Source organism: Chelon labrosus (assembly GCF_963514085.1).
Source record: "Chelon labrosus genome assembly, chromosome: 1".
Taxonomy (NCBI): Eukaryota; Metazoa; Chordata; class Actinopteri; order Mugiliformes; family Mugilidae; genus Chelon; species Chelon labrosus.
Genome location: NC_140337.1, coordinates 2,212,439 through 3,057,438, shown reverse-complemented (window position 1 = coordinate 3,057,438; position 845,000 = coordinate 2,212,439). Strand labels below are relative to the sequence as shown.

At 41.1% G+C, this 845,000-nt stretch overlaps 20 protein-coding genes and 1 pseudogene across 34 annotated transcripts in view; 14 read left to right on the top strand and 7 right to left on the bottom strand.

Moving 5' to 3' along the window:
- Positions 1 to 18,087, top strand: part of tnfsf10l (TNF superfamily member 10, like) — a 66,748-nt gene extending 48,661 nt beyond the window's left edge. Inside the window, exons 3-7 of the mRNA XM_084545950.1 lie at positions 6,388 to 6,424; positions 6,542 to 6,649; positions 9,935 to 10,098; positions 10,780 to 10,890; positions 10,999 to 18,087. Of these exons, the coding sequence (XP_084402076.1) occupies positions 6,388 to 6,424; positions 6,542 to 6,649; positions 9,935 to 10,098; positions 10,780 to 10,890; positions 10,999 to 11,184 (606 nt within the window). The 3' untranslated portion in view covers positions 11,185 to 18,087. The remainder of the gene's footprint in view (positions 1 to 6,387; positions 6,425 to 6,541; positions 6,650 to 9,934; positions 10,099 to 10,779; positions 10,891 to 10,998) is intronic.
- A 20,782-nt stretch (positions 18,088 to 38,869) lies between these two features.
- Positions 38,870 to 67,792, bottom strand: clcn5b (chloride channel, voltage-sensitive 5b). Of its 3 annotated transcripts, none has more exons than XM_084560157.1 (17): positions 67,208 to 67,792; positions 66,501 to 66,700; positions 54,620 to 54,786; positions 54,434 to 54,533; positions 52,452 to 52,639; positions 52,036 to 52,158; positions 51,127 to 51,333; positions 50,666 to 50,746; positions 49,367 to 49,601; positions 49,100 to 49,275; positions 48,811 to 48,951; positions 47,024 to 47,210; positions 44,621 to 44,763; positions 44,310 to 44,459; positions 43,985 to 44,090; positions 43,281 to 43,497; positions 38,870 to 39,084 (listed from the first exon to the last, which is right to left on the bottom strand). In XM_084560157.1, exons 2-17 carry the CDS (start codon positions 66,637 to 66,639, stop codon positions 38,994 to 38,996), a joined length of 2,451 nt encoding a protein of 816 aa, XP_084416283.1. In that variant the 5' UTR covers positions 66,640 to 66,700; positions 67,208 to 67,792; the 3' UTR covers positions 38,870 to 38,993. The 3 variants fall into 3 exon arrangements, with proteins under 3 accessions (XP_084416283.1, XP_084416282.1, XP_084416284.1); XM_084560156.1 differs by having other exon boundaries at positions 66,501 to 66,650; XM_084560158.1 differs by lacking the exon at positions 67,208 to 67,792 and adding an exon at positions 66,743 to 66,875 and having other exon boundaries at positions 66,501 to 66,650.
- Positions 67,793 to 71,769: 3,977 nt separating this feature from the next.
- Positions 71,770 to 139,497, bottom strand: shroom4 (shroom family member 4). 2 transcript variants are annotated; one of them, XM_084560792.1, is made up of 11 exons: positions 139,300 to 139,497; positions 110,900 to 111,051; positions 93,294 to 93,506; positions 85,142 to 88,013; positions 80,783 to 80,844; positions 77,674 to 79,074; positions 76,454 to 76,583; positions 76,266 to 76,367; positions 75,876 to 76,046; positions 75,465 to 75,607; positions 71,770 to 75,276 (listed from the first exon to the last, which is right to left on the bottom strand). In XM_084560792.1, exons 1-11 carry the CDS (start codon positions 139,420 to 139,422, stop codon positions 75,120 to 75,122), a joined length of 5,526 nt encoding a protein of 1,841 aa, XP_084416918.1. In that variant the 5' UTR covers positions 139,423 to 139,497; the 3' UTR covers positions 71,770 to 75,119. The 2 variants fall into 2 exon arrangements, with proteins under 2 accessions (XP_084416918.1, XP_084416919.1); XM_084560793.1 differs by lacking the exons at positions 110,900 to 111,051; positions 139,300 to 139,497 and adding an exon at positions 97,766 to 98,105.
- Positions 139,498 to 144,086: 4,589 nt separating this feature from the next.
- Positions 144,087 to 147,726, top strand: bmp15 (bone morphogenetic protein 15). The gene is made up of 2 exons (XM_084562753.1): positions 144,087 to 144,587; positions 146,062 to 147,726. Exons 1-2 carry the CDS (start codon positions 144,230 to 144,232, stop codon positions 147,024 to 147,026), a joined length of 1,323 nt encoding a protein of 440 aa, XP_084418879.1. The 5' UTR covers positions 144,087 to 144,229; the 3' UTR covers positions 147,027 to 147,726.
- Positions 147,727 to 158,666: 10,940 nt separating this feature from the next.
- leap2 (liver-expressed antimicrobial peptide 2) lies at positions 158,667 to 162,556 on the top strand. The gene is made up of 3 exons (XM_084540998.1): positions 158,667 to 158,882; positions 159,285 to 159,463; positions 160,821 to 162,556. The coding sequence occupies exons 1-3, from the start codon at positions 158,805 to 158,807 to the stop codon at positions 160,873 to 160,875; spliced, it is 312 nt and encodes a 103-aa protein (XP_084397124.1). The 5' UTR covers positions 158,667 to 158,804; the 3' UTR covers positions 160,876 to 162,556.
- A 6,015-nt stretch (positions 162,557 to 168,571) lies between these two features.
- phka1a (phosphorylase kinase, alpha 1a (muscle)) lies at positions 168,572 to 201,184 on the bottom strand. 3 transcript variants are annotated; one of them, XM_084545333.1, is made up of 33 exons: positions 200,660 to 201,184; positions 198,363 to 198,521; positions 198,170 to 198,217; positions 197,114 to 197,282; positions 196,195 to 196,277; positions 195,997 to 196,077; positions 193,767 to 193,865; positions 193,530 to 193,676; positions 191,462 to 191,515; positions 189,027 to 189,149; positions 188,850 to 188,945; positions 188,653 to 188,760; positions 188,205 to 188,283; positions 187,992 to 188,126; positions 186,152 to 186,261; positions 185,762 to 185,906; positions 185,597 to 185,675; positions 184,996 to 185,165; positions 182,507 to 182,668; positions 182,316 to 182,410; positions 181,877 to 182,022; positions 179,493 to 179,646; positions 179,209 to 179,367; positions 179,001 to 179,130; positions 177,655 to 177,756; positions 176,922 to 177,037; positions 176,435 to 176,470; positions 174,951 to 174,980; positions 174,009 to 174,053; positions 173,698 to 173,859; positions 172,287 to 172,340; positions 170,770 to 170,970; positions 168,572 to 170,697 (listed from the first exon to the last, which is right to left on the bottom strand). In XM_084545333.1, exons 1-33 carry the CDS (start codon positions 200,735 to 200,737, stop codon positions 170,524 to 170,526), a joined length of 3,729 nt encoding a protein of 1,242 aa, XP_084401459.1. In that variant the 5' UTR covers positions 200,738 to 201,184; the 3' UTR covers positions 168,572 to 170,523. The 3 variants fall into 3 exon arrangements, with proteins under 3 accessions (XP_084401459.1, XP_084401460.1, XP_084401461.1); XM_084545334.1 differs by lacking the exon at positions 176,435 to 176,470; XM_084545335.1 differs by lacking the exons at positions 174,951 to 174,980; positions 176,435 to 176,470.
- A 2,328-nt stretch (positions 201,185 to 203,512) lies between these two features.
- On the top strand, positions 203,513 to 226,947 carry hdac8 (histone deacetylase 8). The gene is made up of 11 exons (XM_084552403.1): positions 203,513 to 203,982; positions 204,086 to 204,138; positions 204,790 to 204,920; positions 205,779 to 205,920; positions 207,245 to 207,357; positions 207,467 to 207,544; positions 207,635 to 207,743; positions 208,435 to 208,607; positions 209,237 to 209,331; positions 220,341 to 220,446; positions 226,722 to 226,947. Exons 1-11 carry the CDS (start codon positions 203,869 to 203,871, stop codon positions 226,742 to 226,744), a joined length of 1,137 nt encoding a protein of 378 aa, XP_084408529.1. The 5' UTR covers positions 203,513 to 203,868; the 3' UTR covers positions 226,745 to 226,947.
- An 8,359-nt stretch (positions 226,948 to 235,306) lies between these two features.
- On the top strand, positions 235,307 to 243,808 carry cited1 (Cbp/p300-interacting transactivator, with Glu/Asp-rich carboxy-terminal domain, 1). The gene is made up of 2 exons (XM_084568807.1): positions 235,307 to 236,387; positions 241,777 to 243,808. Exon 2 carries the CDS (start codon positions 241,796 to 241,798, stop codon positions 242,369 to 242,371), a length of 576 nt encoding a protein of 191 aa, XP_084424933.1. The 5' UTR covers positions 235,307 to 236,387; positions 241,777 to 241,795; the 3' UTR covers positions 242,372 to 243,808.
- A 10,838-nt stretch (positions 243,809 to 254,646) lies between these two features.
- Positions 254,647 to 260,404, top strand: rps4x (ribosomal protein S4 X-linked). Its single transcript, XM_084545961.1, has 7 exons — positions 254,647 to 254,694; positions 255,284 to 255,361; positions 256,774 to 256,954; positions 258,470 to 258,567; positions 258,672 to 258,843; positions 258,933 to 259,090; positions 260,246 to 260,404. The coding sequence occupies exons 1-7, from the start codon at positions 254,692 to 254,694 to the stop codon at positions 260,345 to 260,347; spliced, it is 792 nt and encodes a 263-aa protein (XP_084402087.1). The 5' UTR covers positions 254,647 to 254,691; the 3' UTR covers positions 260,348 to 260,404.
- Positions 260,405 to 273,604: 13,200 nt separating this feature from the next.
- nhsl2 (NHS-like 2) lies at positions 273,605 to 413,726 on the top strand. Of its 3 annotated transcripts, none has more exons than XM_084550144.1 (10): positions 273,605 to 274,213; positions 370,530 to 370,781; positions 389,227 to 389,369; positions 392,496 to 392,745; positions 401,736 to 401,918; positions 402,601 to 403,690; positions 403,787 to 404,945; positions 405,090 to 405,402; positions 406,574 to 406,691; positions 407,392 to 413,726. In XM_084550144.1, the coding sequence occupies exons 1-10, from the start codon at positions 273,913 to 273,915 to the stop codon at positions 407,720 to 407,722; spliced, it is 4,140 nt and encodes a 1,379-aa protein (XP_084406270.1). In that variant the 5' UTR covers positions 273,605 to 273,912; the 3' UTR covers positions 407,723 to 413,726. The 3 variants fall into 3 exon arrangements, 2 of the variants coding, with proteins under 2 accessions (XP_084406270.1, XP_084406269.1); XR_014699203.1 differs by lacking the exon at positions 273,605 to 274,213 and having other exon boundaries at positions 370,154 to 370,781; positions 407,392 to 412,382; positions 412,444 to 413,726; XM_084550143.1 differs by lacking the exon at positions 273,605 to 274,213 and having other exon boundaries at positions 370,154 to 370,781.
- Positions 413,727 to 418,361: 4,635 nt separating this feature from the next.
- arhgap36 (Rho GTPase activating protein 36) lies at positions 418,362 to 491,886 on the top strand. 3 transcript variants are annotated; one of them, XM_084545655.1, is made up of 12 exons: positions 418,362 to 419,105; positions 458,568 to 458,724; positions 468,444 to 468,512; positions 477,690 to 478,003; positions 483,458 to 483,668; positions 483,824 to 483,879; positions 485,125 to 485,275; positions 485,450 to 485,598; positions 485,739 to 485,909; positions 486,486 to 486,574; positions 486,659 to 486,885; positions 488,208 to 491,886. In XM_084545655.1, the coding sequence occupies exons 1-12, from the start codon at positions 419,088 to 419,090 to the stop codon at positions 488,531 to 488,533; spliced, it is 1,938 nt and encodes a 645-aa protein (XP_084401781.1). In that variant the 5' UTR covers positions 418,362 to 419,087; the 3' UTR covers positions 488,534 to 491,886. The 3 variants fall into 3 exon arrangements, with proteins under 3 accessions (XP_084401781.1, XP_084401783.1, XP_084401782.1); XM_084545656.1 differs by lacking the exon at positions 418,362 to 419,105 and adding an exon at positions 448,941 to 448,962; XM_084545657.1 differs by lacking the exon at positions 488,208 to 491,886 and having other exon boundaries at positions 486,659 to 487,018.
- A 1,508-nt stretch (positions 491,887 to 493,394) lies between these two features.
- usp12b (ubiquitin specific peptidase 12b) lies at positions 493,395 to 519,420 on the bottom strand. 2 transcript variants are annotated; one of them, XR_014699104.1, is made up of 11 exons: positions 519,202 to 519,420; positions 512,682 to 512,762; positions 512,448 to 512,531; positions 509,139 to 509,268; positions 508,416 to 508,684; positions 508,177 to 508,253; positions 507,981 to 508,064; positions 505,498 to 505,695; positions 503,795 to 503,873; positions 497,219 to 499,734; positions 493,395 to 493,788 (listed from the first exon to the last, which is right to left on the bottom strand). XR_014699104.1 is itself a non-coding variant. In XM_084546147.1 (10 exons), the coding sequence occupies exons 1-10, from the start codon at positions 519,247 to 519,249 to the stop codon at positions 499,633 to 499,635; spliced, it is 1,152 nt and encodes a 383-aa protein (XP_084402273.1). In that variant the 5' UTR covers positions 519,250 to 519,420; the 3' UTR covers positions 493,395 to 499,632. The 2 variants fall into 2 exon arrangements, 1 of the variants encoding a protein (XP_084402273.1); XM_084546147.1 differs by having other exon boundaries at positions 493,395 to 499,734.
- Positions 519,421 to 522,245: 2,825 nt separating this feature from the next.
- Positions 522,246 to 531,797, top strand: rasl11a (RAS-like, family 11, member A). Its single transcript, XM_084542738.1, has 8 exons — positions 522,246 to 522,808; positions 525,414 to 525,470; positions 525,572 to 525,654; positions 527,171 to 527,211; positions 527,293 to 527,422; positions 527,605 to 527,680; positions 529,069 to 529,145; positions 531,189 to 531,797. The coding sequence occupies exons 1-8, from the start codon at positions 522,649 to 522,651 to the stop codon at positions 531,333 to 531,335; spliced, it is 771 nt and encodes a 256-aa protein (XP_084398864.1). The 5' UTR covers positions 522,246 to 522,648; the 3' UTR covers positions 531,336 to 531,797.
- Positions 531,798 to 548,654: 16,857 nt separating this feature from the next.
- Positions 548,655 to 559,052, top strand: gc2 (guanylyl cyclase 2). The gene is given in 24 exon segments (XM_084561754.1): positions 548,655 to 549,451; positions 549,859 to 549,987; positions 550,068 to 550,247; positions 550,346 to 550,463; positions 550,630 to 550,931; positions 551,015 to 551,146; positions 551,386 to 551,547; positions 551,551 to 551,619; positions 551,622 to 551,636; positions 551,638 to 551,767; positions 551,942 to 552,091; positions 552,147 to 552,286; positions 552,421 to 552,543; positions 552,710 to 552,790; positions 553,071 to 553,247; positions 553,331 to 553,715; positions 553,951 to 554,099; positions 554,191 to 554,354; positions 554,567 to 554,759; positions 554,845 to 555,019; positions 555,316 to 555,414; positions 555,577 to 555,671; positions 555,758 to 555,843; positions 558,512 to 559,052. Coding segments are annotated over 24 exon segments (3,771 nt in total). The 5' UTR covers positions 548,655 to 549,079; the 3' UTR covers positions 558,657 to 559,052.
- A 6,404-nt stretch (positions 559,053 to 565,456) lies between these two features.
- irs4b (insulin receptor substrate 4b) lies at positions 565,457 to 587,387 on the top strand. Its single transcript, XM_084546805.1, has 2 exons — positions 565,457 to 570,180; positions 581,402 to 587,387. The coding sequence occupies exons 1-2, from the start codon at positions 565,959 to 565,961 to the stop codon at positions 581,404 to 581,406; spliced, it is 4,227 nt and encodes a 1,408-aa protein (XP_084402931.1). The 5' UTR covers positions 565,457 to 565,958; the 3' UTR covers positions 581,407 to 587,387.
- A 6,850-nt stretch (positions 587,388 to 594,237) lies between these two features.
- On the bottom strand, positions 594,238 to 643,653 carry col4a5 (collagen, type IV, alpha 5 (Alport syndrome)). Its single transcript, XM_084553052.1, has 49 exons — positions 643,150 to 643,653; positions 622,605 to 622,661; positions 621,904 to 621,993; positions 621,687 to 621,731; positions 621,317 to 621,361; positions 621,155 to 621,217; positions 621,021 to 621,074; positions 620,900 to 620,926; positions 619,794 to 619,874; positions 619,503 to 619,565; positions 619,183 to 619,218; positions 619,038 to 619,079; positions 618,841 to 618,933; positions 618,050 to 618,103; positions 617,803 to 617,859; positions 617,268 to 617,312; positions 617,135 to 617,188; positions 616,983 to 617,024; positions 615,499 to 615,592; positions 614,048 to 614,335; positions 613,776 to 613,865; positions 612,914 to 612,984; positions 612,505 to 612,696; positions 612,257 to 612,425; positions 611,716 to 611,808; positions 611,516 to 611,620; positions 611,279 to 611,376; positions 610,931 to 611,081; positions 610,642 to 610,755; positions 609,208 to 609,375; positions 608,423 to 608,512; positions 608,072 to 608,218; positions 607,861 to 607,959; positions 605,690 to 605,779; positions 605,392 to 605,531; positions 605,177 to 605,303; positions 604,872 to 605,051; positions 604,734 to 604,784; positions 604,458 to 604,643; positions 599,997 to 600,130; positions 599,806 to 599,878; positions 599,618 to 599,689; positions 599,338 to 599,466; positions 597,910 to 598,008; positions 597,586 to 597,798; positions 597,310 to 597,487; positions 597,108 to 597,222; positions 596,659 to 596,831; positions 594,238 to 596,142 (listed from the first exon to the last, which is right to left on the bottom strand). Exons 1-49 carry the CDS (start codon positions 643,237 to 643,239, stop codon positions 596,061 to 596,063), a joined length of 5,049 nt encoding a protein of 1,682 aa, XP_084409178.1. The 5' UTR covers positions 643,240 to 643,653; the 3' UTR covers positions 594,238 to 596,060.
- Positions 643,654 to 646,434: 2,781 nt separating this feature from the next.
- Positions 646,435 to 760,553, top strand: col4a6 (collagen, type IV, alpha 6). Of its 3 annotated transcripts, XM_084544847.1 has the most exons (49): positions 646,435 to 646,476; positions 646,647 to 646,770; positions 646,954 to 646,999; positions 710,125 to 710,202; positions 729,762 to 729,896; positions 730,048 to 730,092; positions 730,293 to 730,412; positions 730,536 to 730,598; positions 731,142 to 731,177; positions 731,330 to 731,392; positions 731,816 to 731,851; positions 732,046 to 732,087; positions 735,230 to 735,319; positions 737,677 to 737,730; positions 737,854 to 737,916; positions 738,042 to 738,086; positions 738,818 to 738,871; positions 739,313 to 739,382; positions 739,465 to 739,575; positions 739,679 to 739,828; positions 740,200 to 740,244; positions 741,109 to 741,207; positions 741,559 to 741,713; positions 741,853 to 742,035; positions 742,234 to 742,417; positions 744,176 to 744,220; positions 745,988 to 746,059; positions 746,346 to 746,453; positions 747,224 to 747,442; positions 748,463 to 748,621; positions 751,278 to 751,448; positions 751,543 to 751,686; positions 751,826 to 751,945; positions 752,174 to 752,355; positions 752,428 to 752,491; positions 752,612 to 752,686; positions 753,021 to 753,128; positions 753,227 to 753,334; positions 753,422 to 753,493; positions 753,646 to 753,765; positions 753,843 to 753,959; positions 754,046 to 754,207; positions 754,311 to 754,409; positions 754,595 to 754,744; positions 755,277 to 755,393; positions 755,587 to 755,778; positions 755,864 to 756,035; positions 756,136 to 756,250; positions 757,872 to 760,553. In XM_084544847.1, the coding sequence occupies exons 2-49, from the start codon at positions 646,760 to 646,762 to the stop codon at positions 758,130 to 758,132; spliced, it is 5,130 nt and encodes a 1,709-aa protein (XP_084400973.1). In that variant the 5' UTR covers positions 646,435 to 646,476; positions 646,647 to 646,759; the 3' UTR covers positions 758,133 to 760,553. The 3 variants fall into 3 exon arrangements, with proteins under 3 accessions (XP_084400973.1, XP_084400975.1, XP_084400974.1); XM_084544849.1 differs by lacking the exon at positions 740,200 to 740,244; XM_084544848.1 differs by lacking the exon at positions 744,176 to 744,220.
- An 863-nt stretch (positions 760,554 to 761,416) lies between these two features.
- ankrd46b (ankyrin repeat domain 46b) lies at positions 761,417 to 778,806 on the top strand. The gene is made up of 4 exons (XM_084543345.1): positions 761,417 to 761,524; positions 763,913 to 764,255; positions 776,063 to 776,221; positions 777,580 to 778,806. The coding sequence occupies exons 2-4, from the start codon at positions 763,945 to 763,947 to the stop codon at positions 777,794 to 777,796; spliced, it is 687 nt and encodes a 228-aa protein (XP_084399471.1). The 5' UTR covers positions 761,417 to 761,524; positions 763,913 to 763,944; the 3' UTR covers positions 777,797 to 778,806.
- A 27,343-nt stretch (positions 778,807 to 806,149) lies between these two features.
- LOC311495845 (butyrophilin subfamily 3 member A2-like) lies at positions 806,150 to 811,234 on the top strand. The gene is made up of 6 exons (XM_084555474.1): positions 806,150 to 806,389; positions 808,495 to 808,839; positions 809,281 to 809,494; positions 809,634 to 809,698; positions 809,839 to 809,925; positions 810,511 to 811,234. The coding sequence occupies exons 1-6, from the start codon at positions 806,341 to 806,343 to the stop codon at positions 811,032 to 811,034; spliced, it is 1,284 nt and encodes a 427-aa protein (XP_084411600.1). The 5' UTR covers positions 806,150 to 806,340; the 3' UTR covers positions 811,035 to 811,234.
- Positions 811,235 to 831,670: 20,436 nt separating this feature from the next.
- On the bottom strand, positions 831,671 to 837,550 carry LOC311494116 (endonuclease domain-containing 1 protein-like). Of its 2 annotated transcripts, XM_084552997.1 has the most exons (4): positions 836,051 to 837,550; positions 835,470 to 835,503; positions 834,936 to 835,256; positions 831,671 to 834,445 (listed from the first exon to the last, which is right to left on the bottom strand). In XM_084552997.1, the coding sequence occupies exons 2-4, from the start codon at positions 835,479 to 835,481 to the stop codon at positions 833,762 to 833,764; spliced, it is 1,017 nt and encodes a 338-aa protein (XP_084409123.1). In that variant the 5' UTR covers positions 835,482 to 835,503; positions 836,051 to 837,550; the 3' UTR covers positions 831,671 to 833,761. The 2 variants fall into 2 exon arrangements, with proteins under 2 accessions (XP_084409123.1, XP_084409124.1); XM_084552998.1 differs by lacking the exon at positions 836,051 to 837,550 and having other exon boundaries at positions 835,470 to 835,586.
- A 3,210-nt stretch (positions 837,551 to 840,760) lies between these two features.
- On the bottom strand, positions 840,761 to 843,050 carry LOC311486660 (tripartite motif-containing protein 16-like; annotated as a pseudogene). The gene has a single exon. The product of its transcript is annotated as a tripartite motif-containing protein 16-like (transcript).
- Between the last annotated feature and the right edge of the window lie 1,950 nt (positions 843,051 to 845,000).

The following is an 845,000-nucleotide window of genomic DNA, read 5'->3' as shown; positions in this document are numbered from 1 at the left end:
TTTTTGTACCAAGCCGTAAACATATTTCATTGTGATGTAAAGTTTTAACATGGAGGTCTGTGAGGATTGACTCACTCTTGGAGCCAGCATCTAGTGGTCATTCTGGGAACTTTTTTGAGGTTTTTTGAGCTCCCCTTTGTTGATTTCTCACCCTCTGCTCCAACTCTGTTAATCCTTTGTTAAATTTCTCTCATACAGGTTAGATGGGTTTCCCACATGTTGGAACCCTTATAAGTCATTTGGAATGTGGCCAGACAATAACTCAAGGAGCACGTAACAGAAGAAAAGCTCATCTCATCTTACTCTCACTAGTTTTTTCACTTTCTCTAATGCTTTATTTCTTTAACTTCTGGCCAGACAACGTGTGACATGAAGAAATCCGACTATTTTTAACTCTGTCTAAACAGGGTGAAAGAAGAGAGTTCGGGGCTTATTTGTTGTTGTTACTGCAGCTGGAAAGGTTTTTTTTAGACTTGTGCTGTTTCAGTCTGCCCTAAATCCCATCGCTACACACAGACAACAGCCCTAATGCCTCGGTGTCGGTCTAACGCACCCTCACGTGGGGTCACTTAGGCGGCGAACTTGAACTCTGAGGCTCATCACATCAGAGCCTACCTGCTGATAGGAAAGCGGCGCCATGAACGAGGGCACGGGTCTTTCGTAGTAAAACCAGCCCATGTTAATCGATAAAAGCCTCATTAAAGGACGTATAAACGCGGCTTAACTTCCCAGCTGCAGCAAACGAGCCCATAAGCCTTTGCTCCAAATTGGGAAAGAGGTCGCCATTAACCCCCTCTTGGCAACGTCGGATGTATAGGATGCATTTAAAAAGTTCATCAAAGCGTTTCACTTGGAAGCACAGTTCTAGCTTTGCACGTGTGTTTTACCGGGGGTTTTATTTATTAATTTAAATTGATCTCATGTGCTAGAAAAGCACTCATGGAGCACATTCCTGTCACGTGAGACGATGAGAGGCATCATTTCTAAAACGTTCTTTGCTTTGCTGCTCCAGAATACTGCACATTGCTCACGTCTTATTTGTGAACTTGACATAATATATCATTGGTTTCAAAGGGCAACCGTTTAGAAGGCATCCAATTACTGAGTCATAAACTCATACTACTCCCAGGCTACACCGAAAAACGGCTGCATGTAAACAGTTTTATGAAGTAAGACACATCAAAAGATGGGGAAATCTTTAAGAAACTCACCTGGAAACACTAAATACAGCTTTGACGTATCAATGCAGCCTTCAGTCATTCCAGCTCATTTGCAGGGAGTTATTTATGTGAAGCTCGAGTCAAATAACGGTCTCGGCCTCAGACACACAGTAACTCTTTAACTCTTTCCAGGTTTCACACTCTAAATACACTATATGCGTAGCCAGTGTTGTACAAGTTCACACTAAACATGAATTGGTTCAAAGTTCAGTTCGCAGTTTTTTAATTTTGAACTAGACTTAGACATAGTGAAAATGAACAGTTCGCGTTCATTCTTCGTTGTTGTTTTTTAATTGAGCAGCTTTGAGCTATTCTTGTTCAGTAGAATCTCTGTCTGACCTGCCCATCCATCCCCGGCCCGTCATATTTTTTTCTGTTTTTTTTCAAATAACTCCATCAAATGTATGTGTGGATCAGCTTCTTCTGCGGTGCCGGAGGCAGCTTCTCTTTCAGCTGCACCAGCCATGCTGTATGCCGTAAATCGCACGTCCACTGACAGCTGTCGTAAAACTATTTTTTCTCTTTTTTCCTCAACGGCGGTGAACGTCATTATTGCCCTCCAGACTGAGCGAAATTCATGGCTACGCTCCCTGTTGGAAAAATGATGCGTTCAGTTCACAGCTCACAAAAATATGAATGTGTAACGGTAGATGTTGAGGTATCTGAGGTGACTTCCATATATGTTTTATATTTTACTCCCGAGAAATCAACCTGCAGTCAGTGTCATCCTTTGATTACCCTCTGAGGTTCCAGAGGGTACACATGTATAGAATCGTGTTATTCTATCTTGATTTCCATCTTGGTTTCTAGCCAAGAACAGTCACGGCCACTATATGATTGGATCATCTTAAGATATAAGTGATCCAATGACTTTCCCTCAAGGGATTCCAATGTGATTTTAGTGAAATGTCTGGACAAATATTAATGAGACTGCTGTGAAATGTAGTAGAAAACTGAATGTTGCCCTCAGAATTAATTTAACTCAAGTTGCAAGCAAATACGTACAAAATGAACCATTCCATCAGCACATTTTAACTTAAGAACATAGTTCAGCAGGACCACTCAACATTATACTTAAACATTGTATCCAAGCATTCATGGTCCCTAGAATCCTCAAGACATAGATGATCCGTTGACTATGGCCCTAGCATCGCCAATCAATTGACATTTTTGTCAATGCCTTGACAAATGTTGACAGGACTGCCACGAAATATGGTACAAAAATGAATGTCTATTTCATAGTTGATTTAACTCATATACCCGTAAATGAACCTTTCCATCAGCGTCAGATGTACATTGACATGTTTATATGAGAACATACTTCACTAACTAAACATCAAACTTAACTGAAACTCCTGTCTTGTTCAAACACTCATGGGTTCCTAGAAGATAAATCCTCAAGTTAAAGCTGTGCCCCGAGAGCCACCAATGGGGTTGAGATTCTTAGCAATGTCTGGAGAAATATTGATCAGACTGCCATGAAATTTGGTAGAAAAATGAATGTCCCCCTCAGGATTAATTGTAATAACTCTAAATTGAACATATTTTAATCTATTTTAATGCTTCGATGAGACAATGTAACATTATGCTTACTAAACATTGTTCCTTTTGCAAACACTCATAGTCTCCAGAAGATAAATCCTTATGACACAGACAATCCACTCCTGATTCCCTAGAGGTTGCCATTTTATGGCCTCGTGTGGTGGATAGAAAGTCTTTATTTAAGTCTATATTTAAGTAGGCAAAGAACAAAAACAATGAGGAATGAAAAAAGCAGACTAGGAAAAGACTAGAACATGAAGACTACAACGTTTCTGACATGGCATACAGAGGCGAACTGGCAAAGTGGGAAGGAAACACGGAGACTAAATACAGACCGAACAATGAGGCACAGGTGAGACACATCAGGGCGGGGCTAACAATCAGGTACAGCAACCACACGGGGGAGGTGAAGACATCTGAAATGATAGAGTTAGTAACTTAAAGAATAAAACAGGAATTGCCCAAAACACAGAGAAACAGTTAAACACGGCCAGGTGGCGCAGAGCTGGATGTGACAGTTTTAGTATAAGAATATGCTTCACTATGACTACCGAACAAAGATAGTGTTTGTAAACTGTGATAACGGCCAAAACGGGCATGGAAGAACAACTTTTAGCCTTTATCACAGCAAACACAGTCAGACACATACAGTTTGAATGTCTGCATCCTCAAACATTATAGGGAAAAAGAACATGTAATAGGCAACAGATGTGCTTAAAGTCTTCTTATCCCATAGATTTGAGACCAGGTGCAGCATTCTGTATAAACTTTTTAGTGGTTTTCCATTTGCTTAAAGTGTAATCCAGAGTAACCCTAAGTAAGGCCGCTCAGCTTTGCATTTTTTAGAGCCACAGTATGTGGAACAAGTAGGCCATTACTTGGGTAATTGAGAGTCTTGACGTTGGGTTTATTCAGTGCATGCTGCTGTTGTTTGCAGACTGCTACAACAGGCCCTTATTACCTGGAATTATCCCTCGATTTTAGCCGTAATTGACCTTTCATTTAGAGGGCAGAGTAATAACTTCAAGCTGCAGTCACCCAAACATGGCAGGGAGATAAACACGCCAGTAATGTCTCCTTTTATTACACATTTATCACTCTGAAACCACATGTGGAGCCAGGAGGTTTAATTGTTTCACTTTATATTGCACCTGATAAATGTTGTGTTTACTCATCTGCCGAGAATAACTTGAAAGGATCGGGTCATACATCTGTCGGAACTCATTTTCCTCGCTTGAGAAGGTTTTTTTTTTCCAGTTGTTTCCCCTCGTTAACCAACCATAAAGACCTGAGCAAAAAAATCTGTCATGGTAAACTTTTTGTTGAACTAATATTTCATGCAGTGTTGTGATTTTATGTCTTCATGGAAAGGTCCTGCAGGAAATCATTCCTCCACCGCATATGTAGCTGTACACTAACTCAATTATCACACGCATGCCTTTTCAAATTAGGGCCCGCAGTTAATCTTTGGCATGTTTGACACGCTTTATGCTAAACTCAGTCGCGTCCAACTTCGTACAGTGGGTGCCAAACGCGATCCAGATGCAAACGGCGCGAAAGAAAACACTGAAAACGGACTATAATTCTACGTGACACCGGTGTTCACCTTTAAACGTGCAGCTGGTCAGATGTCTCTCAGGATGCCACAGAGAGCTTCCACTGCTGTGCAGAAAATAAATCATGTACGGAGCCACCACAGCTGAGTTCACTCTTTAGCCATCCAATGGTTTCCCTTGTGAGCTCTCAAGCATTAAAGACGTGTTGAGCTCATATATTGAAAACATGCTGCTTTGGAAAGACAACTAAAATCTTACAGCGGGTCCCTGCTTGTGAAAAGAAAAAGCCCTTTATTTAATTTTTTTTTTTGTTCGTCTGCAGCAGCATGCAGTACAGAAAATCTGTTGGCAATTTTCTCTCTTTCTTTAAGTGTGTGTGGGTAATTTTCTGCTTTCGGGACTCGAGGAACGTGAGGCAGAGACAGGCACGCTACGCCTAGCGCGACGAGCCATCGCCGCCGAGTCGGCAATCTGCACTCTGCTGTATTGTGTTCCCCTCAGAGAATATAGGATATGTGCCGGTGGATGGGGTGTCGGGGGTTTCCTCCGTCCACGCTGACACTCCAAACCCCAGAGCGATCAGGACCAATTTACAGGTTGAGCTGAGCGTTCGGGGCAGGAGAAGCCGAGCAGCTGCCAAGAATAACACCACGTGTGCAGCTGTGCGACCATTAAAAAACTGTGGGCAAATTAATCATATTCAGGATTTTGCGGCGTTTCACCAAATTAATCTGGGGCAGATTTATACCAATAGGGGCTCGGGAGCACGTTCTCAGGGCACTTTACGCCGGCCACATGACTAGCAACAGGTAATGAGAACCATGACCTCGTGGTTGAAGAGTGGCCGACGACAAGGAGGAAAGACATAATGTATGAGGAACTGAGAAGCCGAAGGGAGAAAGGACGTCAAAAGGACTGTGATTTAAGAGCAAGCAAGAAACTGAATAAGTCGGCGTGGAGATTAAATGAGGGCTGTGACTGAGGCTTGATTTATAAAGTGGGAGAGACAAAAACAAGGAGCAAGGATGACTGTGTGAGAGCGAGGAAACGCATGTATACGGTACCTCTGTGGGGGTACATATACATGTATACGTATGTACCATAGCGACCTGTACATCTGTGGTAGATGAAACAGTGAGTGAGGGATGGCACGAGAGAAATAACCCAGAGACAGGATCACGTGCGCCGTTATAGCCAGCGCTGTGGAGATGGAAGGAGGAGAAAGATACCAGATTTGAGAGGGAAAGATAAAAAAAAAAAAGATATGTAGAGTATTTTCTGTCTTGAAATCAAACTTAGTTCTTTGCTTAAATGAATTGACTGTATATAGAGACTGATGAACCCTCCATGACATCACTCATAGGATTAGTGTAGATGATATATGAAGCTCGATCGGGCTTCACGTTTGGAACCAGCCTCTAGTGGTCTTTAGTGGAACTGCAGCTTTAGTTGTTGTCTTCATTTTTGCTTAAAATGTCCTGCGGTGTTTACACACCAAAACTGAGAGTGATGTGGTTTCACCTCTATCTGCTATGTTAGCAAATGAAACATTATTGTATTTATTTATTTACTTATTTACTTCCACACTGCCTGAAACAAACACTAAATTTACATCAGAAGTAATCATAACCATATGGTCATATGGTCATATGGTACTTCTCAGTATTGCCTGTTTCCTATTCAAGGATTTTTTTTTTCTTTCTGGGGGCAGGAGGTTTCTATAAACACTTTAAAGCCCTATTTCACCACATCTGGGATTATATTAATGAAACTGACTTGACCCAACTAGAGAATAAACTGATTGATCGCAAAACAAACACTAAAGACAGGTTTACTGTGATCACTTCAGTCTTCACTCACAAATGCACACCCATAAACCTGCTACTTGCTTTTTAGCCGTTAAATAGACACAATAGAACCATTTTAATGATTAACTTTAACATTCATAAATCAACACTGGCAAACACTTGGCACACACAACACTTACACCCTTCTTGCTGAGCGTTTAGAATGATTCTACATTTCTTTTTCTGAAACATCATTGGTGACCTTTTCACGTTTTCTTTCAGGTGACGGAGAACATCATCTCCAAGCAAACCTTCATTGGTGAGCATCCCCTCTCTCTCACGCACACACACACACACACACACACCCACCCCCACACACACAGTAATCCAGCTACAGCGTCGTATCTGACCTCCGTTTATTTCCTTTCTCCGTCAGAGGCGAGAACTATGCCTCGCTCGTTCAACAACTCTGGGTCGAAGTTCATGACCTCTGTGGCCCAGAGGCCATCGGCCCACTTGACCCTCAGAGATACCAGCTCTCAAGGTGAGACATCAGTGCTTTGAGTGAAAGGACGACTGGTAGAAAATTGAATATCACATTATCAGAGGAAGGTGTTGAATACATCGTGTGTTTTGCATCACTTAAATTAACAAAAAACAAAGAGATGCTGAACAATGTTTATTGCTAGCCTTCATGTGTCTGTTTCACTGGTGCATGAACAACAGTGTGATGAATTGTTCTGAAGGAAGAAGAGAGGAGAGCTTAATTAATAATACAAATTATTTTCTGCCACATTTAAATATTCTGATTAACGTTATAAATTAATAGTCTGAATCAGTGATGTGTAGCAATACATACAAATAATTGAGCGTATGCATTTTCTAAAATTGTGAATTTAAAGTTAGTGTGTGTTTTTCCCGTGTGTGTTAACCAGCCTTCTGTATCGTTTCATTCGAAACTGCCGTGCAAGCTGAAGGGTGTTGACAATCTGGCAAAGGCTGCATGATGTTATTTCCATCCAGTTGACAAAGGCTGGAGCTTGTTGTGCATGTGTTCTGTTTTTTTTTGTTTTTTTTTAAGTTGTGAGGTCCAATTTATACTATAAACTATCTTTGTGGGGCGTTCTTCTTGGCCCTGCTTCATTTTTGAAGGTTAAAACCGATTAAGATTACAATAAGGCTGGGGTTAGGGGCCTGAGAAGGCATTATGTCAGTGAAAGGTCCTCACAATCATAGAGACACAAGTTTGTGTGTGTGTGTGTGTGTGTGTGTGTGTGTGAGGGAAGAGAGAAGGCGAGGTTCACACATTCAGTCTGGGTTTCTCATCAGGAAGTAAAGCAGCGAGAAGGTGTTTTTTTCTAATAAACAATGACCGTAAATGTGTGAAGGTGACAATAGTACACACACTCAAGCAGGAATCAGGCAATGACTGATTGACGAGTTCCTGGAAATGAGAGTTACATTAAACTCGATTACTGTGGATGGTCTAAATTCCTCCACAGTTATGCAAGTCTTCATGCAAGCACATACAGGAGGAGCAGTAAATCCACCACAATCCCCTGATGCTTTCATGTAAGACCCTGACTGTCTGTAATCTATCAGTCAACACCAGAGAGGGTGACAAAAAGGACAAAGATAAAATGGATTTTAACAGAATGCACCAAAAGGTTGCTTAGAGTTTTACATGACGGCAGCTGTAAAACGCAGAACAAAAATCAAGGCTGTTCGTACTCAAATGATGAGTAAATGTAGTGAGAATTTATCATGGCATGCTCATTGATTACAGAATATTTGATGAGCATCTACTAACCCTAACCCCAATCAGTGACACAATAATCGATGAGCATTAGCTAACCTTAATCCTCATCAATCACAAAACACACTGCCTGGTCAAAAAGAAAGCCGCCACCAAAAACAAAGGTCACACACTCTAATATTTTGTTGGACCACCTTTAGCTTTGATTACAGCACACATTTGCTGTGGCATTGTTTGTGTATTGATGATGGGAGAGTCTGACCACTGCACAAATCCTTCTCCAGCACATCCCAAAGATTCTCAATGGGGTTAAGGTCTGGACTCTGTGGTGGCCAATCCATGTGTGAAAATGATGTCTCATGCTCCCTGAACCACTTTCACAATCTGAGCCCCATGAATCCTGGCATTGTCATCTTGGAATATGCCCGTGCCATCAGGGAAGAAAAAATCCATTGATGGAATAACCTGATCATTCAGTATATTCAGGTAGTCAGCTGACCTCATTCTTTGGACACATAATGTTGCTGAACCTAGACCTGAGCAACTGCAGCAACCCCAGATCATAGCACTGCCCCCACAGGCTTGTACAGTAGACACTAGGCATGATGGGTGCATCACTTCATCTGCCTCTCTTCTTACCCTGATGCCCCCATCACTCTGGAACAGGGTAAATCTGGACTCATCAGACCGCATGACCTTCTTCCATTGCTCCAGAGTCCAATCTTTATGTTCCCTAGCAAATTGAAACCTTTTTTTTCCAGTTATCCTCACTGATTCGCTGTTTTCTTAAGGCTACACAGCTGTTCAGTCCCAGTCCCTTGAGTTCCCTTCTCATTGTATGTATGGAAATGCTCTTACTTTCACTATTAAATATAGCCCTGAGTTCTGCTGTTGTTTTTCTTGACTTGATTTGATTTCACCAAACGTTTAAGTGATTGCCGATCACGATCAATCAGGATTTTTTCCGACCACATTTCTTCCTGGAAGACGATGGTTCCCCACTATCCTTCCAGTTTTTAATAATGCGTTGAACAGTTCTTAACCCAGTTTTAGTAGTTTCTTCAATCTCCTTAGATGTTTTCTCTGCTTGATGCATGCCAATGATTTGACCCTTCTCAAACAGACTAACATCTTTTCCATGACCACAGGATGTGTCTTTAGACATGGCTGTTTAAGAAATGAGAAGCTACTCATTGCATCAGTTGGGGTTAAATAATTTGTTTCCAGCTGAAAGATAATCACCCATGCAGTAATTATCCAATAGGAGGCTCGTACCTGTTTGCTTAGTTAAATCCAGGTGGCGACTTTTTTTTGTCCAGGCAGTGTATTTCAGCATTAATTAATTACAAAATGATTTAGCATTGCAGATGAGCATTAACTAACCCTAATCCTCATAAACTACCATATAATTGATGAGCATTATTGAAAATGAACATGCTGCTCTAATATTCAAGCTCTGTCTTCCACTACTTCGGCTCTGTAATGCTTCCATTAAATGCACTGCGTTTTATAATCCACGAGGGATGAAATCAAAATGCCGTATTAAGATTATTTATGGGGTTAGACCCAGATTACTCTCTCATGAGGACGCATTATAATGTAAACACTGGCCACAATAATAAAATGCTTAATTGTCACAGGGTTTTTATATTTGTGACTCAATATTTCAGATGTTTCTCAGTATTAAAACTTGAGGGAATAGTGCGTCTTATTGCTCAACTCTGGCAGCTTTAAAACGGGCCTAAGAGGAGAGCTACTCTCTAGTCACATATTTCATCACTGGTTCTGTCTTCTGGTATATAGTTTTGTCAGATGCTGCTGCTATTGAGCTTTTGGCAAACACACATGGCAAGCTCTTTGCTTTTTCACAGCCTATATAGACCTTCTTACAGAAAATAAGCAATGACTTCTCAACATGCTGTGACAACTTGAATATTTGAGTTTCTACCTTGTGTTTATTTTTTACTTTATTATTTTTTTTTTGGTTTCTGGTTCCCTGTTGAATTCTCCCTGAATTCTAGTTTTGTATTTCTGCTTCCTGTTTTGAGTTTCTTCTCTCATCTTCACCAACAGGGTTCCCTCCCTTGCAGGTCCCCATGCAAGGTCTCCACCAGTCCTGTCGCCATGTGGTCCGCTCGTGGGCCAATCAGAGCTTTGGAGCTCACCTGCACAACATGACCCTGTCCAATGGGAAATTGCGAGTGCCTCAGGATGGGCGGTACTACCTGTACTCACAGGTAACCGGGCGCACATGTTTCTTAGGTTAAAGTACCATCCGCATATAAAGTGATTCGCTCATTGCTCATGTCTTTGAGGATGGAAATGTGTCAGTAGTGGACGTTCCATTTTCTGGTTGTCTTGGTAACCTACTTGCATATTTCCCCTCCAAAGCTTTTTCCAGATAACATAAGAATATTGCTTTAGTATTGACAGAGTTAGCTCTTCTTACCTCTATATTTGAAAAGAAAATATTGCCATCACCATAGGGAATTTGGTGGTAGGAACCAAAGTTGTGGACGGTATGTCCTTGCCGTGGAGCCTATGTCAGTGTACCATATCACCTGCTCCCATTGGTCGTTGCTTCAATTGCATGGGCTCATAGTTGAGATTAGTTCAACTTGGTACCCTACTCTTCTAGTCACCTTTTTTTTTTTCTTTCTCCACTGTCATCGCTACAATTCCCTTATTTTCAGAAACATTCCCTGGTCGCCACATTGATGCTAGTTTCTTCCTGGGTTTACACCCCTTCAAGCTGTTTTTTAGTGTATACATAAATTGGTATTGAAGACAAATGGCCATCAGTTCCCAAACTCACCTCAAATGGATTCAGTTTCCTTCTCGTCTGCATTATGTAATATGCAATGGTCACATGCAGCTACTGTAAATGTTTAATCGTTCTGTACCTATTTTTCCTCCAGGTATATTTTCGCTATCCGTCCCCAGCAACCAGTGATGCGGACCAGCGTAGCGTCAGTCACCAACTGGTGCAGTGTGTCTACAAGAAAACCTCCTACCCAAGCCCCATCCAGGTACAGCCTTATGACTTTTTTTTCCTAAAACCATACGATCATGCTGAATGATGTGGACCTTCAAAGACCGTCCTTACCTTCATTGTCACTTCTGTTTTGTTGTTCCAGCTCCTCAAGGGGGTGGGAACCAAGTGCTGGGCTCCGGACGCCGAGTACGCACTGCACTCTGTCTACCAGGGAGGACTCTTCGAACTGAGGGCCGGGGACGAGCTCTTCGTCTCCGTCTCGTCCCCCACCATGGTAAATGGCGACGAGTCCTCCAGCTACTTTGGCGCCTTCCGTCTGGACCTCTGAGAGAAAGGGATGGGAGAAGAAAGAACAAATGACATGGTGGATGGATAAACAGAAGGTCTAGAGACAATGAGCTAGGAGCCTTTTGAATCTCCGTTGACTGGAAATGAGGGTCGTTTAGACATAAGTGTGGGATGTTGGCCTGGAACTTGGCTCCTCAGTGTTTACTTGGACAGATACATTGAAGGAGGAACGCTGAAAGAGGATGCGGTGAAAGGGAAAAGAAAGAGTGGATTTGTCTTTCCTACTCTCCATTAAGAGAAACCTAACCTTCAAGAGCAAGATTATACAGAGATACATGTGCAATCATGGAAAATAAATGTGAGGATATTGATTTACAGTTGATTCTTGAGGAGGGAATTCGCCATTTGGATGTCAAAAAGAGAAGCAAACCATGGAAAAACATTGAAGATCTTCCTGTTAAAACAGAACCACCCAGCAAATTAGGCCAGATCCCAAACAAATAAATCTCAACGCATCAACAACCTTTTTTGTGGGAAGCAATCGGACCCTTGGATTTGGATTCCAGACCTAAGAATGTACACAGTTAAAAACCCAATCCTGCACATCAGAGATGTACAGAAGGACATTTGAATGGTAGCAGAAGAAAATCAAATAATCAAACCAAAGCAAGAATTTGTGGAGTATAACTTTTTTTAAGCGTGCCATGAGAGTACTGTACATATGTATGGCTGAGAATGAGATTCAGACAATGAACTGTGGTGATTTTAAAAGTAATTCATATGTATTTCACCTTGACTGGACTTTAAACCACTTGGGCTATCTGTGGACTATCTACTCGCACCACTAGAAGTGTGGACTTTATAAAGACTTGTAGTGGAGGATAAAGATTGCCTCTTTTTACTGGATAATGTGAAAAGAGGCATGTGCTTTTTGAACAAGAGTCTGCAAGGAAAAGAGTAATGGAAACAAGGAGGAGGCCGAGGGGGGATTCTTGTAAATGGCCATAAGAATGCGCTCAACAGAGGAAGATAAAAGGAAAGAGAGAGAGGCTGAGGGTGGTTTAACGCCTGAATAGTCTGCTTTGGTGATCTCTCTTCTCTCTCTCTTTCACTTTCCCTCCATTCTTCCTCCTCCTTTTCATGCAAACAATTTTATCTATCTTGCCTTTCTCGTCTAACCTGTGAAGCTGCATTTTGTTTTATTTTAAGGATCAGTGGAGCAACCAACCGCGACAAAACAACAGGCATCTGAACACAAGATGCATATGCAAACATTCTAGTTGCGCAATCGTTCAAAGTGAGCGTGGTTGAAAACAATTATTCAAACACAGCCAAACATCCACTTGACAATGGAAGGTGCACAAAAATGTCAAAATCACTTCTAAAATCTGAGCAGATTTAGCCTTTTCCTATTTTAGCTTAGCATGGAAATTGTTTGACATTTTGCGAAATTGCTTCCATGCCCAGAGCCAGATGTAAAGTTTATGAAGGTAAACCGATGAGACAGGCCTTAGCTTAGCACAATGCTTAGCTAGCCTAGACAGATCCAGGCTAGCAGCTTCCCCCCAGTGCCATTTGATGTGCTAAGCTAGGTTCATATTTACTGAACAGTTGTATGAATGGTAGCAGTGTTCCCTTCCAACTGTTGGTAAGACAACTGGTCTTACGTTTGTACATAAATATGGACAGACCCTCTGTGACGTCAGCCACTGGTTTCCCAAAGAGCAGTTTTGAAGCTCAGTGTGGGTGGAACTTTTTGCCAGGGGCTCCACTTAAGTACCAGATAATTCAGAAATAATTTTGTACCAGGCTCTAAACATGTTGATCGACAGAGATTGACTTGCTTTCACACTTTTGCCACTTCTGCATTGGCTTCTTCTGGTTTGCCACCTGCTCCCAACGTGTCAAACAATCTTGATCATAAATGTAGTTTCTGTTTTAAATTTGGACCCCAGCTCAAGATTACAGAAGTCATGAGGGTGTTTCGCCAAACTGTGGAGTTTCGCCTTTTCTATCCAACCACCAGCTAATTCATAGGTGCCAGTCAGAAAATACGGCGCAGAAGCTGTCGTTGAAAAAAGATGAAAGTTAGCTTTCAGCAAGAAAACCAAACTAATTTGATGTACCAGTGCTGAAACCGCTGCCTGTCACCAAGGCACACTGACTCATACACAAAAACACATGCTAACATTTTGAGCAGTTCAGACACTATATCACCCATATGCTGCAAATATGGAACCGAGTCCCTCAGCCAAAAATGTGAACACAGAGAAGGTGAATTTAAGGGAAACGCAGCCCAGATTAAGAAACATGACCCAGATGGACATAAAGATTTGGAAGGAACAGGAGAGGATATTCGCAGACATAAACCATGCACCGCCTAGCACGGACTGAACCCCTACACACTTTTTCCTCTGGCATGTACATGTTCGCTCATAAAGGAGATACACACATCACCAAACACTACAGTATATCCAGGCCGGCCTGTGCGCTGCAGACACACACATCATGCAGTGTCACATCCAGCGTAAAAAAGACGCAAACAGACTCTGACACACACTCATTAATCCACGCTGTCTAGCCTCCCTGTGCCATCTGGTAGTTGTCAGTGATCAGGCATGCAGAGTGTGTGTGAGTGTGTGCACTTACAGTATTTGCTCTAAGGGCTTGGTTCACATGGACAATTCCGAAAACGAGGTCAAACAAGCTGACACACACCTTTTTCTTTTTTGGTTAGTTTGCCTGCGCCACCTTCAGTTTGTTTTCACACTGAAAGGATATGATGTACACACTAACACACTCTTTTAATAAGATAACATCCAAGCCAGGCCCCGCCTTCTGCCACTGCTTCACATATTTCTACTCCAAACGTAACATTGAAGGAAATTTTAATTTAGTGCTTGATCGATGTTTTAGCAGCTTTTTTTGTTTGTACGTTTTTTTTGGGGGGGGTTTTTTATGCGGGATGGCGTGCACCTGCTCGTGTTTCCGCCCTCATGTGTGAAGCTCGCGCTCTCTCCGTGAACTTGACACTCAGTCGGTTTATTATCCCGGATAAACCCCAACAATCGCGGCGCTAATGCTGCGCACACATCCGTATTACGACGGCAAGAATCCCTGGTTCAGCCGGGAAAACCCGTGCTTTTAGTTTGTGTGATCTGTGTTTGCACGGGACGGATTTGTTGCTGTGAATATGTGCGGCGAAGCGTCTCTGAGAAAATAAATATCTGAGCTTTCCCTGTGTATGTGAAGATTTGCAGGATAGATAGCAGAAAGAACATCCAGGTCCAGGCTTGCTAGTAAGCATCCAGTCATCCAGCCTTTCCGTTGTCTGTAACATTGTTCCCTGCAGAGGGGGCTAGGGCATATCCCAACTGGCATTGGGCGAGAAGCTGGTTACACCTTGGACAGGTCGCCAGTCCGTCACAGGGCTACTAGTAAGCATGGTTCCAATGTTCAAATGTCAAAAAATATCAATAGTATTAATCAAAACTGGTCTAAAATTGCTAGGTTGTAGTTTGGATCTTCACAGTGTCCTATATAGTAATTTAAATACCTTAGGACGCCTGGCTAGAATGCCTGGCTCCCAACCTGGATACCTCCAAATAAGAAAAAATACCTTCGGCTACAGACATCTGTTTTCTCTAACATCAACTTTTGGTTGGATAGTTTGAACAATTCACTCTCTGATGTCTTTGCCGACAACCGGCAGACACACGAAACCATAGGAGATAGTATATTCAGGAGGATGTCTTCAAAACATCCCCTATCAATCACATAGGGGTTGCCTTTTTAACTTCCCAATCCACCAATCATTGTTCCCTGGGAAGCTTTCACTATGCTCATTAAGAGCCCTCTGTGGTTTCTGATACGCAGCTGTCTCCTGACTTCTAACCATCCCTTGGAGCAGTTGACGCAAGACAGACAAGGATACCTCCCAATAATTGGCAGTAGTCGTGTTGTTGTATTTGTTTCTTTGCAGTGAGCGCAGGAACTCCCGCTGGTTTTTTAATTTAGTTTCTGGATTTTAAATGTTTTCCATTTGCGCACCCTGCAGAGCGAGCTTGCTCGTCTCTCAGCACTGTCAAAACACTACACTTTCTGCTCGGCAGTAAATAAATGGGCCACGGCTACGCATGCTGCTTTAGTGCCATGCTTTGTTCGTCGTCAGAGACAGGAAAACCATAAGTCTGCCTGCACAGCGTGGGGTTGTGTCAAAACAGATCATCTCGGAATACGAGACGTCTACATCAGATGTTCCATATTGAGGAATTAAGACAGATCTTTTGATCGTCATGAGTAATGGGCACTAGTTTAGAGGCCATTTATAGTGCAGCCAAGGAATCTTACGACTGCCTTGGATCCGTTGTTCAGTACATTAAATAAAACAAGACGGTACCATATAGATTTGGAGGTATTTGACGGTGTTCTAGACCATCAAAATGTCAAAGTATTTAAAGATTGCATACATGCGCTCACTTGCCACTTCATTAGGTACACCAGTGAAAACATGAAAGCGCTATGGTTTAACAGTTCTGGATTTAAAGTAATCGAGAGAGCTGTTGAGTCAGCTGTGTTTTGGAGTGGAGGCTGTGGTTTGTAGTACCAACAAGTGCTTCTGTAGTGACAGAACTTGAGCCACAATTGGGTCTTTGTTGGTCTTCTGATTGGATAGATGACCACCAATCAGTTGATGTGGCTATATAAGAATGCATTGGTTTTCAGTGAACTGGCAAGTGAGTGTATATTTTCAACAGATTTTGCTGAATTGCTCCCTCAAATTCACAGATCAGTCATGTCAGCTTTAAATCCACGACCTTTCGCTGCTGACCACAGAGCCACAGTGCTGTAAAGAGTGCAACAGGTCGGATTTCACTCACTTTAGTCGACGCTACTGTCAAAAGAAGACAACTGATATCTGCCTGTGAGTGCGTCATTTAATTTCAGTGAGTTAGGGTTAGGGTTAGTGTTTAGGAACTGATACAGGCATTTGAGACAGAAACACTGTGTCTGTGTTGGTCTGCTGTGAATCCAACACACAATTCAATCAATTTTGAAAGATGAAAACAGCCCACTGCAGTTCAGCTTGGCAGTTCAGACTGTATTTCTGAGCAATGCCCATGCTCCACATGTGCATAAAATACTCCTTTCCCCATGTGATGACGTCTGGTGCGTTCAGAAACGTCAAAGCCACGAGTCCGGCTCATTGTCCATCACTCGCTCTCCATTAGACACGCAGAAAGACAACGAGCAGTCACGGCTCGGCGCTGCAAAATCCAGACCACATGGAAATCAGTGCTGAGGCCCGTTTCCAGCTGGGCTCTGTCTCGAGCTCCACTATCCAAGATTCATGCTGTGTTTATGTTTTCAAAGCGGTACGGTTTTGCTGAGGATACATTTATATTTTCGAGGGAAGAGCATATCACGAGCCCAGCTTTAGTTCAACTCACTGGATGTCCAAAAGCAACATTTTGTCTTGCAACTTTTTCTCAGCACCGGCCGTAAATATGTAACTGCATCTGAGAGATTTTTCTGACATGGTTATCTGTTTTACTTTGAAAAATAAAAGTACCTTGCGGTGAGTTTTCTCGGCAGATCTAAGTGCAAATCAACTTCAGAGCCAACTTTTGAAAGAATTTGAATCAAACATTTTGATTTTCGAGGTTGCTGTCTTTCTTAAATGTTAACACAATCAGCACATATGAACAAAACCATCCATCTCCACTTATTGCTGGTGCACAGCACACTTGGACAATAACAAATAATCTGTGACCGCATGTTACTGGCACCGAGATGGATCAACATATCACCCCATCAGTCCCAGATTCCTCGGGACTGTACCGTGTTTGTTCTGAGCAATGAAAAAAACAATGTTTGTAGCATTTGGCGAAATTATTTAATTCAGTCCAGACCTCCAGAAATTCATATTTTAGAGAAACAACAGCATGTTTGCTCTGCTGAACCTGTGCAGATCCATAAATGGAAGCCCAAAGCGTTGAAACACCCCCGTGAAGAGGCAGGAGCAGGCTTGTTGTGCCTCACTTTCGAGGGCCGTAATTGTACAGATTTTTTGAATTGCATACAAACAGAACTCCCACGCAGGACACAATAAGTAGAAACACATGTCAAACCACACGGTCCTTGTTCCTTCTGCTGTTTGTCTTTTCACGTCTCATATTACTACAGTTTTGTATCATTGAAGACCGGAGCATCTCCGCTTGTGTAATTAATAATTGCTGCTGCTCCGGGGATTTGAACGTTCAACCTGTTCCTCTGCTTATCATCCAAAAGAAAAAAAGAAAAAAAAAACTTTTAATTTATTTTCTCTCCATAACTTAACATGCAACACAGCCTGTATATCATTAACACTTTGCTGCCTTAAAGAACTCTATGAATGTAGATATTGTTCAATGCATACCCGTTTCCTTTTCTTAAATTTGCATTTGATACCACCTGAAGAATGTACGTGTAAAGTTCTGCTGATTGCCTTGTGCCTTTTAAAACAATGCTCCTTTTGTCTTATTTTGTGCTCTAATAAAGTGCCTACGGTCGGACGAGGGTGTCAGAGTCTAAATTTAATTTTGTCTAAACATGTGTTGAAGACTTTAATGGAGGGGTTTTCAAGCTATGGCCTGCGGCCCATTTTTAATCGGCCTCAGGCAAATTCTAGTAGTTTCTGTAGTGGATGCTGCACAATTAGAAGACTGGGTTAAATACATCAGCTGATATGTGTTTACTGCTTGTTTATAAGATTCACATGAATACTAGTATTAAAATGCATCATCTACCTCAATCAGAACACACTGGTCTGACCAGAAGGGTTTCAATCAGATGTAGAGGGGTGGTGTAAATGTTTGATAATCAGTTCAGCAGGAAAATCTGATGTCCCAGTAACCATGGAAACACTTGATCTGATTGTTTCTCTCTGGTTGATGAGTTTCCTGGAGGGACAGAAACATGGAGGTAGCAAAACATCCAGTTCTTTAAACAACTGTTTGAGAAGGTGAACGAAGCCAAAATGTAGATTGGACAGAGACGTTAAAAACCCGGAGACATCTTGGACACCTTCTACTGAATGTTGTCAAAAAAGAAAAACGTCTTCTGTTATTTTTCATGCCAATTTGAAGCTCCACCGTGGGCCGAACCCCTTTACATGGCATGTCAGCTCAGATATAATCTAACCGAAGTTTAACAGCATCTACATGAATTTTATCAGATCGTTTTATTTAGCGCCCATGTAAACGAGACCTGAGCACCTGAGAGAGTGGCAGCAGGTCAGAAGTAGCTCTGTGAGTTTTTACCTTTTTTAAGTTATTCTTAGTGTGTTTTTTGACATTTTTTCTAATTCAATCTTACTTATTTAGCCTAACAAACTAATCACCATTGATTTTGGGTGTATTTGTAAATGTTTTGCTTATACAATTTTATTTTATTTATGTCATTCATTATTTTTAATTTAATTTAATTTAGTGTTTTTTTATTTTTTTACGTGCAACTGAGCTACTGTGACCAATAAAGCATGGTGTACGAGTACGTTGTATGAGACAACGTAACCTACGCACGTAACTTACGCACGTAGCCTACGTCAGCGTGAGCCATTTATACTTATATACTGCACTAGTCAGTCTGGCTCGCTCTGTAGAAACAGCACCCAAACACTCGTCGAAGCTGTGTCTTCAGGTTAACTGTTGTTTCTACTTCCTGCCTCACTTTCAACAACAGCGACTGAAACAAGTCATAAAATTGCTTGTACTTTTGAACCTCCTCAGTAGACCTTTCCTCGATGTGGAGAAGCAGCTGGAAATACTAAACTGGAAACACACTATTACCAAGCGGACCAATCACAGCTCTTGCGGTCTGCGTTAAATTTCTGAGGAGTTGCATGTCAGGCTACGGCGTTAGGGTCTGTGTACAGTCTGGGCTAACGCCGTAGCTACAGCATCAAATTGACGCAGAAGCATAAACTGCCTATAAGTCTAAGTCAAAACAGTTAAGGTGGAATCTCTAATCAGAATTATTCTTTCTTCAACCAGAATCTGGTTAAAGAAATATTGTCCATGTGAACATGGCCAACGTTTCTGTAGGGATGTCAGCTAACTAGCTTTTCACACTGGAATCTCCTCTATTGAAAGGTTTTGGTTGGAGGGCAGAGGTCTTTTTGTAAATTCATCAAAAATGTTTGGGGTAACAACTGACGGACTAATAGTTGCTCTGAACCAACCGTGAAACAGTTTCTTTTCATTTAGGAGACAGCTTCTCAAAGCAGTCTAGGGCAGCCGCTGCAGTGATCAGATACAGAGTCTGTCTCAACTTAAGTTTTGGCTCCATAATCACACTGACACATGTACACAGTGAATATACCCCTCCATTTACCTAAAACTTTTCCCTCAAGCTTTTATGACAACAAATGTGCTTTTGATCAATTTGTCAGGTTGTAAGGTTAATCCAGACCCGAAGCTCACCTCTGTTCTGCTTCCTCCTGCAGGAACTTTATTACCGGGGGACATTTGGTAATTTGTGATAATTGCTGACTCTATTTGTGATTTTGTGTGAATTCCCCCATGTCTGAAATTAGCCGAGCTACAAATTCCAGCACAAATTGCCCACGATAATTTCGTTAAGAGGAAAGTTCCTTCATAGCAGTGATCCTATGCAAACACAGCTCTCAGCAATGGCAACAATAACTTTCCTTTGGCAGAATACTCCCATTTTTGTCCGTTGTATTACGCAAAGGATGCAAAGGTGAACTTAATAAAGGAAGGATTTGTTTTACTTCGGCCAAAATGGGTGAACCTCAACATAGAGATTTACAGAAGTTTTATGACTATATGAAGGTACTAAAGGCATTTTGAGAACTTGTTTCCATTGTTTTTTTCTGTTTTACAACAATGAACAATGGACTGAAGCAATTTTCAATCTCCTTGATGCGTCACTAATAACATGATTATTGATAGTTACAGGTACTAAGAGAGTGAAATGCTAAGGATTTTATAACTCTGTATATACAGTATGTCGTTGAAAACTTAGCACATTGTCACTGCTGTAGTTAAAAGCTTGTCAGCCCTTGAGGGCCCCCGATTGGCCTAGAGCCCCAAGCAGATGCCTGCCTTGCCTGCTGACATGTCTCTGACAAACATTAAGGGTTACCATGGAGTCACTGCACCTGCACATACTCCGCATATTCTGTGCATTGAGTCTTATTTATTGTGTCGCATTAAAATCCACAATCTGCATTTGAAGTTTAACATGAAATGATTTCAAAAGAAGAAGGGTAGGAATCAACAGAGATAAAGACTAGGTTTGGGGGCCAAAACAGTTTGGACATTTACCTGTCAAACTCAAGTGCTCAAGTTTCCATAGATCCAAGATAAAAACCAGCATCTGGGTTTAAGTGGACTGATGCCACAAACACCCGTTCAGTGGTCATAATAGCATCGGTCTGTTCTTAGGTGTGCCGCTCTGGATGAGCATAGGTATAAACAAACTAACATCTGCAACTGCTTTGCCACTGATCTCCTCATAAACCTAGATGGATAAAGGCTGCAGTCCTATATACAGTTTCCAGCTTAGAGCATAGCATATATTTTTTACTTTTATTTATGCTCAGTGTCAAGAGTTCTGCTCCATTATCCTTTTGATGGTATTTGGGCTGTGCCTATTCCACCTAGGGTCTGGGTTATCGAGGAAAAAATCTGGAGCGCTGCGCCACTATACAGCACAGACGATCCACCTTCTTTCACCTCAGATGGAGGAAATCTATGTGATGACCCTTGACCTGTTTTGACAGTGCTTTACACAGGGTGCCACAGTTGACCTCCTTGACCTGTTGTGAAGAGCTCAAATTTCCCCATAAATTAAAAACAAAAACCGAAAGCCTATCGTGAGCTATGGGTTTCTTCCAATGGTCTCAGTAATGATGGGGGGCCTAAGGTTTAGACGGCTGACAGTGGCAGTATCAGTTTTCAAGATGAGCAAAATGATGAAACCGGCACTCAGAGAATAAACATTTTACCAACAAAAATGTGTTGCTACTGGGATTTCAGATTCAAGGGTTATATTTTTAGCAAAGGCATACGCATGCTATGCCCCCAGTCCAAAGAGGCAAAATCAATAGAAGAAGATCGCTAGTTGTGGGTTGTGGAGTATTGTCAATGCTCTTTATAGGTTTAAGGGGGTTTACAGTTGTCAGGGTTAGGGTTAAACAAACCCTATGCCAAAAAGTAGCCATAGCCCATTTCTTAGTTTGCCCGTCCTGATGGTGCACCCCTGGACATAAATGAGCAAAATGAGAAGAACTTGAGTTATTTTACGAATGTCGGAGACCAGCTGTTGCGTTAGTAATGGTTGCTGATGTTTCTTTATACATGGCTGCAGTGGAATTTAGTGAAAAAAGAACACACCACAAAACCACAACAAATCAGCTAAAAGCTTTACAGTGCTGATTCACAGTCAGAGTAGAAGTTCTACATGGAGTCACAATATTAGTTAGTGTGTCAGACATGCTAAGACAATACTTCATCTTCTGTAACCACTAGTCCTGTGAAGGGTCACGGGGTCTGCTGGACAGGTCTCCAGTCTATCACAGGGCTAACACAGAGAGACAGACAACCGTTAACACTCACACCTATGGCCACTTTAGAATCACCAATTAACCTAAAGAGCATGTCTTTGGACGGTGGGAGGAAGCCAGAGTACCCGGAGAGAACCCACGTAGACAATGGGAGAATATGCAAACTCCACACAGAAAGGCCCAGTCGGCCCATGGATTTGAACCCGGAACCTTCTTGCTGTGAGACATCAGTGCTAACCTCTGCCAGAACTGCTTAGCTGGTAGTTGTTTCTAGTTCCATTCACTACATACCACTGGTGCAGACCTAATAGAGTCCTCCTGCACTAAAGTAGAATGTTCTGCAGTGCCAGGAGAAATCATTCCTCCTGCACATGCACATCTAAATTCTGTATTAGTTGGAGCTAACTTTAAGTATCCGACTGACCTGACATCTCACAAATGTTTGTTTCTGTCCGATATATCATACAGTCCTGGACAGAAGCAGCCAGAACAAGCATTTCCTCCACTTTCTTGGTTAAAAGCGTGACGAGTCCTACCCCCTTCACTTTTTTTCTAGGTGTTCTCAGATAGAGGAAACAGATATGGGGAAAAAAACAAAAGATGTTATGTTGCAGCAGCCGGTTTTAGCAGGTTTGACTGTAGGTTTTCCGATTAAGCAACAGGAGTATTGCGCTGAAGGTTTTCACTGAAGCGTGACCAATAATGCAGCAGTAGTCACGACCATTCATTTTCCAAATAATGTATAACATTAACTTTAAACCCCACAATCCAGCATCCCTTTGTCTATCTCTACTGCAGCTATCAGATAAGAACAAGAAAATGACAAAAAGTTAACTGTCCTTTACTGTTTTGAGTTGATAAGATATTTAAAATGTACTGTGATTTAGAATCAATGTAGAAACAGGAGAGAAAAACATACATATATATATATATATGTGTGTACAACTTAACCTCAAAAACAGAAGGGGCTATTCCTTAGTGAATAGTGTTTTTTATTATTTCATACTGTGCATTAAAGAAACGGCCAAAGAAATAAATAAAATCGCCAGCATTTCACAGGTTTTAAAAAGTCAAATGGGGCCATTAAAAAGACAGATGGACATTTTAGAGAAACTGTTGGCAGGCTGATGATGAAATTGTCCAACTCCCGTCTATAAGTCAGATGCCTCTCATCTTCCCTGCTCCATAAATAAAGATTCCACCGTGGATCCATATAGAAGGGGAGAAAGGCAAGGTGGGTTATGTTGACACGGTACGTTTCAGGCATCTGAGATTCCCACTCTCTTTACATTAGCTCTGGCTTGACTTAATGTCTTGCTGATGTTTGAAAGGGTGTTATAGCATAAACCAGAACCAGAACTCTCTCTCACACTGAACGACTCAAAAATGAAAGCCACATGAAAAAGACAGAACAACAACAGTTGCGTGTAACTAAAAAGGAGACAAAATCGTTACCAGTGAGAAAGAAGAAGAAACTAACTGCGTCATAAAGATGCAGTGTGAAGTCATGTAAACTCCCTCATGACTTGGCCGGACAATGGGACAGTGTGTGCAAGGAATGCTGAGTTTTCATTACCCTGCAGAAGGGTTAGGAATGTACGTAATTTAAGCAGGCTTGGATGATGGGACAGCGTGTAGATCTATCACTGATATCGTTAGACTCTAAGACTAATTAAGCATAATCTGAAATTAAGGAAAGCATGACATGACAGGGAAAACACCAGCATGTGAGAGACTGCACATTGAATGAATTTTAGACTATCAAACTCTATTAACCTCATCACATTTTACTGTATTCAAGCAGTAAATACATTAATTGATTCATGGTTGTATTATGTCAGTCGTCACACTACATCAACACATTTATAATAAATTACCAGACTATATAATCGAGGTTCTATTTTCTTAATTACTTTTGTTTCCAAAGCTAAACTGTGTATCATGCTTCTTGTGATTGTGGCAAAAAGAATGCAAAGATGCAAGGTGGTGCAACAGCTTTTGCAACAGCCACTTACACTCTGGAAGGTCAGCGCTGTCAAGAGGGTTTCCATGTGGTCAGAGGTCAACTTCTGATGTTTTTGAAAGCACTGGCACCAACTGTGACCACAGACTGTATAAAACATGGTCACACATGACGTCACCCATTGGTTCATCTAACACGAAGCTAAAACAAAGACAGCTGGATTGTTTGAGGTTTCTTGAAGACCGCCCCGCCAAGTGGTTCCATGATTAAGAAAATCTTAACAGACACCCACTGGTTTTATTGATGAGCCTTTTAAAACCATTTGGCAATTGCACTCTTGGGTTTTCTGTTGTTTTTTTTGTTGGAGCCAGAAGCGACCATCTTTGGACTACAGGGAGGAGCTGAGGTAGAGCGATGGGTAGATCTGACCGAAAACCCGAGGCCGTCTTGTTAATCACTCCAGACGTATCAATCAAGCCAGGCAAGCCCAAAGACAATCTACTTAATTATGGAATTATTTTCAAAAGGGTCGATGGCTTGAGGAAAACGTTCACTTAATTGGTACGTCAAGAGAGAATTTTGGATCTATTAGATCCAGAGATTAGTTTGAAGCCAGTAACATAAAGTCAGGCAGGTATTCAAGAGATTTACTGTAATATGTAGGATAATACAAACCAAAGCTGATTCATGAAACAGAGCCAAGTTGGCCTCAGAAACACTTCCTTCTTCTTATAAACTTTACAAATCGTCCTCTGAGGAGGGCTCAGTTGTAGGAACAACCCTAGAACCAAAGGTCCCCACTTATGTTATCATCATCTTCCATCATCCTAGGCCACCTGCCAGCTGAATGATATCTAAACCTGATAGTATCTCGATCCCTAAGGGTTCACATGAAAGGTCACCAAGTCTCTCAAAAACTTTTACATGATGGATGTCAGGGATGTGAGCGGGGTTCAAGTTGAAAGATATGAGCTCCTGCAGAGTCCACTCAGTATGTAACATGCTTCGGAACCTGCTTTGGTGGTGCTTCCTTAGCAGAACAGTGCACAAGAAGAAAAGTGTTAAAAGTAAACAAAACAGCAACGTTTAAAGTGCAAGCGCTCTTTATCGAATCTGAACATTTATATCCACAAATATTTTCAAAACATGATCATCTCGAATGAATAAACTGTAGACCAAATGAACAGCATGATTTAATAGAGAACTGCTCTTCCTAGCTTCCTCGCCTCAAAGCTAATAGTACCTCTTCCTGTTTGCTGTATGTATCTGAATGATGATACTACTACCACCTGCTGGTATGAAGAGTTATTTCCTTGCTGGTGCAGAACGAATGTAGAACAACTTTTGGTTCCAGACACTGGAGACGTAAAGTGACATCATCGTCGGCCTTGGCTGCCGCTAGTTCTTTTATGTCGGTTTGATGTGTCTGTATCTTAAGTCACTTCTGTATTGGCTTCACTTTTTATGGTGTGTTCGCACTACGAGCAACAAAATGTATAATGTACAATATAATGTAAAATAAACATGTAGTAAACAGGCTTGTAATGAGGCGGGATAAGTAGCTTCAAACCAGGAGTGAAGCCACCGTGTTAGCTGACTGCTACCACCTCGAATAGCAATTAGCCTAGCTTGGTAGCCTGAGCTAACACGGTAGCAGGCAGGTTTCTACAACCAGGCTGCATTCGGCCCGCCCCAACACGTCCCCCATGCCCAGTTTTGGAGTATCCAAGTGTGGGCAGAGTAAAGCACAACCAACATGGCGACTGTGGTTCCGCCCACTTGGGGCTTCATTTCACTCTTCAGAAATCTAATGGGTGATGTCACGATGGGTTTGTCCATAGTATATACAGTCGATGGGTCAGCATTGGCAACGACACTGTCGCCTAGAAACAGGATGTGACCTCATTATGACTGCCAGTTGCCATGCCAAGCGGTGAGAGTTAAACGAATCTGGTGGAAGTGTGGGCGGGTCATCAATAGTGCTGCCCGTATCTCCGGGAAAATAGTGTCCGTTTGGCCAATGCGAGGAAGTGGGGATGCATTGTCCATATTGATATACAGTCTATGGCGTGAGCGCACCATCAGACCCATTTGGCTACGTCGATATTTTATAAACAGCCAGTGGTTGAGCCCTTGCTCTGTGATAGTTTCTCCTCAAACTTTGATTTATCTTCTCGTTGTTTAATAGATATTGTGGACTGTATAATGTGTGGCGCTTAGGTCTGTGTATGAACAGTTTCTTTCCGTCCAATAATAAGCATTAAATTTTATCTTTTGCCAGCCTTGTCTTTACTGTAAAAATACTAAACACATGTAGTTTATTTTATATGTAATATACATTATTATTTCTACTCAAATAAATAAATCTCATTATTTAACAAATTAAAAGCAACCATGTCTTGTCTTACAGATAATTTTTATACTCATGTATCTGCTCGTTTTTCTTCACTGTTCTGGTCAAATTCTACAATGGAGTTTTGATTGATGGAGAACATTGGCCATATTTAACACTTATCTACTTTTCTCTGACCCACTGTGTTTTTCTAGGAGTGTTAACAAAGAGGCTATTGGTTTTTCTAACCTACCCCCCACCCCCCACCCTCATACAGTTACCACCCTTCCTGACACACACCGTTCAGTCACCTACATATAAGAGTTATCTCCATATCAGCATTCACTTCATACTGCACCCACTCCGCCTGCCTTTCTCACACACACAACAACACAACACATCCATCACAGCGTTGCCGCACACCCTTCATATCAACAGTGCTCCTGTATTATTATTATTGCCCAACATGCTCTCTATTTTCCTAAGAACCAGCCAGGAAATGAGTTTTATAAAGCTGGAATGCGCACACACAGAAAACCCAAAACATCCTGAAGAGACTAAGTGGGGCCAGACAAGCGCTCAACCTGACACACACACACACTTTTTTAGAAGAACAATACTACCGCTTCAACCCCGCTGCCCTGACTACCGGCCATTGGAAATGGGAAATTCAGAGTCAGTGGGAGTGGTGCTATCAGAATACCTTGCAGGGCACCTAAACAATGCAGTCATTCCCGCAGTGAAGCAGCAAACCCTATTAGGTCTTTGATAAGGTCTTTAAAAGCGGCACACAAAGCGGTTGTCGCAGGAAGCCGAAGGAAAGCGGCCGCAGAGAGTGAGAAAATGAAAAGGCGTGTGGATCGGAGTCGTCGCTTTTTCACACAGATCAGGAGATTATTAATACAAGTGAAGTTTACAGGGTTCGTTTCGCTCACTATTCAGGAAAAAAAAAACTCAAGAAGACGTCACTGGCCTGGATGCATCTTGTTGAGAAGCGCCTAATGAAGAGACAAGAGATTATCAGGAAAAAATATAAAGAAGAATGAAGGAACAGCAGCAGTAATGAATCAGCCAGTGTCAGGTTATTGTAGATACACTAATCAGCCATAACATTATCAGGTGAAGTGAATAACAGAATCAGAATCAGAATCAGCTTTAATGGCCAAGTATGTGCACATACAGGGAATTTGACTCCGGTAACTTTGCTCTCTTGTACAGAAACACACGGAACTTAAATAAGTGAAAGAAAAATAAAATAAAATAAATCTCAATCTGTACACATAAAATATAGGATAAGAGCAGATATATACACCAAACCAGGGTTTTGTACAGTGACTATATACAATAGTGCAGAGTTATTGTTTATTGTTCATGTGAATGGTCTCACACTCTGTGACTGCTCAGAGTTCAACAGAGCGACAGCCCGGGGGACGAAACCGTCCTTGTGGCAGGTGGTTTTGGCGTACAGTGCTCTGTAACGCCGGCCTGGGGGGGGGGGGGGGAGTCTAAACAGATTGTGACCAGGGTCTGTGGAGATTTTACTGGCCTGCTTCCTGACCTTGGACCGGTACAGGTCTTGGATGAAGGGAAGGTCAGTGCCAATGATCTTCTCTGCAGACCTGACTGTTCTCTGCAGTCTGTCCCTGTCATGCCTGGTGGCGGATCCAAACCAGACTGTGATGGACGTGGTCAGGACAGACTGGACTATTGCAGTGTAGAAGATGATCAGCAGCTCTTGAGGCAAGTTGAACTTCCTGAGCTGAAGCAGAAAGTACAGCCTCCGCTAGGCCTTCTTCCGTACAGAGTCTATGTGGGAGGTCCACTTCAGGTCCCGTGAAGTTGTGGACTCTAGGAACCTGAATGAGATCAGAATTGGAGCACAAAGCAATGGAAGAAGGTGGTCAGGACATCATGTAGATCATCAGGTTAAAACTGTTTACCTGGTGAAAATATGGGACTAGGAGGCAAGGAACATCCCCTTGCTGTTACTATGGGGGTGTGGTGGTGGTATGTATGAAAGTAACATCCACATAAACATCAGGATCCAGGTTTCCCAGAAGAACGTAACATCCTAGAGCAATCCTCAATGCCATTCACTTCACAGGTTGGTGGTTTTAATGTTGTGTTTAATGTTTTTCTTTCTAAAAAGAAGGAAAAGAGAAAGAAAAATGAAACATTTAACAGATGAATGTGAGGGAAGGTTCAAGCCTCGAACATATAACTACACAACACTGCGGTTAAAAAGTCACGCAGGCAGTTTAGGTCAGTGACAGGTATAATAATGTGCCTCCAAATATCAACTGGACTTCAGATTACTAAAACACACATCTGCAGCGTATTTTGGAAAGCCCAAATAATGCCCAGACCTGGAATGGGATCAGCGTGCAGGGAGCATGTAAAGTTTCTGTAGCATGGCGTTAGGTATGAAAATAAACTTGACTGGAGGTTACTGCAATAGAAATCATCTGGCCCATGCTATGGAAAGTTGGAAAGTTGAAAATTGAACAGCACAGACTTCCAGCCACACTGGAACAAATCAAGTGTGATTAAAATACTCTGATAGACAGTTATTGTAGCACTGACGTGTGGTGCGTCGAGGAAATGTCTTGGCCCAGGGCGGCGCAGCGCCACAGTAGTCGAGTGGATTGGTCACAGTGGCATTGTTCATTAAGGAGCGACAGGCGTGACTGAGTCTGGTACAAATAAAGTCCACGGGCTGTTTTTGTAGTTGAAATTGAGGCAAAGTTGATGCAAAGGGGAGATACAGTATTGAAGCTAAGAAAAGAACTGAAATGAAATAATTTCCTGCCATAAATGAAGTGTCCAGAGGAGTCCTTTAAATGCTCATAACTTTAAGTTGTGTAATACTATTTCATGACGTAATAAAAAAAATTCTGGTCAAAATAAAAAGCAAATGGCACATTGTTTTAATCTGTAATGCATAATATCTTAGCTCTGAACTACATTTACAGAGAAGCAGGAAACCTGGTAGAAAATGTACACAGATGCACTTTAAATATAAATTCCATCAAGTTACTGTATAGTATTTAATGTGCAGTGCAAAGGTGCAATATCAATGTGAAAGCATGGAAAATTGAACTATAATTATCATGATTACAGATGAGTTTTTTCCTGGTGTGTCTCAGCCAACATGTCCTCCAGGCCAAACCTTTTCATTTTTATTATGCACCAGGGTTAACTTGAGCTATGCAATCTCTCTACAGTGTAGATGCATCATCTGTGTTTTAATATAAAAACAAACACTGAAAGTACATTTACACAGCAGAAAATCTCCAAAAATCTTGGCAGGACGTCTAGCTACATAAGCATCTGGCAGATAAACTCAAACCTCCATTTGTGCTGGGATTGGAAAAAAAAAAGGCCTGCTCATTTTTATAAACCCTTTGAGTGGAAAGAAGTACAATCACAGATGTCTAAAGAAGAACCTTGCCTTTTTTTCTTTCTTTCTTCAATTCGAAATATTTTAGGCACTCATGCTAACCATATTGATAATAACCCCATCAAATATAAATTTTATAAATGGCATATAAATTTCTGCCATAAGAGGTTAGGTACTCCTTCAACAATATCTGTGAGATAGAGCTCGTCAAGCTAGCAGTTAGCGTAAAGCAGTTAGCTTAAAAATATGTGTTTAGAAGTTCCAGAAGTTAACTTAAAGTATTTAGATTAAACACAGCAATAACTCTTCAAACTCTCAATTAGCTAAAGGCACTTAGCTTAGCACAGTTAACCTAAACAGATAGAAGTATTTAAGCCAGCAGTCAGCTAAAAGCATTTAGCTGAAACCCTGAGCTCTAGCTTAAGCAGTTTACTTAAATAGATAAAAGAGTTTCTCGAACTCTTTGACCCAGCAGTTGGCTTTGAAATAAGAAACTCTTCAAAGTAGCAGTTAGCTTAAAGCAATTACTTAACACAGAACTCTTCAAACTAGCAGTCTGCAGCTAGCAACTAGCTTAAGTTAGCTAAGTGGCTTCTAGACGCCAACAGTTGTCCAGCGGTGGAGTTTTCTTGACTTGCGGCTAATGTAACCAATTGAAGGCCAACCAGCTTTTGTACACAACTTTCCATGTTGTACCCACAAACTCATGAGTTCCATTTGAAGGCAGAATAAAATGAAGACAGGTGCTGTAACAAAAACCAAATACTTAATCATACAGGCAGTTCACAACAAGAGCAGCCAATTTTATAATTTCACATTAGCTCTTTAAGTGTGTTTGGCTAAAGCTGGAAAAACACGGCAACAATTTAAATCCATGTGGAGGTAAGATGAAAGTTTCTTCAGTAGATGTGGTTGAGTGTATTAAATATGTTTCATGAAAAGGCGCTGGTTTTATGCAGAAATAGGATTATATTGCAGCTTCGGGACATGAATTGGCTCACTCAGACTCAGTGACCTCAGTCTAGTTTCCAATGTCCATTGGGGAAAATAACAACACGTTGTTCAGCGGTGGAACATGTTGGATTACAACCAACGTGATTGCAACCACAGATCTACTTTCTGGCATTGCGGAGGAGGTCAGCGATAGCCGTCACACCAAAAGGATGACTCGATAAAAAAGTCCTCGAAATGTAGGAGCCCCAGAGTGTGATATTTCTGGGGTTAAATCAAAACCAGCAGGGACACTGTAAATTCAAACAGCACTGATATATATTTTAGATTGCTTTCAGAACACATGTTGGCACTTTGACGGTTTTCTTCCCATTTCCAGCTCTTCTGGATTCAATCACACTTTCTTTCACCTCTTTAAAATGTGATTCTGATCAGAGTTTGCAATCTTTTTTTGCCCCATGAGCTCTTAAAACATAGCAGTACCTGCTGGTAACACCCCAACCAAGACGCCGTTTCATTTGATTAAATACCAGCAGCCTTTAGTTTATTACTGCAAGAGCCTAATATAGTGCAGAAACCAGAGAAATAATAAGATTTTATGATAGCTTTGCACGAGTTGTCAGCACAACTTGGGGTTGAATGTGTGCTGGAGTTATGTAATTACTTTTAGGGATTTGTTTAATATATTGTGAAACATGTCCAGTCCGTTGAGGCCTTAACTGCCTTTTTTTAACAGAGCTTGAAGCCACACTAGTTTTTCTACATCAACAATGGGTAAAATTACAACTCTGCAGTTCAGCTCTATGGAGTATTTTACTGTCTTTAGTGCCATTTTAGTTTTCCCGCCAGCAACTTTTATTTATTTTTTTAGTTTACTTTTACTTTTATCATCAGTGTGACTGAAAAAGCTCAGATTAGTTCACTGTGCTACTGTACAAAGCTAGCAACTAGCTGGTGAACACTGTGGAACACCTTGCAGCCATTTAGTAAAATAATTCCCTTATGTGTGTTCAGACTACTGGTTAAAAAAAAAGGCAACTGGCTCCAATTCATGTCATGGAAGCCGGTGATATGATTCTACAAACTGACGCCCAAACTTCTTTCAAACGGAGCTCATGATCTTGTGCTTACGACACGGGAAGTCCTGAACACGAAGCGTTTGCCTTTCAAGTGGTCAGATCAGCTGGAAGTCGTAAGAACACTGCTGCTTGGCTACTGTCGGCCTTTAGAGGCCACCAAGGCTCCAAGACAGTCTGGTAACGTAGTGCGGGGAAACGCAAAAACAAAAGGAAGGACAAAATGATGGGAATATACAGTGATGCTGATAAGTTTACATACCCTGGCTGAATTTGTAAAACTGTGAACCACTCTTTAATGAAAACATGAGCGGTCAGACAAATAATTTCTTTTATTTTAAATGTGATTCAACCTAAACTATGAAGCATTTTAAAAAAAGCACAATCATTAAATAAAGAATAACAATAGAGAAAAAACTGAAATGGTAACCCATTCTTCTTGGCAAAAAGCTTAAAAGGTCCGGTAAATTCTTGGGCTATCTTGCATGAACTGCATATTTCAGATCTCTCCAAAGTGGTTCAATGATATTGAGGTTAGGAGACTGTGATGGACACTCCAGATCCTTCACTTTTTTCTCCTGTAGCCAAAGGTAGGTCAACTTGGCCCTTTGGATCATTGTAATGTTGGAAAAGTCCAAGTGCGTCCCATGAGCAGCTTCTGGGCTGATGAGTGCAAACTTCCTCCAGCATTTTCTGATGTTGCATTCATCTGGCCATCAATTTTAACCCAATTCCCTGTGCCGCTGTAGCTCACAAAGCCCTCAAAACATCAGAGATCCACCTCCATGCGTCACAGTAGCGGTGGTATACTTTTCATCTCAGGCGTTGTTGACTCCTCTCCAAACTAACGTCTATGGTTGTGACCATAAAGTTCAATCTTAGTCTCATTACTCCTAAAATGAGTTGGTTCCAGAAGCTTTGAGGCTTGTCCAGGTGCTGTTTAGCATATTGTGGGCAGGATGTTTTGTGGCATTGGCGTAGTAATGGCTTTCTTCTGGCAACTCGACCATGCAGCCCATTTTTTTTTTTTTTTACGTATTGTGCGTCTTAAAACAGCCACACCACTTTTCTGTAGAGAAGCCTGCATGTCAACTGAAGTTATTCATGGGGATTTCTTTGCATCCCGAACAGTTTTCCTGGCAGCTGTGGCTGAATCTTTTATTGGTCCACCTGACCGTGGCTTGGTATCAACAGAACCCTTTATTTTCCGCTTCATTATCAGAGTTTGAACACTCCTGATTGGCATTCTAAATAGTTTGGACCTCTTTTCGTATCCTTTTCCTGCTTTATCATGTTCAACTACCTTCTCTCGCAAGTCCTTTGACAGTTCTTCGATTGACTGTGTATGGAATGCATGTGGAAAAGCTGCAAATGAATTGCCCTGTTGAGATAAATAAAGTTCTCTGAATCTGAATTTTACTTTCCTCATGGCTCAGAATCCAGCAAAGTCAGTGCAGCACTACAGTAGATGAAAAGCACAGGGTTCTGTGAAGAGCCAAGAGACTCAGTGACATTTTAAACACAGGCACGAATTACAAGCAAACAGGTGACAGGTGTGGACAGTTACTCTTAATAGCCATTCAAACCAGTTTGTGTCCACAGGTGTTCACATTATCAGGCCAAATCTTTTATTTTATCCTACAGAGGGCAGTGATACGCCCTGACGTGTCAAAACTGACCAACATTGCCAAGGTAGACAGGAAGAAGGTAGAAAGCCAAAATGTTATTGTACAATCTATTACAAAAACAAACAAGTAGAAATGGATTGAATGGCAAGTTCGACTTCAAAATCCTGCCAGATGGTTCTCCAGACCAAGACTCATATGAATATATTGTGTATGTGAATCAAGTTATGAAATGAGCGTGGAGCTTTCTGAGCAGCTGAGATGTTGATAGAGTTGTACAAACCTGAAAAATATCCATTCATTTAAAATCTGTGATTAATCTGCATCAACCATGGAAATCATGCGATTAATCGCAATTCAATATTTTAATCTATTGACAGCCCTTGTAAGTTTGCTAACATTGGTGTAACTTTACAAGGTGATGAAATGACAGTGGCCAAAAAAATCTATCAAATGTGGATTATTTAAAATGACAAACTTATTTTAGCATAAAGGCATTATGACAAACTTTGCTCAGACTCAGAATAACTGTAGCAATATCTGTAAAGCTCACAAACTTACAAGTTATATTTTACTGGTATCATAACATTTTTGAGGCAACAGTCATGTATTTCAGGGGCTGAAATACTGTCCCTGACTACTCCAGAGGCAGTAGGGGAAGCTAAGTTAACAAGTCATTGTCTCCAAATACAAAATTATGCATGAGAAAGTACATGAAGTATTTCTCCAAATGTTAAACCTTGACAATATATGAGAAAACGGTAGAAATTACATTTCTCACCCTATTGTCTTCGGCCTGTTTCTTATGTTTGATAGTGAAAGGTCGGTGTAATTGTTGCGCGTTACATGAGCAGCGGCAAACATGCTGAGCTGCGACTGAAGCTGTGGGAACCTCCACCTCGTTACCTCAGGTGAGCCCAGGAGCGCTGGGATGCAGCACTGTAGAGCAGATTGGATTGCACACACAAACACTCACAACACAGGCTGAGCTGGCCGCTACATATTTGCTAACTCCGTCCAGCCTTCAGGGAGAATGCACATGCACGTCATCTCTTTGCCTCTTTGCTTTCCACACTCACATGGAGGAAAATGGATAAGAGAGCAAGAGAAGAGACCTGACACTTTGAAGGTGTAGGGTGACACCCTGAATCGGCCTATTACCACATCCACATGTTCTCGCTGCTTTGTAATGTGCTGCAAGACAATGGTAAGCCTGGGAACGGGATGACTGATATAAGAAAGAAGCAAATGATCTTAGAGGAAGACTGACCAAAAAAAAAAAAAAACACAAATAAAGTACCAGGAATAGACAAAAAATCAAACGCAGTGAGAGAAAAAGAAAATGGAGGTGTAATCTGTGTGAGCGTTTGAGGTGTGAGAATTAAAAAGTCGCGAGCAGGTCGGTAACCCGAGCCCCATGTGAAGTCTCAGCCGCAGGAACTGAGCTCGAGAATACACTGAGTCATTGCTAGCTGGCTACAATGTACTCACATTCCCTAACGCACACGCCCACACGCACGCACACACACACACACACACACACACACACACACACATGTCAGCCACCCACATGCAAAAACTGAATCCATATGCATACACCCACACACACATTAGCACAGACTTCCTCTCCATCTCCAGCCCTCCAAATTCCTTCTCACAGAGATTATGTGGCCACAGACGAGCTCCAACTCGCTGACGAAGATGGTGAGTCAAGAATGACCGCATGACACCTTTAACACCAGAGGGGTCCAAACCAGAAGCCCCCAACGACGAAGCTGACGAACCCCTGAGTATAGACATGCTGTAAGCTAGAAGGCTTGTCAAGATACAAATTACTACACCTGCAGTTTTGTAGTACAGGTTAATCCATCAGTACTTGTCGGAATTTATTACATTGTCTATAAAATACTAGAAGCTTTCCAGATTATGTGACATTTTTAAAGCTGCGTTAAAGGACGTTTGTCTTCCCCTTCTGGCGAGGAGAGGTATTACATGAACACGGTCGCCTACAGCCTCGAGTCCATTCACTTCTTTCAGCACTCTCAAACCAATTTAAAAGCGACACTTAGTAGTAATAGTAATAGTAATTCCCTGTTCATAATTTGAGTAGTTATCTACCAAATGTTGAGCCGTGAGTATAGAAAGTAAAATACACCACTGGCAACATTGCAACATCTTTAAAACTTTGTAGTGGTTTTGGACCGGAGAGTTCACTGTTAGGCTGTAGACATCAACTTTCAACTCCGACTCCATTCAAACGTCTAAAATCGCTCTAGCCATGAAAGGCTAAGTCATTAGACGATTGCCAGTGGGTTTCTAGTTTGTACCAATGAAAACCAGAGTTTGTCATTTAAGAAATATCCTCTAATCCTTTCTCTGAGTGTTGTGTTTCTTTCTTTAGCTAAAGGATAAGAAAGTTTTTTTGGACACTTCCTAGATTATATTCCTATTAGGGCTGGGTGTCACTGATGATTTCCTCAATCGATTAAATTATCAATTGTCAGTTTCAAAACAATTTTACTTAAAACTAAAACTAATGTTGTCATTGGTCCCAGAGATGTGTGGTATTCCATAGTATTTTACTTATAGTTGTACACGTATTACATGTGTCGCAAGACCGCAGTGAGATTTCAGGAAATGGTGTATGTGTATAAAAAAAAAAAAACTCTCCAAGCATTTTATGTATTGACATCGGATCAATTGGTCAGTTTGAATGGGGAAAACTGTTATTTTAAGCCCTAATTTCTGTGTTGTTTCAGAAATGGTGAATTCATAGAACCCAAGTTACTTTTGTAACTCTTGTTTTTCTGCCATACTTAGTGCTTGTACACTACTCCTTCTACATTGCTATGGTTGGTCTTCACTTTAGCTCTAGCAAACCATCATCGGTGGTTGGTGCACAATGAAATCATATCTGTGTGCCAGCACAGGAACGTCTCCAAAGACACTAGATTTAAAATTACACTCTAGAACACTCAGAATTACCTAGCACTGATAAGCTTAATGAATTTGAATGAAGTCAATGTAATGAACATTGATTTGAATGTAAGTCCTGCACCACAGCTTTAAATGTCATTGTTTTTCTTTGAATAACACAAAGATATTGAAATATTCAAATTGGTGTTTTAAAGAAAAGAACGATATAGACAAATACTGGACCAAAATCAAAACCTTACACTGGGATCAACATCATTAGTTTAAATTTTGTGACTGAGATTGTGGCTAAGGGGCGCGCCTGACCCACTGGGACCATGGTTCCTCAAAACAGATGTCTACTAGAGGACCTATGTCACAGGATTCATTATGCACACGGTTACACTCGGCTAAAAGCTAACCCAGCCATGCCGCTATGATTCAGCTCATCTAGTCAATGTGTTGTTTTCTGTTTGGAGAAATATTTACTGTCTTAAGTGGGTCCAGACCACGAATTACAATCACACCAAGTTCTCGAATGATCCCACCTTCACCAGATGACTGTTTCTGTTGAGTGCTTACCTCTACGTGTCCACTGTTTGCTCTGGTTTGGAGCTAACTGGATTTCATCATCAGCAACCATGGAGCCAATTACCTGAAACGAACAAGCGCGTCTTTGGAAGTGTTATTATTTCTCTGGCGGGAACTCCAAATAGTAAATCACAAGGAGGTCTGCGACTAATTTGTGCGATGGGTTTGTTGTGCAGCGCATCTGGAAGCAGACGTATTGATAAAGACGTGACAAAATGCTGGCATAAGCTGCACAAAAACAAGACCCGGACAGAACACATGTGAGTCGGGGCTCTGATAATGCTACATTTGATTATATGCAGTCAAACTGTATTAGTGAGGCTTCATCTAGAGTTTTAACTAAAGTACTGCATCGTGATCAGAAAGACCTTCCACCTGGATTTGATCAAAATAATATGAAAATCAACCAGAAGATGATGAACAGCTATGATCATACGATGAAAACTGGTGCTTTCAAACTTTAAACTTGCCCCCACTGTGGAAATAACAGCAGCCACTTACTACATAAACATGTAGAGTGATTATAAGAGGAGCTGCTGAGTTGCAGTACCACCAACAACTGATCACCCAACAAGAAGCACAGTATTTCTACCAGGTGCTAGTTCCAGGGACACATCACCTTTTACGTCCTAACTGCCCGTGCTTCTCTGAGGGGTCAAAGCGCCTCTAAATCAATAATTTCACCACCGCCTGTATGTTTTTACTGGCCGCACAGAGCGGCTCCCAGCTGTGATGGAGCTGGGGAAAAAAAGAAAAGGAAAATCAATTCAGTGGATAAATAAAGCGTTCAGAGACGAAGCCAAACTTTATGAGTCCCACGTTAAGGGCGGCACATGAAGTCCAGACAAAGTGACCCGCCGAAGCACTAAGGTGCTAAAAATAGAATAGAATAATATTATTCTGCTCACGACAGAGGATCGGCAGGGAACTGGACGGCCATATAACGCCTGAGATAACATTTTCTCTGTCGGGGGGAAAACCCGTTTGGCATGGGCTAGACACCAAATCTCCCATATCTACTCATTTATAGGTCAATCTATTCATATCAGAGCTGAAACTTCATTATTTTCATTAATTTGCCAGGTGTTTCCTAAATTATCTGGAAGCAAAGTTTCAGAAAATAGCACAAAACGACCTTTAACAGTTGACAAATTCAATTTACCACCATCTATGACAGAGACAAGAGGCAAATTCTCAATACTTACAAATTATTTTTCACTTTACCATTCTCATTCAAGTGCCAGTTTGTTTGAACGAACTCCAAAACGACCAATCAATTAATCAAAAGGCGAGAGATTTGTTTAACTGAGCTTCACAAAATTCATCAAATGTAAATGGAGCCAAAAGAAACAAAAAAACAGACACCAAGCTTTTAAGTCAGTGAAATAATTTAGTGGGACAAACAATTTAACATTTACATAAATTAATTCATGTGTCATGATTCTCTTCTCGTATATTTTAGCCCTTCCACAGCAGCCGTAAGGCATGACATGGTTTTTTTTTGTTTTTGTTTTTTTTGCAGCAATACCTACATGTATTTATGATTTGTTTTGTATGAGAATATATTTGCCATAGTGAGAATATAAGTACGGCAGGACAACACTGCATAGTTCCCAGGTTGGAGCCGTATCCCAACACAAAGACATTTCTGGCCAGTTCCCAGGCTGTCATGAAAAGTCTGTATGGAGTGTGTGTACGGTGCATTAGAGCCTCTTCTCACACTCTCGTATCCTTCACCCCCGCAGCTACGGGAACCCTCACAGGAGGAGGGAGGGAAGAGGAGGTGAGGGGGGGAGAGGTGTCTGAGCATCCATCAGCTCTGAGTGCTCTGTCTGGGCTCGCAGTGATGGCTGGAGGGCAGGCACGGAGCTCCCTCAACATCTCTTTATCTTCCCTGATGTCTTTATTTTCCTCCTCCTCCACCTTCACCTTGTTTCCTCTTGTCAGGATCTACACCAGAGCAGTATCTGTTCCCACCTACCTTTGCTCTCAGGTGTAGCAGAGAATCAAGATGGCACATTTGAATGAGGACGTTGAATCGCAGGTTTCTTTGAAAATGGAGAAGGGAACATGGACAGAAAATGCCACACACAACAAAAAAAAAGAAAAGCCGCCGCTAAGTATTCCATTGACTTATGTCTTACATTCTTCTGGGTTGACAATGGGGCCAGCAGTGTCAGTAAGGATGGGTCATTTTCCCAAGTGGTGCACTCTCTTTCAGAAAGCCAAGAACGCCTCCGAGTTACAAAGAAATAAAAAATCCATTGTTCTCTAGTCCACTGTGCAAACGAAGCCCAAACTTACTTGGCTTTCTCTAAAGTTGACGAGGTAAAGGTGCATTTCGTTTAAGTGTACAAGCTGGTGTCTTCGTATCCTCTGTTCTACAGAGGAAACCTCGAGGCGAGGATGAACGGAAGGAGGAAGGAGTTCAGTTGAAGAGGATGGAGTCCGGGTCTCTGTTGGCGATCTGCGCCATGTGTTTCAGTATGTCCTTTTTAGTGATGATTCCCAGAAGCCTCCTAACAACAGAGAGAAAAGAGGAAAAAAAAAAAAAAGTCAGGGAACAGCAGATTGCTTCACATCATACCTCGTTTGCCTCGTCATGGAAAGTCCGAGAAGTGACAGAAAGCAGAAACACTCGGGCCCAGCTCTGGCCTCCTATCTCGACGCTGTGGTTCAGTTGGGTTTTATAACCGGTCCTGGAGGAGAACTTTCTCGCAGCAGGAGATCAGAGTAGCATGCAAATAAAAAGTAAACAGACCGGAGGACACCAGATCCTTTAGGAACAAGAACAAGGTGAAGGAAAATCAAATCTAGCTCCTCAAGAGGTTGTGTTAAAGATGTGTGACGTGCAGAGATTTATTTCGCAACAATCCTGGAACATTTAATTTGCTCAGAAAACACTCTTTTGAACGGTTTATATCAACAGTTTTCAACTCCAATCCTTCACCTGCCTAACTGATCAGGAAACAGTGAAGGGAAAAAACACATCTGTCCATGAAACAGCTTTTCAGTCAATCAAAACCTCAAAATGGGTGACTAGCTTTGAAAGTAGTTGCAATTCCTACACCTTTCCTCTAATGTGGGTGAGAATAAAGTCAAATTAAAGTTGAAAGGCAGCACTTTAAACCCATATTTATAGGCAATTCTGTTAAAATGATCCAATATATGTATGGACCAAACTGTGAGCGGTTGTTATCATGTGGTTTACCTTCAGACCAACCATCATCATTGGTACAAAAAAAACCCCAGACGCTCTTTGTTCACATTCAGAGCAAACACTGACTGACGCTCATTTTGACAGGTCTGAACGGGATCAAACAAGTCACCACTGGAGAACACGAAACAATTGAAAGTTTGTAGCCGAGAGGGTGTTTTTGTGGTCGAGTGAGTAAACCCGTTAAACCAAGAGTGTTTGCACAGAAATGAAAAGTAAAAAAAGGTGAAAAACAAAGTGTCTGAGCTCCAAGAACAAATGACAACATGTCAACTTGATGCGAGCGCTGCCAACGAGGCAGCCTTGAACTAAAGATAGCCTGGGAAAATACCACTGTTGCAATTGAGAGTGATAAATAAAACACAGTGATTAACAGTATCCATCTCGTAAGACGACCGCAGAGATCACAGGCTGCTCTTCACACGGCTCTTCAAGGTCTGCTCTGTGTGTGTGTCGTGCCACCCTCATTCCTAGACAATGAGTGGTCTGCTCACTTCAAGAAGGACAAACAGAACAAAACGCACAACGGGCAATTTAACATCATCTTGGTCCGACTTTCCATTTGATCCCCCCTTCCGTTTTGCACCGTCCCCGAAAAAAAATGTCACACATGGATCCGCTCTGACACAACCTCAGACTTGTATTGTTGGCCAATGAGCAGCCCATCTGAAGCAAATATGTGCGAGTCCTGCCGGAGTCGTTTAGCCTGTCAACAGTCTGTCAACAGCTGCGTGTGCCGTCAGAAAGTACCCACGGGCAAGGCAGCGGGTGAACCTTAAACGGGTGATTTACAGGAAGATGTTCTGGTGGGGAGCCACAGTTAAATGCCACGAGAAACAAACTTCAAGGAACTTGTGAGGTTTTGTTTTGTTTTTTTTTGTTTTTTGGTTGACAGCCGCTGATTTCTATTTATTCAGCTCTCAGACTTGGTTTGAATTACTGCCGATCCAACGTTCCCACTTCACCTACACAAACACTGGGAAAATTTACACAACGGGTCCAACTCACAGCAGGAGGCAACAGTTTGAAAGCTACGCATTAAGGGCGTTTGAACTGACAATGAGGAACAACTTTGAACAAAAAGCAAAGTGGAGATTCCAGCAGCTGGAGCCCAAAAGAAACAGATATCTTCCAGACACAGAGGGTAAAACAAAAGATGTTGGCAGGTTGCATTATGGGAAATGTAGGCTTCAGCTTGATTAGGCTGTTAGACTATCCTACATTGTCAGCCTCTTTGGCATAGATTTTGACACTTCTTATCCTCAAATCTGCCTCATGCAACTCAAGTTACTAGAGATGCAACAGTACAAAATAAAAATCTGAATGAGAAACTTGCATCCATCCAGAAATGTATTTTAAAGTTGCTCAAAAAAAATGTTTTAGTTCTGTCAGTCAAGGCCTTTTTGAAGCAGAAAGGAGGAAGCTGACAAGAAATAAAGCCTATGATGGATGCCTCCACCCCCCGGCCTGCTGGATGGAGATCTCCAGCCCCAGAATTTAAGAGTAAATGCAGTGGATTTATGTCTGCATTAGCGGGGCTGAGTCAGCACTCTATGCTGCAGCCTTATCCCGGCTCACATGGACAGAGAGCACCACCAACACTGCCACCGTTCCATCTGGGTTCACCCAACGGTCCAAGTCTGCTGACTGAACAGTGAATATGGTGGTAGGAACCAAAGTCGAGGACGGTGTTGTCCTTTTGGGAAACGTGTGGGGAAACTCATCACATGTTAATCAGCTGGATCAGTTGTTTCCTCAAAGCTCAGATTAGTTGGTACCCTGCCACTTTACGCCACATAAAGTGGTTTTTGTTTTCACTGAATTTCAATACCTTTGGGATTGGTAAACCCCCCACCCCCTCTCTTCTCCCTTCATTTGTTTTTTTTTTACTTTTCTTTTGTTCATCCTCCATTCCCTCCAACAACTTAGAAACGTGTCAGACCAAAACTGAAAACTCAACATCTACATCTCCCAGATGGAAGCATTGCTGCTGAAAAACTGCCAAGAGGAGAAAGTGACGACACCGTGAAAACACAAGCTGCATGATTGTGTTTGAAAGGTCTTGGTAACATACGCTACGTCTGTAAACTCATACACATAACTCCACTTCGAAAATTGCCCGAAAGCTGTGTTTGCACACGGTGGACCTCCATCCATCTAAACAACCCAAGGCTGTGCGTGTGTCGGAGAGACGGTGGGGAAACGAAGGGGAAAAAAATACGACAGAAACGCTGTTCAAGTTTATTCTCAGCGGGAGTATCCTTTGTCTGGTCTGTCTGAAAGTAATGCCGCAGAGCAGCGCTGTAATTTGTCATCACGGAGACAGACATAAAGCCTGACAGACAGCTGTACTGTGTGTGATATGATTGATTAAGACGACCTCGGTAGAGCTGGAGGTGGTATGGTTGAGTTTGGTCATGATTTTCAAACAGAGAACGAATTAATCAATACACCTATCAGGCATATCATTACGACCACCTTCCTAATATTGTGTAGGTCTCCCTTGTGCCTCCAAAACAGTTGTGACTCATCAGAGAATGGACATGGGCCTTCTGAGGGTGTCCTGTGGTGTCTGGCAACAGGATGTTGTTAGTGGGGGCCTTTGAGAGGAGGGGCCTCTGTGGATCATCCCACAGATACTTGATCAGTTTGGGATCTAGTGAATTTGGAGGCCAGGTCAACACCTTGTGCTGTTCTTCATGTTTTTTTTTTAGTTGTTCCTAAACCGTTTTTGTGTGTGTGTCTGTGTCAGGCTGCATCCTGCTGGGGATGGCTGCTGCCATCAAGGAGTGTCATTGCTATGGGGTGGGGGTGCCTGATCTGGTCTAGGTGGGTGCTACATGTCTAAGTAACATCCACATGAATGTCAGGTCCAAAAAATTTCCCAGCAGAACAATGAACTGCCACAAGATGGTCGATGTTATTTACTTCACCTGTCAGTGGTCAGAATCTAGATTAGATTTATGTTCTAGAGAGACCTTTGAGGATCACAAACGGGTCAAAAAATGAATCATACACTCACTTGCCAGTTGATTAGGTACACTAGTGGTGACGAATGTATTCTAATCCGTCACTAAATCTTTGCTTCATAAAAGTTGTGATTTAAAGTATTTGATGATGTAGATTCAACTGTGTTTTCATTTTGGAGGCTGTGGTTTGCAAAACTAATGAACTGTGTTGTAGCAACACATGTTCATATTATTTTAACCACTCCATTTTAGTCAGCGGCCTAGGCTAAATAACAGAAACCACCTTTCTGGCGCCATTTCAACATAAACTGAACGTTAAAACACTCATAACACTCATGTAGTTATATTTTAATGCACTGTTTTTTTACCAGTGTACCTAATGTTTTGGCAAGTGTAACGGCCTGAGGAACTCCACATTCTGCCTCTGCCTTACAATAAGACACTTTAGTAGTAAATTCAGATTTAGTATATGGTCAAAATGTATCAGTGTCATCATACTGTAAGTCCTACTCTATGAGTTCGCTCTCACCCGTTATGTGTAACCAGACACTGTCGTAGCCCGAGTTTCCTGAAAATATCCACAGTGATGTCCATGGGTGTGTGGTCTGTGACCGTGAAGGGGCTCAGGTCCAGGATGCCTCTCAGGCGGAGGGGAGGCGGTGCGTCGGCTGCCTGGGACGGAGGATGCTCAGTGAACACCACCAGCGAGGCACTGACGATGCCTTCCTGACGCTTCCGGGCGTTGTCTGAAAGGACAGGAAGAGAAACAGCATGGTAAAATGGAGACGCAGAGTAAGGAAAGGTTAAAAGTTGTTATGCTTTTATATTTCTGGCCACTAGGGGGAAGTGAAAACAAGCTGTAAGGACAACTTTAGTGTCATCTTTTGAGTGAACTTCTAAGCAACAGTTGGTTATTTGGATATTTAGTTCATATCTACATTTCTTTCTTCTGGGGGAAATCGACACCACAAATGGACCTAAGCAATAATAAAGTTACAAACCAACGGCTTTAATAACTCTCTTTATGGCTCTGTAAAAGCTGAAGAGAGCAGCCAATGCGTGTGTTAATTCTGTTTATGATTGACACTTCAAACAACAGCTGACGCATTATAAAACACTTGTTGAAGCCTCTTTAGAGAGAATGTTATGTAACTTTTTGGGAGGAAATAGACATTAACAGGTGGAATTCTTGTTTTTCATATATGTTTACATGCACATGGAGACAATTCCAACCTATTGATATGAGAAGGTCTCTCCTGAGTACAAATCCCACAAGCCTCTGGGACTCCTGAGAGACGACCACAGGGAAGCCGCTGTAGAGAGTGCTCTCCACCAAACTCTAGAGATAATGAATAAAACGACAAGTATTATTGTGCAACATTTTCAAAGACTGAAGGCCATATTTAGCTTATTTTCTTAGTTTTGGAAATCTAACATCTAACATCTGCATTTTAATGTGGTCAATAAAACATCTAATGGAATGAAATGTGTTTTGCATTTTAGTTTCTACTCCGTATCAATCTACTGCAGGCTGTCACGTGTATGCATGCGTCCGTACCTCCACCTCCCCTACAGTCATGCCATCCTGCGTGAGCACAGCCAGAGCGGGGTCCGACCTCCTCGGCCTCATCACGTCCACGGCCAGGCTGCTGTGCTGGAACTCTTCTTTTGGCTCCAGGAACGGGTAACCATTCAGCCTGATGTGAGCCTGCAGAACACCAGTGCGTATGTTTTAGTCTTTAGCAGCAGAGAGTAAGTGACCAGAATGCTGCCAAACAAAGACGTAAAACCATTTAAAGAGTACAAATAAAAATCTGCCCTATTGTAAAACAAAGAGTCCAAGTGAAGGGAAAGTTTTCGACACGTCACCTCATAAATTCCTTCTCTTCCAAAAGCATCTGCCACCCATTTGCTGGTCATGGTCGCAGCCATCAGGGGAACGATGTACTCCAGACCTCCAGTCAGCTCGAACATGATGACCACCAGCGACACCGTCATGCGGGTCACTCCCCCTGGAGAGAGACACCAGATGAGACGAGGTTAGATCAGCATGGAGCAGATGGGTCTTCTCATTTGAACTCCATATATACAGAACAAAGAAATTGGTGGCACGTAAATATACTTTGACATGTGTTTATCTTTGTATGGAAATGTTGCTGTTAAGATCAGCCGTTCCACTCTGAATGAAATTATAATCATCCTCTTGGGTTGGGGGTACATTTTAAACTTTGTACAACAGCACTCTTCTGCGTCTAAACAAGTGGTTGAAGTAAGCTCTTGGTGTTTTAGATCCATTTTGAAGGGATAAAAACTGTTTTGTCAGTTGCTCATGATTTCCAAAATAAAGACGATTAGTTTCCCCCAGAAATGTTCATGTAGATAAGAAAAAAAAAAAAGAATATAATATTCAACTTTCAGGAATTAAAGGACAAATACGGCTTAAACAATCAGGACTTCTCTGGATACTTGCAACTGAGACTAAGGCAAATAAGAAGGGAGAGCTTTGGCTGGATGGAGTCAGGAATTATTACAATATTTGCTCAGGCATATAATTCAGACAGGGATAGAAAATAAATCAAACACAGAGGTGGAAGACTTCAAAAGAATTAGATAGATCTTATGTTAAAGAGAAGCGGAGATGGAAGAGGGTAATACTGCATTAGCAGGAGAATGAAAGGCAAGAGATTACTGAGCAGCAGTGGAAAACAATGTATCATGGACAGAATGTGGATGGAAAAACATTAGAAGACGTTTTATAACACCTGAAGAAAAGAGTAGATAAAGCATCAGCGTCTTCTATCACGCTTTAATGACAGGAGGTTTTGATCTCAGGTGTACTTAAAGCTAAATATTGGAGAAACACAAGTTTGAATACATGTCTGAACAGGCTCCGTTTCAGATTTAATTCTCATCTTTCACAGCCTATAATTAAAAGGCATTTAGCTGCCTCATGAAACACAAAAACTTCAGGGCATTACAAATAATAATCTAGAGATGAGCAAGCATCCATAAAAACAAATAACCTTAAAGAGTTCTTTAAGCTCAGAGTAAACGCTGCAGCGCTCTGACAGCCTTTTGAAAGAACGTTAGAGGAAACCACAAACAGAGAGCCTACTTATTCTGTAGAAAACAGACTGAGATCAGATGAACCCGACACACGGCCATAAGCAACTCTGTGTTACACGCCGTTTAAGAGGGCGAACATAAAGAACAGAATGTACCCACGCAGGTTTCATGTAGTAAAAATACATAGAAAAAATATATATATAACCTTACTTCAACCTTGCCAGGTCTATTTAACAGATGAATGTGACCCGTTACCCTAAGCATGCGTTTAAACCCTCTCCTCATGGTACGAATTAAACACCATCTGTTTTCACATGAAACGTTTCCCGAGTGTGACAGAGTTCACCAGCTATCTGTTCTCTGTGCTGTGCTGACAACGGAGAGGGGAGGTGCAAGTGAACACATCATCCATTTACAGTTTTGGAAACGACTGCACATAACAAGTAATAGTTCATATAGTAAAAAGTGCTGTATTACTCAGTTCAGCCACAGCAGGACCAACAATTAATGTGTAAGAGCTGTTGTGGTGAATTAATACAATCCAGGACCAGGATCGCTTATTTACACAAAGCCTTGGTTTATTTAATAAAGCAGATGAGGCAGGAAATCGCTGCATTATAAATTAATTTCTCTGTTTAAACTTCTTAAAAACTGTCTTAAACACTAAATTATGATACAATAATAATTACAATCAGTGACCAATGTCACGGACACCACCTGCTCAGACTGCTGACCTACAACTAAAGAACTGTTTTTGTTTTTTTCCAGGACACTGGAGCTTTCTAGAAATTTGTGTCTGAAAACTGGGATTTATTTAATCTATTTAAAAAGACTAGAGCCACTTAATTACAGACATTATATATGCATATACACATATATATATACTGTAAGATAGTGAAATAAAAATAAAGTCTTCTTTTTACATGTCTTAATCGAATCTGGGAAGCAAACCGAGTCGAGTCGTCCAGACGTTCTTCTCTCCACCCACATCCAGCTGCTCTCTGAATATTTCCAAGTCAGACTTAACTTGAAATCTCAATCGCTCTGTCGTGTTCCTCGCCGTACGTGCTTTGAATACCAGCGCACGAAGCAATGCGCAAATCATCCCCATCGACTGTCTGTTTCCTTTCATCTACTCCAGGCTGCCTCTGAAAACCTGCGCTCATTGCTCCCACACGACAACACTCACTTTAAACCCGGCCTCACCTAAACAAGCGGCAGCTCCGACCATGGCGTAAAGCCCTGGAGTGATGCAGTCGGCGCCTGGTGAACACCACCCCTTGAAGATGAGCCAGTCGTGGTTGTAGTAGGCCAGCTGCTCCATGCCAACACCCAGCAGTCGTCCGGCTATGGCGCCGACCGCCATGCTGGGGATGAAGAGACCAGAGGGAACCTGGACAGACAGACGAGGGAGAGGAAATGAAGTATTAGACTATAATGCTAATCAGTTCCTTTATACGGCACTGTAAAACGCTAGTTTCCTCGCAGATTACTGAAGTTCAAGAAACGGTGATTTGCTCAAGCTTTCACTGTTGAAGTTGAAGCCAGCTCAACTTTTGATTTGTGTCTGGCGTCAGTTTGTAGATTCCTATCTCTGGCTTTTATTGACAATGACTTGTACACAGTTGCTTTTTCACCAGTTGACTGAAAGGCGTCCGATTTTTCATTGCTATGCTTGGGGTTAATGTTGTTTTTTAATTACATAGTTAAACGTATACTGTATATATACAATATATCTAAACATAAATCTCTGTTATTTTAATAAAAAACAGACAAAGTAGCCTTAAAAAGAGCCAACAGAGTGTAAACCATGTCTCACATTTCCCCCCCCAAAAAGGTTAGCTAACTTCAGAGAGCTGCTTTCAACTGAAAATCTTCTCTCTTCTAACTTAAAAAAAACATAATCATCTAAGCGACAATGAAATGAAGATCTCCGTAAAAGTAGGATAGAGCGAGTTGCCATGAAGGAAATAAAGGCCAGTACATCTGATTGCGATGCACTAATTTCTACCAAAAATATGGCTCCATAATAATGTGGGGAAAAGAAGAACATATGACTCAAATTACAAGTTGGGGCCAGGCAGCCGTCACACTGATCTGGTATGTTAGGGTAAATATTTGCCAAATGGGATTTTGAGAGAAAGTGGACTATAAAACCTCAAATTGAGTAAGCTGTAGGCAAGCACTGGGTGTACTGGAACATATTTTGTGCACAGCTTCCACAGTTGGTCTTTCAGGGTTAATGTTGTTTTTATAGAAACATGAATCTCAGAGAATCTCCCAGGTTTGTTTTTAGCATCTCCTGATTGATTCTTGATTTTTATGCAAGGTCGGGCCATGGAGGTCACAGGCCACGCTTGGTAGTCCAGGCGTTCATTTCCCTTGATATTCCCAAATCTGTTGAAATACTGGATGTTATCCCCCCCAGCGAGCTCTGGATCTATCTTGGGGTCTCCTCCCAGACGCCCAAACCACCTCACCTGGCTGCTTTCAACTCTTACTAATCAAAATGTAATCATCTTTGAAGAATAACACAGTCTCATTATTCTTCTCATCATCTTAACCCGACAGGATTCTGACTAGTAATTAACTTAAAATCAATTTCTACCCACAACTATTGCTTTTTCTAGTGAATCATCTTTTGTAGTTAACCTATGAATCCAGGTTTTTTCCCCAATAGCTTGATCCTCCAATGACGCTCATGACAGTGAGTCACATTTCCATGACTCACTATTGAGTGTGTAAATCCAAGGGGGAAAAGGGTTTAAACATTCATTTAGTTCATGTAAACTGCAATGAGTAAATGAAGGCAGGACACTGACTCAAATGTGGTTCCAGACATATTGGAGACAGCTGCCCTCATTGGACTTTGACACGCTGCGGTACACCCCCGTATAGAGAGAGTGGAGAAGGCTGCTTTAATAAGGAACCAACATCAGCCATGAATCGGTTAGGATTTCAGAATTAGTGAGGTTAGTGGACTTTTTACGAACCTTCATGCCAAAGGTGATCACAGTGATCAACATCTTAAAGACTAAGGCCAGGGCCAGCTGCCACAGAGCTGTGTAGAGGCCCTCTCCTGCTGGTCGGTCTGCCAGGCTGTTACTGACACCCGTGTCTGACATGTTGGTAGGCTGGAGGAAAAAACAGAAAGATGATGGAAATAAAGAGAAAGAGAATAAAAAGGAAGCAATATTACGATGTGTAATAATAGCAAACCACAGTAAGTTGTTGGATCGCTCACTCCTTTACCACACACGGAGCAAATATTCATCAGCTGACCTGTTTGTAGCCGCAGAGCTGAGAAGAGTCGAGCAGGGAGCAGTCGTTGAACAGCTCAGAGATGAGCTCGGATCCGCTCATCCTGGTGTAACTGTTGGGGAAAGCGAGCAGGGCGGTCAAAGCGGCGACCGCCAGCACCTCGATGACGGGGTAGTGTCCGAGACGGGTGGTTTTACCTGGCGGATACAGAGAGAAACCGTTTAACAGACCAAGGAACTGTGTGTGCTGTGTGCCCGTGTGTTCAGCTGTCAGACATTCACTACTCACGTATCCTGCACCAGGCAATGTTGGCCTTGATGAACAGCGCCCCCCAGAGGCCTCCGAATATCCCCAGAAGGATGAAAGGGGCCAGCTCCACGAGGTGCCACGGGGCATGAAACTCCACATAGAAAAGCACAAGGCGGCTGTTTCCGAATGGATTGATGGAGCGCAGAGTGAAGGCCGCCACCAGAGCAGCAAAGAACGAACGCCAGAGGGTCTTCAGGGGGAAGTAATAGCTGACCTAGAGGAGAAAGATGGACAGAGAGCTTTAAACTGATGGCAAATGATACAAATGTCAATTATTTAATACTTAATTTTATGAAAAAGGGCGGAAAGAGTGCCAGAGTTATGATTAAATTAGCCAAATAAAGACTCGGATTAATGTTTCTATAATGAAATACAGATGCACTGGAGTGCTCTTTCCCTTCTTTGCAGAGAGGAATCTCTATGGGCCAGTATGTACCAGCGGCCAAGTTCAAGCTAGTGTAGGAATTATATGGAGGCGCTGGTATAACAGCTTTTGTGAAGAGGCTCACTCCAGCAGAGTCTCGTGCATAATGTTTGGGACATCGCCATTGAGCAGAAGTTTCAAGGCCAGGAAGACGGCTACCGCAAGAACATGTTCAACATTCCCATCATCTTGTGTAGCAACAAGGTGGACATCGAAGACAGAAAATTCAAATCCAAGAGCTACATGAAGAAGTAAAAGGCAGAGCTTCAATTTGTCCTTCTACATGAATAAGATGACCTTTAAACTGTTACCTGAATTCTCCCTCTCACTCCAACCTTGGATGAGGAGTTGGTTTTCCCCTTTACAGTAAAATCTCTTTTAACATTTTGTATTGGCAGGACAAAACTTTGCCTTTACCCTCCAAGAAAAACTCAAATCTAGATTATCAGTTTAGTACAACTGTAGCAATGAATCTAAAAATCAAACACCTACTCATTTTACTTTGGTTGGAAACTGTCCTCCAAGTTGGTCAAAGTGGCTCCAGAAAGCATACCAGTATCCATCCAAAATCTGACCAGGGTGTTTGCTTAAGGTTTACTGACAAATTGACTTTCCTAACTATTAAAACAAACCCTTCTTTCACTCTTCATTAACTCCAAATTCCCTGCTCCAGCTCTATTATCACCCAGTCACGTGTTCCAGAAAAATTAAACACGGACAAGAAGGCAATTAAATTCAAATTTGCTTTGTTATCGTGTAGCGGTAAAATAACGGCCACTTACAATATTGTTTTATTATCAGACCAGTGACTAGTGAAACTAGGAAAACCATTGTAAATAAATAATATGACCCACCTCCTCCAGACTGAACAGGACTCCTCCTATGGGAGCACCGAACGCCACCGACACGCCCACAGCTGCTGCTGCAGATAACACCTGCAGCAGGACAAGACACAAAGCATTTAGTTAAACATTAAAAACATTAAGTTATGGAATAATAATGTGGTTGAAAAAAAGTGCAAAATAAATTGTTATTCAACAATTGGGTGTGCTGCCATGTCCATATTGATGAATAATTATTCTTTGATGCAGTAGATTAACATGTTAAAAACAGAATGTACACTGATCAGCCGTAACATTATGACTATCTGCCTAATATTGTGTAGATCCTCCTTTTGTCGCCAAAACTGTGAGAACAACTTAAAACAACCAACAGACACACCTGAGGCAGACTACAAGTTGATCTGTTGGTTGAATGATAATAAGCGATTGTTCCTCAGATAGGATGCCAAACCCCCTACTGCCTCAGTGCCTACCTCTCGGCGCTTGGCCTCATTCTTCCGATACTTGGTGAAGAGATGACAGAGTATGTTAGCGCAGCAGCACGCTACGTGGACCAGGGGGCCCTCCTTCCCTAGACTGAGCCCAGAGGAGACGGCTAAGACCAGGGTGATGGTCTTGATGATCAGGGTCCACTTCCCCAGGTATCCACGAATAATGAACCCACTCAGGATGGTTTTAATCTGAGGGAGATGGAGAGAAGACTGAGTGAGTCTGTTTGTTTCTCTTGTAGAGAGGATGAAGATCATTTTCTTCTTCCGTTAGTGAGGGTTTATATGTGCATGTCCGTGCGTATACTGAGAAGGTGAGAGTAAACATTGATGGAATGGACGTTTTGAGAGATTTAGACTGTTCTAACAACAGCAGCGAGAGGGATAATGTTTGTGTATGAAGGAAACCGATATCTCTTGGTGTTTTATTCTGAAACGGATATGTTTGTGCTCAGTTGGGTTTTCAGCTTGTATTTCTAGAGTGTAAGCAAATCTTCAGATTGCCACTTACTCAGAAACAAGGAGTGAATGGAAGAGAGAGAAAGCAGAGAGTAAACACTGAAAGGAAGGAAAAGATCAACGTGAATGGATGCTGGAAGGAAGAACTTAAGGAAAGGAAAGGAAGGGAAGGAATGTGACAAGACTGAGCTACGTGATGCTTGTAAAACATATAATGCTAAAGAAACCAGCCATCATGCTAACGGCGCTTAAAAAATAGAATCCTCTCCATGAACAAACGTGCATTAAAGCAACCCACATCATGAATTCAGAATTAAAGGAAAAGGGTGAAGAACGTAAAAAAATAAAAAAATATTATATACGATCTAAAGGTTAGTTAATTATTACTCAAAAACATGCTGATGTTGCTTATTATTATTTAGAGTGCAGTCTCACCTCTGGTATTCCTGATCCACATGCGTACGGAGCGAAGGCCCTCACTAGTGAGACGGCCAACAAAGAGAAGAACAACGCCCACACTATGTACATCAGGTAGTTCACTATGTAGGCAAACGCACCCTGCAGAGGACACAAACACATTCACAGATAGTTTCAGTGCTGGGAAAGTGGTGGTGTGACTGTACGTTGTGACAGCTTCCAACCACTAGATGGAACCAAAGCGTCATTTCAACACTTCTGAAGAAGACTGCAGCAAATGATGAGACATAAAAGTTTCTATTCACACACTTTCAGCTGAGAAGTTTGGATTTGAGGTCCTAGCCATTTCAATTATATACACATTTTATAGATCAAAGTGAACAGGAAACCATTCTCACTTTGAATTCAAGCGAAAATCAGTAATGTTCTCTCACCTCTGATGTTCCCGTAATGAGCTCAGCCCAGCTCTGCCACTGCGGACAGCGGTCCCGCTCCTGGAATGTCGTCTCGTTGGACGTCCAGCAGCAGTGCTCGTGGTTGAACCAGAAGCCGATCAGACACACGCCTTCCTTCATGTCCGTCATCCAGTGGGCCGCGATGTCGATGCCGCCGGCTAGAGTGCCTGGAGGAGAGAAAGACGAGCTCAGGATGGAGACGAAAAACATTTGCTCTGCCTCGGTGGTTGAAGGGGAGGTCACTTTTCAACTTGCCAAGGGGAACAGACACAACTTTACCTGCCATGCTTGCATGTGTGAATATTAATTTTCTTTAGAAACATGTCAACCCTCATACGAAGACACGTAACAATAACAGCAGCCCTCAGTGTTGGCGGAATTGATTTTGTAAAGGGGAAAATAAGAGCCATATTTTCTGGGAATGCCAAAGAAAACTGGAAATTTACTGGAAAGAGATACAGAATGTGATCCAAACTAAATTATGCACTGAGATATATATAATTGGATAAATGTGATAATGGAGATAGAAGAGAGAAAAAACAACTACCATCTTATGTTAAAACCCTGGGACCCGTTTTATTCAATTGTACTGTTAACCCATTCAGACCGGATCACGCATCTATGCGTAGTTGCCATTAAGGCCGGCAAACGCGTCTGTGTCATTTTGAGCGTTGTCGTCTTTTTTGAGGCACATGGCCAATTATATGCACTGTGATTGGCTGAAATATTTTTGGGGTGAGTGACAGAGATGCATAGGGATTTTTTTTAAACTCATGTGACTAATAAAACGCTTTGTGATTGGTCGAAATAAGCCTACACGTGGAGTATGTTTTGGTCGAAAATTTTAAACACCGTGCTAGCGATCCGTCACGGCTGACTCAAGTGAAGGAAGTGATATTGACGAAGTAATTGATTCGGATTTTAATAATACAACAAACAAATTTAACATGAAATTATTAGGTAAAGAAGAAGTGACTCTGTTTTGTTGTGGGTTTTTTTCTATATCTTTGTTTCAGTGATGTTCACTTGTCACTTTGGTACCTCAAAAGTATGAAATAAAAATAGCCTAGATCTTTACTGATTTTCAAAATTAAAAAAAAAAATGCATTTGAAGATTATGCCCTAGCAAGTCAGTCAAGTTGAAAGCCAAAGAAGTAAGCTCTCAAATGCTTTTTATCTCATGTTTTTATCTGCTACAGAGCCTGAGAAATTAAGGTTTTAGTAAGCGTTGACATATTTTGACATATTGTTCTGAAAAACCTCAGGTTTTGAGAGGAGGTTTACAGAAGAGTATTTAGGCATAAAAAGGCCTTTTTTAGCAGGCGTTTTAGGCCTAAATGGGTTAATGTATTATTTTATGACCTGTGTATTTTTGCTTTTGTCATTAGTCTATAAATGTAAAGCACAAGCTATACATGTGAACATACTGTATGTATACTGTGCTTGAACCTTAATGTTTTCTTGTACTGCCTTTTAAAATATCAATAAAAAAAGAATAAGAATTTATAATAAGAAATATGTCACCCTGCCTATTTCAGTGCTATGTTAGTGCTATTTTGTGGCTCCACACCTGCTGTCTGTCACATGGGAATTACCTTGCAGCTGATGCAGACAGATAGGAAGCTCTGAACAGGTAAAAACTTACAGAGTGTTGCGTTCTCATTATCACATAAGCATTACTTGCTCTTAGGAGACGGTTGCTGACAGATGCAAACCAGAAATGAACGTCACACCAGTAGAGAGCTGTATTCTGATATGCGGACAAAAACCAAGAACATGTTGTCCTATTTGTCATAAATAGTCTGAGTTCTATTTGCTGTGCTTTTAGATATCTGGTGTCACCCAATTATAAAACAGGTCAGAGTAGTTTGGTGCTTATTTTACCGTGTGCTAGAAACAAATATTTACACAGGTACTAGCAGTATGTGTGAGTATATGAGGATGATGAGTGCGTGCGGTACCTGACATGAGTCCCACCAGCAGCATGAGCAGCCATCCGGAGAAGGCATCGCTGACGCTGTGCAGCAGAGCCACAGTCGACTGTCTGCTCTTTTTGGTGATCTTCGTAAGAGAAAGAGAGGAAGTCAATAACGACGCTTGAATTTTCCAGTCTAGCCCTAAACCTTAATGCTTTCTTTCTTCTGTACCTCTCTGTGCCTGTCCCGGTCCTTGCTCTTCTCTCGGACCCAGTCGATGGTGTTGAAGTCCTCGTAGGTGCCCACTCCAGGCAGCGGGTCCTCCAGAGGGTCCACAAGCTTACTGGGGCCGTTGCCGTTCATACCGGCTACTCTGCTGCTGAAATCCTCGTAAACTCCTGGAAAGGAAGGACAGGGAGGGGGAGAGAAAGAAGGGGAGAGAGGGGGGAGGCAAATTTAAGACACACACAATAACTTCCTCACACTCTGAACACCAGCCTCTTTCTTGCTTCCACTTTTTTGTTTTTGAGTGATTTTAAGCCCTTGTCACGCAGTTTTCTGTGTTGCAGAGTGTGTTTTGTGACCACCACCGATATACAGAGCAAGAACATCCTGTAAACTCCACATCACCCCACACACAGCAAGTTTTAAGACTCTCCCGCAGAGTTTCCCACACAAATGTACTAGGTTTGGTTTGACGTGTAACAGTACAAGACAGGCCCAGCGTGAAACAAAACAATTTCACTACATAGTTCTAAAAAGCTAACATCTGTTCTAGTATCGGCAGGAGGCAAATTCATGTTTGACCTTTTTCTTCATGAGACCGACAGCAGGACATCCTGCTAAACGTCCAGTACACCTTGGCTACATTTATATGGACAATATTTCTTTAAACCAAATGAAATCTTTCTGGCATGTGCAAAGTGGTTCTGCCCACGGCAAAGAGTTGAATCTGAAGGACATATAATAAAAGAAGAATTTATTTCCTAACTTTATTGACAATATTGAATTCATTCAGTAGAAGAAGATGGCCAAGATGGAACCTTGTTTTAAGCGTTGCTGCCCACATGAATACGAATACGAATACGAGTTATTCAAACCAGAGAGACACAAGCAGATTCCTATTGAACAGATTATCAAAGGTTTACACCACCCCTGAATCAGATCTCATCGGAGCAGTCTGTTCTGACTGAGATTAAACCTCTATCATGAACTAAAGGAAAGCTTTAAAAATATTAATCTTCTGGGGACCATGAATATTCACGGATCTAGATTCAGTAAAATATTAAATAAAATGTCATAAAACACTGCCTGGAAACAATGAACTGGTACCTATTAAGATACGCATGAGCATATGTGTTTGACTTGTTTCTGTCAAAGCATCCCTGCGTCATCTTTTTGTTTTTAGTGCAAGAATGGCAAAAAAAAAAAAGGCTTTATTCTCACGTATTGAACTCTTGTGCAAGAGCAGAGCTTGTTCCCTTAAAGTGGATGTGTCAGCAGCAATCTGAATGCCGTCCTCTCTGAGATCTTACAAAGTGACCAGTGCCCAAACAACAACCCCACAGATTGGCCTTGAGAAAGTGCAAACAGTGGCAGCCTCACTATTAATGAGAAAAACAATGTACAAACATAAATTGTGAACTACCGGTGTTATGATAATAAGCCTATTCTCAACAATACTGTATTGATGAGCATCTGAGGCGAAGCCATGAGATCGACCTCAGCTGTGCTCTCTCAAGCAGCCCAACAACAAAAGAGCTCTAGCATGCGTGGCACCGTCGGAGTTAAAGTCAGCAATCGTTACCAGACAGCAGCAGCAACCAATCCAAGTCAGACCAAGACTGAAACAGGAAGCGTCACAGGAAGTCGGCCCCGTTTTGAATTGAGCATTGAATAGTCTGAGCAGAAATAAAAAGGGTGTATTCATTTCACTAATAATGGACAACACAATATAAAACATAAAAAAGCCTCTGTCGGTTGCAGCCTTTGTTGAAGTCGGTTTGCCACAGTAGACCGTAGGAGTGAACAGTACACACAAGTCACCGTTCGGTACGTACCTCGGTGTTCAGCACGGTTCAGTACAACGGGGAAAAGGCAACAAAAACTCATACATATATAAGACTAACTTTTTCATTTATTTTGAACAGACACCAATTGACTGAAAAAACCAAAAAGTAAAAAACAGACATGGCGGGGTGATGCCGTCTTATGTGCGTTAGCATGTTTGATGTGTTTCCACCTCCGCGAAACATCGTCGGCAGACAGTCTTTGTCCGATACACCGTGCCATCGCCGTCATGTTGCACCGGGAAACCAAAGAGTTCCCACACTGGTGATTTAAATGAAGCCAGCGGCTCTTCCGACTCCATACTCGCCATTACCTTTCTTCTTCGTCTGTTTTTCTTCTTCTGTAGGCTAATAACGTTAGCTGGCAGCTTTTAGGCTCAATACCGTCACCTGGATTGAAGTGAGGACTCGACTTTTTCTTTTTTTAACAGGCTACTCACTCAGACGTATTCACTGTATGACTGCATGCACCAAACGGTGACGCCGCGGGACGAATACAAATACCGTTACACTCCTAGTAGACCGTGAATACTGAGATTCAAGATTCCTCCTCATTTTCCATTTTAAACCTGACCGCAAATATTAGATTCCAAACGTGCTAGAGGAACGTTGGCATGTACTTCAACGAAAGGAGAAAACCTGAGCTGACAAGTTAGACTGGTTTTAAATGCCCTTGGTGAATGAACTAAACACTACTTGTCACTAGTGCAGGAATTAGAGGAAGGCAGGAAGAGCCAGTACACCAGAAAAAAAAAACAAAAACACGCAAAACAAAACAAAACCTAGAAATAAAAATAAAAAAGAACCAAGAAAAAAACAAGAAGTCAAAGAAAAGGAAGTCTGCACGGGTAGGGAATAAGATAAGAGGTGACTAAACATGTTAATATCTTTGCCATATCACGTAGTCTTTATGTTGCTAAACTTTGTCTCACCTTTCACAACACATGACTGTCTACAAGGTTATAAAACAAGAGTCAGGAAACTCTGGGGCAGGAGGATGACTGTGAGGATATGGCTTCAATTAAACAGATACAATACAATTAGTTAAGCACATTAAAGCTGTATTGTCTTGCTCCCTGGAAATCAAGTACTAAAATGTGTAAAGGGATTAACACACACGTGCATGACTACATCCTCCAAAATGCTCATACAATTGAATTACCACCTTTCTGGTGCGGTTTTAACATAAACTGAACATTATGACATTCATGAAGCTAAGGTTTTGTGCAGGACTGCTATATTAGAATGCATTTGTACCTAATGAACTGTGTTTGCATCTTCACAACATTTAAAAGGCTGACCAGCAGCAGCCAGGCATTCTGCATGGATTCCTCAATTTCTACACTTGTTGACCATTCCTATTAAAGGGTCATGAGGTGGTCATGCTTATGCTAGCACATATTTAACCAACTGATCACAGGAGCAGGTGAATACAGCTTTAACGTGCCGATCTTATTTATTTGGATCGGTTTAACTGAAAGCCGTCTTCTACATCAGGTGAACATGACCCATTTAAGACACACGCCGTGACTGGCCTTTGCACCTTCTTGGCCATAACCAAAACACAGACTCAGCGAAGCCTTGAGACACTTCGTAAAACCCAAACGTACCCAAAGAGACAACTACAGGAATTTTCCAAACCTGTGAAGCAAACATGTGACACAAGGACACACAGAAAGTAAAATATATTAGGCCGCTATGGCAAGTTAAAGACACAAATCATATATGTGATACTGATGACCTTTTTCTGAAAAACAGTAACCTATACACAGAGGACCAACAAAGACATTATTCCTCTCGTGCGAGCTTGAGCAGCAGAGAAACATTAACCACACGACTGTGTGGGTTGTAAATGGTCTTAATGATTAATCTCTATTGAGGTCAAGTTAAAAGCATCCCCACAAACAAACAACAAAGTCACATTTAATTGTGAGATTTTACACATTTAAAACAATTCAAACTGCACACAAAGGCATGGGCAGAGAGCAGCTGCCATGAGGGTGCTGAAGGCATAACATTTCTGCATTTCTCAAACCACAGCTGCATTTTTAAGCTCTCATTTACAACAGCCTGACAGCAGAGGACACATTTTATCAAACAGTAAAGCTCTATTAAAACCTTTGTGAGTCACAAACTCACCGTTCACAACCAACTCTTCCTCATCCACTTGTGTAGTCCAGATCTCCAATCCCATTCTCTCATTCCTGGCCCCCAAAAAGCCCCCAAACTCCACAAGCAGTGTGACAACATAAACTGGAAATCTCTTCCTTCCTCTGAGCTCCTCGAGGAAATGGGACTCCGACAGATAAGCCTCTCATTGGCTAGAAAGCTGTGCAAGTGATTGGCTAATTCACTGGGATTTGCTGAGCTGTTCTCTTATAGGCACTCAGGATTTATGAGCTCTCCTCTGATTGGCTGGGGCGAACTGCTGCGTATAAATGAGATCACATGTGTTTATAAGGTCTTTCACCTTTCTGAATCCTGTGGGACCCCGATAGCTGTCAGCAGAGAGGTTGTGAGACACACAGTGCTGCGTAAGAGGGTCAGGTTTCAGGTCAATTTACTTTCTATTCTGTCCCTTCTGGGAATGCAAATACTCGTATGATGACAGGGTCTGGATTACAGGGAAATCTGAAAAGCTTTGTTCAACAGTGAAAACAGTTAAATGTGTGGTTCCTTAATATTAATGAATGATGAACTAAAACTAGAACTACAGAGATGCTAACCCTGCCGTGAACTCAGGAGAGCCATGTTATCAGACAGGCACACAAAAGATATACATGTACTGTGTATCGAAAGTAGATAAAGCTAAACCACATTAAAATTCTACTTCAGACTACTTACATTGAAAGGTAGGGTGACAATTATTCTGCTCTTTAATTTTCTGCCTGCCAGAATTAAATGGCATTTCTCCAAATGTCTTTCTTTCCCAGGTTTGTTTAATAGGAAAGAAAGAGTAGTACAGGGTTTTCTGTCACAACGCCACCCTCTTGAAAGGAGCATGAAAAAGGAAAACAATCTTTAAGGGTCAAAAGTCTCACAAAGCATGTATTGATAAGCTAAAGTGGTGTGTTTACTCTCATTGCTGTGCATGGCCATAATGAAGGCCCCAAGCTAAAATGTGTTGGTCACCCAGCTACTTAATTTTTAATACTACAAGTTAGCAGGAAGATCAAATCTACAGAGAGTCACAACTACTCACTCAATGCTATTATGGATTAGTGATGTTGCACCGAATAGCCAATCAGAGAGAGCAAGGAGAGCTGTAGCCAGAACTATTCACCTGATCCTTTGTTCACTGAGTGACTGACCGAGACTAACCGACGAGACCGGAGGCTGCAGGGAGCCATGAATGGACCGAGACCAACGAGACTGACTCAGAGACACGACTGAGCGGGAAGGAGACACTGAGGTATTCAAAAGTAAAGATAAAATGACTTTGTTTTAGATTTGCTTTTGGATATCACAGACACAGCCTTGGAGCTGAAAGCAATGAATAACATGGAAGTAGTGACCTAGCTAATGCTAAGCAAAAGCTAACCTTAAACAGGAGCCTCTACGGAAAAAAACTAAAACAAAAGCTCCTGATGAAGAACCAGGTGACGACGCCTGGTCTTCTCACTCATCTTGTTTTGATGTCTGAGCGTAGCAAATCAAGCTAACCTGATGTGTCACATGGTTTGTTACCTAGAACCATCTGGAAAGTCATCCCTGGCAAACGAACCATTTGTCTATCTCCTTCTGTTACAGACTAACTTTAACCAATTACATTAACAAACAATATGACGTAGTACGAGAGCGTGAGCACAATAAGCTCATCGAACCTAAAACACGGCCTTAGCCGCAGGTTCTTCCTCACAGACCTCCGACTGGTCCCAGCCTTGGTGGAACAGTCATAAAGGGATAATTTATAAGTATGGCAGGATGGATTACCGTGTAATCTTATAATCTCGCAAATCTTGCGAGAATCCAGCTGCCTCGCGGGGTAAGAATTATGCAACATTTTTAAAAACATTAAAAAGAACATGGTTTTATTGTGAGGTCATTTGCCGTCTTCAAACTGGAGTTGTGTTTACGAGCAATGTCACCCTCTTCACCTCGTAAGGGAGAATTCTCAGAAAGACCAGCGTCACAAGCTGTGAAGTGTTTGTTGACGTTTTGAGAAATGGTAGAAGTTGATGGTAAGTTAATGTATTATAATTTAGTTGCACAGATTTTTCTTTGTAATTTTATAGTATGTCTGAGAAAAATGTTGATGACATGTTGATCCCTATCATGCTTTTGCATTTCCAACATCAAGTTACGCAATCATTAGCTTGCTAACTGTTTTGTTATACGCTGGCTACCGAGTCAGCTATGTCCATGCACAACAACAGAGTTAAGGTGAGCAAGGAGCCAGCAGAGATCAATAAAGTGACCAGGTCAACTGACAATCTCGAGAGTGAGTTGAACAATCTTTGTTTCTATCAAAAATAAGATTCAGAAATGAACACAGGCAATAGATTCTGTAAAAAAAATTAAAACAATGCCTCAAGAAATTCCTACACTCTTTATGAACTGAGCCAAACACATCGAAAACCAAAGAAACACATACAAGGGAACTGTACAAAGTAATCCAGGGCCCACACTTTCTCAGAAAACGGTCTCTGAAGCAACACTGTCCGTTTCCAGCAAGAGACGTCATGCTGAGCTCAACACTCACTCTGCATCTGAGTGAGTGTCCTAAAGGAAAATAGCTAACTGCTATCTCATATTTACACTGAATTGCAACACACACCCGGCTTTAATTATTCCCAGAAAGGTCCGGGATACTCGACACACTCTCTCGGTCACATGACTGTGGCGCTGTCGGGCTAAACTCCCACAGTGTGTGTTGTCCATTACAGAATGATTTGCAGCAGTCTACGATGAGGGTTCGAACCTTGAACTCATAAGGTCTGGTTGCCACGGGAGTTGTCGTGCTCATGTGACCCCTGTGACGCTTGCCGGAACACGGTAATGTCGTGGACTGTCGTTACTTTGCCAAGCTCCTGATTTTAAATCGCATTTCTGAGGTCAGAGGAAATTGAATAACGAAGGAATGCGCAGCTGATTTGATTCATTTTCGTGTCCACAAGATAAGAATTTCCACATGTTGAAGGCAACTTTAAATATGGGAAAACAGCCACAAAGAGAGGCTTCAAAGAAACCTGGCTGAGGAAGATTTATCAAGTCAAGATCATCACTGATGCTTTAAAAACCCTAAATACAGAAAATATATAAAGCTGAGACATCAATTAAAACTTTCAAACTTAATAAATAAAGAGTTTAATTGTTTTTATATTTATCACATTGATTTATTGGGCAATTTGTAATATTGGGAAATTTCTTGCCTTTCAACTGATGGGGTTTATGTAGTTCAGTTTTTTCTAAATGCAAATACATTATCTGCAGCCTCTTTGACAACAACACCAAGACCTATGGAACAACTCACTTTGTCCACATGTCTCCAGGGGGGCTTTCTAGATTCATGAGTAGCCAAAGGCCCATGTTTTCATGCTCTCAAGACCAAACCTCACAAGCATACTGTAAAAGTTAAATAATCCCCACTACTAAAGGCTCTTGTAACTGGTGATGCCTGTGACCAATTCAACATCTAAGTTATGCCTTTCAAAGTTGAAGTGACCTGCATCAATCCTGATTCCGTTTAAGAGAGGGCGTGAATAAAACTGCCCTAAACACGCAGATGTAGAGGCGGGTCTGGCAGTAAAAGGACAAATATGTAAGCTCAGCAAATCCCTTGTTCCATGCACGGACCAAAGGGGAATTTTTTACTAGAGCAGAGAAAAAGCCATGACAGATCAGCAGCTGTTAGGAGATTTGTGGCTTTAAAATGTGCTTGCATGACCTTTGCACGACCACACTCTCTCCTAGAAGCCAGTGTTACAATAATAACCTCAGGTAAATATTCCATTTTTCAAGACAAACACGCAGTAAACCCAAATAATCAGGGTTAATCAAACGTTCAGGAGACAGCCCACTGCCAATAACAGCAGTACTAGGAGGATGTAAAGTCAACACAACCAGCAATAAATGTATTACTGGAAACAAGAATAATCGTCACTGATGATAAGGCGTAGGAACTGGTGTGAACAGATTCAATTCTGAGCTGTAAAGAGGGCGATGCAAGCACAAAAGCACCTCATAAAACCAAGAGAAAGCAAATAAACATCTTTTGCTTAAATATGTCCTTTGCTGGTGTTTATTCAAAGAGGTTGGTTGGAAAAAAAGCTGCAGTACTTTGCTTTTTGTTCGATCTTTCTGGTGGATAATTGTCTAAAATGTCCCCCCAGTTTGTCTCTCTCTGTGCTACAATTCTCACGAGCTACTAAAGATTCATTGGCAGTTCAATTCTGAACTAATACTATGAGCTCAAACACGTGTGTATCATTTCAAAATTTGCTCAATGAAATGACAGGGTTTAAGTGGTGCCAGTACTCGACACTTGCAGATTTTGTTCAGATAGTCCCTAAAACACATGAGATCATTTTAACTTCAAGATAAATCATCTTCGATAACTGCGAGACGACATGTTTCATATTTTCCAGATGAGTTATGGTACATCACCTGTAAATTATTATCATGTTGTACACTTAGTCTGGAAACAGCGATAACGACCTGGGAATAGAGTCAGACAGCAGGGACGTGTAGCTACATGCTTCCTCTAGGGATGAAAGCGTTTCTTGGGCAAGGTGGTCCTTCTTTTGATCAACACAAGATGCTCCACTTGGAGTATAAAGTTGGAAGGAATGAAAAGAGCCATTAAAAAAAAATACTAGCTCTTTAAAAGACAACATGAGACATTTAGCGGCTGACTGCCTTGCTCAAGAACACCTTCGTTGAGAGAGTACTTTGGTTTTAGTCCCATGCCGGTACGTGTCCCAGAAGCTCCTCCCAGGCTAAACTCTCCTCTCTAAACACTGCAGGCTAGGGATTCCCAGAGCGACGGGTTATTCAAGACTAAACGATTACACTAAGCATGGCTTTTAAGGCGACTTGCTTGGCAACAAGTTCACGCTAATGAGCAGTACCCACAAAAACACTTTCCACTGCCTCAAGAGGGAGGAAGTGTGGGCTGAAATACTAAAAGGACAGGAAATAAACTGCAAGCTGAGGTAGTTTTGATCTAAACACCACAAAAGACTGGAATATTTTTAAATGTGTCTAAATTCTCTCTAAACTCCTCTGGCTTTCCGCATGAATCTGAAAAGCATTTCTGCTGTTTAAACTTTAATGATGAACCCTGTGAAGGAGGACATTAACCTAAACTTGTAGTCCCCTGATTTCCCCAGGGCCTGACGCTGAATTATATAATCAGTCTGAGGCCGTGAGGCAAAGAACTGCCGTCAGATGGAAACCTTGCTGCTCCGGTTTTTGCTGATTCTCTTGTTTCCTCTTCAATCGAATGAACAGAGGGCACTCGCTGGGTTACAGTCGTCTTTACACAAACAACTGTGTAATTTAAAAAAATAAATGGTTGTGGCTGTGTGTCTGCAATGCAGAGGAGCTGACGAAGCGGAAACACACGGTTTCAACACAACGGCAGCAGGAGCAGCAGCAGCAGCAGCAGCAGCAGCTAGTCCATTGAGAGAAAAGTCTCTAGCCTTCCTTCCTCTTGGCACAAACGTGTCTCTCCCTTTCAAAAACACTGCGGCAGAAATTACGCTAGTGACGACGCAGTGACGTCAGCTGTGACCAGGCAGCTTTTTAGAACCAGTCATCGATAATTAAAGCATCATCTGGCAAGTACTGGGGAGCAGGTATCGTCAGAGACCTTGTTTGGTTTTAAACTATTTTAAGCCTTGTCATGGTGACTGAGCAACATCCTGCTTTTAATGTGCAGAAAAATGATGGTTTGGTTTCACTAGCAGAGGGGTACCACTATAATATATACACAGTTATTTCTTATAGTTAAAGCAGCTTAATTTATGGGAAACACTGGTTAGGCACTGGTTAAGGTCTTTTGATGTTTAGATCCACCAAAATATAGTCATAATATAAGATACCAAGCACTGAATTTAAGGGAAAATTTTATTAAATATGGATAGTATTATTATTACTACCTAATATAGAAGAGTAACAGAGAGCTGGAAAGTAAAAAATACTTAAGAAAAGACTAAAGTCACATAAAACATACTGTAAAATTGATCTGGCTATTACTCTAGTACTGGCATTGGTTGAGATTATTTAAAGTTTAGTCGGGGAAGGACTCATAAGACACTACGAGCAGTTGACAGCAGTTAGCTCTGAGAGAACAAAACCGCTGTTATGTTTTTAAGGAATTAGAATCATTATAACAGGAAGTGAATTTTGAACTTTAACAGCATAAACTCACCACGTTACATTTGCAGGAGGGTAACAGGATTGTTAATCAATGCCTGGGACTCAACTATAACCTTGCCTGGAGCTGCAGGGTTCAAAAAAGACCTCTTCTCCTCAGGCCAAAAATGCAAATTACCAAACATCTCTAGAATAAATAGATGAGGAATCCGTTCTGAATAATTCTGAAAGTGGTTGCTGCATTAGAGGGTTGACATCATCAGTAACTGGGCAGCAGATACTAATGGAGGCAGAGACAGCGAGTACAGATGAGGCCATCACTGTAATGGTTGTTTCTCTGTCCTGATGCAAAAGCACAGTGCTTAAAGTTGTGTTTGTAGTAACTGATTATTCAAATGTACGAGCATTACTCACTGAAAGCATGTGACACACGGCTGCACCCTGCAATTACAGATAAATCTTATCACCACTTCAGGAGACTAACGGACACACGTTGGACTCCTCACATGCTGCTTTTTGTCTGTTATTAACACTTTCTAATCATTGTTTTAGGAATACTTTGAGAGCAATAATTAGCTCGGAGACCGTTCCTCATTTCCCGTGCCACAGATACAAACCTACATATATATTTATTTATTTTTAGAACGGCCTTGTTTTTGTCAGAAATCAATAAATTAAACAAACATCCACCTCTACTGCGGACAATCAAAATGGCACAAGTTCACCTGCAGCTTCAGAAGAAAGCTAAGTTTAATGACAGTGAGGGCTTGGTATTGCTACTGATTTCCTTTTTCTGATTCACATGGTCCTGATTCAATACGGATTCATTTAGAGATATTTCAGTTTTGACGTTATATTGCTTGGTTATGAAAGAGATTGTCACAAAACTAATGTTGTCACTGGTTCCAGAGATGTGCGGTACTATCAGCACAGCGCAGCCCTAATGAGTAGTGTAAAGCTCGGCAGTAAAAGAGCGTATTTTTAAAGAACGGAGCAGAGACAGAAGGCACGAGACAGACAAAAATGTGAAGCCAAAACGTTGCACTTGAAGACACTGCAAGGACTACACAGCCAGTGACCATCTGGAGCCAAGCTACCTCCACACAACTTTGACAACCCTGTTTATTGGACTTAATACAGTTGCACAATGCATGCGTGATCTAAGATAATACAAGGAAGATAACAAAAAGCCTTTATGAGTCTGCAGGGGAGGAAATGTAGTCTGCTAAATATCAAATCTGGACTCGGATCGGCTGATATTCAACATTATAAGATCAGGATCGGATCGGGGGACAAAACTACGGACAGCCTGACACCAGCAAACAGCTGTCTGTCAGCTTGATGTATCGTCCTGTTATCAGAGGACATACTGAGGATTTTTCTTTTCATGGCTGCCCTTTATGCCATTTTAGACATTAGTATGTAGAGAGATCATCCCTGCCTAAGTTGATTAATTTGACAGCATTTTATAAGTATCTGTCAGCCAAACACATTTTAATGCAGCTCAAAGAGAAGCTTTAAGGGGAACTAAAGTAAGTTTCAAACTTCTCCACAGCATAAACCGACCGTATTGTATCTGGAGGAGGTTGAACTGGTTAATAATCAATAGTAATGACTCAGCAATAACAGAAAAAAAAACGAATATAAAAGTTACTTTAGCAAAGATGGAGCAGTAACAAGTTTAGACTTCCTGGAGCCTGGGGCCATACACCTGTGCGGCTTACCTGAGCTCAGAGGAGGGACGTCGTCCTTGCTGGAGAAGTCCAGGGTGGCTCCCGCGATGTCCACCATCTCATCGTCGTCGTCGTCGCTGGGGAGATGATGGCTGTCAAAGCTGCCGGAGCTGTAGTTGGGGTTGTCCATCCCTCCAGAGCCTGTTCACAACAACGACAAGAGGAGATGTGACCACCGCCGCCGCCGCGAGCTGCGGGGACATTCGAACATCCGCTTTAGAGCTTTCAGTTACCTCCACTCTCACTGACGGCGGCATACTTTCTATACGAGGCGGCCCGGAATTTAAACATTATCCCTGAGAAGTAATAAAATAAAATATCCGGTGGTGAAAGAAACCGCTGGAGGACTGTTGAGCAACAACCGACCGGGGACACCCACACCAGCCCCTACCAGCAGCACTCCTCCTCGACGGCGGTGAATGACAGCACGTCTCCAGTTTCAAGGGAGTTTTCGAAACCATTTCCGCTCTATTTTCTGTATGTGGTTTTAACTTAGAGGACGGGAAGCGGATTAATATTACTACAATTAGCCTAGCTTAAAGCACCTAGCTTCTTTCCTCGCGGACCAAACTGTCCAATTGACAAAATATAACCGCTGGGCTAACTTAAGTTAAATACCACCGCGCTTAACCCAGCCCCGTATGCTTGTATTTATTAAAAATAATTAAATAAAATGTCAAATTCAGGCCGTACTTTACCTGTGACGGAAGAGAGCAGCCGTGGAAGCTCTGTGAAGAAGTCTTGTGACTCGGATTTGTCTCCTACAGTAGCTGCTTATGTCAATAGTAGCCTGTGTAAACTTAACTGAGCTCCGTGGAAATCCTGCGTCATCCCCCGTCTTCATAAAACGACGCTTTCCGTGGCCATTATATACACACAAGAAGGCAAATACAGATGATTATTCCCGAATATCAATACACAGTGAAGTACAGCTAAATGCGCTGCTGAATTTGTTGTTGTTTTTTGGCCACTTAAAAGGCGAAACGCTACTGTCGAGCTAGCTAAAATTAACTACTTCCGGTTAGATCCTGAACGCAACAATTAAAGCAACGTACCAAATCATTACTGTGTGACAATTATATAATTATAGACACATTTATTCCAAACTTCCAGGTATTAACCCTTGTGTACCGTTAAAAAACACTACCCTTTCATACGGTTAGTGGCTGTTTACAGGAAAAAATACACACAAAATGGCTGTTTTCAGCCAATTTAACTGCTGTAAAAATATATCAGATAAATATTTTTTTCAACTTTTTTTGCATAAATCTGTTAATCAACCTCAGTCCTAATAAAAACTGCAAAATATTTTTTTAAAAAAATCAGGATTTTAACCCTTTAAATGCCAATTCAAAAAATAAAGTGACTGATTTTGGGTAGGGAAAAACACAAAATTACATATTTTCGATATAAAAAATTATCGGAGATGGGAGATTTTTTACCTGTTATGACAGACTTGGATATGTCAAAGGTTAGTAACATCATTGACTTTAAAGCATATTTAGTTTTTGTGCAGCATCTGATTTTCAATAAAACTTCCTTTCATACGGTTAGTGGCTGAAAACAGCCACTTACTTTGACTGCTGTAAAAATGTATCAGAGAAATATTTTTTCAACTTTGTTTTGCTTAAATCTGTTAATCAGCTTCAGCCCTAATCAAAACTACTAAATATTAAAACCTAAATCAAAATTTTAACCCTTTAAATGCCATTAAAAAAAATAAAGTCACTGATATGGGGAAAAATACACACAAAATGACCTATATTCAATATAAAAAATGATCGGAAACAGGAGATTTTTTACCTGTTATCACAGTCTTGGATATGTCAAAGGTTAGTAACATCATTGACTTTGAAGCATATTTAGTTTTTGTGCAGCATCAGATTTTCATTAAAACTTCCTTTCATACGGTTAGTGGCTGTTTTTGCCCCATTGACTCCCATTATAACCACATTATTTGAATGCACAGACATGACACTAAATAACAATGCATTTTACAATCCTGGTGATTCCCCCTGTTCAGAAGGACTCAGATTTGGCAATTTTACTGTTGACCACCAAATCGCGTCATTTACCCATTACATAGGCCTGTTGTATAAAAAGCTTAGTTTTTCTATTTGATATATGGAGTTTATGAGAATATTAGTGTGCGTGTGTGTGTGTATATGGGTGTGTGTATTACTCCAAGTGGCTGTTTTTATCCCCAACCGTACACAAGGGTTAATGTGTCTATATGGCGCATTAAACAATTCTTCTTTTTATAAAACATCAAATTGTGGAAATTTTAATCTGAAGCCGTAAGCACTTCCTTTCCGGTTTAGCTGCCTTTATTCAGCCGCCTTTACGTAAGCATCTGGTCGGCAGGAAAATTAATCGAGCAAAGAGCTGTCGCTTCTCCATCTGGGTCAGTGGAGCAGTTCGACTCATCAGTTAACGATATTTCTTTCTAAAATCCGCGTTAATAATACTTATATTAATGCTGATAAAATATTAAATAACGAGACTCTCATAATACAAATCACCGATTTAATCAACAAAGATTTTATTATTTATTTATTTAGATTACATAATACTAGGATGAACTAAGCCAAACTTTCCAAAGAATGGTTTAAACAGAATTTGGGACTGAAAATGATGTCAGTTTTTTTTTTTTTTTTTTTCTGTTCGAAATTTTACAAACAGTGTGCTGCTTAAGTTGCTTTTATGATTTGCATATCCACAAAACAGGCTGTAGTTGGTTTATTGATCATGTACGACTCTTTGTGATTGTAGTAATCTGTTTGTTCTTGTTTTATACCCATCTGTGATTGTTTTGTGCCAGTCTGTGGTAGTTGTGTGTCTTTTTGTGGTTGTTTTATACCCAGTTGTGGTTGTTTTTTTATTCCCTGTTTGTGGTTGTTTCTCATAAAGGCTCCAGTGTTTAAGTACATACTTGCAACATGTAATGGACTCAAATAGCCAAAGGGCGACACCTTGTGGCCACTTGTATGAATGAGCATGGCCTCTATGAGGGAGACTCAGAGTTCACAGCTGGTATCGTGGCCTCCTGTTTTATATCAGGGAGCTTGGATTAGCTGCAGGACTTCCTGATGTCTTGTTTCTTTCTGCATACCTCCCACTCTTTTACCTCCATCACTCAGCTCCTTGCAGTCCAACATAAACATCTCCGCCTCCCACAGTGTTTCTTGCTCAAGCCGATCTGTTTCTCTTCACTCCCTCTCTTTGTTTTATGTAAACTTCCTTCATTCGGGGTCTTTGTTGCTGTTGTTGTTTAAAAGACACAACAGTTATTTAAACCTTCCTTTCTGTCTCATTTAATCCAGACTGTCATGTCCTCTGTTCTCCAGTCAGGCAGAAGGATTCACTCCTTTACTTCCTCGAAAATGCAGTTTCTGCACTTTTACGGCTGTTTTCCTGATTATTTCCACAGACCAGCAAATCAGATCCTCCACCACCTCCCCTCTCTCTCCGAACACAAGCTCCTGAAACAATGTTTTCTCTGTTCAGTTTTACAGGTTTAACCTCAAAGACCCACATATATCATCCAAAATAACATAATACTGCAGACTCTTCCATTGTTTTGGGTCTGCAGTTTTGTTTTTTATCTCTTTGTAGTGTGGGTGTTGTGTATCTCTGTGATTAGTTTATATCATATTGTGTATGTTTTATACCTGATTGTAGTGACTTTGTGAGTTTTTGTGGTTGTTGTTTGTCTCTGTCGATGTTTTCTCTCTATGGTTAGTCTTTGTCCCCTTGTAGATCACTTTGTATCAGTTTGTATTTGTTATATACATGTTTGTGGCTGTTATACGAATCCTTGTGGTTGTTTTATACCTGTATCTTTTTATGCTTGTTTTATACCAGTGGTATTGTTTTATGATTTTTTTGTGGTTGTTTTGAGAATCTTTGTGGTTGTTTTGTGAATCTTTGTGGTTGTTTTATGAATCTTTGCTGTTGTTTTGAGAATCTTTGTGGTTGTTTTATGAATCTTTGCGGTTGTTTTGAGAATCTTTGTGGTTGTTTATGAATCTTTGTGGTAGTTTTGCGTCATTTGATACCTGTTTTGAGTTTCTGTGGTTTGTTTGTATTTCTTTGTGTATGTTTTATGCCCATGTATTGTGGTTGTTTTGTGTCTCCTTGCGGTGGTCTTAAAAATGTTAGCTGTCACTTTAATCCTACTGTACATTGCTTAGCTGTATATTGTTGCGTTTTCTATTTTTTCTATTTATATTACTTACTTGCCTATGTTTTTTATATACTTGGCTAGCTAATTTTATTCTATTTTTATACTTTTACCTATACTGTTTCTGCTTTGGCTTGCACCGGGACCAGGGTAACTAATCTTGTTCCACCTCATGTACCAACATGTGTTAAAATGACAATAAAAACTCCTTGTATCCTTGTTGTTTTACATCTTGTAAATAGGTTTTTCACTCTGTAGATGCATCTTTTGAGGATGTCTTGCGACTCTTTGTAGATGTTGTTTTTGTATATTTGTGGTTATTTTATGGTTCTTTGTTGTTATTCTTTGTCACTTTGTAATTAATATGGGTCCGTTTGTGATTATTTTATTCTTATGTACTGTTATTTTGTGTCTCTTCAACCAAAACTATTCTTCTTCACACTCACAGCCCTACAGATCAAATTGTGTCATGGGTATCTTCTGGATTCAGCAAGCTGATTGGTTGCTCCAACTTCCTGATGGGACTGGGTGCAGGTTTGAGTCACTCTACAAGTGTTTTACACCACCACACATGTGATTTCTGTCTAAATACAACTTTATATTTACAAGGCAGGAGAGAATTTCCAAATATATCAGAGATATTTTAACATTCTTCCTTGAAACACATTATTTGTAATTATTTTAAAATGGTTTAAACAAAGTGCTCTCCTAAAATCAGACATCCCCCATGAACCTCTGCTGTTTTATGTTGTTTTTAATCTCTGGTCTCTTCCTGTTCAGCCTCTGTGCCAACAACGAGCTCTGTTTTTAGAGCTTTCAAGAACCCAGCCAGACTGACACACGCATCAACTTCCCTTAAATGTGTCTCTTCAGAAAAACTCTCCAGCAGAGCTGCTGAATGACTCTCAGCACTACACCCGTCATCCGTCAACCTCCATTTACCCTCCGCAATATTTACTTAACCACACAGAACCCACAGCTTCCTCCAGGAGGGAATACATTTCAAACCCTCAAGTGGCATAAAGAGACCGTTCACCAGCGACTGCATAAAACAGAAGACACAAAGCTAGTTTAAAATACTATTATTATTATTTATGGTACTTTTGTTCTCACACAAGTGTTTTGCAGTTACAAAAAGGCTTTTGGTAATGTATTCACAAATAAAAAAGAACGTGTTGTAATGAATCAAAATTACACAGAACATAAACAGAAGAAATACACTCTCAAATGTCCAACAGGTATCTTTTTTCCTCTCTTGTCAGATCAGTACGCTTCCAGTCAGTTTAGAAAACAGGTGGGATAGTACAAGAATACAGTGAATATGTATAAAACAAAAAAAGTATTATGTTTACTATTAAAACAGCAGAAGTCGTCTGGAAAGAAAATGAGTCAATCTCTAACTTAATAAACTTTAACCTGCTTGTAACCAGACCTTTGAAAACCAGACCAGTTTAATTCATCAACAGATAACCAGTGAAACTGATATAGGAGAAATCTGACCAAAAAAAGAAAAAGAAAATACACATTTCACTCCCCACTATCTTCTTCTGGAGTTTGTTTTGTTTGTAAAAAGATCACAGGATGTTAATTATTCAGAGTTTAAAGGAGGGCTGTAAGGCTAATAATTAACCAGAATAACAAGAATCTGCCTGTCTGCTTAATTTTGATGTTCTTGTTTAGTCAACTTAAAGTACAACTTAAGTTGTTGAAATGTTGGGCAACACATTTATTATTCATGGCTTACCACTCTCCACCATTCATGTTTTAGATATGAAGCTTAAGCCAGCAGTCTGTTAGCATAGCTTGGCATGAAGACTGGAAACAGAGAAAAACCGTCTAGCTAACAAAAATCCGCCTGTGCTGACAGTAAAACCAAGACTAAAACGAGCTAGCTGGAATTATGTTAATAGCCTTTCACGGTTGGGTGCCATTAGGTAGCATTTTGTCATGTGAACCGAAACGAGTAAAGACAAGCTAGTAAAGCTAGCTATTTACGACACAGACACACACTGGTCTAGCTGATTCTGACATTCCAAGCATTTATGTAAAGCTAAGCTAATGGGCTCCTATGTAGAAATTGCTAGCTTTTTACACTTTTTAGTATTAACAACCATAACATGTAAATTTGGGAATTTATGTTTCATTTTGTTTTCATGTTTTCATTTCTTATGCTAAACTAAGCAAAGCTAGTTTGCTTGATCCATGCGAATTTAAAACAAGCTAGCTAAAACAACCAGCTACTGACATGGTTTTCTACACTTAGCATTAGCAGTTAGCAATGCGGTGGCATTTCATAATACTTACTTTTAAACTGTTAACAGAAACAAGTAATAATGACAAAATGCTGGTGTGTAGCGCAAAAGCTAGCCATTTGGACACATATGTAAGCTAACTGTACTCACTTCTGTGTTGTTTTAACCATTTTTTTTTTTTATTAAACAAGCATAATATGCCACTTGTGAGCTTTGCTGGTGGGATATTTTGTTTTGCTTTGTAGAGTCAAGCTAGCTGTTTCCCCTTGTTTCCAGTCTCTATGCTATGCTACGACAAGCTAACGGGCTGTTAACTGCAGGCAAAGTTAGGAGCAAAATGACAGAAAACACTGTAAAAGCATCACTTAAACAAACATTTTGACTGAAAAAATATTTTCAACACAACTGAACGCTCCTTTGGATTCATTTACCGTCAACATATACAGTAAACTTTGACTTATCCAGGTCTTCTCGCTCAACTTTTACAACCAATTCCAGTCATTTCAAATATCAAAACCACTATATACATTATGAACACAGTATCTTCTGTACATAATGATCATTTTGTGACAAGTCAATGGAGTGTCAAACCCCACATTACAGTAACAGGAATACACAGAGATATTAAACTATATAATGCAGTAGTTAATAAGGCTGCAAATGGCATCTCACAATATTGGCCTTAGTGTATAGCGAAAGCACCAAAATAAGAATAAAACAGAAATTCTCCTTCGATTCTCTGAACCAGGAGATTTAAATACATAAGAAAACAAAACACAAATAGCAAGCAGCGTCTTAGTGACACATCCATCAAGCGATAATGTCTTTGGCAATGTAGTGTGGTAGTAGAAGAAAGTGTTGAGCGTTACAGTAGATGTTTCAGGCACAAAATGTTTAGCTAAATGTTTTATTTTAAACTCGACCAACGACTAATTCATGGCCTTAATGTGAATCTTTAGCCAGGAAGCCAACCCAAAGTCCACCTTGGTCTGGAGTCAATCCGTTGGGAACTGATGATGCTCCTGCAAAGATGTGCCAGGCCAATCAAATCGTTTGGGCGGTCTTTATGCAACAAAACAAAGTGACTGGTTATAGGACTATACAAAATAGTGTTAGCAGACATATTCTGATAAGAGTTGGTCACTGACCAATGAAGTCTCTTAATAATGTGCTTGCAGCATGTGAGATACAGAGGCTTGACTTTCTTCTTCTTCTTCTTTCCAGTCTTTGGCCTCTTTTGGTCTCCATTACTTAAAGTCCGTTCTATCCTGCCTACCTAAAACCTTTCAGGGGGCTGGTTTGTTCACGAACCTCTTCGTTCGTGTCCACTAACGTTTAAAGGAAACTGTAGACATGTTGGAATGCTAAATATGCTCATAACTGCCTATTTGTTAGCAGTGAGTTTTAGAAGTGCTGTTTGGTAAATAGCTCGTCTTGATGCTAAGTTAAGCTAACAGGCTGTAGCATATTTGGTAATCGCACAAATGTCAAAGGATTAATATGACTTTAGACCCCTTTAACACCATCAGCCATAACATTATGACCACTGACAGGAGAAGTAATTATCTCCTTATCATAGCACCTAGCATATATTAGGCAGCTAGGGAACATTATGCTGGTATGTTAGGGAAGAAGACGTGCCAAAGGAGGCAGTGTGATGCTTTGGGTAGACCATGGAAACGTTGTGCCCTGTTGACAGTGGCCTCTTTCAGTAGGATAATGCTCCCTGCCACAAATCAGCAATGGTTCAGAAACGGTTAAAGGAACTCAACGAGTTCAAGGTGTCGCCTTGGCCTCCAAAATCTCATATCTCAATCCAATCGAGCATCTGTTGGGATGTTCTGGACAAACAAGTGCAATCCACGGATGTCCCACCTGGATCCCACCTTGTAAACTTGCAGGATCTGCTTTAAGCATCTTGGTATCAGATACCACAGCACACCTTCAGAGGTCTAGAGGAGTCCATGCCTTGACAGGTCAGGGCTACTTTGCCGTTAAAAGTGGGGACGTACAAATTATTAGGTAGTTGGTCAAAATGTTATGGATGATTGATGTACGTAAACTGCATGTTTATGTCTTGTTTTAAACTGATGTCGACTGAGCTGAAGTCATCTGCTTTCCTCCTGGCTTTTGGACAGACTGCATGCTTCTTCTTCTTCATCATCTCTTTACTCATCAATAATGTCCGTATCCCATGGACATTCCCATTCCTATTCCCAGGCCCAGCCCCAAGCTCTCCCTCAGCCCCCTCAGCTGCTCCTCTCCCAGCCGGATCTTGTCCTCCAACTGCCTCTGCTCCACCAGCAAAGCGGCCTTCATCTTCACAAAGTGGCTGCAGAGGAAAAAACAAACAAAACATACAGTTCATCCTAAACGTTTAGTGTGTAAACCCTCGACACATTTTGTTATCTCTTAGATTTAACATGTATTAAGTGACATTTAAACTTCCTTTTTTGTGTAGTCACTTTATTTGACATTAAATAACTTCCCCCTGTGATCAGCAGTGCCGCTGCATCGTACCTGTAGTCTCTGTGCTGCTCTGGAGAGAGGCAGCGGGCCAGCACCCGGCTGACGGCCTGCTCTCTGCGGTCTACGTGGTCCTTCAGGTCCTGAGCCTCCGACAGCTGCCTCATGAGCTGACGCTTCTTCTCCAGCAGGGGGAGCTGCAGGGCAGACAAATGAGAGGACATTTTTATTTCTCAGCCTCCTTCAGTACATCTTTGCTGAAGTTACTCCATCCCACTAATCTCTTAATGCTCCATTCCTCCATATCTGATCTGATCTTAACTTACAACCCCCTACTTGTTTCACCACCTTTTACTTGTTTTCCGTCTTTCTTTATACACCGCGTCGGCCCTTAAGTTGTGTACTACTTCAGGAAGATGTTTGAAAAAAATGCCCCATCCTTTGTTTGTTCTTTGCCCTGCTCACCCTCTCGTGGTGCTCAGTCTCAGGGTCCAGTGTGTCCAGCGTGGTCTCCACCCTCAGCAGCCTCCCTCTCAGAGACAGCAGCAGGCTGACCACTTTGTCCAGATCGCCGATGAACATGCGAAACTTGTCCACCTCGTTGGGTTTGCACACCGACACCACCATGCTCTCCACCTGAGGGCCGACAGATTTTTTTTAGCCGTTTAATCTGAAGAACGTGCTTTGATTTGACGGTTACAAAAATATTTGCGAGTTGTAGCCCTAATGCTAAATAAATTGTGCAGTTAAAAGAAGCACATGATCAAACAAGGAAGTAAATAATAAGGCCGGGTTGCACTCAAGGATAGTTTTGATAATTAATCAACATTATAAAATTCTAAAGTTTGTACCCACCTCCTCTCCCAGCTGTGCGTTGGCTCGGATGTCATCCTGCAGCCCCCTCTGAGCTTCCCGAAGGACCCCCAGCTTCTTGCGGAGGCTCTCCATCAGCTGTTTCTGCACGGCACAGGATGAACAACGTCACCATCGCCCTGCTAGCCTCAAAAACCACTTCCTCAAACAGTACCGTACAGTAGCGCTACCTTGTAGGTGAGCTCGTCGTCCTCGTCCCTCTCTCTGTTGTCGGTGAAGTCCTTCATCTGTGACAGGAGCTGAGCCTTCGCCGCTGATGTGCTGTAATAGGACGAACAGCTGGAGCTCGCACCAGACCGCCTGAGAGGGGAGAAACCACCGGGAGGAGAGTTTATTTTATTTACACAGCATTACAAACACACACTAAGCAGGAATACAATTAATGATGTGAGCTAAGTGAATGTAAAAATAAGCACACGTAAGAAAATCTTTATCTTCTCTTCTATTGAGAGCTGAACAAGAAAAGGGGAATTATGATAATTAGAAATGGTTAAATGTTTATTCACAGTTTGTTTTGTTTTACATGTTCAGCTGCTTTCATCTCAAGTACCGCCAGCGACACTGTGAATGTTTGCGCTCTGCTCTACCTCCACCAGTTACAAGGAAATGTTGGATTATACACTGTACTTATTGTGTATTAATGTCCTACAGGACCACTTCAAGGAGCGGTCCATCCACTAACATGGAGGGGGTGGAGCTTATGCAGCCAGCCACCAGGGGGAGCTCTACTTGCGTTGGCTTCACTTCATACTTCACACTTTTTTTTTTTACAGTCTATGGTACCGGCGCACCAAAATGACACCAATAAACTGAAAATGAAGGCTGAGCATGTCGTCACCTAAAGTCTCGTGTCCCAAAAAGTCGCACCGGAACGCACCACAAAGACTACAGCCAACATCCAGCTGGCACATACAAAGTAACTCTTCATACCAGCTGGTAGGCAGCAGTCTGTATTCATCAACCAAAAGGCGAAACAGGAAGAGCTATTTGCTCGGAGGCTGAGAATCTAGAAAGAGCTGCAAACCATACAGAGTTGACCTTTCCTGAATGTCAGGCAGATGATCTACAGTTTATTCATTCTAGAGGAAGGAAACTAGGGCCACTGATGTCCTGACTCCGCTTGACATATCAATGTATAGCACAGTTGGCAACATTAGAATAAGGAAGATAAGAAAAGTACTTTATAGGTGAAGCTGTCTGAGTTCTCTTTCTCCAGTTACCATGTGACAACTGAGTCTGTAAAAACAAACCCTCTGTAAACTGACCATGGACATAATACGGAGAGAGACTACGGGAAAGAGGGAATGAGCTTAGTGACACTTGTTGTACAAATCAAATCATGTGTGTAATTAATTCACACCACATTCCACCACTCAGCCTCCTCTGTTACCTGTCCAAGCTGTCGGTGCTGTGCTCCGTGGTTTGGTATGCTCCTCTCCAGCTCTCAGTGCCCGGCTCTCCCTCGATGCTCTGGGGGAAGAGCTCCTCCAGGCTCAGCCTCTCCCTGCCGCTCTCTTCGGCCTCCAGCTCCTCCTCCAGAGAGCTGCTCTCGGCCCTCGTCCTGCCCGGCGGTGAACCCTCAGGCATTGTGTCGATGTCCGTCTCCAGGACCATGACAGGTAGGGCGAAGCAAGGCAGCTCGCTGGTGATTGGCACGTCCTCTGCTGGAAGCTCTTCGTCGTGGAAATCGTCGATGTCCGTCTCTATGGGGACGTCCAGGTCGGCCTCCAGGCTGTGTGCGGGGCTCGGGCTGAGGGTCGTCTCCGATTCTGCTCCTGGTTCGGGGATCTTCTGTGGCTCTTCCATATGGAAGCCTTTGTTGATGTGAAGCTGCTGCTGCTGCTGCTGCTGCTGCTCGTAGTTGATTCGATTGTAGTAGGAATCAGACGGTAAAACCCCACTAGGGCCTCCATTTTCTAAGACAGGGTGAGGTGCTGCGTTGCTATGAACTCTGGGAGACGGGTCTCTGTCCCACTCAGCTCCAGGTCTCATGCGACTCACACTAGTCTCTGCTGGTGAAGGTGGAGGTCGAGATGACACCATTTCTCCTCTCAGGCTACCCTCTTCTTCTCTATGGGGTGGAGCCACCGGTCTGAAGCCCCTCCTGGAGAACATAGGACTGGGCGGAGCAACAACGAAGGACCGATCCTGAAACTGAGCCTGATTCTGACTGGATGGGCCGTGGTCAAATGTGAGTTCCTGGGTTTGAGCTTGGTTGCAGCAACATCGCAGGCAACCCTCTGCCACTTCCTGCCTCTCTGGAGGAAGACTGTAGGACCTCTGCCTGGACGTTTCAGGAGGAGGAGGGACGTAGGAGGAAGAGTTAGCTGAGTAGTGTCCATCTGCAGTGCTGAGGGAGGAAGGGACCGACTGGGGAGCAATAGAAGAAGAAGAGGAGAACAGGGCGTGGTGAGACGCACGACGGCGGTGGAACTGCTCCCACTTTGGTGGAGGCGGTCTCGGTGGAGGCGGCGCCTTCTTTCTGTTCTGCCGAGCAGTACTTGCTGCATCTCCACCTCTGACGCCTCCTGCTACTTCCTCCACCTCACTCAGGCTCTGGCTGGTCGCCGCGGAGATTGACGGTGACCAGCGGTGGCTGCTGTCGAAGCGAAGGTCGTTTTCGGACATGGCTCGTCCTCGGAGCGAAAGAGAAGCCGGCGGAGGAGCGTAGGAGTACCCGTTGTGATCCTCGCTTGTGCTGGCCTGTCTGAAGTTCCATCGACTCTGATGGAGGTGGTACTGACTTGCGTTGTCTGGTGGTCTGGACTCCCGCCTCCAGCTTGGGTAGTCTCTGTGATGTGGAAATAGATATTTCTTTATTGAACAAATGCAGAGCACCTAAAACCTTACTATATGGGCGGTACCATATATGTGGGTCGACCACATTTATTGGTGGACCCACAACATTCTTCTAAGGCAGATCAGTTTTGGCATAGACCTTTTTCATGGCAGACATTTTGACATGTCATAGTATGAAAGCGAAGGTCCTGGTGTTGTAAATGCTGGTTCTCTGTTCACGGCACCCCAGTAAACTAGAAGGAATTCAGCTATTGCTCATATTATTCTTTTTACCTCTACCTTTCCTGCTGTGATACGTTGGTGAGCACAGTTTCTCGTTATGCTAAGCTATTTATGCTACACTAACCAGCTAAAGTCGCTGTGCAAAGATGTGGTTTGCCTAGAAACAGTTACAGCTCATAACGCCCCCCATTTTGCTTTGGATATAGCAATATAAAAATAGCTACTGGTAGCTAATGTTGCTGTTTAGCTATTAATGCTAAGCTAACCAGCTTTGTGGTCCTCACTTAACCAGCTTAGCATAAATAGTGCTAACCACCTTGGCCAGAAGACCATTAAGCTTGATAACACAGAAAGCTAACCAACATCCAGTATAAACAGCTAAGTTGCTAGCATTACCCTCTCTGCTAATCTGCTTAGCATTAACAGCTAAGCAGGTTAGCAGAGAGGGACACTAATTTTTTTATCACTGGTTACCAGTAGCTAATTTCTAAGCAGGTCAGCAGGGAGGACCACTATGCTGGTTAACTTTGTGTACATAGCTACGTTTGTTAGCTTAGCATAGCATAAATATTTGTAAATCTAAAACAAAAGGTAGAGGTTTTATGAGGAGTAATGAGCCATAACAATTTCTTGGGAAACAGCATCATTGCACAACGACTCCAGAAAATATCCAGGGTCTTGTTATCACACAGTAGTTGCCAGGATTGTACAGACCAAACCAAACAAACCTGCACACAATGACACACTTCTATGTTTTTAATTTGATATTTAGTGAGTTAGATATTTTTGCAAAGTACAAAGCCAAGATAATTATTTGACAATGAATCCAGTCTTAATGCTAGGATTTGCTCACCACCCCTTCTTCTAGTTCTGTGTATAGTACATGCGATAGATAAATCTTCGTATTTAACTCTTGCAGAGTATGAAGCAAATTAGTTTTCCCTCACAAAAAAACTTGGACTGTTCTATTTAGAATTTATTAGTAAATAAGAGATGGTCAAAGTTAAAGTTAAAGTAAACTGAGATGGAAATTGTTCTTGATTTTGCAAATTACAAACATTAAATACAGAGAGTGAAACTGGTTAAATTACAGTAAATGTTTCCGTATTTGTGTTCCAGACTCACTGAACCTTTTCTGTCTCGGGTCAAATATGAGTAGAGGCACTTTTTTACAAACCATGCATGTCCTTAAAGACCCCCTACACGCTAACGTTCACCATACGACCACATATCATTACGGTCACATTTTAAGCATGGCCGATTGCGCCGCTCACTTAGAGCTCATTATAGTCAAATCACACCCGGGCACGACTGAGTGGTTTCCGCCCATCACTGCACAATGGTTCGACCCAACCCAACGTCTCCAGAGACAATGAAAAGCAAGTGCAATGTCAAAAAGTCACAAATATGGAAATTATCTATATAAATGCATGTGTTGTGTTGCGTTACAGTGTGGGTTGCCAAAGGAAGTGGCTCACCTCTCGGTCAGACTGTACTTCCTGTTGAGCTTGGTCGTTTCCTGTTGCCGGGCGGGATACGTCTGTGAAGATTTAAAGCCAGTTATTAGCAACAAAGGAACGAAGGAAGACTTCAATCTGCTGCTAAGCACTGGTCAGCACACCTCCCTGCTCAAAGAAAGTGTTACTCCACCCTGCATTACACTTCAGCGGTGATAAGGTTAACTGACGTGGAGGTATTTTTCAATAAATATTAGAGCATTTTAATGTTGTAAATGTTGTTTATTTTGCACTTTAAATTTATTTATTTATTTTTTTACTTTTATGCAAGTGATTAGGTCGTATTTACAGAACTAAATATGTAACTCATGGCAGGATAAACTCATTACACTCTAATGATTGCTGGGAGTTACAGTCAGTAGAAAGGAGGTTGATACGTTGCTTAAACACACCGCTGGGGTCACCACACACAAACATTCCTGTGTTGAGATATTTTTCTGACCGTCTGCAATGCAAATCTGAACACCCAGATGGTATTTTTGTTGGAATAGTTGGAAGCCAATTTTACATATTTGGCCGTCGATTGCTGTCAACAGAGCATAAAATCGATCAAATGGTAACAACTGATAACTGTGATAATAAGCTCTATTTCACAAAAAAATGTCTTAAGGTACTTAAGACATTTTTATCCATTGTCTTTCTCGGGTTAGAAGGAACATTAGTGTAATTTCGACAGGTCAAGTCTTTGGCCAAGCAATTAGTGGAGAAGCCACTGTGCCTAGTCAATACGTGGGGAAAGTCTCAACTATTTGACATGTTTTGTTTGTTTTGTTTTTTGCCATTTTCAGATCCAGCAAGTTGAATAGGCTTCAAAGCTGGCGAAAGGGGTTTGAATAGTCAACAGTGCAGGACACAAAGCTACGGTCAGATGCTCATCAACTGCCTGAGAGCAGAATACAGCCAAACATCGGCTTGGTGTTACAGCCCCAAGACATTTAACTCCATTGTCTATTGCTGTTTCAAAGGACATTAGGTAATTACCCTCCTGCCCTAAGGGCCTAGTAGAACGTTTGCTGGGGAAAATTCCACACTATTCTTTGGTCAAGACCTTGTCATTGCCATGAGCCTGCCTAGCAATCAGTGGAAATGTCACCTTACAAAGCCAGTAAGTAACAAAAATCACAACTATCTGACACTTTGCTCAGGATATTTAGCAAATCTCTGACATTGTACTGACCAATTTTACAGATATATCCAACAAAAACAATGCTTCTGTTTCTCTGGATGTGGATATTTACATTCATCGCTGACATATTTCTACATAGGTTGTTTGTTGTCCATAAAAAAAGGAAAACTAGGGCTGTAAAAGTAAATGCAACAATAATGAATTTCTGCAAATTCATTTTAGAGCTTGGCCAGCAACTGTTGTGTCAGTGTACTCATTGGTCTTGTCAAGAGAACTATATAGCAGGGCTTTAAAGCTAAACATGCCATTCAAAGGTTTCTTCATATGTTTACGCTTAAAGATGTTTGTTTTGCTGCATCACTTCCTGATTTCCCAAAATATGGTTTGGGCTCATAGGGTCATAATTGAAAATAATAATAATAATAATAATAATAATAACAATAACAATAGTGGTGTTAAAAGCAAAGTGCTTTAATACATTATTGCATTAACTTTAAGTTTTGCCTTTATTGGAAGAAATAAAATCATCATATGTAGTAAATTTGCGATTAATTGCGAGTTAACTGTGGGCAATCATGCGATTAAATATTTTAATCGATCGACAGCCCTAATGAAACATTAATTGAGCACGTCCATGTCTAGGTTTAACTCCAACATACAGTTGCAAGAAAAAGTATGTGAACCCTTTGGGATTACTTGGATTTCTGCAAAAATTGGTCATAAGATGTGTTCTGATCTTCATCTAAGTCACAACAATAGACAAACACAGTCTGTTTAGACTAATACCGCACATTTTTCATGTTTTTATTGAACACATGTAAACATTCATAGTGCAGGGTGGAAAAAGTATGTGAACCTTTGGATTTGATAACTGGCTGACCCTCCTTTGGCAGCCTCAACCAAACGTTTCGTGTAGTTGCAGATGAGACCTGCATGGTCAGGAGGATTCCTGTTTACAAATCTGTTTCAGTTCAGCAATATTCTTGGGATATCTGGTGTGAATCGCTCTCTTGAGCTCATGCTTCAGCATCTCAATAGGGTGGAGAGGCAGCAAAGCAGCCCCAAACCCTGATGCCCCCTCCACCATATTTCACAGCTGGGATGAGGTTTTGATGTTGGTGTGCTGTGCCATTTTTTTTCTCCACACAGAGCGTTTTGTGTTCCTTCCAAACAACTCAATTTTGGTTTCATCTGTCCACAGAATATTTTGCCAATGGTGCTGTGGAACATCCAGATGCAAACTTCGAACGTGCAACAATGTTTTTTTTTAGACAGTAGTGGCTTCTTCCGTGGTGTCCTCCCATGAACTCCATTCTTTACTTATGTTAGCACATGTCAGAGATTTCTGTAAGTCTTTAGCTGACACTCTAGGATTCTTCTTCACCTCATTCAGCATTCTGCACTGTGCTCTACCGTGGACACATGAACGTCAAGGCTTTTAGAGATACTTTTGTAATCCTTTCCAGCTTCATGCAAGTCAACAATTCTTGATCGTAGGTCTTCTGAGGGCTCTTTTGTGTGAGTTATGGTTCACATCAGGCGATGCTTCTTGAGAACAGCTAACGCAAAACTGGTGTGTGTTTTTTACAGGGCAGGGCAGCTTTAACCAACCCCTCCAATGTCATCACATTGATTGGACTCCAGGTTGGCTGACTCCTGGCTCCAATTAGCTCTTGAAGAAGTCATTAGCCCAGGGGTTTACATACTTTTTCCACCCTGCACTGTGAATATTTACATGTTGTGTTCAGTAAAAACATGAAAACATATAGTTTTCTGTGCGTATTAGTTTAAGCAGACTGTGTTTGTATATTGTTGTGACTGAGATGACGATCAGAACACATTTTATGACCAATTTATGCAGAAATCCAAGTAATCCCAAAGGGTTAACAGAATTTTTCTTGCTACTATATGTGTTACCAAGCAATTACACAAACTTGTCAAGAACACTGCTAAAGGTTTGGGTTAGAGTCTGAACTTCACACAATAGAAATCCTAAGGGAAATGGCAAGTTATATCAAGGTGTAGCTTTAATGTTCATTTAATGAGCTCGGATGTAAAAATAAGATGTCATCTATTGCCAAAAACAATTCACATCACACAGCTGAGCTTCACAAATGAAAGCGCACTGAGTGACAGACCACGAATAATAATTCCATTTCTGTATTTTCACATTCCTTCTCAGTCCAAAACACACACACATACTGGAATATGAAAGCCCACACCTTAATGAATGAACCCTGGGTCCCCATTTCATTTAAAATAATCACACATCCAGCACATTTGTTACCATTAAGAATATAAGATGTTGTCAGCAGTAGATTTCAGTGCATGGGGTTTTCACTGTGACATCAAACCAACAGCTTTTGATTTGAAAAGAATCCCATCGCAGAGGAGGCTCCCCTGAAGCCTCAGCACTGCAAAACCATGCGAAAACAACAAACACTGCTAGAACTGAAGATACATTTAGTCCAAAACAAACGTCAGCTTGAATTGCTCAGTGTATTGATAAGGGCACTAATATGCTGAAGTTCATAAAAGTTACAAAAGTTCAGCTGAGAGGCTAAACCCCCTGCCAAGAGTCTCGAACCAATTTGTGGTAAAGATGTAACCCGACGCTGCCATTACTGCTGACACAAGTGTCCGCCATTGTTGCCCAATCTCTCTCAGTTCCATGAACTATTTAAACGACTCGCTGACTTTTCAATGAGAATTTCAGACTTTGACCACATGCAGGATGTTAGGTTCAACTTCAAACCAACCGTTTAACCACACTGGAACTTGGACCGAGTGTCCACTTAGCTCCAACATCCAAGAGTGGCTACTCAGTCCCTTTCTGGTGCTGGCTGAAAGACTAAAGATAGTTGTCAATCTCCAATGGTCAGCTCAGTTCAGTCCAAACCCACAGTCTGATTTCGGGTCAGCTGCAAAGTTTATCTTTCACTATGAAAGGCGTTACTTGATTTCAGTGCTGCTTGAACATTGACTGCTATTTAACTTAGCAAGCCTGCTACTGGAAATCAGTTCTGAGGCCAGACTGTAAGCCTCAACTATCTAGCAGAGCCAAACATGTGCTTTTTAAAACCTTCTAAAGCTGATAAAACTGACACTGAGTATGGAAAACCTAACTCATTCATGAATGCATAAATGCAGTGTGTCTTTCTTCAATTATCAAACCCAGCCGGCAGCACTCTTACCTCAGTAGGAGTGTAGCTCCTTGCTGTGTGTCCCTGCTTCTCCAGTGGCTGTGAAGCGGTGTTGACTGGGTGAAAAGCTGATCGTAAGACTTGATTCTGGGTTTGGCTGTGGGAGAATGCCTGAGGCTTGGGCTGGGAGTTGTAGAAGTTATCCTTGTGTTGGAAGTCTTGATTTCTTTCTCTGCGCGAACTGCCATAAAACTCCTGATATGAGGTGATCTGAGAATTTTCTTCCCTTCCCTGTTCTCTTTCTCTCTCAAGCTCTTTCTCTCTTTCTTTTTTGAATCGTTCCTTCTCTCTGACTCTCTCCATCTCTTTTTCTCTTTCCAACACAAGCTCTCTTTCCCATTGCTTCACCGTCTCCTCTCGTTTCCTCTCCTGATGAATCTCCCTCTGCCTTGCATGCTCCATTTCTAGTTCCCTGTCTTGTCGTTCCTTCTCCTGCTGCCTCTCCCTTTCACGTAACCTCTCTTCCCGTTGTTGTTCCCTCGCCTTCTCCTCCCTTTCTCTAGCATGTTCCCTCTCCTTCTGCCTATCGCTGACTGTACTCATGGACTGTCTCCTAGCCTCCATAGTGTTTGGAGGCAAGGCACCTTCCTGCTGAAGTCCCCCTTGGTAGGAATATCTCCTTTGAGTTGGATGCTGACTGTGCTCTACCCCCTGGTGCTCCGGATGGCTGGAGGTTTTTTTCTGCCTGTAACTCGACAGCGTTGAGACATTTGACCCAGACATACCCTTGCTTGTCTCTTCAAAAAACTTCATTCTATCTGCAAATGGAAGGAGATCCGATTCCTCTGTTCGAGAAGAGGTACGAATGTAAGTAGACGTGGATGAGGAGGTGAAAGTGCAAACCCCATGCCGTGACCCTGTGACTCCTAACACCCTCTCACCCAAGAGTCCACTCCGTTTGTCTCGATCAGGTTCTGGTTGGAGTTTATGCTCAGGGGTCCAACGCCAACGGCGGGCCTTCCCAGCAGGAGCTGGTTCCTCCACAACTCTAATACCAACACCAAAACTAGGCACGCCCGGATCTAGAATCTGAACAGATCTGGATAGGTTGTTGTTCTGTGGGTAGGTTGTGGACTGAGTGTGCAAAATAACATGGTTTGATTCATTTGAGATGTTTGATGACTTGACAGGTGCCAAAGTCTTGGAATCATGAGGAATAGCTGGTGAGGCAAATGCAACCTTGGCAACTCTTTCCTCGGCAGGCAGGTCTGGGTCAGCCCCCTCCTCACTGAGATCTGGACCCTCCTCCTCCTGAACAGTTTCTCCGCTACAGAGCAACCCTCCTGGGCCGTGACTGCGCTGAAGTTGGGCCTTTTTCCTCTGGATCTCGTTGCGGAGGTTAGTAGCAAAACGCTCGTTTCGACGACGGTTCCTTCGATGGTTCCTGGATGAATTTGACTTCTTCACACATGCCTCTCCTGCTACATCCTCCACCTTTTTCCCTCCCCTCTCCACCACCCTTTGCTCCTCCAGTAGGGTATCCACGCTGGCAGCAGCACTCAGAGGCTCAAAATCATTCGCCAGTATCTGGTCAGTGCCCGATATTTCCTGCGCTGACAATGCCGTGGGTTCCAATGGTACGCTCACGGAGCGACCCCAAGGTATGTGATGATGATTTGGTAGGGGGGACCTGTCATTTACACTAAGCCCTTCCTGCCTCTCACTTGAATCTCCATCATCACCATCCAAGAACACAGACCCCGGGGTTGAGCACCGGCTGTCTTCCCATTTATTTGACTGGGTATGACATAACTCCTGGTCGTCCCTCGCAGGCTGAAGTGATGACGGTGACCACTGGCTGCTACAGGGGGACAATGAGGGATTCGAAGGGTTTGATGGATTGTGAGGCTCTAATGGAGACCCATCACTGCTAAACTGTGATAACTGAAGTTGTGTAGCAAGGAGCTTGTCAGGGGCACTGTTGCGATGTAGCTCCGTAGAGGATGGCTTACTCTGAGACTGCCCTTGAACCTCCATAGAGGATTCTGCTGGTAAAGAGCCAGGACTAGAGGAGGTGGAAGGGACTAGGGAGGTTGTCACTGGGTCAGGGAGGTGATCTGAGGCGGCCTCTGATTTGAAGTCTTTATTAGCACTAGCGTCACGCCTGATGTGTATCATGTTATCAGTCTGTCTTTGGATATAATGTGAGTCCTTGTTTAAATTTTGGTCACTTCCTGGTCCAGAGAAGCCATTATGAATTCCTGATTCAACGTTCAATGAGGACCTGTTTTCCTCATAATGACAAGAAACACTAGAATTTTCAATAGGAGCAGAAGCGCACCGTTTATTAGCAGGATTTGGACGACTTTGGGTTGCCCTGAAACTGTCCTTCCTGGTCGGAGGCTGTGGAGGGTTCCTCTTTCTTTCCGCTTCTCTTTCTCCATTTCTTACAATCTCAAATTCTCCTGCCCTGCGCTCCCGTTCATAGCAGCAGGATGAGGGCCTCTCTTTCACCTCAACTGGCCTCGGCCTTGGCCTGGTCAGCGATCTGGATTTGTGTACAATCTCCTGCACTTCATCCGAGACTTCAGCGGATGACCTCCCTAGGGTTGAGGTTTCACTATCGGGGAAGCTTCGACAAGTTGGCCCCAGGCTCTGTAGAAGGTTATCCATGGAGGAGGATTCCCCCTTCCTCAGTGGCACCGTTGCGTAGTCGGATGTGTTTGAACTGGCTGAAAAGGAGCTGTAGGCAGAGTCCCTCTTGTTGTTGAACAGGGTGGGGTCGACGGGTGAATTATGGGAGTCCGAGTACGGCTGTGTGCTGGGTGTTGGCGTGTCCAAACTCTCCATGGAACCCAGGGAACTGCTTCTGTCAGTGGAGGAGTAAGGTCTGGACAGCTGACCCCACTGCATGGACAAGTCACTGCAAAGAGAGACATAAGTGTTATATATTTCAACAATGGGAACAGTTCTGATAACTTGGAAGACAGTGTTCAGTTCTGTCAAATTGGAAGAAATGCTCAAAAGTCATCTTTATTATTGAAGTGACAGGTTGCAATTTCCTCCAAAACAGAACATTTCTCTGGAATACAACATTTGAACTGTACAGCTGGGCAATCTGTTTTCTATCAGTGCTGATCTGAAGATCCACAGCAGCCCCATGTGTTTTTAAAGCCCCGCAGAGGAAGCCTCTTTAGGCAGGGAGGGATTTCCTCCTCATCAACTCCTGCCGCCTGGAGTCAAAATTTGTAAGCCACCCCTTGATTCCTCTTATCCTCCTTCGTCTTCCCCTTTCATTCCTTTGTTCCGCTTTTTGGATTCTTGCCGTCCCATCGCCTTTACATTAAATATAAATTCATCAAGAAACCAAGAACCCTTTTCTAACCTTACTTATTAATAAAAAACAGATTGATTGCACTGGTCAATTAGAGACAAGGTTTACATAAGAGCCTGCTTGCAACGCAAAATCACAAATGTGTGCCCTTCCCAACTGTACAACACCCAACACCCTCAGGAAATACTGTTCTCAAAAGATAAAGATATTCACATTTTACCTATGTTAAATATCACCCCCTTATTATCCTCCACAACTGTTCTGTCTACTTGTACTTCAGTCATGTCTTAGGCCAAATAATGACCCAAGATCCATGCAAATAGAAAGAACAAAAGATTCCTAACAATCTCAACTTTTCGAAGAATACCACATCAGTCAGAATGGCAGCAGGCAAAAGCAGAACTTGGGATAGAATAATACATTTTGACACATATTGGCTATCAATATTAACTTAGTGGGAGAGAGAGTTCTTGTGCTTGGTTGAAATCCAACCTTGTAAAGGCACCAACAAAAATCTGCAGACATTTTTATTGTGGTATTTATTTTTTCCTATATCCTCCTAAGATGAGCAAGCGGTCACTCACCCTTTGTATTTCTTTGGTGTCTTATTCAAACAATAGGGACAGTTGCCAAGGAGACAGAAGAGGGGTTACAGGACAGAGACGTTTCTAAAAAGGCTTTGATCTGAAAACCAGTGCCGGGAAGCCAGCGGCAGACTACCTCCAGGCTGCTTCTGTGGTATTTATGGCTTATAGTTCATAAAAATAATCAAAGAACTGTTGAGGTTTTGTTTCGGCTGTAAAATGTATAACATTTTATTCTTATGAAGTCCAGTGTTTAGGTGGTTTCTTTTTTGGATCTTAACATTAAGTAGATAAAATCCACAAAGAGCATTCACACACTTAAACCTTGACTGAGTTATGCGATCTGGCATGGTGAACGTTGGGTTTTTGTCAGTTTAATCAAGACCAAGGGCCCTTAAGTTCACCTAAGTTGAAATTACCAAATGCACAGCAAACCTGGTGAAGAAACTAATATTCAAAGATGTACATGGAGCACGGGGTGTACAATAAAGCTCACACAGGGCAGTAGGGAGGTGGACAAAGAGCACAACAGCACATTTTTTAACCTCAGGGTGTCCCAGCAGGTCAATTTAGACACTTACAGAAATGAATAAAGACCAGGGAGTGTTAGGAAAAACACTAGACCAGGCATCACTGGTTTAACAACAATGGAAGACAATGCTCTTGGCTAGTGAGGAAATAGTTTCATTATCAGCATGAGAAAAGAGGATTTGAAGGAAGTGAGCGATGAATGAGAAAGCAGAGGCTTCTGTATAGATTTGACCCGAGTGGCAAGAGAGAGGAAGACAGGAAATAAGATGGGAGCTGGATGGGAAATGACAATTCACTCCCGCCTAATCAGATGACGACGTGGAACATGTGAGTGTGAGGGCTGACACGGATGCGCAGCCTCACCTGATGTGACCGTGTGAGATAATTGTGATAATTTAACAGTAAGTAACCTTAAAAAGTGAGTATTTTACCCTCAACCTCCTTCACATGTTGTTTTTTGAGTACAAAAAGACACACACATGCAGACTGTACAAAATGTCCTTCACACAAACACAGTTTATTGAATGTCTTCCTCTCTTTGTCCACATGTTCTGGAAGTCACATGCCATTGTCCAGAGTTATGCCGGGAGCTGCCTCCTCATCAGATGGTGTGTGTGTGTGTGTGTTTGTGTGTGTGAGAGAGATGAGATCAGGCAGCAGAAACTGTGGGAATAAGCAACCCACACAACTGCTATCTAACTCACGTGGGACTATTAAATCTAATAGTGGCACATTATATCACCGATTCTTATCAAAAAGGAGAACAGAACAAATCGCTAAAGCACAACGGCAGGGCGGACAAACAAAGACATGAAGGCTATTTTAACTGTGAGTCAATATACAGACGGCGGAAACTTCCTCTTTCTCTTTACAGTTTGGTGAGATCATGCTGTATCACAAAGACTCCTGCAAATACAGTACTTCTTTTTATACAACATGACCGGGCAAGTGAATCAATTGTCCCTGCTGATGATTAATGGAACAATCAAAAGGCAACAATTAATATTTTGTTAATCAGGTAACAGTATTTATTTTTCAAGCAGATAGTGTTAAAAAGTATTTGCGCCCTTCTCTACATAAAAATGACTCAAAATATCCATAAAATAGTCATGAGAGTCAAATCAAACAAATGAAACTATCTGCATTTATTTACTCTAGAACACCTGCTGCTTTGCTTTGTGTTATATGATTGCAAACTACCTATTTTTGCTCTAAATAGTAAAAGAAAAAACTCATTAAACTCAATTTAGGAGCTTTAGGGAACAATCTATAGACCAAATAACTGCATGAATAATCCCGAAAGTCACTTAAAACAGTAGGAGCCATCATTTTGTCCATTAGCGTATAAAGAGATAGTTTGATTTGTTTTTTGGGACAAGAGTATTCAACAGCAAAACGTACTAATAAAAAGTATAAAATAGATTATTCCTGGCGAGGCAACAAGAGGCCGTGAAATGTGTGGCGATAATAAGGCAGAAAAACCTTTAGCGAGGCAAAGTGAGTCGGGTACCAAGCTGAACTCATTTCAGCTTTGAGTCAATGACCAGTGGAAGTGTCTGATACAGTCAACTGACATGTGATGTCGAGTTCCCCAAACATTTACCGCAAAGGAACATCGTCCCACCACCAAACTGGAGCTTCAAAGTGAGCAGGGTACCAAGCTGAGCTCATTTCAGCTTTGAGGCAATGACCAATGGAAGTGTCTGATACAGTCAACAGACATGTGATGTAGAGTTCCCCAAACATTTACCGCAAGGGAGCATCGTCCTACCGCCAAATTTGAGCTTCATCGGAACCCAGGCGGAGCTGCAGCGCTGTTGACTGTATTTTTTTTCTGATGGCAAGAAGAGCTCCATCCATCTATGTCTCAAAGGGACTGGACACGTCCCTTTTGTTTTGAGACTTGACTTGAGCTTGACACAGTCCCGAGGAGACACAACAGGACTTGAACTTTACTGGATTTACTGGACATTTGTTCAAGCTGACTTTAGGCACTACAAGACTTGAGATTTGATTTAGACATCTCAATTTAACGCTTCACTTGAAGGTGTCTCCTGGTGAAATCAAGAGGAGCTGGCAATATTTTTATGTTCTACATGTTTAACCCTGAAACATTTGGGGTGGGAAATATACAATAAGAGCCTGGAACGTCCTCTAGTGACCAACTATGAGATACAAATCAATGGACTTGTTTCATTCACAATCACCACCAACGACCTACATCCAAAAATACATTACATTTATATTAAAAATGGTCGTCATTACATTGTCACTTGGAAAAGTGGGCTACGACTAGACATTCCTTGAAATATAACTAGGAATTTTGCTCATAGGGAACTCAGTTTAAACCTTTTCTATACCGTGATTTTACGTCTTTCAGAGTTCAACAAACACCTTGATTTGAGGTCGAAATGCTAATAATACAGGGACCCCTGTAAATCAGTGATTAGCCCAGACGATCAATGACGACAACCTGAATCATTCAGCGTGAATGAGTTCACCACTGCAGCTGCAAACATCCACCTGGCCCCCACAGACAAAGACCAGGTCATTGGAGGGATCGGATTTGTTATCGCTTTGGAATGCTCAAATAGAAGCCAAAAATAGACCAAGGGACTTCCTGCGTGGGCAGTGTTGACATTAAAATGCAGTGATGTCACCTGTTTCCTGGCGATTGTTGGTTTTTTGTGGGCACAGCAAGAATCACAGGGATCTAAAAAATCCCCAGTCAATGTCCTCTGGAGCCATAGGATCACAGAGTATGGCTCAAAAATACATTATGACTCACTCACTGTTGGCTTAGAGTTGCACATGAGGCACTTTTTAAAAAGAAAAAAAGAAACCACTTAATCTGTTTAATCAGAGGATAGTCACCTTATATCTCCAGATGTATTTCCAGGTATAGTTTATAGAAGTAGTAACAAAATAAAGCCTTGTCAGCGTCTTTACTCTTGGGCAGAAACCACAAACTAAAACTTTGAAAGTTCTCAGAAACTCAAAAGTTACTTGGAAAGTGAGTAGACTATATCATCACAATCTTAAGGGACATAATCAGAAACATGACTACATCAATTGTTCTCAGATGAACATTAATTCAACTTTTAAAGTTTAATTAATGTTCTGCTATTTAAGTATTTTGTAGGGATGTCCCAATGAGTATCGGGCCGATCCAGGCATTTTTAAAAACGATCGCATTGGATCAGGCTTGAGCCAACTCAAAGCCTGATCTTTTGTAGATATTTGTTTTAGATCCAGAGAAGAAAAGCCTTAAGGTAATTTTGTTTACTTAAGATTGGACTCAGATAGGCTGACACGCAATATTAAAAGAACAGTATCGGAATGGTGACCAAAAACTTGATTGGGACATACCTGGTATTTTGACATCATTGCCATTTCAGGAATATTGTCACTTCTACAGATATTAACCAACGGGAACATGAACAGGTGCCTAAAGGCTTTATGTAATGAACTCTTACTATATTGTCATTTGAAGTTATGTATCATTTAAACCACCCTTTAAGCAGAAATCAAAGCAAAGTAAACCAGAGACTTTATATTGGCCTGAAGGAACAACAGGCATTCTAAAAGTATTATCTGTTAAATTAAAACAATTATTGAATGAATCAATAATTAACTAATCTGTGTCTTTGTATGTTCTTGAGTATTGTAATTTCCAATAAATAAGCCTCCTAATAAATAAATAAAATGGTCAATTTAGAGGGTTCTTAATGAGTTAAATTACATCTCGTCTCACCTGTTGTCTGTTGAGTGCCAGGGTAGTGTGTAGGGGCCAGGGTGGAGCTGCATGGCAGACGGAGGAGGAGGGGGGAGAGGAGGGGAGTCGGCTGGGGGGAGGCAGGGTGGCGGCGGAAGAGATGGAGGAGGGGGAGGGGGAGGGGGAGGGAGGGGCAGCTCCGACAGCTTTGCCAGGTGCCAGGAGTGAGGCCTGATGAGAGGGACGCTGCGCCTGTGGAGATAAACACGGTGTTCACTGACCGTTAATGGAAATTAGCTGCACCTTTTTTCTGGTTGTTTACACAGCGAGCAAGTTTCAGTAGGAGCTCCTATTTAAACCTCACTTCCCACCAGTCCCCTAGAACTCAAGAAGCTACGCAGGTGAGTGGTGAAACGTCTTCTCAAAAAACTCTCCAAGTCCAGTTGCCTTTTTTTAAACCTTTTTTGGATAGGTTCACTGACCTTCTTCAGACAGGAAGTTAAATTTTATATCAACACAAACCTCGTCCAAAACAGACAGAAATCCAAAATGTGTTAAGACTCGAGTAGAAACAAACATTGGAACAATACAGACAGTGGCAGTCTAAAACTTGACTGAATATCGATGAATCCTGATATTTTGCTTGGTGTGGTGTTATATTTCCTCTATCAACAATTCAAAGAGACAGTTTTTTTCATCTTAATATGATTTGCCCCAGGTAAATACCAAAGATGACATCCTTACTTAAAAATAAACACCGCTCTAAAAATCATCAAGGTCCATAACCCCACCCCTCACCCTAGACCTACAGCAGCAGTATCTTGCCAACCCAAATTCTGTGCAGACAGCTTCCTTACAAGTTGTTTGGACTAACTGCGCTGCAATTAAAAACTCATCAAGCGGGTACAGCGGGGTAAGTCCTCCAGTCTGATCTGCAGCCAGGCATTCCAGCGTATCTCAAGATTTTCACTAGTTCCCTTATACAGACTTCCGATCCCATGTGCTCGCCAGATTCAACTCAACCCCCTGCAGACCGAGTGTGATTGAGAGGCAGAAAGAGGAACTTAAAGACTATCCAGAAGAAAAATACGGCTAGGAACAAGAGCAGACAGATATAACTGTAACAGTGTAGGAGCCTCAATGGACTTTTATGATGGTAATCATATCTTTTAAACTAACACTAGGTTGGAAATACTGCTGCTTGATGGAAATAACTTGAAGAGAATGAATACTACCAAGGGTTTTAACTTGAAACCAGGCTTCAAAAAGACCGGAGTCACAGATGTTTGCTTAAAATATATTTAATTATTAGGCCTGTGTACTGAAGGGACCAGTTTATAAGGAGTGTAAACACAGGAAGATAGTAGCAGCTATGTGGAGACCAGAGAATGTTGATGGAGTGGAAGCAATGAGAAAACCTTGGAGACGCCAAAATGGTCAAGTTCAACTAATGTCAAGTTTGAAGCAATGACCAATGGGAGCGACTGATACAGTTGACTGACATATGATGCAAACGCAGCGTATCCCAAACATTTGTCAAGAAGAAACACCTTGCCCAACTTTGATTCCCACGACCAAATTCACCGTGCCGATAGTGGCCTTGCAGTGCCGGCTGGGATGTCTACTAGAGATCATTTGTCAACTACAAACAGATGGGTGAGCTAAATGCTTTGTGAGACAGGGCTTAAGAGGACAAGTAATTTAGAAATTTAGATGAGTTATGTTTTATGTCTCAAATGGACTGGACATGTCTCACTTGACTTGAGACTTGACCTTGATCCTGAGGAGACACAACAAGACTTGACCGTTACTTTGCCACGTTGAACTGAGACTGGACTTTTAGGCACTACAAGAGTTCTGTTGACTGACTTGAGATTTGATTTTGACACCTCATTTATCGCTTGACTAGGAGGGGTCTCCAGTAACTTGAGAATTGAGCTGGACTCTTGGTTGTGACTTATCAAGACTCAAATTCTGGCCTTTTCTCGGTTGTCTAGAGACTCAGCACAGACTATATTATTAATGATGACTGATTTGAAACCCAACAGGAATTGTACTGAACTAATAACTGATTTGGACTTACAGAGGGAGACTTTAAGAAAAACAGCTCAATGGCAGGATGACAAATTATAACAAAAAGGTCCAAAGTTTAATTCCCATTAACCCCTCTAAGTTTGGACTATTAAGACCTCAAACTGAAAGTACAAGAATGTAAAACAAGACCATTTCGGGTATTTCAGAAAAACATTAGGAGGTACAATTTTAGGAAAAGAATGCAGATCCTGGCACCACCAGGGAAAGGAAAGGACCATTTCTGAGTATTATTGTTTATGATAAAGTAGGGGCAGGAGAGCCATTTCCAAAATAAACACTCTAGTTTCCTGGTTCTGGCTCCTCAAGAGGGATTTCTATCTAAGCGCACTGATTTTTCAACTCCGCTGACAATGTCCTTAAATTATCCCCTGAGAAAGTTTATGTAAAGCCCGTATATGTGATTGCATGTGAGTGGGAACTTTTCAACCAGACAAAATACCATTATCGAACATACTACACCGAACGTTACAGGAGCCCCCCTTCACTGCCACCTCGTCCATTTGTCCAAGTTCAGCTTTTAGAGATTGATGACTGTGAAAATCAAAACAAACTATGTGACGCCAGAGTCAGCGGGAGATAGAATGTATGATAAAGAGAGAAATAAAAACTAAAAACATTAGATTGAACTAAAGAATATAATATAAAGAGCTGTACTGCAATGCAGGGGAGAAGGAAAAAGTCAAAACCACACAACCTATCACTGTTTTTCCACAATGCTGGAAGCAGTGCTTGAGGAGGGGTCAGGGATCATGTATCCCACAAATTCTGCAATTTACAGCATGAACTGCACCTTCTGCTTGGAAAATATGAGTCGAAAACATCAACAGCTTGTCTACAAATATGCAGTTCTTACTATTTCATAATTATTTTGGTCATATCTAAAGAATAAAGCTAAAATGAAGGCAACTGGCCTTTAATGGATCCTAAGAGTACCATTCATTGGGGGTGTCTTTGGATATACCATAACTTGTATGACTGAGAACCTTTACAGACATTATTTTGGTCATTTTAACATAAAATAATGTGGAGGTGACTTTAAAATTACATCTCAAAGAAGAAAAGACAGGTGGACAGATGCATTATTCAAGTAAACAAGACTTCTAGGTCAAACGATGTAGGCAATAATTGTTTAGAAAGTTTGGTATCCTTGGACGCCTAAAGGGATTTAATAAATAACCACAAGTTTGTGAACCTGAAGACATTATATAAAATAAACTTCAGTTTGGTTTTAATTGGTTGAATGCCTCCAAGAAACAAATTGTCAAAAAACTACCATACTGACATGACATTTTTTTTTTTCTTTTTAAATCAGTAGTGGATTTTGAGGGTTAGGGGATAGCTGCTTGATATCATAGATAGTGTACATAGATCTGTATAATGAACCAAGGTGAAGTCATGACTTCTGCTCAGTTGGATGGCTTTGGTTCAACCTCAAGTGCAAACAACCATCAAACATAAATCACTCAATTTTAGTTTCCTCAAGTAGTCTCTGCTGGACACACTAACAACCTCAATGAAAACAAACTCTTGGAGCAATGTGTTAAAAGGCTTCTAAAGCTTTTGTCAAGACTTGTACAAGAGGGCGTCTTGTATAAAGCTGCACACTGTGTGTAGACCTTTCGTTTATAGGACACACCAGACAAACCACAAAGCTTTTAGAGTCCTTTTAGCCACAGCGGCCGAAGTTTCACCTTTTAAGACTAGCATTAAGTTCATAATATCATAATCCAACAAACCTACTTTCCTGTTTGTGACACTGTAACCCAGTTGGTTACCTGTCCCAGCTAGCAACAACAAGCAAAGAGGGATCACATGAATCATGCGTTTCCAAAGAATTCCCTGGCATAAGAAGGCTAACAGCATGTCCTTGACGTGGTAACACAGCTAACGAGATAATCAACCAATGTTAGTGCAACCGCAACTGACAACTGACCACGGAAATTTAATTAATTCTGCAAGACGTAGCGAGCTTCTATTTATAAATTTCTTCTCAGGGTGCTGAGCAGGATTTTGAGGACCTCAGATGGTGGCGAGCCGGTGAGCCGGCAAGACTGGACAGCAGTCAAATGCGAAGGAATTATGAATTCACTGTCCTGACGCAGTGAATGAGCCTCTATGAAAGGATCTGCTGGAATGTCAAACTTAATGGTCAGAGACGGCAACAGCTGACTGATACCGCAAAGGTCACCATGCATAATCTGAGTCACACTCACAGTCTCAATACAGTACTGAACAGACAAACAACCACACGAACAGGCGTGGACACTTGGTAGTCTCAAGCATTAGGACTCAAACTACTGCGATACATGAGTTTATGATGAAGGGAAGGACTCAATTATTTAAAGATTCACAAAGTTTAAATGTTTAAATCTTAAAAGGATGAGACTTTATATTCTCCCATATGGAGTCAAACTTACCAGACTCCACAAACTGAAGCATCCACTGTCAATCTGGTCCCAGTTCAGCTCCAAGCATCTCCAAGTTCAAGCTCAAAGTGTGGACTCTTCTTAGCAAAGTAAACTTTACAAACTCTTTTCACAAGTCTTCATAAACAAATCTCCACCTCGTAAAAAGTCTCGTCTCCTTCGTCTGAGAGCCAGCTGAAGTCTGACAGCCAGGACTTGTGAGCAGAGTCCAAGTCAGAGAGCTGACGTCCATCCCAAGAAGTAAAGTAGGTGGCAGGTTGTAACCAAGAAGGAAAAACCTACTGATGATTCTCACATCCCTTCTCCCTCCTTTTCCTCTCTTCCTCCTCTCACTGGAAGACAAAACATGGCTATTTCTCCCTCCTGCATTTCTCTCCCTCCCTCTCCTCTCTCTCTCTCTCTCTCTCTCTTCTCTCTCTCTCTCTTCCCCATCCCATTCTCTCCCTGCCTCTCTCGCTCCTCTCTCAGGCAGGATGTGTGAGTCAGTGAGAGAGGAAGCATTGTGGAGAGCAGATAAAGTGGTGGACGGCCGCTAAAATAATACCCAGAGTTCCACGCTGTTATTGTCCGACGGGGGTAAAAAATGCAGAGGTGCTTCCTCCTGACACGCATGAGTGTGTGTGTTGGTGCGCGCGTTGTGTTTGCAGAGCAGAGAAAAGGAAAAAAAAAGAAAGAAGAGAGATCGAAAAAGAGTAAAGAAAGCAGAGAGTGCTGGACGGATGAGGGGGCTTTTTCACTTTGGCAGGGAGAGGAGAAAAACAAAATGTGGTGAAAGAAGGGGAACGTAGGAGAGGATGGGAGGTCTGCAGGAGGATACAGGAGCCGGAGGAATAATTTCAGACCAACACAATGAGTGGAGGTGATGAACACTTATCACTCAGATGTATTTCTTTTAACACTAACTTCTGGTGCAGGCCTATTACAGAGGACAATAACTTTGACCGCTGGACTCCATGTTACTGATGAGTAGCTTGAATTGTAGTGTCATTCTGATCTGGGATTTTTACCAAGTGCTGTAGTTTGACATCAGCAGAGCTTAAATCTACATGCAAATGGAAAGACGCTTTTATGTTTTAAAACATGGCTGTCAATGGATTAGAATATTTAATTGCAATTAATGGCATGACTTCAATAGTTAACACACAATTAATCTCAAATGTAGTTCATGCAGGATAAAATATGTTGCGTCTACGTTTCAAACTATCCAGCGTCTTTGATGAGGTGGAGTTGGGTTCTTTGTATCAGCAGGTGGAAACTCACTGGATATCGACAGTAAATTCAAATAACGTGGAGAGAAAGACCCTTTTCTTTTTATGCATTTCTACTCGTTTGTGTCTGCTTGCCATCCACAGCGGCCTCACTGCTGCATCGCTTCCTGATTTCCAAAACTATGAGTACAGGCGGAGGCTCATAACCATAGGACATGCGTCAAACAATAACGTTATTATTGCGTTAGCTTTGCGAGGGGAGCGGTTCCTGCCAGATAAAATTCCTAAGAAGACAAACGATTACCAATCACATAAATGAAAATACATTTTAAGAAAATAAAACTGACAATAGGGCTTATTTTCAGTAGCTAATAAAATCAAAAGATAAATCTAAAAAAAATAAATAAATAAATAAAAAAAATTAAAAAAAAAATTAAACACCAAGGTCTAATTCCCCTACCCCTACACTCTAACCCTAACCCTGAAAAGAAGACAGTCCCATGTGCGTCCTTTGAGCCTGAGAGGATACATTCATTACAGCGACAAGAGAGATGTTTGGCTGCCTCTAAATAGGTGCAGCACAGTTCTGCAGTATGACCAACTCATAGATTTTATGGTTATAAGCTGCAGCTGATCAAATCAGCATGTGACATTCACTCAGTGGACGCTGGCTAAAAGTGAGAGGCATATGTATCAGTATCAGTGGTGCTATTCTATCTATATTGTGACGTGGAGCTAGCAGAGCAAACACAGAGAGGTGTCGGTGTCCGACATTAACGGTGTTAAAGTTTAACCAAGCGCACAACGGCCAACACTTAATAACATGAGGCCCTCAGCGGGCTTCAAAGGATTTCCTGGAGACTTATATCTCCTGCAGACTCCCCGAGAGTGTGTTGTTGTTATGTACATGCATGCGAGCAGATTCCTCACATTCCCTGTCTTCTCTCCAAGGGTGAAGGGTTAACTATGCTAGAAAGCTTAAACAACCTCACCTCCTCCACTCGTTCCCTTTGTGTTGGCCTGATTAGGATCTATTTGCTGGCTTTATGGCTCTTTCTTGACCGTGAGTGTGTGTGCGTGTGTGTGTGCAGCTTGCAATCAAAGCCATTTGTTTGCCTCAGTGGTCCCAACGCATTTGATTATGGATTTCTGAATGACAAACGCACTCGTGGACACGCATTTACAGCAAGCATACAAACGTGGAAGGGTTAAACACATTCACCCTGTTTTTACATACCAGGTAATCAGTACAGTGAGACTAGGCTCATACCAGAGGTCGATGGCAGGAAGGGTGAAGTCCAGTTTAGCCTCTGCAGCACAATGCGCTGTTTGTTACTGCTTGATCCCTTAGACTATGTGTGTCTGCCTGTAATCAGCCGTCTACTGCTACTCACTATATCCAACTGTCAAGAAAATCTTAAGTGAATAAAAAAAAAAAACATAACAGCAGTGTTGCTCACATGAGCTAGAAACGTCAAGAAAGTTCAAATATACTTGTATCCGCTGACAAATATCTGATTGAGGCACTTAAGGGAGGTAAACCTCACCCACTGGGACACAGTAGCAGCAATGTGGAGCCAAGAGACCATGGGATTTTAATGAACTTGAACAAGTTGACGACATGACAAGGGGAAAACCTTTGGTGACATTAAGTTGAACTCATTTCAACTGTGAGACAATGACTGATGGGAGCGACTGATACAGCTGACTGGCATACGACGCAACCACAGAGTTTCCCCTAAACGTTTACCACAATGAAAGCGCCGTCTACGACTTACCAAACGACTTACCACTTACCAAACACCCCGTGCTGCTAGTGACCTTGGAAGATCGGCCCAAATAAAACGGAGCGAAGAGGAGCTAGCTATGATCAAACACTAGTAGTATTTTAGTTTTACATTGTGCTTGTTCCAGTGGGAAAACGACAAGAGGGTTACCAAGAGAGCCAGAACTCGAAACATTCACTGATTGGACGCAGAAATACAAAAACTAGAATAATCATTTTGCCTGTGACTCTCTTGTGCTGACATTACTATTGGTTTTCTCATGTTAACATTATATTCTCATACTGACTTATTATTATATTGATTTATATATTCTTAAAGTGACTTATATATTCTTGTACATTATTATATTGATTTATTTATTACTTTATTACTGATTTATGTATTCTTACACAGCTTTATAAATATTTTTATACTGATTTATATATTTTTATTCTATTATTTATATTTCAATATTTTTACTTTATTGCCATATAATTGCTTTTATGTTGTTAATCTGTCATAAAAAGAATTTCACCACGGCCTGCACTGTGTATGGCTCTGTGTAAGACAAATGAACTTTCAATTTGAATTTCCTACAGTCCTGAATGATTCTCTGTTGGTTTAAGTTAAAGAGCAATAAATCTCAGTGAAATGTGTGAATAGATACATGACTTCAACATAAAATGTGGAGGAGTGAACTTCCTATACGCCGAGCTGCATTTTATCTTTCACTCCGCTAAACTGAAACAGCCGCCAGAAACCTCAGCCGCCTCCACCGCAGCCTGAGAACATCACGTTTCACTGTGAGGCCGAAGAGTTTTCACAGTGCTGATGTTTTTTCAGCGTGTGCACAGCTGCCCGTTGATGGACTACCAATGAAAGTTTAAGAAGCAGGAGGAAATGTCCAAAATGAAAGCTACAATCTGAGCTGGTGGAATATAATAGGAAGAGTAATCTGAGATGTGATTGTCCGTCAGTGTACATCTGTGTGTTTGTGTGGGGTCGACCAGTGTCACGTATCGCCGAGTTGCAGTTTTAATGGGCCAGTTAATAAAAACCAGGCCAGAGGAGACAGATAAACTGTAGCAGACCACACGCATAGAGGAGAGCCAAAGACCCCCACGGATGCTCAAGCACGTACTGGTACAAGTGTAAGGGCTAATCATTGTTTTCTGTATCAATCAGTCTGCTAAATAGTGTGCTGATGAATGATCCTTGATAAATTACTAATAATCAGCGAGCAACATATCCTGACAAGTCAAATATTTGCTGTTAATGCTGTTAATAAGTCCTTACAATAAAAAGATTCATAGCATCTGACTGGTTGGGAATTTGAGGCCATTTTCCAACCTAATTCGTGACTTGATGGAAACTTTTTTCACAAATCAGTCAAAATTCTGCAAGTATACCTACTGCAGGTAACCCTCACACTGGTGGGCCACCAATCGGGCAAAGCAGGCAACTACCCTAAACCCTACAGGGTGACTCAGCAACACTTAACACTCATGAAACAAAGGCCAGAATGAGTCTACTGATCTCAGACACTGACTCATTCCACTGCCGTATCAACATGCTGAAACAAGAGACTAGTTTTGCCGGTGTGTCCTACACTGCTGGCTCTAGTGGTACTCCTTGGTGTGAGAGAGAGGCCTTTAGATTCTTATTAGTTACCCTGGGTTCGCCCACATGTCTGTCCATCCTGTTGATTTAAAACGTTCCAGTAAAGGAGTAACCCAATGACCAAATCACAGAAACAGACACTTTTCTGTTCACAGTGTCCATATTTCATTTTAAATAGCATCAAAACCAAAATCGTTTACAGTCGCGGCTCTAACTAGGCCCAGAATCGTGCATGCATGTGTGTGTTCATGTGTGTGAGGAAGAGGTCTTGAAGAATGCCGGGAATGTCCATTGTTCACTTTGGGAAGGAGTGATGGGGGGCAGACTATTGTGTTTCATGGTTCTTGGCATTGCAGACCTCGGTCTTGCCCCGGTCTCCAGGGACCAAGTGGTACAAAAGAACCCAAACAACAAGATGTGTATGTATGTGTGTATGTGCGCACTTTTTGCCCATCCGTCTTTCCGCGGTCAAACTGCAAACAATCAGATAAATGTGTGCGTCTGGGCCCCGGAAACTTTATCTGACGATCTGAAACTAAGAAAAACACAAAACAAAAAGGGCAGCTCTTAATGTCAGAGAAGTGCTGGACTCTTCTGGATGCAAAAAAAATAAAAATAAATAAAAATCTTTAAGAAAATATGAAAACAACTGCTACAAATGTACACGAACAATCAAACTATGACATTTAGCAGTGCTGCTGAGGATGCTGGCCCATGGATTGAACCCAAGTGAGACTAAAAAAGACTAAAATAATCCTGTCTTGTGGGATTTTGCAAATTAGCATTCTTTACTTAAGGAGAATCTTCACAGATATTCTTCTCATTAATCTCAAACTTGCACACACTACAGGATATTTCCTAGATGAAAACAAATGCTATTTCTTGACTTCACAGCAGCTAAGGTAGGAGGATCCATCTTAAATTGAGCTCAGACTACAGGGTTTACAAATCTTGTAAGATTTTTGAAATCAGGTTACACCACACACTTAAGGAGAATCTTTACAGATATTCATCTCATTGATCTCAAACTGGCACACACTGCAGGATATTACCGAGATTATCCTGCCAAATCAGAAAGCATGGAAGCCACCACCTCACGTCACATTGTGAACGGACATGAGCGAAACAAAGATTGTGGTGCAACAACTTGGGTAAACTGACTGATCCACACTCCAGTTCAGTAAGTGGTGGTAATACAACTGTAAACTACTTTTCCAACCACCAGTCACATCATAAAAGGTGTAGCCAACACAGGGTGTCTATTCTTCAGTCAGAACTGGACGAGATATTTTAACCCTCAGTTTTAATGTGCCTACAGTAGCATTCTAACCATTTTTCTCGTACTGGTTTTTGCACAAGTACAAACTTAATCATTCAGATTATAAATCCTAAATATCAAACATGGCTGATATTATTCGGGCAGCCAGGAGGAGTCCAAAAACGGTTCAGGAGGTTTAAGAGCGGATCTGTAAACATGCACACTACCAGATAAGTTAAGCCTGGATTTAGGCCTGGAATGGATGTTGTCGCTGATTGTTGGGAGGCATTCACCTGGATAAATTGTTTCCAAACTCCTGTAGTCTGAGCTCAACATTAGTCTGCAAGAACTGCTGCAAAAAATGCCAATACCTTAAAAATCCCACAAATCTAATCTCTTTTCTCTTTCACCCACTTCCCTTGCTTCCATTCTTTCATCTCCTCTTCCTCCTCCCAGTTCAGCCTTCAGCAAATAAATGTTTAGCTAACGTGGTGCGGCGATAAAAGAGTGCACTGAGATTAAAAAGCTTAGTCATAAATGCATGTTTACCCTGTCAAAACATCAAACATGATATCAACCTCTCTTGTAATTGTAATTTTAATTTCCTGACGCACACTCCCCCTGTCATTGTGAGGAGACCACGCTGCCACGTAGCTCCAGTGGAATATTTCTGCTCTGCTGTCCTGTTATCTGACATGCTTTGTCTTTCCCAAACATTTTGTATCTTATCTTGAGTTGCAACTGAATTCTGCTTCTAAAATCAGAATCAGAATAGGTAAGAAGGTGAAGTAAAGTTTTCATTGGTAAGTTAGTAATGAAATATGGAAGAGTTTGATACACATATATACATAAAGTCCTGGAATAATAATAAGAGATAGACTCACTTTTGGAGCCAGCCTCAAGTGGTCATTTGAGGAACTGCAGTTTTTGGCACTTCAAATTTGATTTAGTTTTTCTGCTCTGGAAGTTGCCACTTGAACAAGAAACAAGAAAAAACTGTGCCTTTGAGAAACATTTCCTGTTCCTCTCTAGAAGTTACAGGCCACATATTTTCATTCTGACCCTTTTCCACAGAGAAGAACATCTTCATCTTGCTCCTTGGTTGTCAAATGAATGAAATGACCAGATAACCAAGCTCCAGACTGTTTGTGACAGGACTCCAGCCAGGTGTATAAACTCACTAACCATTGTTTTTGTTTTCTCCACAGTGATGTGCAGCAAGAGAAAGGGAACATGGTTTTATTTTCTTGAAAGAGTGTATATATGGCAAATTAAACAGACCAATGTAAGACAAAAAAAACATACCGTTCTCTTTCATTTCATATTACTATTATTATGGCCTCTGCATACAACCTAAACATCCACACAAATGCACACCTGCATCTAAAGAGCAGCTTCCTTTTCCATCAGCAGCTGTAAATAAACTGTTTAGTCTTTGGCTGCTTCCCCCTTAAAGCTGCTTCTTCTCACACAAAGAGAATAGACACAAATTTTGCAAACCCATTAAGTCCAAAGCTGGACAGGAAGTAGGAAAGGGGAAACTTTGGGAAGAACAGGAAATGATGCAAACTATGTGGAATGTCCTCCTGCCTCTTCCATGGCTGCCCAACTGAGAGAAACTGACCGACACAAACACGCAAAGCAGTACAGTTGGATCTAACAAAAGGTCGGCGAAAACAGGAAGTACTATAGAAGAAACATTTCCAGGTCGAGCCAACAAAACATCCCCTTCACTCTTTCTCTTCCAGATAGTGGACAAATCATCGCTCACTTAAAACACCCCAAAATATGTAAAGAGATAAAAATACTTGGTGGTGGCAACATTTTGAAAAGGAGGAGGGATTGTTAATAATATTGTATTATGGGACAACCAATACAGAGAAAAAATGAATACCCCCAACACATAACTGGGTAGTCCAACTAATCCGAGCCATTTTGTTGTAAACTCTACGGTACTCAGATGACATGCGTATCTTTGCCAGAACATAACAAGGTCTTAATGGAGGGGTTACAGGGCAATTTTCTGACCCTAACATTTCTGGGTGGGGAAGTTGGTTGGGTTGCCAGACAAACTTTACACTTGGTGGCAAAGAAAGAACAAGTGGAATGTTAAAAATGGCACTGTACCACTATGTATTTCAAGAGGCTTTTACACTGACCAACCATCAGTCTTCTCTGGCTAAGATTTGGACGTTGTTATCTTCAAAGGAGTGTCCTTTGTCCTTCAGGTGTAGGTGGACCACTGAATCATTTACTCATGAGCGGGCTCAAATGTCTGAATCTTAGCCAGAGAAGACACTTGGCTTACTTTACTCCTCTTTCAAACCATCTATGTCAGATGGAAAAACCTTCTCTGAAACAAAGGAGGTGGATTGAGATATAATCTGCCATCAATCTACAATACAGTTTTAACTTCTGTCCTCAAAAAGTTTCAACAACTTTCACACCTTGAGACTGGAGCCTCTGACTGTTAATGGGTCATTAGAGCACCATTCATTGGGAAAGAGGAATTGGACAAACAGTCCCCCATCAACGACAGGTAAATATCTAGCCATTAATGGAAATTAGCTGCACCAGTTTCTGGTCATCAACAGAAGCAAGTCAAGCAAGTTTCTGATGGTTACCCACAGAGTTTCCTATTTATACTTCCCATCAGTCCTTTAGAACTGAAGAAGCTACTCAGATGAGAGGCAAAACGCCTTCTCAAAAAGTCTACAAGTGAAGTTGCCTTTCAAGGGATTTTCAGATATAACACGACCTGGATGACGGGGAACCTTCACAGCCAAGAGCCCTGAACCACTGCTCATCTCTTTCAGTGTGTACACACCACAATAAAACTGACTTTATGTTATTTGTTGCTGTTCAGTGAAGACTCTCTGCATTCCTTACAATAGTAGATGTCTTAATTAGGAGGGAAAACAAGACACTAGTTAGCAGCAGTGCGGGTGCGGTTTACCGTCAGTTGGCTTGTTAAAACGGCTGTAAAGCATCACTCCTGAAATAAAAACTAAAATGAGCCCAAACACACTGCTGTGTTGCCACTCCACTAAATTGCTGGGTAGACCAGTAAATGCTTGCTGTTTACCAAATTTAGCCAGCAAGTTCCTTCAGCAGTGCAGGACAGTGTAGCAAGGTTGAATTAAATATATTTTCTTTAAAGAATGAACAATGGTGTAAAGAATGTAGGGAAAGCTAAAACAATGGCCGATGAAGGAAAGAAAAGAATGAATTACAGTGAAGGAGTCAACTAATGTGAGAATCAAATCCTTTCTATTAATGAAATGGAATCCTGTCAGATACAATACGTCCTTTAATACATCAAATACAATCCTCCATGCCAAAGCGTCCCAAGCTGAGTTTAGTAGAAAAGTCGCACAAAAGCACCATTTTATAGCCATCTCTCCTCGCCAACTCCACATTTCCTTCCTCTGCATTTACATCATATAATTAATCCACTATGTACATTTTCCTTTTCCTGCTCCATCAGCTGAAAAGGCCATTTATTCAGAAGCACCGCTATGGTAAAATACTGCACAGGGAACCCCAGTGAGTCATTTCCTGATGAAGTCAAACCTACTGAGCAAATTAAAATCCATGTAGCTACCCTGCACGTCAGTTTAGGTCATGTGAGTTGTAATTGAGCTTAGAATAACAGAAGGGACATGCACCCCAATTTCTCACCTTTACTTAAAGACATGAATACACAAAGGGGAGTTTGACAGAAATCTTAAAAAACTGTTTGAAAGGATGCCACAATGGAAGACCAAACAGTTCAGGTAAAGAAGGACTGTACTGTAGAAAATGACAAGCACATGAAATGTAGCTATACATATGTTTAATAAACCATGTAATGGATTTTAGTGAACCAGAAGGCCAAAGACCTGGAGTTGACCGTTGTGTACATTGTAGAATCCATAAAAATAGTGACTGTTCATCAATATCACTGTTGTGCATGCATGTAACTCCCCAGTGAAACAAGTCACCAAAGCATGTTCCACATTTTTGCAAATTCTTTTTGAATAAAATACACTTGTGCGTTTTTTTAGAGACATTAGCAAAAAAAAAAAAAGCACCTTCTGTATGACCTACTTACTGGCAGTTTCTTATAAAACATTCTGCCGAAACCCAATACCGTGTTGTCAGTTAGATTTCAATGTAATGAAAACAAACTGAAAAACTAGTCTTGCCAAATGTGCCCGCTGACCCTTCACAATAACGCCTGCTTGTTGCTGAATAAAGACCAACTTTCTGGTTGGCTCTAATATAGGCCGAAAATGCTCCATCACATACACACACATGCCTTTACACATTCCTAATAAAGACCTAATACGGAACATGGACATCCATCCATTCACATGCCATCTCCGTACCAACAGTCCTCTTGTGTTATTAAAAGAGGTGGTAACAAGATTTGGTTTTTGTCTAAGGGCCCCTTTCCACTGTTAAAACTATACAAGAAGTGCCAAGTGTGCAAATGTGAGCATTTCATCATCCCTCTGCTGTGTCGTCTGGCAGCAGACTCCTACGAGACCTTCCACAGGGTTCCTTGTTCCTACAGTAATGCCTAACACCAGAGTGGTGAACGCTGTGACGTGACTGGCAGAAAGTCGGGGTCAAAGAGAAACAGAGGCCCGCCTAATACTGAAGCTGAGATTGGTTATTAGTGTCAGTAATGTATCCGTCAAAGGGTGTTTAATTTATGAGCAGGTGGTCAGAGGGCATTCCTGCCAAAATCCCAACCATGGGTAACATATGAACACAGAAACGTACACAGACTAAAGGAGGTTATAACAGTGAATGGCATTTTTCAAAGTCTCACTTAGGCTCGCTATAACCACTTAGAAAACGTGGAAATACCAAAAACTGCAGTTCCTCAAATGGCCACACGAGGCTGGTCAAAAATACCCCCAAGAATAAAATGGTTCCAGCTCCTCAAATGTGATTTTTTTTTTTTTTTTGGACAGTAAATTGAAATGTGGTATGTTTTAAACTGTTGTTAGGACAAAACAAACCATTTGATGAAGTCAAAGGTAATCTGATGACTACCTATTAATAGACAGAATAATCTGCATGTTTATTCATCTTCTGTACAAAAAAATGTATCTATCATTGCTGAGGTTGCAAAACTAATCTGTTTATGAATAAAATAAACAGTACATTCAAGATTGATTTGCTATTGTTAACTATTAACCAGGGGGGAACTACTGGTAGATGTGTTGCATACAATGATCACACAGCTCACACACTCAAGCCTTGGGAAAGCCCCTTAAAGTCAGACATGCAGTTCATACCAGACACTGACACACACACACAGGATTTAACTGGGTGAGATTCTCGTAATGAGTAACATTCCTAGGTTTATGTCTGTGCACTGGTCCGTCTGAGTCTGTGTGACTATTAATTTACAGTATCCATGGCTGTGTAAATGCTGTTTTGTGCGTACCTAACAACATTAAACAGGGATCTGCCTGCTGCAGAAACAGGAGCAGAAAGTGCTGGACGGCTGATCTGGATCCAAGGCCAGAACAAGACGTGTTGCTGCCAAGCAGCTGTCAGAAGCTGTCCGAGAAGACAAAGTAATAGTTGTAAAAGCCATAAAGTCTTCCACAGTGGTTTAAGATCCTAATGAAGTGGGGAATTATGGAAAGTATCAGTGTGACAAGAAAGCTGATCAAATCTATGGAAAAAGCAAAGCTGTTTTTTTTTTTGTTTTTAAATCTCCCAACAAACAAAGACATTATTCAAAACAGTCTTTTCTGAACATGTGCTGCACTTCAGCTTTCATCCACTAAGTGGCAACAGTAGAAGGTACAAAGAGGTCAGCTGTCATTTAGACCTCTGCACATGAAAAAGTACACAGCTTACAACTTTATCTGAAAATTGCTAAACTCCACGTCCTGCTCTGCAGAACATTTTTTATTTTTAAGGATCCTCACTTTCCTTTCTTTCTGAGTAAATATGGATACATCAAGCAATTAAAGATGATTTTATATATTTTATATATTTTTAGTTAAAAGGGATGAAGAAAAAACTGAAAATGTTTATGAAATAAAAATTCAAATGTGGATATGCTGTTAACTTTCAAAGAGTTTTCCATGCCAATGTGGCAGTGTCAGCAAAAAAAGTCACGTACACCCGGAGCTCGATAGATCCACCTCCAGAGCCAAAATACAAACAGTGGGTTGAAATCTGCAGTGTGAGAAAAGCAGCTTCTCCTCTCGTACCAAAATCACTTTTATACACATTTTTATATTCACAATGGTTCAAATAAGCATGTTGGCTCTACACTTTCAGCATCTGTCAGTTACCCTACCTGTACAACATCGCAGTGCAGACAGATAAAAACAGCAGCTGAGTGGTGAATGACGAAAAGAATTTAGCAAGGGTCGGTGGAGTCCAAAAACAGAGCAAAAAGAGACTGAATGTTGGTCGTACATTAATCAGGCGGACAGAAACACAACTCCAAATGAATGCTAATGTCATAAAGCATATGCTAGATGCATAAACACAAAAGTGTTTGTGATTTTATAAACTTTATATGGCAATATGCTTTCCTTCCTCGTGGCTTTGGCCTATCCTCTTAAAATAACTGGAAATCTTCATAATCTGAACATCAAAAACCCAAACACTAGATTTAAACAGTAGCTGTAACTATTTTTGATTTTCTATGAGACTACACTGAGTCAAATTAGACTAGGGCCACCAATCTTTAAATTATTTTTTAAATAAACTTAAGGTTTATGAAAATTTCCTTCACAAGAAACATTGTTCCTGAATATTTTTCAGATTTCCTTCATGTTGGACTCAAGAGGTCACTGCATTTCTTAAATCTCTCAAATCTTACATTATCATAGAAGTCAAACTCTTATGATCAAATTATTTTGAGAATGACTACAAACCCACTCATCAAAGTTAATCAGCTTTCCTTCTAACAATGCTAAAGATCAAAATTGATGTCCTGTACCTTTGTACATTCTGAGAACATTGCTATTACGTGTGTTTGCATGTCTGGATAGCGGAATTCCAAGACGATAGGAAAAGCACAGTCACCTCCACCTTGTTTCCTGCCTCGCCTTCCTTCCCTTCCCACTGTTGCGAGTCAAAGTCAAGACAACACAAGGGTCGACAAGAAGAAGAACAAAACGACCGGGACAACAACATATCCGTTTCTGGAAGGCAAGTGTTCCAATGTTCACTTTGGAGTCGTGAAACTATTCAGAGAATGAACCCCTTGTGAACAGAGCCCAATATTTTATGTAATCAGCATTTTTACCTCCTGACTGTGAGCTTCAATAGCCTGTACGACCCTTTGATGAGGATGAGGGCTTCCTGTCTGCTGCCGTAGAGGGCCGATCCGTTTATATTAATGAGCTCGTCGCCAACTTTCAGCTTCTTGCAGTGGGCTGCCTTCCCTCCATCCTCGATCTAGAGACAAAGAAATGAATTGGTTGAGATAAAAGAGAAAAGTTGGAAGGCAAATAGAAGGGCATTCAAGATTAAAACTCATCCTTTAGAACGGCTGCGCTGCCAAGCCGATTTTAAAACCTATTTTTTGAGGGATTTTTGCCAAACTGTCTGCGTCCCTATGGAAACGCCACCCAAATAGCATCTCCAAAACAGCCTGAACCAAACATCCCACAGAAACCCATCGCATTCCTCTGTAATAGACTGTGTGTGTTTGGCACAGTGGTGAGTACGGGTCACACAGTGGTGAAGTCTGTGCTGTTAAAGCATTGCTGGGATGTTTCGGTGTGTTTTTCAGGCTGCTAAGAAGTGAAAAATTGACGAGTGTGCGGTGAAGTCAGCCATAAATCACACATGAAGAGAAGACAGGATGAAAGGAGTGAAGAAGGACAGGAACACACACATGGACAAGGGTAACAGACCACAGACAGGAAAAGACACAAGCCAACAAGGACAAAGAATTAGACCAGGATATGATTAGTTGTTTGAATTAAAACGATGTTTTCGAGAGCTGCAACAAGATGTATTCATAAGCCGTTTAGTGGAACCAAACAGGAAACATAATATGCTTCACAAGCTATGACACCACAAACAGACAATGAGCTTACCCTTAATAGCCTGTAAATGTACAAATATAACAGGGTGTGCTGACTTTCTGTTGTCTGCAGTACATTATGTATTATAGTTCCAGTGTAATGTCTTGGTTAACATATTTAGCAAAGCAATATGTTTAAAACTGTCAAGAATTAACAGTGTTTTGGTTTATGACGAACTTTGTGTTTTGTGCTAATTAGCAACTCACAAACATTATACCTGCTTTACATTCTCATGCTGGCCTTGTCACTGTAACCATGTTAGCATGCTGACATTCATGTTTAGCTACTAACCCTAAAGTAAAGCTGCTGCTAAGTACGGCCTTAGTGTGCCGTTAGCATAGCTTAAACTCTAAAGCTACATCCACGCTAATTGTTTTGAACAGGCACCAACTGCTAATAGTTGGCAGTTAGCAAAAAACGCAGCCACCCACTTTCGTTTGCCATTTAGCTTTGTGTTTTTTGCTAACTGCCAACTATTAGCATGCTAGCACGTTGGTGAACCACACAAACATCATCTCGTTAGCCTCGTCACTGTGACACTAGGTTAGCAGGCGGACATTAGCATTTAGCTACTAGTGCCACTGTGGCTAAGTACAGTTGTGGCTAAGTATGGCCTCAGAGAGCCATTGGCGTGGCTACGACTCTAAAGTTACATCCATGTTTTTGTTAAAATTTAATAAATAACATTTGTGTGGATGTAGCCTTAAAATTTACATTTGGAAATCAGCCTTCCCTTCATTGCTACCTCAACAACCAAAGAATTTTGGCATTTTGCACATGGCAGAAATCAAGTAAAAGTATCCACACACTTCCCAACGACTGAACAATCTAAAACAACTAATATTTGTGTGTGCCAACCAAAACATATAACTGCATTACTCAGCAAGGTTCATATCTATGCAGGCAGCGGTAAGTAACAGAATTTGGTGAGACTATAAAAGGTATATTTATGAATGATTAATACAAGCAGGGATTAAATGTGATTTTAAGTGTTCCCCTATTTTACACTCCACAAATAGTGAAATCCTATTATTTCCTCTGGCTTTTTCAGGAGTCACTTGGCAGATAGGAATTGGTGGTTACTAATAGTGCCTTTCAGACATTGAAACTGGGGGAATTCCACTATTAATCCAGTGCAAATGCCATTTAAAGATGCTTCAGGGCCACATATAAAGGAACAAATGCCTGACTACACAGTGTGAAAACAGGGTGCAGACATGCCCCACCCTCCATCATTCATTCATTCATTCAGCTGCTCCTACCACGGCAGAAATCAAAGGAATGCATGTCATGGAAACACAGGTCTGATTTTACGGTTTTAGGGTTTTACAGACAAGCAGCGGGGAACTCCGCCGCGTGAGCCAACGCAAACATAAATCTAGATCTTTCATATATTAACTCACAATCTCTTGGGGTTAATGCTGCCGTGATATTCTGACTTCAAAGGTTGATATTTTAAAATCAGCTCCAGTCATGGAAAACCATCAAGAGGTCAACTCATTTGAAGTGGTAAGCTTTATCACAAGTTTGGGTTTTCTCAAAGTGGTAACAAAATCATGGTTAAACCTCAACTTATCTGTTGTACAAAAATACTTGTGACGGTATTTTTTTAATTAATTTATCAAATATTTTCTGAGTTAATTAATTAGCATACATAATATTGAGTATGATTTAACTTCTGTGACTTCTGTTGATTGCAATTAGAAGTGCATCTGTATTAACCTGTAGAAGGTCACCATTCAAATTCACATTGAGCTCACATGCATGTCTATGTGAGAGGAAACACATTGGACACAGGGAAAACATAGAAAGACCCCAGCTGACCAACAGGCGAGAACCCCAACCCTTCAAGGTTGCTTGAATCCTCTTAAAACGTAACAATTAAAATTTACATTGTTTAGATTTATGGATATACACTATATTACCAAAAGTATTCGCTCACCCATTCAAATGATCAGAATCAGGTGTTCTAATCACTTGGCCTGGCCCCAGGTGTATAAATTCAAGCACTCAGGCATGCAGACTGTGAAACAAGACATTTGTGAAAGAATGGGCCGCTCTCAGGAGCTCAGTGAATTCCAGCGTGGAACTGTCATAGGATGCCACTTGTGCAACAAATCCAGTCGTGAAATTTCCTCGCTCCTAAATATTCCACAGTCAACTGTCAGCTCTATTATAACAAAATGGAAGCGTTTGGGAAAAACAGCAACTCAGCCACGAAGTGGTAGGCCACGTAAAGTGACGGAGAGGGGTCAGCGGATGCTGAAGCGCATAGTGCAAAGAGGTCGCCGACTTTCTGCACAGTCAATTGCTACAGAGCTACAAACTTCATGTGACCTTCAGATTAGCCCAAGTACAGTACGCAGAGAGCTTCATGGAATGGGTTTCCATGGCCGAGCAGCTGCAGCCAAGCCACACATCACCAAGTGCAATGCAAGGCGTCGGATGCAATGGTGTAAAGCACGCCGCCACTGGCCTCTAGAGCAGTGGAGACGCGTTCTCTGGAGTGATGAATCACGCTTTTCCATCTGGCAATCTGATGGACGAGTCTGGGTTTGGAGGTTGCCAGGAGAACGGTACATTTCAGATTGCATTGTGCCAACTGTGAAATTTGGTGGAGGAGGAATTATGGTATGGGGTTGTTTTTCAGGAGCTGGGCTTGGCCCCTTAGTTCCAGTGAAAGGAACATTGAATGCTTCAGGATACCAAAACATTTTGGACAATTCCATGCTCCCAACCTTGTGGGAACAGTTTGGAGCGGGCCCCTTCCTCTTCCAACATGACTGTGCACCAGTGCACAAAGCAAGGTCCATAAAGACGTGGATGACAGAGTCTGGTGTGGATGAACTTGACTGGCCTGCACAGAGTCCTGACCTGAACCCGATAGAACACCTTTGGGATGAATTAGAGCGGAGACTGAGAGCCAGGCCTTCTCGACCAACATCAGTGTGTGACCTCACCAATGCGCTTTTGGAAGAATGGTCAAAAATTCCTATAAACACTCTCCTCAACCTTGTGGACAGTCTTCCCAGAAGAGTTGAAGCTGTAATAGCTGCAAAAGGTGGACCGACATCATATTGAATTCTATGAGTTAGGAATGGGATGGCACTTCAGTTCATAGAATGAGTAAAGGCAGGTGAGCGAATACTTTTGGTAATATAGTGTATATGTGCAGGAGCAATCTGCTTACAACTTGTGAATCCATTGGAAAGCAGCGCAATCTCCGTTGAGCTCTTTTCTCAAAAAGTGATGAGAACGTAACTCCGACTCTCAGCCCCTGAACCACCAACCAACAATCAGACTAAATTCATTGGATAGCCCAAATATACTGGGCGTAGTTTCAATGATTGTATGTGTGCGCCTTCTTCTTTTGGGATTTTGGCTGTTTTTGGCAGTTCAACTGGTCGTATTGCTGCCCTCTGCAGGTTACAAATATTAACAACACCAAACACCTCTCAAGCATCTTGGTCTCTGCTTCATTAATTTCTTTCCTTTTGACATTTGGATAAGGACTTTTTAAGAATACATTATGATTTGTCAATATATTCCATGTAAAGGAACTGAATATAGTGTATATGGCACTGTTTCTGTGTGTACTTTGCCATTTCCACACACACAGTCCACAGTGCAAAACAACACACACACGGAAAGGCTGAGCTGAATGCATTTGACACAGTGTTTATGTTCACCTGTTTCTAATGAGGTTTTCATTATGAAAATAAACCTGAGACATAAATGGCTTTAGGAATGAGGGGGAAAGTTTAACGCTTACAATGAGAATCGCTGTCTACATACACACGCACACAACATGCATGGTTAAGAACCTCAAATACACAGCAATAATATGACCTCTCATTGTCCATCAGTGCAATAAAGTGAAATAAACAGTGCACACACATACAAGCACAAGTAGTGTTCAGGGCACGGTCGTGCAAAAACCATCAGTGTATCGTTGTGCTTGAAAAGTAATCCGTCATTTTTCCCATGGATAACAGAGGAGAGGAGTGAGGGAAGGAGACGAGGAAAAAACAAGTTGAAACAAGGGCCACTGGACTTCTAGGGTTTGTTGAAGATGTTTCAGCCAAGCAGCTTTGTCAAAGCTAAGTGTTTTTTTCTGGGGCGTTGGGTTTTTTTTGTGGTTCTGAAACAACAGTAGATAGCAATCCTTTGTTTTGAGACAACAGCTTTTGCACAATCTTCAACAGCGCTCCAGATGAATGTTTATTTCCAGATAGAACAGAGATCTGATCACAAGGTCACTGGAGACTCATTTTAAAATTTATTCTGAAATAATTTATTTGTTTAAGATTTTACCACTACCATGAAGAGTACATTTGGCTTTGGCCTCTTGTTTTTCTTCCCCTTTTCCTCCCCCCACTATTGCAATATCCCCATTGCGGGACTAATAAAGGTTTTCTTATTCTTGTTCTTAACACCATTGTAGATACCAATCACCCAGCAGACCTTGGTTTAGCTATTTAATTTGAGAAAAGTTTAAGAGGAAAGGAGAGGACAGGTGAGACAAAGGTACATGGAGATGAAAGGAAGGGGTTAAAAGGTACAAATGGATGACAAGACAAAGAAAAGGGCTTTAAAGAAAAATACACACGCATAGAAGGAATAAATGATGCTAAGAGAAAAAACAGGATGCAAAAATAAAGAGAGAATAAAAGGCATAAAGGACAGAAGATGAAGGGCAGAAAGACAGGAAAAGGTGGAGGAAACGCGGTAATAGGAAGCAATGGAGGCTTCAGGCTGTAATTTGCCACACACACACACACACACACACAAACACACACCTGTGGGTTTTATATACTTAACTCCAGCAAGCAGGTATGTGGGGCATAATTAGAGAGTGGTAATAAGAGAGTTTATTATAGACGGAGCAGGCAGATGTACGTTTATCTGTGTATGTGTGTGGCTAATGAAGTCATTAAGCGAAGCTCATTTTTGTCACAGGAGGGGTTAGAAGCTGTTGCTTCTTGACATCATACCAATCCAGACAAGGGACAAGAGCACTGATTTCTAACAAAAGATGACCAACGCTTGATGCTAGCAAAACTAGCCGTAGCTGCCAGACTTTAGGCTTCCGACATTCCTGGTACTTAAATGAAGAATCGATTTGAGTCGGAAAATCTATTTAAACACATTAAAACCCAGCCAAAAAAATACCCACAAACACTTTTGTAAACAGTTTTGTACAAAAATCAATTCCTAGTAAACTGCAGAAAGAAATCATTCATGTGTCAGATATGTATAAATAACCTGTAAAAACACTAAACTAGGGGTTCCACAACATTTTTTTACTATGTTTGGCTATTATGTGATGAAAGTCAAGTCAATACCAACTAGTCACTGATGACACCACTAATAGAGACAGAGTAGAAAGCAGTGCTTTGCAACAATCAAATCTATATTCTCGACCTGAATACATATGCTGACAACAGACAGCTCATGCGCTATAAACTGTGCGCTGCAGATATGTATAGCCTGTATAAAAACAGGCTGCAACTCAGCACCATCAGTAGCATTAATAGTACTTCACAGCGTGTTGCAAGATGGGATAGTGTAGCCAGGTTAAAAAAAAATGGTATTGTGCTGAAGCCTTCTCCGTGTATAGCAGCTAAAGCTCTAATAATGTTGACAATGAAACTGTCCATCAAATTATTGATGTGCGGCCTCCTTCTCTGTTACCACTGGGCATTTGGTAAAGTTGTTAGCGGACTGCTGTCCAGAGGATTTGGACCGTTCCTCTGCTAGCGTTAGCGGATGCCTTTTCAGATGAGTGTGCATTGCAGTACATTTGTTGCATTTCAGGACTGACTTGTCACAAACAGACAAAAGGACAAAAAAACAACAACTAACCAATAGTGGCTGATTATTTGTCCCACTCTGGCGATTTTTTCTACACTCGATAAAGATATTTTTCTTTTTAAAGCCACTTCTCTGCTGCTGAGTCTCAGTCAGTCATGAGTGTGCCATGCCATGTCTGTGGGATGCCCAGACAGGGTGAGGTCACCCAAAGCGACGGGGAGATGGAGAAGAATGCCCTCTCTGTTTGCTGAAACACACACTCACACACTCACACACACATACACACACACACACACCCAGGTTGGACACACCCTTTTTATATTTAGATTTGAGGGGTGACTTTCCAGCTTTGGGCGTATGTTGCACAGCGGCACGAGGCCCATCGTTTTGCCCAGGAAGAAAAAAAAACTGGGGGAATCCCCCATGCTGATCACAGGTTGTCATCACTCCGCTATCACCTGACGCACACACATGATACTGAACAACAGCTTCTTTATCAAAAGCGTCAGCCTGAAGATCATTAACGGCGAGGGAACAAACCGATCCTGCAGCAGTGTGTGTGTTCGTGCAGCTCTGACAGAGGTGATTAACACAGCAAACATCTGCACTTCGATATTAAACAGCAGGAGCTACCAGAGCTGCTTTACAGCGCACATCTGTGTGCGGTGACCTAAATCTGTTAACATGGCTGATTTGTGGAGACAGACAGTGAATCCCTCATGTAAATCATTCAAATTTAGAGTAAGCATTCGTTTTAAAGTTACAGGAAGTGTTAGGTCAAGGCAAACAGTTGTTATAGTTCAATAAAAGTCAACGTAATGTCTTCTTATGAGATGGAAACACAATTGTGTGCCTACCACTACAAGCTGGCGTTTTAAACAAGTGCGATTAAAACCTCACATTACTGAAAGGTCGAGACGGAGAAAATGAATAGTTCTCTTGGTAACGCAGCTTTGAGAAAAGTCTCTGTATATACGCAATCACCACAAAGCCCACGATGCTGCCGTTTGGAAAAAGTTGTGTCATTTCCTTGACTGTGGAGATACACAATTCAAATCTCTTCTTAAATTTGTTTACTTGAAGACATCCAAAGAATATGAGATGGTTTATGCAGGAAAGACGTTTAGAGTGGAGGGTCGGAATCAGTTTGTCATAAGTTTGGATGAAAAGCGTTTAAGGGAGGATTTCGCGGATAATTCGCAGATGCCGTGTATTTTAAATTTGATCTCACATGTTTATAGCTTATTTAAAAAGTTCTCATTCGGTCATTTAAATGGCAAAAACAATCCAAACTCATGAGGTCATCTAAACTTGTGTCGTAAATCACCCGGGGAGTTTATAGGTCACATTTAAGGTGTCGGAGTTCATTTAGAAATTCTACAGCTGGCATAATGAAAAAAACATTATTCAAGAGTAAATGATCTCTATCAGTGAAGTAGCATGTCCAATCTAAAGAACGCAGACTAGGATTTTGTTTCTAAAATGCTTTGTTGATAGTTAAGTGTTTCTTTTGTGCCTCATTGCGTCTTGTTTGTGACTAACTGAATACTTTTTTTAAAAATGCATAATGCTGTGTTACGCCTCGACCGACTCACTGCTGCGTTTTCAAGCGTAGCGGTTGTACGCGTGAAAACAGGTGTGAATGGAAGTGATCTCCACTTGTGATTGGATCAGACAGGATGCATGTTTACGCCAGGTGTGAACGGGATCTATGTCCTCCAAAGATTGGAACACGGGCAGTCCCTGGTGACGAATTCATGAGGTATTCTGCAGATGACATAACAAATAAGCATTCTCCAAGGGAAAATAATCCCTATCAGGAAACGAGCATGTTCAATCTAAAGAACGCAGATTTGTTTATAAAATGCTTTGTTGATAGTTAAATGTTCCTTTTGTGCCTCATTGCTTCTTGTTTATGCCTAACTGAATACTTTTTAAAGATGCACGGCGCTGTGCTCGTAAACTGACTCACTCCTGCCTCTTTTTAATCACAGCGGTTGTACACATGGAACAGGACAAGGATTGTTTTGTGATGAATAAAAAAAAATAAAAAATCCACACTTTAATGCTTCACAAGGAGATATAATGAGCGCCTCCAGTTCCATAAGCAAAATGTTCCATTCATTTTGTCCACAGAGAATCTTAGATGACTCACAGTTGGAACATTTACACTCGGCTTGGATTGACCCAAACTCCCTCAGTTGCATTAAAAGAACAAAAGATGAAACTATTTTTAGTCTTTTGACAAAGACTCAAAGTTACAAGCCTTCAACATGTTATTTTTAAGTGGTTAAAACTTCAAACACTTGCAGTAGATAGTGCAACTTTATTCCACCAGTTACTGGAGTATTGACCACTTGATATTATATTTTTTCCGCACTTCTGTGCACCTTGAAAGTAGGTGAAGTGCTAGAAATACCGAATGATGTCCAACAGCATCTGTTGGGCCTTAAGCAGAGTTGTCAACCTCCAGGATCCTACAGAAACCCCCAATAGTCAGTCATCCCCAAGACAAAGACCACAGGAGGAGGGAGGACATGAAGCTCCAAGTACCCCGATGCATACCAGCTCCCAGCTCCTGCTATCGTCCGCGGCGCCTCTGTTCATCTCCCAAACATAATGCTTCTTTCTCCACTGAACAAATTTAGAAACGGCGGATTGCAGCATGGAAATAATACTGTGGGAGCTGGAAGTTGCACTGCCAGTTCTTTCTGTGGATCCAAAGGTAGAGCCCAGTTTTCCCCACATTTCCTGTTTTGATAACATTTGAGTTCACCTTAGTTTCCATTGTTGGTATGCAACTGCTTAAAGCCACAAGTCTGAGTCACTCTGGCCATGTTCTCAAGCAGGATTAACATGCGTCTTGGGTGACCCAGTCACAAGTGGGTGGCTCTAAGTAGAGGTGTGAAAACAATGAGGCATGCATGGTTCTGAAACAGCAGCAGCCATCCATTGTTTTTTTTTTCTCCTACTACTTCGATTTTTGGCAGCTTTGATGCTAGCCAACCACCATAAAAAACAGAAGAGGAGGAAGATGTTTTGACGCTACATGGACGTGCTTTTGGTTTCTGGTAAACCTAAAACAAATGACTACAAAAGATCGGGCTTGGCTGACACCCGATAGTGATTCGACCGTTTTAAAATGCCTGGATTGTCACTCTGTGGATCGTAATTATGGTTAACGCTATCTGTTTCTTGGACATTTTCTGTTTCACTTTGAAAGTTACTTAACTCTCTGTCATTACAGATGTCTTCACTTCCTGTCCCCTCGTGGCTGCTGCCCCTGATTGCTAGCCTCGCCCTGATGTTTCTTACCTGTGTCTCATTGCCTCCCTCGTATTTAGCCTCTGTGTTCCTTCCCACTATGTCAGTTCATCTTTTTTCTTTAAAATGTACTGGCCTGTTCCTTAGTGTGTTTGATTTGTTCCTTGGGCGTCTTTGCCAGTATTTTCCAATCCACCACCCATGTCTTGGGTCGTACTCTTCAACCAGTTCTTTACCAATTTCCAAGTAACTATTGGGACATCTCTAGATATAGGACTCTTGATAAGAAAAGCACAATGGCAAATACAGTCATCCCACAACACACCCAACTAAAGTTAGACAACGGCAATCAGCCATCTAGGTTCACACTAGTGGCAACAGAGCAATACCAATACATTTTCAATGGAAGCTGGCAATATAAAGTGTCCCACAGACCACTTTACGATGTCTCACTGATTACAAGCGTTCTTTTCACCACTTAACATATGACGCCAACGACAACGTCAATGAACGCTTGAGCAACACTTTGGCAACTCAACAATAATGTGCCTGGTCACCATGTCGTAGCTTTTATCGCTCACAGAGTGAACAGAGATCTTTTTCATTCATTTCATGGGTTCATCATTACATTTCTTTCAAATGAAACAAAGTTTCAAGAATTTGCTTTTTGAAGGAAAGGAAAACAAAATGAATAGAACTTTCTTAGAAGATATTAATTGACAGATGAATCATTTTGCAACATGTTAATCCAGCAAGACTTGTCCGTGTAATTAGGACATAATTTATCTTGTCGTTCTTCTTATAAGTTGATGATTTAACTGGTCAAATATTTCTTAAGCAAATAATCTGTTTCTTTAGCCTTTTTTCACACTTTTCTGACATTTTATAGATAAAATTAATAACAAATTATCTGCACGTCCATATCACCAATAAAAAGTCTCATTGAAGATTAATCAGTTGAAGCACGAAGATTTCGAAATTGGCAAAGATGTCAGCATTTCATTTGAGAATGTTTTCTTTTATCCAGGGACCACTACTCAAGTCCAGCTTCCCAGGTTGGCTGCCACATGTTTAAGGCAAAATAGCAGCACTATATCATGTAATTTCCCTTGCTTTTACGGCCTTTTAGGCTACGTTCCTGATGTTTTCCATACATGACAAATAAGTTCTCAACTACAACTGCACACACAGAAAAGCACACCCTCCATCAACCTCTGCCCTCCAGCCTGAGCCCTGTAAGGTTCTCCTCCCTTCCGCACACCCACGCTAGCACAAGGCCTTCTTTATCAGGGTGGGAGGAGGGGAGCCGCAGAGATGGAAAAAGGAAAAAAGCTCCCACGCTCGCACCAACAGCTAGATGTGTGTTTGCATGTGTATACCGCTGTCTGGCTCGATTGATCCCTGGTGTTGCAACTGGGCTGTGTTGTCCTTAAACAGCCTTTCCGTGGAAACAATGAAGCAAGACAATGATGCCCCAGACGGATAAGCTCTTTTCTGGGTGTAGTATCAGTGCTGTGGCCCCGTAGGAGAGTGGAGACCCTGGGTCACGGACACAGTTGGATCAAATTCAATAACAGAGCAAAGAATTAAACCAAGAAAGCAAGACAGAAACGGAAGAAAGTGAGTGAAAGATAGAAATATAACTTTTGCTTATCTTTAGTGAATTCAAATCCCAACTACCACTATTCAGTTAAGCCTTGAAACCACAGTAACATCATGAAATGTACTGACATGGGTGAACATTTGCATGCTAATGTGTGTTTTGTTGTAAGCATTCCCCCTAACTATTTTTCCTCTCATGCCTCTCTCAATTTTTGGATTGAGACTATCCTTACCTAAACATCAGGTGACGAGTTTCTAGGAACGAAAGAAACATGGTGGTAGCCAAACAACCAGTTGAACGAAGCTGGAATCAGTGTGGGCTGGGAAAATTTCTCCTTCTACTGTTATATTTCTGGCAGTACCAATGGCAGAACCACTGTTATGGGCCATGTTAACACATATATCTTATCGTCTTTGTTAACAGCTGTAATTTGCCATAGCAAGTCATGTGAAATAATATCAATCAGTTTCAGTGCAACTGAGAGAATCTGAGCATTTAAATTTAAACTAGTTAAGGTGGCGTAGTGTAAAAGTCGAGCACCATAATGACCAGCGTTATGTTGCTCTCTCCCACTCCCCTGATCACAGCTGAATCCACAACTGACTGCACCAGGGAAGTCTGACGGGGCCTGTGGACTGGTTGGTTCTGCCCCAGATCATCCAATTACCACCCATGGCCTACATTAAAAGGGATCCAGCGACAGGCTACTCCGCAGCCTGATTGCTCTGCTGCTCGCTCTCGAATGGTCCGCTTGATCCAGTCTATGTTGCCCAGCTGTTCGCTCTCAGCTGGTCTACATGATTCAGTCTCTGCTCCCTGCTGCATACTTGCTATTCAGCTGCTTTTTTTCTCAACTAATATTTTGATTTCTGTTACTTACCCTATTTGTTATTGAGACGTGTGGACATTTGAGCACTGTTTATTTTAGTTGTGGTGGAAGGTGCGGACTATAGGTAAGATTGGGGTACCCTATACACCTCATCACGTAGGTAACCTTTTGTTTGTTGGTGATTGGTGCCACCTGTGTATTTATGGTTACTCCTTTTAGTAGAGAACATAGTTAGGCCTTTTGTTTGTTGTTTTCAATATGGAGAAGTTTGTTAGCCAGGCCTAGCTTTGTTATATGACTTTCATTTACCACGTGGTCTAATCCTTCCCCACGGTTTATGCTTCAAGCAGATTTTTCAGTTGCCTTTGTATTTAAATAAATCCTGTTAAGTTTGCTTTACATCCACACTCGACTTCACTGGTTGTCCTGTGTTCGTCCCTAAATTCCCCTTGACCCTCTTAGGGACATAACACAAATGGGGGCTCGTCCGGGGTAATTTTTTACCCTAAATCTGAGACAACCATTGTTGAGTCTGTGTCAGAGTGAGTTTTAAGTTGTAAGATGTTCTTGAAAACCCTGGTATTGATAAGATTGAGGCCTGTCGTAAAGATGACCTGTTACGTATTGTGGCACACTTTAATATTCCTGCCCAAAAGTATGATAATAAAAAAAGAAGTGAAAAACAGGGTAGTAGAAAGATTAGTAGAGCTAGGATTCCTGGCAGTGCCTGGAAGCCCTGTCCTTCATAGAGCAGGGGGTCTACTTGATCTTTTTGTTGAACCAGGCGCTTCTGCTGTTAAAGACGATGAGGTAGAAGAGGCGACATCAGCTACCTCAAGGAGATGAGACTGAATGTGAGGCTCACCCTATACATCTGAACCGACTCCTCGCTACTTCAGTTTGTTTTTTTAGTCGAGGATATTTTCAGTAATTATTCTTAATGTTGCTGCGGCCACTTTCTGGTGGGTCTCCTCACTTGTATATTTTTATTAGCTGTACTCCCGGCATGAGACTAAATATTTTAAATCCAAATTAAAAAACATCTCCTTGGTCCTTTGACTTTGAGGAAGTGCCAAAAAATGCAGCGACGATTAAAAAAACAAAAAAAAACACAGTCTTCAACTCAGGCGCCGTATAAATTCAAGAAGACACAATGTTTGAAATATATGTGAAATAAACAGCATGAAAAGAACAAAACTCACATTACTCACATGTTTTATGATAAACTCCCACAACTACAAGCTTTAACCTTTGAGTATATTAGTATTTTATCAGGGCAAATTAAGGGAAATAAATGGAAACGTATTCCTCTGAATTTTACAAGACTATAAACATTTTCACCTCTAAATGGCTGCTTTTGGTCAGCAGCTGGTGTAGCTGTTTTTCTTTCACCAAGAAAATGAAGAGGTAGTTTGAGTAAGCATGACAAGATGAAAAAACTTAAAATTCAAAGAAAACAGACATCACTGTGCCGCCCACGGTGTTTGATTGACAGGTGATCCTTGAGAAATCCAGTGCAGAAACCTCGACAGCTTTACACCAAAGACCTTCTTACCACCTTAAGCTCCAGTAATGCCATTAAAATCCCACTTGATCTGCGAAAACAAGCCCCTCATTAAAGACTTAGACTGATCGGCCACATCAAAGCTCAAATACCCACAATCCCTTGGCAGAAAAGCAACAGCAGTATCATGCTAACCCCCCGACCCTGAAGAAACACCGACCTGTCGAACCTTAACCATCAGCAGTCATCAAAATCTATACATCATAGAAAACACACTCCAACTCCCATAATCACCCAAAACAACACAACACACACTCCGTAAAATCCTCCAAAAGCCTCACACTCAAACGTTTCAATGACAATCACACACAAAGGAAGAACACACACTTTGTGACTGTGTGATTTGGGGTATAGCGTATGCACACACCAAAAAGAAGAATTTGTGGGGGTGGATTTGTGCTCTTGAGGTTAATGTGACTCTATGCAGACCCTAACACTGGAGCCTGACGTGCAACTCCCCAGAAATGTAACGCTGACGCAGACCGCAAGAGCTGTGAATTTGCGCTTTAGTATTTCCAGCTTCTTCTCCATCACCACGATTTTCGAATTGATTGTTTTGGATCAATAAACATGGAATACATCTAGGAAAAGTTAACTGAGGAGGTTCAGAGTACAAACGTTTGTATGACTCGTCCATGGCGAAATTTCAGCATAAGTTTCAGTTGCCATTGTTGAAAGCAGGAAGTAGAAAGTGAAGCAGGAAGTAGAAACAAAAATGAACCCGACTGGCAAAAAAGACACAGCGCCAGCTAGTTTTGGGTGGCGTTTTTACAGGGCAAGCCAGACTGACGAGCGTACAAGCATAAATGGCTTGCACCGGTGTAGACTACGTGCGTAGGTTACGGCGTCTATTCCAGTGGTACTTTAACTTAGCCCTAAGCAGACCGTGCAATGGTGGCTCAAAATTGACCCAAAACGTTCAGTATTTTAATAAATACAGTTTTTGCGAGCACTCAATCTTGGCTCTTCCTTTGTACGTCATTTCTTAATCTATCGTTTTGGAGCTGCGCTCAACTAAACAACAGGTGCTTGTAGATTTGAGTGTGAAATAGGGCTCCAAAGTAGCATCAATTATTGACATCAATTAAATTCCTATTAGGGTGTCATAAATATGTAATTTTCTGTAGAATACATCGAAGCATCACAATGTTAACTAAAAAGGCCCAAACCTCAAAAGTGAATACATTCATTCAACAGAGTCCCAAAAACACTTGCCGTTTGTCATTGTAAATACTTTCATCTTGCAGAGGGCAATAATACGACCAGTCGCTCAAAAATGCCAGAACATGCATTAAAATTAGTGAAAATCTGAATTTAAGTTAAATGGTGGAAGTTATGGTTATTTAAGGACTGACACACTACTCAAAACACAATTGATAGGTTAGTAATTTGAAAAGTAACTGCTTGTAGAGGCCCTAATAATACAATAGCAATGCTAGTTAGCTGACACAGCATACTTCCAGTTCAACCAGCTGCAAAAATATAGATTAAATAAACAAAATACAACATATAAATCCAAAGTGCATTTTCCAAAACTTTTCCCATAATTCAAATATTTCAAATAAATAGTACTAACTTAATGAGACCACCATTCTTCAGAATGTTCATTTTGTGCTGAATGTACACTCACTTGCCAAAATGTTAGGTACACTTCTGGAAATAAATACATTCCAGTGTAAAGGTCTTACACTAAATACGGAAACACAATTGAATTAACATCTCTCAATTATTTTAAACAGATGCTGAACACCATATCTTTCATATAGCTAAGAGTTAGTGCTAGACTGTTATATTAGAATGTTTTCACTAGTGTACCTAATGAAATTGCGAGTGTACACTATCCCCACTAACACACGCACACACCCCTGGCTATGTGTTTCTGGTGGAGTATGGAAGCCATTAGATCCGGTGACCGGCGCTGACAATAGCAAAGGTTAAAGGGGTCGACGGCCTGGTGGGACCAGAACCCCCGACTGGATTGATCCATCAATGTCATAAAAAGAAAAAAGACTCTGGTGTATGAGCGTGTGTGTCTTTATCTCACACACAAACACACACAGTTAAATATGGGTGAAACATTAACTTCTTAAAGTGCACTAAATGACCTTGCCCTCTCGACTCAAATCTGCTTCAGGCACTCTTTTCCTGGGGCAGTTTCATGATTGGATGCAGGGCTTATTTCTCAGATCAATACGGGGAGAGTGTGCTGTGGATATTTTTACCTTCTCTGTTCTCTGGGCTTCTACTCAAGTATTTTTCTGACAAGCGTGACGAATCACAGTGGAATAGATGAAAGCTTAACAAACAAAAAAATCACAGAAAGAAAAATGTATGACACAAAGGAACGGAAATACAGCCGAAATGAAATGAAGTGAAGCTGCTTCAAAGCTTAACAGGGCTTCAGATGAAAATAATCATTAGTAGGTAATAACTGTCATTAATGGATTAAAATTGACCACAAAAGTCTCCAATTTAACGGCTGTGGACAGATTTGAACCATCTGATTTATTAGTGCATAAAGATCTTTCCTGTAAACACAGAAGAAACTGTTGTAAACCACCTAGTGAAAACCACCTGGTAGGTCTGTTTATTTGCTCTAAAGGCCACAGTGTGTTGTTAAGACCGTTTCCGTCCTTGTTTGTTTGGTTTTAACAGGGCACCAATCAGGAGTTAGCATCTGGACTCAAAATCTGATAATAACAATTGGTACTCTTAAAAGTCCAAGTCTTAACAAATAAAAACAAACTTCTTCCCAAAAAGAAAAACTGTTGTTGATATTTCTTCAAGTACTGTTCCCAAGTCTACTTCTAATTCTGAGAGTCTATTGTTTTGGGTTTTTTGCCTACTAAAAATGCAGCAAATGCAGACGTAAACCATCCTTTAACTTGGCTTTTAATTCATTTGTGCATTTGTAATGCTTCAGGAAAATAAAACTAGTTTTGAAAAGTTATTTGGTGTCACAAATTCACTCTGCCGTTCAGCTTCAAATTCGACCGACTCTAGACAAAAACACAGCTCACGATGAGTTCAAGAACTCATAAATCCAGATAGAAAGGCAGGAAAGCTTCAATCTGGCAGCAGCTGTGTCCAGAAACCTGAAACCTTTACCTCCTTTTTTTCTCCACCTCCTCTATCTTTTGATCTATTATCTCTCCATCCATCTATTATCTATTCATCAGCCTACAGCTAAGAGAACTAAAGGCAACCCCCGCCTCTCTTTTTCTATTTAAATCAACTCAGCCTATCCACTGTCTTTTGCCATATTTAAAGGCATCCTGCCTGTCTTTTCTCTTCGTTCACCTTTTTATCCTCCTCAATCCACGACCTTCCGCCTGTTTCCTTACACTAACCCTAACCCATCTGTCGCCTGTAGTTGATCTGTCCTTCTTACGTTTCTCTCTCCCATCAATCCCTATCACTTTATTCAACACCCTTTTCATCCTTACATTCAGTACATCTGTGTACATCTATCAATGGTTTGGCCATTGTGTTAGCTTGAATCTGAATTTTTAGTTGATAAACAGATTTATTCTAAACTGGAACATCTTTCTTGAGTGAAAAGAAAATGTCTACATATTTGAAAATGGCTTTATTCAAAACTGGCTTAAAGCTTTGCGTTTATCTCAGTGAGGTTAGGCTGTCTTGTCATTAAAAGCTTTAACAGCATTTATTCGCAAATCTAATGTCCCACGATGGTCCAAATGATGTTTCATGAATTTCTTTTTAATTTTGAAAAGATTTAAGACACTAATTTCCTCACATTTTTGATCAGAGAGACACTGAATATTGATTATCAGCAGCTTTAATTGGCTTTCCGACACCCAAATCCAACTAAAGCCCAGGAGATGAATAAATAATCCGGGCAATCTCCTCATAAATCCTAGCCGAGAAGAACGCAGCACACCCACCGTCGCTCTCAAAGTACCACTCGTCCCACTTCCAACAAGGCCAGAACGTGAAGTTCTCTTAGTGTTCCCTGAGGAACCCACATTGCCCGACAAAGACCAGGGGAAAAGACAGAGGGATTAGAGGATGAAGTCAGAAGCCAATGAGAACAGGCGGGAGGAACGACGACAACGAGAGAAGATCCAGTACACAAAGAGAGTTTTGTCTCATCTTTCGACCTCAAACTGGAGCCGCCTTGCCAGAGAGTGGCCACGAGAGAGCACCACATTGCATGGTGGAATGTGTGTTTGTGTGTACGTGTGGTTTGGAGCAAGGCTACGTTGCAATAAACTGTAAACATATAAACACGGACGCAGAGAAATGCACACAAATTACGCCTGTAACAGCCCTTATCCTGCCAACAATAACAGCTCGGAATCGGCTTCTCACGTCGAAGCGACATAGCTGCAGTGCAGTCGGTGGAAAATGATGTAAAGAGGAACTGAAAGTGGACATGGTAAGATTAAAGGTACAGGATAATAAAGAGGATCGATCTCAACTAATGGTGAAACTGATTAAGCTGAGCTGAACAACTGCTAAATCATTTTTGGACAGTCAGTTACCAAATTTTCTTTTTCCAAAAACCATCTACAGGAGATATCCCTGTGAAGGTTTTCAGTCATACAGGCCATGGTATATCCAAAAAAAAAATAAAAAAAGCTGGGACAAGGGCAAATGGACTTGTAGATATTCTTGACGTCGATAGATATTCTTGAAGACATTTCATCCAAGTAGCTTGGTCAGGTCTAAAAGACTGGTGGAGAGTGGGTGTTGTCCACCTGAAAGTCACATGCCTACGGTCTATAATCACCAGATCACCCCAACGAGTCCAGATGCCCTTGTTTCGGCTTTCAGCAGCCTCTTTTTGAATGAGGCTGAAAGCTCTTTAAAACAAGCGGACCTTGCGTTATCAAGATCAGAGGAAAAAATAAACTTGTAGATAGCTATCCATTGTTTTGGGACAACTGCTTTCGCACAGTCTTCAACAGCGATCCAGATGAATGTTTATTTCCATACATAACTGAGATCTGATCACAAGCGGTCACCAGAAACGCATTTTTGCAATTCATACTGAAATCATTTGTTTAAGATTTTACCACCGCCATGGAGGGCTTAATAACACCATTGTGGATACCAAGCACCCAACAGACCTTTATTTAGCTATTTAATTTGAGAAGAGATTATTGTGTTGGATTATATACTATAAGTAAACATTCTTGTCCTTAGGGTTAGAGTTGTATATCTAGAATGTTTTATATATCACAATATGTTAGATACACCATACATATGTTTGTCAATCTGGGTTTATGGGAACTTCTATGAATGCATACTCAATCTATTTAATTAAAATTATGTTATTTATCAGACTAGCGCCATTCCAGAATAAAACTATATAACTGGGGGCGGGGGGGTTTGTGATTTACTAAGAATTATATAGTTTATAATATTTATTTTTTAACATGTACAAGCGTGATGTTGACAAATGAAGACAACTTATTCTGAGTCTTGTAGGGAAAAGGTGAAGCATCTGTAGATGAACTGCAGTAGGAGTTAATAAAATATTCCATATAACTAACTAACTACGATGAATTGGAGAAAATAAAAATGATGATTTTTTTTTTTTTTTTTTTTTTAAACTGATCCAATCTCAGACCAATTCCTCTTGATTGTGGATATATGGCACACTACTGATTATTGAAGATTTATTAGAGTGAACATAAAGTTCATGGCCTTACAGATCTTTACACACAGGTTGATACTACTTTCATTTTTGGGGATTTCTTTTTTATTATCAATTAGTTTTTGGTCGAGACCAAAGCTGTTAAACACGCACACAGACAGATGTCAGATTTATTCATTTGAGCTCCAACATGGCTGAGGTGTGTGTGTGTGTTGCCCCCCAGAGAGAAAGGGTAAAGGGTTTAAAGGGAATGACTGACAACAACAATAACAACTGCAGCAGCCTCGGGTCAGGACTTCTTCACCTCTAACATACTGAAACACACACTAGGACTATATTTTAAATACATCCTCTTCTTTTTCCTCCCAGACTGCAATAATAACAATTCTGTGTGCTTGCTGGCTAATTTATTGATGTAATTATGCAAACAACGGTTGTCGGGTCTTAGTGGTGAGAATATTTTCGCCAAGCTGCAAGACTTTGGCCAGTCGGGAGTTAAGACTTGGTTTTAAGAATCGGGTTAGTTAGGTTAGGTCCTCACAAAGATAGAAAATGTGTGTGTTTGTTTGCCTCCAGACGTAGCCTAAAAGAAACAGCTAAAGGCTCCACAGATTGTAGATAGATGCATTCCAACCCCACCCAAACACACACCCACCGACAACTGCCCACAACCTAAATGCTACATGTTCCTACAACCGACTATTTATCTCGAAAACATTCATGTGATAACTACGTTCCATCGTTCCCCGTCGCTTTCAGCGTTATGATTCAGTCTGGATATCTTGATTTTTCCCAGACTCGGATTAAATGTGCCCTTTCGACCCATATGTCAAAACAACATCTGAACAAACTTACGGTGGGATGATGCAACTTTGTCTGCTGCTCCATCTTATCATGTGCCCATATACAACAGTGTTGTTTGGGGTTCAGAAACAGCGGTAGATAGCGATCCATTGTTTTGAGACACAGCTTTTGCACAATCTTCAACAGCGCCTCAAATTACGTGTTTATTTTCAGATAGAGCACAAAACTGAGATCTGATCACAAGTGGTGGCCGGAAACAATTTGTTTAGGATTTTACCACCACTATGGAGAGTGCCATTGTGGTTCATAATACCAATGATCTGAGAGAACTTTTTTTAGCTATTTAATTTGTCAAGAATTTAATAAGTTGGATTAGCTGTAAGAAACATCTTTGTCTCTAGGGTTAGTGTTACCAGTGTTTCCCATACAATGTTAACACTATGGCAGCCTGCCGGGTCTAATTTACTCCGTCATGGTCTCCTAACGAATCAGAAATATTTTTGCATGTTTCAAACAACGTTGTGCCTGCATTTGTTTTCCTATTGCTCCTGAAAGCATCTCTCCCTCCCTCTCCTCCCCAAAACCGCCTTCCCCAGACCCTCCACACACACCGGTCGCTCACCTGTTCTGTACTGAATTTAACCTGACGGAGAAAACGGCTCGCACTACTCACGTAGCGTGGGAAGCTATTTACGTTACCGCCACTTTTTAAAACCCGATGTTTGTGCTCTTGATTTTTAGACCATGGAGATTTAGATTTATTTAATGAGAGCTGTTCAAAACCCGGAGGAAACAACTCCAGACGTAACGTGAGCTACTCGCTTAACTTTATAAGCGCTAGCTAGCAAAGTAAAGTTAGACTGAAAGTCTACACTCTACTATAAATTAGATTTTTTCGCTGATACTTTATTTAATCTTACATACATTTGCCCAAAGAATGCCACATCTCAAAAACATTATATTCAGTATCCATAGACTGCTGCTATTTGTCAAGAAATCCATTAAAGGGGATATGGTCTGGTTACTTACATGTTTGTATGTTTCCAATTTTCTCTCTTTTCCTATTGCAAGTTAAATATTTTGTGGGGTTTGGTCTGTAGGTTGGACAAAACAAGACATTTCAAGATGCCATCTTGGGTTCTGGGAAGTTTTTTCCCCACTTTGTGTCACTGTGTTGAATGCAAAGTCTATTAACTAAAATGATGTTATTTATCAAAAATCACCCTTGTAACATTGCATACAAACTCTGGAATGACACATGTTTTGCACTTGAATTTTTGTTTATTTTCATTGATTAATCCTTGCATATTAGTCTCTCATAATAGTTTGTTCTATTAATATTGAATATTTATGTCATGTAGGACATACTTTGATTACGCATGTTTTGTTTTTTATTACACAGAAGCGGTGGCGTTTGTGCATTTTCAGAATCAGAATCAGAATACTTTATTAATCCTTCAAGGAAACTGGCCTCATGACTTGACTACAGGATTGTCCGATTTGAAATAACTAGTTGGAAACCTTCATTCTTTCTGTCTCTCCCATCAATATGCTCTATTGTGTAGCAAGTTGCTGCACAACATATGTTTTCGGTTAGGTGGGGCAGTCAGCAAAGCAGGGCAGTGGACGTAGAAACACACACACAAAGAGACACACACATAAGGGAAGGACAATAGCATCTCTATCTGATGGCATCCTCATCTACCCCCCGCCGAGCAGACTGCTACTGGAGGCTACCTTTACAGGAATGCAGGAGGGGGAAAACACACACGAACCAGCGCAAGACAGTTGGCTGCATACCTTCGACCAAATGTCAAAACATTCCTTCGTACAATCCCTGGATCTCTGTTACTGTCAACAGCAGGATGAGAATGAAAAAAAAAAAAAAAGATCATCTGGGCGAATCAAGGTTTGGAAACATTACTCTGATGGTGCACTCCCCACTCAAGAAACACAGTTTGATTTCCAACAGCAGAATAGCAAGTATATTTTTGCCACAAATAAAACACAGCAAAGCCTTCGTCCACAACATGGTGCAGTTATTTCAGTTTAAAAGAGGATCTTGAAGATGATCCTGCAGCAAAGTATTTAGTTACTGCATTTCCACCCCACTAGATTATCAATATGAATGAAGATGATCAATCAGATAAAGGAGCCTTTCACTAATTTCTCATATGACAAAGCCACTGAATCCCAATCCCTGTGATTTTATGATGAGTTAAGCCTGGTTTGTTCTTAGGACTGGGTTTAACAAAAAATACGATTTTCCAATTTGTGAGGAAATGCATTTCAGACCAATCACATGTCGTCCGAATCGCCATGATATGTCGTTACATTTCTGGGAAGATGGGCATCAGGCTACAGCCTTTATACTACCACAATTAGTTTCTACTACCACAAGCGATCTGCTCATTAGAATAATTATTATCTTTAATGTGGAAACGCGTGAGCTGAATCTTCTCTGTATCAGTTCTAAATTATCGTATGTGCCGCCTGAGCAAGCAAATGGTTTCAGTCATAGAGCTAGCCTGCCGGTAATCCACTGTGTTGTGTTGAGCAGCTCAGTTTGGAGTTAATTAATGTCAAACAACACATTTATTGAAATCACTGCGACGCAGAAATGAGAAAAGACATCTGAGCAGATGGTGCTTTACAAGGTGCTCGTAAAGGCTGGGTTTAAAAAAATCAATCAATTGATCGACCGCTATCCATGGAATTTTCCCATAGATCTCTATTCAGGACCCTTTGACTAGTAGTTCGTCTCATCCTGGTTTAACAGTAGTGAGAATCTTCTTCAGTCCACTCAGACAGGCTCTTGTACAACATGTAACGTCTGATGTTCATCTAGATAACCTTCATGTCTGGTTGACAAGAATCCTGGGAAAGTCACTCCAGTACAGACAGTTCACTTGAGCAACTGGAATCAATTCAAAGTCAGTGGTATGTTGAAAATATTACACACTAAATTAGTTTTTAAGCACAATTACCAAAAACAGTCAGCTAATAAGACTGTACCACGACTTTCTGAATGTCCAGATGTCTCATGGGATCAACAGAAACATGTCCACAGCAGGAATCAGCGGAGAGTTTACAATAATTCATGAAACCACATATGAAAGTGAGCTGACAGCTCTGCAGCAGCTGCTCTATCAAAGACAACAATGGAAGGAACTCACCACTTAGTCATCACAACCACACACACTAAATCAAACACAACACACATGGAACTGACAACTGTGGTGGTTTAAAGTATAAATCACCCTGATACATGCCGATATGACAGTAAACATGCACAGGGGTCACGCCCAGGAATTTCCAGCATACTTTCAAATTAAGTTGATGTTTGTGTTTTTAATCAGGGATGTCCCAATCGGCATCAAAGCAGGCATTTTTAAAATGATCGCGTCAGGCTTCAGCCAAGCCCGATCTTTTGTAGTTATTTGTTAAGGCTCTACTATAAACCAAAACCACGTCCCTGTAGCGTCAAAACGTCTTCTTCTTCTTCTGTATTAATGGAAACTAGAAGGGAAATATTGTGGAAATGCCACATACATGTGGGACCAAATCTCTGCATGGTCTTATGAGAGTTGTCGCAAAAAATCAGCCTTGCATGGTGGCAGCAAGATTTCTTACAAGAAGATGCAGGAAATGGAATTTCTTTGTTTGTTTTTTTTAAACAATCCAAGGATTTTATGAATCGATATCTGTCAAATCAAGATCGATTTGAATGGAAAATTCACCTGTTGGCGTACAATTTCTAGCGAAGCAAATGCATCTGATTGGTCGATACGTCAACGAGTCAGCAGAGTGGCAAAAAAAGTTGAAGACAAGTGTCGGACGTCAACTTGTCGCTAAGTAAACCATTATCGCTACTAATACTGCACATGTGCACCAGGGGGCAGTGCTGCTCTTATGAAATCATGTCCTCTGGAGGGTCACAGGGGGGCTGGAGCCTATCCCACCTGTCCCACATTAAACAACCACAATAAAATGATTAAAATAAATACATCAGTGGTGTGTTTTTGACTGCAGCTCAAAACTATAATTTCTTTGAAGCAACGTGTCTTTCTAACAGCATACCGTTTTAAGCCTTGACTGATGACTTGCCACTAACAGGCTGACAGAGTGACTCACTAAACGTCTGAGTGAGCAGCAGCGCTAATGAGTGTCCGGCTAACTTGTTGAGCAGATAAAACCTTAAACTCAACATGTCATTATACAGCTGATATCGCCGGCTGCGAGGAGAGCAAGTACTCAAGTCTGAGAAGTATTAAATCTCCACACCCATGCACACACTCAACCCACAGTAGTAATTAGTTATGGTCTTGGAGGAATGTTGACCAAATGGCTTATATCCCTGCGCTGTCTCAGACCAGAGAAGGCACCCTTCCCCCCTCCAGCAGCGCTCAAACTCTCAAAGGGCCAAACTCTTTAAAACATGGACATCGTGAAAGGGCAACTGGCAAGTCTCAGTCCCATACACGTCCACAACTGTCCCGCAAAAATCACAGAAGATGGCATGCTTTTGATGAACTGTTTGTAAAATGTTGACCCTTAACATGCCTAAGGGACTATAAATATTATCTCTGGTGGGAATGCCTTGGGATCCTTGGGAGGGGGTAGTAGTATTTGCCACACTCAGCTATTAGTAGAGTTTGGTAACAATTTTTGAATTTTTGAAGATGGCTTTCAACTGATACAAAGAAAAAACTACATGCGGCTGGATCGTCGTAAAACTAATCAGAGCCATTTTGTTGTAAACACATTCAACTGCACGGCGCTCAGGTCATATGCAAGACTACGTCACTGTTAAGGCGTTTTTATACTACAACAATACTTAACGCAGAAGTCTAAACTGCCTATTACTCTTCTGTCCATCACCACACAAAGCTCTTCTAAATGATTTGATTGGCCTGGCAGATCTTTGAAAATAAATAAATAAATAAATATGAATTATTGCACCCGCCTTCTTTTAAAACACAATACATCACCTTTATCATGACATGTATTGTATCACATGGTTCCTGTGATACTGGCAATAATAACTGCAATGTCCATCCCCAATTATGGCTCCACCTGCTGTGAGGAGTGCCAACAATGACCAAAGAACGCCTGAACCTGATCATCAAAAGCGTGGGAATTCATCAACCAGAGACTAAGTACGTTGCATGCTCTGTAAAATTGAACTTTCCAGCGCGCCAACAAGTTGTAAATTGTTTGTTTCTGCTCATACAGAGCTATAAAACTGAAACAACGTAGATTTCCATTAATGTTCCGCTGTAAGAGGGTGGTAGTGGAATAATGACACAGCTGTATTTCCAATTACAGCACAAGCTCAAGTCACCACTGAAGAAATCTTAACTTGTGTTAAGTTGTTGAATAGCATCATTCGGTAAAGGTTAATTTTTGCAATGGGTTGTCCTTCACTGATTTCATTATTAGAAAATGACTGAATAAATATTTTGATCATTATTTAGTGGTTATTCAACAACTCAGAACTAATCTATAGTTCATCAATTTATAAAAAAGAATTGTTTGCTGCAGCCCCAACAGAAAAAATGGACAAACCCTGGCTGTTTTCTCACCTTGGCACAGTTTGGCGCAGCACACACTGGGTTTGAATGTCAGATTGGGAAGCTCACAGAAACTGTTGGACAAAGTCTCCACAGCTCCACAGCTCCGACATCGGAAACACGTGGGAGGAGGAAGGCTTCCAAAGCTGTTTGACCATTCAACACACAGATGTGCTGCTGCACGGTTCGGCCCTGACAAGCAGCAAAAAATGAAACATCTACACCTGGAATTAAACGTGGGATAAGTGGAAGGAACAAAACAGGTAAGTGAGGTGCAGAGGAAAGCTCTTGCGCTTCATTTCTATTTTGTCAACCTGACATAAATCAGTAAATAGGAGAAGAAAGAGGCATAAAACACTCTGGAATTGAATGTCTGACTCAAAGAAACTATCTGAATCTTATCTATGCGCACATCTTTCCTCTCTCTCGCACTAATGCCCCCTCTTAGACCCTTTCTGTCGTTCAGAAGTGAGAGAATTATGACAGCTGTGGTCCAAAACAGTAAAACCTCTGTGTGCAGGCTAATGGAAACTCATGTATACACACTCACGTCTTTTGCACACCAACACACCTTAACTTCTCTGCTCTTTCCTCCAAGGACTTAACACTTAATCATTAAACACTTTTGTGCGCCACATTTCCCCCATCCAGCCTTCACCTCCCGAGCTGCTTTTGCTGTGTGTGTTTTAACTCGCCACTGGACACAAAACAGCCACAGAGCACGGTTTTGATTTTTATCTCCTTCAGCGGTCCCAGTCACATTTTCCCAGGGGCTGTGTTGCTGTGTGTCAGTGTGCGTTTCCAGATGAATGAGCCAGGCTTTTCCATTCCCCGCTGTGGTGAATCTGGACGTACACCGGCCAACATTTGCCCCACCGCCGCGACTTTTTTTATTTTTTAACAGAGAGAGCAGAGGTTGCATGTCCTACATATGCACTGGACTTGAACACAAAATCGAGACCACCCCCAGCAGAACACACACCAATAATTACTTGCAGTAACTCAAAGACGGCCTCCTCGTTTCCAGCAGCTCACCGCCCGCGGCGTGAAACCGTGAGAAGAGACTGAGGAGGAGGAAACACCGACCCCCGCGACTTTATCGCACAAGACGAGGTCAGCATCTGAAAGCGCACACTAAATCTCTCGCAAACCCTCCTCTAAATAACCCACCTGAAACTAAAACTGACCTCACACAGCACACCGAGACCACACTGCATGTTGTCTTGCACCACGACTCAGTCTACTTCGTGCTGTGCGACAAACAAGCTGAGAGCAATTCTAAGAATGTCTCATCAGAGAATCTTTCATTTCTAGGATTCCCCACAACCCACAGACACCACACTGCATCATTCCTGCCCCGAGACTCGGCCATCTGAAGAGGTTTTAGTCGTCTGTCATCGCTTTTTTTCTTTTACCTTGAAGTAACAGGAAGATGAACGGGGCCTCGTTACATCCGAGATTCCCCTGGGAACCCCTTTTGGCACCCTTCTAGAGACCCTTTGACCTCCAGGTTTGAGAACTCAACCGCTGCATTAGATTAGACTTGATATTCATTAGACAGCTGACAAACATCCACCAGCACCGGATATTTGCTTTCGACTTGGACAATAAGTTTTTATTCTCTGCAGAAGAAGAGCAGGAGGAGGAGGAGGAGGAGGAAGAAGAGAAAGAGGAGAAAGAATGGCACTTGGATTGTAGTCAAAATACTTTTTTTTGCATGAGTTGGACAGTTAAGAGACCAGCAACCAAGAATGCACGAATGAAAGCCTGCAAAACGAACCACAACTGTTGTTTTGGTGGAGCTGGAGTGTTGCAACAACCACATCCTTACAAAATAAGAGTCAAATAAGGAGCAGATACAGCCGAAACTATAAATATACGCGGAAAATTGAGTGTTTAATTTAAAACAATGCTTTTTAAACTCGCGCTGATGAATTTTAAGACTTTTGAGACTGCATGAATGCATGAAAAAACAACTGTTGATTAGCAACATCCACATCCTTACAAAATAAGAGTCAAATTAACAAATATCAAACCCAAAAAACAGGTGTTTGATTTAAAACAATGCTCTAGAAATTCACTGTAATAAACTTTAAGACACTTTAAGGAAATTTGAAGTCATTTAACCAAAAGTGTTTCCCCATATATTGATGTAAATCTTACTTTAGGGATGTGTCAAGCCTGTATACACGAAAGCCTGCAAAACTAACCACAACTGTTTGACTGTAGCACACTTTTAGACAGTTTTAATTCATATAATTGAGACAGCATGAATGAAAGCAGCCATGCACTTGTGCAAAACTAACCACAAAAGTTGTTTTGGTGGAGCTGGGGTGTTCAGACAAGCGCATCCTCACAAAATAAGAGGCAAATAAGGAGGAAATATCAAGACAAAACTGTAAATATACACAGAAAAGTAAGCGTGCGAATTGAGACAACGCTTTTTGAACTCGCTACAGTACAGTATAAGACACTTTTGAGCAGTTTTACGCCATGTAATTTAAAGTTTTTACACTTATATCAATGTAAATCTTACTTTAGTGATGATTAGTGGCTCGCCGTGCTCCAGCCCTCCTTTCAGCGTGAACCCCCAAGGCGCGCCCCCGCTCAACTGGACCTGAATGTGGTGGAAAGAGACGAGCTGCTCAACGGTCTCCATTCTCTCCTCTCTCTGCTCCGGTTTATCCGTTAGCCCTCCTCTGTCTCTCTCTCTTCTCTCTCTCTCACGGGTTTCTGAGCTGAGTCGTTGCTAGCTTAGCGGAGCCGGTAGCGGTCCTCCGGCTTCTCCATCACCGCTCTAGCATCAACAACAAATGGATGGACGGAGGGAGGGAGCGAGTGCAAGAGGGGGAGGGCGGAAAGTTTTTAGCCGCTGTCAGCTTACGGCGAAAATGTCGGTCGCTACTTCCGGTCAAACTGTTAAATGTTTAAAATGAGTAGAAGCTAGATTGTTTTACGATTCCACTTGCAGTATACACTTTATCAAATGTTTCTTAAGATTGTTTTGTTTCATGTATTTAACTAAGCACGTGTTTCTTTCTGAGAAAAATGCAGAATAACGGATTTATTTTGATATCTCTATAAGGTATTTCCGGTGTTACTTGCGCCAGCAGAAAAACTTTGGGAAAACTTTTTCCCAAGCGAGGGAGGAGCCACATCACGCTATTCGAACGTTGAGATGTGATTGACGGGGAAATCAACCAATAGCACCTAAGCTGTTGAAAACAGCATCCAATAGGAAGTGTCAAAGGGGGAGGAGTTAGATAGGGAGACAAACGCCGCTGCATTCGAGAGAGCTTTGCTTTTCATTTGAAACATGAGACCCCATACTTTCTGCTGACCCCTGTGAAAACTATCAGTTCATTTGAGGCACTGATGACCAACCCACCATTATGAGCTGCCTTTCATCTTCACGTTTAATTGTGTTTATAAAATGTGGAGCTGTTGCACTACGCTTTCTGGGCAAATAAATCAAAGAAAGGTCCTAAGATATAATTACTATAATAAAATGAATAAAGTGTTTTTTTGTTTTGTTTTGTTTTGTTTTTTTACAAGATTTGCTTTTATATTTCTCATATAAAGCAGTTTTAAACTGCCAAGTGAACAGATGTCTTTCAAAAAATAAGAGTTTACACAATGATGTCCAACCTCAAAGTTTGGTCAAATGTGACTTGTCACAAAAAGACTTTAATCATCTGCAGCAACAGTATACCTCTCTCTTTTTCTTTTTTTTTCTTTTTGTTAAGTGAAAGTGCTGAAGCTCTGCAGACCACCTTCGAGCACAAATGCCTACAGGCCAACAACAACATCAGATATCACGTTCCACGCATTTCTAAACCCTGACTAGTCATACCAATGTGTAACCACTATATTATGAAAATATAATCAATCAGAACGGTTTCATAACTCAAACAAACTATGTCTTTGCTTTACAGCAATAATCAGTCACAATAATAGTGTGTTTATTTCTGCCTTCTAGCAGCAATTTATCATCCTAAATTATCTTTTTTTGTTAATCTATGAGTTTTAGATGCTAACCAGTAAAGTAAATCATACATCCCAAGTATGATTTTAGCTTTGCCCATGTTATCCAACTGGCTTCAAATCATTTTCCATAGAAGTCGGCAATATGAACCTTACCTCTTTCTCAGCGCTCCATTAATGCAGTTAAGCATCAACCAATCTGTGTTTGTTCTAGAAGTTAATTTTTTAATGGATGACGACATCTAACAGACATTTCAACAGTGATTTGGCGATGCTGTATCGTTTCTGTTGTTCATAGCGTGAACATAGTATAATGGCTGTGATAAGGCTAGCCAACAGTCGACCATTAAAACAGTGTCGGATCGTACCTTTGGCACCAGTCGGACTCCTGTAAGCAGCTATTGGTGGAGTCCATTGGTGAAGTAAGTGACAAAAGCAAGGAAACAACAAAATGATGAGGACACATGCAGATTAATTTATTAATCTAATCTAATTTATTGACTGAATATTCAAACACGTGAATCAATAGTTCATTCAGAGTACATTATGCCAACAAAACATCGATGCTATCATTTGAGCAGTTCACTTATGTCATGAGTTATGTATATAATACAAGCAGCACTAGTAACAGGGCAGTCCTATTCTTGGTCATGGTCAACCGTAGCTAACTTTGCTCTCACAACAATCAATAATCATCTAGAATGAATAAACTCTAGCTTCTTAGCTAATATTAGCTCCTCCTAGCATCCTAGCCCCCCAGCTAATAGTTACTCTTCCTAGCTTCCTAGCCTTCCAGGTAACAGTGGCTCTTCCTAGCTTCCTAGCCTTCCAGGTAACAGTGGCTCTTCCTTGCTTCCGAGCCTACGAGCTAACAGTGGCTCTTTCCAATTTCCTAGCCACTCAGCTAATAGTGGCTCTTCCTAGCTTCCGAGCCTCCCAGCTAATAGTGGTTGTTCCTAGCTTCCTAGCCCCCCAGGTAATACTAGCTCTTCTTAGCCTCCCACGTAACAGTGGCACTTCCTAGCTTCCTGGCCCCACAGCTAAGAGTAGCTCTTCCTAGCTTCCTGGCCCCACAGCTAAGAGTAGCTCTTCCTTGCTTCCTAGCCTCCCAGCTAACAGTGGTTCTTCCTAGCTTCCTAGCCCCCCAGCTAATAGTAGCTCTTCCTAGCCTCCCAGGTAACAGTAACTCTTCCTAGCTTCCTAGCCTCCTAGCTAATAGTGGCTTCTCCCAGCTAATAGTAGCTCCTCCTGTTTCCCCTTGCCACCTGCTGGTATGATGAGTTATACCAGCTGGCAATTGGCTGTAATCTCAGTGGTGTGTTCAAGTACCATTTTTTGGCCCAGACATAGATAACTTGAGGCAACACCAAGCTCCCATACATTGTTAGCCTAGTTTAGCATAAAGACAGACAGATGGGAAACAGTTAACCATGCAAGGGTGCACTGTTAGATGGCAGATGAAAATAATATAAAAGGGTTCCCTGTCCCCATTTGACCGTATGCAAAGAGTTGTTTTCAGTAGAACAGCTCTAAGCATGAGCCTTTATTTGGTGAATTTTCTGATGCAACTTTTTTGCATGTGCTTGTGCAGCCATGTGCTGTCTGATCCCCATAGCCTGAAGTTTTCCCACACTCTCCCTGCAGACTGAAATGATTGGGACTGTAGATAATCACTGTTGTGGAATGCCACCACTCTGCAGTGCCACTTAGCTGAACGTGTGTGTGTGTGTGTGTGTGTGAATGAGTTGCTATCTTTGTGTGTTTCAAGAGAAAGAACAAGGAGAAGAGATAGAAAATCAAAGAGAAAGAGTTGACAGATGTGAACATGCCCAGACGTCTCACTTTTTAACCCAGACCACGAGGACTTTGTTTTGGTCGGTGCCTCCTTCAACCTTAACTCTCTACTGTAACATTTGATTTGGTGGTGAGCTCTGCCTTCATGTGTGATCAAAGTTAAAACAAGACAAAAGATAAAGGTACCAGAGCACATGCTTCTGTCGTTACTGTAAATTTTGGGGCTTTTACAGTTCAGGATGAAACAGAAAACAGGATGCCGTCCATTCCCTGCTGAGAACTATTTGTTTACCAGAAGCCCGGTGATCGCAAAGTTCTCCAGCTCTAAATTATACATGTACAAACAAACAACATATTAAAAAAAAAACCTGCAATCAGGGTCTGCAAATAAAGTTGAGAGTCGTGGAGTGGTCTAAATACACAATGAGACCCACAATGCAAACCAGAAAGAGAGAAAGTGACTCCCAGTATTTCAGTACTTCATGGAATACTTTTTTAAGTCTAAAAAATGTATGTAACGGATACAGCTTCAAACTAATTTATATAATATATGTTATTATAATATCTGATATACGCTTACCAGTCAATCTGTTAGGTACACTACTGAAAACAAATGTATTGTATAAAGCTGTCCTGCACTAAATCCTCTTCTTTACCATTCTAATGTTCAGTTTATTTTGAAATAGCACCAGAAATGTGCAATTCAGCAGGATGATCACTTTGGAGGATGTAGTTTGTGCTGCTGTTAAACTGGTTTGAATTAAAAGTGTCTCTTTTATTTGCCCTAGGCCACTGACTAGAATGTTATCAAAAAATATGTTTGCGTACAACACAGTTGAACGTTTTCACTAGTGTACTCACGAGTGCTTTTGTTCCAAGAAGAATGACCATTCCCTTCTAATGATATTGTCTTTCTACCACCTGGGGGCGCCAAAGTAAAGCTTTTAAAACCGTTCACAAAATCAAACAAAATCAAACCAGCTGCATCCCAACTCAGAGGGACTATTTTATTTAGCAGTGGATTACTGATTGCTAGCTGTGTATAAAATAAACCTCAGTTTAATTCACTTTAATTGTGCAATACCTGAATAGTTATACTAATATTCATTACCTGTACTTTCATATGCACTGCTGCGCATATCTTTAACTTAAAAAAAACAACAACTAAATATTGAAGATTGAGAAAATATTTAATTAGATCACAATTAAATCCAGTAGAATTTAAAATGTAATTAAGCAGTTTAAGTCCAATTCATTCAGTTCTATCAAGAACAGTGGCACAGAGTGGAAAGATTTTAAAAAGAAAAATATTATTATTTACCCTGATTACAAATCAATTTTGACACGTGGTAAACAAATGTGTGAATTATCTAAAATAATGTACCAGGACGAAATAAAAAAAATAATAATAAATCTTGAAATACGGCGTATGTATCACCTTTACGCACCATTACGCACCTTTACGCACCACTCACGTGGTTTCCCTGCGCTCCTGTTGGCGGCTCACGCAGATCCGAATGGTTAATTGGGGCCACCGTCAATCGCAGGAAGTGAATAATTAATGTGAAATGTAAAATGGCCAGCGACCAGGTGAGTCTGTAAATCACACCCTGGGCCGCGCGGAGGATGGTTGCCAGCTATAGCCTCATTGGTGGAGCTCGCTAGCACCAGAGGTTCTATAACCCAACATGATGGCGACCTGCGCCGTACGCGGCTTACTGCGTGTCTGCGCCTTGTCCTGTTTGATCTTCATGCTGTATTCCACCGGCACCGGAGTCGCAGCCGGGCGGAAAATGGCCTCGCATCACCCCACGCTGAAGCGCAGCCGTCGGAGCCACCAGAGCTCCAACAAGCACAAGGGCGCGCACCACCGGCCGCTGACGGACGAGCAGAAAGCGGACCAGAACCTGCAGTTCATGCTGAGTTTGTACCGTAGTGCAGCCGAACCGGACGGCAGGCCCAAGCAGCACCGGAAGTTCGGCTCCAACACGGTGCGCCTCCTCAGACCCTCGGCGTCGTCGGTGCACTACCTGCCCTCGTCAGGAGGTGAATCACATTATCAATTAATATGTGCAGCCATACATTGAACAAAAACTGTGTTTAAATAACAGACCTTCAGATTTTCAGCCCTCAGTTGACTGGTCTGACTTGGTCATCAAATACATCAGGGGTTACGAGAATATAGAGGTGACTTTAGGCAAAGGTGTCCACTCTGGTCTAGGTCACTGGGCACACAAGTTAAAACACAACGAAGGAACAAAAGCAAATAATGTAAGGAGGTTATTTCATTCAAATGTCATAGTGAAGGCTAGACCAGCAGCATTCCTCCTCCTCGTCTGCTTCACTTGCCACTGTCTTGCTTCCATTTCTCTTTTTTCACACAGAGCAACAACTTCTTGTCACATTAAACTACTTCAGAGTCATGGACATGTATCAAGGCCTCATGGTGTCATTGAAAAGTTAGCACGTTGCCACTGCTGTAGTTTAAAGTTCATCAGCAAGTTGCTGCCCCTTAGGGGGTATCTCAAGGTTTGTCCAAATGGTTATTGCCATCATTGTGTTGCTTCATCTAGAATAAATTAAACCTTTAGGGAGGTCTCATATGCTCATTGAAAGCTTAGCACGTTGCTGCTGCTGTGGTTCAGAGTTCGTTAACAAGTCGCTGGCTCTTAGGTTGCATCTCAAGGTTTGTCTAAATGGCTATTGCCGTCATTGTGTTGCCTCATCTAGAATAAATCCTTTTGAGAGGCCTCGTACTTTCTAAAACTTTCTAGCACATTGCCACTCCTGTAGTTTGAAGTTCATCAACAAGTTGCTTCCCCTTTGAGCTCAAGGTTTGTCTAAATGGTTACTGCTGTCATTTTTTCACCGTGTCTAGAATAAATGAGACTTTTTATTACTTATAAATTCAGTGCCTCTGTTTCACATAAGTAATCCCCAATGAATGAAGCATCAAGCACCATAATCGGTTCTTTTTTTAAAGATATTTAAACGTCATATTCTTTTGATTTTCAGCAGATTTTTAAACTCACTTAAATTCCTATAGACCGAGACAAGCAAAAGAAGATAAGAAAATAAGTAAATGTTATAAGAAAAATTCAAAATTTTGATCTCGGGTCAGGTTTGGAAAACAGACGATATCTGTGAACAAAACGCCCAACAATGTCCTTTCTTTTTTTTTTTTCTTTTTTTTTTAGCCACAAGTGTTTCCCAGAGGTTTAGCACCAGAACAGACAGACTAAAGTACATGTTTGGGGTACATTTGAGAAAAATCCCATTTCAAGTCCTGATCAAGTCATCAGCACTAAATATTACCCAATAAATGCGCTTCCAAAACCGTTTCAAATACGTGACTTCCTGTCCTGTTCTGTATTTTTTATTTTTTTTTTAAATAAAACACCCATTCCTTAATTGGACATTAAGGAATGGGTGATCAACAGGTTTGTGAAATTCAGCCTGGATGTATAGTGATATCAGTTAACAAGGTCAGAAATGTAATTCCTCCTCTTGTCTTCCTCAGACCACTGCTACACCTTCACAGTACAGTACAACCTGGACACCCTTCCCTCAGAGCGGCTGGTCAGAGCCTCCTTCATCCACCTCCGTTCTTCTCCCTCCTTTTCCTCCGCGGCTTCGAGTGCTACCCAGGCCGTGGAGCCGCCCCGCTGCAGGGCTCAGATCCCCTCACTGGGCGCGGAGAGCCTGGTCACCCTGGAGCCCCATGAGCGGTGGACGGAGACCGACATCACCGATCACGTCAGTGGCCACGTCCTGAAGGAGAAGAACGACGGCACACACAGGCACTTGACCCTCATTGCCCAGTATTGGTGCACAGAACCTGGGTTTGCAGAAGAAGACGGCGGCCTCTTCTGGTGGTGGACTCGTCTTCAAGGGAGAAAACGATGGAATGGTGAACCCCACTTAGAAGTCCCATCTCTTCTTTTGTACTTGGAGGAAGAGAGAGAAGTGAAGGACTGGATGGGGGACTTGCTTGGGGCTGAAGGTGACGACATCATGAGGAAGATCGGGCGCTGGCACCCTTTGGTTCGTCGCCGCCGTCACTCAAAAGACTCCTCAGAGCCAAAGGATCCTTCACTGGACACTGTGAAAAACGCCTCTGCCGCCATCATCTCCAACATCCCCAGCTACAAACGCAAAACCAGCGCCACAAAGAACCGGTGCAAGCTCCACTCCTTCCGCCTGTCATTCGACGAGCTCGGCTTGGGTCACTACTTCCTCGCTCCGCCGGTGTACAACCCCCGGTTCTGCCAGGGCGACTGCCCCAGAGTGCTCCACTATGGCTACCATTCGCCCAACCACGCCATCATCCAGACGATCATAAACGACCTGGGTGTCGGGGACGTCCCACCACCGTCCTGCGTGCCTTACAAGTACATGCCCATGAGCGTGTTGATCATGCACAAGAAGAAGGTGGACTACAAAGAGCTGGAGGACATGGTGGCCGAGTCCTGCACGTGTCGTTAAAGACTCTAGGGCTCCGCGGCCAACCGTAACGAGCTAGAGACTTGAAGGAGGAAGCTGTCGTGGTTTCAGATCTTAAGTCCCAGTTGAAGCACTTTAAGAGGCTGCTGCTGAATGTGAACTATGTTTATTAACTGTGGAACAATTGTACTATTGTGGCAGGAAGCACTGAGTAGGTGAACATGCTAGTTGCTTGATTGTTAATCGCGTCATTTTCCCATTCAAGTTTTGGGAGGCTGGTAAATTCTGAAGCATTTTAAACCACTTGACAAAGAAACTCAACTAACCTAAGTGGTAATTTAACCAAGGGTAGCTTTACAAAACTGATTTAACCTAATAAACGTACAGACTAATCTTTAAAAAAAAAAAAAAAGGTATCAAGAGATTTCTGGATGATGTGCCATGTGAGGCTGCAGTTGTCTTTAGAAAACTAGACGATTTTTAATGGGCAGGGGGTCGACCATGTTGGATGTGCAGGATCTATGATGTTACATTTCTGCTGTTTTGTACTTTTGTACATATTTATAAAGGGAGGGGTTCTTCTTATAGACAAAAAAATAAAAAATAACTAAAAAGGATTACGGAAAGAGGCGTGGCGGTTGTTAAACTCTGTGGAAAATGAACGAGTTGCTGTGGTGGGAAAGAATGCAATTTTTTGTTACAAGTGCAAAAGAATAATTAAATAAAATACATATTTTCTAAAGCCTAATTTCTTGTGTTGATACATTTGCTGTTTGAAACGTTCAAAAACTGACTTCCTTGATGTGCTAAGGAGAAAAACAAAATGGCTGTGCTGCTCGTTTAAAAGCTCCAGAACGGCTGTGTCATGTTCAATCAAAGTATTTGAAAGAAATGTTTTGAACTTTCCATCCCTTTTCCTATATTTGTCCAAAGCATAGTCTCTGTGACAACAGGTATAGCATGGTATGTCCTGCTCCATTCTTGTCCAACCTCAGGAGACCCAAGGCGGTCCCAAAGATATGGAATATCTCCAGCAGGATCTGGGACTATGTCGCGAGCTTCCCTCCAAGGGCCCAAACCAACAGAGTTTCCCGCCCTTGCCTGCTAGTCTTGCCGACTCCCAGCGTCGCAAGCTGGTTAGCCTAGCTTAGCATGAAGACTGTAACATAACAGCCCTGCAATATACAGTATCTTGGCTTCAGGACCGTTCTAAATTTCAGTTGACGTTGAAACCGCGTCAGAAAGGTGGTGATTGAACCGGATGATCATTTTGGAGGATGTAGTTTGTGGGGCTGTTTCTGTTTTTGTAGCCTAGCCTGTCGACTAAAACGTCCAAATAATTGGAACACTTGTTGGTGCAATGCAAATGATTATTCCTACAAAATTTAAACTTTAAACAAATACTGAATACAAACAGTGTTTTTACTGTTGTCTAATAAACTGGCAAGTGAGTGTATGCAAGACAAATGCTATTTAAAAAAAATGAGCAGATGCTTTGTTTCTTTTTGCTCCCCCTGATTTTGATGGTTAAAGTTTAGCATGCGGTTCCTATTAACCAACTTTTCAATGTTTCAAACTGACCTTTCAAAACCAGTTCTCTGTTAAATCACGTTACATTTCGATTAGTCCATGCAAAGCTAAAAATACTGATTTGTCAGTTTTACACATTTGTGAACAGATAGAATGACAACAAAATGATACTCATAAGCTCAACGCTTTCAGCATAAATACCTGATATAATTGTACAGCTGAATTTGAGTAACCTAATGAATTTAGGCATCCTTAATGCCTAAATTCTTCTTGACATTTTCTGCTTGAATGACAACAGAAAAAATTCATGTTCTACAGTGATAAAATGTTTCATTCTGATTAGTTTTCATTTAAGATTTAGACAAAGATTTTTCGGGTCAGGCTGAAAAAAAATGCAGAAGAAAACAAAAAACATTATTAGAAACTAGAAATAGAGGGTGAAAAAAGCAAACACATCAGATACTAGAGGAAAAATCAAGTAACACATTAACCCCAACAGATGTCGCTCTTTACTCAGATTACAAACTTGCGTGACGTCTCCACAAGCGGACGGGTGTATTTCCTGACTTTTTTTTTTTTTTCTAAATTAAATCTATTTAAATTCTAATTAGTGTGATATTCTTGTGTCTGTTTGGCATGGAGTGACCTCTGGCATTTTGCCTTGATCTCACTATCAGGAACAGCCTTTGAGGAAGATCATGTCAGATTGACGTGAAGGGAAAAGAGGTCAAAGAATCAGTATGTGACTTTTGACACACGTGTATGTTTATCAAAGGAAGATTTAACAGATGACCCACTGCCACAGAAAGAAGATGGTGGACTAATTCAACTTTTATGTCCTGACATGTCCAATACCCATTTGTTATCTTTACGTATTCTTCATTCTGTGCATCACTTGTATCTATAAATAATCCATTGACGCTTTAATGTAAAGCAGAACTTGCTAACAAGCTATTAAGCATCAGAACTGAAAGGAATCCAAATGTTCTGCTGCAACAGTTGCTGTTGGGTAATAATAAAAACAATCAATCAATTCTTCAGCTACTGCTTCACCTTTGACCTGACAACACTACATCTGACCATAAATGGTCTTCGGTGTTTGGCTTAAGGTCCTTGGAAGTGACTGACTGATGACTGTTAAACCCAATTAACATTTTATACTGTAGTTCAAACTAATGAAAAATACTGGTTTGGATGTTTTGAATGTTTTGTATGGGGGTTACGCAGCCGCATACCAGTGAGTGTCCCCATGTAAAAATCGTCTCCAAAATTGCTTCAGGAAGTTTTTGAGGAACCCAGCAATGAATTCAAGGTGTATGAATTCACCTCCAAATTCCAAAATCTCATTCCGATCCAGTATGTGCTGGATAAACCAGTCCGATCCACCATCCCACCATGTAAACTTGTGGGGGAGCTGCTGCCAACATCAGATACCACAGCACAGCTTCAGAGGTCTAGAGGAGTCCATGCCTTGATGGGTCAGGGCTGTTTCAGCGACAGAAAGGGAGACCTTCAACTATATTATGCAAGTGGTCATAATGTTATGACTGATGAGTGTACATAAAGTGTGTAGCTGGAGCTAAGTTATAGCTCATGTAGGGACATTTAGAAATAATAAACTAATAGAAATAATAAAATTTGGGTCAGAAATGGTTTGTGTTCTGTAAATCATTAACGCCGAACTCAGCACAGATAACTATGTCTGCTGTCCCGCACACATGTGTACATTTTGAACAACTATGTTTAAACTGAGATGATTTTGATTTAAAAAAAATAAATAAATAAATGCCATTGTATTTTTGTGTTTTAATTATTTTTATTAACTTTATTCTATGTGCCTGTTTTAAAACTTTGATTTGTATGTCTTTGTTAACCACTACTACAGAGATAAAGATTATTAATTATTTTACTTTTTTTTTTTATTTATTTCTCACTCTTTAAGCTTCCTCTGTGTAACAGTGCTCTAACAAAGGCAGCAGCTTTAAATTAAAAGTTTCCCCACACATAAATCATACTGGATTTGATATCTCTCTGTTATCTCTGTGCCCTACATCTGTGCAGCTTTGCCCTAAATATTACCTCACTGATTACTGAGGAAAATAGTAAGCTGCCACGTTTAATCTCCACAGAGGTGTCTATGATGGCTTTATAATGTTTTCAGTCGATCCCCGAGATATGTCTGGCTTTAAAGAAAAGTAGTTTTATACTCCAAAAACGGTGTTCAACACACCTATGGACTTTGGCCCTGCACTTGAGGTTTTCACAAAAAACTTATTTTTACACACTCACACACAAAAAAAAAAGTGACCACCTCCTATTAGATAATTACTGCATGGGCGAATATCTTTCAGCTGGCAACAAGTTATTTAACCCCAACTGATGCAATGAGTAGCTTCTCATTTCATAAACAACCATGTCTAAAGACACATCCTGTGGTCGTGGAAAAGATGTTAGTCTGTTTGAGAAGGGTCAAATCATTGGCATGCATCAAGCAGAGAGAACATCTAAGGAGAAGAAACTAGAAACTACTCCTGATTGATCGTGATCGGCAATCACTTAAACGTTTGGTGAAATCAAATCGAAGAAAAACAACAGTACAACTCAGGGCTATGTTTAATAGTGAATGTAAGAGCATTTCCACACGTACAATGTGAAGGGAACTCAAGGGACTGGGACTGAACAGCTGTGTAGCCTTAAGAAAACCACTAATCAGTGAGGCTAACCAGAAAAAAAGGCTTCAGTTTTCTAGGGAGCATAAAGATTGGACTCTGGAGCAATGGAAGAAGGTCATGTGGTCTGATGAGTCCAGATTTACCCTGTTCCAGCGTGATGGGGGCATCAGGGTAAGAAGAGAGGCAGATGAAGTGATACACCCATCATGCCTAGTGCCTACTGTACAAGCCTGTGGGGGCAGTGCTATGATCTGGGGTTGCTGCAGTTGCTCAGGTCTAGGTTCAGCAACATTATGTGTCCAAAGAATGAGGTCAGCTGACTACCTGAATACACTGAATGACCAGGTTATTACATCAATGGATTTTTTCTTCCTTGATGGCACGGGCATATTCCAAGATGACAATGTCAGAATTTATGGGGCTCAGATTGTGAAAGAGTGGTTCAGGGAGCATGAGACATCGTTTTCACACATGGATTGGCCACCACTGAGTCCAGACTTTAACAATGCAACAAAGTGAATGCGTGTTTTTTTTTTTTGGCCAGGCAATGTATGTACGCTACCATAACCTTAGATGGCAATTTATATATGGGAATTTGTCTGAATGTATAGGGAATTAAGAGCATCTTCTTTTTCTGTAACCACTTGTCCTGTGAAGGGTTGCGGGGGGGGGGGGGGGGGGGCTGGAGCTTATCCCAGCTGTCATCAGGCGAGAGGCGGGGTATACCCTGAGAGCAATACCAAAATTTTATTTTCTAAGTTACAGAAAAAGTAATATGTATATAAAAGTATATGCAAAAAAGATCTGATAAACTCCACGACAGGACTTGGTGTAAAAATAAAGGTTCAGTCATTACAGTACATTATTCTTATTTTGCTGGTAAGAGTGCTGCTGTGTTACTGTAACATTTAATTATTGAATTACTGGAAGTCCTCAGCTTTTACCTCCCTGTCTGTTTCCGCAAGGGGTTTTCATTTGTGAGTTCGGGTGTATGTTTTTATCCTTCTCATCCTGGGGGGTATTCCAGAAAGCAGGTTTAACAAACACTGAGATAAAACTTAACCTCTGGGTTGTCTGAACCTGAGGCGACTAAACCCGAGCTGTCGGTTCCAAAACACCGGTTAGCAATCAGTTCAATCAACCCCGGATTGTTTAACCCAGAGTTGTGCGCGATCATGGCGAAGTTATAAAGGCATCATCTATTGAGAGTCGAAACCATGAGTAAAAATGGCAAAGCGCAGAGCAGCCTATTTTTCTGAAGCGGAGCAGCAAGTTCTGCTCGAGGCGTACGAGGAGGAAAGAGCGATAATCACGAAAAAAGCAATAGGCTACTTGCGCGTCTGCCAAGGAACGAGATCTTGCTTGGCAGAGAATTGCCGACCGCGTAAATGCGTAAGTTTAGTAGGATATAGCACACTAATGTGTCAGAAGCACAATAATTCAGTAGATATTAGGCTACATATTAACTGCTTTGTATGAGACTTTCTTATACTATAGAATACCTTGTCATATATTGTATTATTTTTAATTAGATGTAACCCGACCGCCCTCAAGAGAACGTGGCCGCAGGTCATAACAAAATATAAAAACATTGTCCAAGTTGGTAAGATATATCTGGGTGCATCATCTTAGACATCACTTATCCAGTATTATATTCTTGAATTGCCATATTGCAACAAGTTACGTTCATTTCAAAGCCAATAGGAAGAAAGCAGAGGAGAGGAGGACTGGTTCTGGGCCAGCGGTGTCCCCCCTCACCCCTGTGGAGGAGTTGGCCATCAGTATCAATCGAGGGCGTCCGATGATGGAGGGGATTTCTGGGGGCACGTCATCGGAGCCTTCAACCTCCCAGGAGGAGCAAAATGAACAAGTGCAATGTATTTACCCTAATAGGCCTACGCCTAAATCACGTATGTCTAATTTGTGTAGCCTTGCATGTTCGAAAATGACCAATTTATAGCCAATATTACCGTTCATATAAATAATAGGAGGATGAAGAGACATTATCAGCAGTCACGGAGGAATCAAATTAAAGATCGAGGTAAAGAAATGGGATGTGCAGAGACTAGAGCATAGTTTCTTCATGTTTTCTGTCAGTGCATGAGAACACTGGATCAGAACATTTGCTCTATAATGAAGTGTTTTCTCTTTTCAGGCCATGAAACACGCAATGGGCAAATAAATGTGTGAAACAGTCTTACGTGCATTTATTTTATTTTTTTGGTTGAAGTGATTGTGACAGATTTCATCACGCATTCTTTGACCATCTCTGATGTCAAGTTGCTGAATGTGTTCCTATCTGCTCCTCAATAGCAGGAACTAATTCATTGCGCAACGTTGCAATGTTGTGCAATAAGTTATCGCACGCGCAACAATTACGATGAGCGAATCCACGATGCGTAACGTTCGAAATGTGGGGATGGAGAATGTTGTTTAAATAAATTAAAGATTCCGCAGAAAAACAGTAGTGCTCTGGCAAAAACTCATCAGGAAAAGAAAGGATATTAAGTCGTGGTCTTATACCCTCTCACGGTGAATAGCCCGAATGATTTGTGCTTCAATGTCAATTGGATCTTCCTCAAAAGGAAACGTCATTGTGTGACAAGTGTGGAAACAGCGGTCTGGCTGAACGTGCACTTAAATACCCGAACATAACCTGAACAAAACCTACCCCTACCAGGTTAAGTTCAGAGCCTATGTTACCATAGTTACTTACATAGCCTGATCATTTTTGAGCGTTCTGGAACCGAAATCCCAGGTTTACCGCTAACTCTGGGTTTACATACCCAGAGTTAGCGGTAAACCTGCTTTCTGGAATACCCCCCTGATCTACTTCGACAGATAGATTCCCAGAAACGCTCTGAGGTGTCGCATGGGATAGACAAAGAGACAGTTATTACATAAAGAGTCACATTTGTGTGAAGTGAGTCACTATGACAGTCACACATGACTCTGTGTCCATGGACTAAACCCAGAAATAAGGACATTTGGGACATTTGTAATGGAACAAAGTACAACAAAATGTCTGTTTACATTTTGTGTGTTACCTTTCTGGCATGCTAACAGTGTGATGCTAACAATGACATCATTCCTAACCCTAGACTTTATATAATACAGAAACCTCAGAATTTTTTTTATAGTATATATATAATATTTAACGTGTTGACAGTTATGTGTTGCCTGAATGTACAAGGAGGATCTGTCTTTCTGGATCTGTGCAAGTGAACCTGTGATCAATTCTGTGGTGGTTGGGAATTTGCCAGATCACACAGTTAACAGAACTCTTGAGTCAAAATTGCAGCACGGTGCCGAGAAAAGCACTATAAATACACTCTCGCCCAAAAAGTTGGATAACTTTGTTTTCAGAAACATTCCACTTTTTACTCCTATTTATACAAATCACATTGTCACAACCATTTCATCAGAAGAGGTATAAACGTTATGGGCAACAGTGCACTAATGTGTTAAAAGAAGATCTGAGAAATATCGTGTTAATGATTTAACATCTCGACCTATTTGCATTGTGGCATGTGAAACATCATGATGGAAATTTCTCAGCTTACATTGGAAACCCAAACATAAAGTAGGCTGATTGTAGTCTCTTTGAAAACTGACCCAAGTGAGAATGTCTTTATTTTGTGCATGAAACAAACAAAGTATTCCTATGCTAATTGTATATTTAGTATATTTATGTGTATTTAATTTACAGTCTGTACAAAGTTTTTGCCAGTTATTTCCAGTTCTATTGTCTTGTATCTTTTTCAAATATTTTAAAATGGGTGAAATTAGAAATTAGCACTGAACAGCTTGGATAAACTGGAATTTATGGACAACTGTAAAGCCGCTTGTCATCAACAATGAGTCTCACATTTAAACAACAAATCTGAGATGTTAAATTGAATCCAGCTCAGCTGTTTGACCAGCGTGAACAGGATGCTATTATAGCTAAGTAGCTTTGTTGCTAAATGCTCTGCTAGATTATAAATTGGCTCATAAAATATTTAGCAACTGGAATTAGTGGTACAAATATGTCTCCTATCCAAATTAATGAAATGATTGTTGTGTTATTAACTGAGTTAGCTAGTTTGATAACTGGCAAGAAAGCTAGCTTGTAGTTCTCTTTTCAACTAGCAGTTGGATTGCTAGCAGTTAGCTGTACAGGTTTTGTGTTATATTGGAACATCCCAAAGTCTGGTGTAACCAAGCCTAAATGTCTTCAGTACCCGCCAAATTCGTCTTACTGTGTGTTATTACCAGATTTAGTTATCAGTAAATTTGTTTGTTGCCAATAAAATGGAGGTTTGTGTCTGCCTTCAAATGGGGTTGTGTTTGCTTTTGCATGTTCCCAGAAATGGCGTAGGTGGATGGTAAGTTCATATGTTGTAATTTATCCAGTTGTTAGCTTGCTAAACTCATAAATTGCCTTCAAATTGAACCCATCAGCTTGTGGTTACAACATGAGAAGTAATTTACACAAAATTTTGGCGTTCGAGTAGTAACATCAGTTTTAAGTTGTGAGAACGCAGCTATAGGCAACTGTTGCCGTCTAGAAGGCTATGACCAGCCTAGCAGCCTAGCAGCTTAGCAGCTTAGCAGCGGCGTTCTCATGACTTATGGCTGATGTAACCACTTGATCATCAAACATCATGTGTACCTGAGTTCCCATGTTGTAACCACAAGCTCACAAGTTCAATTTAAGGGACTTTGATCAAAAGATTTATATCAGTTCTTGGTAAAGTTAAGAACGTTTCTATAGGCCAATGTTCTGGCTAATTCTACTTCAGAGTCCAATTAGATTTTAAGAGAGAGAGATAAGTGATAAGAGCTGCCGATGCCAAACTGTCAGCACATCTACTATCAGAGGATTATTGGCCGTGACTCAAGGCCTTTCTACATTTACAGAACTTTCTGTGTAACATGATTCTCTGAACTTCAGCCCACCCTAGGGCTGAAAACTGGTCAGATAAGGTCATGTCTGAAATATTCCTTCAATCCAATCAAAGTTTAAAGTTCAAAAAGACCAACAGTACAGCTGTGTACAATAAGTGGTGCCCCAGACTGAATTCCTTGAATGTGTGCAGCAAGATGCTAGAAATCCTTCATCAGTCTGCTGTGGCCAACAGTCTGGCCCTGTTATTAGCTACAGACTGGAGACTTTTGAAGTGGCAGTGGAGAGAGGGACACTGGACAAACTCTTATCAATCATGGATAACCCTGACCACCCTCTCCACCATACAGATATACAATAGACAGACAACAGAGCACCGTCTCCAAAAGGCTCAGATAACTTCCTTGTCTCAAGGAACGCTACAGGAAACGCCACAACCCATCAGCCTGTAACAATTCCTCATCTGTGTGTGAAAGATGACACTGGACTTATTGTTTACGAGCACATTTTTTGGGGGGATACTTTTATTTTAATATTCAGTAATTTTAGTATTCTTGTAAACACTGTGCATATAGATTTGTCTATCGTTATATATGATATGCTGAGTGCATATCATACACTGCTGCTTCATCAGTGAAATTTCCCAGTTTGGGATTAATAAAGTATCTATCTATCTATCTATCTATCTATCTATCTATCTATCACAGGGTGGATTTTTTTATACAGAGGACAACCGACAGTTGGTGCTTGGAAGGAATCTCGTACAGTCAGAAAAGGTTAATTCCCCACATCCTCCACTTTCTCCTCAAGCAAAACAATGGTCCTACCATACGTCTGTCTCCTCCGAAAGAAACTAAACATGCATTAAGACTTTACGTAAATGGATAAAAGCCACTGTGTAGTTAGTAACACGCATGTATGTATTTGGTGGAGGCGGCTGCATAAATATAATAAAACACAGCTGTATTCAAATAAAATGTAAAGTTTTAATTTGCAAAAACTGCTCCTTAAAGGTAATAAAAAAAGTCTCATGAAAGCTCCTCTAATCCTCTATGATTTATGTGCACTTTTGCACAATCCGAGCTCAGGATGATAAACGTGCACGCCGTTGTGACTTGCTTTCACATTTGTCCCATAAAATATTCACACCAGACACACTGCATGCATCTGTGCTGCATTAGCATACCAAGGCAGCCACACAGTCAGGATATTCTTCCTCTCTGAGGGCTTCGTGAGTCAGGCTTGGCGATAATTCCTGATGCAGATGTTCTGTGTTTATGTAGCATGAGATTCCTGTCAGTCTTTAGTAAGTCCTTAGGGGGCCTATTGGTGATGAACCTCCTTACGGGAATCTCTTCATCTCTTCTTTCTTTCTTCTTCTTACGGTCAGTGTTTTAAATATGCTGCCTTTAACTTCAGTTGGAGAAACACAGAACAATACCGACACACCAGTGCACAGGTATAAATGCTTTCACTTGGAGTAACCCCCAACTGCATAGGCTCCACCTAGAAAGGTTGAAGGAGTATAAACCAAAATGGCAATGGCTGGAGACCGCACACTGAGCCTCAAAACTCTTTAGGAAACCTGCGAGTAACATCAACCACCTTTCTACACAGGGAATGGTTGGAGACACATCTTTTTTTTAAGCCAGCATCTAGTGGCCTGTAGCGGTATTGCATTTTTATGGATTTCAGCACTGACTTAAGTTACCACTTTGTCACTTTTCAGTTTTGCATCTTAAATTTTAGGTAGACCATGAAAAGAAGGAAATTCTGTTTTTGCCTTTTGTGTAAAGTTTTACTTTGTTGGTTGCTCTGTGAAAATGACTCATCGTGCTGCATTGCCCACTTCCGACCTTTGCGAAAAATGATTCAAATTAAGCATGTGCTCAGGGTGAGTCCTGACTTGTCTTCTCATTTCCTCAAAATCCAGCTAAATGGAGCACCACACACACCATCACGTGCCAGGATCATGCATACTGTGTACCTGCTTATGTAAACCACACCTGCTGTCTTCATATATCCACGCAGCCTGTGTTGTGTAAGTGGGACTGCAAGACTGCAATAGGTCACTGGCTTCTGTAGTCAACGATATTCTGCAGCACACAGACGCTTATCATGCACTAAGTTCAGTCACGCACACACCATGGCATTGAGACAGAAACACACACATATATTCAGTGACCTCTTTGCCTGTTTAAACTCATTTGAACTAGCTGTCGTGCCTCTGAGTTACCATCACGTGTGAGGCGTCTGGTCTGTGTGTGGTCAGCTTAACTTAACGAAAATGTTCATGAGTGACTGAAGAACAAGGGACACCTGCTAAATGTACTGGGTGGCCATGTTTAGAGAAATGACTGGCTTTCAGCAAACACATCATGTCACATTCAGGCCAGATAAGAGAGATAAAGAGAAAGACATGGAACAAAGGGAGAAGGACGCCCCTCCCTCCCTCTCGCTCACCCTCTCCTGGGATCATGGTCTGGCTATATAAAAGAAGCCCAGCCTTCTTGGGTTTGCTGAGTCAGGCTGGCTTGAAGAGACACTCTGCAAACCCGCGCTGATCAAAACCTGACTTTAAACAACCTTCAGACAAACTACTCGGACTGAAAGTTGACTGGGCGAAGTCGTCCACGCGGTGTTGGAGATCAGGGAGTTCTACTTGATTGAGGCCAAGGCTTTGAAGGCAGCAGGTCACAAGAAAGAAAGGAAGGAACTTCAGCTGAAAAGATGCAGGAGAAAGGCTTCTTCACCCAAAGCAAAGCACCAGTAGCACTGTGCATCGTGCTTTTAATATTGGCTCAACAGGTGAGTGGACCGCCATGACTTGAACCAATGTCAAAACTGAAGAATTGATTTATGTTCGATGGATTTTTTTCCTTTTTACAAAACATTTAAATGAAAGAAAAATACCTGTTTAAAATGTGTTTTCAAACCTAGACACACCTAAATGCAGCTAAAAGATCTCATGTTGTTAATGTCCAATTTCTGCAACTGATTTAAATGGTGCTGATGTATTTTGCATGCAAGTTAGGTAGTTGACTTCTATGGTTTGCTTAGATTTAGCCATAGCTAAACCCATTCATGTTTAAACCCAGTCATTTAATAATGTCTTGTCGAGGAAGCCAGTTCTTCCTGGTTTTCAGTTTGGTTCCCCGTTGATCCACATTGCTCTACAAACCTTTTTTTGTATCCATTTGTGCCTACCAGGTTTGTGCAGGTCCATTAGTCCTGTCCAGCTCTGACCGTAGTGCAGACTCAAGGGATGGAAGGAGCGTCCACACTCCAAGGAGGATAGCCCGGATGACCCCGCTGTGGAGAATCATGAACAGTAAACCGTTCGGAGCGTACTGCCAAAACAACTACGAATGTTCCACGGGAATCTGCAGGTAAATGTGCAGCAAAATGTGGATGTCCAAAATATTAGCTGCACCATGGCTAACCATTCGAGCAGTTTGTTCAATAAACTACTTCCTTGATGTACACCATTAAAACATTAATACATAAAATCAGTTGCTTATTTCATGAAAAAGTGAAAATCTCACCATCTCGCTAGTAGCATTAGTAAAACTAGCCTCTGATCTTACTTGCTAACACACTGCATAGAGAAGCTACGTAGTTAGCAAATGTTTATTCTTTTTACTCAAACTGAATTAACCTCCCCTTTAATTGTATGTAAAAAAAACATGCCTAATATAGATTTGATAAAATTTGACTTTTAACTTTATACATGCAATATATAATCACAACAAACACATAAATGCAAAAAACAGTGCTTAAGTAGCTAACACATAAAACTTGACTCAGACTCAGAATTTTCTTAAATTAGTTGTAAAACTATAAATACGAACTTTAGCAAACATACACATATTTTACACAACTAACCTCTCATTGTTATTGTACAACTGAAATACAAAGGAAATTGCGGAGTCAACCAACAACCTGCTACGTATCAAGTGATTAAGATTTATAAAATTTCCAAACTTAACATTGCACACATAGTTTTTAATGTAATTTCAAATACTCACAGAAAAATAGTTTGCCCCATTTGCTAAGGTAGCACAAGTGCTGAACCATACCACATGGGTCATTTCCCCGGAAATTGCCCATTCATAGCAATACCTGAGTGGCCAAAAGGTCGCACTGTAGTACTCAGAAACCATATCACAAACTAAGGAACCTGTCAAATGTTACACTTAATTATTAGTTAAAGAGCTCATTTTGGAATTAATTCATTTGAAATTCAATTGTTAATGGTTTTTCATGATTTTGCGTTGAACCGCTGGCCACCATAGATTTTCTTACACAACCTCGCCACTAGATGTCACTGAAACCCTACATGCTGGTCCTTTAATTAACCATACCAAGAAACCTTTTTACACTTGATCAGTTTTCTTATTTTGTAATCATTTCCTTTGAAAATATATTGAAAAAAATATATAATTGGACTCCAATTGTACAGGTTTTATGTTATTTTAATTCTCCATCAGTTGTGTTGTATTTATAAGCAATTGATAATCTTTTATTACTGTTTTGGAAGGTTTTGATATAGATGTTGGATTGTATATTTTAATTTAATTTTCCAATTGACCGTTGGCCACCTTAGATTGTCTTACACAACCTTACCACTAAACCCTACACACTGTTCCTTTAATTAACAAAAACAATGATTGTTTTAAACAAAACTCTTCTGGAAACTTGTTCCAGAAATTCAAAACTCTTCTCTTCTTTTTGTGTTGTCTTCAGGGCGGGACACTGCTCCACCAACCACCGCACCCCATCAGAGCCTGTGAACTACTAGATTCACAACCACTGTGTATATTACCGTAATCCTGATGGGTTCTGATTATGTTTTTTTTTTTTGTTTTTTTTAAATCAGAATTTGTATTTATGGGTGCCAACATTAATTTACAGGTAGTTAAGACCTTTTAAAGGGCGTCACAAAATTAGAAGGAGTTGGTGTGAGGCAATATTACCTTCTTGGATAGGATGTGATATATAAAGGTTGACTACCAAGCCTTACAATGGGTGCAAACAGCTAAACATACTTGTAGCTGTGGAACAAAACCTTCCAGACCTCAAAATGAAAACACAAGAGGAAGAATTTATTAAGGCCTTGAATTTATCTGCACAGCTGATACGCTGGAGTCCGATGTCTACGTAGCTTGATAACGAGGTTTTATTGACAGTCCGTGGTTTCATTGCTATCATATGACGATCAATCTATTTCTAATACTTTTTAATATTTATCTGTGTAACTTGGATCAGTTGAGCAATTTGAATCACTGGTCATTTCGTAAAACGCATGACAAATATATTTTTTAAGCAGTAAGACTCCAGCAAGCAGAATTAAACACAAAGAAGTCTGTTTGCGTCGCTGCAGCTCATGACTTTTACAGTTTTCCAATGTGTGCTTAAAGGCCTCGTTATTTCACTAAGATTGTGCTGTTTGGAAACACTTATACTTTCCTTTTACCAAGAGAACGCATTCGATTTAGACAGATTTTGGCAACCAGCTCGATCTTAAGCAATACTATTAAGACTAGTATAACAGAGCAATATATTCACAAGTTACTTGGGGGAGAAAAAGGAGTTTGAGCGAAAAACCTGCAAATGAAATGGAGTTGACTTTTAGCCTTTGAATGGCACTTGCTGTTTGGGAATAAGTAGCACAAAGTATGTTCTGACCTGACAGAAATTTCAGCAATCTTTAAAGTATTATTGACCAAAGAGCCTAAAAAAACCTCAATCGACATGCTTTCACCAACCAACAGTTGGCTTACACAAAGCACCCAGTTGTAATTTATAGTCTAACATCAGACATCTGTCTTGTGAGGAACATGAACGATAAGCTAGATGAGTAAAAGAGGAATAAAAGAAAGGAAATCGAGAACAGGCACTATGAAAGGGAAATGTAAAAAGGTAAAACTAAGCAAAGAAGGGAGCAGAGGTTACAGAATACTGAAGAGATGCTCAGGCATCCCAGAGTTTTATATAATGTTTCCAAACATTAAAAAAAAAAATTGAGAACAAATGGAGATTACACACATTCACAATATCTGTAATGCATGCATTGATTTTCTCTGGTATTATTTATTTTTGTTTAAATGTCAAAAATGCACAAATTTACATGTATTTTTATTTTAAATATATATGAGTTTACGATGTTTTAATGTTTTAGAATAATCAATCACAGTGACTGTTTTTTCTCAGCAGGACCTTTAAAGACATCTACTTGCTCGGACAAGCCTAAATCTGTAACCTAAAAAAAATATCTGAGCGTAAGGAGAATATTAGGAACAGACATTTTTTTTTCTCTTGAAACAAAACAGCAGGTAGCGGCTGATATTTTGTACACTCAGAAATGTTCGAGTGGGATTGCACTTTTAAAGCCAAAATTATCTTTGTACTGTGTACTCCTTACTGTACTGTGTTGCTTAACCAGGCTGGAGAAAACGTGGAATAAAAGCATTGGAGACTGACTTGACTTTTCCTTTCTGTCTGAGATGTAAAAGAGACATAATGAACATGTGAATCCGAGGTGAACAAATACAGATAGATGAGCTTATAGCTCTTTTAAAGTGAAACCAAAGCATGTTGAGCTCCCCCTGGTGATGGCTGCCTGCAATGCATATCAGAAAGCCCGCCCCTTCCATGTTAGCAGAGGGGACGTGAGCCAAACTAAAATATCCAATTATACCCCAAATATAACCCCAAAGTTCATTGCAGTGTTCATTCTTCTGATAAGTTTCATTTTAAGTAGTTATTTGAGGCCATGAAAACAGGAACTGACATCGTAATAGCTGCTGTGAGTGACAGCAGGGATATAGTGGCGTGGTTTCTTGACTGTGGAGATGCATTGATAACTTTACGTAACTTTAAAGCTCTGTTTCAAACGCTAACCGACCAATGAGCTGAAGGATTGTTAAATTTGGTTGGGAGAAGCGAAGGTCGTCAACCTCTGACTATATAGGTTATATCAGAAGCTTCCGTTTTTTTTTGTTTTTTTTTGCCACGTTTGAGACTAGGGGGAGTGTGGGTGTAACAGTTCCACCAGCAAACCCGTATCCTCTCACTTTGGACAATGGGAGGAAGTAGAGACACGTATTCCATCGTTATATACTATGACCCTAGCCTAGAATCTAGACTGCCCCTAGCGGCAGCAAATTACATTTGCTTCCAGGGTCAGTCTAGTTACTCTCCGTTGACTTGAGATTTCGAAAAATCCAAGATGTACCGGAACAATCACGAGTCGGTGGGCGGGCTTAACATGATGACGACTGACCTGCAAGAGAACTATGGCTGTCTCCTTGTTGAGCTTTACCGTCTTCTTCCAGGACGAAGGCAGAAGCATTAAACGAGGTGAAAATCATTATAAATCGGGTCATGTCGAGAGCTGTAGTTACACGAAGGGAGTTTTGGTCGGTTCTGTACGCGCCAGCATGCGGGACTTGTAGTTCGTTTAATTACGTATTTTCCATAGCGTTTTACTGAACTATCTGGCGACAAACTGTGATGTAAAATCATTTTTTACTCTGAAAAACAATATATGTATAATCCAAGGCACAAGTCGATCGGGACCAGAAAATAATTTATCTTCCGCCATAGACTGCTGTTCATATTTTTTCGAAAGATAGGTCCCATGGAGGCAACCGGAAGGGGTGGGACTTCGGCTCTCTATAAATTCCGCGAATTACGCGTGAATTCCCCATCCTGCTAGAACTACCAGAGCGATGGCTGCTGCTAGCGAACAACTTTCTTTCGAATCGGCTTTGGCCGCCACTCTGAAAGACTTGAAGTTAAGCTTTTCTCTGAGAAAGGAACTCTTTTTTCCGTCGCTCTGACTACGTCACCTTCTTCGTTGCTCTGATTGGTTGTAGCGCTATCCTATTGCGTGGAGAGGGAGTTTGAAAGACAGCCGTTTATCCCAGCCCTCCGGTTGAGCCCCGTCTATGGAGAGTGCCGAGACCCTACATTTAATGTGGGTCTGGCTCGTCAGGCTACTATGGCCCATCATCAAGACCAAAATCAACATGCCATTAATCCATCTAAACATACTTCTTAACATCCCTCTGGATTATGCTGTGCATGTAATCCCTTAAACAGGTTATAAATATGAAATATTTGAATTCCTAAAACCCTTCTGACGTGTAGGGCATTTACTGGGGACTATGTTTGGCTTCGGATTGATACACAGAATATGTCTGTGAAGGTTCTCAGTCATCCAGGTAATGGTGTATATCCAAAAAGCATTTTTTTTTTTTTTTAAAAATGGACTTGTAGAGTTTTTTGGGAAGACTTTTCACCACTCATCCGTGTAGCTTCTTCAGTTCTAAGGGACTGCTGGGTATTCTCCAGTTGCCTTTTTTTAAAGACTTTTTGGATACTGATACACAGAACGACACAAGTGCAAATTTTTAGTCCAGGCACAAGTAATGCTAGGCTTTGTCTGTACTTTAACACTAAACACAATTTTTCTTAAACCACAATCAAGTGTTGTCCACCTGGATGTTTCAAGAAAGTTGTTGTTAAGCACATACAGTTTTTACAGGATCAGGATCAGCCTTATTGCCCAACATTATTGTTCACTAATGATACAAGGGTATAATTAGGGTATAATTTTGATGTGCATTTATACTATACCTTTTCTGGGCTTGCGGACTGATAGACTTGTGTGCTTTTTCAACCTTTAAACCTAACACCAGGGCATAAAGTGTACTGTCAAGACGTCATCCCTGTTAAGTAGTTCAAAGTTCAAACGTTCAACTGGTGTAAAGTTGACCATGAGGTTTCACTCTCGACCCGATGAAGACTGCGTGATACAGTTGACCGGTCAGAAAAGGCAAACAAGTGGATTTTTAGTTGTGATTGTTTTTGATTGATTTAGAAAGTTTAAATTGAAAATATACATGATGCTGATATTACCTTGAGCTGTGATGCATTTGACTGAATGAACCTGAAGAGATATTGTCCAAGTTGGAAGTTTAGCATCAAAGCTTAAATAGCTTCTTACTCAGCAAATTTCTGCTCACATATCTGATGATGGATTCGTCTTTGGCTGCACTAAACACAACAAAACCTCTGTGACTCACACGAGACATCTGCAGCAGGATAATAAAAAACACGTTAAGATGCTGCTTTCACTGCTTTTCATGATTTTTTCACGAACGACGCCCTGACTCATCTGTTTTTTTTTTGTGCACAAACTCAGAGGACTTAATCTGCTGTTCAAAAGTCAAACAGCTGTTGGGTGTTTCACAACGACATACACGGGCCAAGTGTGTGAGAGAGACAGTGGTTGATTCAAGAGAAGAGAATGTGATCAGAAATGTGCATCCAAATAGACTCGCTGTGTGAACTGCTCGGTAGCCAGATATACCCTAAACACCTACTGGAGTGTACTTTCATGTTTTTCTTTGTCTGCGCTGTCACGACCTGGCTCGTAAGCCATGACAAAATAACAGAGAAACGCGGTTAAACATAAAGGTCAACCAATTTATTTAAACAAACTAAAAGAACCCATAAGAATTATGAGGTTTGAGAGTGAGTATCAGTGTGTCTGTTGATGGGTGCATGTTAGTGTATGTGTGTTGTCGAGAGGTGGCAACACAAAACCAACAGGCCAAAGCCAACAGAATCAAAACGCATGTTGGAGGAGTCCAGGTGGAAGATGAGAGAGAGAGGGAGGATTGTGACTGCCAGGTTTTATAAGCTCAGGGAGACTGGCCAGGTGCTTCTAATTGCTCAAATTAGACCCGCCCACTGAGGTACCTGCAGAAACAGACAAGACGAGACAAGGGGAAAAACACAAAACAGGCCCTAGTGGCAGGTGGCTGTCACAGTACATAAACAGAGGTCTCTACAGAAATGCTTTGGTGTGAATGAACCAATTTAGTTGCTGGTAAGTTGCTGTAATTTATCTTTCACCAAACCGACAGTTGGCCCCAGCCAGTGTTGGAGAGTCAGTTGGAACAGGGATTCAACTAGAGGCACACTGTTGGCACTAGTTGAATCCCTGCCGTGGAAAACCGAAATGGCGAAGTGATGTCTCCCAGTTAACAATAGCCCTTCCTAGCCTCCGAGCCACTAGTAGCTTTTCCAACCTCCAAGCCTCCCAGCTAATAGTAGCTCTTCTTGTTTCCTCTTTTGACTGATAAATACCGTTTACTGCCACCTGCCAGTATCAAGAGTTATTACCTTTCATGCAGGGCCAGATAGTATGCACCAGCTGGTTGTTGGTTGTAGTCTCCCGGTCAACAGTAGCTGTTCCGAGCTTCCCAGCCTCCCAGCTAATAGTAGCTTTTCCTAGCTTGCTAGCTGCCCAGTTAACAGTAGCTTTTCCTAGCCTCCCAGATAATAGCAGCTCTTCCAACTTCCTAACCTCCCAGCTAATAGCAACTCTGCCTAGCTTCCCAGCCTCCCAGTTAATAGTAGCTCTTCCTAGCTTCCCAGCTAATAGCAGCTCTTCCAACTTGCTAACCTCCCAGCTTATAGCAGCTCTGCCTAGCTTCCTAGCCTCCCAGTTAATAGTAGACATTCAAACTAGCTTCCCAGGTAATAGTAACTCTTCCTAGCATCCTAGCCTCCCAGCTAACAGTAGCTCTTTCTAGCCTCCCAGCTAATAGCAGCTCTTCCAACGTCCTAGCCTCCCAGCTAATGGTAGCTCTTCCTGTTAACCCGTTTTGCTTGACCAGTACTATCTACTGCCACCTGCTAGTATGAAGACTTATTACTTTTCATGCAGGAGCAGATAGTATGTACCAGCTGGCTGTTGGCTGTAGTCTTTGTGGCTGTAGTTCTTAAACAATAATCAAGTGTTGTCCAATTTGGATGTTTCGAGAAAGTTGTTGCATTCAGTTTTTAAAGGATCAGGTATATGGAAGAGCTGGACTTGACCAGTAAAGCCAGGTCAACCTTATTGCCCAATATAAGTTTTCATTAATGATACTAGAGTATAATTAGGGTATAATTAGAGTGTCTACATACTGGAATACATACTTGGAATATATAATCAAACCAATTAAGTGTATCCAGAAGGGAAAATTAGGTGATTAAAGCAATGCACCCTGCACTGGTGTTGTTTACTGTTCCTCTGTATCGGACTGTAAAAGGCTTCATGTTGAACTTTCTCTGCATCCCCATCCATCAGTCATTGTCTGGGCAGGAGTCATCTGGCACTCTTGACTTGCACACAATGTTCCTCATGCAAGTTGTACCGGCCAACTCGCAGCCACAGTTCAGTCTGTGTGAAAGTGCATCTTTTAACAGATGATATGCAGCTCTCTGATACCGATTTGCCCTTATTTGAAATAGTTTAGATTCATTTTTTTCTGCTTAGAAGCCCGATCCATGGACCAGCAAGCTAAAAATTGACTTTGACTTTTATCTTTTACTTCAGTCCTCATTAATACTGGTGTATTTTGCCAATGACAGTACTGTGTGTGTTCCAACGTGCACATGTTCACATATGGTCAATGTCACGTCAATATTTTCAGGCCTGCACAGCGTCTGTCTGTGTTTATTCCCGTCTATTTGCTTCCCCCCCCCCAGATATATATAACCCAGGTCACGTATTTCTATCTTTGTTTAACATGACTACACTTTGGACCCTTAACACCACATTTCAAAGTTCAACATGATTAACTATTTATATGTTCTGATGAAATTATTTCACCCTTGAGCCCTGTTTTAACTCAAGAAACCGAGATGCTAGACTAAGATGCCATACTAGCAGCTCTTTAGTAACTTTTACGGTCGCCAGAGCATTGAATTCTACTGGCTAGTTTAGATTCACAAAATATGGTTTACCCAGATAAATACTGCTCCAAATGTTTAGTAGACGTGATCACCAGCTCATCTCCTGCTAATGCTAACGAACACCACCATCCCTGGTGGAACAGTCTAATCTCTGAAAATCTTTCTAAATTTGTCAGTACAAGACCTTGGAATAAGAAAGTGTTGAGAACTAAAATAAAAATATTTAAAAATTTGCTGTGCCCTGATATGCGGCATAAAAAACACATTTGATTTAAAGAGCAAAATAAAACTGAAAAACTTATTTTCTTTGCTAGACTAATTTGCAACTAAACATTTATTTTTTTTTGCAAAACTGGCACAATATCTGTCAATATAGTGTTTTGCAAACAGAATAAATAGCAGGAATGAGCCATGCACCACCTGCTGGACGCCTTAATACGAAACATGACACTTGTCTTCATTCTTTTGCAAAGAGCAGCAGAACTACTTATTTAGACAAATTAAAAGGTTGAAATACTGTATTTCATGTCCAGTGAACATTATAAAATTCAATCGAAAACTGTTCATGGTTGATTTCTTTGCTTATTTCAGGAGCTTTCAAACATTTCACGCCCTCAAATGTATGAGCCGTTTATCATTCCAGACACCAGGCAAGTGTTAAAGTGAAATAGTCTGACGTAAAACAGAGATCTGAGAGCCTATTTGAAATAAACAGATGAACCACACAACGCTCTAAACAACAGTTTTTACTGTTTTATTACAGAATTTGTCTTAGAAACAACAAAAAAAGGCCAATAACCACTCTGCCATGATTGTTTGTAGTTCACATGGAGTGTGCTTGAATATCACCAAATAACTGACGTCAGCTGCTTATTAATTTAAGAAATTAATTTATTCCACCGTCAAACAGTTAAAGGTGGAAAGTGTACAATAGATGAGTTAAAAGGCCACGAGTTTCACTGAAATTACTCTAAAACAGACAAACACAATTACATTCCAGCCAATAGCAGCAGTAGGTTAAGGCACTGAAGAGACTGAAATCTGACTTACACTCACTACCATATTTAAGTGTATCCTGAAATGAACACAATACAAGCTAAAGTGGTTTTCTCTTTCTTACAAAGTCTCTTGTTTTTGCATCTTTTAAAATAAAACAGCAGTTCTCTAGTTTCACTCACACGAAAACTTTTATAAGTGCAACAATGTTATGGCATCCAAGAAAGCTCTGAACTAGTTTCATTAGAACTGTAAAATAAATAGTAGATAGATTATTTGTTTCACATTATTTTATACATCATACAGCATGCAAGTAAGGAAGGAACAAAAAATAAAAATGGTCTGAATTTAGGCTAACAATTTATGTTCTGTGCTTGATTAGCTTCAAAGAAGCTTCATGAGAAAGTCTAAATACATTAATGTCCCCAGATTTAATTAATATATCTGACTCTTTATTCAGAAAACTTTAGAACAATGGCTACGTTTACATGGACATTAGTTTTCCACTTGACTGAGTCTGGTAACACACCATCTAGATTTCAGCGTGTTTCAACTGATACGGTGCACAGATGAAGTGTCAATCACCACGTAAACCCCACCCAAACGATTTGATTGGCCAAGAAAATCTTTGCCAAAGCATAATCTGTTCCCAACGGGGAGTGACTCCAGGTCACCTTCAAGACCAGTCTGGCTTCCAGGGGAGTATTTCACCAATGAGATTAGAAATGCTTCATGTGACCACCTCAATCACTAGACTGATCAGACTGAGACTAGACTGATCTGATCAGAAGACGTTTTCAATCAGCAGTAGAGAGGGTATGTAAACCTTTGATAATGTGTTCAATAGAAAAATATCATCTCCTAATAACCAAAGAAACACTTGACCTGATGGTTTCTCTCTGGCTGGAATAAGTCCATTCTCTTTGAGGATGTGTGTTTCACGTGGAGTAAATATCAGGTGATGGGTTTCCAGGAGGAACAGAAGCATAAAGGTAGAAAAACAACCAGCTGTTCAAACAATCACTTGGAAAGTTGGATCACGTCAAAATCCATGTGGACAGCAATACTAAAACATGGGATATCTTCTTATACTGAATAAATTCAATGTTGTCAATAAAGTTGGGAAAACAAATCTTTTTCCTCTTCATCTATTTCTAGCATCGTGATTGATGCTTTGGTGTAGACACATATGTCTGATCAGATCATTTCACTCATAAACAGTTCAGCTGGAATCTGTGATCAGAATTATTTCAATCAGGTTAAAGAAATATTATAGTCCATGTAAACGTAGCTGGGATGTCCTGTGTAGCTTATTTTACAGTCTGACTAACGGCTGATAACAGTGACCTTTTTTTAAGAAGATCTGTATTTTCAGTAGACAGCGAGCGTACAGAGGTTTTAACTGATGGTTGTGTTGACAGTAACAATAATATGAGATACCTACAGTGTTAAGGTAAGAAGGCGGGGCTGCACCTTAGAACAGAGAGGTTGCCATGCACATTTTAAAACACAAACTTAAAATAAAATGTGAGTCTGTTGTTGTTAAACTTTGATCAGATCTTTCACGTAAAGCCTATAAATTCCACACTCAGTCACATCTCCCACCATCTGATCCAAACACAGTAACAATATGAAGCTGATCCTACGTTAATTTATTCCTACTTTTGTGTAGAACTAATCTTCTCGTAGCGTCCTCTCACTGCACGGCACACGACCCACTGGGCAGGAAGTCCTGCACGTACAACGCCACGGCCTTGGTGAGGTAAGTCATGCTTCCGAAGCGGCCACTGGGGGCGCTGTCGTACAGCAGCCTGCACACTCCGGTGGACGGGTCCCTCTCCAGGATGTGCTCCTCAGCTCCAAGGTCCCTCTAGAGGAGGACACGAGAAGAAAAATGCTCATCTGTTCACAGAGGTTTTAGTGCTCAACTTGCGACGCCAACCTGATCCTTGTAGAACATGTCGTTGGCCTGGTGGACGATCTTCTCCACGTGGATGATGGAGCCGATGCTCTGGATGTCAACGTCGGCCAGCATGGTGAGGACCAAGATGGCCTCCACCAGCAGCTGTCGGTACTCAGGCTGAGGGACTCGGTTCAAAACCGTCTCCACGTGGACGGAGAACTTAATCTCTCCTGGGGTCATCTGGAGGTGGACAAAACATAAGAACTTCTATAAGCGACAGACAAGTTTGCTAGGCGGCCATAATATGCAGCTTTTATGCCTTCATTTGCTATGGCAGCGTTGCCATGCTAGCTGTTACCATCTACTCCAGACAGGCTTTGTTGAGTTCTTGTGGCTGAAAAGCCGAAGGATCTTCTCTGTTGAGAGACTTGAAGAAAGCTGTTGTCCTGCTGTTGCAGGCTGTTTTTGCAAAGCACGCAACATACTGGGTCTCTTTCCAAGAATTTCCATAAATCTGATGTTTGGATTTTGGTAATTTAATAGTGGCAGGACTCACAACGTTACTGGAATGTAAACATTGCAATATTTCAATATTTGTTGTGGTGTTTACCTAGTTGACGTCATCTGTGACATTGACGACGAGTATTATTGATTAAATAATGTTAGGAAGAATGTGTCTTCTTGTAAATACACCAGACTTGGATAGGTGGTGTAGAAAGACTCAGTTCTTATCAGAATATAGTCTGGTAATATGCAATATGGATTTCATTATGGGTGTGTTTTAACTGATACAGAGAACAAGAATACCTCTGCTCGCAACTGGATAGTCCTCCAGTCAATCAGAGCCATTTTGTTGTAAACAAATTGGATTCCACGGCACTCTGATGACGTATATGACTACGTCGCTGTTACTCTTCTGTCCATCACTGCATAGAGCTTGTGCAAACAATCCGATTGGCTCGGCAGATATTTGATGAGGAATAATAGCTGGATTTTCACACGAGTCCTCAACAAAATTAAGTCCTGACCATAATCCAGTAGAAATGTTGTGGAAGCACCTGAAGCAAGCGATTCATGTGAGGAATCCCACTAACATCTCATAACTCAAGTGGTTCTGTACTGAGGAAACATTCCCCCCAAGGCGCTGTAGACGACTGATCAGCAGTTACCGTTATCAGCCCAGACTGACCCGGTAGAGCGTAATCAGTTCCCAACGGGGTGACTCCAGATAAACTTGTGGGCTTGAAAGCTGGTCTGACTTCCAGGCTCAGACTTGTGTACTATGCAATGTTTAAATTGATACATATGCAAATTCTCCATCATTAAAAGGCTGTAACTTGGACTTTTCTTAAGCTTTGGCACTTCTTTATAACATCTGTCCCTTATCAGCAGTGATACGTTTAAAAACATATGGAAAGGAACTCATAAGATCTACAAAAACCTCAAACTGGCTGTGTCTTTTTTAAATGATAAAACAAAGAAGGCAACAAGCAAACTTTCCCCCCCTGTTTTCTTATGAAGGCTGGAACGATACATTAATCTAGTATGTCTCTCACCTCTCTGGTGGTTGAAGATGGAAGGACAAATCCCTCTATGGACAGACCGTGGCACTGCAAGAGAATACATCGATATGGTCGTTATCTTATGATGCATATGTTACAGCTCTAATTCAGAAATCTTTTGGTTTATCCTTCCCCCTTCAAAAACATCTGACTTTCACAGTAGAAGTACTTATACTATATACTATGACCTGACTGACTGAGAACCTCCACTTTACTGCTGTGTCACTCCATGACTTCAAAAAACTAGATGGCAAGCCAGGCTCATAATCACAGAACGTATGTGTGTTAATCGAATGCCCCAAAAAGTCTGTGGTGTTAAAAGGAATTGGTGTTAACTTGTGATTATTGTGTCGACTTTGACAATCCTAATTTTAATACATTCATTGCCGCTTTTGCAATTTGTTACAGTCCGATCTTTACAACACATGTCTGTGGTGTATGATGGCACGGACAAGGGAGCTTTATGAGATTGTGAAAAAACAGAGGAGATTTAAGGCGACTGTTACCCTCAACAGAAGTGGTTGACCAACAAAGGTCACTCCATGAAAAAGACGCATAATAGTCCAAGAGGTGCCCAGGGAGCTTCTGGAACCCAGAACCCCAGGGTAAGTTCTAAGCAACTAAAGACCTTTCTCACATTGGCTGATGTCAATGTTCATGATTTCACCATCAGGAGAACACTGAACAACCATGGTATGCATGACGCAGTGGCAAGAACAAAGCCTGCTCGTCTGCAGTTTGCTCAACATCGTGTGGACAAGCCAGAAGACTATTGGGAAATGTTTTGTGGACAGATGAGGCCAAAGTAGAATTGTTTTGGTTGGAATGAGAGGCTCATGTCTGGATATGAAACAACACTGCACTACAGCATCAGAACCTCATGCTGACTGTGAAACGTGGGGATGGTAATGACTTTGTTTGGGCCTTTTTTTTTTTTGCATCTGGGCCAGGACGACTTGTCAACATTGATGGACCAATGAGTTCTGAATTATGCCTATGAACTGTACAATGAAATGAAGTCAGGACATCTGTTCGTGAGATGAATCTTGACTGATCAGCAGTTACCGGAAATGTTACTGCTGCACAAAGGAGTTGCACCAGATACCTAAAAACAAGGGTTCACTTACTTTTCATCACAGATTTGTGGAAATGATTAATTGTATTGAATAAATAAACACACAAGTATAATATTTTTGTCACATTTGTTTGTTTGGGTTGTCTTTGTCTACTTTCATTGTGTAAAGATCTGCTACGTCATTTTTATGTAGCAGTAATGTAGAAAAGTCTAAGGGGTGCAAATAATTTTCAGCAGCACTGTACATGTATATGTGTCAACAGTTTATTCAGCTCCATAACTCGTGGAGAGTCAGGAAAAAGCTAAAAAAAAAACAAAACTTTGTCAGACCTTCTGCAGGATCTTCCAAACTTTCTGGTAGAAGCCGACGGGCACTCGGTTCAGCGCTCCGTCCAGACGCCTCCTGCGCAGCCACTGCCCGTGCCTGGTATCCTTGGAAGCAGGGATGCTTTCGGGAACATCGAGGGATTCTATGGATGGCAGTCGGTACCTCTGGAACACAAACGATGAGTCAGTGTAGCTCTGTTAGTTATGGATGAACAGCGCCATCTGTCTCCTCTGAGGTGTACAACACAAATTTGACACAACGGCTGTTCCAAAAAAAAAAAAAAAAAAAAAGACAGATTAAGACAAATCTTTACCCCAGACTCGATGTTTTCTATGTCCAGTGACTGAGATCGCACACCCTGAGGGGCAGAGAAAGGAAAAGAAAAACAAATATGATGCACAACATGATAAAGCAGAGGGTCTGAATCGTGGAGCAGCTCCAAAGCCAGTGGATCCTGGGTTAAGCATGCACAAACCAATGTCAGGGCAGGAAAATGTTAGAAAGCAGGAGAGAAAGTATGAAACTGTAAATAAATGTAAATAAAAGTGATTAATTCCAAAAACAAAGCACTTTCCCCACAAGACGGCTCCAAATGGAAACCATCACCTTGTAAGAGAGGCAGCAAAAGGAGGTGAGCGTCGATTGATTTGCAAACCTAGCTAAAACAGTAGGTCTGACAAAACTAGTCAGAAAATGAGTTGGATTTCTTTGGATATGGTTTTAAATAGTTAACAGTTATGATTATTTTCCAAATAATGTATAGATTAATTGATAAAATGAGTTGTCAGAACAGCAACAAAGACAATGTTTAGCTGACTGACTACAGAGTATACATCACTCAGTTTGAATTGTCTCCGATTAAATATCACTGAGTTTTCTGTCGTTAATCCATCATTTTGTGTTTGGCTATCACGGACTGGTTGAGCTGCAACGAGGAAAAGAAAAATCTGATTTCCACACAATCAGCGTCCCCTCAACCACCATCATCAACATCACTTTGATCAGCTCTGTCAGAAACAATCTCTGGATCTGTAACTTCAGTGACAGCTTTTAATTCAGCCTCACTGCGTCTAGACTGGTATTTAGGATCATCATCATCACCTTAACTGAGTCAGTTAAAGACATCCTGCAACACAGTAAAACAAATGAATGCTAGCTTTGATATTAGTGAAGCCGTATTCCTCTTCCACAGCAAAGTTAAAAGAGATTAAAAGAGATATTAATATCCTTCTGCTCAGGCCTTCATCATCATCACCTCTGCATCTGTCAATGACAGCCGATGGTCCTGGATCAAAACAAAAAAACAAAAAGCGCTGTTATGAAGTTGAGCTTCTCAAATCTTGACGCTGAATATGTCAACTTGCTTGTTCTGGAGCTTTTAGCTCTAACACACAGTCTTCATAAGCTCAGTTGTTTAGATCTTCTACAGCCTTGTATCTTTTTATTTCCAAGCATTCTTCCTTCGAGTCAACCGCTGGCGACTGCAAAACCCACAATGCAACGGCCTGCAGGATAAAAGCTTTTGGCGGTGTCATGCTAGTAGTTGTTAACGAGGGCAGGATTTACCAAATCTCCAAAATCAATGATAATGAGCAGCTAGTCTAAAACAGAGCTGAGGATTTTTTTCCCCTTTTAAACTTCTTCAGCCACAACCGTGTAGAGAGAGGATTTCAAATAGCTGTCTGGAAACACAGAGGCTTTAAACGCCATTTTTATAATCAACACCGGCAAAGCTCTGACTACAAGAGTTAGGGCAGATTTATCCCCTCATTCACCTCTCCTGACAATCGCAGGCTCTGGCTATGTACAGATTTGTCTTTAGAATATCTGATAGCGTTCGGTATTTACAGCTCTGGTCTTAAACCTTCTGAGCTACATGAAAAATCATTCGGGCCCCAAGATTAATATCAAACCTGTTTGATATGAATCTCCTGCTTTAGTTTTTTTCTCACTGCAAATTATTATGAAGTTCCAGGGAGTCCCTTTTTCATGGCTGATCAACTTACAGGTGCATTATCGCCACCTACTGGACTGGAGTGTGGAAACAGATTTGCAGTGGGTTGTTGCATCACAGACTTTTGATTACATCTGTTTCTGTGTAAGAGTTCCCTGATCTGACACGGCAATGTTAATAACGTCTTGTAGTGAGATTTTCATATCTTGTGTGCATGCTTGAGATTAGATAGAAGAGCAGCTGCAAAGATTCTCCTTAAGTGTGTGATGCAACCTGATTTCAAAATCTGGTAGGATTTTAGAAATCGCATAGTCTGAGCCCACCTTTAGTAGATTTTTGATATTTTAAGCTAGTGAAAATCTCTAGCATGCTTGAGATATAAAAAGAATAATATCTGTGAAGATTCTCCTCAAGTGTGCAACGCAACATGATTTCAAAATCTTGTAATCTTGAAATCTTGTAGTCTTTTATGTTTAAAACTTGTGAAGATCTCCTTTAATAGTTGAGGTTAACAGTTCCTTCTCAACCCTGGAAACAGCAGCAGACTAAACTTGAGGTTGTTTTGTCAGCTGCTCTCCAACACGTAGAATCTCTCTGTGACGAAGACTGTGTGGTACAGCTAAAGGCTTGGGAACAAGTAAGTGGTCCTTAAGTGTAGTTTGCAGCACATTCTGACTGATCTGATTAATGATGTTTACATGGGAGGTGAATTAATGCCATCAGCATGTTCTGGATTAAACAGATCAAACACTGTGACGGTTAATATCCCTTCATGTGATCATCACCTTAAATGGATCCGACACGGACAACCTGTGTTCAGCCTGCAACACAAACAACACATTTCAAATAATACTCTTTTTTTAAGAGAATTAAATCAGATGTTGAAATTAAGTTAATTTCCTCTCCCCTTTAACAATTGACTTAACAAGATTTTTTAACCATGATTCTCCTCCAGTGCAGCTCATGCTTTCATTTATGCACGTATTTTATTTATTTATTTATTTTGTCCCTCAGCGCCTTCCAGGTGAATTAGCACCTAATTCATTGTTATGGTCACCTTACTCGGATCCGTCAAAGATAACCTGTGCTCCAGCTGCAAAGAGACAGAAGTCAGTTTGCCTAAAAACTCAGCATTTTAGAAATATGATGCCTGAATCTCAGTCTCCTCCTCTTCACAAACAGCTTCTGAGTTTATATGTTAAACTCTTGACTTTTCTTTGCATCTCTTATTAACACTTTCACTCTACAAGATGAAGGGTGCATTTTATATACCATCTTCATGTCGCTCTTCAGTTTGCTGATGCCGGCTCTCTCGCTCTTGGTGGCACCCACGTTTCCCAGGTGATGGATGGAAATGGCGGGACTAACGCCAGCGTCCATTTCTCTGACTGTGGAGGAAAAAAAGGTTCTTACCAGGAAATGGATGTCACAAGAGAGTCCCACTCTGAATACGTGGATGGACATTTACAAAATGGAGAAGATAAGAGCATCTATCCACTACAAACTGGAATGTATTTCTTTTTTTTTTCTTTTGATATGTCTGATAGACCCTTCACAGGAACAAGTGGTAACAGAAGTAGAATGAATGAATGAATGTCTGATAGATGCCAACTACCAATACAAAATAAATCAAAACAATAAAACAAAACTACAGCAGAGATTTAAACTGACCAAATACCATGAATGTTTACAAGGATTAAAAACAGGAATTGTGAGAACTGAGTTTAAATATATTAGGCTAAGCTGTATGTAAACCTCTGGCCCCATTCAGACCTTGTATTAACATGATCTCTGACCACATGTGACCTCATTCCTTTGGTTGTCTGAACGTAATGAGCCCTGGGTCACATTAAAGATCTGATCTGATCTGATCTGAAGCTTGCCACTTGCCAGTTGATTGTCCAGGATGATGGTCTGAACAGGGCCTCTGACTTCAACAGTTAAAATGTGCATTTCTATGGACTAGTTTGGAGCAAGTAAACTGTACAGTTATAAGAAGACTGACCGCTGCGCTGCACTCCAAACTCCTTCCCACTGAGGATGTGGTGAAGAAGATTTTTCAGTTCAGATGGACTGAGGCCCATCAAACTCTCTGTGGCCTCCTCTCCTACACACAGACACACAAATATGTGAAAACTACTTCATCAAACAACATCACTGTTCAACTATGTAAGAGAATGCTGCATCCAAAGAAGGACCAAAACATTATTACGAGAGTAGAACTGAGTCCATGTGATGTTTGGTTTATAAGATATTTTTGGCATCTTTTTGAAACTATGCCTATTATATGGTAGAGAATATCTCATTTTACTACGTTTCATTTTTGGGTGAATTGTTTCTTTAACATTGCCCTTTTGGAGACAAGATGCAGTGAATGCCATCAATGATGTGTTCAGATACTAATCTAAGTAATATCATGTAGTATGTTGACCTTATTTTCAAATCTTGTATCGTGACCATGCTTACAATATCTGTTAAAGTTCTCTGTGTGTTAAGTGTGTGATGCAACCAAATTTCCAAATCGGTTAGGATTTTAATGCTCCTGTAGTCTGAACCCAGCTATAGCAGACCTTGATGTTTGAAACTGGTGAAGATCTCCTTTAAAATAATGTCCTGTAATGCCTGTTGAGCTATTATTTTCAAATATTGTAGTGTGTGCATGTTTGAGATTGGTAAGGGGAATATCTGTAAAGATTCTCCTTAAATATGAGATGCAGCCAGGTTTCAAAATTATGTAGGATTTTAAAACTCCTTAAGTCTGTGTCCAGCATAAACAGACCAAGATGTTTTAAACTGGAAAAGATGTCCTTTAAAATAATTCCCTTTAATGTGTCCGTGCTTGAGGGTAGTAAGAAGAATATCTGATAAGATTCTCCTTAAGTGTGTAATGCAACCAGATTTCCAAAATACATTAGACATCTTGTAGTCTCAGCCCAGTTTCAGCAGACTTGATGTTTTAAATGTTTGAAACTGGTCTAGATCTCCTTTAAAATAATATCCTGAACTGTGTACATGGTTGAGATCAGAGAGAAGAATATCTGTGAAGACTCTCCTTAAGTGTGTGATGCAGCCAGATTACAAAGTAATTTATTTTAAAACTCAGTGCAGTCTGGGCCCAGCTTTAGCAGACTCTGTATGGTTAAATTTCTGAAATTCTCCCTTAAAATACTTTTTAACCATGAGTCTGGGTGTGGCAAATCAGAGAGGAGCCCAACGAGAGATCACAACCAATCAGACAAGAGTGTTGGGAAACTTGTCAGGTCGAAATGTGTGAAAATCTGGAGGAAGGTGATGACAAGGTGATGACAAGAAACAAGTCTACACTTACAGTTCCTTATCCTCCTTTCTCACCTGAGCAGTTGAGTGACTGAGCAAGTTCGGTAGCCATGACCTGGATGATGAGACCAATACGCAGCCTAAACATCTCACTGAACAGACTGGCCTGGGTCCTGATGCTCATGGCCAGGTACACCATGATCTCCTGGTGGTGGAAGAAAAGACGATGAAGGAGGACAATAGGAAAACAGTTTGAACAACGATCTCGGAGGATGTAACCCACCTGGGTGAGTATGGCGATGCTGATGTTGCCGTCGCTGGCCTCGTCAATGAGAGCAGCTAGCTGGTCTGGAGGTATCGGAGCGGTGATGGTCTTCTCTCTTGGTTCGGGTGGGAGGCCTACGGTCAGGTGCTTCTGGTGTGCCAGCAAATCGGAGCACGCCTAAAGAGGTGTCAACCAATCCAAGAAGATGACGACAAGAGAAGAAACTTCTGCATGTGTAGTTCAGAAAAAACAAAACAAAAACATAAACTCAAAAGCAGAAGGAATATATTTTCTCAACATACCGAGTCAAGCTCTTCCACCTTCTTCTTCAGCATGCCAGAGATCATCCTGATGAGGCCCCAGTGTTTGAGTTCACCTGCCTTATCATAAAGGTCGGTCAGCAGAGATTGCACCGTGGAGCCTTTACCGTGTAGACCAGTATCCCAGTCCATTCCTCTGTTAAAGCGTAAACACAAAATCCATTCTTAAAATCAGTTCACCCCTATTCTACTTTGAGACATGTGCTTAAAATGATCCAACATATTTTACTCTACTGCTTTAAAGTTCTTACCCTATTTTGCATTGTTGTAGGTAGGGATGTCCAAGTCATAGGAAGTCTTTAATTATTGATTTATGATCTGCTATAAATCACCATGTCCCTGCATCAACACCTACACTACCGGTCAAAAGTTTTAGAACGCCCTAATATTTCCAGTTATTTATTGCAATTCAAGTCTTGCAAGTCCAATGAATAGCTTGAAATGGTACAAAGGTAAGTACTGAACAGCCAGAGATTAAAAAAAAAAGGTTTGGTTACCCAAATCTGAAAAATAATGTACATTTCAGAATTATACAAAAAGGCCTCTTTCAGGGAACACGAAGTGTGTTAACAATTTAAAGCTGTTCTGCAGCAATGAAGGTTGAATCAGCCTTGAAAGCTGGTGCTACTAATTTCTACAGGTGTTCCAACTTTTCTTGGTTACTTACAACCCCCTCTGTCTGCATAAAAGCAGCGTTGGAACACCCTGTGGTACCAGACCCTCATGAGCATCAGGTGAACAGTATTGTACTGCAGAAAGTAGTGTGCTGCTACAAAAATGGTGAGAAAAAGGCAATTAACAATGGAAGAGAGACAGACCATCATAACACTTAAAAATGTAGGTCTTTCCTACAGGGAAGTTGCAAAGAAAGTCAAGGTGTCAGTGAGTACAGTTTTCTTCACCATCAAAAGGCACTCAGAAACTGGGGGAAACTCTGGAAGCCACAATCAGAGGACAAGCTTCTGAGAGTTAACAGCTGACGTGATAGGTGGCTCACAGGACAACAGCTTCAAGCACAGCTTAATAGTGGTCGTAGTAGGCAAGTCTCAGTTTCAACTGTGAAGAGAAGACTTCGAGCTGCAGGTTTGACAGGACGAGTTGCAGCAAGAAAGCCATTGCTAAGATGTCAGAATAAGACAAAGAGGCTCGCCTGGGCCATGAAACACCGCCATTGGACTACTGAAGACTGGAAGAAGGTATTATGGACCGATGAATCAAAATTTCAAATCTTCGGTTCATCACGCAGGATCTTTGTACGCCGTCGAGTAGGCGAGAGGATGGTTCCACAGTGTGTGACATCAACTGTCAAACATGGAGGAGGAAGTGTGATGGTCTGGGGCCGTTTTGCTGGATCCAGGGTCGGTGACTTGTACAGAGTGAGAGGCACCCTGAACCCGAACCAAAACGGCTACCACAGCATTCTGCAGCGCCATGCAACACCCTCTAGTATGCGCCTAGTTGGTCAGAGGTTCATCCTACAGCAAGATAATGACCCAAAACACAAGTCCAAGCTATGCCAGAACTACCTCAGGAAAAAAAGAACAAGATGGTAAGCTTGAAAACATGGAGTGGCCAGAACAGTCTCCAGACTTAAACCCCATCGAGCTGGTTTGGGGTGAACTGGACAGAAGAGTGAAAGCCAAGCAACCTACAAGTGCTGCACATTTATGGGAACTTCTGCAACAGACTTGGGAAGAACTTTCTGAAGAATATTTGATTTCTATTGTAGAAAGAATGCCACGAGTGTGTTCAGCTGTTACATCTGCCAAAGGCGGCTACTGTGATGAGTCAAAAGTTTAGAATACATTTTGGTCTATAAATTGATTCCATGATTTCTTTTTCAACTCAAATTGCTTATTTGTTCTGTGCTTCCATTTCAGAGTGCAATGAGACACTAAACTGAATAATTTTCAGTAAAAAAATGGAAAAAGTGTGGTGTTCTAAAACTTTTGACCGGTAGTATACCTAAAAATCAAGAAGACTCAGGCAAAGGCTGCACCAAACCAACAACAATAAACACTGAATGCTGCGTTTAAAAGAAGACAAATGTTTCTTGGAGACAGCATCAAGGAGACATATATTCCAGAGAGGGTTATAGAGTTTATGGCATTGGATGACCAGCCCATTTCTGGAGTAGAGAACACAGGTTTTCTAGAGGTACGAGCTACGCTCTCCACACTACATCAACTTTGACAGCCCTATTTATTGGACTTAATAAAGCAGACTCTGGTGTCTTGACCAAAGTGTCGGATCAATAGACCAACATACCGTCCACAGAACAGCCAGAGATGTTCTCTAAACTGTATAAATATAACAGTTAAGACCTGACCTGGATCATTAACAAAGCATCTCCATTAAAATCTTACTTGTCTTTGAAGAGGATGTACAGTATGTCGGCCTGGTCCTGGAGATTCTGTGTGTCTTTTAGCAGCTGGACCAAACCGTTGTAGTCGATGGCTCCGCTGGCGTCTCTGGGGATGCCACTCTCTGTTGTGATTGTCACCTCGGGATTCTAAGGGACAAAGAAATGGATGATAAGTTTCATATCAGTTCTACTGCAATCAATCATTTCATCAACCACTTTGTTGAAAATAAATTAAACTCCACGGCGCTCAGATGATGTGTATGACTACTTTGCCGTTACTCTTCTATCCATCACCACATAAAGCCCATTCAAATGTTTTGATTGGCCTGGCTGATCTTTGAAGGAGCATAATCAGTTCACAGATTAAACATCTTCAAGTCCAGTTTACCCAGTTTCAGCTTTGTCTTTTGGACGTACTGTGACCTGAGTGTACTACGAACCTGAGTTTCTTGTGGTGTTGAAGAGTCGGGGAGATTCAGGTTGAGCGACGGCTGAGGGGAACGAAACAGCTTGTTGGACAAGTACATGTTGACATCTGGACAAAAAAAAGACATAATCTTTTCAGAACACAGAAACGGCCATTTTATTTCTGACATCAAGGTTAATTCATTGAGATGATGGATTCACTCACTCTGTACGTTGAGGTCCTGAGCCTTGTTCATCAGAGACACCATCTCCTTGGTTTTCATGGCCACGGCCTTGAACCTGCCCAGACCTCCCACCTGTGGCTTGGCCTTCTTGGGGGCAGCGTGGGCCAACAGGTGGTCGAGGTACTGTGCCAGGTCATCAGCCTCTGGAGGGAGGACACGGGGAATGAAACAAAGAGGAATGAAGGAGGGATTTAAAAATGGAGGTGGGAGGAAGAAATAAAGATTCTACTCACCTTTTTTTCATATACATAAAAGACTTTTTCAGCATTTAGCATTCAAATTAAGACATCTAAATCTGTAAATTTATTGAGACACAGTTGTTAAAGGCTTTGTTCACCCAAAACCAACCAATCTTTCGAAACATTAACTTTGGTTTTGTGCTTTGAGGAGTTCAGATAAAAACTTTTTGAACAAGAGGCAGCTTCACCTATGCGCTATATTTTTGTAAAAGCTCAAATTCCATTCACCATTGGCATAAATGCCTATTACACCATTGTGAAACATGTGTGAAATGTTGGGTGAACTGACCCTTTAAACTGTTAAATAACAACAAATCAGCTGGCAGAATGTGATGCATTCAGGGACCATCGGACAAGCTGCTTCAAAACATGCGTATGTCAAACTCAATACAAGCAACAAGACTGAAAAATGTTTTTGTTATTCTTCTATTCAATTAGAGATCATCAGTTATTTTAATGTATCACACCTTTTTCCATTTAATGTTCCCCAGCTGTCAACTGAATATACACAGATCAGCTACAATATTCTGACCACTGGCAGGAGAAGTAAATGACATTGACCATCTTGTGACATTCAGTGTTCTGCTGGGAAACTTTTGGACCTGGTATTCATGTGGATGTAACTTAGACATGTACCACCCACCTATACCTGATCAGGCACCCCCAAACTCAAGCAAGGATTGGGGAAGATTAGTGATGATGTGACTAAATAAATTAGGAGGTTGGTCACTTTACCATGTGATGGACACAGCCATCACATGGTAAAGTGTTTCAAATTTTTAACTACACAATGTTATATGGGTGCACACACTGACAATATGAAGTTATTGGCAAGTTGTTGTTTGTTGTATTAATCTTTATTCCTTGTTTTGAATTACCTGTTTATCCTGGTCCTTCCTGGTGAGTAAGAGGAATGGATGATGGTGGAGCCTCAACTAGGGCCAGCACATCAGGCTGTACCATGTGATGACATGGCATGACTTTGCATTTAGTTGTAGTTCCCGTTAGCTAGTCTACCCCTTTGTGTTTGATCAGCCAGTATTTAGGTCCCTTTGTGTGCCATTTTGTTATGTCAGTTTGTTCAGTTTACATGTAGTTTGTTTGATGTAAATTGAGTATAGTTATATTTTGTTCATCTCTTTTACAGGTCTATTTCAATTTGTAATTTGGTTGGGGTGTTTTTCAACTTGATGGGTAAATACAACCCAATTTTTCAATCAAAAACACATGAGTCCTGTTGCCTAACTACTTGGTCCCTAATATGCGGTTTAGACTTCTGCATTAAGTTGACGCAGAAGCTACAGCGACAGCACAGACCCTAGCGTCATAACAGACATGCACTTTGCGTCCCTCCAGACTTTACACTCCAGTCGAACCTGTCAAGTTCGAATTACCAACTATGCATGGTGAAGTTTGCGTCCTTGGTATTGACAAACGTCCTCTGTTCCATACAAGCTGCAACATCCAGGGCTGAAAAAAGAAGCCAACATGGAAGTGCCAAACATTGCAGTTCCACAAATGGCCACTTGAGGGCGGCTCCCAAAGTGAGTCAATCCCGGAAGACCGCTGATTTAAAGTGTCAGACTTTATAGCAGAAATAAACGTGCTTCCAGCCAGGCAGAAAGAACAGTTTTGGTCTCTTGAGCTAATTTCTCTATCCATGACAACTGTAGAGAGGAGAATTTGTATATAACTCACCTGTTTCATCACTATCAGATCTCAAGGTTAGGTAAAATTAAGTTTGTGGCCACTTTAAATTACAGGTTTGTGGCTCACGCTCCACTTCTACATTCCTTTTTAAGAATTATGATGATGCTAGGTGTCAGGCACTGCTAAGATGGTGGATGATGTCACGGAGGGTTTGTCCATCCTTATATACAGTCAACGTGTTTGTACTGTGATCTCAAGTAACAAAAACTATTTTTGGAGGTCAACTCAATTAGATCGCCTTCGATTCTTGTACGAATAAAAAGGTATAAGAAATACGAATGTCAAATTAAGTGTTAGCACTGGACATTGTGTTTTTATTATTTGTTTGAGTGTCTTAGTAGGTTAATGATAGTATTAATGCTACATAAAGACAAAGGATCACCTCTGTGTAATACTAGGAATGGTCAAACCAACCATGGAAAACAATCAAGCGCCACCACATTAAGATTTGAATCTACGTTTTTTCCACAGCTGGTGTCACCATTCCTCTCGATCACCCATCCATCTCTTTCTTTTCTTACCATCATCATAATGTAACTCATGCACGTATCCATCGGCGTCACCCTCATCATCAGCAGCAGCATACTCTCCGTCGTGGCGAACCATGCTGCCAGAACCCTTACCATCCAGGAAGCTGAGGTGAGCGAAACAGGAAGTGGTCAGGAACTCCGACAGCTTCCCCGTCTGAATCCTAGAGAGGAGGAGGAGGAAGAGGAACTCATCATATTTCAGAATAATAAATAGCAGACTAACGCACTATACGCACAGGATTAGTTTTACCTGGGGCGAATCAGCAAAGCTTATCAAAACCATGCCACAGTGAATGTGTGCTGTAATCAAAGCTAAAGGCAGTCCAACGCAGTATTAGAGTGTGTGACATTTTTTTTTTAGTGGTGACTTTTGTTTTGGCCAGGCAGTGCATAAGCAAAAGTAATAAGACTTCAGTTATTCCGTGAAAATAACCCACACAAAACAGATGTAAGGGAGTCATTTCTACATCCCATAATGTCCCCAGATGAAACTAGTCCTGTGCGAATAGGACTTAAGATTAGAATGTATTACTTCTAAATTTCGAGAGAGGAAACACAGTCACATTTTCTTCACTGGTGCACAAAAACTCACCTTGCTCCTCCATAATAGCCATCTTGTAACTTTTTCAGTGTTGCTAACACAGCAGCGTCCAGGTTTGTGTGATCTTCAGCTAAAAGCATAAAAAAGAAATCTTAGTTACGGATGTTTTTTTTATAAAACAGATGAGATGTATTTTTCTCCAAAAACAGTCCTCACTCAGCATGGTCTGTGAGATAGGAAACGTGACGGTCGGTCGCCCAGTCATCCTCCACCTCGACGACAGGTAGGCAATTTCTGTCCTCAACATCTCCACAATCATTTTGTTGTCCAGAGCAAGGTAGAACTGCTGGTGGTCTATGAACTGGAGGGGTTTTGGGGTGAAGCAAGAGAGACAAGGAAAAAATGTGACTTTTGGAAACATAAGTAACTTATATTTATAAGTATGATTTTACAGGAGCATTTGGTTTTTAGGACATTTGAGTTTTTGGATTGTTGAGCCTCTCAAAAACCTTTCTGGCTTCCATAAATGTATGTCGTGGTTTTAACATTTGAAATTACATTGTGCACTCTGTCAGAAGGTATTCACAGCTGTGTTTTCTTACTGACCTGAGGTGTGAATGAGAACATGGTGTTCCTGATGATGTAGAATTTGGAGGTTCCCAGGACTCCTATCCTCCTGTACGGTCGCCCAGTGAGGCCAAGTCTCGGGTTACGACCTCCGAGTGAAGCAGGACAAAAGCATTGTATAGTTAATCATCTGTGCAGAAGTTAAACTTTTAACTTAAGAAAGTCTCGGCTGGCAGTGTCTAAAATCTACTTTCTGTCCTTTGGTGCAACTCGGAGCAGATATTTTCTGAATGACTTTAAGCAAACCTCACATACACTATATTACCAAAAGTATTCGCTCACCTGCCTTTACTCATTCTATGAACTGAAGTGCCATCCCATTCCTAACTCATAGAATTCAATATGATGTCGGTCCACCTTTTGCAGCTATTACAGCTTCAACTCTTCTGGGAAGACTGTCCACAAGGTTGAGGAGAGTGTTTATAGGAATTTTTGACCATTCTTCCAAAAGCGCATTGGTGAGGTCACACACTGATGTTGGTCGAGAAGGCCTGGCTCTCAGTCTCCGCTCTAATTCATCCCAAAGGTGTTCTATCGGGTTCAGGTCAGGACTCTGTGCAGGCCAGTCAAGTTCATCCACACCAGACTCTGTCATCCACGTCTTTATGGACCTTGCTTTGTGCACTGGTGCACAGTCATGTTGGAAGAGGAAGGGGCCCGCTCCAAACTGTTCCCACAAGGTTGGGAGCATGGAATTGTCCAAAATGTTTTGGTATCCTGAAGCATTCAATGTTCCTTTCACTGGAACTAAGGGGCCAAGCCCAGCTCCTGAAAAACAACCCCATACCATAATTCCTCCTCCACCAAATTTCACAGTTGGCACAATGCAATCTGAAATGTACCGTTCTCCTGGCAACCTCCAAACCCAGACTCGTCCATCAGATTGCCAGATGGTAAAGCGTGATTCATCACTCCAGAGAACGCGTCTCCACTGCTCTAGAGGCCAGTGGCGGCGTGCTTTACACCATTGCATCCGACGCCTTGCATTGCACTTGGTGATGTGTGGCTTGGCTGCAGCTGCTCGGCCATGGAAACCCATTCCATGAAGCTCTCTGCGTACTGTACTTGGGCTAATCTGAAGGTCACATGAAGTTTGTAGCTCTGTAGCAATTGACTGTGCAGAAAGTCGGCGACCTCTTTGCACTATGCGCTTCAGCATCCGCTGACCCCTCTCCGTCACTTTACGTGGCCTACCACTTCGTGGCTGAGTTGCTGTTTTTCCCAAACGCTTCCATTTTGTTATAATAGAGCTGACAGTTGACTGTGGAATATTTAGGAGCGAGGAAATTTCACGACTGGATTTGTTGCACAAGTGGCATCCTATGACAGTTCCACGCTGGAATTCACTGAGCTCCTGAGAGCGGCCCATTCTTTCACAAATGTCTTGTTTCACAGTCTGCATGCCTGAGTGCTTGAATTTATACACCTGGGGCCAGGCCAAGTGATTAGAACACCTGATTCTGATCATTTGAATGGGTGAGCGAATACTTTTGGTAATATAGTGTACATTAGGAGGGGTCTAGATTTTAAACGTTGCTGCCCACATTTAAAGAATTAAGAAAACTTCTTCTAAACAGATTGAGGTGGTAACAGGAGGCATTTTTATTAAGATTATTAGTGGAATACTAATGTAAATGCAATACAAGTGGTCCTCAAGGACGGTCATTATATTTTTAGTTTCAACAGCTGCTGGACAAAGCAGTATGGAAGGCAAACTACTAATATTCAAACTACTGCATATTTGTTTCTGACAAGATCTTCACTGTGTGTTATAGATGCAGAAAGAGGAGGAAGGCGGAAGAGGAACTTAAGATTGTACCGAGTCTGGCGTAGATGTGACTGAGGACTCTGGATGGTTGCACATGGATGGGATGGATGTCAGCCACAGTCTCCACATCTATACCATTCTTCACCAGCAGCTCCTTAATCTCCTCCGTCTCGGCCAGAATTGACACTGGAGAAGACAGAACGTTTTGACAAATTTATTCAAGGAGTTAGTCAAAAATATAAACACACTGATATGTGAACTCACCCTGTACGACCACGTCAGGTTTGGGGATTGTAGAGAAACGTCGGTTTAGAGGGTCAATCTCTCCAGGAGCCAGAAAACCCTGGAAAAAAACCAAACATTTAAGAGTCCAAAAACCAAGAATTTAGTTAACGGAAAATTTTATTTCTGAAGTTATTGTGTGGACCTTTAATGAATCAAATTATTTCATAAAAAAATAAATTAATGACTCATACAGATTTTTTCCATATATTAGTAACTGACAGACATTATTAGTCCCAGATTGTAGTTATTCATTTCCTGGTATTAACCTGTCTCTGCATCACAGACTGTATGACTGTAGCATATATTAACACGTCTCAAAATAACTAGCAACTGCGAAGCTACAAACATGTAAAATTAGAAGACCATACCTTTGACATAACAACTGTAATTTAGAACAGTTTTGCTAGCTAACGAAGTAACTGCTCACCTCAGCCAAGAGGTTTCCCAAGATGTAAAGAGACTGTCCCCATTTCAAAGGACATTTGCCCATAGGAACCCTCTCCACTGAGTGAGGGTTCACGTACTCCTCCTCCACCTGTTTGGATACATAAACATTAGAAATATCTTCTGCAGATTAATCGCATTTAAAAAATATATATTCCCAACATCTGTAAGAGGATCTACCTTGTCTGGAGGGACGCTGTAGAGCTCAGGCACCAGTCGTATGCCGTCTTTCTGCTTGATCAAGATGGCCTCCAGAGCCTCCTGGTACTCCTGCACCTGATTATATCAAACATGTACCTTGAAGGTAACAATTGTGTATAGGTTCTCTCAATGCATGGTGCTTGGGGTGCACATTACCTGCTCAGGGCTGTTGATAAAAATGCCATCCAGGATGAGGTACGTCCAGAAGAGAGGCCACTCACACTCGATGTTCTCAAACAGCTTTAGCTCCGCAGACTCGTAATACAGTCTATTTGGATCCTTCACAGTAGAATATGAAAAAGAGTGAACAGCTGGTGCTGGGTTCTTCCCTCAGATAACCTCAAGGTAAAAATCAACACCATCTACCTGATAGGGATACACTAACACACTGGTAGCTATGTACTTTAGTTTGACCAGCAATGATTGTTTTCTAGATTTGAAGATCAAGGCTACTGTAGCAACGATAACAATGTAGCCTACGTAGAAAAGTATTAGTATGGAGAAGCATATGGCAGAAGAACAAAAGTTACAAATGTAACTACGGTTCTATGAATTCACCGTCTCTCATAGTTAGCAAAAAGAATCAAGGAAGAATCCAAGAACAGTTTCTGATGCTGGCTTTTACTCAATGGACTGGGCAAATGGCGTGGACATGTGTCAACAGTGATTGTGTTGTGTAATTACTCTTACTGCCACAAGGGGGAGACACAAATTATGCCTTGCGTAAGTTACTTACGTTAAAGGTGCAGTAGGCAAGTTTTATAAAACTAACTTTCTGTCATATTTGCTGAAACTGACCCTATGTTCAAGTATAATTGCATGAAGCAGGTCATTTAAAAAAAAATTCGGCTCCTCTGGCCCCACCTAGAGCCTGTAGTGCGATTTGCAAGACATCCACTGCTCCACATTCAGATGCACCAATCAAGACCAGGGGTGTATCTAACAGAGTGTCAATCACTGCTCATGGACACGCATTTCATAGCGCCCTCCCCTCCCTCCACCACCACTTGTCCGTGGGCGTGTAGAAGGAGCCGGGACGTAATCCTCGTCTGAGGCCTGTGCCTCAGCTTCACTCTCAAACGTCTAACCACATCAACAGGTAGCGGTCATATGTCTACCACATAGCAAATTGATAAATCTAAACTGTGGAATAAAACGCCACAATGAATGCTTCTAACTGTTATTGATAGCAAACATCACCGATGTAGGCTACTTTCAGAAACATCCTAACCTTGGTTTTGTCCTAAAGTTGACTATTGCTAAATATTTTGACCTAAAATTATTTAGCAATAACGAAGGGTATTATAAAAACTACGTCTGTGTGTTCCATGCTAGTTTGTTTACTCGCTCTCTCTCGGTTCTCTGCTCGTGCACAGTATTCCAGGGCCAATATGCACGCGCTCTATCGTGCACAGCTCTCCCTTGTGGGGGGAGGGGCTTGGGAGACCGTTTTGGGCTTTAGCGGAAAGTGGGGAGGGACTGAGAAGTTGTCGATGTTCAAATTTTTTGGCTAAGTCCTGGATCTTCGCAATCCTGCCTACTGCACCTTTATATGTATATCCAAAAAACAAAGCTGAAACAATGGCAACTGGACTTGTAAAGTTTCTTGAAGACTTTTCATCCAAGTAGTTTCTTCAGTTCTAAAAGACTGTTTTTTGTTTGTTAGTGTGCATTTTTTGTTTTAAATTAGGAACATCTGTGGGTGGTGCCCACAAATACATTTTCAATTAAAATGTGACCAACTGGTTGTGACAGTCCCTAGTAATGTAAGTTTTAGGTTGGCAACACCCAAAGATACTCCTAATAAAACCCAAACTGACACCCAGTGAAACATCTTCAAGAAACCCAATACACCCAGAACTGAGTGAGAACCTTCACAGAGGTCACAGGAGGCTGCCTCAGACCATAACTCACGGGGTACACTGGCAAATGGATGAGTATTTGTGCCGCTTTTATTTATTTTAATAGTTAAATATGTAGAAAAACGTAATATGAAAACTTTTTTTTTTTTAGGTCTTTTAGGTGTATTGTATTATTGTATTGTATTACTAGATCCTTGACAAAGTCGTTCACTCAGCGAATCTCAGCTTCTTCGCCAACTGACTTGTTTTCTCTCCAGAAAGAAAAAGGGGCACTCTTTTTGGTGGCCTCCTCTAAGTTCTGATTACATAACAGCTAGGAAAGGCCAAACCTGACATACAGCTCCGACAGCCAAAGTCAGTGCTCTGGGTTCGTTCATCTTCCTGCTTAGTGTAAATGGTAAATGGCCTTGTTCTATATAGCGCTTTTCTACCTATTGGTACTCAAAGCGCTTTACAACCACAGAAACATCTACTTATTCACTCACACAAGCACACACACATTCACACACCAGTGCCACGCAGTGGGAGTTCAGTGTCTTGCTCAAGGACACTGAACTCCCAGTGCGAGAATTTAACCTTTTATGTTGGACTTCAATATTTCCTTAAAATAGCCCACAAATAATCTCAATATTGCAGCTTTTTTGTGCACTTCAAAAATGTTTTTATGATGAAAAAGTAAAACGGAGGAAGTTGCTGGCACCTTGGATTAAGTCTTTACAGGTCATTTACCTCTTTAGGTGTTTTGTGTCCGTCTCTGAGAAACCTACAGCAGCCATATCGACCCTGAACAGAGAAAGAGGAAGTGAGTGGGAAGGTCTTGATCACATTAAAACGTATTCTACTTTACACTAACTTTAAAGCAATTCAGATTTACCTTCAGACCTTGTTGTAATACAAAAACAACCTCCTGGCTGGCAAAGCAAACTTATTAAACATTCAGTACAGAAGCAGTTTGCCAGTTGATTGATTAAAAGTTTGGTTCCATCATTATGATGATTGGTGGACTGAAAACTCAACAACAGCAAAACTTCATCTATACCATTTTCATTATAATATATATACCAATCAGCCATAATATTATGACTACTGAGGGGTGAAGTGAATAACACTGATCATCGGGTTATCATGTGAACATTTTGTCCTCAAAGTTGATGTTAGAAGCAGGAAAAAAAGTGAGTATGAGTGGAGTGATTTAAGCAACTTCGACAGGTACCACATTGTGATGCTTAGACAACTGGGCCAGCGCATCGCCAAAACTGCAGCTCTTGTGGCGTGTTCCTAGTCTGCAGTGGTCAGTACCTATCAACAGTGGTCCGATTCAACAGACGAGCTACTGTAGCTCAGATTGCTGAATAAGTTAATGCTGGTTCTGCTAGAAAGGTGCCAGAACAAACATCACACTTTGTCCTGGATGGGGCTGTGTAGCTGCAGGGAACACGTGCTCCAGGATGGACTATGCTTAGTAGGCAAGCCAGGGGAAGCAGTGTGATGCTTTGGTCAGTGTTCTTGCTGGGAGATCTTGGGTCCTGCCACTCATGTGCATGTTACTTTGACATTTACCACCTACCTAGGCATTGTTGCAGACCATGTACTCCCTTTCATGGAAAACCCTAGATGATAGTGGTCTCTTTCAGCAGGATAAGGCTTTGTGCCATAAAGCAACGATGGTTCAGGAATGGTTTGAAGAAAACAATGAGTTACTTTGTGGAGTGGTCCCAGGCAAACCACCTACTCCTGAATGTGGACGAGACCAGGGAGCTGGTCATTGACTTCAGGAGGAAGAGGACACCGGTGGAGCCCATCACCATCCAGGGCCTGGAGGTGGAAGTAGTGGACCACTATAAGTGCCTGGGAGTCCACATGAACAGCAGACTGGACTGGAGGGATGACAGTAATGCTGTGTACAATCTACTTCCCGAGGAAGCTCAGGTCTTTTAATGTATGCAGCAAGTTGCTGGAGATTTTCTACCAGTCGGTTGTTGCGAGTGCCCTGTACTTTGCTGTGGTTTGTTCTGGGAGCAGCACCAGCAAAAAGGACATAAGAAGGATCAACAAACTGATCCACAAGGCTGGTCATGTCATTGGCAGTGAGTAGGACACGTTTGTCTCAGTGAGGGACAGGAGGACACTGGACAAACTGACTGATTCAGCTCATTCTCCCACAGTGAGAATGAGCAGATAACTCCACGTTATTCATGTCAATGGACACTATTGCACCTTATCATTCCTATGTATATAATATATATTCTTGCGTCTCAATTTTTATTTTACTAAATTTTACTTGATTTTATTTATATTTTATTTATTTTTTATTTTAATCTTACTTTATTTTATCTTTCTTTTTACTTGTGCAACTAAGCAACTGTGACCAGGCAATTTCTCTTGTGGATGATTAACGTCTATCTAAGTCTAAGTCTAAGAGTTCAAGGTGTTGACTTTATCTCCAAACTCCCCAGATCTCACCTCAACTGAGCATTTGTGAGATGTGCTGGACAAACAAGTCGAATCCATGGAGGCCCCACCTCACAACCTGCAGGATTTAAAGGATCTGCTGCTAACATCTTGGTACCAGATACCACAGCACACTTTCAGAGGTCTAGTGAAGTCCATGCCTTGATGGGTCAGGGCTTTTTTGAGGGCAAAAGGGGGACTTTCTCTGTGTATTATTATGCTAGGTATTTTTCTCTATTCTACATACTATGAATTGGAGACATATCATGATCTATAACATACATTTTCTGGACATTTTCCATTTTTCCATTTTTAAAAATATTGATTCTGAAAAGTTTCTCTGAACCTGCAGTTTAGAGATGATCTCCTCCTTGGTCATGTTGACTATGCTCATGTCCTCGACGGCGAAGGCGGGGTATGAGATGATGGAGAGGACTCCGGCGTCCACCTCCTTAGAGATGGATGCTCTAGGTAACATGGACGTCAGGATGGACTGATGAAGCAGAAAAAAAAGAAAGTGGGGGATAATCCTGAATCAAAAGATGCTCATACTTTTTATCATGATATGTTATTGTTTATGTACCTGGCAGTGTTGTATGTCATCAGCCAGGGCGTGCACCACAGATCCAGGCCCTCCTTTTGCGCCAAACAAGTTGAGTTCGTCCAACGCCTCCAGAGCTGCCTGCAAGATGCAGAGCACCGACGCTCGTTAAAAATGAGGAAGAAGACAGTACAGTAGTAGCAGACAGAGTATAAATACAGAACTACTATAGTTCCTACAATAGATTAAGTAAGGTTTTATTTGTTTTCTATTACATTTGTTGTAAACAGATTCATGGATTCCATCTTGGTAACTCAACGGATATAATTTTGAACACTAGTTTTGATAATTAAGATTGGCTAATGTACAGTACATACAGTAAACATGTATGAGCATCAAAGTTTGGTTAAAGTCGCCATGAAACGGCTGGCAGAGTGCTATTTCTTTCTGAATATTTACATAATTCCTGTAACACCAAGAAGCCAAAACCTAAAAAGCCCAGTGTCCTCTGATTGGTCAGCTCCACTAGCCTCAGTGATTAGTACACGCCTCTTAATGCAGGATGAGTCAGCAATATTTTTGAATACAATTCCAGGAGCTGATGCAACACATACTATCACATAAAAAAAATAAATAAAACATCAAACTTGATTTTATTTTCATTTGTTTCTCATTCATTCAAGGCCATGGTACAGTACATACACAACAATTGTTGCCAATAGATTTAAAAGGAATTTGTTAGTTTTTTTTTGAATTTTTCGAAAGTATACCAGATTACATTTCAAATTAAGCAGAATTACACCCTATTATATATTATAATTACACCCTAAATTAAACTTATATAACATAATACTTTTATATTTAACAAATTAATAGATGGCAGCACATGTTTAACACTAGTGTTGAGATTAAAAATTGGCTAAGGTACAGTACATAACCATATATTAACATTGAAGTTTGGTTAAATTTGCCATTAAACAGATAATGGAGTGCAAGTTGTTTTTATCCTCTCTCTTAAAAAGACCAGAATGCTCTGCTTGGTCAGCTCCAGTGGCCTAAGCAGGCGCCGTCAATTCATGTTTGAGCCGAGAGCCAAAGTCGGGGGAGGGAGGGACGTGACAATTTGACAAAGCATTTCACTGGACGAGAGAATTGTACACACTCCTGAGTGCAGGATGAGTTGTCAGTATTTTTTTAATTGTTTTGCAGGAGCAGAGTTTGTAAAAAGATTGAATTAAATTTCAAGGGGATATTTATATAAAATAGTTTTGTATTTTGTATATTTGTTTCTTTGCCTGTTGCGGGCTGCTGCCACTGCCTTGACATTTGTGTACATTTCTACGTACAGCGTGTCGATTATAAACATCTTGTGATGCCCACCAAGAGACGAGGTTTGAATGTAATCTTCGGCCACAAACATGAATAAAGCACATCGAACACTGCTTCGGCAATTGTCAATTTTCAGTATCTGTCCCTTGTAAACAAAATGACAAAAACTTGTGTATTTGCCAGCATGAATTTATATGTCTTAAGTAAGCTCAATCTGCTCATATATCAGTAGGACTAAGAGGTACAGCTTGTGTTGATGTATGTGCAGCATAATCGATACTACGGGTTAATTTTCTAGTGTGGTAACAGGACACAATGCATATATAACACTGAAGGCATGTTAAAGCTGCTTTATTCAGAGCTGCAGTTATAAATAATAACAACCTCTTTCTGCAGCAGTGCCTCTTTCCAGTCTTAAATTAAACTTTGTGTGTGTTCATAGCGTCGAGTACTGCGAGTGCTGTGTTATTTCTGTGATACGCCATTCTTAGAAGACCACAGAGAACCTGATACCTCCTGTTCACTCCCGGCCAAGGACAGCTCTGGGGCAACCACACAGTGAGTACCCAAACACTGTATGTAAAAATGTTTATCAGTTATTTTAAAGCTTCGTTATGATTTTTATAGAAACCCCAGCTTTCAGAAACATTCAAATCATATTTTAATGAGCTAGTCAGTGTTTGTTCCCTTTATTTTACGACTTCATCTGATTACATTTATCTGAACTGACATCAGGACATGCTGACGAGTCTGCTGTGTACAGTTTCAGCACCGAAACAAACTGATCTGATCCAGACTCAGTTTCAGAGTCTGAGTCGTCTAAAGGTCAGTGTAAAGGTCTGCGTAAAGGCCGCAGCAGTAACTGAGCACCTGTTCCGCCTCAGCAGTGGGAAGCTCTGCTCTCACGTTATTGTATATACTGTGTGTTTGTGTATTTATTAACCTTGGCCATGCCAATAGAGCTGGCATTAATCTCGGTGATGCCCTGGTTGGTTTTGTCTCCTCTTTCCCACATCCCGTAATCCTGAGGGGAATCAGAAAATAACAGAAGGCAGCGTAAAAGCTTCGGAAAAGAAGTTGCACAAATATGCAAACATAAAACGCCAGGTAGCAAGCATTAAAAATCAGTTTGAGCACTTACAGCCACTTTGTAAGCTGCCTCTATGTAGAACATGAGGTTCTGAACTACATCCACTTCATCCTGGGTATAGACGATATGAAGACCTGGTAATGAGTAGAGAAGACGATCAACAGCAATTTAATCTGCAACAACTTAATCTGCAAGACAACTTAAAGCTTGGTTTATACTTTTCCAACATATTCATGGAGAGGCTTTGTCGTAGCCTATGCCGTTGAATGACAAAAGCTACAACACGACCAAGCCTGACCAAGCTACACTGTCAATGTGTTTCTTGATGTTGTTGGTGACGACAGCTGGGATAAGCTCCAGCCCCCCCACAACCCTTCACAGGCAAGCAGTTACAGAAGATGAATGAATGAATGAATGAATGTTGTTGGTGATGTTTCAAAGTTATTGGATTGGCTGACACGTCATTCCAGCGTCCAAAGGAGTGGAAGCCAGCTCAACGTTGATATGTAGCGTGTGGCGTAGCAGCAAGTGTCGGGCGTCAGTTTGACGCTTCACATCGCCAGCCTTGTTTGAAAATGTAGCTTGTTGCTGCTTGCCTGGAAGCAAGACAAACTTCCCCCATCCACAAATTGTTATGGTGGAAAGGTGGTCTGGAGTCTCTCCATTGGGAACCGATTACACTCTGGCAAAGATCTGACTCTTGTCACTTGATTTACCTTTTGTGGGTCAAACCAGCCACCGAGAATTTAAAATCTGAAATGATGGTTTTGTCCCATTTGACTGTCATCAACATCTTCAAACGTGCATTTCTTAACTGGATGAGTTCCCACCTGGATTAGGAATCATTCCTACGTTTGGTCAACAGTTTCTAAGATTAGCTAACTCCACCTGCTCTGGCTAATTCAAGCAAACCTGGGGAAAAGCACCTGTCCTGTAGTCAATATCATTATTCAGATACATTCATTCATACCGGATGCGGTCATCTGAGCGAGGAAGAACAGGAAGAGGGAGGTGGCGTCCACCTGCAGGTGACCCCACTGGTCGTCCCCGACGACGGTGGCGCAGGTCCTGGTGTTATACTTGGCATGGAGCGAGTCTGAGGTACTCCGGCTGTATTTAAACTTCTCCACCTTATCCAGCTGTGGAGACAGAGGAGGATGGAGGCAGAGAAACGTTTTGATTTGCATTAAAATCAGAGCGAGGGAGAGCCTGAAAAGATGTCATTACTCAGACATCATCAATCACAAAAGGGAAATAAACGGAATTTAATTCAGAACTGTCACAAAACGTTTGAAATGGTTTTTCATTCATATATCTCCTGTTTAAATATGTTACTATGAGAAAGTATGTGAATAAAAGTGTAACAGTGGAAATTATGTTTATTATTTAAAGGAAACTGAACCAAAAGATTAATCGACTACTCAGAAAAATAGATTAACAGATTAATTGAAAAAATTACCCATGATAATAAATCATTAAAAATGTATTTTAAAAAATCATCTTAATAAATAAATAACAATAAATTAATTTTAAAAAAGATTGAAGGATTAAGACAAAACATCTAATTGTAAGGTTAATTAAAATAACTAAACAAAAAAAAGGCAATAAAAATAATAATTATAATATTATTAAAAAAGATTAGCATCTTAATATACAAAAGAAAATCTGTGGATTCATAAAAATCTGTGGATGCATAAAAAATAATAAAACCTGCAAGATTAATCAAAAAATACAATGAATATAAATATATTTATATATAATAATATATTCTCGGATTGTTAAAAAATGTTTTTACAATTAATTTATTATAAAAAAAATCAATTCTTGTCATGATCTTTGTGATTTGTTTTACTAAGATTATGACAAGCATGTTACCAGGATTTATCTGGTGCTTAAAACGGTGCCATAGCTGGGTTAAACCTCTACTCTTGCCGTCTAACTCCTGTGTTTCATCTGTACAAAAGTGAAAAGATGTGCATCAGAAAGACATATTATAAGATGGAAATAAAGAAATGATTCATCCTACCTGCCTCAGTATGCACTGGAGGACACCTCTCATCAGCTTCACCACGCTCTAGAGAGAGAGAAATGTCAGGATGTTTACACTGATGGAAGAAACATGAGGCCACACACTTGGCCTGTACTCGTGGACTCTAAACATCTGTGCCCTACCACCCGTCAAGGGTCTAAAAACCTGAGTGGTGTGTACATACGCCTACCTGCTCCAGCTCGTAGGCCTTGGCCTTGTCTTCATCCCTGTCGGCGTTCTTCCTATAGGCCAGACTGAGGGCCCACACAGACACGATGCTGTAAACGTTGTCTCGTACCCAGGCGTCCGGCTGATCTGTGCTGCCCGGAAGAAGACCCGTTACTGGATCCTGTCAGAGAGGTCAGAGGTCAGCCAAAACAGAGACTAATGGCACTCTCTGGACAGCGTGCTGTAGAGGGTGAGAACTCATTAACTCGACAGAATCACCCGCAATAAGGTTTAATTAGCATGTTGTTAAAGTTCTGCATGGAAAATACAAGATCAGAACGCAAGGTTTGCACCCAGTGGATGTTTTCACTTATTTTGATTTGATAAAAACAACCAAGATGAAATATATGTCTGAAATGTCAGTTTAAGCAGAAGCTACTTTGCATTTTGTTCCCATTTTTGTCTTTATTTAGCATTCAAGACTTGCCAGTCAATGTACACTAGTAACTGCGGTCTATTATAACAGTCCTGCACTAAATCTAAGATTTAATTTAATCCAGTTTAACGGCACCACAAACTACATCCTCCAAAATGATCATCCAGCTGAATTACTGGCTAACACGGCCGACGGCTCTTTCCACACTGACACAGCTTTCATCAGACAAATGTCACAAAAAGAGGTTGTGAAAATACGACGCGAAAAACGCGTCCGCGGTCGCGTTGACCCACATTTACTACCAATGCATGAAATGAATCGTTCATAATCAGAGGGGTTATTGATGACTCTGCTCTCAGGGAACAAATCTGGTTCTTAGTGCAGTGATCCATCTGAGCAGTGAACTGTACGCAGTTGCTAAGCGGCGATTCAAAAGGTGACCTCGGTCCGAGTTCGTCCACTTTCACATCTTGAGTCTCTGTCATCTACAGAACGCCAAACTGAAGAGTCAGGCAGGTGAGTACTATGGACGCCCCGACTGAATTTTTTTTGTATCCCTATCCGATACTGATCTTTTAATATAGAGTGCTGGCCCATCCGGTCTGAAATAAACTAAATTTCCTCTCCTGGAGATTCATCAGGGCTTTTATTATCTTGTATTCTCCTAGATCATGTGTGCACGGTGCAACTGTATGAAGTCCAAAGCGTAGAGCTGTCAAAGTTAATGTAGCGTGGCTCCAGTCATCACCTTGAACCCACTGTGTTCCTGGAGTCTCACCAAAAACACAATTTCTTCAACAAGACCCGAGATCTCCCAGCAGGACATTGCCCAAAGCATCACACTGCATCCACCGGCTGGCCCTCTTAGTGCATCCTGGTACTACGTGCTCCCAAGTAACAGACGCACGGAAAAACCCAACCATCCACCTGATGAAAAACAAAACGTCATTCATCAGACCAGACTGCCTTCTTCTATTGCCCCGTGGTCAGGTGCCAATCGTAGGAGTTTTCAGCGGGGATGTCCCGATCGGTGTTGGAGCTGATCCAGGCATTTCAAAAATGATCTGATCTGTAATCGGACCCTGTTGCTGGTTGACTGCTTTTCTGTCCTATGTTGTATATGTAGCACCAAACAAAAGTTGCAATTCTGGAAATGTTCTAACCCAGTCGTCCGGCCATCAACATTTGTCACTTGCTGTCTAATATATCCCACCCACTGACCTGATGACCCAGATAATCAGTGTCCACCTGTCAGTGGTCATAACGTTCTGGCTAGTCGATGTGGACCGGTGTGGATGCATACTCAGGTTGTGCGGTCTTTATACATTCTTGACTCATTGCATCGCGCATAAAACATATTTGCTTGGGTTTGCTCCGTCCCTGTTTGAACGACAACCCCCCTGTGTGCAGAGACGATAAAGAAATGGCTTTTGCCAGATTCGGCCTGCACTGAGCACCTAATATCAGCCCCGTCCGACTCCTTTCGGGGGCCTCTAGACGGGTGCATGGGTGCAAATGGGCTGCAGGCGGGCTCCAAAGCCTCAGTGGAAAGTTTCCCCAGAGGAATGGAGGCGGTTTTGGAAAGCTGTAAAACGTAAATGTCCACATGGCTGCACTCATATAAAAAAAAAAATGGCAAACACTAACCAATACAAAGGGTTTCAGACATCACACCGCAATAACTGAAGAGAAACACACTCACAGTCAGTGAAAGAGCAGTGCAGCCTTGCGAAATAACACCTTACCTCACCTCCTGCATGAAAACATCCAGTTTCTGGCGCTCACTTTACCAGCTAACTAACAGCAGGGCAGCAGATTAAATGTCATGTTTTTAACCGCAAATGTCGTTAGACCGAGGAAAGCATACACTTTCAAACACTTACTTGGTGCCGCAGGATAGTTTGCTGCACCATCCGGGCATAGTTGTCCAGTTTAACTCCCGAGTTGCTCCTACTTCTCATGGTGACAAGTCAACCGTTGTACTTAAAAGCAAAAAAAAAGGACACAAACTTCCTAAAAGTTCGACGGAAAAGTCATTTCCTCGGCGCCTCTCTGCAGTCCCAACGGCCGAAGAGGAGCGACAGCGTTCACGGCGACCACAAGAGCCGGTGCCTGGCTGTCAGAAGAGCAGCTCGACGGCGGGTGGCAGGGACCGGACATCCAGCGACACTTGTAACCTGAAGCTGCGGTAAGCTGGTTACCGGAAGCAGCGGAGACGCCGGATGTTTGAGGACACTGCCTTCAAATTAAAAGCCCGACCGGAAGTGTTCATCCCTCACCGCTATACCATTTATGTGAATTTAAATTTCAAGAGTCAGATTCAAGTCTTGTTTATTGTCCCTTCCGTAATATCTTACTAAACACACAGCGGTGTAAAATACTCTTTCTCCTTGTCTCAGTATGCTGCATATATGTTAAGACACACACAATAACTACTACAACTGCAACTACTGCTGCACTACTAATATTTTTGTAAATTTAAAGCTGCATTTTTTTTTTTATTTCAATTTATTTTTTATCCATTAAAATCCTATGAGATTCAGCCAAAATACATTTATACATAGTTGTGTATTTGCTGTTTTTAAAGCCATTGCTATAATTCACCAACCAGTTTTTGTTTTACAGTGTACAATGACAATAGAATCTATCTAACCTGAACAAATCAGTGTCTGTTGCACAGCATTTATGAAGTCTATTTATGTGTTATACAATCGACATGAGTAGATTTAGAGTAATGTTTTTCCTTCTTAATCTTAATGCTATTTTGTTTCATTTTATTTAGTAAAAATTCTTGTATTTGTTGATTTATTTTAGCAGCTTCTGTGCAGTTGGGTTTTGTTTGACAGCCAGGCTTTCATTTTTCTAAATGTGCAATCAGAATAACCAGAACATCAAAATACCTGTAGATGCACACCTACGGCCAATTTAGAATCACCAATGAACCTAACGAGCATGTGAACAGTGGGAGGAAGCTGGAGTACCCGGAGAGAACCCACGCAGACACAGAGAGAACATGAAACTCCACACAGAAAGGCCCAGTCGGCCAATGGATTTTAACCTGGAAGCTGTACAACTAACTTTAATTTACTAAAATTGTTTAACTTCATTTCATTTAGTGGAGAGGAGAGCAACAGAGTACAAGCAGGGTGTTTATTTGAAACATTGCATGACCTCATCTGAGTTGTCCATGCTGCTTTCACATGAGTGCCTCAGTACGCAGCGGTCTCAAGAAGGAGGAGGACGCTGATGTTGGCGAGACTGAGAAGAAAAGGTTGGTTCCTCAGAAGACATCCTTTTGAATGATGGTGACTGTCTTTAGTGGAAACATTTTGAGCTTTATTTTCTCCAAAGCTTCAACTCAGGCTGCCAAGAGGTCCCCTGTAGTGAATCCCCTGGCTGAACGAAAGACAACCCTGGACTTTCCTGCACCCTGCAAATGTTGTCAGTGGAGCAGGTTTGTTCATTTCTGCCCATGCCGAATAGTCGTAGACCAAGCTGTAGAGTTAAACATGTATTCGTGGGCTTGTTGAACTTTTTGTTAAACAGTTTTAGCTGCAACTTTGTGTTCAGTGTTTTGAATGAGGGGAAAGGAGAGTAAGAAGTGTTTTGTTGTTCAACAGGAAAAAAGACAACTAGTGACTGCAGCCTGAAGAGCGTGAAGACTTGGACCAAACCTGTTGAGAGTCTGTGGCACTGCTTCACACTTCTCTCCTCAGACGACTGGTAAGACACTGACACCAGACAGCAGTCTATTGTACCAGCTGAGGTGCAGCAGACCACATTGCATTACAACTAGCCCAGTTGTTTTGATAGTAAACCTTTCTGTTCAGACTCTTCCCCTCAGGTCGGCGTTACAGAGCGGTGTACGCCAAAACCACCCGACACAAGGACAGTTTCTTCCCCTGGGCTGTCGCTCTGTTGAACTCTGAGTAGTCACAGAGTGTGAGTCCATACACATGATCAATAAACTATTTTTGTATATACTCACTGTACAATAACCCCAGTTTGGTGTATATATTATCCTGTTTTTATGTGTACAATTTGAAGATTTATTTTATTTTTATCTTATTTTTTATTTTTTTTATTTTTATCTTATTTATGATGCTTGAGTACTAGAGAGGAAGGTGCCGGAGTCAAATTCCTTGTATGTGTCATACTTGGCCAATAAAGCTGATTCTGATTCTGATTCTGATTCTGATTTCAGTGCGGCATGCATATGTCCTGCCAATTTTAGTGAGGAGACAGTAAATATTGTGATTTTGGTGGGTATAAAAATGCATTTTATATACTTAACACTTACTTGTGTGTGCAGCTATGAACGCCTTAGCAGAGCTAAATGTTGATAGAAATAAAGGTTCTTTATCCAAAACCTTACTGTAAGGGGGCTGAACTTATAAACAATGAGTTGGTCAATTTTTTTTTCAATCCCAGATCTCTGCAAACTTATTTTTAGTAAAGTTGACAAAGACTCAGTTAGGGGCCCTACATTTATTTGATTAAATGCCATGTTAGAATTTACGTTGTACAAGTGTGTGTACAAAGCTAATGAAAATGTTGCTCTTGATAAATAATTTTCATTAATTTGTAAAAATATTTTCGGTGTCATGTTCATTTTTTAAATCTTCTTTTTGACAGTTTCGGTCTGCCATTAATAATAATTCTATTTATTTGATGTAAATTCTTTTGCAAGGGACGTATCCGTTGACTTTTCCGTGAGATAAGACTACACAAAATCCCAGAATGCATCACTCCTCATCCGTTCCAAGTTACAAAGCGTCCGCGCGCGGAACACTAGAGTCGACGTTGAAGTTCTCCCTTTGCAAAGATTGTCGAAATATTCTCGCTTAAAATTATAGAAATTCATTTTACGGTCGATGCGGGTTTATTTTAAATTTTAATACTAACACGTAGTCTCTGCAACCGCGGTTAAGCGTTTGAAACTCGCAGTGAAGCGACCGTTTCGCGGAGGGGGAATGTTGACGGTGTAACACCAGACTCCAGAGCAAGCCGCCTCTCGCATCTTTTCTCTCTCTCTGAGTTGTTCGTTTTAGCCGCAGTCTCCATCAAATTATTGACATTTTATTCAACGTAAATGAGTTGCAGAGGAGACAGCGACGATGGCAGCAGCGGTAAACGGAGAGTCGCTTATGTTTATAGCCGGGAGTACATCGAGACTTGCGACAGTTTGTCTAAAGTCCCAAACCGGGTGAGTTGGATTGGACTAGGGAAGCTAATGAGGAAGCAAGCTCGTTTTATCAAGTTGATATGTTTTGTATTTGTCTGAGTGGCTTTATTTGTGTTATTTCCAGGCGAGTATGGTCCACTCGCTCATAGAAGCCTATGGACTGCTCGAACATATGAGGTGAGTCGTTATTTGAGCTGTAGGTCCACAGACTGTACAGTACTTTTTTTTTTTTAAAGTCCTGTAGACATTTGTCTGGCAGTGTTGTTGCTATGGGGTTGAGGGGGTGTCTGGTCAGTTACAACGTTTGGGTGTCAGGTAACATCCACAAAAAAGCCAGGACAAAAGGTTTCCTTGCAGAGGATTCCATTAGAACAAGATCATCAATTGTCATTCAATTCACTGCGAGTAGTTTTAATGTTATGGCTGATCCGTGTAACTGTGTGTTGTATTGGATCTTGAAACCTACATTGCTTGTTGCGCAGCTTTATTTATGCATCTGGTAATGCACAGTGTAGTTGTACACTTGATATAAACGTATTGATTCTTTAATTTATGGCTATTTTTATTTCCTTAATTCAGATATAAAACTTCCCTTTGCACTTTCCGAATGAGCACTCACAGCTCGGCTCATTTTTCATTTCACAAATGGAAATATTTTCCACAATCCCTTCCCGTGGCTGCGGTTGTTATTTTGTTGATTTACTTCATGTTTGCAGTGGCCTCTCATTTATTATCCTCAGCCGTCTCTTACCCAGCAGCCGAGGCCGGCGGCAGTTTATTGTGGAAACTTGACTCACAGTCGGTGTTGTTTCCCCTGCTTCTCTCCAGCACCGTGAAACCTCGCATGGCCACTATCGAGGAAATGGCCAAATTCCACACAGACTCCTACCTGGAGCATCTTCACAAGATCAGCCAGGATGGGGATAACGATGACCCCCAGTCAGTCGACTACGGCCTGGGTGAGGATATTGGTTAACCTTTAATCACTTAATTTTACCCATTTGAAACGTCATACTATGTTAGGAAATCACTAGTGACAATTTAAAACCCGTCTTTCTCGGCTTGTGTCATATGTATGTTCCGGAAAATGTTCAGCTGTAGATTATAAAGATGCTCTACAAAGACTTTTCCACCATTTTTGTGTCTCAAAAGTGGCATTAAAACGGAAATAGAAGGATGAAGCGATAATAAACGCCCCTGTGTTTGTTGCCAGCAGGGGGCAGTGTAATACTAGACTAAAAGACATAGCCCAAAATTAAAAATGTCCTCAGAATATGTCTGAGTCATTGAGACAAAGTTTTAAAAACTCTGCTGACCTCGTCTCACCCCAAAGATCTCATCGTGGTTTGTTATTCTTGGACAGACCGACTGTAAGCCCATCCTTTTCCAAGGTTTACATTTCAGACTACTTGTTTTTATTTCCTTGACTCATTCTCTGTCTTTATCGCCCTCACTCCTCTTTGGCGTCAACCCTCTTCTTTTTGTCTTCAACTCATCCCTCTGTCACTTCCTCCTTTTGTGTTGTGCACACCTCTCTTGGGTTCATCCTCAATTGTTGTCACAAAGTTCTCCACCTTATTCCCGCACATTTCTCACTTTTATTCTTCTCTTTAAGTTGGCCATTGTCCTTCAAACACATCCTCCGTTTGTCCCAGTCCATCAGTTTTGTTCAAACGTTACATTTGTCTTACAAGGAAAAATAGGCGGAAAATAGATATCCTCACACAGTTTGAGTATCTTAAGTAAAGCACTGTAGTCTGTATAACATATGAGTTACATCTTCCACTGAGCATTTTCTTGCATCTCTCCTCCTCCAGGTTACGACTGTCCGGTGGTAGAGGGCATATTCGACTATGCGGCAGCTGTAGGGGGCGCTACACTGACAGCAGCTCAGTCTCTGCTGGACCAAAAGTGTGAAGTGGCCATCAACTGGGCAGGAGGGTGGCACCACGCCAAGAAGTAAGATCACCAGCTCGCACATCTCAATACTGTATCTACACCGTCTCCATGAAATATTCTGTATTTGTTTATTCAGGAAAATGAGCCAATATTACATATCTTTTAGTTAGAAAAGTAAGCGCACCTCTATGAAGATTCCGAGTTAATTTCATTGTCAAATTAGAGGCCATCTGGAGTGACTGTTGTTGGTCGACCACTCCTGTGGAGGGTAACGGTTGTCTTATACTGTATCTCCTCCATTTGTTCACACTCTGTCTGATTGTGGATTTGTGGATTCCAAACACTTTAGACATGCTTTTGTAACCTTTTCCAGTCTGACAAGCCTGATGTCTGTGCTATGACACACTTCCACTAACATGTGTTGTGAGGATCAGACTGTCATCCTTGATTTTCTTTTAAAGCAAACGGGCACTGAACAACTCCCAAGTCTGATTACATTGATTGGAAACACTTGTCTCTAATTTGGCCTGGAAATGAACTTGTAACCCGAGAGATGCTCTTATTTTTGCAACTCAGATATTTAATATTGGCTAATTTTCCCAAATAAACAAACACTTTCAGGACTTGTTAAAATCCGCTGATACGGCCCTTTATTCAGTCCTTTCAAGTGTCGCCAGTTAAGGTGGTTAAGCGCCTTAGGCTGCCCCAGCTTAGAAGCACAGGCCATGAGTAATCGTGGGGACACTCCGTCTGGGCCGGCTGCTTTGCCCGGACGGAGCCTCATTAGCTGTCCCATCACCTGAACCGAAGTGATGGTGATGGTGTAATGGGTGGCTACAAGCCACTCATGACCTTTGAGTAGTGACCTAAGGAATGGGATCACGGCTACAAGCAGCTGAAATGAGGTTCCTCCAGGGCTTATCCTCAGAGATAAGGTGACGTGCTTGGACATTCGGAGGAGGCTTGGAGTGAAGCCACTTGTTTCTTGGCGGAAAGAGGAGTCAGTTGGACTGGTTCAGGCATTGCTGGTCAGGTTGCCTGCTAGGTGATTTTCCAGCTGGGTGAAGACCCCAGGTAGATCCAGATTTTCTAACACAAATTACATAAAAATGATCTCATCTGGACTTGGAACTCTTTAGGATTACTCACAAGGAACTAAACTGTATTGCCAGGGAGAAGGACATCTGGAATACCGTGCTGAACAAGGAGTTTTGAGTTATACACAAGGCTATTACCGTGTTCCATGTTGACGTTAATAAATGAAGCATGTCGGGAGGAAAAAAGAACGTTACATCGGTTGCCTCATGTGGCCTGAAGGTGGGGCTATAAAGCAAAGCACAGAATTGCAATCATGTATTTTACTCCGTGCCTGTCTCTCTTCCAGGGATGAGGCTTCAGGTTTCTGTTACGTGAACGACGCCGTGCTGGGAATCCTGAAACTGAGAGAGAAATATGAGAGAGTCCTCTATGTGGACGTTGACCTGCATCATGGAGACGGTATGAACAACTCCAAGTGTAATTGTTTGGTTTGGAGGGGAAGGTTCAGCCCCATTAGTAGCATAACTTTCCTGACAGAAACTATTCCCATGATTCTCTCTCTCTCCAGGTGTGGAAGATGCATTCAGCTTCACGTCCAAAGTTATGACCGTCTCTCTGCACAAGTTCTCTCCTGGATTCTTCCCAGGTCAGTCCCTCCAGATGCTTCAGATCCAGTTAGCTTTAATAGGACTACCTGCATTGTGAGACGGAGCTAGATGAGTTTGTGTACGTTTAGGCACGGGTGATGTTTGCGATACCGGTTTGGGAAAAGGCCGCTGGTACGCCGTCAACGTCCCCCTGGAGGATGGCATCAAGGATGACCGGTACTACCAGGTTTTTACCAGGTAAGCACGGCCGCACACATACACTTACTGGAAAAATAACCCCCAGTCAGACTGGAAGGAAACATTTAGACGTGTTTACCTTAAAGGTCCCTGGGGAGAATCTCCATTTTCTCTTCTCTCGTGACCAACGAGATCAGAGGTCAGGGTCGTCCACAGAGGAGCACAAATGCGGTGTCAGCATTTTATCGAGGACACATCATCAGGGAAATCCTTCCATTGTGAGGGCTGAAACTGTCTGAAATTTCTTTGTCAGCGCATGTATAGTGCTACTCAATCTGTTGTTCTAAAGGGGTGTTTATGAAGCCACTGACATGGGCAAGCAAAACAGCTGTCTGTGATCAGCTCAGATACCTGACAATGATTTTTGATAATCTTTAAGAGAGATGGCATGGGTATTCCTAGTACAAGGCTTTTCTTTGATTTTTGGCAGTTTTGAAGCTAGCCAACCGCCGCTAAAACACAAGAGGACAAAGAAGTTTTGACGCTACAGGGTTTTGGTTTACCGTTGGTTTATGGCAGACGGAAAATCAGATAACCACAAAACACTGGCCTTGGCTGAAGCCTGATCCGAGCCCAGTCATTTTGAATACCAATCTCTTGAAACCTGCTGGGACATCCCCTAACTACGTCCTCCTCCTTTCACATATAGCCCACCATCGCCACGTCTTCATCGCCGTCTTCTTTTTTACAGCGTAATGCAGGAAGTGCGGGCGCAGTTCAACCCGGAGGCCATTGTGATGCAGCTGGGGGCCGACACCATGGCGGGTGACCCCATGTGCTCCTTCAACATGACCCCCGTGGGGGTGGGCAAGTGTCTGCAGTATGTCCTGCAGTGGCAACTACCTACGCTGCTGCTGGGAGGAGGTACGCTATACGTACATACGTAGTATTCTGCATGTGTGTGTTAATCAGTCATGCCATGCCATGCCATGCCATGCCATGTTTTGTAATGGTGTGAATTACCTGTGTTTAGTGTGTCGGTTTGTCTCGCAGCGTATTCACTCATGTGTATTAAAATACTGCAAATGACATGTAACATGTACTTTGTGTGTGTTTGTATTTGCTTTGAATGTCAGTGAGTCACACACACAGCGCTCTGTTCCAGACTCCTCAGCTCTTGGCCAGATGATAGCTACTAATTATACGACACAATGAAGCCATTTTACTCAACTACAATCCCACCTCTCTTCCTTTCTCTCCCTCCCTCTCTGTCCTACATACTTTCTCTCTCTCTCTCTCTCTGTTATATCCTCCTCTCTCGGTTCTTGTCATTCTCTTGATTTCACTCACTTTTATCCTCTTCATCCTTGACTCTCTCTGTGAGTCTTTTGTGTGTCAGAAAGAGTTTTCTGCTCAAACATTTTCTCATGTGTGTCCAAATTCTGGACTCCCAGACTTGTTCATTTATCCTTACGAGTGACTAGGTTAATTGAAATCAGACATACCACAATTTTAAACGTGCCTCCCCTTTCTGCCTCCTGCTCTCTCAACAGGAGGTTATAACTTGGCTAACACAGCCCGTTGTTGGACCTACCTGACGGCGGCAGTGCTGGGACAGACTCTCTCCTCTGAAATACCTGACCACGAGGTACGGCAGCACACACGGCCACAGTCCGCCCACATTTTCATATTCCCACATGAGCACAAGTGAGCTCATTCATTGTACTGTCACACACACAAACTCAAACACACCCCCTTGTGTCTGATGTCTGCTGAGTCACTCGGTCTAATCAAAGATGGCCGCCTGGTTCTCAATAAAGAGGTTTGTCCCCGGGTGAATCAGACAGGTAGTAGTGTTGACAACTCCTCTCCGTCTCACTCCATCTTATTTGGTAGTAAGGTCAAGTTTGTGGACTGTGTTGGAGGAATGCAAAGCACACATCGACTCCTTAAGGCCCAGGCACACCAATCAGACATTAAAGAACTAGCCACAACAAAGGCCGAGTGTGACGCCGCCTCACGTTGTCACTTTCTAGACCCAAACTTTGCACTTGAACACACTGCAAAACCTACAGCTAATGGCCAGCTGCTGTATATACATTCTACGCCTGCGTGAATGGAATGAAACTCTTCATACCACCAGGTGGCAGTAGTCTGCGTTCATCATTCAAAAAGGGAAACAGGAAGAGCTACTAGCAGCTGCGAGGCTAGAAAGCTAGGAAGAGCTAAAACTGTCGTACAGAACAGACCTCTCCTGAGTCATGCTGATCAGTTGGTCCAACGTCATTTATTCTAGGTGATCATGCTGTTGTGGAAATGTTTGTGGATTTGTATCGAGAGGAAGATGAAAAACAAGAGGAGCCTACTTTGTGCCCTTTGAACTTTTTGTTCACTGGTTCTTTGAGCTGAACAACCAATCAGAGAGATGTCTTCTAGTGAGGCTCGAATTCCACAGATACGGGCGATGCCATCTTGTGACTTTGGAGCCTGGGTCTGAGCAGTACTGTCTGAGTTACTAATCACTTGCGTTTATATTTGGTTAATACTGCAACCAGTTACAAAGAAATGTTGGCTTATACACTTCACTTATTTTTAAAAATTTTTTTTTTAAAGCAAACACCATTATGGATTCAAACTTGCTGACTACTGTAAGCCGACTTTTTTCCCCACAGAGTTTACATTGGACTGTTGTTTTAGCTGGCTAGTTTATTACACTAATTCACTGACAATCTCACAAAACAGGTTTAATTTACTGAAAAACTGCAAAGGTCCCTCAGATCCTTGAGGTTAGTTGCATGCATGAGGTGGAGCTAATGACCTATTCTGCAGCTAGCCACCGGGGGGACTTCCACATGCTCTGGCTTAACTTAGGTGGAGCTATCATGGTGTCAAGTCTATCTACAGTCTATGGTTCTGTCACAGATTCAAAATGCTGAACCGGCTGAAAAGCTGCGGTCAGAGGTCCGACTAGTGCCAACAATGCAGGACACACTGCCAGAATAAGACTGACCAACGACTGACCGGCAGCTTAGTGTATCATGGCCTGTATAAGGACTGAAGTCTGGTTTTATGCATGAATCGTCAAAACTAGATTCATTACTGTTGGATTAGGATCCTACCACAATACAAAACTGCAGTCTAAAAACTTAATATTAAAAGCTTGATAATGTTTTGTGTGTTTCAAATTTCTTCTGTTCCTTCAGAAATTTCTTTACAACATCTACTTTTCAGAGATTGTATGTAAAAACATTTAGCACATTTAGCAAATTTAGCACATTTAGCAAAGAAGGAAAACGTCCCAGTAATTTGTGTTGGTTAGAGACAGAACATGTGGCCGCGTCTTCTGATTTTTTTTATTTTTTTTTTTCCCATCATGCTAAGTGGTAAATCAAATAGACTCATCCTCTCTCCAAATAGAAATCAGTCGACCCATCTGTCCCTGTTGCTGCTGTAACTCACACACAAACACAAAGAGTCTCTTTCTCCAGCCGCCGATTTTTGGACCTTGTCTTGGTCAAATGTAATGAATAGCTGTGAGTGCCTGGGTGTGTGTGCGTTCGGGCCACGATGAAGGTAGCTCTTGTTTCTCCTCGTCAGCGTCCAGTGGCCCTAAATAGCCTTTGACCTCATTAAGGAGCACTCACTGAAAACAAAGCAACCATCAGTGCGGACAGCTGCTGTATATGTTGAAGACGATGAGACGCACATATTTCTCCTTTCAAATGAAAAAAGTATGAGCGCCGTAATGGCTTGATTTTGAACCTGCCTTTGTTTTCTTATTACATTTATTTAAGATATTTTTTCTGCAGAAGTCATAGCCCTACAGAACTTTACAGATATACATGTGTGTGTGTTTGTGAGTGTGTAATTGTGGGTCAGTCTGTGCCCGATAAGAGGGGCATTTATCCACGATGACCAAGCAAAGCCGAAGTTCCAGCGACACGGCGAACAAAACCTACCTTTGTACCCCCTCTGTGAGTGTGTGTGTCTCCTCCAAACCTCCAGCTCTACTGTAGACGAAAACCACATGAATACACACATTCATTACTGTCAGATAATGCAGTGGCCTGTTTTATTGCGCTCTCTATGCACTTCATTGTGTGATCAATTGCCATCGGTGCGGAGGAAACAGCTGTTACTCAAATGGGAGATGAGTGGAAGTGTTTGCTCTCATGGAACAGACTCAAGTAGAAGGAATATAAATGATTGTTTTTACTGAGCTGCTTTATTTCAAATATATATCCTTAAATAACTGAGCATCTCGGGTTTCATCCATCTAAAACCTATGTAATATGTAAATGAGGGATGTTCCAATCAAGTTTTTCTGCCTCCTCATCCAGTCCCAGTCGGTTAATATCGAGTATTGGCTGTTCTGGAATTTCCTTTCCTGGAGTTTCATAAAGGCTTTTCCTTGTATTCTCCTAGATCACATGTGCACTGTGTTGACTGTATTAAATCCAATAAATATTTCTTTCAAAGTTAATGTAGTGTAGAAAGGGTAGCTCGTACCTTGGCTCTAGAAAACCTGTGTTCTCCACGCCAAAAATGTTCCGGTCATCCAACGCTATAAACTCCCTAACCCTCTCTAGAATATTTTTCTCCTTGATGCTGTCTCCAGTAAACTTTTCTCTTCTTTTAAACGCAGTGATAGGGTTAGTTGTTGTTGTTTTGCATGAGTGGACCTCATGTATTCATAAAGTGTTGAATCAAGTTGGTAGTACTGAATGATGATCTCCTGCTGCCACCTCACCATTCATCTACATTGCACAATTTACAGATGGCTTACTGACTTCATTTTGTTTATGGCAAACCTAAAACAAATAACTACGAAGGATCGAGCTTGGCTGAAGCCTGATCCAATCATTTTAAAAATGTTTGGATTGGCCACCATATTGATCGATGCGTGGGAATGTTTATCAAAAAAGCCCTTAACGAAACAGAGACCCAGGCGCTTGAGAAACATGATGTTCATTTTATCCTGCAGAGGTCAGTAACATGCTTGGCAGATCTGCCAGAAACTGCCAGAATTGCAAAAGAAGTGGTTGACCAGTGAATTTAGTCTAATGGTTGGTTGGTGATCAGAGGCTGGGAGTTACAAAAAAGAACTCAACAGAGACTCCAGAGCAGATGCGAATCATGATGCTAATTGCTAGCATGGCGTCGCTAATTGCCAGTTCATTTACAAGTCATTTGAGATTGATTCTGCGCACACAGACCTATAAAACTAAACGACGTAGATTTATGTTGACATTGCGCTGTAAGTGGATGGAAGCAACCTTTAGCAGTGGTTAGCATCACAGCATGAAAGTATGAACCACATTGATGGATCGGGCTTATCAGTGACCCTCTTGGATAATACAGCTGTATTTTCAGTTACAATCAGCACAGGTCATTGAAGTTAAATTGTATTCAAGACTTTGTGTGCTATCAACAGATTAAATATAATAGACTGAAAGAATTATGGTTTGAAGCAGCCCTGCAGTGCAACACCCACATAGAATAATTAAAAATAGTAGTCTAAAGAACACAAACATTAGTCAGAGTTGGCCAGTCACATCGTCAATAGTGGTCACTGATTACTAGACAAAATATTACAGTGCAGATAACCGACACAATGGCTCCGCTTGTGTTTTTATAAGATATTGGAGTATAATACGCTTGACACAAGTGAAAGCGACATTTGTAGCTTGAGCCACCAGATTGGGAGTCGTTAACCCTCGCCGCTGACTTGTATTGTCTGTTAGCGGGGCAGTTGATCTTTGATTGACCCCACCATTGTGTGATAACGGCGGGGCATATCTGCGTGTGAATCGGAGGGCAACAATAAGGCGCGTGATAAGAATAGCCGCACAGGTCAACGGTTAGTTGGAGGTTCTGATTGGACGGGCACTGATTGTCTTTATAACCTACAGGTGACCCGTGCATTTTGACAATTTAAAAAAAAAAAAAAGTTAACATTGCTGGAAGATATGTTGATGAAGGTTCTCAGATGTCCAAGTCTTGTTGGCTTGGGATATTGCTGGAAGACTTCATTTTCAGGAATTCAGATCTGATTATGGAACCAAGTTATCTCATCATGTCTGTCGCTATTGAAATAATAATAACACTAAATGGATGATGAATAGTTGGTAGGGCACAAAAACTGATAAACTGGCTTTATCTGGCTCGCCACATAGCTCGCCTGAATTCCCCTCGTCTCAGGCCACAGTGACAGAAGTAAATACAAATGTGTGTCTGTCTCCGAGCCGCACAGGAAGGGAGGACGTCTCTGGTCCCAGATTGGCAGTGGGGAAGCGTCCCGCCTCTTCACTTCCTACTTCCTCTTTTTCCTGTCTGCAGCTACTTCCTGTCCTGCCCCTTGCTGCCGTCAAGGATGTGCTGGCTCCCAGAGTCACGGGCTCAATCACCGGAAACATCACCGGTCGGAGGGAAATTTGTTTAAAAAAAAAAAAATAATAAATTCATGAAAATGAGCTTAAAGATGTTGATTTTAACATTATTTTGTTCGATCTTTGCCATTTTAACTGCTGCAGATGAAGATGATGATTTGACAGGCAGTATGATCGTGACAGGGAAGATGATTGGTGAATGTTGGGTGCATCAGATGTGAACTGTAAGAATTAGTTTCCTTTTTCACTTCAGTGTCTGTTTTTATGCCCGTTTGTGTTTCAAGTTCATGGACAGGCTCGATCCTAGAAGATCATCATGCACTTTATCTTCATTTTTTTGAAAACATCTCATCCCATTAGATGAGATGTTTTCAAAAGCATTCTAAAAACTATTTCTCTGATTCAGTTCTTTTAAATCCACTATTCCTTGTTCACTTTTCACTTTCCACATGTCTTTTAAGCATATAAATAATATTTGTGTGATACCATGCCTTTAAATGAAAACTGTCAAATGGACTAAAAGAAGATGGATTGATGAAAAGAAGGTAGAGCGGAGGGTTGAGAGAGAGTCCAGATGCAGAGAGGCGTACGTGCACTATGTGACAGTGGTTGGGGCATCGGCCCTTTTTTTTTCCCAACCCTTGTTGAAAACATTTATTAGATAGCGGCTCGATAGCAGACGGAGTCCATTTGTTTTCCGAGACGTTTTCCCCTCCGCTGTGCAGCTCGGCGTCCTTCATAGCTGGAGATCCTGCTGATCGTTGTAAAAACAAACACGTACACACAAAACACTGCTCCCCACAGATGGGGTGGTGCGCACTAAGAAATACTCAAACTTTCTCACAGGCATGTACCGTACATGTTACTCACACACACAAATATGCACAGATATCAGTGGAAAAAAAATATTTTAATGGGTTACTAAACACTTCAAAATCTCTACAAAAAAAACATGCCTTTTTAAGACCTAAACACAGCTTTATGGGAGATTGACAAACTCATTAAATCTCAACTAGAGTTTGACTCCAGGGTCAAGTAGAAGAAGGTTCTTTTGTCTGATGAGGGGAAAAAATAAATCTATTTTTTAGGCATTAGACGCGACACTATGTTTTCATACCAGTCAAAACTTTGGATACATCTTCTCTTTCAATTTTGTGGAGTTTTGTAGTAAACTGTGCCAAACAAACCAGAATCATTTTTATATTTTTCAAAGTAGCCACCTTAGTCAGCCTCATCAGGTAGTGACCTGGAATTGTTAACACTCTTAAAGGAGGTGTTGAGCAGTTGTTGGCACCTTTGCTTTCACTCTGCAGCCCAACTCATCCCAAACCACCTCTGTTGGGTTTAGGTCAAGTGTTTAAGGAGGCCAGGTCACCTCTCTTTCTTGGTAAAATAGCCCTTATACTGTCTGGAGGTGTGTTTGGAGTCGTTGTCCTGTTGATGGTCCCACTAATAGGCGGTTTAGACTTCTGTGTTAATTTGACGCCATAGCAATGGCAACAGCGCAGAACATACGCAGACCCTAACGGCGTAGCTGACATGCACCTGCCAAGAAATTTAACTGTACCCCACAGCGACACAGACTGCAAGAGCTGTGATTGGTCCGCTTGGTAGTAGCGTGTTTCTGCTTTAGTAATTGCGGCTGCTTCTCCATCTCCGCACACATCAAGGAACGGTTAACTGAGGAGGTTTGGAGATTCATCTTTGCTGAAATTTCAGTGAAAGTTTCAGTTGCCATTGTTGAAAGTGAAGCAGGAAGTAGAAACAAAAATGAACCCAACTGGCTAAAAATACACAGCGCCAACTAGCGTTTGGGTGGCGTTGTTACAGAACCAGTCGGACTGACGAGCACACAGGTATAACTGGCTCGCAGCGGCATGGGCTACGTGCGTAGGTTATGCCATCTATGTCCAGCAGAGGTGTAAACTGCACTTAAGTTTAAAAATCACATGGGATGGCACGTCACTTTAGAATGCTGTGATGGCCGTGCTGGTTAAATGTGCCTTGAATTTGGAATAAATCCCCAAGAGTGTCACCAGCGTAGCGCCATCATACCTCATTCTTTATAGTTCACGGTGGAAACCACAAATATAGAAACCATACGCTCGCGTTTTCTTCGTTTCACATAGACATGGTCTAATATCCACTGATTGTGTTTCTTAGTGCTAGTAATTCTCTTCTTCTAATGGCCTCCTTGTTGCAGAGCGACCATGAAGGCCTGACTTATTATGAAGCGTTTATGTCTCTAATCAGAGGTACTATGAATTTGGAGTTTTTGAGACTGGTAACTCTAATGAACACCGTTTGATGGTTTTCACAACTGCACTTAAGGACGCATTCAAAAATCTTGAAATTTCCCGCATTGACTGGCCTTCGTGTCTTAAAGTAATGATGGTCTGTCATGTCCAAGTAGGTGGCTACTTATCTAAAATATAAAACACGGTTTGTTAAACACTTTTTTGTTTGTATTCCATCATGTCTTCATTATGAATCTATAATGTAGAAATAAAAAAACAAATCAAAAAGAAAGAGCGAGAAGCCCAAACATTTCCCAACTACTGTATGTAATCTAATCAGTTTACATTCTATATTTCTAATTAAGTGACATTTCTTTGAGTTTTTGTTTATTTTAAATGCCCATGATTTAATTTATAAAAGCAATAAAAGGAGAAAACATGAACAAGAGGGTAAATATTTTTTAAAGGCACATTCACTAAAATAACTGCCATGCTCTTTCTAATATTGTCACTATGCCTATAGTAATACAATAAGTCGTTTTCTTTGTCAAGTACTGAGTTTAATCAAATTAAACATGGACTACGATAATTAACAAATACATAATAAAAAACTCCATTGTACTCTTATCAAATACAGCGAAATAAAGACATTACATGCAGTGTTCCCTTCTCCAAGGCCACTGTTTCCTTTACAAATAAGCTCATGCGAACAGTGAGTGATGGGCAGAGGGTCCCATGTTAAGGACCACGGTAAATAACCAGAGACCTTTCACTATTTATCTCCCCGAGTGTCTCTGGCCTAGACGCCGAAGCCAGCCAGCGGCTATTTTTTTTTGTCTCTTGACCTTGCCCAAATGACGTAGATGCGCTCCATCACTGGATCATGCGCTGATATTTTTTTATCACGCATCATTTTTGCTCTCACACCCGCTCGCTTTGTGGAATAGAAATACAGGAAAATTGTGCGGAAATATGTTTAGAGTGCACTTTTCTTTTCCCCTTTCTCCTCTCCATGGCCATCCAAGCCAAACACGCCACCAGCATGAGGCTATGTGTGTGTTGCGTGTGTGTGAATTGTGTGTTTTCGTGTGTTGCTGGACAGCAGGAGACAGAGCACTGGGTTCATGGGAATACAATGTGTGTGTGTTAAGTAACCGCTCTCACATTGAGACCGGAGGTAAGACACAGAAACTCATCGCAGCTAATTGGAAACAGACATTTCAGCTTTTACCTTTTGGATGCGCGTACGCACACAAGCGAATATCTCACTGAGCGCGCATGTACTTTCTTTGCTATGCACACTAGCACACATTCCCTCTATCTGACTCACACACACACAGGCACAGGCCTATTAAGCAAAGACAGAGTAGTCTTTGTCTTCAAATAAACAAAAGTATACTCCTGCTGCATGTTGGCTCGGTTCAGCTGTGTGTACATCTGCTCCGGCCTGCGTGGGTGTTGCAAGCAGATCTTCTGAAGTCTTCTCTAATGAAGTCTATCTAATCCACTAAAGGGTTCAAAACAAGGTGTCTCAGTGTAGAAATCATTACAGGATTGAGTTCGTCAGCTTAATGGGAGATTAAAGGTGAATGTTTGTAGAGTGTTTACAGCCTTCAAGTCAGAAACATACATTAAAAAAATCAATTTTACATCACTCTTGTCATTAATCTAGCTAAAAAACACTGGCTCTGTTAAGGGTTGCTGCAGTCCCTCCCTATCTTTTACTGTAATGTGAGTATGTCTGATTGCTAGTCAAGCAAACAAGCACTTTTCCATGATTTCCTGATATTATTTATCTTTTCAATCCCTCAGCCCTTACGGTGAAGACCCATGGAGTACAGAAATGAATCCCCTTTTCCTCGACTTCTTTTGTTTTATTCCTCAGTCACCTTGGCTCTGCCAGCTTGTTCTGCTGAGCCTTTACGGTGTCCAAGGCTTTCACAACAGTCGCTGCAAACGGACTGACGCACTTGTGGTCAGGCCTGGCCGCGGAGTTTGTTTTGCTCTCATGGCACAGAGTCATGGCCCCACAAATTCCCTGAAAATAAGTTTTTCAAGCCGATGTGCTCTGGCATTAACTTCTGCCTGAACCCGTGCTCTGGATTTCCACCTGTTTCTTTTTTTGTGTTGGCTGCGGTCTGACTCCTGCATGAAATGCCAGGAGTCTTTGGTATTTGCTGAAATCATCCCCAAGTTTTTTTTTTTTTTTTTTTTGTTCTTGTTGGTGAGGCCCAGGCTGACTTTAAGTTGAGGTTTGACTGATTTGTGGTTCCTCTTCTGTGTTCTGCATTACATTTTCTTTCTGTACATGAACCCGACTAGACCGTCTCATACATTTGTTTGTGTTAATGCAACCCCCAGACAACACACTGAGTTCACAAAATATAAATACCATGTGTCCATCTGAGCGCTCTGATCTGTTTCTTTGCTCCAGGGATGGCAATGTCTGTCTGTTAATCACTTTGGTACAGACTGAAATATGTCAACAAATACTGGACAGATTGCCATGAAATTCTGTACAGATATCCACAGTGCCCAGAGGGTGAATCCTTAAAAACCACCATGATGTTCACATTTGTGGTTTTATGTGGAAAAAGTGGATTATTGTTCATCTGTAGGTGAAATTATCTGCAGACATTCCTGTTCTTTTCAGGATAAATTGAATTAACTTTGGTGAACCACTGACCTTTCCTGTGTATTACATTGTCTTTAATGCTAATTGGTATTTGCTAGAATGCTAACATGCTAAACTTGCATTTATCAGTGTGGGCCTGTTCAGACCTGGTATTAACAAGCCTCCTGTTCAGCTCTTACGAAACATGTCTCCACATGCGTCTCAAGCGACCACTCTAGATACCATCTCAGTTTCACGCTTTGTATGCAAATTAGCATCAACATCATTTGCGTAGTAGAAAATTGTGGAACTAGATCTCCGCCTACTATTGTTTCGGAACAATAAACAGCGCTGTTTGCTGTGTGCACGCCTTGACGTGGGGTGTACACAAATTGCGGAACATAATGGGTTCTAAGTGTCTCTCACTCACTGAAAGCACACATGCTAAGTTATTATTTATTTACCTTCGCTCTGATTTTATTTTATTTTAGAGACCTGCTCAAAGCTCAGATTATAACTCGAACCATGGAAGCGTCCATATTGACCGTAATTTTACCGCTGTGCTGTTTGCTGCAGCACTGAAAGAAAAACACTGGTCATTATTGAAGTCAGTGTAATTTAACTCTACAGAAGTACTTACCAATATTCAATAATTAAAAATATAAATATAATAATTAATATATTAAATAATATTTGTTTTTTTGTTTTGTTTTTTCTGAACGAATGACACAAAATTGAGTAGACGGTCCATCAATGTGGCCCAGGATATATTGTGTGTTCACACTACTAAAGAGACATGGTCACCTCCAAATGTTGTCCAAGTGATGCGTCTGAACGGGGCCACTGACGTTGTTAGCATTTTGCTCTATAGCAAGAGACTTTTTGTCTCCTAGCTTAGTCAAAAAGGAAATTTTAAATGTGTACTATCAACTATAATACTGTGTCAATCTACATATCTATATATAAATATATATATATAGATATATATAGAGATATGTAATGCAAGATACGACAAGAAAGATCAATTAAAGAAATGACAAAGAGTAGGTTGGTTGAGGTTTTCTGCAAAAAAGAAAAATTTGATGCTCGAGGTTTTGAAGGGATTCAGTTTTTTTTATTTTCTCTTTTAACAACTGCATTCAATTTATTTAATACTTTTGCTCAAAGAAACAACTCCTGAGAGCCTGTGTAAATATTTATCACAGTCGGTTCCACAGCCCAGTTCTTCCAAACAGAACCTGAATTTTCCAGGAAAGCAGCTGCAGTCCTTAATAAAAGAGACAAAGAGGAGAACGTGTACTTTGGCGCTGCGATGCGGTGACTGTGTGCAAGTTGTGATGCATGAAAAGGTTGACAGGGAATAGGAAAACAGAGGCATTAATTTAAAAAATTTTGACGGGCTCCTTCTGCGTTTTAGTTTTTCACAGAATATGGACCAGACTACTCGCTGGAGATCAGCCCGAGCTGCCGACCAGACCGCAACGACACCAAACACCTGGACCAGGTCATCAGCACCATCAAAGGTGTGTGAGTATAGTGTCTGTGTTTGGGCTGATTCACAGGTGCATTTGTTTGTGTGACGCTTAAGCAGGTGTGTGTTTGTGTTGTATTGAACCCTCATTCACCTTTAAACCTTCCGTCTCAGCATGGCTCTTTGAATCTGCAGTTCCATGTGTCTGTTCTGGTTTCTATACGTCTCTGTGGGATAGGAGTATGGCTTGTTTCTTTGTCTGTCTTTACTTTCCTCCTTGTGGCGCTTAACATCCTTTTGTGTGACCCCTGCTCTGTTAACCACAGCCTTCCATTCTGTCTGGGTCTTGATACATGTGATGGTGTTCTGTTTGCATCTCTCTATATGTGTCTTTGTGTTTGTATGTTCATCTTCGAGTGCATCCGTGTGTGCAGACATGTGGTCGTGTCTAAAGCCGAGCCTTTGGTCTCGGCGCTGACAGCCCACAGTTCCCAGGAGAAATCCTCCGGCAGGGTTGAAACTCAGGCGAAAAGTTGAGCGGCGGGAGAATTATTGTAAAGGAGGTGAGGTCAGGAACGACCGGGGAGCATGTCTGTGAGTCGAGTTCATTTTACGATCATCAGGCGGTGTACGGCCTCAATTTTGAGAGAAATTGAAATCCAAATTGTGGAAGAACTGTGAACTGCACAGACCAACAGGATATCCTTCTTCCCTTCCCTCCGTCAGTGAAATGTTATATTTGACGCAGCTAAACGGTCCATGGAAGAAAAATATCATTCCCGAATGTGGTCACATCGTTGTTTTCTGTGGATTTAGTGTTGATTTTTTTCACGTACCATCAGTAACAGTTCAAATTGTTCGCCAGAGCAAACACTAAGGCAAGGGCTTAGAGTTGAAACTGGCTTTATATTAACACAATTAAAACAACTTCATTTTCATATTCAGGGCATTATTGTAAGCCTTTTTTTGCCAGGAAATGTTGCGCTTTTTTAGCTTCTTTAATCATTGGGAAGCGGTGCATAGCTTAGTGGTTACTGTGGTCATAATTGCTGAGGAAGAAGAGATTCTTTGTTAACTTTAACTTGGATATTTTTGCCTTTTGCCTTTATTGGATAGATATATTGATGGAGAGAGACGGTAAGAAATGGGGAAGGGACTTTCTCTCATTCAAAGAGCTTCGTTTGACAATCAGGATCTTTCTAGATTTGGTCCATGTTGATGTTCAGGTCCATCCATCATCTATTACTGCTTATCTTGTAGAGGATCAGGGGGGGCTAGTGCCTATCCCAGGTAGCATTGGGCAAGAGGACAGGTCACCAGTCCATTACAGGGCTAGAGACAAACAACTACGCACACTCAAATGTACACTACAGCCAATTGACTTTCACAACATAGTTGATCTTTTTTGCAGTTAAGTCTTTGGTTCCCTCAAGTATAACGCAGCCATCTGCTTGTAGACGTGTAATGATTAAATGGAATTTTCAAAGCTGCTATACGGAAAACCAGTTAATATATCATTCATTCATTCATTCATTCATTCATTCTTCTTCTGTAACCGCTTGTTCCTGTGAAGGGTCGCGGGGGGGCTAGGGTCTATCCCAGCTGACATCGGTCGAGAGGCGGGCTACACCCTGGACAGGTCTCCAGTCCATCGCAGGGCTAACACAGAGAGACAGACAACCATTCACACTCACATTCACACCTACGGCCAATTTAGAATCACCAATGAACCTAAAGAGCATGTCTTTGGACGGTGGGAGGAAGCTGGAGTACCTGGAGAGAACCCACGCAGACACAGGGAGAACATGCAAACTCCACACAGACAAAATTAATCATCGAAACTTATATAGCAACCTCAGAGTAAGTTGGATGTGACCGAAAGTTATTTTCTTGGCGTTGATACCTTACGGTCAAGAAGTCTTGTTTTATTGTCCAAATGCTACATGGTGGAAATGTTGTCGTCAGATCTATTCACTGGGGAGGAAGGTTGAAAAGCTCCATTTCATTGGTGGAAAACTTGGACTCAGTTTGAATGGAAAGCCAGAACGGAGGGAAGAACGTGTGTTCTCAAATTGTAGCTGTGGTAGACTGGACATGGTATCAATTACTGTGGCAACGGAGACTTTATGCATTCAAACAAGTCCTCCTACTTTAGCAAATGACAAAAAGCCTGTTGGGTGTAGAGTGAATTAATCTAAACGGCATTAAATCTGAAAAGGTCGCCTCAAATCAGGGGAGCAGGAGTTTATTTGACGATGTTCATTTGGTCTGTTTTGGTCGCATTAAATCATCACAACCGGAGGGGTTGAAAGTATCGCTGGTCTCCAGTCATACGGCTTTTATTAGGGGCAACAGAGGGAACCGGTGGATGGACGGATGAATGGAGAGAATAAAAGGGAGGAGAAATGAATTGCAGACAAGCCAAAGATGAAGAGAAAATGGGGGGAAATGTATGTTTTGGCTGCCGTGTCCCATCTGTCTCTTCTGTCTCTTATCATAACTCATCACTGATGAGAGGAAATCTTAAAATCAAGCGTGTACATTAATAGAATCTTTAGTTAAAGATAGGATGTGTTTCATTTTAGAGCTGCCACTCCACTTAAAACAACCGGCAAAGGACTGGATGAGGTGTATCCTGCTGACACTGTGCCTGTCAGTTTAAACCAGTGTTACAGTTTCACACCTAACCCTTGAGTACATGTAAGAAACGACTTTATAAACCTCTTTTATAATGTGAAGTAGATCGTCTTTACCTTTCTTTTTTCTTCTTTCATTGACATTTTAGCCATGGTTTTAATCTGTCACATACGTTTAAAGTCCCCTCTCTTTCTTTCCTTTACAACCTCTGCTCTCCGTCATTTCAAATTTGGTCGGAGAGCACTTCCCTGAACCATTTACCACACAACCTGCAAGACATCAAAATCTCAATGAGAAGTCAGTAAATTATAATTTTAAATATTTGAGGTTGTCTTTTGTTTCTGATCAAAGAAAGAAACACAAACTTAACTAATGCGCGCACACGAACACTGAGTAGGAATAAACTATAACGCACACCTCTAGGCAAACATATCCATATGACATCATTGGGTTGGATAAGTGTTTCTCTGGTTTGGAACCAAGTGCCGCTTATAAACATTGGTTTCCCTGAGAAACCGGGCAGTGTGAGAGTGTGTATATATATATTTATGTGTGTGTGTGCCCACATCTGTTCTGTCTGCTGGTATGAATGGACTTAAAAGATTTCAATCTTGAAGTGGTAATCTCCAAAATCCGCTCTCTTTTCATTTGTATCCTGCATTATATCCCTAGCCCATATCTTAAGCTAATACCATACATATGTATCATGCAAAGTTTGTGCTCACTTCACATCTGTTAATGTATAAGATGCCATTTTACACATATAGGAAGTTATGCAAGGCATGCATATAGTTTTGCAGTGGGTAGAAAATGGAGCGGTGACTTTGCACAACTTAGATCTTTACAGAGGTCGCTCTCGATGCCCAACTCTTGTATATTTCCCCCCCTAAATGTTTCAGGGTGAAACCAGCAGAACATAAAGTTAGCTCTTCTTGCCATCATCGCTGTCTATTTGATAATAAAATATCATGCACGTATCTGGGTTTACCAGACAAAGCCAGCATTCCCCGATGGTAAATTTGGTGGTAGGAACCGCCTATGACTACCTGGGTGGTTCCTACCACCAAATTTACCATTGGGGAATTTCCTTGTGGTAAATGTTTGGGAAACTCTGTTTGCATGAAATGTCAAGCAACTGTATGAATCACTCCCACTGGTCATCGCGTCACCTCGAAGTTGGCATTAGTTCTAGTTAGCACTCACACACTAAAAGTGTAATATGCTAAAAGTAGAATCCTAACCATGAGCATTGCAAAACAGAGAGTCTTTAGCATTTAAACATACAACCGTTTCGTCAATGTGGAAATTAAGTAGGAGTTGTGTTAGTATGCTAACATGCTAATATTCGCAAGTTATGTGAGAATTTAACAGGGACTTTTGACCTGCTGATGACAAGCCAGTTGAAGTCATTTTAATTAGTGGCAGACTCTTAATTGGCTAGACAATGTATTACCTCCAGACTCACACCGCTAGCATGGCTAAAAAGTCATTTAAAAGCCTTTACTCTCAAGTCTACAGGAATAATAACAGTAATAAAACCCGACACGTATTCGCCACACACTCCAGAAACATGTCGGCTTTTATTATTGTCATAAACCGTCCAGTTTCATTAAACATGTATGGCAGAGGAAACAAATGGGACGCAACATGGCAAGTGTTAAAGGCATTAGAGTTATTCAGTCTTTCCTGTTGTTTCTCTCTCACACACACTCTCACACGCTGAGACTTCATTAATTAAAATGTGATTTTTATTGGGTGATTGTTAGAGGCTGCCTCAGCTGTCTGACTGTTTGTGCATTCACAGCTCTGTGTTTACGAGGCCGGTAGCGTGATTTCCCCGGAGGATTCTCGTCTTTTGGTGTGCGTTCAGTGTTATCAGTGTGAAGTCGGTGTGTAAACTACCAAGTCTTTCCGTGTGACCGCGTCTTATCCGCGTGTGTCAGCAGGGAAACACTGCAGCATCTTTATATCCTGCTGCTCATTAATTCTCCTCTTTGCTGACAAGATGCTTGTCATGGACACAAATAAAATACTGCATTCAAAGATCTACACCCCAGACATGAAGCCTGCTCATAGAAGAGATCTGTACACGTCTATGACAGTCACACACACATACGCAGTGCATACCCACCCACGGACTCTGTGATGGATTAAGCTTTGTAGGTAGTAAATATCAGAGGGCCCCATGGAGGCTCGTCATTTTACCAGAGCTTCTACATCTGGACAGAAAAAAACAAGCAGAGGGATGGATAGAAGGGTTAAAAAGAAGATGAAAAAGTCGGAAACTGTTGCATTATTATTATTATTTTTTCAGATATCCATGAAACCAAACTGAAACGAGGGCAACTGGACTTGTAGGGCCACTGCAAGAGCGTCAAACGTCTTCAAGGAACCCTTGATGTACAGTTTCAGTTTGGTTTTTGGATACACTGAACCTTCAAAGACGCAATTTTCATATAAATGTTAAATCGGTAAAATTTCATGGTGATATCTTTAGTACATTGGACAAATTTAGGATTAGAGACATGACAACTAGCCTGGCATAGCTAGTTTAAAGTCTTATCACAATATAAGTCTAGTTAACACTCCGTTTTTGATTTCATTATGGGGCATGTTTCAGTTGATACAGAGAAAATAATCCGTCTGCACACATTTAGATAGTCCTACAACCAATCAGCAATTAAGCAACCAAGGCATTCTCAACAAAAAATCCATAACTGTGCTTAATTGTTCGTACTTTAAGTGTATTTCTCTATCAATATCTTTTACAACAGACGTAATTGTGGACTCACTTAAACTCGCTGTAAACAAATCCAACCCAACAGTGCCCAAAGTATTTGATTAACCAGCAGATGGTTGCAGGAGCATAATCAGTTCCCAACAGCGCCACCCCAGACCAACTTTCCACCACAATAATTTGCGGTCTTGTCTTCCAGGCTAGGGGCCAGCTACATCATACACCAAAACACTAAAATGAGTCACGAGGCTGTATTTTCTTTGCCTCTGTTGACCTGCACACCACGTAAAGAATCACAAACATTTCAATGTATTCACAGAGGTCACAGAACGATCGGCACTGGCAACTGTTTATTTTCTCTTTCGATAAAAAACGTTGTCGTCACTGCAGCCTGAGCATGACAGGACTCCACTGACAGCTCCACAATGGCCAACAAACAGGACATCCTCCCTCACTGCGTCAGGGCAATTACTCATCCACCGATGTGAACCGTGTTTGTGTGTGTTTATTTTGCTCAATCGGGCCATTTAACGCAAGGAAAGGCTAACAACATCTATTATCTCTAAAGTAAACCGTCGACTAGACCTCATAGTGTAGCTATTGTGTCAAAAAGCTTGCAGTGTGTGTGTGACATGGGAACCATGCAAATGAACTGTTGCTTATTGTTGTCATTTCCATATCCCTCTTTTGCATGCTTGTATTTCTACGGGAGTGATGGGTCTCACCTCAGCCAGATGTTGTTTTGCATTTTCATTGGCACAAGTGTGTGTTTGTGTGTCCTCTCCATTTTTAGTTTCTCCTGGTGTCTAATGTGTGTATTTAGCTGAACCTAATGTGATGAATTTGACCCCTTTTCTTCTTGGTCCACTTTGTGTGCTGTGTTTTCACCAATCTAACCCCCCACCCCCCCACCCCCCTTTCCGTCTCTCCCTCTCTCTCTCTGTTGTTTACAGGGAATTTAAAGAATGTGGTTTAGGAGTCGGCAACCTCAACTCGGCACTGAGACACACACTCACATACACCATGTTTCCAAACCAGGTCGACTCTCTGCGGCTTTAATGAAGACAATATGGAGCGGACCCCTTCGGCCCCGAGGCACGGAGCGAACAAGGGAGGGGAAAAGAGAAACAGAGAGAGGGTTTTGGAAAACATTAGCTGAGTGTTTCCAGAGGAAAACAGTTTAATAAGGGTGGGTAGGGTGGGTGGGTGGGGGTGATGCTGTCCACTGTTTTTAATTTGTTTTTTTGTTAAAGGTATGCGTGTTTGAATGAGAGAGTTTATAGTTATGTAAAACAGGATTACAGCAGCGCACTCCGACTGGTATTGAGGGATGCGGCCGTCAGGACGTGTTCGACTAAATGGAAAAACAGATTTTTCTGGAGTCTGGTTTCACAGTCTCTCCGGTCCCACTGTGATTTCAGCCCCTTGAGGACACATAAGCACTAAAACAGACAAACAGACGCGTTTCCCCAAAATCTCGGTTTCCGAACAAGGTCCGTAAAGTGCTGAAAAGCATGTAAAATATCTTGAGAAACTTGTAGAGTTTACAAACAGGCGGCCCGGCAAAGTTGGTTTTGAGCCCAAATTAAACATCAGGATGGAGTTTACAATTTAAATGGAAATTATGCAGTTAAAAAGTATTTTTTTTGTTCAGATGACAACAAAGTTTCCGTGACTTTTAAGGAAATTCTAGACCGAAATTGGCTTTCTCAGAAGGACTGGAAATAAAAATATGTTGACATCATTTGCAGTTATGTATCGCATGTCTTTGCAGGGTCATGTGGTCCATTCACTAATTCACTGAAGCTCAGTGCTTTTAGGTGATGGCATCGAAAACTGTCTAGACGTTTGGCCAGAATGTCATTAAATGTCTAACAAAATACTTTCTAACTGGCCTGAAATATCCGTAATGAGTGATGAGAATTAACCTCAAAATTGGACCTAATATGCAGTATTAACAGTTGTTCTGTTAACACATAAATAAACATGCTCTTGGTTGTATTTGCAATGAAAAGCAGCCTTAATGATAATATATAGAGATTTAAAACTGTATCCTTTGAGATGGCGTTTCCAACTGAAGAGCATCTGATTCTTCTTTAATCCCGGCAGCTGGAGTGTTGGGTGGAGTGATGTGTCCAAATCATGTTGCACAGACTTAAATGGACTAAAATCTACAAGCTGCAAATGGGTTTTTTGACAAAAACAATTGAATGCTCAGTTTTAGAGGTTGAAAGTATAATAAGCAAAATTAATTTCATTGACATTTCAAAATGTCTCAATGAATCTTTATAAACATCAGTCCAAGTACGGGTTCAAGGGTTCAAAAGTGACAAGCTCATCCTTGACCATACAAATAGTTTTGGGGGTTTTTTTACGAATAGTTCAAGATCCGTTGATTTGTAGGAGGTTTTACCAGCTCTTTTGTTCTCTTGCCAGTGAAAAGCTCCAGAAAAAATTGGACCTTGAAGAAAGGTTTACTGTCAAGTTACTATGATCACGTTAACCGAAAACAGTTCATGGCATTAAAATCCATTATACGCTACTTTTTAAAATACACATGTTAATACATACCTCAAAATTTGACAAAATATATTCCCATTTGCTTAAAAAAACATGAAATTAGTCAAGAATATAATATGGGGTAAAGTCCTTCTTATTGAACTATCAGATATTAAAGTACATTTTTACCTTTTTGTGTTTGTGACTGTGTTTTTTAAATCTGTTTCATGTGTTTTGATGTAAATACCACAAGCCTTTGTTGAAATAAAAGATTGGAGAGCATGTTGTTGTCATGCTCTCCATGTGTCTTTGTGCCGTTTTAAGCTGTGATTTATGCGGTGCATGGCTGGTTAATAGAGGTTTTAATGGAGAGCGTTTGAAAGAGGAACCACAAATGTCGGGCAGTTTCCTTTAGAAGTGATGTTCTCTAAATTAATGGCCTGGAAATTCACACCAAATGTAGGAGTTACCAGTCAGAGCTTGGCATGTGCTGAACAGGAGTGAGCTCTGAGTGTGTGTGAGAGGATTCCCTGTGATCTTTATGAACACTGCTGCGGTCGCCGCGGTGGTTTGAGCCCAACGTAGCCGAAGCAAATGAAACTCATTACACCGTTTACGAGTTCGGAAAAGGAGAGACGATTGAAATTCTATCTCATAAACCGTGAGGGGGGGGGGGGGGTTACATGGTACCAGGCAGGGGCTGTAAACATAAGAGACGTGAGAGACTTGTGTGTGTTTTTGTAGTTTTGTGCGCTCCTCGAAGTCAAATTAGAAAAACTTTGGGGCCCCCGAGAGGATTTGTGGCACTGCTGGAATTCCTGGAGCGCGTTTTCACAAAAAGCAAAAGCCGAGTTTAGGTTCCTATTTTAGAAGGAAACTGTGGCTTTTGGTTGTTTATGGTTGGAAATGTGGCCAAGCAAAACTGAATACATTATGACGAAAATCTTTTAAAGGGACGAGCCTACAATGTGTTGTTGTTGTTCTGCGTGCGTGTATTTGAAAACCAAAACTTTCCCATGTCCCCCATCTTAGCAAAGACGTTGGGTTTCTCAAATCAATATTTGCTGATTCTGCAAATCTAGAATTACAGTCCCAGCATTGCAGACTGCACTGTTTATTATAGCGAGGGTGAAACTATGTTGAGGTTGGCATGGTCCAACTTTTGTATGCGAGTCCAGAGTTCTTATTACATCACAGACCTTCAATTAATGATGAAGTTGACCCAAAAGACGTAGGGTATCTATTCCAAAAATAGACAACATATAGTAACTTTTCATATTATTTTGCGTAGTCAATCAGTTGATTATCTAAGAGATGCAAACATGCGACTGTATCACTGACCGCATCGTTTGACATGCGTGCCTCCCTGATGTTCTGGACAGTTTGACAATTTTAGACCCAAATAGCATGAGCATTACGGTTGTTCTCAATGGAGATACGATACCAATATTACACTATACAGGTAAGTATCTGGTCGTTAAAAGACTCTAATCATGTAAGTTTCTGATGGAAACACCCACTGGGGGTTGTACCGACTACTCGACTTCACTGCCGTTCCATTAAACTTTAAGCATGATGTTGACTAGTCGCCGATCACGTGACAACAAACATTGACACCTTCAAGAAGTGGGTGACGAGCCCAGTGGGCCATTGCAGCAGAGTGGCAGTGATTCATCAAGTGTGTGGAAAATATTTCACTAAAGATGAAGCCCATTCAACCGTGCCATGCAGAATATGTAAGTCAGTCCTGAAATAAAACAGAAGTACTACTGCAATACACACATCTGAAAAGGTATCCGCTAACGCTAGCAGAGGCATGGTCCAAATCGTATTGAAGCAGTCAGTTTACAACTACACCCAACGTCCTGTGGTAACAAAAAGAAGGAGGCTGCATATCAACAGCTAGTGAATTTCATTGTCTAAAGTTATCAGACCTTTAGCTGCTATACACAGAAAAGCCTCCGGCGATATACCACTTTTTTTTTTATCCCAACTACACTAGCCTATCTCACAATACGCTGTGGAGTACTATTAAACACTATTGATGGTGCCGATTATGTAGGCCAAACATATTTGCAGTGCACAGCATTGATAAGATCATGTGCTTATGTTCAGTTCTGTTGTGCTCTATTAGTTGACATTGTTGCTGTGGAAGTAGAGCATGCTTTTTTGTCCTTGATGTCAGTGAAAGCACCATGTGAGACAAAAGTTACGGCAGAGCTGAGAGTTTGCTGAGCGAGAACCACATATTACAGGTGTCAGACTGATGGTGTTTATGGTGTTGGCTTGGACTTTGGCCAACATATAGCCCGTGTTCAAGCTTCAGCTACCTTGCAGAAAAGCCTTTGTGTGAGAGAATATATTTTCAGGTCAAGAATATAGATAAGCATTACTTTATATTGTGTTTTTATTCACCACATATTAGTCGACTTTGAAAAATCCGAAGTTGTTCAACCCCTAACACCCAAAGATGGGAACAAAGATGTTCCCATTTAAACCCCAACTCCCCACCAGTCCTTTCGAATTGAAGAAGCCACTTGGATGAAATGTCCTCAAGACACAGTTGCAGTTTCAGCTATTCGGCTCAGTATTTTGCTTGTTTGAATAAGCCCAAGACAAAGAATGATGAGAATACCAGAGAATAATCGACTCAACATTAAATATATGTTTCACCTGCCAAGTCAGACCCGTAAGGCCGAGGAAGCTGGAAACAAACTAGTCTATACAAAAGTCTAGTTTGATTCTATATCGATTCAGAGCTACCAAGTATAGACAGTGATATCTTGGCATAATTCTTGTATGAGTGTATTTTAATGACTTGAGAGAAGTTTTTAATTGGCCTGAAATATTTAGAATATATGGCAAAACTTTATGGGGATTTTAAGGGAAAATTTCACACAAACCCAGTATGCAGTTGTTCTGTTGATATGTTAACATGTAATTATACATGTAAATATATTGCCCTAGAAAGCAGCCTTAATCATAATTTATAGATTTATAAGTACTTTTAGGTATTTAGGCTCCTTTGAGATGTCATTTACGACTTATAAATGAAAGCCAAGTGCATCTGATTTTTACATGTCTGTGACAGCTTGGAAAACAGAAAAATCTTTAATCCAGACATCTGTAGTCATAGCTTTGACTAAACTGAAATCTCAGGATTGTTTAAAAGGGTTGGATGTTTTCACATCTGTAAACCTCCTAACAGGCAGCTAGGTTTACAAAGCTAGCTGGATAACTTTGTTGAACAAAACCTCAAACTCTAAAATCACCTAAAATTAAGTTTCCAGATGCTGTTCATCTCATTATTTTGCTTGTTTGAATAAGCTCAAGAAATACATCTTCTTCTTCTACTTCTTCTGTAACCGCTTGTCCTACAGTTGCCTGTGCCTGGAGCCTATCCCAGCTGTCATTGGGTGAGAGGCGGGGTACACCCTGGACAGGTCGCCAGTCTATCTCAGGGCTAACACAGAGAGACAGACAACCATTCACACTCACACTCACACCTACGGCCAATTTAGAATCACCAATGAACCTAACCAGCATGTCTTTGGATGGTGGGAGGAAGCTGGAGTACCCGGAGAGAACCCACGCAGACACAGGGAGACCATGCAAACTCCACACAGAAAGGTATTTAGATATTTAGATAGTTGAAACGAAGAAAGGTCCATACGAAGAATTCGTCTGGCCATTATGACAGGAAAGATGTTGTTTGATCGAATATCGATTCAAAGTTTTATAAAGATTTGACTGTGATTATTCCGTTGGTTACCATTTGGAGTGCACAAAAACCTTCTTCTTAAGTGGGTTGGATGTTCTCATTGGTAAACCTCCCAACAGGCAGGAAGGTTTACAAAGCTGGATAACGATGCTAAAAAAAAAAACAACTTAAAACTCTATCACTTAGAATTCAAAGTGTTGATAGGCTAGACTGAGCATGTGCTTGTTGGAATACACCCAAGACAAAGGGCTATAATGTTTCACCAGCACGGTTATTCCCGTAAAGCCTACAGAAGCTGCAGACAAACGAGTCTGAAGTACAAGAGAATACAAAGAATTTGTCTGCCGATGACTAAGGGACAAGTTGACTTACTTTCCCACCTCTACATACTATACCTGGCCAGCCACTGAATAAAATTGGGACTGTCATATTGTTTGATTCAGAAAGATACATGTTGGTACACAACCTTTTTTAATTTCATCTTTTGAAATGGGTTTGTTTGTGCCTCTTTGTCTGAAGCATGTTGAGTCGTTTAACATTTGTCTTCAGCCAAACCAAAAGAACAAATATCCACTTAACTGCGGTGATCTTTGTTTTGAAATGTGTTGGTTGTTGTGGTAAAAATACACTTTGACATTTTTGTGATTTTAATGTGGACCAGAGAAACCTTCTTAGTCTTATGCAATTTCTCAATAACCACTGGCAGATCAGTGTTTTACAGATGTCCAAGTTCATCTATATCTATAGATGACAAAATAATGAAGGATTTAGGCAACAATCAGCCCAAGTCAGCATACAGTAAACGTTATGTAACGTTCATCGGAGCATGGAATATAAATTACCTAGGCACAAGTCTGTGGAGATTGTCTGTCATTTAAAAATCCCACATAAACCAGCTGTGTGATGCAAGATGTTCTGTAAAGGAAAAACTCTCCTCCATATTACGGTGAAGACAGATGTTTCATTGCCAGCATTAATTTGTAATTTGTCTTTGGCTCCAATTCGTCTTCCTCTAGATTTTTTTTTTCCGATATGAAAGTGGAAAGAATAAATTGAGTAAGGTTTTGGATCCAGGGCTCCTTTTTTCCTTTTTTTTTTTTTTTTTTTTTTAAAGAAGAATGCTTTCTTTTCTCCTTCTCTTCCAGACTGAGGAAGGTCATAACTGCACATAAACAAGTGATTTCATTGTGATCTATGGGGATCTCATTTACTGGATTCCTTCCTGTTGCGGTTTCTATTGAACACACCTTTACTGCTACATGGAAGAAAAAAAACTTTCCCAACGACTTTTATGCAAATCGGCACCAACTCAGCTTTGCCTGGAGTTGATTTGTTTAGATAAACCATTGTCTCGTCCTTCCTGTTCCTCTGTTTTTCTTGGGTTACCGTTTGTTAAAAGGTCTGCCAGTTGCGCTAAACATTTGTAATCTCAAAATTTGGGATTCTTCCAAAGCAAAGCAGATTGTATCGTATCTCTGAGTCGGGAGTTTCTAACCAAACCCACCAACCTTGGAAGAAGCATTTGACCAACATGCCATAATTGTTTGTCTGCTAAGATGGAAATCACAAACGGTTTGTTTGATTTGCATAACGCCTCCCCTCTCGGTGGAACAAAGCCGCGGGGGCCTCCGTCTATACGTCCTCCTCATCAACATGTGAAGTGTCTGTGGTCAATGGCGGAGGGGATTTGCTCGCAACAATAAAGACAGATGCCACCTTTTATGTGCTTAACGGAAGAGAGGCTGAGCGCGTGGCACTTGACCGCGCCGACGCATGTTGTTGGCGCGTAATGACGTCCTCCCTCGGCGGACTATTGAGATGAATGGTAATGAATGGTGAATGTGGAACGGTCTTGTCCTTTTTTTAGCAAGAGCTGGGGGAGGGAGAGAGGTTGTTTTTGGGGAGATGAATTGGTGGAGGTTTCCCCCAGTGACACTTTTCAGCGATTTGTCTTTGTTAGTCCCTCATGAATAAAATAAGCTAAAAAGGCCCGAAGAAGAAAAATCTGTCTTTTTGAGCTGCTCCTACTGACAAACTGAATTCGAACCAACCTTGTTCTCCGAAACATGATATTTAACAGAAAGCAGATTGAAATGTTAAATAGTTCTGGAGCAGGGTGGTCTAATGTGAAACTACACTAATTTGGTTACTAAGAGGAACTTGAAAAAAATCATGGAAAGTGGTGAATAAACATATTAAATGTTCACAAATCCATCACTTGAATTGCACTTTAATTTTTAGTTTTATGTGTGTTGTTTATGTCTTTATAAAACCAAACTTAACTGGGTGACAGAACAAAATGTCCCCTATAAAAGGATAATAAACCTGAAACTATTTATTTCTTCTGGGCATATTCATCTAATGACCTGGAGACGGCTCAGTTGAGAACATCGTTCTTAAATAGTTATGCAAATCATCCACTGACCGCCAAGCTCTCTATCTCTCTATCTCTCGCTGGCTCTCTCTCTCTCTCTCTCGCTCTCTCTCTGGGTGAGTGATACAGACAAAGACAGAGAGGTCTGAAATGGTCCATTTGAGTCTTGATGGTGTTTGCCTCAGAATGAGCAACATCTGCCCCTGCGGAACAGTGGCTTCCAAACTCTGGAGGCCGGATTATTCGGAGCAGGACGAGCCGAGGACGTTTTGTCACAGTGTACCATTATACCTGAACTGTGGAAGCCACTTGGATGAGTGATGAAACATTGTATCTTCAAGTGTAACTGTCACAAATGCCTCTTATATTCTCAAACTGTAACATCACCAGCTATATGTTGTATTTGTATCATCATCAGATTCTACATGTACGCTTTAGTCAGATATATGTATCTATGACAGATGTTTATCTCGTTTCTGCTGTTCTCTTCTCTCTTTCTTCTGTCTGTACCCGGCTGGCCTTAGGCAGATGGGTCCCTCCATATGAGCTGGGTTCTGCTCAAGGTTTCTTCCTGTTAAAAGGGAGTTTTTCCTTGCCACCGTCGCCTTCAGGCTTGCTCTGGGGGTTTCAGGCCGGTAAAGGGTCTTGAGACAATTTGTATTGTTATTGACCCTGTATAAATAAAATTTAACTGAACTGAATTGAACAAGCTATTTTTAACATTTGAAAGTCTAGCTTTCTTCCAGGCAATGTTGTTACTTATTATACATAGTTTAGGTAGGTTTTATTTTGATTTTGAAAACGCAACATATGCAAAGTCCTTCCTGATGAGTGTCGTTCAGGAGTTGGATCCGCATGGCTTCTATACAGCCTCTTCATCAAGCTCTGGTGGTTGTTTCATGCTTTTATTTTGAAAATCTTACATATCAATTGTCCCTCTTTTTGGTCCCTTAGGCTTTTTAATCTTGGCTAGATATAGCCTCTTCATGAGGCTCTGATGGCGGTTATATCCTTTTATTTTGAAGGAGTAGTTTGGTGCCTTTATTTTGAAAATCTGGCATATGCTGTTGGGCCTCCTTCCACTAAGGCCTTTTTTGAAAATATTTGCTCCTATAGGGCATTTTCATTAGGTGCTGGTGAGTGTTATATTCTTTTATTTTGAATGAATAGTCCCTTTTTTGGTCCCTTGGGCCTTTTTCAAAAATGAAAATACTGCCTTCTATCCAGCATGTTCATTAGTCTTCATGGCTGTTATATGCTTTTATTGTGAATGAGTCGTTTCTGCAGCCTTCTAATTTGAAAGTTTTTTTATTTTTTATTTACTTTTTTCTGGCTCACTGTGAAGAATGTTACGTTTGTAGATTGAATACTGTGAGTTCATTCCACATATCATGGCTTTTTTTGCAGTTTCAATTATAAGTGGATTTTATGTTTTATATAAAAAAAAAAAAATTCCACAAACCAAAGGTTCCACATTCAAATTGCTCAAATCCATTATACATTTAGTTTGCAGTGGTATTAAAATGTTGAAATATTAGGAGAAAATTGAGAAAATGTTATAACTCTTGCTTGAAAACTGACATAATTTGTCATCGACACCTTAAAGTGTTTATTATGTTTCTGTAAAACTCCAGTATAGGGAGTAAATACTGCCCGTGTAAAGCTTAACAGTGGTAATGCACTTTGTTTTTTCTGCATTTTATTTTGTAAGGTCTAAGTGTCTCTTTCCTGATCCAGTGAGAGTCCAGTCCATACTTTGGGGAGTGCACCGAGACACACACACCAGGCTGTGTCAGTGAGGAAAACGAGAGGCACCAAATGCTTTTTTATCCAGTAACAAGCTGAGTGAGGACCTGACAAACCCTCCAGAGTCTCTGCAGAGTTTCCCTCAGCAGATCGGAGTCTCTGAAATTACCTCCATTTTCACTTCACTGGCTTTTATTTCTCCTTGGACTTTTAAAATATCCACTTTTATTTCATTTATTTTGTGGCTGATTTCAGACTCCACCGGGCTGTTTCTCACAGGTTGGTTCACCCCTGGTGTCTTTTTTAAGTAAGTGACAGTTGCTGTCAGTTTATGTTTGTGCAGTAAATCTAACCTGCAGTGAAAGTTTTAAGTTTCCTCAAGTGTTTATGTAACATTTAAAAGGAGGTCAAGAGATTTCTAGAGCTCACAAACTTTTTTTTATTTTTCTTGCGCACAAGTTCATGAGAAGTTCAAATTTGCAAATTGTGCTTCTTGTAGATTTAACTTTAAGCCAAAACTAATGAAATCGGTTGTTTCTATTGGATTAGTTTGTGTTTCTGCAGCTTTAATTTGATAAAAATGGGACCTGTAATTATTAATTGTCATTTTAAAAACTAAAGTATTTTTTATTTTCTAAACATATTACATATTTGAGGAATGAAAGCATAATTAACATTTCCCTTCTTTAAACTGGCTCCTCATTAACTATCTTCAATATGGAGCCAATTAAAACAAGTGGTCAGACTGGGGGCTGCATATGGTGTGTGTGTGTGTGTTAATTGTGTAATTGAAACCCCTGTTCTTGGTAATATGTGTGTGTGTGTGTGTGTGTGCGCGCGCCTATTATCCTGCTTCATACTGACTAGTCACAGCTTTCCCATAGCTTATTAGTGTCACTTTGTTTAGTTCATTTAGTGACCACTCTGGAGCTCTCCATCATATCTGAAGCAATGAAGATCTTGTGTTTTTATGGAAAGCTCCAGAAAAGCTACTAAATGGACAACAGCTGCTGTTTTCAGTGTCAAAAACAGAAAGTTTGTAGATCAAATGCTGAGTTTGATCCACATAGTTTAATGTCTGTGTATGAGTTGAAGTTCTGTTGGGCTGCAGGCTGATATTATTTCCAATAGTTTATAGACGGAGACGACTGATCAGCAGTTACCAGAATTTATTCTTTTTTTAAAAAAACAAAAGAAGTGAATAACTCCCATCACAAGTTCCCCAAATCAAAAACTGCACCTTCAATGTAGTAATTGCTTCAAAAATGGCTTAACCTTACTGTCGATGTCAGTAAATACTGTCGAGCAAAAACAGTGGTAATGTATTTTATCGAACCGTTTGCTACAGTGATTCTGTGACATTTAAGGTTGATTGTCCACTATCACCATTTTGTTGACATTTTTTTTTTTTTGTTATACAGCCACATCATTGTCGAACTACTAAACTGGCAGGGAGGGCAGACTTTCACTGCCGGTAATTAAAGCAAATGCAGACCAGTTCTCGGCCAAGACGGCAGCCCAGACAGCTAATGAAATAATTTACAGGGGAGTCCAAGCCAGGGCTGATTTCACAATGTCATAAAAAAAAAAAAAAAGAAAAAAAAAAAGAAGTGGTGGTGGTGGAAGAACACAATAAGTCAGGTCAGCTGTGAACAGGAAAAAACACTGGCGCTCCTCCAGTCGTTTCACACTGCATCCTTCCTTGCTCCGCTGAGTTTACACCTCCTGCTCTGCTGGCTGGGAGGAGAGGAGTGACTCAAGTCCATCCTTATTTTTTAATTATCGCCAGAGCTATAGCCAAGCAAATAAGCTCAAATTCACACTTTCAACACTTTATTTCTTGGCTGCAAACAAGTATTATTTAATCATTTCAGTTCACTTTTCCCCTGAGCGCTACCAAAGTCCAGGATATGTGGCTTTAGAATCTCCTCAATGACATTTGAAAATGTATAAAATCATAACATTTGCTCTTAAATATAAGAAGAAAGAAGCTTCACTGTTTGTTACTGGGGAATTTTTCTACATTGCTTCCTCGGACAGGCAGCTTTAATATCCAAAATTTCTGATATGTGACTTTCGAAACCCAAACAAAATTGTTTGGCTTTTACTCTTAAGGTCTTAAGGCACTGATATACCAAAACCTTGTTAGGTCAAGCATGGGAGAAAATAAATCTTCATACCAGCAGGTGGCAGTAGTCTGTGTTCATCATTCAAAAGGGGAAACAGGAAGAGTTACTGGGAGCTGGGAGGATTGGAAGCTAGGCAGAGCTACAGATCCGATTCAACTAGCCTAATAGTCTGAAAAACGCAATCTACAAATGCTACTAACAATGCTGAGTGACGAAAGCCCTGTTTCTCTTGTTACGGCTTGTTTTTTGGACTATCCAGTTGCGTGTATAGTTTCCACTGTATCAGTTGAAACCATAGACTGTAGAAATGGATGAAACACCTCCACTTCCTTCCATTGGTCAAACTGATGCTGGAATCCATTGTCATGGTAACAGTCAATCATCTTGATGTCGCATCTTATTTCTATAGAGTCAAATAACTAAAACAAGACTTTACTTTGCACTGTCCACCTTTTGATATGGACGACTAAGAGTGCGCTTTACAGTTTTCAATCCGAGCTACAGCTTTTTAAGAGCCTGATAGTCAAATTGAATATTCATTCCATGCCTTGTGTGGGTGACGTCGGGAACCAGACCAACCTCTCAGCTCTACAGACGCTGATGACAGCTCTTAAAACATGACATATTTCTAGACATCCAGACTTGTATTTTGGCCTCACTGGTTGCAGGTTTTTACTCTACTATTGCATGTAAACTGCATATCTACAGTGCTGCTTAAAGGTATTTGTGCCCCTCAGAATTTCTACATTTCTCCAAAAATGACTAAAAACAATGCAAGTCTTGAAAGTAGACAAAAAGAACTCAATTAAAGAAATCAAACAAAAAATATTATACGTGTGCATTTATTTCTTCAGGAAAATTAACCATTCGTATGTATCAGTGAGTTGCAGAAGTCAGTGAAGCCTTGATTTCCATATCTGGTGTGATCCCCTTGTGCAGCAATAACATCAACTAAACATTTCCTCAGATGAACTGCTTGCTTCAGGTCCTTCCATGATATTTCTATTGGATTAAGATCAGGACTTTGACTTGGCCATTCCAAAACATTCTACTTTAACCGTTCTTTCACTGTGGATCCCAAACTCTGTAGAGATGGTTTTGTAACCTTTTCCAGCCTGATGACCGTCAACCTTTTTTGAAGGCCCTCCGAAAGCTGCTTTATCCATGCAACCATACACTTCCACAAACGTGTTGTGAAAATGTGATTTGACTGTGGCAAATTCCACATTTTTAATTTTTATTTTCAAAGAAAACAGGGCACCCGAGTCTCATTACATTGACTGGAAACACTTCCGAAACAGACAGACTTTGACCTTAAAACAAACTTCTAACTTAGGTTCTCTTTGTCTTCTTTTAGGACTTGTATGAAGATCCGTTGACGTTTTGAGTCGTTCTTACACAGAAATGTAGAAAATTCTCAAGGCACTGTAGTGCAGTTTCAAAAAGTGAAACAAACCTTTTAAAGCTGCCATAGTAAAGGCTTGGTGTTTTTTGTTTTTTTTTGTTGGCATCTCATGTGGTGGAAAGCTGTTGAGCAGCATGTGCAGCCTGGCTCTGACAGTAATCAGTCAATGAATAATGAACACACACACACACACGCGCGCGCACACACCCACACACAAACCTGCCATTGACAGCTGTTTGGTATCTTTGTGTGTGTGTGTTAACTCTATCAGTCGAGTGCAGCTGCATGCCTGCCTGTAGCAATTATGTTCTCGCTAAATAAGAACCAGCGCCGGGAGGAGGGGCCGTGTTTGTGTGTGGATCGGCACATATTATTAAGCGATTAACTTACTCAAAGGATAGCTGCACGATGTGTGTGTGTGTGTGTGTGTGTGTGTGCATGTTAAGGCACACATGCCGTTTGAACTGTGTGTAATATAAACCAGCTCAGGGACTTTAACATGAGCCTCTAGGATTCTTTTTGCGTGCACACACTCGCCTCTTTTACCTCGACACACATCTCAATGACATATTCTCACTTCACACACAGAGTCAGACATATGGTCTGTTCTCAGGGCCTGTTATGTATTTATCCTCCCATGTGACCCAGTCACTCTTTGAGATCCTCAAAGGCGTCTCTGTGGTGTTGTGAACTCCATTCACATACATAGACCTATAAACACCCACCGACCCCAATGGAACCCACAGGCCTTCTCCCCTGCAGCCTCTTCATGGTTAATTTGCTGCTCAGTAGGTCAAGAGGAAAAGCAGACATCAAGTGAAACGCACAGAAAATCAGGCCGAAGCGTACCGAGTCATGCGCCCGTCCAGGCACCAGGGTCGACTCGCTGCAAAGTTCCCACACAGATCTGGCTTCAGCGATCGCCTGGTCACAAGAACATGAGTAAAGCTGCTGTTAAGTCAACAACGGCTTTGTTGTTGCGGTCTGAAGCGTGTTTGTCAGGAAACACTTATAAATGGCCACTTACGATATTTGTCATCCTTTCCTCAATTATGAAGTGTTTTTCTTGTGTCGCTACTGATTTACTCTTTGATTCTGACAATTTTGTTTATATAAAAGTGTGGGGAAAAGTGCTTGTAAAACATTCAACTAACAGGAAGGTTAACAAAGGTGCTATTTGGTAGATATCATTACTCTTAGCATCACATCTACTTGATGGCTATTTTGCTGTTAGCATAATTCTTACCGTTGGATGAAATGTTACTCAAGTAAAGGCAAATGGGGAAGAAATAAGTCGATATTTTGGAAAATGCCTTTGAAAAGCTACAGACTGAGTTAAGATAGCTGTTTTCGGTGTTATGCTAAGCTAAGCTGCCTTCATGATTAGAACATAAAAACAAAAGTGGCATCAAATTTCTTGTCTAACTCTTCTGTTCTATGTTAGCATTGGATTTAATCTGTTTTTCTGTCCGTGATGTTTTAATAGTGCAGAAAAAACACTCCCTGTTTTAAGTTGCAGCCAGGTCGTTAGCTTAGCTTAATTTAGCTAAAAATCTGGAAGCAGACAGAAACAACTTGTTCTGTAATTGACATTTTTACACGTTTATGTTTCTACTTGTTAAACACGAAGGCATAATTGTAATTGCTTAGTTTCAGACATAATGTTTTCTATAAAAAGCTTCAAACTTAGCAGTTTCCTGCTGCTTTCAGCATTACGCTAAGCTAGGCCGGCTTTATGATTAGCACATAAAAATGAGAATGATATCAATGTTCTCGTCTAACTCTGCTGTGCTTACCAGTTCTATGTTAGCATCTGGTTTTAATGTGTTGCTTACTTTGATGTTTGTGTAGTTATGCCAGAATATAATGCATTTGAGATACAGGTATTAGTCCTAGTTTTAATTTCCTGTTTGTGTGTATGTTGTGGTAAATTTGGATTTGGCATCTGTTGGTAATCATTCCAAGTATCTTTTACTCTCGACTCTTATCATTAATGACATCTGATGTCACTCTATGATGTCACCGTCCACTGGAGAAGGCCTGTGTTTACCTAATAGGCTTAACTCTTCATCATGTCCTAGTTTTATGACATTGCATAATATGTCCCTCTTGTTTCTGGTTTCTCCTCCTGTAGGCTCTGGGTTTTCCTGGTGATGACCTCACTGCTATTCCCTGGCAACGCCCACGCTGCGATGAAGGAACTCTCCTCCTCATCCTCTTCTCTCACCTCCCTTCTCCACTACCCTTCCTCCAAATCCTCCGTTGTGCCCTTCTCACCGTCTGCCGGCCTTGCCTCCACGCCGGGGTCGTCTCTGTCGTCGGCTCCACTCTCCAAACCGCAACCGTTCTGCCTGCAGACGGGGCCGCATCTCATCGCCAGCATGCAGCTACAGAAACTCAACTCACACTACCAAAACATCACCGGTGCTTCTAACGGACACCCAGCACCCGGTGGAGCTCAAAGGGGCTTCGGTGCCTCATCTTTGGGCACTGGTAACCAGCTTCTTGGGCCTTCTGGAGGCCTTGGAGGAGGTGGAATGGGTGTCGGGATCAGCATGGGGAACCAAAGCTCCGGTGCAGGTGGAATTATCGACTTTGACCCCGTGGACGAGGAGGTCCTCATGTCTCTGGTGGTAGAGCTTGGTTTGGACCGAGCCAACGAGCTGCCCGAGCTCTGGCTGGGGCAGAACGAGTTTGATTTTATGTCAGACGTGCCGGCCGGATGCTGACCAGCGGAATTGATTGACAAAGCGAGAGAAGACTTCTCTCCCTGTTTTGTTTTTCTCTTTCTTGGTTGATAAAATGAGGAAACAGAAGAGACCGATAAAGAGAAGGTGGTTACAGACATACTCTGGTTTCTATTTCGCTTTCATACTCGCTACAGGAAGGTGGCGCAAAGTAAAAGACAACTTGCATTTCATTGTTTTGTTGTTTTTGTGATGGAGATAGGTTTCATATTTCTTTCCTGGGATTATACTATTGATGGTCCCACATTGATTCATGTTTTTCCCTTCTTTTTAAAAGACGGATGAAGAGAATCATAGCAGAGTATAAACAGAAACAAGGAATTGAAGACTTTGTTGCTCCTATCCTCTTTCCACCATCATACTGGCTTAATGAAAACAAGTTGACTGACATGAGAAGGGCTGACAAAGACATTTGAGCCAGCCTCTTGAAAACAAATAGACAAGTAAGATACACCTGTTGGACTTGGCCCCCCACTATTCTTAGAGTCGTCCTCATTTGATCACTTAAGGAGAATGAAAATGGGAGCCACATCTTTATGGGAGATTTGCAAACGATGGCAAACACTATGCTTCCTGTTTTCTTAATAGACAATATTAGACTCGGGTCTCACGGGAAAGCGACTCCTGTCTCTTGGCTTCACAAAGAAACTGATTGTCTGTGAACTTATCTCAATGCAGTTCTCTTTCTTTTTTTGTCTGAATTTAGCTCAACCAGTCGTATTCATAGAACATGTTATTTAAGACAGTGGCTGATATCCATCAGTCTTGGACAAGGAGTGCTTCTGTAGCGCCTCTATAGTCAGTTCTACTTCTCTGAACATAATGAATTAGATCAAGAAATGTGGAATCTTTCGGAGCATCGGACATGAATGGAGTAAATTGTTTGTAGCTCTGCAGCACGGCCTCTTTAAAACAATCGAGGTCTCATGGTCATGAAAGTCACCACTACCTAAGAAATACTGGCCTAGTCAAACTGCCATCAGTGATCCTTGATGGGAGTATTAACACTAAAGATACAAGGTTTGGTTAAAGACATGAACTGAACAGAAAGGAAAGTAAAATCCACACAAGCCCACTGCTTTTTTTAGTTTTTCCTGCTCTGCCACTTATGATGTTTGTGTCAAAACAAGGTGTTCAGTCTGGTCAGTCCTTGCTGTCACAAGACGTCTGCGTTCTTGATAACCTAGTGTTGTCTGTTTTGCCATCATTTGGCCTGGAGGCTGCTGCTTGCACACTTTTGACTTGTGTTGCCTTCAAATGGGATTGTGGCTTCCATGTTGACTAGAAAGACTCATATGAGTGGCGTTCACGAGTTGTGTACACAATTTCCTGTGTCTTAACCACAAGCTTGAATTCCATTTGAAGGCATTGTTAAACACACTGTGGTTTGGTTACATCGTGTCAAGATGCTGTCAACACTAACCCAGCCATTTGTTGCTATCTAAGAAGCTTATACGGTTTATAGTTAACACTAGCTTCTGTTAATTTTGTGTTTTATGACAACAGAGGCTACAAGATCTTGACACGCTAATGGTGCATCCAGTAGCAGCAATGTTGGAGGTTGTTTGTTTAACTTGTGAGCTGTCCTAATGAACAGAATCAAAAAAGACTGTTCAGTTTGTTCACTTCCAATTTACCAGCTAGCTAACAATTGCCAGGTGCAAAATAGTTGATTTTCACAACTAGCATTAGCACTGGCTTCTGTAAATAGCTACCAAAGAACACTAGAGAAATTTATGTTTTTACATATGAAATATTACCTTTTAATATAATTCCCTCAGAAACAATCCAAGCTAAAGTCACATTTATAGCATCTTTTGAGTTCTGTTCTGTCGTACAAATCAACCTTAGTGCTTCAAGTGTTGGATTATTATAGCAGCCACTGAGCTAGCATTTCAAATCTGTGTCTTTGCCATACGGTTAAAGGCTATGGAGGAGGTATTGTTGTCACATGTGAAACAGGTGAAATTGGGATTTTAAAAGATGGAGGTCAATGTGCTCTTAAATGTTTATTTCTGAGAAGCAACACACCAGAATTTAATTCAAAAATAAATATATAAAATGGCAAACAAGAAAAAAGGTTCTCAGTCATCCAGGTCATGGTATATCCAAAAACGGTTTAAAAACAAGGCAACTGGACTTATAGAGTTTTTTTGAGAATACGTTTCACTACTCATCCGAGTAGTTTCTTCACCTTTTTTTTTTTTTTTTTTTTTAAAACCTTTTTTGATTAAATTGACCCTATGTTGGCCTTCAACCAGAGGGCTCCTACCATCTTCCCTCCTATGATACTATTGCTAAATTAGACGAACAACATCAACATAGGTGTCCACGAAAACCTGTAAACTTAGGTAGCATTGATGCTCGTAATTGTGATTCTTCAAAAATGTACAATGGACATGTGTGGGTACGTTTAAAACTGAAAACTGGTAAAAATGCAGTGCATTCCAACATTAGCACGGTCGCTAATGTTAGCTCTCAACTGTAACCTCTGGACTCTGATGATGTGAAGAGACCCCGACATTGCTGTTGTTTGTCTAAACTAGCAGCAGTAACATAGGAAGGAAGTCGGGACCTCTGATTGGCGATTAGCAGACCAATCAGGAGCCAAACAAAAGGTCAATAAAAACATACATTTTCCATTTTAATTTGGTTGAAATCAGGTTTCAAGCTTGTAGAGCTGCATCAACAGCCAAAGACATCAGTGACTTCCCTTTATAATTCTTTATTCAACACTTGGCCCTCCACGATGTGGCCAGATGTGGTTGCCAGTTTGGTCTCACTTCGTGATTGTGAATGGAATATGAACTCCCCATCTGCCAGACGTTTTTTTTTTTTTCTTTCTTTCTTTAAAAATAAATCCTGTGGGTTTTAAACTGACACCTGTACACACCTATAGGAGCTTTACAGTACTCAAGATGGATGCAGTCAGGTTTTGACTTATATCTGTTGCGGTAAGAAGAGACGGCGGGTTTGAAACTGCGGAGGGAACAAAGGCCTTTCACCCTGAACGCGTCTGTCATCTGGGCATTGTGGGTCTCCTCCTGGAGCACGCAAAACTACACACCTGCAGGTTGAGAACACCTATACGCAGGCGTACAAAGGCATGGAAACACAACCAACACACACACAGACACACGCACGGCAGCACAGAGATGGTATTACAGCAGGGAAACGCGAGGAGCAGCCATGAAACGGGCACTTGTTCAGTTACGCTGACTTCACAGGGTATCGAGGTTGTTGTTGTGTGTGAGAGACAGAAAATTAACTAATCCGTCCGCATAAAGGAAAAAAAAACACACGTCCTGAGCCTCGTTCATTTATTTAGATATAGACGGCTCAACTTACCCACACACGCTGCCTATTACCACTTTTTAATGTCGATAAGAGTCTTTAACGAAACGAGAGAAGCAGCGATTAATGAAAACCTGACGAAGGACTAATATGACTGAATCCTTTCTTTCCTTTTAAAAGTGATCTAGTGGAATATTTTCTTTTTAACTCTCTATTTGCTGATAGACGCAGCGAAAGAAATAAAGATGCTATTCTTTGCCTCTGAATCCAGCAGACAGACCGATTCTTCCCCTCCTCCGTCTCGCCGCTTTAAGTGGGACAAAAAGAAGCATTCCTCAGATCGAGGGTTTGTTTCCAGCTGCTCAGCATTGTTTTTGTGCGTGTAGGTTTTGTAGTCCAGTCTAAAGCCTAGCTGTTGTTTTTTTTTGCTTGCTGTGTGAACCAGAGGGTTTCCCCCCTCTCTCCGGTCCCCTGAGAACTTGAATCGTCTGAGGGCCTTCATTTCCTCTTTTGCCTTGACCCCCGTTATTGCAGACTTACCCCCCGGCGTAGAACCAGAATATTCAAAAAGTCCTATTTGCTTTCACTTTGGGGGTCTGATTTAACCTAATTACTGTTAAAACGCTTTGTATAATCAGAGGAAACTACTCAAAATTGGACGTTTATTTCACCATTATCATCCATCTTGCGGTCTCACCTTGTAGAGAGGGACTCTTTAAAGACCTTAAATGCTTTGGTTTGTATTGACTGCTTCTTTTTCCTTGAATTGTTTCACAATTCATAAACATTTAAGGTTGTAAAATGCTCAAAAATCCTATATGGAAAAATTAAAACCAACTTCAAATCGGTTTGGACCCAACAACAAATGTCTGAATCTGGCCAAACTTCAGTGGATTATTCTTACTTTCTTTCAGTTCTGTGGTCTGTGTCAACCAAATTACTGCTTCCTTTTCCAAGTAATTTAACAAAGAAAATGTCCTGTAATGTCATAAGAGCTCATTGTGGCTAGAGCACTTAAGTTCTTTGACAATTTGTCAATAATTAAGGTTAGAAAATGTCAGAAAATGAGAATAACTCATCAAAAGCGAATAGTCTTGATTGAAAAACCTACCAGAGAACTGGTATACTTGATCAGTTTGGACTTGACAGTTTGTCTTTGCATATTCACAATAACTAGTTCAATTTTCTCTTTTTTTCAAATCCCACTGTCTCCCTCTCCACTGTCTCCATCTCTATCTTGTGGCCTTACCTTGTGGGGGGGCTCTTTCTCAGTTAACTGTTTCAAATTGCATTGACCACCTCTGAGGTTTTATTACATTATTAAACTGCAGCAGTTTAACTATTTTTGTTGATGTAAGTGCATTGGATGTCAGAAAAGTTTTAAAATCGACAACAGTTCAGACCTATATACTGTCAATGGCTCAGACCCCACAACTAATGCTTGTCCTGGTGCATCCGTCCACGTGGACAAACTTCTGTTTTTAATCGAAGTATTCGTCTTCGTGTTACAGAGAAAATTGTGATGGGTGTTTTTTATTTCAAGAAAAAACTAGCAATTAACGAATGGGCTTTGGTGTAAGGGTCCTGCAGTGCTACTTAACTAAAAAGAGATGTTTTTTTTTTAGTACTTGGCAACCCACAAGTTGCATTACACCTGTCACTCGCCAGTTCATTAGGTACACTAGTGAATGCATCCTAATATAACAGTCCTGAACTAAATTTCATCTTCATTAGGGTTAAGTTAAGTAAGAGGTGTTGATCCAACTGCGTTTTCATTTCGGACGCTGTGGCTTGTAGTGTTTCTATTATTTTGACAACCCCCATTTTAGTCAGTGGGATTCATTTTCACTAATGTACCTAATGATTTGGCAAGTGAGTGTTATGGAGCATTGGTAAATGATATATTAATATAGTTACAGCCTATATCTTTAATCAGAAAGCGCCACCTTTGTGTTGTTGTTTTTTTTTGTGACTAACTGAACAGATTCACTGTGATCTGTCAGACACTCCAGGCTTTTCTTTCCATTAGGACTGTGAAAACCTTCATGATGAATTTGTTTTCCTCTGGTCTGCTCATGAAACTGACTCCTCCTTCCATCATCCTCACCTTCTTCTGAGTCTGTAGATTGTTGGTTTTACTATTGATTTATTTTATTTTATTGTATCTAGCAACTAAATAATTATTTCTCAAAGATGATTTTTTTTTTTGTTGTTGTTGTTTTTGTTCTGTGTTATTTTTTTTAAAAAAGCACTTTTTGCTCACCGACTCTCACTTGTACACCTTTATGAATATGTAAATGACTCAGATCATATTGGAATAAGAAAAAAAAATAAAAGCTTGTATTTTTGTTACAGAGTTTGGGGAAACAAATAAAGAAAGTGAAAACTAAGCTGGAGTGAATATTCGTCATTGAAACAGGAGAGAAGCATTGCATATAGAACAATAAAGTCAAGTAAAGATAAATAAAGGTCCAGGTAAAAGAAAAATAATTTGTTCATATAACTGAAATAAGTTATTTCGTTATTTTATAAACATTAGTTCTGCATGATGTGTACAACAGTGATAATGGGGTAGTATTTCAGGCTTTACTGCACAAGGCCTCCATCTACTGGCCTGCCATGGTAAGTGCACACAATTTGGCTCACTTAAATGACAATTACATATTTTCTTTGAATTTTCTGCAGTTTTTCTCCAGATTGTATGTACAATTATAGAAGACACTGTGTATGAATTCACAATTAAGAGGGAAAAAAATACACTTCAGTCTTATCTATAACAAATTCTAAAAGTGGATGCAGTGCTATACATGATTTTCTCATTTTATATTTATATATGTATATATAGTATACAATATATGAATATGCGAAATGTGTTAATGTAGATATAGATATATTGTGTACAGCATACAGTGACATATGTAAGATATATAAGAATATATAATGCTGCATAAAAAATATTCAATAGTAGCAGCAGCAATAACCACACTCCAGTGGTTTCCTCACAGGGAGGCACTGTATAGTTGTATGGCCTGAGGGACAAATGACCTCCTCAACTGTCCATGGAGCAGGACAGAGACAGCAGTCTGACACTGAACAAGCTTCTCTGCCTGACTATGTTGTCCTGTAGAGGACGGTAGATATTGTTCATGATGGACCAGAGTTTGTTCAAGGTCCTTGCCTCTACCACTGATGCCAGGGACTCCAGCTCTTCCCCTTCCACAGAGTCCACTTTCTGTATCAGTTTGTCCAGCCGCACTTCTGAGCACTGCCTCCCCAGCACACCACACTGTAGAAGAGGACACTGGCAACGATAGTCTGGTAGAGAACATGTCCAGCAGCTTCCGGTAGATATTAAACAATCTTAGTCTCCTGAGAAAATAGAGACGGCTCTGACCTTTTGTGTATACTGAGTCTATGTTAGCTGATCAATCCAGTTTGTGATCCAGCTGTAGACCCAGGTACTTATAGGTCTGAACCACCTCTACACACTTTCCATTGATGGTTACAGGCTGCAGGTGGGGCCAGGACCTCCGCAAATCCACTACCATCTCCTTGGTTTTAGTTGCATTGATCAGAAGGTGGTTCGCTCCACGCCATGAGATGAAGTTGTTCACCAGATTCTTGTACTCCTGCTCCTGTTCATCCCTGAAAACACCCCACAACTGCAGTGTCGTCTGAGAGCATCTGCATATGACACGAAATGTGGCATTTGTCACATTTCTTAAACCTGACCACAATGGAGATCCATGTGAAGACAAGATACCTGGTAGTAGCATTATTATTATTATTATTTTTAAAAATAAATTGAAATAGATGCAGCATTTTAAATGTTAGCAAGCTGGACAACGGGTGGAAAGGGTTAATGTTGCACAGTGCTGCCCCCTGGTGGGCAGGGTGCCTCTGGACCAATTAGACGTATGGACTAGACGCTGAGCCCAGATATTCGTCTGGTCGACCAACTCCTGTGTGTAACATCAAATAAAATCTGTAAACATCCTCTGTGATGGTTGTGATGGACATAAAGTGTCATTCTGGGAGATTAACTGGGACAAAGGGAAAATAAAGCATATGGTTTCTCAATATGAGAACAGTCCAGATGTTTGCAAAATCATTTTTTCCGATTTTTTGTTTCATTTATTATGTTTTGGTCGTGCACCTCAACAGTTGAGGAGATCACCAAGAGGCCTCTATCCTTGCCATTCTACACTGGCGACCTGCTAGGTATAGAACTGATTTTAAACTATTTACTTTTAAAGCTCTACCAGGCCTTGACCCTTCCTACCAAAAAGGCAGCTTGACAACAGGCAAGGCAGGCAACTGCTTGGTGCACCAGGCGACAAGGGGCCCCCATAAAATGTTAGAAATGTTAAGCTACAGCAGTGGCAATGTGCTAAGTTTTCAATAACAATAGAAACTCATTCAGTCCAGTTACACGTGGCGTGACTATTTGAAGCTGTTAATTAAGTCTGTTAGGGTTCTTACTCATCCAGGTCATAGTTTATCCAAAAAACAAAGCTGAAGTGCACTTATAGAGTTTCTTAAATATGTTTCATTCAAGTAGCGTCTTCAGTTCTGAAAGACTGGTGGTGGGGGTTGAGGCTAGAAAACTTTAGATTCCAAAGTTTCACCTCTGTTCATGCCTTGAGACTGGCCATTCCTGAGTCACTGGAGTACCACTAATTAGGGAAGGAAAACGGGATCAAAACTATTTCCTCCAATTAAAGACAAGAAGCTGGTTGCCAAAAGACTCTAGTCATGTAAGTTTCAGGTGGGCAACAGTCACAGATGTTGCTATTTAATTCCCAACCCTCCACCAGTCTTTTAGAACTGAAGAAGCTACTTGGATGAAACATCTTCAAGAAAGTCTACAAATTCAGTTGCTTTTGTTTCAGCTTTGTTTTTCCTATAAAAGTTTGTGGCTTTTACTTTCTTAAAGTTTAAAATTCGTTCTAGATTCTTATTCATTGTTCCTGGCTATGAATTCATTGAACCTTGGTTACATTGGTTCCTGTCATAGGCTCAGTTAGGCACATTTTTCTACTGATGTCTACTCTGTCACCGTCAATAAAGTTGCTCCCCTACAGTTTGCTAGTATGACGAAGGCACCCAGATCAAAATGAAAAGAACTTATTCCTCTTTAAGTGAAAAAAGAAAGAAACAGAAGCACATAAGTATAAATGATGAATGCTGCTGGTATAGCCTCAACTATTACTTCCACTAGCATCACATTGTTTTGTTTGTTCTTTCTTTGACGGCTAACATTAGCTAACTTAGCTAGCAGAGAAATGTGTCCAACTCTGTAGTCTAGTATGAGCGCCACCAGTTGGTTTGTTAGCTTAGCTAGGAGGCTAAGCTAATGTGGACGTAGTACTAATACTACAGTATGAGTCAACTTAAGTAGTGTTTCTGCTATTTCTAGAGTTTTACCTGTTGTTTTATAGAACACTAGAACATATCCTTATTTGGACAACACGTTATTTTGTAATGTCAATGTCAACTGGAAGTTTTTTAAATTTTATTTAAAAAAAAAGCAGCTGAAATCGCTCAGTTGGGAGAGTGTTAGACTGAAGATCTAAAGGTCCCTGGTTCAATCCTGGGTTTCAGCAGACATCACATTTCACTCTTTGTTACAATATGTGTGACGAATAACACTTTGAACCCCCGTGGGACAAATCAATAAGAACAGACTCGCAGAGTAAGAAAGGTATTCAGATGTCAAACTTTGGGGTTTCTTGTGTAGAAAAAAAACACTGCTTGGTGTTCTTCTTCCCCACCTGCACAACTCTCTGCCCTCTAACCTCTTTTAACACTGGTATGTTTGAAGGCCATCGACATATTCTAACCAACTATTCATCGTCTGAAAGGATTAACACAGTATATACTATTTAAAGACACAAAAATCAGAGCAAAACAGTACTTTCTTACCTTGTCTACAGAAGTACACACTATTTTAAACACGATGTCTGTATTGAGCCCTGCGATAGACTGGCGACCTGTCCAGGGTGTACCCTGCCTCTCGCCCAGTGACAGCTGGGATAGGCTCCAGCAGACCCCGCGACCCTTAACAGGAACAAGCGGTTACAGAAGATGAATGAATGAATGTCTGTATTGTATTTTTTTCACATGTTTAATTGAAATGGACCCAACCATTCAGTAAAAGCGTTTAAAAACGTTGAATTTCATTACAGCTGTGTTAAACGACACTGCAACCTTTAGACAGCTCCTTTAAACAAACGTTTCAGAATATTTAACTCCAGGAATCTCCGTTTAGTCATAAAGTTCAGTTATATTTTTTTAAGATGTGAGTCAGGAATTGAGAAACTCTACAAATGTAAAAAACGGCCTGAATTAAAATGTAGGTTAGTCGGTTTATTCTGCCAGAAACACCTGAAGAACAGATGTGTCAAGGGAAAATAATAACAAAATAAAGTGTGTCAGTGCAGATTGATGAATATGCACTAGGGAGTTTTTGTACCAGAAATTATATAGTTTGAGATTAGTTCATGTGGCCTGGGGGGAGAGCAGAGATGCCTAGAGAGAGATGCATCAGTAGGAATCATTTGGAAGAGGAAGACAAAAGCCCAGGAGGAGTTTTATCTCTGTGAGTGTAAACAGGGTTGACACACTGGTATTTCCTGACTTCCAGGGGTGAGTCAAACGATGGTCTAGTAGCAGAGGTAAAAGTACTGCATCTTTAAAGTGGATTGTCCCAGTTAGTTTGTTGTTTCTTATAGTTTTTTTTTTTCCCATTTTGGTCAGGTTAGTTCAAGGTGAGATGGCTATCTGACAGCCTCACCTTGAACTAGCCATGACCTTGTGGATTCCTTAACTTTTCCTCAAGCGCCATAAGTAGGTTTAAGTTTCACTTTGTTTGGCATGATTTGTTTTTGCATCTAAGTCAACTTATGTAGCACACAAGCTACCCTGATGCTTCTGCGTCAGACCTGCAACGTTTATAAGATAATTTCCATTCGGCATGATTTGATCTACCTTGAGAAATCAACGCAGCTGACTTGTGTTTTAGTGGTGTAATTACTGCGATAATGACACATCAGCGCACCAAGTATAAATTCTTATGTGACATTATGAGGCGAGATTATGAGGTCATGACCTTAGGAGGGGGTGGTGTTATCGAGGTCATGATATCAGCAGAATGTGACATCATGAGGTTTCCCTCGACAAGAGGCAAGGTACACCTTGGACAGGTTGGCAGTTAGTGTTGTGCATGTGCATATTTTTGTGAATTGTGAACTGAATGCATAATTTTTCTGACTGTGAGCATAGACGTGAGTTTTGCTCAGTCTGAATTGAAATAACGACGTTCACCCCTGTTCAGGAAAAAAACGAAATAAAAAAGTTTTACGATTGCTGTCACCCGATGTGCAATTTACGGCTTACAGCTTGGCTGGTGCAGCTGAAAGAGAAGCCGTCTCCGGCACTGCAGAAGCAGCTAATCCACACAAACAGTTGAGTTATTTCCATACAACAGAAAAAATGAAAAAAATGGTGGTAAAAAATATCACAGGTCAGTCAGAGATTCTATTGAACAAGAATAGCTCAAAATCAAAAAATGTGAACTATGAACTTGAGGTGAATGTTTTTGGACTGTGGGAGGGTGCCGGAGCATTAGTATTAGCATTAGCGCGGTGGCTTGAGGAGGCTGAGACCTCCACCTCATCAACCTCTCGACTTTTCCTGAACCACCATCAGATGTTTTGAGTTTCAGTTTCTCCAATAATTTCATCTAAATATCTGGAAAAACTGATGGCATTCCTGTCAGCGTTTGGTCATTCTTAAGATACGTTTTTGCTTCTGTGTTGGACCTACACCATAGGTATGGTGTAGCCTGACGTGCACTTCCCCAGAAATGTAACATGTTGCAGCGGTGCAGACCCAGACCACAAAAATTGTGATTGGTCCGAAATGCATTTCCTTGTCCATGTCTCTCAGTGGTTAGACATCTTAGCATGCTGATGTTAGTTTTCAGCTCTAAATCACAGCAGCTAGTATGGCAATTAACAATGGAAGAGAGACAGACCATCATAACACTTAAAAATGTAGGTCTTTCCTACAGGGAAATTGTAAATAAAGTCAAGGTGTCAGTGAGTTTTCGTCTCCACTCGAACAGAGTCACCGACCCTGGATCCAGCGAGTCACTGACCCTGAGGTTCATCCTACAGCAAGATAATGACCCAAAACACAAGTCCAAGCTATGCCAGAACTACCTCAGGAAAAAAGAACAAGATGGTAAGCTTGAAAACATGGAGTGGCCAGCACAGTCTCCAGACTTAAACCCCATCGAGCTGGTTTGGGATGAACTGGACAGAAGAGTGAAAGCCAAGCAACCTACAAGTGCCACACATTTATGGGAACTTCTGCAACAGACTTGGGAAGAACTTTCTGAAGAATATTTGATTTCTATTGTAGAAAGAATGCCACGAGTGTGTTCAGCTGTTATATCTGCCAAAGGTGGCTACGTTGATGAATCAAAAGTTTAAAATACATTTTGGTCTATAAATTGATTCCATGATTTCTTTTTCAACTCAAATTGCTTATTTGTTCTATGCTTTCATTTCAGAGTGCAATGAGACACTAAACTGAATAAAATCTGCATTTTTGTGGTTTCTAGTAAAGTGACTTTTGGGACGTTATTTTGTAAAGACAACAGGCTGTGAAACACACATAGTTGAATAAAACATGTCATTTTCCTTTTAAATGTCCCAAGTAACATACAAATACACTGACAGTAAGTAGCCTTACATTTAAAACGAAGAATTAGATTAAAAACAAACGTTATTTGGGGGTGAATAACTAAAACACGTATATGTTGTGAATAATACCTTTCAAATGTCTATTTATGTGTAGAATACATACTGACAATATTACGTTAAACATTGTGTACGAATTTCGGTTGCGTTTTCAGTAGGTATGTCCCTCCCGCTCTGCCGTAGCAGGCCTTATCATTCAATACCGGAAGCCAAGAGGTCCTTTTCCCCGCAGACTCCAACATGGTGAGCAGTTTTTCCTCACGATTCGTCTCCGACATAATCTTTAAACATCACTTTTTGCTATAGTTTTATCAAACACGTTTATGTCCTCGTATGAAATTCCACATCATATAAAATGGTAGATGTGTAAATTGTAATCAAAACCTACGATGTCTGCTCTTTATTGATGATTTAATATGACCTAACCCCACTTCGGTTTTTGGCTTGTTAGCTTGAGTGCGGCTATCACTTTTAGCTTGTTAGTTAACGGAAACCTGGATTTAGTCAGTGTAAATGGCCCTGAAGCTGAATGATTTTTGTCAATCCTATTTAATAATTTAACATCAGGGTGAAAGAGAGACACTCGAATTAAGTAAAGTCTGCTATAATCTTAGCATGGCTAGGCCGCAGCCGGCTATGCTAACCCTACATTGATTCCTGCAGCATGTTAGCGAACGATGCTAACCTGACAGAATGTAACGGCTCCTTAATTGTCTTTCCGGCGTTGGATACTCCAGAAATATAGAGTTGTAATTTCATTTGGTTTCCGACACCACCACAACCGGCTGTTTTGTGCTTCTTTTGACCGGCTTTTTTCTCCCTCCTTCTCCAGGCAAGAGGACCGAAGAAGCACCTCAAGCGCGTCGCAGCGCCAAAGCACTGGATGCTGGACAAGCTCACTGGAGTGTTTGTAAGTCATAAGTTCATTCAACACTTAATTAGACGTTGTTTAGCTTTACGGAAAAGTTAAAATTTTGTGTAGTAGTAGATAAATGAGGCTCAGGCTTTATTTGAATAGGCTTGGATGAATGTTTAGCTATAGCAAACGTGTATCAGTAGAGATAAGACATTAAAAAGTAGAACGCATGATGTGGCTAATTCTTACCAGGATTGTCTATTCTGCCAGTCAAACGGTTTATTCCACTGACTTTCCCACGTTTTCAGAGTATCTAGAAGTTGATGTAGCAGTTTAAGTAGAAATCAGGTCATTTCAAGGAGTTATAATTGGTGCTAGTTCTCTGCATTGAGTCAGAAGTGGCTTATGAGTCTCTGTCTATACTCTTAGTCGCGTTGTCGTTCACAGTCAGTGTTTTCTAAAAATGTAAGCCAGGTTGATGGTTGCTCATCACTAATGGTCCATTTACACTGTGAGCATTAAAAGCTACGACTTGGTTAGCTTTACCAGTGACAGTTTCACGGTTGGAGCTAGTTCTGGGTACTGCTTCTGATTCCATATGAGTTCATTTAAAGGTATTTCAGTTTCAGTAGTGTTATTTAAAACTGTAATAATGTTGTCTTTGGTGCCAGAGATTTGTAGTATTTCCACAACATGGCTTTGGTGATGTCCAGCTCTTCTGTGTTCATATTTTTAATTTCAAACAGCTTTCAGGTCTGACGGCGCTCTGAGTCTTAGCTTTGCTGGTGTTTTGGATCTCATCACGTGGATTAATGTTGCGCTGAGATCTCTAATGTGGAATCTGGAAACACCTGAGGATTGTGTGGATCAATATAAGATATCAAGATGGACATGAGTGGATTTTTTTTTTAATCCGGTCCTTGTTGGAGTCGCCCGGCACTCTAACATGCACTGAGCGTGTGGCAGTGGGTGAAGCCAACACGTCTGATTGGCTGTGCCACCACCGCATCAGTGGAGCAACAAAAAAAGTTGATCTCAGCTGAACTTTTCATGTGTTGCACGTCACAGCAACAAGTGTCAGGCGTCGGCTTGTCGCTTCATGTCATTGGCTTCCATTGAAAGTGCGTTTTTTGTTTTGCTGCAAGTCTGAATGTAGCATAAGTTGTAACTTACCGTGCAGTGACGCAGACCACAACTGCTGTGTAGTTATTGGTCAACATTTATTAGCTCCGATGTGATCCGTTCAGATCCAGTCACCTATGTTTGAAATGCACAGAGGAACTTGACGATGCAGACATGTCGCGTAGATATTTTTCTTGAGTGTACACCAATTTCTACACTGGACACAAACTTAGGAAAGCGCTGTAGTTGGAAATGCGCGTTTGTGTTCTAGAAGGGTATTATCTGACCTAACAGTGATGTCAGGTTACCTCCAAATACTGATGTCAGTATCATCTTCCTCTCAGGCTCCACGTCCTTCCACCGGTCCCCACAAGCTGAGGGAGTGCCTGCCCCTCATCATCTTCCTGAGGAACCGCCTCAAGTACGCCCTGACTGGAGATGAGGTGAAGAAGATCTGCATGCAGAGGTTCATCAAGATCGACGGCAAGGTCCGCACCGACATCACCTACCCTGCTGGATTCATGGGTGAGTCTTTGAAACCTTGTATATAACCTGCTGAATGAATTGTCATCCAGTGATTAGCAAGAGTTGCATCTGCTTACACTGATGCTCAGTGGACAAACTGCTTAGCTTCATGACTGATATAGTGTTCAGTTTATGTAGAAAGGACATCAAAAAGGAGGTAATTGAACTGGATTGACTACCAAAATAATGGCAACATGTTCCAATACAACAGCTGAATAGTACTACAAACCACAGCCTCTGAAATGAAAACAGTTGAATCAGCAGCTCTGTTATTTGAAACAAATACTTTAAGCTATAACCTCAATGAAGCTAATATTTAGTACAAGACTGTTCTATTAGTGTTATCACTAGTGTACCTAATGAAGGAGCAATGATGACTATGTGGGTTTGATCAGCAATGGGATGAAACTACACAACCAATCCTCTAAGAAGTTCTGAGCTCCAGCCGTAACACTTTAATATTCATAACTCTTAAGTGGAAGAAAATAATTATTAACAGTCATTCTCAACCTAGACGAATGGATTAAAGGTTGTCTGTGGCCAGTCGTGTTAGAGATTCGTCACTGAAGGTGAGTCTGTTCCTGAACAGACTCATTCATTATTATATTCAGTCTCTGCTTCAGTTTTGGTTATCAGGTGGAGATTTCTCTCTTTGATTTGAGATTGAATTTGGTTTTCGATGGATGTGTCTGTTTAGGGTTTGTGTCTAGACATCTTTCATTATTGCTGCCACTTAAATGGAGGGGAATGTGTTGGACTTATCACAAAACCATAGGTTATCTGCTGCTTTGTCATTATGTGTTTAAATTCTGGCACAAAAGTATTTCAGCCTATTTCAAATATAACTCCATGAATAATCTGACATTTTAGATTACATCTTTTAGAAATCTAAAAGTGTGTGTCAGTGATGACAACCCAAGCACTATTTCAGAGTGGACAGCAGGCTTCCTCTAGCCCTGTCAAACAGTTTTCCCTACACTTCATCACAAGGCCGACAGCTTTGTGTGAAGGTGTGGCGTTTTAATTTCCAAATCCAAGGGAAGCCGTCGCTGCATGATGATAAACACTAGGTCACTCTGGGGCCAGAGCAGCTTTCGAAGCCGTACAAAAGATTATTGCAATTAGCGTAAAGTATTTTATAAAGGGTGATTTAGCCTAATGCTGGGCATGCGAAAATACACATTATAAACGAGTTTATAACGACACAAGTTTAATTTGAGTATAAATTTGTGTTGGGTCTGTGGTTTATTTGCATCTTCTGTTATTGATTTAGAGATGAAGGTTTGGTTAGGGTTCAAAATGTAGAGCCAGATCTAATGTAAACAGTGTAAATTCGGGAAGCAGTTGAAATGTTTTTTGTAATATATTAATACAACTGCTGGTGTCCCAACACAGTGATAATTGTACATACAGATAATGGCAATTTAATGATTTGACTAACTTTTTCTTTTACCAAAGGGATTTCATTGTGACCTAAACAGAATCTGTTTTTAACGCTTAAATTCGTCTTTTCAGATGTGATTAGCATCGAGAAGACCGGTGAGCACTTCCGCCTCATCTATGATGTGAAGGGACGTTTCACCGTCCACCGCATCACCGCTGAGGAGGCCAAGGTGAGAGCTGGAAATTTAGTTTTAGACATCCTTAAGGTTACAAACCAGGAATTTTGTAGATTGGCTGGTCCACTTTTCCTAACCAGCCTCCTCTTCCTCTGCAGTACAAGCTGTGCAAGGTGAAGAAGCTCCTCGTTGGCACCAAGGGAATCCCCCACCTGGTGACCCACGATGCTCGCACCATCCGCTACCCAGACCCCCTCATCAAGGTTAACGATACAATCCGCATTGACCTTGACACCGGCAAGATCACAGACTTCATCAAGTTTGACACCGGTAGGGTTAACTCTGCGCAAGAGCGTCCTTAATGACACGTCTTTTGTCATGAGGAAATTTCTCTGACCCGTTTCTCCTCCTCTCCTCAGGTAACCTGTGCATGGTGACTGGTGGTGCTAACTTGGGTCGTATCGGCGTGATCACCAACAGGGAGCGTCACCCTGGCTCCTTCGACGTGGTGCACGTCAAGGACAGCACAGGCAACACCTTCGCCACCAGGCTCTCCAACATCTTTGTCATCGGCAAGGTGAGCGTGCAGAAATGTTAAGTTGGCTAATGGTAGTGCCTCCTAGCCCCGAAGCTAATGGTAGTGCCTCCTAGCCCCGAAGCTAACGGTAGTGCCTCCTAGCCTCAAAGCTAATGGTAGTGACTCCTAGCCTCAAAGCTAATAGTAGCTCTTCATGTTTCTCCTTTTGAATGACCAATACAGACTACTTCCATCTTCCCATATGAAGAGATATTCCTTTTCATGCCTGTAGTCCTTTTCGTGTGTTCATGTGCACTTTTAAGTCTGCCTTTGTTGCCGATAGTTCTTTGATGTCGGTTTGAGATTCAGACTTGGAGCAATGATGACAATTTCTGGTTTTGATCAGCAATGAAAATAAACTACCAATCCTCTAAGAAGTTCTGAGCTCCATGATCAAACTGTCCAAACATTTTCTCAAGTACAAGCTGTTATTCTTCCAGTCATTCAAACATGCTCTGATCTTAAAATGGAAACTCAACTCTTATCACGGCACCACCAGTCACACCAATAATGTCTAATAGTGGCTTGTGTTGTGCTACGTTAAATGGAGCTGTTAGCTTTAGCATGAAACAGGGCAGGTACCAAAATAAATGGAATAAAGCCATCGTCAGGGCTATCGTAGTATACATGTTAAAACCAGTACAATCCAGTAGTAACGATGCGGTCAAGCTAGATGTCAGATATACTGGCATACTGGTAAAACCACCAGTGTCAACAAGTGATGGAATAAGTTACCACACCATGTAATTGGCTCTGTGAACTGTGCTCTAACACACTGATGATGATGAGGACCTGGCCTGTGGACAGTGTTGATAATAAGACGCCTTCATAATAAACTCTCCGTTACCTGACATTTGTTAGGCGGCAGAGAAGAGCACATCTGTCAGCAGCACCATCAACTCTTGGCTGTGTGACATTTATTCTGTGGGCTCGGCCCTGCTTTTTCTTCGCCTTGATCTGCGTTGAAGTGTTGGCGTTCAGATAAATGTTAGCACAATGAGGATCTGAGCTTCTCTCGCTTTCCTAATGTTTTGTTTTTTACAGGCTGTGAAGAGTATATACTCTAAGTGTTCATTTCTGCTGAATAAATCTTTACAAAGTGTTTATTTACTTTTACTTATCACTGCGCCCCTCTTCTGTCCCGTTTGTCTCCAGGGCAACAAGCCATGGGTGTCGATGCCCAGAGGAAAGGGAATCCGTCTGACCATCGCCGAGGAGAGAGACAAGAGGCTGGCCGCCAAACAGGGCAGCAGCTAAACCAGCCACAGAACAGACCGACCCCTGGTTTTCAAATAAACTGTTATTTACAAAACACTCAGATCGTATTTGTGCTTTATTACGGTACAGATGAGACCGCATGGAAGTCCTATTAAAGTCCCTTGCTAAATTTAGAAACTAATACTAATATGATTTGCTATCATAATAAAGGTCATATAAAGGGAAGATGTTAAAAACTGGGGGAGAGCTTGTTAGAGCTGATCTGTGTGGGATTTCTCCAAGTACTCTGGCTTCATCCAAAGAAATGCTTGTTGGGGTTAATTGGTGATTCTAAATTGGGCTTATGTGTGAATCTGAGTGTGAATGAAGGTTTGTCTTTTTGTGTTAGCCCTGTCATACCCTGCCTATCGACCAATGATGGTTGCAATAGTGTCCTACCCCCCCCCCCCCCAAACATAATGCTGGTATAGAACTGTCAGTGTCCATTCTGACCCTTTCCACTGCTGAAAGCTCCTACAATGGACACATGAGTGTCACAGCTGGACCATGGAGAAGGAAGGTGATCTGGTCTTTACAGTTTGTGGATGGTCAGGTTGGAATCATTTGCCTGGTAAACATATGGCACCACTGTGAAAGGGTCACCCCCTTGACATTAACATGGGTGTACTTAGTCTGCAATGCAGGAGTAGAAGAATCTGGGGAACAACTTCATCTCATGGTGCAGAGTGAAACACCTTTGGTTCAAAACGGCTAAAACCAAGGGACTAGTATTAGTGGATTTCCGGAGGTCCAGGCTCCACCTGCAGCCCGTAAACATCAATGGGGAGTGTGTAGAGGTGGTTCAGACCTATAAGTACCTGGGTCTACAGTTGGATCACAAACTGGACTGGTCAGCTAACATAGACTCAGTAAACACAAAAGGTCAGAGCCGTCTCTATTTCCTCAGGACACTAAGATTGTTTAATATCTACCGGAAGCTGCTGGACATGTTCTCTACCAGACTATCGTTGCCATTGCCCTCTTCTACGCTGTGGTGTGCTGGGGAGGCAGCGCTAAGAAGGAGGGCACCTCACAGCTGGACAAACTGATACAGAAGGTGGACTCTGTGGTCCACCACCCTCTGTCTATCTATGTAGCATCCACATAAATACCAGGACCCATGTTTTACCAGAAGAACATTGCATGATAATGACACAGGTTGGTGGTTTTAAAGTTGTGGCTGATCGGTCTATCCAACCATCTCTCCTTTCTCTGCTTTACACACATCCATCTGTTTTCACTCCTAATCCCTCTCATGTCTGCTTTGTCTTCCTTTCTCTCCATCCTTATCCACTTTCCATCTGTCCCCCACTCTCTCATTCTGCACCCTTTCATCAATCTCCTTTCATCGTTTGCACCTTTCCTCCAGTTCCATCCTTTTTTAACCATATCCCTTAAATGGTCTTTTATCATATCCTCCAGTTTTCATCATTTTCACTCCTTTCATTCCTTTTCATTTGCGTCCTTTTGCTACCAATCATGAAACACATTCACCTTCCTCTCTTAGTTCTCACTCTTTCCTGCCAACCATCCATCCCTCAGTTCCCACCCTCCCCTTCATCTTTCCATCGGTACCCAAAATAGCTTCCACATTTCATCCCTCCCTCCTGTAAATATTTTCTCTCCATATCACATCTCTCCTTCACAGCATTTCCTTCCTTCCTCCCTTTGATTCCTACCTAGTCTCCCCTCCTCCATCTTTTACCTAATCCTTCTCTCAAATGTCCCCCTCCATCTCTCCATCTCTCCATCCCTCGTTCTCTCTGTGTTCTGACTTCAGTACCCGTCCATATGGTGACTGCTGGGATGCAGCCTGCTCATGCTCTGCAGAAACCTGGCCTGGCAAACACCACCTCAGCGTGAGTGACGTAACCTGTTCCTGCCCTCGCATTCACCTGTGCAGTAAAGGAGATCAACGCCGCCCTTCTCCCTTCGTGACTTTCATTTCCAGCCCCCGCCTTTTCCACACATGACATACAACACGCGCGACAGGAACATGTGTGGCGGCGTGTTCAGGGGATCATGGCTTGCTCCCGTGACCGTCTGCTCTCTGACACACTGCACAGTACAGTAATCCATCACTGATGGCAGGCAGAATAAGGGCAGTGGGTCTGCTGTATGTCAGAAAAAGAAACTGTAATACTGTATCTACAAAGTAAACCTTCAACAACCTAAACACAACATTCAGACCGCCATTAACGTACAACCATGCTGGCTGTTAACGTTTCTGTTTGACCTTTCTGAACATAGCATTTAGTTTATGTTACGTTCAAATGAGGTAATGTTTACCACTCACATTAGGAGTCTATACGTCTGTATGGTCGGTGTCCTATTGTGGTTTTCACAACTTCAGAAAAGATTAGAGTGCCTGAGCTGTGAAGTGTTTTCTGACTTTTCCAGAAATGGCAGAAGTGAATGGTTATTTCATAGAAATAAGTTACCTGCGTGTTAGCTTGTTAACTGTTAGCATAGGTGGCTTTAGACAATCTTATCGCATGAAACTACAAACCTACAAATTACAACATCCAGACCATCATCAATTAAATCATTTTGAGGATTTTAACCCTTTAAATGCCAGTTTGATTACTTAAAGTTGTTGTTTTCAGGAAGAAAACACAAAATTAGTTATTTTGCATCGAACTAATGTTGGGGGACTGATTGTTTTCAAATCAGTCTTGGATATGACCAAGATTATCTAAAATACTGATTTGATTGCATTATTAATTTTTGTGTAGCATCAGATCTAAAATGTACTATCCTCTTGTGACCTTAGCGGACAAAAATGTCCCATTGACTCCCATTATAACCACATTTTTTAATCTCTCAGCCATGACGGTATATAATCGTTCATTCTGCAATATTAGGGTTTCATTTTTGAGAAAAATAGTCAAATTTGTAATTTTTAGTGACACTAAAATCAGCCATTTTCTCATTATGGGGCCTATGCATAAAATGTTTATTTCATTTGAATTTCAACCTTTGTGTAGAGAGAGACCTTGTTACAAAAAACTGTGCCATATGCACTAACACAGCCAAATGATGAAGAGGAACATTGCCCAAATGGACAAAAATGTCTCTATTGATACATGAGAGATAACTCAGGCAGCAACATAAATGAAGCTGAGATGCGTCAAAATGTGCAGTTCCTCTAATGGCCACTGGAGGCTGGTTCCAAAAGTGAGTAAATCCCCAAAGACCTCCATGTTAGAATGTTCTCAGCAGAAATAAAGATGTGTACATATGGTACAGAAACAGTTTTGGTCTCTATAGCTAAATCCACCATTAACTGTAGGGGAGAATTATTGGATAATTTGCTTGTTTAATTTACATCAAGGCCTAAAGTCAAGCGTAATTAACAGGTGGCAGCTGTCTGCCGAAGCTCCACTCACCATTCACCACCATCCATTCATGCTTCACCTCTTTGACTATTTTTGGATCAGCCAGACATTAGTTGGAGTCAAGCACTTCCAATATGGCAACATCCTGAGCCACTACACTGAGCTTCAACACTATTCATGGAGGGTTTGTACATGTTTTTGTACAGTCCAGTCCAGGTTTGACCTGAATGCAATTTTTTACATTAACAAAAGAGCCTAGGAAGTTACTAAAAACTAACTGGATGTTAACATTCCTGTTGTTGTAAACAAATTCAGCTATCCTGCACTTGGATAATGTGTATGACATCGTTGTTTGTCTTCTGTCCATCACCACGTAAAGCCTGCCATAACGCAGTGATTGGCTGGTGCATAATCAGTTCCCAACGGAGAGTATCCTGACCAACTTTTTGCCACAAAAAAGTTGTTGGTGGGGAAGCTGGTCTGGATACCAGGGAATTTTTTTTTTGCAAATTAAGTTATTTATGTAACTTGCTATTTTCAGACATCATGAGTTCCCAAGAACTGAACAATGGTATCCTATCTGAACAAAATAAGACCCAGTCAGAATGATCCTTTAATGATTTAAGATGAGTTTAGATTAGCCGGGGGTGCAAACTGAAAACATTCCACAGTTGTAGCCGTGAACTTTGACCCTGACATGACTTGTAACAAACCAACAAACACTTATCAGGGTTTGTGGTTCAGTAACAAATCAAAAGTAGCGAGGCTGTCCCCATTTTTTTATAGGCCTGGGACTAGTTTATGAAAATAAATAAGGGCACACGCACACATGGACACATAGCCTTTGAACGTTAGAAATATGAGACTCGCCAGACGCATGCTTTGCTCCGGTCCTGTTCTGCAGCCCCTTGTGAGCTGTGCAACAATCACATTAGATTCACACACAGAGTCTTTGAAGTGTATTCGGGCTGGATGGTAAGAAAGGCAAGAGAAATGTGAGTTGCAGAGGAAGCACAGAGAAAAACATTCACTCAAATAACAGAGAAACTAACATGCTGAATTATCTCCAAAGGATTAGACGCACTGCATAAACACAGCAGCCGTCCAATAACTCTTAGTTAGTTGGATAACTAAAACATTTGGTAGTTTGGTACATTTTTCATTTTTTCACAGATTTACAGAAACTCTATGAGTCTAAACTTCTGCCTTCAGCATATTAAACATGTTTTTGAATTTACTCAACTTTGATGTGAATACCCTTGAATTAAAGCAGAGTCTGCATTTTCAGCACATATTCATTACACAACTGTAACTTGAATTTTTTTTTTTAAGTAATAAATATTATGTCGGTGTCCAAACAGATAGGGCCCTAACTGTATTTAAATATTATGGAAGGAAGTCATCTTTTCAAAGATTCAACTTTTTGGCTCAGCTCCCTTTGAAGTGCTTACTTTTATGGCTCCCAAACAGCTCCAAAATGGCTTTTCATTTAGTTTCACTTCTATTATATCCATATATAGTTATATAGTTTGTGTGATGGTAAGCAGTTGTTTTCATAAAAGCCTTATTTTTAAGCATTTCCTTTTTGTTACAGAAAATGGTTACTATTTTAAACATTTTAATCAAAGCACCCCTTTCTTTTTAACACAATGGTATGATCCTAGTCTGTTCTCGCATGTGATTGGCTGAATGGGGTGCCCATCATATTAAAGTCCTGCCCCTGCCTGCGTGGATTGCAGGAGCCGCTGAAACTTTGGCTCCCGACCGGAATTCTTTGTTTGCAACAAAGAATCGGATCTTAGAGCCGGCTCGTTCGCGAACGGCACATCACTAGAATAATAATGTGTGGTTCAGTGGTACTAAACGTGTTATTTTGGGGCTATGTGTTGCTGGAGAGACTTCCCCTACAGTGTGTGTTTCGATTGGTTTCTGCTACAAGTGTTTCCTAGCAACTAATTGGAGCAACTCTTCACTAGGAAAGATGTTCCTTTAATTATTTTAACAGAAACTCAGCTGAAGCTTCAATCCCAGCATAGCTATGAATGTGGCTGCAGCGTGTGTGATGTTGAGGGTCAGTAGACTTAGTGGACTGCATGGAGATAAGCAGTCAAGAGAACTTTTGTCAGACTCTGCTGGAAAAATCGAGAAAGTCGTACAGAGAGAGAGATTCGAGACTTATTAGAAGTACATTTATTTAAAGTCTGCGACAGTTTTGGTTTTTCTTGTTTCAATTAGTTCATCTAATCAGTATCTTCATGGGGCCTCTCCTGAATGATTTAACAATGCTCTAGGTTTATGTTGTGCCCATCTGTTTTTCAGAAATCATGTTTTCTCCCTCATTTTGGCACGCTTAAGATGAGTCTAAATACTACAATACCCATGGGCCTCAGGAGCTGTTGCCATGGAGACAAAGTGGAACAGTAAAGGGGACTAGCAGCAATGTGGAGACAAGAAGCCATGAAACAGTATTCAGTGGGATGCATTGATGATAGGAGATAAAACATTATGTGTTGTGAAGTGAGTGGTACCAAGTGGAACTAATCTCTGAGGTAAAGATACAGTTTTCCCAGATGTTTCCCAAAGAACCACGTCCATGACTTTGTGATTGCATTTTCTTTTCTTTTCAAACAGAGAACGCTGGCGACAAGAAGAGCTTGCTCTGTCCAAACACTAGCTCATGCAATTCATACAACCCATCAGAGTATTATTAGCATATTTCGATTTGATTGCTGGGCCTAATCAGTTCCCAGTGGCGAGAATTGAAGTTGGTCTGGCTTCCAGGCTACAAAGTAGTTGTGAGTTGTTTCAGTGTAATGCTTTATCCATTAAAATCACTTTATTAAATCTGAAAAGCTGCTACTTAGGAAATGGTTAAAAACAGATTGAAGAATACCTGGTGTCTCTCGATCCAGGAAAAATACATTTTAATGCCAGTGCATTGCAATGGTACCTCTTATTTCAGACTGTATGACAGACGATAAATTAGAATTTTGGAGCTGTCCAATGTTTTTGCAGTGTATTTCATTAGTAGCCTACATGACTTAGATCAACCAAAAATGTCAAATCTCCATGTATTCTTTAAGGCTTTAATATTATTATATTAGCCATCTTGTGACCTGTCAGATTTATCTCGCACGTGTTGACCTCCAGGTTGAGAACTGCTTAAATAAAGTATTTCTCATTCATCTGCTTGAGTCACTTTGGATGGATATTCATGAAGAATGAAAAGACCGAATCAAAAGTGAGACAGAGAGGAAGAAGAGGGGAGCAGAAGTGGACAAAGTAATGGAGGTAAATTTGGAGCGTGCTCCCTGCGCGAGTTCAGAAAGTGGGCCGAGCTGCTTCAAACAATGAACTCAGTCATCGGGGGGAGTGTGGAAGGCGGGAGACTGGGTGAGGACAGCTGTTTCTAATCAATTGCTTCCATGTGATTGACTGCTGGACCGAGCATCTGATGATTGGACGAATGGCTCGTTGACAGTCGAGGTCGTGGTCCGAGGGCGGGCTAGTTTGTTCTTTCAGTCAGTTGCTGATTGACTGGCTGGCAGATTGGTTGTCACGGCAACTAATTGGCCAGGGTTAGAGTTCTGATATGTGGAGTGTGAGTACGCATGGTGTAATGTAGCCACGCCCTTCTGCTGCTGCTACTTTTTCGTACTCCACACTCACAGTAGGGACCCACATTCTCGCTGTCTTGCACACACAAACACACCCGGCTCTTCCGTCTCTTATAAGATTCTCATGTTGATGTTTTCAATTGTGTCAATAAAACGCAGTTTGTGTTGAAATTCCTTCTCGTCCTCTCCCTCCATCCCCCTCTCCATAAGACGGGCTCAGACTGCATGAACAAAAACATTTAGGTAAGCCAAGTTCACGTCTGGGAGGGGTTGCTGAAGGAGGCCCGGGGGGCGCGCTCAGGACCAGATGTGCTTTTTTTTTATTTTGGAGGGAAGAGGAGGGGTACGCTCACAACTCTCGGGTAGAGGATTCGGGGCGTTTTCACTGGGCTCCAGAGAAAGTGGAGAGACGTCACTGAGAAATAAACTGAAGTCCAGCTGCAGGAGAAGATCAATGCAGTGCTGGAATGCACTGTAAAAGATGAAGAAATTGACAAAATTATATTATAGCTACTACAGCTACTATAGCTTTGAATGAAAGCACTATGTAGGGGTGTTTATCCACTTTGTTTGCTGCTTCCAAAGTGTTCAAAGGTATCCTTACAGCCTGCTATCAAACCGTTTCCTTTTGTGACAGTTTGTGTCAGTTCTCAGATCAATGTTACCAACAATAAGAAGCTCAAAGGTCAAATCACCTAATTGTGTTTAGACTCAGAGATTCAGCAGCTGTTTTTTGCTGCAGGTGGTTTGATTGCTAATCAATACTTTTTGAGAGCTATTCTAAAGAAACGTGGAGCCACTAATAAATATGTTGTTTCCGCCAACTGAATATAAGGAAGATAGGAAGAGGTACAAACCATTGTACAGTGCTGGTCTCTCCTGAATCATGCTGATTCTGAGAGAGCAGAGACGGCAAGAAGAGCTAGCTCTGTCCTTACGCTACCAATATTTTTCTGTCCTGCCTGTTTCACTCAGAAGCATTAGTGGTGGGCAATATACAAGAGGGTTACCTAGAAAACCAGAGACTGGAGCTTCCATTAGTGACCAACTGTCAGCTACAAAGAGACGGATGGCATGTTTTTGATGCGCATCTACACTTAATTGTTCCTGAGCTTTCAACTGTATCTCAGAGTCATCACTAAATGCAGTTTAGAAAAAAAAATAAAAATCAGTTTCAATTACCACAAGATGTTTGCGATTAACATAAAAACAACTAACACAGTGGAACTATTAACAAATATGTTGCCTCCACTGACTGTAAAGATGATAAAGATGGACCAACACTCCATGGCGCCAACTATACATTTTTTGCAGAGTGGTTTTGAAGCTCAATGTAGTGTCTCTGGCCATCTCCATCTTTGCTTTTCATACCAACAGGTTGCAGTAGCCATTCAAAACGGGGAAACAGGAAGATCTACTGTTAGTTGGGAGCAGTGTTTGGAATAACGCCGTTTAAAGTAACGGCGTTAGGTAACGCCGTCATTTTTTCAGTAACGGGGTAATCTAACTAATTACTTTTCTCGTCGTTACAACGCCGTTAACGTTACTGGACGTTAAATGCGGTGCGTTACTATACATCGATTGAATAAACTGTGTAATCCGAACGCACCCCTGGCTCACCGCTAGTGAGGAGGTGGGTTAATAACGAGGTAAGCGATTATGATTGGCTAAGGCAGAGTCATGTTTCATGGTAGCCAATCAGAGCCAGTGGTTTTACACACATGACAGCACACGCGCCACACACACACACAACAGCTCAACAGAGATTCGATGAAGCAGCAGAGACGGCGAGTCAGGAGCAATCCGATGAAAAGTTGGCATTTTCAAGGTGGAGATATAAGCACTACTTCAATAAATAAAAAAATTCATTGTGGTCAAAGGGAGGAACGTGCATGTAATGTGTACATTATGTCCAGGAGCAAAGACTTTCTCGACATCCGCTGTAAGCAACTCTAATTTAATGAAGCATCTCACAACGACACGCATCTACAAAGCTAGTGGCCAAAAACACCGATACCTCCACCACAGACGATAGCTCGCCGTCTAAACCCTACCGAAATATAAATATTATAAAAATAAATTTAATATAAATATAATTATAAAATATATATATAAATATCAAAAGTTATGTACAAACACCTGTCTGTTCTACTCATTTCAACTGACTTGTGAAAACTGCTCAAAAAAATCCAAATTCTTTGACATATAGCAACTTTTTTTTTTAACAGTAACGCAAATAGTTACTTTCCCTGGTAATGAGTTACTTTTATTATAGAGTAATTCAGTTACTAACTCAGTTACTTTTTGGAACAAGTAGTGAGTAACTATAACTAATTACTTTTTTAAAGTAACGTTCCCAACACTGGTTGGGAGGCTATGAAGAACTGCTGTTAGCTAGGAGGCTAGAAAGCTAGAAAGAGACAAACTACTGTTAGCTGGGAGGTTAGAAAGCTAGGAAGAGCTGCTGTCAGCTGGGAGGCTAGGAAGGTAGGAAGAGCTACTGTTAGCTGGGAGGTTAGGAAGGTAGGAAGAGCAACTGTTAGCTGGAATGTTAGGATGGTAGGAAGAGCTACTGTTAGCTGGGAGGCTAGGAAGGTAGGAAAAGCTACTATTAGCTGAGAGGCTAGGTTGCTAGGTAGATGGACTATTAGCTGGGAGGCTAGGAACCTAGGAAGAGCTACTGTTTGCTGGGGGACTAGGCAGCTAGGAAGCGCTACTGTTAGTTGGCAGGCTAGGAAGATAGCTAGCTGATCTTCAAACAGTAGTACAGAGCTAGCGTCTCCTGAATCATGCTGATTCCGAATAGAGAGATTAGGTAAAGATGTAAAATGAGAAGAACCTTCTGTGTGACCTTTGAACTTTGTCATTGTGTTTGTCTACTTGTGCAGTGGTTTGTTAAGATGATCAGCCAGTCGGAGAGATCTCTCGTTCCACTGTTGCTTTAACATGCCAAATTGTCTGAAAAGCTGGTGACAGGGGGCCGACTAGTGCCAAAGTTGCAGGGCATACCATCAAATCCAGGACTACAGAGACTTGGCCCAACTCTGGCCAATGGCTGACCATCAGCTTAGTGTGTCATTTACAAATGAGGTTGAGTGGAGCTGAGGTGGGAGGGTGCAAAGTTGTAAAGTTGGACATTTTAACATGGAGGTCTAAGGGGATTGAGTCAGCTTCAAGTGGCCATTTGAGGAACTGCAATTTTTTTTTTCACTTGAGTCCACCCCGCACCCAATCAAACTTGATATGAAAGTGCCAATTTCAAAAACAAAATCTCAGAACTCACTGCTGAGATACATAGTTTTCTCAGTTTATTCAAGTCCAAACCAAAGCCAGCTTAAGCACTGGAGACATCAAAACACCAACACATGACTAATTAAAGCAAGTCTTAATATAATCACAGCAAACATTAGATTCCGATGCTCTCATTTCTCCTGAGAGGAGGTGAACAGAGGACAAACTGTAACTGTAAGATTTACAGCACAACTGGAAACCAAAGACGAGTCAAACGGCTCCAGAGAGGCAGGATGAAGCCGAAACGTCTCCTCCTCCTCCTCTTCCATGGAGTCCGTGGGGCCACGTCATGTGTCTGAGAGGCTCCTGCAGAGATGCCTTAAAGAGATACTCTCTGACCACTTTTGTTGTCTTGTTTTTCTTCTCTGCACACTTGTTGTCACTTTGTGGGGAGGAAGAAGAAACCTCTCTGTGACCGCCCGGTAATGTTGGTCGAACAGACTTGGCTCACGTCAGGGATGCATTCAGAGGCGGTGGGGGAAAAAAAGCAGGAAAAAACACATCTCTGTCCTAATGAGGAACTTGTGACTCTGTTATGTAATCTGATGTGTATCTGATGAGCAGCCTGCCCTGATTCTTTGCTTTTCACTCATGGGAAACTAATGTTGAGCGAAACCAGTGACACAACTGAAGTGTCCAATTAAGCTAATGGCTGTTAGCTTGTGTGAATATGGAGGGAAATTAGCTCCTTAAGACATTCGAGACTTATTTTGATTAACATATTAATTTAATCTTAAACCTGAAACACTGATAAATTCAACACAAAACGCATGTTTTTCCTTTGAGTGCTCTGCCTTTAATAGTATATTTTGCAGGCTACTGTCTATTTTGGGTTAGTTTTCGGGCAGATTTGACCCCTGTCAAGTCAAATTTATGACACTGATTCTTGAATCATTTTAGATCTAAAAATCTATTAATATTTGTTGGTTTAATGCCATTTATTGGTTGACTTAGATTGAAATTGCGACATGCAGGTTTAATTTTACTAAAAGTTGAATCAGCTAAAAGACTAACAACAGCAAAAACACGGACAAGAGTTGCCTACATTTCCAGCTGTTCCACAATGTTTTTGAGACCATCATCAAGAGGCAGCGGACGCCTCATACATTTGGAGGCTTTTCTCGTGCCAGTTTGTGTCACTTCTTAGATCAATATTTCCAACAATAAGAAGGTCAAAGGTCAGACTACCTAATTGTGTTTAACGCCAAAAACAAAGAGATTCAGCAGCTATTTGCAGCAGGTGCTTTGATCCTAATCAATACCTTATGAGAGCTATTTTAAAGACACGTTGAACCATTAATGAACATGCTGTCTCAGTTCACAGTGTATAAAGGACAAACACTCCGTGAGGTCAACCATAAGTTTTCTGAAGAATGGTTTTGAAGCTCAGTGTGGTGTCTCTGGCCATTGCCATCTTGGCTCTTCATGGCCACCAAGGGGTGGCAGTAGTCTTTATTCGTCATTCAAAAGTGGAAAACAGGAAAAGCTACTATTTGCTGAGAGGTTAGGAAGCTAGAAGGAGCTACTATTAGCTTGGAGGTTAGAAAGCTAACTGCTGCTGAGAGACAAGCTAATAGAGATGGGAGTGGACTCACAAATCACTTCCTGGATAACAGACTATCTCACTGGGAGACCTCAGTACGTCAGGTTGGGGAACTGCACGTCCGAGACTACCGTCAGCAGCACTGGAGCACCACAAGGGACTGTGCTGTCCCCTGTCTTATTCACCCTGTACACCTTGGACTTCAAGTACAACACATAATCATGTCACCTGCAGACGTTCTCAGACGACACTGCAAGTGTGGGGTGTATCAGGGATGGACAAGAGCAGGAATACAAGAATCTGGTGAACAACTTCATCTACAGCCAAAAAAAAGGAGATAGTAGTGGATTTCTGGAGGTCAAGGCCCCACCTGCAGCCTGTAACCATCTACACTGAACTCATCTCAACTTTGAGGTGACTGTTGATACAGATGACTGACATATAATGCAAACACAGAGCCAAGCTTTTACAGCACAGGATTGCAGCACTCAACTTTGATTCCTACCACCAAAATCACTATGGTGACAGCCGACTAGGAGCGTCTGGTGTACCCAGAGGGAGCAGAGTTGTTGACTGTGTTTTCGTAGACAAATTGAGATCTTGTGTCCATACACAAGCGATATTTTAATATTTGAGGTGGGAAATATACAAGAGGGTTACAAAGGCAACCAGAACCTGGAACGTCCATGTGAGACTGTCAGCTACAAAGAGACGAATGACGAGTTTTAGATGTGCATTTACACTTAAATGCTCCTGATTTTTCAGCTGTGTGAAGAATGACTTCCATGAAGATATTCAGTTTAATAATCTACCAAGAGGTTCAGAAAAATAGCCTATATGCTGGCAAAGGTGTATAGACGTGAACATTTCCAGCAGATGTTGAACCTGGGAGTATCACAGGTGCTGCAGGTATAGGAGGTCATGGCTCCGTTCAGACCTTCTACAGGAGTTATTCTGCACCAAACTGTGGGACAAACAGCCCCAGAAACCAAAACAACTTTTGTCCAGCAGTGCATGAAGGAGATGAACCACTGTCCTTCTTCATCTTCTCCTTTCCAGCTGCCCTGTCTCTCCTCAAGACAGGTTTTCTCACCGGGAAACACCAGACTGTTGCGCCCTCTGTCGCGTGTCAAGCTGGAAAAAGTAAACTCTGATGTTGGGTTGGATATTTTCAAAATAAAAGCACACATGAGCAGCTATATAAGCTATATAGAGCATTGTGTCTCTAAAATGAAGGAAACATGACCTGTTAAAATGAACCTGGAGCGTTATATGTAAAGATCTTATCCTATGCGTCATGGTTTTTGGAAACATAAGCAATTTGGATTTGAAATTATTAATAACAAAGGAGGTTTAACTCTAGCCTTAGATGATTCTTTAAAAGGGGTTAAACTTTTCGTAAGTGATCCTCAACACTTCTTTTTGGCTCAAGTGGTTTGGATAAACCTAAATTTGAGCTTTAGTTTTGTAGGTCAAACCGGATGCCTTGTGTGTTTCACTCCGCTTGCTTCCACAGCAATCCTCTCAGCAGCTGAGACTCTCCTCTCTACTGAGGAAAAAAAAAAAATACAGAAACCCTCGCTCGCAGTCAAAAACAATGAGGGCGCACGACGCGCAACACGCTCCAAGCCTCTCCAACAGCGGCGGAGTTTTCCCTCCTGGAGGATTCGTAGCATGCGTCTGTGCGCCACCCGGAGGGAAGAGGACCACAGGGATATAACTTGACAATCTGAGGAGTTTGTTATTTATTTTTATTTTTTGGAAGGGGAAGGAATCATGCCTTTTTGCAAACGCACGATACTTCCGAAAGATGTGTGCAAGCCCGACGGCAGAAGGCTGCCGGAGACGCGTCCGCAGCGGCAGCCAGAGATTTTCGGGGACTTGGCGGACGTGTGCGGCTTCTCCCTGTGCTCGGTGCTCCGGCAGCTCTCGGATCTGTCCCGGCACTCGGTGGGCATCCTGGAGGAGCTGGAGGGAGAGCTTGTGTCCATCTGCCACCGGTCAGGAGCGCTGGAGGGCAGAGTGGTCCGACTGCAGAGGCGCGTCGCGGAGCTGGTCAGCAAACCTCCACCAAGAAGTAAGAGGAAATTAAAAAAAAAAAAAAGAAAGAAAAAAAAAAAAAGAAAGTGTTTTCAGCTCAAGAAAAACACACCTGGAGTCGGTTTGCACAGCTTGCAGATGCAGGAGCAGAGCTGAGGCAGCTTTTTTTTTGTTTGTTTGTTTGGTGTGTCAAACTTTGTGAAATGAGCTCATAGTTTTGTGGAGACTTATGTTTATGGCTGCAAACACTGAATTTCAGATTATGAGCAAGTGAGAGATTTATCACTGTTGGAGGGTGTCAGTCAGCTGGCAGTTAGGTGTCTTCAGATGCTACGGGGAATATCAGACTTAGAAAGAGTCTAAAATGACATTAAACAAACTGAGTTTTATATAAAAGAAACTAGAGCTCATGTCATCAGTAAACAGCATCAGATGTAGGAATGATTTAAGATTGTTGAGGAAGTATTTCTTTTTTTGTATGACCTCTCGGCTCTTGGGATGTGCAGGTTTACAAGATGCCCCTGAAGGCAACACGTTGTTGTGGGTGTGTAGAGTGGAATGTGACAACGCAGATGTCATGCGTGCTTTGGAGTTTTGTCACTTTACCTGTCACTTTATCTCCGTCTCCTACTTCCGTTTTTAACTCATGCGTTTCTTTACCTTTTTCCCTCCATTCAAAGCTTTAAAGCTCAGTTTTTTGGTGTTAAACATCCTGAGTTTAGTTGAATGTGAGAATTTGACTCCGTTAGCCTGTTAAATGATGTGGCCTTACATTCATTTCATGGTTCCTCCACTATTAAAGTTCTATTAAACATATTTTAATAAAAAATCTATGAATGAAGAACCTATTTCAAACAGTAATCTTCACTTAAAGGGGAACTCCGGCGCAAAATGAACCTGGGGTTAATAACACATGTGTACCGAGTTCGACCGTTCTCTGGTATTTGTTTTCATGTATTTGTTTTGTTAGTCAAATGTGACCAGTTTTCTTGCAAACCGCTATTTAGCGTATAACGCTAGCCTTCGGGGCACACCTACACATAAAAAGAATCGCTATTTCTATACCACTAACAAGGCTCACAATATCACCACACTTACACGGTAGCATAACTAGGGTCTCTACATGTAAACCGAAGCATTGAGAACTTTGCAAGTATACAGGCAGTTTATTAAAAAAGGAATACAGTACCGTTCGCGTCCGGCTCGCATATCCAGGCGGGCGCCATCTTTGGGAAACTGAACTCTCTTCGTTCAGTGCTTCTATGCTCTCAGTGCTTTCTTCCGGCAACAGACAGTTCAGTTTCCCCAAGATGGCGCCAGCCTGGATAAGCGAGCCGGACGTGAACGGTACTGTTATTAACCCCAGGTTCATTTTGCGCCGGAGTTCCCCTTTAATGACACTATTCAACAAATCAGTGTAATAACAAAGCATGTTCTTTATTAAAATAGCAATGGTAGTTTAGGATTTAACTTGAATGACTAGAGCTGATTGTAATAAGATGTGCAGCTGTATTAAAGGTTGTTTCCAACCACTTAGAGCATATTTTAGTTTTATATGTGCTGTATACAACTAAATTCGCTGGAAAGAAGCGCTGCCATGCTAGCCATTAGCATCTGCTCTAGAGAGTCTTTGTTGAGTTCATAGCTGAAAAACTACAGATGAGGACCCCCCTATCCCACCTATCAAACAAAAATCTCTGTAATAGTCAAAAATACTGTTGCCTCGTTGTTTTGAGGTCTGAAAGCTGGTGGATCTTCTGCGTTGAGACGCTTGTGCATAGCGTCTGCGCACCTGCTCTGGACTGTTTCACTTTTACTAACTTACTGGCGCTCTGTTTAGAGGATTCCTACACTGTTGAAAGTTGGATACAGGCAGCAGGAGGCAGCTAAAATACGTCAATCAAACCCAATTGGTTTGACTGACGTATTTTTGCTGGAGCATAATCAGTTCCCAATGGAGAGACTCCAGACCAACTTCCTGCCACAAAATATTTGTGGGCGGTAGTTATGCAGTTATTCAGGACTGCCAGCCTGAATGATGCTTGAGGCAGATGTTTATGTTGAACTGAGACTGTTGAAAAATGGAAACCGTTCATAAAGACGACCTAAAGGCTGTGGAGTTCACAAATTTAGATGCTAATGTTTTGTATAGATTTTATATTCAAAAACTTTTGAAATCTTTTCTGGGAATCAGTTTCCATCACTCCAACGTCTAAGTAAGTGGTCCCATGTCTGTAGTGTGTTAACCAATTATGACAGCTTATGAGGGGATGCTTAAAAAGATGTCTCCAGGCATCATTTAGTAACAGCAATTTTGACTGCAGAGGTGACTTTTTTGGTACAAATCTTTGTATTTAACACCGTTTTTCTGGCAGTTGGTTGATTTCAAATCCATGTTTTTCACACAAAAACATCTAGAAGTCTCACAACAACAATCAATACATTATTACTCTAGAGTACAAGACCAGTCAATTCTGATCCCTAGTTAATCGATGTCACAACAATATCTAGAGATGCAGCCATAAAAGAAGACTATGAGCATTCATGTGACATCAGTGTCACCAAGATACCATTCCCATGCAAGTAAGCTGTAACCCAGATGCACGATGGGAGATCTGCAAAGTGCCTGCCAACCTGTTTCACTCTGCAAAGTTTGCACAAACTTTTTGCAGGCAGCACTCTCTTTGTTTGTGTTAAAGCTCAAGAGTGAACACGTGAAAAAGTAAGCTGACTGTGAACAAGAGTTTATGAGGCTGTCAGCAGTGTGTGTGTGTGTGTGTGTGTGTGTGTGTGGTGTGTGCGATCACGTACAGTATGATAAGACAAAAAGAGAAAGTCCCTCCAAACACAGACCAGATGTAGAGCTGGAAAGACGAGAGGAGGACAGATAAAGCAAAATGCAGCTCGTCCTTTGGTTTACTTTACAGAGGCGAACTCACTCGTGTGTGTATGTTTACGTGTGTGCGTTTGTGTACGTATGGAGTGTATTTCTGTGCATGAGCTCATCTGCGTTGATGCAAACATCCTCACCCTTCTTCTTCTTTCTAAACCCTGTGTGGGCTCTTACTGTATCGCTAACAGGTGGGCAGCAGCACACGGCGAAATAATCAATAGAGCCAGCCTGGGCCTTCATCTCTCATCATCATCCTCACTTCACTTTGTCTTTCTTTCTCTCTTTTCTCCAACTGTCTAAGCGAAGATGGATAACATTCCAACACAGTAATAACGAACAAACATCATGGGTTTCCTCCTTTGGTGATTTAACAATCCAAACTAAAACCTCTATTAGATACACTTGATTCAACTGAACATTTCCGACCCAAAAACCAAATTGGGCCGTCGATGAGCGTTTGTGACCCTTGTTTGGGCAGTTTGTCCAGCACTGTTGGCTCTAGTTGGATATCTGTCAGATTGACTGATTGACTTTTCTTCCTGAAAAGGAAAAACGAAGGAAGGAAAGAAAGCAAACCATGACATCTTGTTTTTCATCTTCATCACATCTGAGCATCCCAGTATGGGAGTATTTTCACAATGACATGTTCATCTTTGCAGCTGAGCGCGAAGAGGCTGGGATGAAGGTCAGCACCTCTAAGTCCAAGCCGGAAAATGGGGAAAGGTTCCCTCCTTTCACCAGAGTTGGGGCTGAGCTCCTGGTATCTCAGAGTGTTGTTCCCGAGTGATGGTACAATGGAGCAAGAGATTGACAGACAGTTTGGTTTGGTGGCTGCAGTAATGTGGGCGCTGTATCGGACTGCCGTGGTTCCAACCCTCATGTATGGCCATAAACTTTGGGTAGTGACCAGAAGAATTAGCGTTGCAGAGACCAGTGACTGATATGAGGTTCCTCTGTTGGTTGGTTGGACTCAGTCTTAGAGATAGAGACAGCCAGAGGGAGCTCAGAGTAGAGCTGTTGTGCTGCTTTGTGTCCAATAGGGCCAGTTGAGGTGGTTAGGGCATCTGGTGAAGATGCCTCCTGGGCATCTCCCTTTGGAGGTTGACCAGAAACGGCCAATTGAAACGCAACCCCCGGGTACACCCAGAATCTGGTTTGGGAACCTAAGGATGCTAGGGAGATGGATGTCTGGAATTCCTTGCTTAGCCTGTTGCCACCACAACCTGATATTGGATCAACAGAAGAGAATGGATGAATGAACGCTCATCTGTAATTAATACACAGTTTGTATGCAGATTTGCAGCTCTTGCTAGCTCGTCGCAGCTCTTCTTATTTCTCGTTTTATATGACAAGTACTGACACCTGCTGGTATGAAGAGTTATTTAACCACCTGGCCATTGTTCTGTAGTCTATGTGGGGTGTTCAAGTGCAACTTTTTGGGCCAGACACAAGAGAAGTCAGGCGGCATCACTGTTGGTCTTGGTTGCCGATAGTTCTTTGACGCTGGTTTGGCATGACCAAGCCTTTACGTGTGCGCTTGATGGAGGCTGATGCTACATGTCGCCAGCCTCATCAGCTGTTAGAAGACACGACAGTCGACCAACATGCGTGATAATTGGTTCTCATATAATATATGTAATAGATTTAACAAGCAGGGGCTGGCCGTTGGGCCGCTGCTATCGTTCAGGACTTCAGGCGACATTCCCTTGCTTTTGAGGATGAAAAAAAATCCTACTTCATTAATTTTTAACTATTGGTTGGACAAATTGTTTAAAGCTTGTATATTTTCACTTTCAAAGCACAAACCCATGTTTCTGGGTGTTGAATTAGCTTTAGTTTTTGGAATAAAGGGCATCTAAACCTAGCCTTAACCTGAAATTAAAAAATTTAAAATCTAAACGAACAAAACTGCAGATTTAGATAGATAGCTGTAGATGTTTGCAGTGTATAGAATAGAATAGAAGAATAGAATAGAAAGCCTTTATTGTCATTATACACAGTACAATGTATGTTCGAATAGTCTGTGGATAATCCTTGTAATATGTTTACTTTTGCTGTTGTGTGTTTGGTTTAAATGGCCTAGCTCCTTTACTGCTGGCCCACGAACACCACCTCAACATGTGGAAATCTGGCTCGACAGGCCTGCTGCGACTAATTGTGGTTGCTAATCTGTGATTGCACAAGTTAAATGGTTCATATGACTACAAGTTGTGGTTGTGGTTTGTTTAGGTTCAGATGTTAAAGTCTTTAAATATTTTAGGATGAGTTAAACTTGCTTTCTTTTCCCTCATTTGTGCAGAGAAATAAAAAACTTGAAAGTGTGCTTTTCTTCTAGTAACAACCGCTGACAATCCCCCCGTCCACCTGCCAGAAAAAGTGGCTGCATACTCTGAATGATCCGATCCTGCATGAGGGGATTTTTTCCACCAAGTTTAGAGTTTGTACAGGAGTCAGATCTCCTGAGTTGCTTCCAGAGCCTCGGCGCGATGAAGCGGCGGAGGAATTGCAGCTTGTTTCCTCCCCACGGAGAGGAGGGGAGGAGTCGCGCTGATACACGGAGGAAGAGGATGTCAGTCGTCACTTTGGAAAGCGTGATAGCAGGAGGGAATGCGTGCATGTCCAGTTTCCACTGGAAGTTGTCACTCAGAAGGGACTGAACTTGAGGAGTTTGTCCCCTGAAACACCTCCTCTCTAACTTTCTCATACTCGGCTTATTTCCTGCCATTTACTGTTGGCTGCTGTTGATCTTAAGTGGAGCAGGAGTATCCCAAGTATGTGAATGGGAACTGGAGCTTAGTGTTTCTTTTTCTGTTGCTTTTTCCACCTTCATTCTTTGGGAAACCGCGCTTGTTCTTTGAACCAAAGCTAATTTTTCTGGTTTTAACAAAATGTCCCCCGCTCGGTCTCACAGTCCCAGTCGAGTTTGTGTTAGAAGCACATTTCATTCATGGACAAGTCCCAATCACTGATATCACAACAGGTGTTTTCTCTCAGCTGTCGAAGGCCACGTCCCTTTCAGTGATGTGATGTCATCGCAGGTGCGTGGCCTCAAGAAAGCAGAGGGACCCTTTTCAGCTGCACTGTTGGCTGCACAAACAGTTGATGTTAAAACAGCATCAGACATGTGTTAAAAACACTGTGAAAACACAGTGGAATAAGCACGTCTCTCAGTTATTTTAAACTAATGCATTCATTAACTTAGAATACATTTGTTATCACTAAATGGTAAATGCTCTTGTATTTATATAGTGCTTTTCTACCTTTTGGTACTCAAAGCACCTTACAGTCTCATTGCCACATTTACCCACTTGTTCACACAAGTGCACATATTCACATACTAGTACCATACAATGGGAGCAACTCAGGGTCCAGTGTCTTACACTTCAGAATGTGGTCCATGTGCTGGGGACCAAACCGCTAACTCGTGGACAACCCGCTCTACCTACTGAGCCACAGTAGGTAAAATACTCACAAAGGTATAATTAGTATCAGCGCACATTTGCTTGCTAATTGGTATATGTGGCCCTCCAAAAGCAGGTGATTTAGCAGTCATTCTATGTTCTACTCCTGAAATATGGTCATGAATTAACATTCTATGACAGAAAGGTTGATGTTGGTCAAAAGCAATTTTCTCCGCAGGTTGGTTCGGCTCAGTCTTAGAGATAAGGTAAAGAGTTTGGACATTCTGAGTAGAGCTGCTGCTTGTTGAGGTAGTTCTAGGATGATGCGTTACATCTTACTCACATGGGAACATCCACCATGGTTGCGGAGCCTTGGAGCCTACAAGGAGAATGCATTCTCTAGACTTGCCTGGGAATGCCTCAGGAGGAAATAGAAAGTGATGCTAGGGAAAAGGATGCCTGGAATTCCATGCTTTCATGACCAAGGCAACAATAGGAGGGAAATGGATGAATAGATGAAACTAGTGTCACAGGGGCTCATAAACCACCCGACACTGGAACTAAGCTGGCGGTCGGCTTGGCATGTCACGGCCCCAACATTAGTCTCCAGGACATGGTCGTGAAGGAACTTTCTTTGACAGAAAGGTTGGCATCGGCCGAAAGGAGTTTAGTCCATAGGTTGGCTGGGCTCGGTCTTTGAGATAAGCTAAGGAGCTTGGACTTGGACAGAGGGAGCTCGGTAGCAGAGGTCCTGCTTGTTGAGGTGGTTCTGGCTTCTTGTGAAGATCCATCCTGGCCGCCTGGTCTACCCTTGGAGGTTTACCAGGCACAGCCATCTACTAGGAGACCCCAGAGTATTCTCTGGACTGGCCTGGGAACACATTGGGATTCCTTAGGAGGAACTAGAAAGCAATGCTAAGTAGAAGGAATACCATGCTTACTTGGATAAGTGGACAAAAATAGATGAATGGATGGATGATTGTTTAGGCCATATTTTAATACAAAGATACAAAAACAGATGATTTTCTGCCCCCCCCCCCCCCCCCCACATCTTCTTCCATAGTTTTCCTGTCATGGCAATGCCATTGGATGAAACACAAGAGTTGGTCGAGCAACATACTGATAGCATTGTTAGATGATACCAGGTAAGCCTTTAAACCCTAAAGACTTTTGCTGTAGTAATCAGCGAAAAAAGAAAGCACCATTATAAACATAAGCTGTGGATAAATTATAGCTCATAATTGAAATGAACATTTAATAAAAATCGTGTTATTTTCTGTTCTTTTACTTGAATACTGCACAGGGTAAGATATCGCTCTCTGCAGTTATATTTTGGTCATTGCTGACTCTGTAGGAAGTTTGGTATAAACCTAATAGTCATGGTTAAGATTAACTTTACACTTGAAATCATCAAACTTGCATTCTGCTTGTGCAGCGAATGTTTCACTCCTCCATTTCCTTCCTAATCCTGTTAATCAAATGCTCGATGAATAGATGAGAAAAAGGCTTTACGTCCCCCTTCTTTCTCCTCCCTCTCTCCTCCCTTGTTCCCACGGGTGGATGTCAACCCCATGACTCAGTATCCCTCCCTGTTGGCCCCTCTGAAATTCCCCTTCTCCTCGTTTCTAACTTCTTTTCCTTCTCTCTCCATCCCCTATCCTAAAACAAATCATCCTAAAACCCCTTTGGATACTTGCTTTCAGCTGATTTTTAAGAAATGAATTCAGGCTCTGACTTCACAGAACGATGCATTCGATGGCAACAGATGACTTCTGACATCTGAATTTCCATTGTGGAGGTTTTCTGTAATCCCACAGGTTTGTCTTTTTCATCACAGATTCAGGCCATGGACCAAAAATCTGTTTTAGTGTCAAAATATTCACTTCTCCAAGTCCTCCTCCAACACCATATCTCATCCCACTGCTGGTGATTCAGAGGGCAGCAGTGGCAGAAACTTCTGCAGGAGAAAGGCTTTTATTTTTCAAAGTAATCTAATTTAGGTTCCAGTTTAATTTGGTATTCAAAGCTGCCAGAGTGGCAGAAGTGAACCTCTATTTAACCCCTTAACATTCATCACTGCTGCTTATAAATGCTGAATAAAGGGGGCTTCGTGTAAATGAATATATTGGAAAGATGTCATGGGTAACGGACTGAAAGGGTTGGGGCGTAGTGTAGCGGAAATAAGTGCTTCTACAACTTTTCTTGGCGAAGGTGGAGGTTAATAATGTGTGCGATTATGTGTGTTTTCAAAGTCAGCACAAAATCAAAGTAAGATGCTTTCATTGGGTCTTATGTTCAGTGTAACAGAGTGAATGTGTGAGCAAGTTTAGCCATTTTGCTTGTGTGTATTAGTTTTCACAGTGAGCATTGTTAGGTACTAAAGCTAGGATTAGGTGGAGGTGGAGCTCTGGGGCCCCGTAGTGATCTATGTAGTCAGAGTGGCTATTAATTACCCAGAGAGTGAGAATGTTTGTGAGAATCACATTTTGGGGGCCAAATTCTTAAGGAGTACCAACCTTGTGGAGCCATTTTTCTGGGCCCCACAACTATATGAAGGTTGAAACGGCAAAGGTTACATTTGGATTAGGGTTAGTGTAAGGGGCGAGTAGAGAATACATTATGTCTTATGTAAGATTGTGTGTGTGTGTCGTTTTGCAGAAAAAGAAAGAAAGTTTTGGATTCAGGTAAAAAGAAAACGAGAGGAAAACCTACTAACAACTTCCTGTCTTGGCTGAAAGCCTGGCCCTTTCCCTTTCACACACACAGACTCATGTTTCCATCGCTTTAGAGGACATTTCACTGACTTACATTCATGTCCTGGTTGGACGGTCGGACGGTTGGACTTTTTCTAATTTCGTACCATCTGAGGCAGTGAGCTGGTTGAATCGCCGGTCAGAGAGATAACCCTGATTGACTGATGAGATTAGTGAACTAGTGCATGAGAAGAGAAATGGAAGTAACCAAAACCACAAGCACACTGAAGGTTCTTCTTGTTTTTCATCTCATCTGAACATTCAAATATGCAAATATTTTAAAACATCATGATCATCCACGATGGATAAAGTGTAGACCAACTGATCAGCATGATTCAGGAGAGACTAACTTTGTCAAAGACGGCGGGAAGCCATGTCACACGACGTCTGACATCAGTAGGACTTAGGCCAGTTGCCAGTAGTACTTTGTTGCCAGTAGTTCTTTGATGTTTGTTTGCTGTGCTGTACTTTTAGAGCCACATAGTCCGATTGGGAGGAGGTAGGGGTGGATGGATGGGTCAACAACTGTTGATAAATACTCATTTCTTTTAACTATGACTGTTTCACAAACATAACCGCATGATTACTAGTGTAACAATGAAGATCTGATGTTTGAACTCAAACCCAGATCTTTGCCTAGAAGAATAAATGCTCCTATGGGTGACAATAATTAAACAAAATTCTTACGTTTACGTTCAACGGGATGTTCTCATCTGGAAATAATAAACTGTAGACCAACTGATTCAGGAGAGACCAGCTCTGCATGATGGTTTGTAGTTCTAGTCCTAGATTCCTAGCCTCCCAGCTAATAGTAGCTCTTCCCATTTTCCCTTTAGACTACTACCACATACTGGTATGATGACTTGATTTCCTTTCACATAGGTGTGTGAACGTATATATACTAGCTGGCCGTTGACTGCAGTCTTTGGGGTGTGTTCAAGTGCAACTTTTTTGTCCAGACACAGGAGACGTGAGGCAACATCACAGTCGGCCTTCAATGCTAGTAATTATTTGGAGTTGGTTTTAGTGTGTCCCCTTCATACAACCTTCTTCACCCACTAAACCTTTACATAGACCCTGTAGCTTTTTGTCCCCTAAATTGAGGCAGTGTTACTGTAAACAGATTTATTTCCCCACAAGTGAAACAAAAACACACAGACATTTTTGTCTACACACCAGTGAGATTAAACGTTTCATACTTCCAGTTTCATCACCGCACTTATCTCGTTGGACATGTTGCCAAAGCAACAGTCCCAAGCCTGTGTATCGCTGAAGGCCTGAAATTCAGACAATGTGTGTGTGTTTCTCTCAACCTCCTGCCTTCTGGCTGTTGTGTTTTCGACTTCTAATATCAGCAGCAATTTGTCAGTGACACAGAAACACACACACATTTGTCCGACTAGGAAGATAACCCAGTGTGCGGTATGAACGAAAAGCTTAAAGAGCGTTACAAATGGGTGGAAATAATATGGGAAATAGGAAATAAGATTGAAAGAAGTGTATAGATAAGAAAACGACGGAAATAGAGGAAGGATGGGAGGATCAAGACGAGAGGGAGAGACTTACAAGAAGAAAGTTATGATATTTGACTTCATTTTATGTTTCATTTTGTCACTTATTTTGCAAGGAAAAATCTCATCTCTTGTAGCCTGACATGTGTAGACCTGATTTTAAGAGTTTTTTTGTTTTAATCTAATTTTAAATGCCAAGAATCTCAATTGCAATGGTCCTGAAATTAGTGTATTTAAATGTCTGAAATCCTTTGATTAAAGTGACTACGATTAATAATGTTACAATAGCAAAGCATTCATTCATTCATTCATTTTCTATACCCGGTTATTCCTGTTAATGGTCGCGGGGGTCTGCTGGAGCCTATCCCAGCTGTCATCGGGCGAGAGGAGGGGTACACCCTGGACAGGTCGCCAGTCCATCGCAGGGCTAACACAGAGACGGACAACCACAATACCAAAGCATCCAATGAAAATCACATTGTAAGAAATGTTGAGAAATGGACTTGGCAGAAGAACTCCAGCTGGAAGCTGTAAGCATTTGCAGGAGGTGGTGGAGACCAAAAATGGTGCAAATAATAGACAAAAAAAATTACGTAAAATCACATAAATTAAAGCAAAAGGATTCATTGTTCTCCGAATATATTTTATCTCTGTGTAAACAATGGTGAGTTATGCCTTTAAATTGAGAATTATTACCAAAATATCCTGGGAGTGGGAGCTTTTTTTTCACTTGAATAATAGGCGTCATCATGTCTTGGGTGTCTTTATTAGTCTGACCAAAAAACAACGACAAAAAAAACAAAAGCTCATTTCAGCTTTCATAATGTATGACTATGACTTTTAAATGACCTGAGTATTTAGCTGCTTTCCATCTCTGGCTTGTTTGTGGTTTTTAAAATTTCGACCCACAGCTCTCGAGTCTAGTTTTTGACAAATTATTTAATAATGACCAAAGATTTTTACTCTTGTGGACTCGATTAAAATTTATTTTGTTTAAATGGTTTAAAAGAGTGAAAACTGGAAGATCCTCTGAGTAAAAACTGATTGATACATCGTCCCAGTGATCCCTACATTCGACAAATTCTTCACTATGTGAAAAATAACAAGCGCCACAGGAGTGTGGGAGATTGAGCAACTCCGGTGATATAATGCAGGAAGAGGCCCTGTGATGAAATACTGTACATGTGCAGATGAGCAAGTTTCCTACAAGCGCAGATGTGTGCAGATTTTCCACCATCCTCACTTCAGGATGTCTTTTCTTCTGTGTTTTCTCTGTGGTGCTAACCCGAGGACAGTGTTTGTACTATCTCCTATAGATTCCTATCAGAGAGGGGAGGCGGTGGTTGTGCAGAGAGGGTGTCTCACTGGAGATATGTTGTTCAAAGAGCAGATGTAGACTGGATGACGGCAGCAGTGTGTAAACACAACAAGTGAGACTACACTACAAAAGGAAATATACGGTGAAGTTAAGAAGCATGCAGGCAAGTGGAGGTCCATGTGGCCTTGATGTTCTTTGGTCTCCTGCGTGCTTAAGGGATGCCGTACACACAGAAGAGACCATGAAATATTAATGAAAGAAGTTGAACTAATCTCAAATTTGAGGTGACGATCATTGTATCAACAGATACAGTTGACTAACATATGATGTAAAGTTCCCCAAACGTTCAACTCCAGGAAACCCCGTCTATGACTTTAGCTCCTATCACTAAATTCATCATACTGCTAGTGGGCTTGGAGTGCCGGGTAAACCCAGATGGAATAGTGGCATTGTTGATGGTATTTTCATTTCAGATAGAAGAAGATCTAGCTCCATCCATACAGTAGTAATATGTTTATGTTCAGCTTGCTGGAAAATCTACAAGTAGGGATGTCCCCTTCAAGCTTATTTGAAGATCGTCTGATCCAAGTCCTGAGTCGATCTTAAATCAATGTCCTCCCCGAGAGATTCGTAAAAGCTTTTCTTATCTTGTATTGTCCTAGATCACGTGTGCACCTTGCGACCGTATTAAATCCAGTATATAAGACTGTCAAAGTTAATCTAGTGTGGAGAGGGTAGTTTGCACCTTGGCTTAAGAAGAACCACAAAGACAGAGAAAACCTGCGTTCTGTACTCCAGAAATGGACTGGTCATCCAATGTGATAAACTCCCTAATGCTCTCTGGAATATTTTCTCCTTGACGTTGTCTCCAGGAAACATTTATCTTCTACTAAACTCAGCGTTCAGTGTTTGTTGTAGTTGTTTCGACGCAGCCCAATCCTGATGCATGTATTGGCGCGATACCGATCGGGACATCCCTATCTACAAGAGGGTTACCTAGGCAATTAGAGCCTAGAACCTCCATCCTCTGTGGATCATCCCACAGATACTTGATCAGTTTGGGATCTAGGGAATTTGGAGGCCAGGTCAACACCTTGTGCTGTTCTTCATGTTTTTTTTTTTAGTTGTTCCTAAACTGTTTTTGTGTGTGTGCCTGTTACAGGGTGCATCCTGCTGGGGATGGCTGCTGCCATCAAGGGGCTATGGGGTGGGGTCCCATGGGTGCCTGGTCTGGTCTAGGCGGGTGCTACATGTCTAAGTAACACCCACATGAATGCCAGGTCCAAAAGTTTCCCAGCAGAACATTGAGTTGTCACATGATGGTCAATGTTATTTACTTCTCTTGTCAGTGGTTATAATGTTGTGGCTGATTGGTGTATAATCTCTTTTTAATACTTCTTACTTAATCTTCTTTCCTGTGTGTGATTCAGGTACCATCCTATTCTACATAGAAGGGATTTTCCCATCTGTCTATCTCCCATTCTCAAATTAAAGCCTTGCACACTCTCCTCTCTGTCCGTCATCTGGAAGTGATTGCGTCCACCATTACAGCATGCCTTGGCCAGCGTTAAGCGTGTTGGTGTTGACAGCCAGCCCTTTGTCCATGACGGCCTTGAGAGAAAAACTGGGCAGAGAAGCACACTGATAAAACTGAATACACACAACATGCACGTGATGCCTCCATTAACTCACTCATATCCAGGACAACCCAGTCCTTGTGATAAGCTCAAATTACTCCTAACGGCAGCTACAAATCACAAACACTGATATTTTTATAGACGTTAAAGTTTTGTTCAGATTTCATTGACATGATCACGCCCATATGTTCCACAACAAATCATAATTTTAAATGCTAAAATACCCCTTAACAATTGTCTCAGATGACAATGTGAAAAGAGTGTTGCAATGTGAGAGGAAAAGGTTTTGCTCACCCTTAAACTCACATGACCAGGGTCTGCAACGACCAAATATTTACCTGTAATTGGAAGGATATATGTGCACCACCCTCAGATGTGCCTAATAAATACTCCAACTCTCCACCAGTCATTTAGAGCTGAAGAAGGTACTTGGCTGAATATATCTTCAAGAAGCTTTAAGAGAATAAAAGTCTTGTTTTTTTCATATACAAGTTTGTGGCTTTTACTATCTTAAAGCTACAAGGCAGAATATTTGTCTCCCCCTTCTGGCAGCAAGAGTAATTACACAACACAATCACTGTTGACACAGGTGTGAGAAGTTTTCTGTTGTCTGACCATGGACTGTATGAAGATGGCCGGCAGAATAGCACCTCAAAAGTGAAGCCAAAACCAAAAGTGAAGCTAACCCTGGTGACTGACTGCAGTATAGGTCATAAGCTCCACCCCCTCCATGTTATTGGATAGGACTTGGGCCAAACTAAAACACTCAAATTTCATGAGACCCTGGCGTTTTTGTTTTATTTTTTGGGTGGCGGTGGGATTATGATTATGATTATGATTCCTGATTATGATTATAGTTGCTATCCCAACTATTAAAAACTATACAGTATAATGCACATCAAATAAGAGCATGCGGTTTGTGTCAGTCCGCTTTTAAATTACCGTAATAATGTGGATATTGGATTTAATGTACATGAATACTAAACATAATCTCCTGAAATGTGGCATTCTATGGTCAAATTTATGTATGATTAAATAGAGTATCAGTGAATAAAAAACGTATTTTAAGAAAACTGTTGAATTTTAATCTAGCTTTGCTAGCTAGCTCTTATAAAGTTAAGCTAGTTCTTGTTACGTCTGGAGTCGTTTCCTCCGGGTTTAGACTACCGTAGTCTAAAAAATCAAGCAAACGAACCTGGTAACATGAAATTTCATTAGTTAACAACACAAATAGCTTTACATGCTACGAGTGCTGTTTTCTCTATCTGTAAATTACAGAATAGGTGAATTCTGTAATTTATTCCGTGGGAATATGAAAAAATAAATAAAATATAAGTGCAGTGTATAACTCAACATTTCTTTGTAACTGGTGGCGGTAGAGCAGAGTGCAGTATCAATCAAACGAAAACGTGAGTGAGTTTGGCGGAAGTGCGGGCGGATCATCAATAACGTGGTGCTGCGTGGCTCCACTCTCTGACCGTACTGCACAGACTCTGGCTCCAAACTCACAAGATGGCGGCGCCCGTATCATCGGGAAACTAGCATCAGTTTGGACAATGCAAGGTAGTGGGGATGCATTGTCCATATTTATATACAGTCTATGTGTCTGACCAGAGGGTCGAGGAAGAGAGAGGAAGCTAGGCCTGGCTGCTGTCAGGAAGTATTTATTGGCAGGGCGTCGAGTAGAGGAGGCTGAGCTTTACTGAACACGCAGTTCTGAAACTGAACACATGGACCCAGACACCCCGGCGAGGCCCGTGTCCATGCCTCCTGCTACCAGCCCACTACCTGGCAGCCACGATGCTCTGCAGTTTGGACGTGGTGTGAATTAACACTGTGTGTGTTTGTAAACACAATGCAGACCCGTTATATCCTCTGTTCGCACCCAGAGTTTGTTTTTTGCTGTTGTCTATGAGTCACGCTTAGCCTGGTTGGCTTTCAATATTCAGTCTGTTGTTGTTGCGTATATGTTTACTTAAGGGTGTCATATGCAGCTGAACATGTCTACTCTGACAGTCAGTGAAGACGCAGGGTTTCTGTGGTTTCCAAACTGTGATTGTATATCATGTTAACAGGATTTTACTCTCTGTGTAATTTATGATCTCAGTTAGGTATAAAAAGAGTCTTCTTTAGTCAACCGTGTAGTTTACTTGGATGTCTTTGTGTTTGTGTCCTTGCATGTGATGCTGCATGCCCTCCATCTGCCCTCTGTGTTCATTATTGCCCTGTGTGAAGCAGGATCTCTGCCCTGTCGCACTCAGACTGGTTTCATTACACTGCAGACGGCCCTGCCTTTTTAAGCACAGATGATTACAGTGTGGAGCATCTGAATGTCATTTAAAGTTGCGACACTACAGGTTATGACGCAGTAAAGGACGGTATGTGAGGAACTTCTTATCAAGCAGGTGATTAACCACTGACCAGCACACAAATGGATTAAAATCCAGATTTCTAAATCAGATACTTGCATATTCATCCAACAATACCCTTGCACACTAGATGCATTTATTCTTTTTTCATGGAAGCCACAGGGGAAATGTAGATAAAATTTACACCAAAATAATTTAAGATTTTCTAATCCACACCACTTTATAAGAGGCAATATTTAAGCTAATCATTGTCAGATTCATGAACAAGCTCTTGGGCCTTTCGCTTCTTTGCCTGATTGGTAAAGAATCTAATTATGCTCCAAGCTGATAACACTCCTGCCGAGCCAATCAAATCATTTTGGGCAGACTTTGTGTGGTGATGGACAGAAGAGTAACATCAATGTAGTCATACATGTCATCTGAGCGTAATGGAGTTGAATTTGTTGACAACAACATGGCTCTGATTAGTTGGTTGGTTCAAGGTATTTCTTTCTCTGTAGTGTTTCTGTCATATTTCAATCAGTTGTTAGTTAGTTGCTCCCCCTGGTCATTGCCTCAATCATGTAAACCGCTAAAGTTTTTTTTTCTCTCATCACCGTCACAACTCACTGAATTTCTTTCACATTCTCCAGTCTCTTGTCGCCACATTGTTGCTAGTTGCTGAGAGTCTAGTTCAGTTAGTACGTCAGAGTAAAATGAACAGCTGCGGTTCTGGCACAGAAGACCTGCACTTCCTGTTCCCCCTGTTGAATCACAAAATCAGACTACTGCCACCGGCTGGCAAAAAGAATTTTACTTTCACACAGGTGCAGAACATATTTGCCAACAAAAGCTGTAGTCGTTGTCTGTAGCCTTTGTGGTTTTCTACTATTTGGTCACAGGCAACACCACAGTCGTCCTTCTTTGGTGGAAGCTCTTTTGTGTTGGTTTGCTGTGTCCATATGTATACTTGGCCTAGCTCTAACTAGCTATAGAGACTTAAAGTTACTTGTTTTTTTAAGGCTGCAAACTTGTTTATTTCTGTTGTAAAGTTGGACATTTTAACTGGAGGTCTATGGGGTTTGACTTATTTTCAGCCATCATCTAGTGGCCATTTGAGGAACTGCAGTTTTTGGCACCTGGCCTCATTTTTCCATTTGATTACAACAAAGAAGAGTTATATAAACACACACAGTATTAGAACTCGTGAAGTCAGACAAGTGCGTCAGAAACTATTGCTAGGAAAACTCAGAGCACATAAATCAAAGATGTTTGCGTTATTTGAAGAGTCAGCGGAGTGTGCTGTTTGTGTTGCATCTGTTGCTTTCTGTGTTGTGGTATGTTTGTTTGTCTCTGCTGGACTGTGTGTGTGTGTGTGCGTCGGTAAGCTGACGCAGCAGAACTAACTGCAGTGTGGTGAACGGCAGAGGCGGGGGACGCACACACATACACACCGATATATTTACACTACGGCGAAATAATGTCAACACGAAATACTCACAAATGCAACGTGCGGACATCTGTGAAGATGCGTGGAGAGAGAGATCACACACACACACATGGCAGGGGATTGGGTTTTCATGTGAGCTGTTACTGATGCTGGTTATGTTGCTCGCGAGAGAGAGACCACATGAGAGAGAGTGTAATCAAAGGGGTGAGGACAGAGGGAGAGCGAGTAGGAGGTAGAGAGGGAGGTAAAGGAGTTGACAGAGACAGATAGAAAGGAGACGTGGATAGATAGATAGATAGATAGATAGATAGATAGATAGATGCGTTGGAAAAGGAGGCGATCACCGGCGCATGGGAGGACGGGCAATGATGAGGATGAGGAGAAGACGGAGACCTCCTTTAGAGTGCATTTCTTTAAAGGTAGGAGGTTTTCAGTGTGTGTTTGTGTGTCAGCCCTCTGCACGTGCCCACTCGGCTTCTCGATTTACCGCATTGTCATCTCAAGTGACCAGGCAGCTCATCATCAATACAATACGTTGTTGCAGAGTGTGTCGGAAAATTCTAAAGAGGAGAGCTGCAGCGTCATACTGTCACAGGAGGATTAGGGCATCAGCTCACACTTGGAACTTTATGAACAAATATTTAGTTATCTTATTTTGCTCCTTGTATTTAAATAAATAATGTCTGTGGAGGTTCTCAGTCATTCAGGTCGTGGTTTATCCATAGAACAAGCTGAAACAAGGCAACTGGACTGTTAGGGTTTCTTGAAAACGTATGATAATAATCGTACCAAAGGTCTGTTAAGGTTCTCAGTCCTACAGGTCATGGTCGACTGGACTTGTAGAGTTCCTTGAAGACGTTTCATCCAACTACCTTCTCCTACTATGAAAGACTGGTGGGGAGGTTGGGATTTAAATATGAACAGATGTGGATATTATTCATCAAAAACTCACATGACTAGGTCTCCCTATCCTTACCAGTCTTTTAGAACTGAAGAAGCTACTTGGATGAAATGTCTTCAAGTTAATGTACAAGTCCAGTTGCCCTTGTTTCAGCATTTTTTTTGGAAAATCTTACCAAAAGCCCTAGGGGTGTCAATGTCTCATAAAAATGTGTTAAACATTCTGTATCTTTTCCCTCAGATTCCACAGTCATGCTTGTATCAGCAGATATCTGCTGTCATTTTCCTCGCTATAGTGCTGTTTGTAAGGCATACAGTGATGGCTTGTTTGCAGAAAACAGCTGCCTGCTGTTGGAAATGATGAGAGACTGAAGAGGCACACAGTAAATATGTTGTATAACACAAACAATGAGCTCCATGGAAATGTTTTTATCACACTTTCTAAACAGTCCTGCGTTAGGCTGCAGTAGTGAGGGCGTGCTGCTTCATAATGGAATATTAATATATTTATATTTTATATAATATAGCATTTAGAAGTAGCCATATGCCAGTTTGTAATACATCATTTTACATCCCTGGAAAGTTGTTGAACACATGATATTCATGTTGCAAAGTTATCTACAGGGACTTGTGTGTGCTTGCATGCCTAGGTCAATACTGTTCAGAATCAAAATCAGAATCACAAAAGACTTTATTGCCAAGCATGTTTGTACATACAAGGAATTTGCTTTGGTGTTGTTACGCATAAAATAAAATAAAATAAAATATAGAAACTACATATAAAATACAAAAATACAAAAAATACAAAAATATATACACAGTATATATATATATATATTCCACCAGAACATTTACTGTGGGATGGTAGTGGGTTGTTGTGGGCTGTTGCAGCAAAGCTTGCGGCAACTTTCTTTCTCTGGGCGAGAGTGATGCTCTGTCCCTCAGTTATGATGTTTTGTTTTGTTTTCCATGTGAAGGTAATTCATAACATTTAGTAGTATGCAGATTTTGTCTTTAATGAAGAGTATCTTGAGTAATCAGCCATGGCCAAAGGCAACCTACATCCGATTGTCCGTACTAGCGAACGTACTGTAGGTAAGTCCCATCTTTGTGGATGCAATATCTCAGGAACGCCTTCAAGAAATTATTATTATTTTTTTTTATTTGGTACAAAGTTTCACTTGGACTCAAGGATTAGCTGATTAGAATTTGATCGTCAAAGGCACAACAAAGCTATGGCAGAACCTGAAACTAAACAGCTGAGTGGCAAATGTGCGTCTCTACGAGATTCCAATGCTAGCTACGTCCTAGCAAAAAAAACATTGTCTAAAATGCAGCAAACTTGACCGGCTTAATTTTTCCGGCAACACAGGGCACTGATGAAGATTAACAAAGATTTTAAAATACAATCTATTGTTATCATATTTTCATTATGAATGCTTCTCCACTTGTTGTTCTGGTTCTTGTTTGTTGAGACAGAATGTCATCTAGACCATATAGATTTAATAAAGAGAACCATTTTTCAAAATTAAAACTTTTATTAAAATTGTGACTCACTCATAGCACTTTTAAAACAATAAAATAAAAATAAAAATTTTTGGTCGCATGGCCTAGCCGTAGTAGGAAGCCAGGGACAGCTACAAACATTAGTTCTACAGTAACTGTGTGGGACAAACCCCAAACGCTAAGGTGACAGACGCTAAAATAGGGCCCCACTGTGACAAACCACCGAATGTCTGGTCGGTGTGTCACGACCTTAACAGAAAAATACGCTACAGACCGACCTGGCTTTTTCCAGGTCTAAGTCATAGAGATCATCTGTTCATAGCTGCAAGAGAAGATATACTTTATTTCATTTCTAGCTCCTGAGCAGATTCCGTGCGTCTGACCGCACCCTCAACAAACCACCAACAATATTAAGACACACCATGATCGATGGGGAACGTAAAAAGAGCAACAGATGTTTGATAGCAGGATGATTCAAACCAGTGTGTGTGTGTGTGTGTGTGTGTGTGGTTTGTGGTTTGGTTAATGTGTCCACATAGATTTGTTCCTAGCTTGAACATGAGTCCTCTTCTGCCGCGTTTAAGCTCATTTATTGGGAGTGAGTCAAGCATCCACATATGAAAAACATCTGCTTCTGCTGGCTCTGTGTCCAAAGTGTACAAGTATATTACCTACTGGACTGTCATGCAGAATTTCATCACTGACTTGTGCCTCGTTTTCTGTTTTATCCACTGAAAGTGCAGCTGTGTTGAGCTATTCATTTCTTGTTTAACCAATTGGGCTTTTTTTTAAGTTTGATCCCCGAGTTACTGACAAATGCAGAGCTTTATGTTGTCAGGAGGTCATGTTAAACTCAATTCCACCAAAGGAACAAAAACTTTAATCAGTTTAGTCATTTGGGTGTCAGACAAAGTTCCAGTTTCACAAAATAAAAGTGAATATCTGGCGTTAACCTTCATTTTTTACATTTTCTGTGTCATATTGGAATGTGCACTGTAAAAAAAATGCAAAATCTACTTAAAGTATGTCACAGAATTTACATGGTTTTCCAAATAAAATCAGTGTTTGTGTGATAGGGCTGGGATTAAAAATAAAAGATATTTTCTGATTAAACTCGACATTTCTTGCATCCTCCCATTAGAACTCTCCCTGCGGAGACTGGTTTTGCATGACAAATCTGGGAGACTGCAAAATGAGATTAGTCCATGTGTGAGGGAGATTCAAAACACGGCAGGAGCTACAACCCTGGTTTTAAAAAGTATGTTGATAGAGAAGAGCTGCACAAAAGTAGAGCCATATGTAAGACATGTCAACTAGAGGTAAAATATCGCATATCTCTGGAACCAATCAAACATTAGTTACGTGAAAATCCCTTTCATAACTAATTATTTGAAAACTGAAATATTTCGAAATGAATTGAACTATTTGAAACTGAATTATGAATACGAATCTAAACGATTCAGAAAATCATGAAAACCAGTGTGTAGAAAGTCTCCAATTATTAGCATTTTACAAATTTATATCCAGACCACGGATGTCTCAGGGAGTCTGTGTTCTCTGTGTACACAGTATTACTGGTCTGACTGGATTGCAGAATTAGATCACTGACTTGAGCCTCGCCTTGGTATTCTATCGAGAAGAAAGTGCGGCTGTGTGGAGGGATTCATTTGACGGAAAACCAATCTTTGTTGAAGCTTTTGTTGAAGCTAACCAACATCGCTCATCTGATCAACTAACATTTCCTGATGCTCTCTGCTGTTTCAAAATGCCGTGCTCATATTCCTGTCAGCTTATCTGACTTCCTCTTCCTCCAAGTATCTGATTGTATCTGCAGTGACATGTTTGAAGGCAGCATAACCACATATCTATCTTTCCATATCACAGAGCAATAAATAAGCAGGTTTAAGGTGAAAATGTCACCAAAGCATATTGATCTCATAATATAATATATTACTATATGCCAGTGACAGAGCTGGATTTTAAAAATGACCACTTTTGTGGATAAGAAGTTAAAAGCCATTATTTCTTTTTGACCGGTTAGTTAGATAATTGATCTGGGGCTTGCACAATCAAAACTTCCTGCATTAGACTTTTATTAAGACAAGATCAGGATGACATATTTTAACATGAAATCTATGAACAAAGAACCCGTTTCATCTTAAACTCTGTCCTAATGATACTATTTAACAACAGTTCAGATCTAATTAGGAAATGTATATATTTAGTATTAATTAGTAAAGACTGCGTTGGTTTCATTTGAATCACTTGCAGTTGTATTGTTTATCTGCGAATTGTTCTTTACGCCTACTTAAAGCGTTATGGTGGAAATGGAAGTTTACAAAGTAGAAACTCTTAAACAGCAGTGTTGCTATGTTAGCCAAAAGCATCTCTTCTAGAAAGTCTATGTTGAGTTAATGTGTGAATACTGCTGTCTTGTTTTGAGGTCAGAAAACTGTTGAATATTTTCCGTTGAGAGCCTCATGCATAGCAACTTACTGGGTCTCTTTTCAAAGAGTTCGTCTTCTTTTTTGTCATTTTCAGCATTCCTGGCAGTGGGAGCCTCTGTAACTCTGGACGGTGTCAGACATTGACGTCGACGAATTGATGTATTCCTCACAAAATTACATCGACAGGTCGTTGCTGCCTGAAATGATTCGTCAATAAGAGGCAACACTAATAACGATAGTCTGGTAATTTCGCCTGCAAACGTGCAGGTCTTATGGGAAATGTTGTTTGTTAAAGGCCGCCGGTACCATGGAGATGTTGGGCTCTCCATTTCAAGAGTTTCAAGAGTTTAACATTTACAACCAAGCTTTTTTTTTTTGTTTGTTTTTAAGTTATACATCTGCACTTTTTGATGAAGAGTTCTGATGTTTTACTGGGAAACACACTCACTTGCCAGTTCATTAGGTACATTAGGTAGTGGAATAACTGTTACCCTAAATGTAATGTTAACAGGCCTGGAGCTAAATGAGGCTTTGCAGTGTATCCTAAATCATGTGACATGCCTGCTTATGTGGCCTGCTCACTTTCTAATGTTCCTTGAAGTGTTGGAGTGTTTCCCTGGAGGACATTTCCTGAAAGATTTCCGAGAGAATAAAAGCAGGAGACGAGCCTGACCCATCAGCTCTCTAGCTGCCTCTCTGCTGGATCTTTTGTGTGTCTGACTGGAGCCGCCGTCTCTCAGGCTGACATTTCAATGTGCCCAAAACTATTAAATGAGCTCGTTTGTCCGTGTCTTCTGGAAATTCTGTTGTTGGAGAGCCCGAATGAAGGAGGGAGCATCTTGTTCTCACGGGACTTTAACCAAGTGTGCTTTTGTAAGTTTGACCCCAAGTTACTGACAAATGTTAAACTCAACTTTTCATGGTTTTCCATCTGAATTCAGTATTTATGGTTTACAAGAATTGAGTCAGGCCAATGAGAGTGTATACAAATATATGCATGTGTGTGCATATGTAGCTGCACTCTCCAACCAGTTTATGTGAATATTGTGATTTTTCTGTTTCAAATGGATTAGAAACGTAATTACATCTTAACTCACAAATATCCAAAAAGTAAAAAAATGTGAACTGAATTGCTTTGATTCAGATTCTAAGAGTTATCAGCCTTTGCTTGCCCAATTCATCTGCTTTATGTACTTAATTAAAAGAGTTACAATGGGAAATAATTTATGTTCACTGTAGATTTATTATTAGTCCTCATAAGCTGAATAAAGGAAGTCTGACTTCCTCATCCACTCAGCCTGCCCTGTGGGGTCTGGAGCTTGGAGTCATTGAAGTAGAAGGAAACTGGGCTGACATTCACACTGTTGGCATCACAGAGTCATGTTTTACTCCTCTAATAGGACCAAACGCTGAAAGAAAAGTCTGGCTTTGAAGGTGGGTTATTGGCAGCTGTGTCTATGTATATACAGTATATATATTTAAATACGTGAGTCTTATCTTCAAGTTTCTTACCCTCATTAACTTCACTCCTGTCATGTGGCAGCAGTGGGAGAAGCTGCTCCTCCTGGGACTTTACACTCGAGCACATACACTAATGCACATCCTCCAATTAGCTCTGAGTTGAACGTGATTTAACCACGAAGTTGGTTTAGACACAAACACAAAAGTTCATTCTGCCATAAAAATGAAAACTTCACTGCAGATGGGAGAAGAAGAGAGAGAGAGAGAGAGAGAGAGAGAGAGAGAGAGAGAGAGAGAGAGAGAGAGAGAGATAAAGCGATTTATCACAAACAATACTGGCATGAAAAAACACTTGTCCCAGGACAGATTAGGTTTAAAGGACAATTTTGTGTCTTAATTCATTTTCTGATCTTATGTGAGTAGCTATACTCCAGAGAGAAGCCACACTTTCTCTCTATATATTTTTTGTAATTAAATAAAGAGAAAACTTATATTTTGGGCCTTGGCATCATGCAGTTAACTTTGCAGATTGTGGTCCAGTTTAGTACAGAAAAGCTAAACCTGACTGTGGACATGAGTGGATGTGAAAAATGGTCTCTGTGGTTAAAGCTGTGTGCTTTGTGTGACAAACATCTGCCCCAACCTCCTCCCTCAGAGCACTAAACTATGTGAGGAGAAAATTTAGATGTTTAGATTAGATTTATAGGATGATTTGGTGTTTTAACATATTTTACAGTCTTATGGTAGCCAGTGTGTTTCAGAAGGTGGATATAAAAATCTCTCAGAACCTCCGATTCAGTTTGCATCTCAAGATGTAAACTGATCATAATTCTTTCAATTCATATTTTTGAATTGGTCATTACAAAAAATCGCAGATAATCGCAGACATTCGAGGATTTACTGGAATCATATAGGCGATAATATTCCTTACACAAATTAACAAAACAACAAAATACTTTTTATGGGCAACAGTGTATATATCAGTGGCAGGCCGTGCATTTTCCACCTAGGCCTTCAATGACCTCTGACCTTATTCAAAACACCTCTTAATAGAGCGTTATGACGCCATGGCTATAGAAACCGTCAACAAGATATGGATACACAATAAAACAAGACGTTGCATCGTATCTCATATAGCGAGATGAATGCCATTACTAAAGCAAGAAACTCACTTAGAACAATTCAAAAAGTCTCCTCTTACTCACTGCAGCTGTGCACCAGCGCCACATACGTCAAATCCAGCAGAAATATCAATGTCAACCCAATAAAATGGCAAAAATATACATAAAAGATGTAAATATAATTCATTTTACTCACCAGAACTTAAGAAACAATTCAGAGTTGTCCTCAGAGCCTGTCAACCAAGGGTAGTGCTATTAGTTGCTGTCCTGAAAGTTTCCCCGACTGGGTCAGGCTGGTTAGCTCCAGGATTGGGCAGACTTTCCTCGCAATATCCAGTTTTTCCTTCAAAGTCCGCTGTGAAAATGTCTTTCTAAGAAGATCTCCAACCAAATCGATAGCTGACTCCAGCAACACGTGACAGCTGACATATGATTGGATAAAAGCTCTAATGCAAAGTTACACTGCCAGAAGCACCACAGCTGAGAGACAGACAAGCCATAATATGAAAAGAATAGGCTATTGGGAAATATTTAATAAGATTAATGGGAAAATATTAAAATGTAAGCAGAGAAGGTACAATATCATACATACCATACGATAGTTTGATACAGTACTATACAATACATCATTAACATGAAGATACAGACGTTAAAGGTACAGAGACACATGGATACAAGAAAATACTGTAGTTTTTCACTATGTGAGACAAATACATTTAAGTGCAGCTGCTTGGAGTGAACGGGAGGTCATGGAAAACACTTTGTCTGAATCAAGGGTAACCCAGCTGACGGAAACACTTTAATTAACATAAAGCGTGTTCCTCATGCTGCTGAGAAACCGAACGCGAGACTGTCTCTGTCTGGGACAGCAGTTGCCTGCAGGCTGGAGAAGTTTCAGGGTCAGACCAGCTGGGATATTACAGTTAGCTAAAAGATGACTTTTAGAAATGGTAATCAGGGTGCCATTGAGCAAACATTTATAGTCTCTGCCTTTTGTGAGTCTAATAGTTCCCACATGTAGCCTTGAGGCCATGTGATGCTCTAACTACATATAAAAAAGCATTAATTAAAGATGAAGTGATTTTGATTCATCTGTGTTTTTTGCATCAGTCTCATACGAATATGTACAAGGAAAGTTAAGAGATTAAAATATTTTATCGTGATAAATCGCATGGCATAGTTAACACGTGATTAATGCAAATTTATCACACTTTTTTCATCTGTTTTAAATGTATGATGAAGAGATATTTTTTACTTAAGTTTTTACTCTTATCAACTTCTCAGCTGCTCTGAAAGATCCCTTTCCGCTTATTCGTTTTTGTTGGCTTTCTTCTTGTTTTGTCTTTGGGATTTTTGGCAGTATTGTTGCTACAGGGCGTATTACTGCCCTCCACAGGGTAAAATTATTCACTACGTACACACTTCAGATTCTGCTTGCTTTCCAGAGTTTTACCACTGCTTTGATTTCTTCCTGATTTCCTAAAGTACTGGGCAGGACCAGGTCATAAAACAGAACAGAAAAAAAACAAACAATATGTGTGTTAAAAGGAATTTGGGTTAACACGTTATTAACATGTTAATTTTGAAGGATGAGGTTGTTGGGAATATTAGACATATTATAAAATTAGTCTGTACACCTAAATTACAATATATGATTTGACGTTCACATTTTTAAAACAGTAGCAAACGTCAGAATTTGTGAGCTTGGACCAAATGAAAAATGTCCATTTGTTTCTGGATGCGACCTCCTGAAAAAAAAATCTAAGCTTGTTTTAACATTTGTGTTCGAGAACAAAAATGAATAAATCTGAATTAATACACACGTCTGGCCAAAAAAAAAGTCCTCACCTGGATTTAATTAAGCAAATAGGCACAAGCCTCCTATTGGGTGGGCAATTATCTTAAGAAATGTGGTTGGACATAAAAATCCTGATTGATTGTAATTGGTGATCACTTAAACGTTTGGTGAAATCAAATTGAAGAAAAACAGCAGTAGAACTCAGGGCTATGTTTAATAGTGAAAGTCAATAAAGTTGTCTATCTATCTATCTATCTATCTATCTATCTATCTATCTATCTATCTATCTATCTATCTACCTATCTATCTAAGAGCATTTCCACACGTACAATGTAAAGGGAACTCAAAAAAAGGCTCCAGTTTCCTAGGCTAGAGAGCATAAAGATTGGACTCTGGAGCAATGGAAGAAGGTCATGTGGTCTGATGAGTCCAGATTTACCCTGTTCCAGAGTGATGGGGGCATCAGGGTAAGAAGAGAGGCAGATGAAGTGATGCACCCATCATGCCTAGTGTCTACTGTACAAGCCTGTGGGGGCAGTGCTATGATCTGGGGTTGCTGCAGTTGCTCAGGTCTAGGTTCAGCAACATTATGTGTCCAAAGAATGAGGTCAGCTGACTACCTGAATATACTGAATGACCAGGGGTCAGGGGTGTGAGGTTGTGGTTACAATGGAAGTTGTGTTGCGGACACAAAATGCTTGACCTTCAAGTAGTAACATCAGCTGTAAGTTGTAAGAAAACCTTTGCTAAGCAACTTTTAGCACCTGGAAGATGCTGAGGCTAACAGTTAGTATGCTAACAGAGTAACATACTATACGAAATGGAAAGTCACTATTAAAGGATGAGGTTGTTGGTAATATCAGACATATACAATTACTAAGAAAACTCTATACTGCTAAATTTCGCGAACACAACCCCAGTTTAAGGCAGCACTAGCATGCATTACTTGCCGATTTGCTTAGCAATTTTGGCTAGCAGAGCTGAGACCCAACATGTAGTTTGTTCTGGAAAACAATAGATATTGGAGTATCATAAATGGAGCATTTACTTTGTATTTTCTAATGAGTACATCTAGAGAAAAGTCTCTGATCAATGTTAGCTAACTAGCATATTTAGCAAGACATCACGTTAGCACGTTAGTGATTGAAACAAAAGTCACACATCTTGTCTCAGACTATTTACTGTTGTATGTTTATTAGAAGTGTTGATTCGCTATTAATGGGAAAAGAGAAAGAAGGAACAAAAATTAGGAGAAATGCATTGGGAGAATAGGTCAGGAAATGAAGGAGAAGGAAGAGAGAAAGATAAATTGGTGAGTGGGCGGCTGAAAATGAAAGAGTGTTACTGTAGTGCAATGCCCTCTGTGGTGGAGTGCATCATTCATCAGCCTCTCTATTAGCCTCAGTGTGTGTGTGTGTTGGTGTTGTGTGGCCGCTTCAGGCCTTCAGTGTGGATTTCAAGGGAATGTTTTTATTGTGTGCCATGTGGTTACTGCTAATAAGTGTCTACAAAACATGTGACATTCTTACATTCACTTCCTGCCTCAAATGTCAAAATGATGATGACGTGTATTGTTTCGTAATTGTGGTTTACAGAACGGGTTTGGGGAATGCTGCCTATCTAGAAGTTACCTCCTGTGTGTGTGTGTGTGTGTGTGTGTGATTAATACTATGAGCCCAGCTGACAATAACACACTTGTCTGTTGTTTGTGTGGCCTGTCTAGCGGTGCAGTTTTCCCTCCAGCAAGTCAACTGAAGGTCATTCTAGGTTTAATATTCAAAACTGGACGGCTGTTTCATTATGTCTGTCAAAAAAGGTTACGCAAGGTATCTGCTTTGAAAGGTCTTGTTATACGTTTGTGTATATTAGTGTGTTATTTATAGTTTCAGTAACATTTTATGGGTAATACATTATCGAGACTATCCCATAAAAAGTGACCCCACATGTTGTTCATGGAAGCAGCTCATAGTTACGCGTCATTGTAACAGCGCCCTCTAGTGGGTGTAGTAATCATGGCGAGAGGAAGAAATCACGTGACATGTTGTGAACGCGCAAAGTCTGCAAAGTCTGTCCTCTGGTCTCAGTGGATAGATAGATAGATAGATAGATAGATAGATAGATAGATAGATAGATTACTTTATTAATCCCTTTGGAAGATTCCTGCAGGGAAATTGACACAGGTGGGGGAGAGGAGGATGTTGGCCAAACTGTCAAACATCAGGAACAACCCCTCTCACCCCCTGTATGAGATAGTTGTGACTTCAGGTAGCTCCTTCAACCAACAGCTACACTTGCCCACGAGGATCTTAAAGGGGAACTACTGTTTTTTACAACCTGGACCTTATTTTTCTAGCATAAAATACCATCGTTTACTCACCAGTATCACTTTTGTTTCATTTGCACTTGTTCAGGAGGTAATTAGATCAGCGTATATACATGTAGCGGGAGTGCTCAGGGCATCGAAACGCAGCCTCTAAATAACACATTATTGTGTAGATAGACCTACAGACCCCGGATGATGTCTTCTGATCTGTATGATGCCGTCTCGGAGCGTAGCGCGCACCCGCTACGGTCGGCTTGTTTACCTGTAATTTGCTACTGCTAGTTTTTTGCAACATGGCTGAATATTTTTCCGATTCTGAGGTTGTGGACGAATCATAGCAGTAGCAAATTACAGGTAAACAAGCCGACTGTAGCGGGTGCGGGACCGAAGCAAAATGCATTTTGGACCAGTCACATTTGTCTGTGTCGCTGCGACGTGGACGTCAAGCTAGTGTACGTAGCTACTCCATAGCTAAGGCATAGAACTGAGGTATAACCCTAAAAGTCACAGGGGTTAATGCAAAACCATGGTTTTCTTGTGTCTTGGACTGTTTGCTACACCATCAGCTTGTGCTGTAATGTTTCTGTCTGACACATCAGAAAGAAGCTTTATGCAGCAGCTCCTTGCTGTAAAGTGAAAAGGCTCTGCTGAGAATCTGGCCAGCTTTGTTTTGGATTTGGTTTTGATCTCAGTTCTTTACAGCGGCCATTTATTGAACCCCTCTTCTTTCCTACATTCCCATTTCAGTCCCTATTTGTTCATTTATCCTCCCTCTTCCTCATTATTGTTTCTGCAGATACAGTTAGATTTCTTTTGCCTGATTCTTATATCATTTCAATTTATTTTTACGGCACTTTTCTATTCTACTCTTGCTTATTAACTTTTAACTGGTTTACCATCACTTTGTTTTTCCGTTATTTTCCCTTTTCTCTCTTTAATTCCTTCCTTTCCCCAGCTCATGCCTGATTACTTTAAGTCCCTCTTATACGATGAGTTTTCCTTCTCATGAAAACATTACTGTTGCTTCTGTTCTTTCCATCGTGTCTTTTTGCTGCTCTCTTTGTTTCTCTACTCCTTCGTTCCCTCTGTCCACACTGCTCTGTCTCCATCATACCTCTCTTGCTCTCTAGCTTTCTGTCTAGACAGACTCAGCAGTAAATATTCTGTAATCAGCCTCACATGTTTCGTTTCTCACACAGGGCTGCTGCTGTCTCCACACACACTAACAGGACTCTTGTGTGCACCTCCTTCCAAGCTGCAGTTTTTGATCTATGTGCCAGTCTATTTCACATGCAAATGATTTAAAGTGTATCTCTCCTCTGTCATCCCTCTCTTCGTCCAGCTGCAGTGTGAACTAGAGAGTCTTTATGTTTGGAAGAGGTTGTAATCCTGGAAGTTGAGCTGCCAGACTTTCAGCACTTTTTAAGGTCAAATATGTCTGGAAATAACCCGTGGAGCCGTTAATGTTTGCTGACATCCTTATACTGAGGTCACAAGAAGGAGGTCGGGGTGGATGCTTGGCTCACAGAACACCCTCGTGTTTTTACGAGGACGAAATACATTGTTTGGATTTTGGCTGGATCAGAAACCAATCTGTGTTAACATCTTAAGTAGAGTCTTGACTGTAAAAGTTGTTTTCTGGTGTTTGGCGGTTGGTGAGCGTCCATGGCCCTAGTTTTCACAGTGTGTCCCGCGTAGTCTGACCTTTGTTGTTTTCACTCAATTGATCTCATCCGAACATTGAAATACACAAATATTTTTACAAGTTGATCATCTGGAATGAATAAAGTAGCATGAATTCATGAGAGGTCAGCTCTGTACGATGGTTGTAGTTCTTCCTAGCTTCCTAGCCTTGCAGCTAATAGTAGCTCTTAATGTTTTCCCTTTTGATTGATGAATTAAGACTACTGCCACCTGCTGGTATAAAGAGGTATTTTCTTTCGCGCAGGTGCAAAACGTAGTTGGCTATAGTCTTCTGTAACTTCTGTAACTTTGGTCACGTTTGACGTGAGGCTTTGTCAAAGTCGGCCTTCCTTCCCGGAAGTTCTTTCGTGTTGGTTTGGTTTGTCTATAAGTTTACTTCTAGCTGTAAACTTGGCCTAACAAGGGCTCCCACTCTGGTCTTTTCATTGTGGTTAAGTGCAATGTTTTGGTCCAGACACAGATGACGTGAGGCGGCATCACAGTCAGCCTTCATTTTCGGTAGTTCTTTGGTATCGCTTTGGTGCGTCCGTGCATTAAAACCAATGGGATGTCACTCATTGGATTCCTGAAGATTACAGTTCTCATTACCGTAACTTTATGAGGCTTTAACTTTCCTTTTTTCTCTTTTCTTTTATCAATTTATACTTCACTTGACTGTGCTTTAATGTTCAACATCTTCTCCATCTGTCACAATGTTACAAAAAAAGGATACGACCCAACAGCTCAACTGGTTGAGCTAGCACCAAACGAACTGAGGGCTGTCCATGTAAATGTAAATGTTTCTTCCATTGGTTGCCAATTCAAAGTTAAGATTATCTGCCCACTTTGTGTTGCTTAAAGTTTTTGTCCTATCATCTCCTGTCCTAACAACTCACTGAATTTCATAAACATTTCATGGTTTCTTGTCGTCACATTGCTGCTAGTCATCTTCAAGAGTTAGGTGGAACCAACTCCAAAAGCTTTTGTGATTTAAAGTCATAATATAATGCATAAATTATTGCATAAAGTCTGTGTGGGTGTATCTGTGTATAGTCAATTTTGACATTTTTTTTCCTCCTGTTTCCAAATAGTTCCAGCCAAATTGTAGGTTGCTGATTGGCTGAGCACTTTTTCCTGACAACACTTTTTATTTATTTTTTTTTAATTTTGTGTCAGTAGTAGCTTGGGAGCCTTGAGGGGATTTTACTCTACAACTCTTTCTAGAAAGTTGGCGCTGCACTCGGAAAAATGAAACCAAAGCGGTGCAGCCCTCCAAACAGTTTTTCTCTCATTTATTCTGTAAACTATGCCTCTTCTACTCCACGTTTTTTTTAATGATTTTCTTCCCTTCAGTACACGATTTTTCACTCTTTCCAACCATTAACAATCTTAATTATAAAGAAAACAGTCTGGTATGATTGAGAAAATAGTCATTATGTGGGAAAACTTTGTTACCTGTTTCTAGCCTGTCACATATTTAATACTATTAGAATTTCTTAGATTTTCTCCATAAATCAACAATGTCCTTAAAGTGTGGGGTTTAAATGTATGATTTGTTAAGTATTTTTAGCACGGATCATAAACCTCCAAGCAGAGTGCCTTTGGCATAAAGTCAGGAAAATATGTGAATGGCTTTACAATAATGCAGATCTAAGTAGTGGAGGATGTGGAAAAAATGTCGGTTCAGGAAATTAGCTTTTGTATTTGATTCTTGTCCAACAGAAACTTTGAATGAAATAATGGCCTTAGGTGATGTCTTCGTCAAATATAAAAGGCCTGTTTGAAGGAATCCAGGAGAAGAAAAATGTGACGAAAAACAAAATAAAAGCTCACACAAAGAGACAAAACAGCTCAATATAAAGCCTACACAGCATCACCTCAACATATCAACAGAGCTAACAACATAATTAGAAATCAACAGAAGGTTACAGAAGGTTTAAGGAAATTACTGTGAAAGAGTTTTGTGTTGTTGATATCAGCAGACTTAAAGCGTTTTCTCTGTAATTTGTTAACTTGAAATTGTGAATTTCAGGCTTATTTTGATTACCCTCTACTGCTAACTCAGCCATGAATCTGACTCATAATTTGTAAATTCACCAATGTGTGAAGCTGTCAGGAGACAAAAATACAGGAAAAAGACACAAGTAACTGTGGAAGATATACATTTTCATACATGTAATCGCTCTAAATGTTAACATGCAACTAAAACAGCAGAAAAAAAACGAAAGTACAACTAAAATACTGTCTTTTTTTACAGTACAAGATTTTACATATTCCCATAAATGAGTGAAAATATGAATGACAATTAGAAAGACGATGCTGAAATGTGTTCTCACTGCTGAGTTCTGTCTGTCAAAAAACATAGGAAACATGAAAGAAAATGTTCATTCTCAGTTTTATTTTTAGGGCTCGGGGTTCATTTAACAGGAATTAGAAACAGAAGCTGCATGAGCAGAGCTATTAAATTCATCCAACGTTTAATTTTTTCACATTTTTCTGTATTACGTCCATTCATATATTTCTTTGTATTAAAAACACCTCATTTGAGCCTTACAGTAGTCAATAAATCAGTGTTTCTTTCAACACACAAGTTCAGTCAGATCAGTTATTTTTTGTATATATCAAACATGTTATTTCCCATAAAGGTACACAGTTTAAAATCTAGAAGTCTAATTATTTATTTTGTGTATTTTTGAAGCTTTTGTGCCAAGTAAAGGTTCAGTCCTTGCCATGGCCACTAGGGGGCATTAGAGTTCAGTTATTATTGTAACCCTACCACAGTTTCTTCCTCAGTTTCTGTGTATGTGTGCAAAACAGCTGCCAGTGTGTGATTTATATTTAAAAAGTCTTTGGTTCATTTTCATTTTCTGGGCAGAGTCTGAAGGTTTAGGTTCAGAGTACTGACGCAGCCAGAATTAGAGTTGATGCCTGTTTAAACTCCTGTAGATGGTGAGAGGTGACAACTGAGGAAAGAAAGTACATTACATCAGCGTCCTCGGAACGTTGATTTATGCATTTTTCTCAACTCAGCTTGTGGATTTAGAATTTTAGATCTACAAACAAATAAATACACACTTTAAAAGCTTTCAATCCTCTACATTTATTGTTATACCACTTAAAAATGTGAGCATTAACTAAAAGAAACAAAAATATTTGCACCTCCTTTTTTGAATATATATATTTTTTGTACCATGTCACATTGAACTGGTCGCTCTGGACGCTTTCTCTATGAAGGGCGCACCGTGAAGCTGGATAGGTTTCCCACACAAACATTACGCCCACTCTCCTGAACGAGATGATTGCTGTGCTACCTGTTAGATGGAGATCGAAACAAAGGCACCTGTCGCCGATCTGGATCTTGTTAACTCTGATTTGAACCATTGATTGGGCACAGACTGTAAATAATTCAGCGGTGTCTGCCTTTTCTCAGCCAAATGCAACCTGACTCAGTTTCCCCACTTCTCCCAGCTGTAGGAAATGACTTGCCAATTGTCTTTGTTGAATGGAGCATCGGAGTGAGAGGTTCAATTTCCTCTCTGCTTCGCGGGAGAGTCAAACCGGAGCTCTGAGTTGTAAAAATAGCCTTTTAAAATGTCTGAAAAGCTCGGATAAACATAAGAGATGTAGATGTGCTTGGTCTCTTTGGTTTATAGAGAGTGAGCAACTTCAGGGAATGTGAAAGACAGAAACCAGAGAGACAAAATGAGATAAATAGATATGAAGAGAAAGAGAGGAGCTGCTCTCTTCCTCCCTTCTTTCCACTCCTTTTAGGGATTACAGAGCAGCTGCTCTCTGGCTTCATTATCTGCAGCGGGATGGAGCTTTTGGAAAGGCCACAACACACTCACAGAGTCTGGAGTGTGTGCTTGCATCCAGCTTCCTTGTGTGTGTCCTCCGGGCGGCTAAAGCGTTTACAGGGAGAAGGGGATAATGATGAAGGAGGGAGTGGGTTCCGGCTCAGAGACGGAGAGAGGGAGGGGAATTATGAGAGGCTCGCAGCAGGAGAGGAAAACCATGGGAATAAAAAACAAAATAGAAAGAAAGCAGTTTTGGAAACTCTGCAATGGTGGTTCAAACTTGGACGAAAAGATGAAAGGCAAACACAGACGGGAATAAAACTAAAAAAAAAGGGGAAATGAAGAGAGGAGTAATGTGAATGGAGAGTAAATGATAGACAAGGAGGTAATAAAGACGGAAAAGGTGCAGTTCCACTAATGACCACTTGAGGGTGGCTCCAAAAGTGAGTCAATCTTTATAAAATACTATGTTAAAATGTCCGGCTTTACATGAACTTATTTGTAGCCTGTTCCAAAAACGACATCTGCACATGGACATTTATGTCACTCACCTGTTTCAGTTATATCAAGCCTTAAAGTTATGCAGGTTTAAGTGCGTGGCTTCTTTGGGTGACAGATGGCTGCCATCATAGTGTGCTAGCTGTCTGTCTCAGCTCCGCTCCACTTTTATTCATTTCTTTATTTGATCTGTAGTAACGGGGCAAGACAGACGGGAGCACATGTGGAGTATATACAGTCCTGTGTTCCGTTTTGAACTTTTTCAGTTCCTCTGCTTTGCTTTCCTGCATTTCTTAGCTTTGAATTTAATTTTTTTTCTTGGATTGGACAAACGTTTGTTGGATCATTCTTTAGTTGGGCTCTGGATATATCCTCATCTTTGCAGTGCCTTTTTTCTCTGTTCTGTGAGTCTGTTCAACCGACTTTTGTCATCCTGCCCCAGTCCTTTCATGTGTCCTGCATTGTGTTGTACCTTGCCGCAACATGAAACAATGGACAATTTAGAGTCGCTAAACTCTCTGTTGGACCCACTCATCCAAGTAGAAGCTACTTTGTCCAAGTAAAAGCTACCTGGACACCACTCAGGTAGCTCATCCAATTAGAGGCTATGTCCAAGTAGTTGCTACTTCCTTGGACACCACCCATCAAGTAGCTTCTTAAAGTAAGGAAACAAAATCAGCTAAAGATGAATGCGGGAAAATGAGAAAGAATTTAAACTAAAATTAAATTGAATTTCCTTTATGCCCATATGAGTAGAAACAGTGGAGCTCTGTGCCGAGCTTAAACCTCAAGACAGTTACGTTCCACTGACTGAATTACACCTATCCATCTGTAATGTCTGAGCAGGGCAGAGGAAACAAAGAGGTATTATTCCTCCAGACCCTCCAGATTTGACCTTCTTCGACCATGTTTGACTTTCTTTGATATGTATCTGCTGTGTTTATGACATTTCATGTCTTAATGTATTAAACTTAAGTCTAGGGAAGAAACAGCTCATTGTAGAAATCATATGTTTGTGTTATTATAGTGGTCATGTGGAAGGATATGGGTGCAATGAAGTCAAAACTCAAGGTCCACTTATTAGCCTTTCATGTGCTTTCATTTGCATTGTGTAGTCACAATTGGTTTCGTATTCAAAATAAATGCAAAATAGACTCCTGGGTTCCCCCAGGTCCTTATGTTTTTGCAGTAAAGTTTTTTTCTTCATGAGTAACATGCTAAGATGCAGCTGGATTTTTCTGGTGAGTACTAATCATATTAAAATAATCCCAATGCACAGATGTCAGATGTGTTGTAGGAGGTGCTGTATCTGTCTATAACATCTTCTTTTCTTCTGCGGCCCTGCCCATTTTCTTTCTGTCTTCCTCTGATGAGAAGAAAACAAACATCCTTCCATCTCTCGGTTTTTTCTCACCTCTGGTCATGCCTGCAGTGAACATATACATACAGAAGCTGCCGCGAAGACCTGCTATCTCGTGCTAACTCTCATCTGTTTCCACTTAAACATGTCAGATCTCATTTGCGTCCTGGAGGCCGGGAGGACTGGGCTTGTTTTTCGGAGCGGACGGCATCAAATGTGGTTGAATCCCCCATCCCTCACAGAGGGACGCAGCTCCCATTTCTTCCTCTTCTCTCCCTGTGCCCTCCCTCCATCACCTCCAATCCCCTTAATCCTCTCATAGTATTGTCGGGAAATGGCTCTTGCGACAGAAGTGCTGAGAAGGACAAAGAGAGACGGTAGTTTTTTCTCTTACGTGCATTTTATGAAACCAGGTGGGGTATTATTTGTCTCTGTTTGGAGACTGTTAGAACTCACCAGAGTACTGCAGAGGAAAAGCAGAAAGAGAAAGGTGTTCATTCAGAGGACGGAGTCAGAGGAGGAATTTAGAAAAACAAATAAAATATAAAATTGAAGAAAAATAATATATTGCTGTTGCACATGTACTTAAAGTTCCGACATATAGGCCTCTAATACTGAGATAATTTCAGTTTTACAAAAATGACTGCAATGCACCTTCACAAAATAAAAGAACAAAAAAAAAAAATCTATATTAAAATAGATATTCTCTAGGTATATCTATATCTAAAATATATATTGCAGATAGATGATGCTTTATTGTGTTTGTGAGAAATTTTGTAAACACCTTTGTGCTGAACGGGAATAAACCCGGGTCCAGTGCTATGCTCACCACTACCGGCTCTGTGACCAACACCGTCTCAAAGCAGGAGCCTCTGTGTGCAACTGTATGAAACACAGCAAAAAAAAAAGAAAAAAAAAAGAAGAACAGCATGCTACTGCAACTCGGTTCCCGTCTTGTTTTAAAGAGCCAGTCAGTAGATTCAGTTCGTTTGTGAGCGTCACAACGTATTCTCCATAGTGCTCCTACATTTCCAAGACAAGCATGTTAGGGTTAATCTGTGACACTAAGTTGGCCATAGGTGAATGGTTGTTTGTTTCTGTTGCACGTTGCAGGAAGGTACAACAGCACTGCAGGACACATAAAACATTTTAATATGTGAAAGTTTCACACATAAATGCACAAAGAGTGTTTGGATAGGGCCACAAATGACAAGTTGCAATCATTTTCAACTTTGCATTTCACCTGAGCGACAAGGAAATAAAAACATAAATGAAGTTATATAATTCACTATTTTTACATGTAGAAGTACTGAAGGGCTGTTTTGGGATTTTATTCTCCCATGAGATTAAGTTTTGGATTTTTGTGTTGTTTCATTGTATATACTTCCTGTTTTAGTTTGAAAGGATCCCTGACGCTGTGTCTTCATGTCCTGTCTCTGTCCTTTGCCAGTTTGACTTTTTGTCTCCTTGCCTAGTTCAGCTTCACCTTTTTGTTGGACTGCATTTGTTTTGTTTTGTTTCCTTATCCTGCCTCCTCCTGTGTCCTACATTTTAGTCATACCTTTTAGATTTTTTTTTCTAGTTATTATTATCATTATTTTTTTGCCTAATACGCCTTTATTTGATAGGTGGCATTGAGTGAACAGAACCTGCTGCCGCTGCAGTGAGTTCATGAGGTTGGCATTAAGAGAAGATCAAGATATTAAACATTAAAGTATAAAGGTCAACTGAAGTATAAGTTGCTCAAAAGGAACACTTTAAGCCTCAAAATGTTACAGTGATAAGAACTGTAGCCTTCAGAAATCCGATGGGTGACATCTCTTTGGTTTTATGGTACAGAAGCACCATTCAGACATCAGAGAATTACCGGCAACAAAGGCCGACTGTGATACCGCGCACGTTGTCTGTGTCTGGACCAAAAAGTTGGACACACTAGGGGTTGAACAACTTCCGATTTTTTAAAGTCATCTAATATGTGGTGAAAGTCGAGTCAACGTCGACTAGTCGATGGCGTCACATCTAAAAACACAGTAGAAAGTAATGCTTTGCAACAATGAAATCTATATTCTTGACCTGAATACATATTGTAGCGTCTCACTTGGAGACTACGGCGACTTTTCTGCAAGGTAACTGAAGCTTGAACACGGGCTACTGTCGGCCGTAGCCCATGTCAAAACTGTGAACACCGTCAGTCTGACACTTCTAATATGCCGCTCTCACATGGTGCATTAACTGACATCAAGGACAAGAAACATTCTCTACAACCACAGCAACAATGTCAACTAATAGAACACAACAGAAGTGAACATAAACACGAGCTTATCAATACTGTGCACTGCAGATATGTTTAGCCTATATAAATTGGCACCGTCAATAGCATTTAATAGTACTCCACAGCGTGTTATAAGATAGGATAATGTTATAATGTTACCGGGATGAAAAAAATAAATGAAGAGCTATATCTCAGAAGCCTTGTCCATGTGTGGCAGCTAAATTTCTAATAACTTTACACAATGAATTTCACCATCAAATTGTTGATACGTAGCCTTCTTCTCTCGAATTGACTGCCGTTGAGAGGATTTTGACCATTCCTCTGCTAGCTTTAGTGGATGCCTTTTCAGATGAGTGTGCATTGCAGCAGAACTTTAGTTGTATTTCAGGACTGACTTACATATTCTGCATGTCATGGTGGTATGGGCTTCATCTTTAGTGAAGCATTTCCACATACTTGATGAACCTCTGCTAGTTTGCTGTTATGACCCACTGGGCTCCTCACATGTCATGCGATCACTGACTAGTCAACTTCCTGCTTAAAGCGTCATGGCCCAGCAGTGAAGTCCACTTGTCGACTTGTTGGTACAACCCTTAGAACGCACTGCAAGGACTACAGGCAACAGGCAGCTGGAATATAGGTTCTGCACTTATGAAAGGAAATACCTCTTCATACCTGCTGGTAGCAATAGCCTGTATTCATTCAAAATTCGAACAGGAAGAGCTTCTATGAGCTGCTTGGTGATGTCTGTGATATGCGTTCCGGAATACATGGCTGTATCCAGTTTCAATGCGTCCTCGACAGGACGGGCAAATCCACAAACATCTGTGTCCTTGAGTAAGACACTGAACCGGGAGAATGTGATTGCGCTTGTGCGAACAAATGGGTAGTAGACTGTAACATGCTTTGAGCACTAATAGGTAGGAAAGCGTTATATAAATACAAGACATTTACCGTACTGCTAAATGCCATATGGCCATAGCTGTTCATCAACGGTTTGACACCTGAACATAGCTGACCATCGGCTTGATGTGTCTTTGGATCTTAAAAAGAGACAGAGTGGAAATGATCAGATGTGTCCAACCTAATAGGACCAGGTAAAGGTTTCTGCAGCTCTACAATCATGAACCTAAAACTAACCATTGATTCTTGAGAGAGGCAGACGAACAAAGACAGAAGTGGCAAAATGACAAAAGCCGTTATTTAAATGTCAAAGAGGAACGATGGATAGTGACTGAAAGTGTAAGCGAAAGTGGAGTTGAAATGGAGAGGGGGAGGAGGTGAAGAGTTGGTAGAGTGACATAGGAGTGAAATAAGGACGGAGAGTGAGACAGAGCAGGCAGCGTCCTCTTCTTTGTCAAATCCTTCCATCCCTCTGGGGAGTAGAAAAAGTCTGGTTTCGGTTAGCCATGCAGAAGAAGAAGGACACACACACACAGTCAATCCATTCCTCCCCTCCCACCCCAACACTCGTCCTCCCTCCTTCCTCCCTCCATTTGGTATCTGAAAGGAAAGATGGTACATTTGCTGTCCCTCTCCTTCCATTGAGCTGTTTTTTTCTCTTTGTTTGCATTTGTCTGCCGCATGGTCAAGCTGAACTGCACTCAGGTATGTTGGAGGTCAAAGGGGGTGAGGAGGGAGGCGGGGCAGGAGTCCTTCTGCTTGTCTTTGAACCTGACTGTCTCTTATGTGACAACATCAATCTCTGCACTCTGTTTACTGACTCCATGTGAAGCTGCAAAGACTTGTGTATGTCCATTTTAGCTTGTGTCCTCATTGGAGCTTTGCAGCGAAGATGGTGTTAAGTAAGGACGTTGTTTAAAAATTACCCAGCTCTGGAGGAACAATGTCAACTGCTAATTTTCTAATCGCCCATCTCTTTAAAGTTCATATAACTTATATGACTTGTTTCTTGTTAAATTTCGGCATTTTCGGAAACTACTCAATTAAGCTTAAGGAGGTATTGTGCTAGGGCAGTGGCTTTGGGGTTCAGGTGCAGCTAGGATAAGGCTAGGACCCAAGTTCAGGTGCTCTTGTGTCATGCTAAAGCTTGGTAGGGGGAATCAGGTATAAAGGTTCCCACTGGTCTAGATGGCTACACTGGTGAAAACATTTATACTGCTGGGGTGTCGGCATTGTTCTGTAATATTACCACAGAAACACTAAACAGCGACTAGTCAGTAGTGTTGAGTTATAGTGTATACAGTCAGTGATTGTACTTCATCCAGTGGTGAGTGGAACGGCTCAAGTTGGAGTTGAAGGTAATAAATGTAGATCAACAGTTACTGTAACTGAAATTACTGCAGCACAAAACATGGGTTAGAAATCAGAGTAGATGGTTTGTAGAAGGACGTACAAGGGAGAATTTCTGTGCTTCTCCAGCCTCTGAGACACGTGAACAAGGAAATGCATTTCAGACCAATCACAGCTGTTGTTGTCGTTATGTTTTGCACACTGCAGTTGATTGTTTTATCCTATTTTTCTTAATGGTTTTGGTGAAAACTAGGGAGCTAGCTAGCTAAGAGCTAGTAGCAAAGGTCATTTATTTGATATTGATATCAATTCTGGATCTTTTTGACACATGGCATTATGCAATGGAATTCTTATTTAACATACGCTATAGAAACCAATAATAAATAAATATAAAAGCAAAATAACGTAAAAATTGAGAAACTACATAGACTACATCTAGAGCAGCAAGATTTTCTTCAATGAGCAGCGATCATAAACAGGAAAGAGTTTTAAAACCTAACATCAATGTATAGCAGATTTTGTTTTTGACGTTTATTAATATGAAAATCCTGCAGATTTCTGTATTAGTGTGGCTTGTGTTTCACCACATTTTGTTTTAAGAAGTGTTGACTGTCATGGGGTGAACACCACTTCCAGCTTCTCACCTGCTGTTGGTGCCTTAGCAACTACAAGACAATGAAATAAGTTTGTGTGTGCGTTTAAGATCATCTGCCTTTAACCTGTGTCAAATTGGGTTGGTGTGTTTCAGCAAAGATTGTCATTTCAGTGACATAAATGAACCATTCTATATGTCTTGACTCAAAGGCATGATGGTATGAAAAACACATGGTATGTGCAGTCTCAGACTTAGTCTCAGACATGCTGATTTGTCTGATGGTAAAAAAAGTTCTTTCCCATCGCTCTGGTTCATTTGCATGGTTTTTACAACACTTGACTCTGTGTAGTGTAGTGTTTGTGTGTCTGCTGTTTGGAGCTAAGCCAGGAATCCCAGAGGAGAGTGGTGTCAGATCTCTCTGTCTCACTAACTTTCAAATTTCAGAAAACAGTCTCTGGTTTCCCCAGCTAAGTTTAAAATCTTTCTGTCAAAGAAAACAGTGGGATCAGAATCACATTATTCATTGAGAGGAGTGAATTCAGATAAAGAGCTGCAGAGATAAATCAACATGTAACACTTGCACATATTGATATGAAGAATAGAAAAACACAGGATCTCAGCCCAGTGCCGCTTAAAATGTAGTAATAGGCATACTTAACATTGGCCTGTGCAGTTGCTCAAGGTACAGAGTATAGTATATGAGTTAATACATTAACCAAACAGAAGAAATGGGAGAGCATAAGTGCAAGAAAATCTATAACTGGAATTAAGTTATTGGCAATGGATTTGAGCTCCCAGCTTGCACTCACATGACATTGTTCTAGTTATTGATCCAATTAATTGCTAAGACTGCTACTCAATATTAAAAAATACAAAATAAATATTCCATTTAAAACATTCTCTGTTGTTTGCCAGGGTGCAATCTGTACTAGCCAAAATGGCTAAATCACCATTTGCTGTGGACTGCTGCTTTGCATTACTGTGATGTTTTCTTTACTGAATTCAGCCTATTAGAAATTGTGTATATTCCAGTTAATAAAGCTGCTTTTTGCTTCAGTTTGTCTTCGGCCATGTGGCGTTATAAGCTAATGTGCTCTAAAAGCAGCTGCTACCTCTTGCACTGTTACCACTATTTACTACTATTGAAGCACTATGTTTTTCACACTGCAGTTGTTTGTTTTATAAAAAAATCCACATTGTTTTGGTGGAAACCAGCCAGCTCACTCACTTTAATTAACTGAAGTTTTGGGTCTCGTTTCTGCTTGCCAAAATGGCCAAACTGCCATTTGTTGTAGGCTGCTGATTTGTTTTATTTACATTACTAAAATGTGTTCTTTAATAAATTCAGCCGACAAGGGGTCGTGTACTCCTTTTCTAGCATTTCACTCTCTAAATTCTGCAAATAAAGCTGCTAATTGCTTCAGTTTTTTGTTGCCCTTGTGGAGTTATGAGCTAATGTGCTCTCAAACTAGCTTGTAACTCTTGCACTGTTGTTTCCAGCCGCAAATGGACTGCTTCTATAGATTGTGGATGCTAGCTAGCTAAGCTAACTATGTTCTGAGTGCTATCTTTGCTAGCCAAAAGTGAACTCTAAAAGCTATTTTTAGAATTAATTGTTTTCTTTTTTGTTTTCATCATTATTTTTCTTTTATAAAATTTCCCTTATTGAAAAATAACCTCTGCTGGTCAAAACTGATAATTTGCCAAGGTGTATGCTAATGCTGCCTTCAAAGGCTGTGTTTCCGAACAGAGACCATATGTATGGCATTCTTTTGTGGTATTCACAACCTCGTAAGTGGACATTTTTGCTCAAGTTGTGATATGTTTTCCAGTGTTTTCAGAAATGGCAGTGATGTATATATATTTTAATTGAGTTTCTGTAATTTAGCATAGAATAGTGTTATTTAATGTTAGCATGTTAACTGTTAGCCTGGCTAGCTTCCAGATGCTGAGAGTTTCCCAGCAGTCTTACGGCTGATATTACTACATCAATGGCAAGGATCTTTTGTATACTACTTCTCATATTGTAACCCCAATCTTATGAGTTCCCTTTGAACGCCGCATAAATCCTACTTGTCCGCAAATGTTATCGTCCGAATGGCCCTTGAACGTGAGACCTGAGTTGTTATTTGGTTGATGATGCTCAACCAAGTTATCTACAACATTCCTTTTTGTAATAAGCTTCTGATGTTTCTTTCAGCTGTTGGGACATGACTATTTGAATGCTCCTTTTAATAAATTGTGAATATTTCCTCCGTGTATATAAATATTTCTTCACAGTTTTAGTGTCACACAGAGTTATATTTGTGGCTGTGCCAAAGCCACAGGCAGTCTCGTGATTCTACTTTCTGCGGCTGTTCAACTTGTGATAGAGGTCACACGTTGAGCTCATAATTATAATGTCACTTCTAGCCCGCTGGTTCTCTAAGACACTCCATTCTTTCAGTATTTGGTTCTTGAAGGTATTTTGTTATTTAAGCATAGATTTTTGTCCCATCACTGTAACTCAGTACCTCCCAAAGAGAGTAAGGCCAATTTCACAGCCGAGGATTAAACTTCATCCCTGACTAAACTCATTTTTCCCCCAATGAAAAACCTCCATTAAGACAGAAAATTACTCTCAGACTTGTCGCAGCATTTATGTCTGTGATACCTCCTCACGTACACACAATATACACACTCCTTCATAAGTTTGGCAATGACTAATTATCCTTCAGCTTTCCCTGCACCAGTATTTAGTTGCAAAGTGTTCATGACTGCTGAAATACTTTGATATGAAGAAGACTTCTGCTCATTTTAGAGAATATACGGATTCATTTAAAAACAACATGCACAGCCCAAATTGGTTTCAAAAGTCCATAGTTTTTTTTTGAAAGTCTTCATCTTCTTTAGTTCAGGAGTTCATTTAAGAACTTGTTGTCCCTGGCATTTGACCGCAGCGTGTCCAGCAGCATTAGGTTATCACTCTGGAGGGATTAACCGATTTTCTCTGGGCTGGAGGAATGTGTGGGAGCCGAACCGCTCTGGATCAAACTGCACTCACCCCGCCGGAGGATTCAGAGACCCTGACTTCACGGTGAGCAAGTTTAGTCAGTTTGATTTTCAGGATATACAGTCTCAATCTTGCAAGGGTCTCCGGCAAATGGCAAAATTTAGTCTCGTAAAGAAAATAATAGATCCAAAACTTCACATCTATTGGTAGCCGCACTGATGCCGCACTGATGCCTCATAGCGAGAAGGTCCCGGGTTCGAATCCATGGGCCGACTGGGCCTTTCTGTGTGGAGTTTGCATGTTCTCCCTGTGTCTGCGTGGGTTCTCTCAGGGTTCTCCAGCTTCCTCCCACTGTCCAAAGACATGCTCATTAGGTTCATTGGTGATTCTAAATTGGCCGTAGGTGTGAGTGAATGTGAATGGTTGTCTGTCTCTCTGTGTTAGCCCTGCGATAGACTGGAGACCTGTCCAGGGTGTACCCCTGCCTCTCACCCGATGACAGCTGGGATAGGCTCCAGCAGACCCCGCGACCCTTAACAGGAATAAGCGGTTACAGAACATGAATGAATGAATGAATGGAAGTCTAAAAAACAAAGCTAAGTACTCATCACAGTGGTGTCATCAGTTCTAACCTGTTTGGAGTTTTTTTCCAATTCAATTAGTGGTACTCAAACAATTCATTATTGCTAACTCCAGAGATATGATGTAAATGGGACTGACACATTTTGGGGCTAATGTTAAGACTGTGTTGTAAGTGGCTGGCATTTTGTGTGTCAATCCATCTCCCCTGTTGAGATAGTGGTTTTCCAATTTTACATAGATGGTTTCTGTTATGTCTTGTGATAGACCGGCAGCATGTCCAGGGTGTACCTCGCCTCTCCCCCAATGACAGCTGGGATAGGATCCAGTCCACCCGCAACCCTCTAAAAGGTGAGCGTTAATAGCTAATGAATCAAGGAATGAACTTAAAATTTTTAATGTGGATACCCTCAAATTAAAGCTTAAAATCCGCACTTTAAACCCATTTTGACCATATAACTGTAATTTGAATACGGTATGGTAAACGGCTAAAATCATGGACTTTATTAATCTTTGTGATCATGGACATAACTGTATATGTTTGGCTCTGCATTTCAATTTGAAATAGCTGGCAACATGACGAGTGCTTGGGCAACACCAAATCTGCGGCGATGTAATGGACTAGCTTTGTAATTTTGTCAAGCTCACTGTAAACACTCATAGTTCGTAGATCAGAGTGCGTTAAATGCAGAGTTTATAATCTGGTCAGGGGTTTTATACATCTGAACACAACAAGTCTGAATAATTATTTACATTAGAGTCAGTTATCTTGTTATTTGGGAAATGTATAGTATGACATTCTAGTCTGGAAGCTAGACCAGCTTATGGGAAAGTTGGTCTGGAGTCTCTCCATTGGGAAGTGATTATGCTTGGGCAAAGATCTGCTGAGCCAATCAAACTGTGACAGACAGTGTAAGAGCAACTCATCTGAGTGCCATGGAGTAGTATTTGTTTACAACAAAATGGCTCTGATTGGTTGAACTAATGTCACTGTGCTCTTCCAGACAACTGTCCACAAAGTAGGTTTCTGGGAGATGGGTGCTTTTCTCTGGATCTTTTAGAGCTTAAAGCCGACTTTAATGGTCTCCCACATTATTATCATAGTGCTGGAGAAAGAAAAGAGCAGATACAGCTTCATCTGGCAGTGAACACTTTCAGAGTGCCCAGTAGCATACATTGTAGCATGATTTTATGCTTGAGTAAAAACAATGTGTGGGTTCTCTCCAGGCACTCCGGCTTCCTCCCACCATCCAAAGACATGCTCGTTAGGTTCATTGGTCTCCGGCCCTCCTGTGACCCTCCGCACGACAAGCGGTTGCAGAAGATGAAGAAGATAAAAACAATGCTACGATGAGAAATAATTTAGACAAAGGACAAACATACGACTTCCATCCTGCATCAGTGGAGTGTAAACACTAGGTCAGATAGATCAGGTGTTTTTTTCCCAGAGTGGACAGTGTGAACTAGAGAAAATAACGCTGCTGTTTTCAGCTATGATTACTTATTCATTGGTGAAAACTCATACAAATTTGTTTGAATAGGGGTCTCTTGCGCCATAGGGCTGTTACTGTAGGCAATTTGCATTATCATCTCCAAATGTTTTTGGTTCACGCGCTGTTAATTGTTGCCCTGACACAAATGACTTCAATAGCTTTTTAACCAAAACTCCTGAAAATATAACAATCACTTTATCAGTTTCCTTGTGCAGCCCTCGTCAGATTACAACTCGCCGTAGCCAAATGCTTTTATCAAATTACACCGAGTGGGATGTGGTTTCCCACGCTCCCCATATCTACACATGGTGATCTCACCAACCAGCAGCAGCAGTGGCCCAGCTCACAGTAATGATATCATGGGGAAGTCTTCAGCGTGTATGTAAGAGGCTGCCAGAACTTTCCATTGATATGACATAGATGGTGAAAACATGGTGTTATGATAATGTTCTTTTGACTTTAGGATTGAGGAAGTTCAACCAACATAAGTTTAAACTTTTTTTAACTAATACGGACAGAAATATGTATGTATTGGGACCGCTATACACTGGGAATCAAATTTTTGAGCCCTTTTCAGAGTTCATAGATTTAAATTTAATGCATGACAAAAAAAAACAAAAAAAAAACGTTTTGCGATTTCTGCATTCCAGTTGCAGCCAGCACTAAATGGCTTGAGGTTTCCATAGCTGAGCGAGCCTCAGATCCTCTGTGAAAGACTCGTTATTACAACATCTCAGTTGGCCTTAAATGATCTCTTCATGCCCTTGCTTCAGGAAAACCTTAAGAAAGATTTGCCTCCAGCCCTGCATGGAGTTTTGGAGAAATAAAAATCACCCCCTGAAGCTCGTCGCTCAGCAACTCTGCTGGATCTGCTCAATAAAAATGTTTTCATTTCGCCAACCAAAGACCGACTATAACATTGTTCCACATTTATGATTCATTGGTAATGAGCAGCTATTATTTTATTTCAAATGTTGCATGCCGCATTTTGTAACAAAATCCCTCGGATAAGCAAAAGCAACCTGGCTCAGACGCCACCACAGCCTCAGCCTCGGCCTGCCTTGGAATGAATTTCTGTGGTTTCCGCATGTATTTGTATTGTTCTTCAGCTTTGAGGCGAGCTAAATGTTTAACCACCAACTAACAACACTGATTATTATTTGATTAAGAGACTACAGGGTAAGACAGCAGGAGGCAAATGAAATTAAACAGCATAATAGAGCAGAACTAAATACCAAAACACTGGGTCGCCCTAATCCTCCCTCAGCTTAACAATGTAGAGCTGGAGGAGGATTGTGGAGCATTCTGTGTGCATTTATTGCTGTACGTCTTTACATATGAAGATAAAATCACTGCCAAGAATGGAGAGATCATGAAAAATGGATATTTAGCTCTTCTTCACCAGTGAAAAGGCAGATTTATGGTTGAGAACAGAGCTTGGGCCAACTACAAATAGTTCATGCTCAGCTTTAACAACAGCATTTAGTTAGATTTTAAAAGTTCAAATAAAGAGCTTTATTTTTCCAAATATCTATTATTTCCGATACTCATTGTTAAATAATAATGAAAAAGAGAATCCCCCTGTATATGCAAAAACCTAGGCAAGAAATAATTTGAAATGTTTGCAGGTTTTACGGTTTTATTTGTCCTTCCAAGGATTATACTTCATGTTTGAGTCAAATCACCAGCAACATATACTTCACATCACTGCCCAACCATTTTCCAAATATTCAAAATACTTCAGATTGTGTTTTCATTCTTTAAATATACTTTAATTTGTGGGTACACTGCCATTCATTTGTAAGGAGTGCCCTTTTTTATACACAAGCAATTTCTTTTGGAGTGATTCTACTTCTCACCAAGTGCATGCTGGGCTATAATCTATCATTGTTAGTACCACCACACTGATACTTGAAGCTTTATGGGACTGCAGTGGGTCTGAGAAGAAGGTAGCACATTTATACAGTCGATCTGTGATGGCCTGCAAGTACTGTACAGCTGCAATGAGTCGGTAAGAGTTTGGCAAGATATAACAAAGACTAATGACGTTTAATCAGTCTGTACTGGGTAAAATGTCTTCAGACTTAAAAAAGGGAAAATCTGGGATCAGCTACCTAATGGCACATGTACAGCGGCACGATTATAACGCTTCCCAGATTTGGATACTAGAAAGTTGTGCCGCCAGACTGTGTCATGGTAAATGACAGTTTGCTTCCATGATTATTGAACAGCAGAATGTGACATCATGAGGTCATGACCTCAGCAGAATGTGACATCATGAGGTTTCCCTCGACAGGTCGCCAGTCTATCACAGGACTAACATTAAGAGACCAAAATCCATTCACACATGCACACCAACCATCAGTTTGTGATATGCATGTTTTTGGACTGTGGGAGGGTGGCGGAGCACCCAGAGAAAACCCAGGCAGGCACAAGAACCTGCCTATTATTATAGTATAGCAATACTATAAGAGCCACTAATGGCCTTCCTCTGGATTGGCTGAGAGCTACACCATTAGCATTAGCTTGGTGGCTTGAGGAGGCTGAGACCTCCACCTGCAGCCGCAGCGGGCTGATCATCTGGCTGTTGGGTTTGACAGGCCAGAATCAGCGGAGGACGTTGGACCTTCCAGCCCAACCTCCAAACTATTAGTGAGTGTTAGAAATGACTCCTATTTAAAAACTCCTACTGGTAATGTGATGACGTCACCATGACATCAGTAAGAATATGGTCGTTCATTCATTCATTCATTCATCTTCTGTGACCGCTTATTCCTGTGAAGGGTCGTGGGGTCTGCTGGAGCCTATCCCAGCTGTCATCGGGCGAGAGGCGGGGCACACCCTGGACACGTCTCCAGTCTATCGCAGGGCATGTTTGCATTAGTCAGTGGATAAATTCAGATATATGTGATCTGTGAGAACACTACTGTTTTGATTTAGAAGATTATTTTAAACCAGACAAATTTATCTGAAATGGACACAGCATTATGAGGTCATGACCTCAGAGGAATCATGAGATCCAAGTTTTGTAGGAGTTTCCAGAGGTAGTGAAGCGTGCTTGATGCCCTTGTTTTCAATAAAGCAGCATAACACATCAACATTGCACAAACAAGGAAATTTGAAACTAGAAGTTCCATATATCAAAGTCACTTTACGTACTACTATGCTTGTGGATAAATTGAAGATGCAAAAAAACGAGAGGAAGAATGAAATAAAATGGGAGTAATGAAGGAAAGACACGAGGGATAGATATGGAATGATGTCTAATATTTTCCCCTGGCCCATATGGTCCTACTCAACCCGCAAAAATCTGTTCCTCCACGGTCCCCCCTCTACATTATCACCACGACCACATTATCTGTCCCAAACCAGAGTTATATAACTAGATTGGGGTCCTGAGCCAGAAATTTCCTTATGTAACCCAATTCTCTCACACAACACTGTGACAACAGCTGAATATTTTACTTGTGGTAGTTAATTGAAGGGTTTTCTATTCCAGTGTTAGTGGAAATGACTCTTTAAAAGTTTTCTGAAATAACAGTTTATTTAGAACTTCTGTAACTCAGACTTCACTCAAGTGACATCAGCCATGAAGAATTGTACCTTTTTTTTTTACTGGTAGGGATTGTTAGGTTAACTACAGAATGGCACCTTTGCACACTTGCATTACAAAAATGTCAAAAAGATGTTGGAGTTCCTATTCCAATCAATAAGTAGACAAGACAAATCCAGACGGATTTGAGATTTTCCTGCCAATATGGCAGTGTCAACAAAAAAAGTGACGTGACGTGAGCACTACTGACAACAAGAACCGCTACCTCTGTCCATGCAGCAGCAGCAATATTTCAGTTAGGACACAAATTGTAAAACAAGTCTACCTCACTGTTGTCCAAGGAAGAAAGGAGTCTCAAAGTACAATAATAATTGTAAAAATTTTATGTAATTTTATAGCGTTAAAATGTTTGACCAGCGAAAAGATGCATCTTCTTGTGAAATAAAGGATTTGTTTGATTCCTTCCGTAGTGAGCAGAAGACCACTAAACATTTTAATGCCTCCCACCATTTACTTATCACACTCTTAACAGTAATATGGCCCTGTGGGGGGTGGATTAGCAGATTAACAGCCCCCTACAGTGCACACATAGAAATATACACGCGTGTGCACATGTATTGATGCAAATTTGCCTACATGCTGCGATTAACGCAAGCTTAAGTCTGCAGGTGACAGTAGTCAGCTCAAAATTCCCTGTCAAGAGTAAGAAGATAAAGAGGAAGATGTTGGGACAGTATGTTTTACTTGGGATTTTAAGTGATGACTGACCACAACATGTCAAAGTAAAATAGGAAGCCACAAACCAAACAGATTTACCAGAAAAGTCCAGATGAGAAAATAAGACTGGAAAATGACTACAGCTAACCACCTGGTACATACATTATGCACCTGAGAGGAAATAACTCTTCAGGGAAATAGAAAGAGCTACTATTAGATGAGAGGCTAAGAAGCTAGGAAGAGCTACTATTCGCTTGGAGGCTAGGAAGATAGGAAGAGCCACCATTAGCTAGGAGGCTAGGAAGAGCTATCATTAGATAGGAAGCTTGGAAGAGCTACTATTAGCTGGGAGGCTAGGAAAAGCTATTATTATATAGAAAGCTAGAAAGAGCTGCTATTAGCTGGGAAGCTAAGAAGCTAGGAAGAGCTACTATTAGCTGGAAGGCTAGGAAGCTAAGAAGAACTACAAACCGTTGTTTAGAGCTGGACTCCCCTGAATCATTCTGATCAGTTGGACTACAGTATATGCTTATCATTATATATCATTGTTGTGGAAATCTTTGTGGATTTAAATGTGCTCTATGTCTGTGAAGGTTCTCAGTTGTCTAGTTCATGGGGCTGAACAGGTTTTAACTCTCAAAAGGGCATGAGGCCCCACAGGGACAACATGGCCCCAAAACATATAAAAGCAACTAAGGTTGGCTTTGAGGTTGTTGTGGTTGATTAAATCTGTATTTATGTCAGTGTATGTGCGCCGTAATCTCAGTTATTCCCCTGCTTTGCTCTCTGCAGACATAAACACACACATACACACATTTTTGTGTATCAGAGTATAATCTGCACTAGAGTCCTCGCTCAGTGGGAATCACTGAAGAGCAGTTAATTACCCATAATCCACTCTGGGCCAGATGTCTGCTCTGCCGGAGTGGTCTGAATTTGTCCTCGTATTTTCACCTCGTGCTTGTTGCCTTTTGTTGTCTTTTTTTTTTTTTTTTTTTTTTTGCTTTCCTCCCTTGTGGACGATTTGTAAACCTGATTTGTCCTCTGTCAGCATTGCTCCACCTCTCCCATTATTGGTCTCTTTCTCTTTGCCCACAAATCCCTCCTCTCGCCTCCCTCTGTCCTGCCTGTCTTTTTGGTTCACACTCACTTGGACCCAGAGGGACTCAAGAGTTGTTGCAACCATCAGAACTTTATTCCAAAGCTGCTGTTCCATCCCCCACTGTAAGGTACTGTAAAAACCTGTCAGTGTGCATGTGTGCAACTTTATGCTTTCAGTTTTAGTCTTGTTTTGCAGCACTGAGAGAACTGAAGTGTCTGCAGAGGTGAAATTATACGACTGCCGACTTTGAGCTGTGATTTTCTTCAATTTGCTTGATTATAGAAGGAAATCTCAAATTTCTGAAGAGAGTATAAAGTGACCAATTGCTGCTGGTTTTTAGAGTGAAACCTTACTGCTAATCATTGTAAATCAACCCAAATTTTGCTCAATAAGGAAGAAGATTTGGCTCAGCTTATTCAGATAATTGCAGAAACGATGAGTTTGAATGTTCTTCAATAACGTAATCTGACAAAACCAACTCGCCTGAAGGTCAATTGAGTAGCTGCTCTGGAGCTTTCAGCTGTATCACACAATCTCCATCACCATTTGTAGTATATTGTGGTATGTTTTAACTGAGGTCTTTGTATATGGTTATTTAAAAGTTAAGGTCCACTGTTTCCGTCATTAGATTTTCCGCTTATATATTTAAATTCAGCTACACACTGCCTGAAGGTGCAAAGAGAGTTTATGTTTCGTATGTGAGGTTTTTTGCAGTAAAATCAGTTAATTTCAATGGACTATCCATTTACACAGCGGTAAACAGCGCCATGAGTCCAAATCAGCACATTTCACCAGATAACACAGTGAGTTTTTGCTCAGTCTTGCAGTTTTTCTAGATGCACAAAATGACTTTGTTGTGCCACTTTCTGTTGTGAGCCTTGTTTAAACCCCCAAAGAGACTGTTAACCCCCATTAACAGACAAGATTTATTGACAGTTAAGGACGAAATTCAAATCCGGTCAAAAGCTGGATTAACCAAGTCTGGCTAAACCATTTCTGTATCCTGGATAGCCACAAAGAAGAAACAATGTTTTAGATCAGCTGGTGATTTCTGAGAGTATAAACCTGTCAGACATGTGACGCTTCATCGTACAACTTCTGATACAGCATCACAAAATTCAAAGGTTTTGTGAGCAGTTTCATCTCCCTGAATAACCTCAAGCTTAATGGGAATATAAACCTCCTCTGGCCAGAAAGAGCAAATAAATCTCGAACAAATCGCTCCAAAACCAGGGTTGCCTTCAGGTTTTAGCTGAAATTAATACTAACTCTGTGCAGCTAAAACCAAAAGCAAATAGTTGTAATGCACCTGGAACAGGACAAACAGGTAAATCATCTTTGTTTGTTTTTTTTCTTGCACGGAACAGATGGAGTTTGAATAGTGTGAAAGAACTTTCATTTGTCTTTTTGTGATTCTTTGTTTCTCTCAAAGCAACCGCTTGCTTATTATGACATGGTTTGGCTTGGCATACGGTGCATTGTTTGCATGTTAGTTCAAGGTTGGGCCAAGAACCAGATAAGAGGACAGTAAATATTATGGGTGTTGGACTGAGATTTGGACAGGCAAAGAGAAAGAAAGTCGGATTTCTTATGCGACCCGTGAGAACGTAAGAGTTGTTGAAGGAAAAGCATGATCTTGTTGTCATTCTCATGGGAATATAACCTGAGAAAGACAGAAAACAAGAGTGGGAATGGGAAGTTTTCTCACCTTGTTTGGCTTTTTTGGGACAGACAGAGACAGAGAGAACGAGATGGAGATAAAAGGGGATGCAGACAGGGAAAAGATGTGGCTCAAATAAAAAAAAAAAGAAGAATATGCGATAAAACGAGCTGTCAGCACAAGACAGAGCTTCAAACTGAGAGAAAGGGAGCGAACGTTCCCGTTATTCAGAGCAATAGCTGACACGAAGTGGCCGCTTGTGTGAAATGGATGGCACCGACTTAACGAGATGTTCTGAGAAATGGCTGGTAAAATGGCAAATCAGCAAGAAAGGGAACATCTCGCTCTGTGACGGCGCTCTGATCCAGCCTTCCGGGCCTTGGTGGTGTTACATAAGCGGCGGAGATTGAAAATGAGCAAAAGCTAAAAGCGATCTTGGTGGGAGGCCCAGGGATGGACGTGGATTAGTGATGGTTTAGGGATATTTGTTATAGGGAATCCCAGCAGATTTCACTGTACAAATATGTTTCTCATATGTCAGGGAAGATTAAACACTAACAGAAGGAAATGGAGAAGTTAGAAGATGTGGGTTCATGTACAGGTTCAACAGTCTAAAAGCAAGGCACTGGATCTAGTTGAGGTTTTTTTTCAACTTCCTGTATATGTACAGACACTGTTTTTGTCCTTCTACATTTTCATCTTATTTCTCTTCTTCTTCCTCTTTGTCTTCATTGTCTTCTGCCCCTCCCTCTTCGTCTCTTTCTTTTTCTTCTCCATCATCTCTTCTTTGTCTCCTTCCTCTTCTTTTTACTCATTCTTTTTGTCCCCTTCTTCTTTATCTTTTTCTTCTCCTTGTCCTTCTTCGTTTTCTTCGTCTTCTTCTTCTTCTTCTTCCTCTCTGTCTTTGTTGTCTTCAGCTCCCCTTTCTCCCTTTGTCTTCTTCTCCTCCATCTCCTTCCTTTGTCTTCATCTTCGGCATTGTCTTCTTCTTCTCCTCCTTGTCCTTCTTGTTTGTCTTCCTCCTTCTTTTTCATCTTCATTTTGATTTTTGAGGTCTTCCCCCATCTTCCTTTGTCTCTTCTTCTTTCTTCTTTGCCGTCTTCTTCCTCGCTGTCTTTGTTGCTAAACTAATCCAGCACAGTGTGTCCATACTGGAAATGTGTTATTTAAAAGGTATAACATCAGTTTTAGTTTTCTGATTTGTTCCATTTTTTTTTGACCCTGCCTTTTTTTTGTTGTTTAATTTTAAAGCAATGTGCATTTACTGCTAAGTGAAATAAAGACAGGGGTTGTCGTAGAAGAAAGAAGGGCATTGATTGCAGCAAAAGGTCACAGGGTTGAACTGAGTTATGTGAACTGCTTAAACTGACTAACTGAATATGTGGAGTTTCCGGAAGACTTCATCTAAGTAGCTTCTTCAGGTCTAAATGACTGGTGGGGAGTTGCGGTGTAAATAGGAACATCTGTGGGTATAGCCCACCTGAAACTCTAATGACTAGGGGTCTTGACAACCAGCTATTTACCTATAATTGGAGGAATTTCATATTCAAGATACTCTACAAGTCCAGTTGGCCTTGCTTCAGCTTTGTTTTTGGATTTCTATCATGATGTTTTAGTCTCAAAACACCATTATGCCCTTGAACCAATATGCCTTTGAAACATAAAGAGTTTCATTAAAGAAAGGCCATAATGAAGCTAATAAAGTGGAAAAGAATCCACTAAAATGTGTCTTTGGGAATAGGTGATGAGCTGTAAAGTCGTTTTTCTCAGTTTTATAGCTCAAGCTGTTGGTGCCGCGTCAGCTTTCGGCGGAGGTTTACAAGTAAACATCTCTATGAAACGATCGAGCAGAATCCATTCTCGTTTCTCTGGAAGCGAACAGACGGAAGTCGCTGTGCCGGAATCTTAATTTCCTCATTGTTGATGGTATGAGCACAGAAAAAAATGTCAACAAACTGGATGTGTGTGATAAGCTGCTGATATCGGAATGGCAGTCATTTTCTTTTTTCATTCACATCATCTTTCATAACGTCTGCTAAACTCGGGCTAAGACATGACGTGGTGTTTCCATATACCTCCAGTTTCACATAATGTAAATGTATTTGCTTTTGTGCAGATCTTCTGTTTTTTATCTTGTTTAAATAAAAAATAAATTTGACATTAGCTATACAGATTTTGTGTGCTGTGATACAACATTATTTATACCCTTAATGGCCAGGACACCCAAAACTGACATCAATGAACTATCGACAGTGAAGACAAACTGTGATGTCTCTTGTGTCTGGACCAAAAATATTTACACCACAAAGACTACAGTGAACTGCCAGCTCTGTACTTATGTTCTGCACCTGAGAGGATATAACTCTTCCTGCCATCTTCTGGCAGTAGTACATAGGGAAAACACTAAACTGAGAGGCTACGAAGCTGGGAGGAGCTACTATTAGCTGGGAGGCTAGGAAGCAAGGAGGAACTACTATTAGATGAGAGGCTAGGTAGGTAGGAAGCGCTACTATTAGCTGGGAGGCTAGGAAACTAGGAAGATCTGCTATTAACTAGGAGGCTTGAAAGCTAGGAGGAGCTACATTACATGAGAAGCTACGAAGCTATGAAGAGCTATAAACCGTTGTACAGAGCTGGTCTCTCCTGAACCATCTGATCAGTTGGTTTACAGTTCATTAAATCTATATGATCGAATTGTTGGGAAAATGTTTTTGGTTTATAGCAGATAAAAAATGAGAAGAGGATGCTCCAGACAAGCTGACACTCACCGTTGGTCAACCGTCGACTCCTCCATGTCACGGCCCTACAAAATGATAAAAAAAATAAAAAATCTGAATAGCAGAGTGTAGGTTGTTCAAAATCCACTCTCGCTCTAAATATAATTTTCCAGACAGCTGATAATTTGCAGCACAACTCTAAAGTGTTATTAGCACCTTTTTCTATCAGGATGCAGCAGAGAAGAGATGGAGAGGTGACTGGAAGAAGAGGAAGGATGTGACAGATTTATGATGCAGCATAGGCTCGCTCTCAATGTAACAGATCAACTTAAGGACACAGAGAAAGAGACACAGAGACGCTTGTGTATTTGGTCTGTTTAACCTCCACGAAACCATTACCGAGACATTAAATATGGAGATATGCTGAATTCTGTTGAGCTGGGTAAAAAATAAGATGGCAAGCAAAGGACTAAGGAAGGAAAGACAAACAATATGCTGGAGGTCAAGGCAGGCCCGGTTCTACGAGGGTGCATAAGCATGCATTGCACCCTCAGTTTATGTGTTTGCATGCTCTGTTGAAAAGAGGGGGGGAAGCGCGCGCGCGTCAATGCACTCAGCGCACGCGCATCAATGCACTCAGCGCACGCGCATCAATGCACTCAGCGCACGCGCGTCACTGCGCTAGCAAAACGCTGCTCTCTGCAAAGTACAACATACAATAATCAATGGATATTCGGAAGTGGTTCAAGCAGAACAGACAGACAGAGACTGCTGCTGCAGCTTCGTCCGGCTGCTCACTCCTGCCCGAGCCGCTGCCGCCACCGTCCCCCCTCCCTTCACCCCATGAGCAGGTGCCCAGCCCACCCGACGACCTAGGTACGGAGGAACCACTTCAAGTGCATTTACATAAATATCCAGCATCATTTTTTGGAGGGGTGAAGCGCTCCTTTTGCAGCTCATGGTTTGTTAACAGAGAATGGCTAGAATATTCCTGCAAAAATGATGCGGTATTTTGCTATGCGTGTAGGAAGTTTGGATTTGGCCATACTAGTAAAAGAGATGCCTTTACCACTAGTGGCTACAACAACTGGCGCCATGCTCTTGTGCGCGATAAGGGACTGGCAAGGCATGAAGCAAGCAGAGAACACATGACATCAGTGGCGTTGTGGCAGGAGAGGATCAGAAGAGAAGGGACTAAGACTGAGGTGTCTACGCTTGTGAATGAAGACCAGCTTGAGAGAAACCGCATTTATGTCACATCGATTGTGGACATCATTCAATTCCTGGCTATAAACCAGCTCCCTTTCCGTGGCTCTGTTGAGGCTTTGGATACAAGAGGTGAGACAAGTAGTGGCCTTTTTTTAGCCATGATGGATTACACACTTAAAAAGGACAAGGACTTTAAGAAGATTTTTGATACCATCCCTGCCAATGCTACATACACATCAAATCATATACAAAATGAAATAATTGAACTAATGAGCAAAATCATAACTGAGGAAATTGTGAATGAGATTGGAGATGTGTGGTACACATTAAAAGTGGACGGCACCAAAGACCCCATGGGATGTGAAAATATCTCAATAGTGCTTCGCTTTGTGGATAAAACTGACAACAGTGTGAAAGAGAGACTTATTTCAATGCCAACGAGTAAACACTGTGATGCTAAGTCTCTAACTCAACTCGTTCTATCACAGTTAGAAGATATTGAATTAAATACAGGGAAGATGCTAAGCCAGTGCTATGATGGGGCAAGCGTCATGTCAGGTGTACATGGAGGAATGCAGAAACTCATACAAGAAGAACTACAGAGGGAGGTGCCTTATGTGCACTGTTTTAATCACCAGCTTCACCTAGTGGTAGTGAATGCCATGTCATCTGATAATGCATTGGAGAACTTCTTTGGTGTATGTAACTCTCTCTACAAGTTCTTAAGGAAACCTACAGTAGCTGCAGTCTACACAGGAGAGAAGTTGAAGCGGCTGCTTGAGCAACGGTGGACTGGCCATCTGGCCACAGTGAAAGTGATCATGAACAGCTGTGACGACATTGTCCACTTTCTACGGGAAATTGAAGGTATCCTGACCATTGGAGCAGATGTGCGAATTGAAGCCGCGGGGCTTTTGAAGGCCATTACCGAACCCAGTTTTCCATTCATTGCCTGTATGACACATCAGATATTGGCTTTGCTGGATCCCCCCAATACTGCACTCCAAGCAAAATCCACTGACCTCTACACTGGTGTCCGTCTTGTACAAAGTGCACTTGAATGTGTGGAAGAACTTAGGAGTGACAGTCAGTTTGATGCACTTTGGGAGAAATGCACAAAAGAGAGAGAGATGACAGAACCTTCCACTGCCACGCCCTCACAATCCAAACGACGAAGAGAAACGATGACCAGGCACTTGAAAGACTTTGTGGTGGAAACACCAGTTGGTCACCATCACAAAGAAGTGGGAGAGAAGACAGAGTGCAAAAGATTGTATTTCAGTACTCTGGATGCAGTAGTGGGAGAAATGACTGCTAGATTTAATGAAAGAAATAGCCAACTAGTACAGGCGCTGTGTGCCGTACACCCAGAAAGTGAACATTTCATGGATGTCAACAAAGTTAAGCCTCTGTTGGACTTGACAGGGATAGATCCTAAAGAAGCTGAGTTTACTGTGGCAAAACACTTTCTAAAAGAGGAAATGGCCAAATCTGACAAACACAAAAGCTGGACAACGCAGGACATTTTGAAAACATACAGCATGTCTCTGGCAGCTATGCCAACTGTCATAGAAACACTGAAGCTCAGCTTAACCTTTGGCGCATCAACTGCAACATGTGAAAATTCATTCTCAATGTTGAAGAATGTGTTCAGTGAACACAGAAGGAGCATGTTGCACAAAAGAAAAGCTCATCTGATTCAGATTGCTGTTGAGAAGGACCTTACCCAAAAGTTCACTGGAGAGTGGAGAGAGAAACTGCTGAGAAGATTCAACACATCTTCAAGGAGGCTGCAGCTCTACTAAGTAAAGGTATGCTGTTCCTCTAGGTGGGCCTATATTTTAAATAGAATTCTGTTTTACTGTGTCCTATGTTATTTTTATGAGCTTAGTTTAACCTTTGTCATCTCTCTTTGTCCAATAAAGGTCATGTGCCCCCTGATGGTGTCAGTGTGCAACTATTCTGGAAGTGCCTACACAGAAGACTGTCTCCACTCCCATAAAACCTGCACCTTATGTTGTGTTATGGCGGTTTCTGCCAGATTAAATGGACATCACAGGTTATATTTATTTTTGTTATTTATTTTTCTATGTTTCATTTTCAGGCTAAGAAATATTGTCTGATGGGCGAGGTAGCCAAGACTAAATGTAGCATTTTTGTTGTTCTGCTACAATATTGCTGCAATAAAGCATTTGAAAGACACTTTAAACATCCTTGTTTTGCTAGTGTCATTGCGCTTGAAATGATGGGACAATGCATAATTTAGTGTTGTATAACATGCCAGGCATGCGCACCCCCTCTGATCTGAGATGCACCCCTAGTCATCATTTTCTAGAACCGGCCCTGGGTCAAGGAAATACCATGACCACAAAGTTGGAGAGACGAGAGGCTTAAGAGTTTTGTGATATGAAGGAAAAGACGGAAGGAGAGAGGAGGCAGGACAAAGATGGCCTCCAGTGCTCTTTGCTGTCTGTTCCTGCCAAATGGACAAATCTTACAGACTCTCTGTATGTTTATGTGTGATGGTGTTGTTAATCTTGCAGCATCACATCTTCTTTATCTCCTGGGGTTTTTCCAATGGAGCACATTGTTCTCACTATGGTTTGTCTAAGGCCATAACTTACAGAAGTCCTCCTTCTCAGATTTTTCCGATCTAGAAATCACCTCGAGTACGTTGAGGAAATTTGGACTTTGGCTGTGGGTCTTGGAGAGGCAGCACTATGTGCCAGGATGTTTTTAACAATCTGGTATTGGGAGAGGTTGCAGGAAGTTTTTAACAACTGCAATTTGATGTAGCATGCCAGTACTTTATTCAATTTATCTAAACAGAAAGGTTGTTATTTGTTCCGGACTGTCGCGTTAGTTACCTGGTTTGTCAAAAGCAAAGGGTAAACAAGGACAACTGGATTTGTAGGGTTTCTTGAAGTTTTATACAAGTAGTAGCATCTTCAGTTCTAAAAGACTGGTGTCTTGCCTGACGCTCACTTGACTAGGGTCTGTTAACAGCCAGATACTCACCTGTAATTGTAGGAGAGATCCTGTTTCCTTTCCCCAATGTGGTATTTATACTGAAAATGAATTCACAATCAACCCTTCAATAGTGGTGTGTGAGTGTAACATGGACATCTAGCTGCTTCTTCCGTGCTCTAAAAATCTTTGTGTGTGTGTGTCGCCTGTGGTTTACTAGACATATGTGTTGACTTGATAAAGGGAGGGAATTCGTGAAAGGCAAGGAAATGAGGAGGGGAAGGTAGAGAGGAATAAAAAGAGGAACCCTATCCTCTCCTCATTGTGTATTCTCCACTTTTCTCTCTTGCTCTCCTTCATCCCCTCAATCTCATTCCCTGCACCGCTCACTTCACTTTCAATTTCCTTGCCCCCGTATGAACCAACCCAGTTCCCCCATCTTCATTTATTCATTTCTCTGTCTGTCCATTTTCTTCAGCCTCTTTCTTCCCTTCCTGCTGTCTTTCGTGCACCTTATGCACATTCTCTGCACCTTCTCTGCACTGGCCTTGTTTTTGGATCGTTGTAAACCATTATATTCACAATGAAAAGCAAATACAGCTACATCCTGGGGCAACAGTCAATCAAAAGGAAAGTCAATCCTTAATAATCTTCTCTAACAAACTTAGTGTTGTTCATATCCTAACCCTTCATAACCCTAACCAGATGGTTTTCCGGTATCAGGGCGTCCTTGAGAACCTGTGGCCCTAGTTTTTTTGGTGTTGCCACTGTTCGGGACTATTGTCTGAGAGCTTTTCGGCAGATTTATTAGGCTGAATTGAAGTTCACTCCGATTGGCTGATCATTCCCTGAACCGGCTTATTCCTGTTAAGGGTCGCAGGGGTCTGCTGGAGCCTATCCCAGCTGCCATCGGGCGAGAGGCGGGGGTACACCCTGGACAGGTCGCCAGTCCATCGCAGGGCTAACACAGAGAGACAGACAACCATTCACACTCACACCTACGGCCAATTTCGAATCACCAATTAACGTAACCAGCATGTCTTTGGATGGTGGGAGGAAGCTGGAGTACCCGGAGAGAACCCACGCAGGCACAGGGAGAACATGCAAACTCCACACAGAAAGGCCCAGTCAGCCCATGGATTCGAACCCGGGACCTTCTTGCTGTGAGGCATCAGTGCTAACCACCTCGCCACTGTGAGATACAATAAAGTTCCTTTATTGTATCTTCATCTCATCTGTACGTCCATGTATAAATATCTTCACAACAACATGATCATCTGGAATGAATAAACGTAACATCAACTGATCAGCCTGATTCCAGGCTTCCCAGCTAATAGTAGCTCTTCTTGTTACACCTTTTGAATGATGAATACAGACTACTGCTACCTGAAGAGTTATTATCCTTCACGGATGTACCCGCTGGATGTTGGCTGTAGTCTTTGTGTTGTGTTCAAGTGCAGCGTTTTGGTCCAGACACAGGAGATGACCTATGTTGCTGGCTGTTTTTCAAAGTGGGTTCGGTGTATATGCACAAAAAAAAAAACTGCTGTTTTTCTCCTAGCCAGGAATCCAAACCACAAATCTACCGTGGCCAAACGTTGGCAACAACAGTGTAGTCATACACGCCGTCTGAGCACTGTAGAGTTGAATTTGTTTACAACAAAATGGTTCTGAATCATTGGAGGACTACGATTGAGTGAGGAGGTATTATTTTTTATTGTATTGGATAAAACATTGTGAAATCCCAATGTCATCTTTTCAGTCCGGCTACCAGTACCAGGCTACTTTTCTCCACTACTGTTTAGTAAAACATGAATTCTGTTATGGTCAGTAAAGGGTTTCTTCATTTTTTAACTTCTGTTTTCTTATGGTTATGAAATAAGGACTGCGTCGTCCACATACTGTCATTGGCATTGTCTATTTGTTTTCTTGTCACGTAGCTGATAGTGGATCTATCTCTCGTCAACCCCTCCTCTTTTTTCTTATTTCTCACTCTACCTCCTTCACTGTCTTTCTCTCTCTCTCTCTCTCTCTCTGGTTCTAACTCTGTGTCCCTCTCTCTCTCTCTGTCTCTGGCTTCTGATTGGCTGTGCTCTTCCTGGCTCTTTATGAATTGAACGGCAGCAGCTGGATGCGACTGGCTGGGAGCTAATCATCTCAACGAATGCTCTCTCTCTCGCTCTCTCTCTCTCTCTCTCTCTCTCTCCCTAACACGCAAATGTGCTCACTTGTACCAGTCAAACCTTTCATTTGAATATGCGTAGCTGCTTTCACACACTTTCCCTTGCTCACACACTTGCATGCTTGCACACTCGCCTGCTTTGTCAACAGCTCACGTAGAGCGGTGCACTCACCCGGGCTCGACACACACTCCTCTCTCAGCCCTCATCTGCAATCACACACCGAGCTGCACACACCACAGACATGCAGTCACACACTCTGGGATGCAGGCGGCTCGGGTGACGCTGTGACGCTCCGTCCATCCCTCCGGCTCACACACTTCTCGGCCGTCACTCGTCTTGCACATGCTTTAAGGCAAGAGACGACCTCGTCAGCCTCTCCGGTAGTCAGTCAGTCAGTCAGTCTAGTGTGTGTTGGTGGCATGAGGCGGTGATGTTTTGGGACAGGAAGAATAGTATGGGCAATTCCCAACGGCGGCCCAAAGGAAGACACAGACCCAAATCGGCAACAGGTACTTTAATGCTTCTATCTGTTTTCATTATTTGCCTTTTCTTCTCTCCATCCTGTCAGACATCCACACTCTACCTGGTCACACTCGTCTCTACACTACATGCATCCTCACGTCTTCCAGTTTCTGCCTGTTCACGTCCACGCGTCCGTCTTCACCTCCGTCTACATTGCACATGCACTTAGCAAACCTTTACCCATTTACCTCCCGTTCTTCTTCCAATCTCTGCACCTTCGTACCCAAAACGTGTCATCTCACATCCACGCATTTGTCTTTTCACCCCCCCTCAAACCCATTCATCCATTTGTCTACCTCTCCCTCCGAACCTTAGCTGACTTGCTTCCGTTTATTCCCCTCATCTCTCAATCCATCTGCCTTTTTTGTGTCTGTAAATCAAATAAGTCTACAATTATTGTATCTCAAGCGAATGTCACCGAATGTATCATGTTCAGGTGTCTTGCGTCACCTCTTTACGTCCTTCCGCAAATCTATCCATCCTACTCTTCTTTTCCTCCATACATATCCAGATCCATTCATTCATCAGTCTCGCTAAAATTATGTATCAATCCACGCTTCTGACCGGTCATCATCCGATTTGATCCAAACCAGGTGTCTCGTGTTACACATCCATTGGCCTAAACAGTATTGTCATGCCTTTCTTACTTCTTTTCATGCCTCCATCCACCCATCCGCGATTTCCTCCATCCGCATCTGTCTACCAATCTGTTATTTCTTCTGGTTGTCTTCCAATTTTAGCATCCCTTAATCCAAAACGTCTCATATTCACTCCCTGTCTGTAAAGTCCCTCCATCCATCCATCCATCCATCCATCCATCCATCTTTTCCAACCATTCATGCACATCTCTATCTCTTCATCTACCATTGGCATGCTATTGAGCCCATCGTTCAGTCCATTTATCTCCAACTTTCCATCCAATCCATTTCATCCCTCTGTCCATTATTCTGTTATCATTTAGCTTTCATTCTATCCATTATTCACCTAATGACATTTTCTTGTGGTGTATTACTGTCCGGGACATTTGTGTCTTCATTTATTTACCCAATTTTTCTGACCTTCTATCAAAAATGAGTTCCATGTTCTGCTGTCTCACAGCCATTCATCCCTTTCTTCATCCATCCATCCATCCGTCCATCCATCCATCTTCTCTTCAGCATTCGCCTGGGTTTGCCAGGTCTGGATGAACTGGGTCAATTGGTCGTTTGCCCCTTGGCGTGTGACTGGGCTGAGAAACTGTGTGTGCGCGTTGCTGTATCCTACACATTTCTGGCTTCGGGTTTTCTGCTCCTCCTCAGCTGAAAGTGCTCGTGTTAGTGCAGACCCTGAGTTTTTCTGTTTCCCAGGTCGTGCATGTACGACTGCTACACGCTGCAGTCTCATGCGTCTGAGTGTGCCTGCGACCGCTCGGCAGCCTCGTCCCGCTTGGCTGGACGGGATTACTCGGGGGCCCTTTAATTATCACCGGGGGACAGCGATAGAACGAGAGAGGTGGGGATGGAGAGCAGGAGAGAGAGGAAGGGAAACAAGACAGAGAGAGAGCGAAGCGGCGATGACAGCCCTTATAAATCTGCCTCTCTTTACCCGCTTCCTCGTTGGAGATACGATGGAGATAGAGAGAGGGAACGGTAGATGGGAGAGAGGGCTGCAGCCGGAGGTGAGGAAGAAGGTGAAGCAGAATGAGTGGAGGACAGGATGAGGAAGACGGAGCCACATTAAGGGGGACATTACTGGAGATAAGTGGCAGACAGACATGATGAACTATAAAGAGCAAGGGAGGGAGGGGAGGAAGAGGAGGAAGAGGAGGAAGATGTTGCATTAAAAACAAAATGTTCCTGTCATGCTGCAGAGCTGAACACATCTGCACGCAGGATCAGCTGAGAGTAAACACGCCCATCCTGCTCTTTCTGTCCACACACACTATGAGCATATCCTCCAGAGTACAGTGCGTGTACGAGCAGTATGTATGTAGGCTTTAACGCAAACTGACACAACCCCACACACACACACACACACACACACCTGCTGTGGTGCAGTTATCAGCACAAGACGTTTCCAGACACGTTTGACCTTGACTTGAATCCCGAGCACATCTATCATGTTCAACAACAACAACAACGATCTCATTACTTCCACCAGGTGCTGTATTAAAACACCTGACTGTGTAATTTACTGTGGTTATGGATATGATGACGATACGGTCGGGGACAATAGGCGTAATTGATGCCTAATGGGTGTAAGAAGGAAGAAGTGCATTTTTCATGAATGGAGGACGGGTCGGGCCAGATGGCTGGGTCAACAAAGTGTCAGCTGGTCATTTCCTTTCATGCAAAGCATCCATTGATATTATAGCGGCCTGGGCGCCATTTGACAAGCTTGTATTTATGTTCACATCTGTTGTTGTTGTTGCATTGGTTGTTGCTGTAGTTGAGTGTGTGTCCATGTCCCTGATGACAGTGAATGCACCTTGTGAGAGTTTTCTGAGGGAGAACTGCATGTTATGAGAGTTAGGTCACGGCTGTTGATTGCGTTGGCATAGGCTACGGCTGACAGTAGCCTGTGTTCTGGTTTCAATAAACCTGCAGAAAATTATCGGTAAGGCTTTCTTTGTGTGAGGCAATGTAACCTAGCCCATAGTCATCCCAGAACATGAAGCAGCTATGCTGAAGATCCATAAAATATCTTCTCAACTCCAGAAACGTTGTGGTTCTAGAACTGGCTCTGTATTGTTTAGCTGTAAGCTTTTAGCATCTTGTTGCTAAAAGCTTAGACTAATTCAGGTTGTACTACACTCTTTCGAAATTTTTTAGTGGAAATGCGGAAATGGGAAAAGTTGGATTGCAGAGCTTGCTCTGTTTCTGATCATTTAATATTGAGTATCGGCCAATCTGAGAGGTTCTTTGAGGCTCTTCCTTGTGTTTTCCCAGATGTGACTGGATTATGGCCAATAAATAGAGCTGTCAGAGTTAATGTAGTGTGGAGGTGGCAGCTCATACCTTGGCTCCAGAAAACCTGTGTTCTCTACTCTAGAAACGTTCTAGTCATCCAACGCCCTAAACTCCGTAACCCACTCCAGAATATTTTTCTCCTCAATGCTGTCTCCAGGAAACAATCAAGTTGGTAGTATTGAATGCACAATTTACCAACAAAGGAGATTCTTTTTTTGCTTTTTTGCGTCTAACCGTCTGATTGTTCCGTCGACTTCCTCTCTATTTTCTTGCTCCTTCTTACTTTTTCTGTCTGCCTGTAGTTCTTTGATCAGATGGACGTTTCCTCCTATTATAGCCTTATCCTTTCATCTCTTTCATCTGCTTTTCTTTTTTTGTCTTCTTGTTACTCAACGCTAGCCCAAAAATGATAGAGTCCAACAGACGTGTGATGAGCACCATTTTACTCCAATGTTGTGTTTAGCAGCAACATAACCAGGTTTGCCTCCCCAGGATTCATTCACTCCTTCTTCCCTCTTCCCTCTTCCCTCTTCTCTCTTCTCTCACAGGATTTTTTATTTTTTTTGCCTTTTAAAAACACATTAATCCGCACGGCAGATTTTTTATTTTTTTTTATATGATGGCTCTTTCTCTGTGTGCTCTGCTGCAGCCACTGACACAGTCATCACAAAATACCACTCTTCCTTTGTTCCAGTCTCAAAAGAACCACAGATATCTTCTTTTTCTCACGCTAAGAGGCACGGCCGACGTGACGGACGCATTCATTCACATATTTTCAATTCGATGATGTCATTTTCACCCTGCAGCAGGAGAGAGGGAGAGAGAAGGAGGAGAGTTTTAGCATGGGAGGGAAAGAGAAGGGGTGTGTGCAGAGATAATTGGACGGAGGTGAGGAGGAGGGTTTAGAGAAGGCGACTGAGAGAACGGAGGCGAAATTCAAGAGAGAGAGAGAGAGAGAGAGAGAGAAAGCGGTGAGAGATAAGAGATGTGGAACGATAGGGGGAAAGAATGAGGGAGCAAGCAAACGGGAGATGGGAGATGCTATAAGAAAGTATAGAAGAACATGGGAGGAGGCAGGAAACGTTGCCTGGGAGTACGTGGTGGCCGAGGGGGCTGCTGTTGCCACGGCAACCGCACAGGTGTTAAAGCAGGTCAATTGAATGCCAGTCGGCGCTCTGCCAGCAACCGGCAAGCACGTGTGTGTGTGTTTGTGTGTGTGTGGGTGCTGGTTTGTCCATTCATTAACAACAGAGTGTGTGTCGCCTACTGATCCGTCTGCCGCACGGTGGGCGAGTCACACCTGACGAGCGCGCCTCAACTGAAAACAGTTTGTCGGTGTTATGTGACGGCGGCAGGAAGGAGCAGCTCGCCGTGACAGCTGTGAGGGTTTTGTTCACTTCAGACTACAGAGTAATCCTCTTCGTAGTTGACATTTACACAAATCCACATCCAAACCGAAGGCTGTCTGTGAGCGTCCGTGGACCTAGTGCAGCCGGTGGGCCTCTTCTCGTTGTTTTTATCTTCCATAAAACACAAATAGTTCCACAACAATAGTTCATGATCATGTCGAATGAAGTGTAGATCAACTGATCGGCATGATTCCGGAGAGACCTATCCTCCCATCTAACAGCAGCTCTTCCTAGCTAACAGTAACCCTTCCTATCTTTCCAGCTAACAGTAGCTCTTCCTAGCTAACAGTAACCCTTCCTATCTTTCCAGCTAACAGTAGCTCTTCCTAGCTAACAGTAACCCTTCTTATCTTTCCATCTAACAGTAGCTCTTCCTAGCTAACAGTAACCCTTCCTATCTTTCCATCTAACAGTAGCTCTTCCTAGCTAACAGTAACCCTTCCTATCTTTCCATCTAACAGTAGCTCTTCCTAGCTAACAGTAACCCTTCCTATCTTTCCATCTAACAGTAGCTCCTCCTAGATTCCTAGCTAATAATATCTCTTCCCAGCTGTTAAGAAGAGTCATTTCTTTTCACACTGGTGCAGAATGTATGAGCCAGCCTGCCATTGTCAGTGTGGGAGGAGATGGGGTGGATGGATGGGTTGATGACTGCTGTTGGTTTCCCATTTCAGATTGATACTCATTCATTTTAACTACTTTAACGCTCCTATGGGTGACAAATAAAATGTTTACATTTACGTTCAATGTTTCAGCAAAGCTCCGTCATATCAGATTATGCATATGATAAAACCATAGGAATAGCAAACAAGAACAGAATATGGGCATGTGTTCAGACGTCTAACTGCAAAGTCTCCTTTGCAGAACAAGCACTGCCTGGCTTTGGAGTAGTGGTCAGAGAAGCAGCTTTGGGACCATAAAGTCACAGGTTTGCATCTCAGCCATGTTCATGACTCCCAACCCCCAAGCTGCTCCCCAGGCACTGTTCTGAGTGTAGGCTACATACTGCAGTTCATGAATCCAGTGTTTCTGTATCTTGAGTCTGAACCCTGTTTGGAAAGGAGTTTGTATAAAAGGAGAACACTGAGAAAAATCAATGGTCATTGTTGCTGAGTCACAGTACACAAAGCTCAGAGGTTTACACACACAGCAGCTAAACAACCAAGTCCTACAATTCCTGTCACTGCAAACAAATGTTTGCCTCATTATCGGAAAATATGCCTCTTCATTTATCTCTCTCTTTCCCTCCTCAGCGCAAAAATATTTCCATTCATATAATCACATTACAGCAGCCTTAAAATATGCCTTCAAATTACCTTATTTCAGTTGCATAGCAACTTCTAGGCTGGAAAGTTTACCTGCAGTGAAACACCTTCAGTGTTGCTTTGGAGGCTCAGATATGTATCAGACCAGCTGAGACATCTTTAACCTTAATTTATCCTGGGCAGACTCGCTGCTCCTCCTCAACCGGTATTCTCCTGCACCGCTGTGCTCGGATCTAGAGTCACAGTCTTAACGGTGAGCACTGTCTAGTGCCTTGCTGAGAGGAACCTCAGTCGATGTGTTTGAAGGTGGAGAGAGCATTAATCATCTGTGGTCCCTGCATACTCAGCGCCCTCATAGTCCCTGGCCAGCATCTGCAACGCTTCCACAGATATCTGACATTAATAACGCCGGCCATTGATTTTGTTGGCCTAATTCTTCCTTGCTTTGTGAGCTGATGATCTCTGCTGCAGCGGTATAGTAGCATCGTCCAGTTTGTGGTCATTTCGCCGGTAAATGTCCATCGGTTTTATTTTCAGTCATAGTGGCGCATTAGTTTCCTCCTGGTATTCAAACCGTACAAACGATGCATCTCAAACATTCGGTAACACTCGCGCCGAGACCCACAGTGTGGCTCGGTGTCAAGTGGAGAATTAATTAGCAGCTTGTTTAAATAAGTAAACTTGTTATTTTCACAGTGAATTCATTTTGTTTGCTTTCTTTTCTATTTTTGAATCTGCTTCAGTAGCAAACACAGTACTTCTTTACTTTCACAGTCCTCCCTCTGTGTCGTTTGAAAAGAAAGACGGATTAATATCATGCCATAATTTGAAAAGAAATGTCAAAGGTTGAGAATCAGTGTTTGAAAAGCTTAAAAACTAATTTAAATGAAAGTTTAAAGATCAGAGAAAAAGAAATCTGCAAATATTTTTCTACACAGCTGTAGCACTATATTTACAACAACTGACAAATCGAAAAAGATCACTTTGTGACAGAACACTACATACTTTGCAGTTTTCAGTTCAGCATTTAGCATGTTAAAACCTGGAATACAAACTGATTCCATAGAAAAGTCTCCAAAGTGATCACAGGTTAAATCCGACACAAGAAAACATTGTAGATGCAAGAACAAATGTACACATGCTGTACACAGACATTAAACACTTGATTTAGATTTATAGTCCTACAACCAATCAGAGACATTTTGTTACCTAAAACGTTCAGCTTCCCTGGCGCTCAGGTGGCGTGTATGTGCTACTCTTCTGCTTGCCCAAACAATTTGACTCTTTGCTGATGCGTAACCAGCTCCCAACGGAGAGACTCCAGACCAACTTTTGGTCGCAATAAAATTCTAGATGGGGAAGCTGGTCCGGCTTCCAGGTTAGTGTGATCATAGTTAGGATCTTATTATTCACTTCACCTTCGCATCTTATTACAATTATTACTTTTAGTTTATTGTCTCTACTGTAAAACATTGTCTGGTGTCAAAGTAATCTCACAGTGTTAAGGTTGAAGGATCTTTTAATTTCTGGGTTAATTATTTGAGCCCTGCTCACAGTCAGCATGCATGAATAAGCACGGTGTGTGAGGGCTGCTGCTTACTGTTGTCGCCTCCACTGCTCTCAGGATGTAGCTGTTGAGGAGAGGAAGGAAAGTAGCAGCAGAGGAAACAACAAAAACTGACCTTACAGAACTTTATAATATATCACACACTGAACCTCCTGCTTTTAGTCAATGTTCAATCAGAACAGACCAACCTGATCAGAAAGAATTTTCAAACAGATATAGAGGGGTGGTGTAAACCTTTGATAATCACTTCATAGTTTGTGTCTGGTTGGAATTAGGGCCATCCAAGGTAAATGCATTAATAACCTGTTAACACAAACTCCTTTTGACGCCACAAATTTTTGTTTTGAAAGATTGAGGCACATTCTATTATTGTGGCCCACGACCCGACTGTAGTTTAGGAAATCAGGAAGTGACCAACCCAGTAGTATCGTGGTGCAAAGAAAGAATCTTAAGAGTCTTAAGTGTCGTAGAGAATCTGGCCACACAGAAGGACAGAATATGCGCTGTAGTGTCGAAACTGCTAAGAATATCAAAAGAAGCAAAAGAAAAAGCAAAACAGCAGAAGTGGATAAAGAAATCGGTCATTTTAACAGGAAGTTTATCTTCAAAGTCCTTCCAGATGGTTCTCTTTAGTTATCTGTGCACTGTTAGCCAAATGAATTGCAACGGAGGCGCCTGGACAACAATATCCTGGACAGTATTTCTCATAGCTTTGCATAAAGGAAGCATATTCGTCCAATCCCATGTTGGTAAGGGGAATAAAAACTTTACAAACTTACATTTAAAACAGACAAAAAAGGATATGTGCAATTAATTTGAGTTAATCGCGTGAGTATCGCGCGATAAATCGTGATTAAATATTTTATATCTATTGACAGTCCCAGCTGGAATAAAGCAATTCGCTGCTGCATGTGGACACCAGATGATGAGAAACATGAAGGTAGAAAAACAACCAGTTCTTATTAAAACAGTTCTGATGTCATTGATGCTCCAGGACTTGTAAACACATATATCTCATAAAATTTTTATTTAGCATCCACGTAAACAGTTTAGTTGAATCCTCTAAGTGGAAGAAAACATAGAGCATGTAAATATATAATCCCTGTAATTCCTGTTTATATTTGCACCTTACTGATATTCACTTTACTCTGACAGTTTTAAAGTTTTCTGAATCTTAATATTGTCCATGTAAACATAACCAGTGTGAGCTGTCTCACCTTAAAACAACTGTTTCTTTGTACGCCTTTTGTGCAACAGTCAACTTCAGTGCCTGATTAGTTCCTTGATTGGTGCAGCTCATGTGATGCACGTCATTCTGGTTGTTTTTCTGCATGCATATTACATACTCCTGCATGATAGCTGTTAGAAATTCTGCAGGGTCTCCTAATAAGGAACTAAAAATCCAAAGATCTAACCTGCAGGAAACACATGGGTAGTATTTTTCATTCTCGTCACTTCTCAGCTCCATTGACACCTGACTTATCCCTTAAACTCTCTGTGGATTTCTTTCGGTTTAGAGCCGGAGGTGAGGGAGGAGGGGAAGTGGTGGGAAGGGAGAGGAAGAGAGAAAAAAAGAAAGGGGAAAGGAACAACACCCCGGCCTCCATCAGTTTCCTCCCTTTCTCCGCTCTCACACCAGGACAGAAAACGCTGTTCTCTCTCCCCCCTCCTCTCCTGACGTATCTTTTCGCCTCTCTCATATTTGCCCGCTGACACGCTTGTAGCCACAGCCTGAATGAGTCACTGGGTTTACCTCAGTCTGCAGTTGGCCTCTCCTCCTCCTCCTCCTCCTCCTCCTCCTCCTCCTCTCTCCTGCTCCTCTTTTCCTCCTAAGTTTACATGGCTGTGAAAGTTTCTTTGCCGGACAAAATCTAGGGGCTCAGGCATGGAGGTTTTCTGGAGCAGGCTGGGTAAGAGACACCGAGTTTTTCTGAGTGGCGAATGAGTGATTTGTGTTGAAAATCTGGAGCCGAGAGCAGAGTGGTACCGAAACGAGGAGAGCAGCTGCTTCAAGTGATTAGAAAAAGAATGTTACACTTGACATTTGCGACGGTAACATGACTATGTTGTGTCGCTTCTGTAGTTTTTTTTTTTTTTTTTTTTGAAAAGGTCCGGCTTTGCCGTTTTCTGGCAAGTGTAGTTGTTTTGTGAACGTCACACATGGCAGGAACACAGCAGTGAACGTTGGCGCGTCCATCATCCAGGAGTTTTCGCATCAACATTAAGTATTTCACAGGTTGTTAGAAAAGAAAAAGCGAAAAAGTATCTTCTTAGTTTTGTAGTTTTGGGAAGAAAACGATCTTAAATCACTGTAAAACATTTAAAGAAGCCCAGAAATGTTTGTTTGTCTCCTTTCCTTCTCCTTAAAAGATGTTTTATCACACTGTATTGGCTTCTTCGCGTAACTACACCCATTCATGAAATAGTTTTGGATTATTTTTGACTTAAACTTTTGGTTTGAAACTTTAAAAAGTTCAGAGCAGCTTCCTAAAGTTACTTGATTTGACAGTCGTTCTGAAAGGAAAGGATTTTTAGCTTCCTTTAAGTTCCTCAGACATGAAGATTTTCAGGTTTTAGACAAATGAACAGGTAATTAGTAACTGAATTTGATTTCTCGCCTTTCTTTTGTCACATGTTGGGGGCTGTATGATATAAGTTGAGGTCTTTTTCTGCTGCTTTTCACACTAATAGTAAAGGAGGTGTGTGATAGATTAATGAGTGATGAAAAACTATGTTTGGCAGAAAGACGTTAGTGTGTCCCATCACTTTTGAAAACCTCTTTGTATGTGGAGGAGTCCACACTCCTGTCCTTTCCACCCTCGGACAGTCTTCACACGCGTCTGTGAAGGTGCCACAAGGTCAGACGAGGTCATCTGTGGCTGTGTGTGTTGTGTGGGTTCATGCACACACACGCACACACTGGTTGTGCTTTTCGACTACTTTTCGTTGTGGTTTCCAATAGAGCAGCTATTACACAGCTGAGGCTTTTCTTTCCACCATTTCACCCTCTGGTATGGAAAACTAAAACAAAGCAAACTCACAGAAACATGCTTGCTGCACACATTCTCTGAGTTACCAGTGCATTAGGTATGCTACTGAAAACTAATGCAATCTTGATTTTTTTTAATGCACGATGAACACTTGACGTGTCTATTACCGCAGTTCAGGAAATGAGGACGTGAGCAGTAAGCAGCAGTAACAAGGTGGAAAGCAAGCAGGAGTTGAAGTTTAACTATAGTAAATGATCTTACCCTGCAGAGAGTAATACCCTCTGGGATTTTTGGCATCAAAACTGCCAAAAATCCCAAAGGAAGCTTAAGAAGAAAGCAAGCGGAACGAGCAGAAATGGATAAAGGAACAAGTTCAGCTTCAACCCTTGCTGGTGGAGCAGGCAGAGAGCTCTGCCCAGCCTGACCAGGATGGACAACTCTGCAAGCAGACAAACTGTCAGCAGCGACAGCAAAATCGTTGGCTAATATTATGGACAGTGTTTGTCATTGTTTTGGATTGTTGGAATAATAATAAGCTAAATTTGAATAAAGCCACCATATTTGTCCACTCCCATGTTGATAAGAGCATCAACAACTTGCAAAATATCTTTCTATGGTACATCTAAAATGGAAAGAAAATTGCGATTAATCGTGTTATCATATAATGCGATAAGTCGCCATTAAATATTTTCATCTGTTGACAGCTCTAATTTTAATATAACACTCCTGAAGCTTCACGACTGTTGTAACGTTCAGTTGATGTTGAAACAGCCTCAGGAAGGTTTGTAGCTCAACTGGATGATCGTTTTGGAGGATGGAGTTTGTGGTGCTGTAAAACTGGATTGAATTAATACTGTTCCTGTTATTTAGTCCAGTCCACTGACTACTATGGGTTTGTCAAAATCATAGGAACATGAGTCTCTCAGTTATTTGAAGCTAATGCTGAATAACCATAACCTTCGTGAAGCTAAGATGTAGGACTGTTATAGAATACGTTTGTTTTCACTTGCTTACCTAATGAACTGGCAAGTGAGTGTACATCCTGCTCAGACACATGATAGACACACACAGACACACAGACTCCCTCAAGATCTCTAAGCGTCTCTAAGTGTCTCACTCTTTCTCCGTCCTCTTCCCAATTTAATATGAAAATGAAAGGAGCAGAAATCTCGAGTCGACTTTTTTTATGCAGATGAGCTGCTAAATGCAGCGCCACGATTGTCAGATCACACCGGCTGCGGTGGACGGAGTGACGAGTGTGACTAGGGGAGAAAGAAAGGATGGGAGGACGTGAAGGAGAGAGGAGCTGAAGACACGTTTGCAATGTTAATTTTATAGAGGAGGTCCATGCTGGAGGCGTCAGCTGCAGGTTTATGTGCAGATACGAAGGTTTGAACACAGACACTGGTTAGCCAAGTCATGAATGATGGAGCATAGAGGAGCTTTAGTCTAAGGTTACAGAAGGAACAATAGAAAGACAGAGCAGGTGATTTGTTCAGAGATAACCAGGGGGACGGTGGACAGACGCAATCAATTTTCTGTTGCAGGCAGAAAGTGTTAACAGTATGTCCACCATTCTCCTTCTCGCTGCAGACACCAGTGCATGAGCTTAATATTTGTACTCAAGGGCCGGTAATGTTTACATATCTGACAGTGTGTGAATCTAAATTAAATGACCGTATAAATGATGGCTTTGACCTGCTGGTGGCTTGCTCTTAACAGGATTGTCTTTTATCAAGCTTATCAGATCACCGTCTCGTCTGTGCTGTTTGCGTTTATTAGAGCTGTCTGTCCGCTGAACAGGAAGCGGACAGGAAATAGATGGAGTGCTGTTTCCTGTCAAATTCTCCTTTGAGACAATGGCTGCTGGAAGTAATCTGGCCGAGGCAGCGCAGCATTCAAGGGCCAACGGGTGTTTGTGTTGTATGGCAAGGTGGTCTGGTCAACATCAACTCACCGAGAGCACAGAGCCAGTGTGGGAATAAGCCTGTTTGAGAGCTGGGCTGAAAAGAAAACATTCTTCACGAGCAGCGTTGTGGATGTGTGAGTCACAGTGGGAGCTGGTAACGGTCACCTGGTACCAGTGGAGCTTCTAGTTTGTTGCTGGATGAGGTTAACTCTCTCAAAGCAAGCTGAAACCATAGGAAGTGTGCCAGAACAAATCCAAGGGCCTGGCAGCTGGTGATAAGAGACCTCTGGGGATTAGTCTGTACTGACAGATGAGGCTACCTGTTAATGTGGACCGGACACTAAGTCCAGCCCCACAGGTCTACAGTAATTATTGTCCTAACAATTAATTTAACTGGGAATTCCAATATGTTTTTTCAGTTTATGCACAAGAAAAAAAAATAAAAAATGTTATATCTAATACAGGGAAATGTTTGGCTCTCCTTTTTTTTTTGCTCCGGTTTGGTCTCCACCAGCTCCAAATACGCAAATATTGGGCTCTTTTTTTGTCTGCTGGTTCAGGCTTGCTCTGGGGGTTTCAGGCCGGGTTTTGTAAAGCGCCTTGAGATGATTTGTATTGTTATTGACGCTATATAAATAAGATTGAATTGAATTGAATTGAATTGAATTGGTTGACGCATGGTTGACGGTTTTAAAGCGATTGTGAACCAAAACAGTGAAGTTCAAAGCTAAAAGATACTAGAAACTCCAAAAAAGTTGTTGCCATACAGTACGTACTGTATGTCTGAAGACTCATCACTGTCATTCCTTCTTCAACAAAACACACTTCAGTTGATCCATAGTAGATACTGTACAAAGTTGTTGACTGGTGCTGCTTTGATTTGGAATAGGATTTTTGTTCCTCTTCCACAATTAAGCTACAATTAATTTTCATTGCAAGCCGGACATATGACGCATCAAACTGCTAGCCGTTACTCGGTGCTACACATCAAAGTTGAGCTGCATCAACAGATTCGGTTCCCCAGTGACGTGCCAGCCAATCATTAGCGTTAGTTTCACCAGTTAACTTTTAAAATAACATAACCAACAACATTAACAAGCGCTGGAGCAGAACTTCAGTGTCAATTCTGCGATTATGTAACTGGCCGTGCTGTCCTTATTGTAGCTGTTGCTAGATACAATGTTACTTTATCCTTTGTTTTCTCTTATAAATTTTTATTTTAAACAACACAGGAACTGAATGACACCAAAGCCTCATCACATTGATTGGAAACACTTCTGAACAGATGGAATCTAATTTGACCTTGAAATTAACTTATAATCAGATATGTAATATTGGCTCATTTTCCTTAATAAACAAATACACAAGTATAATATTTCTGTTTCATTTGTTTGATTGGGTACTCTTTGTTGATTTTCAGGACTTGTGACTGTTTTTAGTCATTTCTATTTAGAAATGTAGAAAATTCTGAAGGGCACTAACACTAAATTATTTGCTACAATTTTTCTGGAGAGTACCTCCAAGGGTCCTTCTTTCCACTCTGAAGCAACTCATTATATTGTATCTGCTAGTTTGAGTTTTGTCACTTTCATATGTTACTAGGCTAAAACTGGATCTTTGACATGATCTCAAACTGTTCACAGCTCAAACCACAGTGTAAATAATCCCACAGCTGTTCGTATAAATAAAACGGTAGCTGTAGTAACACCTCTAAATGCCGCATGAGTGTGTTGTTCAAGTTAAACACTGCAGCGAGAGCGAGATAAATGTTCGTCGGCATAAAAAGCAGCGTAAAAGCAATGTAATGCATAATGAAAGCGATGCCTCTGCGTGTCAGAGTAGCTGTCCTCTATGGTGTTTACGGCATGAAATATGCAGAGCATCGCAAAGTGTTGTTTAGCATAAAATGTTAAAGAAACATCATGTATCGTGGTTGCGCTAAAAAGCAAAGAAGCGCTCTGCATGTACAACTCATCAGACTGCGCGCTGCGTAAACTGTTTGCTTGTCTTGTTGCATTCAGGGAAACGATGTTTCCTTAAACTTTTTAAACTTTTATTTTGAAACACTTTATAGCTGCTTGAGCTTTGCAGATGTGTTTTTCCGCTTCCACGGGAGCTGACAGCTGTTTAGTGAATGTGGAGGTGGAGAGTACACCTTGGACCATCTGTGTCCCAGTGTATGCAGCAGTAGGTCGTGTGTATCTGCACAGGGTCAGTGTCTGTGTGGTCTAGTTTTTATTGAGTTGTGGGGGCAAGTTTTTGATCGAAAAGCAGCTGGATTTAAACATGTTGTCATACAGTGGCCTCCAATAATATTTTTCTAGTATTATTTTCATTTTAAAGATATCCCTGGAGATATCCCTCACTGTATTTGGACTCCTCATGTGATCTGTTGACTGCAAAAGGATAAAATGCCAGTGTTACAGGATCATTAACTCTTTGAAGCCTGGCATATGAAATAATAGTTGGTGTATTATATTTTGAATAATTGCATATACGACCTTTAAACAAGGAAAATTTGTGTTTTTCTTGACTGTTGAATGCAGCCTTTTGGTATAACATGAACACATGACTACTGGAATACGGCAGGCCATCAGTATGTGCGCAACATGCCATAAACTACTTCCCATCCCGATCTTGAATACTAACATTGTGGGGGCATTTTGTCATTGTGGATCCTTTGATGCTTTTTTTCAAGATTGTAACATGTCTAGACTTTAAGTAGGGACGTTCCAGTCAGTATTGGGACTTTGACTTCTTCAGTTTTAGTGGCGGTGAACTAGCATCAAATCTGCCAAAAACTGAAGAAAAATAAGAGGAACCAAAATCAACTGACAATCAACATGTCTGCTGTGTGAAAGAACTTTACTCTGGAAAAGGAAGTCAGTCAGACAGTAATTTGTAAATTGTGCAGTGTGGATGTTTGGCGAGGTGGTAGTAGCTGATCGTCATTCAATACAGCCAACTTGATTCAACACCATCAAAAAGAATCACAAAACAGAATACATGGAGTCCACTCTGGCAACTCTTGACACTACATTATCATTGACTTTGATTTCACTTAATACAGTCAACACGGTGCACATGTCTTACTATATCAGACGATAAAACATCATGATAGGATCTGGGGGTTAACAAAAACTCAATCAGAATTTTAGGGTAAAATTTAGGTCGTGTCTTATGTTTTTGTACAGTGTCCTTGTGAGTCTTGAAAGGCGCTTATAAATAAAATGTATTATTATTATTATTATTATTATTATTATTAAAATTATGGTCGTGGTAAGGTTAGGTTGTCAGGGCTAGAGAAGGCGTTATGTCCATGGGAGGTCTTTTTGGGCATAGAAACACAAGTTTGTGTGTGTGTGTGTGTTTAAGGTAAAGTGACGAACGAAGAGTGATGGACTACAACAGGATGAGTGTGCACTCACCTTGGCTGATGGGGTGAACAGGCCACAAAGAGGGACCTTTGTGTGTGTACTTATATAACTCATATTGTGGGACCGTTATATTGTTTGAACTTGCCTAATTTGTGGCGCCATAATACTTAACACGGAATATAAGTTGGAGAAATAACTCAACATTAGGCTTAGGAAAGTTATGGTTTTAAGTGATGCAGACATGAATATTTGTGTTGGGCAGGGTTGCGAAGAGGAACAGGTAAGCCATTGACCTCAGAAGACCTATCATATCACTTCCTGTCTGTTTGCCGCAGTCTTTTCCTCTGGAGCAAGAGAACAGACACATACACAGAAATACAAACTCTCACTGTGCACACATAGTCTTCCTGACCTCTGGCAAACAGTGCTGAGTAAGCCTTGTGGGTTCTGCCCATTGATATCTGCAGTATGGGTTATCAATCACTGTAATAAAATAAAGTTATAAATAATATTGTTTTGCAGTGTGTGTGTGTGTATGTGCGGAGTCAGTCATGTGAATTTCAGTTTACAGCTGCAGCTGAAAAAGTGACACACAGTCTAACATAACTGTCCAAACACGAGTTTGTAGAGGGAGAAACTGCTGCAGAAACTGAGTCAGTCTGAAGAGTGTTAAAGGCCAGTTTATAGTTTCCAAATCTGAAATGTTGATGTTAATCTTGTGATGTTTGTACTCCTGGACTTTATATGAAGGCGGAAGAACCCTCCATGACGTCATCCATAAGCTTCATGAAGAACAGTTTTGAAGCTCAGTGTGGTGTCTCTGGCAGTTGCTATCTTGGCGTTGCTCCACCTATTTAACTTCAAACTAATTCTGAAACTGTCAAAGAGGTGGAGTGTGAATGTAGCTGAGGTGGGCAGGTGATGCCTAAGCAGACATGTAGCAACCTCTGATGGCACCTAACTGCCACTCAAAGTAGCCCTGCCCTTATTGAGTCAACTGTTTATGGTTTAAATAGATGAATTATACAAAACTTTTGCCCTTTAATGTTGTCATAAATGGAGAACTTAACTACAGAGACTAAACTGTTTCAGCGCCAGATAGTAAACATGCTTATTGCTGCTATAAAGTTGGACATTTTGACTTGGAGTCTGTGGACATTGACTTGTTTTTGATGTCAGCCTCAAGTGGCTATTTGGGTAACTGCAGTTTTTAGTGCGCCTCTGCTTCGGAAGGTCATCATCATGTTTCCTAGACTGCATGTGTGGAACTTGTAGTATGTATGGAGGCATGTATAAATCTCTGCCTTATGTTTCTCAACTGTATTTACCATTTAATGTTTCCCATAAACTCCAATTCATACACCATAAGAAATACACAAAAGAGAAAAAATGTCTCCAGTGGAAAATCTGCATTACAGTGCATTTGTGAGTGACATTTTTTTTTTAAAATGTCATCAAATGAGATTTGAGTGGGCCAAAATTTGCAGTTCGTTCTAGGCCTTGACAAAACAATTTTATTTTATTTCAAACTCTACTTCTACTCTACTATTTATGATGATACATGATACATGAAACTAAGAGTTGGACTTTAGCCTGTTTTTCTGACTTCTAAATGAAAAGAAATCCTGGTTTGAAACATTTGACCATTTGTCCCTAACCATTAGGCCACAGGAGCCCACTCTTGTCTTTCTGACCAAACATCAAAAAGGTTTCTATCCAATTCTTAAACTTTAACTTAATAAAAATCATATTGTATTTATGAAAATCGAATAAGTTTATGGTAATCAAAGCAATGCGTCATCATGTGTGTTACTAATCTGTTGTTTAATGTCCCGATGCGACATCTTCAAACAGTTCACATGCCTGTAAAGCACAAAGTGTTTGTTAGTCGGTGCCGCTGCTGACCTCATTTCAACTTAAATGATTTGAGATTATCGGCAAAGGAGAGTTTTAAGGGGATCTGAAGGGATTTTGTCATTCAGAGAAGAGCAGAACTGAAGATAAAGCTCATATTTGGGTCGGGAAGCCCAAATAACACAAAGTTAGTCACACACAGCCAGCGGTACGGCTGCAGAAAAAGAATGACATCAAAGATGAGGAATCTTGCGTTGGGAAACTGCCTTTTAACTGTCTGAAATCGTCTCCTCTCTTCTTTTTAAGGTGGCTCTTGAGGCTGATTGCAGCACAGCAGGATTTTCTAATTAATGTGACTCATTTATTGGCAGTGTTGTGCATTAGATCATTGTGGGTATTAGATATTCCACACCATATGCCTGGCAAACCGGCAAGTTTAACCAATCTGGATATGTTTATGATAACTACTTTTTGACTGTAATTCATGCCTAGCACGTGGAATACACAACAGACTGCTTTGTGTTTGTATAGCTGAGCCTTTTCTCTCCTGGGAGCAGTCAAGAGTAGTGGTTGCCTCAAATCAAACCTTGCTCAAGGGAATAGTCGTTTAATATTTGAAACTTGTGTGTCCTTTAACCTGTTAGAGCTGTTTATATCTGCATGGATAATAGTAATAGCACTGATAGTTTCTGTTAAGGAGATGTAAAATCCTATCCTTGTTTCTGTAGGCTGAAATAATTTATTGTTAGCCTTGTTATATCCAACAAAGGTTAAAAAAAAAGGAAACTGGACTTTTTTGAGAAGATGTTTCACCACTCATCCGAGTAGCTTTTTCAGTTCTTCTTCACTCAGATGAGTGGTGAAACGTCTTCTCAAAAAACTCTACAAGTCCAGTTGCCTTTTTTTGAACCTTTGTTGGATATACCATGACCTGGATGACTGAGAACCTTCACAGACATGTTAGCCTTGTTGTAAATGTTACTAAAATACCTGTACTAATGCAAGAACAAAGCATTAAACTCACACACTAGTTTGCCAGTAAAATAAGAGTATACGCTCGAGAACTTCATGGGGAACACCATACTAATCCGTGTTGACATGTTTTGGGCAGACAGAGGTGTTTATCCTAAAGTTGTTGATAAGGCAGCTGGCTTCTCATAAGATTTGTGAGATCACAAGGTCATGCAATGTTTGAAGGCCCTCAAGCTGAAAACAAGTGCAACTGGACTTGTAGAACTTCTTGAAGATGTTTCATCCAAGTGGCTTCCTCAAGTCTAAGAGACTGATGTAAAGTTGGTGTTTATATAGGAACATCAGTGGGTGTTGCTCATCAGAAACTTGTATTGAGTTTTATAAAGACGTATCGCCACTCATCCAAGTGACAGTTCTAAATAACTGCAGGGAAATCTAGGTTTTTTGAAGGAACATGTGTGGGAGGTGCACACTTGAAATCCGTTTTAGATACACCACAAACTGGAAGACTGAGGATCTTCACAGACAGATAGACTGAGGCATTTAAACCATGACTGACTGGTGCCCAAAATATGCCAAGAAAACATTCTCCACACCAACAACAAGTTTCAGTAATAAAGATTTGTCCAATCACACGACATGGCAGTGTTGATGTACAGCAGCAACACATAAAGCTGAGTGTGAACTAAAGTTGCTGTTGGCCGCACTGTGGAGGAGCTTGGTCCAGAAAGAATGAAAGAATCCAGTTTTTGTTAGTGTGGAATGTGAAACGAGAGGATGACAGTGATTAATTGATCACATTATGTGTTCATTTTGTGTTAATTAAGAATCTTGATGTCACAAAGCTGGTCAAAAAATCTTGAGAAATGTAGAGTCAAAATGGATTAGGTTATAATCAAAGGGGGGAAGGTAGGAAATTATACTGATATCAGCTGGTCTGTGTATCAATGACCAGATCAGAGAGTTAATTTCAAGTAAGGTGCTGGAAATAGCAAATTAAAAAACATTATTCAATTACAAGTTTTTGTGGTGATTTCAGGCTTTAATCCTTGATAATAGTTAGCAACATCACAGCAAATGTAGTTCTTTAAGGCCATAACACATCAAGTCAACGGTCGGCCATTTGTTGGTGTTGGGCTCTCGGTAGGCATTTGTGGCTCTAGTCTTGGCAGAGTGTCCTGCATCCTAGTGCTAAGCACTCTTCAGTCAAAGAGTGGGTAGGTGCGTTTGTCTGACTGTGAAGCGCTTTGAGTACCAATAAGAAAAAAAGCTCTATATACATACAAAATCTCTAGAATGAATAAACTGTAGACAAAGTGTTCAGCATGATTCAGGAGAGGCCAACTCTGTACGACTGCATCTCTTCCTGGCTTCCTAGCCTCCCAGCTAATAGTAGCTCTTTCTAGCTTTCTAGCCTCCCAGCTAATAGTAGCTCTTTCTAGCTTGCTGGCCTCCCAGCTAATAGTAGCTCTTTCTAGGTTTCTAGCCTCCCAGCTAATAGTAGCTCTTCCTAGCTTGCTGGCCTCCCAGCTAATATTAGCTCTTTCTAGCTTTCTAGCCTCCCAGCTAATAGTAGCTCTTACTAGCTTGCTGGCCTCCCAGCTAATAGTAGCTCTTTCTAGCTTGCTGGCCTCCCATCTAATAGTAGCTCTTTCTAGCTTCCTAGCCTCCCAGCTAATAGTCGCTCTTACTAGCTTGCTGGCCTCCCAGCTAATAGTAGCTCTTTCTAGCTTTCTAGCCTCCCAGCTAATAGTAGCTCTTCCTAGCTTCCTAGCCCCGCGGCTTTCGTTGCTGGTACCTCATTGATGTCAGTTTGGTGTGTTCATACTTAACTTTCTATTGTAGTCATACCTGGTCCTGGCCTCATCAACCTGCAACTCCTACCTGAATGCATAATTATCCAACCTACTAATGACACCTCTTATATGCAATCATTATAGAAGCTAACGTGCTTGTAATGGAACTACTATTGTCACTGACTGTTTTATGCCCCTATGCTCTGGCTTATCCCTGTAACAGTAACTTTATGAGCTCTCTGTATAGCTACTAAACCTTTCTACAGTACTTTCACTCATGTAACATCATCAGCTATATTGTATACTCTTGTTAGTATCACAACTAGATTCTACATGAACGCTTTAGATAGATGGATGTATTTTGTTCCTCCTGTTGCTGCTCTGTTCTCTCTCTTCTCCCTCCATATGAGCTGGGTTCTGCTCAAGGCTTCTTCCTGTTATAAGGGTTAAGGGAAAGCATTCTGAGACATTTTGAATTGTTATGGATGCTATATTGAATTGAACTAAACTGTATTATCCAGTGGGCACATGTAGTTGTTAGATCATGGAACACTGTTTTTAGTCCAACAAAGAAAATGTTTCCAAGCTTTTAGTCTTAGAAGTATAAAAGGAGACTGTTCAGAGGTTAAATGATTCATATTCAAGATATAACAGAACTTCTTTTAAATGCTCCTTGGGGACCAGAGACCTTTTAACTATTTTGGCTGAAACCCTACAAGTTTCTGACTCTCATTAACACATTAACACACACAAGCACAGGTACACAGTCACACACTTACACCCTCAGGTACGTGACTGAAACGCTTCGTCACTCATGCCCATGTCTGTGTATGTGCACCTGTTGCTCTGTGTGTGTGAATCATGTCTCACTGCTGTTTGCCGCCAGGCTGATTCGGCTGTATCCACGGCAACCGTGGCACAATAAAAGCGTGCATTGAAAAATAATGGCTATTAATTCTAAAAATACATAGAGTGTCTTCGTGTGGCAGGTTTTGGAGACGAAGCCACCGTGCGTGTTTGTGTGTCCTGCCAGTCGTGAGTCACGTTAACGATCTCCTTGTCCGACTAACCATCGCAATCAAAGTGACGCAAATCTCTGCGTCAGTAATTAGCATAAAATTGGATCTTTGTTCTTGTTAGCAAACATGGCTGAACGCATCCCGCGCTTCAATTAGGCCCACACAGAAATACACACACTGGGATCGGGATGTGCATTTAGTGGTGTGTCGGTTTGGTCAGACACATCTCAAGCACACACACACAGTATCTGGAATACACATTAACGCAGAAACACACAAATACCCACCAACACACACACACACAAACAAAATGGCCATTTGGCTTGTTGACTCTTTGGTTTGAGCACAGTTCAATAGAGCTTATTCACTATGGCGGCTGAGCCAGGTGGATTAGTGTTCAGATTACACACAGGCAAACACACACACTTTCCAATTACACTCTATTCTATCACTCCACCCTCTCACTTATCACCCCTCTTTTTTTGTGTATGTGTAATGAAGGAGATATGACAAAGTAAGAAGGAGAGGATGGAAAGCTCGGAGGAGCGCATGAGAAGAGAAAGAGAGAGAAGGAGTGGAAAGAAGGAAGTTAAATTATGGAATAAGGGATTAAATCAGGCGAGACGTGGAAAGAGAGAGGAAGGAAGAAGGAAAGTGATTTAGAGAAAGAGGGAGGAGGAGGAGAAAGGAGTGAGAGGGAGGGAGGGCGAGGATGAATTGTGGCTCATGTCACTATAAATTACTTCCAGGGTCTAATCACTGCAGACAGCCAGGACTGTCTGTAGAGTGGATGAATATACGCTCTTTTAGTGAGTGTGTGTGTATTGATTTAGGAACTGTATTTGTGTGATTGCATTTGTCCTTGATTGGTCTAGAAACCAGAGACACGGCATCCTTTTAATAAACCTTTATCAAGGTATGAAAAAACAAATGCAGTAAATTCTTCACTTAGCACGTATGTATCTTTGGTTATGTTCCCTTCTTAAATAATGAAAGATTAAAGCATGAGATCAACAAATCCAGTGAAAACAGTGTGTTTATCTGTGGCTCTCGGCCCCATCCCAGAAACATATTTTTTGAAAAATGCTCTAATTTCCCAAAGCTGCTGCACATTAATTTTTAGTTTTTATTTTTGCAGATATTACTCATACCTGAGTGCCTATTTATGTGGCAGGTTAATGCATGTTTGGCGCTCTGGAGAGAATTTAGAAAGCAGTCATTTCCTCTGATAGACACTATGTGCAGTTTAATGTGTCTTTGGAAACATCTGTCACTGAGTCACAGCTCCTCAAAAAGAGAGTGTCAGGGCTGCAGTGTGTTTGGAATTAGTGGCCGAATAGGTAAACAAATCTTTTCATTTAAAGAAACTATTTAATTATGTATGACATTGGGATAAACAGTACATCTAAACTGATCATTGTTTTGTTAGATGTTGCAGAAAATGAACTTCAAGAAATGTAGAAATACAATAAGAAACTAACAGAGCGTGTACTTTGTCTTCACATCTAAATCCTTTATTGTGGTTTGATTATCTGCGTTCTAAACCGGCTTCTCCTCCAGGGGGCAGCACTGAGCTATAAGAAAAAAACAAATCGGACCACCAGCTGCAGCAGTTTTAGAGACTGAACATGGATGCAGGCACACACATTAACACTCAAAATTTATACTCAAAAATATTTTGAATTAGACGTGTAGCCAATGATCTGAACACATGCACACACATCTGATCACTGAATCTGACTTGCTGTGAGGGAACATTCAAGCCTATATATCCAGGCCATTTTAATTAACAGTCCTAATCTTGCTTTCACCACCAGTTCGCACGAAATGTTCTACTCTTATATGTGTGGATAAAAGTTAGTATGCACTTGGGGGAAATACGCTTTCAAGTTAATAGAATGTCCATAAAATTAAAGACAATATAGCCTGGATGATCAGCAGGAGATGATTAGTGTTCTTTCAATTGTGCAAGTGCGTGATTGTCCAATGTGGGCCACTGTAGGTGCTGGGTGATTTGTGGAGCCCATAACCAGCTAAATCTTTGAAATGTGATACTGAATCTTGCAGGAGTCCCAGCTATAAAATTTGGCTAAATATAGTCAGTGAGGCAGAGCTAAAACAAACAGCCAATGTAAACTATATATAAGCTCATGATATCGCTCTATTGACAGCTACTCAGCACAGATTAGATTCTCCGAAGAAATTTATAGAATTGGTCCAAGTAAGCAGTTCTGTGTTTCTTATTATGGATAAGAATAGTTTTAACACACAGTTAAGTCACTGGTATAAACACATGATCCGCCACTAAGTCACAGAAACAGCTTGGACATTACCTACCTGGACGAAATGGAGGAAAAGCTGACCTAAAACAGCAGTAGATTCTAGGGTGAACTAGTGCTAAAGCAGTTATAAATATTGGACCAAACAAGGGCTAAAACTCCCACAAATATTTGTTCACACTCGGGTTAAATGGCTTGATTGGTCGAGTAAATACTCAGGGGATAAAACACCTGTAAATATTGGACCAATCTAGGACTAAAACTCCTACAAATATTTGTTCAAACTTGGATTAACCCTTACTGTCTGGGCTGAATCAGGTGTATTGGCAAAACTGGGGCTGAAACATAGGTAAATATGGGACAAAACACCTGTAAATACTGGAAACACAGTGGTTCTAAATATTGTACCAAATCAGACATAACTACATTGGATGAAATAAGGGCTAAAACAGTGTCAACATTAGCCCAAACCAAGGATAAAACATAAATACTGGACCAAAACAGGACTTGAAACACCTGTAAATAAGGGACCAAGTGGGGCTAAAAATAAATAGATAAGTATTGTAATAAAACATATGTGAAAACTGGACCAAACTAGGACTAAAGCGTCTATAAATGCTTATCTATAAATATTGATAATTGAATATTGGACCAACCTTTGGATCCTAAGCGGAGCCTTGTTTGTCAGAGCTCTCATTTATCATTGTCCATCTAATATATCCAGATCACATGTGAATACAAGGTATCGGAAGTTCAGTTCCAATGGCTTCCTGCTATCATACATCTACGGTAACTTGGCATACTCCTCACAATCGTCCTGTCTTGGCTGGTCATTCGTCTTGATTGGTCCATCCCAGCAGGAAGTAACCCCCTGGTTCCTGTGAACCTCTCTTGGTGCAACACCTCTGATTCACACTCAGAGAATTGCTCGTTTAGCCACCCGGGCGAGTGGGCTGCCTTGGCATGAGCAGAGTCACAAATAGTGGTAAATGATGCAACTTCATGCAGCTACTGGTGTGACTCACTTCGGGACTGGCAGCATCTAAAGGTTGCATGCTATTTTGGTGTGACTCATTCCACGACAAGTTTGCCTTAATTAACTTTGGTCCCTGTAAACAAGACATAGCAGGGAAGAAGGGGAAAGAAGAAGGCCAGTGTCCTTGGCCAGACTTTGGTACTTAAACCTCCAAGATTTGTTTTCTGCAGATAGTTTTCATGCCTTCAGAGCACTTAGACTTCGAGGACCTTTGTTGTTTCTCGGTCATAACAACAAAGGTCACCATGGTTAATGTCGCAGCTCAAGAAGCCTGGTTCATCTCGATAACGACTCACAGGAGGGTGGCAAATGCTCAGTTTAGGCCTCTGTGTATTCGCTAAATCAGGTTTACTGCACACCTTTTATTAACTGGGAGAAAACACGAGGCTTACACACACACACAAATACGCCCATGCACACTTTGGATTAGCTGGGCTTTTGGTTGGAATTGACAGTGTTATTTAAGGCGGACATAAACGAGTCCGCTGAGCACCGGGCTAATGCTAACTGCGGCTCATAAGCCTGTCATTCACAAATACACACTCTTGCAGGCCAGTGTTAGTGTAGCACTGCAGTAGCTCCTGCTCTAACAACTATATAACATTTTTGTCACAAGTGTGCGAAGGATACACAAATGTGTTTTTTTATTATCATGCTTTTGCGAAATCTGTGCAAGTGTGTGGGTGATAAAATTAAAAAATATGAGTGATGCGTATCCGTGTTTACCCATTCGTCTGAGTTTTCGCGTTTGAGAAAGTGTGGGCGGGGACCAGTTTTTTATGGAATACTAATGTTGTGGGACCATTTTGTGACTAAAGCCAAACCATTTTTCTGGGCCCCACAACTCTTTGAGTCTTGGTTTTAGCATAAAGGTCACTCTTAGGATTAGAGTTAGGCACCTTGTTAAGATGGTAAGGGGCTGGGAGATGGATTATGTCAACGGAAGGTCCTCACAAAGATAGAAATAGGAGTGTGTGTGTTTGTGTGTCCGGTGTTAACAGCTTGTCTAAATCTGTGTCCTCCCTGCTGAAACTCCAACGCACACAGAGGGGAATGAATTAGTAATAGGCCTTAGAGGAAAATAGCCTCATGCTGCACCTCTCTGATGCAAATATGTATTTATGAATATGTGTCGGTTTGTAGTAGGTGTATAGTGAAACTGATCCTCCATTTTCTGCGTGTGCTTGCCTGTGCGTGGATTTTTTTTCAGGTTTGACTGTATTGGTCATAGGGAAGTTGTGGATGTGGGGGATCTGATTGCCTGTTGTGAGAGTGGGAGCAGGGAAAGTATCACGGTGGTGTTTTCTATGTGTCAGCTATCCTCTCACTTACCTGTTTTCCTTCTCTCGGTCTTCGTCAGTGTTTAATGATAGAGGTCAATAGGTGCACTTGTTCACTGGCACCAGTAATGATTCATGTTTGTCCATGTGTGCTTGAGTAATTACTCCTCATCTCCATATACTGCCAGTGTTGTCGGTTTTATTTTCACCTGCTGTAGCCAGACTCCGACAATCCCTATCAGACACTGATCTGGATTTCATCATGTTTTAAGTTACAGAAAAAAATACTTCTGCACACAACTGGATAGTCTATGAACCAATCAGAACTACAAATGAAGTCAGTTCTCAACTAATCCCTTAATCGCTGTTAACTGTTCGTCCTTTAAAGCTAGATTCAATAGTGCAATCTAAACAGTGAGACGTCCCTCGGGTGGATGCCATTTTGTTGTCAGCAAAATCAACTCTGTGGTGCTCATATGACGTGTATGACTATTTTGCTGTTCTCTTTTGTCCATCACAGAATAATGCCTGCCCAAACAATTTGATTGGCCCAGAAAGTCTTTGTCAAGAATAAGGAATTCTGAAAATTCCCACGCTATTTATACTTTATACTTATACGTAGCTACGGCTTCATCACAACTTATTGTCGTAGCTAACTGTGCCTGTTCAGCCTAGTGTGTTAGCCAACAGAGGGGCTAGGCTCACAGATGATAGCTAGCGTGTTAGCTAGTGCTTTAGTCACTTCTAAATACTGCACTGACTGTAAGTTGGTTATTTTTTTTTATATCAAGCATTTTTATAGTCATTTGACTAAACATGAATCAATATAATGTAGTAAAAATTAGAGCATTATCACATGAACATGTTTCTTAGTAGCTAACTGTGTCTGGTCAACCTAGCTAACTATATTATCCAACAGATATGCCAGGCTCACAGGTGATGGCAAGCCACATTAGCCGAGTTAGCTGGATAATCTTTTTTTTTTTTTAAAGAATTGACCACATGAGCTCCGAATTGACATTCACACTCCTCCAAAACACTGAACCACTTAGTAATCTAGAACCGAAATCTGCCCAGTGATGCCCCGAGGCTGGTGTCTCTCCTTCATCCAATCCCTCTATCTTCCTTCCTTTTCATGTCACCGTGGTTACATAAGGGAGGAAGGAAAAACAGTGACATCTCCGCTGAGGAGAACTGAGTGTGCTCTGTATATTTGTGCATCTGTGTGCGTTTTGCCGTGGCTCAGCTTTAATCAAGAATTAATTGTTAACCTAAAAGGAAACAAGTCTCCCTGAAGACCCCTCTGTTTCTTTGATCCTTCAAAACTGCCTGCGCCATTAGCTCCAAGTCTGAAATTGGGGTAAAAGATCACTTTAAATACAACCAAAACACAGTTAAGCTTCATCAGTTGATCCAACTAGTACAATTTGGTCAACCAAAGATTTCCACTATTCTCAGCTATCCAAGATTGTTTTTGTATAGTAATGATTGGGTTTTGCTGCTATATTGAGAATGAAACACTTTAAATATTTGTTGTATATTTTAAGTGATTCATTTTGGAAAAATGTCCTCAGTGACATTTGTTATACCGTCAACAATGGAGATGCAGGAGTTCAGTTACTCTGGAGAGACATTTACTGAATGTAAACACTCATAAAACTTCCCTAAAATTTCATAGCAAGCGACTATTAGCTAAATGATACCTATTTATATTTTTGGTCTAAATTTCCATTACATTTGACAGTGAGATTCCTTTATTTAGCAAATAGCAGAAGAGAGATAGCTATCTAACTTTTTACACAATGGGTGTGTCAGCTATTTTCTTATATTGTCTTTGCGTTTATACATATGAAAATAGTCTATGTTAGCTGTGTTAGCTACATTAGCTGGGCAGATTGTGACTCGACTATATAACAGACTGTGACTCGGCTATATAACTATGTTTCTCTGTGTTTTCCAAATATTTAATTAAACAGTCATCGAAATAACATATTATGGGTATATTTTGAGAAGTAAGTGTTTATGCACGACTTACTATGCCTGCTTAACCTAGCTAAGTATGTTGGCTGACAGTCCTGATAAGCTCACAAGTGTTAACATGCTGTGCTAGCTTTTTGGTCTCTCTAAATATGAATGAAAAAAAAAAAAAAACAACAATAATAAAGTTTCTAAGGTATATGAGTTTATTTCACTGTTTTTAAATGGATGCTGCAATTTTATAAAGAATTTATCTCAATATGCATCGCAAGAAAAACAGAATTGTTATAGCTATTTCTGGAAAGACTGTCAGGAAGCTCTTTTGTTTTGTTTAAATATTAACAGCATTAACAGTTGTAATTATATGTGTAAAAATTTGGAAGTTGTTAAAGAAGCAAGACTGTCACAGTCGCTAACATGTTATCTAATATGACGAGCTAAGTGTTAAAAACTAGAGCACCAGAGCTAGAGCAAAACAAAGTTTTATAAATATTTTCCAACTTTATTGTTTTGAATCCCCCTTTTGTTTACCTGTGTAGGTTCGTCCTATTTTCCAGCATCAGCACCTCTCAAAATCAGTGTCATAACTTGGTTCTGATTTGACACATCTTAGCCATGTGCTTCCAGTTTTTCTCTTGAGGTGACAGGTTGTCTTCTTTTATGCCCTTGAATCAGGTGGCAGGTTCGTGTAAGGTCTTGTACCTGTCATAGCAGGAGGAAGAACTCAGCGTCAAGGTAGACTAGTTGCGAGAACTCAATACCCAGGCCAATCATTTGATTTAGTTTGATTGTTTCTAAAGGCTGTGAAAGATGTGCCATTGTGCTGCAGTGGTGTGCTTTGGACGTGAGCATGCATCCTCCAAGGCCTCAAGACTGTGAAAAACCTCGTTAGACAGACGATGAGTCTTTTCTTTGTTGATGTGCAGTGAGAACAGTGAGAAACCCTGAGTGCCCAGTCACAGGGACGTCTCAAAGCTATGACAATATCAAAAGTAGTTAACACACACTCTCTCTGGATCATCTATTTTAGTAATTTGTGCCACACTTTCAGAAACCCCTGAGACTTGTGTGACTTAAACACACATTACCTAACTTTCACAGATACACACAAATGGTATACACAAACTTTTTATTCCCACATCTTCAAAAACTTGTAGATTCAGTACTGTTCTGTAGACATAGCCGTCTAGCTTTAGAAAGCCTGAAGTTCTTTTCCTTTACAAGGCTGGAACATTTCCTGTTTAGGTACTCACTCTGCTTTGAGCAGTCTTAAGAGTGCATCCCTCTTTCTTGAGAAAAGGAAGCCGGCGCTTTAAAAAGATGTTCCCAGTGCGCGCTCAATCATACACCGTAGTCTATTTCTGACACGGGGAGCAGGCGTAAAATATCTCTCATTTTCTTCGGGCATATGTCAGAGCAAGAAACTTCTATTCCAGTTGCCAGATCACCTTAGAGTTTCATCCACTGGTTCTTAACGCTGATCCCTCCAAATCCCACTTTTACTCAACACAATATTCAACCCAGTTCATCAAATAATCAAACTTCTGAAAAATTTGCGATGCAAAGTCTCCAAGTCATATCTGCAGTATCCATATTTACCTAAAGCACAAATCCAGTCTTAAAAATAATGCAGATGTAAGTTCCTTATAGACCTTTACCCACCCCAATTTTGTTTGATTTTGTGCCATTAGCTTGGGTTATATACGGTACATTGGAAGACATTTTGCAAATAGATAGTGAAAAAGACACACAGTACTACTTCCGACTTAATAATGTGAGCCTCTTCTCCAAGGTCAGTTTCTCTAATGGGATATTTGGCTTGCAGCAAGACCTACGACACAGTACACTCTGTCATTGAACACAGATTAACTTGAGGAAGAAACAATAAAGAGAAGGCCAGACTTGCTTAAATGAAGGTATTTATGGCTTTAAATGAAAAAAAACAAACAAACATGGATTCCACGGTGTGAGTAGATGACTATTCAGCATTACGTTTAAATAATGCAGTGTCGCCTTTGTTCTCCTCTCTGAGGCTGATGCTAACTGACGTGTACTTCTGTATCATAAACAGTAGCTCTCTCTGGTGGGAGCCGATTGTGCAAAAGCAGCTTAGGAAGATGAACCCGGTAGCCGGGGGGGTGAAATTGTGATTCCATACAGTGTGGCGGGTTTCCTGAGAGGAGACGTCTGCTTCGAAGCAAACAAGACGTGATATCACTGTAGAAAAAGTGTATGGCTGTCGGCGGGGAACCGAGCGCTCTTTAAATTTTAACCACTTTTTCAACGCTGCTTCAAATCAAGAAGTAGTTTCTGTGCAGCCACCTCGGAAATACTTCCCCCACACGTGTTGCAGTTGATATTTGTATTTTGGATTCAGGGTGTTAGAGGACACTAGTCGATGTCTTGCTCAGGAACAGCCTGACATGAATGTATACTGCATTTTCCTTAGCAGGAGTTGACACTTCTGTTACAGGACAATTTGTCTCAAGTAAGGTGCAGCTCAGCTTGACTTTATTTCTGTCAGCTGAGTTCACTGGCACTCTAACATCAACTGTTAAAAAGAAACGGAAAAGAACTGAATTTAATCCTGAAAGACAAGGACCTGTTTTGGTCTCAGTCTTTTGAAATATCAATCTTTTAAATCTCATTTTCTAAAGGCAGTAAGACATGACTCATTCTATTTGTCAGTGATACTATGAGACCATAGTATTACCATCATGTCTGAGTATCTAAATGATTTAGTTAGCTTAGGTTACTATATGCTGTGAATATAGCTTTTTAAGATCTGGTTTTTAATTGTCAGAAAAAGAGAAAACAATATAATTCCTACTGTAACTGATAACTGCAAATGAAGGAAGTAGCGCGTCGTGTAAATGATACCAAAAGTTAATGGTTTGAAAAGGTGTACGCTTATGCATTTATGCCTTCATGTCCTCAGTTTGGGTTGCTGTAATGCAGGACTTTCTCTTTTGGCACATATATAAAGAAAAATAAAAAAGAAGCTAATGCTAATGGAACTAAGGTGACTCGTTGGGGTTGGAGTTGGGTTTACGTTAAAACAGCCTACTCTTGTGGTATTCAAGATAAAATTTTCTTTTTAATATTGTGCTATGTTTGAGGAAAATGTTGATATACCCAACGGCCTTATCCTTTCATTATGCCTTCGCATTTCTAACAGTCTTCTAAGTTTACTGGTTGTTAGCTTGCTAAACTTCCTCTGTTGCTCTTGGGCGGCTAACAGTAGCCTAGCAGCAGTGCTCTCACCGCTAAGACTGATGTTACCACTTGAAAGCTAAGCACGTTATGTGCATCCCTTGTTGTAACCATGAGTTCACGGATTCCATTTGAAGGCAGCATTTAACCCTGAAGCTTTATTTATAGTCACGGTTACTTCTACGTTGTAGCTAGGTCTGTTGTAGGTCTGGACGCTACGCTGTAACCTGATGTGCACCTTCTCAGAAATGTAACTACATGTCGTAACAACACAGACTGTACTTCACGTGCCCCAGCGGCCGGACAAGTCCAGTTCTCCACAACATCTACTCAGATGACTTTTCTATGTTGCGTGCTGCAGTGATTTCAGAGGCAGTTACTGATCCACATTTATTAACGTCAACTCCAACATGAGCTGCTCACTTTCAATCAGTTGTGTACAGAGTGAAACTCAACAGAAATAAAAAGAAGCGGATGTTAATGGAATTATGCCACATCAAATCAGCTCACGGTGTTCACAATAAAAGTCAGGAATTGTAAGAGGACATTTTCGGTTTATGAGTTGTGATGTGTTTGTTGACATCTTTGAGAAATAGTATCAATGGATGGTAAGTTAATATATTGTAGTTTAGTCTAATATTGGAAACAGCCTTAATCTTTTGTACTAGCTTGCTAACTGTTAGCTTCGGTGACTTCTAAATGCAAATAAAGTTGCCAAGCAGTGTTTTTTTTTTTTTTTTTTTTTTTAGTGTATTGTCACAAAATAAAATATACAAGCTGTGACAAGTCCATTGCTCCTCTTGTATTCTTATGGAGCTGCTCCATAACACGCATTCGACTCGCTAGCTTCAGCCATTCGTCCTGTGTTGATGGATCTGGCTTGCATCTCCTCATGATATCTTTTTCACAAGCTGCTAACAAAATTTTGAACAGATGTTTATCTTCCCTTGACATTTCCAATCATACTGCCAAAATACAGCACAAAATACTTGGCTATTTCACAGCTGTCTCGCAAAACTGTACAATACCAGGGCAACAAAACAAAAGATATCTACATTCACTGCTCTACACTGGCTCCAACATGTCTGTGTCGTTGACAGAAATGTCGTTTTAATTTTGGGGGTCTCAAAGAATCTTATTAAAGTCTTCCTACAGCACTCTCCATATATTCGACCATTCTAGCAGCGGTATTTTTACAACTTTCCATTTGAACGCCAAACATTTTGTGTCCAAGAGTTCCATAAGGCACCGTAACAGGAACCCCACTTATCCAGGGCTTGGCTAATTCTTGCCACAAAATGAACTGCAGACTCAGCTCCCATCTTTCCTCACCTTAACGCTAATTACACTCTCTAAATGACTGTACTGTCTTTCACCCGTGTTTCCGTTACAAGCCTGGCTGCTCGTTTGGACGGCAACGGCTGTCACATTTGGGATTTCCTGTGTTTGTTAGTCATGTTTTATCAGCTGCTGGAGGTGTCAAATTATTTCATCAGCGCTGATTCAAGGCGACGTCTCATTCATGTCGACGTTGAATGGCCATTTGCGATTTCTCGGGGAGACCTGTTTTGATTGTCTGTTTGTGTTGGAGCTTTGATAGTGACAGGGGTCGACGTTCACGCCTCTTTTTTTTTTTTTTCCAGTCCTTTTGTTTTTTTTGTCCTCTGTAGTCAAATTACACAAACTCCCTCCTTTCCTGCCTTCATTCCACCGCTCTCCTCCTTTTAAATGTTATCCCTACTTTCCACCACCTCCCACTCTTGTTCCTCTATTTCTCCATAAAGCCACAATCCCTTTTTGTCTCTTTTTCCCACTCATACCTCCCTGCCCTAATCCCTCCTTCTCCCCCTCCCTCTCCCCTCTATCTTTCTCCCACTTCTTTCCCCCTCCTAATGAAGCGCTCCTCCTCTGTTTCCCCTCCAAATCTGTTCTCTAACTCTCTTCCCTCGTTCTAATCCCTCATTCATTTTATCACCCCCTATCCCTGCCTCCCTCCCTCCTTCCTTCCTCGGTCCTTGTTCTCCCTGACAACACACTGCGTTATGTAATCTACGTCTCTGGGTATTAGTTATGCAAATTCATACATTTTTATTTACATATTGTTCATCTCTCTGTCTCTCTTTTCCCTCCATCCCTTCCTTTTCCGTCCTCTATCCGGCTTCCTACTCTTACCTACCCCTTTCTCATAATTCCTCTCTTTTGTTCCCCTTTCCTCCTCCTTTCTCCCCATTTTCTCCTTTCATCTTCCATCTCCCCATCCACCTTTATCTATCTCTCCTCCCTCTCTCGTTTCTCTCCTCCCTTCCCTACCCAACCTCACTCCCAATAATCTTATTTCCCTCCTTATTTCACTTCCTCTCTTCCCCTCCCTCCTCTCTGCCTCCATCCATCACTTCCTCTCAACATTTTTGCCTCCTCCCTCTCCCTCTGTTTTCTCCTCCAGCCACCAGCGGTCTAGAGGCAGAGAGCGGCAGGCGCGGCGGCAGCAGCAGCAGCCACGGCGATGGCAACCACAGCAGCAGCGGTGGCGGCGGCGGAGGAGGCAGCATCAGCAGCAGCGGCGGCGGCGGCGGCGCGGCCCACTTCAGGTCTCCATGGCAACAGAGCGTGAACGTGTTCGGCTCGTGGAGCAGGCCGGAGTGTGTCGAGGAGCTGCACCAGCAGGCGCAGCTCAACCTCCAGAGCCTGCTGCAAGGTAAGGATGGATGGAGAGGAGGAGAGAGAGAAGAGGATTGCATGGATGGATGGATGGCGTGTGTGTGTGTGTGTGTGTGTGTGTGGGCGAGAGTGTGGCTGTGTTTTGAGTGGGTGGGAGTGGAAGCAGAAGCGGAGGCGTGTGGGAAAGTGTTTACACGCATGTGGACTGCGCTGAAATGGGTGTGTGTCGACCACCTTGTGTGCATGTGCGTGTTTGCATGCAGATGTACAGTGTGAAACGGTGTGTCTGTCTTGTGTTTAGAGTGCACTGTAGGGTGTGTGTTGGCTGATCAGAGCAGTGCTGACGATGTGCGCTGGACTCACCTTGCAGGGTTGTTGTTTTTTTAAGGTAGTATTCTGTGATTTAACGCGCTGTGAATGCGTTTCTGCAGTGTGTGTGAAAGAAGGTGTGTTTACACCCTAGTAAGTAGTCAGGGTTTTGTCTTTTAAGGTGGAACGCTGTCATTTCAGTGCTGATCTCTTGTTTACGGACGACGCTGTAGTGTTCAACCTGTATGCAAATTGCCACTCAAGGGGACAAGGCTTTCAATTTGTTCTCCGGTGATGTTTGTATTTGTTTTCCCTTCAGTTGCTCAACCCTCTCCCTCTCTTTCTCTCTCGGTTTCTCTCTGAGTGACTCATACTGTCTCGCCCTTTGCCCGTCCCTTCCATTAAAACACAGTCTGTTGTTAGCTGAATGAACAAGGTGGACTGAATGGTGGCATGGCAACCTTGAACACCTGAGAGAGGGAACGGATGACCGGTCTGCTTTGACGTCCATGCGCTTACATTTTATTGATTGTGGAAATTTTCACAGTCAATGGATAATCCTTACATTGGTCTACATTGTTCATATTGTCAACACTAGTCCATATATCAAGACTTGGACCTCTTTGGTCAGTTTGTTCCTACTTAAGACAAAAAGTTTACCTCAAACACCTATGCTACGCCACTGTAGCCTTTAATAAATCTTACTTGGGCAGGAGATAGACTATTTTCTGCTGTGGATCGATACTCATTTGTTACTTTAGTGATTGTACCAAAATAAACTGCAGTACTCAGTTTCTATTGTAGTAACCACATTAAAAAGTGCAGTGGAGTGTCACACTGACGTAAGATTTAGTGATGCATTTATTGCTTTGTCTCTAAGCATGTGTAAAATGTACATATGTTGGATGTTTACCCAATTGCAAACATATGAAAAGTTAAATTGAAGGACAAAATAACTTAGATATAAAGTATTGATGGGAGTACAAACAGGAAGACACGAGTAGTGATTTCATGACAAGAGTCCATGAAATGTTAATGAAAAGCTTTTGTGACGCATACTCTACCGAGCTGATTTAATCTTAACTTTGAGCTGAGGACCAACGGGAGCAACTGACACAGCTGATTGAAACATGACTCAAGCACTGAGCTCCTCAGACATTTACTGCAGGGAATCACCGTGCATGACTTTGTGCTCAGACTTTTCCAACCCCAGCCGCCACCTGTCTGACCTGCTCTCTGGCAGGCGATTTTCGACTTTAATTTCAATTTTCAGTGGTTTCTACAAACCAAAGTCCCCATGCTGATAGCGGGCTTGGAGCGTAGGGTGAACCCAGATGGAGCCACGGCATGGTGTTTTGGTGTCAAGTAGTGAGTGAGTGATAAGAATAACGGATTATGTTCAGCTTGTTTCAGTTAGAAACGTTTAGGTGGCAAACTATACAAGACGGTTACCTGGGCAAGCAGAGCCTGGGACATCGACTACCGGCAAACTGTCAGCTCCAAAGCGATGGGAGATTAGCGAATCGCTTTGGACCTTGACCTTTTCTAGATGTACACAAATACATCCAAAAAATCCACTTTATTCTATTTTCTGTTGTGGATTAACACATGATAGAGAGTGCACTGGAGTTACACAGCTATGATACAGTATTTGTCGCATATGTGTAGAATGTACACATTGTGGAAACTGACATCAAGTCAGATGTGAAACTGCAAGCCGAGATAACTCAAATGATAAATCACATCACTTGACTAATCAGAATACTTTATTAATCCTAGGAGAAGTCTCTTGCTGAAGGTACTCTTCAGACTGGCCAGTGTGTCGTGGAGTGGATGGGGGGAGTTGTCCAGGATGGTCTTCACTTTTGCTAACATCCTTCTAACTGTGGTCAAAGAGTCCAGCTCCACCCCTACAACAACACTGGCCTTGCAGATCACTTTGTTGAGTCTGTTAGCACTCCGCTGCCCCATGCAGCAGCATGCAGGAGGGTGGATAAAGCATCCACAGCATTGTCCGGCAGATGTTGAAGGACCTCAGTCTCCTCAAAAAATAGAGTCACCCTTCCTGTTGAGTGCCTCAGTGTTCTTTGACCAGTCTATTTTATTGTCTGTGCACTCCCAGATACTTATAATTCTTGACAATGTCCACACAGCCTCCTTTGTCTTTGTCACATTCAGCTGCAGCATGTTGTCCTTGCACCATGTGGCAAAGTTTCCCACCACACTTCTGTACTCAGCCTCCTCACCCACCATCACTGATACGTCCTACTAGCGCAGAGTCATCAGAAAACTTCTGAAGGTGGCAGGACTCGGTCAGGTAATTGAAGTGTATATACTGTATATATAAATAACAAGTACACCTTTATCTTTGAGAGTTACAGAATGACAAAAAAAAAGAAGATTCTCAATGGATGCTGCTGTTTTGAACAGAAAACTGCTTCCCTCATACTTTGCCGCGGAAAGTTGGTCTGGAGTCTCTCCGTTGGGAATTCATTATGTCCCGGCAAAGATCTGACAGACCAATCAAAATGTTTGGGTGGGCTTTATGTGGTGATGGATAGAAGTCATACACATCATCTAAGCACTGTGGAGTTGAATTACAAAATGGCTCTGATTAGGACTATCCAAATGGTTGCAGAGTTTTTTTTTCTTCTGTATCAGCTGAAACATGCGTAAAAATAAAATCCTAATGGCACGTTCCCAGACTGCTGCTTCCCCAAATAAACGCAGATGTGAAGATAATGTCATGAAAATGTTATTGTTACCCAGCCCTGCATTTAATAGGTTTTGGATTTAAAAAAAAAAACAGCTCTAAGGCAGAGAGGCTGTTTGTTTTGATCTTTTTATAGGATTTGTTTAAGGGAGAAAACATCTCTTCTTATCATTTATTCCTTTAAATATCTTAATTACATCACTTGTTACTGCAATTCATGGTACAGGAGGCGTTTGCATGCAGCCATACAGTACGGCACGGAGCCTCGTACATCAGCTCTGTGTCTTTTCTCCGTTGCTGTTGTCTTTATTCTGCTTGTCTGCGTGTGTTTATGTGTGTATTAAGCCAGTTATTTTCTCAGATGGGCTGGCATCTTGTGTACGATGAAAATAAGATGGATGAATACGGTCGTGGGTGGACAACAGCAGCGAGCGAGAGAGAGAGAGAGAGATAGAGAGAGAACATGTGTGTGTGTGGCCATTCATCTTTTTCTGTGTTCATTTGTGCCGCTCTGTGTTTATGCGACGCCGCCTGTCTGTGCGCGTGCAGTTGTGCGTTCGCAGAGAGCCGCGCGTCCCTGTGTGTGTCCTCGTGTGAGATTTCGGTTTGTACACCAGTGTCCTGCACGCTCGTGCTGTAGTGTGTCCATCTGTTTGGGTGTGTGTTATATAACCAGCTGTACTCCCTCTCTGGCCATCCTCACCATCAGCTTCCTTCCCACTGGCCTCAGCTCAGTAAAATATTCATACTCTTCCCCGCTCCTCAACACTCTGCCCTCCATATTTATGAAGCTGGCTGTCGTCCTCCGGCGTTAGACGGATCGGCTGTGTTTCTGCCGAGATTCAGCTTCCCCACGGCTCCGAGATTTATTCGAGATTTATTTCACTGTTGCCGCTAAGTGGGCAGCAGTGATCCCTCTCATCATCAACACCCCACCATGGAATGATTAGCATACTGGGCCTTCATGGTGATTAACCGTTTTGTGTCTCTTTTACTCCTGATTGGATTTGTCATGTGTACAAATTTTATTTAATGAGTGGATTTGATTTAATATGAAAAGTCCATTATAATTAGAGAGTGTAATCATAAGACACTTTCATTCAAAAAAGCCCTCTAAACTAAATGGCACAATATGTTGTTTCTTATTGCCTTTCTCACTTCCTGTCAGCGCTTTCCAAAATGCTGTTGAAAAAATGCTACATAGGGTCTATTCCTCGTCTGCCATAGCTGTGGTCAAGATCGGACAATGTTGATCAGGTTATGGGTTAAACACTCCTTCCTACAATCATGGGAAGCTGAAATAATCTGACACTCTGTATAAGCTTTTGCTTTGAGTTATAATACATGCTTAAATTGCTCGTCAAATATACTCAAACATGTCGGGTTTAGCCATTCAAACAAACCTTCCATGCTGTTGTCTTTTCTAAGAGGGAAGTACAACCCTTCAACAAATGCCACATAGATAACAATGACATGTTTTTTTCTGGTCTGTTTCATATGAATTGTTATGAGCTACAACCCGTGTTTACTTGCAGATTGCAGATTATAACAACCTTGTGTTTCACTGATGATCGTTCCTCACCAATTTTTAGATTTGTTTTGAGTCCCTCAGAGATGCCTTAAGGCCTGGACACACTAAACTGACGTTAAAGAGCTACCGGCATCAAAGGCCAACTGACATTTCCTCATGTTGCCTGTGTCTGGACCAGAAAGGTGTACTTGAACATATCCAAGTAGTTGGGATCTAAATATGAACATCTGTGGGTGCTGGGTATCAAAAACTCGTATGACTAGGGTCTGTTGACGACCAGATACTTACCTGTAGTTGGAGGAAACTGTTTGATCCAAGTTTTTCCTTTCCAATGAATGGTGTCCTACTGACCTATTATCAGCCAAAGGCTCCAGTCTCAAGGTGTGAATTAGGGTGAAACATCTTGGGGACTGATGTTAAGACTGTGTTGTAAATCGATGGGTAGATTATATCTCAAGTCACCAGCCCTGTTCAGAGAACACACAACAAAGTCTACATCCAGTGACCAGCTGGAGTCATTGGATGTTAGCTAGAACAACTGTTGCCTTGGTGTGTTCATACAACCTTTAAACCCGCGGTCATACATACCTATATCTTTTGAATTTTGGTACTTGGAGTCAGCTGTATGACTCTGACATCTGTACTTCATGTTTAAATAATTGCAAGCTTTTCATATTATCTGTTCTGAATAGCAGTACAGCACAACCGAGGCATTATGTCTCCAATTAGAATTAGATTTATGCTGCTCCGTGGCAGTAATGTATATATTATAAGTCCCACTCCAATAAAGGCAGATGTACAGGAAAAATCACTTTTCCTTCCGCTAAGATTTGACTCTGCTTCTCCTCTGCAGTTAGTTAAAGACGTTTCCTTATCTCCAAACAGTATTCTGGCAAGATATAAAGCAGTCAGACTTGTATTGTGTATTTATTTCTGCACTCCATTAATCAACAATAAAATATTGATGATACCCCTTCAACTTGACAGTGAACTTCATTTTTTGTATTTGCACGTACTTGCTTGCAAAACTTAAATCCAAACTAACCTAGTTAGCTAGTACTTATACTTTCCAGTAACTGGATATCTGTTGTTGACATGACCAATCAAAGCAATAATTTGGATTAAGTGTGCACCAAAAATGATGAAGTTCCTCATCGAGGTGCCTTTTGTAGGACGTCACTGGAGTTGTCAGCGAGGACATTGAGGTTCTGGCAGCTTGTGTTGGCCACTGGCCCCGCTTAAGACTCGGCCTGCAATAACATTGTGTAGAATGTTGTAGCTGTATGTTGGATCGTGATGGCTTCATGTTGTATTTTAACCTAAGAAAATCTTTAATTTGAGTGCATTCAACATATTTCCTTGCTGGCAACCCATATGTGATGTGTTTTACTTCAATTTGCAATGGTTGTTTCCCAGAACTGAAGAGGGCAGCAACTGTAGTGAGCAGCCCACAGCAGCTAGAAGAATGGCAGAGCCAAGCAAAAAATGTCACAAATGCAACCAAGGTTCGATGAATTTGCCACCTCTGGTAGTCAGAAGAATTAAACAGGAACTAGGGAGTATCTCAAAAAGCTTCATGACATTCCAAATAAAAATAAATAGAATCTTGGCATTAGCGGCTAAACTAAACAAGATACCAAATACACTGTTGCCCATAAAGTTGGAATAAAATAACTCTTCTCATGAAATTATTTTGACTATTGTGATTTGTATAAATAGGAATAAAAAGAGGAATGTGTCTGAAAACTTATTCCAGCTTTATGGGCAAAAGTTTATCGCATCACTGTTTGCCAAAAATATGGCAGACTATCTAAAGGTAAAAGAGATATAAAACCAAAACAAGTACACCATTTATAGCAACACAGTTTTAGAAATATCTGAAATGATTTTTGTGCCAAATTGTTGAAGTAATCAGAAAACTTTCCTTCGTTATCCGAATAAGTAGCTTTGCATGTAAACCAGTGGTTGAAAGAACATTTACTCACGTACAAACTTGATACTAGTTAGTTATGCTCCATTATGTTTCAGAGAGGTTGTACATGTTCTACACAATGCATTTAAAAGCCACAACTCCCTTTCATCTATCCTGAATACAGCCCACCCCACCCCCACAATTTTGTTTTGTGTTGCTCCGTCGCTCTGTTGGGAACTGATTATGGTCCGACAAAGATCTGACGGGCCAGTAACATCATCTGAGCGTTACGGACTTGAATATGATTACTACAAAATGGCTGTATTTGGTCGTAGGACTAGCCGGTTACATGCAGAGGTATTTAACTGGTGTATTATCACATTCACATTATGAGAACAATTGAGTCTGGCTACATCAGGCTATAGTTAATAAGAGTTATGAACCCAATATAAAACTGTACCCAAACTTAGCTAGTACTTATACTTTCGATTTTTCAAGTAGAGTTTTACTTCTGTACTTTTACTTAAGTAAAATATTTATTTATTTATAGGACTTGTAATGTAGCCTTGTAATGGAGTATTTGCATAACGTGGTGGTGCTGATTTTGCTGAAACTAAGTCTTTTTCCTGTGCTTATATAAGCTAATCTGCAGTTAACATGATTAACAGTTCTGAAACTACAGTGAATGACACAGTCACTTGAAGGGTTGTTGGTCAGTAGTCTGTGCTGGTAATGCAGTGAAATTAATGTGTCAAGTGCATCGAGTGGCAGCATTTTGAGTAGTAATTCTTTCCTGATTTCTTTGGGTTGGCGTCTGAACAGTTAATTTTTACTCCTTGTTCACTGAACAGAAGGTGAAGATAACTGTTTCGTGAAGATTAGAGGGGAGTTTCTGAAAAGATGAAGGATGAATTATTATTTTTTTTTTTTATTAATCACTACTACTGTAGTTCTTCCTCTGAAGTGTCAAATAGAAAGAACCATCCGGTAATTCAAAGCTGCACAATGCCACTTTGGATGTTATTGGATACAGGTTAGGGATACTAGAAGAAAGGGTTTGGAAGACTTGATAGAGTCCAGTTGGTTCCTCACAGGGAGAGGTTATAGAGTCGTATGGCCTGAGGGACAAACCACCTCCTCCACCTGTCTGTGGAGCAAAATCAGGTTATATCAGCAAACACTAGACAGTGATGCAGACAATGTTTACATGCACATTATTATACCACTCATGTGAGTAATAATTGTTTCAACTTGGGACAAACATGACTATCTATTCTCTCTATATATCATATTCTTGGTATAATTAGGCTGCAGGAATATCCTAATCTGTCCAAACAGGCTTTCTCCCTGAAGATACCCTTTGAATAACTGACTTGATCGGCTTTGACACAGACATTGATGCTGTCAGTGAGGGCCGACAGCTCTGCCAAACTGTTGATGGCTACGCTGCAGTGCTGCTAACAAGAGTATATGAATGTGTGTCATCCGTGACATAGAACCATGTTTGAAAGAGAAAAGCCTGTTTCAGGTTTTTGTGTGTATTGATATACTGTACATGTAAGGTGAACAAGATTTATGTAGATCTACAAGATTTATTTGGTTTCAGTTGCTTCATGTGATCTCAGATTGACTCCATGATGCCGAGGCTTCACGGGGACCTTACCATCTGTTGCAGGATTCGTTTTCCTTCTTGTCTTGAAGATTGTTGCTCATTGACCTGCAGCAGAATGAATATGTGGATGATCAGATCCAGCCTTCTCCTTTCAGGCTTTCCACTACATGCCATTCTCATTTAGCCACAAGTGGGGCACTGATACTGATGCTGGATTGCAGTTTGTATTCCAGTTCTTTACCAGTGGTAGGTGCCCGTTTGTCCTTCCAGTCAAGTCCTTCCACCGTAAAACCAGTCAATTATGAACCACAGGGAGACACTGTCTTGTTGAAATGGAATAAAACCGTAACTGTACTGTTGTACTATGTAAAGAGACTGGTTACATTCATTAAATCAAATACTGCATTTAAGAGGTTTTTATATGATATGCCACTCTCTGACCAAAAAAAAGACCTTGCCAGATAGTCCAGATCCAATCTGGACCATCTGATCGCAAGTGGCTAGAACAAAAGATGTGTGTGCACACCCCCAGGACGCCGAATCAGAATTCAGAATCAGAATTTATTGTCACTGCACAGCAGCACAACGAAATTAAAAGCGTAACATTTAAAGTGCCATTCAGCATTCAACAGTTAATGCATGATCCTGAGTATGTGTTCGGAATAAAGTAAAAGTGCAAGTGCATTGAGATATGCCAACAAAATAAATAGTATCACATAAATATATCTTTTGGCAGCATTTCCATTCAGCAGGGTAATGGCTCTGGGATAAAAGGTGTTTCTTAGTCTGTTTGTCCTGGTCTTTATGCACCTGTAGCGCCTCTCAAAGGGCAGTAGGGTGAACAGATGATGGCCTGGGTGCAGACTGTCCTGAGCTATGTTTCATAGTGCAGTGTGGAGAGCCGTGGCTATGGCGTCTTCAGTAGACCCGTTTGCTCGGTAGGCGTACTGATGTGGGTCGAGGCTGGGAAGGAGGCAGGCTTTGATGTGATGTTGGTCCAGCCCCTCAAAGCACTTTGTAATAATAGGTGTGAGGGCAACTGGGCGGTAGTCCTTCAGGCTGTCTGTGTGTGTGTGTGTGTGTGTTGGGGGGATTGATAATCTCATTTGAGAGCTCCGATCTCTGACCACATTTGGAGGCGGTCAGAGATCGCATTCCTTTGGTAGTGTGAATGCAATGAGTCCCATTAAAGACCACCTAACTTCAACAGGAGTGCTCCTGCGTCTGAGTTTTGGCTCATTCATTCAGGAAAAAAACAACAACACGCTATTATAAATGATCACCTGAAAAAGAAAAGGCACTGTTAGTGAAAAGTAAGTCTGTTTATTAGTAATGAGAGCCTTTTAAAATATTCTGTCCTTGAAGCTGTTAACTAACTAAAAAATAAATAAAGCTAAGTAAGAATTTAAAAATGGAAGTATTTAATATGAGTACATGAATGTGATTGTGTTAATTATTCATGCGGTCATGTTGATGTACTGTATGTAGCCCTGCGATAGACTGGTGACCTGGGTGTACCCCACCTCACGTCCAATGACAGCTAGGATAAGCTCTAGCTCACCCGCGACCCCCCAGAGGACGAGCGGTTACAGAAACTGAATAAAAGAATGTTGGTGTATGAGGAGCCATGTGGTTAACGTATTTCCTCAATCACCATTGTCTTTATTCACCTTTCTTACCAGTGATCACGGTACATATGGAAATTTCCAGGGATGGCGTTCTAATTAAAATATTCTGCTGCACCCCAGATGATGTCTGTGTCAGATCAGATCTTAACGCAAGGTCCAAACAGGCCCTTTGAGTCCTGTCCACATATAAAGTGATTTGTAGCTGACAGTTGGTTGCTAGTGGATGTTCCAGGGTTGACTAGTTAATCATCTTGTATATATCCCACCACAAATGATTCGGACTGAGACAAGAAGAATATAAAAATATTGCAAGTGTAAGGACAGAGCTAGGTCCTTGCCCTCACCACTGGTTGAATCTGGGTTCACCCAACGCTCCAAGCCCACTGTCAGCATGGTGAATTTGGTAAGAACCAAAGTCGTGGATGGTGTTTTCCTGACTTCCATTTTATATCAATCAACTGTATCAGTTGCTCCCGGCGCTTGCCTCCTCAGTCACGTCACCTCAGAGTTGTGATGACTTGAACTTGGTACTTGTGCACTTCAAGTTGCCAAAAGTTTTTCAGCCTTTCATCGCAACAACTCGCTAAATTTCATTGACATTCAGTGTCAGTCGCCACTGCCGCATCATCGCCCTTTAGTTCTTAGAGCTCCTAACAGCCTTATTCACATTCTGCAGATCAGTACACATAATTGTATCTTTTCATATCTTGTTATACGTGGCAGCCGTCTCATAAGCACTTAAAGTGCCAATGAGGCAACCTTTTATCACCATAGAAAATGCAAGGTGCTGTGATACAACCAACCTTTAAAATGTCATAGTAACCCCTTAATTGTATCAGAGAGGCTCTGAGTCAAGGTGATGCAAACCCGATAAAGTTTCCTCGTCTGTACTAACCTGACTATAAAATGTCACAGAAGACCTTTAATTGTGTCAGAGAACGCCTGAGTCAATGCTCGCCGTGATGTACACAGACTGATAAGGTTTCTCTGCGGTCAATACACATTACTGAACAGGTGCAGCATTGATCAAGTGGAGAATGCTGATACGGGAGAAACAGTTTATAATCTCACAGGCAGAATTTAATTTAACTGCACACGACATCATCACTATTTTAAAAAAGCTTAAACTTTTGATCTATTTATTATATCATTATAAATATTTAGGGTAAAAATGACATGCTGTCAGTTCAAATAAAATCCAAGGTGATCACACATACAGTACTGTACTGCTTTTGACAGTATTATGCAAACAGTTTCTTATTGCCACATTTAATTTAAGCAGGCATTCAGCATTGTGGACAGAACTGGCTCATGAGCAGAGAGCTAAAACGAATCCTTGTCACTCTGAATATTGCCTGGAGCAGTACCTCTGACAGTGAATGGAGCAATTTTTAGGGAATTTGTAGATAGTTTGAACTTCTATTACTGAGTGACCTTTTTAATCGGGTAGTCTGTTTGCCTCTCAAGCACAAGATAGGCCTTGTCTCTTTGATTAGAGTCAGTTTGGCCTACTCTTTTGTCTAATGTAGTTTCTGTATAGCTTTTCCTTGGTGTGACATCGCTGTCAATCAGGCCAGACAAACTTGGCCCCATGAGTTTCTTTTGTTATGTTTTTCAAATACAGGCTGAAATGTGACACCCTTAAATACTACAATTCAGTGACATTTGCATGTGAGACAAAATGCCAAAACAAAAGAACACACGATTAAGGTGTCAGTAGCTTTAACTGACTGAAAAGTCACAGGTTTAAACCGAGGTCTCAAATCCCTGACAGTAGATGCGGTCATGGTGTCTTTGAGCAAAGCACTATCCAATAGCTGCCCAAGGATATTGTGTAGGTGGCCAGTCAAGTTGGTAGTATTGAATGATGATCTCCCACTACCACGCTGCAAAATTTACAAATTGTTGTCTGACTGTCTTCATTTTCCAGAGTAAGGTTCTTCCACACAGAGGATATGTTTAATTACGTGATTTTGGTTCTTCTTCTTTTCCTGAGATGTTTTGGCAACTTGGGCGCTAGCCAATCAGCAAAACAGAAGAGGAAGAACACATTTTGATGCTAAAGGGACGTGGTTTAGGTTTATGTGAGACCTAAAACAATTAACTAGCCCGACCCAATCCAGTCATTTCAAAAATATACCAATCAGGACATTGCTAGCATTAGTTAAACATACTACTTGGAATCCTGGAATCAGCTGCAAACATTCCTTGGATATCTGACAAGAATTGGAGCCAAAATTTGTGCCAATACAAAGGGGACCTGATAATTGGATCACAACCCTCCTTGAGGTTTCTCTTGACCAACATAAACTAGGCTACGAGCCGCCAAAGCGTGTCCTTCTAGGTCACAACCATCCGCTTTCTTGGTAAACGCACAGCCCCTTTTGTCTCTGTAGTGGATTGATGATCAATTGTGCATGTTAAATCACAAGGACGAAGACACGACATGGATGTTGGTGCGTGCAAACACACACACATACAGTATGTGGTGGTGTGCATGTATTGTACACAGACAAACAAGCAGCACTCTGGCTGTGGTGAAAGAGGGGTATTGTTAATTTCTGTCTTCCCCCCTTCGTCTTCCTGGAGGGGAAAAGAAAGAGTGACCCAAATTTGACACAAGCGGGGTGCACATTGTCCAGGATGGTTGGTTGGTTTACCCATGAATGGATGCACTGTACACAAACACACATAGATGCAGATTTGTTCAAGTAGACATGAGTACAAAAACTATTATTAAACTTAAACAAACAATGGCTTGTGTAAATAATCTGGATGTTGGTGTAGAACATAGGAACTCTGGAAGTGCACTTAGAGAACACCTGAATGAAAGAATCACAGACAAACACACACAAAACACAGGTTAGTGATGCATGAGTGCTTGGCCTGTTTGTCTGGACGGAGGAAGGGGGTGGGGTAGGGCGTCCCTAACCAATGTGTTTGAGAGTGCATGGGGGGGAGTGACCGGCATACCTTTACACGCCGAACACCAATAGCATCCCTCCTCCCCCCTCCTTCATTTTCCCACCACAGTACCCCACAGTCATATAGCTGAGCAGTGGAGCCTGGCTGCTATCTGAAGCATGGATCTACAACTGTTTACCTTCCCCTCTCCTTCCGCTTTAGAGCTGCTGCTGCTGCTTGTTGGACTTCTGCCGGTCAGTGCACAGATCCTAGAGGCTGTTTCAAGCTCTTGACTTTTTACTACTGGGCTGCATGCTGTTTTTTTTTTTATATTGCTGCTGGAGAGAATTTGTGGTGGCTGCGTGGGGTAGCTTGGTCCACGGAAATTGGTGGAAAAGAATCGAGACATTTATGGTGAGTGAAATATGCAGTAGTTAAGTAAAAGGATACTCAAAATAAATAGCGATATATACATTATAGTTATTGATGAATCTGATTTATGACTGTGTAAGCTGTGTAAATATTCAAAAGGTACCCAACTTAAGTGGCACTAGGTAGTTTGATGTGTAATATTTCATGTCTTGGAAGGGTGCAGTCACTTCCTGGAGTCTTGTTGTCACTGTGAGTGTGGTAGGTAGATTTTGTTATCCTCTGCTGTCAAATGGTGTTGTGTTTATCGTGTTTACCAGTAAACTCTGTATGAGTGGCGCCCTCTTAGAGTTCATGCGTTGTGACATGTTCGCTAACATTTTTGAAAATGGTAGAGGTGGATCTGTTGATATATTATAATGTAGTCATACAGCGATTTGTTTTTTGTATTACATATTAGCTAAATGTTGATATTACCAACTTTGCATTATCTAAATTAAGTTACTTTTCATTAGCTTGCTAGCTTTTTGTTGCTTATAGATAAGCAACAATTGCATAGCAGCGGTATTCCTAAAACTTATCGCTGATGCTACCACTTGAACGGCAAGCATTTTGTGTATACAACTTTCCAGGTTGTAACCATGAGCTCCTGGGTGTAATTTGAAGGCAGCAACCATGTCGAGGCTAGCAGTTTCCCCCAGTTCCCTAGTCTTTATGCTAAGCTAAGCTAATACGATGCTAGGTTAGTTCTAAATGTTCAAGGCAAACAATTTGACTGGAACTGGCCATTTTAATCTATAATATTCAATGTGGTTTGCAAAAGCAGTGGAGTAAAATGCAAAATAATGAAATGGAATGAATGAAAGTTTAGAGATGTCCAAGGCATGTACAACACTTTAAGACTTTATTTAATTTGTGGCGTGAATGTTTAATGGCTTCTCAATAAGCAGGCAGTTGGCTATTGCTTAAAACAAATTTGGGGATGCAGTGAACCTACATATAACATAACTTTTAATTTAATTTTAAAAGAATCGTTTGACATTTTGTATAGTAATGTAAAGTAAGTAATGCTAATTGGTGAGATCCCATCAATGAAGCCTCAATACTTGATTTGAAATGAATGAATGGATCTTATTTTTTATCTTATAATCACCGAACTTTGAGCTGTGGACCAACCCTGGCATCGCCTCTTCCCCTGTAAGTGGTAATAGTTTTGACAGATTTGGCCTCATTGGTGTTATGTTTCGTGAATTAATCCTCCTCCTCCTCTTCTTCCGCTCTGCTGTTTTTCTCCACCTACATTGTGTTTTTCAGTCTCAGTGCAGGTTCTCCATCACGTCTTTATGTACTGCCTCGTCTTGACTCTTCTTCTCCTCCTACATCTTCTCATTTTCTCTGCTTCTCCTCTTCTTTACTTCTTCTGCCTTTTCCTGATTCTTACTGTGGTCTTCCTCATTTGTGTAACACTGTCTACTTTTTATGTCCTCTGTCTTTTTTATCCTATTGAGCGTCTTGATTTCTTATCCCCTTCTTTTATTATACCTCTTCACATTTCGTCTTACACTATGTCTTGAAGGAATTGCTTTATTCTCTTTGCCTACTTCCTCACCCTCATATTATCCTACTGTGAACTTTTCCTCCTCTTTATCTGTTCCTCCTTAATGTCAGCTCTTCCTCATCTCCCTGCTCTTTATCAGTCTGTTTACCTCCCCATGTCTTTGGACTTGCTGACGCCTCATTTCTCTGGGCCATTGCAGTTCGGATGAGACGAGTTTTGGCTTCTGCTCATGGTTTACTAACCAGCTGATCCTGCTGTTTTTTTTTTTTTTTTGCGTGCGGCACTTTTAATCAATTACTTTTAACACTGCAAAATTGACAGTGCTCTATCACAGCTCTATCTGTGAAATAACTCTGTGGTTACAAACAGTCAGGGGAAAGTTTCTTCTTGAAGTAAGTGCTGACAAAGTAAATTGTCTAATAGCTTCCTGGAGAATGGATGAATGCAGTGATCAAACAAATCCTCAGTTTATCGCATAATTACCATTTACATCAGCACTTTTAATTGTAAACTGAATTGTTTTGGTTCAGAAAGTGTAATTTGTGCATACCATTGATCTTCCAGTAAGGTATTCCTTCATTGAAACTGTTTTATCTTTTTAAAGATCTCGTTTTACTTTTTAAATATGAGTTTGTCAGGTAAAAGCCTTTTCTTTCAAGGGAAACACACAACTTTTAAGTTGTCAGATTGTAAAACAAATCTCCATTTGTTTCAATATCTGGAAAAACTGAAGTGAAATGCAAAGAGTTAGCATCAAAACTCTTGTGCCTTCTTCTGTCTTACATTACTGAAAGACCATGTGGCCTTATAGTTCCTCTAAAATCAATGTTTCCACATGTTTGAGCTTGTTTCTTAAATTCATACAAAAACTGAACTGTAAAGATGATAAGTGCTGATTTTACATGTAGTGTGTGACGATGTCTTGGACGGACACAGTGACTTCCTGGAGTGTGGTTGGCACTGTGAGTTGGTAGGTAGATTTTGTTACCTGCTGCCTTCAAGTAGTGTTGTGTTTACGAGTAAACTTCGCATGAATGGCGCCCTCTTGTGGTATTCATGACTTTGCAAGAGGTGGATGAAACGTTAATATATTGTAATTTAGTCAGACATCTTTTCTTAGTTTATAATATGTTTTAGTAAAATGCTGCATATTTCAATGCCTTTCAACGTGATCTCAATTTCCTACTTTAAGTTGGCGCTTGTTAGCTAGCTAGCTAAAGTCCTAGCTGTTGTTCAGCGGTTGATGTTACGACTTGAACAACATTTTGCGTGCACGACTTGTCTTGTTGTGACCATGAACTCCTGAGTTCCATTTGAGTGAGGCTAGTGGGTTCTCCCAGTTTTAAATCCTTATGCTAAACCAATTTATTCAGTTGCTAATCAATCATAAAGGGTGAATTATTAGAAAGTGATGTTGATGCACTGCTAACAGCTAATATGAGTCCTGTGGTAGCAGTGTTACACTATCAGTGGCCGAGTTAGCAAGAGCCTGCATGATGCAAATTGAGATAAATGAGAAAGTCTTCTTGTGGGAGGGTTAATACCAGCCAGATTAACAGAGGAATGCTAGCCTCAGGCTGAGAAAGGGCAGCTTGCTTAGTCAGATCCTGGTCCTCGTTGGCACACATGTTCCCAAAACCTCCCAAACTTTTCTTAAACCTAAAGGAATTTAATCCCAACAGATTATTTCTGTTCTGACCCTTTGCCTCGTTCTTTCCAGCTCTCTCCTTACATTTCCTTGTTCTCATTTGTTTCCTGCTCGCTGTTTATATTTCCCACAGACATTAAAACATGTGATGGAAAACAGTCAGTCTCGGTGCTCCAGTTTTTCATTGTTTTACTTCACTTGTATTTCTGTGAAATGTCCCTGAGTTTACAAAAGCTTTTCAAACTAAGCTGAATAACCTGCAAAACATGAACCAGAAATGACAGCTGACATACATTGCAGCATCATCTTAATCCGTGCTGAAGGTTTTCTTGTGTGTAATGCCTGTCCTGTGTCTCCTCTGAAGTTCAGAGGCATAATTGTACCTAGAATGAGTGAGCTCTTACAGCGTTTTTCTGCTGCTGGCACTTTTTGTTATAGCAGAAGGAAGATGTCAACAGCAATGATCCCATATGCCATTAAAAACCGCACAAGCTGTAGGTGGGTAGACTGCCTACCCTCGTATAAAAAACACATCGTTATCTTTTTGTATTTTTTCGGCTGTAAAGCTGTATATTAATTTCTATTCATGACTAGGGGTTGCGGACTCCAAAACACTCCCACGTTGCCTGCATCCGCTCGAATCTAACACCTGCCAAAAGGAGTTTACCAGACACTCAGTGTCGAGCAGCCATTTTCAAAAAGTTTAAAAAACAAATGCCACCAGTCCGTAAGTTGTTCTGCTTTATCATATACTACATTTAAATTAGGGCAAAAATAATTCACTGGGTCTCATTTAACTAGTTAGTACAATGGCTATGTCACTAGTTGTAGATAATACATTAAACTGTTATATCTTTCTTATTTCCTTTTCCTAAATACTCAAAACAGCTGTTTGTATACACCTTATTCAAACAAGTGGTAACATTTAGAGCAAAAAAATACAGCCAACCTAAGAAGTACCAAAAACCGCAGTTCCTTAAATAACCACTTGAGGCAGGCTCTAGAAATTAGTCAGCCCCCATAGACCTCCATGTAAAAATGGCCAACTCTTCATCAGCAGTTTACCTCCTGGTACAACAATGTTTTTGACGTTGATATCTAATTTTTCCATTCTTGACAACTGTACAAAGTGCGGACTTTTATACAACTGGCCCGTTTAAATTATATTGTAAAGTTATGCATTATTAAGGCAGATGGGTGTGTGCCCTCACAAGTTGCTAACTGTCTGTCTAATTTCCACCCCCTTCTTCAGCTCAGTTCGCGCTCCGCCTCTTTGCCCAGTTTTTGAATTAGTTGGGAGTTGGTTGGAGACAATGCCAAGACGCCGGCGGTCAGAGCCACCGCATAGAGCTTCAAACCTGATCTTCAGGAAACTTGCGGGTGAAGTCATGGAGAATTTGTCCATCTTCATATGCAGTCAAAAACTCATTCATAAAAACCTGACATTCAGAATTGTCCTCAAATGATATCACCTTTAATTAGTTAATTCATTATCTTAGTTTAATTGCATTTACTTGCAGCCTTTACTTTTTTCAGCAATTCAACAATCAAGCTGTTAAAATCTCATTTTCTTTTTGCCTTATTTACAGTATTATGTTTGAAACAAATAGCTAATAATAACAAAACTAAAACTATCCCTAACCCTAACCTTCCTTGGTCTGTGAGGCTTGTCGCCCACCTCCTTGTGTCGCTAGGCAACAATAAGCCACCAGGAATGGAATCCATATTGTCCCGGGAAGTGAGTTCAACTCAAAACTCTTTACCTCTCTGATGCTGCTGTTTCACTAGAGCTGTCAGCATGAGTGTGTGTGAGAGCTAAGTGGCGAGTGGGGAATTGGTCGGGAGTGTGTTTTTGGGGTAAAGGATTGGCTGCCGGGTTGTGTTGTGCTGCAGCAGGAGAATGAAGGAGAGGTGGGGGTTAGGAATCTGTTTACAATGGCCTGAGGGAGAGTCGTCTAAGCTGGCAGAGAGGGAGAAACAGACTATCGGGTGGAAGAGTGGAAGACGAAAAGGGAAAGAAAGGCAGATATATTCTGTATATAGACAGAAAGAATAAATGAAAGAAGAGAAATGGTTGGAGCCAACGAGAGGATTAAATACAAACAGATGGAGCTCTTAAAGGTTCCTCATGTTGCAACAGGACTCACAGGAGGGAAACTGCATGGTGATTCAAAGCAGCAGCCGCTCTCAGCCATGCAAATAAGATATCTGCTGTGTGAGTTCGGGTTGCGTGATTTGCGTGTAAGCAAGCATTCACCTATTTTTGCATTCTGTCCCTTTGTGTACGTGCGTGTGCAGAATTTGAGGAGCAGTTGTACGACACAAAGCTGACCGGTCAGACTTTCCGGCATCCGTCTTCGCAGAGCTCCGACGACACGTCCACCTCGCTCAGCCGATCGCCAATCTCCCTCAACAACAAGAGACCTGACTTCATCTTCCTGGTAAACTATACACACAAACATGCACATTCATGTTTACACCCATTACACACAAGTTAAGCCACACATAAAAATACTTCCCACATGTTATTATACATGTCCTTTTCCACACACTGTGAGTAATTTCTAAGCATAAACTATTAAACCTTAGCTTGGATGCCAGACCAACTATACTGCCTATAAATTTTTGCGGCAGAAAGTTAGTCTGGAAACTCTTGGGTGGGAATCGATTATGCTCTGGCAAGATCTGCCTGACCAATCAAATCGTTCGGTCAGTCGTACACGTCATCTGAGAAAAAGGGCTACAAGGAAAGAGACTCCTTAAAATATGGGGGCATATCGTCGTCTGCTTCAGGTCAATCATTGCATCAAGCTAGGCAACATTCAGCAAAGAACTAGGGTTACATTCATAACTTTTTTTTTTAAACTTAATACACACTGTGTGGTTGGGAGTTTAGGTCCAGCTTAAGTTTTGTTTTTGTGTATTCCCGAAATACTTTCATGTCACGCAGAAGGCAAAAACCAACACGTGCATTTCAAGTAAATCCAGTAGACACATTGTGTGCAAGAATTTGTAGCATTCACCAACAGAATAAGTGATATCGCTAAATCAGACCAAATTTCAATCAGGAGAGACTTTCCTCTGAGTAAACTGATTGGTAATTGGATCCAATTGGAACGTCTTTATATCGAGGAGGAGAGGGTATGGCTGGGTCTAGACTGTGATGGAGGTGATGAGAGGAAGAGAAAGCTGGAGATCTAGACAGGATGAAGAGTGAACTCTGTGGAGCCCAACAAGGATTTAATTGGATAGAATTGGAAGGAGACAATATAAAGACAGTATTTCGTATTGAGCTTCATTATCATGGTCGTGGCACGGCAATTAACAGAGTTAAGTTTTTAGTTCATTCATTCATCCTGTGAAGGGTCGCGGGGTCTGCTGGAGCTTATCCCGAGATGCAGGGTACACCCTGGACAGGTCTCCAGTCTATCGCAGGGCTAACACAGAGAGACAGACAACCATTCACACTCACACCCACGGCCAATTTAGAATCACCAGTTAACCTAACCAGCATGTCTTAGGACAGTGGGAGGAAGCTGGAGTACCTGGAGAGAACCCATGCAGACACAGGGAGAACATGCAAACTCCACACAGAAAGGCCCAGTCGGCCCATGGATTCAAACCTGGGACCTTCTTGCTGTGAGGCATCAGTGCTAACCACCTCGCCACTGTGCTGCCCGTTTTTAGTTCATAGGACTTTTATTTCACAGGGTAGCTTATACAGTAGGTAAAGTGTTCTTCTTCCGGACAGCTGCCTCAGGGTCTTTATATAGATAATATTTTTGCTTTTTAAAATAACTTTACCTACACCAATAATCAATAATCTGATCTGAAAACTGCCTCCAGATCAGCCATATCTGAACCATAAGGATCAAAACCTGAAGGACAGACTGTTATATTAATATGCATTTGCTTTTGCTTTCACTAGCGTACCTAATGTTTTGTCAAGTGAGTGTGTATGTCTTGTGATTTGCTGTTGGACAACTTTTATTCATGCTGAGTGCTGTCATTTTAGGCACTTAATCACTAACACAATGCACTAACATTTAATCTTTTCCCCTAAATCTAACAAATAACCATTTCACTGTAACTCAGCTAAAAGTTGTGTTGTGACAAAGTGCTTGATTGCTTTTGTTATCATCCCTCGTACACAAAAGACTGCAGCCGAGTTATCCAAAAACTGCTGCGGAGCAGTGTCTCTCACCCCCTCGTTCAGATTTGTAAGAATTACTCATCATGCTTTTCACACTCTCAGCAGGTCTCTATAAACAAACGCCAAGCGATTGTGTCCTCCAGATGGAAATATGATAAGAAATCAAAATAGCAAATGACAGTGCAAGTTGTCATCCATCGCTTGCACGTCTGCGTTTTTTTAAAGCACAAGAGGATGTAAACGGCAGCTATATGGAGCTGTACATGTATAAAATGATGATGATGATTCTTTGCAGTGAGTCTGTCTCTCATCCTACCTCTGCTGCTAATAGTTCTCAGGCTTTTTCCTTGAACCGTGTCATTATGGTAGCTTGATGGGCTCCCACGGTGATTTTCACTGCAAGATGGCGGCACATTCTCTACATATGGACGAGCTGTTCCTTCGACAAGCTGTTAAATATCTCCTCCGAGTTAATGCCTTTCTCTCTGTTTGGGCTCGTTTCAATTAGAATGTGGCAGATTCCCACGAGACAACTTCCTCTGCAGAGGTTACACATGACCTACTGCTGTTTCACTGAGAGGATAGGGTTGGAGTGTGTCCTGCACTGCGCCACCCCTCACCAGTTTGCATTTCAGTGCCTTGCTTAAGGGCTGTTTGGCAGAAATGGTTAATAGCTTACATGTTACACCGGGCACTTGACAGATGACAGTTCCCACCCTGTTGCAACCAGGGACTGAACAACTACCTGCCAGGCTCTTCCCTTCCAGCTAATCCTGTCATATCTTTTACTTCTTCCTTTTATCCTCTTTTATTCTTATGACTTCCTCCCCTAAAAATCATTACCACCTTTAAATACGCCCTCCCTCATTTCTCTTTCCCAACATTCATTTACTATACATGTGAAAATGAGACATGACCCATTTCATTTTCTATGTTGTTGTCAAGCCGCAGTAAGTTAGCTGAAATTCCTAACAAAAATTTAGATTTTGCAAAAAAAATGTTTTCCCCCCTGGTGAAATCACACAAATAATATAGGAGCGAGATAAAACGAAACAGAAATAAGTGTTTCTTTCTTAAATAAAATTTTGGATTTTCATTTGCATTGTGACCGGAATCTTTAAGCGTCTTTCAGCTTTTGTTTTGGATTTCAGACCTGTACCTTCAATGTTTTGGCTCGGCTGGAAGCAGGAAGTGGTATTCGGTAATAAAAAGCCTCAAATGGCCGACAAAGTTAGCAACTGGTGGGGCATCTAGCACCTTAGGACATGGTGGAGAACAAAACAGAGAAAAAAAATTACTTACATTAGCCCTATTGTCTGATGCACAGTGGCAAACAAATGCTTATACTCCACTTTACTAACAACATATCCTATTTATGAGATTATAAGGTGTTGTCTTTTTCTTCTTCCAATAGCCGGCGTCCAAGCAGCTCTACGAAGATGAAACCACCTCCTCAGTGTTTGGTCTTAGGTCTGTGACCGACCCGTCTCCCTCCCCATCCCCGTCCCCATGCAGTTCAGATCGCCCCCCTCTGGGCTGGAGTAGTAACAACAGTAGCAGCAGCACAGCCACATTTGCTACTACTGGACCGCCGGTTGCAGAGAAGCCCCGCTGGCACCTGGGAAGACGCACACCGTCCCACTTCATACCACTTGACGTCACAGGTACAGAAAAAAGTACAGCTTGGGCAGCATTTGGGGTTGTGTAATTGTTCCTCTCTTTGAGCACTTGATGTCGGCTTAAATTACTCTTACCAAATGAATTGCAAACGGACTTCACCACAGAAATTGAAGTCTACATGCAATAGAAAAGGATCCATTGCATCTACACAAAGGTGAGAATATAGAACTCAATCAAAGTCATGTCAGTGGTATTAGCCTTAGAGTGTCTAAGATGTTTTTATGGAGGCGAAGTTAGTGAGGTATTGCTACATGAACGTCCTGGATGAAATTAGTATAGGGAGTGTAATATTTCGTGGATCTTGCACTCGAGGTCTTTGGCCTAGCACAGTTACAGTACGCGGGGAAATTCATGAATGTTTTATTGCCTGGAATGATCCTCATCCATCAAAGTAAAAGAGTTTGCTGTATTTAAATGGATACATGTAAACACAGGCGCTTGGCGTGCAGCCTATGAGTTGGTGGTGTTTTTCCAAGGAAAGTGTGGGATGTTCAAGTTGTCTTATGCAAAAGTAGGCCTCGAATGATTGGTTAAATAACCGACTAAGAGACAAATAACAAACAACATTTCACTTTGAGTCATTTATCCAGCAGAAATGTCAAACAAATGTGAGTATTTATGTCTTTGGACATATTTGGGCTTTTGATTATTGGTTGAACAAGACCAGGAATTTGAAAACACTCCTTTTAGATTAACTTTCACCATTATAAACCAGGCTGGTTGGTTGGTTAATCAAAAAAGCAATCAGCAGAACTACCTGTAATCAAAACTGCTATTAATTGCAGCCTCGTTCAAAAAGTCTCATCCTCAGTGAGTAAAGGGGTTGGATAAAGGTTAATTATAATTTCCCATCAGGAGGGAAGGCAAGATGCTTGTTGGCAGTGGGTCAGCTGCCTCTGAGCTTTTCTTGGTTTTATTAAAATTCATGCCATCAATATGAAATTACACTGAGAAATAATCCAAAATTAAATAGATTAAATCTCAATATGAGACGCTATTGGAAATTAATCATAGGTTGGCAGTCCTCCAATGGTCCGTTGTAGAGGTTGAGAGTCCACATGATATTATCTTCAAATAACGTCTGTGAACCAAAACTAAACCGCAGGTTTGAGATTTGCTTGAACAGCTTTTGTCAGTCGTAAAAGGAAAACATGGTGACTTTGTTTTGCATACTTTATCACAAAAATCTGGCACTGAAAACATTTCCCTTCATTCCTCCTTCTGTGTTGTTCTCATGGGACGTGGTTTTTCCTGTGACAGTTGAATAAGTGAGAGTCATGGGAAATTAGACTGAAAGGGAAACAAGAAAGTAGATGTGAATTTTTATCTCGTTAGACGTCACATCAGTATAAATATGGCTTTCTGCGTATAGTTGTGTAATTAGTGGAAAATAACACTTCTAAAGTGGAGATGCTAAGCACAACCCAGGATCACTGCCTGTCTATGTGCTTTAAGCAATATCAGTTAGTCCATCACTACATATAATTAAAGAACACAAATTAGTCAAATGCAAGTTATTTCCTTGAATTAACGGCTGCAAGTTTGATTTCAGCAGTATCTTTGCTATCATAAATGACTTCATAAATGTTAAAGACGGTTAGCTTTTTGAAGCTTTTTGGTAGTATGTCTCCAACGCTTTCTATAACTACTGTCAGCTGTTCATGAATCTAAATAAAATGCGAAAAGGTCAGCCTGTACCACAAATTTGAGTTTCTAACAACATGAAACTACAACTGACAGTTATTAGCCTTGCTAGCATTCTGCCAGTGTGCCGGCTAGTGTGCCTCTGTGGATCAAGCTAACTTTTGATGCTCCATGCTACTAACTTCTGTATTATTTTCAGCCATAATTGACAACAAAGCTGTGATTCACGTGAATATGCACTGTTTTATGTGATTCCTCATTTCCCCAATTCTCTACTAATGAGGAAAGTTAGCGTGACTCATTCAGCTACAACAGCCACATTAATGTCTGAACAGCAGGTTGAAATTAACTGGAATTATCATTTAAACTTAACAGGACAAGTTAAGGACAAAAATTCCCCAGACTTTTGAGGCAGTCCTATCATCCAGGAACACCAAACAAAACTAAACTGTAGTTTGGGCTAATCATGCTACTAGCCAGTGGCATTAGCACATCATACTAGCACGTCAGTAGCATCAAAGTAGCCATGATGGTTACCTGATTAGTGACTAACTATTGGTTAAATTTAGCCAGTTGAAACAACCATGTTTAACACTGATCCAAAGTTTTAAACTTGATTTATATTTCTGCAACGGATCTACACAGAGCCTAAGATGACTAAAACACAGGGCAGCTAATCATCTGTCTTAAAATCACTGCAATTAGAAAAATGGGAAGACGTCTGAGTAGATGGAGGATTTTCTGTGCTTGTCTTAATAGATCTCCAGAAACATGAATGAGTCAGAGCGACAGTTAGTTACATTTCTAGGGAGGTGCACATAAGGCTACAGCACAGTGTATGGCACAGGGTATGGTGTGGGGTACAGGGTAGGGCACATAGGACACAATGTGGGCACGATGTAGGGCATACCTCAGGCGCAAAAGCATAAATCAAGCTTTAGGCTGCAGTAGTTTAAACAACAGCCTAATTCAGTTTTGATGAAGCTTATGTCAGTGTCGTGATCAGTTTAACTTGAGGCACAGTTTTTAAAAGTTTTTAATCACCATGAGATGTCGTATATAAAATGATCTGAGAAGCTGTGCACTTAATGCTTCTGGCTGCTTTCACTTGATGATTCACCTTATAAAGCTTCTCCTATTGCTGCAGTCGGTGTAACTTACTCATTGTTAGAAGCATCGGCTGCCGTCACTAAATGAAATCAGAGCACATAAATGCATTGGATGTCCCGAGGTGCTACTTAGCGACTTAGGAATTCGATTGTCACACGGCCCCCGTTTGCGTTTTGCTTTTTTTTTCTATGAGAGAACGAAAACTAAAAAACAAAAACTGCATCAAGAGATTTGAAGATTGGAAGCCATTTTAGATAATACTGTGTGTGGAAAAATTTCAAATGTAGCTTTCACCGAAAAAAAGAAGACTCAAACAAAAGTCAGATTATCCTCCATGGATTAGAAGTTTCACCTCTTATTAATTTCCATTTCCAGTGAAGTCATGAAGAGATATTTGAGGAGGTTTTTAAGAAGAGATGTGCAGTTTTATAAGAACAGTGGGGGAGCGTTGTTATGTTCTCTGCATGCTGGTTTCCTCGGCTGCTTGAGCTGTTTGTATATTCACGTCAGAAGTCATAACTCACAGGTTACACCGGAGGATGTACCTTCACACACATAAACACACTCAGATTCCCTTTTGACACAGGCTTTAAGGGAGAAGACTGTTGCAGAAACGAGACTTGACGTCGAGAACATTTTCTTCCTGTGATCGCCCTCGCCCATCTCTGCTCAGCTTTGTCTTTGTGGTGTGCACTGTCAGAGCTGTTAGTATGCTGTGGTCATCCTCGGCAACATCGTTCTGACACTCCTGCTTCCACTTGTCTCCACCGAGCCTCCTCCTTGTTTACTTTGCGTGCATGCATGTGTGTGTGTGTCCTTGCATGTTAGCGTGTGTGCATGCGTGCGCGGTCCTCCTTGTTTTTGGCATAGCAACTGCTTCGTCACCGGGTGCCTCTCCCCTCCTTGTTTTGCGCATATCCATCTATAGTTAAATATCTGTCTCTTTCTGTCTCTCTCCTCCTCACCCACTGTGTAGAGGAGGAGAAGGTCAGGTATAATGATGCATGCCCGTGGCGTTGTACTTGGTGGGTATCCACTTCCTTCAGAGACAAGAGAGAGACAGAGGAGGACTGAAATCATTCAGTTTTTCTGAATGTCAACAAATTCCTGTAAAAAGCCAAAACCAGCATCAGGCTTTTCAGCGATAATACTGAAGACTTTCATGATGGGTCCTAAATGTGTATTATTTCATTTATAGAAGCAGTTTTTTAGCAAACATTCCCCAAACAGGAGTTAATAGTGTGTTTGTTGGGGACTATTTTTAGCTGTGGTTGAATACAGCAGCAGGATGGTGCGTGCGTGATTAAACCACATCAACTGAGGTGCCGTTGTTAATGACCACGTAACCCTGTACATTTGTGTGGCTTTAATTGTTTTTAATAGACATGAAATTGAGCTCTGTGACATAGAGGAATAAGATATAACAAAATAATACTTGTTTCTAGCTTAAGTTCATAGTTGGTTTTCATATTTTCTCAGCATCGCTTGAAAATACTGAAAACATATAAAACATCGGCAGACTTTATCAACTTGCTACCCTCTATCACTTCTTTTACTCCATCTCTCGCTCTCTTTTTCTTGCTCTGTAAACCAGCGAACAGGTAGCGCGCAGCCAGCTTGCTGTTGCCATGGTAACTCCCCACTCTTCCTCCTTCGCTCTCCTTCTACCCCCTCCAAAAAAAAAGGGAGAGGAAGAAAAAAACTGGTAGCAAAGAAAAAGAGAGAGGAAGTGAGTGAAACAGAAACCACGCGAAGGAGGGATTTGTTACAAAGGTGGGCAGAAGACGAGGAGAATAATGAATAAACGGTTGTGAGAGGAGACTTATTTTCTCACAGCTGCCTCCTCCCACTTTCCTTTTCTTGTCCTTCCTCCGTGTCTCCGTTCCTGCGCATCTCGCCCCAGCGATTTTCATGAATGACTGAAAGAGGTGAATCAAGAGCAGCCTGAGAAGCAGCCTGAGAAACATGCTTTCTGACAGCTCAAGTAATAAGTTTATTCAATTTCTCTTGATCAACCTGATTATTATTATGCCCTTATTTTAAACGTCACATGAATCTAAGGCTGCAAATGGATCCAGATTGTGTTTAAAAGCATGATCAACTGAAAACCATTAACAGGATAATTTTTAAAGTTTTTACTACTTGGATCATCTGCGGAGTGGACAGATGAGCCTGGTTAATGTTAATATATCTAGTTATTATTGCAACAATCCAACTCAATGACAAATAGTGTCCAGAATATTTACCTTAATGACCTTAAAGGTAGCAAGAAGGTTCTGGATTTGATTCCATCTGGGGCCTTTCTGTGTGGAGTTTGCATGTTCTCCTGGTGAACACGTAAAAATTGAAAATCCTTCTCCGAACGGGGACATGGGCTGAGATGTAATCTGCCATCAATCTACAGCAGAGTGTAAGCATCTGTCCCCACAAAAACTCATTCACACCTTGAGACTGGAGCCTCAAGCTGATAATGGGTCGTTAGAGCGCCGTACACTGAGGAAGGATAAACAGGATCAGTTTTCTCCAACTACAGCTAACTGTCTGGCCGTTAATAGACTCTAGTCATGTGAGTTTCAGATGAGCAACACCCACAGCTGTTCATATTTAGATCCCAACTCCCCACCAGTCCCTCAGAACTGATGAAGCTCCTTGGGTGAAGCCTTTTGTATTTTTTGGATAGACCATTTAAAGGTCAAATACGTCCCCAAATCACAGAGATGCTGGTTCATGCTGGTTCACTTTTATCCCAGGACCTCTGTGTTAGAAGCGATATGGTAGATAATGTGCAATGTGGTTTTTACTTTATAAATTACAGACATGGCCGATTCGCTTTTGGATTAAGATCACTGACAACCTCTGCAGTTATTACAAATTACTAGAGGTGCCCAGGTAAAACTAGCCCCATGCAAGTGGGGCTAAAGTTGTGGGGGGTGTTTGCTTACAATAAACGTTTTGATCATTCATCATTCATCACTCCCATTAATTTCCCACTCAATCGCATTTTCTCATTGTTGAGATGCTTTGCGTCACCAACATTTTTTTTCAATTGTCATCGCTGCACCTTCATGGTCTCTGGTCGCTACGTCACTGCTAGTCTCTTCCTGTCTGTATGCCTCTTGAGACCTTGAGCCCTTATGACCACATCACACAATGTTCATCAGCATTATTAATCATCTGTCTAAAGTGCGTCCCTGGTCAAAAGTGATTTGTCAACCCGGAGATGGGATACGTATCAAATAGGAGCAGAAAGGTTAAATGGATTTGTTGTTTTTTGTTAAACAAGCATGGCTGGAATCGTTTTGGCTTCTGAAGTTGTAGCAGTATATCTAAGATACATAAATACAGATGGGAAATCAGATAAAACTTGTTTTATCATATTACAACGATCTATTCAAAGGTGTTACACTACACCTGTGCTCTCAGAGAATGGGGGATGCAAAATTAGCTTTTTGACATGAGGATTAAAGAGACTGATATAGCTCAGTGCAAAGGCTGATTCATAGCCCACTCTCTGATGGACGGCTGTGGATACTTCTACTCTTATTCATCCATGCACATAGAGGATTGGACATTAAATGGCACTCAGTGAGCTAAATTATCGGAAAAATAAACAATGGACAAAGTGCTCTGAATAGACCGCTGGAGAGCTAGGGAGATAAGACAACAGGTGTAATAACAGGCATTCATTTTCAATGAGTGAAGCAGACATTTGGAAAGAGGACCAAAGAGAGCAAATGTTTTTTTCTTTCTTTCTGATTAAATTAAGTGACCATGAGAAATTAACCAGGGTCCGTGAGTTCTGGGTTATGTCAGGGATTTAATTATTTTCTGGCATTTTCAGCACAACTCATCACTTACTCGAGTGTCAACATTAGCTAAATTGGTCTACTTTCCAGGCTAAGATAGCTCAGTGTTTTGACTGTGATCCATGTATGCTGCTGCAAAAGGGACACAGCTGGAGACGAAATGGAAGAAGGGCAAAATGACAATGAACCCCCTCAAGAGGCAAAAGAGACGTATACAGGTAGACGGAGAAATGCTGATAGTCGATTTGTGTTTTCCATTCTCAGTCACATTGATTTAAAGTCTGAAAAACATGCTGTTATTGAATTTGACAATGCAATGCCTCTTTCACAAGGAAGCAGGGGATCTGTATTTTACCAGTCCCCATCAATGTCAGTGTTTCAACAATAATTTGTTCCTTTAACTTTCATTTGGCACTAGTTGTGTTATGCTGACACACCTTTTTAATCAATTCGGCATCATTTTATCCTTTTGCTGTTTTGGCTCATTGACTTCTCCTAGTCTTCACTCCCTGAGGAATTCAGGGCTTCGCTGAATGACATGCTTTTGTTGGAGGACATACATTTCCTCAGCAGACCGTATCCAGTGTAGCTGTGGCTATAAAACAAGGCTGATGCCTTAATAGATGCCTGGCTGAGTTATGCAGATGGGAGAAAGGCTACGCTGCATATCATTGAGGTAATCAAGTAGATACCTGCTGCCTCCAGTGACTCATTGATTTATTGTGCCCAGACAAGACATCAGGGGGACAGGAAGTACAACAGAACAGCAGGATCCTCAGCAGCATCTTGTGTAAGTCACTCTGCATTAAAACATGAAAGCAGAGAATGTAAAACATAATCATGGAAGATTATGGTGAAAGGAATTAGCTGAAACAGAGGTTAAGTTTGATCGTCAACTTGCTCAGCCACTTGTTAACTTGGGAGCTACAGTGGCTCAAAATATCTGAATTTATGAAACTGCGAATTGCAGTGTTAATTAAATGCAATGCTAATATACTTTCTTAATGTATTGGGTATTCTAATTTTGAGAAAACAACCTGGACACCTATCTTGAGACCCTTGGTTTGAAAAAGAATCATTTTTACAGTTAATAAAATGAAGGAGCTGTTGAATTTTAATGATGGTAGCTGAGTAATGACCCTAGACCAGAAATCTGAATTAAAAAGAAAACAGCAAAACTACTGAAAAAAAATATAAACTAACAATTTTTGTTGTACTGGCAAAGTAGGTATATTTTTCATTTTTTTAGTTGTGTTGGCTATGGTTGTAACTTGAGAATTAAATGAACAGGTGTAAGAATTTATGGACGAGATGGAGAGAAAGTTGTACTGAGATTACAACTGGGAAAAATAAATAAATAAGGGAATTAAGAGAAAATAATAATAATAAAAAAAGATTTATCTTTCTTTGCAACATTTGCCATGGTCAAACAGTTTTAAGGTAATAAGTGTTACTATTAGCTGGGAGGCAAGGAATCTAGGAAGAGTTACCATTAGCTGGGAGGATAGGAATTTCGGAAGAGCTACTATTAGCTGGGAAGCTAGAAATTTAGGAAGAGCTACTACTAGCTCGGAGGCTAGGAAGCTAGAAAGATCCACCATTAGCTGGGAAGATAGAAAGCCAAGAAGAGCTATTAACTTTAAGGATAGGAAACAGGAAGTGCTTCTAATAGCTGGGAGCCTAGGAAGTGAGGAACAGCTACTATTAGCTGGTAGGCTAGGAAGCTAGGAAAACTACTATCAGCTATTAGCGAGGCTAGGAAGCTAGTAAGAGGAACATACTGTTGTACAGAGCTGGTCTCTCCTGAATCATGCTGATCAGTTGTTCTATAGTTTATTCATATTAGATGATCATGTTGTTGTGGAAATTTGTATCTCGAAGCTAACAACCAATCGTCATGATCTCTTGGAGTGACACCACCCATTCAACATCACCAATAGCCGGACATCGGAAAATGGCCAACTGTCAGCCTGTTGTCACTCGGGTCACTGCCCAGAACTAGTCTCATTTCAACTTTTCCATTCTTTTTTTTAAAGCTTGTTTTCTTTTAAAAGTAAACCATGCCGAAATTACAGTTATTCACATTGTGACTTCTGTAAAAGTCAGTCTTTGTGTTATTTAAATGCAAATACAAAACTCTGTTTGACACTGACCGCTTTGTCCTAAGCATCTTAAATTTGTGACTTGAAAACACTGCCAGCCTTTTAAGGATGATTTCAGATCAGCCAACGTTCACATGAATCCAGTTTTTCCCTTCATGTCTTCATCTCTCAACAGCCATAATTTAATACTTTATTGCCATGTTAAAAACATGATTGGCTTTAATGTCTTATTAAATTTATTGCGTGTCAAGTGAAATTTGTCTTCCCATCCTCTTGTTGACCTTCTTGCTCCTGCATGTCTTTCTGCTCCAGGTGAAGGGGGAGGACTGAAATTCCACGGTGTTGACCTCCTCCAGCACTCCCTGTCCCCATCCCCCTCTCCTGGGGACCCCTTCCCCCATCAGCCCCACTCCCTGGAACCTGTGACGGACACACCGCACCAGAATCTTCCACTTAGGAAGACGCATTCTGACCTCGATACAACCTTACCTACAGGTGTGTGAACATTAAGTAGAGAGCTTACCCTCCTCTGATGTTTTTTTTAGTTCAGTTTCTTCTTTGTTTCTGTGGTGCAGATAAGTGTTGGAGTTTTTTGGGTACAGAAACACATTTGTACAAATTTTACTGCACATGGCTTTTTGTAATTTTTTTTACCCTAGTTTTTTGGCCATTTTTTCTGTTTTAAATTAGTGGTACAAAAGTTAAAAAGTTTATTGGTTTAATTAATCTTGGGGAAAAATATTCTTTTCACTATATTGTTGTATGTTGGTTTCCATAAGGTTATATTACCTTATATTACCAAACTTCACTTTGAGACAATTTTATAGGGCTTCATTGTGTCAGGAAAACAAATTAATCATTTCTCTTTTTGCTTTTCACCAACCTAATTTAACAAAGACAGCCGCAGAGATTTATGTAATCATTTCTTCCTCCCTGTATTTGCAGGGAAGGACAGTGCCAGCAGCCAGGATCTTTTCATGCCTAATTGGTTTATTCACAACAACAGGGATATTCAGTCGCAGGGTAGGAAAGGTTCATTCAAACAGTTTAACCTGAATAAGGCCTTAATTGGTGATTGATAAGAAACAAAAAAAAAAAATCTTTAGATGGGCAGCTGGGACCAAATAGAGAGTTTTAGTGTGTACAGTGTGTTGAAATTCTCCTCTCTCCTTTACAGATAACACTTTGGGGCAGCGTGCCCCAGACCAGCTTCACCCAGGAGCTATGGACCACTCTGGGCTGCTATGCTCAAACACACCCTCTGCTTCCTGGAACGGACCTAAGGGTTCCACCTTTTCTCCTGGAGCGTGGAACGAACCCTACAGCTACAGCATGAACAAAGGCCCCGCTGTTCCACCCAAGCAGCACAGTGTCATTGGGAATGCCAGAGGGACGCAGGATGGTGTGATGTTGGTGGGCTCAGGACAGTCAGTTAGCTCACATTCCAGCTCATTCACAGCCGTAACAGACCCTTCTGGGAGAGCAGGGAACAGCGTTCTAGGGATGGGAAAGCGGAGCGAGACTGAAGGTGCTGCAGCAGATGGAGGAAGAGGAGGAGGAGGAGGTTGGGAAGCAGGGAGAGGGCGGGAGAGGTCGGCACGTTCCATAGCAGCACAGAATGCCTTCAAGTTCCGGGAGCGTTCACTTTCCACGCCTACAGATTCTGGCTCTTTTTGCTTTACAGACGGTAGCCTTGGCCAGCCAGATGGTAATATTATGTCTACAGGGAACGGGAACACTATGGTTATTGATCACCATCAGGAGCGTCAGCACTTCCTGGGTTTGGGCGAGAACTATGCCCTCCTCTACCCTAGGGGGAGCTCTGAAGACAGCGCCAGTACCACTGACACAATCTCTATCACAGCTTCAGATTACAGCACAGAGGGCCGTCTGCGCCTCCGCTCTCGCTCCATCTCGCTGAAGAAATCGAAGCGCAAGCCACCGCCTCCTGTGAGGAGCGTCTCTCTCATGAAGAACCTCGGAGATGCCGAAGGGAGAATCCACCATGAAGTCGGGCTTTACCGTGATGGCCGGCCAAAGAGCCTGCACATCCCCAGAGACCACTTCCCGGACTTCCAGCCGGATTTCCTTCTGCCCAGCTCATCCTGCTCCTCCAAAACCAGTGTTGGTGAGCGGGGGCTGTGCCAAGGAGGGAATGATGGACCACCGAGTCTTGAGATCCAGGCACCAGAGAGGGAAGCAGAGACAGAGATGACCTTTCCAACTCACTGGCAGCTGGGAGAGTGGAAGAGCAATGACCCCTACAGGTGACCCTCTACTGAGTTACTACTTTTTGATCTTTCGTGTTATCATTTATTTTAAACAACTTACTAAGCAATTTTCTCTCATTTTCTCTTCCCTAGATCTCTGTCGGGCTCCAGCACAGCAACAGGTACCACAGTGATTGAATGTATGAAAGTCAGAGGCAGCTCAGAGTCGCTTCTTGACTCTCCTTCCACTTCTAGAGCAACCTCTCCATCACAGCTCTCCATAGAGACTGATGCCAAGGCCTCCTCACCCTTCAAACCTCCAGGGCTTATGTCTCCATCAAGTGGCTATTCCAGCCAGTCAGAGACTCCCACCCCAACTGTTCCACTCAGTCAAGTGGCAGGTCAGGGGACAGCTGGGATAACAGGGTGTAAAATGCGCCCCAAGATTCCAGAGCGGAAATCATCGCTACCATCACCTAAGGACCCGGCTGCAAGGTCCAGATTGTCCTTTGAAATGCCTGGGAATGCACATCTGGAGCTGTCATCAATTAAGCCAAAGCAAAAGGCCAGCAGACGACATTCTGACACCTCAACAGCAGCAAAACCAGGAAAAATCAGCCCCAGTTCATCACAGGCATTGCCTGTGGTTACACAGAATGAGCTGAAGACTGTTCGGCTTCGTTCTGTTTCTCGTGGTGACCTAGAGGACTGCCCTGATGGGGCTTCTGACACCATTGAAGAAGAACAGCATGGTCGAGACCTAGGCGAGGATCCCAGCCCACCACCCACTCTACCTAAACCCAAACCACCCGTCGCTGTCAAGCCTCCCTTACCCAAAAGGCCCATTAACCTCCTTCTTAAGTCTCCTTCTCCCTCCTCCACCTCCCCCCTAGCCCCTGACTCGCCTCCTGCTTCCCCTGTGGACCGACCAGTGCCTCTAGGCAACATCTACAAAGTCATGAAAAAGCCGAAACCCAAAAAACCTCCACCACAAACAAGTCCCACCATCCTCCCAGATTCAAATTGTACATTTGCCCCACATACTGCCTATGATTACCCATTCCTTCCCCACTCCCAGTCCCTCTTTGATCTCCCTCCTCTCCCAGATCCACAGCCTCTCCTGGAAGACCCAGTGTTGGAGCCTGAATTTGACGCTGACCCAGAGATTCATCTTGGGACTGGGGACGGAGGCTCACTCCCTTCTCCCTGCAATAACCAGGAAGCACCGGAGCTCCAGGACAAGAGCAAGACACTCCCCTCAAGGATGACAATCTCCAGCTTATCAGAGCTGTCAGACAAAAAGAAACCCAAGGTGAGGAAAATATTTCTGAAGAAATGGCTTTATTTTATGGGTGTCCTCATGGACAAGGGTGTCCTGGTGGATAACAATAGAAATAAAGATTTTTAATGCTGCCTGTGTCCTTTAAGTAATTGAAGCTTTCTCATTGCTATCCAGGTGCCACCTCCAGTTCCCAAGAAGCCAAATGTCCTTCTTTTTCCCACATCTGTCCACTCATCCACTAATGGCAGCACAGACCGTCAGATACCACTAACCGACAGCCCTGTGGGCCTGCCGTCTCCAGTAGGAACATTCTCACCAGAAGATATTCCCACTAGTCCTGGTGTTGCAGACATGGCTGAGCAAAATGAGAACCATATGGGAACAGAGGAGGAGGACAGTTCAAAAGAGTCATCACTGCAGTCATCGCTCCAAGATTCTTCTCTCACAGAGCTGGAAGGGAAGATGGCCAGTACGTCGGTTGGGGCAGGTATGTCAGATTGGAAATGAACAATTGTTTATCATCGTGTGTGCTTCAGGATATTAGAGAAAGTCTTTCGTTTTACCTTTCATTTTGACCAAATCACATTTCTGTGGCAGATCTGTCAGTCATACTGTATGACTACCACGTCACCAAATTATACTCTGGAAATGTCACTTTTGAGCAGCTGTCACTTATCTCAGGGTTCAGGTTTGGTGGTTCAATCCCCATTCAACCAAAAGCTTTGTCCTTGAGCAAAACACCAGAAGTTGTTTCCCTTGGCAGCTTCCTCAATTGGTGTATAAGTGAGTGAACAGGTGAAACACTATGAAGTGTTAAGATATTTGCCATTTACCAACATAGATTAAGGCCAGTCAAAATAAAACTTTAATTAGTACGCCACTGCTCTGCCTCAATTGTGTTTTATTAGAGATATGTTCCAAACACTCTCAGGTATCATGTCGAAGTTATGGCTACAAACCTCACTATCAAATGTAGTTGCATGCAGCAAGGCTAACCTTGCTAGGGTCTAATGGAAGCTGTTTTCTTTTCGTTTTGGTAAAAGCACAATATTTAATTGGGGTCTTTTTTTAGTCTTTAGATTTGTATGGTGTTGCCCATAATGTGTTTTCTTTCTTTTAAGTAGCTGAGAACTGAGCTATGTTGCACTGTCTGTCTACTCTAAAGATCAGATAAATGGGCAATTACACACTGATACTTGTTTTTAAATAAATCCTGTTCATTTAGATTTTTGGCAGAGGCTGCTTAACGCCTAACATTTTTCTCCTAAAATTTGTTATGCTTGTGTTATGATGTCAAAGCTTCTACATTTGATTGGGATCCTTCCCTGCTGGTTTTGATACATAACCTCCTGATTCTGCCAGAGGAGACATCTCAGGTTTTGAATCAAATCAAGACCCTTCGCTCTAAAATTGGACTGAATCAAAACACAGAGTTGTTCATACTGTTTGTGACAGTGAACGTGACATTTATCATTATTATCTCATTATTACCCATTTTTTCATGCAATCTAGACAGATTTATGTTCATGGGTATTGATGAAATGTGCTTTTTAAAAGAACACAGAGCAAAACATTTACAGATCTGAAAAGGTGGATTGATACTGCATAGATATAGATATACTTTGCAAGTTTTAATATGATTTCTCTGTCTCGTTCAGATGAGTCGGCAGCCGATGAGAAGACAGTTCTCCACATTGCAGAAGAAACAGATGATGACCTGTTAGCCAGCACACCTACAACACACACCACCGAAGACTTGTTCACCATAATACACAGGTATGAATGTGCACTCAGGCATCCAAGGCAAATTCAAACATAGATTATGGTATAATCTGTGATTCTGCAGCAGATGTCTTCCCCCACTGGTTGTTGGGCTGTTTTGGCAGTAAAAAAAACCCAAATATTTTCGCAGCAAAAATGCTTTCAGCCATCACAAAGCTCGTCTGGTGTCTTTTCATAACCCGCAGCATCTGATCTGACAAAGTACACATAGTCTTGTTGAAAAGGCGTGAGGTGCGCGGGGTTGAAGGTTCCTTAGCAACAACTACATATACAGAGGGTTACTGCACGACCAGTGGTTCTTTTTTTTGTCCTTTTTTTCTTCTGATTTACTCTGTCTCTCACACACATTTATGAACAGAGCCACACATACAGAAACGCAAGAAAGCTGGTCTCTAAGCAACAAGTGTTCATGATTTTTACCTTGCTTGATTCTGAAAATAGCCTGAAAGGCAGACGAGAATGGGTGAGGAGGGGAAAAGGAAGATCGGGAGACACCGTTGTTATCTCATCATACAGGAGAGCATGGAATCCCATCTGTAGTTACAAATTCATTATTCTCTAAAAGAAGGGATGTCAATCCAAGTGGGACTCATTTGGCTTGAGGAGTACATTTTAAATGATTAACTGAATAACTGAAATGTGCTTTGTATCCTCTTGTTCTTCACGTTAGCGAATAAACTCTTTACTCTTCCAGGTCCAAGCGAAAGGTTCTGGGTCGTAAGGAGCCGTCGGACTCCTTCGGCAGCCGCCAGAGCCTTGTGTCACCGGTGAAGCACAGCACTAGCGGCAGCGACCTCCGAAATCTCACCTTGGGCAGCAGCCAGAGGTCGAGCTCCCGCAATGAGAACTTCATGGCCCTGCTTCAGAAGAAAGGCAGTAAGTCTTCCAGTGGAGCGAGGGTCTCTGCCATGGAGCTTCTAAAAAGCACAAACCCCCTAGCACGACGCGTGACAGAGTTTTCAGCCACTATGACTGCCGAGGGAGGAGAGGCGACATCTGGGAACGACAAACCCAACGATCAGTGAACCGAAGTGTTGTTAAAAGATGTTAGCTAGCTTGCTGTTGACTAAGCTACCCACCAATTCTACAATCTGCCACCCACTGGGGTTAGGGCCTTCTGACGAATATGCCCAACTGGATCGCTCCAACTACTGATTGACCATTTGCACTGTCCAATCCTTTCACATTGGAGCACCTTTTGGACAAAATGGTCCCTCCCATGGTTGGAGCGCTGTTGTTCCCTGTCAAACCGGCCCCTCTAGGAAAGCAAGGCACCAGTGGAGAGAAAAGTTTGCTCTCACAATATATCCAATATAAGGTGGAGGTTGTTTTCCTCACTGGGGATGTGTTCAGTGTGGAGGCCAGGGTGGAGGAGTAGAAACTGGGAATGTAAAGATACGGAGTGGATATCTTTACTCCTGGCTCCTTCTAGATGTCGACGATAAAAGACGTCACTGAAGACGACAGTGGTTAATATATCTGAATCTGTGTCCATATTGATGCACGGGGATACCACAGAGGATCAGTAATCAAATCAGTCCAAGAACTAAATGGAATTACATACATGTGAGGCTTTCACATGTTTCATCCACGATTCAACCAAATTCCTCCAGCAAGTAGCAGAACATGAACTGAAAAAGGAAATATGCGCGTTCCTTGGACGCCGTGGCTCTGTCTTCTCTCTACGGCGACTGCAGTTCCATGGGAGCCCTGTCATTTTGGATGAGAAGAAATACCTAAATGAAGGATTTACAAAGAGAAATCACATGGGGGCTTTTTGCCGCCAAAGATGAGGCATGAGCATGTTATACATTTTGTTGCTTGTGCTGCAAACAAGAACGTGGACCTTCACAAAACATTCCACAGAGACACCGAGCAAATGGACGACACTTTGGACACGTTCATTGGCGTCGAAGGTCGTTTACGTGGCGCAGTCATTGCACCGCCGCTATATTTTTCCTCATCAGTCATTATCTTTTGGTTCTTTGTTTAGATGTTGTTTATTTTTTTGCGTATATTTTTTCATACACGCGCCAGGTGGCCATTTACTGTACATGTTTAATTGGATCATACTGTATGTACCATGTAAAAAAAAAAAGATAAATTTAACATCTATCAACAGATCTATCACTTGCAGACACAAAGACTAAAAATAGTGTACAAAGCAGCAGGAAGCTTGGACTACAAACTGCCCACACAATAAAGGGAAAACACACGCAAAGACTGAAGAGCAATGCCATGACAAGACAAGAAAACCCCAGTCTACACAAGTGTGAGTGTGTTTGTGTGTTGTGTGTGTGTGTGTATATATATATGTATGCAGATGAAACCATGCCTGTGGAGTTTCTGTATGGAGAGCATGAAGCAGGCCTGATAACTAAACAGGGTTTTTATTCGTTTTGGTCTCTGGCGTTGGGACCAAAGGAATGTTAAAAACTACAAACAAACCAGAGGGGACCTATCGGTGCATACACATGTGTATGTATGTATGTGTCTATAGACTGAAATGCCAAGAACAAAGTGATAGAAAGAGAGAGAAGAGAGTTCTCATGTGTTTGTGTGATTGGTAGTGTGTGCAGTGTACGTGTGTGTAGCTTCACAACAGCCCTTCCTTTAGCGAGCATTCCCCCCTTCAACATTCGGAAACCTAAGACATTCCGGAACCAAAAGGATTGAAGAACCAGCACGCTTCCGGGATCCAGATTAAGCATCCGCCCTTCATCCATAAACAGCATAAAATCCGGAATCTAAGAGACTCCATAACCAAGAGGATTCTAGAACCAGTACTCTTCCGGAATCAGGATAAAGCCGTCCCCTTTCTTCATACAAATACAAACACATTCGAGATTACAGAACCTAAAAGGATTCCTGACCCATGAGGATTCCAGAGAGTAGATTACCGAAGGAAACACGTTCTAGAGCCCTGAAAGGTCCCGGAATGTCTGTCGGTAGTGTTGTGTGCAGCCATTGCAACACTAATCACAGACCTAGGTCCATCCACCGGCAGTTTCTGTTTGTCTCCGTTCACGTTTGCGGTGTCTTTCGTCGCGAAGAGGGGGTGACGGTGTATGCTGCCCATCTGTCTCTTTTTATTTCGCTGCTGTAACATCTCTTCTGACAGATAGCACACTCTCTTTCCTCCCCCCTTATACTGCAACCTCTCTCTCTCTCCGTCTCTTGTAGCACCACCTCTCTACCTTTCTCTCATTCTCTACCTTGACCTGCTGTCCTTCCTTCCTCTTTTAACCTTCTCTCCATCTATTCGTGGCCCTCCCCCCCTCCATTTTCTCCTCTTCCTGTCCCTCCCATGTCTTTTTCCCTCTCTTCGACCTCTGTCTGCATTCAGCCTATGCATCTGAGCTCAGCAGAAGACGCGACACCGGATGAATGTCAATGAATGACTGTTAAGAAAAAAGATGCTGTTCTTAGTTTGAGAGTGCAAAAAACATTTTCTATCAGTACTTATCTTCTGCCTTCTTTCTTTCTTGCTCTCTTAAGTTTTTATATTTTTCTTTAGTACCCTTGTAACATGGAATTGCCATGGATGATTGAATAAATGAATGAATGGACATGGTTTTTGCATAAAGGACCTTGACTTTTGGACTGTGAACAAAGCGCCCTTTGGCCATTGACCAACCATCATCAGTTCTGGATCACTGTGGGGGCAATGTGGTCGTTCTGATTAGATGTGGTTCAGCGGCAACACCTGACTTATCCCCCTGCATGGATATTAGGAGGAGGGAACCGTTCCTGTCCTGACTCCCAGTTGACAAACTATTTCTCGGTGCTATTGAGTCATAGCTCCCCCTAGTGGATGGAAAAGGAAGAACCACACACACACTTACAGCAGAGGAGAGATACAAAAAAAACTCCTTCACACACATCTCTCTTCCCTACAACAATCCATTCAGGTATTCCATCATCCTGAGAAGAGATAAAGTATCACCATCTACGATGACTAGTCAAGTGACGCTTGTTTTAAATATTTAGTGAATGAAAAAAGATAAACCTATGAAACTCTGTGTTTGTTTGCCTTGTATACCGAATTATGGGCGTGTTGCTTCAGCGCCTGTTGTGTTTTTTTTATTTTTATTGTACTATTATTATTATTTTTTTTTATTTCAGCTGCCTTTGTAGTACACACCCAAACACAACCTTTGCTAAATCTGGCCAAAATAAGAGTACAATGAGAGCATTTACATTTGCAAATATTTGCCCAAATCTGCATTTATATGCAGACGATGGCGCTCTTTTCCCAGAGAGCAATATCTCTCTGATCAATGATTAGAGAGAGAGACAGAGAGAGAGAGAGAGAGAGAGAGAGAGACAGAGAGACGGCCACTAGATGACAAAGCTGCAAAGATTGTTTTTGAGCTAGACTCGACAAGAAAGATACAAGTACGGTGTTAGGAACAAAAGAATGTCTCGGCACATAACTGTATGGTGTGTCGAGGATCAGCTGTGTTTTTTTACTTGTGTGTTGACAGATGGCAGATTCCCTTTAAGCGGGATGTAAGGAGAGGTACAAACAAACAAAAACATATAGGTACACTGGTAAAAAAGAGTGCTATCCCTTATGTACAGTAAAATTCAGAAGTTGCTTCCGAAGCATTGATTGGGTTAATCGCTGGAAACATTACTGCCAACACCATGTGCCATATTTGCACAACTTTCTTGAATTTTTCTGAAAGGCAACAACACATTTACTGGGAACACGAAATTGTTCCTCAGCACAGCACAGGAAAATCTGATTGGGTTTTTTTTAGCAACCAAAGACATATTTCTGCCAACAGAGCAGCTCTGCCTCCAAGTCTGGAAAACGAAATTTCTAAACTATGTTGACAGCTCATCATATTGACAATAACATTTCTATGAAGTGTAAAAGGAGAGCTGATATTTGATCTATTATCACATCTTTTGGAGGGAAGGCGGGAGGGAAAGAGAGGAGCAGAGGTTTGATTCTGCTGAATGTGGGGATTACCACGCTGACATTTATGCGTTCCATCATCTTTTCCTTCACCTCCTCTCTCCCTTCGTCTCAGCTGTCCCGTGAGTGAGAGAAGTAATCATGTTAAAAGCTTTCCCTTCTCTCTCACTCTCTTTTGCTTCCTTGCAAATTGATAAAAGGTACCGGGGGGGGAAACAGGAGGAAAAGACGCTGAAATGGCTCGCTTATTAATTTCAGCTTAATTTTAGACGATATGGAACGACCAACCTGTTGCTAGGAAACCCGTATAAAAGCAGCGGAGAAAAGTTACCAAGTGTGGAACACTTTGAGTTCAAGCAAGGATACTTTCCTCTAAAGCCAAACTAAGTGCAAAGTTGACAGTAATGTGGTAAGTGAAAAGCCAAGCTGCAAACTAAGAAGTTGACCACAACTCATCCCAGTGTTTGCAAAGGACTTACAAATACAATCTGTCAAAGTTTATAGAGAAATGACCACCACAGACATAAACACTTTAACCCCTCTCTACAGTACAAATACATCATTTTTATGTTCCGTTTTTAATAGTAAATAATGACCCAAAGCCTTGGTTAATGACTTAAATGGAATACTCCCGTAAACATACTGAAACATTACTAAAATACATTTTCAAAGTGTAATACATTTCAGGTTGCTGTCCAAACGTTATGTCTTTTACATACAGTCATTTGTAATACCAACAGTAAATAAGTTGTCCTATTGCTTCTGTACTTTTTCACGTAGAGTTGAGTTCACGTAGTGGCGGAGGCGTCCACACACCAGGGGGCGCTGCAGAAAGGGATTCACGTGACATAAAATTGCCGACATCCATCAGATAATCTGGCCTGAAAATTTGATGCTAGCAAACACAATAGCACACTGAGCTGTGTTGGAGCAATTTGTACAACTCTGATTTTTTTAATGGCATCTGACCATGTAAAGAAAACTACAAATAACTCCGAGTTCTGCTGCCTACAGCTGTGGGTGGTGAGCGCTTGAAACTCACATGACTATGGTCTGTTAACAACCCAGTACTCACCTGCATGTTGAGGAATTTGCCACTTGGATGAGTTGTGAAACGTCTTCAAGACAGTAAGACACCTTTTGTTTCAGCATTGGTTTTTGGGATAAACCATGACCTGGATGACTGAGAATCGTCACAGACAAAATAAAGTATGCGGTTTTAATTGTATATATAAGCATAGCATGCTTGTTAGCATAGCATGCTAATGCTCAGAAATGGATATTTCTTGTGTCGAATGTGTTCGTACCAATCAGGTTTTGGAGTCAAAGCTAAACTACTAAACATATATTTTCCTTGTAGAGCGACTTTTAGATAGAGATGAAAATTTAATGAAGATTGATGTAGATTTTCGCTTTAGCTCCCTACAATATAGCAATTAAAAAAGTCTGACTTTACAGGATGAAACATAACTACCATGCCTGTACATTTTGGATGGACAGACTTTTTCAGACTTCGGTCGATAGCTCTAGATTTCGTTAAATCACAAATCAAATGGAAAGTTTAATTTCATTGTTGTATTTTAGTAATACTTTCCCTTTTGAAACTTAAAAAGTGTGGCTTTACAAGAGAGTGAAAGAGTGTGAAAAATGCGGCTGCAGATTTGGGTCCAAAGACTTTTATTCCAGGAGCGGCAGGCGGGTGAGCTTTGCTTCACTCTGACTTTTTAGCGGTACTTTGGAGTGCTAGCAAGCGCCACCCTTCTGCCACTCCAAGCAAAGTAAAACAAACACCCATTTTAAAACCTTTCGGTGTTGTACGGGCAGCTTATAAAGACACAGAGATGATACTTAGAGAGTCACAGAGAAAGACATATTGGAGTTATTCTATTTTTGTTAATCCTCCTTGAAAAAAAAAAAGAAAGACATATTTAAAGGAATATTCCGTGTATGTATTGAATACCCTCTGTTTTCCTGCCCCATCCAATGGCGTGACCTGTGGCTGCGAGGTGGCGACTCACATAAACGCTTCCCTCCACAGCAAGGCAATGCCAGTGTGATGAAATAATTATTATATCAGTATAAATAAATTATTTTTCTTGCTTACAAAACCCTGAATGTTTTGTTTTGTGTGTATTCAACCGATACTTTTGCTCCTGGCCTGCTAGTTGGCGAGGTTATGCTCTGGATGGGAGTTTTCCCTGGTGAGACAACAACTCTTGTTAATTGGCTGTTCTGTCTACGCAGTGAACGTTTAATCATTATCAACCCACTTTATTTATTTATTTTTAAAGTGCGCGTTATATGACAGTAAACAGCTGTAGTACATGTAGTGTTTTTAATTTGCTTCTTGTTAAATGTGAAACCTTGGACATCAGGACTAGCTTCTCAGGCTTTCTATATCAGTTTGAGTATTGCTGTCTTAAAAACTTAAAAGGTAGTGGTTTTAACATTGCTATTGGATACACAATACTTGTGTTGGGACGAGAAAAGTTTTTAAGAAACACTCGTATTCACCTCGTTAGTAGAAGTTTTTATACTTTATGAGGTATTTACTGACATTTTCAGAAATAGTGGAAGTGAATAGTTAAATTAACACAATCTCACTTTGTTGTATAGTTTTCTTTCTAATTTTGTTATGTCTGAGGAAAAGGTTGATATTCCGAATGGCCTCAATCTTTCACCTTGCAATTCTTATACCTTTGCATTTTCTAATGAAGTAACCTAGTCGTTAGCTTGCTAAACTGTTAGCCTCTGTGGCTTCTAGACAACAAAAACTGCCTAGCAGCAACTTACAGCTAAGAAGAAAATTAAGAAATTTGTGTACACTACTTCCGGTGTTCGCCACATTTAAAGGCGGCATGTGATTTGGACCCGAGGCTCCAGGAAGTCTGACAAAGGAAGGAACTTTTTCACGTATTCATTTTCAACCATTAACAGCTGATTCTGAGCAGAAGAAGACACAATATATATACTGTTGCAGCAAAAAGACCTGTATTGCATCAAAACACAAGATGCTACTGTGTGTGCACAAGGTAAAATAATAAGCTCCAGATGGTTGAGGCTTTCCATTCTGTCCACTCAACTAGTTTTATTCATAAAGAAGTTCAGTTTCATATCAATTGTTTGCTTGACAGGAGTGATTTATTATCATTAATCGTCAAAAACGAAAACCAAAAAGTATTTTAACTCCCAAAAACCCATACCTTGTAATCTCTGATGCAGTTTATATTTGGTTGGAGCGTTCCAGATAACTGCCGCTCCTAGTTTTTCTTCGAAGTGCAGTTTTCCACCCTGGGGTGACTTGTATCTGTGTTTCCATTAGGGCTGTGAAAGCTGTTGTAGCTGCAGGGGAGGATGCTTGTTTTCATCATTATGTGCACTCAAGGGGCAACGAGTCTGTGTTCACTCCAAAGACAAACTCTCCTAATTACCTTCCCCAATTTTCACCTTGGCCTTGAAGACTCTCTTGTGTTTTTGACATCTTTAATCTGACCTTCATTTCTTGTCTTGGTTTTGGGATTCAAATTAAGATTACGGCATGCAAGATGTCAGTTGAAGCTCACAAGTCTATACATAGGTATACACAACACAACACATATTTGTGTGTGTTCAGGTGTTGACATCTGTTCAGTTAATAGCAGTCACAGACTCTCCCTGTTGTGCTGCTATTATTTTCTTGTTGAGCTCTAGAGCCATCTAGTGTTTGAATGAAGTCAACACGACCTCCTGAAGCATTATAGAAACTGCCCGGAGGTTCACTCACCAGTACATTAGGTACACTAGTGAACACAAGCTAATATGCAATGTCTTATCTTCGTGAAGGTTCTGGTATTCATCAGTTTAAAATAGCTGAGAGAGTTGTTGATTCAGCTGTGATTCATTGCGACTTGGGTGTGGTTTATAGTACTGAATTATATTTTGTTACACCGACACCAATTATTTTGACATTTTAGTCAGTGGGCTAGAGTAAATAAAGAAGAAAGAAACACTTATAATTCAATCCAGTTTAACAAAACCATAAACTACATTCTCAAAAAGGCCATGAAGCTAAGGACTGTTATATTAGAATGTCTTTGTTTCATTTGGTGTACAATGACATTTCAAGTAAACTTAAAGAGATATAATAAAATAAAGATATATATGTAACATAGTATGTGTTATGTTATTCAGTATTTGCATATCAATAAATTAAAGTCAATCTCTACCGTTTGCTGACATACTAGCTGTACTTGAAGTTCACTGAGGTTGATTATTTCAAAAAACAGATTCACTGGACCTGAAAAAATGATCTACTCAATCTGTTTTATAATGTGTTTGTGTTCAAGCTGACTGCACGGTCACTTAGCTGTAGCATGTCGTAGATGTAAAACCAACTTTTCAAATCAAACCAATTACTTAAGCATAAATGAATGCAAATGAAGGCAAAATATAAATCAATACTCTCTCTCAAATCCAGAGCCTGATCACCCCTTCACAAACACCAGTGTTATCTATCCAACACCACATGGCTTCTAGACAACTTCAGTAACTAGTTGAGTAAGATTAGTTAGCTGTTGACGAGCCACACAGTTTTCCTATGAACTGGAAGAGACCAAAGATGGAGCTAAAATGAGAAATCTAGATTTAAATGTTCCAAAGCCTCAAAGCAAAATGCTGCCCAGCACCGCATTGCTTCTAGACAACATTGGCAACCATCTGGTGAATGAAGTGAAGCATGTAGCTGCTGAACAACCACGCATTTCCCTCAAAACTGGAGGAGACCTAATATGGAGCTAACAGAGAGAAAAATCTGGACTTTAAACGATCATTAGCCTTAAATCCCCTGCAGCAAACACAAACGCTACTTGCCCGGCACCACATAGCTTCTGGACAACACTAGCAATAAGCTGGTTCAGACCAGCTAGCTTCTGAAGAGCCACACATTTTCTTCATAACTTAAGGAGACCAAACATTGTCCTAAGAGAGAGAGAAATCTTGACTTAAGGGATCCATAGCCTGAAACCCCTGCAGCAAACACTAAATCTAGTACTATGTAGCTCCTAGACAGCATTATCAACTAGCTGGTTGAGACTAGCTTGCTGTTAGGTGCTAAAGAGCCACACATTTCCCACAGAAGATGGAGGAGACCACAAGTGGAGCTAAAAGAGAGAAATATCTGGACTTAAATGATCCAGAGCCTCTTCCGCAACCACTAATGCTACCTGCCCAACACTATGTAGCTTCTAGACAACATTAGCTACTAACTGGTAAACGTGAATAATTTAGCTGCTGAAATGGTACACATTTCCCTCAGAAGGTGGAGGAGACCCAAACTGAAAAATGTGTATTTTTGCTCACAGCACTTCAGTCAGCCACACCCTGTGAATATGTAATGGCACTGCCATTTTCTGGAAATGACTGGTTATGAGTGAGACATTGGTATCTGAATAGTGTGACATGTATTTTTGGTACTTAGATAAAGTATTATTATTATTATTATAATTTTCTGCATGTTACTGAAAACCAAAAGGGACATGGCAGACATGGAAGTAGTTTTAATTTCCTTTTGGTCTGTTACTTCTGGGTCAGTTGGACACCATGAAGATATCAAAGCAGCCTCCGATTGTGCTATGCTTTGTCTTTGAGACAAATCTCAAAATTAATATCAATAAACCGTGTTCCATTGTTGATATGTCCATAGTGTCCAGCAGACCTGGAAGTAAATAGCAAACTTCTTTTGCTTGAAATTAGACAACAATTTCACAAAACGCAAAACATCAAATTGTTGCCTTAAAAATATGCAGTCGAAAGGAAGGTTGACCTGTTACAGTCAGATTTGAATTCCTGCGCACTAAAATGTGTACGGGCCTGTAATAAAAATGATGTCCAGTCTGACTAACCAAGTAAATGTTAGTAATAAACTATAAGCTCGTAAAGGTGGTCAGTGTCTGTGTGTGTACTTAGGATCAGGCATAACATTATGACCACTGACAGGAGAAGTAAATAATATTGACCATTGACATTACAATGTTCTGCTGAGAAACTTTTGGACCTGGCATTCATTCATGTGGATGTTACTTAGACATATAGCACCCACCTAGACCAGACCAGGCACCCCCACCCCATAGCGATGACACTCCTTGATGGTAGCAGCCATCCCCAGCAGGATGCAGCCTGACACAGACACACAAGGTGTTGACCTGGCCTCCAATTGTCAAACTGATTAAGTATCTGTGGGATGATCCACAGAGGCCCCTCCCCTCAACACAAAACACATAAATATTCAGAAGGTGGTCATATTGCTACACCTGGTCGGTGTATATTACGCCTGTTGTGAGGACATTAATCTGTTAGTGACAACTTAAATAATTTTTTTGTATAAAGTATCAGTCAAATATTAGAATAAGTCTGCAGGAAATGAATGGAAGTAAATGTAATGTCTTCTAAAGTGAGACTGGACTCACAGCTGAACACACAGCTGAGCAAGTCAAATATCCGCTTAAAAGTCTCTCACTTATAAAGGACCTCACAAAACACAGACACACGAAAGCTCTCTCATCGGGGCCAAACTACCAAACACCACTCTTCCTGTTTCTGACAGCGGAGAGCACGCCATGTTATCTACGACACACACGCAAATTCAAGTTTCTATCTTTGTGAGGATGTTGCATTGACATAATGCATTCCATAGCCCCTTACCTTAACTTTAAACATCTCAACCCTAAAGTGCCTAACCCTAACACCGGACAGCAATCCGCAATCAGCACAGTGAACCAGAAGGACTCTCCTGCTGCTTAAGATGTTTTACGAATGAAGAGGTTTTCCCAGTTTAAATATTTAGAAAACAAGAAGCGGAAGAAGAAGTAAGGGAGCAGTTGAAGAAAGACAAAGACACCATTAAAGAAGAAGATGTAAAAAGGGGCAGTTTAAGAAAGTGAAACAGAGAAGAGAACACTGAAGAAGATGATGAAGAAAAAGAAGAAATGCATCAGTTTAAGAAAGCAAAAGAAAGAAAAAAATAGATTAAAGAAAAAGAAGAAATGGAGCAGCTTGAAAAAGCAAAAGAAAGAAGAAGAAGAAGAAGAAGTAAGGAGCAGTTTAAGAAAGCAAAGGAGAGGAGAAGAAAAGAATACATAACAGAGGATAGGCATAAAACAAATTAGAGGAAGTGGAACCAAAACAGAAAAAAGGGAGGGGCGATGAGACTGAAGTCATGTGGGGAGGAAAAGAAGGAGGGGGAGGAGTAACAGTCAAGTGCAGCAGGGAAGAGAGAAAGCAGCAGCAGCAGCAGCAGCAGCAACATTAGAAGACAGCAGGAGCAGCAGCAGCAGCAGCAGCAGGAGTTGGAGGAAGAGATTTCTTTCTTAAACACCCTGACAAGCTGGAGTACCTGTACCTGAGCCAGACTACTGCTGGATGGACCGACGGCGCTCACATCAACACTCCCAGCTGTGCACATGTGAGACCAACCTGTGCGAGCAGACATGCATTTCTTCTACGTGGTGGGTAACATAAGGACGTCTATGTCTTGTTCTTACATGTGCATGCCCACTTCTTCTTCTCTGTCTTTAATTTGATGTTCAGTTTTCTAACATAAAGTGAATAATGTCGCCCAGGGATGAAGTAAAAGCTACAACTTAGAAGAATATAAGCTGTTTTAAGGAGAAAAAAGTCATTAGATGATGTCAAAGAAGTAAAACATAAAGTAAAATGTAAGGTCTGTTTACCTCCTTGCTGCTTTTTACTCCACATGCATGCCATTAAACTCAGCTGAATTTATTTCCCAGTAATCCCAAATGCTCAATATTTTCCCCACACAAATTCTCTGCAGTCACACCCAGATGATTCCTGTGAAATGAAAATCACTTCTTTCTTGGCTTGAAAGCGCAGCGAAGTAATCAAGACTCCGCCTCTGTTGGTTTCATATTTGTGGTTAACAAAAAAAAAAATAAAAAAAATAAAAAATAAATCAATCATCTGAAGAAATCCTCCTAAGAAAAAACATGTTGAATCAGTTGTTTCCAATCTCAGAAATAAAACAACCAGAGAGGGATGCGAAGCTGGAAAGAAGTAGCTGTGAAGTGTTGTGTTTGCAGACAAGAGTAAAATTAGCCACTTCTGCTTATTAATAATATCACTAGCTTGTGATTCTTCACTGTTTTTCTTGGCCTCACATAAATTACATGTATTTTTACTGCAATATTTATAGCAGCATGAATAATATAAAGAAAATCACGCTTTGTATTTATGCTGCTAGTTATACACTCTTTTCTTTTACCCTGCAGTGACACAGCAAATCATTGTATCAAGACAAATAGCCGAATAACGTGATTAATGACAAAGCAGTATGTTAAGTTCATTTAAACCCTAATACCACCAGCTAACAGAATCACTTTGTTGAAGTTCAATTACATGTTATAATATCTTTCAGCTTGTTTTTTTTTTTTTTTTTTTTTGGCTTATAATTTTAAAGGTCTCGTTTGGTAAAGACACTGTACTGCTGCTAGACACCATTAGCAACTAGACGGTGAACAAAGTGAGTCACACAATTCCCTCAGGAGCTGGAGGAGACCAAAAATACAGCAAAAAGAGAGAAATTTGAACTTTAAGCATTCAGTCCCAGTCAGTTTTGTTTATATGACGATGCCAATTAAGGTTGTCTCTAGATATTTTAAAACATTTAGAGACTGAAACCTTTAGAGCAAGCCACCAGCTGTGACACACTAAGCCAGTTTTATTTCTGTGACCCTAGTTTTTCCAATGTGTCCTGCACAAAAACAGTTGTGACTCATCAGATAATGGACGTGGGCCTTCTGAGGGTGTCCTGTGGTGTCTGGCAACAGAATGTTGTTAGTTATTTTGGGTCCTATGGGTTGAGGGGAGGGGCCTCTGTGGATCATTCCACAGATACTTGATCAGTTTGGGATCTAGTGAATTTGGAGGCCAGGTCAACACCTTGTGCTGCTCTTCATGTTTTTTTTAATTGTTCCTGTTTTGTTTTGTTTGTGTGCCTGTGTCAGGCTGCATCCTGCTGGGGATGGCTGCATGCCAGGTCCAAAAATTTCCCAGAAGAACATTGAATTGTCACAAGATGGTTATTCAGCCCTCCTGTCAGTGGTTTTAATGTTGTGGCTGATCGGAGTATGTACTGTACGGTGAGTTCACGTGCAACTTTCTGTCTCAGACAGATGCAACGTGAGGTGACGTCAAAGTCTGCCTTTGCTGCCGGTAGTTCTATGAATTGGTTTGGTGTGTCTGCACCTAACGGCGAAAAAACACAGGACGAAACCTTGAACAAAACCGAATTCATAGACATACTGTAGTATACTGATGATACAAGGTGATGCATGATACATGGGAGATTGATAATGGATAGAAATGACGGGTGGTTAATGCTGCGCTGTGTGTGGTGGATGTGTAAACAGACACCTGCCTTACAACATTTATTTCCTCTAGTATCCGACCTTTGTCTGGGACAAGACGCAATGTAAAACAGAGGTGCAACACGTTTTATGAGCTGATTATTGATTGTAAAACACGGCTGCTCCTTTTTAAAGTGTACAGTGCGGTGTGGGTGTTTGTGTCAGGAAGGAAAGTTCATCGTGTTCAAGGCGAGCAGTTCATCAAGGTCAATGCTCAAACATGTCTTTAAGACTGATTAAATCGTAGAAGTGTCTTCCTATAGGGTCACTTGGTTTTTAAGTTATCTGCTGTAACAAGGGTTGCCAAAGGGTTTGGCCAAAGCGCTTTTGGGCGCACAAGCAAGTTTAAGATGCCCTAATTTGGCAATGGTGTGGTCATTTCTTTATTTAACAAACATCAAGAGCCTCTGCCATTTGCTTTGGAGCATCACGTGGCCACAAATGTCAAAACTGAGTCCAGCTAAATCTTAAACTTAATAGCTCACACTTTGCACTCCATCTTCAATCTCCGACATTTCCAGACAGCTGCATCACTTTTCTGTCAAGCTATTATTTCTGCATCTGTCATCTCTTTCCCCTCTCTCTCTCTCTCTCTCTCTCTCTCTCCCCCTCTCCCTCTCTCTGCCATTGCCACATCTGTCTCCCCCTCGCTCCTCTCCTCCTGTTTCGTACAGCTTGTACGGCTCAATCATATTTTGTGCTTGTCTTTTTGATTTGCGAGTCCAACTCTGATGATTTACTGGTTCCCCGAAGAGGCCACATCCCATTAAAGTATGTGGGGACAGTTTGAACTCTTCACCAGAAGCAGTAACTTATATTGTTGATTGTGCAGAGGGATTGTTTTTGTAATTCAAAGTCCGTAATGCCACATTACGAAAAGATATCAGTTCATTCTTTATGGTTTGGTTTGATCTGATTTTAAAGTATCAGCAACTTCAGTTTTTAAAGAGGAAAAACAAAAACAGAAATCCAAAGTAAAGCACTGAAGTTATCTCCCTGTCCAAACATCCACATCGGTATCTGTTCCATCTTTGGTCTAATCATTTTGAAATCATAGAAGCTCCACCCTGCTGGTTAGCCAATCAACCACTAGCAGCTTACTGACAGCCATCCTCCTCCTGAAACCCAGCCATTAATGTTTGATCATTCAGGCTTTACTAGTTCCTTAACGAGATAAAAGTTCAGAAAATGACAAAACAGATAAGAGAGGGTGTTGTTAATCTGAAGTCATCCTGCTGCTTTCTGTTCTTACTGAAAACATATAAGAAGAAGAGCAGCAGTTTCCCTTGCAAGCAATTTACATATATGGATGCTTTATTCTGATTTATTTTTTTTCTTTTTTTTTTTTGAAGTTCAACTGGCAAATTAACTGGCGAGTTAATTTTATCCTCACAGCAGCTGTAATTGTATTTGCTAAGACAAGCTATCTTCTCTTATTAGTGCTTAGCTTTATTTGCATAGCACAACGTTAATAGGTGCTCAAAATGGGTTAACAATAATAAAAAAACGTACTAAACTGATTAAAAACATAGTTGCAACTCAAGAAAGGGCTTCTTTGATCTGTTTAAAAGCGGCGCCAGTTTCAGCTCTTTCACCAGGAGGGAGTGTTGAATAGACTTCCTTTCAACCATTTCATGACGTGAGGCCTGTATCTGCTCCAACTTACCGTATGTGTGAAACACGACAACTAATCCAAAGCTCTGCAGGCTGTGTTTGCGTGTTGTTGTCTGTGGCTATGTTACAAGGACACTATTATTTAACTAAAAGTCTTAATGAAGATACTATCTCAATCTCAACAGACTGGCTCAGCTGGAAGGGTTGGTATAAACCTTTGATAAGGAAAATGTTAGCTCCTAACAACCATGTAAACACTTGATCTGATGGTTTCTCTCTGGTTGGAGGGTGACAGGTTTTCAGGAGAAATCAGTTGTTCAAGCAAGAAGTATTTGAACAGATGAACAAAACTGAAATCCAGCAATGGACGGCAATGTTGGAAACATGGCTCCTTCTTGGTTGTCTTCTTCGGGTATATTTCCGGTAGATTGAGGCATGCAAACACACACACACACATATTAGATTTAGCGTCCATGTAAACGGTTAAATTGGAATCTGATCAGAATGAAGGAATATTGTCCATGTAAACGTGGCCACTGCTGATTTCCTCTCCTCGCTAATGTACACCACATGTCATGAGTGGAAAACAACTCTCAAAGATTTAGAGAAGGATGGAGAGGGAGTTCCATCAGCGATGAAAGCTGAGGAGGGTGTGACGGCTTTGGAGATGGCGTGTTCATTTTTGACCCCGTTCTCTCTCCTGATGGATTAGTTTCAGATCCCACCACAACCTCTCCACCTCCTCCTCTCCGGTGTCTCTCCTCCTGTTCTTCTCGGGTTTCAGTATTAGATAGAAAAATACACCCAGTTCCTAGTTTGGATCACAACACAAGCTCTGAGAGCCAAAGTCAACCAGGGCTACTGCAGAAAACATAATGAAAGTTGGTCGTTCTAAGGTAAGACTCTTTAAATCGAAACTTTAATATCTCTTAATAAATTAAATTAGTTTCAGGAACATTTTGCTTTTCTTCAGAGGTTTTTGAAGGTTGTTACTACCTTTTTAATATCAACACTGTATTTTATTCTGGAGCCTATCCCAGCTGTCGTTGGCGAGAGGCGGGGTACACCCTGGACAGGTCGCCAGTCTATCACAGGGCTAGATTTATTAAAATCAAAATTTTACAGTCAAATCTATAATTAGGGATCTGCTGTTCCAGTTTTTTTGTGAGCCCAAACACAAACATTAGGACTTTGGATGCTCACTGATATCAAGTACCAATAAGAACGGTTGATACTAACAGTAGACAGCACATTGCGGTGGGGTGTTTTGTTTTTCGTGTTTTTCTGTCAGTGAAGCGTCCTTTCACAGCTCCAGGTCATTGTTGTCATGTTGTCATGATCCTCATCTGTTTATTTGGATAAAATTTCCGTTTAACTCCCCAAATGAAGCCAAAACAGATGGTATTTCTTCTAGGAGCTCCGGTGGGGGAGCTCATAATTGGACCCAAATGTTCTCAAAGCCCACTTCTTCATGCTACGATGCTACTAGCATGTGGTACAGGCTTTTCCAGTCGGTCGTACCTCTTGTTGGAGAGGTTTTATGGGCTGCTTGAACTGCTCCTGAATGTTTTCCAGGTAGACGTACGCTAATTTGGCCACAAGGTAATCTGGTCACAAGCCATTTGCAATAGAAGCTGCCAATATGAAGATCTTGCTGCATAACAAAGTGACGTGCCACAAATCAGATTTGAGCTGGTTCCAGTGACATGATGACAATGAGTGACAACATAACGTCAACGAGCGCTTGAGCAACACCTCAGCACCGTCAATGTAACTTCTCACCCTCTGCCATTTTCTAACTTTGTCACTCGAACACTGCAGAAGTAACAATGTTCGATTCAAGTTTAAGTTCCAGTCCAACTGTCACAGTATTGGTTTTCTTGATGACAGCTGTGTCGGCATCAAAGCCTTTCATTTTAACGGAAGCAGCCTTGTGGGTGTGATGTATTATGGGACGTTATATCCTGGGAAAAAGTGTGCTAGAGTTAGCTGACATTGCTCTTTAGTCAATAGAGAAACTCCTATGTGCCAAAAAGTGGTAACATTGTCTTATTACTGAGCAACAAAGTGCAGTGGACCAGTTTGCAAAGTGGATCTGGCAAAGATCTGCCAGGCCAATAAACATTAGCTCGGTTAAAGGATGAACAGTTAACAGCAACTAAGGCATTTGTGTCCCATATTTTGTTGCTCTCTGATTGGTTGTAGGACAGTCAAATTGCGTGCAGAGGTATTTTGTTTTTCTATCCGTTTTTATCGGTTTAAGCACACCTCGCGTCAGTGTGATAAGCAAGTTACCAGCAGTGTGAGCAGTGGTCCACAAGAGAAGCCATTCTTTAACCAGACGTATCTCTACCATAGTATGCAGTCATCTCTGGGAAGGTAACAATTGGCTAACCTTCGCTTACCTCCTCTTACCACGTTCTCTGTATATTCAGTTTATTGGTGGTTGGCATATTCATTTGTAGGCTCATTACTGACACTAATGGCAAGGCCGCCAATGGTACAGCCACCTACCAACTACAGCACCGCCACCGACAGTACAGCGGTACGGCCACATACTTCACAGCCAACTATGGTACAGCCACCTATGGTACTGCCACTAACAGTACTGTCACCAACGGCATGGCCACCTGCAGTAACCCCACCTACGGTATGGCCCACCAACGACACCTTCACCTACAACCTACTGCAATGTCACAAACAGAGCAGCCACCTACAATACCATCACCAACAGCACTACCACCTAGAAGACCTATAGCCCTGCCACCAACTACCTGCAAAGCTAACACGAGGGTAACTTAACATGTGTTAAAATGGTATTGGTAGGGTGCGTTGCTATCGGAAACATGACATCCATAACTACAATGTACACAGAAAAAATAAAGGAATACCTGGAGCTAATTTATCACACATGCAAGAAATCCATCCTTAGAGCTCTGTAACTACTCCTCATGACTCTAAATGAACAGTCAGAGCCGTATGAAATACAACTTTTCATTTTAATTTCTTCTATAATAAACCTGCTCCTGCTTCATTCTTCCACTGACTCTGGCTGTTGTTATCTGTTCCCAGTCCTGACATGTTTTTAGTTCAGCTTTAGCTACACTTTGAGTTTCAAATTTGTCACTGTGAGTGCGCTGAGAGAAATAATCATTTTGAAACTGAACAGCAGTTGTGCTTTGTTTTTATTTTTGTAAAAGAAGAGGCTGAATGACATTTTTGTCCCTGCTTCCATTTTTTCTCTATTTTTAGTGCACATTTGCACGTAATGTACTTCCAGCTACATTGTTGGAAATCACCCAGTTTGCTATAATTTCATACAGCTGACTGAATCGGTTGATGCCTTCAAGCTTTTTCTGCATGTGTGTGTGTGTATTTGTGGCTGCAGCAGCGGTTTACGAGTGAGTGCCAGTGCCTTCAGGGTGTCCTTATAAACAGTTTGTAATCTCTCATCAGCCGGGCCTGGAGTTACGTAAAGCCGGGCACTTCCAGCTGCAGGTTGAGTCTTGACTAATCGTCACGCTCATAATGTTGGTGCTGGTTCTCACTGAGTAGTTTGTCTTTTTTCCTTGTTTCTTGCAGCTTTTTTAGGAGTTAATTGTTCTCCAGTGATAATGGTGTTGTTGTTGTGGATGTCCGAAGCAAAAATTTGTTGTTTTGGTGTTACTGTGCTGCACTTCCTTCTGCAGTATCTTTATAAAGGCTAAAACAGGCAATGGGCACTCAGGTTTTTGTGGTGCAGCTGTTCTCATCTGAACATTTGAACGATCTACAAATAACAAAGAACCTTTTACGTTTTCTATCAGAATTTGTAGTGTTTGCAAATTTAAACCTACTTTCCTTTAGTTTTCCCAGTGTTCAAATGGCAAATATGACTGTTAAAACTCTTCATTTGAGCTTCTTTATTACTTCTTCAGCTAGCAGAGCAGGGTGATGGCTGATTGATAGTTGTTCTTGAGACTCACGGTAGCCGTACTGCTTTCCATGTGGCAGCCTGACAGAATGAAGAGAGATAGTTTTGGCGTCTATATTGAATTGTTTTCAGCACCTGATTCTTTACAGATGATAATGTTATTTTGTCAGCTTTATTGTTGATGAACAGGGATATATGAATGAATTAAAGTACTTTTCATCCTAAATAAGCATGACAGACAAAGCAATGAAATGATCAGAATAAGTCCTATGTGCACAGCCAAACTTGAATTTAGATTATAATTCTGTCCCCCCAGGCAAGATCTCCATTATTGTATTTAAACACATAGAGGCACAGTGTTGAAAGTGTTGAAAATACTGCCCAACAAATGCTCTACTTTCTCATGTTTTAGTAAAGCTGTGTTAAAACCTGTGAAAGACAGTTGGCTCTGTCTCCATTTTTATCATCCAGCAATCAATTGAAACATTATTTTTGATGATGATCAATATCTGAGGTAGCAAATTTGTTAGATTAGAAAATTAGAAATAAAATTCACTAAGAACTGAAAGCTGAGTGATAGGCGTTGGCAGCGTGCAGAGCTGGGGAAGTGGTTGAGAGCAGTTTGTTAATCTAAAGAGACGGTAATCACTCCGGAAATGATTGATAACATCTGTGTTGTGTGTGGTTTTTCATTTTAACCCATGTGTTTGTGGATGAACGACAGTTACTCAGTTAAAACCAGTGATAAACCAACGCTGGTCAAGGTGTGTGTGTGTGTATATGCAGCTTAACGCTGTCCCAGAAAGACTCTTTGGTGAATTATGACAGGAAAGCCAAGGGATTCCCACTGCTTAACCCTCAGTGTTTCGTCTATAAATCTGATGCGAGGAGACGGAAAGAAAACACTGGAAACATGGACGAGGCTTTTTGCTTTCTTTCCCTCGGTCTTTGTTTATATATTGCATAAAGTGAGTCAGAAATCCAGCCATTAGAGGCCTTCTTCGTTTTATACCTACCTTCTGGTTATTATATCATCTCTGAGTGGCGCCTCAATCTTTTTGTTCGTCCACGTGCACCTATCTTAATGTGTTCGGCCATGGCAGCTCCGTGTGCATGTCAGAGTTCAGATTTTGTGATGAATTGTCCGCTGGTCGACCACAAACGCCAGCGTCTGGCTGATTTACTGACTTCTGAAGCTGGAGGATCGCTCTGCACCTCGGCACACACGGCAGCCTGTCTCTGGCGCTCCCTTAAAGCTTGACAGTCACTTTAGAAACCTTGCCAGGGGAGCGGTAATCCTGAGGAAAACCGTTCACCTGCAGCTGATTACGCAAAGCCACTGACTGGGATTGTTTTTTTTAGTTTTTTTTTCTTTTATTGATCAGTGATGTGTTTTAAATACATCTGAATGTGATGGAAGACGTATCACAGCTAAAGCAGGAAAATATAACAAGGAATATTGAACTGAAAGTGTGTGTTTGAAGACGTTGATTGTGGCCCATGGAGACGCAAACGCAGTGATAAAATGTGCTGGAATGTTCACTTATGAAACCAGTAATGCAGTATTATACCTAGATATTCTAATGATATCCTTTGCTTGTATTCAATATCACATGCTGATTCAGCCTTAAAGGGGAAATGAAGCACTCAATCAAGTAAACAGCATTTGATAGATGGAGTCCCGCTCTTATCAACATATAATACACATGACAAACGTTAGCATATAAAGAGAAAATACTACAGTCGTTACATCATTTTAAGTATGGGCACTGCCATCTTGCCGTACTATGTCCCGTGACGTGAGTGAGTTGGTAGGCTTGGCGATTCCAAGAGTGGTAGACAGTTAGAGAGAGAAGACAGATAGCGAAAGATAGATAGCCGAAGAAAGATAGTTTTAGTCAGATAGTGAAAGATACATTTAGTGAAATGAGTCAAAGTGAAATATAAAGATCGTTAAATATAGTGAAACACGGATATAGCAAAAGACAGTCAAAGATGGACACAGAGGAGCAACAGGACATCAGGAGACAAAAGGGAGGTCATTATTGCATTGCCCCTGGAAGTAAAAATTAATTTTGCGAGATTAAAGCCAAGGCAATTTTTGGAGGACAACTAAATTAAGGAGAAATCCTTCAAGTCAATTTCAATTTCACTGCCTTTAACTTGTCCTCCTACTGTGACAAGAGCGACACATTCCACCAGAGCACTAAAACATGCTAGCAGCCAAGCAGGGAAGGGACAGATAGCGCATTAGCCAACAAACAGAAGTTCAAAAAGTCAGTTTTCTACAAAATCTGACCTAGAAACATAGAAACACTCTGTTTGGTACGAATATCATTGACATGAACACCTGTGGCCTAATTCTCAACCCAGCAGACAAGCACTCTTCAACCTAAATATTACCGTTGCAATATAGTCGTTGGATGGTAGCTTGGCTAGAAAATACAGCAGCCAAATGACACTCAGAAATTAGAAAGCAAGCACAACCATTTTAAACACTTGGGCCTAAAAGTATTCACAGAAGTGACACTGGTTACTCAGCTGAGCAGACGCAACCGAAGCAACCTCCGAACGAATATTTCTTACCATGACGATGTTTTCCAAGCAGCAGATTTGAAAGGATTTGTAACGGACTCCAGGTGTCTTTCCATTTTATTTTCATCAGAAACGCTTCACTCTTTACGAAAAATAAACTTCTTAAATGTTTGATTTTAGCAACTTTTTAATGTTTGACTTTAGCAAAGGAGTTATTTCTGATACAGTTCACAGTACCAGGACTAACACATGTACGTTTCATTTTCCCTTTTAAGTGCGGTTTATGTCTCCTTACAACTAGACGCCATAACTTCCGCATGTAGCCTATGTCGGTGCGAGCCATTTACACTTGTGCACTCATCAGTCTGGCTTTCTCTGTAAAAACACCACCCAAACGCTAGTCGGCAGTGTATCTTGTTTGCCCGTGGGATTCATTTTTGTTTCTACTTCCTGCTTCACTTTCTACTTCCTGCTTCTCATTCAACAATAGGAAATGAAACTTTTGCCAAAATTTCGCCCAACATGAGTTGTACAAATGCTTCCAATCCTTCCAACCTCCTCAGTTAATCGTTATTCAGTGTGTTCCATCTTTATTGATCTAAAACAGTCAATTCGAAAATTGTGGAGATGCAGAAGCAACCGGAAATATTAAAGTGGAAATACGCTACAGCCTAGAGGACCAATCACAGCTCTTGCGTTTCTGTGGAGTTGCACATCAGGCTACGGCAGTAGTGTCTGCATAGGGTCTGGGCTGTAGCTGTAGTTACGGTGCCAAATTGACGCAGAAGCATAAGTGCATAAGAAGCACAAGCATAAGACTGCACATTAGTGTCAGCACACTCGGAGAATAATAATAATTATTATTATTATTATTATCATTACTTGTCACCTGCACCCTGGTGGATTGTTCTGCAGTCATTGACAGGTTTGTGGCAGCCATTTCCAAAATGTCTGTCTCCACAGACTGATTTTCTCATTTTTTGCAGGGTATTCTTTGCCAATTCTGAAAAGGTCATAGTAAGAATATTATATATGTTGTTATTTCACTGAAGCAATTTGTATTTACTTCATACTTTATATCATAGTAAAATCGTGTTAACATTGTGTATGAAATGTAATACAGCAGGTTTTAATTTAGCAGGGTTCTATTTTTTAAAAAAACAACTTATTTATTTTATTTTATATTTCAAAAAATTTGATTAAAGGTCTTATAAGCATTTCAATTAAAAAAAAAACAACACCAAAAATGTATGTGCCTTGAACAGATCTTCTAGAAATCCTGAATCTTTAATTTGCATATCATCCAATATTCCACATCATGTTACATATAAGCTGATTACTGCTGTCATACAGACAAACCTGCAGTCATTTCTTCAAGCCAAAGAGGTTTTCCTGTACCATTTCTCTTAGGATAAGTGTGGCATTTTATCATTTTGCTGTCAAGAAATCACACCCAAATGATATTACTGGAACCCACTGTAAGATGACATCTTTAAATCCCGCCTCATGCTGCGCTTTCTAAACCCTGCTGTGAGCAGTTTCCTTTGTTTTAAGAAGATTTGCTATGGCCTCAGTCATTCCTAGTTAACGTTATCTCTATCTATAAAATCCACCTCTTAATGTGACTTAGCGGTGTTACACAAGCAGCAGGAAAGTTGTCAAAACTGAGAGTGGAACTTTCCAAGGATTTATCCTTGCCGAACGGGATAAAGAGTCACCGAATTCAGAGAAATAAAAAGATTAAGTGCACTAATCCTTGAGAGCTGAGGGACCAGTTTAAGAAATTCAACTTGAAAGCCGTAAACTGAATAAATCTGATGACAGTTATGACTTTGCGGTGTCAGTTCAGAGGACACAGGATGCTTCATGTCACAGACTGCAGGGCTTCATCATGAAAGCCCTGGTTGGCATTTTCCACATTTCCTCTCTATTCCCTGTAGAGGATCCCCACCCGTCCACGACTGGTGCCCACATCCCAACATGGCTTTCATCCTAAGATGGATGGTCTGATCCGGAGCTGGCAGGGTCAGAGCAGTCGTTGCTGTGGCGCATCCTTTTACCTTTTGACTTGTGTTATCGGGGACCACAACATGTATTGTCTTGTTTTCGGGGTAAGACCACCTCTGTAAATGAGTAGAGGTTCCCAAGTTTGCAAAGCATTTTTTAGCCTTCCACTTCCAACACCGATTGTGAGATGCATGTGTCACTACAGTTTGTCAATACAAAGTGAAACCATGACTGGATGCAACTTCAGTGCATCGCCAGGGATCCTCTTCTCGGAATACATCCAGTCTTTGTTATTGCTGCCATAACGTTCAGCAATCACAAATGTAATAACTTTCTCCTCTCCAACCCTACACAATTTAGTTGGTCATATGCAGTCTTCAGATTTACTCACATGCATCAGTTGCTGCGTTGTCAGATGACGGTTCAGCTCTGGTTGGTTTCATGGTTTTGTTTGCTCACAGCTGCTGGCAGGTCACGCACTGTCATCTCCTGCTGCTGTGCTCAGTTAAACCAAACACAGTATAGCTGCCATATTTTTTGTTTTTTATTTAAACCCTCCATTCATGATCCAGTTTAAAGAAAATAAAAATTAAATCTGGGCTTAATATACGAGCATGTAAACCACACTTTCCACTTTTGTATTATACTGTTATATAAAGTCATGTCAGCAGGAGTACAGTAGGGTTTTGTGTGTTTAATCCGCCTATTAGATAGATATATGTCACATGTAACTATGATTTTAATTGAACTTAATTTTAGCTCATTATTCTCGGGGATTTAGGAGATTTTCCCTTGCCTCTCTTTCTTCTCTGGTTTCTTTTTTTCAACTCAGTATGGTGTGTTTGTGTATTCATGTATTTACTGTAAGCCTTCCAGCATATCACTGCCCATTTCTGCTGCTTCATATGTTTGGATTTATGTGCATTTGTTGTAGGTACCCTTCACGGTTTACATTTTCAAGATCAAAATCATACTGGTTTCTGGTTTTGGAGTTGTACCACCACGCCCGCTATCTCCAAAATGATAAAAACATAGAGTTGGCAGGAGGAGGTTGAGCTCAGCTCTGTTTTTATCATATTTCTGTGGTATTTCTACTCTTATTTGCATCCAAATTCCTGTCCTTTGTGTCAGTCACAGATCACTGCACCTCAAATGAGCAGAATAAGCTTGCTCCAATAGATTATCTGAAGTTTGTTTTAATAGAAGAGAATGACTTCACTCACGCACTTTAAACTGGTTTAAAGTGCTTTAGGTGATTTTTTAAATTGTAACTACTTATGGGAGTCTGAATTATACAAGCCTTACACGCCCACCATCCACCCCAACCTCCTTCTGTCAACTTGTTTCTGTAGCATTCTCACTCTTATCCCATCCTGAGTCATTGTCCTTTAAGTCAGGCCCTATGGATATCAATCCACCTGAACTCCCGACAACCAAGAAATGTCAGGGAGTCTGAATGTTCTAAACAAGGATGTAAGAACTTAACATACCTTACATGGCTACCATCCACCCCAATCTCCTCCTGGATTGGGGTGGATGGTGACTGAGATTGGTATTTCTGCCATTGTTCACATTCTGATTCCTGTTCTTTGTGACCCCCATAGTTTATTGAATGCCTGTTTTAATAGAGAATGAATCCACCCACTCGTTAAATATTCAAGCCATAAATGTGTTGGATTGCAGGTCAAAAAAAAAAAAGATGTTAAGCTTCAGCTCATTTCATTTCAAAGTGCCAATTAGCAGTTTTTTGTAATTATGGACGAGAGTCAGAATGCATAAGGCTCGTAAGAGCTTGTACACTTACATGCTCACTATCAAACCCAGCCTCCTCGTATCAGCTCTGCATTTTCAACATATTTCTGCAATTATTCGCCGGATTGCTTTGCTTCGTGTCAGTTAGAGATAACTGCAACTCAGCAAAATTTGCTACTATAGATTAACTAATGTCTTTATTAATGATAGAGAATGGATCAACCGTGATTTAGGGGATTGCAGATCAAAATCAAAACGAGCTTAGGTGGCTTCACTGACTTTTGTAACTGTCTTTTTGTGGTTGTACTTCGTGTAATCTCCTTTCCACTGAAATTTGGTTTTAACAATTTCTAGATGCCTTCTTATGTGCAAAAAATACAGAATCGGCTGCCTCTCTGCTTTTTGCCCACTCTCCCCCTCTTCGCTTCTGGTTTACATCACTGTCGCAATAAATAAAACAAACTAGAAAAAGCATACTGCATCAAAGGAGGCAAAAATGAAGGCCTTTTATGAACTTCTGTAAAGTAAATGGTGTCTGACAGAAATAAGATGTATCACTGTATGCTGTCATGCTACAGCAGACCTCCACAACAGCAAGCGCATGTCGTACAGCCCCAAAAGCAGATGGTGGTTACATCATGAAAAAGCTGATTCCTCTCTCGTTGCTCGGTCTGGGGGGTGGGGGTGTTGGTCACCGCTGTGAGTGAAAAAAGATGTGAAACCTTGTGTAACGAGATGAGAACAAACGAGCCCACTGCTGATTAATGACTCATGTCAAACAACCCGTACTGGTCTGTTTCCAGCTTCTTTAAACTAATGCTTAAGACAGACTGATTCTTTATGTTACATAATGCAACCAGGTTCTAAGAAATGCACAGCACTGGCTGCTCTGTACATTTGATTTTCAGTGTGTCTGCGCAGAGAAGTGACCCTTCAATAATCAGTTCGAAGTAAGACAAAAATGCTCTTAGTAATCAGATCAGATTTGAAGGAAATATTTAAATGTAAAGGGAAACCTGAATTCATGTATGGAATGTCGATAAATGGTGAAACATTGTCCTTTGAGTGCTGGTCAGGGTTTTTAATCTAACAATTCATACTTATATGTCAGCTGAACTTGGGGAAAGTTTGTTGGATTCTTTTCCACCCTTCAACAATGAGAGAAGAGGTCGCAATTGTTTGTCTGTAGCTTAGGTTGAGGTTCAACAGAGAGCATTTGAGGAAGCATTGTAATCCCCTTGAGTCTGAGTTGATCACTTAACCACTCACTCTGTAAAATAGCTTCAAGAAAGACGATTTTATGGTAACAGCGGTATGGTGATCAGGTTAAATTTGTCTTGTGTGTCAGTCTTGTGTGTATGAAAAAGAAACAAATGTTTTCGTGTCAGTTAGAGATATGCATCTGTCCATCTGTCTGATACCTCGGGAATGCCTCCAAAGAATGTCTTCAATTTTGGTGCAAACATTCACTTGGACCCAAGGGTGAACTGATAAGTGATTTGAATTTGGTGTTAAAAGTTTAGGTTACTGTGACTTGTCCGTATTGCTGTTTGGTACTAACTTGGCGCAGTCAGACTTAATTCTTGACCGACTATGAGTCTGAGAACACGCCATTGGGATGTCATTATGGGGTGTCCATCCGTTGACACACAGAAAAATACTTCTGGATTGTCTTACCATCAATCACAGCCTTTTTTTTGTAAACTAATTTAACTCCACAGCACTCAGATGACATGTATGACTATGTCACTGTCACTTTTCTATCCATCACCACACATAGACCACCCAAATGATTTGACTGGCCTGGCATATCTTTGCAGGAGCATCATCAGTTTCCAACGGAGAGACTCCAGACCAACTTTCTGCCTCAAAGCTTTTGTGGAGTTGGGGAAGTCGAGCTGACTTCCAGGCTAATCATGAACCAGATTTTTACAAATTTTACAAGTATCAAATAATTATCTGGACATAAATGTTGACTGCAGCTTGACTAGTTCGTTATTTCTCTTCTGTATTAGTGGAGGATTTTATTAAGCAGAAGTAATCAGTGTTTTCTATACTGGCATTAACGGTGACAGGTTTTGCCTTAGTAAAACATTTCCGACAATTAACATACACCTCTGCCGCCACCTCTTCTAGAGGTCCCACTCTGTACTCTCATCTACCTCATGTCAGGTAACAGTTGGCAGCAGCTGGAAAAAATTCTCGAATTAACACACACTACTCTATAAGCCAAGCTTGCGAATAGTGGCTGAACACTGTGCAACTAACACGACATACAGTATATCTCGCTCAGGAGTTGGTGGAGACCAAAACTGGAGTCAAAAAGAGAGTGAGTTACAAACATTTTCCATATGAATGTTATGATGAGTGTGATGGTGTTGTGTTTACTACTTGTTTGGCTGTCCCCAAGTGGCCAAAATATAATTATATATTGCTGCTTTAACATTTGGATAGGTTGAAGCGCAAGATCTTGGTTGGGTTAGGAACAAAGACTGGGACAAAACGAATGCTGATTTTACGTAATATGCAGCAAACAAGCTGTTGCATGCTTTATGGACGCATCTATCAGCCACCAGATTTCTTGTTAATTACACATAAACAGGTCGGCTGTTGTTTGTGACTATCTCATCCAAAAACAAACAGATGCGTTATCTTAATATCGGAACAGGAATCCACGTAAGATGCATTTGAATTAGCAAGCAGGCTCAGACATGTGCAGACAAAGTATATTCTTACCACAGGAGTATTTCTAACCTAATATATTTTTGGCATAATACAAAAGCTCTATGAAAAACGTTAAAATACATTCAGCAGATCCATTACTATGATCCTTTTTTTCCTATCTGGGACAATAATATAAGGGATGTAATTACAGCAGAAGTCTTTTGTAGTTTATATTCTTTTTATATTCTTGTATCAGCCAGAATCCCTAGTGGTGGTGTTCTTCTTCTTCTACTTCTTCTCCCTCAAACAAAGACAATCTCTTTGTTCTATCAACTTGCAGAGTTGATTTTTGGGATAAAGACCTTTGGGAGATGCAGTCACAGCCTTTTTTAAAAATTTTAGCTGGAAGCAGAAAACATGAATCACCTTTTGTTGTTTGTTATTTTATCTACATGACTTTTGCACATGTCCTCTGTTCTTGATTCCCTTTCTTGATGTGTCTGTCACTGCATATATATTCCTCATTGTGGGTTATCCGAAACTTCTAAAGAGGGAGTATTTGAACTGATATGGAGACATACTGACGTAGGAAACGGGAAGAAACGAGCCAGAGATCAAAGATTCAGGAAGAATTGTCAATGAAGATTAAATGCTCTTGTCCTTATAGTGCTGGTTCACACTTAAAATCCTCAGCAACTATTTTCTTGACTGTCATGATCCACAAAGCTTTCATGATCTGTTTGTGGTTCATTAAGATTCACCAAATTGAAGTTCCTTTGCCATCAGATGAAATAAATGTCCGTACCAGGCTGACCTCAAGCAGATGGGTTTTTTTCTTGCCACTGTTGCCTCTGCGCTTGCTCTGGGGGATTTCAAGCATCTTGGGACTATTTGTTTTGCTGATGATTTTATAAATCAAAATAAAATGCATCAGCCAGCGAGTCTGACAGATGGACCTGATTGTAAAGAATCTGTTTAAAATGGGTGGTGTAAAATAACCGAGTAAACACTTGATCTGATGGTTTCTCATTATGACCACCTTTCTAATATTGTGTAGGTCTCCCTTGTGCCTCCAAAACAGTTGTGACTCATCAGAGAATGGACATGGGCCTTCTGAGGGTGTCCTGTGGTGTCTGGCAACAGAATGTTATTAGTGGGGGCCTTTGGGTCCCATGGGTTGAGGGGAGGGGCCTCTGTGCATCAGGCTTGATAGGGCTTATTACATACTCCGCGAGAAGTGAGAATTTTGTTCTCGTCCCTAGGGCTGCGAGAACAACAAAAAAGCTTGTTTTGGCCATTCATTCATTCATCTTCTATACCCGGTTATTCCTGTTAAGGGTCGCGGGGGTCTGCTGGAGCCTATCCCAGCTGTCATCGGGCGAGAGGCAGGGGTACACCCTGGACAGGTCACCAGTCCGTCGCAGCGCTAACACAGAGAGACAGACAACCATTCACATGCACACATATGGCCAATTTAGAATCACCAATTAACCTAACCAGCATGTCTTTGGATGGTGGGAGGAAGTCGGAGTACCTGGAGAGAACCCACGCAGACACAGGGAGAACATGCAAACTCCACACAGAAAGGCAAGCCGGCCCATGGATCCGAACCGGTGACCTTCTCGCTGTGAGGCATCAGTGCTAAACACCTCGCCACTGTGCGGCCCACACACTAAGGATTATGTATGTCGGATCATGCCGTTCATTCATTATGCACCCACACACATTATGTCAATCTCTACCCAGGAGATATTAGAGAACATCAATTTGTTCTTGCAGTCTGAGGAGCGAGATCAAACTTCTCGCTTGTCGCGGAGTATGTGACAACTGATACATGATCAGTTTGGGATCTGGTGAATTTAGAGGCCAGGTCAACACTTTGTGCTGTTCTTCATGTTTTTTGAGTTGTTCCTAAAGTGTTTTTGTGCGTGTGACTGTGTCATGCTGCATCCTGCTGGGGATGTCTGCTGCCATCAAGGAGTGTCATTGCTATGGGGTGGGGGTATCTCGTCTGGTCTTGGTGGGTGGTACATGTCTAAGTAACATCCACATGAATGCCAGGTCCAAAAGTTTCCCAGCAGAACAATGAACTGTCACAAGATGGTCAAAGTTATTCACTTCTCCTGTCAGTGGTCATAACGTTGTGGTTGGTGTAGATGTCGGTCTTGGTCATCTTCTTCCATTGATTTCATGTTCTGTGGCAGGCTTTTTTGAACGTCAGAAAAAGTCTGGGTTGATGTTTTGACAAGTGAAAACCTGTATCTTATTGGGTTGACATGGCCCGAAACATCCGCTGACATGGGTATTTAACTCACAGAAAACAACACACTCTGTAGATACCACTGTTTTGTGTTACCTTTAAGTTTTTCTTTATATTCCCCCTGGGGCTGCAAAGTGAAACCTTGCACTAAACAGTATTATCTAACAAGACAGGCTGACGTCATGGCTTAGTGCAATTTCCTCTTTTCAGCAGGAAGGCATTGAATCATTGCAGCACACTTGCCCCCCAGGCAGAGTAGGAACCAAGTGAGGAGGATATTTTGAGGAGGGTGGAAGCTCTCAGAGAGCGATGGTGGCATTGGACATGATGATGGGCGTGGATGTAAACGTCCTGTTTGGAGAAGAGAAAGAGGGAGAAAGAAGAAAAGACTCATTATCAGTGCCTTTGCTTGAATCTTGCTTCCTCTGCCAGCACTGGCATTTCCTCTTATGCTTCCTCAGATCCTCTGGGAAAGGGACTCAAAAGGGTGATGGAAGGGGTTCAGTATTACACAACCTGGAAGTATGTTGGTGAGAAGGATCCAGCGATGTTGTGTATTGGTGGAAGAGTCTTGGTGTGAGCAGAAATGTGATTTTTTTAATCCTTTCATCATCAACAAGATAAAGAATAAGATAATTGTGTGTTAACTGGCTACATTTCCTGTTGTGTCAAAGTGACAAATTTACACTTTGAATCGCGCTAGGACTACTCCATGTATTGCGTCCAGCCTTACAGAAATATAGCTGTAAATAAATAAATAAAAGCATTAAGACTGTGCTACTTGATTGAGCTAAAACATTTATTATTGGTTAGTAGCTTTGTGTCTGCAAGGACTAAGTTGAAACAAACAAATCCAAATTAGCAAAGCGTTTAACAGTTTAATTTGCAAAATAATTGGCATGGCAAAAACAACTGAAGAACACATGATAGGACAATTCAGCTTTTCAGGCCAAGGGCTATTGTTGTATTGTTGTGACTGTATTAACTTTGATGTTTAGCTGATTTAAAACCTCCTATTCTACTATTCTACCCTCTGCTGCTGAGGTGTTGTGCCGCCTACATATAGCTTAACACCTTAGTTCCTACAAGAATTTGCCAAATTTTAATATGTGTAGCAAACTAAGCTAAATAGTTGGCATCCAACATGCAGGCAGCTTTCTGCGTGGTAGTGGGTAAGAGACTGACATACTCAAATATCTCTTCTGATGAGTCTGTCAGATGTTGCCAAAACAGTATAGAGGCTGTGGCATGATAATAAAATGAACTGAAATGTATGAAGGTACTAATAAAAGTACTGGCAGTGTCAGAGCTTATCAGGATGGTCTTTAATTTTTAAAGTTAGCCCTTGGCGCAAGTTACCATGCTGGCCTTCCTTATCACAGAGTTTGAACAAATACAAACTAACAAGCCAAGTACTTTACGCATATGTCATTTTATGTAATTTTACCATTTTATTCCTTTTTAAGCAACTTAAACATACCACTCTTTGTTCCAGATACAGTTTGTCAGCTAGTAGTGAAACTCATGCTCCCTTAGCCTCAGCCTTTGCACGGCAGATTAGCTTCAAATTCAGAAAACTTTATTTGTCTCCAGTTGGCAATTAAGACAATTAAGCCCATTGTTTTCCTTTTTGATGATTTTTGTCTTAAAGTGCATAATCTAAAAGGATTTCAAAAATTCTTTTACTTGCCACCATCTCATACTCTGCTATCGAGGTGCTAATAAACAGTTAGCATGCTATTGCTAGGCAGAAGCGAAAATAGCAACATCTCATTAAAGAAATATCATGGCCAAACTAGTTTAGCTAACATTAGTTTAGCGGCTAAACTGCTGTAGCCTGTGTTAGACTAAGCTTTTTAAAGCAACCACTCCTTGGGTCAAATAGTTTGTCAGCTAGAAATCAGCTGAAAATTTTCCACACTCCCTTAGCCTCAGCCCTTGCAATGTAGTTTTTTGTCTTAAAGGACATAATCTAAAATGATTTTAAATCCTTTTAATGAGTAATTTGAGTTTATCCCAAGTGTAGGCTACTGAGCACCACCTCAGACCCTGCTATTAAGGTTCTAATAAACAATAATAAACTTTTATATATATATATAAAAGTTTATTATATATATTAGTATATATATATATTTAAATATATATATATAAAAAAATCCCTCATCAGACATGATCTCTTACGCAACACCCAGTTATCTGATCGGTGAAATGTTCTCTGTGCCTTCCTTATTTCATGGTAAGTGAAGTCATATGACGTTGACTTATCTGGGTGTGATCTAGGAGCCAGTAACTCCTTATCTAATAACCTCATAATGGTCATGACTATCTGCTGATAAAGAAGTGCACGGCGAACTATTCATGTCTGTCTGCAGAAGGAATCATTAAAGGCTTTAAGAAGCTGCTGCCAGATGAATATTGGATATTAGTACTTGGAACTGGAGCCGTAAAAATTATATAAGCAATACTCACCCACTCAGTGTGAAATGTTATGCAAAAGTATTTCTTTTTTGATGGAGGAAGAGTAAAAAGTAAATGTTGTGTATTTATATAGGGCTTTTCTACCTACTGGCACTCAAAGTGCTTTACAGTCACAATGTCATACCCACTTGTTCACACAAGCGCACGCCAGTGTGTTTGGTGTCTTTCTCAGGACACTTTGGCATGTGGTCGATGTCTAGGGACTGAACTGCTAACCCTCTGGTTTGTGAAATACGAGCTCTACCTGTGAGCCACTGCCGCCACACAGAATGTAAACTCTAAACTACTGCTTGTCAGTGATCCATGTGTGTTATTGTGTGCTCGATCATGCATCCAGTACTTGGCCAGATGCTCAGTCACGTAGCAGCGTAAGAAAAGTGATCCACAGCCATCAGTGCAGGTAACTTTATATCCAAGGGGGGTACATTAACTACTGCCTGGGGTGTGCTTCTATATATAGGCCTGCTGTACATTTGGGTTCATGTGCGTAACAGTAAAGCTTTGTTTCACACTTCCGCATGTGTCAGGTTTAGCTGTGAAAGGGTGGAACACCTACTCCGGTTGCTGTAATGGATAGCTTGTAAGTCAGTATTTTTACAGGAGCTGATTACAGTCAATGAAGGCGTCATCTCGGCTCACTTTAATGCAATTCATATTGAACTCTGTCCTCTCGGCCTTATGTGATATCAGAGTTGCATCACATTTTGTTTCAATGTTTTCTTAAACTCTTGAGTGCACCACTTATAGCTGCACCAATTAGGGGTGAACTACTTAGGATTTTTTGAAATCAACTAATATGTGGTGAAAGTCGAGTCGATATTAACTAGTCGAGGACGTCACGCAGAAAAACACAATAGAAAGTAATGCTTTGCAACAATGAAATCTATATTCTTGACCTGAATACATATTGTAGCGTATCGTCTTTACTAGCATTTAATAGTACTTCACAGTGTGTTGTAAGGTAATATAATGTAGTCGGGATAAAAAAGCGGTATATCTCAGACGCCTTTCCCGTGTATAGCAGCTAAAGGTTTAATAACTTTAGACAATAAATTTCACCAGCAATTTGTTGACGTGCAGCCTTCTTCTCTCTGTTACTGCAGATGAAGTTGTTAATAATTGACTGCTGTTGAGAGGATTTGGACCTTTCCACTGCTAGCGTTAGTGGATGCCTTTTCAGATGAGTGTGCATTGCAGTAGTACATTTGTTGTATTTCAGGACTGACTTACATATTCTGCATGTCACGGCAGAATGGGCTTCATCTTTAGTGAAGTATTTCCACACACTTGATAAACCACTGCTAGTTTGCTGCAATGACCCTCTGGGCTCCTCGCCTGTCTTCTCCGAGGCGTCCGTGGTGTTACTGTCACGTGATTGGCAACTAAGACTTAGTCGCACAGCAGTAAAGTCAACCAGCTGACTAGTACTACAACCCCTGGCACCAGTCAATATATTACTGGTGTCTCTTCAACAACATACAACTCCAACAAACCAAACTGACTAAACACAAGCAGTTAGATTAAATTCAACTTTATTGTCATTGTGCCGAGTACAAAGCTAAGGAAGTACAGTTAGCATCTAAAGGTGCAAAGAAAGTATTATTTACATAAATTGCAGATGTGTACAGAGAAGACAGCACTAGCACTAAGTGGTACTTTGTCCTAGAGTTGGAGAAGTATGTATTATGTAGTGTTAAGTACAGAATGTAGCGGGATAATGGATTGTGAACAAGATATTTACCAAATATGGACAGTATACAGATGGTTGACAGTGGGAGTAATGTCTATAAAGATTATAGTGTACAGAATTAAGTGTGTGCGTTATTGACATTGGAATAGGTTATAGCTAATATACAGATTATGAACAGCATGTAAATTGTTGATAGTAGGAAATAGAGCAGTGGAATTCATTGTATATGTAGTGGTTATGTCAGTAAGTGGTGTGATATAGAGTCCATCAGCGTTACCGCCTCAGGGAAGAAGCTATTCCTGAGCTTGTTGATGCAGGAGTGGAGGCTCCTGCAACGCCTGACTGATGGTAGGAGACTGAACAGTCCATGGTTAGCATGGGATGCATCATCGATAATGCTTCTAACCCTAAACTGTGTAATAAATAAAAGAACAGGTTACTATTTAGGCTAATTAGTTTAAACTGCCAAAGAGACAACAAGCCTTGCTTAATAACTGCTGTTACAACTTTTAACTCTGGTTGAATCTATGTGATTTTATGTGTTTTGGGCCTCATAAGTACATGTAAAACTTAGTTAATACATCTTCTTCATGCTTCTGCTTGTCCTGTGAAGGGTCGCGGGGGGAGGTCCAGAGGCGGGGTACACCCTGGACAGGTCTCCAGTCTATCACAGGGTTAACACAGAGAGACAGAAACCATTCACACTCACACCTATGGCCAATTTAGAATCACCAATGAATCTAGCCAGCATGTCTTTGGATAGCGGGAGGAAGCCGGTGTACCTGGAGAGAACCCACACAGACACAGGGAGAACATGCTAACACAGAAAGGCCTCAGTCTGCCTGGGTTCAAAACCCACCACGCCACTGTACCCTTTGTTAATACAAGTCACGGTTAATAAAGACAAGGTATGAGCAGAACGTAGGCTACAGTCTTTATTTGAAAGTAAAATTACGTGATTTTTTTTCAACTCTATAGATAGAAAGTGTCTCATTATCCTGTCAAAAGTCAGTATTTGTCTATGGTATTCAAAGAACTGAGGTAGAAAAACCACCATATCAGGGAATACTAAAATAAATTCTTTCTGTTGACTGTTACAAGCTGCACTTCTTAAACAAACAGGAATTGATATTCTAGTTCATTTAAACATGCTGGAAACAAAATTAGTGTGCTGACATAGTAAAGCATTTAAAATGTTCTCTTCTCCCTTTAAAAGACCTCATGTTTGTGGTATTGTACATACTTTGAACTGTAGATGGCGACGTTGTCAACATTGTCAACCGTGACATGGATATCCTGGTTCAGCAGTGTGTTACTGTGGGTGTGTGTGTTGTCTGTTCATCATCCATCCTGTTTTGAAGGAGACAGTCAGAGTCAGCACACAGGCAAACATGTAATGCCACCCGTGACCTTTGACCTGGAAATGTATAGCAGCCTTACAGGAAGTTAGATGGATCAAAGATGATGGGGAGAAACCGGAAGAGGAGAAGGAGAATGAGCTGACATGCACACATTGAGCGGTTTGTAAGATATACATGAGATCAGTGGAAAAGGTTAGGCCAGGGTCAAAGGTCAAGATATTTCTACAGTAATAAGCACATTTCTGCTTTATGCAGCGGAAAGGTGGCTGTTCCCAAACCTTATTTTAGGACATTTTCCTCTGGATACACTAGAAAAGATGAGAATGCTGACAGAGATGTCTAAAAACTTATATAAATGGTTTATTGGGTTTACCTGATTATGGTTTAACGCAAGCACATTTTTTTGTTTTTTGCTTCAGTTTAATATTTTTTATTAAGTGATTGAAACTTGAGTCCATGTCCAGAAAAGTAGGTATGTGCTCAAATCCTCAGGATTAATGGAAGTATTTAGGTCTTTAAACAAGAAAAAAAAAGCTGACTCTCAGAGACCAAAAGAGGTAAAACTATGCAAGAGTTTTGCGGGGAAAAATAAATTCTCGTACAGCATGTTTTCTTGCGTTCCAGGCGTCCTGGCCTTAAGTTTGGGAGCCACTGCCCTACATGATGGTTAAACTGTTTCTTTTCAACAGTGCCAGGAATACTTCTTTGGTTTTGTTTTGTTTTACCATAAAACATAAACTCCTTCACGGGTCATTAAAAAGCCCCAAATCCCGAAAAAGAACGAAAGCACCAAGCACATGATGCCGGTATCTTCAAGTAAAATTGGTAACATACATGTCATGGTTTTGTCATGAGAAAGTTTTTCGACAGATTGATAGATTAGTTTATTATTCCCTAAGAGCAACAGTACGGCTGCTCTGCAAAAATGTATAGGCAAAATGTCTTGTCTGCATACTGTACTTTTATGTTAATAATACACTATAGAGTGGACGTGATTAAAAACAATCTAGAGACAGCAGCAGATGATAATAAATAATAGAAAATAATAGAAATTTTAAGTTGATATGATCATGGCACATTTCCACCTGATATGTCTCAAATGTTCTCAACTTTGAGGTGTTGCGATTAAGGCAATAACCAATGGGAGCGACTGATACAGTTGACGGACCTATGATGCAAATATGGTGTTCTCTGGTTACTAGCCCCAAATTCACTGTGTTGTTAATCGGATGAACCCAGATGGAGCAGTGGTATTTTTAATAGAGCTGTGACAGCAAGAAGAGCTAGCTCCGTCCATACTTTAACAATAATTTGATGTTCTGCTTGTATCACTCTGGAACCAGATCCTGGAAGTCCACTAGGGACGAACTACAAAGTCCCTATTTCCTTAATAGATGGATGTTGCTAAACCTTGTATTTAAGCAGGGTTAAGCAACCCTAGTCTAGTCCCAACCCTTAACCTACATGGTGACAAACTTGTGAGTACAACCGTCCATCCCGAGGCACTTGCAGCTTGCTACTGGACAACGTCATGATGTGCAAGTGAGCTCCAAAGCTCTAATTAGCCCATGAGCGAACCACATGTTGACAGGTTTGACGAAGACCTGGAGCATTTATCAATATACATTCAGACCAAGAACAGTCCAAATGCTGATGGGTTTTTGCCCTGCCCATCTTGTTGGCCAACTGGTGAGGACTTGGTACAGCTAGGTATTCCAGAATGCATTTCTTGGGGGTTATCAAGTACGCTACTGTTCCAGTACCAGAATAACCTTCCTGCATCCTCCTGTCCTCCAGAGTCCATACTTCAGAATCGAACTACCAAGTCCGAACTACCAAGTACGCTAGTCTAACATTCGGTTCTTGGTGTTGATAAACCCCATGGTGTAGAGTTCAAGAAGGGAGGAAACCCTGCAAGTGAAGATGAGGAAAAAAGACAATCAGAAAAAAAAGTAGGGAAATGCCTTGGCAACCACAGTCTAGAACGTCCACTAACAACCAACTGTCAGCTACAAAGACATGGCTGACAAGCAAAACGCTTTACATATGGATCAGGTTGGATCATACTATGTAGGGATGCTGAAATGCTAAAAGGAAATCCAAAATCAGAATCATTCTCCTTCTGCAAACAAATGGTGTTTATTTTCTCATATTAGCTCCGGATATTTCTGGAAGCTGTAGATGTGTAGGGAGATCTTAAGCATTTTAGCTACTAAGAGACCAAACACCAGGCTGTCAGGTCAAATTTAAGTATTTCCTTTACTGTTTGTGTTGCTCTCATGTGTTTGTGTTTAGTCTTCCTCCCCCAGTGTTGTGGCTGTGTTATTTCTAATGTCTCCCCCGCGTAGCCACTTTGACGTCTTTATCTCCCCTGTTAGAGTCGACTCTTATTAGACACTTGGAGGTATGAAACCTGAACTCTGTCAGGGTTTACCCGGGAGGTCAGTAGGTCGCAGTGTTATCCATTTCTGCGGCTGTTGTTTTGGGCTGCACAGCTGGAGTGCTGACAGACATTTTCCAGACATGTTTCCACATATCTATACACACACACGAGCAGTTAGGAAGATATCTGAGCTGGAGGCAGACAGGGTCTTGCAGAATTTATCAGTTTATTGAATATTGCAGCAAATTTAGGCACTAATTATTTGAGTTAATCCTATGTCAGTGTCCCAGATTACATTACTCATTTTATGCTGGTGGAAAAAAAACAAGACTGAAATGTTGGTCATGGCTAATATTTGGTCGCAGGGTCAGAATGAATATATGAATTAGTTGATGTAAATTAAAGATTAAACCAATCAATCGTTTTTGTGTCGCCCGAGAAGTAAATTGTTACACAAGACACAATCACTGGGGTATCTTGCGGCATTTATTATAATTAAACATTTTAACAAGAAGCTTAACTAAGTCCGTAATCTGCGTTTCTCTGCAAAGCAATAAAACAAATTTCCAACCAACAGACCCAGTCAGGTACAGAGAAATGACTGTCAGCCAGAGCAGGAGCAAGTTGTTAAATGTACTAGCAGATATAGGTTACACCAGCATAGGGAAAACTTGGTAGTTAGGTATATATCATTTAAGATCGTAAGGAAATGGCTTATGCCACCATGATAGCAAACTGTTACTTATTCAATGTATACTTCAGTTCTGTGTTTTTATATGTTTTAAACCATGGTGTACTAAAACACTTCACTCAGTGGCTAGACTGTAGTGTTGCCAACAGTACCCTTGAAAAACGGAATCGTCCCGTATCTAGAAACAAAAGTACGCGTCCCATATTGAGCTGAAACGATACTTTGTCCCGTATTACCGTGAGAATCAAAAATAGTGTGTAAAATGTCAATGGAATGAAGGAATAACAGGCAGATAACTTTATATGAACATTTACGGTAAACTGACCAATGAGCTGACAGCGGGAATCCCGCCCATCTCATTGGTCGAGGTACTGTCGCTTGCGAAAAAGATACCGGAAGACAACAAAGCAACAACTTCTCCTCACACTTTCTGTTTGCACTTTTCTTATTGCACTATTACAAGAGGAATGTTCTGCTTTCTATTGTTTGATATTAATTTATACAGTTTTAAGTTAAGCAGGACAGGTTTCTGTTTAAGAAAGATTTTTATTTTATTCTGTTAATTTTGTTATTTTGTGTTAAAAAATAAATTGTTGAATAATAATTTGCTTTCGATGTGTTCCTATCACTCAAAAATATGCTTCTAATTCAATTCAGGTTCGAGTCAAATAGTTAAAAAATCGTGAAATCTGGGTGGTGTTACCATCATACTACGAAACACTGCCACCTTCTGACCACATCAGGTACAACATTGTAAATCAACTTAGACTGCGCATCACATTAAAATCAACAACCCAAAACACGCAACATTTAATACAAATGAAAAAACACTGCTGTTGGCTGCTACTTTAAACTATTGAATGGAATACATTGTTTGCTCAAGATGTGAAGTTATATTGTACGTTTATTAAGAATCTACCACACGGCTACATTTATATCAACAAGGGGTCATATGAGTATGTATTGTGAAAGCGGATGTTTACACAGACAGATCTTTGTCACCAGTTCTGCATTTTATTTGGAGCATCTTTGACCTTGATTACGTTTGGTTATTTGACACACACAACTTTTCTGTTTTGTCCGTTCAGCTGCTACTGACTCAACTCTGACTGGCGCATAAACAAAGATAAACTTGGTTTATACTTCCTGAAGTGAACCCATGAACCCTATTTGGGTGCTGGCATTATTCTGTTATTAAATAGAGAATTTAAAAAAGAAATGCTTGGAGAACTATCTTTGGACCGGTCACAGTTGTCGTGGTCTACATCACTGCGTCGTGTGCTTACATTTCTGAGGAGGTGCGCGTCAAGCTACAGCACAGAGCCTACACAGAAGCATGACTTTTAGGAAGCTAAAGAGAAATATGACATAATCAGAAATGTGACATAATGCTAATGTTGCTGGATGTCTGCTGAAGGTGTACATATCCAACGGCTGCTAACAGAAGTGTTGAAGTTACTGTCCAGAGCTTGAGGTCTTTTCCCCTTCTGATGTAATTTGAGGGCTGACAAAATATAAATGGAGTCAGGAGGTCAGATCTGAGGTCAAGCGTCTTTCTAAACAAACTGAAATGTCTCAACAGTAAATCAGTGACTGTTGTTTCTTCCTCCTGCTCCCTCTCTCTCTCTGCTCTCAGGTCTGTCCTTTTTATAGAGCTGTTATCCTGTCCTTTTAATCCTCCTCTTCCTCCCCCCTCCTGCTCAGCCTCTCCCTCCCTCCTTCACCTCTTGTTTTCTTTTTGCTTCTTCCCTCTTTCATTCTCTTCCTTTATTCTCTCCCTCTCAAGCTCCCTTCCTCAAGTCGCACCCCCCACCCTCTTCCACCTCGCCTCCCTTTGCCACCTCCATCTGCTTCTCTCCCACATTCTTCTTCCATTTACCTCATACTTTCCTTTTTTCTTTTGTGCTCCTTTTGCCCTCTCCCACTTTTCACATCACTTTGAACTTCTCTTTCCTTCTTTTCACAAAAGACACCCTTCTTGTCCAAGAAACAATCACTCCTACGTTCATGCTCTACTTCCTTTCCCTTCCATCTGCAGCAGCTCTTTTTGTTTCCTCTACTCTCCCTCACCGCTTCCTATTTTCCTCCCTCTTTCCCCCTGAAGCTACACTTCTTTTCTCACGGATCCATCCCTCCATCCTTTCTTTCCAATTCCCTACTTTTTTCCCTACTCTTTGCTTCCTCCTTTTTTTTCCCACGTCCACCTTTCTTCCTCCACTCTTCCCTGCTGTCTCCCTCCTTCCTGTTCCCTCCTCTATCCAACTTCCTCTCCCTCCCTCCCTCCCTCCCTACTTTCTCTCCTCCCCTCTCTCTTGTGTTTACGTTGTCAGCTTCTGCAAGTCAGTATGCACCACCAGTTCTCCTCCTCCTCTTAATCTAACTCACTTCTCAGCTCTCCCCAGTCCTCCCCCTTGCTCTCTCTGTCTCTACACTCTGTCTTTACCTCCCACCCGCAGTCTGCAGTCCTTATTCAGCTCAGAGTTGAGATGCGTTTGTTTGACTGACCAAAGTCTGGATAGCGGAGGCTCAGAAACCTGCAGGACACACTGAGAGGGATTTTAATTGAAACAAAGTGACGCCCCGATACAGGTACAGACTCTGTGTATGTGTGTGGTCTCTCAGATCTTTCCAGTTGCTGTTGCATCCTTGTCAGAAAGTTGCTGCATGAGGGATTTAACTCAGATTTATTTTCCCATTAAGGCATTTTGAATCACAACCTTTTACTAACAGAAGTTCTCAAGTTTTATTGCTCAGTAAGCGGCCCAGCATTTCCCATAAAAGTCTTATCTTACGCCTAAAATAGAATGTTTGTTTTTTTCTGTTTCCGAAATGTTTCCATGGGAGCTGAAATTGGGCAACAACATTAATTCATTCATTTAAAGAACAAGATTACCTCATTAATTCCTCTTATTTAGGTCAAGCTTTAGTTATTTAGAGAGACAGTTTAGAGAGGAGTGAACATATAAGTCACTTTTCCACCAGTAGGTACACAAGAGAAAACAAATGCATTCTAATATAACAGCCCTTTTTTAAATCCTCAGTACTGTTTATGCAAATTAGTGTTAGATAGAATACTTGGATTAGAATCTCTGATTCATTAATACATAACGTCTAGCTTTGGTGTATGATGTTGAACAGTGTTAAATTCTGTAACCAAAGCTGTCAAACATGTAGTGAAGATGGAGTAGAAACACACTTGGTTGCCAAAACATTAGGTACACCAGTAAATGCATTCTAATATAACAGTCCTGCTCTCGATCCTCCTTCGTGACCTTTCAGTTTATGTTGAAACAGTGTGAGATAGGTAGTAATTCAACTGGATGATCGTGCTGGAGGATGTAAACTGGACTGAAGTGGTCCTGTTATGTGGCCCAGCCCACTGACTACAATGGGGTCGCCAAAATAATAGGAACATTTGTTGCTACAACACGGTATAAAGGAAAACACAGCTCCCTTAGCTATTTTAAACAAATACCAAATGCCATACCCGGCATGAAGCCATGATTAGGTGCAGGACTGTTGCTGTTGCAAACAAATGCATGTTGTAGAATGCATTTGTTTGCACTAGTGTATCTAATGAAATGGCAAGAGAGTGTAGATTAGAAAAAAGGTGGAAGGAAATTTGGAAACAACCAAGAAAGTCTGAAAGGAACGTACATATATCGTGGTACGACACAATACAACTCAAAAGCACTACACAAGCAATCAACAACTCTCTCGGTTATCTGAAACATATGCTGAACACCACAACGTTCATACAAACAAGATTTAATGCAGAACTTTTATATTGGAATGTCTTCACCAGTGTACCTAATGAAGTGGTAGATTAGATGAAGAAAAACTAAAATAACCATTTAATTTGCTTTCCGTCTTCTTGGAAGACATAACAAACTAATGCCCTCACATGTAAAACTCTCATTCTCTGAGAAATGAGTATAAGTCAGTGTAAGGACCTCTGAAGTGATATAAACACGACTCTGTGTTTGTGTATGTGTGTGGTAATATGCCAGTTTAGTCGGGAGTGACACAATCAGGCTGCTGTTCCAACGCACAACCTGTTTTTATGTCTTTACCAGTGCCAAGGGGCCTATTACCGCTGCCCGTCTGTTTACCTAGTGTGTGTCTCCGTGTGTGCGTGCTCCTCTTTGTCAGTACCTTTGCATACTAATGTGTTTGTGTCCTGGTGAGACGAGTTGCCGTTCCTTATTAATTCCAGAAAAGAAAAAAAACAAACAAAACAAACAAAAAAAACAGACGAGGAGCTGAATAATGTGAAGATAATGTTCCCTCATTAGAAACAATCCAGGCACAAAGTAGGAATTATTTATGTATCTTGTGAAATACTGAGAAGGAAGTACATGTTTTTTCAGAGAAACTTTGTTTTTTTTTAAATACTGCAAGCTGAAATCAGCTGAAATCATGAGTCGCTTAGGGCGAAAAAGACTCATGTTAGTGGCTTATATTTAGCACCATGTAAACTCATTGTCCGTCACCAGTGAGGCAGCAGAGCCATTAGAGCAGGCAGCAGTAAAAACTGTTTCAAACAATCGTAGTCCCCTCGCTGACCCCTTTGAACTGCTCTGGGAACCCCTGGGTCCTTATTCCTTTATCAGTTCATTGAGTTTTTACTTAAAAGGTACTGTATTTATGTATGTACACACCACACAGTAAATTCGGTTAAAAAAAAAAAAAAAAAAAAAAAAAACTATTCAAATTGTCTCAAGAAAAACCTGAACACCTGTGTTCTCTACTCCAGAAATGTTCTGGTCATCCAGTGCTATAAACTCCCTAACCCTCACTGGAATATTTTTACCCTTGACGCCGTCTCCAGGAAACTTTTCTCTTCTTTTAAATGCAGTGTTTAGTGTGTTGTTACGGTGAAGCCTTTGCCCAAGTGTAATTTATTTTTGTAGGTGATGAATCAAGTTGGTACTATCTCCAACTACCACCTCACCAAACATCCACAATGCACAATTTTCCAACTTCTGTCTGACTGACTCAATAGTGGTTCAGTTACAGACGAGTTATCATAAGCAGGTTGGCTATTTAGGTAGGAATGGATAACTAGAGGCCATGAAGACACACATGCGTAGTATGGTGCTCCACGTTTCGCTTCTATTACCACATTATCAACAATTAATTGCTGTCAATTGTTTGTCCTCTAAAGATATTTCACTGTCAGTGCCCTTTCCAACAGATGTGATAGTGGACTCTAAACAGCTCACCTCTCAGACGGCAGCCATACTGGTTGTAAACAAATTCAGTTCTGTCCATCGCCACATAAATCCTGCCCAAATGAATTGACTGGTCCAGCAGATCTAGATATATATGTATAGAGAGAGATACTTTATTTATACCATGGGATAAATGATCAGCTCCCAACAGAGAGAAAAGCTTTTCTCCACATAAAATTTATAGGTGAGGAAGTTGGTCTTGCTTCCAGGCCAATTTGCGCCAATCTGAAGCATAAATATGCATTAAGGCATCATTATAACTAAAATATATTAGATTTAGATTCCAGGACTTCATTAAAAGACTGGCCCAAGGTTTGTTTGAATTTAAAATCTGACAGATAATAGATTTCAGTTTCCCCTTTGTTTATATCATCCTACATCAGACCCAGCCTTATTCTTTTTTATTGCGCAACAGATCCAGTCCCGACAAACGAAAAAGAAAAAAAACTGTTTTATTATGATAATATCAAGGGCAACAATTAAGATCTTCCAATGACTCGTGAAAACCACACTACCATATGGCCTCTGCTAATGAATGAGAATGAGAGGCGGCATTCATCTCTGCATCATTAGCACCGTTTGGCCAAGGCGCGGGGGTCAGGATGAAAGGCTGGGGTTAATGATGAACAGCACACGATGAGGACCACCTATGGCAGAAATTAACATACGCAATCACATGAGCAGCAGCAGCAGCTTCACGGAGAGGTAAGGAGAGAGAGATGTTTAAAAAAAAAAAGACAAAAAACAGAGTGGTCTGGTGTGTAGAAGAAAAGAAAGACATCTGTTAGCTATCAGACTGTGTTTCTTTTACTTTATCACCTCATCAGACAGGGGGTACAACAACACACAATGATTATCTGCACAGATTTCTTTTCTGCAAGTAACAGGCTTTATTTTAACACTAACCCAAAAAAATGCACTCAGTTTAAGCAGGTACTTCTTTGTACAGCGTTGTGCTTTGTTGCACTTACACGATCTGCTTCTTTAAACATTATCATAGTTATAGCACAAATTAATGTGCATTCCTGATCTGTCACCAGAATCGTCCCTTCTTCTTTCGTATCTCATCTCATTTGGGTCTCAGAAAAAAAGAGTGAAATCACAAATGATTTGGTGAGCATCTGGAAAAAATCACATGTTTTTGCACAGTGCTCTGTGTTTCAGTGAAGTGTAGTTTTGGGTCTTTGTACTCCCCTTACCACTATCTTCCTGTGTGGTTTGGCTGTCATGTGGCAGGAATTGTTTCTAGTTCCTGGTATTGACGACAGCTCACAATTGGACATAAAACCTCAAAGAGGAAGCTAAGTCCTGACTCAATTACTGAAATCAACTATTTTTGGATCTTTTTCAGCTGATAGTCGCAGTGAGATGCAACCTGAGTTTGGGAAACGTGGCTCAGTGCGGTTGAAATTGAATATTACACCATACTGGGGACAGTCGGATTCGGTGTGGTTATCGTCTTGATGTACTGGAGAGTTACTGTGTATTAAATTAAAATTTTCTGAGTTTTGCTTTAATATTTTAACCACAAAATCTAAACAGGACCAGACACGGGATGTTGTCCTCACAATACCTTAACATAGCCACTGTCACCACAAGTGGAAATAACAGGATCTAATGTAAATGTTTGAATGCAGACTTGCTGGAATAATGCGATTCAATTTTATTTACATAGCGTCAATAAGAATATAAATTGTCTCAAGAATGCTTTACAAAATTCAGTCTGAAACCCGGCCTGAAACCCGGATCACATAGCATTAGGTCACTAACTATTCCTACCAATACCTAATATTAGCATATATGATCTACCTGCGATAAATTAAAAATTTTTGGTCAAAATGCAAATGTGTTAATGCTTTAATATAGACAATACCTGAGCAAAATGCAAGTACGAGCAAAATTTTCATCATGATCAACCTGCAGGGATGAAAAATAAAGCTAAGTCAGAAGTGCCAAAACTCCTCAAATGATCTCTGGAGACTGGCTCCAAGAGTCAGTCCTCACAAATCTAATGTCAAAATGTCCAACATTTAAGCAAAAATAAACATGTCTACAGCCTGGTATAAAACAGTTTTGATCGCTATTGATATTTTTTCCCCCTGACAGCTATTTTATAACTGACCTGTTAAATCATATCAAGCCCTGAAGCTATGCATGAATAAGGGCGTGACTGCTTTGAGTGACAGATGGGTGTCTTCACAAGTTGCTAGCTGTCTGTTTAGGTGTCACCCATCCCCACCTTAGATTCACTCATGCTCCACCTCTTTGACTATTTTTGAATTAACTGGGAGATCGATCGGCCACTGCCATCTATACAGATGATTGTGATAACCAATATACAGATTTCTCTTTTTGTGCGCTAAATGTTCTTACTTGACTCAGATAAACTGGGAAAAACATCACTTTTGTTTGTTAAAGCATATTTTCGGCTGACTAAATTGTATAATTGTATATCAAGTTTGAGGCACATGTGGTGAACATTCAGACATCTGTCACAGCGAGACAGAAAATACACAAGCTAATGTGTAGGTTTCCAGACAGACCTAAATGTCAGTTGGGATTTCACACAGAAAACCAACATTTAAATGGTATTGCTTTCCACTGAACAATGTTGCTCCGTTGCTCTGAAACAATGTGTATTACCCTTTTTTGGAAAACATGACTGAGGCCTTAGCTGTCTCCATAACCTCATCTGGTTCCATGGCAATCTGTATGTGTTTAGCATTAAGGTCAAAGTCATTTTCTCCAATCACGCTGTGCCGTGTGGGCTGTGGCTAGCGCGGCTGTAGACATGAGACAGTCACCCCCATGTGATGGTATACATCCGTGTCCGCATAGTGCACAGCAGTCAGCAGAGGCTAATTGTTCACAATAGAGTGACTATATGAAGGCACGGACAACCCCACATGTGGTTTGTCATCTAGCATTTGATCCCTGGTCATGGGTTGATGTCCTGGACTCGATCCCTGGTCATGGGTTGATGTCCTAGATTCGATCCCTGGTCCTGGGATGCTGTCCTGGATTCGATCCCTAGTCCGAGAATGCTGTCCTGGATTCGATCCCTAGTCCGAGGATCCTGTCCTGGATTCGATCCCTAGTCCCAGGATCCTGTCCTGGATTCGGTCCCTAGTCCGAGGATGCTATCCTGGAATCAATTTTCCCTCTTCCTTAGCAACCATTGCCATATAATTTTCTGATAGGCTGATGTGATGCATTTTTCCACCAATAGGAAAGAGGGTGTTTTGTGTTTTTTTGCCTTTTTTTTGTTGTTGTTTTTGTTTTCTGAAGCCGGCTACCGCTCTCCGCTTGATAGCGTTTTCTTTTTCGCCATTTTGTCCTGCACTAAACGTGCACCAAACATGATGACAATATACAGGAAAAAGAATGCCGTAAATTATTTTTAATGAGTCTAGTTTTACTTGGCCTATCAACACAATTTAAAAACGGGTATATAGTTTGAAGTTAGCACTTTCTACCCAAGTTGAAACGGAGAACGGAGTGTGACTGCGTCTTGCTGCTATATCGTGTTAAACTGGTCATGTGATTTGGATGGTGCGTCCGTTGACTCTGTCTTAGGAGTAAAAAAGTGAATTCATAAAGCTCTTAGCCCACGTCAACAACTATTATAGAACTGATGTTAAGCTTGGTACCAATTTTGATGCTTAAACTCTCACAAGTTGATCCTCTGACGTTTCTCCCTACACACATATCAGGAGATTGAGAAGGTGTCAATCTGACAGCTGTGGTGAGTGCTGCTACGTCCAAAATACCGTCAATCTTTTTTCTTTCAAACCTTCTCATCTAGTGACGAGAAAGCAGGGGGTCTACATGGGGTTCTTGTCATGTCTCCGAGGTCTGTGGGTTGTTAACAAAGAGACATCACCCGTCTAAACTTCCCACGAGGTTTCATTTAAACCACACGCCACAAATATTTGAGGCACAAAGATGTAAAATGATCCAGTATTCAAAGGATTTTTTTTTATATCGATGTGTTTTTTACGTAAGTGAATAATCTGTTACAACCAGCATGTGAGCCCATGTGAGATTCATGACGCCAGCTTTGATCTGTGGATTTATTGCTTGATAATTTCATATTCTTTTGTGCACAATTCCTCCTTCCGGTGTGTTTATATACCAGGCCCTTCCTTGCACAGTCCACAACACACATGTATCAAACACACATTTTTGCTGATAGGGTGACTGCGTCACAGACCTCGGATCTGGAGTGAGCTTGTCTAGTTCTTGTAAACCTGTGGCCACTCCATCCCTCCATCAAACCCCTAATCCCTTACTCTTCCAAGCAACAAATTCCGGCCTCTGTCTACCTGTTGTTCAAAGAGGTGCTAGTAGAAACCAAAACGTGAATATATCAGAAAAATAAATGTCCAGCTCTGATTTTTAAGATTGAAATATAATGTTTACCACTGTGTTCACTGTAGAAAGCCAGTGTCTCAAACTGCAGATGGAACTTTGGACAGCAACAATGGTTGATTTGTCAGGCAGCAACTTAGTCAGTGGTTAATGGATTTCACGCAACTCCCCAGAGCCCTCAAGTAAACAATGGAAGATGACAGTATATAGTGAGTAAACAGTAATACTGTTACAGTGTATTCCTTTTATGACTTTGTGCGAGAAATTACACAGTTGAACTTAGCTCAGCTTCCTTATAGGGGTACCAGCAATTCAATGTTGCGCTTCCAAAGCTGGGGGAATTAAATAAGGGAAAGATGAGGATGACTTTAAATGACACTGAAGTTGATTTATCCTGACTTATAATCACAAGTGTGGGCCAAGCTCCAAAATCACTGGCACCTTCCTGTAAATTGTTTGATGTGTGGAAAGCTTCCATCGAGCCATGACTGTACTAAATTCCATCTCCTAAGTAGCTTTACGTGAATCCGAAGGCTGAGCGGACACTCCAGAGGTCATCAAAATGTCAAATCAAACATCTTACAAAGCTTACAAACGTTGGAGGAACAATTCATAGACGTCATTAATGACATTGACTATGTACATACGTCAATTTGCGTAGAATATGTCGACGCATCACAATGTTTACTAAAAAAAGCCCTTACCCAAATGTCAAAAGCAAAGATCCAGATACTTTTATCCAGTAGAGAGCAGTAATACGATCAGTAACTCAAAACTGCCAAAACCCTGAAAGAAGAAGACGAGTGGCTGCACACTTACTAAAACTGAAACTACTCCCAACTATAGCTGAACTACTGACTATTGGACTATTCCAGTGAATTTATTCTGATGGTTGGTTGGTGGTTAGAGCCTGGCTTTAAGCAGTGATGGACAGAAGAGTAACAGTGACGTAGCCATGCACGTCATCTGAGCGCCATGGACACCGATTTGTTCACAACAAAATCCATGTTGTGGAAGTGAGCTTTTTAGATTTCGCCATCACAGAATCAACGGCTAACAGTGACTAAGGTATTTTTCAGGAATGCCTTAATACTTGGTTGCTCTGATTGGTTGTAGGACCACCCATTTGCGTGCAGAGGTATTTTTGTCCTCTGTAGCGGTTGAGACATGCCGCAAAACAAAATCTAAACGGCGTATCTCATAAAGCCAAGCTACAATCATAGTTCATAGACTTCTGATTACAAGACTTGCATCTCCAGCTACGGCCAATGGTTGATGCAACGTCTTCATGTAAAAAACTTCTGAAACATCCTGGTGGAGGACAGAATGAAAAATCTGGATGCAATCGTTTTCAACCTTTGATTAATAAAAATGGTCATACTACCCTATTATTTTTGTTAGTGGCTCTTTATTGCCTGGTAAACACTCCCACAAACTTTCTATTATTAATTCGGACCCTCCTGGGCCAACAAAAAAAAAGTGATTTTCTAGACAAAGCTCCTCCAAAGCCATAAAACAATTAAACGTCTGGTTCATTCTTGGAGTTTCCCTTTCAAAAGATTGTGTCTAAAGCGAGAGAGAGACAGACTTAAATTAACTTTCATTGTTCAGTGAAGTCAAGGTCAACAGACAAAACATGCATCACAATAGGTGTTTGCAAAGGTATGGGTAACGATAAAAATAAACTAATGAAGAAGACGTCAGAACTGCTTCTTACAGAAAGTAATAAGATAGATGCTTTATTAGATAAATAGATGCTTTAATATTCCCAAACTGGGAAATTTCACTTATAACAAGAAATGAAACCAATATCTGGCTTTGTTATATCATCTGAGAAAAAGAAGGAACTTTTAGTGGTTTTGTGTTGTTGTGGAAAAACTGGTCATACACAAGAGATGTTTCCTTGTTTTAAAGGTTTTATTACAGATTGCAATCTGGAGAGACACTTTGAACAGGTTCAAGTATGGACCTCTGCATCTCTGCCTCCTTCCTGCATGCTACCTATATACCTCTCCCCTCGCTTGCAGACTGAGGAAGTGCGCCTCCAGACCCAGAGCAGGTGTTGCCGCTGGCTAAGGATGTCGCACCCCCGCGTGCTCTTCTAAGAAGTCAGAGAGCGTGTCTTATGCGAGGAAAGAGACATTTAACAGCACAGCATATTACATTTTGCATAATAAGCATAAACCAAAAATACTTTAGTTTGTTCTTGACATACACACACTACAGGTTACTAAATCACATTTGCATAAAGGGTACATCTGTAAGTTATATCATGGATACATTTATTTTCCCATTACAGTGTCCTCCTGGAATCTTGTTAAATGTGAAAGATAAAATGATGGGACAGAGTTGAGAGGTTGTGAGTCACTGTTAGGATCTAAACTTTCTAGGTTTTGTTCTTTTGAGGGTTTTTTGCCTTCGAGAACTTGATGGTTGGTTGATAATGTTCACTGATTGCAGCCAATAGAGAATTCCATTCTGTCTTTTGGTTAAATTATCATAGAGGCTAACATTTCTTGATAAAAGAACAACTGGTGATTGCGATAATTTGAATCCTCAGTAATGTTTAAAATTGTCTCCTCTCGGCAGGGGGACCACACGTGGGCGACCATGTTGGGACAGAGCGTGCGGCTGCAACCTGTTCCTATCCAGAGCTTGTCGGAGTTGGAGCGAGCCAGGTTACAGGAAGTCGCCTTGTACCACTTGGAGGAGCGGGACCTGGAATTCAAGATCAGCATCCCCAGAGGTGCGAGGATGACAATGCTGATGTTTTTGAAGACTGTACTAGTGATGTACTGTGGATGGCTGGGGCTCAGTAGGTAGAGCAGGGGGTCCACAAACCAGAGGTTTAGCACTACAATCCCCGGTACATGAATCACATGTCGAGGTGTCCTTGAGCAAGACACAGTGGTGATCCTAGTGCTTAGCATTGGTCTGTGCGTGTGTAAACCAATAGGTAGATGTGTCACTGGGACCTTAAAGTGCTTTGAGCACCAATCACCACATAAATCCAAGACAATTTTCCATATGCGGAAGCATAATTTCCATTTTTCAAAACTTAGTAAACTTAAAGGAACAGTATGTAAGAAATGTATTTCAATTAATCATAAAATGGCCCTGATATGTCACTAGACATGAAGAAATCATGTTCATTTCAAATACTTATATCACTGACAACAGTGGTCCGGCCAGGATATTGTCATTTAAAAGTGAAAGTTGCAGCCCTCAACTGATGTTATTGTTGTCATGTTGTGTTTTGGTCTGAGGCGCCACCCTCCACTTATCTACTAATCACGAAGTCAGTAGAGTTTCGTCATCCGGGTTGCCAGCTCTGCTCTAGTTACCGCAGCTGCATCTACGAACGTGTCGGATAAAACATGTATAACGTTACGAAACCTCGTTATGAATCCGAAATACGTCGTGACAAAGTCCGAAATAAAACAAGGATTTGTGTAGGAGATGCCTTTGAAAGATGGAGACGGCTGAAAACGGAGAAGAATTTGAAGACAGACGCCAACGCTGCTAATTTTCTCCTGGCTAACTTACTTGTACATAATGTAAATGGACATTTCAAATATTCACGACAGTCGAACAAAGTTATGCATGTTCGTGCAAAGTAACGTTACGTTAGCGCATACAGAGGAGGTGGGTCATCGAATTTAAATGGTAAGGAATTGTTTGGGAAATAAAAACGGCGAGTCGTCATTGCTAACATTAGCAATGCATTATGAGCCCGTTTCTCTGTCATTATGCTGAAACGCCGAGGAAAACAACATTAGCACGTCGATTATGGCAATGTGAAACGTAATTGAGACGTATTGAGTAGCCTAACGTTACCTCGGTAACCTGGCAACCTCGAGTCAGGGGGGAGTTTGGAGGGGATACACCGTTCTACAGTATTTTGAAAGTGATTGCAGTACCAGTTTTGGCCAGTTTTGGCCACAATCTTACATACTGTTCCTTTAACTAACTCATTCCTACTTTCCTTAATTTAAATGCTCAAACATCCGAGATTTAAAGCAACACTTAGCTTTCTTTTTTTTGAGAGTTAGATTGGAAAGTTAATGCCACTTTCATATGTATACATCAATATGATGGTAGTGAAGGGAGTTGGAGGTTCCCAGTAGCCTAAGGCTGTCAATAAGCTTAGTATAAATACTGGAAAGAAGTAAAAACAGCAAAAACCTGATCTTTCCAAATGGATAATGGATAATGACTGTGACTATGTCATGTCTCTTGTATTGCCTCTTTACAATGTACTTTCTTGTGTTGGTCATGGGGAGGAGTGAGTCTAGAGGTCAGAAAAGCAAGCTCATGATGACATGATCAGTCTGGCGCCAGTTAAGACCATCTGATGGGGTGCACCACACTCCCTTACAAACGTAGGTTGAACTGCCCTCGAGCGAGGACGGCCCTGCAGAGCTCTGTGGGTGAATCTGAGGAGTGAGTGTTAGGCAGGAAGACCTTCTGGATAAGACTCACTCAACTCTGCCTTTTGGTCAAAGAAAACATTCATGTGTATGAAATCCAGAGTGTGATTAATGATAAGAAAGGGTCAAAGGGTGCAACACGATTTGTTTGCTCATCTCACTTGATATCTCAAATGCCACTGGTAAGATTCAGCCATTTTTCAATTTGGTGTGATAACATGAGGCTAGTGGTTTTGTTTTTATTTCTCAGTTCAGACCTGATATTTGAACTTTTCCTCTCTTTGCTGTTAGGTTTTCCTTATTTTTGAACAAAGACGCAGTATTAATGTCACACTTATAATTTTAGATTATTTTACACCGTATATAAATACAGATGTAGCCAAATGTAATATCATGTTTGCATTTGCATTACGCCTTAGAGTTAGAGCTTATGGTTGGCAGCATCTTTTCCTCCTTAGCCAGGACCTTCAAAGTAAGAACTACCTTGGACCAAAATTGACTCTTTGTAATTGTAGGGAAGGGAGTTGTTGAAGGGATCTTGTTTGTGGTTGCAGTAGTTGTTGTTCGATTTCCAAACAGTTGCTCTAAAATTTGTATCTGTCCACCTCTAAATCCAGGCCAACTTTACGTTTGCCTGAATTTCTGTCTCAGTTTGATATAATTAAGTGAACCCCAGCATCATATCATCAACTAACTTTTAGCTCAGCCAATCTATCTTGCAATCAGTTGTCTTTGTACCTACGGGATGATATGCTCACTTTGACACTAAACTTTTTGGTTCCAGAAGTTTATCCATGCTCGCCTAAAGTTTAGTTGACTTTTTTGAGTTGGATTGGTTACTTCTTGTGACACTTTGCCATTTGATTCCCTCATAATCACTCTCAGATTAGCTTTCATAGAGCTCAATCTAAGGCGACCTTCTTCTGAATTTCTGTCTAAGTCAATCAAGACATGTTTACTGATTAATTCTAACTAGTTAGTGCGCAATGTGACCTTTGCTTGAAGAATAACCTGTCAAAGACCTTTAAATTTCATATTATGCCTGCTCTGATGGCAACCCATAAAATCATTCAGTCTTTGAAGACATGAATTTGGCATACTTGTCTACAAGACAAGGAGTTATGTAGAAAATCAACATGCTCTTCTTAAAGAACAAGGTCATTTTTTTTTTCACAAGAATGTCAAACCCTAATCTTCGATTAACCTCTGATAACATTGGGAAATACCTCAACCCTTTTCCTCCACTGTTGTTTACTTGGACAAGCATTCCTCTCCTTGGTGCTGGACTATTCTCCGCATAAAATATTGTTCATGCTCAAACTTTTTATCCATCTTAACTCTGAAGTACTAAATCCAGCCAATGAGGTGTGATAGTTTCACTAATAAACCGTAAATTTCACTTTCACACACCTCGTGAATGCAGACTGGGAGGTTTTCTCCTGTGTTCACTGAGGTCAGGAGGATCATAGAGGATGAGGCTAAGAAACAAACGCAGTTGATTGTTAAAGCCGTTTGTTTGGACGTAGTCTCCAGCTTTTTCTCCTATGAGACCAGTTGGTATGTAAGCTTCTTTTCTCAGACCAAATGCTCTCTCCCATACTGTTGTTCTCTCAAAGGGTTGTTAACCCTTGACCTGCTCAACTTTGGGGCCCAGTGCACTTGGTTTCCAACTGTTGAGCTCAATTATATGTCCTTAGTCTTTGGGGTTTTTAATTCCCCTAAGGACAGAAACATCTAAAATGGGATACAACACTTCTGAAGCTTTTCTCTATGCATGTACTAAAGGGCGCCTAAACCTAAACTTGCCCAGACCTGTGTGGACCAATGAGATATTGTTCCACAGATTGTTTTAGCTTATTCCAGCTTTGACTGGCTCTCTTTTTAATCAAATCAAATCAAATCAAAATTTATTTATATTGCACTTTTCATGCCTTTTAAAAGCAACACAAAGCAAAAACAGAACAAAAAATCGAACCCTCCCACCCCCATAAAAACACAGAGACACGAGACACAAACACCCCCCCCCCCCCCCCCCCCCCCCCAACACACACGCACACACACACACACACACACACACACACACAGACATGTCCCACACACCCCACCCACACACCCACAAGAGACATGGCCGGGCACCAAGACCTGGCGCAAGGAGACCCCTTCACGCCTAGTGTCGCGAATTCGTGAAACACTGTTTCCACTCAGACTGCAGCCGAAATAACGCATGTAATACTCCAATGTCAGTTTGTGCACTTTCAAAAAATTCCTAGGAACCTTTTGCAAGCACTAGTTTCTCCTAGGACCGGTCGGAGTGGTAAGCAAAAACACAAATAATTAATTTCTTTATATAATTGAAAAATCAATTCAACCGTGAAGGGGTTAATTACGTCATTCCGCTCTGCAATGGTTTAGTGAGACAGCACTGGAGTTTTTGACCCCTAGCAGCACAAGACTAACAACTAAAAGTTTAAGTTCATAATTAATTGGCGTGTTTTTGGAGTAGGGAAGCTGTGATTAATTCCAATTTAGGTTTTTGATTTGAGCTAAAATGAACTGAGCAAAGATTCATAATATATGAATGTATACCATGCCAGAATCAGACATACACCACACATTGGGTTAGGACTTAATTTCGGTGTCTGTAGATGTGTAACATGGGGTAAATACTTGGCTAGGACCCCTTGTGGGCGTACAGTGCAGCTCTGATATGTTGATGTTTGGTCAAGTCCTATTTTAGATGTCTGTGGACAAAGAAAGCAATGTTAGAATATTCATCCAGGACCTACGTTGGGATGTTAAGATACCCAAACCAGATTCAAAATTTTTGGATGTTTGTCTAGGACCTCTTTTGTTTGTCCACCAAAGTCCAAAATAGTTTAGAATGTCTGGACTTAGAGGTCTACAAATACCTACTACTATATGCTCACAGCTAGATATGCCCATTTTTTGTGGTCTTGTGGTGTCAAAAATAAGTGAAGGAAATCAGTTAAAGATGATTCTGGCTACCAGACGATGCCTTCTGTTGAATGCCTGCGTTCGTTTTTTGGCACATGTTTTCTTGATTTACCAACTGGGATATTGTGTAGCAGATTTTCTGTTTCAGTAAATACTTGCATAGTTAATACTATAGCTTCTTAAATGTCGAATTTCAGATTTGATTTAAGATGAGCACCTCAAGGGAATAAATATAAGTTAAAGGCAATATTCCCTTCAGTAATCCGAAGTGGGTTTGTGCGTCTTTGTTTTTATTCCTTTATGGCACATCCTGTGAGACTTGACTCATTCCTGCTCTCCTCACTTTCGGGAAATTGCCTTTCCCTCGCCTTTATTTTCCCCTATTCTTCTTTCTTCTTCTTTTTTATCTTTAAAGATTAAAGCATGTTCTTTTCCCATCAGGTCAAGGTTTAATCAAACAGTAAAATTCATGGAAAAGATGAGTGCAACCCTTTACAGTCACTGCCATGCGAATTTACGTTGAGACGTCATGATCTCTGAAGATTTTCTCAACAATAATGTTTGTTTAAACCGTGGCAAAACGGACTTCCTCAATATCTCATATATTCCAGATGAAACCATCTGGGCAGTGTGGAATTCCGTGATTCTCCAATTACCTTGAATTTTAGGGGCTAGTAAACAACCAACTTCACTGAACAAAACAATTCTCAAAAGCCTCGTAAATCTGGTCGGACAGGGAGGATGTGCAGCTCATAAACAACACACACACACACTCATTACTTCCTTGGTTCCAGTAAAAGTGAAGAGTTTGGGTGACGAGCAGCGTGTTAGGACTAATAAATCGTATTTTTTTCCAGAACCAAAGCAATAATATGAAACACAGGCATGTAGACTGTGATTTTTGTGTTAGATAACTCTATAAAGTGCCGTTATTAACACACTTGTTCCACAGCCTATACAGTTTTTTGCGTGTATTATTTTTTTAACAGTGAACAATCACATTCATCTATGTCCCATGTTGTACTATATGTGCAGACTATTAGCTCAGAGGTTCCTTCCTTCCCCCACTAAAGAAACATACTGTACAGTGAATACCTGCCGTGGTGGCAGTGGAAGATTATGTTCTCTTTGTTGTACTTTGAGACTCCTGAGTGGTGGAAAAAAGCAGAACATTTCGAAATATACCAGTAGTTTTTTTTTTATATTTTTCTCATATGGAACAGAAAATGAATGTTTGGTTTGATTCAGCTCGAAGATGCTTTAGATCTGTGTGAAGAAATGGTGCTCCTCAAACAACAATACAAGAATCTGGTATTCCCATCATGTCTTCTGTATTGTTCTTAACATCAGCCATCAACATTTTTCTTAATGAGTCACCTCTTAATTTCCATGAGTGGATGGTAGTGCTATCATTTGGATTTTTTTTGAGTTATTTTAAAAGTGTGGCCAACAGAGATGGGGGTATCGCAGTAAATGGGAACTCTTGCAGTCACATTTGTCATTTATTGTGTTATATCATGGAACTGTGTTATGAATTGCACATTCAGGCACATTCCACACAGCTAGGTAAGGACAGGGGCGAATGTTCACCAGGATCACAAGGCGTGAAATGAGACATAAAAGTCACAGAAGTTATTTGCTGTGTTATTCATAAATTGTTAGGTGATTAAAGACTAGTTAGTTAAGACAAAAATGTCTTGTACTGGCTTTAAATGAAGATAAAAATGGAATTATATTAAGTGCCACCAATAATTATAAAACCATTATATAAAGATGAGTTCACCCTATTAGGATTCATCAAGAGTTTTGAAGCTCAGTGTGGTGTCTGTGGCCTCGGCAGTGCCTGGCTCTACCTTACTCCCAATTCACAAATCAAATAATGGGACAAGAAGTGGAGCCTTAGATGAGATTAGGTGAAAGCAACACATGAGTGCATCCACCTGTCACTTGGAGCAGCCATAACCTAAATTATACATGACTTAAAGTCTTTAGATAATTTAAACAAGTGGATTTTATACAAAAATTCAGGCAGTAAACATGTTAATTTGCTGTAAAGTTGGATATTTTTCGGATTTGTTTTGGAACCAGAATCTAGAAAAGTAAAAAGTGTCCAACTAACCAAAATCCCCAAACGATACTCCATGAACACTTAAGGAAGATTCATTTAAGTTAAGGTTACTGACAGATGTTTATTCTGTCCTGTGAAGTTCTAATTCATACATCAACTGAGGAACAGATCATTTCTTCTGTCTGGCTCACAGACAAAGATCTCTTTGAGTAAGTGTGGGAATATTCCTTCTTGGTTTCTCCCCTGGGGGGAATTCTCTCTGGTCCACCCAGTACATCAGGGTCGCAGCATCACCTCCCGCCACGCTCCCTCCATCCCTGTTTGTCTTCTGTTGCTTTTTCTCCTCTTTCTCCCTCCTGTTTCTGATTCGTCCTTCTCTGAAAGTGGAACCAGTGCCACAAACCCTCTCCGGTTTGTTTGTACAGACCTCACTTTTGTGTTCATGCATGTATCCGTGTGCACGAGTGTGTGTTTGTTGGTTTCCCTGGCAAGGTCCAGTGAATTCTTCCTGAAATGTGTCAGTGGATACGCGACAGATTTGCTCTTATTTGGTGTGGTTTGGTCTTCTTTCTCATGCTCCGTTCTCCAAGTTGCTTCTCTAAGGGATTCCAACTTGCTGTCCACTTCCTCTAATCGTCCTTCTGTTTCTTTCTTTACAGAGCTTTAAGTGGTCTCCTTTATCATGTTCCGTTGCCCTGTTTTTCCTGCTCTCATTAAGCCTAATCCCGTCTTTTTAACCTTTATCAAACCAGATGAGCATCGTTCAGATCAAGAATAACCAGACTGCAATATGTAGCGCTAGCAAAGAGCTAAAGAGCTATATCTTCCTCAAGCACCAGCAAAGCTTTTGAATTTACCAGATGACCATTCATTCCATCCCTCACCTATGGTCATAAATTTACGGTAATGACCCAAAGAATGGCATCATGGATACAAGCGGCTGGAATGAGGTTCCTCTGTTGCATGACTAGGCTCAGAGACATCCAAAGGGAGCTCAAAGTAGAGCCACTCTTCCTTTGTGTCAAAAGCGGCCAACTGAGGTGGTTCGGGCATCTGGTGAGGATGCCCCCTGTACGCCTCCCTTTGGAAGTTTATTGGCCAGATGGGACTGGACCTCTGGGTAGACCCAGAATTCCCTGGAGGTATTATAGAGCTCCTATATCTGATGTCACCCTGCACCAGCAATCACAACACTGCCATACTGGCAGGAAAGCGTGCTTTTCAAACTACTACTCGGTTGACAACTGCAAGCAACTAACCAACTTGTCCTTGTACCAGTTACATCCAAAAATGGCCGACAGCTGTTGTGCCCTAGGATGCCAGAATAGATTTGTTAGGGAAAGGGATGTTTAGAATCCTTGCTTAGCCAGTTGCCGCCATTGCCCAACCTCGGATAAGCAGAGGACAATGGATCTACCTCAACAGTTCATCATCTGACCATCTACCCTAAGGAGTTCTTCTGTTATTGTGCCAAAACACAATAAACAAAAATGACATAAACTTGTCTGCAGTTGCCCACTTTTGCCAACATTCTTAAACCTTGAAACTCAAATGAGAATCTATGTGGATGTGGATGTGGAATTTCGTCCGTAAGATCATTCTTGGTCTTTAACCACTTAATTTTAATTTCACCCAATATTTGTTTTTTTTTGTTTGTTTGTTTTTTAATCAAATTGTGTGAAAAAGAGATGGAAAGCTTTGGAATTAGAACCAGAGTAGCATTCTAACCAAAAACCAACACCAAATCGGAGAATACAGAAGAAACAGTCTTTGATACGTGGAGGCCGGGGTCATTTGTTCTTCTTCGTCTCGGCCTGTCACCCCAGCTCTCAGTGAATGGGTGTTATGTAATCATACACAAAGGTCTAATGTGCACACACTCACCAGCAGGAGTTGAGCCTTAGCTGGAGGTGGCGTGTGTGCAGAAGGAGGGGCCGTGCTCTTTGGAAATAAACTTTAATTTCCTGCAGTCATGGGAATTTGACCCCGGCATCCCAACAGCACACACATTTCCACATACATGCTGTCTCCTGCGTTGGATTCTTTCCCCCTGCCATTTTCATTTTCTGCAGATTTTTCTGGGATCAAGACGAAAAAAAAAAAGAATATGCACACTTTAGAAACGTTGTGGGTGACTCCTATTGTTTATTATAGGGAAAACACCCAGACTTGAATTAGTGAGATCTAAACACCAGCTTTACTAACCCAAACAATGGCTTCTTCCACATAAACCCGGTCAGTGGGGGAGAGGATGTAGAGCTTGTAAAACTAAATGCACATACTGAAAAACAGACTCACGAGACATGCTTATTTACACTATTTAGCATGTGGGTATGAAAATATCCTGTTTTTGGCAAAAAGAAAGCAAAAGTGCACAAATTGCCTTTTTTATCTTTTTCTTTTTCAAAACAGACTAAACAAGGCTAAAAACAGGCAAATGGACTTATTTGAAAAATTTATGAAGATGTTTCACCCCTCATCCGACTCTGGGTTTTTATTTACTCCCCACCAGTCAGCTAGAAGTGAAGAAGACACTTGGATGGGTGGTGAAATTACTTGAAACGTGTCCAGTTTACCTTTGGTTTTTGGATATACCATAACCTGGAGGACTGACATTTGCCTCTGAAAGTAATTTCTGACAGAAAAATGCAGATGGGATCTGTAATTTCTGTTAAATTTGCATTAATGCACAGCCTATTAAGCAAAATAGGCTGTTCAAGCATACAACAAGGCCTACTGAAATGGTCTGCTCTATTCTTAGACACAAGGAAGAGGTACGGGCGCAAGGTAATGAGTGAAAGGGAAACTGAGGGCCGTTTGAGTTGACGGTGTCTGGATGTGACAGGAAGGAGACGCGGTTGTTTAGGGGCAGTTAAATGTTAGTGACCATCTCAATAATGCATGTCACAAATAAAAGAAACGTCCTCTTTATAGCTCAGGATAAACCACACGCATACTTGAGTGTCATTCACACCATATTTATTGTGACATTTTAATTTTTTTTCCCTACAGAAATACGCAAACGGAGGAAGTCTCTGCGCAGGAAGTTTGACTCCTTTTCAAAGGAAAAGAAAGAGCGAGGTGAGTTCACGAAGCACACAAGCACAGAAGTGGCCAAACTTAATACCATCTTCGGCCGCAGTTTGTCTCCTGTGATTATCAGTGAGTTTCCCTGCAGGGTACAGGAACTACATTGAACTCAATGTCCCTCCTGTCCTTTTTAAACTTTTAAAGTGCTGACGTCCAGCGTCTTTCATCAGCACTAACCGCAAACGCTCTCACTTACTTGTAATGCTGTGTATTACAAAGCCCAAGTGGCTCAAGGCTGCAGACTGAGTCATCGTGGAGACTTCAGTGAGTCAACCTTGCGTTTCGTTGTCATTGCTGTGAATGAACACAACAATGAATGAACACAAACGCCCACCAGGCTCCTCTACAGTGACACCGCATCACTCTACAGATGTAAAGTCGGCCCACCGGTTAGTGGAAGTAAGTAGCTTGGAGTGAATGGAGTGAAAGTAAGCAGCTCCGGATGGACATGACATCCTCGATTACCTCAGGATTACTGAGAGGTTTTTCTTAGAGTTGCATCTTAACTGACAGCTTAAAGTCATGTGTTGATCAGCTAAATTCCCAACTTTGCCACCAGCCAAATAAAGTGGACAACTGGTTTGTTTCGCTTCATGGCCACGGGGTCTGTAAGGACCTCATGTAACTGTAAGATCGTAAAAGTCTCTAACAAAGTCATGACAGTTTGAGTCTCACCACTGAACTCTTGCTTTCCATTAAGCCTCTCATTTCAACATTAACATTTAGGGGCTGGGTAGAGTTGACTTTTTTTATTTTTTTAGGAATAAATGAGTAGAAAACATCTGCAGACTGTTTGGAGCCTGCAGCTATCCATGCATACCGCTGCAAACACGCATGCATGTGTAACAGCATGAAATTTGTATGTAAACTGACGTTGCAATTGACGTCATTGACGTGGCAGTTTGTAATCAACATAGAGGAAGTTCACACATTTGCCTGTTAAGCCATGAAATCTTCGGAGGCCCTGCTTACTTGTTTAAAGCCTCATGTCTTGTTTTCCTCTGCTTTCCTTCCACTCCGCCATCCGACCAAAAAGTTGTGAGGAATTGTAAACACAGGCTGTTTGCACTTATCAGTATTTTCTTTTCCTTCGTCTGTTTGCTTTCAACTACCTCCCTCCTCTTCTTCTACTTGCCTCTGCAAGCCCTGTGGCCAATCATCTGCCAGCGTGACCCCAACCTCTCATAAAGAGATGTTCTCTGTTCTCAGCCGTGCAGGATGCCAGCCAAGACACACTCCTAAATCCTGCCTCCAGCTTCACACACCGACTTAGCTGCTAATCAAAACAGAGAACATTGGGACCTGGCAGCGCTTCTCCTGCCTCTGCTTCTCTACTACTGAGGGCACGACTGTGTTCAGACCTTGCATTAACATCCGTCCTAGAGATTGGAATTTGATTGCAAGTGGCCAGCTTAAAGTACAGGTGTGAACACCCCCAGGTTGCATTTGAAAGATCCAATCTCTGACCACACTTGGAGGTGGTCTGGGATGCATTTGTCCTCATATCTTTGAAGAAGAATTAGAAATAATTAAGAGATGCATTTCCTCAATAATCACCAGTGTCTTAATAACTTAAGGTGTGTGCCAAAGTCGTGATGCACACACGGAAACCAGCGCTGTTCTTGGTTCTGAAACAGCGGTAAGTAGTGATCCATTAGAGACAGCAGCCGTCAAAATATTCTACGGCACCCAGAAATGATGTTATATTTTTATTTACATACAGTGCACAAAATTGAGATCGGATCTGACGACCTGGCTGGAGACATATTTTAACACCTGGTGTGAACACAGGTACTAAAAGCCTAAAAGGCCTGGATTGCCCAGATCGGATGTTAATGCAAGGCCTGAATGGGGAGTCTTCGGCCCTAAAATGTCAACAGGTAGCAGATTACATGTAACAAGATTATGTATCTGTAACTGTAATCTGCTTTGAAGGCAAACTGTAATACAATGAGCAGGTAGTCATTATCTAATTTGCACAATAGCTGTTAGCAGTAGGGTTTACACAGAGGACAGCCAAAGTTAAATAAAGTCTAACGCCCCGGAGGACCAATATTGTCGTCCGGCTGCTGGTCTGTTGAAAGATAAATAGACAGTATCTATATATATATATCTCCCTCACTCTTCCAGTACTCTGACCTGAGAACTTGAGGTGGAAAGCAAGTTAAATTCCTGAACAATGAGTCTTTCACACACAGCTGTCTTCCTGTCTGAGTTTTAGTGTTTGTTTACCGTCAATTCAGGCCACGACCAGAGAGACTCGTCAGTCAGAGCGTCCATGAAATCTGGTTAGTGCTCTAAGTGAATGAGTGCTGTCTGGCACCCATGAGAAAAGCTGTACTATAGTTATAAAAAATATGATGCTTTACAGATGTTTGACATGCAGGGACCAGATTTCATTGAAGATGTGATTAAATTTACATTTAATACTTTCGGGGTTTTTTTCTCTACACATTTACGTAATAATTTAGTTATAAAAATAGGGATGTCCAGACATTTTTAAAATGATCGAATTGGTACGCTCAGGCAGAGGCATCACCTAAACGACGACAACAAACACACAACACTCTTAAAAGTTTCCTGGAGACAGCGTCACAGAGAAAAGTATTCCAGAGAGGATTAGGGAGTTTATGGCATTGGATGACTAGAACATTTCTGGAGGAGAGAACACAGGTTTTCTGGAGCCAAGGTACAAGCTACCCTCTCACTTTGACAGAAATATTTATTGGACTGAATACAGTCACACCATGTACATGTGATCTGAGAGAATACAAGGAAGACAAGAAAAACCTTTATAAATCTCCAGGAGAGGACATTTAATTTTTTGGGAATGTGACTTGGATCGGGTGATACTCAAATATTAAATGATCAGGATTGGATCGCGGCAAAAAAAAAACAAAAAAACAATCTTAATCATATGACCATTGACCACAACTCCTAAATTAAAAGTTTAGTATCTTGTAAGATTGAAAAAAAGCAGCAAATTTGTGTGCTGAGAAGCTGAAATCAGGGGTTGTTGTCAGTGCTGCTGATTTAAAAAACGAAAAGTTTAAATCAAAATCCTCCTTAAAACAGCCACCAAGTGTATTTTGTATGTAACTGTAGAATATAACCTCAATCAAAGGTTGATTTAAAGGCTGAAAACCTGAATTTTATGTCCTCATATGTGGTCAGTCTATATCTTTTGTTACTTGCTGCTTGTCAAACTGTGTAAAGACAAACACCTGCTGACACTTTATTCAGTTTTTATAACATCTCACACCTAAGAGTCCCGTTAGCTCGTCTGCATGTCTCTGTGCTGACACATCTCAGCCTTTAAATCCTTAACCGCCTCCTTTAAACAAGCAAACGCCTCCATGAGCACTGTTCAAGTTGCAGCTGAATGCCAGCAAATGTCAGGAGGAAGCAGCATGAAGTGGTCAGCCTGGCCGTTGACTGCCAACAGACGTCAGGGCTGAGGAATAAGCCCGGAGCTTACTGATCAAACAAGTGCAGTGCGTAAGTCACATTAATAGACGACATCTATGCAGTGGATCCAGCCTTTTCTGGTTGGCAGGGGATCTTGTGTTTCTTTGGCTGGTGAGCGCTCTGAGGAAATCTTAAGCGGCAAGCGTAAGGATTGCTGTTACTAAAGATATGCTCTGAAAATATGATGAGGGGAGGGCAAACAGCCAGTGATGCTGATAAGAAGTACATGTGGTCATTACAGATATTGAGTAAGGGGAAATTCCTGAAGAGTTGCACCGAAAGCAAACGAGTTTTTAATGTTATGCTAAATATGGAAGCAATTACAACACGAGGCAAATTATTCTGATTCATTTAACCTGTTTATATTGTAAATGGTCTATGGTGCTCTTCTAACCTTAGCACTACACAATGCTTTTTCTAATTCGCTCACCAATCGCGGAGGAGCTGCCATGCAAGCTGCTCGTATTTTGATTTAGTGCGGGGTGTCAGACATGCGCCGGCCAGACTGGGCCCTCTGTCGGCCCATGGGACAAAGTTGCAAAGTGTAAAAATTACATAGAAGACATTAACTGCAAGTTTTCTGTAAAAACAACTGCTGTTCCTAATTTGTCCACTTGGGGTTACACTTTTTTATGAAGAGTAGCAGACAAAACACAACACTGAGACCGAGCACTAAACAGCAGATGGCAGTATATGACAATATATTATTGAAAGTGCACTTATTACGCTAGCTATTACGTTACTAGTCTGGCCACCTTGAGATCAAACTGGGCTCTGTGTGGCCCCTGACCTAAAATGAGTGACACCCCTATTTTAGTGTCTTTCCCAAAGGGCAACATCTGGGGCTGAGAGAACCTGCAGTTCTTCAAACGACCACTTGAGGCTCACTCCTAGAGCAAGTCCAGCTTTACAGCAGAAATAAACATGTTCACAGCTGTTCCACTCTAGTCAGGCACTGCCAAGATGACGATGGCCAGAGTCACCACACTGAGCTTCAACACCACTTTACAGGGAGCCTGTAGGCGACGTCACAGAGGATACGTCCATCTTTATAGACAGGGATGTTTATCAATACCAAGTACGCAAACTTCTGGCTTGTGTACTTTGGACTTGGCAAGATCGGCTCTGAATTACAGGCAGGAGGGTGGAGGACGGTTCTAGACGTGGAAAAACACACTTGATGACCGCGAAATGCATTCTGGGATACAAGTCACCTCTTAATTTGTCCTTGATAAAATGGGAGGGGCAAAAACACTTCTGGACATTTGGACTGTACTTGGTCAAATGTGTACTTTGAATTTAAACTATAACAGGGCACCAAGCCCACAGCAATCAGGGGTGTGCGAAAAGTAATGACGATAAAATAAATGATACTATTTGTCCATTGGTCTGTGATATAAATGTAATTTCAGTATGATTTCATTTCGGTCATTTCGATAATTTTTATAGTATAGTATGTTTTAAAATTGCTGAATTTACATAGACGTGGTGGTTCCGGGTTCAAATCCATGGGCCTAGAGCCTTTCTGTGTGGAGTTTGCATGTTTTCCCTGTGTCTGCGTGGGTTCTCTCCAGGTACTCCAGCTTCCTCCCATTGTCCAAAGACATGCTGGTTAGGTTCATTGGTGATTCTAAAGTGGCCATAGGTGTGTATGTGAGTGTGAATGAATGACTAAATGAAGAATGAATGTTTCAACTGTCACTGGATCATATCACTACTGAGGCAATCTTAAAAACCTTACAATAGATTTACGGGGCAGTGCAGTACAGCTGAAGTGGCTAGCAGCTAATGCTAGCTGGCAGATCACCAACGAGGCATCTGTTAAAGGAGCTTATCTGTGAGCCTGGCACCTCAAGAAGGAACACGTGGAGGGAGAAGGCCGGTCAGATCAGCCTCTAGTCAAATAGAACAGGAAAGGGTGGTAAAGCTGAGTTACAACTCAAAACATAGGTAGAGGTTTTGGTCCCTCCCAAATGCAAGAGGTTTCGGTCCGAGAGATGTTTTATACAAGTAAAAGTTTGAACTGAGAAACTTCCAAGTCTTGAATTTCAAGTGAAGTTATTCAAAAGAATCTAGTTGTAAATGTGGAGGAAGGATTTGAAATATTCCTCAAATTGTCCAGTTCAACGTTGACCTTTTTTTATTAGTTTACTGTGTATGATGTGTCCATGTTGCTTGATCAAACTGCTGACACCACCTGAGAGTCAAGCTGAGTCCAGTACCCTGTATCTTTAAGGCCTCAGAGGGCATCCTGCCAGCTTTGGTTGTTTGACCTGATTGGGACACTTCTCGCCGGGTGTGTCGTTCACGTGTTTTCATTCAAACAGTCATGTGCGTGTTCACGATTCCCTGAGTGTGAGCTCTTAAATTTAGAGGCAACCCAAATTTATCTGCTCAACATTTCCCGTTTCACGCGCGTGGGTGGCACATGTAGAGTGAGCTCAAGGCCTCTAGTTGGTGCTGGTTCAACCGTCCAGTTGTTTGTGCATGTGTACGTATTTTAGGGGTTGTAGAGTGCAGCAGTCACTCTTAAGGGATATGTCAGTCATGAATAGCTCATCCTTCAACTCCGCAATCAGAGTTCAAGACCACAATTTCCCAGAAGACACTTCCTGGTGAGAAGTCTTTTCAGAAGATGTATTGTGTAGTTAACATATGACCTCCATAAGGAAACAATCATCTCTTTGGGAGGGATTTTTCTATAATGTCATGAAGGAAATGCGAACAATGTGCAAAACCAGCACTTAGAGATGATCGTGAACAGGGCATTTTTCACCACTGTGATGCAGCATGTTTTTTTGTTTTACCTACTTTTAAGAAGCATGTAAAATAACAGTGGAATTTTAGGGAATTTTAAGAGTTATTAAACTTTTCTTGTGCTTTTTAACCTGAATGTAGATTTTAATGGATTTTGCCTGACACTGTGTACAATCTCCTGGAAAAACACAGTCAGGCTGGCAGACTTCCTTTATGCTTTCAAGTCTCCTTTGTCTCGGTCAAAGAGATGAAGGAACGAACTCATGCCTGTTGGTAGTAGGCGCGCTGAGTTCAAATACAACCTGGCCAATCTGATCACTAGTGGCCAGCTTTGAGTGCATGTCCCCAGCCAGCACTTGAAATCCAATCTCAGTTTTGCGCTCTTTACGTAAATACACACCGACATCATTTGGACCACAGTAGAATATTATGACAGCTGCTGTCTCTAATGGATCTCTACCGCTGTTTCAGAACCATGAACAGCGCTGTTTTTTTTTTGGTTTTTTTTGTGCGTGTGTGTCATGACATGGGGAAATTATAAATATTTTGGAACAAACTATGAAGTCTGTCTCTAATGGATCTCTACCAACCACTGTTTCAGAACCACAAACAGTTGTTATGTGTGCATCATGACTTCCATACTTTGGAAGTTTATTGATATGTGATCATTTATTACTGACATGAGTTATTTTAAAACCACATTATTTAATGACTAAAACACATACAGTGTACTCTTGACACTGCTTCACTCCCCCATCACTCCCACTGAGTGCATCTGTAGCACAAGGCTCAGAGCACTATGTTTTTTTTCTCTGAAGGAATAAGGCAAAAACTCTGCTTATGCTAGACCACTACTGTCGAGTAGGAGGCCTTGAATGTGAACCAGAAGTCACTGTGTCTTCACACTACCAAATGGAATGAGGTCAAATGCATCCCAGACGGCCGGATCTGTTAAATGCGTCCTCAGTGCATTCTGAGTGTGTTCACACCTGTACTTTAAGCTGGTTACAGGACGGATGTTGACGCAAGGTCTGAACGGGGCCAATGTTTAATCTTCTGTTTAATCTATCCTCTCTACAAAGTTACACATACGTACATAATTCTTTTTTTAGTGTTTGCATACAAATCAGTGAATGGACTGGCTCCAGATCATCTCTTTCTGATTTGCTGCAACTACACATGACATCTAGGTCACTCAGGTCCGTGGACCACTTGTTCCAAGAACAAGGCTGAAGCAGCTGAAATCAGTTTTAATTCTTTGGCATTTAGTTCATTGTGAGAGTTCCATTTTTTTGTGAGAGTGTGTTTCAAATGAGTTTTTTAATGTCCTCTTCTTTAGTTTGAGTTTGCTCAGTTCATCAACTTTTGATGTTTTTAATGTAATGTAAGTTTTAATTATGAATAAAATTGACTTGACGTTTTGAGCTTATATCGTCTTCGCTCTCTCTTAAATTGACTTATGGCTTTGTCACTCATGAATCCACACCTTTGTTTTTGTTGCTGTTCTTCGTATGCACCTCCCCTAACTGGATTTTGACTGAGTGCTGTGCCAGATCAAGGCGTATGCTCGGGGGGGGGTCATGTGACGCAGCAGAGCGGAGGATTTGCAGTTTCACCTGAGCTGGTGGCCGTTGAACTCTTGCAATAGCAGTGACCTGAGCTGTGTTGCGTTTACCTGCAGCCTGTATCAGTGGCGCTGCAGTAAGCCTATATCAGTCTGAGTATGATGTCTGGTTTGTGGCTGTGGCTGCTCTAACAGGATTGCCAGCTTAGCCATCCATTCTGTCTATTCTTATACCACTTGTCTACTTGAACCTCCTCTCTCTTGAAGCTGTGCGATGACAGTCTCCACAAGTTCATTTCACCATCACATATTGACGTAGTCTTAACTCTGTTATTGTTGGTCATTATACACGCACTGCTTTGATTTCGACATTTATATTTAGGCTCTCGGGCCTTCTCATCTTTGCCACTGTTTTTATCCTGATAGTTAGTGTGATCTTAAACTTTCTCAAAGATTCGTCTCTAATGTAAGTTTTTAGTTTTTAGTACCCAGTGTTGCGAACGTCAGGCGTGTCTAATCAAGTCTTTTGCAAATGCTCACACAGTGTTTTTATTAACAACCTTTATCTCCACTGTGTGACAAATAAAGGAAAAATAACACAATTAAAGAATAAAATAAAATAAAAAGAAGCAATAAAATAGAAAATAGAAGAAAAACTAAATATTATAAATGTTTAAACAATAAAAGAATGAAATGAAAAATAAAATAAACAATAAAATAGAAAATTTGAGAATGAAAATTAAATAATATAAACACTGAAAATAAAAGATAAAAGTAAGAAAATAAAAAAAACAAGGAAATCAAAAAAATGTGTAAATATAGCTGTTTGCTAGCTGATCAACAGCATTTAATGCCATTAGTACAAATAGTGCAAAACCCAGAACATCAAAACCTTTTGTAGTTCCACTTTGTCTATTATTCCTCTGTCTCACCCTGTGTAACGCTCTGAAGATGAAAGCTGAATCATCTTCCTGTTTGGAGTTCAAGATGGTATCAGCACGGAGGAATGTGTTCTCTAAATAACAGAAATCTTACAATGAAAATAGCTGCATGGTTCTGCTGAAAGAGTGCTAACTAGCCTGACGTAGCCTGTCAGACTCATTCTGGTAAGAACTGAGTATGGTAACATGCTTTTTGAATTTCATTAGTTTCCAGTACAAACAATCGTTGTAAACATCTGAATAAGACTGCTTCGCTGTTAGTCTTCTGTCCATCATCACATAAAGCCCATCCAAATGATTTGATTAGCCCAACAGATCTTTGCAGGAGCCTCATCAGTTCCCAATGGAGAGACTCCAGACCAATGTTGTGAGCGGGGGAAGTTCGGGCTGGCTTCCAGACTAAATGCTAACAAGAAAATTCTTGTCCTTCTTCCTCAGAATCAGCTCCCAAGGCGTTCGGCATCCCGCTCTCGCAAGTCATCGCCAATGACCGAGCCTACAAGCTACGGCAGGACGCCCTGAAGGAGAGCAGGCGCGACTGCTTGGACCTGGAGGCCAGCATCCTGCGCTTCAGGGCCGAGAAGCGTCAGTTCTTCAACGGGAACAAGCCTCTGGTCAGCTCCTCGTCCATCACAGGTGGAGGCCCGAGCTCGCCGTCCGCAAACTCTGTGGCACCTGCGCCGATTTGTGACGCCCACAACAAGCCTCTGTCGCCCACGTTTCTGGACAACACTGGCAGAGGACAGAGGAGGGTGAGACAGCTTTCTGAGGCAATAAACGCAAATAACTAAGTCTTACTCTTCAGGATCTCTTACAGTCAGCTTTGTTTTTAGAGGATAATACCATTTTTATTAAAACCTGTTTCTAACAGGAGGTTCATATGGTGAAAATAAATGTCACAGAGGAAAACTGGGAAGTTAATTGTAGAAAAAGAAAAAAAATATGCTACTAATACATATATATGGTTCCACTGTAAACTAAATTTAATATCTTATTTCAGTCTAAATGTAGGTATAAATTAAAAAATATGAAAATCAAACAAACTCAGATCCGTTACTTTAAGTAGAAACTAGGGGTTTAACAACTTCGGAGTTTTTAAAGTCGACTTTAAAAACTCCGAAGTATATGTGTACGTGGTGAAAGTCGGGTAGAAGTCGACTAGTCGATGACGACACATATAAAAACGCAGTATAAAGTAATGCTTTGGAACAAATCTATATTCTTGACCTGAATATGTACAACCACAGCAACAATGTCAACTAATAGAACACAACAGCACTGAACATAAACACATGAGCTTATCAATACTGTGCGCTGCAGATATGCATCGGCAGCGTTTAATAGTACTCCACAGTGTAAAATAATATAATGTAGCCGGGATAAAAAAAAAGAAAGTATATTTCCATGTATAACAGCTAAAGGTCGCATAACTTTAGATAATGAAATTCACCATCAATTTGTTGACATGACTTCTCTCTGTAACCGCAAGTGTAGTTGTTAATTGACTGCCGTTGAGAGGATTTGTACCGTTCTGCCACCGTTAGCAGATGCCTTTTCAGAGTGTGAATTGCAGTACTTTTGTTGTATTTCAGGACGGACATATCACCGTATAATGGGCTTCATCTTTAGTGAAGTATTTCCACACACTTAATGAACCGGTAATTTGCTGCACCGGTCTTCTAGGAAGCGTCTGTGTTGTTATTGTCACGTGATCGGCGACTAGTTGACTTCCTGCTTAAAACGTCATGGCACAGAAGTAAAGTCGACTAGTCGGTACAACCCGCCTATTAGAAACAGATGTATTTGCAGTCAAAATGAAGCAGATTTCCAGATATGCATTTTGAAAAGAGTGTTCAATTCCAGTTACAATAGCATTAACAGCTGCCGTATACAATCGCAAATTAAGCCATCATATTGTTGATATTACTCCTTATATCAGTAAAATGTACAGAATTGAATGGAAAACGTTCAACGTTCAGTTTTACTTCTCTTCTTGTTTGCGTGACCGATTTGAATTCTGATATCATAACGCCAAGGGAATGGTATTTGTTCTCCACTGAGCAGCTAGCTAATCTCTGATGACATCAGCTACTGTGAACATTTTCCCAGCAAATTCATTTATTTGTTTCCACAGTCTTGTGTTTGAAAGAAAAAAAAAAAAAACAATCTGTGTTTATTGGCTTTCCCAGCGTTTTTTTTGTTTGCCTATGTCTGTGAACCGTCTCTCAAACCCTGCTATTGTACTTACGCTGATCTAAAAGCAGTGGTTTAGCAAAGCTTGTAATGAATATTATTACAACCACAGAGAACAGTAATCAAACCAGAAACCAGCTGTGGAGTATGGTTCGTGACAGTTGTTCTGAGGTAAACATTGCAAACACACAGTCCTGCTCCACTGGAAACATTTAATAGTAATAACAATTTAATGTGAGTCTTATGATTATATTCATTATTGATTAGTGATAGTTGAGTTATTCACCATTTAATATGGCCAAAAACACCAAGCATGTGTCTGCAAACCTCAAGAAAATCCACATATATTCAGCTTTTTCTTTCCTGACCTTTTCAGTTCAGGAAACATATCTTAACACAGTCCACGTGCATCCAGATGTGTGTAATGAGCGACATTATGTAATCAGGTTTGGTTCAGCAACTTAATAAATTTTCATTTGACTTATTGTAATTGCAGTTGGAAGCATTCATCAAGGCCAACAACAATAATTTAGCTGATGTTTTCTACAAAATTAGTTTCTGATTTGTGCTTTACGTAATAATGAACAATAAATGAGTTCAAAACTTGACTAAATATACCATGAAATGATAGCGTTAGTAAAACTTAAATCAGGAAACACAAACACTCTTAAAATCTCTCCTTTAATGTTTTCTACTGTAAATACTTTGAATCTTGGCTCTGTCCATTCTCTTATCCATTACTGATCCCCAGTGTATCATGTACTCTTGTTTGTTTCATGTTAATATGCAGATGGTGCCGATTAATTCATCTGCTTGCTTCTGCTTCTCCTCCTCCTCTTCTTCATTCTCTTTTGTTGCACCTCCCTCTTTTTCCTGTCTACCCCGCATGGCCTTCAGCAAACAGCTTGCCCAAAATGAGCTGCTAAGATCGCTTCCTGTTAAAAGTTTTCTTGTTGAGACTTCTTTCTCACCACCATCATCTCAGCGCTCTTTCAGATTCTGGTTTCTGGAAAGCATCTTAAAACAATTAGAATGTTAGTGATGCAACATAAATAAAATTGAATTGGATTAAGCTTTAAATGACAAATGGGTAGAGATACACCATAATGAAATCATAGAATTGCCAGAAACAGAGGACAAATGCCTCAAGTCACCTGTATCTGGACCAAAACGTTGCACTGGAACACACCGCAAAGGCTGCAGCCAAAAGACAGTGGTCTGACAGAGCAGAATACACTTGAAAAGCTAGGGCCACAGGCACTTACTGATGGCCCAACACCAAAAAACGAGCACCATTGACTTTTCTTAACATTTTTACCTAAGCACGTAAGAAAGCCCAAACTTCTTCAAAAGTTGGCCTGGAGTCGCTCCACTGGGAACTGATTATGCGATGGCAAAGATCTGCCGGGCCAGTTAATCATTTGGACGATGATGGACAGAAGAGTAACAACAGCCCAGTCGTACACATCATCTGAGTGCTGTGGAGCTGAATTTGTTTACAACAAAATGGCTCTGATTGGTTGGAGGACTATCCAATATAATTTTTTCTCGGACTTGGGATTTATCCTGTTTCAGTAAAATGGCTTGATGGACTTTAACCAGTTAATAACCCTAAGTTATTGACTGTGATGATGCCTAAATGTTTCACGACTCATTTCTCAGGTACTCCAGAAACTTGCTTTGTATTAAATGATAATGTTAGCAGGATGAAGCACATTTAGGAAAGCTTCAAAACGCTGCTTGCATAGCTGTTGACTTATTAATTTATACAGAAAGTCAATCTCTGTGTTTGAATAGTCTTAGTTATGTCCTTGCCTTCGCCTGCCACCCGCATTGATCCCTCCGGGTTGGGGGCAAGTTCCTGCCCCAAGCAAGGGAGTTCAAGCACATCTGGGTGTTGTTTACAAGTGATGGTAAAATGGAGTAAGAGATTGACGGATGGTTTGGTGTGGTGGCTGCAGTAACATGGGTGCTGTATCAGACTGTCGTGGTGGAGAGGGGGCTGAGCTGTAAGGCAAAGCTTTCAATTCACCAGTCGATCTACACTCCAACCTTCACCTGTGATCATGAACTTTGACCAGAAGAATGGCATCGCGGACTCAAACGCCTGAAATGAGGTTCCCTTGTCGGTTGGTTGGGCTCAACCTTTTGAGCCTTTTTTTAGTCTGGCATCTGGTGAGGACGCCTCCTGGCCACCTCCCTTTGGAAGTTTACCGGATATGGCCGGCTTGGAGGAGACCCTGGGGTAGACCCAGAACTCGCTGGAGGGATTATTTTTCTCATCTGGCCTGGGAATAACTCGGGATCCCCCAGGAAAAGCTGGAATATGTTGATGGGGAGAGGGGCGCCTGGAATTCCTTGCTAAGCCTGTTGCCGCTGTGACAGACCTTGGACAAGCAAAAGACAATGGATGGCTTTTCTTTAGCAGGAGAACGGACATAGCTGTTTGGTAAAAAGATGGGGAGAATGGCAAAGCTTTTGCAACTGCCCTGAATTAGTTGGGACTCTGACTCAGCCTCTTACAAATATCTGGGCTGCAGCTGCAGTGTTTACATGAGACGGTCAAGGAGCAGCAGCAGCCCGGCGGTGTCGTCACTGTGTACTGTCCTATGCAGTGACAGATAACATACACAGAAGGAGTAAAGGTTAAAAGTAATGGCTAAAACAAAATGAATGGTGGAAAAGAAACTGCTGTGAGGGCATTTTGAATTACAGTGTAAATGTTTTTTCTTCCTTAAATTCAGATTTGACGTAGCAAAGCAGGCCAGATCTCCCCTGCTTGGACTAGAGGGACTAGGCTAAAACCTTTGTATCAAACATCTCCCAGACTGCAACTTGCAGCTCGTATGCTATTACTCTTTGTTTCTGTAAAAAAAACAATACTTTATTGCCGCTTGTGCCAAATTATTTCAGTTAACATGTCGTCAAGTAGAAGCCAGGAAATAGACAAAACCGTCCCTGAAAATCTCCATACACCTACAGAGAGGTCTTGCTTTCTAGTCCAAAGCATAAATACAAGGAAAGTTATTTTGACAATGGTATTTTTGAAACATATAGCACTGTTAAGCAAAACTTTCACAAGTGGATCCCTGATTTGTTTCTTTTTTGCACAAGGACGCATCAGGTTTCACCAATAAATGACTGACCCCAGTACAAATTGTACATATTTTCATGGTTTTGCACATCAGCACAGCTCACACATTGCAGCTGGACTAAACCTGTTTTTATTTTATAGCTTTAGTGTGCTGCTGTGGGAAATTCCTCTGGCATTCCTGATGTTCCTCCAGTAAAAAAATAAAAAAATAAAAAAATTCCAAGTCATAGACAAGTGATTTATCTTCCTGTGGTATTCGTTTTTTGAGCTCCTCTGATATTTATCAGATGATTACGTCAAGATAAGTGATAAAAGTCCAGCTGGCCTCCTTCTCCCACCATTCATCTTAAAATGTACCTTTAATTTTCTGCCGTCAGATTCTCTTTGAATTTTTCTTGCCTTCCCATCCTCAATTCATGAACTTGTCACTTTATGTTTTGTTCCCCTCCGCTTCACGGGCGTTATAGCGTCTTTGAGGTGTTCGCTTTGGTATTACAACACTAAAAAAAAAAAAAAAGAAATTGTTGTAGTCAGCTGTTTTCAGAGCAACACCTCTAATAAACCTACTGAAAGTGGTTTATTAGAACTGTCTGTTGACACACTCCGTCAACAGACAGTAAACAGACACTAGTTAGCAAGGAGCTGGCAAATGTGATGGGCCATTTAGCAGCGTAAAGCCACATATTTCACTCAGAAGGTGGTCAAAAATGGAGCTAAAAGTTATCCTAATGAATGCTAATGTTGCCCAGGAAAGAGGAAACTGCTAGCTAAAATGTCAATCGTTATACCTCTATGGACCACTTCCCTCAATTGTCCACAATTACAATGAATTGTTTTCAGTGATTCAAAATGCTGTTAAAAAAGGTGAATATATTGGAGCCACATTGTGATACATCAGTCTCTTCCTTCCGCCTTACAGGGTGGCCTGTCTGTGGACTCCATCTCTGACCTCGTAGAGAGCCAGTCTCGCCTGCTGGAGGCACTGCAGCTCTCCCACCCGGCTGAACTGGAGCTGAAGAAGGCGCCGGGCTCATCGGACGGGCGGACGCAGACCAAGCTCAGCCTCAACCCCATCTACAGACAGGTGCCTCGAGTCCTGGAGAGGTGCTGCAGTCACATCGAGACCTACGGTGAGATTCCTCTGGTGCCATTTGGAGTCCCCAAATTTGATACACGCCTTTATCACTTTACCAAGTTCTTAATGGAGAGGTTTAAGTAGAAGATTGGTGTCTTAATTCAATGAACATGATTGAAGGTTACATGCTGCACCATTTTGTGTCCCCAGGTCTTCAGACGGTGGGCATTTTCCGAGTTGGGAGCTCTAAAAAGAGAGTAAGACAGGTGAGGAATCCTTTTTTTAAGCAATTACAATTACAACTGAATGAAATATGAAACGTTTGGACACACCTTCTCGTTCTATGGTTTTTCTTTATTGTTATTATTTTCTAAATTGTAGATTAATACTGAAGATGTGAAAACTGTGAAGGAATATGTATGCAATTATGTAGTAAAGAATAAAAATCCATTCAAAGTCTTCAGTCTAAAATATTAAATACAATTCAAAAAATGTTTTATTTTATTTTATTTTATATATGTATATAAAAATGCTGTTTGGAACTTTAAAGTAAAAATCCAAAGTAAAAAATAAATTAGCCATGGGCATTTACGGCAATTTACTGACCTTTTTCATTTATTTATTTTTATTTTAGAAGAACTTTAGAAGAAACTCATTGTAATAGGAACATTTTAAACATTTTTGTTGGTATGATTGTATTTTTTTCCCACACAGGACCTTTTATTTTGCCTTATGGTAGAAAACAAACAGTTTCTACCCTCGCTGAAAAACTGTCTTTGAGTCTCTGAATTTCTTCTGTGAATTGGTAAAAACAGAATTTAATTGTGTTAATGAAAACTGATTACAACAAAAGACAAAAACTACCAAGTGAGCATCTGCAACATTAGGTTGCATAGTAAAACGATCACATATTAAAAACTAAAAATTCCACTTATATGGAATAAAACATGCATATTTTAAGATGGCATTCTAATCTTTACCTGTTGATACCTGCTGTATCATATTTCATCCATAACTTTCCAAAACTATTTTACTTTAACATGTTAAATAATATATAATTCTTTTGGCAGCCATTTCCAAAATGCCTGCCAAAAGCCTGCTATTGTCCACCGAGCATGGATAAATCCACCAAGGGGCAGATGACACATTTCAAATTGAATTGAATATTCTAATTTTGATTGGACTACTGGTTTTAATTAGACATATACAACTTTTTTCCCCTTGTATGCACTGAAGAAAGTGCACTCTCCTGTGATTCACTGCCTTGTGTTTCCTGTTGCTCTTCACTGGACGCTCAAACATAAAAATAATCCCTGGATGAAAACCAGATGATGTGTGACATCCTGTTTTTCAGGGGAAAGTAGCCTCTGTGCGACCCCGAGCAAGTTTGCGTGAACTTTTTTATTACTGTCTGTGAATGAACGTTCGGTTGACTTGTCCCGCGTGTCTCTAAATTTAAGTAAAGCACTCTGTGGTTTATCTGGGTGTGCGTTTGTCTGCGACCTCCTCAGCTGCGGGAAGACTTTGACATGGGGGTGGACGTCCAGCTCGATGAGGAGCACAGCGTTCATGATGTGGCGGCACTGCTCAAGGAGTTCCTGAGGGACATACCTGATCCTCTGCTGCCCAGAGAGCTGTACCCTGCCTTCCTGCATGCCAACCGTATGCTCACACACCACACTGGATACATAGTGATGGATAAATGTGTTGAAAAACCAAAACTAGACACTCACGGAGATGAAACATTTCACCTGCTGACCATTTAGTGATTTCTGAATTCTCAGTTTTTCTGCAATATTGTGGTGCGAGTATCAATCTAATCTCTTCCTCCTGTAGTGCTGAGAGGAGCTGACCAGCTGCAGTATCTCCAGCACCTCCTCTATCTGCTCCCTCCCTGTAACTGCGACACGCTGCTGCGCCTCCTCACCTTGCTGAACACCGTGCAGGGGTTTGCCCAGGACAGCATAGGAACCAACGACGAGGAGGTAGGCTTCTGGTTTGAAGGGCCACTGCACTGACTGCATACACGGATATCAGTTTGCTCGTTACTTCCTATCCAAAGTAGCGTAAGACAGAAAAATCATGCAGCTGAAATATTCTGAGATCATTTCCTGGCTCCCTCCAGATCCCTGGTAACAAGATGACAGCTGCTAACTTGGCCGTGATCTTCGGGCCGAACCTGCTCCAGGGGGAACGAGGAGGAGACATGAGCCCTCACACGATGGGCATCGAGGACAGCACGGCGATCATCAGTGTCACTCTGGTGCTCATACAGAACTACAGGAGACTCTTCACGGTACAGCGAGCGTATTCAACCTCAATGCTGCCATTTTTCATACTGCAACTGTCAGTCATTTATGAAAATGATTCAGAAGAGGGAAAAGGCATGCGTCCACGTAAAAATAAAACCTGTTTTCTAATTTAAGTCTGGTGATAACTTCTCATTCAGATTTTCAGGTGTTTAACTTTCTTCTTCCCACCACAACCTTTTATAGATATATACACAGATCAGTAAATGACATCGACCATCTTGTGACAATCCAATGTTCTGCTGGGAAACTTTTGGACCTGGCATTCATTGGTGTGGATGCTACTGAGACATGTAGCACCCATCTAGACCAGATCAGGCACCCCCACCCCTTAGCAATGACACTCCTTGTTGGCAGCAGCCATCCCCAGCAGGATGCAGCCTGACACAGACACACACACAAAAAAGGTTTAGGAACAACTGAAAAAAAACAAAAAAACATGATTGTTGTTTTGCAGACTAAATGTAGGAACTATTTAGGTTTAATGTTTTGGTTTGTCCAGGAAGACTGATACAGATTTGTAGTGATATTTGAGCTCATGAACCTGATGTGTGTTCCTGCAGGTATCTGCAGAGCTGCAGCAGGAAGTCCTGATGAGCCTGATCCAGACCGACCCGGACATCATCGACTATCTGCTGCGCAGGAAACTAAGGTGACTATGGTGACCACAATCACATCTACTGTTGAATTAAATACGCTGAAAGTGTCAACTTTGAGTGTTTCTGCTCTTTCATAGTGGTAGTCACCTGACGGTGGACAGCAGCAGTGAGTCGGGGGGTCGTCGGGACACGGGGGCGTCTCTGGACTCTGTGGGAGCCTCCAGTGGGAGCCTGTCGCCGCTGGAGCCCCCGTCACCTCTTTTCCCCCCGGATGGGAGTGGCCGCGAGGGCAGCCTGACCAGCGAGATCTTCCTCAACGTCCTCAAACTGAATCAGAACAGGAAGCGACAGGAAACAAGATACGGTACTGTTGGTGTGAAACTGTGTGCTGTTCAGCTCGAGGTTATCCCTTCTTTACCTCATATAAGTATATATATTTTAGTTTTTTTGACAGTAAATGCGACAGTTTATGAAGAATTTGAAATATAGACTTTTCCTCAATATCGAGGAATTTTAATCGTAGGGAAGTGCTAAGAGATACAACTGTTTTAAAACTGTTAAAATAAATCTCAAAAACAAGATAAATAAAACTGTTATGGAAATCTCGATTTTTTATTTTTTTTTATTAATATATTTATTATGTAAATTATATATTATTTTTCGCATTGTCCTTAAAATAATTGTTTTTGTTCTAAAATAAATTTAGACATAATCACAATATTAAATATAACACATTGCTTAAGTTGAGCTTCTTAATTGTGTGTCCAAAAATGAAATACCCCCACATGTTTTTTAAAATATTCCTGTCAGCATGAATATGGCTTTAAAACTGGAGATGGTGATTGTGGGAAATAAAACTGAGATCCCCAGTTCAGTGATTTTCCCCAATTTTTATCTCTGCAATGTAATATTTATTACAGGGACAGTACTAAGATGAATATTTAGTTGAAAGTTTAGTAAGTTATGTTTATAAGCAGTTATTGAATAAAACATTTTATAATTTTTGTTTTATCTTCTTCTGTGTCTGTAAATTCCTGCAGATTCAGACCTGAAATGACTCCATGTGGTTTCACTACGGTTGATAAAAACTTCTCTAAAAGCACAGATCGCTCTCTGCTGAGGACTTTAAAATGTGGCAACAGCACCACCTGTCTGTAACAATTCACAATGACATTCTGAGCTGCTTTTACTTGTTTTAGGTCCCCTGTATACACTCTCGTGCCAGTACATTAGGTACACTTGTGAAAATGAATGCATTCTAATACAGCAGTCCTGCCTTAAATCTCTAAAGCTTCATGGTTGTTCTAATGTTCAACTGAAACAGTGTCAGAAAAGTGGTAATTCAATTGGATGATCATTTTGGAGGATGTAGTTTTAGGTGCTTGCTTGAGGCACCTCAGCCATGAACAGGGCAGGATGCAAACCTGTGACCCTTCGGTCCTGAAGCTGCATCTCTAACAACTACACCTCCCCTAAACAAGTTGTGCCTGGGTGGGTTTGAGCCACCAACCTTTCTAGTTAACAGTGCTTTCCTTTCCATCTTAAAATGGTTTACATGTTTGAATTGTGAGGTTTTAAGCAATCAAGTTCATTTTCAGTACCAAGTATAGTTTTATTTTTTAAATCAAATTTTTCGAGACCCTGCAGCCTTGATTCATTTAATGAATTTTGTTCTTGGTCCTCCAGGTGAGGTTCCTCCGGGTAAATCCATCCGCCACATGCGTCAGTTCCACTCCCACCACAACCTCCTCAGCCTGGCCCAGCACTCCTCCTTGTCCTCCACCAGCTCCAGGCTCCACGGCCAGGACCTGGACAACCAGGAGCGCAGGGGCCCGTTGGGTTCCACGCTGAGCTTTGGTCTGGGCGGGGGAAGCTGCTCCAGCCTGAGCGGCTCGACCGAGAGCAGCATCTGGGTGAGGCAGACGCCGCAGGAGGAGAGCAAACCGTCGCCGGCCGCTAATTTCTGGGACTTCTTCACTGGGAAAGGGTCGAGCTCGGAGACGATGGTATGAAGAAGGGCAAGAAGAGGAGAAGTATGAAGGGAAGAGGAGTGTGTTGGTCAGAAATCACTCCCAAAAACAATTGGTCAAAGTTACATTTTGTAAGAAAAATGTGTTGCACTTCAAAAGTTTGACTACTTGAATATTTGTCGTTCAGAATCACCCTGTTGGAGGCTCAAATTTTCACGTTTCTGCCCGCCCTGGAACTCAGCAACGTGTAGTCGGGAATCAGAAAGCACAAAGAAATAAAATTGAAGAAGGAAATGTCACATAAATGAGTTTGCGTATGAAAAACACAATTCACTCAGACATCACACAAAGAAGGACAACAGACTGGAAGAAGATGCAGTAATAATGTACATAATGTGTATTCCTACTTTTCTTTTACACACCCTTTCTTTAATACCTAGGACTGCATATCTAAATGTAGTTGCATGAACTTTGCTTTATTTAACCTTTATCCTCTGAATGTTTTCCTTTAAATTTGAACGCTGTGTGCACTATAAATCAGCAAGAATTCAATACTCCTGATTTCAAGTTATTTCCCGTCAAAACATTCATCTTGATTACAACTGGACTAAAGTTGGTTGAAAGTACAGCAGCACTTAGATGAATGTACTTTATCTTAGTCTTTTAAATCTAATTTAAACAAAAATAAAGTTTGCCCTGTATTAAAACAGTTTTTGACCTAAAAATGTTGAAATTAAACCTTAGGGCTTCACTTGCGGGCCTTTACTCAGTTTAACCTGTGTCCAAATTTAAAGACTAAACCTCCTGACGAATGCAGGAACTTCACTTCAGTAATGAAGTTGAAATATAAAGTGCTTGAGGTACGGTCAGTACCTGTATGATATTGCAAACTTTGCGCTAGTTGTGGGGTCCACAATCAAACCAGTGAGTTGTACTTTTTGAAATTGTGGCCATACACAGAAACAGAAGCACATCTGAGTGCATATTTGGCATGGCCCAGAGCTGGTTCATGAGTCACAATATCTCTACTACTTAAGTCATGTTCACTTAAAGCACCTACGAGTTCTCATTACTCAGAAATGTACCCATGCGTTGCGGCGACACAGACTAAAATGCATTTCCTCGTCCACGACTGTGTGTCCAGACAGTCACAGAAAACTGGCCCTCCTTCTGCCTTCTACAAACCATCAACTCCCACATCGTATCTCTTTTCTGTTCTTCAACAGTTATTAGCTCCAACTCCAGTTGCCAAGTATGCAGTGAAACAGAGCAATGCCAACACATGAACGCAAAACAAACCTGACATCCCTGCCCACAAAACTTTAGTGGGGCAATGTTGGTCTGGAGTCTCTCCATTGGGAACTGATCACTCCTGCAAAGACCTGTTGAGACAATTCAATTATTTGGACAGGGATTTAAGAGGTGATGGACAGAAGAGTAACTTCATCTGAGCACTGTCTAATTGGTTGTAGATCTAATTGCGTGCAGTTTTTTTTTCCTGCATCGGTTGAAACACGCCTTTCCTGTGTTAACACTAAATGGTAAATGGCCTTGCTTTTATATAGCTCTTTTCTACCTATTGGTACTCAAAGCGCTTTACAGTCTCAGACACATCTACCCATTCGCTCACACAAGCACACACACATTCACACACCAGTGCCACGCACTGGGAGCAACTGCAAGACACTGAACCCCCACACTTCGGCATGTGAACCCTAACCCTCTGGTTCGTGGACAATCTGCTCTACCTACTGAGCCACAGCCGCCCATCTCACTAGCGATGGGAAGTTCGGCTCTTTTCTGAGAGCTGGCTCTTTTGCCATGGCTCCCAAAGAAGAGCCGTCTCTTTTGGCTCCTGAATGGCTCTTTTTTTAGTATCGTTTATAGCCTAATATTTCAGCCCAACAAAGCAAATACACACGGTTTGTGTGTTGATAAGCCCTTTTGCATTCAGTGTTTTTATGAGAAGCCTAATTTTGTCTCATTTTGTGCAGTTATTCTGTTACAAAAGCGTTGTCACTTTTGTTTAATATTTCAATAAAACTTTAATTGTACAAACAAATGAACCAGATCAACACACGTTCTCACGGGAGCAGTGAGGAACGATCAAAAGGGGGAAAAAAAGTAGGAGCTGGCTCTCACTCCATGGGAATCGGCTCTTCTGATTCACTACCAAGCATGCATCGGGTCTTAGAACCGGTTCTTTTGCGCATGACACATCACCAGTTAACAGACTCACTCTAATGAGATCTGAGTTTGTCAATGGTAGGCTTAAAAGACACCACGAAACAGCATGAATTGTAGCAATTATCTATCGGTTAGAACGACCCTTTTCACAATACACAAACGTTTGATAAATTGTCAATGTGAAACTATTGATTAGTGCAGCTTTAATATGTTATAAATGCTCAGAATGGTTAATGTTACTCTCGTAGATCCAAATCAAAAGCATAAATCTACTTGTAGAGGTCAGACGCTGCAAGTAACGTTTTCTTGAGGACGTTTCATCCTCGTGGCTTCCTTACCTCCAGATGACTTGTGTGGAGTTCAGGTTTTCATTCTGTGGGTGGTGTGAAACTCACATGACTAGTGTATGTTAACGAACCCAAATTCACCTGCACTTCGAGGATGTCATTCAGATTACGATCTTTCAATTGAAGGCGCGCATTGTGTCATCCTTGGTGTGTTTAGCCTGATAATAGTTCTCAGTTAAAAAAAAAAAAGTAACTTCTACCAAACTAACCAGTTCAAATAAAACATGGACACCTTTAGACTTACATTAAACCTGTATATAGAACCATTAATGTTTCTAAATGCCTAATCTCCTAAAGCTGCATTTTTGATTTAAAGATTTAAAAAAATCTCTCATTAAATCTCTTTTTTTGGAAACACAAGGGGGCGACATTTACCACTTTATTACATCCTGTGGACAAAAGTCTGGTCACAAAAAAGGTTAGGTTTGGAAATAGTGCCAAACAACTAGAGAATGTACAGATGTTTGTTTCTGGCCTCTTCATAATAGAAATCCTTCTTCTTGTACAGAGATTTTTCTACAACCTGTTCTTTTTCTTCACCACAAACATAGAAGTTGTACAGTCCGCCTCAGCAGGTGAACGTCCTTTTCTTTTGGATATCGTTGTAGAGAAAACGAGATGTATATTTTCTTTTTTGTCATTGACACTTTTTTTTTTTCTATATTGTTGTAAAATCCAATGAGGCGTTAAGGCCGCTGTTGGACAATGTACCGTCTACCTGCAGAGAATTAAATGTCAAACTGCCTTTTGTGTTGTTGCTTATTGTTGAATGTGTGGTGAGAGACTGGGGGATAGAAGCAATGAGTCAGAGTGTTGTTTAAAGGCTTTCTCTGAGTTATAGCTCACAAAGAAAAAGGAAGCTGACAAGTTATACTGTGAGTCAGAGGGGGAAAAAAGTCTCTAGGGGAAGCTGGAGAGCTTTTTTTTTTTTTTTTTAGACCAGATGCTCAAAATCACCTGCAATAATAATCATGCATTGAAAATTTGTTTATTTTTTCCATATACATATGTTCACATAACTGATCTTTGAGCAGGAAAGTGGATAATTTCAGGCCAGAATCACCCAGCTGTGAGATGGATCTCTTGTTCTCACAGGAGGTTAAGTTTAGGCCTCAAAATACAAAAGAAAGGCAAAAACTTTTCTTTTTTAATTATTTCATTTTGTGCCAATGTTGCAGTCTGCTGACATAGTGTTTCACATGTTTGTGGAAAGAAATGCTATTTTTATGTTTTTTTTTTTTTGGCTTGACACATTGAGTTCCGATGTTGTAAAGGACACACTGCTTGAGTTTTTGCGCCCTTCAGAATGTTCTACATCACATAATTCTCAAAAGTAGGCAAAGAGATCCCAATCAAACAACTGAAATGGAAATATTATAGCTGTGTATCTGGTTATTCGACTCCAGCTTCCTCCCACCATCCAAAGACATGCTTGTTAGGTTAACTGGTGATTCTAAATTGGCCGTAGGTGTGAGTGTGAATGGCTGTCTGTCTCTCTGTGTTAGCCCTGTGATAGACTGGAGACCTGTCCAGGGTGTACCCCGCCTCTCGCCCAATGACAGCTGGGATAGGCTCCAGCAGACCCCGCGACCCTTAACAGGAACAAGGAGTTACAGAAGATGAATGAATGAATGCATGAGTTTGGTTAATCGGGAAAACGAGCCAATATTACATATCAGTGAGGTGCAAACGTAAGTGCACTTCTTCTTCATTTCAAGACTAAATTAGAGTCCTGTTCAGTAGTGTTTCCAATGTAATGAGACACGGGTGTCATTCAGTGCCTGAAAGAAAAATCAGGAATATGTCAGAGTCACATGTTAGTATCATAGCACAGACATCAGGTTCATCAGGCTGGAAAAGGTTACAAAACCATCTCTAAAGAGTTTGGAATCCACAAATCCACAATCAGTCAGAGTGTGAATAAATAGAGGAGATTTAAGACAACAGTTACCCTTAACAGGAGTGGTCGACCGTCAAAAGTCAGGCCGAAAGCAAGACGCATAATAGCCCTAGAGGTCACAAAGTAACCCAGGATAACTTCTAAACAGCAACAGGCCTCTTTCACATAATCCTTTCTACTACTTTCAGGAACTGTGTGACAATTTGCTGACGTTTTGAGTCATTCTTATGCAGAAATGTAGAAGATTCTAAAGAGCTCTAAAGCTTTTAAGCAGCACTGTTTACTTGATAACAGTATGCAGTAATAACAACTGTGGACTATTCTGGCATCAACACGAAGAAGTAGCAGGTATAAAATGTGTCTGGGTTTTTACTGTGTTCTTTTCCCCAGCTAACTTGAGTATCTTTATATGTTTTTATCAAAAACACTTCAATGAGATTAGTGCAAAAAGTACTTGTTTTTAGTATTAGATACTGTGTGTTGGCACGGAACCAATGATAACAATATATCAAATTTTCCAATCTTTTATGGGAATAATATAAATGTATGTTGTTGTAACAAATCAAAACATATATGAAATCCTTATCTGATTAATGTAAAGAGGCCCAAACCCTAGGACATGTAATTGAAAATACCTAATTTTACTTCCAAACAATCAGTGGCAAATTAATCATTCATAAAATATGACAACCTTGCTATAACAATTGATGATTTTTCTAAGACTATTCAGTTTTTGATGTCAAAATCTTAGAAATACCACATGTTGTTCATGCACCACACTCCTTCTTCCCATGATGTAAACCTGCTTGAAGGCCTTTTACAGTATTCAAATTGGTGCGAAAGCTGCTTCTTCATCTCATCCACTGCAAAATAAATACACAGCACATACATTTTAAGAGAAATAAGAGACAGCTCAGAAAATTCCATCTTCAAAAGCAGTTTGTGTTTAATCTCAAACAGTTAGGACACCATCGGAACCACCCGTCGCTCCCAAACTTAATTGCATCTACATGTGATTAGAATGAATGAACTTCAGACAGCAGCAGCAGCAGCCTCACGCAAAGGAAACAAAACAGGGTAGCGGCTCACTTCTTGGTCCTTCAGATCAGTTTGTAGCTTCAAGCCGTTGACTCTGTGCAGCTTCACACAGTTTTTGGCCGACAACATGTCAGCCACAAATAAACCTACAAGGGTAAATAACAGTTCTCCGTCTGAGACTGGTGCCAAAATAAGAGCAGAGCTTTCAGAATGAACTCAGATTGTTCCGTTTTCTTTAAGTTTAAATGCACTGAGCTGCTCTGATGTGTTTGCTGTTAGCGTATGTGAGGCTGCTGCCACTTTTCACTCGAGCTTCAACGTACAATATCGGAGTGTTAAAAGCACATTCAGTCACATTTCATGTGAAGACATTTACAATCCTTGCTGAGTCTGAAAAAGAGGAGTGATGTGGATGACTGGAGTGCTGAGGGAACAATTGTTAAAGAAAAAATCCACCAGATGTCAGTCTTTCTACTGTAAAGAAATATTTTGAGACGTAAAGTTGGTGCTTCTGATTTTCTCCAAAACAACTTTTTTTCCCCATAATTGCTGCTTTAAAACCACAGGAGAAGATTATGTCAACCACTGACGGCCATATATGAGCTTATAAAGTTACAAGATATACTGAATATTTAGCCGATAGTGGTAAAAAAAAAAAAAAAATGGCTAGACAATCTGAGGGTCTCACTCCTTGCAGATGACACTTTGTTTTATACATCGGAAAAACTTTCAACGGAAAACAATGCCATTAACAGTTTGATTAGACACATATGTTGGTGGTTCAATCCTGAAGTGCAACTGTATTTTCTAAGTTAAGTCATTTCTGGGTCTAATGAATATTTGGTCAGTTATTAATTGTTTTATTTATCTGATCTGTTATAGCCTTATCTGCCTGGTAACTTGGGTTTACGTTAAATTAATTCCTGTACATTCATTCATTGTGTTTTGAAAAGTTTGTGATCGAGAATATTTGGCAAATGCAAAAGCTGATATTTGAAAATGACTTACCCAATATGTATATTAATATTCAAATGAAGCAATACAATACATGGGCAACAGGAGGTATCAAGGAATTTAAAGTTGGATATTGTTAAACTTTTAAACTATTTGACACTCAGGCTGAATCACTCTTTCTGAATTTGAAGTTTTGGTGAGGGCAGTGTTGAGTTGTAATACTGATTACCCACATAACGTCACAGTCCCATCATGATTTAACCAGATAACAATAGCTAAATTCAAACTGAAACCATGCCAAGAGGTGAAAACAGAAAAAGTCCTTCAGTGTTTTTAAACTGGATTTTTCTTTAACACAGTGATCACAGTACAGTTTCTGCTCAGCAGTCCCTTATATATATATATTTTGATTGCCATTTCCAGGTCACCTGTCAGATTACATATGAGCGAATTTACTCGGACTGTTTGGTTCAGGCTGCCTGCAATGCCAGATGGTCGGGGCTTGTTACATTTTAAGAAGCAGGCGTACTGGTTCACCACCAGCATATAACACCTCTCTAACATTTTTGATCTAGGTCTGCTGATTATTTCAAGCAAGCAAAAGCAAATTATTTATATTCCAATAATATCTGTATTTATGTACACATCAATATCTCTCATCACGTAACTCCCAGAATAAATTCAAATCAAATATCCAGCTGCCTACACACAAATGGTAGACTAGTAAAATTAGTAAAATATATCAAAAACAAGTGAAACGTCTAAGAAAAAAAAGTTAACATGAACATTCAGAATAATAATATTAATAGGATTTAAATTAAAAAAAGAGCCTTATTTTTATAGCTAAAAATAAAAATAAAACAAATCTACCAATTTTGAGAACTGATGATTTTCATCAAGAATCAAAACCAGCTGAATCTGTGGACTTTTCTCTCCCAAATAATGCGATTTTGTGCTTGTTTGTTGATCGTGTATACTTTGAGTAATGTTTAAAAAGATTAAAGTATGAACATCATTTGGTATGTGTGAAAGCAAGTATTTAATAAGTCCACAGATTCTGTTGGTGTTTCAAGTCATTAGCAAACAGAACCAACTTTTTCTGACGTCCGACAGTTGTGAAATTGTAACGGAACGCGTTCCTTTTAACGTGGGAACGTTTCCTTTGAGTTGATTAGTTAATTTAAGAGCAGCACAGACATGAAAAGGAAATAGTGTCGACTTTAAAGCCCAGTGAATGAAGTGTTTGGGAGGAATCTTTCTGAAGTCACTGTAAATCCTCCTGCCATTTACACCGAGTTCAAAACTTTGAGCTGTCTGAGACGGTTGGAGTAAATAAAAAAAAAAAAATGTGGCTGTGTTTCCTGACAACTGCTATGTTTACATGAACACATATGTCCAGGTGACGAGTTTCCAGGAGGGACAGAAACATGGAGAGAGCAAGACAACCAGTTTTTCAACCAATTGTCTGAAAAGATGAACAAATCCATGTTAGCAGCTACACTGAAAACATGGCTCCATCTTGGTCACCTTCGTCTAGTGAATAAATTTAATGTTGTCAATAAAGTTAGAAAAAAAAAAACCTCTTCGTCCATGTCCATGTAACCAGATTATTTGGAATATCTAATGAGAATAACTTTGATCACCTTGATAACATACTGTCCACGTAAACATAGCCACTGTTTTAACATTACCTGGGCAGATCAAGAGCAAGCACGCCGAATGTAGCCTTCAAAGTAAACGAAGAAGAAGAAAGGCTTTTTAGGACCTTTTTTCATCAATAATTTCTTTGACTTTGCATCCGCTAAATGTTACTTGTCACATATTGAGTTTGCCATAATGGATAAAAGCTAGTGCTGCATTAAGGCCAGCTTTAAACCTCCTGAATCCTGAAGAACAGAATCGTCGCTTCATAGATCATACAGGTACTTAAAAACCACCTTTGCATCTTTGGAACAGTTTTTTTTACCGAAGAACTCACTTAATTTCTGAAATGCTTGATTTCTGGGCCTGTGTGGACTATGACAAACCTAGATGAGAGTAAGGTAAAGTGAAAAGTCAGCAAAACCAGCAACATCCAGGTGTCCCAACACCTGCTCCGTTTAGGGTGTTCTTGTCGTAACAGACAAGGGAGTGACGTCAGACTTGTTGAAATGCTCCCTACCCCACACGGTGTGCTACAGGACCCATTTCCATTTAACTGTACATTTTAACATTCAAATAATACTTCCTCCACTGGCTGCCCGCTAAACTACTGTATAATATAAACACCTTAAAGGCCACAGCGAGCAATTTTCCACTCACTTTCCATCTGCTTCGGCTCCGTGATGATGAAGGAGTTACAAGGGTGAGCTTGCTTCTTAACCCAGACAGCCTTGTTGGGCGGAGCTCCATGGGCTTGGCAGTGTAAAATATACTTTACTAAGCTTGCGCACTTACTAAAGAAATAACAGAGGTGAAAAATGTTCTGATCAGCAGGCTCAAGGGAGTGAAGGCGTTAAAATGGCTTTCTCCTAAACTCGAGTCCATTAATTACACAACGTATGAGGATTACCAGCCATGAAGGAACTGTTTAATATTTGGTCTGTATAATGCTAGTGGAAGCAGTACAATGATGCACATCTTCCGCGTAATTTTACGATTAGAGCTGAAACATGACAACATCTGATTAAAGGTGGAGTAAGTCGTTGAAATCTAATAGGGGTTTTATTAAATTCAGTAAATATCTCCCACAGTACTTTAACTGGATGGTCTGGAATAAATATATCTTGAGCATGGGAGGAAGAAAGGAAGGAGGCAAAGGAGGAGAAGGAGGCAGCGAAAGAAGAGAAAAGGGATAGTAGAGGGAGGCTGTGAAGGAAGCGAAGGAGGCGAAGAGAAAGAAAGTGGCAAAAAAGGAGCAGGCGAGGCTGAGGTACAAGGAGAAGTTGTGGAGAGGATACAGAAGGAAGAGAACGAGGAAGAAACGGAGGAGTGGGAAAGTAGTAGGTAGAGGAGAAAAAGGAGAGGAGGTATAAGGAGGAGGCCAAAAATTAGAAAGAGACGTAAACAGAAGAAGAGAAGAATAATAAAAAGAAGGAGATGGAGGAGGTATGGACGAATTAGGAGATGAAGAGGAGTTTCTGCTTAAAACGTGGGTAACATTAGTTTTGCTGACAATGCTCTTTGGGGAGGAGTTTGTCTGTCTTCCTAAGGAATGGCTGAAACAAGGCTTACACATGAAGAACGATCGGAAGAAATATCTCCCAAACAATTCTTCTGTTAATATCTAATGACTCTGAGACACTGAGAAGAGGAAGCCATTTTAAACCGCCGAGACAGTTGTACTGCATTAAATACACCGTACAGTCAACCAAAAAATAGACCGCTACCACCACTCAGCATTACAGAGGGCAGCAATTTATGATTCTGAAGTGAAAAACAAGTTATGTAAAAGATCTGAGTTCCTGCCAGAGCTGCAGCTGCAAGAGAGACACTCAAGTTAGAGCTGAAATTTGCCAGAGTGTGGCTGAACTTACGAGGAGTACTGAAACAGCTTCATGAGACACATCGATACATTTAACCTGGATGTAGTGTGTGACAGATCGGAGGCCTTCTTTAAAAAAAAGTGGTACAAATGTGCATATTCTGGCATTTTAAGACAACACAAAACCTGCAAAGCTACTTGCAAATGAGATTTGCTGTCAAAACCACACAAAGCTTGTGTAAAAAAAAAATTAGCTTATGCTGATGAAATACTTCATTATCTTCCCTTGTTGAGTTTTCCCCCTTTGTGGCACAAAACATGGCTCACACCGGTGCGCGGGTAACTGCTGAACCAGCCACAAAAAGTAGAACAGGCTTGTTATTAATTTAAGCCTCAAGCCTGGAGTTAAACTGAAATGAACTCCTGAAAAAACACTGAAAACTGAAATTAAAGTGAATTAGTTCTACTATTTTTTTTATTATTCAAAATAAAGACAAATGAAAACTGAAAATAACGAGTCCTGATCAGATTTGTCAACTACTCTCTGGTGGCTGGTTTTCATTTTACACTCTGTTATTAACCCCCAAATTCAAACTCTTCAGCCACTAAAGGTAGTGTCAGTGGTTTTGTTGTGACAAGTGGGACTTCAAACAACGCTTCCAGATATTAGTTTTGGGAAGAAACTTTGTGAATGAACACAAGTATGTTAATTTAAAGCCCCGAGAAGCTTTACAGCTGCTGTGGACAGCTAAATTAGCACGGGATAATATGCACAAAAAAAAAAAAACTGCTAAAGAAGACTCTGATGACACTCATGGTAACCGCGCCGTCCTGTGAGACAATTTGCTTATGCGTCTCATTTGAAACGGCCGATTGGTTACTCTGTGACGACTGCTTTCACCTCCAAACACGGACCACGGTGGGCAAGGCGATGTCAGCCTCGTGGATTGGTGTTACTCAAGTCTTCACCAGCTGATACCACAGTGCAAAGCGAGTGGAATCGGCCATTCTGCGTTTTAAGGTGCTTGTTGCAGTGTGGACTCAGTGTGGATTTCATGACTGTAATCCAGGAGGCTGGCACGCCACCTGCACATGTCTCAACCGATCGGAGTGGCGCCCCAGTGCAAAGCTCCGCCTACAGGAAATAAAGCCTGGATACTTATGTGAGCATACTGGGCGGTGCCAGTGGTCGCCATTAGCTCCTCCCCCTTCTGCTGAGTGACAGTCTGTTGGGGATTCACCGCTGGCTGGTTCAGTCTCTGGACTGGTAGAACAGGATGTATCCTGACTCTGAGTTCTTGGAAATGTCCGATGTCAGACCGTAGAACTCCTCGATCGCCTGTGCATCAATTTTCTACAAAAGAAGAAGGAGGTTCCACATTAGATATAATCAGCGATCTCATATCACTTTGCAGAACATTTTTATTGACAACTGAACAGCAGCAGTCATCATTCCTTCTGTTTGTAGAGGCTGTTAAAAGCTTTCTGTTCCATCCACTGTCAATGTTAGTGATGGTGGACATCCACAGTTGTTCTACGGTTAGATCAATGATAACATGAGGCTTGGTAACGGAGTACGCACCAGAAAGTGATTAGCTTAGCATAAAAACAAGAAGCAAGAGAAACCAGAAAACCTTGCTCTGTTTTAAGTTTTAAGATATACCTAACAAGTATCGTTAGGTATACGATAGACTTGAGAACAACATGTCCCGTAAATCAACGGTACACAACCAGCTACCGCACCAGGTTGTAAGTCTTTCTGTACCGGATCAGACAGAAGAAAAAAAAATAAAAAATTTAATAAGAAAAAAATAAAAAAATTTGACCATTATTTTAATTATCGAAAATCTGAGTCTTCAGGGTGTTTTATTTTGAAAAATGCCCAAATCGTCTACCTGTCTCTTTCGTCTGTGCCTGTTTTCAAAGCTTGACTATGTCAGTTTTTTATGCCTGGAAGATGAAGCTGGCAAGCTAACCCAAGCCAAAATGAGAAAACAATAACAACAACAACAAAAAAAACGTCTCTGGTAGGATGTGCCGATTGTAATCAGGGCTGACCCAGACATTTTTAAAAAGATCGGATCAGATTGGGCTTAAGCCAAGCCCCATCTTTTGAAGTTATTTATTTTAGGTCTACCATACAACAAAAGAGCATCCTTGTAACATCAAAAAAACTTCTTCTGTTCTAATGGCGGTTGGCTAGCATCAAAGCTGCCAAAAACCGAAAGTCAGACAGCCTTTCCTAGCTACATTAGCTATGACGGCCATATTTATTGGATTTCTACATCTTAGAGGATACAAGTAAGATAAGAAAAGTCTCTATTAGTTTATTAGGTGGAATTGATACTTGGATCACCAATGCTGAATACTGAATGATCCGGATCAGATCCGGAGGCAAAAAGCTTGATCGGTACATCCCTAGTCTCTAAAGAGCTTCTTTGAAAAGAGGGGAAGAACCAGACAGCAGAAGACCCCAAGAGTGCCAACAAAAGTTGTATTTAAAAGAAAATGCCAAGAGTCGTACTTGACTCGCAACATGCTCCAAAATTGCTCTGTGTTAAATGTAGCAATCGGCTATCCAACAAGGCCACAAAGCTATCAGAATGGCTTTGTCACATAAAAATTAAGCACTTAGGGTGTCACTGTCATCCATCACATCAATATATGACCGCCTTGCTGCAATGAAACAATCTCAGCGCACCCATTGATACTGAGTTGCTCCACAGAACACCACAGGAAATCTTTCCTACCTGTGGCTATCAGACTTTACAGTTCTATTAACTTATTCTTTCTTCTTTTTATATATAATTCTGTTTTTGTGTTTTTATACAGTGGTTTACTGTAGACGTGACAAACCCAAAGATTAATAAAGTATTTCTGATTCTGATTCTGATTCTGATTCCGATTACTAACCTCAAACCTGGCAAAAATAGTACAGTTAAACATCTGTTATCTATTCATGGGTGAAATGTTGCTGTTTAACAGAGAAATATGACAAGGGAGGCAAAGCTGCTTCTCCCTGTTTCCTTGTTTGAGAGAGGTTAGAATTAGATGATGGGCAATATTTGAACATTTATTATCCATATAGGAGCCAATGTGACATATTAGACATATTTTATAAAATAACTGGTAACCCAAATATAGATATTTTTGCTCAAAGAGAGAATGGCGCTGCTAGCAGCCACGCTTGACATCCAGTAGCTTGTATAACCTGTGTGTAAAGATGACTTGAAGACATAACAGGTATTTGAGGAGGTCTGCGTTTGAACAATCGGTTGTGCAACTGAGGCATTTTTTTTCATTTCCTTTCAAATCTCCATTTAATATCAAATATATTGTATTTATATTGTGTTCACAGGGCCTTCACAAGTGTTTCTTATGCTGAGCAGTAGTTTTTTTTTTTAATTAAAAGGGAAGACTATAAACTTTTAACTGAACTGAAAAAGATACAGAAGCTTTTATAGGTAAATACCTACAGATAAACAGCGGTGAAAACAAGACACAAAAATAAAATAAAAGAGCTCAAGCATGAATAAAGAGCAGCGAGGCAGACGGAGCGAGTAAATTTCCACAAACCATAAAAAAATGATAAGTTAGTGTTTGGGCCCCGCAAGCTCAGCAGAATCTTCCTGACCAGATGTGTGAGCGGGCCTCTTTCCAGCCATAGTGGAAAAATACGGCGGCGCTGTGATCAGTTTTAAACATCAGTCCCCCGATGACTGAGACTGAACCGTGTTCAAACAGCAGGGCGACGTCTCCCACCGGCCTGGGAGTTTTAAAATCAAATAAACTGCTTTAATTGAGAAAATGTTTCTGAAAATCCTTCCACTGTCTCTACTTGTTTGATTCAGCTAAAATGGAACTGGATCAGAGAGAAGGACTCATGGACTTCTTTCTGATCCAAAGTCTGATCCAAGGACTCAATGTCATGGATACTGACCTGGGATTGGGAAGGTTTGAACACAAAATATGAGGAAATGTTACAATGTCAGCAAAAACTGAACTTCATGTAATTTGACTTAACACTGACAAACCCTGGAATGTTTCATAAGTACGACTGCACAGCCAGTCGACTGCTGACAGTTTGAAGGCTGTGGCATCTCGTTCTGTCTGGCGTGAAGAAAGAAAAACAACAAACTGAAAGGTTGCTGGGCTGCAGCTGAAACTCAGCAGCATGCCGAGGCTTTGGACACGTAGTGATGTGGTCCGCTGCCATTGACTAAGGAGCTACATCATGTTTTTGGTTAAAACTACATGCTAATAAACTTTACTTTGAATATGTTCGAGGGGAATGAGATGCTGGCTAATCTTCCTATTTGGATTGCTAAATTATTAAACTGTTGCATCTTTGACCGCTGCCATGTGTGTGGGGCTGGGAAATAATTCAGCAGAGACTGAGCGCTATAGCACATGCTACCAGGATCTCAGACTGCTGTTTATGTATGTTGCCGTGTTTTCCCCTGTAGCCACATCACAGAGGAAAAGCAGATGATTTTGAAGCAGAGGCAGCAGAGGGAGCAGAGGCAGGAGAGGCAGCAGAGGGAGCAGAGGCAGCAGGGGAGCAGCGATTTCACGACAACCTAAATCATCTGAGCGAGAAAAATCCATGCTTAAAAATAACCGAAACGTTTGTCACAAGCCCGATCTCCATATCAGCATCACCTGCTGTAAAATTAAACGGAGGAGGAGGGCGGGAGCAGACACGGTAGCAGTCTATTCTATTTTTTCTAATTTTAAAAATGCGCTGTCCAGGTCATCACGATCAAAGAGCCCTTTTCTTTAAGTGAAACCACTGGGATGAATGATGACCATGAGAAAGACAAACGAGCTGCTGCACATTATTTTCATTCCACAGCTCCTTTATAAAACAGGTATTTCCTTATTTGTTTTATCTTCCACTTTCACCTGTATCGCGATCACTAAACCAAATACTAACGTCTCCTTATTTAACAGAGGCTCAGGTATCTAGGTCGGCCCAGACGGCAGCACAGAACTCCAGACAAAACATTCAAGAGTGCCAGGATGTACACGGAGACTGGAAGACGGCTATTTGAAATTCCTGTTGGGCCAGGACAAGAGGAGAAATGTCTGTATGGAGAGTGTTGACAGACGATGACAGGACAATACGTTGTATTCTTCATTTAATTACAACTCATACAGAGATTTATGAGAAACAATCTCTTTATTTAAAAGTCTGATTTGGTATCTATTTTTTTTAAATTAGTATTTTTTTTCCATCATTATTTTCTCATTATTATTATTATGATAATAATAATTATTGTAAAATATATTATTATTGTACTATATATATATATTATAAAATATTAAATGAAATGAAAGTTCAGGCGTCATGTGACGAGCAGAGAAATGGATCGTGCACCTCCCGAGTTGGAAAGTGAAAGCTTTTGTCTCACCTCTACGATGTCGTCATCAAACAGCAGCCAGAAGCCGTGGCTCTTGACGATGGTGATGTAGTGTCCGCGGTTGGGACCACTGCAGAAGAAAATCAAAACAGACAAGTCAGGAAAAGAATACCTGAACGGAACTACATATGTGCTTTTATGGCTCAGGCTTTTTATTGCGGCAGTAAAATGTCAGTAAAATGTTTCACTGCTGAAATCAAAATGTCAACAAAAAACGTTTAAAATGTGAAAACGTAGTTTGTTTTTTTTTTGACTGAAATGTGTGTGTGATAAATTAGCTTCGCTTGTGAGATGTTCACACTGACAGGCTGCATCACGTCAGCCTTTATGTATGATGTATATCCTTCTGAGGACAACAACGGTGTTAGATTACATCAATTTCACCTGCTGCACAGTGACTAATAACCTGCACACCAGCTGACGTCAGATAATCAGATGTCTCAGATCCAGGAATCACCCAAAATTAACCAGAAGTGATTCAAGCAACCTGAGGATAATGGCAGACAGACGTGTATGCAAAGACAAATGGATGTATTAAGCTGTTTTTATTCATCTCAGTTTAATCCAGTAAGTAGTTAATGGATAAACTCAGTGCATTAAAAGCTTCTGAAAAGACGTATGAGGTCCAGTAATGTCGCGCTCTCTGACAGGATAAGGAGAAAATGCAAATAAGAACCGTGAGAGGATTGTTTCTTGTGAACCATACACATCATTCAGTGCAAAGAATAACATGTGCCTGTAACAGGTAACACAGCCCTCACATAATACTGTATATGGTGTCTGGGGAAATCGGATCACTACTAGAAGATTTCTAAATAAACTTCTAAAATATTTCAATGTTAAAAACCCATCAGTATCGGTTAGTTTGGCATAGACCAGAGTGAGAGTCTGGTAAAACGCCATTTGGAGTTCACCATGGAGCGTGTTTCAACTGATATATTGGGAAAAAAAATACCTCTGCACGCAACTGGAAAGTCTTTAAACCAATTAAAGACATTTTGTTGGAATTACATTAAACTCCATGAGGCCTGACATGTATGACTACATCGCTGATACTCATGTGGTCCATCACCACATTAAGCCCACCCATATGATTTGATTGACCCGGCAGATCTTTGCAGGAGCATAATCAGTTCTCTACAGAGAGACTCCAGATCAACTTTCCACTGCAAAAAACGAGTGGGTGGGGGATGTCAGGCTATTTTAATGCCTCAATTACAAGGCTGGGCAATTAATCAATGAAGGGATTACCGGATGTTGTGATATTATCATTAGTGTTGGAAAACTTCCAGTAAAGCTTGGCTTAGGTTTCTGGGAATTCTGAAATCCTAAATGATTTTGAAATGTGGTTGCATCACACACTTAAGGAGAATCTTTACAGGCATTCTTCGGTCTAATCTAAAAAAATGGACATACTACAAGATTTGAAAAGAACAGAACGAACGCTACAGGATATTATTTAGATGATAATGCCAGATTGGGGCCTGATCTCATGAGGAAATGGACGTAAACAAAACAAAAACTTCAGTGTAACAACTTGCTGTAAACCACGTGCCGTGCCTAAATGCAGTTTACAATCATAAATAAAAGTCAAGATAAAGAATTATTTTCCGACTGTTGAATAAACTGCCAAAAAACACACAAACAAACAGTAGGTTTCTTCCACTTTATGGGGTAATGCTTTAAACACCTACCTGCCACAGTGTACAACGACAGCCACCAGGTCATACATGCGGTCAGGGTTGGTGGCGTCCCCGGACGTGTTGAAGAGGCGGAGCTCCAGGGGGAAGACGACGCGATATGACAGTTTGGTGTAGCGGTGCAGCTGGTCCATGTATTTAAAGCGCTTTAGGTGGAGGGCGAGGATCATGGGTAGCTTCTTTACCCTCATCCTGGGAAAGATAGAAAGTGTTTTTAATGGTGTTTCTGAAGAATTTGTAAAGTGAATGCCAGAATACAAAGTTCACCTTCGCAGAAGTGTACTGTCATTTTTGTCACGAGGCAAACTAAAATCATTCATGGAAAGACACCAAAGGGAAGCTGAAGCTCAAAAAGCAGTAAGAGCCATTTGTTCCAGACAAAAACTCAAAGGGGATAAAAGCTTTCCATGTTGACACCACTATTGTTTCCAGACCTCCTACCAGGAACAAGAAGTGTGTTCTAGACACTTTGTGTTCCTTCTAATTTGGTCAGACCTCTGGCTTGCACTCTGAGCGTTCTGCTCCTTGTTAATGGCGAGTTGCAGTCACTGATGACGGCATGTCCTTAATGGACATTACTTGGTGCACTTAGCAGGTGCTCCAAAAACACTGTCTGGTATGTATGAACATACACATAGCACTCGTGAGCAGACGGTTTGTATTCACTGTACAGAAGGCAGTAATTTAAAAGTGAAATTAAAGACTGTCGCGCAGTAGTTAGTAATAGACATCTTAGCAGATCAACACACATCATGAACAACTCGGTATGTAACAGGAAGGCCGTGGCAAGTTGCTATAGAGACATCAGATGTGGTTTCAAGGGTACTAATGGAACAAACTGTAACCGTATTTGTTCGCTTAGAAAAAAAAATTGAGGTCGTTGAGCACACTTACAGCTGTGTGAAAGTTTTTAGACAGTGACAACAACTCCCACACGGTTATGTAGAGTCAATGGTGACTCAGACGACAGCAAATAAAATTTAAAAACTGTCGGTTCGTGCTTCAAAATGACGAAAGATACATGAAATCACATGATACATAAATGGGCACCACCGTACTTTTTTCTGGAATAATCCAAACTAAACGTATTTTTTAGACTCTAATAAAACTAAAATGTAGTCATTTAACACTAATTTCAAAAAAAGGAATTTACAGACCGACTTGGACTTCCATCTTTGTATGGGATAACTATATTCGTTCTGTCAATTGATATTGCAACTAATACTGTTCTTTTAAGTAGGTTGAGTATTGAACAAACATAACTGCAAAGTTGGAAAGTCTTCCTGATGGTAGCAACAGTTTATTTCAAGGACAACTCATCTGTAAATACTCTGAATTTGTTGACACGTTGCAGTGTTTGCATCAATTCCAGGCCACTGTCGCTGCCAGGATAGCAACAAATCCCCCCAAAAAGCCTAAACCTGACCATCAAAACTGTGAGAATTCGTTAAACAGACACAGATTGTTGGTTGGTGGTCAGAGCTTTGTTGCTCTTGTATCCTCATCTGTTGTTTTCCAGACAGGAACTCAACAAAGGCTCTGTAGAGAATGTGCTAATGGATGGCATGGCAGAGCTTTCCAGCTTTCCAGTTCATTTCCAAGTTGTAAGCCTCAAATCTTTAAACACAAGCCTACGCTTCGCAAAAACTCAATCGTCGACCTACCACAGCAACACAACCACTATACATGAGTATCACAGCAGAAAACATCAACCAGCTTTCCAAACTCAAAACAACAAGACAGCAGCGTCAGTATTTGGACTATTACTGTTGGTTGGTGTCAAGTATTTGGGAGTTGTAGCTGAATCCTCATCTGATGTTTTTTCCAAAAAGAACTTTTCTAGAGCGGATGCTAACGGCTAGCATAGCACCACTGGTTTCCAGTTCATTTATAAGTTGTTAACAGTTTGCTTCGGCACAGATAGACCTATAAAACTGAATTATGTAGATTCCCATTAAAGTTGTACTCTAAGAGGGTCATTTATAGACTTCTTGTTAAATATGTCGTTATGAGAAAATGTTTCAACTGAAGATGGATGGTGGAAGTTGTCTCCACTATTTAGTGATAAGTTAACCAAAGAGTACATTTTACTACTCAGAAACTAGTTTATAGATAAATCAAAAAAGCAATTAATAAATTATTCCAAGCAGGTTTTCTAACAGAAAAAAAAAATGACACACTCTTTTCATTCATTCAGTCATTCATTCATCTTCTGTAACCGCTTATTCCTGTTAAGGGTCGCGGGGTCTGCTGGAGCCTATCCCAGCTGTCATCGGGCGAGAGGCGGGGTACACCCTGGACAGGTCTCCAGTCTATCACAGGGCTAACACAGAGAGACAGACAACCATTCACACTCACATTCACACCTACGGCCAATTTAGAATCACACTCTTTTCACAAATCTAAAATACTGGAATTAAGGCTGGAAAAGACAAGAAGAGGGAAGAAGGAATTAAAGTAAATGAAAAGCCACCCACCGTTTCTGCGCTTCCTGTTTGCTGCGACACTGCTCACAGTAATACTTGTATTCACTACATAATGTCTCGGTGTTGCTGAAGCCCCTGTTGAGCAGAAAACACACATTCACTGACATGATCCCTTTTTAAAGTGGCCTTCTTTTTTTAGGCGACAGAAAGGATACTTTCCCTTTAGCAGACTGATCAATAAGCGTACCTGAGACAGTGTGTGATCGACGTGTTCTGCTCCACATCCACCGACAGATCCAGAAAGTCCTCGTCTTTACTGCTCACCTGCAGCATGAGGAAGTGGATAAAACAATGGATACACTTACTGAAAAGGCACAAAAATGATTCATGAAGCCACACTATGAACAAATGAATTCTCAAAATGTGGAGAATCACTGTTAACAGTAATTAAAAGGTGGAGTTAAAATATTAAAATAGTACACTTACAGCTTCGCAGTTGAGGCAGCGAGTCTCATTGGTCAGCGTTCCCTGGAAGATCTCATGGACCCAAGTCTGCTGCGTCTCCTTTCCTCCTTCCCCATCACCACCACCTCCTCCTCCTCCCCCCTCACTTCCTCCTCCCCCTCCGTTCTGTACCAGTTTTCCGTTCTGCTGTCGCTCCTGGCTCTTCTCCTCCTGGAGCAGGTCTGCGATGGTGTTGAGGAGGTAGTTGAGGAACTCGTGGGCATCCTGCTGCATGTAGTTGTCAAACAGCTCTGAGAGGGAGCGATGTGGAAAAAGCGGTTGAATAGTTGAATAAAGAGAGAAGACAAAATGACCAAGCCAACAAATAGCCAATTAGAAGCATCAGTTCTTTTTCATCTGCTTTCCGCTCCATGATTTTGGTGGCAATTGTATTTCCTCAGCTGTGACATTAACTTCTCAGCCGAGATAATCCTCCCTTCCTTTCATCCTCTCCTTAACTCAGACTCCTTTTCCTCCTCTCTCTGCCTCATCCCTTTCTCAGTTGCCAAATCGAGTTTGATCTAAAGAAGCATTCGATGAAAGAACATTTGAGATTTCCAAACACCTGGTGGTGGATAGACGTCTTCCTGAGAAACTACAGGAAGTCATGTGGTCTGATGTAAGCAGCAGCTGCACATTCTCAAGTGTCCTAGGAATATTCCACATATAAGGAGATCTTTCTTTATGGGGATCTTGGATCCCTACCGTTTTCTTTTCTCAGCCGTGAGATGAACTTCTTAGGAGGGATGACTCCAACTTTCTTCTTCTGCGTGGCAATGCTGTTGAATAAGTCGGCCAAACAGGTGAGGAGGGATTCCTTACGACGAGGCTGCACCTGGAGAGGAGGCGGAGAAAGAGGAGGAGAGGAGGAGGAGGAGGAGGAAGAAGAATTGAAAGAGAATCAAAAAAGAGGAGGATCAGGTGTAGGAGGAGAAGGAAAAATAGAAGGATGAAGATGAAGAAGGGACAGGGTGATAATGAGTAGAAGAAAAAGGAGGAGAGGAAGAAGAACAAAAAGAGGAGAAGAGGAAGGGAGTATGATGAGGGTATAAAAGTGGAAGGGAAGAAGAAAGGAAAAGAGGAGAAGACCATGAAGGAAAATAAGTAGGAGGAGTACAAGGAGAAGAAGAAAAAGGAAAAGAACAATGATGAGGAGGAGGAGCAGAAAGAGGACAAGGAGGATGAGGAGAATACGGAGGAAGAGAAGAAGCGACAGAAAAAGAATGGGGGATGAGGAGAATAAAGAGGAACAGGAAAAGATAAAGGAAAAGGCGCAGGACAAGCGGGAGAAAAGGGAGAAAGAGAGGAGAAGCAGAAGAAGGAGCCAAAGATGAAGGAAAAGGAGAAGAGGAAAGAAAAGGAAGAAAATGTGAACATGAAGAAGAATGAGCAAAAGAAGAAAGTCCTTTTTTAGTTCTCAGTCCTCTGGTCAGTCACACAAGTGAGCTAGCGTCCAGCTGGACTGAACCTTAATATCTGATTTGTCTTTTATCTTATCTACTGAACCACACCACTCACACTATGTGATTTTGATGACCTATGGAAGACAACAGTTTAAGGAAATATCTGTGAATTATTACCACGACTGTACTGGCCAGAGAGTGAGAGGACAGCCTTTAGGACAGCAATGGGAACAGTGCTGTTGATCACCCTTTTTTGCCAGTGCAATTCTCAGAACAGATCTGAGGTGTTCGTCACTCAACTGGAATCTGTGGGGTGCTTTGTTGGTGTTCATCACACTAAAAGTCTGTTTACACACATACGTAGAGCCAAACAACACCAGCATCCTCTGTGCCATCTTCTGGATGTTTGGAAATTTGGCTGCGCTTAATGAAGCATAAAACTCATCCAGTTTAAGAGAGTTGAACTTCTCCTTTAAGACGGTGTCACATTGGAGATCAATCAGTTCCAACTGCAACTCCTGTGGTGCAGTTTCAGGGTCTTGTGTGAAGGGACATGACACCAGCTGAGGTGACTTGTCAATTTTTCCAATATCAGAGAACACAGTGCTTCCTGGTGGACTATGCAGTGTAAGAAAATAACCTCCTTCTCAGGGTTGTCCTCTTTCACCCTCTCCTGGATTCTTTTGAGCAACCCAACGTTTTTTTCCAGTCAGATTTGGCGATCCATCTGTGGTAACAAGCGTACTCCAAGGTAGCTTGTGCCTCTTGATGACCGCCGACACGCTGTCATACAAGTCCTCTCCCCACATTTTCCCCTTTAGGGATTCAATGGCCAATAACTAATCCATTATCTCAAAATTGTCATCCCTCTGATAAAAATTAAAAGCTGAGGGGTGTCCTTTATGTCATTACTTTCGTCCAGTGCCAAGGAATATAATGTAAATGACTCCGCTTTTTTGTTTAGCTTGCTAGCTAAGTCTTCTAAGTCGTCAATTAGCTCAACACGGCGAGTCACTGTCCTGCGTGATAAGCTAATTTTTGGAAATTTGTTCTTGCTCTCAGGACACAAGATACCTGCTGTCTCTACCATGCACTCTTTGAGAAACTCCCCTTTGTTGGGTTCAGAGCAGTAGCAGAGTAATAACAGAAAGTAGCACAGGCTCCGCAAAATCTAGTCAAGTTATCACTGCGCCTAATGCACCACCTGGTGGAACGCCAGGCATTACAGGACAAGGTCAGATGAATGCAGTAATAATAATGATATGATTTGATTTGGGCAATTCTGTATCAATCTTCGGTGGGCCGGATTAAAAAGACCAACGGGCTGGATGTGGCCCATGGGCCGTAGTTTTCCCACCCCAGTTTCCCCTCACTCCTGATGGCTTTTCGCGCATAAAAATAAAACCAAAGAGCACCATTCTGTAAACTCCACATTTGTGCAGAACGCCTAAGTGGACTTCCAAGAGCAACAAAGCCTTCGTCCTGGTTATTGGACACATATTCCCAAACAGTGAAGTGTTAGTGAAGTCCCACCAGTGATTCTTGGCTGCTCGCTGGAGGATAAGGGGTAAGTTTCTGCAGTCAGGGAGTCTGTCTCGACAGCAGAAAAAGAAGTTCTAGCAACCACTGAATGGTTGCTAAACAAGGTCTTGTACGGGCAAAAAAACCCCAAAGCAAGTAGACAATTAATGATGGGTGGGGATGGTTGGCATTATGGTGGCAAATCAAAGAGATTAAGAGGTTAATTATTGCAGGGAAAACTGTTTCCTTCTTACAATTCCTACCTACAATTCTTCTGTGCATTTAATACTATAAGCCAGATTTCAGGTATGCTTGCTTTCCGTTCTAGCTCCAAATAAAGTGGCTGAGCTAATGTAAAACTTGTCTGCTACTTGGATGAATGGCTTTTACATAGACACTAGTAACTAATAACTGCTAATTAGCCAGTAAAAATGCCTCATGAAACCACCTCAGATCAGATCAGACTGGTCAAAACAGACCAATCAAAACAAATTTCCTTATGGGACAATAAAGGTTATCTATCTATCTATCTATCTATGTAGTGGAGTAGTGTAAACCTCTGATAATCTGTTCAATAGGAGTAGTACTAGTAGTAAGAGTAGACAGTTAAACTTGATAAAGTTGTCGTTCAATTTCAGTCGTGCCCTTTGTTTCTATAGTGATTGATGTTTGGTGTGCAAAAACACACATATCTTCTCAGATCATTTCATTTAGTGGCCATCTAAGTAGCTAGCCAGTGCCCCTTTGAAACTAATTTCACAGATGACGATACATTCTCCGGTCTCAGCACTTACTTTCTTAAGAATCTGTCACCACAATCGTTGCATCACAGTTTGAAAATCGCAGTTATAAATATGTTTAATATCAGTTTTCCTTACTACTACTGTCTATTTAAACAGCACAAGTAGCTAAGTCAGCAGCATTAGGACTACAAACAAGTCATGTGCAGCACCAATGCTGCCACCATAAAAACTTTTTCCAGATAAAATATTTTCTCATAGCCAGGGCAATGTGGTACTTTTGGTCATTAAAGTGCATTCTTAAAGTGTGAGCAGGCGGACCACCATGCAGACTTTCTCTCATCACTTACCTTGTATGCCAGCACCTTCTCCCTGAACGGTCGACAGAAATACAGAGCCTGCAGTACTGAGTTACAGTAGCAGGTGTTGCCAAACTAGAAAAGAAAACAGAGAAGGATTGTGTCTGAGATCACTGAGAGCTGTGGTTGCACTCATCATTTTGCAGCTCTTAAATGGGGATATGGTTTTCCTAGAGTGCTAATCAAGCTAATCAGCACATATACAGTGTAATGACTGATACTTACATTGACCAGTCCAAAGTAGTGTTCATTTACGGGAAACTGTTCCGGTCCAATCTCCTTTTCCAAGGCAGAGGCATTGGCGCCCTGAGGAAAAAAAAAAAATAAATACCTTTTCACATGTTTTGTTGTGGTGACTGTGATTAAACATGGATGCAAAGTTCAGTAGGAGTACACCAGTACAATCGCCCATTAAAAAAAACTCCTTTGTTCTTAATTTCCTACTCAATATCTCCCATTTTCCAGCTTGATTTTCTCTCTGCCCAACTTCTCTGCCATCTGTTTCCTGCTTCATATCCTCTGTTTGTACATTTATACAATATCATGTGTTCAAGGTAGCGCTGGCACCAAAAATGAACCTGACTGTCGATACGGTCGGAACACATAACTGGCAAAAAAGGACGCTTCGCAAAAACGGAATGGTCGACCTACTACAGCAGCACAACGGCTATGCCCCAGTTGCCCTTGTTGCAGTTTGCGATTTTGAAAATACTTTCTAGAGCAGAGGCTAAAGGCTAGCATAGTAGCAATGCTTTCTGGTGCATTTGCAAGTTGTAAACTGTTGGAAATAGACATACAAAATGACATAGATGTCCATTACTGTTACGCTCTAAGCAGGTGTAAGTAGTCTTTAGCAGATTAATAAGACAGCTCTAGTTGTTATTACAATCAGCACAAGTCACTTAAGTTCAATCATTCTCAATACTCTTTGCTAATAAATGATCAAATGCAGTAAACAGTAAGTTTCCTAAATAGAGCCACACTAAATAAATCTGAACTTGTGTTGTATTATTATAATGAATGGTTTCTTCTAGGGTTGCAACAACTCGATTTGTGTGGATTTGTGTCAACGCGATGTTTACCACCATCCCCAACTATGGTGTCTCCTGCTACCTCCTGCTACCAAAAATGCCAATTATTACTTATTAGTAATGAAACAGCCCCAGTCACCGAGACATTTAGACTACAACAGTGAGCTTTGTCTGTCGTTTGTTGGTCAGTACTTGGCAACTGTGTCTTCCGCAAGGCTTTCTTGAGCTAGCATGGCAGCGATGCTTTTCAGTACAGCTGCAAGTCGTAAGCAGTTTGTTGCCTAAATAATAATAATAATACATTTTATTTATAAGCGCCTTTCAAGACTCACAAGGACACTGTACAAAAACAAAAAGACACAAAACAAGACAATGTAAATAGACCTACAAAAAGATGCAAGCACCACCTTTTGCACACAAATAATACAGCTATATTTTCAATTAAAATCAGCACTCACATCAGCAACTATTGTTGAATTAGATTAGATTAGATTCGAAACATAGATCTGTATAGTCCCATGGCCCGAGGGACAAATGACCCCCCAGTCGGTCCATGGCACAGGACATAGACAGCAGCCCGTCACCGAACGAGCCCCTCTGTCCGACCACGGTGTCGCACAGGGCGGCGGACATCGTTCACAACCCTGCCCAATGTCCCCCTCCTGGTAATTGGAGCCTGCCCAAGGTCCCCGCCCCTGCCACGGATGCCAGGGACTCCAGCTCCGCCCCCACCACGGAGCCCAGCCTATGCATCAGCCTGTCTAGCCGCAATGCTCACCCCCTCTCAGTGCTGCCTCCCCAGCACTCCACAGCACAGAAGAGGGCATCGGCATCAGGCCGTAACTGGATAAAATGCGGTTAAACTAACTGGATAAAAGAGGCAAATCATCGGTCACACACGGTGATGAATCATATGCTACTAAAGGCCACTTCCTGGTTTTATTATATGCCATAAAAGCAGCTAAAATCCCCAGATTTCCTCCAGTGATTCAAGTATCAAAACAACGTGGATCATATCACCAAAAACACATCATAACCATTGTGAAGCATGGTGGTGGCAGCATCATGCTGTGAGGATGTTTCTCAGAAAGAGGCCCTAAAATGTTTGTAAAGGCAGATGAGTACTGTGGTGCCTCAACTAAATACTAACTGCAATCACTTAGTTTTTACATTATGTTTTATAATGAGATTAACTGACATTACCATTATCACTTAACGAGGTAATGAGGTTTTGTAAATATTATATCAGACATGACTGCATTTATAATAATAAAAATTGAGTAAAACATCCAAGGGGTTGACTGGTTTTCATAGGCAAATGAACAAGCTAAGTTATAACAACTACCTTCTTCAGAAGATGACAAAAATAAGGTGACATGTCTTCTAAAGTCTCGCTGGCTCAAACTGAGGTGAACAAGATGTGAAAAAGTCAGGAAAAAAAGTCAAGAAAGAGTGTCTCAATAAATTACATCAACAGTTTCTTTGGCTGTGACTCAGTCTGAGCGTTTAGAAACTTGAGTATTACATTAAGCCAGGACAGAGAGAACCAGAGAGGAATGGAGATGAAGATGACGATGATGAAAATGATGATGATGATGATTCAGCTTTTCCTTCAGGGCTGAATAACTACATAAGTGGAGTCATGCTGATTTTACTCATACCCACACTGCTGTCCATGTAAAGTCAACAAGGGAGCAAGTGGAGGAAAGCCTGGCTCGGGTTATTTATCTCACAAACACGGCCTCCAAACAGCAGCGGGCTGTAAACAAAAGGAGCGCATACAACAAATAGAAAGGCAAGTCAGGATAGGAAGGCAAATATCTGTGTGGTGGGGAGAAAAGAAGCTGTCAAGAAACACTGAAAACACACGCGCTAATGAGGTTTTGCTTTAAAATGAGGTTTTGCTTTAAAATGAGTCCTGAACTGAGGGAGGTGAAAGTGAAGTCTGCCAGCTGTTCAAGGCGGCTTTAAAGGCATCACAGGAAATTCCGCACAGCAGAGATAAGATACTGTTTTATTAAATTCTACGATCAGGTTTAATAATCGTGACAATCAGTCTAGAGGACGCTATGAAGAAAAGTTTTATAACTGTGTGCTTTATTTGAACCTAATTGGGTATATTTACTTCAAAGGATTGAATAAATGATTGTCTATAAAACATGCAACAAGCTGTACAGGAAAAATAAATAAAATCAACAAATTTATGATGCGTTACATACAATTTAAAGCTCCAAAACAGCAGCATGAATGGATCTTGTGGTGAGACTGTTAGGTTCATTGCTGTATCCAGGGTAAAGGATGAAGTCTCAGGATAAACTTTTTTTTTACCCATTATGTCTCTTCTTGGGTTCTTCTTCTTCTTGAGTTCTTATTGAGTTCTTCTTCTTCTTGGGTTCATCTTCTTCTTGAGTTCTTCATCTTGGGTTCTTCTTGAGTTTTTTCTTCTTCTTGGGTTTGTCTTCTTCATTTTTTTTTTCAGATTTGTCTTTGTGCGTCTTCTTCTTGAGTTCTTCTTGGGTTCTTCTTCTTGAGTTTGTCTTCTTCTTGGGTTCGTTGTCTTCCTGAGTTCGTCTTCAATTCTGTAAATTTTGATTTAATGGCGTATTACTGCCCTCTTCAGGATAAATGTTTCACAAAGATAAGCATCTCTCAAGCGTCAGGGTCTCTGAACTTACAAATTTTTGATAACTTCATACTTTTAATAAACACTCCCACGCTTCTTCAACGCATTCCACACCTCTCAACGTCATTGTTGCAGTCCTAATAAGATCAGAGGGTCTACAACTGTTCTGGGTGAACCTTTATCTTCTACATTTTTCCTCCAATATACCACTTTTACTGCCATGCTGAGAGGTTAAATCAAATATCATAACACTGGGTTTCAGCGCTGCTTTGTCTGAACTGTGCATCCCTGTCTGTAGCTTTCACAGCTTCACCAGCCAAATTGATTATCTGGAAAGAAACAAACAAACAGGCAGAAACTGGTGGGCTGCCAAAGAGGCAAACAAACTCACCAGCCCCCACTAATGTTTAGCGCAGCTTGTATTTGTCTGGAAGCTGCTGGTAAATGCTACCTCCATACTTACTTACTAAGTGGGTTACACTCCCTAAGTAAGAGCTTACTGCTTTCAGCACACACACATACATACATACACACAGCAGCCAACAAATTAGAAAAGACTTCTTGTGTGGCTTCTGCCTTAACTGTCTGTCAGCTCTGAAAGGTGCGCCGGGTGGAAAGAGGACACGCTACAGGCAGAAGTTAATCTTTGAGCTTTAAACTGCACTGTCTATGTATTCTGCAATACATAACACAGCTATCACACTAGGCAGTAAATAAGGCTAAATTATGATCTCTTGATCTCGGTGTCGAACATGATGTCCTCCAATAGAGAATCTGTGCTCGAATGTCTTAAGCCAACAAAGAAAGTGTGTTTAAGCAGCTGACCTCTGAACTCTACATCTCAGTCCAAGGATCGATATGTAATTAAAGTCTTCTAAAAGGCTGCTTATAATGTAAAGCATTGTACACCAATCAGCCACAAGATTTTACAATATACAGGTAAAGTATATAGTATCTCTCTCTCTCTCTCTCTCTCTCTCTCTCTCTCTCTCTATCTTAATTGCTGATTTAATATCAGTTCGTTTGGAGCTATGAAAGAGATTTTTCGCAAACCTAATGTTGTCATTGTGTCTGCAAATGCGATTCCATTAACCCACAGTTGATGGAAATGTATGTTTAGTTTTATAGGTCTGTATGTGCAGAAACAAAACGCAACTTGTAAAAATCTCATATCATAGACTGTAGAAAAAAATGGACGACACATCTCCGCTTCCCCCCCTTTGGACAAACTGAGGCTACAATTCCAGGTATGCGGATGGCACCATCTTGCGAGTTGGAGCCAGATTCTGTGCAGTACTGTCAAAGAGTGGAGCCACGTTATCAATGACCCACCCACCACACTTCCTCTAGACTCATTTCCATTGGCATTTGGTTAATACTATGCTCTGTTGTTTTAACTATCTAGTTAATTACATTAACTCACTTACAATCTCACAAAACAAAAGTTTAACATAGTGGAAAAAAAATGCAAAGATTCCTCAGATCCTTGAGGTCAGCTAGTACAGTTCATAGCACAACTACTAATAGGATTCAAACAGACAAACAGTTAATTTGATGTTCCTACTCCATGTCCTACACTCACAGTCCTACGAACTTACATGGAAAAGCTTACGACCTACACTGCAGCCAGCCACCAGGGGGAGCGCCACATGCTTCGACTTCACTTCACTGAGGAGCCACTTTTTCTACAGTCTATGCTCCAAATACTTAACAGTTAACTTCTTCTTCTTTCATTCGCAAATTTTAATCTACTTGGCGTATAACTGCCTTCTACAGGATGAAATAATGACGACACGCATCTCTCAAGCATCTAGGACTTTGTTAAATAAATTTTCTCACTTCTGACATTTGGGTGAGGTCTTTTTCAATAAACACTGCAACAGCTTCCACCCAAATCGAAATAATGAAACAGTTGGAATGATCGATGACGTCCACAAGTCACTGCAGCTCTAGTTCTGATAGAAAGTAGTCTATGCTGATGCCACTCATCAGCTGAGTGCTCCTACAGTGGAAATGTAAGCATCGGGACTGGACCACGGAACAATAGAAGAAGGTCGTCCAGTCCACTAAATCATGTTTTCTTTTACATAAGCTAGACAGTCTGGTTAGGATGTCTTATTTATGGAGCATACGGTGCCAGGACACAGGGGACACCTCCTTGACACTGACATTTTTCCAATGATTTCCGAGCTCAGACAACGCAACATATTGCAGCAATTCCAACGTACCACCGGGTTTCCCAGAAGAACATTACATGGTAATGAGATCATCCATGTTACTCCCTACACAGACTTTAACTGTGTGCCTGATAGGTGCATGTGTACAGAGCTACATACAATACAAGAACCTATCACGGGTCATTTTGGCTCAAAGGTGGAGACAATCAAGCTATAAAATATCTAAATTGTTCTCTTCATAACTGCCTTTTAAATACAGTCCTGATGATAAGGGCTTCTTCAGTCTAAGAGTGTGATCTAAATATTTTGAGAACCAAAAACCTGAGCATTCGCTATCGGAAAACATCCAGGGAGTATCCCATGACAGGAAATGCTGAATTTCTCCAGATTAAGAGAGAGCGGTGCGAGCTGGTGTTTACACCCACTGCCGTTTATCGGTTCTCCCGTCTTTTCAATATAATATGATGGTGTGAAATGAACACTTGTCATAAAAACTTTCATGCGATAGTAAACAACTTTAGCCATACGGCCATGTTTAACAGTCATAGGGGGCTAACACTGGGCTAAGCTATTTAGTTTCGTCCACTGGTCAACCCTGCCCTCATATAAACAAACCACAAGCTAGCTAATAAACTATTAAAGAGGCTCAGCTTTAGGTTAAAACCGCCTTATTATTAAAGACAGCTACATTATCCTAAGAGGTGGACAGCTTCTCTTTTCAGGCCAAGCTCTCTAACTTTCTGGAAACCCTGGTGTGTTGTTATCATGCTTCTCTCAGAGGTTAGCAAACAGGCTAGTAGCAGAGCAGCTAGCCTAGCTTAGCGTCCTGGCTCACTAGCCCCGGGGACCGGACACAGGCGCGGACAGCGGGCACACAAATACCACCCACAAAAGCCGAATTTCAGCGCACTTACCATCGTACAAATCGAGGCGATCTTGCGGACTGTCATCAGTATTTCCATCCGTAAGCCGCCATGTTGGACCGAACCCCCGATGTTGAAATAATCAGAGCCGATGCGGCTGCAGAGTTCCGGGAGAGCCTTCTGCCCCTGTCTTTTAATACTGTCAAGTCACACGGAATGACAGGGAGCTCTTCCGGTTTGGTATTTCAAAATAACGAACTTTCCTCACCGTGTATATTTTAACATAACTTACAAACACTCTGCTTTAACTAATATTTTTTGTGTAATACGTATTTTCCAAGTTCAATTATCTATTTTCATTCTTAACCCTATATTCTTAACCCTAACCGTAACCCTAACACCCCCTCCTTGTCTCACATGAATCGATATTGTTTTTGGATGTGGGCTTCAATATCATATCACAACTGTTTAATCACCTTTTGCATTAGAAAAAAAAATTAAAAAATAGTTGTTAATAAATCCTCCTTGCAGGTACACCTCTTAATCCTGTTTTACTTTAGCAGATGAACTTGAAAACAGTGTTAAACTCTATACTCTGCGCAAAACACTGATGCAAAAGAGAATTTAAAGTCAGCCTGACAGTAAACTGCATGTTTTTCTTCTGTTGCACACACAGTATGTGTTGTTTCAGTCGCGTGTCATGTGCTCTGCCTTCGGAAAGCAAAACACAGACTTGAAAAAGAAATCTTCTATTTTATTTAAATGCATATGACAGGTGGACTGAAAATAGACAACTATACTTTCACTGCTACAAAAAATCACAAAGTTAATATCCTGATAACTTTCCACCTTGTGAGGAAGTCCACAGTTTCAGTACAAAGTATCAAAAAAAAAAAAAACATTTAGTCAATCTAATAAAAATCATCAAATAATGCAGTTAATATATATATATAACAAACATTCAAACTGTGTCCAGTTTCTAGTTAGCACTAATTTGAACTTTAATTATACTGTTTTATACCAGTAACTAAGAAGAGCTCTAAACAAAAGTCATGAGTAGTTGATTGCCTTGTTTGTCTTATTTTGAAAGTAATATCAAGTGATTTCCGAGTTTACTTGTGATTTCTGTGACTGCCTTTACAGCTTCCTGCCGTCCAGCCTGTGAAGCTGTGAGGGAGTGTCGCCGACGCACAACACAGATGCACTTCGTCAGTTGGATTCTGTATACAGGGCAGATTTCGGCGGGCGGTGCACTCTTTCAGTGGTTGTATCTGACCACATTTACAAAAATACTATGGTTTGAGACAGATTTTAAATGTTTTACTTTTTTTTAGATTTCTTATTTATTATATAATAGATAATAGAATAATAAATGGTCATCTAAAACATGAAGATTAATCATTTTCATGTGAGGCGTGAGAGTTTTGAGGGTTTGAAGTTTGAAGATTTGAAGTTTTGAGGCCGTGTGAAGTTAGGGTCGGCTTCCAGGCATTTAAAAAAAGTTTTAGACACGAATACTTTAAACGTGATAAATCAAAGTTTTTTGTTTTGTTTTGTTTTGTTTTTCTGAAAAGTCAACTCTTTTTAATCAAAATAATTGTCCACAATAATGTATTTGTGAATTTCGGGTGTTTGACTAATGCACTAATGTGCTTCCATACAGTCATGATTTAATTATACAGAATAAAGTGAGATTTGTTTTCAAGCTTTATTATTATTAAGATTCATTTATTTGTTAATTAGCTCCATGAATAGTAGTAATGGCTGGAAAGCAGAGCCCGGTTTAGACTCAGTCTCTCTGGAATATTAGATTGGACCAGAACATTTCTTCACTATTTAGTCATTAAAACACTTACATTACCAGAAAAGAACTTCAGGCTGACTTCCAGGCTACAAAAGTTTTCAACAGAATTGCTTTGAACACATGCTTTTCATACTTCAAGGACATTTTAATGATAGTACCTGAGATTATGCGAGAGTTTTTTTTCCCCAAAAAAATGTCATCTTATTTAATGTATTAAATACAAATTACTGTCCTCAAAATGTACTTGTGAATTTCACTTGACTTTAAAACTGGCACTAATGGGCCTCCATACATTCACAATTCAAAGCGTTTTTAGATGTCAAAACTTTTTTTTTTTCTTTCTCACACATTCTGTGTAATTGTTTGGTAGCCCTGCTGTTATTAAGTGTAATTTATTTGTTTATGAGTTCCATAATTATGGCTTGAAAATTTAGCCCAGTCTGGACTAGTCTCACAGGAAAATTAGAGGGGACCAGAACACTTATTTACTATTTAGTAGTATGAATTAAATCACTATGAAAAGAACTTCGGACCAGCTTCCAGGCTACAACAGCTTTTGACACAATTACTTTCAACAAATGCTTTTAACACTTCAAGTACATTTTAATGATAACAACCAAGATTACACAAGAGGACAAAAAGTCATAAATCAATCTTATCTATTCAACATCTTAAATAAAAATTTATGTCCACCAAACTGTACTTGCAAATTTCACATTTGACTTTATAAAACAGGCACTAATGGGCCTCCATACGTTCACAATTCCAAGCTAAAAGAATTTTTAGATGTGAAAACTGCCTTTTTTCCCCCTGCACATTCTGTTTAATTGTTTGGTAGCCTTGCTATTATTAAGTGTAATTTATTTGTTTATGAGTTCCATAATTATGGCTGGAAAGTGGAGACCAGTCTGGACTAATCTCACAGAAAAATTAGAGGGGACCAGAACACTTTACTACTTTTACTTTTACTATTTAGTAGTATGAATTAAATTACTAAGAAAAGAACTTCGAACCGACCTCCAGGCTACAACAGTTTTAGACACAATTACTTTCAACAAATGCTTTTATAATTCAAGTACAATGATGATAATGATAATAACCGAGATTACACAAGAGGGAAAAAAAAAGGTCATAAATCAGTCTTGACCTAAAAGAGTTTTTAGATGACAAATTGACTTCGTTTTCTTGACACATTAGGTGTTTTGTAGCTTTACTATTATTAAGTCTAATTTATTTATTTGTGAACTCCATAACGATGGCTGGAAAGTGGAGCCCAGTCTGGTCTCACGGGAATATTAGAGGGGACGGTTCAAAGTGTTCATCCCTCCCTCTCCGCCTCTCTCTGCTCTCTGTCTGCGCTCAGAGGCATCTGGAACCGGAATACTTCTTCACTATTTAGGCGTCAAAACACTGACATTAAATTAAATGAGCAAGATAAGAAAAGGACCTGGACGTTTTTTGGAGGTGGAGGAAGGTTTCGAGGTGGATACATGGATAAATAACTGGTAATTTGAGACAAACGGGTATTCCGTTTGTAATTTCTAGCTGTGGATAAAGAACAGATTCAGAGGAATAATTTCTCCGCCCTGCAGGAAAATAATGGGAGCACTGGAGTGATTTTCTTTCTCCGCGCAGGGATCTGTTGTTATTTACCCACACAGAGCGGAGCTGAGCCGAGGGCAGAGGGGAGCTAAATGCGGCTGACTGGCGGCGACCCTGCACCGGGAACCATGAACAGCAGCGGGTCTGGCAACTTTCTGCTGGTCCCCATACCGGAGTATCCCTTGCTAGACTGCGTACCCAACAAGACGGTGAAGATTGTGGTGCTGGGAGCAAGTAACGTCGGGAAGACCGGTAGGCTATGCTTGGGAGTATGGAGGAACTAATGCGCTGAAATTTATTCAGCGAAATTAATTTAAAGTTCACTTGTTGTAGCTATTGCAGGGAGTTAAAATGGTGGCTGGGATTAAATGCCTGATATTAATCCCAGCACACATCTTGGCATGATTATTAATATCTTATATAACACAGCTAGAAATAGATACATTTGTGTACTAAAAACAATAAATAGAAAAAAAATACAAATCTTGGACGGTAGGTGGCGACAATTCGTACATTTCACAGTTATACAATAATAATAATAATAATCGTTTAACACTTTTCAAATTAACATTACAAAATGCTTGACAAAAACATAAGACTGCAATTTTAAATTGAAAATTCAATTAACATTTCAATTAAAACCAGGAAACCTCTGATAAATGTATGCTTTAAGTAAGAAGATTACAAAGTCGGCTTTTGTCCATTTCAAACAATATCAACTATGTTTTACTGTTTTTTAATCTTTTAATTAGTATAACCAGATCTGTAGGAAGTAATTAAAGCATTCACTTAAGTAATACAAGAACAAGAAGGGGTCATTTATGCAGGTAGATATACATTAATGTGTTCTCAGGTCAAGATGGAGCTGATTTTTAATACTTGTTGGTAGTTAAATGCATAACAAAACGATGTTTTATTAGTTTTGCATGCAAACACTTAAATGTAAAAGTCATGCAAATAGTAGAGTCAAAGGATAAAGAGTGACTTTATCCTTTGAAATCCTTGTGGAGCAGAAGAATAAAGTAGCACAAAGGGGAAACAACCTCTAAAATCGAAAGCACCTTCTGATTAAATAAATAAAAAAAAAAGGTGATTGCCATGATTGCCAACAGAAGTGCCGTTTAAATTAAGATCTCTAAAGGAAAGCTGACCATCAAATTATTAAGATGGCCACCGTGAGCAAAGAAGGGAATTATTAATTGTCACCTTAGATTCCAAAGACATTTGATCTGGGGTTTTATCGGGCTCAGAAAGTTAAAACAGAGGTTGTCACTAATCTGCGAGATAGACTTAACACATCGAAACAGTGAGTGAACCTTACAACAATTGGCTAATTTATCTGACTGGAGGGAAAGTGACAAACAAAAAAACTGTATTTAACAGCTGCAAAAGACAATAGTCCAGCACACACTAAAAGACTCCTGCCGAAAGTAATTTGGTCAGTTAGAATAAGTAGAATTTATTGTACATCTCTCCTGATTTCCTGATTATACAATAATAAGAATTGACTTCAGACTTCAAACACAACATAGAAATAAGAGAAAAACAACACACATACTTAAAAAAAAAGGAACAGAAAAATGTACAAGAAAATGTTCCCACATTTTTTTCCTGTCTGTGTCTCCAGTTAACGTCACGTTATCTGTCAAATGGTTATGTAACTCATACATTCTTATATGCTTATATGCACTTCAGGGTGGGTTTCAATATTTTTTTTTTAAATACTAAACCAAATTTTAAGTTCTGTTTTAATAATTAATAATTGGATCTCCTAGAAATGTTTTTTTTTTTTTTTTTCAACCAGGGTTTGATTGTACTACTTCAGTACATACTTTGTAGTTTCTAAGGTGTATCTAATAAGATTAGCTTAACAAATTTGACCAAAAAAAAAAAAAAGTCATGTCTGCAATGTACCATGACAACTAAACAACAAAAAAGCACAGAAGTCCAAAAGCAATGAATAGCTGAAATGTAAGAGACAGCAGACGACCTGTGATGGCATCCATCTGTCATTTGGCTTTATGCTTGTCATGAATGGGGATATAGGAAACAGTTTTTGTTGGTAAACTCTGGAGGTCTATGGAGCCAAGCTCAATTAGCTATTTGAGGTACTGGTGTATTAGGCTAGGGCTTTTTTTTTTTAGACCAGGGGGTTGCCACTGGAGCTAACACTAATTAATTAGCTAGCTGAAAGTAACAGATATGGATAGAAGCATTGATTTTAATGCTGAAAGGGGTGTGACTGAGTTTAACAGAGGAAGTATCTAGCCCTACGTACTGGAAAGACAGGTCACATTTAGCTAAATAGCTAAAACATGGCTCCATCTTTATATGGTAGTGCACATGCAAGGTTTATCATTTTGACTTGAATACAAACAGTATAGCTTACATTAGGTAATTAAAAAAGGTTTGAAATCATTGGCCTAAGAAGCAGTCCAGTCCCATTCAGTATGTACTAGATCATAAGATAATGAAGCTAACTGGGGGACCAAACTAAACTAAAACCCTGTGTTTGAAAAACACAGTCCAGAATCCAAACATGAGCAAATCATTTGTCAATAAAAGATGATGCAACATAAGATTCTGAGTATTGGTGAATCATTTCCTTTGTTCAGAATGGGTCTGGTTTGTTTTAACTGATACAAACATCTCGAAAATCTAAAATATGTGTCGTGGAAAAGGGAAATTCCAGCAGCACACAGTAAGACTGGGGTGTTATGTGGGTCAAAAGGTTGCAGTAGGTACGGGAGATTTAAAAACCGTCATGTAATTCTCCACCCTATAATGACTCAATGAATATTTTACATTATTTGACCATGTTACTCCTGTGTGACCAATGTATTTTGTTTCCTTTTAGCTTTAATTGTCAGATTTCTGACCAAGAGGTTCATTGGAGATTATGAAGCAAACACAGGTGAGTTTCTGTCCATTGATTTTGCATTTACTGACTGATTGCCGTAGAAAAAAAGCCCACTATCGATCCATTCATCCACCTGAATCTTTCTGTCTCTGCAGGAGCGCTCTACTCCAGAAAGGTCACTCTGGATGGGGAGGAAGTGTCGCTTCAGATCCAGGATACACCCTGTGTCGCTCTCCAGGTAACTCATGGAAACAGATATAGCAGCCAAGTTACTATCCCAGTAAAAAGATATGTTATCAACATTTATTTCCAGTCATTACTATGAAACATTATCCTTATGGGTTCATAACTATTGGTATGAGATAATAAAGCTAACATTAAGAATGTTAGAAATTAGGAATCTCCCTGTTAAAAGGCATTCTTTTTAAATTCTGTTGTTTGTGGTGGTCCCATAGTTTTATTTGGTCTGGCTTCTGACCCAACTGTTCAGTTGAAGCAAACTTGTTGACCTGGAGACCTACTCCGACTACAGGACAAAAGCTTTGAACATACAATAGCTTATCTTGAATCCAATAAATCTGCTGTCTTTGTACGATTAGAACTGGATTTTGACATCTTGTAAAACTGAAATCAGGAAAAATGGACACCTAGATAACTTTATCGTGTCTAGAACAACTTCTTATTAATCATACAAAATGTATCCTTAGTTTCTGAAACCCTTCTCATATGCAATCAGCACATGTGCAAGACAGCTGAGCTTTTATAGAGCACAGAGCTGAAGAGTCCAAAACAGAGCAAGCTATATAGCTAGCAAGGTAGCTATACAGCATGGAACATTATTTACTGTTGATTGTGTGTAAATGCTCCAGAAACAGGCATAGTTAGCAGAAGATTATGTGACATGACTAAGATGGTACAAATAGTTCACTGAACTAGATAGCTTGCTAATGACAGTTTGCAAGTCAGCTAGCTTGGGGTGCTTCAGCATTTTAAAGGCTGGTGAAATAAACAAAATATGACTGTTAGTCGTTTAAAGTATTTATTCGTTTAATTAGTTATTTTTGTAATATATTGTCCACGCTTGGAATAATTGATTTACACATTTTACAGCTTAGAAACAGTTGCATTTATATCTTTATCTTGAGAGTTGGGTTGAAAAGTTCAAAAGTTGATATCTCCTTCTTGCATCTAAAATTTCAGTTTCCTAAAACTCCCAAAGAGATGGCTAAGAAAAAAAAAAAAAAAAGCTTATCTCAAAGCAATTTCAGGAATGCATTTGAAGGGAGAGGAAGTGACCTCGGATGAGTTTAATGAGTGCAACGTGCCATACCGCTAACCCTGCTCGACACCAGCAGTCTATTTACAAAACCAGGCCTCAGAGCTGCTCATTTCCTAGACTGGGGGAGATAATGGAGGGTGAGGAGGTCCCTGCTGGCAGGAGGGAGGATAGTGACTGACTCTGAGATTAGGCAACAAGAAGAGGTGTGTGTGCAGAGTCTAGGCAACATCAGGAATTGAGAATAGAAAGAGTGACTTAGGTCTTGAACTGGGTGGTTTGATGGGTTTGGAGTCATAAGAATGAAACAGTTGGTGTGTCTCCATAAAAAAAAACATTTGTCTTGGCAATGAGCTTTTTCAATAAAATTGCCATCTGGTCCTAAGTGATATCTTTGAAAACTAAGCATATGTTTTGCTAATAACAACCTCAGAGATCCTCCAGCGTGACTAGTGTACATGTTTGTGTGTTTTTGCAGGATGATGCTGAAGGCCTATATTGCCAGGAACAGATCAACAGGTTGGACTGAAATCACATGCATAATATGAATGTGAACTAAGCTTCATACACTCAACTAACTTCTAATAACTGGACTTCCAGGTCGATATACTGGGCCGACGGTTACGTGCTAGTTTTCTCCATCACAGACCACAACAGCTACAGAACCATTCAGCCGCTGTACCAGCACGTCAGACGCATACACCCCTCTGGAAACATACCGGTTATACTGGTCAGTGTGTCAAGTCAAGCCATGTGTACTAGAAAAACATGGCGTTTAATGATATATTATGATTTACAGTCAGTTCTCTTATTTTAATCTTGTTTTGAGTATTTAGACACAGCAGACAATACCAGTTACCTAACCCTAATCCTTTAATCCAATATAATCTGTAATCTGTATTCTGTTGCCAGGTTGGCAACAAGAGCGACCTGCTCCGAGCCCGGCAAGTGCCTGCAGATGAAGGCGAGACGTTAGCAACTTCATTAGGTGGGTCATCCTCCTGCTTTTTTTCTTCTTCTTCTCCTAATCGATATTAGCACGTCACATTGAAACATGCAAGCAGACCCTTCTTAAAGTTAGTTTTGAGAATATAGCTTCTCTTTTATTGGAGATGATATTGAGGTCTGGTTCAAATTACATAGGGTAATAAGTCATTCATGGCCAAAGACTGACTAAAGGAAAGGAGAATGTAAAGGAGTACTGCCAGCTATGATAGTTGGCCACCAATTGATGTTCCAGGTAACCTTTTTGAGCCCATGTCGTGGATGGTGTTTCCTTGGGTCGTAGCCTTAAATCGTGTCACTTCACAGACGAAATTAGTACAGCTTGGTACCCGCCCACTTCGCGTCACTTAAGTTTTTTTTCGCCCTATGCTCCCTAGAACTTAATCAATTTTCAACATTTCATGGTCACTTCTCGCCATTCTGCTGCTAGTACACCGAACTTTGACAGTTGGTCGCTAATGGATGGTCCCAGGCTCTAGTTGTCTAGATAACCCTTTTCAACTCAAGTCGTGGATATTTCTCAGGGGAAACTGTGCTCATGTGTCAGTCTGATTGATAGCACTCACTCTGCGTCACTGAAGTTCTGAACCCAAGTAGCAGATGGTCAGTCCCATTGATGGCCGTCACGTCGCAGTTGAGATTAGTACAACTTGGCACCTACCCACTTTGCGTCACAAAAATATTTTAGTTTTAGTTTTTAGCCTGAATTTCATTAACATTTCTTGGTCTCTTCTCGCCATTTTTCTGCTATTACTCCCAACTTTGACAGTTGGTTGCTCATGAACGTTCCAGGCTCTGGTTGCTTTGGTAACCTTCCATTATAGTTTTCACCACAGTTAAAGAGTTAAAAAAGCAAAACATAAAAATATTGCTAGTATATATATGGAACTTGCTCTTCTCTGTGTCATCGCTATCCATTGTCAGTGACGGCGCCGCTCAATCTGGGTTCACCAGACACTCCAAACGTAGTATAACTATAACTCGCTCAATTTCATTAACATTTCATAGTCACCAGACATGTCACTGCTAGTCTCTTCCAGTGTGTACACTCCATATCTCTTGCTATGTTGTGAATGGACATAGGACATGAACACTCCTTTTGGTCAGTGTTACAGACATGCTGTCATATGAAAACAAAACAAACTTAGAAACCATGACAGCCCCTAGTTGCAAACATCACGTCAAATTAATATGACTTTCACATGGAACAAATTACCAGAAGTTGGACAATTTAGTCAAGTTTTCCTAACTCAAACAATTACTTCTTTGTTGCCTTGAGTGTTTTGCTTTCCCCTGTGTATTTACAATAACCTACATGATGAACAAGGAAGTGTTCTCAGAAGGATAACTGAACACTGCTTCTGACCACAGGAGGCGTTTACTTTGAAGCTTCAGCCAGAGAGAACCATGAAGGAGTCCATGCAGCCTTCCTACATCTCTGCCAGGAGGTGAGACTTTGTTCTTTTGTTGTGTTTTTTTGCTTAGGACAGAAGAACCCATGTTAACAGAAGAGTTTTATTTAGAAATCAGAATGTGCTTTTTTAAAACCACCAAACTCTCATAGATTTTCTGTGGGAAAATACAGAATTGCCACATGTTTGTCTTTTATCCAGATGGGGGTACTACAACAGACCCCAACAGACTGTTTTGTATATTTGTTTTTGTGTTGGAATAATAAGAGTTCGTGCCCGGCAGCTCATTGCATTTTGGATAAGTTTAGACTTCCTCTTTTGCAAAGATTCCCAAACCCTAACTCGGTTTTTTGTCCATTATACATTTTTATATAAGAATGCTTTAACTGATGAGGCACGTTAAAGCTTCACTTTAAAGCTTCAATAATGAATTAATGAATAATTGTGCAAATTTTCAGTTCTCAAAAGCTCTACAGAATTTAGCATCTAGCAGCTTGTTTTGGTTTCCAGGGGCCTCATGTACAAAGACTTGCGTGGATTTCCTTCTAAAACATGGCACACGCTCAGATCCAGAAGCACATTTCCTTTGTACATCCCAATTGAGCACATGTTGTACCTGACCCCTCCCTGTCCACGCCCCTTTTGAATATGCAAATTATATTTAAATTGACCCTGCACCTGAGATTCCCCTCTCTGCATGATCAGAAAATGAAAACATAAGAATGAGTAAGACGGGGAAAAAAGAAGAACTTCACAGACAGCCAATCGGAGACGCTACTCACTGGAGTGGAGGTGCTCAAAAACGTCCTCCACACACCACAGTGTTGGTTAATTGCATTTGCGCATCACATATAATCTGTACATTGATCGAATGAAAATGTTTCCTGTTAACATGTACAAATTCATCATGTGATGGCGCTTTTATATCAATGTGTGTGCAGTCAATAGCTCCAATTATTTAATTCTCGCCCCGTGTGGGACGGCTGGCATGGTTCTGCTCAGGGTCAGCCGGCGCAGTCCCGATCGGTCGGACTAATTGTTTTCACATTTATGACAGGTTCCCAGCATCACCTCTAAGTGTCGCATTTCACTCTTGATACATCTGAACTTTTCCGTGAGCGAGTACGTACGGAACGTTATTGTGTGCATGCAACCTTCGTACATGAGGCCCCAGGTCTGCAACTTAGGCTTCATGAATAACATTTTTCAGACATAGCAAAGAAGTTTGAAATTGTTTTGGGCTACCTGTAGAGCAGGAAAAAAACAGATCTTAGCAGCTAAAGAGATGTTTCCCATAGGATTTGACTGTAATTCAGAAACATGGCCTATATGGACGTGATTGTGTTTGCCATGATACATGTATTAAAGTAGTAATACGTCAATGTTGTGTTTTCGCCTTGTACGACGGCCTCTAAAAGGCCATGCTGCTTCTTAATTATTTAAATCTGTAGGTCTAAAGCTGCAATAAAATTGTGGCCTCTCGGGGGCAGCAAAAACAAGTTGCAAACAAAATTAATGAACGTGTTAGCAAATTATTCCTAATTTACACACTGATGGGTTCTGGAGCAACACTAACACATTTTTTGATTTGTGTTTGTGGTTCTGTATTTACTTTCTTTTAACTTTTTTGTTCTCTTTTGCTGTCAAATGCTCCACGATGTTCACCTACTAGCAGCTTACCGTTTGCTGTTGCTTGGTTTCATCGTTAAGAGCAAGCTCCTAGTCATTTAGTTTTGTTATAAAAATATATTCCTAAACAGAACCGTCTTGTCTCAGCCATATAGTCTTGATTAGTTGTAACAAAAACAGGAATTGCTCATACATGTACTTCATTGTCAAAAATAAAAAGGATTCATATGAGTTCCTCAATGATACAGACAAAACATAGATGTAATATACAGTTTAAGCATGCTTATTTGATTTCAGAAATTGGTACTAAATAATATTTCTTACTAAAACATTCTGACCTGTCTTGGTTCAGTAGACTTCAGCTTTACATATGGGTTTAGAACTGGAGCAAAGCTGACTTGTTCACGTTTGATTTTATCTTGGTGGGTCTCTCTGTTTTATGTTCTCCAGGTGGTCCGAGCTCTGGGAGGAGGAAATGGAGAGAAGAGGAGAGGAGGCCTCCACCTGGCCAGACCCAAATCTCCCAATATGCAGGAGCTGAAGAGGAGGTTCAGGCAGGTCCTATCCTCCAAAGTCAAGTCAGCCACGACCATCTGATCACAGGAGGGGACAGAAGACAACAACACCTGCCAAAATTAAGGCTCAAGAGGAATTATTGAAGTGTTGTGATTTTTAAGTTTGGGTTTTAACGCTGTTAATGGTATGAAAAGACATGGTTGAACATCTCTGCTGCGATTAAAATGTTTCAAAGAGCACAAGGAATACTCAACAGATGGATGGCAAAGACTGAAGAGTACTCTCGGACATCCGAGCTCCTCTGGACAAGCCTCACGGTCAACATGACCTCTTTCCAGGCTCAAGTACAACAAGGATGCAGCTCCAAGCAGACATGTCAAAGACTGCTAAACAAACAGCTTGTGTTGTGTCAGAAACTTGGCGTGTTCACCACGGAGGGCACTGAATGCGTCAACAAAGTTTTAGTTCATGTGCTGTTTTCTTGAGGCTGAAAATCACTGAATTCATCACAGCTAAAGATACACCAAACAGTTATGGTTTCATTGTTTTAACTGACATTTTTATTTTATCTTTCTTTGAGGAATTAAATGATACTCAAAGCACGTCTTGATTTTTTTAAAACACAATTCAAGTCAATCCACATGAGAATGATGACATAATTCTGTTTCATACCAAACAAATGAGTTTGCCCTTTTTGTTGCAAACATGGCGTTTTAAACCCAAACAGGAAATGACCCCCAAAATGCAAGCGTTCAAGACTGAACACTGAGACAAATGATAACATTTGACTGCGGGAAGGAAATCCTATCAAAACTAAACAAACTAAGATCTGGCTCCTGGTGTATCCAGTATGGATGGCCAATAATAAAATGCACAGTTCTGTTTTGAACACATCTAATTTGGGAGCTGTCATGCACATGTACAACACTTGAAGGTACTTGTAGGCAGTTGACAAGTTGTGTATACAGTGTGGCAAAACTCCATCACTGTCTGTAAGCCAGCAGCGTTGCTGAAAACTCAACCCACCCTGCATCACTTTGCCCCTTGTCTCCAAGTGTTTTAATCAATTATGTTTTAAACTATTTTAAATCCCTCGAATCTAGTAGGAGTATAACAAAAATCCAACAACTCTACTCTCAGGACATTTTAATAATTTCATCAAGCTTCCAAAAAACAACCAATATACTTAGATGCAATTCCTATTTGTCCGTAGTTAATGATTAATCACACTTAGCTGTATCTGCTCTAAATGTACCTTCAAGAAATGTTTTTCTAGTTTAAATTCTCTTATCAACACAGACATATTAGACGCATGGTTTATTCAAATGTGTGGTATTATTATTGCAAAACAAAGACAAGAACTGACTACAACTCTCCAGGATAATCTCAAAAGTTCTGCATGTTGTGACTATGTTGCAAACTATCCAACTTGAGGTGGAGGAAGGTTTTTTGTATCAGCCATGTGTTTGGCCAGGAAGTGGTGCTTGAGACTTGAGGTGCTCCGGTGGGAGTTCAGTTCACATCAACAGTAAACGCAAATAACTTTGTTCTTACTGAGATCTTGCAAGCCTTCGAAGTTGAACTTTCTGCCCGAGGAAGATTGTTTCTGCTTGCTACCCACAACATTACTGCTGCCTCACTTCCTGATTTCCCAAACTATGGGTTGGACTGAGAGTCAAATCACAGAACGTGCGTACGTTAATCCTACGTCAAAAAAAAAAAAAGTGTGACGTTAAAATTGAAAAGGTTGGACTGAAGTCTTTTATCATATTTTTTTTAACACTTAAATTAACGTCAGTATTGACAGCTGTGGACTTCCATACACAATAGCTATTTCTTTAATAACACAAGAGTCCCTAAATGCTTTAATCAGATATAGATTTAGATATAGATTTTTAATTCTTTCAAATCCAGTAGGATTATAGCCATAACTCCCTACAACTCGCGTTTACAAGTCCTTGTAAAAACCTTGTAATGTAAACGTTTCCACTACAGCTCGGTTAAATAATCCAAACTTCTGGCACAATCGAACCACAATGCCCTCAATGTGGAGGGTATTTAATTTGTAAAGCTTTTACAGTGTGGGGTAATTGTTGTTTCAGAGGATTTTTACTTCCTAACATGAAGGAATTTCTGGGCAAGTCACAGCTTCTTGGTATTAGGAGATGCTGTGTTGAACCTCATAATCACAGGAAACATGAGTCCTGTATGTACTATCGATAAAGATGGAATTAATGCTGCAAAACAAAGCCTGCGCTCCCCGGGAGGAATCAGGAATTGGCTGAAAGGAAGTTGGGGTACATGTTGTTTGTGGTGTTTGTGTGTCCATTTATGTGTGTGTGTTTTCTGCTGTTCTCATGACCTCTACTCTCACTGAAACACACACAAGATTCCCAGTGAAGACAAATTCCTCAGCATCTGGAATTTCTTTCTCGGTCACTGAACCGCCACTCTAACCCTTCGGCACTCCACGCACACACACAGATTTAAAAATTGTCTGATGACCCCAACCCATGACCTTTTTACCCTTTGACCTCTAAATGCAAAAGCATTCCATCAGTTGTGGAAAAAAAAAAGAAGTAGCCGGAGATTCTATTTGATGAATGACAAGACAAAATTGAGTGTGTGTATAGCCCATGTTGTGGCAGTGTAACTCTGAGTAGACCTGCCATCCTTCTGTGAACTGAAAGCATCTTCCCGTAACACAAATATTTAAGTATGCAGTCCTTAAGGTATAAGGTTAGGTTAAAGGTAAGACTTTAGGAAATCAATACAATGTCATATGAAGTGGAGATATTCTCATAATTTTCAGCTACTTTAAGCCCAGTTTCTTCATGTTTTTCTTTGAGTTCCTTCCTTAAGCTCACATCCGTGTTTGTGAAGACACATTCACATAATATACTCTCTAGCACCTTTATTCAACCTTAATCATTAACCCTGAACCCAAGTCTGAACCCTCCAACTCTCTTTGAAGGCATCTGTGAAGGTTCTCAGTCATGCAGGCCATGGTATAACCCCTCTAAAAAGAAGCTGAAACAAGGTTCAGCTGGAATTTTTGTGTTTCTTGAAGATACTTCATCCATCTGTGGATGTTGCTTATCAGAAACTAACATTACTACAACCACTACTTACTTGTAGTTGAAGGAAACAGTTTGATCCTGTTTCCTTTCCTATAATTGCCCAGAAACTCCAGACTCAAGGTGTGAATGGGGTAAAACTTCTCGTGGACAAATGTTAAGATTTAACATATGTTCATATTTAAATCCAACTCCCACCCATCTTTTACAACTGAGGGCTCAGATGAGATGTCTTCAAGAAGTCCATTCGCCCTTGTTTCAGCTTCTTTTTCTAATTCTCTTTGTTGGTCTGATATCACTCTCTAAAAATATCCTAACTCTCAAGGCTAAAACTCAACATGGTCCTCACAAAGATAGACGTACACGAGGTCTGTCTTAAGGACCTCCTTTCTGTGTGCCATTGAAGCAAGAGTTCCTACGTTCTCAGATGAATACATGACGGGTCCCTCCTTTTTTTTTTTTTTTTAACCCTGGAAGCCAGTAATCAGCACCAATTTGGACTATAAATGTGAGTTTATTTGATAGATGGAGAGTTAATGTGACATTTATGAGGCTAGATTTAGAAAACAGAGCCTTTGCTTACTGTTCCCTTTTTGGGTAAGGAAACTGAGAGCTGAACTGAACTTCTGGGCTCTGTTATAAGAGTAAGAGTAAATCTAAATAACTTTGACATTGTTACTAAATGTCCAGTTCTGCTCAGCTTTCTGTGAAGATGCTAAAATTTTAAACAAAACCTTGGGTTGTTCATCAAAGAACACATAGGAAATGTGCACAGGATGTTGCACAGACATTACCGGATTAACCTCCAAGCACTGTTAACACAAAGTCAGTGTTATTATTTCCTCGAGCATCCACAAAACAACCAATGCAATTAAGAAAATGTTAAAATTGTTAAAAGATATTTAACAATTCACTACAATCCGAGAGCCATTTATAAGCTAAAGATGTTAAAAATAAGAAGCTACTTGGCTTGGTGGCCAAATGTCTACAAGAAACTCTACAAGTCCAGTTAGCCCTAGTTCAAGTTGTGCAAACTGTGGGCGGCACAGTGGCGATGTGGTTAGCACTGATGCCTCACAGCGAGAAGGTCCCGGGTTTGAATCCATGGGCCGACTGGGCCTTTCTGTGTGGAGTTTGCATGTTCTCCCTGTGTCTACGTGGGTTCTCTCCGGGTACTCCGGCTTCCTCCCACCATCCAAAAACATGCTCATTAGGTTAATCGGTGTTTCTAACTTGGCCTTAGGTGTGCATGTGAGTGTGAATGGTTGTCTGTCTCTCTGTGTTAGCCCTGTGATAGACTGGAGACCTGTCCAGGGTGTACCACTCCTCTCGCCCGATGACAGCTGGGATAGGCTCCAGCAGACCCCGCGACCCTTAACAGGAATAAGCGGGTACAGAAGATGAATGAATGAAAGTTATGCAAACTACAATCGTATAGAGGGAACCTGGGATGTTTGGAACCCATGCACAGTTTTCATCTTTTCCCTGTCGGTAATCCATCCTAATCCAACATCACAAAAATTTATAAATCAGGTAGTAAACAATCAAGACATTTCGGATACAATGGGGGGAAAAAATTGGCAAAACTCACACTTCTGTAAAGTCAAGATTTTTGGCCAAAAAGCACTGCACACTTTTTCAAACGATAAATCCCCAAAGCACAGAAATAACACACACAGGATTTATACATGGCTATAAACCAGGAATGCTCAACCAAGCACTGACTGACGGCATGTGGAAAGTCTTTTGATATAAAAATATTCTTTACCCTGTAGTCATTTTGCGCCTTCTACATCTGCAGGGATTTGAAAACACGTGCAGGGATTTGAAGTGTTACTTAATATTCGTTTGAGTTGGCAGCGTGAGCTTGCACAGAAATATCATGCAGAAAACCCAAGAGTGTATTAAACAAATGCTTCCTCTTTGCTCCAGGTCTTCAGAAACATACAACACATGCCGCTCGTGCCAGCTGGTCAGCCAGTAGCATATGGAAGTCATTCATCTTTCCAGGTGAGAGAGAACACAGTGGGCGATCCTATGATCTCCAGTGTGTTTCACCAATATGGGGATTTATTTCACTTCAACATTGCCCCTGTTTCTTATTCAGAGCCTTTCAGTTAGTCTTAAAGCATTTTCAGTTAGTTGGTATTTATTACTGGATCCGTGTGAAACAAAAAAAAAAAAAGAAAAAAAAGAGAACCAAATCTCCAAAACCAATCTGTTCTCATGAGCTTCCTTGGCATAAACCTTTATGTCCCAAATAGGAAAAACATCCAAACACAAACAAGAACGATTTTGGTTTTTTCAAAATGTGCCGCCAACCTCTGTGTTGTGTCTTGGTCTGGCGTTCTTGTTGGCATAACAGAGACTGGTCGCAACCTAATAATGGCTACTTTTAAAACAAGCTTAAATACATAATTGGTTTTCGGTTAAAATAGAAGGTTGCATCATCTGCATAGCTGAGAGTTTTTGACTTTACCCTTTTCCACGGCACTCCACTTTCCACTTACATTTTTAGTTATTTTTAATCAAGACTGAAAGTTTTGAAACAATCATCACATATCTGAGTTGCTCATAAGCTGTTAGTAGGTCCTATAGTGAGTACCGCTATACAACTTCTCCGACTAATTGATTTAAATAAGATAATCCTTTAATTTGTCTAATAATATTAATGGGGAAATAATTATGTGAAAATTCAACTGAAGGTAACAGAAACATAAAAGAAATGAAAGAACATTAATGTACGTAATGTATTTATCAGATTCTGACCCCTCAGATTTGTGGTGTGACCCTAATGGTGCGTTCACACCACCAGCAACAAAAGCTCCAACTTGGTCAATGCTGCCAGTGTCACTGTCGTTGAGTTGCCATTGGAGAGTGGTTTTGGGGATTTTGTAATGGACATTAACTGTAAATACAATGTTATAATAGGTGAAACAATTGCATATGACTGGTTGACATGTCAGAGGAGCGACAAAAAAGGTTTAAAGTCAGTTCAACATTTGTGTCTTGTGTTGGACGTCAGCTTGTCACTTTATATTGCCGGCTTCCATTGTAAACACACTGTAACTTGTTGCTGTCTCTTACTGTTAATGTGAACACACTGTTATGCTGGGAACACTGACTTTGACTTCGTGGTTGGGAACCACTAGACTGAGCATTGAAACTATAAATAGATAATTGAAATAGCTTCACCAAGCAGTTACAAGGACAAAATAATGCTCCAAGTTTGTAATGGTTTGATGCTTTAGGAACATTTTTCAGATAATGCTTTTGAATTAGTTGTAAAGAGCACAGTTACTTTGAGGAACATAATTATTAAGGAAACAGAATCAGCTCTCACAGAGAGAAAACAGAGTGGTAGAGAGCGACCCAAGAAGAGATAAACTATATCAGCTTATCAACAGCTCACCCCCACCTCCTGAGGCAACCAAACCCAAATATGAGCGTGTTCTTGTTCTGGTGACCACCATGGGAAAGCAACAACAGCAGCATGGAGGACATAAACCAGCTGTGTGTGTTGCCTCGTTCTGTTATCTTGTAGGAGGCGGCAGGAAGTTGAGGTCGCGTCTGGGATGAAGTCAAGACCCTCGAGCCAGAAAGGGAGCAAGACACAAATAGGTAGTGAGAGACTTTAAAACTAAATATGACAATGAAGAAGAAACGAGAGGAAGGAGAGAAGACAGCAGGCGCTGAAGGGAGACAGATAAAAATGAATCAGAAAAGCATGGAAATAGGGAGATTAGCGGCTTGTTTGTCAAGACGTAAAACAAACGGACATGCCGGCTTTCAGCACAAGACAAGATAGGAAATGTTGAGCTCCCCAACACAATGCTATAATGACAGCTAAATGTCGCAGCGAAAGGCCACAGCAGCTTTTTGATGATAAAAATCAATACCATCAATCCTTGATGATTCTAATCTGCAAAGTGGCATCGTTTGAAGTTTTAATATTTTCATGAAGCGGAAAGGACAAATTACACCGTCGCTCCCAGAGCTGCAGACTCCAAACTGGGATTTGTACCCTGGTTTTCATAGATCCAATAAATCATAGATTTAAAATGTAAATGTTGTCACACACCAGATCATAGATGAAAGATATACGCAACGAGTCAAAGGGGGAAAAGACCAGCCAACTTGCAGTAGGTGCTTTTTAAATCCTTTAATTAGACAGCGACAGTGGAGTACTGAAAGGAAATGGGAGCAAACAGAATAATGGAGAATGATACATTAAAAGACGTGCATCTAAATGCGAAACAGTCATGTTGTTTTTCATGATTCAAAGTTCCAACCTACCACAGCGTGCCGGTTTTAAATTTTATTTTGTGGGGAAAACAAACAAAGTTTGTGCTTGTTTGAGATCATTTAGGCATTTTTTTTTTCTTCTCCTAATTACTTTAATGCTGAATTGATTGCACTGAATGTACACTCCCTGTGTCGCTTTGAGAAGACTACAAAAGCTCCGTGGGTCAGTAGACCACATAACGTCATTAAATAGCTTCGTAGTAACCAGATGTGAGTAGTTTGGCTGCTACAGTGTGTTTGTTGCCGGAGGATTTCTGTGCTAGGCTGCATTGTTTTTTTATGAAAGGCTACACAACCTTGGGTGGTTAAAACTCTAAACAGAATATCGATTTCATATTTTGGGTCATCTTTGAACAGCTTTTTGAGCTGGAAACCATCATCTCTATCTGGCAACACTGACCTCCAACTCCATTTTTTCAGTTAGCAAGACGGTTGTTCCAGGTGTCTTTGTTCATTTAAAATAATTGTTGTATTGGAAAGTCAAAGTAGTTGCTCCTGTGTCTAGTGTGAATCCTTATTTTCCCAAAGGTCTGCAAAAGACAGCCAAAGTAAACAGAAATTAAACCTGAATTCTTCTTTAACCAAAAGAGCTTCCTTTAGACTTGCATATTTGAGACATGACCATAACTGAAAACTTAAAACTTTCCATATTTTATCCTAAGAAAAAAACTAAACAAAGCTGAATCAATGCAACTGGACTTGTTGGGGTTTCTTGAAGATGATAGCTTTCAGAGGCTTGGAGCAAGATCTCTCACAATTATCTTGACAAAACTTAGAACTGGACTTTCCCCAAAAGACTACACAACTATTTATCATCTAAACTGGTGACCTATTGTCAAGAATACCCTGATAATCTATTTCAACCTCCATGTTTCTTTTTTTGTGTCATTTTGCTTCTTACTCTCCTTCCTGGGTAAAGGGATTGAGTTAATGCACAAACAGTGTCTGCGGTCTGTTGTCTCTATTTTTGGCTCCAAAGCTCCCAGTGGGCAACCCATTTAGCCTCCCATTTCCCCTCTCCCAGCCTGCCATTTTTCTCACTCATCCCCTCTTCATGCAGCATTTCATGAGAGAAGGATATCCAACGCCCAACGGTGTCAACAGGAGTTGTAAAGTCAGTCAGGTCTACAGTTTTAAGGGATTCCGTCTGCAATGTAATCTTCATATCCAAATCCTAGCTTTGTCTCCTTCATCTCTTATCTGTCTTACGTCATGTTTTCAAGATAAGCTAATGGTTCTTAAAGGAGCCAGATTTATAACTGCAAATCCTGAGTTGCTCTGTATGCTCTGGATTGTTTTCAAGATAAATAACTCAAGTTGGACACTGATGATGAATCACAAGAAACTATGGCTAGCTTATGTGCTTTAACTGGGTCATTAAGAGACTTGACCACTTCCCCATGACAAATATTTTCCTCTTCTTTTTTGAACTTTTGCTCCCATAAGTGGTGAAGTCTTTGTGTTATCAAAGTTTCAGTGTTTACTCACATTCCAATGTGAAATATGGCTTCTGACTGACATGAAATTTTACAGAAATTATGATGTCTTAAAGGATTATTCTGAGAAAATTACTTTTTTTGCTTTGTTGCTGAAAGTTAGACAAAAAGATTGACACCACTTTGATGCCTCTATGCCAGCTATGTAAGTACAGTTAATAAGCCATTAGCTAGCTTAAAAAGACTGGCGACTTAAAAAGGAGCTGCTTTCTTTTTGTAACTATTAAACCTAGAAAATAAAGTCATGTGATACAATAAATAAATAAAATAAATAATAAAATAAAGTAAACATGTTAATTAGAGACAAGGTTTCTTATGTTTTGTGCCCGTTTCCAGTGTAAGTACGCTAATCTGCTAAAAACTATAGGCTAACTTACAATGTAATAGTCAGAATGAATAGAAGTGTGGAACAAGAACAGATGAATATAAACCATTAAAACCTTCTCCTCACTGATAAATACAATACATTATATACATTTTGTAAATATTTAAATATTTGATATTAAATAAAAACTGAACAATAATTACAAATTAATGCTCCAATGCAGTCTTGTTTTTTTCCCTCCACCACCCAAAATATATCTTGTTCAACATCTTGAATTCAGTAAAATGACCTACAGTAATGTTGCATGTTTACATTTTTGTTCATGGACATAACAATTTAAGAACTAAACTCACTGAGAATTAGAAGAGGTGATAAAAGAGCTGAGACAAATGACTGACATGCAGGCAGCATCCGAAATGTTTAAAAAAATTAAGTTAAAGCTGCAGTGCAGATCATTTGACTCCCCCTGCTGGTAGTGATAGTAATTACACAAGCACAGTCAATGCTATTGCCAGTACTGGGTGATTAGGACTGGCAAGGAACGCTGCTTTGTTCAGAAATATTTTTTGGTTTAGGACAAGTACACAGTTTAAAGGAAATCAAGATGTAATAAATACTAAACCAACTTCCTGTGGTATTACTCAATATATCCCCTTGTTAACAGTATTTATATTACTATAACCCTATTAAGTGTTTTTTCACCATTAGCAAGAGCATTGTTTTCATTCTGGGTATAAAAACTGTGAAAATAATGGACCTCCTGTACTTGCTGTTGACTCATGAACTACTCCCCCTGCTGTCTAGAGTTTAAACTTGATTTTATCCACTTTATTTGATAAAAGTTAAATCATAACATAAAATAAAAACCTAACTAATTTTGTTAATATAAAAATGAGGAACATGATAAAAACAGAATAATGCGTATAATCAAATTCATATAAAATCAAGCCAAAATATTAAGACCACTACATTTAAATTAACATCTGGAAGCAACATGTTCACATGCCGTTGTTCCTTGTCCCCCCGCCCCCCCACCCAACCGAACAAAAACGCCTAACGTTACAAAAAGCCTCATGTCTGATCTGAATCTTATCTGGACAATGTGCATGCTTTTAATCTCTGTGGAAATTATCAAAAGAAACAGAAAGCAGTGCAGGAAATTCTTAGCATCTTTAGCATAAATTCTACATCAGATTGTATCGCCCCCAAAAAGAGAAGCCTTTCAGATAACTCTGTTTATTCTAAGATATGTGTTAGTGCTTTGTGAGTGCTTTCCATAAGTCACGAGTGAGATTAGAGACAAGTTTTAGAGATCCCCCAGTTGCCATAACAAATAAACAGCAACCACAGCAACTTTGTGTGTGCTGCACAGCCACTTATGCGCCTCTCTGAGGTTATCTGATGGAGTGATAGGGCTTCACAACTCAAAGGAAGATCACACAAAAGGGGAATGAAAACACCAAATAAAAATATGTCAAGCCTTCAGAGTTCTTGTCTTTTGCTGCGAGTTTGGGAGTTCGCCACCGATACATTTGTCCTTTTCCATAATAGCCATTACACCGACACACCTCTCTGGCTTTCTGTCTCTCCAAGATAAACAGGCTGAGACGGGAGGCAGAGAAGCGTCGGAGGATGAGTCAGATTACTTATTTATCAAACGCATTATTCAGGAGAGAGGAATTTCTATGAGAGAAGTTTGCTCTGAAACTCACAAACAATAATATTAGTGTTCTGTAGTGACCTCCAACAGTTTGATATGTAATTTAATTTAAGCTGGGGCTGAAGGTGGTTTCTACTTTGTGTCAGGGTTGTTGTTTACTCCACTCATTCGGATTTTTTTTCTCATGTCTGCTTTTCCGATCTTGTGTCATTCCTCCCTTGATGTGCATTCAAATTACAGCCTAGATCAGATAAGTACAAGTTTTGTACTGACTGTGGTGGGGCCATGAGAATAAAAAGGCAGTGAATGGATATTTCAACGCGAGCAAATGTAAGAAGTGACAATGTAAATACAATACTGCACAAGAGGAAACTGAGTCACAAATCTTGTCCTGCTTTTATTAAAGTAAAACCTGTGGTTGACCTGCACACATTAATTTGCATGAAGTATTTACATATCAAATTCACAATCTACAATGACTTGCAGAGTGCAGACCAAGAGGTATTTATGAAATATTATTGACGTACCTGAATTCACATACTGTCACGTCCGTGCGCAAAGAAGATTTCCCGGATTGTCAAAGTTTTTCTGAAAAATAGAGAAAATATGCATATGGCTGATAAATGAAACCAATGTAGAAATGCCAAAAAAAGTAAATTTCCTCAGATGTCCACTTGATGACTGGTTTTAAAAGTGAGTCGATCCTCACAGTCAGAGTCAGGCGTTGCCAAGATGGCGGCAGCTGGAGACGCCACACTGAGCCACTGAAATATATTACAGTATCTTTTGGTGTGTTTGTGACCTCATTATTTAGAATTTTATTACATAAATATGGTTAAAATGCTTAAACATAGCAGTACACTTCTTTAACTGTCCTCCCCAGGAAAAACAGGCAGACACGGTCAGTCATTGAAATGCGATTTCTGTGCGAAATATGACACTTCATAAGGACAGAAGAGCTAACCATAAGAACAAAAGGTCTGCAGTTGTACTAAAGGAGGTGTTTTTAACTTGAACCACTAAAATACTGAGGTTAGGTCTTAAAGATATGTATGAATGACATGTTGTTGTTTCATTGCCACTCATACTGTATGTTCAATATGGCCTCCAAAGGCAGTGTTATGTCACCTGAGAGGCCTGTGTGGAGCCACTGTCGCCACTGATGGAATGTGAAAGCCTGTTTCGTGACCTCATCAGGCCCCTTCGGGCCCCCTTCAGCTCCTCAAACCCTTCCAGCTCTGCAAACCACGGTGCTGGTCCGTCTTGAGAACGAGGGGCCCTCAGTCAGCGTAGCTAAGTGGCCGTTTCATAAAGATAAGTGCCATTCAGAAAAGAAAGAGCTCATGATCAATTCAAAGAGTTGCATATGTCAGAGACTGTCAACACCTGGATATAATATATGGTGCAGTAACCTGTGGTTGAACTCTGCTGTAGACCTGAGTGTAAATGATCTCCAAGGGAGACAGAGACTCCCTTGAAGTTAAACACTGAAACACTTTACAGTAAATGGTGAGAAATCCTGCAATATTATGTCGCTTCAGAATTTTCTTTATTATTATTATTATTATTATTATTATTATTATTATTATTATTATTATTATTATTAAGGGTGGCACAGTGGTGTGGTGGTTAGCACTGATGCCTCACTGCAAGAAGGTTCCGGGTTCTAATCCATGGGCCGATTGGGCCTTTCTGTGTGGAGTTTGCATGTTCTCCCTGTGTCTGCGTGGGTTCTCTCCAGGTACTCCAGCTTCCTCCCACCATCCAAAGACATGCTGGTTAGGTTAACTGGTGATTCTAAATTGGCCGTAGGTGTGCATATGAGTGTGAATGGTTGTCTGTCTCTCTGTGTTAGCTCTGTGATAGACTGGAGACCTGTCCAGGGTGTACCCCGTCTCTCGCCCGATGACAGCTGGGATAGGCTCCAGCCCCTTCACAGGACAAGTGGTTACAGAAGATGAATGAATGATTATTATTAGATCATGCAACAATTCTGTAAATAAACACTTCAAGTAGACATTCACTATCTCTACACAGACACTGTGGCTCCAAACAGTTTGGCTTGTGTCTTCTTAAAAAGAAGTAATGTTTGCTTGCGACTTATTGTTAAGTGGTGCACCATTGTCTGGAAGTCATCCACAAGAAGTGGAAGTAATCTTTTGATAAATGTATGGACGAACAAATCGTGACCACAATTATGGTGGCAAATGTCGAGACACATTCCCAAGACTACAGTTAAATTACCGACTGACACAAGCGTTCTGCACCTGTGTGAACTTTATACCAGCCAGTGTCAGTCGTCTCTGTTTGTCATTCAAAAGAGGAAACAGGAAGAACTACTATTAGCTGGGATGATATGAAGCTAGGAAGTGCTATTATTTGCTGGGAGGCTAGGAAGCTAGGAAAAGCTACAATTAGCTAGGAGGCTAGGAAGGTTGGAAGGTAGGAAGAGCTACAAACCATCTCTTGAATCATGCTGATCAGTCTTTTTTTTACAGTTTATCCATTCTAGATTATCATGATGCTTTGATTTGAATGTCCGGATTAAATGTTTTGTTTGTTTGCTTGGTTTCGTCACTCCAGTCTCTCCTCTCAAGAACTGGTTCTCTAAGCTGATCAACCAGTGAACTTGTCCAACTGATGTCGGTGTGTCCCACACATTGACACCAGTTGGACACCAGATGTTTACTGATTCCCTGACAGCAAAAAAAAATTCCGATCATTAATTTATGTGTTTTCTTTGTCATATATTTAAGATGAAAAATAAGCAAAATACAACTATAAATAAAATGTAAACATTAAATTTCATTAAATATTTAAATAAATGCATTCAATTACAAAACAATAGCTGCACTTATAAACTTTGAATTTAGAAAATTCTCAGCTTCTCAAATGCTAATATGTTTAATATGGGGCCATTTTTTTTGTTTTAATTTGTTTTATATATTGCCTGATATGTTAGTTTTGGTTTCTAAGCAACTTCTTGTAAACAAATTTTGGATGCCAACCTCCCCAACACAAAGGGGCGCTGCAGAAAGGGTTCAGTGCTGGCTTTGTGACGCATTTTACAGCCTGCTCTGTCTCTGTAACTCTCTCTCTTGTTGCCTACACTGACCAGGATGCTCTGAAGCACAACCTTGTTTAATCTAAAAATGTCAATAAATTAATAAATATAGCAAGGTCTTGTGTCCTGTGTCCAGACAAACTCCTTTTCTGTGGTGGAAGGTTGGTCTGGCAGACAGATTATGATCTGTCAGTTAATCAAATATTTTGGAGATTAATTTGTTTACAACAAAATGGCTGTGACTGGTTGGAGGACTATCCATTTTTGAAGGTATTTTTTCCCTTTACCAGTTAAACCCCGCCCCATAATGAAATCCAAATGGGGTGTTAAGCCAGGCTAGTAAAATGTACATCCAACTGTCACATCAAATAGTCCTGATTTTAGTCACAGTCAGAGCAACAAACAATCGTAATCCAATCTCATTTTGCTGGATATCCCCTGCAGCTTTCAACCATTCAACCACTGATTTCATGAACAATTGATTCCTTACTTTGGCTTTGCTGAACAATCCTTTGCCCTGTCAGTCATTTGAAAGACACATTTTAAAGCATGTTAAAGCAGCATGTGATTGTGTGGTGCAGTGTTACTGTAACAGAGTCAGAGGGTTCATCTGGCAGGTCATCTCTTGACATCTGGACTGATTTGTCTTGGTTTTGACTCTGAGCCAGAGTTCAGAAAGAGAGATTATGGTGAAGTACTTTAATGTTAATATGTAAACAGTTGCTGCCGGTGGCTTCATTCAGCAGCCACACATTTATTAAAAAACGTCACAGAGTAACACTTTCACTTGCATTAACATTAATATGCTTTCTTAAACTGCGTGCTTGAGTTCCAGATGTAAGTCAAAGAGAAAGGGCAATGCCGTGAGTCAGATAATCAACTTAAACCCAATAACCACATAAAAAGAGCAACATCATTTACCCTGCAGAAATGTGCAGCCACATTTTGCAATAACCGCCTCACAGGAAGGCTAAAATCCTTGCTAAATCTGTTTCATAATGATTCCATTTGGGTTGAAGTTGTATAAATGTTGTGTTTTCTAACAGAAAACTCCACCAGATGACTGACTGAGGCTTCTGGTTGTTGTTTCTGGACTGTGCTGCCCTCTAGCTTTTATTGGGGTAACAACAACAGTGGCCAGTGTGTATTTATTAACTCAAAAATGTTCTTGTTTTCATACTGTAACTGGACGGGAGGTTAGGGTTAGTGGTTAGGGGTTGGGGTTTAAATGTCAAAATAAGAGCATCAGAAAGAAGATAATTAAAATTAGAGATTATAAAGAACAAAAGAAGAAAATTATTATTTTATCTGCAGTTTTACGTTGCTTATAGTGTCCAGTGTGGTTTGTGTATTTCTTGCTTTCTTTAACAGGGACACCGATCATTAATAAACAAATTCAACAAAGACATTTTAACAGTAATTTTCCCTCAAATATTAATTCTTTAATTCTTTAATAAAGTATATGTTATTAAGTTATTAAAAAAATAATTTCATTTAAAACCTTTTATATGTATTTTCTCGTTTATGGACAATTTTAAGTAGCTTTTATATTTAAATGTCTTAAGAAAATCTGAATTTAAATATTTTGACTGGACTGAAGTTATTTAGATTTGCAGACACACCAGACATCTGTTGCCTGAAGTAAAAAATGACTTCATAAACATGTGTGCCTACATAAAACGGCGCATTCCTCTGAGCTGGATGACATCTGCTGCCGCTGCATTCCTCACAGTTACTGGGTCTGATGATGGGGTTGTAAAAATACAAAGTAATCAAACATCTTCTCGTGTTTAACTCTGCAAATTCTGATGTGTTCATGAAGTTCTACCACACCTCCCTCTCAGGACTTAAAGGGCAATGCCCGACAAGTCAGTGGTCCATGTGTGGGACAGACCTGACTGGGATACAGTTCATAAAACTGGATGCAACATTTAATAAAAACAAGCTTTTTCTAATTGTTGTTGCTCATTTTTTACAGATTTATTGAAAATACCAGTGTAAAAATACCACATCCACATCGTTGGAACACTGTAAAGGACAAAAAATCATATGTAGATTAACACATTTCCCATAAATCTATGATAGAAATGAAAATATAGATAGATAAAAATAAAAAAAATGCTCCAGAACTAAATATACCTCAATGTGAAACAAAACTGAAACCTTATTTTAACCTTGTTCTCAAACCACTGCTGCTGGTGGTCCTACTCCAAACACATACTTTTCTTTTAAGGGCCACAGACTGCAGCCAACATCTATATAGGTATGGCGTAATGCATTAAATGTAATGATCACCATTGTTTCAATCGGTGCAGCTTATAGCTACAGAGGTCCTGATTGGATTTGATATAATCTGACAGGGCAGGTCACACACTTGTTCCAGGTCGTCTCATCCACACAAACGCGTGAACCGTAAATCTTCAGTAGAGGCACCGACTGACTTGTGTCCACGTAAAACAGTAACACTTTTTGGTTAGCGATGATGGAGAGGCAAATATAGGGCGACTCGGTGGCTATTTGGATGTAAACAGTAGAAGAAGGGATGAAATAAGTCAGCAGTGAGGCGCTTTGGTGCAGAAGACACACCTGTCCACATCATCAATGCAAGGTAGGAAGGTTTAAACAAAAAGAATGACGACAACCAATGGAGTTATTAGAATAGGCTCAGCCTCAAGATCTTAGAAAAACATCCTCATTCAAGAAAATTATACAATTAAACAGCAGAGTCTTAAAATGTGCTAATTTCGAACAGTCTGCAACATCAGAAAAATGTTTTCACCCTGTAACTACCAGGAAATAAATCAGTTTATCTGTTCTTTCTGCATAGCCTTGAGGATTATGAGACAGTATGAGAGGGTCATCAGATAATCCTGTTTTAGCTGATGGAGTAGGGTCACTAAAATGGCTCCTGTGTGACAATGAGTTCATGGGACTTTAATACGCTGGTCCTTCTTTGAGAAAATAAACTGCAGCTCTGCAAAGTGTACACAGATTTAAACTCTCAGATTAAAAACAGATTAAGAACAAACCAACCAAATGTTAACAATATGCAGAGCTTAAAGATGCTTGATCCAACTCTTAAAACTCTAGCTTAAAAAGAAATATTTGTACTTGCAGGTCATATAAGTTGTCTTCATATCCTTAACATGCATAAAAACAGCATATGCTAAATTGAATGAACTTGAAGTGGTGTCCTCATAATGGAACAAAACTGATATAATCAAACTGTGCAGACTAGATTTTATTGAGACTGAAATATGTTCAGGTCAGAGACAAGTCCACTCAATAGAGCCTCAGATAAAATAACTTTAAAACTCCAAATGTAAAGGTCCTTGACTATATACAATGATGGACAAACCCTCTGTGATAGTCCCCTTTACATTTTCTGTAAAACAGTTTCAAAGCCCAGTGTGGTGCCTCTGGGCGTCGGCATCTTGGCCGCGACTGACTCCACCCAAATACTGGCCAATTCAGAAATGGTCAAAGAGGTGGAGCATAGTGGAGGTGAGGCTTAGGGGTGATGTGTAGCCAGACACCTTGCAACCTCTATGATGCCTTCACCTTTGACTCAGAGTTGCCACAACCTTTATTAATTTTGCATAATTTAAGGCCTTGATATAATCAATGGAGAAATTAGCTTTAGAAAGCAAAAAGGTTTGTCTACCAGGCTGTAAACATGTTATTTTTATGTTGTGAATTGGGCATTTTAATATGGAAGTCTGGGGATTGACTTATCAGTGACGCAAGCCTCAAGTGGTAATTTGTGGGACTGCAACCCCAGAAGTTGTAGCTTGGTAAAGACTGATTCATATCCTTCCTTTCAGGGAAGCAGCATCTTCACCTTTAGACTCTGTCTCCACCCTACTTCCTGTGCGCTCCTGAGGCCTTGAGCCTTGAGATGCGACAACAGCACCGTGCCTTCACCTCCTTGCCTCAAAGATGGAAGCGGACACCAGAAAAATCTCCTGACGTCTGCCTTACTTCCTTTCCTTGTCCTCACCTTCACTCTTCTCCTTGTGTCCGTGAGCCTCGTTCCCTCTTTCTGCTCCATCCATCTCTTAATGGCCTCCTGCGGTTTCTCTTTCTCCTGTGGTTACTGCCCTGTCCGGCACAGGCAGCCGGGTTTCGGGTTGGGGTGGTAGGACCGTGGGGATGTGACCCTCTTTTTGCTAAAGCCCTACCCAGTGTGGCGGCACAGCTCGCAGTCAACCGCATCAACAGGGACCCCTCGTTGTCCTACGCAACAACGTTTGACTATGCCGTGCTGCAGGTACCACACAACTAACATCATTGTCAGCGTTATTATGTACAGTGTCAAGGTTGGGCATCATCAAAGTTAAGAAAGCTATATAAGCTGACATTAGTTGGTTAGCAATGGTAGAGTTGCTAAGCAGCAAAGTTTATCAGGAACAAAAAGTTATGCAGATTCCATGAAAACCTCACATTAAAGAAACTGCTCAACATTTATGAAGTATTGCTGTTTTTAAAAAAAGTTTGTTTAATATGTCAATGGCTACATGAAATGTAGCTTAGCATAAGGCTGGAAACAAGGGGAAACATCTAACCTGACGACTTTTCCAAAGATATTAAGCTTGTAATGACTATACTCTTTCCATACCCTTTGAAAAGTGGCACAACTTCTATTTCAGCCGGACTGATTGATTGAATGTCTCTCAGGAGCCGTGTGAGACATCAAGGGCACTGGAGGCATTTGTGGGTTTCCACACCAAAGCCTCGGGATACATTGGACCAGCCAACCCAGGCTACTGTGATGCTGCTTCAATGCTGACCAAAGGCTGGAACAAAGTACGTCTGAGGGAATGATATTCTAGAGGGGCAGAATTCCATTTTTCATTTCCTTTTGTAATTTACTTTCATCTTCACAGGCATTGTTTCCTTGGGGTTGCATTGGCCATGAGCTGGACGATGTTCGGAGCCACCCGACATTCGCTCGCTCCATGGCAAGGCCCACCTGGGTACTGCACAGTGTCTTGAGCTACTTTAGGTGGGCCCACATTGGTATCATCTCTTCCTCAGAGGACATATGGGTGGAGACAGCTACCAAGGTTTGAATTTTTCTCTTCCCATGTGTCTCTAAAACAATGAGTTTCTACAGTAGATGCTGTCAAGTTCCATTTGTTTCGCATTTCTCTGTCTCCTCCAGGTGGCGGACTCCTTAAGGAGCCATGGGATGTCAGTCAGATTGGTCAGTTTTATGGAGAACACACCTCACAGCATAAGACGAACTCTATCCAGGGTCCACAAGATGAAAGAAATACGAGGTTTGTACTGATCGCCCTCAGTGGAGCTTCCGTGTATGTGGGTTGTCTTGTCTTTCTTCAAGTTTAAAAGGTTTTTGTGGTAGTTTCTTGATATTATTTATTTTGTTACATCAACCTTTATTTTAGTGTAAAAGAGCCAATGATCAAGCTCAATGTCTTGTCCCAGTTGTGATCCTCTGCATGCACTCGGCACTGATCGGCGGGGCAACCCAGAAGCTCCTTTTGGAGACGGCCTATGACATGCAGATGATCGACGGCTCCCTGGTCTTTGTGCCCTATGACGCCTTGCTCTACAGCCTGCCCTATCACAACATCACCTACCCGGCTCTAAAGAGCAACAGCAAGCTACTACGCGCCTACGACTCCGTGCTGACCGTTACCATTGACTCCCCCAAGGTGTCGTTCTATGAAGCCTACAGAGAGGCCATGGAGAGGGGAGAGGTGGCGAGAACTCTGAAGCCACAGCAGGTGAAACAAAGGTTTATATTTCTGTATTTTTGAGTCTTCCTTGAGCAAGGCAGCCAAAGCTGACATCTCTGTATGTGTTGCAGGTGTCTCCTCTGTTCGGTACCATCTACAACTCTGTTATGTTCATGGCGCATGCAGTGCATCGTGTACAGAAGTCCAGGGAGTGGATGTCAGGAGGAAACCTGGCACGACACACCCGGAACCTGGACTTCCAGGTATATCCATTTTGTGACATCCAAAGGAAACAAAATAAAACTTCATAAACTTACACAACATTAACCCTAACCCTAACCCTAACCCTAAGGAGTAGACATCTCCTGATTGTATTTTCCAACATTTAAATCATTCAAAATAAATGTGCAAACCCTTTTGTTTTTTGTTTTCTCTTCCTTTGTCTCTTCCTTAAAGTCTATAAAAAGAACAGTTCTAGACACATTCATGTTTCATGTTGCAGGGCTTTAGCCATCCCATCAAAACCAGTGATGCTGGAGCAGGTCAGCTGAACTATCTCATACTGGACACTGATGGATTGTCCTGGGAATTGAAGCCAACGTACAGGTATGTAAGTGCTGAGATCCAGTGTTCAGTGTTTCATCATGTGATACAAGCAAATGAATAAATTATTAATGGCATACAAAGTGACCCTTGGAGGCGGTTGGACAGTCAAAGAAGGCAGCTCACTCAGAATGAACCACTGATCTAACCGATTAATGACAGGATTGACATGGAGATTGGGATGGTTCGTTTCTTGGGTCAAGACATCCACTTCCCTCGAGGGTATGGACCCAGGAAGGATTCCTCCTGTTGGTTTACTCCTGGAGTTATCTGCTCAGGGGGTGAGGACCAAACACACACAGATAATATGCAGAATATAACATGCATCCATGATTTCGGGATGTTAACTTTCATCGTTAGGACATTTAGCAATGATCAAATCAGCTAGCTTGCTTGTTTTTCCTTTGTCCTAACAGTCCTTTGCTGACAAAGGAAGTCTCCTTTATCTGTTCCAGGTGTGGATCTGTTCTCCACCATCAGCATGTTTGTCGGGGGGGTTGTCACCTTGTTTCTTGCTTTGCCTCTCAGTTACTTCATCAGGTACAAAGTCAGCAGGAACTGTGTTAAACCATGTTGTTGGGATGTTTCTGTAAAGTTCTTTCCGGGTAAAATAACTTATCATCACACATGTGGAAGATATTCCTGTTAAGTAATTGGTGAGCTGCAGAACTGTTAACTACCTCCTTTTTCTCTTGTTGCCTAGGCGACGCATCAGTCAGATTCGACTGGTTAAAGGTCCCGACAAAATCTTGCTGACTCTGGATGATGTCACGTTTATAAATCCATCACTTAGCAACAAGGTGAGCTTCTGTCCATCATCTTGTTAGTTTTACTTTAACATCCGATAGCTGGTATCGACAGTAATAGTGATCTATCCACAGACTGACACTCCTCTATGTTACTGAGGAAACTAGAAACTATTTCCTCTTCACAGAAGCTGAGTCTGGATGACAGCAGGGCCAGCGGCATGAGGAGTGTCTCTGAACGCAGTGTCACCTCGCCTGTCTCCACCCTATCCCCGGCTACCTACGAAAACTCCAATGTTGTCATTTATGAGGTCAGGCGCTCAGTTTAAGATCTACAGTACAATTAAATCTCATCTCTTCAATTTAAGAACAAAAATTAGAACCCCTCAAATGAAAAGGGTAGCAGTTACTATATGTGGCACCATTAGCTGAGTTTAGTAGTAACTCTAACTTCTGTTTACTGTTTTTGTCCAACAGGGTGACTGGGCGTGGCTGAAAAGACTTCCTTATGGGACATTTAGCAGGATCAACCCCAAAACCAGCGACGTTTTTGAACTGGTACATGCCCTTATTGAGAGACAAAGATTTTATTTTAGTTTAAAGAATATAATATTTATCCCCAAACAGTTTTTATACATAAACTTTTAGCAAAAGTCCAACAGGCAGATTTATGTCTACTAACTGACAATAACTTATTATTACTTACGTATATTGTATGTAGATGACACTCTCTTGTTTGCCAAAACAGAGAACAGAACCGACAGAGTCATATAAATGTATCTTCTTGTCCGGTTGTTGGACCATAATAAAGTAAAATCCCAACTGTTTCTGTTTGCAGATGAAGGACATGCGTCACGAGAACGTCAACCTTTTCCTGGGCTTCTTTCATGACTGTGGCGTGTTTGCTATCGTGACCGAGTTCTGCTCCAGAGGCAGCCTGGAGGACTTGCTCCTGAACGAAGACGTAAAACTCGACTGGATGTTCAAGTCATCTCTGCTGCTTGATCTAATTAAGGTAAGTGGATGGTGCCATGTGTTACTTTTAGGGCGGTCGCTCAAGATAGATCTATATTACACTGATTTGTTTTCTGCCTTAAGGGAATGAAGTATCTCCATCACCGTGGAGTGTCCCACACCCGTCTGAAGTCTCGTAACTGTGTGGTGGACGGGCGTTTTGTCCTCAAGGTCACAGACTACGGCTACAATGAGGTTCTGGAGTCTCAGAGGTTTCCCTATGTTGAACCACCTCCAGAGGGTGAGCCAGATTATGTACCACGATCACATTCTGCAGTGTCTCAACAGAAGCAAACTCAAACTAATCTATGCTTTCCAGAGTTGTTGTGGACAGCTCCAGAGATCCTGAGGAGCGGGCAGCCAGGGCTCCACGGGACCCTACCTGGTGATGTCTACAGCTTTGCCATCATAATGCAGGAGGTGGTGATCAGAGGGCCTCCATTCTGCATGCTGGACCAATCCGATGCAGGCAAGACCAAAGCTTCACAAACAGATATCTTGACTTTTTTCAGACCCCAAACGTTGATTTTGTTAAACTATATATATGAATCAGAGCAAACCTAGCTCCTAGTTGTTCTTCTAAAGTAAAGTATCAGGATGTTAACATGAAACAAGTTTATAGGCATAATGTTTCACTGTGGATTGAAGCGTTTGACCGAAAATTGACATCCCCACACAAGAGCTGATGTTTCTCTGTGTTGCAGAAATAATAGAGAAGCTGCGTAAGCCTCCTCCTCTGTGCCGTCCAGTGGTCAGTCCAGACTACGCTCCACTAGAGTGCATCCAGCTGATGAAACAATGCTGGAACGAGCAACCAGACAAGAGGCCGAGCTTTGACGAGATCTTTGACCAGGTACGATATGTTGAATGGAGTATTAGGTTATTGTTTCTGCTCTTTTGGACAGTTGAGACAGTGTTATTTTTGGGGGGAACGCTTCTCTCAGTTTAAGAACATCAACAAGGGGAAGAAGACCAACATCATAGACTCCATGCTGAGGATGCTGGAGCAGTACTCGTCCAACCTGGAGGAGTTGATCAGAGAGCGAACAGAGGAACTGGAGATAGAGAAACAGAAGACGGAGAAGCTGCTGACACAAATGCTGCCTCCGTAAGTTAGACAAGCTTGTTATAAAACCAAAACATGTAGAGATGTTTTCGAATGCATAAAATAATGATTAATGTCAGCATTTTCTGGCACATTTACACTGCAGGAAATATGTGTGTGATTTCATCTATAAATCTATTGCAATGTCAAAAACCCATGGTACACATCATTGTCTTTCAGCACATTTTAAACTTGTGTCTTCTTTCTTCCCACAGGTCTGTGGCTGAGGCTTTGAAGATAGGCGGGACAGTTGAACCAGAATATTTCGACCACGTGTCCCTCTACTTCAGTGACATTGTTGGCTTCACCACCATCTCAGCCAACAGCGAGCCCATCGAGGTGGTCGACCTCCTCAACGACCTCTACACCATCTTCGACGCCATCATAGGAAATCATGACGTCTACAAGGTGCGTTTGAATCGTTGGTTTGATTCTGTTGAGGTCTCAGACCATGGCATTGTTGCTTATTATTCTCTCTCTCGTTCTGCTGTAGGTGGAGACAATTGGCGATGCTTACATGGTGGCCTCAGGTGTTCCCGTCCCTAATGGCAACCGTCACGCTGCAGAAATAGCCAACATGGCTCTAGACATCCTGAGCGCTGTGGGAACATTCAAAATGAGACACATGCCTGATGTTCCTGTAAGGATACGCATAGGACTGCACACAGGTGAGGAGTGAAGCCATATTTTCTTACTGCTGTGACATCTGTAGTGTATGGTGAAGGGGTAATCCTGCAGTTACTAGGGGTTACATTGGGAAAGTGCTTTGTTAGCGGATCGCTGCCAGCTGGAGTTGGTCTCAGCTCCACTGGACAGGCTGCTGACCAGGAACAAGGCTGAACAGGGCTAAAGACAGACAATGACGCTATGCATCAGTTTTAAAACTGAAAACTTGTTTTAAAGTTGGGTTCTCAAGAAAATGAACTGAAGTCCTCAGAAACAAAGAAAACGTTTTGTGTTACAGGTCCTTGTGTAACAGGTGTAGTAGGTCTCACTATGCCTCGCTACTGTCTGTTTGGAGACACAGTGAATACCGCTTCTCGTATGGAGTCCAGCGGCATGCGTAAGTTAAACACCCGCTACATGCAGGACTGAAAAATCCCTTTGATCCTCCTTTTATGGGTAAAATAGCCAGACCAAAGTGTTTGTCTGTAAAACGAATACTTGACATTCTTGTTCTAATTGTCTTCCTGCCCAACCACCGTGTCCATTCTGTTTGCTGCAGCCTCCAGGATCCATGTCCACCAAAGCACAGTCAAGGTTTTGCGGGAACTAAATCTCGGCTACAAGCTGGAGTTAAGAGGCAGGACAGAAGTTAAGGTACAACCCTTCCACAGATAATCATTACTTCATGGACACATATAAAGGAAATACAATTTCTCACTGTCAGATTGTCTCTCTCTCAGGGGAAAGGAATAGAGGAGACCTACTGGCTTGTAGGTAAAGATGGATTCAACAAACCTCTGCCTGTTCCTCCGGAACTCAAGTCCAAGTAGGAATGAGTGTCCTTTCTCCTCATTTACCTCAACTTTCTGCACCCAGTATTGTCCAACTTCTGAGTCCTGCACTGGTCTATTAAAAATGAACCACATTGTTACTGGTCCAATTATGTTGTCCTTGTACGTATACACCTACTGACTATATTCAAAAATCTCTTGGTACTACCTTACCAACTTCTCCTGGCTGCCTCTAAGAAGAAGTTGTCTATGAATATTAATCCACCTATTGGCTGATCACAACCACTGCAGGACTACAGTATACACTTACAAGTATTTGCACCCCTCCGGCGTTTCTACATTTCAACATAAAACTCAAAACACCAGACAAGTCCTGACAATAGACAAAGAGAATCCAAACAAACCAATGAAACAAAAACATTATACTTGTGTATTACAGTATTACATATCTGTGAGTTGAAAAATTGAAGTTTAAGTTGAGTCCATCTGTTCAGAAGTGTGTCCAATCAGTGTAATGAGACCTAAGTGTCATTCAGGCTGCTGTGCCATCATACTCTTCCAGTCAAAGGAACTTTCTGAGGAGCTCAGAAAATGGCTTGTTGTTTCTCATCAGGCTGGAAAAGTTAACCTTCTCTAAAGAGTTTGGAATCAAGCCAGCGAATTCTAAAACGAAAATGTCAGGACATCTGTCCTTATGCTGAATATTGAGACTAAACTCAAGACAAGAAAAGAAAAATGGTAACGGCAAGATGAACTTGTGAAAGAAATCTTAGTTAAAATTTCTTGATATCTAACCCAAAGACACAACTCGTTGCACAAAAGCAAGCAGAATAAATTGTTTTAGAATGACCAAGTCAAAGTCCTGAAATGTTGTGGAAAGACAAACAGTTCATGTGACAAAACCCACCAACATCTCAGAACTCCAAGCCCCTGTAGATGACTGATCAGCAGTTACCAGAAATGTTTAGCTGCTGTACTGCTGCTCAAGGAAGTCAAACCAGATACATAAATCAGGGGTTTACTTTTGGACCTCACAGATATGAACAAATTATACATTTTCTTGAATAAACATACACAAAGGCGTAATATTTCTGTTTCATTTGTTTGATTGGGTTATTTTTGTCTACTTTCAAGGCTCGAAAAGGTGAAAACTGATGCTATGAGTACATTTTATGTGGAAATGTTCCAAAAGTTCTGAAGGGTGCAAATGTTTTAAAGCGGCACTGTAGATGTGTGTGTGTATGTGTGTGTGTTCTGTGATCATGCTGTTCACTTCGTCTCAACAGGCAAATGGCCCACGGGCTGCAGATGGCCGAGATAGCCCAGTACAAGAAACGGAAAGCCGAGAAACAACAACAGGAACAACTTGCAAAGAAGAAAAACTGAGGTAATGTTATGCATTATAAAAAAATGTATAACATTACTGGCTTGGTTGGGCAACGTGACTCGTCCTTTGGCAAAGTCTGCGGACGAACTGTCTCAAGGTGTCACTGCATTCTGTTTGCATTTAGCTGCATCTTGAACGTGACCCATTCAAAGTTTGGGAAGAAATCTTTGACCACAACAAGACGCAGATGGTCACGAACAAGCTTGGTGCAATGGCTCTTTAAATGTTTCCCATTTTATGGATAAAAAGATAATTATTGTTAGATATCAAGACATTTTAACTAAGATTTCTTTCACAAGTTCATCTTGCCGTTACACCATTTTTCTTTTCTGATTGGTAGTTTCTTGCTGCAGGGGATTAAGGGAAGATTTCTTGTGAGATTTTGAAACGGGGTCATGTCCAAGTGAACTGCGAACAAAAGCGGCGACATCCACAGACGGTTCAGGCGAGGGCTGTGGGGGGGATTTTGTCCATAAAATAATCTTTTTCGTCAATGACAAAACTCAGTTCTTCTACTTTACAAGTTTTCATCCTATCGTCTCGTTGCTTCCTAAAACTTGCTTTTCGTTCGATAGCAGCAATGTGCCAGCACTGACTGAAATGAGCTGAAATGGAAAGTCTGAAATGCCATGGTGCTCTTTAACACATTTTCTGTATTATTGATCCTCTATTATGGCGCTGGATTGTAGGATTGTCAAACCTAAAACCTTTTCTATAGCTATTTAAAAGTCAGTTCTTCGTGGTGACTTATCCAGACCAGCTTTCCATCACTGTTTCCCCCCTTTTTTTTAATCTAAAACCTCTCCATTTACTTTTACTCCAAAACTAAATCCCTGATTCAATGGCATTATAAATACCAGAGGTGATAGTTGTAAGACGTCCTGTTTTTCGGTCATGGCACCTTTAATTTGCTAATGTACCATTCCCTGTTTTTTTGCTTGTTAAAGGAATAGTTCAAGATTTTGAGAAATGGAGGGAGACTCTGGATTCGACTGGCTGAAGATGGACCCTGTGCACTTTTAAAGATGCACCAGCATTGTTAAAAGAAATGGATAATTCTCTACCGTTTGCCTTGACAAAAGAAAACTGTTTGTTGAGTTTCATCTAGAAACCTCATAGCAAGAATCCATCTGCTTCCAGACTGAAAGTGAATCCAAAGCGAAAGCTTGAACTATTCCTCTCCTTCTCGAAAAGGAACAAGGGCCCATCTTCCCATCTAATTTTGTGTTTCCTTCTTCTTCTTCTTCCTCCATCCTTCCTCCCGTTGACTCTCGTCCTCCTCTTCCTACTTGTCCTCCTCCTCCTCCTCCTCTCAGCACCCGTATCAGCATCCTGCCGAGAGAGTCCAAGGACATGAAGCAGGTTTTTCACAAGGCGGTGAAGAAGATCTCTCACGTCCGCGTCGTGACTCAGCTCTACAACCCTGAAGACGACGCCAACGTCATGATGACACACCACTGACTGACCTGCACCTTTACCTGTGCAGAAACTTATCTTTGAACCGCTGCTCATGGGGAGGACTTTTAATTTCCTTCCAAAACTCTGCAGTCAGGAGGAGGCTAGTGAAAGAGTTAGTTCAGATCAGTCACTGTGTGTGTTTGTATGCGCGTGTGTGTGTATTAGTGGCTTGAGGATATGGAGTCGGACGTGGAAGTGTGCGTGGAGGCTGACAAGTGGTGACTCAGCAAAGCCGGGATCTGCAGGAAGGGAACGTCAGCAGCAGTGGAAGGCAAAATAATCTCTCCTTCATTTCCTCCACTTCCACTTCCCTGCCTGGCAAGAAGAGGCAGCAGAGCGGAGGAGGAGACTTGGAGGAGGCTCAGAGGGAATTATTAGAAAAACACAAAATAAGCAAAATTAAGTACTTTAACCACTTCATTTTACTTGTTTTATATTTGTATATATTTATTTTTTGTAGGAACATATTTGGAAAAAAAAAACAATAGAGTGATGACAGGAAGTGACAGAAATCCCTCTAAACTTGACAATTAGAGCTGGTCCCTAGCAGCTTCTTTAAACACTACACCACAGCGTGCCCCAAAAACTGGGACTTTTAGTGTTTCTGTTGGTGGACTAATTCCACACTGCACATGTATGATCTGGCTTAATAGGTTCAGACTAAAAAGCTCAAAGCATAAGCTCTTGACCGACTGATCATGATGGCGGGAATCATCACAATGCCCCAACTATAAGATCTGACCTGATAAGATAAATGTATACATACCCCATAAGATCGGTCAGAGAAGGACTTGATTGCTTCAGGGGCTCTTCTGCTGTGAGGCCTCAAATCTGCCATAAAATTAACCAAAGAAGAAGAAGAAGAAGAAGTTTGCCAACCTTTATGGACAACACTGAGAAGATGTGCAAGATGTTTCTCAGTCTCCGGGAAACTCATCATCTGATGTTTACCCCACATGGAGCAAACATGCTCAGAAAGAATGGATTTATTCCAACTAGAGAGAGACCAATTCATGATTTTCCCTTCTCGGGAGGATTATAGGTCAAGAAAAAGTCCAGACATTGCTCCCATGAGACAGAGGCTATTGTGGTATCTCTTTCTTCAAAGTCAGATCAAATATAGTGCTGAAAATGTTGAGTTTACCTGCCTGTTCTAATCAACGCCCTCCATTTTTTCTAGCAACTATTCTGTTAAATTTTAGCAAACTAAAAAAATAACAAAAAAACAAAAAAACAGTCTGTCATTTGGGTTTAGGTCTGATCTAGCCTGATTCCATGTAGCTGAAGTTATTTTTACATGTACCGTAAACTTTAGGTTCATTTTAAACAGTCTTATTTACTCCACAATTGATGTTGTAGCTTTCCTCTTTGTATACCAGACTGGTGTAAATATACTGTATATGCTCATTCAACACGTCTTGTACTGATACCTAAAAAATAAACCTGGATAAAAAGTTTATAAAACGGTGTCGGGGAAGACAGGCAGTTTTTATCAAACCATTCAACAGTGGCCTCTAGTGGTCAACTAGAGAATATATTGATTTTAAACAGCAGCTGACGCGCTGGACGCTCTGGAGGATTATAGTCTGGATTTGGCAAGCAAAAGCCAGTCGTGTCCTCACAGGGAGACGTTGTAGAGGCCTATGTCCCGAGGGACAAATATCCAAAGTCCTTGTTTCTGCCATCATGGACCAACTGTCCAAATAACACTGTATTAAATAATAAAATAAGCCTTTTGAAGCGTAGAACTCCACCTCGTGTCATTAGTCTCATGCAGAAAAACAGTAGTTATATATATATGATTCCTTTGCAACTTCCTGCAGATGTGTGGTTCATGTTCATTTTAACTGTCATGTGTCAGAGCTATAGAGCCACAGATTATCATATGGCCATCACACATCTAGAGGATTTATAGGGGTTGATGGGAGTTTGTTTGGGGGAAGGAAAGGCTGAGTATAGATTATGGTATAGTGATATAGAGTAAGGAGGAACGTGGATTCAGAAAGATTAGAGGATATTGATGGATAGATAGTCAGATTAGGATTATTTATGTAATGTGATCCGCTGACATGAGACAAGTGTGCAGCAGAGTTTTCTGTCGTACAGTAATATTACTGATTATGGGAGAAGCTTTTTAATTTGGCTCTTTGAGGAATATACAGAAACAGAATGTCACTTAAAATTATTAGTCCAGAAAAACCCACATTCAATTTCTAGTTTATATGATGAAGTGTATGTTTGTGTGTGCATCTTGCAGAAATCTGAGCAACGGTGTGGAAATGTGCAACAAAAAGTTTCAGACAACAAAAAGTGTGACAGAGCCAACAACTTCTGATCTGGTGACAAAGGCAAAAACTTTCAAACTGAATTTAAAACTATGTAAAAAAAGAAGCTATGAGCATTTAAGGGGTTCCCAGAACCAAAATGATTATAGGTAAACACTTAAATCCACATGTCTGCCTATGATATGACTCTGAAATGTGGATTAGTTTGTGGATTTGGGGGAAAAATGAGCAACACTGTGGAAATGTGCGACAAAAACTCAAAAATTACTACTGAAAACTAAAAAAAATCTAAAACCTAAACAATATCATCCTAAATAAGCCATAAAAGGCAAAACATGAACATTTTAGAGATTTCCAGAACACATAACGACATAGAAAAACACTTAAATCTACATTTATTTCTATTTTATGACTGTTTATGTGCAAATAAAGTGCGTAAATGTGCAACAAAAGCATTAAAAATCTCACAACTGGGACACAAAAAATGATTTTACAGGGGCAACTGGGACAGAAAGGCAAAGACTTTTGAGTTAAAATGAGAAAAAGGTGAAAGAAAAGCATAGGAGGGAACTCTTTAACTCAAAAACAACCAAAAGATTATTATCAGAAATAAACGAAAATATGAACAATTTGACTTTAATGAATACCTAAACCCACATTTCTTTATTCCTATATGTGTGTCTTTGTAAATGTTGTAAATACAAAAGCAAATGTAATGTATTATTAATGTACTTCAAGTGTTGGCTGCTGTAATACAGGGTGGAAAGAACAGTGTGTTTCCATAGAGAGCTATTTTGTTCCCCAAAAGAAACCAGTGAATACATGGAAAGGCTTTTTTTTTAAATTAGTTTTTTTGTTTTTTGTTTTTTTGTTTTGTTTTGTTTTTGTTTTTTTGTTGCGTGAGTTTAATTCACCGAAGTTTCTTTAACAAAACAGCATCAAGTCCTGCAGAATGCTGTTGAATATGTTGGACATTTTAACAGTTTGTTCCTCAATAAACTGTTTAAATTGCAACGTCAACAGCAGCAAACAGTGTCGCAACTGTGCTGAAATAACAGGCAGAGTCTGTAACAAAGGGAAGCATGCTTTCCTTTGTGTTTCCTGTGTGTGTATGTGTGTTTCAGCTTTGTTGGCTCCTCTCCTTTGTTGGAGGTACAATAGCAGCCGAGGGTTCACTGCAGGGGATGGTCCTGACCAGCAGAGGGAGCTGTACCCTGGTAACTGTCCATGAAAGGAAGGGAGGCACATGATAAAATGACTTTAATTAGATAATTACACAACACCAGCAGCAAAGTGGAAGCTTTTATGAAACAATAATCAACAATAATCATTTATTATTGTCAGATTTACATTGAACAGCGGCTACCATCCCATGTGTCTGTACAGAAAAGCTAAAAAGACCGGTTTGACAGTGAAATATTCTTTCCTGGGTGTCTGCAGACGTCAGCAACATTAACCAAATAAAGGCCACGATGCAAGAGCAGATTTGCATCATTAAGGCAACACAGTGGCTGCTAGTTTGACTGACACTTAGACGCAGCCAAACACAAAGCTTTTTGTTGTCTCAGGCTTGCTGTCTGTAGATAGACGCCTCTTTAAAGTCGTCACAATAATGACGGGTCAATTGAGCCACTGCATACATAAAATTGATCATATTTTAACCTCAAGTGAGGCGGTTTTGTGGATCTGACATGCTTCCTTGTGAGTGTCAGGACCGAAACAGGGTAAAAGGTGGAAGGCTACATGAGTTCAGTTGTTCTCCCAGCAGCGGAGTTAGAAGGATGAAAGCTTTTGAGGGGGTTTGACTGGTCTCACGCCAGACAGAGGTTAGCAGAACCAGCCTTCCTTTGAAAATCAGCTGATACTTCCCCCGGGAAGCGTTGGGTTGCCCGGTGGCCTGACTGGTAGCTAGCTGTCATTGTGAGAGTGATTGGAGGTTGATAATTTGTCATTTGTCAAAATGCTGTCCGTGTTTTTCCATAACTGGAGGTCAAAGGGATCAAAGCCTGAGAGAGAAAAACTCGATTCATAGAGGGATTAAAGGGCCCTGAAATGACCCTATATTGACCATAAACACAATTTAACATTATGTTTTTTATGTGTGTATACTGTGTCACCTTAAATTACAAACTGCTGAGTTTTTGTTAGCTTACAGTGAGCTCTGAAGAGCCACCAAAGGTTTTATTCATTTTTTAGGAGATTTTTAGAGATGGAGTTATACTATGTCTTAAGAAAATGTTGATATTTCCAACAGCCTCATCCTTTTATTGTCCCTTTACATTTCGTAAATGAAGTTGCCTGACTTACAGCCGATGTTACCACTTGAACGCCAAGCATTTTGTGAACACGACTTTCCATGTCATAACCACAACCTCACGAGTTCCATTTGAAGGCAGCATTAGTTGCTTGCAATCCCCAACCTGAGCACTAGGGGCACTAAATCCCACACACCGTTCCTTTAAGGAAGAATGCTTTAGCAATACTGATTGTTTAAATTATAGGATACTAATTTTGGCAGATTTTAAGAAAACTACAGTAACATTTATGGGTGTTGTTGTCATCCCTGTGAGTATTAAGAAGATATATAGGACAAGGAGCCTAAGCCTAGCTTAGTGCAAAGGTAGGTAGCAATGGAAAAGTGCTAGCCTCCATGAAATGTATGACTTCTGACTCTTCTGGTTTGCTTTACCTACATGTAATTTCTTTGTAGCTAGCAAGTTTTGTTAAGAAGTCTGATAGGAATTTCAGTTTGAGCAAACTGTTGACTGAATGAATAAATATTAAAATGACATTTACACTGAAAATAAATTCTTGACCTTGGAACACTGGTTGACGGAACAAATAGGCTAATGTCAACTTTTACGGCAACAATGACAGCTCAGAAAGATCATGTGACCAACGTTATCTTAACCAAATCCTCCTAGCTATTTGTAATTTTAGAAAAATGATATGCAGCACAAAAGGGCAGAGGTGTACTGTCATAGTCACAAATGTTTTTAGGTCTTTGTCATTTACAGGGACACATTCAGCAGCAGACAGGTGGTCCTATATACAGCTAAGAGTTTAATTCCCACTGGGGCAAGCTGCACATGATCCCACTCATGATACTGAAAGGTGTTTGGGATAAAAGGGTCCAGCAAATTGTTGCATGCAAAGCGTAGTAGAGGCTCGAAAAGCCGAGCGTGGCATTCTCCGCGGTATGGAAGAACATGGATACCTCCCCTGGGTAAAGTGGGGGAGTCCTCCTCGGTTACTCTGTCTACTCTGTCTCGATAGAGGGCCTTAAATCTCTACTGTCACACATACATAAGCGTTTAGTGCCACAAAGATGCCGTGAGGTAGAAAGGCTTAATGTCACTCTCAGAGGTCAGAGGGAGTCCGAGTGTTGTCCAAGTGTGTACGTAAATGACTTTCTGCAGGATGGCAAACATTTCAATTATTAAATACTCCTCTTACAAACATTTAATAGCTTGATTAGCCATAACATTATGACCAACTCTCTAATATTATATAGATGACACCAAAACAGCCCTGACCCGTGAAGACATGGAGTCCACTAGACTTCTGAAGAAATGTTTTGGTATCTCGCACCAAGACGTTCATAGCAGATCCTTTAAGTGGTGAAAGTTGTGAGGCAGGACCTCCACTGATCCGACTCGCTTGTCCAGCACATCCCAACAGATGTCCGGTTGGATTGAGATGTGGGGAACTTGGAGTCCAAGTCAACACCTTTAACGCATTGTTGTGTTGGACTGAAACCTCTTTTCCTTCTTTGATTCAGTTTTGGTAGGTACCGACAAAGTGCTCTAACCCAGTCATATAGACAGAGTCAAATCCTTTCACTTCCTTTCATAATTTTTCCTGCTTCCATGTCAACTTTGAGGACAAACACACTTATATATTATGGTTGATTGGTGCATATTTAAAATGTTTTGTTGTTTGTTCTTGCAACAGTCTCTGTATATGTGTTTTAATCTTCTGTGGAGCACATAGTTGTATAGTTGCATGGAATAAGGTTTATGAAGTCTTTATAAGTCTAAGGTTTATAAGTGTTTGAAAGTACTAAAAACAAAATGTTTACTGTGTTTGTTCCACAGCCAGTGGTCAGACTGTATCGTTATTATAATTATTAGGGAGTCATTAGTGTAAAAGCAACCGTTTAATGTTGCTGCAAGATACAGCTTTCAGATAAATATTGTGGCATGTTGAATACAGTATTTACAACTCAAATGTGGTGAAGAGTACATGAAAGTACCCCAAAATTGTCCAATTTAAAAAAATAAATATCAATACAAATAAAATTGTATTGAGGTTAATAACGTTTATTATTAACCTCAATAAGTTGTAAAATAAATAACCGAAGTATGGAACTAGACCCAAGACTCGCTCACAGATCAGGGATCAGTTTTCCACGACTACACAGCTGCCGGAACAACCGAACAACAGGCTCCAGATAAGCCCGCAAAGTCACCGCCTACTTGAAAATGTTCAGTAAACTCCGTGCGACGTGATTGGTCAGAGCCATTGACGCATAGCACTAATATCTTTCAGCGATTGCTCCCGACTCTTGTCAAGGGCTGTCAGTCAAAATGACAGACCAATCAGAGAACGCATCCGACTCTTTGTTCCTCCCGTTTGCTCGGTGACGCAGAGGGTCATGTGTTGTTTGTGCTGTGGCCCGTAGAGATGTGTACAGGAGGAGAAGGGAACGGGTTGCTAACCGAGTTAGCCGGATCCTCCCGATTATAGAAACACGGCTGAGCGTGGTCATGTTGCACACGGTAGGCTTTATATCGTGAAAAGATCCTGCATTGGAATACCCGCCTCGCTGCTAAAAGGGCAAAGGGACCAGTTTGTTTCGGACGGAATAACAAAGCCGGTCTGTGAGGATTGCAAATCTGAGCCGAGTCAACGTTAGCTGGCCTAGCCGGACTCGGGAGCTCGTCTCCCAAAACAAGAATGGGGTCTAGGTCCGCTCGGATTAGCTTGCTAGTAAAGTGACCTTTGATTGTGTTTTCTGATGGCAAATTTTACGAATTACCAGGAAGGCAAGGCAGCGATGTTGATGGTGGAGGCGCAGCAGAGGGACGTGGGGGCGAAATCTGCGGCCGCCACCGCAAACGGAGACGGCTCGGTCGGGGAACCCCCTTCCCCGTTAATTAATAACGGCGGCGGCGGCGGAGGAGGAGGAGGAAGCAGCTCTCGTTTCCACCAACATCCACTGCCCTCCAACCACCTCCACCATCACCCGCCAAAGGATCAACAGCAGCACCATCACTACCAACTGGCTCCACAGCAGCAGCAGCAGCATTTTCCCGGAGAAAACATCGCAGAGTCCCCGGGCAGGAAAGCCGCCTCCTCGTCGTCTCTCAGCCAGGTACAAACCGCCGAGGACCCTGCCGCTGCCGCTGCCGCCGCCGCCGCCTCTAGCAGCAGCAGCAGCGGCGGCGGCGGCGGCGGCCATGTATACGCGGCGGTGAACGTCGCAAACACCGCGGACGTTGTGGATGATATTCGCAAATGTGGCTATTTGAGAAAGCAAAAACATGGACACAAGAGGTTTTTCGTGCTGCGGGCGGCCAGCCACCTCGGGCCGAGCCGCCTGGAGTACTACGACAGTGAGAAGAAATTCAGGAACAGCCTGCGCTCGGCTGCCGCGGCCGCCGCCAGCGGTGGAGCGGTGGCCCCTTCTCCTCCGAAGAGGGTTATTTACCTCTACCAGTGCTTCACGGTGAACAAAAGGGCGGATTCCAAAAACAAACACCTCATTGCCCTTTACACTAAGGACGAGTACTTTGCCATTGTGGCCGAAAACGAGCAGGAGCAGGAGGACTGGTATGTGGCTGTCAGTGAGCTGATGAGTGAGGGCAAAAAAGGGCACCTGGATTCAGATGATTTAGATGATGGCTATGGTACGGTCACCCCTGGTACTGTGTTTAAAGAGGTGTGGCAGGTGAATGTGAAACCAAAAGGACTAGGTCAAACTAAAAACCTCACAGGCGTTTACCGGCTCTGCCTCTCCACTAAAACCATTCACCTCGTCAAGTTGAACTCTGAGACCCCCTGTGTTAACCTCCAGCTGATGAACATCAGGCGCTGTGGACATTCGGAAAGCTTCTTCTTCATTGAGGTCGGCCGCTCCTCGTCTATTGGACCCGGGGAGATATGGATGCAGGTGGACGATTCCGTCGTGGCCCAAAACATGCACGAGACCATCCTGGAGACGATGAAAGCCCTGAAAGCTTTCGCGGAGTTTCGGCCGAGGAGCAAGAGCCAGTCGTCGGGCTCCAACCCCATGCCTTTCATCACCACGCGTCGCCACCTGGGCAACTTGCCACCGAGCCAGACCGGGCTGCAGCGCCGGTCGAGGACGGAATCTGTGGTCGGCACGCCGCCGTCAAGTAAAAGCTCCGGGGCAAGTGGTTATCGCTTCCGTACGTCCAGCGAAGGGGAAGGCACGATGAACCGGCCATTCCGCTCCGCCACGGGAAGTCTGGTGCACCTTAACTCGGCGCGCGCCCACCATGGGCGCCAGGAAGGGAGTGGCGGCGGCGGCGGCGGCAGCGGGATCGGCGTGGGAACCGGAAATGCTGGCACAAGCACAGGGAGCGGGCGCTACGTCAGAGCTGTCCCGGGGTCGTCGTCCACCTATCATGCCCGCTCTGCCTCGCTACCGGTCTCCCACTTCCCCTCCACCACCAGCCCCGTGAGCGTCTCCTCCAGCAGCGGCCACGGCTCCGTCTCCGACACACTCACCCGACCGTCAAGTGCCTCGATATGCGGCTCCCCGTCTGATGGTGGATTCAATTCTTCAGACGAGTACGGCTCCAGCCCCGGCGACTTCCGGTACTTCCGGGTTCGGAGTAACACACCGGACTCCCTGGGTAACACCCCACCAATAAGAGAGGAGAACTGTCTGAACGATTACATGGCCATGGGCTGGAACCGGGAGGTGTTTGGCACCAGTTTAGGCTCTGGAAACAACAGTGGGTGTGACACGCCACGTGATGACAGCACGTTGACAACAGAGGATGAGCGCCTTTCCTCATCTTCGTCGCTGAGGAGGAGGACGCACTCGTTCACCAGGCCTGCAGGTGGCGCGACCGGCGGTTCTGGAGTCGCAGTTTATCAGAAAATGACCCAGACCAACTTCTCACTGGACGAGGGGTCAGACATGTTAGCGTTTGGCAGCGGGCTGCTCCGTGGTGGGCCCTCCTCCTCCTCCTCCTCGCTCCGCTCCGACTACAGCTCCTGCTCCGAGCACAGCCAGCAGAGCCGCCCCTCCACGCTCTCTCGGACAGAGGCCGGTGCTGAGCGCCCTCCCCTTTCCTCGTCCTCCTCTGCCAAGGAAGACAGTGGCTACATGCCTATGATGTGTGGCGTGGCTGCTTCGCCGCGGGACACTCCCCCCGACTACATGCCTATGCAACCCAGTTCTTATTCCCATCATGTCTCCCATTCTCCTCAGTTTCACAGTCCAGCTTTAGCTACCCGTTCAGCTCACCACCACCTGCAGCTCCAGTCCCAGCCCTCCACAGACTCCCATGGCTACATGATGATGCTCCCAGGGGGCAGTGGCAGCTCCCCTTCCCCAGTGCAGGCCTCTCCCAGCCCTCACAGTAGCTCCAGCATGACTGGTGCTAGCGGGAGCGATAGCATAGCAGAGAGACCAGAGAATGGGGAATATATGGACATGTCGTATAGCAGCAGCAGTGGTGGTGGTGGGCGCAAGCTCTCAAATGAGGGGAGCTATTACACGCCTGGCACACCTGAAAGTACCCCCAAGTCTTACAGCCCCTATTTCTCCCTCCCTCGCTCCTATAAGGCCCCCACCAGAGAGAGGGATGAGAAGGAGTATGGGGAATATGTTCCCATGAGTTCTCCTGCCAAGCCAGTCTATTCATCAGTTGCCACAGGTTCAGTGTCAACGCCAGAGAAGAGGAGTGGGGGAGGCAGTAGCACCTTGACACCCTCTCACCCACCTCCGCCTTATGGAGCTCATCATACAACTGCAGTGATGGCTGACAGACGTGTTGTGAGGCCGAACCGTCTCCCTTTAGGCAGAAGGAGCTTCCACGGCCCGCTGCGGGTTAGTGAGCCCACGACAGCGTCTGCAGGCACCACGACTTCGGTCCCCGCCACTGGCAGCTCATCCGACGGGCCTTCGAGTCCCGGGGAGTACATTAACATTGAGTTTGGCGATCGCTACCCTCACCAACAGCAGCCCCCCGCCTACCCTCTCTCTGCCCAAGACGAAACATCTTCCCTGGGATCCAGTGACCACCGTCGCTCCCCTCCTCAGCTCCAAACTCATCAGGACTACATGAGTGTGGAGGTGGGAGCGGACCAGCAGGACAGCGCCGGATGTCTGAGTAAGAACCAGTCGCCCCGGCCCAGCCTTGTTGCCCCCTGGAACCCGCCCAGTTACATCCGACCCTTGGCTAGCAATCCTGGGGCGCTGGCCTCCCCTGGAGTTCAGGCTGGAGGTCACTGGAGGTCGATGGGTGACGACTACACGGACATGACATTTAACCTCACCAGAGGTGAGAGCCCCACAGCCATGCTGCAGCATCTCTGTGTGATAGAGGGACGCTACGGGCACGCTGCCTCCACCTCCTCCTCATCCATTTCTCCTCCTCTTCCTCCATCGAGCCCAGGCAGGGCGCCAAAACACCAACTGGAGCCCAAGGTGGTCCGAGCCGACCCTCAAGGCAGGAGGAGACACAGCTCTGAGACATTTTCCTCCACCTCCTCCAATTCAACCCCCTCTGGAGGCGGGCTCGGCCCCTCATCCTCAGCCACTCATCCCACCCTGGTAAACCCAGCAGCCCCCAATGGATCTTATCTAGCGGAGGGTCAGGCTTCCAGATGGGCCAGTTCAGCATCGTTCGACAGCGCGTGGATGACGGTGGATGGTGTAGGGGACTCGCCGGCTCACCACACCCCAACAAGAACCACAGAAACAGCCACGGCTTCTGGAACCTCAGCTTCCTCCTCCTCCTCCTCATCAGGGGCTGGACCCAGTCGAATGTGCAGAAACATGTCTGTCGGCTACCAGAACGGCCTCAACTACATCGCCCTGGAGCTGAGGGAGGATGCGAGTAATGTGGGAGCCGTGACGTCGGGAGCTGGGAGCAGCAACGGGAGCATGGCGGCGGTGGGGACGGTGCCTCTGCCTGAGAACGGTGCCTATGCCAGTATAGACTTCACCAAATCAGATGGAGTCACCACGACAACCAAGGGTGAGTGATGAGTGTCTTGTTTGCGTTTTTATCGTGTCAGGTTGAGAGGTTGCTGCTCAGGGCTTGTTGATGCTGAGTTTTAGTGTGTGAGTAAAACTGAAATCCAAAATAAGCACGAGTGCCGTGCTATTATTAGCCACATTTTATCAGTTTTCATCTCCTGTAGTGAAATGTATTTTGAACCAAGTCTCTGTGATATCGGCAAGGCTGCGTTCAGGCACGCTGAGCAGCCAGTCATCCTCTTCAAAGGCGTCTGTCCAGGGAAATGAAGTCTGTTCTTTTAACAGTACAGGAAGTGGCACCAATATGTTGTTCGTGTAGAGGTCTGTGCGTGCTGTGTGCCAGCAGACTGCTGTTGGATTAGCTTGCTGAATGAACTGTAGTTTGTCTGAGGTCAAGTGCAAACCGACCCCCACCCCACCCCCTCCCAAAAAAAGCTTCCATTTACTTCCTGTCTTTGCAGCCGATGGTTGTGTGACTGTGCTTGTCTGTGCACGTGCCGCTGTTTTCTTTGTGTCAGCATGTATGCAGAGTGTACAGATGTGTGGGTGTTTGTGTGTTTAGAGCCTTTTGTCTGCTGTGAGGCGGTCACCTGAGGAGCTTTTCTACATCTTTGGAAACGCGTATTTGCTTTACATTTCTTTATTTCTTTACATTTTTCCAGCCAGATGCACCAAAAGTTCGGGAACTGACTACTTTACCTCGTTGCAAGTTGTTCAGAGTTGTCAGAGCTCTTCCAAACACAATGAGTCACTCTTCTGACTGCCCTTTGTTGATGTGATTTGCTGTTGTCACAGCTTGAACATCTAGTTCTTCAGTCTGAAACGTTTGGCGTACTACTGAAAGAAAAAGTCATTTAGACCTCCATTAAACTAATTATACATAAGTCAGCAAAGAGGAGAGGTGGTCCAGAACGTAAAATTAATTTTTATACATATTAAAGTAATATTACCCTGTAATATTGTTTTTCTCTGTCAGTATCAGTCAGGAACATGTGCTGTAGTTATTTATGTGTATGGCTATACATGCTATGGGTCTAAAGTAACTCAAATAATGAAAAAATTACTACTTACTACCATTATGCTGTTTTGTTTTGTTTTTTCAAAGAAAGAATCTGATTACCAAAGTGTACCTAATGAATTGGCAAATGAGTGTATATCCGCAAAGAGGAGATGTGGTCCAAGAACTTAAAATGCATTTTACTACCATAAAAATAGTAACAACTCTTTGTACTCCTGGTGTTTTCCAGTACTCTAAATGTTCCTGTGTTTATTTTTCTTAAGTTTTTTTAATTTTTTTTATTTAATAAAACCTGGAAAGCATGAAAGATTCATAAGAGACTGAGAAATGCATTTGGACGTTGTTATTTTTGAGGGTGGTAATACAGCTGGATTATTGTCAAAATAATAGGAACAGTTAAATAGTCCTAGACACCGCAGCCTCCAAAATGAAAACACAGTTGCATCAACAGCTCGCTCACTTATTTTGACTAATGCACCAGAAAGAAAAAGAAAGAAAGTGAGTGTATCTCAGCACGGAGGAACTTAAAATGAATATTATTCTCCGTACTGTTTTCGACATTGGCCATCAACACAGCAGTTACTCTAAATGTTTCGGTGTTGAGTTTTCCATTCTTTATCTAAAATAATGAAGAAAATACCTATTTTAATTTACAAATGTCACTAATTTCTTTCAACTAACACTCAAAACGCACAAAAGAATCAGAAGAGTGTGAAAAATGCACTCCATATTCTTATTTTGAAAGCTTGTCGCAGCCTTAAAGCAGTCAATAAACTACTCAGCAGTCATCTGAGTATAAATATAGTTACAGATCTGTCACCCGATCTCCACCGTGTCCATTCGGTAAAGAAAAATGTTTCCGCATTAAAGTGGGTTAACAGTAACGTAGAGTTGATGCTAAGCTCTACTTGTAGCGCCTGTGGACTTTTTTCATTCTTTATGTTACCTGGGGTCTTCCTTCACTGTGCCAGTTGTAATGCTCTTACATGGAGATGCTCTGGAAGGGATAAGCCTTCAGTTGGTGCTGTTAGATGTTGCATTCGAGGCTCAAGAGGATGTTTTGACTTCGTTTTCAGTCCTCCTCTTTGATTGCCTCCTTTTCTCTTATGTTCTGCGTTTGCCCCACTTCCTCCCTGAGTCGTCGCTTTTCTCTCTCGCCCTGTGTGTGTGTGTGTGTGTGTGTGTGTGCGTGCGCGCGCTTGAGCATGAGTCAGGATTCTCTGCGAACGCTGACTGATTCATTTGTTTATCGCCGCGCTGTGGGTGTGTGGTAAATCACTGGCGAATCTGTGCTCGCTAAGAGATCAGCCGACGCACGGAGCGCTCAAACACATCCCATTGTTTGTGTTTGTCCATCTTTGTCCGTCTGCCAGCAGGTTCATTAAGCAACAAGCACTGTGTACGCGTGTGTGTTGGTTCATGCAGTTCAAGGTAACGTTCAGAAATGTTAATCCACACAGTCTTAGTCCGTGCGTGTTTACAGTCTCTGCATCTAGGTAGGTGTGTGCGTTTGCGTGCGCTGAGTCATGGCAGGCAGCCTTTGATGTGGCGCTGTAATTGCGGCGGCGGCGTGTCAAGGCACACAGCAGGGCTGAGAGGAAACGCATCATCATCGCTCAGGAATGCACTTCCTCTCAGCTGCAGTGTTGAACTGATAGAAGCACACCTGGATCCTTGACCCAGAGGAGAGAGAGGGAGGGAGAGGACCAGCTGGAAAGGACGTTTTGTGTGTAACCTGCGAAACGTTGCAGTAAATCTGAAATAAAACACAAAATAGGTACGTTTACTGTACATGAGTTGGGCTTCAGGAAATAACCGTTGATTAAACACAAAAATTATTTGTTCGTTGGAGTTTGAAGGAATCATATCACCTTCTTGCTGAAGTTGACAGCGATCCGTATCAGCCAGTCTGAGTCCCGATCTGAAAGTTAGCTAACGTTAAAAATAATACGTTACGCTGATACTTTGATAGCAAGCTTCATTTACTTAATATGTTGCTAAACATAACACAGCTAAGTGTAAATGTCCAACTGTTGCACAGTAGGTAATCCTGTCAGATCCGTTGTGTTATTGTGTATGGGTCGGTCAGTCTGGCCCCGTCTATTAATGTTAACTTTTTCAAGTAACACTCACGGTCCTGGAGAGTAAGTGACTGTACGCATTCAGATTAAAAATAAACTTGCCCACTCAAAGTGCTAATCAGAGTTAATTAACATATTCTTGTGCATTGTATTGCCTCCAGCTAAGTCCCGCCCACTAAAAAACATTGTCATGTTTGTTAACACAAAAGGGGTCTAAAGGGGTCTAACAGTCTTCTACTACCACCTTACCAAACTTCCCCATTGCATAAGTTATACATTGCTGTCTGACTGACTTCATTTCCAGAGTAAAGTTCTTTGACACAGCAGACGTGTTTAGTTTAATGATTTTGGTTATTCTTCTTCTTTGATTTTTGGTAGCTGTGACGCTAGCCAACTGCCACTAAAGCAAAAGAAGAAGAAGAATTAGTTTAGATACTACAGGGACATGGTTTTGGTTTATGACAGAGATAAAATAAATGACTACAAAAGATCAATACCAATCAGGACATCCCTATTATTTATTGCAGCCTTTCAAACGCTCCAGTAATGTCTCATGGTCATTATTGTTCAGCCATAAGTACTCTGTGTGGTCTGAGCCCTCCCTCAGTCTCATTTGTCAGGTGCCAAAAGGGTTAATGCTGGGTCAAGAGAGATGTGTCCTTATACCCGCACAGAGTGGCAGTTTTTAGACGTTGTTGGCGGCTGTGGGAACCTGCCCTTTTCCTCCTCACCCTTCCCTAGTGTCCTGGGCAAGTGGTGGTAAGGGGTTAGGAAGAGTGTGAAGCAGGGTTATCGGAGTATAAAGCCGCCTGGGGGAGGGGGGTAGTGCAAGATGTGAGAGAAGATGGGACGAGGCTGCCCTTTCCCTCTCTCGTTCCCACCTCCACGGCCGGGACCTTCTATATTTACAGGTCTATTTCCAGACTGACATGAATTTATGGGCCGGTTGGAGGCATGCGCTGGTGCTCGTAACAGGACCCCCCCCCCCCTTCGCCACCCTTTTTTTTTTTTGTCCCTGTGTGTGTGTTGCATGCAGCGGTCTCACTCCCCTCTTAAGTAGCCAGATATGTACACCCACAGATGTTAGAATTATTAACCATCAGGCATGCACACCGAGCAATTTTGATTTTAAGCCGCCATTCTGCCTGTCCCAGGGAAGTATTTGTGGCTCTCTGAAAGCCCCCAGAGGTTGAGTTTTTCTCTTTATGCCCCATTTCAGTGTCCATTTAGCAAATAAATAATCTCAAAATAACTTGCACCGTTTGATGAGCGCCTTCATTCATGGGACTGACATGGTGAATGTGCTTTTAGCTTGGGTGGCCTGCGCTGAGAAGCATGGGAATCTATAAACCCGGCAGCGTTGGTGTCCTTTGAGCTAAACAAGAAATTGAACCCCTAACCCTGGGCAAGTTAACACCGGCAGGATTCCCATTTGATGAATTTCTGGAGTGTTACAGAATTTAAGGTGGTCTTTCCCAGAGTATTAAATTTCTGTTCAGAGCTGCTCTTTGTGATCAGTTCTTAGCTTTTCAATGAAGCACAGTTGACCCTCAAGTACAGCTGATCAGTTACTAATTACTTGTTCCAGTGTCTGAAATTTGAGAATTTGCTGCTTTTCATTATGTTTCGTGACACACACAACCTAATATCTTTTGGTTTTAGGCATTTGAATAGATGAAATATGCATCTAAGGAATCACCTGTAGCTTTAAGAAGGCTTTTTGTGAGTTTATGAATGAGGTCATGCAGTTTAAATAATGTCAGCTGCAGCATTTACTCCACAGAAATTGTTGTGTCTCGACAGTAATAAATGGACCTAAACACCGCGAGCCATGTTGTCTCACCGTTCGGCAGCTTTTTACTTGGTCTGAGTGTAGATTTTATTGGTGGTCGTGGGTGTCACTTCATCACTGAGGCTCCTGTGTCTCTCAAACGTCCAGAAACGCTATGGTTAAATACTGCAGACACACAGTAATGATAAAGCAAGGTTTTACTAGAGCACCACTTGACTTACAGGAATGTGACATTAGATAACTTTATTAGTCTGAATATATGTGCAAATGCGTGTTTAAGATTAACTGTGTGTGCCTCATCTATCAGCTTCCGGTGACCACAGTTTGAACCGAGAAAGTTTAAATGTTGCAGCTTACGTGCAGTTATGTTTAAATTATGTGGCGTCATAATGAACATATTTTTTTCATCAATTGATTGATTTTGTTTTTCTGTCTTTTAAAGTTTTGCAGTGTCATGCTTTAGTCAAAATGTCCAGAACATTTAGACCACATACCAGTGAAGTCATTGGCCCCAGATGGTCTGTGGTTTTAACCATCCCAAAACTAGTCAAATGTCCAAATTTTAATGGATGTATGTAGGGCTGCAACAAACGATTATTGATCAATCTGTTGATTACTTCTTCATTTAATATATTTACTATTTTATGCGTCATTGATCTTTTGCTTAACTACTAAAATGTAACAGAATTTCTTGTATAAAATTTTATTCAAACATCACATGTTAGATCCAAAAAAGTTCAAAAAAGGCAACTGGACTTGTACAAGTCTAACTCTACAAGTCCAGTTGCCTTTTTTGAACCTTTTTGGATATACCATGACCTGGATGACTGAGAACCTTCACAGACATCACATGTTAGAACATCTATTAATCTTTTTTTCAAGATTTTTTGAGTGTAATTAGCAATGGTGTTTTTACTATATTCTGTCTTTAATTAACATGTATGATTTAACCTCAGCTTCAGCTGATTTGTGCTGATTGTAATTGATGCAATTCAGTTACAAATTCAGTTTGGCCAAATTTTAAAATCAAGACATGTAGCTGGGCCAGACATGTAAGGCGCTTAATACGCTGTTAGTAATGACAAATTTCAAACCAATGTAGATCAATGTGATGAAAAGTATACTCTTTTTATTCATAATCTCTCTTACTTTTGGTAAATGACAAAGGCAGATCGAAAAGTGCATAAAACATAACGACACCCAATGTTTGTGCTCATTGGGGGGTAAAATTTTATTAGTGAGCAACAGAAATAGCTTCTTACGCTACGTGAGTTGTCCATGCCGTTTTCTCCGTGAGATTAAATTGAGTATGGAGGCTCTGGGGGTGGCTTTGGGGAGGGGGTGAGGGGAGAGCTGATTCCTGGAGCAATAGGAAAGGGATCCATAGTATTAATATCGTATGGGAAACAATGTAACCAGACTGAATTCACTGGAATAGTCCATATATTCAGTGGCTACCTTTGGGAGTACCTTTAGTTTTAGTAGGTGTGTAGCCACTTTGTCTTCTTTAAAGGATCTGACAGTTTTGAGCTAATGGTCGTATTACTGCCTTCTGACGTTTGAGATCTGGGTTTTTTGGTAAAAACTGCGTCACGTCAACGTATTCTATGCAAATCGACATACCCTGTTAATGTCATCGATGACGCCCACAAGCCGTTGCAGCACTAGTTGTATGAGATTTTTGAGAATAGTTGGTGTCCTCAAATGGCGTCATGTTTACCTTGTTCACAAGAATAGTACATAGTCGAGTTAAAGAGTTGTGAAATATTTTTGAGGTAAATGGTAAATTAACATATTGTAATTTTGTTGATTTTTAGAATTTTCTCCATGAATTTATTAGTCTGAGGAAAATGTTGTTAACTGAGAGCTTAATATTTTCCGCAACAGTTGGTGCAGACCAAAGCAGATCTCAAAGCAGACCGACATATTTGACCCAGCCTCCAACTTAATGTTTCTTTGTATCTGCTAAAACTGTAAATAAACTCCGGCTTGATAACACGCTTGGTATTTACAACCAGCGGCAACCTTCGACTAGAAAATTCAATTCTCAAATTACCAGTATCGCCAGGTGGTTTACTGTTTTTAGGGCGTGGAGCTTTGACAAAATAGAGCCAAATGGAACAAATTTTCAGTGCCTGATCAAATTGCCGTCATCTTTTGCTCCTGCACTTAAAAGGCTGCCGCCCCAGCAGTCACACCGGCCTGTGTCAGGTCAGCACGTTAAGCTCGCTGTACACTCCCATGATGCCTTTCATCTGTTGTCCCAGCTGGGTGAATTGGGTTTAAGGACGGGGGGGGGGGGGCGAGGCGAGTCTCAGCACCTGCATGTGTCTCAGTAACACAACAAGCTGTTAGCTAATGCAGGTGTTGGGCGAACAGTGTTTTTATAACCAGAGTCGAGTGTTTGTGTGTTGAGCCGAGGTCAGCTCAGGTCAGTCAGGCTCGTGTCCTAAGAGCGTTGTTTTGATCAAAGTCCACGCCTGGACTGCAGAAAAAACCCAGAGACCTCAGACTGTCTCTCTCTGTCTGTCTCACACACAGTTTTCTTCATTGCCATGACCATAATGAAGCACATCATTGCCAAAGCTTGTTGTTTGCAATGTAAGTATAATGATTCAGAAAGTTAAGAAAATACACAACTACAATGTTCACCAATGGTGGACAGTTAGAGGCAGTTAGAGGGCCAACAGTGACCTTCCAAGGGAAAGGATTTAGCCCCCAATGTAAACTGCACAGTCCAAAACTACATGCTTTTTCATGATCATATTGCTAGTTTACTAACAGTGCCACTACACTCGACCCAAGTGATATGTTGAGCTGTGTTTCATCTGTAAACTAAATGAAATACTTGCTTAGAAAATGATCTCAAGCCAAAAATAAAATAAATATAAAAATAAGTACCAAAGGTGCAGACCTGGGTTGAAGTAATGGAAAAAAACACAACTTATTTTTTGATTTAACTTTTCCGAACTATTGTTTTTAAAAAAAATGAATTTCAGGCAACATGTTTGGGAGCATTTTTGCTGCACAAAATGCAAAGAGCCTCTTGAAAATGTTCTCCATGTGTATGGAAAATATGTTGCTCCTTCACAATAAAAGCCTTGCAGTTAGAAGTAATGTTAACAAGCCGGAACAGTCCATGCATTATATTTATTTTCACACTCTACAACAATATATACACAGCTGCGTCTGACTTATGATTTATCTGTTGTGCCTTAGTAAATTTTGTTGCTTGGTTCCAAATGACGGTATTCAAATTTCTTGATTTGTCTTAAACAGTCCAAAATGTGATATTCAGTTTAAAATAATAATGTCTTTGTTGTCACATTTGGTTTTGAAAAACTGTAAGTGGACTTGTGCATAGTTTTCTGATATTTTATTGACTAAGATAATGTGATAAAAGATAATGTGTTGACCGTTTAATTCTGAAAATAGTCTTTAGTCTTGGTTGTCTCCGTATTTTGTTGTCAGCAGTAATAAGTCTTTGGTAGTTCAGACTATTAAAAGAAGATGCATTGTGGACGCATTTGAGAGCTGATCACTCAGACTAGTGATCAGGGCCATTGGTGGCCATATATCTTTGGTAGTGTGAACGCACAACGTCCCGGCCACATTGATGGACCACCTGCCCAACTGTCGTCCCTTGCGTAGGTGGAGTTTTTCCTCATTCATTCAGAAAAAGGACATTATTACACTATTACGAAAAGACAGCCTCACTGCAAATTTTGTTCATTAGTAGGGAGAGCCTTTAAATCAGTATTTCAACCCCATATTACTTGGGATTTTTCTTTCACATCTGCAAACGGTGAAGCGGCAACAGTGTGTAAAGGCGATGTAATCTGAGATTTATTTGGGTCTCTTAAATAACGTCAGAACAACATAAATAAATAAATAAATGGTAACATAAAGAGTGTACTTTCAGTGAGCGTGTGTCTTCATAACTCATATTGTTCCATAATTTGCATCATGTCCCCATGTCATGGTGCCCAAGCAACAAGCAGTGCTGTTCCTGGTTCTGAAACAGCATTAGGTAGCGATAGGTTTGCAGAATATGCTATTTGCTAATTTCCATACAGAGTGAGAATCTGCGGGAATATAGTAGCTCAAGATGCATCACATATGAACACAGTCACTTAAAGCTGGAACTTGGGATCAGAGCATTCTGTACACATGTTAATACCATGTCTGAACATGCTCTCATTGATCTGCATCTTGGTTTCGTCTGTTGTCAAGTTGCTGATACACTGTTTTGGCTTTTATTTAGTCACACCAGATTGTTTTTCAGTCCGCTACACTTCTCTGTGCCGTTTACTCTAGTTTTTCTATCAGTCCATCCGTCCCTCCATCCCCGTGGCTAACAAACAGAGGAGCAGCATTCCAGCAGTGCCCCCTGTCAAAGCATCAGTATTGTGGCGTGCTGCTCACATTGTTGTGTCAGACAAAGCTTCGCTCTCAGTGGAATAACCCAGCTGGACGGCAGCCATCGCAAGGGTCATTCGGGGCCGCCGGGCCGCACCATAACAGCCGACCTGACAGCCCGGGCCCGGCCATGATAGTGGGGCAGGAAACAAACTTTATGTGTGTGTGTTTATGTCTGCTGGCAGCGAGCGGGATCCAAAGTTCACCGGCCACGCTCACTTATTTACCAGACAAACAGATTTTTTTATACAACGAGCAGTTTGAGCCAAGCCACCCGCTCGGACAGAGATGTCTTACATCTGTGCTCCTTCTCTGAAAGTCTCCCAGACGGCAAACATACCGTCATCAGCAACTGTATAAACACCAGATACACTCAGTTTTACTGTGATTAGAAGCCTGTTTCCATCTTCATGGCCTCTTTAATATTATTGCTGTACTGATTGACCTCAGAGAAATGGCTGCATTAGTATACACACATTCATTTCCCAGTGTGGTTGGTGGTCACTGGTAATTTCCATCCCTGAGCTGACCCAAACACTGCTGTCGGGAAGGACTCTTCATATCTCCAAAACGTCTACATGGACGGATTTTAGAAACCTCTGTATTCATATTTGTTTTAATTAAACAGTGCTCTTCGAAAAGGTCATCCTGATGCGACTCAGGACCACATAACCCTTCAGAAAATCCCTCAAAATGTGGAGAAACAAGGTTTGCGCCTGTCTGCAGCTGTGTGTTTGGACGGCCGAGCCCAAAGCCAGACAGATTCCATTCAAAATTAGTCAGCACCGCTAGGCTTCAAAATGTCCAAAAACAACTAATATTGTCAGTCCAAAACCACTGTCAGTGAACCGGCCACATTCCATTTTCTGGTGTGTGCGTGTCACATCAGGCAAATACAAAACAGTTTTTCTGTTGGCCTCTGTAGATGTCTTTTATGGATTCCTATTACGTTTACAGCTGAAAGTGGTGATTATTTTCCTTATTAAATAATCACTTATTTTCTTAGTTTTTTTTTCTTCTAAGAAATGACAGTGATCAGACTTGTGAAAATGCTTTAAGATCCCTTTCTTTAAGTGATCAAGTGTCCCAAATCCAAGAGTACCCACTTTCATAGCGCAAAACATTAAGAAAACCCACAAGCTGCCACCACTTAGAAGCGATTATGAAAAGACAGATTTTCTTTAACCACTGCAAATAGCACAGCAGCAACATTATTGTATGAATAGGCGCATCCAGGGTTCTAATTATGATCTGGGCTTCGTTTAGGTCTCTCAAATAACTAACACCAGGACAGGGATAAATAAATAATACCTTAAAGTCCCCTCTTTCAGTAGGTCAGAGCGACTTTACAGTTCACGATGTTCCACAATTTGTATCATTTCCCCTCGTCATGACACACACACATTGCGGTTCATGGTTCTGAAACAGCAATAGGTAGTGATTTATTGTTTTGAGACAGTTGCCGTTTGCACAAGATTATACTGCGCCCTAAAATATCTTTTTGTGTTTTGTTTTGGTTAAAAAGGAACTTTGTGTCTTGCTGTCTTAGTTCATGCTGAACTTGGATCATTTCCTTCCGTAGACTGTATATAACATCAAAGTACACATGAACTAAAATGGTGTCTGTCCATTTTGCGGAGTTCTTATCATGGTGTTGCATTTCAAGCTGCCAGCTGCCAAGGGGAGCTCGACATGCTGCCACATCATACATCTTTATATACAGTCTGTAATTCCCAGGCAGAGAAATTGAATATTTTTACATTAGTTCTCCGTCTTCATCAAGGTTTATATTAAAGATTTAAAATCTTTCTTAGGTGAAAAGCTCTGAAAATCAATGAGCTTTTGTATTTGTTGTAATGTGTTATCAAAGATTTAAGCTAATGTACTCTCATTTTTTTTCCCCCCTCAGACTGAGCAACATTGGGTCATCTTCCTCCTCCTCCTCTTCATCTCTCTGCTCGGGGCACTTGACCCTGCCGGCGACCTTTGGCCTCCTCTGCCGGCGACCTCTGACTTTCACTCAGACTGAGAAGCTCCCGGATGCAGACGACAACAACAACATGACAAAAGAAAAAGAGAAACGCTTGCAGTTTTTTTTTTTTTTTTCCATTTATTTTCCTTGTGTTTTATATGCATATCTTGTTTTGTTTTTTAAAATCATTTCCCCTCTACAATCGATGCTGCCAGTGTGTGCTGCTCTCCCCCTCGTCAGTGAGTGTTGACCGTGGGGCGTCGACACAAATGCAGATAGTCTATTTATCAGATGGTTCTGCTTCTCCGTTCGGTATTACAAAAAAAAGGGAAGTAGGAATTCAAAGTAAAGGCATTAGATGGTAAATGGACTGCACTTACATAGCGCCTTTTTACCTTTACAAAGCGCTTTATTTTGCCCTCATTCACACACCAGTGGAGGCAGAATCGCGCCTGCAATCAGTGTCTTGCCCAAGGACACTTCTTTGGCTTGTGGTTAGGAGGATTGACCAACTACTCATTGATAAGTGGACAATCCGATCTACCACCTGAGCCGCCCGCATTTTGGTACAGACTTTTATGTTGCATTGAATTTCATTGTTTATTATTATAATTTTTTTTACCCCATGTTCAGTCCATCCTCGGCACCGTGCAGTTATTACATTTTGGACAAAATTGTGGTAGAAAATGTATATTTTTTTAATTGCTTCACTTGAGTCCCCCCCATCCCCCCACCCCCTTCCCCAAATGGTACAAGCTCGTGGGTGGGTCCATTTTAGCTTCAGAGTGGCATTGCACACGTGTCATGCTCGTTCCCAGGTAGACACATTTTCACCATTTTTGCACGGCACTCGCACCTCAGTGACACAGTAGCACCCACTGCTTCGGCGGGCCTGCTTCGGATACGACTGGGTAGCACAGCTGCAGTACCGCGCCAGTGTGGATTTATCAGTGTACTAATGCAATGCCAAACCTTAAAGCATTACTCTCCTCATATTATGTAGTGCATATTATTTATTTGTTAGCACAGGTACAAATGTTCCGGTACATTTCTTTGTTAGTTTTCATGACTGATGGTACTAGGCAGGACGGGAATGTAGCTAGGTACAGAGAATTTGCTGTAACGTACTATTGTCACTACTCTCGTAAATGTATGCTAGCAACTGGTTAGCTTAGCATGCAGATTGGCACCAGCTGTTTAAAGGTAATGTCATGGACCTAGTAGCACTGCTGAGGGTCGCTAACTTACACACTCTACCACACTTTTTATGGGGTGTGCGTGTTAAAATTATGAAAACCTGCCTGGCCGTCGTGCTGTTTTGGCAACCTTTTCTTGTCTTTATGCTAAGCTAACTGGCTGCTTGCTCATTTTGGGAAATAGCCTGCTACAGGCTGAATGCTGGAGCATTACAGTTGATGCTACTCTCATAAATGTATGCTAAAAATGGTTGATTAGCTTAGCTTAGCTTACCATGTAGACTGACTAAAGCTTTTCAAAGGTAACCTAATGCACCTAGCAGCACTGCTAAACGTTGCTAATTAACAACGTTTACCAAACTATGAAAAAATTCATTTGTCTTTTTACAGGGCGTTAATGTGTGTGACTACTTAAGAAATAGTAGCAAATTTGTCAGAGTTGCATGAAGCCATGTTAACCTTTTTCAAGTCTGCATGCTAAGCAAAGCTAACTAGCCGCTGGCACGCTTTGGCTACAGATCTTTTGTCGAACTAGCAAAATGATTCAAAGGTTCAGGATCTGAGCTGATTTGGCTGGCTATTATAAAAGGTTCCCGTCCTGCAGCTCGCTTGGTTTATCTGCACAACATCTGTTTAGCAGATTTAAGAAGGTGTTTTTTTGGGTGTGTGTGTGTGTTCAGTTTTACCTCATACGGTCCGTAGCACAGTTCAGGTTAGCAAGGGAGAGTGCCGCTAAAACGCAGACACACACACAACGCTGTGAAAGCTAAAAGCACAAAGTACAGACGCTAACAGAATGCAAACACAAAACTAATGCACACTCTTGAAATGCAAGTGCATTTAAGTGAACCGTATGCTGTACTTTGTAGGCAAGTATGCACACATGTCACGGTCATGTGGCGTCTCCCATGCTTGCCTTCATAATGCACACTCAGAGTCGCCACGCAGCCCTATTTAGGCGAGGGTAACTCCTGTGTGCGCTGGTTTTGGCTCTTTGTCAGCAGCCCCTTCATGACGTCCGGGATTTTTCACACACATATGCATGCTGGGGTGTTCGTCAGCGGCTCTGGGTGACGTAAAGAGATTTCCAGTAACCTGAGCTCCAGTCCCAGGTGCAGCGCACTGGACATACTTACCCTGTGACAACCTCACACACATATGCTTTAGGACAGACAGCGAGCACCCACATCAATCAGCGTGTGACCGCCTCCTCTCACACACACTTATTCACACTCATTAGCCCATATTTAGCATTTCCAATCGCACTACTCTCCCACGGTTGTTACCCACGCAACTGTTTTCATAGAGAAGGACTGACAGCTAGCGTAGCCCACAGAATTTCATTTTTTTTTTGTTCAGTATTCACTCATCTAATGTTATCTTCACCCCAATTTTCTCTCCTTTTTTCAGCCCGTTCTTTTTTTTTGTTGTTGTCTTTGATTTGCTTGGACAGATGAAGGCCTGTCACTCTGTCTGAGCCTTTGTGTGGGCCACATTATCACTGCAGAGCTGGGAAGGAGGGAGGGATGGAGCTGAGGTCTTTCCAAATACTCACTCAAGTCTGGCAGATTTTTGTCACATTGTCAGAGATTGATTTCAGACCGATGCTCTTTGAACTGCACGGACTCGGTGAACTCTGCAAATCTGGTACTCAGTGTTCATTCAAGTTTTCAGCCACTGTTTTCAGGCCTTTTGGATTTGGACAATATTTTAATTTTTTGCATACAAGATTTTAAATATACATACATAGCATATCTTGTGTGAAGCAAGATAATTTCCAGGAACTTCATAGCTACAGAAATTTCAGTCCGCTGAAATTGAACAAATCTGTGAAAACAAAATTAAAGTTTCACTTTTAGTAGATGTGTCCCACACCACTCTATTTACAGTTTAATGTCATTAAATTGACTTGTAGGAGAAAGCCAATGTAAGAGTTAAAAATGGAAATAGCAGCAGCCCTTTCCTCATTTCACTTGAAGCCACAACGTTCTGGAAGACTATTTTATCACAATGTGTTATTTTTTGCATACAAGATAAAATGCGTATGCCTTGTGTGTTGCAAGATTAAAATAACCCTGGAACTTGGTGGCTACAGAAAACGGGTCTAAGTACTGCTGCTGAAATGTAACAAATCCGCTTAGAACACCATTTAAAGTCTCACTTTTCGAATAATTTTTGATTGAACGGTAGCGTGTAGGTTTAATTTTAGTGTCTCCAAAACACTGTAGTTTGACTCAAAGTGGCACAGTCCAGTTTTTGTAACAAACTGGCTAAAAATGTCAGCCATGAAGTTCTGGAAGATAAAGATACGAGGTAAAATATGTATACATAATCTTGTGTGTTGCAAGATAGAAATCATCTATAGAACTATAATGGCTGCAGAAATTTCAGTCAAAGTTCTGCTGCTTAAATTCTAGCACTATTCAAGTCTCGCTTATATATTTTTCGATGCTAACTGTAGCATGTGTATCAAACCACACTATTTACAAAATAAATTTCAGTGTCGTGTCTCCATTTATGTAGAAGACGACAGTGAGAAATACTACAACTTCCGCTGTTCACGACCCAAAGAATCTTAATTTTCAACTGATTAATCAAATATCTTGATAGTTTCCTCACAGACGAACTACAATGTTTTTACTATTCTGGCTTGAATGAGCAAATGGGTAAAGTTCAGAGTGTCAGGACTGAGTCCAGTATCCCAATCTGGACAAATCCACAATTCATTAAGCTGCTCTGATTCAAGCAAAACATGCTCCGTCTATCCCACCATCCCAGCTCCCTCTTTTAAATTCCATTTTGTGTGTCTGTGGACTTAAATGTTAAAGTTGGTACAGAGCCCCCACCCACCCCCTCCCCAGGTCGGGATATTTAACTTTCCTCAAATTATCTAATTACTCAAAATGATTATAAACTTTGTCTTATATGTACATTATGAACAATTGGAGATATTTCCCCCTTTTTGAACAAACAAAAAAATTGCAAATATTTTTGCTGTTGAGACAGATTTAGTTTGTTGGAAATGTTTTGCGTGTAGGCTACAGCGACGTGTTAAGTTTTTAATGCAAGGGCAAAAGAAAAAAAAAACATTAAAGATAAATTCTTGGGGGTAATTTTTTTATTATTATTTTTTTAAATCCTCCTTAATTTATTTGAAATCAATTGCCTTCACGTTGGACTAACCCCTGTTTAATTCTTTGTCAGAATCCGTTTATTTTGGCAACGATTCAACCTCAAAACTGTCCTCAATGTGTTTCTTGTTAGGGGTGGAGAAAGAAATGAGACCTGCGTAATATATACATACATACATGCATATATGTGTGTGTGTATAATCCTCACAGAGAAGGCTTGTTAGGGTACTGCATCATTATGCAAACTTTTGTTTCCTTTGTTTTTTTCCCTCTAATCTTTTGATTTATTTTATATTCTAGTTTACAGAGGCAAACAAATAATCTTATTCTTGGTTGTTTTGTTGTATCGGGGCTTCTCTAAACACAAAGTGACACAAGGGTAGTTTTTTTAAGAGTACATAGGCATTTTGCAGTTATTTGTATAAATGAAATGGGTTACAACCTGCCAATGTTTATTTTTTTGTAACTATATTACAGTTTATTTGCTGCTGTGTAGTACAGTTACCAGTCAATGAGGATGAAGATGATGTTTACTGCCCTGCTATCAAGCATGGGTCAGTGTTTTTTTTTTTTTTTTTAAAAGAACCTCTTACCTTTCCGAAACTTCTGGAGGATTTCGGGGGGAGAGGGGCGGAGTCAAAGCAAATCCCACTCTACCCTGCTACCTGTGTTCTTATTTTCCGAGTTGAATGCTGTTGTTTATTAGCTTTACAGGAAAGAGTTAATTAAAAAAAAAAAATACTGTGGAGGTGTGTATCCTTCGTATGTGCATTATTTTTCAGCGACGTACGTCCTTATATACGAAAAGAAAAAAAAACTGTTGGAAATCCTCCTTGTGTAAATATGGAAAGCTCAAGTTGTCGCTTTTTTCATGTTATGATCAGCGCTTCAGCAGATGCCCTGTCCCCTTTTTTTTTTTTTTTTTTTTTTTTTTTTAGTTTTACTCTCTTTTTCTTTCTCTTTTTTTCCTCGTTGCAGAAAAGGGGGCTCGGAGGGGTACTCAGAGGCGATTTGAGCATCGGCATAGTGTTTATATTTATCAAAACTTTTTTGCTTTCAATAGAGCTATTGCAATAAAAATGTGTTCATGTAACTCTTGCTCTCTGCTGTCTTTTTTCTTTCTCTTTTTTTTGTGTATATTTACAATTCGGTGTTTGTCTAGCGTTACACAATAGTCCAGTTTCTCAACACAAGCAAAGACTTTTGCGTCACTGGAGACAAAAAAGAGGTCTAAATGTACCAGTAAAGTCAAGTTTGCGTGAGTATGCTACATTTTTTGGCACACTTGCTACAACACACTGAAAAGCTAATAACACAGAAACCGCTTTTGAAGTTGAAGTCATCATGATGTCACATCATGTTTCTATAGCGTCAAATAACTAAAACCGAACTTATCAGAAATATTGGACTCTTGAGTATACATCAGTATTAAATCTAAAATTACGGAAACCGTCCTTTAAATTTTTTATATTTTAAACAATGTATAACGGGCGGCACAGTGGTGTGGTGATTAGCACTGATGCCTCACCGCAAGAAGGTCCCGGGTTCGAATCCATGGGCCGACTCGGCCTTTCTGTGTGGAGTTTGAATGTTCTCCCTGTGTCTGCGTGGGTTCTCTCCTGATTCTCCAGCTTCCTCCAACTGTCCAAAGACATGCTTGAGCTCTACTTGCTTTGGCTCCAGTCTGTGAGAAATACTTCAGGATGTTTTTTATCTACAAATCTTTAAAACACCTTAGTTATTCAGACTGAGCCTGTATTATTTAACATAATACCAATAAAGCTGTTAAAAAAAAAAAAAAAAAAACTGGCCTACAGTTGGACCTCACTGCTGACCCCTGCAGTTTAGTTTGACCTTTAAAGAGGTTTATTTTGTCTTATGTCTTTTTTTAAGGGAAGTACATATAACATTCTGTGACTCCTCCAGTCTAATTTCATTCGATGTCCACATGTATGTGCTTTTGTGCTCTGCTATAAACTCAGATCTCTGTTTTATTGAGGTGTAAATGCAGATTAAACCCCGACGTAGAGACGAACTGACTTTTGATTGCATTAAGAATGAATGATGAAAGAACTCCACGGCTGCAGACCTGTTTTCCTTCCAAGCTGCACGACTCTTTCACCCGTGAAACCTGTTAAAAAAGATGAGTATCAACTAGAAAACAAGCGCGTTTCCTCATTCCAGCTTTTTTTTTTTTTTTTTTGTGGATGAGGCATTTTCAGACGATGACAAGCCCTGTTTATCCAACTCAGGTGACGCGGGCTCAACATCCCAAAGTCCAACTGTCAAAACAAACCAAAGTCCACTCTGGTCATGAGAGCGGGTCAGCTGAGGGGAGAGTTTTGATCCGCCGCTTACAACAGGGTGGTGTCCTGCTTTGTTTGTCTGCCGCATTCATGTAAGTCAATAAGTCAAACATCTGAATGCTCAAACATGAAATCAGCTGCTGTTTTTGAATGAAAATGAACCTATTTATGTCATTTTGATTTACTTTTAAAAAAGGAGCAAAAACTACCTTCATGTGAGAATGCTCAATGCACAAATTCAACCAAATCAGTTTAAGTCGGAGCACAAAAAATACAGATGCCAAATAGCCAATCAAAGGATTTGCCTTTTGATTCCTCAGTGGATAGGCCTCAAAATTTACTGTTCCTTGAATAATAATTTTAAAGGGAGGAGTTCACAAAAACAGCGTGAAGAAATTACCAATGTCCTTTAAGTATATTATTTCAAAGAAGAAAAGAGAACGACATTGTCCGCCAATGCTTGCAGAGAAGATCATCCATTTATATTTTTGTGGGAAAGGTGAAGTGTTCCAAATCTGGAAGAGAGTTGCACATGGTTATAAGTTTTTGCACATAGTTTAAATTTTTTTAGGTCCAATAAAAGTTGTTTGAGGTCTTCCTTTTTCTTGAAGACCTCTGATCGAGCCAAAAGCATAGGCAAACCTTGGCCCAGAGCTATACAGAGTGTGATGGTGAGGTAAACATAAGCTTCCCAGAGATGAAAATCTGTGACCAATCTGTGTCTGTGAAGGTTTTCAGTCATCCAGGTCATGGCATATTCAAAAGGCGTTTAAAAAAGCCAACTGGACTGACGTTTCACCACTCATCCAAGTTCTGCTGCTTTTTGGAAATCTCCCCCTTCCCATTCAGGATCAGACTCCAGTTCATTGACCACATTCAGCGTGCTGGAGAACAGTGTGGAATCTGCTCTGTATATTTAAGGAAATCATGGCCACGTGGCTGTATAGTCACCGATACCATTCTGAGCAGGAAAAGTTTCAGGAGTTGATGGAGCAGGTCTGGCCCATTGCAGACACTGAAACTCTCTGCAGCCTGGGGGGTTAGCGGCTACCATGTCCTTCCTGCTGACTGACAGACCTTCACAACAAGGCATGGAGGTATGGAAAGATATAAAGGGTGTGTGTGAGTGTGTGTGTGGACGGTCAGGACCTGGCCGGCCAGTGCACCAAGCAGGGGGTATTTCAACACCAGCATGTGACCCACTAAGGTTTCATTACTGATGGACGAACCAGTGGGCCCACTGGGGATGTAGACTGGTGCTAGGGTTTCAAAACAACACCCAGTGTGCGTCAATGTGTGTGTTTTTGAGCGCATATGTGCATAACAGTGTCCAAGATTTTGAGTCCACTTTGACCAGTACATAGAGCTTTTCAGCTTATGGTGTCTTTGTTGGTGAGGATATCTATGGAGTTGATGACTAGTAATAGTAATAGAGAAGGGGGAGCGGCTGTGGCTCAGGTAGAGCGGGTTGTCCACGAACCAGAGGGTTAGTGTAAATATACCATTTACCAGAAGAAACTAGACAAGAAATTAGAGGATTGGAGCTCAGTGCCAGAGAAAAGAAATGAGAGGATAGGAGCTTGGTGCGAGAAAGAAGAGAGAAGATGTCCTCATTGCATCGTCCCCCAGCAGCCTAGGCCTATAGCAGCATAACTAAGGGATGGTTCAGTCCAGCCCTTATCATAAGCTTGATCAAAAAGGAATGTCTTAAGCCTGACCTTAAAAGCAGAGAGAGTGTCTGCTCCTGAACCCGAACTGGGAGCTGGTTTCCCCGGAGAGGATAACTCAAAGCTCTACCTCCCATTCTACTTTTTGAAAATCTAGGAACCACGAGTAGGCCTGCACTTTCAGACCGAAGTGATCTGTTGGGATGATATGGTACAATGAGGTCTTTAAGATACGATGGCGCTAGGCCTTTAAGGGCCTTGTATGTAAGGAGGAGGATATTAAATTGTAGTCTAGACTTTAAAGGGAGCCAATGAAGAGAAGCTAAAACTGGAGTAATATGATCTCTCTTGCTAATTCCTGTCAGTGCTCTTACTGCGGCATTTTGAATCAATTGGAGGCTTTTTAAAGAGCTATTTGGACAGCCAGGCAGTGATGAATTACAGTAATCCAGCCTGGATGACACAAATGTATGAACTAGTTTTTCAGCATCACTCAACATCACAGGACGTTCCTAATTTTGATGATATTACACAGGTGAAAGAAGGCAGTCCTGGTTACTTGCTTTATGTGCGAATTAAAGGACATATCCTCGTCAAATACATCACCAAGGTTTTTCGTAGTAGTACTGGAGGCCATGGTAATGCCATCCTAAGAAACCACGTGATTAGATAATGAATCTCTGAGATGTTTTGGGCCAAATACAATGACTTCTGTTTTGTCTGAGTTTAAAAGTAGAAAATTACAGGTCACCCAAGCCTTTATGTCTTTAAGGCATGCTTGGAGTTTCACCAGCTAACTAATTAGGGCCCGAGCAACGAAGTAGCAGGGGCCCAACGGGGCCATGCAACGGGAGTTGCAAGGACCCTATTGTTTTCGTACTTTCCGCTTCTTTTCTCCAATGAAATCATGCCTAAACATGCACGAAAAGTCCTGAAAATTTGCAGACGCCTTTGTTCGCCCGAAAAAGTTAATGTATAAGGGCCTCGAGAACGGGCGTGGCAAAATGGCTCTGTAGCGCCATCTTCGGACCAGCCCCTGAAGCCCGTTGTGTCTAAAATCTGGAAATATGTCACATAAATGTAACATCCCAGGACGCACAAAAAAGCCAATTGGAGCCATATTCTAAACCCAACAGGAAGTCTGTTATTTTGATGAAACAGTGAAAATTGGACAAAACTTTGGTTGTGTCTTGGTTGCCCTCAGGCTTGATGCCTTATCAGATTGACTTCAAAATTTGGAAATAAGTTGTCGAAAGATAGGCGAAGGAACCTGACATAAGTTTTTGACTTTTTGTTGAAGTGGCGTGGGTGTTCTGGCCCTTCAAAGTTTCATGATGCGCCATGAAACAGGAAGTTGCGTATGTATAATGTGAAGAGTATTGGTCCTAGCACAGAACCCTGAGGAACTCCATAACTTACTTTTGTATAAACAGAAGAATCATTGTTGACATGGACAAACTGGAATCTGTCAGACAGATTCAAACCAGTCTAATGCGGTTCCTTTAATCCTGATCACACTTTCACGTCTCTGTAGTAAAATATTGTGATCAATAGTGTCAAATGCAGCCCTAAGATCTACCAGAACAAGTATAGAGACAAGTCCATTGTCTGAAGTCATGAGGAGATCTAAAACCGGACTTAAAATCTTCAAACATACTATTCCTGTGTAAATGGTCACTCAACAACTTTTCCTTGAATTTTAGAAATAAAAGGAAGGTTGGAAATTGATCTATAGTCGATTAAAACATCTGGGTCAAGAGTTTTTTTTTTTTTAAAGTAAAGGTTTAATTACAGCAATCTTAAAATACTGAGACACATATCCTGTTAATAAAGATAAATTTATCTGGTTTGATATCTCCTTGAGCAGTTTAGTTGGGATGAGTCATAGTATCACCTGATCGCAGCTCGTTTCCACACACACAAAAAACTGCGCTGTTGGTTCTGAAACAACACTAGTAAGCCATCAGAGTCAATTGCTGCTTGCTACTGAATTCCCTGCAGAATTTCACTGGTCTTAGTGAGTTCTCTGAGAGTTTAGAGCTACGTTTAGTGAAGAAATTCAAATCCTAAAATACAAAAACTTGGAATTTGGGGGGGGGTTCTTAAATGTCAAAAGGTGGACTAGCCATGAGCAGGTTAAATATTGTTAACTTTTACTTTACTGTGTAAATATTGAGCTGATGATCTTGTATTTTGTGAGGGGCAGGCATCTTGTATACTTCTTTTTTTTTGTTGGTATTGTGGTGGTGTTCTCTAAGCACAGTGGAGCTACCACCAGCCGTGTGTGATACAGTGCTTTGTGTTTTGACTGTGCATCCCAAACTTACCTCTCTTCACGGAGCGGAAGCCAGGAAAACCCGCCCATACAAAAGATCAGCATGTCTTTCCAGGAATCAGTGGGCAGCGGTTAAACAGCTTAAGGAGCTGAGACAACAGGCCTGGATTCACATAGTCCACCTCACCTCCCATCCCCTCTCATTTCTATAGCTCGGCCAGATTGAATCAGGAAGTAGATTAGTCAAGAAAGCAAAACAATAGCTGCAGCTGCCACATGGAGAAAAATAAAGACAAAGAGGAAACATTCTCAATTTTATATCTCCTTGGATTTAACTCCTGTTGTAATTGTATGTGTCTGTTTGTATGAACCAATCAGCATCAGTTTGCTGTATTCTTTTTTCTAATGGACACTTGTCCAGGTTAGTTTCTTAGAAAAACAGAATGAGTAATTGGTCTTTAATGTGATTATATGTGTTTTTCAATAATTTCCCAAACTAGCAGTCTCCATTACCTACACAGTTCATGAAATACAAAAATATTGACTTTTTTTGTCTAAAAAAAATCTTTATTTGATATCTCTTCTTTATTTTCTGTTGCTTGTTTAATCTCTTATAGGACTGACATTACTCGTCTCATTTGAAGGAACCTTTTTTAAATTAAATGTTAATGTATTTTAAGATTAATTACAGCCTGTAGCTTTAGTAAATAACATTTGCGCAATTTTTTGTTTTTAATGTGTGCATATTCCAATAATTTGTTAAATGCAGTGGCTAAAAGTCAATAACACTGTCTGATTACCTGGCTATAGCTCCATCATTACATTTAATTGGGGTAATTAAATCATTTTCCGAGCGACTATTTTTTATTCTGTTACGTCTCCCCAGAATTCCCTGAATCAACCATTTAGCTCAACTGTGCTCTTGATTAGAAATGCTCATTATTCACTATGTACAACATTATTAGGAGCTGATAGTTTGAAGGCACCAACAGGAAAGTCTACACAAGCATGTGTGCAGTAATGCTGCCACCTGCTGGTCTTTCATCTGGGAGCTGAGCTCAAATCTTTGAATCACATGCTCTGTGCTGGCATCTCAGACCACCTCTGCAGGCATCTGACTTTGAACTAGAGAGCAGCTAAACTGCATTATTTCATTGTTTCCCAGAAAATGACAATAAAACTTATTCTTCTTTAAAAACTGACCATCTACAAGTCAGAAACCCATGGAAATCACCAAAGAATTGCTTCCATTCTTTGTGATGCTTTTCTTTAGTTGCTGTTAGTTTCTTGGCCTTTCTGTCTCTAGTTTAATCTTTGTCTTCATCTTCATCAGGTGGAGATCAGGCAACTGACTTGTCCATTGCAGAATAAAAACTCCTGGGTGTCCTTCACACAGTCAATGTCCATCTGTACTAGAGCCAAGTCCAATCATCATTTATTCATCTATCTACTTTATACACTTCAGAATTCATCTGCCTGATTCTGTCAATAGACACTGGTGACTCCAGTGCCAATGGAAGCCATGTTTTATGCTTTGGCTCATGAGTCGCTCCAAGTCTTCTCCATACATTTCTCTTATGGTCATTCGGTTGCAGGTTGATCCAGGACTGCTCTGGTCCCTATTGGCTAATCTAGTCTTTCTTTCCTTGAATTTTTTGAATAGTTTGTCCCTTGTGGTTAATCAAGGGGTTTTTCTTCACCATGGAAAAGATCTTGAGATAATCCACCACTCCACTACTGTTTCTGTGGATGTCCAGAACTGTTAGTCCGACCACTCCCAATGTTCCTGCCATCTCTCTGATTGGTTTCTACAGCGAATGCAAATGCCCTACTCCAGACCGTATACCTGCTTCACTGAATGAGAATTAATGAAGCTGTCCCATGAGTTTGAGTCAAAATAAAAATAGTAAATAATGGTAAATTTACACATTTCTTCGAGTTTGGCAAACCACTAGCATCTATACTCAGGAGTCTTGTCCTACTACCTTCATCTGGGGCTCCATGTGGATGCCTCTGATCGGAGTTTAATTACCAATATATTTATTATCACAAGTTATCTTTATCACAAGCTTCTTCTAAATGGTCTCTCCTTATTGAAATAATGTTGAACTACAAACTTTACCTTTACAGTGCACAGTGATGTTTTTTTCACTGTTCACTTTCTTGGTGACAGTCATGCATTTTCCCATACACAACACTTTGGACATGGTATTTATTTCAGTCTTAAACGTTTATAACATCTTCTGGATAACATAACATGAAAACAAAACAAAAAAAAAGAAATTAATACAATTTTTTTAATCGCACCCCAGGTTGATAAAATTCATAAAAGCAGTTCTGTAAAAAATAAAAATAACAATAAAATCACAGGAAAAAAAAAAAAAGTCTTCCCCCATCAAAACAGCTCTGCAGCTCTGTAGACCTACAGTACATCAGGAGTCTGTGCGCCTGGTGGGAGAGAAGCGTCACATCGGGGGACTGTCGACACCTGGCTGAATGTGCATTTGTTTCAACAGGGCCAAGTGTGAACACTTGAACCGATTTTGGATACAAATTCAAACCAGAGAAAGCGGATTTGAAGGTTTTGGGTGCAAAGGCGGACCTTCAAAACCTCAGGACCTCTTTTTACAGCGAAAAAGCCCAGCACCTGGAAATGTTACAAAAATAAAACAGCAACACAAAACAAGTATCGTGGTTCTCTGATCAAATCGCCGAGAGTTAATTCAAATCTTTTTTTTTCACAAATAACATTCCCCAATCATTAGACTACCTAAACGACGCAAGTCCCCTTTATTTGAGTTCAACATTTATTAATTCTACAAATTGAATACAAAAGCAATTGGCATCATTAATATCATACAAGATGTTGTATTTAAAGGAAAATGGCTCTGTCTGTGCTCAGTAGTAAGCTTTATTTTTTGGTGAAATGTTTTGAGGTTAAAAACAGTGAACATTCTCCCCACAGCCGAATAAAGTCTATATAAGCTTTTATCCATTTTTTTCCTATATATATATTTATTATATATATATTTATATAAAATACTGTTTCATTCATAAAAGCCTTACTTTGTACAATATCTGAGTTGAAGTATGTGTCAGTGAGCAATGAAGTGAATGAATGAGTGCATGTTTGTGCGTGAAGTATGTGAGCTAAAAGAAAAAGAACCTGGAAAATTGTCTCATAACAAACAGCTGGTACTGATTCAAGACCTAATACACTAAAAAAACAAAAGGTGTTTTACACAATATACACATTTTATTACTTACAACAAAAATGTAAGAGAGGGTGATGGTTAGGAGGCGGGCTACAGCAGGATTAGTACCACCAAATGTAAAATGACGGCGAGAGAAAGTGAGAGAAAAGTTTGTGAATAAAGAGCAAGTATTAAAAATTAAAAAAAAAAAAAAGGAGGAAAGCTCATCGTCAGTGCATCTCTCATCTTGGATGTTCCGAAGTCAAAGTGCCGATTTGGTAACCGTGGAGACCACCCACTCGTCATCAATAAGGCAAAAACAAAAAGAAAAAAAAAAAAAGAAAAAAGACATGGATGTACCAACGTGTCAAGAGTGATTTTGTTTGCTTGTTTTTTTTAAAAGAAAGGTGACAATGATCCTTTTGGGAAAAGAAGGAAAAAAAAATGAAAAATGCACTGCTGTTGACACACATCCATCATGGCACCATTTAGTGGAGATTTTTTCTGTTTTTGTTTTTGAGGTACTTCTTAAAAGAACAAAGAGTAAATGTAAGATTTATCAGTTTTTTTTCTTTTTTTAAGCTGTGTTGCACAGTAGCACCATTGTTTTAGTTGTAGTTTGTTTTCTGTTTTGTTTTTTTTTGTTTTGTTTTTTTTTTCCCGGAAGACAAAGCACCATTGGAATTCCACCTCCACGCCGCATCAACAGTTCAGGGCGACGACTGCTTGTCCCCCGTCATCCCGCTTGTCCCCCGTCATCCAATCAGCTCTTGTTGGTGATCGCGCAGCTTGCGGCAACTGTCGGTTTGCTTGTTTGCTGTGTTCCGTTACGTCCTCTTCATGCAGACCACACAGCGGCTGACGCGTGTCCGTAGGTTACCAGCCTTTAGAGTCTCTGACTGGGGCTTCCTGTTAGGGCCAAAGGGTAAAGATGGGTATGACAGGAACACAGATGGAGTAAATGTTTCAAAATGACACTTCCGATATTTAAAAGAAACAGTGCATGCAGTGATACTTTTTAAATCTGGTAATCTAGTCTAGTAACAGTAGACGTGTGACAGGGGGCAGCATGTTTGCATAAACTGTATAACTGGCATTTGTGTTTCTGTCCACCTGGAGGACAAAGTCCAATATTTACTCTAGCTGTGCCAAAATGATGCTGTGAGAGTGAAACAAGGACTGGATGGTCCTGAGTTCAAGTAAATGTCGCTGACATTCCGGTCAATGACGCCTCGTTCAACCATCGATTCAAGATGCTGAATTGTATGAAAAGCCACCATCAGGGGTCCAATTACAAATGCTTGCCAAGGGCCTGACACTGGCCAACCTATTTCACACCGCAATATCCTGAGTTGGCTTTCACATTAACCTGTCCTGTCAGCTTCTCCAATCACTGAACATCCCTGGTGCCACATGCATCCGTACCTGAACATCTCAGCGCGCTCGACGGTGGCCAGCCAGAAGCTGTAGGAGTTGCCATAGTAGTTACATGTCCCTCTGCCGTGGCACTCTATGAAGGGCGCACTGCGGAATTCCTCCAGGCAGGAGCCAGGGGAGGCCAGAGCTTGACCGGAACCCTCTGCACCTGCACTGGTGTGCTGGGGAGGAGAAGAGAGAATGATAAAAGTATAGATATTTAGATGGGTTATTAGAAACCTCAGATAGATATAGGAAAAATTGTTGACAGTCTGTGTATTGCTGCAAAAGTTTGACTTTCTTGGTTCTCAAGTTGTGCTTTTTAAGGTTTCTTTGGCATGATGTACAACCCACATTGTGTTATAGCCATGTTTTGGAATATAAGGCGACTTCTGTTGTAGTCTAGGATGAAAGACAAAACAGTAGAAACATGCTGGTGAGTATATGTGTTATCTTACCATCATAAAGGAGTATCCTATCCAGAGAGAGTCCCAGTTTTGGGGGCAAGAGGGAATCTGAATGGTCTGACTGTGGACTGCAATCACCATGGCTGGAGCTTCACACACTGAACACCTACACAAACAGAATTATGAAAATGTAACACCACCAATAACCCTCTATCCAGCTTCCCTCCTCTTCACCTCCCTCATTCCTCCTTACCGGCTAATGTAAGGCTTGATGCCCTCTCCAGTGATGGGGGCCATGGACATGGGCATGGATTTAGGTGTGGACAGCCAGTAGGAGTAGTCGTTGCGGGAGGCAAAGTTGCAGACGTTGTTGATGTTACAGAACATGAAGGGCATGGTACTGAATCTGCGCAGACAGCTGCCGGCCGTGCCTGAAAGAAGAAGGTGAGTTATAAGAAGTTTTTTTTCAATGGATTGCAGCTAAAAAGGTCTAATGAAACTCAAAAAAACAAACAGAAGTCTTCCATACCAAGGTCCTGTCCATGTGCCCTCTCATTGCCCTGCACATACAACAGAGAGTATCCATCATAGATGACGTTAGTTCTCTCAGGACAGCCGGGCACCTCCTCAGTCTGGCTGTGTCGGGTGATAAGGAAACCGTGGGATGCAGATACTGATCCTGGAAGACCAGGGGGACCCTGTGGACCATCCGAACCAGGAGGACCAGTGTATCCAGGTGAACCTGAGTAAAGGAAAGGCTTATATTACAAATAGGAAGCCAGTGGGCTACAGAAGTGTACAACAAGAAGTATTCCTTGTCGCTGAAAGTCGTGACAATCTCAGCTTTACGTACCAGGCAGACCGGCAGGTCCTGTGTCTCCCTTCCTGCCGGGTGGGCCGTTGAAGCCAGGAGGACCCTCAGTACCTGGATCTCCAGGGCCACCAGGTAGACCTGAGAGCAGAGAGAGGAGAGTACATATTCCATTTAATTTTAGTTCGTTATGTAAAATATCGGATCATTTTTAGAAACTAGGTTTGAAGAAGCCTAATATTCAAGACCAGTTGCGAGTGATGAATTATGGGTTGTTTGTATGTTTAATGTTTTTAGACTAGCAATCTATTCAGCAGCAAAGGTACAACTTTGTCCACTTTACCTTGCAGTGTTTTTTCCGTAAGTTTGGGCAACAGAACAAAACTATGGTTGGTGCGTACAATGAGCTCAGAACGACTTTGAAAGTGCTAACTCTCAAAGAAAGTGATATCACAAGAGTGGTACCATCCTGGCAGGAGACAGCGTGAGTCTGGCTGATTCAAGATACAAGATGGACTTCACCAAAATTTAACAACTCCATGAGGTGTAATATGAATGAAACAGAATAATATTCGAGCATCTGAGTATAGTAGTATTATATTATTATACATATTATACCATTTTATGTGTATAACATGGAGTGCCTTTTTTGTGTCATGAAAGTATAATGAATACTGAAATTATTATGAAAGTATACACTGAAAGTACTGATAAAAAAAAAAAAAAGATTTTAAAACAGATTTTTGTCCATTATCTCTGTAAAATATTTTATATATTATGGAGAAGGGAAATTCCTAAAATCAATTAACTGAAACTTACTAAAAACAAGTCATTTTCTTTTTAAGTATCACTAACAACAAATCACATCTTTCCATTCTTAGTGGAGTCTATACGTTGAGGCCAATTTTATTTATTTATTTATTATTTATTTATTTTTAATTAGCCAACTAATCTTTGCTTTCAAAGGGGCACTTCTTTATGTATCATTAAGTTTGGGACTTTATTTGACCATCCGGGTTTCCTCTCCCTGACAACCATGATACTGACAGATTCTTGGAACTTGTCTCCTTTATGAAAAGTGCCATTTTGCATGTTTACTCAAATATTCATAGTCTTTGGGCTGACTCATTTGACATTATTAAATCAAATTGAGAGACAGATCTAGTAGAGGTGCCTCAATGGGAGGTTTGGGATGAGATTTTGCATAGGGTACATGAATCCTCTGTTTGTGCTAACTACAGCTTCACCCAGTTTAGAATTTTCACTGTACTCACTACACTAAACCTCGGCCTGCAAAAGTTCTTGAAGCGAAAACAGATGAATGTGGATTCACTGCAGTCTAAGTGTTTCAGAGAAACGATTGCCCCTTGTGTGAAACAAGACCGTACAACAATCAGTACAGTTACATTCTCTTGTCCCAACTGAAACCCATGCAGCAATCCACCCACCAAAGAGTCCAGGTACACCCACCTGGGGCTCCGTCACGTCCAGGACTACCAGGTAGTCCACGACTACCAGGCAGGCCTGGAGAACCTGGGGGCCCCGGCTCTCCCTTCACCACAATTGGAGCCGGAGGTACTCCGGGATCACCAGGAAGACCTAGTTACAGAGGAAATTAATCTCATCAGAAGTCATGTCTTACACTGCACAAAGGCAAACATCAAAGTAATTAAATGATGACTGATTCTCTTATGTACAGTTACTCATTGGACGTTTCACTCTAACTGGAAGGCTTTGTATGTTCACCTACCCATGGGTCCAGGGTCTCCTTGTAGTCCAGGATTTCCACCGCGACCAGGGAGTCCTGGGTCTCCCTTTGTTCCTGGAAAAAGTACAAACCAAACAAATCTTTAGGCTTTGCTTGCGACAAACACTCATGACTGAAGTACAGGTTCGGATTGTAGGAAGAAGCACAAAATGCTGTTAATGTGAACCAACCTGGGAATCCAGGAACACCGGGCAGTCCGATGTCTCCCTTCAAACCAGGGGCACCAGGAAGACCAGAGGGACCCTGGTAAGAAAGAGGAGCAGAGCTTTAAATCTTAAGTGATGAACAAAGAATGAATCCACAAGAAGTTGTCTTTTCCTACTTTCTTCAAGTTTAAGACAAAAAACAATTATGATCTTACCGGGAATCCCGGGACACCCCCGTCTCCTTTCTGTCCGGGGAATCCAGGCTGGCCAGGAGTGCCGGGTATACCCTTATCTCCCTTAACGCCGCCACTTCCTACAGGTCCACGGGGACCTTGTGGGCCAGGTGCACCTTCAGAAGCAAAGGTTGAACGGTCAGTCACGTGCAATAGAGAAGCAACTGATTGTTGCTGACTTTGTATGTTATATTCTCACCAGAACTGGGATCAGTTTGATTTAAAAAGCCTCAAACAAGGGGAACTGGACTTACAGAATTTCAAGACACTCTACAAGTCCAGCAACATCTTCAAGAAATTCTACATGAAACACTCCGAGTCCAGTTATGTCTTCAAGAAAATCTACAAGTCCAGTTGCACTTGTTTCAACTTTTGTTTTTTTATATACTGTGAGTTGGATGAACCTTTAAATGTTTCAGTTCACGTCCCCTGCATTCCAAACAAATGTTGGTACTATCAAGTAATTGACATTCTTGTCTAAATTTAGCTTATTAACTGAAAACAATAATAAGCTACACTGTATATAACAAAAAACACATTGCAGTCACATGAAACAAACCTACAGAGCAGCCTGTAATTTGCTAAATATACGGTATATAAGATACGCTTTCCTTTCATTCATGAAAACCACTGAAGAGTTTGACATTTTTTTCACTTGAATTGTCACTCCACGCACAGATCTCAACCACTGACAATATTTGTTTCTAAAGAGCAGCAATACCGTCAACAACAGGGATAAAGACATATTTTGTATATCACTGTTATACGGTTATATAGCATGTGAAGGAGACTCATCAGACAGAAACAATCCTGTAAAGTAGTAAAATATTGTAAAATGTGTTTTTTTTATATATGTATGAGTGTTATGTCCAGCCTGTCCTGTGGAGTAAAGGCAGGGTCAAAGCACAACTGCTGACATTAGATTTCAAACACACCATTATGATACAATCCCCACATGAATCAGAATTTCAGTTTTACAGTCACCCTTGGACCTATTGCATTAGACTGCAACAGATATGAAAAACCTTCAGTCCACACACATTAACCTCATTAACAACAACCATATACCACAGCATGTGTATCAACAATTTCAAACCACTTGTGTCTAACCTGGAAGACCTAGGGTTTCCAAAATTCCCAGGTAAAGCAGAGCCGGTTAGACGACATGGGGCAGAAAAAGAAGACGAGGTTACATCAGAGCAGAAACACAGTCAGACCCAACATGAAAAAGACATTTTGCCTTTATGTAGATATTAATCACACATCTGCTGCTTTGGCTTGGTTTATCTAACTGGTGAAGTTCTTGTACGTTAGCATAAATGCAGACTGTCTGGTTTAATGGAGTGTTGACAAACCCCTTAAAAAGTCTAAAACCAACAACGACTATGTAGCTCATTAAAACTCCAGTCCTGCTGAGATAACGCTGAGTAATAACCAGATATTTTAGAAATTTTTTTTTGCCAGTGGTAACCACGGAAAAGATAAGTCATGTCAAATTCATAGATGGATTACCTGCTTAGTATTATTTTCACTAAAGAAGACCTAATCTTTAGACAGGTTAGTCTGTTGCATGGTTATTTAACAGATATTTCCCCTGAAGGCGACTAAAAAGCTAGGAACGTACTATTACAATGAAGCGGTCAAAACTCCAGCAACACCTGTAGCACATTTAACTTTGTTTGACCGATGCAATTTGTCAGGGTCATCTCTGGAGCCAAATTGCGTCAGTAAGATAAAGTTATTCAATGTGTTACCAGGATAGCTGGAGTTTTGGCCACTTCATATTTTTTTCCTTCTAAATGAACCTGAAGTAGGTGAAGTTGTGGCAAAAATACAACTTCACTTCTACTTACTCTTAATACAAGGTTAGGAATTACTGTTGCTGTGGTGTTGGCATTATACTGTTCAAGTCATGAGGCGCTGTGCTTTCAAGCAATGTACAGTTTGATTCAGAGGGCTGAAGGAACCAGAAATCGATTGTGACGTCACTCCCATTGCCTATGTCTGAACCAAAAAGTTACACACCGCAAAGACTACATCCGCTTGGTGTACCACAGCCTTTAAGAGTTTAAACTAGTTGTTGGTTTTGGACTCCTTTATAGGTTTTGTGTGCCATGACAAAAAAAAATACGGAATATGTCCTCTCTTATATATTAATGATATATCTGCAGTTTTGATGTTGGTCCTAACAGCATCTCCAAATTACAAAATTTGCTATCAATTCACTGTTGAGGTTTGAAAAATATAGCAAAAAGCCAAAAAGATATAAAAATTTTCTGCAAATGAGGAAGATGCATCAAACTACACGAGCTGTTAATCTGTGCATTAAAATTTTGAACCAGGTGACTTGGTTTAGAGACTCCTAACAGCTGGAAGGAAATTTGTTTTGGAAGGTTCTGCTAGGCGCTGTAACTATACATTTAATCTTTTATAATGTAATTAAGTACTTATAAAGCAACTAATATACTGTATATGTCGGTAATATCAAGAACTAGAATTACAGTTTACGATACACACTACAAAGGGTGACAAAATGTTTTAGGTGAGTTAGTTATGTGGTGTGTTTTTGTGCTGTTTGATGCATTCTGATTTTTATTTGACAGATTGATCCAGATAACATGCTGATTGTGCCACACTGTACTCCAGTGCTATTTAAAATTTCAGGTGTGTTATTATTTTCATTATAAAACGCGGTGCTTACTTGTTAAATGTGCACTACGCTGCCATCAGTATGCATGGAAAGTGAAAGAAGTCAGAAATTAGGAAGGAATAAAGAGGATGCAGAAATTTGTTTTCCAGTGGATCAGAGGTTAAACTCGTGCAGTAGAAGTCTGGACGCCGATGATCTGACCTGTGGGGCCTGCAGCGGCCGGATGCACGAGTCATCACGCGAAGAGGTGGGGCCAAACCACAATGGGTGGGGCCAAACCACAATGGGTGTGGCCAAGCCACAGGAAACAGCACGTAAGATTCCATAACATCAGTTTGTCATCCTTATACCCCCCGAAAAGAAGCCTCACACAGGGATGGTGTGTGGTCAGTGCTGACAATGACTTTTAAAAATTGTAATCTTGTAATCTGCAAATCAAAATTTCTGTCCCTCTAGCAACAGATTTTAACATTAAAATCTCCAAAAGAACAAGTTACTCAAAAATTAAATAAAAAAAAATAATAATAATAATTCAAACAACAATTTGACATGCCATGTCAAAAAGCGGAAAACACTACATTTTCTGGTGGGCACCATGTGAGGCTTGTTCTCAGTGAGTATGCACAATTGTTGGAACAGACAGTGTCCATGCAGATCAGTCATTGGTGGGACAAAACAAATACACAACAGCAAAGCTGGACACAAACCCAAAACACTTTCATCTAGACTATCTATCTTTAAAATTACTGTTGTAATAAAACGGGAGAGTGTTTTGAGTTTGTCTCAGGCTTGGCTGTGAAAACCAACTTTTTCTTCAAAATGATCCACAAACACTGGACACACACCGGTAAGGAGGGCCAGAGGAGAAGACAATCAAACACACACATACATATACTTGACTTCATGGCTGTGGAGAGATGAATAGATTACAGCTTCGCCCATGATGGGAACAGGAGAAGAGGGAAAGGGGGTGAGGAGACATGAGGACGGATGGATTGGTGGATACAAAAAAAACTGGATGACGACACAGACACATTAATGTGGCATAAACTCATGCTCTGTTGGGTTTTGACCTTGGTGGCAAACAGTGATTGGTGCGTGAGGAGGTGGACGAAGACCACCCCAACATTTCCTGATGGGGAGGGGGAGGGGTCAGAGTTTCTGACAATGACTGGACAGGTGTGTGGGTGCTCAAAGAGTGACATGGCTCTTATGGCCACCGGTGTTGATTGGTGTGACAATGTCCCATGCAAATCAGCTGACATGGAAATGAAAACATTCACACTGATAGTCTCTGCCATTTGCTGTCTGGTTTTTATTGGTTGGGTAAAAAAGACGAAGAGTTTATCAAAGATCGTGCCTGTGGTTTTTAGACTATTACTATTACTACACGCTGTTTTTTTTCCAATGAATGTTGTTCTTTTAAAAGATTTATAGTAACAAGAACAACTTTCTAGAATTAAAAAGTTTCTTGTCAAACATACCTTAACTTTTCCATTTAGGCAACTTGGTGGTTGATTCTCTAAAATCAGCATTGTGTGGATACTAGCCGCAACAATGAAGCCTGAAAATGTTACTTGCTAGCAAACACCAGGTAATTATAACAAATAAGGTTATGGACATTTCTAAATTGCCCATTTTAGCATTAGCAGAATATGGACAACTCTATTTAGCAGACGTTGTAGGACTTTTGAGTCTGTGGTCTATCACTCGACCAGCATCATAAAACCAGGCAGCAATTTAGAGCAATACATGTGATTACACTGTCCAATAATACTGTCCAACTGCTTTACCTGCTCTTCCAGGTGGTCCTGGGGGCCCCTGGAGTCCTTTAGGGCCCTGCAGTGCCTGTCCGGCGGGACCCGGAGGCCCAAGGTTACCTGGAGGACCAGGAACACCAGGGAAGCCAGCATCTCCTTTGGTGCCTGGGAAACCAGGTCTACCAGCTGGACCAGGAAGACCTATGTCTCCCTTAGCACCTTCACAGATAGTGAGACAGAAAAGTGAGAAACTGATGGGAAAATAATCACATAAAATAAAAATAATAAAGACAGTCAGAGGTATCTCACCTGGCAACCCTGGAAGCCCAGAAGGACCGGGACCACCATAACCAGGAAGCCCTGGAATAGAAATGAACTGAAGTGACCAAACTGTGTACATTATAAGAATATTCAAGAAACATTTTAGAAAGATGACCCTTATCTTACCTGGTTCCCCCTTTACTCCAGCCGGTCCTGGGATCCCGTCCCGACCTGCCTGACCTTTCTCTCCAGGCAATCCAGGTGATCCTGGTCGACCGGACTCTCCTGGTCTACCTGGACCTCCCGCAAGACCAGGGCCACCGGGTGCACCGTCAAGACCTTTAGGACCAGGGATACCAGGGGAACCTAACAGGAAAGCATTAGATGTTATGAGTGACCTTTTAAGCTTACAAGACCAAATAAAAATTTGTTTAGCTCTATTTAACACAAAAATACATATCCTTCAGTTAATGTCAGTAGTTCAAATTTACCTTGGAAACCTGGAAGGCCAGGGTCGCCTTTGGAACCTGGTCCTCCTGGTAAACCTGGAAGACCGGGCGAGCCTGGGCCACCTTTCAGTCCTGGACTTCCTGGAAACCCTGGCTGTCCTGGCTCACCCTACGAGACAAGTAACTAGTATTTCAAAACTATATTTTCATTTTGAAGTTATTCTTTCTAAGAAAATTTCACTGGTTGGATCGCGCACCTTAAGTCCAGCTTGCCCAGGTGGTCCGACCCCAGCAGAACCTGGTTCACCTTTGGATCCAGGGAAACCAGGTGAACCTGGCTGTCCTGGGGTCCCTGGTCTACCTGACTGTCCTGGTAGACCCTTCTGCCCTGATGGTCCTGTGGTATCATCATAGAAAGATGTTAGCATTAGGAAATTTAATAAATGTTTAAAAAGAGCATTCATGACACAAAATTTGGTTTAGATAGTTAACCTAAAAAGTTAAATATAGTATAACTATATTTTAAAAGATTTAAAATAAAGCATGCAAACCCACCTGGGAATCCCATTTCTCCCATACTGCCTTTTGGTCCTGGAAATCCAGGAGAACCTGGACCTCCTGGGATTCCAGAATCTCCCTTAGGACCTGGACACAGAAACAGTGTTACGAATATATTTACATGGATATGTTTTTACTTACTATATGTTCAAAACTTAGTTGCCCCTCTGAAAAAGAAGGTCATGAACTGGAGGAGGCTAGCTCCCTGGTATAATTCACTGTTGCACATTTCAAAGCAGGCAGTCCGAAAGCTGGAAAGAAGCTCACATAGCCTAGAAAGATAGTTTAACAACTTATAAAAAAGCTCTCCATAATATTAGAGCAGCATTATTCATCATTAATAAAAGAAAACAAGAACAATCCCAGATTTCTTTTCAGCACTGTAGCCAGGCTGACAAAGAGCCACAGCTCTGTTGAGCCATCTATTCCTTTAGCCCTCAGTAGTAATGACTTCATGAGCTTCTTTACTAAGAAAATTGCAAGCATTAGAGAAAAATTGCAAGGCATCATTCCTCCAGCTGTCAAAGATGTAAGTACAGTGGCATTAGAAACTTCTGTAAGACCTTATCAATATCTGTAATCCTTCTCTTCAGTAGATCTTTCTGAGCTCTCTTCAACAATTACAGCATCTAAACCATCAACTTGTCTTCTAGATCCAATCCCAACTAAACTGCTCAAGGAGGTTTTTCCATTAATTAACATCTCCATATTGAACCAGATAAATTTATCTTTATTAACAGGATATGTGCCTCTGTCTTTTAAGATTGCTGCAATAAACTTCCATTGCTATGCAGATGACACCCAGGTATATTTATCCATGAAACCAGGTGAAACGAATCAGCTGGTTAAACTCCAAGCAAGCAGACATAAAGTCTTGGATGACCTATAATTTTTTACTCTTAAACTCAGACAAAACAGTAGTCATTGTATTTGGCCCTAAACATCTCAGAGATTAATTATCTAATTCAATTCAATTCAATTCAGTTCTATTTATATAGCGTCAATAACAATACAGATTGTCTCAAGACGCTTTACAAAACCTGGCCTGAAACCCCCAGAGCAAGCCCGGTTTCTTTGGATTTCATTACCTTGACCTCTAGTACTACTGTGAAACACCTTGGTGTTATATTCAACGAGGATATGTCCTTTAATTCGCACATAAAGCAAGTAACCAAGACTGCCTTCTTTCACCTGTGTAATATCGTCAAAATTAGGAACATCCTGTCTCAGACTGATGCTGAAAAACTAGTTCATGCATTTGTGTCATCCAGGCTGGACTACTGTAATTACTTATTGTCTGGCTGTCCAAATCACTCGTTAAAAAGCCTCCAAGGAGCCCCTATCCTTCACTTTCTTTTCTCTGGCACCGAGCTCTTGTCCTCTAACTTCTTATCTACTACTAGTCGTGCAATTCAGTCCAATGAGTCCCACCCCCTGCACGGTGATCTGACAGGACTGAGGAGCAGCTTTAGTGACAGACTTCTTCACCCTCGATGTGTGAAGGAAAGATACAGAAGGTCTTTCCTTCCTGCTGCTGTTAGGCTCCACAACGAACACTCTTAACATGTTCAATATTACTACATCATATGTGCAATAGTACTACACCATAAGTGTAAAAACTTTTTTACAATTCAACCCGTGCAATATTACAATTCAATCTGTGCAATATTTCTATCTGATTCTGTTTCACTATTTATCTTCTACAGCTACTCTTTTTGCTCTTGCTATTTTTTTATTCTGCATTGTCTGTAAGCTGTTGTGAACTGCAATTTCCCCATTGCGGGACTAATAAAAGTTTTTCTTATTCTTATTCTTATTCTTATTACTGTATAGCATGTTAACTGCTGTGTGTCCCTCTATGACAGATGTATGTTTATCTCGTTTCTGCTGTTCTCTTCTCTCTTTTCTGTCTGTACCCGGCCAGCCTTAGGCAGATGGGTCCCTCCATATGAGCTGGGTTCTGCTCAAGGTTTCTTCCTGTTAAAAAGGAGTTTTTCCTTGCCACCGTTGCCTTCAGGCTTGCTCTGGGGGTTTCAGGCCAGGTTTCAGACCGGATGTTGTAAAGCGTCTTGAGACAATTTGCATTGTTATCGACACTGTATAAATAAAATTGAATTGAAGTGAATTGAATTGAAATTGAATGTATGTCATGTAGAGCACAGCCGTACCTGGTGGTCCGGGGGTTCCGGGGCGTCCGTCTGATCCTGGCAGTCCTGGGTCACCAGGGAGACCAGAGATACCTTTCTGTCCTGGAGAACCTGGTACACCTGTACGACACATACACACACAAAATTGTATTAACAACAGTGGGTGAAGTAGCTTTAAGAAAATCGACATTACAATCAGTCATTGAGGGGCAGTAAAAATGTGAAGCTGTACCTGGTATTCCAGGCTCTCCTTTGGATCCCTTTGAGGCCGGTGGTGAAAAGCTGGGTCCCGGGGGTCCTGCGACACCGGGGTCTCCCCTATCTCCTTTACCACCAGGGCCACCTGGTGAGCCGTCTCTTCCAGGGAATCCAGGTTCACCTGTGCATGAGGACATCAGTGAGGTTGTTGTCTCTATTTGGTGATATTTGGCGGGGTCCTGTGGTACCCTCAAGCATCACACAAACCACCAATTATGTTGAATTGTATCCACCAAAACAAACTCTAGTTCTGTATTAAAAATTAGAGGCATACTCTGAATGATATGTTGAATAGGGATGGATATGTGGTATGGAGTGTGGATACCTTTAAGTCCAGGAGCTCCGGGCCCTCCGGGGCCTCCTGGTCCTCCAGAAGGTCCTGGAGATCCCATGGGACCCGTGTCTCCTTTCTGACCTGCAGGCAAACATTATAGAGCAATATAGCAATCATAGCAAAAAATAAATAAAAATAATATTATAAATTAGATTACTAAATAGTCATTAGCTGCCAGTTAACATTAAATAGCCTTATTGGCACCTCGTCAGCTAGTCAGTAAACCATCTACCAAACCAGGATAAGCAGATTACTAATTATTTTGCAAACTGGCCACCAAAGTTTGCTAGCATGCAGATCATCTAGCTAGTGAGTGAGTCAGCTCGGTAACCACTCATATTAAATAACAGACACTAGTAAAACAAGTTTCTGATGGGTTACACTGACAGATGTTTCTATTTAAACCCCAACTCCCCACCAGTCCTTTAGAACTGAAGAAGCTACTTGACTGAACGACGAAACATCTCCAGTTACCTTTCTTTAACGTTTTTGGATAGACCATGACCTGGATAACTGAGAACCTTCACAGACACCCATAAGTTGCTGGCTAGTCAGCTAGTAAAGCTACTAATTTAGCTCTCTAACTGTAAACAAAGTGTATCTGAACTATGAACAGTGCAGGAATGACCCAAAATCTATCCCATTTGACATTTGGAAGCTTTATTCCTTACAAGGTAAGCCTTGTAGGCACATCATAACACCAATAAATATAAAATACCAATGAAAGATACATTTTTAATTGACTATAGTTTAATGACATTAATGTGATATTTTACCTGTCAGTCCAGGCACACCATCCTGTCCAGGTCCTCCAGGAGGTCCTGGGGTTCCAATTGGTCCTGGGGAACCTGGGAAACCAGGAATTCCTCTGTCTCCTGGTATACCTGGAATGTCTAGACCTGGAGGGCCGGGGTCTCCCTTTGCTCCATTTGTTCCAGGGAATCCTGTAATACCGATACCAAGCCTTAAAACTCCCAGTTTATCAATGATTTGAAGACACACTAACTTATTATTGAGTGCATTCTGGGCTCTGTTTCCTTTGTGTGGTGAGCCCACAACAAAATTAAATGTAAAATCTATTTTCCCAGTTTCAAGTCCAGAGCCAGCAAGATGAGGGAAATTGTGTTTGAACTGTTTCAAAACAATAAAAACAAAGCAAAAATCGAAGCATACACAATAAAGTTGCCGTGTAATGCAATCACAATATCACATGTGACATCTTTGGCCATTTAACAGCCATCAGCCAGCACCAGTATTGGATTACAATACCTTTCTCGCCTTGACATCAGTGGGTCGCAGGTAAAGGAGAGGTGTGTTTCAAAGCGCACAGGGCGGAGCGGATGATATGAGAAGAACAAAGTATAATGCATTAAATGCATTAAAACAGCTACTGTACATGAAGCCGGCTTTTGAACACACCAACATTTTTGAGGAAAAATACAGTGTCATCTGCGTAATAGGAACAGTGACTCTGTCCAGCTCTGCCGGAGTGTTCAAACATTTTGTTGGATACGGGTTAGCGTGCGTTTTTTTGGGTACGTTCAAAAAAGAGAGGTGGGAGGTTAAAGCGGCGAACTTAAACTATTGCAAGGTTAGTTTACTATAGCTGTGCTCGACAACAAACAGCCTTGAGTGACGTTAAAGTGATGCTTCGGCTCTGTGAAAGTGAAGCTGTGCACATAATACACTGGAGTGTGATGCTGTCGCAGGCAAGAAAGAGAAGTCCGTCCAGTGGTGTGGATTCATATTCAAACTTAATCTGTAGACCTTGATCACAAACGCACCCAAAATGGTGACACATGCTCGTAAATCAACCAAACAGACACACAACGGTCAGTCCGGTGCATTGGGGAGCTTACATAGAAAGTGTGCAGCATTACAGGATAGCCTGAAACCATTCTATCAAAATTACATCCCACACCTTTACAAGCTCCAAAGAGGACGGTCATGCCAAATGAGCCACTAAATATTCCAAAATTGTAAACACACAAAAAACATGCACAAATACAGTATAAAATTAAACACAATGTCAGAATATCATCATTTCCAATCAATACAAATAAAATAAATCTGATTTTGAGCTGCAAACATATTAAGATCTACGTCTTCCCATTTCCTGGACTACAATACATTTTCAGCTGCAATCTAAAATAGACTTGATGCAAACTTTTTAAAAAGTTTGATAATAAGTACAGCTTTTTATCTCATACCTGGTGGTCCAATCGGGCCTGGTGGTCCAGGAGGACCAGGTGGCCCCAGTGAGCCAATGGTGGGGGTTCCAGGGAGACCGGGAGCTCCATTTCTGCCAGGTGTACCGGCATCACCTGGACAGAGACAGAAAAGGGAGGGACTCTCGGTTCAGGGTTCTGTCAGATGGCTTTAGTGCATTTTGAAATGAATTTCTCATAATAAAAGGAAAACAAAAAAGCGAATGAAGAAACATTTGAAATCACAATCTAACTGCACACACACAGTATATTCACATATTATTCAGGATACCTTTTGGTCCTGGAGCCCCATCAAATCCGGATCGTCCTGGTGAACCAGGGGTGCCAGGGAAACCAGGATCTCCCTTTGGTCCAGAGAAGCCTTTAGATCCAGGTATTCCTGGTAAACCTGGAGGACCAGGAAGTCCAAAGCCAGGCTCACCCTGCAACACAAACGCACTAAAGGATCAATCAGGCAGGCATTAATCCACAACAAGAACATGGGGTTGACGTTTTCCACTCAGCTTCAACTACATTCAGTGTACTGAAACTACAAGGTTAACAATTATATATCTAAATTTCCCAATTTATGACTGGTATCAATAAAGGAATTTATTTGTCATGTCGTGTATCTGCCCACCTTGGGTCCAGGAAATCCAGGCTGGCCGGGAAGTCCGTCCACTCCTGGTCTGCCTAGTCCTCCAGGGGCTCCTGGCTGACCGGGAATACCTGGGAACCCTGGAGAAGAAAAGAAATGTCTGTGAAGATGTACAAGGGAATAAGGAGAGGAGGAAATGTAAAGATGTGAAGGTCAAGGGGGTGTTGAGGGAAGAGGAAGACTGAGGGAGATGAGTTAAACAGAGGTGGGTGTCTTTACCTTTAGCTCCAGGGGGTCCTGGGAGCCCAATGCCTGAGAGTCCGGGGTCACCCTTCCCTCCTGGTCCACCAGGGAAACCAGGCTGTCCAGGCTGACCTGGATTACCTGACAAAGAAGATGACAAAAAAGCCAGTCAATCGTCGTGATCGTTGTTATCCAGCATGAATAATGCTCTTCACAGTAAAAACACGATCCTGTACCTGGTGAACCAGGCTGTCCAGGCTCGCCATCCTGTCCTCTGGGTCCGGGTGAACCTTTCTCTGCCACCGTCTGTCCTGGTTCACCTTTTGCACCTGCATGACAGGAGATCGCTTCAATGAGAAAAAGGGCCTTTGGAAAGCTCGCGTTACTAAAGTTCAATTGTACTTTTCTAAGTTGAATTTAGAGCTCTACACTCTCTGCTTCAGTTTTTAACAGCCTTCCCTAAGTTCAGGATGCAAATGATTTTAAAAAGTGACAAATTTAACATTTGAGTCTTTGCTTTTCCACACTACAGTATTTCTAACAAAATAAAGGCCTTACAGATCTTGTAAGATTAGAGCTGGGGCATCAATTGTTGCTAACATAATTTGAATCATAATATAACTTTTCGTGACCTTATTCAAGAGCAGAGGTCTGAAGGTACTTGCAGCCATCCTCTCATTGATATTGAGATATTTTGTTATAAATACGTTGACATAGGGAAACAAGTATATTTTTGTTTTGCTTTTTATCAGAATAAATCTAAAATCATCTTCTTACCAGGTGCACCGGGAGATCCAGATCTTCCTGAGACGCCCTGGACACCTTTCTCTCCTGGAGGTCCTTGAGGTCCAAAGCCAGGGGGACCTGGTGGTCCCCTGTCTCCTGGAATACCAGACACACCTGGGTCACCGGGGAGACCTCGTTCTCCTTTCACCAGCAGAGAGCCCTGTTGAATACATATTAAATATAAAATGCACCATGGATGGACTGGTCATTGTAAGAGATGGGCAAACTGAGCCACCTACAGAAGCTCCTTTGGGTCCAGGCTGACCGGGCTGTCCGTCACGACCAGGTCGACCATCCAGGCCAGGAAGACCGGGTGGTCCAGGGAAGCCAGTGTCACCCTTGTCACCCTTCACACCGCTGACTGTGACAGCCTCACCGGGGTCTCCCTTCTCTCCAGGGTAGCCTACAGGACCTTGAGGACCTGGGGTGCCCTGGAAAGGAAAGTGAGTCAGACATATTTGATATTATAATTCAGGGATGCTGACATCATTGTAGCAAAGATATTATAAACTGGATTGGAAGCTCAAAGAAAACATTTAGACTATTTTATTCATTTATAAGTCTATCAAATATATCTGCCAAAGGACCAAATCTAAATTAGTGCCAAATCTAACTTGTGACAGGAATGAGAAAGTAAAAATTACTCACAGGGTTGCCGCTACTTCCAGGTGCTCCTGAGAATCCTCTGTCTCCTTTGATACCTGGGGCACCGGGAGTTCCTGAAGGAGGAAGCAGAAGAAACTGACTATCATGTGTACAGAACTTGCTTTGAAAAACAAATTGTAGCTTTATTTATGAACTACAGGTCACTAAAGGAAGAACAGAACTTGAAAGGAAGTGTCTCTTGTCTCTGCATTCTAAATATCTTTATTTTCATATCAAAATGTTTCTAATGACTTATCCTAAACTGAGAAATGACTGGCTAATGAGTAGCTAGCAGATAAATGTTGTAGGTGGATGTATTCTTTTGAGCCCAAGTCATAATTGCTATGCCATCCCTACTTTTTAAATGATCCAATCACATGTTAAGGACCTTAGTTAAGTCCTAAAATGTTATGTAACTAATGGCCAGTAAGTCATACAATATGCAAGATTGTATGGTGTTTTTTTTTTTACAAATGTCTCTAAAATATTAACCTATAAAAACAAGTGGCCAAGTGTATGTTATTCGAATGGGGTTCAAACTAGAGAAGCTACTCGTTCCATTAACACCAAGCATCAGATAGCAGGAGCCAACCAGCTAGCCTCAGCTAAAAAACACACAGCCAAACTTTGAACACAACCAATGTGTCAATGTTTTTTCTTATGTCTCAGTATTTCATCACCACATGATAAATTGCCTGACTAAATCTAAGCCTCAATAAAGTCTCAGTACAGTTATAGTCAAGTGGTTACCCTCATAAGTAAACCTCATCCACATTTTCTAAATGCGCTAACTAATCTGCTGCCATTGAATCAAGTTTAGTCAGAAAAAGTAATCGATCGGGGACATAAAGTTCAGGGGTGTTACCGGGGAATCCAGGCTGTCCTGGAGGTCCTGGAGGTCCAGGGATGGATGTGGAGCTTCCAAAGCAATTCACACAGGTGTCGCCCTTATCACCTAAAACAGCGTTGGATCATTACGGCCAGGGTTTTTGACATTTGACATACATTATTGCATAATTCTGACGTTTAGTCAGAACTGTGCCCAGTTTGATGCTGCCAGTTAACCTGTAAATTTATGCACGAATTCCAATATAGCTCTGAAATCTATGAATGAACAGTGCGTCTTTATTTTCTCACCTTTCAGGCCTTGCGGTCCTGGGTAACCTCTCTCTCCCTGTGGGCCAGGACGCCCGGGTTCTCCCTGGACACAGGTTTGTCCTGCTGAGCTAATTCCTGGAGGTCCAGGGGGCCCTGGTACACCAGGATTGCCAGGGGACCCTGAACGTCCTGGGGGACCTGGCAAAGAGATCCCTGGACTGCCGGTGTCTCCCTTTTGACCTCTCTCTCCTGGAAAACCTGGAGGTCCTGGCAGACCACTACCACCGATAGCTGGAAGTCCTGGTGTTCCTGGGGGTCCTGTTAAACCTGAAAAAGACAGATCAGGTTAGGTTAGCTCATTTCTTTTTCAGGGCTGCATCTGGAAATGATTTTAGACTTAGACTTAGACTTAGATCATTGTAGAATGATCCACAAGAGAAATTGCTTGGTCACAGTAGCTTAGCTGCACATAAGAAAAAAAAATACTCTTAAGAGCCACAAGTAAAAAGAAAGTTAAAATAAAATTAAATATAAGTAAAATCTAGTAAAATAAAAATAAAAACAGTATAAGCAAAAATGTACAGAATCAGAATTAGCATATGAACAAATGTACAAGAAATAGAGACAGAAGAATATATATTATATACACATAGGAATGATAGTAAGGTGCAATAGTGTCCATTAACATGAATAACATGGAGTAATCTGTTGCAGAAAGGTCGGTTGTTATACAGCTGGATAGAGTAGGGTATGAAAGCGTTCACTGTGGGAGCGGAGCTGGATCAATCTGTTGGAAAATAAGCTTCGCTGCCCCTCTGTTGTCTGGTGTAGTGGATGAGATGGACTGTCCATAATAAAGATGGACTGTCCATAATTTTGTTATGGATTAAAATGACAGTTATTTTCTCAGATAATGTTTGAACCAATGTCCATTCTTTAAATGTCTTAAAATCTTGTCAAATGATTACTCGTTGAGTAATCAAAAACTCTAATACATCTATTTAACAATAATAAATAAAACAGAGAAAAGCAGCTTCCAGCTAATTTGGAAGTGAAGAAACTGAAGTCGGGCTGTTATTTTACTGTATTACTGTATTATTATTGTTCAGTTGCTCAAGCTAACTAATTATCGACTAAAACTTTCTCCAGTTATTATTTTACATGCATGTGGGATCAACTTATTTGACAACAAAGTAAATCTAATCATCTCATCTGTGAAACAGAGCTATTGAATCATGGTCTACTGTCAGCTTGGTGGTTATATTAGCAAGCATATAACATGTGCTACTATTTAGCCAGTTAGCCAGACTACTTTATGTCAATGAATTGAGTTAAATAAAATAACACATTTAAAAACTGAATCTACAATATAATAATTTTCTGTTCTTTTTGTTAGTTTAACTAACATTGAGTGTGCTAACTTAGAACAGCCTGAAAGCAAATAATATATTTGCTTGTTTGGTGTGTGTGGAATTTGTTTTTGTGTTTACCTTGTGGTCCTCTATCTCCTTTGAGTCCAGGTGATCCAGGGTACCCGGATTCACCTTTAGGACCGACCCGACCATTAACATTATTGCCAATCACCTGATGGAACAAGACAATAAAACAATGAGCCAGCTAAACTCACAAGAAAAGGATCACACACTGTAAACTAGCTCAAACTTGATAAATACGTTGGATGTTTTTTAGCACCATACATCGGTAAAACCCAGTACCCATGATTCAGCAGAATGTTATGTAAGTAACTGATGCTAAGTAGCTCATACAATAGGGTATGGTGTTTTTTGCTAATGTCTATAAAAGATAAGACATTAAGCCTAAAAAAACAATCAACCAAGTGTATTTTAATCAAAAAAGTGTTGTGAATATTTTAGTTAAAGAATAAGAGTCCTGTGAATATGAGGGACAGTCAAAATGGATTGCTACAATACAGAGCATCAGAGAGTCGGCGCTAAACAGGTAGCCTCAGTCAATAGAGAAAACATGCAGCCGAACTTTCACAATTTCACAGTGAACATTTTCTTCTTATATGTTATTATTTCATCAGATCCAAAAACAACTGACAAACAAATGCAATTGATATCGTTTTTATTGCCTTTTGTGGTCCTTTTCAGCCTATCCACACAATTCTCCATCAACTAAGCACCACATGGCGACTTGCCTGACAGAATCTGAGCCCTGTACCTCAATAAACTCTTGGTTATTAGCTGAATGTGTTCAGTGGCATCTCTGTACATGACATTTTGCTATGAGGGTATTTTCTACTATCTAATCTATTAAATTATTATTTTTTGCGAGGATAAAAATGTAATTTTCCACAATGTTACTGACAATGGGAATCCGTTCTTTGAATTCTTAGCGATTCATAGAGACCAGGATCATGCATATGAACCTGATAGTTTTGGAGCTATTCCTGATTTATTCTGGTTATGTCTTTTGTGGTGAGCTAATAAAGTTAATAAAATAAAAATAAATCAATCACTGTGAAAATGTGAGAATGACACTGAGAGGAATGTCACCACCTTGTGGATATAGCATGTAGCACATTCTGATTTTTCCTTTAATTATTACTGTTAGTTTTTTTTTTGTTGTTTGTTTTTTTACTTTAGCTAAACATTAGATTATAAAATAGTTACATACTTGTTAGTCATTAAGTTGTCAAAAGGCTTAAGGAATTAGAGAAATGTCACCATCCAGTGGTTAGAAGAGAGAAGTGCATTGAAATGTTATATATTAACAAATAATATGTTTTGTCTCAATTTCATTCATTCATTCATCTTCTGTAACTGCTTTTCCTGTGAAGGGTCGTGGGGGAGCTGGAGCCTATCCTAGTTGTAATCGGGCGAGAGTCTTAATTTTATTTTAATTTTTTAAAATAATATATGTACTGTATATATATGTGTGTGTGTATAAGCATTGTAAAGACCCTTGCGTTAGGACTATTTTGTTAAATGAGGAAATGTAGAATACACACCACTCCTGGAGGTCCAGGGTATCCACGATCACCTTTAAACCCCTGTGAAGTGAGAGAGAGAACGGTGGAGTGTTACTTAAACTGTCTTGAAACCACCTAATGACTTCATAAACATAGTTTTCATTTTGACAAAATATTCATATGAGACTTACTCTCTCTCCATCCCTGCCTGGAGAACCTGGCAGTCCTGACTCGCCTTTGATTCCCTGAGATAACAGAAGTGTAAATAGCATTTTAACAAGGAATTAGGTGTAGTGAATTTTGTAGTTTGTCTGGGAAACTCACAGGGTATCCTGCAGGACCCGGATCACCATCTTTGCCTGGTTTGCCCTGCAAGAAGAAGAAAATAGTGATCAAGGTTTGCGTTTAAGAGAAGACAAATATTCAGAAGTTTGGGAAATTAGAACATTTTGCCATCTTCTTCAAGAGATGCCTCAGTGTCCTTCAAAAGAACATCATGCATGACTGAAAATACAGCAATGCTCAAAGGCAGGTTAAAAAGCCTTCTTGACAGATGGTTTCTTATGGTCACTTTGTCCAAGAATTCATCAACAGTTTTAGCCTTGAAGCAATGAATTGTACAGACTTTCAGACATTGACTTGTTGAAGAAATTGCACTAAACTAGTTGATGCTTTAATCAAAAACTAAAGTGGTCTAGAAAACAGATTCATGTGTCAAAAAAAAGGAGCTCCAGCTGTTCTTAGATGATTTGACAAGCAATCTGAAACACACTCTGGCCTTTGGGTGACAATTAGGCATATTGATGTTATGTTTGAGGTTTGGGAAACAAGCAGGTTTAAAGCACAGAGCTGTACTTACCCGTTTGCCTGCCTCTCCTGGTTCGCCCTTGTCTCCTTTCTGTCCACCAGAGGGACCCTACAATCATATCAAAACGCAAGTAAACAACATGGTGTCTGCAGTCACTTGACAGAATCACTGGTGCAGTTCAAAGTCAAAGACAACTCTACTTGTTTTGCAACCTACCACCTCAATTTTTATTTTTAATTTTTTACTGTTTGAGTAATTCTTTCTGAGATGTGGAGCACAGATGGCAAAAGATACTTACAGGAGGTCCTCGAAAACCTGGATCACCTGGGGGACCAGGAAATCCTGGGTCACCCTTTAGAGAAAACAGAAAAACTCAAATTAACTTCTAGAGTTAAAGTATTTGACTGGTTTAAAATGTACTACACCAACCTTTACCTAAGCTTTATACAGTGCTACTAACATAGATTCTGTTTGTTTTGTTTTTTGATAGTTTTGGTTATTGCTGTCATATTTATCATTTCATACAGGAATGCATGAGAGCTTTATGTGAACATAAAATAGCATTAGAGGATGCATGAAGAAAAGAATACAGTCACTTTTAAAACACATTACGGAACAGCACTGTAACTTATTACACAAGTGTATTTACTCTTCTTTACCTCATAAACTCTGGGTCCAAGGGGACCGATACCTATATAATTAAAAATGTAAAGACGTAGAAAGACAAATATAACGAATTCAAGCACAATGGGGATTCTCTCTGCTGCCATCATGTGGCAGCAGTGAAAGTTGCAGCCTCTTGTAGTTTAAACAGCTCAATGCTGCCCTCTAGTGCTGAGACTCTCCACAATGCAGTTTGGTAAAGGGAATGAACCAGACTTTAAGAATAAATGTAAAATCGTTTATTTTCTTTTTAATTACCAGATAAATGTCCTTAAATTAATATTTAGAATGTTTAATTAGATCAGATATTATTACAAGATTGCTTGTAGAGAAAGTATACTGCAGTGTCTGCTCTGTGCTCATCAATAGTTTGATTAATGTAAGACTGGTGGCACCTTTAGTCTCAACTTGGTCAAATTCATTTACCTTGTCTCCTCTCTGAATCTCTGTCTCTGGTGTCCTCTTTTGTTCCCCAACCTGTCCTGGAGGACCAGCAGGTCCTGGCAAACCTGGTTCACCCTGTGATCACAACGCCACAACAGAATGTTCATGAGTAATTTTTGTGTTATAAAGTAGAAAATCATGCTTTTTTTTTTTTTTTTTTAATTTTACAGATAAAATACCTTTTCTCCTTTGGGTCCTTGGAAATTCAAGCCCATGTTTCCCTGTGAACACAAGTACAGATAGTTTATAACTCAGCACTGTATTTAACAGTTAATAGTACAAAAATGCAAATAAATTAGATCAATAAAAAGGGTATGATCTCACCTTAGGTCCAGGAGGACCGGGGGGACCTGGACGACCCTTAAAAACAACACCGGAAACAATTTACATTATCAATCTCATGCAACAGAAGCTCAAAGAATGTAATAGATAAATAGATACTTTATTTATAAGATAAATTGTGTGTATATGTGTGTATATGTAGATAAGTATATCAATATATATCACAAGATATATTAATAATGTATAAAATATCTGAGATATATATAAAATGTAGTTTGTAAGATATATAAGTTATGAAATACATAATTCTGTATAAAATATAAAATAAAATAAGTGGGGAAATTGTGGTAGCTGCTCTTTACCTCATAACCTCTGGGTCCAGGGGGACCAAGTGGACCTTGTAGACCTGGAGATCCAGGAATGCCCTGTGATATGAAAACATACAAAAAAATCTTACTTCCAGAGCTCTTATCCTTCTCTATAGATTCTATTCCTGTAGCTCAGTCATTTTGAAGTTAAATATGTTCTACATTATGTGATGTTCAGCTTTATATCTTTGAAACGTCTCCACTAGCATTTTAAAAAAGACATGTAAGGTTTGTTTTCACAGTGCTAGTTTTTAAAGTTGAGAAAAAGGAGGATAATTCACTCACAGGAGCTCCTGGAAGTCCAGGTAATCCCCCTGCTCCTTGTTGTCCAAGGCGGTTAGATGAGATTATTTCACCTGGGTCTCCCTGAAGGGGAAGGAAACATGAGCAGAGAGGGACAATCATACCTAAACGTATCTTCATAATGAACATGAAGCTGAGTAGAGTCCAGAAAACAGCGACATCTTGTGGCAATAAAAGGAAAGAGAAAAATCTACTGGACAGTTTTCTAAGTAGGAATATCATATTTTTCAGAAAAAGGTCATAAACTAGTCTATGCTGTGCACGTAAACACTGATTGAGACATATATACTGTAACTAATGTGCTTTGTTTTTATTTATTTACGTGAATAGAAAAAAAAGCTTTGGGTATTCTGTCAACTTCAAAAATATATATATTTTGGATGGTTTATTTTCAAAAGTAAATGTATGTGTGGTAACTACTTCTTTTGGTATGTATTCATCTGGTATTCACCTCTTTGTTCCTTTTTGGTTCTATGTCCCTGTTCAGACACGGTATTAAGATGCATCCTGGGTGATCTGATCACAAGTGTCCGGCTTAGTGCAGGTATGACCAGATCTGCATTTGAGCTTGATAAGCCCACCTTTGGACGTGGTCTGGGTCACTTGTGACCATGTTCTTTTAGTAGTGTGAACACACAATGCATCCTGGCCACATCCTCCATGTAAACAAGAGTTTTGGCTCATTCAGATCCTTTGTGAGGGTCTCTAAAATAACTCACGTCAGGGCAAAGAAAAATAAATAAATAATAACATAGCGCTTTCTGTGAATGAGAGAATCTTTACGGCTTCATCCAGAATTTGTAGCACGTCCCCCATGTCCTATTACAAACAACAAACTGTTACTGTTCTTGGTTTGGAAACAGCAGCTGGTTAAAGATACATTATTTTCATATAGAAGCTACAGAGTCTGTGATTGGAAGCGGTACTTTGAGACGCGTTTTAATGACAAGATTGGAGTACACTTACTCAAAGCTGAATGCTTGTGATTGGATCACTCAGGACTCATGTTAATTCCAAGTCTGAACAAGTCCTATGTGCCCTTTTTAAGCCTGATTCTGACTTGCTTCAATATACGGTATTAAACTTACCTTTTGCCCTGGAAGACCAGGTGGACCCTACAGAGAAGCAAAATACAGAAGATAGTTTAGAAAAAAACAGAATCAAAGAGAATGCTGATTGTTGTGTTAGAAAGTTACTTCAGTCACTCACTGGGATTCCTTGCAATCCGGGGATCCCTGGATTTCCAGGGTAACCTGCTTCACCCTGGAAAAGAAAAACATATTTAGATGACAGCCTAAAAAAGCTTGTAAGTGGACTTTATTTTCTGCAGTACTTTTCATCACCTTTGTCCCGTTGCAACCCGGCACGCCCCTTGGACCAGGAGGACCGTCCTGCCCTGGCAGACCCTTATAAACAGGAAGTAAACAGAAAGTTAAAGTACACACAGAGTATAAGTATGGCAAAATGAGTACATTCCGAAAAAAAAATAAAATAAAAAAACTCACTGGAAGTCCTGGTGTTCCTGGAAATCCTGGCAATCCAGCAGGCCCCTGGTAAAACAATAAAAAGTTGAACAAAAAACACCCCTTCACGACCTGACATATTTTTTTAAATAATGGTGAAATGAGGACACCTGTCGGTCGGAGGACAGTACTACAACCAAATATCTTTTAGTGATTTGAATAATTCATGCTGATTTGTCAAATTTAACTACACTCTCTATTATTATAAACCATATAGCTTCAAAGAAATAATTATAATAATTATTTTTCAAGGTGATCGGGTATTTAAAAACCCTCTGACATGAAGCTATTTTCTGCTGTTGTCAAGATAAAAGACAAAAAAGAACAATTAATAAAATAACAATTCACTTACTCTAATTCCTTTGGGGCCACCTGGTCCTTGAGGTCCATCACTTCCCTGAGAGGGTGAACAACACATTACAACATTGATTTGTTATTGATACTGGACTTTAGATAATGAACGCAGGTTTAATCTTTCAATAATTCTACATGAAAGCCTGAAATAGATCTGTAGATTACTAATAACGCATATTCTCCCTCCTTAGGGATCTTCAGGTAAATGGACTCACCTTCTCTCCTCTGGGTCCGATTGGCCCTTCAGGTCCAGGGAAACCCGGGACTCCTGGCTGTCCAGTGAGACCTGGGAAACCCCTCTCACCCTGAAATGAACAGAATCGGTCAGTGAAACTGTCTTTTGCACACTCAAATACTATAAATGTATATATCCACATAAAGTCTGATCATATGTGTTTGTCTCTGCTTCGGTATGTTTGCTTTGGAATGGAGGCTTTAATCCAAATAGGTTTACATTAAAATAGAAAACATGGTGTGTGAGACACAGCCCAGAAGCTGTGTAGTAGGTGTATGCAAAGTTCAGTTTGAGGAGTAAAGACATGAACATTAACGTGGGGCACTTAAATGCTTATTGATTTGTAATCAAGCTTGTGATTAATACACAAATGTGATTAATACACAAATACAACATTAAGGGCTCCGAAATAGAAATAAAAACATAGTTGCTTCTACAAAATCATCATGCAGAAATGTATTTAAAGTGAGGCTATGTGAGGTGAGGTGACGTCACTTTTGGTACATGTTCTTTGAGTTTGATTAGATGACATGACTGACAGCAAACAGGTGCATAAACAGAAAAATATATTAATATTTGTCTAACGTTTGCTATCATTAGCTGCTGAAAGCTGTAGCATTTGTCATACCAGACAACATCAGGCTTATCATTTTTAAGATGTATTGAGTCATATTTCCCAACCTTTTCTCCTTTTACTCCACTGCAGTCGCACTTGGATCCCACGCATCCATGGCAAGCCTGTGGAAGAACAGGAGAAAGAGATTATTCACCCTGTATTTTAACAAGAAAACAAAGAAAAAAAACTGCTGGCATTACATCTGGGGATGATTAACGTGATCGCAACTTCTCCTCTCACCTCTAGGTAAAATACAAATAAAGCCAAAAAATACTGAAGGGAGTCTTAAAAATAAGTACAGACGATTCGTAAACACTTTGAGGAACATGTGTAAAAAGTTTGCCGCCACTAGAGGGTGCTGCATCATCACACTACAACGCAGTCGTCATTTCTTCCCACACATGAGAAGTCACAGGGAGGTTTGTTTGATGATCACCTGAAGGTCAGCGAGGCTCATCTCAAAACAAATTTATCTTTCAGAATACTTCCCTTCTTCTCATCAAAATATTAACCAGTGGAAAAGCTGCAGCCCTTGCATGAAGCAGTAAGGAAGTGTGAGAAGAAAGTGGGTTAACGGATGGAGGCATGAAGGGAGTGAGGATGCCAAGCTGCTGATTAACTTTTCCCATTCTTGTTGACATAGTGAATGCCAGACGGGCATCAGCTGCATGCATACCAGGCAGGCAGGTTGTGAGAAAGGCGGAGAGCGCACGGGAGGAAAGACTAGTCAGCATTCTTCTGTGTTGGTGAATCCTATTCCTCCATGTTCATGTTGGTGGTTTCCATGTTTTACTGTGATTAATTCAAGGTATATAACATTATCTAAAGACTTAAACTGAATATATTTAGTTAAGAATAAACCAAATAATCATCGCATTTGACCAAATCTGAAATTACACTTTGCTCCTGATCAGTTTCAGTGAGCAAAGTCAGATTATCTGCAAACATGGAAACAGATCAGACACCTGGCATCTCAGTTTCCTTATTATTTTCCTGATTATTTGATCATTTAAAGCAAAGAAAAACAGAAAATAATCCCATTTTTTTGAAAGCAGATAGTTATTGATGCTTCATGCTTGAACAGTAAATTACTGAACAGATTATTTTTCTATCAGTCGACAAACTTTTATAGGTCAGGATAATCTGAAGTGGGTCTTATTGGTGCGTAGATACACATGCCTTAAAAATAATTATTTATTAAAATTCGTATGATTTAACGATTTATTTTATCGGCTTAAATACATTTATTGACGCATAAATGAACAAAAAAAAAAAAAACAGGATTTAGAGAGAAATTTGTTTATCAATCAATCATCCTGTATAATTAAACAACAATATTTTAAGAATCAGCAAAAATGGCGAACTATTCTTTGGATTTAGATCAATCAGATTACTGATGCATTTTTTCTTCTGTTGATCCCAACAAGAGTTTACCGAATGAACGGTTTTAATATACAACAGCAGTTTAATTATCTGTCAGTGAAGGCAGTGGAAGGTGAAATCAGTTGTTCACATCTGTACCGCATCCTGCAGTAGAAATATTCCAAGATATGATGCTCTAGTTAGTGTTTCTGTGTATCAGTGGTTGTGTTTCCACTCAAAATGTCTCATGTGACCACCTCAGTCAGAACGGAGGGACCAGATCAGAAGGAGCGTTCAATCAGATTGAGAGGGGAGTTGTAAACCTTTGATAATCTGTTCACTAGGAAAATATCATCTCCTAATAACCGTGTTAACAGTTGATCTGAATGTTAGTTGGAATAAAGTTGGAACAGCTGGAATAAATCATTCTTTCTGAGCATGTTTGCGCCATGTGGGAGCCGGAATCCACGTGGACAGCAACACTGGAGATGCGGAAACATCTGTGTCATCTTCTTCTACTGAATCAGTTCAGTGTTGTCAGTAAAGTTGGCAAAAACCTTCGTTTTGTTCTGTTATATTCCCTGAAGAACAGAACCAATTGGCTCATGTCAGTTTTAGGGTCAGAAATTTCCCTCTTTTCCTTTTTTGTAATGCTACTATCTTGTGTGTTCTGTTGAAATCGACAATATTCAATCAGACTGAAATCATTCTGATCAGAGATTCCAAATTCACTGTTTACAAATAGAGGATGGATTTTTATGCCTTTTCATATGAGTGTGCATTGCAGTAGTACTTCTGTTGTATTTCAGGACTGACTTACATATTCTGTATGTTAAGTGAAGTATTTCCACACACTTGGTGAACTTCTGCTAGTTTGCTGCAATGACCCACTGGGCTCTTCACCTGTCTTCTCGAGGCGTCGCATGATCGGCACTAGTCGACTTCCTGCTTAAAGCGTCATGGCACAGCAGTACAGCCGACTAGACGACTGGTCGGTACAACCCCTAAGAGTAACCATCTATTATAAAGTGATTTAAGCTTTGGACAGCTGGTTTGATTTGAAGACTTTATTTATCGAAGCATTTTTAAACTGCTCCCTCACAGTTTACACAGCTCTTGACTTTGTATAGACAGTGTGTACATTTATATACATTACATTTATCGCATTCCTGTGTGTTTGTGTCTACAGGATGCATCCTCAGTTACAAACCAGGTGTCAACAACACACCGACTTCCTGCGCAGCTTGGAGACTAAAGCAAAGCACGCCGTTGACGGTTCAAATCCCACGTTACAACCCGTGAAACCGTCCCCAGAGCAAACGTCTGAATGCGCACTGGTGGTCAAAATATGTGTGTGCTGAGGTGTTTTCACAGGCCTTGGATCTCCACATTAGACTCCGGTCTGCTTCAGCTCAATGCAGTCTGCTCTCCCACGCCCCCGGGCCTGTAGCTCACACCCTGTTCACCTCCATCTGTGTCTCTCTTTGTCTGCATTCATCTGTTTTCCCATCGTCTCTCTGTGCTCATCCCTCTCTTCTTCACCCCTGTCCGTCCAGAAAAGCTCAACAAAGCCTAACTTGCTCTTGCAAATCTTTAATGCGCCCATAGTTGTCCGCTAATCACAAGCCTGTGACATCCATCAATAAAGTGTATGTGTAAAATCCGTTGTCTTGGTAACTATGAGCTTGTTTCATATCAGTTGCTAAGCTGGGTTGAAAGAAATCAAATTAACGTTATGATAACAACTTTACAAAGCGATAAAATGTCTCCATACATAGCTTATAAAGTAAATTACAGTGTAAGTAGCAGACATTTAAAGGAGAATTTCTGATTGAAAAGCTGTTTTTGTTGTGAAGATGTGAAGATGTTCAGGTGGTTTACAAGAAAATAAAAGGTTGTGTTTTGGTTAAATCATCCTTTTAATCCTATCATGACCCTTGCAAACTATTAACATAACATGTAGCACGATCAGATACATCCTCTTAAATACTTATTACTCCATCAGGTGAAGCATTATTATGGTGTTAAAAGCACCTGTCTCCCTCTCTTCACGCTGTCCGCTCCCGCTCTATCCTCCAGCAGCCCTGGCGGGGTATGTAATCCACTTAGAAAGGTCACTGAGCTCCAGATATTTGGACTACTCTCTCTTTTAACTCTGTTTCCTCACCTCCGTCCCACTTTTTCCATCATGCCAACCTGAGAATCAGGCATGTAAAAAGACTCCAGGCGACACTCGAGGACGATGCAGGACGGATGGGGAGATGTTCAACATGTACAATCTGAGGCCAAAACCAATTTAGACAGTTTTCCCCTTAATTTTTAAGCACTAGAAAAGTCAACATGATAGCCCCTCATTGAAAGTAGACATGTTTTAAAGGGGGAATTCAGTTTCTTTTAAGTGTGGCTGTATGAGCAACTCACCATAGTCAGTGTATTACCAACCATAAGAAGCAGAAGCAGACAGGAGTAACAGCACAAAAGCCAAGCCATGAACTGATGTGGACGGGGTCCACCTTAAAATTTCTGTCACTTGATGTGTAGGCTATATTTAGAATGATATCAGTACTTTGACTAAACACAAGATGGCCTTTTTGACAGGAAACTGATGGTGTTACAGCAACCAACTACAGGTATTGCCTTTATGTCATTGGTGGTGAGGATAGAGGAGGAGGAGAAGGGTAGAGTTCACAAATGAACCGTATCTATTGACCTACTCTTTGACACTAAAGATGGTAACAGAAACCGCAGAGTACACATGAAAATATGATATGCAAATATTGCCTGACGTCATCTGAGTTATGCCTACTGCCTTCACATGAGTACCTCAGTAATCAGCAGTCTCAGAAGGGGGAGGACTCGCTTCATTTAAAGTGTAGTTTGTACAAAGTGGTCTTACTGTCAAAGCCGAGGGATATGACTCCACTTTGTGGAATGTTTACAATGAATGCCGATCAGATAATAAAATTGAGTCCACACATGCCGAATGAAATTATAATCAATATTTCAGAATAATTCAAACTCAAGTAGCCCACCTGTAGAATATATATTGATGGGATGTCTAACTTGACATGATTCTGATCCAAATCCTACCCTATCATTCCTCCCAGCGAATTTTTCCCAGATAAAATGAGTTGTCCCCAGGCTGGCATCTTAACAATAAAAAAGTCTAAAAACGAGCCAGTCTTTTCAACGACTCTTTAAAAGGAACGGATCCAAAAGATCCGGCTCCCTTCAAAAAGCCGTAAATCCCATTTCTAGAAGGGAGCAAGCGGAAGGCATGTACCCAAGGATTAGGCTGGCGAGACTGGAATTTCCCCGCTCATCAAAGACTGATGATTAGACACGTATAGACACGGCCCTGCCATGGGCACAAAGACACACACATAGAGTATGCTGTTCACGCAGCAGAGAAACACAGCTGTTAGTACAGAAAGAGCGCAATTCCTCCTTTTGAACATCATTATCTTTTGTTTTTTGAATGCAGCCTAAAACATGTTCACGAGAAAAATCTATTGCAGTTGAATTACAATCTGCAAGAAAGTATGTGTGTGGGGGGGCAACACACTCCTTAAAGGGCTGATCGGTAATCTTTTTAACCACTTATGTATATACATAGACCATAAACTGTTTAAAGATGAATGACAGAACAGTTCCTTAAAAGTGAAGCCAAAGCAAGTAGAGCTCCCCCTGGTGGCTGACTGCAGTATAGGTTATAAGCTTGGACTTGGTTTGTACCTTTAGTCTGACATATGGACCTGTTCTTACTTGATCTTATGAAGATTACTTATGCAAACAATTCTTAAACTATCCGTGACCTTACTCTGAGATCATATTTAGAATGCATAACTTGTCAGTATGTGAGTTCCAGCAGTTCTTAATCCTGTTTTTATGCCTTTGCAATATTACAGAAATGTGTGACTTTCCATATTTGAAGAGTAATCAGATGTGGCCCGACAATCTGGCTGATGACGTCACTGTAAAGAAACTACTTCATGGCTCAACATGCATGTGTATCCTGGCCCACGTGTGCCTCTGTGTGGCCCTGCTTGTCCTGTTCTGGAGTGTGCCACTCCAGGCTCCGAGCCGCTGCGTCACACCGCTGATCCCTTTCATCACGGCTGGACTTTGACTGCTTCAAGGTGCCGACGCCGCAAGAGAGACGACCAGACAAAATATTTTCACTCTGACAATAAAATGCAACCACGTGTCTTCTCACTTGCTTTGGGAGAGGAAGACCCCCCAAATGACGAACCCCACGTTCCATACACACAAATACCATTGTGCCACAGCGCCGGTCCAGGAATTCCATTGATATTCCCAGGAATTCTCTCTCTTTTTTTTCCCCCTCTGCGCAATTTTCATTCCTTTCTTTTCATTTCATCTAATGAATGTTGACCTCTGTGACCTCCCACTGAAAGATACCTGCAAACTGACCACAATCTCTGCAGGCTGCTTGAAACAGTTGCGTTGGTTTTACGTTTCGTAGATAGAACATGTTATTCAGTTGATCTCTGCGCAGCTAACTGGGTCCCAATTTGGATTTTTAATCAACATGTGACTCAGATTTGATGCACTGAGTTGGATTTTTTTTGTCAAATTGGAAAACATGGATATTTGATATGAGAGAAGATTCTATTTTCAGGAATATTAGTCGACAAAATTGAAATTTATCAAGGAAGTAAATCAAGCAAATCAAGCCAGTTTAAAGCCACCTGATTATCTGCTTAAAAGTGAAATAAAACAGGAATGCATGCCATCAGAATCATCAAAAAGATATTTTAATTACACAGCAGCGCTAACTTGAAACCAAAGGTATTTGTCAGAGAAACTACTGATCAATGAATCTGTTAGAGAGGAAATGATCAATGCATGATTTGAACTGTTTTTGTTTTAGCAAATATGCCAAACACACTGTAGCTATAGGGCATGGATTTTGTGCCATTTAAATAAGTTAGTGAAGTTAAAATATTGTATCTTTTTGTCTTTTCCTGAAAAACAGCTAAAAAAATGTTGACTCATCGTGCACTTAGGGGCGTGTACTTATTTTCTGTCAAATAAAACACACATATGGGAGGAGCCTGCTCAGACATGTGGAGCTGACCAAGCAGAGCCTTCCACGTGGGGGCGTGGCCTCTCAGGAAACATGTAAATATACAGAAATAAAAAAAGCACTCAGGCTGTTTCATAAAAGAACAAACACCTAAACACCTAAGCTAAATATAGCCTGCAGAGACTAAATAAACACATCCTCTCCCCATCTGCTAATGCACATCTGTAAAAACACACCTCACCCTCTGTTGCGCTCTTTCATCTCCCGCTGCATTTTCCTTCAACTCAACCGTATGAAGTCTCTTTGAGAATGAAAAGCGAACATGTGGCAGTTCAAGGGTCCTGCTCTGCTGGCCACTTTACAGTACTGCATTGTAATGATCACAAACAGAAAGCAAATGCAAACTTTCTAGGGACTGTTTTGGAATTCCTAAAACATGAGATGGGATTTTATCTAAACAGTCCTGGAGAGGTTTGAGGTAAACACTTGCCGCTAATGTTCTGCACATGTATGGAAACAGAAGACACCGGAGGGTCCCACTGGTCTTATCTTTTCCAAATGAGTGTGTTTGTTTGCTGTTGATCCCACACAAGACTGTGACCAAACGAGTCCTTAAAGCGGGAGAATACAAAAAGGCTAGAAGTATGGAGCTTTCTGTGGCTTTGGTGGAGCTTGACAAAGACTGATAGACAGCCTTCAAGTGATGTGTGCACCAGCTGCAAGTTATGAAAGTGGGATGAAGTCTCCAGGTATAGACACGCCAAACCAAAATCAAAGAAAGCTGTGTCTTGGCCAAAAAGATCACTGGCACATAAGAAAAAAAAAAATAATAATAATAATACGGCCAAAGGTAGACAAACATATACATAGAGAAAAAAAGACATTTTAGCTTGTTTTTCTGCACCAGTTTTGTTCACGTGTCCAACAACGTCCAGGCTCTTTCAAGCAACACATTCTCGCCCATAAACAAAGGAAAAGATAGCTTGCCAGTGACCCGCGTGTTTGCAGAAACATTCACAGGCTTAGGCATGGTGGTAGACTTCATGAGGGAGGTCAAATGGGGACTTTCATTCAGGAGACGGAGTTTCATGTATGGTTTTGGCTCTGTCACAACTTTTACGCGTTATAAGACGGTCTGTGCACCCAAGCTCTCGGTTAAACCAACAAAAAACACAGTTTACAAAGCAAACCTTTCAGATCTGCAACAACTTTCTCTGCCATTTACTTGGCAACCTTGGTGACAAGTGCATCAAATGGCTGGAAGTTTTTTCTAAATGCACCGCTGGAGAGGGCATAGCTACTGTATATAAGCACCAGTTTCATTTGACTATTTTTTCAGATAAAGTGGGCCGGTTTTAAGACACTGAAGCTGCTCAAGAATAGAATCAGAGAAGTTCATCTGCATTGTTAATCAAAGTTCTTGCGCTTTTTCTCACTTCGCTGACTCTAACCTCCGATTGGCTCTGTATATTCATCACAACTGGTGCAATTGTGTTGCCTGCTCTACCTGATCTGTCTATGCTTGTTCCAGAGAACGTCCTCATTTTTGTAAACAGAGGTTGAATTCATTCCCCTTAGAGACGTGACAACCCTGCCCGGCCCAGCCCAGCCCGACCCAGCCCAAGCCAGGCCGGCCTTGCCCAGCCCCGTTACAGCGCAGGTTCAAACACGCCCTGCCCTTTATTCTCCACATACATCACGACTTGGCACGGCGCATCGTAGCTACGGGCAACGTGAAATTAGAGAGGGGAGCGGCGGCTTGCCAGCTGAATACCTGACTATGTGTAGCCTGAGGATAGACTGAGACGAGGAAAGTAGGAGATAAAAGGGGAGGAGAAGTGGCGAGAGAAGGGGTGACGGGTAAAAAGTTAAAACTGAGAGAAACAGGAAGAAGAATAAGGAAATGTGAGAACCTTCGCTTTCAAAGTATGCTTTGAATTCACTCAGATAAAATCAAGCCAGTCGGATTTGGTTTGTTTAAGCTCACAGACATCTAAACTTCCTCACCAGACATCTCTCAACTTATGTGTCTCGGCCTATATCTGAGCAAGTTTCAGCTGTGGGTATGTCCAGCTCTTGTTCTTTAACAAATCCATGTTTGTATCCAAAACCACCTCAATCCAAACGAATCACAGCACCTGTGGCCGTGTTTGCACATCTGCGTAAACCACCACAACTGATTCACGCTTCCATAAACCGAGCGCAGAGACTCGCATGCCAGAAGTACATCTCTGCTTGGATAGGCTGCAGGTTAACCTCAATATTTAGCCAGTCACTTCTGGAGCAGACTAAACAAGATCGTACAGCGTGTCCTGATACTCTAATCTGCAGGAGAGATAGGGAGGGTAGGACATGCACAGCCTGTGCTCAACACAGGAAGCATAGAAGTGTGTTTATGGTTCAAGGTGGGATTAGCGGTTCAGTCTTCCACACTCCTGCTTTAGGTTTTCTCTCTTTCAGGTGAACCCTTCGTGTGTTTGATTTAAGTATACTATGTTGAATGTTGTCCTGTCTATCCTAGGCTATGAACATTACCAGACAATAAGTAGCAGGTTTGTTTGTCATTATGTGCCATAAAAGTGAAATTTTAGAGCTGTCGATTTATGTGAGAAGGTATGTCCACATATTTTCGCCAGATCCTCTTTTTGCACACACCTTGCTTCTACAGGTTCACTTGCAGGTCTGCACCTTCGCCACACGAGGGCGGTAAGATGAGCAGAACGCATCTAAGGCTCCTTACACTGAACAGAATGTTAAATATTTCTGATTAAAAGTCTGGAAAATTAGGAAAATGATAAATTACTGACTTTCTTAAAAAAGAGTATATTAAAATAATATTATTCTGCAATATTCAGGGATTAGTAAAAGAATTAGTCTCAGTTTAGGATATGACTTGGAGCTCTGTTTCTGTTCATTACAATGTCATGCACATACATGCACTTGGCCCACAAGGACATAATGTGCTTATTAAATAAGTATGATTTATAATTGAGCTGCTTTAATTGTCTAGACTTGACCACGGTGTTTAAGATACACTTTCATTCGAAGTGGCTGGCTGTGTTTTTTGGCTGCAGTTTGATTCAGATCCTCTGACCCGAACATGCTCTCTCTTGCATCTCCGGGCCCTAAGTGTCTGATCTGATCTCGTGAAGAAACAGGTCAGAGCAGGTTCCCGCCCTGCTCACGTTTCTTCTTAAACGTCTTCGGCTTCTAATGAGGCATGTGCAAGCATTGGTTTTCCATTAGAAAAGAGGAAAACTCAAAAACTTTTCGTGCACAACAATGCCATATCATCTCTCCAAGATTTTGGCACTTCAGCAAAGTTTAAGAGGGTGGATTCTGTTATTTAATAGCCTATATTTACTGTCCACTAAACAAGCTAGCCCCAAAATGTCAACAGTTTGCAGAGGCTTGTTTGAAGGTCTGGCTAAATATACTTTTTATTATTTTATCCTCTTTCTTTTCATAGTAAAAACATTCGGCAAAGTCAGTCTCCTCCAACTTTAAATCCCTTTCTAGCTCTTGTTGCATGGTGGCTAAAATTTTCTGCGTCCCTCTTTCTCTCCCTGCCATTTCTGTGCTGTGACAGACGTGTCTGGTATCTTCTGTTGTTTTGAACGACGGGGGGTTGGGGGGTGGGGGGGTCCGTTTGTCCAGAGAAGACAAGGAATGTCGTGCATTCAGTGCAGACACGCACAAACACAATCTTAGTGACAGCAGCAACATAACAGGAAACCTCAGGTATGTCTACATGTTTGAAATTTCATTCTGAATTGCAGTATATTGGCAATAAAGAAGCATATGTATGTATGAAGCAAGAGCCTAAACACTGACTTTTAGAGGAAGAAGAAAGCACGATTGTAACTCCCACAGATTATTATTTTTTGGCCACCCTCTTTATCCGTTATGTACAAATGTGATGAGGATAACTCAAATTTGACTAGAGGGAAAGAGGAGGAGACTCAAGCTGAAGTAAACCCCACTCTGAGTTAAAACACATGCAGACATCTTTTTTATTCGTTTCCTGCGACCTTCACAATTGTCTGACTGTCAGCGCATTCATGTACTCAAAATGATGTGGTCAGTCCTACAGAAAACACACAGACACAAAGCTATCCATAAAGAAAACAAATGATAAAAGTTCCAAAAAATGAAATAAAGATGGAGATAAGAGGATGATCTTGTCCAAAAAATAACTGCATGAATCCATAAATAAGCAGTGGATCAGGTGACTTTGTCTCCTACGCCCCCTTGCTATACCTCTCAGCGATGAGAAAAATGCTCAGTCGACTCACGCTGAACATTATCCTCCGACTGCATGCTAAAGGCTTAGCTGCATACCAGCCGCCACGCTGACCTGGGATTAATGCCAGACTCTACCTGAGGAACACACACATTCACATTCTGTCTTTGTGGGGACAGTCGTTGACATGGCTTAACCTGCTCCTCACAACACCCAGAAACATTACCACTAAAGCCTAAAACCAAACCTGCAAGAAGCTCTTTAAAGAAGCGTCCCAAAACGATGGCCCGAACGTACTCAAACACAACTAGTTGTTAAGTGCAAACGGCATTCATAACTGCCAGTGTAAGTTACCAGTTTCTAATGGGACTGGATTGATTTACAAGGGACGAAGAAGCACAGCAAGCTTCGCAGTATGACTCGCATCTGCAGTCGCACAATAGTGTCTTTCAGCTCAAAGTTTTGGTTTTAGAGGTTATTTCCTGCAGCTTTTTGATGCTAGCTGGTGAGCTAAGAGGAGCACTTTGCTGCTAAAGCGCTTAGTATTTCCTGCACGAGATGGTGGAGACCAAAAACAGAGTTAACCAACACACTGACTTTATAAGACAATAGACAGACAGTTAATGAAAAGCTAGCAAGTGAGCAAAAAGGAGAATTTAGCTGCTAAAGAGCTTGATATCTCTTCCAGGAGATGGTGGAGACCAAAAACAGAGATAAAAGAGGAGAGAATCTTGAATTTCCAGTTGAATGCTGATGTTTATCTGTGTCCGTAGCATCTTTTTGCTAGTTCAGCAATGTCTAACATGTTAATTGTATAGGATTATAGGTCAGTGTTGTGTTAACAGATGTTATGTTGCCGCCATGTGGCAGGAAAATCAGTCATTGCAGGTTTTAGATAAAGCAGGCGGCAACCTTACACTGCTGATGCTGAGACACTCCATAATTTTCAGAGCCACATTCAGGAGTTCATTTTATGGAATGAGTAAAACAGACGATTGCATTTAATTTGTAGACTTTACTTTGAAATGTCTCCGTCTGGACCAAGATATAAAAGCTAATGTGGTAACTGTACACTCAGAAATATGTAAAGTAACACACACACTTCTTCCCCATGTGGTTGTCGGGGAAACCCTAGTGCCTCCTCTGCAGCGTGATGAAAGAAACAGGTGCTCAAGCTCAAAGAGAGAGGACTAGAAGTAGTGAGAAAACCAGAGAAGAAGAGAGAACCAGACACCTCCCCACGCTTTGGACTATGTATTCAAAGTGAAGCTATCAAAACAACTTTTTTTTTTCTTCTGCTTGTAAGCAGCCAGACTGCAAGTCAAGCAGAGTGTGTTTGCTGCATGTTATCACTCCTAGACATCACTTTCTCTCGAGCAACTCGGGGTTGCTGCAGTTTGTGTGAGACAAGAAGATTGAGAAGGAAAATCAGAAGCTGAGAGGAGAGAGGATGGATTTCTAAAGCTATTATTTCATCACATTCGCACATTCCGATGTTTAATCAAATATCATCGTTAACATGGTCAGTAATCCTGACCTGTAGCCGCAAAATGCATTTTAATGTGCGGTTGTAACGTCTACCTGTGTGCTGTTATGGCTTTGTTGTGTTCACACGTGTCAAACGCTTTGGCTTTTGCTGGTAATGAAAATAAATAAAGAGGCAGTAAATGAGACGATGTGGGGGAAATGAGAAATCTCTTCCTTATATATCCACTACATGAGCTACCATATGTTAAGCTCAGTAGTGACTCCTTTGTGTTCCTTCTTTTTAACTTTCATCTGACTGTAAGTGATCATCTTCAGCTCACCTGTACAGCATAAACCCTGTGTATTTAAATGTTCTGTAGGACTGCTGGTTGCTAGCTTCAGGATAAATCAGCTCCATACCCAATGAGTTGCTGAGGTTAGCATGTGAGCTAAGAGAGCTGTGTGCTGGTGACTTGTATCATACAGGGATAGGGAAGATACCAATTAACCAAGCAACCATTCAAACAACCAAAGAACCAACCAAGTAACTAAGTGATAAAGTGACCAAGCAACCAAACTACTGAACAACCAGACAAGAAACCAACCAACCAACCAAGTAACCAAGTGACCAACCAACCAAACGACCAACTAACCAACCAAACAACTAACCAAGTAAGCAACCAAGTAATCGACCAACCAACGGACAGACGGACGGGCTTTAAATTAGTTATTTTACTTGCACGTAATCATGTCTTCTGTCTCTCCTTAAATTATCGAAATCAAGGTACAAATGTTGAAAGAAATAACTGAACCAGCCTGGTAACAGACCTGTAACCACATCTGAGTCAGACAGGTGTGGTGTCCTGTTGTGGCTGGCCCTCAGCTTGGAAAAAACAATCAACCAATCACAGCTTAGTCAGCTGCTCACACAGCTTCTGAGCTACTGAGCCACATTCAGAACAATCTCTGAACACAAAAATGGCTAAAATAGTTTGCTTTCTTCTCATAACTTATGGATGACACACCGTGTCTGTTAGTTTTCTATTTAATCTCAATGGACTTCAAATGTTTTATGATGGTCACACATTTTGCACCTCATCTCTTGCATGCAACACTTTAATATATGCACACTTGAGCAGATGAATAACGCACATCAATGCAGTCGTGCTAGTACTGCCTTGAAGAAAAATTGTTTTTCACAAAATCAAATGCCAGATTTTATACCCAAGCTCTACAAATTCCACTAAAGAAAAACAGAAAAGAGGAGCGAGAGCAAAGAGTAGCAAATGCAAATGGGGCAAAAGACAAGACTGGGTCTGAAGAAGAAGAAGAAGAAGAAGAAGAAGAAGAAGAAGAAGAAGTAATGGGAGACACATCATATAGTAATGAAAAGGTGCTGAGTGATGCAGACTCAGAGTCAGCTCAGGTCATATTAGTTAATGACTTCATCCTGCAGCCATGGAAGCGGTAAAACACTGCATAAAGAGAGGAAGAAGGAGACATCTACATCAAAATATCCCACTGATCTCAGATTAAAGCTTGTCTCCCTCCGTCGTCCTCTCAGAAAGAATGCAAAACAATAAATGCTCCTGCTTGGAGGACACATGCTTTTCAGTTTTATATCCGTCCGTTTTATTTGATCCTTAGATCCTTGTTTTTCTTTTGCTCCCAATAACTCTTCTTTATTGTTTTTTACTCTTTTCCACCCCACCTGAAGCTATATGCCTGGTTCTTCCACAGCCTTTTCTCTTACGTCTCATTTCGTCTGGAACCCTGAGCAGCACTGTGTGTGATTCCTCTGGGCTGCAAAATTCATTTTTGTTGAGGAAAAACAACAAGACGGGAGTGATTTCAGAAAAGGAGGCCAGGAAAACACGAGGAAAGAGACACATGGGGAGGCGAGGAGGAAGGGGACAGGTCTTGTGACTGGTGCGTGTAGGTGGATTTGTCAGGTAGCCCACTGGATCGCAGCCACACACACAAACACCCACTCAGGATAAAGCAGGATAAAATCCAAGCTGTCCTGATTTAGACGAAATCTGACCACAAGATTAAACTCGACTAGATCAGACTAAAACCTCCATCACTACATATTTCAACAACTTGGTTTATTTGATATAAAAAGTAGCTTAAGCACGTCAAACAAAGACAAAATAAAGGGGGTTGGGGTGTTTACAGTGACTTTGCAGTGTGCACACACTTTTTTTTTTTTTTTATTGTTAGGTTAAGTTCCACATGTTTGACTTTCCATTAGAACATGAACACATCATAACAGTAGGCCAAAAAAACATCACCACCAAAATCTGATCCTAAAGCCTTCTTCTCTCTCTCCCCTGACTTTCAACCCCCTCAGTCACGAGCTAACGTCTCAAAGCATAACCTCCTTCAAATGTACAAGTGTATCCAAGAAAACACCTCCAACTTCCCACATAAATCTGCCTGGTGTTTCTGCAGGTCTTATGTGAACTGTGGAGAGATCAAAGTGTGGGTGCTGCACAATAAGAGGCAGACAAGAAGAACACGATGCAACGGATAAGAAACACCCTCATCGCTGCAGCGTAACATCCAGCTGAGCGAGGAAGCTCACCTACAGCATGTTTTCAGGGAGAAACACGTGTCTTTAAAACCAGAGGATCCAGAGGTTAAAGGGGAGACTGATTTTACAGCCAGGCGTTTAAATCAGCTGTAAGATTGGGCTGTCGCTCTCTTTAGGTCACACATTCTCGGATGTTTTCCACACTTTTCGTCTGAGCTGATTTCCCAAATCACCCACCGGACTGAAGCTATAGTGAGTTTTCTCCTTTGGGGGATACAAAATCTGTAACTTTCTGAAGTGGAAGAACTAGTGTGTTGTCTTTTTTAGCTGACAGCCATTAAAGCGACAGTCCCAAACACTTCAGCCCAGAGGGCTCTTAGCTGGATTGATGGCTGACCTTTAGAGTCACTGCCCAAACACTGAGAGGTGGAGTAAATAAAGCAGTCACTAACAAACACGCCATGTTTACCCTCCTCTTAACACAAATGGCAGGAAGGGGGAGAGGGGGAGAGAGGGGTTTGAGTGTAAGTGACGGAAAGAGAAATTTTTTGCACAGTAAGATTAAATGAGATGATGACTTTAGGAGAGAGGAAGAGCTGCAGACGTATTTGTGAAGATGCACTGATCTGTAAAGAATTAAGAATCACAAGATTTCTAAATAATTTACTACTCTGATTTTTCTACTAGTAATGTAAAGTACTACTAGTTACTGTTACTGCTGACATGACTACACCTAAACATAGTACTACTACCACCACTACAACTGCTGCCAATGGACTATTCTAAATGTTTCTACGACAACTACTGATATACTGCTACTACTATGTCTACTGATATAAGCAGCCTACTACTACTACTATTGTTAATATTAATACACGTATGACTGCACTTAAACATAGTACTACTACCACCACTGCTATTACTGCCAATACTGCCAATTAAGAATGTGGTGGTTGCCATCTTCTTAGATGTGTCCCTCAAGTTTTTCCATATTTTGTCCCAACAAATGTCTTCATTTGCTACATTTGATCCCTATGCCATGTAGCTTCCACTGGCAGTGACTTGTGAGGGTCAGAAATGAATTTGTAAAGTTTAGAAACCACTCCCCGCGTTGAACCAGTTCAAAATAGTAATTTATGAAGAGGATGTGTAGGGAGCACTGAGCCCCATGGAACACCCCCTCCTCATACTACTCCTACTACTACTACCACTACTACTAGGCGCTGTCCTCACCACCCTCCTCATACTATTAATACTACTCCTACTACTACTACTACTACTACTAGTCGCTGTCCTCACCACCCTCCTCATACTATTAATACTACTCCTACTCCTAGTACTACTACTAGTCGCTGCCCTCACCACCCTCCCAATACTATTAATACTACTCCTACTACTACTACTACTACTAGTCGCTGTCCTCACCACCCTCCTCATACTACTACTACTACTACTACTACTACTACTACTAGTCGCTGTCCTCACCACCTTCCTCATATTATTAATACTACTCCTACTACTACTACTACTACTAGTCGCTGTCCTCACCACCCTCCTCATACTATTAATACTACTACTACTAGTCTCTGTCCTCACCACCCTCCTCATACTACTACTACTACTACTACTACCACTACTACTAGTCGCTGTCCTCACCACCCTCCTCGTACTATTAATACTACTCCTACTACTACTACTACTACTAGTCGCTGTCCTCACCACCCTCCTCATACCATTAATACTACTCCTACTACTACTACTACTACTAGTCGCTGTCCTCACCACCCTCCTCATACTATTAATACTACTACTACTACTAGTCGCTGTCCTCACCACCCTCCTCATACTACTACTACTACTACTACCACTACTACTAGTCGCTGTCCTCACCACCCTCCTCATACTATTAATACTACTACTACTACTAGTCGCTGTCCTCACCACCCTCCTCATACTACTACTACTACTACTACCACTACTACTAGTCGCTGTCCTCACCACCCTCCTCATACTATTAATACTACTCCTACTACTACTACTACTACTACTAGTCGCTGTCCTCACCACCCTCCTCATACTATTAATACTACTCCTACTACTACTACTACTACTAGTCGCTGTCCTCACCACCCTCCTCATACTATTAATACTACTACTACTAGTCGCTGTCCTCACCACCCTCCTCATACTATTAATACTACTACTACTAGTCGCTGTCCTCACCACCCTCCTCATACCATTAATACTACTCCTACCACTACTACTAGTCGCTGTCCTCACCACCGTCCTCAGGAGTGTATATTCTGGATCGGGGTAATTAGCTGTCTAAACATCTGGTGGTAGCTCTCACTGACTTTTGTCCACCTGTTAATCCTAATGGCATCTGCAGCTCACTGACACCACTGTGTGAAAAACACACACAAATACTGTCTGTGTGTATTTTAAATACATGTATAAAGTACATGTGTGTCTTCTGGTGGTTGATGCTGCCTTTAAGGAGCCTTTCTCACAAAGCAGGCGAGATAAAGGTGGAATTTGCATTTGATAGCAGGTACAAAGGTAAGGGAAGAAAATGAGGGAGCAATGGGGGTATAGAAAGGGTGAGGTGATGCTGTGGCTCAGATTTGCTAACTTTAGTGTAAAATTTGGTCACAACAGTAGAGGGGACAGAGGGCCAGCAGGGCTGTGTACTGCATACAAAGACATTTTTGTCTTTATGTCCTAAAAGTGGGTCTAAATATGACTGTATTCTATTGACTTTTTAAGATCGGACACACATTTTTCTATCTAAAACAGATCTGCCAGGATTTGAAGGATTTAAAACTATTTCCCAAAAGATCTCAATAGCATCACGTTGTGTGTTTATCTACACACTTATGCAAAGACAGTGAGACTAGGAGATGCATGAAGAATTAACAGCAGACAAAAGAAGAAATTCCAGAAAAAATGAACAAACATGAGACAAAAACTTGAACAACAGTCTTGCCAAAAAAGACTTCCTTTCTCTCTTTCAGTGGAAGATCTCTGCTGACATCACAGATTTATGATATAACATGGATGTTATGACTGTTGAACTAAACCCCCTCACCACACACACACAAACAAAACTGAAGAGCAGACAGAACACGCCCCCCCCCCGCGACAACCCCCACCTGGGATGCGGGTCAAGTGACAGACGAGGGAACCCATGAGGTAGAGTGTGGCTGTACAACCGTGCACGTGAATCTGTATGTGTGTGTCTCTGCCCGTGTGTATTGGAGGACACGCATGAAACCAAGCGTGTTTGTGGTTTGCGTAGCATGACTGGTTCAAAGGAAAGCCTCAGGGTGTACATTACCACTGAACTCCTTCACCTGACTGAATGAAGATGTATATCTGGGAGGAGATTAATATGAGCACACACACACACACACACACACAAAGTCGTGTTTCTATCTTTGAAAGGACTTTCCTTTGCCATAGTGCATTGTTTAGCCCCTAACCCTAAACTTCTCAACTTAGTATCTAACCCGAACCTAACTGTAACTTATCCTAAAATCAGGTCTTTTTAAAAATTCAAGATTTGGTGGCCCCACAAATATGGTATCATCTAGATGGATGAAGGTGAAGTTTGCATTCAAGAACAGATACAAAAGTAAGAGAGGAAGATGAGAGCGAAAAACGAGGGAGGAGCGGAGATACAGAACGGGTGGTGTCTTTATCTGAGATGTATGCACACACATACACAGAATGCGTTTATTACATTTAACCCATCCAAGCAGGCGGACATGCAGGGGCACCCAGGGAACCATTAGGGGAGGTTTTGGGCGACCCTACTGGTCCCAAATCCCCTTCTTCAACCACTGGTCCTCCCAACACACATGGTCAATCAACGGCGAAACATATGCATGAGACTTTCAAAATGAATGACAAACTTGCAGCATGAGTAATTATTATTATTGTTTTTTTTTTAAAGAATATTAAGCATTTCTTAATAGCTTGGCTGTTTTTTAGACACTAAAGTAAGTTTTAAAAATGTTATAAAATTTGGGTGTTCTAAAAAGAAATGAGCATTTTCTATGAGCCATGTGGCCACTAGGGGGCGAAAGTGAGCGCACTGGGATTACTGGGAGTGAAGTTAAAGGACTGCAACATCACTTCAGTTTAGGAGTCTACTTATGGACTTTTTCTGTGTTGAAGTTCCTCAACATCCCTGATCCATGAGGTTGGGGTCAGCCCGCAATTTTAAGTACAAATTTGACACCCCGTCCACCTTTAACTTTACATCCCGTGGCAACAGAAACGGCTTTAACATACAAACCTAAAAGCTCCAGACACGCCTTTATCTGATACTCTGACATACTTATTATGTTGGCCTTTGTATGTGACATGAGTTTTATTCTTTTCTAAAGACAGTTCTGGATACATGGAGGTGAACAAGTGCAGACTTACTGTATTTAACAGGATGTACGTAATATCTGCAATTTAAAGAATATCCTCCTGAAGTATCCTACAATAAGTGTACACTTTTTCAGCTTTCTGGAAATCTTGTTGGAAGTTTAATCTAATTCAGAAAGCAGGGGAAATGTCACTAATTATTACAGATTTTTTGTTGTATTTTTTTCTAGACAAGATGCGTAAACTCAAGAGAGAGCATCCATATTCTTGTCCCCCGTCTATCTGTGTGTTAAAAGGTCCAAGTGGACCAAAACCTCAGACATTAACCTTGTGTGCTTTCATGGCATGTTAAGCTTAAATAGCCATAAAAGCAGTGGATGCAGGTGTTTAAGGTTTGCTTTACTGCATGATTTAAAACATTCCAAGTTCAGCTCTGTTACAAGGCTTACTGGACACGCCTATGTGTGGGCGGGGTCATGAGCGCGCAACTGCGCCTCATGAATTATTAATGAAGTGTGAATATTCATCCTACTGAAATATTACATGAGGAGTAAAGACTGAGCAGCGATTTGACTTCTTGATGCTGCAGCTGCGGATATGTCAAAGTTAAAGGAGCTGCAGCTCAGGAGGCGCTCAGTTTTTACAGATGCAGAGGGTGAAAAGAAGTAAAGTATATGCGCAAACGCAAACACACTCCACCACCTCCTGGGTCCCTGCTAGTAATAAAGTGTCAGGGCAAGTGTCACCTTTGTCACAATGTAGTCATGTTTTTTTTGCTGCAGCTGCACGGGATCAAAACTTGTAAGGTGTTGTAAGCAATGAGCATAAATAAAAGATGGGTTTTATTTGTCTGTACTTTCAATTTGTGTCAGAAAGCAGCTGCTGCACACCTGCAGAAGAGACACGCCTGGACAAAGGCAGAGAAAATCACAATTCCTCCTCTAGGAATCGTCACCAAACGAAATTACGCACAGTGCAATGCGAGACAGGCAGCATGACTGTAAGCAGAGCGCTGTAGTTTTAAAGGAGGAATCTGCGCCGAGTTCCTCCAAACTCAGACCTTATATCTGGTCTGAATCTTCAAGATAAGACGTCAAGATAAGACGAGCAGTAAGACGCAGATTGGGAAAGGTGCGCCACGCTTGGCAAGCTGCAGAGAAACAGGGAATGAGAAACGTGATGCGCGGGGAAACAGGACGCAAACCCCGTCCGATCTTCCTCCACGAAACTACAAAGAGGAGCTCAGGAGTTAAAAAAAAAAAAAAAAAAAAAAAAAAAAAGTGCCATGAAGGCTCGTCGCAAAGGCGCGTAATTGCTTTAATTACAAGGTTATTATTTACTTTGCAACATAACGGCAGCGGGAAAACTATAAGGAGCAGGAAGATAAGCACTTGTTATAAAGCAGCCTCTCTATTTTTAAACTTTAGTTGAGCTAAGAGCCGATGGGAGTCCCGGCGCAGGTTGACCGAGAGCGACAGGGCTCTCGGGTTCGTCGTGCGCTTATGCTGAGGTTTTATTTGGCCCATAAATCTCTGAAAAATCAAAAGCAAAATAATAAAATAGAAATGCACTTACCGCAGACTCGGATCGCTGCACCGCGACGCACAGGGCGAGGAAGAGCAGAGCCGCGGTGAGCTGTCGCAGGCTCTTCGGGTCTTTACTCATCTTGGAGGAATAAAACAAGGCTCTGCCTGCGTTAATACTGACAGACTCTGTTGCTTTCTATTCGGATGTCATAGCCCCGCAGCCTCTCTCCACACTTGCTCTCAGTCAAAGAGAAATAATTAGAAAAATAAAGGCACTGTTGGTGTCGGTTTGTCGCTGAGCTCGCAGAGGCTCCCACTGGTCCTGGCTCTGGCACCGTGCGCCTCTGTAGTCATCCTCTCTAACTTTTTCTTTCGTCGACTTGCAAACCTGCCCCGACCGGATCTACTTGCTTGGCGTAGTGATATTACCTTGTCTGCCCCTGCATCAACATGCAAACTCAATCCCAAATAAAATTCAGGATGATTTCTGCAAAAGAAAATGTCACTAATCTGACTCAATTTCAGTGCAGCTAGTGAATCTGTTCATATATTTTTTAAATATGTTATTTTAATAGAAGGATTTCGCGGATGGATAGCACGTCTTACATGCGCACTCAATCAACCCAGCGCCCAAGGCTGCACAAAAAAAGTTTCACATTTAACCCCCTTTTTTTGGGTGGAAATTTTCTCTATGCCCGGGCACGTTGCATTCCTGCCAGATTATTAAAGGTCACATTCTCACTTTTGACTCCTGACAGAGGGACGCTGCTGGCAAAATTGTAAAGAGTGAAATGGACTTGTTATGAACAAATATTCTCATCTCACTGGTGCATTCTTTTAAACTGGTCGTGAAGCGGGATTGTTGGAAAAAATGTCGGAGTCGGAGTTTATGGATGAGATCATTTTATTGTTTCAGAACCAAGAACACATCATTTAAAAAAACAAGCAAACAAACAAACATCATCATTGGAATTCTAAGATATCTGTTCAGTCCCTGATCCACCAGCATTTGGAATAATTCATTGTTTTTAACTTTTTAATTTACCTAGATGATCATGAATAGTAGAAAGGACACTGATCTTATGGTTTAGTGATATCTGAATGCATGCAACAATGAAAATATACATTTATCTGCAAATTACATGATAACATGCCAAACCAAAAAGATGCCCAGGTAAGATCCCTGTGTCACTCCACATCTGAGCCATTCAAGATAAATGAATGATAAATTCAAGAGCTAAAAAGAGGACTTGAATTTACTCCAAATGCATTTTTTATCTGATACTTAAAATATACACGGGTCCCTTATCATAGAGATACAAGAACAGCAAAAAAATATATATAAATAAATAAATAAATCTTTGCATATCAAAGTTATACATTACAACCATACATTTTTGAAAAGAAGAAGGCGGAACTGTGGCTCGAAAATTGTGAGTGTATATTTATTACGCACACTATAAGTGATACCACCATTATCCATAAAGATATTTTTTTGTCACATTAACCTGATTTTTTGGATGAAGCATCTGTTTGCTTGGTTGCACTGCATGTTGCCACATAGTGAGGACTTTTCAAGCACTGCAATGGAAATGAATCTCCTCTTGTGTGGCACTCAATGTCTCTAATGGTCAAATAAACAAAAACTGGATTCTTTCTACTTCATACTTAATTGACATTATGCAGACTTCAGGTGCAGAGCCAGTGAAATACACTTAGCATTGAACCAGAAGTGCAAAAAGGTAATATTTACAGAAAATACAGGTATCTGGTGACAGTAATAGAACTAAGTGGTGCTTTGTCCTCAAGTATCTACACAGTTGGGGAAGTATGTAAAGTTGCATTATGTACAGGATACACTTTGACAAATCATTTACAGGATATTTACCAAATATTTGGCATTTGGAGTTGCTACCAAAATGAAACACCAGCAGTGATGAACATTGTCTTGCCACATGAAGACAAGACAACTCTTTGGATATTACATTTTCTCTTCTCTTGACTTAGGTGGCTATTAACTTGCCTAGATGTTCATGAATTGTGCATTCAAGGTGCATTCTTTTAAACTGGTCGTGAAGCAGGATTATTGGACGAATTATTTAAGTTCACAAAAAGTTACTGACTGATCAGAGTTTATGGATGAGACTGTCTTATTGTTTCAGAACCAAGAACACATCATTTAAAAAACAAACAAACAAAAACACCATAACTGGAATCTGTTGACTAATTCACTGTTAAGCCTTCTTGAGGAGTTGTTGGCCTTATGTAACGAAACATCGGTGAAGGGAGGTGCCCACTTGAAAACCCCAATGACATGTTGCATACTGCTGTTGACTAGGCCAGGTATCTGATGTCTTCATGTTGGTTGGTAGCAATATTACTTTGTTTGTTTACTGATATTTAATTAGTTCATTTAGATTGCTTAATCGTCATATTTCATGACTGTAGCTTTGTTAGGGTTTCTCAGTTGGTCAAGGCCTCTAAATGTGTGTTTTGCCTGGGATGTTGGCACAAGGGACTGTAACATCTAATCCTGTGTATTAACAAATGTTCAGTCCCTGATACACCAGGATTTGGAATAATTCATTGTTTTTAACTTTTCAGCTTGCCTAGATGATCATGAATTGTAGAAAGGAGAGTGATCTTACTATAGTTATGGTTTAGGGATATCTAAATGCATGCAACAGTGAAAATATACATTCATCTGCAAATTACATGATAACATGCCAAACCAAAAAGGGTCCCAGGTAGGATCCCTGTGTGACTCCACACCTGAGCCATTTAAAATAAATGAATGATAAGAGCTAAAAGTGGACTCTCTGTTGGATTTACTCAAAGTGCAAATTGTGGTCTCATCGTTAAGTAAATATTGGTCCCTCACTATGATATTTCTATATACTTTTAAATACACTTTTGCACTCATTATCTTGTTCTCCACAGTTAGTGTTATGGAACAATATACAGTTAAATAAAGGTAATATTGGTTTGTATTACATTGGCAAGACTATTATGGGTGATAATGTTGCTAATAGGGTCATGAGGACACTTTAAACTTTAAAGTACTCATAAATGAACATTTATGGGTTGGATGGGTTCAGAAAGCTTCATCGTCTTTATATTTTCATTCTCAGTCAAATCATTTCTCATCTTTTGCCTTTTTTCTCAGCTTTAAACTATCTCCGAAGAGATGTGCTTCCTTTGCTGGAACCGAAAAGTTTGAGGAGATAATGGTGTGGGTAGAAAACTCCTGTCGCGACTGTACGGAGGCACGAATGTGACATGTGTTGGCCCCTCCCCTCCTCTGGTGCCTGTGCGCTGCTGAGTTGAAGCGCAAGAGCCTGGAGAGCGCAGCAGCGACTACACCGCTGCAACTTTGGTGAGTTGGATAAGCTCTCGTTTTGTGAAAGAAAGCCACGCACAAAGAATGTTTCTGTGTTTCTTGTGTTTTAACGGTTGAAGCTGCGTGTGTGTGTGTATGTAAAGATGTGGAGTTGCGTTTAGCAGTGGGACTACTTTGTGTCTTTCTTTCTGTCTGTCTCCGGGTAGATGACAGGTTTTTTTTTTTTGAGCCGTCGATGAGCGCGTTTGAAGTGCCTTGCTGGTGAAGAAAAGGGGATTGAGTCTCGACCTGCGGTTCCCCCTTTGCCAGTCGGATCAAAATGAAACTCCTGTAAGCATTCTTTTTGTTTTTAAAAATCTATATCAAAAATATTCTCTGTGCGTTTTAGGCTTTGCGTGCTGCTGCAGACCTGCTCGGTGCTGTGGGGCACATTGATCTCAGCTCCGGCGCAGTTTACCTGCCTCATAATAAGTGGAGAACACACACTAACGAATATGTTTATCTCTCCGGCAGGATTTGTGCGATAGCAGTGGTTTTGGCTGTGAGATCTGCGCACGGAGTAAGTCACATTTGTTTACTTTTAACATTGTTCAGGTGAAGTGGCTCTCCACTCTCGAGTTATTTAGCGGATGGGTTTTTTCCTCGAAACAAGATCATTTTCATGAAACAGTTAATGGCTCACATGGATGAGCAGCTGACCTGATGTGGCCAGGCGGGGAACCAGCCCTGCCTCTTTAACAAATACGACTTAAACTTCAGCAGCCGATCGCGTCGTGGCATGAAGACTTAAACTTTCATATTGTGTGTTCATATAGTGACTTTTAATACCTAGGCTGCGCTCTGCCAGACCGTGCACTCTGCGCCCCTGCCTGGATTTTGATGGTGTCTTCATCCTGCCGCATAATATTGTCTCTACAAAAACTTTAAAAGCAATGTTGTGTTGCATTTTTTAAACAGTAATTTAATAGAAAAGCGCATTTACACACGCGCTCATTTGCGCAAAATCAGTATATGAATCTGTGGACCATGCACTTTTTTAAAGCTTCGGATAACACTCAGCCTTTAGAAGTGGCCCGAGGGACCGAAAAAACCAGCTCATGTTTGAGTGGGCCCGCTCACAGTCATTTGCAAGTCAAACCCCGCCCCGCTGATTAATATTTAGAGTGAAGAGATTATTGGGGGGAAACGTCCCCTTTCCAGGCCCCTCCTTTCTAAGGCTGAGGCTGAGCTCTGCAGAGAGGTTTGGCTCCTCCACTTCACACAGCACATAGCGTTGATGCTTTACTGACAGTTATTTTTTTGTTTTTGTCCACGTTCCCAACTACTTCATTCATAATCCACCGCTGTCATTGCTTTTTATCAGATCCACCAGCCTTTGTATGCTCCATCTTAGTCTAATATCTCCTTCTGTTGTGCAAAATAAAATTACAGCATCTGTATCCAAATTTCCAAATTTCGTTCATTTGAATGTTTGTTACCACTTTATTTGAACAGTGTATACTCTCTGTTGTCTATACTGTCTATTCCCATTCATTACCTGTTTAGGCGCCAGCCTCTACTTGTTATTTGAAGGGGTAAAAATAGATAGGTGAATACTAGATAAATACACAAAGGACAAAGATGAAAGCTTGAATCCATGCCAGAAACAGTGATGGAAAAGCTCACAATCAAATATCACTTATATGGGAGATTAAGATTGAAATAGAACGGTTTTATGAGTTATGGCCTCTTATCTGAGCAGAATGTTGCAACTACAGCCTATAGTCTTTCTAATCTACATAATATCTGAGCCCCAGGTTTGTAACTTGGGGCGGAAGTGTTCATAATGTCAGTTTATCTGCTTTTAATTTGGCGAGTCTGTGAAATGTGACATATTTTCTTCAGTAAATGCAACGCATAATACAGCTGAGTGACGGGAAATGAGCGAATCAGCGGGCCGAAAGCTTCCTGTGTCTCAATAGAGGAGAAAGCTGATTGAGCTGCATTGACTTTGAATTGACTCCTCCGCCCACTTCCCACCTCCCCGTTGTTTTGTGTTGTATATGAGTGCGTGTGACTGGGTGGCTGAGTGGATGGATGTGTGGGTTGAGTGAGTGACACATGGGTTCATTGGGTGGTCTGGGCTTTCATAACCGCGGTAGTCGCATCTTTGGGAAGCGCCGCAGCGGTCCAGACAGACAAAACAGTCTTTGGGCCTTTGGCTTAATCGGAAGTTTGTCTTCGGCTCTCTGAGTTACCGTAGAGGGCAGAGGGAGTGTCTTTATCAGGTGTTGTCAGTGTCAGCCGATAATACAGAACAAATACTTGTTTATATCTCAAAGAAATACTGTAGAAGACAGAGCGATGGCATGAGATAAAGAGCTGTTAAGGTGGAAGTCAAAATCCAACTAACAATCCAACTAATAATCCAACTTCAAAAATGAGTGTTTGGTTTTGAATTTGGTCGTTGTGCTTTTATAGTGACTCTTGTTTTTACAAAATTTTTGCAATTTGCAACATCTCCCATACACGTAGAATCTCCGATGTAAGCACGAGGGGGGTGGGGTTTTGTTGATGTAACACAGTCTGGCTGCCATTTTTTTGGACCATAGCAATTTCTTTCGCTGTATCTCAGAATATACTGTACAGTATGAAATTGCTGAGAGAGGCTGTTCGTGCTTTACTTTTTAGCTTACTTGGATAGAAAAAAAAAGTAGGATAAATGACCCATCAGGATGAAAAAAAGGCAGTTACGCAGATACATAGCAGAGTTACGTAACCGTAACCGTAATTTTGAACAAATACAAACATTTTTATGATTAACACTTGCATTTTTTTTATTATTCATATCAGATTCCACTGATCCTTTTCTCCTTAATGTCATGAAAATACTGGACACAGCTGTCAACGCTTTGTTTAAGTGCTAGTGTAGCAAATTTAGCAGGTTTGCTAGTTTGCGAAGTAGCTGTCAAGCCAGAACATGATAAAAAGTCTTCTCAAGCTACAATGCTGCAAAGACACTGCTTTATTCAACTAAATTAACCCAGAGCTTTGAATGTGTATATTGTCTGGACTAATTAGCTTTGTGGTGTTTAGACTGGTGGTGTGACTGGAAGCCTCTTGTTAGAAACATGTTTTGGTGAACATACAGTAGCATCCGTTGGGGATTCTGTTAGGTTTGTTAAGGATGACACAGTTGTTGGTGCAGGGAAAACATCACACACTGGTGAGGAGGAATGGTGATGACAAGGGAGGCGGGAAGGAGAGGAGGGAGTCAGAAACCTTGGAGTAAGCGATTCGGTACTACCTGGAAAGTCGGGAAACCGCTGAGATTTGACTCTTCACATTTGTTTTAAGCCGGCCGGACACATTAGGACATAATGTGTAGTCCCAGTCTGGTGACAAATAAGATTCGAGTAAAAATTTTAACATGTGGCACTGTCTCTCAAGTTTTGTATGGCCCTAGTTCATTACAGTTTGTCACCTCAAAGGACCATACTAATATTTTTCAGGTTTGAAGTTGCACGAAAATCCTCAAAATTGTAACTTTTTATTCAAACAAAAGGCCAAAACCCAAAGATTTTTTTCTCTGAGTACATGTAACAAGTGAAGATGTGATAGTCTTGATTTAAAGACTCGCTCAAGACATATAATCCACAGGCCATATCAACAGTAATTTGGGTTTGTTCTTACTGATGATTGTCTTCTTTAGACCACAATCCCTCCCTCCTCCTCTCCTTATAATTCTTTCTTTGAAATCATAGAACCCAGGTTACAAATTTAGGTTACATTTGTAACTTTCTTATCTCCCTCCATACCAACCCTAATACTGGTTACTGTTGCTGCTACTCCAGTTACTTTGCTATGGCTTCCCACCTCTTCAGCTATGGCCAACAATCATTGCTGTCTGACATGAAATGTATCGCTACTGAATGGATAGCATAGTTTTTGCACGGTTAAGTTGTTTCTGTGCATGCACGTATGTTTCTGTCTGTATTTGACAGAGACTCTTGAGGTGTTTCGGGCCAGAAACCCACGTTTTTTGAGGTTTTAACAGACAAATGATGCAGCGACAGACGTCTCCTCTCCTCTCAAATTCCTCCAGAGCTTGGCAGGACTTGTCTCCCGCTCCCTGCAGGTGCTATAGGCTGGAACATTCCAGAGACACTAAGTGGGGCGAATGATCGCTGCTTGATTTGTGGTTGCTAGACCCTCCCAAACACAACTGAGCACCCCCCACCCCTTCCACCCCCACCCCTCCCTCCTCCTTCCTTTCCCTTCTGCCCTCCTTCCCTCCCTCAACCTGTCATTACCCCTTCACACCCTCCTTTCCTATCACTTTTTGCCCTCTCTGCTTCCACACGCCAGACCATCTATTACCAGTTGATTTGTGGTTTGATTTGTGAGTGGTGGCCCCCCTAAATATCTCCAAGCTCTTTGTGCCACTGTTGCTTTTCTTTTCTTCTTAAAAATGAAAAAAAACAAAACAAAACAAAAAAAACCCCTATGAAAAGGCTCTTCCTGAAATGATAAGTCTGTATAATCTTTTTGTTGACTGACAGAACTTAACTTTGTGCTGTTTTTTTTTGCATTTTTACATTTTCCTTTTTGCTATTTTCCCACATATATATTAGTGTTATGCTACTTTTCGCTAGTTTCTTGCAGATGAACAGTTATTCGACAGTCTAAATTATGCTCCATGCGTCTGTTCTACTGTACGTGTTAGTCACTCTTAGCTCATCTTCTGCTCTTTTTCTACTTAGAAACATCCATAATATACTTCTCTCCCATTGCAATGTCAATATAATAAAAAAAAAGTGCATCAGGGCCTAAGTAACCTGAGTTTTTTGAGCACATGTGGTTAACTTGCGCAGACGTGATTGCAAAGACAAAAGTCAACAGCAAAAAAAACAAAAAAGACATTATCTCTGGAAAACCGCACTTGTCACGCTTGTTGCCTATCCAAACAGGATTTTCTGACAAAGTGTTGCACCGATTTACAAATCAGCTTTACAAATCAGAATCAATCAGAGTGCTTAATCAAACACACCACCTGCAACAGGCTCCAAAACCACAAAACTGCAGTCGAAAAAAAGCTGTCAAACACAATTAAACATGATTTATGGCCTCTCTGACAAGAGAAGGGGTTGCATTTGTGTGTTAGTTTATATGAGCTGGGAAGTGTCAGTGACGTCAGTGAAATTTGTGAAAAAGTTTTGAAATGGGATAAAGAGCCGGCCCGTAAATTCTGAGCGATAAGAAGAGCTTGATGTTTGATGTGACTGGGTCATGCTGCTCTGTCTCCGTTTGCAGTCTGGAGGAGTCAGGATGTAGATGTATCTTTCTCTTACATCCTATTTATCCCTCCTTTTTTACTCCTTAATAAATCCTTTCATTACAACCTTTTTTGTCACTCAGTGGACTCACTCTCTTCCCCTACCCTTTAAAGCTATCATAACTCTTTTCCCTTGCCCTACTTTCTTTTCTGCAGTTTCCTCAGAGAAAGACTAAAATACCTTGTCAGTAAGTGCATCAGGAAACTATAAACCACACATAGCAGGTTTAAGGTTCTGTCGAAAAGGCCCTCCTGTTGCTGTCCCACGCCCACAGTTCAGGCTCTGCTACCTGTGTGGTGCTTGCAAGCTTTGGTGCATGTTTCCCAATCCCTATAAAATCTTATTCCTCTGCATTTGTGTGTGTTGCCACTGCAGGCGGGAATAAATAGACCTGTAGCTGGGTTTATTGTCGGGAAATCCCCTCACCAAACTATTTAAGATGAGGACACACTGGTTTTTCAGCTTTTTAATGATATGGCAGCGTACACTGAAGTTCAGCTCCTCGAACACATGAAAAAGGCAGAAGGACGAAACATCAGATTTATGTGGGCGAGGAAAGGAATATTTTCCATCTGATTTTCCATATTTCAGTTTTCTGCACTCATTGCATTCTCCTGCAGTGCTTAAATGTTCAGACCTGGTATTAACATGTGCCTTGTGTGATCTGATCAGAAGTGGGCGTCCATGCATGTGTCTCTGGCGCACGGCAAACAAATAACACAGACATCACTACTGCCATTTCAGAACCACGAACAATGCATGATAGATGGTGACATGGAAATCTGGAACTTAATTGTGGGATAAATAAAGGATTATCTTATCTTATCTTATCTTAAGTCGTTATGTATTTACTTCTCTCCATTCTGACATCCTCCAAATGTGGTCTGAGTGACCGATCTCAGTTGTGTCCTCAATGAGTCATTACTCTCTTCCCTGGAAACGAATGCTCAGCAATAGTGTTTACTGACTTGGTTAAGTCATCCAACAATGGATAAGGGTTAAGGACTACTGACTGTAGTAAATCCGATAAAAATGGCTTGGCTGTCGCTGCTTTTTCGTTTCGGGGCACTGCGTCATCCCCCTCCATCTGCCAAGCCTTGGCACATCCACTTTCACATATCAGACCCCCGCCTTCTCTTTTGATGAAGCACACGCTGTCAGTTAGGCCCCTGATTGGTCGCGGTGAACTCCAGAGGTCAGAGTTCGCCTTAGCACAAAGCCAGCTGGGGTTTGTGGCCACGGCGATGGCTTAACATTCCATCGCCTGCTTACTCCAGATTTGCTTATCACACTTTGTGTTTTGCTTTTCTGGAAGATGAGCATTGCACACTGAGACAGAGCAGAGGGAAGTAAAAAAAATGACAGGAGAGGGTTGGGCGGGGGGGGGGGTTTCTGCAAGCCCCAGGGGTGAGTTTGTAAAGGTCTTTAGACTTGTCAAAGAGGAGCTGAGGTGGAGCAGCGTTTGACTGACTTGATGCTCGGTGGGAGTGCTGTCTCGGCTTGTTTGACGTGCCCGGTCCCTTCTCCTTAATGCCATCACTCCCCTCAGGGCTGTTTGCACTTCAGAAGGATTAGACCTCCAATCTGTTTGTCCCCATTTGTTAGGTTTTCTCTTCAGCCTTTCTTCCATTCTTCCTTTTCTTGTCTTATTTTGTTTACCCTGTCCTTTTTTCAAGTCTCCACTTCTTACTTCCTTTTTAATATTTCATTCAACCTTGATGTATCAGAATCAGACTGGTCTTTATTCTCAAGTATGTTTCCCTGTATAAGGAATGTGCCTTGATTGTTTAGCGTAAACACAGTAAAACTAAGTAAGAAGAAAATAAATGGGCTGTACAGTGAACATGCAAACTATGAACCACTGATCCATTGAAGCATAAGAAAATTGTCTAGAAAAATGCATGTTAAGATAACTGTTGGACACTTGTATTGTCCAAGATCAGAGTCTATTTTGATGTATTGGGGGACTCGGCTACAGTCTTTCCTTCTGGATTCTAGAAGAATAAATGTCCTAGAGAGATGGCAGATTGTAGTAAATCACCTTCTCAACAGGACCAATGACACACTTTTGGCAGTCTGCCTTTGTCTTTGGCAGAGGCAGCAGATTTCCAGATAGTGATGGTGGAGATGAGGATGAACACAATGACTACAGGAGGCGCATCAGTGTCTTTAGCCGGTTGAATGTCTTCAGCTATAGCAGAAACTACATCCGCTTTTTGGAGAGCTGATATTCAGCTCTGACTTCAAGTCCCAGTTGATGAAGGTTCTCAGGAAGTTGAAGGAGTCCACATTGTTGACTGGATGATGGGAGCATGGGGTACTGGGTTCATCTTGAAATCTTCAAGTCTTCAAGGGTTGTGCAGGATGTACAGGTCATCAAATTGACAATATCTCACCTGTTGGGGGTCTCAACCGTTACCATACTGGTGACTACAGACTCAGGTATACAAAATTTAGTCTCCTAGCATTATATTCTGCCTCCTATAAGTCAGGAAGTCCCTGATTTATCTGCACCACCCTTAAGACTTTTAGTTTGTTTGGACCTGGAAGGCCTGACAAGTTCAGTTCCAGCTTTGCTTTGATGCTCTACTTTTCTCTCCTGCAACATCCTTACTTTGGCAATAGACACCAACACTGACTCTTTAAGTCTAACATTTTTCCTCTTCAGTGCAATTATCATATGCATGCCTGTGCAGGGGGAACACATCTTCTTTTGTCTGCCAGTTTTTCCAGTGGTCGCGGTGGTTCCGGAAAACGTCCCTGTAGAGACAAGCTTTTTGTACATGTGTGTTTGAAAGTCTTTCTAATTACCATTAATGTTTTTTTTTTTTTTCCATCGAGACTTTAATTAAACACAGTGTCATTATTGTGGTTAGGGAAGGAGCCTCATGTATTTGGCCGTCAGCTAATGTAAACCAAACCAAAACAAATGTGTGCGCAGCTCTTAAACCCTGTTTAACTTTACCTTTAGTGTGGCAGTGTTAACTCATTTAAAGGGGAAAAGCTTGGCTGAAGGTCTTTGTCTATTCCTGAACTGAGATGTTTATTCTGTCTGTTGCCAAATGTTTATTTGGCTTAAAAAGGTTAATACTGTAGAGGAATGCATGATGTTTTCGTTCAGCCAATTTCACTTGGCACTGATATTGTTTTTATTCAGAAAAGCAGACATTTTATTCCAAGACTAATTTTTAACGTTACTTTCAAATAGTGTCAAAGCGGTATAGTTGACATCAGGGTAGGTTTCCTCCGTCTCCAGGCTTGGTCCCCATGGTTACTGTATTTGCGTCAAGGTAAACCCCAGGAACACTATCATTGGCATATCAGATGTGTCAGTTACCGCCTCGCCGTGTCTCACCTTGTCCCTCTAATTACAAACACTTCCGCTCTGTTTTTCCGCCTCTTTGTCTCACACTCATCCTTCACTCCCTCCTCTGTGCCAGCCACGTAATCCAGGGTAGGTAACTACCTCATCTTTCCTAGCCTCCTCCTCCTCCTCCTCCTGTTCCCTCATTCCTGCTTCGATGTCGCTGTACCGGCCCGGTGCTTTCTTCTTTATTGGATTTTGTGTTTGTCACGTGTCTCTCTCTACACTTGTCTTGCTGGCACTTTTGTCATTTTGAAGCAGCTGCCAAAGATAATGATTCCAGCGCTTTGAGGGAATCACGGCCTCTGGCAAAGGAACTGCCACAGCTTATTGCTGTAAAAGCTTGTATGAAGGCAATAACTCGCGTATTTCATGCCTTCAAACTTGTTTTGTTAACCCTAAACCTGACCATGGTTATCTTATGAAATCCTGCAGTGTCTTCTCTTTGTGACTTTTTTTTTCCCCATAGCAGCTTATATTTTTAACCTGAAAGGGCTATGTACCAAATGTTTGTCAGTTTTTATGCAGGTGAGATTGGATTATAAAGATGAATTGAATGAAGCTTTGACAATTCTTGCATTAAATGTTCCATGAATTCTGGTCCCATCATGCTGGTCAAGCAAAAGCCAGACTGTTCCTTTGCCCAGCATCCACTCCAGATCACCTTTGTCAATCAGCGAACGGCCATAAATCAGGAACATTTCCCAATTTGTCTTTTGGCCGTATCCAGAGGGGAAATACCACATCATTCAGGTGTATTTTACTGTGCTTTGTAGCTGAGTGTGAAGTTATTGCCCAAGCCCTGCAGTTGAACCGCCAACAAGGTCATTCATCATCTGTGACGGTGTTGATGAGCGGCATTCCCTCTCATCTTTTTAGATCTATCTAGGACAACAGATTTTCTTTAAACCATAACTTTTGCGTACATGTCGTATCCCTCCCTAGGCTTTTCAGGTATGTCATGAGCGGACCTCCCAGAATCTTGTTTACGACAGACCTGCGTCTGCTGTTAAAAGTTTACAGGGACCGGCTCGCTCGGGCCTCTGGCGCGTGCCCATGAAACCTGCTTAGCCCGCTGCCTTGACCTGTTCTTGGCAGTCTTCACTTGCAAACCCCGACCCAGTTTTCCCTGCGCCAAGTCGTACCTGGCCGTGTGGCTGCGAGCAAGCGTAAGACAGCTTTTGGCAGGTGTAAGGCTAAATGTGACATCTGATGAAGAGCTCTTCAGTTTGTGGCCTCCTTCAGTTACAGTAAAATCAATCTGTTCAAAGTGTGACTTGGCAATGGCCAAATACCATTTTAATGCCGAATAACTAACTTTTAATCATCACTAATTCACAAACACCTGTTCAACTCTGAACAAAGTTTAGTTGTCTGCGTCAGGATTTCACCGTGCTGCTCAGTGTTTATTGTAACACCCTCGACTGAAGTGCCTTGCAGCTTAGCGCTACCTGGCACCGTTCCCTTCAGCTTCACCCTGGGCCTCGTGCTCTTAGCTTTAACCTCGTTTCATTATGTAGCGAAGGGCCTCAGCTCGCCCTCTGTTCTGCTCGGCTCTGTTCCCCGCTGCCCGCTGTGGCCCCAAACAGCCACTAATGAGGGAGGGGGGTACAGATGATCATTGTGCCAGCCTATGGTACGCCGCAAAAAGCCTCCGGACGCCGATTCAGTCTCACTTCTGTCCTTTTGATTGTCATCAGAATGACTTCAAAACATCTCTAGTTTTTTGGAGAGCGCGTCTCGGTGCCGTATGGCGGGTATAAGTGTGCTGTAACTGGACTGGACTGGAGTTTGTTTGTCAACACATCGCCGCTGCCCCACATTTTTATTTAGCCTGTTCCTCTTGTTCCTAAAATAGCACACTCGCCAGCTTGCCAGAGAGTGGCTTCAACTGTGTGGGCCAAGTAGAAGGGTGTCGTTGTTTCTGAGAATGGTCAGCGTGCAAGTGTGTGTGACAAAGAGAGTACAAACATGCCACTAAAACTAATACAGAAAAACTGAAACCTACTTTTACCCTACATGCAAAACTCCGTATCAGAGTCTAAAGAAACTAGTTGTGGAAAATTTCGATGTACATATTTGTAGCCTATGACTGCATTAGATGGTATTCATTTGAGTTAAATCACTCACTGTTAAGTCTACTTAATAAATCCTTTGTGAATCACTGATTATTGTTAGCGTTCCAGCTGAACCAAAATCAGAAAAGAATGACTTAGACAAGCTCAGTCGTCAATTAGTAGTAGATTAAATAAAACAAAATCTTCATTGTACCTGTGAATACCATTACACTAATCGTGAATGTGATTTGAAGCGTAAAAGAAAAAGAAAACATCCGACTTCAGGTGCATTTTAAGAATAGTCGAGCCTTAAACAAAGAGAGTGGAGGATGAATTAGGTAATGGAAAAGGTATTTATTCCCCTTTTAACTACACATATCTTGCTAGCTTACGGCCTTACTGCAACTCACAGGTATGTCTGCTTCAAGCAGCGGCATGATGTCATTCTTTGCCTCGGTATTGCGCGAAGGTTGAGCGTGTGGTTGGTTCGCTTCATCTGACATTAACTTCAGAAAGCTGCAAAACAAAGAAAAGGAAGACGTTATCCATTCCTTTAAACAGCCTGGTAGACAGTATGCAGTAGCTTTCAAAGCCTCCTTCTTTGAATTTATTTCTCTCCAATCTTCCATCATCTCACTGTGATTGAGTGCCTCACTTAACAGAGCCCATCTCAAGTCTTATTAGCTTTTTGACATTGGTTAGATATTCATGGCTCAGGGGCCCTCCGTTTGAAAGTAAAGGTCTTGAATGACACACATGGTGGATAAGCCGCGGATTGAAACCTGCAGGCGCTCCGAAGGAGATGCCGCATCTCGGTCGTTCCTGCAGGGTAAAAGATGAAGTGATACAATGTCTGAAATGTTTTAGTAATTGTTTTTGGGGGGCCTGCAGGAGCCTGATTCTGTGGAGGACAGAAAACAGTGGGAGGCGATTTTTACCACCTCGGACTGAAACACACCTTATCGAGTGTAAACTTCTTTTTTGAAACAAGCCTTTGTCTCCGTGTTTGTCCATTTCATGGCAGGAACTCTTTAAATAATGACGTCAGTAGCGGGTGATAACTCCCCACATGCAGCCCATTTACCCTTACAGTCTGTGCAATGGAACGAGGAGGCATTTGTAATATTTTGTACACAGTGTAATCTTATTAACGTTTCAAAACAATCTCTGCTCTTACATGGTAAAGAAAATCTCCTCGCGGCCACGCTGACCTTATAACAATGTCTTCGAAATTCTTAGGATAGAAGGGAGTCTTTCTTTAAAGCTGCAACAACAAGTAAATTAATCGTTTAGGTAACCAGTGGAAAAGTTATTTTCGAGTATTTTTATGCCTTGAACTTTTTTGTTTCCTAGGCGATAACTGACTGAAAACAGAGAGGATAAAGCAGAATAACTGATTGTGATAATAACAAAAGGTTTAGTTTCCTTTAGGGATTATATACTTCTAAAATTAGGTCATTCCTTAGACTTGAACAAAAGGGTGGTTTGTGAAACATAACTGAGTAGCTGTCAGCACGATTCTTGACTTCTCAGCAGTGCCAATCTTTCCCAGTTTTGCTGGGTGCCAGCTCCAGGCGATCGTCACACCTCTTCCCTCAGGAATGTTCATACATTCCCGATCCAAACAGATGACATTTAGGATGTTGGAATCTATGGCAGACAGTGGGGGACAGGTCTGGACTCAGGACCCATCAGCCTGTGAGGGCTAACAGCTAATGAACCGTTGCCAGGGGCGACATGCACATTCCATGTCATCGCTATAGCTACTGCCCCCCTCTCCCTCCTCCGTCCTTGTCGACCACAACCTCTCCCCCAACGACCCTCCCGCTGCCCTACAGCTCCTTGAAGAGGTCACACACCTGCCTGCACCCTGTCTTCACTTTCCTCGCCTTCATCTTCGTCCCTCCATGGTCTCCTCTCTCGCTCTTTTCGTCCTTACCCTCCCTGATCTTATTTGAACCCAGTAACTTCATTCTTAACTGTTAGCTTTTAATCAGTGTCTAACTTAAAATGGGTAGAATTATATATAAAGAAAGTGTCAAATTTGCTGCAATATAAATATAGCATAATATTTATGAATAACAACAGATACGTGGACTATCATCATTACCATCATCATCATAATCAATTAAACTTTTAACTTCCCAGCAGATTGACACCAAAGGTTTTGAATATTAAAGACCCTTTGTGTATGCATATATATATATATATATATATATATATATATATATATATATATATATATATATATATTATAGTACACAATTGGTTGTTTTTCTACAAATTGGGAAAATACTAGAAAAATTGTTTCCAGTTTCTCAGTTTTCTGCTTTTCTGTGTTTTCGACCAGAATTGAAAAATACCTTTAGGGAAATACAACAAACAAATCAGACATGATTTTCCCTCTGGTTAAAGAAGTTGTTTGTGATTTCAAACTGAAAATACATACGTAATTTTACATACAATCATCAATTTCTCTCTAAGGTTAAGTCTTTAAGCTCATCGGAAAAAAAATTGTTTATTTGCAGATGACTCACTAATGTATTTGACACTTGATGCTTCAACTGTTTTTGACTTCCTACTATAAATCCTCAAGCGATTTGGAATTTCCATCCTCTCTCCAGCTTCTCCTCGAGCATATGGTCAACCGGTGAATTCTCCCCGAGCAGAATTCAAGAAGTCCAATTTTCTAAAGACTACAATACCCATAAATCTCCCTGTGTGGGAAACTAATTCTTGGCTCGCGGAGAAAAGCTTTGAGGGATCAGGGCTCTGGAGGTCAGAGGTGACCGAGCGCCAGCAGGTAGACTGTGCAGTTCATAACGTTGTCTATGGGTTACAGTTAAAAAGGCAGGACTCAAGTTATGTCACGTTACGTGCTACCTTCAGGAATTCATCGGCCGAACTAGAGAGGCAAGAGCGCACATGCATGTTAGGATTTGAACTGTACACACAGCATGTCATAAAAGTAAACAGCGTGTCGTGACCTTCACCGACCTCAAAGATTTATCTGTTTATTGACTCTGAAGTGTGTTTTCTTTGGGTTGTAGCTGATAAGAGGAGAGGTGACTGATGGACATGCAGGTGCTGGGGTCACCTCTGGGTTTATTAGACTGCAAAAGGAAGTGACCAGGGATTCACCTGTTGACCGGACAGATAAAAGAGACAGTATATCTGGCAGAGAGTGCATAGACCTTTATGAAATTCTACAGTGTCCTTGCTGCATTCCAGTTTGAGCTATTCAGACACTGTTAAAAATTATAGAAAGTGACAGCGTCTGGCTCTTCAAACGGCCCAAATTACCCAGCAGTTCCTTAAAAGCACCATCATTTGTTTTAGCACTGGGATTTTCTTTTCTCTTTTGTACTAGGTTGCTTAAGGTTTACTTGAGCAGAGGAACTCTTGTCCAGACTTGATCCCGAGCCCTGGACTAAGGCAAAAATAGAAGTAAAAGCAAAGTTAACTTGAGGTAATAACTGCTTCAGATGATTAAAGTCGCTACGGGTGACCTCAAGGTAGAAAGGTAAAAGTGAGGCCAAGACATGCTGCTACTTAGAGGGACTGTTTAACGCCCAGGGGACCTTTCTTTCACCTTTAAGAAATGGTGATGGACTGACCCTAAGCTGGAGGTCTGGAGATAGCATCAGTTTACGATAACAGAGTCTTTGGAAATGTCTGAGGCGCTCAAAGCTCTGAGACATAATAGAAAAGTCTTGCTCAAAATACCTTGTACACATATCCATACATTGTTTTACCGAGCTAACCTTTTACAAATGGCTGCTGTAAACTGAACAATATCCAACCTTGACAGTTCATTTTAATGTCTAACACTCTCAGGCTGGTAAAAATGCCCTCCATAAACTAGACACATAGAAGATGTTCTGTGGCAAAGATGGAATTATAGGAAGCTATTTGAAGATGTTCCTAAGGCAGACAAGACAGTGCAACGCACTACGCAAAAACATGCATAAGACACTATTTTAACCCAATATTCTTTCAGCACCGTAACCCTGCCTGTAGAAGGAACACACAAGAAAGCAAGATAGGGCCTGGGCCTCTTCCCCATAACTCAGCCGCTGTTTACGACCAAATTAAACCAGTGCTCTGTCTTCTTTATCCTTAACAGACTTTCCCATGACGCTATTTCACGCCATAAGGTCAATGTTTACGCCTCAACCCTCACTACAACTGGGCAAGATGGCAGGCATTCCTGCGTTCTTCCTCTCGGTGTAAATCATTGCTCTTAATTATTTAAACCTCAGTTTTGCTTTTCACGCTAATGCCTCAATCCTCAACTTCACCACCACTCCTCTCGAAACTTCATGTGTCAAAAGTATCGAATGTTTGGACAATAAGAAGTCTGTGTTTGTTTCTGAGGGATGTTAGTTTGGAAAGGTTTATGTAGTTTAACTTCCATTAGCCAGTTAATGCTCACTGGACAGGTTAAGAATAGAGGACGCAGCGTTGGTGGCCTTGGAGAGTTAATGGTCGGAGGAAAGTTACGCCACACACGACACATTTATCGGGTGTACAGAAATGTACACGTTCATGAGTCTGAGTTCATCAAATCATGTGTTTATCTCTTAAAATACTAAAGAATTAGTATTCACAGTTGTATTGATTTGAAAATAGAGGATATCCACTGTGTGGGTCTTGCTATTGTTGCCCCTATCTCTTTCATTGCAGACGCATTAAACAAGCTTCTTTTAATGACCGGTATGTGCAAGGGGAATGATTACAGCAAGCAAAAACTTGTTCAGATGTTCATACTGGCACAAGAGGATTGTTTTAAGACAGACGTGAATAATAGTAAATTTATCCTTTAATTAAGCAGGTTAATGTGCAGCACCGAGCCCGGGAGCCATAGTTGTACATTTACCCACCAGGGCTCTCTCTCCCCGTACTGACCCAATGTCAAACGGCCACTGAGCATTCCATTCCTTCCACTTGTCCCAACCTCCCCACAGATAAGGTCAGAGGTTAAGCAGAAGTAGGGAAGGAATAGGGAGGGGAGGGATCGGTGGTTGGCAGGGAGTATCCTTTATTATCCCTGTGTGCTGTGTTAGTTAGCGGGTCGCATGCGCAAGTTTTCCCTTCAAAGGCCGGTCGTTTTTCACGGAGAGAGGGAGACACAGACAAAAGGGGGAGAAGAAGGGAAGGATGTTTTTCTTTTTCTGAACTCTCCTGGCATTTGGTTGCACTGACATGCAATGATTTACGGGTAATTAACCCAAGCAGGTGGATGCGTTACTGATTGGCTGACGGTCAGAATTTCCATAGTTTGTTGGAGAGCCAGTGTTATTGGAAACAGAGTTAATTGATGTTAAAAAAAAAAGTATTTTTTTAAAGCAAAACCCAAAACATAAATCTCTTTAGTCTCTATATCCTCCTGTGTTTGTTTGTACGTCTAATACACTAATAATCAGTATAATAAAGCCTTGTGTAATTGAGAGGGGTGGTGTAAACCTTAGATACGGAAAATGTTAGCTCCTAATAACCATGTAAGCACATGATCTCATGGTTTCTCTCTGGTTGGATTAAATCCATTCCTTCCGAGCATGTTTACTCCACGTGGGGTAAACATCAGGTGAGGTCCCAGAAGGGACAGAAACATGATGTGGGCAGCAATGTCGAAAACCTGACTCCATCTTGAACATCTTCTTTTATTTAATCAATTCATCGTTGTCCATAAAGCTAATATATATGTGAAGGTTCTCAGTCATCCAGGTCATGGTATATCCAAAAAAGGTTTAAAAAAGGCAACTGGACTTGTAGAGCTTTTTGAGAAGACGTTTCACCACTCATCCAAGTAGCTTAATCAGTCCTAGGGGACAGGTGGGAAGTTTGAGGTTTAAATAGGAACTCCTACTGAAACTTGCTTGTTGTGTAAACAACCAGAAACTGGTGCAGCTAATTTCCATTAATGGTTGAGTACCGTTTCCATTAACCGTTTCCATTAACGATACCCAACCGTTAATGGAAATTAGTTGCCACCAGTTTCTGGTTGTTTACACAACAAGCAGGCAAAACGGATATGTGCATGTTAAAAACTTTCTATATGAAAATATGATTGGTTTTTGGGGGGCCTGTAAACACATATATCTCATCATTCCATTTGGACTCCATGTAAGTAGTTGAACTGGAATCTTTGATCAGAAGGATTCCCATACCGCCCATGTAAACGTAACAAGTGGAGTCCCTGGACTTGTTTGAGGACTAAATTCTTACTCTGGTTCTTTTTGAATTTCTGATAAAACTTGATAAAAGTCAGTGACTCCTCAACCATACTTCGTAAACCTCACACCCTAACACACATGCGATAAAGTAAAACATTTACGTGTTTGATCCTGACATTGACTCCTTCTTACTGTGCAGGGACCGGGATCAAACGGCTTCCTATGCGTCCCCCATGACCCCTCCCCGACTCTTGTGTGTGGAGCACTTAACCCTCCATGCAGCATCTCAAACAGTTATGCTATGTTATTTCAGTGTGGTTAAACCCCAAATGCCTCATCTGGGTGTCAGACCTTCTCCTCTGATCAGTGATTTTATCACCTGCATCACTGCGATGGCCTCTTGAAGTGTCTTCGGTGTCCTAGAAAATATTATCTCAGTAATGCACAGTGTTGTTTCAGTGTCTATATGTCCATTCGTCATCTTCACATACTTCTGTACCTCGCTGTGATGATGGCTGAGATGTGATGGCTTCCCAGCAGGGCATTAACCCTTAGTCAGCGTGTATTTTCTCAGTGCGGTTTGATCCAAAATGGCTCCTCCTATGGGGTACCGAGTTCCACCCTTGTGCTCTGGAGTGGTGGTGGTTTTCTGTGGTGTAAAGAGTGTCGAGAGGCTGACAGCAGGCGGCTTGTTCAGGCAGGTGTCCTGTGGTGTGTGAAGCTGTGACGCCTGCCAGCTGTGTAAAGCTCAGCTAAGTCCCTTCATTTCTTTAGGAGCGCAGCTTTCATTGCACAATGTAGCAGTTGTCCATCATTCATCTCATCTCCTTCAGTGTTCATGAAAGTTTCACTCTTTTTAAGGGAGTACAAAAAAGGTAAACTTTACATGGCTAATTAGAGCTAAGTTTTACTTAATCACTACTGCTTCAATATATAGGACAACTAACATCAGTTTATTAAGTTTAACTCAATTTCATTTAGTGTCCACTACTTGCTTGCTACAATATGTTAGTGGAGGATTTCTTGGGAACATCATCAGTCACAACACACTTTTTTTTGAGGTTGAGGTATTTTGAGGGTTCTTCCTGTTGTCAAATGGAACTTGTGACCTCGATGAACACAAAATGTTTAGTGGTCAAGTGGTAAAATCTGCTGTCAGTGTAAGAGCACTGCTGCTGGGCTACTGTTGGTGTTTAGCAACCACAGAGGCTAACAGTTTAGCAAGCTAGCAACTGGTAACTCGAAATATATACATTTTCCACAGATGTATGAAAAAAAATAAAAGACCAAATTACCATCCGCTTCCAAAGTTTCTGAAAACAACGGCAAACACGACGGCATGAACTCAGACCTTACCAAAAATCTCTGCTTACAAGGTTGTGATTACCACAAGTTCATGTGGGCTCTTCTTGTGATAAAAACAGCCCCATTTCACATTCACATTACACATTCAGCTGTCTTGTTTCATACGTAATGATATGTTGTTCCAGGTGAGCAAATTAAAGTCTTACTATGTGGCTACAGTTATACTAAAGTAGTTAGTGGCTAATGGACTGTGTCAGCCAGGAAACCTACATGTTTCTAGCTGAGAGCCAAGAAGCTTGCAAGATGTTTCCTTTGCTACTACCAAACTGAGATTCTACGTGTCCTCCATGCTCATACAGTACATCCACTCTCGTCTCTAATATTTACCTTCTCTTCAAACATTCCATTCACGTACAAACCATTAAGCTGTGCCTGTTAGTCTGTCATTATACACAGACTTTAGGGTTTCAGTAAACTCTGCTGCCTTGTCTAATGTACATGCAACATGTTTATTAAACAGCACCAACCGTAATAGAGGGCAGGTGCAGTTCCGTCATGCTTGCTGGAAGGTGTCTGTGGGAGTTCGTACAGGTCCGCTTTGATTCACAGTGTCCTTGGGCATCGTTGCTGAGCTCTCGCTGACCCTGACCTCTGACTTTGCCGTGTGTGGGAAGATAAATGGACCCCTGAGGAGATGAACAGAGCGAGGGTTGCTCGAGGAAAAGCTTTTAGAGTGCTCTTCAATCTTCTTTTTGAGTTAAATGTACAGACATCCTTTCAATATCCAAAAATGTGATCATCTAGTATAAAAAGTATTTATTCAGATCTAGAGGTGAGACTTTAAGCTTCAGCTTTAATATTTACCTTCAGTAGAGTGCTAGCTTATGTTAGCCTTAACGACATCGTCGGCTGCTCCGTGTCAACTCAGGTAATCATCCAGGTTTTAAATTCTAAATATCAAACATGTTTGACTTTAATCTTTGGTGACGCCAGTGGATCTGTGAATACCTCACATTAATCTGGGATGAACCTGGATTCAGAAAGACGTACTCCTCCGCCAGATTTCACATCCTTTTGTTCAGAATTCGTGGACAAATCAACGCGAACCCAACTTTACATGCTTATTGTTGAACTGTATCTTAGTTGATTAAAAGGAGTCTGAAAGTGGTTCATATGCTAGATTTTACTCAGTAAGTAAAAGTTTTTCTGTCACGTCTGCGCTGAAAGTAAGTTTGAATTCATTCCTAAATCTTTAAAACATCTTTTCTTGTATTAGAGGACATCGCTGTGCGGAGCTCTTCTTGTAGTTTCCACCTGCACTATTGACTAAGTCAGCAGAATCAGGAGTGATTAACCATCCTGAGTTCTCACATCTGTCACAGTTTCATATCTGTTCCCATGTGAAGGCCAACTTCCTTATTATGTTTAAAGAAAGAACGTTTTTCTCCCTCGACGCTGCAGCAGCCCCCTCACATCATAAATTACTCAGTGGTCCATGCCTAACTCCCCGAGACAAATGAGAAATATCTCGGTGGATTAAACGGATCACAGCACACGGTTGATCTTCTGTGTGTGCGTGCGTCTGAAGCAAAGAAAAAAAAAAAGTACAGTAAAGAGTCTGCTCCTGTATCGTCTGTCTGACTGTCTTTGTCTGTCTCTCTGCCTCCTCCTTGTACCTGTTGCTCCGGGAGGAAGGCCTGTTCCGCATACCTACCTGATGGCTCCTTGGCAGCATGTGTGTGTGTGTGTGTGTGTGTAAGCACCCAGAGGACTAAAAATGGACCGTGTGTATCATGTGTTTGAAGACAGGTCTGAACAAAAAGAGATTTTTAAGTAGAACAGGGTATTCTGAAGGGGGGGAAAGGATGAATTTTGCACGAACTGTTTGAAATTAGAGCTCCTGCAACAAGAAGCTTGTTTAAATTTGATGCACGGATAAAGACAAACAAGAAGGAAATCACCAGGATGGCAGCAAACAAATCTGTCAGCTGTTATTTTAAGTCAAGTCATTCCTTTGCTAAGTCACCAGGACAACTCGCCGTCTCCGTTTCGCTTTTGGTAAGTGTCTCCTCTCCGTGGTCCTGTTAGCCAAATGCCGCCTCCGCTCTATGTACATGGTTGCTATGCCAACCGCTGCCCATCACAGGGTGAACAAGTAGAGCTCACGTTTGAGAGATTCCCACCAGCTGCCCGAAGTGCACACACACACACACACTGCGGCTTGCGTACATTTAAAGCGAAGCACGCCCACTTGCCCCACTCTCCACTGGTGTGTCTCTCTGTCACTCGGCCGTCCTCTTCCTTGACGGGCTGCCGTGACATTGCTGTGGCTTTTCATGTACAGCCTTCGCATCCCCCAGCCAACTTCCACGGCACATAGTTCAGTCAACTCTGTGTTTGTGTGCACGCCACATAAAAATCCACACTGACTTTACTAGACAGATTATAGGGAAAACAAATTAAGGGAGAGAGAGCAAGTATGAGAGAGCATTAGCCTTTAGCATTTAAATTCCCAAATCAGAAAGGTTTAAGTCAGTTTGTAAAAAGATGACGTAATAAAAACTGTTGTGCTATATAAAATGTGGATGCAGTTCCTCAAAGGGCTACTTGGGGCCAACTCAGTGAATTTGATGGCAGCAGGAACAACTAAGATGGTGACGTCCATTGGCCGCGCTGAGCTTCAAAACAGCTCTCGGGGGTTAGCTAAAAGCGTTAGCATTCATCATATTTTCTCCTGATTATTTCAAACATAAGTAAAAAAACAACAGCAAAACGTTAGTTCCAAAATCTGTTTATATTTGTAACCCATGGGATCTCAAACCAATTTTCTATAAGTACATAAGTTGAATGCTTTTCCAAAAATGAACTGAAATGCATGTCTAGTTGCACAAGTATAAACACAGACGTGGACAGCTCACGCTCGCTCAGATCTTGTTGGTGGCTGCTGACGTTGGTGGTCCAGTCTTCATTGTAGACACATTCGCTTTACGTTGCTGAGATGTTTTCCAGGAAATGACAGTCACTGTTAAATATTACACACAAACCACAGAGAGTGAGACATTATATACTGTGAGTTTACCCGAGGTTTGCGGCGCTGTGAAGCTGTCTGTCTGCGGAATGAAGTTAAGCATGTGGTGACGGACAGCTTCGTAAACAGAGGTACACAAACACAGTTGGACTGAAGCCAGGGCAGAGGGAGGATGGAAGGTTAGTTTCCTTCGACCGGGTGTTTTGCTGCATTGTTGATTTTATACAGAAAGCGGTGACGAGCTAAAAGCCTTTTTACGGTACTCAAGCTGTTCAATTTCAAACTTAATATGGTGCAAATCAGGCTGAATATTTTATTTATAACAACCTATTTTCTCGTTTTTAAGCTGTTCAGTTTGTTTAGGTGCATTGCAAAGAACATTTTTACAAAGATTTAGCTTCAGAGGGAACGCAAGGCCAATTATAAGCTTTAACTCAGTGTTATCAGCATTGTAGCTGTGGGTCAAGTTATTAAGTTATTAAGTTAAATATGCAAGCTACTACGTTTAGTGCTGACACACTTGTAGCTTTCTGGAGCAGGTGTGGTTCCATTTATAGACTATATCTGCATATTATAGAACATACGATATATTGAAAAGATAATACAGTTTTGAGACCTTTCTAAAATTCCTGTTTTTATCAATAGGGGGTGGCATCTTTGAATTGAACAAACTTGCTAATTTTAGCCATTAATCTGACAGTTGGCGGTTTCATCTCTTACAATAAGATCTCTTCTTTGAGCAAAGCACTGGACCTAACAGAGGTCCTCTCTCATCACACACGCACCCACTGGCCTTCATTTGTCAGTGTAGAACAGATGTGGACGGGGGTGCGTTGGGGGTAGAGGAGAAGAGGGAGAGTTGTCATCCTTGTCCTTGCCTGGGGCCGCAAATTGACAGCTGAACTTAGTTATGATAGGAGGAATGCGAGGACAAAAGGAAAGAGGGAATACCTTTCGAGGAGATGGGGTTGGGGGAGCCGGGAATTCAGGTGGAGAAATGAGGCTTCTTTTTCGCCTTTTCTCCAACTTTTTCTCAGATATCTTGAGTTCTGTTCTTTATTTTTTGTGTTCTATATACCCTCCCTCTGTTCTTCTGTGTCTCCTGTCCTTTCCTTGTCGTCCTTGCCTTTTTCTTCTTCCTCCCTCCCTCCATCCATCCCGGCCTGTCATGTTAAACCCCCAAGACAAGTTGTGGATTGATGTGCCCTATAGATTGCAAACACTCTGGTTGCATTCCTCAGCTTTTCAAACACACGCACACACAGACGCGCACACACACACACGCCTGCTTCTCCATGCCCTAACCTGGTGATTGTCCTAGAGCGTAGCCGTGCCTTTTTACTGTCAACAAAAGATGTTTAATGAATTTCACCCCTTCTTTTCGGGTGTAAACATGCTGCTTTTACAGTCCCTTGTAACTGCAGTCAAAGGCAGCCAACGACCCGAGATAGGAATTTCTCGGGATGAGTGAGGAAGAGGAGAAGGAGGAGGTGAAGGAGGAAAATAAGGTCTAGGAGTTGGATGTAGAGGTGGAAAGGAAGAGAAACGTGGAAGAGAAAAGTGGAAGTGAGAACGATGAGTTAAAGACTAAATTAGAGAGAAGTAGAAGGTGAGGAAGAAAACCTGATATACACAGGAAAGTCAAATAGGTCTGATGGAAATGGAGGAGATGATGAAAGGAAAGTGAAAAATTAAAAGAGGGAGGAAAAGAATGTTACGCAAAGATCTTTTTTCTTGATTCCTGGGGGCTTTTGTTGGACATTTGCCCTTATTTTCTGGACATTTCACAGATGAACTTGATACATCAAATGCTGCTTCACCCTTCTGTCCGTCTCACCCTTTGTTTGGTTATCTCTCGTGTCATCATGTCTGAAATGACCCACTTAAACTTAGCTGTCTGCAAAGGAGCAGAGGAAGGATCACTGTGACCTTTGGCTCTTGTCTGATTTTAGGTCTTCTTTCTGGACACAGAGACTCTGCTTTGTGTGCCAAGAATTATTCAAGGCAAGCACTTATTGGAAGAGTTAACAAAACAACGCAGAAGTTTATTTCTGTCTGCGGCCATGCTGCCTGCACTGACCTGGAGCACTAGATAAATATATTCCTCAAATGTGCATTTATAGTCCCTCACCCCGTCCTCCACTCTACCCCCGTTTCTGGATGACTCAGACAGATAGGCAGAGAATCCGACACTCCTCTCTCTCTCCCCTCGGAGACGGGCCGTCCCGAACCCCGTCGTGGTTATTTTAGACTGAGAGCGGCAATTACACCGAAGTGGAGTCATCACCGTCGCTGAAATGGAGCCTCCTTTAGTGCGCATATGTTTACTGGATTTATGTAATCTGCTCCCCTGCCCCTGTCAGCACCTGTCACTTCATGCCCACCACCCACACCACCCTGGATGTTGTGATAGCATAGGGTTCTTGATGGCAGAAGCAGAGCTTTTCTTCTGCCATCAGTTATGCTAATGACTGAAAATATAGCACACAGCATATTTTACTGCACTTAAAGTCTTGTAGGTTATTTGTTAGAGTGAGGCAAAGAAAAAAATGGTTACATAATAAAAATCAAATGAGGGTCGGTCAATGGACAATAAGATGGACTGCAGCTTCAGAAAACATTTGTGCTTTTGAATGCGTCCCTCATCAAATGCATTGAATCTCTACAAGTTACAAGGATGTTTTTTGGTTTTAGGTTGTAGCAAGTTTGCCAAGCGAATGGCAAAAAGCGAGCAACAAAGTCTCGGAATATGGTAGCCACCGTGACCACCGCAGGCCACTAAGGGCCACGCTGGAAACCAGTGGGTTTGCAGGAGTTTTGCATCAGTAAATGATTAAATCTATTGAACCTTTAAATGTTTTCGTGACAGGATTAGCAAAGAAACAGACTTGCTGTAATCATGAGATAAAAATCTGATGCTGACATCAATCAGACATCTCCCTGCCGCTGAAGACATGTTTGGTGCTTTTGAGGGTTTGAAAGCACTCAAATTAAGCAGTAGGACAGATAAAGACGGACAGCTGAATAGCTTTCATCACCTCAGATCCCGAGGGGATCCACGGAAATATGAAGAATGAGTTGCTAACAGGGAGTAATTACACTGAATGGGACACACACACATCCACTGAGACCCACACTAAGTGTACATATATGCTAGGCCTATAAGTGGGCGCAGTGTATAAGAGGCTAATATTATAATTGCCTGCTCTGCATGCCTGTGCAGCATCTTACATAGCTCCCTCTTGGTATCTCTCTCTCTTTCTTTCCCTTTTGCTCTCTCTCTCAGACACCAGTGCCAGTAAAAACACATCATCCTGTTCATCTCCATCTTGCTTTTCTGGACTTGTCAGACATTTGATATAACATGATGCCACTGACACACAACATGGAGTTACCAAACATTTCGTGTCTTGGACGGAACAGAAAGCACTTTAGATTTGAATGAAAGTCTATGATTGCTCTTTGGATAGTGATAGCTCAAAGCTTTGTTTTTGAAAGGTCTTCAATGCAGTATTATTTTTATTTCTTATTTCGTATTGCCTGTGGAATGACTGTAAGGAATCCGCATTTACCGCCTACTTGTGTTAACAGACAAAACTGACTCAGCTGGAACTATATGGACCATTTGAATTGTGATATAGCTAAATAAATGTTTCTTTTGTTTGTTTTCTTTGCAGCTCTGCTATCAGTAGTCAACCCTCTGATGGATGTTACAACTGTAACTTTATTTTTTTTTCTAAAAAGTTAGTTTTTCTATAGTGGAACCATCGTTTATGAGGTAGAGAAGCCTTTTTTTTTTTTTTGTAATGGAAAGCAACCATTGGCCAAGAAGAACTTGGAGCCATAGGTTATGGAAAGTCACCAAACAGACTTACCCACATGGAATGAACCTATGTAAACATATAGGTTTTAATATAGGTTTTGAATGTATGTGACATACATAAAATTGGCCGTTTTTATATATACGCATATATGCTATATATATGCAGCATATATGTTATCATATATGCTGCATATATAACGTATATATGCAGCATATATGCACAGATAAACTGCATATAGGTTTCATATATGCGCATATATCCTCATATAGGTTCTTTCCGTGTGGGTATATGAGGATATATGAAACCTATATGCAGTTTATCTGTGCATATATGCGTATATATGAAAACGGCCAATTTTATGTATGTCACATACATTCAAAACCTATATTAAAACCTATATGTTTATATAGGTTCTTTCCGTGTGGGTAGAGAGTCTAACCCTAACCCTTATCCCACAAATGGTGAAAACAAGTTCATTACAGTTGGTAGTTGACCTTTTTCCAGCAGCTCCAGGAGACGTTGGATCACAAAACTGCTGTAATTGTGAAGCAGCTGACCTAAATTCTGCTGCATCTTTGAATATTTGCCCAATTAATCATGCAACCATGTCCTGTGTTACGTGTACATGTTTAAAGATGTTGGGAATAGAACTGAACTGAAGTATCCCTCCAGTATCTGCTCAGCAAGAAAGAAATTACTATACATTCAAGTCTTCTGCATGATAAGCTTCACCTTTTGCAAGTTTCAAGAGTGAAATCTGTAGTTGTGTCTAAACCTAATCACATGACCCCCATGCTCATTGTCTTCAAAGTTGTTATTACATTCTACATCTTCCTGTCACCCACATGAGGTGAAGGAAGTTTGGGCTTAGATTCAGTATTCCTGTCACTCCGCATGCAACCGAAAGAACCGTGCACGCTTGAGAGTCCACTCAAAGTGCATTCTTGCATGTGTATGCATGTATCTGTGTGTGTTATGTGTGTGTTTTTTGTTTTTTTTGTCTCGGCTTGTCTCCCGCCACCAGCTGTAGGGATTACATTACAGTGTGTTTGGTAAACCACCAGAGGGCCTCTGCAGTTCACATGCCTGTAAGAAGAAAAAAATCTCGTCGTCTTCATCCCTTAGGGGAAAAGTGTCACTTACATTAGTATTGTCTTTTTCTCTTTGTGGTGCACAGGAATACTCATGTTTCAGATGGTAGTTGACGCTTTGGTGCTCATTCAGAGCAGCCACTTGTCAGTCAGTATTTTGGCTAAATCCCCTTCAGAGTGTAGTCCACCAAGCTTCTCCAAGCCAGTTTGATAGATTGCCATTGACATTCTGAACTCACTACCTTGTGATTGTTTGTGAGCCTCCAGACAACCAACGTTCAGTTGGATGAAAATCAAAAGAGTCTGCGTCGCTGAACTCCCCGAGCGAGGAGTAACAGTTTGACAGAGACGAGACGGAAGTAGTGGAGGTTTTGGGGAGGTGGGGCTCGTGCAAAGCAGCTGCCGTGATGATGAACACTCGTAAACAAATGTCCCTCACAATATCCATCCATTTTCAGGCCATCTGTCTCCACTCTCTACATCCTTTCAACAGCACTTCTCCTCTCACTGTCTCTCAGGGGCGTACATACAAGTGAAAAGAAACCACGGAATAGTGATGGATTTCAGCAAGTTGTAGCAACAATAGTCACAAAACCTTTTGGCCTCAAAGTTGAACTAATTTCAGCTGACCAATGGGAGCATCTTGTACAGTTGATTGACATATCAGCCAAGAGTTTACCATCAATGACTTTAGTTCCTACCACAAACTTCAATATCAAATATAAGCACTTTTAACCCTTGGAAAGAGGGTTACCTAGGCAACAAAGGCCTGGGATGGGCACTAGAAACCAAGGCCTTGGAGGGTCCGGTGAACCCAGATGTCGTGTGACATCTTTGACAGTATTTTCTTTTCAAATGGAGAACGGTGATGGCAACAAACGCTAGATCTGTCGCTACACCCTCAGAAAGACAGATAGTTAGGTGACCAAAGCCTCGGACCACTACAAAGCAATGGGCAACCAGCAAGTCTTAAATATTACAGTAGTTAAATTTCTTCCAATTTTCTGACATTAATAACTGCCATTCAATAGTTATTTAAATAAACATTGTTGTTTCTCAGTCACTCAGGTCCTGGTTTCCCTAATACAAAGTTAAAACAAAGGCAGATGGCCTTGTTTTAGTTTTCTTGAAGATGTTTTACCATTCATCCAAGCGGCTTCCCCAGTTCTGTAGTTCAGTTTGTCCAGAAGGTCAAATGCAAAAAAAGAAGCAGCTTCATTTGGAGGTGAACCATAACGTTAATTTACAGATTAGCTTCAGTTTATATCTAAAAAGTTTGCGTTTCTTTCTGTTAAACTCCACTGATATCATTCTTTAATTATGAGGGAGAGAAACACCAAAACCAGCTCTCCAAATTCATTCTTTAATCTCATCAGCTCTCCATCTCTTTATTCCTAGAAGCTCTGATTCCTGATACTAAGTCCCCCCGGCTCTGTTCTGAGGAGGATTAGCCTGCAGATACAAAACAACCAGCCTCAACAGGCTGTACATTTCTGTACATTCTGTAGCTTCTAGCTACACTTTGACATACATAAACACACATATAGGGGCTTTACTTGTCAGTGCATCTCATACACCAGGGCCTCCGTGCAATGTTATCCGCAGGTTTATACAAGTCCTACACCACCGCAAACATATGTAAAGACAGAGGGCTTCCCATCCATTTGCTGCAATTTTATCCAATATTGTAGTGATTGTTCCAAACCTATAATGTCTCCTGCCATGTTTTATTGCCAGTTATGCCTTCAGAAACTTTGATTTATGCTCTGGTGTACAATAGAGTGAGTGTGCAGCAGAGCTTCATTAGCCGGGATGTGCGTGTGATTTAGGAACATGTCAGAAAGAGATGTGCGGGTGACGAGCTACAGCAGGTCTGCGGCCTGGGTCTACACGTATAAATGCATGAACGTGCACCTAAGAACACATGTTAATGGGTGTATGAGTTCTCTACTTTTGCATTCCTCCTTAAATCGTGCTGTCAAGTGGAAGTGCAGGCACGGATGTTGCATTTTAGATCCTGAATTTAAGATTTTATCATCTCATGACTGCAGGTGTGGAAGAGGGTCTCAGGGAATGTTTCCATCTCTTTTTGCATCTCATTGTGACTTCTTTACTTCTTGTTTCTTATTTTTTTTTTCTTTGCCTGATCTAATTATGGCCTGCATACTCCATTAAAAAACAGCTCCCCTAAATGTATATCCCACTAATATTATTTTTTCTAATGCACAGAAAAGAATAGGAGAATTTTTTTTTGTAGACCAATCCTCTTTACTACTTTACTACTTTTACTCTGTATGATTTTGTAAGGACTTTATCTTACTATGTAAAATGCCCTGAGATGACGAAGAATTATTTAGTTTCTACTCTGATTGGTACATAAAAAAATATCTCACCAGCTAGATTGTGGCAGCTGTTCCTGCTCCCGAGACAAATGAGATTTCGCTGCGGTGTTAATGTGACTGACTTGTACAAGGAGCCCACAATCTGTTTCGGATGAGCCATCGTGTGTGGTTGCCACTTCTCACACACTGTTGAGGAAACCTGTGAGAAAACAGCAACTCCTCGCATCATTTTTTTGGGAGACATATTAATCTCCGAGCAGAACATGGATCTTCCCTGGCAAGTCAGACTTTTTTGGGGAGGAATGAACCAGCAGAGAGAGACTTTTCCACACCTAAACTAATGATTTATTGCCTGTTTTGCTGGCGGTGTTTATATTGCACAGGCCTTGGTAATGGTTAAAAAAACTTTAGCCACACGCCAGGTATTTTAGCAGGCAGCCAGTAATTATCACGGTAGGCAGATATTAAAGCATTACCTTTTCCAAACCGAGAAAGTAGTCAAATCATTTAGAGCATCTGCATCAAGTTCGTTGGTACATCATGCTCCAGCAGTTCGTCAGGGTACAACTGGTGATGGCTTGTCTTTCAAAGCTGCTGAAGGTTTGCCATGGTAATTTTCCAGATGTGATGAAATTGCAGGAATGCGTGAATGTTGCTGTCACGTACATGTGCGTAAGAGTGCACACAACTCATTTTCATATTTGGTTAATCAGAAGCAGCACTGAATTGTTTTCCAAAGGGCGTTCAGATGCTGGGAGGGGACTCAAATTTGACTCCCTTCCACCAGCCTGTTTGCACGCTCTTTCCTTATTTGTTGTCATCTCTTTCTATGGAGTCGGATCTATTGAGTGGCTCTGAGAGGCCACGAGGATCAAAGTGAAGAAAACCAAAGAAAATCGGTCAAAGGTACTGAACACATTATGTTTAGGCCTACACGTAACAACAACACAACTGTCAGAACTAGATCAAAAATGAGCGAACTGAGGTCAGTTGGATTTATCCTTTGGAGATCATAAATAACTGTGCCAAATGGTACAGAATGTCCCTAGAAGGTAGAAGGAACTTTTCTGAAAGTCATTAAGCCTGTTAGTGTTCTTTCTTATCATTAGTGCTGTGCATTTTGTCTTCTAAAGCTGATATTTTTCTCAAAAAAATGAGAGCTCTTGCTACATCCAGTTTCAGAATCCTTTCCTTGTCCTTGAAGAACAAGTAGGTCAGTTACGTACAGTATGTTGAGTAAAACTAATCAGATCAGACGCAAGCTCAAATGTTACATCATGAAATTCTGTTTTTTTTTTGGTTTTTTTTGGACTGCTGTTTTCCTTGAGTGAGTTCTTTGTAATAAAAGTGACAGAGTACAGTAGCTCCATGTGCTATGTTCACGCTACCTGTGAAAAAGCAGCTGGCGACATGGACATGTGGATTGACGCAATGGATTGCAGAGATATCAAGTTGAGCCGGCCTTAACGTTTTTCAGCATTAAAGCTGTGACGCATCTGAATTGTGTTTCACCAATTCATTTTCAAACGGAAGATGATAAAGCTTTGTCCGTGTGGCCGGCCACGTTAGGCCGCGTTTGCGTCGTCATTTGTTGTGTGGACATCAGTATGTGAGTGGCATCCGCTCATATTGGAAATATGGAAAAGTAAAAAGCCACGTTGGAGCTGATATAAGACCATAAAGGTGCAGGCACATTAGCGGTGTAGGCTTCAACGTTCCTCTGCTTGATGAAAATCTACCATACGACCCTCCATCACCTCCCTCTCTCTTACTCTTGCTGTGCCCTAGATCTCTGATGTCCACAAGTGACCCATGCGGAGAGAGCGTCTGCACACAAACACGCTAACGTGCATTGAACGATTTCACGCTTAACTGTTTCTTCTTTCTCACGCGCTCCTGTACCACTACAGTTCCTATGGGCACACAGGATTAGATCCAAGTCAAATGACCAAACCTTTGGTCTGTCATGGTTCAAAAAGCTAAGCTGAAAGTAGTTTATTTAGGTATTAGCAAAGCAGTGGAGTATTCCCATAGGCTACAGGTTGAACAAAGGAGAGTACAGACTGGCAGCTGTTAAAAAATAGGTGCCTTTCTTGTAGTTCAACTTGAAGACCAGCCAGAGGAGTACTCGGCTCCGACTCGAGAAACCTCAAGTCACCTGGTTCCCTTCTGGAAGTCTGCAGATAATAGATGTGGTTTGAGTTTACATTTCTGGCAAAACAAAGTATTTTTTGGCAGATGTACAGCATACCCGTGGTTTAATGCGTTTGGTGAGGGAAGGACTGGATTCATTCAAGCGTTGAAAGCATTTGTAGAAGTAGTTGTTCTGTAGGTTGTTGACCTCAGACATACATGTACAGGAATCTGTGATGAGACTGCAGTGAAATAATCACATTCCTCAACAGCATGAGAAATGATTTATCAATAACTCTCAATAGTCTGCCTCTGCACACGTAAAATCTGGCAACCGTTCTTTTTCCTCCTGGGTGGCCCTGATGCTTTTACCTCCAGGCACAAAGCTTGACTGTTAAGGCATCAAGCATACGCGCACACATTCACAGAAACACACACCTTTACTACTTGTAAATCAGTCAAAGATTCAGTTTATATTAACCCTGCAGTTGTGTTCTGCAGGCAGCTTCAACCAAATGAATGTCAGCAAATCCCTGTAACTAAAACATTTTGCAGCACGGTCAGAGTCATTTTAGTTGTTTTACAGCTTTTAAACAATAATAGCTGTGTAAAACAAACATAAAACATTTGTTCCAGCTTTTTGGATTGGCATACAGACGTGAACTAGTGCCCTATTTTGTAGTCTGCTGTATTAATCTCCCGAGTGTTTCAGATTTATGAAGCCGGCCTCACAAAGCTCTTTAGTGGATTGAAAAATGCAAAGATTTAAAGCAACCTGACACCTGACAGGTCAAAGCTAGCGGGCTTTGAGAAAAAAAGGGGAGGCCAGTTAACTCTTTTCTGCCTTGTTCACTAAAGCCCTCACAACGCCCCCAACCTTTTCCGCATCTACAATTCCGTATAAATTAAGCTAACGTATACCTGAAACCCAACCTGACCTGCTAATGCTAAAGCGGCCCGGCTTCTGATCTGTTCAGCTAAAGCTGCAGAAGCAAAGGTAATAATTGTCAGGAATTTGATCCTGCGCTGTGCGATTAGCTGGGAACGAATGTGCCGGAAGGGTTTGGAGTAGAAAAGAGCAGAAATCTGAGGTGGAAGCTGACTTCAGATAATAATCTGAAGCTCAAATTGAAAATTGACGAGCTTGGTTGTATTAGCAAGAGCAAACTCAGTTTCCTCTTGAAGGCAATATGCAGTCAAATTCAATAAATCCAGACTGAGGTCGTTTTCTAACTGAGTAGTCATTCCTTAGGCTGCAGTTTACAGTGCATGATACCGAGAAATGCTTCTAATTATTGTCCACCCCATTTTCGAATGTTCATACATTCATACAGGTGTTTTATTTCATAGGCAAGTCAAAACCAACTTGAGACCCAAACCTGCTCTACTTTGTGCCAATTTTGGTTTTAACCACTTACAGTGTAAAGGGATGTCAGTCTTTGACTTTGTATGTCTGTTTTGTTCTTCCCTCTATCTCTTTTGTGCACTTGTCTTCAGTCATAATCTGGCTTTTTGTCCTTTTTTAATATCTTACAGAAGGTGCATGAAGATGCATGCAAGGATTGTCATTCCTCTGTCCAAACAGCACATGGCTGATGCATACTGTATAAGTCTTACACTCATTTACCTTTCAGCTTTTAATCATTTCCCTCCTTGTCTTTTCCTTCTAATCTTCATCTTCTTCTTCTGCTTCTCTCATTGAAACATGAGTCCAGAGTGTTTGCAAAAGGTGACTTGCCAGAAATTTGACCTGACTTAAGACCTTGAAACTGTGGTGCTGTTTTTTCTTTAATCCCTCACAAAAAATAAATAAAAATAAAATAAAAAATAAGGTCAACTGAAAGGATGCAAAACTTCGGCTTCATCCATCTGTCTTGTCCTTTTGTTTTTGCCCTCACGTCTTCAGTCGTAATCTGAATCACATAATTTTTCTCTATGATTTTACAAATCTCTCCATATTTGTGGTTCCCCTGCGTTTACGTTTTCAATATTCTCCTTAAAAATGAGGAGGAGTAGTGCGCTCGCTCTCGAGCTGCCAGCAGATCTATGACCTACAGAGTCACCAGGTTTTAATTGTCCCCCGGGGGCCCCCTAAGCCCCTCACATGCAGCAAAGTGGTGTCTGGGGACTGGTGTGTTTAAAACCTCAAAGGGCTCCACCGTCGCTGCCATGTGAAAGACAATGTGCTGGATGTGTGTGTGTGTGGCCTGCTCTCCAGTAAAAATCAGCAACAGGTTACAATCCATCTCGCTTTGTTTGTGCCCATGTGGCGCCGTTCCTTCCGCTTTATCTGTCTTTTTTGTAAGTGCATGGACCTATGCGCGCGTGTGTGTGGGGCGGGGGGCCCTCCTGTAGAGCGGACTGTGGTGAAGAAGATGAGCAGTGCATTGTGATGTTCTGTTTTTACCGCAGCTAAGGAAAGAATAGCATTACCATTCAAAAGGCCTGCTGTCGCGGTTGGAGGGGATTTAACTGGGTTTTCTGCTCCTCTGCTCTGAGCTAACTCTCAGCTGCTTTAACACACCGTTAATAGTTTAAATCACTGCATACTTATAGAAAGTTTCAGTAATAGGAGAAAATAATCTGAGCTAACATTCAAAAACACTTTTGATAACTTAGAAGAATTGTGTTATTTTAAAAATACAATTTACGCTGCATCTCACTGCTGTTCACAACACGAATATCACATTTATCAACTGTTATACACTGACTTGCCAATTCATTAGGCACAGTAGGGAAAACACTCTATATTAGAGGAAACAATGGCTTTGTATCTGTGTTAGCCCTGCGATAGACTGGCGACCTGTCCAGGGTGTACCCTGCCTCTCGCCCGATGACAGCTGGGATAGGCTCCAGCAGACCCCTGCGACCCTTAACAGGAATAAGCGGGTATAGAAGAATGAATGAATGAATGTCTTAATATCATCATATTAAAGTCCTGTGGTTGTCAAGCAGAAAGCTCCAGTTGTCTGAATTTTGCGTAAACAATCGATAAATAAACCCGAGTGCATTGTGACATTTTGATGACCTGCAGAAGCGTTTGTGCCACCTGCAGTTGGAGAAATGTCCGAAGCGCAGCTGCCCGGTGGGGTCAGAGGTCTCGTTGAGCCTCTGCAAGGCCTTCATGCGCTGACCTGGCTTTGTCCTCCCGTCTCTTTCACATTCACGCATCCGACATCACCTTCTTAATGCGGAGTTGTGTCGACTTCTTTATTTGACCTGACAGGAAAGACAGAAAGAGAGATGACATGGGACGGCGGTGGCGGATAAGGTAGAGGGACAGGAAATAGACCGAAGCGACAGGAAAGTCAGGGATGGCAAGAGTGGCGGAGGGACAGGCCAGGAGTTTTAGCGGGTGCAGGGACAAGGGAAGATATAAAGAGCCGGTCGTATATCTGTCAGCGTCGTGGACAGGGCTGCTCTGTGTCTTTATTTGGCAAAGGTCGTGGACTCAAAGAGTTCACCTCAGTGTGCTGAGTTACTTTTTTTATTCGTCTCTGCTGCTGCAAATCTGATCTTTCTCATTGTGTACGTCCATAGGTATGGGTACATTTTGTGTGTGTGTCTCCATTCATGTGCAAGTAAGTCAATAGCCTCACATCAAGTCAATTTATTGACTCTTTTGCATCACTATGAAAAGCCGTAAATTACCGGGGTGATGCTGATCACTTCCCCCGCCCTCTTTCTTCTCTCGCTGTCTCTCTCTCACTCTTTCCTCCCCCGCCGCTCATCTGTCTTTTCTCTGTCTCTCTCTGTCTCTCTCTCTCTCTTTTTTCCTCTCTGTCCGTCTTTCTTCATCCGTCTGCGTGGAGGCTCATTCAGAGGGCACTGGGGCGGAGGGCTCTGACAAGAGGATGAAAGGGGCAAAATTAAAGCGACATGCAAGTGAGGGGAGGAGGCAGAGGCAGTGGAGGAATTTCACATCAGAGAGTAATGATAATTAAAGAGAGTCAAAATCCTGGTATTTAGTTACTGGTATTTGTCTATAAATTGTTTATAGACTAATGATACATTGTTCTTCAGCAGAAACGTGATATTTGACTGTTATTCAGGCAAATCGAGCAATTTAAACACGTCAATTTTCGTTTTAAAAATGTATGGCTCTGTCCTTAACAATGTTTCATATGTTCTTTTGTTACAAATAAATAGACCAAACCAAATCAATAATCAACATTTCAGTCATACCTTTACTTAGAAGAAGTCTTAATACACAATAGTACTAGTTTCACCTTTATATAGGGCTGTTTTGTCGCTGAACTTTGCATGAAGACGGCCACAAAATCACCCGAATATGTCCAAACCTCTTCAAATCTTCAAACCTTAGAGATCTTTGAGATCTTTATATTCACCTACCAAGAAATCAAACAATCCCCATGCATTCGGCTCTTCACTCTGCACCCTCGACTATCTCCCCCAAGAATCTGGGCCCTGCAGGCCACGCAGATGTACTCATGTGTTAAACACCTTTCATCCCAAAACACTAAACCGATCCGATCGCAGTCCTCTCACTGTGTGTGTGAGTGTGTGTGTGCATGTTCCCAGACCCACGGTTCGTCTATTACCTGCTTCAGGTAATTAACATCATGTCGGCAGATGCAACCCCCCCCCCCCCCCCCCCCACACACACACACTGCACGGAGAGAGAAAGGGAGTAATTATAGAGGTATTTAAAGAGATGGTGCATGTGTGTGTGTGTGTGTGTGTGTGTGTGTGTGTGTGTGTGTTTTCCTAGAGACGGGGGTCAGAGATGCACCCAGGCACTGAAAATACTGACTGACGGGCACTGGTTTTACACATGTTCACTGCTACACATGAAGATATACTTGTACTTCTAATTTTAGACTTCTTCACTTCAGAAGTTTGAAATAGTTGAAATCAAAAAAGCATGCACTTGTTTAGCAAACTCCCATGTCTCTGAAAGAATGAACATTTTGAGACTAGTCTGGCAAGTAGCAAAACCAGAACTATTGCCAGCCAGTAATGTTACTAGTTTTAGGATAATGCTGCAACTGTTTAGTCCTGCGAGAATTGACCAAATATTTTAGATGAAAGGTTGCCTTCAAAAGAAACTCATGATCTTGCAGTCATACCACGAGAAAACGGGTACACAGTATTTGGTGTTCAAGTGGTAATGCAGCTGCTAGACAACTGCTAGAAGCTAGCTAACAACTTAGCATTCTGACAATCAGGTAACTTGCTATGAATGCAAAGGTATCATGAAAAGATGAGGCTGCTGGGAATACCAACATTTTCCTCAGACATGCATATATTAGGTATGTCATCCTCCTCCTCCATTTATGAAAGCAGATCAGAGAGTTTCCACATTTGAGGTTTTGACTACCACAAGAGTTCGCCATTCACATAACGTCTGGTTGTGAACTCGGTAAAACACAACCCCATTTAAAATAAAAATGACTTCCCTTTAATAGTCAGTGAAGTGTTTGATAGTCTAGGTAGATCTTTTTTTGTGCTGCAGAGCTTTTGACATTCAAACTGCTCCATGTGGACTAAATAAGGTCTAGGACTTTGTACACCTTCACTGATTTGCTTTTAATATTCTTTATTTCAAGTTACATACTACATTACCTTTACTTTAAAATGCATATATAACCTTTACACGCCGCCAGGGTTAAGTGTAGGGTGTTTAACCCTATAGAGAACCTTAGCGTATTCAGACAATGCACTGATTAAAACATGCTTCTATATTCCCACCTGACACTCTCAGGTGCAGCACTGACACATGTTTCCACATGTGTGACCGTATTGAATTGCAGTGGTGCGGATCTGTCAGTGGAAGCACTGGAGTTAGGCACAACAAGCTGTCAGTCTTGTTGTCAGCGCAACTGAACACTAAGTTGACTTAGTGTTCAGTTGCCAGTTGACATTGCTTTGTGTGAACTGGAGCTTAAGATAAAACACAGGTAAAGGTATGTGCAGACGCTGTGTGACCCAGGTTAAGCCGTTCTGGAATGATGTTCATGTACACAAACACTATACGCAGAAAAAGTCACATAAAAGGTTTTCAAGGGACAGGAAATTTTAAAGATAAAAGCATTACATTCCTATGTGGAAAGGGAAGAATATGAAGCCGAGGCATGACAGGAAATTTACTGTGTATGTCCAAAATTCCCGTTTTTATAGGTATAAAGCTAAAACAAACACACAATAGACCAGCTTAAAGAAATGTCCAGGTGAACATGCAGACAGGATATGACCCTCCTGTTCTCTGTTCTGCCTCTCAGTTGGAGGCAATATGTTGTCATATAGACACTGGCATTTATCAGGAATTTAAACTGAATCAGAAAAACTCCCTTCCAATAATAATGTCTTGTAATCTTTACTTACTTTGTGTCTTCTGGGCACATGAAACATTTGTGTCTGTCGAGATCAAAAGAAAATGATGGTGGAGTTCCTTAGGGTCAATACTTTGATGACAGTGAGAGAAAGCCAGGGCTCCTTAAAGTACTGCTCGGTTAAAAGGTCAAATGGTGCATGAATCGTCTTGTACCATGAACAACTTGCAAAACGTCGTAGGAACTGGATGAACCTAGATGATGTGTCCAAACTTTGTTGTGTCACCACCAGTCCATTCAGACATGCGCTTCACAAACTTAAAGGTGTTCTTTGGAGTTGGGTTGAATGCGTCGTTCCAAAACAGTTTCACAGTATTTGTGTTAATGGGTAGTTAGTGTTAGCAGTAACTGATAGTCCATAAAGAACCTGATAGCACAGGATGCATACATTATGTGTACAAAGCTGAAAATGATTTAGATACTTTGAGACTTCAGGAACTCTGGCGGTCATCATCTGCTGTAGTGCAGCATCCCAGGAGTTCTCCCAAGCCTTTCCCTGGGCACATCAAATTGTCCATTTCATTACACCAACTCTCCTTCACTGTCCCTTGAATTATTTGAATTCCCCGACAGGGAAATATTGAGGTCCTATATGGTGTTTCTCTAGAACATCAAGTCCGGAGACTCCCTGCAGACGATGAGATGACATTCCTGACCTTCTTGGTCCGGTACGCTGGAAACCAACTTCTCCCTGCTTTCATTCCTTCTGTTTGCCTCCATCCTCCCTTCTTCCCGAGGTCCTTCCTCTGCTTCAGGGTCAGGGAGTTGGAGGAAGAGACAAAATACCTGGATGAATGAGAAAGATGGAGATACAAAAACATAATCGTCTTTGTTTAGCTTTCACAGTAGAATGATTAGATATTGAATTTATAATTAATTTGCTTGGGACTGTTTGGCGTCTCAGAGCTTGAACATGGCATGCGTTAATTAGTGTAGTTTGAGGTTTTATGACTAACCAGTTAATCAAAAAGTGTTAGGAAGCAGGTCAGGAGGGGAAGAATTTCAGAGTTTAATAACTTTTAAGGCATTGCCACTGTAATGAAAAGAAGAACTATAAAGGGAAGGTTTTCCTATGCAAAGGTTTCGAAGACTGCCATTCCTTTACCAAATCTTCAAGGACTTTTTAAACCTTGGAATGATGCTCCTCGCAGGAAGAGGGCAAGAGTGTGGAGGAGTGAGGCAAGGAAATAAAATAATGAAAATAGTTCCTAAAGCAAAATAGGTCAGGAGGAACAGCTGTATAATGGGGTCAACATGTTCCCCTACTGTCAGATGGAGATGGGTAAACATACACTTGCGTTGCCAACAACTTTTCAGTCTAACATTTAACGATTAGTGGCGTGAGTGATACAAACACATACAGTCCTGTGTGGTGGTGAGGGACAGCTTGTCTTAAAAGAAATGCGAGACAGAGGAATGTATGTTGCATGCGGTCTTTGGCAGCAAGTAAAGTGATGAACACGACATAACTTGATGTCTTGCGTTTAAGGGCATGAATGGTTGATTTGACAGGATATTAGCTATAAATATGTTATGTGGTTTCCAAAGTTTCCTCCTACCGTTTTATTAGTTGTTTAATCATACCATGTATTTGTCTGAGTTGCTGTGCCTCCATCAGATGCAGCATTTTCCTCATGAGCCCCGACGTAATTTTTGTCCTGTCACTGTCCAGATGCTCTAATGTCCACCTGAGAGACACAACGGTTGATGAAATGCCAGAAAGACGAATGTGTCTGGGGCATCGTTGTTCAACCTTGTCGATCAGTCATTTTTAAACACAGTGCCTGAGAAGAGGAGTACCTGTAGGGTACAGGCGAACACACCTGGTTTGGAGTAGTTCTTCCTGGGTCACGTCATCTCTCATCTTAAACCTCCTGCCTCCTTGGGGGGGGGGGGGGGGGGGGGGGGGGGGCAATCCGTGTGATTGATTTTGTCCTAAGGTTGTGCCTGTGTCACTGTGTTTTTCAGACTTTCACAAGAGGTCACACACGAAGGAAAACTAGCATGCAACCGTTACATGCATGCAACTGGACATGATTAGAGGTTTTAAACCACAAGTATCCTAGCGTAGCTAATATAAGCAACATTTGACATTTGTGTTCATTTTTAATGGAAGACGTTTGTATGCAGCGACAAACGGCGCCCAACACTCAACGCTACACGACGGGCATGACTTTAAAAATGATGACGCCATTTAACAACTTCATTGAAAGCTTGAGTGACACTTCAACTGCAACCACTTGGCTCTTTTGTAACTTTTATTCTCATGGTGTGAATGTAGTCTAACTGTTTTCTGTTTGAAGGTTTCAGGTGTTTTTTCACGGCTAAAGTGTTTCCTCACGCCAGTTTTTAATCTCTAAAGCTTTTAAAACTTTCTGTTTTTGAGATTACAGAATAGAAAGCACACCAGACAGCAGTTCCCTTTACAGTATCCTTATTTTCCAATAATTTAGTTTTATATTGATGCATTTGCATGTTGACAAAATTCATTCATTCATTCATTCATCTTCTATACCCAATTATTCCTGTTAAGGGCCGCTGGGATGTTGACAAAATCTCTGGCAATATTTCCAGTTTGACTACAGACTACTGATGGTAGTATGGGCAAAATGCAAGGGAAATGTGAGGTTTAGAGTGTAAACATATGTGTGATCATATCATATCACACATCAGATAAAGTGATTCCTTGAGAGAATAAGGCATGATATATCTGATTTCAGATGCATAAACAAAAACAACATAAACAAAATGAGCCGAGGGACAAAGTTAGTGGGAGGCTTGCTGGAGTTTTCAGTTTATGAGACTGTATAAGCAACTCCCGTGGATTAGTGCGATTATTAGACAATGTCCCAAGGGGAGAAAGTCATCTATCCTTAGTTGACTGACAAGAGGTGTGCTCATAATGCGTTCCATATTTAGACAACAACACTCTGGCACCGTTTTAATACCACATGCAGTTTTGTTCTTCCTAACTTTTAGTAAGTAGCTTAAAATAAGTCTGCTGGGATCGTCCCGAATGAGCATCACCAAAAAGATTCCCCGCTGAAGTGCACCCTGTTGTAATGTCAGATGGTTTGTCTGGCAGTGTGTCTTGTTGCCAGGCTTGTGTGGTAGCATCCCCTTTCTCCTCTTCCTTCTTGCCTTGCGCTCCAGACTGTTTTGGACTCGGTTAATGCGACTGTGGTTTATTTGCGGCATATGATTCCAGGAGAAGATATGCAGACACAGACACAAGCATGCCAGACTCATTTCGCAGTTTGCAGTAAGAATAACTGCTGCAACAGAAGGAAGCATGCATTACAAATTAACAGCATTTTAGGCTTTGTCTTCAAGCACTACATGGGCCAGCGTTCCTCGTATTGGGGTTTGGGGCTTTGGTTGAGGTCATTTAGAAAGCAGATGTGGTCACAAGAAATTCTATGAGCGATATGGTGGTGGAAGAAGTGCTCAGATTGTTGGAGCCATGTTCAGACAGCTCCTGTATCTTATGTCGTGCTCATACTACAAAACCAGAACACCGGCAAGATGCACAAGTGCTTTAATCACCCAGACATCGGAAATAAAAGCTGTTGCTGTGGATTCCCCATGAAGAGGCAATGCTTGCCTCTCTGATAGTATGCACAATAATTTGTGCCAGTAATTCCAAACTTGCCAAAAAATATCAAGGTTATCCTCAAAGTGGGTGAGGACATGTCTCTGGCACAAGCATGGTCACAGATTCAGTCACAGTCTTGCACAGCTCAAAGATTTGTAACAGTGCTTCATAGGATACAACTATAAGTAAAAGTGACTACAGCTGTCTGAAGGTACCAAAACGCAACATACAACCCCTTAACCCTAACCATAAGGACATCATGAGTAAATATACTTTAAAATGCAAGAAAAAACTGCAAACTTCCGCATCTCAACAAACACATCTCAACATTTTTCTCATCTTTTATCAGCAATGCCACAACAATTCAGAGTAGGAACATTTGTAATTATAATAATCGCGCTCACAAGTCTGTTGACAGCATCTGATTACAGCTGTGGAAAATATGTGCGTCATTAAGGTGGGTCACATTTGCATCATCTTTAAAGTGTGTGATACAGCTTTATGGTCGACGGCATGCATCTCATGTCCAAGGAGCTCATTTGGTATTCCAGTGCATTGCAATGCAGAGCATCCGGACTTCCATGTCTCTGCTCCTGGCATGGAGACTGCACACTAAGTCTCGGTATGTGGTGGGATGTTTAGCGCGATATATGGCCTCGACTGGCTCCACGGTATACGTGAAAGAAACACTTGCATTGCATCGCACCTAGATACAAAAGAGAGGCGAGGGTAAATCCTGAGAGCATAAAAGAAGACCAGACGGCTGAAAATCTCTCTTTTGAAGCATGTTTATTTATTATTGTCAGTGTACAGTGGGAACTGGTATGGAGGACACTAATTCTTTACCTATACCCTGGCATCAGTCTGGATTTATCTCAGCCACTTTGTGTGTAAGAATTCTTTCGGGCTCAGACTAGCATTCTGTAACCCATAACGTGTACTTGTAGGCTTACAGAAGCCATGTGCTTGTTTGGACACATAACTGACCTTAGGAGATTGTTGCACCGATTCCCAGCCTTTGCATTCTTGCACGCTCCTTTCTGTCGCTTTGCGTGCCAGCGGCTGTTGTTTTTGTCCGCTTCTGTGACGAGCTATTGCACTGCGCTCTTCTCACTTCGACGTGCCAAATTTCCCAACTTTTTCCCAAATGAAAAAATAAATAAATAAATCAGTCCCCCGAGTGCTCTTCTTGTGAACTGGAGGCGAGCCAAATATCTGTCTATTGTCTGCGGATTCCAGATTGATGTTTTTTTTAATAATAGAAATATGTCAACACAGCCTCGCCTCCAGGTAACCCAGACATTTCCACACTGCTTCCATCCTCAGTCTGGGAGAGAGGCTACTGGAGTTGCCCCGGCTCTGTTGTAGCATGCTAAAATATGCATGCAGTTTCGAGCTATGTGCATGTATTCATCTCCTTGTTTTGTGTCAACTGGACTAAAGGCATTTATCACTGAGCAAGCCTGACTTTGTTCTTTCTAGTCAGAAGAGCCTTTTGTTTCTTCTGGTAAATTAGTCAAATTAGAAAATACTTGTACTCTGTATTTTGAGAGACAGAAGGAAGGCAATATAAGCAATACTGAACTTTGACCAGTTTCCTTGTGAAATATGACAAGCAGATAAGAGTGTTCTTAGACAAGGAAAACTTAATTGTTTGGAAAAATAACAAAGAGAAGAAGAAGAGTGAAAGCAGAATGATACACAAAAAAGCAGTTTTATTCCACAACAAGGAACTGAATTCAAAATAGAAAGTTTCACTCTTTAATTAGAGTGAGATGCCAAGAACATAGATTGGATGTTTAAGAAAATGTGCAATCAAGAGTAAGAGTTTAACCCAGAAGTAAGTGACACAAACTCTCAGACAGTTCATTTTACTGTAAGCTGTGCAAATAACTTTCTCTCTATAAAATAAAGCACAGAAAAAAGTTTTCCTCTGACATAACAGAGTGCCAAGTAGTTTTGTTCTGAAATAAGATGCCAGTCTGTATCTAAGATGTGAATGTGAGTGTTTTGTTCTGAAACAGGCCATGGGAAGGAAAAAAACGATACAGTGTGCATAAATCACGATTCCCAGTGGAACCCTAAACCCTCACTTTACTCTTCTGAGCATCCAGAGGTCCCCACGAATGCTTTGTTATCGAGCATTAAACCTAGTCGTGACATGTTTGTTTAAGGTTGCCTTTCTTTGCGTTACTTTGTTAATCCTTAACTTCCTTTCCCAGTCTCAGTCCCACCACCATAAAGGGCGCATGAGCGATCTGCAGGAAGGCGCAGTTTAAACCACCTTAAACGATGTTACCTCCAGTGTTTTACTTTCATCACTGTCAACCACAACCGCAGCTTCCGTTATCTGCTGAGCTGCTTCGTATTTACTCACTTAGATGCATACATACATGTAAGTACACACATCGCCTGAGGACCCCCAACACTAAAGAAAGGCATTTTGCGGTGCCTCCCTGTCATTATTTTCTTGAGTGTGCGTTTGCGGGCACTCTCTCAGGTGGGAGAAGACAGCTTTGTGATTTAGGAGACTGAAACAGTGCGATAAAAAAAAAAAATAAAAAGCTAATTTCCACCTCTTCCGCCATGCCTCTAGTTATCCATCACATAACAGAATCACCTGCTGCTTTCTTTATCAGCTTTGGTATCTTACATACACATCTGTCCCCGCTGTTTTTTTTTTAATTCATTCTTTTTTCCAAAACCTGTTTCAAAACCAGGTTTTCTCCAGATAACTCATTATCATCCACCTGTAATGAAAATGTAGCTTTGGCTTGAAACCAATTCATAAAAAATCACCAACTGATTTCCTAAGGTGAAACTCTCTATATAGATTTGTCACCCCTAGGCTTCCATACTACAGTTGTGAATAGTCATATAAAACATCTAAAATTTGTTTAAAAATAAACCCTAACTGCAGTTAAATTGCAGAATAAAAACCAACACTCATTACGGTTGACAGTCTAGAAATACCTGAGACTCTTTCTCTGGCTTGTCCTTGAGCTTCAGTGACAAAAGCATTCCTATATTCCCATTCACAGCTTCAGGCTGTATTTTACTGCTTCCCATCAAAGTCTAATAGTGTGTAGGTAACTGTTGTTCTCCCACCAACCCTGGCCTCTCCTCTGCCTCTTTATTCTCTCTCAGACATAGATTCACATACTGTCCAAACGCACAGAGTCATGCACTGAAATGGAGGAAGAGAAAGGACTGGGTCAGATCACAAAAGACGGAGCGTCAGGGTGATATTTTAACCTCACCATGCTGCTTTAAGAGCAGCCTATTGACTAGAGAGAAGAGGAAGCGAGGGGGTGTCTATGCCATAGCTGGCAATGTCAAACTGCCTGCAGGCTACTTAAATGTAGACATGCTCTAAGCCTGGTAACACTGAGTGTTTGTGTTTTTCTGTCCCTGTATTCAGTTGAGTGTCTTACCAAAGAGTCCCACACATACTTTGTTACGTTGTACATTCTGCTGCAGTGAATGGGGCAGATCTTCAATCTTTAAGGGCAGGAAAACTTCCAAAATGTTTATTTTGTAACTGTAAATGGGCTTCAGGTCATGTCTGAGTCTCCCTTTATATTGACTGGCTTTGAAGTTTGGCTATATAGCTAATTTTGACATCGAGACACTTAAGTGGTTACATGACATAAATTGAAGGGATAAAGCAACATTTTGAGAAAATATATACTGTATTGCATTCTTTTTTTGTGAATGAGATGATGTTACTTGCCTGTCTTAGCCTAGCTTAGCTTAAAGATTGAAATCTTGACCAAACAGCAAGATGGTGTGTGTATGACTAAAAAGGGAGATGCATGGTGCCTTCCAATGGCAATTGTGAGTTTATGGTTACGACACGGGAAGTTATGTACACAAAATGTTGTAACATCGTGAACTTTTTAGAAAAGACATGTAAGTGGTTACACACCCTACTTTAAAGGGCTGAATAATTCAACAATTTGGTAAAATGTATTGGCTTTCTTTGTGAAGGTAAGATGGGAAGTGACAAGCCTAGCTTAGCCAAGCTTAGTCTAACATGAAGACCGTACCAAACAACTAGCTGGCTTGTATATGAAAAAAAAAACAAAAAAAAAAACGGTAGATATAATGTGTTTAGTCATAAAGTTTAGAGGTGCAGGTATGTTCCAGATCTGAGGCAGATGCTATGCTATCTTTCCTCCCCTGCTTCCATTCCTTATGCTAAACTAGCATGACCCAGCTCTAACTCCTGCCCAGAAATATGAGTGGGAGCAGCCATGTCTACTCAGTCTCAAAGGGTAAGCATATAAGTGAAATGAGTTTAAGTCATTCATTCATTCATTGAATTACATTGATTTTGCTTACATTTACTTTAAAATCACAGGAGTTTGCTATAACTAGAATCAGCAACTATTAGACATCGGTGCAGGCTTTGAACTGAAACATTTTCCATAAAAAGTCTTGCTGTCTAGTTTGTGAAGAATCTCAAGGACTCTCTCAGTTTTTTGTTTTCTTGTTTTTTTTTTTTTGAAGCAGTGGCCAAATTGAAACACTGTGCGGGACCAGCTTTATTCTGTCTGCTGCTTTACAGCTTATTTCAAGCCTTGACCATGACTTGTAGGAACACCATATATGGACATTTCACTGTGCTCTAAATCAGCCCAAAAACACACCACACTAAGAGTCACTGTTTCTTCTAAGAGTAACCGTTTAAATGCAGTTCATGCCCGTTTTATGGTAGTTTAGGAAAGCGATATACACCAATTAGTTGAGAAAATTTTGATAGAACGTAAAGAAGTGTCACACTCGCTTCACATGTCTTTTCCATTTAAGGACATCACTCTGTGCTCCAGGTCTGTTAACATTACAGCTCAGAGGATCCACTGGGGATTCCATATGGACTGAAGTTCCTGTTTGTAGAAATGTATGTGTAAGCAGTGTAGGCAGAAATGCAAGCAATGTCAAGGATCTTGAAATGAGCTCTTAACAGAAGTGAGTAAACTGCAAGATTAAATTAAATGAGCCAATGAGAAAGAGAGAGAAACGTTTTTTCGATTTTTCCGTATGTTGTGAACGTATTGAGAAACTGACAATAAAGAAATCTTGAATCTTGAAAATCTTGAATCAATGAACAATTAACTGATATAGATGGGTACTCAAAAAGAATGATGGTAAACTTGATAGTTGTTCAATGGTCAGCTTCTTTTGTGTTGCCAAGTCAACTATAACTTTTTCACTATTGTCAGTGCATCACTAATGTACGGGAAATGTGAAATAAGGTAATTAGAAACTAAAATAGACTTAATAATTCATATAATTACCATTAATTGTGACTAAAATAGCATAATTTACAAGTAGTAATAATTTTTTGAATAAAAATTTTCAAAAAAGACTGAGTGCTGCTACTAACAACAATCAGGATCATACAGGTGTAGATGATATGCAAGGCATCTGACACATTTATTATATATTTCATGAAATTTGCTGAATGGAAAGCAACGACTTGCTGCATGAGTTGACCTTTCCTAGAGTTACATTGGACTTTTAACTGTTCAAAAGAAATATTTTTTTATCCAACCGGGATTTGTGAAATCGTATGATGGCACCATTTCCAATCTGTGTGAAATAGTTCAAGCTCTGAAACTGACCCCAACCTCTAACCTTCGTGCATGGAAAGGGTCAAAGTCAGCGGGTGGAGACGCTCCCTGTTGAGATCATATAATATCAGCATCATCAGTCAGATTTTTCTGACATGGATCAAAGCTGTCTCCACCTGTCTGGTCCTCTTTGACTCTTCCACGCCGCTGCCAAGTCAGTTAGTCACCATAATAAGTGTGATTTAATAGACTGCAGTTGCTGTTAGCTAGTCAAGAGGGTAAAAGTGAAGTTTAATGGACTGAAAAATCCTGTGGTCTCATTACACTACCGCAGGCTCTTCCAGGTCTGTGTGTTTTGGGTCAGCGAGTAGCATTTCCCCTCTGTTTGTGATCAGATGACTGGGAAACAATGAACTTGTCTGGCTTCTCCACATCGCCCCCAGTGGTCAAAACGGGAACTCATAGAACGGGGTCAGCTTGCAAACCGCTGAGCCTGGCAGAGATTCAGCTTTTAAGTCCGAGACACACACCCTGTCTTCTTTACAAAGCTCATAGAGATCAATCAGAGCACACGATTTAACCCTTGTGTTTTTATATGTCTGACTGTACAGCAGTCATATCAGCAGACTGCGGTGCTCTTTTATTTTTGTGGGTTTAAGTGTTTGCACTTGCAGTTCAATCAGCAAAAGCCAGACGACTCGTGAAGTACACACAGCTGACGGACCGATGACTCAGAGGGGGAAAATTTTGTCTGTCTCGTCAATCCAACAATTCACAGATTAAAAAGGTTTAAAAGCAGAGGAAGAGTTTTTTTATGATCGCTGGGGTAGGGTAATTGTGGGATGGGAGGACTTCAGCCACAACTGAAGGTTAATCAGGCTTGTGGTTGGCTCTGTTTTGCAAGCATGACCTGACTCACCGAAGAAGGAAAGAAGGTGAGGTTGGAGGAGCATTTAATTTGATTTATTCGACACCATTCCCCTTTAATGTAACCCTAGCATAGCTATATGTCGTGGAAACACAGGCCTACAAAGGACACAATTACATAATTAAATAATGTTGATAAGAAGAAAAAATTTTGTCCAGAATATTATTTGTTCTTAACTTGCCAACGAGGGCGGCACAGTGGCGTGGTGGTTAGCACTGATGCCTCATTTTAGTTTATGTCAAGATTTAGTGTTATGACTGGCATCTCACTGCTTCAGAACTGCTCTACAGGAATCAAATAGGTGGGTGTCACGGAGAGCTCATCCTTTATATTCAGTCAAAGGATGTGACCAAGAACTTCAACGTTTAGATTTCACTTACTGCCATCTCAATTGATTCTTTATAGGAATGACCATCTAAATATAATGTTGTATTGGCAGGATGTATTGCCAGGAATTCCTAGAGTTTTAAAGGTTGGACTAAAAATAGAGTTCAAACAACAGATGCATGTGGAAGAGAGAAAAAGAGAAAACTAGGGGATCAAAGTTGAATAATAAAAAGACAGACTGAACATGTGTCTGCAGCTCCAGGGCCAGAGCTGTGTTGACTTTGAGCCTGCACGTGTGGAATTCAGCAGTATGCACACATGGGAGGCGTCGCGCACACACACGCAATCACATATGCACACAGACACGCATCAGTATAAATATAGATCCCTATTAAATGTAGAAATAATTCCCTCTTAAATACATCAGTCCGTCCGGTGACACATACCTGCTACCTGTCATGCTTTTGGATTACACCCACATAACCACACACTCAAGAGAAATCAGTGCAGATTACCATCACTGCTCTATTCACACTCCCTCGACAGAGGAGGGAAAAAAAGCAGAGGAGTGAAGTTGCACCTCTGTTAGCGAAGCTTCCGTTAAAAAATAGGTCCTGGTTGGCAGAAGCGGTTGGCAGCGGGATGTGCAGCGCTGGACATTGTTTGTCCGGGAGGCGGGATAAAGCGAGTTAAACTGTGGTGCAGGAGTTTTGTTCTGCATCTGTTGTTGGTTTCTTTGTCAAAATGGATTCTTTGTAATCAGAAAAAAAGTTCACCATATTTTAAATATTAAATGTTAAATGCCAATGTTTTGATAATTCATTAGAAGCTGATTGGCTTTCTTGCCACAAGCTTCAGTGGATAGCCAATACCACCATAGTGCCAGGCTTTTTAACCCTTTATGGGGCAAGGAACCATATATGGAAACTTCAGCACACATTTTAAATTGCATCCCTGTGCCTCTCAGTGAGGTTGAGAATCATGTGGTTTTCACCCAGCCAGGTAAAGGCAACATTCTCAGGTCAAATGTGGTCTGCAAGGTTCACTTCTACATGAACGCTGAGCATAACTGCTTTATTAGGTACCATGAAGAAGTGTCCTAATGTTGTCTAATGTGATAATATGTATGTCAACAAGTACCTGAATCAGCACTTATGTTCTAATGGTCTAAGTATGCTTATATTTGTTTACCACTTAAAGTCAAGGAACCATAAATAGTAAATTCATTAATCTTGATTTTTTTCCATGAAAATTAAACATTTTGAAAAATTTTACAAAAGTAAAAAAGTCGTCTTATGCCCTACTATAACACTCTGGGGGTGAAATTCAGAATTTCCAAGTATTTCAATGAGTGCCCTATAAAGGGTTAAAATTAAGTCAGGAAAGGATTAGCATACCTTAGCATAAAGACTGGCAGCAGATGAAACCAGGATTTCTCCAGATGTGACTCCACCAATGTTTCCACATTTCATCAGTTAGCATTTAGGCCCATTTAAAGACTAAGTACCAGAAATTTAGTGTTGCAAATAATTTTGTCACATTTGGGCCTCAGTTTTCCCTCTGAGGTGTTACACTGCTCTTTTGCCACATATTTAGTGGTTCAAAGGACTGATAAGCCACCCTGTGGGCCCAATCTGATACCATTGGTGGTGGACAACCTAAATAATCTTTACCAGACTGTTATCCTGTCAGTGCATGAAGCCTGCAGCAGCACGCACTCATTTTCTTTCTTTCTTTCTTTCTTTCTTTCTTTCTTTCTCTCTTTCTTTCTTTCTTTCTTTCTTTCTTGTGTATATGCACACTCACACACAGCAGTGCTGGGGGCGGGCGTGTATCCTTTTACGTGAATCCATAGGGACCCACTGCTCGGTTTACACTTGTTGTTTGGACGAAACCTTAAACTACATCAGTGTCTGTGTATGTCCGTGTTGGGCCTCTGGGTAAGGACAGAGCCATGTGACAACTTTCTCTGCTCTCACATTAGGTGGATCTCAGATTTCTGCCTTATTATATGTGAGCTGTAATTGCCATGCTATTGTGATGTATAGACAAAATACACACATGTTCTGCACATATATGTGTACCTTCACTACTTTTTGCACACATTGCTCCGAGGTACTGAAATCCCACAGACCAGATTTTGTTTCAGGGCTTCCACCACTCCTTTCGCACCTTTCTCTCCACCTACTCCTCCCATCTAGCCTTTCAATAGAGTATTTTCACACCATCAGTCCCACCTGTCCACCATTAGAGCCTCTTTTCTTCCCAGCTGCCTCCATCTGTTGGAAGCCATTACGCCTTACCCTACTCTAGCACTCTTTTCCTCCATTGTTTATCCTATTTTCTGACTCTCTTTCCCTCCATCGCCCGCATTTTCCTCCCGTTACCTCATCAAAAGTACCTCACCCCTCCCTCCAGCCGAGGGCAGTTTAGTGCACTTCAAAGCAGTGATTATCACAGCACTTATCAGGAGGGTTGGCGCTGTCACTTTGTGTGAGAGAGTCTTTACATGTCTGCACCAGTGTTTGTTTAATTGAGACAAGATTTTTAAATTAAGATTTTTTTTCAACATCTTCCTGATGGTTTCACCTTTGCCACCAAACAGAGAGACATGGAGTTTATTCAGAGTTATTAATTAAATTACTTCAATTAGAAATATTGCTTGTGTGCCAAATACTCAAACAGTTTTGTGATACTGAGGGATGTGGGCAAATTAACATGGATCTTTTGCTGTAAACCTGTGTGGCATCGGAGCTCCAACTGTGCCTATAAAATATCAGAAAATAATGAAAAGGTCATAGGATTGTCCAACCATCGCTTATATACCTAACATTTAAGAGGCTATAACAATAGAATATTTGGCCTTTACTGTCTGAAAAGTGGTCCCAACAATCCACTCATCAAAATAGTTGATAATTATTGTAAACTATTAACTGACAGATTTTTAATAACGCTAAGATCTCAAAAAGTAAAAGAAAAAGAAATATATACAAATAATGCCTTTTTTAAAAGTATATGAATAGTTTTAGGTAAAAATTAGCTCAAAGATAGATTTTATTTAGCATGTTACCATAAATAAATAAAAACTACTGATGCAGTGACACATTAATATATTTCATACACTGCATTTTATCTCCTTTAATACATTAGAGGACATTACGCTGTCCTCCAGTATTATACTTTGAAAGTCTGTGGTAAATATTATCGTTAACATAATTTGTCTTGTTCGCTCTGCTTCGCTCCGCTCTGCTGTGGCAGCTGAAATCAAATCATAAACACTCCTCTGTGGTCTAATATCATTTCACTGTTTATGGCCATATATAAACTCTGCTCTATAAACACGTGAAGGGGGAAGCGATTTATCAAAGTAATAATCCCTTCAGTGAGACAAGCATGTGCTGCACAGGGAGACCAGACGCAGGATGTAACTAAAGCCAGATGCTCAAACTGAACACACAGATCCACCGGCTTACAATGAAATAGCATCCCCTTTGGTCCACTGGTTTAACATCTGTGTGGTGGCTAATAAACAGCTGCTTGGCTTCACTCTGCTCCTAATGAAGACACAACAACAACTTTTGTATGGAAAATTATTGTCTTTGCTTTCCTTCTTGAGACACATTTTTCCAGTTGGTTTGGCATATTTGTCAGATATTGAGTGCAGGAATTCATCAGGCATTATTACAACTTTACTTTTTCTATATTTCATTTACCCTATGCTGCATTCTTGCAAGATTTTAATTGTTACATGACAGTCCACCTTTCAAGGCCTAATCCTCACAAGTGCACACCGACAGAGCATTTTTTGAGGAATTGCTGGCCGCTATCTGCATGTTTTCGATTCATAAGTTAGCCTTACAGGGTCAGGAAGAACACACTAGCCAGCTAAAGTTACTGCTTGCTAGCTTTGGCTTGCTTTGTGTCATAAGGTTCGTTGATCTGATTGGTTGAAATTACTAGAAATGGGCAAATGGTTTATCCAATAATCTGTCAAATATTTCTTGAAAGTTCTGAAGACTTTCCTGTACAAATGTTTGCATCTGGTGCATCAGATTATCTGTTACCAATGTAAATGGATTTTCCCTCAAACTGTACAGTATATTAATACATTTTATAAAATATGTTTTCAGGTAATGTGTTATCCATATTGCCTATATATCTTTCCAAATAGCTGTCGATTAAAATCATACACTTTGTGTTGATATAGCATTCTCAATTATGCTACCACACATTGGTTAAAGTTAGAGGAAGGTTGCAGTGTGGTTTAATACAGAACATCTAGAGTGACTTGTTAAATAAAAGTTTTTATTTACATTTGAAACCACAATTCCTAACCTTGAGCAAATATTTGAGTTGAGCGCTTTGTAGGCCCACAATCCACCCCAACAACCTCCTTGTGACTTCAGCAAAGTTTTCAAATGTACTGCTTGATTCATTTAAATAAAACTTTTGCTACTTAGTGTAACAACGACTTTGAAAAGAAGGGATAGCTTTCAACACTACTTTCATAGAAGATTCAAGATGTACATCAGTGTGGCCTGCCAAAAAACAATGGTCTGACCTTTTGTGGTCTTGCACTGTATGTCTCATATAGTGCAAGACTTTGAGAAGACCAAAATGGACAGAAGACACCCCATACCTGCATTAACTAACTAGCATTAAATCTGTAAAATCTTATCTACCATCATCTGTTTAATTTCAGCCAAAGTCAAAACATGTCACCAACATTGTGGCAAAGATTGCTCCTTGTCATCCCTTTGTGTCAGTCCTTCCTCTCTCAGCTCTGTAATTTAAGAGTGATTTACACCTAAACACACTTCATGTGGTACATCAGTAACACCATGTTCTTCCCCGCCTTTGTGTACGTCTGTGTCCAGAAAGCAGTTTTTCCTGGCTCCAACCTGAGTCTCCTCCTTTGTCTTTGTCTGTGTCAACTACAATTTTTTGTTTTGTTTTGTTTTTTTGAGCACACAGCGTCTCAGAGCTCACTTTATAGGCTGACATCATAATTCTGGCGAGAAACAGCCTGTTGCTGGTCGTTTGCGCCAGCTTTGCCAGTGGGCAGTTGGCCACCTGTATTGGCACGCTGAGAATTAAGGTGGTTCAAAGCATGTCTGTGTGAACAGATAAATATGACTGGAGTCTATATTTCAACATGGCTGGTTATAAAAATGATAATTAATCATGTCCAGAGGCAATGGAATATATGATTCAAACAAGGAGGTGAGGTGTGGGGGGGGGGGGGACTTTCCCTTCTTACTTTAGTGTCGTCGATGATTGAGAGTATTATGTGAATGTCAGCAGGGATGATTTCATGTCTCCATATTTGAGTTATGTCTCTGTTTTTTCTTCGAGATAAGATATTGGATCAGCTGCCTCTTGCATCAGTTTCAAAATGATGTTCTGATTCTTAACAGACTACTTAAGGGGTTGTTGTCCTTGCATGCACTTTGAAAGCAATACCCATATTCTATATTTGGTAGTCTGGGTCTATTTTTATTGCACAGAGTGATTTTATAGCCTGAGTGAAGAGCAGGCTTGAGAGAAACCAAACCCAGACCGGAAGCTCAGATTCTGACGATGTGAACGGTCACACTGCATCTTGGACAGAGGTCTAAATACCAAGATGAGGGTCGGGATGAGAGTCTAAACACGGAGTGTTAATAGAAGGAGGGAGATCATGTGACCTCGAAGATTTTCCGGTGTTGTATTTCTGTCCACGTGATGTGCAGTCATCGGATTAGGCAGTGATGTTACATGTAATGGGGAGGGATCCAGAGCTTTGTGTCTGGACCACAAAGTTGTAGTCTACAGCCAACAACCAGCTGGTACATGAGTTCTGCACGAAAGGAAATAACTCTTCAGCAAGTGGCAGGAATTATTCATTATTTAAAAGGGGAAACAGGCAGAGCTACTATTAGCTAGGAGGCACGGAAGCTAGAAAGAGCTACAAACCGTCATACAGAGCTGGTCTCTTTTAAATCATGGTGATGTTGGGCCACACTTCATTGTTTGTAGATGATCATGATGTTGTGGAAATACAGTTTTGTGGATTTTGAGTTTAAGATGAGATGAGGAAAGCTTTTCTAAGTTCACTGATCAATCTTGTTCTGCCACCGATTCAACATGCTGAATGGGCTGAGAGGCTGCAGACAGCACCAGCGTTGGTTGTAGGGCACAGTAAAAACTAGGGCCACAGATGCTCACCAATGACCCAACAAAGCCAAACTAGTTTTTACTAATCAACTAACTTCATATAAAGTGCAGTAAACCAAAGAAAATGTTGGTGAGGCCAGGGCTCTGATGCAGGACCCCTTGTTCTTCTTGTTGCTGAAGGTATATGACACTACTTCTTTCCTTGTCATGCTGCAGAATGTATTTGGAAGAAATAGCATGCCTTCTCTGTTTGTATGGTGTGATGGATTTTTTTTCTATGGAAGACCCTAAAGTGACTAAGATAGTCATACAGAACTGTACATAAGAACTCTGGCGGGGGTTGAAATAGCACATACATAGCCTGAGGATATAGCACATCATAAATCCACGAGTGGTATTAACAAGAACATATTACTTAGCTGCTGATCGGTCTGCGTGCCCCGTCTCGCTCCAGTTCATTTTGCTGTTAAAAAAAAAAAAAAAAAAAAAAGCACACGATATAGTTATTACATTTCCCCCCCTTTAAGTCTCTTATTGTGTTCGCGGTGGAAAAAAAAATAAAGACAGCGTGATAGAGAGAGTGCGGCAACAAGGCCGGGCAGGCAGAGTCCTAATCCTGTCTAATAGCGATATTTCTGTTCCATCATGACTGCAGAATGCTTAGCCAGAGGAAAAAGTGTGTGTGTGTTCTTGTTTTTATTAACTTGTGGGGACCAAACTCTTATACTACCATTGTTGGGCCATTTTTCTGGGCGTTACAATATTTTGGGTTTAAAACCTGGTAAACCTTGGTTCCAATTTAATATGATGAATATGAAAGTGACCATTCGTACTTTAATTGTCAATGCAGGAGTTCTACTCATACTTTAGTAAAAGTATTTGTCAGAATAAAATGTGATTTTTATTGTATTATAATTATTCATACATTTAAAAAAAATGTAATAATCACCTACTTCTTCAGCTTTAAATAGCACGATCTGTAATATCTCATCAGAAATTATTTGCTAATCATATTCTGTGTGAATTTCCAGAGTCACTTCTAACTGAAAATAAATGTAGTGGAGAAAAAAGTACACTATGAAGTAGGATTTAAAGTAGTGCCTCAAAATTGTGTTCATGTATGTAGGGTTGCAACTAATGACTATTTCAAGTCTTAATTAAACTTGATGGTTGTGTTGTATGTCAAGCAATTGTTCATCAGAAAACAGAGAAAAGAAACAATGTCATACCTGACTAATTGAGTCATTACTCAATAATTGCAGAGCGCGTTTATTTTATCCACCAAAACTCTCATTTCAGTTTTACAGCTACATATGCGGAGGTCTTCCTCGCTGAGATTTAGTACAGTTGCAGCTACATGTCGAACTATGTAGCATGTTGCTTCAACAGCCTCTTGCATCCCACACACCTGCACTTACTGTTCACGGCATTCTCACACACGTGCACACATATATTAGGAGTGAATTTGCATGTTAAAAGCGAGCAAGTTTGGACAAAACATAGCTTCATATGCTCCTGAAGCGGTATAGAAACTTTAATTTTGGCATCACCTTTCAGGGCTTAATGGTTCACACTCTTTTCTCTGTTATGTCATTTATGACTGTGATAGGCACATAATGTAGTGAGGGGGATTTTTCATAATTTTGTTCAGGCAATTAACTTGATAAAACTCCTACCCAGTTTCTGTGTCCTGTAATTTCTGTGAAAGTAAAGGGCGTTTGAAGGAATGTTGCCAGTCCTCAGTGTCAGGGGAGATACAGCGCCATGCACATTAGCACATTTGTATTTAGAGTGTGACATTAAAGGGTTTCACAACATTAACATGGTCTTGACAGGATTAGAGTTCGGGAAATGCATCCATTATACTGTTTACTATTTGTTTACACGAAGTCCCAGAAGTTGTGTGAGAAATTCCATCAACTGCTGGGTTGAAGGGCCAAATGTGCAATGTTTTTAATGGCAAACTGTGTGTACTTCACCTTTCTCCTGACTGTTTTCTATCATTTCGACGGAGTTCCATTGATTTCCATTGATTCCTGGAGACACGAAAATCACTTTGAAACCCTTTTTCAAAACAGGACCAGGATCAATATCAGCATCCCCGTTTGTTTTTGGCAAACTTCTATCTTGGTTGTATGCTGTAAGTGCAGATTTCACATGATAAGTGAATGAAGGTCAGTCAGATTGAGAGTGGTGGTGTTTAGTTCTCTAGTCTGGTCCTTGAAGATGAACAAAAACCTCTGAGAACTATTTATTTGGGAATATTTCACTTCCAGTTAGATATCCTTTTTACCGAGTGGTAAATCATGTACTTCTAAAACACAATGTAAAAGTGAATCCTCGTCTCTGTGTCTCAAGAGCCTCTTTTACAGCAGTTTACTTTATTCGCTGCCATCGGCCATGTCAGCAGTCTGTGTGCGACGTCCTGTTTGGATCCATTTTAGCGCCATAAACTTCTGCTGTCTGCCCATGTTATAGATGACCTGACTCCAGCTGGGTGGCCCGGTGGAGGGGAAAACACACGCGGAAAAAGTGCACGCATTGTGGACTAGTACATACAACAGCACGCATGTGATTACCTTAATCACAGGAAAACATGCATGCACGAATCTGAAATTGCCTGTTTGTCACTTGTGCACATGATCCTGTGTTTGTGTGCTTATGTACAGAACACACAAAACACGAAGTTGCACACACACTCACACAGCGTGGAATAAACAGACGTAAATGAGGAATGCTGGAGGCACAAACACAGCTGGTTAGTCTCCTGTGGTGGATGTCAGGGTCACAGATGGAGAGAGGAAGAGGATGAATGGAAGGAAGAAGAGCGAGGGAAGAAGAGTTTGGGGGACAAAAGTGACGAATGCCATGATTAAAAAAAGATGAGGATAAGAAAGATCACAAGACGTGGACATTGCAGGAAAAAGGAATGAGCTTCACATTTTCCCCCTTTTTGTTCTCGCCCTTTTTTTATTTGCATAAAGTGCCTGATTTGTTTCTTCCCTTGAGATCATTCCTCAGTGTCAGGTTCATGTCAAGGTGAAACTTAAAGACTTCTCCAGGTTCAAACAGCATCTCAAAATACACTTATCACGGTTCTCACTGTCACTAAGAGGACCTTGTTCTCGTTCTGTCAGAAGCCAATAGTGGATTCTTCTTTAAGTTACAAGCCAAATCCCAGTTTGATTAGCACATGTTGGAAGAACTCTTTGCACTGCCATTGATTTGTATAAAGTGATGACATGTTGATTGACAGAGTGTGTTTTAAATAGATTCCTGCATGACACAAAAGGTCAGTTCTGGGATTCAAGGTGTGGTATATTCTCTTTCTCTTGGGAACCACCACTTGGGAAATATTTGTAGTTTTAAGCGGCATTTCAGGTTTTAAGAACAGATTTGCTCATCTTTTAAGCTGCTTTTACTGCCTCCAATTGACTTTGTGCTGACAAATGGAGGATGGCGGACATTCAAAGTATACTACAATGATCAGGGTTCACATCCTGTCTGGGGTCAGTAAGCGCAAGTGCCTACTGTATTTCCAGATTTCTTAGATCAAGCCACTGAACATGACCTACGCTGTTCCGTACAGACAAAGCCAGAAACCATCTGGTGTACACAACAGCACAATTAGCAGCAGATGTCTCCTTAATGTTAGTTAATTTGCTGTATTAGCTATATTAGCTTGTTGCGCTGCCCAAAAAGTCAGTTAATGCAGATTTAAGCCATTGTTGTCATGCTGCAAATCCCAGATTATTCAAGCAGTATGAACAAGTTTTCTGCTTTTGCTTTCAGTAGAGTCCTATTCTTTTCTTTTTCTTTTCTTTAGTTCTTTGTGGTTATTGTCAATTTCTTTTTCTTTTCTTTGTATTGTAAAATAGAGATGGAAAGACGGAAAAAGACACATTTTTAAAGCATTAAGCAGCTCATGTATGCTGAATGTGCGACTGTTTGCTAACATGTTTGCTACATTACTTGACTAAAAAGTCAATAATTTCCTTGAAGTTAGCTAGCACAGAGCTAGCACAGAGCTAGCTAACAAAAGAACACTTGATTTAATTTGTCATGTTCCCAGAAACATGACTCTGAATGAATGCTAATGTAGTCACATGTCTGCTAAATGTTTTGCAGTTTGCTAACATGGTTGTTATATTAGCTTGTTGTGATGTCCAAAAAAGTCAATAATGCAGGTTTAAGCCGCTGTTGTTGAGCTGCAAATCCCAGAAATGATTTATAAATAAACAAGAATTTAATGACTTTTGCCTTTAGATAGTTTTTAATGGAGTTTTCCTTATTAATGCAGTTTTATAAAATGCACTCTAAATGCACTCTTTTTTTTTGGCTTCATTGCCAACTGTTTTTTAAAAGCTCCTACCAGTTTTGTCTTCTCTTTCTTCTTTCCCTCCATTTCTAAACAGGAAGTGTAAAAATGTTTTTTTTTTGTTTTTTTTCCTGTTTAGATGTGGAGCATTTAGCAGCTAAAGATGTTTCCTTAAAGTGTTTGCTAGGACACTTGCTATATTAGCTTGTTGCAGTGAACAAAAAAATCAATTAATGCAAATTTTAGCTGTTGTTGTGCTGCAAGTCATGGAATCACACAATTTCAACAAACCTTTGGCCCTTCTTTGCCTTTGGATGGTTTTAAATGGAGTTTTGCTTTTTAACCCTACATTGGTGACTGTCACTTTAAATGGGAACTACACTTTTAGAGTCTATTGTTCTGTTTCTACACACACAGGAAGTATTAAACCCAACTACTTCCAAGAGAACCAACCAGAAGTGATTTCTAATTCCTGTTTGAACCAGGTGAACCATCCATGCTCAGGATCTCATGATCTCAGGCTCATACATTACAATCTCTGATCAGTAAGAAACCCACCACCATCATGCTACTTGCGGAAGAATTCTACAACATACAAAGCACGCAAAGCTCTATCTCACTTTAAAAAAACACACAACTGCTTCCCTATCTCATCACATACTTCACTTGCCTCAGACCTATGTAATATGGGCAACCCTAGACTCAACCTTCATCTGGATAACATCAGCAGGACCCTGTAGGAATGAACAGGCAAGTCCGGACATTAGCCGTTATCCACGAGGTGCCACTCTCAGGTGTATGAACTGCAGAATGTTTAAGCAGACAGGTATTACGGATGTCTTTAGAAGGTCTCAGTGAGACATATGTACATGAAAGTGTTTGGATAGCAAAGTAAGAGCAAACAGAGATTGATTGGGGAATATAAACCAATGCTGAAAGGTGCATAGCTGGGTAATGCCGGGATGACAGAGTGGAATCAAGGGAATGATTGGTGAGAACACACTGTTCAATTCATGCAGACGATCTGGAAGGAGCGTGTCCAATCACATCACATCGGTGAATGTATGCAGATTGAGGGCATTGTTTTTTTGTCTGGTGTGCTGTCACCTTTCATGGCAAATGTCAAACCATGCAGTGCATTTATGTTCTTTCGAGTTCTTTTTGTCAGTTCAGACATGTTTTTTCATGAAAACGAGTTGCACAAACGTTGGTATTACAGTGTTTAAACATGTTGAGGTTAGCTTATTCTCTGTTGGCTCTTCTCGCCAAGAGTTGGATTAGACGGGTTCATATCAATCTCAATCAGAAGATTAAGCTAGGTCAGGACACACCCCCAAAATGTTCACACAACAAGGCAATGGAGTTTAAAGGCACCTGTAATGGAGACTGTGCAACAAAAGTAATCTAACAAGGATAAGAAGCGGTGTCTGGCCATGCAGATAATTTAGGTGCAGTGAGGTTTGGAGGCAGCCTCTTCTACACCCTCTGATACCGGAGAGTAAAATTTAGTGCAAGCTAGTGTAGTATTACCTGTGTCTACACATCCAGATGTAGTCACATGTCCTTCTCCATGTGTTTGTATCAACCTCTATTTTGTGTTTTTATCATTTGCACAAATCTTCTCTGCGGTTCATTGTTTTTTTCTCCCTCGGGTGCTGGCTTAGCTCCTGTTTGCCCATATCGTTCTTTGTATTATTTTAATTCTGGGTGTGGACCGCATTAGTTGAATGAGGATCAGCACTTGAGGACATCTCCACCCTGCTCAGGTGGAGGTCGGATTAGATATTAGATAGGGCTATTAGATATATATATATATATATATATATATATATATATATATATATATATATATATTTATATATTTTTTTATTTTTTTATTTTTTTTAAAAAAAGGATCCTGGGGCTCAACAATCTGAATCGGCTGGCTGTGATTGGATAATACCTCATGCCTTAACAAAAGGAGGGTAATACAGCATAACGATAAGGGTAACCCAAGATAAAGTTTGCACAGACAAATCACCATTTTGATTGGACAAAAAGTTTCCGTCCAATCGATAATTGGTCTTTTGCAGATATAATGTGGAGCAACACCGATGTTCCAAATCACTTGTTCCGCTGCTATTTTTAGCTTCTTGTCTCTTCGGCCTCTTTGCCAAAAAGTTTAATCTGAGCTCACTCCCTCTTTTTTTGGTCTCCCTTCATTTCTTTCACTGACTCTTTCTCCCAGCTCACTTTCTCTCTCTCTCTATTGCCCTCCTTCTGTCATTGTGATTAGAGGAGTTGAGGAGATCAGAGAGAAGCAAGTAGGACCAGCACCACTGACCTTTCCCCTTCTTCTCCCTTTCTCTCTCTCTCTCTCTCTCTCTCTCTCTCTCTCTCTCTCTGTATGCCCAGTGTCAAACTCGCTTTCGCCTTGCTGTGTGTGTTTCATCTCTTTTCTTTCTTCTTTGTGGCAGTTGTAGTTGTAGTAGTAGCAGTTGGCACTAGTAATCTTTTGCCTCACCTTGTCTCCCTGTACACCAGTTTTCTTCCATTATTGTTATCTCCTAAACTACTGAAACAGAGTAATATTAAAGAATCTGAAGGCTCTGGCAAAGGAAATAAAAGCCTTATGATTTAGATTGAAAACTAGAAATAATGCTTGTTTGGCGTACAAGTAAAAATAAAACTGAAACTGATTCTTGCGGGTGCAAATTGTGTCAGTTCTTTTGACCGGGTGGGTTTTGAATTCATGTTGCAGGTGGTCTTCAGTGTTTTTTTTTTTGTTGTTGTTGTTTAGTTGTTTTTTTTTGCTGTGAAGACACTATATACAGTATAATCGAGTGGAGTTGCTCTGTTTCTGCACATGCATGTTAACAAATCAAATATGCTTTGGTTCAGGCTAATTTCAGGCTTTGATAACTAGCTTGTCATGGGACTTTATGGGCAATAGAATCAGATTTATTAATGCTGAATTGTATGGTTTAACTGCTACGGAGCTCTGAAATGGACATGAGGAAAAAAATTACTTAATATATATTTTTAAAAACAGCTGGATCACCCATGTTCTCTGCATCTAGCAGACATTGTCAATTGTCCAGAGTACTGCAGTCATCCGGCCAGATCAGAGTCAGACTCTTTTGGTTTTTTAAAGTATCTGTCATCCAATGTCTCTTACTTGTATGAAAACAAAGCATTTCTTTGTAGCGGAGGCCAATCCATTGCGAGCTGGAAGAGAATTGACCGAAAAAACTTTTTGTTGTTTTTACCATAATTTATTTTCTCATCCAGTCAGTTGCTACTTGACACAGTAGACCATTCACCAGTTGTTGATCATGTTTTGCTTTCCAAGTAAACTCAACTGAACATTGCTTGTGTATGTTGAATTTATGAACGTAAATGATTTAGATCTTAAAACAAATGTTTCTCAACTCAGTCTCAAAGATGTGGTGCCAGACGATTCCCCCTTAATAAATGTAATAACAGTATATTAAAAACACACAGTACTGCAGCATCATTCTCAAGGGCCATGAGATTTCCAGATTTTCCCAGGACCTTGGTATTTTGAGGTTGAGACCCAGACGAAAGCAGATGATGGTCACTAACGGGGGTCCTGGAGGCTCCTTGATTATTGTGAATATGAATCCACAGACGTGGTGGCATGATCACACTGAAGCTTTGACCTGCACACACTTTCTCCTCTGTCCTCTTAACCCCCGTTGACACCCTTTTGTCCCTCCTCCCCACCCGTCCTCACATATGGCCCTGTCTCCTCCACGTCTCCCCCATGTCTCCCCTTTCTGCCAGCACCCTTTCATCCGCTAATCACAGCGAAATGCGGACAGGATCTCTGAGCTTGACCCTTCCGAGACCTCTAAAGCACTGGTTAAAAGTCCACATTACAGACATAAATGATCAATAATCATAATTAATAATTTATAGACATCTAATCATGTGGGAAGTGAAACACATTTATATTAAGATTAAATTCATACAAATACACTGAATGAAAAACAAAAACACCCACGTATTTCTGCTCCCCATGTGATCCATCAGCCTCCTACCCAGAGACCTGATAGGTGCCCCTTGTATATGAGATTATGCCACTCATACGTCGGCTTATAAAAGCTCTCTATAAACTCTGAAACCACTGCACTGCGTGATGTTTCGTTGATATCTCAGGAATGCCACCCAGTGAACTAAAGGTTAATCTGCAGTTCATCCAGAGTTTATGAGCTAAAACTGCTGTGTGCATTGTGCATGAAGGAGGTTGGTTGCTATAGCTGCGGTACATCTTGGGCCAAACTAAAACAACAGTAATACCTTTTTTCCAAAGATGGCTTCTGTCATTTTAGGTAGTTATTATTATACTACGCGAGTGAGTCTGGCAGAAGGGCGGGCAGGTCATTGATCCACTCTAGGACTGTACTGTGCAAGATGCCGCGCCCGTATCCCTGTGAAAATAAGATTAGTTTGGCCAATGCAGGGAAGTGGGGAGGTATTGTACATATTTTTATACAGTCTATGCTTCAGACCAGTTGATCAAAACACAGTTTTCTCAATTTTTTTATGTTTTTTGCATTCAATTTGACGCGTGTAAACATGGCTATTGACTTAAAGGGTTATTGAGGTTAAGGGTTAATGGTAATCGTTACATTTTCATATTATTTAAATGCCAATATAATTATATAAAGATGAGCTTGAAATATAAAATTGAAATGGGTGTGAAATCTTGAAATTCCAACAATTGAAATGAGTGTTTTAATGCAGTGGTATAGTGAACTCACGCCTCATGGACCTTTAGTGGAGCTTTTTATATCACATGGTCAATCTCAGCTGTTTTTCCGGTGGTCAGTTTTTATAAAGGTTCTCATGCTTATGAATAATAACTTTTTGAGTTTAGAGTTTGAAGTGCTAAAAGTCAATCTCAGAGTCCTAGTCATATGATTTAACGTGGTGAATTTTAGCTATAGAAAGAAATGCACAACGTGAATCATATTCCTTTAATTCTTGAATTGAATTGTTGATAAATTGCTTTACAGGAACAAGATTTAAAGAATCAGGATTTTTAGGGTCGCGAAAGATATCGTGATGTCCTCTTTGCAGCATATTAGACTGATCAGATTATTTGCATTAGTAATCAAATTGGCCTCACCGAAGAGGCCTCTCGCTCCCAGCTGCCCTGGCGCAGAAAACAAACATGCCACAGGTCACGGTAACATTATGAATGGAGTCGAGCAGAGCAAAGGGCCTCCCCAGGGCTGCTCCTGGTTATAGTCTTTTGGGTCTTTTGCTCTTTAGAGGTCAGCTCTGCGCCTGGTTTGCGTTTCAGTCCCTAATGAGCAGGTAAAGAGGAGCGCTGGAGGAAAAGGTCAGCCATCATCTGTCTCTCTTTAGCGAATCCAGGAACGAAAATTAAAGGCTGCGAACAGAATGTTAGCAGTCCTTGTTTGTAGGACCTGATAGCACATGTTAAAGCTGACGGATATTTCCCTTCCATGCTCTTTTCTCATCACTTAACAGAGTGGATCTGATCCTAAATCTGCCACCGTCCAGTTGCTGCAGTTCTGAAAGTTAAATCATGTGACTCATTGTGTCCTTACCTGAGTACCTGCATTTTCATGGGATGTGGTTTCCTCCCTCTTTGTTCAAGTCCTGCTCTTGTGATATGCTCAGGCTTTTCCACACCACAGTCTTATGGGTGTGAAGTGCGTTTCTCGAAAGAAGGGAGAGCGTGACTAATTCACTTTTGGCAAAAATTACTTCATGTATCCGAAGAAGTCATTCTAATCTCTCTCATTTATTCTTTTCCTGCAGGGTGCCAACCCCAATGAGCCATGTGCAGGCCTGGACTGCAGCAGAGGGTGCAAGTGCCACCCAGAGAAAGGCAGCAGGGTGAGTGAGCAGTGCACGCTTTGTTAAAATCCATGTTTCAAACAGCCAAAAAGCACAGTGCATCATTATTTGCACATGCAGATTTTTCTGAAAAGTGAGCACCCTTCTCTTCTCTCTCCAATTAATAGATGACTTAATATACATGAGTGTTCTCTAGCTGCTCTCTGGTTGACTTTAAAGCAAAAACTCTCCTTTAGTTCTGCTTTTTTCCTTTCCTAGACATTTAAGTGACAGTCTTGGACATTTCAGTCCTTGTTTATTTTTTGGGAACTCCTTATAGATTCTGATGGTGAATACCAGCCAGTCCTAAAACTACTGACGAAAACTATTACATTTCTTGTGACTACGTCAAAATAAAAGCCAGTGTGTGCTTTTGACAGCTTTTAATGTGAAGCTAGAGCAGTAAGAAATCTTCCCAAGCAATTTTGCTATTTAGTCTTACATTCATTTTGTTAAGCAGGTCAATCATCTCTTGGCTGTGATGTTAGCAGACTAGACAGGTTACATTTTGTTATTTGGCATCAACACAAGCCCACAAAGGAGTGATCGGTTTAAATGAAAGCGGCTGCTCTGGAGGTTTCATTTTCAGGATTTGGGTACATTAACTTAATTAAGAAATACAAACCACCTTTTTTATTCCCTCCATTGTACACACCTAACTCATTAATAGCCACAAACATCACCGCTTTCTGACGTCTATCAAAGTGAGCGAGCTTGTGTAATGCATGTTTCAACAGTCCTTATCTGCAGACTGTATTGTGATTTCCCCAGGCGAGTGATCAGACAGATAAACACAAACCTGGCCCCCGGGGCGGCGAACTCATTTTCTTGTCATTGCTACCATTAAAATTAACGAGAACCGTCATCTGCTCGCAATAATTTCCAAAACAAAACACTGGCAGGAGGCAAGGCGATCCATTTATTGATGAGTGGGTGCAGGTCACTGGAGCATTAAATGCGCTCAGATACACAGAAGCTGTATGTACTCATGCCTTTCACTTGTCAGCTGTTTGCACTTTTAATGCACAAACTAATTCTTCAGATTTATAGCTGATACTTATAGTGACAGTTGCGTTGAGAGATTTGTACGTGTTTAAATGCCAATATAAACCTGCAGACTGACACATGAATTCCCATACATTGACGAGCCTCTAGAAATGAGCCTGCATCAGGTCAGAGGGGTGAAGGTTGTAAATATAGAGGAGCTGCTCTTTATGTTAGACAGATAATAAAAGTTTCACGTTTCATGCAGTGGTGGAATTCCACAGCCTGCAGGTAATAAAATAAAAATGCTGACCTAAGGTAAATGCTTCTGAAAGTGAGACAGAACTGATTTAAACAGGGAACAGGTGCAGGTTTAGGCCGAAAGTTTGAGCCTTTGCAAAATATCAGTTAAACTTTAAATCCAGCATAGATGGCTTGGCGACAACAATTTAAACCGATCAGCCACAACATTAAAACTGCCAACCTGTAAAGTGTGTAATACTGACAGTCTCGTTACAGTGTTATGTTCTTCTGGAAAACCTGGGTCCTGGCACTTATGTGGATTATACTTTAAAACGTACCACCTCGTAAACGCTGTTGTTGACCAAGATTGCCCACCATGGCAACGGCTTGCATCTTCGTGCCACGTGTTCCCCAGATTAGCAACACATCGACCTCGGCCAGTCTTTATATCCCTATTTTTCCTGTCACCAGTTCACCTCTTACCCTTCCTTGGACCACTTTTGATAGATACTGACCGCTGCGGAACTGGGACACCCCACAAGAGTTGCAGTTCTAGAGATGCTCTGACCAAGTCGTCTAGCAATCAGCATTCGTCCTTAATCAAAGTCGCTCTTTGATTTGTCAATTTTTCCTGCTTCAAACATCAACTCTTTGGACAAAATATTCAATTGCTTTCATATATATCCCACCCATTCATGGGTGCACCATTACAGTGAGATCATCAGTATTATTTATTTGACTGCCCTGTAATACATTTCAAGTCAGGAATTTGTTTATTTGTTTATTTCATTTAGGCTGTTTAGAGAGGAGGACATAGCCACTTTGGAATGTATTACTGGAATACACTTGTGGTGCCAATACTTTTATTGATGTTGTAATACCGTGGTTTAATCCTACTTGTGGAGCCTTGTTTCAAAGGTATCCTCACTTTCTAGTAATAGTTCTGTCTAAGTACTAATTATTCATGTCATATCACCCCTCCTCTTCCCCATTGCTTTTCTTAACTCAAAACTTAAAGACACGAGTTAAATTAACATTGACCACACAACCAAAACTCACAAGAAGCCAAGACAATGGATTACTTTGAACTTATTAAATTTAGTTCAATACCAAAAACTTGTCATGACTATTGGAGTTAAAGAGAATAAAAACCTTCTCATAGTTTAATGGGGCTGTAATGTTTTACAGTGTAGTGAAACCTGTCAGTCATAATGTTATGGCTGATCTGTATGTGTTTTCGAGGGATTATACAATAAATAATAAAAGCTCAAAATAAAACATCTGACCCAATTAAAGTTAGCATAAACCAGGTCTATTGGGCGTAAATATCATCTTACAATGATTTTATTTATATTAGGTATTTATAGAATGTCCCTTATAATGGACGACGGGTTTCAAATACTTTGTTTTCTTCTCTGATCTGCTAACAGCTAACACAATAACAAAGTTAATTACAGCTTGTAACTGAAATATCGTTAACTGGAACGTTGTTTACCTTTTATGACGGTATCTTGAACGATCAATGATCAGAATGAGAAAACAGCACTTGAAAATGTCCACAGAGGGCACCTTACCTAGTCCCTTAACTGGACTGTCATCAGCCTTATAATTTATTCAGTGCAAGGATTCATGCAGAATGCAAGGCAAAGATGCCGACTGATGTTAAAGCTGTACCTTCAAATCAGTCAATTTTCAGATTCCATTTGCAATTTTGAGTAAAGCTCTTTCTTCTTCTGTCCCATTACTGTCACCTGTGATGCCACGAATTTTAAATAAAAACAGACAAAGTGAGTCCCAATGTCCACCACAGGGGACATCATCAGAAAGTATGCTGCAAATGAGTAAAACTGGTCTGAAGGTTAGCTAAAACCCTGTTCTAACTAAAACATATCAAATACCACTTAGATTCATTATGAATGTTATGTTTTTAAACTATTTACCTCTTGCTCCCAAAAAATGTGGCCTGTGAGATGTCCATTTTGAGAATGCAGAGTAGTTTACCTTACAATGACTCTATAACTCCATAATGATGGACCATATAATGTTTTAATTACTTTTAGATAGTTTTAGCTCGTTTGAAAAAATAGAACCCTGTCGAGACCTCTGCGTGTGTTCCCTTGTGACTAAAACCAGACTAACTGTTAGCTTCACTCAGTAGCTCGGTCTCTTTCAGCCTGTATCCAAACAACAATTACTGTCTGACACAGAAGCATGCACTTACTGCCTGACTACTGTACGCCACTTTGGGTAAATGACATGGTGACAAGCGCCGCATTACACCCAGGTACCTCTAGATAAATCACACGGCTCAGGTAATAGCCCCTACCTCTGTTCAGGCGTCCCAAATAACACAGCCACAGCCGTATTACCTTCTTAAACTGCTATTGTCGGGAGTGTGCCGGAGTGTTAAGGTGCTTATTTGTCTCATTTCAGTTTTACTTTTGTAGACGAAGCTTTTGGCGGGGTGAGGTTCGCTCTCGATCGTAGCTGTTAACTGCTGTTAAAGTTCACAGGTGGAAAGTAGTTTAGGCACGGCTCAGGACCGATTCTCTCAATGACATTGTGTGAAAACCAAAAACCTTGTGTCAGATTTGCTTTAAAATGAGAGAATTAACTGAGAAACAACCATTTGTAGGACAATGGGAAACACTTTGATAGGCAGTAATATCATTAAAAAAGCTAGTTAATAATCCATCAGTTATAGAATACAGATTCAATATTTAACTCGTAATTTGATAGCAAACTGTTTGTGCGTCTCTTGCATATTTCACATTTTGTCCATTGCAATTAAACATTTTAATGCAATTAAAAGAAAAGGCTGTAAATATTTGAGAAGCTGGATTTTAAAGTTGAGAAGAAGATATAGCTTAATGCAAAATAACTTTTCCCTCTTCTCAATGAATATGCAAAAGTTTTTTATGTATTTTAAAAGCAATACTTTGACAGATCTACTTTAGGTTGTTATGCACTCAAAACGAACTCGAAGGTTTTTACATCATACTTTCATGAATTGCATTTTGTACCACATTATGGTCCATTATGGATTTTAAAAGCATCGAGCAAGTCTTCAGATGTCAAAAAAAAAATATCTAAGTGAGTGAAAAGACGTTAATAGCTAGATTATTAAAAGAGTTGAAAATCTAAAAAGAACAAAACAAATCCTGTTTATTTTGCATGTTAGGGTTAGGGCATGTTTTTAGACGCCTTTAATGGCATCTCTTCAACTATTTGTACCAACCCTACTTAAAAACAACTGCAGTGTTCTTTTGTCAGTCAGATATTCTCAATTATTTTGCCATGGGCCGGGCACAATCAGTCCATTATGTTGTTCCGATAGTGTTCATTGGACGTGAAGTGTGTTATCACGCAGGAGCTGTGTTTGTATTTGAATCTGGCACCTTTTACCAAAAAAAAATAAATAAAAAAATCAACAACCCATGTAATGAAATAAAGTGTGACAATAAACAAAGCCTCTTGTGATTCTGGAGAACATCTGCTGAAACCTGCGAGTGAACTTTTGACAACTTGACAACAACTCCTGATGATTTATGCGAAGCTAGAGCCATTAAGATGAGAAACAGGATTAAAATGTGCGAACTTGCACAGATTAGCTTTTTTATTTTATTTTTGTTTTAAGCTACAGAAAGTTGCTGTTATTTAGATGATATATAAATAGAGAGATTTCGATCTGGACGCATTTTTGGCGGGTAGAAGTTTGGGTTTTTTTCTTTTGCTTGTTTCAAAACAGAACATTTTCCAAAACGATTCGCTTAAACAACCAGAAACACAGTTTATTAACTAAAGGGAATAAAATGAAAAGTTTCCGTTGCCAAACTTGCGAAGAGCTCCCGTCACTGAATGAATCGCATGGCGCAGAAGGAGACAAATGTCTAATCTTTGCAAACAAACCTCGAGCTGGAGAAAAGTCCTTGCAGGAGTGCTCATGAACATGAAAAAATAAATTAAAAATATTTTTGTGATTGTTCCTTTCTTAAACCTTCTGTTTGCCCTCTGCAGATGTGTCGGCTCATGTTTGCCAACCGCTATGCCAACATTTCTTGAGGGCAGCATTTTTTGGAATGCTGTAGAAGCCAGAGCCTGCATGCAAATAACCATGAATTGAAAATGATCCAGCCAATAAATGTGCCACAAAAACACTGTAGTATTTTATGGTGTGCATAAAAAAGGCTCAAGTGGTGTTAAACTGTGTCGGATACGTCCATAGATGTCTGAGTAAGACTATAAGTTAGACATTGTTTGTTTTAGTTGGTTTTCATTATTAATAGCCAAAGGGCTTCAAATTTGCTTAGACTTAAAGGGCTGAGACTTTAAGAAAATGCAGCAGAGAAGTGTTTTAGGGCTTGTGATTACGTGTGTGTAAAGGTTTTCCTCTGGCTTCAATATATCTGTCATATTGGACCTATTAAGTCCAATAACATCCGCTCCCACTGGGTGAACCTCAAGGGTCAGAGAGCGGTGTAAGGGATAACGGGATGCTGTGTGTGTGCGACTGTGTTCAAGCAGTGGTCAGGTCAACACACTGGATCTTTTCAAGTTGCCGAGGGGTCAGGAAGTGTGTGCTTTATTTAATTTTGCTAGACCTCCATCTGTGTCGATTAGAAACAGAGACGAGAGGGAAGCCGCCGGCGGGGCACAGCTCAACATTTTCTGTGTCACGCTGGAGTGAGTGGTCCTAAGATTATGTTGTATGTGGTACATTTTCAACACGTTAATTAGCTTTGTGAGCAAGTAGTTAACTCAAAGAGCAGTCAAGCTGTAAACAAGGCTCTCCAGAGTTAAGATGCCGTTAAGTGTCAGTGTAAGTTAAAACTCGGTCAGCTTTGTCACTTTTGGAGTATCACTCAAGCGCTTGGGTTGGGGGGCGTTGGAACGAAAGACGTTGATTGCGTATGTTCAACAGGAGGACAGGTGAAGTTAACGCAAATGATTGGTTGGCACGTTACAGTGTCACTGGAGCAACTAAAACCGGCTAAAGTTTCATGTCACCTGTTTAAATTAGATCAAGGCTTAAATGTATGAACAGTTTAGGTTGGGAAAGTTACAAGTTGCTAGCTGTCTGCCTCAGCTTCACTAATGCTCTACCTCAGTGTCCTTTCTTTGAATTAGCCAGAGGTTAGGCACTCTATCGGAAACAGGCACTGCCAAGATGGCGGCATTGTTGCCTCATACCGCTGGCTTCCATAGAAAAAGAATTGTAGCTTGTTGCCGTTATGCCTTCTGCTTGACCCCCACAGATGTTGTTTCTCATATTTGTCAACTACCATGCCATCATACCTAGAGGTTTTTGGCTTAACTGGAACATTGTTGAGGCCAGCATTGGCATGTCATCCCAAATAAATATGAAGTGAAAATGTTCCCTGCAATAACTCTGGCAAGAAAACACATGATAATGTAAGAGTTAGTAGCTCTTTCACTGCATTAGCAGCTTGTTTTTTGCCATTCAACCAAGTAGCTAAACCCATGCATGAAACCCTACAAGTTTAGTTGCCCTTGTTTCAGCTTGTTTGAGCGACTTGCTTTGAGTGACAAGTGGAGCAAGTCACAGACAGTTAGTAGCTGTCTGTCTCAGCATCAATCACGGTCCACCTCTTAAATTAAGTGGAGTCAGGCCCTGCCAAGATGCCGACGATCAGAGACATCTCACTGAGCTCCAAAACCGCTTTTCAGAAAACCCGTGGGAGACATCATGGAGAGTTTGTCCATCTTTATACACCACCAGGGGTTGTGTAATGCTCACATGTTGTTATATGAATATGTGAGCTCATTTTCCCATTTTTGGATTAGCCTGGAGCCTTAGATGGTGGCGGCCAGAGACACCGCACTAAGCTTCGAAAAGCTCTTCAAGCTGTTCAAGCTCTTTATGCACAGTGCATGCGAAAGCAGAGATGTTGCTGCTTGCTCCCAATTTTTAGTACCTTGAATCTCATCAACATGATATTTGTCACTCTTTTTTCCTTCAGACAGTTTTCAGAAGCTAAATGTTTGTCTTTATGCTAATCTTCATGCATGTAAAATTAGCCCGGTTCACTCTGTCCAACTTATACTGCAAGGAACAATCCTAAAGTATAGAGTTCCTGCTTATTCCAGCATGAAATGCAATGTTAAAGATTAGAATGTGGGATTAAGATTTTAAACCTCCTTATTGTTGTTGTTTTTCAACCCTTAACATTTACTTTTCCCCGTTAGTGTTGCTTTAAGTAGCTTTAAGTCTGTAAAAATCATCACATTCCTTATTATGTGACAGGAGCAGTTTGTTCCCTGAGTCCATATGATGACTGAACTGTAAGTCAAAGTTAGTTGTGACCGATCCACAAAAGACGCCAAAAGAGCAAAACGGCACATGCACTTCTTTCTCACGTGCGCCCAGACAACAAAAGAGATGAAAGAATAAAGGATGAATGGAGAGCAAAAGAGACCGTCCTCCCTTTTCCAAAATAAGATGAAGGTAAAGTGATAGTGGGTGCGTGTCCCGGTGGGATGGGAACATAAGAAACACGGGATGAATCCCCTCGGCGGGGCCTCTCGTTGAAAGACTGCGTCTCTCCATCCCTGAATTCCTTTACTTTAATCCTGGAGCAGGTAGAGGAGAAACAGTTGCAGAGAGAGAGAGAGAGAGAGAGAGAAAGAGAGAGGTTGGCAGCGTTCCTTTTATGTCAAAAGTAGTAGAGGAAGATAAGAAGACATTGACCAAATTGTTCGTGGTAATCCTGAAGGAAAAGAAAGAAACATAGAAGGGACAAAACAGACAGATGGAGAGTTTCTTTCTCGTTTACTTCCAAAGAGAGATGCTGTCATAGGGGTTAAAGGATGGATGGTTTGATGTTTTTCATCTCCAATTATATAAAAAAAAATGAGAAGAGGGCGGAAGAAAGAAAGATACAAATAAGAACATTTCAATAAAAGTTAAGGAGCACAGCGAAGAAAACCTGAAAAGTGAGTGGGTACGACTTTGGGCTAATTGGAACTTTGAGGTGACGCGATTGACTCAACAACTGTGATACAGTAGATTGACATATGAAAAAAAGTTCCTCCAAAACATTTACCTGAAGGAAACACCAGCCATGACTTTGATTCATTCATTCATTCCATCTTCTGTAACCGCTTAATCCTGTGAAGGGTTGCGGGGTCTGCTGGAGCCTATCTCAGCTGTATTTGGGCAAAAGGCAAGGTACACGCTGTTCAGGTCTCTAGTCTATCTCTCTAACACGGAGAGACAGACAACCATTCACACTCACACTCACACCTACAGCCAATCAGAATCACCGATTAACCTAATGAGCATGTCTTTGGATGGTGGTTGACTTTGATTCCTACCACCAAATTCAAAATGATAGCAGGCTAATGAAAAGCAGTGAAAGGAAGGAGAGGTAGCTCCATATCTTCATGTGTCGAGAAATATGCCAGAGCAACCCAATGCCTGGAACATCCACTAAGTGTCGACTACAAGTCGGTTCACACACAGAGAGAGAGAGAGGGAGCGAGAGAGGCTCAGATTTCACACATATAATCAGTTCTGGCAGCAGAATGACCCTTAGACAAGCATGACGGTTGACTTTGATCTGTGTCTTCTGTGTTTTCTTATCTTTCAGCATATATCCAACCTCTCTCTTTCTCCATCTATCTTTTTTATTATTCTCTTTATCTCTCCATGGGTTTTTCTAATATGCTGTGATTGTTAAGCATGCCTGGGTTTTGCTGCTACATGCGTAGTGATGTATAGCGATGTACCTCGAGACCAGACTAATGTACAGGACGATCTTATCAGCAGGGGCCTGTCATCCAAACATTCTCCTATATACATACACACACACACACACTTGGGGGCCCCTGTATGGCATTTTATCAGGATATCCCTCCTTTTGATGCAGTTTTAAAATGGTGGTGGTCTTTGTTTAGGCTTCATCTTGACACTCACACACACGCACACACGAATTTGCGTTTCTATGTTTGTGAGGACCTTACATTTCCATTATGCATTTCCAGCCCCTTGACTAAATCCTAACCCTAACCTAATTGTAACCTTTACACTAAAACTAAGTTTTATCATGTCTTAGCCCTCAACGAGTTGCGGGGCCTCAAACAAGTTAGCCTCTTTGCCCCCACAAGTTAATAAAGATCACACACTGGTGAAATAGTGCTACAGAAGCCATTTTGCCTCCCATTGTCCAAAATGTCTCGACAAACACAGACCCATCTCATCCCGTCTTTCAGTTTGAGTAGAAATGATAGCTTTGAACTTTACTCACACACACACAAACTTGACACTGCATTTAGTCTATGAAAGGTCAAAGGTCACAGGCAACACAAAGGCTAGACCAGAAGGTCAGGGGCGCCAGGATCACAGACTCGGAGACAGACAGGGCCAAGTGTCTGTGTGGGTTAAATACATTCGAGGTTACTTTCCAAGATCCTTTCCTCAACCCTTTCTTATGTTTCTCCTCCGTCATCGCTCTCATCTTCTTCCACATGTTTTGGGGCATGTTTGGTGCATTGATGTAAAAAAATAAATAAATAAATACTTAATAGTAAACTTAAAGTACTTAAAGTAAATTTAAAAAAGCAAAGAAAGAAACTCAAATTTGATGGTGACCATGTGAATCCGATCCATGCGCTTAATCTTCTGTTCTCAGCTTTTAGTGCACTCTACTGCCCTCACATGGCCACTTCAGGTACTCATATTAGAGTTTTGAATCTACTTCATATAGTTTTTGTCTAAATCAGATCATTTCAGCTCCCCAGTAAATGCATATCAGATATTGTTTAAATGCAAAAAGGTTATTTTTTTTCTCCGTGTGTTTTAACGTAGCTTTAAGTTTAGTTTGGACTTTGGAAATTGCCTTCCTCAGCAGCTTGTCATCGAGACGTCATAGGGTAGAAAGTTCCAGAAGTAGCTAGAAAGTGGACATTTGTAGAGAGTCTACAGTAAAGAAACGAGAGGAGCTGGAGATAGGGACTGATGTGCAAATATAGCACTCTAGATCTACAACTAGATTATACATTTTATCAAAGGTGGTGTCATCAGGGTCTGCATCATTGACTGTATATAAGGATGGAAGACCTGGATGACATTTCAGGCTAAGACGGCCGTGCCTTCATTTTCTTCATATTCTGATCGAGTCAGGCTACAGCAGGCTATCATTTTTGAGTTTGAAGTACCTTTGAGGTTACTCTGGATAATATTCTGGACAGTATTTGTCTTAATAACAACACTCATTTACATCAAGCAAGCATATATGTTGATGAGAGTATTAAAAACTTGAAGGTGCCATTAGAACAGATAGAAATGTCCAATTAATTTGCGATTAATCGTGCACTAACTACCAACAATCATGTGATTAGTCGTTTTAATCGATTGACAACCCTAATTACAGCAGAAATACTGAAAAAATTAAAATACTACACGCAGGGTCTCTCTAGTTGATCCTCACTGCTGCCTTGTCTGCACAGAGCAAGTATTAGACACCTGGGTGATCTAACACAGACACACACACACACACACACACTCACGTAGGAATGTACAAAACCGATTATTACTGATTTATAGGCTCTTGTGATTTCAAGCAATGATGATGAAGCCACTGTTGTTTGTTGCACGTCCTCATAAACACACACAGTTAACACAGTTCCAGACCATAATTTATGACATTTTATCTTTTCAGCAGAAGAGCCCGGCCCTCCTTGTTACTGGAGTTTAAACCCAGTGAGACACTGTTAAACATGTACATGCTCATCGCTTTTAAAATACTTCAGGAAGTGCAATTACATTTGCACATGTGTGTGTTGCCGTATGTGTTAATCCTAAATACCTTAGTCAAAAGTGAACACAGAAAGGCGTCACAGTCTCTTCATCTGCAGTTTGGGTGGGCGTCAGATGGTATCATGTGGGAGTGCAGGGGCCCCTTTTATGGTCTCAATCTTGGGGCTCTTGTTTTGAAGGAGCAGAGGGGAAATGACTAAAGGAGAGGAGTATCATGCATGCACACACTGATACAGAAAATATGCACATTAGCGGGGTATTAACAAACTCTGCAGGAGTCTCAGTCCTGACCTGACTAAACACAGCTGAGTGGAGCTCGTCTTCACACAGATATTTGTCATACAGATATGAAGAGAGAGAGGTGACGCTGAAAGAAAAGGAGGTTACATCATCTGAAATATTAATTTGCTATTTTTTGTTTGTCATTGCTCACATTCTTGACTCTCTAAGCTGTCAACAAACTTAAACGCTGTTTGGAATTTTGACAGCTGTTCAGTTCTGATTCTCACAGAACAAAATACTGAAATACTTAAACTGAGTTCAAACTCAATGTGAGCGTCATTCCGCATGTACAGTGACTGCATATAAAATCAATAAATAATATGCAAGTGGACATAAATACACAAATGCGAGAATTTATTTCACGAACATTGACTAGAAAATGACCTAAAATATTATCTGTCCACCAGTTTTTGTGAACATTTTCAGTTTGCACAAAAGAAACTCTTCACTGGTAATGAATACATTCTACAGTTGGTGGAAAGTGTTTTATTGTTAAAAAATAAATGCAACAACATGCAGTAGAAACATAACATAATATAACATAATTAATCATGGCACATGTGAAGAAAAGCTGTATCTCATTCACGTTTCCCATCCTGGTTTCTACTGTTTGACGTGTGCTTTTTGTTTAATCCCACTGGTCCCCCTTCTTCTTCCACTGGTATTAGCACATAACTTTGCACAGTTAGCACACCAACTCCAAACATTCACATTAGGAAATACACAATAATAAGGAACTATCATTGATTTTCTGGACTGCTACAGACTGCACCAGTTATCCAAATACATGTGAAAACCATGCAGCAACAGTTGGCTTTGGGTCCTCTCTGAACAAACCTGCAGATGGTGTAAGGTTACCAAGAAGAAAAAGAAGAAGTCTAAATTGACACATATTTTCTGGCTAGTTTTATAGCTATTGGAGGGCCAGTTTATAAGGGCTGTCAATAGATTAAAATATGTGATTGCGATTAATCGCGTAGTTAACACAAATTGTTCTCCCTTTTTTTTTCAAAAGATTTTAATGTACTTTTAATGTATTTTCAAGTTTCCGTTCCTCATATCAACATCTTAGCTACTCAGAAAGCTCCCTGCTCAGTTCATAACCAAGGTCCGATTGACATTTAATGCAAATAACTTTGCAGGAAATTGAAGCTGAACTTGTCGATTCTTGTTTTTATCCATTTCAGCTAGGGTTTTTTTTTTTTTTTTTGGTTCCTTCTTATGCTTCTTTCGGGGCTTTTGGCCATTTTGACACTAAAGGGCGTTTTGGTGCCCTCCACGGGTTAAAATTATTTGCTATGACTCCAAATTCTGGTCACTTCTGCTGTCCCAAACTACGGTTTACAACAAGGTCATAATAACAAAATTAAAAAAAAAAGAAAAAAGAAAGAAACACAAGGAATTTGCGTTAATTTTTACATTGCATTACAATTATTAATAATTATTATTTTCGAGTGACTCAAATTTTCATCAAAAACAGATGGATGGTATCAATCATGACTGGTCACCCCTATGCCTATCTTTCTGCTTTCTTTCAGCACTCTCTATCTCTTCCACTGCTTTTTAAAATTCTTTACCTGATTCCAAGACTCCACCTTGAGGGTTCCTCCCCAAAACACACTGTAGCATGTAGCGTGAAGCTCAAAATATAGATGCTATCTTAAGAAAAGTGTGTAAAAAAAAAGTTTCCTCAACAAAGAACCACTTTTATCTGCTTCCTACTCCCGGCAGCAGACGAGTGGAGACACTGATAACATTTAAATTCCTCCCTTTTCTTCAGTGAAGTCTCTTGTACTCCTAACTCATAACCGAGTGCAGTAATGGAGTTTTGAGCCCTCACCAAACATCTCTATCCACATTACTTCAGCAGTCACATCTGTACGCTGGTTTTAGAGGTCTTAAAGGTTTTAAAGAGCCGTACATGCCAATTACATCTGCTGTTTGCAGTTGTCATTACCTCAGGCTAATTTTTAGGGTGGACACATGGGACTATAGCATTTCTTTAGCCAGGTTACACCATTTACCAAGACCAGGGGGAAAACTACCGTGAATTATATTTCTAGCTTCCTTAACAGCTCATCCCGTGTGCCTTTTCGGAAAAATAAGTTGTAGTTGATAGAGTTTGTGCGTATTCGGGTTTGTGGAATGCAAATAAGAAGACGAATAACAAACAAAAATCTGAAGTATTATGGTTTAATGTAAACCTTGTGTGTCCTCCTTGTAGTGCCGCTCCCTCGCTGTCTGACAGCTGAGAAAACACCACAAATTTATGACATCATCACCGTGGGACAGCGTGGCCCGCTGACCACTAATGTGGTTTTTACTGGAGGGGAAAGCACCTGGATGAAAAGAGAGAACAGGTTGTTTGTTTAATGGCAGCCATCACAACAACCAGATGAGTCAGAGGTACAGAGGAGGGGTGGGAATCCGTCAGATGGCTAATGAAGCCAGGAAAAACATCCAGTCTGTGGGAGAAAGGAAAGAAACCAGTGCAGTTTGGTGGGGGAATATCAGAAAGCCGATTGATCTGTTGTCCAGAATCAGTGGAGAAATGATTATCCCTCTGTGACAACACCTATAGGATTCCTTAAAACCTTGATGTTGGACTCCAGCTGCCAATCATCTTGACAACAAGAGCTAATTCACCAGTAGTGTGAGACCTGTGAATGCTGATCTTAAAAAAAATAAATTAATTAAGTGCAATGACCTGATAATGTTATTATAGCATGTCACTGTTCACTCTATAAAAAGAAGGACAAACCTCCTTGCCATCACCTATAGGATTCCTGAAGAGAGGTTTTGAAGCTCAGTCTTGAAGCAGTTTTGAAGCTCGGACTTCTGAGAGGTGGCACATGAGAGGAGCTGACTACAAACATGTTTATTTCTGCTGTAAAGCTGGACATTTTAACATTTAAATAATCAATACATACTGAGAGGCTTTAAAAATCTTGCTTTTGGAGCCAGCCTCTAGTGGTCATTTGAGGAATTGCAGTTTTTGTCACTTTCGCACAGGTTTCAGCTTGATGTCACCATCCAAGAAAGTATACAGCATTAATTAATCGTATTTATTTGAAATAAATGGGAAGCCCATTAAAAGTTTTGAGGCAAAAGTACGATAATACAAAAATTGGGTAATGGTGCATCTTTATGGGTTTCAGCCTACAGTGAGACAATCGAGGCTACATCTAATAGTTATTTTCTTAAACTGATTAATCTGCCGTATACTTTCTTAGATGGTGACATCAATTATTAACCTCCGGGGCTGAACCCCAACATGCGAAAGTAACAAATACTGCAATTCCTCAAATAGCCACTAGAGGCTGGCTCCAAAAGCAATATGAGGAAGGGCAGGGCAACAGCAACACATCAACATTTGTCTAGAGTTTATATAAACGGGAATGAGTAAGAAGTAGTTGTTAGTATGAGTAAGTTGTTTGAAAAGGTTAGATGGGTCAGTTTTTCGAAAAATCACTTGACTACAGTGAAAAAACGATAAGGAATTGAAAGTCTGTGGAATAAATGTACACGCATCTTTTAATGTGATTACCAGAAATGAAAGCTAACACTGTGAATTCCCAGAAATGTTGCAGAATCTTGGGGAAGGGCGTCTGACCAAATCGCTCTCCAGTAAAGAAAACGTGTGGTCCATCTTAAATTTATTAACATTTATTAACACTACACTTGGAAACATGGAAAGAAAACTCTTTTCTTTGAACACATTTTGTAGCTCTGCCTTTTAGCTGAGGCTGTTTGAGGTTCTGCTGATTCATGCTTGCATTTGACACGCTCTCTAATTGGGTTATCAAACTGCCCTGTTGATTAAACTTGCACCCAAAGACCCATGGTCTGCCATGCGGTCCCTCCATGTCGCACCCATCATCGACCTCAAGTGAGCATGCGGTGTGACAGCTAAAATCTTCCCCCCGAGAACACCCGGCCCTCAGAACAATGTGTCCTAATAAAACCCTCGGATGGCCCGAGGGTGTGGGTTTGTGTTTGCATGCGTGCATGTTCATGAACACCCAACACACAAACTGGTTTTCACATGTATGGCTGGCTAGAATCTGTCTGTCCAAGCACTCTCCTCTATCAGGAAGTGAGGTAGGCCCGATGGGAGCAGTACGTCCAGAGAGCTTAGCGGGCCAGAATAGACTCCATTGTACCCTTTGTGCTGGAGGGGATTTGGGCCTACAAACTGACCAGTCTGCTGGAAGGTGATGAGGATGGAAGGTCTGGAGGAGCCAGGCAGAGACCCAACAGGCTGGCATGAAAACAGACAGAGAGGCTGGTACGAAAAAACAAAATAAAACTGTTATGGTCTCATTCAAGGCAGCTGGACAGGGGATTATATTATATCAAACTATATCAAGCCATGAGTTATGATCAATTAAGTCCATGGCCACTGGCTAATAGTTTGACATCACAGGTTGCTAGCTGTCTGTGTGGTCACCTACCCTTGGGTTCACTTACCCTTCACCTTTTTTGAATTAACCAGGAGTTAGGTCAGGCACTGCCAAGATGGCGACGGCCAGAGACGCCACACTGAGCTTCAGACCTCTCTTTGACTTCATTAAAGATGTAACCATCTTTATATACAGTCAATGGTTGCGTAGTCCTCACGTTACCTATAGCAAGGTTGGAAGCTGACGTCAGAGTTATGTTTTCGAGGTCTTTTTCTTCTAGTTGGAAATGTGATGGATTTTTGTATGAATATTTGCAAGATGATGTCTTTAATGTAAACTGTTGCAATGAAAAGTATTGCACTCACTGAAATTATGCTGTGGTGGCTTTAATTTACTGTGTGTCAGCAGTTGCGTACTTTTCAGACAGAAGTAGATTGACAACCTGGGTGGAATATCGCCACCTAGTGGTCCAGAGCGAACCTCATTGTCGAACTTAACTGTCTGCATTTATTGGTTTTCTGTGCCCCCCCCCCCCCCCCCCCGACACACACACACACACACATTTTTGGTTCCCTTTCATCTCCTTCCTTTTATCTCCACTCTCCACTCTCTGTGATCTCCTTCTCTTCTGTAGCCTGCATGTTTTTTATTCCATGCCATGTTAGGGAATAACCCCTGAGAAATACATCTCCCTATCTTCTTCAATCTTTCAACCAGATGACCATAAAGGAGGTTTTAGTTTTTAAAAGCCTCACAAGTCTCACAAGAACACTTTTATCAATGCGGCCGTGTTTGGGAGCTGGTAAACTCAGCATCATTCAGACGTTAATCCTGGAAACCAGATCAGGTTTTCACCTCAACAAACACCTCTAACCTCTTACATAACTCTAGCCAGACAGAATATCCAGCTGAGTCTTTGAAAGTGACCCGTGACCTGAAAACTACTAGAAAGATGTCTGAGCTATTTGACACGATGACCCCTCGACCCGACGAAGTGAGTCTTTTTCTGGAGCATGAGCACAGATAAGCAAGATATTTAAAGATGGCTGGGGCTTTAGAGGAGGGTAGAAAGACGTGGGAGGCAGACTTAAGAGATAGAGAGATAAATCCAAGGACATAAGAAAAACAAGAAAAAATGCATTCAAGAGTGGAAGTGAAGCTTAAAAGAAGGAGTGATGGAGAATGAGACAGAGGGAAAGGCGAGGCATGAGAGAAAGTGGCTCCCGGTGGGAACCCCTGCATATTTTCTCTGGGTGAAACCAGGTGTGAGTGTGAACTGAGGGCCAGACAGCTCCAGTAGGCTGCCTTTACCTGTCATAGCCCTGTCATTACAGCTGCCTGCCCTGAGGCAACGAGGGCTGGAAACAGAGCGACATCCTTCACTGTGTGGTGGAGGCCAGTGTCGGTTCATTGTCCCTTTAGATGTAGCAACAGACATAAATGTAGGAGTAAAATATTGAAAATGAAATAAAACCAAAATGCTCTTTTGGCTTCACCTCAAGTCAAATTTTTTTATTGATCCCAAAATTATTTCAGCTTATCTTAAAGCTTAGATTCTTAAAATGGAATCCTTGAGTTGTATCTATCTAATCATCTAAGTCTGCAAGAATATGCATTTTATACATTTTAAAACTATTATTAGTATTTTCAATAAGTTCCAAAGTTGCTAGCTTGTTTTATTTGCATGTTTTTTTCAGTTTTTATTGAAGAGCTTCTCGCAGAAATTATTGGCCTACGTGTTTTATGCAACAAAGAAATATTCTAGCACATTGACTACAATAAATCCAATTCATTTTATAATTTTATCAAACAGTTTTGCAGCTATTTATGAGCTGGCATATTTCTTGGCTGTGAGATGCTAAGCTAAGCTAGGTTAAATAGCTGCTACTTTTAGCTCATGTACAGGTCTGTGTTTGGTATCAATCTACTCATCTAAGTCCCAGCAACAATTTGAATTTTCCAAAATACTAAATAATAAAAGTATATTTTTTATATTTGTTTTCAAGTTACCAGCTACTTTAAACTGGCTTGGTTTTCCATATAGGGTAAAACGTGTGGTATCCATCTACTCATCTGAATCACTTATGTTCCAGACAGGTGTATCTTTTCATATAGGATAAAGTTTAGACAGCCATAAGGAGGTATTTGAGAGTTAGCGCTGTATATTTTGTTTGAATGATAGTATTTATCTAAATGATGCTACAAACTCCCTGTGGTGGTTGTCCGTGAAGGGTAAAAGAAAAGGGTTTATATCTGCGACTGTATTTGACCTTTTTATTTCAGAATGAAATTGTTTTGTGCCTGCAGGCAGAGCAGTTATGTTGTATACAAGAATCGGACCAGGTGTTAGAGGAGAAAATTGCCTTGCTTTTCTTTTTTGTATTTGTGTGTGTGCATGCCCGTGTGCATGGAAATAGTAGAAGGATGCATGAAGCTTGTGTGTTATTAAGGGTGTGCAACCATTGTGCACATGCATGAGCCTGTGTGTGCCTACATTCGGGCGATTCTCAAGCTGTTCAAACCTTCAAACCTTGTGCTGTTTAATCATTCATTCTGAATTTAAGAGCATTTGTCTTGGGACAGAAATGTAAAAAATGAGCTCATATTAAATTTTTTTGATAGGACGACATTTTAGGTTTGGAAATCAAAAATACAGTAATAAAGCAGATTTCAGACAAACTCTCCAACTCTCTACAATCACATCCTCTGACTTTCCTTTGACCTGAACACAAACATCTGTCCTTTTCTCCTCCCTCCCTCTGTGTCCTCTCTAAATGCCCAAAATATGAGGTAATAGCAGGCTGTCAGTAGTTGAAGGTGTTGTGTGAATATGATTTCACTGGTTTTGAACCTTGAACATCTAACCATGTTATTTTTGTGCTGCCATCTTGTGGTGGACCTTGAGCAGTGCAGTCAGAATTTTTGGTTTAATCTTAATTTGACTGCTGTGATTATAAAACTGAGCATTGATTCACGGTGTAAGAGTTTCTCCTCAGAACGCAGGCCACCACATGCCCACATAAAGCACTGCATGCCCCTAAGACGTGGGATTTCAAGGGGCAATCACATATTAACATGCCTCCTTTAGAAAGAGATCGCGAAAGAGAGAGAAAAGAAAAGAAAAGGAAAAACACAGCTGGATTTTCCGTCCCAGCTTGTTCCCTTCTCTTGTCAAAACACGATGTCAGTACTGCTACACAAAGACAAAATGGTTGCCCGTGTAATTTGTTTGAAAAGGGTTCAAAATAGGAGTGCTGCAACATGTAGAAAGTGTAGAAAAGAAACTCTGTTATTTTCCCCAGAAAAAGTTGCTATTACATATAAATATTATATACACTATATTATAAAACTATTATTTTATTTTAGTGTTTTTAAACTTGTTTTAGTTCTTTGTGTAAAGGATAGATAGTTTTGTAGGATGAATTTATTATTTGGTCTTGTTTTCATGGGATTAGGATTAGATAGGAGTATAACAGGTGCACAGACATAATGCCTTCACATAAAAAACAAACAGCAGAAAAACCCCAAGAAAGACTGAGATATGTTACGTTTGCAGTCTACATGACAGAGATTCATAACTGATATAAAGATAAACCAACTTGAGTCTTAATGAACAGTTTTTCCCATTTTTTTCTTATTAAAGCTGCAATAGTTTTGTGATCTTTAGCTATTTGAATGAAACAGACTTCGGAGTCTTGATTAAATCTGTGCAACTGAACTAAAAATTACAAATTCATTTTTTTGGACATATCGTTATTCAACGACCTCCATAATAAAGCCTAACTCGAGCAAATCAAAGACGGAGCTACACCGATTTGAATCATGTTTTAGTCTTTTCCGGCTCAAACTTTCATCCCCTTTTCTCTTAGGGTCGTCCAGGGCCACTTGGTGAAGTTGGTCGGAGCGGTCCAGAGGGGTCACGTGGGAGCCCAGGTCCTTCGGGGCCTAAAGGAGAGAAGGGCCGCATTGGACTGAAAGGACCGTCAGGCTTCAAAGGAGACAAAGTGGGTGTTATTGATCATATTTTGTATTCCTGACAAGCTGATACAAACCATCATTGCAGCTACCAACTGCATCTACTAATATGTTTCTGCCACCAGGTGTCAGTATTTAGTCCGATTATAAATTAATACAATTGTCTATTTACTCATTCAGGGACCGATGGGAGTGCCGGGATTTCAGGGAACTGATGGAGTACCTGTAAGTAAACTAGATACACAACTATGCACGTTTTTTTATAGTTTAAATTCATGCTTGAATTAATTATCTTCAGCTACATTTTAGGGAAATTTAACTTTAACTTGTTTTCTATCTTAATACAGCCAACGTTATGAAAAAAATATGTATGTATGTTGTTGTATTTTCTCATTCTTGACAAGTCTTCTTCCCTCGCTGTGCAGGGTCACAGTGGTCAGCAAGGAAGCAGAGGACCACCAGGACTGGACGGCTGTAATGGAACCAGAGGGGATCCTGGAGCTCCTGGCTACGGGACAGGAGGACCTGGATTACCTGGATTTGCTGTCAGTTCCGTTATTTTCCCTTCATGGAGTTTTATTTTTATTTTTATTTTTTCAAATGATATCCTATTATTTAGAAGAAGCATAGATGATGATGCTGATGATGGCTTCCTTTTTCTCAAACAGGGGCCGTACGGGCCAAAGGGTCAGAAAGGAGAGCCTCGATACATCTCAAGTAACGAAATCTCGGTACGGCCTCATATACACTTAGTTTTTCCTCTTTGTTTTCAAAGCTCCTTGTCTGGCCCTATTCCTTGAAGAAATTTTCACTGCCTCCATGCTTTTTTTTGCCACTCCTTCCTCGCTGTCATTTTCACTGGACTCAACTGTCGTAAGACAAACCCAACCTAGACTAACCCTACAGTACTTTACATCAGATGGATCTACTGTATAATAAAGGATTCTTGGACGTATTTAAAAACTTTTAATCAAATTTGTTACAAATCCATTTTAATTAAACTCATGAATTGCATATTTGGTCCAAAGTATGTTTTTATAAGAATAGTTTTTCATTTGATATTTTACTACAAAGCCTGCAAAGCTTTATGGCATTTGGCCAGCAGGTGGTGCTAAAGTGAAAGTACAGATGTAATGTGTTGTGTTGAGGAGTCGAGCACCAGTTATTCAAAGCACTATATCACTAATAAGACTGAGTCGTATTGGTAGAGTTGTGTATTTCCTGAGTGCTTTTTTTTTTTTTTTTTTTTTTTAATCTCCTCTTCCTTCTTTTAGGGTTTACCAGGTATACCGGGACCCGCCGGTGCTCCTGTAAGAGTTTTACTGTTTTACTACACAGCAACACAAAATAACACAATTAAATGTTGTAAAAATGTTCTTCAAAAAGTGTATTTGGTTGCAGGATTGTGGTTTTAATGTACTAAAGCAGAGTGTTCTGATCTGGATGTAATGTATCTCTCCAGGGAAAAACGGGTCCTGGCGGTGCACCCGGATTCCCGGGACCGATAGGGCCTGAAGGACGCCCCGTATGTAAACACTGTCTCTGTCTGCCCCATGTGTCTTAACATCACATGCAACTGCTTATTGATGTTTTAATGCACCCCGAGAAAGCAATTAAATGTAGTAGTAGGTAGTAGAAGTAGACTATAATGTTTTGAGCGTGATCAGTTATCAGTTTATGATCGGTTATTAACTAAACAAGAAGTGAACAAAAATGTATGTTTTACTATTGAGAAACATTATTAGCTGCACATCCTTTCAAATTAAGTGCATTACATTTTAGCAATCACGTTGAAAGTCACATGTTTATCTGTATGTCCAGCTAATATAATAGTTCTGCTTTGTATTTTTTATTTGAAACATTTGTGGATGTTATTTCTTTTCTTTATTATGTAATATCATTTCTTGCTGAATGTAAATCTGAGTCTGATTCTGACGTCTGATTTTAGGGACCGCCTGGTCCTCCCGGTCCCCCAGGTCCGATGGTAAGTACAACAGTAAATCCTGCTACTTCTGTTTGATCTGATCTGATAAAATAGGCTTTTACTTTGAAAATGTAGAATATTTTAGAGTCTGTGCCAAGTTCCTTTCAGCATGTGGGAGCTACTGAGCTATTGTCACTGGATGTTGGATGTGACTTTTGTCCAGCGAACATGTCGCTAACCTTATTTGTTTTTAGGGGAGCCGTAGTGACGGATATCTCGGAGAGAAAGGAGACAAGGTACGCTTTGTTAGCCGAAAGGCTCGCCCAGACTCACAGATTAATTCACACATGCAGAGTGAGACAGCTTAGAGATAGTTTATCTCCATCTAAGCCATCTAATTATTTTATTTAGAGTGTATTATTGTTCAGTTTCATCTCTACAGGTGTGCATTATTCAAACTGAAGCAGGAGAGACAACAAAACTAAATCTAGTACTTCTAGTCAGTTTTACCTCCTTCAGTCTACCTGCTAAACTAAGTTTGTTTGACTATTTCTAGATGACTCTGGGAAAATTTAAATCTGCCCAAATCTTTTTAAGTCAAATGTTGCACATGTTAATAATAAAACACAGCAGGCTTAGAGGTGTCTAGCTGGGTCTGATGTGTATGAGTGTGTATGATGGTATGTGTGCATGAACCAGTTTGCTTTGGTTGAACATTCACTATGCATGCTGATATTTTGGTGGTGGCTTTCCAACCTGTGCTTATTCCGTCCAACTCATCTCTCCATCCCCCCTTTTAACCCCACCTATCCCTCCATCCTCCTCCTCCATCCTCCTCTCTCCACCCCCCTGATTGAGTACTCAACTGATTGTTTCCTGTATGATATATATATATATATATCTGTATAAAAAATAAATGATCACACAAGCTTGATTCAGTCAGGTTTGTTCTTTCAAATGCTACAACTGAGGCAAACACAAACTCTCTGAGAAGTCCAAACAGCGTTGGAAATGAAATCTGACTTATAATTGTTTATGGATGAATTTCAAATTAATAATAAATTCTCAGCTTTACTCAGATGTTGTTTGTGAGTGGCTTCAGTGACTTCACACGCTAATTTCCTTTACCGTCGAGTGACAGTTCAGAGATTTTTGAAACACTGAAACGCATCAAACTGCAGCCACAACTTGCACCATGCAGGTTTTTAATTAGTGATCAGATTAAATGAAAATGTTTTAAATATCTGAGCTGTCACTCTGGAGGACAATCTGCGGGCTGTAACTGGGTGCTGGAATCAGTCGCTCCTACTTCCTGTGTTGCTTTATTTACCCATCTTGATCACGTTGGTTTGGGGCATTCAGGTGGTAAAATCCGGGATTTGAAGTTCATTTGCCTGCTTCTCACTCCCCCCACCCATCTCATCTGCATCAGTCGCACACGGATACTAACAGTCATCACTGCATGCATGTTATACTCAACCAAACCCACTCACACAAAGGCAGGGTAAACTAAATGTGGAAACAGTTGGATCCCCCGTTTTAGCCTGCTGACATACATCTTTGTAAGAGAGAAATATAACAAAGAAGTTCATTTAAGTATTCATATGTGCAGCATTGACGTTTATCTGTTTTCAAGGGTAATTCAAGACAGATTTCCCCAAGCTGTCATATTGTTTTCTCTTTCTTTTACTGCACTGCGTTATTTATCCCAATTTATTTTCTCTTTGCATTTCCATTTTCTCCCTTGTGTTATTTCTTCTTGGACACCATCTGCATGGTCTTCATCAGGAGAGTGGGTTTTCAGTTCTCCATTTTCTAAACTCCATGAGATGCATTTGAAAGCTCTGCAAAACCAGAAAAAAACTATTAAGTGAAATGGTCATTCAATCTACACTGCCTGGTCAAAAAAAAGTCACCACCTGGATTTAGCTAAGCAAATAGGTACAATTTGGATAATTACTGCATGGGTGATTATCTTTCAGCTGGCAACAAGTTATTTAACCCCAACTGATGCAACGAGTAGCTTCTCATTTCTTAAACAGCCATGTTGAAAGACACATCCCGTGGTCGTGGAAAAGATGTTAGTCTGTTTGAGAAGGGTCAAATCATTGGCATGCATGAAGCAGAGAAAACAAACACAGAGATTGTAGAAACTACTAAAATTAGGTTAAGAACTGTCCAACACATTATTAGAAACATTCAAGGATAGTGGGGAACCATCGTCTTCGAGGATGAAATGTGGCCAGAAAAAACTCCTGATTGATCGTGATCAGAGATCACTTAAAGGTAGAACTCAGGACTATGTTTAATAATGAAAGTAAGAGCATTTCCACACGTACAATGTGAAGGGAACTGCGAAGGGATTGAACAGATGTGTCACCTTAAGAAAACCACTAATCAGTGAGGCTAACCAGAAAAAAAGGCTTCAATTAGCTAGGGAGCATAAAGATAGGACTCTGGAGCAATGGAAGAAGGTCATGTGGTCTGATGAGTCCAGATTGACCCTGTTCCAGAGTGATGGGGGCATCAGGGTAAGAAGAGAGGCAGAAGAAGTGATGCACCCATCATGACTAGTGCCTACTGTACAAGCCTGTGGGGGCAGTGCTATGATCTGGGGTTGCTGCAGTTGCTCAGGTCTAGGTTCAGCAACATTATGTGTCCAAAGAATGAGGTCAGCTGACTACCTGTTGTCACCAAAGCTGAAGGTGGTCCAACGAAATATTATAATGTGTGACATTGTTTTTGTTTTGGTGGCGACTTTTTTTTTTGGCCAGGCAGTCTATCTGCTAGCTGCTAGCAGATATGTGGACAGACACATATATTTTGCATGTCTTTAAGCAGATGCCTCAAAGCACTTCACCTGTCCTAGGCACATGCAGTATATTTCAGAGAATACGTGTATCAGGACGCATTATGCACAAGCTAACTGTTGGAGCTAACTAATGGAGATTTCTGGTGTGCCAGCTGACTCTTTGTCCATAAAGTAAACGTGTTGAAATAGGTGACAGTAAATTATTAGTCTGAGGTGTCCACTGATGTTACCGCAAGAAGCAAAATCAAAAAGGGTCTTAGATTTTAGGAGTCAAATCAGCAATGCTTAAATGTGAACTCTTATTTGCTAGCTTATACTGCAGCTTTCCAAAACTAGTCAGACAACCTCTGCTTAGCAAAACAAATCTTAAAATGTATTCCGAATTTGATGGGAAACCAGTAAAGTAAGAAATGAAGTGTGAAAATACTGCATTTGTGGACTTGCCCACATACTTCTGGCTATGTAGTCTTCAGTCTTTATAGCTGCTTTTTGCATATTTATCTTTTTCCCTCCATATCCTCTTTTTCATCCTTTGCTGCTCTCTCTTGTCCCCTTCTCTTCTTCCACTTCCTGTTTCCCGTCCTCAGCCCCTTCCGATTGGCTAACAGTGTGTTGTGTGTATTTAGGGCGACGTGGGTCTCCCCGGACCCAGTGGTACTCCCGGCGACGGGTCTCTAAGTGGCGAAAAAACTCTCACTATCTACAAAGGAGATAAGGTAACACAGCAAGGGAAGGGAAAGAGACGAGGTTGCAGTGATTTCCCAAAAAGACACACACGTTGATGCGGTGGGGTTTAATCATACAAAAATAAAAATAAAAATGAAAAAAGGTTTTATAAGAGGAAGAGGAGCAGTGATTGCAGCAAGCGTTACAGCCGTGCAGCGGAGGACATGTTGACGATAAAAAAAAAAAAAAAAAAAGAAGCGGAGCTGAAGAAGGAGGAGGCTTGGGGAGCGGTGGAGCAGAGGCTGATCTTGACTGTCAAATTCATGAAAAGGCTTCAGTCCAGCATCTTTATCCTTACACACTGGAGGTCTACACATATAGAGGCTGGAGGCAGACATGCTTTCTCTTCCATGTTTTGGATCTTAAAAGTGTGAAGATGGGAGTCTTATGAGCACTTGTGTTTAACACAGTGGTTAAACAAAAAGGGATTTTAGATGTTAATATGATGCAGCAAAACAAGCACTGCATTTGTCAAAATCTGAAGTTGGATGATATGTCTGTAGCTTTCGGCCACCTCATGCCGATCAGTTGTCAACACACAACAAAAGTATACAAAATGTAGACACGATAAACCTTTAAATGGACGGCAAACACTCCCTAGCCCGAACCCCCCTCCTTTTCGGCAGCTTCATGCGCGTCTACCTGGAGTCCGTCCTCCAGTCAGCAGCCCTCCTGTCTTCTCCAAAAGGTCCCAAAAACCTTCCCCCCTCCCCGCCTCTTTGTCCCACCTTCCCCGCCTGATCTTATTGGAAGCTTGCCGTTCAGTGTATACCGCTCTCTCTTCCCCGGTTACGGCGTCCAGGGCGACGTGGGCTTGCCCGGTGACCACGGCCAGCCAATGATCAATGGCATTGTGGAGTTATTGGGTTATCCCAAAGGAGACAAAGGAATGCAGGTTTGTTGGGAAAAGCAACTGGCAGTCACTGTCTGTGGGGAATTGGTTTTAATACCAGTGAAAATATAGTCATTCTTAAAGTGTCACATTTCATAAACAACAATATTGTATGTTGTTGTGTTACAGGACCATACTTCTGGTTTTAGAACTCTTTTTTTTTTGTTGTTATTTACTGCAAATTTACTGTTTTTTAGGACTTTTGTCCAGGTTTTAATGTAGCTATATGTGTAAAACGTACTGCATAGACTCATTATATTGTTGCACAGTTTTTAGCAGGAAATGGTGGTGTCTTCAAGGACGACAAGGAAGGTCATCTATAGTTATTTGTTTCCTAGAGTGCTAGAATGAGAGCTGACATACAGCTGACATACAGTAATTACCTCTGCCTTATACAAACTGTGAACAAAATTAGAAAGCGAATAACTGTCATGCACCAGTGATACACAACCTAACCCCTATAAAATTTAATGCACCATTAATGAAGTACAACACTACATCCATTTTAGATAGCACCTTCACTGAACGTACCAGAAACAGACTGCTTCCTCTCCAGGAACCTCCAGACTTATTGCTGCCAAACTACAATGAAGCAACCATAGACTGTATATAAATATGGACAATGTGTCTCCACTTCCTTGCACTGGCAAAACTGACGCTACTTTCCTGGGGATACGGCTAGTCCTATCTCGCGTGTTTGGAGCCAGGGTATGAGCAGTACAGTCCAAGACTGGAGCCAAACAGAGGCAATGACACCTCCCACTCTTCCCTCAGACTCATTCACATTTTCATTTAATTAATACTATGCTCTGCTCTACCTCCACCAGTTACAAGGAAAAGGATTATACACTGTACTCATTTATTTATTTATTCCTTCCTACTCTCACAGTCTTACATGGTCTTACACGGTCTTATGGCTTCACAGAGCAGTTGGCATGGCAACTTGTAGTCCTCATGATATCACATCCTGTTTCTATAGTCTAACTAAAATAAAACTTATCTTATTTTGGCCCAAGTCCAACATGGGGGGTGGGGGGGGGGGGGGGGGGGGCGTGGAGCTTATGACTTATACTGCAGTCAGCCACCAGGGGGAGCCCTACTTGCTTTGGCTTCGTTTTTGAGGACCTGTTCCATTGTCCATCTATATACAGTGTATGGTTTCAACTGATACAGAGGAAAAAATACCTCTGCACTAAGTTGGATAGTCCTCAGAGCAACAAATAATGTGACTTTCTCAACAAATGCCTTAATCACTGTTAACTGTTTGTCCTTTAAAGTTACTTCACTGTCAATATCTTTTAACATAATATCATATAATATAATACCAATGGAAAGCCAGTACATCTGGATTACGTACTGGGAACTATAGATAGATCTCTCTGTTGAGCTAATGTATGTTGATCATAAGTTAAAACTGACGCTGTTCTAAAGTCCCTCTCTCTGTTTCTATCTAAGGGTGAACCTGGCCCAAAGGGAGTCAGAGGATACACTGGACCTCCTGGACAACCTGTGAGTTGGGATAATGTCCATCCTGAATGAACATGCAAAACTGACATCACTGAATCATTAACTTTGATGACAGCCGGCGAGAGGTGTTTTGTTGTACCTGTCTTATCGCTTTTTTTTTCATAGGGACCTTTTGGCTATCCTGGTGAATATGGAGAGAAGGGCATTCCTGGATACCCGGGGGCAAGAGTAAGACTCCTCACCTGTGCTTTCAGATTTAGAAGCATCACCGCAAAATATTTCCTGTTTTCCTCTGCACTCAAATTTGTCTTTCACCTTTTGTTTTCCTCTTCTTCTGTGAATTCACCTAACAGGGTCCTCCAGGCTTTAACGGACCTCCTGGGCCTCCAGGACCACAGGTAGGTTGCTGAATATGCTTAAGTCAGACTTGCGAATGCAACCCGAAAACATGCGAATTTCGGGTTGGCTTTTAGGCCCAAATCAAAGGCACAGCAGGGTACCATATTAATAATTCAAAAGATTACAAAACCAGTTAACAATGTCCTGCAGAGTAAAGATTCTCTGTTGTAAGTAAACTTCATGCATCATGTCGTGCTGCAGTATTCGCCTCTGAAATATAGTGAAGTAGAAGTATAAAGAAATTCCTAATTACAAGGGCCTTTAAATTCTAGCTTAGTGGAACACAATTCTAGATATAGATAATAACAGATGAGATGAAGAGCATACTATAGGTGCAGTAAGCTAGCTCTGTACCTCTTCAGTGTCCTGCTCAAGGACTTTGGCATGTAGAACATTCAGGGATCGAACCGCTAACCCTCTGGATTGTGGACAAACCGTGCCAAAGGTACGCTGTTACTTCCTTCTGCCTCCTACCCACCATCAGTTGGTGTATTCTCTCTTTTCTCCACTTCCGTGATTTCAGTAAAAGTAGCTGTCCTTCTGAATTTATCAGCACCAACTCCAACATGACCAGCATCTCAGCAGCGTGATAACAGAATGATCTGCCAGCACACAACTTTAAATACTTACAATGTGAATGAGATGTGCTCTTATCAGTAAATCTTGAGATACCCTGCCTTGCAATGTGGTAAAATTCAAACTAAGATGAATCTTGTTTTCTCCAACGCAGGGATTAAGAGGAAACCCAGGATTCCCCGGCCAACCGGGATACATAGGACCAAAGGTAATTCCCATGCAATGCCATGGTGTTAACAGCAGATGTGCCATTGTTACTTAAACTCATTTTAATTAGGTTAGTGTCCTAGAGACTTTGCTTCATAGCTGTTATACAAGATATGTGTGATATTTAAGATATGCTGATACTGGGTAAGGACTCAGTTCTATGTTTTGTGTGGTTCCTCTTCATTTAACTTAGCTTAGCAGTCATATAGCACCACAACACCGCAGCGTTTTTGTTGACTCAACAAGAACGTCTGGACAATTTTATTATATTTACTGGTTTGATACCCTGGGGTCTTGACTGACTCTTCCTAATGCTCTCAAAACAACAAATATATCTGTTAGCTTAGCATATGTTTGACAAACAAGTCAAAAATGGCCACATTCATAATTTCTGCATCTTCTGCTGTGACGTTTTGTCCTGACCTGTGTGTACATTTCACAGGGAGACCAAGGAGATCCTGGACTCCCAGGACCTCCAGCTTACGTTAATAACCTGGGCACTTCTGTTCAAGGTAACACACGTAGATTTATTTATTCATGATCTCGGTATGTACCAGTCTTTTATGTAAACGTCTTTTCCTTTATTGTCTGCAGGGCCTCCAGGTGACCCAGGTCTCAGTGGCCTTCCCGGTATCACTGGTGACCCGGGACCTACAGGTTTCCCTGGACCTCCAGGCCAGCCAGGAAGAGGTGGTTTTGGTCCAGGTAATCTATCCGGACTTACAAATAAAATTTTAACAATTAGAGACTTAATAATCTCTCCGAAGGTACAAGATTAGTTTAACTACGACAAATGCCATGTCTACAGATCGTCCCGGAGGCCCAGGATTTCCCGGAACCCCAGGCCCAAAAGGAGAGAAGGGCAACCCTGGCATTCCGGCCTATGGCATAGAAGGAATCCCAGGTTCCTCTGGATTCCCTGGACCCCCCGGGCAACCTGGACTTCCGGGAGCTTCTGGTATGTAGACACAGAATCTACTGGTCAAGTTCTCTGGTGCTTTCCTCACTCGTAGTCATGATGAGGATAGACATGACTCATTTCAGAGATGAGAATTGGTTGAGTGAAACAGGTAAAACAAACAGAATGTGAATTTTTATTTTAAACTCTCCTTAAGATGCGTTCTGAGTTTTATATGTCGGCGAAATTGTATTTTGTTTCTACTGTTATTTTTATAGGTGGAAGTAGGTTAGCAAGCTCTATGTGACGATACAACATCACTGTGGCTGAGAGAAAATACATCATTTTCATTTTCCGTGGAGCTCATTAGAAAACAAGACAAGAACCAGACTTTAAAACATAATGAATGATTGACTTTGCTGTCCCCCAAGGCAGTTCCGTTGATCCCTGCATCATCTACCCTGGGTTGCCCAAAGGTCAGTCCTACAGGTATCCTAAAGGCAGCCATATTGCTATGATGGCCATGGCAATATTCAGCCCGCCAAAGTGAAATACAAAACAACAAACGCAAATTTCAGCAGGCAGTATCTCGCTGCCCAAACGCTTTTATTTCCGCCGCTGTGCAAGGGAGGGGTGGTAAGTATAGAAAGCTTCGACTTGGAGAGTCTCTCCCTACTCCAAGCTGCTTTTCTCGTCTTTGGCCACAAGGTGTCGCCTGCTGCAAATATGACACTGATTTTACATGGCTGTTAAAGTTCGGCAGCATTGCAATTTGTCTTATTTTTAGACACGGACAGAACATTTGTAAAGGGAAATCATCAGATCAAATAATGACATAAATTATATAAATATATTAGCTACACAGGATCTTTTGATGTAATTGAAGCTATGCGATAAAAGCATATGTCTCGAACACATTTTCACTAGAAAACACTTGTGTTTGTGTCTTTCCTCTGTCTGATTCAAACAGCAGCACACTATATATGCTGCTTGCGGCAAGTAGCTATTACAGTCAATGTAAAATCACAGAAGCAGGTCATGCTAAATGCTAAACAAATTGCTGTTTTATATTCTTCTATAATAAAAAACTTTTAAATGCTTTTCAAAAGAACGCCTCTCATCTTGCAGCAGCAGCAGCAGCAGCAGCAGCTCAGATCTTCTGTTAGTTCTTCTGATGAACCAAACAGAGCTGACTAACCCTGATTTTACACTGTATTGGATTGTTTTCACATCTTACGTTGGCCAGTGCAAGTTCAAACAGTGTAAAATAAAAAAAGAATGGGACTTAAGTCCGGTTTCTAGTTTCTACCTAATTTAATTTTACATCTGTGTGCTTGCAGGGTCTCCCCAAACTGGTATACCCACTAGTTACCCAGGAGTCCCTGGAGAGACAGGCCGCAGAGGAGAACCAGGTGGAACAGGATTCAAAGGATTCAGAGGTACGAATGCATGCATGATCTCTCCTCTTAGTATGTGTGTGTCATACTCTATCAGCAGTGCTTTTTCAAAGACGACCACACTTGAAATCTCATTGTCTGGAAATGTTTTAAGCCTGAAATGCTGAGGGAATCACCTGTGCTACTCCCGGGGAAAAAAATTGTTTCAGCCTAGAAAATTCAGGTGATGTTTTAGGCAAAAACGTCCTGCTTGAGTCAAAATCATGCTCATCCTCTATGCTGATGAGGACAGTTTTGTCTCTGCGATATTCTGATTATCCTCTGTCCCCTCATTTCCACCATTTCTGCTCATCCTTCTCTTCATCTTTGTTTGCATTTCCCTCCATCCTGCAGGTGATCCTGGTGATTGCGCCTGTGCCGGAGGATCTACAGCTTTACCTGGGTTACCCGGAGCTCCCGGTACCAACGGCAACCCCGGCTTTCCTGGACGAAAGGGTGAACAAGGTGACGTGGGATCTCCTGGCTTCAATGGTGGTCCAGGAGCAACTGTAAGTAAAAAAAATGTGACTGATAAATGGAATATTTTGAATATTTTGCTTTTGTTGGCAGATGTGCCCTTCTGGCAATGTAGCCAAAATGAATAATTGACACTAAAACTGTTTCTTTGTAATTTCTTTTCTTCTGCAGGGTCGTCCTGGTGAGAGAGGCGTCTATGGTCGTAAGGGAGAGAAAGGGGTTTCGTACTACCCCCCTTTTGGTTTAGGAGTGAAAGGAGACCTTGGAGCTTCTGGACCCAGAGGACCTACTGGTGAAACTGGAAAACCTGGCAGAGACGGACTACCAGGCTTCCCTGGGAATCCTGGACCCCCAGTGAGTGCTTTCAAGGGTTTCATCTGCAGGTTTTAGCAAGTTCGTCAAAGAAGATATACAGCACAAAGAACAATCTGTGAACAAGTTTCACCCTTTTATTCCTTCTTTGCCTTCTCTTCTTTTATTACCTCCCATGTCCTTTATTATCTCCCTGTTCTTTGTTGACATTTCCATTCCATTCCATCCTTTCCTCATCAGGGCGATGCTGGCTTTGGCACAGTTGGGGAGAAAGGATTCCAAGGCTTCCCAGGCCCCAAGGGTCGTCCCGGCGGCCCTGGCGAGCCCGGCATTGGCTACGTGGGAACGCCAGGCTTCCGTGGCGAGCCAGGAGAACCTGGTTTTCCTGGGTTTCCAGGGCAGCCAGGTTTACCTGGACCAAGAGGTAAGTGTGGATAGAGAAGAACAACAGGGGCTACAAAAGGAAGAGTGACTCTGAATGAGAGAAAGACAGAATGTGTGTTTGTGTGGATGTCATAACCTACTCCCTCCACAGGAAACAATCCCAACCATACATCCTTCTCATCCCATCACTTTCCGTCCTCTGCGTAATGAAGCCAGCATAACATGTGAAGCCTTAAGAAGGCCTTTCTAGTGGACAAACAGTTCCCGGTTCTTTCACCATTATGAAGCAGTCAAACCATCCAGGACCTGAAGGGACAATGTGGCCCTTACGTTAGATCTTTTCTACCAAAGCAGCTTTCTGCACTTTATGCCTCAGCTGCAGCGGCAAACTGTTAACTACATGATTAATGGTCTCCATTAATGTGCTTACACACTTCTTCTGCAGCCAATAATCTGTAATCCATAAACTGCTTTGTTAGCTGACTGATCGACGCACAATGATGATATTGCAATTGCTGATTGCGCAACAACTACTGTGCTTCTTTAGTCTCAGAAGAGGTGAGAAACTTTCCTTCGTTAACAGTTGCCAGTGTTCACCTGTCTTCTCGGAGGCGTCCATGTTGTTATTGTCACGTGATCAGCGACTAGTCCACTTCCTGCTTAAAGCGTCACAGCACAGCAGTAAAGTTGACTAGTTGACCAGCAGGTGCAACCCCTAGTGTGGTTTAAAAGTAACCTTCCCTTTAAGTTACACAGGATGTACACCAGATTAGTATTTGTTTACACTTTATTGAAAATGAATTGGCTACATTTGGACCAAACCAAAGGCCCTGTTAAGACCTGATACTAACATGCGTCCTGAGCGATCCAATCACAAATGTCCAGCTATAAGTATGTGTGCTCACACATGCCATTAAAACACGTCTCTTTGTGCGTTTCGGGTCACCATTTGAGATCCGATCACAGTTTCGCACAGTTTCCGCATGCAACGATTCTTGCATGTGTGTTCACACCTGTACTTAAAGCTGGCTACTTGTGATCAGATCACTCTGAGTTAATAAAGTGTTTGAGCAGGTCTTCAATCTGGGGATTAGTCTGAAAAGGATAACATATCCCTCTTTGTCAATATGTTGTGCCTCTTTAATAGCTGTAACACAAGTCTGTGTCAAGATAAGTTTATGCCCATACATTTTTTAAACCAGTAAATAAAATTGTCAAAGGAAATGTGAACTTTGGAACTGCGCTACCGGAAGAAAGTCTTCCTCTCTGAGACTAAATGACACAAAGTCTGCAGCAGAAGCTGGCCACTCATCCTCAGTATGAATGTGTGCTCTCATACCATGATGCTAATGCCAAACAACTGATTTATTTTGCTTTTAATATGAAGGTTATTGTCGCTCACAGGAGCCGAGAGAGAGGAAAGAGAACAATAATTTGAATTTTTCTTATTACATCTCAAAACGTCTCTCTCTTCTCTCTTGCTGAGGGTAATAACCGGTTTTTAAGCACTTTTACATTAATGCAAGCATTTTAATATGCTTTTGCTTTAACTGAATGAGCATTAATTGAATTGATTGCTGATATCTGTTTGATGAAAACAAAAATTAATTGCTTTAATGGCCCATGCAAATGACCCTGACTGGCTTTGTATGCTGCCACTCTCTACCTTTCTCTGTCTCTCTCTCTCTCTCTCTCTCTCTCTCTCTCTCTCTCTCTCTCCCTCTCTCTCTCTCTCTCTATTTCTCTCCATCAATCCCTCCATCTCTCTGACCTCCATTGTGCATGTGTATCTGTCCAGGTGAAATCAGCTGTGGAGGGGTTAATGACGCCGGACAGGGAACGGGTGGGTAACTAACTTCTTCATCCACCAGCCAGAGTAACGAGCCTGGGACCGAATATGCAGTGTTAAATATCATTCAGCCCAGCATCTGGTGGAGTCCTAAAAAATAAATCCCTCGAGCAGAGTCGATCGCAGGATTTTAAAGGAACCGCACCAATGACTTGCTCAAGTTCACACAGTTAATCTGACCATATTTGATGGACATAGGGTCATCAGATGTTCCTAAGAGTGTTCACAATGCAAGTGTCTTGTATGGGTCGCTGTCCACTTAATTCAGCTTTGAGCTGAATTAGTTGGAGAAATTAGTTGGTAAGACGATAGGATGATGAAAAAAACAGCATCGTAGATATACTAAGGTCATGAGTCTAATCCATAGACTGTAAATAAAGATGGATGGCTGAACAGCTCCTCAAAATTGAAGCCAAAGCAAATAGAGCTCCCCCTGGTGGCTGGCTGCAGTATAGGTCCATGTTAGTGGATGGGACTTGGGCTAAATTAAAACACTAAAATGCACGTCAAATACATTTTTTTCAAGGATAATTTCAGTGATTTTAGGTAGTTAATCCTCATTAACCCTAACCCTAGTGTCAATTATTCTGATGTTTACTTTAAGTTAGATATTTGAAACTACAGAAACAGGATTAGCTGCAAAGTTGAACTCCTCATCAGGTAAGAAAGCAGCCCTAAATATCTCATTCTAAAGAAAATGGCACTGTTGTCAGTGCCTCATTTTCAAATAATACTGAAAGAAAAAACCTATTCAAGAAAGGTCATTCATAAAATGGAACAAAATCTCATTAAAGCTAAAGATAAGATTGAAATTGATTGATGGCAGACAATTCAGTGTGGAGCTCTGGTGCTGTCTGGTGTCTGGTGTTCCAACAATGTGGTGACTTTTTGCTTGCATTGTGAACACACAGTTACATCTTAGAGAGACAGGAATAAAATGACTGTTATTTTTTTTAACTAACAGGTTATTAATCAATGTATTTTTATCTTTTCTGGAGCCAATTCGAGTGAGTAATCATGGGACATGTAGCATTCTGGAAACAACTGACTGCCTGTCAATCATTTGCTCATAACCAGACGTCCCTGCGTTTCTATACTGGCCGTCAGCTGATGATTGACAGTCAAGGTTCATGTTTTCGTCTAAATGTTTATCAGAACAGCGCGACGTTTCAACCCTCCTCTTCTTCCAATCAAAGCTGCTGAAACCTGCCGCATGTTTTCAAGCCCTGCCTCTGCTAAGTGCTATTAACCAGTGAGAACCGGGGCGGGGGGAGGGGGGAAGATGCCAAAAGAAAGAAAATGCTCAAACCCCTCGTTGAAGTCAGAACTCTTTAATGTTTTAGCTATCAATCAATCTCCCCCTTTAACCTGACAAATTTGCTACTAACGACGTTTAAGTGTCAAAGCAGAAAGGGCGTGAATGGACGCGACAGACAATCAATCAACACAGAACCATTCAGGAAAATTATTTATGCAAGAGTTTATTGTGTGATTGTTGACATAAAAAGGATATTCCTTTTATTAGCGAACGTGCACCAGTCCTGTTAATGTGTATCTTATGATTGTTTTGCTAGATTTCTGTAGGTAAAGACTACAGAAGCGTTGCATTATCAGTATTCGTTCTGGCCTAAATGTTATTTTCAAACCCAAATCTACCGATCGGCATGTAAAGGCAGACTAGAACTGTGTCCAGGTATTCGTTGTTTGCTTGTATTAGAGCGCATAAAGTGTAAATGCTAACCTGTGTATGACTGCTACCAGGCCAAGTGCTCCCTTGCACCATACGTGGTGAGGATGGAGACCCCGGCACACCCGGTTTTCCCGGTCGACCAGGTACACCTTCACAATTTCTGTCTTTCTATTATCTCGCCTTATTTTAAAACACATTTCTATTTGACTGTACATTTATATGCTTAAATTATTTTTCTGTCCTTTTACTCGGCTATTTTGAAAATGCCTGGCTGTTTCGATTAAATATATCTGAAGAATAAATTTAATTTTGCTTAAAAAAATGATTTCAAACTATTTCACAGGAAGAAGTTTGTTACAAACTCTAAAAATAAAACATCACTTTCTGTTGTATTTATAATATAATGCTCAACCTCTTTGCCACTGTCAGGCCCTAAAGGTGAGCCAGGTTTCCCAGGAGGACCTGGACGTCCCGGGTTTGATGGCGCCAAAGGAGAGAGAGGAGACCCCGGTTTTGGAGGCCAGCCAGGACCACAAGGTAACCTGGCGTCTGCCTCTTTGAAGACAAATTACTCAAGTCAGAAGATAACAAGGGTTTTATTTCTTTTGCAGAATAGTTTTTTCCTTCCTGGATTTGTAAATATAATCCATTTAACATATCTGTGTAGGCATCAGTAGTGTATATTCATAGGTGGTTTCAGTTATTTAAATGGTGTATTTATTGATAATATGATATTGTGGTAAAAATAATTCAGCGATGTTTATTGTGGCCTTTATGGCAGATAAGAGCAGATGTAATTTCAAACAGATTACAATAGAAATCAGCATTGTCAGCTTAATGTTTGCAGTTGATACAGTATCATCAAAAACTGTTTAACTGATACTTCAAATAAGGACAATGTTAGAACTCAGTTCAGACGGACTTTATTGATCCACAAGGGTAATTGCTTGGTCACGGTAACACAGTTGCACATAAAAAACACTCTTGAAAACCACCAGTAAAAAGAAAAAGTAATTTTATAACAATGAAAGAAAAATAAAAGATATTGAAATAAACTAAAGTAAGCAACAACCAGAGAGAGATCACGTTTGCATTTGCTATAGAAGAAGTTATATTTCTTAACCCGTTAGAAGTTGAGATCAGATTCAGACTGCAGTGAAGTACACTGTAAAAAGTGTAACATCTTCAGGTCCAGTAGTTAAATAAGTCGAAGTTGAAGTATTGTACTTACTTTCAGTTAATGACTGTCACTTCATTTACCCTTCAGTAATCATCTCCACTGCTTGCTCCACTCCTACCACCTGCAGGTTTCCCTGGACCCAGAGGAGAACCTGGATTTCCAGGTAACCCTGGACAGACCATTGACGGTGCGAGGGGGAAGGATGGTGTCCCCGGGCGTCCTGGAGCCAAAGGCCAACCTGGAGAGGTGCTCGGAGCCACCCCTGGTACTCCAGGACAGGATGGTTTACCTGGACTTCCCGGCGACAAGGGCCAACCCGGAACCTCAGCATCACCTGGATCCCCTGGTGGGTCTGACACTGAGAGCTTCAGAGTGTTATATCCTCAACTCTGCTGGTTAGATAAATTCTTTTGTGATGATTAAAACAGTTTGCAGCTGTAGAACTGGTTATGTAGCAATAGTGACTCCGGCCAACTATGCGAAAGCCAGCAACCTGCGAGGACACCCAGCTGTCACTCAAAGCATCATCTTCCTTATTTATCCTCAACTTTAAGCCTTAATATAATTTAAGCAAGTGCGTTATTTAAAAATGTCCCCTGTACAGTTGTTGTGAATGCAGAAATTAGCTAAAGAGATTATGGAGATTGAGCCTTGTGATAGACTGGCGACCTGTCCAGGGTGTACCCTGCCTCTCGCCTGATGACAGCTGGGATAGGCTCCAGCAGACCCCCGCGACCCTTAACAGGAATAAGCGGGTACAGAAGATGAATGAATGAATGAAAGATTATGGAGAGTGACTCTCTTTGCATCTAGTGGCCATTTGAGGAACTGCAGATTTTGGCTCCTGATCTGTTGTTACAGGTTAAATTAAACTGAATAAAATGAAGAAGTATGAATAATGCCACAGTGTCACACATGCTAGTCATACTGACAATTTAACTCTGTAAAATATCTAACTACAGTAGAATACAAAGCGTATTTACGGGTTGACAGTTGATTGTATTCATGATACAACAACTCATCTCAAAAACTCATATAAAACCCATCAAACTAAACAATTACTGCTAATAAAATAACAAATCAGTTACACCACAACAACAGTTAGAGTTAATAACTCAGGCTTGAATAATGGCTCTGACTCATACAAAAAGGATTTTAGTCATAGTAGTTATATTTGTAGTAGTTACAGTAGCTGCATAATTATCTTTATATGACTACAGATTCTCTCTGCAGAATGTTTTACAGTATTACAGAATTTGACGTTATTTGCACTTGGTTAGATGTACTAGTGTGAGTAGAAGTCACCATAGTATAAAAAAAGACAGCAGCAGTAATGAAAATATATTTTCCTTCGTTCCTCTGTCAGGTTTTGACGGACGTCCTGGTGTTCCTGGAATTAAGGGAGAGCGTGGAGTCGACGGGTCTCCCGGTTTTCCCGGCTCCCCGGGACGTCCAGGTGAACCGGTCGGTGGTATTCCCGGTCCGCCTGGAACTTACGGCAGCAAGGGACTGAGCGGACCACCAGGTGAGAGAGAAGTCACAGCAAACCGGACTTCTGTTCAGGGTTTTATGCTCAATCTAAATATTCTACATTTGAGAATTTTCACCTCTCTACTTGTTTGTTCATCCCTCTATTTCCCCCCCATATTTCTTTCACAATCTTCCATTGACAGATTTCTGTTTTGTTCTTGATGTTTATTTAAACTCAGCATCACCCAAAAGAATGTCTTCTTCTTCTGTTTTGTATTTCTCCTTGTCCTGTTTTTTTTTCCTCCTCATTTCCTCCCTCCACATTACACACCACCACCATCATCTCCATGCATTGGTGTGGGGTCATTCACTATAGGCTGTCAAGGTGAGAAACTCTCTCCCCCCCTCCATCATCCACCCCCCATCTCATCCTTTGCTTCTATCCCTGCGACTTCTAGCTATTCATGCATTAGACTTTTAACCGCTGCCTCCGTCGAAGTGTCTGCTCTACTTGTCATCTACACTGCAAACCAAAGTCCATCTCCATGATTTTGTTAATACTGCACTAACAAACCTTTTGTTCCAGCCCTCCTTTTGTTTCAGTAGGCTTTAAATAAACTTGCAGAGATTGTGCACTCACTGTTTTAGTCATCTTTCATCTGCTTTGAGTGATTATGCAACTGTTTAACCACACAGCACTGTGTGGCTCCCATTTCCAAGAAAGAAATATCATCACTTTGTTAATTTTCAGTGTAACCAAGGCACTAAATTTGCAGCCCTTTCTTCAGATCGCCGTTCTTTATTGAAATACAAAATATACAAGAACACGTGAAACTGGTGCTGAAAGGTACTGCACTGATAACATCCCACTCAAAGACAGACCGAGTATTGCCTTAAGATGGGTATTTTATTTGTGAGACATTGAAAGCATTTCTTCAAGAAATGTTGTCCTATGGTTGATTTATATTTATTTATTTATTTATTTTGCAGCCGGGAACTAACTCTTCTAATTTTTCAGCTGTATGTTTACACTGGATCAGTGGCTGCGTTTACATGGACACTAATATTACACTTATCCAATCTGAATAAATGACTCCAAGTCTTTATCCCAAATTCTGCTGTGTTGTTTTGGTATACTGATATACTGTGAGCTTACAGACACGTGTGTGAGTGTGCGTATGGGATAGGTAAACTGATCCAGAACAATGCCACAGTACCACATTCACTGTATACAGATCAACAAAAGGAAGGGAGGGGGCAGTATTGGTTTGTATGACAACGTTGAAGTCCGGTCGAATCCCTACAGTGGCAAAAAGTAATTAGATTCAAGGACTGGCATACAGTGGCAACAACAAACGGATCAAGGAGATAAAACTATAAGGGGAAGGAGACAATCTATTCTTTTCTTAGTTATCTTGTATTACTAATGTGACTTTTGGACACAATATCAACAGTGTCACAAAGCATGTTTGTTTTCCACCAGAGTATGATAGGTGCAAAGGATGATCAGCTTGTACTGGCTTTCTTCATCAGTAACCACCAGTCAGATTGGTTTGCCCTGATCAGCTCCTAATAACCTTGTAAACACTTCATCTGAATGTTAATCTCTGATTGGAATAAATCCTTTCTTTCTAAGCATATTTGCTCCACATGGGGTAAACATCTAGCGATGAGTTTTCGAAGAGGGATGGAAAAATGGTGGTAAAAAACAAAAAAACAGTTGTTCAAACAAGACATATGTGAAAAGATGAAACAAGTGAAGGTAGTGGTGTTGAAAACCTCTTGGTCATCTTCTTCTTCTGGAATGAATTTAGTGTCTATAAAGTGAAGGGAAATATCTTCTTCTTCTTCTTCTTCTTCTTCTTCTGTTTATTTACAGCAAATTTGATAGTGATTGACGTTCAAGACTTGAAAACACATATGTCTCATCAGATCATTTTATTCAGCGTTCATGTAAACATTGAGGTTGGAATCTCTGAGGAAATAGTGTCCATGTAAACGTGTGGCAGTGCCGGATGTCTCCATTGAATTAACGCTAATAAGTTTGCGTGACAACCAACGTTTTTGTTGCTGTTTAACTTTGTCGCTCATGCTCTGAGTCTAGAGGCTTCTTCTACACTCTTAAAAGACACTTCTTTATTTTCACCACATCCCTGCGTTGCAGTAGATGTGCTGAAAATGGGTTCTGTTTTTAAGAATGTAATCAGTAGTGGTTAGCGTGCTTGGGTGGTCAAACCTTGCTAATTCCGTCTGGAATTGCACTTAAAAACAATGTAACTTTATACTTACGGATTTGTCATAGCAAATCTTTGAAATCCCTGCATACTGTATGTATCTCATCGTGTCTGTATCTGTTCAATCATCTCCAATCTGAGTGCAATTGCAGCTTAATCAAAGCAATGAAACAATGTAAGGGAACGTGTGTGATTACATTGTTATCTGCTGTTTGGCGCGTTGTGTTTTCGTTGTAGTCTGTGTTAAGAGTAGAAATCATTGACAAATTGATTTTGTTTGAATTTCATTAATAAACAAAATGGTTGTGTGCGAGGTAAGTTAATTTACTATAAAAGCGAGGTAAGTATTTCCTTTTCTTGATGTTGTAAGCCTGAATAGGGGACATTTATTTTGATGATATTATCTTTTGCCCCCCTCCCAAAAAAAACTTTTAATATGGAAAATATGCCCAGACTGACTGAATCTATCATCGTCAGGTTACCCTGGTCAGAAAGGAGACAGAGGAGACCCTGGTTTCCCAGGCCCTGCTGGAATGAAAGGTACCCCAGGACTGCCTGGCACTCCTGGGTCACCAGGGCCGAGGGGACCCTCTGGACCTCCAGGACCAGGAACTAGAGACGGGAATCCAGGAATACCAGGAAGAAAGGGTAGGCTGGAAATCTGTTTGAGACTCATTTCTTACTTTTGCTGATGACATCTCTGTACAATCATGAACAATATTTCGATTTTCAATGTCCACAGGTGAAAGAGGTTTCCCAGGATTAATTGGCTTCCCAGGACTACCAGGTCGCCCAGGTACTCCAGGATTTCCTGGACGAAAAGGATTTCCCGGAGACTCTGGAAGAGATGGATATTTTGGGAGACCCGGAAACCCAGGACCAAAAGGTACAGTGTCTGAAGGATAGTCAGTCAGTCCGCAATTAATTAATACTTTAAATACCTGATTTGGGATGACAGCGCTACAAAGATGCACACAGGAGAATGCTGACCTGTAAGTTACATCCATGTGTTTTCACTGTTGTAGGTGACAGAGGACTGCCTGGTCCTCCCGGCCCGCCTTCGTCTTTTCGTCCAAGCATTGGGGAGAAAGGAGACTTTGGAGACTCCGGAAGAAGTGGCATTCCTGGCTTCACTGGACCTAGAGGTAACACTACTTCCTATTGTTTAAGTTTAAATGTACATCATAAGTGTTATTGTCATAATGTAACAGTAAAAATACTCAATGATACAAATTATTCAGGGTGATTATTATTTTATGCGTTTCAGTGTAGTTGAATGTAGAAACAATACTTAACTTTAACTGTATATCAGTTAAATGTGTCAAGTAGCATTAAAATTCCTTAAATAAGGTAATGTCCCTCCGATATCACAGGTGACAAGGGTCTGCCAGGTCTGCCTGGTCGTCAGGGTCTGCCTGGACTTCCCGGTTTTGCCGAGCAAAGTAAAGGACAGCCGGGACAGCCTGGATATCCAGGGCAGCCTGGCCTTCCGGGCTACCCAGGACCGAAGGGAGAATCTGGAATCGTGGGATTCCCGGGCATGTCGGGACCACGGGTAAGAAAACACACATGGACACCAAACACACGCAGCAAGTTCAAATATTAAAAGTTCTGACAACTCATTCAGGGTGATGATGGTGCACTTGGTTTCCCTGGCAACCCTGGAGAGTCTGGTCGCCCTGGTGGAAAAGGTGAGTGCTAATATCACACCATAAAACATCCCTTGACAAATCGATTCTTTACCGAATATGTAATTATTTATCTGGTGAAGAATTATTTAATAACAACATACATCCACTTTTTTTGGTCAGGACAACCTGGAGAATCCTATGGCTATCCTGGAGCACCAGGAGCTAAAGGCCAGCCAGGACAACCAGGCTTCCCAGGTAAGACTCACCATGCTTTGTTATCGCAAATACTAATTTAAAAAAATATATTATTAAAAAGTTGTTGTTTTTTTAACTACTTCGAAGTTTATTTGTCAGCATTTTAAAGAAACATAACTAGGAACAACATCCTGCACCTTTTCAGTCTTACTCATATTTTAGATAATGAATCAATCACTTACCATATTACAAGCATAATACCGCATTTCATCGCCTTTTTAATAGTAAAATGGTTCAGCAAAGAAAATCTAATTGATGTTTTGATGTCCATCACTTTTCCATCATCAGCTATATTTCAGAAGGATGTGTTAAATAACAAATTGTCTTTATTCAGGCGGCCGTGGAAATGATGGCGCCCCTGGGGACAACGGCTTTCCTGGAAGTCCTGGTTTCCCTGGAGCAAAGGGAGGCCCTGGTGAACCAGGGCGGCCTGGAATAATGGGTGACAGACCTAATACATACAGATGAACATGATAAACTTTTCCTTTAAGAGTATGTCAAGCCTTACACATACTGACATTTATTTTGTCTCCTTCTCAGGTTCTCCTGGTTTCCCCGGGCCAAAGGGTCAGGCTGGATTCCCAGGTAGAAGAGGACAAGATGGGTCGCCTGGCTTCCCTGGGGGTCCCGGAGGTCCTGGAGCCAAAGGTTAGAAGAAAAAAAATATGTAATGCACTTTCACTTTATGTTTTCTGATGACTCAATCTACACAATCACAATATTTTGTTTTACCAGGTTTGTCTGGATCGCCTGGTTTGGATGGACTCAATGGCCTTTCTGGAGCCAAAGGTCTCCCTGGAACACCAGGCAAGGACCTCGTTCCACAAACTACCTTTAATGCCTCAAATGACAAAGCCTCTCATGGCTTTGTCAGTCAGTTTATTCATTCACTCATGAATCACTCAAAAGTCTTGGAAGGTGAACATATGTTGAATGTGTTTTTTTGTGTTTGATTGCAGGTGTGAATGTAGGAGGTCGCCCTGGTGAGCCTGGTATTCCAGGGTCAAAGGGCGAGAGAGGTGTCTCCTACCCCGGAGCTCCAGGATTACCAGGTCCAAAGGGAGAGAGAGGAGACTCAGGTGAGCTGGACTTCAAGGAAATTAAAAACCTTCATAAGATAAATAAATAATGAACCCTGGACTGTTTTTTGTATCAGGTGGTCAGGGACTCAGTGGATTCCCTGGTCTGCCGGGACCTCCTGGCCCAACTGTGGGATCAAATATTCCTGGACCTTTGGGAGACCCTGGCCTTCCTGGACTGGATGGAGAATATGGTAAATATATTTCCTCAATTCAGTGTGGTCTTTTTCCTTTCCTCTCCCTTATGTCTCAGAATGGTCTCGTCTCCTCTCTCATCCAGGTTTTCAAGGTCCTCCAGGTCCTCCAGGGCCACCCGGTCCAGGCACAGCCCAAGGAGACAGAGGTGACTCTGGACTCCCAGGTTTCCCGGGCTCGCCCGGCAGGAAGGGAGAATCAGGAATCCCTGGAGGCCCCGGAGTTCCCGGCAGTCCTGGTTTCAAAGGTGAAGTGTAGCTCAAAGAATTTGACATCAGCCAAAAAGACAGATAGGTTTGATTGTTTTTTTTTTCACAAACATGTACTGAAGTAAAACATTTTATTTTTAGGAGAAAGAGGTGATACAGGTTTCAGTGGAGGACCTGGGCTGAAGGGTTACCCCGGTGACCCTGGTTACTTCGGAAGCGAAGGACCCAAGGGATCAAGAGGTAGAAGAATTTTATCAATTGTGATGGACCAGAAAGTGCATCCTCATGTGTGAATTAAATTAATATACTTATACGTTTCTCTCTTGCTTCTTTCACTCTTGCCGTTTCTTAAACCACTCTTTTCCTATTTTCCCGGCTTCCACCTTCATTCTGTATTTTCCTTCCTCATCCCTCACTGCCACCAGGACCTCCTGGTCGTAAGGGTCCTCCTGGAATCACACCACCCGTTCCACCGAGTGACTACAGATTCTTCGGAGAAGCAGGCTTTCCCGGTGAAAGCGGAGGCAGTGGTTTCCCTGGAGAGCCCGGTCAGCCTGGCTCGTCTGGACAACCTGGTGAGTAGAACAAAACCTAAGTAATATATGTATCCTACTTAAATGGATATGTGTTCCTTTAAAAAAAATCCACAGGTTAAATGAGAAGATTGATATGTCTGTGAAGGTCCTCAGTCATCCAGTTCATGGTATATCCAGAAAAAGATAAATCATGCCTGTCACTGTTGAAGGGAAAGCTAAAGGAAGTTACTTTGATAGCTTTAAAGGTATTTAAAGGTAGAATTAGAAACTGGACAGGCATGTATTCGCTGACAACCTGTTTTCCCTTTTGCTTTCAGGCTTTATGCTAAGCTAAGTCTTTAGCTTTATATATGAAAGACATTTATGAAAGCAAGTAAACATTACTGACTTTAACATATTAACATACATATGTTATATATACCCCTACATGATTATTTATGAAGGTCATTATTAAATAAGTGCAGTTAATCTGGTATAGCACCAAGAGAAGAAACACATAAAAAGGGAAAACATGAAAATAAATGGTGAACCTTTTGGTCACACTTGTGTTAAATATATTCTCCTGCTGCAGGTTCTAAGGGTCGTCCTGGTCCCGTGGGTAAACTTGGCAGGACCGGATCTCCTGGTTTGCCTGGACCTGTCGGTGATGGTGGACCTCCTGGTTTCCCTGGACCCACTGGAGAACAAGGTCAGTAGTCACATAGTTACACATTAATAATTAATCATTATGCTTTAAAAAAGATTTGTGTTTTTTATTTTCTGCTACTAATACTGCTAGAACCTGAAAATAACAGCAATAATAGACGCTCGTTTATCTTATAGATCCCTCATTCCTCTACTAACAGCAGTTCTAACTTCTCATCATATATCGTCCTCTTCAGGTGCCCCTGGTGGCGTCGGCCGTCCCGGCCCCCCCGGTAGTGTCGGCCGCGGTCAAAGCATCGGCTACACTCTGGTGAAGCACAGCCAGAACTCCCAGGTTCCCATGTGTCCCCAGGGCATGGCCAAACTGTGGGACGGGTACAGTCTGCTGTTCGTGGAAGGACAGGAGAAAGCACACAACCAAGACCTCGGTACGGAAACACTCATTTTCTCGTTTAGATGTGATAGCTGTTACGTTTGATGCATTAATGGTTTATATCCTCTCTGTCTTTCCAGGCCAGCCAGGATCGTGCCTCCCCAGGTTCAACACCATCCCCTTCCTCTATTGCTCCCCGAACGAGGTCTGCTACTACGCCAGCCGCAACGACAAATCATACTGGCTCTCCACAACAGCGCCCATACCCATGATGCCCGTGGCTGAAGAGCAGATTCAACCTTATATAAGCAGGTAAAAATGCACCCACTTAATACTGCTTCTATCATAAATTAAGATATTTGATTAATTAACTAATTGAATGATTAATTAACTAAACATATGAACAATTCAGGTGTTCAGTGTGCGAAGCGCCATCTATGGCTGTGGCGGTCCACAGTCAGGACTTGACCATCCCCACCTGCCCCCCCGGCTGGAGGAGTCTCTGGATAGGATACTCCTTCCTCATGGTAATTCATAAGCTACTGCTCCAAATTAACAAACGTATAATTTGCTTCAAATCATCATTTAAATTTAGAAAACACTTAAAATGGTTTCCCAGAAGAAGGTTACGAAGGCTGACTGTAATTTGATCCTATCTTATCATAGCAGGCTGCATTAGTCATCCAAAAGTAGAAACAGGAAGAGCTACAATTAGCAGTGGCAAGCATGTGTGCTTGACCTTATTCTTTACTTTTGTTATTTCTGTTTCTCTTTTGGTCCTCTGGATCACTAAGTTCATCAGCCAATCAAAAGTCTCAGTCGTACCTGTTCTGCTTGTAATTCAACACGCGGCATTGCGTGTAAAGCCGCAGACAGTGGTCCAACTAGTCGCCACAAGGAGTAGTCGCCAGCAAAAATTAGGGTCACACCCTTTAGTCCAAAATTAGTCCAAAACCCAAAGAGAGAGAGAAGCCAAAGAATGTCATAAAGTAGCAGCAGGAACCTTTTACAAATCCCTCAAAATAAGAAAAAATATACAACTGTATTAAAAGTAAGTCATCCTCAGACAAAAATCCATGAGATTATTGACCAGTTAAAGATGAATAAACTCTCATATTAAGGGTTTCACAACCGCCAGGGTTGGACAATAACTTCTGTGGCCATTTTCTTATCAATAAAATTTTTATACTAAACAAGTAGTCTAAAGTCTGGGCTCCAATTGTTTTATTTAGCATTTTTCAAAATGTTGCACCAAAACACAACTTCACATTGACTGTAAAGACGTTATGCCACTTATCCACAAAACCTTTTTTTGACCTTTTTTGGATATACCGTCACATTGAGTGTAAATTATATTTAAGGCAGGAAAATTGACATATAAGCATTAAAAAGCAGCACACAACACACTTAGTATACATGTATATATACTGATCTGCCAAATCATTACAACCGCTGACAGGAGAACTGAATAACATTGACCATCTTGTGACAGTTCAGTGTTCTGCTGGGAAACGTTTGGACCATTCATGTGGATGTTACTTAGACATGTAGCACCCACCTAGACCAGATCAGGCACCCCCACCCCATAGCAATGACACTCCTTGATGGCAGCAGCCATCCCCAGCAGGATGCAGCCTGACACAGACACACACACAAAAACACTTTAGGAACAACTAAAAAAACATGAAGAACAGCACAAGGTGTTGACCTGGCCTCCAAATTCACTAGATCCCAAACTGATTGAGTATATGTGGGATGATCCACAGAGGCCCCTCCCCTCAGCCCATAGGACCCAAAGGCTTCCACTAACAACATTCTGTTGCCAGACACTCTTAGGACTCAAGGGAGATCTACACGATATCATAATGTTTTGGCTGATCAGTGTTTATAACTTGTATTTAGGTGCACAGCAGTCAAATATACATTCTTAGCTTTCAACACTCTAATAAAACTAAAAGTGAGCCGTTTAAAGGAACTAAAATTAGACTGTACACTGAACGCAACTAATTCTGGTGTTTATTGGTGCAGTTTCACAACAGAAGCCCTCATTTGAAGGTAAATCATATCCACCAGCAGGAGTAGCCTTAAAGAAACAAATTGAGAAGGTTGGTGATGAAACTCTGAAACTATTCTTCCTCTGCACCACAGCACACAGCAGCTGGCGCTGAGGGTGGCGGTCAGTCTCTCGTGTCTCCGGGCTCCTGTCTGGAGGACTTCCGCGCAACCCCGTTCATCGAGTGTAACGGGGCCAAGGGCACCTGCCACTTCTTCGCCAATGAGTACAGCTTCTGGTTGACTACCGTGGATCCCAACCAGGAGTTTGTCTACTCGCCGTCGCAGGAGACCCTGAAGGGAGGCCAGGAGCGCTCCAGAGTCAGCCGCTGCCAAGTCTGCAGCAAGCTCTTGTAGTAGGTGGAGGATGGCGGTGGATCAGGTGGATCAACATCGGGAGGTGATACACTAATACTTCAATAAAGAAAGAGATGATGTTGGAGGATGAGGTGAAACGCAAGAACACGTGACTGAAAATGAGCCCCTCTCCTGCTTCACTGATGCAGAGTCTTTTATCCCCTTTAGGAACAAATGGCTTATAAAATAAAATGAAAAAAGAAGAGGTAGGAAATGGAAAGAGAAGGGCTCCAGTGTGCTCGCTCTTCTCTCAATTATCACTGACAACTGGTGCTATTGTTTATGGTTTGTGTTTATTTTGTGCCTGTTTTCTCGTTACCGCTTTTGGCAAGAGGAATCATTCTCGGCTACCTCGGAGAGTGGTTTGGAAAGCATCGCGCTGCTTCCGTGCCCTGCTTCCGTGCCCTGCTTTCGATGAGTCCATTCAGACACAGCGGTGGTTTACACGTGCCCTCTGAACTGGTTTAACTGCAGCAGACTCCTGGTTCAAACTACCACTTTTAGGGAAATGGCTTCTTGTTCTGATGTTTTTATGTCATGGTGTTACATTAAACACACACTGGCGATTTTGCATGTTTTACATGAATAGTTGACCGAACGATTAAGATGTGAGACTCTCTAGAGGTGAAAATGCATCATGTATACATTGCATTGTTTTGGTGCATTTAAAACAGCAACATCCATGATCTAATGTGTACGTGAAGATTCTCAATCATCCAGGTATATCCCAAAATAAAGCTAAAACAAGGCATGTGGACTTTTTTTGAAGATGTTATAAGTGGCCTCTTCAGTTCTAAATGACTGACGGGGAGTTTCGATTTTTATTAAGGTACAGATGTGGATGGTGCCAGCCTGAAACTCACATGACTAGGGTCTGTCTTTGTGGACAGATGTCAAGATTGTGTTGTAAGAGGCTGCCACATTCCCTGCTCAGAGATGGGTTTTCCAATTTACATATATGGCTTCTTTTACACCTCTTTCAAACCTTTCAAACAAAAACAAAAAGCATCCCTTGGCCGTTAGCAGACTCTAATTGTGTGCACCACCCACAGATGTTCCTAATGTACGCCTTAATACCTTGCCAGTCATTTAGAACTGAAGAACACACTTGGATGCAGCGTCGTCACATAAACCCGACAAGTCCTCTTATCCCCTTGTTAAAAAGTCAGTATTTGAAATCTGATCCTGTGCCTGCATCGGTGAAACCTTTAACAATCAAGACAGAAAGACGGTGACTAAAAGATCTGAGTCACTGTGGCGTCCAAGTATTAGCAGTTTTTGGATTAGTCCTGATAACATACCTGAACAAAAAGTCAACAAACAAACTTGGTAAAAGTTCGGCAACAATATCTTCTACTCACAAACATGCGCAACTACCTTATCGGTCCTCCATGTTTCATACGTGTCACATTTCACGAAGTAACTCCTTGGTGCTACAGTTCCCTCACGTTCTTAATGAATCTGCATCTCAGAAAACCAAACCAGCACTTTTCCTCAAATAGAATCTCTGTAACAGCTATGAATAATAATAAATGACTGATATTGCACTGATGTGAACTCATATGGGTTAGAACAGTAAACAGAGGGCACATTTCTCTATTTCCACTGTCGCAGAATTTCATGATGACCAAACTAGTATTCTTAAATCATACTTTTTCTTAACAAAAAAATGCATAATTCACCCTAAAACAAACCATACACTGATAGATTGTTAATTATTGCTGTACATAGTGCTTACTGTATTTCCCAGCAAAATATGTTAGAGCGAAGATTAGCGCCTTATTGTTTTTTTTGTTTTTTTTTTCAGCCTGTGTCTTTTCACTGTCCTCGGACGAGAGCGCATCTTCTAGCTTGATAAATATGACCAAATTGATCATTTTTTTTTACATTAAGTTTGTTTTGAACTTCGATCCTTGGACAGTGAAAACTACTGCATGACCTGTAACCACTATGACTGCTGCGTTTAGCACGTCTCTCTGCTGGTAGCCCTGCCTTTATTAATAATTGTCCCGTTTTATTTTTATTTTCCTTTCCATTTTTTTTTTTTGTATCTGTTTTTTGTAATCTAGATTGTAATTATTTTACATACTATCCCCTGGTTTATATTTTCTGAGTTGGGAGGGAATGGGAAGATAACAATGTGTACAATAAATTTTATGGAGAAAAAGAATATGCCTTTAGGATGTTTTTATATGAAAAATATATTCACCACTGATGAGTTAACAGATTTTTATTGTCTGTTTGGACTTCACCTCATGTTCAGAGCCAAATGAAACGACATGCTGTAAGTGCCTGGAGTGACAGAAAAGAAATGCAGTCTTCCTCAAAGAGGAGCGTAACAATTAAGAATGGTTAAAGTTGTCTGTTACCGTAATGTGTATTTCTGTGCTCACACATTTTGAAATAAAGTTTGAAAACTTACTGAGGCATGGGTCATTCTTTTCTTGTTGCCTGTTAGCACATATCAGATGGAAGGAAATGGATCATACATACCAATCAAGAATCAAGCAATAAATATACAGTGCCACTGAATTTTTTTACTATTCTACCTAAAAATGACTCAAAAACTCAGCAGACTGTGACAAAGTTTTAAACAAAAAGGGGCACTGGAGAACACCTGCATCTCATTACATTGATTGGAAATACTTCTGAACAGATGGACTTGAATTTGCCTTGAAATTAACTAGCAAGAGGTGCACTTACTTTTGCACCTCACAGATATGTAATATTGGCTCATTTTACTGCATAAACAAACACACAAGCAGAATATTGAAGCAGAATAAGCTGTTTCATTTGTTTGACAGTATTCTCTCTCGTCTATACTTCTGGCTTTTATGGCTCACTATTGTGACAAGGTTTTTTTTTTTAAGAATAAAAAGACGTAAAGGAAATATTTCATTAACAAAACTCCATGTATTGCCGGAGCTGAAATTCAATTTTCAATTAAATCCTTCTCTGTTGTCTCAAGACCCTTTTGGCCTTAAACGTGCAGAGGGAAAAACTCCCTTTTAACAGAAGGAAACCTGGGGGGACACATTATCATTTTTAGATAATGAACAAAACATATCTACACTGCTTTTGACTACAGACATATGTACAAAAACTACTATACTTTATGTATCATATTTTCATATATACAGATATATTGTCAAGTTAATAGTAATAATATGTTAATATAAACGATTAGCTATAAACATTTTTTAAGCTAAAATGTAGGATTGAATATTTGAATAAATAATAAAAGACGCTCCGTGACGGTAGATGGCGACAAACGCCGTACTACCAGTTTCATCTCTGTAACAGAAGAAATTAACAACAACAACACAGCCATAAACGTTAGCTCAGAGGAAAGCGACGTATATTTTTCCTGCTAGTTTGGAACATATAAACAGGTGCGTAGCATAACTGACAGCTAATGATGAGTCGAAATTTACACCATGCTTATGTGTGCGTGTGTTTCTAATGTCGCTGAGTTACATATTGGTCGGATTTGACCAAGGACTTAACGTTAGCTTTCGAGCTAGCATTAGCTCCGCTAGCTTCTCTGCCGTCATAATATAAACAGCTAGCTAACGTTTTAGTCAGGCACGTTCTGGGAAGTCGTTCTATGATATGGTATTTACATAGGAAAACCGTTAGCATTCAGGAGCCACTTACAGTTGGATAGCTGTTAACGTTAGCTACACTTTTAGTGTGTTACTGTCCAATAAAATGGCTATGCGCCGTTGTACTAAATTGATGAAAAATAACATGTTTCCTGCACAATTTACACAGATATCTGCAATGTTTGGTGTCATATAAAGCCATTAGCTATCTATTAATTAGCTAATTACTAGTAGCTGATACATAACATAGTTAAATTAAATTTAAAGCATGTGGTTCTTATTAATTTACATGTAAACCCGAAATAATGATAGCAAAATGATACTGCAATGCTTTGTGTCGGAGGCCCAAATAATTTGTTAATAAGAGAAATCCTTTCGAGTTTTATTAGAATTTGTAGAAATAAATGTCAACACTGTATCTGAGAGGTGTGCATAGCATATGCTTCCATGAAAGCTGCCATTGCCTAAGATGCCCAAAGAAGCAAAAATCCTCCCAAACATTGTCCTTCAAGATGAGGCCCATCCACAGACTTGGCTCTGCATCTGTAGTGTCACACACAAAGACATCAGATACTGTCATACTGGAGAAGGAAACAAGGGAAAGCTAAGTGGATGTTATTACAGCGAAATAATAGCTTGTGATTCATTTTATTAATTGCTTAGCTGAGTAATAGTTTCAGCTCTGTCATCAGTGGAGCTTGGTCTTTAGTGGAAGAACACGTCATACTGAAACATGCAGTGATATTAGTCTTTTTTTGGGACAGCTTTTCCGCTTCCATCTTCTGAAATAGTTTTCCCAGTTTGTTCAGAGCACTGCCCAGCACAGTGCCTTGACTTCAAACCCATTCTGCACCTTTTGGAAAATTACTGTGGAAAGTAACACCGAACATCACAGTGGAGCCCCAGTAATGCTTCATAATTTTAAAGATCCAATATTGTTTCACAAAAACCTTGCTTCTGTGTTTTTAAATATTTGCAATGAAAAAACTGAAAACATTGTTTAAATCCTGCAAATCTCCAAAACCAACATTAGTTTTATGAAAATCTTTTTAATAATTAAGTAAAATAGTTTTGAAACTGAAATATCTCAAAATGAATTGATATTATTTAAATCAAATTCAAATTGAAACAGGACCTGAAATGGACTCGAATCATTTCAAGAAATCAGCTGTTATACCCTGCCTTAACAGATATATTATTACATTTCCAGAGCTCTACTCTCTGGCTGTGGAATCATTTGGTCAGTCTGACTTAATTTTCTGCTTCGCGTGTCGATCGTAAATGTGATGAGTAGTCAGTCACTGTTTCATTAAACCACCACTTAAGACTTATTGCTGATTCAGTTACAGAGCAGAGACCCAAAAGTGTTGATGTTTTTTTTTTTTATTTTGTAGGTGTTTAGTTTTTACAAAATTGCATTGCTGCCACGTCATCACTGGAAAGGCTGCAATATCTGAAATATCACTAAAATGTCTCAAAATAGATTGATATTGTCTGAATCAGACTGAATCAGGATCTGAAATAGAATCAAATCAGTTTAAGGAATCAGTAGTTATACCCAGGTCTAACAGAAATATAATCATATTTCCATCACTGATTCAGTGTTCAGGGTCTGACTGGCACTCTTTTAATGAAGTCATTTCTGCTATGGCACCTGAGGGGAGAGTTAGCGTCACCACCTGTTTACACCAGCTGTATGAGGTGGGGCATAAACACTAAGAAATGCAGGCATTTAACACGGATGAAAAGAGAGCATATAAAAAATGCTGTCTTGCAATTTGGTTAAGTCAATAACCACAATTTTTTTTTTCCCAGTTGTTTTATTGTGAGCAGTGTCTTTAGCTCTACCTTCTGGCTGTGGAATCATTTGGTCAGTCTGACTTAATTTTCCTTGAGACAGTGAATTTGTCTGAGCCTGTTAGAGAGAAGGTGCTACATTGTCTGTCTGTGATGGAGAGGGTGCTCAGTGTTGACAACACTGATAATATTGTTTAGAGTCCTACTCTCCTCTCCCACTTCTCATGGTTATAATGCACGTTATAACAGTCGGACCCAGTCCTGTGAGATAGTTTTATGTCAGTGAGTCGTTTGATGAACTTTACTGAGCTCAGGCACAGACAGACGATATTGATGTCATTAGCTTTCATCTCCCTGTCCTCCTCTTCATCAACACAGGTACGCTGGAATTTTCTGACACCCACTCGGACATGTCCTATGTCTTCATCAACGACTCGTCGCAGACCAGCGTGCCTCTGCTGCAGTCCTGCATCGACGGAGACCTGCCCTTCGCTAAGAGGCTCCTCGAGACGGGATGCGATCCCAACATCCGCGACAACCGGGGCCGCACGGGCCTCCACCTAGCCGCCGCCCGAGGGAACGTGGACATATGCCGCCTGCTGCACAAGTTTGGGGCCGACCTGTTGGCAACGGATTATCAGGGAAATACAGCTCTGCATCTGTGCGGCCATGTGGATACTATACAGTTCCTGGTGTCCAACGGGCTGAAGATCGATATCTGGTAAGAGAAAGTTGCAAGGGATGTCATCAAAATCACCTGAATGCACTAAATCTCTTATTGTTAAACTTCAGTATTTGGTAAATGTTCTTGTTTTTATCTCTTGAAACTCAAAGTGCTTTACAGTCACAGAAACATCTACCCATTCACTCACACAAGCACACACACATTCACACACCAGTGCCACGCAGCTGGAGAGCAACTGGGGTATTCAGTGTCTTGCTCAAGAACACTTGGGCGTGTAGCACATTTGGGGAATGAACCGCCAACCCTCCTTTGATGAGCTCACTCTCTGTTTTAGTTCAAGCTCTGTCCTTTTCTGTAAGTCTCTTTCTGAACTTGAAATGGAAATACCTACACAGGAAATATTTATTATATTTATTATAACAGTCTCTGAGGTCTGACTGTTGAGGGCAGCCCAGAGCTAAAGTGTGAGTCATGTGTGACATGATTGTGTCAACAGGAAGTGGATATTGGATATACGTATTTGACATATCATTACTGAAGAAACTGCTCTCAGAAGGGTGGTGCCCCGAGGTGATCTAGTAATTTAGATCCAGTTATTTAATAATAAATCATTAATTTTGATAATTATTCATTATTCATGATAGCCAAACCGCAATATTTAGTGCCCTTAGTACACAGGCCCAACAGCATTTATTTCTAATGTCATGGACATGGAGGATTTAATGGCATGTTCATTTATTTATTGAGTCATCTATTTATATACTTCGGATTTTTGCAGTTACAGCCTTGAGCATGTTGAGAGGGGTGGAGTAACCCTTTGATAATTGTAAATACTTGACGTGATGGTTTGTCTCTGGTTGGAATGAATTCTTTCTGAGCATGTTTGCCCCATGTGTGTTTGTATCCAAGTATCATTTTGATGGCTTGTGATGCCTCCATGATTTTTCTTGTTTTTTATTTACAGTGATGTTCCACCTCTGATGTTATCTCCACTTTAGTGGCACAGGGTGGATTGTTAAATCACAGCTAAACTTGATTCAGTGTAGTGATTGAAGTTAACTGTGATTTAGTTACATGCCTGCCAGCACAGTTGAAGGTTGACAATTAACAAACAGGAATCATGTTTAGTAACAATACAGAGACAACAATACACTCTTTCACAATATTTATCTCCTTTATCTCCAACTGTTAACAGAAGCTTTTACAATAACTTTCTTTTTTTGACAATTTTTTTTCTTTTTTCAACAGAACAGTTACTTACAGAGAGGAATCATATTTAATAACAACACGTTAGAACACTCTTTTACAATATTTTTCTCTCCAACGAGTACAATATCTTTCTTTTTTTGTACAAATTACAGAGACAGTTACAACTATTTACATCTATTTGCAATGGTTTTATCCACAAAGTGTGCCTCTTTTGTTGCTACAGTGGATCTTTCTCTGCTTCTGGAAGAACAGAATAGAATAGAATAGAATAGGATAGAACTTTATTGTCCACCGAGGTGGAAATTTGTTTTCGGCTCACCTACACAGAAGACATACAGTACTAAAAACCAAAAGTTGACAAATACAGACACACAGCATTACATTGACATAATAATAAATACAGTAAGACAGTGGATGGCAGTTCAAGTCACTACATGTGGATTGGTCACTTGGTTGTGTTAAGAATGCCCCTGCAGGGGGGCTCTATAGCGCCTCCCAGGTTTCAAAAGTTCGAACTGATTAAAAAGAGGGTGGGAGCTATCTGCCAGGATTCGCTTAGCTTTCCTCCCCGTCCTCTCAGTATAGATGTGGGTCAGAGACTTTTTGGGTTTTCCCACAATCTTGCTTGCCATTGCCGTAATCCTGTTTAGTTTGTTAACTTACTGCTTAAGTGTCCCAACCAAGCAGAGAGAGGAAATGTTTGGACACTCTGTGTGTGTGCAGTATAACAGTATGACTGACAATAGACAACTCAGTCTTCTAAGAAGGTGAAACCGCTGGGAACATTTCTTAAAAATAAAGTCTGTGTCTTATCTGGCAGTCCAGAACTGTGCCAAGGTATTTAAAAGTTTCCACAGTTTCAACAAGTTGTCCATCAAGTGAAACCGGCACTACTGTCATATCTTTTTTCGTGCAGATAACCAACTCCTTTGTTTTTGAAACATTGATTTCCAGCTTGCTGTCTATGCACCATGCTTCAAAAGCCTTAATGTGAGCAAAATAGGATGTCTCACCAGAAGAGTCCGTTCTCAGTAACAAGCCAACTAAGGCCATGTCATTGGCATATTTAATCAGCTTGGAGTTATGATCATTAAGTGCAAATTCATTTGTAAATAGAGAGAAAAGCACAGGTGAAAGAACACTACAGCCTAGGGTTTATGACAGCCTCTCCTGAAAGAGTATCATTAACACACACCCTTTGAGGGCGGCAGGAGAGAAAGTCTCTGATCCAGAGAATCAGGCCCTTATCAACATTTAGATCGACAAGCCTTTTCAGAAAGATATGCACCTTCATAGAGTTAAAAGCTGCACTGAAATTGGTCGAAAATCTTCAGGCTTGCTTGCACCTGGCTTTTTTCGGAATAGGCCTTATTACGGAGACTTTCCAGGATTTGAGCACCCCTGTGACTAGGAGGGAATTGAACAGCCTTGACAAAACTCCTTTTAGTTGGTGAGCACAGTCTTTAAGAAGATGAGCTTTCAGGCCATCTGGGCCTGTGGCCTTATTTGGTTTCAACTTAGAGAGATGTTTTTACAGATCCTGTCACATTCAGGCTTGCCATCCTCAGTATCAAATCTATAGAAGAACCGATTCAGTTCATCAACAGAACCTTGACTGTTATTCACAGAATGATCTCCTCTTTTACTGGTTTTGTCCATTAAGGTGTTTAGACCCTCCCAGGCTTTAAGTTACCGTTGAAGAATTTGCACTCTATTTTCTTCCTGTATTCCATTTTAGCCATAAGTATATTCCCTCTCAACTGTCTCATTGACCACGTTTACATGGTCTTTAGTATCCCGAATTTGATCGGGATATTGAAGTATCCCGTTTTTGTGTTTGTCCATGTAAACACCATATCCCGAATTCAGAAATCGGGATATGCTCATTTCCCGATTTCAAGAAACCCGGCTTTGCTACCTGGAGTACTCCGATAGAAGCCGGGATACTGAAGCATGTATACACCTTATCCCGATTTCTGACGGCTGCCCACTGTCTGCGCATGCGCGAGTGACGCCAAGTGACGCACTAGATATACAAACAACATGGCGGCAACGAGAACGTCTCACTTTTGGAGCGACGAAGAGACAGAATTTTCCCTTAAAGTAATGAAAGAACTAAACATAACGACGTGTTTAGATACAGAAAACACCGACATACTGATGTATTCAAATCTGTTGCGGAAAAGCTACGTGACGCTGGTTTTCCACCTCGCTCCGTTGAACAAGTTAGGTCGCGTTGGAAAACATTGAAAAAGACGTAAAACACGCATGCGCAGATAGGATGCAGCGATCGGAAAACGGGATACTGTTATTTATCATGTATACGGGGATATGAATAACCGGGTTTCTCTGTGTTCCATGTAAACACCATATCCCGAATATGCTCAAAGCCGGGATAAGCCTCAAAATCGGGATACTAAAGACCATGTAAACGTACTGATTTTTTCCTGCTTTAATTCCATGTTGCCAGAACAGAAAGCAGCTTTCTTCTCATTGAGGCAGGTTTTCAGTTGTTTAGAGACTCAGGATTTATTACTTGGGAATATCTTTACAGTCTTTGTTTCGGACACATGGTCCTCGCAAAACTTAATATATGATGTTATGGTGTCTGTGAGTTCGTCCCCATCCTGACAGGACTCAATGATGTCCCAAGCTGTTTCATCAAAACAGTCTCTCAGTTGTTCTTTACTGTCATTGGACCACACCTGTATTTGCTTGGTGACTGGTTTCACTCTTTTGACCACGGCCTTATATTTAGGCAAAAGGTGGACTACGTTGTGGTCAGATTTTCCGAGAGGCGGTCTGCACACCGCTTTATACGCATCAGGGATGTTGCCATAGCAACGATCAGGCGTCCGTTTTAGGCGTGTGGGACAATCAACATATTGCTGAAGCGTATGCACGTGGTCAGACAGATTGCAAGAACTGAAGTCCCCGAGAACGAAGACTGGCTGGTCTGCAGAGCGGGCCAGTGCATTATTATAACCTTCCGCTATTCTCTCCCCTGCTGCCTCACCAGAATCACTTACGGTGCGCTTAAGATGTGTTTTTCAGGCAGAGAGGGTCAATGCGACATGTTGTCCGCTCTCTGTCTAGCTATAGGTATGTGTTCACGTGTCTGTTTGTGTGTAAGTCTGCGCGGAGCTCTGCCTATCGTAAAACAGAGAGCGGAGGAGAAGCATAGATGTGCGATGATGAAGAAGGTTGAATATCTTCATTTAAATTAGATCAGTAACATCATTATTTATTAAAAGAACACAGTCCAGGATGAGTTCTGTTTATCTATTTAAGTTCTATCTACCTATTTCTGATTTGTCCACTGTTTTAGTAATAGCAGTGGACATAACACAGCATCCAGAACTAAACAGCAGAGAACAATGAAATTGCACTTTCTTTTCTTAAGAAATTACAGATTGTTTATAAAATGTTTTGTAAAAGGATAGATCATAATGTACTTGTACTTTTTTGCACTAAAGCAAAGGAAGAAAGTTGGATTTGTCATTATTTATAGGTTACTATGGTGTTGTGTTACCAGACTGATATCAGTTTGACGCTAGATAAACACTGCTTTTTTTCCATTTACCCTTTCCTGTGACTCAGAGGGAGTGCATGGTAGCCATGGGCGTAGCGGACGCGGGGTACACGGGAGACATGTCCCTCACACTTCCTGTATCTGTGCCCTCCGTCCCCCGCACTTTTTACAGCCATTACAACCACTTAATTCATTTTTAACATGTTGAAACGCGTTTTTCCGAGCCGCCTCTAAAGGCATCCTGAGTATCGCGGAGCTAAGGTGGCAAACAAACGCTGCTGACGTGTGTCAGCAGAGAGGGACGTTGTGCTTCAAACATGTTCAGCAAACCAGCCAAGAGGCAAAAAACTTTAGACAGCTTTTTCCAAACAAACCGTGTAAGCTGAGTAATGCTGTTACATGTAGATAATGTTTAACTAAAACAGAGACATTCTAGATTGTATATTATTGCCTAGGACTTTGGCTAAAAGATGACAAATAGATGTCAATTTAGTTAGCTAAGCTAGCTAGTTATAAACCCCCTCCTCCTTAATTTCTGCACAGAACATGTGCTCACTATTTTTTTGCACATATTTTTTAAATGTTTATACAATAGAAAGAGCAGGGTGAGGGAGGAGAAAGTGGGCCAGAGGCCAGCAGCAGGGATGATTATGCAGGGTCACAGGAGAGAAAAAAATATAACTTGCTGAGAAAAAATATCAATAGCATAAAACTGACTTTGTGATTAATTTCCACAGCTATGTCACCACTACTATTCTTAATTCTATTTATAACTTTTGAATGGCGTTTTATGGAACTTTTCAGTGTTTTCATTTGGCGCTTAATTATCTGGCTACTCACCCTGTACTGTAGATGCCCCAAGGTCGTTCTATGTCAACTCAACCAGAGTTTGGCAGCTTTAGAGTTTAGATTTTGACTTTGATAGTATATCATTTTTAAAGAGCTAAAGTCGGTTTCCTGGTGCTGTGCTGAGATAAAATTAAATCTTGAGAAACATCTGCTCATCCAGAGAAAGCAGCATTCAGGATGCAGCATGTTGTGGTTTAATGGACTCTCATATGTGTTTACTATTTACCTAGCACCCACTTGAGATCACAGCTTTTAGGCGATATGAAAATGATCAGTCCACACAAGTGATCACTGCTGTCTTGTAGCTCATCAAGCTGACTTAACCCTGTCTATCTAGTTTATTTAGTGCCATGAATATTTAATTTCTGGTCTAACTAAATGGTTTCTTATAGGAGTTTTAGATGTAATTTATCTCTGTTTTGACACTGATTTCCATGTCAAGGGTGTCAAACTGCACATCCAGGTATTAACTGAGCTGAGTGTTCATCTCAGTAAAAAATCCCTGTTCTAACTGTGCTCTGACTAAAGGATTTTCATTCAATTTAAATTTAAATGTAATAAATAAAATAGACGGATTAATCAAGAAACTAACTCTGAAATACAACTTATTTTTCAAATAGTCTTTGTTATTCGGACAAGATAATGTCCTATACATTTATATTTGAAGAGACTTCTGGAGACACTTAACTACAAACCCAACCAGAAAGCAGTTGTTAGCTCAGGAATGTTAAATTCAGATCAGACCACCGGTGAGTAAAACGTTCACCCTCATGTCCTCAAAGGACCACCCATTTCTTACTAGCATGTTTTTAGGCGGCCCAGCGGGTTTCTTAGCTTTTTTAGTGATTGAACTATTTCATGTTCAACTGAGACGCACCAGTGTCCACTTCGAGTGAAAAGATTGCCACTGCAGTCATCACAGTCATTTAACAGCCACTTGAGACTACTACAATCAGTCAAAAATTATTGTTCATTTCCTTAGAGTTGAGTTCACTATTAGTAAAAACACTGTGCTTCGACCCCCAGCTCAGGTAACACACTAATTTCTTGTCCCGACCAGGGACAGTGGTTGTGGGGGTTTTTTGGATCTCGCACAAGGTTTGTTAGGGTTGTGTGAAAGAGTTGCTGCTCATTGCCGTAAAGCAGCAGTTTTCAAAGTGTGACTTCAGGGGAGGCGCGGCGCGGGAAAAAATACAAAAAAGTGTATCATCTGGTTGGCAAAATGGATCGATTTTTAGTACCTAAGGTGAAAGTGAGAGTGGACACAGAGGCGAGCAGAAAACGGAGGAAGTATGACCCTGATTATTTAAAGTTTGGTTTTTCATGCATTGGGCCTGACGATGCTCCGCTGCCACAGTGTGTTATTTGCAAAGAGGTGCTAGCTAACGACAGTATGTGACCATGTAAACTCCGGCGTCATATTGAAACTAAGTACCACAGTTTAACAGTTTTTTTGATAGGAAACTTAAAGGTGCAGTAGGCAGGATTGCAAAGATCCAGGACTTAGCCAAAAAATTTCGACAACTTCTCAGTCCCTCCCCACTTTCCGCTAAAGCCCAAAACGGTCTCCCAAGCCCCTCCCCCCACAAGGGAGAGCTGTGCACGATAGAGCGCGTAATTTGACCTAAAGTACAACGATACAGTCGTTATACTTTAGGTCAAAATATTTAGCAATAGTCAACTTTAGGACAAAACCAAGGTTAGGATGTTTCTGAAAGTAGCCTACATCGGTGATGTTTGCTATCAATAACAGTTAGAAGCATTCATTGTGGCGTTTTATTCCACAGTTTAGATTTATCAATTTGCTATGTGGTAGACATATGACCGCTACCTGTTGATGTGGTTAGACGTTTGAGAGTGAAGCTGAGGCACAGGCCTCAGACGAGGATTACATCCCGGCTCCTTCTACACGCCCGCGGCCAAGTGGTGGTGGAGGGAGGGGAGGGCGCTATGAAATGCGTGTCCATGAGCAGTGATTGACACTCTGTTAGATACACCCCTGGTCTTGATTGGTGCATCTGAATGTGGAGCGGTGGATGTCTTGCAAATCGCGCTACAGGCTCTAGGTGGGGCCAGAGGAGCCGAATTTTTTTAAAAATGACCTGCTTCATGCAATTATACTTGAACATAGGGTCAGTTTCAGCAAATATGACAGAAAGTTAGTTTTATAAGACTTTCCTACTGCACCTTTAATGAATTGCGGTCAAAGAAGAAAGCCATCTGGACATTTGCTACTGTAAATACCAAGGCAACCGAGGCATCATACCGCGTAGTGTTACGCATTGCGAAGGCGGGGAAACCCCACAACACTGGTGAGACATTGCTCCTCCCTGCTGCCAAAGATATGTGTTCGGTAATGATGGGCGAAGCTGCTGCTGCCAAGCTGGATGCCATCCTGATGTCTGACAACACCATCCAGCGCTGCATTTCCGACAGCTGCTGTGAAGGAGCAGGTTCTGGGTGCTAACTGTGCACAGCTAATGGTGTATGTGCGCTTTATTAAAGAGCTCAGTGTCCAGGAGGAGTTTCTGTTTTGCCATCCTCTGCCGGCGCGCACTACAGCAGCAGAAATCTTTAAGGCTTTGAATGACTTCATTCAGGAAAATCATATTGACTGGAGCTGCTGTTGTGGAATATGTACTGACCAATGAAATGACAGGCCACCACAGCGGTCTAGTAAAACAGGTGCAAGCAGTTGTGCCCGCCGCTGTTTTGTCACACTGTATTATCCATCGGCAGGCCTTGGCAACCAAGAGGATGCCCAAACATGCCCTGGATGAGGCAGTAAAAATTGTAAACCTAATTACAGTTTTTCTCAATTGCTAAAACACTAAACCCTATTGTCTGAACCAAATGCTCAGTTGCCTGAACCCACTGATTGAATCAGTCACTCCTTTGGCAAAACCATAAGAACTTTTCACCTGTTTAGACACAACTTGCCAACACATTTTCATTGTGATGGCAAAAGAAAATTGGGTTTTGTGTTCACAGTTTAGAGAAAAGGAGAGCTGCTTTCGAGAAATGCGTCTTAGCAATCGAGAAAAACTGCAAGTCACGTGCCATGAATGCCCGTCTCTTCTCTATTCTCTGCAATGAGATGGGGGCTCACTTCCATCAGCTGCTCCTGCACTCCGAGGCACTGTCGCGTGGCAAGGTTCTCACACGCTTGTGTGATCTGCGCGAGGAAGTCCTCCTCTTCCTCGCCGAAATCGACTCCCCACTGGTGATGCATATGGAGGACGCAAAGTGGGTTGCAATGCCGGCATGTCTGTCTGATATCTTCGACCGCTGAACACTTCTCTGCAAGGCAAAGAGTGCCGTGTCTTCTTTTGACACACGATCAAGTCTCTGCATTCAGGGAAAAGTTGGACCTCTGGTGCGCTCGTGTTGAACGGGGCTCGGTGGAAATGTTCCCAACCTTGGAGGATGTTGTGGAGAAGACAGGACTGCAACTGGACTGTGTACAACGGGTGGTCATTGCACATTTGAAGGGGTTGCGTGAGCAGTTTGGAGACTATTTTGGAGAGGAGACCTTGGCAAATTTAGTGGGTGAGAAATCCGTTCTCTTTCCCAGTGACACCCCGTGATGGACTGACCCTGCAAGAGGAGGAGGCCCTTGTCGAGCTGAACTCTAATATGGACTTGAAACAAAAGATGAGTCAAGTGTCACTTGCACACTTCTGGCTGTCTGTGGAGACTGAGTTCCCCCACCTCACCAAAAAGGCTGTAAAAGTGTTCATCCCCTTCACCTCCACTTACCTGTGTGAGTGTGGCTTTTCCGCATTGACAGTAATTAAAAGCAAGTACCGGTCACGGCTGCAAGTAGAGGATGATCTGCGTTTATTCCTGTCTACAGCGCATCCCCGCATCAGCCGCCTGTGCGCATCAAAGACACAGACTCATTGTTCCCACTAAAATAGAGGTGAGCAAAATAAGGAAAATGAGTGAAGATGTGTTTAAAAAATCAGTTGAAAAGTTAGATTGCGTCTGCTTTTGAGTTCTCTTAGGGGAGGCCCACTGTCCCACACTTTGGCGTAAAGTAAATCTTGCTTCATATGTGGCTTACTGTTGACTGGTGTTGGGTGAACATGCATTTGTGGAAGAAAATCTTTTTCAGGTTCATGTATAGCTGTCTGTTGTTGTTATAAAAGACAAGAAAAGAAATTGTATTCCTGTCCATACTCTATGACTGTGTCTGGCATTTGATAAATAAAAGTTATAAAACAAAACAAATGCGCCTTCAGATCCCATTTCAGTTTCATGGTCTGTGTAACATAGTTGAACAGCTGTTGTTTGTAACGGATCTCTTCCAATGCTCAGAAACTGCTGTGCTGTTTATGTGTGTGAGTTATGTCTTTGGCACACACGTTAAGGTATTTATTAATCTCCAACCTGACGTTGGTTAGACCTGCACTACGCTCAGATTACAACTCCATCCCGGAAGTTTCCTTACGCACCGTAATCTCTGGTAAAAAAGCAAATAAAGACGCTGCTGATTAAGGAAATACATAATTTAACCACACACACTTCCTCATACATCAACATGGCCACATGAATAAGTAATACTGAATCACACTCGTGTTCTCATATTCAATACTTCAATTTGTAAATTCTTACTTACATTTTTTTTTATTTTATTTTTTTTAGTTAAAAGCTACAAGGACAGAATATTTTAAAATGCTCTCATTACTAATGAATAGGGATGCACTGAAATGGAAATTCTTGACCAAAACTGAAAATGAGGAACTGTAATGGTGGAGAGGAAGTTATCTTCTTCTACTCTTGAAAATCCTCAGATGGATTCTTTTTTCTTTTTTTTTTTTTCATCTGTTCCTGAGCCTAAGCTCTTTGTTATTTATGTTGTGGGTCGTGTGTAACTTTATTGCAACTTAATTCAAATGGGGAGTCCTAATTTTATTTCCATAACCGCTGTGTTATGATGACGGGGTTGTGTTAGCTCCGCAGTCATTTAAAGTTGCTGCAATATTTGTTGAACGTGGCCAAAAAAGTTTGGGAACCGCTGATCTAAGGCAATGAATTCCGTCATCTTTTGTGTAACACCCTTTGCCTTGGCGCCATCACTGGGAAGCCTGAACAGACATCTCTTATGGTGCTTTTTCCATTTTCCATCATTTATAAAAGCGGTGTTTTTTTTCTGAATGACAGAGACAAAACAGACGCTGGAAAGGAATGCGAACACTTGTGGGCCTACGCATGTGAAGGCAGTGCAGAAAGTTGTTTGTTTTTTTGGGCCACATTTGTGTCTGTGAAACTCCTCATTTGCCGCATCCCGCTCGCAGCAGCCAAATGTCTGGCTCTTGCATTGTCATAGCATGTAAAATAATAGGCTGAACAAAGGAGAACTTCCCTGCGATCAAGGGCTGCCTAATGTACCACTGCATCTTCTGCAAAGAACAGCAAACAAATGCAAAACCAGCTTGTCATTCAAGCTGCAGCAGCTTTGTTACAGAACAAACCGCACGTCTCCCTTTCTGAAGTATGTGTGTCCACTAAACACAGAAGGGTGATTGTCATTGCTATTAAGGCTGTCTAAATATGGCATTGTTCTCCACTTAACATCGGGGGAAAACTGAATGCTTCTTGCTACAGTGCATCCAGGAAGTATTCACAGCGCTTCACTTTTTCCACATTTTGTTTTGTAACAGCCTTATTCCAAAATGGATTAAATTCATTTTGGACGCCCGATAATGACAACACGGGGAAAAAAAAGTTTTTGAAATTTTTGCAAATGTATTAAAAATAAAAAAAAACTAAGAAATCATTTGTACATAAGTATTCACAGCCTTTGTTTAATACTTTGTTGATGCACCTTTGGCAGCAATTACAGCCTCAAGTCTTTTTAAATATGATGCCACAAGCTTGGCACACCTATCTTTGGGCAGTGTTGCCCATTCCTCTTTGCTACCCCTCTCAAGCTCTTTCAGGTGGGACGGGAAGCATCAGTGCCCAACCATTTTCAGATCTCTCCAGAAATGTTCAGTCGGATTCAAGTCTGGGCTTAGGCTGGGCCACTCAAGGACATTCACAGAGTTACTAGTCAGTGTCATTGTCCAGTATGAACACATGTATTTATTATTATTTATGTATGTCTACAATAGTTAGATTACATACGTATGGTTCAGTATAAACCTTGTGCAATGTCTGCGTGATGGCATCTAATCAGCTCAGAAGTTGTGAGGTATTTTAAAATGTGTTTGACAAAGCTGTGTCTGTTGGATGTCCCACATTGTAGTAACCACAACGGATCGACCCCTCTGGTGCTGGCGAAGAGACGAGGTGTCAACAAGGACGCCATTCGTCTGCTGGAGGGACTGGAGGAGCAGGAGGTTAAAGGATTCAACAGGGGACCCCACTCCAAACTGGAGACCATGCAGATGGCTGATAATGAGAGGTAAGCAGGGCTGGAAGGCATTAGTGCTGGCCATGCTTTTAATGGCCTCGTTCAGATCTTGCATTAACATCCGCCGTGAGCAGTCCAATTGCAGCTGGCTATCTTTGAATACCTGCAGTCACACCGGACTTTAAAATGTATCTCCAAATGCATCCCCAGCCATCGCTTGAGATCCTATCTAATTTTCAAACTCCGTATGTTAATAAACTTGAAAATCATTTGCTTAATGAGTGTGCATAATTTCCGTGAGTGAGAGAGACTTCACAGCCGGCAGTGATCCTAACCCTAACCCTCCCCCTAACCCTAACTTCCCCTTAAAAGCAGAATCAGAGTACAGGAATACAGGATATCAAATGGGCAGCAATACTGCAGGCATGACTTTGAAACTCCTTCCTCGTCTGGGCCAAACAGACAAATTCTTGTCTGCTGTCCACCCCTTATCCGTTGAGTTAAACTTGACCCCAACCACCCAAATGCATCCTGCCTAAATGTAGAACAAAGAAACATAAAAGGTCTTTAGTTCCAGCTGCTTGGCCTTTAAGAACTTTAAATTTGCCCATGCTCAAATTAGGTTTATACTTCTACAATCATATGTGCAGATGTTGATACAGTCTGTTGAGATCTGTGTCGCAACAGATGTGGTTTTGCACTTCTGTAGAGAAGCACATGAGGCTGCGGTGTAGGCTTTAGTCTAGGCTAAGTATCTGTGTCATAGTTACAGCAGCGTCTCACCGCATCTCTCATGAGTCATTCCAAGTGCTGGCACTGATAAAGTCTTTGGTTGACAGGTTGGCCTTGGTAATGGTAAATGGCCTTGTTTTTATATAGCGCTTTACAGTCACAGACACATCTACCCATTCGCTCACACAAGCACTCACACATTCATTCAAGAATTGCTTCATATGTTGCCAGACAGTATTTGTCTGTCCTGACATCAGCTTCATGTTTCTTTGTACAATGGACACTTCCCATCTTCCTCAATATTTTGAAATCCGTTCCACACTTATACTTGATTGAATCCTTTTCTTGTGGTTCTTAGACATCGTACACACGAGCTGTTACATCGTTCTCATTTCTCTGGCCTGCATGTTGCCTTCTCTCTTCAATTATTCCTGCACCATAAAATGTCTGTGAAGGCTTGATTTCTTTTTATTGCCTTACAGAGACACCAGGAAAGTACTTTGCATGGAAGGCTGCCAAATTCCTGTGTACAATACAAGGGATATCCATTTATTCTGTAACTTGATGCGATTTTGGCCTGATGGTTCAGTTAAACTGGTCTTGAATGATGATAAACAATAGCTTGCTTTCTCTGAGCAGCCAAGTCACAGTAAACACATTTTCTCCATGTGTTCTAGCGCGATGGAGAGCCACTCCTTACTCAACCCTAACCTGCAGAGCAGCGAGGGCGTCCTGTCCAGCTTCAGGACCACATGGCAGGAGTTTGTGGAGGACCTGGGCTTCTGGAGGGTCCTACTGCTGCTGGTGGTCATCGCGCTCCTATCTCTCGGCATTGCCTACTACGTCAGCGGCGTCTTGCCTTTCTCGTCCAGCCAGCTAGAGCTGGTGCACTGAGGGAAGGAAAGGGGGTTGTAGAATTAACAAGTGAAGCTCTGCAAAAAAAAAAGATCCTTTTTGTTGTTGTTGACTAAATCCAGAAACGTTCAATGATATCGTTACTAGCTGCGATCTAACAGAACAAAACTCACATTCTCAACAAAAATAAAGTTGTCGAGGTAAATAACAAGAAAACCCAAGCTCAGCAACTCGCACCAAGTATATAAATCTAGTTCAAACATTGTGTAACATATCCCCTTTAAAATCCAGCTGCTTTTCAAAATGTTTTTGTGTCTTATGCGGTGACTCTGCCCAGTGTGACACCTTTTCCTTTCATTCATACTGTATGCTCTATTACAAGCTGTATATTGCCGATGTTTTGTATCTTTTCCTTATAGTGACGTTATTTATCAGATATGTTCTGCATTCATTTTCCTGCTCCCTTGCCTCCCTTGCCTGTCTTTGTCCTCTTTAAGCATGGTCTCATTCTGACCGGACCCAGTTTTTGTGGTGACAACTGAAAGCTGGCTGAAGTATCGTCTGTCCACAGAGTGGAAGAGCACGTTGACTGTGTGCCTTTTGAGAGAAAGCTTCATGTTTTACATCAGCTTATTAAGACATTCCTGCCTGAAGCATGCAGCTCTGTTACATTAAAATCAACTCGTATATAGACACAATGCGTATAAGCTGTGTGGCAGCGGATTAATGGTCATTACTTTTGTTGTATATTCATGTTACCTTATTATCCTTTGTTGGAGCTGTTTATTTTCCATGTACATTACATTAAACCTTTGAAGTAAGTCCTAATTTAATGCAGAAAATGAATAAAATCATGTGTATGTAACTAGGAATGTTAATCAAGAAGCATGTGACTGTTTCTTATCAAATCTTTATTTAATCTTGACTTATACGCATGTCCACATCAGCACACAGATCATTAAGCAAAAGAAAGAAAAAACTGGGACATGGAATTTGTTCCCTGCATTTTAACCCATTCTATTTGTACACACACACACACACACACACACACACACACACACACACACACACACACACACACACACATATAGAAAGGTTTAAAAAGGTGCAAAATGTGCATTAACATATTAACATGAATAACATGGAGTTATCTATTGCAGAAAGGTGAGTTGTACAGCTGTGGGAGAATGGGAGAATGAGCCCCCCCTAAACCCCCCCGACTGACACAAACGCCTCCTAATTCTGCAAATCACATGTCCAGCCTTTCAGATCAGTTTGTAAATCAGCTGTTGCTCAGTAGGTAGAGAGGGTTGTCCACGAACCAGAGGGTTAGCGGTTGAATCCCCGGAATGTGCTACATGCCCAAGTGTCCTTGAGCAAGATACTGAACCTCCAGTTGCTCCCAGTGCGTGGCACTGATGTGTGAATGTGTGTGTGCTTGTGTGAGCGAATGGGTAGATGTGTCTGTGACTGTAAAGCGCTTTGAGTAGCAATAGGTAGAAAAGTGCTATATAAAAACATGGCCATTTACCAAATGTCCTTTTTGCTGGTGCTGCCCCCCCAACAAACCACTCCAAAGTCATTGGAATGGTGAGAAGTCATACATGGACAGTTTATAAGACAAAAGACTTAAGTTAGAACTAAACACATGATTAATATAGTTAACAGACAGCGTTAAATTAAAATGTTGAAGGCCAAGCACCGTCATGAAATTGCATTACTGTGATTTCTTTACGTCACGTTGTGCTTCATAAAAACTAATGCATCATGTGACTTCGCTGTCCTCCATTGTCAGATGCTGCTGCCGCTGCAGTTTATCCCATGTGTTCCCCGTTTCCAGACCAACAAAACGGCTAAAGGGACAATCCAAGACGCCAGTAGTACAGCCATTAGGATGTAGGCACTCCCTGTCCACTGTGGGCAGTGTGATGGCTACAGAGGGAAACAAGAGAAACAGAAACTTCTGACACTGCTTTAAGGTCTCATAAGCATCTGTTCCTAAATTGGAGCAAAACATACAGTTTAAAGATCCTAAAGAAAATAGTGATAACCAAATAAACTGGTTGTTTGACCAATTAGTTCACTGGCGCTCCAGAATTTGTGGTACTCAGTGCGGCAGCAGTAAGTTTATTCTTGACCATACTTACAGGATCCTGGTCTCTCCTCTTGACAGTCAGTCGGACTGTAGCAGCAAGTTTCTTGCCTCCCTCTCCGTCAGAGACGATGCAGAAGTAGTCACCCCCATCCTTCATCTGAGCTCTCTCCACTGTCAGAGACAAGTTTCCATGTGAGCACCAATCAGATGCCAGAGACAGTCTGTCATCTTCAGTCCCGGTCTCTTCATCTGAGCAGGATTTCTTCTGAAACACCACCGTGTCGTTTTTCTCCCACTGCACAGACCAACGACGTTTGTCTGTAGCTGAATAGTAACACTGGAGGTTGACCGTCTGCGTCTCTCTGACTGATGCTTCTAAAGGTACAACAACATCCAGCTGGATCCGGTCCACTCGGCTACTGCAGGTTAACTCGTACAGTCCTCTATCAGTGTAAACTGTACGACTGAACGCCACAGAGGAGCCTGGCTGGACGCGCTCTGCATACGCGCTGGCTGGAGTCCACTCTCCGTCTCTGTGGACAGCCACCTTCGTGGGTGTGTGTGTGTCAGGTACGTGCTGCAGTTGTCCCTCTTCTTCAGGCTGACAGTTCGCCCTAAATGTAAACTGATCCCCTACAATCACTTTCACACATTCTCCAACATACAGGCTCACGGAGAGGAAGAGGATGAACGCAAAGACTGGAGGAAGAGCTGTCATGATCAGTCCCTGAGGCACACTGGCAGGCAGGCGATGCCGATCGTTGTAGTCAGCGCTGAAGAGTGTCAGTAGGCTATACGTCTTCGGTAAAGTTGGAAAGATTCACAGATTCGAACTTCCGGGATCAATAAATCTGAAGTGAAACGTTTTTCAAACAGAAATGATTCCTCTGTCCCACCGTAATAGTATAGACTACGAGCTACAAGGACCAAAACCCCGATTTTTTTTTTTTTACAAAAATAAGCCGTCCTCTGAGCTCGACAGACAACATTAATATGCGCAGCCGGCAGCCGGGCGAGTACGCATACTGCAGGACGAGCAAGACGCTGCAAGACGCTGCAAACAAAAACCAATAACTCCACTGTTATACAGTATGGAGACTCCAAAATCACTACACACACCAAGGGTCTCCTCGTGGTCATACTACAACAGCTGTTTTGAAAAAAATGTGCATTTTTTTTTTTTTTTTTTTACTATTATTTTTATTGGTATTGATCCCGAAGTTCGATTCTGTGAATATCTTTCCAATTCTGAAACTTGACGGTTGTCCATCGCGTCTCTTTACAAACAGCCTGACTCAGCAGTTTGTTCCACAATACTGTAGGCTACTGAAACAAATTGGGCGGGCCCGCAGCCTCCTGTCAGGGCACGGATACAGCCGATTACTGGAGAATATGAAGTAACAGCAACATAAACAGCTACTGTAGTGTATCACAGGGCGATGGTTGGATATATTGTGCTGAAGGCTTGTCAAAGTATTTATATCTGTCAGATATTAATCTGCGTCTTATGGTGTTACACAGCACATCTCATTCGAGACGTCCTGTGAGCTTGCAGATTTGTTATTTTCACCATCCATCTCTATCATGGTGAAGTAGCCTATAAATGGGACGTGAGATTTGCAAGAATGAACAGACACGTTCCAGGATTGAAAGGTAGAACAGCGTGTAGGTTACAAGTCTAAATGGCTTAAACGTTTACAACTACCATGGGTTAAATTGCATTTTCAGTAAATTATATTTCGTGTAACCCTAAGGAAAGTTCCGTTCTAGGCTATGAACCAATTGTTGTGAATTTTGTTATAAGGGCAAAACTACTTTATGCTAGACTGATATTACCTGCTTAAGTTTGCTGCTACTCATTCTCATTTATACATGTTTTTTCTATCATTTTGCTATAGGGCAGTGAAGACCAGCCCCTGTATCCTGGTCCACCTGTTTCAAAGGGAGAACGTTTATTGATGTCCTATATGCTACGGAACAATTTAACAGGCAAAGCACGTAATCACTTACTGGAACTGTTCAACCTAATGTTTCCAGGTCTGATTCCACCCTCACATAACCTTTACCACAAAGAGTTTGGAATTTCATCACAGTCTGAAGTTCACTTTTATTGTCAAAAATGTTTAGCATATCTTTGCATTAGTGCACACTGTCCCTCTCATTGTACCTTTTGCAACACAGTGTTTGATGCAACACAAGTTTAAAAAAGGCCTTCTGCTTTATGTAATTCCCCTTCATGCACAGATCAAACAACTTCTGCAGGAACACGATGCCAGTCTTAATGAAAAAAGTAGATCCTTTGGGGTTTTAACTGACATACAGTCTGGTGGAGAGTATCAAACATTGTGTGACAATGGAGTTCTTGGAAAAGATGATTTGACTCTGATTTGGAATTGTGATGGTGCACCAGTGTTCAAAAGCTCTAAATGCAGCATTTGGCTGATTCAGTGCCAGATAATTGAACTGGAACCAGAAATAAGAAAAGGGCACATTTTCATGTCAGCATAATGGTTTGGGTCAACTAAACCGTCCATGACTCTGTAGTGGCATCAGCCATCCTGTACGGAGTGGTCTGCTGGAACAGTGGAATCACAGAGAGGGAGAGGAAGAAGCTGGATAAGGTCATCAGGAAGTCCAGCTTTGTCCTGGGCTGCCCTTTGGACTCATTGAGGGAGGTGGGTGACAGGAGAGTCCTGGCTAAAGTGTCATTTAACTTTTATACGCTACTCTTTTTGCTCTTGTTATCTTTCTAATTTCCATTTTATAATTTCCCCATTGCGGAACAAATAAAGGTTTTTCTTATTATTCTTATGTTTACATTGCTGACACCATTTGTTAAAGAAGCTTCATTATTAGAGACTGAGAGTATTGACTGGCAAGACAGACAAGGACACAGTCATGTTTCCAAAGTGTTTGTGCTTTTTGTTCATGTGCCAAACTGTGTTGTGTTTTAGTTGAGGCACTTAGTAGATCAGACAGGCATGTAAGTAAAGATTCACAGATCAATGTACAAAATACTTTCATATATGTGGTTAAAAAAAAACTGAAACTGTTAATGCTGTCTGGCCTGACATGATTAAAACTAAATGTGTTCTTGCTGAAACGGATGACGCTGTGTACATAACACCATTGCCAAACTCTTATGAAAGGGACTAGAACCTGATCAATAAAATCAAGTTTTTTCTTATGTTTTTAAGGTACATAAAGATAATGCAGTTGAGCACACCTACTATTTACTGTAAACTTTTATTTAACGGGTAATACCTCAAAGCAAATGGGTGTAGTGAAAAACATTTTCATTCTGCTTAATTATATGTAAGCACGAGTCAATGACTTGATCTTATTCTGTACTTGGATCAAGATGCACTGGGTATACTTTGTGGCAGAAAGAAGTAAAAAGTATACCCGAGTATAAGCTTTAGTATTGAAGTATAAGAGTAAGTCTTAGTATTAATGTACTTGGACCAAGTATGCTTCATTATACTATTCTTAAGTATATTAAATACAGTATATAAAAAGTAATCTTCAAGTATACTGCCTCAGTTTTAGCATAAAATAAGTATACTCGTAGTACTCTTGAATAAATTACTTTTTGCTAAGGGTCTGCATAAATGTCAGTGCTGGCTGTAGTTTGGACATGCACAGCAGAGAAAGCTGCTGTTTTAATATTAGCTTAGCGTTTTTAAAAATCACTGTATATTGCTGGGTGTTTGTACATGCCAGCAGCCTACCATTTAGTCCATAGGCACCACTACGTTGGTTCTTACCATAATATGGTATGGCTGATGAAGATATTATGTTCATCAGCACTGGGCTAATTATGTAACATTATTGTATTTCTCAACCATTAAAATGTACCTAATCAACTGATTATGATTCTTTTTTTCACTCTGTTTGCATTTATTTATTTTTACTTATTTTCTGAGAAAGCGCCCCATAGCCATGCAGAGGACAGCGGCTAAAAGGACCAGCAGCGCCACTACCAGTACAACTTTTGGACCTCATCAGAAACAAGCAAAGCTCATCGCAGCACCTGCCACCACTACCCAGAGCAAAGATAATGCAGTGATTTTTGACTTTGTAACTGGCAATGCACAACCTTACTTCTGTAAGCTGGTAGAAGGAATCAGTGGTGCGACAATGCCCATGTGCAGGAAGAGTCTGATGCAGCACATTGACAAAGTGTCACCTTTTGACCATCCATAATGTGTTTGCTATGAGCTCACAAAGTGCATAATTGCACCCTGTATTGTTCTCAATGCAACTTACAATTTTTATTTCATGCACATTCGGAGCATGTTTTTTGCTTGTTAACACAGCCATGTGGCACTTTAATTTCCCATCATTTCTGATGGGAAATTAAAGTGCCACATGGGAAATTAATAAACGTAAAGGAAATTGAAGACTATTGACTCTTGGATGCTATTTTTCTTTAAATAGTATCAGTTGCAGGACAAAACGCACCACATTTGTGTCTTGCGTACTTCCATAACTTTTTTTCTGAAGACAGTAATTAGATCGTTCTCTAAAGCATGTGTTCACTGTCCCAGATAAACACACACAGCTAGACGATTTTGAAGTGAGCTAAAAGTAATCCAAAAGTATTTAGAATACATTACTTTACTTGAGTAATCCAAGGGAATACATCACAGATTACATTTTAGGACGGGTAATCATTAATCTGTAGGGAAATACATTTTAAGACTACAATTGGAGGTTCCACAAAACGTGTGTTTTATATAAACTCAAAGCAAGAGCAGGGGAGAAAACACCAAACTCAAAGAACTAAAAAGGACTGTAGGTGCCGGCCAAAAAGAAGAAAAGAAGAATTAGGAAACAGGGCAGCCCACATAGGGCCGTAGGCCCCCGACCTTATTCCACTAAACAACTAAAGAAACTAAACCTAAGAGTAAGCAAGAGCAAGCAAGCAACAGGCTAACAGAGTTACACTATTCATCCTATAGCATTATTACACCATCATACTCATAAAGAGATGACAGCAGTATACCTTTACCTCTGGGACATATTTCCTGCTCTTCTTTTCTAAACTGGGCACCTGATGGCTTTGACCTCTTCTTCTCCAAGGTGTTAATTTGGCAGCGGAAATTCACTACATTACCCATCAGTCCAGATTCAGGACTGAACCAGTTCACCTTGATGGTGTACACACTGCTTTAATTCAGTTAAATTCAATTCAATTCAATTTTATTTATACAGCGTTGATAACAATACAAATTGTCTCAAGACGCTTTACAAAACCCGGCCTGAAACCCCCAAAGTAAGCCTGAAGGCGACGGTGGCAAGGAAAAACTCCCTTTTAACAGGAAGAAACCTTGAGCAGAACCCAGCTCATATGGAGGGACCCATCTGCCTAAGGCCAGCCGGGTACAGACAGAAAAAAGAGAGAAGAGAACAGCAGGAGGAACGAGATAAACATACATCTGTCATACAGGGACACACAGCAGTTAACATGCTATATAGTAATAGCACAGACTAGTAGTAGATAAGAAGTTAGAGGATAAGAGCTTGGTGCAAGAGAAAAGAGACATGTCCTCAGTGCATCGTACCCCAGCAGCCTAGGCCTATTGCAGCATAACTAAGGGATGGTTTAGTCCAGCCCTAATTATAAGCTTAATCAAAAAGGAAAGTCTTAAGCCTGACCTTAAAAGTAGTCTGCCTCCAGAGCCCAAATCGGGAGCTGGTTCCACAGGAGAGGAGCCTGATAACTCCAAGCTTTACCTTCCGTTCTACTTATTGAAAATCTAGGAACCATAGGCCAGCACTTTGAGATCGAAGTGATCTGTTGGGATAATATGGCACAATGAGGTCTTTAAGGGCCTTGTATGTAGGGAGGAGGATTTTAAATTCTATACCTGCATCATAAGGAAACACCATCTGTCAAAATTTGATGGATGACCTTTAAGGTCAAAGGTGGCGTGGGATAGGAGATACCAGAAATGACCGTATTTAGGGTAAAAGGATGATATTTTGATGGAGGTCAAAAGTGAACATATGGGAGTACTTAGAGCCTTGTGTGAAACTCGCGAGAAACTCAGATAATTATTTATGAGGTGAAAGGTCAAACAGTTGTGAAACAGTTTCTATACAGTCACGTGATGCCGTAGGTTTGACGTGACTGTATAGAAATATGTCTGCGCATGCTCATAAACGTCCGGCTTAACATGTCTGGACTTGTCCTGGGAAGACTGGGAAGATGTATGGGGGGTATGTGCCTGCGTGTGTGTGCGTGTGTGTGCGTGTGTGTCTCCTGTGTGTGTGTGCGAGTCTGTTTCTGAGAAGAGTGCATGTGTGTGTGTGCGCGTCTGCTTGTGTGGCAGAGGGGCACCCCCATATGGATCGAGTCACTCACAACTTTATCAAAATAAGGATACGCTCAACTGTTTCGCCTTTCACCTCATAAATAATGCATAAATACAGCCCCTACCTTATGAGGTAGGGGCTGTAATTTCTCATGTCAGGTGTCAGGTGTTTTTTATGTCAGGTGTTTTTTATTTCTCACACTTGGAGGAACTACCAGTGTGTGCAAAAGACATCGAGAGAGCCACTTTAAAAGATTCTATACTGAACAACGTGTGGAGCTACACAATGAATGGATGGCCCAGTTATGTACAGGATGAAGCACTGCGGCCTTATTTCATACGTAGGCAGGAGTTGTCAGCGGAACAAGGCTGCGTTCTTTGGGGCCAGCGAGTCATCATACCCCCAGGTTATCGACAACGATTACTGGAAGACCTTCATCATGTGCACCCAGGTATCTGCTGCATGAAAGCTCTCGCCCGCAGCTACATGTGGTGGCCTGGCTGTGATGGGGACATTGAAGAGCTGGTGAAAGGCTGCTCTATCTGCCAAGCTGTCCAGAAAATGCCAGCAGTGGCACCGCTGCATCACTGGAGATGGCCAGAAAGAGTGTGGCAGAGAATTCACATTGATTTTGCTGAGAAGGATAAGCAGTATTCCCTGGTGGTCATCGATAGCCATTCAAAGTGGTTGGAAGTTTTCCCCATGTCTTCCATCACCTCTCACACCACCATTGAAGTGCTGCGAAGCCTGTTCTCTGCGTATGGACTGCCGGAAGAGCTGGTATCAGATAATGGTCCGCAGCTGGTGTCGAGGGAGTTTACACAGTTTCTGGAGAGAAGCGGTATCAAACGCACTGCTGTACCTGCGTACCATCCTGCGTCAAATGGGGCTGCAGAGAGATCAGTGCAAATTCTGAAACGAGCGCTGATGAAAGATGCGTTGGAGGAGGAGGGAAAGGCTCCCTTGCCACTCAGTCACAGACTTGCAAATTTCCTGCTCATGTACCGCAGTATACCCCATACCGTGACTGGACGGACACCGGCCGAGTTATTCCTGAAACGCCAGATCTGAGCCCGTTTCAGTTTGCTTAAGCCAGAGCTTGCCAGACGGACTGAAGAGAAGCAAGCCACACAGAAACTTCGTCATGACCGTGGCGGCTCATCTCTTCGTTTCTTTCAGGAAGGAGGTGCTGTCCGTATCCGAAGTTTCAGGGGAGGAGTGGAGAAATGGATTCAGGCAAAAGCACTTAAAAGACTGGGAACTGTCACATACCTGATACAAGAGGGTCAGAGGCAGCGCACAGTGCATGCTGACCACATGTTGCCATGGCGAGGAAATGTTGAGATACTTCCAGTGGCTGCCCTCACCAGTGGCTGAGAATGTGCCAGTAACTATGGACTTTTAGAATTGTTTTGCATCCATTATCCATCCATTATTGTAAAGTCAAATGTCGAGGTAATGATCAGACAAAAGAGTGTCGTGAGTCAAACCTTCAGTTTCTATGCTGTGTGTTAGTATAAGATCTAAAGGTGTGATTAAAACAGTGAGTTGAGCAGACAGAACAGATATGGAGTTTAGAGAGTTCTGGCTGTGAGACAGTCCTAGAGAAGAGGCAGAGAAGTGTGGAAGACTGCAACTCTGCCTCCTGGTCTGAACTGGGTTGTCATGGTCATCGGCCAGGACAAGTGGTTGAGTAAAAGATATGAAAGAATACCCTGCTAAACACAGAACGTTTTTGTAATTTCAAAGAATCGAAAACAGTCTGCAAACAGCAACACTGCACAGTACAGATGCAGGAAGTGATGCAGTACGCTTACTCACACGACAGAGAAGAGTCCAGAAGAGTCCATAATGTTGTGTTAAAAGACAATAGAAGTATAGATATCAAATACAAGTCTCAAGGAGGACTTTTAACACAACATTAAGGACTCTTCTGGAGTCTTCTCTGTTGTGTGAGTAAGCGTATTGCATCACTTCCTGCTTCTGTACTGTGCAGTGTTGCTGTTTGTGTTTTCGACTCTGGACTCAAGAGAAGTTTCCAGGAACCACCTTAAAAAAAACATCCACTTTAGTATTACCTTCATTATTTAACACAAACCAGAAGAGTCCGTCTGTGAAATGATGGTGGTATCATTATTTTTTTGTTTGTTTTACAAGTGGCTATGTCTCCCTTGACAACATGCCTTCCCGGGCGGGGCCCTTGTTTCCATATCTAAATCTGCCTCAGAGTCTCACACTCACAGTACTTGACTGCAGACACTGTTTGTTTGCTGAGGCTGATCTGGGTCTGTCTGTTTCACTCAGTACATTTTGTCCAAAGAGGAAACCCTGAAACAGCATAAATGCAAAAAAATAAATAAATAAAAATCAGATCTGATCTCTCTATAAATGATGTAGACTGATAATATTTTGAGCATCTTTTCATTATTATGAATTATTCAGACACTGGTGGACGGGCTCTAAGGGTTTTTCCATTTGTCATGGTTTGTGATTACTTTTCCTGGGGTTCTTGGTTTCCTGTTAGTGTTACTCCCTGTGTTTTCTCTGTGTTACTCTCTGTGTGCTCCGTCCTGATTTGTTTCTCCTGTGTCTCCTCACACAGATAAACGTGAACTAGTTCAAGTTCATAGTTCACATTTTTGAACTAAGGTCATACACTCCTTTCTTGAATAACCACTGACTGTATATACTAGGAAATAACTCAATGTTCACAATCCACACAAACTCATGTTTGTGTGGATCAACTGCTTCTGCTTCTGCTTCCAGCTGCACCAGCCATGCTGTGCGCTGTAAATCACACGTCGGATGACATTTTTTTTTTTTTTCCTGGACTGGGCTCCCTGAGCGAAACTCACGTCTCACAGTTTGAAAAATGATTCACAAAAAACACATAAAAAGAAGTCAATTCTCTCTGGTGGATCTTTGGTAGAGCTGTCCCCCACCAAAGAAAAACAGCATTTCACAAAGTAAAAGTTATGGTTTATTACTAACAACCTTTAAAATGAAACTTTACACATTTCTCACAAATATGTGCTCAACTAGAAAGAACATTAATTAATACAAATAAAATACAGAACAATAGAACTCGATTGGAGGAGTGTTGTGTTAAAAGACAACAGAAGTATAGATATCAAATACAAGTCTCAGGGAGGACTGGGGCCACCACTGGATTCAAGGAACTGCTTTTAAATAACATCCACTTCAGATTGTCCAGAACTGGAGCAGTGAGATTTCAGGCACCAGCCAAGGAAAAAGCTGGCAATCACTGACACCCCAGCTGTTATTATTATTATTGTTATGTAGGCAACATCCTTAGTTCCCAGACCTTTCTCTTCAGTTTCTTTCTGCTTCGGTTGCACAGAACAAAACAGTGATCTTATTTCCAGATCACTCATGGAGGGGTCATGTCAGGACAAACGCTGATTTTCCTGACTGCCGTGCAGCGCATTATTCCACTGACCGCAGGCAGTGTGGGGAGGCAATCGGATAAGCAGAATCTAAAGATATAAGCAGTTTAAAGCATGGGAACTAGAAACAGAGCCAGTATCACATTAAAGGTGAGGCTCGTATCATTTCATATACATTTTCATTCAGGATTTTAAAATCAGATTCTTTCCACACCAGTTTGTTGTCCATGTGGCTGCATACACCATACATTTGTTGGTGCACTTTTATTTTCCAGTCACTTTTCACTTTAGAAATGATTATTAATGTTAATTTAAAGCTTGAATTAACACCACTAACATCAGTAGAGTCTATAGATCACAATAGGCTCTTCTGTTGCTCAGTTATTGTAAGCTGCTTGGTTACAGTTAGTGTGATCAGCAAAACTTTATTTGAAATATCTTTCATTTTGTGTTGCAGTATGATTTGCTGATAGCACAAATCTATTTCCATTTCATTTGTCTGCAAATGTCCCCACTGTGAGATAAATAAAGGATTATCCTATTAATCACATGGAGGCCCCAGAAGGCCTCGGTGTGCATACCGTATATTCTGCACTGCCTCTCAGGTGGAAAATACATCCTGGTCTTAATTTAATAACGTTTGTAGCAGCCTCTATCTGTTCATTGTGTTAAAAACACTGAACCTGATCCAGAGAGAATATATTCACATGGTAATAAAATAGACTTGGATCAAAATATAATAACTAGTTTGTTAAGGCTTGTCATATATAAAGCATGTGGCACAGGCATAACATTTACTTAAATCTTTATTTAACCAAATGAACCAATCATCAAATAAAAACCAAATCAAATAAAAAAAAATTGTAAACAAAGCTGAAGTAGTGTAGCAGAGAGAACCCACGCAGACACAGGGAGAACATGCAAACTCCACACTGAAAGGCCCAGTCGGCCCATGGATTCAAAGCTGGAGCCTTCTTGCTGTGAGGCATCAGTGCTAACCACCACGCCACTGCGCCGGCCCAGTTAGAACAGTTAATAAATAAATAAATAAACAAATTTTGTTTATGTTTTAAAAGTTCATTGGTACAGATTTCATTTAAGATTTAATTAACTGCCACTTTATAAGAGAATGTGTTCATTGTTAATAAAGCATTTCACGCGTTAAGTATGACTAATTGCTTTCTTGATCACCCCTTTACTAAAAACACCAGCACAAAATAAAATATACCACTGCTGCCGGTACCCCTCCCCACAGGAGTCTGGTGTGGTGGTTCTGAAAAGTGATAAGGCTCACTTTGTTTGCGAAGGATGTCACTGTAATACATGCATGGTTGTCTTTTGTGAACCACCATGAATCAGCAAAAAGAGCCAGTTGGAAATCCCCTGTGTTTCCTTTCATATGTCTTTGACTGTATACTCCACCAGTTTGCAATTTCCCCATTGCGGGACTAATAAAGGTTTTCTTATTCTTATTCTTATTATTTCATTTTTTTTGCACAAATAAATCTGCTTTTTGCACTGCCTTATGTTGCACAAAACAGAGTGAGATGTTCAGTTCAGAAACCAAAGACCTTCAGAAAAAAAGAACAAGTGTCCCTGGTCATCAGATATTATTACAGAAGGGTCATAAATGAGGGTTTTCTTGACTTCATGAAAGCTGACAGTCTAGATGAAGCAGGGCTCACTGCTTTGATCATAAAATGCCTTGAAAAACATTGGCTAGATAAAATATGCATCAATCAGGTTGGTCAGGGCTATGACGACACTGCCGTAATGACTGGAAAGCACTCAGGAGCGTGTACAAGGATTCAAGAAGTGTTTTAGAAGAGCATAATGTACAATAGTCACCCACATGGAATGTTTTTGAGAGAGAGATGTTTTGAACTGACAGAATTTGTGAAAAAGTAAAAAGGTTTTAAAAAAATTAATAAAATACTGGATTTTCTCACATGCTGTCTGTTTGTGAGTATTCTGTCTATGTTCAGTGAAAATGCAGGGGTGTTTTACTGTGATTCTCCATGATTACTGGACTTGGGCCCTCCATTGACCTCAGGAGACGTTTCCACAGTTTCCACCCCTGAATATATCACAAGGTCTAGATGTCCACAAAGGAGCAGCGAGAGTTCAGCTACCAGACAAACATAGAGCCGACAATCGCTGACACCACAGTTGTTATTAATATGTAGACAATAACCCAAGTTCCCTTTGCTTTCTCTTCAGTGGCATTCTGCAAAGGACAGAAGACAAAAGAGTCGATATTTATCTAAACCATTGCCATACAATAATAATGGCCATCTTAATAAAATAAAGGTCATACTCACAGATACAGAGGGAGGGATGCAGGTAGTCTGATCATGGTCTTTCCTCTTGATAATATTCACTCTGACAGCATCAACAACTTTCCCGTCTCTCTCCCCTTTATACAGGACATGGCAGAAGTAATTGCCTCCATCCTCCAGCTCAACTCTCTCCAGCATCAGAGACAAGTCTCCCTCTAAGTACCAGTCAGGTGACAAAGAAACTCTTCTTTCAAATCCAGTCCCATAACTGACCTCATCGGAGGAGACGTCCAGTTTAAACACGACCTTTCCGTTTCTCTCCCAAGCGATACTCTCAAAAGTTTTACCTGCCGTCAGAGAGTGGCACGGAAGTTTGAGCGTTTCATTTACAGACACAGAGAGATTGGCGACAAAGACCCTCAGTTTGATGGCCGGGATAAAACTGCTGCTGCCACATTTTGACTCGTACCATCCTTGGTCGTTGTAGTTTACACGGAGTAAAAACAGAGACGATGCCGAAGAGTGTTCTGTCCGGCTTCTGTACTTTCCTCCTGGCGTCCACCCCCCACTGACACGATCGGCTACAGTGTCAGAAGCCATTTGTGTCGATGAATGGACCAGTGAGAAACGCTCTTCGGTACAATTCGGTGATAAATCCACAGAGTCTCCCAGAAATGCGTAGACGAGTTTTCCAGAAGTGTGCGGGACACGATGAAAAAGGACGAGCGTAAAGACGGAGAGGATCCGTGCCATGGTCTGTACCGAGTGAGGAGCAGGCAATAAGTAACCGGTCCTTCTGCTAGCAGACAGCTGCAGCCAGCAGCAGAGAGGACCGGAGTAACAGCTGCACGTCCGATGAGTGGATGGAACAACGGGCTCTAGCCGTTGATGGGGAACTCCTGTTTTTTTTACAACCTGGGCCTTATTTCTAGCATAAAATACCATCGTTTACTCACCAGTATCACTTTTGTTTCATTTGCACTTGTTCAGGAGATAATTAGATCAGTGTATATCCATAGCGGAAGTGGTCATTGAATCGAAACACAGCCTCTAAATGACGCATTATCTGCAGCGAAACTCGTTCATTCCGCCAATACTTTGTTATGATACGTTAGTGGTATTCCCCGTTGAGTCCGGAGTTACGTGTTATCATCATCCGGGGTCTGTAGATTGACCTGCCTTTCTGAGCCACAGAGCCTGGAGGGACTGGAAATGGTTTAACCATTCGTAACAGCACTGTGCATATGTGGCAATTTGAGCGCTGCTCCACCCCCACCCTCAATAAATACATGAATAATAACAATAATAATAATAAAACTTCACCCTCAATTAGTACCACATGTGAGCATGCGTTTGCTGGTGCGCACACTATTTATTTAGTTTAATATTCAGCTGTTGGGTTTGCTTTTAGCTAATAGGTTTATTACTATCTTATTTTGTTTTCTTTCTATATTTGTATTTGGTTTCAATCGTTCAATTAGTTATTAGGATTCATTCTTTTCCGTTGGGTGTGTGTGTGTGTTTTAGTATAAGCCTCATGTCTTAACTGTACCATCTATCTGCCCGAGGTAGTGTAATTTTGTTTCTTTCTTTTCCAGGACAGGAGCTGGTGCACTGGTGCGACAGACTTCCCCGGTCGGCGTGGCACGGAGTGGTTTGGTTTGTAGCGGGTTTTTTTAGCCCTGTTCTACCGCAATTACCTGTGGTTTATTATTTTGACACTCAGGCTGTTTTTTTTTTATTATTTGTTTTTTTTTTTATTATTTTTTTATTTTAAACCTAGTAAATTTTAAACTAATAAATATCTGTTATATTTGGAAGTCTGTCCTCTATATGAATAAGTGTAACGATTCTGTGTGACCTTCCGTTAGTAAGGGTAGGCCCTACTGGTAGCTTGTCGGTCGACTCTTCCTTTCCCCTCCATTCCGCCACACATATACTACAAAGACCAGAGTTTGCTCTCTGCCATTTGTTGACATTAAGGTAGACTGTGTCCCCGCGTCTGCTTAATCAATGGTAATTTGTCTCTATCTAGTGGCCGTGTTGTATATCTTTCTCGTCGATTTGTGCCTCTTTGTAGTTCACCTTTAGTGTTTTTTATTGTCATTTGTTGATTGCTGATTTTTCATTTTGTATAATTTATTTACCTCACACTTTTCATTTTGAATCTCTTTGAAGTAACTGTTTGTGTGGTTTGTTAGCATCTCTTTCTGTACGACAGTGGCTGTCCACCTTCCTTTAGAGATGTTTGGGACAAATGGGAAGAACACTTGTCATACATGTACAAATCAGGGCCTATATTTACATTTGCAGTTTTGGGCAAAATAAAGTTTGGTTTTGTAAAAGACTTTTTGTTTTACCTTTATCCTAACATAAATATATATATATATACAGGTCAATTCTGGCCCATAACACAACAAATGTCACTGGTCAATAGTATAAGTAAAAAAACTGTAATAAAAAAATGTCATTTATTTTTGGTATGTTCTAATATTAATATATGATCGATAACATAATTAACCCATTGTCTAACAAAGGTAAGAAGTGAATTTACAGTTTTCCTCGATTGCTAAGACGCATCTCTCGAAAGCAGCTCTCCTTTTCTCTAAACTGTGAACACAAAACCCAATTTTCAAGCTACATTCACAAAACCTCAGACTCTTCTTGCAAAATTGAATCTGTGCTCAAAACTGAACTATGTTGTCAAATCGTGCCCCGAGTCAATCAAAATTAAAAACACTACTGAGCAGTCACTAAACACTACATAGAAAAACAGAAAACACAATGCTCAGGACATGAAGCTGTAGAAATAAATGTTTATTGTTCACTGTAGGCTAAATACATGTTGCAAAACAAAAAACCTGTGCATTAGCACTTGTACATAGTGAAAAACAAAAAAATAGTACAATAAACAGTAATCTTGTGCATTTACACCTCTCACACAAACTCCTCTCAGACTTCTATCCATTGTAGTGCCTCACAAACCAGTGCTCTCTGAACTGGCTTATATATGTTCCCTCACATCATTAGCCACAGGTGTGATCAATTTTGAGTTGTTGTGTTCAACCGGTGACACCAGTGTTTTTTTTTTTTTTTTTTTTTTGTCCTGTCCAGCATTGAAGCAAGCAGAATAATGATCTGTTCTTCATATTGTGCTGAGCAGATTTTGATTTGCCAAGGGGAGCTTTATGAATGATAAGGCTCCTCTTGATAATCTCAGTTAAACTTTATTTTATTTTTTATACATGTTGGTGGATGGACCTTTACATAATATTGCTGAACCTGACACGGAGAGAGAAAGAGAAAGAAAGATAGAGTGGACAGGAGTTGAGAGAAAAAGGGGGGGGGGGGGGATGGAGAGAAAAAGAGGGATACACCAAGCAGCAACTGCTACACCTGTTGAGAAACACAACAAAGAACATCACCCGGTCTCGGCCGGAGAGCAAGCTGACAATCCTAAAAGGCATACAAAAGAGAAAGATTACACTGGGGTAGACAACAACCATGGCACAAAAGTTTTATACACTCGTGTTTAAGTCTACACATACATGTTTGTATAACACAGCAGATAACTAAACCACAGTAGTCCTTAATGTTCACGGTTTGTATACACGGTTTAAATGTTCACCAGAGGATGCAGTGACTGTGTCACCATGCAGAATGAGGATGAAGAGTGTTTAAAGATGGCTGTGATGGTGCAACCGTTCCCCCAAGGAGAGCAGACAATGGACAGGAAGTCCCAGGATCCCAACCACCAGCAGCAACCCCAGGGTGCGTGTCCCCACCACCACACCACAGAGGGACATGCCTCCATCCAGCTGGTGGCATAGGAGGCCCCCGGCCAGAGCCCCCCCCCCCAGCCGCGGCGAGCAGGCCCCGGCGGCCCAAGATAGGCAGCCACCAACCTCGCCAGGCAACCAGCCACCCGGGACAGGCACGGAGCAGGGTCCACGGCCCCACGAGCCCGAGGGCAGCACCCCCCACCCCCACCAGACACGCGGCCCAGCCGACGCCCACAAGGACCAGGCCGCCCCAGACGGTCGCCCGGGACGGGCCAGCACCCGCCCCCACGCCCAAGCCACGCGCCCAGGGACCCCGGCAGCACCCACCCCCGCCCCCCCTCCCTTCCTCCCACCCACCCAACCCTCCCCTGCCACCTACTTGCACACCCACTCACTCATACACTTCCATCCATCCCACTCAGCCCTCCTCTCATTTCCTCACTCATTCACACCCTCCACCAGGTTCTCCCACTCATTCCGTGCACTCACCTTACTCACCTCCCCCCTCCCTCATTCTAACACGCTCTCCCCCTGTGACTCACCCAGTCGAACACAAACAACACAAACCACAAACAAACCAGTCGCCAGTCGGCAGCCACACCCATCCCCCAGATCTCCAGGGCCCTACACCCCCCCGCCGGCAACGGCCAGACAAGCACCCAGGGACCCCCCCATCCCGACAGGGCCCCACCCCACCGTACTCCCCCCCCAAGCAGTCCCCCCAACCACGGCACGCTGCCACCACACCAGGACCACCACCCTGCCAGAACGAGGTCCCCACCGGATCAGGCAGATCCCCAGCGATACAGCCGGCAGGTACCGCAGGCCCATGGGAGAGCTGCCAGCCCCCCCACCGCCACCCCGGCGCACCCAGGGAACAGGGGAACAAGACGACCCAGTCACCCCCCCACCCCCACCTATGGTTATTTGTGAGATGTGAGTTGTTTGCGATTAAAATTGGGAGGTAGTGACCACACTGCGCTGGAGGCGAGGCCACACAAGCGGTCCTATCCTCCTGAACGGCCCCGCCCACCAGACACTGCATAGCCCACCCCCCATGGGTGATTGTGTGCTGTCAGTGTTCCATACGTTTAATGACTAAGTGTGATTAAAACTGAGAAGCATGTCATCCCAGGGCGCAGCAAACGAGGGCACTTAGATGCCCCCCCTCGCTGCGCCCCCCATGGTGTGCATGCCCCCAAAGCCCTACATGTGTGTCTGGAGGATGGGAGGGGTCCCGGGAATGTGTGTCTGGGGTCAGATGAACCTCCCCCAGAAGACGAGCCGCTACCAGCATTAGGGTTCCCCCGTTCCCGGAGGCCGGCACGGGACAGGAGCGGCCACCCCCACGGCCAGAGCCCACACCGACTGCAGCTAGAGGGCCCTGAACCGCCCCAGTGGGCCTCTGCCCCCGTCAGCCCCATAGCAGCAGCACATCGGCCGAGAGACCCAACCCGGAGGAGGATCGGGGCACGGGGCCCCGCTAGGACCAGAGGAGCCCCCGTCGCCCACCCGACCGGCACCAGCGGGACAGGGCAGCGCCCCCCCCCCCCGAAGCACACACACCATACCTCCCTAAACACACGCTCCCCCCATGCACACCAACCCACCTGCGCCTCACACAGCCCCCACCCAAACACACCCACACACCCGCCCACACAACCTTGCTCTCGCCCACCTATCCGCATACACCTCATACAGCCCCCCCAAACACACACGCACCCACACGCACACATAGCTCTCGCACACCAATCCGCATGCACCTCATACACCCCCCGCCCCCCCCCAAACACACACACATACACACACCCGTACACACAACTCTCGCACACCAATCCCCATGTACCCCCCAACCCCCCCCTTCTCTAATCCCCACCCTTCTGGGTGCGGTCTGGGCCCCGGGGCAGCGACCGGACACACGGGCGTGCGCCGGCCCACCCCGGATGCCGCACGTCCGGGCCAGCCCCGCCCCCCAAGCGCCGGCCAAGCCCCCCGCCCAGGGAGGGAAGGGGAGCCACCCCCGAACCACGGGGCCCAAGGCCCCCCCCCGCCCCGCCCAGGTCAGCCCGGCCCCCCAGTCAAGGCCGATGACCGTCCCGATCACGGCCCCACCAGCAGCGTGCCCGCCACAGCCAACAGGGGGGCCCAACCGCAGGCCCCCACAGCCCCCAGCAGGGCAGAACGCACATCCCCCCCTCCTGCTAGGTGACGTAGTTAATCAGCGGGGCCCAGAGAGAGTAGAAGTCAGCCGATTGGAATTTGTTAGATGCGGACATGGACTCCAGACTGATATGATCCGACAGGAGATTTTTAAAGTGGTTGATACTTAGATTGTTTTTAGTCTTCCAGTTCAAGAGGATAGTTTTCTTCGCTATGGATAATGTGGTGAGGACCATGTGGGCCTTGTTAATCTCTATATCGATGTCACTTAGATCACCTAGGATACATAGTTTGGGGCAAGTGGGTATGTTACACTTAAGCCATGTTGATAAGTCCTCACAAACCTTGATCCAGAATTTTTTAACAGGGTCACAGAGCCACAGAGCATGTATGTAGTTATCTGGTGAGTTACTTGTGCACTGCGTGCAGATATTTGATTGGTTAAGACCCATCTTGAACATCCTTTGACCTGTATAATGAGTTCTATGGAGGATTTTGTATTGTATAAGTTGCAGATTTAGGCTGTTGGTCATATTAAAGTTGATTAAGAGTATTTCTGACCAGAACTGGTTATTGGGATTAATGTGTAGATCTGACTCCCATTTTCCTGTTGGTAGGGAAATTGAGTCATCTATTTTGGTAATTAATCTATATATTTTTGATAATAGCTTTGGAGCACCAATACTACTGAATTCTGTGAAACTTTGTGGAAGTTCCAGGCTGGTTTGATTGAGGGGAAATTTTGTACTTATTATGGATTTGATTTGTTGATATTCTAAATATCTGTTACTGCTAATCCCGTACTGTGAAGAGAGTGCTTGTAAAGGTAAAAAGTTGCTATTATGAATTAAATGCTCTAAGTGTTTAATTCCTTTATTTTTCCAATGGGTAAAATTAATCATATTTTTGTTTAGTAAGATATCGGGATTGTTCCATATAGGGGTGAGCCGACATGGTGTCATTGAAGAGTTAGTTTTTTTTAGAAATTCCCACCAGGCTGTCAAACAAGTGCTGATGTTAATGCTCTTAAAGCACTTATGAGACCTAATATTTGAGCTAAAAAATGGTAAGTTAGAAATTTCCAGATTGTCACAAAGTGTTTGCTCTATGTCCATCCATGTTTCATCTAATGTACTGGGTTTAAGCCATTTTGAGATATACTGTAACTTATTTGCTAGGAAATAGTGATTGAAGTTAGGTAAATCTAGTCCACCCCTGTCTTTAGTTTTCTGTAAGGTTTTCAAGCTGATTCGAGAGGGTTTATTCTTCCAGAGAAATTGGGTAATATGGGAATCTAGTGATCTAAACCACATATAAGAAGGTTTTGTAGGGACCATAGAGAATACGTAGTTGATTTTAGGCAAGATCTTCATTTTTATGGTGGCAATTCTCCCCATGAGAGAAATGGGTAAGGATTTCCACCGAGCGAGATCGTCTTCAATGGTCTTCAGTAATTGGTTATGATTTAACTTAATTAAATCTGACAATCTGGAAGAGATGTTTATACCAAGATATTTAATGTTACCCGACTGTAATGCCATATTGGGTGTCCCTTGAAAACTACAGTTAATTGGTAGGATTATACTTTTTGACCAATTGATAGAGTAGTCCGACAGAGATGAGAACTTCTTAATTAATGAGAATGTTTTGGAGAGAGATGTACGTGAGTTCTGAAGGAATAATAAAATGTCATCGGCATAAAGACTTATCTTATGTTCTATCTTTTTAGACCCAATACCTTTAATATTCTGATTTTGTCTGATGGCTCTCTGCAGATTAAAGCTAGGCGACGTGTGATCATTTGTTCTGACTCTTGCATTAGGAGAGTCGTATAAGATTCTAATCCAGTTAATAAAGGATGGACCAAAACCAAATTTACTTAAAGTAGCTAGTAGAAATTTCCAGTTAACTCTGTCGAAGGCTTTTTCTGCGTCCAGAGATACTATAAATGTTTCTAGGTTATTAATGTTGGAATAGTCTATTAAATTGAGTAATCTGCGCATGTTAGTAGAGGAATTTCTGCCCTTTATAAAGCCTGTTTGGTCAGGGTGAATTATAAGAGGAGTTATTTTCTCCAACCTTCCAGCTAAAGCTTTACATATTATTTTGAGGTCAGCATTTATCAGTGATATAGGGCGGTAACTAGATGGCAATGTGGGGTCTTTGCCTGGTTTTAACAGTACGATGATACCTGCAGAATTCATGGTTGGTGTTAGATAGTTTACTTCTTTAATTTGTGCAACCATTTTGAAAAATGTTGGCGCCAGTAGTGTCCAAAATTCTTTATAGAATTCTACTGGGAAGCCATCTGGTCCGGGAGCTTTATTGCAGGACATGTGTTTAAGGGCTTCATGTAACTCTTCCACTGTGAGGGGAGAATCTAGAGCCATTACTTGTTCTTCATTTAGTTTTGGAAGGTTAATGTTGTTCAGGAATTTCTGGATGTCACTGTCTGATGGGTCTAATTGGGATGAATATAGGTTTCTATAAAAGTCTCTAAAAGTGTCATTTATTGCGTTGGGCTCATGTGTGATATTACCTGCTGGGTCTCTAACTGATTGAATTGTTGATTTTTCTTTGTTAATTTTTAATTGGTTGGCTAAAAATTTTCCAGATTTGTCACTGTGTTCAAACTTCTCCAAGCGTAATCGTTGTACTATAAACTGTGTTTTTTTATTGATTATTTCATTTAATTCAAGTTTAGCTTTCCTTATTTGCTTAAGCGTCTGTTCTTCCGGTGATGCGTTGTAGGCATCCTCTAATGCTTTAATTCTTACTTCTAATTCCAATATATTTGCCTTTTCTTTCTTTTTTTTATGTGAGGCAAAAGAAATTATTTTTCCTCGCATCACTGCCTTCCCTGCTTCCCATAGAGTGCCTGCTGAGACGCCTGGTGTGTCGTTGTTTTCTAAATAGTTGGACCATTCTCTGTTAAAATAGCCAATAAAGTCCGGGTCTTTAAGCAATGCGGTATTAAACCTCCAGTTTTTAGAGGGCGGTGTGATTAATTTATTCCTCAAGTTGAAGGAAACTGGAGCATGGTCACTCACCGTTATGGGATGAATCTGAGTATCATAGATCTCGCTTACTAAAGAGCTGCTAACCAGGAAGTAATCTAGTCTAGAGTATGAGTGATGAACTGAAGAGAAGAAGGTATATTCTTTAAGAGTGGGGTGGTAAGAGCGCCACACGTCGCAAAGACCCAGGTCCTCTATGTATTGTTTAACTATGTTAGCTGATTGCCAGCTCCGATAGTTACCTGCATTACTGAACCTATCAACTGTGGGGTCCAGTACCATGTTGAAGTCCCCTCCAATGATCATTGCGGTGTCTGTGTGCTCGGAGAGTGATGTGAAAACGGAGTGATAAAAGGATGAGTTGTCAACATTTGGACCGTATAAATTAACTAAGCACAGTTTCATATTCTGAACTGATAGTTTAACTATTATAAATCTCCCTTCAGGATCTGCATCCATGTTGATTACTGTGAATTTTATTTTCCTGTTAATCAGAATGGCTACACCTCTCTGTCTAGAGTTATAACAGGCTGAGAAAATATAAGGAAACTGAGCTGTAGAGAGGACATCCACTGATGTTTTTGTCATATGAATCTCCTGTAGGAACACAATATCAGCATTTAAGTCTTGTAATCTATTGTGAATTTTTAGTCTCTTCTCTCTGGTCCCAGCTCCGTGCACATTCCACGTGATAAATCTAATCATACTCATAGTGGTGGTGCGTGTTGGATGCTATAGATGTGTGTGTGGGTGTGTGTGTGTGAGTGAGTGAAAGTGAAAGAGTGCATGGTATGAGTGTGTGTCTGTATCTCTCTGTGTTTGTGTGACCCTATGTGTGTTATGTGTCTGTGTATGTGGATCTTATACAGAGACTGGTATGTTTCTATGTGTATATTGTTTGAGATAGTGAGGTGGCAGCCTGGGGAAAGAAAGTGGGGGAGAGTGTGCAGAGATAGAAAGAAAGTAGTGCAAGAGAGAGAAGAGAAAGAAAGAGAAAAAGAAGTGTATACGGAAACCATAAAGAAAAAAAAAAAAAAAAGACTAGATAGATAGGCATAGACTAGAGACTGACAGTGTTATTGACAATAAATGTCACCATAGGCCTTGTGTATTGGACCAAAGAATCAGACTAACAAATCTTTCTAATGTAACCTGCGTGAGAAAGGCGAATACATATCTAGTTTAGTAGAGCCAAGGGGTGGTGTTCCGGTCACGGTGTAGCTGCCCATTTATATAAAGTTTGTCCACCGAGATGACAGCGCGGGCACCTTCCTCCAGGAATCTTCTCCTGATGGGGAACAAGATCTTACGACGCTCCAGAATTTCTTTGGGGAACTGATCATTCATGCTGAAATTGGTCCCCCGGAGCTCTCTTCCGCATCGCTTCACCTCTTCTTTTACTTTATGAAGCACGAATTTGGCAACTATTGGACGTGGCCTATTTTGTCCTGGTTTTCTAGCACCCAAACGATGAACTCTATGAAATTGAATAGACTTTACCTTATCTTCAGGGAGCTTCAGTTGTGTTTGCATAAACTTTTTCACGGTTGCCTCGGCATCCTCTTCAGGTTGCTCTTGGAGACCTGCGAAAACCAGGTTATCCCTCATGCTCCTACTCTGCAGGTCTAGAATAGCTTCTTTAATTTTTTTGTTTTCCTCCGTGACCCGTGTTACTCCTTCGGTGAGGGATTTCACGGACTCATGGAGCGTCACCAGTGTTTTAATTGCCACCTGTGCTCACCATTATGCAACACAGGTGCATCACAATGAAAATGTGTTGGCAAGTTGTGTCTAAACAGGTGAAAAAGTGCTTATGGTTTTGCCAAAGGAGTGACTGATTCAATCAGTGGGTTCAGGCAACTGAGCATTTGGTTCAGACAATAGGGTTTAGTGTTTTAGCAATTGAGAAAAACTGCATTGGCCACTATATGTGCCACCTGGCCAAACAGGTGTTATATAATTGTTAACACTTCAATCAGGAAGTAAGCAATAAAAGACCACAGGTGAGCATCTTTTTTTCTTTTACAACAACAATGGAAGACATTGCTGAGAGAGGAAGAGGAAGAGGGAGGGTGAGGATGAGAGGGTGAGAGGGTGAGGAAGAGTGAGGAAGAGTGAGAGGTAGGGGTAGGGCAGGTAGAGGAGCTCGTGGCCAAAGAAGGCAACTTTCAAATGAAATAAGAGCAACATTAGTTGATCATGTAATCAACCATGGACTGACAATACGAGAGGCTGGACAGAGTGCAGCCCAACTTTAGCCGTTTCACTGTCGCCTCTGTAATCCGGACATTTAGACTGGAGCACAGGTATGTAACCAACATTTCTTTCACACTATGTAGTACACCACATGTCATAATGTATCAGTTGGGTGAGACCTGTTTACTTCATGAATGCCTGATGTCATACACTAACTATACAATTTACTCTACTGTGGGGGAAATATCTTTAGGCTGCATTGTCCAAGCCATATATTTATTTATTTTTTTTGTTTCTCTAAAGGACTGAGAGACTCAACCATGGTGGAGGAAGGGGCCAAATGTTCACTGGGGTACAGGAAGCTGCCATTGTAAACTTGGTTTTGGCAAATTATGAAATCAGATTACAAGAGATTCAAAGCCACATCATCCAAGACAACATCACATTCAACAACATTCAACGAGTCAGTCTGTCCACATTGGGTCGCATTCTCAAGCGAAACCACATCAGAGTGAAACAACTTTATAAGGTGCCTTTTGAGAGAAACTCTCAAAGAAACAAAGACCTCAGACGAGCATATGTGGATGTAAGTACAATACTGAGTGCAGTACAATACATGCAACATTGTTTCCCAGTGTACTGGATACTGTAACATCCGTTTTGACTAGTTTCTGTTCTTTGTTTTCAGAGAGTACTGGAAATGGATGCTCATGCAACACCACATGAGTTCATCTTTATAGATGAGGCTGGGTTCAACCTGGCAAGGACCAGGGGAAGGGGAAGAAACGTCATTGGCCACAGAGCCATTATAGATGTTCCTGGCCAACGTGGTGGGAACATCACAATGTGCGCCGCCATCTCCAGTACGCATGGTGTCCTCCACCGTCATGCCAACCTTGGACCATACAACACAGCCCATATGCTCACATCTCTGGACAGACTTCACAACATTCTCATTCCACCAGAGCGTATGAATGATGCAGACAATCAGAGAAACCGGTACGATGTAGTGTGGGACAACGTGAGCTTTCATCGTGCAGCCCCAGTCCAAAACTGGTTTGCTGACCATCCACCATTTCTCGTGCAATACGTCCCACCATACTCACCATTTCTGAACCCTATAGAAGAGTTCTTTTCAGCATGGCGGTGGAAGGTATACGACCAGCAGCCCTTTGTGCGCATGCCTCTTGTGCAGGCTATGGAAGAGGCATGTGATGAAATTGATTTGGGTATGATTCAGGGATGGATAAGGCACTCAAGACGCTTCTTCCCTCGATGTCTGGCAGAAGAAGATATTGGCTGTGATGTGGACGAGGCGTTGTAGCCAGACCCAGCTGTCCGGCAGGATGCTGTATAATTATTTTGCTTTCCTCTTTATTTATTTATTTATTTATTTTATATTTTTTCTGCAATTGTATTTTTCAGCTTACCGTTTTGTGAGCATATTTTAGTTCACTCCAATGTAAATATATCTGCTGTGCACATGTTGCACTGACTCGTTTGGTAAAAAATAAATAGTTCAATAGCACGTGTGTGTATCTGCAAATATTTCTGTGCATGTGAACAATCTGAAAAATTCTCTACAGTTTGAACTATGTTAGCATTATGGCAAAGCATAAAGATGAGTGCTTTTCATTATGCCCAACTGTGTAGTTGGTTAGACAAAAATCTGTAATATGAATGAAGTGTGTGCCATCTGGTGCAAAAGTTTGATTTTGATTGCAGTGGTTCATTTTGCAGGATATATGAGGTATTTTGCAGTTTGGGTGTGTGGTTTGGTGAATTGTGTTTAAGCAATTGGAAAGAACTGTATTATTATTATTGGCAATTACCATATTTACTAAGGCAGTCTCCTGCTCAGCAGTGAGCAATCGCTGCCTGCCTCCAATAGATGGCTGCCTCACAGTTCTGCAAAAAAGAAACTTGGCCATTACTGACCTATGGTGTACTGTAGTACATTAATTCATTCATCTTCTGTACCCTGTTAAGGGTCGCGGGGGTCTGCTGGAGCCTGTCCCAGCTGACATCGGGCGAGATGTCCATCGCAGGGCCAACACAGACAACACTCACATGCACACCAATTAAAAATCACCAATTAACCTAAGGAGCATCTTTGGATGGTGACAGGAAGCTGGAGTACCTGGAGAGAACCCACGCAGACACAGGGAGAACATGCAAACTCCACACAGAAAGGCCCAGCCGGCTCATGGATTCAAACCCAGGACCTTCTCGCTGTGAGGCATCAGTGCTAACCACCTCGCCACTGTGCCGCCCCTACTGTGGTACAGTATAGTAAAAACTACACAGCATACAGTGGATATTCAGTCTATATGTACTACAACATTACTGTGCATGTACTGTGATACATGTACAGTGACAATGAGGCAAATTACCTGTTTTCCCTCCTAAAAGTACCGACAATGGATGCAACTGTGAAACGGCTTAAGTTTGGCTGGACTAGATGGCCAGCTTCTTTCATTGTCCTCCCATGTGCCACGACATGATGAACGACAGTGGTACGGATTTCATCAGATATCACTTGTCTTTGTTGTCTTCTTCCTCTTCCTCGTCCCAGTCCTCTCTGTTGTCTCTCAACCTCTGCATGGTTGGGATCTATTGTTCCAAAGGACATGAACATACCTCCAGGCTCAATTTATTGACCCCCAATTCTGATTGCTGTGTTAACAATTTTTGTGTGTTGTGTGAGTGTTCTCTGAAGGGTGTGGTCTCTGAGTTTAGGTTATGATAACTTGAGTTAATTATATTGAGAGCATGTGTTGCTGAATGAATACATGAATGCAGTGCAATGAATGATTTATTTGGCCATTTTTGTGTAAGGTTTTGCAGAAAGAGTTTTGAATATTGAGACATGTGTGGAAACAGGTGAATTGTGTTTTTGGTTATGGGAAACGTGTGCTTCTGGGAATGACGAAAAGGTTTGGGGTTTTTTGCTACAGGAACCAGGTTTTGTTTTTTAGCAATCGAGAAAAACTGTAATTATGCTTTAATATGGGATATATTGTGTTGTTGTTGTTTTTTTTTATTATTATTATTATTTTTTTTTTTTTTTAGTATTGGTGATTATGTGCTCCGGGTCTTCTGCTAACCCCGATTGGTTTTAAGCCCTCATAGAAACCCTGCATGTTTTGCAATCCCAGAAGCGATCGTCTCTGAGTGAAGGACGCACCACTTCTGCTTTTAGTGAGAGAGGCGACAACTTGAATTTAGTCTGACAGTACATCATCTGTCGTTCATTTAATCATTTTATTATTTTTATTTTTTTTTACAAACCTTTGGACCCAACCGGCATTTTTACTCTTTTAGCCATGAATATCCTCCTTTTCCTGGTCGCCGCTGTGGTGTCATCTTGTGCCGGTATGTAGCCTACGCTTCCTTGTCTGGCTTTTGAACCTGAAAACAACAGCTACTGAAAGAAGTCCTAACAAACAAATAAATAAAACCAATGAAATGCGCTAGATCATATTTATTCCAGTCGGCGTCGAATCTTAAAATCGCGAGAAATAACTGTGACGAAATAATGTAGTAGGCTATTCAACTCCTCAATAGTTGTAAATACATAGATGATTAAAATTCACTGTTGATAGATAATTCAGCTTACACGGCTAAACGGAAGACCTTATCTTGTCGTAGTCGTGATGCAGAAAGTTATTTAAGATCATAAAATGAAACACCGTACGGTCTGACTTACATCTGACTTATTCAAATAGCCTATTCTTTTCAGATAATCATTACGTAATGGTTATCAGAAATGAATATTTGAATAAGTCAGACATAGATGCTATTTCGTCTAATTACCTGTCCTATATGCATGGTTATTTATGTCAATAATTTGTATGATATAATAATATTGAAAAGGTCATGTTAATATTCTAGATTTTTGTGAACAGAGTCGATCGTTACCACAAACAGGAAGTGTTTCTCCTAAGTGCGCCCCGATCTAGGCTCACTTTAAAGATTTGTTCACATTTTGGAAAGTTAACCAAGCCGAATTAGCTAATCACAGCTGATTTTTACGATGTACTATTATGTACTGATATTTATGCTGAATTACTTTGCTGCTCATGAAATCTTAAAACATGTATAAAGTTTTATAAACTTGATTATAAACTTGAAGCGGTCTGATTCTAGTCAGTGCAGGATTGTGCAGGTTTCTGAACGTTTATAGTGGGCCTACTAGTGTAGTACTATAGTACTACTGTAGTACTATTAAAAGCAATACTACTAGTGGCTAATTCTACCCTAACAATATTACAGCTTGTTGTTTGACCAATTTGATACTACTACTGTGGTCACAGGGTTATTTTTTAGTCATGGAAGCTTTCATGCGTCATTATTGTGCATATTTGGTTTCAGATCAACTCCTGGCAGACTTTCAGTTTCACAGTGGTAATATTTCAAAGTAGTATAATCAAAGTAGAGTTTTTCTACAAAGGGACAGAGAAAGAAGATTTAGATAAAGATTGTCTTGCACAGCAGCTCGAGAAGCTCATTGTGATTTCTGTGATCTACAATGTCTACTTTTGTAGTGGATCCTAGATCTTTGTGCCTCTTATACTAATCCCTGAGTCGTGAATAATACAGTCTCATTTTTGTTATCTGGTTGTCTGCAGGTTGATGGTTGTTCCACAGCTTCCTGTGTTGTGGTCGTTTTTTATGGTTTAGTTGTTTTTCAATGACATTTGCAGGAGTATCGGTTCTGTCTTTTGATGTCTTCCAGTAACTGTACTGTTGCTAAAAGACACGTGACAACCCCAGTGCTTTCTGGAATTGCAAAAATGAGGGGAGACTAAACCAGAACTTAATCTACTCCTTCATTTTGAGGAAGTTTGTTGGCAGCCCTGTGAGACTGTAAAAAAGTGGATGCCATCAGTGGTGGGCGGATCGATCCAAATATCGATAATATCAAATACCAACGTAGGTATACCAAGAGATCGATACTTAAGTTTCAGTGTCTCTCGTTTCATTAAAGAGGCGACCTGACTCTGTTTAAATGCCTCTGCTGTCACAGACAGAGCAGGCTCATTTTGCTCCTCCTCCCTCCTCGTGTGTTTGTTGTACCGTCACGTGACTCCGCGACGCCAGGTGACCGAACACCTGCCACCGCTACCAGCCAGGCCCGACCAGCAGCAACGCATTACACACAACGCAGAGACGGAGCAGGAGAATGGCAGAGAGAAAGAGAAGGGCTGTTTGGTTATAATGAAACGAAACGATACCAAGTTGTACTATTTGTAAAAAGGCTGCAAGATACAGTGGTAACACAACAAACCTGTGTAATGATGATGTATATTCAACTATCTTGTCAGTGACAGCCACTTCCTGAAGCAAAAAGGACCTGCAGTAACTCAATAGGAAAATTGCCTCCCCAAATTGGAGAACTTGGAAGGAGTCCTTTGTGGGTTTTAGTTTATTTTATAAGATAAATAATAATGCAATAATTATCTCTTTTTTTTCACTAGGGAAAGAATCCATGCTTCCTGAATCCGAGACAATTGTGGCCTTTGCAGGAAGCAGTATTATTTTACCCTGCCAAATCCCTGGCAGCAGCAGTGTTCCAACAGTGGAGTGGTCAAAGGAAGGCCTTACTCCAAACATCGTCTTTCTCTATCGGGATGGTTGTGAGACCTTCGAGATGAAGAATCCGGTCTTCCGTTACAGGACCAACCTCATCCTGGACCAACTGAACAATGGGAACCTCTCGCTGTGGATTTTTGACCTGCTGCCATCAGATGGGGGGAAATACCTATGCAAGACTCTGTTGAAGAACAAAGCGGTGGTTATCACAAAACTGGAGCTTTTTGTAGGTATGTGCATTTCGGCTTTGTCATTGAATTAGTCCTTAACAAAGGCTACAGTGTGTGGCTTTGGGAAATAATGGTACTCTCTCTCTTTTTTTTTGTCCAAATTTAGTTGAAAAGATTGATACAGATCTCACATCTGCTTATTAAATGAACCATTAAGAGAAGCTAGCAGCCAGTTAGCTTAGCTCAGTGTAAAAGCTTGAAAGCACACAACAACATGGATTTTGCTGTTAGCTGTTCATGCTAAGATAAGCTAGCTGGCTGGCAGCTTTCGTCGAGGAAAGAGAATAAATGTTCCCTCAATGTTTGTTTAACATTTCCTGAGGCCTGTCTTGTCAGAGTGATGTGTGGAGGAAAAGTCTGTAAAGATTTTTTGAGCAAATGCAGATCCTTTAATGACTTTAACTTCTACGGAAACGTCAAAGAATAATTCTTGTTTTGCAGCTGCCGTTTCTGAGCCGAAGCTCTCAGTTGTTCCAAGTGTGCGTGGTGGATTTACACTGCGGTGCGAGGCAAAGTGCTGGTTGCCAAAGCCTGAGATAACGTTTCTAAATGACCTGGGAAAAGATATCGGCAGTGAAAATCAGACGAGCGCTCAAGAGGCCAGCGGATGTTTCACCGTTACAAAAACGGTGGCTGTGAAGACTCAGACCAACAGGTTTCATTTCAGTTTAATACTCAACTTTACTACAGGTGTACATTCTACAAAGGCTCCAGAGCTTTTCATAATATTAAATATATTTTCTTAGGCAAAAGTAAACTAAACTAAAACTTAAAGATGTGTCTTTTTATCACAGTGTCACCTGCAGAGTCCTCCAGCCTCAAATAAACCAGATCAGGAGCACAGATATTAGCATACCAGGTACATTTCAGCTTTAATAAGCACGTGTATAAGCTACAACACATACAGTTTGGCTCATTGTTATGAATGTTGTTTAACCACTCTTACTTCCATGTATAATATTCCTGAAATTAATATTTTCAACCTTTTTGTCGTTTCAGATGAATGTATGAACTCCTGCAGTCCTACCACTGTGATTGCTGTGGTAGTGACATTAATTTGTGCAATAATATTGGGTGGCATTTTAGGTAAGAAATGTGGTCACTCTTTGGATTTTTTTTCTATTGTTTTTCTATTCTATTATTTTTGCGATGATGGATTAGTTTGGTCATCAAAATAGAAAAGTATATTCAAAGAATATTATTGGTTGAGTATGCAACAGTATAAAATTGAAATATATTTAATTTGCCTTCATAAAATGACAAAGGAAAACTGTAAATTTCCAAAATCTAGAAGTCCTTGTTCACTACTGTCTGCTGTTTTGTTTATTAAAAAGTAGGGTTGTCAAAGGGAACATGCCTATAATTTGTAAGTGCACAGTCCTTTTAACGCCTCTAAATTTTTGGATGCGAGATTGAAACATAAACCTTCTGTGATTTGATCCTCGGCCCAACCTGTAGTTTGGGAAATCAAGAAGCGATACCCTGTTAAAAAGTAAAGCGAGTTGAGCTTATCGGAGCTCAAGCTGCAACCTTGGACTGAAAAATTATTTCCAAAACAGCAGCTCTTTAAATAGCCATTTGAGGCGGCCCCCAAAAAGTTTTAGAAACAATTCTAAAATGTCAGGAATGAAGCACATGCTAACAGAATGTCATGTTTTGTTTATCACACAGTGTGCGTTAAGAATCACAACAATGTACAACAACGTACAACATCCACCAATGCAGACAATGCTGCAAGTGATAAGTCTTTGGGAAAGGAAGAAATCCCCAATCCGACTAAAGAACGGAACAGCCTCAAATCTAGACAGCCTGCTGCCCAGCAGCTCCACCAGCCTGCCCTTGACTCCAAATCCTCACCACACGTCTCAAAGCATGCAAGGCCTCCCCCGCAAGAATTTCCCCGCAAGAATGACCCACAACCAGCATCCTCAACCAGCAGCCCTCCAAAGCTCGAAAACTCAAGACATAGGCTAGATAAAATTAATGACAACAGTTCTACTCTGTTGGCAACTAAAGGTACTGCATCGTCCAGTTCTTCTTCCACTTCCCCTTCAGCGGAGACGAACCTCATCCGTTCAAAGAGCTTGACTGAGTCTCGTCAAAGCGGTGCCAGGCCTCAGCGTAGATATACCTTGTCCAGTAACCGCTTCAGTATCCTGGAAGATGTACCTGAAGACTCCAAGCCACTCATCTAGCTGAGCAAAGAATACCAAAACAAGTTGACTACAGCAGACTCACAGCTGAGAGTTTTGTGATTTTTGTAAAAAAAAAAAAAAAAAAAACTTCTACTTTATGTGAGCATTAATACATTTTCAAAATGTAATCTAGATCATCAGCTTATTTTTTTAAATACCAATAATAAGCTTTTATATCCCAGTAATCACTATAATGTGCCTACAGGAGTCTGAGGGGTGGAGAATCAGTTCACCTGGGCTCTGGTCAAAGTGTGAATTTGTCCTTTGTCCTTTCCTGAGCACTGTTGTATCTGTATCTGCTGTTGTATCTAGAGAGCTCTATTGTATAGACCCCACTTTTGCCACCAAAACAGTCCTGATCCGTTGAGGAATGTTCTCCGGTAGACCACTGAATGTGTGCTCTGGTATCTGGCACTAAGACGTTATGCATCATATCCTCCTGAAAGCTTTGATGTGGAGCCTCCATAGATGGGATTGTTTGTCCAGAACATCCCACAGATCAAAGTCAAAGTCAGCTATATTGTCAATTCTGACATGTGCAACACATACACAGGATTGAAATTACGTCCCTCAAAGGCCTACGGTGCAGCAACTTAAACACAAAATGCCTCTGCCTTTTCTGCAGCTACACCGTCCAAGCCTTTTAAAAACTGATGCACATATATTGCAGTACTGTACAAATAAACACTCTATTTAAATAACTGTGCATTGTATTTTTGGATTTACCTTTGGTTCATAGATGGTTTCTATCCGCCACCAATTTTCTGTATTTTTTTTTTTTGTGCATAAAACAGTTACCAAATGTGCTGTGATAATGTACCCTACCGGTCAAAAGTTTTAGAACACCCTAATTTTTCCAGTTATTTATTGCAATTCAAGTCGTGCAAGTCCAATGAATAGCTTGAAATAGTACAAAGGTAAGTACTGAACAGCCAGAGGTTTAAAAAAAAAAGGTTTGGTTACCCAAAACTGAAAAATAATGTACATTTCAGAATTATACAAAAAGGCCTCTTTCAGGGAACACAAAGTGGGTTAACAATTTAAAGCTGTTCTGCAGCAATGAAGGTTGAATCATGCCTTGAAAGCTGGTGCTACTAATTCCTACAGGTGTGTTCCAACTTTTCTTGGTTACTTTCAACCCCCTCTGTCTGCATAAAAGCAGTGTTGGAACACCCTGTGGTACCAGACCCTCATGAGCATCAGGTGAACAGTATTGTACTGCAGAAAGTAGTGTGTTGCTACAAAAATGGCAAGAAAAAGGCAATTAACAATGGAGGAGAGACAGACCATCATAACACTTAAAAATGTAGGTCTTTCCTACAGGGAAGTTGCAAAGAAAGTCAAGGTGTCAGTGAGTACAGTTTTCTTCACCATCAAAAGGCACTCAGAAACTGGGAGAAACTCTGACAGGAAGAGGTCTGGCAGACCCAAAGCCACAACTGAATCAGAGGACAAGTTTCTGAGAGTTAACAGCTTGCGTGATAGGTGGCTCACAGGACAACAGCTTCAAGCACAGCTTAATAGTGGTCGTAGTAAGCAAGTCTCAGTTTCAACTGTGAAGAGAAGACTTCGAGCTGCAGGTTTGAGAGGACAAGTTGCAGCAAGAAAGCCATTGCTAAGATGTCAGAATAAGACAAAGAGGCTCGTCTGGGCCATGAAACACCGCCATTGGACTACTGAAGACTGGAAAAAGGTATTATGGACTGATGAATCAAAATTTCAAATCTTCATCACGCAGGATCTTTGTACGCCGTCTAGTAGGCGAGAGGATGGTTCCACAGTGTGTGACATCAACTGTCACACATGCAGGAAGAAGTGTGATGGTCTGGGTTTTGTTTTTGTTTTTTTGCTGGATCCAGGGTCGGTGACTTGTACAGAGTGAGAGGCACCCTGAATCAAAACGGCTACCACAGCATTCTGCAGCGCCATGCAATACCCTCTGGTATGCGCCTAGTTGGTCAGAGGTTCATCCTACAGCAAGATAATGACCCAAAACACAAGTCCAAGCTATGCCAGAGCTACCTCAGGAAAAAAGAACAAGATGGTAAGCTTGAAAACATGGAGTGGCCAGCACAGTCTCCAGACTTAAACCCCATCGAGCTGGTTTGGGATGGACCGGACAGAAGAGTGAAAGCCAAGCAACCCACAAGTGCCGCACACTTTGATGAGTCAAAAGTTTAGAATACATTTTGGTCTATAAATTGATTGATTCCATGATTTCTTTTTCAACTCAAATTGCTTATTTGTTCTATGCTTTCATCTCAGAGTGCAATGAGACCCGAAACTGAATAATTTTCAGTAAAAAACTGGAAAAAGTGTGGTGTTCAAAAATTTTTGACCGGTAGTGTATATTATAAATAATGGCGAGAGTCACAATGACCAGCATGCATCAAAAAGTGAAAAGAAAAGCCACAGGTGACACTGCGTGAATCAGTTCCATAAATACTGTCCGTCAGATTGATGATGGTCTGATAAAGTTTTCAAATGAATAGAAAACCTGCCCTTACACTGAAGTATGAGATCTTAAAACCTGCAGTGGGTTTCACTGGCACTTACGGAAACTCTTTCTGTTTGGACACATTTTGTAAAACTCAAACCACTTCCTGTGGAAGCAGGATGTAAAGGCGGACTGCTGGTAAAACCCTTTGACTACATGAGAAGAGAGAGACGAACAACATCGAGACAGGATGGAGATCATATCACTGTGCCTGATGATTTGTGAGCAATTTTACTTCAAAAATATACTTTCTTTTTATTTCGTGTGCTTCAATTCTACTTAGATTTTTCCTAGTTGTATCTTCTTTTGACATTTGCTGTAATCAGTTAAAGGCAAACATAATTAAGCATGTGGCTGTTTTCACGTCTGTCAGGTTTGTTTCTTATCTCATTTTCTCTCATCATATTTAATTTGCTTTGAGGTTGCCATGTTACAATTTGTGTTAAACATAATTTTATTCTCCCACGTGTGTTCTACTCACACACTAATGCCTTTTCAGAGTCACAGACTCGGAACAAACAACATCTCACAACAGTACGCTTGCTCTCTTTCCTATTCTGAATTGGAAATGACTTGAGAGGTGGAACTTCAAGAAAGTCCTGCTATGTTGATTTTTAGCATCGGGTGATATTCCCAGCTAGAAATGTTCCTTGTATGCCTCACTCTGCTTTCAACAATAAATGTTTGGTGAATAGCAACTCATGGACAATAAGGGAGAAAGACAAAAAATATTATTTGTGTTACAGTTGTCAAGGTGCAATTAGGTGGATTAATTTGGATTTTGGAAATTTCATAATATTGCAAATCAAAAACTTTGTCTGCTTTGTCTTTAAGACTCATAATGAGGTTGATGGGTGTTGGATGGAGAGGTGTATTGGTCTATATTTAAAAACTAATGATGTCTGTTTCATCAGTTGATTCAAGTTCAGGTAAAAATGACACTTTTTACTGCATTGACCAAAAAACATTGAGTGTGAGCATACAGCCCTGATTTCTCATCATCATCTGGTCATTAGCACAGTGCAATATTTAACTTCCACAATCTGGCTTTAGCTCACCAACTGACCATCTGTATCCCCTGTTTACCAAAATGTCATGTGAACCAGAGTTTCCATTCAGGTTACTGTATAAAAGAGTCCATAACATGATGGTTTTACTCTTATTTCCTTATCAAACCCCCAGCAGCCACGCTGATTGTCCATCCCAACAAATCTCAATTCTTTTGGTATGACAACATCACTCTGAGCTGTCAAGTGGCGGGGAACTCTGGGAACTGGACAGTGAAGAGAAACACCTCTTCTCAGATTTCGCAGTCATGCATTCCTGGCTGGGGAGTTGGGAATGAGTTCTCCTGCACTATTGAATATGCTTATCCTCAAGACACTGGTGTGTACTGGTGCGAATCTGAGCGAGGAGAGTGCAGCAACACACTCAACATCACTGTTGCTGGTAAATGCGTCTGGAGCTTTAATTGTTTTGCTGATGATTTTAGATTTTATGCTCTGGAACTTTTAGCTGAACAATCACAGCCTTACTGTGTTTTCCAGAAAACGTTTTGATCCTGGAGAGCCCTGCACTTCCTGTGACAGAAGGTGATAAAGTGACACTGCTCTGCTGTTACAAAGAAGAAGGAAACATCGAAGCAACATCTAATTTTTCAGCCAAGTTCTACAAAGATGGTGTTTTCATTGGAACTCAGCCTACAGGAATCATGACCTTTTCAGCAGCATCCACATCTGATGAAGGTTTCTACAAGTGTGAACACCCCACAAAAGGACAGTCACCCCAGGGCTGGATGACTGTCCATAAAAAAAAAGGTGATGGTTTGGATTATTGTACAAACTGTACAGAAATAAAGGCTTATTATCTTACCTTCGGATGCTGCATAAAGTGGTTTGATTAATCATAAAGCAACAAAAGAAATGTCTGGTACATGTCTGGTGTTATTGTACTTATTCTGATATCGATGAGTTTGGCTCTACAAACTTGAATAAGAGCCTCAAGTGTCTGGACTAACAAATCACACACAACAAAACACCAAACAAAACAACAAAAATAGAGACTTGAGCCACTGCATAATTGCCCATAGCCATTAGTCTCAGAGATTGATTTATCTGTGATTAAAGAAAAGACACATCTGTTTTGGGATTTTTCTCTTATGTTTTAAGGGTCTCTAAATAGTCATTTTCAGTAGATAGTTAATAGATAAATACTTAAGTAAAGTATACATTTGTAGAATATTACTGAATTAAACCTGTAGTTTCACCAAAAGATGACATATTTGCAGTATTTGTAGGCGTTATGTGTTTTCTGTCTGGTATGTCACTCTCACTAGATAAACTTCTTATCTCTCCTGTTATAAGCTTATAAAACTACTAATTGTCCAAGATGATATAGAAATAAATACCACACAGGTAAAAATTGCCAACAGTACTATGCCTCACACGGGGTATCATCTGTAGTGGGCAACAGTCATATTCAGATGAATCTCAGCATCTCAAAATCTGAATCTTAGTCCCACTTTTCAACTATAAACTTCAGATAGGTGTTAAAGAGTTTTTTTTTTTAACTTTCTTTTTCTTTTCAGATGAGCCTCCACCTTTGATGCCTGTGGCCAGGATGTTTTGTATCAGCCTGCTAACCATCGTCTACATTACGATGCTTATTGTGTGTGTGAATGTACACAGAAAGTTGGCTAAAGGTAGTATTGGCTAATATTGGCTACTTTCTCAAATCTGTGAAGCAGCAGAAAAATGAAATGAAACCTCTATGGTTGTCTCTTCCTGCAGCTCAAGCTTCTGATCATGTGCCACGGGAGTGATCAGTCCTGCTTACTGATGATCAATCGACAACCGCCCAAAAAGGTTCCAAAGCCACCACAAAGTCTGTGTATGCCCCCTGATCACCTTAATCACATTAAACAGGAAATGTCAATCATTAGCCTAACCTCATAAAGTTAATAATACAAAGAGACCAGAACAAGGAAATAGGACATGGCTGATGAAGATGAGGGGAAATTAGTGGAGTAAAGATATTGTTCAATTTGCTGTTTGTATTTGCCTTTCATGATATCCCAGAAATCTTTTAATCTTGTATTGTCTTTGAGTTTTAAGTTTTATTTATAATGATTGTGTATACAATCTCCTCCATGATGTCTTGTTTTTTGCTGGTATATTTATTAGTGATGTTTCAGCATTGTTGCCACTGGAATTAAAAGTCACTTTTAGAGCACGAGGTTCATGTCTTTAACATGGCAAATTCCAGCATGCACTGAGCAAAAGATGATACACAAACTCGAAGGGAAATAGTCACAGGGTGACACATGATGCAGTCTGTGTTTTGAAGGTAAGAGGAAACTAATGTAAATATGTCTCAACCTAAAGTCTACCTGAAAACTCACAAATGTATTTAGTTATTCGTTGTTCATGTGTTTTCTGTCTGCTATGCTGCTCTTCACCACCAGAGGTCAGGGGATGCCTGAGGCTTGGGCATGTCTTCCTTTTAGGCAACCTGTGGCTACTGCATATACTATTTTGGCAAAAGTCTTCACTCACCCATCCAAATAATTGAATTGATGTGTTCCAATCATGCCCATGGCCACAGGTGTATAAAATCAAGCACCTAGGCATGCAGATTGCTTCTACAAAGCTTTGTGAAAGAATGGTTCGCTCTCAGGAGCTCAGTGAATGCAAACGTGGTACTGTGATAGGATGTCCAGTCATAAAATTCCCTCGCTACTAAATATTCCACAGTCAACAGTCAGTGGTATTGTAACAAAGAGGAAGCGATTGGGAACGACAGCAACTCAGCCACAGAGTAGCAGGCCACGTAAAAGGGTCAGTGGATGCTGATGTGCATAGTGCCAAGAGGCCGCCAACTTTCTGCAGAGTCAATCGCTACAGACCTCCAAATTTCATGTGGAGTGATGAACCAAGCTTCTACATCTGGAAATCTGATGGACCAATCTGGGTTTGGTGGTTTCCAGGAGAACAGTACTTGTCTGACTGCACTGTACCAACTGTGAAGTTTGCACAAGGGGTGATTATGGTGTGGGGTTGTTTTTCAGGAGCTGGGCTTGGCCCTTTAGTTCCAGTGAAAGGAACTCTGAATGCTTCAGCATACCAAGAGATTTTGGACAATTCCATTCTCTCAGCTTTGTGGGAACAGTTTTGGGATGTCCCCTTCCTGTTCCAACATGACTACGTACCAGTGCACAAAACAAGGTCCATAAAGACATGGATGAGCGAGTTTGGTGTAAAAGAACTTGACTGTCCTGCACAGAGTCCTGACCTCAACCCGATGGAACACCTTTGGGATGAATTAGAGCGAAGACTGCCAGCCAGGCCTTCTTATCCAACATCAGTGTCTCACAAATGTGCTTCGAGAAGAATGGTCACATATTCCCATAAACACACTCCTAAACCTTGTGGAAAGCCTTCCCAGAAGAGTTGAAGCGGTTATAGCTGTAAAGGGTCATATTAAACCCTATGGATTAAGAATGGGGCGTCACTTAAGTTCATATGCGTGTAAAGGCAGATGAGCGTATACTTTTGGCAATATGGTGTATATCAGTATTAGTTTTTGAGGAAGACCCAAACATGCAGAATATTAAACTATGAGCAGTACACAATGTTTTTAGTGGTGTTCTTTCACATGATATGATCTGTCACGAAGGGGTAGTGGGGGTTGGGAGTTTCGGACCCAAACGCAGGACTCAGAGGCAGGAGTAGACGAAAAAAAAAAGGTTTTGCGGAGGTCGCAGGATTTCCAAAAAAAAAAAAAAAAAAAACTATCAAAACTATGACCTGGCAAGGAAAGACATGAAAAACTGTAACATGAAACCTGGCAAACACACAGTATTACGCGACAGGGAACAAAGGGGAAGGCAGGGCTATATATACACACAAGGGACAGAGGGGTGACGAGACACAGGTGAAGTAAATCAACAAGACAAGGTGAAACCAATGAGCTAATCAAAAGGAAAAAAAGACACGGAGTAACACAAACAGGAAATCCAGAACTTAACAAAATAAAACAGGAAACAGAACAGAAAAACTAAACACTAACCATGACTATGAAAAAACCAAGAACTTAACAAAATAAAATAAACAGAACCAGAAGAAACTAAACCATGACTGTGAACCCAAGAACGGAAGACATGACTATGAAAACCCAAAAACGGAAGACATGACAGAAAACATGACAGACAGAAAACATGACACTATCTTATTTGTATGATTCCTTTATTCTGAAGTCTTTTTCTATGTGATATCCTGTCATGCACTAGTGACAAGTGTGCAAACTGTATAGTTCATTAAACACAGAAAAACCAAAAAAAAATCACATTATTAGGGCCTGAGCAACGAAGTGCAGGGGCCCAACGGGGCCATGCAACGGAGTTGCAAGGACCCTATTGTTTTCGTACTTTCTGCGTCTTTCCTCCAATGAAATCATGCCTAAACATGCACGAAAAGTCCTGAAAATCTGGAGAAAAATTAGTTTTTCCCGAAAAATTTTATGTATAAGGCCCTTGAGCACGGAGCGTGGCAAAATGGCTCTGTAACGCCATCTTCGGACCACCTCTTGAAGCCCATTGCGTCTAAAAATCTGGAAATATGTCACATATATGTAACATCCCAGGACGCACAAAAAAGTCAGTTGGAGCCATATTCTAAACCCAACAGGAAGTCTGTTATTCTGACAAAACTGTGAAAGTTGGACAAAACTTTGGTTGTGTCTTGGTTGCCTTCAGGCTTGATGCCTTATCAGATTGACTTCAAAATTTGGAGTGGGTGTTCTGGCTCCTCAAAGTTTCATGACGCGCCATGAAACAGGAAGTTGCATTAAACGTGCTGTAATTCAGTCCAAACTGCATTAAACTTTACAGTATTGTTAATGGTCCCTAACTGAACACATCCATATGTCAATATTCATACAACTACTGTAGCGCCACCTATCATAAACAGGAAATGTCTGATTTTGGAGCATATTTGTAGTGTGACCTGCTGTTCCTGTCAGGGTGATTGGATTCTTTTCAAATTTTATCAGGACAGACTAATGCTTGTCGTGATAACTTCCTGTGAAAATTGTGAGTTTTCATTAAACTTTGGGCCTATTCTGGTTGTGAAAGTGAAATGAACTGTCTTACCAATTCCATCATCATTTCAAGTAGTGTGCTACTTTGTCCAGCAGATGGAGCCATAGCATTTCTCACTGGTGGCTATGTGTCAGTAAATGTAATAGTAGGTGAAGCTGTTTTAACATACTTTAATGCCACAGAGAGAATAATTATGCAATTATTGTAGTGCCACCTATTGAGAACAGGAAATGTCTTATTTTGTAAGTGTGACCTGCTGTTACTGTCAGGGTGATTCACTTCAAATGTTGACAGTCCAGCAGATAGAGCCATTACATTTCTCTCTGGTGGGTTGTCTGTGTGTGTGTGTGTGTGTGTGTGTGTGTGTGTGTGTGTGTGTGTGTGGGTGTGTGTGTGTGTGTGTGCACTTGTCAACCAGCGTAACAGTGGACATCGGCGTCGTTACACACCAACAAACAGGGGACTTACAGTTGAACAGGGCACATTTTTTAAGTCCCCTGTTTGTTATGCCTTAAATCAAGCTAAAATCATGTCTAAGACGCTCTCGTGAAATTTTTTAATATTAAGCAAAGTGGGGACTTGCAGGTATGTGAGTGTTAAACCCCATACTCAGCGGTGCCTCTGCTGACTGGAGCATGGATTTTCACACGTCATTCACACGCGTCGTTTCTTAACACTCCTCCATTGTCTGAATGGCTTGCAGCCCCAGCCAGTCATTCAGATAGTAGTAGGGCTATTCATCAAACTACGTAGTGAAGAAACCACTCTATTGAAACACAATTCATCATGCATTTGAAACAAAATATAAAGGTTCAGCTTTAGAAGATATCAAGTAGATAAGTTTCGAGCTTGACACTATTAAAATAAAGGACTGCCCAGGAAGCAGGAGATTAAGTAAATTGGAAATAAAATGGTCAGACGAATTAACCTCTTTTCGGTTTTAAGTAAGCAGTAATACCTTATTTAGAGTCTGACTTAATATCAGATTTTGACTAGACCGTAGACCATTTCAAAATACTCACCAAACCAGTTTTCACAAGGCCTGGATGTCAGTTTTCAACGTGTATGCTCAGTCTTTACCTAAAGGAATATAATTTGTTTGTTGTTGTACATTACGGAAAAACGTCCACACTTGTATAGCATGGATCGACACAAGTCCACTGATAGCTGACGAATAATGACACAAGTTCGTTCTTGGATAGCATAGAGCAAAAGGCACACTCCAGCATGGATAAATAAAAGAAACTAAATTTAATTTATGATACTTGTGTGAAACTAAAGCTTAATGTGCATTTCCTAATCAGTTTCAAGCTTATGACTGTCTTAAACAAAATGCTACCCACAAGGCAGCAAAATAATTTGTATTATATAATAATTAAGTATTATAGTATACAAAATAGTATACAAAATAAAATAACACCCAATATTTAATTAATAAGTATTTAAAAATTAAACGAGAAGGAAAAGAAAAACAACCAGGATGAAGTTACAAATAAAATGGGTAAGATTATTTATATTTTTATTCACTCTGATCACTTTTATTAGACATTCAAAGCTGTCTAATCCAAATCTCAAAAAACTGCTGCTGAGATTTTACAAGCCCTGGATTCCACTTTATAATAATAATTCACAGATATAGTAATTTGTACATACAGGGATACAATATTTGCTCATACACATTACCAAAAACAAAAAAGGTCCACTGTTGGCTGGCGAATTATGACACAAGTTCCCTCTTGGATAGCACAGAGCGACAGTCATACTCCAGCATGGGTGAAAAGAAGAAATAAGCGAGAATATTTAAAACTTAACTCAATATCTCAACTAAATAATTAAATAAGAATTAAACATGATTAGTTAATATGTTCTTTGTTTTTGTTTTAAATACAGCATGATGGCTCTATTAAAGCGGAACTAAAATGAAGGGCTACTCAAAGGGCAACAGAGTGATAAGGACCTGAAAATCTAAAAATGGGCAAAGAAAATAAAAAAAAAATAAAATGGTTTATAGCCAGATCTTCTATACTTATAGAAATCTATTTTATTTTTTCATTTGCATTACAGCAAAAGGTCCGCATTTAAATAGTGTGGAACAACACAAGTCCACTCTTGGCTTCCGAATAATGACACAAGTTCCCTCTTGGATAGCATAGAGCGATACTTACACTCCAAAATGGATGAATAACAGAAAAAAGCAAAATGAATGGTAGTTTTTTGTTTGTTTTGTGGGATGATTTAATGTGTTTTTTGTAACAAAACACAAAGACATTAATGTTTCAAGACAGAAAGGCCTGCATGGCCACCATGAGCATATTATTTACATCTTAATATTAACCTGAAAACTTAGGTCACACTGAACAAATTTGTCTCTTAAACTAGTAATGTCAGCCCTGTGATGGACTGGCGACCTGTCCAGGGTGTACCCCTGCCTCTCGCCCGATGACAGCTGGGATAGGCTCCAGCAGACCCCCGTGACCATTAACAGGAATAATCGGGTATAGAAAATGAATGAATGAACTAGTAATGTGAATGTTATTTTGACGGTTGTTTTGAGAATAGGGGAATAGATTATTTATCCTCTTCGTATGTTTCATATAATTACCGAGATAGAAAAGAAAACTCTACATCGAAACGGTGAAGTGACACAGCACAGATCCCAACTTTTAATGCTGAATCGTGGTGAGTGCTTTAATGTATGCAGCTATACATTCCTAAGCATGTAGATTCTTTATTCTCTTTGTATGTTTCATATAAACCATACATATGTTGTAGTAAGCAATGTAATTTTACTTAATTTTTTAGGAGGAGTTGCATATTTTTTATGGGAAACAGTGAAGTGACACAGCATCCAAGGTCTTCACAGATCTGAACTTTTAAGGTTGAATTGTAGTGAGTGCTGCTGTCTAAAAGTGAGTGACATCAAGCAGGGAGAGAGTGTGAATCTGTGGTAATGAGGTTATCAGTCCTTCAGTGTCTGCATTGTGGGGGATGGTAACCATTGGGCCTTTCTACCAAGGGCTTCAGGGCTGCTAGCTACTCATAGCCAAGACGACATTTCCAACTCAGACTGAGACACAACTCACGTGAAATGAAAATGATTGATTTAACACAGAAAGGTTTGCAAAAAATTTCACACAAGCTTGCATGGCCACACGAACTTCAGTAGACCAAAAGCATATTACTCATATCCCAATATTGACCTGGAAATTTAGATCCTACTCTTTGATGAAATTAAACTTTTAAATTAGTGTTACAATTGCTTTTAAAATGTTATATTTGGATGGGAATAGAGTGTTGTGACCCATCGCTGGAAACACAAAATATTTCCCAAATACTGGAAGTACAGGATTTAGGAAATTAAATATTTTTTGCTATTTTAGGGAAATGTTTATTTCCCTCAGGAGATACAGAGCAGGAAACACAATAATCAACAATACATGGTTTTCTGTCCTGAAGTATACATGCAGGAGTATGAGTGTTCCACTATTGCATGGGAGACCTATGTCAATTTGTTGATCATTACATATTTCTGGGACTTTCTTTAGTTGTATAGGATAAAGTTCAAAACATTGTTTGACACACAAAGCTCTTTGTGTTGGCTCTGAGAGAAATTGATGAATTACATGTCCATATTTATAGTGTATACAGACAAAAGTTGATAATTACTGATAATGATAATTACTAAGCAAGGAAAGAAATTTTCCTCAACCAATATAAATGACCCAGTACAACTATGGTCCTCACCAGTGTAATCCAACATAAAACCCAAATTTGGGAGGAAGTTTGTTATAAGATTTGCTTCACAGTACCAGGTATTAGTTAGCAATTTGTGCTTCATCCAAAGGACCAGTCACTGTCCAGATAGTTGGCCAGGATGGTATATATTCGCTATCTCACAGAAGGTTCACAGGAGTCTTTGTTGCATTTTGGAAGTTTTGCACTAAACGACACGTGTCCCCTGTTAGATGGTGAGAAGTGACATTCACACTCCCATAGTACAGAAAAAGACATAGACAGCCCTATTTTATACCACCAACAATCACAAACCTGTCCCTCAGCAAAACTGGATGCTTCTGTAGCCTATACTGTATGCTGTCAGATGCAGTTGTTGATAAGATAGAGTACTGGGAGATGAAGGAGGCAGAGGGTCGACCAATGATCACAAACCTGTCCCAAATATTAAAGTACCAGTGCACCGAGCTTGTAAGGGGAATGGGAGATAACACTATGACTGTTTTAGTTCATGTAACGCCCAAAACACTCCTATGATTAATTAAGAGACTAAATGCAACACCTTTGGACGTTGTATCTTTCTTTGCTCTGGGCTTATGCACAGTTTAAAAGTGGAGTTGGACATTGTACACATTGAAATGCCCTAATTCCCCTGTTTGATAGAACTAAAGGACACGTGTCCCCTGTTAGATGGTGAGGAGCGACATTTACACTCCCATAGTACAGAAAAAGACATTTAGAGACTGAACTGAAACACTTAATCAGACGAATAAAATGCTCTAGTATAAAATATTCTGTGGCTGATGTGGACAATTGGAATAAACATTAATGATTCAAGACACGAAGGCCTGCATGGCCACCATGAACATATTACTTATGTCTTAATATTAACCTGAAAACTTAGGTCACACTGTTTGAAGAAATTTGTCTCTTAAACTAGTAATGTGAATGTAATTTTGATGGATGTTTCGGGAATAAGGGAATAGATCATTTATCCTCTTCATATGTTTCATATAATTACCTAGCTAGAAAAAAAACCTCTACATTGAAACAACGAAATGACACAGCACAGATCCCAACTTTTAATGTTGAATTGTGGTGAGTGCTTTAATGTATGCAGCTATACATTCCTAAGCATGTAGATTCTTTATTCTCTTCGTATGTTTCATATAAACCATATATATGTTGTAGTAAGCAATGTAATTGTACTTTTTTTTTTTTTTTTTTAGGAAGAGTTGCATATTTTTTATGGGTCTACAGGAACCTCTACATAGAAACAGTGAAGTGACACAGCATCTAAGGTCCTCACAGATCCAAACTTTTAAGGTTGAATTGTAGTGAGTGCTGTCTGAAAGTGAGTGACATCAAGCAGAGAGAGAGTGTGAATTTGTGGTAATGAAGCTATCAGTCCTTCACTGTCTGCATCGTGGGGGATGGTAACCATTGGGCCTCTCTACCTTGGGCTTCAGGGCTGCTAGCTACTCATAGCCAAGATGACATTTCCAATTCAGACTGAGACACAACTCACGTGAAATGAAAATGATTTGATTTAACACAGAAAGGTTTGCAAAAAATTGAGTGTTTGGAAAGAGTAAGTGAGAGATAGAGCGGAGGAAAGTCTGCGATAAGGAGGGTTAAATGGATGGCAACGAAAACCCAGGTGGTAGTGGTGAGAGTCATCCACCCACCCGAACCAAACTCATGCCCATAAAAGGATTGATGTCATTCAGCAGTGTGGAAGTATTTTGGATTTAAGCCACACGATGACAAACAGTGTGAGGTGCATAGTTAAGTGTGTTTTGCCCTCGTTGCAGCATTACAAGTTTCCTCAGTCATCTTATGTTTTTTTGTTTTGTTAAAGTTCATCAGTGCAATAAACATTTCGTGAAAAAAAATTGCACCAGAGAAGCGTGATCTCAGTTCTAAGCAAACTTTTTAACTGCAGTGGTTCACTCCACACTTTTGAAGTGTGAGGTGAAACACTTTAAATGAACTATACACTTGTATCTCAGTGGCACACAATACAACTCTAGTTAACCAAACTCAGTGAATAGATGAAGTTTCAGAATTTGTGCTGATCCTGAAAGAAGCTTTGTGTGACTCCTTCAGAGGTCCGTTTTAGCAGCCCATTTCCATACAAGTTAAACTATACAAGTCCAGGATTTAGGATTAAATATTTTGTGTTTCTTGTTTTACTGACAATATTTCAGAAGCAATTGCAACACTAATATATGAGTTTAATTTCATCAATAAGTGTGACCTGTGTTTTGAGGTTAATATTTTGGACAACAGTAAGATGCTTATGGTCTACTGGAATTTGTGTGGCTACGTGGCCCTTTCTGTCTTAAAATAAGCCCCATCAGTATATTGTTGTCCTAATTGTTTCATTTCAGATTTTCTTCATCATATGTGCCCAGTATTGTGTGATACAGTCTATCGTGATCAGAAAAAAAAAATTAACTAAAGGTTAGTGTATTTATACCCATGACAAAAATGGAGATGGATAGTAAGAAACAGCAGCAAATCCAATATCTTATGGTGGTAAAACATAATCTTGCAGTTTTTCATCAGTGCAAGTCTTGGGGTTAATCTAGCCTCCATCTGATTTGTCCTATATATCATCTCTAATAAACTTATAACATACTGGTCTTCCAAGGCAGTACTTACTGTATCATGGACTATATCAACTTATACAGCAATCCCTACAAGGACTGTCCGCTGTTATCCTAACAACAAGCCTTGGATCACCAGCCAGATGAAGGGTCTGCTGAACAAGAAGGAGCAGGCCTTTAGATCTGGAGATGAGGACAAGTTGAAGAGGATACAGTGGCAACTCAAGGTCAAGCTGAGGGAATGTAAGGACGACTATAGGAGGAAGCTGGAGGCCAAACTCCAACAGAACAACTCCCGGGATGTGTGGAGGGACATGAAGTTGATCACCGGCTTCAACATCAAAGCCAAGCAACAGATTCAGCTCTGGACCCCCTGCTGGCCCTCCACCCCCCCACCACTCCACTCTAGTCTTTACACCCCACCCCCCACCCCCAGACGGTCAATCAACAACTCACCAACTGAATATCCTGCTGAAAGCAATCCAAATTCAGAACAATTTCAACAAGTTCAGAAACTTCAAACAAATATAGTCCTCTCTATTTTAGGCAAATGTTTATTCCCCTCAGGAGAAGCAGAGCAGGAAACACAATAATCAGCAATACATGGTTTTCTGTCCTAAAGTATACATGGAGGAGTATGAGTGTTCCACCATTGCATAGGCGACCTATGTCATTTTGCTCGGAGAAAGAGTTGAATTTGTTGAACAGTACATATTTCTGGGACTTTCTTTAGTTTTATAGCATAAATAATTCACACATATAGTAATTTGCACATACAGGGCTGCAATATTTGCTCATACACATTACCAAAAAAAAAAAGGACATGAATCCACTGTTGGCTGGCGAATTATGACACAAGTTCCCTCTTGGATAGCACAGAGCGACAGTCACACTCCAGCATGGGTGAAAAGAAGAAATAAGCAAGATTATTTAAAACATAACTCAATATCTCAACTAAATAATTCAAGAATTAAGCATGATTAGTTATTATGTTCTTTGTTTTTTGTTTTTGTCCTAAATACAGCATGATGGCTCTATTAAAGCGGAATTAAAATAAAGGGCTACCCAGAGGGCAACAGAGTACCTGAAAATCTAAAAATGGGAAAAGAAAAGAAAAACAACTAGGAAAAAATAATAAAATGGTTTATAGCCAGATCTTCTATACTTATACAAATCAATTTTATTTGTTTATGTGCATTAGAGCAAAAGGTCCACACTTAAATAGTGTGGAACGACACAAGTCCACTGTTGACTGGCGAATAATGACACAAGTTCCCTCTTGGATAGCATGGAGCGATACTTACACTCCAAAATGGATGAATAACAGAAAAAAACTAAATGAATGATAGTTTTTTGTTTGTTAGTTTTTTTTCCAGCTTAATAGTCTCTTGAGAGATGATTTAATATGTTTTTTGTAACAAAACTCAAAGACTTCCTGACCAGTTTCAAGTTTGAGACTGTTTCAAATGAAGGGCAACCCATGAGGCAGCAAAGAATTTTTAAAACTTAGAAGAAAATAGATGACTATGAACAATTCAACTAAATGGAACCTGTAAATCCACGGAATTATCCGTTTAAGCATTGACAGAAGCATCTGTAAAAGGTACAGCGAATAACCTGTTAATCTATGGAATCCGTTATCAGGTTGATGAAAGGTGTCCGTAGAATCGAGTGCCAAATAAACAGAGATGGACAGAAAAAGGTCAAAGCCATCAGGTGCCCAATTTAGGACAAAAAGAAGAGGAGAAACGAGCAAAAGATAAAGGTATGCTATGTACTCTCTGTTTGATTACAGCATCCATGTCATGAATGGAGGGCTAATGTTAATTGGTGGTATACGTTTGTTACACAACCAGCTGCTTTGCCACTACCTCGAACCAGACAGGGACCACAAGGGAGACGGGTTCAGTTCCTTACCCCCTAACCTTGATAACCTGTATGCAGAACCAGCTGTCCTGAAATGGATCAAGGAGAACATCTCTGAGTGGAAAAATTGTAGCCAAAAGGGTCACCTCAATAGCGGACAGGCTGAATGTGGACTTTGCCTTTTTTCTCTCCTTGTGGATAAGAGCAAACAATGTCAACCGCATAATTTCAAAGCCAGGACCGGCCTTCATGGGACCTTTTACCTGTTTTTCCCTTTGTTTGAATCATAACAGTAAAGTTTAGTTATTTTATTTTATTTTCTGCCTAACCCCATTCCAATATTAAGACTTTGCTGAAAGACGCCAGAAAGCCATCATGTCTGACAAGAAGGCAGTGATCAAGAACACAAATATGTCTGATGAAATGCAGCAGGATGCCATGGAGAAGTACAACATCGAAAAGGACATCACTGCCTTTGCCAAAATTGTGTGTTGGCTCCCTTAAGCTCACTTACATTTCTAAGGTCAGCGATGTCACTAAGCTGAGGCATAAAGCAGAGTTCTGCTTTGTTATCAATGCCGGGATGAGGAAGTTCTTCCTGCAGGCCAGTGATCAGCAGGACCTTGTGGAGTGGGTCAGCGCTCTCAACAAAGCCACCAAGATCACAGTGTCAAAGGTGCCCGATGGCCACCAGAACTTGGAGATCCAGAAGGCTTTGCTTGATGTCTTAGGGCCCAAGAAACAAGTCTAGAGGGGTCAAATATTTGCACATATTTGTATTTCCCTATGTATACATATCAATCTGCTAGAAAAATTTCCCACCAAAACTTCTAAGTATGGGATCCCGAAAATCAGTCTTCAAAATAGTGCACTCCTTTGTCCTCCATGGAGAGGACGGGGACCTAACCATCAACCTAACCTCCGCATGCACGACCAGAGGAGTAGGGAGACCACCAGGAGTATGGACTTACACAGACAGAGACTCCAGAGAACTACATGGTCGTCCTTGACAAGGAGGGATTCAAAGAGCTGCAGCCATCGGACCATCTCCAAGTAGAGAGCTCCATTTGGCTGCCACTTTACGTGGTCTGCAATGGCAACGCCTGTTCCTCCTAACCATTTTAGGGGAGTTGGGACAACATGAGTATTGTTTTAGTGTGTTTTATTTTAAATGCATGTTGATTTGATGTGATTTTATTAATATTTTAATAAAAATATTTGTATTGTGCATGCTGATTTTGACTTTGCCTCACCATATGAGTTTCCTTATTTATTTATTTATTGGAAAAATACCAAGTTTAAACGGTCGCAAAAAAAAATGTTTGCTTCCGTCTTCTTCCCACAGGTGGGGCACCGATGTGCCAGGTCTACTTTTATTATGGCTCTGTTTATTATGACAAATTTAGCAAGGCTGTCTCTCTGTAACCATCACTAGGTCAGGACCACCTATTAGACAAAAGTGTATGTAATCTTATTATTGCCGGTTGACTCTGTACTTGCTGTAGTGCATGTGTCAACTCCTTGCTGCAAGTAAAACTTTTAAACGAAACTCCAGTGACTCTGTGACTCTTGATAAAAGAATTTCCGTAACATTTATTTATTTATGTTAAACCCACAGAGAGGAATTATCTTTTTAGTCACCCCAATTTCCAGGCATCAGCTTTCAGAGGGGATCCCCTACCATGGAATTTTATTAGAAGCTCACCACAACACCCTTGTGTCTTAGAACCATTAATATGTTTGTCTATTTTATTACTAATTGTCATTACCTTTTTTTATTATTTTGATGTTGTTTTTATTATGTTTATAACTTTTAATATATTCTTTTCCTACGCTTTTTAACCAGCATTGGTTCATCAAAAGGAGCCAAACAAACATATTTTATACATTTTATTCCCCCGTCCCTCTGCAGCATTTTCTTTCCCAACCTAACCCCCCTTAACCCTACAGGATGTTACTTCAATGCACACACAAAAAAAAAACACAGATCATGTGAAACTTTTTTCTTCTAAGTTTTAAAAATTCTCTGCTGCCTCATGGGTTGCCCTTCATTTAAAACAACTCAAACTTGAAACTGGTCAGGAAGTCTTTGTGTTTTGTTACAAAAAACATATTAAATCATCTCTCAAGAGACTATTACGCTGGAAAAAAACTAACAAAACAAACAAAAAACTACCATTCATTTTGCTTTTTTCTGTTATTCATCCATTTTGGAGTGTATCGCTCCATGCTATCCAAGAGGGAACTTGTGTCATTATTTGCCAGCCAACAGTGGACTTGTGTCGTTACACACTATTTAAGTGTGGACCTTTTGCTCTAATGTAAATGAACAAATAGTACAACAAATAGTCTTCTATAAGTATAGAAGATCTGGCTATAAACCATTTTATTATTTCTTCCTAGTTGTTTTTCTTTTCTTTCCCCATTTTTAGATTTTCAGGTACTCCGTTGCCCTCTGGGTAGCTTTTCATTTTAATTACGCTTTAATAGAGCCATCATGCTGTATTCAAAAACAAAAACAAAGAACATATTAACTAATCATGTTTAATTCTTGAATTATTTAGTTGAGATATTGAGTTAAGTTTTAAATAATCTTGCTTATTTCTTCTTTTCACCCATGCTGGAATGTGACTGTCGCTGTGTGCTATCCAAGAGGGAACTTGTGTCATAATTTGCCAGCCAACAGTGGACTCATGTCCTTTTTTTGGTAATGTGTATGAGCAAATGTTGCAGCCCTTTATGTGCAAATTACTATATGTGTGAATTATTATTATAAATTGGAATCCAGGGCTTGTAAAATCTCAGCAGCAGTTTTTTTTAAAATTTGGATTAGACAGCTTTGAATGTCTAATAAAAGTGATCAGAGTGATTAAAAATATAAATAAATTATCTTACGCCTGCCCATTTTATTTGTAACTTCATCCTGGTTGTTTTTCTTTTCCCTCTTGTTTAGTTTTTTGAACGGTGACATGTCCTCTTTACGGTTGTGCCTCTTGTTGTACTAGCTCTGACAGAGGTTGTAATTGATTCCATAGGAGGACAGATCAGATCAGGTTGGAAACATGTTCTAATGCAGGAAAGAGTGATTACTATATGCAAAGACAGATCTAACTTGGCTCAGCGTAACTCAAAATGACTGCCTATTCCACATCAATATCTTATGGCTTATCTTGCCTGATGTGTTCTGGCACATTTTGTACACAGATTTGGGAACATTACTACTCTGCACCAGTGGTTAAAACACCCCAGATGAACTGCACACTTATGTTTAGTAACTTTGAGATTTATTTTTAATTATTATGAATCCCAGATAAAAGTCAATTTTGCTGCTAATACTGCAGCATTTGAAATTAGTGCATGCAGCGAAGTTACTCCTAATTTGAAGATAAACATTTTTTATTCTCAGAATTCCAGTGGCCATGATTATTTAATATTTGTATCACAGAGAAAGGTTTAAATGTTGATAACATTAAAGTTAAATTATCATTTGAAAGAATCAAAGGCTTGGCAGTAAACAGGCACTCATTAGGTGAAACAATGGCTGCAGATAGTGTCACTGTAGCAGTGGGAGGTCCCCTGCTTGATAGGTAGAGATCGCTCAAAGATGCAAGTACCCTCTTTGCTTTTTCTTCAAAAAAAATTAAAAAGCACATTTTAAGTAATAATGTGGTAAAAGGCCTTTAAAGTAAATTTTCTATGTAATTGTTTTTGATTAAAAATGCCCAGAAACCCAAGTCCCCTGTTAGTCAATGAAGAATGACAGTCCACTGTTAGCCTGGTTCACGTGTATTGGTGTGTGGGTGTGTGTGTGAAGCTGTTTTAACATACTTTGATGCCACAGAGAGAATACATTCAAAACAGCCAAGACTTACAGTTGTCACAGATGATTTGCTCTGTAAAATACTGAATTGCACAGACTGTGCATTGTGCCACGGTGCATTGTTACTCCAGTGTATCCCCTGAGAACTGCAGTGACCCTGTCCTTGCTGGTCCCCGATGGACGTGGGGTGCGAGGGCCCGTTCAACGCTGCTCGCAGCTTTAATTATTATTATTATTATTATAAAGAAAAAAGATGTGTCATTCAATTTTAGCCAGTCGTAAATCATTGCTAATAGTGATTGTTTGCAAGTGCTGAAGGAAACACTGTTTTGCAGACATTTTGATTTGCATAACCATGAACAACAAGGTCACCTATTGTCCAAAAAGATAATATTAAAAAGAATACTATAGCAAATAATAGGAACAAACCCAAAGGAATATTATTTATTGTAGGACTGGCAAAATAGGTCTTCTTTACTCATTTTGTTTTTATTTTGTATAATTTCTTCACCACATGTTTTCCAACACAATGTTTCTGCAGATGACAGAGCTGCCACATGATTGAGTCTGTAATGCAAGATGTGCAGCACAGAAAAGGGGAACTGGTTTAATCACATGTACAATTTAAACTGCATGTGAAGCCAACATGACTTTGTGCAAACAACACAGACTTCCTCCTTGTCCTTAATTTGCAGCTAAAGAAATTAATCGCCAAAAAAGCTCAAACAACCTGTCTATGATTCCTCTTACATTCTCAAACTGTCATGTAACATCATCAGAGGTATGTATCATCATCAGATTTTACATGTATGCTTTAATCAGATGTATGTATCTATGACAGATGTATGTTTATCTTGTTTCTCCTGCTGTTCTCTTCTCTCTTTTCCCAGCTGGCCTTAGGCAGATAGGTCCCTCCATATGAGCTGGGTTCTGCTCAAGGTTTCTTCATTAAAACCGGATTTTTTTTTGTTTGAGACCAGATGTTGTAAAGCGCCTTGAGACCATTTGTATTGTTATTGATGCTATATAAATAAAATTGAATTGAACTGAATGCAAAGTACAGTAAGCCTCAAATGGGAAGTGGTTGCTCCATTTAGTGCACTAAACAGTCTTAACAAACTGGTTTAGATGAAATTACTCATGAGTAATTTCATCTAAATCAGTTTGTTAAGACTGTTTCCATTTCTGTCATGGAAAAGGGTAGAGATGTTGACTACATAGTTTACATTTTATTCAACACAACAACACAGGAGGAAGGAGGAAGAGTGGGGTTTGAATGAGCCCCTATTACTAACGCCTCAATTGCAAGAGAAATGGTGGCTGGGAAAAGGAATGCAAGGGGTTGAGGGAATATGATGAAAACGGGAGAAAAGGGTCGAGGGGATAGGATGAAAAGGCTTGAGGGGAGGGGATGAAAAGGATTGTGGAAAGGACATGAAAAGGGTCAAGGGGAGCAAAGGGGGAGGAAAGTGTAGACTGATGATAGTAGAGAAGAGAGTGAGACTTAGAGTGGAGGCACATCTCAGGAAGCTTTGGATCCATGTCCATTGGTTCCTTTAATGAAAGGTGGAAGAGGAAGAAAATAAAAGAAATGAATGCAGTGGGTGGTAGTTGAGAACTGAGACAAACAGAGAGAGAGACAGGGTTAGGACACACAGTTATAGGTAAGCCCGGGAAATAGAATAGTCTAGTTCCCTAACTTAAGTCATAATAACTTCATTATAACAGACCAGACAAGTTTCAGGAACAGCAATAGCTGGTTGGTCGTTGCTTGAATGAAAAGTGGGAGTTTTAGAAGCAAGAACAAAAGCATAGTTGATTAGAGGGATATTCAAAAACAAATATCCTACTCCCAGTGTCAAGCCTGATTGCTCTCCTTTTTGTGTATCATCAAATTTCTTCTTTTTGGTTGTAGTGGTTATAGCAGTGGCATATGTAGTACCAACAGGGCCAGATGAAAAAAAAAATGTTGGTGTTTCAGAAAAAACATATGTGGCACAGGGACAATCAATTTTGTAGTAAAGGGAGAAGATGCATTTGTTAAAGGGCCAAATGTGGCACAAGGAAGAGAAGATGTAGCACTAGGAGGAGTGAATGTGGAGGTCAGTAAATTAGATGTGGAAGTACAAGACACGGATATAACACCAAATATGCAAAGATGGTTGTAAGAGAAGCAGGGGAACTGAGTGGTGAGCAATGGCAGGCTCTTTTAAGGTCTCGGTCAATGTTTGGGTAAAACTCAGTAACAGTTGTGTGGAGTGGACATTGTGTTCCAGGAAACACTTGAAACTGTCCTCCCAGTTCCATGTGGAGCTCCTCCAGAGTCTTTGTCTGCAAGTACGTGTCGTTAGATTCAATGTTCTCACCCCAGTGGGCGCTTGCTAGCCATCTCCCCTGACTGCTGCTGTAGCAGCAGAATGCTGTCCAGAGCATGGAAGGAATATTAATCCTGTTGTTGAGGATGTTGTTGTTGCTGGGCTGTGCTCCTATTACTACAAAGCCTTCTATTTTATCATTGTTGTTGACACAGTATTTATCCAGAACACATCTGATGCATTGCTCCATGTTGTTCCAGCTTCCAGCGTTGAATTGGTGCTTTTGTGGAACAATGTTAGTCAGGGTAAACGTGGATTTCCGGTCATTTTCTTTAAATCCATAAGAGCTTGGCAACAAATGACCTCTGTCAAAACTTTGGTTGTTTTTGTAGTCGGTGTTCCCAGCCTGGTAGTTGTAGGTTATGTCATATCTTGAAGGTGACATATTGTCGTTTCCATTAATGTCCTCAAGCTGTAACAATTGAAAGACTAAATTACTGGCTTCCTACAAGGCAGCAAAGTAGACTAAATGTAAAGTTAATATTTGCTTGCATATAATTATATAATTAAAAGAAAATAAAGGGAATGCTTATGGCAACACTTTTATTCACTTATTCCTATTTTATAAGCAAACTTGGACTAAAAATAGTAATGTAATACTACAACAATGTCCCACATGTTATGCAGTGCAGTCAGCTAGTGTAGCTATAGCGGGCACTGTTGCCACTTTTTGATTAGTTATGATTACAACATTAAAATTTACACTAATACTGCTGTTTTCTGTTATATAGCATTGCAGTGTATTTCAGCATGAACGATGACTGTATTGCAAATAAAACCTTAAAAAAAAAATTAAAAACACACTGTGTGGATATAGCTCTGTTATGCGTATAGAAAAAAAAAGAAGCCAAAATACAAAACAATAGTGTTTTTTTGTTAAAAAAAAAAAAAAAAAAGCTCACCTGTGGTTCAATATTCCACTTCTTATTTTTAGGTCTCTTTCCAAGGCTCCCTCTGTACTTTGCAGCAGAAAACACTGAGATCTTGTTGCGAGTGTCATAAAGCGTCACAAAGGTCCGGTTGTTATTGAAAGTCTGGCAAATGGGTTTGTATCTGTTCTGGTCCAGGATGTTCCCTCCCTCCAAGATTCCTGGGACATTTGGAGGAGTTTGCTCAAGAAAAAATTCTGCACAGTCTGCCATCGACCTCACCACTTTAGTTTCTGTAGGAACGCTGGCGAGAAGGAGGAGACCAGCGAGGGGCAGTAATGTCATGGTGGAACACTGTAGAACAAAAAAATGTAATTAGCAAAATTTACTGTTAGGTCATATCTGTCCACTGAATCACAGAGAAACGTCCACTGTTGCATGTCAAGTTAAATCAAATTACTGAGTAAAGTCCCGCCTGATGACCCTCAACAGTACAACAAGGTTGTTCACACTATGCAGTATGTACATATATGTTTTTGAGAGTGACAAGATGGAAGCTTTACTCACCTCGGGTTTCATAATAGTCAGCTGAACTGGTCTCCTTGTGTTCACAGCAGTAGAAACAAGAAAGTCATTGTGAAGCAAGAAATGAAATATAACTTCAACCTAAAGAGGAAGTCTTTTTATGTTGTCAGCAGTCTTTCAAACTGATGAATTCTTAGAATCATTTTAATGTCTATCACACTGACCGAAACTTCATTTGAAACATTTTAAAATGAGTCCTGCACTAAATCATGACTGTTTGAATATTCAGTTGATGCTAAAACAGCGTCAGAAGGGTGATAATTCAACTGAATGATTATTTGGAGGAGGTAGTTTGTGGTTCTGTTGAACTCCATTGAATTAAAAATATAATATAATTCAATATCCAAAAAAACATTGAAGAAAGGCAACTGGACTTGTAGAGTTTCTTGAAGACCTTTTGCCACTCATCCAAGTACCTTCTTCAGTTCCAAGAGACTGGTGATTGAGTTGTTGGTTTAAACAGGAACACCTGTGGGTGTAGCCCATCAGAAACCTGCTTGACTAGTGTCTGTTAATGACCAGATGCTGGCATGACTGGTGTCTGTTAATGGCTTGATACTTACCTGTCTTTAAGGGGGGACTGTTTGTCCCTGTCCTCTTCCTCCAATGAATGGTGCTCTGACAATCAACTGTAAGTCAGAGGTTCCAGTCTCAAGGTGCATGGGGTTGAAACTTCTTGGGGACAGAAGACTATGTTGTAGATTGATGGCAGGTTATATATCAGTCCACCTCACTTGTTCAGAGAAGGATTTTCCAATTTGAAATTGGTGGCTTTTTTTTTGCTCCTCTTTCAAAGCATCTGTCTTCTCTGGCTTAGATTTGGACGTTGTTATCTGTGTCCTTTGTCCTTCAGGTGTAGGTGGACTGCTGAATGGTTTCCTGATGAGCTGGCTCTCCTGTGTTGGTACATGTGTATGTGGATGGGTTAGTAGTGTGTACAATCCTGACTGCTCTGAACACCGCACACTCTGTTGCTCTGTTTTTGCCTGGGTGTTTTGTCTTTGGGGTTCTGCCTCAGCTTGTCACTAGTCAAGCAAGTTTCTGATGGGCTACACCCACAGATGTTCCTATTTAAACCTCAGCTCCTCACCAGTCCCTTAGAACTGAAAGAAGCTATTTGAATGAAACATCTTCAAGAAACTCTACAACACCATGACTGAGAACCATCACAGACAATATATTCCAATACTACTACAAACAACAGATGTTTTAAAACTGTTTTATGACAGCTGTTTTATTTTAAAACAATGCTGAATACCATGACCTTCGTGAAACTTAGGTTTAGTGCAGGACCTTTGTACCTAATAAACTGGCAAGCGAGTGTATGGTAAAATATAGAAACAAGAAGGTAAGGACTATCTGTTAATAGTAGAGGTGTAGATAAGGACTTGATTATGGAGAATTTTGTCTGAGGAGATATATGTCTTTGGATGGTGGGAGGAAGCTGGAGTACCCTGAGAGAACCCATGCAGACACAGGGAGAACATGCAAACTCCACACAAAAGGCCCAGTCGGCCCATGGATTGGAACCCGGGACCTTCTCACTGTGAGGCATCAGTGCTTGAACATAATATGTAATGCTTATATAAGAGAAACATAAATGTCAACAATAAATACAAATATACAAATTACACACTATTGCAATTTATGGCAGAACTTTGCAAAGACAAGAAACTAGTGGTGGCTGGAAGGTGATTTGGAGACTGAAGGAGTCACCACCAGAGGGAGCTTTTACTACAAATGCACAATGTAACATTCAGATGTCACATAGATGCAACTAAAGATGTATATGAGCAAGAAAAGAGACTTTGACAAACTGCAGACATCGATAAGACAGCTGTAAATGCCATATACACTAATGCAATAATAAAAAATAAGGAGACATACACCGATCAGGCATAACATTATGACTAATACTGTGTAGGTCTCCCTTGTGCCTCCAAAACAGTTGTGACTCATCAAAGAATAGACATGGGCTTTCTGAGAATGTTGTTAGTGGGGGCCTTTGGGTCCTATGTGTTGAGGGGAGGGGCCTCTGTGGGTCATCCCACTGATACTTGATCAGTTTGGGATCTAGTCAATTTGTCCGTTTCCCTCTCAGTCAAACATGTCAGGCTGCACAGCTGGCCAGTAATAGTGGAATACATTTTGGTTTCCAAATACACCACACTGTCTCATGGATAAAAACAATAAGGAGAAACACACGAGCACAGAGTTTACACCAGAGTTGACACTTATAAAATTCAATTTAATCTAAACAGACATTTTGCTTGTACAGTTTTAGGGACAGTGCACATTGAGCCAGTTGGCCCATTTTCAGCTGCAGTTCCTGGACAGATGTAATGAAGACATGTCCAGTAAAATACATTAAAGCAGGCACTACTGCACATGTAACAGTTGAAAACTCTTACTATCATATTTGAGACAAGCAAGGTGACATCAAAACTATCAATTTCTAGTTAACAAAAGGAAAAAATACCAAGGCACTCATCTAGAAATAATATTAAAAAGCCTTTATTAAATCACATGGCTTGGAAAGGTAAAAAATGCTCCTACGCGTTTCGGCTAGGGGCCTTCATCAGGGAGTGTGTCCTGAATAGTAAAGAAACAAACAATTAAAAGAACTGGTGAGACTGGTACCAGGTGCTGGCACTCAATTCATCAGCACAACAGACAAAGGAAGTCATATTCAAAGTCCAACAGGAGGGGGCCTCGCAGCCTAAAGAAGATTCAAAAAGTATAATATCATGATCCAATATTCTCCAAAGGGTCACAGGCATATATACCAGCCCATCCATCATAAACATAAAGCTATCAAAGAGTTACAAGTGAACAGTTCTTACAAAAAATGATAAAATTCTAAATCCTCATTGAGTCCTGGATATTGTGTTGCTTTTAGCTTAAATATCCCAAAACTCTCCCGTTGGTTGAGTTGCTTTTGTCTATCACCTCCCCTTAAGGTGTGGGGTATATGATCAATACCTATAGCCCTAAGGATGGAGGGATCGCTGTTGTGTTTTTCTCTGAAATGGCGAGCCATTGGGTAGTTATAATTTTCTGTTCTGATTGCATATTTATGTTCAGAAATTCTGTCTTGTAATCTCCGTTTGGTTCTGCCAACATAAAACACCTCACATAGAGGGCATTCCAGCTTGTGTATTACAAAAGTGGTTTTACGATTGATAAAGTGTTTGATTTCATAGGTTCTGTTACCATGTATATCTTGAAAGTTTTTGCATTTGGTCACGGTGGAACAGTGATTACACTGGCCACACTGAAAACTGCCTTGAGGTTTAGCTGATAGCCATGTAGATTTAGGAGATGCTGGTAAGTAGCTATGGACCAGTTTGTCACTCAGAGTAGGTGAACGTTTAAAGCTGAAAATAGGAGGCTCTGAAAAAATCTTTCTTAGAGAGACATCACATTGTAATAGGTTCCAGTTTCTTTTAATTATATTTTTAATGTGATTGGCCTCTGTGCTGAATCTCGTAGAGAAGAAAACTCTTTCTGAGCACCGCCTAGTAGCTTTATTTTTCAGGAGTGGCTGTCGTTCAAGATTTCTTGCTTTATTTTTGGCAGTATGGACAACACTTTTACTGTAGCCTCTTTGTATAAACCGTTCTTCTATCTTTATGGTTTTTTCATCAAAATCATCAGTTTGATCACAAATTCTTCTAAGTCTCTGAAATTGACCAAAGGGGATATTTTCTTTCAGATGTTTTGGGTGACAGCTTATAGCATGCAGTATGGTATTGCGAGAGGTAGATTTTCTATATATAGTGGAATGTAGAAAACCTTCCTTGTCTTTGAAAATTTCCAAATCCAAAAAACAAATCCTGTGCTTATCTAATTCCAGAGACAATTTGATGTTTTCATTCGTCTTATTAAGAAATTCATGAAAAGCTAAAAGTTCAGACTCTGATCCAGACCACAGTAATAGAACATCATCGATGTACCTGCCCCAGTAGATGATTTTGTTACAAAAAGGGTTCTTAGTGGAGTCAAATACAAAATCTCGTTCCCATTTTCCCATATATAAACCTGCATAAGAAGGACTGAAGCATGCTCCCATCGCACAGCCTTTAGCCTGTTGGAATAAGCGGTCCTGAAAGATAAAGACATTATTATTTAGAGTCCATCTTGTAAGCTTAAGCAGGAAATTTGTAGGGGGAAAGTCTGTTAGGGATCTTTCATCAAGGAAATATTCCAGTGCTGCTAGACCCTCTTCATGTATAATAGAGGTGAACAGTGACTCTACATCCATGGTCACTAATAGAGTATCCTCTCCCACTTTACCTAGTTGTTCTATTACATTCAAGACAGCTGTGGTGTCCTGTATATACGCTGGAAGTGAAGGCAAAATAGGCTTTAGAAAATAATCTATAAATTTGGAGATAGGTTCTGTAAAACTGCCTATACCTGAAATAACTGGTCTCCCTGGGGGAGTTTCCAGGTTTTTGTGTATCTTCGGTAGTAAATAAAAGGAGGCCAGTCTAGGATGTTCATTGAAGAGAAACTTACATTCATTATCAGAAATCCAGTTATTATCCCTTGCTTCAGTCAAAATAGTTTTTAGTTCAATCTTCAATTTTTCTGTGGGGTTATAATTTAACACTTTGTAATATTCTGGATCATTCAGTTGTCTATTAGCTTCCTCAATGTATTTCTCTTTACCCCAAACCACAACTGCTCCTCCCTTGTCAGCCTTTTTAATAACCAAATCTTCATCATTCATTATTTGTTCCAATGCCTCACGTTCATGTTTAGACAAATTGTGGTGTTTAAACCTTATTTCCCTCTGTTTATACAGTTTTTCAACTTCAAAGTCCACTTTCTTAGTAAAAGTATTTAAAGTAGCATTCAAAACAACAGGACAGAAAGTTGATTTGGGTTTGAAAAGCGTCTTAGGTATATCATTATTAGAGTCATTAGCTGGCACTGAGGGGCGAGTGTTACATACTGTACCAGGCCTTGAGGTGTAAATTCCTATAGAATCTGAAGAGGTCGATCTGTCCATGTCAATTTCTAGTGTTTGGTCACACACTTGATTGTCTTTTAATCTAGATTAAATTACTTTAAATTAACATCACATCTCACATTCTGCTAATAAAAACAGAAACAGCAGCTTTATTCATCATGTATAGCTTCAGTTTGTTGTCACATGAAATCAGTAGAGCCTGAGAAATGACTCTTGTTCAGTGATTTCATCCTCAGATTTACTTCATCCACACAATCAGTTAGTTTGACTCAGAGTATCAGCTATGTACAATCAAATAATGACCAATGTCCTGTTGCGGCAAACGTGTTAAACCTATATAGTGAAAGAATTCCAAGAAACTGATCTTTGTCTTTATATTTATTAAGCTGAAACAATGATTAGTCAAAGCTTTCTTTGCTGAAGATGAGACACGTGGAAAAAATGAAAATTCTACAGCCTAAGACACTTCACATCGCACCACCCTCTCTTATCAGAAGCTGATTAAGAGAACAAAGAATGTCTGTAAAAATAAGTGAAAACAGTCAGGCATGTGACAAGTATCTACTCCAAAAGAATAAACACCAAAGCTGTTAGAAAGTAATGAGAACAACATGAGAGTATATATGAAATTTCCTGTTGAATTCTAAGTTCGTCTGTACATCCATTTGAACAACAACAAAACAACAACATGTGGTCTTCAAATCAATAAATGTCAGTTTAATTCAGATTTCTTTCTTTCCAAAGTCAGAACTAAATTTCATTAAGGAGCACCAATCAAATTAAGTTCAACATCATGACGCTGAGCTCAGCCACAATGATGGAGAGCAAATCAACTGGGGACTAAAAGACACATTTTAACCTACTGTCCCTAAAGTGACTTTTGGCTATTTGACTTGAATGAACTCAGCAGTGGTTTCAATATCTAAAAGGAGTCCAGCATAGAGCGGCTGAGTGAATGTGGTCTGTACTCTGTGGAGGAGAGTCATGGTTTCAGAGACGCTGTAGAAAGACAGAATACCTGCTCTGTGATCCAGGTACACTCCTATTTTGGAGGATGGAGGACCTGAGACCGCAGTGTAGACAACGTTGTGGGTAAAAAAAAGTTTGTTTGTTTCACAATGCAATGCCCATGATTTGTCATTCAACCCAAATGCACATTCACGCGATTTCCCTGCTCTGCTGATATTCTTGTATGCGACTGCTACACCAGCTCTTCCTCCTCTCCACTCCACCTCCCAGTAACAACGTCCACTCAGACTCTCTCTACTCAGGACCTGAGCCTACCCTGTGAATCTGTCTGGATGATCAGGATAAGACTGATGTTGATTCATTACTGTTGCTTTTCTGTTCTCTTCAGATAATAACAGTTTTTCATGTGCTGTGTTTGGATCCAGTGTGATTTTACGTGAATATTTTAAGAATTCATCTCTGGTCTTAGGCTCTGGTTGTGACAGTAAAACGTCCACTTCAGTCACTGCCAGGGAGATGTCTGTCCATGTCTCTTTCAGAATGTCCTGTAGTTTCTCTCTGGTCTCTGACACAGCTGCTGTCACGTCATCAAGGTAGCTCAGAGGACGAATCTTGATGCTGGATGAGTGTGTAGACTCACTGGGTGGTGGCAGGGAGGGGTAGCTGTGTAGAAACTGATTGTGATCCTCTGTGTGTAAGAGCTGCATCAGCTCGGAGCCCTTCCTCTCCAGCTCAGTGGTCTCCTGCTCCAGCTTCTCCTGAACCTCTTTTACTCGACTCACTTCAGTTTCCTGCTGGGATCTGACCAGCTGCTTCACATCAGAGCTTCTTTTCTGGATGAGACGGATCATTTCAGCGAAGATCTCCTCACTGTCCGCCACTGTTTTATCAGCAGAGCCATTGATGGCCTTCACCTCCTGTAGAAGCAGCTCCACGTCTTTCTTATTCTTCTGGATTCTCTGCTGGATTTCTTGTAGCATCACCTCCACCTCCTTCTGCTTCTCAGCCCTTTCTGTTGCAGCTGGGACTGTGTCGTGGCCTTTATGTTCATCCATTGTGCAGAGATAACAGATACTCTGCTGATCAGTACGGCAGAAAATCTTCATCACCTCATCATGACGAGAGCAGATGTTCTGCAGGAGCTTCTTGGAGGGGTCGATCAGCTTGTGTTTCTTGAACTGAGCTACATCATAGTGAGGTTGGAGGTGTTTCTCACAGTAAGAAACCAGACAGACCAGACAGGACTTGACGGCTTTCAGCTTCCTCCCAGTGCAGACATCACAGGCCACATCTTCAGGTCCAGCATAGCAGTGATCAGCTGGAGCAGCTTGGAGTCCAGTCTTCTTCAGCTGCTCCACTAACTCTGCTAACATGGTGTTTTTCTCCAGGACAGGCCTCGGTGTGAAAGTCTTCCTGCACTGAGGGCAGCTGTGGATTCCCTTCTGGTCTTCTTCATCCCAGTGGCTTTTAATACAGTTCATGCAGTAGCTGTGTCCACAGGATGTCGTCACAGGATCCTTCAGTAGATCCAGACAGATGGAACAAGAGAAGGTTTCTCTATCCAGCTGAAATCCTTTCTGCGCCATTTCACCTCTCAGCGTCGATGACTGAGTGAATTTCTGTTCGACGGAAGTGAAACTAGTCAGAGAACTGATCTAAACAACATGTGTTTCCGCAGTGAATGTGTCTCTCAGCTCTAATACTTCCCCTGATGCTGGTTACACCCATCTTCAGTGCAGAGATCTAAAGGGGAGGGGACAAGGAAATATGAGAACAGAGAAGCGCCTCTATGTTTCAGAGCAGCAAGAAGAGGCAGGCTTATCACAGTTTGACTTCGTCCAGGAAGAAGAGCAGTTTGAAGCAGATGCTTCAGCTGTTTTTTTACCACTCCTTCACAGCAGAACACATTTCTGACAAACTTTGGTCAGCTCAGTTTTTATTTCTAGACTGTAAATTCTCCTTGGAATGTCCTTTCAGAGATGGCTGCCTGGTTTTTATAATTAGCTCCTCTGTTATCCTAAAAGACATTTGATTCAAAATTTTTTCATACTTTATTACCCAAAGTTTGTGTCTTAAACAACACTGACAAAGCTTCATTCAGCAGTCCAATATACGACAACAAACAAACAAAAAATATATTAACATATTACCTGAAGCTGAGGGCTGTTGAAAGAAAGATAACATGCACTTTAGCACTTTTACTGAAAGTATTTCAATATTACATTTGTTGGTTTACATCTTTGTCTGAGAAAGAGACACAGAAGCTGTTCACACCATACAGCATTGTTTTATCCTGATTCAGCCAGATCTCTATTGTCCACTGAGCACAGTTGCACATGGAGAAGTGTGACAGGAGGAAAAGTCACGTAATGTAGAAATATATAAAAGTTGTATGTTCTATATCACGGGTAGAGAGAACTAACTCACCATGCAGCTTGTGTTCATGGTGTTGGTTCCTCTAAATAAAACTTGCGAAGACATTTTTCTCAAACAAAGTGTCTTTATTTCACAAACTCATAGTTAAGGAGAAAAGAAAACCAAACAAAAGCTGCTGCTCTATAGAAAGGCTCCTTTAATTCAGTTAATTTCAGTTAAATTTTATTTATATAGCGTCAATAACAATACAAATTGTCTCAAGATGCTTTACAAAACCCGGCCTGAAACCCCCAGAGCAAGTCTGAAGGTGACGGTGGCAAGGAAAAACTCCCTTTTAACAGGAAGAAACCTTGAGCAGAACCCAGCTCATATGGAGGGACCCATCTGCCTAAGTCACGCTGTCTTTTAGAATGATGACACAAATGACCCATTCATTCATGAATGTCCTGCAGGATGTGTCTGAGTTAGCTCCATTTGACACAAGCTGCAATTCAATTATCATTTGGAGTTTTGTTCAAATGTAATTTAATGTTACAGCTTTGGTTATCTGAAGTTTATTACTTCAGAAGAAATCTCTACAAAGCAGTCAGAACTTCAGTTTCTACAGACTCCAGCTTGTTAGCTCCATTTTCATTTGAATTTTGTTGGTGATTTCATTCTGTTGAGTTCTCCTGAATTTGATTTATTAATTCATTCATTCATCTTCTGTAACCGCTTATTCCTTATGCCTTGTGGGGTCTGCTGGAGCCTATCCCAGCTGTCATTGGGTGAGAGTGAATTTGATTTAAATGGCTTAAATATAAATTGTCTTAAGATGCTCTAAAAAAAAAAAAAAGCCAGAGTTTGAAACCCTCAGATCAAACACAGATGTGATGTTGAAGAACAGGCGTTTCTGCTCACTAAAGCAACTGCATTTGCTTCAAACTGCTCCTCTTCCTGCAATGAGTCCAAGCCTGATAACTCCTCCCTCTTCTTCTTTGTCCCCACCCCTTTAGATCTCTATACTGAAGAGATGGGTGTAACCCAGCATAAGGGGAAGTGTGAGACTTATCAGGCCCCATTCACTGTAGAAGCACATGTTTTTTAGATCAGAGCTGAAACTAGTTTCACTTCCAACAAACATAAACTTGCACAGTCATCGACACTGTGAGGTGAAATGGCGCAGAAAGGATTTCAGCTGGATAGAGAAA

Bases quoted from the DNA above. Each gene is read 5' to 3' on its own strand.
- clcn5b (XM_084560158.1), bottom strand. From the start codon at position 66,800: ATGTTTAAATTCCGGGCCGCCTCGTATAGAAAGTATGCCGCCGTCAGT. The intron at 54,534-54,619 runs GTACAGAAGAAA...TCTCTTACGAAG, and splicing joins ACCGGGACAGGCACAGAGAG to ATCACCAAAAAGAGCAGACA. The intron at 44,460-44,620 runs GTGACGTGTCGA...GGTGTTCTGCAG, and splicing joins GAAGAGAAGGAATTTATGAG to GCTCACATCAGGCTGAATGG.
- shroom4 (XM_084560792.1), bottom strand. From the start codon at position 139,422: ATGGAGACCGTTGAGCAGCTCGTCTCTTTCCACCACATTCAGGTCCAG. The intron at 80,845-85,141 runs GTAAGAGTGCTG...AAATCTTCACAG, and splicing joins GGAGCTACACTCCTACTGAG to ACGTATCCCGCCCGGCAACA. The intron at 76,584-77,673 runs GTAACAGAGGAG...CTCCCCTCTCAG, and splicing joins AGCACCGACAGCTTGGACAG to GCGGTCTGGTGCGAGCTCCA.
- bmp15 (XM_084562753.1), top strand. From the start codon at position 144,230: ATGATGGCGACCTGCGCCGTACGCGGCTTACTGCGTGTCTGCGCCTTG. The intron at 144,588-146,061 runs GTGAATCACATT...TGTCTTCCTCAG, and splicing joins CTACCTGCCCTCGTCAGGAG to ACCACTGCTACACCTTCACA.
- leap2 (XM_084540998.1), top strand. From the start codon at position 158,805: ATGCAGGAGAAAGGCTTCTTCACCCAAAGCAAAGCACCAGTAGCACTG. The intron at 158,883-159,284 runs GTGAGTGGACCG...TGTGCCTACCAG, and splicing joins TTTTAATATTGGCTCAACAG to GTTTGTGCAGGTCCATTAGT. The intron at 159,464-160,820 runs GTAAATGTGCAG...TGTTGTCTTCAG, and splicing joins TGTTCCACGGGAATCTGCAG to GGCGGGACACTGCTCCACCA.
- phka1a (XM_084545333.1), bottom strand. From the start codon at position 200,737: ATGAGAAGTAGGAGCAACTCGGGAGTTAAACTGGACAACTATGCCCGG. The intron at 193,866-195,996 runs GTTAATAAATAC...TGCATCTTGCAG, and splicing joins GCTCTATTGGCATGGCCAAG to GCAGCTCTGGAGGCGTTGGA. The intron at 188,946-189,026 runs GTAATGTGCACC...TGATATAATCAG, and splicing joins TTATCAACAGCCCTGAGCAG to GTGCAGGAGTACCAGGAGGC.
- hdac8 (XM_084552403.1), top strand. From the start codon at position 203,869: ATGAGTTGCAGAGGAGACAGCGACGATGGCAGCAGCGGTAAACGGAGA. The intron at 204,139-204,789 runs GTGAGTCGTTAT...GCTTCTCTCCAG, and splicing joins GGACTGCTCGAACATATGAG to CACCGTGAAACCTCGCATGG. The intron at 205,921-207,244 runs GTAAGATCACCA...TCTCTCTTCCAG, and splicing joins GGGTGGCACCACGCCAAGAA to GGATGAGGCTTCAGGTTTCT.
- cited1 (XM_084568807.1), top strand. From the start codon at position 241,796: ATGACCTCACTGCTATTCCCTGGCAACGCCCACGCTGCGATGAAGGAA.
- rps4x (XM_084545961.1), top strand. The intron at 256,955-258,469 runs GTGAGTCTTTGA...TCGTCTTTTCAG, and splicing joins CTACCCTGCTGGATTCATGG to ATGTGATTAGCATCGAGAAG. The intron at 258,844-258,932 runs GTAGGGTTAACT...TCCTCTCCTCAG, and splicing joins CTTCATCAAGTTTGACACCG to GTAACCTGTGCATGGTGACT.
- nhsl2 (XM_084550143.1), top strand. From the start codon at position 370,157: ATGCAAATTCATACATTTTTATTTACATATTGTTCATCTCTCTGTCTC. The intron at 389,370-392,495 runs GTAAACTATACA...TTCTTCCAATAG, and splicing joins GACCTGACTTCATCTTCCTG to CCGGCGTCCAAGCAGCTCTA. The intron at 392,746-401,735 runs GTACAGAAAAAA...TTTCTGCTCCAG, and splicing joins CATACCACTTGACGTCACAG to GTGAAGGGGGAGGACTGAAA.
- arhgap36 (XM_084545655.1), top strand. The intron at 485,599-485,738 runs GTAGGCTTCTGG...GGCTCCCTCCAG, and splicing joins TAGGAACCAACGACGAGGAG to ATCCCTGGTAACAAGATGAC. The intron at 486,886-488,207 runs GTACTGTTGGTG...TTGGTCCTCCAG, and splicing joins GCGACAGGAAACAAGATACG to GTGAGGTTCCTCCGGGTAAA.
- usp12b (XM_084546147.1), bottom strand. From the start codon at position 519,249: ATGGAAATACTGATGACAGTCCGCAAGATCGCCTCGATTTGTACGATG. The intron at 505,696-507,980 runs GTGGGTGGCTTT...TATCTTTCCCAG, and splicing joins AAACAGGAAGCGCAGAAACG to GATGAGGGTAAAGAAGCTAC. The intron at 503,874-505,497 runs GTAGGTGTTTAA...TTTCTTCTGCAG, and splicing joins GTCGTTGTACACTGTGGCAG to TGGTCCCAACCGCGGACACT.
- rasl11a (XM_084542738.1), top strand. From the start codon at position 522,649: ATGCGGCTGACTGGCGGCGACCCTGCACCGGGAACCATGAACAGCAGC. The intron at 522,809-525,413 runs GTAGGCTATGCT...GTTTCCTTTTAG, and splicing joins AAGTAACGTCGGGAAGACCG to CTTTAATTGTCAGATTTCTG. The intron at 527,212-527,292 runs GTTGGACTGAAA...CTGGACTTCCAG, and splicing joins TGCCAGGAACAGATCAACAG to GTCGATATACTGGGCCGACG.
- irs4b (XM_084546805.1), top strand. From the start codon at position 565,959: ATGGCAAATTTTACGAATTACCAGGAAGGCAAGGCAGCGATGTTGATG.
- col4a5 (XM_084553052.1), bottom strand. From the start codon at position 643,239: ATGAGTAAAGACCCGAAGAGCCTGCGACAGCTCACCGCGGCTCTGCTC. The intron at 615,593-616,982 runs GTGTGTATTCTA...TTGTTCCATCAG, and splicing joins ACCCTGGACCTCCAGGAGTG to GTGATTGGCAATAATGTTAA. The intron at 596,143-596,658 runs GTACGGATGCAT...TGGCCCTAACAG, and splicing joins GAGCGCGCTGAGATGTTCAG to GAAGCCCCAGTCAGAGACTC.
- col4a6 (XM_084544847.1), top strand. The intron at 737,731-737,853 runs GTGAGTTGGGAT...TTTTTTTCATAG, and splicing joins CTGGACCTCCTGGACAACCT to GGACCTTTTGGCTATCCTGG. The intron at 751,687-751,825 runs GTACAGTGTCTG...TCACTGTTGTAG, and splicing joins CGGAAACCCAGGACCAAAAG to GTGACAGAGGACTGCCTGGT.
- ankrd46b (XM_084543345.1), top strand. From the start codon at position 763,945: ATGTCCTATGTCTTCATCAACGACTCGTCGCAGACCAGCGTGCCTCTG. The intron at 764,256-776,062 runs GTAAGAGAAAGT...CCCACATTGTAG, and splicing joins GGGCTGAAGATCGATATCTG to TAACCACAACGGATCGACCC. The intron at 776,222-777,579 runs GTAAGCAGGGCT...CATGTGTTCTAG, and splicing joins CAGATGGCTGATAATGAGAG to CGCGATGGAGAGCCACTCCT.
- LOC311495845 (XM_084555474.1), top strand. From the start codon at position 806,341: ATGAATATCCTCCTTTTCCTGGTCGCCGCTGTGGTGTCATCTTGTGCC. The intron at 808,840-809,280 runs GTATGTGCATTT...CTTGTTTTGCAG, and splicing joins AAAACTGGAGCTTTTTGTAG to CTGCCGTTTCTGAGCCGAAG. The intron at 809,699-809,838 runs GTACATTTCAGC...TTGTCGTTTCAG, and splicing joins CACAGATATTAGCATACCAG to ATGAATGTATGAACTCCTGC.
- LOC311494116 (XM_084552997.1), bottom strand. The intron at 834,446-834,935 runs GTGAGCTTTTTT...CAATTGTTACAG, and splicing joins AGTGGAATATTGAACCACAG to CTTGAGGACATTAATGGAAA.